Source organism: Schistocerca nitens, chromosome 7 (genome assembly GCF_023898315.1).
Source record: "Schistocerca nitens isolate TAMUIC-IGC-003100 chromosome 7, iqSchNite1.1, whole genome shotgun sequence".
Lineage (NCBI taxonomy): Eukaryota > Metazoa > Arthropoda > Insecta > Orthoptera > Acrididae > Schistocerca > Schistocerca nitens.
The window spans coordinates 105,636,940-106,790,372 of record NC_064620.1 but is presented as its reverse complement, the minus strand read 5'-3'; the positions used below and the strand labels follow the sequence as shown (position 1 = coordinate 106,790,372).

The window sequence follows — 1,153,433 nt, the reverse complement described above, 5'->3', positions numbered from 1 at the left end:
AGCCAATAACACGAACACTTACTTATACAGGGGTGAGCGTCAGTTCCGTGAAAAGAATACGTAGATTTTGAAGACAACCCTGGAAAGTCACCAGAAACTCCCGGCGAATAAAGGTAAATTTCAATTCAAATTTTTCAGTTAGACATTGCTTTGAATCTGCCTTACCGTTTGTCTGAATTACTGTAGTCGGTTTGTTTTTACGGTGTGAAAGAATTTCTTGTCCTCCAATAGTCATATAAAATTGCGTCTAAAGCTGTAAATTAGTCATACCTATGCAATTCGATTTGTAGCGTAGCGGTTATGGTGCTTCTTTGCTGTACCGAAGGTGATGGGCATGAATCCTGTTACACCACAAATTTTTTAATATTAATAGCAAGGACTGTTATAATCATTTTCAGTCAATTCAGTTAAACGTGACTGCATAGTACGACACCAGGGACCATAAACTACTACACTAACTAACACTGCTCTATGAGTGTTTTAAAAAAGTAGATTCTTCACCTGGAAACGTCTCCTTGTTACTTCTAACTACACGTTCTTACGGTCTGACTCTCTAACCCTTTTTTAAAATTCTCTTTTATTTAGGCCAAGATCTACTGGAAAAATCCAGTTGGATAATTTCGACAGGACTATCGTAAAACAAACAATCGAATATTTTTGTATGGTACAGAAGATTACTCCCAGTCTGAGAGCACTTCGTTCTGTACTACAAGAAAAGATCGGCTGGACGTGGGGTGTTACTTAACTGCAGAATATTTTGTTATCCATGGGATTCACTTGGCAAAAAGTACAAAATAAGCGGTCTTTACTGCTAGAGCGTGGAGACATTGTTGGTTGGCGGTCGCGTTTCATTGTGCAAATTAAACATCTGAGGGAAGCAGCCACAGAAATATTCTATTTGGATGAAACGTGGATCGACAGCAATATGACAGTTGGTAAATGTTGGCAGAAGAGTGATATTGTCGGCGTTGTGGGTTGGGGAACGTCCTCCAAAAGATTGATTATTGGAAGCGTTGGATCAAGGAAGGGATTTGTCAGGGATGCCGAACTAAAATTTTGAACTAAATCGACTAAAGGTGACTATTACGGTCAGATAAATTCAAGAAATTTTGAAAGGTGGTTTTCAAGCATGGTGCTCCCGAAACTTCCTCCAAAGTCGGTAATTGTAATGGACAACGCTCCATACCATAACAGACAGGTTGAGAAAACACCCACACGGTATGACACCAAAGTGAGGATGTTGGAGTGACTTCAAAATAGGCGTGTCGCCTGTAATGAGAGCATGAGAAAGCAGGTTCTGTTCGCTTTAATACAAGAGCATAGACCTGCTAAAAAAACATATGTTATTGACGAAATGGCGAAAGACAAAGGCCACATGGTTGTACGCTTGCCTCCCTACAATTGTGATTTGAGTGCGGCAGAACTGGCATGGGCGAAATTAAAACGGTTGATTAGAGAACACAACATTTCAGGGGACACGTCGAAAGTTAACCTTTTTGCGACAACAAGTGAATCCCTTTTGTCTGTAACTGCCGATGACTGGGAAGAGCACTGCAGGAAGGTCCAACAACTAGAAGAAGAATATTGGAGGTGTGATGGTGTTGTTGAACTAGCAATAGACGATATCATTATTAACACTACCGAAACGGACAGTAGCGACGAACATGAAGCACACGCATGAGAGGAATAAAATGAAAGTGAGTTTTTTTTCTTTCTTTCTTTATTGTGACTTTGATAACCGTACAACAACAGGTAGGCTAGCAGCAGCACATTACGCCACTCTTCAGCCCAAGAGTTAACAATGATAAAACATAGAAGACACAAGAGTTTGAACAATCGGCGAGTAAAAAAACAGTAGACACAGTAACATAAAAATCATGAAGCCGTTCACACTCGATGATAATCCACACAACAAACTGTTGGCACGACGCACAAACACTGATGATAGCGATGGCACATGTGAACAATGGATCGTGACGGTGGACACTAAACACAAAAAACGACAGCACACATGAGAAACGGATGGCGATGATCTACAGTGTGCGAATGTCCACATAACGTGTGCGAGTCCGGGGATCTGCCAAGAGGGGAAGAAGGTTGAGGGGGAGGGAGAGGGGAGAGCAAAGATGCCAATGGCAGAGGAGATGGGAGGAGGAGTAGAGGGATGGGGGTAGGGGAAGCCCAGTGGGGAGAAAGGGAGGAGGGTGGGAAGGGGGAGAGAAGGGAGGGAGGGTGCCCAAAGGAACAAACACAGGAAGAGGGCTGGAGGATCAAAGTAGGTAGGAGGGGTAGATGGAGGGGAGGAGGGCATCATCAGGGAGGGGGAGCTGGCGGAAGCCACCTTGGGAGAGGGTAAGGAGGGTGGAGAGATGGAGAGCAGGTGGGAAATTGGAATACAGGCGCGGCAGCGGGCAGTGGTGGGAGAGAATGGGTGAGACAAGTGGGTGAGGAGGATCGAGTTTACGGGAGGTGTAGAGGATCCATATCCGTTCAAGGAAAAGGAGGAGGTGGGGGAACGGAATTAGGTCGTACAGGATCCGCGTGGGGGAGGCGAGATGGATGCGATAGGTGAGGTGGAGAGCATGGCGTTCAAGGATCTGAAGGGATTTGTAAAAGGTAGTGGGGGGCGGATATCCAGGCAGGATGGGCGTAACAGAGGATAGGGCGGATGAGGGATTTATAGGTGTGGAGTATGGTGGAGGGGTCCAGACCCCACATACGGCTGGAAAGGAGCTTGAGGAGACAGAGTCGGGCGTGTGACTTGGCTTGGATTGTCCGGAGGTGGGGAGTCCAGGAGAGGTACTTAAGGGTTGGGGTGAGGGCGATAGGACAGCCATAGATGGTTAGATAGAAATCGAGGAGGCGGAAGGAAGGGGTGGTTGTGCCTACAATGATCACCTGGGTTTTGGAGGGATTGACCTTAAGCAACCACTGGTTGCACCAAGTGGTGAACTGGTCAAAATGGGACTGGAGAAGGTGTTGGGAACACTGTAGGGCAAGGGCAAGGAAGGCGGTGTCATCGGCAAACTGGAGAAGGTGGACGGGGGGTGATGGCGGCGGCATGTCCAGGGGGGAGAGGACGGTGCCTTGGGGCACACCGGTGGAGGGAGAAAAGGTTTAGGAATCCGTGTTATGGGTGGTGACGTAGGGAGGATGTTGGGAGAGAAAGGAGCCGATCAGACAAACGTAATTAATAGGAAGGATGAAGGTTTGGAGTTTGAAGAGGAGACCGGAATGCCAGACACGGTCATAGGCATGTTCGAGGTCTAGAAAGAGGAAGATAGCGGAGCGACGGAAATTAAGCTGTTCGGAAAGGAGATGAGTGAGGTGAAGGAGAAGGTCATCGGAAGAGAAGGATGGCCGAAAGCCACACTGGGTAACAGGAAGGAGGCGGTGCTGGTGGAGATGCTGGTGGATGCGGTGGGTGAGGATGGATTCCAGGACCTTGCTGAAGACCGAGGTAAGGCTGATGGGACAGTAGGAGGAGACGGCGTACAGCGGTTTACCAGGTTTAAGGAACATCAGGATACGGGAGGTTTTCCACAAGTCGGGGTAGTAGCCGGTGGACAGGACTACATTGTAGAGCCTGGCTAGTGTGGAGACGAAAGAGACAGGAGCTTCATGAAGGTGGCAGTAGGTGACACGATCGTGATCAGGAGCGGTGTTGCGTTTTGTGCGGAGTGTAGCAATGAGATCCTGTGTAGTGATAGGGGCATTGAGTTCTGTGTGTGCCATGTTGTCCAAGTACTGGAAACCAGGTGCGAGGGGGTCGACAGAGGTGTCAGTTTCGATCGCAGACATCCGGAAAGAGGGAGTAATCGAACTGGGGATCGTCGGGGATGGAAAAGACATCAGAGAGGTAGGAGGCAAAGTGATTGGCCTTACTAATGGTGTCAGGGAAGGGGTGATCATCATGGAGAAGAGGATAGTAGGGGTAGGGTTTAGTTCCGGTAAGGCAATGGAAGGCTGACCAGAACTCAGACGAGTTTATAGGAAGGGTAGCATTTAAATGGGTGCATGTCTGTCGCCAGCTCTGGCATTTCTTAGCCGCGAGCAAGTTTCGGATGTGTCGCTGGAGTTGCCGGTGGCGTCGTAGTGTGTCCAGGTCACGCGTGTGGAGGAAGCCACGGTAGAGACAGTGGGATTCATGGAGGAGGAGGAGGAGGACGGCGGCCTGTGGGGGTAAGGTATGATGGTGGGGGTGGATGGCGACAGTAGGGAAGTGGGCCTCCACGGCCTCAGACAAGGTCTGCTGGAGAAAGGAGGCAGCATGGGTAATATCATCAGGGTAGTGGTAGGTGAAGGGGTGGCCATCGACCTGGGTGGAGAGGGTATCCCGGTAGGCATTCCAGTCGGCAAGGGAATAATCATGGACGTACTTCGGGGGAGAGTCATGATGGGGGTTGGGGTGGGGGCGACGATCGTCTGAAATGGTGAGGAGGACAGGGAGATGGTCACTACCAGTGGGGGCCCAGGACATCCACTGTTATGCGGCCAAGGAGGTTAGGGGAGGAGAGACAACATCAGGAGTGGAGTTGGATTGGGAGCGGGTGTGCTGGGGAATGGGGACGAGGTCACCTAGGAGGGAGGAGAGGAACTGATGCCACTGCCGTAACTGGGCAGCAGAACGACTATGGATGTTGATGTTGGCAGCGATCACGAAGGAGGAGAAGGTACAGTCAATGTGGGAGAGGAAGTCAAAAGGAATAGGGGTGTTAGGGCGGACATAGATGGTGGCGCAAGTGAAGGTAAGGCCAGGGAAGAAGAGACTAAGGATCAGGTGTTCGGTGGGTTCAGGAAGGAGAGGTTGGAGCCGAACTGGGATCTGGCGGTGGTGACCAATGGCAACTCCACCACGCACCATTGGGAAGGGATTGTTGGAGCGGTGAAGGAGGTAGGGCGAGGTGTGAACGGTGTGGTGGGGCTGAATAAAGGTTTCATTAAGGAGGAAGACATCCACGTGGCGAGTGGCGAGGGTGTGCATGAAGAGGTTCTTGTTGGCGAGAAGGGAATAGATGTTGTTGAACAGGATATGGTGCTGTCGCGCCATGACAGGGATTTAGCCGAGGGTGTTGAGACAGGAGAAGGTTAAAAGGGGTTGGTTGTGGGAGTAGCTGGCATACATTTTTAGGTGGAAGACGGAACGGGCGGCGAGGGAGATCTGTTGGAGGGTGTGAGGGCGCTCCTAAAGGTGGATGTTTTTGCACAACAATGGTGAGGAACCTGATGATGTCCTCAGTGGTGGGGGGGGGGGGGACGAAGGGAATTGCCAGGAGGGGTGGGGGCGTCCAGAGGGTGGACAGGGACGGTGAGTTCAGGAGTGGTCGGAGGGGGTCGGGCTTTACATTTTTGGGAGTAGGTGGGATGCGGGAGATTGCAGGTATTACTGGAGGGAGGGGACTGATGGTTAGGGCACTGCCGGAGGAAGTGCGCTTGCTTACAATGCGGGCAGGTGGGGGTCTCGCGGCACTTTGCTGTTGTGTGTGCGTTGTAGCACAGACACCTCTGGCAGCGGAGGGATTGAGGAGGGGAATGGGAGGGGTCGACCTTGTAGCGCTGGTTGAAGAGGAGGGCACCCTCCTTCAGGAGGCAGTGAATGGAGGGGGCGTCTTCTGAGAAAACCCGCATACGGCGGGTGGGGCCGGCGGAGTTAAAAATGCGGCAGACCGCCCACACCTCCACCGAGGGATGCGCCTTGAGCTCTGCCGAGTGATCACGGCAGTGAGGGTCGGTGGGCGACATGGGGGATGGGGTTGGCAGGTAGGAGACGGGAAAGGAGCAGGGGTGAGGGAGCCGCTGGGGCCAAACCGGGTGATGCGTATGCGGGAGAGGATGTCAGTATGGAGGGTGGGGCTGGGGGGGAGCTGAGAACCGAGTCTCTTCTGGGAGTGAGGAGGGAGTTGGGGGCTCCATGAAAGTATTGGTGGAGAAGGAGGGAGAGGTTCCAGGCCTCGGGCCCAAGGAGGGAAGGATCGGGACGAGAGAGGAGGGAGGACGTATTTGTAGGTAGAGGGAGGAGGCGGAGGGGGAGGAGGAGGGAGCAGGGCCAGGCGGGGGACATCCATGGCATCCTGGGGGGGAAGGGGGATGGGGCGGGGCCTTTTTGGGAGCGGAGGAGGTGGTGGTGCCACTAGGGCGTTTAAGGGCGGCGGAAGGGTGATTGGTGACATGAGGGACGGGAGCTATAGGGAGGTGGTGGGAAGTGGCAGGTTCCGGCGTGGACGCGTTAGTCGGTGCCGGAGATGATGACGGCGACGGCGACGTCAATGGCAGTGGCGGTGATGGCGAAGGTGTTGGGGAGAGCTGCGCATGGGCAGTGGCCTGTCGGGCCACCACCTGAGCTGGTGCTGCAGTGACAGGCTGGGGGGTGGGGTGGAAGGGATCAGAGGTAGAGGTGCGGGAGGAAGAAGCTGGGGAGGGGCGAGGAAGAGTGCGGGCAAAGGGAGAGTTAGAAGAGGAGGGATGGAAAGAGGGGGGGGGCGACTGGGCACACCATGTAATGGTGGTGGTGGCGGCGGAGGGCGAAGTATAAACTATGGCAGTGGTGGTAGTAGTGGCAGTGGTGGTGGTGGCTGACATGACCACAGGTAGAAACTAAGACAGTATAGGACGGAAAACGAGAGAGGAAAACCGGGGACGGACGAAGACGGACGCCGAAGTCCCACGCTGCTGCCGCTGGCGACTGCTGGCTGGAACGCCGCAGCTGCTGCTGCCGCTGCTGCTGGCTGGACCGCTGCTGGCTGGCGGGACAACTGCTGCTGCTGATGCTGGCTGTCTGTCTGGCTGGCTGGCTGGCTGGCACCTGCAACCCTAACATTTCGATTAGCGCACGAAAACACAAATCGAAGGGCGGTACTCGTAGCGAGGTACCGCCGGAGATGAAGAATGAAAGTTATTCTGAGTAATGTATTTGAGGGTACAATATAGCGTAACAATTGTCAATAAATTTTCCAAATTTATTCCTTCTCTTTTTATTGCCACAATGTAAGTTTTTGTACTAGTTCTGTATAATGCCAAATTGTCCAAGAGAATTGTTACAAAATTAGTAGCAATAGGCAGTATCATTCATTATGAAACTTTCGATTAAACTTCATAACGGCCAACCATCGAAATTGCAATATTGGATTTTACACATAAATAATTTCATGTATCCTGCAATCTTTTATTATGCCGCTGTCCGTTTTTGCGCTAGTATATACGAAACATTAATAGTTGCTGCTGCGGCTAATAGATGGCATTGTGTTTACCGCTTGGAGCACAACTTCTATGTGGACGCCAGAGTGTTGCCAGATCTGCGTAACCTTAGCGCGACTAATTAACCCGCCAATATATCGGTGAGCGAATCTTACCACCTCTACACCCTGCACCCCCTCTCAAAATTAGCTCTTTTCTTTGTGAGCAAGCAGTAAGAGTAGCGCCTCTCTGTCTCGTTTTTGTTACCTACAGCGCTGCCAGTGCCCCAAGCAACCAGCAAGTGACACTTCTGAATACGATACCAGATGAGTGAGAATACTAAGATTTATATTGATCTACACTCCTGGAAATTGAAATAAGAACACCGTGAATTCATTGTCCCAGGAAGGGGAAACTTTATTGACACATTCCTGGGGTCAGATACATCACATGATCACACTGACAGAACCACAGGCACATAGACACAGGCAACAGAGCATGCACAATGTCGGCACTAGTACAGTGTATATCCACCTTTCGCAGCAATGCAGGCTGCTATTCTCCCATGGAGACGATCGTAGAGATGCTGGATGTAGTCCTGTGGAACGGCTTGCCATGCCATTTCCACCTGGCGCCTCAGTTGGACCAGCGTTCGTGCTGGACGTGCAGACCGCGTGAGACGACGCTTCATCCAGTCCCAAACATGCTCAATGGGGGACAGATCCGGAGATCTTGCTGGCCAGGGTAGTTGACTTACACCTTCTAGAGCACGTTGGGTGGCACGGGATACATGCGGACGTGCATTGTCCTGTTGGAACAGCAAGTTCCCTTGCCGGTCTAGGAATGGTAGAACGATGGGTTCGATGACGGTTTGGATGTACCGTGCACTATTCAGTGTCCCCTCGACGATCACCAGTGGTGTACGGCCAGTGTAGGAGATCGCTCCCCACACCATGATGCCGGGTGTTGGCCGTGTGCCTCGGTCGTATGCAGTCCTGATTGTGGCGCTCACCTGCACGGCGCCAAACACGCATACGACCATCATTGGCACCAAGGCAGAAGCGACTCTCATCGCTGAAGACGACACGTCTCTATTCGTCCCTCCATTCACGCCTGTCGCGACACCACTGGAGGCGGGCTGCACGATGTTGGGGCGTGAGCGGAAGACGGCCTAACGGTGTGCGGGACCGTAGCCCAGCTTCATGGAGACGGTTGCGAATGGTCCTCGCCGATACCCCAGGAGCAACAGTGTCCCTAATTTGCTGGGAAGTGGCGGTGCGGTCCCCTACGGCACTGCGTAGGATCCTACGGTCTTGGCGTGCATCCGTGCTTCGCTGCGGTCCGGTCCCAGGTCGACGGGCACGTGCACCTTCCGCCGACCACTGGCGACAACATCGATGTACTGTGGAGACCTCACGCCCCACGTGTTGAGCAATTCGGCGGTACGTCCACCCGGCCTCCCGCATGCCCACTATACGCCCTCGCTCAAAGTCCGTCAACTGCACATACGGTTCACGTCCACGCTGTCGCGGCATGCTACCAGTGTTCAAGACTGCGATGGAGCTCCGTATGCCACGGCAAACTGGCTGACACTGACGGCGGCGGTGCACAAATGCTGCGCAGCTAGCGCCATTCGACGGCCAACACCGCGGTTCCTGGTGTGTCCGCTGTGCCGTGCGTGTGATCATTGCTTGTACAGCCCTCTCGCAGTGTCCGGAGCAAGTATGGTGGGTCTGACACACCGGTGTCAATGTGTTCTTTTTTCCATTTCCAGGAGTGTATAACATAGTTTTTACAGTAGGGAGTGTATTATCTGTAGTGCCATGAAAATCGACGATAACTAAAAAATTACTCCATATTTGTCATTACTTAGTTTCTTAAGGACCCTGTGAGGTTTTGAACGATACTTTACATGGCAATTTATTTACAATTCTCTTGTAACGTACAGACATTTACTGAATAAGTCGTTTTCCATTAATAACAAAAAATTGCTAGTGAACACGAGAAGACCCGACAGTTTGTAGAAAGACGGCATCCATATACACAATAGAGGGGAGTTTTGCTCAGTACACTTTCAGCCAAATCAGTGAATGTGGAACATCGTAAACCTATATGGAATGTAATACCTGCATTATTTAACGTACCAAATAAGACACCACAATTGTAGCTTAAACGAAAACTACACAGACATGACAATAAATCGTCAAAAGTAATAAAACTATATCCCAGCTTAAAAGAAACCAAGTCCACAATCATTGCTAAATGTGAGCCACAAATGGTAAGAATCTTCACAAATCTGCTTTTGAAACAAAAGTAATTACGTTCATAAAAATATGCGCCTACTAGAAAGTCGATTGAAATATAATAATGGGAGAATAATTACACTCAATAACAATTTTTAAAGTGTCAAACACTGTTCCAATACACAGTTTCTGCTTAGATATTTTCATTCCTGTGGATGAAGAAGTTTGAAGAGCGACTTGAAATCAAAGAACTCCCTTTACTACATTTCGAATACAATAAGATTTGGATCACACTGTATGTACCTGATGAAGGTCACCCAATCCCTTGGAATTTCAATGGGGTCTACAGATTTTTTCTTTGCTCTCTCAATAAGGGCATGAATTGTGTCAGCTTCCATATGAGTATGACCTGGCACTAAGAATTTATGGTGGATAACAAGTGGACACCCTTCTTCGTGACATTTTTGCACGACATAAAGGAACATTACGCTAACAAAGATGTTTCTTGTTTCACCTGGACAACAGTCGCTGCAGAAAATTACTTCTGATACTTCCTTGTCTAACACATTGTTTAGGTACTTCATCACATATGAAGCAATTTCTTGGCTACCACATTTGGCAATGGTTTCATCCCAAATGAAGCATATTTTTCATTTTCGATTAGCTTGATTACATCTTGTCTCATATAGTGTGAGATTATAGGTCCAGAGCTGCCTCTTGTAAAAAGATACTCCATTCACTAAAAACGGCGTTGCAAGGCACTTTTGCGAATCGAAGGAAACGACAAACCAGCTTTTTATCCTTCAAAGACAACTTCTTGTCTATATCCTTTCGTTTATACACAGCTTCAGCAAAGTCAAAGTGTTCATTTTTCAACTTTTCAGCATTTATTCGCTCTTCTTCTTGGTCGGTAGATTTAATAATCATATCAAATTTATCACATTTTGCGTAAGTATCATTTTTGGGCTTTTTAAATTGATAGTTGAAATTTTCCACAAACATCTACCTGTAGAAAGACCTGCTCTGAGGTATGATGATGTTCTCTGTACAGAACTCCACATATAGTTTGTAAATTTTATAAATTGACAGATCGGGTGAAAGGTACTTTCTTGCAGTATGTGAACGAGGGTAATGAGATTCAATGGCAGGAAACATGTGTATATGATCGAGAATAATCTTCCGTGCCTCTTGAGACACTTTTGGCTGGTTCCCATGCTTTCCCCACAGATCTTCAGCACACATACTTGAGTTCGATTTCCTTTTTTTTTTTCTCCGTTACAACTCGGACTTTTTTAAAGGTTACGTCAAGTGTATTTAAAAACATTTTTTGACAGACTGCAATTTACTTACCAGATTTAGGGAGTGAATAGAGGCAAGTCAATTTTCACCTACTCTCCAATTCTCTACCATCTCGTAATCTTTGGCGAGCTTTACCTTTTTCACAAACCAGTCCTGCTATGAATTGGTTTTTTGCTTCCTTACTTAATGAGTAATAGTCTGCAAAAATAGTTTGTCTTTCAATTTCGCTGAATTTTTCGAAACACTTCAGTCTACATGTACAGGCTGCTTTAAGACCTTTGGCCTTAACCGTTTTTCCTGTAGCATTTTTATATTCTAATCCTGCACTTCTTCTTTTCTTCCTTATTTCTCTTCCCAAGAGTTTGGGTTCCTCATCCTTTTTCTGGTAATAGTTCCTTAAACCTTCTTTGTTCCACATTTTTTTCGTTGTCGATGCATTTTGTTCCTGAAATAAATTGTCCTGTTCGTTCTCATCATTATTCAATTCACTCAAAGCATTCATTTCATTTGGAGTGTTCACGACATTCAGTTCATTCACTTCACTCTGTCCATTCGCTTCACTGCCTGTATCACTTAAATTACCTTCCAAGGGAAAATACTCATCAGAGGAAAAGTCATTTAGATCGCCACAATCAGATGTTGAACTGGCTACATTAATCTCATTACTAAGTTGTAAAAATTCTTCGTCAGTGCACGACAGTGCCTGTTGCTGGGGCTCCCGAGACGGACCCGAAGAGAATGCGTATGCTAATAGTTTGTTTAAAACACAAATGTACTAATAATTGCTAATTTTATACTGATTATTATAGCGTAAAACAAACAAAATTAATGCTTAAGAGTCAAGTGTAGTAAAGTAAAAGGAATAATACAAGTTTTAATTACCTTGGCTTGGAGTTTCTCTCAAACCCATTTGTAGCAGCTTTTTCCCTCTTGTTGCCATCTTGTAACCTTTGTAACAATGGTCTACCTAGCATTTAAACAAATACTACACAACAATCTCGAGAAGCGATTTCAATACAGTGTCAATGCACAATTACACAACAATGTCAACACAAGGTTATACAACAATGTCAATACAGGTTGCTTGATGGGGGGGCCAATGTCACAAACACATATGTGTTAAAAGGACCAATGTGCACTTTGGCCCTTTTATTTATACAAAAATATATTTCAAATGGGCTTAAGTGTATATTGGCCTTTCTTCCCATTAATGCTATTCTGACATTCCATTTGGAAATATACCATGAAAGAATCTGTATATCTATTAATAAAGGAGCTGGACATTGGCCTTTTTTTACACCAAAACAATGACCTTACGGACAGTGTCGTAGAACCAATAACTGAAAAACGTTGATTTTGGACATTGGCCCTTTTAGCACCAAGCCACAGAATTTTATGCCGTTGGCTACTTAGTTACTGAATAACTGCAGGCTAATCTTACATTCATTCGTTGAAATGACGTCGGGTTCAAGTGGGTGGAAGTTAAATTGTGGCAAACTTTTAATCTGGCAAATCCTGGGAAATTATCTTCTTGATAGACTCTGCAATAAAAAGTATTGTTGACGATTTCATCGTTAAAAAGTACTTCAATTTTATCACAGAATTTATTTAATACACACTTTATAGCGTGAACAGCGTCTGAAAATGCCCAAACCCTTCTGGTTTCGTCAACAGGATTTGATATAGAGCAAGTTACTTTCTTTTTTGCCACTAATTCCTAGACATTGCCAGACCTTTTTATTCGGTTGACTGGCATCACCAGTGAATGCAATAATTCTTGTTCCGCCTTGTTCCAGCTGGATAATCACTTGAATTAGTAAGTGCAAGATGACGTTGCCTGGAGTTGCATTGCGACTTGTATACACAGCAAGAGGTTGGATCCAGTTATGTAACAGAGGAGCAAACATGACACGAGAGCAGATTAGCAAGTTTTCCTCCAGTCGTCCGGAGTATACTCTCCTAAATCGACGAAACCACCAACTTTCAGGGAATTGTTATTAAATTGCAGTTCTTCTTGGAGCTTAATTTCATGAAAAATCAGCACACCTAAGCGTTTGTTTTCGTCTTGTTCTTCCCCAAAATAATTCTTAGTGGCCTCCACAGCGTGTGTATTGATTCCATATGAGCATTTGAGACCATTCGCTAAATTTCGAAGATGTGTTTCAGAATGAAGTGGCAACAAACCATGCTTCAAACAATGTCTGTATCCTTTGAGCGATTTAATTTTTAAGAGCTCGCTGTCCAGAAGAAACTCGTCATCATACCGCATTCCCTTAGTGCTTTTTAATTGGCATTTCCTTATCATAGTGTCTACTATCATTTTCTGTTTCTTACTCTGTTCGGAATGATCTAGGAGATGTGATTGAGCTGTCTTACGCTTTTCGTCTGAGAGCTGCTTTCGCAGTAGATGGCTTTCTGCATTCGCTGTTCTTAGTTTATTACGTATCTGCACAACTTCCAGCTTCTTACACTTTAATGTTCTCGTTAGTGAAATGAGCGCTGCAACCGATACCTTCTGTACATTTTCCTCGACAGATGAAACATTGGGAAACATCGGAATCTATTGTTGGACGTTTTCTTTACAGCAGCTACTCTTTTGTGAGTCAGTGAGTGTCATCCCAGATTTCCACTTATTCATTACATTTTAGTATGTGATGTTCATTCTCATATAATATAATAGTAAATGCTCCTTTGCTTTCAGGGTCATGCTGATGACACTAGTATGGCTGCATTAAACGAGGAAATTACAGCTTTGAAAAGAGAGAAAGCTACCTTAAAAACTGAATTGGAAGTACAAAATAAAAGCATGCTGAAATTTTTATCTGCAGAGCAGACTGAAATCGCAAAAATTGAGAGACATTCAGGATCTGAATAGTCAAGTGAGAGAATTGTTAAAGGCCTTAAGCTACGTTTAGCTTTAGGTAAGTATGGGCATAGCTTTCTAAGATCGACTGGATAGCCCACGCCACACTACAGCACACTCAGTAGGAGAATAAAAGGCATAGATTTAAATTATGGGATTATTGAATTCATAATAGCGCTACTCAAAACATAATTAGAGGTCATAGACTTCAGTGACAGGGAATGCTGCATGTTTGTGGCTGAAATGGAACTGTATGCAGATACGGCATATGATACTGCCAGTAATTCATTTACTGGTCATGTTACCCTGGGATCCAAAGAAAGGATTGGAAACCATTATATAGTTGTTTTGTTAAGAGGACTTAAAAATTCATGGAAACATTATTGCTCATGAAATTATGGGCCCATTACCAATGGCACAGAGATAAAAAAGCTCATTACAAATGCAGCTACTGCTGTTAAAGCTGTTGGTCTCAGTGTTAGAGCTTTAGTGTCAGGCATGGGGAGCAATAAAAGGGCACTGTGGAGTTCTCTGGGAGTTTGTGTTAACAGGAGCACTAGAAATACGACATTTCAAATAGATTATAGACACGAAGTGAATAGAAGCTTTCAAAATGTGGTGCTACAGAAGAACGCTGAAGGTTAGATTGATAGATCACATAACTAATGAGGAGGTATAGAATAGAATTGGGGAGAAGAGAAATTTGTGGCTCAACTTGACTAGAAGAAGGGATCGGTTGGTAGAACACGTTCTGAGGCATCAAGGGATCATTAATTTAGTATTGGAGGGCAGTGTGGAGGGTAAAAATCGTAGAGGGAGACCAAGAGATGAATACACTAAACTGATTCAGAAGGATGTAGGTTGCAGCAGATACTGGGAGATGAAGTTCACACAGGATAGAGTAGCATGGAGACCTGCATCAAACCAGTCTCTGGACTGAAGACCACAACAACAGCAACATACACTGGTCATCCACTCAAAGCATAGTTCGTGTACACAAGCTCTACAGCAAACACACAAATACAAAAAAAAGTTTTCTGTATCACAATGTTCCAGGAAAGAGTTATTAAAGGCACTGGCTCTACAGGCCACCCACTCAATAGAAGAAATGGAAGTACATCTTGAATGCCTAACTAACCAAAATTATAGGCGTTAATTCTGTAGAAATCTAAGGTAATATAACATGAGCTAATCTAGGTGTTCATGACGGTGACTTCCTTGTTCTGTGGTAGTGTGTTATACCTACATAGAGCTACAAAGCTATTTTCTGATATTTTTTCAACACCATCACAGAGTTGTACAGGCCTATCATGAAGTACACAAAATGAACACTGTTTAAGGGATGGACAAAATTATTAATAAAAATTCGTTTCACTGGAACATGATACAATATTATTTCCTCCCCCCCCCCCCCCCCCCCCCATCTACAATGAAAATGCCGCATTTCTTGAAGTACCTACTTATATTACGATATATTGATAATTTTTACTTATGGACCGTCTGACAGCAACTGAATAAAACACTATTTTAGTGCCATACGCGTTTTGCTTTATTTTCTGCAAGGCATCATCAGTGGCCTGGAATATGTACATATGTTAGCTATTTAATTTACATTTTTGTCACTGTGCCTATAGGTTATAAACAGTTCTGGTGAGTGGTATTTCCTATTAAGTAGTAATGTTTTGAACTGTATTTACTGGTTGCGTGAACAGTTTCTTACATATTACGCTCCTGTTGCATTTTTGGTGTTGTTCTTCTTCTTATGAATGCCAATTTGCGGTTTTTCCCCACATTCCACAGCACTATGAACTGAACGCTTGTTTCAGTGCATTGTTTTGGTTTCTGTTGCCGACTGTCAAATGTTTTTGCCAAAGATCGAATGTTATTGGCAAACTTTCGAGTGTAATTATTGAAGTATCTGTGTTCTGTACGTGTATGCATTTGCGTGTGCGTTTGTCTGTTTTGGTATGATATAATTTTTTTGTGCTGTGTGTGTGTGCTGTGTGCTGTGTGTGTGTGTGTGTGTGTGTGTGTGTGTGTGTGTGTGTGTGTGTGTGTGTGTATTTTGGTGTGGTATAAATATTTTTTTTCCCATAAGTAAAAATAAAAAAAATATCAATATACCATAATATTGCACGCAACTGTAGAGGACAGGACTACAAAAGTTGAAGATACCTACTTATAATTTTTTTAAAAAATACCGCTTTTGCAATAGCCTCTATGCGGACCAAAGTTAATAAACGGCCTGAGGTTGTTACTGCATTGTTAAAATTGGAAAAAAATTACGAATTTCGTCATATCTGTGATGCTTTATATCTTTGGCATGTAAGACAAGTGGAATCTGTGCTGTGTAAAACTGTGTTTATATTTTGGTGTTCAGAGTATGTTATGGAACTGTTAGCTAGTCGGAAATAATCTTAACAGGTTATGGGCCCAGATCGCGCATGAAAAGCCTTGAAGTGTTTATTGTCTCTCCCCCGTGAATTGATAAAAAATTACGTGAATTTGTCCGTTAATTTTGTGTGTGTTTAACTTTTAAAGGCAGCCAGCGTTGGTGACTATAAAATACACGTGGATAAGCTCGAAGCACCTGAAGACTGGGCGAAACAGAAATGGCATATATACTGATGCTGTTGCGAGCATATGCACTTGATGACATCATCACAGGTATGTATAATTGTCCTGAAACGGGAGAAGATGGGACTGCGGAATAGAAGGCGGCACTTCACCAGTGTATGAAAGATGATGAAAAAGCGGCTAGTTTGTTAGCAAGTGCGCTAGGGAAGTCAGTAGCCGAACTGGTTTAACATGCACTCATGCAAGTGAAATTTGGGACAATTTACGTGCGCGGTTCGAACGTAGCAGTACGCAACGACTGAACATGTTGATAGAGTCGTATTTTCGTGTTCAACGTGACGACTAAGAGGATATTAGCACTCACGTCGCGAAATTGCAGAACATTTTTGTGGACTTGAAGAACGAACTGCAGAAGCCCGAAGAAAATGTTTTGTCTGAAAGAATCTTAAATGGCCGAATGTTATCCACGCTAGGCAAAGAATATGACAACTTTAAAGGCGTTTGGGACACTATTCCATCTGAAAATCATAGTGTGAATCTTCTGATTGTAAAATTGTGCACCATTGGATTGCATGATCAAAGTACAGTTGATTAGCTACGTTTGTTGTACGCAGTAGTTCTAAGAAGAAAATTCAATGAAACAAAAGTGACGATAGTGAAAAATCGAAAAAGATATGGAACGTGCAAAACGAAAATTTCCATGTCATAAAAGTGGGCAGGTAGAACACTGGTCAGCAGAGTATTCGGTGAAAGGACAGCTAAAAACATTCGCATCAATAAGTCTGAAAGGAATGTTGCATTTTTGGCACATGTTTTTGGTGCCTCAATCAATAACAGGTTTTAAGTTGACAGTTGGTATTGCGATAGTGTTGTCACAAAACACATCACTGCAAATAAAGAATATTTTGTGTCTTATACAAAATTTGATGTTCTTGAAAAGGTTGCAGTTGAGAAAAGAGATGTAAGCGTGTTGGCTCATGGACAGGGAACTATGAAAATTCAGATTCAGTTGAATAATTCCACAAAGCATGCTAAACTGAGAGAAGTGCTTTATGTTCCTGAAGCTCACTTGTTCTCTGTAAAAGCAGCTGCACAAAAAGATTTCTGTACAAGACTTGATGACAAAAGTGTCCACATAGAAGACAAAGTGACTGGTAAAACAATGATGACTGGTCATCTCAATTATGGTCTCTATGTTCTTGACATACATATATTGAAACAATTCCAACCAGTTCAAGTTAACTTGGTGACATCAGATAAGCTGCAAATTTATCATGAGAGATTTGGCCACCAACACAAACAGCACGTGAAAAGTGTTTTGAAGCAGATGAACATCAATGTGGAAGAGTGCAAAGAAGAATTTTGTGATGGATCTGCAGTGGGTAAAGTGCATAGATTGACATTCAGGACGTAAATGAATCGACCAGTGGTTACTGGTGAACAAATCCATGCTGATGTAAATGGACCTATGAGTATAGAATCTCTTGGAAAAGCTTGTTACTATGCATGTTTTAAAGATGACTTTAGCAAATTTCGAAAAATTTTCTTCCTGATGCAGAAGAGTGAAGTTAGCACTGTCTTGGAACAGTTCTTGAATGAAGCGAAGACGAATGCTCATATTGTTAAGCAGTTCAGGCATGGAGGAAAAGAATTTGACAACAAGAAAGTCTCGGAATTGCTGGCAAACAGAGGCATCGAGCACTGCATCACCCCACCTTACACACCGCAGCAAAATGGTGTTGCCAAAAGAGGAAACTGAACTATTGTGGAATGTGAACATTCTATGTTAAACCCCAGTAAACCGCCAAAAGAACTATGGGCAGAAGCATGCAATACTGCTACATATCTTCTGAATCGCTCTGGGAAGACCTTTACTGAAAATAAACCTCCATATGAACTGTGGTATGGACGGCCAGTAGGCAACATGAATCATCTGAGAATCTTTGGAACAGAGTGTTGTGTGCATGGAAACAAGAATTTTCGCACAAAGTTTGACGACAAGGCCGTGCATGGACATCTTGTTGGACATGTGAATGACAGAGATGGCTTCAGGGTCTGGATTCCATCTAAGGGGAAGGTAGTGCTAAGTCAAGATGTGAACTTTAAGGCTGAAGTTGTATGCAATTTGTAGACCAATGTTACTGAATCTGAAGTTGCTCAGGATGAAACCATTAGACAAAGTGAACCTAATGAGACCTTTGATGAGGAAAAGGAATCATAAAATGTCAGTTATAACAAAAGGATTAAGTGAGGAGGAAGAAGATTTAGATCCAACATCAAGTTCTGGAGGAAGTAAAGGTTTAAGTGAGTAACGAAGAAGCAAACGTGAGAAGACAAAACCAGAATGGGTGACCATTGGAGATTGTGTGTACATGGCTGGAACCCCTATAATCAGGGATAAGGATCCGAGCTTTTATACTGGAGCTTTGCAGTCTAGCAATAAAGTCCCTCAAAGAGAATAATACTTCGGTATTAGTAGAGCACCCAAGTGATGCACAGGTTTTGCAGAATCTTGCATAAGAAAATGCAGCAAATGGGAATGTACGTTTCAAGGGTCGACTTGTGACCAAAGGACATGTAAAAAGGCAGGTGATTGACTATGAAGAAACATTCAGCCCTGTTGCACGCTGTGATACAATTCGAACCCTGTTGGCAGTAGCTGCTGCACAGAAAATGAAACTCGACCAGTTTGACATCAAAACAGCTTTTCTTAATGGTGTAGTAGGAGAATATGTATACATGGAACAACCTGAAGGTTTTGAATATGATACTGGACGTGTATGTTACTGAAGAAAAGTCTGTGTGGTCTCAAGCAGGCACCACATGTTGGAACAAACGTTTCATAGACTTCATGAACAGAGCAACAAAAATTGTTTATATGTTGCAATCTATGTTGATGACGATTTAGTTGTGGGCAGCAATAAAGCAGATATTAAAGAGTTCATGGTGCGGCAGTGCGGTTCTTTCCGTTCCTTTACGACGAACCTCCAGCTACCTGTGAACATTGTCTCAGCAGATCATCAGTAGGAAAGCTGAGTGAAATCTACTGTACTTCGACGTAAACCAGGCTGCAATTAATCTACGTTTCGGGAGAAGCACGAAATGAAAGGTTGGAAATTTTGTCCTCAGTTAATATATTCTGAAACTTAGGTGAACAAGTATCACTGCCGAGCCCGTGCTAGTCTTAACACGGTCACTCACAATCCCTTTCACTCACGTTGGTAAGTTTATGGTGTTGCATTTCCCGAAAACGTAATAGCGGCAAAAATATTGATCGTTTTTGATTGACAATGCTTGCCAAATATTAAGTCTGTCGGTACCTAATGCAGTCACAGTTTTTAGCCACCGACCTGCTCAATACGCCACGCGGAGTATATGTCCTTTCTCGTCACAAATTCACTTAAAAATTCCGAAATTTCTGCACATACATCGGAATAATTATGCCGTCACTTTCCAACACTCTTGATGTATGAAACACTGCTAGATCCGACAACTTATCGTTTTCATCGGAACTACTACTACACACGTCCGATCTGTTTCATGTCTAGGCTTCGACTCCTCTCTAGAATACTCTAAGTCTTCTCTACCAGCAGAGAAAGGCGCGTGAAGAATATTGCTTTACCGTTGGTCAGTTTACCCAACAGCCAATAGCAAAACAACACGCTCCCGCGTCAGTCCACGCTTTTCATCCATAACCAATCGCAAAATAGTAAACCTCACGACTGCACTTTTTACCGACGTAATTATCTAAAATGCTGAAGTTTTGTTCATGCATAAATTTATTTACTATTGTTATTTATACCTTAATTAACTTTCCCTTTACCATAAACTTACTTTACAAATCTATTCCATAAATATCCCCTTTGTTCATATCCATACTTCTTCGAAATGTTCCCACACTAAATCCTACTACATAATTCGTTAAACAATTATCTCCATATTAACCTTAAACCACATTCACGCATCATTCATACTGATAAAACACGTTTACAACATTTTACATACATAAAAAGACATATAAAACTTTATGAAAATACTAGAACAGTTTATGAAAAACATTCAAATGCTCTAGTGGGCACAATCGAAACTACAATCACAGTCCCCCTATCCAATACTGTCCTCTATCGGCTGATACATAAACTACGTGCGCGTCCAGTCTCGCGTCACCATCTGTCACTATCCAGCTCTGAGACACATTTCCTACTTAACCACCTCCAAGGCAGGATCGTCATACGGCGCTACGCCTCAATGGAAATGTTGAATTTGGAGTTTCATACAACTAGAGGATCTCTCAACAACTTTTTAGGTGTGAAGATACAGCAAAATGAAGAGGGGTCAATAGCAATTAATCAAGAGGACTATACAATGGAAATTCTGAAGAAATTTGGAGTGGATGAAGCTAATGGAGTTTCTACTCCAGTTGGACGTGAAGAAAGCGATGTCAAGGAGAAGATCAGAGTCAAAGTTCCTTATTATGAAGCAGTGGGATGTCTGGTGTATTTGACTACAGTCTCCTGTCTGGATATTGCTTTTTCAGTGAACAAAGCGGCTAGAGCCACGGAAGATCCTACAGGTGAAGAATGGAATCGAGTGAAAAGAATCTTTTGATACCTGAAGAAAACGAAGACTTGTGGAATTATTTACAAGAACAATTCAGTTTGTTTAAAAGTCTACAGTGATGCTGATTATGCTGGTCACAAAGACACAAGGCGTTCAAAAACTGGTGTTGTTGCAACACTCCCATGGGGCTGTATCATGGACCAGTCAATTACAAAAGACAGTGGCAACATCCACTATGGAAGCAGAAATAATGTCAGGCAAAGAAGGAGCAAAGGAATTGCTCTGGCTGAAAAGGTTGCTGTATGAACTGATTGGAACATCCAAACAAGTGAAGTACAGTGAAGTTGTCTAAAACTCCAACGTATCATCGAAAGTCTAATCACATTGAAGTCCGCCACCTTTATGTCAGAGAGAGCTTTTTGAATGGGGATCTTGGGTAAGAACACATTGACAGGACATATCAACTAGCTGATCTGCTAACCAAGCCATTGGAAGGGGTCTGATTCGAGATGCTGCATGATGGAAATGGAGTGCAGAAGATTAAATCCGTGTGACATTTAATGTTTTTTTCATATTTTTTATTTGGAGGAAGTGTTAAAATTGGAAATGAAAATTACGAAGTTCGTCATATCTGTGATGCTTTATATCTTTGGCTTGTAAGACAAGTTGAATATGTGCTGTGTAAACCTGTGTTTTTTCTCTCTGTCTTTTATACGTTGGTGTTCGAGTATGTAATGAAACTGTTAGCTAGTCGGAAATAAATAATCTCAAGACTGCATAATGCCCATATTTGATTTGAAGAACATTGGGATCGAGGTCTTTACTCATCACATTTAATATTTACGAAATACCGCGTCCATTCCGAGTCTACATTTCATAGGCGTGTAATATTACATTTCAGATCTTGTGTTATGTAAAAATGGCATTCCAAAATTCTCTCTAAACATGAATTACCGTTCGGTGAACTTCATACATGCAATACCAAATCTTTTATAAGAAATATTGTAAAAAGTCGCGTGAATAGGTTAACCACCCACAAGGTAAACATCAGAAACGTCAGAGCTGGGGAAAACATGGCGGACGATTCAGCCTGGTTTATAGGAGCTCTAACTCAGGCCATGACGTCACAAGATGCAGTCAGGGGTCTCCTTCACGTAGGACTCAGCCAAAGGCAAGTACATCTACTTCATTTAATGAAGCTTCAAGCCAAGAAAAGGAAAACATTGTGACAAACCAGCTTGAAGACTTGCAGATGAGTAACAACTACCAGGAAAAGTGCAGCACATCACCAGGTAATGACAAAAGTAAAACTATTTGCAAAACGTTCTGGACAATATCTAGTGAGATTAATACAGATTCTGAATGCGAAATAATTTTGGTGCAGATATATGTGAAAGGCGGATCAAACATGACTGTCGAATGCTTTTATAAACTGTCTTGGAGAATATTTCGCGTTATTTTCTTGGTCATATTATAGTTTTAGGTGAAGATGTTAAACTACCAGTTATAGACTGGGACACTCAAATGAGTACAACGGATGGTACACACAGAGAATCATGTGACATTGTTCTAAGTGCTCATTCTGAAAATTACCTTGAGCAGTTAATCATGCAGTGACACATGAAGTAACATCTGAGCCCTGCTAGGGACAAACAGATCCAAACTTTTAGCTTCAGTGAGCTTAGAACAAGGAATCTGTGACCATATGGCTGTTACAGCATTACTGAAGGCATCTCTAAACAGGAATGCAATAAAGGCTGGAAGATCTTTCTGCTTAGCAAGTGCAACAAGAGAGAACTCTCAGATTACCTGACAAATCATCATGACAATATTGAGCATCAATGGGCAAAGCATCATACAATACACTTTAGAGAAGCGCATCCCGAGCAAAATAGTGAGGTATGAAAAAGACCCTTCCTGGTTCGGCAAACGTGTCAGGAATCTGCTATGAAAGCAGAGAGCACCTCACTGCAAATTTAAAAGTAACCAATGCCTCACAGATAAAGAAAAGTTAAACGAAGCTAATATTATGGTTAGGATGTCTCTGCATAAAGCGTTGACCAAATACAAAACCAAATTTTAGCTACCCACGTGACAGGGAATCCTAAGTAGTAGAGGACTTACACTTAATCAGGAAATGGATCGACACCATCTCTCCAGACACTATGTGACCATAATGGCAATGAAATGGAGGACGACACACAGAGACTGAAATACAAAGCATCCTTTTCCAAAACTATTTCCCAGTGTAAGATAGCACTGTAGTGCCTCTTTGCCTCTTTTAAATCGTCATACAAACGACAAAATGGCAGATATCGATATATGGTACATGGGATAGAGAAGCAACTGAAATCGCTCAATAGAGCGATGGCATACACGATTCAGCATAGCTTATGTGAAAGAACTTGCCTCTCTTGTAGCAGCAGTATACTGTAGGTCTTTGGAAAAATGATGTATTCCTGATGATTCGAAAAAAGCACAGGTCATTCCTGCTTTCAAGAAGGGCCGTCAGACAGACACACAATACTATGGGCCTATGTCTCTGACGTTGGTCAGTTTTAGAATTTTGGAACATGTTTTATACATGAATAATAATACATTTCTAGAGGCTGAAAATCTCCTCTGTGAGAACTAACGAGGGTTTCAAAACAAAAATCATATGGAACTCTACTCTGTTCATCCACAAGATCCACAAAGCAGTAGATACTCCAAAAAGATACGATGTTCCTTGATTTCCGGAAGGCATTCGATATAGTTGCACACTGCCACCTAATGAACAAAATACGAGCATATGGAATATCAGACCAATAGTGTGAATGGGTTGGAGACTTTCCCACAAACAAAACACAGCATTGAAATTTTAAACATCTGATTGGCTGTGATCCAGCTAACGTATGCTGTTTAATTACAGGACGTATATACAGCCTCATCAGTTGCACAAAAGTTTGTCAATTGACCACAGTTTCAATTGCACTAGGGCAATCTTCATCAGTATAAAAAGTTATGTGGAATACATGATGTGATTACATGTACTCCATGTAACTTTTTATTCTGATGAAAATTGCCCTAATGCAGTCGAAACCATGGTCAATTGACAAATTTTAGTGCAACCGAAGTGGCTATACATACATCCTGTAATTATAGCACAGCATGACATCCTGAACAGAGGTTAATCGATATATCGATAGTTTCTAAATAAATATCGATAGTAGAGGTCGCGCCTAATATCGATGTTTAAGTAGTACTAGCCAAGAGCTTTATTTGCATTTTCAGTCATAAAACATGGAATTACAAATTACCTTCAAAAATTAAATCTCTTATCTGTAAACCAACACGGTTTCCAAAAAGGCATGAGTACAAAATCAGCTATTACCGAATTCATCGATAGTATTCTAACGGTACTAGACAGAAGCAACAGAAGATTAGGAATAAAGTTTAACTTATTGAAGTCATTCGATACTGTTGTACATGATATCTTGCTACTCACATTAGAAGTTGCCGGTATAGGAGAAGTGGCAAAAAAGCTGTAGTCATGCATTATAAGAGATAGGTAGCAGAAATTACCTCAGCAAACACTAAATAACGAAATATTGTTGACAGATCTAATATTCAGACTCTATCAATAGGGATACTACAGGGCAGTGTCCTAGGACCTCCCTTATTTCTTGTTCACATTAATGATATCAAGATTCCAATCGGTGGCATGCATATAACTATATTTGCTAATGACACAAAGTCTGCTGTAACTGATACTAAACAGGTATTGCTAACAGCTGCAACATGAGTTGTGAAATATTTTAAAATTGGTTTGAAATGCACAAACTAGCCTTAAATACTTCAAGAACCAATTATATTCTTTACAGAAAACAAAGACACATCACGACCTGGACCTCAGAATAGAAAATAAAGAAACTAAGAGAGTAGTTTGTAGGGTTTGTCAACATCATCATCATCATCATTTAAGACTGATTATGCCTTTCAACGTTCAGTCTAGAGTATAGTCCCCCTTATAAAATTCCTCCATGATCCCCGATTCACTGCTAACATTGGTGCCTCTTCTGATGTTAATCCTATTACTTCAAAATCATTCTTAACCGAATCCAGGTACCTTCTCCTCGGTCTATCCCGACTCTTCCTACCGTCTACTGCTGAACCCATGAGTTTCTTGGGTAACCTTGCTTCTCCCATGCGTTTAACATGACCCCACCATCTAAGCCTGTTCGCCCTTATAAAATTCCTCCATGACCCCCGATTCACTGCTAACACTGGTGCCTCTTCTGATGTTAAGCCTATTACTTCAAAATCATTCTTAACCGAATCCAGGTACCTTCTCCTCGGTCTATCCCGACTCTTCCTACCGTCTACTGCTGAACCCATGAGTTTCTTGGGTAACCTTGCTTCTCCCATGCGTTTAACATGACCCCACCATCTAAGCCTGTTCGCCCTTATAAAATTCCTCCATGACCCCCGATTCACTGCTAACACTGGTGCCTCTTCTGATGTTAAGCCTATTACTTCAAAATCATTCTTAACCGAATCCAGGTACCTTCTCCTCGGTCTATCCCGACTCTTCCTACCGTCTACTGCTGAACCCATGAGTCTCTTGGGTAACCTTGCTTCTCCCATGCGTTTAACATGACCCCACCATCTAAGCCTGTTCGTCCTGACTGCTACATCTATATAGTTCATTCCCAGTTTTTCTTTGATTTCCTTATTGTGGACACCCTCCTGCCATTGTTCCTATCTATTAGTACCTGCAATCATCCTAGCTACTTTCATATCAGTAACCTCAACCTTATTGATAAGGTAACCTGAATCCACCCAGCTTTCGCTCCCATACAACAAAGTTGGTCGAAAGATTGAATGGTGGACAGATAACTTAGTCTTGGTACTGTCTTCCTTCTTGCAGAAGAGAGTAGATCGTAGCTGAGTGCTCACTGCATTAGCTTTGCTACACCTCGCTTCCTGGTCTTTCACTATGTTGCCATCCTGTGAGAATATGCATCCTAAGTACTTGAAACCGTCCATCTGTTCTAACTTTGTTCCTTCTATTTGGCACTCAATCCGTTTATATCTCTTTCCCAATGACATTACTTTCGTTTTGGAGATGCTAATCTTCATACCATAGTCGTTACATTTCTGATCTAGCTCTGAAATATTACTTTGCAAACTTTCAATCGACTCTGCCTTCACAGCTAAGTCATCCGCATATGTGAGACTGCTTGTTTTGTGTTCAGATATCTTAATCTCGCCCAGCCAGTCTATTGTTTTCAACGTATGAGCGATAAATAATATGCACAAAAGTGGAGACAGGTTGCGGCCTTGTCTTACCCCCGGAAACTACTCTGAACTATGAACTCAATTTACCATCAACTCTAACTGCTGCCTGACTATCTATGTAAAGACCTTTAATTGCTTGCAAAAGTTTGCCTCCTATTCCATAATCGCATAGAACAGACAAAACTTCCTCCTAGGAACCCGGTCATACGCATTTTCTAGATGTATAAAGCATAGATACAATTCCCTGTTCCACTCGTCCATCATTGCCATAAGTTAAAGATCTGGTCCTGACAACCTCTAAGAGGCCTAAACCCACACTGATTTTCATCCAATTTGTCCTCAACTAATACTCGCACTTTCCTTTCAACAATACCTGAGAAGATTTTACCCACAACGCTGATTAAAGCGATACCTCTTTAGCTGTTACAGTCTTTTCTGTTTCCATGTTTAAAGATTGCTGCAGTCTGATGGAACCTGTCCCGACACCCACGCCATTTCAATTGTCCTGTGTAGTCATTTAAGACCTGACATTCCACTGTATTTGATGAGTTCTGATTTAATTTCATCCACCCCAGCTGCTTTATTGCATGCAATCTATTGACCATATTCTCCACTTCCTCAAATTTGATCCTATTTCCATCATAATTCCTATCCCATTGTACATCGAAATCTGAAACATTACTGATCGTATTTTCACCTACATTGAGCAACTCTTTAAAATATTCCCTCCGTCTGCCCAAGGCACCAACAGGATTCACCAACAGTTTTCCTGACCTGTCCAAAATACTTGTCATTTCCTTCTTACCTCCCTTTCTCAACAAAAAAATAAAATATTGTATATTTGATATTATTTTTGGTTAGCGATATAAATTAATTAATTAAAATGAGATGTTAATAATTTTTACCTATGAAAGTAAACATGACTTATCAAAGCATTGACTAATTGGTAAATAGTGGTTGAGAACACTACATGAATGTTTCTTACTTTGCTGGATGCAATGCTATTGAAACGATAAAACATAGAATAGAAATATTTTAATCCCTTTTCTAATTTAGCTGAACTCTGCAGCATTGTCAGTACATCAGGCCGGCGAGTGCCTTGGTAGACGATATTGTTTGGAAGCCAATGACCGATCTGAATGTTATGGAATTCACATAATAACATTGCCTGGATTTTGGGAGAAAAACATCGGTAGTCTGATGGATTAAACAGCGAATGAACACTAACAGTGTTTGTCTGTGAGCACCCAACGATGCCCCAGTAACTTCTCTTCAATTTGGCCTGAAACTGGACTAAAGAAATGCATAATAAAATCACATACAACATAAATAGCAGGGAAAGAGATCTTCAAATGAAAGATGGCTTCTTAACATCAAAATAAACATAATTATTCGACAAAAGCGTACAAGTGACACTTACACAGCTTATTGCAATAGCGGAGGACAAAAGAGAGAGAGAGAGAACTAGTCATGTTCCACTTTCTTATATCGCTAGACAAACGATGGTGCTTACTACAGTTTGTTTCACAGTGTTTTCTTTACACATTTTATCTCGTAGATACTTCTTTTTACAAAATAATAGACGAATAATTAAAAATATATCATTTCATTAGTAAATCGTTTCTTTCAGTTAATGTGCAAATTTATTTATATATATATTAAATTATTTGTAATATTTAGATACATTGATTAAAAATGGGGCTACTTTTTATTCATTTATAAAGTTACTTTGTAAGCTGTCATAAAACATTTAGGTGTGCATATAGACGAAAATTTATGCTGGAAAGCCCACATCTTTAGCTCAGTAACAAGTTAAGCTCTGCTTGGTTTGAATTATATGCAATTAGTAGTGTGTGTAGTAGACAGTGTAACAAAAGTGTCCACTTTACTTACATTCATTCTGCTTTTGGAGAACAGCACAACAGACATTTAAAACCATCTTCACTCTACAAAAACAAACTGTCAGAATAATTAACGACAGTTCAAAGGTAACTGTTAGTTGTGCAAGTTTAATGTTCTTTTAAGGTGGCAACCCTGTTTTTCTTTTGGTTTGTATTAACTTCCGTTTTTCAGATGCATTTGTTTTATTTATCCTTTGTTTGTGTTACTGTCATCTGCCACTTAGAAAAATCATTTACATACTAGAAGAAATTCTTTACAAACAGGATTATTAACGAGCATCATTTACTGCACTTGTTTACTGGTTAAGGACGGAGGTGCTTCAGTACCATTTTCGTTTTAGTGACAGAGTTTTTTTTTCCGATGTCGCTAGTAACAGAAAATCTGAAGTTACCGATGTTGGTGTGGTGCGACACACTACACATAAGTGTTTGTAGTTGTATGGAGGGGGCAATTGGGAGGTGTAGAAATTGCAGATGGAAGTGATATTCAGAGACCCTCTTAGACATTGTAAATGGCGTAACTATTAAGCCTCTGAAAGAGTTTGAAAATAGCCAATGATGACTGAGTTTATGAGGAGCATGGTCTTCTGTTTCGTCCACCTGCCAGCTGACATCATACACGAAAATAAGTGAGTGATTGGCACTACCTCTACCTGCATCACACTAAGTTCCTGTGCTTATGTGCCTTTTTTTTCTAGCCATGTTTTTGTCAACTTATTCTCCTTCATGACTGAACACCTCATTCAAAAATGTTGTCTATGCTCATAGCAGTAACTACCCAATTTATCGTAAATTTTTTAACTGTAAAACAGGTGATTAAACTGCTATGCCAACCACAACAAAAACTAGTAGTTGGCAGATTTAAGGCAAGTAGTAATTATGTGGAGGTTGTGACGAAATAAATAAAAAAAATTAAATTTATTGCTTTTTTGAAAAGAGGAAAAATTATGGACATGGAACTGTAACTTAAGAATTTTTGAAAGGCTTTTTTTACAGACTGTATTGACTGGCTTGAATGCGGACAAATTCAGTGCTGCGCTTAATATGCCTGTAATATAATTTACTATTCCGATTAATTACATTTTTGAATTCTACATCATTGTTGATTTATTCAGAGTTCTCACCTTAGACGTAGAATTCGTCCTTCTGCCACGATATTAATTCATTAGTCGCCATCGATGTTCTTCTCTTTGTTGACTGTGTGTATCTTCCTGAGTCGGCATCGGTTCACTTCACGAAGATGGTGGAAACCAAGGAATACAATGCTACGCTGCTTTAAATAACTCTCGTAAAACTTAGATACTTCTCACTATTTTTTTATTCACAACACAATAGGGCTTGCTCTGCACGTCGCACAAACCATAAATACTAACAACATGGCTGCCTTTCCGCACACATCAAAAATTACGTCCGTACTCCACAAGGCAACAATCGAAAGTGTCCCTTAGCTCCTTCTTGGAGTATGAAACAAAAGAGAATCCATTGTGAACATTACAAAGATTATAATCTAAATGCCTCTCAATTTAATCTTTGGCGCAGCCTTTAAGGTATTGTATGTCTCTGCATCGGAATGTGTCATTACAACTGCCCCCCCCCTACTGTATACTGTCACTAGAAAATATTATTTTGTTGACAGGATACAGTAGTCGACCTTGCAATTGACAGGTTTGGGGGTCTTTTATTTACAAACTTCATTTTTACTGTCTCATTTTCATGGCACTGTGAATTCTTTGGTATTACTGAGTGTGTGTCAGTTTTTTGGTATACTTATGCTAATATTTACAAACCTTAATCCTAATATACAAAGTTTTGGTTAACACTGAGAAAACGACATCATGTGGTAAAGTTTGTACAATAAAATATACAATGAATACAACGTTATTTACAAACGTTTCCTTCCTCACCAGAGGTGAAAATTAAGTCCTTGTATTGCTTTCTGTATTTATTCTGGGGCGACGAGCTTTGTTCGCTAGCCCCAGTGTTGAATATGGGCGGGTGATACGCGCGCCTGATTGTTTGGTCGTCCGTTAGCGGGCGACGTTGGTTGAATGCGCGCGCCAGTACTGAATATACACAGACGTGCGGGTACCGTCGAGACTTCCGAACCTCAGTATGCGTGTGCTTTTTGTAGTTCCATCCAGTACTTAGACTGGATACGACGAGGTACATTGGATTATGTTCCCCGAAGAACACACCACACTATGTGCGAGGCGGAGGACGATCCCGTCGATGCTACACACACCACTTTAACCGCGAGTATTGCGATCGAAACTTCCTTTTTCACTACACTTTTTTCTTCGCATTAACCCCTTTTACCTATTGTACCTAGATTCATTCCCCTCAATACTTCTGTCAATGTACATAAGTATTCATAAATTTATAAGTCACGGGACTTGGCATGAAATACAAAATACATCACATACAGTGGAATAACATATAACACATAAAATACATTGGTTACATTAATTACAGGAAAAAAGTATCGACGAAAATTGAAAAAAAATTTGACCACTCATAGTGGCTTCTTCGTCTTGGATTTTACTGACACACACACCTTTTTCCATTAATATGTTAGAAGGAACAAGTCCTTTGTTTTCCTTCTTGAACTCGAGTGTAAGTTAAGGTTTACCTTACGTTACTTATTCTTCATACACAACGACATGCTCCCGCATGCAGAGAATACACCTGTAGCCGCTCCACTGCAGGTTGGGAAGGGAATTTTCTACCTTCTACTTAGGGTAATGGCAACGACTACGTGTATGCTACGGTTTTTACGTATAAAATCTTAAAATGCACGAAATAATCATTTATATTTAGAATAACCCTAACATGTACAGTGTTTTGTGCTTAAGCACGTTCTGGTGTGCTTGTAAATCATTACCTCTAATAAAACTTCCTACATTAACATGGACATAGAAACATAAAATCTTGAAGTTCAGGGTGTAGCTACTATTACTATGTACACTGTTTCATAATAGCGGCACGCCCTTGTGTGCCTGTATCATCTTCAGTTAAAATGCGCATATAGGCGTCTTGTGTTATCATGGGAGAAAAAATACAGACATTCTAATGCATCGGTTGTCATGAAAATCTATGTACACGAATAATCCGACTTTCATAGCTTCAGTGCAGCATAAAATTCTGTATGACGATTTTGTTCATAATTCATTTTACAGACGGTTCCTTTGCTTACAGGTCGTCGATCACACTACTTACCTGTTTCTCGTATAGCGGCGATATCATTTTCATTCTTTGTGACTGTAAATCGTTATACACTCCTGGAAATTGAAATAAGAACACCGTGAATTCATTGTCCCAGGAAGGGGAAACTTTATTGACACATTCCTGGGGTCAGATACATCACATGATCACACTGACAGAACCACAGGTACATAGACACAGGCAACAGAGCATGCACAATGTCGGCACTAGTACAGTGTATATCCACCTTTCGCAGCAATGCAGGCTGCTATTCTCCCATGGAGACGATCGTAGAGATGCTGGATGTAGTCCTGTGGAACGGCTTGCCATGCCATTTCCACCTGGCGCCTCAGTTGGACCAGCGTTCGTGCTGGACGTGCAGACCACGTGAGACGACGCTTCATCCAGTCCCAAACATGCTCAATGGGGGACAGATCCGGAGATCTTGCTGGCCAGGGTAGTTGACTTACACCTTCTAGAGCACGTTGGGTGGCACGGGATACATGCGGACGTGCATTGTCCTGTTGGAACAGCAAGTTCCCTCGCCGGTCTAGGAATGGTAGAACGATGGGTTCGATGACGGTTTGGATGTACCGTGCACTATTCAGTGTCCCCTCGACGATCACCAGTGGTGTACGGCCAGTGTAGGAGATCGCTCCCCACACCATGATGCCGGGTGTTGGCCCTGTGTGCCTCGGTCGTATGCAGTCCTGATTGTGGCGCTCACCTGCACGGCGCCAAACACGCATACGACCATCATTGGCACCAAGACAGAAGCGACTCTCATCGCTGAAGACGACACGTCTCTATTCGTTCCTCCATTCACGCCTGTCGCGACACCACTGGAGGCGGGCTGCACGATGTTGGGGCGTGAGCGGAAGACGGCCTAACGGTGTGCGGGACCGTAGCCCAGCTTCATGGAGACGGTTGCGAATGGTCCTCGCCGATACCCCAGGAGCAACAGTGTCCCTAATTTGCTGGGAAGTGGCGGTGCGGTCCCCTACGGCACTGCGTAGGATGCTACGGTCTTGGCGTGCATCCGTGCGTCGCTGCGGTCCGGTCCCAGGTCGACGGGCACGTGCACCTTCCGCCGACCACTGGCGACAACATCGATGTACTGTGGAGACCTCACGCCCCACGTGTTGAGCAATTCGGCGGTACGTCCACCCGGCCTCCCGCATGCCCACTATACGCCCTCGCTCAAAGTCCGTCAACTGCACATACGGTTCACGTCCACGCTGTCGCGGCATGCTACCAGTGTTAAAGACTGCGATGGAGCTCCGTATGCCACGGCAAACTGGCTGACACTGACGGCGGCGGTGTACAAATGCTGCGCAGCTAGCGCCATTCGACGGCCAACACCGCGGTTCCTGGTGTGTCCGCTGTGCCGTGCGTGTGATCATTGCTTGTACAGCCCTCTCGCAGTGTCCGGAGCAAGTATGGTGGGTCTGACACACCGGTGTCAATGTGTTCTTTTTTCCATTTCCAGGAGTGTATGTATGAAAGATATAATTTTGACATGATTTATCATTTCATATTTCAAGTGTGTGAAGTAATTCATACCTTCATTCTGCATATATGAGTGAAGCATCGCTAATGTTGCACTGTGTATCAGGTTTTTCGTATTCTCTCGTAAACTCGTAGAGTCTTACGGTTTTAATTAAGTTATTTCTTGACTTAAGGTATTCATATTTATACGAGGTTGTCTTAGAGTTTAATTTTCCTTATACACTTCTATGTTGTTTAGGTTCCGTACATGTACAGAGCTTCTTTCGCCTTTCACACATTCATACATACGTTTATACACACAAAAAATATCTACCACTATAATATACACTTTGCTGGTGGGGCCCTCCGTTTTTCGGTACCCTGCACCATTCCTTCAATATTCCAAAATAAGTCAGGGTGTGCTGAGCATCGTCCCCTCATACTAATAATACTTATAGCTAAATATTTCTTCTTACATACATAACTGCCTTACGGTCCATCAATGCGCAATCATTCCATATTATCCCCTTTTATACTTTTAGCTTTCGTACATGTACCCTCGTGTATAGCTTAGATATTCTACAAAGTTGTTTGCTGAGTGCTTTAGGTGTTTCCAACGTTAATGTGTTTCTCTCTCTATAAATCCTAGGTATTTGTTTTGAGAGCGATTCAGTTCATTACTCACGCTGCATAGATCTCTTTATTATTTTCCTATTTTAAAGCTTGTGTCATTCTTTTCCTTAGTCACAAAAATTCACGCGTTTGCTTTGTTGTTCATTCTGAAAATCGCTCGCTACTGTGTAATGTAAATGTATGCGTCATCTCTTTGCTTTACTCTTTGCTGCTAGCTTTTCCCTATATGTAATTGTGTGTTGTTCTCGTGTACATAGCCATTCTTCCGGTTATATATCTGCATTTTTTTTCTATTGTGCTATTTTCTTTCTCCTTCCATACAAGCTAAGATTTTACTCAATATAATATAATATTACAATACCGTCCTTGATCAGTATGTACTTGTATGTTCACTTTTATTACGTAGTACCATCCTTATAATTAAATTTTCTAAGCTACTATTTACAAGACTTGTGTATCCTTTTCTTTCTTGTTTTTGAATGACTTTCGTCACTGTGTCTCATAGTAAGAGTGGTCTCAAAACTTTTAAACGTACCGCGCATGCGCGCTTATGTAGCACGACTGGACTGCAGGCGCGGGGAAAACTTCATTGTTGACGAACATTATTCGTGATAGCCTCCATCGTGTGATATGAGTCACGTGTCGTCTGGACTCGACCGCACATGCGCCTTCGCGCTTTGTATACACTCAGCTGATCGGACAGGTAAAGTTACGTTGTGCAAGACGCGACAGTTGGCTGCGACTGCGACGCTGCCCCCTCCTCTTTTCCCACCCTGGCAGACGGCGGCACGGCCGCAACACGACTGGAGTCGTCGCCGTTTCCCAAGCTCCGGTCGGCGGCGGCGGATTCAAATACATAAGAAAAATAAGAATTCCGATTTTCTTGCTGTAAAAAATACTGTATGTCAATGCAACAAAGTTACATCGGCTCCCAGAGTTACTTTTTCGATACAGATTCTCCTTTTACTTTAAAAAATTGAAAAGTATCTCTTCCGGTTTTGCGTGTTTTTTTCGCTGTATGTTACTTCTCTATCAATTGTGAGGAAAGTAAAAGGCACAAAAAATTGATGTTTGCGTATCTTACAGTTACACATCACAGCTTGATAATGAGGTGTCTATTTTTCCGATATTCGTCACAGTTATTCCGATACTTAATTTACAAGTAACCTACTGCATAAAATTTGAATTGTGTACAGTGAAAAATGTGGTCGCTGGCTACTTTACGTATGGTTCACGTTAGGTCATACATCGTTGCCGATGAAAAGAAGCTAACATATCGAAATTATTTTTAAAGTTGAGATCAGAATGATATCGATCTCCGTTTCCGAGATTTGGGCTCATATATCTCCGGGAGCGTCGCGACTAGCCGCCAGTTCTGTCGACGCGCAACGAGAATCGTGTGGTCATCACACGATAGAGAATGCATTTGTTTTGTTTCGCTGACACATTTGGACCTAATGAAACCATTTTATGTCATATTTCTCCGGTATGAGTTACTAATATTTCTCCATATGCTCTTGACAATTTCATTTAAAATGCCACGAAATGTAGGTTTCTTAAAGCCAAGTGATCAAGCAGAACCCATTTTCTTGGTTTTGCTGAGGCATCTGAACCTGTTCCAAGCTTTCTTTCTCGTTTATTTCTCTGATACGAGTCCCGAATATTCCTCCATGTGTTTTTGCACATTTCACCTAAAATTCCAATGAAAGATAAGTTTATTAACAATAAGCGCACGCTAGCGTCATTGCATTGTTTCAAGTTCTTGACAACAAGATAGGGTTTCACCTTAAACATCTCTAGAATTTTCATTCTGAACGTCTACAGTATACACTAGCAGAAATGTGGAAGAAATAATGTCCGTGCTTGTTCACAAAATTTCCCCAAATTATACTTGTCAGTTTCTCCCATGCAGAAACTTTTGGAACAAGCTAAGGCAACTTTCATAGCCGACTGACTCTTTATTCCCATCCAAATGAACTTCCATATTCTTATATTCTGACAGCATACATCGTTATGGATGACATGAACATTTAATCTTGCCAAGCTGCACTCGGCCGGCCGCGGTGGTCTCGCGGTTCTAGGCGCGCAGTCCGGAACCGTGCGACTGCTACGGTCGCAGGTTCGAATCCTGCCTCGGGCATGGATGTGTGTGATGTCCGTAGGTTAGTTAGGTTTAATTAGTTCTAAGTTCTAGGGGACTTATGACCACAGCAGTTGAGTCCCATAGTGCTCAGAGCCATTTGAACCAAGCTGCACTCAAAAGATGACTCCAGGATTTACAAAAGACGAATTTCAATTGTGAACTGTGTCAGACCAGAAGGGCCTTGTAAAACAGTAGTGCACTTTTGGCACAAGTTTTTTGAGCACCACCTTCTACCAATGAATTGAAGTGAATGTGACAAATTACTTATTGCAGCAAACTGTTTACACAATCTGTTGAGAAACGCCTTCCTCAAAAACGAACATCTATTGATTACAGAAAGCTGTACAACAATCTGGTGGTTGTTTTTCACAACTAGAAGGTATCATCAAGACACCAATCTACCGTTTACTTTCGAAGTGAAGGTATTGTAAAATGTAACTTTCTCGTTATACTTTAGATTGTTCATTTTATAATGTACTTGCCGTTTTCAATTTTTATCGTCACAAAAAAGAGTAATGCGGAAATTGACCTTCAAGTTCATTTTCATCATTCTAATTCTACATCTGCATGGATTATATGATTTTCATAACAGGCCTGAAAAATTTGCATTAATGGGAAAATATTATATATTTCACTCACCTGCCAGTTTCAACTGTGCACCAATTTCTTCCCAAATTCTGTCTCTGAACATAGTGTCTCTATATTTAGGGTTCTTCAAATCGTAAAGGCAAGGATGTTGCGAGACCAGCTCACAGAGCATCACATCCTGTGAGTGGCTCATTTCAGTTTTCCTTGACTGGGCTCGACATCTTTCTGGCAGCCGTACGTTTTTGTGTCGTGCGACTTCCGTCGCAACACTGTTCACTGGTGCAGTGCTGCGACAGCTGCCGCAACAGTCGCGCGTCGCATCCCAAACTCGAACTGCGCATGCGCCAGCAGGCAACTTCTGACGTCACGTAGCGACCCGTCGCAGTCGCTAGTGTGCGTCGCGTCTTGGACAACGTACCTTAAGGGGGAACATTTCTCCCCGGCTCGCTGCCTACAGCGCGGCCAATGCCCTCGTCTTGCCATGCCGCTATCGCGTGCTCGTCAGCTGAGCGTTGTATTGAACTTTGACGCGTGGCTTGTTGCTCGTCTCAAGCGAACAAACTCTGACCTTCGCGTTAATTTGTCTTTGTTCCTCTCTCTTAAATAACTGAGTTAACCTACAAAAGTACCGTATGGTTTATTTTATATTGTTCAGACTCACAGTGTTCGCAAGTTTCTTAGGTTAATGACAGCAATTTTACTACGTGATCCAAGGTTGTATAATTTCAGTTTTGCTAAAATAATATATAACCTTTAATGAAAAAATTCCTTGATATCCTTGTGGGGGTATAACCCTTTCACCTTGCCCGTTCGTGTGTTACCTAACAGGTAACATCCTGGGTGGGGTTTGTCTATTATAATGAAAGGACCATCATACAACAACTGCCACTTTTTGTTTAATGCCTTAGTTTTAGAGGATTTTGGGTGGGTACGTAATAGTACTTCCTGTCAATGTTAAATTCTGTAACTTTTCTTATCTTTTTGTTGAACTGTTTTCTCCTTATTTCTGCTTGTTCTTCCATCTGTAGTAATGCTTGACGTACCTTTTCGTCTAGTGTTATTTCCTTTGTGGTAAATTTAGGTAAAGGTTTAGCCCATTCGTCAAGTTCTGTGCCTTGAAACATTAACTCTGTAGGTATAAAGCCTGTTGAAGTACAAATTAAATTATTTACGATATACTGAAATGGGGCTATGTATTCCACCCACTTTGTTTATTTGGTATATAAGTTCTTATAAAGCCATTAAATTCTTTAAAATTTCTCTCAATCGGGCTCAATTCTGCGTGAAATTTGGATACAATATATGTTTTATGTTTTGAGATTCGAGAAATGTTTTCCATTTATTACTAGTTTGTTGCATTATCAGTTAATATAATTTTCGGTTTTACCGCTAGTGGTATGTAGTCTTCTATCATGCGTTTGATTATTGATCCCGACAGTACTGCTTTTATAGCATACATTTTTAAATACTTTGTGAAGACATCATAAAATGTGATCACATATCTAACTCCTCCCCTAGCTCGTGGATATGGTCGTGCTGCATCCACGGAAACCAGTTCTCTTGGTCTAGTTGGAATGATAGAGTGTAATACGTCCAAACAAGGTCTGTTAAGATGTTTAACCTTCTGACAATTGTACAATTTTTTATTATTTGTTCAATCCTGCGTCTGAGATTCGGGGAGTAACAATACGTTGATATTTTTGCTGTACATTTTGACCCCATAGTGTCCCCATACTCTATGTGTGTGTCTTATCAAATAGTCTATGTATTCTTCCAGGATGCATACACACCAGGTGTTGGATTGTGGATTGCGCCTGTACAAAAGAACATCGTTTGACAGTGTGTAATATGGTTTCAGTGCACTATTGTCATCTGCCTGCAGTTTTTGTATAACTTGTCTCCAGCTATTGTCTTCCTTTTGTAGTTTGCTTATGTCTTTACACATCTTTCTGTAATATTGTTGAAATGTGCCATCATGCATCAGTAAAACTCTAAAATCTGAAGTCTATTCGATCAATTCATTGAACTCGCTCAAGCCTTGTGGCAAGCGCGATAATGCGTCGGCAATTACATTCTGTTCACCCTTGATATAAACTATCTCGAAATCAAATTCCTGGAGGAATAAACACCAACGTGCAATCCGTTTGTGCAGCAATTTACACGTGAGTAAAAACGATAATGCTTGATGGTCACAAAACACTCGTGTATGCCTTCCCCAGAGATAGTATTGGAACTTGCGGAAAGCCCACACTACAGCTAACGCTTCTAGTTCAGTTGCCGAATAGGTTCTTTCACATTCCATTAACGTTCTACTGGCAAAACTAATTATGTTTACTTTCTGTTCTCCATTATCGTTTACTAATTGGAACAGACAAGAGCCTAATCCCTGACATGAGGCGTCCGTGCTCAAACAAAAGTTGTAGTTCATGTTACGATGCTTCAAAATGGGTGCGTTTATGAGTGCCTGTTTGATTTTTACGAAATCTTCCTCACATTTTTCTGTCCACAACTATGTGTGGTTTCTCCTTAAAAGGTTGAGTAGGGAATCACTATTCAGTAACTTTTTGCGCACGAATTTTCAAAAAAATGACGTAACCCCCAGAAAAGCTTTCAATTTTTTACGTGTTTGTGGTGAGGGGAAATATTTTATGGCATCAAGCTTTTTTGGATCTGGTAAAATTCCGCCTGGTGAAATAATGTGGCCTAAAAATTTTATTCGATCCCTTCCGAATTCGGACTTCTTAAAATTTGCTGTGACGTCATATTCTCGGAACTTTTGGAACACCTTGTGTACCAATTCTACATGCTCTTGCCAGGTCTCCGTGGCTATCAAGAGATCGTCTACACACAACGTCACTTTGCTAATCAGTTCTGGACCCAATACTCTTGGGGGATTTTCTCTGCCTCGTGATGGCTGGGTGTTGTGTGCTGTCCTTAGGTTAGTCAGGTTTAAGTAGTTCTAAGTTCTAGGGGACTTATGACCACAGCAGTTGAGTCCCATAGTGCTCAGAGCCATTTGAGCCAACCCAATACTCTGTCTAAAGCCTCTATAAACACCTCAGCACTCACGTTGAGTCCAAATGGCAGTACTTGGAACTGATAGCTTCTGCCAGCATGAATGAACGCAGCATATTTTCTGCTATCACTATGTAGGGCTATTTGCCAATACGAAGCCTTCATGTCAACGGATGTTAAATACTTCACTCCATGAAATTTAAGCAATTGTTCATCTAAGTTCTCCGGCCTAGTGCGTATTGGTACGATGATCTTATTAATTTCCCGCGCATCAAGTACTAATCTGACTTACCCGTCAGGTTTGCTGACAGTTAGGAAGGGACTGCAGTACGGTGAATGCGAAGGTTCTATCACTTTCCACAGAACCATTCTATCTATTTCTTTGCGAACCGCTTCCTTCTTTGCCCATGGTATCGCATATGATTTATGGCAGTGCGTTTTATGTGGGTAGACTTGCATTTTGTATTCATAATTTTTGATTATTGTCGGCTGTTTTCTAAAAATGTCTCGGTATTCATAAATAAGATCTGCTACTTCATTTTGTTGAGATTCTGAAAGACAAGTGGATTTTCCTACCTTCTCGTGGGCGGCTTGTTCGTTAATTATTTCCGTGTCTAATTGTTCGGGGTAAGGAATATCTATCAATAACACTTGTGGGTAAACTAATTTTACTTCAGCTTGTTTCTGTATTTGGCCATTACACTCTATTGTTGACTTTACAAGATTGACCTTCACACTACGACTGCCCACTCGGAAATAGCAAAGTCCGCTGCCTATGTCGATGTTTACTTTATACTGCCGGAAAACTTCCATACCTAAAATACAATTGACTGTTAATTTGTCAACGATTAAGAATGTACAGTTTATTGTGACATCGCTAATAGTAACAGGTATTTGCGTCTGCCACTTATTGCTTTTTGACTTGTTACATACAGCTGTCAAGATTTTACAATTTTCCGTTGGCAACACTGGTACTTTTAATGCTTTCGAAACTTCTTTAAATAATCTGTTAGAAATAATATTCGTAGATGCCCGTGTATCTAAAATTACGTTGGCAATTATAGTTCCTATATTTGCTGTTATTACAGCCTGCACGAGGTAACTTACCTTGTTCAGTGCTTTCATTTCTTCTTCACACAGATCTTCTTCTACGGTAGCATCGTGATTATATCTTAAAAATAATTGTTTAAGATGTAATGTGTGCTTGTTTGTGCCCCCTGTTGTCAAATCGGTCGGCCGGTGGGGTCTCATTGCTACCGATTGTTGTTTACCAGGGGAGGGGGGGGGGGGGCGGGGGACAACGGCGTTGCTTCATTACTGTCCGTTACCTCTACGAAGTGTACTGAGTGGTTATTCTGTCGCCAATTACTTTCCGGACCGCTGCGTGCAACATTTTCTTGCAGCCGGCCGTCGCTATTTCTCCTTGGTCGGTCATTGCTATTACTGTAACTGCTGTAATTTTCATTTGTGTGCCGCCTTTCATAACGCGGACCTGACCAATCATTCACGTGATTTCTATCATTTCCATACCGGCGTGGACCGTAATCTGTATTATATCTTCGGTCTTCACGTCTCTGTGGCGCCGAATTCCTCCGATTTCCGTAATTCCAGTTTCCATTATTTGGCCTTGTCGCATACGGATGCCAACTGTGTTGGTTTTGTCCACTGCCATTAAAATGATTCCCGTTACCGTTGTTTTTATTGGTTACGGAGTGTTCATTCCGATTACTTGTGCTCGGCTTTTCTTCATATATTAGATCAATTGAGTCAAGCACGGAAAGAAAGTATTCAGGGTCGTTCTCCGGTATGGTTACCAATTTATCGTGTAAGTTCGCGGGTAGTCTGTTTTTCAGAATTTTGAGAACATCTACGTGCGGTATTGGATTGTTCCAATAGCGCGTCTTATTCAAATACTTTTCGAAATACTTTCTCAACCCGCCGTTTTTTAGGTTGAACGGTTGTGGGTTGAATACCTCACGTCGCAGTCTTTCTTGGGCCCCAGTAGACCAATATTTCTCCAAGAAAGTCCGTTCAAATTGTTCGTAGGTGACGCGCTGTTCAGCCATGTCTGTGGCCCACAAAAGTGCGTCGCCTTGTGTGAAGCCTACTACATATCTAATCTTCTGTGCCTCAGTCCAGTTTCTTGGTAAGACATTTTTAAATGCTCTTACGAATACGACTGGGTGGGTTTTTCTGGATTCTGTGGAGAAAACTGGAAACTGTCTATGTTTTAACAGGCTCTCATCGACTAGAATCGTCGAGATGCAAGGCGACACGCCTACTGCCTGTTGCAGCACCGCGTTTGGCGAATAGCCATTGTTTGCCTGCTCCGGTGCGTGCACATACGCCGAACTGGGCGCGTGATGTTCTGCGTTATTGACATCGTAATCTGGCACGGGCGAATAAGTGTCAGGCTGCCTGTTGCTTGACGTAGGCAAATTATTTGAAACATTCAGTCTACCAGCAATTTCCTTACGTATTCTGTCCTCGGCTACTTTGATTTCATTACCTAATTTTTCAAAAAGTTTTGTTTCCCGGTCAGTTATTGATTCATTTACATTAACGGTTTCTTAAGTTTCATTTATTTTGATAATGTCCTCCTTGATATGTCCAATCACCTGTTTCAGAAGACCGACTTCTTCGTTAACTTTATTAACTTGGTCAGGTATTTCTTCACATGCGGACTGTACTTTGGTTAAATTTAATTGAATAGCCTGTACGTTTTCATGTATTTCTTTTTGTACCGTTTGTGTTTGATTGTGTGTTTCTACGATATCTGACAGTTCCTGTTCCTGTTTGTTTGTGAGATCTGACAATTTCTTTTCTAAATCATTTGCCAATACATTGTATACACTATTGACTGTTTTGATGACTTTGTCTTCGATCTTTTGATCGATTTCATTGGTGAGTTTATTTAATCGTTGATCGAAATGTTTGTGTATATTTTCAAATTGCGTGTTGACACTTGAAAACTGCTGTTGGAACCCAATTTCCATGTTTGACAATTTTGTGTTCATTGTGTTGTGACTGATCTGTAAATCAGATAATTGCTCGCTCACGTTTGACATCAGACTATATAATGCCTCAAGCGTAACTGACGAAGCTTGTGTGTTTGTATTTATGCCATTATTTGTAGACATTGTTTCTCTACCACGGTCTGATTGAATCGAAACCGGGCTATGTTCACTGATTTCACGCGAAATATTTTCATCTGATCTGGTAATCGATGCTTCATCGACTGTGTACAAGGTTTCATTTGCAAGTGGTTTGTATCCCTATGGAGTGCAATTGAATTGTATTCACTTCTACATTATGTTGTGCTGAAAAACTAATTGCGTCATCATTTACGTCACTGTTGTCAGAATCTGTGACGTGTCCATGAACATTTGTCAAATTAAAATTCTCCGATTCCATTGTGAAGATATTATTTTTATCTGTACTTTACTGTTAATCTAAATCTTTAAATTCTCTCGCAGTTGAATTAATAAAAATATCTCGCGATTGTTATTTGTTGCGCGTCGGAAATTTACAAGATGGCGCACTACGTCTTCTAATTCTGCGATTGTTGAACATAAAAAAGTAATTATCAAAGTGTAATTGTATGTTGCCACAAACACTACAAGGATTTTAATATGGGAAGGAAAAAGTTCTGCTTTAAGTGGAGCTAAGCGTAGGTGCAGCCGCTGCATGCGTTTGCGCTTTCCCTCCTTAATTCCGGCTGAGCTGCGTCACTCACAATTACGTTAGTTTTGTAAATCCTTGTCCTTTTTCCTTCTGGTTATTGTGCCATCTGTTTCTACAGTTAACATTGTTTCACCTTATTCGTCATTTTCCATGTGCGTCGTGTGACAGAGAAATAGTAATTAGTACAAGTACATTTGTAGTACAACAGTCAAGTACTTACTTTTTGTTCCACCAGCACTGTCCTGTCACGGTCGCCATGATGGCGAAATAAATAAAAAACAATTAAATTTATTGCTTTTTTGAAAAGAGGAACATGGACATGGAACTGTAACTTTAGAATTGTCGAAAGGATATTTTACAGACTGTATTGACCGGCTTGATTGCAGACAAATTCAGTGCTGTGTGAAATATGCCTGTAATATAATTTACCATTCCGATTAATTACATTTTTTAATTCTACGTCATTGTTGATTTATTCAAAGTTCTCACCTTAGATGTAGAATTCGTCCTTCTGCCACGATATTAATTCATTAGTCGCCATCGATGTTCTTCTATTTGTTGACCATGTGTATCTTCCTGAGTCGGCATCGGTTCACTTCACGAAGACGGTGGAAACCAAGGAATACAATGCTACGCCGCTTTAAATAATTCTCGTAAAACTTAGATAATTCTCACTATTTTTTATTCACAACACAATAGGACTTGCTCTGCACGTCGCACAAACCATAATTGCTAACAATATGGCTTCCTTTCCACACACATCAAAAATTACGTCCATACTCCACAAGGCAACAATCGAACGTGTCCCTTAGCTCCGTCTTGGAGTATGAAACAAAAGAGAATCCACTGTGGACATTACAAAAATTATAATCTACATTTTTTAACTATAAAACAAGTGATTAAACTGCTATGCCAACCACAACAAAAACTAGTAGTTGAAAGATTTAAGACAAGTAGTAATTACGAGGAGGTGGTGGTGGTGTCCTGGAATGTGGTCCAAAAGATCTCAGATTAAATTCTGTCAGCTCTTGGATTTTTTGTGCCACTTTTTTCACATCTGGTAATGTTTGTTAGTATGCAGTATACTGAGTTATTCAAGTGTAGGACTCAGAGTAAAAGTAAATTTTGTGGCAATTGTTATAGGTACAGCATTTGTCTTGTGATTCTTGTCTTGCACAATACAGTAGAGGTGTCATTACATCGGATGAGGAACTTGAAATGGGTGACACTGTATTTGCTAGAAGGGTATATGAAAAAATTCCAGTACCAAAAAAGTGATGCTAACAGTACTCACAGTGCAATGAGCGGGACATTTATTAACAATGTATTTACATAGAAATGGTTACAAAACTGAAATAAATTTACAAAGTGTCAGTTTGACAGCCACATTTTTACTTCTTTTGCTTGCAGTACTTTAATTTGACTATCTGTTTTCAGTGTTACCATCCTTATTTCATATTTCACAAACATGCACTGTACTTTTTTTGCGTTCATGCTCAAGGCACTGTAATCTTTGGTCAAATTGGTAATTTGAACATTGTCTGTATGTAGGTTTTTAAGACATGCTCCAGACAATTAAAGTTCTATAAGAATCATGGCTAGTGTGTTGCATATTTGCCTGTAATTGGAATTTATTTTAAGTTAATCAGCTCAACGTAAACATTGTCCTTGGTCCTCATTTGAAGTTACCATCAAGTCATCATTTATTTTTTCATTTATTTATTTATCATTATTCATCCAAGGATCGTTTCACAACGATACAGCACTTGTCGTGGTAATACAGTGCCAATCTATTGGCCAAAATATAATACACAGCATACATAACTTATTTTAAGAGGATAGGACAGCTAATATACAGTGGTAGGACAGATGGAAGAGCCAAATCAGGATGGCTAGACAAAGCGGATCCATCCTTCCGAATATAAGGAAAGTGTCCTAAGAGCAATCACCTACTTAGACGAAAGTTTTTCTCGCTCCAGTTTGGTAATGGCTTAGTGGTTGCAGTTATGTCGAAAATGGAAGAAATCAACACTAAATTGAAGCAAGCAAGTGAGCTGCTTTCAGAGAAAATGACAATAACCAAGGTCATTGCCAGAGGGATATAAACATTTCCGTATAGTATGGAACTATGTCCCCTTTAAGAAGCAACCACTTAACGAGTTAACTTCAAGACTACTTGCTGAGGAAGAAAGAAACAATTAGTCCGATCAGCCAGATTTTGCTATGACCTGTGTAAACAGGCAGCAAAGTGTTACCTTTGACAGTTGATGTAAGGAGGCCCATTCTGCAAATGATTGTAAAAACTAAGCAATGAGAGGAAAAAGAAGCTGCAATTATTGTAATAAGAGACCATTTAAAGTCAAATTGCAGGTTGTTGAAGTCCATGGAAGGCAAAAATTCTTAAGATGTAAATGCTTTTACATGTATGAACAAAGTAGCTGACATAGAAGATTATCAGTTCATGCATATAACATCTAGAGAGCATATGTGCAATAAGAGAGAATGGTTTAAGAAACTGAACAGTGAGAAAAGTTTAGCGAAAGTTACTGTGGGTAACAGTAAACTTCTTAATGTGGCTGGGTGTGGTACTGTGGAACTGTATACGTGGAATGGGGCTAAATTTATCCAAACAGTACTTAGTAGAGTGCTGAAATTCAATGTGTTTTCGGTAGGAACTGTGTTGGACAAAAGAATGTGTAGTGTCAAACAAGGAACAGTAAAGTTTAAATTCATGCATTTTGCAATGTATCAATAAAATGTATTGTATGTTGTTTTCACTGAATGGAACACAATCAGAACTGTCAATAAATACTGTGGCACCTTCAGGTAAAATGCACTCTATGGTTGACAATAAAGATGCTAGTGACTTTTCATAGGTCAGTATTGGTACTGGTGTGTTAAATAAGTCTAAACATGTTGAAAACTTAAGTGTTTGGAATAAAAAAATTGCGCCATCTAAGCATTATGCATGTGAGGGAATTCTTGTCACAGAAAGGGTGGACTTTGTAGATGACTTTGTCACTTGCTGGATTAACAACATCACTTCCTGTCTCTATTGGACTGTCAACAGCAAATGTCCAGACTGAATTGGTTCATCAGATGCCTGCAGTAATTTGGAGATGCATTCACTTGGAGGAGCAAAATATTTTTTGCTTTTGAAGGATCACTGCTCTGGTTATTGCAAACTAATCTTAATGAAACAGAAGGCTGATGCTAAACGCTCCATCAGAAGTTCTGTTACAAAAGCTGAGAGAAAAACTGGTCTGAAACTTAAGGTTCTAGGTACTGATAATGAACTGGAGTTTATGAGTACTGACTTTATGAGTGAAAATGGGATAACTCATAGAAGAAACACCTTGTACACATCACAGAAAAACGAAAGACTTGAAAAGGGAATTCGTGCCTAGGTTGAAGTTGCCCATTCAATGATTTCAGGAAGGTCTGAACATTTCTGGACTGAAAGAGTTAACAACGTGGCTTATGTACTAAATCAAACTGATCTAAGTCCTATAGAGGTAAAATTAGTTTTGGAGCCATTTATGGCAGAGAATTACCCATAGCAAGTTTGAAAATATTTGGGGTTCATGTGGCTGTCCTTGTACCCAAAGAAAAGAGATCGAAACGAGACTGCAGAAAAGAGATACATTTATTTATGGGTTATGATAATGATATGAAGGGCAACATGTTACTTATACCTTTCAAAACTAAAACTGACATGCATTGAGATGTAGTTTTCTTGCCACCCACAGTATCTGGAAGGGAGAAGAAAACTGATGTTCCTGTAATAGAATCAGACTATGTTTGTTTGTGAAGAAGAGAACATAGATAAAATTGGCGAATCAGAGGGGGCAGAAAGAAGAAAGGGGATTGAGGTTGTGGAAGAAAATAGAAGTCAGCTTAGAGAAGAACAAGTAATAATTGAAGATAAACAGGAGTGTCATTTGACTATGCAAGGGAAAATGAAGGTGATGAGGGTGATAGGACGTACAACCTGAGACCCAGGAGGGACATTGAACGCCCAAGTTACTTAGAGGATTGTGAGTCGGGCCTATTGACAGCAGTGAATGGTAATGACCCCAGAACCTACACTGAAGCGATGTATTGTAGTGATGCTGAAAATGGGAAAGATGTCACTGCAAGAGAGCTACAAGCCCTGGATGGAAATAATACATGGGATTATGTACGTAAGCCAAATGATTGTAATCTTATTGACACAAAGTAGGTTTTTAGGGGAAAAGAAGATGAGAAAGATAATGTTTCTTTGTAAAACTTGTGTTGCACCTAAAGGTTTCCAACAAAGGTTGATGTACTCAAAAATATACAGTCCAGCAGAAAATTAACTCAAGTGAGACATTTTATGGTCTTTTGTAATGAGAATAACTTTCTCATCTATTAACAGGAATTTTATGTTAAATTAACTACTGGATATTACAGTAAAATGAATAGTAAAGTTTCTAAATTTAGGAAGGCTCTGTATAGTTTAAAGGACTCACCTAAAAATTGGAATGTTAAATTTCCCCCAGTAATAACTGGCTTCGGATTTGTAAGAAGTGATTTTGATAGTGTTTGCATATAATATAAGCGATTGCATATATAAATCAACTCTGTACAAATTCAAATGGCTCTGAGCACTATGGGACTCAACATCTTAGGTCATCAGTCCCCTAGAACTTAGAACTACTTAAACCTAACTAACCTAAGGACATCACACACATCTATGCCAGAGGCAGGATCGAACCTGCAATCGTAGCAGTCCCGCGGCTCTGGACTGCAGTGCCTAGAACCGCACGGCCACCGCGGCCGGCAACTCTGTACAAAATGACTTATTCTCGAGCTTCATTTACTGTCCCTGATTGCACTAACACCTTACAAACGGTTATTTCAACATCTAAATATTCTACCCTTCTCATGTGTCTACATACAAAAAGTGTAATTAATGTAAAAAGGTAGATTTACAATTTCAAATCTAACTCAGGTCTGTATTCTTACAATGTGATAATGTGCATTGATATCCATATAAAAAGACTAAAGAAGGCTTTAGCAGAAAGCAACAGATATTCAAAACAATAGATTGTACAACAATTTTCAGGGCCAGATAAAAGAAATATAAACAGTCTTCGTTTAAGGAAGCAGTACTCAGAATTTTAATTACCAACTGGTATTATAATGTAGAAGGATATTTGGAGTAACTTTGTAGTAAATAATGATATTGATGTACTACATATCAATAATATTTTTGCCACACGAGATTAGCCAAGCAGTCTAAGGCGCTGCAGTCATGGACTGTGCAGCTGGTCCTGGCGGAGGTTCGAGTCCTCCCCCAGGCATGGGTGTGTGTGTTTGTCCTTAGGATAATTTAGGTTAAGTAGTGTGTAAGCTTAGGGACTGATGACCTTAGTAGTTAAGTCCCATAAGACTAAAAAAATAATAATATTTTTAATCAAGTGCTTGCCATGATGTGAATGGATATTTCGAACAAAGTTGTTAGAACTACTACGTTTTTGTATGTAAATGTCAACTATATTCCATGTTAAATATCCTTTCCATACATTTACGTAATTGATCTAAGTTGTACCTGTAATTCTGAATGTAGTGTTCTGTACTGTATACCCTTGTATTGCGTAAGGAACTCTACACCCTTACATTATAATTTCATTCTATGTATTTATTGACGAAATTCATGGAATGCACATTGTCTCCGAATGAGTAAACTACCACTGCTACTAACTGTTACTACTTTTACACTATGTGTTCCTTTTTCGTATGGCATACTTCTCAGCTGGCCTCTATTTCCTGTGTCATACGAATGAACATCTGAAATTTTTCTACTAATTTATTGCCTTCGATTATTGCACTATTATTTTGTAGAAGTAGTAGCAGTAGTAGTAGTAGTAGTAGCTTTTCCATCCATAGATCTCATTTTACAAGGATATAGGACATGTCAAAGCATTTAGGAGTTTATACGAATTTAAATATAAGCTAATTCCTATACACATACATTTACAGACTTCTAGTGAGAGACAATCATTAGAGTTACTCCTAGTATACAATATTTATTTTTACAAATAACTTATTAAATAATATAATGCCACACTGTTCACTCATATCTTACTATCAGTCACTGCACACACTATAACATTGTTTCATAACACTTCAATCACTACACACACACACACACGCACACACACACACACACACACACACACACACACACACACACACACACACATATACACATACACATACACAATGGTGATCTCTGGGCCATTTTCTGTACTGGAACTTCCAATTTGCTATCCTGAAAAACTGAGTCAGCGTCCCTCCATAATAAGTGAGAGGTTGAGCTCAGAAAGAAGAAGAGGTGGTGCAAGTATTTCTAGGAAAGGAAAAAAAGAAGGGGAAAAATAGTGTGAAGGTATTATATGGAATGTAGGATGTTTTATAATCATTATTATTATTTATTTGTATAACCCCCTACTGTGTTTCAATTTATAAAATGCATTCCATAACAGGTACTTTTTAGCTGCCTTTTTAAATAAGTGTATTTTTGCAATTTCTTTAATCTCTTTTGGTAATTCATTGTACAGTTTTATTCCTTGGTAGAAGTTCTATTTTCAGTTTTATGTTTATTTTTTCTTGGTAAAAGTAAGTTGAGTCTAGCTCTTGTTCCATGGTCATGGACATAGCTGTTTGTGCAGTAATTACCTATGTTATTTTTGATGTGTATAACTGTCTGGTAAATGTATTCACATAGAGCAGTTAAAATCTCCAATGTTTTGAACAGATATTTACAATGAGCTCGAATACTATTTTTGATTATTTTTCTTATGGCTGTTTACTGGAGTTTGAAATTTGTGTTCATATTTTGTGCAGTTGTACCCCAAAAAAGAATGCCATAGCTAAGAATTGAATGTACATATGAACAGTATGCAACTAAAAGACACTACATGATGATAGGATTCTAAGGGCATAATACGCTGATGACATTCTGTTTTCAAGTACCTTTGTGTGTTCACAACACTTCAACTGAAAATCGATATTCATTCCTAGAAATTTTGCATTTCTTACACAGTTAATAGAGGTGCCATCTGCATTTAATTTAACATTGTCGTTTCCCCTCTACAAACTGCAATTCATGGCATTAGTTTTCTTTATGTTCAATGTCACTTTGTTGTTTGCTGACTAATTGACCAATCGTAAACTTCCTTGAGAGTTTCATTTGCTTTCTCTGCAAGGAGTTCTCTCGTTTTCTCAGTGACTATTATATTTCTGTCATCAGCAAAGAGAATTTTTTCAATGTGAGTAACAGTACTGGGAAAGTCATTGATGTATATCAGGAATAGTTTTGGTTCTGATACGCTACCTTGCGGAACCCCTATATTAATGTATTTTAGTTCTATGTAAGTGTTTTACTAAATGTTTAAAGCTATTTGAAGTATGTGTTATCTCTATTCTTTGTACCCTATCTTCTAGGAATGAGAGAAACCAGTCATTAGCTACCTCTCTGATTCCTAATGCTTATAATTTATTTAATGGAATCTTGTGGTCGACTGTATCAAAGGCCTTGGAAAGATCCCAAAATATGCCTTTGACAGACTCGTCTTTGTCAAGAGCATCAAGTAAAACTTTTGTGAATTCTGCTATGGCTGACTCCATATTTTTGCCACTTCAGAAACCAAACAGTGATTCGCTTACAAGATTGTATTTATTGAGGTAATTCATTAATCTGCCTTTCATAATTGCTTCTGTTATTTTTGAGAATGGTGGCAGTAGAGAAATGGGCTGGTAATGTTCTATGTCTTCTGCATTACCTTTCTTAAGCAAAGATACAACGCTTGCCTGTTTTAACTGCTCTGGAAATGTCCCTGATGTAAAGGATTCATTTATTATATTTGTTAAGTGGCCTTGTATAATCTCTATGTATTGTTTCAGTATACACACTGGTTTTTCATCTACACCTACTGACATCTTATTTTTTAGTCTTTGAACAGGTTTATTGACTTCCATTCTCTGTGGTTGGAAGTAACATCATTGTATTTAGTGCAACATTATTTACAGGTGTTGTATTTGTTTTGGTGAATTTTTGCTGTAACTTCTCTGCAATACTCGAAAAATGCTCATTTACATAGTTTGCTAAGTGTTGTGGATCATTTGTTTCCCCCTCCCTTAGCAGTATGTTATTCTGAATTTGTTTGCCTCTCCTCGTTTCCTTTTTTATAACATCCCAGACTGTTTTGCTTTTATATTCTGCATTATATATTATTTTGTCATTAAACGACTTTTTTTACAGAAATCCGCACCATCCTATAGATCTTTTTGTATCTCTGACAGAAACTTAAGAATTCTGAATCACTGCAACTCTTTTTCATGGAACTGAGGTATTCAAGTGTTTGGGAGGACTTCTTAATACCACTTGATTTTGTGAGATATTGGTACAGACATGCTTACTTTTTGGAAATGCCACTTCAAAGTTCAATTTAAATAATGTGGAGAATTTAGAGAATTTCATATTCACATTGGTTTCCCAACTTTGTTTTGCTAGTGGTTTTGAAAAATCTTTTATTTTGATTTCTGATAGATGTCGTTTGTAGGCATGTAGTTTAGGGATGATTTGATGCCTGATTTTACTGTTGTTATTTGACAGAGATGGTCTGATACTCCGAGATCTTTTACAGCTACGTCACGTTTTTCCCTGTCCATATGTGTGGCCACATGGTGAACTACTGATGCAGTCATTGTAGTAACCCTTGTTGCACTATTGACCAATAGGGACATGCCAAAACTTTGAAGGGTATTGGGTTCTGTAGGATTCATTTATGTATTAGTGTCGATGTTAATGACCCAACACAGAATTATATTGACCTTTGTACTTTAAACTTTATCTAGAACTTCTATTAATTTATTGAAAAAAATGTCCACACAACTACTTGGAGATCTAAACACACACAAAATGATTAATTTCTTGGTGATATGAAGCCCTGTTAGTTCAATAGCTGATGTTTCAAAGTGTTTGTCTTCACTTACTGTACTGAGGTCATGTCTTGATTTGAATTGTGTTCCTTTTCTGATATAAATGCATGATCCTCCATCCCTTGAAGCAGTTCTGCAGTAAGAGTTTGCCCTTTCATGCAATGATAATAGTAGATGTTGGATTTCTGTGTCTCTACACCAGTGCTCACTAACACAAACTACTGTGCAGTTCAAAGATTGTAGCTCAAATTGTAATAGTTGTATTTTATTTTTTATTGATTGCTTGTTTTGCTGGAGGATTGTTAAGACCTTGAAATGCCCCATGTTACTCTTTCCAATGGTTTGTTTTTCTTTGTGACATATGGTATATGTGACATTTGAAGTGTTAATATCTGCCTTGTGAGTGATTGTTTCAGTATTTTTTAAACTGCTGGAGATACTCTTTAGGCAGGGAAACATGTTGTCTGGATTTATCCTAAAAATACTTATTCTTCCTACCAATGACAACAGGTGTGGCCCGAGATCCGCATCCTACACTTTCATGAGTCAGCTGTACCAGTCTTCCCTTCCCAGTCCTGTTTAGGTGTAGGTTGTGCCTAGTGAAACCTCATCTGTTGATAGTCCTGATGGGCACCAGAGAAACATGAGCAAAGTTGGCTGTCCTCAGCGCCATCCCTAACACTACACTGATTCTCCTCACAGCTGGTTTAAGGTGTGGTCGCTCATGTGGCCAGAAGAGCTCAACGAAGTGTACATTGCTGATATGGGTCAGGTCACCACCTATGTCATATGCCCCATCTCTGTCCAAACTGTTTCCTGTCCCACCCACTATCATTACATGGTCCTCTTTTGTAAAGTCCTTTCATAAAGACACTAAGTCCTGTTACATGACTTAGCCCTGCATTTGGGTTGAAGATACTACTGGCCTGGTACGCTGCCCATAAACTTCCCTGTAACTGAGGGCATACACCTCACCCATGGCTACTACCTAGCAGCAGCACTTTCTTGTTCCTAACACTTTGTACATTCCTAGGCTTCTTGGCCTCGCTTAACTCTTTCAGGGGCAGTGGTTATCAGTGTTTGAGGGGCAGGAACTTTTTTTAAAATGAAAACACGTCATTTGTCAAAATTATAAAACTTCTTACCAAACAAAACAATTTATTTTAATACAATTTTTCAATGTTTTGCTTACTTTTCTAATTCAAGTCAATTAAATTGTGGTTACCTCTGTTAATCACCGCCCATAATATTCATTAGTTACTTTTTTCTTGAGAAATTTTGAGAGGTAAAATTTTGAATAGTTTTCTTAGGAAATTATTTACACAAACAACTCAAAAGTACATCAATATTGAGAATGATATGTTTGAAAGCAAGTTTTGCCTTTCTGTAGACAAAGAGGTACATTACATGAAGAACACATCCACACTGCTCTAACAGGAACAGCCCATGTGCTGCATATTGCACATCATCTGGAGGTGGCCTGGTTTGGCTGATGTGCACTACCTTCCAATCTGATTTGTTTGTCCACGTGTGGTTTATGTTTACTGAGAGTTACGCTCTTCCCTTTTTGACTTAGGCCACTGCAATGGACAATTGCCTTGGCAAGCAGTCCGTTGTACACTTTCCTTCGGAAGTCTTTATTCATGAATTGTTCAATTTCAATTTCTTTGTGTATGATAAATGCATTCACTACACACATATCAATAAAGTGAGAAAAAAGCCTATGCCACCATTTTTTACTTTTGCGATCACAACCATAGTCTCCTTTTAGACGATCAAAATTGTCAACAAAATTCATGCTCCTGTTATAGTCACTCAATACACGGGGACATGCCACTGCTGTAGTTGATCCATCTTTTTCCTTCCTATTTACACTTGTGGTGTCACTAGGATCATGCATAGTAGAGATCAAATTCACAGCTTGTTTGTCCATCCAATTGTAAAATGCTACACCATGATTGCTTACTTTGCTGTCAAAGTCCCCTCGTTTCATATTTTTATCTTCCTTCAGTTTTGGGAGGAATTTTATATGTAGGGTTCACAGTTCCAACTGCAAATGTTTTTTGGGCTTTTTGTAGGACAAAAAGATTGTAAGATGTGAAGAAATTATTCATGAAAGCAACATGATTTTTGCCATAAAGTTCTTCACATAAATCTGGTACTACCCGTGCACCCAGTCCCAGTTTAGACTTCTCTGTAGCTAATCTTCCAGTATAAATTTGGAACTGATTAATGCCTAAGAAAACCCTTATCTCATCTTCAGTAGTTGGGATGAAAGGCTTTCCTTTTTGTGTGGTGTACAAATTGGTGTGAAATGTAGTATGTTTTACCATTTCATCAGTAAAAAATTCACAAAATATTTTATGTGGCGATGGATTTGACATCTCTGTAAAAACAGCTGTAGGGCCATTTTTTCCACAAAATTAGGCAGTGCGTCAACTCTGAAATTTCGGCTCCATTGTGGAGGATCATCCTGAACAATGGGTACACTTCCAGATCCACCAGAATGATTTGGGATGTTTGGCTGTATATGTGACGAATTAACTGTCACAGATGTCGTTGCTTTATCCAGTGGTGATCTCGAACGTCTAAGCATGGACAGAGAAACTGATTCAGAGGCAGACGAATCATCATTTGATGGAATTGTAGCCATGCAAGGTTGTTTATTATCGCAGGCCAGAGTGGCCGAGCGGTTCTAGGCACTACAGTCTGGAACCACGGGACCGCTATGGTCGCAGGTTCGAATCCTGCCTCGGGCATGGATGTGTGTGATGTCCTTAGGTTAGTTAGGTTTAAGTAGTTCTAAGTTGTAGGGGACTGATGACCTCAGCAGTTAAGTCCCATAGTGCTCAGAGCCATTTGAACCATTTTGTTTATTATTGCACAAGTGATGATTACTTTCTGGTAAATTATCATCTGCTTCATTGCTACTCTCTCCAGAATATGATATTATCAATATTATCACAGTCTGGTTCATATGTAGGATCAATGTCAGAGTCTTCTAACAAACATATTTCACTATCTGAGTCTGATGGAAGGTCCTCGAAAAGCCGTTTTCGTATTTCATCATCACTAAGACACCTCCTAGCCATACTGAATGAAAGCTGTATCCCAGTTGCGCGGTGGTTAGCAGCGCTAACCTAGATTAAAGTAACAAAAATATGAAATAAGTAAACTTGTTTCACGTAAATATTGCACTGGTCATTAACATGAACTAAATTTACATATCAAAATACTTACTTGGAAATGAAAGTAGTATATATGGGCCAAATTTGTTCTTCAAGACGTACACCAACTAAACGGCACAAAACTTCTGTAAGGCAACAAACTAATTGTGCTGTACCAACAATAGGAAAGCAAAAAGTGTGACATCCAATGCCATGCCATCTAGGGAGAACTTCCTCAACTAACTGTGTGGCTAGCAGTGACAACTGCTGCCCCATTCGGTCACCAGGTGTCGTAAAATAGGTGGTTAACATTGATAACCACCGCCCTTGAAAGAGATAATGCCTGTTGATAGCCACTGCCCCTCAAAGAGTTAAGTGTGCTGCACATTTCCTGCTCCTCGTTCTACACAATGGTCTTCTCCACTTGACTCTGGCAGTGGTAGATACCTGTTTTTGGTGTTGATCATAAAACCGTCAGATCGTGTTCTCTTTCTTCCTATCCTCCTACCAGCTGCCAGTTCCAAACCACCCTCCTCCCTCCTATCTCTCTTGATCCTTACCAGATCCCTCCTTGCTTCTTGTTCCCCGATCAAAATGTCCCTACTGCATATTCGACACTTCCAGGAGAGAGCCTGTTCTGTTCCTCCCATTCTTCCCACTGCATCCCCCGCCAGTGAAAATATTTCGTACAAGATTGGCAACAAATCCCTCTACTCACTACCCTATAACAGTTCCCAAATTTCTCACTCATGGTCAGTTTCGAAATAGTAATTAAGTTTAAAGGATGTTTTAAATTTGTCAAGGATGCGAGATTGACTGTATGTAAGCAAAAAAAGGCACGAGGGTCTTATGTGCGGTTGTTGTTTTTGTACTGATTTAGATTTACAATGACAGAAGAGTGAATTATCAGTTACTTTTCTTTTGCAGAATTTACGTTATCAAGAGTGTTCGGCCAGGTTTTTAACCTTTTATAGCTCCGAAAAATTAGGCCTAGATCGCGTCTATGTAACTAGCAAACAGTTCGAAATGTTAGTTAAATACGATTTAGAGACGTTTAATTACAGTTTTATTGCGACAATAGACACTGCGGAAAGTAGTAGCTGTCTTTTGTTAACGAATTTTGCGCTATCAAGAAAACTTGAATAGAAGTTTTTGTGTTTATGTCACGCAAAATAAGAAGTTTTTTCAAGCTGAAGCTCTGCCAGGAGGCTAATATTCAGTTGTATGACATGAACGGACATTACAGTAAGTATTTGAAGCAAAGAAAATTTAAATTTGACACTATTTCCTCCTAATAAAGCTCTTTTAGCGGACGGAGAAAATACCTGTAATTTACCTCGGCGGCCATCTTGCAATTTTGCATATGCACTTGGTTGGAAATGTCAGTATTTTTGGATAATGGACGGTAGTACTGCATGAGTCATTTTGGCTTTTATTCAGGATGATCGTAACTGTCTTTTTTGATGGTTTGTGTGAATGTCCCAATTTGAAATGCTTTGTGAAATTTGCTGAAGGTCCGTTCGTTCAAAATGTATATCGAGTATCGGTTGTCATTCTAGTGGGAATGGAAATATTCAGTGAATTAACATTTGAAATCTCATACATGTGGTTGCAAACTTTTGAGAACTGCAAGGATGTTCGAACGATTTTGGAGAAATCGATAAGAAGAGCTTTACGGTGACTTTAGCTTTTAAAGCTAATCTTTGGAAACATGTACGCGAAAGTTTGGCGCGTTGTACATTTGTAGTTTATATTTTAGTTGGAAGAACAAAGAACGCAGTTTGGCATAACATTGAAGCAAATTGGCAGCTGACATTGTGTTAACGTTTTAAGCTTTGTGTGTAAAGTGTTCTATCCATAATTAGTATTTGACTGTGGAGAACACAAAAGTTTTGTGTTTATTGCAGTTTCGGGAAGCTTTGAAGTTTGCAGGATACAGAAGTAAGCAACAAGAATGTGAAACTTAATTTTTATAGGATTGACTTAACAGTAACAAAATTCCATTGTTTTGTAATGTTGTCTGAATGATTGCAGGACGCAGATCTGTTGGTGCCTATACAATTAGCAATGGATTTAACAGCTGTTGACGCAAGTAATATTGGTAATTATCTCCCATTTATTATTGCATTAGGTAATATACTATATTACTAGCACATTCTTTGTATCTCCTCCCTCGTTTTCTCCATTACATTATTTTAATTTTTATGACTACCTGTATTGATGCCTTGATAGTAACTGCATCAGTACTGTCTTTATAAAATCTTAGACTAGACAATACTGTTTAATGCGAAAGGTTGTTTTGAGTAGTTCTAACTAGCGACCATTCAGCAATTGTCAGGATGCGGTGAGCTGTATAGTATGGTTGGTGAACAGATATCTAAATGATGTTCCTTCTGTTTCGAGAGTGTTATATTATTTAGTGATGCATCAACATATGGTAATATTCTACTGAGGCTGTATATTTGTGAGACCTTATGGGCACGTGTATGAATTGCTGCGTTTGCGAAATCTGTAGGGGAAGGTGGTGAGACTTGATCAGTGGGGAGACTTGTTCCTCTCATTACTTTGGCCGTTTCGGGGAATTAAATTTTTTTTGTTGGCATCAGTGTTTCTTGCCATCCACTTTCCATTGTTGTAATTTTCATCTGCATCTGTTGTTGCTGTCCAGTAAGAGGGAAAGAAAGATTTTTCACCGAATTAACTTTGATTTTGGTAAGTGAATCCAATTATTTTTACATATTAATTCTGTAAGAAATAATGCTGGTAATTATTTCCTATAAAAGTTCATACTTTAAGGCATAAAGTATAACTGAAAATAAATGCTAATTGTAGGTTAGGGAGCATTCAGAAGCAATTTTGTTTAGTTGTGTCTTATGGGGAGACTTGATCCTCAAGAACTTCGTGAGACTTTATCCAGGAATCAAGTGTCCCTGTTCAAATGTTTCCCAAAGATTTAATTGTTTTCCTGGTGTCACATTATTGTTAAACATACAACACCCAACAAATGATATTATATAGACATTTTATTGTAATATAACGCATTGAATTATACAATATGTGTGAAAATGAAACTTAGGTTTAATAAATTAAAACAAAAAGTATCATAATTTTGCTTTATATTGCAGAACTATGGCTCTTACATATAAAAGGAAAGAGGGAGTCAAAGCTAGGAAAAAAAATTTACTCTGGAAGTATGGAACTTGCAGTAATGGCATGCCTTGGGGGGAAAAAGTTTCTGAGGAGCATCAAAGGAATTTCAAGTCCCACTAATGACCTTAAAACGTTATGTTAGGAAGCAGTTAAGTCAAGATACTGAAATTTCTTATTCTTCTACATACAAGTCTCAGGTGTTTTCAACTGTGGAGGAAAATTCTTTATGTGAATACTTGAAAACGACGAGCATATTACACCATGGCCTGCGTGCAAAAAGTGTGCGTGCATTTGTATATCAATAGTCTTCTGAAAATAAAAAGAAAATTCCTGAAAATTGGAAGAAAGAGGGCAAAGCTGGAAGTGACTCGTTCCGAGGTTTCATGAGAAGGCATCCTGAACTTTCTCTTCGTACACCAGAAGGAACCAGTATAAGCAGGGGAAGCAGCTTTAATAAACACAATGTTAGACAGTTTTTTGATAATCTTTGCCGGATTATCACTAGGGAAGTTCTTGGACCAGAATCTATTTGGAACATAGGCGAAACGGGTCTTACTACAGTCCTCAAACCAGGAAAAATAGTGGCTGTAAGAGGAGAGAAACAGGTAGGAAAAGTGACTTCTGCCAAGTGGGTGAACTTGTGACAGCATGATGTGCAATAAATGCTATAGGAGACCACATTCCACCTTTCATGATCTTTCCACGTGTGAACTTGCAGGATAGGGTGCTGCATGGAGCTCCTCCTGGAACCAGTGGTTAGTGGTTCCACTCATTCCAGCGGTTGGATGACAGCTGATAATTTTGTTTTATTTTTAAAACATTTTCATAAATATGTAAAATGCAGTGCTAAACACAAAGCACTTATCATCATGGACAATCATGATAGTCATATTAGTTTGGAATTCTTCCTTTCTTCAAAAGAAAATGGAATTACTCGTTTGACAATTCCTCCCCATACATCCCATAAAATGCATCCCCTTGATAAGTCAGTGTATGGTCCACTGAAGGCATATTACAATTCTGCTGCAGGAGACTGGATGACAGCGCATCCAGGGAAAACTATATCTATGATATCTTCGAGATTTTTGGTAGAGATTTCCCTAAAGCTTTTACACCCAGCTACGTGATAAGTGGTTTTCGGGTTTCAGGCATATGGCCATTTAACTCTGATATATTTACAGATTATGTATTTTTGTCTGCATATACAACAGACCACTTACAATCTGTGGAAATCTGTGATTCTCCAAAAGAGTTTGTTTCAGTATCAACACCTTCATCTTCTGGAATTAGACCTAGCCCTATTAGATACAGATCCTTTGAAGATATCAGACCACACCCTAAGGCAGCAGCTCACACAACTAGACGAGGAAGGAAACGAGCATGTACTGCAATCCTAACAAACACTCCGGTAAAAGAAGAGTAACAAATATAACTAAAAATAAATGAGACTTTGGTTACAAGTGTACGTAGAGTTGCAAACCTCTTACAGTATTTCATTTCTGTTACTGACAGCTTAGGGTTTTCAGGTTCGTTGAACAGTGCAGTGGAGTATGAGATCAGTCTTCATAAATAACCTCAGTAAAATGGAAATTACACTCGTCCATCATAAAATCCTTAAAATATACGTATTCTAGTATGTTTTTTCCTGTCTTGGTACTCTGTATTCTGACTTTTTCCTGTATTTTGTTCTGGTACATTCTGATTGATTTGGTTATACTACCTCACCTTATATATTGTATCTCCTGTGTATTGACTATTTATAAAACTTTTGTAATATTGTGTGTATAACTTGTGCATATAATTTTGTTTGTATTTTGTTATTTGATGTTGTCTATTGCTTCTGTAAGCTTAACGACAATAAAATAATATTATTATTATAACGTATCAATGAAGTTAATGAAAGAGTGCTCATGTGAGTTGAGCTCTTTGTTCAGCTATTTGTGTAATTAATCTCTCATCAGCAGAACATTTCCAGACAGCCTAAAATATGCTGACCTGAAGACTGTTCACAAAAAGGGGGGGGGGGGGGTAAAGAGATACTATCAACAAATTTCACTTTTTCTGGCTTTCTCAAAAATGTTGGAAAAGGTTGGGTTCAAGTGTGGCCTTAAGCATCTGACTGCAAGTAATATATTGTCCAAGTCACAGTTTGAATTTCTTACTTAATTCATTAGATAATAGATTAGAGGCTACTGGCATTTTCTGTGACCTGTCAAAAGCTTTTGACTGTGTGACCCACACCATTCTCTTACGTAAATTAGAATGTTACAGTGTCGCCAGCAGTGCTGCAAAATGGTTTGAGTCTTATCTAATTAACAAAGGGTGTAGTTACGATATAGTTGTACAGTAAGCAGTCAGTCTTAATCTGATTGGGAATTAATTACATGTGGTGGTCCTCAAGGTTCCATCTTGGGTACATTGCTTTTTCTTGTGTACATTAATGACCTCTCGTCTGTTACATTGCCAGATGCTAAATTTGTTTTGTTTGCAGATGATACAAACACTGCTGTAAGTTGCAAGTAAAGTACAAATTTAGAAATAGGGTCTAATCAGATTTTCATTGACATTAATAAATGGTTTAAAGCTAATTCACTCTCATTAAACTTTGAAAAGACCCACTATATGCTGTTCAGAACCTGTAAGAGATTTTCCTCCAGCGTGTGTAACATATGAAGACAAGCAGATTGAAGAGGTTGACAGTGTTAAATTACTGGTATTACAACTCGATTATAAATTCAGTTGGGAAGGACATACCACATAATTACTTAAGCACCTAAACATTTCTGTTTTTTTAAAGTGAGAATGATGTCAGAGGTAGGAGATATAAATATAATAAAAAAAAAACTTGTATACACTGCTCACTTTCATTCTGTTATGTCATACAGGATCATATTTTGGGGCAACTTATCAAACCGAACATAAGTTCTTAGTGGCAAAAGTGTGTAATAAGAATCATTTGTGGTGTAAGTTCACGAACATCCTGTAGAAACCTGTTTAAGGAACTTTGTACTCTAACTACTACTTCTCGGTATATTTATTTCTTTATGAAATTTGCTGCAAGTAATATCTTTATTTACTGCCAGTAGCTCGATATGTAGTATCAATACTAGGAATAAGAATCTACATAAAGACCTACAATCACTTACCTTGGTCCAAAAAGGGGTCCAATATTCAGGAACATGCATTTTCTATAAATTGCCAGCAACCATTAAAAACTTGGATTCAGGCAACTCCTTCTACTCTATAGATGAATATCTTAACAGAGACTGTTGAGCAAGCTTAAGTAAAAATGTCTGTCTGATTTCAGTTTTGACAGCACTTTGTCACGGCAGCCAAGATTAGGTATTTTGTTATGGCTGCATAACAATGTTTCACTGTGACAGTGTAATAATTCTGTAAATATTAGCTGTTCCAGTTTACTATATTGTGTTCACCTAGTTTGACAGTCTCCAAACAAATGATCATTGTAGTAAGTATTACTTTAGATGTTTTATTATACTTTCTGACATTTTCTACACCCACGAGAATTGTCTCATTTTTTGGGTCTATTGTACAAGAACTGCACCTAATCTAATCTAATCAATTAATAATAAACTTATCACAGACATCTGCATATGTTGAAATGCATATGACAATTCTTAGACTATTGTAGCCATGTATCATTAAACAAAGATGTTTAGAGCACGTCTGTGCAAATCATATTACTGCACTGAAGATTTTCCCGATTCAGATTTAATGTTAAACATAATTTGTTAGAAATAATACATACATCTATTGCTTCTAATATTACGTATGACTTCATAAGTTTAGTAGGTGCTATCCCCAGTTTGAATGAAATAGTGAACAGATGTTCCTGTGAAATACAACCAAAACTGTTGAATTTTGAGTTCAAAATACAGAAAGCCAAAAGTTTTAGAAATATCTGTGTGTGAACTACAAAGTTGAATCTAATAGTTACGTGAGGGAATAGGTGGATTATGTAAAACATTTTTCTCAGCATTCTATTAATATTTAAAGTGTCTTTTATGGTTTTTGTACTACTTATTGGCAAAGTTGGGATGAAAAAATCAGTCCTAACAATTTTTCAACCGTTTTTTTGACTTCAGTTTCTGAAACATGGTTTGTTCGAAGAATGCTCCAATAAAATTTTTGTTATGGCTGCTGGCAGGATATTGAAAATATGATCCTTAGTAATGGGTATCTTTCAGTACCAAAGTTGTGTTCTGCCTCTCAGAAAATTGCCATTCAAAATATGAGGAAATGTGTAAAAGTGGAGTGGAATGAACATGCCTGAAGCTAACATTTTGGCTTGGTGTGATTATAGTGCGTTTAAAATTAGTTGCGACTTCTGGCAGTTGAGTATACAGAGAATGGTGGTAGTGTGGGTGCCAGTGGGTGCTGAATGTTGGCCTGTCAAGCTTGCTTGACTGCCTGAACAGCCAGCCGACCTAACTGCAGTCTTATCAAACAATCGTAAAGAAATTATTCGCAAATAAGCTCTGATTCTTGCACGTTATACCTTTATTCGTTAGCTTCATGATGAACTGCCTATCATTTCGTTGATGGTCACAGTTAATGTGATATTTTAGTGTTAGGGAAAGTACAGTAACAGATTCTTAGTTATTAGTGAAAAATATGAGTAGCCTTGAATTTGCATCTGGTGTGTGTTAGATTATATGTAGATGCATGTGAAATTTAGATAATATATTGAACTGTTCTTTAAAATTGGAAGGATATCGCTGTCTGTCTCGAATGTCAAGAAAATGGAATGTATGTAAAGCACTCAATCATGAACAAGCACACCAGTAAAAAAGCCAGTATAAAATATTAATAAATCCCTTGTGTCTCATAAATGGTTTGTGATACCAAGATTTTGGCAGATTATACCACTCAAAGGAGAGTATTTTGCCGAATGAGAGATACGTGAAACTTCCATATCTGCCGCGATACTCAACAGTTTTTTAGATAAAATAATGTTGACATTTTAGGACCATCAGTAGCTGGTGAAACAAGATTTGCTGTGGGTTTTGCAATAGTACAAGTGAAGAAGTTAAAAGTTTGTTTTAATCTTTAGAATGGGCTTTCTCATAACTATTGACCTATCCTGCTCTCAGTTGTTACTTTAATGACACACTGTTTTATGATCCTGTTAAAATTTCAGCTGCATTAAATGGTAGTGCACAGCTCTGCTGTGTTCAGACATGGCACAAGAGAATTACTTATTACTCAATACTCCTTCGTGAATACATGTCTCCTTAGCCACATTACTGTTCACCTAGGCTCATATATTCTCAGTCAGATTTAAATGAGTATGATATGGAGGAAACCTGATTCAACTATGCCCTTTAGCACCAGCCAGTTCATTTACCTGGCAGCGTGGAGTGTTTTGCTTGTGCAGAAGTTCCATTAACTTTCCCTTACACAAGTTGTGTTCACCTTTATCAAACAGAACATTTCTTTGCCGTCCGGAGTTGCCGAGTAGTTCTAGGCGCTACAGTCTGAAACCGCATGACCACTACGGTCGCACGTTTGAATCATGCCTCGGGCATGGATGTGTGTGATGTCCTTAGGTTAGTTAAGTTTAAGTAGTTCTAAGTTCTAGGGGAGCCATTTGAACCATTTTATCACATTAGAGTGGAACGGTGCATTGTCCATTACTATTGGGGTCATTCCATATCAATTCAACCAGTTTGAGAAAATGTTCCAGCTGATAATCTCAGATTTGGCTGAAATTTAGCACTCCAATGCTACCAAGTGTGGAACACTCGTGTACAAAATTTTAAAGTTTCCCTGTCAATTAGTTCCAGAATTATGGCTTGTGAAAGAAGGTGGCGCGACCCAGAAATTGCTACCCGCATCTGGCAATCTATCTTCAGACCCAACTTCAGGTCTTAATAACTTTGGAACTATTCCACAGAGTCCAGTGAAGTTTTTGCAAGCCAGTAACATCTATTTAGAGAACACACTCCATGAATCAAAGCACCAACAACATATTTCTGAGGGAAAATAACAAATTCCAAAATGTGATTAAAAAATGTAATACGTTAAAAGGTACATATTGTAGGTGCCCTCTATGCCAAATATAATTCACGCAAAAGGGTATTTTTTTTTTTTTTTTTTTTTTTTTTTTTTTTTTTTTTTTGTAAGCTTAATGTGGCCTAAACACACACCGAACTCATCATACCCATATCAGTCACAAAACTGAGATACATGCACACGAAAATACAAAAATTTGAAAAATTACCTGAAAAACATGGATTTTCTAAGTGTGGTAGCACAAAAGGGACAAGTGATATCAAAGCCAAATTTCAAACACTGAATAAGTAGACCATAATATAATATGTGGCTCAGTTTCAAATTGTTATTGCAAGGCATTTGTGTACAATAAAAGTTGACAGGGATGTATTCGGTTACGTTTCTTTTAACACGATTTAGCAAGTAATAGTGATGATGCAGACAGCTTGTTTCAGATAAAGCTGCAGCAATTGTTGGGAACCATTAGGCAACAAAAGTTAAACAATGGTAATTTTCAGGGACAGAATGAGTCATTGCTAGGGAGGAACAACAGAGGAAACAAGCAACAATTACAGATTACTCAGGTTTTTAAGATTCTAGTTCAGACTGGTCAGTACTGTTGTGGAAAGTCAGTATGGAGGCAGAAGAGTGTACTAGTGGTGCTTTTATTCAATTAAGTTGCAGTATTGGTAGAGCACAAGCATCTGAATGTCATAAAACAACATACGGAACAAAATGTGGCATTCGCTTTGTACTGTATGATCTGGATGAATCGGACCAAGATTTGTTGCTATGGAGATCCGGGATACAGCATGTGGGCACAAGAAGTACGGTTCCAGGAAACTTTAGTGTTTACCATCATATGAAAGTGTTTCTGGATAAGTATTCTCTCCTACAAAGAAGTTGTTTTGATCCATTTCTGATTCTTAAGAAGACAGTGAAGTGTAGCCTCAGAGAAATTGATATAAGATCAGTATTGTAAGTGAATCAGTGCATGGGACTTAACATGAAACCAGGACAAAAGTTATGTTCAAGGTGTGTTACACTGCTAAAAAATGAAGAATATTCTGATAATTTACATGACAGTGATGGAAGAGTATCAGCCACCTACAACCACAGCGGATGAGCAATTAAATACTTCAGTGACTGCTCTTGGTTTGTCTCCCATGAAGACACACAAAGTTGGGAAAAGAGACAGGCCCAGCTATGGTAGTAGAAAACTACAAGAAGCTCAAATGGAATTAAAACACAAAATAGCTGACACACTAATTATGGGAGAGGAAGAACTATCTGCTCCAAAGGAACAGAAATCATGCCAGATATGCTCTGATTTGGACAAAATTGTGCATGATTTGAAAGAAAAATGTGCCATATCCGCACGCCAGGAAAAAGTAGCTGTTCTTACCCTTGTATCTTCCAGCTGGTCTATTGGCTACACTGCAAAGGAATTTAATGTTTCTACATATATGGTAAAGCAAGCAAGGAAAATAAAAGCAACCCAAGGAGTGCTTCCACAACTTCAGTAGGCTCAGGATAAGCAGTTAAGTTCAGAAATAAAGGTGCTAGTGTCGGAGTTTTATGAAAATAATGACTACAGCCGAATAATGCCTGGAAAAAAAGATTGTGTAAAGGTGAAAATGGGAAATGTATGTGTACATATGCAAAAAAACTGTTGCTATGCAACATATCAGAACTATATGTAGAATTCAAGGAAAAGTATCCCAATACCAAAGTAAGTTTATCATCTTTTTTCAATCTTCGGCCAAAATGGGTTGTGCTTGTAAGTGCAAGGGGCACACACAATGTTTGTGTATGTGAGACCCATCAAAATGCTAAGCTGATGTTTGCTGCTATAAAGGATTCTGGTCTGTATTACAAAGGTGCAATGAAGCTGCTAGTGTGTGACATCAGTTCCTACCAGTGCATGATACACAGGTGTGAAAAGTTTCCTGGTAAGGCAAATCTTGCAGAACACATGAATAACAAACTGCATGGTGAACTCCTTATGGATGACGGATGAACTTGTTTCTTATAAACAGTGGACACACATGGATCGCACAAGTCTTGAAACAAAGCAAAGTACAGTGGCAGATTTTGTTGAAATGTGTTGTCAAAAAATGGACAAACTGACCACACACGGCAACAACACAATCGGCTTATCTCCAGTTTTGTAAGGATAATTTGAAACAAGATGAAATTGTAGTAATACTAGACTTTTCTGGAAATTATGCATTTATAGTCCAAGATGCCATCCAAGGATATCATCGGGACAATAGTCAAGCAACTCTCCAGCCATTTGCGATTTACTATAGAGGTGAATCAGGTGATGTCACGAACCTGTGCGTTTTTAGTGACTGTTTAATTCATGATGCCATTGCAGTTCATACCTACATTCGCACTATCATGGCATATGTGAAAAACAAGCTGCCTTACATACATTTTGCAAAATACTTCAGTGATTGGGCAACTAGTCAGTACAAAAACTGTAAAAATCTCAAAATTTATGCACGCTTTACCGTGATTTTCAGATTCACGCAGAATGGAATTTTTTCACAACAAGTCATGGGAAAAATGTATGTGATGGTATTGGTGCTACCATGCATGGCATCACGAGCTAGTCTGCAGCACCCTACAGAAGATCACATTCTAACACCTCTTCAATTATTTACCTGGGTACAGAAAAATATTTCTGGCATAAAATCATTCTGTTTTGAAAGATGAGGTGAAATCAGTCGAAGAGTTGCTAAAAAGCAGACTAGAATACGTTAAAACTGTTGCAGGCACAAGGAGCCATCATAACTTCTCTCCAGCCGACTCTGACAATGTGCAGAGGAGCAGACTGTCCAGTTATAACTATAGGTTCACGCACATGTGTCTTCACAGTGTGTCTGACTCAGGATTCAGAAGCAAAAGCAGCAACATACAACCAGGTTGCTATGTTGTTACTGTTTATGATGGCAAATGGTACTTAGGATGTGTTGCAGAGTGCTGTGAAGCAGAAGGTGATGTACTTGTGAACTTCATGACACCAGCAGGACCAACAAGATCATTTCATTGGCCACGTTTGGCAGACAGGTGTTGGATTCCTTTTGAACATATTCTTATGACAGTTCCAGTTCCTATCACAGTGTCAGGAAGTCAGTACAATTTGCCACTCACAATCGACTGGTTTTTAGCAGTTAAGGTGCAGTAAACATTAATGATAGGTTGTGTTAATCTGTCAATATGTTGTTGCTTGGTGATTAAAACAGTTGTGGGAGAGGATAAGAAGAGGCAGAACAGTTTACGATATGTTTTTACAAAATTGTGTTGTGGAGCAATGGCCACATCACCAAGTACATCTGTCACCTTCCATTGTACACAAATATCTTGCAATAACATGCAGAAATTTTGAGATATATATCATTATGGTTGGAGAGCTGCATCAAACCAGTCTCAGGACTGAGGACCACAACAACAACATCATTATGGTCTACTTATGCAGTGTGTGAAATTTGGCTTGGATACCACTTGTCCCTTTTGTGCTACCACACTTCAAAAATCCCTGTTTTTCAGGTAATTTTTCAAATTTTTGTATTTTCTTGTGCATGTATCTCAGTTTTGTGACTGATATGGGTATGATGAGTTCGGTGTGTGTTTAGGCCACATTAAGCTTACAAAAAAAAAAAAAAAAAAAAAAAATACCCTTTTGAGTGAATTATATTTTGCATAGAGGGCACCTACAATATGTATGTACCTTTTAACGTATTACATTTTTTAAATCACATTTTGGAATTTATTTTCCCTCAGAAATATGTTGTTGGTGTTTTGATTCATGGAGTGTGTTCATCTAAATAGATGTTACTGGCTTGTAAAAATTTCACTGGACTCTGTGGAATAGTTCCAAAGTTATTAAGATCTGAAGTTGGGTCTGAAGATAGATTGCCAGATGCAGGTTGCAATTTCCGGGTCACGCCACCTTCTTTCACAACTCATAACAATTCTGGAACTAATACTTTGTACACGAGTGTTCTACATGTGTTGGAATTAGTGTACTGAATTTCAGTCAAATCTGAGACTATGAGCTGGAGCCCCTGGTTGGACTGACATGGAATGACCCATTGTCAAATTTGGAGGAACATTATTTAGCACAACATTGTCTTCACACCCAGTGAACATGTTCTTGGACGACCACTTTTATTGTGAATCTCATGTTCAGACTTGCTCCACTGTCCTTGTTAATGTGACACCAACATAAAACACTAGTTCAATACGTGATTACTGCAGAACACTTATTAGCACCAGAAAACCTCACTTTACAATGAGAGCTAATGTACGTAGGTGCAGCTATGCATGGCGCGACGTGTTAGTGTTTATCCATGGCGTGGCAGCTGGGGTGCTTTACCAACCGAACTGCTGGTGGCGTGGTTGGGAAAGCTGGCTCGCCATTGGTGTTACCTGGGTGACGGTGTCATGTGCCCTCCGGTGAGCCAAATGTCAAGAGTCGCTACTGATTTTAAACACAGTATAGTGGTCTTATCACTACCCACTGTTTCTAGTGACACTGATACATAGCATAAGCACACAGTCTGGGTTTGTCTTTCATTGATAGGCTTCCATGTAAGTTTGAATTTTTCTGACTTAATGTGATGTGGTCATTTAATGAGAAATGTGTGGGAGGAAGCAAAAATACTGTTACTCTTCTTGGAATTAAGCTCTCAGAATTTCAACAACATACCTCTATGATGCACAGTGCCTCTCTAATAGTGTCCGCCATCTACCTTGTGAGGGTCACACTTGGAGATTCATTTATTTGATAATTCTACAACAAGTACTGTAAATCTCATTGTGGAGAGCCTTAAAGGATGTGGGAAGAGTCAAGCCACTGCACGATACTTCTGTCTCTTGTGTCAGGAACTTTGGCCTCCTGTGAGCTGCAATTACTCCCTCTACTTTCTCTACATCCCTTCATGAAGGAGACCAAGCTTCCAGGGATTTGAAATGAGCCAAATTATACGTTACGTGTTAGAAGAACCCATTGCAGGCTCATGGTAACCCAAGTACATTAAGTAACAAAATGCTAACACATGACTGAGAATTGCAAGGTCTCTGAAGAGGTAGTGTTACCGGCTTGCATTAATATTATTTCTGCACACCTCTGTAAAATAAATATTGCATTTGCATTAGCTGCATATCTTGTGATGGTTATGCTGTAAAACAGTACTATCTTGAAATACACAAATACTCCTAACTTCAAGTCATAATAAGAGACTTCTGAATGCCAAGTCACATTTTTTTTTATTTGTCCATTTGTTGGTGTCATCTCAGTTTCTTAGCCACTTTGGTTCTTAGGAATTTCCTAATGAAAAATTTTGCAGTGTATGCCCATTTCTCTCTGTAATAAGTAATAATGTGTTTGGGATTGTGTCATATAAGTTTTTATAAGATTGAGTTAATCAGTTTAATGTTGTAACCCTGTGTCTCTGCTATCTTGAGTGTCTGAGGAATGGCTGTGTTTAATTCCTGTAGCAGTATCCTTGTGTGAGCGGGAACATTACAGTTTATGGTAAATCTGTAGTAAGTAAAGTCGACGCAATACTGAACCTTGTGGGATACCACATTTGTTTCCAACTCCTAATATAGCTTTTCTCTTGCTTTATTTGAAGTGTAATTAGATGTTGATCAGAAATGTCTGATTAGTGCCTTTAATTTTAAACGATAGTGAAGAATATACTGTGCAGTGTGATGACTGTGGAATGATCTTGGTCTACTTACCGCCTTCTCTTTTCCCTTCCATATTTCAGGAGCACATCACCAGTGAAGAGAGGGGAGGGGACTGATATCTCATTATTCAGAAACATTACCCATAAATACTTGGGTAACGTAGTACTTAATTGATGAAAGGAGAGAATATAAAAATGCAGTAAATGAAGCAGGCTTCAGGCAGTACAAACATCTCAAGTATGAGACTGACAGGATAAGTGAAATTGATAAGCAGGAATGGCTAGAGAACATATGTAAGGATTTAGAAGTGTTGTGTAAGATGTCATACGGAATGGTAAGGAGAGGTGGGCAGGCAAGTTGTTCGGCAGCGGGCATCATAGGAAAGCCAGGCAGGAGCAGAAATGATTAGCAAACAAGTTAACACAGTAAACAGAAGATTTACTTAACTTATATTTTTCCTAGCATATGAAGACTTATTACAAATCATGCAGCAAGAAATAGTTCAGCTATCACTATATCAACAAAGATGAGGCTCTCTGAACTAAAGCACGAACTATGGTGTCGGAGCCGTGACTAGGCGGCATCTGCATAGCGCCACGTAGCGAAGTGACTCTTGAGTGCGAGTAGGCTGTGTGTCTGCCGCTGGCCATCCTATTTCGCGGCGGCAGGGAGAGCTCGTCGTCTAGAGCCGCTGGAGGCATGGCTCAGTGGGAATGCTCCCTTGGGTCCGCTGGATCCTGCACGGTCACTATTGGTGTCTGATGGAAACTTGACAGCTTTGATGCCCGTGGTGTGGTACAGGTATGTGATACCACAAGAAGTATATTTCACTAGTAGAAAGATACACAGGCTACAGGACAATTACAGAGACCTTCAGAGAAAAGAGAAGCAGCTGTATGAATAGCAAGAGCTCAGGTAGAAAACTGCTCCTAAGCAAAGAAGGGAAAGATGAAAGGCGTATATAGAGGATCTATATGAGGGAGATGTACTTAATGGAAATATTATAGAAATGGAAGAGGACGTAGACGAAGATAGGTGGGAGATGTGATGATGCCAGAAGAATTTAACAGAGCACTGAAAGACCTATGTCAAAACAAGGGCCCTGGGAAGAGATAACATTACATCAGAACTATTGACAGCCTTGGTAGAACCAGCCTTTATAAAACTCTTCCATCAGGTGTGCAAGATTTGAGACAGGTGAAAATACCCTCTTACTTCGAGAATATAACAATCTACATCCATACTCCGCAAGCCACCTGACTGTGTGTGGCGGAGGGTACCTTGAGTACCTCTATCGGTTCTCCCTTCTATTCCAGTCTCGTATTGTTCGTGGAAAGGAGGATTGTCGGTATGCCTCTGTGTGGGCTCTAATCTCTCTGATTTTATCCTCATGGTCTCTTCGTGAGATATACGTAGGAGGGAGCAATATACTGCTTGACTCCTCGGTGAAGGTATGTTCTCGAAACTTCAACAAAAGCCCGTACCGAGCAACTGAGCGTCTCTCCTGCAGAGTCTTCCACTGGAGTTTATCTATTGTTTTCGGATTGCATTTCCTTAGGATTCTTCCAATGAATCTCAGTCTGGCATCTGCTTTACCGACGATCAACTTTATATGATCATTCCGTTTTAAATCACTCCTAATGCGTACTCCCAGATAATTTGTGGAATTAACTGCTTCCAGTTGCTGACCTGCTATATTGTAGCTAAATGATAAGGGATCTTTCTTTCTATGTATTCGCAGCACATTACACTTATCTACATTGAGATTCAGTTGCCATTCCCTGCACCATGCGTCAATTTGCTGCAGATCCTCCTGCATTTCAGTAAAATTTTCCATTGTTACAACCTCTTGATATACCACAGCATTATCCGCAAAAAGCCTCAGTGAACTTCCGATGTCATCCACAAGATCATTAATGTATATTGTGAATAGCAACGGTCCTACGACACTCCCCTGCGGCACACCCGAAATCACTCTTACTTCGGAAGACTTCTCTCCATTGAGAATGACATGCTGCGTTTTGTTGTCTAGGAACTCTTCAATCCAATCACACAATTGGTCTGATTGTCCATATGCTCTTACTTTGTTCATTAAACGACTGTGGGGAACTGTATCAAACACCTTATGAAAGTCAAGAAACGCAGCATCTACCTGGGAACACGTGTCTATGGCCCTCTGAGTCTCGTGGACGAATAGCGCAAGCTGGGTTTCACACGATCGTCTTTTTCGAAACTTATGCTGATTGCTACAGAGTAGATTTCTAGTCTCCAGAAAAGTCATTATACTCGAACATAATACGTGTTCCAAAATTCTAAAACTGATAGACTTTACAGGTCTATAGTTCTACACATCTGTTCGACGTCCCTTCTTGAAAACGGGGATGACCTGTGCCCTTTTCCAATCCTTTGGAACGCTACGCTCTTCTAGAGACCTATGGTACACCGCTGCAAGAAGGGGAGCGAGTTCCTTCGCATACTCTGTGTAAAATCGGACTGGTATCCCATCAGGTCCAGCGACCATCCCTCTTTTGAGCGATTTTAATTGTTTCTCTATCCCTATGTCGTCTTATTTTGATATCTACCATTTTGACATCTGTGCGATAATCTAGAGTTGGAACTACAGTGCAGTCTTCCTCTGTGAAACAGATTTGGAAAAAGACATTTAGTATTTCGGCCTTTAGTCTGTCATCCTCTGTTTCAGTACCATTTTGGTCACAGAGTGTCTGGACATTTTGTTTTGATCCACGTACCGCTTTGACATAAGACCTAAATTTCTTAGGATTTTCTGCCAAGTCAGTACATAGAACTTTACTTTCGAATTCATTGAATGCCTCTCGCATAGCCCTCCTCACACTACATTTCGCTTCGCGTAATTTTTGTTTGTCTGCAAGGCTTTGGCTATGTTTGCTGTGAAGTTCTCTTTGCTTCCGCAGCAGTTTTCTAACTCGGTTGTTGTACCACGGTGGCTCTTTTCCATCTATTACCATCTTGCTTGGCACATACTCATCTAACGCATATTGTATGATGGTTTTGAACTTTGTCCACTGATCCTCAACACTATCTGTACTTGAGACAAAACTTTGGAGTTGAGCCATCAGGTACTCTGATATCTGCTTTTTGTCACTTTTGCTAAACAGAAAAATCTTCCTACCTTTTTTAATATTTCTATTTACTGCTGGAATCATCGATGCAGTGACCATTTTATGATCGCTGATTCCCTGTTCTGCATTAACTGTTTCAAATAGTTCAGTTCTAGAATGAGATTTTCACTCTGCAGCGGAGTGTGCGCTGATATGAAACTTCCTGGCGGAGGAAGACGAGGTACTGGCAGAAGTAAAGCTGTGAGTACCGGGCGTGAGTCGTGCTTCGGTAGCTCAGCTGGTAGAGCACTTGCCCGCGAAAGGCAAAGGTCCCGAGTTCGAGTCTCGGTTGGGCATACAGTTTTAATCTGCCAGGAAGTTTCTTAGTTCAGTTCTGTTTGTCACCAGAAGGTCTAATATGTTAGTGCCACGAGTCGGTTCTCTGTTTAACTGCTCAAGGTAGTTTTCAGATAAAGCACTTAAAAAAATTTCACTGGATTCTTTGTCCCTGCCACCCTTTATGAACGTTTGTGACTCCCAGTCTATATATGGCAAATTCTAATTTCAAAGAAATCAGTTGCTAACAAATGTGAATATTTCTGAACTAACAGTTTAATAAGTCATTGTTGCAAAATACTAACACGAATTATGTACAGAAGAATAAAAAAAGCAGGTAGAAGCTTACCTTGGGGAAGATCAGTTTGGATTAGAGAGAAATGTTGGAACAAACGAGGCAGTACTGAAATTATGACTTCTCTTAGAAGGTACGTTAAGAGAAGGCAAACCAAGGCTTATACCATTTGTAGATGTAGAGAAAGATTTTGACAATGTTGACTGGAATACTCTTTGAAATTCTGATGGATGGTAATAGGGGTATGACACAGAGAATGAAAGGTTATTTACAACTTGTATTGAAACCAGGTGGCAATTTCAAGAGTCAAGGGACATAAAAGGGGAGCAGTGGTTCAGAAGGGCGTGAGACAGGGTTGTAGCCTATACCCAATGTTATACAGTATGTACAATGAGCAAGCAGTAAAGGAGAGCAAAGCAAAATTTGGAGTAGGAATTAGTCCAGAGAAAAGAAGTAAAAACTTCGTTGTTTGCAGTGACAACGTAATTCTGTCAGAGGCAGCAGAAGAGTTGGAAGAGCAGCAGAACAGAGTGGACAGTGTCTTGAAAGGTGAATAGATGAATAGCAACAAAAGCAAAAAAAAAAAGGATAATGAATGTAGCCAGATTAAATCAGATGATGCTGAAGGAGTTAGATTAGGAAACAAGACACTAAAAGTAGTAGATGTATTTTGCTATTTGAGAAGGGACACAACTTTTGATGGCTGAAGTAGAGAGGATATAAAATGTTGAGTAAGTGGCAATGGCAAGAAAAGCGTTTCTGAAGAAGAGAGTTTTGTTAACATTAAATATAGGAAGCCTTTTTGAAAATATTTTTGTGGAGTGTAGTTTCAAGTGGAAGTGAAATAAGAGTGATAAACAGTGTAGACAAGAAGAGAATAGAAGCCTAAGAAATGTGGTACTACAGGAGAATGCTGAAGGTTAAACAAGTAGATCACATAGCTAATGAAGAGATGCCAAATAGAATTGGGAAGCAAAGAAATTTTTTGTCATAACTTGACTAAAAGAAGGGATCGGTTGATAGTAAACATTCTCGGACTTCAAGGGGTCACCAATTTAGTACTGAAGGGAAAGGGGAGGCCAAGAGATGAAAACAGTAAACAGATTCAGAAGTATGTAGGTAGTAATAGTTACTTGGAGATGAAGAGACTTCCACAGGGTAAAGTAGCATGGGCAGGTGCCTCACACCAGTCTTCAGATTGAAGCCACAACAATAAGAAGTCCCGCCTGTAATGTGCAATTTGTAGCAGATCAACTTGCCGTGATGTCACTCCTAACACAACTACAAATTGAAGCAAAAGACCTCAAACAAGGCATGCAAATAAGTAATTTTTAATTCCAAATGGAGAGATCCTGAAATCTGTGTCATATCGGAAGGCACTTCCGTGCAGAGAGATAAGTGATATTGAAGTGTGGAGGGCATGATGTTTGTGTAAGTGTAGCAGCAGAGAGCGGGAAAATAGTTTGTATTGCCAACCCTTTTGCTGCAGACAACAATCAGGTTCATTTGCCTACACTGTATCGTATTATACGTTTAGATCTATGAGGAAAATAATAAATTTCAAAACTAATTTTGATGTGTCATCTATGAGAAAGAAATGTTATGTCAGTGTTCATGACATTGTGTCTGCTGCCCCAGCATCATGTCACAAGACGAGAACAGTTGACGCAGCTTTGTGAAGATGTTAAGTAAAATTTTTCTCAAAGACAATTATCTCTGCCAGAAGATCATTGTAACTGATTGCAATATTTGCCATATTATTGCAATTTTGGACAGTATTATAAGTAAAAATGTAATACTTAACAAAATTGACTTCAAAAGATGGCTGAACTAGTTATACGTCCTTGATGTAGAATTTTTTAAAAAGTGTAATTTTTGTGTGTGTGTGTGTGTGTGTGTGTGTGTGTGTGTGTGTGTGAGGGGGGAGAGAGAGAGAGAGAGAGAATCACTGTGGGTAAGAAAGTATTACTGGTAGCAGAGACTAATGCAAAAATTGTCGTGTAAATGTCGGTATGTTCTCATATTTTTTGCTGTCAAAGAGCATTAGGATTTGCTGTCACAGAGCATTAGGAGTGTAAACTTAGTTGTTTGATATTACTGCGAGAGACCACATTTATCCTCCATGGAACAAGCAAAGAACTAACCACCTTCTTCAGATAACTCTAGGAAATGCTATCCAGTGACATAAAAAATCACAGATATCTCAACAGATAAACCTCTGTGTCATTTTAAGACATTTTCCAGTTCGTGTCTTGAAGATGACCTGTCAAAATACCAGTAGTTTTTGGCGACTTTATCCAGCTGCATACTTGCGCTTTTTTAGAGCATAGTAAACACTAGGAAAAGCTTAAATTTCCCACCTATCTAGCTGCTTTTCTCAGGCAATAAGTTGAAGATTATAGTTATGTCACTCGTGGCAGGTGAATATCTGCATGCTCCTCAGTATACAAATTCTCAATCAATAAAGGCTAGGAAGTTCTCATGCACTATTTATGCAATTGATATGTTGACAGACAAATACATTTTTTTTTTTAAAACCATGAGTCTTTAAAACCAAGAACTGTCATTACCTTACTGTGTTCCAAAGTCTACTTAGTAATACAGTCATCACTGAGTTTGTGTCTGAACCATCTAGTTGTAAATTTACAATGATAGGTTTAAGGCTTATATCCATCTACACCTCCCTACCAGTCTTCTTCCGGAAGCTTTCCAGTGTACCACACAGTATGCCCACATTGGTGGGGATTTGGCATCTGTTGCTTTGTGCACAAGTGATTCAGTGTTTTGCTATCTTGAATGTTTTGTTGTTTACGAGCAGCTGTGCCAAAATTAATTCATTCTGATTGTGATGTGAGGGTAAAAGCCAATCTGTGAGACCACATTCAGGTGCAAGTAAGTCAAGTTCTTACATTGTGTTGTGTTACATGTGTAAATAGATGAGCTGCAGAAGTATGGCATGGACTATAGCAGCTTGTAATAGAACACCAACTGCACAGCTGTCTGTGGACGTTAGCATTGGGGGTGTGACAGATTCAGCTGTCGTATTCATGTAGGACAAACATGACATTGAGGATGATGGTGGCCAGCGATAGTCTGCTTGCTCGATTTTCACAGGCACTGGTGGTGGGGTAGTGACCTGTAAAAGCTGGGGGTCACAATGGCACCATTTGTGTAGTGTGTGAAAAATGGCTGAATTTGTCAGAAAGTAGACAGTTGCAAAAATTACATACTGCATCAAATTTTTACATCAACAACAACAACAAAAAAAGGATAAAAGTGGCCAATGGTTTATTTAGGTGAAAAGTGCATTGATAGAAATTACATGTTAAATAAATGTTGGCCATGACAGTGGAGAGGTAGTACTGTCTAACAAACCATTCTTTAACTGTTATATTGCATTCAGTAATGGACATAAAAAATTTAAAAAAGTAGTTACAGGCACAGCTTGTTAAAAGATTACCTCCTAAAAGTATAGTCATTTTTGATAATACTGCATGTTACAACAAGCAGGAGGATAAATCACATTCTTATAGTTCACTAAAATGTGAAATACAGTTCTATTGGCCAGTAAACACAAATTTTGAGACAGAACTGAGGAAAGTTGAACACAGTTGTGAAATGCCAGCCTTCTCCAGTTCATTCATTTGACAAAGTTTTTCAAGAAAATTGTATTGTTTCCCTCTGATTACACCATATCATCCAACTGAAATTCTGAGGACCGATCCGTAACTTTGCAAATGATAAAATCCACATTTGTAATGTCAGCCACCTCTCTCGTTGAGCTGTAAAAATGAATGATGCATTCATTGCTGTTACATTGGAAGACTGGAGAAAAGTGGTGTGTTGCATTAAAATGCTATGTGATGAACATGGGGGGCAGGGGGTTGGGGTGTTGATGGATGAAAAAGTTGTAAATACATTGTCAGTCAGCATGGAAGTGATAAGTCATCATTACTGTCCACGACTCAAATGGCAGGTTGTGAATCAACGCACAACTGAGGAAGGAGGTGACATCAGTGTGGAAGATATTTGTATTATAACTGCCAGTGAAGGGTTGCGAACCGGTAAGGCAACGTAAATATACTGTACGTCCTCTTGCTCTTCTTTTCGCAGGGAGCGCATGAATGAATAGGATACATGGACAGTAGACTCTTTGCAGGACACTGATGTGTATCGTGTGACAGCACTCCATTTTTAAGGAACTGGGGAGTTCACTTTTGTCGTCATTCCTCTCTGTTTCTTAGTCATGAACATAGCAATGCTGCCACTGTGACTAAATTTTCAGTTTGCTTTGCCTTCATAAGGAGGAGAATGAGTTAGTTACTGTGGTAAGAAAACACGGTTAGGGATGTCAGCTGTATGGCAATGGTCAATGACTTTTCTGATCTCTCAAATTCAGATAATTTGCATAGATGCAGTTAAGAATAAAAATAATTTATAATACAGACATATTTACTTCAGCAGGTCAATCCGCCATTGTACAAGACAGTTGATGTAGCCCTTTTGTATGGAGATGGCACTGTTAGTTAGTACCTGTTTTGTTGGAAGGTTAATCCCATATTAAAGGGGCATAGGATATTATCTTGATCCATCATTTGACTCATTAGTGGAGAGCTTTTTTTCTTATAGTTCTGAATATTAAATGTCATAGTGGTTAGTTCCTTCATCTTCCTGAAAATGAAAATGTTTGTTGCATTGTGAGGTGGTTTTTCAAATATTTTATGGTTTCTCTTTGCATAAAATATCATATCATTTGCTAGATTATCAGAAAAAAGCAGGTGTTAGTCATTTGATTTCTTTTTGTTCATTGTAGAAAAAAAGAGCTGAAACCAATTGTCTCTTCCCACAGGAAGTGTGATAACTAGTGATGTCTTGGAAGAAGAAAAACGTCTTGCGGAGAAGGCAGAACAAGCAGAAAGAGAACTGCAGAAGCAATTAGAGGTTTGATTTACCATATACTGCTTTTTTTTTGCTTTAATCTAATGGTTATCAGGACATGCTGGTTGTTTACCGTTGATTTCTAACTGCAGGAACAACAAGCACAAGAACTTAAAGAACAGCGTATGAAGAGGTTATTGCATTTGCTGACTAAAAGTGAATTTTATGCCTGTTTTCTAAAGAAGAAACTTGAAGAGACTCAGCTGGAAAATAAAATGTAAATACCTACTCTCTTATTTGTGCTTTTAAAGGAAATCTGTATTGCCTGATAATTTTTCTTAACAGTTTGAATTTAATAGTGCATTATTTATTCGACATTTGATTTAAAAATGTGGTGGTGGTGGTGGTGGTGGTGGTGGTGGTGGTGGTGTCCTGGAATGTGGTCCAGAAGATCTCAGGTTAAATTCTGTCAGCTCTTGGATTTTTTGTGCTACTTTTTTCACATCTGGTAATGTTTGTTAATGTGCAGTATACTGAGTTATTAAAGTGTAGGACTCAGAGTAAAAGTAAATTTTGTGATAGTTGTTATAGTTGCAGCATTTGTCTTGCACAATACAGTAAGAGGTGTCATTACATCGGATGAGGAACTTGAAATGGGTGATACTGTATTTGCTAGAAGGGTATATGGAAAAATTCCAGTGCTAACAAAGTGATGCTAACATTACTCACAGTGCAATGAGTGGGACATTCATTAAAAATGTATTTACATTGCAGTGGTTACAAAATTGAATTAAATTTACAAAGTGTCAGTTTGACAGCCACATTTTTATTTCTTTTACTTTCAGGTCTTTAATTTGTTTTCAGTGTTACCATCCTTATTTCATATTTCACAAACATGCAGTGTAGTTTTATTTTACATTCATGCTCAAGACACTAATCTTTGGTAGAATTGGTATTTTGAACGTTGTCTGTATGTAGGTTTTTAAGACATGCTTCAGACAAAGTTCTATAACAGAATCGTGGCTGGTGTGTTGCATATTTGCCTGTAATTGGAATTTATTTTAAGTTAATCAGCTCAACGTAAACATTGTCCTTGGTCCCCGTTTGAAGTTACATCGTCTCATTTATTTTTACATTTATATATTTATCATTATTCATCCAAGGATCATTTCACAACGATACAGAATTTGTCGAGGTAATAGAGTGCCAAATTATCTTCACGATCCATATGGGAATGATGTTGGGGGTTATAGTACAAGGGTTGAAACTCAAATAGTGGCAACTATTTATTCACAACCAATACAAAAGAATTACATATTTGCACCTGTTACTGTCCTTCAAAGTAGTCACCAGCGTTGTGTAGAACCCATTGCCAGAGATGTGGAAGGTGTGGTATACCGTTAACAGAACCTGTTCTGTTGATGGTGCGAATGGAGTGGTCTACTGCCTGTCGAATCTCTCTAACATTCCTGAAGCAAATGCCTTGAAGTGGTTCCTTCATCTTCAGAATCAAATCAAAGTCACAAGGACCTAAGTCCGGAGAGTATGATGGCTGGTACAGTACTTCACAGTACCATTGACCGAACAGAGCAGTCACAGCTTGCGCTGTATGCGCCCGCGCATTGTCGTGCAAAATGATGGGTGGGTTGCGCAGAAAGTGTCACCACTTCTTTCGCAAAGCTGTTTGCCGTTGATGCTCCAAAAATGAACAGTAATACTCTGCATTGATAGTCATCCAATCTTGATCCGACTCCGTTGTTCTTGTTTCGAAAACATAGTGACACCATTACATTAGACCGCTCGTTCACAAGTGACTGTTTCCCTCGATTGTGCGCATGCCGTGATATGGAACGGGCAAGTCCATTTGCTCGGAGGTACGGTAGGTATGTCAACAATGTGTGCTATCAGCGACAATGCGACAGCAGTAGATTCCATTGCATAGTGTCTCCACAGCAGTGTTGCCACTATTTAAGTTCCAATCTACGAATATTCCTAGTCATGATTTAAAGTTGCTTCTTGAAACATTGTCACCAGACTTCCTAGGGATGGTTTCCCCTAGGGATGGTTTCCATGTATCTTACAGAGTCTGCCAGTTCTTTCAACATCTCAGTGACACTGTCCAGTGGATGAAACAAACGTTTGACCATTAAACAAGTGATTTGTAAGTAATCTCCTGTGTTGACTCATTGAATTTCCCTAATAAACTGAAGTTTGCTACCTGCTTTACCCACAACTGAGCTTATGTGAGTGTTTCATTTCTTGTACCTACTGTTGTACCCAAGTATTTGAGTGAGTTTAGTGATTCCAGCTGTAACTCACTAATATAATATTAATAAGATACTATGTTTCTCTTTCATTTTGTGAAGTGCACAATTTTACATTTTTGAACGTTTCAAGCAAGCTGCTAATCATTGCACCACTTTGAAATCTTATCAAGGTCTGACTGAGTATTTCTAGTGCTTCGTTCAGACTGTACTTTCTTGTAGGTAACTGTATCATCTGCAAAAGTCTGAGGTTACTATTGATATTGTTCACAAGGTCATTAAAATAAAACATGAACAGCAAAGAACCCAACACACTTCCCTGGAGAACACCTGAAGTTACTTGTATATCTGTCAATGACTCTCCACCCGAGATAACATGCTGCATCCTCCCTACCAAGAAATTTTCAATCCAGTCTGGCATTTTGTCTGGTGCACCATGTGATTGTACTTTTCATAATAAGCATATGTGTGGTAATGAGTCAAACACTTTTCAGAAATGGAGAAGTACTGCATCTACCTGCCTGCATTGATCCATGGCTTTCAGGATGTCATATGAGAAAAGAATGAATTGGGTTTCATATGATGTAAGTTTTCAAAATCCATGCTGGTTGGCATTGAGGAGGCCAGTCTGTTCTCGATACCTCATTGTTGGAGCTCAGAATATGTTAAAAGATTGTGCAGCAAACTGATGTCAAGGATATTGGACATGACTTTCGTGGATTACTTCTGTTACCCTTCTTGTAGACAGGTGTGAAAGAAAGCAACTACTGAGCACATTTCTCTGTTTGAGGGAACTAAGACAGATAATAGTTAACAGAGAGGCTAACTCAATTGGGTATAGAATCTGATAGGGATTCCGTCAGGCCCTGGGACTTTGCTCAGTTTTAAAGATTTCAGTTGTTTATCAACACCACTGACATTAATATCTGTATGACTCATCCTGATGGTGTGAGAATTAAATTAGGGCAGTACTCCTGGGTTTATCTTACGTGAAAATAAAAATAATAATAATTACCAGATACCCAGAATTAAAATTTTTAACAGAACGACTAGCTCATCAGATCCGTGTAATAATAAAAAATAACAGGATACCCCAGTCAGAATTAGAAAACATCAAACAACAAGTACAACAAATACTGGAACAAAATAATGTGCAATTAGAAGAAGAAGAAAATACAGTAATGGACTCGAACAGCCCAGAGCAAACAAACAAAGAACAACACGCATCAATTAAACAATCAGAGGAAAACGAAATATTAAGACAGCCACTACAACAAGTACAAATAGAACACGAAGTGACACACATGTTAGATATAGAAGAAAAATTTCAGCTGACATATATAGAATACAAAGACACAAATACAGACATTAGACCATTCTTGCATAGACCCCCAAATAACCCACAAGTCGAAAGAACAATAACAACTATCAACACAATCATACACAACAAAATAAATGAAAATACAACTATGGAAGAGTTACAATTACTGGTTTATGTAGGAGCACTCACTACACTAAATATACACACTAGGCAGAGATCAGAACCAACCAACACACAGAAGAGACCCACAAAACCAGCATGGTAACACAGGCTACATATCAGAATAGAAAAACTGAGAAAAGACATTGGACAGCTAACACAATTTATAAGAGATGAAATATCAGACAAAAACGAAAAAGGTTAGGTAAAATCTCACAACTAGAAGCGATAGAGCAATTAGATGAAAAGAAGCAGAAATTACAAGCATTGGCCAAACGACTCAGAAGATAAAAAAAAGTGAAAATAGAAGAAAACAAAACCAAACATTCAACACAAACCAAAAGAAATTTTATCAGACAAGAGATAACACACACATTGAAATAGACAATCCACCAAACATAACAGACATGGAACACTTCTGGAGCAACATGTGGTCAAACCCGGTACAACATAACAGACATGCACGGTGGATACAAGCAGAAACAGACACATACAAGACGATACCACAAATGCCTGAAGTGATAATTTTGCAACATGAAGTCACCCGAGCAATTAATTGTATGCACAATTGGAAAGCCCCTGGAAAAGATAAAATAGCAACTTTCTGGCTAAAGTAGTTCATCTCAACACATTCACACCTAACTAAATTATTTAACAGTTACATTGCAGACCCATACACAGTCCCTGATAAACAAGGAATAACTTATCTGAAACCTAAAGATCAAGCAGACAGCAAACCCAGCAAAATATCACCCCATAACATGCGTACCAACAATATACAAAATATTAACTTCAGTCATTACACAGAAATTAATGACACATACAACACAGAAAAAAATTATAAATGGAGAACAAAAAGGCTGTTGCAAAGGAGCACGAGGATGTTAACAGCAACTGATAATACATGCAGAGGTGACATATCAAGCTAAAACTAAACAAAGGTCGCTACACTACACGTACATTGATTACCAAAAAGCTTTAGATAGTGTACCCCACTCATGGTTACTACAGATATTGGAAATATACAAAGTAGATCCTAAATTGATACAGTTTCTAAATATAGTAATGAAAAATTGGGAAATCACACTTAATATACAAACAAATTCAAATAATATCACATCACAGCCAATACAGATTAAGTGTGGAATATACCAAGGAGACTCATTAAGTCCTTTCTGGTTATGCCTTGCTCTGAACCCACTATCCAACATGATAAATAATACAAATTATGGATATAATATTACTGGAGCGTACCAACACAAAATAACACATTTGCTATACATGGATGATCTAAAACTACTGGCAGCAACAAATCAACAACTCAACGAATTACTAAAGATAACAGAAGTATTCAGCATTGACGTAAATATGGCTTTTGGAACAGACAAATGTAAGAAAAATAGCATAGTCAAGGGAAAACACACTAAACAAGAAGATTACATATTGGATAACCACAGCGACTGCATAGAAGCGATGGAAAAAACAGATGCCTATAAATATCTAGGATACAGGCAAAAAATAGGAATAGATAATACAAATATTAAAGAAGAAATAAAAGAAAAATATAGACAAAGACTAACAAAAATACTGAAAACAGAATTGACAGCAAGAAACAAGACAAAAGCTATAAATACTTATGCTATACCAATATTGACCCATTCATTTGGAGTAATGAAATGGAGTAACACAGAACTAGAAGCACTCAATACACTTACACGATCACAATGCCACAAATATAGAATATGTCATATACATTCAGCAACAGAGTGAGTCACATGAAGCAGAAAGGAAGGAGGAAGGGGATTTATCGACATAAAAAACCTACATTATGGACAGGTAGACAATTTAAGAAAATTCTTCATAGAACGAGCAGAAACCAGCAAAATACACAAAGCAATCACTCATATAAATACATCGGCTACACCTTTGCAATTTCATAACCACTTCTACAACCCTTTAGATCACATAACATCAACAGATACAAAGAAAGTAAATTGGAAAAAAAACACTACATGGGAAGCACCCATATCACATAACACAGCCACACATCGATCAAGACGCATCCAACACATGGCTAAGAAAAGGCAATATATACAGTGAGACGGAAGGATTCATGATTGCAATACAGGATCAAACAATAAACACCAGATGTTACAGCAAGCATATTATTAAAGATCCCAATACCACAACAGATAAATGCAGACTTTGCAAAGAACAAATAGAAACAGTAGATCACATCACAAGCGGATGTACAATACTAGCAAATACAGAATACCCCAGAAGACAATGTAACATAAATAATACATCAACAACTTGCCATACAACATAAACTAATAAAACAACACATTCCCACATACAAGTATGCACCACAAAATGTACAGGAGAATGATGAATACCAATTATACTGGAACAGAACCATTATAACAGATAAAACACCACATAACAAACCTGACATCATACTCACCAATAAAAAGAAGAAATTAACACAACTAAACGAAATATCCATACCCAATACAACAAATATACAGAAGAAAACAGGAGAAAAAATTGAAAAATACATCCAACTGGCTGAGGAAGTCAATGACATGTGGCATCAGGATGAATTTGACATTATACCAATTATACTATCAACTACAGGAGTCATACACCACAATATCTACCAGTACAACAATGGAATACAGCTACATCCAAACATATATATACAACTACAGAAATCTGTAATTATTGATACATGTTCAGTTACCCAAAAGTTCCTAAATGCAATGTAACATATACCGTACAGTTATAAGGAAGTCACACTTGATCAAGGTCCGATCACTTTCCATTTTTAACCAGACATAACATCTGAGAAAGGAAAGAAATAATAATAAATAAAAACAAAAAAAAAAAATTGAAAACAGAGTTAAGAATTTCTGCTTTTGCTTTGCTATTCTCAGTTTCAGTTCGTCTCTTCCATAGTGACAGGGAACCACAAGCTTGGTGTCACTAAAAAGCTTTTCATATGACGAGATTATCTTTGGATTCTGTGAAAGATTATTTCATAATATTCTGCTACGGTGGTCATCGAAGGCTTCACACAGTGCTCACTTGACTGCCAAACACATTTCACTCAACATCTGTCTTCCTGTAGCCATGAGCTTTGTTTTATACCTATTATGCAGTAGTCTCTTGTTTCTTTACTAATGTCTTTACAGTGACTATATACCATTGATGTTCCTCCTAATATTCACTGTCCTGCTGGGTACATGTCAATACAGTGCATGGTCAACTATTCTTTTAGGCTTAAGCTATAGTTCCCCTACATGATCCTGTGTGTAGCTGATGGTTTCAAGTTCATCATTGAGGTATGACACTATGTCATTGTATAGTTTGCTTAACATATAAATCTTTCTTCTTGTTGTAGTTGTCCTCTTTGTTTTAGTATTTATTGCTGCTGTAATTGCATTATGGTCACTGCTACTAGTTTCGTTGTGGACTTCTTCAAAGAGGTCAGATCTGTTTGTTGCCATTAGATCTAATATATTCCTACCATGGGTGGGATTCTGAACTATCTGTTTTATTTAGTTTTCAGAAAAGGCAAGTTTTGCACGATGTTGTCACACCCACCACTAACAAAACTACATTTATCCCAATTGATTGTTAGGTGGTTAGTCTCCTCCAATGATTACAGTATCACTGTGGACCCTAAGTACAAGTGAACTTAGGTTTTCTCTCAGGTTTTTGGTTACATCAGGAAGAGAATCTGGTGGCGGATAGAAGGACTCTGCTATATTTTCCCCCTCCTCTCTCTCTCTCTCTCTCTCTCTCTCTCTCTCTCTCTCTCTCTCTCTCTCTCTCTCTCTACCACCACCACCACCACCACCACCACCACTACCACCACCAATGACTCTTAGACTGAGATGATGCTGCTGTGTCCCTTGCTTCAGTTCCTGATTCCATATTCAACTATGTCTGCTGAGAAACTAAGCCAATTGACATTACTACCATATATTTTACATCTTGACACATGGGCCTTGTGAAAGCACTACATTGTAATCGTGGACTGAAATGTGATCAGTGCTGTGGTTATTCCCTTTCATTACTATCCACAAATCTGAGTCATCTACGTAGTCTCTCCCTTAAAACCCACATCCTTTTGTCTTTCCCTCTCCTTCCCTCTTTCCTGATGAAGCAACCATGGGTTGTGAAAGCTTGAATTCTGTGTGTGTGTTTGTGTGTCTATCAACATACCAACACTTTCGTTTGGTAAGTTACATCATCTTTGTTTTTTGATATATTAATCTCTACTTGTGTAATATGTACTGTTTGTGAAGAATGTTTTAGATGCCTTTTGAAACAAATGTGTTTTTAGTAATCTTCTTCACATCCTTTGATGATTAATTATGCAATTTTATCCTCCAATTAAAATGCTGTTTTGAGTTTTTTTGTTTGCTTTTCCTTTGCAAAAATAACTTCAAACTGGCTCATGTTCCATGATTCTGTATAGAGCTGTTAATGCAGTGTTTAGTAATACTTCCCTCGTAGGCACCACTGTTTAGTAATACTTCCCTCGTAGGCACCACTGATTGATTTATGTACTCATATGATGGAGTAAGGATGTCCAGTCTTTTAGTAGCACTTTACAGTGAGCCTGACTAGTACTTCATTATTTTACTTATGACCTCCCCCTGCAGTAAAAAAATTATGCCCTGTTTCGTGCATTTGATCCCCAGAAAAGAATCCCATAGCTAAGAACTGAATGTATGTAGGCATAATATGCTGAAGAGCCAAAGAAACTGGTACACTGCCTAATATTGTGTAGGCCCCCTGTGATCACGCAGAAGTGCTGCAACACAACATGACATGGGTTTGACTAATGTTTGAAGTAGTGCTGGAGAGAGTTGACACCATGAATCCTGCAGGGCTGTCCATAAATCTGTAAGAATGAGGCGCTGGAGATCTCTTCTGAACAGCCCGTTGCAAGGCATCCCAGATATGCTCAATAACATTCATGTCTGGGGAGTTTTGTGGCCATCAGTAGTGTTTAAACTCAGTGTTCCTATAGCCATTCTGTAGCAATTCTGAACGTTTGGGGGTGTCACATTGTCTTGGTGGTATTGCCCAAGTCCTTCGGCATGCACAAAGGACATGAATGGATGGAGGTGATCAGACAGGGTGCTTACATACGTGTCATCTGTCAGTCATATGTAGACATATCAGGGGTCCCAGGTATCACACCAGCTGCACATGCCCCACACCATTACAGAGCCTCAACCAGCTTGAACAGTCCCCTGCTGACATGCAGGGTCCATGGATTCATGAGGTTGTCTCCATACCCATACATGTCCATCTGCTCGATACAATTTGAAACAAGACTCATCAGACCAGGCAACATGTTTCCAGTAATCAACCGTCCAAAGTTGGTGTTGATGGACCCAGATGACGTGTAAAGCTTTGTATCATGCAGTCATAAAGGATACTCGAGTGGGCCTTTGGCTCCAGCAGCCCTTATCGATAATGTTCCGTTGAATGGTTCGCATGCTGACACTTGTTGATGGCCTATCATTGAAATCTGCAGCAATTTGCGGAATGATTGCACTTCTGTCATGTTGAAAGATTTTCATCGGTCGTCGTTGGTCCGTTCTTGCTGGAGCTTTTTCTGGCTGCAGTGTTGTCGGACATTTGATGTTTTAGTGGATTCCGGATATTCATTGTACACTCTTGAAATGGTCATACGTTAAAATCCCCACTTCATCTCTACCTCCGAGATGCTGTGTCCCATTGCCCTTGTGCAGACTATAATATCATGTTAAAACTCACTCAAATCTCAATAACCTGCCATTATCTTGATATCCTGCCACTGTAGCAGCAGTAACCAATCTAACTGCTGCATGAGACACTTGTCTTATAACACCATAAGAGCATAGTATGCTGATGACACTGTTTTTGCCAGTATCTCAGAATGTTCACTCCATGTTTTATGCTCAGTGTTTATTTATTACATGCTGCCCAACTGTAAACATCCTTGGGGGTTTCACTTGCTTTCTGTAATAGTTCTGATGTTCTATCAGTGACTATCGTGTTGCCATTATTGGCAAAGAAAACTTCACCTATATGTCTTACAGTATATGAAGGGGTCGGGGAGATATAGTCATAAGCCACATCGAACTAGTTTTGAGATACAGCGAGTTTAAAGTTCCAAGGAGGTTTGAAAATGTTTAATACAAAATAGAAACCTTATTTGTACTGCAAACACTTGCTTAATACTTGTGAAGCATGTTGTTAAATAGTCAACTCTCTGCGTGCTACAAAATATTAATTTTAGAATTATTCTAATTAAGATATAGTCAACGGTGGCTTATGACTATATCTCCCAAAAAATTGTTTAAAGCATAAAATATGAATTTGTAAGGATTTATTTTAACTACTCTTACACAGCAAGCAGAATATACAATTTTTATACATTAATATATACATATCAAGTATCTGAGATGTATAAATTACTTTTTCATTGATACAGTTACACCAAGGAAGTTCCTCTACCTCGTCATTGTACACGTTATTTCCAGTACATGACCGAAAGAAATCTTGATTTGCTGCAGGTATGTGCGGCATAAGAACAGTACATCATCAATTTTTTCTGGTTAATTGGTAGTGGCTTTCTGTACTTTATTGGCAACTGATATGGATTTGGTTCAACTAGCCTTCCTTTTTTGACACAAATATCCACTGACATGAAAGCTCCTATGTCTGAATAAGAGTGCTTTACACTTAACGTGAAGGGATCTTCACACTCAAATTTAAATTGAGTAGCTTCGCTGAAATGGTGGGGATCTCCAGATGTGGATTCTGTACGTTTTTAGATCAATGTCTTCAGGCTTTCCAAACTTCTGAAGTCGTCTCTTTCTATTTTAGTTACAATGAAATGTTTTGGACTCGCAGATTTTATTACTTCTGCCCACTATTGGACGTCTGTTTCTTGCATACCGTTCAATGCGACCAAAATCACGATCGCAAGGTAGCATGGTGTGACCTATCACAGGGAAGTAATGCTGGACAGAATCAAATCTTTTGGTAACAACAAGGGACCTTTCCAAAGCAATAATAGTCCAATTCTTTGCCTGACCCTTGCAGTTGTCTGTGATTATTAGGAGATGTTTTGCCTGAGGATTAGTTATCTCCAAGTACTTCAATAAGCAGCTCCCAACCTCATCTGAACCCCGTCCTCCATCTTTCTCGCTCCACAGAAACATATAACCCATATTTGATCCACAGTCGTGGATACCATTGATGTATGTCCTTATTTTCCTCTTGTAAAATGCTGGACACAACTGTTAGTTTAGATGTGGGGAACATTTGCTGCATGTCCTTTGCTATCAAATGATGCTCTTTCGAATTTTCTTTAGCCAGAGCAGTTAAAGACGCAATCATATATTGTCCTCTGTCAGCCTTTTTCAGATGCAGTTCATATTGTTGTTTCTTTTCTGTGACTTCTTCTGCACATAATTCTGGGTTATTTATTGCAATTAGAAATCCATCACATTTTGAACAGGTGTCACTTTTAAATTCAGATACGAAAATTTCTCTGAATTTATTTTCAGATACTGCAGGAACCTGCTTTTCCTTGCAGTATTCTGAGTGTTTATCTCGAAATAAGGAAGAAATTGTGAGATCACAATCCAAATACCCTTTATTGGAATTCTGTTGCCTACTGTAATGACTGTTATATTTTGGTATGGCGTTGAGAAATTCTCCAACACTTTGTACAGCTTCGTCTTGAAATTTATGTGGGTAGTTTCCATGTGTTCCTGAAAGAAAAAAAAAAAGATGAGCTTATATCCTCTTCCTAATAGAAATATTTGTATAGTACTCAGTTTGAGTACATCCCTAACTTGTAGCACAGAGTAACATACAAACCTCTTCCATTTCTTTTGGCACTGCAAATCCCTGCTTCATTTGATGTTGCAAATTCTTCACTCTTCGTACATGTATCTGTAAGCCACTAACCCTTAGGAAAGCTTCCTTACAGATCATGACGTCTATTCTGCATACCATCACATTATAAGAAAATGTAACATCCCTGGATGATATTTTCTTGGAAGTCTCTTTTGGATAGCTTTGAAAGAAATTATGACAAATATAACAAAATGAAATAAATATACAAAATATTAAACCATTTGTATTTAAATAGTGAACAAAGCACCGCTTTTTCGGTTCCATTTTCATACAGCTCATCAGGTAAGTATTGTGGGCATTAAAGTTTCCTATGTCCCAAAAGGAATGAAAAATGTTTTCTTCCTCTCCAAGCAGTTTTGTGAAGCACTTATTTAAACACGTACAGGGACTTCCTATAGTAGCAGCCTGAACAGTCTTGTGGGTTTTTAAAGACTTATACTGCTGACCAGCATTTCGTCGACATTTTGCTTTATTTTTCTTCCACTGATCAATATTTCGCTTTCTTTTCTGTAAAGGCTTTGGTTTTTCGGGCGATTCTTCATTTATTCTACTTATTTCAAGCTATAATATGAAGAGCAAAATAGTCTAAGAATTTGCGTGAGATATAGTCATAAGCCACACAAAACATTAAATTTCGCTAAAATCACATTAATGAGAAAACATTTTTTTACACATCTTTTGCCTTTGAAACTACATTATTGCACCATTAAGCAGTAATATAAATGTGCCCATCAAGTTTCATCATTAACACACAGGATGGCTGTCAAATGCGTTGGAAATGTTGAGGGAAACAAAGTCACAAGCCACAGGAAATTAATCACGAGAAATAAACCGTTTTATATACTTACCGAAACATCATCTGGAACTGCTGGTCGATGGATGCCAAGATTCATCACTGTCAGGATCCAAAGGGTAAAGCTCTTCACTTCCGCTACTGTCTGTGTCAAACATGCATTGAAGACCCGAAGACGCTTCAGACGTTCCTGACCCACCTGCCATTTTGCTGTGGTTTGTGACTATGTATCTTTTGAAACTACCACCAGATGACACAGCATAGAACTACACTCCGTCATAGCCTGTCATCTGTTGCAGTAACACGGAACTTTTTCAACACATTGTGAAGAAGACATTGTTAAGAATGCCACAACATGAAAAACTAAATTTCATGAAAGTTGTGGCTTATGACTATATCTCTCCGAGCCCTTCATATATATATATTAAGAACAGAATTGGACCCAATACACTATCCTGAGGAATGTACCTATGTTTGTTTTTCTTGTCTGATAGTTGTTTTACTAAAACTGATTGTCGGCAGACATGAAGAATGTCTATCTTTTGCTGCCTGTTTCCCAAGTAAAACTGAAACCCCTCATTTTAGTTCCTCTTATACCTACTGCTGCTAGTTTGCTCTAAAGGGATTTACGGCCAGCAGTGTCAGAAACCTTGTACATGTCTGAGAAATGTCGGTAACACAATCAAATACCAATTTTGTGTTTACTGTTGTTAAGTAACTGTGACTTTCAGTATTATTTAAATCTGTATCAGAAAAAGAAACTGCATTATATGCAGGAAATTTATTTTTAAATATTTACCAAAACATAGTAAAATGGCCACAGTCAGCCACATATAATTTTGTGATGAAAATACGAATTGTCATTATTGGAGTTGGAAATGAATAAATTGTGACTTCCACAACCCTCAGTCTTACATGTTTCAATGTTGGTGACTTTTCTCTGGTTTTGCCCAACTTCACGCAGCATGTGTGATTACATATAAAGATGAAATTAAAAAATCGTAAAGTGCATCTTAAAATTATACCTTGTCATGAACGGATGCCTTCATAGTCCTTTTCCTAATATTGTCATAACACATTTTCTAACTTTCCCAGTCACGATTTGTCTCTGTTCTTTGCATTAAGTAAACAGCAACTTCCTTTCATGCATTTTCTCTGTTGCTCATACTTTCTTTTTTATTGCATCATATTGTTGTTTTGATGACCCAATATGATTTCCAGAAATTTTTCAGGTGAAGAAAAGTTTGAAAATTGCACCTTTTTCTTCTTACGTTCCTCCATCTTTGGAAAAGGATATCTTCAGTAATAAATTCTGCGTATCGACTATGCATGGTCAAAGTGCAGTAATTGTCAGTAGTTGATTTTAGTGATGTTTCCAAGTGTGTTACACAATATAATGGGTTTTGAACAGGGTTAAATTTCTGAACTAAGTTCAAAATTGATCTCCAGTCAGTGATGTATGTGAAATCAGCCCTTAAATTGTGATTTTGTATGAAACTCAATCTTTGTTGTAATGATACATAGCCTGGGGTCTTTGTTGGTTTGGAAGGGGCTAGTTTTGGCTGTCTATTGTCTGTATGCTACACCTGTTTGTTGGTTATAGATGTACAAATTAAAAATATGACTTGCTGAACTGTTGGTTTTTTTGAATTTCTTTTTTAAGTTGTTGTTGCGTGGGATGAGGATACTTCATTTTTACGTAATTGAGTCTTAAAGATAAGCTGTATTGTAATTTCTCAAGATGCTACCCAGCAAACTCGGCTAACATATGTAAATTACCCTGCTGTAACATGGGTGGTTGTGGTGTTCTTTGTGTTCCTGGATTTGCTCCTTGAATTGTGCCAAATGGCAGTCACCTCAGGCAAGCTATGTATTTTGATTGGCGCACATTCGGTGAACCGTGGATTCCTGAGTTCAGGAGTGATGAGTACCACCAGTCATGTAACCATAATCACTTTTTGTGCTTCAATGGCCATTATGTACTATGGCAAAATTTTTGCGTGTCACAACCACCTTGACTGCAAAAAATGGTACCAAAAAAATCAAACTTAGTGTGTTACATGCCAGTGGGGTGGACTGCTGTGGAGGTGGAATGGTTGATAGAGGGCACAGTTATGCGAGTTATCTTATATAAAATTAACTTAAGAGATTGCTGAAGTAGTCTGCATTCCCTAAAAGATATTCAAACTTAGTTTTCTTATGTGTTTGTATGTCTAATTATTTCAGAAAGGAAAGAAAAAAGAAAATTGACACAGCTGGTCCACAAGAAACTCAGAGTTCAAAACTAGCACCGCTTTCTAATAGAGCTTTACGCGACAGAAATGAATGTAATGTGCTTCCAAAGGTTGAGACTCCTGCTGTGCAAAACATCAAAAAGCCAGTTTCAAATAAGAGAAAATATCCATATAATGACAATTACGATATTTCTACAGTAATTGATAAAGATGTAAGTATTAACTATTTTTCTTAATTAATTTCAATCCCTTTCAGTTCAGTTCAGTGTAATGACACAGTTTCAGGAGAGAGCACTTTTGACTTGAAAGGATACCACATGGTAGATGAATTTTTGTAATTTTTTATATTTATGGCACATGAAGTTCAGAAATGATATCAGTATTATTTATGAATAATAGCCAGATGCACTGATGTGTAAGTTGTTTATATTTTATCTAATTCACAATGAGCCCATTTCGTCAAATTGCCATTGTCAGGTGTTCTGTAATTACAAATTATTTTTATTTGCTTATTTGATACGATAGTAAATACAATCGAAATAATTATCCCAAATTTTTTCCTTGAAATTCAAACTACAAACGACAAAAAAAAAAAAAAAAAATTAAAACCCTAAGAAGTCTACCGTATTTACTCGAATCTAAGCCGCACTCGAATCTAAGCTGCACCTGAAAAATGAGACTCGAAATCAAGGGCAAAAAATCTTCCCAAATCTAAGCCGCACCTGAAATTTGAGACTCGAAATTCTAGGGGAGAGAAAAGTTATAGGCCATCTCCAAATTGAAACAAAGTTGGTCTATTGTAGTATGAGACACAATTTAGGTCAAATGAATGACGATACAGCTACAGTAGTTTGGTTCGAGTCGTAAGCTTAGCAGTTAAGGTTTACCAGGTAGCCATTGCTATGCCTCAGGCGCTCCGTCCGTATTTATATGGGTACCCTTCCTTTTTCACGTGCTTCGTCTGGTTTGAATTGATTGCTTATTTTTCTTTGATCTGATAAGCGCCGTTTTCTTTGTTATAGGTGTTTACGTCACTCTAAGCCGAAAATGCATTACTGTACTGTGTCATGCATTGTTTGTCGCATTCTGATAGAGCATGTTTACGGCCTGTCGCCGCTCTCGGCATGGCTTGCTTTTGTGCGCGCTACCGCTGCTTACAATTTAAAAAAGAGAGAGAGAGAGAGAGAGAGAGGAATTGTCTCATTAGCGAAACAATGGCAAGAGACTGCTATTTGTTGTTACTTACACTACTGCTTTCTTTGATTATGATCAACAAGAACCAAATAATAGACTGCGTATGATAGATGATGTTCTGAACGAAAGTTTAGCGAAAATTTTTCTCCGTTTGAAAATCTTTGCAGGCGCCTCTTTAGTTCATACATTCTGCACAGAAATTAGTCATCTTAGATTTAAAAATCTAGTCAATTGCCGTGCTTCATTTCTGACTGTATCACTATTAGGCATAAGAATAATACGAACAAAAACATGACATGACATGTATATTCTTCCGCGTTTGCTGTTGTCTCACTCTAGTTTCATAGTTTATTAGGCAGACAGGATTTAAATGAGATAGCAGCAAACACGAAACAATACATGGCAAAATGTTTATATTCGTATTATTCTTATGGTGAAGAGAATACTGCATGTGATTCACAATTCATAAAAGTTCCTATTAGCAACCATCTCTTCTCACAAGTAGGAAAAAATTCAGAATGTGTAGTTGGCCATATTGACAAACATCCCAAACAGTCTTGCCAGTCGGATTTTCGTAGTGCTTTGAAATGCTGCTACATTCGAAGATGAACAATACAGAATTTGTATTTACTTCGTTGGATAATGTACCAAAATGCAGTGGTCGAAACTCAGGGCGGAGGAAAAAAGCTTGTCTTCCACCATTTTTTTGTTTACTGACGCAGAGGTTTTGGTGCCAGTATTTATCTTTGTGCCTACAAAGCATGCCTGTGTAGCGCTACATAATACATATATTCGATGGCAGAAGTTAGTTGTGGCGGCACCCACCAACATTTTTCAGAACTTCCGCTTGTTTTGCACTCTATTCTAAGCCGCAGGCGGTTTTTTGGATTACAAAAACCGGAAAAAAGTGCGGCTTAGATTCGAGTAAATACGGTAATGTGCCAAGCCGCTTTTCAATGTACCAAATGGAGGAAAAATTTTATTGCAGAATTTGGCCTGTGAACCTAGAAAATATAGCTTTAGAAGGCTGTAATTTTTTGTATACATAACTGCAGTGTTGTAAAGAAGGCTGTGGAGCCATTTTCTGGTTCAATCAGTGTGGTATAGAAGGCTGTGGAGTGTTGTAAACAAGTTCTGTGCTGTTCAGTGGAATTCGAGTGACGCTTGATTTATTGTGCCATTCTTTTGTGCAAGGTTGACTCTGTTGATCCCCTTTTACTTGTCAGAAGAAACAAATCATGACAGAAATACAGGTTTCAGAATTGTGGATCTGGAAATGGTGGCAGAAGCACTTAGAAAAGGCTGCAAGTGCTCTGCTTGTGGAGGAAATGTGGATTTGGTTGATGATGGAAAGAGAGAAGGTTTGGTTTGCACATTGCACATTTTGTGTCAAAACTGTGATGCTGACAGACCATTCAAGACATCAATCTATGAAGCCAATATGAGATTTGCTTATGGACTAAGATGTATAGTGATTGGAAGAGATGGTGGAAACCTTTTATGTGGTATTATGAACATGCCTGGTCCTCCCCTAATATTTTCTGCAATGAATACTGCTCTCCTCTGTTGAGTGGCACTTAAGTAAATAAATTAGTGAAATCAAAGTGAAGTAGAAATTAGAATATAAATGAAAAACTTGGTTTAGTTTAGAGAGTTACATACTGGCACACAGCGGGCACAACAGCAGAGCAGAAGAGACAATGACCGTGAAGTCAGCAAGTTCCACATAAGCGGGCGCTGTCGATTCAGCCGTCAGGGCATCGCCCGACCGGCTCACGTGTTTCTCAGTTGTCGTATGTGAGCAAACGCCCTCGCCTACATCCCAAGAGCCAGTGACCGACGTTAAGAAGATTCTTCGAGAAGCTTTTCAACGTGACAGAAGAGGCAATGACTGGCTCACGTGTTTCTCAGTCGTCACATGGGATCAAAGGCCTTCGCCTACATTCCAAGAGCCAATGACCGACGTTAAGAAGATTCTTCGAGGAGCTTCTCAACGTGACAGAAGAGGCAATGACCGTAAAGTCGTTCACCTCCAGTAAATTGAAGTGAATAAATACGTGAGACGCAGTGGGCCAGACAGATGAAGACTGAGACGAGAGACGAAGAAGTGAAGAAGCGTAGCAGTTGTTTTCAGTCAGTTTCGGTGCTGAAGACCGTCATGCAAGAAGAGACTGCATCATGCACAGGCGAACCAAGTCCGCCGCCGTAATGGAATAGCAAGCAGCAGCCACGGCGCCAGAAGACAGAAGTTAAAAGGTATTTGAAGTCTGATTTTGACGTACCCGGGTGACTCGTGAGGACGGGAAGGAGACGGCCTCACCTCAGCAGTCACCTGTGAGCTGGGATGAAGACCTGACAGTCGAAGACTGGCAAGCGGGAGTCCGTGGTTCGAGTCCGGGACACTGGCCTTGCCCCGCCGCGCCGCTCCGCTGGTCGACGCACGACACACGCGGCCGCTTAGAGAAGAGAAACACTGGGACGCCACATCCAAGGTATCACCATCCGATGCACGACTTCGCTCGCAATAATTAAACGGGCCACCTCACGCTGCGCGTCTCCAGTCAACTGGGCGAGACGGCGACACGAAATACACACCGCTACGCGTAATCAGACGCCGCCGCAGCAGAAGACTTCACAAACGACACAGCTGCCGCTCTCCGAACCAGAACATTCCGTAAGATACAGTTGTACAAATCTTCAATAAAAGTTATCTTATGTAAAAATGATGTTTCATTCGACCTCATACCCGAGCCAAGGAAGAACCCACGCTGCCCACATGTTGTTAAGAGAGAAAAGTTAATTTATTTAATATTTTCACCCTGACAGAATGCTCATCCTGACAGTTGACAGCATCAAAAGAGAAAACCCAGTTACATTTAGTGACAGAAGTGTCATATTTAGTAACACAACCGTTACACCTCAATGCAGTTGCAGAAGTGAGTGAAGAGAGCATGAAAATGACAGTCCTGGGGGCAATTCAAAAAAATTGTGAAGCAACTAATAGCAACTATATAGCAGTTTCCTGTGACAGTTCCTGGATGAAGAGGGGGCATACTTAACTGCATTGAGTTTCAACAATCATTAGTGTTGACACTGGAAAAGTATTAGACTTTGAGGTGGTATCTAAATATTGTTCTGCATGTTTCTTGCACAAGAAATATATTGATGCAGGTAAAGAAACAGAATGGCAAGAATCCCATAAAGCTGTTTGTAGCAGAAATTATGCAGGCTCCAGTGGTGGGATGGAAGCTGCAGGTATGAAATTCATTTTCCATAGATCTTTGCAAAAGTATGGAGTAAGATACGTACATTATTTAGGAGTGGAGACTAGTGCTTTCAAGAATTTAGTTGAAAGTCAGCCCTATGGAAAAGATTGCACTATTGGGAAACTGGAGTGCTTAGGCCATATTCAGAAGAGGATGGGTGGACAACTCCTAAGACTTGTTGCAGGCAATAAAGGCAAGCTACTAGAGGATGGGAAGCCACTGGGAGGTAAAAACAGACTAACAAAGAAGAGAACTGACAGCCTAAAAGTCTACTATGGTGCTGCAAGTAGAAGTAACCTCACAAGCTTGGACAGTATGAGGAAAGCAGTATGGGCCATTTGGTTTCATTACTTGTTGACAAACACTACACCTCAGCATGGCCTCTGTTCTAATGAATAGTGCAAATTTTTGAAAAGTAAGGAAAGTGGGGAAGCTTATACTCATAAAAATAACCTTCCTTATGAAGTTTAAATGGCCATTAAACCAACTTTTAGAGCACTAGCTTCACCAGAACTGCTAGAAAAATGTCTGCATGGGAAAACACAGAACACAAATGAAAGTTTCAATGCTCTTATTAGGAAAAGATGTCCAAAGACAGTGTTTGTTTCCAATTTGGTGGTGAAGATTTCTGCTTTGGAAGCTGCAGCAGTGTTTGATGATGGGAATGTGGCAAGACTTCACATCCTCAGCAAGTTGGGCTTTACACCTGGAGTCATTACTGAACAGATACTGCAGATCATCGATAAGCAAAGAATCGTGAAGGCGGAGACTTCAGTCCATAACATACAAAAAAAATTGCTAGGCAAAGGAACAGAGAAGCTGTAGAGGATGATGAGGAAGAAATGGAATATGGATATGGGCAGTTTTAGCTAAGGTATGATAGATATTTTTACATTTCATCCAAACTTTAAAATGATTTTCTGCAACTTAAGGTTTTCTGCTTTCAGGAACACATATATCGGAAACTGCTGGAAGGATTGCAATGAAATTTGGCACACCTATTCTTTTACTTTGAAGCAATATTTAAGTGGAACAAAATTTTAATCGAGATATTATACACAGTTTTGTGGTTGATAATATATTGAAAAAATTGCTTGTAAAAAATTTTCGAATCCAAATTATCACAGAAAATAATAGCATTAATTTACCAAAACGTTACTGCACTTAATTGTACACCTATTAGTGTAGATTATTTTACAATTAAAAAAAATTGCTAAATTTGCCTTGAAATTATGAAAAGTGTACCTTTAAATAATAATGCAATAAAAAATTCAAAATTATGTCACTGCATTAGATTGTTATTAAAAATTCTGAATTTTTAAAAAAATCATATTAGATCTCTATACATAAGTGTGCAAAATTTCAATGAGATTGAACAAAAAATGGCAAAGATATGGATTTACAAAAATGTCAGTGCAAGACTGCCACCGTCTCCCCTGGTTTTGTAACTATGATCTGAAAATTTATAATATATCATTAGGTGTTTTACCCTACACATGCCGTTGCTGCAGTCATGTCTTGTCTGTTTTGGAATTATTACTTTCTCACAGGTGTAGAGTGGAGATGTATATCGGATGTTACTTGTTTTCCATATGTGCTACTTTTCTGATAGTTGGATGATGGTGGGTCAGCGATGTTAAACGTTTACATAGTTACCGCTATAAATAAATGATGTGTGAAATTCAGTTGTTTACGATTACTTTTTCAAACACGTTAGTTTCTAATTATGTTTTTGCCTAAGGTTAGTTTCAGTTTTATTTTACGTTTTTAATTTTTTGTAATGATTGTTGTTGTCTATGATTTATGTTGGTGTTCTGTCTCTGTTTTACACTGCTCATGTTATCGCTGTTACTATGGATATTATCACAGATATTATTATTTTACCCATTTTCCCGATTTATGATGTCAATAAAGTTTTATATTTACTTTTTTATATTTACTTTTGGTTTGTTCGTTCAGTAAATTTGTTGGGTTGCTGTATGTATGTGAATGTATCTCTTTCCTCAAGGATGTTCATCAATATTCCCTTTTGTGTAATATGGAGTATTTCTAGTGCTTCGTTTATGGGTTTTACATAGTGTTTCTCTGCTCGTAAATGTTGAAAAAATGTAGATGGGCTGTTTTCACTTTCTCTGGTATGCCCTTTACATCTAATTTTGAAGTTTCTACCAGTTTGCCATATTTAGAATTTGTGACATGTGTTCACAAAATTTTGTAAATGCTGAGATTGTTGAGTATGGGAATTTTTGAGCTGCCTTTCTGAAGTTTGTGTTTGAGGCTGTGTGTTTTGAAATGCAAATGCGATGTCAATTTTGTTGAACAGTTTGTTAATTTTGTTAGAGATGCTTCCTAGATAGGTCATGGTTATGTATTTTGTTTTCTTCTTTTTCGTTGTGTGTATGCTTAGTGTTATTTCTTTATATATATATATATATATATATATATATATATATATATATAGAAAGTGATGAGACTTACCAAACAAAAGCGCTGGCAGGTCTATCGACCTGCCAGCGCTTTTGTTTGGTAAGTCTCATCAGTTTCTTTCTTTTTAGATATATTTTTTCCACGTGGAATGTTTCCCTCTGTTATATATATATATATATATATATATATATATATATATATATATATATATATATATATAATAGAGGGAAACATTCCACCTAGGAAAAATATATCTAAAAACGAAGATGATGTGACTTACCAAATGAAAGTGCTAGCAGGTCGACAGACACACAAACGAACACAAACATACACACAAAATTCAAGCTTTCGCAACAAACTGTTGCCTCATCAGGAAAGAGGGAAGGAGAGGGAAAGACGAAAGGATGTGACATCTCTGCCCAGACTTTAAATATGTCTGCTTGTGTCTGTATATGTGTGGATGGATATGTGTGTGTGTGTGTGTGCGCGAGTGTATACCTGTCCTTTTTTCCCCCTAAGGTAAGTCTTTCCGCTCCCGGGATTGGAATGACTCCTTACCCTCTCCCTTAAAACCCACATCCTTTCGTCTTTCCCTCTCCTTCCCTCTTTCCTGATGAGGCAACAGTTTGTTGCGAAAGCTTGAATTTTGTGTGTATGTTTGTGTTCGTTTGTGTGTCTGTCGACCTGCCAGCACTTTCATTTGATAAGTCACATCATCTTTGTATATATATATATATATATAAAGAAAGATGATGAGACTTACCAAACAAAAGCGCTGGCAGGTCGACAGACACACAAACAAACACAAATATACACACAAAATTCAAGCTTTCGCAACAAACTGTTGCCTCATCAGGAAAGAGGGAAGGAGAGGGAAAGACGAAAGGATGTGGGTTTTAAGGGGGAGGGTAAGGAGTCATTCCAATCCCGGGAGCGGAAAGACTTACCTTAGGGGGAAAAAAGGACAGGTAAATTTTTTCCCCCTAAGGTAAGTCTTTCCGCTCCCGGGATTGGAATGACTCCTTACCCTCCCCCTTAAAACCCACATCCTTTCGTCTTTCCCTCTCCTTCCCTCTTTCCTGATGAGGCAACAGTTTGTTGCGAAAGCTTGAATTTTGTGTGTATATTTGTGTTTGTTTGTGTGTCTATCGACCTGCCAGCGCTTTTGTTTGGTAAGTCTCATCATCTTTCTTTTTAGATATATTTTTTCCACGTGGAATGTTTCCCTCTGATATATATATATATATATATATATATATATATATATTGTGCCCTTCATGTTGTGTTTTATTGTGGTATAATTGTGTTACAATTTTGGGGTCATAACCATTTTGCTGGGCTATGTATTCCAAGATTTTTATTTCTCTCTGGATTGCTCCATCATCTAGTGGTAAGTTTATTAATCTGTTCAGCATTGTGTGGAAGAATGCGAGTTTGTGGGCTTTTGGATGACATGAGTGTGCATTGATAATACAGTCTGTTGTGGTAGGCTTTATGTAAATTTGGAAACAATGTTTGGCTATTATTCATAAATAATCATGTCATTAAAAGACATATTTTGCATTGTGGGCCCCAAAGAACAAAAGTAATGATATCAGTATATTAAAGCACTTGACACAACTCTCAAAAATTCTCAAGAAAATCTACTTTTAAGTCCTCAGTATATCCAATTCCCTAAAGTATGACTGGTTTTTTGACTGGCAGTATGTCTTCCTTGGAATGTTTCTGTGCTGTGGGGAGAGCTTAATTCTTGGCCAATGATAACTCTCAAAGATGAATGTTCTGTAAGTGTTTCCGTGAAGCATTATTTGATTTAAAGTAATCTTCAGACAGAAAAGGGTGAAAAAGATAGTTACTGCGCTGTATGTATTTGGCTGCCAGCCCTGGCAATGGTTTTTACATGATAAGTCTTAATTCTCACAGTTGCAACAATGTCACTAAACAGAATGTTCTTTGATGTTTACAAATACTTGTGTTATTTATCTGAAGTCCAGCTATAATACTTTCTACTAATAGAATTTCTGCTGAAAAAATAGAGGAAAAAGATTAATGTTATCACCATTATATATGAAAACATTAATTGGGACTATTTGTTTAACAGGCAATACAGAATGCAAGCAAAAAAAGAAATTGTGAAGTTAACAAAGAGCCTAACAAATCTCCAGAAGATGCCTGTAAAAATGAGGAAAATAATGTGAAAACTGTTTCTCAAAAACAACCAGTGCTCTTTGAAGGTGGTGTGCTGCGCAGTTATCAGATTGATGGACTGGAATGGTTGAAGGTATTATTCGTGCTACTCCATTTTTTTATGACAGCAAGAATATATATAAAGAAAATGCTTAACAGTGGCTTATTGGTTTCAGTAATTGGAATATTTCATCATTACAGTATCATCCTGCTTTCACACTCCCGGAGTTAATATTTTCCTGCTGTTTACAGCATTTTCTGGCACTCCCATCAAATTTCTTATGTTCACAATGTTAATTCACACCTGATGTTGCATTAATGTAATAATAATTTTCCGCAGTTTACCCTTTATGAAACTATGTTCGTGGAGAAAAAACTGATGTAATTGACATAAAATGACGCTGGTGTGGCTTTGTCCTTTGCAGTGTTACTTGTGGCTAAGTTTCTTGACAACAGGGTGCTCTGTTCAATAGATTTGAAGTAGTAAAAGTTAGTGCTGTCCGTGGTTTATCTCCTGTCATAGCCAACTCTACTTCACATGGAGTACTTCGGGAGATGTTTCACATATAAACAGTGTGTGTGTGTGTGTGTGTGTGTGTGTGTGTAAATATATATGTCAGTGTTTGTACTAGACAATAAGAATAAATTCCCGGAAAGGATTTTGCTAACTGCTGGTGTGGTGTTTCATTACTTAAATAATGAATGAGACAACTGCAGAATTTTGAAAAACATCAATTATGATGAATAAAATTAAGTCAAATGTTTCTACGTGCCAGACAGTTACCAATTCCAATTACATCAGCAGGTAAACATATTACAAAATTAAGATAACCATTGTTGGATATGAGCGAGTCCGTAATGAGTATTTTGATTCCTATATGTACGTATCATACATAAACTACGAAAATGTAATGGGGTTCCTATATATAATTTTTACCGCTTAAAAATCAAAGAATGGAAAATCCAGGATGGAATATGATGATACTATGAGAAGGAAAAGTTGCTACTCACAATATAGCAGAGATGCTGAGTTGCAGATAGGCACAACAAAAAGACTCACACAATCGAAGCTTTCGCCTATTAAGGCCTACATCAACAGAGAAATGACACAAGTCAGATGGAGGGAGGGGGAGGAAGTAGTGGAAAAGGAGAGAAATAAAAAGACTGGGTGTGGTGGTGCAATGACGGCTGTGTCGTGCTGGAATAGGAACAGGGAATGGGCTGGATGGGGGAGGACAGTGTCTAATGAAGGTTGAGGCCAGGCGGGTTATGGGAAAGTAGGATGTATTGTAGGGAAAGTTCCCACCTGCACAATTCAGAAAATCTGTTGTTGGTGGGAAGGATCCAGGTGGCACAGGCTGTGAAGCAGTCATTGAAATGAAGGATATCATTTTTGGCAGTGTGTTCAGCAACAAGGTGGTCTACTTGTTTCTTGGTCACAGTTTGTAAATGGTCATGCACCATTCACGTCTGCATGAATGGCCACTGACAAACTGGGCCAAGAAAAAAGTGGACCACCCTGTTGCTGAACACGCTACCAAACATGATAGCCTTCATTTCAACGACTGTTTCACAGCCTGCACCATACCAATCCTTCCCACCAACACCAGCTTTTCTGAAATGCACAGGTGGGAACTTTCCCTGCAATACATCCTACTTTCCCGTAACCCTCCTGGCCTCAACCTTCGTTAGTCACTCCTCCTGGCCTCAACCTTCGTTAGTCACTCCTCCTGGCCTCAACCTTCGTTAGTCACTCCTCCTGGCCTCAACCTTCGTTAGTCACTCCTCCTGGCCTCAACCTTCGTTTGTCATTGTCCTCACCCATCCAGCCCCTTCCCTGTTCCCATTCCAGCATCACACAGCCGCCATTCCACCATCACACTCAAGTCTTTTTACTTCTCTTCTTTCCCACTACTTCCCTCCCCACCTCTCCCCTGCCCTCTGTCTAACCTGCAGCACTTCACTGCCTGCCACCCCCACCATAATATCCCTCCCCCTCCCCACCCCAGCCTCCTTCTTACCCCCACCCAGACACCAATCCCATCATGCACTGGTGCTGCTGCTTGCAGCGTGGTTTCAGTTGCCTGAGACTGCAGTCCTGTGTGTGTGTGTGTGTGTGTGTGTGTGTGTGTGTGTAGTGTTGAGGAAGGCCTTAATGGCCGAAAGCTTTGTGAGAGTCTTTCTGCTGTGCCTATCTGTGACTCAGCATCTCCACTATATGGTGAGTAGCAACTTTCCTTCTCATAATATTGTTACCGCTTAAAAAGTTATTTCCCACTTTTTACATTTTCCCACTTTTTACATTTTCCCACTTTTTACATTTTCCCACTTTTTACATTTTCCCACTTTTTACATTTTCCCACTTTTTACATTTTCCCACTTTTTACATTTTCCCACTTTTTACATTTTCCCACTTTTTACATTTTCCCACTTTTTACATTTTCCCACTTTTTACATTTTCCCACTTTTTACATTTTCCCACTTTTTACATTTTCCCACTTTTTACATTTTCCCACTTTTTACATTTTCCCACTTTTTACATTTTCCCACTTTTTACATTTTCCCACTTTTTACATTTTCCCGCATTTTACACCATTGTTTTAATTCCTTTTAAAAGTGTAAATAGGGGGTTTCAGTGTAGTTCTCAAAGAGATTCCGATACTGAAGACTGATTTCGATTTATTTATCATACTGTTCTTACTTCCATCTTGAGCTGATGGATACACAGTGTAGCACTGTAGCACCTGGCACAATGACCTGTTTATTCAGTCGAGGTATTCACAAGACACTTTATAAAATGCTACCCCACAACCAATATTCTTGACTGCACAGACAAGCCACTAAAGTTAATTCGGTATTTGATGAAAGATGTGTGTGCATAAAAATTGGCCAACTGCTGCCAACATCAGAGTTTAACCGATTTTAGTATGCGTAACTCCATATGTTTGACTGTATCATGAACCAAAGTTCCATGTATATTACATACTCTAAAATTGAAATGTGTATGAATTTATAAACATAACAACTTATGTTAAACACATTTATCTAAAATTCAGCTTTATTCCACTGTATTAGGGCTGTGTAATGTACTTATTTCATTAAGTAGTAAAGTAATTGATTTAGTAGAAAAATAAGAAGTTGAAAATAAACACTAGTGATAGAATCCTGCTTATAGAAGTATGCTGCAATATTTCCTCTTAGGAGTAGTTGCATTCGGTTGCAGACATATCATCTGAAGTTTCCTGCCTGTACAGCCTTTGGCATGTAGCGTCTCACTCAAAGATCTTCTCAGATTAGCACAGTGTTGGGAGAAGCTGGACCACTGAGTAGACCTGGCTGGGCGAGTTGCAGAATCACAAATCTTGGCCAATGTTACTGTTGCCAATATTTTAGTCATCGGAGATGTAACATTTCTGTTGGCATTCTGAATGCCTTTGAGATTGTGGAAAAAAATGCCATAAAAACAAATCATTCCCCCTGTGAGTTTGTGATATTTTGTGTATTCTCATCATCATTCTGTTTTTTTTAAAAATCTGCAGTAGCCCCCAAGAACATTGGGTATCAAATTGCATGGTTTTGTCACTTTGTGTCTTAGGCAAGGGTGGTTCCATCTGTCTGGTAAATTCAATGAAAGAATGGAGTGTTTGTTGTGCCTTCCTGGTGGTAAGCCTGATTATTGCAAGAATCATATAAAGAATTTCAACAATGTACAGCATACAATTCATTGTTGACAACCGTCTGAATTGGTCAGTGCAATAACTGCAATTGAAAATGTAGAAAGCCGTGTTTCTTGCCATTATTAAACATTTTCATTTGACGTTTTGGATTTCTGCACGAATCAAAACAGAACTGGATGAAGTTCGCGTGGACTCCGCACCATCGTTGAAGACCATTTAGTTTTGAGTTAATGAATTTAGATGTGGTGTCCAGTTAATGAAATGCCTGATATAATAATGCAAGACTGTCAAAAATTTGTGAGATTCCTGAGACTATGCATCTCAGCTGAGCATGTGTATAATATCCTGCACAGAGAATTGGCTACGAAGAAGCTATGTGCTGAGATTCCTCACAGTTGACCGAATGTGTGCCCAATACAACATTTCAGAATGGTGTGTGGTGATGTTTAATCGTAAAGTGCGAGACATTTCTGCATCAGTTTGCAACTTGGATGAAACCTGGATCCATCACACCAGAGTCATCAAGGCAGTCAGTAGACAAAGGCTGGTAAAAGTGCACTGAATAAGGTAAAAGACATTTTGTCAGCTGGTAAGTTGGTGACCACTCTTTTTGGGATTCCCAAACAATAATCCTCATAGGATACTTAAAAAAGGCAGAAACATAACTGGAAACTACTATGCTTTGTTGTTGGATCGTTTGAAACTTGCAGTGCCTGAAAAAAGACTGAGGTTGGCACCCAAAAAAGTGCTTTTTCGCCAGGACAATGCATCATCCCTCAAATCAGTGAAAATAATGGCAAAAAGTGCTTGAATTGGGCTTCTAATTGGTTTCGTATCCATCCTGTTAACCAGACTTACCCCACAGTGATTTCTTCCGGCTCTCTTGCTGGAAAGAAATTTTCATCAAATGAGTTGCAGTCAACAAAAATTTTGCGACATCTGACAGTACCTCCTTTACCAGTGGTATGAAAAAGCTGGATAGTCAAGCAGTGGTTATATGATGTTTAGTGGCATGTGAAGGGAAATTTTATGTTGGACTATGAAATTTTAAGTTACACAAGAAACCTAGATTTTCTTGCTTTCGTATGTCACTTCATGCTTAGATCATTTGTGTGGTGGAATGTGTACTGGGTAAACCATATGAGGACTCCTCATCTTTCGTGGGTTATTACCCAAGTATTTTTCTTTAATACCATTATTATTTAGGTTCCCACATATTTTTTGAAACAGGGAATTTTAGTGAACAGTAGTTTGAATAAGAAATTAGGCATTTGTATTACATACAGAACAGACGAGAGAGAAAAATGTATGTATTTAAGGTGTAGAATTTATTGTTGCAAGTGTAGTCACTCCAGCCTTTCTATGTCTGTTGCTCCCAAAGTTGATGGCACGTTGGCCTGACCTGGTAACCTGTGTCCACGCATTTTCGTTACGTCCTCTTGATAGAAGTGAAAGTTAGAAAATATATGCGTGGTCAAAATAAGTTTGTTTGTTTTATAAATATAGACTGACTTTACTAAATCTGTGATGGCTCCACGTGAACCATTGTTTGGTGGTAAGGTATCATGAGACAGGTGCACAACTCGCTATGACGGAGACATGGATCAGTACACTATAAAAGCTTTGTGCCCCAAGTTATTTCCAGGGCTTATCACACACTTTTTAGTTCTTATGAAAGCATACTGAGAATGGAATGTCCAGAGTGGAACATACTTTTCCATACAAAGATAAGGAAGTACTAGTAAAGAGCATATAAGTTACTCCAGCGTTCAGTGAGAATGATGCATTCCTTTTAAATTAACACATTGCGGACAGATCTCAAGTTCACTTCTGCTTTGCTCGCCATCTGTAGGATCTGTAGGTGCCATTTTCTTTGATGTATTTTAACTGCTGGATCTATTTAGATGTTTACACCAGTAGCCAATGCATCAAACTTGATTGCTTCTTGTACATTTTGCTAATTTAGAGTTTCGATAGTATTTTTATCTTTCAAATAGTTACTATTTCCATCTGAAAGTTCCTACTGGTTTTCGAGTGGCCACCAAGAAAACGGAAGAAAATGAACGGATCTGAAATGCTTATGGAGGTTTTTAACCATGATTATTCAGATGTTCCTAGTGAGAATGAAGACCCAGATGACTGTGAATGAGAGTTCTTATTGTTCTGAGGTTGATTCTATTGACAGTGACATCATTAGACCTGTAAAGAAATGTAAGTTGACAGTGTTTTCAAGTCGTCCTGACAATAACGATGAAGGTGGGTGTGTTCTTGTGAATTATATGTTTTGTCATAATGTTAACACTGTTGAGATTCGGGCCCCGTCTTGAACAATTTAAGTATGCACAAGGTTAGAAAGTGGCTGTGACTTCATTAAAGCCTTACGATATGTTTATACTGCAGTCTCACTGGTCGCATCTTGCTGATATGGCTCAGCAACAATGAAAAAAGCCCAATAAATTTTACCAGCACATTTAACCTGCAGCATCGCTTCATCCTCAAATCTCGTCGCAGGTTCAGTCCTAGTCCGGCACACAGTATGTCTGGCAGGAAATTTCAAATTAATGCAGCATCCACTGCAGAGTGAAAATTCATTCAAGTACTGTTGTCATTCTGTGTAATATCATCATTTTACAGTACAAAAACTAGGAGGGTGTCAGCATGGCTTTATGTATTTTGCATTGACTTTTCATGAGCAGGTAGGAGGATATGGGGGAAAAAAAAACTGATATTCAAACCAACGGTGTCTGGCAACTCGTTTGTGACATCATCCTCATTGTTTATTAAGTGACATGCTCCCGTTACTAGAAGTGTTCAGAATAATGATTAACAAGTAAAAATAAGTGTAGTACAATCGTAAAGGATTTTCTTGTAGTTTTTCATTTCTCATTACATTCCCATGTTCTTTTTACTTACCTCTCTACTCACTAGTATAAAGCAGCGCAGATGAAATTCTTGAGAATAACAAAGAGATTTAGTGAGTGTAATGAGTAGTCTCTGTAGTGTTAGTAAGACATGGATGTTCTGTTCTGTGTAGTAGTAAATTGAAGGGTTGCTTTACTTTCAAATCACTTTTTGCAAGCCGGAAATGGTTGACTTCTTGTAAGTTAAGAGTGGAGAGCAGCTACGAAGATGAATCAGGGTCGGATGCACAGAAGCATGTGGAAGTGTACCATGTGACTCACAGCCAATCGTGTGCCAGTGACATTCTTGTCTTTGTTCTGTGCGGGTTGTGTTGTGTTCGGAAGTTCTAACTGTTTATTTCAGTCACAGTGTTCCTTGCTGAGTGCTGACTGCCTTCATAGTGTTCATTATGAGTGATGGTAAGCAATCACGCCAAATGCTACACAGACAGGCAAGAGCAATAGTGTTCCATGTGTACCAATACTTCGAGACAATCTTCCACTGAATCCACACCAGCACAAAGCGCGGGTCGCGCCATTGCCAAACACCAGGAGTTGCGCTATTTCCAAATGCCAGGAGCAGAGAGCTGAAGCCTATAGTGATGGTCTGAGGACCATTCAGAGAATATCCAGTGAAGGTAAGACGTCTGTGCAAGCCTGCAGCTTAGCTGTTTTCAAATCACCAGGTAGCAACAGACCGCAAAAAAGAAGTGAGTGAGCTAGACAATTTAGCGAAAAACTTTTGCGCCGCATAGTGTTAAGTTAAGCATATATGCTGAAGGCGAGTATCCAACAGCAGAGAAACTAGTTTAGCGTATGAAAGAAGCTGAAAATTTTAACGGAAGCAAATGGACCATGTCGAGGTTACTGAAAGACATGGGGTTCAGGTATCAGAAAACAAACGATGGTAGGAAGTTATTAATGGACCAAAGCAATATTGTAGCTGCAAGGACTGTATTTGAGAACAATGCAGGAGATCAGAGAAGCTGGCACATCTCGAATTTATTACTTAGATGAAACTTTTGTTAATCAGAACCACGCAAGGGCTATGTGCTGGAAAATGAGCAGCTGGTACGGTGGATAAAAGTTCTTGTTGGTAAGGGTAACAGAATTGTAGTGCTTCGTGTCAGATCAGCAGATACTGGCTTTATTCCACAGGGTAAGCTGATTTTTTAAGGCCTCAAAAGATAAGAATTCTGAAGATTACCACTCTGAAATGATATACAGCATCTTCAAAAGGTGGTTTACACAATAATTATTGCCACATATTCCTGCATCTTCAGTTGTAGTTGTGGACAATGCAAGCATCTACTCAGTGCAAGTGAACAAAGCTCCAAATACGAACTCCAAAAAGGCAGACATTATTGCATGGCTGTCATCTAATGGAATACCTCATAACTAGTCGCATACCAGAGCAGAATTGCTGGTTCTTGCCAATCAACACAAGCCTGCATACAGAGTTTATGAGACAGGTGAAATTGCAAAGCAGTATGGACACGGTATTGTTAGGATTATCCCCAAACCATTGCTATTGCAACCCAGTCGAGCTGGTATGGGCTCAGGTGAAAGCATATATTGCGGAAAAGAACAATATATTCAAAATGGCAGATGTTGATAGACTTACACATGAGGCAATAGACAGCATCTCAACATCTGCATGGGCAGCTTGTGTAAGACATGCAGAAAAACTGCAACATGAAGGATACAACAGGGAAATTGGCAGGGACGTGGTTATGGATACATTTTTCATAAATCTTGCCGAGTCTGATTCATCTGCATCGGACAGCGAAGACGATGGCTCAGATTTCTTACTGTGAAATATGTAAGTGCCAATTACTGCTACTTATGACTTTATTTGTGTGACTGTGCCTGCAGCAGCATAAGAAATTATTAGTAGCTCAAGTTTCACCTTTGACCTCATAACAGTGCTGTTTTCTTCAAAGAACATATATCGTTCAATTAAGTAAACATACTATAACGCTGCCGGCCGCAGTGGCCGAGCAGTTCTAGGCGCTTCAGTCTGGAAATGCACGACCGCTACAGTTGCAGGTTTGAATCCTGCCTCGGGCATGGATGTGTGTTATGTCCTTAGGTTGGTTAGGTTTAAGTAGTTCTAAGTTCTAGCGGACTCAAGACCTCAGATGTTAACTCCCATAGTGCTCAGAGCCATTTGAACTGTAACACTGTAGCAGGTTGCACAATGAAAGAAAATTAGCTTTTAGTGACACATTAAATTATCTGTTTCTGATACCCGTATGGTCACAAATTATTATAACTTGAATATGTTTTAAATGTATTAAATCACTGTGGGTTCATAATGTAAGCAGTGCAAAAATTCGTTTCAGTAACAAAAAAAAAAAAATCGTTGTCGTTCAAAAGACCCAACATTAAACATTGACAGTATTTAAAGAAAGAATGAAGCTACATGATGATTACTGACAAAATAGTTGACAAAATAGTGTGTGTATCGTCTTGAGATTAAAGCTCTTCCGTCTGTGTTTGCTTTTCAAAGAAACTAGTCTTTTGGAAGGTATCCGCCTTGAGAAAAAGACAATTGTTTCTTTCTGTGGTATCACTCAGAGACATTTTGTTGACGTTTCAGCATCATCGCTGGCCTTTCATTTGCTTTCTGTTACATAATAGGAAATATATATATATATATATATATATATATATATATATATATATATATATATATATATATATTTTAGAGTTTTTAAGAAAGTTTTTACAAATACGAAAACAGCATAAAGTTTTGCATATATACCTTGTTGCCACATGAAGTGGTTTTTCTGGTTTTTTATGTTTGTCTTTACAGCTGTTTTACTTTCAGATTCTGTCTTTTTTAACCATATAGAATTTAATGTAGAGAAATTATGTATCTCGATATTTTATGCGATTGGGAATGTTGAGATTGAGTTGAACCTTAATTAATTCTGTGTGGAAGGTTGTGTGTGCGTGCGTGTAAAGATTTGCATTACTAAGGATGCAATTCATAAAGTTCACTGTGGAACGATGTTTATGTTAGTGCACCGTCAGCTGTCTCAGTGCACGAACTGACACAAGGAAATTAGGAAATCGGCAGTGTGGCAATGTATTTGCCTCCCCCCCCACCTCTCTCTCTCTCTCTCTCTCTCTCTCTCTCTCTCTCTCTCTGCCTGTGTGTGTGTGTGTGTGTGTGTGTGTGTGTGTGTGTAGGAAGAACGCGCAACACACCTGCCTTCATAGCTGCTCTCCATTCTAGATTTCTTTGTGCAGTGGAACTTAAATTTTTAGTTTTTATTGTAATTTATGAAATTCACTGTAGAATCTGAACTGCCCAACTGTTCCTATTTGTGCTAGCGCAATAACCCTTCTGCAAACAACTTTAAAGACGTCAGTGTACCCGAAAACTCATTGGACAAATACCATTATATTTAGACGAATCCAAACAGTTTCCTTAGGCAACCTCTAAAACCAAATAATAAAGGATGACAACACACATTTTGTTGCCATCTAAATAATAGGCATGCATCAGAACTAGATTATGTATAATTTTGTACCATTGGCGAACATAAGTTGTGCTTTTAATTGTAGTAATAAATTAACTACAGGCAGCTTTCGACCAGCTCTGGTAAAGTTAAAACTTATTTTTTAGTGTTGCATATATTTTTAGAAAAATATTAATGTATTTCATTGTACGTGTGTCATCCTCTACAGATAATTATTTTTCTTTGTATGATAAGCCTTTTTTCAGGGTAAGCATTGTATAAATGGACATAAACTGGACCCAATATGTTTGTTTGTTCTTTAGTTTTGGCACATTTAGCCTCTTATTGGGAAGAGTACAACTTCAGTTGTTCCATGATTATGAACTAGGGATAGTGGTATTTTGTGAAACAACCAGTTTTTGGTTATATCAATTTTTTCTTTTTTCCCAACCACACCAGTTTAGCCCGATTGTAAAAATCGGTTGTTATAGGATTCTGAAACAATGAAGTTTTGGTTTTTATACCTATTTCCTGTAATAAATGTAGAAACGGAACAAAGATTGAACAATTTTAACTCCCTCAGTTTCAAGATACATTGAATCAAAATATTAAATGAGATAGGTAAATAAAAAAAAAAAACAGTCTGTCCATCGTTGGCTGCTTTTGTCGAAAAGCAGTAAGTGGTTTAACACTACAAAATATCACCAGTATCCTCCTAATGACATTAATTTTTCAAAACTTTGTCCAGAAATTGTATTGTAATTGGAGAACATACTGCTATTCGAGCATTACCCATAGTCAGTGTTACTGGGTGAAAACTGAGGATGAAGAGCTCTATCTTTCATGCTAATTTATCAGCATTCATGGGGTACAAGCAGATAAAGGCATATTACGTAGATACAGGCAGCAGACAAGTTGTTGGTAAGTTTTTAATTTATTACTGTTACCATAAATTACTTTGTTTTTTATTATTTCATAGAAGTGAAGTTTTATACTTCATTACTATGTCACTTCGTAAAAATGTTTCCAGACCAGTGTTGGTGCCATTGTGGAGTACAGTGGATGTCGGGCAATGACAGTGAGAAACTACAGTGTAGACCAGGCCTTGTGCACTGGATGTACACGCGTACCTTAAGCCTTGACACAAACCAACAGGGACGTTATTGTCTCGGCAATGCTGTACCAATTCTTGTGCCATGTGTTACTCTTTTCTTTCACTATTGTCATTAAAATAGCACTAATTACTTTTCCCATTTTGTATAATAATGCAATATATCAAACCAATGCAAATTTTACTAATAAAAAAATTACTTCTGCCTTCTAAAAAGTTTATTTAAAAATGAAAAAAATTGGTAGTGGTGCTGCTATGGCTACTGGAAATGTGTGTGTGTGTGTTTTAATTTGGTTATTAGAAAATAACAGAGGCTAAATATTGTCAAATACCAGTTATTCAGAGCTAAAATACTGGTATTACTTTTAACCAGAAGGTTTTTCCCATGTAGACAGTGGAACTACTCAGGGCTCAAATAAAAATTGATGATAGTGTGCTCCTGTCGCACATTTGAGTTCATGTGTGTTGTCACTACAGAGTATGTATGAAAAGTGTGGGGAACAATTTTTTTCCCTATGTGACAGTAAGTCATAGTGAGCTTGCACCATGCGTTCTGTGTGGTGGTGGGGGCCGAACCGTAAACATGCATCTAGTGCCAGTCACTTGTGAGCTTCTGTTCGGGCGAGATTATGGTTTTAGTGGAACCCTGCTGAGTGACTGTGCAATCACAAAATGTAGCAAATGATTGAATAGTGTTGTGCCATCGAATTTTGTATTGGCCCAGGTAAATAAGGTACTAAGATATTGGCCATGATCGCCAAGTGTTCGAAGGTTACAAACTGCAGTTCCTAAGCGGCCCGAGCTTCTTCAAAAGTGGCCAAGAGTACGTAGAGGATGAGCCCCACACTGGCTGATGACAATGTGCAATACATGCAGCAAATGGTGAATTCAGACTGTGGGTTAGGTGTGAGCATGGTCGCAGAGGCAGTTGGCATTGATAAGATGACAGTGGACACCAGATTACTGTAGATTTGGCGATGTGAAAGGTCCGCAATCATCATCTTCATCATCATCACCTCTACATATGGCTCAAATGAGCAAATCCAGAGTGAAAGCCATGCTTCTTGGTTTCTTCCGTGCTAAGGGGGTGGTCGACTAGGAATCTGCAGCTGAGGGCAGACAGTGAATGGTTCTTTGTACCTACAAGTACTAAGAAGACTGAAGAAAAGGGTCAACCAGGTGAGGCCAGCCATTGCATGATATTGGAAATTGTATCACATTGCACCCAGCCACACCTGCTCAGAGGTCATTGCCTGCCTGACAATAGATGGCATCTGAGCGATTCTCCAAACCCGTTACATTCATGACTTGGCACTAGCATCCTATTTCCTATTACCAAAATTGAAATCCTCCCTCAAAGGACACCACTATGGGGCCCAGATGGCTGTCAAAGGACCATGTATGGCACTTCAATACAGAATATCTGTTGTAGATTAAATGCACTGTGGAATTTTCTACACACTTTATCAAGTACATTTTTAATTTTAGATAACATTCTCCTTGGTTATTGGCAGAGTTGTTGCTAAAGTGAAACATTATGAAAATAACAGAAAACTGACTCTGGACATAATTTCACTGGAAACTAGTGTTCCAGTGGTCTTTCTGGACCAATAGTCACTAATTTTCAGCTTTATAAACAAGCCATTGCGATCTAAATAGTAGCGGAGGAAGGAATACAGTTGATCATGCCACATATCTTTCCATCTGGACCATCTAGATTGCTGCGATTCTGATGCTTTTGCGACAATGTGTAAACCAAAGGTTTGGTTTCATCTGCTGTAGAATTTGAGATCTGTTACAGATGTCAGAAAAAATGACAATATTGGACACTTTTGCTGCTAAAAATTGTGCCCTGAAGCTGAGTTGTCAAATTCAAAATCACTTTTGCTACTGCGAAATGTGTTGCTAAAGTGTCCTCTTCTTCCCAAGCATTTCAGCTCACTTTTCGACGCTTCAGATTCTGGAGGATTTTAATCATCTTCTAGAATAAGATGAATGTGATGTAGCAGCTGTGTATATCAGCGTAGGATAGTTGCAGATTTTGTTGAAGAGTCGTTATCATTCCAGTGAAGGAAAACAGTGACAAAAGACCAACAGCAAACACAGGGGCTACATTTAAGCAGGTTGTTTGTTGAAAAGCTAAAATGCTTAGCAGAAATAGGGCTCTGTGGACATCGTGTCCAAAGCACCCACCTTGAGTGTGCAAGGGTTGTCAATGTGGTGTCCATATCCCCAGAAGGCTCATGATTCTTCCATGAGTTTGTGCGTGACACCCACAGGGCTATTGCAGCCCATTCTTCCTTCCTGGGATGCATTTTCTTCCCTGTGCCGCTTCATCCCCATCCTCACTCCTTCCTCACTGGCCCTGCTCCTGGCTATGCACCTGATTTCCCTTATTCCTTGCAGTTTTGTTTCTGTTGGCTTTTCTCTTTCATCATTTTTGGTCTCTCTTTGGGGGTTGACCTCCACTTCTAAATTTTCTGTCTGTAGTATGAGCCATTTGGGGAAGAACACCCTCCCTAGTGTCTACGATGTGGATCCCTCTCCTCCCTTCCTTCCCCTCTTCCTCCCTGTCTTAGCCCCCATCCGCCCTGCTATGTCACTAGTATGTGTAGCCAGTCCGTGTGGTGGGGCTCCTACGTACTCATCTGGCTGAGCACGCTTGACAGCACATGAACCATACATCTGATACCTGAGCTGTTGCCTCCCAAAATATGCCTAGGAGTGGTTGCTTGTCGTTCTAGAGCATCGGAACTCCCAGCAATGGCCACTGTGCCAGACAGCCCATGGTGTGGCTGGGTGGTGCCCATGGGAAAGCCCCTGATTGGAGTGGATGGTATCAGGGCAGATACTTTGCATATGAAGCGTGTCAAGCTCCAAAAATCTGGCTGTTCTTGTACAGACATCTCTTCAGGTGGTAATGGATTGTTGAATGTATTTCTAACGAATCTGCAGTCTTCCCTTTCCCAGGCTACACCTTGGGAGGAGGACCAGAGAAGGTCAAGGTGTCAAGGTTATTGGTGTGTTGTGAAGCCATATGTCCTGCCACCCATGAGGTACTTTCGGTACTGGCGTTTCTTGCACGTCTTCCAGATGTACAACGGACCGTCTGTGCGGTGACTGTGGACACTCACTCCATGAGGCGAGCCCATGTGTTCCGCCACCCATGTGTGTAAATTGTCACGACATTCACTCTTCACTATCACCGTGTTGCCCAGCTTATGAGAAAGAAAAGTACATACAAGAGTGTAAGTCCCTAAACTCCACCCTGTGTTGACGTCTACTTTTGCCTCTCTTAAATCCTTTCCCCATCCTCCATCTTCCTTACCGCAGTCTTGTCTCCCCCTCCCATCCCCCTCCCCTGAGGTTCCCGTACCTTCCCCTACAGGTGTTGCTACCCCTCTCTGGCCAAAGAAGTGCCCCCTGTCCTTTGGTACCCATCTGTGATAGGGCTCCCTGCCATGACCCTTCCCCCAGTGCCTCTCAGGCCAGAGACCTGCTACCGTAATTCCGCCATGAGACACAATCTGTGTGCCCCCGAGATTGCCTGCGCTTTTTCAGTTCCTGATTTTTGCAACAGCCTTCTTTCCCACTGTACCCTGCTGTCCTCAACCTGTGAAAGAGGAGGAGGAGCAGAAGAAGAAGAAGAAACATAACTCCCAGGACAAGGCCCCCTGGTGCCCCCGGAGGTGCTGTCTCTCCCCTGTCAGAACCAGGTCGATCCTTTGAGGGCTTCCGGTAGTGTCTGTACGTCGGTCTGTGTGCATATTGTTAATACGTGGATCCCACTTCTTACCACTTTGCAAGTGGTTGCCATCTGAGTCCACTTGGAATCTGCCATTACAGTTTGCAATCTCCAACTTGAACTCCCCATTGACCAGTTTCTTGCAGACCATAACCTATACCTTATTAATGATGATTCCCTACCCATTTTAGTTTGCTTATGGCAATTTCTCTGCCATTAATTTTTTGCTATCTTCCCCTTCCCTTCTTCCTTCGTTACACTGGTCGCCACGCATGATGACCATGCCCATTGATTCTCTCATTCCCTTCCCACCTCCCGATGACCAGGTTTCCTTGCTGGGCTTTTCATTGTAATAATTGCCCTCTGTGTACCTCTCAGGTTGTGTTTCCACTTCCTATGTCTGGTTTTGTTGATGAAGTAAATCTGCACTGCTGGCATTGCCATTCCCCACTTGACGGGCCCTGTTCACCATCAACCAGTTCCATGGTGCAGCACGGCTATTGCCAGTGCTATCCATGATTATCATTGTGCCTTGCAACATCTTAAGCAACACCCGTCCTCTGCCAGTCTTTTTATATTTAAATGTCTTTGCACCAAAGCCCGTTATTTAATCAAATGGAGAAAACAAGGTTCTTCTGTCCCGTCATCACGGGTCTGAAATACATTCCGCAGCCTCCAATGTTGTCAGTGGCAGTCTTCCATTCTGGGCTTTGCTCTTCCAGGTGACCTTTGTACAGATCCGTCGGTTCTCGTGGAACACCTTGCAATCCATTTTGCGACTGCATTAATGTCGAACCCTATCTAGCTACCTTCCTTCTCCAGAAACAGCAGGTTGAAGCTTCCCGCGTATGTTTCACCTCTTGTCAGGTGGAATCCTACAGTGGCACTTTATTGAATGGTAGCTTCTTGTGGCCCTGTTTCTACTGTAACCAATTGTTTCAACACTTCAGTCCTCCACAATGCCAGTATCCCCTCCAGATATTTAACTAGATTTGGCTCCAAGGCATTTTCCACTCTCAATGGAGAGATTGTCTCGCAAGAATCCATCATTTCCTTGATAGTTACCGATGCATCAGCCTGACAAATGACCCCTGCAAGATCTATACTTGATGGTGGCTCGTTGGCTCAGTCGGGTCCTTGAATCTCAGGACCTTGAATCTTGGGACCTTTTATCTACTTAACATTATGGCTTTGAGGAGGGATGGTCTCCGATCAATTATCTGCTTCGATTGGAAACTGCAGTTCAGCAGGCCTTTTATTAGTGCTGCCATCTTTTCACAGTTTTCTTCCATCTTTGTAAGGCCTACAACAGCTTGGCACCATTACATCCTCCTTACGCTCCATGAGTGGGGTCTTCGGGGCAGCCTCCTGATTTTTATTTGTCAGTTCCTGTCCCAGCAGCTATTCAGAGTCCAGGTTGTTACTGTTCCAGTGCTCCTTGGACGCAGGAGAATGGCGTTCCACAGGGCTCCGTATTAAGTGTCCCATTTTTTCTACTGGACATATGGCTTCCGCCAGACTGTTGGTGACACCTGCTCTGTATGTGGATGACTTCTGTATGAGGGTTAGTTCCCACTCGGTGGCCAATGTGGAATGACAGCTCCAGTGTGTCATCTAACATGCTTCCAAGTGGACACACTCACGTGGTTTTCAATACTCTACCCTGAAGTCGAGGGTGGTGCATTTCTGTTCCAGAGCTCTAACTTGGTGCCCAACACCTAACCATGGTCTCTCAGTTCCATTTCTTGGGCCTTCTTTGTGACAACAAGCTTACTTGTTTGCCCCATATCTATCATCTTAACACAGTGTTCTTCACTTCCTTACCCACACTTCTTGTTGTGCGGATCATTCAACCCTTCTTCGTCTTTACCAAACATTACAACTACGGTTGTCAAGTTTATGGCTCAGCTGCCCCTTCCACGCTGTTCCTCTTGGACCCAGTTCACCATTGTGGTATCCATTTAGCCACTGGTACCTTTTGCACTAGCCCTGTTGTTGATCTTTCGGTTGACACTGGGATCCCTACCCTTTCAATTTGGTGGTCTCAGCTTTGGGTTTCCTATACCATCTCTATCCACTCTTCCCCTGCTAACCATTCCTATTCTATTTTTTTCACGACTTTGGGCCGTTGCCCACCGATGCCTGCCCTTGGGTGGCTTTACCAGTTGGGCTCAGCCTCCTCCACGCTGTGACATCTGTCCTGTCTCCCTATCCTCTTCCGTACATTCTCTCCCAACCATGCCTCCTTGGTTAGTTACTCAGCCACACGGATTTAGAGGAATCTCTTCTGTGGGCAGTGCTCCAGTGGTGTTCCAAATGCTGTTATGGGAATTTCAGGGTGGCATTGTTTGTTACACTGATGGCTTTAAATGTGCTGATAATGTGGGATATGTTTCCACGACTTCTGTTGGCATGGAACACAATCTCTTGCCTGCCACATGTGAGGTGTTTACTGTGGAATTGATGACCTTCTTTCAGGCCCCTTGTATTAAACAGTTCTCCCTTGCCTGAGTTTTGTTATGTACGGACTCGAGTGGTCTTCAGGCCACTGCTCGGTGTCTTTCCCACCACCCCTTGGTCTGTGCCATCCACAATCTACTCACTGATCTTGGTGATCATGCTTGTTTGGTTGATTTCCTTTGTGTTCCTGGCCATGTAGGTAACACAGGTAATGAACTTGCTGATCTGGCTGGAGAGTGACCATCTACCATTCCATTCTCCAGGGGCAGATTTGCAGCTTTACTTTGGTGATCATGCTTGTTTGGTTGATTTCCTTTGTGTTCCTGGCCATGTAGGTAACACAGGTAATGAACTTGCTGATCTGGCTGGAGAGTGACCATCTACCATTCCATTCTCCAGGGGCAGATTTGCAGCTTTACTTTGAACCTCTTTTTGAAACTTCCTGGCAGATTAAAACTATGTGCCGGACCGAGACTCGAACTCGGGACCTTTGCCTTTCGCGGGCAAGTGCTCTACCAGTTGAGCTACCCAAGCACGACTTTCGCCCTGTCCTCACAGCTTTACTTCTGCCAGTACCTTGTCTCCTATCTTCCAAACCTTGCCCGAGTTGGAGTTCCGGTCTGGCACACAGTTTTAATCTGCCAGGAAGTTTCATATCGGCGCACACTCTGCTGCAGAGTGAAAATCTCATTCTTGAATCTCTTTTTGTTCAGTTGTGGGCTGACTCTTGGGACGCTACCCCTCCCTGTCTAATGAACTGCACACCGTCAAGGAGACTTTCACCATGTGGTGTTCTTTTTTCTGCCTCTCCTGGCTGGACTCTACCATCTCTTGCCGTCTTTGTCTTGTGCTGTACTAGGTTGACCCACGGTTTTTTGCTCTGCAATGAGGACCCCCTAGCCCTCTTGTAGTTGGCAGGGTTTCGATTACAATGATCCATATTTTGCTGGATTGCGCCCACCTTTTGGCCCTTCACACTAAATATGCCTTCTCACCTTCCTTGTATTGGGTGTTATCGGACGACCCCCACATGGTTACATCTGTCCTCGTTTTTCTTTACGAAAATGCTTTGTGTTCTTGGGTGTAAGTCATTGCTGGTGTCTCTGGTGTTGAGTGCCTCAGTTATCGTAGGTGTTAGTGGTTATGGAGGCCTTGATCTTGTCTCCACACTGGCCAGTCTCTCCCCGCCTTTTCCTTACATTTTGTCTGATCTGTTGTGGTGTTTTGTTTCCCCTTCTCCTGGTGTTGTTCCTGTTGTATTATGATAGTGGTGCTGGTGCTGGTGTTTCACTGTGTGTAGCTTTTCTGGGCACCCCTACTCTCCCCATTTCCACCCATTCTGTTGTGTTCTTTCCTCTTCCAGCTGTTCTGAACATCCCTTTTCCCACTTTGTTTGCATGTTACTCCTTCTCTCTGACTGGACTGTGCTTTTTGTGTTGTTCCTCCCTTGATTTCTTCCATCCTAGATCATGCGCCCAAAGACCTCACTGTTTGCCCCCCCCCCCCCTCCCCCCCAAGTCAACCAACCAACATGGTGCCTGGAGCAGTCAGGAATTAACACAAGATAGAATAAGAGTTGAAATTTTGCACAGAATATTTTCATGAAGTCTGCATGTGTTTTTATGTTGGCTTGGGCAGATATGTCAGCTAGAGGTGAGGTATATGCTGGTGGCTGTGTTTGAAGACAAGAGTTACACGCAGCATGTGATCTGACTATTTTAGAGTGGAGTGGGTCCCATAGAGTAGAGGGCAGGTTCGAAGCAGAAATTACGCCACACTGTTCCATGACGAGACAGTCCTTGGCATTCCATTCTGACTGCTGGGCATTTATGGTGTGCAGCAGTGAACAGAATAGTAGTGGTAACTGTGATACATGAACATTGAGTAAATGTGGGAGATTGACTAATAAGAGGAACCTTAGGCCTAGAATGTTCGCAAGTTTAGGCTAGCTCTGAAATCTGTGAAGACCATAAGAAAACTGGGAGCATTGGAATATCAAATTGTTTCATCTTGTGAGAAGTGCTGTAATTAGCTGCTTAAAGGTCACTCAGTCTGTGCCATTGTTGAGTGGACTACACCTCATTAATGATACTTTTTTTTCAGGAATGCAGACAGTCTTTCTTCTGACCTTTATGAGGTAATTCGAAGACTAACAACCAACTGTTAGTGATGATATGAAGCACACACTCATTTAGATTGTTTTTAACTGCAAAGCTATCTGGGACCAGAGGCCTTGTTTGTTACCATCACTTCATATCGAATAAAATTACTTGTAGTAATTTATTTGAAGTTAGTGCCATTGTTTCACCTGACTTACCATTTTTATTCGGTAAAATATCAGGGCAAAAAATCTACATATGAAAATTGTAGCACATGAAATACATGGTAGATAAAAACTGTTGAAATACTGTATTACCAAATAGTGAGCAACAGTTACACTTTCGGGAAATTACAGTGTTTTTATTGGACTGAATTTCAAGCATGAAACTATTTCTGCTTCAATAATAATTAAAATATGGGAAGTTTGTTGTGACATTTGTTACTGCTCAAAAAGTGCTCCCAATAATTTAACAACTATTGATAGAACTGGTGAAAGCATCTGTAGTGTGGATGTTTTGCATTCAAAAGTGCACTCCACACAAAGTCTTCCTCTTCCTTTGCAATAGTGACATTTTTGTCAAAAAACAAATTACTGTTGTCATATAATGCAGAGAACATTGGTTCCACTTCACATGTCTGCAGCCGGCCGTTGTGACAGAGCGGTCCTAGGCGCTTCAGTCCAGAACCGCGTTGCTGCTACGGTCACAGGTTCGAATCCTGCCTTGCGCATGGATGTGTGTGGTGTCCTTAGGTTAGTTAGGTTTACGTAGTTCTAAATCTAGGGGACTGATGACCTCAGATGTTAAGTCCCATAGTGCTCAGAGCCATTTGAACCATTTGAACACATCTGCAAGTAACTTAATTAACTAGCTACATGAATAGTTGCAGGGTAAATGCTTCCAGCAAGCAGCAATGTGCCCGCAGCATGACTGCAGCATAAATGCAACCTTTGAATCCATTACTGAAACCAAATTAGATCTTAGGGATGTTTCTGAACTGGTAATTTAAGGTTGTCAGTCAAGCTGTATGCAGTTTATAATGGCAGCTTACTGTTTGGTTGTTGTTTTGTTGGAGAAAATGGTTGATTTTAATTTGTGCATCAAAAGAGTATTTTCTTTGTAATTCCTCTGACATGTTGCACACATTTTTATAGCAAACATTTCCTTGCTCTTCCGATAAAAAGATGTTGTTTTTGAATGTATTGCAATATTGATCTAATGGCTGTATATGTGCCTCAGAGATCAGTTAGTGTTAAAATACCCTTTTATGTTTGATTTCTTACTGTTAGTTATAATGAATTTTAAATTGCTTTTGTTCCTTCTTATTTCATGTTAACTGTGTTAACCATCATATGAGAAAAAATATGTTGAAACAGAGGTTAATAAGATTCTGACTTTCTTCTTTAATTATGAAACAGTAGGGAAACCAACATTGTTAATGTTAAGTCCTTACAGGAGCTTTGTGATTGTCTGCTAATTACAGTTTGTTGAGCCTGTGATTTAAGAATACTGAACCTTCAGATTTTGTTTGGTACTATGTCTTTTGTCTATGCATAGAAATCCAGAGTACATAAAATGTCCACAGTTGGCCTTGCTTTTCTTTACTGCCATTAGTAACATTAATTATCACCAATAGAAAGATCCTGTCAACTATGCTAGTTACAAGAAGCAGTTAATTATTAAGTGTATGTGTTACTAATTGTTTGTGCTGCAAAATTACACTGTCTTCTTTTCTTACTGTTCCAGGCATTGTATGAAAATGCAGTCAATGGAATTCTTGCAGATGAGATGGGCCTGGGAAAAACTCTCCAATCAATTGCCCTAATCTGTCACCTCATTGAAATGAAAGTTTCTGGGCCATTCCTTATAATTGGCCCTTTATCAACCCTGCCCAACTGGGTGATGGAATTCAAGCGTTTTGCGCCAAAGGTAGGTGCAGTATCATGCATAGTGATGATTTTGAAAAGGAATGTTAAATTTCTTTGAAGCTTGAAAAAAAAAAAAAAGGGGGGGGTGTTGAAAAGACTGACAGCCAAGAGATTTGCCAGAGTATGAATCTGGGTCAGGATGCTTGGTGTGTTGCCTGTGTGCAGAATGAATGGGAGACACCCACAGCTATAAAGGGAGACTGCCATCAGTTCATCAGAGCGTCTAATGATAACTCCTGTTGTTGGCATATTGTACATACAGGGTGTTTATAAATGAATATCGGGGTTTTAATGCTTTATAGTACTTATTACCTTAAACTTACAGTTATAAATGATATGTCAAATGAAAGAGTAACACAAACGGCTTTACCAAGAACCTTATAAATGTTCAATGTGAGCACAATTTGTCACGTGACACACATCAAGTCTATTTACCCATGTACCCAAGTGCTGGATAGGCCACAAGGGGCCCAATGACAGGGATTGCTTTGCATGGCCTCCACGTTCACCTGACCTAACGCCATGTGATTTTTTTCCTTTGGGGCTTCATCAAGGATTGTGTGTACGTGCCTCCGCTACCAGCAGACCTCCCTGAATTAAGAAACCAGATTGAAGCAGCTGTAGCTACAATCACTGATGACACACTTATCAACATTTGGGAAGAACTCGACCATAGACTTGATGTGTGCCGTGTGACAAGTGGTGCTTACATTGAACATTTATAAGGTTCTTGTTAAAACTGAGTTGCTCTTTCATTTGACATATTATTTATAACTGTAAGTTTAATATAAAAAAAATATTATAAAGCATTAAAACCCCGATATTCATGTATAAACACCCTGTATTTGTACTTACAGTCCAGCAGTTCACCCACAAACTTTTCATTCAGTTGTTACAATCATAAACACAAAAGTGTGACTCCTGCATCCAATTAACTCCCCAGACTTTCTCCCAAATGATTATTCTTCACTGGAATCAAGCACTATGTAAATTCTTACTGCACAAAACAAGTCTCACACTACTTGTTCACTCTTTATTAAATAAAAATTGAATCTCACATTGGGCAGGCCATGATTAAACTTCTAATCTGAGATCTGGTCTTAAGCTCTGCCAGATGTAAACAAAATCCATCTGCCTAAAGAGGTGCCTGCAATAGATCCAATGTCATGAGACAGAAATGAATAAAGAAGTTGATTTTTGAACACTCATTGTGTAATGCTAGAACATCGTAGTCATCAAAGTTATTACCTGAGAAGTTCTGTGATACAGTTTCCAGTTCAAATTTCGTAAAAATTTAAGTAGGCTCCAATTTATTTACTAATTTTGCTTTTTTACTGAGAGGGTTGTCTGTTAGTTGTATTATGTCAGTTGGCAACCATGATGTTTTCATACATTGCTTTGCCTCTGCTATTGTATAATTTATCACTGGTGATAATGAGTAGGTGTATGGGGCAGGTTTTACTTTGGGGATGATTGCTGGATTCCTCCTAATTGTTAATTTTTTTCATCCACTTTCCAGTTCTCTTCCTGGTAATCCATCATCAGCTCCGTTCTGATGCCTCCCCCTTTGTCTTGTCATCCCTTGTCCATGTCAGCCTGTAATCTTGAGTGACATGTCCATATTTTTCAACCTTCTCCAACATTAATCTCTTTGACCCCCAGGGAAGAAATTACAGCTAGGAGTACATTGAATTGCAGACAGGCGCAATGAAAAGACTGTTACACATTTAGCTTTTTGCCAAAGCCTTCTACAGAAAAGAGAGCGCCCATCTCCTGCAGCTCAGATTGGAATTCCCAGTTCGGTCCCAGCTGCCATAGATAGCAGTCGTGCTTGTGTGTGTGAGTGAATGTGTGTTTGTGGGTGTGCTTGTGCATATTCCGAAGAAGGCCTTGGCCAAAAGCTAAATGTGTAACAATCTTTTCATTGTGGCTGTCTGCAACTCAATACATCATCTTCATGGTGAGTAGCAGTCTTCCCTTTTCCTTATAGTGTTGATATTCCAACACGGAGTTTCTACTGTTTGGCAGCTAGGAATAGATATTTTTGATTTACTTCTTACTTATGGGTATTGGCGCTGCTTGAAATTTCACTATCTAAAGATAGGTACTGACTAGCCGTTATGTCCCCATGTAATTTTAAAATTTTCTGAAGTGAGTTTTCCTTATGATACAGTAGTTACTATTTGCCTTAATGATTTGTTAATAAAATAACTGTACACTCTGCAACTTTTTTTCTCCTGTAAGTTAAAATAAAAGTTATTGCCAGTGGGCAGATGGAGTATACTTGCTGGTTCGCTGTTGATAGCGCTCATTTTCATGTTTAGTGGCTAGTTGGCTTGTCACAGCTTTCTGTTAGTAGCCGTTCTAATGAAAATTTGTTGACATTTGTTTATTCCAACACAGACTGGACACGAGTGGAAATATTTTTTTTGTTCTTCCTTTGTATTCTTCCATTAAGTGAAATGATTTCTTGAGTTTTAATGGATCCATTTTTAATTATGACCCCTGATCCCCTTTACTACCACATCATTGTAATTGTTTACATTAGTTTGCAGAAAACAATTTCACAGTGATGGTAGTCCGTGGTTACTTTTTGCAAGGCACAAAAACTTAACCATTTACTAGGACCAATGATTCCCTAACCATCAGATATTGATCCTGATCACTGTCATCTTAAAGTGCCGCTGCCTTTGGGGGGATTGTGAATAGCTTTAGTTGGCCATCACTTTCCTCAGCTTCACTACCGTCTATAGTGAATTACACTGTTTAATCTGTGCCAATACTAAACCGCTTCATTTTTATACAGGTTCCTGTAATTCTTTTCCATGGGAACAAAGAGAAACGTGCTGCACTACTGCCTTTAATCCGCACTAAGTATGAAGTACCAGGATTTCATCGAACATATCCTGTTGTTGTTACGTCTTACCAGATACCATTGTCTGACAGTGCCAGAGAGCTGCAAAATATTAAATGGCGTTACATCATTGTCGACGAGGGTCACAGATTAAAAAACCATAAAAGTATGCTCTCAAGGTAAACTCTTCATATGTTATGGCAGCCTTGAAGTGTGAATCGTTTTGCTGAGAATTTTTCCTCTTATGTTGACTCATAATCATTTTTATTGTTATTGTGCCACCAGTAAAACAGTTTTTTTTTTCTTTGTAACAGGGCTCTTCGGAAGTACAATGCTGCTAATAGACTGTTACTAACAGGCACTCCACTTCACAATGATTTGACAGAACTTTGGTCACTGCTCAACTTCTTATTGCCAGAAATTTTTAATGACCTCAGTGTTTTTGAGTCTTGGTTTATGGCATCTGAATTAACTCAAATGAGTAGTGACGTAAAGATAATTGAACAAGAGAAGAAGATGAATGTATTGTCAACTATGCACCAGGTTGAGTATATGTGTAGTAGTCTATTCTTAAACTTTTAAATGAAAATGAGCCAAAACAGAAGAAAAGCGCATCGAAAATCCAGAGTCATTGCATGTTTTAAGTCATTGGAGTTGGATTTAAATGCTTGCTCACCTGGCAAAACTCCATAGACATAAATTTTAAAAAAATCAGTTTGTTATTTTGCGTTGGAACTATGTACATGTGTTCTGAAACTACATATACCATCCGCCATCTGTGTAGGTTTAAGATGATGGTTTGAAACCTACGATACCAGATAATGTAGTGGAACACAGCATATTTTTTATTTTTCATTGCCAAATACTTCCACTCAATTTCTTTTGCAATGTTTCGTGGGACAAGTTGCCAGGATAAGCACCAGAAAATGAGCCCACCTCACAACAGATAGGTCCGTCTTGGCCTAGGGTCTGAGTGACCTGACCCTCCTTCCCAAGCTTAGGCTTCTTTCCTTGCCTCTTTCCTCTTTGAGGAGACGCCACTGAATGTAAACTTTAGCAATTAGAATTTGGGTGCTAAACAACATTATTTACTGAAGCTGCAAATCAAATTTTGTCATAGTGTGTGCGAACACAGAAGACCAGTGAAACGTTTGTGAACAAAACAGCAGTATGTGGAGTTTCTGTAATATCCTGTGTAATGAAGTTATACTGGTCCAGTAGGAAACTAAAAACCTTTTTATGAAATTGATTAAATTGGGCCAATGAAGGCCATAAAATGTAAGTATGCAGTTTTTGTATTCACCTTGAAGAACAAAAATTATTATACCAAGCTTCTTTCATGGCTGTGTGACTTAGCCTGCTGCGCGCCGCGTAAGTCACGTGACCAGGGCTGTACAGTGAGCGCTACGCCAGGGCTGGATTAATGCAAATGAGAAACTTAATGTTTGGTGCAAACTTGTTGGTGTATTAACTAAGTATATTATTGTACAAGGAGATATTACTTTGTATTACCATTCGTAATAAAGGTTGTCCTACCCTAGAACCATCCTGATATCCCGTGAGATTTTTTTTTTTAAAAAAATAAAATCACTAATTCAGCTACTGAAGCATCTTTCTCTTATGTGGGTTGCAGGGGTTATGACCCCTGGGGAGGTGGGTGGGCTTCTTTCATGGCTGTGTGACTTAGCCTGCTGCGCGCCGCGTAAGTCACGTGACCAGGGCTGTACAGTGAGCGCTACGCCAGGGCTGAAAGTCATTAATATCCTAAGGATGAACTTAAGCTTTGAACTACTGATTCCTATCTCAGCAGATAAAAGTAAACCAATAAAAGAAAGATACTTATGGAGAGGGAGAGGGAGAGAGAGAGAGAGAGAGAGAGAGAGAGAGAGAGAGAGAGAGACCCAAACACCTTAATAAATCCTTAACAGGTTGGAACTGTTTCAAAGTGTTCCCTGTACAGCACAGCAATATTGCGAAAAAGTGGCACCCTCAAATGCACATTATCATGCATGGTTCCGTCATTGGGCATCGAATACATTCGTCCCATATATCTTTTCTTGCCTTACATGAGTTTTGTCTATTAATTTGTACAGGTTGCACCTGGTGATGCAGCTAAAATGTTGGGAAACTAGTCATGCATATAAGTACAATACTTACAGCTGAAGCTGTCTTTCCTTTCAAATGATGTATCCAGACTGTGGCCGCCTGGACTATGTCTTCTGCACAAAACGCATACAGTTTTACAGGATGAATAATAATGAATAAAGTCAACCTTGTCACACAATAAAATGTCAGACTGTCTGTGTTATTCGGTTTCAACAATCTTCTACTTTCAGTGCCAGCTCCCTATAGTCTGTGGTTCTATTGGTGGTGCCCTGTATGATGCCCAGTTGGATGTGGTTCCCAGCCACTTGTTTCTATTACCTGGCCACAGCATGCATGTACCACCTATTCTATTGTTCACTCACTGGGTTGTAATACAGCCAAGTGCTGTTTACGTTGTGAAATGAAAGCTCTGCAAAGACATTCATTAAAGTGGTCCAAAGAGTGACTTTATATGTGGTGAATTATAATTCAAATATGAGGGATATAACATTACTACACACAGATAACTTGGCCACGTGTTATTTTGTCCTGTTGCACAGGAATTAAATTATACTGATTTTGTTTTCACACACAAGTTGTCAGCATTAGTATAAAGTGCCCGCAGCTAGCTAAGCAGAACTTCTCGCACAGTCGATAGAAGGTGGCTGACAAAGGGAGTAAGCCTATAAGGTGAAGATAGCATTGAAGATGTTCTGTATTTGAATTAATACTATTTTACATTATGATAAATTGTCATTGGATTGTTGTGATAATGACTTGCTTACCTTTTTTAGCTAACTATGCAAAGAGCTGAGAAAGTTTGTAGTAGAATTAACTATTTTGTGAAGAGACTGTGGATGTAAATTCACAAATTTTTCAAAAATGTTGTAGCTTTGATTACAAATTTTGTTGTATTGCTGTACCTTTTTTTTTAAAAAAAAATTAAATTTTTTGTCCTTCTGATTGATTGGAATTTGTGAGGTGTTTAACAGGTGTGAGTAGTTCCCCCTTAGCTCATTTTTTACATGTTGCCGAACTCTTGACACCTGCCCAACAGTGGTTGGATGCTGGAGAACCTACACTGAGAACAACCACTGAGATCCTCATTTTTCATGGATAGCAAATAGTATGACTCCAAATGTATGCACAAGAAGGGTATATTTGAGTTGGATGTACACACTTCGAGAAATAGCAAAGAAACATTATGATCAGACAATTGTACTTCCTAAAGGGTGCTTTCTAGAAACTAGGATAGTGATAAGACTGTGTGAGAGGTGATAAGAGTTTGTGATGGCTAGAGAGGAAACACCCTTTTAGAGTGAAGTACTGCCTGTCTTGGGTCTCTGCTCACATGTATTGAGCACATTTGTAACACATCTGGCCTTTTTCCAGAGAATGTAGTTAACTGAGTCGTTCACACGAGCACAGCAAAGGTATTATTTTCCAACTGTGATCAATCTAGAGTTGCCAGTGTTTTAACGGGGCTAAGCACATAACCAGTTTAGCATTGGTAAATCTGTGTAGAATATTGTAACAATTGAACAAGTTTTGTTGCTAATTATTATTCTTTCTCATCTTAAATCAATGAGACACGCGCTTGTTTTGCCAAATGAAATAAACTTTTATGTTATGTTCTGAATAATAAATCATACTGGCAAAATGTGATGAATGAGTTAATAGGAGCGGAAAGCGAAGTGCATTGTATGTGACAGAAGTGGAAGAGAGGAGTGAAAAATAGGCAACTCGGAAAATGAAAGATGTAGAAAACTAAAAAGAAGTGAAGAAAGGAATAGTTACTGCGAAGAAATGCTGAGACTGAGGAAATTAACATAAATTAAGACCAGGTGGGTGGCCAGAGCCAAGGACATGTAGCACCAGTTCCCACCTGCAGAGTTTCTTGAAACTGTTATCTCAAGGAAGAATCCACATGTCACGTGTGGTGAAACAGGCACCGAGGTCACAACTGTCATGTTGCAGAATATGCTCTGCAACAGGATATTGTATGTTTCCAGTGCACATCCTCTGGCTATGCCCATTCATCCTAAGTGATAACGTCGTGGTGGTCATGCTGATGTAAAGGGCAAAACATTGTTATGGAAACTCTTCTACATCTTTTATTTTCTGACCTGTCTATTTTTTGCCCCCCCCCCCCCCCACACACACTTATGTCACATACAATGCACTTAGCTTTTCGCTCTTATTAACTTGTGCACAATATTTTGGCAGTCATCTCTGTGTCACACATTAGTCCGTCTCCCACCTTTAAGCTCTCAGGCTTACAAATCTCGTCCGGTACAGTCTAACAATCAGTCCTTTCCCATCCCATCAGGAAAGTCTTCCATGACCTGGGATTCTGGGCAATTTTTCTGAACACTGCCCATTTACCTAAATCTCACCAGTCTTTTTCCATAACCCCTCTTCCTTCCCCTTCAACCCTTCTGCCGGAAGGAGCAGCCACTGGCTGCGTAAGCTTGCAAACGTTAATACATTTTATCTGTGTGTTCCGTCTGCCACCGCTTGATGAGTAGGTTTTCTATATATCAAATTCAATTGTGTATGAAAGTGGATAGTTAATTTCTCTTTAGTCAGTAACCAACCAGTCACATCCACCTGAATCTTTGTTTTACAGCTTTTGACTATTAGTGCATTTTAAATTTTGGGTAAACCTATTAGAACTTTAAAATTTTGACCTGTAAATAAGACAGTAAAGCAATAGTGACCTTGTGACTTAAATTAGAATACAAATTGAAGAAAGGATAACCAATGTTTATAGCATTTGTAAATTTAAGAAGAACTTTTGATAATGTTGAGTGGAATACACTCTTTGAAATTATGAAGATAGCAAGAATTAAATAATGCGAGGGAAAGGCTATTTACAACTTGTGGAGAAACTTAATTTGCACTTGTAAGGATGTGAAAGGAGGCTGTAATAGAAAAAGGGGTGAGACAGAGTTGTGTGGTAGTCCCCTCCCCTATGTTATTTAATCTGTACATAGAGTGAGCAGTAAAGGAAACCTATAAGAAATTTGTGAAAATTATTAAATTTTAGGTGGAAGAAATAAAAATTGTAAGGTTTGCCAATAGCATAGTGATTGTAAGATGGCAAGAGGCATGGGTGATCAGTTGAACGGAATGTGGAGTTTCTCAAAAAGGGGTTATAAAATTCCATCAACATTGAAAAGGGGTAGTGGAGCATTAGCAAATTTTGCTATTTGGGTAACAGAATAGCTGATGACAGTCAGAAGAATGGTTATAAAACGTATATTGGTTTTGACAAAGAAGAACATTCTTGAAAACGAGAAGCATGTTAAAAGTGAATATAAATTCAAGCATTAGGAAAGTTCGTTTTTCAAGTGCTTGTCCAGAGTGTAGCCTTGTTCAGAAGTTATAACGTGAATGATAAATAGCATGAACAAAAAGAGCATAGACAGTGTTGGCTGTACAGGATAGGCCAGGATGAAGAGCCACTTCAAACCAATTACTAATTCAATAAAGTTATGACATTAATATTTTATAAATTAATAAACAGAAATTGTCTTAATCATTTACTGTATCTTAACAATGGTGTTGTAATCTTTCACTAAAATATTTAACTGTAATGAAGATGAATTGAAATCATTATAAAAATAAGGTTCGTAGGTCACTTGTATTATGCAGATTAAAACAAAAGTTTACTCTTTCCCATAATTTAATAAAACTATCTCATATTACAGATTCTTACACCATTTGTGTTGCGTCGTCTGAAGACTGACGTAGAATTGAAGCTACCACCAAAGAAAGAAGTGCTTGTGTACTGTCCAATGTCAGAATTACAAATGACGTTGTACAAAGCAACAGTTGATCGCAACATAGAAGTTTTGAGGCATAAGGAGGAAGTGAGTAAAATTTGAAATTGCTTAAATTTTTTAGAAATTGTTCTGAACCTTTCTCTTGAAAGCTACGATGATTTGTTTCAAAGAGTCAGTTTAACAATACAAAGTAAAATACTTTTCTATCAGTTGTTTGTTAAGTGAGGTTGATTTTTCTAGAACTTATGCGTGGGGCATGGGTTACTTTACCAGTTAGATACCTCTTTTAGATGTTACAAAATGCCAAACATTCTGTTTCTGTGTAAAGTTGCATAATGCCCTTGTCCACTGTTGCCTCTTCATGTTTCCAACAATATCTCCATGGAAGACCCTATTGGAAGACCTCTTCCATAAATCTATTCGCACTCCCTTATTTCAGTGATCACTGGGATTTACTTGCCAGTCAAGTGCAGGACCAACTGTGACAGCAGCCACATGATATACAAACTCCATTACCACCACTGCACAGTATTCAGCATGAGTTGAGACTGTGAACAAACCATTGTCCAAGATGGTCATTGCCAATCTGTGACAAGTGCCAGCCATGTGACCCTCCATGTACCACATCTTCTCAGTGTTCAAAACCGAGTGTCCACTACTACCACACCGTTCCTACTTAGGTTTCTGCCACTCCCACAACATACAACTAGATCCTCCACATTGCCACACACTATTTGTATTTAATTATCTGCCTGTCGACCATAATCAATCGAAAGCCATTTAATTACTTTACTTGGGTAATTGAACTTAGTACTACAAGATACATTGGACAGCTTCTGTGAAGTTTGGAAAGTAGGACAGGTATGGAAGTTTGAAGGTTTGAGGACAGGTCCTGAGCGATGCTTGGATAGCTCAGTCAGTGATAGCAATATGTGTGAAAGGCAAGTCCTGGCCTCCACACATTTTTAATGTGTATGGGAGGTTTAATATTGAAATTGATTTTGTTGTGTTTGATATTTTAAACTACGAAACTATTTGCACAGCTTCTCACAGCCTAACAAATGTAAACATTCACTCAGCTTCAACCAGCTGGCCGAACTCCAAAAGAACATTGTCTCAAGAAATTTAAAAGAAAAAGAATCAGTGTACCATCAGTTTCTGGTGAGTTAAAGCCCCCATTACCGTCAGCTGTGTGCTGAGCAAAGTGAAAACACTACTGCTATCAACCATGTACTTTGTAATTTGCAAGCAATGCTACTTTTGTAAACCTCGTTGCCAGTTTTGTAAAGGCGTCATCACTAATGCTGGGGAGGCTAAGTTGCCATTGTTGTTACAGTAGGCAAAGTTCGTGAGTTTATGAAACAGTTTCTCGTGCAGTTCACCACTAAGACAATTCCTCACTGCCACTATTACACAGCTATGCCCCAGGGTCAGGTAACTGGATAGGAGAAAGGAGGTTCTACAACATTCCAATAAATTGGTAACAAAGTCAGACAAATGGGTTAAACAGGTTTACTTATCTTTGCGACTTGTCGAATAATGAAGTCTGCAATACTGCATGTAATGTAATACAAAAAAGGACCTTAATGGCTAAGTGAAAATAATTGTTGGTGAACTTCTCAGTACATGGCAAATGTGATTTACAACTACTGTCTGTTCACTTCTACATAGTTCATTAAACAATGTTCCCTGCCTAAGTCAGCCCTGGTCGATGATTTACCACCAAGTGGGTGAAAACTGCTCTTCTATTGTCCGAGAAGGCTTCTGTTCATTGTCGTCTGGTCATTGGTGGATTGTACTTGGCCATCAACTGGCCGAGGGGAAGTTGATATTTTCATTGCGTGGCACTGGGAGAACTTGTGGAAGTGGTGAGTCTCTATGGCACTGGCACCAGCTCGCATCTTTGTGCCTGTGGTGCTTTTGCCCTAGCTGTGTCTTGTTCGGACGCCACAGCAGCTACTGACCATTTGTGAATGGTATAAATGTTCTGCAGCTAATTGTGTACTGTATCACCACCGAATCATTCTCAGTTTGAATTGCAGTGCTGCTGGAATGTGGATGTGGCTGCACATTGTCTGAGCAGTCTGACACCTGTATCTGCGAAGTTATCTGTTGCCTTTGTACAGTATCCTGTCACTGCAATTAGCAGCTGCAAACTCTGCGACTGTCTCTGTGCCTTCATAATTGGGAGATGCCGACATTACTAGACTTGATCTGCACAAAAGAACCTTAAATTTTTTCTTCCAGTTTATTCCCATCAATCTTCTCACTTTATAAATGTCAGTCTTTAATAATCTTGTGAAGTCGAGCAATCACTTTACAGTTTCTGCTGTCTGGTTTCTTTTGGCAGCACATATTCTTTTGTTCAGGAAACTACTGTTACTTTTTATGTACAGCTCTTGTAAAAAAAGTCAAGTGACTTATGGCTCTGTAAAGTAGGTCATGCATCCTGCCTGTTGTGATCTGAGCTTATAAATCAGTAACAAAGACAATTTATTATTTTTAATTATTTTTTATGGATCTTCCTGGTTTCTGTTCATTGCCGTCTTCTGCTGTAGCGGTAACAAAATAACATACTGAAAATTGTAGTTAATAATCTAATTAAACAGTGTGCTAATATCATGTATTGTGATCAATGATATCAGTCCAGGACCATTTTGCGTGAGCATCTATGAAGGAGCTATCAAGTTGACTGCATTTCTTTCTTTTTTTTTCCCCAGTTCAGTATTTTTCTATAGTATGCAGAAATTTGTTACCTTTAATGCTGCTGCTTTTGCACTCTTAGGTAATCAGGGTGCTCCATCAACTGTTGCCTATTCTGTGGTGGTATGAGTGCCTTGTCTGCCATAGTAGTTTTTGGAGATCAGAAAAACGAGCCCATCATATGAATAAAACGGGTCATTACCCTCATTCAACTCAACATTATTGCTCTTGTATGTTAGTGGATATACCAATGGAAAAAAACAGTTGGCTCTTCTCTTCACGGGATGTGTGCTTTATATCTTGGAACTTGGTGCACCATTTTAATCTTACAATATCAGGGTATATATGACCCGGGATATTCATCTGGGAGAAAACCAAAAAAACCCAGGAATTTTTCGTTATTTTAGTTTTTGTTACATTTTTGTAACTTTGACTAGTAAGAACCAATATTCTAACAAAGAATATAACTGTATCTCGCTACTGCAGAATAATAATGCAGCAATAAAACACGAAGAGAGAAATAAACGAAAATAAAACCTAAGTTGCAAAGGAAATGCGCCATATACAGGAACAAAACACACAACAGCAAAATGTGTCAAAGGCGTTTAGGAAGACTATGCAATGTTTCATAACAACAAATCGCCTTCGATGAGCGTGACGCCACAAGTGTTTACAGTAGATTCGTTTGAGCGGTTGCGAGTGAACTTATGCGCATGTGCAGTTGAGTCGCGTAGGGGTAGTACCTTCTCCCGCATCTGGCTACAGAAGTGTGTCAGTTAGCTGTACAAGCAATAGCAGCCAGCAGCCAGATGCTATCCGGAAAAAATTTACTGGTGCACTTAAGCTGGCAGATTCACGTATACGCAACAGGCCCGGAACTGCTAGGGGGGGGGCATCAAATTCATATTATTGAGGAAAAAGACTTTGTTTCATAATGTGGCTAGCATCCAGCACACGTTGGTCTATCGATTACTCATATGATTTTGAACGCATCCCTGTTGGTTTTTGAACATTTTGATCAAATTCTAAGTTGATTTCTGAATGAATCGTAAGTTGATTTTTGAATGCGTGCATAGTGTACGTGATGTCTCTGACAGGGGAATCCCCGTTGCATCTAGAAATAAACTTTGTGCAGAGAAAAGGGGACGGGTCTATACGAGCTGAGCGAATAATACCGAAAGGGTGAATGACAATCACTGTTTATGTGGTTGACTGGATTTGCAAATGATCAGCATTGTTATAATTACTAGCGAATTCCATAGATTCAGACTACCAGAGTGGGAATAAACGACTAACAGGAATAACAGGCAACTAAGATTACGTATTGTCTTCTCAGTGTATCCAAGAAAGTGAAATTTTGAGAGAAAATATTTGGCCAGACCAATACACTACTAAGGGCCGGTTATACAGTTCCCGGCTAGCAGCCGCTAAAGTTCTATTCTGGGAGTAGCGCAGAAAATGTGTTGTACGAACACGTAATAACGCCTAACCGGAGAACAAATGCGAGATAACTAAACAGATGATTGTGGCAGGGTTAGTGAAGTTAACCAGGGAATAAACTTTGACACTGGCAGGAATAGTTACAGAATTAGTGATGACAAGATTGTTTGTTAGAATGAGGAAGGAGAAGAAACAGACAAAAATTATGGAAGAATATGATTCCAAATTTATATAAAAATTTCGTACTACTACTTTTCGATCTCTTGCTTCAGAAGCTAGAGAGTATGAATGAAATGTGAAACTATTTCCTAACATAAAACCTTTTGCTTTTAGTAGGCCTAATAGGCATTTGATATTGGTACTTCGTGAATTATATTCTGTTGTGTTATAAAAATGACCATTTTTATCTAGCAGACAGTGACAAAATACACATAATCAGATCGAAAAACCATGCCAGTCTTGGGTACTATTTGTATTAACAGCTTTTCTGTGTTTTTTCATGTAGCAAAACGTTGACGAACTTTGATGGCGTAATAGATTCTTTCCCAGAAAGGAAAGTACGCCATATAAAGCTGTGACAAGATTAGAGAGAAATAAAAGCTAGGACTTAAGGATTGAAGAAATGTGCACTGTCTTGCTTGTCTCCTGTCTTTACTCGTTTTATGTATCCTATATTTAATTTTATGTCACACAGAACAGCAAGTTATTAGCTAATAGGCAGTAAAGACTGAAAATTTTCTGTAGAGTTCTTGTCCTTCCGGTTACAAATAATCCCATACAATTTAATTGCGAGATTTTTTAAAGAGGGGCAGGATGTCAAACCGGCCGACTGGGAGCAGAAGAGGCACCACAGGACGTTATAATTTCCACTGGCCTGAATATAGTTTGATGGCACCCATTACAAAATATTACACGTTTGAATCCCACAGAACGAAATACAGAGATGTGCGATGGAAGAATACTGTGAAGTGCGATGGAAGAATTCTGTGAGGAGACGTGGCACTGCACTTCGGCACACTTAAGACTAAATAACATGTCTTACGTTCACTCGATCATATATGTTTTATGTATCAGACCCTTCAGAAAGATGTGCGCTACAATATGAAGATATTTTTGAAAAGTAGATTTTTTTAAATTTTTGGCGTACTATGTCAAACGCACGAGGAGGGACCTAATATTGGCTCAGCTCGGAAATCTCGTAGATCCGGACCTGATGCAAAGAGCAGTCTGAGTTGTAGTGGGGTGGTGGTAGTCTCCACGTGACCCGTGTTGATTTTGCTGTTTCCACTTTGTTTATTGCTCTCACGTCAAATGAAAACATAATGGGTTTCTGTGGTCGGTAGCTATCAAGTGAATTAAAATACAGTCACATAATTACGGAAGGCTAAAATACGTTTTTAGTTTCAGATTTTATTTTGTTTCTACCTTTCTGACAGTCAAGCGTTAATCGCCTTGCAGAACAATGAAGTTATCTTTGCGGCTTATTAAAGAAATTTGACTTTTATTAATCTTTTCTGCTGAGGCAGTCAATTTATTTGAAACGAAGTGTTTAATTCCACACTACTGCCTAGTTTCAACTGTTCGCTGCATTTCAAGTTCACGTTTTCGTCATCTAGCACGTATGGCTTTATGCCATAATAAAGAACCAAACATGAGATAATGCGGTACTGGTACTCAAAGAAAATTTACATCTGAATCTGGACGTATGAATGTGCACTTTAAGTCGAATTATGCATTTTAATAGGGTTCACAAAATTCCCATGCTCTTGGAGTATCCTCTAACGTCTCGTTTCTTTTATGACATAATGTAAGATCTTTTAATGTTTTACATGTACGAACATACGGGCTTCCTGCGTCATTGTAGCTGCGCAAGCGCGGTGACACCTGTCATCTGGTGCAACTGCTGAAACGAATCTATTTCTAACAGGTCGCGGGAAAAAATTCCGAATGGTTGTTTGAAAAGCGTTACTTTCATGTAAAGTGAATTTCCTTTTACACAAGATGAACTCTGTCCGCCAGTGTTCGATGAATTTCTTAAATCACAGAGCGTTTGACTCTCGTTCAAAATTCAAATCTTTGAGAACGACCATTTAGAATATTTTCGAGCCCAGAAGATCAGACATTTATGTCGTCGTTAAAAATTTTACTGGCACATTTGTGTGATATATGTTAAAGTGTAACATCCGCATAAAAGATCAACAGTATGTGTGAAAGCTTAGCTTTTCTTGCAGCTTATTAATGTTAGAGACCAATATTATACGTGAAAGCTTTTCTTTTCTTGTAGCAACACTATATATATTAATTTAAACCATTACCTTTCACTATTTGTGTGTTCGTGTTACTTAACAGTGATGTTGCTATTGGCTGACTACATCACATGTCCTATGCTCTGAATATCTGCTGTCATCAGTTGGCGAGATCGCTTGACATGAGCTACGACTGGCTTACAAAAGCACATCGCAATCTTGATCTCAATCCTTCGGAAAGTAACATGCGGTGTTTGGTGGAATTCGAATTTATAGTTTCGTAGTACGAAATATGCAGTGTACATGTTGCTGCACATCAGACATCTTTCCAAAACGTTCCCCCCCCCCCCCCCCCCCCCCCTGAGTTTTGTTTTCTAAAGTGCCGGGAAATTCTACGCCAGTGTATAAGACCACAACCATTGAAAGGACTGATAAGTTTTACAGTTCCGAGGAAAAGTATACTGTTACTTAAATCGGGAAAAGTGTATTTTCCTCCGGGAGAAAGTGTATTTTTAACCGGGAAATCCGGGAATTTTTTTCCCTTGTTCACGTATACACCCTGAATATGTTATTAACAAAATCATTGGTACTGCAACTGTTGTGTATTCAGAATCAAATGAGGTGATCTCTTTTATCACTTATAAATTAGTACTCACAGATCGAGGTGTGTAGTGATAAGACACTGGACTCTCATTTGGAAGATGATGGATCAATATCGTGTCTGCCCATCCTGATTTAGGTATTCTGTGGTTTCTCTAAACAGGTTAAGGCAATTGCTCCTGTTTCCTCCCACTATCACTTAGTGTTTTATCTGTAATGACTTTGTTTTTGACGGATATTAAATCCTATTCTTCATTCTTTCCCATTGTGTGTGGTACAGATACACATAATTATTCTTAAAATTACTTCATAGATTCAGAGGTTTCAAGCTCTTACTTCTGTTGCCTTGGCTGATTTATTGGTTGCAGATAGCATTTACCAAGACTATTGGAGCCGTCAGGTAGTAGTTGACTATTAAAAGTTCCCCATGGTCATTGTACAGTAGCCAAGTGAATTCAGTGTAACTAGTGTGCATGTATTTTTACCAATTTGTGTTGTGAAAATGATATTTGAGGTTTTGTCTGCTTTCATTTTTGTATGTTTGTAAAGGTAATATACAGCACTTATCTTGAAGTTGTAAATGCAACAATGAAATGTATTCAGTGGAATGTAAATAATTTGAGGAGTAAAGGTAACAATTTACTGAATAGTTGAGGTTCTGAGTTGTCCTTGGGCACATAAACAAGACTGAGTAATTTGTCAGTTTTCAGAGGAAATTATCTTCAGAGCTACAATACAGAAACACCCCAACTCAGCCGGGGCATTGTAGCCATACAGAGTTTTTTTGTGGGCCTGCGTGCGTGGGCATGAGAGAGAGAGAGAGAGAGAGAGAGAGAGAGAGAGAGAGAGAGAGTATTGTATGTTGTGAGAAAATGTAACATTGAAGTAATCTCAATTGTCAGGCTCTGAGAATGTTTGATATTCTGTGGCCGGAAATTGTTGTGCATAGTAGTTGCTTAACTAAAGTCATAGTTAACAACTGAAGTGACTAATTGGATTACATGAAATACTTATTATTTGTTCATAGAACTCAGAGCTATTGCTATTCTCCTTAAGAGTTTTGGTGCATTAATCCATCCTGTGTTTTGCAAGAGAAATCAAACACTGGAAAGTCCGGGTTGGAGTATCATCAATACTAGAAAATAATAGATTGCTACTGACCATAAAGATGACTTGTTGAGTTGCAGACTGACATGAAGAAAATATTGTTACATGTAAGTTTTGCTGAAGAGCTTGTAAGTAAGTCTTTTCTTATGCCTGTCTGCATCTCAATATGTCACTTTCACTGAGTAGCAATCTATGCTTTCCTAATCTTGTTGTTTTATAAGAGACCATTCCATAAGTTTAGTAATATCTAAAATCTTATTAATTTCTTTTTTATTGTTCTATTTGAACAAGTGTATTATCGATTTCATAGTGATTGACCCTGCATGTTTAGCATTGGTGTGCAGCATCTTGCCACCTTTGCATGGAAGTAACTGTCTCCTTTCACTGCATATTTGAATGCAGTGAAGCCTCACTTCTACACTTTCCAAGGGATGTGAAAAAATAGTGTAAAATTAGGGAAAATGTAAAATGTGGGAAACGAACTTTTTAAGCAGTAAATGTGTTGTATAGGACCTCCCCCCCCCCCCCCCCCACCCTTCCATTTTTGCACTTCATATATGAAATATGTACATAATAGGCATCAAAATATTCACCAGGGACTTGTTTGTTATCTAAAAGAGGTTATCTGAATTTTGTAATATGAAGCAGAAACATTTAAAGTTCGTACATAATAATTGTTTTTGGAAAGTATGCAACCGTCATACAGTATTTATATAAGCAAACACTGCATTACTTACATATTTTTTCATGCTTATTGCGATGTGTTTCGAAAATTATTCTCATTGTCAAGCACAAATATTAACTTAAGTATTTTGTGTGGTGTTTGAATATGTGGTGGTCTGCACCTCTTGCTCAGTAGTTGTCTTTTTGAGGTTATAAGCTACAGTGCCTCGTCCACTATATAGAAAACCATGCATGCACAGACTCACTCACTTTGTATGTATGTGGAACACGCACACGCAGACTCACTCACTTTGTATGTATGTGGAACACGCACGCGCAGACTCACTCACTTTGTTTGTATGTGAAACACACATGCGCAGACTCACTCACTTTGTTTGTATGTGAAACATAAACGAAAAGTACTTCTGTAAATACTTGCACTTGAAACCAGAATAAATTATCGAAAAGTGTCTTGCTAAGCATGCAAAAATATGTAACTGTTGTTGTGTTTAAACTAAAAACACTTGAGCAACACAAAGGTGCCAGCTAGCACTACAAGTGCCCAAACAAAAAAACATGTGAAATGTTTGGTAGAGTAACGTAGAGGTGTCATGTCACAACAATCACAAAGCTGCACATGTTCAATAAGGACAGTTTGAAAGTGGTTCATTGGTCATGATACCTGTATGCAAAGGAACCTAAGTTACTCCCTTCAGCCACTGTGTGGAGTGGAGCATGGCAGCAGCGAGAGATAAATCATGAATTGTTCAGACTTCTACCAATTCAGGTTACCGAGTAGAGTGCCCTGGTGTTGGGAAACTTAACCAAATAATGTTTGTAAATGCTACGGATAGGCCACCATGCCAGCCTTGTTTTACATAAACTGTCAGATTTTTCTCCACAAACATTTTTTCATTTAGCATACATCACAGGAAAATAGCAAAAATATTAACGCAAAATCAGGTGCAAATTAATACTCTGAACATAGAAAATTTGACAGGACTGATTAAAAATCCGGCAAATGGTGGGAAATCATTATCTGCAGGAACATAAATGTGAGGTTCTACAGTACTATATGTTAGTTCAAAAGGGAGTGATGTATTTGGAAATATTTGAGTGTCTTTTTGGGTATTTTTTGGAAGTGTCAACTTCGAAAAGCAACTGCACCAGCATGTGTGTTAGTGATCATAATCATATTCACAGTATAATGACACAGCATTTCTCTGTTTAGTGGCATTATTGGGGTCATTTCATAGTCTTACCATTTTTTGGTATTGGCAAGTGCAGGATGTTGTTACTGAGCTTGTCGCTGTAGTTATTATAGCACAGGGAACATGGCTGTATTACTTGAATAAATATATACTAATGTATAAATATATTTATTGATTGTAGCACAATCTATGCAGTTATGTATAAGTCCCACAAATGTGACAATTTTAGATGATTAACACCAAGAGTGCTGTATCAAAGGTGACTGCTGTTATCTGCAGACTTTTAGAAATCAATATTTGGAAGTTTTAAACATTTTAGATTTTAATGTTATTTTATCCAGGTTGGATCTTGTGAACTGCGCAACCATTAATGATAGTTGGTAAAGGCGGCAACCAGCCACAAATACTATCTGAATTTTTTATTTTACTGTCGTAACCAGTTCCGAACTACCATATCCATCTTCTGATGGCTAACTTTTTTCGTCACACAGATATTTTGGTTAACAGCATGTCATCTGCTCCACACTGCACAAGTGTTTGAGTATTTAGTGCCACTTTATCGGTTGTTCCAATAATAAAAATACACTAAACTGCTTGCCTTTTACATTTCCAGTAGATTGCTGTTCGTTTTATTGTGGTCCATGTGGTTTTCTAGCTCGCTGTATATGTTCTTGAATTCCACTACAACACACACATTGTACAAAAGCTAATTGGCCACACTTCATAATATTATTAAAATATGTGTTGAGCATCACACATATGTTATACACTTGATGTTTTTCTTTACAATGCAAAGATTATCATTGAGCAAAGATACAAAGATATCAATCATTAAATATTGACCAAGGATGTAATCAGAGCAATGATGATGTAGGGTGTGCAAAATGTAACATGTTAATAACAGAAAAATATTTGCACCCTAAGCATAAACTTAATATTAAGACAGTAGGATAAATTTTTACTATGCATTTTTTATATTTTGCCAGTGGTAATTATTGATGAAATACTTCAAAGCCAAAGTTGATCAGAGGGGTTTGGTGAAAAACACACACAAAAACATGAAAGAAACAGGTTAAGTGGAGCGTGAGGGCGGGAAAGGAAATAGCTGTCAAATTTGAAAATAATTCGGTGCTATACAATCGAGAGAATGCCCAGTAATGTAGTGAACTGTAGGCAAATTCGTAAATAACAGTGGAATTATTATATGCAAATTCACAAATAGCAATGGGTCTGTCTACGTGCATGAAAACTGGAACTAGAAAAGATGTAGTGGCAAGTTGTTGTTTAATCTGGGTGGTACAGATAAATAAACAATCGGAATAGTAGCACAAAAAGTAGAAAACAGACGATAGTTTGAACAAGACAGATGACAACAAATACTGACAAGAGGATTACAAAACAAGGAACGATGGCCACAACAGCTAATATAACAACGAAAATAATCAATTATTGGTAATATAATGTAAAAGACAGATAAGAAAATCTACTCACCAAGCACTGGCAGGGGAAAACACACACACACACACACACACACACACACACACACACACACACAGATTTAACTTTCACAAGATTTTGGAGCAAGTGACTCCTCCTTCTGGTGGAAGAGTTGAAGGGGAAGGAAGAGGGGTGAAGGAAAAGGAGTGGAGAGGTTTAGGGAAAGGGTTACAGTTTAAAGTTGCCCAGAACCCCGGGTCAGGCGAGATTTACCGGACAGGATGAGGAGGAAAGACTGATTGTTGGGGACTGCATCAGACGAGATTTGAAAAACTGAGAGCTTAAGGGTGGAAGACAGGGTAATATGCAAGACTGATTATTACTAAAACATCATGCGCGAGTTAATAAGAATGAAAAGCTATGTATAACCAGGGTGTATACGACACGGGACAACCGGGATATCCGGGAAAAACCCGGGAATTTTTTCATCCGGGAGAAAATCGGGAAAAACTCGGGAATTGCTTAGGATTCCGGAAATTTTTCATTGTTTCAGTGATTTTGACTGGTAAGAGCCAATACTCTGACAAAGGATATTACCGTATCCCGCTACTGCAGAATAATACTGCAGCAACAAAACATAAAAAATAAAAAAAACTTAAGTTGCAAAGGAAATGCGCCGTGTACAACAACAAAACAGTGCTCATACAAGCGACTGCCAATAGATAGTGTGTCAAAGGCTTTAGGAAGACTATGCAATGCTTTATAACAACAAATTGCCTCCGATGAGCGTGACGTGACAACTATTTAAATTAGATTCTTTTGAGCAGTTGCGGGCGGGGCCCTTGCGCATGCGCAGTTGAGTCTTGTATGAGTAGTATCTTCTCCCACTTCTGGTTACAGAAGTGTGGCTTGGCACCACTACTTAATATTACCCCAGTTCGTAAATATAGTAAATCTGGGGCTGGTGCACAGAGCAGTCTGAGTTGTAGTGGGGAGGTGGGTCGTCTCCACGTGACCCGTGTTCACGTTCAGTGATTTTGTTGTTTCCTCTTCGTTTATTGCTCTCACGTTAAATGATATCAAAACCGATTTTTGTGGCTGGGAGCTATCAAATGAATTAAAATACACTCCTGGAAATTGAAATAAGAACACCGTGAATTCATTGTCCCAGGAAGGGGAAACTTGATTGACACATTCCTGGGGTCAGATACTTCACATGATCACACTGACAGAACCACAGGCACATAGACACAGGCAACAGAGCATGCACAATGTCGGCACTAGTACAGTGTATATCCACCTTTCGCAGCAATGCAGGCTGCTATTCTCCCATGGAGACGATCGTAGAGATGCTGGATGTAGTCCTGTGGAACGGCTTGCCATGCCATTTCCACCTGGCGCCTCAGTTGGACCAGCGTTCGTGCTGGACGTGCAGACCGCGTGAGACGACGCTTCATCCAGTCCCAAACATGCTCAATGGGGGACAGATCCGGAGATCTTGCTGGCCAGGGTAGTTGACTTACACCTTCTAGAGCACGTTGGGTGGCACGGGATACATGCGGACGTGCATTGTCCTGTTGGAACAGCAAGTTCCCTTGCCGGTCTAGGAATGGTAGAACGATGGGTTCGATGACGGTTTGGATGTACCGTGCACTATTCAGTGTCCCCTCGACGATCACCAGTGGTGTACGGCCAGTGTAGGAGATCGCTCCCCACACCATGATGCCGGGTGTTCGCCGTGTGCCTCGGTCGTATGCAGTCCTGATTGTGGCGCTCACCTGCACGGCGCCAAACACGCATACGACCATCATTGGCACCAAGGCAGAAGCGACTCTCATCGCTGAAGACGGACACGTCTCCATTCGTCCCTCCATTCACGCCTGTCGTGACACCACTGGAGGCGGGCTGCACGATGTTGGAGCGTGAGCGGAAGACGGCCTAACGGTGTGCGGGACCGTAGCCCAGATTCATGGAGACGGTTGCGAATGGTCCTCGCCGATACCCCAGGAGCAACAGTGTCCCTAATTTGCTGGGAAGTGGCGGTGCAGTCCCCTACGGCACTGCGTAGGATCTTACGGTCTTGGCGTGCATCCGTGCGTCGCTGCGGTCCGGTCCCAGGTCGACGGGCACGTGCACCTTCCGCCGACCACTGGCGACAACATCGATGTACTGTGGAGACCTCACGCCCCACGTGTTGAGCAATTCGGCGGTACGTCCACCCGGCCTCCCGCATGCCCACTATACGCCCTCGCTCAAAGTCCGTCAACTGCACATACGGTTCACGTCCACGATGTCGCGGCATGCTACCAGTGTTAAAGACTGCGATGGAGCTCCGTATGCCACGGCAAACTGGCTGACACTGACGGCGGCAGTGCACAAATGCTGCGCAGCTAGCGCCATTCAACGGCCAACACCGCGGGTTCTGGTGTGTCCGCTGTGCCGTGCGTGTGATCATTGCTTGTACAGCCCTCTCGCAGTGTCCGGAGCAAGTATGGTGGGTCTGACACACCGGTGTCAATGTGTTCTTTTTTCCATTTCCAGGAGTGTATGTTCGCATAATTACGGAAGGCTAAAATACGTTATTAGTTTCAGATATTATGTCCACCTTATTGACAGACAAGCATTAATTGCCTTGCAGAACAATGAAGTTATTTTTGCCGGTTTGCTAAAGAGATTTAGCTTTTATTAATCTTTTCTGCCGAGGCAGTCAATTTATCTGAAACGAAGTGTTTAATTTCACACTATTGGCTAGTTTCAACTGTTCACTGCATTTCAAGTGCACGTATGGCATTATGCCATAATAAAGAACCAAACATGAGATAATACAGTACTGGTACTCCAAGAAAATTTAAATACAAATGTGCATTTTAAGCCGAATTATGCATTCTATTATGGTTCACGAAATTCTGACGCTCTTGACGTATCCTCTGATGTCTTGTTTCTTTTATGACATAATGTAAGATCTTTTAATGTTTTATACATATGAACTTATGGGCTTCCTGTGTCATCGTAGCTGCGCAAGCGCGGTGACGCCTGTTATCTCGCCCTCACTTGCGACTGCTGAAACGAACCTATTTCTAAAAGGTCGCAGGAAGATATTGGAAATGGTGGTTTGAAAAGCGTTACATTCAAGGCAAATTTCGTGTTACGCAAGATGTACTATGTGCGAGAATGTACGATGAATTTCTTAAATCACAAAGCGTTTGACTCCGATTTCAAAATCAACAATCAACTCTTTGAGGACGACCATTTAGAAGAATTTCGATCCCAGAAGATCAGACATTTACGTCGTTATTAAAAATTTTGCTGGCACACTTGTGTGATGTATCTCATAGTGTAACAAGCACAAAAAATATCAACGTTATATGTGGAAGCTTTACTTCTCTTCCAGCTTATTAATCTTAGAGACCAATATTATATGTGAATGCTATGTATATTAATTTAAACCATTAACTTTTCTTATTTGTGTGTTCGCGCTACTTAAGAGTGATCTTGCTATTGGTTGACTACATCACATGCCTATGCTGTCATCAGCTGGCGAGATCACGTGACATGAGCTATGACTGGCTTACAAACGCGCGGTGCATTGCAATCTCGATTTGAATGCTTCGGAAAGTGACATGTGGTGTTTGGTGGAATTCAAATTTATACCTTTGTAATACGAAAATATGTAGCGTACATGTTGCTACACATCAAAGGTCTATCAAAACATGTTTTTCCCCCGAGTTTCATTTTCTAAAGTGCCGCAAAATTCTACGTTAGTATATAAAACCATAAACATTCAAAGGATTGACGAGCTTTACAGTGCTGAGGAAGAGTATACTGTTACATAACACGGAAAAAGTTTATTTTCACCCGGGAGAAAGTGTGTTTTTAACCGGGAAATCCGGGAAAAATCCAGGAATTTTTGTTCTTTGTCCACATATACACCCTAATAACATAGGTGGTAGGTGGGTCAGTGAAAAATAGAGGGGTCAGAAAATGAAAGATGTAGAAAACTGAAATGGAGTGAAGAAAGGAGTGATTACTGTTGATAAATGGTGAGACAGAAGCAATTAACCACCAGGTGGGTTGCGAGAGCCAAGGACATGTTATAGCGCTAGTTCCCACCTGCGGAGTTCTGAGAAAATGGTATCTGGGGGAAGGACCCATATGGCCCATGTGGTGAAACAGGCCCTGAGGTCATGATTGTCATGTTGTACAGCATGCTATGCAACAGGGTATTGTGTGTTATCTGTAACTCTGCCTATGGCCATTCATCCTGTCTGATAACTAGATGGTAGTCATGCCAATATAAAAGGCTGAACAGTGTTTACGTAACCGCTGGTATATGACGTATCGTTTCACAGGTGGCTCGCCCTTTGATAGTATATGTTTTGCCAGTTACAGGACTGGAACAGCTGGTGGTAGGAGGGTGCATAGGGCAAGTCTTGCACTGGGGATTGTCACATGGGTAGGAGCCATAGGATAGGGAGATGGGTGCAGAAGGAGCATAGTGTCTGACAAGGATATCGTGGGGTTTGGGAGGGTGACAAAAAGCTATTCTACATGTGACGGGCAAAATCTGAGGCAGAATGGATCTCATTTCAAGGCATCATTTTAGGAAGTCATGACCTTGTCGAAGTAGCTGATCGATACATTCAAGACCAGGATAATACTGGGTGATTAGTGGTGTGCTCGGAAGTTGTTTTTTGTAGGGATCAGCTGTAACAACATTTTGTAAGTGCTGTTGTTTTTTAGTGGGTATGATATGGACAGAAGTGTGTAACTGGCCTTTGTTGAGGATGAGATAAACACCAGCAAAAGTGGCATGAGATTCGGAAAAGGACCATGTGGCATTTAATCGGGAGAAGGCATTTAGAGATTCCAGGAATTTTAACAGTTCAGCCTCACCATGAATCCATACAGCAAAGATGTCATCAATGTATCTAAACCAAACCAGGAGTTGAAGACTTAAGGATCCCAGGAAAGCCCCCTCCAAGCAACCCATGAAAAGGTTGGCTTAGGAAGAAGCCATCCTGGTTCCCATGGTCGTACTCCTGATCTGTATGTGTGTCTGCCCCTCAAGGGTGAAGTAATTGTTGGTAGGTATTAAGTTGATTAAGGTGAGCAAAAAGGATGCCATAGGCTTGGAATCAGGTGGGAGTTAACTGAGAAAATGTTCATCAGCAGACCGACCACGTATGTGGGGGATGTTGGTATAGAGGGAGACGGCACCAGTGATGACAAGTAAGGTGTCTGGTGGGAGTGGGACGGGCTCAGATTTCAGACAGTCTTGGAAATGGTTGGTATCGTTAATATAGGAGGAAAGTATTTGTACTATGGGTTGCAGGTGTTGATCCACTAAGGCAGATACATGTATTGTGGGTGCTTTGAAGTCAGCAACTATAGGATGACCAGGATGGTTGGGTTTGTGGATGTTATTCCTGTCAAACATGTACCACAGTGGTAGACCCTTTGCTGGGAGGATAATGATGGAGTCATCAGCTTGTAGGGAATGTAGAGCCTGTGTTTTGCAGAGGACAGGTTAGGGTCATGTTGTAGGGACCTGAGAAAAGGTTGTGAAGCAATGCTGGATGTGATGAATTCTCTGAAGGCTTGTAAGGGATGATTCTTAGATAGTGGTGGTGGATCAAGCTGGGATTGTGGTCACTGAACGGTTAAAGGCAGGGTTCGATTTCAGGTTTGCTGTTGGAAAGGTTTTGGGAGTGGGTTACACAGTGATACAGGCAACACACAATATTGTGTTGCAGAGCATGCTGTACAACATGACCATCATGACCTCGGTGCCATCTGGATTCTTTCCCCAGACTCCAGTTTCTCAGAACTCTGCTTGTGGGAACTAGCACTAAAACATGTCCTTGGTTCTTTCTACCTACCTGGCCTTAATTGATGTTACTTCCTTCTATCTCAGCATTTATTCACAGAAACTACTCCTTTCTTCACTCCACTTCAGTTTTCTACATCTTTCATTTTCTTTGTCTATTTTTCACAGTCCCCGTCCCACCTCCGTTACATACAGTGCACTTAGCTTTTCACTCTTTATTAACACGTGCACGATGGTTTAGTAATAATCTTGCATATTACCCTGTCTTCCACCTTTAAGCTCTCAGATTTTCAAATCTCATCTGGTGCAGTCCCCAACCGTCTCTTTCCTTCTCATCCTGTCGTGTAAGTCTCCCCTGACGTGGGGTTCTGGGTTACTTCTAAACTGTATCTCTTTCCCTAAACCTATCCAGTCCTTTTCCTTCACCCCTCTTCCTTCCCCTTCAACTGTTCCTCCGGGAGGAGGAGGAGCAGCTACTGGCCCTGAAAACTTGTGAAAGATTAATCCTTTCATGTATGTGTTCCCCTTCCGCCACTTGGTGAGTAGATTTTTTTTTTTTCTGTCCTTTACATTATAGTATCAATAATTGATTGTTTTTGAATTTATATATACAGATATTTGGATATCATTACAGTTCGTAAGTTAATTTCAGGAGAACAAAATTCAAAAGTTGGAGGGTGGAATGAGAGTGATACATTTGTTCATCATGGTAGTTTACATTCATGCAGTTATATACTGGTATCTCAAACTGCGGTGGTGTGACAGTTCGGGGTTCAATTTGTGTTTGATTTCTGTGAACAGCCCAAGGAAATTATTCAAAAAATGTTTATTGTCCAGCTCCAGCTGTTCATTTAGATTGTGTTGAGGGTGTGAATATAAATTTCTAGCTCCACTAAGAGGTCTATTTTCTTACCTTTGTGAGTGGTGTGTAATAACTGTGAGTTGCCATTAATGTCAGAAACTGTCCATATTGGTTCGTGTGAGTGGCTATTTTGGATGTATTTAAATTTTTTATTCTAAAGGCGCCCATGTGTTCTCAATATCTTATACTGAAGCTTCTGCTGGCCTGTCCAAGATAAAAGCTGGAGCAGTTGTCACAAATAATCATGTAAACACCTGATTTTTCTAGACGTAGGCTGGTGGTTTCGGTGCTATGGATAATGTTATGTTGCCCAGTGTTGTTAGTACGGAAACATACTTGAACTCCTGTCATTCAGGAAAGATTGGTAGTTTGATATGAGTTTGCGTCCAGGAAGGGAATGCGTGCAAATCATTACGTTTCTGCTGTTGGTTGTGAATTACCTGCAAGTGATTTACTATCTTTAATTTTATTGTTGGGTGGTCAGTTATTTGGTGGCTTATAGCCATCATTTTTAGCTACACTTTTGATAATATTGATATCTTTCTCCATGGCAAATTAACTGAGGGGAATTTTATTTATGCAGTTTAACATGGATCTGAAATAGCCCATATTTTTTACTGGGTAGGGTGACATGAAGAATTATTTATAATTATGTCTGTGGTGGTTGGTTGTGTATGAATTTCAAAGGTATACTTTTGATTCAGCCTTTTTATTCTAAGATCAAGGGAATTGATACCCTTTTCCATCTGATGCTCAACAGTGAATTTCATGTTGTGTGCGTGTTACTCATGCCATTTGCAAAGGATTCGGTTTCATCTACTGTACCATCGAACAAGGTGATTTAAATGGGCATTGGCCCTGAAGAATATTTTTTTTTTCCAAATGGTTAATTTGTCAGCTAAAAGTCCTGCAAGACCAATTCCCATTGGTAGGCCATTTGGCTGCATATAGACTAGATTGTGCTGAATTAGAAGTACTTATATGCTAGAACTAATTGCAACATCTGTATAAGTTTGTATATCTCTGCCTTGCAAAGCTGTTTATTTTTTATTAAGTTACACTTTATTATATCAATAGTTCCATGGACAGGTATATTTCTGTACAGTTTCTTTATTTCCTTTTTTTTAAAAAAAGAAGAATATTATATTGAACTAGACAAGTAAACAATGATGTTCTTGTTTACATTTTTTTCGTAGTAAATTTATGTGACACAAAACAGAAGATCAAAGTGAAATGTGGCATTTATTGTGCTACTGTTAGATATCAGTTGGAGCAAAGGTAGATACGCAGCCTAACACTGCATTCATATGAGGTGTCATTTCAGCCAGCCTTATCTGTGAAAATTTTTATTTCAGTGAAAAACACACTGTTGACACCATAAAAGAGAACAGCAAACCTTTATATATACGTTATGTGCATAAACTTTGTTACAGTGGATTGACTGTAAATTATCTGCCCAATACTTGCCTTGAAGAGACAAAATTTTTAGTTCTACCAACAGACACGTATTAAAATTAGTGGCACAATCCTGGTCTTTCAGAACTTCCTTGGGGAGGAAAGATTTGTGTGTTGGGGAGGTTCAAAAGCAAGGCATGTCACTTGGGCTTCAGTATGAGAGAAATCTGCTCCTATGAGCTTTTAGTGCTGTAGACAGTCTTTTCCTGTTTTTTACTTCTGTCTCAATCAGACCAGTATTAGCTTCAGCTATTCCTTCTGGTAAGTCTACACTTTATTGCAAAATAGATAGGTTTATAACAACTAGAGATTGATAGATTGCTACTTATTGTAAATATGACACACAGACTTGCAGGCAGGCACTACAAAGAGACTGTTACACATTCAGCTTTGTTCTAAAGCCTTCTTTGGAAAGTTAAAAACACACACACACACAGAAGCAAGCACACCTCACGCACATGACTGCTTATCTGTGGCTGCTACAGAGTGGGGACAAGTCATGTGTGCCACTGTGATCTTTAGCCTCATGTTTTCCACGATGCACTTCAAAAATTCATATTTATTCTATCCTGGCGTCAGTTAAGATATAAAACTTCGTACCGTATTTTTTCATTTATTGACCACAAACTTGGGAGAAATTTAACTTTATAAAGTCTTCACTTGCTGGCAACTCTGTTTTGCCTCTGTGTTGTCATTCAGGTCAGACATGGATAATACAGTTATAAACTTCTCCCTTGGCGAAGTACTGGAGTAAAAGTTGCAACTGGCACCAGGCTCAGTATTCCAATGACTCTTCACATCCGGTCTGTTATGTGTTACCATATACAGCTCTGTAGTAAGGATGTTTCTTTCTTTTTTTCCTGCTGTATCTCTTTTAACCCTAGAACTAGGCGGATTAGTCTCAGAACTCAAGGTTAGAAAATTTCTGCCCTGCATAACAATTCCTCTGTTCGTTCTAACAACGCTACCACAACAAAGGTCAAAAATTAATTATGATTGTAGTGTTGCTCACACTGATAAATATTGCATTTTTGGGCAACAACAAAGTTATATTATGTGGCAGGTGTCCTTAGAGCACAATTAATAAAGTCATTTCATGAAGTAATGGATAAACTAGGCACTCATCTTTTCGTGTTTCCCACGCTGGTCTCATTGTGAGCTCATGGCTCAGTCGTCAAAAATCTAGGTAGTGATGATTCCAAGCTTGGATGCAATGAGGTCTAGGTGTTATTCTGCGATATTCAAAAGTTTTATAGATGTGTTTCATAAACCATTCTTGAAGATTTCTCAAGTTAAGACAATGGTGATGAAAAAATATAATCAGCACTCCGAATTTAAGTTACACTTCTTTTTTATTACTTTTGTTGCACCATCACTTCACAATATAAAATATACTTGAAAATATCTTCCTCACCGTTAAAGTTCACATTTCATAAACTGACTACAATTTGCTGCGTCTTTTCAACATGACGACCAAGACTTGACTCTCTAATAACCGCTTATGTGCCCAAAAATCAGAGTTACATGTACTTCAAAGATCATAGTGACAAAAGAAAGAATACATGTGAGAATAATATTGCAATATAAACATATTGATGTATCAAAGTACCTCTACATTAATGAAATCAAATCTGAATGTTGTCACAGAAATATGTTAACTGTTTTACAGAAACACAGTAGAATATTGCTGGTATCAAGAGGTTGAGGTGAGGTGCCGTAATGGTTACGTAATTCAAGTACCATTACATCCTTCATGGCTGTTATTAGTGTAATGTGAAAGAAATTTTTAAAAAAATGTAAATATTCACTCGATATGTCGAGTCCTCCATTCTGTTTTAATTCGTTAGGATTTGTGTAGACAGTTGTCAGGAATTTCATCAACATCTGTTCGGTCACCATCGAAATCACAGCCACTCTTATCTTACGTTTTTCCCTACTTTAGATAAGTGGACATATAAAATATAAAGCACATTCTGATACATTTCATGATGTACCAGCTGGAGAAACATTCACAACAACATAACCTGTGAAAATATGTTAAGCATGTGCAGCAATCACACATCAAACAAATTTAGAATTATCAAACTTTTCATATGCTTTGTAACATGACATAGTTTTCAGTGTCCAAATACTTGCCAAGAAATTTTGATTTTTCTTCAACTGTTTTTTCTCTCCACTGTACATTTTGAAATCAAAATCATCCCAAAAGCACACAAAATGTTGTGGACAAGGGAACACTCATGTAAGGTAATGTCTGTGATGTGATAATAAAAAAAATGCTTTATTAATAATTAATTTTTATTTCACAGAAAAACTCCTTAAGTGGTGTGATGTAATATTACACACACCGCTTTCCCATTTGCCACAATCGCTGTAGCATTACATCTGCCACATGCTAGCAAGGATAGGTCCCCGCCGTTGGTATAGACTTTTTTAAAAACCAAATATACAGTTATCACACACTGCAGCCTGGTGCACCTTCATTTGTGAGTAACTGATGAAAAAAAAAAATTGGAATTTTGTCTGACACTCAATAGCGTTAACAATGTTGTATTATGTAGACTGGTTGCATGATGTAATGGATAAGGTTAAGGCCTTCAAACGTGAAGGGTTGTGGGTTTGAATGTCGTCGGGTGCATTATTTTGTATTTTTAAATCTTTATTGAAATGATTTTGATTATTATTTTTATTCAGTTAATTTGTTTAAATGTAATTTTTTATTTCTACTCCTTTGTCACATAATTTTAATCACAGTATGATCTTTTTCATTTGTTTTATTTTTTCCTTATATAATTCTTTTTCCACTTGGAATTCATGTGATTGTGAATTTAATTATATTTATCTATTATAATATTCAATTACTTGAAAATTCTGATTTATCGGTTAAAAAAAAAAGGCAAAATTATCTATTTGTATTGACTGTGCAATGATGTGAACAATGTATTTTTCGTGTGCAATGTGTTTTTCGTCACAAGAAGTGCAATTTTTTTGCTTAGTAATCCTCATCGAAACATTTATACCCAAAATTCCTCTTGCGCTATGGGTAAAATAACACAGATGAAGATTTAAATGAAAGTACAAGTAAAACAAAATTCAGGCAAAATGAGGAATAGATATAAAGAATGAAATAGCCTGTATAAATAATAGGATGATAAAAATGAAAGAAATTATATTGAAATCGATGCACAAACTTAATTAAAAACACGTGAACCAAGATTTCGATTGGATAAAGAACAACAGAAAGAAAAATTAGAGCAAATGTAGAAGCTGATATTGTGATTAAAATTATGACAAAGGTATGAAAATAGAAAATCACATTTAAATCAGGTAACTGAATAAAAATGATGATCAAAGTCATTTCGATGAAGATTTAAAGATAAAAAATTAATACAGCTGACGAGATCCAAACCCTACCCTATTCATTACACCACACAAACAGTCTATAAAATAAAACTTTTTTAATGCTATTGAGCATCACCCAAAATTCTGATCCCCCCCCCCCCCCCCTTCCCCTCTCTTTAATCGTTCGCAAAAGTGGGCCCTCCAGTGTGAATGGCTGCAGTTTGTGATACCTAGGACCTTAACTTACAAAAACGCGTAGATGGTTTCAAAAAGTCAATCCCATCACTGGGGACCTCTCCTTGTAAGTGTTGAAGCAAAGAGATGACCAACTTGTCAAAGTACAATCATCTGCTCTTGTCAAGATCCCAATACTGTCTGCTTCATGAGAACAGTGTGATTGTGTGTGTCTTCACCCAGTAAGTGTGGAGAATAGTTTGGTTAATATGTGACAAGATTTCTTGCCTTCACATCCATTAATTTTTTACTGTATTGTGTATTATTTACTTATCCAGGAAGTATGGTAAGAGACTGGAGAGAGTCACAGTTGTGAAGTACAGTTACAGCAAAGGCCTCTATGTAAAAACACTAATTCTTTCTTGCCTCCACTTTGAAACATGACAATGTGTCCTTGATTTAGCAAAATAATAAAATATTTTATTTCTCTGTTCCCAGAATGTTTTACCAGACAACAAGGATGGTACACGTAAGAAACGTCATTGTGTGCTTGCAAAGAAACCTGTTTATGGTTTCACAGATGATGTTGATGATCCAGAAGAATGGGAGGAAATTGTGTATGTATATCTATTGGAAGTGTGTATTAGTTTGTTGTGTGTCTGAATAAAAAACAAAATTTATACCACTACTATTATAAACTTGTAACTAAGTCATTGTCATGTGGTTTTTATGTCAGTGTATGATCTTGAATGCTAAATTTGTTTATTTTATTCTTGACATATCCTCTTACACTGTTAACTTTCTTTCTTTCTTTCTTGTTTGCTTTGTGAATGATGTAGAGGAATGGCTCCTAACCATTTTGGATACTGGATGTAGAGTAACAAACGAATTCTGTGAAAATTGTGACTAGTTAGTTTATAATGTTTTCAAACTCTCTCTCATTCCATTAGCCAGTTTTCAGGCCACTGTAACTCGTTAGTTTACAGGTATTTACAGTATTTACAGGAACTTCCTATTGTGTTCCTTGTGCAGCCAATTACTGGGTTTGTGGTCCTGGTGAAAACAGTGGGTGTCAGATGGATTTTACTGACACAATGCACAAGATTAAAGTATACTGTATTTGGTTATCTACATTTAATGTAATCCAGGATGCTGATGGTTCTTTAAAACATTGACTGCCACACAAGTTAAAAATAACTCTTGGAAAATTTTCTCTCTGGACCACATGAAATAACTAAAACTCGTCTACATATTTTCATTTCAAGCTCTGTCGTGCCATGGCAACTCGCAGCAGCATGCTGTGTTAACAGCGGATGATGTCCCCAGTAACAAATCATTTTCATGGTTTACAGTTTTCAAGGACTGAAAATAACTTCGGCAACACCTGTATGCGGGGGGGGGGGGGGGGGGGGAAATTCTACACAAAAACATGCACATTTCCAAGCAGTTTATTTTCATTTCTTGATAGCTTGCTCTCATCCACATCCACACTTCATTTGTTTGTAACACACTTTACACATGTGTCTGGCTGCTCCAATGTTCACAAGTGTGTGATATCCAAGCAATGTGACAGCTTTGGTAAGATGTGTCATGTTTATCTGCATCTTCTGTGTGGGGCAATTCTAAACTTACTTCTTCTTCAAATTTAGTGACTGAAATTTTCTTTTTGTTGATGTATCACTAAACCACATGTTACCAGCACTGACCCTGTCATCAGTTCACTTACTAGCTTCCTGTATCATTTCAGACTCTGCCTTAGATGATGGGAGAACGACTTCATCTGGTCAGAGAGATCTATAAATGATTTTGATTATAATCAGTTATCTTTGTGTCCCTCTTCTTCACCAACATTTAACAGTGCTTACTAGGAAACCGTACAAACTTCTGCTCACCAATTTGAGTCTTGTTAACAGGAGGGGCATGACTAGGACTTCTGTGTTTGTAAAAAGGAAGATATGAATCTCACCTATTTCCAAGAAAATAGTTGGAAATTTTACACGTCCTTGTATACTTTGTATAATCATGGAGCTCACAGCTGAGCGAATAAGGGCTTTGTTTTAAAAGGGTGATGTCTTTAGGTTGAGTCCCCTTGCAGGCATTTTTTTAAATTTATTTTTTATTTATTTGGTTCCCACAATTTTTATTTAAGATTAATTATGACTGTGCAGATAGTCAATATTTCAGGTTTCATATTTATTTTCATAATCCTTATTGTGAAACGAGGAGAATGAGATAGGCCACTGGCAGGTAGCACTTGGAATCTGTGGGTTCCATGCCAAATTAATTATGTTCATACACAGTTCATCCATTCCAGTAATTGAGACTCTCGATGAGTTTTGCCTGTAATTGGCATTGAGACAAGCAAGATTTCAGTCTTGGGTGTTGCAAGACTTTAGAGAATATTTTAATTTAGAGTGTGAATTTGGTTAACAGATGTCAAAAGAAGTATTTTTTTCGATATGGATATAATAGAGGGAAACATTCCACGTGGGAAAAATATATCTGTGTGCCTATCGACCTGCCAGCACTTTCGTTTGGTAAGTCACATCATCTTTGTTTTTAGAAATATTTTTTTCGTGTGATACAGTTACAGATCAACAATTTTCTGATTTTTGTGTGTGTGTGTGTGTGTGTGTGTGTGTGTGTGTGTGAGTGTGTGTGTGTGTGTGCGTGCGCGCGTGCGTGCGTGCGTGCGTGTGTGTGTGAAATCAGTTCACTCATTTCATTTATATTAGTGTATCTACAGGGTTGCCGTAGGTTCTGGAAATCAGGGGAATTGGGGACTATTCAGGGACTGAGCTCAGAGACTGTAGACACAGCTGCTGGAGATGGCAGTTGTGTGTCTGAGTGATTGTGTGAATGTGTGCGCTCTCATTTTCTGATAAAATCTATGGCTGAAAATTTAGTTGTGAGAGTGTGATTGTCTTTTTCTACATGCCTGTCAGTGGCTCAGCAATCATCTTTACGTGGGTTGCTACCTGTCCTCATTATTATTGATTCCGAGAGTATTTGAACAAGTTATCTGTTGCATGGATTGATCACTGTGGTCTCATTTCGTCAATGTCTGTGGCTCGTGAATAGCTGGCCACACAAGTGGATTTCCGCGACAGGCCAAAACCGCAGGGTGTTTCTGTGGGTATCTGTAATATATCGGGCCTGCCGATTGGATCTAGTGTCACCGATTTCTGCCTGCAGGCTGTGTCTGTTTGTGTGTGGTGTAATGCAGCAGATTTTCATGGTTTATCCATGGACCCAGGACTTGGTGCTCTTCAGCAGGCCAGAGGCCATGACCGATGGATTTCAGGAATTGCGACCCTCACACCACAAGTACATTGTACAGTGGCTTTTTATAGACTTTTATTTGTTCTAGTACATTTTGGCACTTCGAAAGTAGTTTGTATGTTAGAAAGTATGCATGATAAGAAGAAGAAAATTGTGTCGCTGGTGGTTTGCACTCTATGTACTCGTATACTTCTCAAAAGAAAAATCACACAGTACTTGTAAAATAATAAATATAACATAATGGGTAATAACTGACAATAAAGAACATAGTAGAACCAACATTTTATTGGCAATCACCTACAGTGTTGGTTTACACAGTTCTTCCCCACCTTGTACACATCTTTCAAGAGGCCCACTTTTTTCTGTGGTTATTTCTGAAATCACAGAAGGTATTTTAAATCTGTCTTGCGACTCCAAGGAAATGCATATTTTTGTCACCAAATGCGTTCTATTTTATTGAAATTAAATATCACTGGTCTTACTGAAACACACATACCATTTGGTTTGCTTTCTCGATCTAAAAATAGTTCATTACAAAAGATATTGATGTTAGTGCTTATGATTTTTCCTCACATAAGGAAATGCCATCTGCTTACAGGATTTTATTTATTTATTTATTATTTTTTTAAATATAGGTATTTTCTTGTCTGCACTATTGTTTCTTGTACCATAGCTGCAAAGACAGATTGTCAACTTACATCGTAACTTACCCTTGAGATTGGGGAAACTTGTGGCAACTGTGATCTACCTTTGTGACAATTAGGGAGCACTGCACGACTCACAATCGTACTGATCACAGAAACAAGCAAGAGACTAATTATTACAACACACAGCACTTGTAATGAAAGCCAAATGTTTGGATGTACGTGGTTTTTTCAATGTGTGTTTTGCAAAACAATTCATTCATTAACGTTTCTCAATCATAACAATATTATTCTATTGTTTGTTTCTTGATCATAACACAATTTCGTGGCATTCACGTTTATCTATTATAAGTACATGGGAATGGAAAATAACAGCAGAGAGGTTCGTTCCAAAGACCTCACACTTATGAAACTACACACTTTCTCGCTTGGCTTGGTGTGTGTTTCTCTTTCTTCAGCTTTGCCTGTCCTGAGGATTGAATTTTCTAATTATCTAAATATGTTGATTTTCAAGAAGCTGGTCAGCTAGATGGACACTTGTGTAAAAACTTTGTGTATAAAATGCTTTCCTCATTCAGTAAAACCCTCATCTGGCTTATAACAACAGAAATTAGAAAAACACTGGCCTTGGTGTCCTTTCCACAGTACGCATTGATTCCAGGTGTAGCCACCTTTTATTCAAAGTTAAAGTAATTTTATTCCAGATTTATGGCGCATATTCTTTATATACTGAAAAAAGCTTAGTCATCCTCGAGATGGCAAATTTCTTTATCTGCCACTGTGACACTTTCAGATCTCTGAAGTAATTTCTCAATGAATGGTTGAATTTTGAACAAATGATCTGCAGGGCAGTGATTATTACTGGAAAAATGCCATATATGTAACAGCAGCTCTAAATGATTTGGTGACACAGCATTTTATATTGTTTTGGTAGAGAGAATTTTTCAGCCAATAATTGTGTATGTTTGACTTTGAATTTAATGTCATCCATAAAAAATTGCTAAAAATCTTTTATATTATAACAATTAAAACAATTATTGATAAAATTATTTAATAGGATGCATAAAGAAAATCTACTCGTCAGTGACAGAACACACACATAAGACTGATTGGCAAGCTTTCAGAGCCAGTGGCTCCTTCTTGAGGCAGAAGGGTTGAAGGGGAAGGAAGAGGGGTAAAGGAAAATGACTGGAGAGGTCTAGGAAAAGGGGTGGATTTCAGGGAAGTCATCCAGGACTGTGGGCCAGGGGAGACTTACTGTACTTCCCCCTTCGCATCCCATATGGTAAGATTCACCTGATCTGCGGTTCTGTGTGACTTTCCTGAAATCTACCCCTTTTCTTAGACCTCAGCAGTCCTTTTCCTTCACCCTTCCTCCTTTGCTTTCAACCCTTCTGCCAGAAGGAGCCACTGGCTCTGAAAGCTTGCCAATCACAACAGTCTTTGTGTGTTTCCAAAAAATCTTTTAGTTTAATCTTAGTATCATCGTTCCATTTGTTCAGTCGAGAATTGAGTGACTGAATGATTTTGTAAGACTTATTTTGCATATAATTTTGCTTCGTGCGTCACATTCTAAAATATTGTTAAGTTACAAAATATTTGAGACTATTCAGTGGTGTTTCGTTTTTAAGATTTAGTGCAACAGAAGCATTTACACTAGAATTGGTATAAATAAACATTTTTCCAGTTTTGCACATAACTGACAGTCTGATTAGAAATTTTAATCTCGAGGTCTTCCTGACATTGCACTTACTTCATTAGAATCTGAAACAGCTGCTTCAGTTGTTAATACTGTAAAAGTTTATTGTTGTAGCTTGGCTCATTGACTGAATGTGGATATAAAACTTTCCTTCCTACTGTTGTCGGTGGTAGAATATCATCTTCCAAACTTTGTTTCACTTGCAGACTAAACTAGTAAACAAGTAAACTCTAAGTAATGATGCAGTATCTTCAGTAAGTCATGTCCACGACTTCATCTAAAAGCTTCTGCACACCACCGATGAGTACCAATCCAAAATTATTAGCCACATAGTAAATGATTCCCCCGGCACACTTTGGCACCATATAAGTTACAAATAACTCTCCCAAAAAACCTGAAATATAAGGTACCAACTAAACTATATTTTCAACTTATTTATACATAAATAATTTATTCGATACAAAAAAGCAGAAAAAAATTGAAATGGTCTCAGGGGTAGGTAACCCATGTGTGCCATCGATACAAAAAAGCAGAAAAAAATTGAAATGGTCTCAGGGGTAGGTAACCCATGTGTGCCATCACAGTCAAAGTGTCAAAAGTATCCCTTACATACTAACTTGGAAACAGCAGTTACTGGTTGCACGTACAGTATAGAACATAAGTTATGTGCTAGGATTAACTTCACTGCATCACAATTTTTGACAAATAAGGGTTCCTAGTTATTTGGTTTATTGCACTGTATTGTTTTAGCCATCTTGTTAAACCAATAATGTAGCTCCATGCCGAGTGGTCTAGAGGTTCCGAGACAACTATCACGGATTTTAATGAAATTTTGTAAAACATTTACACGTTCCAAATAAATGCTGGTAAAGAATCATGATCACTAATTCAATACTAACAGAGATATAGTCATTCGGTTGACCCAGTAGTGCACCTACCAATGGTGCACCTGTGAATTTTCGGTAACTTTCAGATATATCATCTTCAGAATAATTTCTTGAAAGAAACAAAACTAGGCCATCTGGTACAACATTTAAGCAAACTAATAAGAAAGAGTTTGTGAGCAATTTTCACTTAGATAATTTGAAGCAGAGTTGACCGAAAAATAGACGCTCTGAGAAAATGTGAAGATATAAAAAACTATATCTCCAGAAGTAATTGCGGGATAAACCTGAAACTTTGCACCTAGTAACTTACCAATACAAGGACTTAGAATATAAAATTTCATTCTCCTACTGCTTTCCAATAGCTTACTAATTGAGAGAAAATGTTGATGATTTTTCTAAAAAACACAAAATGGCTACCTTTGGCCTACTTCCACAAAAGTCTCCCCAAACTCTTTTAAATTGTTTTTGTGCAAAAGACCATGCTCTAAACCACCAAAAACGTGTATTTGGTTTTGTAGTGCCAGCAAATAAGGCCCTAAGAAAAGGACTCGGTGGAGGCGCATTCAAAATTGGATCCTATGTCGCTGGTACTCAAATGTGACGTCTTTTATTGTGTTCTACAATTGTTGAGTAATCTCTATGGAAGATAATATCAAAAGTCCTGATGACTAGGAATTGAGATAAAGTCCGAATAACTCAAAATACTTCAAAAAAAGAGGTCTCTTATCATGGGTCATTGTGACATATTTCAGTCTGTTTCTCTGCTATAACTACAGAAGCAGATTGGTCATAAAATTCACAGTTTAAATGTGCATTACTAAGACAGTGGAGACCATAGTAGTAAAATTGTTGCATAACAAGCTACAGCAAACATCGTATAAATAGCCTTCAGGTTTTACATCATTGTTAAGCCCGTATTACATGATGCACCTAAACCGTACACCTATGCACCAGTGCCCCAAAAGTGCATACCTGTAACTACAGACTGGTTCGCTTCTGACCTATTACACCATCCACACGGGATATACCTAGCGTGCATGTGCAGCAGCAGATTATACGCGCAAAAAGAAAATAGAGCTGTCTGATGTCTTGTAAAGTCGTCCTTTCTACCATGTGCAACTCTAGGGCGACTGTATGATATACTGGAATGTCATATGTTCAAATTATTTCTATGACCTCAAGGTTCCTATTTCATAAGAAATTGTGTTTTACCATTATTTATTAAGTATTTGTTTTTCTCTTATGTGGGTTAGTACTGTTCTGAATTACAGACTCAACAGTTTTATATTGCGTCACTTGATTACACAGTTACATGTGTATCGAAATTTACATTTATACAGCATATTGCATATGGAGGATCCACTTGTTTTTGGAGCTATTGCCCTGTCAATGACAGTAAATCTTTGAATTAGGGCAGAATGGGGACAAAAACGAAAAGTCAGACGTTGTTGGATTCGTCCCTGGCTGAAAAGAAGGGATGAAGGCGGGGGAATATATTCATTGTTAATGAAAGAACTGAGGCCCGAAGATCGCAAGAATTTTGGAACTTCATTAGGATGGACATGGCCTGTTTTGAAAAGCTGCTGTCTGCGATAGAAGATGGAATCGGGAAGTGTGACAGTCCTGAGGGAGGCTATTTCACATTCTCGAAGATAAGATTTATATGTTTTGTGATCATCCAGCCAAGATCACTAATAAAATACCGGTAAACGCCCTGTTACATTGCAGGCTAGTTGTAACATTACGGTTCCTGGCAAATGGGGAATCTTTTAAGTCTGGCTTTTAGCCACAGAATAGCGCAGTCCACCATTTCAAAAGTTGTCGTGGATGTATGCACTGCAATTTGCAGCACTTGAAGGGACCAATACTTAAAGGTGTACTTAGTTATTTTTCCAAGTTTTGAATATATGGTATATAAGTGCTGCTCAGTTTTACAGTCCTCGTCTATTGCACTGGGTGAAACTGCACGGGCTTTGTTGTCAATCACTGTCAGTTTCTCTGTTCTGGCATGCTGAAATAAGAGATGCAATCAAAACAAATGTGAACTTTCGTAAGCTAAGGCATTACAATACAAATGCAAAATCACAGTGTGGTGTTATATGCATATTACTCAGAAAGAAACGATTGCTGACATATCGTATTATGATGCAGTGAGTCACATGTACACCTTTCCTCAGTTTATGCCTGAATTAAGTTGCTTAATGCCTCTTTGCTCCATTTCATTTCTAGAATACGAAGTAATCAATAGAAATAATGCTTTCACAAACAGCTAGTTCAAAGTTTTTCCTAAACATTGCGGCAGCCTCTTCTGCGCATGCGCTGATTGAAGGCAGTTTAGAACTGCTCCCTATTCCGGCACACGGATAATGTGTGCTCTAATTTTTGTAGTTTCACCTGTTCTACTGCTAGATGGCTGTCGTGCTAGACCAGTACCGTTCATGGTGGATCGTTGTGTAATACCGGCTTTAGCCTGTGCAAATTTTGGTGAGGTTCATAGCAGTCTTCCTGGCATTTTCTGGAGCGGATTCATGTTATAGAAAATTATTAATATATATTTTTATGTGTAAGTTTCTTGAAGTGCTAATTGGATTCCAGTTTAAAGCATAACTTACTTTGTGTTGGCATAGTTTGTGGTTTATGTGGAACATTAGTGTATTGATAAAAAATTGTATAAATGTGGTGCTGTGGTCCATGGTTGCTTAAACACTGCTGGTTCCTTTTAAGGTGAGAAGACCAGCATTCCATCACCATATGGGCTATGCCTGATAGCTCTCCATCAGCAGTCATGGGTGGGTTTCTTTACCACAAGTTCCCAAGCCTAATAAGGGTTTCTTCAACCAGGATACCAAGCCCGGTGATACATTTCTGTCAGTGGCCAATGCTAGAAGTAATCTCTTTTTGAATCCTAAGCTTATGTTTACTTCAAGCTGCTTGAATCTCTTAGGGGTTTAATTAATTTGCTGTAGAATCTCTTGAGGAAAACTGTACTGTGGGCTAGATGTCACTAATGGGAAGGTTTGAGTAGAGTTGTTAAGACAAAACCAAAATATTACACATTTCAAATATGACTGTCTCAAATTATTGGACCCACAAAAAAGAGAAAACTGTTCTTTTTATTGGATTCCTTATTCCATTTCACTTATTACAAAAATTCTGTAGGGCTAAACGCTGTAGGAATGTCTTTTTAAAAAAATCTACTTATCTGCAGTCGGGCATTCCCTAGTCATTGGGACCTCGTTGTCTTACACAATTGTAGAACATCCAGTTTTTAGGTGGTATAGAACGTGGTCTTTCTAATGGAAATGGTGTAAGAGCATTTGAAGCAGCTTTTTTTAATCCTGTCAAAGATAGCCATTTTCAGCAATTTTTAGAAAAATTGTCAACTTTGCCTTTAATATGTAAATTATTGGAAAGCAGTAGGTGAATGAAATTTTATACTCTTAAGTATGTTCAGTATGTTATTACGTACAAAGTTTCAAGTTGATCCTGCAGTTAGTTCTGGATATATAAACATCTGCACTTCCCATTTTTTTCTGAGTATCTATTGTTTTAGTGGACTTTCCTTCAAATTATCCATATGAAAATTGCCTAGGAATTCTTTTTTTTATTGTTTCGCTTAAGAAAAGTGTGAAAAGCTGTACAAGATAGCCTAGAGACATTATGTTTAAAAGTTGCCGAAAACTCACGGGTGCACTGTTGATAGCTGCACTCTGGTGTCAAATGGATGACTGCACACTGAGGCGACTGAAGTTACGGGTTAAAAATGTGCACATGCACAGATGGGGGTAGTATGGCGTACATAATGTATAAAATAGTAGTACATTGGCAGAGCTGTCATTTGTACCCATGTGATTCATACGAAAAGGCTTCTGATGCGATTATGATCGCATGATGGGAATTAACAGAATGTGAATGTTGAATGGTAGGTGGAGCTAGACACATCGGACATTCTGTTTTGGAAATCATTAGGGAATTCAATATTCAGAGATTCACTGCATCAAGAGTGTGCCAAGAATACCAAATTTCAGGCATTACCTCTCACTACCTATAATGCAGTGGCAGACGACCTTCACTTAACGACCGAGAGCAGTGGTTTTGGAGTAGAGTTGTCATTTCTAAAAGACAATCAGCAGTGTATGACTTAACCACAGAAATCAACATAGGAAGCAGAACGAATACATCCATTAGGACAGTTCAGCAATATTTGGCATTAATGGGCTATGGCAGCAGATAGCTGACAAGAGTGCCTTTGCTAACAACACGACATAGTCTGCAGTGCCTCTCGTGGGCTCGTGAGCATATTATTTGTACCCTAGCTGACTGGAAAACTGTGGCCTGAATAAGGTATTGTGAAAGCTGGTGGTGCCTCCATAGTGGTGTTGGCTGTGTTTACACGGAATGAACTGGGTCCTACGATCCAACTAAACCAATCATTGACTGGAGACAGCTATGTTTGGCTACATGAAGGCCATTTACAGTAAACAACAAATAAATCCCTTCAAAAGTTGTGCAGGGGTCTTCCAATGACTTGTTGAGTCCATGCCATGTCGTGGTGCTGCACTACACCGGGCAAAAGGAGGCCCGTCATGATATTAGGAGATATACCATGACTTTTGTCACCATAGCTTATCTCTGAAGTATTAAATCGGTGGAAGTAAAACTTCGTCGATGTTAAGGGACAGAAAAAATTCTTTTGTGTTATGGCCAAAGTTAGTGTTATTTTTTGCCATCATTAGTGTTATTTTTGCCATCATTAGTGTTATTTTTGCCAAATTTAGTGTTATTTTTCCTAATTATGATGTTTTTTTGCCAAATCCGATGCCTTTTTAAAATTGGTGATGGTTTCTTTGCCATATTTGGTGCTGTTTTTGTTGTCACATCAAAGTTTGTTACTCTGGAAATTTACTCAATCACCAATTTCAAAAAACTGATGATTTTGCATTATTTTCTATGTTATCTTTTTCTCTAAATTTTCATGTCCCTACCTGTGTTCATTGGGAACCTGTGAATGTTCACACAAAATTTCAGCAAGATCTGTTACGGTCATGTGGAAACTTATTCTTAAATTAGACCACTTGGCATGGAATGGCCCAGCTCAACAATGTTTACTTTCTACAGCATTCTCCTTTTTTTAATAAGAATAACACTATTGTTGAGTCCATATTTGTAAATAATTTGCCTATGTGATTTTTGAATCTGTTATTTAGTACCATGTGTTCACATACTTCCTTCTTTTTTGCAAATTTTTGGGAATATCAACAATGTTATACTTCTGTGCTCTGATTTCAGACATGAGAAAAATATGATAACTGTAGTGGACAAAAAGGACCAGAATTACCGTATAAACATTAAGATGCAGAATCCAATGATGCAACTGCGCAAAATTGTGAATCATCCATATCTTGTGCAGCAGCCACTACTGCCTGATGGAACAGTAAGGATAGATGAAACTATGGTGGATAAATCTGGAAAAATGCTTGTCCTTGATGCACTGTTGCCACGTTTGAAAGCTCAAGGGCACAAGGTAATTTTAATTTGCTAGAATACATCAACAGAGTAAATTATATTGCGTTAGGAGCTGAAACATCAATATACCTATTTATCCAATTATAAAATGAGGTTTTTCCGCAAATTCATCATTTTAAAAACATGAGGTCATGTTACAATCGCAGATTAAACTGTTGTTGTGGAGGCAACATTTGTACATTTTTCAATAGATTTTATAGTTGTCTTACATTACAGATGAAGTTTTGGCTATTTAGGTCACATGCAGTTTGATTTAGAGGAATTTGGAAGGGCAAGGCCAAGTAAACAATTATCTTGTTTTCAGATAGGCTCAAGATTTTGCAATACTCAAGTGTTCCCTACAGTATTGATGTTGCTCATACAATCACGTGATATTTGACTTGCCGGCACTTGTGCGGGAGATATGCGAGCAACTAACTATGAAGTAGCCACAATAACAGTCTATTCCTCTGTTTAAAATTTGACAGTTTTGTGAAAGACAGGAGGAAATAGCATTAAATTCTATCATCTTACACACTCTTGTATTTGAGCAAGTTTTCAATAAAAGTTCTCATGCATTTTTGGGTACCAAATACAAACATTAATGTACCTTTTTAACTAAAAGTAACACCCAAAGGTGAAAATGACCTACAGAAACATTACTTGATTCTGAACCCAGATCAGTATTTTATGTGATTATGAGAGACTGGAATGATTCCCTAAGTGAGTTGCCAAATGAGAAATTTGTTTGCTGTTCGCATATTAGAATATCACATAAAAATGGTACCAGCTTTTTATCAGCCTCTCAACACGATGGTAACATTCAGCTGAAACAAGAAGAAAATTAATTCAGAATGAAGTGTCTAACAAATGAAGTAAATCATGTTAAACTGATGGTGATTGATACTGATTGAACTGTGGCAAAAGGTAGAAAACATTACTGTTCCTTGACAATGTATCAACTCTTGCATCATGTGATAAAAGAAAAGGAAGAGTTGATAAAAGTGGTGTTTCTTCCACCTCACGTTACCTCCTTATTACAGCCCATGGATCAGTGTGTTATTGAGACTTTCAGACAGAAAAGGGAGGGAACAGAAAGTCTGTTCAGAAATCATAAAAATATTGATTTGAAAGATCCGTCCTACATGTTCGTAGCAGCATGGAATGGTGTAAAGGAACAAAATTTGAAAAAAGATAGGAATAGAATTTTGGAAATGGTGGAAAGTTCTCAAAAGTGTAATTGAAAACAACTAACAGAATAAATTTTTGTGGGACACACACACACACACACACACACACACACACACACACACACACACACGTTCTGTAACATTTTCAGGATGGAAGTTGCTATACAGTACCTCGTTTTTGAGATCTTAGCACCTTCATTAGTTGTATCTGAACACACACACACACACACACACACACACACACACGTTCTGTAACATTTTCAGGATGGAAGTTGCTATACAGTACCTCGTTTTTGAGATCTTAGCACCTTCATTAGTTGTATCTGAATTCTAGTAGTAGTAGTAGTAGTAGTAGTAGTAGTAGTACATCATGTCCGTAACCCAACAACTAATAGGCAAATGTGTTTGCCTCTTAGTTGTTAGGGCATGGACAGGATTTCCTACTACTGCTAGAATTCAGATACACCTGATGAGTGGGCTCAGACCCTGAAACTGTGGTAGTGTATAAGTGTGTTCTGTCGTGAAAGACTTTGGTCAATAAAGTATTTTACAACTGTGGCGGATCTGTTTACCATGAATGTGTAAGAGATTTTCTTGCCATATCTCTCTAGCTGAGCCCAGTTTTGTCAGCATTGTAAATGTTTTTGAAACCATGATCTTCTTCCCTTGATACATCCCATAGTTTGATTCTGAAACAATCAGCAGCCTGTGCTTGCTTTACAGGTTTGATAGCCTTGCAGAATTTCCATTAAATTGAATTTCCTTTTCACATAGAGTGGAACCATAGGTAGGTTTCCCTTTTTTGTGTAAACCACTTGTAAACAGTGTCACCTAGATCTGTGATTTAGGCATTTTAAATCACAAGTTTACTGTATTCGGCAAAGATGACACAAGTGAATGTAACACAGCACAATCGGTTATTATTGCCAGTAACTGAGCATTGGTGCTGGATAGTCAAGACAGTAGCCAGGGGAGAGCGGCACGAGTGAGCGAGTAACAGTTCAATTAAATGGTCATTTGGTTGACTGACATTCAGGTAATCAACACACTACTGTATGTTGGAATCTCAACTTACCAGTCATACTGTATGTTCTCGTGTCTTGCTGTCAGCATATCTCATGGCAAGCAATGTGTTAAAATTCAGTTCTTGGATGTGGAAATGAAGCCTCAGTGAACTCTGATAAACATTTGTGTGAAATGTATAGTAGTGATCAGTTGGTAGGAGTATTATTGGGTGATGGTAAGGAGAGTTAAAGCATCAGGAAATGCAGAAAGTGAGCTCCATGGTTGGCCATATTTGGTACATTCTGTCACAGCCACTGCTCCCAGTATGATGAATTGCACGGATGCCATTATTCATGTAGACCAGCACATCACAACTAAACAATTGACTAAACAGCTATCAGTGAGCACTGGAAGTGTGTGTGCGCTATTCAAAAATATGTTCAAGATGGATTTCACAAATGTTCACAGCAGACTAACAGATTAAAAAGCCATTTCATCTGAACTGTTGGAGCAGTTTGAGGCCAGTGGAGAAGCCTTCTGTCACGGATTGTTACATATGATGAAGCTTGGGTAGATCACTTAGAGCCAGAAACAAAAAAGCAGTTATTGGAGTGGTCCAACACTGTCACCAAAAAAGAAGAAATTAAAGGCGGTGCCCTCTGCTGGTTAAGTCATAGTGACAGTCGTTTGTGATAGTGAATGTGTCATTCTTGTGGAGAAGTTGCCAAAAGGGACAGCCATTAATTCAGAGGCATATATGAAGACTAAACATACTCGGGAATAGTTTCTGTTGTATTCTGTATGACAAGAATCTAAAAGAAATCATGCTCCAGCATAATTCATGCCCACACACAAGTCTCACAACCTGAGAACACATCACCAAATTGGGTTCGATATCATTGCCCCTCCAGGCTATAGGCCAGACCTGGTAATCTCTGTTTTGACTGCTTCGTGGTTCTCTACGTGGGACACACTTTGTAGATGATGATGAATGTAATTCAGAAGTGAAAATACAGCTATGAGCATAAGATAAGCTTTTCTTGATAGGGAATATGTGCTCTTACATACAGCTAGAATAAGGCCATAGAACATGATGAAGACTATGTACAAAACTAATACATATAAAAGAAATGTTTACTGACATTATAACCTAATTCTAATTCTTAAGAATAAATACGTTCCAAGAAAAGCAAATTCTGGGCCTTGATTATTGAATGACTCACACATATTTGCCCTTCCAAAGACACTGGGTGACGTGTGTAATGCATGCTAAATATGTTCTATTCATACTGTTTGTGTGTTCTTAGAAGTATGTATCACAGGGAGCTCACCCATCAGTTCTGTCTGCTAAATCACATTTGTATTATTCTTCAAAAGGAAAGAGGGAGTCGACTTAAGTTTCCTGTCCATCTTGCTTGTACTTCCTGTTTGTGCTCATTTAGCTTATTCACGTATTTTAACAGGAATGATTTTCGAATTGTAGCTGATATCCAAGCAATATAAGATTAGTTCAGATTGGTAGCACAGCAGTTGTTCTCCATGTTCACTTTCTGAATAAGACATTAAATACTAATTAAGTAACTGTCTTTCAAGGAAACACTTAACACAAGGAATGTAGTGGTATGCTAGCTACTGTTACGGAGAAACAAGTGAGAAACAAAACCATTTGAATCTATACCTGTCCAAGTAGAGTTAAGATACCTAATTCACAAAAAAAGTTGGGATGATGATTTTTTTTAAACCAAATGTAGCTGTTTACGAAACCAGTTCATATATTTGGAAAGTTTGTGCTTATCAAAAGTGATTGGTCACACCTAAATGTAGTAGAACAACATTCATAGATTAAGAACATTAATTTGTCATATTTTGCTTAATGTTAAATATTAGTTCCTTACTTCATTATATAACTTTTAGTTAAAAAGTTTCTTCGACTTTTGTGATACTGTTACCTGAACATTCAATTCAAAATCTCAGCACTTTAATTGAAGAACTGCATAATTTATCTTAAAAAATTTAAGCTTTTTATAAATTAGCCTCTGTAAGGGTTAGAGCCTTAGTGGAGTAACAATTCATTTTAGGTTCAATATGAATTTTATTAATTAGTTATCAGTTTATGTAACTTGCTACCAACTGCGAATCACAGGTAAGTGCTGCTATTTTAAAGAAATCCTCAACAAGTTTTGTGTAATATTTGCTGTTTTTCTTACAGTCAAGTATAGAACTTTGTTAGGTTGTGCAACTACAAGTTATTTGTAAGCTGATTACAAACATTTCTGAATGGAATTTGTGGGATCATTATTCATGATGATGAGTTGTGACAGTGACCTAAATGTGATGGAATGCATGCAACATTTGTGCTGTCCCACATCTGTTATATTAAATGTGCATCTGGAAGACTATGACATAACAACTAGACTGGGTAATGCTAAGTTCCCTGTGTAAATGGCCAGTCTTTACAGTGGATTTTATATGCTTTATACTTCCTTCTTTTTGCCATTTGTTCATTTGAAGTGTTAGAAGATCCACAGTTTAATGTGTTTTTTTGTGGTCTATTGTAGGTGTTACTGTTTTCAACTTTTACAATTATGTTGGATGTTTTGGAAGAATATATGCAAATGAGAGATTATCAGTACAGCAGATTAGATGGTACCATGCAATACTCCGAGAGAGTGGATAACATTCAGCACTTTAGCCACAGTGAGGATACTTTCATTTTTCTCATCTCAACACGTGCAGGTGGTCTGGGACTGAATCTCACAACAGCTGACACTGTCATTATATATGACAGTGACTGGGTAAGCAGAGTTCAGAATTTAAATAAAGTTGATCTACAATTAATTTAGTTTTAGATGTATCAGCAGGGAAGGGATGGTGCTTTGCACTTTAGCCTGAAAGAATTGTTTGAAGATACTTTGATTCATTTACTGCATTTCATAGTTCATTTTCTGAGATACGATGCTCAAATTGAATAATTAGTACAATGTAAGTGGCATACTCTGAAGAGCAAATATAAAACAATGACAAATACATCGAAAGAGAAGCAAAGAAATGAAAACAAATTTACAAATGGATTTTTTTTAAAAAAGGAAAACCAATTTGCAAGTAGATTTTAAGGAAAAAAAAAACGCGCGCACGCACACACACACACACACACACACACACACACACACACACACACACACACACACACACACACACACAGAGAGAGAGAGAGAGAGAGAGAGAGAGAGAGAGAGAGAGAGAGAGAGCAGTTCTTAATATTTTTTTTCTTCTCAGAAAAAACAGGTAAACAGCTGAAAGGAATACTCTCCCATCCCTATTATAATGCCAGGTTTTAAATATTATTTTAACTGGTAGTACAATTTTCTTTTTGAAACTAATGTCACTGTGTACAACATTTTTGAAGTATATGTTCATGGTCTTGGGCAGTATAGAGCAGTAATCACACTTTCAGCACTCTTTCCTTCATTCCATTTCACATTTGTACTTAAATAAAGTTGATAAGTAGTTGAACAACATTTCAATGTGGCCATGTTCATTGTCAATACAAAGCTTTAATCACAACTGCCGATTGTGTTCTGAAATAGCATGTCAGTGGAATTAATGTAAGATATGATTTTCCCGAATTTAAACCTGAGTCAAGCCATGTTGTTAGGACATGTAACAGGTTTTACGTCAGAGGACTGAGTAAAATATTGTAAGGGTTGGGACATGACCCCTACTGTGATGGATGAATTGGCTGCAGACAAGTCAGGATGGAGGGCAATTTCCTTGTCTGGATGCAGATGGCAGAGTTGGTGCTTACTGGAATCACTCTTGGGGTGCAAGCAGAGCTCACAGTTGGCATTATCATGATTCCAAAAGTTGTCCTTTGGTTTGGACCCAGGTGAAGGGTCTCAACCAAAGGCTGCATCAGTTGTGTGACAGTCTTGGCTGCAGATTTCTTGACGTGCATTACAGGATGGAGAATTGTAGGATGCCCCTTGTTAGACCAGGGGTGCATTATCCTAAGGAGGGAGCTAATTGGGTAGCAGAATGCTTGTAGAGTTCACTTGAGAGTTTCCTGGGCTAGGCAGTATTTTGTCATCTGATGAAAACTTCTCAATTGATACACAGAGAGTGAAATCTGTCCACATACAAAGTAAAGATACACCCCCCAAGAAAGTTGTCACATTCAAATTATTTTTGGAACCAAATGCTGGCTGAAACCCGAAGTAGAAACTTGGGAAATACTTAGAGAGGCTTAGAATGAATATCGAAAACACAAATTAGACACATATAAGAGGCGGGCGGGGGGCTGCGTGTTCTTCATTGCAGGCAACAAAAATACTAACTTTATAAAGGTCAAAATTGAGTCTGTGAAGTTACCTGTACACAAGTAGGTGAACACAAGGTAATCATTGGCCATTTTTACCAGCCACCTAATTCTGCCATGTCAGTTCTAGAATAATAAGAAGTATCTGCATTCTGTAGCACAGATATATGCAGATCATGCAGTAGAAGTTAGAGATGGCTTTAACCTACTGAGTATAGACTGGAATGTCTATGGATTCATTTCAGGTGTTATGAATTGGCGGTCTTCTGAAGTTCTTTTGAACACTTTTTTCAAAAACTTCCATGAGCTGCTAGTTAGACAGCCCACAAACAATGGAAATATTTTAGACCTTGCAGTTGCAAACGGGTCTGACATTATTGACAGTGCCAGTATAGACAGGGATTAGTGATTATGATGTCATCATAGAGACGATGGTTACTAAAGTCAATAAACCCATCAAGAAGGCTAGGGGAGTATTTTTGCTAGAAAGAACACATAAGCAGCTGTTATCATCCAACTTGGGCAATGAATGTACATAATTTAGTTCCAATATGATGGATGTAGAGGACAATGGACAAGTGTAAACTGATTTTATATCGCTGTGGAGAAGTATGTGCTGAGTAAGTTTATTAAGGATGGCAAATACCCATTGTGGTTTAATAACAAAATTCGAAAATTATTGAGGAAGCAGAGACCTGTTGCACTCAGTTCAAAAAAGAACACAAATAACGCTGCAAAAGTTAGTGGAAATTTGTGTGTCTGTAAACTGATAGATGCGCATAGCATGCAACATCCACTGTCCTACCTTAGCAAAAGACCTTACCAAAAATCCGAGAAGATTCTGATGCTATGAAAACTTAAGCTGGTCAAAGGATTCTATCCAGTCACTCATTGCCCCACTCGGTTTGGCAATAGAAGACAGGTATAGGAAAGCTGAAGTTTTAAATTTCACATTTAAGAAATTAGTCACGCAGGAGGATCACATGAACTTACTGTCGTTGGAACATCACACAAAGTCCTGTGCGGATAACATTGTAATAGACATTCTTGGTGTAGAGAAGCAACTGAAAGAGTTGAAAACAAATAAGGTGCCTGGTGTGGATCGAACCCCAATTCAGTTTTACAGAGAGTATTCTATGGCTTTGATCTTTTATTTAGCATGCATGTATTGCAAGTCTCTTGCTCAGCGCAAAGTCGCAAATGGCTGAAAAAAAGATCCTTAACATAGCTTCACTGCAGAATGCTTGAATATATTCTCAGTTTGAATATAATAAATTTCCTTTTGAAGGAAGAACTTGTCCACATATTTAGAAAGTGTTGCTCATGTGAAACCCAGCTTGTGCTTTCCTCACATTATCCTGCTAACCACGGATGAAGGGTAACAGGCAGATTCCATATTAGAGATTTCCAGAAGGCATTTGACACAGTGCCCCAATGCAGACATGAGAGTGGCTCAAGACTTCTTTTATAAAACCCAGTGAAATGTCCTGGACGGCAGGTGTTCATCAGAGACAAGGTTAACGTCAGACGTGCGCCAGGGAAGCATGATGGGACCACTCTTGTAGTCCATACATGTAAATGCTCTGACAGAATGAGGAGCAATGTGCAGCTGTTTGCTGGTGCTGTGGTATATGGGAAGGTATTGTTGTTGAGTGACTGCAGGAGGATGCAAGATGACTTGGACAACATTTATGGTTAGTGTGATGAATAGCAGCTTGCCTGAAAAGTAGAAAAATGTTAATTAATGTATTTGAGTACAAAAAAAAATCCATATTGTTTGAATACAGCATTAGTAGTGTGCTGCTTGACACTGCCACGTAGATTAAATATCTAAGTGTAATGTTGCAGAGCAGTATGAAATGAAACGATCATGTAAGCACAGTAGTAGAGAATGCAAATGATGGACTTGGCTTTATTGGGAGAGTTTTAGGAAAGTGTAGCACATCTGTAAAGGAAACTGCATACAGAACACTTCGGTGATCCATTCTTGAGTACTGCTAGAGTATTTGGAATACTCACCATGTCAAATTAAAGCAAGACACCGAAGCAATTCAGAGGAGTGCTGCTAGATTTGTTGTTTGTAGGTCCAGTCAAAACATGACTAGTAACAGGAATGTTTTGTGAACTCAAATGGGAGTTGGTGGAGGAAAGAGGATGTTCTTTTCGGGAAACACTATTGAGAAAATTTATTGAATTCAGGCACAAAGGAATTACAGACATTAGCTGTGAGTGGTCTTGGATTGAAATTAAGGGTTTAAGTTGATAATTTGTACCAGATCGGGATTTGAACATGGGTCTCCCGCATACTAGGCAGATGTTTCGACCAGTAAGCCATTTGGACACAGTGGTCATCGCAGCTGCACGGACTACACTAGCACCCTTCAAATCCCAGTCTGATATGAATTTTCAACTTTCCCCATTGATCTCAGGCAATGCCCGCTCACACACCAGATAGTGTCTTGTGAAGTGTGTATGTGTATACTGGGTGGAGAAAAATTGTCACAAAAATTTTAACCCTGGATAACTGGTGCTAGTAGGAACTGAAATTACTGACGATGTGTAGGTCGACAACACACCATTTTTAAACTATGGAAACTTGGTGCCACACGCTCCAATAGGCCGTGGGATTGTCCTGTTGCCATTCTTCGATTGACGAGCAGCGCTATGGTTGTCGAATCACACTTACAAAGGTCCCTCGCGCTGTTGCTGCCCCAACTTGATACACACAAGTGTCGAATAGGTGTTGCTGTTTGTCTCGTCTCACGTCAGAGGCATTCACATGTAAGCTTTGCTTCGGAGGACACACGTCACCTGCGATTTAGTCATACAGTAAGCATGGCGACACAGTATTCGTTTGAAGAACAATGAGGTATTGTTTTTGTTTATGGACTATCTGACAGTAATGCGCATGAAGCTGGACGGTTGTGCGAGGAACGGTACCCCGCAAGATGCCGCCCACACCTGCAAATCTTTACAGCAATTCACCAGTGACTTGGCAAAACAGGCTTGTTAGCGGAATATCATGGTGATGCTGGAAGACCTCGAACATGACGGGATGCTTCATTTGAAGAGACTGTTCTCGAGTGCTTCGAGGAAGCACCTACAACAAGTACTCGATTGGGTGGACACGACATGGGGGTCACCCATCGGTTAGTTTGGGAGGTTTTGAGGGATGACGGCCAGCATCCATTTAGTTGCCTCCCTGTTAAAGACCCAAATCCTGTGGCGGAGTATGAACACAGGCTAGGGTTTTGCTGGTGGTTTGCAAGATATCTCAACTTCCCCAACATTGTGTTGTTTATCGGTGAGTACACCTTCCATTGGGATGACCTTTACAACACTTGAAACATTCGTTACTGGGCAAGGGGAAATCCTCAGGTCATGTACGTCCACGGACACCAGGAACAATTTTTGCTCAATATTTGGGCAGGCATTGTGGGTGACCATCTCATTGGGCCAGTCTGTCTACCTCCTCGACTTACCAGGGCAAATTACCTTCACTTTTTGCAAGAAAATCTATCTGGCCTGCTGGAAGGTGCTAAGGCTACGCATGGGGTTGCTGCATGGTGGGGCACACACATTCACGCCACCAGACTTTTTCCTGTGGGATTCTTCAAGGTTCTAGTTCACCCAACCTGATGCGAACCACCTAGAAACGAAGAGAAATCTACATCTACATCCATACTCTGCAAGCCACCTGACGGTGTGTGGCGGAGGGTACCTTGAGTACCTCTATCGGTTCTCCCTTCTATTCCAGTCTCATATTGTTTGTGGAAGGAAGGATTGTCGGTATGCCTCTGTGTGGGCTCTAATCTCTCTGACCTTATCCTCATGGTCTTTTTGCGAGATAGACATAGGAGGGAGCAATATACTGCTTGACTCCTCAGTGAAGGTATGTTCTCGAAACTTCAACAAAAGCCCGTACCGAGCTACTGAGCGTCTCTCCTGCAGAGTCTTCCACTGGAGTTTATTTATCATCTCCGTAATGCTTTCGTGATTACTAAACGAAGCGCGCTGCTCTCCGTTGGATCTTCTCTATCTCTTCTATCAACCCTATCTGGTACGAATCCCACACTGCTGAGCAGTATTCAAGCAGTGGGCGAACAAGAGTACTGTCACCTACTTCCTTTGGTTTTGGATTGCATTTCCTTAGGATTCTTCCAATGAATGAATCACATTCAATATGCCGCCAATCACATCAGGACAATGCCAAGAACCTTTGAAAGAGTTCGACAAAACACCGTTCGATGTTACCAAACTTACGTTGTGTCAGGGGGTTGCCAGTTTGAACTTCTGCTTTAAGGGGTGTTGGAATGCCCTATCCCGAAAATTTTAAATTTAGTGACTTTGCTGCCCTGTATTTCAGAAACCACTGTGGCCATTGACATAAAACATCTACAGGACATTAAACTATATGTTCTGAGTCTACTGAACTACAATAATTGTGTTTCAGCCACTGCTTCCAGAAATACAATTTTTTAATTACACTGTTAAAATTTTGTGTACTTCTTGTATGTTATCCTAAATAATTTTAATTATACATAACATTATGTTCTTCTTTTAGTTCAGTAGACTCAGGATATGTATGTTATTACTTCCTGAAAATTTGAATACTGTACTCGAAATGTTTTCTGAGATTTAAGGAAAAATGCAACAGAAAATGTAAATTTTCAGGAATGGCTTCTAAAGTTTCAAAATACTGTAACTCAATATATGCTTAATTTTTTAGTTTTAGTCACTCAGAAGCACCCTGCACCATACTGTGTATCATCATCTTGATCTTATAAAGTTTTTTTCTTCTTTTCTTTCTGGGCTCATTAGTGGCCAACTGTGCTGCATACTCTGCTTTATCAATGTGAACCTTGCCCATCCGTTCAAGTTCTCTGATGCAGTTTGCTGCAGGATTAATTCCCTTATGCTGTAGCACTTTCACCCTACCAATGTTGCCATCATAAAAAGCAATGACAACATCACTGACCCCCCCCCCCCCCCCCCACTTTATTGTCTTCATTCCAACAAAAACATTTTTTGGTAAGCAAGTCCCTATAAGATGATTGAACGATTCATTGGGATTTTGTGTGTGACCATGTAGACACTTCTTCAGTAATTCAGGATTTGCCAAGTCTCCATAAATAGGTTTTATGATATCGATGACAGCTGCTGGGATGGAATGGTTATGGCTGTATGAACTGTATGAATTGTTAGAGTACTGGGCATTGTGGTAATTGCACCATTAATCGGGTCCAGGAGGGCAAATGTGGTGTACTGTTTTTTCATCAGTTGACAGTCTGTGGAAGAAGGTAGCCCATACCGCCTGCTTAATTTTCAACAGATCCTCAGTATTATTTTCTAATGGCCATCCCATAATACTGCTGTAGCTCATCAGTCATTTTGTCTGTCAGCCTGTCTCTTATGGTTTTACCATCAGAAAGTTTCTTGTCTCTCAAACTTTGTTTCAACTTCCTCAACCTGGTGCCCATCCTCTTCTGGACATGACCAACACATTCCAATTGTTTGATTATCTTCTCATCATAAGGCTGAGAGGCTACTACACTGTTATATGCTTGTGAGTCTCCATTATCTAAGAACTTAGTGTAACACACTCCCCTTTCATTCACAGATCGACTACAAATTTCAATACCTGCAAAGGCCTCCATGCCAACTCTTGTTCCTTCATAATTTCTGTCACAGATATGCCCTTCTTCATTCCCTGATCTACACTTATAACAATGTTTGGTTAAAATTTGGAAATCTTATTATCTTTTCAGTATCCACACTGGTCACCATAGCAACAGAATTCTTAGAACTGTAGCCGTGCTTAAGTGCCATCAAAAGCTATTGTTATGTCAGTCATCCCATCATTTATTTCAACAGCTTCATTTGCAGCACCCTTCATTGGCTCACATGCAACAGATTCCACAGCAGCTCCAATAAATCCTGCATACTTATCGATTTTGCAAGGTGGACGTAGCATATTCATCACGGCACACATTGTTTCTGCTGCAGTGTGTCCTTTTCCAATAGCTCTCAACCCCTAAAACCAGCTAACATTTACTTCAAAATAATTATCTTTACACTTATCAGAATTCCAAAATGAATGAGTATAATTACAACTGGCACAATTAATGATAAGTTTTCTGGCTAGTCCATTTCATACCTCAATGTCTTCATGTAAATTAACTGGCCCTCCACATATTTTAAAATATACACATTCACCTAATACCCTTGTTGATGATGACGATGAAGTCCAATACTCCATAACAGAGCGTAGGGGACGATGCGGGAGACCCGCATCGCCATACTAGGCAAGGTACTAGTGGAGGTGGTTTGCCCTTGCCTTCCTCCGACCATAATGGGGATGAATGATGATGATGAAGACGACACAACACCACCCAGTCATCTTGAGGCAGGTAAAAATCCCTGATCCCGCCGGGAATTGAACCCGGGACCCCGTGTTCGGGAAGCGAGAACGCTACCACGAGACCACGAGCTGCGGAACACCCTTATTAGGATCTGTAAATCTATGATAATATAACGTAACTTATCATTTACATCACTTTCGTTTTGAGAAAACTGTGTATCACAACATTTTATTTTAATCTTCGAAGCACTAATGGGTGTTTCTCTACATACTGATAAGTTTGCATGTATTTCATTGTCTGTAACTTCGCACGTCACATGTTGAACACAGTGTTTCCCCTTATTTGAAAATCTATTACCATGAAACCCATGTTTCTTAAAAACACTTCATTTTGGTGTCATACTTTACTTTTTGAGAGATTTACCAGTCTATTCATCACTTTTCCTTGGAAAAAAAGGTTAGCACTTACAACACATACAACACGTGTTTATACTATGAAACAATGCGATACTGTTTTTGACAGTGCTACCAATACAAACATGTAATTGAACTTTTATAACACAGCAATCCACAGCCTTCTGTATAAAAAATGAACGATTTTATTAGATCTTCAAGTAATGCATGTAAAAACTTCAACATTTTCAACTGAAGTAGATTATATTTAAAACAAATAAAATTATTCCCATTTGAGTTTATAAGTGATATATATTTATCATTTTATTCAGAAAATTGCAAATTTTATAATCAGGTAAAAACCTGAAAATGTGGGGGAAAAAAAAATTCCCGTTTTAATTCCCCTTAAGTAAACAATGTCCTAGCTACAAAAAAGGCCCTTTTTAGGGCCAACACAATTTGTTAAAGACAGTCTGTACGGTAACTAACAGCTGTTGACGAGTTAGTTCTTGGTACATCTTATAATGAAATTACAGTGGATGTGTTCAGATTCCGGCGGATTCGCCCCCAGAGTGGAAGGCTAGCGCGCTACCACCGAGCATGCGGGCTGACTCGGATTCACTGCGATCTCCGGCAAGCAAAGCATTCGTGGTCATGTGTTGTCCAGAGCATCTGGCAACAGCACAATCCCACGGTCAATCGGAGTGTGTGGCACCAAGTGTCTGTAATTTAAAAATTATGCATTGTCAACCTACACAACATTAGTAGTTTTGGTTCCTCCTGGCATCAGCTATCCGAGGTTAAAATTTCACGTGACAATTTTTCTCCACCCTGCACGGATAGGGTGGTAGCTGGAGAAAAGGTTATTGTCCTATGTGGTGTTGTCTGCCACGGTTGTGTGGCATGCCAATTTTAGCAATTGTCCACAAGGAAAGCAGCACAAGCTGGTGCTGGCAGCTGCTGGCATCAGTGCGATGCCAAGACCTGTCACAGGGCGGTGTGCTTCTGGTGAGTGAAGACAGAGGCTCCTCATTGCTCAGCCACTTTTGGCCTCAGGGTACAATGTACTGTGAGATAAGGTCTTCAAACCCTGGTGCCCAAAGATGAAGATTGAAGATGATGGCGTGTGCTGCCCATCCTTTCCCGCTCCCCCACGTGATGTTCGACAAAAGTGTAGGCCCACACAGAACAGAGAATAGCGACAGTGTAGCTGGGAAACTAGCTGCCCCAGGCTGTGACTCACCAGGAAGACTTTTACCAGCAGAAGGAAGTCACCCAGCGGCTGACCCATCTGTTTGACAGTACCAAGTTGATTGCATAACGAATTTAGTTCAGGAATTTAGCACAGGCGGAAGCCTGCAGGTACTAGTGGTATAGTCTGTGGATGGGAGGTGGCTGCTTCATCCTGTACTGCAAGTGTCTGTCTCTAGTTATCACCTGGCATAGACTGTGTCACACGGCTTATCACACACACCAGAATACTGCTGCACATAGTGAATGTTGAGTGAGGGTCTAAATTAGGTGGGATGTGTGTGAGCCAGGCTGGCTAGGGTTTTCCCCTGTGCCAACACTTCAGCCTGGAAAGTTCAACAGCCTTGTAGTACCAAGTTGTAACTGTTCGGTAATGGTGACTTCATTTGTCCTGGTTTTCCTCACCAGCCAGCTCTTCCAGGTACACTGCCGCAGTTGTTAGGTGTCCCAACTTCAGCTTTCAGAGGTGGGAATTTAAGGAGACAGGACCTGGATAAACTGGCTAAACCAGAGGTTGTACAGTGTTGCAGGGAGCATAAGGGAACTGTTGTGGGTTGGCAGGAGAGCCAACACCGTATTATTAGAGGAAGCCGAAAGGCACGCGTTTTAGCTCACACAGGCTGGCGTGAGGTCTGGAACAGGAAAAGGAAATTAGACTTTAGAAAAACGGGCATAGCTGGTGGAATACTTAACTTTAATGGATTAATGATGAGTGTCGCTCTTGACTGTACATGATTCAGTATCAATAGTAACTGGTAATGGCGCCTTGCTAGGTCGTAGCAAATGACGTAACTGATGGCTATGCTAACTATCGTCTCGGCAAATGAGAGTGTATTTTGTCAGTGAACCATCGCTAGCAAAGTCGGTTGTACAACTGGGACGGGTGCTAGGAAGTCTCTCTAGACCTGCCGTGTGGCGGCGCTCGGTCTGCAATCACCGATAGTGGCGACACGCGGGTCTGACGTATACTAACGGACCGCAGCCGATTTAAAGGCTACCACCTAGCAAGTGTGGTGTCTGGCGGTGACACCACATTCCTCCCCCGCAAATCGGCGCACGGTTGTGGCATAAGGCTTCCGCCCGCCGTGGGGAGGACCCCGTGTTGACGCCTGAAAACCTGCTCCAGGGTGCACGCCAACATGTGGTGTATGCGCCCGTAGAGAGACAGGAGGGGCTGAAGGGTCGACCTCCATCAGGCCGGAGCACCCGACTGGCGAAGACGACATATGGTCCGGAGTGGGCAAGAGTTCCATGTCGGAGGACAACTGGTCACGGGAAGCGATCGGCGGCGCGTGACTCAGGGAGGCGCCCGGCGGTTGCAGCGATGCGTCCACTGCGGGCGTAGCCGGCGGGAGCACAGGCAGTGGCGGCGGCGTGTCGCGTCGCCATGGGGCAACGGCGGTAACACCTGGGGCTGAGGCGAGCCAGTAGATGGGTCCCCAGGCCGCTGACCGGACGGCACCGTCGCTGAAAGCAGACGGGGAGCTGCAGATCCCGTGCGACGACAGAGGCGCAGCTGATTGAGATGCCGACGCACCTCACCAGAGGCCCCCAAAACCAGATACATAGCGCGGCCGAGGCAGCGAAGAATGCCCCTTCGAGCCAACGCCGTGAACCTCGATAGTTGCGGTAGTAGACAACGTCGCCTGGAGCAAAAGCAGGTGTCTGCCGCTCCACAGGATCCTGATGTGGCGGATGTAGCAAAGACAATAAGGTTTGATGAGGGCGACCGTGGAGCAACTCAGCCGGCAAGCGACCATCTTGGGGCTGAGAGCGATACGAGGACAAAAAGAGCAATAACGCGTCCTCCCAAGAATGTGACTCTTTCAACTTCAACTTCTGTGACTTGAAAGTCCTGACCAATCGTTCAGCGGCACCGTTTGACTGTGGAGAAAACGGCGCGGACGTCAGATGTTGAATACCATTGGCCTTGCAGAATGACTGAAATTCTGCGGACATGAATTGTGGGCCATTGTCGGAAACAATAGTCTGTGGAAGACCTTCAATGCAAAAGATAGCAGATAACGCTTGGATGGTGGCAGATGACGCCGTGGAAGACATCCGGACAACAAAAGGAAAATTACTGAATGAATCTACCACAATCAAACATCGAGCATTCCAGAATGGACCAGCAAAATCGATGTGTAGGCGTTTCCAAGGAGAAGTGGCTTTTGGCCATGCAAAGAATTTCCGCGGTGGTGCTGATTGTTGTTCGGCACACACCATGCAAGAAGAGCACATATTCGTAATTGCGGCATCGATTCCGAACCAAGTACAGTGCTGACAAGCAAGTTGTTTCGTTCTCACTATACCCCAATGTCCTTGGTGGAGAAGCTGTAAGACAGAGGACTGTAATGAAAGTGGGACCACGACCCTGGACTGATCATTATCAGAACGCAACAGCAAAACACCACGTCATACAAGAAGTCTCTCCTTGTGAGCAAAAAATTGGCGAACCAATGGATCCTCGATCCGTGACTTTGACAAGGGCCATTGCGTAGCAACAAAATGCAGAACGGTAGCAAGGACGGGGTCGGCAGCTATGGCTGTAGCTACACGACGAAAATCAATTGGAAATGATTCGACCATGTCATTGGTTTCCGAATCAATGAACATGCAAGCAAGTTCGGAGGAATCGAATGCTCTATCCTCAGCAACAGGCAAACGGGACAACACATTGGCGTTTCCGTGCTGAGCAGTGGACCGATACAAGATACCGTAGCGGTACTGCGAGAGGAAAATAGACCAGCGAATGAATTTCTGTGCTGTACGTGGAGGTACAGGCTTGGTCGGATGAAAAAGCGATGTCAAATGTTTGTGGTCTGTGATGATGGTAAAGTGACGACCATACGAGAAATCATGAAACTTTGTAACACCAAATACGAGAGCCAATGCTTCTTTCTCGGTCTGTGAATAATTTCTTTGAGCAGACGAGAGCAATTTGTGGACGCAAAGGCAATACGGCGATCGTGCGAACCGTCTTTGTGCCCAAGCACAGCACCGCTCCCGAAATCCGATGCATCCTCCATCAACAAAAGCGGCTTCCGGGGATCGAATGGCGTAAGGCAAGTATTGGAAAGCAACGCCGATTTCAACTGGCGAAAGGCGCATTCGCATTCCGTCGTCCAGACGAACGGAACACCTTCACGGCGTAAGCGATGAAGCGGAGCTGAAATGGAAGAGGCGTGGGGAACATAGCGATGGTAATAGTGAGTTTTGCCCAGCACACTCTGTAGCTGCTTCAAGTTCTGCGGCGAAGGCAAGTCTTGTATGGCACGGAGGTGCTCTGGACTGGGATGTATGCCTTGGGCATTGAGTACATGTCCCAGATAGGGTAAGTCACGAGCAAAAAACACACATTTGTCCTTCCACAAGCGATGACCATTTTGTCGCAAGACCTGAAATAATGTTCTGAGATTGGCTAAAAGTTCTTCTTCAGTCTTTCCGGAGATCACAATATCGTCCAGATAGTTTGCTGCTGTAGGGACCGACCCACGAACAGTTTGTAGATATTTCTGAAACAATGCAGGGGCAGATGCACACCCGAATGGCAGTCGTTTGAATCGATACAAACCAAGATGCGTGTTAACCACAAAAACGTGCTGGGATTCTTCGTCCACCGGTATTTGCAAGTACGCATCTGCTAGGTCCAACTTTGAAAAATATTTGCCAGGTCACAAGATCCCATCCTCGTCGCCAATGTTGTGGGTTGGCAGGAGAGCCAACACCGTATTATTAGAGGAAGCCTAAAGGCACGCGTTTTAGCTCACGCAGGCTGGCGTGGGGTCTGGAACAGGACAAGGAAATTAGACTTTAGAAAAACGGGCATAGCTGGTGGAATACTTAACTTTAATCCATTAATGATGAGCGTCGCTCTTGACTGTACATGATTCAGTATCAGTAGTAAGTGGTAATGGCGCCTTGCTAGGTCGTAGCAAATGACGTAGCTGATGGCTATGCTAACTATCGTCTCGGCAAATGAGAGCGTATTTTGTCAGTGAACCATTGCTAGCAAAGTCGGTTGTACAACTGGGACGAGTGCTAGGAAGTCTCTCTAGACCTGCCGTGTGACAGTGCTCGGTCTGCAATCACTGATAGTGGCGACACGTGAGTCCGATGTATACTATCGGACCGTGGCCGATTTAAAGGCTACCACCTACCAAGTGTGGTGTCTGGCGGTGACACCACAGGAACAATTGACAGGAATGGGGGAAGAAAATACAGTGGAAGAAGAATGGGTAGCTTTGAGGGACGAAGTAGTGAAGGCTGTAGAGGATCAAGTAGGAAAAAAGATGAGGGCTAGTAGAAATCCATGGGTAAAAGAAGAAATATGGAATTTAATTGATGAAAGGAGAAATACGAAAATGCGGTAAATGAAGCAGGTAAAAAGGAATACAAACACTTCAGAAATGAGATCGACAGGAAGTGCAAAATGGCTAAGCAGGGATGGCTAGAGGACAAATGTAAGGATGTAGAGGCTTATCTCACTAGGAGTAAGATAGATACTGCCTACAGGAAAATTAGAGAGACCTTTGGAGAAAAGAGAACCACGTGTATGAATATCAAGAGCTCAGATGGAAAGCAGAAAGGTGGAAGGAGTATATAGAGGGTCTATACAAGGGCGATGTACTTGAGGACAATATTATGGAAATGGAAGAGAATGCACGAGGTGCATTAAAGTTCTAAGGCCTCCGATTTTTTTTCTCTGGACTGGAAAGAGATAGAAACATGCGCATTGTTTTAAAATGTGGTCGCGTTTATTGTCAATACGTCCCAGAGATGGCAGCACCGTACGGCAGATGGAATTTTACTGCCAGCGGCGAGAATGAGAACTGTTTTAAATACTTAAAATGGCGACGTTTTCCTTACTTGAACAGCGTGCAATCATTCGTTTTCTTAATTTGCGTGGTGTGAAACCAATTGAAATTCATCGACAGTTGAAGGAGACATGTGGTGATGGAGTTATGGATGTGTCGAAAGTGCGTTCGTGGGTGCGACTGTTTAATGAAGGCAGAACATTGTGTGACAACAAACCGAAACAACCTCGGGCTCGCACAAGCCGGTCTGACGACATGATTGAGAAAGTGGAGATAATTGTTCTGGGGGATTGCCGAATGACTGTTGAACAGATCGCCTCCAGAGTTGGCGTTTCTGTGGGTTCTGTGCACACAATCCTGCATGACCTGAAAACGCGAAGTGTCATCCAGGTGGGTGCCACGAATGCTGACGGACGACCACATGGCTGCCCGTGTGGCATGTTGCCAAGCAATGTTGACGCCCAACGACAGCATGAATGGAACTTTCTTTCCGTCGGTTGTGACAATGGATGGGATGTGGATGCCATTTTTCAATCCAGAAACAAAGTGCCAATCAGCTCAATGGAAGCACACAGATTCACCGCCACCAAAAAATTTCGGGTAACCGCCAGTGCTGAAAAAATGATGGTGTCCATGTTCTGGGACAGCGAGGGCGTAATCCTTACCCATTGCGTTCCAAAGGGCACTACGGTAACAGGTGCATCCTACGAAAATGTTTTGAAGAACAAATTCCTTCCTGCACTGCAACAAAAATGTCCAGGAAGGGCTGCGCATGTGCTGTTTCACCAAGACAACGCATCCGCACATCGAGCTAACGTTACGCAACAGTTTCTTCGTGATAACAACTTTGAAGTGATTCCTCATGCTCCCTACTCACCTGACCTGGCTCCTAGTGACGTTTGGCTTTTTCAACAATGAAAGACGCTCTCCGTGGCCGCACATTCACCAGCCGTGCTGCTATTGCCTCTGCGATTTTCCAGTGGTCAAAACAGACTCCTAAAGAAGCCTTTGCCGTGCCATGAAATCATGGCGTCAGCGTTGTGAAAAATGTTTACGTCTGCAGGGTGATTACGTCGAGAAGTAAAGCCAGTTTCATCGATTTCGGGTGAGTAGTTAATTAGAAAAAAAATCGGAGGCCTTAGAACTTGAATGCACCTCGTATTTTGATTGCTCTCTGTTGTGCAATGAATTATTTTTCTCTTAATGATGTACTACCCCAAAATATGATGCCATGTGAAAGCAGTGAATGACAGTGGGCATAGTGGGCCAATTCACTGATATGTTTATCACCAAAATTTGCAATAACCCTAATAGCGTAGGTAGCTGAACCTAACTGATTCAGCAGATCATCAGTGTGTTTCTTCCAATTCATTTTCTTAGCAATGCACACACCCAGAAATTTTGAATATCCTGCCTTAGCAACAGACTTCTGTTCATAGTCTGTATTTATCAATGTTATGCCATTATTGTATGGAATGGTATGTACTGTTTTCTCAAAATTTTGTGAGAGTCCATTTCCAGAGAACCACTTAATAATTTTCAGAAAGACATTATTTAAAATTTCCTTTGCTGATTCTGGTTCGTTGGGTGTGATTACTACACTTGCATCATCAGCCAAAAGAGCTAGCTTTGCATCTTCATGAATATAGAGTGGCAAGTCGTTCAGATATATTAAGAACAATAAGGGACCTAAGACTGAACACTGTGGGACTCCTCAGTCATAGGACTCTACTGATTTTTACAGACTATATGTACTGTTAATTTCAACCTTCTGCATTTTTCCAGTTAAGTATGAACTAAACCGTTTGTGCACTGCCCCACTCAAACCACAATATTTAAGCTTATGTAGAAGATTTTCATGATTTACACAGTCACAAGCCATTGAGAAATCACAAAATGTCACAATGGGTGCGGTTCGGTTATTTGGAGCATTTCATATTCGATCAAGGGAAGCATATACAGCCTTTTCTGTTGAAAAGCCTTTCTGAAAACCAAATTGACATTTTGTTAGTACATCTTTTTTACAAATATGTGAAGCCACTCTTGAATACATTACTTTTTGAAGAATTTTGGATAAAGCTGTCAGAAGTGAGATAGGGTGGTAGTTAGCATCAGACCTATTCCCCCACCCCCACCCCTTAGTGGTTTCACAATAGCATATTTCAGTTTGTCTTGAAAAGTGCCCTGTTTCAGTGAGCTGCTACATATGTGACTGAGGATCCTACTTATCTGTTGGGAACAAGCTTTTAGACCTCTGTTGGAAATGCCATCAATTCCATTTACTTTTGAGTGATTTATTATTTTCCTAATTTCAGTTGGAGAGGTGAATTGAATTTCAGTTCTAGCAAACTGCATAGGTATTGCCTCTTCTGTATACAGCCTTGTGTTTTCCATTGAATAGCTGGATCCTGTTTTCTCTGCAACACTTAAAAAAGATTATTAAAGGTTCTACTTCTGAACTTTTGTTAACAAATTTTTCATTGAGTTTGATAGAAATACAGTGTTTCCCTTTTAACAATATTCCAAATTGTTTTAATTTTATTGTCAGAGGTGCTAATCTCAGACATAATGCACATACTTCTGGACTACTTCATAACTTTTCATTACACAGTTTAGTTTAGTAGGTTTTATAATGTTTCATGGCGGTGATCTCAGTTTATTGTTTTAGTTGTGATTTCATCCAAGTATGTATTGTAGAATTTTGCATGTATTCCGGATTGAGAGGTAAGAATCAGTGCAAAAATACATTCATTTGGAGCTCTAAGTTAACACTAAAAGTGTTCAACAATACACCTTCTGAAAATAAAGGGTTCTTCTATTGAAATCATTTGTGGGAGTAACAACAAACTTAAATGAAAAGTGTGAAAGACATGAGATAAAAATAAAGCTTTTCTTCATCCTGCGTTTTTTGCACAGCTCATTTAACTGGTGTTTCCTTGCAAAGGATTGACTATGTTACATTTTGATAAAAAGTATTGTCTCAAAATGCATTGCCATATGATGTCTGTTCAAAAGATTCTGTAACATTCGTAATTTTGCGCCATTGGTGTGTTGGAGCAAAATGCGATTGGCATTCCTGCACATACCTGTGTTTAATGTGTAACTACTGGAAGTTTCATTGTTGTATGTCCGTTATTGTTCAGTGCTGTATTGAGTAGAACGTTGTGTTGCACAGTTTGCGAATATCGAGATGGCAGAGTTAGAGGAGCAATGTGTCTGCATTAAATTTTGCGTGAACCTTAAGAAAACCTTTAGAGACACATGAAAAGATGCAGGATGCCTATGGTGAAGAGTGTGTAAGTTATACCTGGTGTTATGAATGGTTCACATGTATAAAAAATGACTGGACGGAAGTTAAGAATGACCCTTCTTCAGGGCGCCCTTCGATATTTACTGGTGTTGCCCATGGAAGGAACGTCAACGAAATTGTGCGTGCCAATCAAAGACTGACTATCCAAGATATTGCAGAAGAATGTAGCATTTCAGTTGGATCGTGGCATGAAATCCTGTGAGAGAGAAACGGCCTGAAATGTGGTGGGACAGTTCATGGCTCTCCCATCACGATAACGCACCCCCACATTCATCCCCATTGGTGCGTACTATTGCCCAAAACGCAAAATGCCTGTGCTGCCGCATCCTTCGTACTCTCGTGACCTGGACCCTGCGGACTTTTCTTTTATTTCCGAAGTTGAAAACCACATTGAAAGGATGAAGATTAGCAATAATAGACGAGATAAAATAAAATTCACAGAAGGCATATCGCATGACCCAAGAAGAGGCATATCAAGACTGCTTCTGGAAGTGGAAATGGCGTTTGGAGCAGTGTATCAACTGTGGAAGAGAGTTTTCAAAGGAGACCATGCGCAGTTAGTAAAAGGTAAGCTACAAAAAAATATGTAGATAAAGTTCCAGAATTTTTTGAACAGGCTTCATATTGTACATTGAAAAGTATGGCTGCAAATTTCTAGGTACCATGTGTAATAGGGTGGCTCAGAGGGTGGCTCAGGTTGCATCCCGTGATGCTGCTATTCTTATGGTCTATATGGAGTAGTGTAATGTTACCTGCACATGTAAAGTTAAGTTCAGTATGTTTCTTCATTCTTCTACTGTTAAGCTCAGAATCCTCCATTTATTCACTTGATGTTTATTTGCCGGCCGCGGTGGTCTAGCGGTTCTAGGTGCACAGTCCGGAACCGCGCGACTGCTACGGTCGCAGGTTCGAATCCTGCCTCGGGCATGGATGTGTGTGATGTCCTTAGGTTAGTTCGGTTTAAGTAGTTCTAAGTTCTAGGGGACTGATGACCTCAGAAGTTAAGTCCCATAGTGCTCAGAGCCATTTGAACCATTTGATGTTTATTTAGTTTAAGATATTACAAATCTGTCATTTAATAATGTTAGTGTAATAAACGATGATGGGCTGCAATCATCTGATGAATAATGTTGTTTATAGAACCCACAAGTTGACCTACAGGCCCAAGACAGATGCCACCGCATAGGACAAACAAAGCCAGTTGTTGTTTATAGGCTAGTAACAACAGCGTCTATTGATGAAAAAATTGTCTCATTAGCTGAGGCAAAGAGAAAACTGGAAAAGATGGTCATTCATAAAGGTAAGCAGCAAAAATAAATAAATTATCCATTTTATCTGGAACTTATTTCTAATTCACGAGCAACCAAAACTGGTACACATTCCATATTTATGTGCATTAAAAGTTGGCATAAGCGACTTGGACAACTTTTCATTTAATGTTGGTAAACCTACACAATACTAGTTAGTCTTCACTATTATCCCAGCTGTATTTTTAACATGTTTAGAATAATATATAATCAGTCATAATTTGTATTAAGTAAGCCAACAAATCATTGGGCGGGGGGTGGGGGGGATATGAAGGTTTTTCTCAGTAAGTGTTCAAATTTGTGAAATGATGCAACATGCACTAATATTTTTACTTTTTAATGTTGAATTGTTTATTTCTGCTTTCAAGCAGAGCTGTTAACTACGACATTGATTAAATTTCTAGGAAAATTCAAAGGAAATGTAGAGCAGAAAGCAGAGGTTGTGGATCTGGAGGAACTGAAAAACTTGTTGAATTCATCTGATGAGAAAAAAGTGGTTCATTCAGAAGGATCTGGTGAGTTATTAGATTAGCCATATTTATTTATTCATAGGAGAGGTCCATGTTTCTGTCTTTTAAGTGACTTTTTCATCTATGTACTTATATGTTACCACAGCCGGTTGTAACACAACTAATCATAAACTTGGGCCTGCTTTCTCTTGTGTGTATCTCTGTAATTACAATGCCTGACAAGAGTGTGAAGTGCGCTGAAGGGAAGGAGAAACACAGTGAAACTTCATGGGCTGAGAGGATATGTGATATTTCAGTGAGTCAAATTTACAAAGAACTTCGAAGTAAGAGTCCATTTTGTTGTGGACTGGCAAGACAGCCAATCCACTAGGAGGAAGCCGAAAAGCACGCGTTTAAGCTCACGCAGACTGGCGTGAGGTCTGGAACAGGACAAGGAATTATAGTAGCAAAAAAAGTACCTAGCTGCTGGAATACTTAACTTTAATTCATCATTGGTGAACATCGCTCTTGACGGTACATGTTTTACAGCATCAATAGTAACTGGTAATGGCGCCTTGCTAGGTCGTAGCAAATGACGTAGCTGAAGGCTATGCTAACTATCGTCTCGGCAAATGAGAGCGTAATTTGTCAGTGAACCATCGCTAGCAAAGTTGGCTGTACAACTGGGACGAGTGCTAGGAAGTCTCTCTAGACCTGCCGTGTGGCGGCGCTCGGTCTGCAATCACTGATAGTGGCGACACGCGGGTCCGACGTATACTAACGGACCACGGCCGATTTAAAGGCTACCACCTACCAAGTGTGGTGTCTGGCGGTGACACCACACATTTATCAGTACAACTTTAATCTGCCTCTAACCTGGAGACATGCACCGATTTGGTTGGGAAGGTACCACCCATATTCTATCAGGGACAGATCTTTGGATGTTGATGAGCATGGGAGTACCTCAACATCATGTAGACAGTTCGTAGAGACTCATACTGTGAATGAATGAGCATTGTCCTTCTGAAAATGGCACCATGAAACTGTCACATGAGAGAGAACACTTGAAGATATAGGATGTCTGTGATGAACTGCTGTGCTGTCAAGAGTTCCCTCAATCACTGACCGCTGATAAGCTTACTGTTTAGGGTCCCTAACCCACACTCAATCAGTACCAGGTGACTGAAGCTGTACCCAGTGATTCGCCACGCCATGGTGCCAGGAGCAATACCATTCTGTCTCATCAGAACTGTAGAAGAACGGGACCTCTCTCCAAGTCGCTGCCATACTTCTTGACACTGGTTATCTGGTAGTACAGAACTGCAATTAATCACTGAATGCCATGCGACATGATACATCAGCAGTCCTTGTTTCCCGATCACAGCATCACTCCAAATGCAGTCGTTTCTCGTGGTGTTAACAGCCTACACATGGGACAGTAATTCCATAGTCTAGCTTCTGCTAGTCTCCGACCAGTCTGCGTCTATGTCTTCATACATATTTCTAGAGCTACTGTATGGGGGCATCAGTCTACATCTGTATCAGCATACATACTCCCCAAGCTACTATACGGTGCATTGTGGCAGGAACCTTGTACCTCTACTACTCATTTCCTTTTGTGTACTACGATCAGTTAGAACGAGGGAAAAATGATTGTCTATATGCTTCCCTATGAGCCCTAATTTCTCTTATCTTCATGCTGATTAAACCTGATGGTAACAAATCTAGTGGCCTTCCTCCAAATTTCTTTAATGTCTTCTTTAATCCAGTCTGGTGGGGCTCCCAAAAACTCAACAGGACTTTTGAATGACTCAAACTAGTGTTCTATACGTGGCCTCCTTTATATGTCAACCACACTTTTCCTAAAATTCTCCCAATAGACCAATATGTCAACCACACTTTCCTAAAATTCTCCCAATAGACCAAAGTCGACCATTTGCCTTCCCTACTCCCATCCCTATGTTATCGGAAAAACTCTTTGACCTGTAACATCACAATACAGTAAAATCCAACTTTAATTTTCAACTAGAAGTACTGTCTAAAATACTGTTCTATTTTAAAATAATAATAAAAAAAACCACACTCAAAAGCCATTGTATGGTAAGAAATTGTTACTGTTAGTGAAATTTTAACTCTGTAAATACATTGTTACAGTATTGCGCTGACATCCAACTGATTTGTTCGTAGCTTTGTTAAACATGAGTAATCACACAGTAAAAAAATGTTCTGTTCTTAAGCAGATTGAAAAAAAGTCTATGAAGTGTTCTTTTTCTTAGCAGATGACAACCTTCATTTTGCCACGGTAGTCTACCATTTCCTAATTCACTAAATGTTTGTTGGCATAGATGTAGAACTATGTTTACTGTATTAAAGGGCTGTATCAGACCCATTTTAAGCATCTGTCTGTTGCACTCAAGCTTAGGGTCACTGTCTTCTTGTTGTCATTATTCTTTTTGTTCTCATCAATTGTTAGGGTGTCAGTGAGTTAGTAATCAGTTAATTCTACTTTCATCATCCAGTCAATGTCAGCTTTACTGAGCCACTCATTTAGGTCACTGGGCTCAACGTCCGGCTGTAAAGAGAGCGCCACATGTGAACATTTATTTGCTGCCTTACTTAAGTTTTACACTCTTCAGTATGCAAGACAAACATTGTCACTAATTTGTTAAACAAATTGGGTGCACGACAACACTTATTGATGGAGTTAGAAACAAGCTATTTCATACTAAAACTGACTTAACTGTCGCACCTAGCAATATTCAACTGCCTACTGATGCATATCTCAGATGGTAGGTCACTGACAAGCCTAGACCTGACTGAGCAGTTGCCTACCTACATAAACAAACACTGGAAGTGGGAGGGTTGGACAAAGTGAGTCGGACCATCCGAGGGCAGATTAGCGAGGTTGTACTTTACAAACACATAAGTTTGGCTGAGAAACCCTTACACTACCCCCATAGAGTCCTGACCTGTTCTCATGTGATTTCCTTACACCTGGAGTCCTGAAGAAAGACATTCATGGTCATCTATTTCCTTTGGACAAAGAGGTTCACGCCTGGGTACAATGATGGTTCTGTAGGCAACTGCAAACATTTTCCCATGAAGGCATTGACCTCTTGTCTCACAATGGGGTAAATTTATTAACAATTATAGCAATTGCTTCTGAAATAATAAACATTGTACTTAGTTACGAAAATGATGGATTGCTACTCACCATCTAGTGGAGATGTTACTGGTAGGGTTGATCATCACGCGAGTGTTACAGAAATGCTTCAGGAACTCGGGTGGAAGTCTCTAGAGGAAAGGAGGCGTTCTTTTCGTGAATCGCTACTGAGGAAATTTAGAGAACCAACATTTGAGGCTGACTGCAGTACAATTTTACTGCCGCCAACTTATATTTTGCGGAAAGACCACAAAGATAAGATAAGAGAGATTAGGGCTCGTACAGAGCCATATAGGCAGTCGTTTTTCCCTCGTTCTGTTTGGGTAGTGGAACAGGGAGAGAAGATGCTAGTTGCGGTACGAGGTACCCTCCGCCACGCACCGTATGGTGCGTATGTAGATGTAGATGTGGATGTTGAGTTGCTGACAGGCACAGCGAAAATATTGCTAAACAAGTAAGCTTTCAGCAAAAAGGCCTCCTTCTGAATTACACACACACACACACACACACACACACACACACACACACACACACGTGCAAACACATCCACACACATGTGAGAACTCTCTCTGGTTGTTGAGACTAGACTGTGAGCAACAGCGCTTGATGGGAGAAGCAGTCTTGGTGGTGGGATAAAGAGGCGTCTGGGGCAGGGAGGGGGGGAGGGAGAAGAGTGATAGCAGGGTAGGGGTGGGGGGACGGCAGATTGCTGCTAGCGGGAGCATACAGGGGTGAGGTGAGGAGGGGATAGGGCAGCTAGGTTCAGTCTGGAGGTTAGACGAAGGGCGGGGGATGGAAAAGGAGAGAAATAAGAGACATAGGTGCGTAGACGAAATAGAAGGCTGTGTAGTGCTGGAGTGGGAACAGAGAAGGGGGTAGGTGAGGGAGGACAGTGACTAACGAAGGTTGAGGGTTAGAGGAACGTAGTATATATTGCAGGGAGAGTTCCTACTTGCTCAGTTTAGAAAAGCTGATATTGGTGGGCAGTGTCCAGATGGCACATGCTGTGAAGCAGTAATTGAAATGAAGAATGTTGTGCTGGGCAGCTGTTTCTTGGCCATAGCTTGTTGGAGACCATTCATTCAGACAGCTTGTTGATTGTCGTGCCCTCATAGAACTGCAGCGCAGTGGTTGCAGCTTAGTTTGTGGATCACGACTGATTTCACAGGTAGCTGTGCCTTTGATGGGATAGATGATGCTTGTGACCAGATTAGATTAGCTGTTGATGGGAGAATGTATGGGACAGGTCTTGCATCTAGGTCTATTACAGGAAAATGAGCTGTGAGGCAAGGGTAGGGAGCAGGGGTTGTGTACAGATGGAAGAGGATATTATGTAATTTTGATGGGTGGTGGAATACCACTTAAAGGGGTGGGAAGGATAATGGATAAGACATTCATCATTTCAGGGCACGAATAGAGATAGTTTAAAATCCTGCAGGGAATATGATTGATCCAGTTCTGGTGGTAAGTCACAAGTGGAATGCTCCTCTATGGCTGGGCAGGGGGACTTGGTGGTGGGTCACTGGAGAGATAAGGCATGGAAGATTTGTTTCTGTACAAGATTGGGAGGGTAATTATGGTTTGTGAAGGCCTCGTTGAGACTTTTGGTATATTTCGAGAGGACCACTTGTCACTACAGATGCAATGGCCATGGGGGGCTAGACTGTATGGAAGAGACTTCTTGATATGAAAGGAATGACAGCTGTCGAAGTGGTTGGTAGGTTTGATTTGGACGGAGGTACTTATATAGCCATCTTTCAGGTGCAGGTCAACATCGAGGAAGGTGGCTTGTTGGGTTGAAGAGGAGCAGGTGAAGCGAACGGGGGAGAAGGTATAGAGGGTCTGGAAGAATATGGATAGAGTGCCCTCAACCTCGATCCAGATCATGAAGACATCATCAGTGAATATTTACCAGGTGATGGGTTGGGTATTCTTGGTGGTTAGGATGATTCTCCTCTAAATGGCCCATGAATAGTTTGGCATAAGATGGTGCCATGAGGCTACCCATTGCTGTACCCGGATCTGTTTGTAGGTGATGCCTTCAAAGGAGAAGTAAATGTGAGAGGATATAGTTGGTCAGAGGACCAGGAAGGAGGTTGTAGGTCCAATAAGTTGTGAAAGATAATGTTCAATAGTGACAAGGCCATGTGGTAAAGGAGCAGACTGTAGCAACTGAATTCCTTCAGGGTGTTGACGAACCCTTGCTGTGACCTGAAATGAAATGTCCTTTCCACCCCTCCCACAATGCTGTTCTGCCGCCCACTGAACCTACACAATATCCTTGTCCATCCCTACTCAACCCCTGTGCCCAGCCCCTTGCCTCATGGCTCATATCCCTGTAATAGACCTAGTTGCAAGACCTATCCCATACATCCTCCATCCAGTCCAGTGACAAGCATAAACCATACCATCCAAGCCAGGGCTGCTATGTGATCTACAAGCTGAGCTGCAACCACTCTGGACCACCCTGTTGCTAAGCACACTGCCCTACATGACGTTCTTTATTTCAGTGACTGCATCACAGCCTATGCTATCTGGATCCTACCCACCAACACCAGTTTTTTTGAATTGTGCAGATGGGAACTCTGCCTGCAATATAGCCTCCATTCCTGTAACCCTCTTGGCCTCAACCTTCATTAGTCATTGACCCTACCCATCTAGCCTCTTCCCTGTTTCAATTACAGCACTACACAGCTCTCTATTCCATCAACCCACCCAGTTGTTTCACTTCTCTCCTTTTCCAGCACCTCCTCTCTCTGCCCACCCTCTGTCTAACCTCCCGACTGCACTAGCTGCCCTACTCTCTCCCCCTGCATGCTCCCATTAGCAGCACTTCACCGTCACCCACCCTTACCCTGCTATCCCTCTGCCTCCCCGACCCAGCCTCCTCGTTACCCCCACCCAATCGCCTCTCCCATCATGCGCTGCTACTCGTAGTCCAGCTTAAGCATTCAGAGATAGTGTGTGTGTGTGTGTGTGTGTGTGTGTGTGTGTGGGTTCTTTTTTCCGACAAAGACCTTGTTGGCCAAAAGCTCATTGTGTGACAGTCTTTTTTGTTAGGCCTAGCCACACCTCAGCATCTCCACTATATAGTGAGTTCACATGTATTTAACATGTATTTGTACACACATTTCATCTGTGTATCTAGTTAATTTTGCCCTGCAGTTTCATTTTCATGCAGCTTGTTGTTTACAATGTTGGATGTCCTGAACTATGTGCTCTACAAGGATATAATTTTACAGGTACATTCAATGTTATATGTGGCTACTGGCTGCAAAATGTGTTGCAAATAGAGTGCGTAGTAAAGCAGTGGTAAATTGAAATGTCATGCTTCATGCAGCAGTTTTACTCCGTGAACTGTGGAAATGTAGTACTTGATAAACTTTTTGCCTTTCGTCATTTTGTGGTTGTCAATGAGAGAAAGTTTCACAAAGGTTAAATTTTGTGACAAGTTTGTTAAAAGTCTCTTAAGTGCTCCCATTCTCAAATAAGGGATGACTAAACTATGGTTATTCACTTGTCATGGACTACAATGATTTTTCAACCCCACACCCACCCATACCCCTTTCATGGGTGGCTTGTTCTTACCTCCACAGTTATTCTTTTCACACACTAAGTGATATATGTACCAATTGTTTCTAATCCAGATTCTCCTTCTCCTTCCTTTTTTTATTTTATTTTATGTTTTAAGTCCAATCAGTTACAGAATTAAAATATTGAAATGGAAGATTTTTGTAGATACATTGCACAGTGCCTCTAGTATGCCCGTTGATTGCATCATGTCGCACTTGTCAGTCTTGAGTGCTCAGTAAGCATGTAGACATACCTAGAACAAGTCTCCCACCAAGTGTGAAGCGTGCAGTCACTCAGTTACTTCATGCTTAGGGGTGCAATGCACTTGAAGTTTATCAATGAATGAGTAATGTTTATGGTGAAACTTTCACGAGGGACAGCAAAATGTTGCAGTGTTCAGGAACTTCGGGACATACAGATGTTCGTGATGTAGGTGATAAAGGAAGGAAGCGAGTGTCAACTGCTCTTATTGACTGAGTGGAAGAGGTGATTCAAGGAAATAGTTGGTTTCATAATTTTTGTGTTCAGTAATTTATTTTCCAATATTTCAAGTTCAACTCTCTACGCCATCTTGAGTGAGAGACTTAAAGTACTTCAAACTCGGTGTGAGATGGTTTCCCAAGACAGTGAATGGGTGCTGCCTTAACATTTCTCTAACGCCAAGACGACGGAGAGAATTTTTTGAACAGAATGTTCACAGTGGATAAGAAATGGGTCCATTTCGAAAATGAAGAAACAAGAGCAATCCAAACAGTGGATGTATTTTTATTGTGAGAGTAAACCAAAGAAGAGCAAGTCAATCTTTCCCATCAGAAAGTTTGTGGCTACTGTGGTCTGGAACCGAACAGGAAGTTTTTTTGGTGTAATTCATGGAACGTGACACGACCATCACTGCAGCCTCACACAGCATGACTCTTCAGTGTCTGTGAAGGACAATTCGGAACAAGCAGAAAGGAATGTTGTCATCAGGCATTGTCCTTCTTTGTGTCAGTGCTCAGTCACACACCACAGTTGCAACAAAGACACCCCATGCCCAGACTTGGCTCCCTCTGCCTTTCATGTCATTGCTCACATGAAAGCATTTTTTCCACAGACAACGAGCTGCAGACCAGTGTAGAGAATTGGCTGAAAGCACAGGTGGCTGCCTTCTACGACAAGGATATCAGAAAGTTGGCCCACACTACGACAAATGTCTGTTGAGTGGCAGCTGTAGAAAAGTAGCTGAAAGTTGTAGCTAAATGTTGCAAATAAGATTTAATTTTTGCTTTGGTTTCCATTTCATGATTGGTCAAACCTAAAGAAGGGGGGGGGGGGGGAGGAGAGGGAGGAGTACTCTTCTATTGAACTACGAAGCAGCAAAACTGGTGACTATAGAGACAAGTCTAGAAAGTTGCTACTCCACCTCTTCTGCCCCCTTTCACTGGTGACCTTGTTGTCCACCTCAGTTATAACAAGTTGGGAGCCTTTGGCTCATGGGTGGTGAGCTGAACGTTCACCTGAAAATTATGTAATGACAAAAATTGGTGTATACAGCATTAAAGTAAACATTTTATAGCCATAAACAGATTAAGACCTACTCTAACCAATTTGTTATGGTTGTGAAACCATGCTGAGAAAATACTTGGTGATACAGTAGCCTCTCCACTTTCATGTATTCTCATGTGATTCGGAAGGTATATTACAGCCAAATACTGAACATTAGTACTACTCATATGTTGATATAAAGCAATTTCAGTCTAGGTTATGTGAACATTTAATTGTTCCTTAGCTTTTCGCATTACTTCAAACCTTGGTACAAAGTAGAAGCGATGGGTATTGTACTCCCTATGAGTAACACCAGTAAACATGCCAGCATAGGCGGTGTACATCTGACAGCAGTCTTACCTCATATTGATGAAATTTTGGAGGGAAAGAGGAAATGATAGGTAAGGGAGCGAAGAGAGGCGACTTCCACTGTTGCCTTTTCTGTATTTGAATCCCAGAGGTATCAGAATTTCATCCCCTCAATCGGTTGCCCCCCTTTGACAGCAATTTTATCATGTAAAGTGTCTGCCACCTTTTGCCTAATAGGAAACTTTGGCGGCACAGTTGTAAAATTCCAATACAGTATGATAAACATCTTTCAAGACGTAGTCCAAATAAGTGACATGTTTTCCACTAATATCTTTCCTTGGGGATTCCCTGTGCTCCTGCAGATATTTTCTGTGCTGTTTGTAGAGGAAACACTACATGCCTCATTACAACATTCTGCGGTGATAATAAGATTCACTCTCTTCTAGCATTGTCCTCAAGGTCATAAAGAAATTTGAATACCTTACATGCGATTCCTTTTGTTTGGCTTTGTGTGTCTTGAAACTGTCATCTTAACACACAAAAACCAAAATAACAATACTATTCAATGAGAACCTCTGTTCTCTTCACACACATACATCATTTCCATACAGCAGACACGTAAGCAAATGCTGTGTAGCAATAAAGTTCCAAAACCATGCTGGCAGCATTGCTACATGAAACCTGCTAAGGATAGGTGTTCATTTGGCAGACATTGCTTACTACAGTGTGGTCTGGATGGCGGAAATGAACCCTACTGCAACTGTGTGCACTTTTTTGTGGATCAAGCTGGATTAGGCCAAAGGCTTATAATCACCTCTGTTTCTAAGCAGAAACAGAAGCAAGATGAGGGTTGGGAGAAGTTACCTACCTCTCTTAGCTGCTCTAGTATAGCATAAAGATTTGAGCACGAAACAACAACGTAGACAAAATTAACTTAAAAATTACATAATAAAGTAAAATTTAATTTGTGTTCCGTCAAATGTTGTAGACCTACTAATCAGTTTTCAGGATATTACATGTGAAAAAAATTAAAATATACACTATCATACATTTTGAAAGTAATTTAATGAGATACTTTGCTTTGTGTGTTGTCAGCAACTCTCTTGTAATGTGGTAAATAACTTGTCAGAGCCAACTTTACGCTGTCTGAAAGGTGAGGATCAATCAGTTTATTTCTGCACATAGGTTTCACTATGTTAATTGTGGAAAATGCTGTCTCACATGGATAAGTTGATAAAAAAATCCAAAAATAAAGTGCCGCTTTTAAATGTAAGTGTAAGTTTTTACACCCGCTAATTACCGAAAGTTATCTTTATTGTATTCAGACTTTGAGGAAGAGTCATTTTGAAATTGAATTGTTTCCTCTTTATATCTAGTCTCACTACAAGAGAAAAGAGTACAAATTTAGCCACAAATACCTTCCACATCCACTTTTTATAAAGACTGAACTATGAAAGCTAGAAAAAGTTCAGTTGCCTTGAAATCTGAAAATTGGTTTTCAATCTCTGTCTTCAGTGCAGTCAGGTTGACTGTGTACTACTTTGCAGCTGGTTGATCCAACAGTTCTGACGTCATTTGAGGAAAGAGTTTCACGTTTAATTTCTGTGACCACCATATCCAAAGAACACTTCATAGAAGACATGAGTTATGACAGTTTAGTTTTTTCCTTGTAGTTCCTTGTTTAACCCTATAAGTTACAAATAACAGATCCAACAACCAGCTCAAACCATATAGTTGTGAGTAGTCATCCTTTTTAGGCACAAAAGATTTTATCAGTGGTAAAAGTTCTGTAAATCTGTTCACAACCCTACCTCTACTCATCCATCAAACTTCGGTGTGCAATAGCAGGTCTCCATAGTAGCTATTGAATTCTTCAGATAACTCAATAAAGTTTCTTCTGTGAAGTGTTTGTGAGTAAATTGAATTCACAATTTTTGAGACAATACTGATAACATGCTATTTTCAAAATATGCCTGCACAGCAATTGCTGATTGCTGGACAATACAGTGATACTTACAGAAAGGCAGGAAAGCAACCCACACAAGATAACAAATCTTGTGCATTTGCCTACCATGCGAGGTGCTCCATCAGTAGTAATAGACCCAAGTTTCTAAATTGACAAATCAGTTTCAGAAATGATTTGAATGCATTGTAAAAAACTTCTCCTTGTATAGTATCTTTCAGGGTCAAAATAGTAAGCAAGTCTTCTTTTACACTGCATTCTGGAAATATCAGTCTTACAAAAATAACAACTTGAGATGAATTGACTATGTCCACTGACTCTTCTAACTGCAATGAGAAACACAAGCAGGATTGCAAATCTGTTTACAGTTTACCTTTTATATATTTTTTCACCATTAATTCTAATTTTCTTTTTGCAGTAGGTCTTAACAGAGACGTGTCTCTGATAGCTGATATTATCTATGACTTGTTTCTAAAGGACTCACTAGTTGCCAGGAAGTGCTCTTTGACATCTGTGCCCTGGCAGCACTCTTTGACAACTGTGCCATCTTAAAATTATTATACATCTACATCCGTACTCTGCAAGCCACCTGACGGTGTGTGGCGGAGGGTACCTTGAGTACCTCTATCGGTTCTCCCTTTAATTCTTTAATTCCAGTCTCGTATTGTTTGTGGAAAGGAGGATTGTCGGTATGCCTCTGTGAGGGCTCTAATCTCTCTGATTTTATCCTCATGGTCTCTTCACGAGATACATATGTAGGAGGGAGCAATATACTGCTTGATTCTTCGGTAAAGGTATGTTCTCGAAACTTCAACAAAAACCCGTACCAGGCTACTGAGTGTCTCTCCTGCAGAGTCTCCCACTGGAGTTTATCTATCAACTCCGTAACGCTTTCGCGATTACTAAATGATCCTGTAACGAAGCGCACTGCTCTCCGTTAGATCTTCTCTATCACTTCTATCAACCGTATCTGGTCCGGATCCCACACTGCTGAGCAGTATTAAAGCATTGGGCGAACAAGTGTACTGTAACCTACTTCCTTTGTTTTCGGCTTGCATTTCCTTAGGATTCTTCCAATGAATCTGTCTGGCATCTGCTTTACCGACGATCAACTTTATATGATCATTCCGTTTTAAATCACTCCTAATGCGTACTCCCAGATAATTTGTGGAATTAACTGCTTCCAGTTGCTGACCTGCTATATTGTAGCTAAATGATAAGGGATCTTTCTTTCTATGTATTCGCAGCACATTACACTTGTCTACATTGAGATTCAATTGCCATTCCCTGCACCATGCGTCAATTCGCTGCAGATCCTCCTGCATTTCAGTACAATTTTTCATTGTTACAACCTCTCGATATACTACAGCATCATCCGCAAAAAGCCTCAGTGAACTTCCAATGTCATCCACAAGATCATTTATGTATATTGTGAATAGCAACAGTCCTACGACACTCCCCTGCGGCACACCTGAAATCACTCTTACTTCGGAAGACTTCTCTCCATTGAGAATGACATGCTGCATTCTGTTATCTAGGAACTCTTCAATCCAATCACACAATTGGTCTGATAGTCCATATGCTCTTACATTGTCCATTAAACGACTGTGGGGAACTGTATCGAACGCCTTGCGGAAGTCAAGAAACACGGCATCTACCTGGGAACCCGTGTCTGTGGCCCTCTGAGTCTCGTGGACTAATAGCGCGAGCTGGGTTTCGCATGATCGTCTTTTTCAAAACCCATGCTGATTCCTACAGAATCTAGTCTCCAGAAAAGTCATTATACTCTAACATAGTACGTGTTCCAAAATTCTACAACTGATAGACGTTAGAGATATAGGTCTATAGTTCTGCACATCTGTTCGACGTCCCTTCTTGAAAACGGGGATGACCTGTGCCCTTTTCCAATCCTTTGGAATGCTATGCTCTCCTAGAGACCTACGGTACACCGCTGCAAGAAGGGGGCAAGTTCCTTCGCGTACTCTGTGTAAAATCGAACTGGTATCCCATCAGGTCCAGCGGCCTTTCCTCTTTTGGGCGATTTTAATTATTTCTCTATCCCTCTGTCGTATATTTCGATATCTACCATTTTGACATCTGTGCGACAATCTAGAGAAGGAACTACAGTGCAGTCTTCCTCTGTGAAACAGCTTCGGAAAAAGACATTTAGTATTTCGGTCTTTAGTCTGTCATCCTCTGTTTCAGTACCATTTTGGTCACAGAGTGTCTGGACTAAAATTTCTTAGGATTTTCTGCCTAGTTAGTACATAGAACTTTACTTTCGAATTCATTGAACGCCTCTCGCATAGCCCTCCTCACACTAAATTTCGCTTCGCGTAATTTTTGTTTGTCTGCAAGGCTTTGGCTATGTTTATGTTTGCTGTGAAGTTCCCTTTGCTTCCGCAGCAGTTTCCTAACTCAGTTGTTGTACCATGGTGGCTGTTTTCCATCTCTTACGATCTTGCCTGGCACATACTCATCTAACGCATACGATGGTTTAGAACTTTGTCCACTGATCCTCAACACTATTTGTACTAGAAAAATCTTCCTACCTTTTTTAATATTTCTATTTACAGCTGAAATCATCGATGCAGTAACCACTTTATGATTGCTGATTCTCTGTTCTGCATTAACTGTTTCAAATAGTTCGGGTCTGTTTGTCACCAGAAGGTCTAATATGTTATTGCCACGAGTCGGTTCTCTGTTTAACTGCTCAAGGTAGTTTTCATATAAAGCACTTAAAAAAATTTCACTGGATTCTTTGTCCCTGCCACCCGTTATGAGCGTTTGAGTCTTTGAGTCTCTCAGTCTATAAACGGCAAATTAAAATCTCCACCCAGAACTATAACGTGGTGGGGAAATCTACTTGAAATATTTTCTAAATTATCCTTCAGGTGCTCAGCCACAACAGCTGCTGAGCCAGGGGGCCTATACAGACATGCAATTACCATGTCTGAGCCTGCTTTAACCGTGACCTTCACCCAAATTATTTCACATTTCGGATCTCCGTCAATTTCCTTCGATACTGTTGCACTTCTTATCGCTATAAACACGCCTCCCCCTTCACTGTCCAGCCTGTCTCTGCGGTATACATTCCAATCTGAGTTTAGGATTTCATTACTGTTTACGTCTGGTTTCAGCCAATTTTCTGTCCATAGTACAATATGGGCGTTGTGAGCGTTTATTAATGAGAGCAGTTCTGGGACCTTTCTAAAGACGCTTTTGCAGTTTACTATTTAGCAGATTAATATTGTTATTCCCTGTTGCATTTTGCCTACTCCTACCTTGCCGCTTCTCAGGAGGCATCTTGTTGGGCCTAGGGAGGGAATTCTCTAACCTAAAAATCCCACATGTGCACTCCACACATACTGTGCTACCCTTGTAGCCGCTTCCTGCGTGTAGTGCACGCCTGACCTATTCATGGGGACCCTACATTTCTCCTCCCGATAGCGGAGGTCGAGAAATTTGCACCCCAGATCTCCGCAGAATCGTCTGAGCCTCTGGTTTAAGCCTTCCACTCAGCTCCAAACCAGAGTTAGCTCAGATTCCACCCCACGAGCGAGGCTTTCCGCCTTCACCAACTCCGCCAACCGCCTGTATGAACTGAGGATGACCTCTGAACCCAGACGGCAGGAGTCATTGGTGCCGACATGAGCAACAATTTGCAGTCGGGTGCACCCAGTGCTCTCTATCGCCGCTGGCAGGGCCTCCTCCACATCTCGAATGAGACCCCCTGGCAAGCAGACAGAGTGAACACTGGCCTTCTTCCCCGACCTTTCTGCTATTTCCCTAAGGGGCTCCATCACCTGCCTAATATTGGAGCTCCCAATCACTAATAAACCGCTCCCCCCGTGTGCCTGCTTGGACCTTGCTGAAGGAGTGGCCACATGTCCACTCACAGGCTGAGCGGGCGATGCCACACGGCCAGCCTCCACATTGACCCTGCGCCTCGTGCGCCGCGAACGCCGCTGAACCTGCCACTCCCCGTGGGGAGAGGGTGGCCCAACCGCGCCCGGTACCTGCAAAGATGTCTCGACAGCAGGGACAGTGGGTGAAGCATGTAACACCTGGGGTGTACGATGCGACACACCAGACTCCCCACTGCCGCTACAAACCGAGGCAGCAGCCTGAAGACCACTGACCGCGGCCATCAACACGTTCAGCTGTTCACGAACAGTGGCCAGCTCCTCCTGTGTCCGTACACAGCAGTCACACATCCTATCCATCCTAAGAAATCAATTTACTGTAGAGAGTTAATCAACTTTTGATGAGACTGTTAATTTACTAAAGGTGGCTGATAGTTGACTAAACTGTGGTTACTAGACACTTCTTGTAGAAAACAATGAAAATAGCACTACCTGTCTCTGGACTGTATTCAAAACAAACACCAGCACTACTGGCACTATGGCTGACTAAAGGGACTCTCTGTGACTGTATTCAAAACAAACACGAAATCTATGGAATACTGATACTAGCAGTCGACAATTAAAGCTTCCTAATAGCAAAAACACACGGAAGAAGAAGTGACAAGTAAGAAAAATACAGTTAATACTTATCTAAAAACAAAGATGATGTGACTTACCAAACGATAGCGCTGGCACGTCGATAGACACACAAACAAACACAAACATACACACAAAATTCAAGCTTTCGCAACAAACTGTTGCCTCATCAGGAAAGAGGGAAGGAGAGGGAAAGACGAAAGGATGTGGGTTTTAAGGGAGAGGGTAAGGAGTCATTCCAATCCCGGGAGCGGAAAGACTTACCTTAGGGGGAAAAAAGGACGGGTATACACTTGCGCGCACACACACACACATATCCATCCACACATATACAGACACAAGCAGACATATTTAAAAACGTCTGCTTGTGTCTGTATATGTGTGGATGGATATGTGTGTGTGTGCGAGTGTATACCCATCCTTTTTTCCCCCTAAGGTAAGTCTTTCCGCTCCCGGGATTGGAATGACTCCTTACCCTCTCCCTTAAAACCCACATCCTTTCGTCTTTCCCTCTCCTTCCCTCTTTCCTGATGAGGCAACAGTTTGTTGCGAAAGCTTGAATTTTGTGTGTATGTTTGTGTTTGTTTGTGTGTCTATCGACGTGCCAGCGCTGTCGTTTGGTAAGTCACATCATCTTTGTTTTTAGATATATTTTTTCCCACGTGGAATGTTTCCTTCTATTATATTCATACAGTTAATACTTAAATTAACATAGCTCGCTGCACAGCAGACGTGACACAGACGGCAGTTTTGCATGTTTCATCAGTACTTCTGATAAACAAAATGATACCGTGTTCGATGAAAACTTGTTTTGCGCAGGCTTTACGAAAACTAACTGCTGCAATTGTAATCTACTTTCATGGTTACTAAGTTGCTTCCCCCACAGCTCACAACCAACAGCTGCTTCTGATTCGATGTCTTAGTGAACTGCTCTAAAATATTGTACAATATTTCCTTTTTGAGAATGGGTAAAGTAGCATTACATGTCAAACGTCTATGTACACCTATCTTTGTGCTTTGTAACAAAAGCCTGTTTTTCCCACTCACCGTGGAAACAGTATGTTTTTGCGTTTAGCTGCACTCGTTTCTCTCAAACACATTAGTAATGGAGAACTGTAATATGTCACATGGGCTCCCTAATTGATCAGTAGCTCTTGGCAGCAGTTGGGAGACTTTGTGCTGCAATGGTTAGGAGATGTTTGTTGCTAACTGTACAGCATACTGTCTGCCGGTATTGACTGCATTGTCGCTGAGCTGTAGTGTCACTGCGGTGTGTATTGTTGAGCTGATTTGATCACATTAAAGGTGGTGAAATGCAGATGGAGATGAGAGGCTGAGAGGTTGTTGTCAGATATACTGCCCACAAATACTGTGTGAACCACTTAGTCAACAAACTGATATTTTACAAAAATAGCTCATTTTAACAGAATTCAGACAAAGATTTTTAAAGACCAACTCATTAAGCCATGACAATCAACTGATAGATTTCAGTAGGCAGGTGGAGCACACGTAGTATAGAGGATCTGCTGTAATGTTTATTTAATGCTTGCAGTTTTCTCTCATTATATTCACATTCTAATATGTACCTAATATGCAAAATGTGTACTGAAAATGTATATTAAATAATTAAAATCAGGCAACCTGAAATGACAGGAAGACTTGTTATTCCTATATGGCGTTAATTTTCTGCACATTTTCTTCCAGTTTTGACGGAGGAGGAGCTGTTAGTTCTGCTGGACAGGAGTGACCTCCTCTCACAAATGGGGAACAACAAATGATTACAGTCCTGGGAATAAAGCAAATACTAGTCTGCACAAGGCTTCTCGCAAAGAAATTGGAAGCTGGTTTTCTTCCTTGGTTGAGAAATGGACTACGTCAATCAGTATTTTTCTTGTTGTTAAATATTAGAACATTAAATATTTACAAGAGTTCAATGTCATTCCCTTTGTGTAGTTTTTGTGCGCAACTGTGATATTGTAATGTTTGTGTGATAATACTCGATGTTGTAATTTATACAGTTCTTTTACAATAAAGCATTGTGAATTCTTGTTTTATTTAGATTAGAATCTGTTTATTCAGCTACATCTACATATACTCTCTGCAAGTTATTCTTCAGTGCATAGTGGAACTACTTCTCACAATAATTAGCCACTCTTTTTTTCTATTTCATTCATGTAAAGAAAAAAAATATCAGGTTGTACATGTCCATTTGCACTCCATCTCTAATGCCTTATTTTATTCTCATTTTTCCATACACAAAATGTTATTAGGATATTAGAATTGTTGCACAATCCAAATACAAATTATATTGATTATCTAACAATCTTCTCCAAAAAAGAAGTCCCCCTTTCTTCTAACGTGTCCCATTTTAAGTTCGTTAAGCGTCTTTGTTCATCTTTCATGAGGGATCTGTTGACCTACTAAGATTCTAGCCGTGCAATTCTGAATACGTCGTACATCTGCTGTTGATAGGTCCCTAAACACTGAAGCAGTACTTAAAATAGACTAAAGTGTCCTGCCTACAGTTTCTTTTAACAGGCGTACAACAGTTCCTTGGTATGTTTCTACAGTATAACCCTGTTTCGTGCTGTCTACACTCTTTTTAATTGGTCCATTCAAATTTCCTATTTCATTATGTTAATTCACACCCACTTTTCATTATCTTAATTATACATTTCCCACCATTTACACTTAATGGGTAAAAGAAATTGTGTAATTGGCATAAACTGATACTGGCGTGGTGTTGGGCTTAGCTGTGGAATGTTTGTGAACATATACAACTAACTTTCTTGGACTTTGGGTTTCCTAGTTCTGAACTGGTAAAATCATTACAGGTTGTGCTGTTAATCCTTCGTGTCCTAACACTGCCAATCTAACAATAACTATACTTTATGTAGCATTATTCTTTGCCATTAACTCAAGGTCACGTCAGTGAACAGTGTCATGTTGGAGTTAGATTTTAGTTCAAATGGAAGGATACTTCACAGCACTAGAAAAGAGCTATGCTATTGCGTCTTCCAGATAATATATGAACTAGTTCAAACCATCGTAGATGTGTAGTATCTTGTGGAAGGTATACGAACAAACATAATTTGTTGGGAAATTGTTATAAAATATTAAATAGCTTTGACTCATATGGGGACATTAGAGATTTGTGTATCCCAGCATGCGTAGAGATTTCAAAGGGGATGGGTAGTTTGGGAGCTAACACACACACACACACACACACACACACACACACACACACACACCTTGCAATCAGTTTTGGACATCTGCCAAATCTCTACCAAATAAAACACTGAATATAATAAATATATTTCTGCTGTAGCTGTAAACATCAAAACTTTCAAATCTATTTATGAAATAGAAAGCAAAAGAGGAAAAAATCACTGGATGAAGTTTAAACAAACTAAAATCCAGAATTTTTAGTAGAACAGTAAAAAATATAAATGTATTCATGAAATATAAAATTTACAGAAAACGAAGTGTTTCAAATTGAGGTTTTATCTCCACTTGACATGTCAATCCTTCATGGAAAAAAAGACAACACAGTTAATGAAGAAACGCACTGATATTCTATGAAATATGTACGTACAGTTTAATTTACTACCTTTTTAATTTTTGTGCAATTGAACCTTGAAAAGTGTAAAAGATTATTTTCAAGGAATGCAGCTCTATAGTTCTAAGCATCCATTCTTTAGCCCCTCTTATGAGTGTGTGTGTATTTTTCCCATTCCACGAGGCTGTTAGTTATGCAAGAGATTCTTTATAAATGAGTTAGGAATAGGACCAGTTCTGCAGTGTACTCAATGTGGTATTTAACATGCATTCAGCCAAGTGGCTGGGGCATATTTGACTTTAGTTTTAATTGTTTTTCAATACTTGGGATTGCTGTTTGCAATACTGTCATATGGTTGCAGGGTCTTTGTGGGTGAATGTGTTTTAAACACAAAATTTGATTAGTGTTGGACCAGAAGCTTTCTAACATTTTCTGAAAAGGCATTTGCCAAAATTTTCCTGTGGAACAGCAGTGGGTTTAATGCATAGCTTTTGTGCAGTTACAAGAGTTGATTTTAAATTTCCTCTATCAGTCTGTGGATTATGTTTTGGAGTGGGACAGTCTTCTCGACATTCTTGGCATGGAACCATTAAGCAAGAGGAGTCTCTGCTGCCCTTCTATATCCCGAGTGCAATGTATGGGGTGTTTGTGTTGATTGTAACTATGTGCTTCAAAAGGCAAGACTCTCATTCCAGTATTCTTGCTAAAGTTTCGTGATTCGAGGATCTAATTTTACAATATCCACTCCACAAATTTTTGTGTGTGTCTGTAAATGCCATTTAAAAGATGTAAACAGCTACAAAGAAAGCTTAAAACCCAGACTGAAAACTTTTTATTTCAATATGTTACAATAGTTAGAAACCTCTCTGTCTCAGAGCCTGATGAAACGGATAGAAATTTATTAAAAAGTAATAATTATTGCTGCTACAACATGTATCTTCCTCTTATGTTTGCATGCACTGTAGTGTATCAATCTTTAGTTTTTTAATGTCTTTATGAAATGGAGATTTCTTTTCTATGCAACAAATTCTGTACATATGATGGCGTACCAAGCAGAGACTCAAAATTTGAGAGGAGGGAGGTCCTAGCAGAATTAAACTCTGAGAGTGGGTTTTCAGTTGTGCCTTGGTAGCTGTCCATGAAAGGCAAGATTAGAGATTTGAGTCTCAGTCCAGCACACAGTTTTAATCTACCAGGAAGTTTCAGTATTCATATTATCCATGATTCCCTCATGTTATTAAAGGTCAGTTTCTGTTTGTTATCCTTGAAGCTCCATCTAATTTCCTTTCCTATTCCTTTAGAACCTAGTTATGCTTCATTCTTTAGAGATATCAGGCAATTGCACTATAAAATTAAATCTAACTTCATTCGGGAGGATAACAGTTCATATTCCTATTGTGCCATCAAAGTTAGGTTCCCCATGGTTTGCCTAAATCCCTTTAAGGCAAATCTTTGAGGCAAGTGGTGGGGTGTTTCCTTTGAAAGGAACCTGGCCGATTTCCTTTCCATCCACCCACAACCAAGCTTATGCTCAGTCTCGATTGATGCTGTTATCAATTGGACATTAAAGTCTAATATTCCTCCCTTTTTCTTCTTGATAACTGTAGGTAAAAAGTCATTTAATAAGTTCAATCATTTGTGTAGATTGGGATGTGGCTCCATTTTTGAATCTCATAAAAATTTGTTGCACAAGAAAGTACAAATAGTTGTTTCCAGGCTGATGAACATTTAAAAGGAACACTTTTCTTGAAAATCTTTTTAAGCGAATGTTTGGTATTTTATCCTTGGTCTGAAAGTAGAATTTTTTCTTTCTTCAAAGAATTGTTGCAACTATTCAAATTTGTGTAAGTATAAGAAGGTTGTTACAGGCTAAAAATTCTGTCACTCTCTCACTACCAATTATTAAACTTTGAGAAGGAACTGTAAATGTGTTTCTACAAAGTATCTGTTGCCTGTATTCACTGTTTCCATGGCATGTAAGGCCAAAAAATAGGGAGTGAGTCACTATTTATGTGTTTGTGGTCCTGAAGTCCTTTCCACAAGGAGATCATGTCAACTTCTTGTGTGAAACAAGTAGGTAAGTCTGATGAAATTTCAGAATGGCCTTATTGTAATGTCCCTTTTAAAATTATTGGTACATCATAGTTAAGGATGGAAGAGGTGCCAATATTAAGTACTAGTTTAGGGCACTTAAAAAACAGCGTGTAAACATGTTGGATTGAATATGTCAAGACAAAGTATATATTGGGTGGTTATAATTAAACTGGCAGTGTTCAGATGCTGCAGTGTGGGCTGTTTACATTGCAAGACACTGAAACATCATAGGTGCGTTCATGAATGGGTGCTTTCACGGAATATGCTGGCGAAAAAAAATAGATCCACTTTTTGTCACCAGGTGAAAGTATTACACTGTAAGCAGTTGGATTGTGGTGTGGGCACAGGAAAAGGGGAGGACCAAACACACACACACACACACACACACACACACACACACACAATGGTGATTCTGGTATCTTGATTAGAATATGGTCACAAGTTTATTTTAAACATGTTCAATATGGTCTCCCAACTCGGCAACGTGCTGCATCTTGGCATGGTCGTCGGTTGCTTGTAACGTACCCAGTGTAATCAGAGTGATATGTTGTATTTTATCCATCAGATCAGGAAGAGTTTCGATATATCCGATAGACAAGGTCTCTCAGACATATTCGCAATCAGAAGCCACATGGGTTTAGGTTAGGGGATCTGGAAATTGCCTAGAGATGACACTGTTATGAGTGAAGGTTTCTCAAAGCCAATCTTTCACACGGCAAGAGAACTGTGGGGTCATCCCATCTTGGCATGAAAATAGTGGTGTGGACACAGATTCATTTGTCCAAAGCTGGAATCATGTTACACAAGGAGATCCTTATAACATACAGATGTCAATCTATCTAACAGGCCTACTAGGCGTCCCTCGAAGAAAAATTTACAGAGTGCGAACGAGCATGTGAAACCAAACCACACAGTCGCACAAGCTGAGTGCAGTTAATGTTCCTGCAAAATATATGGCAAAGAAGAACCTGCAGCTGATGCTGGTAGAACCCAATATGTAACAGTTCTGTGCATTCACAGCGCCATGCAGAGTAAAATGTGCCTCGCCTGTCCAAACAATGTTCCCCAGCCATGTCATCCATTTCTACATGTGCCGAAAAATGAAGGGCAACGTGACAGCTACCTGTTGGCTTGTGTCTCTGGTTCTTTGGCCAAAGTTACTTGTTGTTTGAGAGAATCTCAGACAGAAGCAAACTGGCAGTTCGTCAACCAGTCAGTTTTGCAGAGCAAAATCACGATGTTGTACCCTTTCTTGAGGCTTCATTTGGTACACATTCTGAATCTTGTAGGAATACCAGTGTAGGGTGTGCCGCGAAATCTTTCAAATTGTTGACCTGGGAAGAGTGAGTTCTCATGACACAAATTGAGCACTGGCTGCAGAATTTGAAGCATGTGCTGCATGGTCAGTTGTAGCTACAGCAACTTCAACAACTGGCACGAGAATGGGCAGCCTCAATCTCCCTGCTGCACCACCTAATTCACCTGCTTTGTTTTCCAAATTTCTTTATCATACTCTTTGACCCATTTATTGATATGAGATCTCTTTGTAGCTGTTTCTGTCAGTGATACTCCCACAATGCAGTGCTCCTATTGCTGCCATTCTTGTACAATTTTCCCCTCAGTAGCCATGGCATTTCGTGTGAATGACTCAACCTTGTAAACTCTTTACACGAACAGTCACTTCACAAAAGAAGTAAATATGTGTTGCCAAGTGACAAATAGCATATCAACAGCAAAGGGGAAATCTTTCACATTCTGACTGCATACAGTGCTACTTAATTGTTTTCAGCATACTCTGCGAGCACACCAATTAGTGAACATATCTACCAATGTTTCAGCATCCTGTGTCATATACAGTCTGCACTACTGCTCTTGGAATACTGTCAGTTTAATTATAACCACCAGGTACCTCACATCTTTTTTGTTAACTGCTAACATATGAATCTTTACAAAGAAATGTAATGCATCACCTTTGATCTTAATGAAGAAAACTCATTCGTCCACTGACAGACTTCTAATACGCATAATGGCAACTCGCAGGTCATTGCCATCATAGCCTGCTAAGTCATTTAGCTTGCCACCATAATCGTCCACACGAGCTTGTAACCTTCTAACCTGATTACTTAGTATTGGAATTAGTTTCTCAGAACAACTATCTATTGTCTAACATCTCATTAAGCACAATGCGAATATTGGCGACAGTCAAGACTTAACTCTTTTTCTCCAAGAAACTTTGTGGTAATTGGTTTGTCCATATTTTTGACGTAATTTTTAAATTAACTCAACATTTCCTTGTGGTTCCATACCCCTACAGAGAATTTTGTAATGGGGCTAGTCTTTCCCTAAGTAAGCAAGATCTTTCAGGATGCCAGTATCCATTGTCAAATACGATAATGAGATCAGTTGTTGTTGTTGTTGTTGTTGTTGTCTTCAGTCCTGAGACTGGTTTGATGCAGCTCTCCATGCTACTCTATCCTGTGCAAGCTTCTTCATCTCCCAGTACCTACTGCAACCTACATCCTTCTGAATCTGCTTAGTGTAATCATCTCTTGGTCTCTCTCTACGATTTTTACCCTCCACGCTGCCCTCCAATGCTAAATTTGTGATCCCTTGATGCCTCAAAACATGTCCTACCAACCAATCCCTTCTTCTAGTCAAGTTGTGCCACAAACTTCTCTTCTCCCCAATCCTATTCAATACCTCCTCATTAGTTACGTGATCTACCCACCTTATCTTCAGCATTCTTCTGTAGCACCACATTTTGAAAGCTTCTATTCTCTTCCTGTCCAAACTAGTTATCGTCCATGTTTCACTTCCATACATGGCTACACTCCATACAAATACTTTCAGAAACGACTTCCTGACACTTAAATCTATACTCGATGTTAACAAATTTCTCTTCTTCAGAAACGATTTCCTTGCCATTGCCAGTCTACATTTTACATCCTCTCTACTTCGACCATCATCATTTATTTTACTCCCTAAATAGCAAAACTCCTTTACTACTTTAAGTGTCTCATTTCCTAATCTAATTCCCTCAGCATCACCCGATTTAATTTGACTACATTCCATTATCCTCGTTTTGCTTTTGTTGATGTTCATCTTATATCCTCCTTTCAAGACACTGTCCATTCCGTTCAACTGCTCTTCCAAGTCCTTTGCTTTCTCTGACAGAATTACAATATCGTCGGCGAACCTCAAAGTTTTTACTTCTTCTCCATGAATTTTAATACCTACTCCGAATTTTTCTTTTGTTTCCTTTACTGCTTGCTCAATATACAGATTGAATAACATCGGGGAGAGGCTACAACCCTGTCTCACTCCTTTCCCAACCACTGCTTCCCTTTCATGCCCCTCGACTCTTATAACTGCCATCTGGTTTCTGTACAAATTGTAAATAGCCTTTCGCTCCCTGTATTTTACCCCTGCCACCTTCAGAATTTGAAAGAGAGTATTCCAGTTAACATTGTCAAAAGCTTTCTCTAAGTCTACAAATGCTAGAAACATAGGTTTGCCTTTTCTTAATCTTTCTTCTAAGATAAGTCGTAAGGTTAGTATTGTCTCACGTGTTCCAACATTTTTACGGAATCCAAACTGATCTTCCCCGAGGTCCGCTTCTACCAGTTTTTCCATTCGTCTGTAAAGAATTCGCGTTAGTATTTTGCAGCTGTGACTTATTAAACTGATAGTTCGGTAATTTTCACATCTGTCAACACCTGCTTTCTTTGGGATTGGAATTATTATATTCTTCTTGAAGTCTGAGGGTATTTCGTGTGTCTCATACATCTTGCTCACCAGATGGTAGTGTTTTGTCATGACTGGCTCTCCCAAGGCCGTCAGTAGTTGCAATGGAATGTTGTCTACTCCCGGGGCCTTGTTTCGACTCAGGTCTTTCAGTGCTCTGTCAAACTCTTCACGCAGTATCTTATCTCCCTTTTCGTCTTCATCTACATCCTCTTCCATTTCCATAATATTGTCCTCAAGAACATCGCCCCTGTATAGACCCTCTATATACTCCTTCCACCTTTCTGCTTTCCCTTCTTTGCTTAGGACTGGGTTGGCATCTGAGCTCTTGATATTCATACAAGTGGTTCTCTTCTCTCCAAAGGTCTCTTTAATTTTCCTGTAGGCAGTATCTATCTTATCCCTAGTGAGACAGGCCTCTACATCCTTACATTTGTCCTCTAGCCATCCCTGATTAGCCATTTTGCACTTCCTGTCGATCTCATTTTTGAGACGTTTGTATTCCTTTTTGCCTGCTTCATTTACTGCATTTTTATATTTTCTCCTTTCATCAATTAAATTCAATATTTCTTCTGTTACCCAAGGATTTCTATTAGCCCTCGCCTTTTTACCTACTTGATCGTCTGCTGCCTTCACTACTTCATCCCTCAGAGCTACCCATTCGTCTTCTACTGTATTTCTTTCCCCCATTCCTGTCAATTGTTCCCTTATGCTCTCCCTGAAACTCTCTACAACCTCTGGTTCTTTCAGTTTATCCAGGTCCCATCTCATTAAATTCCCACCTTTTTGCAGTTTCTTCAGTTTCAATCTGCAGTTCATAACCAATAGATTGTGGTCAGAATCCACATCTGCCCCTGGAAATGTCTTACAATTTAAAACCTGGTTCCTAAATCTCTGTCTTACCATTATATAATCTATCTGATACCTTTTAGTATCTCCAGAAATCTTCCAGGTATACAACCTTCTTTTATGATTCTTGAACCAAGTGTTAGCTATGATAAAGTTATGCTCTGTGCAAAATTCTACAAGGCGGCTTCCTCTTTCATTTCTTCCCCCCAATCCATATTCACCTACTATGTTTCCTTCTCTCCCTTTTCCTACTGACGAATTCCAGTCACCCATGACTATTAAATTTTCGTCTCCCTTCACTACCTGAATAATTCCTTTTATATCGTCATACATTTCATCAATTTCTTCATCTGCAGAGCTAGTTGGCATATAAACTTGTACTACTGTAGTAGACATGGGCTTTGTGTCTATCTTGACCACAATAATGCGTTCACTATGCTGTTTGTAGTAGCTAACCCGCAATCCTATTTTTTTATTCATTATTAAACCTTCTCCTGCATTACTCCTATTTGATTTTGTATTCTATAACCCTGTAATCACCTGACCAAAAGTCTTGTTCCTCCTGCCACCGAACTTCACTAATTCCCACTATATCTAACTTCAACCTATCCATTTCCCTTTTTAAATTTTCTAACCTACCTGCCCGATTAAGGGATCTTACATTCCACGCTCCGATCCGTAGAACGACAGTTTTCTTTCTCCTGATAACGACGTCCTCTTGAGTAGTCCCCGCCCGGAGATCTGAATGGGGGACTATTTTACCTCCGGAATATTTTACCCAAGAGGACGCCATCATCATTTAATCATACAGTAAAGCTGCATGTCCTCGGGAAAATTTACGGCTGTAGTTTCCCCTTGCTTTCAGCCGTTCGCAGTACCAGCACAGCAAGGCCGTTTTGGTTAATGTTACAAGGCCAGATCAGTCAATCATCCAGACTGTTGCCCCTGCAACTACTGAAAAGGCTGCTGCCCCTCTTCAGGAACCACATGTTTGTCTGGCCTCTCAACAGATACCCCTCCGTTGTGGTTGCACCTACAGTATGAGATCAGTACTTAGCATTTATATAGATCTCTCTGCAGTACTCCCCAGATCTTTCTGTTCTTCTACAACTTTTGTATTGTAGAATAATTTGGAGCAAATCTTGGGTGAAATGAATGCATAGTGACACTTTTCACACGTTTGATAATTAACTTATTACAACAGATAAAAAGGTAAAACAGCGATGTTATACTTTTATGCAAGCAATCAATTAATAACTTAAATTAGACAACCATACATTCTTTCCATTAGGTGAGTGGCAGGACAGCTGACAAGATGCTACAGCCAAGTTCCTCTAAGCCATTCAGTGCATATGAGAATTGTTTGGATCTAGGCCATTGTGACCACAGGATATCCCATAAGTTTCAGATTAGCCATGGGATACAAGTTATAGATCCCACTCATCTGAAAAGAGAACAATATTAGTATTTGGCACTACAACAAATTACGCGACCTTGAGCCAATTCGCTTAAGTGACCTTCACTTCCTTACTGTGTGGTTGGCCAAAGCAGGACACTCATGTCAACATCTTTGTAAATTCTGTAGTAAACTTAATAAAATTGTAACCTCACTACACAAGGTACTCTGTACAAGTGCTGCATACACCTTATAACAAAATCAGTTTAAAAGACACTGCTTAATTTAAAATCTCTTGACTAAAACAAGTTAAACAGCCTCTGAACTAAGAGTCCATGTGTTACCATGACTGCACATAATGTGTTAAGTTGTAGGAAACCAAAGATATGTTGACTGACCACACTTCCCTCCAGTTGATTGTAACAGACATTATCTAAACATTACCATCATAAGCACGTAGTCTCAATTGGCTTGTTGAGTGCTCTATCATAATGGCCAACCTTAGAACAGTGTCAAGGTAGTTCAGACCTAAGTAATGACCAATGATCTGGGTGTTAATCACTTGATCCTTAACTGTTAGTTGATTCTGTGGGAGAATGAGAGAGAAGTGTGAGGCAGGGAGAGGGATTGGGGACGGGTGGCTAAAGGCTCAGAGGGAGGCAGCCAGTTCGCTGGCTAGGAACGGGTATGAGAGGTGTGGCAGATACATGGGCTAGTCATGTGATGCATGGTTGTCGGCGCCAGTGGGCAGTCGTACATGCTATAGGGTATGTGAATTGGGAGGAAGGGGAAACAGTAGATGAAGGGCGTTGGGACAATGGGTTACCAGAGATTGAAACCAAGATGATTAATGGAGTGAAGGATGTGTTACAAGAATATTTTTTGTTTGTTGTGGTTTGATTGTGTAGAAATCAGGTCATGTGAAAGTGACTTTTTATTACTATCAATAAATACTATTAAGAAGTAAATGTACTGGGAAGTGTTTCGATGAATGCAGAGATAAAGGACTTTTGCAGGGTTAATGTGCTTTGCACATCTTCAGGTCACAAGTCATGTCCGGTTTTTTCAGATGGTAAGAGCCAGTGGCATGTACTGAATGTTTCATTAAGTTATGCAGTAACAATAAATTTTATTTTTAAATTTGAAATCTCATTTTTGGCGAATTTATTGATCATGAGTCATAAAACTCGGACCTCAGCTGTTGCAAGGGATCCTGTTCAGTTAATATTAGAGCTAAGTTTGTAAGCTGTTTTTAAGGGTTTGAAATGCGTAGCTTTCTTTTATCTTTTTTATGACAAAAAAGCTTCTATCAGCTGAGGCACAGGATACAGGAATAATCGAAATAAGTTCAAAGAGTTTTATAATTTCACAATGTACAGTCTGGAGCCCAGTTGACAATAAACTTCAACAAATCACTAGCATTTTTATGATGCATTTCTATGAAAATATATGCAACCAACAGGTGTTGCACAATCGATACTCCAGGTTGGAACGTCGACAACAGAAGGAAAAGATAGATTGAGTGAGGCTTTATACTCTGGAGCACACGACTTCACCAAAGTAGTTTCCAGCCAGAGATGCTGGAATTGGCAGTCGTGTGCATGAGGTGTAATTTCTTGTGTGTGTGAATGGTGTGTGTTTCTGTTTTGCTGATGAATGCTGTGGCTGAAAACTGTATGTAAGTGTCCTTTAATTGTGCCTGTCTGCAACTTAATGTGTCATCCTTACAAGTAGCAGTCTATCTTTTCCTTACATTGTTAAAAAATGCATTATGATCACTTACAGTATTTTAATTGTGTAATACAGGTTCAGAGTAACAGTTCTCACACTGAACGAAATTACACACATTTAAAATTTCCAAAAAATAGTGTGTCCACATTACTGGCTCTGGCTCTGAGCACTATGGGACTCAACTGTCCACATTACTCAATCTATCTTGTCACTGTCACATGACTGTGTACAATATTTTACAGTAAATTCTTCTGAAGCTAGTTTCCAAATTGACTGCAGTATTACACCTGGGAAGTTTGGTTATTGGTTCTTCCATATTTTGGCCAAGAAGTGAAGTGACTTTTCCATATTCTTTCAAATCCATCACCTTTGGTTTCTTCATATTCATTAATTTTGTTACAAACTAGCCAATATTGTAAAGCTCTGGTTTGAAATATACCCAATAAGGTGTTAGTGTAGGGAAAAATGTCCATGAAAGCATGTAGAATGAAATTTAAAATGACATCTTGAATTGTGATTTGAAATCTATGAGCACAGATAGGGTTTTGTCCCACTTGTCTGGATTTACTATCTTCTTGAAAACGGGCTGCAGAAGTCCACTGTATACTGGATACTTTAGATAGTTGTTCCTTTACTCCATCATCCAGACACCATGTTCTTTTTGTTGACTTGGAGAAAGAAAAAAAGTAGCCATATCATTTGAAGTGAGGGGAAAAATGTCCATTCTTTGATCTTCAAGACGGCTTATGATATCACTGAATTCAGTTGATGAGTGAAACGGTCAACAAATGTTGCAGTAGAAAGTGTGTTTATCACTTCTGATTGCAGTCCATTCAAATGACCAGCCAGCCGCAGGTGCACTGTAACTCTTAAGTATGTTCACGAATATTTAGAAACCTTTCATGGACTTAAGCAACAGCAGTGACATAGCAGGGTACTGAAATTACCCGGGAGAAATTTCACATATTAGTTGCTTCATCCAGAATAACCAAGCCAAAATTTTTTATTTAGTTTTCTCCTATTTAGTTCATGAGTGTGTCTTAAACAGAAGCAGTCAAATGACTCTGTCACATTTGACATTCCTGTTAACACAGAAGAATGTATTAAATGATGTTTCAGCTTTTTGTCACATTCACTGAGAAGACCTAGGAGACAAACAAAATTGCATTTATTCAGATTTTGAATATTATGGGATCTTGACAGTCACTCGTTGCTGTTGTAAAGCTGCTTATTGAAATGTGGTGTGGAAAATTTGTAGTTGTCATACATGATTCAGTTGTAAGTCTACCCAAAAAGTTTTATTATGTTCTCCCCCTCTCGGAAACTGTGGGCTGCTGTGATACGTAACAAGGTTTCAAATTCGCAGTAGTGACACCCTGCTTAAATTTCCATGATTTCACCATATGGAGTGGGCTCAGTTGCTTACGTTTGTGGTATTGTAAAACTATATACCACATGTGTGATTAACCTTTTACCTCAGCCACGGGTACATTATGCATTGCCCAGAAAAGAAATTTCAACTTTGGTTATAGCCTCACACCAGGATCCACAGTTGATTCACTGCAGGACCTGGTTGCTGGAAGTAGCAGGTAATCGTGTATCTCAGAGCTCTGGTGGCCACATTTGCACCTTGCTCAGGGAACATAAGTCTTCTGCCTGAATTGAACTCATTGTGAGTGCGGACCTACAAATTTTGGTGGGAATTATGAAAAATCAGGCAGTGCTTACGGACCATGAAAGAGTGCCCATCAGTGTGTTTCTTGATGTATGTTTTTCTGCCAACTTGAAAACAACTTGCGACTTGCAGCCAAAATGGGTAGATCTTGGTCAAATGAATGTGGATTTGTTGATAAATACAGCCAAGGTGGAGGATAAACATGCCATTTTATTTTATTTATTTATTTTTTGCCTATGGAACCCAAAATACAGAAACTTGCTTTTTAATTCAATATGGTGAATTACAATTACCATAACACTGCAAAGAGTATTAGCAGTACTCACACTGAACAGTGTTGCTTTTTGACTTATTGCAGTGAACTCCACCTCTCTCTCACAATTAACTGCATTTAAAGTATTCTGTTAGGAACAGCCAAGAAATGACCTTCAGTTTTAGTTTGTAAAAATGCAATTCCCCACTAACAACCTTCAACTCTTGTAGAAACATACTGGAAATGTATATTGCAGTGTGTTGCACGAATAGAGTGCTCAGAACATAAAAATTGGCACTTGGTACTGTGCTCCTTGAATAGCTGCAGGTGTTCTTTTAGTGTAAGTTAATGCAACTATAAATCTTATGAAACAAGTGCTTGTGCTTTGATGATGGTGTGAGAATGCTTGACTTGTTAAATGGAAGCACCACAAGCTCCGTGAATTAACAAGTAGACCTGCAGTTTACTTTTTAGTTGAACATTGTATTTCTAATTGATACACAGGCACCAACTCCATGCCGGCCGGAGTGGTCGTGCGGTTCTAGGCGCTACAGTCTGGAACCGAATAACCGCTACGGTCGCAGGTTCGAGTCCTGCCTCGGGCATGGATGTGTGTGATGTCCTTAGGTTAGTTAGGTTTAATTAGTTCTAAGTTCTAGGCGACTGATGACCTCAGAAGTTAAGTCGCATAGTGCTCAGAGCCATTTGAACCATTTTTGAACCAACTCCATGGAGACTGAGGGGGTCCGAGCCCCCTCAAAAATTCATTTGGGGGGGGGGGGGGAGTTTAAGAAAATTATTAGTTATGTTATGCTTTGTAAAATCACAAAATTATGTTGTAATTTTTTTATTTTCCTTGTTTGACGATAGTTATCTGGTAAGGGAAGATCATTTCAGAAGTCTTGGTTGATCAAATATACATGGCTAGAATATGAAGTATCTACCAAAAAAAGTTTTTTGCAAAACCTGCAAAGAGGCAGATGCTAAAAATCTGTTAAAATTTTCTTCAAAAAAAGAAGATGCATTTACTTCCTTAGGGTTTTCTAACTGGAAAAGGCTTTGGAAAAATTCAGTCTTCATGAAAATATGTTTACACATAAAGAAGGTGTTCTGAAACTAAATTCCATCACTAACCGAAGTGTGGTCTCCCAAATGAATGAACAGTTAGATAGTGATATGAAGAAAGGCTATTTAGCTCTTGAGACAATTTTTACTACTGTGCAATTTCTATGCCGACGAGGAAAGTGGATGTCCCACAATATTCAAAACGAGATCATTGATCTACTAGGAAAGTCTGTGTTGAGAAAGGTATTGGCTTCAGTGAAGAAGACAGCATTTTTCTATTATGGTTGACGAAACAAGTGATTCTTCGATTAACGAACAAATTTCATTTTGTATTCTTACTGTCGATGACTCCTTAATCATCAACGAAGACTTTATTGGCTTATACGAGACCCCCAACACTGAATCACAAACTCTTTTTAGTATTTTAAAACTTTTTGCTCGTCGTGATTTCAACAAAAGGATGGGACTTTTTAGAAGCATACACTGTGAGAGCGCCAACGACCAAGCTGGTCTTCGACCCCTTTGCCCAACTCAGTGGACTATGTGAGCTTCTAGTATCTTGAGAATATTGAAAAACTTTGAAGAACTTCTAGAGTTTTTTTGAAACATTCTCTGCCGAGGACAAAATGGAGGCAGGTTACAAATGTGCAGGCTACCTTGAGTCAATGTTACAATTCAAGACTTACTTCATTTTACATCTTTATAGCCATACAAGGAACCTGGTAGAGGATGTCAATGAAAAAATTCAATGTAGAAGATGTCAATGAAAAAATTCAATGCCCTCAGTGTTGCTGATCTGGAAAAAATATATGAGGGCTTGATTTGTATATTGAATGGAAGGTGTCATAGTTCTGAACACTTTTGGGAATTGTGTTCAAAAGAAAAACCTTCACAGTTTGATGGTCCTTCGCTTCCTTGGAAACGAAGTATACCAAAGAAGTATGAAAACAATGAAGCCAGATCATTGTACACTTTCAAAACCCCAAAGGAATACTACAAAGCTATTTACATTGAAGTTTGTGAAACGGTGCAATCTTGCATTACTCAGAATTTTGCTTCAACCGGACTCACACAGGTTATTACAGTTGAACAAGGGTGCTTGCTTTTAGTAAACAGAGCTGAAACAAATTTGGAAAAAGCAACAGAGTTTTCAAAAATGACCTATACATTGAGAGACTGTGCTTACACTTGAATATGTTAGCTGATATTACTAATAAAAAAACAACTGGTCTTAAGAAACGTGTGATGTAAGAAAGTACATTACACAAGAGCCTGAAGTTGGAGAAATGTTACGTGAAGTAGTGAAGTGCATTAAGCTTCTCCAAGTAGTTCTAATCACAACAGCAGAACGGTCATTTAGTGCCCTTAGACGTCTGAAGTCATACCTCCGATCAACAGTGGGGCAGAAGCGATTGAACAACTTGGCTGTTCTTCATGCCCACCGAGATGTTTTGGGTGTATTGGATATCCGACCAGTCATCAACGAATTCATATTCAGTAATTCAGTCAGATGGTCGACATATACACCTTTCTAAAGACACTCTAGCCCTAATAATGGTATTTAGAGCAATATTAAAAATCTTCATAAAATAGAGAGTTAAATACATACATAACATTAAATTTTCAGTTTCGGAATATTAATACTAGTTTAATCCTGTATTACTATGGTACCATATTAGTTCTTTGATACATAAGCGAAACGTCTTCGGTCCCGGGTTCGATCCCCGCCACTGCCTAAATTTTGATAAATAATCAACATTGGCGGCCGAAGACTTCCGGCATAAGAAGTCAGCCTCATTCTGCCAACGGCCTTGTCAAAGAGGGCGGAGGAGCGGATAGAGGTTCAGGGCACTCTCTTGTCCTAGGGGTGGGAAATTGCCCCTAAAGGCGGAAGAATCAGCAATGATCAACGACATGAGGATGCAGAAGGCAATGGAAACCACTGAATTAAAGACACTTAATGTGTATCCACAGGACATGTGGCCTGTAATTGAAGAAGTGTCATGATGATCTCTCCATTGGCAAAAGATTCCGGAATAGTCCCCCAGTCGGATCTCCGGGAGGGGACTGCCAAGGGGGAGGTTACCATGAGAAAAAGATTGAATAATCAACGAAAGGATAACGTTCTACGAGTCGGGGCATGGAAGGTCAGAAGCTTGAACGTGGTAGAGAAACTAGAAAATCTGAAAAGGGAAATGCAAATGCTCAATCTAGATATAGTAGGGGTCAGTGAAGTGAAGTGAAGTGAAGTGGAAGGAAGACAAGGGTTTCTGGTCAGATGAGTATCGGGTAATATCAACAGCAGCAGAAAATGGTATAACAGGTGTAGGATTCGTTATGAATAGGAAGGTAGGGCAGAGGGTGTGTTACTGTGAACAGTTCAGTGACCGGGTTGTTCTAATCAGAATCGACAGCAGACCAACACCGACAACGATAGTTCAGGTATACATGCCGACGTCGCAAGCTGAAGATGAACAGATAGAGAAAGTGTATGAGGATATTGAAAGGGTAATGCAGTATGTAAAGGGGGACGAAAATCTAATAGTCATGGGCGACTGGAATGCAGTTGTAGGGGAAGGAGTAGAAGAAAAGGTTACAGGAGAATATGGGCTTGGGACAAGGAATGAAGGAGGAGAAAGACTAATTGAGTTCTGTAACAAGTTTCAGCTAGTAATAGCGAATACCCTGTTCAAGAATCACAAGAGGAGGAGGTATACTTGGAAAAGGCCGGGAGATACGAGAAGATTTCAATTAGATTACATCATGGTCAGACAGAGATTCCGAAATCAGATACTGGATTGTAAGGCGTACCCAGGAGCAGATATAGACTCAGATCACAATATAGTAGTGATGAAGAGTAGGCTGAAGTTCAAGACATAAGTCAGGAAGAATCAATACGCAAAGAAGTGGGATACGGAAGTACTAAGGAATGATGAGATATGTTTGAAGTTCTCTAACGCTATAGATACAGCAATAAGGAATAGCGCAGTAGGCAGTACAGTTGAAGAGGAACTGACATCTCTAAAAAGGGCCATCACAGAAGTTGGGAAGGAAAACGTAGGTACAAAGAAGGTAGCTGCGAAGAAACCATGGGTAACAGAAGAAATACTTCAGTTGATTGATGAAAGGAGGAAGTACAAACATGTTCCGGGAAAATCAGGAATACAGAAATACAAGTCGCTGAGGAATGAAATAAATAGGAAGTGCAGGGAAGCTAATACGAAATGGCTACAGGAAAAATGTGAAGACATCGAAAAAGATATGATTGTCGGAAGGACATACTCAGCATACAGGAAAGTCAAAACAACCTTTGGTGACATTAAAATCAACGGTGGTAACATTAAGAGTGCAACGGGAATTCCACTGTTAAATGCAGAGGAGAGAGCAGACAGGTGGAAAGAATACATTGAAAGCCTCTATGAGGGTGAAGATTTGTCTGATGTGATAGAAGAAGAAACAGGAGTCGATTTAGAAGAGATAGGGGATCCAGTATTAGAATCGGAATTTAAAAGAGCTTTGGAGGACTTATGGTCAAATAAGGCAGAAGGGATAGATAACATTCCATCAGAATTTCTAAAATCATAGGGGGAAGTGGCAACAAAACGACTATTCACGTTGGTGTGTAGAATATATGAGTCTGGCGATATACCATCTGACTTTCGGAAAAGCATCATCCACACAATTCTGAAGACGGCAAGAGCTGACAAGTGCGAGAATTATCGCACAATCAGCTTAACAGCTCATGCATCGAAGCTGCTTACAAGAATAATATACAGAAGAATGGAAAAGAAAATTGAGAATGCGCTAGGTGACAATCAGTTTGGCTTTAGGAAAAGTAAAGGGACGAGAGAGGCAATTCTGACGTTACGGCTAATAATGGAAGCAAGGCTAAAGAAAAATCAAGACACTTTCATAGGATTTGTCGACCTGGAAAAAGCGTTCGACAATATAAAATGGTGCAAACTGTTCGAGATTCTGAAAAAAGTAGGTGTAAGCTATAGGGAGAGACGGGTCATATACAATATGTACAACAACCAAGAGGGAATAATAAGAGTGGACGATCAAGAACGAAGTGCTCGTATTAAGAAGGGTGTAAGACAAGGCTGTAGCCTTTTGCCCCTACTCCTCAATCTGTACATCGAGGAAGCAATGATGGAAATAAAAGAAAGGTTCAGGAGTGGAATTAAAATACAAAGTGAAAGGATATCAATGATACGATTCGCTGATGACATTGCTATCCTGAGTGAAAGTGAAGAAGAATTAAGTGATCTGCTGAATGGAATGAACAGTCTAATGAGTACACAATATGGTTTGAGAATAAATCAGAGAAAGACGAAGGTAATGAGAAGTAGTAGAATTGAGAACAGCGAGAAACTTTACATCAGGATTGATGGTCACGAAGTCAATGAAGTTAAGGAATTCTGCTACCTAGGCAGTAAAATAACCAATGACGGACGGAGCGAGGAGGACATCAAAAGCAGGCTCGCTATGGCAAAAAAGGCATTTCTGGCCAAGAGAAGTCTAGTAATATCAAATACCGGCCTTAATTTGAGGAAGAAATTTCTGAGGATGTACGTCTGGAGTACAGCATTGTATGGTAGTGAAACATGGACTGTGGGAAAACCGGAACAGAAGAGAATCGAAGCATTTGAGATGTGGTGCTATAGACAAATGTTGAAAATTAGGTGGACTGATAAGGTAAGGAATGAGGAGGTTCTACGCAGAATGGGAGAGGAAAGGAATATGTGGAAAACACTGATAAGGAGAAGCGACAGGATGATAGGACATCTGCTAAGTCATGAGGGAATGACTTCCATGGTACTAGAGGGAACTGTAGAGGGCAAAAACTGTAGAGGAAGACAGATATTGGAATACGTCAAGCAAATAATTGAGGACGTAGGTTGCAAGTGCTACTCTGAGAGGAAGAGGTTAGCACAGGAAAGGAATTTGTGGTGGGCCGCATCAAACCAGTCAGTAGACTGATGGAGATATTTTAAGGTTGTAAGGCCCAATTAAAACCTGCTATTTACATACTTTTTGACTGAAAGTAGTGGGCATACTGTATTAACTTTATTAACTGTATTAAAGCATTGACTTTGATATATTGTTTTTATTTAATGAACCCTGAGCCTTATTCAAAGTAAGCTTAAGTTAGCTATTTCACTTATTAGTCAATGTGTTATTACTGCATGACAGCAATATTTTATGTTTTACTGTTTTAATGACAGTAGGATTTATTTAAATACAATTTCAGTTTTTTCAGAGCTATATATTCGCAGCTCTGTAAGAGTCTATAAGCATAATTATTACTGTAAATTAAATTAGCTCTTTATGAAAATACTGTGTGTGTTTATGTTTTGTTTCTTTTTTCAAAGCCAAAAAATGTGCCAGGCTTGTAAAGTTTCCTGGAGTGTCGAGTTATCGGGAGTCCAGTTTTTGGGGTTCTAATGTTGATCATATGACTCTAAAATGCTTAAAAATACTTTAAAACTCACTATTTTTCATCTAAAATTTAGAAAATTTCCCAGTATGATTCCCCCCCCCCCCCCCCCCCCCCAATATTTGTTATAAGTCGGTGCCCCTGAATTGATATGTAACTTTAAAATATACTTTGTGCTGAAGGTATACAAATTGAATAACATTCTGCATGTCATTGGGATTGACTGTAGACATTACTCCTATTCTCACAGCTTCAGTACCGCCACGTCTCTGCTATATCCATCCATGCAAGTCCAGCATGGTAAGCAGGAGAGCATCCTTGAAGTTTGAAAGAAGACATTGTCATACCTGATTGTAAGTATGGCTGGTGAGCTTTGCCTGGATAGCTCAGGCAGTAAGAACATTGCCAGAGAAAGGCTTCAATTCCAGATTTGAATCCCTGTGTGGCACACTGTCTTAATCTGCCTGATGTATCATGACAATGTTGTACACTTTGCTGCAGAGTGAAAGATTCATTCCAGAAGTTTGTGATAGTTCACATCATCTTCCTTTGTTTACACTTGTTGATCCCAGTTAGCCCAACCTGCTGTATATCCCATACACCTTAGCATTATTCAAGAATGGGCCATATAAACATTTTTCATGGAACCTCTTTTTCTAGACACTGGGTTCCCTGTATCTTCCAAATGAATCGTAGCATCCAATTGCTTTACCTAAAGCTCAGCGTATATCATTCCATTTCATTGTTATTCCCACATATTTGTAAGACACCCAAATAGTTGCGATTCCATTAGCCATGTACTCACAGGCCGCTACACTTTTATGTTTCCAGAAATGTACAACAACTTTACCTTTGTTTATACTAAGAATCAGTTGCAAGTTTTTGCACCAGGCGAATGTTTTGTCGACAACGAACGAAATGTTACGTCAGCTTGTAACGGACAGTTTTACACACAGTTAATCGTATCATATGTGAGAAGTGTTAAGATTGCGTCTAATGCTGTCTGCCTAGTAATTTACGTATAATATGAACAGCAATGGTCTTCTTCGCCACGTTAGGTGTCGTCCCTTTAACGTTAAAAGTGCGAAAAGACTGCTTTCACGTTTGTGCATCAGGGAATTACGTTTTTGTGTTCTTTGCTACGGCAAAATCTTGAATCTGTTACTATGAAAGAGTAAGAGAAAATGCAAGCTCCATTATTACGAAAGTTTAAGTGTAGCTTGTAATGACGTTTTGGGATGCTGGTGACCACCGTGCTACATACATTGTTTAGATGTCGTGACAGTTTTGCCCCATGTGCAGCCAGAATTACGTTTTGCAGCATTATTTATGTCGGTTCACGCGAAGCGTTGCAGCGTGACTGGGAAGACTTGTGTTAACTTATATTCGCAGTTGATTATAGACAGTATTATTCGTTTCCTCCTTCCATTAGAAGCAAAGAAAAACTTTTATAGCTACAGCGTATTCCAGTACGAAAGTATTTTGTTTGCTAATTGAAATATGATAAATGGTCGTGCAATGTCAGTATTTAAATTTTGGATTATTTTACTTCAACTAGGAGCTTACTAGTCCTAGTATCATAACTTCAGGATTTAGCATATAAATTCGAGTCTTTACGTTGCACTAAGATTACCGGCCCAGATGTGACTATATTATTGTGATTGTAGTAATAATGGCGTTGCCATTTTGGTAAAAATACAGGTGCGCTAATTTCACGGTGTGCAGATTCGAACGCCAAGATAGCTAGCTCATAGCTGGTCGTTGAGTCCGCTGACACAGGTTCTTCGGAGCGAATGCGCGCGCATCTGAGCAACAGGTGCTGCGACTGTGGCGGTCCCAACCAAGCGGAGCTGACAGTGTGCTTCTGGGATCAACGCTATTAGCATCACCACACGATTACCCGCTGTCCTTCGTTTCTTATTCTTCGTTTGTACGCTACCAGCCTTGGTACATGGCACTAACGAACCCATCAGAGTTTTCATGATCACACTAATAAATTCATACGAATTAATGTAGCTCTCCGAAATTAAAAGCTGAATGCTTGTAGGAAAGCATACCGAATACACCAAAATAAGCTTTGCAGCAGTGTGGCGTGACACACGATTGCATGAGACCTTAATGTTTTGGAAATTCAGCGCTGCACATTTTTTTACAGCTTTCGCTGTGAGAAACTGAATACAATTTTTTTCTCACTGCTTACGTTCATCAGTCCCAAAAATATATACTAGTGTTATACGGAAGCTGTAGCAACGCTAGGGCGTAGAAACGAGAAACGGTATTCTATTAGCTCATCAGAGCTGCTTTAATGTTTAGACATCTTCATTCGTGACTGTGGACACACGTTAGCTTACCATAACATAATGCCAAGGTTGTTTTAGGCTTTGCAAGAAAGGTTTCTGCGGTTGGGAAGGTGCTGAATATCTTCTCATTCGAAGTGTGGAGTTAGACCAGTTAGCAATACGCCCCGTGATTGCGACAGTGTGGTGTTTGAGCGGAGCAACTTACCGACATTCACTGTTATGGTGAATGGTGACCGACGTGCGTTTAGCCTACGAGAGAAGAAAATAAAGACTATTTTTCGGTGTATTAATTCCAACTGATGAAAGCAAATATTTTACAATATTAGCGAACAGGATCGCAAAGGAATCTAAATTTTGTTTTCAAAATGGCTACCGCCCATTCTGAGAAGTTCACCAGTCTACTTTAAGTGGTAGAAGTTCTGAAACTGTGATGATACACAATATATGTTGCTTTCATTGCAGTGGACAGCCACGGAACTCTAAGGGAAATAAAACTGCGAAAACGAAAAAACTCACACACATCGGTTGAAGCAGGCACACTTGGTGTCCGTACTAGTGTTGCTGGAAGCCGTAGTAGTATTCATGTATGTTCGACGCTGTCATAAAGCTAGTTTCCGCAAGTAAAAATCTCATAGCTGAGAGTAATGTTTTGACAATCGTAAAAAGACTACATCGTGACAAGTGTCTCATTTCCGTGTTTGGAGAACTGTGCCTTGAGAGCATTGGATTTGCACCTTGAGAGTGTAGTTGGGGAGGTCGGGGCTCAATATACTCGCTGAGCTGAAGAATTGGAGCGATGAGTATTGCGGAGGCGAGCGTGGACGAGGTGGAGGTGCCAGAGGCGGTCGCGCCGGGGCAGGCGACGGGCGTCGAACCTGCGCCCCACTGCGAGATGGACGCGCTGCTGCTCGGCAGGATGGCGGTGAGTGCAACTCTCTAAACAATAGCTCTATAATTTTTTGTTATTCATTATGTACACTACATGTTAAGGGTAACGAGAAAAGTGCAGGTAAGTCAGTTTGTGGCTGGAGTTGGGTTACTGGCGTCATTCGATGTTCAGTGATGAATAGTTTTTACTGATAGGTCGAAAGGGGCAAATAATGTGTTAGTTCAGCAGGTGGGCATAGTAGAAGTTTTGTTCTACTGTGAAGAAACGGTGAGAGTAAAGCGGAAGGCGTAAAGGAGCACATAGGGCATCCAGCGGGCGACAAAGGGCAGCGCAATGTTGTTGCTTACAGTGTATCAGTGTTTCCTGTTATGAGACTGTACAATCAGCTTCTTTTTTCGCAACACTTGAGATATTTTATACTTCGTAGAATTGGCACTGTTGGTCAGTATAAACATGTTGCCAGTGTTTTTGTATTCTCAATGAGTTCAGAGGAGAATGAAAACATCGATGAACGAACGGAGAAAAGGCAAATGGGGGCGGAGAAAAGGCAAATGGGAGTGCGCAGAAATTTATCTAAATGGGGCAAAGATTCTAAAATTATGATTTTTGAATCGATGAGTTTCAGAAAGTGTCGTACTCCAAGAACTATATTTGAAAGGAAATATCAGATTTTAAGAAAAAAATCGTCAGTGGAAAAGGAGTTGCCCAGGAGCAATCATTTTAACTTATATTTAAAGCTTTCTTTGCTACTTGTCAGACTTATTTTATTGGTAAATGATCAATAATTTTTGTTGCTGCATATTGACTGAACTGCTTCCTGCGCCACCGACAGCTTTAAAAATCATTTATCCCTCTAGTGTTGTAAGTATGGACATCGCTGTTCATCTCAAATTGTGATGGATTATTTGTGACGAGTTTCATTAGCTGTGTTCTGTGACGGTGCGGATAAAATGATTAGTTGCTTGAAGTATCTACAAGACGCCCGTGGCTAAGCATCACATATTATTCTTACCGCTCTATTTTGTGAAATCAGTGCTTTCTTTCTAAGTGGTGAATTACCCCAGAGAATTATTCCGTAAGGCATTATTGAGTGGAAATGTGCGAAATAATCTAGGAGGCTGATGCATTTGTTTCCAAAATTTGACAGTTATACGAAGAGTAAAAGTAGCTGAACTTAATTGTTTGAGGATCTCAGTTAATATGTTTCTTCAGTTCAAGTTGTCGTCAACACGTACAACCGAAAATTTGAAGCATTCTACACAATTTACTGACTCCTGCTCATGTCCTACATCAATTGCAGTAAGACTATATTTTTTATACAGAACTGAACGTAGTGTCTTTTTTCAAAATTTAGGGAGAGTCCTTTTTCACAGAACTACTTAATAATTTTTTGAAAAATACCTTTTACCAACTCTTCTGTTGCTGTCTTTTTAATGGTATTTATTATAACACTAGTATCGTATGCAAAAAGTACCAGTTTCACTAGTTAATTGTCAAGTGGAAGGTCTTTAACATATGCAAGGAATGGGAGAGAATCCAAAATTGAACTCTGTAGGACTCCATTTGTGATTCCTGCCCAGTCACTAATTTTTTTTCTTACCTTTCCAACATCATCTGCGTTATTCAGCACAACCTTTTGCGTTCTGTTTCTAATGTATGGTTCATATCAGCTGTGCGTACATATAAACTATACTGTACCACAAACGTTTGATAGTTATCCATACGTAAAATATAAGCACATTTCATTAATATGTGGAAAGCACTTCCTTTTATTTTATCAATATGAGTACTGATACCAAATTTTTGATTTAGCGATCTGAAATTACATCCTCGTAAAATCCATATTGTCCAAAGAGTTTACCGTGTGTAATGTGCAATGGTAAAACGTTGCACTCTAATTATGGAGGACGGCAGTTTATGCCCCTTCTAGCCATCCTGGTTCATGTTTTCCGTAATTTCCTTCTACCGTTTAATGTGAATGGATTACATGCATAAATTGTCACACATTTCTTTCACATAGTTTAATTTTTTTGTGATACACTTTCAAACATAACTTCTTGCAAATGACTATTTTGTACTCGCTGCAGTGGCATGTAGTGTCATTTATTGCAGCCTTTCCCGTTTGTCTATAAGACAATATGGTTCCATAGTTCAAAAAATGAAGAAGCACCAGAAAAGAGTGCAACATTTCGAGGAAAGTTTTACGAAATCAAGTCGACGTCTGACACAATCGTTCTTTCACAAACTCAAGATTATCGTCTGAATAGTCGATATCGTCATCATCACTGTCACTATCGGCAAAATCTTGCCACAATTTACGCAATATTTCGTCGTCCATAAGATCACACGAAGCCACGTTTCTTTGCGTACTGAACGAACAGCTGCCGCCGTTCTGCAGCATGACTTCATGCAACAAACGGCTGTTTCAGAAATTGCATGTCCCTCGGAACACAATGAAGACCCGTCAGTATATGTGGTTTCGTATTTAAAAGTGGGAGAAATTGTATCCCGCTACATGTCGAGATCGACAATCTACCGAAATTATCCTCTTCCTGTTCAGTTGCCGGGATTGGCAGTCAAAGTGTTAATAACAGTAATTGTACTTATATTTAAATGCATTATTCAATACGAGACACTATCAACAATTTTTACTAGGTGTTTGAATGTCATTTCTCTTTCACTCATAGCTTTATAACAGCCTTAATTAAATTTCATATTCCTTGCTACGACGATTTACCGTATATGAAGACGACTACTATAGTAATCCTCATTCACGAACTTAGTTGACGGCTGAATGCACCAATGTAAATTAAAATTTAGTACATATTAAAATAATACTTTATGCGTAAGTAGTATAGTTTGTTACGAAACAGGAAAAATACTCTCTGAAGAAGCTCTTGACGTTTTTGGATACGGCTGTTAGTTGCCAGCTGCATATTAAGAATATTGTGAGCCGCGTGTATACTTGATTGGGGCCGCAATGTGACGACCATTGCTCTAAAGCATCCGCCAGGATCGGCCGATAGGGCCGATTCGTAGCAACCTAGGACTGAACCGAGGTCATACTTTCTCCCCTGTTTGATACAGACGTGCCAACTGTACTGCAGAATTCGTAATTTTGAATGAATACCCAGTGTTCCACCAAATACAGTTTGAGAAGGCTCCTGGACATCTGTTCAACCCTGATATTTCACACTTTCTCTCTCTCTTCTAGCGTACAAAATGATATTTCTTCTTTTTGTTTGAGGCACATGGGTGTACAGATGAAAACATCTACAGCATAACATGATCGTATTATACAGTCACCCTGCCGAGTAAAATCGAATGCAGGCTGTGAAAACCTTGAACTTACTTCTTTGTCCAAGAACTAATGCTCACATATTGTTGTGGTTTTGATTAACTTGTGTAGCTGGTGAAGGGGCTGTCCTTGTGAGAATTTGGGAAGGTTGTCAGGCAGACACCATGCAGGCACGTTTGTATTGTATGTTAACCGGGGACCTAGGAACGACGGAGAGACTCCGTCCCCGCCGCAGCCGCAGTGGTCCACAACCCCACGACGACTACCGCAGTCCACTTCACCCCTCCGCCAGCCCCTCACCGAACCCAGGGTTATTGTGCGGTCCGGCCCCCGGTGGACTCCCGAGGGAACGTCTCACACCAGACGAGTGTAACCGCTATGTTTGCGTGGTTGAGTAAGGGTGGTGTACGCGCACGTCGAGAACTTGTTCGCGCGGCAATCGCCGACATAGTGAAACTGGGGCGGAATAAGGGGAACCAGTCCGCATTCGCCGAGGCAGATGGAAAACCGCCTAAAAACCATCCACAGACTGGCCGGTTCACCGGACCTCGACACAAAACCGCCGGGCGGATTCGTGCCGGGGACCAGGCGCTCTTCCCAGCACGGAAAGCCGTGCGTAAGACCAGACCGCACGGTCAACCGGGCGGGCTCAGGCATGTTTACTTTATGCTGGCTGCTGGATTTGCAGTTGGACAACAGTTGTACGAGGAAACGACAGAGAAAAGGTCCCATACTCTTCTTTGTCAATCTTTACATCCGCCATGAATGCAGAACTGCGCTGATATCGCCGCCGCACCAAGTAGCCTGTGTACCGATCGTACACTTTTACTCGGCCCATGAGCGGAGCATGCTGAGAGCGGAAGCTTCCGATCGGCTCAGAGCGCATAGGCTGTTGGCTCCCAGGGCAACCATCTTACAGCTACAGCTTATAAAAGAAACGAACTTCTAATGGATTAATGCGTCACAGACAGCATCGTATGTGCGATATTTCAGAACCAGGGCAAAAACTTGATAGTGACTATGTCCATTTTGTAGCGCACACCTTCTGAAGAGTTCGGTATACAAAACATATATGATCGAGGAACTGTAATACATGTTATTTTGTCTTAAATTTGACAAAGTGCAGTGCCACGCCTCTTCACACAGCATTCTTCTATATTATCGCACGTCACTGTATTTCGCTCTGTGGAATTCAAATTGTATATTTTGTAAAATTGTATATTTTGTAATGGAGGCCATCAAGCCTATATTCAGGGCAGTGGAAATTAAAATGTCCTGTGGTGCCTCTCCTGCTCCCAGTCAGCCGGTTTCACATCCTACCCTCCCCCCCCCCCCCCTTCCTCCTTAAAAAAACTCACAATTAATGCTGGGTGGATTTATTTCTGACAGAGAGAATAAGAACTCCTCAGAAAATTTGCACTCTTTATTGCATATTAGCTAATAACTTTATCTTTTATGCGACATAAAATTAAATATAGGAAACACAAAAGCAGTAAAGACAAGAGACAGGCAACGGAGTACACATTTCTTTAATCCTTAGATCCCAGAAGTGTTTTCTCTCTCATCTTGCTACAACTTTGCACGTCGCGCTTTCCTTTCTGCGAAATAATCTATTACCTCACCAAAGTTCGTAAAAAGTTTTGTTACATGAAAAATCAAAATGTCGTAGTCTAATACTGAAAACGGTGTTAACATGAATAGTACACAATAATGGTGTGGTTTCTCGATTTGATTACGTCCGTTTTGTCCCTGTCTGCTACATTACTGGCCATTAAAATTGCTACACCAAGAAGAAATGCAGATGATAAACGGGTATTCATTGGACAAATATATTATACTAGAACTCACATCTGATTACATTTTCAAGCAATTTGAGTGCATAGATTCTGAGAAATCAGTACCCAGAACAACATCCTCTGGTCGTAACAACGGCCTTGATACACCTGGGCATTGAGTCAAACAGAGCTTGGATGGCGTGTACAGGTACAGCTGCCCATGCAGCTTCAACACTATACCACGGTTCATCAAGAGTAGTGGCTGGCGTATTGTGACGAGCCAGTTGCTCGGCCACTATTGACAAAACGTTTTCAATTGGTGAGAGATCTAGAGAATGTGCTGGCCAGGGCAGCAGTCGAACATTTTCTGTTTCCAGAAAGGCCCGTACAGGACCTGCAACATGCGGTCGTGCATTATCCTACTGATATGTAGGGTTTCGTAGGGATCGAATGAAGGGTAGAGCCACGGGTCGTAACACATCTGAAATGTAACGTCCACTGTTCAAAGTGCCGTCAATGCGAACAAGAGGTGACCGAGACGTGTAACCAATGGCACCCCATACCATCACGCCGGGTGATACGCCAGTATGGCGATGACGAATACACGCTTCCAATGTGCGTTCACCGCGATGTCGCCAAACACGGATGCAACCATCATGATACTGTAAACAGAACCTGAATTCATCCGAAAAAATGACGTTTTGCCATTAGTGCACCCAGGTTCGTCGTTGAGTACACCATCGCAGGCGCTCCTGTCTGTGATGTAGCGTCAAGGGTAACCGCAACCATGGTCTCCGAGCTGATAGTCCATGCTGTTGCAAACGTCGTCGAACTGTTCGTGCAGATGGTTGTTGTCTTGCTAACGTCCCCATCTGTTGACTCAGGGATCGAGACATGGCTGCACGGTCCGTTACAGCCATGCTGATAAGATGCCTGTCATCTCGACTGCTAGTGATACGAGGCCGTTGGGATCCAGCACGTCTTTCCGTATTACCCTCCTGAATCCACCGATTCCATATTGTGCTAACACTCATTGGATCTCGACCAACGCGAGCAGCAATGTCGCGATACGATAAACCGCAATCGCGATAGGCTACAATCCGACCTTTATCAAAGTCGGAAACGGGATGGTACGCATTTCTCCTCCTTACACGAGGCATCACAACAACGTTTCACCAGGCAACGGCGGTCAACGGCTGTTTGTGTATGAGAAATCGCTTGGAAACTTTCCTCATGTGAGCACGTTGTAGGTGTCGCCTACGGCGCCAACCTTGTGTGACTACTCCGAAAAGCTAATCATTTGCATATCACAGCATCCTCTTCCTGCCGGTTAAAATTCGCGTCTGTAGTACGTCATCTTCGTGGTGTAGCAATTTTAATGGGCAGTAGTGTAGATGAAAAGAAATAAGCCTTTCAAATATTGCAGCAATATCATGCCTTTTAGGCCTACTACAAGCTAAATGTTTTATGTTATGAAATAGTTTCACATTTCATTTATACGCTCCAGTTTATCAAGCAAGAGATCGAAAAGTAGTAGTTATACGAAATTTTTATATAAATTTGGAATCGTTATATTCTTCCATATCACTAATTCTGTAACTATTCCTGCCATTGTCAAATCTTATTATCCAGCCAACGTTAGTAACCTTGCCAGAATCGCCGGTTTGGTTATCCTGCATTTATTCCCCGGTTAGGCGTTATTACGTGTTCGTACAATGTGTTTTCCGCTCTATTCCGAGAATAGAACTTAGGCAGTTGCTAACCGGGTATTGTACAACTGGCCCTTAGTAGTATAGCGATCTGGCAAAAATTTTCCGTCCAAATTTCACTTTCATGGATACACCGAGAAGATAGTAATCTTTCTTACCTGTTTTTCCTGTTAGTTTTTTATTTCCACTCTGGTAGTCTGAACCTATGGATTTCGCTAATAATTATAGTAACGCTTATCATTCGCACACCCAGTCGACCTCATAAACAAACAGCGCTTGGCATTCAAAGGTTCGTGTTTATTCGGCTCAGCTCGTATAGTCCCATCCCATTTTGTCTGCAGGAAAGTTTTTTTCATTTCTAGGTGCCACGAGGATTCCCCTGGCAAAGGCGTCAAGTACACTATGCACGCATTCAAAAATTAACTTATGATTCGTTCAGAAATCAACTTAGAATGTGTTCAAAAAAAAATTAAAAAACCAACTGGGATGCGCTTCAAAAGAATATGAGCAATCGATAGACCAACGTGCCTTGGATGCAAGGCGCTTTGTGAAACAAGTACCCCCCCCCCCTCAAGAATATGAATTTGCCCCCCCCCCCGCCCTGAAATTGGCGCCCGGGGTAGATACCCTGGTTTGCCCTCCCCTCTCCTCTCCCCCCTCTTAGATCCGGGCATGATCATAGAAGGGACACAAAAGAAAGCATGACCTTGATGTGTGAGTAGTCAAAAATAGAATCTTATTATTACGAAATAAGTATTACTTATGAAAACTATAAAGACTGACTAGGTAGAAGTAAAAACTTACGAAAGTACGAGTTACTTCCACTCTCATCTTCCGTCGAAGCGTCAGTGCTGTAGTCTTTACGAAATAAGTATTTTTTATGAAAACTATAAGGTGCGAATAGGTCAAAGTAAAAACTTACGAAACTAAGAGCCGATTCCATTCAGTTGCTCCGTGCTTGAGTCGTCGGATTAGGTGGTGCTGCCTGGACCTGCATTAATGACAATATTGTCAACGGTAATTTGCATCACACCGACACACCTCTCAGCTCTCGCGCCTTTCGGCAGCAGTATTCCCAGTCTTCGGTGCTGAAAGACTGATAGGCAGTGTCAGCAAATTTTAAAAAGTTTCCAGCAGACATATCCCCTGTTATACTTCGTCTCTGATTTGTCGTTTTAATTTAGCCCATGCAAACTCAACTGCATTCAGATCGCAGTTGTATGGCGGGAATGTGACGAATTTGTGCGCTTTACTTGCGGCCAATTGGTCAGTTACATACGATTTTTCGGAGGACCGGTTTTGGAGAATTAACTCAGGTCCTCATTCCGCATGCTTTCGTCACATCGGACCTATCTAGTTTGCAGCCACTCGACTATCGTCGCCTCCGTGTCATATCTCATCTGTTGTTTATCGACCTTCCTGCAACGATAGGGTGCACTATCGAGCCACCCCTGGACTTTGGCAGCGTTTCCCAAAGCTCATACTTGTATACCCAGGACTCGTCAAGGTAGCAAATTTTAGTCCCAACTTCTCTGACATTTCTCATTTCAACTACGAAGCGAGACTTCCAGAACACTATGTCTCCGCGTTCAATTAATAAATGCCTCTTATTTTGGACCTTTTTTCACTTGAAGCCCATGGGTTTTATTAATATCTTCAAGGAGGTAGCACTCCATTTCCAGTCGATTATACTTTTTAGTACATACAGCAAATTACTTATGGTGGGTACAATCTTCTTTTGGGTATAAAATTCTTCGTTAGTTTCTCTAATTACCCATTTATTAAAATCATCGACTGAAGTCTGAATTTCGCCACTTCTTCTCCTAAGAGGGGTAAAAGAAAAATAATTCTTAGAAAGTTAGACTGCACTCTGCACTGAATACATCGAAATGAAGTGAAATTGCATTTGTCATTACAAGAAATTTGCAATAGTGCTTCTATAAAAAATTATTTGGCAGTAATATTGAAAATACCCTTAGACCATGGCAATATTTTCGTTATTAATGGTTTGGCAGTAATAACGAAAATACTGCCGTGGTATAGGGGTGAAACGTCCCCTTAGAAAAATTATACATGACTGTGCTGAAACTGACACACAATATTTTTAGCGCAACGTAATCTGACTTTTAATAATCTCTACAAAAGAATGGCCCTGACTAACATTAAACTATACCTTTCACCAATCACTTACCTCACAAAAATCTTCGTTACTCGAACTACTGCAATACAGCGAGCGCCACTACTGCCAGCTAAATAAAAGATTCAAACTACTGAAGGCACTAACTACTAATAGGCATAGTTAGCAAATGAAAGATTTTTATAGAGAACAAACAATGTATTTACCTTAATAGTGTTCAAAAGTCATAATATATATAGCAGTTCATGACATCCATTCTTACAAATGTACTGTTTCTGATGGGCACACGTCCAGATCATCCGCTCTCAAAAATCCGCCATCTTACTTCCCCACATCCACCACTGCTGGCGGATCACCTCCAACTGCGCAACGCTACGCGCTGTTAACATCCAGCTGCTCAACATTACAATAGCAAACAACAATGCAAACCAGCCACAGACTGCACACAGCACAGCCAGTGATTTTCATACAGAGTGCTACGTGGCGTTACCAATATAAAAGCCTAAACAGCCTACTTACATAGCCCCCATGCTCCCCACAAAAAATTTTACAAATTGTTTTGGGCAGTGGCCAATACAGATTTGAAAAAATTTTTCATAATCATAATTACATTAACAAAGAAATCAAATGCACATACTTATTGATACAATGTTGGTCAAAAGCTAAAATTTTCTCACAGTCCATAAAGACAGTAATTACAGTTTTTTTTACAAAGTCTCATTAGTAAAAGAAATTGCAGTCAGAAGTAGTGGATTTCCATGCAGTCTTGAAGAAGTAGTGTTGTCCTTCCAACAGAAAGACAGTGCTGACTCTTGACATGCAGACAGGTAATGGGCAACAACAGAGCAAACCCACAGCAGAGTCAGTCGAAGTTTTGAAGAATATTGGTAGGTAGGTCATCACAGAGCAAACCCACAGCAGTCCTAGTAGAGATTATGGTATTGGTGGGCCACCAGAGGTGCAGACCCACTGCAGTCCTTGCAGAAATAATGGTATTGGTGGGCCATCGAAGGTGCAGACCCACTTCAGTCCTTGTAGAGACGGCCAGCAGCCATCTGTTGCGACTGTGCAGGTGCACAATCACCATCGAAGAGTCTTGCGGACAATGTAGCAAGTCCATAAACCACCACTTGTGCACTCACAAAGTTTTTGGAATTGCCCTTAGAACCAGCAATGCTGTTATCCAGTCCCTTGCTGAATTATTAACACACGTTCAAACACTAACAGTCCCAACTTCGCACATATTGTGCATTACTATGACTAACAGAAACATGTGCACTGCAGTGAATGCTGAACTGGTGTCCATTATAATTTTATTACATGAGAATACAATTACAAAGATACAGAAAACATCATTAAAAACATAATAATACAGATAACATTTGTAGTAATACTGGCTTTACAAAAGAATAGAAATAAACATATACATCAGTGTTACAGGAATTATGACATAAGTAAATATATAAAATCTTGAGAATAGTTTTCGAAACATTAATTTCACATATGAGCTTTGAAACAGAACAGAATAAATAATGTCTAAACATCTCTACAAAGTAAATAACATATTATTAGAAAAATTCTGCAACATAACTCTTATTAGCTAAACACATAAAGACAGGAAAAACACAAATTCACATAGCATAACAACACACAAGTACAGGACAGGGTTTGTTTTCAGTGTGACATTTGATACTGCAGTCCAACCCAAAACTTCATTCCGTAGATCTTTCCTCTTATTTCAACATTTGTTTCCACCAAAAAAATCCTATCCAAGCATGCTTTCTGTATTCTGTTCACATCTGCTTTCAAAAATAGTTTTTCTCCACTGTACACTACTTTTTTTGGCCAAACCATTTTCTTATAGCTTCTCAATGCATTTCTTCTAATTCATTACAACTCGTTCTCTTATATAGCCTACCCCATCTTAATCTAACTTAAATCTACTGAGCTCAGATGCTAAACTAAGGGACGACGCAATGCAGCAGTACAAAACAATTAACACAAACAGCAATGACAAAAAAATGGAAATTGGCAAAGCAAGCAGCAGTATATATAAATTAGCAAAGCAATTGCAATATTACAACTAATATTATGCAATGTGCAGCAACAAGAAAAATAAATCAGTAGTAAAACTGGCTTAACAGAGTAATACAAAGTGAAATTCAGTAGCACCATGCCTGGCAAACAGCAGCAGCACATGCAAAAACTTATATCTAAACATGACAAAGCTCAAGCAGAAATAATAGTACACTAAAGACAACAATGCAGATAAGGGAAATGTCTATTCACATCTTAATATCTATGTCATTAAAGTGGTGCACCACAAGAAGTTATTCTACAAAAAAATTACCAAGTAGTTGAAAAGAAAATTATCTATGCAGTAACTGTTATTAATCCCTTCTTATTGTTCTTTCCTATCCAAGTGCTCCTTTTTCGAAGAATGTGGATCATAAAATTATTATGTAATAGATCTGTTGACAGAAAATGTTCACATTAGCAAATGCATTTAATTTTATTTTATAAAACCAACGTTGCAACACAGCTGGAAACCAGATATAAAATGAAATAAGCAACTATGTACAAAGGAAAGCATAAAAATATCATTCAATAGTCATGTGGCATTTCATAAGTTAGTAGAAATTCTCTCAACTCTCGTAGAAAGACACTTGTCATAATCAGGTGTGCAGATGTAAGTATCTTTCCATGTAATGAACGTGTCGTATTTGCGATGCTTTCTAGAAAGGAATGTCAATAGCGAGGTTAATGGCCTCTCCTTTTTTTTCCACCTGTGCCTCTGAAAGGCACACACTAATGGCTTTTTCCAGGCGACTGTCACACAGCTGGGTGCTTACAGTGACCTTTCTTCCTTACCGAAATATTTATGACATCAGTTTCCGCTACAGTGACAGTTTGATACAAATAAAATTTCAGAGGTCGAAATAATTGCGTTACAAATCTGTAAAAACAAAATCCTCTAAATATAACAGTGTCCAAAAAATTTTCGCTGGCATTGTGATACATTCACGCATTTACACACATTTCATAACTCTTAAAGTACGATTCTTGGTTTCCAACATCCTTTTTCACAAGTCAGAGTCCCTAACCACTACTCATTATTCGCTACCTTATTACACATATACATATTCGTCGACACTTCTTCAATATTTCATCATAATAAATACATAGCATAATCAAATTCCTCATATAGCATCAGCTTATTGATCATAAACATACCTCAACAGCAAAATACACATGGTCATCGTAATAATAACATCATAACACCTCAGTCAAATTTCAAAATCGTCGTAGCTTCCTCCAATAATATCAAAACCTAAAGAAAATTTTCTGCTCATTTCAATAGTGTCATCTACCTCAAACGTACTTTAAAAATCGTGATCCCATACCAAATACATCATTCAAAGCTCTCATAGTGTCACAATGGTTCCGAAAAAATATGAACAGTTCACAAAGTACAGACAAAATATAAGTGTGAAGTTATCCAACTGTGTAATTGTGTAAACATGTGTCACTGATGTAGTAAAAAGATGTTTGTTTCTCTGTCAAATAATCAGATAGCTGTGTAATTCTGTTTTAGAGGAATATGGTACCGATGTGTAAAGTTGTATAAGCAAATACCATATTAGCTAGGGCTCCTTATGTTTGCCACACATATGGTACACAAAGTAAGCGTGTACCCCCCCCCTGAGGATTAATGTAATTATAACCTCAGGTGTTACAGTTTACAGCAATGGAATGAAATGTAACACGGAAAACCTTTGTATCATTGTAATTCAAAAATCTTTAAAAATAAATGGTTTAAGTACAAAATTAATCACTCAAATGCGTGTCCTGTAGCGCTAAATGTGCGTCTTGTGGTAAGATAATTCTGTGGAAGTGTCGTAGTTATCGTCCTCTGTAAGCAAAGTTCTGCTGAAGTCAATGTACTTACCTCATCATAAATGAAAGTGAAATGCTTTGCGTATAGATATCGTAGTTATTATGTACCTTACCGTGATCAAGAAAGTACTATAATTGTAACGTATTGTTGTGCTACGAAAAAGGCTGTCTCATTGTAGCTATACCACAAAAGTTACTACTAAAACATGTTTTACTTTCCAGAATAATACAGAAAAACTGTGCAGATATAAAACAGATACACCGCAAAAGCAACAATGTAAATTGTGTCACATATTAGTAGCGTCGTGATATAATCGTGTAGCTATCAAAGAAACCAAATGCTAAGTCATCTTTAATCTCACCGAATGTACTTCAAATAAAGGGTATCTTTTCAAGTAAACCAAAATGTTGCATTAAAATCTCATTAGCAATATATGTTCTAAGTATGTAAGCCTGATAGTCGTTACGTAATCGTGCAACTAACAAGCAAGAATGTAAACACACAATAACACTGTGTCGTCTGTTCACTATAACAATGCATTCGTAAGTTCTGTTTAAATAAGTTCTCTTGGTTCTTGACTGGATATTTAACTTCAAACATTGTTGCATGTTAACAGTTTCTAAGTCTGACAAAGCATACTAGTAATGTAAAATGAAAAATTTAGTAGCAAAGACTAAGTTAAAAAGCAGATTATCTCTCAAGAAACGGTTTTACATGTGTAGTGTGGTGCAATCCTTTACCCTTTCTAGTGCACAGAGTTTCAACTTCAAAGTAATTATCATGTTGTATACGTCGGTAAGGAATACTAAAATTTTTCTCAAGGTTAGTGTCTATGTTATTTTTCTCTGAGCCAGCCGGCGCACGTGGCTGCCTGCGGTGCGAGTCACTGTCTGTCTCTTTGCTGGCGCGCGTCGTTATTGGGATTAGGAGACCTAACTTCTACAAATTCACCTTGTCGAGAGGGCCCTGACCTGTTTGAATCCTGCCAGTTCTGATGAAATTCAAGTCTGTCGTTACGATTATATTGTCTGTCGTCATGTCGGTGGATTCCATAGTTTCTTTCTTGCTGGTCACGTGGTGGAGAATTTCTCTCTGAATCGTAACTGCGCGCTGAACTGTTGCATCTGAAGTTATTCTGTCTCCCTTGATAATAATTGTTTTGGTTCTCATATTGTTTGTTTCTATGGTTATCTCTGTCATATTCATTACTACGGAAATGCGATCTTTCTCTGTAACTATTATTCTGCCAACAGTTGTCATACGGGTGGTGTCTGTTTTGGTCACGATTTGCGTTGTAAGAATAGACTTGTCGTTTCCAGTTATTATTTCTGCCATCGCAGAATTGCGACGGATGCGACCTGTAATTGTTGTGTTCCTGTTTTCGCGTTCCGCGATTGTCAGTGTCAATTTCCAATTCTTGTAACAGTCCCTGAAAAGCTTCAATGTCGTCTTTGCAATGTCCTGCCAAAGTAATATATCGTAAATGTTCAGCCAATTTGATTAAGCAAATGCGGATGAGTTTGAGGGGCTGTATGGGTTTGAAAGATACTGATTCGTATGTAACATGTCTTCGAAATATTTGACAAGACTGGAAAATTCAGATTGTTCGAAATGTTTCATCATTATGATGCTATGTTTTACTCGGTCTTGTGTAGCTTGAGACCAATGTGCTGAGAGGAATGCATGATAAAATTCTCCTTCACTGTGGCAATCGTGAATGACCAATCGCATTCTTTCAGCTGGTTCATTCTCCAAGTAGCCACACATAAATTCTAATCTGTGCTCTAATGACCAGTTGGGGGGAAAACAATGAGAGAATTGATGGAGCCACACTTGTGGATGAATGTCGTTGGCAGAATTCTTAAATGATTTGAATTTACGTGTAGTAATGAACAGCTTATAGTCAAAATCATCATGTCGGCGAGTCGCATATCGGTCATTGTTACTTCGTTTCGACGGTTCCATCTCAAAATTCGGTGTACCTTGCCAATTTCTTTCATAATTTCCGAAGTACCCCGTGTTATTATTTTGTGGCTGTTCCGTATTTCTATGTCCCTCTTCCCGTATTGGAGTGCTGACAAGAATAATATACAGAAGAAAAGAAAAGAAAATTGAGAATGTGTTGGATGACGATCAGTTTGGTTTTAGAAAAGGTAAAAAAAAAAAAAAAAAAAAAATCAAGACTCGTTTAAAGGATTTGTCCACCCGGAAAAAGCGTTCGGCAATGTAAAATGGCATAAGATGTTCGAAATTCTGAGAAAAATAGGGGTGAGCTATAGGGAGAGACGGGTAATATATAATATGTACAAGAGCCAAGAGAGAATAATTAGAGTGAACGACCAAGAACGAAGCGCTCGGATTAAAAAGGGTGTAGGACAGGGATGTATAATTCCCCCTACTGTTAAATCTGTACATCGAAGCATCAATGATAGAAATAAAAGAAAGGGCCAGGAGTGGAATTAAAATTCAAGGAGAAAGAATATCAATGATACGATTCACTGATGACATTGCTATCCTGAGTGAAAGTGAAGAAGAAAATGTTCAAATGTGTGTGAAATCTTATGGGACTTAACTGCTAAGGTCATCAGTCCCTAAGCTTACACACTACTTAACCTAAATTATCTTAAGGACAAACACATACACACACCCATGCTCGAGGGAGGACTCGAACCTCCGCCAGGACCAGCCGCACAGTCCATGACTGCAGCGCCTTTAGACCGCTCGGCTAATCCAGCGCGAAAGTGAAGAAGAATTACATGATCTGCTGAAAGGAATGAACAATCTAATGAGACAGAATATGTATTTAGAATAAATCGAAGAGAGAGGAAAGTAATGAGGAGTATCAGAAATGAGAACAGCGAGAAACTTAACATCAGGATTGACGGTCACGAAGTAGATGAAGTTAAGGAACTCTGCTACCTAGGTACAAAATAACAAATTGCGGATGGAGCAAGGAAGTTCCTGGCCAAGAGAAGGATACTAGTATATAACATAGGCCTTAATTTGAGGAAGAAATTTCTGAGAATGTACGTCTGGAGTACAGCATTGCGAAAATCGGAACAGAAGAGAATCGAAGATTTGAGATGTGGTGCTACAGGCGAATTTTTAAAATTTCGTGGATTGATAAGGTAAGCAATGAGGAGGCCCCGCACAGAATCAGAGAGGAAAGTAATATGTGGGAAACACTGACAAGTAGAAGGAGCAGGATGGTAGGACACGTGTTAAAACATCGGGGAAAGACTTCCATGGTACTAGAGGGAGCTTTAGAGTGCAAAAACTGTAGAGCAAGACAGAGATTGGAATACACCCAGCAAATAATTGAGGACGTAGGTTGCAAGTGCTTCTCTGAGATGAAGTGGTTGCCACAGGAGAGGACTTGGTGGCGACCCGCATCAAACGAGTCAGAAGACTGATAACCTCCCCCCCCCCCCCCCCCGAAAAAAACCGGAATAAAACTCAAGTGAACACCATGGTGCTATGTAAAATTGATAAAACTGTAACGGATAAATGGAAGTATTAATTTTATCAATGGATTATATTAGTTTAATAATTCCATTTACTGTGTTCATCTGAAGATAGAAATATGGTTATCTCAGGAATTTATTTTTGCACTTTAAAGACATTAAGCAGCAAAGACATACATGTAGGCCTACTTACTTCTTCTTGCTAGGGGTAGCATGTTATTCGACTGGACGAATTCTTATAAAATGCCTCAGCCTTTTCAGGCTGCACTCGCTTTTTCCTATTTATGTTGCTGCTCTTTTAAGAGGCTTATTAAGGGTGTTATAACTTGCCTTTCTTTCCTGCCATAGCACTGAATGACGTTCAACATTGCTACTCTAGTAGCACTTTGAATCACAATCCTCCTTTTTTGCGTCGGAGCACGTGGAGTTGACGGACCAGGTATAGCCTCGTCGCTCACATTCGTAAATAACAGTGTGAATCGCAACGAACAACACCGTACACCAATCAACAGTAGATTTATAATGGCTACGGCGCACAATACTGTTACGTCGACTTCCGCCGATCACAGTGGGCCCAGGAAATAGGGTACGATCAGTAGTCCACCTGTAGTGTGACAGCCAACAAGCCAAAGCAACAGTGTTTTACCCGTTGCATTTGGAAATGCCAAATCTGCAGTTTAGGCAGTCTTTTTCTAAAAGCGTATGATAATTCTATAATGAATAAGAAATGTGCAGACACAGATTCCAGTAATCTCTTTTTGGTGGTCCAGGCATAATGTTACATGGGTGTACTGACCAAATCTATGAACACGGCACACTCACTGGTCAACGCTATTGCGACACCTCACTCCTTAAGCATATGCGTTTTTTTCAGAGGTGCATTCGGTCCTGACTTCATTTTCATAAATGACAATCGCGACCGCATCGGATAGCACAGATTGTTTGAGACGTAATGCAGAATGTCCAAATGCACCAACGACCGTCCAGCAGCTTTCCATAACGCTGGTGCAAGAATGGAACGCCCTATTACAACAACTTCTTACCAAACTAATAGCCAGAATTACAGCACGTTGCAGAGCACGCATTGCCGGTGATCACAGACCCTATTAAGAACCATGTCCCGTCCGTTACAATGCCTAGGGGATCATCACGAATCGTGGTGACTTCAAACAATTTTTGTCTTTGAGTAAAAGTACAATTTCTGTTCGTCTCATCGTCTATTTTTTTCAGTAACCTTCTGCAGTAAACAGGTACGGTACTGCAGCATTTCTTTCTATGTGTGGTGCAAGCTTCATCGAGCCATGTAGTTCACAGTGAGACGTCTTGCTAAAGTTGCTTTCGTTCTTAAGTTTTGCACACCAGTGTGTGTGTGGCACTGTTAATAGAACCTTAAAGGTAGAGCTAGAAAACAAAAATAAAGTAGGGGAGTGAAACCTGGGTCCTCTCAAGGAGGAATAACAGTAAAGGACGTGAAGCTGAAATGAGATCTCCAACAGCGAAAGCTTGCACACGCCACTACCGTATTAGGAATGAACAAATTAGAGAACTGAATGTTGAAGCGATAAACAACACAGCAGAGAAGTATAGAGACTTATTGGACGACCACGCTAGCAAAATGCCAGAAGGAAGAATTACGAAACAACTGTTGAGACACAGACCGAGAGGAAGAAAGAATCCTGATAGGCCCAAAATGAAATGCCCTCAATAATAATCGTTGACAACAGAGCAGGCAGTTTGCCCAATACCTGGAAATGAAGATGCAAATGAAGATGCAAATGAAGATGAGGATGTTGTTGTTGTTGTTGTTGTTGTTGTTGTGGTCTTCAGTCCTGAGACTGGTTTGATGCAGCTCTCCATGCTACTATATCCTGTGCAACCCTCCACGCTGCTCTCCAATACTAAACTGGTGATCCCTTGATGCCTCAGAATATGCCCTACCAACCGATCCCTTCTTCTAGTCAAGTTGTGCCACAAACTCCTCTTCACCCCAATCCTGTTCAATACCTCCTCATTAGTTGTGTGATCTACCCATCTAATCTTCAGAGTTCTTCTGTAGCACCACATTTCGAAAGCTTCTATTCTCTTCTTGTCCAAACTATTTATCGTCCATGTTTCACTTCCATACATGGATACACTCCATACAGATACTTTCGGAAGCGACTTACTGACACTTAAGTCTATACTCGATGTTAACAAATTTCTCTTCTTCAGAAACGCTTTCCTTGCCATTGCCAGCCAACATTTTATATCCTCTATTACGATGATATTTAGCATAATTGCAATTCATAATCAGTATCAATTGGATGTCACTAATTCCCAGTCATCAACTGACAGACCAATCTTTGCGGATTAAATTGCTTGTACTACGGAAAAATTGTTATTGTTGTCACATTATCATCACCTGGTTTCCCATTACAACAAAACAAACTTAACATTATGATTTTACGGAAGCAATACTAATCTATCAAATTTTTGTTCACTGTTGTTAGTAGGCATTCTCAGTAAACCATCTGCACTCACCAATAACATCTTGCAGGCATAGTGCAAAAATGTAGAAGCATACTTGGATGAAGTTTTAATAAAGTATTCTATTCGGGAAAAAAGATTACACACACACACACACACACACACACACACAGAGCTGAAAGAACACGATACTAGAAGCAAAAAAAGTCTCGGTAAACATATGGTCGAAAATGCATACCTTAAGAGCTACGAGCAATTTTTCATCTTCGATACTGTGAAACAAATCTCTTCTACTGCAAGAACCTTGCTTTCCATATTTTGGAAACTGATAGTACGTATCAAAAAAAAAAAAAAAGGAAAAAAAGTCCAGTAAGCATGTGTTCTAAAATGCATTCCTTAAGAGCTATGAGCACTTCTTCATCTTTGCTACTTTGAAACACTACTCTTCTAATGATCAAGTGCTAGTTACTTTTAAGGTATGCGTTTTAGAGCACATGTTTGCTGGACATTTTTTTCTTCTTTTTGTCCATACTACCTCTATCGTGATTAATGGTGTAAACGCATACATTTGAAAGTACACAATACATATATGAGGGTCATTCAATAATTAGAGAGACAAATTGGCCTGGAGAAAAAAGCGTTGGTTTTTACAAAACAATGCTTTTTCTACTTTTCAACATATTCCCCTTGAACATTTATGCACTTGTTCCAACGGGCTACAAACTTTTTTATTCTGGCTGCAAAGAAATCTTTATCTTGATGTTTCAACCAATTTCCCACAACCTTTTCAAGTCCTCGTTGTCCTGCACCCTCTTCCCACGCAATGCCTCCCTCAGTGCACCAAACAAAAGAAAATCACTAGGTGCTGAATCGGGATTGTAAGGGGGATGAGGCAGTACTTCCCAGCCCATTTTGTCGATGGTTTCACGGGTTAGTTGAGAAATATGAGGAGGTGCGTTGTCTTGCTGGAGAATCACACCTCTCCTGTGAGATCCACGACACCTCTCTCTCATGGCTAGCTTCAACTTGTTTAAAAGCAAATCCGAGTAGTATTGGCCGTTCATTGTTCGCTGCTCTTCGAGATAATAAAAAAAACTGGACCTTCAGCACACCCAAACGTCGACAAGATGACTTTTTCAGCAGATGCTTGTGTTTTGAATTTTTTCTTGACAGGTGAGTTGGTGTGCTTCCACTCCATGCTTTGTGTTTTTGATTCTGGCTCATAATAGTGAACCGAAGTTTCATCACAAGTTAAAATTTTGTTGAGGAAATGCTTACCTTCTCTTTCATAACGTTCCTTTAGCTCTGCGCACACTCTCAACCTTGTTTCCTTGTGTAGCCGCGTCAACTCCTTTGGCACAATCTTGCACATGTTTTGCGGTACTTCAGCTTGTTACAGATATTGTTATGAACTGTACCAGTACTAACCTGAACCTTATCACATATCATTTCCACAGTCACACGGCGGTCGGCACTAATAATGTCATCAATTCGACTTTCAAGTGAGGGAGTTGAAACTGCAACTGGTCGGCCAGAACGGTGTTCGTCAGTCACTGAGTCGCGACCATTTTTGAACTGCTCTACCCGCTTGTAAAAATTTTCACTATTCATACAACCTTCACCATAAACTTTAGACATTCTACAGTACATATTCACTAGTTTCCGCCTTCAGCAAGTAAAAAACGAATAACAGAACGTTGTTCAACAAATGTGGACGTTTCAAGCCGACTCGCCGTTTTGAAATGTGTTTTTGAGGTTATAAACAAAACAATGTTGATACATTAGCTGATCAGGGCTCATCCCAGTGATGCCAACTTTAAGCCATAAAAGTATCAAACTTGCCCTACTAACAGTTTTTTCCCCAGACTAATTTGTCTCTTCAATTATTGAATGACCCTCGTATATATTGTAAACAGCGTTATGGATTATAGCTTTACCATTTTCCAGTTCATACTAAATTTGGACTGAGTTCTGTTATATAAATGTGGTTAACTTCATGTTGTCACTCGGACCGATTCCTACTTAACACGACATACAACTAGGATCATACCATAAATGTACTTCTTCTATTAGTGCAAATTTCGCTACCAAGCTACCCCGAGAAATAGAGAAATCGTGCCCTTTAGTATATTATATTAATCCTCAACAGAAGACTAACGATGAACTCCGATACAGAAGGTGCTATGTTCGTCGTAAAAGTTTGTTTGAAAGAATCTTTTTCAGACAATATCAGGTCACAGAAAGAAATTATTGAAGTAAGATTTGAGATGGTTCCGCTTATTATGCCTGCTACAAAGATTGTGAAAGTGTATCACACACACACACACACACACACACACACACACACACACACACACACACACACACAGCCGGCCGTGGTGGCCAAGCGGTTAAAGGCGCTACAGTCTGGAACCGCGCGGCCGCTACGGTCGCAGGTTCGAATCCTGCCTCGGGCATGGATGTGTGTGATGTCCTTAGGTTAGTTAGGTTTAATTAGTTCTAAGTTCTAGGCGACTCATGACCGCAGAAGTTAAGTCGCATAGTGCTCAGAGCCATTTGAACCATTTGAACCACACACACACACACACACACACACACACACACACACACACACACACACAAACACAAACAAACACACAGATTTTTTAATTTCGCGGGTTTTATACATCCGATTATCAAATTGTTTTTATTTTGTTGGTACCCATGTTCCTGATGTATGTGTGCATTTATACGTGTTTTCGAGTTCTACGCGAAGTTTTACTTTGGAAAAAGATGGACCAAAGAATTTGCTTTAAATTTTGGTTGAACCACGGAATAAAGTGTCAGCACCGCAATCTAACCGTTGACTGTGGCTTTTTTCAAGTCTGCTACGACTAAAACAAGAGTTTACGAGTGGTATAAACGCTTCAAAGAGGGTGGAGAAGACGTTGAAGACGACGACCGCACTGGCACATCGGTTATTGATGACAATGTAGAAGAAGTGAAGAAAATGGTTCTGGAAAATCGCCGAATAACCTTCAGGGACGTTGCTGAGGATGTCGGCGTATCCTTTGGCTCATACTCATACCAACCAATTTTTTCGGATGTTTCTGGCCTGAAACGTATTGCAGCAAAGTTTGTTCTGAAACTGTTGAATTTCAACCAAAAACAACATCGCGTAGACATTGTTCAGGAATTGCTGAATGAAATCGACAAAGATCCAGAACTTCTAACCTAGGCTACGACAGGTGACGAAACATGGGTATATGGGTATGATGTCGAAACCAAGGCCCAATAGTTCCAATGGAAACTGCCTGAATAAGCCAAGACCGAAAAAAAATCGACAAGTTCGATCACATGTGAAGGTTCTTCTCATTGTTTTCTTCGATTGCAATGGGATAGTGCATCATGAGATCCTGTCTTATGGTCGTTCGGTCAATGAAGAATACTACCTGGAAGTTACACCTTGTTTGCAGGAAGCAGTCCGAAGAAAACGACTAGAATTGTGGCAAAATCACTGGTAGAAATTGCTTCACGATAATGCTCTCACTCAAACTTCAATGCTTGTTTGTGATTTTTTTTTTCGCGAAAAACAAAACCAGTACGTTGCCTCAGCCACTACATTCGCCGTACTTGTTCCCCTGTGACTTCTTTCTTCTTGCCTCAGCCACCATATCCGTTGTCTCTTTGTGACTTGTTTGTATTTCCGATGCTGAAGAGAACCATGAAAGGACGCCGTTTTGGCACCGTTGATAAAATAAAAACAGAATCGCTGAAGGAGCTGAACACCATAACGAAAAGTGAGTGCCAAAAGTGCTTCCAAGGTTGAGAAAAACGTTGGCACAAGTGCATTATATCTGCGGGGGATTACTTTGAAGGGTGCAAAGTTGATGAAGAGAGGAAGATTCTTTAAGAAAAACAAAAATTCCCATTACTTTTTAATCACACCTCGTATTTCCGGAAGTGGTTCGCAAATAATTTAAAGGAATGAAGTGGCATCATTGAGATTTCTGTATATTTGTTTATAAGATCTTTATCGCACATCATACATTTTTTACAATCATCATTTAAAAGGGAATTATACTGAATGAAAAGTGCTACAATGGAATGGGATAAAAATCTGTCCCGCTATCCTGATTTGGTTTTTTCTTCGAGAATGTCACGGCCGAGTACCGACTCATCCTTGTATGTTTGTGAAAAACACACCATGTTCGCGCGGAAAAGCAGACACGCTTGATAAAACAAACAGTCGTACTCGCTCGAGAAGCCTGACTCTCTCTCACTTCCTGCTTCCTTCTCTATGCCCTTTTCTCTCTTTATCCGGTTTCCCACTGCCCTATCCCTCTCTTCATCGATACCGTCTCTTTGTAAAGCTGATGTGCTCATCCCGTGATTGCGACTACACTTTCGTTCGTAGTGTATTCCAGAACAGCATCGCTGCTACCCTCATTTTCCCAGCTGTGTGTAATTTTATCCGCAAATAGTTCGCCATGGCAGTGAATGAAGATATACAACTGTAGAACACATAAATATTTTCCAACTCTCTGCTCTCAGAGCAAGAAAACAATGTAGGCTACATGCACAGAAGTAATAGACACATTGCCGAAGTTACAAGAGACTAGGAAATAACTTTTTTCCTTCTTTTCCAATCCTTTCGGCCAGCTGTGTGCCGCAGTATTTCTACCGTGTCTTTCCTAGAGAGTTTATTTGTACCCAGTATTAACTTTCGTTTCCCGTGAGCTTGCTTCCTTCTTTTCCTTCAGTTCATGTCTAGCCAGTTCCTTCGAATCAGTGGCGTGTTTCTCGTTTTTTTCTAGAAAAGGCCACGATCCTGAATATCTTCATTGTAGATCTTGTTCAATCTCAGTGAACAAGGGCCTCTTTGTTGTTTTGCTCCAAGAAATAGATAAAAACCTGCCTGAGCCGTCTGTTTGTGCTCATTCGTATTACGTAAATAAAGAAAGCAATTGCCAAGTTGGTGCTCCTGCAAAGCTACTTTTATTCATCGGCACAGTTTCTTAGATTTGTAACGTCGTGTTCTAAAATAGATTAAGTTTTACAAATTGACTTAACAGTATTTAGAATTGTTGAATCTCCGTGTGCTGTAGGTGGGTTTGGATCTATGTAGAAGTAAATTACAACGTATATCACTCAGACATATCCACGCGTATTAACAAGGATGAAAAATTGGATTTACATAAGACAGTGGAAGGAGTAAATTAAGTTAATGAAAGAAGAAGGGAGGTGGTCTTCGTTCGGTAGTCTTGCCCATCTCAATTGCAGAATGTACTATTTCGTCGTGAGTATTTTCTTTGGCCCCTAACAGAGTAGACTTTGTTCTGATGTCCTGGATTCGAGCACTAAATAAGTACCAGCACAACTTACATCCTACATCTCTCATGCTTATTTCTTGCCGTGTGATATAATTATATAGATTCTAAGTTTCAATTGGGTGAACAAAGGACTTGCGATAAAATATTATTTTACTGGTATCAGCATTCATGTGGTCTCGCAGATGACTCGATTCAGTACGTCTCGGAATTCCTTCATTGCCATGGTCGTATTAGGGCAAGGAGAAAAATGTCTCCAATGTGAACAATGACAGCATTGCTTATAATGAATCGCTGTTTCCACATGTGTTGCACCAGACCTTTGTAATAGGTGGAACAGTTTAGTTTATATGAGATGTTAACGTAATCAGGTTATGTTATGTTCCTTTCAAATGTACAGAACTAGAATACAGTGTCGTAAGAAAGGATTCAACTAGAGCTGGTGAAGATTTTATACTACGGTTGGTGATCCTCTATTTTCAGCAGGTACAAAGTGGTGAATTAATTTAAACGTGGCCTTATTTTTCTTATACAAGCACAGACGCTGTTAAGTTCGTTAGGATTTCGAAATGCCACTGTATTTTATTATTTTAGTGATAAAAATTTGTTGCAGAAATATTTGAGGGTCAAGAGTTTAGCTTTTCTGTGACTTCCGAATAGTTAGCATAAAAATAACTGTTTGCTAGGACCACACAGCTGAGTAACGTACTCACAAGATGATTTAATAAAAAGGTCATAAAAACAGTTATTAATTTTTTCATCAGTCTAGATAATACGATAGCTGTTCGGAAAGTAAGTCCCGAGCGGCCACGAAATGGAGACCACTGTGAAAATGAAAAATGTTTTATTTGCAACAGTTAGGTATAGCTTCCAGCTACTTACCTGCGTAGTCACCGATCCGACTTAGACGTTTGTCATAGTGTTTTACCAACTTTCCAATACCCTCGACTTAGAAGACAGCCACCAGAGCTTTTCACAAATTCTCCATGCCGATTTGCAGCTCATTGCCTGTGCCAGAATGTTGTCTTCATACTTAGCGGTTCATGTGAGCATGGATGAAACCTCGAGTGAGCCATTTACGGACTGTATTGTGGGTGATCAAGCACTCCCCATGGAAAATACTGCAGGTACAACTTCATTCTCCCTATAGAATGTGGCTGAGAATTGTGTTGAAGAAGGAAAGGCATGACAGTTATGTTATGTGGGCTGCATAGCTGCAGGCGAAATTTCTCACCGGGCCTTCATACTTGGTGGCGGACACTATTTTCTAGACATCTTTACATGTTAACTGTGCGCTCAGAACTGAAAAGAGCAACGTGACGCGATCGACGGGCGTGCTAGAGACACTGCCCAACACATCTGTGCAAAACTTCATCAGATTTTCAGAGTGGTTTCAAATTCGCGACCGACCGCAACTTAACTTTACGAACAGCCATCGTATACAGCATGAGTCAGCTGCCCCTACTGCTGGCGTTTATGATGCGCGCAACACCTTTAAATACCACGTCAAAATTTTCACATTCTCTCTCTCTCTCGCTACGAGCAAACTATTAGATCTACAAAAGAATGAACAGGACCTTTTTGTAGGAAATTTAAGGGGGGTAGGACGTCAAACGGGCCGACTTGGAGCAGGAGAGGCATCACAGGACATTTTAATAATCAGTGTCTATACTTTCACAAATAAATTCATAAAACTTTGTCAGCGTTACCAGGAAGGATTCAGGATTCACACTCATTGCAGTGGAAGTTCGAAAAAATAACGAAATAAATTTTTTTACGTGTCAAATTTCATCATCTTTTTCACTTGCTAATGGCAGCATTTGTTGCTATAGGTACACTTTTCTTCATAAGTTAGAGAGATTCTTCGATGAATTTTGCACAGTATACAGACCATACTTACTGGTGTATGAAACTCTAGAATTTATTTAATTTATGAAAAACAAATGAGCTATTATATTTTAAACTTCATGTTTAGAAAAAACACAAATTTTATAGTTAATTACCTCAATTTTTACCACAGTTTTTAATAGATTTTGAAAATCCTAGAGTTTCATACACCTTTAAGTATGTTTCGTATGCTGTGCAAAATTCATCGAAGAATCTCTCTTACTTATGAATAAAAGCGTACCTATAGCAACAAATGCAGCCATTAGTAAGTGAAAAAATGATGAAATTTCACATGTAAAAATATTATTTCATTATGTTTTCGAACTTCCACTGCTATGAGTGTGAATTCTGAATCCTTCCTGGTCATGCTCATCTACATCTACATGATTATTCTGCAATTCACATTTAAGTGCTTGGCAGAGGGTTCATCGAAACACACTATCATACTATCTCCCCACCATTCCACTCCCTAACAGCGCGCGGGAAAAACGAACACCTAAACCTTTCTGTTCGAGCTCTGATTTCTCTTATTTTATTTTGATGATCATTCCTACCTATGTAGGTTGGGCTCTACAAAATATTTTCGCATTCGGAAGAGAAAGTTGGTGATTGAAATTTCGTAAATAGATCTCGCCGCGACGAAAAACGTCTTTGCCTTAATGACTTCCATCCCAACTTGCGTATCATATCTGCCACCTGTCTCCCCTATTACGTGATAATACAAAACGAGCTGCCATTTTTTGCACCCTTTAGATGTCCTCCGTCAATCCCACCTGGTAAGGATCCCACACCGCGCAGCAATATTCTAACAGAGGACGAACGAGTGTATTGTAAGCTGTCTCTTTAGTGGACTTGTTGCATCTTCTAAGTGTCCTGCCAATGAAACGCAACCTTTGGCTCGCCTTTCCCACAATATTATCTATGTGGTCTTTCCAACTGAAGTTGTTCGTAATTTTAACACCCAGGTACTTAAGTTGAATTGACAGCCTTGAGAATTGTACTATTTATCGAGTAATCGAATTCCGACAGATTTCTTTTGGAACTCATGTGGATCACCTCACACTTTCCGTTATTTGGCGTCAACTGCCACCTGCCACACCATACAGCAATCTTTTCTAAATCGCTTTGCAACTGATACTGGTCTTCGGATGACCTTACTAGACGGTAAATTACAGCATCATCTGCGAACAACCTAAGAGAACTGCTCAGATTGTCACCCAGGTCATTTATATAGATCAGGAACAGCAGAGGTCCCAGGACGCTTCCCTGGGGAACACCTGATATCACTTCAGTTTTACTCGATGATTTGCCGTCTATTACTACGAACTGCGACCTTCTTGACAGGAAATCACGAATCCAGTCGCACAACTGAGATGATACTCCATAGGCCCGCAGCTTGATTAGAAGTCGCTTGTGAGGAACGGTGTCAAAAGCTTTCCGGAAATCTAGAAATACGGAATCAACTTGAGATCCCCTGTCAATAGTGGCCATTACTTCGTGAGAATAAAGAGGTAGCTGCGTTGCACAAGAACGATGTTTTCTGAAACCATGCTGATTACGTATCAATAGATCGTTCCCTTCGAGGTGATACATAATGTTTGAATACAGTATATGCTCCAAAACCCTACTGCAAACCGAAGTCAATGATATAGGTCTGTAGATCGATGGATTACTCCTACTACCCTTCTTAAACACTGGGGCGACCTGTGCAATTTTCCAATCTGTAGGTACAGATCTATCGGTGAGCGAGCGGTTGTATATGATTGCTAAGTAGGGAGCTATTGTATCAGCGTAATCTGAAAGGAACCTAATCGGTATACAATCTGGACCTGAAGACTTGTCCGTATCAAGCGATTTGAGTTGCTTCGCAACCCCTAAGGTATCTACTTCCAAGAAATTCATGCTAGCAGCTGTTCGTGTTTCAAATTCTGGAATATTCCATTCGTCTTCCCTGGTGAAGGAATTTCGGAAAACTGCGTTTAATAACTCCACTTTAGCGGCACAGTCGTCGGTAACAGTACCATCGGCACTGTGCAGCGAAGGTATTGACTGCGTCTTGCCGCTTGTGTACTTTACATACAACCAAAATTTCTTCGGATTTTCTACTAAATTTCGAGACAATGTTTCGTTGTGGAACCTATTAAAGGCATCTCGCATTGAAGTCCGTGCCAAATTTCGCGCGTCTGTAAATTTAGCCAATCTTCGGGATTTCGCGTTCTTCTGAACTTCGCATGCTTTTTCCGTTGCCTCTGCAACAGCGTTCAGACCTGTTTTGTGTACCATGGGGGATCACTTCCATCTCTTACCAATTTATGAGGTATGAATCTCTCAATTGCTGTTGTTACCATATCTTTGAATTTGAGCCACATCTCGTCTACATTTGCATAGTCAGTTCGGAAGGAATGGAGATTGTCTCTTAGAAAGGCTTTTAGTGACACTTTATCCGCTTTTTTAAATAAAATTATTTTGAATTTGTTTCTGGTGGATTTGATAGAAACGGTATGGAGCCTAGCTACAACGACCTTGTGATCACTTATCCCTGTATCAGTCATGATGCTCTCTATTAGCTCTGGATTGTTTGTGGCTAAGAGGTCAAGTGTGTTTTCGCAACCATTTACAATTCGCGTGGGTTCGTGGACTAAATACTCGAAATAATTTTCGGAGAAAGCATTTAGGACAATCTCTGAAGATGTTTTCTGCCTACCATCGGTTTTGAACGAGTATTTTTGGCAACATATCGAGGGAAGGTTGAAGTCCCCACCAACTATAACCGTATGAGTGTGGTATTTATTTTGTTATGAGACTCAAATTTTCTCTGAACTGTTCAGCAACTATATCATCGGAGTCTGGGGGTCGGTAGAAGGAGCCAAGTATTAACTTAGTTCGGCTGTTAAGTATAACCTCCACCCATACCAATTCGCACGGAGTATCTACTTCGACTTCACTACAAGATAAACCACTACCGACAGACAAAAACACTCCACCACCAACTCTGCCTAATCTATCTTTCCTGAACACCGTCTGAGACTTCGTAAAAATTTCTGCAGAACTTATTTCAGGCTTTAGCCAGCTTTCTGTACCTATAACGATTTCAGCTTCTGTGCTTTCTATTAGCGCTTGAAGCTCAGGGACTTTCCCAGCACAACTACAACAATTTACAACTACAATTCCGACTGTTCCTTGATCCAAGCACGTCCTGTATTTGCCATGCACCCTTTGAGATTGCAGCCCACCCCGTACTTTCCCGAGGCCTTCTAACCTAAAAAACCGCCCAGTCCACGCCACACCGCCTCCGCTACCCGAGTAGCCGCCAGCTGAGTGTAGTGAACTCCTGACCTATTCAGCGGAACCCGAAACCCCACCACCCTATGGCGCAAATGAAGGAATCTGCAGCCAACACGGTCGCAAAACCGTCTGAGCCTCTGATTCAGACCCTCCACCAGGCTCTGCACCAAAGGTCCGCAGTCGGTTCTGTCAACGATGCTGCAAATGGTGAGCTCTGCCTTCATCACGTAACCAAGACCGGCAGCCTTCACCAAATCAGATAGCCGCTGGAATCCAGAGACAATTTCCTCAGATCCAAAGTTTTATGAATTTATTTGTAAAAATATAGACAGTGGAAATTAAAATGTCCTGTGGTGCCTCTCCTGCTCCAAGTCGGCCCGTTTGACGTCCTACCCCCCCTTAATGTAGTAAATTTTTGTACCGAGATGCATTTTTTGCTAGAGGCCGTAGTTCTCGAATTATTCAGTAAAAACATTCGAAAGTGACCTTCAAACGCATTTTAGTTGAATAACTCGAAAACTGTAGCTTCCAGCAAAAACGTATCCCAGAACAAAATTTGACTACATTAAATCCTACGGAAGGTCCAGTTCATTTTTTCTGTAGGACTAATAGTTTGCGCGCGACATTCTCTGTCAAAGTACCAGTTACTAATCACGTACAGTGAGCGTTTTTCATTGAAATGTAGGTTCTACTTAATATTTAGTTAAATAAGTAATATTCATAAATCATACACATGTTCCTCTCATACAACAAGATCATAAGATAACTGTTTTAAAGCAAAGTCTCAAATTCCTGATATGTCATAGAAAAATAATCTCTCCAAGCAAAATAGATATTGTCACAATGTAAAATCTTAACACTGCCTCAAAGTATTGGGAACTGGTGGACAGTAAGAAGACTGCCTAGTCTTTTTTCCATGTAGGATACTGTGTAGCAATCTCATAGGTAAGAGATATACACTACTGGCCATTAAAATTGCTACATCAAGAAGAAATGCAGATGATAAACGAGTATTCATTGGACAAATATATTTTGCTAGAACTGACATGTGATTACATTTTCACGCACTTTGGGTGCATAGATCCTGAGAAATCAGTACCCAGAACAACCACCTCTGGCCGTAATAACGGCCTTGATACGCCTGGGCATTGGGTCAAACAGAGCTTGGATGGCGTGTACAGGTACAGCTAACCCATGCAGCTTCAACACGATACCACAGTTCATCAAGAGTAGTGACTGGCGTATTGTGACGAGCCAGTTGCTCGGCCACCATTGACCAGACGTTTTCAATTGGTGAGAGATCTGGAGAATGTGCTGGCCAGGGCAGCAGTCGAACATTTTCTGTATCCAGAAAGGCCCGTACAGGACCTGCAACATGCGGTCGTGCATTATCCTTCTGAAATGTAGGGTTTCGCAGGGTAGAGCCACGGGTCATAACACATCTGAAATGTAACGTCCACTGTTCAGACTGCCGTCAGTGCGAACAAGAAGTGACCGAGACGTGTAACCAATGGCACCCAATACCATCACGCCGGGTGATACGCCCGTATGACGATGACGTATACACGCTTCCAATGTGCGTTTACCACGATGTCGCGAAAACAAGGATGTGACCATCATGATGCTGTAAACAGAACCTGGATACATCCGAAAAAATGACGTTTTGCCATTCGTGCACTCAGGTTCGTCATTGAGTACACCATCGCAGGAGCTCCTGTGTGTGATGCAGCGTGAAGAGTAACCGCAGCCATGGTCTCCGAGCTGATAGTCCATGCTGTTACAAATGTCGTCGAACTGTTCGTGCAGATGTTTGTTGTCTTGCAAACGTCCTCATCTGTTGACTCAGGGATCGAGACGTGGCTGCACGATCCGTTACAGCCATGCGGATAAGATGCCTGTCATCTCGACTGCTAGTGATACGAGGCCGTTGGGTCCAGCACGGCGTTCCGTATTACCCTCCTGAACCCACCGATTTCATATTGTGCTAACAGTCATTGGATCTCGACCAACGCGAGCAGCAATGTCGCGATACGATAAACCGCAATCGCGATAGGCTACAATCCGACCTTTATCAAAGTCGGAAACGTTATGGTACTCACGTGTCCTCCTTACACGAGGCATCACAACAACGTTTCACCAGGTAACGCCGGTCAGCGGCTGTTTGTGTATGAGAAATCGGTTGGAATCTTTCCTCATGTGAGCACGTTGTAGGTGTCGCAACCGGCGCCAGCCTTGTGTGAATGCTCTGAAAAGCTAATCATTTGCATATCACAGCATCTTCTTCCTGTCGGTTAAATTTCGCGTCTGTAATAAGTCATCTTCTTGGTGTAGCAATTTTAATGGCCAGTAGTGTAGCTGGGCTTTGTAGCTTTCTACATCTACATCCATACTCCGCAAGCCACCTGACAGTGTGTGGCGGAGGGTACCTTGAGTACCTCTATCGGTTCTCCCTTCTATTCCAGTCTCGTATTGTTCGTGGAAAGAGAGATTGTCGGTATGCCTCTGTGTAGGCTCTAATCTCTCTGATTTTATCCTCATGGTCTCTTCGCGAGATATACGTAGGAGGGAGCAATATACTGCTTGACTCCTCGGTGAAGGTATGCTCTCGAAACTTCAACAAAAGCTCGTACCGAGCTACTGAGCGTCTCTCTTGTAGATTCTTCCACTGGGGTTTATCTATCATCTCCGTAACGCTTTCGCAATTACTAAATGATCTCGTAACGAAGCGCGCTGCTCTCCGTTGGATCTCCTCTCTCTCTTCTACCAACCCTATCTGGTACGGATCCCACACCAGTGGGCAGTATTCAAGCAGTGGGCGAACAAGTGTACTGTTACCTGCTTCCTTTTTTTTCGGACTGCGTTTCGTTAGGATTATTCCAATGAATCTCAGTGTGGCACTTGCTTTACCGACGATTAATTTTATGTGGTCATTCCATTTTAAATCACTCCTAATGCCTACTCCCAGATAATTTATGGAATTAACAGCTTCCAGTTGCTGACCTGCTATATTGTAGCTAAATGACAAAGGATCTTTCTTTCTATGTGTTCGTAGCACATTACACTTTTCTACATTGAGATTCAGTTGCCATTCCCTGCACCATGCGTCAATTCGCTGCAGATCCTCCTGCATTTCAGTACAATTTTCCATTGTTACAACCTCTCGATATTGTACAGCATCATCCGCAAAAAGCCTCAGTGAACTTCCGATGTTATCCACAAGGTCATTTATATATACTGTGAATAGCAATGTTCCTACGACACTCCGCTGCGGCACAACTGAAATCACTCTTACTTCGGAAGACTTCTCTCCAATGAGAATGACATGCTGCGTTCTGTTATCTAGGAACTCTTCAATCCAATCACACAATTGGTCTGATAGTCCATATGCTCTTACTTTGTTCTTTAAACGACTGTGGGGAACTGTATCAAACGCCTTGCGGAAGTCAAGAAACACGTCATCTACCTGGGAACCCGTGTCTATGGCTCTCTGAGACTCGTGGACGAATAGCGCGAGCTGGGTTTCACACGATCGTCTTTTTGAAACCCATGCTGATTCCTACAGAGTAGGTTTCTAGTATCCAGAAAAGTTATTATACTTGAACGTAATACGTGTTCCAAAATTCTACAACTGATTAATGGCTGTACTTAACGCTCAGTGGTTATGAAGAAGGAGCATTTGATCTAAAAAGACAAAGTAGATCTGGCAGCAGCATACACAGAGTTAGAGCAGTTGAGAGCTTTATTTGGCACTAGTTAAGTCGCAGTAGATGTCAGACATGCCCAATTTGACAAAAGGTTAAACAGAACCTGCAAGTCTGTTAGCAACAGGAAAGGAAGTTAGTAGTGGTACACGGTACCCTCCGCCATGCGCTGTAAGGTGGACTGTGGAGTACCGGTGTAGGCATAGATGTAGATGTAGGATGTACCAATTCAGACGTTTCCAGCAGCTTAAGTACTTTGGAGGCTGTAGGAAAACGTGTGTAGACAAGCCAAGCAGTTTGGGAACAGTCTGACAGGAAGGGAAAAAAGCTACAAGCTGAGGCTAATAGCACTCAGAGTGTTAAAAAGATCAAGAATGTGCTTCTGCTTGTGAGTAATCATGGGAAGAGGGTCTCAATTGCTGCAGTTCTGCCTGGTTAATGATCATAAAGAAAATACTGTTTTTAAGCCATGTGCTGGGCTCGGCGATTTTATCCGTCATTTAGGTTTTTTGGTGAAATATCTTGATAAAAAAATCATCTGTGATTATTGCTGGTGCCGCGAATAATCAGGAGCATAATCTCAACAACGACATCAAGCCTATCGCAAGAAATGTTTCTCACAATAAGGAGAGGTTTGCGTCACTCTTTGAGTGATACCACAATCTTTGGATGCAGCACTCTGTTTCAAGTAAATACGATGCTTCAGAATTCGCTCAACAGAGTGGAGTAATCACACATCGGGTGTGATTCAGACATCGCTCTTCACACAGTCACACCACTCGTGACATGGTCTACACCTGAATGTTTCAGTTAATAGATTACTTGCACAACAAATTTCTTGAAGCATTGAATATAACCAGCCTGTCTAAGACGCGGTTCTCACTGAGGTGATACAATAGGCCAGTGTTTTTCAACCTGTGGGTCGCGACAGCCTGTGGCAACGGCCTTGCCGCAGTGGTAACACCGGTTCCCGTGAGATCACCGAAGTTAAGCGCTGTCGGGCGTGATCGGCACTTGGATGGGTGACCATCCAGGCCGTCATGTGCTGTTTCCATTTTTCGGGGTGCACTCAGCCTCGTGATGCCAATTGAGGAGCTACTCGACCAAATAGTAGCGGCTTCGGTCAAGAATACCAGCATAACGACCGGGAGAGCGGTGTGCTGACCCCACGCCCCTCCTATCTGCATCCTCCACTGAGGATGACACGGCGGTCGGATGGTCCCGGTAGGCCACTCGTGGCCTGAAGACGGACTGGGTCGCGACCGCCTGGGGGGGTGTCGGTCACAAAGCCTTGCTCAGGGGGTCATGGTCGCAGCAGGAGAAAGCAAAGAAACATATCCATTTTATGCTCGCTCAGAGCGAAGCGCGAAGACAATAATCACGTCAGTGCTTGCTGCTGGGACAACAGATTGTAGTGACCGAAAACGCGCGACTTTGCCCCCTTGACCCCTTCTCACCCCCACACCTCTACCGCGGCAAAGAATATAATTATATCTCTGCCCGCAGAACACTGCGACCTCTTTTCACATTGCACCTGGATATCTCGATCAGTATAGTGTCAACAGAAAGAAAATTAAATGCGTTACTTTTGAATTCGCTGACATACTTTTATTATGGTTCTGGGGGTCGCCAGAACATTTTTACTTGGAAAGGGGTCGCGTACTCAAAAAGGTTGAAAAACACTGCAGTAGGCAATACATGTTGCAATAAAAGTCGCGCTATGCGATGGTTATCCATGTGTCACTCGTGTTCCCACAGAGGCAATACATAAAGAAAAAGAAGTAACAGGTGTCAATAGCCTCGCGTGTGATGTGTCTGTGCTAGCCTCATCATGGGCTGCTTCCAAATACTGCATATTTACTCGAGGCTGGAAAGAGGTGTGGCTCACCTTCCGATGTCAAAAACAATTTCGATATGTTAGCTATATTTGATATGCAGCATTGCATAATCTAAGGTGCACCAAATGTAAACTGGTGAGCGACTACAAATTTTTCCTCAAATTTCCCAAAATATGCTGATTAATTTTGAAGTATGTCAACGATTATGGGCAATAGCGAAAAGAAAACCAGCCAGTTCATTATCAGGCTATGATGTAAGACTATAAGACATAAAATATTATTATTATTATTATAATTTTTTTTTAATCTCGCACATAGGCGTTGTGGATTACATAAAACACATCGGTAGGGGCAGTTGAATCACCTTGTATTGTAGTAGCAGATAGGGTTAGGGAATTATTCTAGTGACGATATGTGCCGCAAATGGGGGAATCCTCTGATAAAAGCGACTTTGATAAATGACAGACTGTTATGACTTGGCACTTGGGAATGGGCTTCTCAGAAACAGTGAAACTGCTCGGGTTGTTTGCATACTATTGTCGTGAGCATTTGTGGAAAGTGAGTGAAGGATGGTGAAACCACGAGTCGGCGAAAGTTTCTTGGATATCTACACCTCACCACAAAATGTGGAGGCCCAAGGCTTCACCTTGTTGAAGGCAAAATGGATACGAACTGTCTGTGAATTCCCTTCATATGACACTTTGAACACTGTCACATGCCACAGTGACGTGCAGTGAGTATATGTCGGAATTTTCTTCGACAGATTGCAGAATGCTTTCTTTTTAATCAAGTGCATGAGTAAACTACAAAGTTCTACCTTCACTGCCATCTGTGATTCTACAGAAACTGTATCAGGAACGAGGCAAGAAACTACAACAAATGTTCAATGACTTCTGTTTGGAAAAGCATTTTGAGACATTCGTGCAGCTCCCCATCATGTTTCATTTCATGGCCATACATAAAAAATCACAACTACCTGTTCGTGAAATGAATATTTTACCATGGTTATTGGTAACACATATCAGGTAACTCTTTGCTACTAACTAACTCCATCCAAACAGGCCTCGAAAAGCCCAGTGGCTCTGACTGACCATTGTGCCATCCTAAGCCACTGGCATTGGCATCACTGGATGATGCCCCTGGATGGATAGGCATGTGGTCAGTACACCACTCTCCTGGCTGTTGTCAGTTTTTGTGGCCTCTACTTCCGTCAAGTATCTCCCCAATTCACCTCACAAGGGCTGGTGGCACCCCAGTTGCCAACAGCGCTCGTCAGACACGAATGGTCCAATCGCTAGCCAAGCCTGACAGTGCGTAACTTTGGTAATCTGATGGGAAGTGGTGTTATCACTGTGGAAAGACCATTGACCTACTCTGTGCTACTACACAAGTCAAATATTCATGATGGATTAACCTTACATGTGTACAAATGTCAAATATAAATGTATGTCCACAATGACACATCACCACCCAGGATACAATGTTGGGCTTCTCTGCTTCATCACACGAAGTGGAAGTCAGAGGCTTGCCCGCTATGTGAAGCATGGTAGATGGTGAGTTTGGCACTTCTGACGACAGGATACAATGCTAGTATCGGCCCAAGTGTTTCAGAGCACATCATGCAGCACATGGAGTTCTGCAGCAGACGACCTCTACATATTCCCATGTTTGGCCATCGAATAGATGAGCCCTGCGTATCACATGACACAGTTGCACAGAGCAGTCATCTGTCCATGTTGCTCTGGGCAGTATGACAGGGAATCGTATTGTTGTTGTATCATTTTCGTCCCAGTGCGAACCAGTTAAGTCATTTCCACTATGTATCTACGCACTCAACCAATGTCGGTTTGCTGCTGCATTTTACCACGAGTCTATTTACTCGAGGCTGGAAAGAGGTACGGCTCACCTTCAGCGTTAAAAGAATTTCACCCCCTCTCTCTGTTCACCTCCTCCACCTCTTCTCTCTGTCCCCCTCCTGTACCCTCACTCTGTTTCCATCTCTCCCTGCCTCTCTCTCTGTCTATCTCCTCCTACGCCTCTCTCTGTCCGTCTGCTCCTCTTTTCTCTCTCCATGGACTGAGCCTGAAATTGACACTGACTTCGTGAGGTGGTGATAGTGCAGAATGGGCTCGCTGGGGAGTAGTGTTGTCACATGACCTGATCATACATGGGGTCATAGAGATAAAAATCTGTCGTCTGGTCAGTTGAGTCAAGTTTCATGTTACATCAAGTCGATGGTCATGTCTGGATGCACCGCCATTCAGTCAAACGACTGTTCAAACATGTGTCGCGCCACTGGTGTAGGTTGGTGGGGGTCCAGGCAATATGGGGAGATTCACCTGGAATTCCATGGGACCTGCAGTAGTAATCGAAGCCATTATGGCAGCTGTGAACTATGTGAACATTTTGCGGATGATCCGTGTACTAACCAATTCAGACGGCTATCATCAATGAACTGCATGCTTTACATTGTTGAAATTCTTTGTACGGTCTGTCCAAATGTTTATTAGAATAATGTTTAAGAATTTGAATTAAATCGGTCAAGAACTTTGCGAGATTATTGGATCTACGTTTCCTATGTATAAAAATTCACAACATACTATCATAAATCTGAGAAACAGAGAAAATCCCAAAAGAATGGATGAGTGCTTTGATACATGCACTCCACAAGAAAGGAGACAAAGCAGATCCGAGCAATTACAGAGGAATCTCACTTCTTTCAGTAAGCTTTGCTGAACTGACGTGAGCCGCAAATGGACACACAGATTAGCGATTATCAGGCGGGCTTCAGAAAAAGGAGTTTCTGTATTGAACAGATCTGGAATCTCGAACCATACTACATGTCAGACCATGGCAGAACGCTATAGTCACATTTGAGGATTTCAAAAGAGCTTATGATTCTGTTGACAGACAAACTCTGTTTAATAGCCTAGAAGAATTAGGAGTTCATAGAAAGACCAGAGCCATCATCCAGGAACTTTATCAGAAACCACCTCAAAATTGAAATACATGGGAGAAATCTCAAACCCATTCGAAATTCACACAGGAGTCCGACAAGGAGACTGCTTACCGCCACTCTTGTTCGACATCGTATTGGAATAAATAATCAGAGAATGGAAAAAGCACGTTAGAGGTTTCCAAATTGGAAAAGAGAAAAGAAAAAGTCACTGTGAAATGCCTGACTTTGCTAATCACCTGGCTATATGAACAAACAATAAGACGAAGCCAAACTATCGTTTTAGTAGATGACATCTTCTCTAAAACGGGACTCCAAATTTCCTATGAAAAAAAGCTCACAATATGGATACCAAATCAACTGGAACACTTACACTGAAAACACAGCCACAATTAGGTGGCTTGCCGAGTATGGTATGGATGTAGTATGGAAAAATCTCACAGGCCACTCACTTCAATTACTTAGAAGAAACGATCCAACCCATAGGACTGAACACAATCTCCAACACAGAATGAATATTCAAACTGCAAAAGGCGTACAAAGTGACATGGAGTCACTGTAACAAAACAGCAATATCTCATAATGCAAAACTAAGACACTACCACACAATTGTTTTACCAGAAACCTTCTATGCGGCAGAATACAATTATTAGAGGGATGACAAAAATTCAAGGACTAAAAATTCTTAGAATAATCGACAGCGCTGTATTCTAAGATGGAACTTGGGTCAGACGACCAACAAAGGAACTCTACAAACACACATATCATCACAGATAAATTTAGGAGAAGACGCCTGCTGTTCCATGAGTACCTATGTAGGATGGATGAAAAGAGACTCACTAAGAAAATCATCGTTAATGCAATGAAAGTAAAGACCAGTTGTATAAAAGAAACACAAGAACAGCTGCAACAACTGAAATTTTCAGAAGAATGAATTGAGAGTGGGGAACAGTTCAGAAATAAAATAAAAAACAAGAAACTTGAACAAGGCCCAACCAAAGAAACAACATGAAAAGATGGACAGACGAAAGGAAGAGAAAACACAGTGAATTAATGAAGCGGTTTTGGGAAGAAAAGAAAAGAAGAAAAGGAAGTGAAGTTGTGATTGACTCAAGTTCACACGTCGTCCTAAAGAATATTTAAAAATATGTACCTAGTAATTATATAAAAACGCTCGTATTCGAATGCAACGTTGAGAAAAAATTCCAAAGCAATGAGTGAAGAACTTTCGGAGATTTAAGATTTTGAACAAATAGGTATAGGTTGGGTCAAAATGGAATTTACAACTTTGGAATGATAAAGATATTTATTGAGATAACTTATAGAATCGGTAGATGTGTCATTTCGTGTCAAACAACCTCAAATTTGATTCATATAGTGCATTAGAATCCCATTCTGCCACCAGGAGCACCAAAGTAGTGCACAGTTAAAATGGCCACTTTCACTGGTAAGGAGCGCACTCCCTCTTTGTTTTGGTTTCATGAAACGAACTCTGTAACAACTGTTCGGAGTAAATTTGTGCCCTTAGCAAACTGAAAGTGTACAGCCTCTATCTTCTTCATGGAGAATACTGTCACTGGTGTTGTGTATTTGAATATGCTTGAAAACTTTTTAATACCACAGATCGATGACGATTAGGGAGATGGGATGATTTATCACCAGCAAGACGGTGCACCGCCTCATTTTCTCATGGAAGTTCGACGTTTCCTCGATAATCGCTTCTTAGATAAGTGAACTGTCCGTGAAGGACCAATCTCATGACCACTTCGATCCCCTGGCTTGACACCTCTGGATATATTTCTCTGAGGTTTCATCAAAGAACGTATGTATGTCCTTCCCCTACCCAACAGTTTAGCTGACCCGAAAAATCGACTCTATGCTGCTATTGCACTAGTTACACTATGTGATCAAAAGTATCCGGACACCCCCAAAAACATACGTTTTTCATAGTAGGTGCATTGTGCTGCCATCTACTGCCAGGTACTCCATATCAGCGACCTCAGTAGTCATTAGACATCGTGAGAGAGCGGAATGGGGTGCTCCGTGGAACTCATGGACTTCGAATATGGTCAGGTTATTGGCTGTCACATGCGTCATACGTCTGTACACGAGATTTCCATATTTCTAAACACCCCTAGGTCCTCTGTTTCCGATGTGGTAGTGAAGTGGAAACGTGAATGGACACGTAAAGCACAAGAGCGTACATGCTGCCCTCGTCTGTTGACTGACAGAGACCGCCGACAGTTGATGAGCGTCGTAATGTGTAATAGGCAGACATATATCCAGACCATCACACAGGAATTACAAACTGCGTCAGGATCCACTGCAAGTACTATGCCAGTTAGGCTGGAGGTGAGAAAACTTAGATTTCGTGGTCGAGCGGCTGCTCATAAGCCACATATGACGCCGGTAAATGCCAAACGACGCCTCGATTGGTGTAAGGAGCGGAAACATTGGACGATTGAACAGTGGGAAAACGTTGTGTGGAGTGACGAACCACGGCACACAATGTGGCGATCCGATGGCAGGTTGTGGGTATGACTAATGAGCGATGAACGTCATCTGCCAGCGTGTCTAGTGCCAACAGTAAAATTGGGAGGCGGTGGTGTTATGGTGTGGTCGTGTTTTCATGGAGGGGGCTTGTACCCCTTGGTGTTTTGCGTGGCATTACCACAGCACAGGCCTACACTGATGTTTTGAGCACCTTCTTGCTTCCCACTGTTGAAGAGCAATTCGGGGATGGCGATTGCATCTTTCAACACGCCCGAGCACCTGTTCATAATTCACGGCCTGAATTCTATAGAACACCTTTGGGATGTTTTGGAACGCCGACTTCGTGCCAGGCCTCACCGACCGACATCAATACCTCAGTACAGCACTCCGTGAAGAATAGGCTGCCATTCCCCAACAAACCTCCCATCACCTGTTTGAACATATGGCTGAGAGAGTGGAAGGCTAATGGTGAGCCAACACCATACTGTATTCCAGAATTACCGATGGAAGACGCCACGAACTTGTAAGTCATTTTCAGTCATGTGTCCGGATACATTTGATCACATAGTCTATAACCGATCTGCGACGACTATTGTAGGAACAAATTGATTATAGTTGGGATGCTTGCCGTGTCACTAATGGTAGTCACATCGAACCAAAATGACGAGACTTTTATGTGGAACTTGAGGTGGTTTTCTACAAAATGACACATCTACCGGTTCTATAGGTTATCTCAATAAATTTCTATATCATTCCAAAGTTGTAAAGTACTTTTTGACTCAGCCTGTACAGTTTTATTTGTACACACAAGTTTGAAAATTTAGGTCGTTTTTTGTGTCCCAACTTTTAGGCCATCGGTTTTGTAACCCACCGGGCTGCCTCTTCCCCTTCACCGCGGAAGTTCCCGTTTTCTGCGTACTGGTTCTGGCAAGACCACTCGGGAACAAAGGAGGAGGTACTTGGGTGGCAGCGTCGCGAGAAACAGCAGTATGACCGCGACGCGGCAGGCGGATCCTGAGAGTTGGCCTGAGCTGGCGGCTGGCGGCTGCCACTCGTCTCGCAGGCTGCCCGGCGCCGAGTGAGCCGCGCCGGGCGTCACGAAGTCGGCGCCGGTCAGGTCCGGTTGTAGCCGCCGCGACTCCGCAGCTACGAGCGGACCCTCTTCTGCGTTCCAAAGAATCGCTAGCAAGGGCGGGTCGAGTCACGCGGACCCATAACTAGGGTTGCCAAGTCCAAAAATAGAAAAGTGGCATCATACAACGATGGAAAAAATCGCAATACCAAAACATAATTAACGTAGAATAGTGAAATTTCAGAAATATGTTTGCCGAGTGTGGTGTGCGTACTGTAAGACCTTCGGTGCACACACCATCAGATTATTTGACTTGGCTACGGTCGCAGGTTCGAATCCTGCCTCGGGCATGGATGTGTGTGATGTCCTTAGATTAGTTAGGTTTAAGTAGTTCTAAGTTCTAGGGGACTGATGACCTTAGAAGTTAAGTCCCATAGTGCTCAGAGCCATTTGAACCATTTGTCGCTCTAACGAAGTAGGCGAGTGTGAGCGATATGTCTCGTGGTCTTATTGTGGCGTGTTTATCTTCTGCCGTTAGGTCAGACGATAGAAATGCCACTTGCACGCTTAGAGTAGCAGATTGACGGTGACCAACTTTAAACAGAACTTGATTAATTTTCACACACATTTATTAAAAGAATAAAAAGCATAGACATTACGTAACTTGATACTGGATGCTGTTTACAATTGACAATCTGAAGTTCCTTTGGTCTTGGTACGTTAATCTTATTCTCACATATCTCTGATACTTGACAAAGTGTCAATTCATTTATCTTAATGGCTATGTACAGGAATATGGTAATCTTATTAGGTGCAGACTGAAACTTGACTATAGACTGGTACAGACTAATGTAGACTGGTACAGACAGGTGCAGATAAATGCAGACTGACTAATCGGAGGTCTGTACACTCGTTATAATACCTCGCGCGTTCAGGTATCACTGCGCGAGTTTGATCTGCGAGGAGAAAAGGTTCTACGTTAGCAGCAATGTCATTGGTTGCATTACGTATTAATACGCGGATCGGCGGAAGCAGAATTTGGTCTCTGCGCCTGCGCTGTTGTGCTTATCGGGGCGCGCTCTAGTGGGAAAGTTGTGTACGCGCTGACTACGCGGAACTATGTACACAACACCGAGGCAACATTTTAACTGGTTAACACTGCAGGATCATGCATTAATGTAAAATCGAAATAAGCCATAGCAAATGTGAAATGCTAGTACATTAATAACCGGTGTAACCGCCAGAATGTTGAATGCAAGCGAGCAAACGTGCATGCATTGTGTTGTACAGGTGCTGTACGTCAGTTTGTGGGTTGGAGTTCCAAGCCTGTTACACTTAGTTGTTAAGACAGGTACGACTAATGCTGTTTGTAAATGAGTCTGGAGTTGTCGTCCAATGATGTCCCATAGATCCTCGATTGTAGACATATCTGCTGATAGACTAGGCTAAGGCAACACGTTTACACTCTGTAGAGCTGTTGGGTTACAACAGCGATATGTGAGCGAGCGTTATCCCGTTGGAAAATACTCCCTGGAATGCTGTTCACGAATGGTAGCACAACATGTCAAATCACCAGATTGACGTACAGATTTGCAGAGTACGTGAGATAACCACGAGTGTGGTCCTTCTTTTATACGAAATTGCACCCCAGACCATAACTACAGGTGTAGGTCCAGTGTGTCTAGCACGCAGACAGTTGGTTGTAGGCCCTCAACTAACCTCCTCCTAACCAACAAACGACCATCACTGGCACCGAGGTAGAACCAGTTTTCATTAGAAAATACAACAGACCTCCACTCTGCCCTCCAATGATTTCTCCGTTGACATCAATAAAGTCGCAAATGGTGATGGTTTGGGTCAGTGGAATGCACGCTACAAGACTTCTGGCTCGGAGCTGTGCTTGATATAACCGATTTGTAACATTTCTTTGTGTTACTGTGGAGCCAACAGCTGTTAAAATGCTGCTGCAGATGCAGTGCAATTCGGACCGAGCGAGGTGGCGCAATGGTTAGACACTGGACTCGCATTCGGGAGGACGACGGTTCAATCCCGCGTTCGGCCATCCTGAGTTAGGTTTTCCGTGATTTCCCTAAATCGCTCCAGGCAAATGCCGGGATGGTTCCTTTCAAAGGGCACGGCCGACTTCCTTCCCCGTCCTTCCCTAATCCGATGATACCGATGACCTCGCTGTCTGGTCTCCTTCCCCAAAACAACCAACCAACCAGCAGTGCAATTCGCCGGAGCCATACGCCCGAACGCCGGCCGGTGTGGCCGAGCGGTTCTAGGCGCTTCAGTCTGGAACCGCGCCACGGCTATGGTCGCAGGTTCTAATCCTGCCTCGGGCATGGATGTGTGTGATGTCCTTAGGTTAGTTAGGTTTTAGTAGTTTAAGTTCTAGGCGACTGACGACCTCAGATGTTAAATCCCATAGTGCTCAGAGCCATATGCCGAACACGATGGTCTTCCTTCTCGGTAGCACCACGTGGCTGTCCGGAGGCCGGTCTTTTTGCGACCATACGTTCCCAGGATCACTCCTGCCAGTAATCATGTACAATGGCTACATTCCTGCCAAGTTTTTCTCCAATATCGCAAAAGGAACATCCAGCTTCTCATAGCCCTATAACACAATCTCATTCAAACTCAGTGAGGTTTTGATAATGGCGGCTTTGTCGCCGTAAAGTCATTCTTGACTAACATCACGTACTTCGTCCAACGTCAAAGGTAACTAACGCTCACGACCGTTACAGCATGTATGCAAACTTGATTTTCATCATCATAGTGGCGCTTTTAGCTCCACTCTTATGCGACTGGCGAAAAATTTGAATACACATCATCTTTCAGATGCGGAAAACACGCCTACCAACTTTCGTTTATGTCGCACAACAACTTCTTGGTGTTGCGACTTTTTTTCCGTCAGTGTATTTAGCCGGACGTTTGTTCTCTCCCTCTTCAAAGCCGGGCTACCTATTTTAAATACTGTGGTCAAAATAAATGTTGCATATTGGCACAAGGGGTGTCCTGCAGCAATACATGATTCCATCCCAAAACATGAGAACAGCCTTGATCAGCGTGGCCGTCTACGATACAGTTGAGGAGTAAACATTGTTCTACTTGTCAAGGTGGAGACTGACACGGGTCTCATCAGGAAAGAGCGTTGTGTCTCACTGGTGCCTAACCCGCAAAAACCGGTTTTTTGCCTATGCTACACGAACCCTTCTCTCAACTCGATTTAGATGAGGAGCCTTGATAGGTCTTCCGGCACGTAGTCTCTGCTCAAGGAGCCTATTTCGCATATTTGTGTTGACACTTGCACCCCTGTAGCTGTTAGGATCCGCCGCAGTAGACGTGTAGTATCTTGTTGGGGGGGTGTACTTGTCATTATACATAGATATCGGTCCTGCACACCTGCTGTTTTTTTTCTTTTTTTTCTTCCGTGGCCACTACCGTGACGATACAGACTTGTTCCAGATTCTAAAGACATTACTTTGACTCACAGCGACATTCACTGTGACGTCCGCCCGTCTCATTCGCTGCCCCATTGGAGTGACTATATGGAGCCTCTGATCGCACATTATTGTTGTCCAAACCATCCCGAAGCAACTCGACGGTCGTGATGATACACAAGTACCTGAATGTTTACAGTTTATGCTTTTGCCATAGACTGCACATACTGCCCCCTCACGGTAGAAACATGGACTGCTTCCGTTAGAATTACTTTACAAATAAACCAGTGTGTTGGTATCATAAAGTGTTTCTCGACTGCAACGTTCAGTATTAAAGTTTCGGCAATATGCAACATTTATTTTGAGCACTGTAGAAAGACAACCTTGGAGGTAGGGCAACCACAACTATAAACAATTACCTTGGGTATTAATAAACCGCTTCAACTATAGGTAGTCGTTTATTTTTAGATCACTACCATTTTTTTACATCTTTTTACAAGATGATTTTACATCTGGCTTTTCGGTGGAGCGAATATTTTTCTCAACTTATGGCCAATTTTGAGTTTGATTTTCTGCAATATACAGGGTGATTCAAAAAGAATACCACAACTTTAAAAATGTGTATTTAATGAAAGAAACATAATATAACCTTCTGTTATACATCATTACAAAGAGTATTTAAAAAGGTTTTTTTTTCACTCAAAAACAAGTTCAGAGATGTTCAATATGGCCCCCTCCAGACACACGAGCAGTATCAACCCGATACTCCAACTCGTTCCACATTCTCTGTAACATATCAGGCGTAACAGTTTGGATAGCTGCTGTTATTTCTCGTTTCAAATCATCAATGGTGGCTGGGAGAGGTGGCCGAAACACCATACCCTTAACATACCCCCATAAGAAAAAATCGCAGGGGGTAAGATCAGGGCTTCTTGGAGGCCAGTGATGAAGTGCTCTGTCACGGGCTGCCTGGCGGCCGATCCATCGCCTCGGGTAGTTGACGTTCAGGTTTCATAACTAACCTTTTTCGTAGGACTCTCCATACAGTTGATTGTGGAATTTGCAGCTCTCTGCTAGCTCTGCGAGTCGATTTTCCTGGGCTGCGAACAAATGCTTGCTGGATGCGTGCTACATTTTCATCACTCGTTCTCGGCCGTCCAGAACTTTTCCCTTTGCACAAACACCCATTCCCTGTAAACTGTTTATACCAACGTTTAATACGCCACCTATCAGGAGGTTTAACACCATACTTCGTTCGAAATGCACGCTGAACAACTGTCGTCGATTCACTTCTGCCGTACTCAATAACACAAAAAGCTTTCTGTTGAGCGGTCGCCATCTTAGCATCAACTGACGCTGACGCCTAGTCAACAGCGCCTCAAGCGAACAAATGTACAACTAAATGAAACTTTATAGCTCCCTTAATTCACCGACAGATAGTGCTTAGCTCTGCCTTTTGTCGTTGCAGAGTTTTAAATTCCTAAAGTTGTGGTATTCTTTTTGAATCACCCTGTATGTTAATGACATAAACTCTATCACTTGAAAATGGCTTAAAAGGCCGAAACTTGGGTCGTAATTAAATAAACAACAGTACAGTGAAATGGCGGTATGTTCATTTAAAAATTCCACTGTTTTCTGCTGCAAATGGTCTCCATGTAGCCGATCATAACCATTTCCAGTCAATGATCGGTTCAGTTGGTCCAGACGAACCAGTCCATTGCACGTACAGACAGCCCACAGCATTAGGGAGCTACCAGCTAGCTCAGTGCCTCGTTGACAACTTGGGTTCATGACTTCATGGCGTCTGCGCCACACTCGAACCCTACCGACTGAAATCGGGACTCACATGACCAGACCACAGTTTTCCAGTCGTCTAGGGTCACGAACCCACAAGAGGCGCTGCAAGCGATGTCGTGCTGTTAGCAAAGGCACTCGCATTGGTCGTCTACTGCCGTAGCCGATTAACGTCAAATTTCGCCGTACGTCCAACAGTCATTTCTGTGGTTATTTCGCGGACTATTGCTTGTCTGCTGCGACTGACAATTATACGCAAACGCTGCTGCTCTCGGTCGTTCAGTGAAGGCCGTCGGCCACTGCGTTCTCCGTGTTGAAAGGTAATGCCTGTAATTTGGTATTCTCGGAACACACTTGACACTGTGGATCTCGGAATATTGAATTCCCTAACGATTTCCGAAGTGGAATGTTCGAAGCGTCCGGCTCCAAATACCATTCCGCGTTCAAAGTCTGTTGATTTCCGCCGTGCGGCAATAATCACGTCGGACACATGTTCACATGAATCACCTGAGTACAGCGCACTGCCATTTTATACCTTGTGTACTATCTTCACCTGTGTATTTGGATCTCGCTGTCCCATGACTTTCCTTACTTCATTGTATAACTTGAAGCACTGCTTCAGCGTTGCCTTACGTGGATTACTGAAATTTCTTACCGAAAATAAATGCAGGCATTGAAAGCGATTTAATTAGGTGAAACACATTTTGCATGAAACAGAGATTAAATACCCAAACATACACGTGGTATAATTTATGAATATAGGAAAGGTGTTAGACAATGAATTTGTGAAGCCCAAATGTTTGAGAACTCCATTATAGTTCATGAACAGATGTAACATTCAGGTTAGACGTTGTGGCTAGGAACAAACATCAAGTCATAACGTTTAACATCTCTGCTGTACATTATGGCACGAAGTTGAGTAAAATAACTTTACAAACCGTTTAGAATTATGAGTGCGAGTGGGAGAATCCGTTTGGAAGTAATTTGAATTTTCTGATTGTTAACTCAAAGACGGATATCTATCACCATGTGTTCTCAAACAAACTAAACGAGAACAAAGACCCACCATTGCGCACGACAAGTCCACAAGCAAAAGACAACGCGAAATGGACACAATTTTACTTATCTTCTGTACTATGTGTGTTTTCAATCACGTGAAAGCAAACCAAATGTTCATTGCTTGCTGTAATCTCACGATTATGTTGAAGGATGATGGTCGAATGCGCCCATGTCAAATACACAAGACCGGTGGGTGAAAACTGTTACGGCGTGCCGAGTCGAGAAAGCCTTTGTGCTTCAAACAGTATGACGGAAGCAACCGAACAAGGCGTGCCTAGCGCTCCGATTGGGCAGCCCTGATAAAGTTTGACCCTTGCCGTGAGAGATCCCTGTGCTTCCCTGTTTTGGCAAAGATGAGATGCTCCCTTGGAGAGAGGCGAATAGTGACTGATTGTCTGGGAGTCAACGAGTGACTTGCACATAGTGCGGTTGAGGGATGTGTGAAAGAAACTGGCTACAAAGCAACGCCATTCAAACTATTATTGTAGTTAACTGGTGACTCGTCCTTAGGTGTTACGTCCTTTGTCTTCCAGTTGGTATGCCGGTTGAAGTGTTCAAAATGTTCAAATGTGAAATCTTATGGGACTTACCTGCTAAGGTCTTCAGTCCCTAAGCTTACACACTACTTACCCTAAATTATCCTAAGGACAAACACTCACGCCCATGCCTGAGGGAGGACTCGAACCTCCGCCGGGACCAGCCGCACAGTCCATGATCGGTTGAAGCGTGATTTGTATCAGTTTTAAATTAAACTTTCTCCACTTATCCTCTCTTTTAAGTAGACTCAGTTTGCTGCGTCAGAATGGAGCACCACGTCAGCTTGACGTCAAACGAACTTCCGCATAAACCGGCAATTGGTTTCCAATCCAACAGATAGCTCCGAAGTTCTAAATACTGTAATTTGTCTGAAGCTACTAACCGGATTTTGAAGAGTGAAATGCCTTTGAATTCGTCTCTTTTACAACTACGAGACTAGCAATAGAAATTGGTGTAAGAAATGCGACTATGGAAAGAAACTACAAGTCTTTTAGTAAGGACTTTCTAAAAATTTCTCAGGGTGAAAACAGAATTACTAAATCTTAAACAGTTCAGGAAATATTTGAGGATAACAGCTTATCCGAAGCGCCCCGTACACAGTGTGTCCCAGTAGGTATGGTCAATATTCAGGGATGTGACAGAAACGATCATTCGAAGCAGGAAAGTGTAGAGCTATGAGCACTTCTTCGTTTTCGATAGTGTGAAACATATCTCTTCTACTGCAAGCTCTTTGCTTTCCATATTTTGGGAGGAGGTAATATGCATCAAAACAAGGAAAAAATGTCCATTAAACATTGGTTCTACAGTGCATATGTCTTAGGGGCTGTAGGCACTTGCGCGGTAGATGAGATGTGTTTCACAGTATCGAGGATGAACAAGTGTTCATAGCTCCTAAGGTATGCGCTTTAGAGCCTATTTTTGCTTGGCATTTTTTTCTAATGTTGGTGCATACTACCTCTTCGCAAGAGGCAAAGAGCTTGAGGTAGAAGAGAGTTGTTTCACATTAATAATATGATGTTCTCAATTTCTCATAGCTCTTGAGGTATGCGTTACAGAGCCCATGTTCATTAGCCTTTTTTGCTTCTAGTGATCGTTCCTGTCATATTCGTGAGTATTGACCATTCCCTCTGCGACGATTTTTGTACGAGATATTTCATTATTATATGCAAAACCGCTTGGAGCATATTCCTTGGGACCAATAAATAGGAAGAGAGGTTTACAGCATAGTGACTATAGAGTTATTTGGGGAGTGATACATACTAAAAAGTGTGGATTCGAAATGTGAGAGACGTAACTTGAAAATGTCTTATGTAAAGCAACGAAAATTGGCATAAAGGCGAATATACACAAGTCATTTTCCCACAGAACACGGCGTTACAGGGACTGTATTCCTCCATGCATTAAACAGGGTTTCATACACTGAAATTGCATATAACTGCATTACCTGGCCTTGGTGAGATACAGGTGATGTGTTAGGACTCTTCATGTAAAAAGCAATATAAAGTAACCTTCATTTTAAATGCTAATCCTCGACCGGTAATGCTGAAATCACAATATTTGGTGAGAAGCGGATAAGTGGTTGCCTTGCAGTTAGGCAGCCCGCGTCACTCGGTGTGCTGCAGGCGTAACCGACTGACAGCCTGGATCATGTTTTGATCTTAATACTGGTAATTAACAAACCTATTTACTTTGTTTCAAGTACGACAAATTTAAATGGTTACAGCAACTTCTCGAATTTAGAGACTGCCATCAAAAACACGGATGTGATGCATTAAATATTACATCACCTTAGTTGTATCAATATTAGTTGCTCATTCCTACAATCCATGATATGCATGATGAATTGTCTGCCGCGTGAACTACTACGCAGTGAAAATTGCCTAACCTAGAAGAAAATGACACATTTTTGACCATAGTTACTTAACGATGCTGGACGTATCCTCACGGCGAGAGGTGGGAACAAGTAATACACCCAGGAATATTGTTGAACATGATCGTTTTGGTGGTCCATGCGTTATGGTGTGGGGAGGCATAACGTTGCAAGGCGTACTGACGTCCAAAGCTTTGCATGCAGTACACCCTCCGGTCAACATTATTGTGACGCTGTGCTCCATCACTACGGGCATTGAGCCGTGCGCGGATCGTGTTTGTGCCGTTTATTACTTGACATCTTGTCCTTGCGGTACCGCTGTCCCCTTTCTTATTCGATTTACTGGCATCACCAAGTTTCTGGCCTGCCTGCCCGTGAGTGGCAGCAGCAGCGCTATCGATAAGAGCATTGTTTGGAGCGACTGCTAGTATTTTCCGGGTCGTGGTGTGCGGTTTTTTCTTTCTTTCAGTCAAAACCACACAAACTACACACGGTTCCACGAAAACACTTCCATAAACAACACGAACATTACTAAAAGCAGTCGCGGTGGAACAACTAGGAGGAATCACAAATCGACACACACGGAGAACCCAGAAGCGGTCGGCGACCAAATACACGTCTCCCGATGAGACGACCGACCGAACGACCAACCGAGGTCGTCCCCACTCAATTCGCCGGCCGGAGTGGCCGAGCGGTTCTAGGCGGTTCAGTCTGGAACCGCACGATCGCTACGGTCGCAGGTTCGAATCCTGCCTCGGGCATGGATGTGTGTGATGTCCTTAGGTTAGTTAGGTTTAAGTAGTTCTAAGTTCTAGGGGACTGATGACCTCAACTGTTAAGTCCCATAGTGCTCAGAGCCATTCAAACCCACTCATTCATGTGTGTCGGCAACGGTCAGGCGAGTCATGGCTGTCCGGACCTCACTGCTGCTCCGTCTCGACTCCCTTCGGACGGACACCGTCCCGCAGACACTGGCTCAGACCCAACCATGAAGAGGGAACACCGGCCCATTGACCACCCGACATCTCTGCACAAGGCAGGAACCGACCAAAGTCCCACAGGATGATCAATTGTAGGGGCCCAGAAGCGATCGGAAGACCAAATAAGCGTCACCCGATGAGATGACCGACCGAACGACCAACCAAGGTCGTCCCCACTCAATTCATGTGTGTCGGCAACTTTCAGGCGAGTCATGGCTGTACGGACCTCGCTGCTGCTCCGTCTCGACTCCCTTCGGACGGACGACGTCCCGCAGACACTGGCTCAGACCCAACCATGCAGAGGGAACACCGGCCCATTGACCACCCAACATCTCTGCACAAGGCAGGAACCGACCAAAGTCCCGCAAGATGATCAATTGTAGGGGTCCAGAAGTGATCGGAAGACCAAATACACGTCGCCCGATGAGATGACCGACCGACCGAACGATCAACCAACGGTCGTCCCCGGTCAAGTCTCCTTCCGTCGGACAGTGCATGTGTGTCCCCAGCGGTCATGCAATTACTGGCTGTGCAGACCTCACTGGAGCTCCATCCCGACTGAAATCACCGCACACTACAACCCGGAAAATACTTTCGGTCGCTCCAAAGATAGTACGACAGTGCTCTTATCGACAGCGCTGCTGCTGCCACTCACGGGCAGGCAGGCCAGCAACTTAGTGACGCCAGTAAATCGAATAAGAAACGGACGGCGGTATCGCAAGGAGAAGATGTTAAGTTGTAAACGGCACGAACACGTGTCGAGTACGGCTCAGGAGTCTTTTCACGGGTGCGTTCGGCCCTGACTTCATTTTTATGGACGGCAATGCGCGACCACATCGACCTACGTAGGTGGATGAGCTCTTGGATCAAGAGGATATTTGGTGAATGGACTGGCCAGCCCATTCCTCTGACTTACATCCTGTTGAGCGTGTCTGAGATGCGTTGGGGTGAATATTGGAGCACGTCAACATGCAGCAACTGTCATCTAGTAACTGTAAACCGCTCTGGTGGAGGAATGAAACGCTCTACCACAAGACCTCCTTATCCACCTCGTGGCCAGCATAGGTGCAGAGCATGTCCTGCCATCCGTGGTGATCACACATCCTTCTGAGAAACATGTCCTGCCTTTTATAGTGTCTAGGAGACCATCACAAATTTCGGTGACTTCAGTATAATTTTTGTCTTTGAATAAAAGTGTTTCTTCTTTTCGTATCATTGCGTATTTGTTTCATTACTTCCTATACTATACAGTAACAGTTGTTCTACGGATGGTCCAAATTTCGACGAGCTATGTTACTTGGCAGTGACAGTTAATGAGAAAGTTACTTTCGCCCTCAAGTTATGTATGATGGCTAACGACCGACTAGTAGTTTGATGTGCTCTCTTCGCTCCATCCACATTTCCCTTTGGCACGTTTTTTGCCCTCCGTAACATAGAGGCACTTCCGTCCAGCTTTTCTTATTCTATCGTTACAACTGTATAGATCGTAGGCATAGACCTGCACCTACAGAAAATTTCCAGGTTCAATATGGAATTACAAGTTAACACAAATTCTAACAGAGTTTGTGCAAAATACAGATAAAACAGTATAAGCTGAGCGGTTCTAGGCGCTTCAGTCGGGAACCGCGCTGCTGCTACGGTCGCAGGTTCGAATCCTGCCTCGGGCATGGATACGTGTGATGTCCTTCGGTTGGTTAGGTTTAAGTAGTTCTATGTCTAGGGGACTCATGACCTCAGATGTTAAGTCTCATAGTGCTTAGAGCCATTGCAACCACTTGAGTATTTATATACAATTGAATATTACTAGTGACATCAATCCTCGTAATGCCGAGGAGGGAAGAGAGCAGTACTTTGTACCCAGCTTTTAAAAATATTGTAATCTAGTGAATTACTTTATATTTTAAAATTTTGGAATAATATTTATTGTTTCTAGTGAATCCTTCTATCTGACTCCATATTTTTTAAAAAAAAAATCTTAACTTGAACTTAACCCAGAAATGTAAATCTCAGTAGTTAATGTCGCCCTCCCCAGTGAACGCCACACCCAACATTTTCAGGTTCAGGACCTTACTTACACACCAGGATCTCTTTAAAATGTGTGTTGCAAATAAAAGTCAACAACAATGAACTTCGCATTTTTAAAATTTTTAAGGGTGGCATAAAGTGCTCCCTTCCCCTTTTTGCCAGTACATGTTAGTGAAAATATATTGATGTTGCTAATAGTGTGCTAAAAGATATTTTAATGTTCTGGACCCTACTAACACATCAGTGCCTCTTTAAAAACTATGTTCTTAATATAAATCGATAACAGTTAACGAATTTAGTTTATTTTTTATTTCTTTTGGGGCTGACATAAAGTAACTCCCTCCCTTGGTAATGCGCGTTATGAGAAATGCGTTGGTATCGCTAGGGTCAATTGTTGGTGTTACAATTTGTTACACACCCGTTATGTCAGGAAAAACCACGGTCCTCTGCGTAACTTGTGCCCCTATTACCACAAGCCTCTTGGGAGGATACCTGGTAGTAGTGTTCGGAGGTGACAGGAGGAAACATCAGTGACAATAAAAGGTTGAATCAGACCTGGAGACTTGTTCAGACAAATAATGTTTAAAGTAACTGCTCGACGAAATCAGGAAATCCGATATTCGAATCTCGATCCGGTGCAAATTTTAAACTGTTGCGACACATTCATAACATTCCAGGTTTAGTACTTCAGAACGGTTTGCCCTGGCATCTTTTCGTGTAACTGCGTTTTCACTGATTTCATTCGCACCATACCACATTCATTCAATTAATTTTGTTATATTTAATTAATTTATCCAGCCTAGAGGCAGAAACCACTACCTGTTGCCTCAGTGTGCCGGTGCCCCAGAACGCTAAGAACACTCCACCAAGCAGCTGGCACCGCTACGGACAAGAAACCTCACCGGGCTTCATCTCATTACACACACAGGACCGTGCGGCCCGTCTCAAAGGAAGCCATTAACGCTCGCAAGATGCTCACGGGACAGGCAGCCAGACGTACAGTGTAGCTAGGAACATTCTGTCAGGGTCTTTTCGGGGGGCGTGCAACTTGCCGCAACCACGGAAAGACGCAATGAAATAGCAGGAATACTTCACTGATCACCTTTCCATTCACTTGAGACTGAAGAAAGGCAAACATAAGCTTATAGCATTTGTAGATTTAGAAAAAGCTTTTGACAATGCAGACCGGACTACACTCTTGGAAATCTTAAAGGTAGCAGTAATAAAATGCAATGAGCTAAAGGTTATGTACAAGTTGTACAGAATCCAGACTGCAGTTATAAGAGTCTAAGAGCATGAAAAAGCAGCAGTAGTTGAGAAGTTGGTGAGCATGGGGGTTGCAGCCTATCCCAGATTTATGCAATAAGTAGACTGAAGAAGCAGTACAGGAAACCAAGGAGAAATTTGAGAAGGGATTAAAGTTCAGGGAGAAGAAATGAAAACTCTGAGATTTTGCAGATGACACTCCCTTAGAGACGGCAGAGGACTTGTATGAACAGTTGAACAGAAAAACGAGAGTAATGGAATGTAGTCACATTAAATCAGGCGATGCCGAGGGAATTAGACTTGAAAAAAATGAAATGTTAGTATGGCATATTTGGCTAGGAGACCCCTTCGGGAGAGTTCAGCCGCCTAGTGAGGGTCCTTTTATTTGACGCCATGTAGACATATGCGTGTTGTTGTTGTTGTTGTTGTTGTTGTTGATGATGATGATGATGATGATGATGATGATGATGATGATGATGTTTAAATGATGACGATAAGGACAACACATATCCCCAGTCCCAGGCTGAGAAAATTCTCGAACCGGACAGGAATTATTGGGAAGTACGAGGGTTATTCGGAAAGTAAGGAATGATCGGTCGCGAAATGGAAATCACAGTGAAAATCCTATGAAGTTTTGCATAGGTGTGTTGGGCAGTGTCTCTAGTATGCCCGTCGATCGCGTTACGTCATTCTTTTTAGTTCTGAGCACACAGGGACCACACAAAGATACCTAGAACAATAGTGTCTCCCGCCAAGTACGAGGGCTTGGTGAGAAATTTCGCCTAAAGCTATGCAGCCAACATTACATAACTGTCGTGCGCTTTCTTCTTCAAGACAATTCTCAGCCACATTCTGCAGGGGCAATAAAGATGCTCCTGTATCGTTTTCAATTGGAAATGTTTGGTTACCCACAATACAGCCCGTAATTGTCTCCCTCTGAGTTTCATCTCTGCTCACATGAACAGCTGGCTATGAAGACAACATTTTGGCACAGACAACGGGCTGTAGGCCAGCGTAGAGAATTGGCGGAAAGCAGTGAAGGCTGCCTTCTATAACGAGGGTATTGGAAAGTTGGTACAACTCTACGACAAACGTCTAAATCGGACTATGGAGATAAGTAGCTGGAAGTTGTAGCTAACTGTTGCAAATTAAAAAGTTTTGTTTTTCACTGTGTTTTCCATTTCGCGACCTATCGTTCCTTAATTTTCCGAATAGCGCTCGTATTTTCTGAGGGTAATTGTCTGTAGTGAAGCCTTATATGGACGTGAAACGTGGATTGTAAGCAGTTCAGACAAGTACAGAATAGAACTTTTTGAACTGAAATGTGGTGCCAAAAGAAAAACGCTGAAGACTGGGTTGGTAGATCGAAGAAATGAGGAGGAACTGAGCACAATCGGAGAAAAAGAACTGTCTGGCACAACTAAAAGAAGGAATTGGTTGATGAGACACATCTTGATGCATCAGTGAATAATCAGTTTGGTGCTGGAGAGAAGTATGAGGTGGGGGCGGGGTCAAAATTGCAGAGGAAGACCTAGCATGAATACAGCAAATAGGCTGAAATCAAAGAAAACGAGAGCATAATTTACATTCAGTGTGATGAACGACAGCTTTCTTTAAATGTGGATAAAAACTCTCGCTTTGATCTCCTGTCGCTAACTTTTATCTTTGCACACGGCTTTATCAACGGTAGTATACCAGGTACATATCAAGATGCAGAACACACAACTAGTTCATTTTATATTATGTTATTCATACAGAGTGTAACAGGTATAAGAGCAGATATTTTTACATGTGGTACCTTAATATGTACAAACATCAGTGTGTTTGCTCGAACAGTCTTCCCACAAACACATCACAAACTTTACGACCTGATATTTTACGTATGGTTGTGACTACACCACTAAGTGGACTATGCTTAGCAGTATAGACTGTTTTGCGTCCACGCATCCGCATTACAACACCCTACCTACTGCCCAGGGGAAGATAAACATTAATGGCTTGCTCTTGCCATGAGTACTTGGAGGCACTACCCAACCTACAAACATACGACTTGTAAAAGCTATAATTATTAATCTACAAAAGAAGTAAATGCTGATGTAATGTTGTTCAGTAAACCGTCACTAGTATAAATATCTGCACTTAACAGGGTGTAAACGGTATAAGGCGCCAAAATTATACAGATGGCACATCTCGCAATGCTTGACAAAAAAGTCTAGTAACATGTTTGCGTATTTCCTACTGTTGTCCCAGAAAAAAACAGTTCGTCTCGGGATAATGGTTTTGGAAAAGTAGATACTTGGCCGTGCACGTAGGTAAGCAATCGGTTCCTGTTACTGCCCGCTGCGCGTATTGACATCGCGAGCGCAAATCGTAAACACACAGGCAACTGCGGCCAGAGTGGATGCGTCATTGTAATACACTGAGCGACGACAGTAGGCGAGTAACCTGTGCAGATATTATTGCAACTCTATTAACTGTTAGGATGGAAAGGAGATTTACTATAGCTGAACTATGCGATATGCATTTAATTTATGGCGAGGCAAAAGGTGTTGGGAGAGCAGCTGTACGAATTTATCGAGAACGCTTCCCACAACGACGACTTCCTGCACGAAAGACATTTGCTGCTGTGCACCAAATGTTTGTGTCATTGCAATTCTCTACTTGTATGCGATTATTATGTATTTACATCTTAATAAAGTACAGTAATTATCTGCACCTTTGTAAATTTTCGTCTGTATGCGAAACGTATCCTCTGTTCTGATATGCTTTCCGTTTTTGTTACATCATGACAGAATACAACTGACGAGTACGTATTTAATTTCCATAGATTGAGAGATACTGGCTCTTTACTGCCCCGCGCAGAAGCTGAGGAAAGAATTCTGGACCGCATCCAGGAGGATCCTTCTCAGAGTACTAGAAGCATCGCCCGCCACGTGGGTATATCGCACACTGTCGTTCATCGCACTTTGCAGGAGGAGCGTCTGCGGCCTTACCACATTCAACGTGTACAAACATTGGAAGAACAATATTTCCCTCCACGACGTGAATTCTCAGAGTGGTTTTTGTTACACAGTGCGCAGCATGATTTTGTGAACAAAATACTCGTCACAGATGAAGCGTGTTTCACTCGCGACGGAATAGCTAATTTCCATAACATGCACACGTGGAGTGTACACAATCCTCGCCACGTAGTGGCGACACATTTTCAGCGACGATTTTCCGTAAATGTGTGGGCGGGTATGCTCGATAATTACATTATCGAGCCCTATGTTTTACCTGCACGTTTGACTGGTAAGTATTACCGAACGTTCTAGAGGGAACATTGTTACCAACGTTGTTAGAAGACATTCCGTTAGGCATACGTCATAATATGCGGTTCCTCCACGATGGTGCTCCAACCCACATTGGTCACAGAGTACGCAGATTTTTGGATAGTCGATTTCCAGGACGATGGATCGGGCGTTCGGGTCGACGTCGACGGCCAGCACGCAGCCCTGATTGAAATTCACTGGGTTTTTACTTTTGGGGCCATATGAAGGAACTTGTTTATGCTGAGCCAGTAAATAATGTGGACGAACTGACGCAGATTTTAGATGCTGCCGATACCATAAAGGCCAATGTGCATGTGTGTGAACGAGTGCGATGAAACTGGGTTCGCCGTAATGAAGCATGTGTAGAAGCGAATGGTGGTCATTTCGAACATTTACGGTAGTATTGGTGTAAGAGGAAACGAAGTAATAGGTTGTCTTTTCGTTACGATGTTGTTGTACAGAAGGAAAATAGTGTGAATTTAGTATTCGTTATGGCATGCTGTAAAAAGGTGAAACAGTTGATTGTAATTAATTCACAACTATCTACTTGGCGATTGATTGAATTTGTACTAATGGAAATACATTGTGTTTGATATTAGCTTGCCATTACTACTACGACCTTCATTATCGACTTGTTGAGAAACGGACTGGTTGTATTCGATTCACGTAAAGCGAATTACACATTCTTGACAACCCAAAAACCGTTTACATTCCTTTTTTTCGGTACCACCAGATTATCACACCACGTCGTTGTACACGTCTAATGATTTCAATCCTCTGGTCGGCTCGTTGCCTTTCTCTGGCCGCCCCGTCATTGTAGGCAATACGCTCGGTACGCGGTGTACTGTCGGTTGACTACGTAAACAGAAATGCGTATACTATCTATCCTACGAACATTAGGTTTTCATAATACAAAAATAAAGTACATGATATAAGAAAATGTCATTAGACTTTTTTGTCAAGCACACCAACTGTATAATTTTGGCGCGTTATACTGTTTACACCCTGTATATACCCTTTACACCCAGTATTTTTGCTTATTCATTGTATTTTACAGTGCAAGGGCTACAACGAGGGTCCATACGTGTCAGCTTTATATTCTGTAGGCCCTTGATCATGAGATTACATAGTCCTAAAAACAATTATGCGTGAACTGAACGTCAGAGTAAATTGTGTGATCCTGTGGTATGGAGAAACTGAAATTTTTAGTGGAACAAAATAAACAAAAGCCACAAGAACGCCAATATGGATATCCTTCCAACAATGGACTCCCTGATATGAAATAATAGGAGAGAGTGTTGTACTTTGGTACATTTTCACACTTTCGCCTCTAGACGCCCCGGTAATATGTTTAATAAATTTTCTTATTCCACTTTTTATGGGTTCCAGTCTTTTCCTGAATTACAAAAATTGTTGCATAAAATTATGGTTTTTTCAAATGTGAAAACATGTTGCAAGGTAGAACATGGCAGGTTCCCAGGAACAAATATTCCATAGAAATTTAACAGTGGTTCAGTCGAGAAAATATTGTCAATATTGTGTTTAACAGTCTATCTGTTACAATATTACTCTGCTACGCACCAATAATCAGTAAGTGAAATTAAATAAAGCTGAAGTATTATCAGAAACCAGTTACAAGTTAAATACATTTCGAAACAGAAGCTATTCGAAACTAAAATCTATTCCCATTTTTAAGGCCAGCGAAATTATTAAGACATTAAAGAAACTCAAATTATATGCAAGTAATACATGTTCCATGGTAAAAGACCTCCTGTTTCGAGGTAAAAGCTGGTACACGACCAACGAAATATGGCTTAGCTGCCTTCATGTTATATAAATAGTTGTAAAAATATATATAATATTTTAATTACCATAAAATTATGTACCTGAAAGATTAATGATGTATTCCAAATAGATTTAATATGTATTATACAGAATTTAAATGTGTAGAAAGCGAAATATATATAAATGCTGCGCAATACACAACCTCACGTCGAATAACAAGAAAAACCGTAGAAAGTTGCTATAACTGATTATGGCGGTTTCTAGTGCGCATTCCTTCATGTGATTCTAAAATAAGTCAGCAGGACGGGAGCACCGACCAAGAAACATCATGTGTTACCAGGTACACTATCCTCTAGGTACAACACTCTCTCCTACTGGTTTTATCTGCAGATTTAGTCAGTCACGTCATACAATTAAATGGGCAAATAACGAATGAGAATATGAAACCAAAGGAGAGAGAGTAGAAGAAGTACTAGGGAACTGTGGTTTAGATGGAAATTCTTTATAAAATGCACGACCCATACTGGTATAAAGGTCAAGGGTGGGGGGGGGGGGGGGCGGACATCTATCAGAGTGGACTATCCGCTCAAACTGAATCCTAAGTTGCAGAGATGCATTACGTTTTTGACGCAGAAATAGAATTGATACAAACTATACAAGAGCCCATTATCTCGTAAAAACCTTGCTAAAAATATTAAGAACCAATTTCCAGGATGAAATGAAGGAATATAATTTTCGTTGTAGATACTGTCCCGATTGGAACTGCGTAAATGAAACTGGATAACAATTCACACAGAGCGCTAGCAAACGATCATACCTTGCTATTCTTTCCAGAAACGGAAAGAGACGACGGCGGAAACATCGGACGCAGTAAAAGGCAGACACGCTAAGAATCGTGAAATAATTTGCAAAGTACAGGTGCAGATGTACGCTTTCTATCTGATATCCAATCCTCCGGGTTAATTTTTGTATAGTGAACAATTAGAGAGTAGGATTATCAAAATTCTTCACTCTTCACAGCTGTTCAGTTTTTCTTGTATTTCATCCACGTCTTTGCGGTATTTTGATACGTTTACTTAAAGAAGGCTATTTCGTGTTCGGATATATTTGCAAGACTTCCTCTAAAATAATGCCTTGTGGCATTACTGCCAAGGACGTGAGAGTGCGACTGTTCGTAGGAGTTGGACAGTTCACATGAGGCGTCCCAAGTTAGCCACGCACTGTATAATTCTAATTTGCACAAACTTCGAATCTTCATACGATGTCCCTTTTCACACCAGGCAGCACATGGTTACCGCTTCGTTGACCCCACCTATGACACTACATTACGTTTAAGAAGACATACGGTAATGGCAGTTCACAATCAGTTTGTAACTAACGATTTAGTATGCCAAGACGTTCTTCTATACTGAGTGTACAACAGCTCAGACTTCTGGTAAAATGAATAAACCCGTTCCTAGTTATCGAGACGTATTATGTGACATGAGTTATTGAGAAATTCGCCGAAAGTTATACAGTATCGTTACAGAAAATACGAGTATCTCTATTTCTGTTTTAGTCTTCAGTCGGAAGACTGGTTTGATGCAGCTCTTCGCAGTAGTCTATCCTGTGGAAGCCTCATCTCTGCAAGCTTACTGCAACCTACATCGTTTTGTAGTCAAACCTTGATATCCCTCTACAGTTATTAGTCCCCACATTTTCCTACATGAGCAAATTGACGATTCGTCGATACCTCATTATGTGTCCTATCAAGCGACACCTTTTTTTTAGTCAAGTTGTCACATACATTTCTATACCGCCAACTCGACTCAATACCTCTCCTATCTACACTGATCTACATTGCTCGCAAATGCGGGTCCACGCCTAACACTTCTGTATACAGTGACAGGCAAACTTGGTGTGTGCTTTGTGTTCCACCAGGTTAACAGGAGCAGGGGTGTCTGTTCTTTCCTACTTAGTCAGTCAGAAAAAGTGCTCGTTTCCTTATAAGGTAATGCGATTTTTGTATTGCTGTGGACTCAAGTCATTTTTGTTCATCGGAAGGGGGGGGGGGGGGGGCGGGCAAGGAACTGGTTACTTTATGAGGCAACAGCACCTAAAGCTGTGAGGACGGGTCGTGAGTCCTGTTCGGGTAACTTGCCCGCGAATGGAAAACGTCTCGGGTTCGTGTCCCGATCCGGTACACAGTTTTAATCTGCCAGGGAGTTTCACATAAAGTGTTTCACATCCTCAGTGCATGTAATTTTGAGTAATCTTTTTACAAGCCACTGCCCATAATATTGCCTCTTAAGGAATCGTTCCCACTTATTTTTTTATACGTGTCAAAAGCATACAGCTTCAGCATACAAGTTACATACATCTACATAACAACACTTAAAAACTAATTGGGAATATAAAATTTGAAGACAATAGTACAGGGCCGGCCAGAAATTCTGCACGCGTGCGGTGCTGCTGCACATGTGCAACTTCCGGGTCACAGCGTGCACGACGCAGCCGTCAGCGTTCATGTAGTGCATGTTTCTACGCACAGATGTCGCTTTATCCACCTGCTGAGGTACTCTGTACCGACGCATTCTAGTGCTCTTTCCACGGCTTGCAAGCCAACCATGGGAAGGTATTTCGTGTATTAAACATTTAAAATACTGTCACAGTCTACTCATTGAGACGTCTACTTTTATGGTAACAGTTTAACCCAGTAAGACAAGTAACACAGTTAACAACCGTGGGTTTTTATTAAGGCAGCCTGACTGACGGCACGTAAATATGCGTAATGATTTTGATCTAGTATTTAAGAAACAGAGCACTTACCGACTTCCAACGAACCTTATTCATGATTTCAAATAACATTAAACTAATGCAAGGTTTCCTATAACTAATTCTCGGTGCCCTCAGTTACACCTACATAATTTATGTCTCACTGACCTCTGAACAGAATCATAACCGCAGACCTCTCGATGATCACCTGTTATTTCAATACTATTATTGCTATATCTTTCATCAGTTACGTCTGAAATCTGCATAATAACCGACAATTAGATGGATGTTATGTTTTATCGACTTCAGCTGAGCGTAGCCCTTCACACATTAAAAAAAAAAAATCCCTAAATGTAAGTATACATTGGAACAATCTATTTAATGACCAACTTTCCTGATAATAATGTAACATGGGGCAGAATGAGGGAATAATGCACAGTTAGTAAACAATAATTTTTAATTATGAAAGGAATAAATCCAAACACGTTTATCACTGGTCATGAGAATTGATAATCGAGTTGATGTGTCTCATCCATTTTCTTAAGGACATTTAATTTTGCTTGCCGTTCTTCACTGTTGAGTACACTACATTCGTCTTTGTGATATTTATTGTAGTGTCTTTTAATTGAAAACTTACGCTGGCCGCCTATTATTCGGCGGCACAGCAAACATTGTGAGTTTCCACCAACGGATACAAAAAAGAATTTCAGTTCCCAGTCATTTTTAAACGGCTGAGAACATAGATCTCCCGTCCTTTGCTTTTTCACAGTACCTGGCATTTCTCAGTACTTCTCTGTTAAGGTTACGGTTACCAGGGGTAAACGAGACTGGATATGTTGCGCTCTTGCTTGCACCACATAAACAGGGAAGTCGAGCAACCGCCGTTCATTTAGGACACATGTCTAATAACAGATGTCGCTGTCGCACACGTGCGCACATGTGCAGCACTTCCGCACGTCTGCACACTGTGCAGCGTTTGGCCGGCCCTGCAATAGTAGTACATGCTGCAGGACATAGTCTACAGTGGTATAGTTTTTGAACTCCACAGTCTTTATTCTTTTTACGGATCCTTTTTCCCTTTTCTGCGCAAGTTGGGCAGTGTTACTAATGGATTTGACATGCCTAATTAAAGAGTGGCCGGATGCACTTCCTGTTGCCACCCCATTACCGCCCGGGACGGAATATGTGTGTCTCTGAGCACTATGGGACTCAACTGCTGAGGTCATTAGTCCCCTAGAACTTAGAACTAGTTAAACCTAACTAACCTAAGGACATCACAAACATCCATGCCCGATGCGGGATTCGAACCTGCGACCGTAGCGGTCTTGCGGTTCCAGACTGCAGCGCCTTTAACCGCACGGCCACTTCGGCCGGCGGAAAATGTGTACCCCAACTGTTTGCGTGTAGTGTGTTTCATGTGTAAGTGGGCGAAAGTTTTCTGAATGTTTACGAATCGTGTATCTGGGGCAAGACTTCGGTACCAGTCCGATATTGACCTACTGTGGTTTGGTAAACCGGCTACGAACCACATCCATGCTGAACGACACACCAACCCTCGTCGTTAATCCTCGGGCCGAGGCTCTCCGGGCCGGTTTGAACTACATCGTTACAGACAGTTATTAACTAATGCTGATGTAGAATTTGAAGAATGCATTAAAAGAATGTGGAAACAAAAGAAATAGTAAGAAAGATGGCATTCTAAGACACTCTAGTCCAGTATTTGGCAATCCCTACCGCTTCAGAACTAGCGGTCATCAGGTGCAATGATGCAATGGTGCATCTTGCAAAAATAATCTACGATATAAGTGTTCCGTAGTTTGTTGAACGCAACTGCCACAAAGCGTTGAAGATGCGGAATAACCCCATTTCTGAAGTTGTCTCTTTTGAATCTGTCCAGAGTTTTCCAGACGAGCCATTCTTCAGTGAGACCAATAGCTAGATTTTCCGGTGACACCATCCAATGAAATAAAATATGTCATTAAAACTCTGTTACAAGGAGTAAAACACCTAAATTTTGGACTACATTCATAGCATATGCATTCTGAATCGATAAAACTTCAAGATGTTAGGATCGGGGCAGTGTTAAGCATTGCAAAGAGGAGAAAAATACTTAGCAGTTAAAATAAAAAACATAAGTTATAAAAAAACATAAAGTGGTTAAGTCACCTGCGATTAAAAAAAGTCGGAGTTTCAATAACATATTTTGATTTTTTGCTTTTCATGTAATAATTTTACCTATTCTTTATATGGGGTTACTTTTATTTAATTTTCGGGTTTTATGTGTCTGCATTGCTTTGCTTATATGAATTTTAATTACTTTCATTTTTGAAAATATGCCTTAAGCCGGTCATGCGCGCTACCTGGGTACTTCTTTCCGCGCTATACGCGGCACGTTTACCTCAAATGGCTCTGAGCACTATGCGACTTAACTTCTGAGGTCATCAGTCGCCTAGAACTTAGAACTAATTAAACCTAACTAACCTAAGGACATGACACACACCCATGCCCGAGGCAGGATTCGAACACGTTTATCTCAATTTGTCATAGTAATGTTTGTGTGCGCACCTATTCAGACATTGTGCCGTGGGCGGCTCGTACCGCAGTTTTGTAAATATGGCCCTATCTTGTACTCCCACGGCCGATCCGGCTGGTGTGCTCAAGGTAAGATACACTATATGATCAAAAACATCCGGACACCCGGCTGAAAATATGACTTACAAGTTCTTGGCGCCATCCATCGGTAATGCTGGAATTCAGTGGTGTTCGCCCGCCTTGATGACAGCTACCACTCTCGCAGTCATACTTTCAATCAGGTACTGAAAAGTTTCTTGGGGAATGGCAGCCCATAATGCACGGAGTGCTGCACTGAGGAGGGGTATCGATGTCGGTCGGTGAGGCCTGGCACGAAGTCGGCTTTCCAAAACATCCCGAAGATGTTCTATACGATTCAAGTCAGGACCCTGTGCCGTCCAGTATTACAGGAATGTTACTGTAGTGTAACCACTCCGCCACAGGCCGTGCTCGATCATGTTGAAAGGTGCAATCGCCATCCCCGAAATGCTCTTCAACAGTGAGAAGGAAGAATGGTGCTTAAAACATCAGTGTAGGCCTGTGCTGTGATAGAGCCACACAGAAGAACAAGGGGCGCAATTCCCCTCCATGAAAAACACGACCACTCGATAACACCACCGCCTCCCAATTTTACTGTTCCTGCCATTGGATCGCCACATTGTGTACTGTGATAGTCACTCCTCACAACGTTTTTCCACTGTTCAATCGTCCAATGTTTACGCTCCTTAAACCATGCGAGGCGTCGTTTGGCATTTACCGGCGTGATGTGTGGCTTATGAGCAGCTGCTCGACCATGAAATCCAAGTTTTCTCCCTCCCACCTAACTGTCATAGTACTTGCAGACGATCGTGATGCAGTTTGTGATTCCTGTGTGATGGTCTGGATAGATGTTTGTCTGTTACACATTACGACGCTCATCAACTGTCGGCGGTCTCTGTCAGTCAACAGACGAGGGCAGCATGTACACTCTTGTGCTTTACGTGTCCCTTCGCGAGAAACGCGAACAAGGACCTGGTCATTCGTAGGCTACAAAAGGTTTTAGATGACACAGAAACTTGGGCCCGTCGCTGGCGCATCACCATCAACTCTGAGAAGACGCAGGCAATGCTGATTACCCGCAGGCTTGGAAGGCGCGAACCTCCTCAACGTCCCCCCCTCCACCTTCACCTAAATGGAATCCAACTCGCCTGGTGCAGAACCTCCAAGTACCTTGGCGTAACCTTGGACTCTCGTCTTACGTGGAAACCCCACATAGACGAGGTCCACAGGAAGGTCTGCGCCAGAATGTCCATCCTATACCCTATCCTGAACACAACCAGCTCCCTCCCCTGCCCAGTAGCAGTAAATGTTTACCAGGCCCTGATCCGGCCAGTAATGGAGTATGCGTGCCCTGTCTGGGGATACGCGACAAAGCAGCACCTGGACAAACTCCAGAGGCTGCAGAACCGCGCCCTCAGAAGGGCACCTACCTCTTGGATTCCCCACAGACGACTTGCACGCCGCAGCCGAAATCCCACTCCTGAGAGAGCGTTTCCAGGATCTGGCAAGGGCCTTCTATGAGGGTTCTTCCAGATCCGGAAACGCGCTCATCCACTCCCTAGGTCGGTATGACATGTCCCGCGATAAGCATAAGCGCCCTATGACGATCTTCGACGATTAAGTCGAAGAGAAAATCCCAATACCCAATCCCTAATCCAGTTCCTTCCCATACAACACCAATCTTTTCGCCTACCTCAGGCAAGTACCAGACTCACTCACAACAAACATCACAAGTCACAGACACCAAAAAACTATAGAAAAATCACACACACACGTTCACAGGGGAGTAAAAGCCGAAAGGCTACAAACTCCCCCTCACACTTCCCCAAAGAGGGGAAAGTAATAGATGTGAGCAGCAGCGTGTCCCTTCACGTTTCCACTTCACTATCACATCGGAAACAATGGACCTAGGGATATTTAGGAGTGTGGAAATATCGCGTACAGACGTATGACACGAGTGAGACCCAGTCTCCTGACCACATTCGAAGCCCTTGAGTTCCGCGGAGCACCCGCTCTGCTCTCTCAGGATATCTAATGACTACTGACCTGGCAGTAGGTGGCAGCACAATGCACCTAATATGAAAAAGGTATGTTTTTGGGAGTGTCCGGGTACTTTTGATCCCATAGTGTACGATAACCGCGGAAAATGTTTCCGACACATATTTGTACTTTCTCGGTGTTATTCTGCCTGTTTCTCTCCTTTCACTAGGTCCATTTCATGGTTTCGATGTATCGTGAAGGATGGGTTATATATCCGGTTACATTACATGTGGTTTTATGACTGATGGTTCACGTATCCAGCTACTTTTACGTAAGTTTTCATCACTTTTAGTTCACATTCCCTGTGTAGCCGTGCACGATAGGACCATGCCCCTTTCCTCCATTTGTATCTAATCGTTTGGTTTTCTTATTTTTGTAGACAGTCGGATGATGCCCCAAAAGGGTGAAATACGTCATTGACGTTAAACAATTCGCAACCGAGACTGTTTTTCTTCTGAAATTTCTCAGAGCTTGTGTTATACATCCTTTTATTCTGTCTCAGAAGCCACGCGCCGTCTCGACGGGACACGAGTACTTTTGGCATCGAGATCACCTAGTCACTTCACACTACAGGAGGCTACTTCACGCCTGATGTCCGGAGGTATGGTGGAGTGAATTGCGCGCTGTAGGTTTCAGACATCCAGTAATGTGTCTACTCGACTCGTTAAGAGTGATATCCACTTGTTTAGCATTAGCAGAATTGTGCCAAATGGGGCTAACATATTCATCTGCTGCGTAACACAAAGATAAAGCTAGAGTTTTAATCTTTTATGCTTCTGCACCACAGTTCCCGTAATTTTGTGCAGTGTGTTGTTACTGTCGGCCGGTGTGGCCGTGCGGCTCTAGGCGCTTCAGTCTGGAACCGCGTGACCGCTACGGTCGCAGGTTCGAATCCTGCCTCGGGCATGGATGTGTGCGATGTCCTTAGGTTAGTTAGGTTTAAGTAGTTCTAAGTTCTAGGGGACTGATGACCACAGATGTTAAGTCCCATAGTGCTTAGAGCCATTTGAACCATTTTTGTGTTGTTACTTTGTGTTTTACGTTCAGAGAGCGCCGCTTGAAAGTTAATGTACGGTCAAGAGTGACCCCAAAATATTTGGTCCAGAAACTGTGTTCCAGCTACACTCCTTTCCAAGTCGTTCGACGTGTCCTGATAGCCCGTCTGTTCCTCAGATGGAACGCGCACACTGGTGTTTTGCTGGGATGTGGTTTTAACTGGTTCTACAATAGTATCCCAGATCACTTATTTGGGTAGTATTTATCCAGTTTCTTGTGCCGACGAAACAGCTTGACGTATTTGGATAATTAGTCATAATCGTTACAGACTGGGCAGTGCACGGACGCGCATGGAGGAGAGGAACGCAAATTGTGACATGTGCAGCGAGGGACAATTTTTCAATCTGGTGGCGACGGACCTTTATTGAATGTCTACGAGTGCACCAGGTGAACTTGTCTTCATTGCGTACACAACTAAAAATTCTCGCGATAATACCTTATATCCACAACACTATAATGTTCAGATGCCCACGGTACTAATTTTCGTCCGTAATGCGTGTTTCTTCAGCTCTGTCACAGGAGTTAATTACCGTTTCCTTTGACAGTTTCCGTTTAGCAAAAGTTACAGTTTCACGGTGGGACGTTACGATCATTCTAGCGGAGATATCAGCCCTCTCAGAAAAGTAATGAAGAAGACTATCCCGTGCTTTCTTACCCATTAAAACTACTCACAAACTTTCTCTTTTCATCCACCTCCGCCTCTTATGAAGCTTCCTGCAGAAGTAATTTCAGAGAAACCTGAATTAGCGGATGCAAAAGACTTCCGATTACGTCGGCGCTTCTTTGTGAGAACTGCCTAACTGCGATGAAAGGCGACCTTTTGTCGGGCCCTCTCTTTGTTCGTTATCGGCCTTCAAGGATTTCATTTCTTCGTCTGTTATAATCTTCCACAAACTTGTGAAAAATAGTCTTTATTTCAAGGCTGATCAGCTACAACAAAATAATTATTTCCTCTCCTGATCCATTCTTCGCGCGAATCTTACGAGATATTGGCATACGTGTCAGCGTCGAGGACCGCAGTCTGACTTGAGCATATTTCGCAAGTAGCTCAGCATTTGCTTGGAAACCTAAATTTCCAGTTGGTACTTTTACAGTGTGCGTGAGTATCTAATTTGCGACAGAAAATGGGAAGATGTTGCTATTTACCATTTCTATCCGTCTAGCAAATCGGTAAGTGCCCGAGTCCTTAGAATATTTATTTTAACGTAAAACCAAGTTTACAGATCAGTACACACAGGAATGTAGCCGGCACCATCCTTCACAAACAACGGGCAACCTTCGAACGCTGGTGCACCGGGCCCATTTTACATCTACTAAGGACAGCATCGCAGAGCAGTAAGAACACTTACAAGCAGTATTCAAAGAAAGCAAATCTTCCTCTCGTCGCATTTTCACAAGTATAGTGAGGAGAATACTTACCCAGACACAAGCTGAAGAGGATAAGGAACTGTTGAAGTTGAGCGCGAACCTGCTGTATGTTGAAAATACACTCCTGGAAATTGAAATAAGAACACCGTGAGTTCATTGTCCCAGGAAGGGGAAACTTTATTGACACATTCCTGGGGTCAGATACATCACATGATCACACTGACAGAACCACAGGCACATAGACACAGGCAACAGAGCATGCACAATGTCGGCACTAGTACAGTGTATATCCACCTTTCGCAGCAATGCAGGCTGCTATTCTCCCATGGAGACGATCGTAGAGATGCTGGATGTAGTCCTGTGGAACGGCTTGCCATGCCATTTCCACCTGGCGCCTGAGTTGGACCAGCGTTCGTGCTGGACGTGCAGACCGCGTGAGACGACGCTTCATCCAGTCCCAAACATGCTCAATGGGGGACAGATCCGGAGATCTTGCTGGCCAGGGTAGTTGACTTACACCTTCTAGAGCACGTTGGGTGGCACGGGATACATGCGGACGTGCATTGTCCTGTTGGAACAGCAAGTTCCCTTGCCGGTCTAGGAATGGTAGAACGATGGGTTCGATGACGGTTTGGATGTACCGTGCACTATTCAGTGTGCCCTCGACGATCACCAGTGGTGTACGGCCAGTGTAGGAGATCGCTCCCCACACCATGATGCCGGGTGTTGGCCCTGAGTGCCTCGGTCGTATGCAGTCCTGATTGTGGCGCTCACCTGCACGGCGCCAAACACGCATACGACCATCATTGGCGCCAAGGCAGAAGCGACTCTCATCGCTGAAGACGACACGTCTCCATTCGTCCCTCCATTCACGCCTGTCGCGACACCACTGGAGGCGGGCTGCACGATGTTGGGGCGTGAGCGGAAGACGGCCTAACGGTGTGCGGGACCGTAGCCCAGCTTCATGGAGACGGTTGCGAATGGTCCTCGCCGATACCCCAGGAGCAACAGTGTCCCTAATTTGCTGGGAAGTGGCGGTGCGGTCCCCTACGGCACTGCGTAGGATCCTACGGTCTTGGCGTGCATCCATGCTTCGCTGCGGTCCGGTCCCAGGTCGACGGGCACGTGCACCTTCCGCCGACCACTGGCGACAACATCGATGTACTGTGGAGACCTCACGCCCCACGTGTTGAGCAATTCGGCGGTACGTCCACCCGGCCTCCCGCATGCCCACTATACGCCCTCGCTCAAAGTCCGTCAACTGCACATACGGTTCACGTCCACGCTGTCGCGGCATGCTACCAGTGTTAAAGACTGCGATGGAGCTCCGTATGCCACGGCAAACTGGCTGACACTGACGGCGGCGGTGCACAAATGCTGCGCAGCTAGCGCCATTCGACGGCCAACACCGCGGTTCCTGGTGTGTCCGCTGTGCCGTGCGTGTGATCATTGCTTGTACAGCCCTCTCGCAGTGTCCGGAGCAAGTATGGTGGGTCTGACACACCGGTGTCAATGTGTTCTTTTTTCCATTTCCAGGAGTGTATTTCATCAAAATTGGGTAGATTGTTGTGACCGAAAGATATGTACGTCAGCATCTACCTGCTGTAAGATTAACTTCGTAAACTGGGGTGGCAATATTTCCTGTTGTAGAGACTCCTGCAATGGACTCGGCTAATTGAGGAAATGTTTGGGAAAAACCGAATACCAAGGAACGAACACTAAAATTCAGTAGATATTCATTTTCCAGCTATGAACGTAAACAACTATACAGGAGCATGTAGACTGTGCAGAGGGACTTCGCAAAAAATTCAAGTTCTACAAGTGGAATACTACTGCCAGTTCTAACTACGGAGGGATTAGACTAGTCGGAAAATGGCCGTCACAGATTCGGCACATCTATGACTGACGCCGACGATATAACGTCTGCTCAAAAAACGTAGGGTTTCCTCCTCTGACATAAGGACATGCGGACGATCCCGTATGATGGATTTCCAAGAGTATCACGAAACTATCTGAAGTGTGCTCGTCTTCCTTCGTGTGTGTCCACGGGGGAAGGTTAGTCGCCTTTCATGATGCAAATAGCATTAACAGCTGTCACCACTGCGGGGTTTGGTTGGACAGGAGCTGATGTTTGTTACTTCCCCTTTACTGGAGTGAGGACTCCCTACTTGACTGCCTCTGCTCGGCATCCTGAAGCCTGGAAGACTGCTAGGTTGTGAGTTCACATGGGTGCGAGCTAGCAACCACGTGCTTACAATAGGTGTGATACAGCTTAGTCACTGGGAGCCTCGACATGACCGACAGAGGCCCATCGTTTAAGGTAAAAGCTCTCTTCAGTCTTTGAAGTCTTCTCCTAAAACACAATGAAATTCGTTTGTTCCAATGGAAACTTGTGGTTTTTTTGTACATGTGCTCCTTCGTCTCACTTGAGACTGTTGTTGGAGGAGTTGCATAAACAGTTGGAGACGTTATAGTGTCTGCGATGGTGGCTTTCCAGTCCAGTGGTCTGATCTGAGACATGTTTTAGAGTAGTTGGACTGCTACGAGGCACTGATTGGTTATACAGGATTAGTTACTACTTTAACTCTGTCTCAGGGGTCAAAGCGAGGCTGGCGATCCTTGTTTACAACGGTAGGGTAAATGTAGCACTGTAGAACGTTAACCCTCCGTTACTTGCGTAATAATTGCTGATATGGCAGGTGTTATTCACAACATAAACGGCGTATTTTGACACTTCTAACGGTCGATATGAATGAGTTTAGAAGCGTTTTACTTCAATCTAAATATAATACATTTAATACACAAAAAAGCAAGGTATACACTAGGTGATAAATATTTTTGTTAGTTGTTCGTAAATAGCTCCAGTGCCTCTGGATGGCAGCCACCTTGTTCTCTCTGTAAACACCTCTATCAAGGATACTATCAAATCTGAGGAACCTGAAGTGCAAAATGAATCGGTTTTTACTCATGCATAAGTAGCATGATTCAAGCTGTAGCCCTTTGAGTTATCCCTCAACTTTGATAAACTCTTTCTAGAACGTCTCAAAGATCCACACAGATATTAAAAAACGATAAAGCTCTGATCTCTAAATATCAGTTTATTTAGCATCCCTTTCCCTTGAAAAATTGCGACGAACTCCGATGGTATAAATATTAGTACATGTTGCAATAACGGGTATTATATTTTCATTCAAGAATAACTTTGTAATATCTATTTCTGACGTTTTAATACGAGCTTCATTTTTCGGTCCAGATAAATGCGTAATAACATTACAGCTCTTATTCTAGCATTGATAGGCTATTTACTTTTCCTTCATTTAGGTATATTTTCATAAAAGAAATACGTCCTCTTGAACTACTTCTTCCAGTGATTCAGGTTCATCAGTTTTTCCTTCTCTCCCAGGCTTCCACCCTCCCTCCATTTCCCGTCTTCGTCGCTCTTACTTTGCATTTAGTTTCCCTTGTTGTTTGTCTTTTTCCTGCGTGTTTTCTTCTCGTCTTGTCTTTGAGGCTGGCGACTTTAGCATGTTGCAGAGTGGCTAGCTCATCCTTTTTTTATCTTTGTGATTAGCCAACCCAAGCCATCTGTTATACGATTTTAATACCTTCCTGTACCTTTCCTTTTAGTGCACGTTCCGCCGTTGGATTCGCTTCTTTCGTTTTGTCTTTCGGTGTGGTTCCCCGTTACTTTTACGCCCATTTACTTCCCCTAACTCCGTTGTTTTTAATTGTTTTACCTTGAGGCTTGTTTGCTTGAGGTAAAAGGGACTGATGACCTTGTAGTTTGGTCCAAGCCAACCAACCATCATTTTCTGACAGTTCTTGTTCTGTTCCTGAATGATGACCGCTTTCATGAACACATCGTAGTTTTCTAAGTCAGCAGTATCACTGTAAGGATCTTCATCACTTAGTTCTTGCAACCATTCTAGCCATACATCAGGATCTCGGCTAAACTCCCGGTTCTAGGCGCTTCAGTCCGGGCATGGATGTGTGTTAGTTAGGTTTAAGTAGTTCTAAGTCTAGGGGATTGATGACCTCAGATGTTAAGTCCCACAGTGCCCAGAGCCATTTTTTTCTGCTAAACTCTGTCCAAGGTTTATTTACCTTTGGCATTTATTCCACAAACTAAAAGTGTAGACAATATTTACTTTTCATAGGTAAGTATTCCAGGTAAAACGCGAATTTCCTGTAATTTTAACAACTGAAATCACGCATTGAAAATTGCATTAACTCTAGGAAAGCAGTAAAGTAGCATACACAACTTTGTTTCAAATTGTAGCGTTAGTGCTCGCGCGGATGACCAGCGCCCTCCAGGCTACACCAACGTTTCATAAACAATGCAAGTTGGGTAACTTAAAGCCAATGATGGCTGAAACTAACAGATGGAGAGTTAACGGGTAGGTACTGGAAATGGCGCGACCTTAATCCAGCACACTCAGATAAAGCAGAGTGGGATAATAATGTGGATGACGAGTGTTCGTGCGAGCAACGGAGGGTTAAGTGCGGCTCCAGCAATGAAAGTTACCTTTGCGTCACTCTTACAAAAACGGATCTGTCTTGTTCCGGTACAATATGTGATACAAAAATCTTTACAGGCTCTTAAATCTATACCAAAGTTATTAAAATGTATGGTGTAAGGTACTATTTTGACAAAAATACGTGAATTATTATATATATGACGGTAGTATCTGTTCCCGAAAGAACAGTTACCGTGGATGACCATGCAGCTTTGCTAGAAATGAAATGATAATTAAATGGACACCCTAGCTGCAAACAGGCGTTGATGTACTTCATTGGGGACATGTTGAAAATGTGTGCCCCGACCGGGACTCGAACCCGGGATCTCCTGCTTACATGGCAGACGCTCTATCCATCTGAGCCACCGCGGGCACAGAGGATAGTGCGTCTGCAGGGACTTATCCCTTGCACGCCCCCCGTGAGATCCACATTCCCAACATGTCCACACCACTACATTCGTAGTGCGGCTAATAGATGTTTGCCCATCATGGTCATCTACGGTAACTGTTCTTTCGGGAACAGATACTACCGTCATATATAGTTAAAATATGGCTTCCTGGCCATTGACCTTCTTGTGTGCGAACGCACACGCTATGCCCGAACTCGTACGGGACTTGGTAGATTAATCTGCCACGAGTAATGAGTATGATGGGCAAACATCTATTAGGCGCACTACGAATGTAGTGGTGTGGACATGTTGGGAATGTGGATCTCATGGGGGGCGTGCAAGGGATAAATCCCTGCAGACGCACTATCCTCTGTGTCCGCGGTGGCTCAGATGGACAGAGCGTCTGCCATGTAAGCAGGAGATCCCGGGTTCGAGTCCCGGTCGGGGCACACATTTTCAACATGTCCCCAATGAAGTACATCAACGCCTGTTTGCAGCTAGGGTGTCCATTTAATTATCATTTCATGAATTATTATAATTTAATTTTAAAAATTGTCTATGGAATGTGATGTACCGTGTCCGTGGACTGTCCCCAGCTTCAGTTTGCACAGTTGTAATGAGTTTAAAACAAATTTCTTAAATGTTGTAAGCATTAAATTATTATTTTCCAAAAATACACACATTAGACATTAACACATCTTTAACTTAAAAAGAAATCACAAAAGGGAATATTTTTTACAATATTCTAAACTCGTCTCCCCAAATTTTGTGTCGTCCATAGACAACGATATTAATTGCTACGAGTCCAACAGAGGGGAGCAGCGGTCTTACGATAATACTGATGAAGACTGTTAAGCAGCCATTTTATCAAGACATTCCTGTATGATGTAGTTGCTGACTTACTTGTGAGAGGAAAGACTGCTGTTAACGTAAATTTTGGTGCCTCGTTGTCTTCCCTGTGACACATCTGTGCCCATTACTACTATACATTTAGATGTAAAATAACCTGTGATAATGTATGCATGTGTAGATGTCACATCCACGGACATGGTGTGTCCGTAGACGTGACTACGGATGTGAAGAACATTTAAGCCAGGCTATAAAACTTTGCACATTTTCTTATTCTACGATTCATAATATCTGAGTTTAATAAATTAGTGAAGAACATTTAAGCCAGGCTATAAAACTTTGTACATTTTCTTGTTCTACGATTCATAATATCTGAGTTTAATAAATTAGCTTATACTGTAACTAAATAGGCCTAATTGTAATAATTCCTTGTATGAGCTATTTTTTGCTAGCCTTCATTTAACTTCCATATGATGTAGGAACACATTATTTTATTATACACATATTAACAAATAAAACAGGTCATAAAAAAACCTTTAAGTGGAACCTATGCATATGTACATTTTAGATAGGTCTCTCAAAAAATAAGAAAATGTATGCTGCTGTGATTGTTACATTTGATGTTATTAATATGAGTTAAAAGGTTCTTATAGTTACAATTCACAACCTTTTATAATTTTAGTCTTTAGGGCATTATGTAAAAGTATTGCCTTCATAGGATGTGAGACTTACTGAATGTAAAAATATTTTAGCTCAAAAATTTAATATGCAACCAGTCCACTTTCAGAAATAAATATGAGTAAAATCGAGCAAAGAAGAGTGTGTAGGTGCCTCAGTATGAGGAGAGCAGGGAAAGGATTAAAAATGACCCACAAAAATATGAGGAACAGAAGAAAAAAATATCTGACATGACAAATAGAGAGGAAGAAAGATCAGGAGAGAATGGAGTGACAGGACCAGAAAATGCCACGACAACAAAGGAAAAAATCTGTAGATGCTCAAGAATATACAGACACCATCTCACAGTACAGAACCACATGAACATGACCTTCCTGGGCCAAGTGAAAGAGTGAACCAACAAGATCTTCCTGGGCCAAATACAGAAGGAATTTCTGTAAGGAGAGACGTGGGAAATAAAATAAGAAGAAGAAATGTACATGAGCTGAAAAATAAAACAACGAAATTAGAGAAAGAGAAAAATAAATATAAAAATAAAATGGAGAGGTACAAGAAGTAGCATCAAAGATTTCTCAAGAAGACAGAAGATACTTCACAGAAAACTGAAGAAAATTGTAGAAGGGAAATGTCCACCACAAGTTACAAGAGCGTTATTATTGTGTGAAGCTATAAAAAATTAAGTTCAGAAAATTTGTAAGAAAATCCTGTCTTTAAAAATGAAAAGAAACTCTATAAAATAGAAAGTGGAAAAGCTATCAAAAAATATAAATTAATCAAAGGTACTGGAAGTTTTACTTCACATAAGACAATGAAAAATGATAAGCTGCCTTCAGCAACTTCACGGTTTACTACATCGAGTAATGCACGTAATGATGTCATGGAATTTATGGAACAGGATAACAACAGTAGGTTATGTGCTGGAGAGAAAGAAACTGTAACAAATATCAGATCCTCAAACAAGAAAGAAACTGGGCTACAGTGACATTTATTCTGACACAAATGGGGACGCTCGTCTGGATGATACATGTTCCCAGGAATCCCAATCTAAAGTCAACGACTCTGTAATTGCTAAACTGGCTGGTAAAACGAAGATAGTACAATATGCAGCTAGGATTGATTTAAAATTCAGTGACAACGATTGTAGTTTTAAGTACCTTCATAGATTAAAGAACAGTCATTTTGTGCCAGAATTTGATCCCTCTAATACTGTGGGTAAAGCAGCCATAATCACAAAATTAGAACTGCCTGTTATGAACAACAAGCAACAACAATATTCACTAGTAAATACTGACAAGTACATTGTAGAATAGTGTTTCTTCTTCCAATTAATTTTAATTTTTTGTAACTCCTATAAAGTTTACTTTATTATTTGGGTCTAAAAATTTATAAGTATTGGAAAAAAATTTTGCATTGAAAGTAAATTTGACTGGCAACAAAATATTGAAATGAATGTTAAGGTATCTCATATAATGTAAGCAAATTAAGTTGGGCAAAAATGGAATGGTAAATAAGTCATTGGTCTAATATTGCTTAAATCAAAACTCAACTACGGTTATACACTGAAGAGCCAAAGAAACTGGTACACCTGCCTAACATCGTGTAGGGTCCCGCAACCACGCAGAAGTGTTACAACACGACGTGGCATGGACTCGACTAATGTCTGAAGTAGTGCTGGAGCGAACTTACACCATGAATCCTGCAGGGCTGTCCATAAACCCGTAAGTGTACGAGGGGGTGGAGATCTCTTTTGAACAGCATGTTGCAAGGCATCCCAGATATGCTCAACAATTTTCTTGTCTGCGTAGTGTTTAAACTCACAAGGGAACCTCCCCATCGCACCCCCCTCAGATTTAGTTATAAGTTGGTACAGTGGATAGGCCTTGAAAAACTGTACACAGATCAATCGAGAAAACAGGAAGAAGTTGTGTGGAACTATGAAGAAAATACGCAAAATATACAAACTGAGTAGTCCATGCGTAAGATAAGGAACATCAAGGATGATCTGAGCTCAGGAGCGCCGTGGTCCCGTGGTAAGCGTGAGCAGCTGCGGAACGAGAGGTCCTTGGTTCAAGTCTTCCCTCGAGTGAAACGTTTCCTTTTTTTAATTTTCTCAAAGTTATGATCTGTCCGTTCGTTCATTGACGTCTCTGTTCACTGTAATAAGTTTAGTGTCTGTGTTTTGCGACCGCACCGCAAAACCGTGCGATTAATAGACGAAAGGACGTGCCTCTCCAATGGGAACCGAAAACATTTGATCGCAAGGTCATAGGTCAACCGATTCCTCCACAGGAAAACACGTCTGATATATTCTATACGACACTGGTGACGGCGTGTGCGTCACATGACAGGAATATGTTGTCGACCCACCTAACTTGTACACTTGGCGAATGGGTAAAAATATTCTTCTACCTTGCCCGATTTAGGTTCTCTTGTGGATGTGATAATCACTCCCAAAGAAGTGACCGACAGATAATAATTGTCTGAAAATAAAAAAATTAAACTTTTCACTCGAGGGAAGATTTGAACCAAGGACCTCTCGTTCCGCAGTTGCTCACGCTAATCACGGGACCACGGCACGCCTAACCTCGCATACTCTTTGATGTTGCTTATCTTGCGCATGGACCACTCAGTTTGTATATTTTGCTTATTTCTTTCATAGGTCCACACAATTTCTTCCTGTTTTCTCGATTGATCTGTGTTCAGTTTTTCAAGGCCCATACACTGTGCCAACTTGTAACTAAATCTGAGGGGGGGTACGATGGGGTGGTTCCCTTGTCAGAAAAGTGTTCCTTGAGTCACTCTGTAGCAATTCAGGACGTGTGGGGAGTCGCATTATCCTGCTGGAATTGCCCGTCCGTCGGAATGCATAATAGACTTGAATGTATGCAGGTGATCAGACAGGATGCTTACGTACGTGTCACTTGTCGGTCGTATCTAGACGTATCAAGAGTCCCATATCACTCCAACTGCACACGCCCCACACCACTAACGTGCCTCCACCAACTTCAATAGTCCCCTGCTGACATGCAGGGTCCGTGGATTCATGAGGTTATCTCCATACCCGTACACGTCCATCCGCTCGATGCAATTTGAAACGAGACTCGTCCGACCAGGCAACATGTTTCCAGTCACCAAGAGTCCAATGTCGATGTTCACGGGCCCAGGCGAGGCGTAAAGCTTTGTGTCGTGCAGTCATCAATGGTACATGAGTGGGCCTTCGGTTCCGAATGCCCATATCGATGATGTTTCATTCAATGGTTCGCACGCTGACGCTTGTTGATGGTCCAGCACTGAAATCTGCAGCAATTTGCAGAAGGATTGCACTTCTGTCATGTTGAATGATTCCCTTCAGTCGTCGTCGGTCCCGTTCTTGCAGGATCTTTTTCCAGCTGCGGAGATCTGATATTTTATCGAATTCCTGACATTTTAGGTGTACTCGTGAAATGGTCGTACGGGAAAATCCCCACTTCATCGGTGTCTCGGAGATACTGTGTCCCATCTCTCATGCGCCGACTGTAACACCACGTCCAAATTCACCTAAATCTTGATAATCTGCCATTGTAGCAGCAGTAACAGATCTGACAACGTGTTGTCTTATATAGGCGTTGCCGACCGCAGTGCCGTATATTCTTTTTTTTTTTTTTTTGTTTATTTGGCCTTTGAGTGTGTACTCAATTTAGCCATCGGCAACACATAGTGACAATGTACACATAATTGAATAAACAAATACAGAAATGCATATTTACAAGAATAAAAAGCTTAACTGTTACAATTTTGTACATAATGTTTAGAAATTGAATTGGAAAATAATTAAAAGTGTCTTGGCTTACAATTCACACCAATTCTGAAAGATCTTCATCAGCAAGACATATTTATAATTTACGTACACCATTCAAACCTACAGATTGTAACCAGTACTCTTGATGAAGTTAACTATCACTTTATATAGAGAAACGTCTTTAGTACACAAAAGAGAAGAAGCTGATTGAGGAAGATGGTAGTCCATACTCAGCAATGTCTTCAGAAAGACCAACCGTTCACGGTCAAATTTGGGGCACATAAATAAGATGTGGTTGACATCAGCTTCCGACTCAGGATCACACTCACATGCTGGTGAACTGTAAACGTTGATCCGACATAGATTTGTGGGAAAGCGGAGTCTTATGATGGTAGAAATCGTGGATCGGTCCAGATGTGTCCTCATGAACCACGGCTGTGAAGGAATCCGAGGTTGTAGCGCTGCGTAATAACCGCCTTTTGTCCTTTGAGAAACGTTCCACATTTCCTGCCATTGTTGTCTTGCGTGATCGTTGACTTCACGTAAGTAGTCTGTATAAGGAAGGTGCAGATCCAGGACGGTGCCTAAGGTTGCCGCTTGTTTGGCTAATGCATCAACTTCATCATTTTAGAGGATACCAGGGTGGGAAGGTACCCACAACAAATGGATCGTCCGGCCCGTGCGTGTGCTGCGAATATATTCAGACATCACATCCAAGATATAACTGTTGGTTGTTTTGTTCCATCGATTGTACTGAATGTTTTTAAGAACGCTTTGCGAGTCAGATACTATCAATATCTTGGGGAAGGAAGTGCTAGAGACAAACTTAAGTGCTTCCAAAACTGCCACTGTCTCCGTCGTAAAAATAGAAGTGCTCGTAGGCAGTTTGAAGGTTTTGCGGATCTGGATCTGAGGGCAGAAAAAAGCGCATCCTGTACACTCTTCTTGCGGAATTCTGGAGCCATCGGTATATACACAGAGAAAACCCGGCCATTGTGCTTGAACGAGACGAATGAAGCCAATGTTGACATTAGTACTGTCCAGCCAGGTCGTACTTAAATAATGGACTGGGATCTGGGAGCAGAGCGTTTGAAGATCATATTCAAAAACAGGTAGATGCGCTGAACGCCGTATAGAATGTATGACAGGTGACCAAGTGTCAAAGCTGGCACAACCGGCTGGCACTTTATTCCTTCTGTGGGATGCAATACACAGTCAATAAATGCAGTCTCTACGTTGGTAGATTCCTGAAGAGGGGCAGCAGCCTTTTCAGTAGTTGCAGGGGCAACAGTCTGGATGATTGACTGATCTGGCCTTGTAACATTAACCAAAACGGCCTTGCTGTGCTGGTACTGCGAACGGCTGAAAGCAAGGGGAAACTACAGCCGTAATTTTTCCCGAGGACATGCAGCTTTACTGTATGATTAAATGATGATGGCGTCCTCTTGGGTAAAATATTCCGGAGGTAAAATAGTCCCCCATTCGGATCTCCGGGCGGGGACTACTCAAGAGGACGTCGTTATCAGGAGAAAGAAAACTGGCATTCTACGGATCGGAGCGTGGAATGTCAGATCCCTTAATCGGGCAGGTAGGTTAGAAAATTTAAAAAGGGAAATGGATAGGTTAAAGTTAGATATAGTGGGAATTAGTGAAGTTCGGTGGCAGGAGGAACAAGACTTTTGGTCAGGTGATTACAGGGTTATAAATACAAAATCAAATAGGGGTAATGCAGGAGTAGGTTTAATAATGAATAAAAAAATAGGAGTGCGGGTTAGCTACTACAAACAGCATAGTGAACGCATTATTGTGGCCAAGATAGACACAAAGCCCACGCCTACTACAGTAGTACAAGTTTATATGCCAACTAGCTCTGCAGATGATGAAGAAATTGATGAAATGTATGACGAGATAAAAGAAATTATTCAGGTAGTGAAAGGAGACGAAAATTTAATAGTCATGGGTGACTGGAATTCGTCAGTAGGAAAAGGGAGAGAAGGAAACATAGTAGGTGAATATGGATTGGGGGGAAGAAATGAAAGAGGAAGCCGCCTTGTAGAATTTTGCACAGAGCATAACTTAATCATAGCTAACACTTGGTTCAAGAATCATAAAAGAAGGTTGTATACCTGGAAGAATCCTGGAGATACTAATAGGTATCAGATAGATTATATAATGGTAAGACAGAGATTTAGGAACCAGGTTTTAAATTGTAAGCCATTTCCAGGGGCAGATGTGGATTCTGACCACAATCTATTGGTTATGAACTGCAGATTGAAACTGAAGAAACTGCAAAAAGGTGGGAATTTAAGGAGATGGGACCTGGATAAACTGAAAGAACCAGAGGTTGTAGAGAGTTTCAGGGAGAGCATAAGGGAACAATTGGCAGGAATGGGGGAAAGAAATACAGTAGAAGAAGAATGGGTAGCTCTGAGGGATGAAGCAGTGAAGGCAGCAGAGGATCAAGTAGGTAAAAAGACGAGGGCTAATAGAAATCCTTGGGTAACAGAAGAAATATTGAATTTAATTCATGAAAGGAGAAAATATAAAAATGCAGTAAATGAAGCAGGCAAAAGGGAATACAAACGTCTCAAAAATGAGATCGACAGAAAGTGCAAAATGGCTAAGCAGGGATGGCTAGAGGACAAATGTAAGGATGTAGAGGCCTGTCTCACTAGGGGTAAGATAGATACTGCCTACAGGAAAATTAAAGAGACCTTTGGAGAGAAGAGAAGCACTTGTATGAATATCAAGAGCTCAGATGGCAACCCAGTTCTAAGCAAAGAAGGGAAGGCAGAAAGGTGGAAGGAGTATATAGAGGGTTTATACAAGGGCGATGTACTTGAGGGCAGTATTATGGAAATGGAAGAGGATGTAGATGAAGATGAAATGGGAGATAAGATCCTGCGTGAAGAGTTTGACAGAGCACTGAAAGACCTGAGTCGAAACGAGGCCCCGGGAGTAGACAACATTCCATTAGAACTACTGATGGCCTTGGGAGAGCCAGTCATGACAAAACTCTACCATCTGGTGAGCAAGATGTATGAGACAGGCGAAATACCCACAGACTTCAAGAAGAATATAATAATTCCAATCCCAAAGAAAGCAAGTGTTGACAGATGTGAAAATTACCGAACTATCAGTTTAATAAGTCACAGCTGCAAAATACTAACGCGAATTCTTTACAGACGAATGGAAAAACTGGTAGAAGATCAGTTTGGATTCCGTAGAAATGTTGGAACACGTGAGGCAATACTAACCTTACGACTTATCTTAGAAAAAGTTTAAGAAAAGGCAAACCTACGTTTCTAGCATTTGTAGACTTAGAGAAAGCTTTTGACAACGTTAACTGGAATACTCTCTTTCAAATTCTGAAGGTGGCAGGGGTAAAATACAGGGAGCGAAGGGCTATTTACAATTTGTACAGAAACCAGATGGCAGTTATAAGTGTCGAGGGGCATGAAAGGGGAGCAGTGGTTGGGAAAGGAGTGAGACAGGGTTGTAGCCTCTCCCCGATGTTATTCAATCTGTATATTGAACAAGCAGTAAAGGAAACAAAAGAAAAATTCGGAGTAGGTATTAAAATTCAAGGAGAAGAAGTAAAAACTTTGAGGTTCGCCGATGACATTGTAATTCTGTCAGAGACAGCAAAGGACTTGGAAGAGCAGTTGAACGGAATGGACAGTGTCTTGAAAGGAGGATATAAGATGAACATCAACAAAAGCAAAACGAGGATAATGGAATGTAGTCAAATTAAATCGGGTGATGCTGAGGGGATTAGATTAGGAAATGAGACACTTAAAGTAGTAAAGGAGTTTTGCTATTTAGGGAGTAAAATAACTGATGATGGTCGAAGTAGAGAGGATATAAAATGTAGACTGGCAATGGCAAGGAAAGCGTTTCTGAAGAAGAGAAATTTGTTAACATCGAGTATAGATTTAAGTGTCAGGAAGTCGTTTCTGAAAGTATTTGTATGGAGTGTAGCCATGTATGGAAGTGAAACATGGACGATAACCAGTTTGGACAAAAAGAGAATAGAAGCTTTCGAAATGTGGTGCTACAGAAGAATGGTGTAGATAAGGTGGGTAGATCACGTAACTAATGAGGAGGTATTGAATAGGATTGGGGAGAAGAGAAGTTTGTGGTACAACTTGACTAGAAGAAGGGATCGGTTGGTAGGACATGTTTTGAGGCATCAAGGGATCACAAATTTAGCATTGGAGGGCAGCGTGGAGGGTAAAAATCGTAGAGGGAGACCAAAAGATCAATACACTAAGCAGATTCAGAAGGATGTAGGTTGCAGTAGGTACTGGGAGATGAAGAAGCTTGCACAGGATAGAGTAGCATGGAGAGCTGCATCAAACCAGTCTCAGGACTGAAGACCACAACAACAACAACGTTGGTAGACGGAACTGTCCATAATGGCCATGCCTTGAATGTAGAATTTGTCCGATAACATTTGGCGCCTAATGCTCAAGGGCATCTCCCGTGCTTCTATTAAAAGGGCGTTGGTGGGCGCCGATCGCATGGCTCCAAGACAGGTACGAATGGCTCTGTATTGAAGAGTATCTAATTTGGAGATATGAATCTTTGACGCAGTGTGGTAGAATTGACAGCCATAGTCTAATCGAGATCGAATTATCCCTCGGTACATGGTGAGTAAAACACTCTGGTGCGCTCCCCACCAGACACGAGTGAGTGATCTTATTACATTTAAACCTTCTTCACACTTGATAACGGTGGATCGGATGTGGGGCGCCCAGCTTAACCGAGAGTCAAAAATCATCCCCAGAAATCGAACGTGAGATTTTATTTGGAAGGTGTACTTGCCACAGGTAATGTGATCTTCAGTGCGAGCCGCGTCGACTTGGAGAAGGGAACGACTGCTGATTCCTCAGCCGAGATCTCCAGTCCATTGATAGAGAGCCACTCATCGATGTGTGCGATGGTTGTGGTTAATGCCGTTTTGGCCTGAAGATATGAAGCAGCAGTAGAATAAACACGTATATCATCAGCATACTGTAGGATTTTTGTGGGGGGAGTAAGAATGCGTTCTAGGTCGTGCGTATATAGAGTATACAGAAGAGGACTTAAAATTGCACCTTGCGGCAAGCCTTGGGAGACATAAAAAGGTCCGATCATGGTACCTTTGAAATGGACGTAGATCGTTCTTTGAGTAATCAGGATACTGATACCGTAGATCATCCGTGAAGGAATTCAGAATCCTGCCAGCTTGTCCAAGAGTATCGGTATTTGTACGTGATCATATGCACCCTTAACGTCAAGAAAAGCTGCCACTACTGTCTCTTTCGTTTGAAAGGCTGACGTGATATCCATATTAAGCAAAAACAGGTTATCCATGGTCCCTTTGCCTTTTCTGAAGCCATATTGACTCCGAGGCAACAAATTACTTTTTTCAAGGCACCATTCTAGTCTCCTTTTTACCATTCGTTCCAGTGTTTTTGCAACACACGACGACAAGGCAATAGGTCTATAATTAGTACCGACATTTGGATCTTTACCACTTTTGAGAATTGGAATTATTACTTGCGTCTTCCATGTTGATATGAGGTCTTTCTCCATCCAGTACTGATTAAAAATGTTCAAGAGAAAGTCTTTCGCTTCTATAGGCAGGTGTGCAAGCATAGAGTAGTGTATATGATCAATACCAGGGCAACTGTCGCTCGATGCTTTAATAGCTTCGTTGAGTTCTTCTTTAGAGAAAGGACGAAGGAGAACATGATAGCGGTCTTCTTCAGCAGGGAACCGATGGTTTAAAAAGGGCACCGTGGGAGGAGCGATTGTATCTATGAATTCCTCTAACCAGGCCGTGGTAGCAGGAGGGGAGGAAGAGAGTCTTCTTGCTCTAAAAGCTTTTATTTTATGCCAGATGCTTGCCATACTGGTTTCATTATTTAGGGACAGGCAAAACTGTTTCCAACTGTCCTTCTTGGTATTCTTCAGGAATTTGTTAACTCGCGCATTCACGTTTTGCACAGCCAAGAAGTTGTCCAATGAAGGATTCTGACGATAGGTTTTCAAGGCGAGTCGTCGCTTCGCAACTTCGCGAGAGCATTCAGAATTCCACCAAGGAGGAGAACGGTGCTTCATTACTGTAAACTCTTTTTTCTTAGGGATGCTGATGCCAGCTGCGACGTTCATAGCATTGAGTAAAACTGGGTACGCATCTTAGTCCCGTAAGTCACGTCTCGTATTTGCGAGTGCCCGCCGAACCGTTTCCTTATAAGAGGCCCAATTGGCTTCCTTGATTTTCCACGTACTATTAGAGTAATAGATGTGCGTAGTATCGACGTTGATGTTAATGTGAAACTCTATTGGGAGATGATCGGATCCCATTGAATCCTTTTTAACGTACCAATTAGAGATTTCAGTAAAGCAGGGGGTGCAAAGAGTTACATCAACTGCGGAGGGTCTACGGAGAGGTTAAGTTATCATAGTAGGAGAGCCATCGTTGAGTATCACTAGGTTATTATCTTCGATAACGCTTGTCAAGTCCTGCCGTTCCTGTCTGTCACGTCTCCTCCCCACGCTACATGGTGGGCATTCACGTCTCCAGCTACGATAAAGGGAGGACGAAGCTGAGTTATTAATTGTCTCCAGTCATCTTCCACGATACTGTAGTGCGGAGCGTTATACAACGAGACAACTGTAAAGGTTTTGTGGGCAGTTCGTATCTCCACAGCAACTAATTCAAGGTTGGTGACAGGTACGTGTAACGGATGTGGTCGACGCGGCAGCGAAGTTTTTACCAGTATAGCTACGCCGCCCCACCCATCGAGACGGTCTTCCCTTACTATAGAATAATTTTGAAAGCGAACGGTTCGTTCGAATTTGAACCAAGTTTCACATAACAGAACGATATCAGGCTGACTTACGAACAGTTCTCGTTGCAAGATTTCTCTATTAGAATTAGCCGATCTCGCATTCCACTGCAACACTTTTAAAGCCGCCATAATTTAGGGAGAGAGAGATTGAAATATGCCAGTAACGAGGTGCCGGATATCGGAATTGTACATAGCACTATTTTGTCTCATGTTTTGCATGACAATATCAATCACATTTATTATCTTATCTATAAGTTCAGCATGATCTTGAGGCTGTCGTTGATTCGGCGCTTGTGGGGTTGCTAATCTGTGAGCAGCAGGATGGTATGGATTTTGGCTGATAGGAGTGAATGAATGTTGCATGAGATATAACAGGCTGCTGTACTGAGACCACTCAAGAATGCTAATTTGGTTGTTTACTTGCGCCTGCCGCCGGGGAGGCCGGTAAGCGACGTGTGTCTGCTGGGGCACAGTTGCACACTGAGTTGCGTCCCCACTTCCGCGTTGTTGACTCTGCATGCTTGCGGCGGGCAGCGGCGGGAAGAGTTGTGGGTTTTGAAAGTCCGGAGAGCTCAAATTTGTTGGAGCAGGAATGATCGGAGCCGGCAAGTGATGTTGTTGAACCCCGGTGACGGATGCATAGGTTGGCATACGAGCAATAGACAGCGCATCCCTGAAGTCAATGTTGTTGAACGTAGCTAATTCTTGAGCTCGTCGCCGTATATGGTATTCCGGACAGGAACGGTCCGTGGATGCGTGTTGTCCCCCGCAATGAGCGCAAATAGTGATAGGTGAGACACAGGATTCAACATTATGTGGACCACTACATTTAATGCATCTCATCTGAGATCGACATTGTTTGCTGATGTGCCCGTAACGAAGACAATTAAAGCACTGCCTGACAGTTGGTACGTAAAGGTCTACGAGACATCTTGTTCCGTGAATAGACACGGCTTCCGGTAAGGTTTGAGAGTCGAAGGTTAACAAACAGGTCCGCAATTTAACGATTTGGTCTTTACCATATCTCCTTGTAAACCTCCGAACGCCTACAAGAGGGAAGGGAGATTGTACGACTTCCAAAATCTCCGCTTCTTCAAGGTTGGTGTCTACTTTCCTGATTACTCCCAGCTTATGGACAACAAAGGAAGGAATGTAAGCTTCTATATTTTTTGACTTTAATACCTCTCTGGTAGCTAGGAAATTAGCCTTGTCTGGGGTTTTCAGTTCCACCTTAACTTTTGTTTTTCCTGCTGAAGAGATGTTAAGTATAGAAAAATGGTTCAAATGGCTCTGAGCACTATGGGACTCAACTGCTGAGGTCATTAGTCCCCTAGAACTTAGAACTAGTTAAACCTAACTAACCTAAGGACATCACAAACATCCATGCCCGAGGCAGGATTCGAACCTGCGACCGTAGCGGTCTTGCGGCTCCAGACTGCAGCGCCTTTAACCGCACGGCCACTTCGGCCGGCTAAGTATAGAATTCTTCACTTCTGGCAAGGAAATATGCAATAATTTCCCTAGTGCCATAGGGTGCAAGCGGCCTAAGTTTTTGTCCAAACGTTCCATGTAAACTACGAATGGTCCCCTATCTGTACGTTTGTAAAAGTTGAGAGACCTCGGAGTAGGTGCAGGTCCCACAGAAGGGGTGTTAGTTGCAGCATGCTGGTTAGGAGTGAGCCCAGAAGCAGTTGCTACAGGGGGTCAGCTACGTTTCAAACGTCAGTTACAGGTAAGAGTTGATTAGCGTCTGCTATGAAGGTTTTGGAATTTCTTAAATCCAGACTGACCTCACTTTGTCGCTTGTTTCTCGTAGCGGAGAAGCTGGAGGAATCCTGTTCCGATAAATCCATATGCTCTTCTGCCGGCTGTATTCCAGATTCTCCCCTAACAACTGCTAACGAGTGGCTGATCACAGCCGCGTGTTGTCCAATGTAGTTCCTGGAGGAGCTGGTAAGGGTGCTGCATCTGGATGTAGCCGCTGGGCAGGTGGTTGTTGTTGATGTTGTCCCATAGGGGCGTCGAAGTCACCACCCCCTTCTCCATACACCCCACCATACATGGTGGGGCTTGCCGTCACCGATAGTAATGTCAGGTGTTAATGTGCCTAACAGAAAACCGTACCAAACGAAAGCTGTTACGCGCGTGCACTAGCAGGTAAACACAAGCGTCACACGGAAGAGCGACCGCGTAGCACGTCTTAACACTTCCGCGTCTGCAAGCGAACTGGCGCAGTGCCGTATTCTGCCTGTTTACAAAGCTCTGTACTTGAATATGCATGCCAATACCAGTTTCTTTGGCACTTCAGTGTACATGGAGTAATAATTTGTAACCGATATTCAAGCTCATTTTTATTTGACAAAGAAAGTGCAAGGCCAAAATGTCATGTCTGTGGAACTACACTGTCACGTCTGTGAACATGGGACACCGTCACAATTTTTTTCTGCCACAATATGAGTTACTGAACTGGAAAAATTATACAGTTTGTATAACAGCAGTAATATTCTATTATTTTTTAAATAAACATTTACAAATTTTCTAAAAATTTTTTTTCTCACAAGGTTCCTTTTCCTGAGAATGACCCCTTTCAAATTGGCGAAGAAGTATGTCGCGCAGTTTGTCTCGCGCCCTGCAAATGGCAATCATCCATTTGATTATTTTACTCCCAGTAATTCCAGGTAATTCCTGAACAGTCCTTATTTTTTAAACGGTTTTTGCATTGAAAATCCATGTCTCAAAGCCATAAGCCTAATATGAAAATACTTACGGACTGTACATTTTCCTTCTTAGCCACATTCGGAGCGTAGTTACAAAAGCCTTTCTATTTTGATAAAAGCACTCTGCTTTTACCGCTCTGTTTATTCATTTTCCCGTCATTGCCTGTCGTCAGCTGCCCAGTATACAAAAACTCACCAACTGCCCCTTGCGACCCTGTAGTTAGACTGTAGATTTTTTTATCGATGTGTCGGTCATACACAGTGTTTTTTTTTTTAGGTAGGGTTGACGTCAGTTCAAGGCTGCTGTAGTCTTCACGGCTTGTTGTAAGGGGCAGTCAAATGAAAACGAGACAAATGGAAAACGGAGTAAATAAACTGTCTAAATATTGTAGGAACGTTCTTGTAGAATGTAAATACTTGGATTGAAGGAGACCACTCACATGGGCACCGTGTAGGGACAAAGGCGCACTTGTATGTGTGTGTGTATTTCACTCTGGCTCGTCAAAGGATAATTCTGTAAGCTTGCAAGATTTCTTTCTTTTGTGTGTACCTATCACCAACTCAACGCTTACGGTTTTCGGTGAATGATCTCGTTTAATCAAAAAATATTAAGTAAACTGTTTATTATTTCAAACGTAGTCGCCATAACTGTTAATTCGCTTATTCCACTGTGAGACACGACGGTCAAAGCCTTCGTGGAAAAATGTTTGCGGTTGCCTACGGAACCATGATTATACCCAGACGTATCAAATCGAAGGCCACGAATGTCTTTATTCAGGGCTACAAAAATTTGTAAATCGCATGGACAGAGATCGGAGCTGTACGGGGGATGTGTAAGAGCCCGCCCACATTTGCCAAGGTTGTTCCGAGTACGCTGCAGAAGTTTCCGTGGGAAGCCTTTACACATCATCTTTAGAATCCCGATCCCTCCCCATGCGATTTACAAATTTTTGGAGCCCCGAAGAAAGGAATTCGTGACCGTCGACTTGATACGGATGAAGAAGCGCATGCTTGGGCACAGTCTTGATTCCGTAAGCAACAGCAAACATTTTTTCATGAAGGCACTGACTGGCTTGCCTCACAGTGGGATAAATCTAATAACAGCTATGGATATTACTTCTGAAATAATGAATATTTCACTTACTTTTTTCCATCTGCCACTTTTACGTTTCACTGCTCCTTATATTTTACACTTGATATCATTAGCAAGATGTCTGCCTTTCGTAAACCAAGAGCGTACGTAACCTATAGATTGAAACAACTACAGTGGAAGCCCAACCAGTTTAACAAACATCACATTGTTGACGGTTTTTTCTGACGTGCTTTCAGTGTTCAGGTTTACATTTTCACTTTTATCATCCGCAGACAACGTAGGTATTCCTCCCTTTTCCGTCGCAAAACAATTATTGGCAAGGTTTAGCTTTTTAGTTCCACGAGAACAAATAAAATAGTTTGTTGTTTTGCTGCTCATTTTACCTTATATTCTACGCTAGCTTGCAACGAAAGGCAGGGTAGCACCATACCATCAGGCCTACAGCCAACAAGGGGGGAGCAGTATGTGAATAACCTAGTGCCGTGTCCCGTGCGTCGGCTCACTCACAGAACAAGAAAGCAGACTTACTGGCCGGCTGCCAGCGAGTCAACTGTCGAGAACAGTTGCCTGCTGCTTTCATACGTTCGAAACAGTTAAATGTATCCGTTTTCGCACCACACATTGAAGTAAAAGTTTCGCAAACTTTCAAGTTCTCCGACACCGTAAAAGAGTTACTGTGTGGACAAAAAAGTTAGGGGTACGCGACCACTAGCGCCCCCCCCCCCCCCCAAAAAAAACAGCCCTGGTTTCGTTACTTTCGTTACATTGTAATTGATTTTCAAGCCTACTTTCAAACTGATTCTATTTAGTTTTATCATTCGCTGTTGACGTTTGTCATCAATAGACAGACAGAAGATGTTGGCTCAGAGCAGTGTGACGCTGTGGTTTCCAACCTGAGGCTGATTACTTCCTAGGGGGTAAGACGAAATTTACTGAGGCGCAAAAACTAAACGATTCGACTCTGTTTCAGTCACAAAACTAAATTATTTTCAAAAGATCATTACTGTTACCACAATTTTGTAAGACTATAATATTGTTTACACAAATTATCGATAATTACTTTTTCTAAATTAGTAGCATTAATGCCGTGGAGCTCACAGGTTCCTCACATATTCCACCTACTACATACACATATTGCGCTTTGTCCCGTACATCGCTCATGATAAAAGTGATTCTTGCCGCGCAGGATTAGCCGAGCGGTCTAAGGCGCTGCAGTCATGGACTGTGCGGCTGGTCCCGGCGAAGGTTCGAGTCCTCCGTCGGGCATGGGTGTGTGTTTTTGTACTTAGGATACTTCAGGTTAAGTAGTGTGTAAGCTTAGGGACTGATGACCTTAGCAGTTAAGTCCCATAAGATTTCACACACATTTGAACATTTGATAAAAGTGAGACAAATACGTAACAAATGCTAAATATCTCAAGAAAATGTCTTATTCAAGTTGTAGATAGTACCTGTAGTAGTCCAGAAATTGCTTCATTACTCAGTTCGAAACAGATAAATGAATTAATGGACAGCACGACAGAGCAGTAGCCACGCGGTCTAGGTGCCTTGCCATGGTTCGTGCGGCTCCCCCCGTTGGAGGTTCGAGTCCTCTCTCGGGCGTGTGTGTGTTGTCCTTAGCGTAAATTAGTTTAAGTTAGATTAAGTAGTGTGTAAGTCTACGCACCGATGACCTCAGGAGTTTGGTCCCATAGGAACTTACCACTACAGAGCAGTAACTACATGAGGGCTACTAGAATACTGCATTATTATCATTATTATTATCACTATTAGTGGCTGTGGTCAGACACAAAGCGTTAACAGTCTGAAGTCTTCCAATATCTGCCAGTTTAGAATCAAGGAGTGCAGCAATCAAGTGATTTACGAACAGTAAGTTAGTGCACACATTTTAACTTGGTTGATTTTAAATGGGGTTAGTGTGCAGGTCAAACAAGTGCCGTAGTGGAGAGGTGTAATGCAGGGGAAAGTATGTTTTGTAACAAGTGTCCACCCTCACCGGGACAGTCAGCTTTCTTATCTGAGAAGGGAGTTGTGGGTAGTGATGCACCACGAATTCCTTCATCATTCATTCTAACACACACAGACACGCACACAAACTAAATGTCGTTCATCTTTTATCATTTTAAAAATAAAAGTGTTCCAGGAAAATTCTTTCGTTTTATGGTTTAGTTAGGTGCTAAAGTTGGTGACAGTGTGGGGGAGGTGGAGGACAACAGACTGCGGTGGCCGGGGGGGGGGGGGAGGAGGAAGTACTAGCTAATGTCTAATTGCACTCAGAGATAAGGATCTAAGAAGCCTTGGGAACCACTGGGTTACGGAACATGACAGTGGAGGAATTACGAAGCCATGGGACATTCCTGTAGTAAGTTGAAGGATATAAGATCTTCCTCCTCCTCCATTAGTATTTAATTATGATTAATTTTGATGCTTGTACCATTGAATGGACAAGGCTTTAAATGTGGGGAAGATCTTACGAGGAAACTATGTGCAGCGATGTGCAGTCTATTTTATCCATGGAGATATAATAAGGAGAGGTGGCGCTACGTTCTGCGAAGCCGATGCCCCAAAACATTAGCAGACTGCTGTTTATAATTTCTTCTTGTTCTTAATTTCTGCAGTATCCACCCAACACTTGTTTTAAATAGTAAATGGTACAATGCTTTCAATAGCCAGGAACGCATTAACAGACGTTCTTCTGGCCTTACATGCACATTTGATCCAATAATATGACGCCTTTGGCCTCGTTAAAGAATCTTCTTTATTGTTCTACGATTCGAATAACCAAGAAGAGAAGTATGTGGTGTGAAAAGGCTGATTTCGTAATCCAGCGTTTTTCTTAATACGGGCTGACGAAACTGTTGCTCGGTTTATGTCCTCTTCCAGAAGTGTGGAGAACATATTTTGCTGTGTTTTGCCGGTTTCCATTCTTTTCTTCTGACAGCGTTGATCCAGAGGACTTTTCGAGATGGAGTGATAGGAAATCTAAAATCAAACGACATAAATAAAACCACTATAGCAAAATTAAACAGCGCAAACGAAATTCATATATCGCTTGAAAAGGTCCACTTATGAATGGAATGTGATCCCTTTCTACTTTGCCGGCCGCGGTGGCCGTGCGGTTCTAGGTGCTGCAGTCCGGAACCGCGGGACTGCTACGGTCGCAGGTTCGAATCCTGCCTCGGGCATGGATGTGTGTGATGTCCTTAGGTTAGTTAGGTTTAAGTAGTTCTAAGTTCTAGGGGACTGATGACCTAAGATGTTAAGTCCCATAGTGCTCAGAGCCATTTGAACCTTTCTACTTTAAACTATAATCAGACGGATTAGTACACCCGTAAATGACTCAATCTGGCATTTTTTTATCAAAACAGTTCCACCAGAAGCTAATGTTTGGGACAACTGAATGGCGGACGTCGCCTTCAAGTTTGTAACGTCATGGTAACTCCCCTTATTACACCTCCATGATTTTGCCAGTGACTAACATTATCTCAGGCCGATGTTAATTACTTGAAATTTAATTAAAAACTTTACATCTAGATCCTACTAACGATTGAAGGCGTAAAGCAGATGAGATATTACAAGGATATGCGAAATTCAGTTGTTTACGGTGACGAAGGATAGGCATCTGGACAGAAAATGAAATAAGTAAAATGTAACGCTCTGTATTAAGTTAAAATATGTCACACAAGACGTCACTGACACATGAGCCTGAAATTAAAAGCAAATGGTAGTACAAAACGAGGATGTGAAGAAAAAACTTGATGACAGGTGTTGCGACTGCAAAACCTGTCACTATTCCCGCAGTATGATAAAGAAATTTTACAAAGCTCTACTCTGAGCTCTCGGCTGATGCAAATATAATAAAAATCGATGATTCGAAAATTTTGTTTGCAGTAACCCTTCTACGACACACGTTAGGCGGCATTGAGGGACATATCTTGAAAATGAAAGACAGCTAATAGATCTAACGCAGTGACATCTTCCGTGACTACAAGCAAGCGATTTCAGCCATAGCCTCTGGCAGCCGAAAATCGAGCTGGAGGTTCGCATGCTTGAGGCAAAGGAGCCAAGTGTGTGGGGCTGGGCGAACGGTGTCGAGCGTCTTTTGTCAGCGCGCCGCTGACGTGGTAGAGCACCCACTTAGACAACGCTGCTGACGTGAGCAGTTCGGCGTCGCGGCGCCTGACGTCAGCTGTTAGTTTCGCGATGGGCCGCTAGAGGCAGCACCGACAAGGGGAGTGCGGGGGTTCTGATCTCTGTTCCAGGCGGCAGATGGCAACACCTTGCAGAATGTGCTTATAACGTGTGTGTGTGTGTGTGTGTGTGTGTTCAACCACCGTGGGACGTGTAAAAACGTAAATAAAATACAGTGCAGTTAAAAAAGCAACGGAGTTTTTACTAAATATGTTCAGACTAGCATTAAGGGATGAGTCACAGGGCTCGCGTTACAGAGAGATATGGTTCAAATCCCTGTCCGCTCATCCGGAGTGATGTTCACCGTGATTTCCGGAATCACATCCAGCCAATATTGGGGCAGTTTCCATAATTACTAAACTTTTGTAATAAACTTGCATACGATAAAAGACTGACATGGCAACCAACAAACACTGAAACTTCACATTTCCAATTTTTACAAATCCTGCCAGCACTTTTAATTCTCTTTTGAGATTATTAAATGAAAACAATTATAACACAAAATGATGAATCGACGCTGAACTACTTTACACCAAGCGAGAAACAGCGAAGTACAAAAGCAAAGTATGCTTATATATTAAAAATAAAGTGTCAGGTATTTGCTTTAGAATTTATCTTTAATGGTTTTTGTTTAAATGGAATTTAAAACCAAGCTCAAATTAAATTCACTTTGGATTAAATGATTTACGACTATTATGTCATTATTTTTTCATATTTTGTGTCAAATTAACGATTCACGGTCATTCACAAGAGAAATTCGACAACGGAAACCATTCTCAGGCCGTAACGTCTTTTGCCAGTACCATACTCCCCTACAGGAAATGTATGATTACTTGAAAGAAAAACATATTCGTAATTCACCCTAAATGCGGCGGATGTAAGCCTAGTAACAATATTTTCCCTCCTTCCCCGTTCCATTCGCAAGTTCCATTAAATCCTTGCTGGGCATATACTGAACTAAAATGTATGGAACAATGCTATTGAATTTTATCTATTTGCACTCCACATCTTCGTGCTCAGAGGTGAATGTTTGGTGTTGACTACTCAGATACTCTACAGTTTGTATCCTCTCACTCGTACTTTTATTAATATTCTTTGTAACACCACTAGTCATTGCCGCTATCACAGTCTTTTGCTCACTGATATACTCTGCTAGGTGAAATGAGTAGAAAAAGTTGGGGTCTCTGTTACTATGTGGTCTAAGACGCTACCCTTACAAGTCAGTTCCCTATCTGCTCGAAGTAATTTTCAGAAAAGACATTCAGAAAAATCTCGCACGAATCCCTGTCTCTGCTGGCGGCTTTGATCTGCATGATTCTGTCAAACAACGTGAGCACAAGATCAGTGGGATTTAGGTTTCAGGACCCTTTTCACAAAACTCAACAACTACAAAATTTGCAAAAATGAGCTATATATGTATTCGTGTACTTCTAAATGAGACAAATCCGTTGCAGTACACGGATGTTATGAAAACTTACTATTTGCCTGTTTAATCTCTCACAAAAACCTCTGACATTATTCTAAACTCGACATCTACAAAACAAGTTTTCCAAATGTGAGCTTCTGCTGCTTGTGCTGCTTGTGCTAGACATTTATTGTTAGCTTTCGACAAAGCAGCTCACTACTGAACTTACTAATCAGTGGTTACAGCTACGTGTCTCCTGATAGTGTACTTGATGCTATTAAAGAGGAATTGCAGAACCGTGAAATAGTAACCTTACCATCACATTATCGTGAGGTTCTGAGCAACAATGGTACCTGCCAACAGTTTAATAGAAGATAAGCTACCTTTCGAAATGTCTGAAACTACAGTTCTTATTTATATAAAAAAAACACCAAGGTCTTACCATCTTCAAAGTAGAAACAATAGTTTCTCTCTCCAATCGTTGATGAATTGAATAAAATTAACATAGTGTCAAGCACATTTATCAATCAGTTGTAATGAAACCTAGAAACCACTTGAATTTCAATAAAGGTGGCGATGTAAAGAAACTAAAGAGATTTTTTGACGCGTCATGAGAAGACGCCCCAGAGTTCTATGGGAAGGCCCTAGAGTCTTTTAGTATGGCAATCAAAATACTGCAGAACATTAATGAACCAATGTATTAAATTATTATTTGTTCAGATTAAAATAAACTAAAACGCTACTGCTACAAAATAATTAAGCTGTAGATTATTGCAGCTGAACGTTCATATAGACGTTTCTCCGCTGTTGTACGAGGGTTGTCCAGAAAGTAAATTCTGATCGGTCGCGAAATGGAAACCACTGGGAAATTCCGCTAAAGCTTTGCACAGATGTGTTGAGCAGTGTTCTAGTATGCCCGTCGACCGTGTCGCGTCGCTCTTTTCAGTTTTGCGTGAACAGTGAGGACGTAAAGATACGTAGGGAATTGCGTCTCCCGCCAAGTATGAGGGCCTGGTTAGAGATTTCGCCTGCGTCATGCAGCCCACATAACACAACTGTCGAGCAGTTCCCTCTTCATGCCAGTCCTCAGCCGCACACTGCAGGGGCAATGAAGACGCTACTGCAGCGTTTCCGATAAGTATTTGATCACCCACAATACAGTCGGTAATTGGCTCCCCCTGAGTCTCATCTCTGGTCACAGGAACCGCTGGCTATGAAGACACAATTTTTCCACAGACAACTAGCTGCAGACCAGTGAAGATAACTGGCCGAAAGCACAGGCGGCTGCTTTCTATGACGAGGATATTGGAAAGTTGATACAGCACTACGACAACACTCGAAGTTGAAGCGGCGACTATGTAGAGAAGTAGGTGGAAGGTGTACCTAACTGTCGCAAATAAAAAGTTTCTGGTTTTCACTGTGGTTTCCACTTCGCGATCGATCGGAACTTACTTTCTCGACAACCCTCGTATTATGTATCTAGAGTTTGCTTGCTAAGCAGGCTTACAGCGTATGCAGATGAAATTGTGGGGGATTACCAAGCTGGCTTTCGGAGGAACTGATCAACTACAGACCAAATATTCACCCTGTGTCAAATTTTGGAAAAGAAATAGGAATACAATAAACCAGTTCATAATCATTTCATAGATTTTACAAAAGCATATGATTCAGTATTGCAGTCATAATTGTACAGAATTCTTTTGGAACTTGGAATACCAAAGACGTATGTTAGACTTACAGAAGCGAGTTTGAAAAACACAAAAGGTAGAGTACGCGTGGGGAAATTGGAGTCAGAAGAATTTGTAATAAAGAACGGTCTTAAGCAGGGAGATGCCCTGTCTCCGCTACTTTTTAATTTAGTCCTAGAATATATTGTACGAATGGCAGCAGATAATTCAGAGGTTGTGGAGTTAAATGGAAATGGACACAGTGGTCATTGCAACTACCCTAGAACGGCTCCCGTCAGATCCAAATTCTCACCTTACCCACACACTGCTAATGTAGTGGCCGCTACCCATTATCATCACTCGTGGCATTTTACCGATTCCCGTAAGAGTTCTAGCCTATTGTGCGTCTGCACTGAAGACATCGTTGGCCTTATATACGTGGTGTCTGTTCTTCCGGACATGTCCAGAAGAGCAGACACTATTATGAATTAAGACACAAAAAAATTACGGACACTGGCTGCGAACGGGCATTGATTGAAATCAATGGGCAAAGTTTAAAATTTGGCCTGGATTGGGACTCGCACCCAGGTCTCCTACTTACTAGGCTGATGCTTTGGCCAATTTTTTGTTTTGTTTTGAATCGTTGTTGATCATTGTGTTTGGTCTTTGCGGACGTCACATGACATCCGTTCAAGTTCGTTGTTGATCCCTCCACTCAGTTTTTTATTACAGAGGCCAACCAGCTCTCTGACCGAACACGCTGAGCTACCATACCGGCACGGCCACTGAGCCACGCGGACACGGCGGGCATCGCCACTACATGGACTACCCTAGCACGCCGCCCGCCAGATGCAAACTCTCAACTTATCCACACACTACTAATAGAGTGCCCGTTCCCGTTGTCCTCATTACTTGCGGCATTTCGCCGATTTCTGTGAGTTCGAGTCTGGTGTGTATCTGCACTGAAGAGAGCATTGGCCGTCTCGCCTTTGTGTGTATTGTGTCGTGTCTGTTCATTTGAATCATGGGCGTGGGGCACTACATTAGTAGTGTGTGGATAAGTTGAGAATAGTCGAGAATTTGAGGTCTGGAGGAAGGCGTGCTAGGGTAGTCCGCGCAGTCGCAATGACCACTGTGTCTGGATGGCTCAGTGGCCAAAGCATCTGCCTAGTAAGCAGGAGACCCGGGTTCGAATCCCTGTCTGACACAAATTGTCAAATTTCTCCATTGATTTCAATCAACGCCCGTTCGCACCCAATGTCTGTAACTCTATTGTATCTAAATTTAAATATTTCATTTGACACAATGCAGACGTATCCTGAGTTTACTCGTGTTTCTGGCACCATCCGTTACTGGCGAGTGTCGAGATAACTCGTGTTCTCTACACTCTCTCTGTAGATGCCATCAGCTACGATATATTTTAACTACTTCGTCTATTTAAGAGTTCACACCATTACTCACTATAAAAAACTTGATTGCCTTCATGAACTTTTTGTTTATTTAGCATTTCGATTCTATTTCGATATTTCAAATTTCGTTTTGAGGTTCGTCCTGCTTTTAAGGAAGGAAATGAACGAATCTGAAATACTTTCTGAGGTGAGATGTTTGTAGTGAGCATCAAGATCCGTATGACTGTGTGAATGAATGAGTTAATGGTTCCGAGGACAATTCCAGTGACATTGACAGCATTTAACATGAAAAGAAAGGTAAGTATTTTCAGGTGAGTCCGACAATAACGGCGAAGGTGATTCTGTTCTTATGAATGATTCGTTTTATCATAATGTTAATCTTTTGAGATAGCGCCCAAGTCTCGCACGGGCACTGGGTTTGCCACTGTACGAGTGGCGACCTGTCGAATGTGTTTGCAACTGTGGAAGCCCCAACTCGAGTACATTATGTCCTACCTCCGATACCTATGGAGGCCACTGTTCCACTGCATTAATAAGTAAGATTGATATCATTATAAATTTGAACTGAACTTTGTTTCGTAATCTCCCGTGGGTGACCGGTTCCACAATATGATGCCCACTTTCATTACTAAATTGCGTTTATTATCAATTTCTATATGACTGTCACAGACTTTCACAGAGTTTAGAGTTTGTACATTGGGAAAGTTTATAAATATGTTTATATTCATGCCGTTAATGAGGCTGAAGCTGCTGCGTACATTACGATCGGCACTTGCTAAACACCCATTCCCGCGTGGGTAGCTGTTACCCCTGCCTCTGCTGCCTGTCACTACTCTTCTATTAAAATAACTTTGTGACAGCGTTTCAGAGAGTTCAGATACAGGGGCCAGCCACCAGCCAATCACAGTTCTTTCTCGAGCGTCACGTGCCCCCTGTGTTGCCTGTCTTGTAGGTTCATGACACAAGCAGGGCGTTGTCTAGTATGGTTGGCTACACGTCAGCAACGCTGTCACCGCCCCCCCCCCCCCCCCCCTGCCCCTGTCACTGCAATCTGTCAAAGTTATTTTATTCGCGATACACACTGGCAGGGGTAGTGTGTGAATTTTAATGAGACGCTCGCTTTCTCTAAAGATGACTTGACTCAGTGCAACAACTTTCAATAAAAATGATCGGAATGGAACGTTTCGTTTCAAATGAAAATTCGTTTTATTGATGAAAATAGTCGCCACCTTGTAACAGAACTCTGCATAAACTTCTGGAATTCTTCGGAAACCGGTATAACTCTGTAGAGCTTATAAAAGGAAGGCATTTGTTTCCTTCGCCTGCCGAATGGAATGAACATGTAAACGGGTAACGTCAGGTATTCAGACAGCAAAATGGAACGATTCTACGATGCCTGCAGGTACGTCTCCTCTCGTCATTAGGAATCGATGCGAAACATGTCGTGCCCCAGAAGATTACTTTCATAGGACTCAACATTTACTGATTCAAAAATCATTATAGTAAAGTAGTTACTGCTGACCATGTCCTACGGTATAGAGATAAACTAGCTGAATTAAAACCTCGTTTAAGACACTGTTTGTGTCTCATGAGATTCTTTAATTTCATTACTTTTTGTTTAGTCGTTATTCATATTTGTGTAAATCCTCTTCACCAACTGCCACATGCATGCGTCATTAAAATTTCCTGTTACTTTTTTGTGTTACTTTTTTCATACTAGACATCAGTTATTCGTAAATGTTATTAATAATTTGAATACTCAACAGCTCCAGGTGTATATTTCGGTTCACCATTGTTTTCAGCGACATCATGCAACGCCGACATGACACCACTCTTTAGACACATCTATTACAGTCACTTACACTCGATAGAAACACTGAAGACACATCTCCCATATAACCATGCAAAAGGGTCATTGTAGCGGAGAAGAGAACTTTATTTAGGCAGCCGAACGACTTTTCGGCGTCTTCACGCTAACAATGCCACATTACTTTCCTTTATTTAACCCACTGGCCCATTATTAACTATTTAGAAGCTGTTAAACTCCACACATGCCTTGTTGTGAGCTCATCAATGCCAGGGTCAGCCTCCTTCACATTTTCTTCACAAATCTACTGAAATGACAGGCGTTGATTTTCCGACTGTAGATAATGAGATTGCGTCCACTCCTTCAATATGAATTGTGTCATAACAAAGAAACTTGCATACTCTATGTTAAGAGGTTAAAAATTCAGAGAAAGTGTTTAGGATTGTTCTAAAAATGTGTTTGTGCCTGATTTAAAAACCTCCAATATCTAATACGAGTGTTGCCCAGAAAGTAAGTTCCGATCGGTCGCTAAATGGAAACCACAGTGAAAATCAGAGATATTTTATTTTCAAGAGTTAGGTACATTTTCCAGATACTTCTCTACATAGTCGCTGCTACGACTTAGACATTTATCGGAGCGTTATACCAAATTTCCAACACCATCGTCATAGAAGGCAGCTGCCTGTGCTTTCTGATAATTCCCTACGCTGGTCTATAGCAAGTAGCCTGCGCCCAAGTGTTGTCTTCGTATCCAGCGTTTCAAGTGAAAAGAGGTGATTCTTAGGACGAGCCAATTGGGGCTTTGTTGTGGGTGATGAAACACTTCCCATCGAAAAGGCTGCAGGAGCGTCTTCACTGCCCCTGCAGAGTGCGGCTGAGAATTGCCATGAAGAAGGAAGTGCGTGGCAGTTGTGTTAGGCGGGCTGCATTCGTTAAGGCGAAGCCTCTCAGCGGGCCCTAATTGGCTGGAGACATCGTAGTTCTAGGCACCTTTACTCCCTCACAGTGCGCTCACAACTCAAAGAGCGTATTGATGCCATCGACGGTCATACTAAAGACACTATCACATCTGAGAAAAGCTTCATTGGGTTTTCACTCTGGTGTCCATTTCGCGACCGATTGTAACTTACTTTCTGGACAACCCATGTATGTGTTTTTTCCCTGTTTGCAATATTTGGTAAAGGGTTTGAATTTTCTTTTCATACAGATTCCTTTGTGATACTATCTTGAGCCAATTTCTCCTGATAATAATGGCGAAGTGTGGTGGCGTGGATCCCATGAGAAATCCTAAGTTTGATGAGCCCTCTAATCCTGATCTATAACGGTTCAAGCGCGGACACACCTTAGACAGAAAATGTGGTCCAAGGCTTGGACATTTCGGTCCATGGTGTCCCATGTACTCTAAATAGTTGATAGGCCACACAGGCACCCCATGATCTCGGAGTGTTCCTCAAACTATTCCGAAACAGTTCGGGTGGTGGGGTAGTGGATTGTGGAATTGAGAGTACGGGTCACCTGCTGGGTCCTGTAGCCGGAAAAAAAGGATGCACTTCGTTGGACAGTAAGAAGAAGAAAACCATCTATACAGTCGCACAGTGACTACTCTGGCACCGAACTGAACGATGACAGGGAATGTCGAAATACTTAATTCTTTCTTCCGAGATTGCTTCATTACCGAAGATTGTAACACGGTTGCTTCTTTCAGTCATCGGACGAACGCCTCTTATCTAGCTTACTTTTATCGTGGATCTCTAGCCCACCGCAAAGTCCCTTGCGATTGGAAAAAAGTGTAGGTGACTTCTGTATATACGAAGTGCAAACGAACGGACCCGCAGAATTACAGACCGATATCCCCAACATCGATTTGTTGCAGAATCCTTGAACATATCCTCAATTCGAATACAATAAATTTTCTTGACACCGCGAAGCTTATGTCCACGAATTAGAGTGATTTTAGAGAGCAACGCTCGTGCGAGACTCAGCTTGCCCTTTACTCACATGACATATTGTGAACTATGGATGAAGTGCAACAGGCACATTCCGTATTTCCAGATTTGTGGAAAGCATTTGACACGGTGCCCCATTGTAGACTGTTAACGAAGGCTCGAGCGTATGGAATAGGTTCCCAGATATGTGAGTGGCTAGAAGACATGTTAAGTAACAGAACCCATTACGTTGTCCTCAACGGCGAATGTTCATATAGACAAAGGTATCGTCAGGCGTACTCCCGGGGAAGTGTGACAGGACCGCTATTATTCTTTATATACATAAATGGTCCGAGGGACAGGGTGGGCAGCAATCTGCGGTTGTTTGCTGACGCTGTGGTGTACGGTAAGGTATCTAAGTTGAGTGACCGTAGGAGGATACAAGATGATTTAGACCAAATTTGTAGATGGTGTGATGAATGGCAGCTAGCTCTAAATGTAGAAAAATATACGAGGTGCGGCTAGAAAAAAACCGGACTGATGCTGGAAAAAACATTTATTTACAATTATTTACAATTTCATGTTATCGCCTTCAATGTACTCTCCTCCTCGGTCTCTACACCGCTCCATACGAATTTTCCACTGTTCATAGCAATGCTGCAGATCATTTTCGTTAAGTCCATACATTACTTCCGTCGCTTTTTCTTTTACTGCTTCAACAGTCTCAAATCTAGTTCCTTTCAAAGCTGACTTGACTTTAGGGAAAAGAAAACAGTCACAGGGGGCCAAATCAGGTGAGTAGGGTGGATGATCTAAGATGGGAATATTGTGTTTTGCCAAAAACGTCTTCACTGACAACGCACTGTGAGCTGGGGCATTGTCTTGGTGAAGGATCCATGACTTTTTTCTCCACAAATCGTTCCGTTTTCTCTGTACTCGCTCACGTAGGGTAGCCAGGACGCTAATGTAGTAATGGTGATTCACTGTTTGCCCCTTTGGTACCCAATCAATGTGCACAATCCCTTTGATGTCAAAAAAAACAATCATCATTGCCTTGAATTTCGATTTTGACATTCGTGCTTTTTTTTTGTCGTGGAGAACCAGGAGTTTTCCAATGCATCGATTGGCGTTTAGTTTCGGGATCGTAAGTAAAAAACCACGATTCATCGCAAGTAATAACATTTTGTAAGAAGGTGGGATCACTTTCAATGTTTTCCAGGATGTCAGAACATATCATTCTTCGGCGTTCCTTCTGTTCAATTGTGAGACACTTTGGAACCATTTTTGAACACACTTTGTTCATGTTGAAACTTTCATGAAGAATCTGCCTAACACTTTCCTTGTCAACTCCTGTTAACTCAGACACTGCTCTGATTGTTAAACGGCGATCTTGTCGAACAAGTTTACCGATTTTTTCAATGTTTGCATCAGTTTTTGCAGACAATGGTCTGCCAGTGCTAGTGTCATCACTGGTGTCTTCGCGGCCATCTTTAAATCGTTTAAACCACTCAAACACTTGTGTTCGCGATAAACAATCATCGCCGTACACTTGTTGTAACGTTACAAACGTTTCACTTGCAGATTTTCCTAGTTTGAAACAAAATTTGATGTTAACACGCTGTTCTTTCTGTACACTCAACATTTTCCGACGCACAGACAAAACGTCAACTACTTAAAACAGACGCCACGGGCAGACTGAGTGCAGGAGGCAGATGAAACTCGAGCAGTAGGCGGAGCGAGAGTCACGTGACAGGCCACGCGACTTTCAGCCTTATTGCATTCGTTTTATTGTTTCACCAGTACTAGTCCGGTTTTTTTCTAGCCACACCTCGTAAGTTAATGTGGATGAACAGGAGAAACAAACCCTTAATGTTTGGATACAGCATCAGTAATGTCTCGACACACTCACGTCGTTGAAATATCTGGACGTGACGTTGGAAGCGATATGAAATCGAACGAGCATGTGAGGATTGTGGTAGGGAAGACGAATCGTCGACTTCGCTTTTTTGGCAGAATTTTGAAAAAGCCTGGTTCATCTGTAAAGGAGACCACATAGAGGGCACTAGTGCGATCTGCTCTTGAGTACTGCTCGCGTGTTTGAGATACGTGTCAGGTCAGATTAAAGGAAGACATGGAAACCATTCGGAGGCGGGTTGCTAGATTTGTTACCGGTAGATTCGAACAACACCTGTGTGTTACGAAGACGCTTTGGGAATGCCTGGAAGGAAGGCGAAGTTCCTTTCGAGGAACACTATTGCGGAAATTTAGAAAACCGGCATTTGAAGCTGACTGCAAAAAGATTCTACTGCCGCCAACATACATTCCGTGTAACGACCACGAAGATAGACGAGAAATTAGGGCTCATACAAAGGCATATAGACAGTCATTTCTCCCTCGTTCTATTCGCGAGTGGAACAGAAAAGGAAATGACTAGTAGTGGTACGCGGTAGCCTCTGCCACGCACCTATGGTGGCTTGCGGAGTAAGTATTTAGATGTAGATGTAGAACGCTGGAATAGCAGATAAGTGGTCCATAAATAGGGAATCAAGTGAAATCGCCCAATAGTGGAAAGATCTCTGAACCGAATAGGATGCCTGTGGCAGTCTACAGAGATTATACGATGCTCTTTTACCAACAGTTTATCGTAGGTCTCTGTGGACACGAAGAGTACTGTAATGGAGCTGATAAGTGCACCTTCTTCTGCCACGTATTGCAGAATACCATACATAAATTTACAACATGATCCAATAGTAGTTTATGTTTTGGCAATATATCTGAAATGGTCTTATATATTTATAAACATAATTTAACGTAAAGTATATCATTCTTCATAAAACATAATTATTTTTATATTTTAGATGTATTTCAAAATTATAATTGCATTTGAAGTCATTGATCTTTAAATTATGACTGTATTTAATACTTCTGAGGTTTATTTTGGAAAATAATTAAAAAGAAATTTTTTTAAATGAGCATCTAATCATATGTAAGTTTCTCTAGACGTAAAAAAAATCGATATGTAGCTACCGCATCTGTAAATTGCTGTGCAAGTTTTCGTATAGTTGGTCACTTGGCTTTAAAAATTGATGTGAATATTCAGTAGTCTACAGGGCCTATATTACTTCGAACTACATATTTTAAAAATAAAACCGGACCTCTTCTCGCAAGAAGAAGACTTACCACTAAACTGTGAACCAACTAACATTTCATCCGTCTGCTCACGAGCACTGAAAGTTAACTACAAACCATTAACTTTGATTTCCTTCCTGCACTTCCTTATTCTAATTTACATCTATTACGCGAACATAATCAAAGTGAAGTTTTGCAGAAGTTTGTAAAGTTTTAATACTAAGAATACTGTAGTCAAAAGAACAAGGAGGCAGGTTAGAGTATCAAGCGATTAGGAAAAAGGCGCACACCGATCCCGTTTTCTAGCAGGGTCGTCGGAAAAATGCACATGATTGTAGGCATACATCGCCAACGTGCAACTCTATCAGAGTAATGGAAGCTGTATCATGTGCAGTACGACGTTTTTGGACAACGAAAATTTCCTCTATAAAAATCAACAAGGATTGCTTAGGAGGAAATCTTGTCCAAATACTCTTAGTTCGCTCTGTTTGTCCTTGAACTCAAGAGCGTAGTAGGCATAGGAGCCTAGTTTACGCCTAGTTGTTTGGCTTAAGAGAAGCATTCGATACTGTCCCACACTGATGGATCAAATCTGCCATTGGATTCAGAGCTTCCCAGCACACAGACCTCTAACTGTTGCTGACGTACGAAATCGATAGATGTAAAGATAATTTCGAGATTTCGTACCATTCCGCCCCTTCTTCTTATCAATGTTATTCATATATTCCTTTCCTCGTCCATTCTTCAGAGAACCTCGTCATTCCTTACCTTATCAGTCCACCTAATTTTAAACATTCTTCTGTAGTACCACATCTCAAATGCTCCGATTCTCTTCTTTTCCGGGTTTCCCACATTCCATGCTTCATTGCCATATAATGCTGTGCTTCAAACGTACATTCTCAAAAATTTCTTCCTCAAATTAAGGTGTATGTTTGGTACTAGTAGACTTAGCCAGGCATGCCCTTCTGCCAGAGCTAGTATGGTTTTTGTATCCTTCTTGCTCCATCCGTCACGGGTTATTTTGCTCCTATGTACCAGAATTCCTTAACTTCATTTACTTCGTGATCACCAATTCTGATGTTAAGCTTCTCGCTGTTCTCATTACTGCTGCTTCTCATTACTTTCGCCTTTCTTCGATTTACTGTCTTTCCATACTCTGTACTCATTAGAATCTTAATTCCATTCAGTAAATCCTGTAATTTCCTTTCGCTTCCACTAAGGACAAACGTGTCATCAGCGGTCTTATCATTGATATACTTTCTCCTTAAGCTTTAATTCCACTCTTGATCCTTTCTTTCATGTTTGTCATTGCTTCTTCGATGTATAGATTGAACAGTAGTGGCGAAAGACTACATACCTGTCTTATACCTTTTTAATCCGACCGGTTTCGTTTTTGGTCACACATCGGTACCATATTTCTCCAACACATAAATTACACAGCTATCTGATCATGTAACTGAGAGATAAACATTTTTTTGACTACATCAGTGACAGATGTTTACGTAATTACACAGTTGGATAACTTCACTCTTACGAAATTGTATTTTGTATGTACCTTGTGAACTCTTCATATTTTTTCAGAACCATTGTGATACTATGAGAGCTTTGAATGATGTATTTGGTAAGGGAGCATGATTTTTAAAGTACGTTTGAGGTAAATGACACTACTGACATGAGCAGAGAATTTTTTTAGGTTTTGAAATTATTGCAGAAAGCTACGACGTTATATGAGGAATTTGATTATGCTACGTATTTCATGTAATGAAATATTAAAGAAGCGTCGACGAATATATATATGTATAATAAGGTAAGGAGTAATGAGTAACGGTTAGGAACTCTGCCTTGTGAAGACGTATGTTGGAAACCGAGAATCGTACTTTTAGAATTATGAAATGTGTGTAAATGTGTGAATGTATCACAATGCCGACGAAAATTTTTTGGACACTGTTATATTCATAGGATTTTGTTTTTACAGATTTGCAACGCTAATTCTTGACCTGTGAAATATGTAAGACTGCCATTGTAGTGGAAACTGCTGTCGTAAATATTTCCGTACGAAAGTTAAGTGACCACCTGCACGTAATGCGTCGCGGCACCCACCTGGGCGACAGCCGCCCGAACAAAAAAAAAAAAAGGGGCCATTAGCCTTCCAGCGGCACAGGTAGCAGAAAAAGCCATTAGGGGAGGCCATTATAATCGCTATTGACGTTCCTTTGTAGAAAGCATCGCAAAAACGACACGGTCGAACTTGAAAACGATGAGAAACATTTCACGGCTATTGTCGTGTTAATTGAGAGAAATGCCATATGGCTAGTGAATGACGTTTCACGCCTTGCTTTGCCCATTTTGTTTAATATCTAGTTTCTAGCTGCACTGCAGCACTGGTTAAAATAAAATTTTATAGATGTACTAATTTAAATATTTTCTGTCTACAGATCTATTAAATAATAATTTTGTAATCCACATTCTAAAAAAAAAAAAAAAAAAAAAAAAAGGAGCACTTGGAAAGGAAAGAACAATAAGAAGGGACTAGTAACAGTAACTGCACACATAATTTTCTTTTCAAGTATATGGTAATATTTTTTTTACAATACGTTGTTGTGGTGCACCACTTTAATTACTTAGACATTAAGATGTGATTATACATTTCCCTTATCTGCATTGTTATCTTTAGTCTACTATTTTTTCTGCTTGAGCTATGTCATGTTTAGGTATAAGTTGCTGCTGTTTGCCAGGCATAGTGTTATTGAATTTGACTTTGTATTATTCTGTTAAGCCAGTTTTACTAATGATTTCTTGTTATTATTTGTTGCACATTACCTTAGATTAGTTGTAATATTACAATTGCTTTGCTAATTTCTAAAATGCTGCTTCCTTTGCAAATCTGCAATTTTTGTCATTGCTGTTTGCGTTTATTGTTTTATGTGTTGCTGCATTGCCTCGTCCCTTAGTTTAATGTCTGAGCTCAGTAGATTTAAGTTAGCTTAAGAGGGGGTAGACTATATAAGAGACTGCGTTGTGATGAATTGGAAGAAATGCATTTAGAAGTTATACGAAAAAAATACAGAAAAGAGGTACAGATAGGACTTTTTGGGAATAATGACGAACGAAGGGAGATCTCCAAGAACAAACAAAAGGTTTTGTTCGCAAAATACTGCAGTACCAAAAGTTACACTGAAAACGAACCCTGTCCTTTCCATTGTGTTATCCCCCTATGTGTTTGTGTTCCCTTGTGTATTTATGTTTTTCCTGTATTTATATGTATATCTGATAAGACTTATGTTGTAGAATTTTTCTAATACTAAGCTACATTCACTATGATGAGGAATACTGTTATCCTCAAATATAATTTGCATTGATAATATGTTATTTACTTTGTAAAGATGTTAGACATTAGTAATTCTGTTCTATTTTAATGCTCATGTGTAAAGTTGATGTTTCAAAAGCTATTCTGATCTTTTATGTATGTACTTATGTCATTATTTTTGTAACACTAATGTATATGTTTATTTCTATTCTTTTGTAAAGCCTGTTTTACTACAAATGTTATCTGTATTGTTATGTTCTTTACTAATGTATTTTGTACCTTTGTAATTGTATTCTCATGTTATAATATTGTAATTGACACCAGGTCTTCAAATTAAGTATATTTTGACTGCACTCGTTTCTGTTGGTCATAGCATATGCACAATATGTGAGAAGTAGGGAGTGATAGTGTTTGCACATGTTTTAATGATTCAGCAAGGGACTGGATAACAGCATTGCTGGTTCTGAGGACTATTCCAAAAACTTTGTGAGTGCACAAGTGGTGGTTATGGACTTGCTAAATTATCCGCAAGACTCTTCAATGGTGATTGTGCACCTGCACAGTCACAACAGATGGCTGCTGGCCATCTCTACAAGGACTACAGTGGGTCTGCACCTCTGGTGGCCCACCAGTACCGTCATTTCTACCAGGACTACAGTGGGTCTGCTCTGTGATGACCTACCCACCAATACTCTTCAAAACTTCGATTGACTCCGCTGTGGGTTTGCTCTGTTGTGGCCCATTACCTGCCTGCATGTCAAGAGTCAGCACTGTCTTTCCGTTGGAAGGACAACGATACTTCTTCAAGACTGCATGGAAATCCACTACTTCCGTGTGCATTTTCTTTTACTGCTCAGACTTTGAGAAAAACACTGCAATGTGATGAATGATCAGGACTGTCTTTATGGACTGTGAGAAAATTTTAGCTTTTGACCAACATTGTATCAATAAGTGTGTGCATTTGATTTCTTTGTTATTGTAATTACGATTATGAAAAATTTTAACAAATATGTATTGGCCAGTGCCCAACAAAATTTGTAAAATTTTTTGTGGGGAGCATGGGGGCTATGTAAGTAGGCTGTTTAGGTTTTTTTATTGGTAACGCCACCTCAGTATGAAAATCACCGGCTGTGCCGTGTGCAGTCTGTGGCTGCTTTGCATTGTTGTAATACTCAACCATTGTAGTGTTAGGCAGCTGGCTGTGAACAGCGCGTAGCGCTGGGCAGTTGGAGGTGAGCCGCCAGCAGTGGTGGATGTGGGGAGAGAGATGGCGGAGTTTTGTAATTTGTCATGATATCAAGGTAAATACATTGTTTGTTCTCTATTAATATCTTTCATTTGCTAACTATCCCTATCAGTAGTTAGTGCCTTCCATAGTTTGAATCTTTTATTTAGCTGGCAGTAGTGGCGCTCGCTGTATTGCAGTAGCTTGAGCAGCGAAGATTTTTGTGAGGTGAGTGATTTGCGAAAGGTATAGTTTAATGTTAGTCAGGGCCATTCTCTTGTAGAGATTATTGAAAGTCAGATTGCGTTGCGCTAACAAAATATTGTGTGTTGAAAGTCAGATCGCGTTGCGCTAAAAAAATATTGTGTGTCAGGTTAAGCACAGTCGTGTAAAATTGTTCAAAGGGGAAGTTTCAGTGTCATCAGCGGTCTTATCATTGATATACTTTCTCCTTAAGCTTTAATTCCACTCTTGATCCTTTCTTTCATGTTTGTCATTGCTTCTTCGATGTATAGATTGAACAGTAGTGGCGAAAGACTACATACCTGTCTTATACCTTTTTAATCCGACCGGTTTCGTTTTTGGTCTTCCACTCCTATTGTTCCCTCTTGGCTCTTGCACGTATTGTATATTACTCGTCTTTCCCAATAGCTTACCCCTATTTTTCTCAGAATTTCGAACATATTGCACCATTTTACATTATCGAACGCTTTATCCAGGTCTACAAGTCCTATGAACGTGACTTGATTTTTCTTCAGCCTTGCTTCCATTATCAACCGTAACGTCAGAATTCCGTCTCTGATGGTTTCACCTTTTCTAGAGTCATACTGATCGTCGTCTAACACAGCCTCAGTCTTCTTTTCCACTCTTCTATATATTACGCTAGTCAGCAGCTTGGATACTGACTGTGCGGTAGTTCTTGCATTTGTCGGCTCTTGCAATCTTAGGAATTGTGTAGATGATGTTTATCGAAAGTCTGGTGACATATCGGCAAGCTGATAGATTGAACACACTAACGTAAATAGTCATTCTGTTGCCACATCCACCGCTGATTTTAGAAATTTAATGGAATATTATTTAGCCCTTCTGCCTTATTCGATTTTAAGTGTTCCAAAGCTCTTTTAAATTCTGATTCTACTACCAATCCCCTACTTCTTCTATATCGACTCCTGTTTCTTCTTCTACCACGTGATCAGACAAGTCTTTCCCCTCATAGAGGCCTTCACTGTGCTCTTTCCCTCTAACCGTTCTCCCCTCTGCGTTTAACTGCACACTTAACATTACCAGCCTTGCTTCTAACTATACCGAAGGCTGTTATGACTTTTCTGTATAATAAGTCAGTCCTTCCGGCCGTTAATTTTTTCCTGATTTCTTCACATTCTTCATGCACCCATTTCGCCTTAGCTTCCCTGCACTTTCTGTTTATTTCATTCCTAAGTGACTTGTATTTCTGTATCCCTGAATTTCTCTCAACATTTTTTGTACTTTTTAATTTCATCGATCAACTGAAGTACACTATGTGATCAAAAGTATCCTGACACCTGGCTGAAAATGACTTACAAATTCGTGGCGCTCTCCATCGGTAACGCTGGAATTCAATATGGTGTTGGCCCACCCTTAGCCTTCATAACAGCCTCTACTCTCGCAGGCATACGTTCAATCAGGTGCTGGAAGGTTTCTTGAGGAATAGCAGCCCATTGTTCACGGAGCGCTGCATTGAGGAGAGGTATCGATGTCGGTCGGTGAGGCCTGGCACGAAGTCGGCGTTCCAAGACTTCCAAAAGGTGTGCCATAGGATTCAGGTCAGGACTCTGTGCAGGCCAGTCCATTACAGGGATGTTATTGTAGTGTAACCACTCTGCCACAGGCCGTGCATTATGAACAGGTGCTCGATCGTGTTGAAAGATGCAATCGCCATCCCCGAATTGCTCTTCAACAGTGGGAAGCAAGAAGGTGCTTAAAACATCTATGTAGGCCTGTCCTGTGATAGCGCCACGCAAAACAACAAGGGGTGCAAGCCCCCTCCATGAAAACACAATCACACCATAACACCACCGCCTCCGAATTTTACTGTTGGCCCTACACACGCTGGCAGATGACGTTCACCGGGCATTCGCCATACCCACACCCTGCCATCGGATCGCCACATTGTGTACCGTGATTCGTGACTCCACACAACGTTTTTCCACTGTTCAATAGTCCAATGTTTACGATCCTTACACCAAGCGAGGCGTCGTTTGGCATTTACCGGCGTGATGTGTGGCTTATGAGCAGCCGCTCGACCATGAAATCTAAGTTTTCTCACCTCACGGCTAATTTTCATAGTAGTTGCACTGGATCCTGATGCAATTTGGAATTCCTGTATGATGGTCTGAATAGATGTCTGCCTATTACACATTACGACCCTCTTAAACTGTCAGCGGTCTCTGTCAGTCAACAGACGAGGTCGGCCTGTACCCTTTTGTGCCGTACGTGTCCTTTCACGTTTCCACTTCACTATCACATCGGAAACAGTGGGCCTAGGGATGTTTACGAGTGATGAAATTTCGCGTACAGATGTATGAGACAAGTGACACCCAATCACCTGATCACGTTCGAAGTACGTAAGTTCTGCGGAGCGCCCCATTCTGGACTCTCGCGATGTCTAATGACTACTGAGGTCGCTGATATGGAGTACCTGGCAGTAAGTGGCAGCACAGTGCACCTAATATGAAAAAGGTATGTTTTTGGGAGTGTCCGGATACTTTTGATCACATAGTGTATTTCTTCTGTTATCTATGTTTTCTTCGCAGTTATCTTCCTTCTTGTACCAATGTTTCTCTTTCCAACTTCTTGATTGCCCTTTCTAGACATGTCCATTCCTCTTCAACTGAACTGCCTACTGTGCTATCCACTGTCGCATTATCTATAGCCTAAGAGAACCTCAGGCATATCTCTTCACTCGTTAGTATTTGCTTATTCCATTTCATTGCGTAGTGATGCTTCCTGACAAATCTCTTCAACTTCAGCCTACTCTTCTTCACTACTATTTGCGATCTGAGTCCGTTGTTGTTGTTGTGGTCTTCAGTCCTGAGACTGGTTTGATGCAGCTCTCCATGCTACTCTACCCTGTGCAAGCTTCTTCATCTCCCAGTACCTACTGCAATCTACATCCTTCTGAATCTGCTTAGTGTATTCATCTCTTGGTCTCCCTCTGCAATTTTTACCCTCCACGCTGCCCTCCAATGCTAAATTTGTGATCCCTTGATGCCTCAGAACATGTCCTACCAACCGATCCCTTCTTCTGGTCAAGTTTTGCCACAAACTTCTCTTCTCCCCAATCCTATTCAATACTTCCTCATTAGTTATGTGATCTACCCATCTAATCTTCAGCATTCTTCTGTAGCACCACATTTCGAAAGCTTCTATTCTCTTCTTGTCCAAACTATTTACCGTCCATGTTTCACTTCCATACATGGCTAAACTCCATACAAATACTTTCAGAAATGACTTCCTGACACTTAAATCTATTCTCGATGTTAACAAATTTCTCTTCTTCTACATTTTATATCCTCTCTACTTCGACTATCATCAGTTATTTTGCTCCCCAAATAGCAAAACTCCTTTACTACTTTAAGTGTCTCATTTCCTAATGTAATACCCTCAACATCACCCGACTTAATTCGACTACATTCCATTATCCTCGTTTTGCTTTTGTTGATGTTCATCTTATATCCTCCCTTCAAGACACCATCCATTCCGTTCAACTGCTCTTCCAAGTCCTTTGCTGTCTCTGACGGAATTACAATGTCATCGGCGAACCTCAAAATTTTTATTTCTTCTCCATGGATTTTAATACCTACTCCGAATTTTTCTTTTGTTTCCTTTACTGCTTGCTCAATATACAGATTGAATAACATCGGGGAGAGGCTACAACCCTGTCTTACTCCCTTCCCAACCGCTGCTTCCCTTTCATGTCCCTCGACTCTTATAACTGCCATCTGGTTTCTGTACAAATTGTAAATAGCCTTTCGCTCCCTGTATTTTACCCCTGCCACCTTTAGAATTTGAAAGAGAGTATTCCAGTCAACATTGTCAAAAGCTTTCTCTAAGTCTACAAATGCTACAAACGTAGGTTTGCCTTTCCTTAATCTTTCTTCTAAGGTAAGTCGTAAGGTTAGTATTGCCTCACGTGTTCCAGTATTTCTACGGAATCCAAACTGATCTTCCCCGAGGCCGGCTTCTACTATTTTTTCCATTCGTCTGTAAATAATTCCCGTTAGTATTTTGCAGCTGAGTCCGTATCTGCTCCTAAATACGCCTTACAACCCAGTATCTGGTTTCAGAATCTCTGGCTGGCCGTGATGCAATCGAACTGAAATCTTTCCGTATCTCTCGGCCTTTTCCACAAATACCTCTCCTCATAATATTCTGGAACAGAGTTTTCGCTACTACGGGCCGAAATGGATTGCAGAACTCGATTAGTCTTCCTCGTCTCTCATTCCTACTACTAAGCCCATATTCTCCCGTAATCCTTTCTTCTACTCCTTCCCCTACAACCGCATTCCAATCCCTCATGACTCTTAGATGTTCATCTCCCTTTACTTGTTGAATTACCCGTTCAGTATCCTCAGATATTTTCTCTGTCTCTTCATCTGGGCTTGAGGCTTCGGCATGTATACCTGAACTATGGTTGTCGTTGATGATTTGCTGTCGGCCCTGGTAACAAGCTTATCATTGAACTGTGCACAGTAACTCACTTTCTGCCGGAGCTTTCTATTTATAACGAACCCTACTCCCGTTATACTATTTTCTGCTGCTGTTGATATTACCCTATACTCATCTGACCCGAAATCCTTGTCTTCTTTCCATTTCATTTCACTGGCCTCCACGACATCTAGACTGAGCTTTAGCATTTCCCTTTTCAGTCTTTCTAGCTTTCTTACCACGTTCAAACTTCTGGCATTCCACGTCCTGACTCAGAAAACGTTATCCTTCATTGATTATTTAGTCTTTTTCTCATGGTCACCTCCCGCTTGTTAGTCCTCTCCCGGAAATCCAAATGGACGAAATATTCGTACTCCCTTTGGATTCCTCATATGAGAAAACCCCCAGCATCTGCATGAACTGTGGAAAATGGGATCACGTAATTTATTATGTGATTTCTGGCGTTCCCCAAGGTAGTGTTATAGGCCCTTTGCTGTTCCTTATCTATATCAACGATTTGGGAGACAATCTGGGAAGCCGTTTCCGGTTGTTTGCAGATGACGCTGTCGTTTATCGACTAATAAAGTCATCAGAAGATCAAAACAAACTGCAAAACGATTTAGAAGAAATATCGGAATGGTGCGAAAAGTGGCAGTTGACCCTAAATAACGAAAAGCGTGAGCTAAAAAAACAACTCGCTAAATTTCGGTTACACGATAAATCAGTCTAATCTAATTTCAACTAAATACCTAGGTATTACAATTACGAACAACTTAAATTGGAAGGAACACAGAAAATGTTGTGGGGAAGGTTAACCAAAGACTGCGTTTTATTAGCAGGACACTTAGAAAATGTAACAGACCTACTAAGGAGACTGCCTACACTACGCTTGTCCGTCCTCTTTCAGAATACTGCTGCGCAGTGTGGGAACCTTACCAGATAGAACTGACGGAGTACATCGAAAAATTTCAAAGAAAGGCAGCACATTTTGTATCATCGTGTAAAATGGGAGAGAGTGTCACAGAAATGATACAGGATTTGAGCTGGAAATCATTAAAAGAAAGGCGTTTTTCGTCGCGACGAGATATTCTCACGAAATTCCAATCACCAACTATTTCCTCCGAATGCGAAAATATTTTGTTGACACCGACCTACATAGGGAGGAACGATCACCACGATAAAATAAGGGAAATCACAGCTCGTACGGAACGATCTAGGGGTTCATTCTTTCCGTGCGCTATACGAGATTGGAATAATAGAAATTGTGAAGGTGTTTCGATGAACCCTCTGCCAGGCACTTAAATGTGATTTGCAGAGTATCCATGTAGATGTAGATGTAGATGTGCTTGGAGCCTGCCACCAGCATGTATCAATGCGTACTGCCATTCATCAGTCCAGGCTATTTTCAGCCCATTTATACGCAGTACGTTACATTTGTTTGTGTTGACGGTCAACCGCCAATCGCTGCACCAGGTGTCAATCCCTTGCAGATTTTCCTTCATTTCATTGCAATTTTAGAGCTTTCGATTTCCTTCTGTACAACAGCATCATCCACAAAGTGCCTCATGGATCGTTCTGCGTTATCCACTAGATCTTTCATATATTTTATGAAGTGTAATGGTACTGTAACAATCAACTGAGAGCACCGGAAATTACTTTTACTTCTAAAGATTTATCTCCGTTAAGAAGGAAATGGTGTAATTTGTTTGCTAGGGACACAAAGCTCTTCTGATATTCATGCTCTCGCATTTTGCTCATTAGACGAAAAGGCAGAACTGTATAGAGCACCTTTGAGGAGTCAACGAACGCGGCATCAACGTGGGCGGAAGTATCTGATGCCTTCTGGGGTTCATGGACGACCAGAGGGAGCATGGTTTCACACGTCAGTTGTTTGCGGAATCCAAGTTAAATCCTCAGAGGTTATTTTCGGTCTCTAGAAATATAATAAGTGAGCGTAAAATGTGTTCAATATTTCTGCAGAAGATTGTCGTCAGCCTTATAGGCCTGTAGTTTGGGTGCATCTATTGGACGACCCTTCTAGGGAATGGGAATGACCTGTGACTTATCGTAGTTACTCGGAACACAACGTTCTTCTGTCGATCTGCCACACGCTGCTACTAGCAAGGGAGCACTTTTTTTCTTCTTATTTTGTGTAGAAACGTATAGGTGCCATCAGGTACAGTCACCTTTCCTCTGTTGAGGGATTATAGTTAACTTTGTATCTTGCGGTCACTTACCTCAGTATTTGCCATTTAGGCATTCGTGCGACGACCGAAAGGAGGATCCGTACTAAGATCTACTTCAATGAACAATTTCGTAAAATGTAATTTAGTATTCTGGATATTTGTCTGTCATCTTCCGTTGCGGTATTAGTATGGTCACTAACTGCGAGTGCCTGTACAGATGTGTTCGATCTGTTTACTACCTAAACATAAGACCAAAATCTCTTAGAATTTTTTAGCGGATGGGTAGATAGAATTTTAGATCAGAAATGTTGAACCACTTGTATGAACATCAAGAGCTCAGATGGAAACCCAGTTCTAAGCAAAGAAGGGAAAGCAGAAAGGTGGAAGGAGCATACAGAGGGTCTATACAATGGCGATGTACTTGAGGACAATATTATGGAAATGGAAGAGGATGTAGATGAAGATGAAATGGGAGATGCGATACTGCGTGAAGAGTTTGACAGAGCACTGAAAGACCGAGTCGAAACAAGGCCCCCGGAGTAGACAACATTCCATTGGAACTACTGACGGCCTTGGGAGAGCCAGTCCTGACAAAACTCTACCATCTGGTGAGCAAGATGTATGAAACAGGCGAAATACCCTCAGACTTCAAGAAGAATATAATAATTCCAATCCCAAAGAAAGCAGGTGTTGACAGATGTGAGAATTACCGAACAATCAGTTTAATAAGCCACAGCTGCAAAATACTAACACGAATTCTTTACAGACGAATGGAAAAACTAGTAGAAGCCGACCTCGGGGAAGATCAGTTTGGATTCCGTAGAAATACTGGAACACGTGAGGCAATACTGACCTTACGACTTATCTTAGAAGAAAGATTAAGGAAAGGCAAACCTACGTTTCTAGCATTTGTAGATTTAGAGAAAGCTTTTGACAATGTTGACTGGAATACTCTCTTTCAAATTCTAAAGGTGGCTGGGGTAAAATACAGGGAGCGAAAGGCTATTTACAATTTGTACAGAAACCAGATGGCAGTTATAAGAGTCGAGGGACATGAAAGGGAAGCAGTGATTGGGAAGGGAGTAAGCCAGGGTTGTAGCCTCTCCCCGATGTTATTCAATCTGTATATTGAGCAAGCAGTAAAGGAAACAAAAGAAAAATTCGGAATAGGTATTAAAATCCATGGAGAACAAATAAAAACCTTGAGGTTTGCCGATGACATTGTAATTCTGTCAGAGACAGCAAAGGACTTGGAAGAGCAGTTGAACGGAATGGATGGTGTCTTGAAGGGAGGATATAAGATGAACATCAACAAAAGCAAAACGAGGATAATGGAATGTAGTCGAATTAAGTCGGGTGATGTTGAGGGTATTAGATTAGGAAATGAGACACTTAAAGTAGTAAAGGAGTTTTGCTATTTGGGAAGCAAAATAACTGATGATTGTAGAAGTAGAGAGGATATAAAATGTAGACTGGCAATGGCAAGGAAAGCGTTTCTGAAGAAGAGAAATTTGTTAACATCGAATATAGATTTAAGTGTCAGGAAGTCATTTCTGAAAGTATTTGTATGGAGTGTAGCCATGTATGGAAGTGAAACATGGACGATAAGTAGTTTAGACAAGAAGAGAATAGAAGCTTTCGAAGTGTGGTGCTACAGAAGAATGCTGAAGATTAGATGGGTAGATCACATAACTAATGAGGAAGTATTGAATAGGATTGGGGAGAAGAGAAGTTTGTGGCAAAACTTGACCAGAAGAAGGGATCGGTTGGTAGGACATGTTCTGAGGCATCAAGGGATCACAAATTTAGCATTGGAGGGCAGCGTGGAGGGTAAAAATTGCAGAGGGAGACCAAGAGATGAATACACTAAGCAGATTCAGAAGGATGTAGGTTGCAGTAGGTACTGGGAGATGAAGAAGCTTGCACAGGATAGAGTAGCATGGAGAGCTGCATCAAACCAGTCTCAGGACTGAAGACCACAACAACAACAACAACATGTTGAACGCTTCACGTTTGGCTTGCCTTATGCTAATTTTGGCTTCGTTCAGTTTTTGTTTGTCGACAAGGGTTTGGCTAAGGTCCTCTTTGCTTTCGGAACAGCTTTCCATTGTGGCCGTTGAGCCACAACCATCTTTTCCATCTCTCATAACTTTTCTCGGCACTTACCTGTCTGAGGCGATTTTATAATACTCTTGAACTTTGCCCGTTTATACTCAACATATCCAGTGTCAGAGATGTGTAATATTCAATATTCAAGTAATCTGAGATCTGTTTCTTGTCGCACTTACTAGGTAGAAATAGCTTCCTACTTTCCTTTACATTCCTGTTTACACGTGTAGCTAGTCTGATTCTCTGCTGTGCGTTGACTGATTTGAAATTTCGAGCCTTTGTGTAATCTGCAGAGTTAAGGTAATTTTATCGTAAGGCAAATACGCGAATCTTTGTCACTACTACCAGCCCTAATCACATGAGTCTCCCACTCTACAGGTGATTAGGAAAAGATTCCACTGAATGCTATAATGAATTCAGTAAAATACGCATTGTCTTCTCCATGTTGTCCCTCCTGGTTCTGGGGCGGAAGGGAGGGGGGGGGGAGGCTGTAAAAGCATCCGATTACTATTTTTGATCTATGTTCAAATGGCTCTAAGCACTATGGGACTTAACATCTGAGGTCATCAGTCCCCTAGAACTTAGAACTACTTAAAGCTAACTAACCTAAGGACATCACACACATCCATGCCCGAGGCAGGATTCGAACCTGCGACCGTAGCGGTCGCGCGGTTCCAGACTGAAGCGCCTAGAACCGCTCGGCCACACCGGCCGGCTTTTGATCTACCTTCAACACTTATCTTCATTTAAATTATTTCGCATCTTGAATCTGTGCCAGCTGCACTACGTAATATTGCGCTATTTACGGCTATAAATATGCCTCCGCAACCGGGCAATCTTTGTTACTCGTATATATGTTCTAAAATAATTCGAAAATTTCGTTGCTGCTAACTTCTGGTTTCAGCCATCTGTCTGCCCCTAGAACTATGCGCGCTTTATTACCGTTTGTAAGAGACACTAATTTTGGTACCTTCCCATGCACGCTCCTGTATTTAACTGGTATTATATTAATATTTTCTTTCTGCGATATTCAGTGCTAGATGGGTCTGATTTTCTGCTCCACCCAATGGAGGAGAGGGTTTCCATCATGCTAAAGCCAACAAATGCAAGCCACACGTACTCTGCTACCATACTGAGCAACTCCTCGATGTAGTGCATGCCTGACATTTTCCACCCGATTGTGGAGATCGAAAAATCTGCATCCAAGAGCTGCACAGAATCGTCTAAGTCTCTGGTTTTAGCCACCTAATCGGCTCTAAACCAAAGGACTGCGATCGTCCTGGGAGCGATGCTGCAATATGCTAGCTCAACTTCAACCTTTTGCGCAAGTCTAGCTGTCTTCACCGATTCAACCATCGCCCGTAGGAACCGAGGATGGCCTCTGAAAGTAGGCTGGAAACGTCGTTAGCAGTGGCCGGAAGTTTAGGCATTATAAATCATTACAATAATCAGACAAAGAGGCATTATAAATAGGTAAAGTAGGCAATTAAAGCCAATACAGAAAAGCTTTAAATAGTGCCTACTTATTTATTAGCTTGTCTATTATGACAATCACACAACCAGCACAATTATGTTCGTGTTGTATTATATTTTTAAAGTAACTTTGAGTTTTTAAACAAAATACTAGTTATACTTACAATGCCTTATCGGCTTATTGGTTGCACATTACAACCAAACGCTTTTTAAAATTTTATAGAGTCGTGATGGTCTCCTATCAGTGGTGATACACTGTTTCATCTGACGAAATCAATTCTCAACATTTGTTGAGGTAACTAGGGCAAATGTAAAACATTGAACATTGTGGGATCCATTCCTACTGTTTTAGAATTGTCACCCTGTGGAATTTAAAAAAAAATTTCTAATTTGGTCAAGATCAAGCACCATTTTATACTTTTCCCTAACTAACGGACTTCCATTTCCCTGGAACACTCTCTAACTTTTACTGATGATTGACAATTTTCACTGACTTCGGCAAAGGCTTCCCTGGTCCTGGAAGCTGGATTGCTTGTGACAGGCAACTGTATTCAGGGGACTATACACAGTGAAAGTTAAGTCATTTCTCACTTCCGAAGATTCGAGAAGTTTTTTGTTGCTGCAGTTGATGATGTTCACCCTAGTAGTAGTGGGGAAATTTGAAGCTTAGTAGTCCGCAGCTCGTGGTCGTGCGGTAGCGTTCTCGCTTCCCGCGCCCGGGTTCCTGGGTTCGATTCCCGGCGGGGTCAGGGATTTTCTCTGCCTCGTGATGACTGGGTGTTGTGTGATGTCCTTAGCTTAGTTAGGTTTAAGTAGTTCTAGGGGACTGATGACCATAGATGTTAAGTCCCATAGTGTTCAGAGCCATTTGAATTTTTGAAGCTTAGTAAACAGCTACTGAAGTGGATGTCTCCCATCTCGTTAGTTTTGTGTGTTTGTGTGTGTGTGTGTTTGTGTGAGTGGAGGGGGGGGGGGAGAAGGAGGATATATATCTGGTGCAATATCTTTAAATATCTGAATCCTTGATGGCGATATCACAAAGCTCTGCTTAGTGCTAGAAATCAGTTAGCCGACAACCGGAAGAACGTGTCTCTTATGACAATCTGTGTGCTACACAGGTTGTTTGCAGATAAGAGCGCGTTTTACCATATTTCCAGTTTTGCTATTTGACATACGTGAAGTGAATGTATCAGTGCTGCAGTACATGTGGAGTAAGGAGGGAGCGGTAGGTTAAAAAATGGTTCAAATGGCTCTGAGCACTATGGGAGCACTATGAGATCATCAGTCCCCTAGAACTTAGAACTACTTAAACCTAACTAACCCAAGGACATCACACACATCAATGCCCGAGGCAGGATTCGAACCTGCGACCTTAGCGGTCACGCGGTTCCAGACTGGCGCGCCTAGAACCGCTCGGCCACACCGGCCGGCGAGCGGTTGGTTCCCATGCTGGATAGCAGAGGCGGTTCTTCTACCTGTTCCCCTCTTGGTTCTCTTATATCTCCCACATTATTTCTCAGTAGCCTGTCCTTTCTTCTGTTAACATGTCTTTAAAATGCTTCTCCCGCTCTACCAGACTTGTTATCAGCAGGTCTGCTCTTTCTTTTACATCTTTGTTGAGCCCTGCAATGATTTTCCATGCTGCTGCCACTTTTGTAAACCTCACGATCGAGCGACATCTCCGCATTTATCCTCCCAGGTTTCATTTTTCCATTTGTAGATGTCCTTTATTACTTCTCTGTTCATTCTAACTTACAAAGCTCAAGCATATTTGTCCTGGTTCTCAACCAGTTATTTTGGAATATCTTTTTTAGGTTCAATTTTTCTTCATTGCCTTGAGTGCACCATAATGGGCACTGCTTTCTTTCTTCTTCTTGCTGCCCAGTGCTTCAAATGCTGGTTCATACATGCATTTTTTAATTCCTCGGTACATATGCTCTAACGTTTCTTCTCCTAAGTGCCTCAGTTGGTTTGACAGCCGTAATTTATAAAGAAATTCTACAGACTCTTGTTTCAAGCTATGTAAGATGTCTACTAAAGGCGGTCAACTGCGCACTTATCTGGCACACTTACGAGGGGACTTCAAAAAGTGAGTTACAGATTCGTCCCGCGCTAATACCACCGCGCAACAAGAGTGGCTCGTTGTGGGGAGAGAGTATGTGATAGGTGCTACGGCACAGTTAACAGGTACATCGCAGTGTGCGAATGAAATGACGCGGGAATTGGAAATGTACCCCAAAAATGAAGTTCGTAAGGCAGTACGATCCTTGTAGACAAGACGACTATATTACACAGAGAATCATCATGAAGTTACGGCGGTTTATGGACCAAACGCAACATAATGTCCAACCGTAGTGAAATGGTGCGAACAAGTCCGCATAGACGTGAATGATGCTGACCGGGAGAGATAACCATCAATATCGACATGGATGGCGATGGAGAATCTGATTCGCAGCAATCGCGAATTTTGCAACGATGAGGACGTTCTCACAGCTGCTCTCCAATGCCTCCGTTACCAAGAAGCGGATTCCCATCGTGGAAAAATTGAAAGCTTGGTAGCACGTCACGGCCGTTTTTTTACAGAAACTTTGTCACTATATCGAGAAATAGTGTTATGTGTCTGTGTCATTATGAAGTGTAGTACAGCAGTCAACAAAAGATGCTTGGTCTACCTAAACAATGGGTAACAGTTTTTAAGTTCGCTCGTACCCCTCTTTCTACGTGAAAAACCGCCCGTTCCAACCGTCAACTACATTCCACGCGTTTACCAGCGTCTTTGAACCCGTCATGTTATGTTCTTAATGTATCACAGCATGCTCTAGTGTGATACCTATAAACAACACAACTGTTTAAATTCTCATGGTCGGGGTTTACAAATATAACTTTCTAAAGGACATCATATTCAGTGTTGACTGCGTACATTATTTATTTCAAATGATTCAGATGGCTCTAAGCACTATGGGACTTAACATCTTGTAATGGTACTTGAATTACGTAACCATTACGGCACCTCACCTCAACCTCTCAATACCAGCCATATTCTACTGTGTTTCTGTAAAATAGTTAACATATTTCTGTGACAACATTCAGATTTGATTTCATTAATGTAGAGGTACTTCGATACATCGATATTTATATGTTGCAATGATATTATTCTTATGTATATTCTTTTTTTTGTCTCTATGATCTTTGACGTATTTGTAACTCTGATTTTTGGGCGCGTAAGCGGTTATTAGAGAGTCAAGCTTTGGTCGTCATGTTAAAAAGACGCAAATTGTAGTCAGTTTATGAAATGTGAACTTTAACAGTGAGGAAGATATTTTCAAGTGTGTTTTATATTGTGAAGTGATGTTTTGGAACGAGTTACGTGATATTGCAACAAAAGTAATAAAAAAGAAGTGTAACTTAAATTCAGAGTGCTGCTTACTTTTTTACATCACCATTGTCCTAACTTGCAAAAGTTTAATCTTCAAGAATGGTTCATGAAACACATCTATAAAACTTTTGAATATCGCAGAATAACACCTCTAGGCATCCGAGCTTGGAATCATCACTACTTACATTTTCGACGATTGAGCCATGAGTTCACAACGAGACCAGCGTGGGAAACACGAAAAGATGAGTGCCTAGTTCATCCATTATTTCAAGAAATGACTTTATTAACTGTGCTCTAATGACACCTGCCACATAATATAACTTCGTTGTTGCCCGAAAATACAATATTTAGCAGCCTGAGCAACACTACAATCATAATTAAATTTTGACCTTTGTTGTGGTAGGGTTGTTAGAATCTGAGGTCATAAGATCCCTTGACTTAGAACTACATAAACCTAACCAACCTAAGGACATCACACACATCCATGCCCGAGGCAGGATTCGAACCTGCGACCGTAGCAGCAGCGCGGTCCCCGACAGAAGCGCTCGGCCACAGCGGCCGGCATTATTTATTTCGCCATTCCAGTTTCGGCCGTTGGGCCATTTTCAAGTGATACTTTAGCGCATGTCAGATTTTTAAATCCTCCAACAAACATAGATGTCATTGTCAAAAATAAGGCATTGTAGAATATTAATATCCCTCACAAAAATCGCTACAAAACAGCGTTCAAACACACTGTTCACGTGAGAACAAAGGCCGCTTGTGCGAAATTACCTCTGACTCATGCAAACAGTGTGTTAGAACATTTACTTGTAGCGATTTACGTGAAGCGTGTTAACATTGTGAAAACGCTTATTTTTTACGATGGCATATACACACGGATTTTAAAATCTGCCATGAGCTGAAGCAAAATCTTTTGAAGTACCACTTGAAAATGGACCAAAGGCCGAAATTGCAGTTGTGACATAAGTAAGTTGTAAAATCAACGGCGAATATGATGTTCTTTAAAAAGCATAAGCAACATAATTATTACACTAAATAATCCTGGGGTACAACACATCTATAACAGTGCTGAAATGACTGGAGATGAAGCTGCAGTTGCTTCAAAGTCAATCACGAATAAATTAAAACAGTAAAGCGCAGCTGAGAGAATGGAAAGTAATGCTCGAGAAGCCTCTGTTCTGTTTAAGGGGGGTACGACGTCAAACGGGCCGACTTGGAGCAGGAGAGGCACCACAGGACATTTTAATTTCCACTGTCTATACTTTTACAAATAAATTCATAAAACTTTAACAGCATGACCAGGAAGGATTCATGATTCATACTCATAGCAATGGAAGCTCAAAAACGTAACAAAACACATTTTTTTACATGTGAAATTCATCATTTTTTCACTTACTACTGGCTGAATTTGTTGCTATAGGTACACTTTTGTTCCTAAGTAAGAGAGATTCTTCGATGAATTTTGCACAGCATACAGACCATAGTTACAGGTGTATGAAACTCTAGAAGTTATTTAATTTATGAAAAAATGAATGAACTGTTACATTTTAAACTTCATGTCCAGAAAAAAATGAAGTTTTATAGTTAATTATCTCAATTTTTTCCACAGTTTTTTAATAGATTTGGAAGATTCTAGAGTTTCATACACCTGTAACTACTGTTTGTATGCTATGAAAAATTCATCGAAGAATCTCTCTTACTTAGGAAGAAAAGTGTACCTACAGCAACAAATGCAGCCAGTAATAAGTGAAAAAAATGATGACATTTCACATGTAAAAAAAGGTATTTTGCTACGTTTTTGAACTTCCACTGCGATGAGTGTGTCCTCAATCGTTCCTGGTCATGGTGACAAAGTTTTATGAATTTATTTGTAAAAGTATAGACAGTAGAAATTAAAATGTCCTGTGGTGACTCTCCTGCTCCAAGTCGGCCCGTTTGACGTGCTACCCCCCTTAACAAACGGAAACTACTTCGGTGGTTGACTGACTCTGTAAGAAAGCCGCGTGGCTGCACGTTGAACTGCGCATGCGCGGACGGCCAGCTGGTGGCTGCGCGGCGCGCCGTGGCGGCTTCTGCTGGCGTCCGGTGCGGGCAACCCCAGCGCCTGGACGCCCCGGCGTCGCGTCGGCAGCTGCGTCCGGCTCGCGACATGAACGCCGTGCCCACCTCCGGGGGCGGCGGCGCCGGGGGCAGCAAAGTGAGTACAGCACGTGCCGCTAGAGCGTCCTGGTCAACCACACAGTAATTCTGGTAGCAAGATGTCCTGAAACACTTTCAGCAGCGTAAACTAATATCAAACATTGTACTAAGGGTGAACTTATTTTTCTGCTACTATGTTTGCATCTGTCGAGCATCTGGAAAAAGTGTGTGTGTGTGTGTGTGTGTGTGTGTGTGCGCGCGTGTGCGCGCGTTTGTGGAAGGAGGGAGGGGGAAGGAGGAAGGGTGGTAGTGGAAAGTGGGTGGGGGGGGGGCGGGCAGAGGAGGGGCGAACTCTAAGCGTATGTGTATGAGAGTGGACGCGCATGCGCGTCGTGTTAAAGAAGCGTCAACATACATACTCTGCAAACTACTGTGTACTTCATCGTTGGGGTTTTACCTATGTTGCAAACGCTTATGGAGCGCGGGGAAACGGTTGCTCAAATGCTATTCCGCGCGCCGTGGATAGTCTAATTGCGGCGGCGCGGTTCCTTCGGTCCCTTTACGACGAACTTGCACCCACCTGTGAACATTGTTGCAGCATATCATCAGAAGGGAAGCCGAGCGAAACCTACTGTACTTTGACGTGAACCAGGCTGCAATTAAAGTCACTAATCTACGTTTCGGGAGAAAGTTTTCACACGAAATGAAAGGTTGGAAATTTTTTCCTTAATTAATATATTCTGAAACTTAGGTGAACAAGTATCACTGCTAAGCCCGTGCTAGTCTTAACGCAGTCACTCACTATCCCTTTCACTCACGTTAGCAAGTTTATGGTGTTTTATTTCCCGAAAACGTAATAGCTACAAAAATACTCATTGTTTTTTATTGATAAGGCTCGCCAAATATTAAGCCTGTCGGTACCAAATGCAGTCACAGTTTTTAGCCACCGACCTGCTCAATACGCCACGCGGAATTTATGTCTTTCCTCGTCACAAAATTCACTTAAAAATTCCGAAATTTCTACACACCCATCGGAATAATTATGCCGTCACTTTACCACACTTTTGATGTATGAAACACTGCTAGATTCGGCAACTTATCATTTCCATCGGAACTACTACTACACACGTCCGAACTGTTTCATGGCTAGGCTCCGACTCCTCTCTAGAATACTCTTAAGTCTTCTCTACCAGCAGAGAACGGCGCGCGAAGAATATTGCTTTACCATTGGTCAGTTTACTCAACAGCCAATAGCAAAACAACATTCTTCCGCGTCAGTCCGCGCTTTTCATCAATAATCAATCGCAAAATAGTAAACCTAACGACTGCACTTTTTACCGACGTAATTATCTAATATGCTGAAGTTTTGTTTATGCATAAAGTTATTTACTATTGTTATTTATACCTGAATTAACTTTCCCTTTACCATAAACTTACTTTACAAATCTATTCTACAAAAATCCCCTTTGTCCACATCCATACTTCTTCGAAATGTTCCCACACTAAATCCCACTACATAACTCGGTACTGGGTGTTGTCTGATGTCCTTAGGTTAGTTAGGTTTAAGTAGTTCTAAGTTCTAGGGGACTGATGACCATCGATGTTAAGTCCCATAGTGCTCAGAGCCATATAACTCGTTAAACAATTATCTTCATATTAACCTTAAACCACACTCACGCATCATTCATACTGCTAAAACACATTTATAACATTTTATCTACACAAAAAGACATAATAACACTTTATAAAAATACTAGAACAGTTTATGAAAAACATTCTATTACTTTAGTGCACTCTAGTGGGCACAATCGAAACTACATCAGCCCCCTATCCAATTTAGTCCTCTATCGGCTGATACATAAACTACGTGCGCGTCCAGTCTCGCGTCACCATCTGTCACTATCCAGCTCTGAGACCCATCTCCCACTTAACCGCCTCAAGGCAGGATCGTTATACGGCGTTACGCCTCATAAGCCTGTCTTCGCAGTCTTCCCTACGAGAGCTATTCGTAGTGGGCTAAAATATAACTCTGGATTGTTCACTTAATACTGGTTCTCGAAACTTTTTAAGTAGGTTTCAGGGGGATAATTGGTATCTACTTTCGCCTGTCTGGTAGTTCAAGTTTTTCAACCTTTTCGTGACACTCTCCCGTAGAACAAACCTGTGACTAGTCATGCCAGTCTTCTTCATGTACGTTAAGCGTCCCCTGTTATTGCACTTCGGTATGGGCCTCACACCCACACTGATGAACAGTATTCTAGAATGAATCGTACGACTGTTTTGTGAACAGTCACCTTCGTAAATTGATTGCATTTTGCCGGTAATCTCTCAGTGAATTGCAATCTGCCACCTACTTTACTTACGACAAAGACAATTTTGTCACACCCTTTCATATCGCCACAAATTTTTATACCGAGGTAATTGTATGAGTTAGTGATTCCATTTGTGACTAACTGATATTAATCTTCTGCTCTTTATGAGGTACACGATTTTCATTTCTGCATATTTAAAGCAAGTTGCCAATCTTTACGTCAGTTTGAAATCTTATCAAGATATAATTGGATATTTGTGCAGCATTTTATAGAGAGTACTTCATCATACACAACTGAATTATTTGCAAAATGTCTGAAACTACCGTTAATACTGTCTACCAGATTATTAATTACAACACCAAGAATCCCAATATACTTCCCAGGGGCTTGGCTGAATTTACTTCTACTTCTATCAATGAGTCTCCACGTAAATTAACACGCTGCGTCCTCTCCGGCAAGAAATCCTCAAACCAGTAACAAATTTCGTTTGATAGCCCAAGTGATTGTACTTTGGTCAATAAACGTTAGTGTCGTATCTAGTCAGACGCTTTTCGGAAGCCAAGAAATTCACCATCCCCATTGCCTAGACCCTGGCTTACAGAATATCATTTGCGAAAAGCGAGAGTTAGTTTCGCATGGCTGATATTTTCGGAAGTCGCGCTAGTTGGCATGGAGGAATTCATACTGCTTTAGACACTTCATTATGTCTGAGCTTAGAATAAGTTTTAGGGTTGTATAATATATGGGCGTCAATGAGATTGGGCGCTAGTTTTGTGGGTCAGTTCTACGGTCGATCTTGTAGACGGGTATGACCTCTGCTGTCTTTCAACCACAGGGCGAACTCTTTTGTTCGATGGGTCTGTAGTATATTATAGTTACAACGGACATATCTATACCACACTTCTTTACATCGGTGAGAGAATTAAAATGGCGCATCACGTCTACATCTTTCTTTGTAAACGAAAATTTGGAAACAGAGATCAGAATTTTCGCTTTTGCTTTGCTGCGTTTAATTTCAGTTCCGGGATAGTAACTTTCGTGCCATTAACATTTCACGTATTCCATTGATCAACTGAAGAGTAATTTCTGAGATACTGAAAGCAGTAGAGGACGTACATTTTTAAGTGCAGAATAATAAAATTATTTGACATTATGATATTATTATTGTATTAGTGCCCCAATTCTATTTAAAACATTAATAATTTGCCTGAAGACACTCTTCAGTGGAGGTGAACGTGTTTCCCAGAAGATATTTCTTGAATTCAGCCATAAACTCCACAACATTACCTACAAAACATATAATTTGATCTGGTTGATTAATGACTACATATCTACCAAGTATGTGTACTAGCATTCATTTCTTAATGGCTGTAAAGAGGAAATTTTTGAGCTAGTAAAATTATGAAGCTTAATTCTTTTTTTGAGAAAAGAAAAATATTGATTACGACACATGATATTAATGAATATATACACTATGAAGAATTTGTCAAAGTAGCAATGTTGTTTTCGGAAGAGGATGTTTTACAACCAACAATAGATAAAATTCTTGTAACATGTTGTGTTCTGAAAATACTATCCCTTTAAGTTGTGTTTCCCCAAAAATTGATTCTACATCTAATCAGCCAGTGAAAGTATGTGGAATAAAACAGTTTCTTCTTTTTAAACCACTTGTAGAAGTAATCTTGGATGCTGACTGTTGCTGAACTTTTATTTTGCGTCAGTCTTCTGACTGGTTTGATGTGGCCCGCCATTAATTCCTCACATGTGTCAACCTTTTCATCTCAGAGTAACACTTGCACCCAAAGTTCTCAATTACTTGCTAGATATATTCCAGTTTCTGTCATCCCTATAGTTTTTCCTCTTAACAGCTCACTCTAGTGCTATGTAAGTTTTCCCCTGAGCCTTAACAGACGCCCTATCATTCTGTCTCTTCTTCTTGTCAGTGTTTCCCCATATATCCCTTCCTTCGCCGAGTCTCTGGAGAACCTATTCATTCCTTACCTTATTAGTCCACTTAATTTTCAACAATCTTCTGTAGCACCACATCTCAAATGCTTCTATGCTCTTCTGGTTCGGTTTTCCCACTCTCCATGTCTCGCTCTACGACTCGATATTCTCATTTCTGCTACTTCTCATTACTTCTGTCTTTCTTCGATTTACTTTCAGTCCATTTCCTATGAAACTCGTTAGACTGTTTGTAATTCTTCTTCACTGTCAATGAGGATGGCAATATCACCAGCGAATCTTGTCACAGATCTCCTTTCACCTCGAATTTTGACCCTAGTCTCGAACCTTTCTTTTACTTCCGTCATTGTTTCTTTGATGTATACAGGTTGGTTCACAATTCATGTTACACACTTCCAGAGGTTGTAGGAAGGACAACCTATGTCCGGAAAGGCCATCCAACGACGCTACAGAACGTCGAAATTGTAGGCGCCTGCATCTGTTTGTATTGACAGGGTGATTCCGTGATGATGTTACAAACTTCCTAGGATGATGGAGAAGGTAAATGTATCAGTTTGAGGTAAATGTCCAAGTACCCGAAACGAATGATCCGAAATTTATAAGCGAAAACCGTTCTGATATCTCTGAGAGTAGAATACATGTACAGGTAATGTTGTCAAGATTGTGAGGTAACTTTCAGAGGTTGTAATAAGGACCAAAACAAGAAAACATGTCCAGTAAACACGTGATTTAAAATGCATACCTTAAAAGCTACGAGCACTTACTCAATAGAGGATATGTGTTCCACGGTAGCGAAGATGAAGAAATGGTCATAGTTCCCGAGGTATGCATTTTAGAGCCCGTGTTTACGGGACTTTTTTCCTTGTTTTGGTCCGTACTACAACCTCTGAAAGTTGCCTATACTACAATCTCAGCAGCAACAGTGCCGGTACATGTATTCCACTACCAGAGGTATCAGAACGGGTTTCGCTTATAACTTTCGACTTGTTCGTTTCCGGTACAGAGCGACTTACCTCAGATTGATAACTGTATCCTTTTCCATCATCCTCGAACGTTCGTAACGTCATCACGGAATCGCCCATTATATACGTAAATTTACAGGTGCTGTCGCCTATAACTTTGAGCTCTGTAGCGTCATTGGATAACGTTTACGGACATGCGCTTCTGTGTAAAACTTGATCTACTAAGTCCCCTCTATAGCTTAACCACGCTGTAGATTGGACAAGAGGGGAAAAACTATATCTCTATTTTACCTCAGTTTAATCGGTTCACTTCGTTCTTGGTTTCCTATTCTTATTGTTCCCTCTTGGTTCTTGTACATATTGTATATTACGCGGCTTTCCCTATAGCGTATCCTTATTTCTCTCAGAATTTCGGACATCTTGCATCATTTTACATTGTCGAACGCTTTTACCAGGTCGACAAATCCTATGAAAGTGTCTCGCATTTGCTTCAATATGTTGCCCGACTCCTCGTGAATAGCGCTCTCCCGAAATTTCAACAGTAACTCTCTCTGTGATGCTAAACGCCTCTTTTGTAACGTCTGCCAGTGGAATTTGTTTAGCATCTCCTTAACGCTTTCTCGCCAGCTAAACGATCCCTTGACGAAACGCGCCGCTCTTCGTTGGATCATCTCTGTCTCCTCTACCAGTCCTACCTGAAATAGATCCCAGATAGATGAATAATACTCAAGAAACGGGCGAACAAGCGCCTTATAAGCCACTTCTTTCGTGGATGAGTTACATTTCCTTAAGATTCTTCCGATGAATCTGAGTCTGGTGTCTTTTTTCCCACTATCTGTTTTATTTGGTCATTCCACTTAAGGTTGCTCTGTAAAGTTACGCCTAGATATTTTACGGCAGACGGTGTCTCCAGCTGTTTGTCATCAATAGTGTAGCTGTAGAATAGTGGACTTCTTTTCCTATATATGTCACATTTATTTACATTTAGGGGACAACTGTCAGAGCCTCCACCAATCGTCACTTCTCTGCAGGTCGTTCTACAAATTCTTGTTATCTTCTGGCGTTTCTACTTTGTTATAGACAACTGTATCATCTGTGAATAGTCTTTAAGAGCATCCGACGCATTCTACTAGATCATTTATATATATTGTAAATAGCAACGGTGCTATCACACTTCCTTGTGGTACTCCGGACATTACCTTTACATGTGTCGATTTTGTTCCGTTAAGAGCGACGTGTCGAGTTCTATCTGCAAGGAAGTCTTGAATCCAATAGCAAGTCTACTCCGATTCTCCGTAAGCTTGTATTTTTTTTTCATTAAACGGCAATGCGGTACGATGTCAAATGCCTTACTGAAATCAAGGAACACGGTATCAACCTTAGCGCCGTTGTCCACTGTGCTGTGGATCTCAAGGAGGAACAGAGCGAGCTGAGTTTCGCAGGATCTCTGTTTGCGGAATCCTTGTTGATTTTTATAGAGGAGATGTTCATTTTCCAAAAACGTCATAATTCCTGAGCATAAAATATTTCCATAATTCTACAACAGATTGACGTCAACGATAAAGGTCTATAATTGTGTGGATCTGTCTTATGGCCTTTCTTAAAAACGGAAATTATCTGAGCTTTTTTCCAGTCGTGGGGTACCCTTCGTAGCTCAAGCGATGTGCGGTAAGTTACTGCTAGAAGGGGAGCAAGTTCTTTCGCATAATCTTTATAGAATCTTATGTTTTTGTTGTTGTGGTCTTCAGTCCTGAGACTGGTTTGATGCAGCTCTCCATGCTACTCTATCCTGTGCAAGCTTCTTCATCTCCCTGTACATACTGCAACCTACGTCCTTCTGAATCTGCTTAGTGTATTCATCTCTTGGTCTCCCTCTATGATTTTTACCCTCCACACTGCCCTCCAATGCTAAATTTGTGATCCCTTGATGTCTCAGAACATGTCCTACCAACCGGTCCCTTCTGCTTGTCAAGTTGTGCCACAAACTCCTCTTCTCCCCAATTCTATTCAATACCTCCTCATTAGTTATGTGATCTACCCATCTAATCTTCAGCATTCTTCTGTAGCACCACATTTCGAAAGCTTCTATTCTCTTCTTGTCCAAACTACACTCCTGGAAATGGAAAAAAGAACACATTGACACCGGTGTGTCAGACCCACCATACTTGCTCCGGACACTGCGAGAGGGCTGTACAAGCAATGATCACACGCACGGCACAGCGGACACACCAGGAACCGCGGTGTTGGTCGTCGAATGGCGCTAGCTGCGCAGCATTTGTGCACCGCCGCCGTCAGTGTCAGCCAGTTTGCCGTGGCATACGGAGCTCCATCGGAGTCTTTAACACTGGTTGCATGCCGCGACAGCGTGGACGTGAACCGTATGTGCAGTTGACGGACTTTGAGCGAGGGCGTATAGTGGGCATGCGGGAGGCCGGGTGAACGTACCGCCGAATTGCTCAACACGTGGGGCGTGAGGTCTCCACAGTACATCGAAGTTGTCGCCAGTGGTCGGCGGAAGGTGCACGTGCCCGTCGACCTGGGACCGGACCGCAGCGACGCACGGATGCACGCCAAGACCGTAGGATCCTACGCAGTGCCGTAGGGGACCGCACCGCCACTTCCCAGCAAATTAGGGACACTGTTGCTCCTGGGGTATCGGCGAGGACCATTCGCAACCGTCTCCATGAAGCTGGGCTACGGTCCCGCACACCGTTAGGCCGTCTTCCGCTCACGCCCCAACATCGTGCAGCCCGCCTCCAGTGGTGTCGCGACAGGCGTGAATGGAGGGACGAATGGAGACGTGTCGTCTTCAGCGATGAGAGTCGCTTCTGCCTTGGTGCCAATGATGGTCGTATGCGTGTTTGGCGCCGTGCAGGTGAGCGCCACAATCAGGACTGCTTACGACCGAGGCACACAGGGCCAACACCCGGCATCATGGTGTGGGAAGCGATCTCCTACACTGGCCGTACACCACTGGTGATCGTCGAGGGGACACTGAATAGTGCACGGTACATCCAAACCGTCATCGAACCCATCGTTCTACCATTCCTAGACCGGCAAGGGAACTTGCTGTTCCAACAGGACAATGCACGTCCGCATGTATCCCGTGCCACCCAACGTGCTCTAGAAGGTGTAAGTCAACTACCCTGGCCAGCAAGATCTCCGGATCTGTCCCCCATTGAGCATGTTTGGGACTGGATGAAGCGTCGTCTCACGCGGTGTGCACGTCCAGCACGAACGCTGGTCCAACTGAGGCGCCAGGTGGAAATGGCATGGCAAGCCGTTCCACAGGACTACATCCAGCATCTCTACGATCGTCTCCATGGGAGAACAGCAGCCTGCATTGCTGCGAAAGGTGGATATACACTGTACTAGTGCCGACATTGTGCATGCTCTGTTGCCTGTGTCTATGTGCCTGTGGTTCTGTCAGTGTGATCATGTGATGTATCTGACCCCAGGAATGTGTCAATAAAGTTTCCCCTTCCTGGGACAATGAATTCACGGTGTTCTTATTTCAATTTCCAGGAGTGTAGTTATCGTCCATGTTTCACTTCCATACATGGCTACACTCCATACAAATACTTTCAGAAACGACTTCCTGACACTTAAATCTATTCTCGATGTTAACAAATTTCTCTTCTTCAGAAACGCTTTTCTTGCCATTGCCAGTCTACATTTTATATCCTCTCTACTTCGACCATCATCAGTTATTTTGCTCCCCAAATAGCAAAACTCCTTTACTACTTTAAGTGTCTCATTTCCTAATCTAATTCCCTCAGCATCGCCCGACTTGATTCGACTACATTCCATTATCCTCGTTTTGCTTTTGTTGATGTTCATCTTATATCCTCCATTCAAGACACTGTCCATTCCATTCAACTGCTCTTCCAAGCCCTTAGCTGTCTCGGACAGAATTACAATGTCATCGGCAAACCTCAAAGTTTTTATTTCTTCTCCATGGATTTTAATACCTACTCCGAATTTTTCTTTTGTTTCCTTTACTGCTTGCTCAATATACAGATTGAATAACATCGGGGAGAGGTTACAACCCTGTCTCACTCCCTTCCCAACCGCTGCTTCCCTTTCATGTCCCTCGACTCTTATAACTGCCATCTGGTTTCTGTACAAATTGTAAATAGCCTTTCGCTCCCTGTATTTTACCCCTGCCACCTTCAGAATTTCGAAGAGAGGATTCCAATCAACTTTGTCAAAAGCTTTCTCTAAGTCTACAAATGCTAGAAACGTAGGTTGGCCTTTCCTTAATCTTCCTTCTAAGATAAGTCGTAAGGTCAGTATTGCCTCACGTGTTCCAATATTTCTATGGAATCCAAACTGATCTTCCCCAAGGTTGGCTTCTACTAGTTTTTCCATTCGTCTGTAAAGAATTCCCGTTAGTATTTTGCAGCTGTGGCTTATTAAATTGATTGTTCGTTAATTTCCACATCTGTCAACACCTGCTTTCTTAAGGATTGGAATTATTATATTCTTCTTGAAGTCTGAGGGTATTTCGCCTGTCTCATACATCTTGCTCACCAGATGGTAGAGTTTTGTCAGGGCTGGCTCTCCCAAGGCTGTCAGTAGTTCTAATGGAATGTTGTCTACTCCCGGGGCCTTGTTTCGACTCAGATCTTTCAGTGCTCTGTCAAACTCTTCACGCAGTATTGTATCTCCCATTTCGTCTTCGTCTACATTCTCTTCCATTTCCATAATATTGTCCTCAAGTACGTCGCCCTTGTATAGACCCTCTATAAACTCCTTCCACCTTTCTGCTTTCCCTTCTTTGCTTAGAACTGGGTTTCCATCTGAGCTCTTGATATTCATACAAGCGTTTCTCTTTTCTCCAAAGGTCTCTTTAATTTTCCTGTAGGCCGTATCTATCTTACCCCTAGTGAGATAAGCCTCTACATCCTTACATTTGTCCTCTAGCCATCCCTGCTTAGACATTTTGCACTTCCTGTCGATCTCATTTTTGAGACGTTTGTATTCCTTTTTGCCTGCTTCATTTACCGCATTTTTATGTTTTCTCCTTTCATCAATTAAATTCAATATTTCTTCTGTTACCCAAGGATTTCTACTGGCCCTCGTCTTTTTACCTACTTGATCCTCTGCTGCCTTCACTACTTCATCCCTCAGAGCTACCCATTCTTCTTCTACTGTATTTATTTCCTCCACTTGTGACAATTGTTCCCTTATGCTCTCCCTGAAACTCTGTACAACCTCTGGTTTAATCAGTTGGTTCAGATCCCATGTCCTTAAATTCTCACCTTTTGGCAGTTTCTTCAGTTTTAATCTACAGCTCATAACTAATAGATTGTGGTCAGAGTCCACAACTGCCCCTGGAAATGTTTACAATTTAATACCTGGTTCCTAAATCTCTGTCTTACCATTATATAATCTATCTGATTCCTTCTAGTATTTCCAGGATTCTTCCATGTGTACAACCTCCTTTTATGATTCTTGAACCAAGTTATGCTCTGTGCATAATTCTACCAGACGGCTTCCTCTTTCATTTCTTTCCCCCAATCCATATTCACCTATTATGTTTCCTTCCCTCCGTTTTCCTACTCTCGAATTCCAGTCACCCATGACTTTTAAATTTTCGTCTCCCTTCACTACCTGAATAATTTCTTTTATCTCATCATACATTTCATTAATTTCTTCATCATCTGCAGAGCTAGTTGGCATATAAACTTGTACTGTTGTAGTAGGTGTGGGCTTCGTGTCCATCTTGGTCACTATAATGCGTTCACTATGCTGTTTGTAGTAGCTTACCCGCACTCCTATTTTTTTATTCATTATTAAACCTACTCTTGCATTACCCCTATTTGATTTTGTATTTATAACCCTGTATTCACCTGACCAGAAGTCTTGTTCCTCCTGCCACCGAATTTCACTAATTCCCACTATATCTAACTTTAACCTATCCATTTCCCTTTTTAAGTTTTCTAACCTACCTGCCCGATTAAGGGATCTGACATTCCACGCTCCGATCCGCAGAACGCCAGTTTTCTTTCTCCTGATAACGACGTCCTCTTGAGTAGTCCCCGCCCGGAGATCCGAATGGGGGACTATTTTACCTCCGGAATATTTTACCCAAGAGGACGCCATCATCATTTAACCATACAGTAAAGCTGCATGCCCTCGGGAAAAATTACGGCTGTAGTTTCCCCTTGCTTTCAGCCGTTCACAGTACCAGCACAGCAAGGCCGTTTTGGTTAGTGTTGCAAGGCCAGATGAGTCAATCATCCAGACTGTTGCCCCTGCAACTACTGGAAAGTGCTGCTGCCCCTCTTCAGGAACCACACGTTTGTCTGGCCTCTCAACAGATACCCCTCCGTTGTGGTTGCACCTACGGTACGGCCATCTGTATCGCTGAGGCACGCAAGCCTCCCCACCAACGGCTAGGTCCATGGTTCATGGGGGGGGGGGATAGAATCTTATAGGTATCTCATTTGGTGCTCACGCCTTTCCACTTCTAAGCGATTGTAGCTGCTTTTCAATTCTGCGATCGGTTATCTCAATATCTACCATTTCTACGTTCGCACGATGATTGAAAGCAGGGACAGTGTTACGATCTGCCGCGATAAAACTACTTCGGAGGACAGAATTCAATATTTTGGCCTTCTCTCTGTTATTTTCCGTTTCGGTGCTGGTGTGGTTGCTGAGAGAATGAACAGATGATTTTGATTCACTTACTGATTTTACGTGCTTAGTTATTGTCAGTTCCTCTTGCCTTCGCATTTTCTGCCAGTGCTTGGATGCCGTGGAGTGGCTGAGCTCGGGTTTTACGTGACGTGACTCCGTACTGAAAGACTCGCAGAATCACGCATTGGGTGCTAAAATACTGAGTCGTTCACACTCCTTGTTTACAGCTCAGGTTAGTTTCGAAATGAATTACGAGCAGCAACCTACCTTCTGCAACCCTGGCATTCCTAGCTTGCCTCTGGTATAGGTTGTGCCACTTGGTGTGAGTCAGATGTGATTCTCTGCCGTCTACGCCAATTAATAACTTTAAAAATTTGTATGCGCACTCAGGAGTTGAATGTGCTGCGCAACACTGCATTTCGCTACACCTTTTTAGCATAGCGATTTCTCTATGTACAACAGCTTCATGCATTCACAGCCACATCGAGATTCCTATGTAATCTTCTAGGTCATTTATATATACTGAACAGCCAAAGAAACTTGTACACCTGCCTGATCTCGTGATGATGATGATGATGGTTTGTGAAGCGCTCAACATCGAGGTCATCAGCGCCCGTACAAGTACCCAATCTTTCCAGTTCCAATCTCACTACTTCCCAGATGACGATGAGTTGACGGAGACAGCACCAACACCCAGTCCCTGGGTGGAGAAAATCCCCCACCCGGCCGAGAATCGAACCCGAGACCCTGTGATCCAGAGGCAGCAACGCTAGCCATAAACCACGAGCTGCGGACACAAAAGGTCGTGTAGGACCCCTGGGAGCACGCAGAAGTACCGCAACACGTGACATGGACCCGACTAATGTCTGAAATAGTGCTGGAGGGAATTGACACCATGAGTCGTGCAGGGCTGTGCATAAATCCGTAAGAGTACGACGGGGTGGAGGCCTCTTCTGAACAGCACGTTGCAAGGCCTCCCAGATGTGCTCAGTAACATTCATGTCAGGGGAGTCTAGTGGCCAACGGTGTTTAAACTCAGAAGAGTGCTCCTGGAGCCACTCTGTAGGAATTCTCAACTGTGGGGTGTCGCATTGTCCCGCTGGAACTGCCCAAGTCCGTCGGAATGCACAATGGACGTGAATGGATGCAGGTGATCAGACAGGTTGCTTACGTACGTGTCACCTGTCAGAGTCGTATCTAGACGTGTCAGGGGTCCCTTACCATTCCAACTGCATACGCCCCACACCGTTGCCGGCCGGTGTGGCCGAGCAGTTCTAGGCGCTTCAGTCTGGAACCTCGCGACCGCTACGGTCGCAGGTTCGAATCCTGCCTCGGGCATGGATGTGTGTGATGTCCTTAGGTTGGTTAGGTTTAAATACTTCTAAGTTCTAGGGGACTGATGACCACAGCAGTTAAGTCTCATAGTGCTCAGAGCCAACCCACACCGTTACAGAGCCTCCACCAGCTTGAACTGTCTCCTGCTGACATACAGGGTCCATGGATTCATGAGGTTGTCTCCATATTCGTACACGTCTTTCCACACTCGATACAATTTGAAAGGAGACTCTTTTTCCGGCCGCAGCGATGTTGGAGATTTGATGTTTTACCGGATTCCTGATATTCACGCTACACTCGTGAAATGGTCGTACGGGAAGATCCCAACTTCATCGCTAACTCGGAGATCCAGTGTCCTATTGTTCGTGCGCCGATTATAACACCACGTTCAAACTCACTTAAATCCTGATAACCTAGCATTGTGCCGGCCAGAATGGCCGAGCGGTTCTGGCGCTTCAGTCTGGAACCGCGCGACCGCAACGGTGGCAGATTCGAACCCTGCCTCGGGCATGGATGTGTGTGATGTCCTTAGGTTAGTTAGGTTTAAGTAGTTCTAAGTTCTAGGAGACTGATGACCTCAGATGTTAAGTCCTATAGTGCTCAGAGCCATTTTGTACCTACCATTGTAGCAGCAGTAACCGATCTAATAACTGCACCAGACGCTTGTGGTCTTATATAGGCACTGCCGACCGCAGCGCCTTTGTCTGTTTATGTATCTCTGTATTTTAATACTTATGGCTATGCCAGTTTCTTTGGCGCTTCGTTGTATACTCTGAACAGTAATAGTCCTAAATACTTCTTTTGGAGATGGAGTAAGGAAAGAGGAACTGAATGGTATAAGGGAGAAAATTACTGTATGGCACAACTTCACTGAAGGGAGAAATGGATACATAGGGCACGTCCTGACGTACCAAGGAATAATTGATCTGTTAAAGGCGGGAACGCTGGATTGTTCTCCATCATGAAAATCGGCCCGAGTGCTAGATGGGATGAACGCTAAGGAAAACAAAATGAAGTAAAGTAACCTTTTTTTATCCAGGTTCTGTGGGACCATGTCAGCCAGAGCTATTTCGCCATGTAACGAATCAGTATATTATATAGAACACTGATTACAAAAATTTATAAACAAAATAATTAAGAAATTATTAAAAAACAAAAAAATTGTGAGAGTGAATCAATGAATGACACATCACAGATAGTTCTCCAACAACTAGTATACAGAAGAGAAGGAATGTACCACACAAAAATCTGAATGCTTGGGGTTTATTAGTCAATTTTTTTCAGTTCTACTGGAAGCCTATTGAAAATGAAATGTGGTGAACAGTGTACACCTTTCTGCACAATGGCTCTGAGCACTATGGGACTTAACATCTATGGTCATCAGTCCCCTAGAACTTAGAACTACTTAAACCTAACTAACCTAAGGACAGCACACAACACCCAGTCATCACGAGGCAGAGAAAATCCCTGACCCCTTTCTGCACAATGCTTTAGAAAGTTTCAGCCAAGTGCACTTCGTCCCTCTGTCTAGTGGTCACTGAATAAATGTTACATTTTTTTTCTGAATGAGTCATTATTGCCAACAATAAGTCCCGTGATGGAATACATGTACAGCGATGGCAGAGTTAGAATTTAGAGATACGGCCTACACGAAATTAGCGAATTGACTCCAGAGAGTAGTCTGACAGCGCTTTTTTTTTAACTAAGGATATTTTCGGTGAGTGAACAGAGTTGCCTCAAAAATAAGACCATAGGAAATAGTGGAGTGGAAGCAAGAAACGCACACAAACCTTCGCATTTCAGTGCTAGGGAGAGTGGAAATCATTCTTATGCGAAGACAGCAACATTCAGTTTCTGCATGAGATGCTGAACGCGATACTTCCAAGAAAGCCTACATCCAACCTCGGTCCTAAGAATTAAAAATGAAAAATGGCCGACTTCATTGACATATGTTTTCTTTTCGAGCCATTAGTCTTCTGCCTGGTTTGACGCAGCCCACCACAAATTCCTCAGTAGCACTTGCGCCTTACGTCCTCAATTACTCAGTCATCTGTTGGATGTATTCCAACCACTGTCTTCCCCAACAGTTTTTATATTCTACAACTCCCTCTAGTACCATGGACGTAATCTCCTTATTTGTTAACACATTTTCTGTCGTTCTGTCTCTTTTTCTTGTCAGTGTCTTGCGTATGTTTGTCTTCACTGATTCTACGGAGAACCTTATCATTCCTTATTAGACCAGCAACCTTTCAACATTCTTCTGTAGCATGAAATCTCAAACGGCTCGATCCTCTTCTGTTCCGGTTTTCCCACTGTCGCCGGCCGCGGTGGCCGAGCGGTTCTACGCGCTTCAGTCCGGAACAGTGCGACCGCTACGGTCGCAGGTTCGAATCCTGCGCCGGCCGCGGTGGTCTCGCGGTTCTAGGCGCGCAGTCCGGAACCGTGGGACTGCTACGGTCGCAGGTTCGAATCCTGCCTCGGGCATGGATGTGTGTGATGTCCTTAGGTTAGTTAGGTTTAAGTAGTTCTAAGTTCTCGGGGACTGATAACCACAGCAGTTGAGTCCCATAGTGCTCAGAGCCATTTGAACCATTTTTTTTCGAATCCTGCCTCGGACATGGATGTGTGTGTGATGTTCTCAGGTTAGTTAGGTTTAAGTAGTTTTAAGTTCTAGGGGACTGATGAGCTCAGATGTTAAGTCCAATAGTGCTGAGAGCCATTTGAACCATTTTTTCCCACTGTCCATGATTCACCATCATCCAATGCTATGCTCAAGAAACTGTATGCACTACATTTTGTTGCTGTTAAGCAATAATCTGTTCTCTGAAAGTCACGTGCTAACATTACTGACCATCCTACATATTTATATTATCTTCCATGTCTTACACAATTGTGTCCCCTGCAAAGATGCCGATCATGTTTAGTGTCAGATCACTGTTAAACACTTACGGGAAAAAAACGCAACACCAAAAAGTAATTAATGTAGAGCAGTAAAAGTACTGGAATACATTTGTGTAGATAACCTAAATTATGTCAGTGACTAATATTGCAAAATCGCAGGTTATACACTCCTGGAAATTGAAATAAGAACACCGTGAATTCATTGTCCCAGGAAGGGGAAACTTTATTGACACATTCCTGGGGTCAGATACATCACATGATCACACTGACAGAACCACAGGCACATAGACACAGGCAACAGAGCATGCACAATGTTGGCACTAGTACAGTGTATATCCACCTTTCGCAGCAATGCAGGCTGCTATTCTCCCATGGAGACGATCGTAGAGATGCTGGATGTAGTCCTGTGGAACGGCTTGCCATGCCATTTCCACCTGGCGCCTCAGTTGGACCAGCGTTCGTGCTGGACGTGCAGACCGCGTGAGACGACGCTTCATCCAGTCCCAAACATGCTCAATGGGGGACAGATCCGGAGATCTTGCTGGCCAGGGTAGTTGACTTACACCTTCTAGAGCACGTTGGGTGGCACGGGATACATGCGGACGTGCATTGTCCTGTTGGAACAGCAAGTTCCCTTGCCGGTCTAGGAATGGTAGAACGATGGGTTCGATGATGGTTTGGATGTACCGTGCACTATTCAGTGTCCCCTCGACGATCACCAGTGGTGTACGGCCAGTGTAGGAGATCGCTCCCCACACCATGATGCCGGGTGTTGGCCCTGTGTGCCTCGGTCGTATGCAGTCCTGATTGTGGCGCTCACCTGCACGGCGCCAAACACGCATACGACCATCATTGGCACCAAGGCAGAAGCGACTCTCATCGCTGAAGACGACACGTCTCCATTCGTCCCTCCATTCACGCCTGTCGCGACACCACTGGAGGCGGGCTGCACGATGTTGGGGCGTGAGCGGAAGACGGCCTAACGGTGTGCGGGACCGTAGCCCAGCTTCATGGAGACGGTTGCGAATGGTCCTCGCCGATATCCCAGGAGCAACAGTGTCCCTAATTTGCTGGGAAGTGGCGGTGCGGTCCCCTACGGCACTGCGTAGGATCCTACGGTCTTGGCGTGCATCCGTGCGTCGCTGCGGTCCGGTCCGGTCCCAGGTCGACGGGCACGTGCACCTTCCGCCGACCACTGGCGACAACATCGATGTACTGTGGAGACCTCACGCCCCACGTGTTGAGCAATTCGGCGGTACGTCCACCCGGCCTCCCGCATGCCCACTATACGCCCTCGCTCGAAGTCCGTCAACTGCACATACGGTTCACGTCCACACTGTCGCGGCATGCTACCAGTGTTAAAGACTGCGATGGAGCTCCGTATGCCACGGCAAACTGGCTGACACTGACGGCGGCGGTGCACAAATACTGTGCAGCTAGCGCCATTCGACGGCCAACACCGCGGTTCCTGGTGTGTCCGCTGTGCCGTGCGTGTGATCATTGCTTGTACAGCCCTCTCGCAGTGTCCGGAGCAAGTATGGTGGGTCTGACACACCGGTGTCAATGTGTTCTTTTTTCCATTTCCAGGAGTGTAGTAAGCACGAGATAAGCCACTGCAAATGTGAAATTGCGGTACAATAATAACCGGTGTTACCGCCAAAACATTGAGTGCAAGCATGCAAACGTGCAGGCATTGTGTTTTACTTGTCCCGTATGTCAGTTTGTGAGATGGAGTTCCGTGCCTGTTGCACTTGGTCAATACAGGGATGATAACTGCTGGTTGTGGTTGAAGCTGGTATTGTCGGACGATGACTCCCATACGTGCTCGACCAGGCCGAGGCAATGTGTCGACTTTGTGTACAGCACGTGGGTTACAACAGCGCCATTTGGACTAGCGATATCCTGCTGGAAAACACATCCTGAAATGCTGTTCATGAATAGCAACATGACAGGTCGAATCAGCAGACTGATGTGCAAATTTGCAGGCAAGGTGCGTGGGATAGCCACGAGAGTGCTCCTGCTTTCATACAAAATCGTAGCCCGGACCGTAGCTCTAGGTGTAGGTCCAGTGTGTCTGGCACGTAGACTGGTTGATTGCAGGCCATCAACTCGCCGCCTTCTACACTACTGGCCATTAAAACTGCTACACCAAGAAGCAATGCAGATGATAAACGGGTATTCATTGGACAAATATATTATACTAGAGCTGAGATGTGATTACATTTTCACGCAATTTGGGTGTATAGATCCTGAGAAATCAGTACCCAGGATAACTACCTCTGGCCGTAATAACGGCCTTGATACGCCTGGGCATTGAGTGAAACAGAGCTAGGACGGCGTGTACCGATACAGCTGCCCATGCAGCTTCAACACGATACCACAGTTCACTAAGAGTAGTGACTGGCGTATTGTGACGAGCCAGTTCTTCGGCCACCATTGACCAGACGTTTACAATTGGTGAGAGATCTGGAGAATGTGCTGGCCAGGGCAGCAGTCGAACATTTTCTGTATCCAGAAAGGCCCGTACAGGACCTGCAACATGCGGTGATGCATTATCCTGCTGAAATGTAGGGTTTCGCAGGGATCGAATGAAGGGTAGAGCCACAGGTCGTAACACATCTGAAATGTAACGTCCACTGTTCAAAGTGCCGTCAATGCGAACAAGAAGTGACAGAGACGTGTAACCAATGGCACCCCATACCATCACGCCGGGTGATACGCCAGTATGACGATGACGAATACACGCTTCCAATTTGCGTTCACCGCGATGTCGCCAAACACGGATGCGACCATCATGATGCTGTAAACAGAACCTGTATTCATCCGAAAAATGACGTTTTGCCATTCGTGCACCCAGGTTCGTCGTTGAGTACACCATCGCCTCCTGTCTGCGATGTAGCATCAAGGGTAACCGCAGCCATGGTCTCCAAGGTGATAGTCCATGGTGCTGCAAACGTCGTCGAACTGTTTGTGCATGTGGTTGTTGTCTTGCAAACGTCCCCATCTGTTGACTCAGGGATCGAGACGTGGCTGCACGATCCGTTACAGCAATGCGGATAAAATGTCTGTCATCTCGACTGCTAGTGATACGAGGCTGTTGTGATCCAGCACGGCGTTCCGTATTACCCTCCTGAACCTACAAATTCCATATTCTGCTAACAGTGATCGGATCTCGACCAACGCGAGCAGCAATGTCGCGATAAGATAAACCGCAATCGCGATAGGCTACAATCCGATCTTTATCAAAGTCGGAAACGCGATAGTACGCATTTCTCCTCCTTACACGAGGCATCACAACAACGTTTCACCACGCAACGTCTGTCAGCTGCTGTTTGTGTATGAGAAATCGGTTGTAAACTTTCCTGATGTCAGCTCGTTGTAGGTGTCGTCACCGGCGCCAACCTTGTGTGAATGCTCTGAAAAGCTAATCATTTGCATATCACAGCATCTTCTTCCTGTTGGTTAAATTTCACGTCTGTAGCACGTCATCTTCGTGGTGTAGCAAATGGCCAGTAGTGTAATTAAAACATGGCCATCACTAGTGCTGAGGCAGAATCATCTTTCACCAGAAAACGCAACAGACCTCCATCCTACCCTCCAATGAGCTCTCGCTTGACACCCCTGAAGTCGCTAATGGCGTTGGTTTGGGGTCAATAGAATGCACGTTACAGGGCGTCTGGCTCGGAGCTGTCCTTGAAGTAATTGATTTCAAACAGTTCATTGTATCACCGTGGTACCAACTGCTGTTCAAATTGTTGCCACAGATGCAGTACGATGCGCCAGAGCCGTGCGCCGAACACGATGATCTTCTCTCCCGGTAGTGCCAGTTGGCCGTCCGGAAACCGCTGCCAACTATCACGTACAGTGGCTACAATCCTGCCAAGTTTTTCCGGAGTATCGTAGAATGAACTTCCCAACTTCTCGTAGCCCTATTACAAGATCTCGTTCAAACTCAGTGAAGTGTTGATAACGGCATCTTTGTCGCCTTAAAGGCATTCTTGACTAACAGCAGCTCACCATGTCCAATTTCAAAGGTAACTAACTCTCACGACCATTACAGCGAGTATTTAAAGCAAACCGGATTTGCTTCCTCATAGTGGCTCTAATAGCGCCACTGTGGCGCGAAATCTGAATAGACATCATCTTCCAGATGTAGAACCACACCTACCAACTTTCGTTTCTGTCGCTGCTTCTTGGTGTTGCGATTTTTTTTCCGTCAGTGTATATCAAGAACTGAACACTGTGGTACCTCCATGTTACATGTCCCCAATGAGATGAAGCCTCTTCCTGGTTGTTGACGCTGTAGGACAACCTTCTGCTTCCTACTTTCCAGATATAAAGTTAAGTTGCGAGTGCAGGCTTTCTCGGCGAATTTCATATATGAAGTCTTCACGGGTTGTCAGCCGAGTAGCATCGTCGTCTCGTAGCAACGTTTCGATGGAATGCGTCTCCACCATCTTCAGGCGAAGTGTCGGGATATCGCTGACGCTATACATGCGGGCCTAGCCCTTGGCCCGAGGTTTGGAGTCTAAGCTGTGGATAGATGTTCCTCCAAGATCCTTACGGGTTGGATTAGTTGTGCCTCTCGTTGTGGATGGTCCTTGCGTTGTATAGGTGATAAATCCTGGTTGCCAGCATGCAGGCATGCTGGCGGTGGAGTTGGCTGTTGACGTTGTATTAGTTCTTGTTCCCTTCGCGCGCGATGTTATTCAGTGCAGACTCCAGCTCGGGTGAGAGCTTCCTCTATCCATCTCGGACTTCTTTCTTCAGCCGCACGACCGCATCCTCCAAGATGGTCCCAGTCGCGTGGCGTGAAGACTGGGTACGAGTTGATGGTGTGAAGCTCCTTCTTCGTGACGAATTCGAGCATAATTGCCCGGTATCCGCCACGAAGCTCGAACGGCCGGTGTGGAAGTGGTGGCTTCCGTTTCCCTTCCGCTTGCGCGAAAGGGTAAGGGTTTCTGTGGACGTCGTACCGCCCATCTCGCACCATGGTTGCGATCTTCTTGAGTATCGCTGGCAGGTTCGTGACGTTCGGAAAAGGTGACTTCAGAGTGCATCCCTCCTCCCTCTTGTTCTTGTTTATCCTGCTGCGTCTTCTTCTCCACGTCTGGTGTCTGTACTGCATATTTTCTTTGTGTCCTCGAAATCGAAGGTGTGCTTCTCGTCAATACTATGTTCCGCCACAGCAGATTTGCTGGTCTGACCCAAGCGTACATGCCTAATGTGTTCACTGCGGCGCAGTACAAACGGATTTTGGGACTCAGTAATCAAAGAGTCCATAGAAATACGATTACACGACAACCTAATCAACCGCGACAGTGGCGACAGTGGCTACCATCTCAGCACAGCCTGAGAGCCTGCAATCAGGAAATTCAGAGAAGAATGTTCCGTTCCACCAAGGGCCGCGGACGGAGCAGACAGAGACGGACGTCGGGACTCGAACCCCGATGCGCTTGGATCGGCCGGACGGTGGTGGGAGGGGGGGGGGCCCTCCCACCACCGTCCGGCCGATCCAAGCGCATCGGGCGATTCCGCGGGCGCGTGATTGGCTGGCCGCGGGAAGCGGAGAGCGGTCCAGCAGAGACATAAGCCCGCGACCGACGATATCCCGACGGACGCTCTCCCGGCTCCTGCGGTAACGCAGGGCGTTGTGGGGGTGCCCACGGAGGTGGCCAACTAGATGTCTGCCCCCTCCTCGAAAGGGGAGGGCCTGCGGAAACAAGATTCCGAGCCAGCTCCACCAGCAATACGAGACGACGTGGCCAAAGGCATCGAAACGCCCGCCCGCCCTTCCGAGGACAAGGCGGGACAGCCGCTGCTGGGAGATGAAGTCACAACTGCTGCGCCCATCCGATAACAGGACACCGAAGAGGTAGTCAACACGCCGCCAGCAGAGACGACTGCGCCAGGACTGCTGAAGATGGTCGCAAAATCATTGCGTGACAAGACGTTCGCGCATCACAATACCCCGTACCCTTTTACCGCCTCCAATGTTCCTAAACCACCTCTACCCCATAAGCCTTATGATTTCGGCTGGGCAATTGCAAATCTGACCGCCGTCATTCCTAAGAGGGACTTGGACCTTATAAACTGCTTCCCTATTTTTACCGACTATGACTGGCAACGCATAATCGCTGCTATTCCGAGAGTTAAGCAGAAGCAGAACAAACATTCCTCTTCCTCGCGCCGCTAGTTTCCTAGCACCCATTGTATTTTATCCTGTCGATCTCAGACAAGTTTTAGCAAACCCTTTTTAATCCCAGTCAATTTTATCTTATACTTGTGGAGTAAATGTCAATTGACAACAAACTCCGATATTGTAGACCACCTCAGGGGAGGTTGTCTATACCAGAGAGCTGCAAGCAAAAGAAACGATATCCCGACACTTCCACTCAGGCTGCGGAGGTGAGCTGATCGCTGCATGTTAAGCGCTAGCTCCCCAGCATGTATGGAAGACGCGGAAAGGGAGGCAAAGCTGCTGCCCTGCTGCAATTGCTGGGCCTCGTGCTCGGCGCATCAGAAGACGGGGAACGCAAGAAGACGGCGGAGCGGAAGGAGCAGTGCTATCGCTGCCAAAAACTTGGTCACGTTGCCAAGTACTGTCGTAACGCAGAGGCATGCCTTCGGTGTGCGCAAGCACACGATTCGCGCCACTGCGCGAAGAAAGACGCCACACGCTGCTGCGCCTATTGCGGCGGCGCTCATGCGGCGAATTACCGCGGCTGCAGCTACATCGAGAACTGGAGTCGCGGTGATAAAGCTAGACGGAGACACGAGACCACCAAGAAGGCGGATACAGCCGAGGCCGTTGCGTCCTCGCCACCCCCCGCCTCTGGCGGATCCGTGGTGGCCGATGACGCGGCTGTCACACCGGACGCAGTCAGCGAGGCGTGCGCCAGGGTCCGCGCCGCCGCTGATGAAGAAATTGCTGCCCTCAAAGCCGCAATGGCGGAAGAGAGGGCAACACTCCAAGCCGCACTAGCCGAGGCTCGGCAGCTGGTGCACAGTCTCCGTGATGCAGTGGCCAGCCAGCCCCACCCAGCACAGAAGAAGGACGCTGACATGCAGACTGCCGCCCCCGTGGAACCTGTAGTAATACAGGAAGCCACGAGGGTGGAAACACAAGACGCAGCCGCACAGACAATCGTCGCGGCGATGAACAAGGCAACCCAAGTCATCATGGAGGAGGCCCCTTGCCCCCTCTCCAAGACGCAGCTGCAGAAGATAGTGCCCATTCACTCGGACACTCTCAGGTCCTACAACGCCCGCCCTCCTCTCACGCCTGTCGAGTGGGAAGTTCTCTTTGCCTCAATAGAACAACAAGAAGAGAACGCAAGCCAAGAACAAGGGGCGAGGACCGCCGAAGACGCCGAAGCCGCCAACTGGGAGGAAGTGACAGATCCTAAAGTGTCACAAGCAGACACATACCACAAGAAGAAGAAGAAGGATAAGAAGAGGTACCCTGACGCCAGGAGGACTTAAAAGACTCTCCTCCTCACTGCGCCCGACACCCATCACCATCATCAAATATTCGCCCTGTCAGTCGCTGACTGACAGTCCCAGGCGTCGACAGGGCCAGTCAAGTAAAGGCCCCTAGCCGACGCATAACTGTTAATTCACGTGACCTACCGCCTGTCCCTGACCGGCAATCATTAGTATACATTACGCACTACTGTCCCAGTTATTCCTAAACGTCCCAGCAAACTTCAACCCATCTAAGTGGAGTAAATGTCTAACGACAACAAACTCCTCCTTACAATCCTCAAGAAGAGGAATTCAAGTGCGTAGCAGCAGCAGATATCCCGACACTTCGCCTGAAGATGATTGAGACGGATTCCATCGAAAAGTTGTTACGAGACGACGATACTACTCGGCTGACAACCCGTGAAGACTTCACATATAAAGTTAAGCTTTTTCACTAATCCCACAATGTATCAACTTACGCATACATACTGCACGATTTACGCAATCGAATGTTTCTGTTAAATAAAATAACCTATTTACTGTCCTCAGCCTATCGTTTTGGCCTGATAGTGTCTATACGCAAAAGATATCGAGACGAAGAGAGTTGCAAAGGATAGACTAGCGTAGACAGCTACATCAAATCAGTGTTCGGACTGAAGACTACGATAACTGTAAGTTAGTTGTCTTAGACACATAACTCGTTGACTGCTGCCTTACCTGAGGACTGTGTTGACTGCTGCCTCGGAGTATGGGACCTCATAATCATCTTGGTGTTGCGATTTATTTTCCGTCGGTGTATATCAAGAAAAGCACCGGACCCAGAACAGAACACTGCAGTACCTCCATGTTACATGTCCCCAGTGAGATTAAGCCTCTTCCTGGTTGTTGACGCTGTAGGACAACCTTCTGCTTCGTACTTCCCAGATATAAAGTTAATCTTTTTCGCTAATGCCACAATGCATCAACTTATGGATACGTACTGCACGATTTACGCAATCAAATGTTTCTGTTAAATAAAAGAACATCTTACACTCCTCATCCTACCGTTTTGGCCTGATAGTGCCTCACACGCAAAAGATGTCGAGACGAAGAGAGTTGCAAAGGATAGACTAGCGTAGAGAGCTACATCAAATCAGTGTTCGGACTGAAGACTACAACTGCAAGTTAGTTGTCTTACAAGGGGAAGGCCTCAGACACGGCCAACCGATTCGGTTCAGATTTGGTAGCTCGCTTGTGCACAACCTAAAGCGCAGGAATCTAAGATATTTTGGGTCAACACCCCCGCGTTTTTGAGAAAATCACCCCTAAAGGTAATGACGAGTGATCGACTCAAAGTTGGCGGGATCGATAGATAATTGTAAATAGAGCATTTTTCATCACCAGGTATGGGGTCCGAAAACGCATACTTTTCCAGAAATCGAGGTAAGAAACTTTTACAACTGCCGCGTCTGTACCCACATGGCTAACGCCTGTCGCCGACAGCGCCGATAGCGCAACGGCCAAGGTAACTGGCTGCGAATATCGAAGAAACGTAGCGGATGTTATTCTTTTGGTTTGTATTTTTCCATATCTGAATTGATAGGGATAGGAGGGCTAATAACGTAAATAAATCAACAAGGAATGATAATAAGGTAGGCAAATAAATTTCTCAAACCTCTTGGGATAGTAAACAACTAAAATTTTACTCCAGGTCACTTTACAATCGCTCTTCCAGTCACTGTTACGTGTCCTCACTTTTCTTCGAACAACTAGATGGATGGTACTTGTCATATAAACATTCGAATCAAATATACTCACGGCACCAAGAGCATCTAATGAATGCGATCTTTCGACAGCTACGCTGTTCCTTCCCTATGATATGACGAAGAGGCAACCGGGACAACGTAACAGCTGGCCACGGTGGCCGAGTGGTTCTAGGCGCTTCAGTCCGGAACCGCGCGACTGCTACGGTCGCAGGTTCGAATCCTGCCTCGGGCATGGATGTGTGTGATGTCCTTAGGTAAGTTAGGTTTAAGTAGTTCTAAGTTCTAGGGGACTGATGATCTTAGATGTTAAGTCCCATAGTGCTCAGAACCATTTGAACCATTTTGATAAACGTAACTCTCCCCGCGTGCATTCTATCCCGTACCTCGCTGTAAACAAGCGTCGCACGGTTGGCTATCTGTGATCCCTCGTGAGGAAGTCGCAGCACTTTTACTCGGAGTTGTTTTCATGTGACAAGGCTTAAAAGTTTAATACTTAACTAACTCATGGCGTTTGGGAAATTAGTTTGCCTACCTTATTATTATCATTCCTTATTGATTTACTTACCTTGTTAACCCTCATATCCTTATCAATTGACGCATGGAAAAATACAAACGAGAATAACAACATCCGCTAGGTTTCTTCGAGATTCGAACCCGGGTTTTCCGATTCCCAGGCAGTTACCTTGGCCATTGCGCTATCGGCGACATGCGTTAGCCATGTGGGTACAGACGCGGCAATTGTAAAAGTTTCTTACCTCGATTTCTGGAAAAGTATGCGTTTTCGGACCCCATACCTGATGATGAAAAATGCTCTATTTACAATTATCTATCGATCCCGCCAATTTTGAGTCGATCGATCGTCATGACCTTTAGGGGTGATTTTCTCAAAAGCGTGGGGGTGTTGATCCAAAATATCTTAGATTCCTTCGCTTTAGGTTGTACACAAGCGACCTGCCAAATCTGAGCCGAATCGGTTGGCCGTCTCTGAGGCCTTCCCCTTGTTAGACACATAGCTCGTTGACGAACGCCTTACCTGAGGACTGTGTTGACTGCTGCGTAGCCTCCTCCTCGCCGGCAGTATTTCCAGCGCCCCTCCGCTCCGGCCACCCCCTGGAGCCAAGAGCGCCCTCCAGCAGCCGCGGCCGCTTTCGGCGCTGAGGTCAGCGCGGCCTCTCCAGCGCGGGACAATGCCGGCTAAATGAGCGAGCACCGCCGGCCGCCTCTCAGCTCGAGAGCCGGCAGCGCGCCGTCCTCGCCTGCTTAGTTTACTTTGCCGCTGTTCCGCCAGGCGCTCCACCTTCTTTCAGGGAAGTCAGCAACTTCACTACTTACCACAGTTGCCACTCCTCCAACTACACCGTCCCTTCCGTCACATACTCTCTCTCCGTCATCCCTCCACCCTCCATCCCACCAAATTATTAGACGCTTGCTCTGACAAGTTATACATGCAAATATTTTTCTGGGCTATCTATCTTCTGACAGGTTTGATGCTGCCCGTCACGACCGCTAGATGACAGCATGGCATAGGGCTGCTGTAGTGAAACAATTGAAGCCAACTGACGACACAGTATAACAGTATTCTTTATTTATCAAAACATAACAGCATTGCACACTGTTAAAAGCATTAAAATCCACATTACAACAGCTGGCAGTTACGCTATAAAAATTTAAAAGCATACAACGCATAAGAACGTAAATTTAGAAGTCCTGAAGTGATATACAGGGTGTCCGAAAAGTCTTTCCGTGATTACATAAATTGAGAACTCAGGCTAGAAGTAAGATACAAATATGAAACTGTTGTGTAATTGTTTACAAACTATCAAAGTTTTTTTTCACACCTCAGTAAACTTCCACATGAGCACCCTTGGTAGCACCTAGCACATCTAAGCGATATTAAATTTCCGTCCACACATTAGCCAACATCACTGGAGGGATCGATTCCAACGACTGTGGTTATCCGTTGCCGCAGGGTTTCAAGATTTGGTACACGTGTTCGGTTGACCTCGTCCTTGACATAGCCCCATAAAAATAAGTCTAATGGGTTTATGTCAGGAGAGCGTGGAGGTGAAACCGTTGGCCCATCACGACCAGTCCATCGCCCAGGAAGGTCATATCGAGATAGGCACGGACGTCCAACCCCAATGAGGCGGTTCACCGTCTTGCTGAAACAAGACATCGAGGTGATACTGAAGCAGCTGAGGAACAGCATACAGTTGTAACATGTCCAGATACACTGCAGATGTGATGGTAGCCTCAGCGAAGAAGAATGGCCCGATAATTCGATCGTACAATATCGTGCAGCAAACATTCACCTTTGGACTGCCTCTGGTGCACTCCATGACCTCGCCAGGGGGTTGTGAACCCCAAATGCGCACATTATGGTGATTCACTACTCCACTTACAAAAAAGGTTGCTTCGTCGGAAAAGGTAATTCGTCTGAGATGACCATCATCGTCCTCAATACGTGATAGCATTTCGACCGCAAAGTCATATCGTGTACTGTCATTGGGCAACAAGGCCTGAACGATTTGCACTTTGTATCCACGAAACAATAAACGTTTGTGTAAAATGTCATGGAGAGAGCTTTTTGGCACCTGCAATTCACGTGAGGCCCTGCGCACCCATTTCTTCGGGCTTCGCAGAAAAGACTGCCTTACAGCTTCCACCCTGTCTGCTGAGGTTCTTGGTCGAGCAGACCTCGGAAGGCCAGCAACCGATCCTGTGTTCTTGAACTTCTCATACCAAGCTTTAATGCTCTTGACATCAGGTGGATTCCTTCCAAATGTTGTCTGGAATTGTCTGTGCACTGTGGTTGGTGATCGTGTCTCATGATACCACAGGACACACTGTGCCTTCTCCTGATTGGTTAACATGGCTTCTTGGGCACTGCACATCCACTACTTACGTACTGCGAACCTAAAACAGAAAAAAAAACTTCTTGCAACACAAAGAGTGTTTAAAAAGTAAGCAGAAATTTATAATTTTGTGTGTTGTATTAGTCCGATTTGCACTACCTTTTTGTCACTGTCTTTGTAAACATGCCTCAAAAGTATGTGTTCAATGTTATGCATATTGGGTATTTACTCTGTTGTCAGCTGTCACAAAGGTTACATGTGTTTTTGTAGCATCAACGATTATTTGTTTTGTATAAAAATAAATTAGAGAATCTGTATTAAATTTTGTTATAAGAATGGAATGAAGTGTACGAAATTTTTAGAAATGGTAAATATTGCTTTTGGTGAGTCTGTTATGAGTAAACCAAGGGCAGACAAGTGGTATAAACATTTCAAAGCAGGCTTTAAAGGACAGAGGTTTTACAAGGATGGATGAGATTAAAAATGCACAGTTAAGAGACCTATAAACTATCCCGATGAAACAGTTCCTAAAGTGTTTCGGGAATTGGAATAAGCACTGGTATAAGTGTATAGTATGAAATGGGGAATATTTTGAAGAGGATAACATTGCTGTAGATTAACAAGGTTCTTACCAAAAAAATAAAAACATGTGAACGCACCTCGTATGTCAAGCTTTTTGCTTAGAAGTCCAGAATCGGTGTACATGTTTCGAAGGAAATTTCAGTAGTGTTTAGAATAGCTATTGCGCACATGTTTTAAGCAATACGTCTTAGAATCAGGTGAATAGTGGCCGAGATAGAGATATAGTGTTCCATAAGCAGCAAAGGTTTTACGTGATTTTGAAACTGTCTGTAACGATGGGTTTCCTCTCAAAATTATTAGCTTTCCTTCGTGACGATTCCAGTAAACCATGCGGCTTATTTTTCCATTCCTTACTTATGCGTCCTCTTAGGTGAGGCCGACGTTTGCATAAATTGCAGCCCTTTGATTGGGACTGGTAATTTAGCCAATAGTTCTTTTTGGGCCGCCTATTTAATACACGCTGTAAAAACATTAGAGACGATCGAACACTCGTTACTCCGCAAATACCTCCACTTCTTCGTATTCTGCACATTTTCCAGCAATGCTAGACGATTATCCATCACTTCCGGATATCGAAGTGCATCGGTAAGTATACAACGTTAACTCACTGACACTGCCAACTAAGATCCCACGAACACAGACGCCGATCTACACCGCTAGACAGGTGACGGGCAACAGATTTTGGTTGCCCCCTGTAGGCCGGTGGCAGCGTTCTTCCGGGAAAGGCCACTTTCCCCACCAAAAGCGCTGCTCGCTCTTGAGTTTACAGACTATAGCACTTAACAATCAACGTCTGCCCACCGCGACCGCCAGTTGGCGTTGCGGGCAAGTGACGCGGTTCAAAAATGGCTCTGAGCACTATGGGACTCAACTGCTGAGGTCATTAGTCCCCTAGAACTTAGAACTAGTTAAACCTAACTAACCTAAGGACATCACAAACATCCATGCCCGAGGCAGGATTCGAACCTGCGACCGTAGCGGTCTTGCGGTTCCAGACTGCAGCGCCTTAAACCGCACGGCCACTTCGGCCGGCAAGTGACGCGGTAACAGAACTATGAAAGCGGAGCAGACACGGACGGCGATCACCCTAGCGAAGATGTAGGCTTCAGGTCGGGATTCCCTCTGAGATAAGTGACTCTGACAAACGGCGGATTGTTACTACGCAGAGCCTGCGAAATAGTATCACGAAAAAGACGAAGCTGATCGAGTGTTCACGTGCTACTGTCGTGAGCATCTTGAGAAAACGGTGGAAGGCCACCCCTCACAGAACCTGCGGTTCAGAGGCTTGTTTCCTCTGTAAAGTAGGATAGAGGGCGAACTGTGGCATCTCTGCCGAAAGAGCACATCGCAGTGTAAGTAGGCTGTTTAGGTTTTTATGTTGGTAACGCCTTGTAGCGTTCTATATGAAAATCACTGACTGTGCTGTGTGCAGTCTGTGGCTGGTTTGCATTGTTGGAATTTGCTATTGTAGTGTTGGGCAGTTGGATGTGAACAGCGCGTAGCGTTGCGCAGTTGGAGGTGAGCCGCCAGCAGTGGTGGATGTGGGGAGAGAAATGGCAGAATTTTGAGAGCGGACGATCTGGGCGTGTGTCCATCAGAAAGAGTAAATTTGTAATATTGGATATCGTGAACTGATATATATGATGACTTTGGAACATTATTAAGGTAAATACATTGTTTGTTCTCTATCAAAATCTTTCATTTGCTGACTATGCCTATCAGTAGTTAGTGCCTTCAGTAGTTAGAATCTTTTATTTAGCTGGCAGTAGTGGCGCTCGCTGTATTGCAGTAGTTCGAGTAACGAAGATTTTTGTGAGGTAAGTGGTTCATGAAAGGTATAGGTTATTGTTAGTCAGGGCCATTCTTTTGTAGGGATTTTTGAAAGTCAGATTGCGTTGCGCTAAAAATATTGTGTGTCAGGTTAGTGTTGATCAGAATAAGTAAAGAGCGAAATGTCTGAGTACGTTCAGTTCTGCTCAGCTGTTTGAAAATCAAATAATGTAAGAGGTTTATCAGCACAGTCATTCATAAATTTTTTTAAGGGGACGTTTCAGCTGTTGCACGCACAAGTGTTTCAGAGCACACTGTTCATCGTACATTGTTGAACATGGAGCTCAGCAGTGGACCGCCCCTACATGTTTACCCAACGATATCGACAATTACAACTGCAGTGAACACAGGACCATCGGCATTCGATCGTCAATCAATGGTACCGTGTCGGCTCTTCGGGTGAATCACATTTCTGCTAATGGTTAAAATTGCTCTGAGCACTATGGGACTTAAAATCAGAGGTCATCAGTCCCCTAGAACTTAGAACCACTTAAACCTAACTAACCTAAGGACATCACACACATCCATGCCCGAGGCAGGATTCGAACCTGCGACCGTAGCAGCAGCGCGGGTCCAGACTGAGGCGCCTAGAACCGCTCGGCCACTCCGGCTGGCTATTTCTGCTACACTAGGTCGATAGTCGTCTCCACAAACGCCGTCATCCAAGTGAACGGCGGCTCGAAACGTGCAGCGCGCCACGGACGAAGGCTGGTGGGAGCAGTATTACGCTACGGGAGGCGTTCTCCTGCTCTTGGCGTGGGAGTAATCGAAGACACGCTGACAGCTGCGAACCACCTGCATTCCTTCACGCTTGATGTCTTCCCCGACGGCGACTTCATCTTTCAGCAGCAGTATAATTGTCCGTTTCTCGGAACCAGAACTGTCCTACAGAGATTTGAGGAGCCTTATAGTGAACTCATGTTGATGACTCAGCGACCAAATTGGCCTGATTTAAATCCTATGGAACCCATCTAGGTTTCTATCGGGGGCCATCACTTTGTACGCAAATCAGCCGGCCGTTATTTACGCGAATTACACGACCTGTGCGTAGACATCTAATGCCACATACCTTCATAAACCTACCAACAAACTGCCGGATCCCTGATACGCAGACTCAGTGACTCATTTCGTTCCAAAGGCGGACAAACAAGCTATTAAGCAGGAGGTCATAACGTTTTGGCTCATCAGTGTATGTTCAGCGTGCCGACTTACGGTATGTAGTGGCGTGTGGAGGGTACATCTGGTACGACTGCCAATCCCTCCCCCCGCCACAGCTCTGTTCCATTAGCAAATGGCGCATGGGAAGAACGATTACTGCCATTCTCTGCCCCCGCCCCTCCTCTGTTCAATTAGCAAATGGCGCATGGGAAGAACGATTGTCAAGAAACTTCCATAAGAGTGTAAGTATGTGTAAATTACAGCTGTAAACTCACCCGTAATAAATGACGCCTTGTAGCGAATACCACTGGAGTTGTTGAACATCTCCAGAACCCTCTAGCGCCAGCTGAGAGATCCCGTGAAGAAACTTGTCGTTCTTCGTTGGATGTTTTCATACCTTCTGTTAATCCTTCTTCGTAAGGTTCCCTGACTGATGACCAATACAAAAGAATCGGTCTAACAAGTGTTTTGTAAAACACTTCTTTTGCGAACGAATTCTATTTTCTTAAGAGTCATCCAATGACCCTCAGTCTGCCATATGCTTTTCTTACAATTACACTACTGGCCATTAAATTTGCTACACCAAGAAGAAATGCAGATGATATACGGGTATTCATTGGACAAATATATTATACTAGAACTGACATGTGATTACATTTTCACACAATTTGCGTGCATAGATCCTGAGAAATCAGTACCCAGAACAACCACCTCTGGCCGTAATAACGGCCTTGATACGCCTGGGCATTGAGTCAAACAGAGCTTGGATGGCGTGTACAGGTACAGCTGCCCATGCAGCTTCAACACGATACCACAGTTCATCAAGAGTAGTGACTGGGGTATTGTGACGAGCCAGTTGCTCGGCCATCATTGACCAGACGTTTTCAATTGGTGACAGATCTTGAGAATGGCAGGCCATGGCAGCAGTCGAACATTTTCTGTATCCAGAAAGGCCCGTACAGGACCTGCAACATGCGGTCGTGCATTATCCTGCTGAAATGTAGGGTTTCCCAGGGATCGAATGAAGGGTAGAGCCACGGGTCGTAACACATCTGAAATGTAACGTCCACTGTTCAAAATGCCGTCAGTGCGAACCAGAGGTGACCGAGATGTGTAACCAATGGCACCCCATACCATCACGCCGGGTGATAGGCCAGTATGACGATGCTAAATACACGCTTCCAATGTGCGTTCACCGCGATGGAGCCAAATACGGATGCGACCATCATTATGCTGTAAACATAACCTGAATTCATCCGAAAAAATGACGTTTTGCCACTCGTGCACCCAGGTTCGTCGTTGAGTACACCATCGCAGGCGCTCCTGTCTGTGATGCAGCGTCAAGGGTAACCGCAGCCATGGTTTCCGAGCTGATAGTCCATGCTGCTGCAAACGTCGTCGATCTGTTCGTGCAGATGGTTGTTGTCTTGAAAAAGTCCACATCTGTTGCCTCAGGGATCGAGACGTGGCTGCACGATCCGTTACAGCCATGCGGATATGATGCCTGTCATTTCGACTGGTAGTGATACGAGGCCGTTGGGATCCAGCACGACGTTCCGTATTACCCTCCTTAACCACCGATTCCATATTGTGCTAACAGTCATTGGATCTCGACCAACGCGAGCAGCAATGTCGCGATACGATAAACCGCAATCGCGATAGGCTACAATCCGACCTTTATCAAAGTCGGAAACGTGATAGTACGTATTTCTCCTCCTTATACGAGGCATCACAATAACGTTTCACCAGGCAACGTCGGTCAACTGCTGTTTGTGTATGAGAAATCGGTTGGAAACTTCCCTCATGTCAGCACGTTGTAGGTGTCGCTACCGGCGCCAACCTTGTGTGAATGCTCTGAAAAGCTAATCATTTACATATCACAGCATCTTCTTCCTATCTGTTAAATTTCACGTCTGTAGAACACCATCTTATTGCTGTAGCAATTTTAATGGCCAGTAGTGTAGTTTTATGTGCTCATACCACTTTATGTCCCACTGAACGGCTACTCGTACGTATTTTACGGTTGTTACTGATCTCAGTCAATTTTCACCAACAGCACAAACGAACAGTATTTATCTTTGCCGTTACATGCGTAGTACATTACATTTGTATATGTTCACGACCTACAGCGAGCCCCTGAAAATTATTGATCCTCCGCTGGTCTTCCTGCATTTCGCTATAGGCGTTGGCACCTTCATCTAGGAAGCAGGATCGTACGCAAAAAGCCTCATGTATATTCTGACGTTATCCTTCCGATCATTTATATACGTATAGTGTAACTGCCCTGTGACACTCGCTAGGGGTACTCCAAAAATTACCCTTACATCTGTCGAGTTCGTCCCGCTACGAACAGCACATTGAGTTCTATGTCTTAGAATACCTTCAATTATCTGTCGGATATATTCCAGTCTCTCTCTTTCCCTGCAGGCTTTACCCTCTTCAGCCACCTCTAGTACCATTGAAGCTACTCACCGGTGTCTTAACACATACTGTATCATCCTGTCCATTCATCTGCGGGGAACCTCCTCGTTTCTTATCAATCCATTTAATTTTGCACATTCTTCTGTAGTACTACATTTCGAATGCTGCCATTGTATTTGTCCACAGTACGTGATTCGCTCCCATACTATACTGCGCTGCAGACATAATTCTCAGAAATTTCTTTTTCAAATTAAGGCCAATCTTTTATACTAGTAAACTTCCTTTGATCAGGATACCATCTTTGCCTGTGCTAGCCTGATTTTTATGTTCTCCTTGCTTCGTCTGTCATAATTTATTCTGCATCGAAGGTAGCAAAATCCTTCACTGCTTCGTGGTCCCCAATTTTAATATTAAATTTATCTCTGATTTCTTTCCTACTACTTCTCAAACTACCATATTTATATACAGAAGAACAGGAAGAAAAAGTGAAAGCGTACTGAATGTGGATCACACTGATTTCAGGGAGGGAATAGGTATCAGAGAAACGGTGCTGACGTTCTAGCGTCCATGGACGAGAAGAAAGCTTTGAAAGTTCATTAATGATAGACGTTTGTGTGCAACGTTCCTGCTTATTACGACTGTTAGCCAAATAATCATGAAACAATACACAGCAAACTTTTATTCCTAGGGGAAGTCGACACAGCTCTCCCTAGTCAATAAACATACTTGTAATCAAACAAGACAAATGAGTTCAATACTTGTTACCTTCAATGAATAATAAGAGAACGACCGTTGACTTTGGCCTCTGTGCAAAACAATAACGCCATCACAATGGGAACAAAAGCGTAGATGTTCATCAGGTTATATTTGTAATTGTGTGGGTCGCTTAATCATGGAAAAGTTGTAGGACAATTTAAAGTATCTTGAAATGTAAGTGAAGACCTATTAACAGATGTTTACTTGCTCTAATGATTGACACAAGTCACAATAAAATTACAAAAATGCCGCTAACACTGTATGAAGTTACCAAAAAGTGTGGAAGTCTGTGCAGAGAAAGCACAATAAAACTGCTCATCCGGACAGCTCATAAATGCAAAGCTAACGATACAACAAGAAGCCACAAATTATAGTCAAATGAAGCAACTCAAGTTGCATGGTAAAGTAAGTAAGTAATTAGCGCTAAGAATGTGGGTCATGCGATACTTCCCCAGCAACAACAGCTAGCGTACACCGATCGACACCAGACGGCAGAACATGATGGCTCAGAATCCTAGTTCACGGCCCTCAACTGCCTAACTTTCGAAAATACCATATTATAGGGACAACACATTGTTATAGTTAATGCGATGGATGAGAATATCGCTTATTTGATGAAAGAACAGGGGAACAGAGCAGAAACTTCCCACTCTTGGGGTACGAAGCATATATTAGCAAACAGCTAGTTGTACCAGGCTGTAGCAGTCTCTCCTCGATTGGTCGACTCCTTCTCACCAAGCATAGTGGCGGGGTGATTCAATTCTATCGCATGACCAGAATTTTGGAGCAAAAGCAACCGTTTTTCTCACGCTGTCCAGGTGGCACCGCAGCTTCTTGTCTTTTGAGAAGCGTGCACGAAAGGCAAAAATGTCAAACAACTTTTTTTTTTTCTGGAAATGGCACTGAAGACACGGAGCTTCCTGCCGTCGCGTCAGGAAGATCAGACGCTGGCTCCCCTCACAAAAGCCCACAGTATGCTACGGACTCACTTCTGCAAAAACTGCCATCTTCCTGGGGACGTTCACCTCTCCTAATGAGATTCAGTGACTGCCTTCTGCTAACAGCAGGACCTGAGGCTATATTGGAAGTGCACTTTCCCAGTGCGAAAAACACAACGTTTTCCTCCCAAGCCCACATCCCAGTACACTTAATAAGATAATCACCAAATAATGGTAGAAAGCCGGTCTGTGTGTCCGTGCGGTTCTAGGCGCTTCAGTCTGGAACCGCGTGACCGCTACGGTCGCAGGTTCGAATCCTGCCTCGGGCATGGATGTGTGTGATGTCCTTAGGTTAGTTAGGTTTAAGTAGTTCTAAGTTCTAGGGGACTGATGATCTCAGATGTTAAGTCCCATAGTGCTCAGAGCCATTTGAACCAATGGTAGAAAATTATACAATATCGCTTAGTGATGTGCGACAGCAATGCCACAGTTAGCTACAATGTAAGGTATAATAAATGTTCGCAGTCCTTAGAAGATTGGGTTTAAAGCACATAAGCAGACAAATAGTCCACCATATTTACATAAACCAAGTGGAAAATAAAGAAAAATCCGTGTTAAGATGAGTTTGATGCTGCACTGCATCTTATCACCAGTGTCGTTGAATGTGTGAGGCGAAGAAACAGTGGTTTCCTTCTCTATCGCGTTCCTCTGTCTGATCCGTTACGCTTAACAGAGGTTTAGTGTTGAATTAAAAAATCTTTTTGTACATGTGTTGATTTCCACTTACTTTTTATTCAGTGACCAGTTCTGTGAACACACAAATGGATCTACGATGTGGAGTTCTTTGTCACCAATTACCGCCAATCTATTTACGGAAGGTTTCGACGAACGTCCATTGTGGCGGTGGCAATGAAACCTGCGTGTTTTACCACATATTTAGGCGATACTTCAGTTGTTTGGCATCATGAAAGTGAGAATTTAAACAGCGTTTTAGAACATCTGACTTCAATCCATTAGAATATTCGCAGTAAAGGATACCTGCCGTTTCTTCCCTGATGAGTTGGTCAGGTCGAAGGTTGATGATACATTGGGACATGCCTTTTATAGGTATACAGCTGACACTAATTTGTATCTCCAGGCTGATAGCTGTCACCTTCCGCCTCAGCGTGAAGGAGTACTCCGTATCTCGGTTCATAGGGCCCACATCATATCAGATGCTGAAACTTTGTAATCTGAGTTAGCCCACCTCGAAGTCATCTGTCGTTAGAATGATAATACTGAAAAACACTTGAGATACGCGTTGTGCTACTGACCAACGGTGAATCGGATGAATGATGAAAATAACGAGGTGGCATCAAGGTCTATGGCCTTTTTGTCATACGCCGGTAGCATTTGCAACAGGACTGATCATATTCTGCGGATGTCTAACGTATTCCTTGCAGTTGTGCATGCCATACATTATATTGGTCGGACATTAGCGCCGTGGTTAGCACAAGCGTCACATACGCTTACGACAGCTGGGCAAACCTGCTATTGCAGAACACTGTCTTGGCACCGAACGTTCTAGGGAACATAACAACACGGAGATTCTGCCATGCACTTCCAGCCTTTGGGAAATATTATTAGGGAAGCAGTTGAGATTAAATTAGCACGTGATCTTATGAATAGGGTTGGAGGCTATCGCCTAAATTTTTCTTGGAATTCTGCTCTCTCTCTTGCCAAAAACAGAGGGACAGAATTAATGCTATCACATCCTTTGATATTCGTGAAATTACAATTAAATCCACACCATTAGATGTTTACAGGCGTTGCGGAGACAGTTGAAAATGAGTGCCCCGACCGGGACTCCAACCCACGATCTCCTGCTTACATGGCAGACGCTCTATCAGTCTGAGCCATCGAGGACACAGAGGATAGTGCGACTGCAGGGATTTATCTCTGGCACGCTCCCCGTGAGACCCACATTTCCGACTTACTGTCCACAAACTACATTTGTAGTGCCCCTGCCGACTATACCCATTACTCGCGGTGGTCAATCTACCGATTCCCGTACGAGTTTGAGCAATGTGAGTGCATCCGGTAAGCCTTGTCCGAAAGAACAGATGCGATCTTCATATATTCATATATTAATATTCGTTGTCGATAACTTCTAAGTTGATCATCTTTGGTGATGGTACTAATGCTTACGGGGTGTGTGTGTGTGTATGTTGACTTTCCGCGTATGCCCCAAGTATCGGGTATTTAAATTTCCTTGCACAGCGATCTCTCGTTGCAGTTGTGCCATGAAAATGTCAGGGTGCGCACCTGTCGAAATATCAAAAAATGTTCAAATGTGTGTGAAATCTTATGGGACTTAACTGCTAAGGTCATCAGTCCCTAAGCTTACACACTTAAATTATCCTAAGGACAAACACACACACCCATGCCCGAGAGAGGACTCCAACCTCCGTCGGGACCAGCCTGTCGAAATACCTGTGGTTGTCGAAGACGTTACACGGCTGTATTCCCGCAAGCAGTCTGGACATTTTATACGCCGAGAGAAACTTTTAAGTTTCAGGTCTGACACCGAGTCGCCCACTCGTGGTTTCACCGTCTTGCAGTTTCCATGTACACTATGCGATCAAAAGTATCCGGATACCCCCAAAAACGTACCTTTTTTGATATTAGGTGCATTGTGCTGTCACCTACTGCCAGGTACTCCATACCAGCGACCTCAGTAGTCATTAGACATCGAAAGAGTACAATGGGGCACTCCGCGGAACTCGCGGACTTGGAACATGGCCAGGTGATTGGTAGTCACTTGTGACATACGTCTGTACGCGAGATTTCCACACTCCTAATCATCCCTAGGGCCACTGTTTCTGATGTGATATTCAAGTGGAAACATGGAGGGACACGTACAGCACAAAAGCGTACAGGCTGACTTCGTCTGTTGACTGACAGAGACCGCCGACAGAGACCGCCGACAGTTGAAGAGGTACAAATGGTTAAAATGGCTCTGAGCACTATGGGACTTAACTTCTGAGGTCATCAGTCGCCTACAACTTAGAACCACTTAAACCTAACTAACCTAAGGACATCACACACATCCATGCCCGAAGCAGGATTCGAACCTGCGACCGTAGCAGTCGCGCGGTTCCAGACTGTAGCGCCTAGAACCGCTCGGCCACACCGGCCGGCAGTTGAAGAGGGTCGTAATGTGTAATAAGCAGACATCCATTCAGACCATCACACTGGTATTCCAAACAGCATCAGGATCCACTGCAAGTACTACGATAGTTAGGCAGGAGGTGAGAAAACTTGGATTTCATGGTCGATCGACTACTGCTCGTAAGCCACACATTACGCTGGTAAATGCCAAACGACTCCTCGCTTGTTGTAAGGAGCGTAAACATTGGAGCCCGCATCTCGTGGTCGTGCGGTAGCGTTCTCGCTTCCCACGCCCGGGTTCCCGGGTTCGATTCCCGGCGGGGTCAGGGATTTTCTCTGCCTCGTGATGGCTGGGTGTTGTGTGCTGTCCTTAGGTTAGTTAGGTTTAAGTAGTTCTAAGTTCTAGGGGACTTATGACCAAAGCAGTTGAGTCCCATAGTGCTCAGAGCCATTTGAACCATTTTTCGTAAACATTGGACGATTGAACCGTGGAAAAACGTTGTGCGGAGTGACGAATCACGGTACACAATGTGGCGATCCGATGGCAGGGTGTGAGTATGGCGAATGCCCGGTGAACGTCATCGCCGGCCGCGGTGGTCTCGCGGTTCTAGGCGCGCAGTCCGGAGCCGTGCGACTGCTACGGTCGCAGGTTCGAATCCTGCCTCGGGCATGGATGTGTGTGATGTCCTTAGGTTAGTTAGGTTTAAGTAGTTCTAAGTTCTAGGGGACTGATGACCACAGCAGTTGAGTCCCATAGTGCTCAGAGCCATTTGAACCATTTTTGAACGTCATCTGCCAGCGTGTGTAGGGCCAACAGTAAAATTGAGAGGCGGTGGTGTTATGGCGTGATCGTGTTTTTCATGGAGTGTGCTTGCACCCCTTGTTTATTTGCGTGGCACTATCACAGCACAGGCCTACATTGGTGTTTTAAGCACCTTCTTGCTTCCCACTGTTGAAGAGCAATCTGGGGATGGCGATTGCATCTTTCAACACGATCGAGCACCTGTTCATAATGCACGGCCTATGGCGGAGTAGTTACACGACAATAACATCCCTGTAATGGACTAGCCTGCAGAGAGTCCTGACCTGAATCTTATAGAACACCTTTGGGATGTTTTGGAACGCCGACTTCGTGCCAGGCCTCACCGACCGACATCGATACCTCTCCTCAGCGCAGCAATCCGTGAAGAATGGGCTGCCATTTCCCAAGAAACCTTCCAGCACCTGATTGAACGTATGCCTACGAGTGTGGAAGCTGTTATCAAGGCTAAGGGTGGGCCAACACCATACTGAATTCCAGCATTACCGATGGAGGGCGCCACGAACTTGTAAGTCATTTTCAGCCAGGTGTCCGGACATTTTTGATCCCATAGTGTATGTTGACGACAGCAGCATGCGAACAGCCGACCAGCTTCGGCATTTCCGAGATGCTCGTTCACAGATGTCGGGCCATAACAATCTGCGTTTGTCAAAAGTCTCTTATGCCAGTGGATTTCCCATTTGCAGACCGTATCTGCTTCGCTATCCGGAAACGACCTTGCCGAAAGTTATAAACGAAAACAGTTCTGATACCTCTGACACTAGAGCTCTTCTGCTGCAAGGTCTTTGCCCTCCTTTTTTGGGTGGGAGGAGATAGTATGGGACAAAGCAGAAAAAATTTGTCCACTGAACATGGACTCAAAACGCATTCTCTAAGAGCTACGAGAAGTTATTCGGTGGAAGAGGCGTGTTCCACAGTAACAAAGATGAACAAGTGCTCGTCACCCTTAATGTATGCACTTTAGAGACCATGTTTACTGGCGTATTTTGTTTCTATCCATACTACCAGCTCTCAGATTTGGGCTTGCAGTAGAAGACGTCCACTGTCAGAGGTATCTGAACAATTTTCGCTTTGAACTTTCGGCTCGGTCGTTTCCAGACCATGGCCACTTACATCAAATTTATACATTTGCGGTTCTTCACCATCCCTGAAAATTTGTAACATCATCAAGGATCATTCTTATTGCGTCACGTATCTGCAACGCCACCAGGCGGCATTCAGTGTGACGATGGACGCTGGTTGTAATGGTCTGGTTCACCAGTTTACTTTGACCCGTGTGAGTTTTCGCTGTTGATTATCATACCTCTGTATATCTCGTGCGGTCGTCATGAAACTAGAGTTAGAGGCGTGTGGGCCCATACAGAATGGTATCGCGAATATTTGTTTCCGCGAATCATCTGCGATTGAAATAGGAAAGGGAAAAATGGAAATGGTAGAACAGATACTCCTCACAGAGTACCATACGGTTACAAATGTAGATTCAGGTGATCCCAAAGCTTTGCTCCAGTATAGGGGAAAATCGAACAAGGCCAGCGGAAGCTTTTAAAGAAGCAGAATGCAGAGTCACGGATACGTAGTGACCTGGTTGCACAGAACGCCAAAACGCCGTCTTGGGCAGACGCCACTCTGGTGGGACGAGTAAGATGATACTCCGGCGTTAGTGCTGCGTGATGGATCGAGGCGACCAGGAACAGCGAGTTGAGACAGAGCCGAAGATCAAGCAGCGCAAGCTCGTAACAAAACTGCCGGAAGGGTGATGTCATTCGCTATGGGGAGCTGAACGTTAGAATACCGAAATGCATCCTTGCTTCTACAGGAACAAGACAACTCTTCGGCCTCGTTAAATTAAGCAGAATTTATAGAATTAATAATTTTATGTGTTTAGTTAAATACCTCATGGAATGACAGTTTACACCAGTAGCACCATTAAGGACACGAACACGTAGGAAGTAGGGTATTTCGTTAAAACGGGAATGCTATACGCAGATTCTGTAACGGAATCATAGAATACAGAAACTTTTGAGCTGTCAGTTATAATTAAACTTCACTCACCGGAATAGGTAGTGCAAATTCCGTGAACCACACGGCGCTATCCCATACCATGCTAACCATTTCTGGCTGAGACTAATATACTATTTCCATTACCAAAAATAAAAAAATTTGTATTGCGACTGCAAGACAATTTTTTGTGTAACTTCACAAATATTATGCTGAAATTGACTGTGAGTGCAGTATTTCATTGTGAACTGTATTTAAGGTGGTGACTTGAACTAGTTGGCAGGCATAGGCATTGTCGTTTATAAGTGTGACGAATAATTTCTTCAGTCCGCAGCTCGTGGTCGTCCGGTAGCGTTCTCGCTTCCCACGCCCGGGTTCCCGGGTTCGATTCCCGGCGGAGTCAGGGATTTTCTCTGCCTCGTGATGACTGCGTGTTGTGTGTGATGTGCTTAGGTTAGTTAGGTTTAAGTAGTTCTAAGTTCTAGGGGACTGATGACCATAGATGTTAAGTCCCATACTGCTCAGAGTCATTTGAGCCATTTGAATAATTTCTTCAAAATGTTAGCACGTTAGTGTGGGAGAATGACGCAGTGGATACGCAATACGCATCTGTCGATAAGTGTGGGCTTGTTCAACGATTTGAACTGGCGTGGCGTAGATACGACAGGTGGTATGAATTCGTTGTCTGTATGTAATAATTTAGCTCGTCCGTTTCTGTATGTGTGTTTGTGTGTGGGTGAGCTGGGAACGGGCTCACCAATCTTCTGACTGGCTTGATGCGGCCACCAGGAATTCCACTGCTGTGCCAATCTTTTCATCTAAGAAAAGCACTTGCAGTGTACTTCTTCAGGTATTTGTTGGCTGCATTCAGATCTCTTGTCTTCTCCTAATATTTTTACCCTCTGCAGATCTACCATGGAAGTTGTTCACTGGTGTCTTAACACTTTCCTATCATTCTGAAACCATTCTTGTGAGTGTTTCCACAGATTTCTTTCTTCTCCGATTCAATGGAGAAGCACCGCATTCCTTATCAGTCAACCTACTTTTCAACATTCTTCTGCAGCTCAGTTTCACACAAGCTTAGATTCTCCTCTGTTACGGTTTTCCCACAGTTCGTGATTCACTTTCATATAGTCCTGTGCACCAAACGTATGTTCTCAGAAATTTATTCCTCAAGTTAATGCCTCTGTTCAATATTGGTAGATTTCTTTTAGCGAGGAATGCCGTTTCGTACGTCGTCCTTGCTCTGTATTGCCTAATTCTTCTTCCAAGGTAATGGAATTCTTTCACATTGTCTACTTCATTTTTCTACGGGCTCCTGGCGCAAACGAAGTTTCCAGAATAGCAAAAAGGAAGGATATAACGTCATATTGACTAAGATTTGAATAGATGTAAAGCGCGTCCATCGATTGGACGAGAATGCGTTATTTGCTTCGATTGCATTAGGGAAGTCACGGATAGCCAGACAGGGATTTGAAATTAGCTTTCCTGAGTGCGTGCCCACTGCGCCATTTCCCTCTGTTGCAGACGTAAACAGTGGTTTCGCTTACCAGACCACTGACGAAGTAATAGTGTCAAAGTTCACCGTGTGGTGTATTAAGTGGGCTAGCGGAAGACTTGTTACCTAGTCTCGCAGGTTCGAATCCTGGCTCGGGCATGGATGTGTGTGATGTCCTTAGGTTAGTTAGGTTTAGGTAGTTCTAAGTTCTGGGGGACTGATGACCTCAGATGTTAAGTCCCATAGTGCTTAGAGCCATTTGAACGATTTTATTACCTAATCCCACTCTGTTAATTTTAAGACAATTACACCTCTTTTAGTGTTTGTTATAGTTTGAATAAGTTTTTATTTTTTATAACGAGACATGCTATCAAACTTTCGAAAGAGCATCACCAGCACAGTCACGAAGATATCAACACCAGGTAAATGCGAGGACTGTTGCACTTGATAGCTCATACGTCCAAGTTGCCCAGCAGAACTTTATACAGAATAATGGAGACTCAAATCGAATATCTGTTAGGTTCAAATGGCTCTGACCACTATGGGACTTAACATCTGAGGTCATCAGTCCCCTAGAACTTAGAACTACTTAAACCTAACTAATCTAAGGGCATCACAGACATCCATGCACGAGGCACGATTCGAACCTGCGACCGTAGCGGTTGCGCGGTTCCAGACTGAAGCGCCTAGAACCGCTCGGCCACAGCGGCCGGCTATCTGTTAGGCAATGATCAATTTGGCGCGAAGTGAAGGCACTAGAGAGACATCTGTGACGTTACGGGCTGGCCGAAGTGGCCGTGCGGTTAAAGGCGCTGCAGTCTGGAACCGCAAGACCGCTACGGTCGCAGGTTCGAATCCTGCCTCTGGCATGGATGTTTGTGATGTCCTTAGGTTAGTTAGGTTTAACTAGTTCTAAGTTCTAGGGGACTAATGACCTCAGCAGTTGAGTCCCATAGTGCTCAGAGCCATTTGAACCATTTGTGACGTTACGCTTCGTGATGGACGTAAGACTTAAATCAACACGCCTACAAAGAAATTGTTGACATAGGAAAATAGTTAAGTAAATTGATGCAAAACGTTTGAAATTCTCAGAAAGAGATGTTACTGATTAATTTTTCCTACTTTAATGAAATTAAAAAAAATATATATGTAAAATGAAATGATTTTGAAAATGTACGGGGGATTGAATGGAATGTTAGTTTAAATTGTTTTTGTTATTTGCTCTTTATTTCAGTTTGAACTTTGTTGTAGAACCCCTTATTTACGTGTGGTAATAAAAATTCAGTTAGACAGAATTAAGCACATTTAAAATTACGTGAACTTAGTCAACCCTCTCATGCTGATAAATTCATATTAACTGATTAAGAACATTTAGTTGAAAATTGTATAAATTAAATTTTTTACGTATTTCGGTCTTGGTACACATTTTCTAAATGCAGTGGTTTTTTTAAAAATATTTACTGAATTCTTTCCCGGCGTTAGCTATGGAACACAAGACTGTCTCTGTTAGCAGAAAATGGTTAAATATTGCCAAGCCGACCTGAACGTTTAATTATCATTGATAAAACACACTTCACTGTACGTTTAAGTTATTTGCTTTAGAAATTGAAAGAACCAACAAATTGTTAAACTTCAACGTTAACTATCCGCCTATGAATGCACAAATGTGAAACCAGTAATAAATTCCGTCAGTCTCAGGATTGCTGTAAAAGAAAAACATTTTCTTAATTCACTGCTAATTTTTATCTGCTCTTCATGAACGTATTTTGCTTATTGAAAGCCCTTTTTATTCTACTGTGATGTGTGTGAAATGCTACGCATTGCATGATTGTATTCTTCTAACGATTTTAATTAAAAGAAATGACACAGCAGTCTCATCTTCAAGTACACCTGCCCGCATCTCGTGGTCGTGCGGTAGCGTTCTCGCTTCCCACGCCCGGGTTCCCGGGTTCGATTCCCGGCGGGGTCAGGGATTTTCTCTGCCTCGTGATGGCTGGGTGTTGTGTGCTGTCCTTAGGTTAGTTAGGTTTAAGTAGTTCTAAGTTCTAGGGGACTTATGACCACAGCAGTTGAGTCCCATAGTGCTCAGAGCCATTTGAACCAAGTACACCTGTTTTTGAAACCAAAATTTGACCGTCAAAGAAGCATAAGTTTCCGGGTAGGAACTGAACATCTCGTAAATCAGAGTGGTTTGTGTCAAATCCATGGCTACATTACGAAGGAAAGAGCTACGACTGCATTAGGTCTGTGCACACAGTGAGAAGTAGCGGGGCGGCAGTGGTAAAAGGCAATGGCTTTTCTTAAAGAAGTTTATTGCGCTGGAAGAAAGCTACAGAAATGATCAAAATACAGAAGAACAGTCTTTTTTTATTAGGCGTTAAGCGGTTATTTTTCAACGTGCAAATGGCATATCTATGATCGCCAAAGTCGCGTGACATATGCTGGCCGACCGTGGAAAAGCTAGAACCGCTTTACTAGTAATGACCAGTTCACTCAGGTTTCTAGGCCGAACAGGCTGGATAGAAGCAGTTCACACTGAGTGTACACTGCGTCGAACCAAAGACGTCCGAAATAAATTACCTTTTTCTCTATGTATGTAGTCCGCGATACTCCAGAGCAGATCTGATGGCAGCTACTATTAAAGATATTTTTTTTTAAAAAAAAAAGATGCACTACTAACGGAGTTTCTGCGCCCTCACTCTTTCACTGTTAATGTAGCTAATACGCCCTGGCTGAACAAGGGTGCCGTCAAGACCAGCCAAAGAGTTGTTACACTGAATGGAGTACTCATTGTTTGAAACTTACACCATAGGAAGTCTGAGAAGTTTTGATTCTTTGTGCAACGTCTTGGTAACGATAAAAGACGTATCAAATGCAGTTATGCAGTCCTCAAAAAGCAAAACGTGTATGCAGAATGTTGTGCTACCACCTGGCAGTGGCGGATACAGAAAAACCTCGAGGAGGGCTCGCTAAAGATATCTTGAGCTAATTTTACTTTTACTCTAATAAAAAATATCAAGTCACATGCAAAGTTTAAGGAATTTTTACTTAAGCTGATTATACACATATACAAGACAGTGCCATCTTATGATATAAAAAAGTTACAATTGTGGTTCTCTTCCTAAAATGTTGAATTCTATGTGCCTATTCTCCTGGCAAATTGGTTAATTACATCGTCAATAGGACAATCAATGTCAGGGTCTTGTAACAATATTATTACTGAGAAATTTCTATGAATTACTATTATTAATACTTCACAATCAACTGATCTTTTTTTCCTTTATTGAATTTCGATTCTCCCCAAAGGGAGCGGGCTGGCAGCAGCTTAGTACGCTGCTCTTCAGCCTACAGAATTTTTAAAATATAAGAAGATAAGAAACAATAAAAGCAGGCGATAAAACGGTGACTTAAATTGTAAAACAGCGGAAAATTGTGGAACGTAAAAATATAAAACAAAGGGGTTGGTGATGCTAACAGAATACATAGGAAGCAGACAGGTAAAATAGTAGACATACAATTAAAAAACACGGCGACAGTCTAGTTTCTGTTCGCAAGAGATATAAAAAATCACACCCAGCGACAGTGTGATGTCCGTTCACAGCACTTCGCAAAAAACGCAAAACACTTAACACTCACTAGAAACACTGCACTAAAAAGTCGGCACGAAGATGACCCACCACAGCCCGCAAAAAACGCAAAACACTTAACACTCACTAGAAACACTGCACTAAAAAGTCGGCACGAAGATGACCCACCACAGCCAAGGGCACATGGGGAGGGGGGGGGGGTTACCTGGACACATGAGAGGAAAAAAAAGGGGGGAGGAGAAGAAAAACGAAGAGGCGGAAACCGACAGAGGGATGGGACTCATAAGGTGGGGGGGGGGGGGGCAGGGCAGACGCGAGAGGGAATGGGGAAAGGCAGAGGAGGGAAATCCAAAATGACTCGGGGGAGAAAAGGGAGACAGAGGGAGGGTAGGCGAGGAAAAAAACAGGAGGGAAGGGAAGAGAGGAAGCCCGGGAATCAACTGATCTCTCTCACTCTTGACTAATCTTCACACTTGCACTTGCTACAGCTAGGAATTTATTCTTCAGTCTTAATATTTCTGATTCTGAATGTAAACTAGCTTCCTATCCGTCGAATAGTCCGTATTTACAATGCTACGTATCGAAGGTTCTCCATACAAGGATACAGTAGAATATTCGCGACTTTTCTCGAACAAATGTCCCGCGCGCCCCCCATATGTATCCTCCACTGCCATCTGGTGTCAACGAGGTGAACCCGAATTCGAAAGTTCAGCAATTGACACCAATGTATCTGACACTCTGGGCTGTAAAGGCAAAATAAACTGTGACCACACCCAGAAAATAGTGACGGGAGTATTGAACGCACCAAGCTCAATTACGAAAGAGGTCGATCTTGTTAGGCCACGTGTAGCGGCTCTAACAGTTTGAATGAACTTTGACACACCTCAACAAAAGTGTTGCATCACCCGCATATATCGTGCAGCATGTCGGGTAGACCGTTCGCCGGGTGCAAGTCCTTCGATTTGACGCCACTTCGACGACTTGCGCGTCGAGGGGGTTGGAATGATGATGATTAGGACAACACAACACCCAGTCCCTGAGCGTAGAAAATCTCCGATCCAGCCGGGAATCGAACCCAAACCCCGAGGATTTACATTCTGTCGCGCTGAGCACTCAGCTATCAGGGGCGGACGCTCCTCCAATGGCGGATACATATACTGCGGGGCGACCCCGTCAGTCAGCCCGCACGCTATCGTTCGTTTCTTTCGTCAGTCGACTCGACTGAATCAAGTTATCGAGTAATTGTTCTTTCCTATGTAGAATTATCATTTAAAATTCAACATACTTTTGCCCTCCTGACGGCAATGATCTGGCACATAAATTGAATCAGTGCTCAACTGAACTTTGAAGAAGAATCACTCTTTGTGGTTAAAAAGAGACTAATGGGAGAGATTCTTCAATACAAGCAAACGAACATAAACGCCCTTGATGATCGTGATCGTGTTATGCAAACGTCGTCTGTTTGTCCTAGATCTGACTATCCTACTTTGCACACGCTGTACAAAATATTTGCTTGTCCACCTGCATCTACAGCTACAGTAGAAAGAAGTTTTTCAACATTGCGGCGTACAAAGATATGGTTCAAATGGTTCAAATGGCTCTGAGCACTATGGGACTTAACGTCTGTGTCCGCAGCTCGTGGTCGTGTGGTAGCGTTCTCGCTTCCCGCGCCCGGGTTCCCGGGTTCGATTCCCGGCGGGGTCAGGGATTTTCTCTGCCTCGTGATGACTGGGTGTTGTGTGATGTCCTTAGGTTAGTTAAGTTTAAATAGTTCTAAGTTCTAGGGGACTGATGACCATAGATGTTAAGTCCCGTAGTGCTCAGAGCCACTTAACGTCTGTGGTCACCGGTCCCCTAGAACTTAGAACTACTTAAACCTAACTAACCTAAGGACGTCACACACATCCATGCCCGAGGCAGGATTCGAACCTGCGACCGTAGCAGTCGCGCAGTTCCGGACTGAGCGCCTAGAACCGCTAGACCACCGCGGCCGGCAAAGATATGGATGAGGTCGGCAATGGAGGAGGATCGACTTAATGGCTTAGCTCTGTTGAGCACTCACCCGACATTAATTGTCCTATTGACGATGTAATTAACCAATTTTCCAGGAAGATTAGGTGCATAGAATTCATCATTTAAGGAAGATAACCACAATTGTAATTTTTTTGTACCATGAGATGGCACTGTCTTGTATATGTGTATAATAAGTTTAAATAAAACTTTCTTAAATTTTGCACGTGACTTGATTGTGTTTTATTACGGTAAAAGTAAAGGTAGCGCAAGATATCTTTAGCGCCCCCTCCTTGAGGTTTTTCTGTATCCACCACTGCGCCCCCCCCCCCCCCTCTCACCCCAGACAGTGTTTGTAAACATACACACATATACCCTGAGCGCTACCTGCGTGTAGAACGCCGCACTGGATTGGACTGTAGCATTTCAGTTGAATGTTAAGAACCAGCAGGAACGCATTAGCGGCGTCTGTGGAAAAGTAGAGCGAGCACCCATCGTGCGACGGACAGTCGTCCGCATCATCACGCTACGCGCAAAAGGCTTGTCAAACAAAGTTGCTCGACGTGTGCACCGAAGTCAAAGCGATGTCGCCCGGACATGGAATCGATCCTAATTGACAATGTTGAGGACTTGGACCGCACAGGCCGTCCCGCTTTCGACATGTGTACACGATGATCGACAGCTACGATTTTTGAGTCAAGGGAGCTGTAGGATGAGTACTCCAGAACTGATTTCGACGTTTGCAAAGATTAAAGGACGCCATGTATCACATCAGACTGTTAGGAGACGATTGCATGGTGTAAATCTCCATTCCCGACGACCACGGCGAGCACCACGTTGTACAATACAATACCATGGACTCCATTACAGATGGGTCCGCAGCTCGTGGTCGTGCGGTAGCGTTCTCGCTTCCCGCGCCCGGGTTCCCGGGTTCGATTCCCGGCGGGGTCAGGGATTTTCTCTGCTTCGTGACGACTGGGTGTTGTGTGCTGTCCTTAGGTTAGTTAGGTTTAAGTATTTCTAAGTTCTAGGGCACTGATGACCATAGATGTTAAGTCCCATAGTGCTCAGAGCCATTTGAACCATTACAGATGGGCTAGAAATCACGAAGAATGGACGCAGGATTAGCGTCGGGTGTTGTTTACGGATGAAACTCGGATCTGTTTATCGGCATAGAGTGTGTAGAATACGCGAGGATTTTCGATTTGTGGACTTTGTTAGGAAAAGTTAGGAAGTGAACATACTAAAAGCATCCACCCATGGGAGGTCAGCTAAAGGCCTGAGAGGGATGAAAAGGTCTCATTTTTTGGTTTTGCGCTTATGTTTCGGAAACAGTGCGCTGTAGAAAAAATGTTCCACATAAAAACCAAAGCGGTTGAATTTCCTGCCGGCCGGAGTGGCCGAGCGGTTCTAGGCGCTTCAGTCTGGAACCGCTCGACCGCTACGGTCGCAGGTTCGAATCCTGTCTCGAGCATGGATGGGTGTGATGCCCTTAGGTTAGTTAGGTTTAAGTTGCATCTGTCGTGGTTGTTGACGGCAGTGTCAATGCTCTGTGGTACAGGGACGAAATTTCTGCAGCCAATAGTGGGATCGTATTGCCAACATTTTGGTGACAAATTCATCTTGATGGATCATAGCTCGTGTGCTGATCGCGCCGTTCACGTCAACACAGAGTGGAGTGACCGGCCTGTTCCCCGTACATGAACCCAATCGAAGATGAGTGCGATCGATTAAAAAAAGCGCTTTTTGGGCGTTGACAACGACCACGTACCAGCGCGACTTACTCGGAAAAGCAGTCGAAGAGAGGGACATTTGGACTAGGGCTGGCTTGATCATCTCATCGTCACACAAATGTTCATTTGGTACCGGCACACATTGCGAAAGAACATATACGCCTGCCTCAGTGCCAGATTTTTTTTTTTTTTTGCCATGAATTTCGAAACAAAGGTGTGATACACTGTGCAAAAATATAGAAAGATAACCCGATTATTCAAAATTTAATGCCGCCGGAGTGAAATAATTTGCAGGCATTTTGCATGCAACTCTTATGAATCTTGTTAGAGAAAATGAAAGATCATTCTAAGAACTTGAATCTGAAAGAAATAAATATCTCAGAGAAAAAAAGCAGAAACGAGACTGCAACACACAGAAGCACATACGAATTTCCAGCATGCTATGTTACGATGATTTGCAAATGGGTCTTGGCCCGAATATAACCATCGAATAAATAAAAAAACGTAAAATTTGCAATCTTCGACTTGTTTTTCGTTGTGCTTCCACAGAAATAGGACTGTTTCTGTTCCTGGAGAATTCCCTCACGAACATAGGCTTAAGAAAGATCTGTTCGAAATTCATCATCTCCTTCTGAATGAAACTAATCGAAAGTTTGACCAAAATGATCTAGAAGAGGAACTTGTTACGTCCTCCCGAACAAATCCTCCAGCTCTATAACGTTGGGAGAGCTACTTGAGGCACAGGCAACAGAGTTTAATCTGGACAGACTTCGGGCACAATTCAGAATGCTGCCAACCTTTACGACTAGTCAACATCCATGTAATTTGTTAGCTACTGGAAGAAACTTATTTCTGAACCCGGTAGAGCTATCAAACTGTTTCAATAAGTTATTCTCCTGATCAGTTCCAGTGTTGTCAGCATTATTCAACAGCTCATTCGGCGCCCCGTGATGCCTTGAAACCTACGTCAGGTCAACAATGACACAGTCGAAACGCACCCACTCCTCTATCGTGTTCACCAGTATAGAGCTAAGAAATTAATCTTATGAGTGTTATCTAAGAATTTATTTCTCCAAATGTGGGAACGAAATATAAGTTCGGAAACTATACAAAAATGTTTTGAAGTCTACAAAGCCCCATATTCTGACGTCGATTTGCGTAAGGATTTTGGAACATATACTGTTTTCGTACATTATGAATTATCCTTAAAAAAAGATCTACATTACTGGCCATTAAAATTGCTACACTAAGAAGAAATGCAGATGATAAATGGGTATTCATTGGACAAATATATTATACTAGAACTGACGTGTGATTACATTTTACGCAATTTGGGTGCATAGATCGTGAGAAATCAGTTCCCAGAACAACCACAACTGGCTGTAATAACGGCCTTGATACGCGTTGACATTGAGTCAAACAGAGCCTGGATGGCGTGTACAGGTACAACTGCCCATGCAGCTTCAACATGATACCACAGTTCATCAAGAGTAGTGACTGGCGTATTGTGACGAGCCAGTTGACCAGACGTTTTCAATTGGTGAGAGATCTGGAGAGTGTGCTGGCGAGGGCAGCAGTCGAACATTTTCTGTAGCCAGAAAGGCCCGTACAGGACTTGCAACATGCGGTCGTGCATTATCCTGCTGGAATATAGGGTTTCGCAAGGGATCGAATGAAGGGTAGAGCCATGGGTCGTAACACATCTGAAATGTAACGTCCACTGTTCAAAGTGCCGTCAATGCGAACAAGAGGTGACCGAGACGTATAACCAATGGCACCCCATACCATCACGCCGGGTGATACGCCAGTATGGCGATGACGAATACACGCTTCCAATGTGCGTTCACCGCGATGTCGCAAAACACGGATGCGACCATCATTATGCTGTAAGCAGAACCTGTATTCATCCGAAAAAATGACGTTTTGCCATTCGTGCACCCAGTCCTTGAGTACACCATCGCAGGCGCTCCTGTCTGTGATGCAGCGTCAAGGGTAACCGCAGCCACGGTCTCCGAGCTGATAGTCCATGCTGCTACAAACGTCGTCGAACTGTTCGTGCAGATGGTTGTTGTCTTACAAACGTCCCCATCTGTTGACTCAGGGATCGAGACATGGCTGCACGATCCATTACAGCCATGCGGATAAGATGCCTGTCATCTCGACTGCTAGTGATACGAGGCCGTTGGGTCCAGCACGGCGTTCCGTATTACCCTCCTTAACCACCGATTCCATATTGTGCTAACAGTCATTGGATCTCGACCAACACGAGCAGCAATGTCGCGATACGATAAACCGCAATCGCGATAGGCTACAATCCGACCTTTATCAAAGTCGGAAACGTGATGGTACGCATTTCTCCACCTTATACGAGGCATCACAATAACGTTTCACCACGCAACGCCGGTCAACTGCTGTTTGTGTATGAGAAATCGGTTGGAAACTTTCCTCATGTCAGCACGTTGTAGGTGTCGCCACCGGCGCCAACGTTGTGTGAATGCTCTGAAAAGCTAATCATTTGCATATCACAGCATCTTCTTCCTGTCGGTTAAATTTCGCGTCTGTAGCACGTCATCTTCGTGGTGTAGCAATTTTAATAGCTAGTAGTGTATTAGTACTAACACTCAGAGCTAATTTGCACTTTTTGTACAACACAGATATCTTTTTAAATCATTTTGCAATTGGTATTGATCTTCTGATGACTGTACCAGACGGTAAATGACAGCATCGCCTGCAGACAATCTAGGCTGCTTAGATTGCCTCCTAAATCGTTTCTGTAGGTTAGGAAGAGCAGAGGATTTTTAACGCTTTCTTCGGAAACTCCAGATACTACTTCCCTTTAACTGGATGACTTTCCATCAGTTACTGCTAATTGTGACCTTTCCGACAGAAAGTCACGTCATTGGATCAAAAGCTATTGTTCGTAGGCGCGTATCACAAAGATCTAATTGTGGTTGTCACACTGGTAAGACGCTCTTCATGTTTTGAATAGCATAGGGGCACAGTGTAACAAAGAGTTAATGCAACGTAGGTAATTTGTGTGAATACATGACCACATATTCATGAGGCATGTACTATATAAATTCGATAGAAACTGAAAGTACTGTACAAAACTAAAGAAATCGGCTGAAGCGAGTGACATAAGGTTATCAGCGACGCTGTTGAACAATCACATGTGGATGTGTGATCTCTGATTCTGACTACTGAAGACATCAATAATTAAATTATTTTCTTCTTTTGTCCAGCGAACAAATACTGACTGTAGCTCTCTTAAGATTACAGCTGGCTTAGATGTACGTGATTGTAATTGCTCTTATTAAAATACAGGTCTGATAAAAATAATTGTGTGAATTATTTACTTAAGCGCTTTCAGAGACAGTGGTATATTTGTTAATGATAAAAAAACTTCTTTTATTTGTAATATAATGCCCTCATCTCAGATATTTAAGATATTTTTATGTATCTTCAGTCCTGTAGTGTTGGCCGCCATTGCTATCGCCCTTACACTAATTTTGTCAGTTACGGCCTGGAGAACAGAGGTGTACCAAAACAGACTATTTGGAGGATAAGGGAGATGTACGATGGAAGTGTGAGCTGTGTGAAAGTGGTTGGTGAGAGATAAGCTTGGATTGAACAGAAGAATGGCTTGAGGCAAGGAAGTGCATTTTGAACATTACTCTTCATTGTAGTGATGGATGATATAATGAGTACAGTAACGCAAGTAATTGGTGAATGGAAGATGAAAGCTATGGTGTTTGCAGATGATCTGGTGGTTTGGGGGAATAAGGAGGAGGAAGTACAAGAGCAGTTGGACGTTTGGGAACGAACAGTACAAGAATATCGGATGAAATTTAGTATAAGTAAGAGTGAGTTGATTATCACAACAAGAAAGAAGGAGAGAGGAACAACTGGAATAACAATTGGTCGGGAACGATTGAGGAGAGTGGAGAGTTTCAAGCACTTAGGAAGCCTGATACAGGAAGATGGAAAAAAAGACAGAGAAATAAACGTGAGTGGGAGAAAAGCAGAAGCATTTCGGAAGAGTGTCAGAAGCCTGATATGGAGCAAGGATGTACCTCAAATCAGTAAAAAGTTTATATACCGGTCATACTATGTCCCGATCCTGACATATGCATCAGAAACCTGGGTTATGAAAGGAAGAGAGAAAAGCAAAGTACAAACTAGTGAGATAAAATTCTTAACAGTATTGGAGTGACAAAGATAGACAGGTTAGGAAATGAGAGGATCAGAGACTTAATGAAGGTGGAACCATTACAGGAGGAGATAGAGAAATCAAGGCTGAGATGGTATGGACACGTTAAGAGAATGGAGGAGAAGTGGATACCCAGGAGGATACACGAGATGAAACTGGAAGGAAAGAGACCAAGAGGAGGACCAAGAGACAGATGGCTGAAAGGAGTAAGGAAGGAGAAGATTGAACCAAGGTGAATATGGAGAGATGGAGGCAAAACAGAAGACGATGGAGAGGCCTATGTTCCATACAGACCCGGCCAGAGGCTGGAAACTGACCAACATGATGATGACGGCTCTTCAAGCCTACTTACTTATGGAAAATTTAGTTCAACTTTTGTCCAGGGTTAAAGGCAAATGTTTAATAAGAATTTTTTTCTGTAAAAATAGTGGTCGTGCCGGACATACCGTGCCGAGTACGTTCAGCTTACCAGCTTACCGTATTAGCCATCACAGCGATCACGGAATATTAATTAAAAATGTTGACTGAGTTACAGTGAACATTAGCAACAGTGTAATACATTGTCACATTTCCTACGGAAATCCTTGAGAGCTTTATAAATTCATGCTCTACTAAAAATTATTGCTTTGATGTATGTAGAAGTAATTTACGCAGACCTTTTGCACTTTTGCTCACAGACAGTTAAAAATATTGACAACGCATCAGAGTGTTGTTGCCGTCATAGTTGTGTTTGGGTATCGATGTTGTTTTCTGGAAATAATACCAGTTTTTAATGCAAGGATTAACGATAGTAACTTTAACTTTCCTAATCATTTGAAGTATATTTAAAGATAACTGAAACCACTTCGCGAAAACGATACGAAACGTCACAATGGGAGGATGGCGCCAGTGTTCGTTGCACGTATACACAGTTCGGGTAAAGCTCACCCGCCGGTAAGACTTCTGTATTACAATATGGCTCTTTTCCTCAAGATTACACAGATATCAAAGCCATTGTGGTTATTTTATAGTCACGATAGGAAACCGTACAATTAGTAGCTATGACGTGACCACTGATTATATGCGATTAATATTTTAGTTTCCCTACGAATCAACAAAGGTTAAAAATATTGCACAAGAAAGCAAAAAACGAAAGAATTTTGTGTCAAAAAATATTTCAGACTGTGATAAATCACTTATTTGCTACATATCACAGCTCAAAATTCGAAGTTTTTAGAGACACTGCACTTTGGTGCACAAGGAAGCCGTTTCACAATGCCACCTCAGCCTACTTTATTATTAAAGACTCGGCTAGACGATAAAGAGTAGTACAAAATCTAAAAAATGGCGGAGGGCGTTCCTTCTTTTCATATTCGAACAATTAGCGACGTCTGAGGTATGATAGACCCCACTTGTCCCAAACGAAATGCCCTCGCTTTTGTTATGAATCGCTTGTACATAATCAGCGAAAAACTCTTCACGGACGAAAAACTAGGCAAAGTGGTTTAGTGCGTTTTATCTTGACTCGAGAGTCTAAACTATTAGCCAGTAATCCGTTAGGATTCATTCTGAGATTTTCACAATGGGCGTAGTTGTAAGTTAACAAGAAAAATCGATAGGAAATAAGAATGTATCTGCATTAGCGACATAAAGACATTCAAAATCTAGAGAGCGTTGATAGGCGAAGCGCAGGGCGCACTATAGTCAGTAGAGTTTGCAGTCAATGTATTGCAATGTTTACATGGGGCTCCCAAAACCGTAATTCATAAACCGATTTCCCAAGACCGCTTCTGACTGGACATGTAAACACTCCAAATCCGCTTCTGCAGAACAGGTTTCAGCCGCCGGCTTTCTGCTTTTACAGTCGATTTTCGCTCACATATAGCCACACAACCGCTATAGAAACGTGCTTAGATTGTGAGATTATATCTTGCTTTTAGAAATTTTCGGCAAGTGGATGGAGTGACTTTATTTGCATAGATGGAGAAATAGAAATATTAATAGACATGAAGTTGTCTACTTTTAATATTTAGTTGAGAGAAATAGCGATTGTGTTGACTAAATCAGAGACTGGAACAGCTGTTTTCAAAACGCCTTATTTGAGTGATCAAGCAAACCCGCTTCCGGCCTAACACTGAGAAACAGTTACCGAAATTTGCTTTCCGTCTTCCGCAAGATATGTCACATGTAAATGTGGCGTATGTTGGCGACATTTGTATATGAGTACTCCATAGATATTTCTGTCCTATGGAAGTAATCGGTGGGCAAGTTTGGCTTGCCCTCCCACTTAAAAATTTCTTGATACGCCACTACTAGCCATTCCCGAGCCCTTTTATTACAGCCGCCTCGCTTCGGCGCAATGCGATGACAGCGCTATCTGTAGGCGAAGCTACGAAACACGACGGTCCACGTACAGATGGCGCAGCAGTGCATAGCGTAGCGCTCCCCTGTGATACGTTTTGAAAATGTCGCTGCATGCGTTTTCACTATCCACAGTATTCATTCCTACAGTACCGAGAAATACACCATCATTCTACTGCGACATAGAGGAAATTTTTTAATACGCGTTTTTATGTTATTTTCTCTTCAACCACATATCTTTCAAGATAATCAGCAAAAAACTCCTCACGCACGTAAAATTAGGCAGAGTGATTTAGTGCGTTTTATCTTGATTCGGGAGTCTAAACTATTAGCCAGTAATCCGTTAGGACTCATTCTGAGATCTTCACAATGGGCGTAGTTGTATGTTAACAAGAAAAATCAATAGGAAATATAAATAAGAATGTCCGAAATAGTGATTTTATGAGATGTATTTTAATGCATGTTCATGAAATTAAAGAGTATGAATGTCTAGACTGGAAACTATAAACTAAGAAAGAAAAATCTGCCAATTCGCTATGCATTCCAACTAATCTGTTCACTTACGCGATTTAATCTTTCATCATCTCTTCGATTACAGTTGATTACAATGTATCTAATTTACGACTTAATTTCTGTTACGGTAACTGTTACTGCTTAAAACTTCAATGGTAACCAGACATTTACAGATGAGTGACATATATGGGTCCTACAACGCCTCATCAGTTACTTACAAGCAGAGGATTAAAAATGTGTTTATACGATATGCAATTTTAAAAACTAATATTATTGCGGAGACGTCTTTCGAAAACTTGAAATTTTCCTGAGACAGTACGAAATCAACCTAGTAACCCTGTTAGAGGTCGTTAAATACAAGATGACTCAAATACAGTAAAGAGGAACGTGAATAACTTCGAACAGGTCGCAAAAGGAAGGACGGATGGCAGAAGCGAGATACTCGCTCTTGTTTTCAACGCAAGACACGGGTTCACAGGTAGATGCCGTGTTTCTTGACTTCCGTAAGGCGTTCGATACAGTTCCCCACAGTCGTTTAATGGACAAAGTAAGAGCATATGGACTATCAGACCAATTGTGTGATTGGATTGAAGAGTTCCTAGATAACAGGACGCAGCATGTCATTCTCAATGGAGAGAAGTCTTCCGAAGTAAGAGTGATTTCAGGTGTGCCGCAGGGGAGTGTCATAGGACCGTTGCTATTCACAATATACATAAATGACCTGGTGGATGACATCGGAAGTTCAGTGAGGCTTTTTGCAGATGATGCTGTGGTGTATCGAGAGGTTGTAACAATGGAAAATTGTACTGAAATGCGGGACGATCTGCAGCGAATTGACGCATGGTGCAGGGAATGGCAATTGAAGCTCAATGTAGACAAGTGTAATGTGCTGCGAATACACAGAAAGATAGATCATTTATCATTTAGCTACAATATAGCGGGTCAGCAACTGGAAGCAGTTAATTCTATAAATTATCTGGGAGTAGGCATTAGGAGTGATTTAAAATGGAATGACCATATAAAATTAATCATCGGTAAAGCAGATGCCAGACTGAGATTCATTGGAAGAATCCTAAGGAAATGCAATCCGAAAACAAAGGAAGTAGGTTACAGTACGCTTGTTCGCCCACTGCTTGAATACTGCTCAGCAGTGTGGGATCCGTACCAGATAGGGTTGATAGAAGATATAGAGAAGATCCAACGGAGAGCAGCGCGCTTCGTTACAGGATCATTTAGTAATCGCGAAAGCGTTACGGAGATGATAGATAAACTCCAGTGGAAGACTCTGCAGGAGAGACGCTCAATAGCTCGGTACGGGCTTTTGTCAAAGTGTCGAGAACATACCTTCACCGAAGAGTCAAGCAGTATATTGCTCCCTCCTACGTATATCTCGCGAAGAGACCATGAGGATAAAATCAGAGAGATTAGAGCCCACACAGAGGCATACCGACAATCCTTCTTTCCACGAACAATACGAGACTGGAATAGAAGGGAGAACCGATAGAGGTACTCAAGGTACCCTCCGCCACACACCGTCAGGTGGCTTGCGGAGTATGGATGTAGATGTAGATGTAGATGAAATGACGTAATACAACACTGTAGAGAATACAGTAGGAAGTCAGCACACACATGGTGCCCCTCCTATGTGTCGTCATGAGCATTCTCTCTGGTGTTCGACAGAAGTTTGCGATTTCGTTTTTGTAGTGTGTCACTGGAGTCAGCCCAAACAAATACTGCTCGTCACTTTAAAACAAATAAAGACTTACTGCAACTTCTTGGATCAACAGAAGCTTGCGATCTCATTTTATCTTCCGTAATGTTTTTTTCAGATTTTCGGCTATAAAGTATCAGATTCATTTTTGCCAGCTGATTACAGAAGACAAAGGTGCATTTACGAAATTTTATACCTTTCCAAATTTGTCCATAACGTAATAATATTTTTGCATGTTTCTCAGTGATACATCTAAAGTGATAAAAAATTAGCAAGTTTGACTTCACAGTAGTCTATATTCAAAATAGAGTATGCAGCTATGCAAAACATAATTTAGTTTTTATCTGTTTTTTAAATCAGTCATAACTAATGCTACGTCGGCAGGACTATTTTCCAGATTTAATTTACAAATGTTAAACTGAACTTCGTTGTTTATCGAGTTAAGAATTATCATTCTATATCGAAAACACAATTCACTTCTTCAGAAACAAATTATCTTGGTGTAAAAACTCAACGTAAAGAAACTTTGTGATGTCGCATATCTTGAAATTATACAAGTTTATTTTACGTCTATATGGAAGATTTTTATTTTTTATGTTGTTCTCAGATATTTGTAACTATAAAATGATATATTTCTTAATTGTGTGTTTACTGTTTGTAAATTAGGATGTTATGTCAAGTCTCTAATTTGAAAAAAAAGCTTCTAGAACATTGTGGAAGCAATACCGTTTGATACATATATCGATACATATACTACTTGTAAGCTCTCAATGTGGGTCAGTCAGATTGCGATCTATAGGAACTTGTGTTGAGCATATAGAACGTCTTTCGTTTTTCTAAAAAAGTGTTACTAAATGTCTTTACTGTGAGTAAAAACTATACGTTGCGCTTTTTTGGACATATTTCCTTGTAATCAAAACTTGCGGTGAGATATCGTGAAAATAAAAAGTCAAAGCTCGACTAAGTGCTACACTCTTTTTTTAACATAAAGCCTGGATTAATCCTATTATAATGTCCACTGTTATTGACAATAATCCGCTAGACCAATGGTCGTCAAACGTTTTTGCTTAAGAGCCAATATCGATATTGGATAGCGACACCTCGGCCTGCAACGAAATGTGTGTGTGTGTGTGGGTGGGTGGGGGGTGGGGGTGGGGGGGGGCAGTAATTGCCACTCCATGAGAAACTCAATTTTCATCAAACCATAGTAACTGACACAAGCTTACAGCTTAAATACTTTGAATCTACATATTTTAAGGTACCACGCCAAATATTTGAAGTGAAAAAGTAAATAATACGAGGTGCATTCAAGTTCTAAGGCCTCCGATTTTTTTTCTAATGAACTACTCACCCGAAATCGATGAAACTGGCGTCACTTCTCGACGTAATCGCCCTGCAGACGTACACATTTTTCACAACGCTGACGCCATGATTCCATGGCAACGGCGAAGGCTTCTTTAGGAGTCTGTTTTGACCACTGGAAAATCGCTGAGGCAATAGCAGCACGGCTGGTGAATGTGCGGCCACGGAGAGTGTCTTTCATTGTTGGAAAAAGCCAAAAGTCACTAGGAGCCAGGTCAGGTGAGTAGGGAGCATGAGGAATCACTTCAAAGTTGTTATCACGAAGAAACTGTTGCATAACGTTAGCTCGATGTGCGGGTGCGTTGTCTTGGTGAAACAGCACACGCGCAGCCCTTCCCGGACGTTTTTGTTGCAGTGCAGGAAGGAATTTGTTCTTCAAAACATTTTCGTAGGATGCACCTGTTCCCGTAGTGCCCTTTGGAACGCAATGTGTAAGGATTACGCCCTCGCTGTCCCAGAACATGGACACCATCATTTTTTCAGCACTGGCGGTTACCCGAAATTTTTTTGGTGGCGGTGAATCTGTGTGCTTCCATTGAGCTGACTGGCGCTTTGTTTCCGGATTGAAAAATGGCATCCACATCTCATCCATTGTCACAACCGACGGAAAGAAAGTCCCATTCATGCTGTCGTTGCGCGTCAACATTGCTTGGCAACATGCCACACAGGTAGCCATGTGGTCGTCCGTCAGCATTCGTGGCACCCACCTGGATGACACTTTTCGCATTTTCAGGTCGTCATGCAGGATTGTGTGCACAGAACCCACAGAAATGCCAACTCAGGAGGCGATCTGTTCAACAGTCATTCGGCGATCCCCCAAAACAATTATCTCCACTTTCTCGATCATGTCGTCAGACCGGCTTGTGCAAACCCGAGGTTGTTTCGGTTTCTTGTCACACGATGTTCTGCCTTCATTAAACTGTCGCACCCACTAACGCACTTTCGACACATCCATAACTTCATCATCACATGTCTCCTTCAACTGTCGATGAATTTCAGTTGGTTTCACATCACGCAAATTCAAAAAAAGGAATGATTGCACGCTGTTGAAGTAAGGAAAACGTCGCCATTTTAAGTATTTAAAACAGTTCTCATTGGCGCCTCTGGCGGTAAAATTCCATCTGGCGTACGGTGCTGCCATCTCTGGGACGTATTGACAATGAACGCGGCCTCATTTTAAAACAATGCGCATGTTTCTATCTCTTTCCAGTCCGGAGAAAAAAAATCGGAGGCCTTAGAACTTGAATGCACCTCGTATATTGGAACTCCACGCATTTTTCTGAAATTTCCCTACATAAGCAGGTATTGTGGCTAGTGCCATCGCAACGGATCCCATGTCTGTTGTTCTGGTTTGCGAACACATATTCTAGGCATCTTCACACCCTACTACTTGAAAAAATACCAAGCGACTGCAGCACACATTTTGGAAATTTGCTGTAAGATGTTATGGGACCAAACTGCTGAGGTCATAGATCCCTAAGCCTACTTAATCTAACTTAAACTAAGTTACGCTATGGACAACACACACACACCCATGCCCGAGGGAGGACTCGAACCTCCGACGGGGGAAGCCGCGCGGGCGGTGACAATGCGCCTCAAGCCGCGCGGCCACACATTTTGAATCGAACTTTTATATTCGGCCAAGGATAACAGAACAGAGACAGTTTTAAATACAATACAAAGTGGCGCAGATGAAAGAAGTATACGTTAGCAAAAGGAAATGGAGTGAAATTACATAAGCGAAGACCTGAAATGGACTTACCATTTATTTACAATGAAAAATACAGCGAAAAATACACATAGAAGTTGCTGAAAGTGTACCTGCGCAATATCGATACACAGCTGTGCACGTCGAAGCATATTCAAATACGCCCTCCGTAAAGTTCGGATATCGATGACGACAACTTCACGGCTGATGTTGGTTTTCGGTTTCTGTACTGTGTGTGGGTTTCTTTCATAGACCTTGCTATTCAAGTGTCCCCAAAGGAAAAAAAATCACGTGTTGTTAGATCTGGCGAACGTGGTGGCCAAAAATGTATGCTGACAGTTCGTTTCTCAGTGGAGTCATCGTGGACCCGTTCAAGGGATACTTAGACGAGTGGCATGTTGCCCCATCTCGCTGGAAGAAGCAGTATTGTATCTCATATTCAGTGAGCTGAGCACTAAAGTGTATCAAAAATTTCCATATATGCAACCATGTTGAGGGTAGTGTCAAAAAAATATCAGTCCAATTATGCGCGTTCCTGTTATACCGCACCAGATGCCAATTTCTTCACGATGTAAGGTTCTCCGTTGCCTAGTACCTCGTGATCTGTGAATTAACATGACCAGAAAGATGAAACCGTGCTTCATTACTCATGATGTAGTGGAAAGGACCTAACAATCCATCACTGATGTTATTCAAAAGCCATGTGCAGTAATCTACACGCCCCTCACTGTCATCCTCCCGTAATTGCTGCACAACCGTCACACGATATGGCTTCAACTGAAGACTTTTCAGTATCCGCTGGCAACTCCCCCTACTTAAATGCGCCTGTTGGGTCAGTTTACGTGTAGGCTTCTATAGGCTCTGAATAATTCTTCGCCGAATGTCTGCAATGACTTGTGGTCTGCGAACTGGAGGAATTCTTTGTTGCTCTACAATTTGCAAAGACCCGTAGGTGTGCCAGCTTTTATATAGAGTCTGTATTGCTCTCTTTGCTGATAGTCCTCTATCCGGATACTTGACTGCGAAAACTTCGCGAGTTTCCTTAATCGAACCTATTTTGACAAAATGCTTTCACAGTTTCAGTTCTTTCTTCTATCGAGAAAGTCATTCTGCAGACCGCGGAGAGGAAGTTCAAATGGTTCAAATGGCTCTGAGCACTATGGGACTCAACATATTAGGTCATAAGTCCCCTAGAACTTAGAACTACTTAAACCTAACTAACCTAAGGACATCACACACACCCATGCCCGCGGCAGGATTCGAACCTGCGACCGTAGCAGCCACGCGGTTCCGGACTGCAGCGCCAGAACCGCACGGCCACCGCGGCCGGCGGAGAGGAAGTCTAAATTCGCTCACGACATAAACTGAAATTCTGACAGAAGAGTGCTAACAGTCGGTTATTGCATAAAATATCTGTTGTTGTAGCTGTTTATTTCAAAAGTCGAAATAATGCATTCGCATTCAAAGGGGAGGGGCGCTACTTTTAACAGCGCCGTCCTGTATAACTTTAATAATTCGAAGGTCTCACAAAGGGATACAAGGCTGATGATAGTTTTGCATATATAAAAGGGTGCAAGAGTCAGTCTAATCTGTAATATTTTGGGTGAAATGTGAAAGTAAGTGACTCTTATTGGGGTGCACACTTGGCCACTTTTCCCCACGAGTAGTGTGGCCACTTTTCCAAATCGGACGCCATGTCGGCATAACTTATCCACAGAAGAAACTATCAAACTGAAATAACTAACATGGAACTACATTTGTAGGCCAAAAGGCGTTGTTAAAACGTTGGTTCTGTATAAATTATTACTCTTCGTACAATGGAGGTAACAAGAAAAATATAAATAACCTATCTTACGTCAGACGATTGAAAAACAAAAATATTTTTACTAAAAAATAACGGAAGAAGCTTTCTCTGTCAAACTCACTGATAACAATGGCAATGTGCTGTACATTAGAACTCACCTGATCACCTCTCGGCAATCAGCGCTGCTCAGGCCAAAAGATATCCAAGGCCACATTTCTCCTCCTGGACACTTCACTATGCCTTCCCCAGTGGATCTTATCCTTAATTGTTAGTATACATAAATTAGTACGTTTTATTAATTAAAAACTGTAATCGCAATATGAGACACTATCACAAATGTTTACTAAATGTTTTGAATGTCATTTTTCTTTTACTCACTACACAGTGTTACAACAGTCTTCAATTTATTTCATATTACTCGCTACAAACGTGTGTACCATATTTGAAGATGACCACCTGTATAAAGCGCATTCACGAATCCATCCAATTTCCGTTTGACATTTACATCACAGCAGCTGATCCATGCTATTTGCGCACGCTCGTGAGGTGTCAGCGTTGGAGGACAAACTATAAAATATTCCCCTTTTCTTTCCTATTAACCCTGCAGCGACCACGCTACATACCATTCTGCCACCGGCGTTAGCTCACGGCCGAATTCACCAACGTTTGTTAGAATTACGCACATCTTAAAATATTATAGTCTGAAGAAGCTCTTAACATTAGTTGAAGGTTTTGGATTCTTCTGTCATTTGCTAGAACACTGGTTCCCAACCTTTCTTAGACCGCTATCCCTGAGTGCAATCAGACATTACCAGGTGTAGAAGTATAAAATCGGAATTTCCCTAAAGATGGTCTAGCCATCAATGTAGCGTCAGCAGGGCCATCTGCTTCCTGTAACGGCTGACAACGAATGTCAACACACAGTAAGTAACCCAAGTTCCATACATCGTTATTTGTTGTAAACCCGTAAAAAATGGTTCAAATGGCTCTGAGCACTATGCAACTTAACTTCTGAGGTCATCAGTCGCCTAGAACTTTGAACTAATTAAACCTAACTAACCTAAGGACATCACACACAACCATGCCCGAGGCAGGATTCGAACCTGCGACCGTAGCGGCCGCTCGGTTCCAGACTGTAGCGCCTAGAACCGCACGGCCACTCCGGCCGGCTGTAAACCCGTAAACATGTCGACTTTTGTGCCTATGATCAACGATTTGCGGACAGCATTGGTTTTCTGTTATGATTTGAAGAAAATTGCTGCAGAATCGCATCGAATGCTTGTTGAAGCTTTCGGCGAACATGCTCTTGGGAAAACACAGTGTTTCGAGCGGTTCAAAAAATTGAAAAGTGGTGATTTTGACGTGAGAAACGACGAGCGTGGGATACCACCGAAAAAGTTCGAAGACAACGAATTACAGGCCTTATTGGATGAAGATGATACTCAAACTCAACAGGAACTCACGGAACAATTGATTGTGACGCAGAAAGCCGTTTCTCTTCGGTTGAAAGCTATGGGAAAGATGCAGAAAGTGGGAAAATGGGTTCCGCATGAACTGAATGAAAGACAGCAAGCAAATCGAAAGATCACTTGTGAAATAATGCTCGCCGGATACAAAAGAAAGTCGTTTCTCCATCGAATAGTGACAGATGGTGAAAATGGATATATAGTTTGAGAATCCTAAGCGTCGTAAATCATGGGTGATTCCAGGCAAACCATCGACATCCACCGCAAGACCAAATCGCTTTGGAAAGATAACAACGCTCTGTGTTTGGTGGGATCAGAAGGGTGTCGTCTATTATGAGCTGCTAAAACCTGATGAAACCGTTAACACTGATCGCTGCGAACAGCAAATGATCGATTTAAATCCAGCATTATGTGAAAAACGACCGGAATATGGAAAAAGGCAACACAAAGTCATATTGCTTCATTATAGCGCCCCATTACACACAGCAAGACAGGTCTGGGAAACGATCGAGGCGTTCAGTTGGAAAATGCTAGGGCATGCGGCTTATTCTTCAGACTTGGCTCCGTCCGATTATCGTCTGTCTGCATCACTGGGACATACTTTCGCTGAACAACGCTTCAGTTTGTTTGAAAATGTACGAAAATGACTTGCTGACTAGTTCACTTCAAAAGGAAACTGTTTTTTGGCGTGGCATTCATAGCCTGCTGGAGAGATAGGAGAAATGGTTCAAATGGCTCTGAGCACTATGGGACTTAACATCTGTGGTCATCAGTCCCCTAGAACTTAGAACCACTTAAACCTAACTAACCTAAGGACATCACACACATCCTTGCCCGAGGCAGGATTCGAACCTGCGACCGCAGCTAGGAGAAATGTATAAATAGCAATTTCTGGCGTGGCATTCATAGCCTGCCGGAGAAATGGGAGAAATGTATAAATAGCAGTGGAGATTATTTTGAATAAAATATTGTTTATCAGTTTCAAAATACAGACGTGTAATCATTGCAACCAAATTCCGGTTTCATGCTTCTATACCTGGTAGCTAGTACTTCCACCCTCCTTCCCCCCCCCCCCCCCCCCCCCGCGCCGTCTGTTGCCGCTCCATCCCCCACATTATCACCAACTTTAGCACATAACTAAACTGTAAGACTTTTCTTGGAACGCTTTTATTTTTAAAGTGATGAGACATGAATGGTATTTCGTTTGTGTGGGGGGAGGTGTTAGAAGGAACGACGGAGGAATTCGTGGTGAAAAAAAAAAAAAGAAAGTGTGTGAAATCTTATGGGAGTTAACTGCTAAGGTCATCAGTCCCTAAGCTTACACACTACTTAACCTAAATTATCCTAAGGGCAAACACACATACCCATGCCCGAGGGAGGACTCGAACCTCCGCCGGGACCAGCCGCACAGTCCGTGACTTCAGCATCCTAGACCGCTCGGCTAATCCCGAGCGGCGGTGCAGCGCAACTGCTACCTACAACTCCTTCTCAGATAAGAAAGTTAACTATCCACAATGAGTGTAGACACTTTTTACAAAACATGCGTACACTGCATTACTCCTCTCTGTTGTGGCACTTGCTTGATCTGCCCACTGCAACCCCATTTAAAATCAACCAAGTTAAAATGTGTGCGCTATACTTATTTTTCGTAAATCACTTGACTGTTGCACTACTTACTTCTGAACTGACAGAAATTGGAAGACTTTAGGCTGTTAATGCTTTGCGTCTGACCAAAGCCACTAATAGTAATAATAACTATGTTGTTGTTGTGGTCTTCAGTCCTGCGACTGGTTTGATGCAGCTCTCCATGTTTTATAATAATAATAATAATAATAATTAAAATTAATGACACATACAGAACAAAATTATAAATGAAGAACAAAAAGGCTGTTGCAAAGGAGCACGAGGATGTAAAGAGCAACTGATAATACATGCAGAGGTGACATCAAGCTAAAACTAAACAAAGGTCGCTACACTACGCATACATTGATTACCAAAAAGCTTTTGATAGTGTACCCCACTCATGGTTACTACAAATATTGGAAATATACAAAGTAGATCCTAAATTGATACGGTTCCTAAACATAGTAATGAAAAATTGCAAAACCACACTTAATATCCAAACAAATTCAAATAATATCACATCACAGCCAATACAAATTAAGCGTGGAATATACCAAGGAGATTCATTAAGTCCTTTTGTGGTTCTGCCTTGCTCTGAACCCACTATCCAACATGCTAAATAATACAAATTATGGATACAATATCACTGAAACATACCCACACAAAATCACACATTTGCTATACATGGATGATCTAAAACTGCAGGCAGCAACAAATCAACAACTCAACCAATTACTAAAGATAACAGAAGTATTCAGCAATGATATAAATATGGCTTTTGGAACAGACAAATGTAAGAAAAATAGCATAGTCAAGGGAAAACACACTAAACAAGAAGATTACATATTGGATAACCACACTGACTGTATAGAAGCGATGAAAAAAACAGATGCCTATAAATATCTAGGATACAGACAAAAAATAGGAATAGATAATACAAATATTAAAGAAGAACTAAAAGAAAAATATAGACAAAGACTAACAAAAATACTGAAAACAGAATTGACAGCAAGAAACAAGACAAAAGCTATAAATACCTATGCTATACCAATACTGACCTACTCATTTGGAGTAGTGAAATGGAGTAACACAGACCTAGAAGCACTCAATACACTTACACGATCACAATGCCACAAATATAGAATACATCACATACATTCAGCAACAGAAAGATTCACATTAAGCAGAAAGGAAGGAGGAAGGGAATTTTTCGACATAAAAAACCTACATTATGGACAGGTAGACAATTTAAGAAAATTCTTTATAGAACGAGCAGAAATCAGCAAAATACACAAAGCAATCACTCATATAAATACATCTGCTACACCACTGCAATTTCATAACCACTTCTACAACCCTTTAGATCACATAACATCAACAGATACGAAGAAAGTAAATTGGAAAAAGAAAACACTACATGGCAAGCACCCGTATCATCTAACACAGCCACACATCGATCAAGACGCATCCAACACATGGCTAAGAAAAGGAAATATATACAGTGAGACGGAAGGATTCATGATAGCAATACAGGATCAAACAACAAACACCAGGTATTACAGCAAGCATATTATTAAAGATCCCAATACCACAACAGATAAATGCAGACTTTGCAAACAACAAATAGAAACAGTAGATCACATCACAAGCGGATGTACAATACTAGCAAATACAGAATACCCCAGAAGACATGACAATGTTGCAAAAATAATTAATCAACAGCTTGCCTTACAACATAAACTTATAAAACAACACGTTCCTACATACAAGTATGCACCACAAAATGTACAGGAGAATGATGAATACAAATTATACTGGAACAGAACCATTATAACAGATAAAACAACGCCGCATAACAAACCTGACATCATACTCACCAATAAAAAGAAGAAATTGACACAACTAATCGAAATATCCATACCCAATACAACAAATATACAAAAGAAAACAGGAGAAAAAATTGAAAAATACATCGAACTGGCTGAGGAAGTCAAAGATATGTGGCATCAGGATAAAGTTGACATCATACCAATTATATTATCAACTACAGGAGTCATACCACACAATATCCACCAGTACATCAACGCAATACAGCTACATCCAAACATATATATACAACTACAGAAATCCGTAATTATTGATACATGTTCAATTACCCGAAAGTTCCTAAACGCAATGTAACATATACCGTACAGTTAAAAGGAAGTCACGCTTGATGAAGGTCCGCGTCACTTTCATTTCGAACCAGACCTAAGGTCTGAGAAAGGAAAGAAGCAATAATAATAATAATAATAATGTGCACAGCACTACATTAGCCCTTATCTAGTTATTGCTGCGTCATGCTGTGAATTAATTCATTTATATGTTTCAAAGCGAGTAACGAAGCAGTGTCTGGATTACTGCAGGTACTACCTACAACTTGGAGAAGACATTTTCTTGAGATATTTAGCATATATTATACGTAGATGTCGTACTTTTATATCATCAGCGATCTACGAGACAAAGCCCAACATACGTGTAGTGGGTGGACTAAGTGAGGAACCTGTAACGTCCACCGCAGTAATACTACTAACTGAGAAAAAGTAATTGTTGATAACTTATATCATTAGTATTAGAGTCTTACGAAATTGCAGTTATAGTAGTCATCTTATGAAAATAATTAAGTTTCGTGACTGCAACAGAATCGATTCATTTGGTTTTTACCCCTCAGAAAAATTCATTTTACCCCTTAGGGAGTAATTACACCCAAGTTGGGAACCGCTGAGCTAGAAGAAGATTGTTATGAAACACAGCTGAGAACGGCGGGTCGCAAGAACACTTGATTGTCGCTGACAAATATTAATCTAACACATTCTCTTTGAACTTTAAGTACTAAATGCTACATTAGTAATACTTACTAGAAGTGCATGTACGAATTTTTAGCTGACTAACCAAGAAGGGGTGGTTATAACGTCTTTCATGCGACACCCAATATCAATGGAATGCATCAGTTTATTTCCCGTTAGAAACAAAATGATTTTTAAAGCGAAATTTTACGTGCACATTCGATAGAGCGGTCCCAAATTAGTCAAGCGCGATATTCGTTTTGTCGGCTTATGTTAACAGTGATTAATACATACTAATAAAACAGATATAGCACTAGAGTGATTTAAGCCGCTCTATCAAATTGTAATTCTGTCAGAGAGAGTAAAGGACTTGGAAGAGCAGTTGAACGGAGTAAGACGTATGCTTTGCCGGCGATGGGCGAGGCATGACAGAATCTCTGACCAAAGAGTAGTTTATCGTTAGTTGTTGCTTGTCGCTAGTCTGCGCTAGTCTGCGCGAGTCGACAGTACTAGTCTGTTGTAGCCTGGTGGAGTCGGCATGTGTCGGCTGTGTGCTCTGCTCGCGATTCTGGTCAGGACTCTGGAGGATGAGTATTGTTGTAGAAGGTAAAGAAGCAGCATTGCGCATATTTAATAATGTATGTTAATTGTTATTTAATTTGTTCCAAAAAAAACGCCCCAATAATAATTTTTATAATATAAAGTAACTCTTTTAAAGAAAAGCATTCATTTCAATTTAAAGAATATTTCCAATGTATTATCATTCCTTCCAATAATCAAAAAAATATATACGCCAGCATTGCACGAAGCTGTGTCGAAAAATATCTAATTAAGAGCAGATATAATTGCAGTTTTTATTGAGGTAAGAATTTTTGCTTTTTTTATTCAGAATACAGGGCCGAAGGTCAGCGCTGCTGTCCTCATAAAATTTATCAGGTTACTGAACTTTTTTATTATTTTTGGTGTTTAGGAATTTTTCTGTTTCGAACTTGAGATTAAATGAGAAAAGAATTTTGTGGGAACATTAAATGTGAATGCATTTCTGCACACAGATTATAAAATGGGAGCCAATTTTGTTCAGAGGTTATAATATTTAAAATTCATTTGATTATTATTCTTTGGGGAGGTTACACTTGGCACATTTTCATTTTACATTTTTTGTGGGGAGGTTACTCATTCTCCAGAGTCCTGACCAGTGTCGCGAGCAGAGCACACAGCCGACACATGCCGACTCCCGCCGACTCACGGAGATTACACCAGACTACTACTGTCGACTCGCGCAGACTAGCGACAAGCAACAACTAACGATAAACTACTCTCTGGTCAGAGATTCTGTCATGCCTCGCCCATCGCCGGCAAAGCATACGTCTTACAACGGAATGGATAGTGTCTTGAAAGTAGGGTATAAGAGGAACATCAACAGAAGAAAAACGAGGATAATGGAATGTAGTCGAATTAAGTCGAGTGATGCTGAGGAATTAGATTAGGAAATGAGTCACTTAAAGTAGTAAAGGAGTTTTGCTATTTGGGGAGCAAAATAACTGATGATGGTCGAAGTAGAGAGGATATAAAATGTGGACTGGCAATGGCAAGGAAAGCGTTTCTGAAAAAGAGAAATTTGTTAACATCGAGTATAGGTTTAAGTGTCAGGAAGTCGTTTCTGAAAGTATTTGTGTGGAATGTAGCCATGAATGGAAGTGAAACATGGACGATAAATAGTTTGGACAAGAAGAGAATAGAAGCTTTCGAAATATGGTGCTACAGAAGACTGCTGAAGATTAGATGGGTAGATCACATAACTAATGAGGAGGTATTGAATAGAATTGGGGAGAAGAGGAGTTTGTGGCACAACTTGACAAAAAGAAGGGACCGGTTAGTAGGACATGTTCTGAGGCATTAGGGGATCACAAATTTAGCATTGGAGGGCAGCGTGGAGGGTAAAAATCGTAGAGGGAGACCATGAGATGAATACACGAAGCAGATTCAGAAGGATGTAGGTTGCAGTAAGTACTGGGAGATGAAGAAGCTTGCACAGGTTAGAGTAGCATGGAGAGCTGCATCAAACCAGTCTCAGGACTGAAGACCACAACAACAACAACATCAAATTGGTACTTAAAATTTCGCTTTAAAAATCATTTTTTTTCTAACAGAAACAAACCAACGCGTTCCGTCACAGTGGGCGTCGCATGATAAGCAGCATTTGAGTTGATTCCAGTTACAGACTGCGGAAACGAAACTGCTAACGTCTGCCGAAATACAAGAGAAAATGCGCCTGACGACTCTTATGAGGAATACCCTGTACGTTCGTTATTAAGAGTATATAAAGCGTTTGATGATTAACAGTGAAAGCTAAAATATGTGAATGTATAATTCGGAATAACACAGGCACTACAACACCATATTCATCCGCCGACAGTGGACAAGCTACTTTCAAGTAAAATGTGTCACCTGTACGACAATACGCACAATGGATGTTCTAGTACAGGTTGTAGGCGCATGGTTGACGACGTATGGAAGTTTGGGTGTGGCCGTGAGCCGTGGGTCGTAGCCAAATGGTACGGACGGCAAATGCTAGCGATAAGCGGGAAATCCAGATTCGAATGCCGGTCCGGCACAAATTTTCACTGTCGTCATTCCATTCTACAGCTGATGGTTGTCCAAACTCGCAATTGTGAATACATTTACTGTAAACGATAGCGGAGGCAAAAACATTCAACTATACGTGAGTCCCCAAACGAACCGCTTGAGAGATAGGTGGTGACAAGCCGCTGCTGCCATCAGTATGAAATATTGTTCCAGCAAGAACAACTGTATTGCAAGTGTAAGCTTTTTGTTTACTTGATTCATGTGTCGTCATCGCCTTTTGATACAATAGTGCACCCGTCTCTGCTGTGAGTTACGAATTGTAATACCTTCGGATGATCCAGGAGAAGCTAGCCAAGGCTGTCAAATTCGCTGCTCCAATTTTTCAGTTATGTCAGTGGGAGTGCTGCGCACCTCACATTTGAGATGAGGTACACTGAGGTCTAGTAATCGTAGACAACCAGCTAAACGCCCTACTCGATCTACCCATTTTGGACAATACTGGTGCGTTATACATCGTCTTACAGCCTCAGCAAAATATGCCGGTGCTACATCATGCATACATGCGATAATTCTTGCATTTGTCGGCTCTTGTTGTTACCGGAATTGTGTGGATGATAATTTTCCGAACGTCTGATACTGCGAGGGTTGCCCACGAAGTGATGCACCGCATTTTTTTCTCAGCCGAAAACAATGTTACGAATGTGAAACGTTACGTATTTATTAATTTAAATCTCCTGAGTGAGCGCGCCAAGTTTCCGTCACTTCTGACAGATAACGTAGCTGAAGGACAGTTTCAAAATGTCGTCTGTAGGTGATGTACGTTACAAGCAACGTGCCCTCATTGAATTTCTCACTGCACCGAAAGAAACTGTGGGGAATATTCTCAAACGCTTGTGCAAAGACTATGGAGGGTTTTCTGCCGACAGAAGTACAGTTACGAAATTAGAATTACATATGAATACCTTCAGCTGCTGACGGGCGTTGATATATATCAACGGGGACAGGTGAAAATATGTGCACTGAGCGGGACTCGAACCCAGGATATCCTGCTTAGATGGCAGACGCTCTGTCCATCTGAGCCACGGAGGGCACGGAGGATAGTGCTACTGCAGGGGCTATCTCGTTCACGCCTCCCGCGAGATCCACATTCTCACCTTGAATGTCCACACACTACATTCGTAGTGTCCCTACCCAACACACTCATTACTCGTGGAAGACATTCTTACCAAGTCCCGTAAGAGTTCCGGTAATATGTGTGCATCCGCACAGAAGAAGAAGGTCATGGCCGGTACTGCCAGAACTATATACTTATGTGAATATGGTGTCTGTTTTTTCGGACATGTCCTAAACTTGGTGCGTATGAATTTTTCTGAAGCTTAAATAGACTTATAAAAAAATCCGTTTTAATTCTGATTCACCCTAATTTTTCGTTACTAATTGACGTGTATTTCCCTGTACATTTTTGTACTTTCTCCTTTCGTCGATCAACTGAAGAATTTCTTCTGTTGTCCATGGTTCTTCGGAGCTATATTCCCCATACCTAAGTTTTTCTGCCAAACATCTGTGACTGCTCTTTTTAGAGTTGCCCATTGCTCTTCAACTGAGCTGCCTACTGACCTATTCATTATCACAGTATCTATAGCCTCAGAGAACTTCAAGCGAATCTCTTCATTCCTCAGTAATTACCTATCCCACTTCTTTGCACATTTGATTCTTCCTGACTACTCTCTTAAATTTCAGCCTCCTCTTCATCATTACTAAATTGTGATCTCAGTCTATATCTTTTAGCATTTATTATCTGACTAGCTGACCCGGCGAACTTCGTACCGCCTAACAGTCAATGAATGTCGTGTTACCTTTTAGCTGAACTAATGTTCCGGCAATGTATATACGTGCATACTCCCGATATTTTAGTTAGTAGGACAATGCATTACATGTACGAGTGTAGACAATATTAAATGTTCTTTACTTTAAAGTTTGCCCTTTCAAGTAGCTGAGATAAGACTTTGAAATTACGTTTAATGTAATGCCGTTTCTATATTTTCCATCGTAATTTATGATCACCGAGTCGTAAGTAAAAATTTTGTGACTGCACCAGACAAACTAAAAGAAATTAGTATGACTTCAGTTTGTAAAAAGTTTGACATTACAGTTCGAGCACCTGCAGTCGTCTTCATCAGCAGTTGTTATAAATCTTTAATTAATTTAATAAATAATTTACACAAATTAATGTCTAAAACAAACAAATATAACAGTACCTACCTGAACTTTCGAGACATTTACACAAAATAAATTTCTAAACGCACACATAAATAGTTGTTACAGTATTTGACAGGATTGGACAGCAAATGTTTGACATGTAATAAACAAATGAGCATTTATTGAAATGATTAAGTATTCATTACACATTTCTGAACGCACGCGTAATATTTTTCAATCTTTTCTTTAAAAAAAATACACATAATAGTTTATTCATCCATTTTAAATAGTTTATGAACGCATGCATAAATGTCAATCATTACTTACAGATTTTGACAAAAAAATTTGACAGCTCCGAAACTAAAGAACTTTTAGGGAAAATAACGCATTTTTCAAGTATTCGTCAATTTTTCATTATTTTTAAGATGTATTCTGCTATTCGGGGCGGAGACAAATCCAACAAATCAAAAACCATGAAAATTTTTATTCGTCAATTTTTCATTATTTTTAAGATGTATTCTGCTATTCGGGACGGAGACAAATCCAACAAATCAAAAACCATGAAATTGGTCCAGCAGATCTCGAGTTATAAGTGTTGTAACAAACCCGACTTTGTTTTATATATATAGATTTCGGAATCTCTGCTTGACCATAATGTAATCCAGCTGTAATATTCCCGTATTTCTCGGCCTTTTCCAAGTACGCTTTCTACTCTTGTGGTTCTTGAATACAGTATTCGCTGACTGGCTGAAATTTGTTGTAGAACCCAATCGGTCTTTCTCATTTCTCATTCCTACTAACAAGCCCATATTCTCCCGTAACCCTTTGTTCCACTCCTTTCCCTATAAACGCGTTCCAATCCCCGCTATCACATTTTCATCTCCCTTTACGTACTGAATTACCCGTTCAATATCGTCGTACACTTTCTCTCTTCGTCTTCTGCTTCCAATTTCTGTATGTATACCTGAACTATAGTTGTCTGTCTTGGCTTCCTATTGATTCTGATGAGAACAATCCTATCGCTGAATGGTTCACAGTAACTCACCCTTTGCCCTACCTTCCTATTCATAACGAATGCTACTCTCGTTATACCATTTCCTGCTGCTTTTGATTTTACTATACTCACCTGACCACAAAAAGTTTTCTTCTTTCAATTTCACTTCACTGACGCCTGTTATGTCTACATTGAGCTTTAGCATATTCCTTGTTAGATTTTCTAGGTTTTCTACCACGTTCAAAATTCCACGCATCGGTTCTTAGGACTTTATTCTTTCGTGGTTATTTAATCCTTTTCTCGTGGTCATCTCCCCATTGGCAATCCCCTCCCCGAGATCCGAGGGCAACTAGTCCGTATCAATTTGACACTTTTTCAGTTACAGGCCATATTTCGTGTGGAAACACATTATGTGTCTTTAATGCAGTGGTTTCCATGGCGGGGATTCGGTGAAGATACATGCAGCCATATCAGGGTATTCCATGGGATCCACGGTTATTTTGCAAGGTCACACTACTGTCAAGGACTGTGTGACCTTTTTGGCTGATCATATCCAGCCCATGGTAGAATTATCGATTGCGTTGTGCCACAGTTATAAAATATTTTTTTTTAATAGCAAACCACCGTTTGACTGTGTTTTATTATATTTATCGTTTGTACTATGCAGATTTCGGCGTTTATGCCATTATCAAGTACATTGCTATAAGTCGTTAGAGCATTATTAAGTCACATTTGTTAAGGCTGTTCAAAGTGGTTAAACAAGGCTAATACATGTCTTTAAGATGTAATTAACAAAGAATATCATTGTTTGACAGTTTCATCTTAAAGACGTGTTAGCATGTTTAAGATATGTTAGCCTTGTTTACCTGCTTGGGACAGCCTTAACAAGTATGACTTAATAATGATCTAACAACTTTTAGTACTGTACTTCATAAGGCATGAAAGCCGAAATCTGGATAGTACAAAAGACAAATATAGTAATTCACAGTAAAGTGGCGGTTTAATCTTTTAAAAACTGTGGTGGAATGTTTGTTCCTCAATGGTGATGCTGTGTTCTAAGACGGTAGATTTCCGATTCACGATCGTCGATGAATGGTTTTGTGAGCATGAGGATGAATTGTCGCATGTCCCCTGTCCATCAAAGTCACGTTATATCAGTAGTATTGAGCCTCTGTGGTCCACTTCGGAGAGAAGGGTGCATTATCGCTTTTCGCCTCTACCTTTAGTTGCCACTATTTTGCAGAAGGAAAGATACAAGATTCCCTTGAACACCATACAGGATCTGTACTACATTTATCCGTTCCGAGATGACTGGAAGCTGTTTTGATTGCCAACGGGTTTCGTACACGTATTAGGCAAGGTAACGCGATGCATTTTCAGTGTTTCCAAATTTTTTTCACCCTCCGTATTTATGATACGAGGCTTGTAACTTTAATAGTGGCAACTATTTATTTACAGCTCGTACAAAATAGATACGTGTTTCAAAGTTTTAGTGACCTTCAAAGTAGTCACCAGCATTGTGTATAACCCGTTGTCAGCGATGTGGAAGTCGTAGGATACTCTTGGCAGTGTCAGTTGTGTTGACAGTTTGAGCGGCGCGGTCTATTGCCAGGCGAATCTGTAGCAGTTCTGAAGCGAATGCCGTGGAGTGTTTCCTTCAGTTTAGAAATCGAGTTGAACTCACGAGGGCTTAAGTCAGGGGAGTGTAGTAGGTGGTATAGCACTTAACCGCCCCATCAGTCAAACAAATCAGTAACAGCTTGCACTGTACGTGCTTGAGCATTGTCCTGCAAAATGATGGTCAGGTCCTGCAGAAAATGTCATCACTTCTGTCTCTAAGCTGGTCGTAGGTTGTGTTCCAAAAATGAACAGCATTAAGACAGAAGTGATGACACTTTCTGCAGGACCTGACCATCTATTTGGTACGAGCTGTAAATAAATAGTTGCCACTATTAAAGTTCCAACCCTCGTACAATAACCAAATGTCGGGACTATCAACAGATTGGGTTTCACTAGGCATGGCCTACACCTAAACAGGACTGGGAATGGAAGATTGGTACAGCTGATTCAAGAAAGTATAGGGGGTTGATCTTGTGTCACACGTGGTCAAATACCTGTTGTCATGAGTAGGAAAAGTAAGTCTTTTTAGGATAAATCCAGACAACAGGTTCCCCTGCCTAAAGAATATGTCCAGCACTTTAAAAAATACTGGAAAAATCACTCACAAGACAGATTTTAACACTCCAAATATCGCACATACCAGAAGTCACAAAGAAAAACAAACCATTGGGAAGAATAATACAGGGCATTTCACAGACTTAACAATACTCCATAAAAACAAGAAAGCAATAAAAAAATAAAATACAACTATTAGAAGTTTGAACTGTTCAATTGTTTGTGTTACTGCAAACTGGTGTAAAGAGACAGAAATCCAACATGTTTTGTTATCATCGTATGAAAGGGCTAACTCTTACTTCAGAACTACTTCAAGGGGTGGAGGATCATGCATTTATATCAGAAAAGGAACACAGTTCACATCAAGACCTGACCTCAGTTCAGTAAGTGAAGACAAACACTTTCAAATATCAGCTATTGAATTTACAGGGCTTATTATTACCAAGAAATTAATCATTTTATGTGTGTATAGATCTCCCAGTGGTAGTGTGGACACTTTTTTCAGTAAGTTAACAGAAGTTCTAGATAAAGTCTCAAGTGCAAAGGGCAACGTAATCTGTGTGAGGGCATTAACATCAACACTAATATCATAAATGAATCCAGCAGCACCCTCATGATAAATTCGAAGTTTTGGGATGTCCCTATTGATCAATAGTGCAGCAAGGGTTACTACAATGACTGCATCAGTAATTGATCATGTTGTCACAAATACGGACAGGAAAAAATGTGATGTAGCTGTAAAAGAACATCATTCATTTCTGGTCTGTGCACCGCATTACATTTTCAAAAGTTGTAAATCTAAACCAAGATGTAGTTAATCTATATCGATTCTACTACAACTTGCTTAATGTAGCGTTTTACTTATTAAACAACAATAGTGAAGAAAGCCGACGTAGTGAAAGTGTTGTGTATGTCTTTTCTGATAAATTTGAGCTTGATATTTTTATTTCCTGCCGCTCATACTAACATCAAAATAGCGTAATAACGCCAAAATTTTTAGTGTTGAAACTGAAATGAACTTTAGGTATGAAATTCTTCTGCCGAAAAGTGTCGGAAGAATCAGTAAACCTGAACTCTAAGATTATTTTCTTCATCTTCTTGAAATTTCTTCGCCTTCTTGAAATTATGTCAAATTTAGCTCTTTTCACCTCTCTCTCTCTATTCGTTTAGTCGGTATCGACTCTTCGTGACCCCATGAAACCAAATCACGCCACTTTTTCCTGTCTTGCACTTTCTCCCGGCGACCTTCCAGGTTGGAACACATTGCTTCTGTGATGCCATCGATCCATCTCATCCTCTGCCGTCCTCTTCTAGTTCCTTCAATCTTCCCCAGCATTAATTTTTTTTTTTTTTTTCCAGCGAGGCATGCCTTCGCACTGCGTGTCCAAAGTAGGTCAGCTTTTGTTTTAACATTAGACCTCCCAGGGAGAAAACTGGTTTTATTTGCTCCAATATTGATCTGTTGGTTCTCTTTGCAGTCCATGGAACTCTAAGAAGTTTCCTCCAACACAACAATTCGAAGGAGTCAATTCTTCGCCGTTCAGCCTTTCTATGGTCCAGGTCTCACATCCATACATCACAACTGGAAAGACCATAGCCCTCACAATACGGATCTTTGTTGCTAGTGTTATATCTCTGGACCTTATAACCTTGTCAAAGTTTGACATTGCCTGTCTAACGAGCAACAGGCGTCTCCGGATTTCACGGCTGCAGTCGCCATTAGCAGAGATCTGGGAACCGAGATAACTGAATGTGGTCACTATCTCCATGGTTTCTCCTGCTATATCGCACGAATTGGTAGGTGTAGTTGCCATAATTTTCGTTTTCTTCACATTCAGCCTAAGACCGGCCTTTTCACTTTCGTCTTTCACCTTCAGCAAGAGTGTTCTCAATCTTTCTTCACTTTCTGCCAACAGCATCGTATCACACGCGTTGTTTACATTTATTCCAGCTATTTTAATTCCTGTTTCTCCTTCATCTAGCCTCGTATTCCTCATAACATGTTCTGCATACAGATTGAAAAAGTACGGTGACAGTATACAGTCTTGCCGGACCCCTTTCTGAATATTTATCCATTTCGTTGTTCCATACATAGTTCTCACCGTGGCTTCTTGGTCAAGGTATAAAGTCCGGCCGGCGGTGTGGCCGTGCGGTTCTAGGCACTTCAGTCTGGAACCGCGTGACCGCTACGGTCGCAGGTTCGAATCCTGCCTCGGGCATGGATGTGCGTGATGTCCTTCGGTTAGTTAAGTTTAAGTAGTTCTAGGTTCTAGGGGACTAATGACCACAGATGTTAAGTCCCATAGTGCTGAGAGCCATTTGAACCATATAAACTATATATATCAGATGAATGTGGTGATCTGGTAGGTCCATGTTTTTCAGTACGTTCCATAATTTGTTGTGATCGACGCAGTCAAAGGCTTTGGCGTAAAGCAGAGGTACACATCTCTCTGGAATTCTCTCGCTTTTTCCATAATCCACCGAATGTTAGCAATTTGATCTCTAGTTCCTCTTCCTTTCCTAAATCCAGCTTGTTCTTCTGGTAGCTCTCGATCTAGATACTAAGGTTATAAAAAAGCTATTATTTTTATTCTGGACTGGTTTCTCAGTGAACGAACGTCATGCAGCTGCGCTAGGCCAGTCTGTTAAAAGGAACCAACTTGTTTCGTAATCAAAACCATTCAGAGTGAAGTAGGCAAGGCAACACTTGCTTCTCTACGAATTCTTGTTCTTTGTGGTATAGAAAGACCTTTTTTTCACCCGACTTTAATGAGTTGTAAAGGAAAAGAAAACGTTATAGCTTTTTTCGCTGCTCGAACACCTTGCACGCGTGCCTGCTGATCTTGTGATGCCAGTGGTCCGTGTTAGCTAGAAGGCAGAGTTTCGGGTCGGCGTCAGAAGGACGGGTGTGTGCCTGGGGACGGTGGAAATGGCAGAGGTAGAGGTCTACCTGCGGCTCGGCGCGTGTCTGTGTGTGTGTGTGTGTCTGTGTGGGCGGCAGAACCCGGGCGTGGTGTGGCCAGGCGTGGCTGGATCGATAGCCCTGGCCGGCAGCAGCGGGGGGCAGCTTCCTCGACTCCGCTGTGGCGCTCGCCCCGGAACTTGTTGAGCGCCCGCCTTGTGTTCCACAAGGTTCAGTCTTAAGACCCGTACTTTTCCTCATGTTTATTAACGACCTTTCAATGCTAACATTACGGGAATCTAAGATCCGTTTCTTTTGAAAATAATGCAAACATGGCGATAAATAGAAAATCAATTATAGATTAAGAAATAGCTGTTAACCAACAAAAAATCGCTTAACTCCAAACTCAAGTGACCGAAATATGTTTTTAAGTCAAAACAGTTTCGCGTTAAACTATTGTTGTTGTTGTTGTTGTTGTGGTCTTCAGTCCTGAGACTGGTTTGATGCAGCTCTCCATGCCACTCTACCCTGTGCAAGCTTCTTCATCTCCCAGTACCTACTGCAGCCTACATCCTTCTGAATCTGCTTAGTGTATTCACCTCTCGGTCTCCCTCTACGATTTTTACCCTCCACACTGCCCTTCAGTACTAAATTGGTGATCCCTCGATGTCTCAGAACATGTCCTACCAACCGATCCCTTCTTCTTGTCAAGTTGTACCACAAGCTCCTCTTCTCCCCAGTTCTATTCAATACCTCCTCATTAGATATGTGATCTACCCATCTAATCTTCAGCATTCTTCTGTAGCACCACATTTCGAAAGCTTCTATTCTCTTCTTGTCTAAACTATTTATCGTCAACGTTTCGCTTCCATACATGGCTACACTCCATACAAATATTTTCAGAAACGACTTCCTGACATTTAAATCTATACTCGATGCTTTTCTTCTTCAGCAACACTTTCCTTGCCATTGCCATTCTAAATTTAAATCGAAAAATGGTTCAAATGCCTCTGAGCACTATGGGACTTAACTTCTAAGGTCATCAGTCCCCTAGAACTCAGAACTACTTAAACCTAACTAACCTAAGGACGTCACACACATCCATGCCCGAGGCAGGATTCGAACCTGCGACCATAGCGGTCGCGCGGCTCCAGACTGTGGCGCCTAGAACCGCTCGGACACCACGGCCGGCCATTTTATATCGCCTCTACTTCGACCATCATCAGTTATTTTACTCCCCAAATAGCAAAACTCCTTTACTACTTTAAGTGTCTCATTTCCTAATCTAATTCCCTCAGCATCACCCGACTTATTTCGTCTACATTCCATTATCCTCGTTTTTCTTCTGTTGATGTTCATCTTATACCCTTCTTTCAAGACACTGTCCATTCCGTTCAGCAGCTCTTCCAAGTCCTTTGCTGTCTCTCGGCGAACCTCAAAGTTTTTATTTCTTCTCCATGGATTTTAACACCTACTCCGAACTTTTCTTTTGTTTCCTTTATTGCTTGTTCAATATACAGATTGAATAACATCGGGGATAGGCTACTACACTGTCTCTCTCCCTTCCCAACCACTGCTTCCCTTTCATACCCCTCGACTCTTATAACTGCCATTTGTTTTCTGCACAAATTGTAAATAGCCTTTCGCTCCCTGTATTTTACCTCTGCTACCTTCAGAATTTGAAAGAGAATATTCCAATCAACATTGTCAAAAGCTTTCCCTAAGTCTACAAATGCCAGAAACGTAGGTTTGCCTTTCCTTAATCTTTCTTCTAAGATAAGTCGTAGGGTCAGTATTGCCTCACGTGTTCCAACATTTCTACGGAATCCAAACTGATCTTCCCTGAGGTCGGCTTCTATCAGTTTTTCCATTAGTCTGTAAAGAATTCGCGTTAGTATTTTGCAGCTGTAACTTATTAAACTGATAGTTCGGTAATTTTCACATCTGTCAACACCTGCTTTCTTTGGGATTGGAATTATTATATTCTTCATGAAGTCTGAGGGTATTTCGCCTGTCTCATACATCTTGCTCACCATATGGTAGAGTTTTGTCAGGGCTGGCTCTCCCAAGGCTGTCAGTAATTCTAATGGAATGTTGTCTATTCCGGGGGCCTTGTATCGACTCAGGTCTTTCAGTGCTCTGTCAAACTCTTCACGCAGTATCATATCTCCTATTTCATCTTCATCTACATCCTCTTCCATTTCCATAATATTGTCCTCAAGTATATCGCCCTTGTATAGACCCTCTATATACTCCTTCCACCTTTCTGCTTTCCCTTCTTTGCTTAGAACTGAGTTTCCATCTGAGCTCTTGATATTCATACAAGTGGTTCTCTTTTCTCCAAAGGTCTCTTTAATTTTCCTGTAGGCAGTATCTATCTTACCTCTAGTGCAAAAAAAATGGTGCAAATGACTCTGAGCACTATGGGACTCAACTGCTGAGGTCATTAGTCCCCTAGAACTTAGAACTAGTTAAACCTAACTAACCTAAGGACATCACAAACATCCATGCCCGAGGCAGGATTCGAACCTGCGACCGTAGCGGTCCTGCGGTTCCAGACTGCAGCGCCTTTAACCGCACGGCCACTTCGGCCGGCCTTACCTCTAGTGAGATAAGCCTCTACATTGTTACATTTGTTCTCTAGCCATCCCTGCTTAGCAATTTTACACTTCCTGTCGATACCATTTTTGAGACGTTTGTATTCCTTTTTGCCTGCGTTAAACTATGCACACGAAAAAATATATTTTCGGTCTCATCAAATGCTATTGTTGTGCGTGTTGCCGAAGACCGATTTGACGCAGTTCTCCACGCCAGTCTACTCTGTGCAAATCTCTTTTCGTCTCTGAATGACTACTGCAACCTACTCTTTCTCTCTAAGTGATGAATTACCCCAGAAAATTATTCCGTAAGACATTACTGAGCGGGATAAACACTACATATGTCAGGAGATTAATTTGTTTGTTTACGAGATTAGCTATTATAGAAAGAGCAGAAGTAACTAAACTAACAACAGAAAAAATTTCAAAACCATAAAATAAGTAATGCAGAGTAATGAAATTTCGGGAATACATTTGTCTAGGTAATATATGTAAGAGATAAACATTGCAAGATCACACGTTAAGGTAAACGGCAAGGTAATCCATTGCAAATGTGAAATGCTGGCACATTAATAACCGGTGTAATCGCCAAAATGCTGAATGCAAGCTCGCAAACGTGCATATATTGTCTTGAACTGGTGCCGGATCTCAGTTTTTGGGATGGAGTTCCGTGCCTGTTGCATTGCACTTGGTCGGTCAATACAGGGTTGGGTTGGGTTGGGTTGTTTGGGGGAGGAGACACAAACAGCGAGATCATCGGTCTCATCGGATTAGGGAAGGATGGGGAAGGAAGTCGGCCGTGCCCTTTCAGGGAACCATCCCAGGATTTGCACTGAGCGATTTCGGGAAATCACGGAAAACCTAAATCAGGATGGCCGGACGCGGGATTGAACCGTTACTCTCCCGAATGCGAGTCCAGTGTGCTAGCCACAGTCAATACAGGGATGTTAAACACTGTTTGTGGATGACGCTGGAGCTGTCATCCGATGATGTCCCATATGTGCTACACTGGAGACAGATCTGGTGATTGAGTAGGCCGACGCAACATGTAGACACTCCGTAGAGCATGTTGGGTTACGACAGCGCTATGGTGGCGAGCGTTATCCTGTTGAAAAAACCCCTGGAGTGCTTTTCATGAATGGCAGCGCAACAGGTCCAATTACCAGACTGTCGTAGAAGTTTGCAGTCAGGGTTTGTGGGATAACTTCGAGAGTACTCCTGGTGCCATTCGAAATCGCAGCCCTTACCATAACTTCCGGCGTAGGTCCAGTGTGTCTGGTACTCAGCCAGGTTGGTTTGCAGGTCCGCTCCTTCTAAAGAACACACGGCCATCACTGGCACCGAAGCAGAATCAGCTTTCATCAGAAAATACAACACACCCCCAACTTGCCCTCCAATGTGCTCTCGCTTGTCACCGCTGAAGCCGCAAATGGCGATGGTTTGCAACCAGTGGAATGCACGCGGTAGGGCGTGTGCTCGGAGTTGTTCTTGTGAAAGTGTTGTTAATAAAACTTCTCTATTTAAACTAGACTGAACTGCATGTGACTGCTTTAGTCTTTAATAAAACTTTCATCTGACTGCGTATTTAACTGAACTGAACTTTATCTGACTGCATGGAAATATTGTTGGAAAATTAATACTCAAAATATACATCTGACTGCATGACAGTTTAGTGGTAAAAATAAATGAAAGTCATCAACCTGCATCTGACTGCATCTGTGGACTTAGCTCGTGCACTCCTTCCCGTTTAGCCGATAATAAAACATATATTCAACTCAGCCGTAGTGCAATGGCATAAAATTGTCATTCTAGATAACTTTACTCATTTTGGCCCTGTTTGTTACTTAATAAAAATTCTGTCCTGATCTGAATAATTTGCCAACTATGCAATGGCATATAGATTATTTTACTCTGATAAATGAAATAATTATCTTTACTCATGGGAACTTTACTTTAATGTACCTTTTGGTTCAATGCAAGCACAGGATGCGGAGAACGACATAAGGTGTGAGATGAAACTCTAATTTTATCTAAAAAATATTTATTGTTCAAACTTTTAAGGCACATGTGAAAAACTAAAAAAAACTTCTATAGCATGGATTTACGAGAAAGTTTCACAAAACGCTTATTGCATCAACAATGGGATTTCTATCTAGCTTTTAGACATTATTGAACCAAAGAAAACCTATTTTATTAATTATTCTTTCTAGTTTCCCCAGGTATGTGCCGAGTTTCGCTCAATATATAGCTTATTATGTGCGTAGCGCCAATTCTTACTTTGATGCTGTCACGACCCGGCTGCCTCCTGCAGGCATCTGGCTCCGACTCGAAACACGTCTGCTGTCTGTGCGCATCTCCTCACCACTACTCAAACTTTTACCGCATGCACCTAGCTCTGTTAGCTGTCAAAGATCTTACTACTCGAAGATGTACTACTCGTCCAACCTTGCGGTTGGGAACTATCGACATTTTTCACTGGCTCTATCCTGATCGAATCTCAGCACATACCTTTCACTTGAAGTAAACGATTTGTAGCAGTGCGTTGTGTCACAGTGGTGCCAACTGCTGCTCCAGATGTAGTATGATGCGCCAAGGCCATACGCCGAACACGATGATCTTCCCTGTCTGTAGTGCCACACGGCCGTACGTTCTCGTGATCACCGCTGCCAGCAACGATGTACAGTGGCTACATTCCTGCCAAGTCTTTCTATAATATCATAGAAGGAACATCCAGCTTCTCCTAGCCCTATTACACGACCTCGTTCAAGCTCAGTGAGGTGCTGGCAATGGCGTCTTTGTCGCCTTAATGGCCTTCTTGACTAACATCAACTCACCACGTCCAAAGGAAACTAAGGCTCACGACCGTTACAGCGCATATCAACCTCATAGTTGTGCTATTAGCGCCACTCTTATGCGAATGGTGGAAAATTTTAATAGATATCATGTTTCAAATGTAGAAACATGCCTACCAACTTTCGTTTATGTCGTACAACTCTTTTTGATGTTGAGATTTTTCTTCCGTCAGTGTAAATTGATTGAGCAGCTCAGTAGTAAGATTCTTCCAGACGTTAACTAATTCCTGTTTTTTCTTGCTACGGCCAGTCTGCATTTTTTACGCTCTCCACTTTGGCCATCATCAGTTACTTTATGGCCCAAAGAGTAAAACCCATCTACCACTTTGTCTCTCGTTTCCTAATCTAATTCCCTCGACTAGGGGGTTTGCAGTAGGGTTTTGGAGTATATACTATATTCAAACATTATGAATCACCTCGAAGGGAACGATCTATTGATACGTAATCAGCATGGTTTCAGAAAACATCGTTCTTGTGCAACGCAGCTACCTCTTTATTCTCACGAAGTAATGGCCGCTATCGACAGGGGATCTCAAGTTGATTCCGTATTTCTAGATTTCCGGAAAGCTTTTGACACCGTTCCTCACAAGCGACTTCTAATCAAGCTGCGGGCCTATGGGGTATCGTCTCAGTTGTGCGACTGAATTCGTGATTTCCTGTCAGAAAGGTCGCAGTTCCTAGTAATAGACGGCAAATCATCGAGTAAAACTGAAGTGATATCGGGTGTTCCCCAGGGAAGCGTTCTGGGACCTCTGCTGTTCCTGATCTTTGTAAATGACCTGGGTGACAATCTGAGCAGTTCTCTTAGGTTGTTCGCAGATGATGCTGTAATTTACCTTCTAGTAAGGTCATCCGGAGACCAGTATCAGTTGCAAAGCGATTTAGAAAAGATTGCTGTATGGTGTGACAGGTGGCAGTTGACGCTAAATAACGAAAAGTGTGAGGTGATCCACATGAGTTCCAAAAGAAATCCGTTGGAATTCGATTACTCGATAAATAGTACAATTCTCAAGGCTGTCAATTCAACTAAGTACCTGGGTGTTAAAATTACGAACAGCTTCAGTTGGAAAGACCACATAGATAATATTGTGGGGAAGGCGAGCCAAAGGTTGCGTTTCATTGGCAGGACACTTAGAAGTTGTAACAAGTCCACTAAAGAGACAGCTTACACTACACTCGTTCGTACTCTGTTAGTATATTGCTGCGCGGTGTGGGATCCTTACCAGGTGGGATTGACGGAGGACATCGAAAGGGTGCAAAAAAGGGCAGCTCGTTTTGTATTATCAAATAATAAGGGAGAGAGTGTGGCAGATATGATACGCGTGTTGGGATGGAAGTCATTAAAGTAAAGACGTTTTTCGTCGCGGCGAGATCTATTTACGAAATTTCAGTCACCAACTTTCTCTTTCATATGCGAAAATATTTTGTTGAGCCCAACCTACATAGGTAGGAATGATCATTAAAATAAAATAAGAGAAATAAGAGCTCGAACGGAAAGGTTTAGGTGTTCGTTTTTCCCGCGCGCTGTTCGGGAGTGGAATGGTAGGGAGATAGTACGATTGTGGTTCGATGACCCCTCTGCCAAGCACTTAAATGTGAATTGCAGAGTAATCATGTAGATGTAGATGTAGATGTAGACTACATTCCATTCCTTTTCTTGTTGATATTCATCTTATTACCTGTTTTCAGGACACTGTCCGTTCTGTTTAACTGCTCCCCAAGCTCTTTTCCCTCTTAAACAGAATTACAATGTTATCGGCAAGCTTAACTTTTTTAATTTTTTTCTCCCTGAACTTTAGTAATTAGTTTACTTCTTGACATTTACTCCTGAAATTCTGTTGGAGGTCAGCCTACAGTATATTACTGCTTTTTGGGGTGGAAATGTGTTACGGCATATCCAGTACAATCGGAGAGCATTGTGGCCAAAATCTACATTTTTGTCCTCCGTATTTTCTACTGGAACTGTTATTATATCTTTAAAACAACACGGCTTTAACTGTCGTCGACAGTGTAGAGTTAGCAATGCCAAACTATTCACAAATTTCCCTTTCCGAGCTTTTTTTTTTATCAACTATCCTAAGCGGGACTCACCTTCGAAGTGAAACGACAGTTTGTATTCGTCCTGGGTTCTCTGCCATAGGGCCTCGAAACATAAATTTACAGTATCTGTACTTAAAATAAATGCAAGAAATGATTTCGGCACAAAATCATTTATTTCGGCACACAGCTGACTGAATTTGGCACAGTCATCACGGAATTCGAAAACGGACTGAAATGTTTTGACAATGGTAGTAACCAGAAACCACCTGCAAAATAGCAGTAGCCGTAACAGTTGTTTACTTTGCAAACAAATCTGCGCAACTGCAGAAAACAGGTGTAATTGTGGACAGAGAAGCGAAATATATTATGTTAAGCCATATTAGTTTCATGTTAAAAGAAAGAAAGAATGAAGTCACATAGTAGTTTGTCGAAACTGTAGCACTGTTGCTTGTTAAGCATTTTTTCCGTTAAGTGTTTTCACGTTGTATGTTATTCACTGTAGTTTCTAAACAAATCACTGTTATTACAGGTTGAAAAATGCTCTCTATGCTTTTCGAAACCTGAATGTAGGTTTACATCCAACACAGCATTAGGAAATGAGAACTTGCAGGTAGAGTTTGGCAGAGGTAAATTCTTGAAATTTCACTTGATAATTCAGTTTAGACAAGCATATCACAAAACCGCTGAAACACCTACACAAACCTTCGTTTGCAATACAGATGTTGCTATTCATAGCAGAGGTCAGAATTAAAAATAAAGAGGTGTCGTACTTTGCTTACCTTCATTCCATAATGTCATATGTTACTGTATTTTGCGGTAATACATCAAACCAAGCTAAAGGTTTCCAGGTCCAAAAAAATTTAGCATGAATTGTTTGCAATTTGAATTCAAGAACGGCTCGCAGAAATCTGTTCATGGAACTGCATATACCGACTACTGCTTCTTGGTACATTTATTCCTTGATTATATTTGCCCTAAATTATATATATCACTTTCAATTTGCCTAAATTATACATATCACTTTCAATTTGCCAAATCAGTACCAGAAATAAGAACAGTGTTTCTAAAAGCTTGAAGTCACTCTGTTTGATCCAGAACTATGTCCTTTTTAAGGAAAACATTTTTCCATACGTTGCCGGCAATAATAAAGAGTTTAGCTACTAATAAGGCACAGTTTAATTGGAGACTTAAAGATTTATTAACAGTCAGGTCCTTCTACTTGACTGATAAATTTGTAGCAGTACCAGTTGATGTATTACATCATAAACATGAAAACTATGTAATACCTGAATTCAGCGCAGTGAAATAGTGCGATCTGTGTAAGCCTTGCCAACTATTTTTGTTTTTATACGCAGTTCATCATGCGTATTTAAATTTTTGACGTAAACTTTTTATGTAATCCGCAAACGAAAAATTTATAGTGTTCTTACTTCTTCTTTGACGACGAGAACCAACTCATATAGAATCTGTGCAAGATACATTAGCATATCAGTTCCTTTGAAAATATGTGTTATGTATTTATTATTTTACTAGTATCATCGACACTGTCGAGGATATGATCACTGTGGGTTGACGGAATGAACAGTGTATCTAATCTCTTAGCTAATCTAATCTAATATCGAAGTGCAGCATGAAATTTACCAAGTAGTCCAGTGGCGGATGACATGCTCCTACTGGCCAGCGACTCATGAGGTAGGTGGAAAGTCTAAATTACTGTGGACTGCACTTCTTTATAAGGTTAAGCCGTGATCGTCAACGTTTCCTATAGGAGTATTTATCCCACTGTTGGCAAATGATTGTGCTTTGTCAGCTTGCATGCATACTTACTTCTCTCGTTAACAATATATACTACCAGGGTAAAGAGAGAGCAAAGTGTTCATAGCTATGATCTTCACCTGAGTCATAGCACAAGTGTACGAGAACTCTCGAGATACAGTGTATCGATATTTTTTATTTATTTATTTTTATTTATTTATGCATTTATATTACCTGGCAAGATTAGGGCCTTTAGGCCCTCTCTTACACCTAACCAGGCATACTCAGATTGAACGAATTTCAGTTTGTACAGAACATTATGAACATACCACGTGTTATACAGTATTAATGTTAAAGAAAAAACTGAGATTATAACAGTAGTACAAGGATAATTAAAAGAATCAAAAAAATAATTATAACAAGCGAGAATAATAATAATAATAATAATAATAATAATAATAATAGTAATTACTATGTATATGAATGTAAACATATTTTTCTTTTATGAATGTCAGTCCTATTGCTAGTTGAGAATTTTCTCGTTATGTTCTTGCAGATTGTGAGTTATTCACATCGAGCAGAGACATATAACGATAGAATGGGGTGAAACAGATATAGATGAGGTAGCTGGGTTAGAGGAAGAGAAATAGAATGGTAAAATTCGAAGCTATGATGGATAGGATAAAGAAAGAGATGAGTGGGGCACAACAATGGTGGCTATACCGTCCGTAATATGTAAGTTTTGAGTTCCCTCTTGAATGTTGAGTGGTTCTGGATAAGACGCAGACCACAGGGGAGCGCGTTCCATAGTCGTATGGCTGAGATGGAGATTGACACGGAGAAAGACTTTGTGTTATGTAAAGGTACAGCCAAGATGCTAGACGATTCCGATCTGGTATTGCGGTTGTGGAATGATGATAGGTGTTTAATGTGAAAAGATAAGTATTGGGGGCACCAGTGACTAAGAAATCGATGAAGTAAGCACATCGTGTGGAGATCGCGTACCTTATGTGGGCGTATCCAACCTAGCTGGGAGTATGGAGTATGAAGGACTGATATGATCATACAACCGTATATTGCATACGTATCTAACGAAAGCATTCATCACTAGCTCGAGGCATCTCGAATTTTCACTATTTGTGCCGTGTTGAACTACATCACAGTAGTAAAGATTAGGCAAGATTAGTGTTTGGAATAATTTTTGTTTAACATGGGTTGGAAATATTTTTCTAAATTTTTGGATTGCATGTAGGGAGGTGAGTGATTTCCGGCAAGCTGTGACTGTTTGTTCTTCCCTGTTTAGGTGTTCATCCAAGATTATTCCAAGGTCTTTTACTGTTTTATGGTGTGGTAGCTGGGTACCATTGAGGAGTATTTGAGGGACTGTTTCGCGAAAGTACCGGCTGTTTAACTTTGGATGAGATATAAGAATGACCTGGGATTTCTTGGGGTTTAGTTTCAGACCTAGGTTCTGTGCCCATCGAGAAACAGAGCAAAGATCTGCGTTCATACTCGCTACTGCGTCAGCAATGTTCTTGGGGCTTGCACTTATGTACAGTTGGATGTCGTCGGCATATAGATGGTAGTTGCGGGAGTGAATCACTGAAGAAATACCATTAATGTACAGTAGTGTGATTCTGATGATGGCGTCAAGGTGTACTTTTAAAAAAATAATGATTTAGTAGCGATCAGTACAGACAATTATATTGACTCGCTCGTAATATACAAAATTATTTACTGGCGATTTCTTGATAACGTCAGTTTCATTAGCTTTAGTAATATAAATCCGAAATAGAATCGATACTTACAATTCGATCTAGTTTCGATCTTTTCAGATGAACTGAGTGAACTGCGAGGGAAATAGTTCTGGGGTATTAAACATTTAAACAGCAGCCAGTAATGAGGATCACTCTATGGAACGTCTCTTAGAATGGTTTGAGCGAAGTGTACGCCATTTTCCTGGAATTAATCTTGTTTTTATCACGCGCTTATCTCGAACTCCAGGGTCGGACCGTCCACTCGAAGGGGGCGTAGTATTGTTGGTGCGAGGCTAAGGAGACTCTGAGTTTGATTTCTCACAGTACGAAACGACCTATTGGAAGTTAGATTGACGGCACACAGAAGCGAGGAGTGCTGTAGCTGAATATCGTAAAATCTGGAGAAGTCTGAACAAGGCCTAAATCCAGCAGTGGATGATAAATGGCTGACGACGCTAATGATGACTTTCTCAAATCGATCCCGTATGCAACCGAGGCATCCTTTCCGTGACAAGCTACAGATAAACACAGATTGGCTATCGTTAACACAGAAAACGGCTGCTTCTCTAATGTTCCTCTAACGTACAGTGTTTCCCAACGTTTGAGAGCCCTACAATGAGGGTCGTAAGATAAGGAAGCAATTACCACAAAGTGGTATTACAATCAACAAAAAGCCTTAAATGCAATGCATTTGCAAATGCTCATGTTTCATAACAATCTACCGCCTGCCGGGCGGAATTCGGTGTGCTACCTTGAAAAGGAAATGTGATGTGAATTCTTTATGTTACTATAAAACTAAATATTGTATTTAAAAATTATTTCTTACCATATCTACTGCTTTACTAGAAAGAGCAGATAAGCAGTGTTAACATCTCACTTAGACAGTGAATTGACATCACTGAGTTCCAGTAAGACGGACGTAGAGAAATTATGGGCAAAGTTTAAGCAGATTGTAAATCATAGTCAGGAGAATTATGTGCCTAGTAAGTGGATTAAGGAGTGAAAACACCCACCAAGGTTTTATAAAGAGACTCGGAAAACACTGAGGAACCAGAGGCTGTTGCACTCTCAATTCAAGAGAGAACGTGCAAATGACGGCGAGCAAAGGTTAATAGAGATTCGGGCGTCTGTGAAAAAGATCTCTGCGCGAAGCATACAGTTACTACAAAAGATCTAGCAGAGAACCAGAGAAAGTTCTGGTCCTATGTAAGATCGATGAGTGTGTCTAAGGCTACCATTCAGTCACTTGTCATTGAGTTTCATTTGACAGAAAACCAGAGCGTGGCAGATATTCTTAGGCGCTTGCAAAATGTCTAAGGAAATCTGATGGTGAAAAAAGCACGGCGAGTCGTTGGCGAGGTGATTATCATCGCAACAAGGTCGCGCAAACGTGTCCGATCTCCCGCGTACCGGCAGGTCGCACACAGCTGTGACTCCTCGTCATTCGAGATGTTTGACGGCAGCCACATTGAACGGAGATTATGTTGAAAACTTGGATTTTGTAACCAAAAGAGTGGGGCATAATATGGTATGCCGGAATTCTGAATAAAAATGACCTCTTTCAGAAAAAAATGTGTTGCATTACTTATTGAACGCCCCTCGTGTATCATTAAACGCCTAAGACGCTGTAATACCAGTTGCAGATTACCTTTGAAACGGATTCCTGCAGCAACAATAGAATATCAGTATTTCATATAATTATTGATCGAATCTAAAAATTTAAAATGCTGTCATAATCTGCAGATTAAGAAGTACAATATTAGTTAAATGCATTACAGTTAAAAACTGTGTATAGGTTTTTAGGCAAGATAACTCATGGCGCTCAAATTGCACAGACTACGAGGTGCGACAATAAAGTAATGAGGCTGATTTTCTTTGCAAGATGTGGCAACCCTGCAGGCTTGCGTAGGCACAATATCTTTGACCTTGGTCTATAAGCTACTTCTAGTCCAAGTGGCACATCGGTGCAACTGCTCAGTCGTGAGTTGTGCTGTAATAAGTTAACATGTGTTTGTCTCTCTCGTCACGGAAATGGAACCGCATAATATTGCGCAACGGTATGCCATTTCTTTTTGCGTTAAATTGGGTGAAAACGCGACGACAACTTACGGTAAGCTTCAGAAGGCTTTTGGAGAGGAGTTTATGTCGAGAGCTCAAGTTTTTCGTTGGCATAAAATGTTTAATGAAGGCAGAACGAATGTTGAAGACGAGGACTGCAGTGGACGACCATCAACCTCACAGACGGATGTCAACTTGGCCAGGGTGCGTGAACTCGTACGATCTGATCGAAGATTATCCGTGAAAAAGATTGCAGAAGAACTGAACATAGTCGAGAAACTGTTCGTCTAATAATAACTGAAAGTGGCATATGATGAAAGATTTGTGCAAAAATGGTCCCCAAAAATCTCACACCACAACAGCGAGAAACACAGAAAAATGAGGCAGTCGATCTGTTAGAGCAAACGGAAATCAATCCAGAATTGTTGAGTCGTGTTATCACTGGTGATGAAAGTTGGTTTTTTCAGTACGTTCCAGAAACAAAACGCCAAAGTTCGCAATGGTGCTCAAAGCGACCACCCAGACCAAAAAAGCTCGCATATCAAAGTCAAAAGTGAAATGCATGCTTGTGTGCTTCTTTGGTTCCAAGGGAATTGTTCATAAAGAGTGGGTGCCTCCTGGACAAACAGTTAACCAATATAACTACAAAGAAATTTTAGAAAGACTTCGTAAAAGAGTTCTTCGTGTCCGTGCCAACATTGCTGATAATTCGATTCTGCAACACGATAATGCGCCATCCCATACTGCTCTGTCAGTACAGCAACTTTTAACCTCAAAACAAATTTCAGTACTACCACAGCCACCTTATTCGCTCCCTGCGACTGTTTTCTATTTGCAAGAGCCAAAACGGCGGTCAAGGGACACCATTTTCAAACAACACAAAATGTCCAAAAAGCTGTGACGAGGGTCTTGGAGAATATTAGAGAAGATGAGTTCCAGAAATGTTACCATCAATGGCAGAAGCGCTGGAAAAAGTGTGTGCAATCAGAAGGGAACTACTTTGAAGGAGACAACACTAAACTTGACTAAAATGGTAAGCAACATTTCTTCACATCAGTCTCATTACTTTATAGTCGCACTTCGTATATTCATCCAGTAGCTAAAAATGGGAGCACTTACCGACTTACAACAAATTTTGCACATCATTTCAAACCTTTTCGAAACTTTTTCACGCTGACTACACCCACAAAATAATGAAAGGAAAGAAGTTCGTCGATACTATATTTCCGCTTTTCATGCTTTACGTCTTCAGCACCAGGCATGACGTATTAATTTATTACCTCTTCATTACTAATTACACTGAAGAGCCAAAGAAACTGGTACACCTGCCTAATATCGTTTAGGGACCCCATGGAAACGCAGAAGTGCTGCAATACGACGTGTCATGGACTCGACTAATGTCTGAAGTAGTGCTGGAGGGAATTAACACCATGAATCCAGCAGGGCTGCCCATAAATCCGTAAGAATATGAGGGGGTGGAGATGTCTTCTGAACAGCTAGTTACAAGGCATCCCAGATATGCTCAATAATGTTAATGTCTGGGGAGAGTGATGGCCAACGGACGTGTAATAACTCAGAAATGTGTTCCTGGAGTCACTCTGTAGCAATTTTGGACGTGTGGGATGTCGCATTGTCCTGCTGGAATTTCCCAAGTCTGTCGGAATGCACAATGGACGTGAATGGATGCAGGTGATCAGACAGAATGCTTACGTACGTGTCATCTATCATAGTCGTATCTAGACTATCCGGGGTTGCATATCACTCCAGCTGCACACGCCCACACCATTACAGAGCCTCTACCAGCTTGAACAGTCCCCCCTGCTGACATGCACGGTCCATGGATTCATGAGGCTGTCTCCACACCCGAACACGTCAATCTGCTCGGTACAATTTGAAACGAGACTCTTTTCACCAGGCAACATATTTCCAGTCATCAACAGTCTAATGTCGGTGTTGATGGGCCCAGGCGGGGCGTAAAGCTTTTTTGTCGTGCAATAATCAAGGCTACACGAGTGGGCCTTCGGCTCCGAGAGCCCATATCCATGACGTTTCGTTGAATGGTTCCCCCGCTCACCCTTTTTGATGGCCCAGTACTGAAATCTACAGCAATTTTCTGAAGGGTTTCACTTCCGTCACGTTGAACGATTCTCCCCAGTCGTCGTTGGTCCCGTTATTGCAGGATATTTTTCCGGCCGCAGTAATGTCGGAGATTTGATGTTTTAGACCTACCGGAAGCCTGATATTCACGGCACACTCGTGAAATGGTCGTACGGGAAAATCCCCACTTCATCGCTACCTCGGAGGTGCTGTGTCCCGTCGCTCATGCACCGAATGTAACACCTCGTTCACACTCATTTAATTCTTGATAACCTGCCATTGTAGCAGCAGTAACCGATCTAACAACTGCACCAGAGACTTGTTGTGTTAGTAGGCGTTGCCGACCGCAGCGCCGTATTCTGCCCGTTTACATATTTCTGTATTTGAATACGCATGCCTATACCAGTTTCTTTGGCGCATCAGTGTATATTTCCAACACATTCTGCAGACAGTTTCCACATACATCATTTAATATACCTACAAAGTTATATGACTGTACAACACGTAGTTCAGAAGATATGATGCCATAAACACTGGCATGCGTGGAGAAACGCTTTTCTTGAATAGGAGCGCGAATGTTCGATTTGTAAAAAATCATGCATGGGAAATTACTGCTTAACATCTGTCTTACCATTCGTTTATCTGTACCAGATGTATAGGTTTACGGATCTGTATCGCTGACGTCTGTCTGTTGCAATGTTATAGAACCTTGGCGTTCGCGTGCGCTGAAGTTTCAGAGATTAGGCAACTTACATGTGGCGATCAACGTGCATTCAGCAACCTCCGGTCTTGAGAAACTGAGATCGCTTTAGACACTCATGAGATCAAGTAGGTTAAAAGCTACTACCTTGAATCTGACGTTCCTGACACGCACATCTTCGCTTGGAAAACAAAACTACATTTTTAATTATATTGAACCTTAACCCCGCGGTCTGAGACCTCGCGGAAGACTAAAGTCAATAATACACTGACCTCATAATCCTGACACCTTACGAAGGAATAGCGGAATTTGGTGTGGGGAAAAAAACCCAGACAGTAATTTCACACATTTTTACTTTCACTTTATAGTTTTCATTAATCCGTTGTACACAAGATATTACTATTCGCGCACTCTAAGAAACCTAACTGAGAGTTGGCTGATGGGAGTAGCTGAATCGATTGATATCTATCGATGTCGAGAATTTACTGATCGCTTCCAACATTAAATAGGAAGTCACAGGGAGTTCTGTACGACTATATCTACCAAAGCAGGTGCGACGCCCCGAGTCAAGTCTCGCTGAAATGGTATTTATTGATATGTCTCGCAGCAAACGCCGTGTTCTCTGCCGAAACATTCAGTACCGACCGACATATTTTGATTACTATCCGTTCTGCTACTCCCGTCATACGCCAAAGAGTCTTTTTAGAGCGCACGTGTAGTATATCAGTGGAAAGCACAATGTACCCAACGGCGTTTGCTGACAGTTGTGGTATTGGCTGGCTGGCTCTGAGCACTATGGGACTCAACATCTATGGTCATCAGTCCCCTAGAACTTAGAACTACTTAAACCTAACTAACCTAAGGACATCACACAACACCCAGCCATCACGAGGCAGAGAAAATCCCTGACCCCGCCGGGAATCGAACCCGGGAACCCGGGCGTGGGAAGCGAGAACGCTTCCGCACGACCACGAGATGCGGGCAGTTGTGATATTATTCAAGATGCTAAAGGCTAAGTATGTTTTGAAATACTGGCGTCCTTTAACCAGACAGCGTCGTAGTTTAAAATGATATTGGCAACGAAAAAGTTCTTTCCGAGGGAAAACTTCGCGGGCCAGCACTGTAATAGCCTTCCGACAGTTTTATGTGCCTCCCGGATTGCGGTGCTGCGGTTTCTCCTTCGCCGGGCTTCTACTTACACATCTGGAAGGAAAAGTTCTTTAATAACAATCCACTACATTGACGTTATACCTCCGTCGTTTGTTAACCTTCAATATTTGTATAACGTCTCCCCAGTGAGAAGTTTCATGTTTTCCGAGCGTACTGAGCAAACGGCGAAATTTCGGGGACGCAGTCACTTGCACATGTACTGACATCTTAGCTACGTATATTCCAGCCGCTTTCTATTTCTGTCTGAAGCTGTTACTTGAGCATAGGTAGTGGTATTTAATACTCAGTCAGTGAGAAGGTGAGGCGCAACCTGAAGTAGATTCCACAATGACAAAAAATAGACGTCGACGACAATGATGGAACACTTCGTTGTTATTATCGCACGGTTTTCGTCGAATCTAACAATACGGCCAAGCAAAATTAATCCAGAAATGTTGTCCTCATTCAGGTGGCATAACGCTACTAGGATGAGTGACACAATAAAAACTATTTAGCCGCGTGGGGTAGCCGACCGGCCTCAGGCGCCTTGTCATGGTTCGCACTGCTCATCCCCTCCCCTCCCCCACCGTCGGAGGTTCGAGTCCTCCCTCGGGCGTGGGTGTGTGTGTGTGTGTGTTGTCCTTAGCGTAAGTTAGTTAGATTAAGTAGTGTATAAGCTTAGGGACTGATGACCTCAACAGTTTGGTCCCATCGGATCTTACCACAAATTTCCAAAATTTTCCAAAAACTATTTTCATCTACGCAAACCACTATGAAGAGGATGACAGAATGTACTTTCCACTGTACAACTTTACAAGACTTCTCTCCGATCCATTTGCATATATCTGCATCTACATTTACAAACAAAATTCGCAGGCCGCCGTATGGTGCGCAGCGGAGGGTACCTAGTACGACCACTAGTCATTTCCTTTCGTGTTCCAGTCGTGAATAGAGCGAGGGTAAGGACGACTCTCTACTCGCGTCCACTAGAGCCCTATTATCTCTTGTCCACGTAGTCCTTACGGCATCAGTAGAATCGCTCTGCAGTCAGCCACAAATGCCGGTTCTCAAAATTTTCTCAATAGTGTCCCACGAAAAGAACGTCGTCTTCCCTCCAGGGATTCCCATTTGAGTTAACGAAGCATCTCCGTAGCATTCGCGTGTTGATTCAACCTACCGGTACCAGTAGCAAACCTAACAGCCCGACTGAATTTCTTCGACGTCTTTCTTTAATACGATCTGGTAGGGATTATATACACCCGAGAGTACTCAAGAATGGATTGTACTAGTTTTCTGTACGCAGTCTCCCTTATGGATGAACCGCATTTTCCTAAGACTCTCCCAAAAAAACGAAGTCGACCATTCGCCTTCTCTACTACACTCCTTATGCGCTCGTTCTGTTTAATATCACTTTATTACGTTACGCCCACATATTTTATTGAAGAGACTGTGTCAAGCAGCAGAAAACTACATCTACATCTACATCCATACTCCGCAAACCATCTGACGGTGTGTGGCGGAGGGTACCTTGAGTACCTCTATCGGTTCTCCCTTCTATTCCAGTCTCGTACCGTTCGTGGAAAGAAGGATTGTCGGTATGCCTCTGTGTGGGCTCTAATCTCTCTGATTTTATCCTCAGGGCCTCTTCGCGAGATATACGTAGGAGGGAGCAATATACTGCTTGACTCCTCGGTGAAGGTATGCTCTCGAAACTTTGACAAAAGCCCGTACCGAGCAACTGAGCGTCTCTCCTGCAGAGTCTTCCACTGGAGTTTATGTATCATCTCCGTAACGCTTTCGCGATTACAAAATGATCCTGTAACGAAGCGCGCTGCTCTCCGTTGGATCTTCTCTACCTCTTCTATCAATCCTATCTGGTACGGATCCAACACCGGTGAGCAGTATTCAAGCAGTGGGCGAACAAGAGTGCTGTAAACTACTTCCTTTTTTTCGGATTGCATTTCCTTAGCATTCTTCCAATGAATCTCAGTCTGGCATCTGCTTTACCGACGATCAACTTTATATGATCATTTCATTTTAAATCACTCCTAATGCGTACTCCCAGATGATTTATGGAATTAACTGCTTCCAATTGCTGACCTGCTATATTGTAGCTAAGTGATAAGGGATCTTTCTTTCTATGAATTCGCAGCACATTACACTTGTCTACATTGAGATTCAATTGCCATTCCCTGCACCATGCGTCAATTCGCTGCAGATCCTCCTGCATTTCAGTACAATTTTCCATTGTTACAACCTCTCGATATACCACAGCATCATCCGTAAAAAGCCTCAGTGAACTTCCGAGGTCATCCACAAGGTCATTTATGTATATTGTGAATAGCAACGGTCCTACGGCACTCCCCTGCGGCACATCTGAAATCACTCTTACTTCGGAAGACTTCTCTCCGTTGAGAATGACATGCTGCGTTCTGTTATCTAGGAACTCTTCAATCCAATCACACAATTGGACTGATAGTCCATATGCTCTTACTTGTTCATTAAACGACTGTGGGGAACTGTATCGAACGCCTTGCGGAAGTCAAGAAACACGGTATCTACCTGGGAACCCGTGTCTATGGCCCTCTGAATATCGTGGACGAATAGCGCGAGCTGGATTTCACACGACCGTCTTTTTCAAACCCATGCTGATTCCTACAGAGTAGATTTCTAGTCTCCAGAAAAGTCATTATACTCGAACATAATACGTGTTCCAAAATTCTACAACTGATCGACGTTAGAGATATAGGTCTAAAGTTCTGCACATCTGTTCGACGTCCCTTCTTGAAAACTGGGATGACCTGTGCCCTTTTCCAATCCTTTGGAACGCTACGCTCTTCTAGTGACCTACGGTACACCGCTGAAGAAAGGCGGCAAGTTCCTTCGCGTACTCTGTGTAAAATCGAACTGGTATCCCATCAGGTCCAGCGGCCTTTCCTCTTTTGAGCGATTTTAATTGTTTCTTTATCCCTCTGTCGTCTATTTCGATATCTACCATTTTGTCATCTGTGCGACAATTTAGAGAAGGAACTACAGTGCAGTCTTCCTCTGTGAAACAGCTTTGGAAAAAGACATTTAGTATTTCGGCCTTTAGTCTCTCATCCTCTGTTTCAGTACCATTTTGGTCACAGAGTGTCTGGACATTTTGTTTTGATCTACCTACCGCTTTGATATAAGACCAAAATTTCATAGGGTTTTCTGCCAAGTCAGTACATAGAACTTTACTTTCGAATTCATTGAACGCCTCTCGCATAGCCCTCCTCACACTACATTTCGCTTCGCGTAATTCTTGTTTGTCTGCAAGGCTTTGTCTATGTTTATGTTTGCTGTGAAGTCCCCTTTGCTTCCACAGCAGTTTTCTAACTCGGTTGTTGTACCACGGTGGCTCTTTTCCATCTCTTACGATCTTGCTTGGCACATACTCATCTAACGCATATTGTACGATGGTTTTGAACTTTGTCCACTGATCCTCAAGACTATCTGTGCTTGAGACAAAACTTTTGTGTTGAGTCGTCAGGTACTCTGTAATCTGCTTTTTGTCACTTTTGCTAAACAGAAGAATCTTCCTACCTTTTTTAATATTTCTATTTACGGCTGAAATCATCGATGCAGTAAGCGCTTTATGATCGCTGATTCCCTGTTCTGTGTTAACTGTTTCAAATAGTTCGGGTCTGTTTGTCACCAGAAGGACAAACGCCGCACTCGAAATTACGGGATTGTTTTTCCACTCATCTCCATTAACTTACATTTTTTCTGCTTTCTGAGATCTGCGTTTCATCACACCAACTACAAATTTTGTCTAAGTCAGATCATTTATGTATATGTATGACAGCGGCCCTGTCACACTTCGTTTGGGCTCGACAGTACCGTTGTCTCTGATGAACACTCGCCGTTAAGGACAACGTACTGGGTTCAGTCTATAAGAAGTCCTCGAGCCATCCACTCCGTACGCTCGTACCTCCGTTAACAGTCTGCAGTGGGCACCACGTCAAATACTTTTCAAAAATCTAGAAATAAGGAATATGCCTGTTGCCCGTCGTCCATTGATTCAAAGCATATCATGTGAGATTAGAGCAAACTGAGTTTCGCAAGAGCGATGCTAGGATCAGTCTTCGTGATAGTTCCTTTATATTTGGTCGCGTGACCCCCAATAGTGGGTATAATAGGAGCACCCACGTACCATCTGGCGAAACACTTGAGTTAATTTTGAGCCCGTTGGTTGCAAAATGTGAGCATCGCATCGAGAACTCGGCTCAGTTCGTGGAACGTCTATGGAAATTCAGATTGGCCAGCGTTGTCTCACTTTTCACCAGAGTTCCTTTCAAGGTGTCGCTGACACTTATTGGAAAGAAATTTGGCCCCCATTAACCAAACTTCTCAGTTTTCGTTTTGACGGACGTTTTATGAACAGTGTAGGGGCCCAGAAGAGCTTCTGAGAAGTTTGGAAGGTAGGAGACGAGGTACTGGCTGAAATGAAGCTGTGGGATCGGGGCGTGAGTCGTGCATTGGTTGCTCAGATGGTAGAGCACTTGCTCGCGAAAGACAAAGGTCCCGAGTTCGAGTCTCGGTCCGGCACACAGTTTTAATCTGCCAGGAAGTTTCAGTCTAGGGGTCAGTCATATGCGCCTGTGGTGGCCAATATGTTCATGAAGGACTTTGAGAACAAGGCACTACACTTAGCACCATAAAACCGACAGTCTTTTACAGGTATGTTGATGATACGTTAGTCATTTGAACTCACGGAAAAGATGAGCTTCAAGATTTCATACTACACCTGAACTCTATTCACAATCAAACTCAGTTCACCGTGAATATCCGACGAAGAAGCCTAAAATCGGAACTGGACCGCCTCAGGAATGTGTTCCAGAAAAACGGCTATAGAGACCACCAAATTCAACGCGCTTTCGAGCAAAAGACCATACTATAGCTAACACCCGTTGAAGACCAACCGAAAACAATAGCCTACATTTCATACACTGGCAACTATCTGGAAACATCGGTAGAATTTTACTACGACAAAATATGTAATGTGTGTACCGCCCGCCAGCAAACACCAAATCCCTTTTAGGGACAGTAAAATACGACCTGGGACTCCGGATGTGTAGAGTGTGTTACATACCATGCGAGTGCGGGAATAAACTATTCGCACAACTGAAGAAAGTTGCTTGGAATACAAACGGAACACCGACCTCCAGCAGCCCACAAAATCAACAAGTGGTGAATATTGCCTTGAAACAAATCACAAAATGAAATACGAAGATACAAAAATCTGCGCAACGCATTCCACTATTGCGACTGTGTGTACAAGGAGGCAATCGAAATCCTCCTAATGAGAACCTCATCAACAAGGACAATGGATTCAACTTAGTCAGGAGTGGACTCCGACATCGAAAATTCTTCAACCTAGCGGAAACAGAACACTGCGCACGGTGAAGGCAGAGCGCAGACTGAGGACCGAAACTCGCCTCTCGAGCGCGAGCTACCCCCATTACCGCGCGGTCGGCTTACACCCACAATATATATATAGGGTGTTTCAAATATGACAGGTATATTTGAAACGGCAATAAAAACTAAACGAGCAGCGATAGAAATACACCGTTTGTTGCAATATGCTTGGGACAACAGTACATTTTCAGGCAGACAAACTTTCAAAATTACAGTAGTTACAATTTTCAACAACAGATGGCGCTGCGGTCTGGGAAACTCTATAGTACGATATTTTCCACATATCCACCATGCGTAGCAATAATATGGCGTAGTCTCTGAATGAAATTACCCGAAACCTTTGACAACGTGTCTGGCGGAATGGCTTCACATGCAGATGAGATGTACTGCTTCAGCTGTTCAATTGTTTCTGGGTTCTGGCGGTACACTTGGTCTTTCAAGTGTCCCCACAGAAAGAAGTCACAGGGGTTCATGTCTGGCGAATAGGAAGGCCAATCCACGCCGCCTCCTGTATGTTTCGGATAGCCCAAAGCAATCACACGATCATCGAAATATTCATTCAGGAAATTAAAGACGTCGGCCGTGCGATGTGGCCGAGCACCATCTTGCATAAACCACGAGGTGTTCGCAGTGTCGTCTAAGGCAGTTTGTACCGCCACAAATTCACGAAGAATGTCCAGATAGCGTGATGCAGTAATCGTTTCGGATCTGAAAAATGGGCCAATGATTCCTTTGGAAGACATGGCGGCCCAGACCAGTACTTTTTGAGGATGCAGGGACGATGGGACTGCAACATGGGGCTTTTCGGTTCCCCATATGCGCCAGTTCTGTTTATTGACGAAGCCGTCCAGGTAAAAATAAGCTTCGTCAGTAAACCAAATGCTGCCCACATGCATATCGCCGTCATCAATCCTGTGCACTATATCGTTAGCGAATGTCTCTCGTGTAGCAATGGTAGCGGCGCTGAGGGGTTGCCGCATTTGAATTTTGTATGGATAGAGGTGTAAACTCTGGCGCATGAGACGATACGTGGACGTTGGCGTCATTTGTACCGCAGCTGCAACACGGCGAACGGAAACCCGAGACCGCTGTTGGATCACCTGCTGCACTAGCTGCGCGTTGCCCTCTGTGGTTGCCGTACGCGGTCGCCCTACCTTTCCAGCACGTTCATCCGTCACGTTCCCAGTCCGTTGAAATTGTTCAAACAGATCCTTTATTGTATCGCTTTTCGGTCCTTTGGTTACATTAAACCTCCGTTGAAAACTTCGTCTTGTTGCAACAACACTGTGTTCTAGGCGGTGGAATTCCAACACCAGAAAAATCCTCTGTTCTAAGGAATAAACCATGTTGTCTACAGCACACTTGCACGTTGTGAACAGCACACGCTTACAGCAGAAAGACGACCTACAGAATGGCGCACCCACAGACTGCGTTGTCGTCTATATCTTTCACATCACTTGCAGCGCCATCTGTTGTTGAAAATTGTAACTACTGTAATTTCGAAAGTTTGTCCGCCTGAAAATGTACTGTTGACCCAAGCATATTGCAACAAACGGTGTATTTCTATCGCTGCTCGTTTAGTTTTTATTGCCGTTTCAAATATACCGGTCATTTTTGAAACACCCTATATATATATATATATATATATATATATATATATATATATATATATATATATATATATATATATATATATCACACCCACTGGTCCAGGATGTCAGTCAGCAGAAGTAACCTAATGATTATTGCAAGCTACGCCGTCGAAAGTTCTTTCTACAACGATCAGTCAATATGGTTGCATGCCCGAGAGACTTTCAAGCAATAATTTGAACCTCAATACAGTTAAAAAAAAAAAAAAAAAGGCAACGGAATGTATTTGAATTAAGTCAGATGAATTAAATCAGATGATACCGAAGGCACTAGATTAGAAAATTATTTGTTGAAAGTAGTAGAGCGGGCCGCGGTGGCCGAGCGGTTCTAGGCTCCTCAGTCCAGAACCTTGCGACTGCTACGGTCGCAGGTACGAATCCTGCCTCGGGCATGGATGTGTGTGTTGTCATTAGGTCAGTTACGTTTAAGTAGTTCTAAGTTCTAGGGGACTGATGATCTCAGATGTTAAGTCCCGTAGTACTCAGAGTCAAAGTAGTAGACGAGATTTGCTATTTGGACAGAGAAATAACTGACAACGAGAGAAGTAGGGAAGTAGACTTACAATAGCAAGAAAAGCTTTCTTGAAAAGAGAAATTTGACGAAATCGAAAACAAAAATGAAAGTGTTCTGAAATATTTTTTGAAAGTATTTGTCTGAAGCATGGCCTAATATGGAAGTGAAACATTGACGATAGAAGGAAATTGAAGCTGTTTATATGTGATGATTGAAAATAATTTTGGAAATTAGAAAGGTAAATCAGATAGGTAATGAAGAAATAATGAATCGATAAGAGGACGAAAGAAGGGCCAGCTTTGTACGACACATCCTGAGGTATCAAGGTGTGGTTATCTGTTAACGGAAGGAATTGTACGATGAAAAAATTGAAGAAGAAGTCCGATGTTTGGAAACAGCAAACATGTTCAAGTAGATATAGACTGCAGCATGGTGTTGACTAGCGTGGAAGGGGCTACACCTAACCAATCTGTGGACTGAAAACTATAACAAGTCTGAGGTAGGAACCGAAAACTCTTCATCTGTTGTGTAAATCTCAGGAATCTACAGAAATGTAAGCTGCATTGCTTAACAGCTATTTCTAATCGACTTGAAATCTACTATGCCTGCCGGCCTCTGTGGCTGAGCCGTTCTAGGCGCTTCAGTCTGGAACCGCGCGACCGCTGTTTCGAATCCTGCCTCGGGCATGGATGTGTGTGATGTTCTTAGGTTAGTTAGGTTTAAGTAGTTCTAAATTCTAGGCGACTGATGACCTCAGATGTTAAGTCCCATAGTGCTCAGAGCCATTTGAACCATCTGCTATGTCTCTGTCATGTTTACTTTGTCTAAGCTCCGAACCACACAGCTTGTGATTTGAAACTTGTTGACATAAAAACTGCGTTCCAGACCAGGACTCGAACTCGGGGTCTTGCCTTTCGCGGGAATACTTTTACTGTCTGAGCTCTCTAACTGTTCAGGGAGATACGATTTCTGACGTAGCTTCACTTCCACCGGTACCCCTTGATGGCTCACTCATTTCGCCTAGCGAGTCAGCTGACCTGTGTACCTATCGTTGTTAGAGGGAAGTCTAGCTTGCAGGGGTTGCGGCTCACGATCGCAATACTTCTTTCCTACTTTTCAAAATTGGCTGAGGCTCTCCTGTATACCTTTCTAGAGTAGCACTCCTAGAAGAAATGATATCGCTGAGGTGCCTCTTAGCCACAGCCTGGGGTTTGTTTCTCGAATGAATCCTCGACTCTGCAGCGGGGCGTGCATTTAAATGAAAAAGATGGAACTGGGAAGAGAAGTATTGAGTCTCGTCTGGATAAGCCGGCCGCTGTGGCAAGCGGCTCTAGGCGCTTCAGTCCGAAACCACGCGGCTGCTACGGTCGCAGGTTCGAATCCTGGCTCGGGCATGGATGTGTGTGATGTCCTTCGGTTAGTTAGGTTTAAGTAGTTCTAGGGGACTGATGTACTCAGATGTTAAGTCCCATAGCGCTTAGAGCCATTTGAACCATTTCGTCTGGATACCTCAGTTGGTAAAAGCATAAGCCGTCAAATCTATGACCTACCAGGCAATGTTAATAGTAACCTCATAGTTCTTGAAAATGACACAGAAGATGACTTTATCTATACTGAAGAAAAGCTGTATAAATATCCTGTTAGATATTGATAAGATTTTAAAATGCTGCGGAGATTGGCACCTTGTTTGCAATATTAGGAAACGTGAAATTATGTATATTTTCAAACCTCGTAAAAGTAGTGTCCTATAACTGCAATATCAATGAGTCACTATGGGAATTAGTCGCCTGGTACAAACTCCTGGGCGTAACAATTTGTAGCGAGATAAATGAAATACTTATCTTCTTTTTAACAATTTTAAAATTTATCTTCATTTCTGTTTTTAATGTATTTAACTTCATTGCTGTAAAAACTAATACACGCCAATCTCACAGTATAGTTCTTGCCTACTTCTACGTGTTCCTTTAACTGCATTTTGTATAATTCTCGAATATTATAGGCCTGCAGTAGCGACGACTAAGGAGCTTACGAGACAAACATATTTTTGTGGCCAATGTACCTTATTTTATTACGAACAGGAAGCCTTTCGCAGGGTGACTCTCCCATCACCGTGGCCATTTTTCACCATGTTTTAATTATGTGCGACGATGCTCATCCGACTTTCTGTGTATTTTTTGACGATGCCACTATGGCTTCATATTATTAGGAAATGTTCGAAAACAGTAACGTCTCACCCTGTTTTAAGCTCATGTATCAAAGTAATACTTATCATAAGGGCACTATTTATTGTTTTAAGATGTAGCCTCTCCACTAGAGTTACTTGGTTTTTCCCCTTTTTTCTGCAGATCTGAAGATGATCGCCGCTGACCAAAACGGGTTGTCTGAGGCAAAAAAATTTTTTTGTGATGATAGCGGGAATAAAATAAATTTATTCTGAAATGGAGTGATCACATAGGGTCAGTCGTAGGTAAGTGGCAACCTTCGGCTCATTGGGAGGATACGGGGAAAATGCAGACAGTCAACGAAGGACACTATTTGCAAAACGCTTATGTGTCACATCGTAGACTACTGCTCAGTTGTGTGGACCCATACGAAATAGGATTAAAAGGGGATGTTAAATGTATTCAAAGAAGGGCGGCATGAATGGTCACAGGCTTTTGCGACTCACGGGAGAGTGTCATGGAGATCTTTAGAAAGCTTAATAGGGATACTTATGACGATAGAGGTCAAATAATCCCATGTAAACCTACTTACAAAGTCCGAGAACCCGTATGAACTGAAGAATCTAGATCTATTCTTCACTCCCTATGCGTCGTTCCTGCACAGAGGAGAACAAAGACAAAATCAGACCAAATTGTTCTAATGAAAACCAACTCCTTCCAGGTCATACAATTGTCAATACAGTATTTTCTTATCTTAAGGTACCGGCTGGGTGTGCAGTCTGGATCGATTGCTGTAAATCTTGTAGCTCTCCTCCCGTCAGGAGAGGCGCCTGTATTGCTACTGACTCACATTTGGATAATTCATGTCAAATATTCTCTGCTCTCTATGTCTAAGCGAATCGAAGGACATTTATAATACTTTCGACAGTCGCTTTATGAAGCATGCCCAACAGATACCTGAAGATAAGACAATCGTACATATATGAAGTAAACAATCAACATATCTTTTTTTAAAGCCGGCCGAAGTGGCCGAGCGGTTAAAGGCGCTATAGTCTGGAACCGCACGACCGCTACGGTCGCAGGTTCGAATCCTGCCTCGGGCATGGCTGTGTGTGATGTCCTTAGGTTAGTTAGGTTTAAGTAGTTCTAAGTTCTAGGGGACTTATGACCACAGCAGTTGAGTCCCATAGTGCTCAGAGCCATTTGAACCATTTTTTTTTTAATACAGTTTCTAGGAAACTGAGTTTTTATATTTTTATTCCAGTTACAGATCACAAAAGTATACATTAATCAGATTATTAGCTTCAGCCTATAATGACCGTCTTTAGATCTGAGCAAGCACAGTGTGCTAATCGTTCGAGTTGACATGTGTAAGAATGGTACAGTCACAGTTATTAACCACACAAGCTTCGCCGCATTCTTACAAAATTTAGATACTACGTGTGTAGTTGTAAAGGCATGCCGACTCTCTAAAGAAGCTTATTAAACTCCATGAATGTGTTATTAAATTTTGTAAGAATACAATGATCCTTGTTTAATATCTGAGATTGCAGCATTTTTCCTTATGCCGACAAGACATGATGAGCATACTGTCTATACTCAGACCTGAAGATGTCATTACGGACCAAAATAAATAACATGATTTATGAATATTTTTCTGATTCGTAACTGGAATAAAAAATACATAAATATCTTCCTTGATCACTGGGAAAGTTTTGCAGAAACTATGTCACGACTCGCGAAACTGACTTTCGTTGGAATGAATAAGTAACAGTTGATTGGACATCAGGTACGAGGCTGACTCCACAAAAATAAAGATTAGACTAAAACAGCAAGTACAGATGCGTTTAAGAAGTCATTTCTCTGGCGCTGCATACGCTGTCGGAATGGAAAGAAACCTTAACATTTGGTGCCATGCTAAGAAGCCTCTGCCATGCAATTCACAGTAGTTTTCAGGCTAAGTATGTATATATAGACATAGTCCTGTGTTATACATGCGGTCCGGCTCACAGCTTTAATATTGAAGTTCAAAGATAGCGCAAACTCCGATGCAGAGTATAGTACTTGTTCCGTTTGTAGTAATTTTAGTTTCTCTTGCATCGGACCAGCGACCTTATGGTGTCTCGAACCAATTTAACAGCAGAATGACTCCAGTACGGCTCCACTAAACCATTGTACCGAATGTCGTTCACAACTTGGCCGAAGCCGATCTGTTCAACGTCGTCCTGACAAAGCGAGCGTTTTTGTGCGAGGGAACAATGTGGCGCCTGGAAAAACGTACTTCTATAGCTGAGAGAAAGCTGCTTTTGTGACGGCAACAGGTGTTGTGCCTTATCCGCCGCACCCGACTCGGGTCTCGGCTACTTCCGGCGTGGTTCGTGTGGATTCGTCAGCGAGGGGAGCGAGAGCGACAGCGGGCTACGCCCATTGCCCCGACCGTATAGCTTCAGCCGGCAGTAGGGTCGCGGCTTTAGCGCTGCGCAGGTTGCGTCTGTTCTATGTGAGGCGCGCGGCCTGTCGTTCCCGCGTTTGTAGGTCTGCATTCTGAACCCCTCGGTGCATAGGTCGATTACCTTCGACCTCAGAAAGATGTGACGCGCGGTATAAGTGACTCGTTTCTGCGTTGCGTCTGCTTCATTCGCGCACTTAGCCGACACCGCTTCTGAATCAATCTGGAACAGTGAGGGAAATCACACGGAAACTACTGTTACGGAAAGGGGTGGGTCGGTTAAAAACGTACATTCTCTTGGGTGTCGGGCATCTGAGATCGCATCATAATTCCTACGTAGCAGCTAATTTATATGCCACTTGTAGCGGCACTGCCGAACTTTCCTGTAGAGTGCCACGCTGCACTGCTACAGAAGTAGTAGGCATCGTATTTATTCATGGCATAGCTTACTGCTTCTGAAAACAGTAAAAGTACTCGATGTTAGTAATCTTCTTTAATGAAGGAAGTGTTTACGTGCAGTAAAACCCGATATGACCTGTTGCCTTAAGGCAAACTAAAATCGTTCACAAAGTAACTTTCGTTCTTTTCCAAGTATTAAAATGTTGTCTAGTTGAGTTTAACTAGTCTCGCTCCTGATTTCGTGTGTTTACCACAACTAAATAACCAACATTTATATTTCGATGTGAAACTCCCTGTCGAGATTGCTCCTTGCTTCACTTTGGATTGGACGGAACTTGGGAGAAAAGTAAAAGACGGAAAAAATATTTCAAATAGTTGGTAACTCCGCCGTCGCACCCGTGGATCGGTCACTGTAAGAAACAGAGGTGTATCCATCGTGGACAGAACGGACCGGGTTGTGCTGTTATTCTAAGCGGCCGTTTGACTCTCCAGTAGCAAGTTATTCGTGTAGTTCTGGAGGAGTGTGTATAAAATCTAGTCCTTATTTGGTTCGTGAAGAAGGCTCAATCTTAGTCCGCGAGTATTTTCGTTCTTTGTTAGATGCAAACAGTTCCCGAAGCCTCGAAACTGGTAATTTCGCGGGCTGAATACGCACGGAAATAAATTGGCGTGCGCTTCTGGAGAGTGCGGGTGGCATTGCTCCAGTTGGCACGCAGCCGCTGCGTCCTTTTGCCCTGGAACCGTACTGCACCAGACCGGAGAGCCCACTGCGTAACTCTGCGGAGTCACAGTTCTGTCGGAGCCAGCCTAGACCACTAGTACAGTGCGTCCGTTCTCCACGGGACTTAGCTCTCGTCGAATAATCTTAGTTGGAAAACTGGAATCATCATTCCTACCCTACTGGGTCAGTGATACGCCTGAGATTTCAATTATCACTGATCCTTTGAGTTTCAGTAATTGCCCCCAATAAACCAGCGAATACCGATAGCTTTACTGCGCGGGCCACCCACTAGACCCATCGTCCATCAAGGTGAGCTGAGGCGGCTTCAGCTTGGGCCCCTCTGACTCTTCCATTCCGAATACCGAGCTCGCAGCCACTGTGCAGCGAGCGTAGACGGGGTGAAGGCGCAAGGGTAGGACCGTGCCCAGGCCCCGGCTAGCCATCGGTCCGCTTCGCCTCCCCTCGACCAGCTGCCCGTACGAGCGGGAGCCTCTGTGTCCGCCAGCCATGTCCGCCCGCTGCGAGGACCACGACCCTTACGATGACCCCGACCAGGAGGGCTGCGGCGACTCGGAGGAGACGCTGTCGATGGTGGCGGGCACGACCCTGACGCTGGGCACGTCCGACGACCACGACCACGACCAGGACCACGAGCTCCAGCAGCAGCAGCAGGAGACGCCGCGCCGTCGACTCGTCATCCGGTCGCCGCCGCCGCGACGGAGCTCGGCCGTCAAGAAGGTCGTCACCGTCATCAGTCCCACGCAGGTCAGTACGGCCGCGGGAGCGTCGTCGTCGCATCTCCCGTTTACTTTTAAATCCGACATGCGACTGATCAGAACTCACTGCTGAGATCATCTTCTTTTTTCGTACATCCATCGTCAACCTCAGATGGATAGTGGGTCAACAGTTGATGAAAAATTGGGAAGAAATGATAACGCCGTCAGCCGTGTATCTGTATCTTACTCTACTTCAGCAGGCGTTTCCACTTATCAGCAGTTCCCTATTCTCTAATGTCACAAAGTTCCATCCTGCCAACCTTCTCCTGACAGATCTCTCCTTTCCATTGCTTTGACCTTAGTTCTCGTCGACGTTGCACCCCCCCCCCACCCCACCCCCCACCTCCCACTCCCCACCCCCTCGGCTCCTTCTCCCCTGCTCGCTGACAGAGACCAATTGAGCAGACAGTGTTGTTCTTCCATCCGTCAGACCTGTCCATACCATCTCAATGCTCGAGCATCAGTACCATCTGTGACTGGTTCCACAGCATCCATCTCCATTCATACATATTTACTTCTCAGTGTATCCAAGAGGGGGGGGGGGGGGTTGGGTTGTTTCGGAGAAGAGACTAGACAGCGAAGTCATCAGTCTCATCGGATTAGGGGACAGGAAAGGAAGTCGGCCGTGCCCTTTCAAAGGAACCATCCCGGCATTTGCCTGGAGCGATTTAGGGAAATCACGGAAAACCGAAATCAGGATGGCCGGACGCGGGGTTGAACCGTCGTCCTCCCGAATGTCAGTCCAGTGTGCTAACCACTGCGCCACCTCGCTCGGTTATCCAAGAGCGTCGCTCTCAAATTTCGCAGTAACCCGTCCGTTCCAAAGCATCAATTTTCTCCCTTTATCTCTCGTTCAATATCCAATACTCTGAGCCATACATCAGACGTAGCACTACCTTCTTTGTTCGTCTGGATATGTGCCGACTCCAAAAGTAGATAATGATCTAATAGCCATCCTTACTCGACTTGTCCTTTGGGATATGTCCACGTCACACTGTGCAGTGTGACCGGTTGCTGGATACGGATTCTTGAACACTTACACATTTCTTACACGGCCAAACCAAAAATGCAAATCCTCACTTTGTTCAGTTCCAACAACAAGATATTCTGTTCTATCCATATTGACTGTTAGTCCCCAGTGGTTATAAGTATCCATTAACTTCCCCATTTGATATATGGCATCATCCTTATACAGAACAATAAGTACTTAATCTTCAGCAAACTGTAATGAATGTAAACTCTGATGCTGTATTTTCACACCCAGACGTCTACACTGTTTATTCCAGCAACCAAGAACAACTTCTAAATACAACTTAAACAAGGTTGTTGACATTCATCACCCTTGTCTTAATCGTTTACTTGTTTAAAACTCTCCGATATCTTACAACCAGCCATCACAAGTGCCTCATATTGGTGGTTCACAATTTTCACTAACTCTATTAACGCAACATCCACTTCAACCTTATCCAGTGCTATGTAAAGTAACCGCCTTGCCACAGAATCGTAGACCTTTTCTAAATTAACATACACCAAGTGGATATCTTGATTTTTGCTGTCATCTTCTGACACATCACCGGTCGGGGTGGCCGAGCGGTTCTAGGCGCTACAGTCTGGAACCAAAAAAATGGCTCTGAGCACTATGGGACTTAACATCTATGGTCATCAGTCCCCTAGAACTTAGAACTACTTAAACCTAACTAACCTAAGGACATCACACACATCCATGCCCGAGGCAGGATTCGAACCTGCGACCGTAGCAGTCGCGCGGCTCCGGACTGAGCGCCTAGAATCGCTAGACCACCGCGGCCGGCACAGTGTGGAACCGCGCGACCGCTACGGTCGCAGCTTCAAATCCTGCCTGGGGCATGGATGTGCGTGATGTCCTTAGGTTAGTTAGGTTTAAGTAGCTCTAAGGTCTAGGGGACTGATGACCTCAGATGTTAAGTCCCATAGTGCTCAGACCCATTTGAACCATTTTTTCTGACATTTGGCGTACACAAAATGTGTTACCAACACAGATTTTCCCAGCAGTAAAATACCAGTGCTCCTGCGATACAACAACCTGCGCAATCTTTTCCAATTTGTTCTTTGCTACTTTACTGAACAATCTACTCTGTATCTATTTATTAAAAAAAAAAAAAAAAACGATATCGGTGGTCCACTCCATCGTTATTAGGCCTCTCTGTCGATAAGAAGTGCCATAAAAAGTTAAGTTGGTTGATGAGTTCTACTGGTAACGTCACGCTGTGGACGCCGATTTTTATTCCCTTTTATGGTCTTGTGTACAGTTGGTTTACACTGGACTCGCATTCTGGAAGACGACGGTTTAAATCTGCGTTCGGCCATCCTGATTTAGGTTTTCCGTGATTTCCCTGAAACGCTTCAGACAAATGCTGGGATAGTTCCTTTGAAAGGGTATGTCCAACGTCCTTCAGCATCCCCCCCTAACCTGATGGAAGTGATGACCTCACTGTTTGGTCCCCTCCCCGAAATCAACCAATCAACCAACCAACCAACAGTTGGTTATAAGACCACTAATTGCCAATAGAGCAACCTGATGATGGTGGAATGGACCACCGAAACCTATCGCATTTTAAGAAAGAGATATATATCCAAAAGAACAGGCATTAAGCGGGATCTGCGGCTGTGATAAAAGTTAATTGAAGGGGGAGGTGTAAGAAAGGAAAGGCCTAATGAAGTAAGCTGCATCGAGACTTTGTGCAACATTAGCTGTGACGAGGGAAAATGAGTGTTGGAGCAGAACTGTAACCCAGGATCTCCTGCTTAATAAGCAGTTTCGTTAAGCGCTGCGCCACCAGGACACAGCGTTTGTCGTAAAAACGCGAACTATCTCGGTCGGCTCACTCCCCAGGCAACTCCCCACCCAGCGCCACCTGTCCGTTCTCCCCGTCCATGTCCTCTATGCTCGCTAATTTTAGATTTCTTGTGGAGGTCGAACATCAATATGCATCTGCACAGAAGGTTGTGGCATGCATAATAATCGCATTTCCTGTGCGGTGTCTGCTGTTTCAGACAGGTCCAGAAGGACTGACACCATGCTTTCATACAAATGATTCAAAAAATGGCTCGGAGCACTATGGGACTCAACTGCTGTGGTCATAAGTCCCCTAGAACTTAGAACTACTTAAACCTAACTAACCTAAGGACAGCACACAACACCCAGCCATCACGAGGCAGAGAAAATCCCTGACCCCGCCGGGAATCGAACCCGGGAACCCGGGCGTGGGAAGCGAGAACGCTACCGCACGACCACGAGATGCGGGCTACAAATGATTCACCTCGATGGTCAATGAACCTACAACCTTCAGTGTGGATGCGCATTTACGTTAGACCTCTGGGAGTCGAAACTGATCGAGCATGGAGGACATGTATGGGAACAGCGGACAGGTGGTGCAAGGGGGAGCGTGCCGAGATAGTCCGCACATTTGTGGTACACTACTGGCCATTAAAATTGCTACACCACGAAGATGACGTGCTACAGACGCGAAATCTAACCGACGTGAAGAAGATGCTGTGATATGCAAATGATTAGCTTTTCAGAGCATTCACACAAGGTTAGCGCCGGTGGCGACACCTACAACGTGCTGACATGAGGAAAGTTTCCAACCGATTTCTCATACACAAACAGCAGTTTACCGACGTTGCCTGGTGAAACGTTGTTGTGATGCCTCGTGTAAGGAGGAGAAATGCGTACCATTACGTTTCCGACTTTGATAAACGTCGGATTGTAGCCTATCGAGATTGCGGTTTATCGTATCGCGACATTGCTGCTCCCGTTGGTCGAGATCCAATGACTTGGCAGAATATGGAATCGGTGGGTTCAGGAGGGTAATACGGAACGCCGTGCTGGATCCCAACGGCCTCATATCACTAGCAGTCGAGATGACAGGCATCTTATCCGCATGGCTGTAACGGATCGTGTAGTCACGTCTCGATCCCTGAGTCAACAGATGGGGCCGTTTGCGAGACAACAACTATCTGCACGAACAGTTCGACGACGTTTGCAGCAGCATGGACTATCAGCTCGGAGACTATGGCTGCGGTTACCATTGACGCTGCATCACAGACAGGAGCGTCTGCGATGGTGTACTCAACGACTAACCTGTGTGGACGAATGGCAAAACATCATTTTTTCGGATGAATCCAGGTTCTGTTAACAGCATCATGATGGTCGCATCCTTGTTTGGCGACATCGCGGTGAACGCACATTGGAAGCGTGTATACGCCATCGCCATACTGGCGTATCGCCCGGCGTGATGGTATTGGGTGCCATTCGTTACACGTCTCGGTCATCTCTTGTTCGCATTGACGGCACTTTGAACAGTGGACGTTAAATTTCAGATGTGTTACGACCCGTGGCTCTACCCTTCATTCGATCCCTGCGAAACCCTACATTTCAGCAGGATAATGCACGACCGCATGTTGCAGGTCCTGTACAGGCCTTTCTGGATACAGACAATGTTCGACTGCTGCCGTGGCCAGCACATTCTCCAGATCTCTCACCAAATGAAAACGTCTGGTCAATGGTGGCCGAGCAACTGGCTGGTCACAATACGCGTCACTAATCTTGATGAACTGTGGTATCGTGTTGGAGCTGCATGGGCAGCTGTACCTGCACACGCCATCCAAGCTGTGTTTGACTCAATGCCGAGGCGTATCAAGGCCGTTATTACGGCTAGAGGTGGTTGTTCTGGGTACTGATTTCTCAGGATCTATGCACCGAAATTGCGTGTAAATGTAATCACATGTCAGTTCTAGTATAATATATTTGTCCAATGAATACCCGTTTATCACCTGCATTTCTTCTTGGTGTAGCAATTTTAATGGCCAGTAGTGCAAATTCTGTGTCTGGGTGGAGCAGTGGTTAATGTAACTGCCGAAACAAGAGATCCCAGGTTCGAATCCAGGTCTAGCACACATTTACAATCATCGACGCTGATTCCGCACAAGTCTAGATGCAGCTGACATCATTATTTCCCTGCCTTTCCTTTCCGTCCTCCTCCCTTCCCCTTCAATTTACATAATAACAACGCTGTCTCTGAACTGTGTAAACTTTGTTCTGTGCGTGATCAAATTCTGTTTGTGTATGATGTTTTCTGAGGCGAGAATTAGAGACGAACCCAGAATCTGCGTAAAGGAGCGTGGGGAACTTCCTAAGTATCACACCAGGCCGGCAGGTGCATACACGGGGTCGTTAACCCCCGCGCGGGTTCGATCCAGGTCTGACTCACCTTCCAGCCTCGCAAGATATGTGCACGGCATGCTGTTCTGTACCAGCTGCTTAATCCTTCTCCGTCTCTCTCCCATAATTTCGTCTCGCAATATTCTCAGCCTATCTCAGTTTCAGTTTCGTAGTAGTTACGACCTGAACTCCTGTCTTTTCTGTTATAGATATGTTTGATTTAATGTTGCTTCTTGTTATGCCAACGTGCATCCGTCCACTGGCTGTTGAACAATCCTCAATCTTTCAACTGTTTCCACTTTCGACATCCATATGTAACTTCCGCACTTTAGCACTAGCCGTATCATACTAATCCTTAATACTAGTTACGTAACTATTTGTGTACATAAATTTTGTTTTTTGTCTTATTTTCAAATCAATTGTTTTAGTGAAGAAATTTTTTTCAGCTGTGGCATTCTACTTCTCGTATATTTCTCAAGTTGCTTTTATATTGGTGGATTCGTCTCTTCTGACATTTAGTGGTCTTTTCTACATTGTTGTGGTCTCTGGGTACGTCTGGTAGTGCATTTATTTATTCTTAAGCCGTATTCTGTGCTAAGAGAACTATCTATTCGTTCAACAGGTCCTCCAAGTATTTACATCCGGCCAGAAGTGCTACGTCGTCCGCGAACCTAAACATTAGTCTCTCTATTCGCCGTGCACTTTTTCTTCCGGAATTTTCCTTCGCTTCTTTGATCGCTTCTTCGGCGTAAAACTTGAACAACAGTTGTAAAAATTTTTAACCCTGCCTTACGCCGTCCTTAACACAAATTCATCTTTCTTGAGTTCTCACTTTCATTACTCCCATTTCGTTTTCGTTCTCAGAGATATCGTATTTACTTATTGTTTACTTATTACTGCTTACAATTTCGACTCCCGCCACCTTGAGTCTAAAAATACAAAGGAAATAAAGATAGACGCTCACTTGACGTCATTTGTTGGTGTAAGTGTAGGGCCTACTTGCACTGACAAAGATTCCTTAAATTCTCTTCTTGGAGCAGATGGAAAAAATATTAAATAAAACGGGAGAACACCCAAAACTCTTAAACCACGATATAACATTTGTTAATTACCTACACTACCATCGGAGCAGATCATTTACTGGCAGTTCCTAATCTTAACCACTGGGACACATTACGTTTAAGAAAACATATTCTTCAGGAAACATCTGTTTCGGAATTCTATATCCGTGACCTGTGTTACCATGACTTACATCCATGCAAGCCATTTGCCGATTTCTGGTGACAACAACCTAAATGGTTCAAATGGCTCTGAGCACTATGGGACTTAACATCTGAGGTCATTAGTCCCCTACAACTTAGTACTACTTAAACATAATTAACCTAAGGACATCACACACATCCATGCCCGAGGCTTGATTCGAACCTGCGTCCGTAGCGGTCACGCGGTTCCGGACTGAAGCGCCTAGAACCGCTGGGCCACCGCGGCCGGCAACAACCTAAATCTCTAGAGCCGGAGTTATAGGAAACCTATGCTACATCCAAACAATCCCCAACCCACCGCGTGGCAGACATGAGATGGGACCACAGATGACCTATCCGTTGTCCGCTGTCCCAGCGGAGTCAATATCGGACGGAACCTATCAAATCCACACCACAACCCCCCCCCCCCCCCTCCCCCGCAGCCTGCTCTTACTGGGAGACCCACATCAGTCATTCATTCGTTCTGCTGCTTCTACTATAGCTCCAGAGTTGCTGGTCATCATACATCCACTGTCTCTGGTCTTCCTCTCTGAAGAAATTAATTCCGGCTTCGGTGAATCCCCAGTGATATTCATTCACAGTATTCAGTTCAGCACTATCACTTAAAACTGGATATCCTCTTAACAGAGTATTTATTTTTAAATATTTTCTAAGTTCCGCCCCAGATACCTTATCTGCAACTTCGTTCACGAGGTCTCATTTGTCTCCATCTTTAACTATATCAGTCAGTGTACCAGTGCCTGTTACTAGTGACCGCAAATCCTCGTAGGTGGGGTACTTAAGTGTGATATGGGCTGGTGTACCAATGTCACATGTACACATATTTGTCACACGTTTCTATATCCTACGCAAATACTGAGGGTATTGTTAATGGCCTTTCAGGCAGTGAATCACGCCTCTAGATGAATTTACGTGGCCAAAAAGCATCCTCTCCTACACCTTTGGAATACTACATACCCTGCGACCTGTCGTGATATTGTGTCAGGGTCTTTGCCGCTTATGCTTTTCCTATAATTTTAGCACTGGTTTGATTGTTGTGGGGACCACAGTGCGATCCAGAGGCGGTCAGTTTCTCCAGCGACCGCCGGATTAACGGCGAACTTTCCTCTCCCATGCAAATACAGCGGTCAAGGTTGATCTGCGTCCGAGCGGGAAATTGCAATCAGTGGTCCACTGTTGAGACGGAGGGGATCCGACAGCCGATCAGTTCCAGTCATTGCACCGGGAAGGACGTACACGGCTCGTGTTGTCTGTAGGTCAACCATGCCTAAACGGTCAATACCGCGGTTCGATCGCGTCCACATTGTTACTTTGTGCGAGGAAGGGCTCTTAATGAGGGAAGTGTCTAGGCGTCTCGGAGTGAACCGAAGCGATGTTGTTCGGACATGGAGGATATACAGAGAGACAGGAACTGTCGATGACATGCCTCGCTCAGGCTACTACTGCATTACTACTGCAGTGGATGACCGCTACCTACGGACTATGGCTCGGAGGAACCCTGACAGCAACGCCACCATGTTGAATAATGCTTTTCGTGCAGCAACAGGACTTCGTGTTACGGCTCAAACTGTGCGCAGTAGACTCCCGACGTCCATGACGAGGTCCATATTTGCAACCACGACACCATGCAGTACGGTACAGATGGGCCCAACAACATGTCGAGCGGACCGCTCAGGATTGGCAAGACGTTCTCTTCACCGATGAGTGTCACTTATGCCTTCAACCAGACAACCGTCGGAGACGTGTTTGGAGGCATCTCGCTCAGGCTGAACGCCTTACACACACTGTCCAGCGAATGCAATGAGGTGGAGGTTCCCTGCTGTTTTGGGGTGGCATTATGTGGGGCCGACGTACGCCGCTGGTGGTCTTGGAAGCCGCCGTAATGGCTGTAAGATACTTGAATGCCATCCTCCGACCGATAGTGCAACCATATCGGCAGCATAATGGCGAGGCATTCGTCTTCATGGACGACAATTCGCGCTCCCATCGTGCACATCTTGTGAATGACTTCCTTCAGGATAACAGCATTGCCCGATCAGTGCGACCAGCATGTTCTCCGGACATGAACCCTATCGAACATGCGTGGGATGGATTGAAAAAGGCTGCCTATGAACGACGTGACCCACCAACCATTCTGAGGGATCTACGCCGAATCGCCATTGAGGAGTGGGACAATCTGGACCAACAGTGCCTTGATGGACTTGTGGATAGTATGCCACGACGAATACAGGCATGCTTCAATGCAAGAAGACGTGCTACTGGATATTAGAGGTACCGGTGTGTACAGCAATCTGGACCACCACCTCTGAAGGTCTCGTTGTATGGTGGTACAATATGTAATGTGTGGTTTTCATGAGCAATAAAAAGGGCGGAAATAATGTTTATGTAGATATCTGTTCCAATTTTCTGTACAGGTTCCATAACTCTCGGAACCGAGGTGATGCAAAACTTTTTTCGATGTGTGTGTAAGAAACTGTCCTCAGTTTCAATATGCAATACGTCTTTTGAGCAATAGGTGTAACGAGAAACCAGGTGTCCGCCGATTGGCCATTGTCTAGCGCCTCCCTTTGATCCACAGAGAAAATGTTTTGAACTTTCTGGCTCTGCCATTTGGTTGCTGAACTCCGGAAGATAAAGACGAGTTTTTCGTGCAACCCGGGAATGCAGCATATAGTATTAATACGTACATTCCAAAACCAAACCAAGGTAGTGTTATAGGGTCGTTACTGTTTTCATTATAGACGATGTTTAAAAATGTCACGCACTCCTACGGAAGGTAATACTGGTCAGAAACAGAGGAACGGTTCTCGTAATTATATGTCTAGAAATCACTACCTGTCGAGATATCGTTACCTGTGACAGATAATGTGTAGTATTCTTCGGTGTTGATCGTCTTATTGTTGCAGTTCAGTGCGCATGTCTGAATGATTGTAATCTGCAGGACACTGATGGGGCACAAGACAACGACTGTGGTTTATGCTCGAAGGAGCACCACACCGTTTCGTGGGCAATAGATTGGCCGAGGAAGTGCGGTTGCATGACCTTTTTGTCTCCCCCCCCCCCCCAAGTTGAATCCGTTGGCTCCCTGGCTACGGGTCATTAAAAGATATTTGTGTATGCCCAACCCATCAACAAATCAACAGTTTGCAGTTACAGGGGCGTCTGATCAATGCATGTGACGCAAACTGAATGTATCCAAGTGTATTTGAAAGAGTGCGCGATTCACTGCGAAGAAGGGCTGAAGGATGTTTCAGGATGCGTGGTAAACACGTGCAGCATTGCTTATGATGTCTGTTTCTGCGTAGCAGACAAGTGGGAGTGAGAGGACAGTCGCCCAACATCTCAGCAGGTGCTGGTTTCCGCACATAAATTTATAGAAACTTGTTTTGGTTTTGACCAACACTGTTTCCTATAGGCATATGTGATCCTTTTTTTAAAACGCGCTGTATATGAATGATATGCTAAATGTTCGAAATTCCGCGACGGTGGTGTTCTACATAAGAAGTTCGAACCTACAGAAAATTGTAGCGAATTGCAGGAAGACCTGCAGGGGATCCCTGCTTCGTGCTGGCATTGGCAGTTGACCCTCATCGTAAATAAATGCAATGAATTGCACACAAATAGTCAGAAAGATCAATACATATTTTATGAATAAAAGTTCTTTGTCTGTCTGTAGTTTGATTTTTGGATTTTTATAACTGATACGCGTTTCTGGGCGAAAACTCCACCATCAGGATGTACAACATTTATATGAAGCTGTCCATCTTGAACTGGTGAAACAGTCGCACCTGAGAGATGTTATACAGGATGTTCCACAAATACTATTACAAGCTGCTTGGTAACTTAGTCCTTTCTAGAGGGACTTAGTAGATTATGTTTGGATAAGGAACTTATCTCCCGAAATATATGATTTGGATGTAAAATAAGCTTGAAAACCGAATTAATTCCAATTCTTCTGTTTTACGGCACGCACACAGTGGATACAATGAAGTCTGACTTGTGTGCTCTACACGAGCCCATGGACTGGGAAATGTTTCGAGTGCTCGTCCTCGGGTCCTCTTCTACGTGACATCTTCTTCAAAGTCGAGAGTACGGCGCGTCCGTGGAAGACACAGTCAAAACACCTAGCGAATGTGAATGTTTCTCGCAGATATTGTTGTAGAAAAATGATGACAATAGGGACTGACGACAACAACTTCTCAGTTTGAGTGCATACCGTGAAGTCGCAGATTTGAGAGTGATCCCATCTTCAAACTTATTTTATATGCAAACGGTACATTGCGTGCATCGTTCCTTACCAAAACTTTATCTACTAAGTCCTGTCTACAACCATGAAAAACTTGTAATATGAATTGTGAACCACGCTGTATATTTTTTTCTTAATAAGAAAAACAATGAGTTTACTTTTATATATGAAAAGAATACGTCTCAGTTACGACTAAGTCGCTGGTTCAAGACGGAAATCTTCAAGTGAATGCTGAAACCCTGATGACGGAAACAAAAATACAAAAAACTAAAGCCAGTAGTCGACTGACTTTATTCGTAAAATATATATCTTTTACTGCAACTTGTGCCAACGTAAAAGCATTATGAAAAAAAAGGGCGCATTACTGTTCGATTGCACTACAGGCGATTAGTCAATGGGATTCGTAACAACCACAAAATACAGTATGACAGTTATTGAACTAAATGAAATTAAATCGTCGAAGCTTCTGAACGGTTTGCGTTAGGACGTTCAAACTGCACGGTCCGCCAGGCATGGTGGGAATTAGTGTGAGCAAACGTACGCGCCTTGTCATCGGCCATTTGCACGACAAAATGTGACGGTACAGGGTGCTTGAGCGCACAGCGATTGTGGAGACCTATTATGCGAACAATAACAAACAGCCCAACTGCGGCTTAAATGAAGTTTGCGACCGAGTTCAAGCTGAAGTGTGCTAACAATCAAAAACTTGATTCGCGAGTTTGAGAGAAGGGGCCGGCCTGAGTGGCCGAGCGGTTCTAGGCGCTTCAGTCTGGAACCGCGCGACTGCTACGGTCGCAGGTTCGAATCCTGCCTCGGTCATGTATGTGTGTGATGTCCTTAGGTTAGTTAGGTTTAAGTAGTTCTAAGTTCTATGGAATTGATGACCTCAGATGTTAAGTCCCAAAGTGCTCAGATCCATTTTTTTTAGAGAACGGGTTGTCGTCCTGATGACAGTGTCGTACGCCCAAAATGGATGAAAACGCCTGAAACATCGAGAAGACGTGCGCTGTGTTTCAAACCAGCTCCAGGAAATCGATTAGACGAGCTGCACAACAAATGGGAATCAATCAGGGGACACTGCGACAAATTGTTGTTGAAGACCTGCATCTTTTCCTATACAAAATTCAAATCCATCAGCCATTAAGCCCCAGGACCTTGAAACAGCGGTTGTGTTTAACGAACACTATTGTCTACAGAATCGACGAACAGGACTCTGATGTGAATATGGTTTGGTTTAGCGACGAAGCCCACTTTCCTTTGGATGGGTTCGTCAATATGCAAAACTCGTGCATTTGGCGGTCTGATAATCCACATTCCGCGATCTAGAAGTCTCTTCACCCTCATCAGGTGACTATGTTGTGTGCAATGTCCATTCACGTAATAATCAGTGTTATATTCCTTGACGGCACGGTGACTACCGAACGGTACGTGAAGGTTTTGGAAGATGATTTCATCCCCATTATCCAAAGTGACCTCGATTTCGATAAGATATGGTTCATGCAAGACGGAGCTCGACCCAATCGAAGCAGGAGAGTGTTTGGCGTCCTGGAGGAGAACTTTGGGGACCGCACTCTGGCTCTGGGGTACCCAGAGGCCACTGGCTTAGGCCTCGATTGGCCACCATATTCTCCGGATCTGAACACATGCGACTCCTTTTCGTGGGCTATGTTAAAGAAAAGGTGTACAACAATAACCCTGCCGGCTGCTGTGGTCGAGCGGTTCTAGGCGCTTCAGTCCAGAGCCGCGCTGCTGCTACGCTCGCAGGTTCGAATCCTACCTCGGGTATGGATGTGTGTGATGTCCTTAGGTTAGTTAGGTTTAAGTAGTTCTAAGTCTTGGGGACTGATGACCTCTGCTTAGAGCCATTTGAACCATTTTTGAACAATAACACAAAACAAATGCTGAGCTGAAAACAGCCAATCAGGAGCTTATCGAAAGCATCGATGTCATGCAGAATTTAGTTATTCGGCTGCACCACATAATGTCCAATGATGGCACGCATATCGGACGTGTCGTAATCTGAATCCGAATATCTGTAGTGACTATTACATGTTGAATAAAGCATTTGCGCGTCGTAGTTTGTAACTAAATGTTCAAATGTGTGTGAAATCTTATGGGACTTAACTGCTGACGTCATCAGTTCCTACGCTTACACACTAATTAACCTAAAGTGTCCTAAGGACAAACACACACACGCATGCCCGAGGGAGGACTCGAACCTCCGCCGGGACCAGCCACACAGTCCATGACTGCAGCGCCCTAGACCGCTCGGCTAATCCCGCGCGGCGTAGTTTGTAACTAATTTACGTTTCTTTTATATGGTTCGATAATTGTCACCCTGTACTTAGAAATGGGTATCTAGGGCGACATAAAATGGAAAGATCGTATGAAAATAGTTCTAGGAAAAGCATATACCAGTCAGATCCAGTTGACTAATCCTAAGGAAATGTAATTCACCCAAGAGCGATGTAGCTTACGAAATTCTCGTTCGACCAGTTCTTGAGTCTGCGACCCTTACCAGGTAAGATTAATAGAGAACACAGAGAAGATGCAACTTAGAGCGATGCATTTCATAACTGAATAGTTGAGCAAGCGCGAGAGCGTTACGGAAACGCTCATAAAACTCCAGTGGCAGATTCTACAAGAGAGTCGTTGTGCATTACGGAGAGGTTTACTCCTAAAATTCCGAGATCGCAAGTTCCAAGAAAAGTCAGTCAACTTATTACTTCCTCCCACATATATCTCACGAAATTATCATGACAGGAAAGTCAGAGATATTCGATCTCCCGTGAAATCTTTACTGACAGTCGTTCTTCCTGCGCATTATCACGATTGTAACAGGAAAGGGGATAAATCACAAAGGTACCAGAAGTGTCCTCAGCTTGCGGACGGTATCTCACCAAAAATACCCGTACCCCAGTTAGTGGGTGTTAATGTGTGGTGTGCTCACCCTTCGCCTTATGTCGGCTTGAACACTACTGTGGACAGTTTCAATAAGGTATTTATGTGTAGATTTGTCGTTAAGCTGGCTAGGTCGCAGAAAAAGTCATACCACAGGTGAAGAATGAGTTTATTGACTACAAAATGACGCGTCTCGAAACAATTTCCATCTTCAGAGTCCTAAAAGAGAAATTAACAAACATATTGGCACTCAAAATTACATAACTTTTTAGTTAGTAATAACGATCTAACATTAAACAAAAATGCAAACAGTCCATTCCTACTCACTCGAGTGCAAAGGTACCACAAGAATAAGAGTGATACCACATGTGTTTCTAACATGTGATCACAAACTACTAAATGTCTACAGATGTGTTCGTAACATGTTACGAACACATGGTGGTTGCCGTGGTGAAACGTATAGCGCGTTCAGCAGTGAAGTCATCAACGACGTTGGGCAGGTAGGAAAGGACTGTTTGCACTTTTGTTTTATGTTGGTTAGTTATTACTATCAAAAATGTCACGTATTTTTGTGTACCAATTTATTTGTTATATTTCTGTTTTATGCTTCTGAAGATCAAGTAATTTCGAAACGTGTCACTTTGTGATCAATAAAGTCATTCTCCATCTGCTATATGACTTTTTATGCGACGTAGCCAGCTTAACAACCTATCTAGGCATAATTACTAGAAAGGTCGCTAGCATTCTACATGACTTAGTGTCACACCTTCATCAATAATGTCTGCCGAGAAATGACGGTCTATTCTTCCTCAAGATCTGAAACCAGAGAAGGCAGTGGCACGGGCGTTGGGGTCTGTAGGTATACGTGCTAACTGATCGCAAAGGCATACCATTGCGTTCACACCGGTACTCTGGACAGGTCAACGCATTTCAGGAATGTTACCAACGCCCACAGATCACTGCCTCACAGATCTGCTTTATGACGGGATTCAGATACCAACAACCAACGTCTCCGAACTGTTCCTCTATTGTACGCAACACACAATGCAGTAGAATGTGTTCATATTCTCCCGCTCTTATAGTTGTCTTAAGTGCAATAAGGGGACCACACTCTAACTACACTCATACTCATAAATTAAGGTTAATTGCAGAATGTGGTGCCACACAACGTGGCACTACACAAAACTGGCGCTAATACCATAGGCACATAGGTGACACACACGACACAGATCTGTAAGTCCACGATATTGGTGCTAAGTTGAGAAAACCGTCCCGAAACACATGTGCTAGAAAACGCCACTGTTTATTGCGCATCTACTCTGACATCAATATGGGATATGATCACCGTGCACACGTACACAGGCCGTAACAACGGGTTGTCATACTCTGGATCAGGTGGTCGAGCAGCTGCTGGGGTATAGCCTCCCATTCTTGCACCAGTGCCTGTCGGAGCTCCTGAAGTGTCGTTGGGGTTTGAATAAGTGCAGCGATACGTCGACCGAGAGCATCCCAGACGTGCTCGACGGGGTTTTCGTCTGGAGAAGAGGCAGGCCACTCCATTCGCCTGATATCTTCTGTTTCAAGGCACTCCTCCACGATGCCAGCTCAGTGAGGCCGTGCGTTTTCATCCACCAGGAGGAAGGTGGGACCCACTGCATCCCTGAAAAGGCGGACATATTGTTGCAAAATTACGTACCGATACACCTGACCTGTTACAGTTCCTCTGTCAAAGGCATGCTGGGGTGTACGTGCACCAATCATAATCACAGCCCACACCATCAAACCACGACCTCCATACAGGTCCCTTTCAAGGACATTAAGGGGTTGGTATCTGGTTCCTGGTTCACGCCAGATGAAAACCCGGCGAGAATCACTGTTCAGACTATACCTGGGCTCGTCCGTGAACCTGGGACCACTGTTCCAATGACCATGTACTGTGTTCTTGACACCTGGCTCTACGGGCTCTCCTGTGACCAGGGGTCAGTGGAATGCACCTTGCAGGTCTCCGGGCGAATAAACCATGTCTCTTCAGTCTTCTGTAGACTGTGTGTCTGGAGACAAATGTTCCAGTGGTTGCGGTAAGGTCCCGAGGAAGGCTACCTGCAGTAATCCGTGGCCGTCTGCAGGCACTGATGGTGAGATATCGGTCTTCTTGTGGTGTTGTACACTGTGGACGTCCCGTACTGTAGCGCCTGCACACGTCTCCTGTCTGCTGGAATCGTTGCCATAATCTTGAGATCACACTTTGTGGCACACATAGGGCCCATGCTACGACCTGCTGTGTTTGACCAGCCTCCAGTCGTCCTGGTATTCTACCCGTCATAACGTCATCAATATGTGTTCTTTGAGCCATTTTCAACACACAGTCACCGTTAGCACGTCTGAAAACGTCTGCACACTTACTCGCTGCACCATACTCTGGCATGCACCAACACACCTCTGCGTATGTGGACTGCTGCCAGCGCCACTGTGCGACGACCGCAGGTCAAATGCACCGCATGGTCATACCCCGAGGTGATTTAAGCCCGCAAACCACCCACCAGAGCGTTGTTTCAGCATGTATCAGCATTATCCTTATTTTATGAGCATGAGAGTACGAAAACACCCCACATATCGTAACACTACGTCCCCTATACTTCACTGTTGGTATTACACATGACAGTAGGTGACTTTCTCCAAGCACATGTCAAATCTAAAGAATTCCATCGTATTCCCACAGTGTATAACGCGATTCACCACTCGAAATCACTCGATTCCAGTCATCCGCTGTCCAATGTCGTCGCTCTTTACGCCGCCTTAAGCGTCGCTTAGCGACTACAGAAAAGTGGGGCTAATGAGGAGCTGTTCGACCTTTGTACCCCATTCGTTTTAACTTCCTCCACAAAGTCATTATGCTAGCTGGAGCTCACGAGAGTCCTTCCATTGATTTCTTTCTAGCTTTTACAGCCACCACCCTCAGTGCTCAACGTGCCCGGTTCGTCAGTCTGTGAGGCCCGTCTGCTCTTGGTTTAGCCGTAGTTGTTCCTTTGCGTTCAGATGGTTCAAATGGCTCTGAGCACTATGGGACTTAACATCTGAGGTCATCAGTCCCCTAGAACTTAGAACTACTTAAACCTAACTAACCTAAGGACATCACACACATCCGTGCCCGAGGCAGGATTCGAACCTGCGACCGTAGCAGTCGCGTGGTTACGGACTGAAGCGCCTAGAACCGCTCGTCCACCGCGGCCTGCAGTTGTTCCTTCGCGTTTCCACTTCACAGTCGCATCTCGAACAATAGGGGAACAATAGACATTTTTGACAACAGTGCGAAAACATGTCCACTGTATACTGTTACTGTGAAATGCTTTTATGGGTTGTGTTTACGTAATAAATACTGTGCTATGAATACATATTTTGACTTATCAGTATTTATACGGGGCATAGGAAAATCTTATAGCACATCCTTAGTGTTTGAAACCATTCCCTTGGGTTTCAACTATTTATGGAAGCAGCACATTCGTTGGCGGATTCATGTAAATCTCATCATTCACTCAGTTTCATTTCTTTGCATTTATAGTATCCGTAGAGTTTTCCGAGACTGGAAATGGTCCAACACTTGAACGGCAACTAGCGCCTCTATGAATGTAGAGAGGTTTACTGGGAATGAATGTCACTCAGATTTTTATTACCTGACAATCAATAAAGCTAGATTTCAATCTGACACGGTTTATGTACCGAGTACATTTCGTTAATGGTTATCGTCACGTGAAATGCCATAACGACGGCTTTCGTACTGTCATTTCATAGAAATTTTCTTCCATGTATATCTCTTAAAAACATATTCCAAAAACTAATTACTCTTAAACTGCTTTAAAAAACTATTTAATAATTAATCAGCCTGCAAGCACATTACCCCAGAGAACAAATGGACATTAAATCGCCGGCCGCGGTGGCCGTGCGGTTCTAGGCGCTCAGTCCGGAACCGCGTGACTGCTACAGTCGCAGGTTCGAATGCAGCCTCGGGCATGGATGTGTGTGATGTCCTTAGGTTAGTTGGTTTTAAGTAGTTCTAAGTCCTAGGGGACTGATGACCACAGATGTTAAGTCCCATAGTGCTCAGAGCCATTTGAACCATTTTTGACATTAAATCACTGGCAAAGTGAAAGCCATAATTTTGATGTGTTATTCAAATTTTTAAACCTGCCACTTAACTTTATTTCGCTGCTGGTTCACTCATCAGTCCGAAGACTGGTTTGAAGTGCCTCTCCACGCTAGTCTAACTTGTGCAAGTCTAAAGTCTTTTGAACCTGCTTATTGCGTCCTTGATCCCCTTCAACAATTTCTACTCTCCACAAGTCCCTTCATCACCAAATTAGCCATTTCCTCGATGTCTCACGACGGATTCAGATTTTCTTTAAAATTATTTTCTCTTCAGTGCGATTCGCTACTTCCTCTCTAGTTTCTCACCCTCTTCACCTAATCTTCAGCACTCTTCAGTAGCACAACATTTAAAAAGCTTCTATTCTTCTTTTGCCTATACTGCTTATCCTTATTTGATCACAATTATTTTTAATCCACAGCCAGATATACACTCCTGGAAATGGAAAAAAGAACACATTGACACCGGTGTGTCAGACCCACCATACTTGCTCCGGACACTGCGAGAGGGCTGTACAAGCAATGATCACACGCACGGCACAGCGGACACACCAGGAACCGCGGTGTTGGCCGTCGAATGGCGCTAGCTGCGCAGTATTTGTGCACCGCCGCCGTCAGTGTCAGCCAGTTTGCCGTGGCATATGGAGCTCCATCGCAGTCTTTAACACTGGTAGCATGCCATGACAGCGTGGACGTGAACCGTATGTGCAGTTGACGGACTTTGAGCGAGGGCGTATAGTGGGCATGCGGGAGGCCGGGTGGACGTACCGCCGAATTGCTCAACACGTGGGGCGTGAGGTCTCCACAGTACATCGATGTTGTCGCCAGTGGTCGGCGGAAGGTGCACGTGCCCGTCGACCTGGGACCGGACCGGACCGCAGCGACGCACGGATGCACGCCAAGACCGTAGGATCCTACGCAGTGCCGTAGGGGACCGCACCGCCACTTCCCAGCAAATTAGGGACACTGTTGCTCCTGGGGTATCGGCGAGGACCATTCGCAACCGTCTCCATGAAGCTGGGCTACGGTCCCGCACACCGTTAGGCCGTCTTCCGCTCACGCCCCAACATCGTGCAGCCCGCCTCCAGTGGTGTCGCGACAGGCGTGAATGGAGGGACGAATGGAGACGTGTCGTCTTCAGCGATGAGAGTCGCTTCTGCCTTGGTGCCAATGATGGTCGAATGCGTGTTTGGCGCCGTGCAGGTGAGCGCCACAATCAGGACTGCATACGACCGAGGCACACAGGGCCAACACCCGGCATCATGGTGTGGGGAACGATATCCTACACTGGCCGTACACCACTGGTGATCGTCGAGGGGACACTGAATAGTGCACGGTACATCCAAACCGTCATCGAACCCATCGTTCTACCATTCCTAGACCAGCAAGGGAACTTGCTGTTCCAACAGGACAATGCACGTCCGCATGTATCCCGTGCCACCCAACGTGCTCTAGAAGGTGTAAGTCAACTACCCTGGCCAGCAAGATCTCCGGATCTGTCTCCCATTGAGCATGTTTGGGACTGGATGAAGCGTCGTCTCACGCGGTCTGCACGTCCAGCACGAACGCTGGTCCAACTGAGGCGCCAGGTGGAAATGGCATGGCAAGCCGTTCCACAGGACTACATCCAGCATCTCTACGATCGTCTCCATGGGAGAATAGCAGGCTGCATTGCTGCGAAAGGTGGATATACACTGTACTAGTGCCGACATTGTGCATGCTCTGTTGCCTGTGTCTATGTGCCTGTGGTTCTGTCAGTGTGATCATGTGATGTATCTGACCCCAGGAATGTGTCAATAAAGTTTCCCCTTCCTGGGACAATGAATTCACGGTGTTCTTATTTCAATTTCCAGGTGTGTAGTACGAATTAATAATTTTTACACAGCTTTCGCTAAAATTTCGCAAGTCACAAAGAAGTAAAAAAATTGAATTTCGAATAGGAAAATGTCCTAGGTTTTCGAAACTTTCCAGGTGTTGTACCAACTCCTGCAGACTGAAATTCGTCAAACAAGAAACGCTTTGAGAAAAAAAAAGTTATGATATTTCTTGTTTTAATCTCCTATGAATGTGCTAGTAAATCGCATAAGTACATATATGGTTTTGCTTAACACTAATTGCATAAGAAGTTAATTGAAAGATCTGTAGTTGCAACATGATCAAAACTTAACAACAGTGTTAACATTAAAGATAGTTGCATCTCAACAATTATTGGTAAAGGAAGAAAAAATGTTTTATCGCTCCATGAAAAACTTTCATGTCATTAATTGTCACCATTTTTATAGCAAAATATTTTCATTCTCACAATATTCAGAACACATGTTACACTTTCGTTTTCCACCGCCTTTAACTATTCAATTTAGTACCGATTTGTGAAATGCTTTTCATTGTAGCGTGCGGTTCTCTTCAGTTTAACTATTTATATATTTTCACGAAATTTCACGCTTATTCTGCAAAACTATTCTGAGCATGCCATTCTATTCTTAATGTCGAAGAAAATATGCCTTACGTTGAACTTAACTTTCGGAACTTTGTAATATCGTGGTTTCATATTTCGCGAGAATAATACAATGTATCATAGAATTCTTAGGTGGTTTATTCAGTTACCTGCATTTGTCTTCTTAGAAGTGCTTGAATTCCCGAAAGAATTTAAAGTAGAAAGTAACTATGAACAACACACGGAATGATGCTGAAAGAAAAGATAAAAAAATGTAATATGTTCCACAGCTATTGAGGGTACCGTATTTCAGAATATTGATGCAAAGGAATACGAGACTGTCTTTTCAATTTAAGATATCAAGATTAGTAGCGTTTGTTGCAGACCATGTTCCAAAACCCACGTCCGTCACCAAAACACAAACTTTTTCTGTGTTGCTATGAATAACTACACGCTTGTTGGAACAGTGACAGATTCCTACAGTGACTGTTCAGTGACGAGAATAGTTTTTATGAAGCTGTTTCGCACAGCTCTGTATTTTGCGTCAACACAGTAAAAGTGTCGCCTGCTTCCTGGGCTGCAGAGTTTGTTTTAACAAACGTTTTAGAAAACGTGAATCTCACTGGCGTTTTGCGCTCACTAGAGAAGGCGGAAACAATGCATCGCTACAGTGAGACGAATACATAATCATAGTATAATAGAACTAAGAAGTCAATCGATAGGATGTCTTTTCACATCGGCAGGCGAGTTTAATGGTATTGCAATGTACCACACAAATACTCAATATAATTTAATGATGCATTCGAAACGCTGAAAACTAGCACATTTACAAACTCTTGCACTACTGGCCATCAAAATTGCTACATCACGAAGATGACGTGCTACAGACGCGAAATTTAACCGACAGGAAGAAGATGCTGTGATATGCAAATGATTAGCTTTTCAGAGCATTCACACAAGGTTGGCGCTGGTGGCGACACCTACAACGTGCTGACAAGAGGAAAGTTTCCAACCTATTTCTCATACACAAACAGCAGTTGACAAGCGTAAACGTTTTTGTGATGCCTCGTGTAAGGAGGAGAAATGCATACCATCACGTTTCCGACTTTGAGAAAGGTCGGATTGTAGCCTATCGCGATTGCGGTTTATCGTATCACGACATTGCTGCTCGCGTTGGTCGAGATCCAATGACTGTTAGCAGAATGTGGAATCCGTGAGTTCAGGAGGGTAATACGGAACGCCGTGCTGGATCCCAACGCCCTCGAATCACAAGCAGTCGAGATGACAGGCATCTTATCCGCATTGCTATAACGGGTCGTGCAGCCACGTCTCGATCCGTGAGTCAACAGATGGGGACGTTTGCAAGACAACAACCATCTGCACGAACAGTTACACGACGTTTGCAGCAGCATGGACTACAGCTCGGAGACCATGGTTGCGGTTACCCCTGACGCTGCATCACAGACAGGAGCGCCTGCGACGGTGTACTCTACGACGAACCTGGGTGCACGAACGGCACAACGTCATTTTTTCGGATGAATCCAGGTTCTGTTTGTAGCATCATGATGGTCGCATCCGTGTTTTGCGACATCGCGGTGAACGCACATTGGAAGCGTGTATTCGTCACCGCCATACTGGCATATCACCCGGCGCGATGGTATAGGGTGCCATTGGTTACACGTCACGGTTACCTTTTGTTTGCATTGACGGCACTTTGAACAGTGGACGTTAAATTTCAGATGTGTTACGACCCGTGGCTCTAACCTTCATTCGATCCCTGCGAAACCCTACACTTCAGCGGGATAATGCACGAGCGCATGTTGGAGGTCCTGTACGGGCCTTTCTGGGTACAGAAAATGTTCGACTGCTGCCCTGGCCAGCAAATTCTCCAGATCTCTCACCAATTGAAAACGTCTGGTCAATGGTGGCCGAGCAACTGGCTCGTCACAATACGCCAGTCACTACTGTTGATGAACTGTGGTATCGTGTTGAAGCTGCATGGACAGGTGTACCTGTACACGCCATCCAAGCTCTGTTTGACTCAATACCCAGGCGTATCAAGGCCGTTATTACGGCCAGAGGTGGTTGCTCTGGGTACTGATTTCTCAGGATCTGTGTACCGAAATTGCGTTAAAATGTATTCACATGTCTCTTTTAGTATAATATATTTGTCCAATGAATACCCGTTTATCATCTGCATTTCTTCTTGGTGTACCAATTTTAATGGCCAGTAGTGTATATTTTGATGAAGTTAAGGAATTCTGCTACTTAGGCAACAAAATCGCTCATGACGCCCGGAGCAAAGAGGACATCAAAAGCAGGCTAGGCATTCCTGGCCAAGAGAAGTCTACTGGCATCAAACATAGGCCTTAATTTGAGGAAGACTTTTCTGAGAATGTACATTTGGAACACAGCATCATAGGGTAGTGAAACATGGATCATGGGAAAAACGGAACAGTAGAGAATCTAAGCATTTGAGGTGTGGAGTTACAGAAGTACGTTGAAAATTAGGTGCAGTGATAAGGTAAGGAATGAGGAGGTTGTCCGCAGAATCTGCGAGGAAAGAAATATATGGAAAACACTGACAAGAAGAAGGGGCATGTCTTAGGACATCAGGGAATGACTTCCATGGTACTAGAGGGAGCTGTAGAGGATGAAAACTGTAGAGGAAAACAGAGTCTGGAATACATCTAGGAAATAATTTAGGACGTAGGTTGCAAATGCTACTCTGAGATGAAGTGATGGCACAGGAGAGGAAATCGTGACTGGCCGCAACAAATTAGTCAGAAGATTGATGATTCAAAAAAAGTTTTCAAATGTAATTACGAAATGAAAGTTTTACCGCATGCTTTCTTGGGAGTTTATCACATTAGATCAAACTCAAACAAGTTATATTTAAAATTACGTCGTTGGTCCTCTGGTTTGGTGAACTATTAAATAAAGCACTTGTCGGTGGTGTATGTAGTTTAGTATTCCTCATCAAAGCAATCGTGCTGAAGACAATCAGGCGAAAGCAAATTCCATAAGATATAACCTCACAGCTACTACTGCCGTTTATATCAACTCAACACAATTTTACGATATTGGTGTATTAAATACAGTTGACTTTTATTCTTGAATTATCTCATAAAATTTTACAAGATCGTATTTTTCCTGTCAAAAATCAAATATTTCGTACTTTTTAAATTGTGAAATAACATTCAGTTTATTCGACAAAGCTTTCCCGGCGAATAGACTGTTCCGTGAATCTTTAACTAACTGCCATGATATTTAGTTACAGATTATGGCCATCTGAGGACGGAAATACTCTGAAATACTCTAAGAGCCCGCCGGCACATGCGTGGTGTGCCCTGTTATCACTCCGCATGCGCCGCTTGAGTGCGTGGGCTTCTGTTGCAAGTCAGTGCATGCGTTGCGCGCCCCATCGGTATCAGATCGATTATCTTCATACGCTAGAATTGCAGAACGACGTTCGATACGCAGAACACAAATTTTTTCTATGATAGAATTTCACGCAGTATCTAGCTGGAAGCTGCTATCCTTATTGATAAGTGATTCGGGCAGTTGTGTTTCCACTGATTCATTGATAACGGAGCTGCAAAAATTCGGTGAATGGGTCACGATTTTTGTTCCATTGTAGTTCAACGAATGGGCAGTGGAAATACAGTGTTCGGCGATAGCAGAGTTGCTGGCGTGAGTAAGGCGAGTGCGCCGCTGGTGTTCCACGTTGCCGTCCTCAACAGTGCGCCTCGTACTTCCTATCTAAGACTTGCAGCACGTGGATGGAATTCTATAAAGAACTGCCTCACGCAGTCGTCTTTGATAGATCCCAACTTGGGGTATGGAAGGTCGGTGTATTTTCGGCACTATTAACTTGCAGATGGCAGAAACAACCTGGCTCAAATGCTTCAAATGGCTCTGAGCACTATGGGACTTAACATCTGAGGTCACCAGTCTCCTAGAACTTAGAACTACTTAAACCTAACTAACCTAAGGGCATCACACACATCCACGCCCGAGACAGGATTCGAATCTGCGACCGTAGCGGTCGCGCGGTTCCGGACAGAAGTGCCTAGAACTGCCCGGCCACCGCGGCCGACGAAACATCTTGGGAGCAACTTAACACACATACAACAGTTCGCCCGAAATTTCGCGGAACGACCTTATCTTTTTCAGAATATCATGTTTTCATACTGGGACGAAAAAAAATCGCAGCGCCAAAAAATAATTAATGTAGAGTTATGAAGTTTCGGGAATACATTCGTCTAGTTAACAGGTTTAAGTGATTAACATCGCAGGATCACAAGTTAATGTAAATGCGAGATAAGCCACTGTAAATCTGAAATGCTGGTACATTAGTAACCGGTGTACCCGGCAGAATGTTGATTGCAAGCATGCAACCGTGCATGCATTGTGTCTTACAGGTGCCGGACGCCAGTTTCTGGGATGGAGTTCGATGCCTGTTGCACTTGGTCAGTCAGTACAGGGACGGTTAATGCTATATGTACTATATGCAATTCAGAACCTATAAGAGGTTTCCATCCAGCATATTCATAAAGTATGAAGAAGAGCAGATAGAAGAGGTTGACAGTCTTAAATTCCTGGGATTACAACTTGATAATAAATTCAGTTGGGAGGAGCACACCACAGAACTGCAGAAACGCCTCAAGAAATCTGTATTTGCAATTAGAGTGTTAGCGGACATAGGCGACATAAAAATCAAAAAGCTTGCATACTTAGCCTACTTTCATTCCATAATGTCATATGGTATAATATTTTGGGGTAACTCTTCAAGTCAAACAAAAATTTTCAGAGTCCAAAAGCTTATAAAACGTATTATTTGTGAGTAAATTCACGGACGTCCTGTAGAAACTTCTTCAAAGAACTGGGTATACTAACTACTGCCTCTCAGTATATTTACTCCTTAATGAAATTTGTCCTAAATAATATATCTCTTTTCCCAACAAACATACATACAATACCAGGAACAAAAATGATCTGCACATGGACTTAAAAGCACTTACTTTAGTTCAAAAAGGGGTCCACTACTCAGGAACACTCATCTTCAATAATTTGCCAGCAAACATAAAAAATTTAGTTACAAATAAAGATCAGTTTAAAAGAAACCTGAAAGACTTACTAGGGGCCAACTCCTACTACTCCATTGACGACATTTTTAATAGAAACAAATGATGTATTGTATATACTCATACAATTAGTATTGTTATTTCAGCTTAAAAATGATATTGTATATACTCATATTATTAGTATTGTTATTTCAGCTAAAAAAAAAAAGTGAACATGTTTCACATCCACGAGGATCTCCTCAGTACGGATCTATGGAACGAAAAACTAATCTAATGTAGAGGCCGAAACTGACCATATTTTATTAAATGAGTTTACGACTGAGACGGTTTTTTTTCTACTTTTACGGTTAATGCTTATGGTGGATGACGCTGGAGTTGTCGCCCGATGATATTTCATATGTGCTCGATTGGAGACATCTAGTAATCGGCCAGGCCAAGGAACATGTCGACACTCCGTAGCACGTCTTGGATTACAGCAGCGGTATGTGGGCGAGAGTTATCCTGTTAGAATACACTCCCTGGAATGCTGTTCATGAATGTCAGTACATGTCGAATCACGAAGCTGGCGTACAAGTTTTCAATCAGGAGATGTGGGATAACCACGAGACTACTCGTGTTGTCACACGAAATCGCACGCTAGGTATAGGTCCGGTGTGTCTAGCAGTCCATCAGGTTGGTTACAGACCCTCAACTGGCCTTCTTCGAATCGACACAGGGCCATCACTTTCATCAGAAAACACAACAGACCTCCACCCTGCCCTCCAATGAGCTCTTGCTTGACACTGCTGAAGTAGCAAATGGCGGTGGTTTGGGGTTACTGGAATGTACGCTACATCGCGTCCGACTTGGAGCTGCCCTTGAAGTAACCGATTTGTAACAGTTCATTGTAACACTGTGGTGCCAGCTGTCGCTAAAATTGCATCTGCTGATGCGCCAGAGCCTTACGCCGAACACGATGGTCTTCACTCTTGGTAGTGTCACGTGGTCGTCCGGAGCCCGGTCTTCTTGCGACTGTACATTCCCCTAACCATCTCTGCCAGCAGTCACGAACAGTGGCTACATTCCTGCCAAGCCTTTCTGCAGTATCGCAGAAGGAACAGCCAGCTTCTCGTAGCAGAATTACAAGACCTCGTTCTAACTCAGTGAGGTGTCGATAACGGCGTCTTTTCGCCTTACGGTGTATTTAAAGCAAACCTGATTTGCATCCACATAGTGGCGCTATTAGTGCCACTTGAAACGTCCCCTTAGAAAAATTATAAATGACTGTGCTTAAACTGACACACAATATTTTTAGCGCAACGCAATCTGACTTTCAATAATCCCTACAAAAGAATGGCCCTGACTAACATTAACCTATACCTTACACAAATCACTTACCTCACAAAAACCTTCGTTACTCGAACTACTGCAGTACAGCGAGCGCCACTACTGCCAGCTAAATAAAAGATTCAAACTACTGAAGGCACTAACTTCTGTTAGGCATAGTTAGCAAATGAAAGATTTTGATAGAGAACAAACAATGTATTTACCTTAATAGTGTTCAAAAGTCATAATATATATATATCAGTTCATGACATCCAGTCTTACAAATGTACTGTCTCTGATGGACACATGTCCAGATCATCCGCTCTCAAAACTCCGCCATTTCTTTCCCCACATCCACCACTGCTGGCGGCTCATCTCCAACTGCGCAACGCTACGCGCTGTTAACAGCCAACAGCCCAACACTACAATAGCAAATTACAACAATGCCACCCAGCCACAGACTGCACACAGCACAGCCAATGATTTTCTAACAGAGCGCTACGTGGCGTTACCAATATAAAAACCTAAACATCCTACTTACACACTCTTATGCGACTGAGGCGAAATTTGAACTGACAACATCTTTCAGATGTAGGAACACGCTTACCAACTTTCGTTTATGCCGCAAAACTCGTTCTTTGTGTTTCGATTTTTTCCGCCAGTGTATTTTAAGTGTTTAGTGAACAATGAAGTATCTAATACTCGTATCCCTTAACCTTACATTACAATTCACTCATTTACGTAAAAGAATCCCAAAATATATAAAAACACTTTATTCACATCAAAATAGCGTCAACCCTTTCAGGAAATAAAAATATCAAACTCCAAAAAGGCCTGAGTTTGATTAAAAAATGCGCAAGTATCGATTATTCCATTGGTCCAAACTATCGGATACTACAATAATGTACTGAGCAACTTACATTTCAAGATCTATGGTCTTCTGTGCTCTTTACCTTTTCCTTAATACCTATAGCGATACGTATATATAATTCGCAGACGATACTGTTCTCAGTTTATGGGATACTCCTGCAACTTCACGAGTTTGTAAAATATCCGACACAACCAACAATCTGCATTTACAAGTTTAAAACTAAAATGACCAACAAAAACTTCGAAGAAGAAATAACTGATGATAAACACATAGAATACGTAAAGGAGACGCTCGGTTTTGTTAAAATAATATAAGTAGTAATATCTTCCGTTCTAAAGCTTGATCTTGAACATGAGTTAATGTAAATGAACTTAGATTTTTAATGAAGTGTTCATTTTCTCCATGCTCGCTACTCAGAGATTGCCGGCCGAGCGGTTCTAGGCGCTACAGTCTGGAACCGCGCGACCGCTACGGTCGCAGGTTCGAATCCTGCCTCGGGCATTGATGTGTGTGATGTCCTTAGGTTAGTTAGGTTTAAGTAGTTCTAAGTTCTAGGGGACTGATGACCTTAGAAGTTGAGTCCCATAGTGCTCAGAGCCATTTGAGCCATACTCAGAGATTCCCGCTGGAGGTCGGACGTATTTGTGCATTCGCACTGAGGAAGATTGACCCATTGCCCTTCTAGACCAATCAGTTATATGAATGCATAGTGTCTGTTCATTCGGACATTCACCTGCCTCGAGATGACTGGGTGTTAGTGTTGTCCTCATCATTTCATCATCATTCATGAAAGTGGCGAATTTGGACTGAGCAAAGGTTAGGGATTTGTACGGGCGCTGATAACCGCGCAGTTGAGCGCCCCACAAATAAAACCAATCATCATCATCATCATCATCATTCGGACTTATCTGAAAGAACAGACGTCACATGGTATCCGCAGCTGTGATACATTATATGTAAATTGAAGGTGGAGGGGGTAGGGGGAGAAAGGAAAGGAACAAGGGAAAGGGGAGGGGTAACCGATGTTAGCTGCATCGGGACATCATACAGAATCAGCGGCGTCGAGTGAAAATGTCCCGGGTTCGAATCCCGATCCATTATACGTTTTCAGAGCACAATTTACCCATCGCTAACACTTGGTTTAAGGATCATGAAAGAAGGCTGTACACGTGGATGAGATCTAGAGACACCGGACGGTTCCAGACTGATTATATAATGGTAAGACAGAGATTTCGGGACCAGATTTTAAACTGTAAGGCATTTCCAGGGGCAGATGTGGACTGTGACCATAGTTTATTTGTTATTACATAGATGGGATCTGGATAAGTTGAAAGCACCGGAGGTTTTTCAGACTTTTTGAGGGAGCGTTAGGCAACGACTGACAAGAACTGGAGAAAGGAATAAAGTAGAAGACGAATGGGTTGCTTTGATAAACGAAATAGAGGAGGCAGCAGAGGATTAAAGTAGATAAAAAGCAAGGCCTATTAGAAATCCTTGGATAACAAGGGAGATACTGAATTTAACTGATGAAAGGAGAAAAGATAAAAATGCAGTAAATGAAGCAGGCTAAAGGAAATACAAACTTCTAAAAAATAAGATTGATAATAAGTGCAAATGGCTAAGCATGAATGGCTACAGGAAAAAGGTATGAATTTGGAACATATATCTCTAGGTGAAATTTAGATACAGGAAAATTAAAGGGGTTTTTGGAGGAAAGAGAAACAGCTTATGAATATCAAGAGCTCAGATGGAAAATCAATCCTAAGCAAAGAAAGGAAAACTGAAATATGGGAAGTGATTATAGAGAGACAGTTTTCCTTGTATAATTAAATTATTAAGCACTGATCTTTTATGAAAGATTGTTAATAGAGATTGTTTCAATTAAAAAAATTAAAAATAATTTTTTCTTGGCCATTATATATTTTATGCTACGCAGAAACGCTCATGGTACACGAATCTTTTTTTCAGAATATTATCATAGCCGACAATCCTACTTGCCACCGAGATGGCAAGTGAGAATTCTACCACACGACCAAGCCTTACTTTAAGGCTTTACAGACTTCGGTGAAACTTCAAAGACGATTTTTTCGAGACATTTTGAGAACTGTATAGAACTGCTTTGAAAGATACACATTTGAGTTCTGCAGTTCATGTAACATGAATATAAAAAAACATATTTGCTGATCTGTGGTCCTGTGAGCAGACTGGACAGCGCTAGCGGAGCGTGAGCGCGCTCTGGAAGCGTAAATCCTGGCCAGGCCTGCATAGGAATTTGGATGTGATCTTTTCAAAAGAACCACAATAAGTTATATCTGGATGGCCGGACTAAGATCTGAGCTGCCATCTCCAGAATGCGAGTCAAATGTCTCACCGCTTTGATCGGAACCTGTAGCGGAAATGCTTTGTTTTTCAGTATTCAACCTGTATATCGAAGAAGTAGCGAAATAAATGGAATATATATTCAAAAGTGGAATGAAACATCAGAGTAAAGGGACATCATTGATAAGATTCACGGAAGACAGTGCTGTCCTTTGTGAAAGCAAGGCTGAATTATAGGATAAGTGAAAAGAAATGGTCTACTGAGCATAGAATATGAGTTGAGTGTAAGCCAAAGAAATAAGAAAGTACTGAGGTACAGCAGAATCCGCAGTATCAGAATTGGGACCTACATAACAGATAAATTCAAGGAATTCTTCTTCCTTGGAAGCATGACAGACGGAACAGGAAAGACAGAAGAAACGGAATAACATAGACAAAATTCGCTCTCCTCTCCGAAAGAAGTCTGCTAGTATGACATACATGCATTAAGTTCAGAAACAAATTTCTATGAATATGCCCATGGCGTGGGCGTGAATCATAGGTTGTGAGAAAACCGCAAAATAGGAGAACCGAAAGAGTTTGAGCCGTGAGATTAGAGAAGGATTTACAAATTAAGATGACTGATAAGAGAAATGAGGATAATGTTTGCAAAATCTGCAAGGGAATATGAGGAAAACACTAACTAGAAGAATGGGCAGGATACTAAGACACCTGTTAAGACATCAGGGAATACGTGTAGTGTCCAAAAACTGTAGCAGAAGACTGAGTTAGATATATGTATGACAAATGATTGAGGACTTACATGTAAGCTCTACTCTGGAAAAAAATGGTATGTTGTATAAAATGATTCAATAGACTGATGACCAGAAAAGGTCTCATTGTGCATATATATAATTACTAGCTGTTACACCTGCACTCACATATCAGCTGTTTTGTTATGATGAGTGATCGTGTGTAAGCAAGCTATTGTACGTGCAATAACGTCAGCTGCCTGTTTGGCTACGCATGGCTCGTGATGTATGCCCTCACCCTCCCCCGCCACCCCCACCACCACCCCAACTGCACTATCGATGACGACGAAGCACATGCAGGATAGCTGCTGAGTAGCGCTTTTTTTTTTTTTTTTTTACTTTCTATCGTAGCCTTTCTTCTTAAGCTTCAAGCTATATCCATTCCAAATTTAATCAAAATCTATTTAGCAGTTTCGTTGTAAAAGGTAAGAAACGAACACACTACCGCATTTACAATGTTAGTATGGATTGATTTTTGAGTTATTAGTAGGAATTAGAGTGTTTGTAGTAGGTAATTTACAAATGAGGAAGAACAACATAACCTATGCTTGACTAATGTAAAGCAGTTGTTCATTTGAAGACAAAGAAATAGGTTAGGTGACACACATTTCTCCTTCACGCAATATTTTTTGTCATTATTGTTACGTTTGCATTAAGCAGCTATGATTCGGTGAAGTAGTCCTCTTCCGAGAACAGTTTATTAGCTAAGAGCGCAAATATATGTACACTGACAACTAGTTTCAACAAATTAAACTGCTATTTGCAAATCTGAAAATATTTATAAGTTGGCTGCTATTCAGTTGTACTAATATGCAGTATACGAGAAAACAGACTTCATAGCAATAAGGTTACATACCAATTAGTACAAAGTAGTGGTATCTACATCGATCTTCGAAGTTAGACACTTTGTCATAACCGTATCTTACAATTTTATTGCCAGATAAATTAAAAGCACAGCCATAGACAATATTTTCATTCATTCTTCATTACTAGATGGGCACTCTGTTAGTAAAAGGATGAATGGCCTTTCAGACCTTGATTTTAACACTAAAAGGCTTTTGCACTCAAACAGATGTCACATATAAATACAAACTATGTGGGAAAGTTAATCCAACAGCAATAGAGAGTTTTTTAAACCTCGTCAAGGAACAAGAGTGGCAAGATCTTTGTAGTGGCGATAAGATAGATGAAAAATATAATGCTTTCCTTAACGCATTTCTCATGAGATTTGCTTTCCATTAGAACGGTCTAAATGGGGTGCTAACAGTAAAAGGCAGCCTGGATGGCTGACTAGTGGGATAAGGATATCATGTGGAACAAAGCGGGAATTATATCAAAATGTTAGAAGTAGTCACAATCAAGCTACAGTAGCCCATTACAAACAGTATCTTAAGGTGCTTAAAAATGTTATTAGGAAGGCAAAGATTGTGTGGTACGCAGATAGAATAGCTAATTCACAGGATACAATTAAAACCATATGGTCAGCTGTGAAGGAAGTGTCTGGTCAGCAGCACAAGGTGACGATATAAAGTCAGTTCGTAGTAAAAATATTTCTGGTACTGATAAATCAGATATATGTACTTTATGTATTTAACAATCATTTTCAGAGTATTGCTGGTGAACTAAATAAAACTTTAGTTTCTACAGGGAATCACATAACTCTCTTGGAAAATGCCTTTCCGAGATTGATGTCTAAAATACTCCTCTTGATACAGACAAGGGGGAGAGTGAGTCAATAATTAAATCACTGAAGACTAAGGACTCTCATGGATACAGTGGAATTCCTAGCAGAATAATAAAGTACTATGCTGCACATGTTAGCCCTGTATTTAGCCATATTTGCAATTTTTTCTTTAGGAATGGTCAATTTCCTGAACGATTAAAGTACTCAGTAGTAAAGCCGCTTTATAAAAAGGGAGAAAGGGATAATGTAGACAATTTTAGATCTATTTCTAAGCCATAAGTGTTTACTAAAGTTATTGAAAAGTCTGTGTATGTAAGGATAATTGATCATTTTATATCACACGATTTGCTATCAAACGTACAGTTCGACTTTAGAAGTCGTTTAACAACTGAAAATGCTATATTCTCTTTTATCTGCGAGGTGCTGAATGGGTTCAACAAAAGGTTTCGAAAGCTAGGCATATTTTTTGATTTAACTAATGCACTTGATTGTTTTGATCACAAAATATTGTTCCAGAAGTTGTACCATTATGGAATACAGGGAGTAGCTCACAATTGGTTCACCTCTTACTTTAGCAACAGACAGCAAGAGGTCATTATTCACAGTGTTGAGAATGGCTGTGACGTGGGGTCTGAGTGGGATACGGTCAGATGGGGGTACCACATGGATCAGTGTTGGGGCCACTCCTGTTCCTTCTTTATATAAATGACATGCCCTCTAGTATTACTCTCAACTATTTCTGTTTGCTAATGATACTAGCTTGCTAGTAAAGGATGTTGTGTGTAACATTGGCTAGGTTTCAAATAGTTAAGTTCATGACATAAGTTCATGGCTTGTAGAAAATAAACTAACGCTAAATCACAGTAAGACTCAGTTTTTACAGTTCCTAACACGCAATTCAACAAAACCTGGCGTTTTAATTTCACAGAACGAAATTATTAGAGAAACTGAACAGTTCAAATTTCTAGGTGTTCAGATAGATAATAAATTGCTGTGGAAAGACCACGTTCAGGATCTTGTTCAAAAAGTTAATGCTGCAATTTTTACTATTCGAACGGTATCTGAAGTGAGTGATCGTTCGATACGAAAATTAGTTTACTCTGCTTATTTTCATTCGTTTATGTCGTATGGTATTATACTTTGGAGTAACTCTTCCTGTTCTAAAAGGATAGTTTTAGCTGAGAAACGGGCGGTTCGGGCAATAAGTGGTGTAAGTTCACGAACCTCTTGTCGACTCCTGTTCACGGGTCTGGGTATTTTGACATTAACCTCTCAATATATAGATTCCTTACTATTATTTCTTGTTAACAATATTAGGTTATTCCCAAGAGTAAGCAGCTTTCACTCAGTTAATTCTCGGCAAAAATCAAGCCTGCATTTGGATTGGACTTCCTTAACTCTCGTGCAGAAAGGTGCACAGTATACTGCTGCATCCATTTTCAATAAGCTACCACAAGAATTCAAAAAGCTTAGCAGTAATCCACGCGCTTTCAAGTCGAAACTGAAGAGTTTCCTCATGAGTCACTCCTATTCTGTCGAGGAGTTCCTTGAAAAATTAAGCTGATTGTTGTTGTATTGTTGACTGCGTTTACTTAAACTTATGGCTTGACTTTATTCGGGTTCATAAACATTTATTTTTGTTGTGACTTGGCAAGACAGCCAAGCCACTAGGAGATAGCCGAGAGGCACGCGTTTAAGCTCACGCAGGCTGGCGTGAGGTCTGGAAAAGGTAAAGTAATTATACTAGCAAAAAAGGTACGTAGCTTCTGGAATACTTAACTTTAATCCATAATTGGTAAACATCGGTCTGACGGTACATGCATCACAAGATAATTAGCAAATGATAATGGCGCCCTCCCCCCCATGAACCATGGACCTTGCCGTTGGTGGGGAGGCTTGCGTGCCTCAGCGATACAGATGGCCGTACCGTAGGTGCAACCACAACGGAGGGGTATCTGTTGAGAGGCCAGACATGTGGTTACTGCAGAGGGGCAGCAGCCTTTTCAGTAGTTGCAGGGGCAACAGTCTGGATGATTGACTGATCTGGCCTTGTAACATTAACCAAAACGGCCTTGCTGTGCTGGTACTGCGAACGGCTGAAAGCAAGGGGAAACTACAGCCGTAATTTTTTCCGAGGGCATGCAGCTTTACTGTATGATTAAATGATGATGGCGTCCTCTTGGGTAAAATATTCCGGAGGTAAAATAGTCCCCCATTCGGATCTCCGTGCGGGGACTACTCAAGAGGATGTCGTTATCAGGAGAAAGAAATCTGGCGTTCTACGGATCGGAGCGTGGAATGTCAGGTCCCTTAATCGGGCAGGTAGGTTAGAAAATTTAAAAAGGGAAATGGATAGGTTAAAGTTAGATATAGTGGGAATTAGTGAAGTTCGGTGGCAGGAGGAACAAGACTTTTGGTCAGGTGATTACAGGGTTATAAATACAAAATCAAATAGGGGTAATGCAGGAGTAGGTTTAATAATGAATAAAAAAATAGGAGTGCGGGTTAGCTACTACAGACAGCATAGTGAACGCATTATTGTGGCCAAGATAGACACAAAGCCCATGCCTACTACAGTAGTACAAGTTTATATGCCAACTAGCTCTGCAGACAATGAAGAAATTGATGAAATGTATGACGAGATAAAAGAAATTATTCAGGTAGTGAAGGGAGACGAAAATTTAATAGTCGTGGGTGACTGGAATTCGTCAGTAGGAAAAGGGAGAGAAGGAAACATAGTAGGTGAATATGGATTGGGGGGGAAGAAATGAAAGAGGAAGCCGCCTTGTAGAATTTTGCACAGAGCATAACTTAATCATAGCTAACACTTGGTTCAAGAATCATAAAAGAAGGTTGTATACCTGCAAGAATCCTGGAGATACTAAAAGGTATCAGATAGATTATATAATTGTAAGACTGAGATTTAGGAACCAGGTTTTAAATTGTAAGACATTTCCAGGGGCAGATGTGGATTCTAACCACTATCTATTGGTTATGAACTGCAGATTGAAACTGAAGAAACTGCAAAATGGTGGGAATTTAAGGAGATGAGACCTGGATAAACTGAAAGAACCAGAGGTTGTGGAGAGTTTCAGGGAGAGCATAAGGGAACAATTGACAGGAATGGGGAAAGAAATACAGTAGAAGAAGAATGAGTAGCTCTGAGGGATGAAGTAGTGAAGGCAGCAGACGATCAAGTAGGTAAAAAGACGAGGGATAATAGAAATCCTTGGGTAACTGAAGAAATATTGAATTTAATTGATGAAAGGAGAAAATATAAAAATGCAGTAAATGAAGCAGGCAAAAAGGAATACAAACGTCTCAAAAATGAGATCGACAGGAAGTGCAAACTCGCTAAGCAGGGATGGCTAGAGGACAAATGTAAGGATGTAGAGGCTTGTCTCACTAGGGGTAAGATAGATACTGCCTACAGGAAAATTAAAGAGACCTTTGGAGAGAAGAGAACCACTTGTATGAATATCAAGAGCTCAGATGGCAACCCAGTTCTAAGCAAAGAAGGGAAGGCAGAAAGGTGGAAGGAGTATATAGAGGGTTTATACAAGGGCGATGTACTTGAGGACAATATTATGGAAATGGAAGAGGATGTAGATGAAGATGAAATGGGAGATAAGATACTGCGTGAAGAATTTGACAGTGCACTGAAAGCCCTGACTCGAAACAAGGCCCCGGCAGTAGACAACATTCCATTAGAACTACTGACAGCCTTGGGAGAGCCAGTCATGACAAAACTCTACCATCTGGTGAGCAAGATATATGAGACAGGCGAAATACCCTCAGACTTCAAGAAGAATATAATAATTCCAATCCCAAAAAAAGCAGGTGTTGACAGATGTGAAAATTACCGAACTATCAGTTTAATAAGTCACAGCTGCAAAATACTAACGCGAATTATTTACAGACGAATGGAAAAACTGGTAGAAGCGGACCTCGGGGAAGATCAGTTTGGATTGCGTAGAAATGTTGGAACACGTGAGGCAATACTAACCTTACGACGTATCTTAGAAGAAAGATTAAGAAAAGGCAAACCTACGTTTCTAGCATTTGTAGACTTAGAGAAAGCTTTTGACAACGTTAACTGGAATACTCTCTTTCAAATTCTGAAGGTGGCATGGGTAAAATACAGGGAGCGAAAGGCTATTTACAATTTGTACAGAAACCAGATGGCAGTTATAAGAGTCGAGGGGCATGAAAGGGAAGCAGTGGTTGGGAAAGGAGTGAGACAGGGTTGTAGCCTCTCCCCGATGTTATTCAATCTGTATATTGAGCAAACAGTAAAGGAAACAAAAGAAAAATTCGGAGTAGGTATTAAAATTCATGGAGAAGAAGTAAAAACTTTGAGGTTCGCCGATGACATTGTAATTCTGTCAGAGACAGCAAAGGACTTGGAAGAGCAGTTGAACGGAATGGACAGTGTCTTGAAAAGAGGATATAAGATGAACATCAACAAAAGCAAAACGAGGATAATGGAATGTAGTCAAATTAAATCGGGTGATGCTGAGGGGATTAGATTAGGTAATGAGACACTTAAAGTAGTAAAGGAGTTTTGCTATTTAGGGATCAAAATAACTGATGATGGTCGAAGTAGAGAGGATATAAAATGTAGTCTGGCAATGGCAAGGAATTCGTTTCTGAAGAAGAGAAATTTGTTAACATCGAGTATAGATTTAAGTGTCAGGAAGACGTTTCTGAAAGTATTTGTATGGAGTGTAGCCATGTATGGAAGTGAAACATGGACGATAACCAGTTTGGACAAGAAGAGAATAGAAGCTTTCGAATTGTGGTGCTACAGAAGAATGCTGAAGATAAGGTGGGTAGATCACGTAACTAATGAGGAGGTATTGAAAAAGATTGGGGAGAAGAGAAGTTTGTGGCACAACTTGACTAGAAGAAGGGATCGGTTGGTAGGACATGTTTTGAGGCATCAAGGGATCACAAATTTAGCATTGGAGGGCAGCGTGGAGGGTAAAAATCGTAGAGGGAGACCAAGAGATCAATACACTAAGCAGATTCAAAAGGATGTAGGTTGCAGTAGGTACTGGGAGATGAAGAAGCTTGCACAGGATAGAGTAGCATGGAGAGCTGCATCAAACCAGTCTCAGAACTGAAGACCACAACAACAACAATGGCGCCTTGTTAGGTCGTAGCAAATGACGTAGCTGAAGGCTATGCTAACTATCGTCTCGGCAAATGAGAGCGTAATTTGTCAGTGAACCATCGCTAGCAAAGTCGGCTGTACAACTGGGACGAGTGCTAGGAAGTCTCTCTAGACCTGCCGTGTGGCAGCGCTCGGTCTGCAATCACTGACAGTGGCGACACGCGGGTCCGACGTATACTAACGGACCGCGGCCGATTTAAAGGCTACCACCTAGCAAGTGTGGTGTCTGGCGGTGACACCACAATTTTTATCTGTTATTTCTTTTATGTCGTAATTTCATGTACTGACGCGTTCCATGACCTTGGAGATTTGCTCCTAAATTTGGTCCTATTAAAGGTGACGAGTAAATGAATAAATAAATAAATAAATATCCACAGTCAGAAAACAAACATATGTACAAGATGCATTCATAATAACCGCACCTCACAATAACGGCATTATTATGTTACTCCCCCATAGCATTTCGTAATGCAATAGGTACATCAAAATGGTACAATAAGCAGGCAGCAAAATCGATTAATTCTAATACAGACTCAGAAGATGTGTTCCTGCTGACAACTAGAAATGGACTGCCAGATAGCTTATTAACGGATTTCCAGATGCTTGACTTAGACTTAGGGCGGAAAATTTACACAAAGAAACACGCATACTAAGCGTGCCTATGCCATAGTAATATAGGTTGATGTTAAAAACAATTTACGGTTGGTAATGTTACAGGATTTAATGCATAAAAAATATAAAATCACTGAGGGAGGAAGCTGCACGGATAGAACCACAAATGACAGACAAGATAAAATTTGTTTGACCTCATTACGAATAACCATAATAAATATTTATACACTATTGTAATATTACAACATTTCTACGTGAAGATCATAATCCTATTTGTATAGTATTGCAGCAAAACTTTTGATACAAAACATGGAAAAATACATAAATTATTTGATACGATGTTAGCCACGTATGCTAATAGCATGTCTGAAAATGTGAAATAAAATAAGAGATGAATCCCAGCACATTATGTAACGTTGAAAATACTGCTTACGTAACAGACGATTTTCAAACACTCTCACGCTGTCGCAGAAAAAGTACATACTACGTTCAGGGTTCTTCACCAAGTGGCCTTCAGGCCTATGCAAGCACGACCAGTTTCGGAAATTACATTGAAGCGTTGAGTCCATAATTAACATCATGTAATACACAAGCAAAAGTTTCGACTACAACACAATGGAAATACTTAATGCCGCCAAGTCTAGCAGTGAAAATGACCAATAACAGGGTTTAAGCATCCCAAGTGTGAAAGGTTACGAACAAGTGTCAACATACACAACATCATAATGAGAAAATGGACAAAATTAGATCACTGAAAGGGTTTCTTGTGACATACAACGAGCAAAACAAAATTATGGTCAAGGCTTAAAAACATTTGATAACAATTTGTAGCAGTCCACTATGTGAGACGCAGTTGATTTTAATTGTGCAGGGAGCTACAATTTGAGTATGGCATGTAGCGTAGAAGAGCGTCTGTGTATAATTAAATATAGAAAGAGTAGGTAAAAATGACCCAATACATACTGACTGTGGCTGTAAACCAGTCTCAAATAATAATAAAAATAGTAATAAAAATAAGTAAAAGTGGCGGAAATAGGTGCAGTAGTAAACGATATATTATAAGGCTTGAGACGGTGCATTACCACACACCATAGAAAGAAAATACAGCATAGTACAGAACAATAATTACGAGTGTATACACTCAACAAACTAATATAATATACAGAATTTTTACAATTTTCAATAAAAATCTTTTAATAAAAAGGTTGACATCTGTATGTATAAACGTCGCATAAACATTTGAGTACTGCCTGTTAATGAAAAATACTATACTAACTCGGTCTACGTCACAACAAGGTATAACTGAAGAGTGCGATATCCAGCTTGAGATCTGGGTTATAATTAGAAAATAGTCGTATGTAGCTAATGCCTAGGTGACATAACTGATAAAAAGTGTTCTGCACGCTGAAGGTAGCGTAAATTTTGTGCATAACTGTGGCTAATGGACAAGGGTGACCGACTCAAAAGGGAGATGTTACAACGGTATTATACGGCTATATGCTAATACTGAGGTGAATTTTAGCTTCCATTGCAGTCAAAGTCACTGTTCATTTTTAACATAGACAAATACATTCTTTTAAAAGTCATCTATTAAACAGTTAACTGTCACTAGTTTGTAAGCCGAAAGGTTAGCTTTTATACAGGTTAAAAATGAAATATTAATCGTCACTCACTACTCCTATCACACATGCGGGGTTGGACAAAAGTTTGCAATCACCGCATGCTTGAACATAAATGCAGATGCTAACCAAACCTGCAGGCTACGCTGTCGGATGTCACTACGAACGGCACCCATCCAACGTTCTCAATCCATTGCAAGTCTCAATCGTGGTCAGGACTGTGTTCTGTGCAGCTGTAAGTGCGTTATGTCGGAGTTAAGTGAATTCGAACGATGCAAATTGTGGGCGCTCGTATGGCGGGTGCTTCATAACCAAGGGAGCCGTATCGGAGATCTATACCGCACCCACGGAAATGAGAAAAACATCAGCAGCTAAATCACGACGAGGACGAAAATATGTGTTGCGTGGTAATGGCAGAAAGTCGTTGCAGGGGACTGTGACGAAAAATAAAAGGAAGCCAGCTACAAAAGTCATTGTAGAACGAATTCGCATGCGCGAACCCTTTCAGTACCAGAACAACTGTAAGGGAGCTCCAACTGCAGCGCGAGCTGGAATTCCAAAATCATTCCTCTGTGAAGCAAATGCTCTTAACGGTAAAACGTGGTGGCAAAGGCATAAAACCTGGACTCTGAAGCAACTGAATAGAGCAGTTTGGTCGGATACTGTAGGAGGATACAAGATGACTTGGACAGCGTTTGTGATTGGTGTAAAGAATGGCAGCTAACTCTAAATACAGATAAATGTAAATTAATGCAGATGAATAGGAAAAAGAATCCTGTAATGTTTGAATACTCCATTAGTAGTGTAGCGCTTGACACTGTCACGTCGATTAAATATTTGGGCGTAACACTGTAGAGCGATATGAGGTGGGTCAAGCATGTAATGGCAGTTGTGGGGAAGGCGGATGGTCGTCTTCGGTTCATTGGTAGAATTTTGGGAAGATGTGGTTCATCTGTAAAGGAGACCGCTTATAGAACGCTGGTGCGACCTATTCTTGAGCACTGCTCGAGCGTTTGGGATCCCTATCAGGTCGGATTGAGGGAGGACATAGAAGCAATTCAGAGGTGGGCTGCTAGATTTGTTACTGGTAGGTTTGATCATCACGCGAGTGTTACGGAAATGCTTCAGGAACTCGGGTGGGAGTCTCTAGAGGAAAGGAGGCATTCTTTTCGTAAATCGCTACTGAGGAAATTTAGAGAACCAGCATTTGAGGCTCACTGCAGTGCAGTTTTACTGCCGCCAACTTACATTTCGCGTAAAGACCACAAGGATAGGATAAGAGATTAGGGCTCGTACAGAGGCATATAGGCAGTAATTTTTCCCTCGTTCTGTTTGGGAGTGGACCAGGGAGAGAAGATGCTAATTGTGGTACGAGGTACCCTCCGCCATGCAGCGTATGGTGGGCTGCGGAGTATGTATGTAGATGTAGGTATGCCTTGTTTCACGCTGTTTCCAATTTCTGGCCGAGTTTACGCCCAAAGAATGAAACATGGTGCGGTACGATGATGAGTATGTGACCCTTTTGGCTGATCATGTCCATCCCATGGTACAAAGTTTGTTTCCCAATGGCGATAGTGTATTCCAAGATAACAGGACCCTTGTTCATACTGCTCACATCATCCAGGACTGGTTGTGTTCCCTATCCATCTCCATCATCGTTGCGTGAACGTGCCATTATTTTGCAGGAAGAATGTTATTAGATTCCCTTGAAGAACGTTCTTGGCCTGCATTTATCCATGCCGAGATCACTAGAGGCTGTTTTGAATAGCAACGGTTTTCCTACTCCATGTTAGGCATGTGAATGTGTTGTCTTTTTGGCGTTTGATATATACTCTTACCGAGGAGTGATCGAAGACACTTTTAAAACAACACCTTTATTGACAAAGAGAAACTGAATTATTATGTCCTTGGATGAATATCCACACAACTATATATAATGAATAACAGAAATAATTATCGTGTGATGCTGTCTGTGACGTGCCTACAGGACGAACTCCAGCGTCGTGGTTGGCGGCGTCATGAAGACCTGGGACGTTACTGGGCCGATACTGCCGGCGTGGAACACTGAGACGGTACTGCCAACTTGTAGGGAACTGAACTGCCGATGTAGCCGGACAGAATTGCTGGTACTGCCGATTTGGGGCGTAGGACGTAACTGACTTCGCACGGACCGGCGGTGGCCCATGTACACTACTGACCATTAAATTGCTACACCAAGAAGAAATGAAGAGGATAAATGGGTATTCATTGGACAAATATATTATACTAGAACTGGCATGTGATTACATTTTCACGCAATTTGGGTGCATAGATCCTGAGAAATCAGTACCCAGAACAACCACCTCTGGCCGTAATAACGGCCTTCATACGCCTGGGCATTGAGCCAAACAGAGCTTGGATGGCGTGTACAGGTACAGCTGCCCATGCAGCTTCAACACGATACCACAGTTCATCAAAATTAGTGACTGGCGTATTGTGACGAGCCAGTTGCTCGGCCTCCATTGACCAGACGTTTTCAATTGGTGAGAGATCTCGAGAATGTGCTGGCCAGGACAGCAGTCGAACATTTTCTGTATCTAGAAAGGCACGTACAGGATCTGCAACATGCGGTCGTGCATTATCCTGCTGAAATGTACGGTTTTGCAGGGATCGAATGAAGGGTAGAATCACGGGTCGCAACACATCTGAAATGTCCACTGTTCAAAGTACCGTCAATGCGAACAAGAGGTGACTGAGACGTGTAACCAATGGCACCCCATACCATCACGCCGGGTGATACGCCAGTATTGCGATGACGAATACACGCTTCCAATGTGCGTTCACCGCGATGTCGCCAAACACGGATGAGACCATCACGATTCTGTAAACAGAACCTGGATTCATCCGAAAAAATGACGTTTTGCCATTCGTGCACCCAGGTTCGTCGTTGAGTACACCATCGCAGTCTGTGGATAAGATGCCTGTCATCTCGACTGCTAGTGATACGAGGCCGTTGGGATCCAGTATGGCGTTCCGTATTACCCTCCTGAACCCACCGATTCCATATTGTGCTGTCATTGGATCTCGACCAAGGCGAGCAGCAACGTCGCGATACGATGAACCTCAATCGCGATAGGCTACAATCTGACCTTCATCAAAGTCGGAAACGTGATGGTACGCATTTCTCCTCCTTACACGAGGCATCACAACAACGTTTCACCAGGCAACGCCTGTCAACTGCTGTTTGTGTATGAGAAATCGGTTGGAAACTTTTCTCATGTCAGCACGTTGTAGGTGTTGCCACCGGCGCCAACCGTGTGTGAATGCTCTGAAAAGTTAATCATTTGCATATCACAGCATCTTCTTCCTGTCGGTTATATTTCGTGTCTGTTTTAGCACGTCATCTTCGCGGTGTAGCAATTTTAATGGCCAGTAGTGTAGCAGGGAGCGGAAGGATATCCACGTAGCACTCAGAGGGCACGGCGCTCTTTGCGAGGTGTTGGCGACCCCAAACGCTGTGTAGAAGACGTGTAACTCCATAATGAAGAGCCCAGGCCGTACAAGGAAACAGCTTGATGCTGATGAAAACCATTTACATTCGTCCTCCTCGCGAGGCGGCTGCTCGCACGGTCTCTGCATATAGTTATATAGGGTGTCCATATTTAAAGTTCCAGTTTCAAAACGCTATAAAAACCATTTACATTCGTCCTCCTCGCGAGGCGGCTGCTCGCACGGTCTCTGCATATAGTTATATAGGGTGTCCATATTTAAAGTTCCAGTTTCAAAACGCTATAAAAAGAGAACCATTGCTCAGAATGACGTCAAATTTGAACAGCATATTATTGGTTGGTTTAAAAGAGGGGGAATGGACCAAACTATGAAGTCATCGGTCCCTTGTTCCTAATAAAACAATGCCACAAGTGTGAGAATAAATCGTACAAGACATATAACACAAAACGGAAAGAAAGGAAAAACCATAAGAACGAAGGAAAGGCAACGAACCCTAAACGGAGCAAAAGAGGACAAGAAAACAACAGAGAGACGTTAGAAACAGAAGAGTGTACAACAAGAAAGCAGATTACAGTGGCTGGCCGACCACGAGAATAAAAAGGAAAAGCCAGCCACTCTGCAACACATTAAAACTTCCACCCTAAAAGCACTCGGGTGTCGGACACAGAGGGTCAAAGACATGCGCTAAAACCTACATAGAAGTATAAAAGCCACTCTCACGGATAAAAGCTGCTGCTGCTGAGGCATCGTCGCCTAACACCGAAGATAGGGAGCTGGGAAAGTTAAAAATCTGCCGAAGAACGGCTAAAAGTGGGCAGTCCAGCAAGAGGTGAACGACTGTCATTTGGGAGCCACAGCGACACAGAGGTGGGTCCTCGCGACGGAGTAGGTAACCATGCGTTAGCCATGTATAGCCAATGCGAAGCCGGCAGAGGACAATTGCTTCCCTGCGAGAGGACTTCATGGAAGACTTCCACTCATTCGTCGTCTCCTTAATGACACGCAGCTTGTTGTGCGTACTGTTATGCCATTCCGTCTCCCAAAGCCTGAAAACCCTGCGGCTTAAGACAGAACACAGGTCAGCTTCGGAGATGCCCATCTCCAGAAGCGGTTTCCTCGTCGCCTGTTTGGCCAGCCTGTCGGCAAGTTCGTTGCCTGAGATTCCGACGTGTCCTGGGGTCCACACAAACCCTCTGAATGACGGGACCGTTCCAGGGCATAGATGGATTCCTGGATGGACGCTACCAGAGGACGGCGAGGGTAGCACTGGTCGACAGCTTGTAGGCTGCTCAATGAGTCAGCACACAGGAGAAATGACGCACCAGGTCATGAGTGGGTGTGATCAAGAGCACGAGATATGGCCGCCAGCTCTGCAGTGAAAACACTGCAGCCATCTGGCAAGGAGTGCGAACAGCGTATTATTGAAACAGGGTGAAACATCATGGAACAAAAAAGTTTAAGGTAAATTTGACCAATAGATGCCGTAAGCGTACACCCAAAGTTACTTCTACATCTGGCGATGAGTCTCCTGCCAAGATAACATGTTACGCCTTCCGTGCCAAGAAATTCTTACACCATTCACAAATTGCGCTTGATATCCCCTTCGGATGGCACTTTTACGATAGTAAGGGTTTGTGTGGTAAGGAGTCAAACGCTTTTCGGAAGTCAAAAAACCTGCATCTACCTGACTGCCTTGATCCATGGCTTTCAGGATGCCACGTGAGACAAGCGCAAGCTGGGTTTCACATCATCGATGTATCCGGTTGGTATGGAGGAGGTCATTCTGTTCGAAATACCTCATTATATTTGAGTTCAGAATATGATGTAAGATTCTACATGAAATGGATTAAGAATATTGGATGGGATAGTTTTGTGGATCCCTTCTGCTGCCCTTTCTGTAGACGGGTATGACCTGTGGTTTCTTCCAGAGACAGCGCACAGTTTTTTCTTCGCAGGATCTACGGCCGATTATAGTTAAAAGACGGGATAACTCAGCCGCAACTTCGGTGTAGACAATGATACGGCTTCCCTTGTGTCCTAGAGCATTGTTCAGTTTTAATTATTTCAGCTGTTTTTCAACGCCACTGACACTGAAATCTATGTCATTCATCTTTGCAGTGGTACGAGAATTAAATTTGGGCAATCTTCCTGGATTTTCCTTTGTAAAGGAATATTTGAAAACGGAGTTCAGCGTTTCTGCTTTCCGATTTTCTGCTCTTAGTCTCAATTATTATCTTGTCCGATGAGGTCTAGCCACTAATTTTGATGCCACCAACAGCCTCACCGATGAACAGAATTTCTTGGTGTTTTGTGAGAGATGTTTCAGTAACATTCCGTTACGGAAGTAGTTGAAAGCTTCACCCATCGCCCTCTTGACAGCCAAACGGGTTTCATTCGGCATCTATACTTTGTTTTTCACCTATTACGCAGCAGGCTCTGCTTTTTTGGAAGTTTCTTTACAACGACTGTATACCATGGAAGGTCTTTCCCATCACTGAATGTTCTGCTACGTACGTATCTATCCGGTACATGGTGCTCCTCCTGTCCAGAGATAACTGTTGGAAGTTTTCTGAACGCATAAACCTTAATAGTCGTTTAACTTGCGCTTCGTGCTTTGGCTGTCATTTTCCTACAACTGCCTCATGGTCACTGACACCAGTTTCAGTGCAGATACCCTGTTTGTTGCCATTCGATCCGATATATTTCCACCGAGAGTAACGTTCCGAAGTACGTTCTCTATATAGTTTTCATAGTTGCATATGATAATTAAAAATTTGACTACATCACGTATTTATCAACAACTGATGGTGATGTGGGATGTAGCAGTTTTGCTAAAATGAAGAAGATAGCTGGAAAACCATGGAAATGAAGCTCCGCAGCGAAATAATCTTAGGCTGATAACCGAAACAACAAGAGCACAAGAGAGAGAGAGAAAAAAAGCCTGTCTCATGACTGGCAAATGACAATTCACTTTAGACAATAGATATAGTATTTGTCAGAGAACTAAGGAAAAATCCTACACAGCTGGCTCTCCTATAAAACAAATATAATACTTCAAAAAATACACCGAATCTCAAACGGCAGACACCAACAAAGATGAAAACTGAATGGCAGTTCATTAAAATGCAACTCACATTTTGTATAGAAAATGCAGATGAAAATTCCACAGGTATTTCTATCTACCGCATATACGAGGGCAGTTCAATAAGTAATGCAACACATTTTTTTCTCGGCCAATTTTGGTTGAAAAAACCGGAAATTTCTTGTGGAATATTTTCAAATATTCCCGCTTCGTCTCGTATAGTTTCATTGACTTCCGACAGGTGGCAGCGCTGTACGGAGCTGTTAAAATGGCGTCTGTAACGGATGTGCGTTGCAAACAACGGGCAGTGATCGAGTTTCTTTTGGCGGAAAACCAGGGCATCTCAGATATTCATAGGCGCTTGCAGAATGTCTACGGTGATCTGACAGTGGACAAAAGCACGGTGAGTCCTTGGGCAAAGCGTGTGTCATCATCGCCGCAAGGTCAAGCAAGACTGTCTGATCTCCCGCGTGCAGGCCGGCCGTGCACAGCTGTGACTCCTGCAATGGCGGAGCGTGCGAACACACTCGTTCGAGATGATCGACGGATCACCATCAAACAACTCAGTGCTCAACTTGACATCTCTGTTGGTACTGCTGTCACAATTGTTCACCAGTTGGGATATTGAAAGGTTTGTTCCCGCTGGGTCCCTCGTTGTCTAACCGAACACCATAAAGAGCAAAGGAGAACCATCTGTGCGGAATTGCTTGCTCGTCATGTGGCTGAGGGTGACAATTTCTTGTCAAAGATTGTTACAGGCGATGAAACATGGATTCATCACTTCGAACATGAAACAAAACGGCAATCAATGGAGTGGCGCCACACCCACTCCCCTACCAAGAAAAAGTTTAAAGCCATACCCTCAGCCAGTAAAGTCATGGTTACAGTCTTCTGGGACGCTGAAGGGGTTATTCTGTTCGATGTCCTTCCCCAAGGTCAAACGATCAACTCTGAAGTGTATTGTGCTACTCTTCAGAAATTGAAGAAACGACTTCAGCATGTTCGTAGGCACAAAAATCTGAACGAACTTCTCCTTCTTCATGACAACGCAAGACCTCACACAAGTCTTCGCACCCGAGAGGAGCTCACAAAACTTCAGTGGACTGTTCTTCCTCATGCACCCTACAGCCCCGATCTCGCACCGTCGGATTTCCATATGTTTGGCCCAATGAAGGACGCCATCCGTGGGAGGCACTACGCGGATGATGAAGAAGTTATTGATGCAGTACGACGTTGGCTCCGACATCGACCAGTGGACTGGTACCGTGCAGGCATACAGGCCCTCATTTCAAGGTCGCGTAAGGCCGTAGCATTGAATGGAGATTACGTTGAAAAATAGTGTTGTGTAGCTAAAAGATTGGGGAATAATCTGGAGTATTTCAATGCTGAATAAAACAACCCCTGTTTCAGAAAAAAAATGTGTTGCATTACTTATTGAACTGCCCTCGTATTTAGTGTACGAGTATGTCCTTGGCTCTAGAGATATTCACTCTTCTCGAATCGTGTGCCGCAGACTGTAAAAATAACGAGATTAATTTACATTACAGGTGTCCAAAGAGTCCTAGCTTCTGTGTAGCATTCGGAACTGAATACTGGCGCACTTCCAAACAAGTTTACCGCCAAACGAAACGACACCACTCGCCGGAACTCCAGATCGTAATCCTGACTGCAAACAAAGCAGATGCAAAGATGCATCCACAGAGGCCGGCTGTATTTTTTTTTTAATATGTGTGGTGGTGGTGCTGAAGTCTGATCAACTTCGTTGATTTTTACTTCTGTAGGGAATGGAAAGGGTAAAAATTTTCGCTTTATTTATTTATTCTTCTTTCAGCTTTAGTTTGGGCACACAGAAGAGTCCTTTAACTCGCTGCTTTTGGTGTGTGTTTGAAAACATGTGTGTAGAAGTGCTAAAGGACTTTATGTCCTTAAATTATGGAGAATTACGTAGGGATATCATTTACGGAGGCTCAAATACTATCGCCTGCGGTACTTTATATTTGTGGTTGCGTAAGGGTTCTACCGTACCTACTGTGGGCAGTTGTGGTGTACTGTCGCGTATCATGTCCAACTTCCGAAACAAGGTTCGTGGCTTTTCCTTGACCTTGTCTGAGAGGTAAGATTCGCTTATGGTTCGATGAATATCATGATTCCGGTTCCACCATTGAGCTCCAGTGATCCATCGTAGGCATCTGCTTTGTACAACCTGTAACTTCTTGTAGTTAGTGGCACACGTAGTACCCCAAGAGGTCGATCCATACAAAACAGATAGTTCGACTGTGGCGTGGTACAACTGGAGTTTCGTGTGTTGGCTGAGGTACGAGCTCTTCAGAAATGGGACGAAAGCTGCCAGCATTTTGAGGCCAGGCGGCGTCTTCTCCATAATGTGATGACTATACAGCAGTTTGGCGTCCAGATGCACTCCAAGGTATTTTACAGTTGTACCCAGGGGAGTGGCTGGTCTGATATCCGTAGGCGTTTATTGACGATGGGGCTCCGACGTGTGAAGACAATAACTTTGTTTTTCTCTGCATTGACCGTTATTTGGTTCCTGTGGGTCCAGTGGTCCACTAAATCTAGTTGGCGCTGCATCCGTGTGACGAGGTGGTCCATTCTGGTGCCTGCAATCAGGAGCGCTGTGTCGTCGGCATAGAAACTGGCAGTAACATGTGACACCGTCGGGAGGTCGTTAATTTATAAATTAAACAACAGTGGAGATATGATCGATCCTTGTGAAAGTCCTTCAAGGACAGGCCGTGTTGTTGAATTCTTGTCATCAATGCGAACATATAATCTGCGATCCTGAAGAAAATTGTCGAGAAGTTTTAAATAGCAGTCTGGTAGGGGAGTGGTACGTCGGAGCTTGATGATCAAGTTGCGTCGCCATACTTTATCGTAAGCCTTCACTATATCGAGAAAGACTCCAGTGGTGTGTTTTTTCTTCTTGAAACTGTCTTTGATAGATTCCGTGATGCGTAGTAGTTGTAACTCAGCCGATAGCTTCGCCTGGAAGCCAAACTGCTCCGGTCGGATGATGCTGCGTGCCACAAGGATGTCCAGCATGCGTTTCAGTAGGACACGTTCCAGTACCCGCCTGTAGGGTTCACATCGCTTCCACACAAACGCACTACCAGAGTCAGTTGACATGGGGCGCTCTTCTTGCTTCCGGTAGCAATGGTTCTCTATACCAAGCTACTATTTCAGAGAGAACCACTGTCAAAATTTCCTACGTGGTTCCCGGACGTTACCCGAAAATTTTTTATAAGAGACCCGCCGTACCCCGCGGCTTGTTACAGAATAATCGAATTTCGTTTGATTTCTTTCCTCTCCTTATCTTTGCATATACACTGACGGGAAAATAATCGTAACACCGAGATGGAGTTGTGCGACACAAAAGGAAGATGGTAGGCGTGTTTCTACGAGTGAAAGATTAATGTCTATTCAAATTTCAGGAATGTCTTTAAGGCGAGAAAGACGCCATTATCAACACTTCTCTGAGTTTGAACGGGGTCGTGTAATAGGGCTACAAGAAGCTGGATGTTGATTCTGCGATATCTACATCTACATCCATAGTCCGCAAGCCACCTGACGGTGTGTGGCGAAGGGTACATTGAGTACCTCTATCGGTTCTCCCTTCTATTCCAGTCTCGTATTGTTCGTGGAAAGGATTGTCGGTATGCTTCTGTGTGGGCTCTAATCTCTCTGATTTTATCCTCATGGTCTCTTCGCGAGATATACGTAGGAGGGAGCAATATACTGCTTGACTCCTCGCTGAAGGTATGATCTCGTAACTTCAACAAAAGCCCGTACCGAGCTACTGAGCGTCTCTCCTGCAGTGTCTTCCACTGGAGTTTATCTATGATCTCCGTAACGCTTTCGCCATTACTAAATGCTCCTGCGACGAAGCGCGCTGCTCTCCGTTGGATCTTCTCTATCTCTTCTACCAATCCTATCTGGTACGGATCCCACACTGCTCAGCAGTTTCAAGCAGTGGGCGAACAAGCGTACTGTAACCTACTTCCTTTGTTTTCGGACTGCATTTCCTTAGGATTCTTCCAATGAATCTCAGTCTGGCATCTGCTTTACCGACGATTAATTTTATATGGTCATTCCATTTTAAATCACTCCTAATGCGTACTCCCAGATAATTTATGGAATTAACTGCTTCCAGTTGCTGACCTGCTATATTGTAGCTAAATGATAAGGGATCTTTCTTTCTATGTATTCGCAGCACGTTACACTTGTCTACATTGAGATTCAATTGCTATTCCCTGCACCATGCTTCATTTCGCTGCAGATACTCCTGCATTTCAGTACAATTTTCCATTTTTACCACCTCTCGATATACCACAGCATCATCCGCAAAAAGCCTCAGTGAACTTTCGATGTCACCCACAAGGTCATTTATGTGTATTGTGAATAGCAACGGTCCTACGACACTCCCCTGCGGCACACCTGAAATCACTCTTACTTCGGAAGACTTCTCTCCATTGAGAAAGACTTGGCAGGAATGTAACCACTGTACATGGTTGCAGGCAGCGGTAGTCACGAAAATGTACAGTCGCACGAAGACCGGGCTTCGGACGGCCAAGTGGCTCTGTAGGCAGTGGTGACTGTCGTGTTCGGTGCATGGCTCTGACACATCGTACTGCATCGGCAGCAATAATCTGAGCACCAGTTGTCGCTACAGAGTTCGGAGCCAGGCGCCCTGTAGCGTGCATTCCACTGACCCCAAAACACCGCCATTTGTGACTTCAGTGGTGTCAAGCGAAATGGAAATGATCGTATGGCATTGTTGGTCGGGAGGCCCCATTCGTTGGAGTTCGGCCGCCGTATTGCAAGTCCTTTTTAGTTGACGCCACTTCGGTGACTTGCGAGTCAATGATGATGAAAAAGACGATGAAGGAGAGACAACACTCAGTCCTCTGCCGAGAATCGAACCCGGGCCCCAGCTTGGTAGGCGGTAACGCTTGGGCTACACTACGGAGTCGGACGGTGTCAAGCGAGAGCTCATTGGAGAGCAGTGTGGAGTTCTGTTGTGTCTTATAATGAAATCTGGTTCTGCCTCGGTGCCAGTGAGTGCAGCGTGTTGATTAGAAGTAGGCCAGTTGAGAGAGCCCGCAGCCAACCCGTCTGCGTGCTGGACACGCTGGACCTGCACCTGGAGTTATGGACTGGAGTGTGATTTCGTAAGACAGCTGGAGCATTCTCGCGCTCATGCCTCGCACCATGACGCTCGCCCCACATATCGCTCTTGTAACCCAACATGCTCTACATAGCGTCAACATGTTGCCTTGGCATGCTCTATCACCAGATCTGTCTCCAATACAGCACATATGTGACATCATCGGACGGCAACTCCAGCGTCATCTAGAACCAGCATTAACCATCCCTTTACTGGTCGACAATGTGCAACAGGCATGGAACTCCATCCCGCAAATTGACATACGGCACCTGTACAACACAATACATGAACGTTTGTATGCTTGCATTCAACATTCTGGAGATTCCACAGGTTATTAATGTACCAGCATTTCACATTTGCAATGACTTATCTCGCGCTCACATTAAACTCTGATCTTGCAATGTTAAACACTTAAATATTTCACTTAGACAAACGCGTTCCCGAGAATTCATTACTTTATGTCAATTATCTTTTGGTATTCCGGTTTTTCCTTCGGTATATACTGCAATCAAGTGATCTGCAGAGTAGTGCACTGCTGCTACTCAATAGGGTTATGAAGAGACCAAACATCCTACGTCATCGGCCTCTTATTCACCAGCCAGGACAGAATCCGTGGACCCCATTAGTCTGCGTCTAGAGTTAATCCTGTATACACGGGTGAGAACGTTTTCTAAATGTTTATGCAACGTGTACATGAGGTGCGATGTGACCACCAGGCCGGTAGTTATTTAGTGCAGTGTGGAAAATTGCCTAAAAGCCATAACCAGACTGGCCGGCTCATCAAACCCCGCCATTAATCCCCGAGTCAAGAAGCGTGGCTGTCCACATGGGTCGGAACTGTAAATGTCGACGGTATGCACTGCTCGTCTTGTATGGAAACAAACTTGTTACATTCACTTGCGGTACTTGTTATTATGTTACCGAACGCTTTTTCTAGGTCTACGAAATTTGTCATAATATCTTGAATTGCATTAAGTTTTGTTTCCATTATCAAGAATTACAACTGTGTCTATAGTGCCTTTACTTTTTCTACTGCAAATTGACCGTCATCCAACATACCGACAATGTTCCTTTCCATTCTATTGTCAACATTTTGGACGCATGAGCTGCCAAACTGATTGTGGTACAGTTCTTCCATTTATTTCCCTTCCTATCTTCGAGATTGTGTAAATGATATTTTTCCGAAAGTCTAATGATAAGTATCCAGTTTCCTGCAGGTATGTCATTTTATCCTCCGTGCTCTACCTACTGGTTTCTGTTCGAAGTGACTTACATTGCTGTATTCCTTTCTTTTCCAATAATACATGCAAAGAATGGATAAACACACACACGAACCGAAGCAGTAAGACCGTTGCTCAGGGTAGCATTGAATATCACCTGACAGCTTTCTGAGTATACAGGGCGAGTCACCTAACGTTACTGCTGGATATATTTCGTAAACCACATCAAATACTGACGAACCGATTCCACAGAACGAACGTGAGGAGAGGGGCTAATGTAATTGTTTAATACAAACCATACAAAAATGCACGGAAGTATGTTTTTTAACACAAACCTACGATTTTTTAAATGGAACCCCGTTAGTTTTGTTAGCACATCTGAATATATAAACAAATACGTAATCAGTGCCGTTTGTTGCATTGTAAAATGTTAATTACATCCGGAGATATTGTAACCTAAAGTTGACGCTTGAGTGCCACTCTTCCGCTGTTCGATCGTGTGTATCGGAGAGCACCGAATTACATAGGGATACAAAGGGAACGGTGATGGCCCTTAGGTACAGATGAGACTGGAACAGCACATTACGTCCACATGCTAACACCTTTTTATTGGTCTTTTTCACTGACGCACATGTACATTACCATGAGGGGTGAGGTACACGTACACACGTGGTTTCCGTTTTCAATTACGGAGTGGAATAGAGTGTGTCCCGACATGTCAGGCCAATAGATGTTCAATGTGGTGGCCATCATTTGCTGCACACAATTGCAATCTCTGGCGTAATGAATGTCGTACACGCCGCAGTACATCTGGTGTAATGCCGCCGCAGGCTGGCACAATACGTTGTTTCATATCCTCTGGGGTTGTAGGCACATCACGGTACACATTCTCCTTTAACGTACCCCACAGAAAGAAGTCCAGAGGTGTAAGATCAGGAGAACGGGCTGGCCAATTTATGCGTCCTCCACGTCCTATGAAACGCCCGTCGAACATCCTGTCAACAGCCTAGTGTTAATTGCGGAATGTGCAGGTGCACCATCATGCTGATACCACATACGTCGACGCGTTTCCAGTGGGACATTTTCGAGCAACGTTGGCAGATCATTCTGTAGAAACGCGATGTATGTTGCAGCTGTCGGAGGTTTCAAGCGTCAACTTTAGGTTACAATATCTCCGGATGTAATTAACATTTTACAATGCAACAAACGGCACTGATTACGTATTTGTTTATATGTTCAGATGTGCTAACAAAACTAACGTCGTTCCATTTAAAAAAACGTAGGTTTGTGTTAAAAAGCTTACTTCCGTGCATTTTTGTATGGTTTGTATTAAACAATTACACTAGCCCCTCTCCTCACGTTCGGTCTCTGGAATCGTTTCGTCAGTATTTGATGTGGCTTACGAAATATACCCAGCGGAAACGTTAGGTGACTCACCCTGTATAATGAGATAAGGCAAGTATGTAAGTGGAACAGAGATTAATGGGGATTCACCCTTGAGCTTATGATTCACCCCTGAGATACCAACAACATCTGAACCCGGTGACCTATACAGTGTTCATGCGAAATATTAAGAAAAAGTCACGCAACAGAAACTAACAAGCAAGTGAATTTAACAGGGGTGGCTCAATTAAACATGAAACATAGGTAACATAACTGACATAGATATACTGAGAAAGAGGCTTCATCAAACTACGAAATTAAACCAAAGTTCACTTTAAAATTTTGTTTATTTTTAAAAAAAATTTATTGGACTCCAATAGACAAAACAATTAACAGTGAAGTGAATTATAGAAGAGGCAAGGCAAGACCTTGGCACAGGAGGATGGAACCGGAAATGAAATGAAACAGTTAGCTATGTTCACATAAATCTCGATTGGTTGCGGAGTTAGTCAGCAGCCTGACTAAAAGAAATTGGAAAAGTGTAAGAAGCAGTACCCCTGCTTAAGTGCATGCTGAGTTGACTAGCAGACTGTGTGAATTCATTTAGAAAACCAAACAACTTAGCGCTTCCCTCGTCGTGACTCGCGCAAATGCGGCTTACTCTTACCATGACTCTATGACTCAGAAGCGGAATATGGTTGTAGTAATAGCTGAAAGGTCAGCCTTGGCATCTATGATCAGCTCTAGAATAACGTCATCTCTCTCTGCAGTTCTAAACTGAAAGCACCCCTCTGGAGTTCTGAGAGTAATTAGTGTGTCCTTCTGTAATTCTAAGACAATGTATCTATCTGCTATCTTACTCAAAAATCTTGCTGCTTCTATCAGCACCAGATTCTCTTTAGCTCATCGCTATAAGCCTTGCGATTACCGACCAGTGAAAAGCTTGTAACATTAACAACAAACTTCCTTGTCCTCAAGAATCGCCCATAATTAATTAATACATCTTGTTTCCCTCTCAAAGTGGCGCGGAAAGCAGAACTTCTCTCCCTCGATGATAATGGTTTCACTGTTTAGCCAATGACAAGAGCTGCACATACACACTCATGAGTTTTCCTAGGCTTTATGAAAATAATTTTGGTAAACCAATCCGGACCTGCCTTAAAAAAATTGGACAACAACCGTTGCTGACTTTCTCTGGAACCAGCCATTCTTCTCGGCCCGAGTGTGTCGTGTACATACATACATACATACATACGTACATTACTCCTTGTTCCATAGATCATGAATACGACATTTCCTAATGATGTGGAACGTGTCACTTTAACATATGTTTTCTTCACACAAAATAATTAATTAATTAATTAATTTTTTTATAGTTGCTACATCTATTGAGTAGAAGGAGTGTCATTCACAAATTCTTTTAATTTGCTTTTAAATGTTGTGTGGCTATCTGTCAATCTTTTAACACTATTTGGCAAATGACCAAAGATCTTTGTGGCAGCGTAATTCACCTCTTTCTGTGCCGAAGCAAGATTTAATCCAGAATAGTGAATATGATCCTTTCTTCTAGTGTTGTAGCTATGTACTTCCCTATTATTTTAGAATTGGGATGGGTTATTAATGAAAAATTTCATAAGTGAATATATGTATTGCGAAGGTACTGTGAATATCCCAAGCTCCTTAAATAAATGTCTGCAAGGTGATCTTGGAGGGGCTTCAGATATTATTCTCATTACACTCTTTTGTGCAATGAATACTTTCTCTTTTAATGGCAAATTGCCCCAAAATATGATGCCGTATGGAAGCACTGAATGAAAATAGGCATAGAAGGCTAATTTACTGATATGTTTATCACCAAAATTTGCAATAACCCTAACAGCATATACAGCTGAACCTAACCGTTTCAGCAGAGCATCGATGCATTTCTTCCGATTCAATTTATCATGAAACACACACCCAGAAATTTTGAGTATTCTGCCTTAGCAACAGACTTCCGTTCATAGTCTGTATTTATCAATGTTGTTATGCCATTTACTGTACAGAATTGTATAAACTGTGTTTTCTCAAAATTTAGTGAGAGTCCATTTGCAGAGAACCACTTAATAATTTTCTGAATGACATTATTTCCTCAACTGATTCTTGCTTCTTGGGTGTCATTACTAGTATCATCAGCAAAAAGAACTAGCTTTACATCTTTATGATCATGTGTTTCCCGCCCCCGTGCGGATTTGTATCATTTTCTAAAGCATTATTACCCCTACTTCTCACAATGACAATTTACAACTTTGCGGAAGTCGGGATCAGGGCTCTGCAAAGCTTTTATTCGCATGTGGGCCATTGTCTCCGACAACGCACATGCGCCCAGAATAACTGACTTAGTACTCGTCTTTTCACCTAGGAATATTCTTACAACACACTAGCCGTTGGACGACTGAACCCCTCACTTCCCTACAGTCTGCTAGCGGGTCCAGACGGAACCTTAACTGTATTTTTCACAAAAGAGAAATGAAACAGAGAAGTACTTATTGGATGTGTAATCAGTGGTGTCCGTTTCATTTATGTTCGCTTTTTCATGTATCGATAGTAATTTGAATTTAATTGGATAGTTTAATACAGTGAATGTAAAAAAAAAATGAAATAATCGTTTGGGCTTGATGGCCGGGAGGCCCCGTCCGCGAAAGTTCGGTCGAAACCGGGCACGCAAGTACGTTACCGCTCAGCTAAGCAGGCGGACTGATAGAGGGCTATTAATTAGCTTACGGAGCAACTTTGGGAAAACTGTCCAGTAACACATTCTAGCGACATCATCATCATCATCATCAGGTATCTGCTATATTAGCAGGTCCTTTGCCCCTCCATTTTCTGCGATCCATTGCTTCCTTCTTAAGGCTGCTGTATGTTGTACCGTCCATTATGTCATCCAGCATCTGGAATCTCTTCCTTCCGCTTCCTTTTCCCTTCTGCATAACCTTCTAAAACTGTTTTTATCAGTCCGTCACTCTTTCTTTCTTAATATATGCCCAATCCAATTTCTTTTTCTTCTCTTTATTACATCTAGTAACTGTCTTTTCTCTCCCACTCTTCTCAGTACCTCTTCATTTCTTACTCTGTCCATCCAACTTACTCTTTTTATCTTCCGCCATGTCCAGATCTCAAAAGCCTCCAGCCTTTCTCTGTCTTCTTTCCTCATAGTCCATGTTTCAGCGCCATATAGAAGAACACTCCATACAAGACATTTTATGAGTCTCTTTCTGAGTTCTCTGTCCAGACCGCTGCAGAAAATTCTCCTTTTCTTATAAAACGCCTCTTTTGCCATTGCTATCCTTGTTTTAATTTCCGTGGTGCACTTCCAGTCGGTGTCTATCCTGCTTCGAAGATACTTAAAATTTTACACCTGTTGTAGTATTTCTTCATTCAGCATAATTTTTATGTCCTTATTTCCTCCTAGTACCAATACTTCTGTTTAATTTGTGTTAATTTTCATTCCATATTTTTTTCCGTTAGTTGCAATGTTGCAATGGTGTCCAACAAATCCTGTAATTCTTTTTCCCCTGTGGCTAGAAGGACCATGTCATCAGCAAATCTCAAACACCCTACTCTTCTTCCTCCAATTTCTGCTCCTTTGTCATCTAATGACCATTCGTCAATCATATTTTCAAGTAGAGGTTGAAAAGAGTAGGTGATAAATAGCATCCTTCTCATACTCCTTTTCCTAGTCTGATCCAGTTTGTACTTTCTCCTCTCACTTTAACTGAAACTTTTTGACTAAGATAGCGACAATAGACACACAGTTAAGGAAATCCACTGACATAAGCGACTTTCAGAAAGGGTAGATTGTTATGGCATGGCACTTGAAAACCGGGAACATCTCAGAAACAGTGTGACTGGTCTGCTGCTCTACTGTAGTCGGTATCGATGTCAAGTGATTCAAGAATGGTGCTACCACGAGTAGGCGATAAGGTGTTGGACGTCCATGCTTCATCACACAAAAAGTCAGAGGCTTGCCTGCTCTGTGAAGCAAAATAGGCGGCGATCAGTGACAAATTTGACAACGCGGTGCCTTGCTCATGCAGGCACAAGGGTTTCGTAGTAGTTAGCTGGGCTTCCATGGAGCTTGTTTTAGTAATCGTGACCTGCGTGGACACTAATGCTGGTCGTCTAACAGCGATGGTGTAGCAGGATAAATGTCCATGTCTAGAGGCCAGTATCGTGCTGGAGTGGTTTGAGGAGCACGACTGTGAACTCACGTTGCTGTTTTCGCCGCGCCGCTCGGGATTAGCCAAGCGGTCTACGGCGCTGCAGACATGGACTGTGCGCCTGGTCCCGATGGAGGTTCGAATCCTCCCTCGGGCATGAGTGTGTGTGTTTGTCCTTAGGATAATTTAGGTTAAGTAAGACATTTCCAGGTGCAGATGTGGACTCTAACCACAATCTATTGGCTATGAACTGTGGATTAAAACCGAAGAAATTGCAAAAAGGTGGGAATTTAAGGAGATGGGACCTGGATAAACTGACTAAACCAGAGGTTGTACAGAGTTTCAGGGAGAGCATAAGGGAGCAATTGACAGGAATGGGGGAAAGATATACAGTAGAAGAAAAATGGGTAGCTCTGAGGGATGAAGTAGTGAAAGGCAGCAGAGGATCAAGTAGGTAAAAAGACGAGGGCTAGTAGAAATCCTTGGGTAACAGAATAAATATTGAATTTAATTGATGAAAGGAGAAAATATAAAAATGCAGTAAATGAAGCAGGCAAAAAGGAATACAAACGTCTCAAAAATGAGATCACCAGGAAGTGCAAAATGGCTAAGCACGGATGGCTAGAGGACAAATGTAAGAATGTAGAGGCTTATCTCATTAGGAGTAAGATAGATACTGCCTACAGGAAAATTAAAGAGAACTTTGGAGAAAAGAGAGCCACTTGTATGAATACCAAGAGCTCAGATGGAAACCCAGCTCTAAGCAAAGAAGGGAAAGCAGAAAGGTGGAAGGAGTATACAGAGGGTCTATACAAGGGCGATGTACTTGAGGACAATATTATGGAAATGGAAAAGGATGTAGATGAAGATGAAATGGGAGATACGATACTGCGTGAAGAGTTTGACAGAGCACTGAAAGACCTGAGTCGAAACAGGGCCCCAGGAGTAGACAACATTCCATTAGAACTACTGACGGCCTTGGGAGAGCCAGTCATGACCAAACTCTACCATCTGGTGAGCAAGATGTACGAGACAGGCGAAATACCCTCAGACTTCAAGAAGAATATAATAATTCCAATCCCAAAGAAAGCAGGTGTTGACAGATGTGAAAATTACCGAACTATCAGTTTAATAAGTCACAGCTGCAAAATATTAACGCGAATTATTTACAGACGAATGGAAAAACTGGTAGAAGCCGACCTCGGGGAAGATCAGTTTGGATTCCGTAGAAATGTTGGAACACGTAGGAAATACTGACCCTACGACTTATCTTAGAAAATAGATTAAGGAAAGGCAAACCTACGTTTCTAGCATTTGTAGACTTAGAGAAAGCTTTTAACAATGTTGACTGGAATACTCTCTTTCAAATTCTAAAGGTGGCAGGGGTAAAATACAGGGAGCGAAAGGCTATTTACAATTTGTACAGAAACCAGATGGCAGTTATAAGAGTCGAGGGGCACGAAAGGGAAGCAGTGGTTGGGAAGATAGTGAGACAGGGTTGTAGCCCCTCCCTGATATTATTCAATCTGTATACTGAGCAAGCAGTAAAGGAATCAAAAGAAAAATTTTGAGTAGGTATTAAAATCGATGGAGAAGAAATAAAAACTTTGAGGTTTGCCGATGACATTGTAATTCTGTCAGAGACAGCAAAGGACTTGGAAGAGCAGTTGAACGGAATGGACAGTGCCTTGAAAGGAGGATATAAGATGAACATCAACAAAAGCAAAACGAGGATAATGGAATGCAGTCAAATTAAGTCGGGTGATGCTGAGGGAATTAGATTAGGAAATGAGACACTCAAAGTAGTAAAGGAGTTTTGCTATTTGCGGAGCAAAATAACTGATGAGGGTAGAAGTAGAGAGGATATAAAATGTAGACTGGCAATGGCAAGGAAAGCGTTTCTGAAGAAGTGAAATTTGTTAACATCTAGTATAGATTTAAGTGTCAGGAAGTCGTTTCTAAAAGTATTTGTATGGAGTGTAGCCATGTATGGTAGTGAAACATGGACAGTAAATAGTTTAGACAAGAAGAGAATAGAAGCTTTCGAAATGTGGTGCTACAGAAGAATGTTGAAGATTAGGTGGGTAGATCACATAACTAATGAGGAGGTAATGAACAGGATTGGGGAGAAGAGAAGTTTGTGGCACAACTTGACTAGAAGAAGGGATCGGTTGGTAGGACATGTCCTGAGGCATCAAGGGATCACAAATTTAGCATTGGAGGGCAGCGTGGAGGGTACGAATCGTAGAGGGACACCAAGAGATAAATACACTAAGCAGATTCAGAAGGATGTAGGTTGCAGTAGGTACTGGGAGATGAAGGAGCTTGCACAGGATAGAGTAGCATGGAGAGCTGCATCAAACCAGTCTCAGGACTGAAGATCATAACAACAACAACAACAGTGTGTAAGCTTAGGGACTGATGACCTTAACAGTTAAGGCCCATAAGATTTCATACACATTTGAACATTTGTTATGGCTGCCAAATTCGCCTAACCTGAACCCGATAGAACACGTTTGAAAACATCTTGGAACAGATGGTCGAAATGCTTTGACTCATCAGTACATAAGATAACTTAAAGCCATAGTGATTGGTATTCGTCCTTGACTGTTCGTTAAAATTTAGGAATTAGGCTTTTCAGACACCACTAATACTCACAGTTTTTTGCTTTCTTTTTGAAAGCTTTTAATATTGCCAACATATTTCGAGGTATGACTTCATCATTGAACAAAAAAGGAATTACTTTTGAATACATTACAGGAAAGACAGTGATCAATGTCTTACAAATATTTAGTATTAAAAACAGTCTTGATCACGATTTATTTATCAAGGTGACCGATTTCGACCACTACTGTGGTCATCTTCAGACATTCAAGTTGTATACAAAGGTTTAATTAGAGGGCTACATACATTAAAGAAAATTCATAAAGTTATAGAGCTATAAAACGATGAATTACCATTGAGTAGGAACCTCTTTCTGTTGGAGAATCATTACTGGAGAAACCAGTGCACGTCTTACTATATATAATGGAGTCTCCAACCACTTCTGACTGCATGATGGCATTACTAACCAATGAGTTATAAGTCGAATTACAATTTAAAATTTCTTAGTTAAAAGAACATTGTCAAGAATTAAAAACAAATACTCACTAAACTTAGCTTATTAAACAGCTATTGTCAATTAAGAAGCGTTAAAATATTTATATATGTAGGAAAAATGAACTTCGGTTTGGCAGTACATGGGTTGCCCTCTCAAGACCTGTTAGTGAACCATTTGGAACCACTAGTTGCCATGGTGAAGTTGGACGCCGTTGCAAAGATGAGGCAGCAGGCTTCTTCCCACTGAAGTTGTTGTAAAGTCGATAGTCGAACTAGTGGTTGCCATGGTGAGGACAAACGCCAGTGCAAAGATGTGGCAGCAGGCTTCTTTCCAACGAAGTTGTTGCGAAAGTGGAATGGCGAAGACTGTCGCGTCAGACGATGTGTTATTGAGCAGCAACATGTATTTATTGAAACGATTTTCAGTGAGTAAGCTGTAATAATCTGTAGCTGACATGTATACTACATGCTGCACAAATATGATACGAAGTAGTTGCCCATATATATGAAATATTGTCTATGAAGTTGGTATGTAAATTACATGTGACAATTTTTAAAGGCATTGCTATTCCTCAAGTTATATGCCAGTCTTATAAGCAAATAAAAATAATGAAAAAGGAGGGAATTTAAAATTATAAAATTATGAGCCATAGTGTAAAAAATAAAAGGATGTGAATTAGCAATATGCAGTCTAAAAGCATATAAACAAAATTCTAAAACAGATAGTCAGTCATAAAATAATGTTTGGTGAAATAAAATTACAATGTAAAGATCAAATATTTCCTATAAGTCTTAATAAATTTAAAAAAATTTAAAAAACAAAGGACAGAAGAGTAAACATTCTAAAGCAGATCATCGAAAAGCTCAAAGAAATGTTTGTCGTTGAACTGAAGTTGTTCGTTTGAAACAGATAATGGATTACTTTTGTGAAGTGAAAAGATTTCAATTTCTTCTAAAGCATTTAGCAGTAGTCCTTTCGGCACAGTATGTAATATTTTCAAATTTTTAGAAATGCAACCCTCAGAATGATTGTATCCATCAATATGTAGACCAAATATTGATTTGGTACATGCAGTACCAGTAGTATGTTCTTCGAAACATGTTAAAAAGTTACGGCCAGTTTGACCAATGTACTGTTTCTCACAGTCATTACAATTTATTTTGTAAACGCCTGACTTTTGGTATATATTTGAGTCTCCAATTGTGTGTTTCAGTTTCATCTCTAGGGGGTTATTAGTTTTAAATGCTATTGTCCCGCTTGTGTTCTTAAATAATTTATTTATTTTATCAGAAATAGGTCCCATGTATGTTATTTTTTAAATCTCTTCTTGGAATTTATAACAGCATCATTTGTTTCTTGTTATTTTTGATATAACGGATCAACCTGATGGGAATTATAATTGTTAGCAACTGCTATCTGTTTTAATGTATCAATTTCCTTCTGGATTGCATCATGTTGGAGAGGTAATTTCAGTATCCTATGTGTCATAGTTTAAAAAATGCCATTTTGTATCTGAATGCATGGAATGATGTAGCATTTATTATTACGTCGGTTGGTGTGGGTTTTCTATAAAGAGAAATATTATGTTTTCCATTCTTATATGTAATTGTAAGGTCCAGGAAATTAATACTATTGTTACTTTCGTGTTCTACTGTAAATACAAAGTTTGGATGTAAATTATTTAAGTTGCTAGCGAAAGCATCAATTTCTTCCTTAGAGCCATTATATAATAGCAGTGTGTCGTCGACATATCTTTTGTAGTATATAATTTGTTATTTCTGGATTATTTTTGAAAAATTGAGTTTCAACATAGTTGACGAAGATATCTGCTATAGTGCTAGCCAGGGAATTCCCCATTGCAAGTCCATCTTCCTGTATGTATATTTTATTATTAAATGAAAAATAATTAAAATCTAGAGTAATTCTTAACAGTTCGATGAATTCTACTATTTCTTTGGGGCTCATGATTTTTGTGATACGGTAAGTTATCATTAATAATAGAGATAGTCTCTTGAATAGGTATATTCATGTTAAGATTTGTGATGTCCAACGATGCGAACCTTGCGTTTTTTGGAATATCCACATCATAAATTAACTTAGTTAATTCAACCACATCAACCGACGTAATAATAAATGATACATCATGCCATCCATTCAGATACAAAATGGCATTTTTTTAAACTATGATACATAGGATACTGAAATTACCTCTCCAACATGATGCAATCCAGAAGGAAATTGATACATTAAAACAGATAGCAGTTGCTAACAATTATAATTCCCATCAGGTTCATCTGTTATATCAAAAATAACAAGAAACAAATGATGCTGTTATAAATTCCAAGGAGAGATTTACAAAAATAACATACATGGGACCTATTTCAGATAAAATAAATAAATTATTTAAGAACACAAGCGTGACAATAGCATTTAAAACTAATAACCCCCTACAGATGAAACTGAAACACACAATTGAAGACTCAAATATATACCAAAAGTCAGGCGTTTACAAAATAATATGTAATGACTGTGAGAAACAGAATATTGGTCAAACTGGCCATAACATTTTAACACATTTCAAAGAACATACTACTGGTACTGCACGTACCAAATCAATATTTGGTCAACATCTTGATGGATACAGTCATTCTGAGGGTTGCATTTCGAACAATTTGAAAATATTACATACTGTGCCAAAAGGACCACTGTTAAATGCTTTAGAAGAAATTGAAATCTTTTCACTTCACAAAAGTAATCCATTATCTGTTTCAAACGAACAACTTCAGTTCAAAGACAAACATTTCTTTGAGCTTTTCGATGATCTGCTGTAGAATGTTTACCCTTCTGTCCTTTGCTTTTTAAATTTTTTTAAATTTATTAAGACTTATAGGAAATATTTTATTTTTACATTGTAATTTTATCTCACCAAACATTATTTTATGACTGTCTATCTGTTTTAGAATTTTGTTTATATGCTTTTATACTGCATATTGCTAATTCACATCCTTTTAGTTTTTACACTATGGCTCATAATTTTATAATTTTAAATTCCTTCCTTTTTCATTATTTTTATTTGCTTATAAGACTGGCATATAACTTGAGGAATAGCAATGCCTTTAAAAATTGTCACATGTAATTTATATACCAACTTCATAGACAATATTTCATATATATATGGACAACTACTTCGTATCATATTTGTGCAGCATGTAGTATACATGTGAGCTACAGATTATTGAGCTTACTCATTGAAAATCGTTTCAATAAAGACATGTTGCTGCTCAATAATACATCGTCTGACGCGACAGTCTTCGCCATTCCACTTTCGCAACAACTTCGTTGGAAAGAAGCCTGCTGCCACATCTTTGCACTGGCGTTTGTCCTCACCATGGCAACCACTAGTTCGACTATCGACTTTACAACAACTTCAGTGGAAAGAAGCCTGCTGCCTCATCTTTGCAACGGCGTCCAACTTCACCATGGCAACCAGTGGTTCCAAATGGTTCACTAACAGGCCTTGAGGGGGCAACCCATGTACTGCCAACCGAAGTTCATTTTTCCTACGTATATAAATATTTTTAACGCTTCTTAATTGACAATAGCTGTTTAATAAGCTAAGTTTAGTGAGTATTTATTTTTAATTCTTGACAATGTTCTTTTAACTAAGAAATTTTAAATTGTAATTCGACTTATAACTCATTGGTTAGTAATGCCATCATGCAGTCAGACGTGGTTGGAGCCTCCATTATATATAGTAAGACGTGCACTGGTTTCTCTCTTATCAACTCTGATCCTCACTCCCCCTCCTTTCCTCTGTCCTTTTCCTGGGCTCCCTCTCCCCCCCTTCCATCCTCTTTCTTCCCCACCTCCCCTCTCTTTGCCCCCTTCTCTCCCCCAAGTCCTTTTATATTTCCCTCCTCTTTAGTCTTCTCCCTCCTTGGTCCCCCCCCCTTTTTCGTTTTTTTTTCTTCCTCCCTCCTTGTTCTTCCCCCTCCTACAGGTCCCCCCCCCCATCTGCCTTTGGCTTGGGAGTGTCATCTTTGTGCCGCCACTTTCGTGCAGTGTTCTACATTGAGTGTTTTACAGTGAGTGTTCCATGTTGTGTTTTTTTTTTTTTTTTGGGAAGTGTTGCGAACGGCCATCATACTGTCGTTGGGTGTGCCTTTTATCTCTTGTGAACAGAAACCAGACTGTCGCCGTGTTTTTTAATTGTGTGTGTACTATGTTACTTGTCTGATTGCTGTTGCCAACCCCTTTTGCTTTCTGTTTTAACTTTCCGCATTTTTCCGCCATTTTACACTTGACGTCGCCGTTTTATCGCCTGTTTTTCTTGTTTCTTTTATTCTTCCGTTTTTTAAAATAAAAGTCTGTAGGCTGTAGAGCAGCGTAGTAAGCTGCTGCCAGCCCGCCCCCTTCGGGGGGAATTGAAAATCAATAAAAAAAATAAAAAAACTGGTTTCTCCGGTAGTGATTCTCCAACAGAAAGAGGTTCCTACTCAATGGTAATTCATCGTTTTATGTATTTTCTTTAATGTATGTCGCCCTCTAATTAAAGCTTTGTATACAACTTGTAGGTCTGAAGATGAGCACAGTAGTGGTCGAAACCGGTCACCTTGATAAATAAATCGTGATCAAGACTGTTATTAATAGTAAATATATGAACAAAAAAGGAACACGAAAATATTTATAATTAATAACCACATATCTTAAAAAACCAAAACTGCGAATCTGGAAGTGAGAGGCGGCTTGCAGTTCCTTAAGTCACTTCAGCACTTCGTGTGTGAGTGCAGGGAAGAAAGAACTGTTTCAAGACAGCTATTGGTAATGATGTTTTAAAACGGGAAATGACGAACTGAAAATTGTATGTAACAGGGTCATTATGTTTTCGAGACAACTGAAGAAAGAGGTGTAGCCCTAAATGCGGACCAGAAAGTGAGGGTCCTCTTGCGACAATTAGGAGACTCTGCTTTCCAGTGTGGTGTTGCATAGGTGTCAGTCAGACACGGTACCAAACACGTTTTGGGAAGCAGTGACCTCAGTTCGACATATACAGCCTGGGACTGGATTGCTACGGTTGCAGGTTCGAATCCTGCCTCGGGCATGGGTGTGTGTGATGTCCTTAGGTTAGTTAGGTTTAAGTAGTTCTAAGTTCTAGGGGACTTACGACCTAAGATGTTGAGTCCCATAGTGCTCAGAGCCATTTGGACCATTTTGAACCTGGGACTGGATTAAATTCGCTACGAGTACGATTGCTCTGGAACCAATCGTGGCCAAAGGGCAAGAACGTTATAAAGTTCCCTACGCTGACGGGGCAGACGACTGCACGCGTGAGTTAATTAAAAACTACATCTACACGGGAGCGAACGCACCAACAAAAGAAATTATGTCAGCTGCAGAAGTAAATGAAAAAGTAATAGCGTGCATTTTATTCTTTATTACCTTATATTGTTCTCCCATGAACCATGGACCTTGCCGTTGGTGGGGAGGCTTGCGTGCCTCAGCGATACAGATAGTCGTACCGTAGGTGCAACCACAACGGAGGGGTATCTGTTGAGATGCCTCACAAACGTGTGGTTCCTGGAGAGGGTCAGCAGCCTTTTCGGTATTTGCAGGGGCAACAGTCTGGATGACAGACTGTTATTGCCTTATAACATCAATCAAAACGGTCTTTCTGTACTGGTACTGCGAACGGCTGAAGGAAGGAAAAAGTACAGCCGTAATTTTTCCCGAGGGAATGCAGCTCTACTTCATGGTTAAATTATGATGGCATCCTCTTCGATAAAATATTCCGGATAATTTGGGAGAAGAAGAACGTGTGGTGCTGTGGTAGGCATCACGTCTCATGTTATGGCAACGATGTTTTGGCGAACTGTGGCGTACATAGTAATTTTAATTTTGACGTGCCAAAGCATCGCTCATTTCATCTTTTACATACCTGGAAATTCCTTGGAAAGATTTTGTGTGTAGCTAGCACGAGATGTTGTAATAACCTTTTGAAGATCTGAAGCTGGTAACTTAGTTTTACCGAGACCCGGTTATCTACAGTAAAGTTTTTCATAGCGATCTCGGCTAAGAAGTTCTTCTCCTAAGTGATAACTACGTATCGCCCCTTCGAACTCAACATGGGCAGGCTAATAAACATTCCGGAGGCAAAACAGTCCCCCATTCAGATTTATGGCCGAGGACTACTCAGGAAGCTGCTGGTATCGGGAGAAGCAATGGCGTCCTAAGGATCTATATCTACATCTACATTTACATCCATACTCCGCAAGCCACCTGACGGTGTGTGGCGGAGGGTACCTTGAGTACCTTTATCGGTTCTCCCTTCTATTCCAGTCTCGTATTGTTCGTGGAAAGAAGGATTGTCGGTATGCCTCTGTGTGGGCTCTAATCTCTTTGATTTTATCCTCGTGGTCTCTTCGCGAGATATACGTAGGAGGGAGCAATATATTGCTTGACTCTTCGGTGAAGGTATGTTCTCGAAACTTCAACAAATTATTCTGATAGTTAAGGGAGACGAAAATTTAATAATCATCGGAGCATGGGATGTCAAATCCCTTAATTGGGCAGGTAGATTAGAAAATTTATGAACGGAAATGCATAGTCTGAAGTTATAGTGGTAATTAGTGATGCTCGGGGGCACGAGGAACAGGACTTATGATCAGATGAATACAGGGCTATAAATACAAAATCAAATAGGGGTAATGCAGGCGTAGGCTTGAAAATGACTAAGGAAGTAGAAACTGGGGTAAGCAACTACATACAGCATACTGAACGCATTATTGTTGCCAAGATAGACACGAAGCTCACAGCCACCACAGTAGTACAGGTTTATATTCCAACTAGCTCCGCAGATGGTGAAGAGATTGAAGACACTTGTGATAAGAAATTATTCTGATAGTTAAGGGAGACGAAAATTTAATAATCAGGAGACGGGAATTCGACATTAGGAAAAGGAACAGAAGGAAAAATAGTAGGTGAACATGGACTGGGGGAAGCGGGGAGAATAAAAGAGGAAGCCGCGTGGTAGAATTTCGCACTGAGCAAAAAGAAAGGCTTATACTTGGAAGAGACATGGAAACGCCGGAAAGTTTCAGATTGATTATATAATGGTAAGACAGAGATTTTGGAACCAGATTTTAAGCTGTAAGATTTCCAGGGGTGGATATGGACTCTGGTTATGAACTGAGGATTAAAACTGAAGAATTTACAAAAAGTTAGGGAACTAAGGACATGGGACCTGGATAAACTGAAAGACCCAGGGGTTGTTGGGAGTTTCAGCGTGAGCATTAGGGAATGATTGACAAGAACAGGGGAAAGGAATACAATGGAAGACGGATTGGTAGCTTTGAGAGATGAAATAGTGAAGGCAGCAACGGATTAAAAAGGCAAGAAGACGAGTCCTAGTAGAAATCATTGGGTAACGCAAGAGATATTCACTTTAACTGATGAAAGAAGAAAATATAAAAATCCAGTAAATTAAGCAGGAGAAGGTTAATACAAACATCTAAAAAATGAGATTTAAGGAAGTGCGAAATGGCTAAGCAGGAATGGCTAGAGGGCAAATGTAGAGATTTAGCAGCATATATCACTATGAGACAGGCAGACATTGCCTACAGGAAAATTAAAGTGACCTTCGGTGGAAAGAGAACCACCTGTATGAATATCAAGAGCCAGATGGAAAACCAGCCCTAATCAAAGAACGTAAAGCTGAAAGGTGGAAGAAATATTACAGGGTCTGTACAAGGGAGATGTCCTTGAGGGCACTATACAGAGATGTAACAGGACGTAGACGAAGATGAGATGGGAGATATGAAGCTGCGAGAAGAATTTGACAGAGAACTGAAAGACCCAAGTCGAAACAAGGCCCCAGGAGTAGATGACATTCCGTTAGAACCACTGATAGCCTTGGGAGAGCCAGATATCACAAAACTCTTCCATCTGAGGAGGAAGCTGTATGAGACAGGCGAAGTACCGTCAGACTTCAAGAACAATATAAAAATTCCAATTCCAAAGAAAGGAACTGACAGTTGTAAATATTTCCGTATTATTAGTTTAATAAGTCATGGTTGCAAGATACTAACATGAATTCCTTACAGAAGCATGGAAAAAACTGGTAGAAGCCGACCTGGGGGTAGATTAGTTTGGATTCCGCAGAAATGCAGGAACACGTGAGGCCATACTGACCCTACGACTTCTCTCAGAAGATAGGTTAGGGAAAGGCGAACCTACATTTATAGCATTCGAACACTTAGAGTGAGCTTTTAACAGTGTTGACTGGAATACTCTTTTAGAAATTCTGAAGGTATCAGGAATAAAATACAGAGAGCGAAAGGCTATTCACAGCTTGTACAAAAAGCAGACGGCAGATATAAGAGACGAAGGGCATGAAAAGGTAGCTGCGGTTGAGAAGGGAGTGAGACAGTGCTATTCAGTCTGTACAATGAACAAGAAGTAAAGGAATCAAAAGAAAAATTTGGAGTAGGAATTAAAGGTCAGGGAGTAGAAATAAAAACTTTGAGGTTTGGCAATAACATGGCAATTCTGTCAGAGACAGCAAAGAGCTTGGAAGATCAGTTAAACGGAATGGACAGTGTCTTGAAAGGAGAATGTAAGATGGACATCAACAAAACAAAACGAGGATAATGTAGTGTAGTCTAATTAAATCAGGCGATGCTGAGGGAATTGTTTTGTTGTCTGGGCAGCAGAAAAACTTATGATGGCCGAAATAGAGAGGGTATAAACTGTAGACAGGCAGTAGCAAGAAAAGTGTTTCTGAAGAAAACAAACTTGTTAACTTCGAATATAGATTTAAGTGTTAGGAGGTCTTTTCTGAAAGTATTTGTATGGAGTGTAGCCTTGTATAGAACTGAAACATGGATAATAAACAGTTTAGACAAGAAGAGAGTAGAAGCTTTTGAAATATGATGCTACAGAAGACAGCTGAGGATTAGGTGGGCAGATCACGTAACTAATGAGTAGATAGGCCTACTGAATAGAATTGGAGAGAAAAGAAATTTGTGGCACAACCTGACTAAAAGAACAAATTCTGTGACATCAAGAGATCACCAGTTTAGTATTGGGGGAGGGTGGTATTATGATGGATAAAAATCATAGAGGGAGACCAAGAGATGAATACAGTAAGCAGATCCAAAAGAATGTAAGTTGCTGTAGTTTTGGTCGGCTATTAAGACCAATTGTCTTGTGGTTGCACGCTTGTCAGCATCGAATGTTTATAAGTTTTTTCCCAGTTATTAACTCTCTTTTAACGTTTCAGTTGCATCTCTGACCGAGACGACATGTCATGCCACAATCTCATGTATCTGTAAAAGTAGGTCGTATTCCAGCCTTTGTGTTATGTTTTTTGCAATGTGTGGTACTCTACAATTTGCAAAACCTTAATTTCCGGATCTCAAACAGTTCTAACAGTTTATAAGCGACATTACAGGAACTTTTTCCATTGTTTCATACAACTACTTGCACAGCGGTTGATATTAAAATTCCACCATTTTAATATTTCTAGCAACAAGTATTTTATTTTAACACATACTTTTCAGAAATAGATGCAGTTTCAATAAATGAAGAATGATCTCTCTTGATAAATGTAAAGTGCGTCATATAATTTCTTACATAACATGATAAGGCAGTATTTTCTGACATACTATTTTACAGCTTAAGTCTGTAGAGTCTTTAATATCGGTTACAAGGTAATTGTCCTTGAACGCAAGAAAAATACTGTAACTAAATACTTCGCAGCATGTCCCATACGCCTTATAACAACTTCCATGCTCTCTTGTTTGTTACCAAAAGATTTTGCGGTGTACTCAGACTCAGTTAGTGCTATTCTTTCTTCAGCTGTTTTTTGCAGATCTTTCGAGATGACTGTAATTCTTCCAATCTTCTGTCGAGTTTATCCGATAAATTGTCAACGGAGTTAATGTCTGGTAACAAAGGTGATATCCAAATAACTTGGCGAGATTTCTAAAGAAGTCATTCTTTTACAAGATTTGATGTGTGTTTCGGGAAATATTTGAATCTAGATCTAAACCTCATATTATCTTCACTCATGTTCATACTTTGTTGCAAGGTGTTGAGGAATCCAAACTTGATTAACGTGCTGTCAATGAATGTAACATCTTTCACGCCAAGGTGAAATACAGCTCCATAGCAAAACACCCACCACGCCGTGTTTTAAAGTAGGTTGTAAATTTTCTTGCCAAGTGCAGCGCAATGGTTTCGCTCATACGTGACGTCTCGCCAGCAATTCGTCATATCCGGCACCATAAAATCACACTGGAATGATGTAGACTCAAGTGTTCCCGAGGGTTCAGTGTTAGGTCCTATACTCTCTTCATTTACATAAAAGCTGTGTAATCAGTTTTGTCCTACTGCAAATACAAAATGTACGCTGATGAGCTTCAGTTGTATCTAAGCACAAAACTAATAAACCTGAAGACAGCCATCGAGAATCTCAATACGGACTTGTTTGCACTGTCAAAATGGGCGCAGGGAACAGGGTTAAAGCTCAACCAGTCCAAAACCCAAGCGCTACTGGCTGGTCATTCTAGGCTCATTAGAACGAAATATCGGGGATACCTGCCCCCTTTAACCTAAATGGGACAAAAATATGTAATAACAGATGGAAATAAAAAATCTAAATTGGATTGAGCACGAAAATGCAACGTCCAAGAAGGCATCAACGTCTCACCATGCCCTATAAAAATATAAAAAGCTTTTCCCTCTTGATTTGACAATACTTCCAGTTATTGATTATAGCGATGTAATCCTGCAAGACAGGACAGCTCACGGAGCCTGGAATGTGTTGTGAATGCCTATGTTCGTTATACCTTTGATGTTCGACTCTTTGATCACATTTCACCATCGTATGCACAGCTATCCTGGCAGAGGGTAGACATGTGCAGAAATTTCCATACACTCTGTCTTCTTTACTGCCTTATCATTGAACACTGTTTCTCATATCTCTCTTCGACCTTAACGCTCATGTCTAAACAACACGTCAGAAACATCCGTTACCGTCGGAGCGAAATCCTTTCCGTCCCACTCCTTCGTTCAGCCACTTTCTCGAAGTCCTTCTCAGTATCAGGAACCAGACTGTGGAATAACAACCCGCATTATATTAGACAACTAATTGAAATCTCCAGATTCAGAAGGCAGGTAATGACATAGCTATTCGAACAACAATAAGCATTACCATTGACCCTGCACGCACTCATTACCCTTGAACATTCCTCTTCCTACCTGATCTTCCTCGTTTCCCAGTTTTCTTAACCGATGCAGTCTCCTTTAATTTCCTTTTCCCTGAATTCACTGTATCATAAAACATCTATCTTGTACGCCTATAAATTCTTCTTGTATTTGCCATCGTCATTATTGTTATTAATGTCATAATTATTGTCTTATTATTATTAGTACTATCAATATAACTGGCAGTAAAAGTACAGTTGATATTAACTTTATTAGTTCATAGTACAATTTACTCACACTGCCACTTTAGACACTTAAATCCTTTTAACACTAATTGTCATATTAAAGTTGTTTTTTCTTAGGTAAATATGATGTAACAGATACTGTATATGTGAACCATGGTCCGATGAAAGAGAGGGCCCTATGACCTTAATCAAACCAAACAAATAAATAAATAAAACAAATCAATAATATAAATTAAATATTTACTGTGCAACTCGTCTAGTGGCTTTCAGCACACCATACTTATTCCGTCTGTTGGAAAGCCGTTGAACTTCTTCTCATCGGCAAATATAAAATCATTCCACCTCCCCGAATTTTTGTTAACGTGATCAGTTATCATCTTTAGTCTCGATTTACTTTGTTCATGTATGGGTTTTGCCTTGCCACTCTTTCGTCGTACCCTGTTCCTGTGATAATCCATCGAACAGACAACCCACTTACTTGCTTACAACATTCTTGAAGCTGCTAGATTGCAATTTTGGGCCCTTAATTGAGAATTACCGTTATACTCTTTCTTGTAATTAATCGCATTTCTCTTTCATTAATTTACTTGGCTGTCCGTTTTGAGGGGCACAGTCTATCTGACCCTCGAACTCACATAGTTTTATAGCACCTCAACCGTACTTGTGGAGGTATGCAGCAAACTAGCGGTGCTTCTGTGACTGTGGCCGTTCACACGATGCGAGTTGGCAAGTTGCCACTGTTTTAAAGTCGTCTTAGATCCCGCGCGTCCCATTAAGACTTTACAGACCACAAGGCAGGACAGAACAAGAACGGGTGAGAGTGAACAGGAAGAAACAGACTATATCATACAATACACTAGGAATGCAGTCTATACTTCAACGCGATTCAGTGACGCTTTGTTATTTACAGCTATACCTCTACTAGTCCGGAACATTTTTGGGCATGTTTGATACGCTCACTCAACTCATATTAAAAACTGTGTCTAACTGAGCTTCTGTGTCTTGGGAGTGTCTGACCATCAAATGTCAAAATACAAGTTTACAATTTTGCTTCAGTTTTGACGTTATCATGGAAGAATGATTTAGTGACACTTTTATCAGTGGTTCTATTTCCTCTAACAGTGTAAGTAGTAGACTATTCACTAATGTGGACTATGTGGTTTTCAATTTATACTTCATACTCCCTCTCTCTAATTACTGTTTATAACACGATATTGTTTGCTGCAGCCACATAGATATTCTTCTTTCTTGTTTGCTTTGTACTATTAATCTGTCCTTAAATTTCTGTCATTTTTGATGCAGTAATTTTTCAAGCGTCATCATGTACACCTTCACGATATTCATATTTATTCTTTCTACATAGACAACTTGCGGACCGTAGTCTATTATTTAACCGGTACTGTCCTGAACTTTAACTGGTAACCGAATTCTGATTCTTGTATCCATCATTCTCCAACACTGACGTTATCGTTACGCTTTGTGCGCCCTTATTTGTCACTTGCGGTTCGACTGCCAAACTTTTGCCTTCACCCACGTTACATCTAGTCTATTACTGACTGTACTAGGTTCTAGGTACTGAGACTCAAGATCCATTGCAACCGACATCTACTGCGTCGCCTCATTCTATGTAACTGTCTACAATAGTTCCTGGCTTCGGCGGTCCACTTGTAGTTTCAGATTTCCCGGTGGTGAGCCCCATCCGTAGCAGTACGACAATAGAAAATTGTGAGTGGCTGCTGTTGTGGTTGTGAGATGGAGATCCCAAGATCCGATTTTGACTCGATACAAGCCAGAAGTGAACTGGAGATGCACTTTACGTCCCGCATTAACTCCAGTATTTCAAACCTCACAGAGCAGCGTTGTCAACTTCTATAGAATGATCATAGCAAGACAACTCTATATTATAAACATGTCATGTGCTGAAAATCAGAAAAATGTTCTGTATGAATGTATTATTATAATTAATATCTACTACTAACAACTAAAAGAATTATTTTTCCTCCTAAAAACTTTGTCTTGTCATGGGGGAAGCCTCGTCACGGAGGTCCACCGTATGAGTGCCTAGGGAAGTGATTCCAGCGGTTGTTTCCCGTTGCCTTCCACAGATGATGATGAAATGATAATGAGGACAGCACAACACCCAATCCCTGAGCGGAGAAAATCTCTGACCCAGCCGGGAATCGAACCCGGGCCCCTTGGCGTGACAGACCGCCGCGTTGACCGCGTTTCGGGGCGCACGTCCCATGACGCTTCTTCAACTTCATCATTGATCCTTTAACTCAGTCGATTTTTTTTTATTATAGTTAACCCTCTGACCGAACACGCTGAGCTACCGTGCCGGCCACCACTCAGCTATCTTTTCCTCCTAAATCACCCTGTTTATTCCCCACAACCAATACTAATTAATAAATCACAGTAGTCGTTCCACTGCAAGGTACAAGTTGTTTCAAAAAGATTCATCCATTTCACAAGACTATGCCTTCCACACGAATGAAAATAGAAACTTGGGCTGAATTTTCAGTTACTCGTACGACTGCATAGTTTTATTTTAGAATAACCGTCCCATTTTACAAATGGCAGATCGTATACATGCATAAACATAAAACCTTGAGCACTCTTACAAATACGTCTAAGATGAGAGTTTTCATTTACCGTTTAGTGATGTCTAGCATACCATCCACAAGACGTATGACCAATATCAAGAAGATTGTTATTACTAAGCCGGCCGCGGTGGTCTCGCGGTGAAGGCGCTCAGTCCGGAACCGCGCGACTGCTACGCTCGCAGGTTCGAATCCTGCCTCGGACATCACACACATCCGTGCCCGAGGCAGGATTCGAACCTGCGACCGTAGCAGCAGCGCGGTTCCGGACTGAAGGGCCTAGAACCGCTCGGCCACAGCGGCCGGCTTGAACGGAATGGACAGTGTCTTGAAAGGAGGATATAAGATGAACATCAACAAAAGGATAATGGAATGTAGTCGAATTAAGTCGGGTGATGCTGAGGGAATTAGATTAGAAAATGAGACACTTAAAGTAGTAAAGGAGTTTTGCTACTTGGGGAACAAAATAACTGATAATGGTCGAAGTAGAGAGGATATAAAATGTAGACTGGCAATGGCAACGAAAGGGTTTCTGAACAAGAGAAATTTGTTAACATCTAGTATTGATTTAAGTGTTAGGAAGTCGTTTCTGAAAGTATTTGTATGGAGTGTAGCCATGTATGGAAGTGAGAAGTAGACGATAAATAGTTTGTACAAGAAGAGAATAGAACCTTTCGAAATGTGGTGCTACAGAAGAATGCTGAAGATTAGATGGGTAGATCACATAACTAATGAGGAGGTATTGAATAGAATTGAGGAGAAAAGGAGTTTGTGGCACAACTTGACAAAAAGAAGGGATCGGTTGGTAGGACATGTTCTGGGGCATCAAGGGATCACCAATTTAGTACTGGAGGACAGCGTGGAGGGTAAAAATCGTAGAGGGAGACCAAGAGATGAATACACTAAGCAGATTCAGAAGGATGTGGGTTGCAGTAGGTACTGGGAGATGAAGAAGCTTGCACAGGATATAGTAGAATGGAGGGCTGCATCAAACCAGTCTCACGACTGAAGACCACAACAACAACAACAACAACAACATGTACAGCTTGTGCCTCTTGTCATTCTATGCAATGTATTACTTTGCGGCGCTGCTGTGCTCATTACCGTGTTACGAAGCGAAAAAAATCATTTATTATTTGTTTCTTTGCCGCTGTGCCCCATTCGAATTGCATACGGTCTATAACTTTTCTGTCGTCTGCTGGTGTGATCTGGACATGTAATTGCCTTTTGTTTTTTCGAACGACGTGACCATAGTATATTCGTGATCAGAGGAAAGTGGAACATGAAGTACGAGCTGATCGCATACGAAACAAATCGAAATTTCCTTCATTGTCAAACTTAGAAAATAACAAAACTGTATACAACCTAATAATTGACAAGCAAAGATTTATATGACGAGACGGCGCATAAAAACATGCACACTAGCGTAAATTCATATACAAAAGCTGACTTTTCGCAATGATCCACAATCCGAATCACTGACAATTTTTACAAGGAATTTGCTGATTAGCTTTACAAAATAAAATTATCTATATTCTTCATAAAAAAAATCGTAAAAGTAAGTTCTCAAAATCCTTTATGAAAACTCCTACATACAGGCGATAACTTGTTTGTCTAATTTACAAGTATGTATTTTAAGCTAAGACCAAAAAAATATTAAGTTCATCCATAAAACACCATGGATTGCTTACTTTGCGAAATGGAGTACATTTCTCACATCGGGTCACTGTAATTAGTTTATTATTTTATGAAGCTACTCCAGGTGCAACAACAAAGGGGTTTGAAAAGGCATTCAATTGAATCATATGTTTCCGAGGTGGCTCAGGGAGGTGGTTGTTTAATTCATTTCGATCGATAAACAGTCTATCAAATATTCCGAAAAACCAAGTCCGGTTACTTGTCGTTAGTTCACTAATAAAAAGATTCAGGATCTGAATCGTTTTTAATGTAAATTTCTAACTCTGATTATATATCTGAAATATAGCACTCATTCTCTACGTCCAACACAGTAAGTGAATTTTCCATTTCTATTAGCGTATGTTGAGTGGTACTTGAGATAGGTAAATAAATTAGTGAAATCAATGTGAAGTGAAGTAGAAATTAGAAAATAAATGAAAAACTTAGTTTAGTGTAGAAGAGTTACACACTGGCAAACAGCGGGCAGAGCAACAGTGGCAATGGCCAGCGGTTGTAAGTCAGCACGTTCAAGAGAAGCCATCACCCTCCCCACATAAGCGGAAGCTGTCGATTCAGCTGTCAGGGCATCGCCCGACTGGCTCATGTGTTTCTCAATTGTCACATGTGATCAAAGGCCCTCGCCTACATTCCAAGAGCCAATGACCGACGTTAAGAAGATTCTTCGAGAAGCTTTTCAACGTGACAGAAGAGGCAATGACCGTGAAGTCGTTCACCTCCAGTGAACTGAAGTAAATAAATACGCGAGACGCAGTGGGCCCGACAGTAGTAGTTTTCAGTTCAGTTTCGGTTCGAGTTCAGTTCCAGTACAGTTCAGTCGGTGCTGAAGACCATCATACAGGAAGAGACTACATCGTACATAGAAGCACCAAGTCCGCTGCTGTGATGGAGTAGCAAGCAGCAGTCTCGCCGCCAGAAGACAGAAGTTAGAAGGTATTAAAGACTGATTTTTACGTACCCGGGTGACTCGTGAGGACGGGAAGGAGACGGCCTCACATCAAAAGTCACCTGTGAGCTGGTGATACAGATCTGACAGCCGAAGACTGGCAAGCTGGAGTCCATTGTTCGAGTCCGGGACACTGGCCTTCCCCCGCCGCGCCGCTCCGCTGGCCGAAGCACAACATTGACACACGTAGCCACTTAGAGAAAAGAAACGCTGGGACGCCACATCCAAGGTATCACCATCTGATGCACGACTTCGTTCTCAATAATTAAACGGCCCACCTCACGATGCGCGTCTCCAGTCAACTGGGCGAAACAATGACACGAGATATACACCACCATGCGTAATCAGATGCCGCCGCCCACGCAGCAGAAGGCTTCGCAAACGACACAGCTGCCGCTCTCCCAGCCAGAACAATCCAGTAAGGAAACCATTGTACAAAACTTTCAATAAAAGTTATCTTATGTAAAAATGCCGTTTCATTCTACCTCATACCCGAGCCAAGGAAGAACCCATCCTGCCCAGGTGTTCTTAAGAGAGAAAAAGTAATTTATTTAGTGTTTTTCACCCTGACATAATGCTTTAGAATCAAATGCCCTTTGCAGTAATGCTCATCCTTACAACTGACTAGCATCAAAAGAGGTCACCCAGTTACACGTATGTGCTCCCAAAGCGCTATTGCTGGCTGCGTAGCGATGTTCCCTAGACCGTTTTCTGATTTCTCTACCGTTCTGCCCGATATAGTTGCAGCTGCATGACTCGCATATAATCTTATAAACTCTCGCATTACAAAATTAAGGTGGGCTCTAATCTACGGGGCAGTAGTTGCCCTAGCTCCCTATTTGTCCGGTAATCCACTTTTGTGCTATGTTTTCTAAAAGCATTTGCAACTTTTTCAGATAGCGAGCCATGATATGCCAAAGATAAGTTTTCGTATTGTTACCTATAACCGTATATTTATTTTCTGTTTTCCTGAACACTTCACCTTCCTAACATCACTTTCCCTGTAGCCGTATGCCTTGTCTATGTGAATAATGGTGTCAATTTCTCCATTATTATCATCCTTATCTAATTAAATTTGGCGAGTCTTTCGAACACTGAATTAACAAATGCTCTCTTGTGCCATCGCGGATGGCATGAATCTGCTGAAATGATCTTATATGAGGCTGTTGGCTTGCGAAAGATGTTGTGTGCAAGGCTCAAACCTACCCTCATTACACGTAGGCCGAGAAATATTTCGATCCAGTTCCCTCGTAGAAGTAGTATTAGCATACAATGAATTTTATGCAACATCCAACTCCGCAATTTCTTCTGTACTATCACTGAAGACTATGAAAATGTCGTCTAAATACCTCCTATAGAACAAGATTTTCTTACACAGGTCACTATCGGTTTGGAGAAATTTGCTTTCTAAACAGTTCATAATTACAGGACGTTTCCAATATTTCAGTGTCGTCCTTTAGGCAGATTTGGTATGGACGTCATATGTTCCAGTGGTAGTCGAGTTTGAGTCAAGAGAAACATTGCTCATGACCATCTACTTACGCCCAGAATTATACCAGTGACCTTAAGAGTCGGAATTATTTTTCTAGATTTATTTTTATCTTATTAAAGACTGTAGAGGGATTTCTCAAACAACCCAAATTCTATGAGAAGGTTTTTATTTTTTACGTAACAAACGCTTTCAGCCCGGAACTCGTTCTCAGATGTCTACATTTCTGTACAGCGTGAACCAGAACTCTACCGAAAAAATTGCGAAGGTGTTAGCACGGACCAAAACAAGAAAAAATGTCTAATAAATATGGTTTCCAACATGCATATCTTTAAAACTAGTAGCACTTGTTCACCTTCTATATTGTGAAACACATTTCTTTTACTGCAAGCCCCTTGCTTTCCATATTCTGAAAGAAGATAATATGGACAAAAACAAGAAAAAATGAACAACAGACATGGCCTCTAAAGTGCATATCTTAAGAGCTATAAGCACTTGTTCAGTAGAAGAGGCAACATTCTATCTTGCGTTATCTTGTTGAAACTTAACTTCCTATAGAACTCCAAAATTGGGTGCAGCCACTGGCCTAACTACATTATCTACTTTTAATGTGACCACCGCCTATATTCGACGTCAACGTGCAGTAGACACTCGCAGATGGAAGGTGTCAGCACTAGGTAACTAAGGTACACCACAGGCCATAGAAGACAGGAGTAACAAACGGCGTTTGAGCAACTGACCGCCCAGATGAACCTAAGCTCTACCAACAGTGTCCCCTGTAATGCTGTACCCAGAACTGGGACACTTCTGAAAGACGACGGCTAAGTCCTCTGTCTATTGCTGTCATTGGGTGCACCACTGTTGGTGCTGCTCTCTCTGCTGTCTGGTCAAGGGAAACTGTACCAACGGCCACCGTACCTTACAGTCCATGTAGATACCTGTCTTTCTGCAAAAACAAGTCAATTTCATGACTCAGTCTGCGTGATGTGGCTGTACGACCCTGCGCAGCCGAGTCAACAATATGTCTGTTCTCTCGGGCGCTAGTCTTACAAGTCTGAGACGCTACATGCCGTTGAGTATTAGCCCACCAGGACTAATACTAGCAATTACAGTCGTGGGATTCCAACCGAAGTGAGCAGCAATATCGCAGAACGACAAAATGCATAGGCTACGATTCTGCCGCTGACAACTTCCGATATGTACTGGTACACATTTTTCCTTTTTAAACGAGGCATAACATCATCTTCTCACAAGCAACGAATATTAACAGACGATTTCTCATTGAAAAACCCGGTGTGTAATCATTCATTGTATAAGAATGTAGATAGCGTTGCTGCTGAGTACTTGTTGTGGTATCATGGTATGGTAATCATTTGTATATCCAGTCATACAGGGTGAGTGCGGAGGAAAGGTACATGCTTTGAGGGCTGATAGTATTGGTGGTTATGACCAAAAAACTTCATATGGACATATGCCCTGTTACGAACGGTTTCCGGGATAAAATACAATTAATATACCTAGTTATTTATTTTCTACGTTATTCGAACGTTATCATTGTTTAAAACTTATCACAGTAGTGTAGCGGAAGGTGTGTCGAACAATTTGATGATGTCCACCTGAAGCTTTTTGCTCAGGATCACTATCACCCCTCCTGACTCACTCAGAATAAGTACACTTCTCGGAAATCTGGCGTTTTTTGCTTGCCCTGTTGCAATTTTAATGGCAAGTATTACGTTTTAAGGCTTCCTTATCTCATTCGGTAAAACTGGAGCCCTTATAATATCACTTGTTACCTGTCTTTCTGTCTGTCCTGTTTCCCATAAACTGGTAGACGTATCAAGTTGAAATTTATGCCACATTCTAAGGCATACTGGGCCTTGGCAGTGTAAAAAATTTATTCGTCTAAGTCAATGCAATAAAAAGAAAAGGCCATTTATGTCACATGTTTTGATACATGCAAACTCATTCATCAAAATTTATAGGGTACTTCCATTTGAAATAGAATTATGAAATATGGTAAGAAGAAAGGTTTCAAAGTGTAACCAAAGGAAAAAAAATCCGAAAATTGTTAATTTGAAACTATATCACACGAAAAAAAATCCATGAAGGTATTTTCGATCCGTCGTTGCAACTACAAACTGATTTTTTCACCAGACGCGTTTCTCGTTATTGAGGTAAAGCATCATCAGTGGTCTGTGATTAAGTTTATTTACATTTTGATTTGCTTTTTAGCTCGAAAAACAGTTAATTAAGAATAGGTTGATTTGTACTTACGGTGATTTTTCGGCTGCTTTCTCGCTAACAAAAGGAAATGACGTCTGCTAGCACATCGTTGATTTTCCGTGTTCATACTTTTCGTCCACTTTTTAGATGTTCTGACGAAAATGAAACTGTAGGGTGGAATTCGCTAGAGATAGAGGTGAAATATGTGAACTAATACGCGTGAAATACAGGGTGATTCAAAAAGAATACCACAACTTTAGGAATTTAAAACTCTGCAACGACAAAAGGCAGAGCTAAGCACTATCTGTCGGCGAATTAAGGGAGCTATAAAGTTTCATTTAGTTGTACATTTGTTCGCTTGAGGCGCTGTTGACTAGGCGTCAGCGTCAGTTGATGCTAAGATGGCGACCGTTCAACAGAAAGCTTTTTGTGTTACTGAGTACGGCAGAAGTGAATCGACGACAGTTGTTCAGCGTGCATTTCGAACGAAGTATGGTGTTAAACCTCCTGATAGGTGGTGTATTAAACGTTGGTATAAACAGTTTACAGAGAATGGGTGTTTGTGCAAAGGGAAAAGTTCTGGACGGCCGAGAACGAGTGATGAAAATGTAGCACGCATCCAGCAAGCATTTGTTCGCAGCCCAGGAAAATCGACTCGCAGAGCTAGCAGAGAGCTGCAAATTCCACAATCAACTGTATGGAGAGTCCTACGAAAAAGGTTAGTTATGAAACCTTATCGTCTGTAATTGGTTCTGTAGTGGACTGACAAGGCAGCCAGTCCACAGTGACGGGTAGCCGAAAGGCACACGTACACACACGCCGACTGGCGTGAAGTCTGAAACAGGATACGTGATGAAAGCTATAAAGAAAAGAACGGAGCTTCTCGTATACTTAACTTTAATTTCATGTTGTACATTGCTCTTGATAATACAAGTGAGACTCTCTCCAGATATGGTTAATGGCGCCTTGCTAGGTCGTAGCCATTGACTTAGCTGAAGGCTATTCTAACTGTCTCTCGGCAAATGAGAGAAAGGCTTCGTACGTGTAGTCGCTAGCAATGTCGTCCGTACAACTGGGGCGAGTGCTAGTACGTCTCTCGAGACCTGCCGTGTGGTGGCGCTCGGTCTGCGATCCTGACAGTGGCGACACGCGGGTCCGACATGTACTAATGGACTGCGGCCGATTTAAAGCTACCACCTAGCAAGTGTGGTGTCTGGCGGTGACACCACAGGTTCAACTACCCGAGGCGATGGATCGGCCGCCAGGCAGCCCGTGACAGAGCACTTCAACACTGGCCTCCAAGAAGCCCTGATCTTACCCCCTGCGATTTTTTCTTATGAGGGTATGTTAAGGATATGGTGTTTCGGCCACCTCTCCAAGCCACCATTGATGATTTGAAACGAGAAATAACAGCAGCTATCCAAACTGTTACGCCTGATATGTTACAGAGAGTGTGGAACGAGTTGGAGTATCGGGTTGATATTGCTCGAGTGTCTGGAGGGGGCCATATTGAACATCTCTGAACTTGTTTTTGAGTGAAAAAAAAACCTTTTTAAATACTCTTTGTAATGATGTATAACAGAAGGTTATATTATGTTTCTTTCATTAAATACACATTTTTAAAGTTGTGGTATTCTTTTTGAATCACCCTGTATGTTAAAAATATGTGAAATATGTTTTGACATATGCATACGGGAGCAAAGCCACAGGTAAAAAGTTCATCCTAAACCCCTGGAACGATTTCATCCAAATTTGGTAAAAAAATTAGTTACGATCTAGAAAGAAATACTGTGGGATGAGGAGGAGGAGACGAACAACAGCGAGATGGAAGGAGGAGCTGGATACGAATAGGGGGAGGAGGGAACAGAGAGAGAGAGAGAGAGGGGGGGAGGGGGGAAATGGACAGGAGGGAGAGGAAGAGAGGGACAGATAAAGGAAATGGACAGAGACAGGGGAAGAAGAGAGAGGTAAAGAGAGGGGGAGAGGAGATGAACAGAGAGGGGGCAGGAGGAAATGGGCAGAGAAAGGGAAGCTGAGGAAATGGAAGGGGAAGGAGGCAATGAACAGAGAGAAGGGTGAGGAGGAGGTACGTAGAGTGTGGGAGGAGGAGATTCTCAAGAGGGGGAAGGAGAAAATGGAATGAGAGGGGGAGAATGAGATGGACAGAAGGAGAGGGAGTCGATCGACCGACGGGGTAGGGTTAGATGGACAGAGCGGGTAGAAGGAGATGGTAAGAGTGGGGGGCAGGAGGAGATGAAGAGATGGAGAGAGAGAAGAGGAGGAAGGTGGAGGAGGTGGACGGAGAGAGGGGATGGAGGACATGGACCGAGAGGGACTGAAGAATGAGATGAACAGTGAGAGCGGGGCTAGGAGGAGATGGACTAATAGAAGACTGAAATAATTGTATACCTGGGCAACGTTGATTTGCTCAGCTGATATATACACACTACTGCTGGTCGCTTGAATCTGATGACGGATGGCACGTTGTGTTGCAGGAGCTGGTGTCGTCGGGCCCGAACGAGCGCAACTGGCGTGGCATCCTGATCGCGCTGCTCGTGATCGTGCTGGTGCTGGCCATGATCGCGCTCTCCATCGCCATGCTGTCGCCGCCAGACGAGGGCCCCAGGGTGCGCGGCGCCAAGCTCACGCTGGACGACGTCCTGGGGCCGCGCCTAAGGGCCCCGCCCTTCAACGGCTCCTGGGTCTCTGGTGAGCATGCCAGTTCCTACTGCTGCCCACGAAGCAGATTTTCCGTAGGCGGGGGTTTCTACGTCTGTGCCCTGCAAACCGCTGTCAAGTAAATGCCGTATGGTACTTTACGCTGTGCCAGTTATTAGTGCTTCTTCCAGCTCCACTCACATTTGGAACAAGCTAGCAACGACTTCATAAATGCTTCTGGGTGAGCTGTAATTTATCTAATCTTGCTGGAAAGTTCCCGGACGTTGCGTCCGTGGTACTGTCTAAAGTAAACAGTGTTTCTACGAGGCAGCTGCTCGTCACTGCAGATGTGACTCTTGGCTAGCTGTTGCGGCTCGCCAGATTATACGCTGACTCGCTAGAAAAGAGCAGGTGACAAGAGGCGGGTTCAAATGGTTCAGATGGCTCTGAGCACTATGGGACTTAACATCTGAGGTCATTAGTCCCCTAGAACTTAGAACTACTTAAACCTAACTAACCTAAGGACATCACATACATCCATGCCCGAGGCAGGATTCGAACCTTCGACCGTAGCGGTCGCGCGGTTCCAGACTGAAGCGCCTAGAACCGCTCGGCCACACCGGCCGGCTCAAGAGGTGGTGCTACAACGTAAGTGTGAGTTCTGATGCTGACGGCTCATACAAGTGACTCCGCACTCTGAATGAAGAATTACCTTTTTGATGTTCTGATGATGGGCTGTGCTCGAAACACGTCAGTAGATAACTATTTTTGAGCAGTAAGTGAACAGTTATTCTAATGATCTATTTAGCAGTGGCATAAAGCCTCCTTAAGTTTACGTTGTGGTAGCAGGCCCCCTGCGCGACTTCATGTCGCACCTTAACTTATGTATCGCTAGTACACAATCGTAGTACAGCAGTCTCGCCGTTTTTTTTCAAACTCACTATCAAAATGGTACACTATATGACACGCCGTGGAAATACACTTAATAACAGTTTTGGTGTAGTCAGATTCCTCAACGTCTCGCCGCGCACTCATTCAAGGCAAATCCACCTGTCCTGCCACACTCCGCAGCATAGTAAGCTAGATGACCAAACTCTAACTACTACCAATGTTTACCAGTACCAAATACGGTATGCAAAAGCACACGTCACTTTATCCTCTGCCCTGTATCAACGAAAACAGACTCTCCACTGTACTTTCTCCCTGACTACGAGCTGCCATCTTGTTCTGGACGCTAGCAGAAAGACACGCTCGTTAGCTCGATGGTATCTGACCACGACCCGCAATGGCAATTGCACTTCATTGCGATTGTTCCCATGCTGCTCGCCGATCCACGTATGTTTTTCTCTGAGGCAGTCAACAAACGTCCACACACGCTGCGTCCAACTGCGACCCGCTGCGTCTTCCTAGGCCAGCCACGCCGACGCAAAACAAACGCCCCAGCGCCGCTCCACAACCAGCCCGCCGCTGGATCACCTGGATTCGCTACTTCGGTCCGGTACTGTAGATTACCCAACCGCTGTATCATACCGCTCTAGCAAGCCTCGTCTTGATGCTGCTCAGCGAACTCACCACCACACGTTGAGAATTGCGCGTGTTCCGCACTGTTGTGAGCAGCAGGACGGCCCAGAAATCATTTGTGCCACCAAATTCAATTTCACAGCTCCAACTCATCCTCTAGGCCAACCGCATACCCCACCACAAAAGAGGGAGTGACAAGCACCAGATTGCTACTGATACGTGTTACAAACCGGACACAATGGGAAGGACCAGGCCCCTTTGCTTTTTTCTTTTATCACTCGTTTATTACATCAGAGAAATACACATTTTAAGACAAAATTTAACTACATGAAGTATTGCTCCCAGTAAAGGTTGACATAAGTAGTGACAAAACTTAGTTGTATTAAGGGTTTCTGCTGGCAACAAATTTTAAGGAGGCAGTGTAAGGTTTATATCAATTTAGCTCAAACACGTAGCTAGTGATTGAATCACGACACAGACATTTCAACAATTTCGGTAACAAATAAAGAGCGCGAATTTGTACTCACAGTAACCAACTAATCAACAGCCTTGCCATTGAATAAGTGGTAGGCCATTTGGAACGAATTAGCAACACCCTGCAACTAGGGGAGTTAATACCAACAGTTTTTAAATGTCTTGCTCCCCATTAAATAAACAAACTCATAGTAATTAAATGAATAACAAATCAAACACACTACGCTCCACTGAAACTCTTCAGTGGAAGCCAAGCCAAAATGAAGATTCAAAAAAAAAAAATGGTTCAAATGGCTCTGAGCACTATGGGACTCAACTGCTGAGGTCATTAGTCCCCTAGAACTTAGAACTAGTTAAACCGAACTAACCTAAGGACATCACAAACACCCATGCCCGAGGCAGGATTCGAACCTGCGACCGTAGCGGTCTTGCGGTTCCAGACTGCAGCGCCTTTAACCGCACGGCCACTTCGGCCGGCGAAGATTCCATTAACTGACTAGCACTGAAGTCACACTAAAGCTCATCTCTGTGTTCCCAGACAAACATGGAGCAAACTTATACAACACAAGATTTTGAAGGGAGCACATCAGTAAAACAGGTAGTGGAGCTAACTCGTGCCACTGAAAATTAAAGTACTAGACCGGGGCACAAGGTGGTATACAATGAGGTTGCCTTAGCGCTATACTGCGCTCCAAAATATTAATTCAAATGGCCAATTCAAAATTAAGTACACATAAACCAGCATTAATTAACGAGGAGTGACACCAGGTCGCTCGAAGGGGTGACAGCACTTAATTGAAAAGACAAATGCCGGAAGCGGCAGTAACATCAAACACCTTCTCCAAGTTTTAACCAGGAGTCACTTCCCGTTATACAAGTAAACATTTAACCAAGCACAAGGAAGGGACCCCAAAGAAAAAATTCAAATAAAACCCCCAAAAGATTATAAAGGACAGGGAACCCCAACTATATAAATTTAAAAGAATTAGCTCTCCCCAAAGGCAGTGTAAACGCGAAGGCCACACTTAAGAGGCCACCAAAATTGGTCACAAAAAGGTCTTATACATTTGCTCCTTTTCTTTAAAGAAACACAAGGCTGCTTAACTTCTGCTGGCTTCTGCTGGACGTCCGGTATGGCTCGCGTAGGATACACCAGGCAGCAACCCAAGCTAGGCGGTCGCAAGGCACGGCGAGCAAAATCAGGAGAGCAGATAGGCAGGCAGCCAACGCATATCCTCCATGCTGAACCGGCAGACCGCGTACAACCAACTCCACATATACGTGGTTGCTTCCACCTCGTACCTCGCGGCGTCTCAGCAGGTAGCCCGAGCAAATGTCAACTGCCACTCGCCCCGCAAATGCGGAAAACAAGAAGACAAGCAAAGATAAGAAACATCGAAGAATCGATAATAGACATCCAAGAGACTGGCGCGCCAGTAACGAGCGCCGTGGCTCAGCTACTACACAAACAAAACAACTATTACAAACACAAGGTCAGCAACCACTGGTGTACTAATTAAAACAAACAATATAATCAAGTTGAGAAAAGGGAGGATATGGCCCAGCACTCGCTGTCCACAACGACCACCCAACATCCTGCGCCGTGGCCAAAACGAAAGACTCGACACGCAAGTTCACAAGACAACAGATGCAAACAGCTTACTAATAAGAGGAGGCCACTACGTTCGGGTCACGGATTTGCTTCAAACTTTGTACATTTTTGTAGTCAATTAGAACAATATAATGTGCAGGTAGTAAGGCGTACTACTTGGGCAGCTTCGATAACATCGCAAGAGAAGTTTAAGCCGTCAGTGCTGCACCGCTGCCTTGTGACCCAGAGCACGACATAGCGGCGGTCAAGTGCTTAGCATTCACGTTCCGTAACCGGTGGATTATTAGATCGAGTCCCGTTCACGATTTTTTAATTTATTTTTTCAACACTAGTCAAATTATTTCATACATTTTTTATTTAGGGACGGACCTGAAAAGCCCAAGTCAAACTTCGATAAATAAATATACTTATATGCATATGGTGTCTGGCCTTTCGGACATGTCCGAAAGAACAGACACCATATCCATATAAGTATATAGTTCTGGCAATAATGGTCATGACCTTCTGTGCGGATGCACACATATTACCCGAACTAAGGCGAGAATGTGGGTCTCGCGGGAGGCGTGCGCGAGATAGTCCCTGCAGTCACACTATCCTCTGTGCCTTCGGTGGCTGAGATGGATAGAGCGTCTGCCATGTGAGCAGCAGATCCCGGCTTCGAGTCCCGGTCGGGGCACTCATTTTCACCTGTCCCCGTTGATATATATCAACGCCCGTCAGCAGCTGAAGTATTAATATATAATTCTAATTTCGATAAATAAAGATGCAAACAACTTTATTCATTAATACAATAAGTTGCTACAAGCCAGATCATGGGAGTAATGCACAATTAATCGTCGGCTGTGCTTTGGACATCACGAATTGCGGTATGATATTTTTCATACAGACAAGGAAAACACAAATTATAACGGCATCTACTACATCGAATGAGCGCAATTTTCCCGCATGCACGAGGAATCTTGAGAGTTTCTAAGGAAAAACAAAGCTCGTTGACATTTTGAAAAAATTCTCATTCTTCCAACAATTTGGATAAAAACCATACGTAACGCAACATTTTCCTAAATATCAAAAACGGCTCTGAGCACTATGGGACTTAACTACTGAGGTCTTCAGTCCCCTAGAACTTAGAATTACTTAAACCTAACTAACCTAAGGACATCACACACATCCATGCCCGAGGCAGGATTCGAACCTGCGACCGTAGCGGTCTCGTGGTTGCAGACTGTAGCGCCTAGAACCGCCGGCCACTCCGGCCGGCCTTCGTAAATATCGTTGCCGAAAATTGGCGATGAACGTTTGAGTATATGTTAGGAGCATCTTCAAGACAAGCAGTCTCTCGTTCGCTGTCAATCAAATCTGAATAAGTTCGAAGGCGCTTGATAAAATTTTTAACTTGCCTATAAAAATAAAAGTTGCATAGTAACTGCTGTAAGAATAAAATTTACTGAACATCCAAATAAAATTGGAAATTCAATAAAACTTCATGCAAATACACGTGTTTTTCATCATATTACGTTTCAAATATAACATGTAAGAAATAATATGACTAGCGTCGAAAAGAACATAGATTTTAAAAAATGATCGGGACTCGACCCAGCGATCCACCGATTACGGACCTTGAGCCAGAGGCCCGCCGCCAGCTCGTGCTCAAGGTATGCAAAGCACCGATGCAACATTGACGCGTGAAGCTTGTGTTGCGCTTTTCACAAAATTGCGTAAATGGTACGTCCTACTACTTGCATTTTATGTTGTCATAATGGACTAGCCGGCCGCTGTGGCCAAGAGTTTCTAGGCGCTTCAGTCCGGAAATGCGCTGCTGCTACGGACGCAGGTTCGAATCCTGCCTCGGACATGGATGTGTGTGATATACTTAGGTTAGTTAGGTTTAAGTAGTTCTAAGTCTAGAGGAATGATGACCTCAGATATTAAGTCCCATAGTGCTTAGAGCCATTTTTTGAACTGAGTTCCCTGAGAGTATCAGACGCCACCATTAATGACAATTGCTACAGCAATGCATTTTTGCTGAAAGCGTGTTTCCTTCTGTGCCCAATGGCGTAATATTTTTAAGACATGTAATACCACAAGGACAATGTAAACATATACCAAATATGTGCATGTTAATAAGTGAAATAATGCGAAATAATCATACGTATTGTGTCCTTGTTTATGGAACATGATAACTGCGTAAAGTCTTCCGGAAACATGTTGCTGAAATTAGATAACTCACACATTCGGACAGCTGGTGGGTCATAATTTCCATATTGGTATCTTGATTCAGTTCGCTATGGCCTGATAACATAAAACCTGGGCCGGCACACCACTGCGTGGTAGTGAATCATGAACTGTGGGAAAACCGGAAAAGAAGAGGATCAAAGCATTTGTATACTGGTGCCATAGAAGGATGTTGAAAATTAAGTGGACAGATAAGAGCAGGAATGAGGAGGTTGTCTGCAGAATCGGCTTAGAAAGGAAAATATGGAAAGCAGTAACAAGAAGAACGAACGGAATGATAGGGCATGTTTTACGTCAGGGAACAGCTTCCATGGTACTAGAGGGAGCTGTAGAGGGTAAAATTGTAGGGGAAGACAGAAATTGGAATATATCTATCAATAATTGACAACAAAGGGTTGCAAGTGTTACGCTGAGATGAAGAGGGTGGTACAAGAAAGGAATTCGTAGTGGACCGCAGCAAACCAGTCAGAAGACTTGAAGACAAAAAAAAGGTCAAAGTGACGACCTCTGGTCTCAGTGTATACATTACAATGGAACCGAGCTCAAAATCATTTCGCCCACTTGCTTGTGCAAGTCACTTATGATGATTGATGTGTAGAAACTGATCCACTTGTGCTTTATACCCATTATTTCGAAGTGAGCATATCACTGGCAAGTTGCCTGCCCTGAAATCTTGTCCCAAGCTATTCAATTCCACCTTTTCGAAACCTACTGTAAGAACAATTATTTATCGAGAGCCCTCATAAACGTTAAGAATGGAATAAATTTCTCCCAGATACGGGGGGCCTTCAATAAGCAATACAGCACTTTTTGCTGAAAACAGATTGGCTTAATTCAGGATTCCAATACGCCATACTACTCCCGTTGTATTCTCGTCGGCACTGTAGTGTTGTACCATGGATGCAAGGGAAAGGATGCAGTTTGGTGGCCAGTATCCTCTTTCTACAAAACATTTACATTAACAGGAGGCCACTTAACTTTAAGAATCCATGAGTTGTGGTACAAGCTCTTCACTAATAATCCACGTTAGACTCACTGCTGCTGAAGTACAAATCCTCCTAAGCAATTAATGACAATCACCAGCCGCGCGGGATTAGCCGAGCGGTCAGAGGCGCTGCAGTCATGGACTGTGCGGCTGGTCCCGGCGGAGATTCGAGTCCTCTCTCGGGCATGGGTGTGTGTGTTCGTTCTTAGGATAATTTAGGTTAAGTAGTGTGTAAGCTTAGGGACTGATGACCTTAGCAGTTAAGTCCCATAAGATTTCACACACTCTTTTTTTTTTTTTTTTACAAACGCCAAATAAGGATGCATGGTGTGCGCCAGTGACTGAGCTACTAACGAGAGTGAGACTGAGCAAGTGACTGACACTCAGACTGAGCTAATGACTGAAACTGAGACAGACTGAGTCCTCCGGTCAGCGGCGAGGATCTAAATACATTACTGGCCATTAAAATTGCTACACCACGAAGATGACGTGCTACAGACGCGAAATATTTCCGACAGTAACAAGATGCTGTAATATGCAAATGATTAGCTTTTCAGAGCATTCACACAAGGTTGGCGCCGGTGGTGACACCTACAACGTGCTGACATGAGGAAAGTTTCCAACCCATTTCTCATACACAAACAGCAGTTGACCGGCATTGCCCGGTGAAACGTTGTTGTGATACCTCGTGTAAGGAGGAGAAATGCGTACCATCACGTTTCCGACTTTGATAAAGGTCGGATTGTACCCTATCGCGATTGCGGTTTATCGTATCGCGACATTGCTTCTCGCATTCGTCGAGATCCAATGACTGTTAGCAGAATATGGAATCGGTGGGTTCAGGAGGGTAATACGGAACGTCGTGCTGGATCCCAACGGCCTCGTATCACTAACAGTCGAGATGACAGGCATCTTATCTGCATGGCTGTAACGCATCATGCAGCCACGTCTCGATCCCTGAGGCGACAGATGGGGACGTTTGCAAGACAACAACCATCTGCACGAACAGTTCGACGACGTTTCCAGCAGCATGGACTATCAGCTCGGAGACCATGGCTGCGGTTACCCTTGACGTTGCATCACAGACAGGAGCGCCTGCGATGGTGTACTCAACGACGAACCTGGGTGCACTAATGGCAAAATGTCATTTTTTCGGATGAATCCAGGTTCTGTTTACAGCATCATGATAGTCGCATCCGTGTTTGGCGACATCGCGGTGAACGCACATTGGTAGCGTGTATTGGTCATCGACATACTGGAGTATCACTCGGCGTGATGGCATGGGGTGCCATTGGTTACACGTCTCGGTCACCGTTTGTTCGCATTGACGGCACTTTGAACAGTGGACGTTACATTTCAGATGTTTTACGACCCGTGGCTCTACCCTTCATTCGATCCCTGCGAAACCCTACATTTCAGCAGGATAATGCACGACCGCATGTTGCAGGTCCTGTACGGGCCTTTCTGGATAGAGAAAATGTTCGACTGCTGCCCTGGCCAGCACATTCTCCAGATCTCTCACCAATTGAAAACGTCTGGTCAATGGTGGCCGAGCAACTGGCTCGTCACAATACGCCAGTCACTACTCTTGATGAACTGTGGTATCGTGTTGAAGCTTCATGGGCAGCTGTACCTGTACACGCCATCCTAGTTCTGTTTGACTCAATGCCCAGGCGTATCAAGGCCGTTATTACGGCCAGAAGTGGTTGTTCTGGGTACTGATTTCTCAGGGTATATGCACCCAAATTGCGTGAAAATGTAATCACATGTCAGTTCTGGTACAATATATTTGTCCAATGAATACCCGTTTATCATCTGCATTTCTTCTTGGTGTAGCAGTTTTAATGGCCAGTAGTGTACTTGTGGCCGAGAGGGTGTTGGCGGGGTCTAGTTTGCGAGTCTGTCTTTGGCCTCTCTCCTGATAGGTGTGCTTGATCCAGCGCCTGTTATCGATCTTCTTGCTACATCTTTGGCGACCGATGTGCTGGTGACAGCCTACGCCAGTACAATTCCCCACTGTTTTGGATACAAAACACTATTTTTCAACACAATCTCTGTTCAATGTGACGGACTTATGGCACCTTACTGGGACGGCCTGTAACTCTACTGCCCGACACCGCAGCCAACGTCTTGCTGCATCGGTAACCTCTTCATCTTCCATGTACTGCTTCCTGTGGACCATCCTTCATTAGGCCAAACAAATGGAAGTAGGAAGGCGAGGAACCCAGCTGCCACACACCTCTTAGTTCCCCGACCGGTGGGCGAGTGTGTCAGCACTACCAACAGAGGCGTCCAGCTATGCAGTGAGATGTTGGATGGTGATCCGTCCATCATCTCTGAAGAGAGTGCACGCACTTTCCAACATCAAAGGAGTCGCCGCTGTGTGCGGACGGCCGGCATGAAGGATATCGGACCCTCTTGCAGTAATGACAGACACCTCGCCCAGCGAATCACCATAGTATTTTTCTCTTACCAAGTCTCCGTAGACATTCTGAAAGCTCCTATGAATACATGAGATCCTCTGATTTCTCGCAAAAGAAATTCAGTGACATTTCTTTGCTTCGAACGCATCTCCATTACAGACGCCATTTCGAAGGCTACGTATAAGACCACCACCTACCGAAACCTCATGAAACTGTAGGGGCCGAAGAAGATGTCCCACAACAAATTCCGCATTTTTCAACCGAAATTTGGTGAGAAAAAACTCTGTAACATTAGATATCGAACGCTCCTCGTACGATGACATGTGTTTCACACATTTCTCCGTGCATTGTTTCGCTCTCCCGCCCTCTAACCAACTTGCAGATATTTTTTTTATATCTCAAGGGGACAAATGTAAGGATTTAGAGGCTTATCTCAGTAGGAGTAAGATAGATACTGCCTACAGGAAAATTAGAGAGACATTTGGAGAAAAGAGAACCACTTGTTTGAATATCAAGAGCTCAGATGGAAACCCAGTTCTAACCAAAGAAGGGAAAGCAGAAAGGTGGAAGTAGTATATAGAGGGTCTATACAAGGGCAATGTACTTGAGGACAATATTATAGAAATGGAAGAGGATGTAGATGAAGATGAAATGGGAGATACGATACTGCGAGAAGAGTTTGACAGAGCACTGAAAGACCTGAGTCGAAACAAGGCCCCGGGAGTAGACAACATTCCATTAGAACTACTGACAGCCTTGGGAGAGCCAACCCTTACAAAACTACCATCTGGTGAGCAAATTGTATGAAACAGGCGAAATACCCTCAGACTTCAAGAAGAATATAATAATTCCAATCCCAAAGAAAGCTGTTGTTGACAGATGTGAAAATTACCGAACTATCAGCTTAATAAGTCACAGCTGCAAAATACTAACACGAATTCTTTACAGACGAATGGAAAAAAAACTGGTAGAAGCCGACCTCGGGGAAGATCAGTTTGGATTCCGTAGAAATATTGGAACACGTGAGGCAATAATGACCTTACGACTTATCTTAGAAGAAAGATTAAGGAAAGTCAAACCTACGTTTCTAGCATTTGTAGACGTAGAGAAAGCTTTTGACAATGTTGACTGGAATACTCTCTTTCAAATTCTAAAGGTGGTAGGGGCAAAATACAGGGAGCGAAAGGCTATTTACAATTTGTACAGAAACCAGATTGCAGTTATAAGAGTCGAGGGACATGAAAGGGAAGCAGTGGTTGGGAAGGGAGCAAGACAGGGTTGTAGCCTCTCCCCGATGTCATTCAATCTGTATATTGAGCAAGCAGTAAAGGAAACAAAAGAAAAATTCAGAGTAGGTATTAAAGTCCATGGAGAAGAAATAAAAACTTTGAGGTTCGCCGATGAGGTTGTAATTCTGTCAGAAACAGCAATGGACTTGGAAGAGCACTTGAACGGAATGGACAGTGTCTTGAAAGGAGGGTATAAGATGAACATCAACAAAAGCAAAACAAGGATAATGGAATGTAGTCGAATTAAGTCGGGTGATGCTGAGGGAATTAGATTAGGAAATGAGACACTTAAAGTAGTAAAGGAGTTTTGCTACTTGGGGAGCAAAATAACTGATAATGGTCGAGGTAGAGAGGATATAAAATGTAGACTGGCAGTGACAAGGAAAGCGTTTCTGAAGGAGAGAAATTTGATAGCACCGAATATTGATTTAAGTGCTAGGAAGTCGTTTCTGAAAGTATTTGTATGGAGTGTAGCCATGTATGGAAGTGAAACGTAGACGATAAATAGTTTGGACAAGAAGAGAATAGAAGCTTTCGAAATGTGGTGCTACAGAAGATTGCTGAAGATTAGATGGGTAGATCACGTAACTAACGAGGAGGTATTGAATAGGATTGGGGAGAAAAGGAGTTTGTGGCACAACTTGACAAAAAGAAGGGATCGGTTGGTAGGACATGTTCTGAGGCATCAAGGGATCACCAATTTAGTATTGGAGGGCAGTGTGGAGGGTAAAAATCATAGAGGGAGACCAAGAGATGAGTACACTAAGCAGATTCAGAAGGATGTAGGTTGCAGTAGTACTGGGAGATGAAGAAGCTTGCACAGGATAGAGTAGCATGGACAGATGCATCAAACCAGTCTCAGGACTGAAGTCCACAAGAACAACAACAACAAGGGCACTTAACATCTGAGGTCATCCTTCCCCTTGAACTTATAACCACTTAAACCTAACTAACCTAAGGACAACCTAACATCCATGCCCGAAGCAGGATTCGAACCTGCGACCGTAGCAGTCGCGCGGTTCCGGACTGAAGCGCCTAGAACCGCTCGGCCACCACGGCCGGCACTTGCAGTTAAGAGTTCAGTAAAACAAGAACCCACTGATGATAACATAAATGTGTTGAAACGTGTTCGGGCAAGAACGGTAACACAAGACAAAATCTGTAGTTTGTGCAGACGAGCGGAAGCCAGTTCCACAATTTGTTCTGAAAACACTCTTGTTGTTAGGGAATCAGGAAACAAACGAATGATTACGAAGTGTTTCAGTTATATTTGTCTCCTATTCGGCGAAAAATATGTTTCGTTTTTGAGATCTGACTCCCTTCAGAGTCTAACCGCGTGTATTTGACAAATTTAAATAATTCATGATCTTTGTATCTTAGCTGCGCCACATTCACGAACACTTGTGTATGTTCTCCTGATCCGATACCGATATTCGCTTAGGGGCTTTGGAAGTGCTTTAAACATGTTTAACTGTCAGATTGTAGTTCAGAAGTAAATTGAGGTTCTTATGCTACAGTGTACGGAAATAACGCTCCTTTTCTCATACCACGAGTGTATGCACCACTTGCGTCCCCTGAGGCGCCAGATCGCCGGTTACAGTTCTGCTCGTACGCAGATGCAGCAAGTAAATACAGCGCGCACTTGTTTTGAGAGCAAACACTGCAGCTGCAGCTGCTGTATAAGGCAAATCCGCGGCACGCAGTCTCCAGTGGTTCACCGAGTACCAGTGTGCAACTGCAAGAACTGTTGTGCAGTTGGACGGTCCGAGATAAGCCAGCGCCCAGTAAGGACACGTAAACAGTATTCGCAGTCTGTAGCAAAACATCCAACAAATTCACTTACATTTGCTTGCGGTACCGATTTTCCGCGACGAAATTTTTTTTCATATATTTTATTTTCACCGGTATGGGAGTCCTATCGTGATATAAATAAATAGCACTGTCCATCTGTTATGGCCGTTGAAATTTTAAAACTCAAACAAGAATTTACACGGTGGCTTGATGCAATAATCTGAATAATATATATGACTAACTTTTTTTTTTCAAGTAAACCTAACCCAACGAGTTGCAGAAATGGAGGGACCGTCTTCAGCTGAGGAAATTATTTCCATTTTATTTTTTGGCAAGTTTCTAACAATCTTTTCTGCTTTGAAACATGTTCATTCGTTCATTAGGAAACATAAGCTGCACTCGTCGATTACAAGTCCTTTGACGTATTATAATTAATTTTCCCACGAACACTCCTATCGTAGACCCAGAGATGCCCAATTGACATTTCTCTCATTTCCCGTAACACAGTGATTAGTTCATGTCTGAAAGGGAAAAGTACGAGAGCTGTCCAGAAAGTAAGTTCCTATCGGTCGCGAAATGGAAACCACAGTGAAAACCAGAAACGTTTTATTTTCAACAGTTAGGTACACCTTCCACCTACTTCTCTACATACACAGTCGTTGCTCCAACTTCGAGCGTTGTCGTAGTGTTGTATCAACTTTCGAATATTCTCGTCATAGAAAGCAGCCGCCTGTGCTTTCGGCCAGTTACCTGTACTTGTCTGCAGCTCATTGTCTGTGGAAAAATTTTGTCTTCATAGCCAGCGGTTCTTGTGAGCAGAGATGAGACTCAGGGGTAGCCAATTACGTACTGTATTGTGGGTGATCAAACACTGCTCTTAACGCTGCAGTAGCGTCTTCATTGCCCATGCAGTGTGTGGCTGAGGACTGGCATGAAGAGGGAACTGCTCGACAGTTGTGTTATGTGGGCTGCATGACACAGGCGAAATCTCTAACCAAGCCCTCATACTTGGCGGGAGACGATATTCCCTACGCATCTTTACGTTCTCACTGTTCACTCAAAACTGAAAAGAGCGACTCGACACGTTCGAGAGGCATTCTAGAGACACTGCCCAACAGATCTGTGCAAAGCTTTACCGGATTTTGCCCGTGGTTCCCATTCTGCGACCGATCGGAACTTACTTTCTGGACAACCCTCGTATTCAAAAATGGTTCAAATGGCTCTGAGCACTATGGGACGTAACTACTGAGGTCATCAGTCCCCTATAACACAGAAATACTTAAACCTAACTAACCGAAGGACATCACACACATCCATGCCCGAGGCAGGATTCGAATCTGCGACCGTAGTGTCCGCGGTTCCACACTGTAGCGCCTAGAACCGCTCGGCCACTCCGGCCGGCCCAACCCTCGTATTTCTAGTTCCTCTAAATTTGATGACAACCAACCTTTTTCTTCTAAATGCAATATATTCAACTTGTCTGTGACGCATATTTGCTATTTCATAGACATACAGATGTTCAAAGGTCTTTGATTCGACAGCTGGTATTGCAGTCTTTGGTAGGCAAATGGCAGTTGACTTTCGTTAGACTGTGAACTGAGTTCCCTGAGAGTATCAGGCACCACCATTAATTACAATCGCTACAGCATGGCATGTAGAAAGGAGGGTCTTTTATGTCGAATAATGCATTTTTGCTGCTTGCGTGTTTTTACTGTGCCTAATGGCGTAATATTTTAAAGTGTAATACTGCACGGACAACGTAAACATATACCAAATACGTGCATGTTAATAAGTGAAATAATGCGAAATAATCATACGTGCTGAGTCCTTGTTTATGGAACATGATAACTGCGTCAAGAATTCCCGAAACATCTTGCTGAAATTACATAAATCACACATTCGGACAGCTGGTGACTCATAATCTCCGTACTGATATCGTGATACTGTTGCGCTATGGCCTCATAACATAAAACCTGAAACTTATATAGCAGCATTACCTATAACGCGTAATAGCCACAGTAAAGACCGATCTCAAAAATTTTTATCACGTTAACATCGCTGTTCAACGATGAATGCAGCCTTACCGTCGCCACTAACCGTCAAAATCTGTGCGCATGGAACGCTGGGAAAATAACTGTCTAAATGGCCCAGAACGCACTCAAAACCCTCTTATCTTTTTCTCATGGTGCTACGAGAGATACAAGATGGTGCTACCAACCGCTTCATCAGATATCTGTCCTCTAAATTTAGACATCTTTTCACGAGACCTATTCGCCGTTCTGCCAGACATTGACAATCAAGATCCCCGAACATTTCTCTCTCTCTCTCTCTCTCTCTCTCTCTCTCTCTCTCTCTCTCTCCCTCTTTTAAATTATCGGCCTTCTGACTGGTTTGATGTTGCCCGTCACGAATTCCTCTCTTGTGCCAACTTCATCTTCGAGTAACATTTGAAACATACGTCCTCAATTATTTGGTGGATGTATTCCAGTCTCTGTGTTCCTCTACAATTTTTACCCTCTACAGGTCCCTCTAGTACCATGGAAGTTATCCCTGATGTCCTGTCATCTCCCTTCTTCTTGTCAATGTTCCCTGTGGTGTCACCGCTAGACACCACACTTGCTAGGTGGTAACTTAAATCGGCCGCGGTCCTGTAGTACATGTCGGACCCGCGTGTCGCCACTATGTAATCGCAAACCTAGCGCCACCACATGGCAGGTCACAAGACACGGACTTGACCTCGCCCCAGTTGTACGGACGACATAGCTTGCGACCTGACGTATCAAGTCATTCTCTCATTTGCCGAGAGACAGATTAAATAGCCTTCAGCTAGTCCATCGCTACTACCTAGCAAGGCGCCATTTGTATTAGTGCTAATTGCTTACTACTATGCAAGAGATGTATTTCAACAAGAACAAGACTACATTAAAGTTAAGTATATGACAATCTCTCTTCTTTTCTTTATAGTTTTTCATCCAGTCTCCTGTTTCAGAATTTACGCCCGTCTGCGTTAGTTTCGCGTGCTTCTAGCCACTCATTGTGTCGAGACTTTAGGGAAGCGATACAACATTCCCCATATATTCTTTTTCTTTCAATGTCTGCGCAGAGCCTCCTCATTCCTTTTCTTATTAGTCCACCTGATTTTCAACATTCGCCTGTGGCACCAGATCCCAAATGTTTCGATTCTCTTCTGTTCCGGTTTTCCCACAGTCCATGTTTTACTACCATCCAACGCTGTGCTCCACACATACATTCTCAGAAATTTCTTCCTCAAATTAAGGCTTATGTTTGACACTAGTAGATATCTCTTTTTCCTCGGAATTTCGAACATCTTTCGCCAGTTAACATTGTCGAACGTATTTTGCAGGTCAAGAAATCCTATGAACGTGTCTTGATTTGTCTTTAGTCTTGCTTCAATTATCAACCACAACGTGAGAACTGCCTCTCTGGTGCCTTTACCTTTCCTACAGCCATACAGATCGTCATCTAATACAATCTTAAATTTTCTTTCCATTCTTCTGTATATTATACTTGTCAGCAATTTGGACGCATGAGGTGTTGCGCTAATTGTACGATAATTCTCGCACTTGTGGCCTCTTGCAGGCTTCGGAATTGTGTGGATGATATATTCCTGAAACTCGGACGGTATACCGCCAGTCTCATACATTCTACACACCAACTTAAATGGTCGTTTTATTGCCACTTTCCCAATGATTTTAGAAATTCTGATGGAATCTTATCCATCACTTCTGCCTTATTTGGTCATGAGTCGTCCGAAGCTCTTTCAAATTCTGAAGCGGTTCTAGGCGCTTCAGTCTGGAACCGCGCTGCTGCTACTGTCGCAGGTTCGAATCCTGCCTCGGGCATGGATGTGCGTGATGTCATTAGGTTAGTTAGGTTTAAGTAGTTCTAAGTCTAGGGGACTGATGACCTCAGATGTTAAGTCCCATAGTGCTCAGAGCCATTTGAACCATTTACAAATTCGGATTCTGATACTGGATTCGCAATCTCTTCCATATCGACTCCTGTTTCTTCTTCTATCACGTCAGACAACTCTCCCGCTCATAGAGGCCTTCAATGTACTCTTTCCAACTATCTGCTCTCTCCCCTGCATTTACCATTACAATTCTCGTTGCACTCTTAATGTTACCACCCTTACTTTTAATTTGAGTGAAGATTGTTTTTACTTTTCTACAATCTGAGTCAATTCTTTCGACAATCACTTCTTTTTAGATTTCTTCACATTTTTCATGGAACCATTTCGCTTTATCTTCCCTGCAATTCCTACGTACTACGTTCCTAAACATTTATTATTTCTGTATTCCTGAATTTCCTTGAATATTTTTTTACTTCCTTCTTTCATGATCAAGTGAAGTAGTTCTTCTATTAACCATGGTTTCTCCGCAGTTACCTTGTTTGTACCTATGTTTCTCTTTCCAACTTCTGTGATTCCCCTTTTTAGATATGTCCATTCCCCTTCAACTGAAATGCCTACTGCCGGCCGCTGTGGCCGAGCGGTTGTACACGCTTCAGTCCGGAACCGCGCTGCTGCTGCGCTCGCAGTTTCGAATCCTGCCTCGGGCATGGATGTGTGTGATGTCCTTAGGTTAGTTAGGTTTAAGTAGTTCTAAGTGTAGGGGACTGATGACATCAGATGTTAAGTCACATAGTGCTTAGAGCCATTTAAACCATTTGAACTGCCTACCGAGCATTGCAGTATCTATAGCCTTAAAGAACTTCAAGCGTATCTCGTCATTCTTTAGTACATCCGTAGTCTATATTTGCTCCTGGATACGCCTTACTATCCAGTATCTGATTTCGGTATCTCTGTCTGACCGTGATGCAATCTAACTGAAATCTTGCCGTATCTCCAGGCCTTTTCCAAGTATACATCCTCCTCTTGTGATTCTTGAACAGAGTATTCGCTATTACTAGCTGAAATTTATTACAGAACTCAATTAGTCTTTCTCCTCTCTCATTCCTAGTACCAAGCCCATTTTTCCCGTAACCATTTCTTCCACTTCTTCCCCTACAGCCGTATTCAGTCCCTCATACTATTAGATTTTCTTCGCCTTTTACGTACTGAATTACCCGTTCAGTAACTTCATATACTTTACGTCTTCACCTTCACCTTACGACGTCGGCATATATAACTGAACTATCGTTGTCGGTGTTGGTTTGCTGTCTATTCTGATGTTCACAGTAACACACTCTCTGCCCTACCTTCTTATTCATAACGAGTGCTACTCTCGTTATACCATTTGCTGCTGCTGCTGTTACTCATCTGAGCAGAAATCTTTGTATTCTTTCCATTTCATTTCACTTTCCCCCACTGTGTCTGGATAGAGCCTTAGCATTTCCCTTTTCAGAAATGATTGGATGAAAAATTAGTTCAAAGTGTGTCGAGGACCACTGATGAAAACTTGTCTAGAGAACTGAGGTGGAATGAAACAAAACAAAAAATGTATCATAACTTTTCGTGTGTTGATAGTCCAACATTTTATACATTACTGGAAATAGTTCTCCCCAGACATTGTCCCCCGGATAAATTACTGCGGACACTTATAGTCCCATCATCAAAAAACAAAATAATATAAGAGAGACGCATTCCCACCTAGTCAGCGCTTATGTACGTCTACGGTATCTTGGTGGGTGTTGGCAATGCTTTCGAAGGCGTGAAATTTACAAGTGGAATTACACATTACATTATCTGAGGTACAGTTATGGAAACGTATTATACAGTAATACGTGCACCAAAGGAGTGTATTCGGATAAGTAATGTATTACACAGAGATAAATATCTACATACTTTTACTCATAACTTTGCGTTAACTCACTTTTTTGAAAACATCTTCCTACGTCGCCATTCCCTATATTTTCAGAGCAGAAAATCATACAACTCATCATTTTTAACACTTTTGTTTCAGTTCTCATTTGCCGTGACACTCCACAGTGCCGGCAATGATTAACACATTTCAGTGTACTCTAATAATAATGTTATTTCGTCTTGTTTTAAACTCATTTTCCACACAACAACATCAAACCTAACGTTACCTAATTTCCTTGTTCTGTGTGGCACGCGAGAGACTGAAGGATGTTCTCAATACTGCCCACAGACTGCACACTATTTCCAGGCAGTGAAATATATTTCCGAAGTTTTCGACATTATCTGTATTATTGCGCAAACTCTCAATGTCACTCCTAGGCGGTCAATATTACTGCGTATCCGGGAAATACCGCCGTCTTAGGGACCGGTTTAGAACCTATCGCCAGAACTAATATGTCTTAGTCTTGTGGTCCAATACATTACTTGCCCTGTATGTTGTGTAGATACAGCGCAGAAATGGCCTCTCACAATGGTGGTTAATAACGTCAGCTGCGCCAGTTCTTCACACTCTTGTTTCAGGATTATCTTCTACTCCTCACAACTCACGCTGCTTTATATAGGGCGTGCTGATGGACGCCGTCTTTGTTACGAATGATTCCATGTCTGCAAGTCAATGAAACAACCTGCGAATATTTTACGGAGGGAATTCTGCGTTGAGGACATATTTCGGAATACATGACACGTGCATGCCCATTTAACTCGTAACGCTAGAACAAAATAAGATGCCAGATATTTCCCGCGTGGAATAAGAGGTCACAGTTCCACGTTCAACGCACCCTACGGAATCACTAACCTTGTTTTGATGTCAGCACAATATCAAAACGATCTATAATGAATAGCTGATGTAGAAGCAGTTGTAAATGCCAAGCACCACAGTCAGAGGCCAAAGTACAAAGACAAACACAACTTACAACAAATTAGTAACAAATGTCAACTTCAAAGCAACCTACACCAATGAGTATTTACTGTTCTAGACCCATCTAACATCGCCCATTAAAAATGTATCAGGGTAACTAAAGTGATTAAAAGTTCTCGTAAATGGAAAAGGGAAACTTATTTAACTATCGTAAAAAATATTATAGTATTTTTTTGAAATGCAATTACTGTAAGTAGTACTTGCTTTCTACAAAAATTACTCCTATATTTTATGAAGAATGGTTAAAAAGTACAAAAACAGCAACATATTGACCAGAATAAATAATAATAACAGTGCTATTGAAAGTAAGATCCAAAAATGATTCAAGTTAAAGAACAAGAAATAAATCACAACAACAGAAGAACAAAACAACTGTAATTCAATGGGTCTCATCTCACTGTGGCGTAGATGGTCATGAAAAGCAGATTTTCTTGGCAAAGAGGGCACAAACATTAAACAGATTGTAAAAACTAACATGTATTTTGCAGTGAAACGCACTGTTAACATCGTACTTCGAGAAGAATTAAAACGATCCAATAAAATTTCAGCAAGGGAAAGATCTGTTAAAATCTCGTTGACGACTCATTAAGCCTGATGGGCCAAGAAAGGAAGTAGCAGCCATAGTCCGCTTGATTACTGGATGTGACGGTTTGGCCGCCCAACTGCATAAGATCTCCATACTGCCGTCTCCAGAATGCGTAATGTGTCACAAGATCGGTTCGATCATTAGCAAGTGATTGTAATCCGGCCTAGTTAAGAAGCAAGAGAGCGAATGAGGTTAAATGCCAGAACAATATAATAATAATAAATAATAATAATAATAGTGGAAACCTTTGTAAGAATAAAACACTAAATTTAGAAGGCTTTCAAAACAGAAGAATTAAGAAATCGGGAACAATACAGACAGAGGAAACGAAAAGACAACATGGGGAGAAAATGAGGAAGTATTCAAAAATGGCTCTGAGCACTATGGGACTCAACTGCTGAGGTCATTAGTCCCCTAGAACTTAGAACTAGTTAAACCTAACTAACCTAAGGACATCACACACATCCATGCCCGAGGCAGGATTCGAACCTGCGACCGTAGCGGTCTCGCGGTTCCAGACTGCAGCGCCAGAACCGCGCGTGAGGAACTATTATAAGAACAGGAAACAACAACGGAGAAAGAGGAGAAATTGAAGTTGTTATTTGATACTAGTTGATCAACAGGAAAATTTAAAAAAATTGAAATTATGTGGAATATTATGAGAGGAGCGTCGCTTCAACCAGCTAGCGTACAAGATAGCTTCAAAGTTAATGTAAATGATCGTACAGTGGCTGATAACTCACTCAATGGAATCAGTTTTAATAACCAGTTTCTGAACATTGCACAAAAGCAGGATCAAATAATTCAGCTAAAGAGGCAAGGGTACATGGTCAAAATGTGTTACTTCTAAAATACCTTAACCTAACAGAAGTAGCACCAAAATCTTTCACTGCACTTAATCGAATTACAAAAGTTCTTGAAACATAAAGCTCCCATGGACTTGATACAATACTGAACGACATACTGAAGAGTTGTTCCACCTTAATAAGTCATTCCCAGAGGGAAATTTCCCAGGGATGTTAAATTACGATACTGTTAAACATCATGGTAAGGATAGATATTATCATTTAATTTCATTACTAACACATTTTTACCAAAATAACCGAGAAAATTTCGTATGTAATAATAGAATCAGACACAAGCAAAACCAGTTTATTTAGCACATGACAACTTTTGTTTCAAGAGGGTTCCTCAAGTATGAAAGCCGTTCATCCATTTACTCTCCAGATACTACAAGAATTAAGTGACGGTGTCACCAATTGGTAACTTTTGTGATCTGTCCAAGAAGGGATAATTTTAGCAAGTATGAAGAAAACTAGAAATGGAGTCCTACGATTTTCGTTTTTGGGTCTATTCCTATTCCTTGTATAAGTGATTGGCATATCAGTCATCACATACTGCCTGACAAAAAAAAATTGAAGTACCCAGAAGATGTTAGTGTAAGTACGTACACACCATCGGCGGGTATGTAAATGATTATAGAATTGCAGTTGTCTGTGACAGGTAGAGCGGCCACCAGAGTGTATTAGTGTTGTTCATGTGTAGTGTTGCTACCAGGCCTGGTAGGGTGCGTCAGGAACGTGTACAGCGTGCACAAGATGCTTAATGGTCACTGTGAAGAGCACAGTTATCTAGCGTCTCTTGCAGGACACTATCATCTGCCTCATTGTAGCTCTCCGTAGTCGAATAGTCCTATATCCAGATTTGTGGAGCATTCTGAAGTGCTAGTGGGTCGAAGACCGATTGCCTGGGAATGGAGGATCACCGTATTGTGCACCAAGCACTTCGAAACCGCTCCACCTCTGCCGTCCGGGAAAATGTACGGTAATAGTCTTCCTGCAACATTTTGTTATATCCCGCGCTATTGGTCAGAGACTAGCAGCAGCTAGAGTAGGGAATTACCATCCCAGACTGCTGTAACACCACAATACAAACTGCTGCGACTGAAGTAGTGCTCTAACTATGAGGGTTGGCCAGAAAGTAATGCACCGCATGGTTTTCTTCAACAATTCTTTATTGAATATAAGGAGAATTACACACATGTAGGAATGGTGTTTTATCTTCACACCATATTATTCCACTTTATCTCCATCCCGTTGTATGGCATTCCTGCAGCGCAAAACAAGGGCGGTGTATACCCTGTTGGTACCAATCCTTGTGTAACCTCCCCCTCACTTATCGACCTTAATGACAGTAAAAATTAAACTGCGTGTACCTAATGGAAATTTGGGAAAAGCAATCGTCACCGAAGTTAATCTGTCAGTAAAGAGGGAGGAAAGGGTTACATCTAAATGAAAGGAAAAATGTAAATAAAACTGGTCGAAATTAATTTTGAAAAGGGGTAAAGTTAATAAAGAAAGTAAATGTGCGGTCGTTACGTTAACAATTAACTGGCGTTAATTAGATATTTGAGATTTGGGGGAAATTACGGTCGCCAGTCCTAAGGACAATTACTATAGTAACTGAAAAAGAAAGGTTATTACACATATAATTAGCACTAGAAGCGTGTAGTGTAGTGTGAAAACTGAAAGTTTGTCAGAAGTAATAAATTTTGCTACACTCTGACTTAATTTAGCAAAATAATTAATAAAACCGGAAAATTGAAAGTTAATTTAGTGACTGAGATTAATAGTGAACTTTGTTTCTGAACCATATCGAAATTCAGTAAAATACAGTTAGTCTTGGGCTACCTCAACAACCATTTCAAAAGCTACTTGAATCTACGCAATTTAGAAGTAAGAGATTTATCTTCGAACTTGAATTAAATGATTCTGAACAATTAACAATAGTAAAATTTAGTACGTACCAAGCTGAGCTGCAGTCACAGGTAAGCTAAAATATACTAACAAAACTCGCACTCTTAATTTGTGTTCGTGTAATCTAAATATTGTAGCCAGCTATGAATACTTTAACTGAACTTTGAAATTAAAGCAGTGACATCGAATTATATTATTTTAATGCTGGCGTTTGAATTTCAACGACACTCGGGTTCATTTCGGAAAAGGAAGGGATCCTGCTTGGCAATGCAATTGGGACAATGAGCAACAAAGGTTCATGCTAAGTTGCTGTAATTTTGTGAAGCAACAATTTTAAAAGCTGAGGTCTGCCATACAGTTCTGAAACTTTACGTGCTTTTAGTCTTCCTTGTTGGTTGATTGAAGGTTTGAAGTCGTCGATCGAGGAGGTGGCGACAGTCATTCATTGTCGGCCGTCGCTGTTGCAGAAGCTGGATGTTGGCGCGCCTTCTTCTCGACACTGTCACCAGGCGAAACGGGCTCTTGATGTGTGCCAGCTAATGCTTCCCGTCCGCGATACCGTGTCAGAAACTATCATAGCAAGTCGAGCGCAATTATATGATGCCAAAACCCGAAAGCGCGGCAACTCGCGGGAGCGTCACACAACACACCAGCTCCACAGCCCTACTCCAGCCAGACTCTCGGCTCTGCCCGCGATATATATATATATATATATATATATATATATATATATATATATATATATATATATATATATAAAAATAGTAAAACAATTACAATATATAAAGACACAGAAATGTCATATCTTCAGGTAACAAAATAAGAAAAAAAATAGATGGAAATAGGAGGATATGCATTTCCGGCGTTACACTTGTTCTGATAGCGGAGCCAGTGCTTTACTGTGTGAATCACCTCCTCGTCGTCGTCAAAATATCTTTCACGAATGCCATCCTTTAATGGCCCAAACAAGTGGAAGTCCGAGGGGGCTTGGTCAGATGTGTCAGGTGTGACAGCCGTGGATGACTGCTGCAAATCGTGGCGGTGCGCCTTCCGCTGACCTCACCCTCCATGCCGAGCGACTAACTGTGCTTTTGTCGACAGCAGATGCTCCATAGACTTGTGAATGTTCGTCACAGTTTCTTTCTCCGCAGTGAGAAATTCAATGACGGCACGTTGCTTGTAACATACATTACCTATAGGCGCCATTTTGGAACTGTCCTGCAGCTACGCGATTTGTCAGAAGTGACGGGAACTTGGCGCGCTCACTCATGAGACTTCCAATAATTCATAAGCAACGTTTCGCATTCGTAGCATTGTTTTCGGTTGAGAAAAAAAATGTAGTGCATTCCTTTGTGGGCAACCCTCGTAGGAAGCATGGACTGCTGATGAAAGGCGTCGCATAGTGCGCAACAGCGGATGACAATCATCGGCGAGTATAGTGGCGACTTTGAGAGACGTCCCCTTCCTCCTATATTTTGGAAACATAGCAGTGTTATTGCGGTGTTCATGGTATGGGGAGCCATCGGGTGTTTCAGGTCATGGGTTATAGTGACTGTGGAACAGTGACAGCACAACTGTACGTCAGGGACACCCTGCGTCCTTATGTGTTGCTTCTCGTGCCACAGTGTTGTGGTGCCATTTTACAATATGACAGAGCTCTTCCACACACAGCATGTGTCTCTAAAACTGTTTCGTGATGTTGAGGTACCCCCCTGGGTGGTCAGCAAGATCTTTACATCTGTTCCCTGTAGAACACGAGTGAAACCAGCCTCAATGGCAATATCCAGGAAAACGAGGACCACTTACAACAACTGCAGGCAAAGCTTACCGGATACAGCGGCTCTATGACACCCTTCCCAATCAGTGCATGCACCTAGCCCAAGGGTGGTACAACGTCGTACTGGTGGGTGCATCCGCACCAAAGGTATTGCAGCATCATGCTAATAAATAAGCTCTTACTGCCGACATCATTGTAAATTTTGCTTTTTCTGCTATCACTGAACATCACATACACTCTTAACCTGTAAAATTTCATTTTGTTTTCCTCTCCTCTTCCGAGTGATTCACTTTTTTTTTTTAATCAGGTTGTGTAAATGGAGCAAAACTGGTACGTTTTGTAATACGTTGTAATTAATTTTATTATGAAGACAACACAAAAAATTGACAATAGTTTTACCCAACTAATTATGAAATGTTTCCCTGCAATTCGACTCTACCTCTACATCTACGCGAATACTCTGCAATTCACACTCAAGTGCTTGGCAGAAGATTCTTAGAATCATTTACATGCTATTTCTGTAACGTTTAACTCTCGAACAGCACTTGAGAAAGATGAACACATGAATTTCTCCAAGCGACGTCTCATTACGTTATTTTATTTGTTGTTGGTTGGTTAATTTGAGGAAGGGGATCAAACAGCAAGGTCATCGGTCCCATCGGGTTAGGGAGGGATGGGGAAGGAAGTCGGACGTGCCCTTTCAAAGGAACCATACCGGCATTTTCCTGAATCGATTTAGAGAAATCACGGAAAACATATCCACATCTACATCTACACACATACTCCGCAATCCACCATATAGTGCGTGGTGGAGTGTACCTCGTACCACAACTAGCATCTTCTCTCCCTGTTCCCCTCCCAAACAGAACGAGGGAAAAATGACTGCTTATACGCCTCTGTTCGAGCCCTAATCTCTCTTATCTTGTCTTTCCGCGAAATGTAAGTTGGCGGCAGTAAAATTGTACTGCAGTCAGCCTCAAATGCTGGTTCTCTAAATTTCCTCAGTAGCGATTCACGAAAAGAACGCCTCCTTTCCTCTAGAGACTCCCACCCGAGTTCCTGAAGCATTTCCGTAACAATCGCGTGATGATCAAACCTACCAGTAACAAATCTAGCAGCCCGCCTCTGAATTGCTTCTATGTCCTCCCTGAATCCGACCTGATAGGGATCCCAAACGCTCCACCTGTACTCAAGAATAGGTCGTATTAGTGTTTTATAAGCGGTCTCCTTTACAGATGAACCACATCTTCCCAAAATTCAACCAATTAACCGAAGACGACTATCCGCCTTCCCCACAACTGCCATTACATGCTAGTCCCACTTCATATCGCTCTGCAATGTTACGCCCAAATATTAATCGACGTGACTGTGTCAAGCGCTACACTACTAATGGAGTATTCGAACATTACGGGATTCTTTTTCCTATTCATCTGCATTAATTTACATTTATCTATATTTAGAGTTATCTGCCATTCTTTACACCAATCACAAATACTGTCCAAGTCATCTCGTATCCTCCTACAGTCACTCAACGACGACACCTTCCCGTACACCACAGCATCATCAGCAAACAGCCGCACATTGCTAATCCACCCTACCCAAAAGATCATTTATGTAGATAGAAAACAACAGCGGACCTACCACACTTCCCTGGGGCACTCCAGGTGGTACCCTCACCTCCGATGAACACTCACCATCGAGGACAACGTACTGGGTTCTATTACTTAAGAAGTCTTCGAGCCACTCACATACTTGGGAACCAATCCCATATGCTCGTACCTTAGTTAGGAGTCTGCAGTGGGATCAGGATGGTTGCAAGGGCACAGCCGATTTCTTTCCCCATCCTTCCTTAATCCGAGCTTGTGCACCATCCCTTATGACCTTGTTGTCGACGGGACGTTAAACACTTATTTCCTCCTCATCCAAATCAGGATGGCCGGACGCGGGTTTGAACCGTCGTCTTCCCGAGTGTGAATCTATAGTGATATCCACCGCGCACCTCGCTCGGTATCATTTTATTACAATGGTCATTTCTCCTTATGTAGGTGGAAATCATCAAAATCTTTCGGCCTTCGAAGGAATAGTCTGAGTTAAAAATTTCGTGAATCTGACCAATACAGAGAAGGCAACAGCAACCAGCCACTCTAAATGATCTCGTCACAACTGAAAACGCCTCTGTTTTAATGATTACCACACCAGCTCGCTTATCAGATCCATGACATTCTCTCCCCTGTTTCGTGAAAATACAAAAGAAGCTGCCCTTCTCTGAAGATTTTCTTCGTTCTCCGACAATCATATCTGGTATGGATCCCATACCGTGCAACTGTATTCCAGAAGAGAACGGACAAGCGTAGTGCAAGCACTCTCTTTAGTAGATTTGTTGCACTTTCATAGTGTTCTGCCGATAAAATGCAGTCTTTGGTCCTCTTTCTCCACAAAATTGGTTTCAATTTAACTTGTTTGTGATCGTAATCCGTTGGTATTCAGCTGAATCTACAACCTTTAGTCATGTTAATTATATTGTAGACTAAGTTAAACGTATTTTTTTAGTACTCATCTAGAGGACCTCACACCTTTAATTGTTCAGGATCAGTTACCACTTTTCGCACCATATAGATCTAAAATCATTCAGCAGTTCGTTTTGATCTTCTGATAACATTACTGGTGAGCGACGGCATCATGTGCAAACAGTCTAAAAGGGCTACTCAAAATGTTTCCTCAGTCGTTTGTGTAGATTAAGAACAGTAGAAGCTCTATAACACTTCCCTGGGTAACAACTGATATCACCTTCGGTTCACTTGATGACTTCCCCTCAATTATTACGAGCTCATGAAGCCATTCACACAAATGAGGCAATATCCCATAGGCATGTAATCTGACTGGAAGTCACTTTCGACGAACAGTGGCAAATGCTTTGTAAAATGTGGACTCAACTTGAAATCCCCTGTCGATGGTACTCATTATTTTCTGTGAATAAAGAACCAACTGTATTTCATAATAATATTTTCCGAATCCGTGCTGGTTATGTGTAAATAAATCGTTCTCCTCGAAGTATTTCACGATGAGGGAACACAGTATATGCCCCAAAATCCTACTACTAATTGGTATCACTGATATGAGTCTACGATCAGTGGACTACTTCTGTTACTTTTCTTGAATATTGATGTGACCTGTCCAACTTTCTAGTCTTTACATACAGATCTTTCGTCTAGCGTGCGCTTGTGTGCGACTGCTGAAAATGGAGCTATTTCATCAGCCTATAGTGAAAGGAACCTAATGGGTCTATAATCTGAACTGAACGACTTGCCTTTATTAAGTGACTTAAGTTGCTCCGCTGCTTCCAAATTACTTGTGTTGGTAGCTATTCTTGATTCTAATTCTGGAATATTTACTGCATCATTTTTGGTGAAGACTTTTGAGAAACCATATTTAGTACCTCTGCATCAGTAGCGCTGACGTAGTAAAGTTATTTTGTCCCGCCACTGGCGTATTTACGTACGACCAGAATCTCTTGGATTTTCTGCCAGATTTTGAAACAGAATTTTGTTGTTGTGAAACTATTAAATGCACCTGGTATTGAAGTGCACACTAAGTTTCGAGCATCTGAAAACCGCACTTATTTCGTTATTTTAAGTCTGGCATGCTATCTGCGTTGATTCTGCAACAGTATTCTGTTGTGTACCGTCGGTGATCTGTTCCGTTTCTTATTATTGTAATTCCTATAAAACTCTCATTTGCCGTCCCATTATTTCTTTTTAATTTAAGTCACATTTGGTCAGTATTTGAATAATTAGTGTGGAAGGAACAGAGACTGTCTCTTGGCATAAAGCGGTTTAGTTATATACATATTATGCGCTTGGTTTTGGTGGACTTGCATCTTGCAGTATTCAGTCTTGCTACAACGACCTTATATCGCCAATTCTCGGGCCCATCAAAACGCTCCCTATTTGTTCATGATTGTTTGTCGCTAAGAGATTTCGTATATTACCGCAACCTCTTACACTTCGTTGACTTTCTAAAATACAAAGTACGTTCAGCTATGTCCGTACAAACGGAACACCAACAATAATTAACGTAGCACTTGAGCAGTTGTCTGTAAATACGCTAATGTGCTCCAAAGTCAATAAAACGTTTTACAAAAGTAGAAATAAAAATAACTTTGATTACAGCACAAGCATGCTGAAACTTGTATGAGTCTAGCCAGATACTGCAAAGTCGAAAGAGCTACAATTCCAAAATATGTTTACGACTGTTTTTCATGCACAATTGAAGACATGATTTGCACTATCACAAAGCCTTCGAATCTCATTCGTAGATGACTGCTGGTAGACGTAGTTAGGATGAAAATACCATCACAACTTCACAGTTAAAGTCGAGTTAGAGGAGAGTTCTCAGGCAGTCCTTCCAGTCCAAAGTTCCGCAGACTGTTGATCAAAACGGTGTCGCATGGCCAGCTCTAGTGCTGAGGGGTACTGCCTGCTGAAAGCATCCCAGGAAGTTTGTTTCTGCCGTCAACAAGTGTGGAAATGGTTCCTCTCGCAGTGTGTTGAAGAATGTATCGTCCGATGCCTTTTAAAAATAGATTGTGCATTGCACAGACGTAAATTAAATCCACTCTTACAAAGAATGAGCCTAGAAAATACGAAGGTTTTGTAAACCAGCTGACGCGTCTTACATCTTAGCAAGAACTTGTAATTAACTTACTGTTACATGAGAAACAACAGATGTCGCTTACTGTTGTAACGTCGTTCTTCGTATTTTGAAGTTGTGTTCCGACGAGGATTTTCTGATGACTTGTTCCGAATGTTCTGACGACTGACCTGCGCAGACGGACGAACTTTAGTTTCTGACGAGAATATGCGTGATAAACTTCTCATTATTCTCATACTGTTTATTTACCGTTTCACAAAACGTATGTGTCTCATCGTCGTTTAAGCGACGATTAAGCTGAATGCTTGTTGTAAAGGACGCACATGTCCTCTCGGACACGTGACTCTCTTAATATGAGTCATTGAGCTCTTTTTCAGGTGTGCCAATAATCTTCGTGCAACAATTAGTTGCGACTCATTACCCCCGAAGATTTATTTTACAATTAAGTACTTTTTATGCTAATCTATATCAAATGTTGGTATTTAAGTAGCAGTTATTTCATCTCGGCTGATTACTTACAATCATCATCTGTGAATAGAATAAGATCTGAGTTATAACATACTTTGATTTGCAGAGTAGACGTGCGCCAGACTATAAACGGGACAGAGATTGTCAGCGGCGCGTGCAGGTGGCTCTGTCTATTGGCCCAGTGCGCGGCTCCGAATGGCCCTTTTGTTTGCGAGATGAGGCTGCGCGCAGCCATCAATATTCCTGGCGCCCCACATCCGTCACAGTCACACTCGCTGCCGCTCCCCACCACCCCCCTCCCCACCATCGCCACCACGTTCCCCTCCTACCGTTGCCATAGCAACCCAGCCTCCCCGCTTTATCGACAACCGCAAGCATCCGTTGCCATGGCAACTCATGAGCTCGTTCTATCGACAGGCGAGCTAGTCTCAATGACGTCACAAATGCACAGCGAAGAAGCTACTGTGCGTGAAGTACCAGCAGCCTCCTAAAGTGCACCAGCCAAATAAAGGGTATCAACAGAATAAGATGCGGCGCGGCACGTTACTTTTTACCGCCCTGCCAATGTCCAGCAATGTTCATTTGTCTAGCTAAAAGCTGTAGTAGAAAACGCTAGACCACTACTGTCTACTGCAGGTCGCAACATACATAGAACTGTCCTGTAAACGGGATGGGGCTAGTGCTGAAATAAAAGTTTTAACTTGGCAACGTAAATTTTCAGGTGTATTTTTACGATAAAGATCACGGTTAATACTGCCAAGTCCGTACTGAGTGGCAACACAATGTAAAGCTCCCACGCACACCACAATCACACACGTAGCCAGTTTATGGTATTTACACCCGTTACCGAAGTTAATAGAGTTCACTAGATCGTATAGTTATGAAAATGTTGTGCACTGTGCTCTACACGTAATACCTGTTCCAGTCTTAAAACGCACAACACGCCACGCGGTTTTAACTAACAGTCAAAAGCAATAATTTTGATATTCCGTCCGAAATTCCACACGACTTCCACTATACCGTTCACTTAAATACGCTTTTACTACTTCGCGAACTCGTAATTAGCATTTTTCCGCGATTTTACAGTACTTTCGTAAGAGCTGCTTTCAATCAGATGTTACTCGTTCGAACACTCAGCCCCCGACTCCTCTCTAGATCACACCAAAGGCTTTGTTCCCAGCATAGATTGGCGCGATCCTGCATTTTTCTGATTGGCTGATATAACAAACAGCAAATCAGGTTGCAGTATTACCCCGCGCTAACCCGCGCTTTACTTCAATGACCAATCATAGTAAAACATTTCTTTCTATGACAATTGCTAAATAAATAAATTTAGAAAAGTATCAAATATAAAATTATTCCTTCCGAAATTACCGAATGAGTTGTGTTCTACTCACGATTTATTAGTACCATAAACTGACTGCACATTTAATTATAGTAAATCCCTGTATAGTTTAACTGGTACTTCGTGAATAAACAAAACAATTTTCATTTACTTCTGTTCTTCTTCACTCATACAACACTCACACTGCTAATTACTACACATATAAAACAATTATAGTTAAGCAAATACATTAAATATTAATCAAACATAACTTTACAACATTGTTTTGACTACGACTACTAGCACTGTCCGTCAACTGCTGACCTCTGCCGCCTACTGGTACAACTACGTGCAGCTCTCTAACTCACAAGGGAACCTCCCCATCGCACCCCCCTCAGATTTAGTTATAAGTTGGCACAGTGGATAGGCCTTGAAAAACTGAACACAGGTCAATCGAGAAAACAGGAAGAAGTTGTGTGGAACTATGAAAAAAAAGCAAAATATACAAACTGAGTAGTCCATGCGCAGGATAGGCAACATCAAGGAATATGTGAGCTCAGGAGCGCCGTGGTCCCGTGGTTAGCGTGAGCAGCTGCGGAACGAGAGGTCCTTGGTTCAAGTGTACCCTCGAGTGAAAAGTTTAATTTTTTGTTTTCAGACAATTATCAAAGTTCAGGCACTCACACATAATCATCTTCGCTCTCCAAAATTCCAGGACATGTTCAGATTTGCTTGGACATATGCAGGATTTGACGGTCTACACACGGAAAAATTTGAAAACGTTAAAAACATATGTTTTGACAGAGCACATGGAAAAGTGTGCGATTGTGAAACTGTTGCATTCATTTGTTGCAGTTTATGTGACAAACTCTTATGTTTTCATCACGTTTTTGGGAGTGATTATCACATCCACAAGAAAACCTAAATCGGGAAAGGTAGAAGAATCTTTTTACCCATTCGCCAAGTGTACAAGTTAGGTGGGTCGACAACATATTCCTGTCAAGTGGAGCACATGCCGTCACCAGTGTCTTATAGAATATATCAGACGTGTTTTCCTGTGGAGGAATCGGCTGACCTATGACCTTGCGATCAAATGTTTTCGGTTCCCATTGGAGAGGCACGTCATTTCGTCTACAAATCGCATGGTTTTGCGGTGCGGTCGCAAAACACATACACTAAACTTATTACAGTGAACAGAGACGTCAATGAAGGAACGGACAGATCATAACTTTGCGAAAATAAAGAAATTAAAATTTTCACTTGAGGGAAGACTTGAACCAAGGACCTCTCTTTCAGCAGCTGCTCACGCGAATCACGGGACCAAGGCGCTCCTGAGTCCAGAACGTAATTGATATTGCCTATGTAGCCCATGGACTACTCAGTTTGTATATTTTGCTTTTCTTTTTTTCATAGTTCCACACAACGTCTTCCTGTTTTCTCCATTGATCTGTGTTCAGTTTTTCAAGGCCTATCCACTGTGCCAACTTATAACTAAATCTGAGGGGGGGTGCGATGGGGAGGTTCCCTTGTCAGGTCCATGTCAGCTGGTGACATCTGTCGATGACTCATGCCTAAAACTATACCGTCCTAGCGAGTGACAGGAGCGATGCAAAGAGTCCTGTATTAAACTATCAGTCTTCAGCTGCATTAGTATTATTAATGTGTAGTGTTCCACAAGGTTCCATCTTACGACCCTTACAGTTTCTTCTGTAACTAATGACTTTTCAACAGAGACGAAATCAGATGGTAAGTTACTTTTATTTCCACACGATAAAAACATGGAGATAAATAGAAAATCAAAGACAAAATAAGAAATATATTACTGAAGTTTTCAAGTACTTAAATATTTTCTAGCCAGTTCACTGGTACTGAAGTGTGAAAAAACTCAGCCGAATTGGAACTATTAATCTGTGGTGTCCTGCAAGGTTCCACCTTACGACTCAATAACTTCTTCTGTAAATTAATGACTTTTCACCACTAACCTAACAAGATGGTAAGTTTCTTTTATTTGCACACCCTAAAACATGACAATAAATAGAAAATCAATGCTAGATTGATGAAATTTTCAAGTAGTTCACTGTTATTAAAGTTTGAAAAAATTCAGTCGAACTGGAACTAGTAATCTGTGTTGTCCCAGAAGTTTCCATCTTATGACCTCTACAACTTCTTCTGTGACTTAATAATTTTTCAACAATAACGAAAGCTGCTTTAATTTGCGCACGATAAATACAAAATCAAAGCTAGGTTAAGAAAGAGATGTTACTGAAGTTTTCGCGTACTTTAATAAAAGTCTCTAGCCACTTCACTGTTATTTAAAACATTATGAAAAAACTCACCTTATACAGTTTAGAACCTATAAAAAGTTTCCACCCAACACGGTTATTTCTTAAAATGCAACGATATGCAGATAGAAGAGATTTACAGTGATTAATTCTTGACACTGCAAATTGTTACTTATTTGGGATTGTGGGCCCGCCTTGATGCAAAGCACTTCGTTTTATTTTTATTTTCTTCGCGAAACTAGTTAATTTAGTTAATAGGAGCATATCACAGAACTGCTAACACACCTAACCAAACCTTTGATTGAGTTATTACAGATATGTGTGATGTAAAAGTAAGACGCTGGCATACACTTCTGACTTACATTTCATAATGCCATTCGATGTCATGTTTTCGGGTACCTCATCAAGTAAAGGTTTCTTTCTCCAAAAGAATGTAATATAAATTATTTGAAAAATACAAACGCGTGTGGAACATATGTGATGTGTGACTGAATTACAATAGTTCGTAGCAAATAGAAAGCAGCCTGTCATTCTCAACGGGAAGAAATCTTGAGACATAAAACTTCTCGTGCACCCTAAGGGTGTGTTCTAGGACCGTTAGTTTTTACAAAAAGGTGCGGCTAAACTTTCAGGAAACATTCCTCACACACAAATAAAGAAAGGATGTGTCCGGAAACGCTTAATTTCTATGTTAGAGTTCATTTTAATTTCGTCCACCTACGGTCAATGGACCACGTTATCATGATTTCATACGGGATACTCTACCTGTGCTGCTAGAACATGTGCCTTTACAAGTACGACACGACATGTGGTTCATGCACGATGGAGCTCCTGCACATTTCAGTCGAAGTGTTCGTACGCTTCTCAACAACAGATTCGGTGACCGATGGATTGGTAGAGGCGGACCAATTCCATGGCCTCCACGCTCTCCTGACCTCAACCCTCTTGACTTTCATTTATGGGGGCATTTGAAAGCGCTTGTCTACGCAACCCCGGTACCAAATGTAGAGACTCTTCGTGCTCGTATTGTGGACGGCTGTGATACAATACGCCATTCTCCAGGGCTGCATCAGCGCATCAGGGATTCCATGCGACGGAGGGTGGATGTATGTATCCTCGCTAACGGAGGACATTTTGAACATTTCCTGTAACAAAGTGTTTGAAGTCACGCTGGTACGTTCTGTTGCTGTGTGTTTCCATTCCATGATTAATGTGATTTGAAGAGAAGTAATAAAATGAGCTCTAACATGGAAAGTAAGCGTTTCCGGACACATGTCCACATAACATATTTTCTTTCTTTGTGTGTGAGGAATGTTTCCTGAAAGTTTGGCCGTACCTTTTTTGTAACACCCTGTATATAAGTAACCTAGTAGTTAACGTCAGAATTTACATGAGGCTTTTCGTGGATGATGCTTTTGTATACAGAAAAGTCTCAAAGTTAAAAAAGTGCAGCGAAATGCAGGAAGACATGTAGATGATCGACTCTTCGTGCAAGGATTGGCAGCTGACTCTGAACGTAAACAAATGTAGCTATTGCGCACGAATAGGTTCAAAATGGTTCAAATGGCTCTGAGCACTATGGGACTCAACTGCTGTGGTCATTAGTCCCCTAGAACTTAGAACTACTTAAACCTAACTAACCTAAGTACATCACACACATCCATGCCCGAGGCAGGATTCGAACCTGCGACCGTAGCAGTCGCACGGTTCCGGACTGCGCGCCTAGAACCGCGAGACGACCGCGGCCGGCCACGAATAGGTAGAAACATTCATTTTTGTAGGGTTACACGAGTGGAGAACAACCGCTGGAAGCAGTCAGGTGCATTAAATATCTCGGAGTATGTGAGTGGAGCGCTTTAAGAGGGCACCACCACGTAAAACTAATCGCAAGTAATGCAGGTGCCAGAAAGAGGTCTCTTACAAAACCTTCGTCCGATCAATACTTTAGTACTGGTTGTCGTCTGGGATCCATACCAGATAATGATGATACAGGGAATAGAGATCCAAAGAAAAGTAGCGCGTTTCGTTAGAGTTTCTTTAGCAAAGCGCGAAAGCGTCACGGGAATGCTCACCCAATTTTGGTGACAGACGCTACAAGAGAGGCGTTGCGCATCATGGTGTAGTTTACTGTTAAAATACAGAGAGCTTACATTCGTAGAAGACTCGACCAAAATATTACTTCCTCCTACGCAAATGAAGTGTAAAGACTAAAGACTGCGAAGGTAAAATGATAGAGATTCGGGCTCAGACGGAGACTTACCATCAATCGCTCTTCCCGCGGACCAGAAAAAGGCAGAAGGAGACACACACCATAACGTAACTTGCGGTGTGTAGATGTAGATTTGTGGTGTGAGTTCAAAAACGTCTTGCAGAAGCCTTTTGAAAAAACTGGACACACTGACTGCTACTGCTGCACACATTTATTGTTTAACGCAATTTCTCTGTCAAACTTACAGCTCAGTTCTATGAATCCATACTAAGACTAAGAATTACCTTCGTAAAGTCGTAAGTCGTACACTTTGTTCCAGAAAGTTGTTCATTATTCAGGAACACAAATTCTCAAAAAATGGTTCAAATTGCTCTAAGCACTATGGGACTTAACATCTGAGGTCATCAGTCCCCTTGACTTAGAACTACTCAAACCTAACTAACCTAAAGACATCACACACATCCATGCCCGAGGCGGGATTCGAACCTGCGACTGCAGCAGCAGCGCGGTTCCGGACTGATGCGCCTAGGACCGCTCGGCCACAGCGGCCGGCACAAATTCTCATACGGTCGCAGGTTCGAATCCTGCCTCGGGCATGGATGTTTGTGATGTCCTTAGGTTAGTTAGGTTTAACTAGTTCTAAGTTCTAGGGGACTACTGACCTCAGCAGTTGAGTCCCATAGTGCTCAGAGCCATTTTGAACAAATTCTCAAACTGTCAGAAAATGCAGAAATTGGACGTTAGCTGTTCCGGGACGTGGAGTGTGGAACGACAACCGCAATTTTGTCTCCTTTAAAATGATAAAAGGCGTTTTGTGTACCAGGGCCATATGAAGCATTTAATCCGCAATGTGTGGAGGATGTAGCTCAACCGGGGATGATTCTGTGTGTGTCGGGATGTTTTTCGTACCATAAATTGTATTAGTTTGTCACTAACATCAACCAGGATGTTTACGAGTGGCGTTCAATAAGTACTGCATCACTTCATTTTCTCGCTCAGTTCCGTTTCAACTAATGCGGAATTTGTTGTGAGGCACAGTGGAATAGTCCCGCTTCGACCCACATAGTTTAATTAAGTTCCCGTAGATGCCGGCGCTATACGTAGTCTTCAAAATGGCGTCTGTAACGAAGGTGCGTTCCAAGCAGAGAGCTGTCATTGAGTTTCTTTTGGCGGAAAACCAGAGCATCGCCAATATTCACAGACGCTTGCAGAGTGTCTACGGAGACCTAGCAGTGAACAAAAGCACTTGAGTCGTTGGGCGCAAACCTGTCAGGTGTCCCGCGTGTCGAGCGGCCGCACACAGCTAGGACTCCTGCAGTGTTGGAACGTGCGGACACTCTCATTCGAGGTGATCGACGGATCACAATCAAACCCGTCGCTGCTCAGCTGGGCGTCTCTGTTGGTAGTGCTGACATTTCCGTCCACCATTTGGGGTACAGGCAGGTGTGTGCCCGCTGGGCCCTTGCCTAACAGAACGTAAAGAGCAACGAAGGACCATCTGTGCGGAATTTCTTGCGTTGAGGCACTTATCTTAGAAGCTAGATTAAGAAAAGGCAAACCTACGTTTATAGCTTTTGTAGCCTTAGAGAAAGCTTTTGACAATGTTGACTGAAGTATTCTCTTTCAAATTCTGAAGGAGGCAGGGGTAAAATACAGGGAGCGAAAAGCTATTTACAATTTGTACAGAAACCAGATGGCAGTTATAAGAGTCGAGGGGCACGAAAGGGAAGCAGTGGTTGGGAAGGGTGTGAGACAGGGTTGTAGCCTCTCCCCAATGTTATTCAATCTGTATATTGAGCAAGCAGTAAAGGAAACAAAAGAAAAATTCGGAGTAGGTATTAAAATCCATGGAGAAGAAATAAAAACTTTGAGGTTCGCCGATAACATTGTAATTCTGTCAGAGACAGCAAAGGACTTGGAAGAGCACTTGAAAGAAATAGACAGTGTCTTGAAAGGAGGGTATAAGATGAACATCAACAAAAGCAAAACGAGGATAATGGAATGTAGTCGAATTAAGTCGGGTGATGCTGCGGGAATTAGATAAGGAAATGAGACACTTAAAGTAGTAAAGGAGTTTTGCTATTTGGGGAGCAAAATAACTGATGATGGTCGAAGTTCAGAGGATATAAAATGTAGACGGGCAATGGCAAGGAAAGCGTTTCTGAAGAAGAGAAATTTGTTGACATCCAGTATTGATTTAAGTGTCAGGAAGTCGTCTCTGAAAGTATTTGTATGGAGTGTAGCCATGTATGGAAGTGAAACATGGAAGATAAATAGTTTGTACAAGAAGAGAATACAAGCTTTCGAAATGTGGTGCTACAGAGGAATGCTGAAGATTAGATGGGTAGATCACATAACTAATGAGGAGGTACTGAATAGAACTGGAGAGAAGAGAAATTTATGGTACAAGTTGACTAGAAGAAGGGATCGGTTGGTAGGGCATATTCTGAGGCATCAAGGGATCACCAATTTAGTATTGGAGGGCAGCGTGGAGGGTAAAAATCGTAGAGCGAGACCTAGAGATGAATACACTAAGCAGATTCAGAAGGATATAGGCTGCATTACGTACTGGGAGACGAAGAAGCTTGCACAGGATAGAGTAGCATGGAGAGCTGCATCAAACCAGTCTCAGGACTGAAGACCACAACAACAACAACGAGACTGAACGTGATAACTTTTTGTCGAATATCGTCACAGACAATGAAACATTGGTTCATCACTTCGACCAGAAACAAAACGGCAATCCATGGAGTTGTGCCACACCACCTCTCCCCTGAAGAAAAAATGCATAGCCACACCCTCATGCGGTAAAGTCATGGCGACGGCCTTCTGGGACTCTGAAGGAGCTATTCTGTCTGATGTCCTCCTTCTTGGTGCAATGATCAACTCTGAAGTGTACTGTGCTACATTCAGAAAATTGAAGAAAAGACTTAAGCGTATTCGTCGCCACAACAATGCAAACGAACTTCTCCTTTTCTATGAGAACGCAAGGCCCTACACATGTCTGTGAACCCGCGAGGAGCTCACAAAATACATTGGACTGTTCTTCTTCATCCATTTTACAGTCCGGATATCAAACTTTCCGACTCCCACCTGTGTGGCCGAATGAAGGATGCAAATAACAAGAAGCAGCGCACTCTGTACAGTTCCGCTGCCTGCGTAGCATTTCGCCTACCCCTCAACAACAACAATAAAAGAAACGTTATGTCGATGCAGTTTGTAGTAGGAAGGACAGTCTTTACTGTATGCCTACTCTGCACAACAGCATTTAAAAGGACTGAACTACTGCACTAAATGTACCCGTACACAAGATAACAATATTGCAATTGCTATTCTGCTAACTTACATTCCCCATAGAAGAGTAGCATTTCTGCCTTCTCTTCGATGGTGTACGTTCTACTCACACAACTCTTTAACTGACGGTGGTTGACGGAATGACGGATGTGTATTCCACTTATGTTTACATTTGTCCTCTGTCATCGTCAGCACGTGGATGTGTTCCATTACCCCGAGTACCTGCACTAAGCGCTGGGAGCGTCAACGTCAGTGTTGTGTTATGTAATTAATAACGTTGTATATCAGTGAATGGTACACTGTGATATATTTTTGAATAGGTCTTTAGGAGAGGAAATGAATTACCGAATACAAAATACAGGGTGACATTTAGAAAAGTCATACCGCTGTTCATATCTTTGTAAAAAAAAAGCTACAGCGAAGGCAGTCATGCTGATTGATGTCCCCCTGACGGTTAAAAACATTTGCTTGAAACATTTTGTAATTTGAATCTGGACAAATAGTTATTTAGGGTGGTCATGATAAATGGGACACACTGTATACGAGTAGACGTATCAGAGGTCCCACATCGCTCCAACTGCACATGCCCTACACCATTACCGAGCATCCACCAGCTTGAACAGTCCCCTGCTAACATGCAGAGTCCATGGATTCATGAGGTTGTCTCCATACACGTGCATGTCCATCCGTTCGATACAATTTGAAACGTGACTTGTCCGACCAGGCAACATGTTTCCAATCATTAATAGTTCAATGTCGGTGTTGACGGGCCCAGGTCAGGAGTAAAGCTTTGTGCCCGCAGTCATCAAGGGTACACGAGTGAACCTTCGGCTCCGAAAGCCCATATCGATGATGTTTCGTTGAATGGTTTGCACGCTGACACTCGTTGATATCCCAGCATTGATATCTGGAGCAGTTTGCGGAACGGTTGCACTTCTGTCACGCTGAACGATTCTCTTCAGTCGTCGTTGGTCCTTTTTCCAGCCGCAACGATGTCGGAGATTTGTTACTAGATTCCTGATATTGACGGTACACTTGTGAAATGGTCGTACGGGAAGCTCCTCACTTCATCGCTGTCTCCAAGACGCCGTGTCCCATCACTCGTGCGCCGACTATAACACCATGTTCAAACTCACTTAATTCTTGATAACCTGCTATTGTAGCAGCAGTAACCGATCTAACAACTGCGCCAGACACTTGTTGCCTTATATAGGCCCTGTCGACCGATGCACCGTATTCTGCCTGTTTACATATCTCTATATTTGAATACGCGTGCCTATACGAGTTTCTTTGGCGCTTCAGTGTAGCATATCTGAAGATATTTGTCGACACATTTCCGCGCCGAATTGTCGCCATTGTCAAGGCTAGAGGAGGTGTTAGCGTGATGTCTGAAGATGACTAATGCTTTGTCCGATGTGCTTAAGCAATGTGTGTTTTTGTTTCTCTGACGTGCTTAACACCTTCGAAGGTTTCTGCACTATTGACCTCCGGGAAGAACAATATACAGGGTGAAGAAAACGTGATGCACTTGGAGGTCGACAAACGTTTCTTCATCCAGATTCAACGCAAAAGTTTATGTAGCAAAGTCTTACAACGTGCATTTTGATAAGAGTTGCATGAAAACGAAGAGCTGGAAGCACTGTCACGCCGTACAGCGCGTCTGAGTGTACAGAGGATCATGTATCACCCCACACTACCCTAGCAGCCATCTAGCTCAATGGGTGTCCTGCTGGGACGTGAAACCCACGTCCACCATGGAGCTATGGTTCGAATGCTCGTCAGGCTCCTTTCTACATCTACATCTACATACAAACTCCGCAATCCACCATACGGTGCGTGGCGGAGGGTACCTCGTACCACAACTAGCATCTTCTCTCCCTGTTCCACTCCCAAACAGAACGAGGGAAAAATGACTGCCTATATGCCTCTATACGAGCCCTAATCTCTCTTATCTTATCTTTGTGGTCTTTCCGCGAAATGTAGGTTGGCGGCAGTAAAATTGTACTGCAGTCAGCCTCAAATGCTGCTTCTCCAAATTTCCTCAGTAGCGATTCACGAAAAGAACGCCTCCTTTCCTCTAGAGACTCCCACCCGAGTTCCTGAAGCATTTCCGTAACACTCGCGTGATGATCAAACCTACCAGTAACAAATCTAGCAGCCCGCCTCTGAATTGCTTCTATGTCCTCCCTCAAGCCGACCTGATAGGGATCCCAACCACTCCACCAGTACTCAAGAACAGGTCGTATTAGTGTTTTATACGCGGTCTCCTTTACAGATGAATCACATCTTCCCAAAATTCTACCAATGAACAGAAGACAACTATCCGCCTTCCCCACAACTGCCATTACATGCTTGTCCCACTTCACATCGCTCTGCAATGTTACGCCCAAATATTTAATCGACGTGACTGTGTCAAGCGCTACACTACTAATGGAGTATTCAAACATTACGGGATTCTTTTTCCTATTCATCTGCATTAATTTACATTTATCTATATTTAGAGTTAGCTGCCATTCTTTACACCAATCACAAATCCTGTCCAAGTCATCTTGTATCCTCCTACAGGCACTCAACGACGACACCTTCCCGTACACCACAGTATCATCTGCAAACAGCCGCACATTGCTATCCACCCTATCCAAAAGATCATTTATGTAGATAGAAAACAACAGCGGACCTACCACACTTCCCTGGGGCACTCCAGATGATACCCTCATCTCCGATGAACACTCACCATCGAGGACAACGTACTGGGCTCTTTTACTTAAGAAGTCTTCGAGCCACTCACATCCTTGGGAACCAATCCCATATGCTCGTACCTTAGTTAGGAGTCTCCAGTGGGGCACCGAGTAAAACGCACGCTTTCCGAAAGTCAAGGATATGGCATCCGTCTGATACCCTTCAACCATGGTTCGCAAGATATCATGTGAAAAAAAGGCGAGTTGCGTTTCGCAGGAGCGATGCTTTCTAAAGCCGTGCTGATGCATGGACAGCAACTTCTCTGTCTCAAGGAAATTCATTATATTCGAACTGAGAATATGTTCGAGAATTCAGCAACAAACCGATGTTAAGGATATTGGTATGTAATTTTGAGGATCTGTCCTTCAACCCTTCTTATATATAGGCGTCACCTGCGCTTTTTTCCAGTCGCTCGGGACTTTACGTTGGGCAAGAGATTCGCGATAAGTGCAAGCTAAGTAAGGAGCCAATGCAGTAGAGTACTCTCTGTAAAACAGAATTGGAATCCCATCAGGACCTGGCGATTAAGGGATGTCTATCACTATGTCCTCCATACGGGAATCTGTACGAGACTGAAACGGCGGTACTTTTTAGATGACCGTTTCCAAGTTTCCGTCTTTTCTAGGCAGGATATCGTCTTATCACATGACAAAGACTATCACATGACATTGGGATCCATTAAACTGCATGCTGCATGCACATGTCTGCTCAGCGCACAACTGTCACTGACCCTGTCAGGTTTATGGAAGGGGCCTTCCCACGGACTACAAGAACGATGAATATGCTGCTGATATGCTTTTGGCGCTTCAGGAATCCGATACCCAAGCTGCAGTGCTGCTCGTGCGTATGCTGCACGGTACCGACAAAGGCACCACCCCGATAAGAATGTTTTCCGTCGCCTCCAGAAACGCCTTCGAGAAACCTGTAATATTCGTCCACAATACGACAGAGGTCGTCCAAGGGCTAGAAATATTCCACAAGCGGAGGACGCGATTCTTGAAACCGTTCACCAGTCATCTCGGCAAAGTACCCGTGATATTTTTGTTAGTAGCTAGAGAACCACTTGTATGAATATCAAGAGCTCAGATGGAAACCCAGTTCTAAGCAAAGAAGGGAAGGCAGAAAGGTGGAAGGAGTATATAGAGGGTTTATACAAGGGCGATGTACTTGAGGACAATATTATGGAAATGGAAGAGGATGTAGATGAAGATGAAATGGGAGATAAGATACTGCGTGAAGAGTTTGACAGAGCACTGAAAGACCTGAGTCGAAACAAGGCCCCGGGAGTAGACAACATTCCATTAGAACTACTGACAGCCTTGGGAGAGCCAGCCCTTACAAAACTACCATCTGGTGAGCAAATTATATGAAACAGGCAAAATACCCTCAGACTTCAAGAAGAATATAATAATTCCAATCCCAAAGAAAGCAGGTGTTGACAGATGTGAAAATTACCGAACTATCAGTTTAATACGTCACAGCTGCAAAATACTAATGCGAATTCTTTACAGACGAATGGAAAAACTGGTAGAAGCGGACCTCGGGGAAGATCAGTTTGGATTCCGTAGAAATGTTGGAACACGTGAGGCAATACTAACCTTACGACTTATCTTAGAAGAAAGATTAAGGAAAGGCAAACCTACGTTTCTAGCATTTGTAGACTTAGAGAAAGCTTTTGACAACGTTAACTGGAATACTCTCTTTCAAATTCTGATGGTGGCAGGGGTAAAATACAGGGAGAGAAAGGCTATTTACAATTTGTACAGAAAACAGATGGCAGTTATAAGAGTCGAGGGGCATGAAAGGGAAGCAGTGGTTGGGAAAGGAGTGAGACAGGGTTGTAGCCTCTCCCCGATGTTATTCAATCTGTATATTGAGCAAGCAGAAAAGGAAACAAAAGAAAAATTCGGAGTAGGTATTAAAATTCATGGAGAAGAAGTAAAAACTTTGAGGTTCGTCGATGACATTGTAATTCTGTCAGAGACAGCAAAGGACTTGGAAGAGCAGTTGAACGGAATGGACAGTGTCTTGAAAGGAGGATATAAGATGAACATCAACAAAAGCAAAAGAGGATAATGGAATGTAGTCAAATTAAATCGGGTGATGCTGAGGGGATTAGGTTAGGAAATGAGACACTTAAAGTAGTAAAGGAGTTTTGCTATTTAGGGAGTAAAATAACTGATGATGGTCGAAGTAGAGAGGATATAAAATGTAGACTGGCAATGGGAAGGAAATCGTTTCTGAAGAAGAGAAATTTGTTAACATCGAGTATAGATTTAAGTGTCAGGAAGTCGTTTCTGAAAGTATTTGTATGGAGTGTAGCCATGTATGGAAGTGAAACATGGACGATAACCAGTTTGGACAAGAAGAGAATAGAAGCTTTCGAAATGTGGTGCTACAGAAGAATGCTGAAGATAAGGTGGGTAGATCACGTAACTAATGAGGAGGCATTGAATAGGATTGGGGAGTAGAGAAGTTTGTGGCACAACTTGACTAGAAGAAGGGATCGGTTGGTAGGACATGTTTTGAGGCATCAAGGGATCACAAATTTAGCATTGGAGGGCAGCGTGGAGGGTAAAAATCGTAGAGGGAGACCAAGAGATAAATACAATAAGCAGATTCAGAAGGATGTAGGTTGCAGTAGGTACTGGGAGATGAAGAAGCTTGCACAGGATAGTGTAGCATGGAGAGCTGCATCAAACCAGTCTCAGGACTGAAGACCACAACAACAGCTAGTTTCGTAATGGAATGAATAGAATGATTGAGGATGTAAATTGAAAATAACAGCATATGCAGAGGAGCATAGAAAGAGAGCAACTCAGCGGCATTTCGGCACTTCCCCAACGGAAAATGAGGAAGACTAAATTTGCAAATAGAGTACTAAAGGCAGAAAAGCCAAACGTAACAGACGACGTATTGAAATGGATGTAAGGACACCATCAAAATGGCACTGGAATTAATACAAAAATGATTGAAACATGTGCTCGTAAGCTAGCCCTACAGTGGAGCTTAACAGACTTTAAGGATGGAGTTGTTGATGCTACAAGTTTATGAAGCGTCATGGACTTAGTGCTGTGTTGGCAGAAGAGCCAACACCGCGTTACTAGAGAAGGCCGAAATGCACGCGTTTTAGCTCACGCAGGCGGGCATGAGGAGGGAAAAACTATACTGACGTGAGGTCTGGAACATGACAAGGAATTAGAATTCAGAAAGCGGACATAATTAGTTTGATACTTAACTTTAATCCATTAATGATGAACGTCGCTCTTGACGGTACATGATTCACAATATTATCTGTTCACATTACTTTCTGGAGATATGAATTCTAGTAACTGAATATGGCGCCTTGCTAGGTCGTAGCAAATGACGTAGCTGAAGGCTATGCTAAACTGTCGTCTCGGCAAATGAGAGCGTATGTAGGCAGTGAACCATCGCTAGCAAAGCTGTACAACTGGGGCGAGTGCTAGGGAGTCTCTCTAGACTAGACCTGCCGTGTGGCGGCGCTCGGTCTGAAATTACTGATAGTGGCGACACGCGGGTCCGACGTATACTAAAGGACCGCGGCCGATTTAAAGGCTATCACCTAGCAAGTGTGGTGTCTGGCGGAGATACCACACTTAGCATGTGAACCAAAACCAAAATGTCTCAGAAAATGCCACAAGAGTATGAAGATAAATCAAATGGCTCTGAGCACTATGGGACTTAACATCTATGGCCATCAGTCCCCTAGAACTTAGAACTACTTAAACCTAACTAACCTAAGGACAACACACAACACCCAGTCATCACGAGGCAGAGAAAATCCCTGACCCCGCCGGGAATCGAACCCGGGAACCCGGGCGTGGGAAGCGAGAACGCTACCGCACGACCACGAGCTGCGGACAAGAGTATGAAGAGAAAGTATTATCTGCTCATCGCTTTATTATTCAACATCGAAAGAAAACCAGTGTGGAACGAAGCTAAATAGCGAATATGGACGAAACTCTCTGATATTTGATGTCCAGAACAACAGAACTGTTGCCGTGAAAGGTGCTAAAACTGTACTGTAACAACCAGTTGTCCTATCATGTTGTGCTGACTGTACTAAACTTAATCGAACTATCATTTTCAAGAGCAAAACATGAAATACCGCCAGGTGTTGTTGTTCACGTACATGACAAGCGCTAGATGGACAAGGCTGATACGAAATTATGGATTAACAAAGTGTGGGAGAGAAGGAAAAGTGCTTTATTGAATAAGAGTTCTCTTCTTGTGCTATACCAATTTAGTCGTGATTTGAAAAATTATGTGACAGATTGTTGTGTACATAGTTCCGCGTAGTCAGCTCGTACACAACTTTCCCACTAGAGCGCGCCCCGCTAAGCACAACAGCGCAGGCGCAGCGCTCGTCCGTCTCCGCACTACGAGATGTCGTTGTCTTAGAGACGGACCAAATTCTGCTTCCGCCGATCCGCGTATTAATATGTCACGCAGCCAATGAGATTGCTGCTAACGTAGAACCTTTCCTCCTCGCGGATCACACTCGCGCAGTGATACCTGAACGCGCGAGGTATTATAACGAGTGTACAGACCTCCGATTAGTTAGTCTGCATTAGTCTGCATTAGTCTGTAGTCAAGTTTCAGTCTGCGCCTAATAAGATTATCATATTCCTGTACATAGCCATGAAGAGAAATGTATAGACACTTTGTCAAGTTCAAAATGGCTCTGAGCACTATGCGACTTAACTTCTGAGGTTATCAGTCGCCTAGAACTTAGAACTAATTAAACCTAACTAACCTAAGGACATCACACACATCCATGCCCGAGGCAGGATTCGAACCTGCGACCGGAGCGGTCGCTCGGCTCCAGACTGTAGCGCCTAGAACCGCATGGCCACTCCGGCCGGCGCTTTGTCAAGTATCAGAGATATGTGGGAATAAGATTAACGTACCAAGACCAAAGGAACTTCAGATTGTCAATTGTAAATAGCATCAAGAATCAAGTTAAGTAAGGTTTATGATTTTTATTATTTTAATAAATGTGTGTGAAAATTAATCAAGTTCTGTTTAATGTTGGTCACCGTCAATGTGCTACTCTAAGCGTGCAAGTGGCATTTCTATCGTCTGACCTAATGGCAGAAGATAAACACGCCACGATAAGACCACGAGACATATTGCTGACACTCGCCTACTTCGTTAGAGCGACAAGTCAAATAATCTGATGGTGTGTGTACCGAAGGTCTTACAGTACGCACACTACACAGAGAAATTGAGGAAGGGAAATATAGACCTTACTGTTATTCCGGGAGAACTTACTCCACGATTAGAACCTCTTAATGTCTCGATAAATACTCCCTTTAAAGTGTATATGAGAGAGAAAAGAAACAAATGGGCGATGGATGAAACCCAACATAAATTCACTCCGAAGGGAGCTTTGAAACGACCTCCAATCACACAGTTGTCAGTGGATAAACCAGATGTGGTCTAGCATGAGAGAAGACGTTATTGTTAAATCGTCGAAAAAGAGCAGCAGTGAAGACTATCGTATACATCAAGAGGACAACGATGACGATGAAGAGGAAGAAGAAAAATGAAGTGGAAGAAAATTCAGGTAACGATTTTCAGGGATTCTAAAGGTCAGTTCGATTTTATAAACTAACAATATTTTTAATCTGTCTCTGCAGTCTAATGAAAAAAAGTTAAAAATACTATTTAAAAAAATTGTTTAAAAATTAAGGTGCATCTTATAGTCTGTAAAATACGTTAATTCACTGGGAGCAAACACAAATTACTATGACCCTTGTAATACAAGATTCACACAGCCAAGGAGAAGAAATAATGAATTTTGTTTCCTAGTATCAGGTATTAAAATCATTCACCGTGTAAATGAAGATGACAAAACAAATAAGTTATGCGAAAGAATACTGTAATAGTGTGTAAAAGAATTAGTAGTTTCCAGCGTCTGTCATACACAGGAATGTCACTAATGTCTACGCGTTTGCAGCAATTAGCTGTCAGAACATATGGTACAAGTCATCCGAAAATCCTAGGTGGTACATACCTTGAAAATATGGATATCAATGTGACGTAAATCGATACATGTTCTTTCCCAGTATAATGATACCGTTTGTGTCAAAGGCATGGTGCAAGTCTTTCAATTGGATGCCACTTCGGCGACTTCCTTGTCTCTAACCTGTAGTAATCCTACTGGAGAAAGGGGACCTACTGTGATCCGCACCACGTCTCGTTCCTGGAGAAGTTTCGCATCGCTGAGATGTGAAGACTAGGTTAAAGGTGGATTGTGATACTCTGCGGTCCGACTGGGATACGATTCAGCGACGTTTCGGTTACCAGCGACGCGCTTTATCATGGGATCACCGAGACAGACATCTGCAAATGACTTTAAAAAAGTGAATATTTATGTCTTAGTTATTTTTTATTTGTTAACATCGAGTATAGACTTAAGTGTCAGGAAGTCGTTTCTGAAAGTATTTGTATGGAGTGTAGCCATGTATAGAAGTAGAGGATGTAAGGATGTAGAGGCTTATCTCACTAGGGGTAAGATAGATAATGCCTACAGGAAAATTAGAGAGACATTTGGAGAAAAGAGAACCACTTGTATGAATATCAAGAGCTCAGATGGAAACCCAGTTCTAACCAAAGAAGGGAAAACAGAAAGGTGGAAGGAGTATATATAGGGTCTATACAAGGGCGATGTACTTGAGGACAATATTATGGAAATGAAAGAGGATGTAGATGAAGATGGGAGATACGATACTGCGTGAAGAGTTTGACAGAGCACTGAAAGGCCTGAGTCGAAACAAGGCCCCCGGAGTAGACAACATTCCATTAGAACTACTGACGGCCTTGGGAGAGCCAGTCCTGACAAAACTCTACCATCTGGTGAGCAAGATGTATGAGACAGGCGAAATACCCTCAGACTTCAAGAAGAATATAATAATTCCAATCCCAAAGAAAGCAGGTGTTGACAGATGTGAAAATTACAGAACTATCAGTTTAATAAGTCACAGATGCAAAACACTAACACGAATTCTTTACAGACGAATGGAAAAACTGGTAGAAGCCGACCTCGGAGAAGATCAGTTTGGATTCCGTAGAAATATTGGAACACGTGAGGCAACACTGACCTTACGACTTATCTTAGAAGGAAGATTAAGGAAGTCAAACCTACGTTTGTAGCATTTCTAGACTTAGAGAAAGCTTTTGACAATGTTGACTGGAATACTCTCTTTCAAATTCTAAAGGTGGCAGGGGTAAAATACAGGGAGCGAAAGGGACATGAAATGGAAGCAGTGGTTGGGCAGGGAGTGAGACAGGGTTGTAGCGTCTCGCCGATGTTATTCAATCTGTATATTGAGCAAGCAGTAAAGGAAACAAAAGAAAATTCGGAGTAAGTATTAAAATTCATGGAGAAGAAATAAAAACTTTGAGTTTCGCCGATGGCATTGTAATTCTTTCAGAGACAGCAAAGGACTTGGAAGAGCAGTTGAACGGAATGGACAGTGTCTTGAAAGGAGGATATAAGATGAACATCAACAAAAGCAAAACGAGGATAATGGAATGTAGTCGAATTAAATCGGATGATGCTGAGGGAATTAGATTAGGAAATGGGACACTTAAAGTAGTAAAGGAGTTTTGCTATTTGGGGAGCAAAATAATTGATGATGGTCGAAGTAGAGAAGATATAGAATGTAGACTGGCAATGGCAAGGAAAGCGTTTCTGAAGAAGAGAAATTTGTTAACATCGAGTATAGATTTAAGTGTCAGGAAGTCGTTTCTGAAAGTATTTGTATGGAGTGTAGCCATGTATGGAAGTGAAACATGGACGACAAATAGTTTGGACAAGAAGAGAATAGAAGCTTTCGAAATGTGGTGCTACAGAAGAATGCTGAAGATTAGATGGGTAGATCACATAACTAATGACGAAGTATTGAATAGAATTGGGGAGAAGAGGAGTTTGTGGCACAACTTGACAAAAAGAAGGGACCGGTTAGTAGGACATGTTCTGAGGCATCAAGGGATCACAAATTTAGCATTGGAGGGCAGCGTGGAGGGTAAAAATCGTAGAGGGAGACCAAGAGATGAATGCACTAAGCAGATTCAGAAGGATGTAGGTTGCAGTAAGTACTGGGAGATGAAGAAGCTTGCACAGGATAGAGTAGCATAGAGAGTTGCATCAAACCAGTCTCAGGACTGAAGACCACAACAACAACAACAGTTATAGTTATATTAGGTTGTGTACATCCATAGCTGGAATACTATAAACTTGTTCGTTTAAGTGTCCACACAAATAAAAATCTAGTGGATTAAGGTCTGGGAAACGTGGAGGCCAGAACGTTGGACCCCCATGGCCAATCATTAAATGCTTTCGCACATTCATTCCAAAGTTTGACTGTGCATCGTTATGCTGAAACCATAGCTGTCGCCGAACACCAAGTGGAACGTTTCCTGTTGGGTTAAGCAAAGTATTGCAAAGAAACGTACGATACAGCAGTTGGGCGACTCTTCATGGAAACGGGACTTTTTTAATATTGGTCCAAAGCTCACCCATTCAAAGCTTCCAGCTGTTCGTTCTCGGCAGATCCGCCGGTCTATATTTCATTTCCGTACGGCGCTCAAACCTAAACTTTCGGGAAATTCTTCCTTAGCAACACATCCGAGACCAGTACAAACTATCTGCATCCTTCTAGATGTCGGCGACGGTGAAATCAGCAACTATTAGACTAACCCTATAATGGGGGCGCGAGGTCGTTTCTGTCTACGTGCATGATCCAACGTGTTGCGTCCTGATGCTCCACCTGCCATTGTTTGCATTTTGAGTACCTTCCCACTCTTCACAGCAGTAAGCCATCAGTGTGTTTCCATCGTCCTGCTGATCACCATCAAGTTATTGTGAGCCTCGCAAGACGTGTCTGACCCCGTGTGCCTACTAAGGCTTAATTTCAACACGTACCAGGACATACAAGAACAAAATTGTATTATCTTCGTCTGCGTTTAGAGGTAAAATAATTTTTCCATTGTCTACATTCCACCCCAACGAGCTGTTCTGGACGTTCTGCAAAATAGTCATCTACATCTACATCCATACTCTGCAAGTCACCTGACGGTGTGTGGCGGAGGGTACCTTGAGTACCTCTATCCGTTCTCCCTTCTATTCCAATCTCGTATTGTTCGTGGAAAGAAGGATTGTCGGTATGCCACTGCGTGGGCTCTAATTTCTCTGATTTTATCCTCATGGTCTCTTCGCGAGATATACCTAGGAGGGAGCAATATACTGCTTGACTCCTCGGTGAAGGTATGTTGTTGAAACTTCAACAAAAGCCCGTACCGAGCTACTGAGCGTCTCTCCTGCAGAGTCTTCCACTGGAGCTTATCTATCATCTCCGTAACGCTTTCGCGTTTACTAAATGGTCCTGTAACAAAGCGCGCTGCTCTCCGTTGGATCTTCTCTATCTCTTCTATCAACCCTATCTGGTACGGATCCCACATTGCTGAGCAGTATTCAAGCAGTGGGCGAACAAGCGTACTGTAACCTACATCCTTTGTTTTCGGTTTGCATTTCCTTAGGATTCTTCCAATGAATCTCAGTCTGGCATCTGCTTTACTGACGATCAACTTTATATGATCATTCCATTCTAAATGACTCCTAATGCCTACTCCCAGATAATTTATGGAATTAACTGCTTCCAGTTGCTGACCTGCTATTTTGTAGCTAAATGATAAGGGAACTATCTTTCTATGTATTCGAGCACATTACACTTGTGTACATTGAGATTCAATTGCCATTCCCTGCACCATGCCTCAATTCGCTGCAGATCCTCCTGCATTTCAGTACAATTTTCGATTATTACAACCTCTCGATATACTACTATATCATCCGCAAAAAGCCTGAGTGAACTTCCGATGTCATCCATAAGGTCATTTACGTATAATGTGAATAGCAACGGTACTACGACACTCCCCTGCGGCACACCTGAAATCACTCTTACTTCGGAAGACTTCTCTCCATTGAGAATGAGATGCTGCGTTCTGTTATCTAGGAACTCTTCAATCCAATCACACAATTTGTCTGATAGTTCATATGCTATTACTTTGTTCATTAAACGACTGTGGGGAATTGTATCGAACGCCTTGCAGAAGTCAAGAAACACGGCATGTACCTGGGAACCCGTGTCTATGGCCCTCTGAGTCTCGTGGAATAATAGCGCGAGCTGGGTTTCACACGATCGTCTTTTTCGAAACCCATGCTGATTCCTACAGAGTCGATTTCTAGTCTCCAGGAAAGTCATTATACTCGAACATAATACGTGTTCCAAAATTCTACAACTGATAGACGTTAGAGATATAGGTCTATAGTTCTGCACATCTGTTCGACGTCCCTTCTTGAAAACGGGGATGACCTGTGCCCTTTTCCAATCCTTTGGAATGCTACGCTCTTCTAGAGACCTACGGTACACCGCTGCAAGAAGGGGGGCAAGTTCCATCGCGTACTCTGTGTAAAATCGAACTGGTATTCCATCAGGTCCAGAGCGGCCTTTCCTCTTTTGAGCGATTTTAATTGTTTCTCTATCCCTCCGTCGTCTATTTCGATATCTACAATTTTGTCATCTGTGCGACAATCTAGAGAAGGAACTACAGTGCAGTCTTCCTCTGTGAAACAACTTTGGAAAAAGACATTTAGTATTTCGGCCTTCAGTCGCCATAATCTCTTCGTTGGACTCACATGGATTCATCACCAACTTGACCTCACATTTTAAGGGAAGAAAAAGCACACATGAAAATTATCAGCCCCAATGTAAGCGTATTGTCATCACGCTGGCTTGGTTGAGGAGTATCTTTGCGGGCAGCGCATTTGCAGATTCGAGCACGGGACGCGGAACTGTTATGTTGTGTTGTGGGTAGCTCTGCATGTGAGAGGTATTGTTATTATGGAAGTTCAAGTGTTACTACAAGTGCTATTACAGTAAAGTGATTAAATATGGAAGTGATTCAGAGGGAAGTGCGTAATGAATGAAAAATGAGCACTGCCTCCGATAACGTATTTGTACATCAATCATCCGCGCCGTGTTTGGCCTCTCAGAATGAACTAATGTCGATCAGCAATATAGTTTGCCACAAAAGAGAGCATTCAAGTGCCAGTGTCTTGTAGTGAGCGTGAGAACGTGCGTTCGGTCATCGCGTTTCCGCATCAATAATCAGCCGCGCCGCGACGGTTACGCGCACGCTAGTACAAGTCAGAACTGAGAACTGAAAGATTAACTTTATGAATCGTGTTATATTATTACTAGTGTCAAGGAGGACTGGTGCCAGATATCTGTCTATGCGTGACGAGCCTAAGAACTTTCGTTCGATCATTCGGCTTCCGCATCATCAACAATCACCCGCGACATGGCGGTTACGCGTATGCTCGTCCAATTGATATTGTGGACAGATAATCATTTAGAAGCATACTCACTTATGATTAATAGAGTGTAAACAGTGCAACCTGTGATTTTCACATCGTCTCAGAATACAGATGTTCATACTGGACGTAGAAAAGTGTGCTTAACGTTGAGTGGCTCCCCTTAACCCGTTCGCATATTTAAATACATAATTTCAGGCAATCCAGCAGCAGTGTGGAGCAGAACAATACGACCGCCGCTGGACTATCAGGTACGAAACGAGAATCTCGTTTAAAAAGGGTCCTTCCCCCCCACCCCCACGTTTGTACCCCAGGTGCGTTATACCAATACCCGATCCCGTGGAAAAATTTGAGTCACAACTCTGTCAGTACACAGTTATGACCTGAAATTACAGCCTTTAAGCATGCTATCGCACCCGTTGTTTGACACTTGAACTGCCCCACTGCAGCCGTTTTATGGCCGGGCGCGAAGTGCTGTACGTTGCTTTGTTCATTGTGGCGAAGTGCGCGGTTTCTGACCTGTAGCTGGTGCCAGGGAACCTCTAATGCGGTTCACAAATTCAATGTAAATGAATGAAATGAACGAATGTGTCGCTAAAAAAGTAGCGTAGCGCTATGTAATTGTTAACATCGCTGTTCTGCGTTATTTTCTGACAATCTTAAAGTTAAGTAAATCTGGCTGAGTTGCGCTGTTCTTCAGCGTGATTGGATAGATTAAATTGTAAATTCACATCATTATATAAAATGCCTATTTAAACATCATCTGCTTTTATATTAAACCAAAGTATCGACCAGCTTCAGTCACAGTCAATCTTTACGGGTTAGGGTTAAAACAGTATGTCACAACGTCATATCTGCCATTACTTAAATAATGGCCACGTCTCATGTCTAGAAGTCGACTTCTGATCTTCTCTTAAGTGCTTCTCTGTTTACGCTTGTTATTAGCATTAATATTATCTTGGAACTCTTCCATTTGGTCCGTGTTTGCATAGAAAAACAGTAATGTCAGATATTGATTCCGCCTTGATGCAAAACACTTTGTTATTCGTTTATTTCTTTATTATCCCAAACTAGTTTCGGCGAAAAATATCACCAGCATCAGTGGTTTTTTTTAATCTAAAACGTGCAGAAAATGGTGTGGTTATACAAACACAGTAAAACATTATTACATTTTTACAATTCGTCTTTTGAAATATACTTTTCTACTGATACTTTCATACTACCTTATTTCTTGTATGTTACAGCATGTTTTAAGCATTTATTGGCGCGGTTTACGACATATTTTCTGTGCTTTTTTTTGTTGCGTCTTTTTCCTTAGCGAACATCATGTCATCTCCAACCAAGTGAGCGGCTGTTGGTAAACAAATAGGCTACAATCCGACCTTTATCAAAGTCGGAAACGTGATGGTACGCATTTCTCCTCCTTACACGAGGCATCACAACAACGTTTCACCAGGCAACGCCGGTCAAATGCTGTTTGTGTATGAGGAATCTGTTGGAAACTTTCCTCATGTCGCGCGTTGTAGGTGTCGCCACCGGCGCCAACCTTGTGTGAATGCTCTGAAAAGCTAATCATTTGCATATCACAGCATCTTCTTCCTGTCGGTTAAATTTCGCTTCTGTAGCACGTCATATTCGTGGTGTAGCAATTTTAATGGCCACTAGTGTAGACAGTTCATCCATCCCGGGAATCGAGAATCTCGGCGATTTTTGCCCGTTTTCTATATCGATACTGACAAGATATCGATCCCGCGAATTCCAGCACTTTCGAGAATGAAAAAAATAATTATTTCGTGTGATATACGGTAGTTACAAATTAACGATTTTCGGATTTTTTTTTCTTTTAAGTGTACTGCGAAGCTTTGCTTGTTGCTGAATCTTATGATTCTAGGTGAACGTGAAGTATCCTATAGCTTTTGATGCATTATTTTACGAGTATTCAAATATGTAACATAAACGGTTGTATATTTTGGCTGCATTGACTTAGCAGTTTAAGTTTTTCACACTGCTAAGGCACTGTAGACCTTAGTGTGTGACATAAATTTCGACTAGATACATTTACCCATTACTGAGGAAGAGGGGTCTTAACAGATGAACAGATAGGCAATCGGACAACAAACGACAAAAAATATTGTTTTCGAGTAGTACGAGGGTCACTCCAAAAGAAATGCACACCATTTTTTTTAAATCCCTCTTTTATTCTACATGTTTGAAAGTTTTACAGTGTGTAGATACATCCTTTAGGAACAATATTTTCATTTCTGCACATAATTTCCATCCCTCTTAACTACCTTAGGCCATCTTGGAACTAGCGCCTGTATACCCGCAAGGAAAAATTCTGGACCAACCTGTTGGAGCCACTGTTTGGCAGCGTGCACAAGGGAGTCATCATCTTCAAACCTTGTTCCACGAAGAGAGTCTTTCAGTTTCCCAAAGAGATGATAGTCACATAGAGCCAGGTCAGGACTGTAAGGCGGGTGTTTCAGTGTTGTCCATCCGAGTTTTGTGATCGCTTCCATGGTTTTTTGACTGACATGTGGCCGTGAATTGTCGTGCAACAGCAAAACATCCTGCTTTTGCCGATGTGGTCGAACACGACTCAGTCGAGCTTGAAGTTTCTTCAGTGTCGTCACATATGCATCAGTATTTATGGCGGTTCCAAAAAAATGGCTCTGAGCACTATGGGACTTAACTGGTGAGGTCGTAAGTCCCCTAGAACTCAGAACTACTTAAACCTAACTAACCTAAGGACATCACACACACCCATGCCCGAGGCAGGATTCGAACCTGCGACCGTAGCGGTCTCGCGGTTCCAGACTGTAGCGGCTAGAACCGCTCGGCTACTCCGGCCGGCTATGATGGTTCCACTTGGCATGATGTCCACAAGGACGAGTCCTTCGGAATCGAAAAACGCCGTAGCCATAACTTTTCCAGCAGAAGGTGTGGTTTTTAATTTTTTTTTTTTCCTTGGGTGAATTTGCATGATGCTACTCCATTGATTGCCTCTTCGTCTCTGGTGAAAAATGATGGAGCCATGTTTCATCACCTGTCACAATTCTTCCAAGAAATTCATCTCCACCATTCTCGTACTGTTCCAAAAGTTCGCTGCATACCGTTTTTCCTGTTTGTTTGTGAGCCACCGTCAACACCTTGGGAACCCACCTGGCACAAACCTATTTAACGCCAACACTTTCAGTATTCTGCAAACTCTTCCTTCCCCTATCCCAACGTAGCGTGACAATTCGTTCACTGTGATGCGTCTGTCAGCAGTCACCAATTCGTTAACTCTCTGCACATTGTCTAGAATGTGTGCAGTACGAGGCCTGCCGCTGCGAGGACAATCCTCAATGATGCCGTGCCCGCTTTCATCACTTAACCTGCTTGCCCACCGACTAACTGCACTTCGATCGACAGCAACATCTCCATACACCTTTTTCAATCTCCTGTGGATATTTCCCACTGTCTCGATTTCACAGCACAGTTATTCTATGACAGCACGTTGCGGTCAAGTGTAGCAGCCATCTTGAAGACATGCTGTGACGATGCCACTCACGGGAACAGGTTGAAGTAAGTTTGATGACAAGTGGGAAGGATGGATCTACACACTGTAAAACTTTCACACATGCAGAATGAAAGCTGTATTTTTACAAAAATAGTGTGCATTTCTTATGGAGTTACCCTCGTATAGTTACATATTAACACTTTTTGGATTTTTTCCTTTACTTTTACTGTTAAATCTTGGATCTTGCCAAATTTCATGATTCTACACTACTGGCCATTAAAATTGCTGCACCACGAAGATGACGTGCTAAAGACGCGAAATTTAACCGACGGGTAGAAGATGCTGTGATATGCAAATGATTAGCTTTTCAGAGCATTCACACAACGTTGGCGCCAGTGGCGACACCTACAACGTGCTGACATGAGGAAAGTTTCCAACCGATTTCTCATACTCAAACAGCAGTTGACTGGCGTTGCCTGGTGGAACGTTGTTGTGATGCCTCGTTTAAGGAGGAGAAATGCGTACCATCACGTTTCAGACTTTGATAAAGGTCGGATTGTAGCCTATCACGGTTGCGGTTTATCGTATCGCGACATTGCTGCTCCCGGTGGTCGAGATCCAATGACTGTTAGCAGAATATGGAATTGGTGGGTTCAGGAGGGTAATACGGAACGCCGTGCTAGATCCCAACGGCCTCGTATCACTAGCAGTTGAGGTGACAGGCATCTTATCCGCATGGCTGTAACGGATCGTGCAGCCACGTCTCGATCCCTGAGTCAACAGATGGGGACATCTGCAAGACAACAACCATCTGCACGAACAGTTCGACGACGTTTGCAGCATCATGGACTATCAACTCGGAGACCATGGCTGTGGTTACCCTTGACGCTGCATCACAGACAGGAGCGCCTGCGATGGTGTACTCAACGACGAACCTGGGTGCACGAATGGCAAAACGTCATTTTTCGAATGAATCCAGGTTCCGTTTACAGCATCATGATGGTCGCATCTGTGTTTGGCGACATCGCGGTGAACGCACATTGGAAGCGTGTATTCGTCATGGCCATACTGGCGTATAACCCGGCGTGATGGTATGGGGTGCCATTGGTTATACGTCTCAGTCACCTCTTGTTCGCATTGACGGCACTTTGAGCAGTGGACATTACATTTCAGATGTGTTACGACCCGTGGCTCTACCCTTCATTCGATCCCTGCGGAACGCTACATTTCAGCAGGATAATGCACGACCTCATGGTGCAGGTCCTGTACGGGCCTTTCTGGGTACAGAAAATGTTCGACTACTGCCCTGGCCAGCACATTCTCCAGATCTCTCACCGATTGAAAACGTCTGGTCAATGGTGGCCGAGCAACTGGCTCGTCACAAAACTCCATTCACTATTCTTGATGAACTGTGGTATCGTGTTGAAGCTGCATGGGCAGCTGCACCTGTACACGCCTTCCAAGCTCTGTTTGTCTCAATGCCCAGGCGTATCAAGGCCGTTATTACGGCCAGAGGTGATTGTTCTGGGTACTGATTTCTCAGGATCTATGCACCCAAATTGCGTGAAAATGTAATCACATATAAGTTCTAGTATAATATATTTGTCCAATGAATACCCGTTTATCATCTGCATTTCTTCTTGGTGTAGCAATTTTAAGTGCCAGTAGCGTATATCAACGAGAATTACCCTGTAGGTTGTGATGAGTGAGTTTGCGAGTATCAAAATATGTGACGTAAATGACCACATCTTTTGATTTTTATCAAGCTTACATTTACTACATCGCCAAGGGACTATAGACCTTAGTACGTGACAAAAATTTCAAGCTGGTCCGTCTACCGTTCTCCAGAAGAAGTGGTCTTAATAGACGGACGGACATACAGACAGTCGGATAACAAATGACGAAAAAGTTTCTTCGTGCGAGATTACAAATTAACAATTGTGGAATTTTTTACTTCCGCTGTTCATTGAAACCTTACTTCTTATCAAATTTCATGATTCAAGGCCAACAGGAAGTACGCTATAATTGTTGATGATTTTCCTAGCATGAAAATATGTGAGATAAATGGTCGTATCTTTTCTTGAGGGTATTTTTGTTCTGTCGTTGCAACTACAAAATTGCATGTTGCTTTTCACTAGACGCGTTTCTCCTTATTGAGGTAAAGCGTCATCGGTGGTCTGTAATTAAGCTATTTACATTTTGATTAAGGGGCCACTGATGTTGCTTTATCTCAATAATGCGAAAAGCGTCAGATGCAAAAAAACACACATTTTTGTAGTTGCAACGATAGAACAAAAATACCATTAAGAATTGTAAAGCAACTACCGACAATATGGCTACACAAATGAAGGCCGTATCTCTTTATTACATTGATTTAGAAGCTTACAGTTTTTATACTGACATAGGACAATAGACGTTAGTATGTGACCTAATTTTCAACTTCATACCTCCGCCGGTTCCTGAGGAAAAGGGTTTTTAACTGTCGGACAGACAGACACACACACACACACACACACACAGACAACAGAACGATCCTATAAGTGTTCCTTCCTTTAGTGATTGAGGTAAGGAACCCTAAATATCATAAGTCTTTAACGGCCTGTTAACAGTTACAGTAGATGAAGACCTTGTCGCCAATAAGATCGCAATCGACAAGGGAGTTTGCGAAGGTGACACATTACTCCAAAATAGTTCACGCTTGCATTGCTAGATGTATTCAGATCACTAGACTGGTATAACAGAGGAATAAAAATCATTGCTCATATTTGACACATCTTCACTTTCCCGACGATGATGACGCATAAGTGAAGATCTGGAAGAATTAAAGAGTATCATCAAAAAACTAAAACTTGCATCTGCAAAGATTGGCTTGGAAATAAACACATACAAAGCAAAAATACTGAGCTCAGACAAACAACCACTTATAGTCGGAAACCAGTCTATAGAAACTGTTGATGAATAAATCTATCTTAGCCACAAAATTAAACTGGGAAAAAACAATAAAAATGCAGCAGTTCCTTGCGGAATAGGACTGAGCTGGGCAGCATTCCAGAAACTAAGATTTACACTGACCATCAAGGATGTTCCAAATAACATGAATGCTAAGGTCCATAATATGTACATACTACCATTTACAGCTACGATCTGGAAACTATAAGGCAAGTGCTCGTAAACTAAAGCACACACAGCGAGCCATGCTACGACAGATGTTAGGAGTCTGCCTCAGGTATAGGATTCCATAAGAGGACATTAGAAGGAGATTAGAGGTAACAGACGTCCTAGAAAGAATTGCAAGACAGAATCGGCAATGGGACGAATACGTAGCTCAACAAGATCACAGCAGATCGACACCTAGGATTGTTTACTGGAGACCATGGGACCACAAGATAGGCATTGGAAGACCACAAAAGAGACGGACTGATAACTTGAATCTAGTGGTTGCAACAGGATGGTACGAGGTGGCTCAAAATCTAAGACAATGGATACATATGGAAGGGACCTTCATCCAACAATGGATTAAGATACACTGAAAAAGAAGGACACTCCCTTTGAGCACCCCCAAAATCATTTTTACATTGACGATTTCGACCTATTAAGAACGACGTGTGGAGGTCTTTCTGCCAGTAAGTTCTGAATCAAGTCATGAAGCTGGTCCAGTATTTCTTTCCCTCAGTGATAGTGTGAAGCTGCATGTAATGCCTTCCGCCACCCTTTGTGACCGAGCGGTTCTAGGTGCTTCAGTCCGGAACCGCGCTGCTGCTACGGTCGCAGGTTCGAATCCTGCCTCGGTCATGGATGTTTGTGATGTCGTTAGGTTAGTTAGGTTTAAGTAGTTCTAAGTCTAGGGGACTGATGCCCTCAGAAGTTAAGTCCCATAGTGCTTAGAGCTACTTGAACCGTCTAATGCCTTCCGGAAATAAAGAAACAAGGTATCGAGCTGGGTTCCCTTATCTTATTGTATTTGTTTATCGTGGCTGAATAGCGCGAAGTGATTATTTTGGTTGCATTAGGGTTGACAGACACCATATGAGTCCAGCTTAGCGGGCTTCAGAAAATGTATGTATTTCGAGCACAAGCTATAGGAACCTGAATAATCGTCGGTTCCTGTATCTAAATTCGTTGTTGCAACAGCTTCTCGTTGTTGCTGTTACTTGAAGTCTGCCACTGAAACACTGTTATCAGTCGTATGTAGTATATAAGAAAAAATGAATTCCACAGCAATGTAACAGCAACTTACATTTATTTACAGATACCGAGTTGGTCTTCCGCGACCACTATGGAGGGGTATCATTGTTGAATGCTGACAATCTCACTACCCGGATCATCATGACCAACTCCACATTCGTAAGTATGCTGCATCGTATTATAATCTTAAACTGTTTCAGTAAAGTTCGAAGTATTACGTCCAACAGGTAGTGAATTTTTCAGATCTTTCCTTTCTGCTGACAGTTTCAAAAAGTGCAAACAAAAATGTGTTGGAAGTCATTAATAACAAATAATTAAACCTGATCAGTGCTTTTTCAAACTGAAATCTTACAGTTGAGGTCAGAGAATAATAACTTGACAAAAAAATGTTTCAGAGAAGTAAATATGTTGTTAGCCCGCCTGGCTAGCCGCGCAGTCTAATGCGCTGCTTCCCGAGCGGGAAGGAGTGCCGGTCCCTGGTACATATCTACCCAGCGGCTCAGTGGCGAAGTCCGATGTGCCTGCCAGCCTGTGGATGGTTTTTAAGGCGGTTTTCCATCTACCTCGGTTCCCTTTATTCCGCCTCAGTTACACTATGTAGGCGATTGCTGCGCAAACACTGTCTCCACGTACGCGTTTGCCATAATTACTCTACTACGCAAACATTTGGGGTTAGACTCGTCTGGTATGAGACGTTCCCGGCGGGGAGGGGGGGGGGGGGGGAGGTGCACTGGTGGCCGAACCGCACATTACCCTGGGTTCGGTGCTGGTGGCCTGTTGTGGGGTTGTGAACCACTAGGGGCTACAGCGGGACTAAGCCCTCTCTGTCGGTTCTAGGTCCCCAGTTTAATACAAATACACAATACACACAAATATGTTGTTAGTCTTCTCTTCCATTTCGAACAAAGTATCCTGACATTTTACTATTCATATATATTTATACTGTGCTAATTCTTATTTATTGTAGTGATGTTCTAATCATTGGAACACTCTTGGAAGGGCTTGTTTCCATTGCATATCAGGTTATAAAAACTATATCTATTCTATTGTGGAGGCGTTTTGGGTGATTCGGAGGCTGTTAATAGAACTAAAGATTAAAATTGCCCTGTCTTACATAGTTGTTTCTTCAGTTACGTTCGTTAATTGCTCCAGGATCCACGGTCACATTTACATTTCACCAAAGTCACGAGTAAACAGCTTTCTCGTTGAAACGCCGTAAATAAAAATTACAGTATATTGATGGTTTCATAAACTCTTACAAATAACGTGGTGAGGACGTAATATTTGCTCTTTTTATGTTTCATTTTGTGATGATAGATTCGTTCGGCTCAGGCAACGCTAAGGTCACCGAATTTAACTTCCGACAACGTTAAGAAACATTACAAAACGGGGAGAACTTCAACTGGGTTTTAATAAATTGCACTCGAAACAGCATAGCGTACATAGTGTACATCTACATATTATCATAAACTCGTCTCTGTACACTGATGAGCCAAAGCATTCTGACCACCTGGCTAACACCTCTGGAGCGCAACAAAACAGCAACCCTTCTTGGCGTGCATTCGATAAGTTACCAGAAGTATGTGGGACCAGATGCTTACATACGTGTCACGCATTTCCGGTAAATTCCGGGTTGGTGGTTTATGGGCAGGAGCAGGCTCCCAGTTGGATCCTAGATGTGTTCCACCAGAATTCCTTCGAATTTGGTAGCCACGACGTCAATCTGAGTTCACTACCATGCTCCGCATTGTAACACTATTCTGGCCTTGAGAAATGGACAGTTATCATGCTGATGAATTTCCACGCCGTTGGGGAAGATATCAAATATTAAGGGGTGCTGGTGATCCGCAATAACACTCACGTAGCCTTCAGTTGCTATGGTGCACTCGATTACTATCACGCATCCCACGGAAGCTTCAATCGGCCTGCGTTCGTGGTGCGTACACTTTTCGACCAGCCATCCACCTGGATCACCAGGCATTCAGATGAAACCGTCGAAATGGTCTCACAAGAAATACGATTCTTCCGAACGAGCGAGGTGGCGCAGTGGTTAGTACACTTGACGCTGAGGACGATGGTTCAAATACGCGTCTGACCACACAGATTCAAATTTACCTCGATTTCCCCAGATCGCTCGAGGCACATACCGGAATGGTTTATTTGAAAGAACACGGTCGATTTTCTTCCTGATATTTGAAACGATCCGAGCTTGGACTCCGTCTCTAATGACCTCGTTGTCGATACTCTTCCTTCCTTCCTTTCGGTCCGCCCCATTATCTGAACGGTCAGCGCTTTGCCATGCCACACACGGGGGCCCGGGTTCGATACCCGGCTGGGGAGGGAGATTTTCTCCCCTCAGGAACTGGGTGTTGTGCTGTCCTCATTATCATTTCGTCCCCATTGTCGACGCGCAAGTCGCCCAATATGGCGTCGCACTCAATAAGACTTGCATTTGGCGGCCGAACTTCCCTCCTGGGAACTCGCGGCCACTGACGCTATACGGTCATTTCCATTTTTTTTTCCTTCCTTCGGGATTCATCTGACGAGGCGACACGTTTCCATTGATCCACGTTCCAATCTCGATGCTACCATGCCCACTGCAGTCGTAATTGAGGATCTCGTCGCATCAACATAGCAACACTTAAGGGTCAACTGCTGCGGAATTCCATGTTCAATATGTGCGCAGAAGGGTGCACTCCGGAACGCACGTTACTGCAGCAAACATCGCCGCCTGTCCTGCTTTACAGAGCAGCGATCTTCCGACTTCCAAGTTTTGTGTTGTAGACCTCCAACACCATGTCATCTACTCGTGGTTTCACCGTTCTCCAATCACTGTCCGTAAACGCTCACGATAGAAGCAAGCAAATCGACCAGTATCCGAGGCCGAGATGCTCGTTACCGGGTGCAGAACCACAACAATTTTCCGTTTCTTCGAGGTCCCTTACGTCATTGGTTTTCCCCATTTGCGTCCCGAGTTGCCCGTTACTCTCTGCCCCGCTTATACAGCGTGTTACAAAAAGGTACGGCCAAACTTTCAGGAAACACTCCTCACACACAAAGAAAGAAAATATGTTATGTGGACACGTATCCGGAAACGCTTACTTTCCATGTTAGAGCTCATTTTATTACTTCTCTTCAAATCACATTAATCATGGAATGGAAACACACAGCAACAGAAAGTACCAGCGTGACTTCAAACACTTTGTTACAGGAAATGTTCAAAATGTCCTCCGTTAGCGAGGATACATGCATCCACCCTCCGTCGCATGGAATCCCTGATGCGCTGATGCAGCCCTGGAGAATGGCGTATTGTATCACAGCCGTCCACAATACGAGCACGAAGAGTCTCTACATTTGGTACCGGGGTTGCGTAGACAAGAGCTTTCAAATGCCCCCATAAATGAAAGTCAAGAGGGTTGAGGTCAGGAGAGCGTGGAGGCCATGGAATTGGTCCGCCTCTACCAATCCATCGGTCATCGAATCTGTTGTTGAGAAGCGTACGAACACTTCGACTGAAATGTGCAGGAGCTCCATCGTGCATGAACCACATGTTGTGTCGTACTTGTAAAGGCACATGTTCTAGCAGCACAGGTAGAGTATCCCGTATGAAATCACAATAACGTGCTCCATTGAGCGTAGGTGGAAGAACATGGGGCCCAATCAAGACATCACCAACAATGACTGCCCAAACGTTCACAGAAAATCTGTGTTGATGACGTGATTGCACAACTGCGTGCGGATTCTCGTCAGCCCACACATGTTGATTGTGAAAATTTACAATTTGATCACGTTGGAATGAAGCTTCATCCGTAAAGAGAACATTTGCACTAAAATGACGATTGACACATTGTTGGATGAACCATTCGCAGAAGTGTACCCGTGGAGGCCAATCAGCTGCTGATAGTGCCTGCACACGCTGTACATGGTACGGAAACAACTGGTTCTCCCGTAGCACTCTCCATACAGTGACGTGGTCAACGTTACCTTTTACAGCAGCAACTTCTCTGACGCTGACATTAGGGTTATCGTCAACTGCACGAAGAATTGCCTCGTCCATTGCAGGTGTCCTCGTCGTTCTAGGTCTTTCCCAGTCGCGAGTCATGGGCTGGAATGTTCCGTGCTCCCTAAGACGCCGATCAATTGCTTCGAACGTCTTCCTGTCGGGACACCTTCGTTCTGGAAATCTGTCTCGATACAAACGTACCACGCCACGGTTATTGCCCCGTGCTAATCCATACATCAAATGGGCATCTGCCAACTCCGCATTTGCAAACATTGCACTGACTGCAAAACCACGTTCGTGATGAACACTAACATGTTGATGCTACGTACTGATGTGCTTGATGCTAGTACTGCAGAGCAATGAGTCGCATGTAAACACAAGCACCGAAGTCAACATTACCTTCGTTCAATTGGGCCAACTGGCGGTGAATCGAGGAAGTACAGTACATACTGACGAAACTAAAATGAGCTCTAACATGGAAATTAAGCGTTTCCGGACACATGTCCACATAACAACTTTTCTTTATTTGTGTGTGAGGAATGTTTCCTGAAAGTTTGGCCGTACCTTTTTGTAACACCCTGTATACACCGCGCTAGATAATTGAAGGATCACTTTTTCGAAACACTGTAACTGCCTCACATTACGATGCGTAAGTTCGAATACTGGCTCAGAGGTGCCGATAAACTACCTCTGTGATGGTACAAAAGCGTGGCGCCCTGTACGGTCACCATCAGCGACGCTTCAAACAGCAAGGTGTAAACACACGTGAAAAAAGTCCATAGTTCAAAAGTTCGTGCAAGCTGTAAGATGGATGAATGGTGTCACATTGCCACCAAATTTCACCACAATTCTGCCCACCGCCACGGTGGACGTGTCACAAGATAAAAAGGCCGCCGTAGCCCAGCTCTTCTTTGATATCTCTGCGATGGAGGTCAGTACTACGATATGCAGCGTTGAAATCTCATGGCTTTCTTATATGTGGCCGGGTAAAATATTTCAGACACACCACTGCTCTGAATGGACGCGGTAAGTTCTCAGGGTGTAACCTCCCCCTCAATTATCGACCTTAATGATAGTGAAAAATTAAACCGCGTGTACAGCCGTGGACAAAACGAGCGTGACCCCTCGCCTTTTCGTTATGCTGATCTGCACAGCTTTAAAGTCCGCTACACAGCATAACAGGCAAGGCGACGAGGTGCTACCAACATACCATGCACAGGCGTGAAATTGAAAAACTATCCGAACTTTACCAGACTGTTTTCATTCATGTGTAAGACAATATTAAAGCTGATTAGTCTGTTAAACACAACACGTAAATATAAAATGTAAATGAAAGAAGAAACGCTAATTAGTATGAACTGTACTAACAAAAATGAACTTCAACTTATCGAGATAACATAACTGTTTTAGTAAGACAAAGTACCCCAGATCGTTACGAATTAGCAAAATATTATGCGCATTCGGCCATGAAACGGTCAGTGTCAACGCTCAGACCAGTCATACTGCATTACCGTAGCTGACCTACCATGAAAGTGTGCAAATTTAGCAATGCGTGAAGATTCATAACGGAACTCAGTTAAAAATCTTTCAGTGCCACACTTAATTCAATTCAGTTATTGACAGAAGCGGAAAAAGTAGGCAGCAGCAAGAATGAAATTGTACAAGAGTTTCATATTGACATCCACAGGGCGCCAGTACAGAATAAAGTTAGCAATAAAAGTATTTAGGGACGAAATCCTAACAACGGAAATAGCTACCTCGGTTACTAAAGATGAGGCCCGCCTAAGTAATTCCCCCTACTCTTTATTCGAAATGTTCTAGTTGAAGTCGATACATCAGCATATTAATCGTTGCTACGCTTTCGATCCAAATCACGTTTACAGGAATGCAAATAAAATCCATTTGCCTATACACGTGGTAATTCAGATCCGACTATCAATGCCACATCGATTTAAAAGTGCGAGCATTCCCACTGCTAACTACGCTAAGAAACAATTCGGCTGATGAACTTTTCTGGCTGTGACGAGTCTAATAGAGAATTCAAAACATTGTAGAATACGTTTGGCAGCTATGTCTCTGTTTATTTCCTGGGGTGGTGCAGAATTATCGTACTAAATGTACTCGCTAATAACAGCATTTTGTTATTTCGATAAACATCCAGAATTATTGTCACATAAGCGGTGACATAAAGGTCGAAAATTCATGTTTTTCAGTCCAGAAAGCTCTATGAAACAGAAACTGCAGATCATTTTGCCATTTACATTGCGAAATTGCCGGCTTATTCATGTTGGAGTAATAATAAAGGGCTATTTGCCTATGTTTTCTGCTAGCGTAGTGAAAGGTGTTTCCTACTGCAAGGGAGGTCTGGTTTATTTTCGGCTCTAATCTCGATGGAGGCAGGTAGACTATCAGTAAAGCAATTTTAAGAAACTCTCGCGCCCCCAATACTTTTATTGCTACCTTTATTCTGTACTGGCGCCCTGTGGATGTCAGTATGAAACTCTTGCAGAATTTCGTATTTGCTACTGCCTACGTTTTCCGCTTCTGTCAGTAATTGAATTGACTTAAGTGTGGCACTGAAAGATTTTTAACTGAATTCCGTTTTGAATCTTCACCCTTTGCTAAATTTGCACACTTTCATGGTAGGTCAGCAACGATAATGCAGTATGACTGGTCTGAATGTTGACACAGACCGTTTCATGGCCGAATGCGCATAATATTTTGCTAATGCGTAACGATCTGGGGTACTTTGTCTTACTAAAACAGTTATGTTATCTCGATAAGCTGAATTTCATTTTTATTAGTACAGTTCATACTAATTAGCGTTTCTTCTTTCATTTATATCTTATATTTTCGTGTTGTGTTTAACAGACTAATCACCATTAATATAGTCTTACACATGACTGAAAAGAGTCTGACAAAGTTCGAATAGTTTTTCAGTTTCACGCCTGTGTATAGTATGTTGGTAGCACTTCGTCGCCTTGCCTGTTATGCTGTGTAGCAAACTTTAAAGCTGTGCGGATCAGCATAACGAAAGGGCGAGGAGGTCTCGCTCGTTTTGTCCACGGCTGTACCTAATGGAAATTTGGGAAAAGCAATCTGTCGGTAAAGAGGGAGGAAAGGTTACATCTAAATGAAAAGAAAAATGCAAATGAAATTGGTGGAAATTAATTTTGAGAAAAGGGTAAAATTAATAAAGAAAGTAAATGTGCGGTCGTTACATTAACAATTAATTGGCGTTAATTAGATATTTGAGATTTGGGGAAAATTGCGGTCGCCAGTCCTATGGACAACTGCTATAATAACTGAAAATGAAAGATTAATGCACATATAATTAGCACTAAAAGCCTGGCAACTGAAGGTTGACACGTGTTGTGTGAAAACTGAATGTTTGTCAGAAGTAATAAATTTCGCTGCACTCTGACTTAATTTAGCAAAAGAATTAATAAAACCGGAAAATTGAAAGTTAATTTAGTGACTGAAATTAATAGTGAACTTTGTTTCTGAAGCACTACGAAATTCAATAAAATAAGGTTAGTTTTGGGCTACCTCAACAATCATTTCAAAAGCTACTTGAATCTACGCAATTTAGAACTTGAATTAAATGATTCTGAACAATTAACAATAGTAAAATTTAGTACGTACCAAGCTGAGCTGCAGTCACAAGTAAGCTAAAATATGGTAACAAAACTCGCACTCTTAATTTGTGCTTGTGTAATCTAAATATTGTAGCCAGCTATGAATACCTTAACTGAACTTTGAAATTAAAGCAGTGAAATGGAATGATATTACTTTAATGCTGGCGTTTGAATTTCAACGACACTCAGGTTAATTTCGGAAAAGGAAGGGATCCTGCTTGGTAATGCAATTGGGACAATGAGCAACAAAGGTTCATGCTAAGTTGCTGTAATTTTGTTATGCAAATGGAATAGTTTGAAAAGCTGAGGTCTGCCATTACGTGCTTCCAGTCTTCCTTGTTGGTTGATTGAAGGTTTGGAGTCGTCGGTCGAGGAGGTGGCGACAGTCACTCATTGTCGGCCAGCGCTGTTGCACAAGCTGGATTTTGGCGCGCCTTCTTCTCGACACTGTCACCAGGCGAAACGGGCTCTTGATGTGCGCAGCTAATGCTTCCCGTCCGCGACACCGTGCCAGATACTATCATAGCAAGTCGAGCACAATTACATGCTGCCAAAACCCGAAAGCGCGGCAACTCGCGGGAGCGTCACACAACACACCAGCTCCACAGCCCTACTCCAGCCAGACTCTCGGCTCTGCCCGCGCTCCACACGCCAGAGCTAACACTACCAAAGATCCTAAACACTTTGGTTCTTCACACGACCTATCGATGTAATGTACGATAGCATAGTTTTCCCTAGGCAAGACCCAGCGTAAAAATACAAATAATATTTACAAAACAAACCAATTCTACATCAACATAAATGCATAAATATATATATACAAATTGTAAAACAATTACAATATATAAAGACACAGAAATGTCATATCTTCAGGTAACAAAATAAGGAAAAATTTTATAGTACAATGGATGGAAATAGGAGGATATGCATTTCCGGCGTTACAAGGGGTGGCGCGTTGATTACCATACATTTCAAGTTCCAAAACGACAGTTCGTAGTGCGACGAGCAATAGGAAGATGTTCTTCACAACCTTTGACTCTGCTGATACCCTCTGAAGTTTCAGCCCTTCCCTAAGTACATTGTGAGGCTGCATCTCCACTGAATGTGATCGTACCCTTTTGGAGCGCAGCGCGACCGCAATTCTTGGTTTCGTGTACAGGATGGAACCACTAGGGACTGTTCAAAACCATTCGACGATATCTGAACGGGATCCGAAGCGTTAAAGGACAATTACGCTTTTTTAACCTTCATGTTTTCCGCCCTCGAGTGGCAACATTAACAAGTGCGTGAGTAAAACAGCGAAGAGATGCTCCCAAGTCCGGCATCACCTTCGGTGCTAGTAACGCAGCTTTGTTAAGCACGTTGGAAACGTACTTCCACACCAATTCACCCTGGCCGCTACTCTAGCGTTTGGGGGTAGGCAGATTGTACCAAAGGGGTGTCGAAGGGCTTGTCTAATTCTCAGGCGCTACAGCAACCGCCAGGCTGAGCTGATGTCGAAGTTTCAGAAGATACATTTCTAACGTGCTCAATTAAATTGCGTGATTGGTTCCTAAGGTGTTCCGGAACTGGGCGGGGGTTGGGGGGGGGGGGGGGTGCAGGGTCTTAGAGGGACCCTTCATCGTTTTAGTCACGTACATTTTAGCTTTGCACGTGCGTGAGCATGCCACAGGAACATAAGGTTGAAAAAGCGTAAGTGTCCTTTCATACTTAGGATCACGTTCAGATTTTCTCGAATGGTTCTGAACAGTCCCTGATGGTTCCATCCTGTACACGAAACCAAGAATTGCGGTCGCGCTGCACTCCAAAGGGGTATGATCATGTTCAGTGGAGATGCAGCCTCACTATGTACTTAGACAAGGGCTGAAACTTCAGAGGGTATCAGCAGTGTCAAAGGTTGTCAAGAACATCTTCGTGTTGCTCATCGCATTGGGAACTGTCGTTTTGGAGCGCAAAATGTGTGGTGATCAACGCTCCACCCTTGGGGACTTTTCGCGTAGATTCTGAGCGGTGGTGTGTCTGAAATATTTTACCCGGCCACATACAGGGTGCGTCAAAAAAATATATAACACTTTGAACTGTCATAGACAATTTATTTCCCGTTCTACAAGGTTAAATATCTGTGAGAAAGTAATGTTATGTTTCTTAAACAGGTGCCAGCAATGGCAAGGAAGTAACTGCAACATGGCGGACGTGCGTTTGACCTTTGAAGCGCGGAAGCAGATAATTAAGTGATACTGGAAGTTTGAGAATGTAGCTACGGTTCGAAGACAGTTGAGAAGTGAGTATGGTACAGAACCACCTCGAGGTTAACAATTACACGTCTACGCGACAAATTCGAAACTCATGGAACTGTGTGTGATGTGCATAAAGGTCGATCAGGATGACCTCGTACAGCTACAAGTGATGATTCCACAACTGCGGTCTTGGAACTGTTTCAGCGTTCACCTCAAAAATCTTCAAGGCAAGCGGCACGTGAGAGTAATGTAAGTGCTAATAGTGTGCTACGCATTCTGAAGAAAGGAAAGTTTCGTGTGTACATTCCAAGGCTGGTGCAACAGCTAAGTGACGGCGATCCAGATCAAGGGTGAGAATTTTGTGAATGGGTTCAGGAGATGGTGAGACGTGAACCGGAATTTATGGGTATCATAATTTGGTCGGATGAAGCCCAATTCAAACTCAATGGAACTGTCAATAGGCACAATTGTGTGTACTGGGCTGAAGATAATCCTCACATTACAGTTGAAAAGGCTGTGAATTTGCCTGGTGTAAATGTGTGGTGTGGTTTGTCTGCAAGGGGACTCATTGGGCCTTTCCGCTTTGAAGGTACTGTTACAGGAGAAACGTACCTAACAGTGCTTGCTGACTCCATATTCCCTGCCCTTCGTGCATTATACGGTAATGATGAGTTTTATTTCCAACAAGATGGCGCCCCGCTGCACCATAGGGAGATATGAGCATACCTGGATCACAATGTGCCAGGCCAGTGGATAGGACGCAGGGGACCAATCGAGTTTCCTGCACGCTCTCCAGACCTCACGCCGCTGGATTTCTTCTTATGGGGCACAGTAAAAGATGAGGTGTACAAACGTAAACCACGTAACCTGGACACACTTTGGAATGAAATTCAGGCGGTGTGCGCAGAAATCTCATTGGACACTTTTGTACAATGTACGGAATCAGTGATTACTCGTACTCAGAAATGTATTGATGCTGAAGGCCACCAGTTTGAACATAAATCACATTTGCAAAGCACATTTATTTTTACAATTGGACTTTAAGCTTTCCATTTCGAGAAATTTAACATTGTAGAACGGGAAATAAATTTTCTATGATGCTTCAAAGTGTGTATACATTTTTTGACACACCCTGTATAATAAAACCACGTAATTTCAAAGCTGTATGTCGCAGTACTGTCCTCCATCGCAGAGGCATCAAAGACAGGGTGAAATGCGCGTAAGAGGATCTGTGACTACCTTCTTATCGTGCGACACGTCCACAGTTGCGCTGGACCGGGTTGTCGTACAATTTGCTGCCCATATGACATCATTAATCCATCTTACAGCTTACATTAACTTTTGAGCAGCAGTGTTTTTTCGCGTGTATCGACACTTTTCAATATGAAGTTTCGCCGAGTCAGAGCATGACTTTGCAGGTCTCCACTCTTTTGCACCATTATAGAGAAGCGTTTTAGGCACGTCTGAGCCAAATTCCAAACTTACCCGTCGCAGTGGGAGGGAGTTACGGGATTTCGAAAAAGTGAGCTTTTAATTCTATTGTGCAGTGTGATTTCCCTAAAGCATCACATTCTGGCGACACCTCCAGGAGGTATTCAATCTCATGGTGAGCAGTTGTCGTAATTTTTTGGCTCAGCAGTGTACAGCTTGATTGCAAATCTAGGTTAAACACACGTGATGAAGCCTGATCGTACCTCCCCTCTTTTTCCAAAATAAAGTGCACTGCTCAGAATACCTCACTTATCAGAAGAACAATTACTGCTTGTATCTTATTCTGGAACATGTAGCAGTCAATAACCGTTGACGTCTTGATATGTGGCACACAAGGGAAAGCAGGAACGATTAAGTACTTAAACCACATTTGCTGCACTCATGAAATTATGTTTTCTAATTGTCGTAGTCTTCAGCGAATTAAGCTTTGTGCTTCAAATATTATAACGAATGTCGGCTCATAAAATTTATTCATTACTTCGTTAGGGACTTAGCCTGCTCAGTTAACTAATTAAATATCCAGACTTCTACTGGATGAAATTATCTACACACTTTTTCTACACGAGTCTAGCGTTATTAAGGGAATATTAATTTAGATAGCAATTGGATAAGCAGTTATAAATTAATGTGAAAAATTAGGTCTCATATCATAGTGTATTTTACAGAAAATTGCGGTCTAGCGGTAATGAAGTGCAATTAAATAGATACGCTGAAGTTCATAAACGTTGCGCATTCAACTGAGAGATCCAGCAGATGTGTGTGACCATGCAAGAGAGAGTAACACCGTTCAGTATATTGCTACATGAACGCTGTAGCCCGTACGTAATATGCTGCATGTCCGCGCTCGGATATTCACACTTGGCTGGTTCATAATTTTTAAAAAAAATTTACACACATGATGAAGCCTACAACTCATGTCTCAGAAATTACTGAATTTTTAATTGACATAAAATGCGATCTTTGTAACTTATAAACTTTGAGCCAGTGACGAATACTTATGGACAGTTATTGATTTAGGAATTTACTGAACTCTGCAAGACAGAAAAAATGGATTCATTTTGCACTTGGCTACAAAAGAACTAACATACTGAACTCACTTTCAGACAGGAAGTCATTTCAGATTCGATAGACTCTTCTCAGAATTGTCAGCGCTCTACATACTTTTTAATGGTTACTAGCTGAAGAGCGCTCGCTCCCTTTGGTGTTTTCTACAGTTTGTCTTCTGAAACGGAGAAAAAGTTGTCATTAATCGTCTCATTTGTGTTATATCTAACTTATTCAAAGTATTTTGTCATGTTCTACATCTGCAGTTTTGTTTTCGGTGCAAAAACGAATAAGTTTTTTAGTTGTCCATTATATGAACAGGTTAGATGTAAAACTCCCCGGCATATTAAAACTGTGTGCCGGACCGAGACTCGAACTCGGGACTTTTGCCTTTCGCGGGAATGTGCTCTACCATCTGAGCTACCCAAGCACGACTCATGACCCGTCCCCATAGTTTCAATTTTGCCAGTTTCTCGTCTCCTACCTCCCAAACTTCACAGAAGCTCTTCTACGAACCTTGCAGTCTCGGTCCCGCACACAGTTTTAATCTGCCAGGAAGTTTCATGTCAGCGCACACTCCACTGCAGAGTGAAAATCTCATTCTGGAAACGGTAGGTATAGTTGTCCGTGCAAAAAACACGATTCTCTTGAGGTTATTCCACAAATCTGGAATGTTTGCCCTTATGCTTTATTGAAAGTTTTATATATATATATATATATATATATATATATTGCGAGGGCGCAACGGAAACATTGGGTGAATTCAGGAATTTTGTCGGGAAGTTCACTCTCTCGTCTTGGATCACCTTTGTATCAGAGGATTTCAATATTTTTTCCTTTCCCTGGTGCTATACTCTATATTAGCAGATTACTTTGTTGAACTATGTCGTTTTTTTTGCTAAAATTGTTCGTTCGTACAGCCATTCTCTGTTTCCGTAGTTTCTTTCCCTAAACGGATACAGTTTTTTGATGAACTGTTCCTCTGTTTTTATTAAGCTGCGCAACTCATCAGTTTAAACGATTTTGGTTGAGAGCTGATAAATACGACATGTGCCATTTCCAAGTTGCATTCTGGAACAATCGAGAATATTCGAAAACATGCGTAACATTCGAGAATATTCTAAAACATTCGTTACAATCGAGAATATTCGTAATACCTAGAGAACATTATACAACTCGACGTGTTCCCCTTGAAAAATACATTTCTGTGAAAGAGACGGACGAGGTGACAGCAGCCACTTCACTCGTATCTCCAAACCCACAACAGCTACCACCGCACAACTACTACAGTAAGCAACGGGGAAACCAAGGGTACCACCAGATACAAAAACTAATGATTGTCAGTAGTGGTTTTGTAGGTACTGTCAACTTCACCCACAAGCACCTTAATTTATATATACCATGTTTCAGCGTCTTTGCATCAAATATCTAGAGGTGATAGATCTCCATTTGGAGACAAATTGTTCACTGATCTTTCGCAGTGACAACAGGCATCTTTTAATCATTTATTATGCCCTGATAGGTGGCAGGGCATGTGCATCCGCAGCGTGTGTTGCCTATAATCCAATCATCTGCTCTGTATGAAACAGTGTAAGCAAGCAAAATTAAAGCTGCCGATTCACTTCTAAAATAGCTTTCTCCACTCAAAGAGACTTTTTATTAACTCTCTGTATATCCATCTTTATGCAGATGGTTGCGGGACCTCGGCTGTTTAATAAGCAGTGTCGAATCAAATGTCTGTCTGACAGTCGGCAAGTCTTGATCAAAGGAGTCGCTGCGTTAATAATATTTAATGCTGGCTTTTAATTTAACTGGACCAAAAGAGGGAATCTTTCTACCCGTCGGTCAGGGTACCAGAAGAAGATAGCGTAATCCGTCGCTGATACTGGCTGCTCAATAAAATAACAATTGAAAATTTAGTTGGCTGAAAAGTGTTTTGATTCGACATTCTCTACTCGTTTTTAAGGTTTCCTTCCTGAAAACCACTCCACCAGTTTACTGGGGTAGCTTAGTACGCAGACGCAGCACACATGGTTAGTAGACTGTGCCAGTTTGATCAAATCTCATCGTCCCTGTTCTTTAAATTTTACCAACTGTGTTTCATGAGAAGAATGTCGTCTTCCGTCCAGCGATTTGAGTTCACGAAGCATCTCCACAATACTCGCATTTTTATCACGTCTGCCGGCAACAAATCTAACAGCACACTTCAGAATTACTTTGATGTTGAGAGGGTTCGAGATTTTCCGCTACTTTATTGGTAAGAATTTCAAAGAAAGGAAATCATTTGAATAATAAGAAAAATCCTTGACTTATAGATGAACAAGTGTACTTAGTTATGCGTGTTGGTAAAGTTGAGCAGAAAGGTCCTCTTTTGCTTTGTCACGTCCTTTCAAGAACGAATAAACTTTTACCATAACGTCAGGATTTCTTCCTTTGTGAGGGTCAGTGAATTTCTTTCTACCGGTAGTTGCAAATAATGCCATTTTCTGTTTCTTCCAGTGGCGAACGTTACTCTCAGCTACACTGAACTCGCGTCCCGCCCACCTGTTAGCATATTTTTCAGCATAAAGAATTACTTTGCGATTGAGAATAGCATCGTAAGATGTTCTTCTCTGCTTGCCTTCCATTCCGCTAATATCTTATGCAAACACACTACGCAATGATATGCCAACAATGATGTGAAGGAGTTTAGAATCACACCAATGCATTGTGACATAAGGAACAATACCTAAATTTCTGTGATGTTGCCGGTGACCGACGGTTTCAAGTTTGTACTGGAGCGTAATGCGCCATCGAATCTTGAGCGCACACCAGTTTTCAATACTACATATAGTAAAAAAAGTGCACATTAGATTCGCGTAAATATGGTAATTGCAGACCATTACAATGTTTAGATTACGTTGTCGCGAAAACCAAAAAACATTTAGAACTCTCTTTCCCCAACACAACAACTAGTCATGTCACGAGAAAATCCACGTATAACACTACCGACTACTGTTAAATTAGTGATCAGCCGATAACGTTATTTCTGTGAAAGTCTTTTATATTTTGTCTCCGTGACTGAGTGTAATGGAATGTTGTCGGACAAAATTTGTTTCCCTAAAGATTTGTATTGAGGAAAGCAGTGGCAAAGCAAACGGGAGTCGAACCAAGGTTCTATTAGTAATCGAGCAAATTGTAATTTCGTAAAAAGAAACGGTCGACACCCTAATTAGGCAAAGTTGTACCCAATACTGGCATGGTTCATAAAGAAAGTTGACTTTTCTTGATACTGAAATCCTGTTTTGTTGATATGATACGAGACAGTAGCACAATTTGGCAAGTGAGGTACCAGTGATTTGACTTGAATTTGCACAGCACGATAATTAATGCGTTTAGGCAACAACTGTTTCTCAGTAACACCTACTACCTGCACATTAGAGTAGGAAAATAATGGTAATTATAGATAAATAATTACTAATGGTGAAGCACTACTGATTTGGACAAGAAGTTCCTTTGTCAGCTTAATAATAGGAAATTACTACTGTTGAAATAGTTGTAAAGTAATAGTATTTTTTGTACTGATTATTATTTGTATTCTCAAGGAATATTCACTGCCTTATATTATTTAGCTGAAATGGAACATGTGACACTTGGATCTAGTACAATTTGGATAATTGTAGTCAGTTGCTTATTCTTAATTGCTGTTATTGTAATACGACATTTAAATTTGGCTCAACTATTACCATACGGACACAGAAACTAATATACAGAAGACTCTGATCGAGGCTGAACTCTTTAGTCACAAGACAACATGGATAACACTGTTAACCACATACCACATGAAATTATAAACACTATTATTTCAATAAGAAAATTGTTTGAACTGGATACTTTAACTGTACACATATGAAAACTACATCGAGTATTTCAAAACTTATGCTCACTTAATAATTATGAACTTTACAGCTCGACAAAGTTTAATAACTTTTGTTAAAGAAGATAATTGTTTTCCAGTTCAATAAAATAGGATACTCGGATTTATCGTAGCATTGTGATAGGAACCTGTCTATGTAAATAACAAGGGAACCTCCCCATCGCACCCCCCTCAGATTTAGTTATAAGTTGGCACAGTGGATAGACCTTGAAAAACTGAAAACAGATCAATTGAGAAAACAGGAAGAAGTTGTGTGGAACTGTGAAAAAATAAGCAAAATATACAAACTGAATAGTTCATGGGAGGATATGCAATGTCAAGGAGACTGAGAACGCAGGAGCGACGTGGTCTCGTGGTAGCGTGAGCAGCTGCGGAACGAAAGGTCCTAGGTTCAAGTCTACCGTCGAGTGAAAAATTTAATTTTTTATTTTCAGTTTATGTGACAAACTCTTATGTTTTCATCACTTTTTTGGGAGTGATTATCGCATCCACAAGAAAACCTAAATCGGGCAAGGTAGAAGAATCTTTTTACCCCTTCGCCAAGTGTACAAGTTAGGTGGGTCGACAACATATTCCTCTCATGTGACGCACATGCCGTCACCAGTGTCGTATAGGATATATCAGATGTGTTTTCCTGTGGAGGAATTGGTTGACCTATGACCTTGCGATCAAATGTTTTCAGTTCCCATTGGAGAGGCACGTCCTTTCGTCTACTAATCGCACGGTTTTGCGATGCGGTCGCAAAACACAGACACTAAACTTATTACAGTGAACAAAGACGTCAACGAACGAACGGACAGATAATAACTATGCAAAAATAAAGAAAATAAAATTTTCACTCGAGGGAAGAATTGAAACAAGGACCTCTCGTTCAGCAGCTGCTCACGCTACCACGGGACCACGACGCTCCTGAGCTCATTTTGTCCATGAAGTTGCCTATGCGACCTGTGGACTACTCAGTTTGTATATTTTGCTTATTTTTTCACAGTTCCACACAACTTCTTCCTGTTTTCTCAATTGATCTGTGTTCAGTTTATCAAGGCCTATCCACTGTGCCAACTTATAACTAAATCTGAGGGGGGTGCGATGGGGAAGTTCCCTTGTAAGGATGAAACACTGTGTTCAAAACAAAGTTTACAGAACGTGAACTTATTACTGAAAACGAAACCACACAAATGGCTCATGAAAGTATACAGTGCTCAACTTATAATTTCAGATGAAGGTGGTGGCAGCGTCGATCTCCTATTCTATTCAAAAAAGATGGCGAAAGTATCCATGGCTCTTCCTGTGCAACAAGGGCTGAGAATTCTCTTCTTAGCGTCGGATTTTCATAGTACAGAGCTAACCAGAGTATGCCATGAATAATAAGCAGCGTTACTTCCGCATCAGAGGCTATATTATAAGAGGGTTGGAACTTAAATAGTGGCAACTATTTATTCACAACCGATACAAAAGAGTTAGATGTCTGCACCGGTTACTGTCCTTCAAAGTTGTGTAGAACCCGTTGCCAGCGATGTGGAAGGCGTAGTATACCGTCAGAATAGCCTGTTCGGTTGATGGTGCGAATGGAGCTGTCTACTGCCTGTCGAATCTCTGGAAGAGTTCTGAAGCGAATGCCACGAAGAGGTTCCTTCATCTTCGGAATCAAATCAAAGTCACAAGGATTAAGTTCTGGGAGTATGGTGGATTGTACAGTACTTCCCAGTCCCATCGACCGAAGAGAGCAGCCACAGCTTGCGCTGTATCCACCCGCGCATTGTCGTGCTAAATGATGGTTGGGTTGCGCAGAAAGTCTCACCGCTTCTTTCGCAAAGCTGGTCGCAGGTGATGCTCCAAAAACGAACAGTTATATTGGGAATAACACCATCACAGTCGTACACGAGAATCACCATAACTTTCACCATACTGGGACTCTGACGCTCTTTCGACTTTCGCAGCGACCCATAATGACGCCATTCGTTGGATTGGCGTTTCGGTTTTTGCTCGTACGGTGTGGCCCATGTCTCATCCAGTGTTACGATACGGCGTAACAAAACCTCTCCTTCGCGCTCATAGCCCTCCATGTGCGTCTGAGCACCGTCGTAACGCATCCATTTCTGCATTTCCGTCAAGTCATGCGGAACCCATAGTGATGCAATTTTTCACTTGACTAGGGGTTCCTTCATGATGCGAAGCACAGTCGTATGTGCTAATCCGGTTTCGTCGGCGAGCTCACGAATCGTATGGCGTCGATCACTATCCACTAATGCGGCAACAGCATGCACTTCTTCTTCAGAGAAGCTAGGACGACTTTCCCTTTGCATGCTGTCACAGTTCGTTGAAGGCTTTTACCCAACGTGCCATTGTTCTGTACCGTAATGCCGATTCCCCGCACACCTCTTCAGGACCTTGATGACATTGTCTTGCTGTACGACCTCTGGCACTTTCAATCTTGATCCAACTCGGTTGTTTCTGTTTCAAAAACATGGTGACACCGTTACGTTAGACCGTTCGCCCACAAGTGAATGTGTTTCCCTCGATTGTGCACACGCCGATGACGTGGGACTGGCGAGTCCATTTGCTCGGAATAAGGTACAATAGTAGATTCCATTGCGTATTGTCTCCACAGCAGTGTTTCCACTATTTAATTTCCAACCTACGTATAATCTTGCACTTTTTCTCACTTCTTTCAGTTCACAAGATGCGCACCTATTGCCTGCTAGTCACCGACTCTCTCACGCCACACAGGAGCCTTGCAGTTTGGCGCCAGATCCAACTTTTCTATTCCCGCTAGCCAGTTCCGTTGCGGAGGGACTTCCCTCCAAGTTCTACATGATTACAAACCTACTTTTCCTGTGCGTGAACCAGTATAATAAATAAATTTTAAAGTTTTACGTTATTTTACAGCATACTACTTTTGAAATTAAATTCATAGATTAATTGCAATTACATAAATTATCATAAATAATGAATAAAACATTCACATGGATGTTACATCAAAGAGCGTGGTATAGTATAATAAAATAATGGAATAGATGATAATAAAATGCCTGGCTTTTTAAAATGTATTGAATTATTGAGATTAATTTTTCGGCGTGAATGACAAGCACAATAAGCTGAGCTATGCCTGGAAATAATCCGTATTAGTTCATATTATTTTGCAGGGCGGAGTAGATTCTTTCTCCGCTGTAGATTTGTGCTTACCATTCTTTATAATACTACGTTTGGTCGCCGCGTTCACCTTTGAAGTCTTGACCGTGTTCCTATTAAGCTTATCGGATCTTCGTAATTTTCCAAAGTACACAGGTGGGCTTCAGTTATTGTAATTATTGTACTATTTGAAATAACAACTCACACGACCTTTCTGTTAATAAAACAATACTGTATTTTTCTAAACGGTGCACATATGAAATACACACTCCTCACTTATTCATAGCGACCCCAAAATGGCTTTCTACAATTACTCGCTAAAAAATTGGCGTGCTTCTCACTCTTTCACTAGCTGAGCGCGAATCCCTCCTTCCTCCTACTGGTACCAGAAAAAATCCTCTCTTTATTAACAACTGAAAGTCAAAAAATACATGACGGTAGGCATAGGCTCTATGATGGGCTACCGCTTCATCTTGTCTCTTTGCCTTTAAAGAAGACGAAAACATAAAGGAAATGCAAAAGGTTTATCACAGTGGTTATACAGAAGTAAAAGTAAAAACAGAAAGTAAGTTAGATAAGACCGTTATAGGTAACATCGATAATAGTATTACTCATTTCGCACGAGTTTTCTTTAGGATCTACCTGTTCGTATCCGTATCTGCAGCAGATATTGTCTGCATCGGACAGTGATTACTGAGTGTTCCTTAAGAACCAATAGCTCGTATGTCTAGCCGACACGTAGTAGTAGAGACGGATTTTTCTCACCAGAGACTTGCTTATAACATAGAAAATTCAGACTATTTTGAATTCTTGCGAATTTTTTCTTTCCTGTCTAAGCCATCTGAAGTCTAATTTCCGTGCACGTATTGTGGTGACGGGCAGTTCATTCCCATCAATATACTACGAACTTCATACCCATGCTCACAGTGACTTGCAGTTTGTTTGTTCATCTTACTGACCTCTATAGTTATTCGGCAAAGTTCATTGAGATATAATATTCCATGTTGTTCACTATAATAATGTGAGTTGTTTCTTCGTATACAGTACTCAATGAACAAGAGACGAAAACCTGTCTGTTAATTTGACCTGCGTATTGAACCCAACAATATTTCGCTATTCTAAATCCGAAAAGTTTCCTTAGATAACGCAAGATATTTGATAGACGTTGATCTCTTCTCAGTAGGAATCTCTTGTGTTTCTGACAGGACAGCGGCCGTGTCCGATGAATACCGCTGTCTGAAGAGAGCTGAGAGAATTTCAAGAATTCACTGTGGTGAGAGGCGTTCGGCCTGTTATGTAAAACACTGGTTTTAAAATGCCATAGAAGAAACTGAAACTCTGACATTTTGACGATAGTTATTTGCAGTACTTTCTTAAGCCTCTAGGCTTTTGAGCTGAGTATATCGCTTGACTTGTGTATCATCTATAGCGAGAAATAAATAGCTAGGTAGTTCAACTTGTGGTTAACGAATGTGTAACACTCATGAAAACGAAGATAAAAGCGCATGCATTTTTAACTCCAGTGAATGGCGAGTAAATAAATCTACTTCACTATAGTGAATAAAATTGAGCACTCCGGTTTGGTAGCCGTTTTGGACTGTACGAGGCACTGTACATCTTATGGAAAGCATGCTTCACAAGCCTTAGTGATTTATGCTTGTACCTGAAACTATCCTTTCTTTACAATAAAAATTATTATTAAATATGTAATTAGTGATTTTCTTACTCCATTGTTTTTCATCACAGCCGTACAGCACGATTTATTTTAAAGGTGATTGCATCTCTTTGGTTTATTTCACAGTTGTATTCTTCATGTCATGGCAAGATTAATAGCTCCAATATTATTACAATGTAGCTCATTTACGAATTCCTGACTTTTGTAGTATTTTCCACTCTTGCACATTTGATCTATACAAGTATCTAGTAACTTTCACTAGCTTTCACTTATTTCTGCAGTACACTTTACTGTCTTGCCTGCAGATACAGTACTTCCTGTAGGCATTTAGATGCAGTACTTCCTGTAAGCATTTACTTAAAGTATATGTTCTCCATATTCTTCATAATATATGATATTTCTTTGACAGCGCACAATATTTCTTCTGCAAAACTGATTCCTTATGTACATTAATCTTTGTTTTGTTTTTTGTTTCCCAATTCTCGTCTACGAATTCAGTTCTATTTATTTGAGTGCCTGACTTCCGATTTATCTAGAGCTATATCTTAGTAATGTAAGTCCGCCAGTTGCCTGAAAATTGGTTCTTATTGAGCCGGTATGTGATGCAGAATGTACACATTCAATGAAAAACTTAAATACAGATAGCTGACGCATTTCTATTAATAAAATATGTATCTTCCGCAACGCTGCCTACGACTGATAAATGAAACCCATATGGATTCGTTAAATTTTGTGAAGAAAATTTATAATCTTTTAATGCATTATAAAGGCGTCAGAAGAAAGAATGTACAGGGTGTTCGTGAATTATCTCGACAGCTTTAGACTTCAGTAACTTTAGAATTATGCTATATAACAGTGGGGACTCAGAATTTAAGTGATCACGGACGTGATGCAATGAAAATTTCCAGTTTGCGTCCTCCCATGTTTCTGAAACGCATAAATGATATTCAACAAGAATTGTCAGATGGTGCTAGTCTTTTCCCTTTTTGCAAATAAAAAAAGTTTAGGACCAAAGAGCGGTGCCACTTCTCTTACTGAAATGACAACAACTGAAATATTTGAAACGTCAAGAGACGGTTCGGGAACAACGGATTATAATAAAATTTTGACAAGACTCAGTAAATGTCATGATATTCTACGAGCTATAGAAACAGTGTAAACAGGTAGTGAAATACAATTGAAAAAAAAGTTAAGATCCAAGACAACAGATATCACGACCTTAATTACTAAACCAACAAACTAGAGTTAATAAATGCCTTAGTTCAATTAAATTTGCAGTACGCATGATTACCGGTCTAGATGATTTAGGAATGAAGAAACTTCTCTATGCTGCTTATTTCCACTAATGAGTTTTGGAATAATTTTTGGAGGAACTCAGATTAGTGGGATACTATTTTCAGAAGAGAGAAGTGTGTTATAAGAATTATATCTAGAATCAGTTCTGGAACATAATGGAGAGATCTCTTCAGAAAAATTATGTTTTGATAATTGCTCCACAAAACACATACAATGTATTCATTAATGTTCTTGATTGTTTAAACATTTATCTTTCCTCGAAAAATTATGCAAACCATGAATATAATACTAGTACCAAAAATAACTTTTAAAAAGACTTCAGGATCTTAACACTCGTACAGAAAACTGTAAGATATATGGGTACTCATGTGGTCAACAATCTACTAGAGCTTATCAGTTACGTAGCTAACGTGATGGAATTTAAGACTGAATTAAGGAAATTTCTTTTCGACAACTCCTTCTATTCCAAAGGAATAAATCAATGTTTCAAATTATTTTATAATTAACATTAGCACTGTAATATAATAATATTTCGAAATTTTTTGATCGTATTTTACTTAAACGAAATGTACATCTAAGACCTTTTTTCCATGTCCCACAAACCCTCGCAGTGGGATCCATGGTATACGACTAATGTAATATAATATACTGGTACATTTGATGACACTTGTGTTCGTTTTTGTGTGTGTGTATGTGTGTGTGTGTGTGTGTGTGTGTGTGTGTGTGTGTGTGTGTTTGTGTGTGTGTGTTTCATTACAAAATGCATCACACATATGCACACAATTTTATACTTTAATCCCCTACGCGGGAAGTACTTAATTGAGAGTGCTCTCCACCAATTGCAAATATTCAAATAAACTGAGGCTAAACGCCGCTTCAAATGAATATATGGCCAAGGCCTGAGCACATATAAAAGCTGTATTCCACAAACTGCAGTCACGAAGCAGTACATGCAACATCCACAATTTCTTCTCAAGCTTAATGTCAGTAACAGTTTTCTTCTGTTGTCAGCATAATATCATAGCTTCTGTCGTTTCAGAGACAGCTTAACGCCGTCGATTACCGGATCTCGAGCGACCTGAAGTACGTCCTTCTCATCTACAACAGGAAAAAGGTTAGTTAAACGGTACATCACAGTTTTTCTTCGCAAGCAATAATTAAATTTGTTTTAATACGATGTTCTGTGTTTTTACCATTCTTTACTTTAGTATGCAACAAATGTGATCTGAAATTTATCAAAACTTATATGTGAATTCAAGGCAAAGCAGATACAGCATCTGGGTCAATTTTTTGCTCACTAAGTTCGGTGCCTAATGAATACGTTGACAAGCTTAATACTTTACGGAAACATATTGTATCACAGTAAATGTTAGTGGCAACAAAGCATGAAGTTCATGTTCATGTGTATATAAATTCCTCTTAAGGCAGAATAATTTTCTTTATTTTCGATTTAAACGATGACACCTTAAGGTGTTTCGCCCTTACGCCTTCTACATGAGTAAAGTATATGTAAGATAATGTTTATATCGTTTAGTGCCCTTATGTTATGTGCTGTGATTGACAGCTATATTGATTTCGTCGCTATCTGCGTTTATGCAGTCATTTTACGATGTCGCATTGGTAAGGTATGCCTCTGTCCTTCTTACAGCACTGGTGAGATGTATTGAGACTGATTGGAGTAACGTTAACAAACCAGTACCACATCATTCTGTGTAAAGTATCTGCTCCTACTGTCCCTCTATCTGGTCACTTGCAACACTGTCGTATGTTCTGACTAACAACAGACAAAATTATCTAAATAATTAAGTTCCACATGAATATGAAGCAGTGGGTATCAGTAAATGATGGCGATGATGATGATGACGACGATGAAACGAATTATTTTGTTAGTAATCTATAAGGGGAAAAGTACGAGTGATTTTTTTGACTGATCTTAATGAACGTGATAAATACACAGCTATAAAACAAAACGTTCTTTTCAACACATATTACGACAGTTCTGGCGAACGAAAATTTCGTCCGTAAAATCAACATGAAGACCGTAAACAGGGACCTTGCGAGACTCAGCTCGCTTTGTCGGTTAGATCCGAAGCGCCGTAGGCATCAGCGCTCGGGTTGACGCCGTGTTCCTTGACTTCAGCAAGGCGTTTGATACTCGTCCACAATGCGGTTTAGTGAAAAAAATCGTAATTACAGAGTATATGGCCGGTTCTGTGACCGGATTCAAGAGTCTCTTGTACATAGAACTCAATTCCTCGTTGTCATCGGAACAAGATCGATAGTTGTAGTTTCAGGAGTACTCTAAGGAAGTGTGATAGGATTGTGACTGTTAAAAAATATATATAAGTGATCTAGTACAAAGCACTGGAGAGTCCATGAGACTGCTCGAAAGTGATGCAGTTGTTTGTAAGAAAGTAGAAATAGCAGAAGACTCTAGCGAACTAAAGGAAGACCTGCAGAGGATTTACGAATGGTGTGGCAATTGCTATAGACACTGAACGTAAATAAATGTAAAGCATTGCGCGTACTTAGGAGAAGAAATAGACTACAGTACAATTACATTGTTGATGGCAAATTGCTGTAAACAGTAGCTTCCCGTAAAATACCTAGAAGTAAACATCCGGAGCCATAGTAAGTGGAAGGACCACATAAAACTAGTAGTAGGGAAAGCAGATGCCAGACTGAGATTCATAGGAAGAATCATAAAGAAGCGTAACTCATCCAGGAAATAATTTTCTTAGAAAACAATTGTCCGATAGTTTCTTGAGTACTGGTCATCAGTCTGGGATCATTACTAGGTGGGGTTAATGGCAGAGAGAGAGAGAGAGAGAGAGGATTCAACGAAGAGCGGCGTGTTTGGACACTGAATCGATTAGTCCGCGCGAAAGCGTTACGGAGAAACTCAACACACTTCAGCGGCAGATGATGAAAGAGAGGTGTTGTGTGTCACGGAGAAGGTGTTTGTTGAAATTCCGAGACGGTATTTTTCCGAAAGAGTCGGAGAAAATATTACTTCCTCCTACATATCTCTCTAAATGACCACAACGAGAAAATTCGAGAAATTACTGCTAATACGCCTGGGTGGTCAGCGTGGCTGACTGCCATAAGCGCGACCCGGGCTGCTGGGACTTTGCTTGGTGAGAGGACTGGTACGGGCTGCTCTGTTCAAGAAACCTGACTACGACCGGGAGACCCGCGTACTGTCCACAAGTCGATTCAAAGCGCATGTGATGACGCCACTGGCAGGGGATGACACGGCGGTCGGTCGTGTACGATTCGCACGTCAGAGCCAGAGCGCGTAACTTTACCTTTATCTCAGAGCTAATACAGAGATTTACCGACAATCATTCTTTCCACTCGCCTTTCGCGATTAGAACAGGGAAAGGGGGCGAGGAATCAGATAGTACCAGAAGTACCTCCGTGACACACCGTCATATGTGCTGCGGAGAATAAATGTAGATAGGAAGCAGCTACATACACCCACATTTGTAATGGAGGTGAGAGTCAACCTGCATTAGCAGTGCAATTCAGTAGATCGCTGTCAGGACAGGACAACGCCGAATGTGTACAGAATTCAATCTGGCTTCACGTCACGAAAGGCTATTACAAGCTTAGGCGTGTGCGCAGTTTGACTTCAGGGCAAAAAAAAAAAAAAAAAAAGGTTTGTCAGCACATGACATTCCCGGTCGAATTGGCGTACACCGCAGCGACGTCATTAGAGCATTCAGTGGCTATCGTGAGACACAAACCATTGAACGTGTGCCTTACAGTAGCCGCTCGCGATCAGTAACAGTCAGATGCCTTTATACCTCGAGAAGAAAGCAACAAAACGGCGTGTTGCGGGAAGATGCGACAGGGAGGGCTGTGTCGCCCAGACGGTATGCAACCACCTACACATAACCAGTTTGGCCTCCAGGCGTCCATTACGAACAAGAATACAGACCTCCAGCACCGTGGTGCGCAAAGAAGTTGAGCGTAGGAACATCTGGAATGCAAACTGGTTCGAAGATATTAGGTTTTCTTCACCGGCGAGTGCTGGAATGTGCTAATGCCCGAAGTTCGTCAAAAAAGAGTGTCGAATGATCTGGTAAGCAACCCATGTGTCTCAGCCATGCAGTCTCATGGGTTCAGAAGGGAGGTGGGTCAATTCATGTTTTGGGCCAGTCACACGTACGGATTCCAGATGACTCCCATCGCTATCGAGAGAAATTTGGGCGCTATGAAGTATCTGAATAGTATTACCAAACTTATTGTCCAGCGCCACAGTCAACACCTCGCCGATAGGTTCAGCTTCCACGACGATAATACACTATCAGACAGCGTCCATCTCGTGAACCCCTTCCTCCAGTAGACAGAAATCAACCGAATGAAATAGTCTGTGGAATCTGCCTACATAAACCCGACCGAACATGTTTGTGATAAGTTGAAACGTGCAGGAACGCTACTTACACACTGGATGACTTCAGAAGAGTCATCCGAAGAGACTGCCTCTACCTGGTTATTCCGTCACTACTGTCAGCCTTTGAATTTACGACCACACACAATCGTAGATATGCCGCTGGTGCAAAACAGCTTTTGTGCAGTTCACATTATGGATTCCATTCACATAACAAACCAAAGGACCCTATAGCAGAGGATTAATCAGTTTTACACAAATATTTCTAACCGCAAAATTATGACATTTTTACCGCTGCTATCTTGTTTCCGGTAATTCATAAGAAACATGTCAGAAAAGGGGTCATACAATTGGTGAAAATTCTTCACGTTAACTAATACATATTAGATTTCCACTCGCAGCTCTATCTCCTATGTCCCAGGACATAATCATATTAGTGCTGGAAACTACATAGTGTTGGGGAAATAAGTAGGGGCTTAATAAAATAAGTTAAATATATTCTCCAACCTAATACCGTTGCGCAGTAGCAGTGGCGCATTGTCATAAAAGAGTACATATTCTGGGTTCCCAGCAGACGCAGTTCTGCTGTGGTACACATATCAGGTGCATCACAGTGTGAGACTGAAATGGCGCAGCAACTGGAAACCTGCTCCAAAGTTAAGGTGCGCGAGACAGTATGATTCTTTTGGGCAAAACGTCTAAATTGCACACACATCCACCGTGAAATTCTGGTGATATGTGGACTAAATGCAACGTGCCGTCCAGGCGTAGTGAAACGGTGCCAATAATTTGACCAAGACCACAAGACGTGGGAGACGCCAATCGGGAAGTCATTTTGCACTACGCGATTTCCATCTTTTTGGCAACCTTAAAGAATATCTGGGAGGAGAGGCATTTTTCAACGATGAGGTTGTTCACAAAGTACTTGTTGATTGGCTCCGTAGGCAAAAAGGAGATTTCTATAGTCCAGGAACTGAACGATTTGTAGAACGTTCGATCATTGTTTTACAGTGTCTTAGTCTATGTTGAAAAGTAGTGTCATGTATCTGTGCCACTTTGAAGTGCCTTTGAAGTGCAGTGCAGCGTTCAATAAAAGTTAGTTGGCCTGGCGTAATAATATGTAACTTACTTGTAACCCATGATCAACCGAGCAAGAGGGACATAAAAAGCGGATTAGCACTGGCAAAAAGGGCATTCCTGGCCAAGAGAAGTCTACTAGTATCAAACATAGGCTTAATTTGAGGAATGTGTTGTGGCGTAACAAGCTAGTCACGCCACACTGAGGAGGAAGCCGAAAGGCACGCGTACACACACGCCGACTGGCGTCAAGTCTGGAACAGGATACGTAATGACTGCTATAAAGAAAATACGTATCTTTGGAATATACTTAACTTTTAATGCTTCCTTTGGTACATCTCTCTTGACTATACAAATGAGACTCGTAAGATACATGCACTGTGACAATTGGCGCCTTGCTAAGTCGTAGCCATTAACTTAGCTGAAGGCTATTCTAACTGTCTCTCTGCAAAATGAGAGCAAAGGCTTCGTCAGTATAGTCGCTAGCAACGTCGTCGTACAACTGGGGCGAGTTCTCGTACGTCTCTCGAGACCTGCCGTGTGGTGGCGCTCGGTCTGCGATCACACAGTGGCGACACGCGGGTCCGACATGTACTAATGGACCGCGGCCGATTTAAGCTACCACCTAGCAAGTGTGGTGTCTGGCAGTGACACCACAGAATGAATTTCTAATAATGTACGTTTGGAACACAGCATTCTATGATGGTGAATAATGGACTGTCAAAAAGCGGAACATATGACAATCGAAGCATTTGAGATGTAGTGCTTCAGAGGGATGTTGAAAATTAGGTGAACTGATAAAATAAAGAATGAGGAGGTTCTGCGCAGAATCTGCGAGGAGAGGAACATATGGACAACTCTGACGAGAAGAAGGGACAGGATGATAGGGCATCTGTTAAGACATCGTGGAATAACTTCCATGGGACTAGAGGCAACTCTAGAGGGTAAAAACTATGGAGAAAGACAGAGACTGGGACACAGCAACCAAATAATTGAGGACGTAGGTTACAAGTGTTATTTTGAGATGAAATGGTTGGCATAGGAGAGGAATTCGTGGTGGGCCGCACCAAACCAATCAGGAGACTGAAGTACTCTCTTGCATACAGTCTGTGCTTTTTTGTTTTAATTGTGGACATTGTTCCAGCCAGGGATTACATTTAATTTTAGAAAATGTCTTTTATTACTGTCTGATTTCGCACATGTTTCACAATGATGACCGTTTACTCTCAGTTCAGTATATCTCCAGAAACATGTGGACGCTGTGTACAGCACCTGAAACTGCTGGTTGCTCTGTAGTGACCTGTGGCCTAAAGGAATTCTGTAACCGAACGACAGCAGCTATTTCCGACGTTTCGATCGATTTGCTGCGATCCTCTTCAGGACAGTTCACACACTCATGTTTCTTCAATAAAATGATCCACTCAGATTTGTATGTAACTTCCCTTTTCTCTGAAGCTTCACCCGCATATGTGTTCTGCACATGTATTGAATACAACTCCTCTTCTCTCACTCTGTGTTTACCCCTTCCCCCATCTGTCTGTCCACTTAATACTCCCACCTCTATCTGTTTATCTATCCCCCTCCCCTCTCTCTCTCTCTCTCTCTCTCTCTCTCTCTCTTCATCTTCTCCTACCCTTCTCTTTGTCCATTTCCTCCAACTTCTCTCTGACCATACATTGCATTCCCACCCCCTGACCATATCCTTCTCCTCCTCTCTCTTTACTTCTCCGCCCCTCCCTCTTGCTCTTACACCTGCCAATTACCCCTTAAAGCCTTCCACCTCCCTCAATCAATTTCCCCTTCCTCATCTCTGTGCATTTCCTCCCCCCCTTGCTCAGTCCACCCCCTCCTCTGCCCATCTCAATCTGTTGCTATCTGTGCTCAACAGCATGTGTAGCCCCTGCAATACAGTTCAACAAAGCAGTTCGATGCTGCTCCCACAGCGAACCTCTCTTGCTAGGCTGGCTACACATCAGAGGTCTGGAAATCATTTATTTGCGCCTGACACACAGGCTGCCATGCAAATCAGATCGATAAAGCAGGCCGATACTACTCCATCACAAACACACGGGTCATGCAGGGCAGCCTACACTTTGGGGTGTGGGAAACTGTTTCTATCCCTTGACATGTAGGCAAAGCAACTTGATTTGGCAGGCTCATTCTGTTCGCACACAATACGCCTGTTGTGCAGGGCAGCCATCTGCCAGGGGATGTAAAAAAAAAACAATTTTTTGCTTGTTTCTCCATTCCTGTTGTAGCTAGGAGGCTATAAACCCCACAGTGCTGAGACTTGTGAGGCCTGCTGTTTCTGTGCCAAGTTCAGTTGAAATCAATACTAGAGTTTGGGAGGAGACACTGGGCAAACACACATACATTATACTTTATATATGTAACAGATTAATTGGTAGAGATAAATACTGCTGCAAAAACTGTTGAGATGGTGTCTTGCACCAAAACATATTTCTGCCAGATCAGTAAATTTGATATAATTGTGTCGTTTATTATGGGGAAGCAAATGTTTGTCCACAATAAGAAGTCTAAACATGCAAAAACAATAATATCATGAAACTGTTTTGTTACAGGTTTGGCGTTACTCATACCAGGCGAGCTACCAGGTGTATGAGGTGGAGGCTCAGTAAGTACACATGAACTGTCATGCTATTTACTCTCTCTCCCGTCTTACAAAGTGTGTTCCAAATAGGTGTAGCTAAAATCGTAATTTTTTCGGCAGCTTGTTTCGACCTACCAGCTAACATCCTTTAGCCAGACAGTATCACATTTGGATACAACCTGAACAACACTTGGAAAACAATGAAGAGTTAATACAGAGCGAAGAGCTTCCTAAATATCTGCATGACTTAATATGGCAAAAGAATAAAAAAAATTACTAGTAAAGCAAACCACTGCTTAATATTATTAATAAAATAACGATAATAAATAATTTTGAACGTAGAGCCTATGGAACTAGACTATCAAAAACTGGTCTTGAAACAGTCTAAGTTGCCTTTTGTTTATATCTGGTGAATGCTTTTGGTTAAACCATATTCGCACTTACTTCTAAATAAAGGAATGCAAAGGTCTATTAAAATGTTTGTAAATTACTGTACAGCAAGAAACATCAACGCATAGAGCAGCCTTCAGTCTCCATGGTAAGATTGCAGAATCGATAGAAATGGGAGGTTCTATTTTAGACTAAGTGCTACTCAATTGTATAAAGTAAACTTTGTTTACTTGACATATCAATTAGATAAACTTTCCTCAAAATTACAAGTGAAACATTAATCGTAAATTTTGTCTCACACACATCGGACATTCCCACGATAAAAAACTAACCAAAAATCGATTGCTAAAATGTGTGTCATATACGAATCTGCACTATTTTTCCCCCAACTTTCACGTGGTGCTCTTTTGTTTTCGGCTAGACTACTTACTTTGAAATTTATTGAAGAATTTTCGGCTTTATTCAACAAAATTAGTATAACCTTAATTACATTTATAGGTTCTTCTGTCACTCAATGGTAGGATAAACTCATATCTAACGTTAAGTTGCGTTTTTGTTCTACTAATATTTGTTGATTTGTAACCGGTTTTCGGGTTATTGGGTCCTCATCACGAGACAACTGACTAGCGTCTACAAAAGACAGTGGTATGTAGGAAACAAAACATAAGAAACAAAGATACTATCAATAGGGGCAGACCATTTGATCACGACGTTAAATGAAGAATGTCAAACTGAGCGTTCATTGTTCGTGTTATGAACCAAACATGTTAAATTACAATTTACAAGATTAATGGTATCAAACACTGCATATAACAAAAATACACAATATGCGAGTTTCATGGCTATGATACTAAAGCTTCTATGGGAAAAAAGTAATGTGTAATAATGATTATATTATTGTGGTAGAGGTTTGCGCAAATGAATGTAATCATTGTGATCGAGGTCAGGCTGGTCCATTTGATCATGCACTATGTGATCAAAAGTATCCGGACACGTGGTTGAAAATGACTTACAAGTTCATGGCGTCCTCCATCGGTAACGCTGGAATTCAGTAAGGTGTTGGCCTACCCTTAGCCTTCATGACAGCTTCCACTCTCGCAGTCATACGTTCAGTCAGGTGCTGGAAGGTTTCTTGGGGAATGGCAGCGCATTCTTCACGGAGTGCTGCACTGAGGACAGGTATCGATGTCGATCGGTGAGGCCTAGCACGAAGTCGGCGTTCCAAAACATTCCAAAGGTGTTCTACAGGATTCAGGGCAGGACTCTGTGCAGGCCAGTCCATTATAGGGATGTTATTGTCGTGTAACCACTCCGCCACAGGCCTTGCATTATGAACATGCTCGAACGTGTTGAAAGATGCAATCGCCATCCCCGAATTGCTCTCCAACAGTGGAAAGCAAGATGGTGCTTAAAACATCAATGTAGGTCTGTGTTGTGATAGTGTCACGCAAAACAACAAGGGGTGCAACCTACCCCTCTATAAATAACACTACCACACCGTAACACCACCGCCTCCGAATTTTACAGGTGACGCTACAAACGCTGGCAGAAGACGTTCACCGGGCATTCGCCAAACCCACACCCTGCCATCGGATCGCCACATTGTGTACCATGATTCGTCACTCCACACATCGTTTTACCACTGTTCAATCGTCCAATGTTTACGCTCCTTACATGAAGCGAGGCGTCCTTTGGCATTTACTGGCGAATTGTGTGGCTTATGAGCAGCCGCTCGACCATGAAAACCAAGTTTTCTCACCTCCCTCCTAACTGTCATAGTTCTTGCAGTGAATGCTGATGCAGTTTGAAATTCTTGTGTGATGGTCTGGATAGACGTCTGCCTGTTATACATTACGACTCTTTTCAACTGTCGGCGGTCTCTGTCAGCCAACAGACGAGGTCGGCCTGTACGCTTTTGAGCTGTACGTGTCCTTCACGTTTCCACTTCACTATTACATCGGAAACAGTGGACCTAGGGCTGTTTAGGAGTGTGTAAATCTCGCGTACAGACGTATGACACAAGCGACACCCAACCACCTGACCACGTTCGAAGTCCATGAGTTCCGCGGAGCGCCCCATTCTGCTCTCTCACGATGTGTAATAACTACTGAGGTCGCTGATATGGAGTGTCTGGCAGTAGGTGGTAGCACAATGCATCTAATATGTAAAACGTATGTTTTTGGGGGTGACCGGATACTTTTGGTCACATAGTGTATGAAGCTTAAGAACAAGGATATGCTTAGTTGTCACTGATCTCTTAGTAATATCTGGGTCTTTTGTAGTAAGTGCTTGTTCACATCAAGTGCCTCTAATAGGCTAAGTTTTTTTTTCCTTTCTTGATCATTCTGTGTTGACTTTGTGTCTATCAGCCTTCTTGAGCAACTGTTCAGCAGAAGCTTAGTTTGGCTTATATAATCTCTGGATACGTTCATTTCGCTGTCAGTCCATCATACTTAAAGCTTGTTCCGTGTCCACAATGAGGTCCTTTCCAACTTCTGCCAGATGCTGACAACGCTGTCTCCCACAAATGTGCGGCATCTCTGCGTCCTTCACAGCGACCACTCAACAGCTGACGCTGTTACCCTAACAGGCCTGCTTACAACACTAACAATAGCAACACTAATGCAGTCTCATAGGGGGTTTACCTGTAGCAGTGAATTGCATCTATAATCATTTACTAACCTGCCGACGGTTTGTAGGTGTTTGGGGTTACACTTACATCCGACCATGTCTTCTGAATGATTCACTTTTATTAGCAGGCAGCGAATATTTTGTCTCATACCTAAATTAGATTAAATTGACCAGATCAAATAATATCACTGCTCTGTCGTTGTCTGGCAACACTTTGTTTGTTGCAACCAGATGAAGTGTTTAGAAGTTGCTCCATTTTAATTGTTGCAGTTTGTCCAATCTTCTTTGTACATACCATGTGCTAGCGGTATAAATGCAGATATTTTTATTTGTGACTGAGCACAGTGTACTTAACAACATTACAGCAGTATTTACTTCATTTGCAGACTAATACTTGTAGCTAATACGAGTAGTATATTTTTAGGTTGGTTAGCACCTCCAAGCACATGTGGCAAAAGCAAGACATTAATGCATGCATGAAACGTCATATAGTAAATTATGTGACATGTTTGTGAAAAGGCGGTTAGATGCTAAGAAAAAACAACTAACAACTGAAGTGGGTACATATTAAGGTACCAATGTTCATAATATCTGCACTTACACCCCTAACGCCCTGTATATTGGATGTGGTTATTTCATTGTGGTAACTATGAAATCATTTGTAATCATTGCCATTTCTCGCCACGCCTGTAAGATCCAGTGCAACCGTTGTTGCTGACTGTCCATCCATCTTGTAGTAACCATTCATACATGCTGACCACCTTACTTCGTATGTACAGCCATCCACCACTGGACTGCGACTCTGTAAGCATGGGTTGTGCCTATAAAGCGATAACTAGTGCTTCCGCACCTCTCTGGAGAGCAGGTACACTATCTGATTAAAATTACCCTGATGTCTATCAGTGTGCATTAATACGGAGTATGTCCACACTTAACCTTCACAGCAGCTTCAATTCTGCTGGAGTCTCTTCCAATATCTAGACGCTGACGTATGGAGTGAAATCGACGTTCTAGTTCATCCCAAATGTGTTCCATTGGGTTTAGGTCGGAACTCTGTACAGGCTAGTCAATTTCAGGAATGATATTATCCAGAAACCATTCCCTCTCAAGTACTTATGACAGGGTGCATTGTCATGCTGATCCAGAAAATCATCGTCCCCGAAATGTTCCTCAACTGTAGGTAGTATGCAATGCTGTAAAACGTTTTCATGCTTTTCGACAATTATCGTTTTCTCAATAGCAATAAGAAGACCACACGCTAACCACAGAGAGCAATCCCATGCCGTAAGATTACCTTCACTGCACTTCACTGTTGGCACTACATATGCTGGTAGGTAACGTTCTCCAGGAAATCGCCAAATCAAACCCTCGTCCTTGATTGCCACAAGGCATAGCGTTATTCGTCACTGCAGATCACTCGTTTCCAGTGGCGTCAGTCTTTACACCATCTCAACTATCATTTAGCATTGCGTACATACGTATGTGGCGTTTGAGGAACCGCACGACCATTTCCATTCTGAACTCCCTTGCACATTGTTTCCTCCTTGCAGTTGTGCCTTGAGAATGGCAGGGTGTGCTACGGCGGTGGTCGACGACGTCATCCGGCAGTAAACCCGTAAGTTATTTGAACAACATTCAAGTAACTTCCTTTCTAGACGAAAATGTGCTCCGAAGAAGACGAGTTCTTCGCTTCAAAACCACGTGATTTCTACAGTCGCGGACTCGAAATGTTACTCCAGAGTTGGGAAACTGTTGTAAATAGTGAAGGAGAATATATTATTGATGGCTAAAGTCTCTGATATGACTGTCCGTTGAGTTTATTAAACTTACGAAAAAAAGTTACGAACTTATGCCCCATCCCGATACTTAAGTGGAATATGATACAGTAGGACTGTAGAATACCATGCTTGCTAGGGGTGGGGGTGATATCAGACAATTGTAGCTAGGCAGGAGGAAGTGAAATGGAATCGTTGTGGGAGTAGAGCTGTGTGGTGGTGGCGTGGGCAGATGGACAGAGTGGGTAGAAGGAGATGGACAGAGAGGGATTGAAAGAGAAGATTGATAGTGAGAGGGGGAAGGAGGAGATGGACTAATAGAAGACTGAAATAAATACACTACTGGTCATTAAAACTGCTACACCAAGAAGAAATGCAGATGATAAACGGGTATTCATTGGACAAATATATCATACTAGAACTGACATGTGATTACATTTTCACGCAATTTGGGTGCATAGATCCTGAGAAATCAGTACCCAGAGCTTGGATGGCGTGTACAGGTACAGCTGCCCATGCAGCTTCAACACGATACCACAGTTCATCAAGAGTAGTGAATGGCGTATTGTGACGAGCCAGTTGTTCGGCCACCATTGACCAGACGTTTTCAATTGGTGAGAGATCTGGAGAATATGCTGGCCAGGGCAGCAGCCGAACATTTTCTGTATCCAGAAAAGCCCGTACATGACCTGCAACATACGGTCGTGCATTATCCTGCTGAAATGTAGGGTTTCGCAGGGATCGAATGAAGGGTAGAACCACGGGTCGTAACACATCTGAAATGTAACGTCCACTGTTCAAAGTGCCGTTAATGCGAACAAGAGGTGACCGAGACGTGTAACCAATGGCACCCCATACCATCACGCCGGGTGATACGCCAGTAGGGCGATGACGAATACACGCTTCCAATGTGCGTTCACCGCGATGTCGCCAAACACGGATGCAACCATCATGATACTGTAAACAGAACCTGAATTCATCCGAAAAAATGACGTTTTGCCATTAGTGCACCCAGGTTCGTCGTTGAGTACACCATCGCAGGCGCTCCTGTCTGTGATGTAGCGTCAAGGGTAACCGCAGCCATGGTCTCCGAGGTGATAGGCCATGCTGCTGCAAACGTCGTCGATCTGTTCGCGCAGATGGTTGTTGTCATGCAAACGACCCCATATGTTGACTCAGGGATCGAGACGTGGCTGCACGATCCGTTACAGCCATGCGGCTAAGATGGCTGTCATCTCGACTGCTAGTGATACGAGGCCGTTGGGATACAGCACGGCGTTCCGTATTACCCTCCTGAACCCACAGATTCCATATTCTGCTAAGAGTCATTGGATCTCGACCAAAGCGAGCAGCAATGTCGCGATACGATAAACCGTAATCGCGATAGGCTACAATCCGATCTTTATCAAAGTCGGAAACATGATGGTACTCAATTTTCCTCGTTACACGAGGCTTCACAACAACGTTTCACCAGGCAACGCCGGTCGACTGCTCTTTGTGTATGAGAAATCGGTTGGAAACTTTCCTCACGTCAGCGCGTTGTAGGTGTCGCCACTGGCGCCAACGTTGTGTGAATGCTCTGAAAAGCTAATCATTTGCATATCACAGCATCTTCTTCCTGTCGGTTAAATTTCGCGTCTGTAGCACGTCATCTTCGTGGTGTAGCAATTTTAATAGCCAGTAGTGTATGTAAGCAGATGCTTATCGCAGCCTTTCTTTTTACTTGGGGTCTGGATCAGTTGTTACGAGAGAAACGCAGTGGAGGGCTGTGGCTGAAAAATTCAGCGATGCGCCTCTGCTGGCCACGCGTCGCTCCTCATTAAGCGCCTGCCTGCACTCGACAGCAGACAGCGGACAGCCGGCTCACAGGCACACAGCCCGGGCCTGCTTTAATAATCCCCAGCTGCGCGCCGCGGACGCCGGCAGATCCTATAGGTAGCCAGCGCGCTCTACAGGCCCGCCGGCAACAGCACTCACGTTCGTCTTTTCTGGCTTCATACGAGAGTACGGCAGCTGCAGCGGCGACCTATGTGCAAAAGAATTTCTCCTGAGAGACATGAAACGTCATATAAGAAGTGTTTTAAAATGTTGTAAATGGTTGGAGCAGCAACCGTAGAGTGTAATTTTCGTGAAGAAATAATAAGCATCCAATCAGATGTTCATGGAAGCAAAATTTATTCAAACTTACTGGGTTACAAGTTGTAGCGTCTAACAACCCTACCACAACAAAGGTCAAAAATTAATTGTGATTGTAGTGTTGCTCACGCTGCTAAATATTGTATTTTCGGGCAACAACAAAGTTATATTATGTGGCAGGTGTCGTTAGAGCACAGTTACTAAAGTCATTTCTTGAAATAATGGATAAACTAGGCACTCATCTTTTCTTGTTTCCCACGGTGGTCTCGTTGTGAACTCCTCAATCGTCGAAAATCTAGGTAGTGATGATTCCAAGCTCGGATGCAAAGAGGCCTAGGTGATATTCTGCGATATTCAAAAGTTTTATAGATGTGTTTCATAAACCATTCTTGAAGATTAAACTTTTGCAAGTTAGAACAATGGTGATGTAGAAAAGTAAATCAGCCCTCCGAATTTAAGTTACACTTCTTTTTTGTTACTTTTGTTGCAACATCACTTCACAATATAAAACATACTTGAAAATATCTTCCTCACTGTTAAAGTTCACATTTCATAAACTGACTACAATTTGAGTCTTTTCAACATGACGACCAAGACTTGACTCTCTAATAACCGCTTACGCGCCCAAAAAATCAGAGTTACAAGTACGTCAAAGATCATAGTGACAAAAGGAAGAATACACATAAGAATAATATCATTGAAATATAAACATATCTATGTATCAAAGTACCTCTACAGTAATGAAATCAAATCCGAATGTTGTCACAGAAATATGTTGACTATTTTACAGAAACACAGTAGAGTATTGCTGGTATCGAGAGGTTGAGGTGAGGTGCCGTAATGGTTACGTAATTCAAGTACCATTACAGGCGGAAGTACCTTAAAAATAGCCAAAAGGCGTCAGTAAAATATAACATTTCATCTGCATAATATTAAAAACATGCACAAGATGTGGTCGCTATTGACTAATTCGTCACCAATTCACTACCATCGTGTACGTAACGTTTGAGCTAAAGAAAACTTTTGGCGAGAGAGGGCACTAGTAGCATACGCGAGGATGATGTGCGTTAGCGAATTAACGTTATCATGCTAAACGTTTTTGTATTATTAAATTATTACAATAAAAATCAGATCATTTTTAACTATTAGAAACATTTATTGTAGTAAAAACAAATTACATGCACAATGAGATAGCGTAAATACTATACAATACAATTTTTGTTCCCTTCTATTACACTACCACTAACTCATCCTTCCCCCGATTCCTTAAAGAATCCAACTCCCACGTATAAAACAGCTGCAAACGTCTGATTAGTAACATGTTAAACATTTGGCGTTAAGCGAGAAAAAGCTTAGAAAAGATCTGAGAGTGTTTAAGGTTTGCTGGAAGTTGCTAAGTGCTCTCATTATCAAACACTGTATGAGTATAGTCTGGGCAATTGGCGCTCTATTTTAAGCAAAAGGTATTTTCTCACGCATCTCAACGTTTATGACGTCATTTCTCCAGAATTACGTGTCGTGCAACTACATAATTTTGCAGGAGCATTCAGTAATACGTATGGGTACTGAAACGTCTGGCAGATTAAAACTGTGTGCCGGACCGAGACTCTTGCCTCTCGCGGGCAAGTGCTCTACCAACTGAACTACCCAAACACGACTCACGCCCCGTCCTCACAGCTTTAATTCCGCCAGTACCTCGTATCCTACCTTCCAAACTTCACAGAAGCTCTCCTGCGAACCTTGGAGAACCAGCACTCCTGGAAGAAAGGTTATTGCGGAGACATGGCTTCGTATCAGCGCACACTCCGCTGTAGAGTGAAAATTTCATTCTACGTATGGATACAGCCTGCGAAATGTGTTGCGGATAGTTAGTAGCAAAGATGAAGTAAATTCAAACGTCATGCCTGTTGCTGAAGTTTTACTGCATGAACAGCAAAACTGTAGTTACCAATTAATTTTTTTTCCTTCGTGGGGATGAAGGGCAGGGGCTCAGGGTAAGTGTCGTAAGGGTTTCAAATTATTTGCGAAGTTTGCTGAAAGTCGATAGGTGCTCTCCTTCTCAAATACTGGATGAATATAGTCAGGGTAATTTACGCGCCAAGAGTTATGCTGCCTCAGAAGATATACACAGTTTCTAACTTCAATACTCGTGGTACTGTATCAGACCTTTATCATAAGATTATACCTCTTAATGAGTAAGTTACGACAGCACTTTAAATTTTTAAGTGGCGTCAGTAATTGTGGTGTGCGTACTGTAAGACCTTCGGTACACACACCATCAGATTATTTGACTTCTCTCTCTAACGAAGTAGGCGAGTGTCAAAAATATGTCTCGTGGTCTTATCGTGGCGTGTTTATCTTCTGCCGTTAGGTCAGACGATAGAAATGCCACTTTCACGCTCAGAGTAGCAGATTGACGGTGACCAACTTTAAACAGAACTTGATTAATTTTCACACACATTTATTAAAATAGTAACAAGCATAAACCTTACATAACTTGATTCTGGATGCTATTTACAATTGACAATCTGAAGTTCCTTTGGTCTTGGTATGTTAATCTTATTCTCACATTTCTCTGATACTTGACAAAGTGTCTATACATTTTTCTTCATGGCTATGTACAGGAATGTGATAATCTTATTAGGCGCAGACTGAAACTTGACTATAGACTGGTACAGACTAATGCAGACTGGTACAGACTGGTGCAGACAAATGCAGACTGACTAATCGGAGGTCTGTACACTCGTTATAATACCTCGCGCATTCAGGTATCACTGCGCGAGTGTGATCCGCGAGGAGAAAAGGTTCTATGTTAGCAGCAATTGTGGTGTCACCGCCAGACACCACACTTGCTAGGTGGTAGCCTTTAAATCGGCCGCGGTCCAGTAGTATACGTCGGACCCGCGTGCCGCCACTGTCAGTGATAGCAGACCGAGCGCCACCACACGGCACGTCTAGAGAGACGTCCTGGCACTCGCTCAGTTGTACAGCCGACGTTCATAGCAATGGTTCACTGACAAATACGCTCTCATTTGCCGAGACGATAGTTAGCATAGCCTTCAGCTACATTTGCTACGACCTAGCAAGGCGCCGTATTCAATTGATATTGAGATTCTATTAATGTATCATCAAGAGCGATGTTCTACAAATGTGGATTAAAGTTAAGTATTCCAGAAGCTACGTACTTTTCTTTATAGCATTCATTACGTATCCTGTTTCAGACCTCACGCCAGACTGCGTGAGTTTCAGCACGTGCCTCTCGGCTTCCTCTCATTGTGTCTAGGCTGTCTTGTCTAGACACAACAGCAATCTCATTGGCTGCGTTACATATTAATACGCGGATCAGCGGAAGCAGAATTTGGTCCATCTCTAAGGCAGCGCCATCTCGTAGTGCGGAGACGGACGAGCGCTGCGCCTGCACTGTTGTGCTTAGCGGGGCGCGCTTTAGTGGGAAAGTTGTGTATGCGCTGACTACGCGGAACTATGTGCACAACAGTAATATTATATGAAATACTGAAGATCAAATTTTTGTTGCTCCTGCAAGCCGTGAGATAGGCAACCTGCAACTTTTGAAGTGCACCGCGAACCTGGTTAGCGGTTTAGTGATACAGACTCTACTTAGATCTTTACAACAACAATTATGCAAAGAAGGGAAATCTGAAAAGTGAAAGGAATATACATGCACTACCACAAAAAGTATGTTTGAAAAGACGACATCGGTTTTGGTCCTATGTCGGCATATACCACCTGAGGTATAGTAGATTTACTGATAATGATTTCAACGTCGTCCGCCAACAGACAGCGTATTGGCACAGCTACCAGAGCGCCATCTGTGTCGAACCACTAATAGGGAATGCTCACAGTGCGGTGCAAAAGTGTAAAACAGGTAGGCAACCGTGCCGTGGAGACACACTAGTGCCTCCTACAGCCAGCTGAGCGAGTTTGGAAGGGGCAGTCTGTGGCCTTCCGAGTGGCGGGATAGTCATTTCGGAGAATAGCCACAAAGTTGGACGTACTGCGTCGGTTGTGAAACGACGCCGGTATCAGTGGTCAAGTGAACATTCTCACGCGCGCAAACGAGTTTCTGGACGTCCACGTAGCACAGACTCCCGCCAGGATTGTCGTTTTATAAGTGCAGCAATGGCAGATCGTACATCTACCACAGACAGATCAGAGGGCTTGTGAGTCAGAACGTTTCAAGACGAACTGCTGCGAAGCAGTTATTTGCACTGGAACTACAGACCTCTAGCCCGTCTTCCAGTCACGCCACAGCATCAACGTGCACGGCTCGACTTGTGCCGCCAGAGAGGGTCACTTGGGACTTGGAATGTCGCGCCGTGGTCTTGAGTGATGAAAGCAGATTCTGCCTGCGCGCAAGTAATGGTCGTTTGCGTGTCCTACATTGACCTGGTGCGCATTGTCTCGTAGAGTACACTCGTCCAAGACACACTTGTCCCACCGAGGCCTTATGGTCTAGGGTGCGATAAGCTACAACTCTCGTTCACCTTAGGTGTATCTGGAGGGGACGCTCTCCAGCGTTAGACCCGTTCCTTTGCCGTTCTTGCAACAGTAGTGTGATGTGTTCTTCCAACAGGATAATGCTCGTCCACATACTGCACATGAACACAATGTGCCAATCTGTAACCATTAAAAAAAAACTCCTCGCGTGGTTTGGTTACTTTCTGATACTGTATTTCGAAAATGATATCACTGTCTCGATGGAGCAGCACGCTGGAGTGTGTGCGTCGCCCATGCTTGTAATGAAAGCAACTATGTTGGTTGTCTGTCGATCTTCTTCACTTGCAAATGTAGCGACTGCACCACTCGATAACTCGATGCCTCCATTGACCTGAAATAACCAAAAGTCCCTTGCGTGTTCGCGACAGACCCTTCAGTTTACGCAAACTTGCTGACTCTAGTTCTTATGTCCGGTTTGAGAATGGCTATTCAAACGTTAACAAGTAGTGTCTTGAATCATCATTCCATCACCCAAGCGAGGCCACATTCTGAATTTTGCGAGGATATTAAGTTGTTAATTATTATTCCGTCGTCAAGGCGTGGCTACGTCGCGTATTCAACAACTGCACGACTTAACTCCAGAGATAACATACCCCTGAACAATGTTCAGAATGCGTCGTAATTTTGGTGTAAAGTTATTGCTGTTCACATTTAAATTATCACTAATTTACTGGACGCTTTTATGTTATCAGAATAATCAGTTAATTTCAAGAATACACTTTAAATGTCCATGAAATGATGTAGGCGACACGGAGAGTTAAAGTTGAATTAAGGAGTATTGTTCTTCCCAATTATTGTCTGTGCCTAAGCTGAGCGCACACACCGATTTTTCATTTAGGGAATTATGTCCATTAACATCAGTAATCCTGACTTTGACGATAACTTGTGACAATACGAGGAATAATCTCTTCGTGATTGCCTTTAGTTGTGGCCTACTCAAGTCTAATAATCGAGTTTACGTCGGCGATCAGTCTCTTTCTGCGTCCTTTGAAGTTCGTGACTATTAAGTACCACGAAGGCTAAGACCCATCACAAATCAGTAATCACACGATTCACTTTTCAGTCACATACATCAAAACTCGTTATTTGTCTAGCGGTAAAGAAGATCCTACTTTAGTCCGACTTCTGACTGATACTTCCAGTCTACAGGGTGGTCCATTGATAGTTACCGGGCCATATATCTCACGAAATAAGCATCAAACGAAAAAACTACAAAGAACGAAACTTGTCTAGCTTGAAGGGGGAAACCAGATGGCGCTATGGTTGGCTCGCTAGATGGCGCTGCCATAGGTCAAACGCATATCAACTTCGTTTTTTTTTTTAAATAGGAACCCCCATTTTATTACATATTCGTGCAGTACGTAAAGGAATATGAATGTTTCAGTTGGATCACTTTTTTCACTTTGTGATAGATGGCGTTGTAACAGTCAAAAAAGTATAAGTACGTGATATCACGTAACATTCCGCCAGTGCGGACGGTATTTGCTTCGTGATACATTACCCGTGTTAAAATGGACCATTTACCAATTGCGGAAAAGGTCGATATCGTGTTGATGTATGGCTATTGTGATCAAAATGCCCAACGGGCGTGTGCTATGTATGCTGCTCGGTATCCTGGACGACATCATCCAAGTGTCCGGACCGTTCGCCGGATAGTTACGTTGTTTAAGGAAACAGGAAGTGTTCAGCCACATGTGAAACGTCAACCACGACCTGCAACAAATGATGATGCCCAAGTAGGTGCTTCAGCTGCTGTCGTGGCTAATCCGCACATCAGTAGCAGACAAATTGCGCGAGAATCGGGAATCTCAAACACGTCGGTGTTGAGAATGCTACATCAACATCGATTGCACCCGTACCATATATTTGTGTGAACCAGGAATTGCATGGCGACGACTTTGAACGTCGTGTACAGTTCTGCCACTGGGCACAAGAGAAATTACGGGACGATGACAGATTTTTTGCACGCGTTCTATTTAGAGGCGAAGCGTCATTCACCAACAGCGGTAACGTAAACCAGCATAATATGCACTATTAGGCAACGGAAAATCCACGATGGCTGCGACAAGTGGAACATCAGCGACCTTGGCGGGTTGATGTATGGTGTGGTATTATGGAAGAAAGGATAATTGGCCCCCATTTTATCGATGGCAATCTAAATGGTGCAATGTATGCTGATTTCCTACGTAATGGTCTACCGATGTTACAACAAGATGTTTCACTGCATGAGAGAATAGCGATGTACTTCCAACATGATGGATGTCCGGCACATAGCTCACGTGCGGTTGAAGCGGTATTGAATAGCATATTTCATGACAGGTGGATTGGTCGTCGACGCACCATACCATGGTATGCACGTTCACCGGATCTGACGTCCCCGGATTTCTTTCTGTGGGGGAAGTTGATTTGCTATCGTGATCGACCGACGACACCTGACAACATGCGTCAGCGCATTGTCAATGCATGTGCGAACGTTGCGGAAGGCGAACTACTCGCTGTTGAGAGGAATGTCGTTACACGTATTGCCAAATGCGTTGAGGTTGACGGACATCATTTTGAGCATTTATTGCATTAATGTGGTATTTACAGGTAATCACGCTGTAACAGCATGCGTTCTCAGAAATGATATGTGCAGAAAGGTACATGTATCACATTGGAACAACGGAAATAAAATGCTAAAACGTACCTACGTTCTATTTTAATTTAAAAACGTACCTGTTACCAACTGTTCGTCTAAAATTGTGAGCCATATGTTTGTGACTATTACAGCGCCATCTAGCACAAAGCGAAAAAAGTGGTCCAACTAAAACATTCATATTTCTTTACGTACTACACGAATATGTTATAAAAATGGGGGTTTCTATTTAAAAAAAACGCAGTTGATATCCGTTTGACCTATGGCAGCGCCATCTAGCGGGGCAACCACAGCGCCATCTGGTTTCCACCTTCAAGCTACGCAAGTTTCGTTCTTTGTAGTTTTTTCATTTGACGCTTAAATGGCTCTGAGCACTATGGGACCTAACATCTGAGGTCATCAGTCCCCTAGAACTTAGAACTACTTAAACCTAACTAACCTAAGGACCTCACACACATCCATGGCCGCGGCAGGATTCGAACCTGCGACCGTAGCGGTCGTGCGGTTCCAGACTGAAGCGCCTAGAACCGCTCGGCCACACCGGTCGGGCGTTTGACGCGTATTTCGTGAGATATATGGTCCGGTCACTATCAGTGGACCACCCTGTATATCGTAAAACTTTAAACTTCAAGTCAGTTTTAAAACAATCTAGCAGCGCTTAACATCGGTACTACTGTTGCAGAGTACAAGAGAGAAGTGAAGTTAACATCTCCATTACCGAGTTACATTGTAGTCACGGCGAATTTACAGCTCGATGGGGCTACAACTCTCTTCTAGGATAAATGTTATCTTTAGTCGATTTATGGTCTGGGCTTTAACCTCCATAAATAATAATTTTTGAATTCTTTCTTTAAAGTTTCTGTTTTGTATCGCATTGTATTCTTTCATTCAGTCCTTTCTTTATGATAAGCATTGGTACTTATATAACATCCCTGTTAATCAAACTGACAAGAGTGTAAATTTTGTTGTCAGAGCTGCCGTCACTGCCAGGATGACTTATTTTGCTATTCATTTGCAACAAAAATGATGGTTATTATGTGTTCTATATTTGGAGTGTTACATGATGTAGATGTACACTACTGGCCATTAAAATTGCTTCTCCACGAAGATTGCGTGCTACTGATGCGAAATTTAACCAACAGGAAGAAAATGCTGTGATATGCGAATGATTAGCTTTTCAGAGCATTCACTTAAGGTTGGCGCCGGTGACGACACTTACAACGTGCTGACATGAGGAACGTTTCCAACCGATTTCTCATACACAAACAGCAGTTGACCGGCGTTGCCTGGTGAAACGTTGTTGTGATGCCTCGTGTAAGGAGGAGAAATGCGTACCATCACGTTTCCGACTTTGATAAAGGTCGGATTGTAGCCTATCGCGATAGCGGTTTATCGTATCGCGACATTGTTGCTCGCGTTGGTCGAGGTCCAATGACTGTTAGCAGAATACGGAATCGGTGGGTTCAGGAGGGTAATACGAAACGCCGTGCTGCATACCAACGGCTTCGTATCACTAGCAGTCGAGATGACACGCCTCTTATCCGCATGGCTGTAACGGAGCGTGCAGCCACGTCTCTATCCCCGAGTCAACAGATGGGGACGTTTGCAAGACAACAACCATCTGCACGAACAGTTCGACGACGTTTGCAGCAGCATGGATTGTCAGCTCGGAGACCATGGCTGCGATTACCCTTGACGCTGCATCACAGACAGGAGCGCCTGCGATGGTGTACTCAACGACGAACCTGGGTGCACGAATGGCAAAACGTCATTTTTTCGGATGAATCCAGGTTCTGTTTACAGCATCATGATGGTCGCATCCGTATTTGGCGACATCGCAGTGAGCGCACATTGTAAGCGTGTATTCGTCATCGCCATACTGGCGTATCATCCGGCGTGACGGTATGGGGTGCCATTGGTTACACGTCTCGGTCACCTCTTGTTCGCATTGACGGCACTTTGAGCAGTGGACGTTACATTTCAGATGTGTTACAACCCGTGTCTCTACCATTCACTCGATCCCTGCGAAACCCTACTTTTCAGCAGGATAATGCACTACCGCATGTTGCAGGTCCCTTGCGGGCATTTCTGGATACAGAAAATGTTCGACTGCTACCCTGGCCGAGCAACTGGCTCGTCACAATACGCCAGTCATTACTCTTGATGAACTGTGGTATCGTGTTGAAGCTGCATGGGCAGCTGTACCTGTACACGCCATCCAAGCTCTGTTTGACTCAATGCCCAGGCGTATGGCCAGAGGTGGTTGTTCTGGGTACTGAATTCTCAGGATCTATGCACCCAAACTGCGTGAAAATGTAATCACATGTCAGTTCTAGTATAATATACTTCTCCAATGAATCTGCATTTCTTCTTGGTGTAGCAATTGTAATGGCCAGTAGTGTAGATGGAGGAGTACGAGGGCGGACAGTGGGTGGAGCTGCGCTGTTGCAGGACCAAGTACCCGCTGTCGCCGGCGGGGGTGGACGGGTCGGTACCTCGGCTGCAGCTGGCCGTGTGGGCGCCCGCCGGCTCGCGGCTCGCCTTCGTGCACGACAACGACCTCTACTACTGCGACGACCCCCGGCGCCGGCCGCCCCTCAGGCTCACCACGAACGGCGTGCCCGGCGTCCTCTTCAACGGCGTGCCCGACTGGCTGTACGAGGGTGAGCACGCTCGCCCACTATAGTTCAATTCTTTTATCTTGGCGGCTCGCGCATGCCCGCCCATATGCAGGAGATTGCTGCGTTGCCATTTGCAAACGATGCACGCGCCAAGAGAAGCAGCGCCATAGTATAGTTCGCAAATTTACGTTTAGGGAGGAGCGCGCAGTTTATGAAGTAAAGCCACCACGGGCGCATTAACCCTTTCGCTGCTACAGAGACGTGCTCCCCGCATTCCGCGCTGTGCGCGATTTTGTCATCACTGCACTGCTCGCCTTTGCTGACACGTGGTGTTCCGACTGCTTTGACACACTTATCATGCGATTTCACAAGAACTATTTGGCCCAAAAATTTGATTTTTACACATTTTCTTGACTGATACCTTCCCCTCCATAAATGACTTAATTTTGTTTCGATGTTCAACGCGGTTATTGTGCAGCATTAAATGTAGTAAACCATGGCACGAAATTTTGAAGAGTTTGCAGAGGTATAAGTCCATAGTATATACTTTCCGTATAGTCGATTTTAGTTGCCACAATGTTGAGAATGAAATGTGGAGAAGATACCTAAATTTCATATAAAATTTACTTTATAACAATATCTCATTTAATTTAAGTACCAGATAGGTGTCGTATGTAATATTGAGAAATATTCCGTCTTTCGACTGTAAAAAAGTTTTATTTATACCAGAGTCATTTCGCTTTTTTCTAAAAAGTTCTGATTAAAACAAAGTTGGCGAAGTACACAAAACTGAATTCTGGAGGTACTAAAACATAGAAACTAAAATATATTGTCAGTGAGGCGCAGTGCGCAAACAATTTGTGTTTGTCACAACGGACAGCAAATACTTGCCAAAACATAGATCAGTCGACGAAAACATTGAATATGATGATGTTGCCAAAGCAGCGAAGCAAAGAATTGCGTCAGACAGTCAAGTAGCTCGGCAATGTACGAGCCGAAATTCTGCTCTAAATAATACTTTTAATACTGTCCCAAAAGAATATATGTCAATACGAATAGTAAAACAGCGACTGCGGAAGAGAAGATATACACACACAACAGATAACATGAATATTGTATGTGTGCCTTTTCATTCTTTTTAATTGCTGTGAAAACAGATATTGGAGGACAAAATTAGAAAAACCGAAAACTTATTATGATTATAATGAAGAGACAAAGCACTAGATATTTCAAAAAATTACATTCAAACGAATAAAATTCATGAAGTAAGACTCTTCGACATTGTTTTTTTTAGTAAAAAACATTAAACTCCGAACAAGGTTTGAACGGAGAACCTTTGCCTCCACAGCCCAACACCTTAACCATTACGCTAACGCAGCTTGTTTTGTAACAGAAATCATGGAGGACTCTAAACCATCACGAAAAATACCGACAAACACGGTTGGTATGACTATGAATTACTCACGTTTCGTCGAAGTACAATAGGAAATCAACAATTACCGCTGTTCTTTATTGCGGAAAAGCGATTCGTTAGAATGATACAAACACCTTTCCTTGCTATTGCCTAAATTAGGAAGCTTATTGTTTGTTTTGTTTAATTAATTAAAATGCTTTTTCCAAACTTTCTATAAAAGAAAGTCTGCTATCAAGACATTGCTTTTGTTCAATTACTTTATTTATGACTGAACGTTTCTAAAACTGAAGACACTCGTCTGTGCTCTGCACTGCAGTCGAGCTCTGGCAACGTCGTTCTCTGTTCATTGGCTGACTGTGTTTTGTGACGTCAGATGTGCAGAACGAACCTAAACTCGGCCGTCAGATGTGCAGAACTCGGCCGCCGTCGTAAATGACGCGCATTATAACAGTATACCATCTCTCGCCTAAGTAAAAACCTGCCACTCGTGTAACAGCTTCTTTGGAGTCACCATACGAATTGTGCTGGCAGAACCAGTAGTGTGGGGGGCGCCTCCGGGTAAATATGAATCATCCTGTTCCTCCTTAGGCAGTCACTAGGTGAGCTTACACCTTGAGCCTAGTTGTCATGCGCTTGTACACGTCCAGTCACATTAATGTGACCTGAGCCGTGCGTGGCTCATGTTCCCGCCATCATGTACTTTACACCCTGTTTTTAACGTACTTCCACCTCACTACGTTAATTTATATTCCTACTGTCACTGTGCTGCTGCTTTGCCTGACCGTGAGCGGCGTTAGCAGCGCGTATCGATATCCCAAAGAAAGCAGGTGTTGACAACTATCAGTTTAATAAGTCACAGTTGCAAAATACTAACGCGCATTCTTTACAGACGAATGGAAAAACTGATAGAAGCCGACCTCGGGGGAGATCAGTTTGGATTCCGTAGAAATGTTGGAACACGTGAGGCAATACTGACCCTACGACTTATCTTAGAAGAAAGATTAAGGAAAGGCAAACCTAAGTTTCTAGCACTTGTAGACTTAGAGAAAGCTTTTGACAATGTTGATTGGAATACTCTCTTTCAAATTCTGAAGGTGGCAGGGGTAAAATACAGGGAGCGAAAGGCTATTTACAATTTGTACAGAAACCAGATGGCAGTTATAAGAGTCGAGGGACATGAAAGGGAAGCAGTGGTTGGGAAGGGAGTGAGACAGGGTTGTAGCCTATCCCCGATGTTATTCAATCTGTATATTGAGCAAGCAGTAAAGGAAACAAAAGAAAAATTTGGAGTAGGAATTAAAATCCATGGAGAAGAAATAAAAACTTTGAGGTTCGCCGATGACATTGTAATTCTGTCAGAGACAGCAGTTGAACGGAATGGACGGTGTCTTGAAAGGAGGGTATAAGATGAACATCAACAAAAGCAAAACGAGGATAATGGAATGTTGTCGAATTAAGTCGGGTGATGCTGAGGGAATTAGATTAGGAAATGAGACACTTAAAGTAGTAAAGGAGTTTTGCTATTTGGGGAGCAAAATAACTGATGATGGTCGAAGTAGAGAGGATATAAAATGTAGACTGGCAATGGCAAGAAAAGCGTTTCTGAAGAAGAAAAATTTGTTAGCATCGAGTATAGATTTAAATGTCAGGAAGTCGTTTCTGAAAGTATTTGTATGGAGTGTAGCCATGTATGGAAGTGAAATATGGGCGATAAATAGTTTGGACAAGAAGAGAATAGAAGCTTTCGAAATGTGGTGCTAAGAGGAATGCTGAAGATTAGATGGGTAGATCACATAACTAATGAGGAGGTATTGAATAGAATTAGGGAGAAGAGGAGCTTGTAGCACAACTTGACGAGAAGACTTGGCTCGCCGACCATTCATGAGCCGGCTGTGTGTGTGTGCATCGACTCCCAATTTGTCTTCGAGCGTGCTTAGTTAGTTTTGGGTATCGTTCAGGTCTTCGTGCAAGAGTTTGTCAGGTTGTGTGTGCAGTTGGCGCTATTTCCACTGACGACGATTTTAGATGTCCGGATTCTGAGGGGAGTCGGTCGGTTTCTGCGGTGCAGTAGGCTGGGTCCACTGGCGGTCCCTGCACGGTGTTGGAGCGTGAGTGGAGGTGTCCGATCGCTACGAACTTCGTGGTTACGCACCCAGGACGTCAAAGTTGAGTAGTGGTTCAACTACGCAAGCCACGTCCATCCATGTTGTGTGGTTCGTTTCGGTTGTTCGCTGTTGGGAAGGTTTTCTGTGAGCAACACCGAGTGTTTCTACTGCTGAAATTTAGCCGCCATGCGGTGCGGTTAACTATATTGCTTGACTACAATTCAAGTGCACCAGTGGAATTTTCTGCCTTGTGGCCGTTAGTGTTTTGGTTACCTGCCGTGGCCACTGACATAAATTCAGGCAGTGTTCCTTTTGGATGAAGTTATCTATATCAACATATTTCAAATTCAAGTCTACCAGCGGAATTTTCTGTCTTTTGGCCGTTAGTGTTCCGGTTACCTGTCCTAGCCACTAACATAATTTCAGGCAGCATCCTTTCCCCACCGGTTGTCGCTGTCCAACATGGTGTGTAGTTTTGACAGATAATACATATTTCATTGTGGATAATCACGTTCGTAACTTTTGTGTTTGTGTTCTCATGGGCCTTCAGCCACTTAAATCCTTATCAAAAAAAAAATTGCGGCCTTCTGCCTTTGAAAGGTCATAGTAATTTGTTTTAAAATTTTGAAAGCTTTATTACGGGCCTTCAGCCGTTTGTATTGCATCTTGTTTATGTTTGTCTATTCACCCTTGCCTGAGGGTCTCAGCCTCACTATATATATATATATATATATATATATATATATATATATATATATATATATATATATATATATATATAAATTATTTTATTTGAAATGTTAACTGCATGTTTTTGCCACTTGAGATTTATCTTGTTGCTTTAAGATTTCTTGTTTGGAGGCCTCCAGCCGTCAAATAATTGCCTTTTTGGAAACTCTTAGTTCTAAAGGTCCGGCTATGTGCCGTTTTGGTTTAAACGTATTATTAAATTACAATAAATTACAATGTTGAGTGAACCTGACCAACACCTTATTTGGCCCTTTCCACAATCCTAATCACATGTTCTGCCCAGCGGGTTTAGTGGGCGTTTCATGACCACCTGTCAAAAGCCTGAATAACCACCTTTTGCAAAGCGGACCGCCACGAGACGAGCAGGAATCAAGACAATGAGGTTCTGGAAGGTACAGACAGGGATGTGGGGCCATGTCACTCCACTACCGCGATCAGCTGCACTAGCTTTCTCGGTTTAGAACCCACGACACAAACAACCTGATCGAGGTGGTCCCACCGATCCTAGAGAGGATTTAAATCCGGGGACTTTGGAGGCCAGGAGACCACAGTAAGCTCGTCCTGGTTCTCTTCGAACCACGCACAGACACTGCGAGCTGTTTGACACATTGCCCTGCTGGCAGACACCATCGTGCTGAGGAAAATCAAACTGCTTGTAGGGTTGAACATGGTCCCCAAGGATAGATGCGTACGTGTTGATCCTTTTTGCCTTTCAGAATGACGAGATCACCCAGAGAATACCACGAAAACATTCCCCAGACCATAATGCTCTCGTCCGGCCTGGACCCTTCCGACGATTGTCGCAGGTTGTTTGCTTTCAAACGTTTCACGCTGACGGAGCATTAAACGTGATTCTGGTGTGAAAATTCCAGTCTTCGTCACAGGTGATCAGCAGTCAGCTTGGGTGTATGAACCAGCCGCCTATTGCAGAGCCCCATACGCAGCAATGATAGCTGAACGGTCGTTGGGGAGACATCTTGGTATCCCCTTGGTTCATGTCGGCCATCATATGCTCAACAGTTGCACTTCTACTCGCCCATTCACATCTCTGCAGCCGATCTTTATCCTGTCATGTATGACCCTTGGTGCACCATAGTAGTCTCGACGATGGTTTCTGATAGCGCCATTTTGCCACGAATGGTATAGTTTAACCACGGTGGCGCGCGAACGGTTTACAGATTTAGCCGCTTCATAAATGCTTCGACTCTTAACCCGAAAGCCAATGATCATGTCCATTTGGACTGCAGGTAAGTCCTTCCGTTTCCGTATTACAACAGATGCACTGTACCCGTGCTGCCAACTGCCATCTGTAAGTGTTTATCGCACGTGACATCGAACGTGGGAGGCAATCACATTAACGAGATTGTACCCTGTATTTTTCTCATACATGACAAGAGACACGTATGTAGGTGCGCGTAGCTGTCTACAATCTCATGAACGCACACTTTGAGCAGATCAAGAAACCATAGCAAAACGCTAGTTTTCGTTGAAAGCCAATTATCTACTGAGAGACCAGCACAACGTTAGCTAGATACCCTCCGAACACCATCTTATAAAAATTATTCAGACACCTATTACTACTACTACGTGATCAGGCCCAGTGGACCGCACGCATCTACAAGTTTCCTCCTCCACTGTATTCTGTCCATTGCTGCTATCCGCCATTCGTCCACATCTATTGACACTTGGTTTAAATCTTCATGGAGTCCATCCCTCCAACGCTTCTTGGGTCTCCCTGGCGGTCTCTTTCCTGTAGGTGTGAAATCCAGGAGCTTCCGAGGCCATCTGTGAGCCTCCATCCGGGCCACATGGCCGGCCCACTGCGTTCGTTTGGCTTTGACAGTTCCTGCTATGTTGGGCTGCTGGTATAGTTCCTCAAGCTCTTGGTTGTATCTGATCCTCCATTTCCCTGTATCTGCATCCAGAACCGGACCGAAGATCTTCCGAAGCACTTTTCTCTCAAAAACAAGGAGCTTATGGAAGTCCTGTTTCCGGATACTCCATGTCTCACAGCCATATAGAAGCACAGGCTGGATCAGGGTTTTGTACAGTCGAATCTTGAACTGTCTGGAGAGATATTTGGACCGAAGCAGTTGTGCTAGACTGTGGTAAGATCGGTTTCCTGCCTGTATTCTGGCATTGACCTCTGCTTCACATGACGAGTTCTCAGTGAAAAGTGCCCCTAGGTATTTTAATTCTTGTACTCTCTTGTAGGAATGGTCCCCAACCTGCAGTGATTGTAGATGACCAGCAGTCTGACAATGACCACGCGTCATAACGAGGTACTGTGTCTTGGCTTCGTTTGTGTTTAGCCCAAATTTGCTGGCAGCCTCCTTTAGTGCTTTGGTCATTTGCTCCAACTACTTTTCCGACCTAGAGAGTAAACAGATGTCGTCTGCATAGGCTAAGTACGCCAGTCTCTTTCCTTCAGCCGGCCGCGGTGGCCGTGCGGTTCTAGGCGCTTCAGTCCGGAACCGTGAGACTGCTACGGTCGCAGGCTCGAATCCTGCCTCGGCCATGGATGTGTGTGATGTCCTTAGGTTAGTTAGGTTTAAGTAGTTCTAAGTTCTAGGGGACTGATGGCCTAAGATGTTAAGTCCCATAGTACTCAGAGCCATTTGAACCATTTTTTTCTCTTTCCTTCGATTTCAATCCCTTCGTTCTCTTGGAATGTCTCGCGTACGATCTTCTCGAGGGAAAAGTTCAACAGGATAGGGGACAACCCATCTCCTTGCCTGAGTCCTGTCACAATTTCAAACTCCTCAGTTACGCGATTTCCCATCTTCACCTTTGCACGTGTTTCGTTCAAACAGATCTTTATCAGATTGATGAGTTTCTCTGCTATGCCAAACTCCCTTAAACAGACACCTATTAGCTGACATGAATTAAAACGGGTGTCTACACCTTTCGCCTTTGCACTGAGGTGACTTAAGTCATCGGATAGCGATACGCACATATAAAGATGGCGGTAGTATCGCGGGCACAAGGCATAAAATGGAAGTCCGTTGGTGCAGCTGTCCTTTGCACTCTACTAATTGTTAAAAAGTTTCCGGCGTGATTGTTCCCTCACGACGAGAATTAACAGATTTCGAATGCGGAACGGTAGTTGGAGCACAGGACGTGCAATTTCAGAAATCGTTAGGGAATTCGATATTCTGAGCGCCATAGTGTCAAGAGTTTGCCGAGATTATCACGTTTCAGGCATTACCGCTCACCACCGAGAACACAGTGCTGCCGGCAGCACAACCAGGAGCACCTCCGAAGATATCCGACGTGGCTTTGGACGAAACGTCAGGGATAGAAGAGTTCCATGGACCCCAGCCATACAACCCGGAAGAATTCTCGGCAGCTTATGAATATCTTCTCGGCCATTGTAGCCAATTCTTTTCGACTCCCTACGCGCAGTCATTGTACTAGCTGGAGTGCTGGTAGCACTCTGGAATTAATGTGTGATTTCTTATGTTGGTTTCATGAGATTTCCTACATCAGGCACCAATGTTTGACTGTCCATGCCCTTCAGTACATGAGGTTTGCCTAGTCTTGATATTATATAACAATCAATTACATCCACGAGTACAGTTTAAATAGCATCGTTGAAAAGTTCACATAACAGAAATATGTTTACATAGTTAAAGAGTTCCCATGGAAGATACAACATTCTACATAAACAGCACTAGAGACTGACATAGAAATATCGATACAGATACAAAATACGTCGAAAATAGGTGTTATCTGTGGTCCTTCGCGTTTACACTTCACAATAACATCACAAAGAGTCGACATGGGCAACTTTAGAACTGCTAAAATGTCCCTGACTTTAGTTACATTCAGTGACCAGTCCACATTTGAAGCCATTGAGCTGTCCTGCCCGACCCGTTCTATTATTACTGCTCCTCTACTGACAACACAATACTCCCCATCTCGCTTTATACTGACACCACTCGTGACGTCTAGTGATCAGTTACACGTTACACAGGGATGTCCGGATGCTTTTGATCAAACTGTGTACTTCGGGTAAATCAAGAAACAACAGCTAAACGTGGCTTTTCGTTGAAAGTCGATGATAAACGACGTACTGGGAGGTCAAGTCTCCATATAGACCCGAAGATAGTGGGCCGCCACAAAATGGCGCCAAGTAGAGACAGGAAGCCAAAAGACCAGACCCGGCTACATTGTGAGACAGACCCTGAGGAATAAGAAGAAGATAAACGGAACCTTGTACGAGTTTCTTACCACATAGCACCTATGTAAGATTAAATCCAGCTTGCTGAACGAGTTAGGAAACAAAGCTAGAAATGATCCGCAAAAGAAATTTACTGTAATGTTAGGTGGACAATGAAAATTAAAAACTGAAATTGGAAAAGAAACAAGAATGAGGGAATCCTGTTGGATACCAGCTAGCAAAAATAAAAACGTTGATTAATATTCCTCAAACTGGAGACAAAAAGAATAACCTCTAAAGAACGCTTTTCCGTCTTTGATGCCATCTACCGCACTTCGTTCGCTTACAAAGCTTCACATCGTATCGTGTTAACGTATTTCTTGCCTCATTGTCATGCCTTCGAATTTTTAAAGTCAACTGACAAATTAAAGCTCAACCAAACGTGATTTGGAAACAATACTTTCGGAGTCGTGTGTATGAGTGTATCCCTTCCCCAAAATTCGATTAGATCAACGAGAAAAAACTAAAACTTCCCTCCAGTTGGTCTGTATAACCCATTCTTAACAGCGTAGGACTGAACCAAGACCGTCTACGCCTTCGGAGCTCTGTCGCAGATTGCATAAAGTTGCGTTTACACCTGTGTGCCTTGCTTCTAGTTGCCGTGCGTCCGTGTTTGCCCCACACGCCAGAAGAGGGTTGTGTGTAGGTGTACGCCTCTTTCTCGACATGTGGGTATGCGTCATTTCATTTACATCTCACACTGTTCCAATGATCAAAATAACCGCTTCCCTAGAAGCAACCGTCGCCGCAGCCGGTATATTTTAAGCCAAACATGAAATTGAGGAAAGAATGTGTGCGTGTTTGTGGTTTACGGGCGCTCAACGGCCAGGTTATCAGCGTCCTTAGGAATATTAATAAGAACGTCTGTGTGTGAAGCGTCGTAATACTAGGAAGAGTAAGCCTTACGCAAATACTCTCTTACTCCCAACCTCACGATCATCCCCACATTCACGTTATCTCACACATATGAAGGCAGTTTTAAAATGAGCAGATGGCAACTATAACAGAAATGAGTTAAGAGGAGCCGGCCGGTGTGGCCGTGCGGTTCTAGGCGCTTCAGTCTGGAACCGCGTGACCGCTACGGTCGCAGGTTCGAATCCTGCCTCGGACATGGATGTGTGTGATGTCGTTAGGTTAGTTAGGTTTAAGGAGTTCTAAGTTCTAGGGGACTGATGACCACAGATGTTAAGTCCAATAGTGCTCAGAGCCATTTTTAGTTAAGAGGATAGCTAAAGTAGTTACAGAGGGAAATTTGACTGGCTTATAACTTACAGAGGACTTGGATCAGCCACCCTGATAACAGATAAAAAACGTCGCCCTAAAATTTTAGGAAATAATTCGGATACGAGGGTTGTCCAGAAAGTAATTTCCAATCGGTCGCGAAATGGAAACCACAGTGAAAACCAAAAACGTTTTATTTGCAAACAGTTAATTCTCTACATAGTCGCCGCTCCAATTTCGAGTTTTGTCGTAGTGTTGTATCAACTTTCCAATATCCTCGTCATAGAAAACTGTGCTTTCGGCCAGTTATCTGCACTGGTCTGCAGCTCATTGTGTGTGGAAAAAATTTGTCTTCATAGCTAGCGGTTCTTGTGCGCAGATATGACACTCAGGGGGAGACAATTACGGACTATATTGTGGGTGATCGCCGTGCGGTTGTAGGCGCTACAGTCTGGAGCCGAGCGACCGATACGGTCGCAGGTTCGAATCCTGCCTCTGGCATGGATGTGTGTGATGTCCTTAGGTTAGTTAGGTTTAATTAGTTCTAAGTTTTAGGCGACTGATGACCTCAGAAGTTACGTCGCATAGTGCTCAGAGCCATTTGAACCATTTTTGTGGGTGATCAAACACTTCTCATCGGAAACGCTGCAGGAGCATCTGCATTGCCCCTGCAGTGTGCGGCCTAGAATTGGCGTGAAGAAGAAACTGCTCGACAGTTGTGTTATGTGGGCTGCATGACACAGGCGAAATCTCTAACCAGGCCCTCATACTTGGCGGGAGACGCTGTTTCCTACGCATCTTTACGTGCTCACTGTTCACTCAAAACTGAAAAGAGAGACGCGACACGATCGACGGGCATACTGGAGACACTGCCCAACACATCTGTGCAAAGCTTTACCGGATTTTCCCAGTGGTTTCCATTTCGCGACCGATCGAAACTTACTTTCTGGACAACCCTCGTATTTCACAAAAGTTTAAAAGTCGTACCACATTCGTGTCAGTGTCAGTTAAAATGGTGGGCAAATCTGTCGCCAAATGAGCTGCCTCCCTCTGATTTGATTATACAACTTAGTCTACTAAAATGTGGTGCACCGTGACCTGTACGACACAAGCACCACATATCAGAGGGTCCTCTCGCTGCAGCAAGAAGCCATGCGCCGTAGGGCTGTGTCCTATGCAAAGGCGAGTGACAAGGACCTCATCCCGCCTGCATGACTGGAAGGAGGTACGCCACGGCGGCGCTGTTGACTTTGCTAGGCGCAGCTTATTGTCTGGCACTTCCCACCATTCTGTTTCCCATTACGCACTACTCTGTACCTCAACAGTGAGGTGATAGCATGCAGGGGCATGATATACTGACCTATCTGTCGCGATACACCTTCTTGGCTGCCACATCCGCCATTCCGTTTCCCTTAATACCCATACGCCCTGGAATCCGACAGAAAGTCACCTCCTTCCCTAGCGTTGGTAGAGGAGGACGTCCTAGATATCCTGGACTACTTAATCTGCTGCGTAAAAGTGTTGTACAAAGTAAAGAGCACTCTGGCAGTTGGATTAGACGAGGAATTTAGTAGATACAATACATCTCATCTATTCCAGAGCCCTCATGACATGTAATTCAGCATCGAAGATGGTGAAGTCTTGAGATAATCGAATCTTGAGGACACGATCAGGGAAAACAAGGTTTTGGGTAATGAATTTGTGAGTGTGGTGAAAGCGGCAATAATGGGATGGACTATTCTGTTTGAAAACTGTACTCATGATTTCGGAGTAATCCTTCATGCTGCTGGACCACTGGCCGCGAAGCAAAAGACAAAATACACTATACCAGTGGCGACAAGGTTAGCTTTTTTTTGTGGTTTTAGGGCGCACAAACGTGGCACTTCGAATTCTTGCCACCGGAAACATGCAGCCCAGATTGACGTTCCAGTTCAAGGTATCTGCTGCGTGCTGTCTGCAAAATGTGTTACAATGGAGATAGCAGCAACGAAGTATAAATATGCGCGACGCGATAGTTTTTCTCGCATCTCATTATTTATGACGTCATATCTCCTGATCTATAATATTATAAGTACGTTCAGCGCCATATGTGGATACTGTCTGCGAAATTTATTGCGAATAGAGTTAGTAGCAAAGGAGCAATGTATTTTAACGTCGTGCAGGATGCGGCAGTTTTTCGAGCACCTTGTTGTCTACGACGCCATATCTCGAGAACTATGTGTCATACAATGATATAATTTTGCATTTACATTCCGTGGTATATGTGCTTATTGTCGCGAATACAGGTTGCAGTAAAGAAGTAATAAATTATAGTGTCATGCCTCACGCAGTGCATGAACAGCGGAAAAAAAGTAAGTGATAAATATAGGGTGCGTCAAAAAAATGTATACACACTTTGAAGCATCATAGAAAATTTATTTCCCGTTCTACAATGTTAAATTTCTCGAAATGGAAAGCTTAAAGTCCAATTGTAAAAATAAATGTGCTTTGCAAATGGGATTTATGTTCAAACTGGTGGCCTTCAGCATCAATACATTTCTGAGTACGAGTCACCACTGATTCTGTACATCGTACCAAAGTGTCCAATGAGATTTCTGCGCACACCGCCTGAATTTCATTCCAAAGTGTGTCCAGGTTACGTGGTTTACATTTGTACACCTCATCTTTTACTGTGCCCCATAAGAAGAAATCCAGCGGCGTGAGGTCTGGAGAGCGTGCAGGAAACTCGATTGGTCCCTTGCGTCCTATTCACTGGCCTGGCACATTGTGATCCAGGTATGCTCGTATGTCCCTATGATAGCGCGGCGGGGCGCCATCTTGTTGGAAATATAACTCATCATTACCGTATAATGCACGAATGGTAGGGAATATGGAATCAGCAAGCATTGTTAGGTACGTTTCTCCAGTAACAGTACCTTCAAAGCGGAAAGGCCCAATGAGTCCCCTTGCAGACAAACCACACCACACATTTACACCAGGCAAATTCACAGCCTTTTCAACTGTAATGTGAGGATTATCTTCAGCCCAGTACACAGAATTGTGCCTATTGACAGTTCCACTGAGTTTGAATTGGGCTTCATCCGACCAAATTATGCTACCTATAAATCCCGGTTCACGTCACATCATCCCCTGAACCTATTCCCAAATTCTAACCTTCGATCTGGATCGCCGTCACTTAGCTGTTGCACCAGCCTTGGAATGTACACACGAAACTTTCCTTTCTTCAGAATGCGTAGCACACTACTAGCAAAATTACTCTCACGTGCCGTTTGCCTAGAAGATTTTTGAGGCGAACGCTGAAACAGTTCCAAGACCGCAGTTGTGGAATCATCACTTGTAGCTGTACGAGTCGCCCTGATCGACCTTTATGCACATCACACACTGTTCCATGAATTTCGAATTTGTCTCGTAGACGTGTAATTGTTAACCTTGAAGGTGGTTCTGTACCGTACTCACTTCTCCACTGTCTTCGAACCGCAGCTACATTCTCAAACTTCCAGTACCACTTAATTATCTGCTTCCGCGCTTCAAAGGTCAAACGCACGTCCGCCATGTTGCAGTTACTTCCTTGCCATTGCTGGCACCTGTTTAAGAAACATAACATTACTTTCTCACAGATATTTAACCTTGTAGAACGGAAAATAAAATGTCTATGACAGTTCAAAGTGTGTATACATTTTTTTGACGCACCCTGTATTTTCCCTTTCATCCTTTTGTAGAGTTTTCCTGCGAGAAAAAAATTCTTAAAGATTTGAATTTACGTCGAAAGTTTGTTGCTAGTCGCTAAGTGCTCTCTTTCTCCAGTACTTAATGAATAAAGTCTGCGCATTCACGTGTCGTGGACTACTCTTTCTTTTTTCACTCCCACCCCAACTCCTCTGATATATTGATGGTTCTTACCCCCACAGCCATTGTCTCCTGACAGTGCCCATAGTTTGGTTAAAATCGGCCCTGCGGTCTAGGAGATGAGGACACTAACACACAGGCAAGCACACCCAGTCCACACACTTTGGTAATACACTACTGGCCATTAAAATTGCTACACCACGAAGATGACGTGCTACAGACGCGAAATTTAATCGACACCGTGCTGACATGAGGAAAGTTTCCAACCCATTTCTCATACACAAACAGCAGTTGACCGGCGGTGCCTGGTGAAACGTTGTTGTGATGCCTCCTGTAAGGAGGAGAAATGCGTACCATCACGTTTCCGACTTTGATAAAGGTCGGATTGTAGCCTATCGCGATTACGGTTTATCGTATCGTGGCATTGCTGCTCGCGTTGGTCGAGATCCAATGACCGTTAGCAGAATATGGAATCGGCGGGTTCAGGAGGGTAATACGGAACGCCATGCTGGATCCCAACGGCCTCCTATCACTAGCGGTCGAGATGACAGGCATCTTATCCGTATGGCTGTAACGGATCGTGCAGCCACGTCTCGATCCCTGAGTCAACAGATGGGGTCGTTTGCAAGACAACAACCATCTGCACGAACAGTTCGACGACGTTTGCAGCAGCATGGACTATCAGCTCGAAGACCATGGCTGGGGTTACCCTTGACGCTGCATCACAGACAGGTGTGCCTGCGATGGTGTACTCGACGACGAACCTGGGTGCACGAATGGCAAAACGTCATTTTTTCGGATGAATACTGGTTCTGTTTACAGGATCATGATGGTCGCATCCGTGTTTGGCGACATCGCGGTGAACCCACATTGGAAGCGTGTATTCGTCATCGCCATACTGCCGTATCACCCGCCGAGATGGTATGGGGTGGCATTGGTTACACGTCTCGGTCACCTCTTGTTCGCACTGACGGCACTTTGAACAGTGGACGTTAAATTTCGGATGTGTTACGACCCGTGGCTCTACCCTTCATTCGATCCCTGCAGAACCCTACATTTGAGCAGAATAATGCACGACCGCATGTTGCAGGTCCTGTACGGGCCTTTCTGGATACAGAAAATGTTCGACTGCTGCCCTGGCCAGCACATTCTCCAGATCTCTCACCAATTGAAAACGTCTGGTCAATGGTGGCCGAGCAACTGGCTCGTCACAATACGCCAGTCGCTACTCTTGATGAACTGTGGTATCGTGTTGAAGCTGCATGGGCAGCTGTACCTGTACACGCCATCCAAGCTCTGTTTGACTCAATGCCTAGGCGTATCAAGGCCGTTATTACGGCCAGAGGTGGTTGTTCTGGGTACTGATTTCTCAGGATCTATACACCCAAATTGCGTGAAAATGTAATCACATGTCAGTTCTAGTATAAAATATTTGTCCAATGAATACCCGTTTATCATCTGAATTTCTTCTTGGTGTAACAATTTTAATTGCCGGTAGTGTATGTATGGATATATGTATAAGAGTATCGTGGTCTGCCTAACACCCAGTCAATCCACATCCGTAGCTCATGGGCAGTGTAGCTGCCTACCATGTGGAGGATCTAGGTTCGATTCCCGATACTGCCTTGGTGCAAGCACTGGAACACGGTGCACAGCCTTGTGATGACAGTTGAAGAACAACTTGACCGAATGCAGCAGCACCCGACAAAGGCGGGTGTGCGGTGTGCCGCCGTGCCGCCTTCCATACCGCTGCCACATGATGCCATTGCCCGATGGATGACCCAGCGGGCGGTCGGGACCGATTGGTCGTATTTAAGGGGCTGCACACTATGTTCCTGATTTGATGAACGTTAGGCCCGTATCACAGTTCGATTGCTCTGTTAATTTACTCGATCTTAATTCCACAGAACATTTCTGAGACTATTTGCCAAGGTAGGTGAAACGTGGCAGTCATCATCTTCGCAATTTGACAGCCCTCACCATCACCATCAATGAGAGGGTGCAGTTGGATATAGCATACCCGAAGAAACTTGTGGACTCTATTCCTCCCGAAATTGAGGCCGTATCGAGGCTAGGGACGGTGTTACGCGGTATTAAAATTATGTCTTCTGGGCGTTATAACACTGCTGTATGCTACCGCTATACCATAACCTTAAAGTAGGAGGCAGGTCGTAAAATAAAACTATCTAGTTAAAGCAATTATGGTATAAATCAACAGAGCAGTGTTACCCTCTGAGAGGAATTTTGTTATGTTGACCGTGTTGTACCTAACGTGGGTGGCTTATCGGAAATGAGAGTCAGAATTACGTAAATATTTGAACAGTACAAATAATATTTTACCTATCTACACTGTTCAAAGAACAAGGAAAACGGTCGCCAGCCTAATTAGGCAAGAGGATGATTGACATTCTTGTTCAAGAAATTAAGTATGAGTAACCTTAACGGGCGAACACAACCTATATTTTGCCACACGAGAGTGCAACGAACTCTGACACCTGCATATGTTCACGGTTAAGATTGGAAGCTAACAGAGCAGAACAAACTATTTGCATAAATATAAGAGATAACGAAACACACTATTACTTTCAGGGCTTATTCATACTGAATGGTCTTTATAACATTACTATTAATATTCACTGCAGAATCATTTATTGGACATAGGTTCGGTATTATTGTTCAAATATTTTCCTAGCTGACATAAAATTATAAATGTAGTTCAATGCAAAATTATGAACTGGTCACAGGTTAAATATCTCTCAACTAAATTCTATTCTATTTAGAATGAAAGTTAAATGGAATTCAGTAACAGGTTACTTCTCACTGTCTTTTGAATAAAGAAATTATTGTTTTCATAAATAGTGGTAAAGGATAACCTGTGGATCTTATTACACTATTAATATGCACTTTCAATACCCAAAAGAAACAAGTGCTTAGCAAGCATCCAACTTTCCACAACTGCAATTCACGTCTTTTACTGCAGTGAGACACAATGTTGACAAATTTACAAGAAACTGACTCACCTTTTAAAATTTACTACAGACAGCACTATGGTCATTAACTAAGCAAAACTTTATAAGCCACAGTTTTAAGAATTTTAATTTTTAAAAGAAACAGCAAATTGTCTTTATCACCACCGTCTTCTACTTTCAAGTAAATGATTAAATAGGTGACTTTGAAACTCCAAAAAAAGCTTTAAATTGGACTATTTCCATCACTGGGAGGCTTTCACAAGACTACATTTACTACCTCCCACAATTTCACTAAATCCACAGTAAATCTGAATACTCTCTTCTTACCAAAGATCAAGCAACATTATTTGATTAAATATTTGGCTTTGAGGCTTTCATTTTTTTCCACAAACTAGGACACTCGGTAATCATAGTTCAAATGGAGAGGAACCTGAGAGGTGTTGTAATAGGGAAAAAATCAAGGTAGGTACATGAATTCAGTTATAAGTTACCTTATATTTTTGCACACTAAAACATCCAATGAGCTGATCCTTCACTGTACATTACTATAGTGCTCCATTATAATGATTGCGCAATGTGGTGGCACCTGCAAATTGGTAGGTGGATTTGCAGGCAGAATTGCTGGACTCTGTCCCTTCTTGGTGGCGATGATAGATACCAATTCCAGAATAGTTCCAGCTATTTATCCATCCATCCATCCGAGGCATTGGAAAGCGGCAGGGAAAAGCCTCTCTCGGAACCAGCACAATATACAACTTTTACTTGGGCAGTGCACAGTTTGGTAGCTCATCCCCGACTGGCTCTTGGTTCCACCTTTTCTACCTAGGCCAACCACAATTTGCGCGCGCTACACAGATCCGTCCCGGAGGGGAACCACTACACCTTTTTCATACAAACTAATTATGAATCCTAAGTGAAGGTCAGCAGTTTATACACTCCTGGAAATTGGAATAAGAACACCGTGAATTCATTGTCCCAGGAAGGGGAAACTTTATTGACACATTCCTGGGGTCAGATACATCACATGATCACACTGACAGAACCACAGGCACATAGACACAGGCAACAGAGCATGCACAATGTCGGCACTAGTACAGTGTATATCCACCTTTCGCAGCAATGCAGGCTGCTATTCTCCCATGGAGACGATCGTAGAGATGCTGGATGTAGTCCTGTGGAACGGCTTGCCATGCCATTTCCACCTGGCGCCTCAGTTGGACCAGCGTTCGTGCTGGACGTGCAGACCGCGTGAGACGACGCTTCATCCAGTCCCAAACATGCTCAATGGGGGACAGATCCGGAGATCTTGCTGGCCAGGGTAGTTGACTTACACCTTCTAGAGCACGTTGGGTGGCACGGGATACATGCGGACGTGCATTGTGCTGTTGGAACAGCAAGTTCCCTTGCCGGTCTAGGAATGGTAGAACGATGGGTTCGATGACGGTTTGGATGTACCGTGCACTATTCAGTGTCCCCTCGACGATCACCAGTGGTGTACGGCCAGTGTAGGAGATCGCTCCCCACACCATGATGCCGGGTGTTGGCCCTGTGTGCCTCGGTCGTATGCAGTCCTGATTGTGGCGCTCACCTGCACGGCGCCAAACACGCATACGACCATCATTGGCACCAAGGCAGAAGCGACTCTCATCGCTGAAGACGACACGTCTCCATTCGTCCCTCCATTCACGCCTGTCGCGACACCACTGGAGGCGGGCTGCACGATGTTGGGGCGTGAGCGGAAGACGGCCTAACGGTGTGCGGGACCGTAGCCCAGCTTCATGGAGACGGTTGCGAATGGTCCTCGCCGATACCCCAGGAGCAACAGTGTCCCTAATTTGCTGGGAAGTGGCGGTGCGGTCCCCTACGGCACTGCGTAGGATCCTACGGTCTTGGCGTGCATCCGTGCGTCGCTGCGGTCCGGTCCCAGGTCGACGGGCACGTGCACCTTCCGCCGACCACTGGCGACAACATCGATGTACTGTGGAGACCTCACGCCCCACGTGTTGAGCAATTCGGCGGTACGTCCACCCGGCCTCCCGCATGCCCACTATACGCCCTCGCTCAAAGTCCGTCAACTGCACATACGGTTCACGTCCACGCTGTCGCGGCATGCTACCAGTGTTAAAGACTGCGATGGAGCTCCGTATGCCACGGCAAACTGGCTGACACTGACGGCGGCGGTGCACAAATGCTGCGCAGCTAGCGCCATTCGACGGCCAACACCGCGGTTCCTGGTGTGTCCGCTGTGCCGTGCGTGTGATCATTGCTTGTACAGCCCTCTCGCAGTGTCCGGAGCAAGTATGGTGGGTCTGACACACCGGTGTCAATGTGTTCTTTTTTCCATTTCCAGGAGTGTATAACAGTAACTAAACATATTAAACAAAACATATCATTTGCACATATCCAAATATATACAGTAACTTTTGTCTCCCTCCAATTGGGACAAAGAATTTAAATGACAGATATACTACATTGCATATAATCAGACCATGACATCGAGGTTTTTACAAAGAAAGGAATATACAATTTTGTATTATCGATTTAATCAAACAACATTTACAGAAGCTCAACGATGTAACATTAAATAAAACAAAAGCAAAATAAATCAGTAGAGTATTAGAGATATGGTGTTACAGCGTGACTAATTTTTTGTCTGCTTTGTTTACCGGAAACTTCTTTTGATCCGACTAACTGTTCACAAAGTATGTGGGGTGTCCAAATTCCGCGATCCACCATACATCACAATTTCTTTTTTCATTGTAATCTTGATTATTATTTGTCCCACCTTCCTCTTACTGTTTTTTTCAGCTATGTTTTTTTTTTATTTTTTTTTTTATTTGGGACAACACTACAGTTACATGTGAAACCTTCCCGTCTCCTCTATATCTCTTTTGTTAATGATAACCTTCCCTTTTACAATAACCTACGTAACCTTCCCTTAGGATTTCTATCTCTTGCTTAATAATAATAAATGAAATCTTCCCTTTGAAATTTATTCTCTTTCTCAATCTTCGCATACAAATTTAATTGCTGCTTATTAAAAGTGATTTTCTGTTTATTTCGACGAAACATAGAATGTGTCGTCGTCGTGGCCCTCAGTCGTTATCTGCAATAACTCAAAACTGTTGCTTACCTTTTTTTTACTGTTACTGGATCGCCATCTGACTGCTACATCGAACTGCGACATGAATATACTTACTCTGGTTTACTATACTCTATTATCTGCTGGTGGGCTGTCATAATAAGTGGCTGTATTTATTACCAAAGTTGACGTTATTCTTTATTAGCAAAGCTGACGTTATTCTTTAATTAATTTGACTGAAGTTACGTCATTCATAGTTACACTTTTTCTTGACAACAATAAAATTTTTGCAAAGTTTTATGTTGATGGTTTTTGGGATGGATTATAATCAGTAATGCAACATTGCTGGCAAAAATTAACTATATTCTGAAAACACTTCAAATATTTACTGTTGGTAATGAAATGAATTTACAAACGTTCAAATGGGACTTACTTTTTACAATAATCTTACAACTAGCATTGCGCAAACATAACTTCAGTAGTCTTGAGTTTCGCAAAGAAAATAATTCAATAATATTAGTTTCTCTTATGATAATAGTTAGTTGATGTCTCTGAACATCTGTTTATAATCTCTTGTAAATCATAGCTGGTGGCTGGCAGGCACACTCCTCCTCTCAACCTCTCGCTTCAGACCTGCTACCAACTCGCTTAACATCTCGCTTGCTACCGACTTCCTACGAACGCTAAAGTGCGGTCTCTCCCGCCAACAATGCTTTCTGGTGCAGACAATCCCTGCTACCATTACAAAATGTATCAATGCGCGGTCTTTCCCGCTCTTTTCTTAAAATGTATTCATACGCGGTCTCTCCCGCCCTTTTTAAAATTATATCAATTTGCGGTCTCTCTCGTCAACAATACTTTCGTGCAGACATTTCCTGCTACCACAATTATTTCCAGCATGACAAATATTAATTATTCCTACTTAATCCTATTAATAATATACAGGGTGTTACAAAAATGTACGGCCAAACTTTCAGGAAACATTCCTCACACACAAAGAAAGAAAATATGTTATGTGGACATGTGTCCGGAAACGCTTACTTTCCATGTTAGAGCTCATTTTATTACTTCTCTTCAAATCACATTAATCATGGAATGGAAACACACAGCAACAGAACGTACCAGCGTGACTTCAAACACTTTGTTACAGGAAATGTTCAAAATGTCCTCGGTTAGCGAGGATACATGCATCCACCCGCCGTCGCATGGAATCCCTGATGCGCTGATGCAGCCCTGGAGAATGGCGTATTGTATCACAGCCGTCCACAATACGAGCACGAAGAGTCTCTACATTTGGTACCGGGGTTGCGTAGACAAGAGCTTTCAAATGCCCCCATAAATGAAAGTGAAGAGGGTTGAGTTCAGGAGAGCGTGGAGGCCATGGAATTGGTCCGCCTCTACCAATCCATCGGTCACCGAATCTGTTGTTGAGAAGCGTACGAACACTTCGACTGAAATGTGCAGGAGCTCCATCGTGCATGAACCACGTGTTGTGTCGTACTTGTAAAGGCACATGTTCTAGCAGCATAGGTAGAGTATCCCGTATGAAATCGTGATAACGTGCTACATTGAGCGTAGGTGGAAGAACATGGGGCCCAATCAAGACATCACCAACAATGCCTGCCCAAACGTCCACAGAAAATCTGTGTTGATGACGTGATTGCACAATTGCGTGCGGATTCTCGTCAGCCCACACATGTTGATAGTGAAAATTTACAATTTGATCACGTTGGAATGAAGCCTCATCCGTAAAGAGAACATTTGCACTGAAGTGAGGATTGACACATTGTTGGATGAACCATTCGCAGAAGAGTACCCGTGGAGGCCAATCAGCTGCTGATAGTGCCTGCACACGCTGTACATGGTACGGAAACAACTGGTTCTCCCGTAGCACTCTCCATACAGTGACGTGGTCAACGTTACCTTGTACAGCAGCAACTTCTCTGACGCTGACATTAGGGTTATCGTCAACTGCACGGAGAATTGCCTCGTCCATTGCAGGTGTCCTCGTCGTTCTAGGTCTTCCCCAGTCGCGAGTCATAGGCTGGAATGTTCCGTGCTCCCTAAGACGCCGATCAATTGCTTCGAACGTCTTCCTGTCGGGACACCTTCGTTCTGGAAATCTGTCTCGATACGAACGTACCGCGCCACGGCTATTGCCCCGTGCTAATCCATACAACAATTGGGCATCTGCCAACTGACTGCAAAACCACGTTCGTGATGAACACTAACCTATTGATGCTACGTACTGATGTGCTTGATGCTAGTACTGTAGAGCAATGAGTCGCATGTCAACACAAGCACCGAAGTCAACATTACCTTCCTTCAATTTGGCCAACTGGCGGTGAATCGAGGAAGTACAGTACACACTGACGAAACTAAAATGAGCTCTAACATGGAAATTAAGCATTTCCGGACACATGTCCACATAACATCTTTTCCTTATTTGTGAGGAATGTTTCCTGAAAGTTTGGCCGTACCTTTTTGTAACACCCTGTATAAACATCTTTCATAAATTGTGATTTGAAAATAGACAATAGAAATATACACGTCTTACACATGTGGTGCAGATACAAAGAACAGCCCCCTCTCTTTTACACAGAGTAAAGTCATTAGAGTGCACTGTTTCTGTCGCCGTTGCAGAGGAGATCCTGCAGAGCGGCGCCGCGCTGTGGTGGAGCCCAGACGGCCGCTACCTGCTGTTTGCCACGTTCGATGACTCGTCAGTGGGCGAGCTGCGCTACCCCTGGTACGGCTCTGGAACCGGGCACGTGGAACGGCCGCAGTACCCGCAGCTCAGGAGCCTGCGGTACCCCAAGGTACTTTAATGATAATTCAATTCACAATCTTAGTAGCAAATGTTCCTCTACTTCCTAGGCAGTAAGGAAATCATATCAGATTTACTGACTCGATAAATAAGGCAGAAGCGGAGTGTACACTTACATCTACATACGAGGATGGTTTGATGAGTCTGGTAAATTGGACGAAAGAATGGAACATGTTTGTTTCGCCTTCATGGTTGGTAAGTTTGATTATTCCGAGGATCGTATAAAGAATTTCAACAATGTAAAGCAAGGGGAAACTACAGCCGTAATTTTTCCCGAGGGCATAAGGAAAGGCAAACCTACGTTTCTAGCATTTGTAGACTTAGAGAAAGCTTTTGACAATGTTGACTGGAATACTCTCTTTCAAATTCTAAAGGTGGCAGGGGTAAAATACAGAGAGCGAAAGGCTATATACAATTTGTACATTAAGCAGATGGCAGTTATAAGAGTCGAGGGGCATGAAAGGGAAGCAGTGGTTTTCAAGGGAGTGAGACAGGGCTGTAGCCTCTCCCCGATGTTATTCAATCTGTATATTGAGCAAGCACTAAAGGAAACAAAAGACAAATTCGGAGTAGGTATTAAAATCCATGGAGAAGAAATAAAAACTTTGAGGTTCGCCGATGACATTGTAATACTGTCAGAGACAGCAAAGGACTTGGAAGAGCAGTTGAACGGAATGGACACTGTCTTGAATGGAGGATATAAGATGAACATCAACAAAAGCAAAACGAGGATAATGGAATGTAGTCGAATTAAGTCGGGTGATGCTGAGGGAATTAGATTAGGAAATGAGACACTTAAAGTAGTAAAGGAGTTTTGCTATTTGGGGAGCAAACTAACTGATGATGGCCGAAGTAGAGAAGATATAAAATGTAGACTGGCAATGGCAGGGAAAGCGTTTCTGAAGAAGAGAAATTTGTTAACATCGAGTATAGATTTAAGTGTCGGGAAGTCGTTTCTGAAAGTATTTGTATGGAGTGTAGCCATGTATGGAAGTGAAACGTGGACGATAAATAGTTTGGACAAGAAGAGAATAGAAGCTTTCTAAATGTGGTGCTACAGAAGAATGCTGAAGATTGATTAGATGGGTAGTCACATAACTAATGAGGAGGTATTGAATAGAATTGGGGAGAAGAGGAATCTGTGGCACAACTTGACAAGAAGAAGGGACCGGTTGGTAGGACATGTTCTGAGGCATCAATGGATCACAAATTTAGCAATGGAGGGCAGCGTGGAAGGTAAAAATCGTAGAGGGAGACCAAGAGATGAATACACTAACCTGATTCAGAAGGACGTAGGTTGCAGTAAGTACTGCGAGATGAAGACGCTTGCCCAGGATAGGGTAGCATGGGGAGCTGCATCAAACCAGTCTCAGGACTGAAGACCACAACAACAACAACAACAACAACAAATGTACAGTTGATCGGTGACAGCCTTCTTAATTGGTCAGTGTGTCAACTGCAACTGAAAATGAAGAGAACCGATTTTCGTGCTGTTATCAAACATTTTCATTTGAATAGTTGAAATGCCGCATAAATCAAAACAGAACTGGATGAAACTTACGCTGACTCTGCACCATCATTGAAAACCATTTACTTTTGGACTAACGAATTTAAAAGTGGTCGGACATGCACCAAAGACGAAGCGCGCTCCGGTCGTCCTATTGAGGTCACCACACAAAGGAAATGGTTGACAAAATCCATGATGTGGTAACGCAAGACGGCCGAATAAAAATTCTTCAGGTTGCTGAGACTGTAGTCATCTCAACTGAGCGAGTGCATAATATCCTGCACGAAGAATTGGCTATGAAGATGCTGTGTGTGATGTAGGTGCCGCTAAAGCTCACAGTCGACCAAAAGCGCACCCAGAAAAACATTTCAATACAATTTTTGCACAGATTTGTAACTTGACGAAACCTGGATCCACCATTACATACTTGAGTTAAAACAGCAGTCAAAACAATGGACAAAGGCTGGTGAAAGTGCACCGAAGAAGGTAAAGACCATTCTGACAGCTCGTGAGGTGATGGGTACTGTTTTTTGTGATTCTTAAGGAATAAGCCTCACAGTTTACTTGAAAGTGGGCAGAACCCTAACTGGACCCTATTATGCTTTATTGTTGAGTCACCTGATACTTGCGTTGGCTGAAAAAAGTACTCTTTCACCTGGACAATCCACCAGCCACACACCAGCGATAACAACGGCCAAAGTGCATGAATTGGTTCCTCACGCGCCCTATAAGCCCAAAGTGACTTCTCCCTATTCCCTAACTTGACACTTTGGCTTGCTGCGAAAAGTTTTCAGCAAATGAGCAAGTATAGTTGCAGTCAATGAGTGTTTTTCAGAGTTTGATAGAACCTAAAAAAAATGGTTCAAATGGCTCTGAGCACTATGGGACTTAACAGCTACGGTCACCAGTTCCCTAGAACTTAGAACCACTTAAACCTAACTAACCTAAGGACATCACACAACACCCAGCCATCACGAGGCAGAGAAAATCCCTAACCCCGCCGGGAATCGAACCCGGGAACCCGGGCATGGGAAGCGAGAACGCTACCGCACGACCACGAGCTGCGGGCGATAGAACCTACTTTTCCGATGGTAAGAAAAAGCTGGAGGATCGTTGGAATAGCTGTATGTCCCTCAAAGGAAACTATGTGGAGAAGTAAGAGTGATTGTTTATAACACAAACATTTTTTCTTGCCTCTTTTTTTGCCAGACATCTCAAAACCAACTCGTACATCCTCCGCAAGCCACCGTGTGGTGCATGGTAGAGGGTACCGTGCACTATTAACAGTTATTTCCTTTCCTCTTCCACTCGCAAACAGAGCGAGGGGATAAGCCTTCAGACGATCCGTAGTTTTTCTTATCTTGTTTTCGTGGTCCTTATGCGAATTGTACGTTAGCGGCACTACAACCGTTCTGCAGTCAGACGCAAATACCGGTTCTCTAAATTTTCTCAGTAGCATTTCGCGAAAAGGACGTCGTCTGTCTTTCAGGGATTACCATTTGAGTTCCCGAAGCATCTACATATACTCGCCTGTTGATCGAACCAAAAGCAGTATGGCTCTGAACTGCTTCGACGTTGCGGCGGCGCGGCTCCTTTCGTCCATTACCTGCAACTACCCGTGAACTCGTTGCAGCAGATGGCCGGTAGGAAAACCGAGCAGAAACCTATCTACCGTACTGCAACTCGCACCAGGCTGCATACAACGTAACTATTCCAAGAATAGGTCTCAATTTTGAATGAAAGGTGGAAATACTGGAAAAACTTTGGTATATTCTGAACCTTGATAATGAACACGTTCACTGCCAAGCCCGTGCTAATCTTAACAGAGTCATGCACAAACCATTTTATTCAAGTTAGAAAGTTTATGGTAACATATATCCCGAAATCTGAACAGCTACTAAGCACGGACTGTTCTTAAATGAAAATGCTCGCCATACTATTAAGTTTATCGATGTCTAATGCACACGAGTTTTTTAGTCACCGATCTGCTCAATATGCCACGCGGAATTACTGCCTTTTCTCATACACAAAATTACTTAAAAAGGCCGTACTTTCTAAAAAAACACATAGGAATAAATATGCCTTCGCTTTAAAACACTTCTCCTTCGGAGATCATACTACACACGACTGTACCATTCGAAGGCTGACTCCGCCGGCCGTTGTGGCCGAGCGGTTCTAGGTGCTTCAGTCCGGAACCGCACGACCGCTACGGTCGCAGGTTCGAATCCTGCCTCGGGCATGGGTGTGTGTGATGTCCTTAGGTCAGTTAGGTTTACGTAGTTCTAAGTTCTAGGGGACTGATGACCTCAGAAGTTAAGTCCCATAGAGCTCAGAGCCATTTGAACCAAAGGCTGTCTCCGACTACTTAGACAGCTGTAAGCATTCCACATCCCCAGGAGAAAAGACGCGCGAAGAATACTCCGTTCTGATTGGTCAGTTTTCTTTAAGGACAATAGAAAAAACATTATCCTCCCGCGTTAGTCCGCACTTTCCATGACTAACATATCAACAAATAACACACTTTCGAACTGTACGTTTTCCTGAAATAAATATTTAACATTCTGATATTTTGTTTACCATAAACTTACTTAACATATTATGATACAAAATTCCCCGTCATCTGCATTCACACTGTCTTAAAACTCTCTCACACTAGTTCGGCCAGCGTTCATCAGTAGAACAATGATATACATATTTACTTTAGACCACATTCACACGTCATTCACATTACTAAAAGCATATACAAAACTGTACGGATATGAATAAACAAATAAGCCTTCAAGAAATAAACAGAACAATTCGCAAAAACATTCTCTTGACCTATTTCTTGAATGTCTCTGTGCACAACTGTCCTCTAGCAGATGAAAATTATAACTACATGCTCGACTGCACCCCGACTGTGCACGCATGAGTCATTCTCCCGATACACAGGCTCTAGACAGGAGTCATACAAGGCGCCACGCCTCAACGTCTTCCTTTAATCAGGCTTGATGGAGAGCCCATACACTCCGTCAATGCTAAAAAATGGATCGCACTAGTTTTCTATATGCGGTCTCCCTTATAGATGAGCTACAGTTCCCTAGAATTCTCCCAATAAACGGAAATCGACCATTCGCTTTCCCTACCACCGACCTTACATGCTCGTTCCACTTTTCATCGCTTTGCAACGTTACGCCTGTGACTGTATAAAGCAGTACACCACTAATACAGCGGTCGTAAACTACAGGATTGTTTTTCCTACTCACCTGTATTTACACTACTGGCCATTAAAATTGCTACACCACGAAGATGACTTGCTACAAACGCGAAATTTAACCGACAGGAAGAAGGTGCTGTGATATGCAAATGATTAGCTTTTCAGAGCATTCACACAAGGTTGGCGCCGGTGGCGACACCTACAACGTGCTGACATGAGGAAAGTTTCCAACCGATTTCTCATACACAAACAGCAGTTGACCGGCGTTGCCTGGTGAAACGTTGTTGTGATGCCTCGTGTAAGGAGGGGAAATGCGTACCATCACGTTTCCGACTTTGATAAAGGTCGGATTGTAGCCTATCGCGATTGCGGTTTATCGTATCGCGACATTGCTGCTCGCGTTGGTCGAGATCCAATGACCGTTAGCAGAATATGGAATCGGTGGGTTCAGGAGGGTAATACGGAACGCCGTGCTGGATCCCAACGGCCTCGTATCACAAGCAGATGACAGGCATCTTAGCCGTGTGGCTGTAACGGATCGCGCAGCCACGTCTCGATCCCTGAGTCAACAGACGGGGACGTTTGCAAGACGACAAACATCTGCGCGAACAGTTTGCAGCAGCGTGGACTGTCAGCTCGGAGACCATGACTGCGGTTACCCTTGACGCTGCATCACAGACAGGAGCGCCTGCGATGGTGTACTCAACGACGAACCTGGGTGCACGAATGGCAAAACATCATTTTTTTCGGATGAATCCAGGTTCTGTTTACAGCATCATGATGGTCGCATCCGTGTTTAGCGACATGGCGGTGAACGCACATTAGAAGCGTGTATTCGTCATCGCCATACTGGCATATCACTCGGCGTGATGGTATGGGGTGGCATTGGTTACACGTCTCGGTCACCTCTTGTTCGCATTGACGGCACTTTGAACAGTGGACGTTACGTTTCAGATGTGTTACGACCAGTGGCTCTACCCTACCTTCATTCGACCCCTGCGAAAACCTACATTTCAGCAGGATAATTCACGACCGCATGTTGCAGGTCCTGTACGGGCCTTTCTGGATACAGAAAATGTTTGACTGGTGCCCTGGCCGGCACATTCTCCAGATCTCTCACCAATTGAAAACGTCTGGTCAATGGCGGCCGAGCAACTGGCTCGTCATAATACGCCAGTCACTATTCTTGATGAACTGTGGTATCGTGTTGAAGCTGCATGGGCAGCTGTACCTGTACACGCCATCCAAGCTCTGTTTGACTCAATGCCCAGACGTATCAAGGTCGTTATTACTGCCAGAGGTGTTTGTTCTGGGTACTGATTTCTCAGGATCTATGCACCCAAATTGCGTGAAAATGTAATCACATGTCAGTTCTAATATAAAATATTTGTCTAATGAATACCCGTTTATGATCTGCATTTCTTCTTGGTATAGCAATTTTAATGGTCAGTAGTGTACTTACTTTTTTCTACATTTAGAGCAAGCTGCCATTCATCACACCACAAACAGCAATTTTTGTCCAAGTCGTCATGTACACTCACTCAATGACGAGACTTCCCTGTACCATATAGTATCATCAGCGAACTGCCGCAAATTGTTTCTCATTCTATACGTCAGAGCGTTTATGTATACAGAGAACATTTCCCTGGGGCGCTACTGACGTTGCCCTTAACTCTGATGAACTCTCGCATTCCAGGACAATGTACGTGGTTCTATTACTTAATAAGTCTTCGAGCCACTCACACATTTGGTTACCCATTCCGTATTCTGGGTCCTTGTTAAGTTGGAGGCATAGAGGAAGAACATTAAAAACGGATATGAGGAAAAGACAGCACTCGTCACAAATGATCCAAAGACGATAGTGTGATGAATACATCTGTATACATTCTGTATACATAAAGTCAAATAAATCTGGGCTGGTGTATGAAGCTGGACCCCTCGACCCTGACATCTTGGTTGTGGTGACAGACTGGTCTGTAGCGTATCCAGAGGTATAGGGTGGTGTTGTGTACATAGTTCCGCGTAGTCAGCGCGTACACAACTTTTCCACTAGAGCGCGCCCCGCTAAGCACAACAGCGCAGGCGCAGCGCTCGTCCGTCTCCGCACTACGAGATGGCTCTGCCGTAGAAACGGACCAAATTCTGCTTCCGCACATCCGCGTATTAGTATGTAACGCAACCAATGAGATTGCTGTTAACGTATAACCTTTTCTCCTCGCGGATCACACTCGCGCAGTGATACCTGAACGCTCGAGGTATTATAACGAGCGTACAGACCTCCGATTAGTCAGTCTGCATTAGTCTGCATTAGTCTGTAGTCAAGTTTCAGTCTGCGCCTAATAAGATTATCATATTCCTGTACATAGCCATGAAGAGAAATGTATAGACACTTTGTCAAGTATCAGAGATACGTGAGAATAAGATTAACGTACCAAGACCAAAGGAACTTCAGATTGTCAATTGTAAATAGCATCAAGAATCAAGTTAAGTAAGGTTTATGATTTTTATTATTTTAATAAATGTGTGTGAAAATTAATCAAGTTCTGTTTAAAGTTGGTAAACGTCAATCTGCTACTCTAAGCGTGCAAGTGGCATTTCTATCGTCTGACCTAACGGCAGAAGATAAACACGCCACAATAAGACCACGAGACATATTGCTGACACTCGCCTACTTCGTTAGAGCGACAAGTCAAATAATCTGATGGTGTGTGTACCGAAGGTCTTACAGTACGCGCACCACACGTGGGTTGACATAGGTTGAACAATCCTCGTTCCCCAGGAACTGGAACCCCATCGCTGCCATTCTCAATAGCAACCAGCACCAGTCGACGAACGAGGCGCGAAAATGAGAGGCACTTTACAACTGTTCCTCCTCTGTACGAGAGCTGAATTTGGTACTGTCTGCTGCTCGTTACAATAAAGTGCATTACACCACATTGCAGCAGCTTACAGGAACAGCAAAAGAAGTTCTCCTCATCCTGCGAAATCACACATAAGCGTAGTTTACACGACGACACTAGGTCGCAGCCAACTGCGCTACCGGCCACTGCGCATGTGCGCCGCGCGTTTGCGCGATTCGTCGGTGAAACTAAAGAGTTTCGGCGTGTTCCAACTTTGCCGACACTAGTTGCATGGGTTTTGAGGTTATGTGTGTTCGTCGAGTGTATACAAGCTGAAATATGAAATGGAGAACGGAGAATAATGTTCGCTTTTTGGATATCTATGCTTTGAGTAGGTGGTTGTGGGATTTCAGTGGTGCTGATTACAAAAATAAGCAGCATATTGCTGCCGCTGAGACCGTCATGTGCGATCATAACGTAGATGGTTTGACAATATCTGAGCTCCAGGGTAAAATTTATTGAGTTAGGAGCACATATACAACTGAATTAAGAAAAATACAAGCAAACGTAATTCTAGCTGTAGAAATGCTCTTGTCTACAAGACTAAAATCCCATCGTTCAAAATGGCTTACGCTTTTTCTTTAAGGAGTATTATTGACAGGAGGGAGGCTACACAGATCAAGAAGCTAAATTCTTTATTCAATATTCATCTATTTAAAACGTCGCAACAGTGCTCCCCATTCACATATGTTTGAATTTTGAAATATTGCCACTGTACAGATCAGCAGTTTGCAAACCATTCTCTTCTTAATGCGATCTGCTTCGAATAATTACTGCTGTTAATGTTAATAATTATTACTGTTAATAATTATTGGTGTTAATGAAAAAGTGTCATCACCAACTAAAACCGCATCTTATAGCATGCCGACAGTTCTCGATTGCAATGATATGTAATTTCAGTTCTGGCAACAGTGCTTCATGCATTACAGTATCTTTACTCCTTATCGCATAATTAACTCTGCTTAGAAGAAACGTTAACAGTTCTGGTGACAATCTAAGATAGCTGAAAGTACTTCTTGGTTCTTCCATTATAAATTATTTCAGCAAGGATGCTGGGCAACCAGCTGACGCCTGTTCTTCATCCAGTCACGAATCGAAACACGTTTCTTATTTTTTTCTTATGCAGCCATTCCACGCAACAAGCTTTAACTCCATCACAACTCGTGTGACGTGCAGCTGCCAAAACTTTCATTTCAGACACGACTCAGGAAACCACAAAACGACGCAAGTGGAGTATATATTGGTTTCGCCGTGTCTACAGTGAAATATGAAACCATTTGTGTGCAACGTATTCCACGCAACGAGTGGCGCAACCCAATGTCGTCGTGTAAATTAGGCTTTAGAAGACAGGATAATTCCCTGAGCCGCGAAGGGAGGCAATCTTAAAACCTCTTTTGGAACCCAGAAAGGTCCTTACTTGCCTAAGTGGTTATTGCACTGTTTGCCTCATTAGCTTCGTAGGAAATACTTATTGGACCTGATGGTAAACACCCATTTCGTCGTGGTTGTCGACTCCAGACAGCTCATTGGTCGCTTCAAGTTTTAGTTCCGGAGGTATCATTCCACTACTGGCCTTTCTAAAGACGGCTGTTCACCTGGTTCCCTTACTAAAGCAACGATTCTTAGGTGTCAGTTCGTCCCTGGGAAGGTGAATATTCTCGGACAACTCCAACAATAGGGCTTCCAAAGACATTCCTGCTACTATAAGCGGTCCTTTCTTTCTCGCCTCTATTTCCAGTGCCAAACTGTGTTAAGTGGTGTCCCACAGGCGTGAACAGAAGAGTGATCTCAAGGGATCACTCTGAGCCTCACCATGCTCTCTAACAGCAGGATGAAGGAATTAGGCTCGCCACAGACGCGTATCGCAGCAGTTCCATTACCAGTCTCCGTGCTGAGGCTGGTAAGCCGCCACTACCCATCCGACAGCAATGCGGCAAGCAGAAATAACCTTTAAATACTTCTGAAAAAAAATCATGATATGCCGCAATTGTTAAAACTATCATTTTCGGTAAAACATCAGATCATCATCAGATATAAAAAGTGTCATTAATTACAGAATATTCTTTCATGATTGAACATATATCCTGCAAGTAGGACTAAGGATGATCTGTTGTTTGAATGGCGCTGATAGTTTTAGTAAAGTGACATATTGCAGTTGTGCCAAAACATGATTTTTCAAAAATATTGGTTTTTGTTGGATACGATCCCCAGTCACTTGGTTGAGACAGCATCCAAATGACCATTTGAAATTCTCCCAAAGGAAGATCTTGTAGCACAATATATCGACCGGATTCCAATCACTGCGCAGTCTACCATCCTGTATTCAGGCTACCATCCTATATTCTCAAGAGAGCGCAAGTTACTTTCAACCTCCTGAAGTACAAAATGACAAGCGCACCGAAACACATATCTGAATTAATATCATATAACATATAATATCGGTACAGTGAATCCGTGCTGATTTCCAACTATTCGTTTGCTCAGAGGGACCATCTTGGCTGATCATTTGTTTTGTCCTAATTATATCCTCAAGATACGTGTCAAAAAAAATTCATCTATATTGCGGAGCTGCATACGATCTTTAAAACCACAAAATTTCCTGTTAGCTCCAATTTCCTGCGTGTACTACTAACCATCTAGAGCGTGTATTCAATTGCTAAACCAGTCATCTGTATAGGAAACTGCCCTTCAGGTATAACATATAAGGAAATAGGTGATATTCTTCTGGATGCCAGGCCGTATTGGAATTCGGGAAGAAGAATTAGCAGGTAGAGTAGCCCAGTATTTATACACTCCTGGAAATGGAAAAAAGAACACATTGACACCGGTGTGTCAGACCCACCATACTTGCTCCGGACACTGCGAGAGGGCTGTACAAGCAATGATCACACGCACGGCACAGCGGACACACCAGGAACCGCGGTGTTGGCCGTCGAATGGCGCTAGCTGCGCAGCATTTGTGCACCGCCGCCGTCAGTGTCAGCCAGTTTGCCGTGGCATACGGAGCTCCATCGCAGTCTTTAACACTGGTAGCATGCCGCGACAGCGTGGACGTGAACCGTATGTGCAGTTGACGGACTTTGAGCGAGGGCGTATAGTGGGCATGCGGGAGGCCGGGTGGACGTACCGCCGAATTGCTCAACACGTGGGGCGTGAGGTCTCCACAGTACATCGATGTTGTCGCCAGTGGTCGGCGGAAGGTGCACGTGCCCGTCGACCTGGGACCGGACCGAAGCGACGCACGGATGCACGCCAAGACCGTAGGATCCTACGCAGTGCCGTAGGGGACCGCACCGCCACTTCCCAGCAAATTAGGGACACTGTTGCTCCTGGGGTATCGGCGAGGACCATTCGCAACCGTCTCCATGAAGCTGGGCTACGGTCGCGCACACCGTTAGGCCGTCTTCCGCTCACGCCCCAACATCGTGCAGCCCGCCTCCAGTGGCGTCGCGACAGGCGTGAATGGAGGGACGAATGGAGACGTGTCGTCTTCAGCGATGAGAGACGCTTCTGCCTTGGTGCCAATGATGGTCGTATGCGTGTTTGGCGCCGTGCAGGTGAGCGCCACAATCAGGACTGCATACGACCGAGGCACACAGGGCCAACACCCGGCATCATGGTGTGGGGAGCGATCTCCTACACTGGCCGTACACCACTGGTGATCGTCGAGGGGACACTGAATAGTGCACGGTACATCCAAACCGTCATCGAACCCATCGTTCTACCATTCCTAGACCGGCAAGGGAACTGGCTGTTCCAACAGGACAATGCACGTCCGCATGTATCCCGTGCCACCCAACGTGCTCTAGGAAAGGTGGAAATGGCATGGCAAGCCGTTCCACAGGACTACATCCAGCATCTCTACGATCGTCTCCATGGGAGAATAGCAGCCTGCATTGCTGCGAAAGGTGGATATACACTGTACTAGTGCCGACATTGTGCATGCTCTGTTGCCTGTGTCTATGTGCCTGTGGTTCTGTCAGTGTGATCATGTGATGTATCTGACCCCAGGAATGTGTCAATAAAGTTTCCCCTTCCTGGGACAATGAATTCACGGTGTTCTTATTTCAATTTCCAGGAGTGTAGTAATGCAGAATGGCATTACGTGGCGATCAGTTTTCTCGCTGTTCAAGCTCAGCGTTTTTGGAACAAAGGGGTCTGGAAGGGAGAGATATGCTAATAGTGCACGTAACACACTTCCAAATAGAGAACATTTGATGGACTGCTTACTTTTCTGGCCAAACGACCAACCAGCGTGAGCTGTTCGCACAAGAAAGGGTAGTCCACAGTTTGGCCATGGACTTCCCGTCTATGTTACGTGACGAGGCGCAATTTGTGACTACCCGTCTGGATAGCCGTGCATGTTAAAGTGATACTTCCAGGAGGGGGAGGTACGCCGGCCCCGAATCGAATCCTCCTGGAGGATTAACGAGGGTCGGCGTGCCTGGATGTGGTTTTTCGGCAGTTTCTCACATCCCACCAGGTGAATACCGTGCTGGTACGGAAGTGTCGTCTCAGTTCCACGATTCGCAAACATTTCGAGAAAACTTTCGCTCACTTTCGCATGGGTAACACTACATGCAGAGGGTAGTAGTGTGGCAACAGGAAGAGCATCCGGCCACCTCTTAAATTAACCAAGCCGAATCCGTTAATAACCATGCCGACCCTGCGACGATGTGGGATAAAGCCACGAGAAACAGAATGCACAATATGTGACGCATTTACAAAATAATTGTTTGCCTTCCCCGTTTTCACAGAGGCTATTGGTAACACACAGCATGGCATTCTAAGTTGGTTAAACCAGCCAATCCTTTTTATTTGTCTGTGCCCTTTCTCTTTCATTTAATGTTATTTAAGAGGGGATGCATGTAAAATTTGTCAAAAATGTTGAAATTTTTTTGCTATCATATAGTTCTGTAGCATGTTGGAAATATTATCTCCGATTTTCAAACTTCAATTCGTGCTACAAATTATATAAAAGCCATCTTGTTAGAACCAATAAGCAGTGCCACGTCCCCCCTTTCTACACGATTCTGTCCTTGCTTGCGATATTTTAATATTTTCTGGCATCAGAGAAAACACCTGTATAGCATAGAAGGCTTTGAGCCCATTTACTATGTGATGAAATAAAATTTACTAAGGAAATGCACACACGTTGGAACACAAAACACGAACAAAATCTTTAATAACCCCATTTAGAAGAGACGCCCAAAGACAACATTTTGCTCATCTACTATTCTCAAAATTTCCTGATATTGTGCTTACCTGGTTTTCATTGATGGTACCAGTGGAAGAATCAGGACCCATATGAGATTAGGATTTGACGCAGACTGCTTCACTGAAAACCTATTGAAGAAGGTTGATGGTGTGTGTATTGCTAATTTTGAAATTCCAGTAAAGGATTTCGTCAACAGGGTACGCCAAAAGGATCAGACTAGAAGAAAAGAGCTACATAAAAGCCAAAAAGACCAACTGTATGGTTGTGACCAACATTAAGGTACAGGGTGATAATTATTGAACTGTATGAAATAGAAAACAGCCATGGCTTCTGAACGGTTGGCTGTGGGGCATGATGGGAATTACTGTGCGCATTATGGTTTCGTTTACCGACGAAGCCCACTTTTATTTGTATGGGTTTGTAAATAAGTAAAATTCGCGCAATAGGGGGACCGAGAACCCGTATTTCACGATCAAGAAGTCTCTTCACCCTCAGTGGTTGACTGTGTGGTATGCAGCGTCCAGTCAGGGAATAATCGATGCGATATTCCTTGATGGTATGGCGACTACCGAACGGTACGTGAAGGTTTTGGAAGATGATTTCTTACCCTTTATCAAAAGTGACCCTGATTTTGACAAGATGTGGTTCATGCAAGACGGAGCTCGACCCCATCGAAGCAGTGTCCGAAGAGCACTCTGGGGACCGCATTCTGGCTCTGGGATACCCACAGGCCACTGGCATGGGCTTCTATTAGCTGTCGTATTCACCGGATCTGAACACATGCGACTCCTTTTTGTGGAGCTCTATCAAATACAACGCGTACAGCAATAACCCCAAAACCATTGCTGAGCTGAAAACAGCATCGATGTTCCGACACTTCAGCGAGTCATGCAGAATTTCGCTATTCATCTGCACCACATCATCACTAAGGGCGGCACGCATGCCAAACATGTCATAAACTAAATCTGAATATTTGTAGTGACGTTTACATGCTGAATAAAGTGTGTGCACACCGTAGTTTCTAACTAATTTACGTTTTGTTCGTATAGTTCAATAATTGTCACTCCGTATTTGTTTCTGGCATAAATGCTAATAAAATCTATTTGTTGCTTTTCCGCAACTTTCATTTTTCGTTGTATAAGGAATATTTTCTGCTGAACCATTGCAGGTAAAAATGTGAAACTTGCTATAGAATTTGTACACACCTTAAAACATCTTCCTGTGGTATAAAAATTTTATAAGTGCATTACTGTCAAGTTTATTTAAATTTTTGTGAAGTATAAATTGCTATGTATCATACAGACAAATTTTAAAAAAATGTTGCGAGAGTTCTAAGACTGACATTAAAAAACTGGTACACACATTTGCTTATCTAATTACTAAGAATAACCACTATCACATTTTGAAAGTGATAAGTAAAGTAACCTTTGAGAAACTTTTACTCATTTGATAGTATGTATTCTAAAAATATTCAACAACGTACTGATCGAATTATTTGGCAAAAAAATGAAAAAATACACATTATAGCCAACAACATAATGACAACAAGTGCAAAATTTGGTTCAATCATGTCTCAAACAGTACAAGTATATTCGCTTAAATGTACACGTGTATTTTCTCATATGTGTCCCCTTAATTTATACCTGTTTTCGATCAAATTTAATTTTGTGATCATGTGCTAACTCATACTGAGATCTAATGACCACATATATCATCCACCAGTCTAGTTTGACGCACTTGGGAGCATGAATATCTGTGGTTCATTTAACATTAAGAAAGTAATCACAGCTTCTATGTGTTAGGTTGGGACACCGAATCCGGTGGTAACACTGAGAGTGGTGGACCTGCAAGAAACGGCTATGACCACGACATCGACGATATGGCCTGCTTCTGCCATAAAGAATGTGCGGCCACCTTCCCAACTACCTACGTAAGTACATTACAGACAATTAAACCAGTATGCTATAGCTGACGTGACGAGTAAAAAGGAAGACGCTTTCCTTGTTCCGGTTACTTGGATGAAATTACAAAACATTTTCTTCAAAATACAATGGTGAGCCAAAACACTGTGACAGCTATCCACTGCGAAATTGAATGATGGCGTTAAGGGCACGTGGCGTATCCGGTGTTCATAGTAGCAGAAATTAATGGGGGATCATTCCAGCGACGATGCAGGCCACAAAACGTAAATCCTCTGACACAGTCGACTTTGACAAAGTTCAGATTGTTTGACCAGCGTCTGGCAACGAGCATCTCGGAAACGACAAGGATGATTGGCTATTCGTGTACTATAGTCATGAGCATCTACGGAAAGTGGATGAAGCAATGTGAAACCCCGAGTAAGCAACAAGGTTCAAAGTCCACATCTCATCACAGATGTAGAGGTCGAAGGCCTGTCTATCTGTCCAGCAGGATAGGTGGCGATCTGTGGCAGACCTAATGACAGAACACAATGCTTATGCAGGTGCAAGTTTTTTGGAGCACACCATTCAGCGCACATGGTCGAACATGGGACTCTGCAGCAGGCTACCCCTACGTGTTCCTACAGGATAAAAAATAAATAAAAAGAAGACTTTACAAGCTAAGATGGCACATCGTGCATATGACAAGGATCAGTAATCACATATGAACCGGGGGTCGCAAATCCCATCCGGGGCTACCAAATGGCGTTGCAATTATTTCGTCATGCGCCACAAGTGGACGACCACCACAGGATATTGCGGCGGCGCGGTTCTTTCCGTCCCTTTACGACGGACCTGCACCTACCTGTGAACATTGTCTCAGCAGATCATCAGTAGGAAAGCCGAGTGAAACCTACTGTACTTCGACGTGAATCAGGCTGCAATTTAAGTCACTAATCTACATTTCTGGAGAAAGTTTTCACACAAATGAAAGTTTGGAAATTTTGTCCTCAATTAATATATTCTGAAACTTAGGTGAACAAGTATCACTGCCGAGCCCGTGCTAGACTTAACACAGTCACTCACAATCCCTTTCACTCACGTTAGCAAGTTTATTGTGTTGCATTTCCCGAAAACGTAATAGCTACAAAAATGCTGATTGTTTTAGATCGATAATGCTCGCCAAATATTAAGTCTGTCGGTACCAAATGCAGTCACAGTTTTTTAGCCACCGACCTGCTCAATACGCCACGCGGAATATATGTCTTTTCTCGTCGCAAAATTCACTTAAAAATTCCGAAATTTCTACACGCCCATCGGAATAATTATGCCGTCACTTTACCACACTTTTGATGTATGAAACACTGCTAGATCCGGCAACTTATCGTTTCCATCGGAACTACTACTACACACGTTCGAACTGTTTCATGGCTAGGCTCCCACCCTTCTCTAGAATACTCAAAGTCTTCCCTACCAGCAGAGAAAGGCGTGCGAAGAATATTGCTTTACCATTGGTCAGTTTACTCAACAGCCAATAGCATAACAACATTCTCCCGCATCAATAACCAATCGCAAAATAGTAAACCTAACGACTGCACTTTTTACCGACTTAATTTTCTAATATGCTGCAGTTTTGCTTATGCATAAAGTTATTTACTATTGTTATTTATACCTGAATTAACTTTCCCTTTACCATAAACTTACTTTACAAATCTGTTCTACGAAAATCCCCTTTGTCCATATCCATACTTCTTCGAAATGTTCCCACACTAAACCCCACTACATAACTCGTTAAACAAATGTCTTCATATTAACCTTAAACCACACTCACGCATCATCCATACTGCTAAAACACATTTATAACATTTTACATACACAGAAAGAAATAATAACACTTTATGAAAATACTAGAACAGTTTATGAAAAACATTCTATTACTTTAGTGCACTCTAGTGGGCACAATCGAAACTAAAATCACAGTCCCCCTATTCAATGTTGTCCTCTATCGGCTGATACATAAACCACGTGCGCGTCCAGTCTCGCGTCACCATCTGTCACTCTCCAGCTCTGAGACACATTTCCCACTTAACCGCCTCCAAGGCAGGATCGTTATACGGCGCTACGCCTCAATATGCTCAAAGTTTTGTCTAGATGCATCGAGACACTCCAGACATCGACGCTGCATTGAACAGCGCACCCTCTCAAAGACACCTGGTGTATCTCGAAGATATTCTGCTGCCGCAACAAGCCTGCCCACTTGATCCTCCATCAATAAAACAGATTTTTCATACACAAGGCCCTTCAGATACCCTCACAGGAAAAAAGTCGATCGGTGACACAATGAGTCATGGTGGTGGCCATGCGACTGGTCCACCGCGACCAATCCAGCGCCCGGGAAAGGTTGCGTGCAGATGTGCCCTCACCAGTCTGCTGACATGTGCGAGGGCTCCGTCGTGCTAAAATCGAATGCAGCGACGAACAGGCGTGGCAATATTACTCAGCATGTCCCGCAAAACCTCCCGCAGGAATACGAGATGCGTGCAACCATCAAGTTGATCCGGGAGAATGTACTGCTCAATTAAACGCAAAACCCTCTCGTGACTGTACGCCCTGTCGTTGCATTTGCGACCCCCGGTTCCTATGTGATTGCTGATCCTTGTTCTATGACCGATGTGCCATGCCAGTTTGTAAACGCTTTTTTGAATCACCTTGACCCAACGACATTGTCAGTAACGATTGCTGTGGGCACGGGATAGCAAACACTGGGCCGTGAAGCGATGGAAACTTGACGCCATGTGGCATCGTAGACTGTAGTCATTCCAGTAGGGCGCGAATGGAGAGTCACTGGTTCCACCTCAATGCCGTTTAGCTGCAACACTGAGCTACAACTGGAAAACAAGCTGTGCAAGTCAGAGTACATGTACTTGCTGGGCTCTGTCATCGAATGTGCCCAGGATTTCTGGGCTCGTCAACACTCTTGGTCGCTTCAAAATGTAGCAACTTCGCCGTTCAGACGCTCGTTTTGGCCTTGTCAGAAACTGAATAGTTACTCTTCCATTCAGCCTGAGCCTTCTCGCGACACCTTGCGCAGTCACCGTTATGATGATATCCCTCTGTTGCCATAATGTCATTTTGCTACATTGCTTGAGTGCTCAGCCCATCCACAGCGTTTCAATAGCTTCTGTGCTTGCAGCTACACCGGCAGTGTTTCTATCTCTTGGCATTCTGCCTGGCCATCGACTCATTCTGCTTTGCCTCAGGCATTGCCAGGAAAGAACTCAACATTTTTTTTAATATTTGATATTAAATATAATCCACTATTTTATTCTGAGGCGCAACAATTCTTGCATTGGAGATGCAACAAAAGTTCTTTGCGTAATTGCATTCAATACTGTCCTATGACAAAACATTCTGTTAAATACCGCTAAGTTCAAAAAAGTATTAAAGCTACAGAAGTATACACTAAGTATATTACGCAAATTCAATAACCAAACATCCTGCTGAACCTATTCAGGGACCTTATACTTATGTGCCAATACAAATACTCCCCTAATGGTATTTCTGGTTAATAACAAGACAATTTAGAATGAAATGCGAAAATCACAACCACAATTCTAGAAACAAAAATAAATTCCATGTAGACATTTGATCTCTGTCTAGTGTGCAGAATGGAGTCCTAATTTCTGATGGAAATGTCTACAACATATTGCCAGTGGACAGAAGGCAGGGAATTGGAAATTACAAATGTTCAAAAACAATTCAGGGATACCTTATTAGACATTCCTTCTATAATCGTACAGACTATTTGGACTCAGGGGTGTAATTCCATTACTCATCAGCGTGAGCAGCTCAGAATTAGTCACAATTTGTTGCTAGAAGTAGCCTGCAGCCTCTGCTGCTGCCTGTTAATGTGTAGTCAGACTCATTGCACATCCCAGATGGCTTCCTGTCATGATGGGACTTACGGAACACGATGCATAAATGAATTAAGGGGTTCGTAACTTTATGACAGTGACTCTGAAAGACTGTCACAAAACATGCAGCTCTTCTTTGATAATTCTGTATCTCTCCCTTTAATCGAACTTACTAATGGGTTCCTTAGTTCAGGGTGTGTTTGCAGTTTATGGGCGCTCAACGGCGAGGTTATCAGCGCCCCTACAGATGTTAAAAGAAATTAATGTGGATAAAATGGCTAAAAATGTTATGGCACAGAGAGGAATAAACCTACAAAATGACACACTCACTCACTATAACCTCACTCGTGCCCTTAGTTCAAAAGAAACGCAAGAAATAGATGAATTTCGTAAGTGACCTTCTTCGTGAACAGATTTTTCTTATGAATCTATATCAGTCTGATCTCCATCAATCTGCGTTCCACCAAACAAGATTTGTGCAATGATTCAATCGCTTTTAAATGAATTTCAAGTGATCCAGTACCAATTAGGTACCATATTAAAAACAAATAAAAGAAACTGTGTCCAAGAGCATGGACTGGAAAATAGATGAATTACAAGAACGGTAGAGAAAATTACATTTGCTGGCGTCTTGGCTAGTAAGGAGAAACTTGTACTGCGATGTTCAGCCTGGAACTTGTGTTTCATTCGGTATTTCGTGAGACACAAAAGATATTTCAACAGCACTACAGAAAAATCATGTACTTTTCCAAACCACATACACCCATACACACACACACATGTATATGGACATATATGTTATTAACTGCACGATTTATCCACATTAGTGAGGATGAATGATTTTTTTTTATTTTACTTACGTAATGCGCGGTCTTTTGTTCACAGCGACCATTATCTGACAGCAGCAACGTGGATCTCGAACGCAAAGGTGTGTGCTGTTTGGATGAATCGCGCACAGAACATTTCCCTGATCAGCGTGTGCAAGCCACCACTCTGGAATTGCGAGCAAGTAAGTCAGATCAGCTGTTAAGTGTACTGCTGCAAGGGGTCGTTCACATAACAATAAAACTAAATTAAATGTTGTGCAATATTGATTTCTTCAGTCTGTGAGTTCAAGAAAACTAGTACAACCCAAAAATGTGCCTAAATTCAACTGTACGAGGCTCTCTTTGAGAGATTGGAAGGTGTCCTGAAGAACAAACTGAGGACAGGAAACCCTATCTGGAAACACCATCCAATGTTGTCACGGAGCATTGCTGTTACAGGAGAAAACCCCTGCCGCTGGGCCGACTATTCAAGGGCAAACGTGAGTTGTAACGCTGACGTATTGCAGGCCGAACACTTTGCAGTATACAGGACGCTACCCGGCATCTCACGCGTTCACGCCTCTCACAACACGTAAAGTCAGCTAAGAGCAGTGACTAAGTGACCTCACCTTTGCTGCCTTTAGTGTGGCCTAGCAGCTGATATTTTCCCCTACATCAGCGACGCTCCGTGGAGTCGACGGATAACATTTCTGGACATGGATTCTAGCTCCTAGTTTGTCCCTAAAGACAACCCTCACAGCCCCTCGAAGTTTGTCGGTATATTTCTGTTACATCTACATCTACATTTATACTCCGCAAGCCACCCAACGGTGTGCGGCGGAGAGCACTTTACGTGCCACTGTCATTACCTTCCTTTCCTGTTCCAGTCGCGTATGGTTCACGGGAAGAACGACTGCCGGAAAGCCTCCGTGCGCGCTCGAATCTCTCTAATTTTACATTCGTGATCTCCTCGGGCGGTATAAGTAGGGGGAAGCAATATATTCGATACCTCATCCAGAAACGTACCCTCTCGAAACCTGGACAGCAAGCCACACCGCGATGCAGAGCGCCTCTCTTGCAGAGTCTGCCACTTGAGTTTGCTAAACATCTCCGTAACGCTATCACGCTTACAAATAACCCTGTGACGAAACGCGCCGCTCTTCTTTGGATCTTCTCTATCTCCTCCGTCAACCCGACCTGGTACGGATCCCACACTGATAAGCTATACTCAAGTATAGGTCGAACGAGTGTTTTGTAAGCCACCTCCTTTGTTGATGGACTACATTTTCTAAGGACTCTCCCAATGAATCTCAACCTGGTACCCGCCTTACCAACAATTAATTTTATATGATCATTCCACTTCAAATCGTTCCGCACGCATACTCCCAGATATTTTACAAAAGTAACTGCTACCAGTGTTTGTTCCACTATCATATAATCATACAATAAAAGATCCTTCTTTCTATGTATTCGCAATACGTTACATTTGTCTATGTTAAGGGTCAGTTGCCACTCCCTGCACCAAGTGCCTACCCGCTGCAGATCTTCCTGCATTTCGCTGCAATTTTCTAATGCTGCAACTTCTCTGTATACTACAGCATCACCCGCGAAAAGCCGCATGGAACTTCCGACACTATCTACTAGGTCATTTATATATATTGTGAAAATCAATGGTCCCATAACACTCCCCTGTGGCACGCCAGAGGTTACTTTAACGTCTGTCGACGTCTCTCCATTGAGAACAACATGCTGTGTTCTGTTTGCTAAAAACTCTTCAGTCCAGCCACAGACGTGAAGAAAGACGAGAGTGTTGAGCAAACGATAATAGCAACACGGTAGAAAAGGTTGAGTAACACAAAACTGTTTGGCAATATCTTCGAGAGGGTGTGTGAATGAACGTTGGAAATTTTTTAAGAGGCGACTGAAAAAATAAACATGTGAAGACATTTTTCCCTACGATACAAAACTTTGATCTTTTGGGAAATATAAAGGCTCTTATTGTTGTTTTGAACAAGCAAAAAATATCATATCACTTCTGAGTAAAAGTTCACAACAGATACTACTGAATAAAGTACATACACTCCTGGAAATTGAAATAAGAACACCGTGAATTCATTGTCCCAGGAAGGGGAAACTTTATTGACACATTCCTGGGGTCAGATACATCACATGATCACACTGACAGAACCACAGGCACATAGACACAGGCAACAGAGCATGCACAATGTCGGCACTAGTACAGTGTATATCCACCTTTCGCAGCAATGCAGGCTGCTATTCTCCCATGGAGACGATCGTAGAGATGCTGGATGTAGTCCTGTGGAACGGCTTGCCATGCCATTTCCACCTGGCGCCTCAGTTGGACCAGCGTTCGTGCCGGACGTGCAGACCGCGTGAGACGACGCTTCATCCAGTCCCAAACATGCTCAATGGGGGACAGATCCGGAGATCTTGCTGGCCAGGGTAGTTGACTTACACCTTCTAGAGCACGTTGGGTGGCACGGGATACATGCGGACGTGCATTGTCCTGTTGGAACAGCAAGTTCCCTTGCCGGTCTAGGAATGGTAGAACGATGGGTTCGATGACGGTTTGGATGTACCGTGCACTATTCAGTGTCCCCTCGACGATCACCAGTGGTGTACGGCCAGTGTAGGAGATCGCTCCCCACACCATGATGCCGGGTGTTGGCCCTGTGTGCCTCGGTCGTATGCAGTCCTGATTGTGGCGCTCACCTGCACGGCGCCAAACACGCATACGACCATCATTGGCACCAAGGCAGAAGCGACTCTCATCGCTGAAGACGACACGTCTCCATTCGTCCCTGCATTCACGCCTGTCGCGACACCACTGGAGGCGGGCTGCACGATGTTGGGGCGTGAGCGGAAGACGGCCTAACGGCGTGCGGGACCGTAGCCCAGCTTCATGGAGACGGTTGCTAATGGTCCTCGCCGATACCCCAGGAGCAACAGTGTCCCTAATTTGCTGGGAAGTGGCGGTGCGGTCCCCTACGGCACTGCGTAGGATCCTACGGTCTTGGCGTGCATCCGTGCGTCGCTGCGGTCCGGTCCCAGGTCGACGGGCACGTGCACCTTCCGCCGACCACTGGCGACAACATCGATGTACTGTGGCGACCTCACGCCCCACGTGTTGAGCAATTCGGCGGTACGTCCACCCGGCCTCCCGCATGCCCACTATACGCCCTCACTCAAAGTCCGTCAACTGCACATACGGTTCACGTCCACGCTGTCGCGGCATGCTACCAGTGTTAAAGACTGCGATGGAGCTCCGTATGCCACGGCAAACTGGCTGACACTGACGGCGGCGGTGCACAAATGCTGCGCAGCTAGCGCCATTCGACGGCCAACACCGCGGTTCCTGGTGTGTCCGCTGTGCCGTGCGTGTGATCATTGCTTGTACAGCCCTCTCGCAGTGTCCGGAGCAAGTATGGTGGGTCTGACACACCGGTGTCAATGTGTTCTTTTTTCCATTTCCAGGAGTGTATATACAGGGTGCATAAAAATACTGAAAAACGAAAACATTAGCTATTAAAAACAGCTTCCAGTCATCTCGGAATGGGTAAATAAGGTTCCATATGATTTTCAAAGCAATCTTATGCAGTTCTTGATGTTTAGTTTGTGGGGCGCACAACTGCGCGATCATCAGCGCCCGTACAAAGTTCCAGTTTTTACACAGTCCAATATTTACACAGTCCAGTCTAGCTACTGTCACGAATGATGACGATGAGGATAAAATGATGAGGACAACACAAACACCCAGTCCCTGGGCAGAGAAAATCTCCAACTCGGCTGGGAGTCGAACCCGGGACCCGGTGATCCAGAGGCTGCAACGCTAGCCCCTAGACCACGAGCTGCGGACTTACAAAGTTCTTCCTGTAAAATAGCGGCAATTTCAAATAATTATGACGGAGATCGATACCTATCACGCACCCTTACCTCCAGAGTAGGTCACAAAGGCCCAATAACTCTGAAATCTGGTGACAATTGTGACCAGGGGAGAAGCGACAATTCATTCTCGTACTCACAAAACCAATCCTGGATGATGTGAGCTGTGTGAGCATGGGCCCTGTCGTCTTGAAAGACAGCATCACCACTGGGGAACAACCATTGCACCGTGGGATGGACCTGATCAACCAAAATGACTACATAATCCCTGGTAGTAATGCGACGCTGCCGGGTGCCCAAAAGACCCGTGGAACACCACGATATCGTTACCCAAATCTTCATTGAACCCCGCCATGTTTCGCTCTTGCGACGTTAAGTTCGGGCAGAAGTCAGAAACAGAGTGAAGCAAGACTCATCTGACTAAATGCCTTTTTCCATTGCTCCATGGTTCAGGTTTTATGGTTTCGACACCACGTTTTCGCGTTACGGGCACTTGCATCACTGAAGAGTGGTTTTGGAGTTCCACCTCGTCCTGATCTTCGTTCCTAATGGAGCTCCCTTCGTTCTGTTTTGGTCCTGGCAGAGTTCGCAAGTGCCACATTCAGCTCTGCAGTGACTTTTGTAGCTGTCGTCCTCTTATTTTTCCTAATCTTCCTCTTCAATGACCGTCTGTCACGATCACTCAACACATATTTACGTCCGCGTTGTGATTTAGCAGTTGACGTTTTCCGCTTTCACTACTGCAGTATAAATTTTCGGGATGGTGCCTCTTGAAACACCAAATCTTTCAGCTGTCAGGCAAGCACTCTCTATACTAGCACGAACAATCGCCCACTTTCGATGTCACTTAATTCGAACATAATGCAGTTAAAACTATGTAGAACACTGTTCTGACCACGACTGATAGTCGCAACGAATTGAAGTCGCAACGAATTGAGGACATTGGCCAGGTGCCGCCAGTGGTCAAATACAACAGCACAATCTAGGAGGCCAAGCGTGACGAAAGTGGCGGCTGAGCACACGATCATCACCAAACGACGCGCGCAAGAGATCTTTCACGCGTCTAGCAATATGGGGTGGAGCGCCATCCTGCATAAACATCGTACGTTCCAGCAGGTGTTTATCAGCCAGGCTGGGGATGATGCGATTCTGTAACATATCGGCGTACCTCTCACGCGTCACGGTAGCAGTTACTGACGTTTTGCTGTCCAGCGCCATCTGTCGGACATTTTGTGAACTTTTTTTTTGTTTCTAATAAAACCCCAAGTCATTCCAAGCATGTGTGTCAATTTTAACCTCTCTATCTACATTATTCCGTGGTTCATAAAGTTTTCAAATTTATTCTGACTTTTTGGTCACCATGTATAAGGAACGTGAATATCGTGAGATGTTCCGTGAGCACCGAGAAGGACGCGAAGATGCTATGAGCCACGGGAGACGCTGTTATCAACAGCTGACAGAATTTGAAAGTGTCCTCACTGTGGGTATCCATTTGGCCATCTGGCCGAATCGTACATTGTCAAGATAGGTGGGGTATTCGGACGTGACAGGGGCCCGATGTTGGGCTGCATGGGAACGCGAGCGCAGGCACACTCTTTGGTAACCTTTCAGCCAACCAAGTCTGACCACCACAAGGGGGGGTCGCCGAATTGCGCACCAAGCACATCGTAACCTCTTCATATGTGTGCCTGCCATCCAAGAATAAGTAACGGACTCACTGAATATCCTGTCATCACCGCACCATTGGTTGGAGACTAGTAGAAGCTGGACTAGGGAATCGTGTCCCATGTTAACGCCACAACACAAACGACTGCTTTTAAGTAGTGTCATAACCAGGAAGCATGGACTAGTAATGAAAGGTGTTGCATTGTGTTCACTGATAAAGCACGGTTCTGACCTACCAAGGACGACCATCATCGGCAAGTATGTTGGTGACCTGGGAAGAGGTTGTTTTGGAGAGACGTAGCTGTGTTACTCCAGACGTCATGGTCTGGGGAGCCACCAGGTCACGGCTGGCAGTAAGACGCAGCTCTGAAGGCAGAAAAGTGAAAAATTATTAATGTAATAAAAATGTGCTACTGAGACAATAGAATAAATGAGAACTGTTTTAAATGGTTCAAATGGCTCTGAGCACTATGGGACTTAACATCTGTGGTCATCAGTCCCCTAGAACTTAGAACTACTTAAACCTAACTAACCTAAGGGCATCACACACCTCCATGCCCGAGTAAGGATTCGAACCTGCAACCGCAGTAGCAGCGTGGTTCCGGAATGAAGCGTCTAGAACCGCTCGGCCACAGCGGCCGGCAGTATGACGGGATGAATACATTGGCTATAGTAAAAAATGAAATAATCGTTTGCCATTAATGGCCGGATGATCGCGTCTGGGATTGTTCGGTTGCCTAGTGCAAGTCTTTTTATTTAAAACCACTTTAGCGACTTGCGCTTCGATGATGATGAAATGATAATGAGGACAACACAACACCCAATGCCCAAGTGGATAAGATTCGACCCGACCCAGAATCGAACCCAGAACCTCAGGATCTAGAGACAACAGTCAGTATGCTGAAAGGTATCCTGGTTGAGCCAAGCCCTCGAGAACTGTCTTTGTAAACATTATAAGGAATTGCAAGAAACTGGAAATGTGAAGTATAAATTATGCTAACGAAAAACAACAGAAACTGCGGAGAGAAAGCGACCTAACATTTTAGCAACCATAAAACACAGTGCACACGCCGCTAAGAGACATCTTGAATGTGCCAGTTGGAGCAGCCAAGGCACTGTTCTGCAAGTACCACATGCAGCTTCGTGGCACTGATTTTCAGAATCGGGTACAGCTCTCCAGATAGAAAAGTGATGTGGCATTTCTATGGAAGATTTTTTTAACGGATGAAGCATCGTTTACAAAGTATGGACTAAGAGAGCTGGATAAACAGTTATCATGATCTGGCAATGTGCGGTGTGGGTTTTTCTAGATTTTCATCGTTGGTCCCTGTATTACTGACATTTCATTGACTCAATTTACAAATCACTGAAATAACCTCACAAACCCCCTGAGCCCGTCAAGTTTCACTTTGTTTTCTCCTCCACTTCTGAGTGCTTTACTTTTACTGTCAGGCAGTGTATATCCATTGGCAACAATGTTCTGAAGTGGAACGTATCCACTCCTTGATAGTAGTGCCCATGTTTGTCACCGAAGATTAGACAAATAATATTGACACTCTCCTCCCGTCCTAATAAGTTGTTTGGCAATACCACAGCAGTGTGCGCTCATCGCCAGTACAGAAGCTACAATCGCATGTGAGGGTCGCAGGTTAGTATGGGATAAACTAACCGGTCACAACCAATAGCTGTATTTTGGTTCTGAATAACCGGAATTTTTTGCTGCTTGTTTGGTTTTGGTCGTAACAGGTGATTTTTATTTTTTTTACGAATAACCGAGTAAAAACACCGATATTACAATTAGCCACACCAGCAGTACTAAAATTTTTCGTTTCAAAATAAACCTCTCTTAAAATAGAAGTAATTTTTATTTGTAAAATTTGCATTGGTTAAAAACATTGCGTTATTATAAAAATGGAAAAACCGATCTGTGCTATTTTAATAACAATGCCGACAGAAACGAGCAACAAACCCATTGCATAAGAATTGGTACAGCATCGCTGAGACAACAATGCCGCTGTTATCATGTGCAGTCTGGAACCGCAAGACCGCTACGGTCGCAGGTTCGAATCCTGCCTCGGGCATGGATGTTTGTGATGTCCTTAGGTTAGTTAGGTTTAACTAGTTCTAAGTTCTAGGGGACTAATGACCTCAGAAGTTGAGTCCCATAGTGCTCAGAGCCATTTTTTTTTTTTTTTTTTTTTTTGTTATCATGTGTCTCTGTTTAAGGCATACGTGTACATGCAGTGTGCAACACTTGCCCCCACCAGCTCGTCATTACGGTAGTTTCTCGTTGTTGTCACCGGACATCCATTGTATCTCAAAATCGCACCAACTCTAGCCTGGAAATATTTTTACGACGTAAAATGTAAATGTCGTGTGACTAGGGCCTCCCGTCGGGTAGACCGTTCGCCGGGTACAAGTCTTTCGATCTGACGCCACTTCGGCGACTTGCGCGTCGATGAGAATGCAGTGATGATGATGATGATTAGGACAACACAACACCCGGTCCCTAAGCGGAAAAAAATCTCCAACCCAGCTGGGAATCGAACCCGGGCCCTTAGGATTGACATTCTGTCGCGCTGACCACTCAGCTACCGGGGCCGGACTTTTTACGAAGTGACATAGCAATGAAGCACACTGCTTCATTTGCTTTAAAATATTAAAGAAACAATTAACACTAATTCATTCACAGTATGTAATAAAGACAGAAAATAGCTGATCTGCAACCTGTCTTACGAAATACGGTTTCATCTGCTTATAGTCCTCGAAAACGGACAAATTAACAAGAAAAACAGAGTTCTTCAAATTCAGGTTTCACCCTTCAGCACTGGCTTTTCGTAATGCACAAATAGTGATAGAACTGCGGATTAAAACATGATTTCTGAGCAGAGTTTCAAAAAAGCTGAATCAATAGGAGAATACTGGTGATTTTTTGTAGTATTCAACCAATTATCACTTTTCCAGAAAAGAAATGAACGGTGGACGAACTAAGTTTTCTTTAATCTGCCTATTTAACTTAATATTTTGATTACATGTATCTTGAAACAGAGAGAACCAAAGTTCTTCTGTCTTTCACTTAAAACTTCCGGGCTGATAGGCCGTGGTCGAAGTATAAAACTCTCCCCTGACGTTTCGTCTCCGACTGCGGGAGACATCCTCGGAGGAACAGCGGCGAACTGCGAAGAGAACTCGAGGAAGCGCTGATTATATAGGCAGTACAGAGGGCTCCACTGTCGATGACGTGGCGTCGGCTATGAGATTGTCTCTGGTAATGCCAACATTCTCGATTGAAAGTAATCGATCGTCACGCTTGCGGTGCAACGCCGACATCCAAATTTTATCCAGTTTAACACCTTCGTCTTTCGTGTTAAAATTATTACGGTGTTTATCAATCTCGATAGCCTCTCTATACATGCGTGCATAATAATGCGAGGTTTTTTATATGACGGTCGTCTCGGTGAATCTTATTTCATGATCACCTTCCTGGTAAACATGTTATCCGTGTGACCTAGGCGGCAATTCCTCTTATCAGAATGAGATTTTCCTCTGCAGCGGAGTGTGCGCTGATATGAAACTTCCTGGCAGACTAAAACTGTGTGCCGGACCGAGACCCGAACTCGGGACCTTTGCCCTTCGCAGGCAAGTGCTCTACCAAGTGAGCTACCCAAGCACGACTCACACCCCGTCCTCACAGTTTTACTTCTGCCAGTACCTCGTCTCCTGCCTTCCAAACTTTACAGAAGCTCTCCTGCGAAACTTGCAGAACTAGCACTCCTGAAAGAAAGGATATTGCGGAAATATGGCTCAGCCACAGTCTGGGGGATGTTTCCAGAATGAGATTTTCACTCTGCAGCGGAGTGTGCGCTGTTATGAACCTTCCTCGCATATTAAAACTGTGTGTCGGACCAAGACTCGAACTCGGTTGGCAGAGCACTTGCCCGCGAAAGGCAAAGGTCCCGAGTTCGAGTCTCGGTCCGGCACAAAGTTTTAATATGCCAGGAAGTTTCATATCAGCGCACACTCCGCTGCAGAGTGAAAATCTCATTCTGGAAACATCCCCCAGGCTTTGGCTAAGCCATGTCTCCGCAATATCCTTTCTTTCAGGAGTGCTAGTTCTGCAAGGTTCGCAGGAGAGCTTCTGTAAAATTTGGAAGGTAGGAGACGAGGTACTGGCAGAAGTAAAGCTGTGAGGACGAGGCGTGAGTCGTGCTTGGGTAGCTCACTTGGTAGAGCACTTCCCCGCGAAAGGCAAAGGTCCCGAGTTCGAGTCTCGGTCCGGCACACAGTTTTAATCTGCCAGGAAGTTTCAATTCCTCTTATGTTCAACAAAACGGGTGTTCACACTGCTCTTTGTGGTACCGATATCAACCTGTCCACAATATCGGTACCACAAAGAGAAGTGTGAACACCTGTCTTGTTGAACATAAGAGGAATTGCCGCCTAGGTCATACGGATAAATCGGCCGTAGCGGAACATGTTTACCAGGAAGGTGATCATGAAATAACATTCAGCGAGACGAGCGTCATATCAAAAACCTCGCATTATTATGCACGCATGTATAGCGAGGCTATCGAGATTGATAAACACCGTAATAATTTTAACAGGAAAGACGAAGGTAATGGATAAAATTTGGATGTCAGCGTTGCACCGCACGCGTGACGATCGATTATTTTCAATCGAGAATGTTCACATTACCAGAGACAATCTCATAGCCGTCGCCACGTGATCAAATGTGGCTCTGAGCACTATGCGACTTAACTTCTGAGGTCATCAGTCGTCTAGAAGTTAGAACTAATTAAACCTAACTAACCCAAGGACATCACACACATCCATGCCCGAGGCAGGATTCGAACCTGATACCGTAGCGGTCGCTCGGCTCCAGATTGCAGCGCCTAGAACCGCACGGCCACTCCGGCCGGGAATCGACAGTGGCGCCCTCTGTACTGCCTATATAATCAGCGCTTCCTCGAGTTCTCTTCGCAGTTCGCCGCTGTACCTCCGAGGATGTTTCCCGCAGTCGGAGACGAAACGTCAGGGGAGAGTTTTATACTTCGACCACGGCCTATCAGCCCGGAAGTTTTAACTGAAGACAATACCGGCCGTGAAAGCTTACATTGTATGATTTTTTCTGTCTTTGTTCAATTTCTACGTTTGTTACAGGAAGCGGGTTTTAACAGTCAGATGTCTGGGGTGGTGGGGGAAAAAAACGATATAACCGAAAAGCGGTTGTTTCAACGATAACCGTGGTCCTTGCTGCAGGTACACGAGCAGCGGTCGCACGCCTGGCTGGAGCCGGCGCCTGCGCCCCTCTTCTCGGAAGACGGCGAGTCCTTCGTGGCGGTGCTGACGCAGCGCGACGCCGCCGTGCCCGGCTACCCGCACGTCGTCAGGGTCGACATCGCCGAGCAGAGGACCACACCACTCACGTACGGCGCCTGGCACGTCACCGCCATTGCCGCCTGGGACCAGTTCCACCATCTTGTGTAAGATGTTCACCCGCTTCCTACGAGCGGCGTCAGGAAGTAATATAACACATTCTTTTCTCTGCCAGTTTCGGTTGAAAAAATGCTGAATTTGTTGTGGGAGATCTCACAATATTCTCGCTTCTGCACCTATTGCCGGATTTACACTGGGAGACTCAAACGTTCAATACGGGTGGCAGGGACAAAGAATCCAGTAAAATTTTTTTAAGTGCTTTATCTGAAAACTACCTTGAGCAGTTAAGCAGAGAACCGACTCGTGGCGAAAACATACACTACTGGCCTCTAAAATTGCTACACCACGAAGACGACGTGCTACAGAGGCGAAATTTAACCGACAGGAAGAAGATGCTGTGATATCCAAATGATTAGCTTTTCAGAGCGTTCACACAAGGTTGGCGCCGGTGGCGAAACCTGCAACGTGCTGACATGAAGAAAGTTTCCAACCTCACTCCAGGTAAATGCCGGGATGATTCCTCTGAAAGGGCACGGCCGACTTCCTTCCCTAATCCGAAGAGACCGATGACCACGCTGTCTGGTCTCCTTCCCCAAACAACCAACCAACCAAAGTTTCCAACCGATTTCTCATACACTAACAGCAGTTGACCGGCGTTGCCTGGTGAAACGTTGTTGTGATGCCTCATGTAAGGAGGACAAATGCGTACCATCATGCTTACGACTTTGATAAAGGTCGGAATGTAGCCTTTGCGGTTTATCGTATCGCGACATTGCTGCTCGTGTTGGTCGAGATCCAATGAATGTTAGCGGAATATGGAATCGGTGGGTTCAGGAGGGTAATACGGAACGCCGTGCTGGATCCCAACGGCCTCGTATCACTAGCAGTCGAGATGACAGGCATCTTATCCGCATGGCTGTAACGGATCGTGCAGCCACGTCTCGATCCCTGAGTCAACACATGGGGACGTTTGCAAGACAACAACCATCTGCACGAACCGTTCGACGACTTTTGCATCAGCATAGACTATCAGCTCGGAGACCATGGGTGCGGTTACCCTTGACGCTGCATCACAGACAGGAGCGCCTGAGATAGTGTACTCTACGACGATCCTGGGTGCACGAATGTCAAAACATCATTTTTCTGATGAATCCAGGTTCTGTTTACAGTATCATGATGGTCGCATCCGTGTTTGGCGACATCGTGGTGAACGCACATTGGAGGCGTGTATTCGTCATCGCCATACTGGCGTATCACCCGGCGTGATGGTATGGGATGCCATTGGTTGTACTTCTCGGTCACCTCTTGTTCGCATTGACGGCACTTTGAACAGTGGAGTTACATTTCAGATGTGTTATGACCCGTGGCTCTACCCTTCATTCGATCCCTGCGAAACCCTACATTTCAGCAGGTTAATGCAGGACCGCAATTTTGCAGGTCCTGTACGGGCCTTTCTGGATACAGAAAATGTTTGACTGCTGCCCTGGCCAGCACATTCTCCAGATCTCTCACCAATTGAAAACGTCTGGTCAATGGTGGCCGAGCAACTGGCTCGTCACAATAGGCCGGTCACTACTCTTGATGAACTGTGGTATCGTGTTGAAGCTGCATGGGCAGCTGTACCTGTACACGCCATCCAAGCTCTGACTCAATGCCCAGGCGTATCAAGGCCGTTATTACGGCCAGAGGTGGTTGTTCTGGGTACTGATTTCTCAGGATCTATGCACCCAAATTGCGTGAAAATGTAATCAGGTGTCAGTTCTGGTATAATATATTTGTCCAATGAATACCCGTTTATCATCTGCACTTCTTCTTGGTGTAGCAATTTTAATGGCCAGTAGTGTATTAGACCTTCTGGTGACAAACAGACCCGAACTATTTGAAACAGTTAACGCAGAACAGGGAATCAGCGATCATAAAGCGGTTACTGCATCGATGATTTCAGCCGTTTAGCAAAAGTGACAAAACGCAGATTTCAGGGTACCTGACGGCTCAACACAAAAGTTTTGTCTCAAGTAAAGATAGTGTTGAGGATCAGTGGACAAAGTTCAAAACCATCGTACAATATGCGTTAGATGAGTATGTGCTAAGCAAGATCGTAAGAGATGGAAAAGAGCCACCGTGGTACAACAATTGAGTTAGAAAACTGCTGCGGAAACAAAGGGAACTTCACAGCAAACATAAACATAGCCAAAGCCTTGCGGACAAACAAAAATTACGCAATCGAAATGTAGTGTGAAGAGGACTATGCGAGAGGCGTTCAATGAATTCGAAAGTAAAGATCTATGTACTAACTTGGCAGAAGATCCTAAGAAATTTTGGTCTTATGTCAAAGCGGTAGGTGGATCAAAAGAAAATGTCCAGACACTCTGTGACCAAAATGGTACTGTAACAGAGGATGACAGACTAAAGGCCGAAATACTAAATGTCTTTTTCCAAAGCTGTTTCACAGAGGAAGACTGCACTGTAGTTCCTTCTCTAGATTGTCGCTCAGATGACAAAAATGGTAGATACCGAAATAGACGACAGAGGGATAGAGAAATAATTAAAATCGCTCAAAAGAGGAAAGGCCGCTGACGTGATGGGATACCAGTTCGATTTTACACAGAGTACGCGAGGGAACTTGTCCCCCTTCTTGCAGCGGTGTACCGTAGGTCTCTAGAAGAGCGTAGCGTTCCAAAGGATTGGAAATGGGCACAGGTCATCCCCGTTTTCAAGAAGGGACGTCGAACAGATGTGCAGAACTGCAGACCTATATCTCTAACGTCGATCAGTTGTAGAATTTTGGAACACGTATTATGTTCGAGTATAATGACTTTTCTGGAGACTAGAAATCTACTCTGTAGGAATCAGCATGGGTTTCGAAAAAGACGATCGTGTGAAACCCAACTCGCGCTATTCGTCCACGAGACTCAGAGGGCCATAGACACGGGTTCACAGGTAGATGCCGTGTTTCTTGACTTCCGCAAGGCGTTCGATACAGTTCCCCACAGTCGTTTAACGAACAAAGGAAGAGCATATGGACTATCAGACCAATTGTGTGATTGGGTTGAAGAGTTCCTAGATAACAGAACGCAGCATGTCATTCTCAATGGACAGAAGTCTTCCGAAGTAAGAGTGATTTCAGATGTGCCGCAGGGGAGTGTCGTAGGACCGTTGCTATTCACAATATACATAAATGACCTTGTGGATGACATCGGAAGTTCGCTGAGGCATTTTGCGGATGATGCTGTAGTATATCGAGAGGTTGTAACATTGGAAAATTGTACTGAAATGCAGGAGGATCTGCAGCGAATTGACGCATGGTGCAGGGAATGGCAATTGAATCTCAATGTAGACAAGTGTAATGTGCTGCGGTACATAGAAAGATGGAACCCTTATCACTTAGCTACAATATAGCAGGTCAGCAACTGGAAGCAGTTACTTCCATAAATTATCTGGGAGTACGCGTTAGGAGTGATTTAAAATGGAATGATCTTATAAAGTTGATCGTCGGTAAAGCAGATGCCAGACTGAGATTCATTGGAAGAATCCTAAGGAAATGCAATACGAAAACAAAGGAAGTAGGTTACAGTACGCTTGTTCGCCCACTGCTTGAATACTGCTCAGCAGTGTTGGATCCGTACCAGATAGGGTTGATAGAAAAGATAGAGAAGATCCAACGGAGAGCAGCGCGCTTCGTTACAGGATCATTTAGTAATCGCGAAAGCGTTACGGAGATGATAGATAAACTCCAGTGGAAGACTCTGCAGGAGAGACGCTCAGTAGCTTGGTACAGGCTTTTGTTGAAGTTTCGAGAACATACCTTCACCGAAGAGTCAAGCAGTATATTGCTCCCTCCTACGTATATCTCGCGAAGAGGCCATGAGGATAAAATCAGAGAGATTAGAGCCCACACAGAGGCATACCGACAATCCTTCTTTCCACGAACAATACGAGACTGGAATAGCAGGGAGAACCGATAAAGGTACTCAAGATACCCTCCGCCACACACCGCCAGGTGCCTTGCGGAGTATGGATGTAGATGTAGATGTAGATATAGTTTCACGAAGTTCCGGTATGTGGCGGTGCTGTACGTAGCCAGCAAAATGGCGTCTGTAACGGAGGTGTGTTCCAAGGAGCGAGCTGTAGCGGAAAACCGGGTCGACGCAGATATTAACAGGCGCTTCCAGAAGGTCTATGGAGAATTGGCACTGAACAAAAGCACGGTGATTTGTTGGGCGAGACGTCGGTTATCATCGCAATAAGGTCGCACAAACCTGTCCGATCTTCCACGTGCTGGCCGACCGCACACAGCTATGACTCCTGCAGTGTCGGAATGTCTGGACACTCTTATGTAATTCTTCAGACTTTCCCGGCGAGATCTTGACATGTGAAATAATCGGGTCTACTGCCGGATGTTTGTGTCGCTCTGGCACAATATTTCGGCCACGTAACTCGCCTTCTTCAGGTGCGACCTGAGACTGCCGTATTGGAGGATCTTGTCCAATAGGACGGGCCTCAGACAGCTGCCACAGTCGGCGACGACGTCGGGCGCGGGCGTCCGAGGGAGCAGCGGCGAAGAGAACACGTTACAGGCAGCGCCAGGTGAGCGTGGACGGCAGAGAGAGCACCCAACGCCCTGTGGGCATAAATACTGGACAAGATCCTCCAATACGGCAGTCTTAGGTCGCACCTGAAGAAGGCAACGAGTTACGTGGCCGAAATAATGTGCCAGAGCGACACAAGGATCCGGCAGTAGACCCGATTATTCCATATGTCTGGACACTCTTATTTGAGGTAAACACCTCACTGCCCAACTGAACCCCTCTGTTGGTAGTCCTGACACACTAGTCCACCGAGGGGTACTCAAAGGTGCTTGCCCACGGCTTCCTCACCGCCTAAGAAGAAGAGCACCGTTCTGTTTGGAGTTGTGTGGTGTGTGTACTGTAAGACCTTCGGTACACACACCATCAGATTATATGACTTGTCGCTCTAGCGAAGTAGGCGAGTGTCAGCAATATGTCTTGTGGTCTTATTGTGGCGTGTTTATCTTCTGCCGTTAGGTCAGACGATAGAAATGCCACTTGCACGCTTAGAGTAGCAGATTGACGTTTACCAACTTTAAACAGAACTTGATTAATTTTCACACACATTTATTAAAATAATAACAATCATAAACCTTACTTGATTCTGGGTGCCACTACTGCCAGCTAAATAAAAAATTCTAACTACTGAAGGCACTAATTACTGATACGCATAGTCAGCAAATGAAAGATTTTGATAGAGAACAAACAGTGTATTTACCTTAATAACGTTCAGGTAAATACACTGTTTGTTCTCTATCAAAATCTTTCATTTGCTGACTATGCGTATCAGTAATTAGTGCCTTCAGTAGTTAGAATTTTTTTATTTAGCTGGCAGTAGTGGCGCTCGCTGGTTTGCAGTAGTTCGAGTAACGAAGATTTTTGTGAGGTAAGTGATTCATGAAAGGTATAGGTTAATAACGTTCACTAAATATAATGTCCATAAACATTGAAGGGCTCTCTCATGAGAAAGAAGTGCTACTTGCTGTAGCATGTAAAACTCACAACTGTGAACTCTTACTAATCCAAGAGACCCACATTGGCCCCACAAATAGAAGACCAAAGATCCACGGAATGAAATTAGTAATTGAAAGACCACACGAGCAATATGGCAGCGCAATCTTCGCCAAAATGGGCTTAAGTATTATATCTGCAGAACTGACATCTCAAGAAGACATCGAAATCTTGACTGTAGAGTTACAGTCCTGCACTGTGACGTCTATATATAAGCCACCGAGCAGGGAGTTCAGATTCAGTGAGCCAACCAACTTCAACTCACAACCAACGAAAATAGTAATGGGCGACTTCAACTGTCATGGATCAGCCTGGGGGTACAGGCACACAGACAAAAGTGGGGACGATCTAGAAACCTGGGCAGACTCAACTGGCCTTAAATTAATACACGACCCCAAACTTCCATATTCCTTCAACAGCAGCAGGTGGAACCGTGGATACAATCCAGATAACATCTTTGTCAGCGAAAACGTAGCACATCAAACCAGGAAGGATGTGGGAGAACCCCTCCCACATACACAGCATCGAGCTATATTATGTCTGGTTGAAGCAGTTGTTAAACCAGCAACCACCCATCTCCAAAGACGTTTTAATTTTAAACGTGCCCTATGGGAAAAATTCTCTGAAGAACTTGGCGAAGAGGTGCAGAACCTTGATGCTAGCCCGGAAAAATATGACACTTTCATTGAATTAGTTAAAACTGTCTCCCGAAGAAATATCCCCCGAGGCTGCAGAACTAGTTATATCCCTGGACTTGACGGAAACTCAAAGGTTCTTCTGGAACATTACCAACAGCTCTTCGAGGAAAACCCTTTTTCAGAGGAAACAACTATGGCGGGAGAAGAACTCCTCCAGGCCATATCAGCCTCAAGAACAATGAAATGGTGTAATCTAATCACAAACCTAGACATGAAACAGAATAACCGAAAGGCCTGGCAACTTCTTAAAAACATCAATAATGACCCCTCATCTAATACACAAAATTTGTATAAGGTCACACCAAATCAAATAGCAAATCAACTTCTACTTAATGGCAAAACCAACAGGAAGCACCCAAGAAAGAAACTACAGAGAGGCACTCAAGAAAAAGACCACCTAGGCACCCCCTTTATTCTGAAAGAATTAGAAGATTCCATCTCCATAATGAAAAATAATAAAGCCGCTGGCCTAGATGATCTACGCCCAGAACAAATAAAAATGTTCGGACCTGTTACCAGACGGTGGTTACTAGATATGATGAACAAATGTGTTCTTGAAATGAAAATCCCCAAGACTTGGCGGAAGGCAAATATAGTAGCTATACCAAAACCTGGAAAAAACCCCACAGGCCCTAAAAATTTTCGGCCTACCTCCCTGCTTTGTCAGCTCTATAAAGTCTTAGAAAGAATGATCCTTAACTGCATCTCAGAACATGTAGACAAGAATATAATTAAAGAGCAAGCAGGATTCCACCCAGGAAGGTCATGCTGTGGACAAATCCTCAACCTTACACAGTACATAGAAGATGGATACGAGCGGAAACAAATTACAGGTGCAGCCTTTATCGACCTTACAGCAGCTTACGACACCATAAACCACAGTAAGTTAATATCAAAAATGTATAACACCACAAAAGACTACCGACTGGCGCAATTCATCCAGTGCCTGTTGCAGAATAGACGGTATTTTGTCACGCTGCAGTCGAAGAAGAGCCGATGGCGGAGCCAGAAAAACGGCCTATCTCAAGGTAGCGTCCTCGCCCCATTGCTGTATAATATTTATACCAATGACCAACCGATCAGCATGGACGCTCGCTCCTTCATCTATGCAGACGATACAGTCGTTGCCACCCAGGGAAAAACCTTTGAAGAGGTAGAAAGTAAATTAACTTTAGCGATTGAAAAGCTGGGTGACTATTATGATAATAACCACCTCAAGCCAAACCCAGCAAAAACCCAGGTCTGTGCTTTTCACCTACGTAATAAGGAAGCATGGAGGAAACTCAACATAAGCTGGAAGGGACAACATCTATCTCACTGCGACACACCAAAATATCTTGGGATTAAACTTGACCGTGCTCTCACCTACAAGGAACACTGTTTGGCCACAAATATGAAAGTGAGTGCCAGGAACAACATCATCCGCAAGCTAACAAATAGCAGATGGGGAGCGCAACCTACAGTTCTCCGCACGTCAGCTTTAGCTTTATGTTTCTCCACTGCGGAGTACTCGGCACCCGTTTGGCAAAATTCCACCCACGCTGAACAAGTAAATATAGCATTGAATGAGACTGGACGCATCGTGACAGGATGCCCCCGCCCAACTCCCACAAAGCAGCTGTACCACCTCATGGGCATAGCCCCGCCAGACATCAGAAGGACTGCCGCAGAAATCGAGAAACATAAACAGGAGACAGATCCCAGGCATCCAATGTTCGGATACAATCTTCAACCTCGCCGACTTAAATCAAGGAAGAGTTTCCTACGAACAACTGAAGCAACTCTTTTATCGCCTAGAGCACGACGAGAAGAGCTGTGGTACAATGTGGACCCAGGAAGACCAGGGAATAGCCCCAGGGAAGAACCCACAGCTGGCTCTGAACTCCCATATACGACCTGGAAAGCCCTGAATAGACTACGAAGAGGCGTATCAAGATGCAGAGCAAACTTGGAAAAATGGGGCTACATCAGTGCAGACGAGCCCTGCGAGTGTGGAGAACAGCAAGACCCACAACACCTACTGGTCTGCAGGAAACTAAACAACCCATGTTCGACTCAAGACCTATTTGAAGCAAATGACAAGGCTATTCAAGCTGCAGTGTATTGGGCTTCACATGGGATATGAAAATCGCTGTTTCGCATCCTTAGCGCCTATCATTATATGTTACATACTTTTCTATATTATTGTAGTTACTTTACCTTATAACCATGTCTTATTGTATTATAACTGCTTCTCTTGCATTGTAATATAATTTTTTTTGTAAAATGGTGATGTCTTAGATACGATTAAAAAAAAAAACGTTCAAAAGTAATAGTATATATATATATATATATATATATATATATATATATATATATATATATATATATATATCAGTTCATGATATCCAGTATTACAAATTTACTCTTTCTGGCGGACACACGTCCAGATCGTCCGCTCTCAAAACTACGCCATCTCTCTCCCCACATCCACCATGGCTGGCGGCTCACCTCCAACTGCGCAGCACTACGCGCTGTTCACATCCAGCTGCCCAACACTACAGTAGAGAATATTTCAACAATGCCAACCAGCCACAGACTGCACACAGCACGGCCAGTGATTTCCATACAGAGCGCTAGGCGACGTTACCAACATAAAAACCTAAACAGCCTACTTACATAGCCCCCATGCTCCCCACAAAAAATTTTACAAATTGTTTTGGGCAGTGGCCAATACAGGTTTGAAAAACTTTTTCATAATTACGATAACAAAGATATCAAATGCTCACACTTATTGATGTACTGTTGGTCAAAAGCAAAAATTGTTCTCATAAAGACAGTCCTGACCATTTATCACAATAGTAATTACAGTTTTTTTTCACAAAGTCGCATTAGTAAAAGAAAATGCACACGGAAGTAGTGGATTTCCATGCAGTCTTGAAGAAGTAGTTTTGTCCTTCCAACGGAAAGACAGTGCTGACTCTTGACATGCAGGCAGGTAATGGGCCACAACAGAGCAAACCAACAACAGAGTCAGTGGAAGTTTTGCAGAATATTGGTAGGTAGGTCATCACAGAGCAGACCCACTGTAGTCCTGGTAGAGATTATGGTATTGGTGGGCCACCAGAGGTGCAGACCCACTGCAGTCCTTGTAGAAATAATGGTATTGGTGAGCCATAAAAGGTGCAGACCCACTGTAGTCCTTGTAGAGATGGCTAGCAGCCATCCGTTGTGACTGTGCGGGTGCAAAATCACCATTGAAGCATCTTGCGGATAATATAGCAAGTCCGTGAACCACCACTTGTGCACTCACAAAAATTTTTTTGAAATGTCCTTAGAACCAGCAATGCTGTTAACCAGTCCCTTGCTGAATTATTAACACACATGCAAACACTAACAGTCCCAACTTCTCACATATTGTGCATATACTATGACCAACAGTAACATGTGCAGTAAAATGTAACTTAATTTGAAGAACTGGTGTCTATACAATTACAAAGGTACAAAATACATCATTAAAGAACATAACAATACAGATATCATTTGTAGTAGTACAGGCTTTACAAGAGAATAGAAATAAACAGATACATCAGTGTTACAGGAATTATGACATAAGTAAATAAATAAAATAATGAGGATAGTTTTCGAAACATTAATTTCACACATGAACATTGAAAGAGAACAGAATTAATAATGTCTAAACTTCATTACACAAAAGTTACTACTAAAACATGTTTTACTTTCCAGAAGAATTCAGAAGAACTGTGCAGATATAAAACAGATGCAGCGGAAAAGCAATAATATAAATTATGTCACTCATTAGTAGCATCGTGATATAATCGTGTAACTGTCAAATAAACTAACCATTGTGTCATCTGGTATCTCTCAGAAAGTACTTTAAATCCATAATGTATTTTCAAGTAAACCAAAATGTTGCATAACAATGTCATTAGCAGCACCGGTATATGTTCTAAGTATGTGAGCCTTATAGTCATTACATAATCGTGCAACTAACAAGCAAGAATGTACACACACAACAACACTGTGTCATCTGTTCACTATAACAATGCATTCGTAATTACTGTCTAAATATGTTCCCTAGGTTCTAGACTGGATATGTAACTTCAAACATGGTTGCATGTTAACAGTTTCTAAGTCTGACAAAGCATACTAGTAATGTGAAGTGAAAAGTTTTATGGCAAAGACTAAGTTAAAAAGCAGATTATCTTTCAATAAACGGTTTTACATGTGAAATGTGGTGCAATCCTTTACTCTTCCTAGTACGCAGAGTTTCAACTTCAATGCAATTATCATGTGGTATACGTCGGTAAAGAATAATGGAATTTTTCTCAAAGTTAGCGTCTACATTATTTTTCTCTGATCCAGCCGGCGCACGTGGCTGCCTGCGGTGCGAGTCACTGTCTGTTTCTTTGCTGGCACGCGTCGTTATTGGGATTAGGAGACCAAACTTCTACAAATTCACCTTGTCGAGAGGGCCCTGCCCTGTTTGAATCCCGCCAGTTCTGATGAAATTCAAGTCTGTCATTACGATTATATCGTCTGTCGTCATGTCGGTAGATTCCATAGTTTCTTTCTTGCTGGTCACGTGGTGGAGAATTTCTCTCTGAATCGTAACTGCGCGCCGAACTGTTGCGTCTGCCCTTGATAATAATTGTTTTGGTTCTCATATAGTTTGTTTCTATGGTTATCTCTGTCATATTCATTACTACGGAAATGTGATCTTTCTCTGTAACTATTATTCTGCCAACAGTTGTCATACGGGTGGTGTCTGTTTTGGTCACGATTTGCGTTGTAAGAATAGACTTGTCGTTTCCAGTTACTATTTCTGTCATCGCGGAGTTCCGACGGATGTGACCTGTAATTGTTGTGTTCCTATTTTCGCGTTCTGCGATTGTCAGTGCCAATTTCCAATTCTTGTAACAGTCCCTGAAAAGCTTCAACGTCGTCTTTGCGATGTCCTGCCAAAGTATTATGTCGTAAATGTTCAGGCAATTTGATTAAGCAAATGCGGATGAGTTCTGAGGGGCTGTATGGGTTTGAAAGATACTGATTCTTATGTAACATGTCTTCGAAATATTTGACAAGACTGGAAAATTCAGATTGTTCGAAATGTTTCTTTTTATTTGTCCATATAAATCTCTCTTTAAGTACATATATTGTACACAGGATATTGGACAGAAAACCTTTTTAGCTATTGTATTTTCAAATATCAAACATAAATTTTATAAATTTTTATGAGAAATTGGATCTATACAGTTAATAATTACAAATTTTTGAAATACTGTATATTTATAACTTATTTCTACAATTAAAGATACAAATTACATTTTTTCTTGCATAAGATACTGCGAGACTGAATAGTAGCAGTTTTTCAGAAGGTAGGATGTCACAGACTTTTTAAAGCTTTGTAGTTCAGTAAGAGATTTTATATGTCTTGGTAATCTGTTGTAAAGTTTTGTTCCTGCATGATATACACCTTTTTGGCATAATGTGGTGTTACAATGATTGACATGTATGTCCCTGTCTGACCTGGTACTGTAATCATGGACACTTTTGTTTTGAGGAAAAAGGTTTTCTTTTCTCAGTATGCTTTTTTTGACATGCGTGACTATTTCCAATATATAAATGCAGGGAAGGGGTAGGATCTTTAGATCTTTAAAGAAAGGTTTGCATGATTTTCTGCTGCTCACTTGTTTAATTATTCTTATAATTGCCTTTTGTTTCCTGAAAACTGTTATGGCCTGATGTACATTTCCCCAGAAAATGATACCGTACTTCAGTATTGAATGTACACGAGCAAAGTATACAGCCCTAACTGTTTCTGCACTAGTACTGTTGCAGAGAATTCTTACCACATAGCTCATTTTTGCTAGTTTTGAATTTAGGGCTGTAATATGAGTGTTCCATTTAAGATTTTCCTGGATATGAATCCCAAGAAATTTGGTTTCATTGACAGAACTAATGTTTTGGTTATCTATACATATTACATGTTGCGCCGGATTTTTATGTTGATCAGTATGGAAATTCATGAGTACTGTTTTTTGGGGATTAACTATTAGCCTGTTTCTGGTAAACCATTCAGACACTCCTTTTGTAATATCTTTTGCAGATGCAATAAGATTTTCTTCATTATTCCCTTCAATCAATAGACTGGTGTCATCTGCAAACAGTACTGGTTCAGAATCCCTAACGTGAGAAGGGAAATCATTAATGTAGACCAAAAAAAAAGAAAGGGACCTAAAATGGAGCCCTGTGGAACACCATGAGTTAGTCCACACGGTTCTGAAACGTGTACCTGGAGTTCATTTCCTTCTGTGTACTTAATTTCAGTTACCTGAGAACGATATTCCAAACATGATTTGATCCACTGATTTGGCACACCTCTTACACCATACCATTCGAACTTCCTCGGGAGTATAGAATGATCAATCACATCAAAAGATTTTGTTAGGTCCAAGAATAAACCTGAGATATTTCTGTGGTTGTCCACTGCATTTAAGACATGGTTTATCAGATTGAAAGTGGCTGTTTCATCATTATGATGCTATGTTTTACTCGGTCTTGTGTAGCTTGAGACCAATGTGCTGAGAGGAAGGTATGACAAAATTCTCCTTCACTGTGACAATCGTGAATGAGCGATCGCATTCTTACAGCTGGTTCATTCTCTAAGTAGCCACACATAAATTCTAACTTGTGCTTCAGAGACCAGTTGGGAGGAAAACAATGAGAGAATTGATGAAGCCATGCTTGTGGATGAATGTCGTTGCCAGAATTCTTAAATGTTTTTAATTTACGTGTAGTAATGAACAGCTTATAGTCAAAATCATCATGTCGGCGAGTAACATATCGGTCATTGTTACTTCGTTTCGGCGGTTCCATATCAAAATTCAGTGCGCCTTGCCAATTTCTTTCATAATTTCCGAAATGCCCTGTGTTGTTATTTTGTGACTTCCGTATTTCTAAGTCCCTCTTCCCGTATTGGAGTGTGATTCTCCTCTGAAATATGTAATTCTTGTATTACTTGTGCCAACTGATCTTGTACTTCCCGGATTTCTCTTTTGTACTGTGTATTGATTTGATTTTGATTTTGTTTGAATTTTCTAATTTGTTCATACTCTTCTGTTTCAGTCAAGGCTGCGGGTGTTGTATCATTCAGATCATCATCTACCTTTGTAGATAAGTTAGTGAACTGATCTGAAAGTTCCGCTACTTTCTCCGATAGTGAACTTATTTCCTCAGTGTGTTTTTCTGAACCAAGTTTCAGTGTGTCCATTGCGTTGAAATCGCATCTACTGTGTCCTTTAAGTTTTCCTGAGTTTTTGCAAGTTGCGTAACCGAATCGGTAGATGCAACTGAGTCAATTTTAGCTTGCAAGGTGTCGCGATTTTCATGAACAATAGTTTACACTTCTTTTATGGCTGCTTCGTGATTCTGTAATGCACTTTCATGACGCGAAAAAATAGGTTGAAATTCTTACAAATTTGTGTTTTTACGTCATTACAGACTTTCTGTCATTTCGATTCGATTTTAAGTAACTCAGCAGTTAAACTTTCACGTGTTTGTTCAAGCGTTTGTTCCACTGAGTCTAACTTTTGAAGCTGTTGCTGTGTTTGTCTCTGATTTTGTTCCATCGTGTCTGACTTTTGAAGCTTTTGTCCCATTTGTTGCATTAATTGTAATAACAATGCGCTCGTGTCTGAAACATGATACTCAGTGCTATTCGGCAGTTATTTGAACCGGCAATATTCACATTTTGAAAAGCAGAAAATGCGTCTTGACTTATTTCAGAAAACGGTGAGGACGCAAAACCTGAATCTACAGTATTTGCACGATTTTGTCCTGTCATGTCGGATTCCTAATGTAAGCTGTTGCCGACCGATCGATCGATAATGCTTCCCTGTTCACTAATTTTTTCACTGTCTACACCATTATTTGCCGCCCGCTCCATTTACCTATGCACAATTACCAAATTACTACTTTGAACATTAGTTAATCCATTACATGGTGGCGCTAACACACTGCTTTCGTCTTCACTGTCATTTCTCAGTTTACTTTGGAGCCTACTGTTACGTTTTTCACACGCCATAATTATCACGTAATTCACACGATAACAAGAAAAGCACAGTTTGAAGAGCAAAAATAAGAAAACGCATTAACATAGCACTGAAAATAATATCTAGTTAATTGCAAGCGCAGCTGCGAAATACTTGGTGCAAATCTACATGCATGCCACAACTGTTTTACTGTACAACAATGAGACTACAACTACAAAGGAAATTCTCTCTATAATTACGCGCTAGCAATAAACAATAGCTACACTAATTACACAAACTACAAGAAAATATCAGAAGATTCCAGTGAGGTATCCTCGGCTAAGGGTCGACATATGCAACATCCCCTTAGAAAAATTTATTAATTACTGTGCTGATAAACCTCTTACATTATTTGATTTTCAAACAGCTGAGCAGAACTGAACGTACTCAGACATTTTCGCTCTTTACCTATTCTGATCAACACTAAACTGACACACAATATTTTTAGCGCAATGCAATCTGACTTTCAATAATCCCTACAACAGAATGGCCCTGACTAACAATAACCTATGCCTTTCATGAATCACTTACCTCACAAAAATCTTCGTTACTCGAACTACTGCAATACAGCGAGCGCCATTACTGCCAGCTAAATAAAAGATTCTAACTACTGAAGCCACTAATTACTGATGCGCATAGTCAGCAAATGAAAGATTTTGATAGAGAACAAACAATGTATTTACCTAATAATGTTCAAAAGTCATTATATATATATATATATATGAACAGCGCGTAGTGCTGCACAGTTGGAGGTAAGCCGCCAGCAGTGGTGGATGTGGGGAGTGAGATGGCGGAGTTTTGAGAGCGGACGATCTGGACGTGTGTCCGCCAGAAAGAGTAAATTTGTAATACTGGATATCATGAACTGATATATCAAATATCTGCTATATATATCAGTTCATGATATCCAGTATTACAAATTTACTCTTTCTGGCGGACACACGTCCAGATCGTCCGCTCTCAAAACTCCGCCATCTCACTCCCCACATCCACCACTGCTGGCGGCTTACCTCCAACTGTGCAGCACTACGCGCTGTTCACATCCAACTGGCCAACACTACAATAGAGACTATTTCAACAATGCCAACCAGCCACAGACTGCACACAGCACAGCCAGTGATTTTCATACAGAGCGCTAGGTGACGTTACCAACATAAAAACCTAAACAGCCTACTTACACATTACAAAAACACTTTTTGTGGAAGTGCATCAGACAAATTTTACTTTTCTCTCTAAGTTAATTACAAGTTGACTTTGAAGTTTTAAAGTACCTTTTGGGACATCCTGTAATTCTTGAAATTTTGCAAGCAGGCTTTCGTGGATTAATTTCTGTTTGTGTTCAAGATCCTGCCGATTCAACTTTTTCGATATTTACGCGGTTTTCTCCCATGAATCAAACAAATCTGTGGTCATTCGTGCCATCCTTCTTTGTGTACGTCCAATATCTCGTTAGGTCTATTTAGTCTGGTTCCCTAACACCTGAGCACCATGCTGAGATGGGACGAATAACTGATTTGTCTCCTTTGTAGACTGACTTCACTTTCCCCGTATGCTGCAAATGAACTGAAGTCTACAATCTGCCTTACTATGACTGGGTCTATGTGATCATTCCATGTCACATCCTTAAAATTGTTTCACCAATTCACTGATTTTAACTGTGAATCATTGATATTGTAATCATAATAGGATACTAAGTTCTTTTTCGTCTACGTCTACGTGATTACTCTGCTATTCTCAATTAAGCGCCTGGCAGAGGGTTCAATGAACCATCTTCAAGCTGTCTCTCTACTGTTCCACTCTTGAAAGGCGCGCAGGAAAAACGAGCACTTAATTTTTTCTGTGCGAGCCCTGATATCTCTTATTTTATTGTGATGATCATTCCTCCCTATGCAGGTGGGTGCCAACAGAATGTTTTCACAATTGGAGCAGAAAACTGGTGTTGAAATTTCATGAGAAGATCCCGTCACAACGAAAAACGCCTTTATTTTAATGATTGCCCCTTCAATTCACATATCATGTCTGTGGCACTATCTCCCCTATTTCGCGATAATACAAAACGAGCCGCCCTTCTTTGAACTTTTTCAGTATCATCCGTCAGTCCCACCTGATACGGATCCCACAGTGTACAGCAATACTCCAGAATAAGGTGGACAAGGGAGGTATAAGCAGTCTCTTTAGTAGACCTGTTGCACCTTCTAAGTGTTCTGCCAATGAATCGCACTATTTGGTTTGCTCTACCCACAACATTATCTAAAGGAAACGTTAGCGACAATCCCGGACATTTGCACAAGCCCCGCCCATTTACCCCCCTCCACACCTACCCCCCCCCCCCCCCCCCACACCACACCAACCAAGAGTGCATCGATATGATCATTGGTAGTCCTCGTCGCTGTCGTGTTTTTGTTCGTCGTTTTTTGTTTTACTGCGGTTGTTCATACTAGCAGTGTTGTTCTGTTAGTGCTTCTTAGCAGTTTGTGTAATACTGTCAAAATGAAACATAGATATGCACTCTCAATAAAGTTATCATACACAAGGTACCTAATCTTGACTGTTGTGGCCAATTGCTGTCAAAACTGATATCTAACAGACATTAAAGTACAATAAGATGTGTTGGAATGACACTGACGACTAAATTATGCCACAACAGGTGCAACATTATATAATAGTCTTCTAGGGTCTAGCCAGTTTCGCAGATTTAACTGAAGGCTGGCTAAAGCCTGAAATAAGTTCTACAGAAATTTTTACGAAGTCTCAGACGGTGTTCAGGAAAGATAGATTAGGCAGAATCGGTGGTGGAGTGTTTGTGTCTGTCAGTAGTGGTTTATCTTGTAGTGAAGTCGAAGTAGATACTCCGTGCGAATTGGTATGGGTGGAGGTTATACTTAACAGCCGAACTAAGTTAATAATTGGCTCCTTCTACCGACCCCCAGACTCCGATGATATAGTTGCTGAACAGTTCAGAGAAAATTTGAGTCTCATAACAAATAAATACCTCACTCATACACTTATAGTTGGTGGGGACTTCAACCTTCCCTCGATATGTTGGCAAAAATACTTGTTCAAAACCGGTGGTAGGCAGAAAACATCTTCCGAGATTGTCCTAAATGCTTTCTCCGAAAAATTTTTCGAGCAGTTAGTCCACGAACCCACACGAATTGTAAATGGTTGCTAAAATACACTTGACCTCTTAGCCACAAACAATCCAGAGCTAATACAGAGCATCATGACTGATACAGGGATTAGTGATCACAAGGTCGTTGTAGCTAGGCTCAATACCGTTTCTTCCAAATTCACCAGAAACAAACGCAAAATAATTTTATTTAAAAAAGCGGATAAAGTGTCACTAGAAGCTTTCCTAAGAGACAATCTCCATTCCTTCTGAACTGACTATGCAAATGTAGACGAGATGTGGCTCAAATTCAAGGAATATGGTAGCAACAGCAGTTGAGAGATTCATACCTCATAAATTGGTAAGAGATGGAACTGATCCCCCATGGTACACAAAACAGGTCTGAACGCTGTTGCAGAGGCAACGGAAAAAGCATGCGAAGTTCAGAAGAACGCGAAATCCCGAAGATTGGCTAAATTTACAGACGCGCGAAATTTGGCACGGACTTCAATGCGAGATGCCTTTAATAGGTTCCACAACGAAACATTGTCTCGAAATTTAGTAGAAAATCCGAAGAAATTTTGGTCGTATGTAAAGTACACAAGCGGCAAGACGCAAGCAATACCTTCGCCGCGCAATGCCGATGGTACTGTTACCGACGACTGTGCCGCAAAAGTGGAGTTATTGAACGCAATTTTCCGAAATTCCTTCACCAGGGAAGACGAATGGAATATTCCAGAATTTGAAACACGAACAGCTGCTAGCATGAATTTCTTGGAAGTAGATACCTTAGGGGTTGCGAAGCAACTCAAATCGCTTGATACGGGCAAGTCTTCAGGTCCAGATTGTATACCGATTAGGTTCCTTTCAGATTACGCTGATACAATAGCTCCCTACTTAGCTATCATATACAACCGCTCGCTCACCGATAGATCTGTACCTACAGATTGGAAAATTGCACAGGTCGCACCAGTGTTTAAGAAGGGTAGTAGGAGTAATCCATCGATCTACAGACCTATATCATTGACGTCGGTTTGCAGTAGGGTTTTGGAGCATATACTGTATTCAAACAATATGAATCACCTCGAAGGGAACAATCTATTGATACGTAATCAGCATGTTTTCAGAAAACATCGTTCTTGTGCAACGCAACTAGCTCTTTATTTGCACGAAGTAATGGCCGCTATCGACAGGGGATCTCAAGTTGATTCCGTATTTCTAGATTTCCGGAAAGCTTTTGACACCGTTCCTCACAAGCGACTTCTAATCAAGCTGCGGGCCTATGGAGTATCATCTCAGTTGTGCGACTGGATTCGTGATTTCCTGTCAGGAAGGTCGCAGTTCGTAGTAATAGACGGCAAATCATTGAGTAAAACTGAAGTGATATCAGGTTTCCCCAGAGAAGCGTCCTCTGCTGTTCCTGATCTATATAAATGACCTGGGTGACAATCTGAGCAGTTCTCTTACGTTGTTCGCAGATGATGCTGTAATTTACAGTCTAGTAAGGTCATCCGAAGACCAGTATCAGTTGCAAAGCGATTTAGAAAAGATTGCTGTATGGTGTGGCAGGTGGCAGTTGACGCTAAATAACGGAAAGTGTGAGGTGATCCACATGAGTTCCAATAGAAATCTGTTGGAATTCGATCACTCGATAAATAGTACAATTCTCAAGGCTGTCAATTCAACTAAGTACCTGGGTGTTAAAATTACGAACAACTTCAGTTGGAAAGACCACGTAGATAATATTGGGGGAAGGCGAGCCAAAGGTTGCGTTTCATTGGCAGGACACTTAGAAGATGTAACAAGTCCACTAAAGAGACAGCTTACACTACACTCGTTCGTCCTCTGTTAGCATATTGCTGCGCGGTGTGGTATCCTTACCAGGTGGGATTGACGGACGACATCGATAGGGTGCAAAAAAGGGCAGCTCGTTTTGTATTATCACGTAATAGGGGAGAGAGTGTGGCAGATATGATACGCGATTTGGGATGGAAGTCATTAAAGCAAAGACTTTTTCGTCGCAGCGAGGTCTATTTACAAAATTTCAGTCACCAACTTTCTCTTCCGAATGCGAAAATATTTTGTTGAGCCCAATCTACATAGGTAGGAATGATCATCAAAATAAAACAAGAGAAATCAGAGCTCGGACAGAAAGGTTTAGGTGTTCGTTTTTCCTGCGTGCTGTTCAGGAGTGGAATGGTAGAGAGATAGTATGATTGTGGTTCAATGAACCCTCTGCCAAGCACTTAAATGTGAATTGCAGAGTAATCATGTAGATGTAGATGCCTGCTGTACTTATTTGCTTCTTCTGTCTCCAGTTTTTGTCTCTTCTATCGTTCTGTTCTATTTTTCCTTTTTATCAGTACAGACAGTTTCAGGATATTCTGGACAATGGGAAAAAGGGAAGTAAGAAAGGAGATAAAATAAGCCATACACAGAGAACCACATATATCATCCACCTATATGACAACTGGTTCACTTGCTGCATAATGGCCCCTACTCTACAACACAGGACTGAAATGAAAAAAAATATTCTCAAGATTTGAGTGTAAGAGGAAAAAAGTATCACACACTATCAATAAATCACCTAACTGTGAATCTGTTATGTCAGCTTATCCTGACAAGGGACCGCATATTTACGCAATTATAATCATTTCAATATGTGCCTCTTCAATGCGCATTTTTTGCTACTGCTATCTTCAATCTCAACAACAGCTTCAAGTAGATCACAACATGATTGTACTTATGCACCAGAAAACTTCAAGATATCCATATGAAATATTCATGTCAGGTATTATGGGGACCTTCAGTTTGACATGGAATCTGAATTATGATGCTATCAGCATTTTTCACATACCCACAGCATTGTCAGATTTGAAAGTGATGGAAAGTGTCATAAAAACTGTAGAATCCTCAAGGAATTGATCCATAATCTTTAGAATTATTGTCTGACATATGTTCACTGGGCTTATGGTGCACACAGCATGCTTTCCACTCATATCCACTATAAAATCATATTTAAAATTTGAGAAAAGAAGTGAGTTACTCACCTGCAAACACTGCTCAAAAATTCACAGCCTTCAAAAAGGGCAAGCACTGGCTCCTTCCTAGTATCTGCATCACAGATTCCTTATTCATTATGGAATTCTCACTCTTTTGTAGAAATGATCATGATGCTACTAAACTTGAGGTTTAGCAATGCCGAAAGCAATGAAAAACACTGCAGCTTTAGCAGATACTATATATTTTGCATTTGTTCTGTTATCATGATTTTCACAGTAAATTATAGCATTTCTAAGGCATGAAAGTGGACCTTAAAGCAGCGTAGCTAAAATATAGTCCTTGATCTTTTCAGTGCAGTGCAATGTACAGGCATCATTTTACCAGTTGTGCAGTCCATTTGACATGACTGCACAACATTGCATCAAACTGAGGAGGCTAGGCCTACATTCATTGAGTCACAAGTTGAAGCTGGTTCTGTTAGTCAATTGAAGGGTTGTTTTGGAAGATTTCTCACATTCACTTCATGGAATGCTAGTCCTAGGTTACAGTTTACCCAAACAACTTAAAAAATGTTGCTTTCAGGATACATTTTGTTAAACTTTTATTATGTCAGTCGTTGTTGTTGTTGTGGTCTTCAGTCCTGAGACTGGTTTGATGCAGCTCTTCATGCTACTCTACCTGTGCAAGCTTCATCTCCCAGTACCTACCGCAACCTACATCCTTCTGAATCTGCTTAGTGTATTGATCTCTTGGTCTCCCTCTACGATTTTTACCCTCCACGCTGCCCTCCAATGGTAAATTTGTGATCCCTTGATGCCTCAAAACATGTCCTACCAACCGAACCCTTCTTCTAGTCAAGTTGTGCCACAAACGTCTCTTCTCCCCAATCCTATTCAATATCTCCTAATTAGTTACATGATCTACCCACCTTATCTTCAGCATTCTTCTGTAGCACCACATTTCAAAAGCTTCTATTCTCTTCTTGTCCAAACTGGTTATCGTCCATGTTTCACTTCCATACATGGCTACACTCCATACAAATACTTTCAGAAACGACTTCCTGATACTTAAATCTATACTCGATGTTAACAAATTTCTCTTCTTCAGAAATGATTTCCTTGCCATTGCCAGTCTACATTTTATATCCTCTCTACTTCGACCATCATCAGTTATTTTACTCCCTAAATAGCAAAACTCCTTTACTACTTTAAGTGTCTCATTTCCTAATCTAATCCCCTCAGCATCACCCAATTTAATTTGACTACATTCCATTATCCTCATTTTGCTTTTGTTGATGTTCATCTTATATCCTCCTTTCAAGACACTGTCCATTCTGTTCAACTGCTCTTCCAAGTCCTTTGCTGTCTCTGACAGAATTACAATGTCATCGGCGAACCTCAAAGTTTTTACTTCTTCTCCATGAATTTTAATACCTACTCCGAATTTTTCTTTTGTTTCCTTTACTGCTTGCTCAATATACAGATTGAATAACATCGGGGAGAGGCTACAACCCTGTCTCACTCCTTTCCCAACCACTGCTTCCCTTTCATGCCCCTCGACTCTTATAACTGCCATCTGGTTTCTGTACAAATTGTAAATAGCCTTTCGCTCCCTGTATTTTACCCCTGCCATCTTCAGAATTTGGAAGAGAGTATTCCAGTTAACGTTGTCAAAAGCTTTCTCTACGTCTACAAATGCTAGAAACGTAGGTTTGCCTTTTCTTAATCTTTCTTCTAAGATAAGTCGTAAGGTTAGTATTGCCTCACATGTTCCAACATTTCTACGGAATCCAAACTGATCTTCCCCGAGGTCCGCTTCTACCAGTTTTTCCATTCGTCTGTAAAGAATTCGCGTTAGTATTTTGCAGCTGTGACTTATTAAACTGATAGTTCGGTAATTTTCACATCTGTCAACACCTGCTTTCTTTGGGATTGGAATTATTATATTCTTCTTGAAGTCTGAGGGTATTTCGCCTGTCTCATACATCTTGCTCACCAGATGGTAGAGTTTTGTCATGACTGGCTCTCCCAAGGCCATCAGTAGTTCTAATGGAATGTTGTCTACTCCCGGGGCCTTGTTTCGACTCAAGTCTGTCAGTGCTCTGTCAAACTCTTCACGCAGTATCTTATCTCCCATTTCGTCTTCGTCTGCATCCTCTTCCATTTCCATAATATTGTCCTCAAGTACATCGCTCTTGTATAAACCCTCTATATACTCCTTCCACCTTTCTGCCTTCCCTTCTTTGCTTAGAACTGGGTTGCCATCTGAGCTCTTGATATTCATACAAGTGGTTCTCTTCTCTCCAAAGGTCTCTTTAATTTTCCTGTAGGCAGTATCTATCTTACCCCTAGTGAGACAAGACTCTACATCCTTACATTTGTCCTCTAGCCATCCCTGCTTAGCCATTTTGCACTTCCTGTCGATCTCATTTTTGAGACGTTTGTATTCCTTTTTGCCTGCTTCATTTACTGCATTTTTATATTTTCTCCTTTCATCAATTAAATTCAATATTTCTTCTGTTACCCAAGGATTTCTACTAGCCCTCGTCTTTTTACCTACTTGATCCTCTGCTGCCTTCACTACTTCATCCCTCAAAGCTACCCATTCTTCTTCTACTGTATTTCTTTCCCCCATTCCTGTCAATTGTTCCCTTATGCTCTCCCTGAAACTCTCTACAACCTCTGGTTCTTTCAGTTTATCCAGGTCCCATCCCCTTAAATTCCCACCATTTTGCAGTTTCTTCAGTTTCAATCTGCAGTTCATAACCAATAGATTGTGGTCAGAATCTACATCTGCCCCTGGAAATGTCTTACAATTTAAAACCTGGTTCCTAAATCTCTGTCTTACCATTATATAATCTATCTGATACCTTTTAGTATCTCCAGGATTCTTCCAGGTATACAACCTTCTTTTATGATTCTTGAACCAAGTGTTAGCTATGATTAAGTTATGCTCTGTGCAAAATTCTACAAGGTGGCTTCCTCTTTCATTTCTTCCCCCCAATCCATATTCACCTACTATGTTTCCTTCTCTCCCTTTTCCTACTGACGAATTCCAGTCACCCATGACTATTAAATTTTCGTCTCCCTTCACTACCTGAATGATTTCTTTTATCTCATCATACATTTCATCAATTTCTTCATCATCTGCAGAGCTAGTTGGCATATAAACTTGTACTACTGTAGTAGGCATGGGCTTTGTGTCTATCTTGGCCACAATAATGCGTTCACTAAGCTGTTTCTAGTAGCTAACCCGCACTCCTATTTTTTATTCATTATTAAACCTACTCCTGCATTACCCCTATTTGATTTTGTATTTATAACCCTGTATTCACCTGACCAAAAGTCTTGTTCCTCCTGCCACCGAACTTCACTAATTCCCACTATATCTAACTTTAACCTATCCATTTCCCTTTTTAAATTTTCTAACCTACCTGCCCGATTAAGGGATCTGACATTCCACGCTCCGATCCGTAGAATGCCAGTTTTCTTTCTCCTGATAACGACATCCTCTTGAGTAGTCCCCGCCCGGAGATCCGAATGGGGGACTATTTTACCTCCGGAATATTTTACCCAAGAGGACGCCATCATCATTTAATCATACAGTAAAGCTGCATGTCCTCGGGAAAAATTACGGCTGTAGTTTCCCCTTGCTTTCAGCCGTTCGCAGTACCAGCACAGCAAGGCCGTTTTGGTTAATGTTACAAGGCCAGGTCAGTCAATCATCCAGACTGTTGCCCCTGTAACTACTGAAAAGGCTGCTGCCCCTCTTCAGGAACCACATGTTTGTCTGGCCTCTCAACAGATACCCCTCTGTTGTGGTTGCACCTACGGTACGGCCATCTGTATCGCTGAGGCATGCAAGCCTCCCCACCAACGGCAAGGTCCATGGTTCATGGGGGAAGTTATGTAAGTCAACATTGCGAAATATAAGACCTGAAAATAATGAAATAAAACCATGTATGATCAGATGTAAAGTTTTGTAAGCAATAAAGATGGTATCAAAGTTGAATAAGCATTATGTTTATAGGTTTATTTCCTATTCCTCCACTTGGATTACTAAATGAGGTCATTTTTTGTTGTTTTTTTTTAATGTCCAATATGATCTCTTCCAGTTTCAACACATTAGTGACATATGAATAAAAATATATTTTGCAAATATTTTTGAGCCTCATTTCATAACTTTTTGGATAATACTAAAAAAGTCTTCACAGATACTAAAGAAATTTGCTAACCTTTTAGGTTCAAAATTAATCTTACATTACAAATACATACTGAGTGGTACCATACATTTTGTGTACTTCTTGTGAGATAAAGTCCTTAAGACACAACACGTTTCCAAACTGTCTGAATCTATTATATAAAAATGGCAATTTTATAATCTTGCCCCCTCTTGGATAATTTTCTGCAGACACCCATAGCAATGCAAGTGTGCAAATGGGGGGACACTGTTTCTTTTGGTTGTTTCCAACTACGTTGAGGAAAGTAATTTTTAAGGGTATTTCCCTTTCTGTCTTGCCTTCCATCAACATCCTGTGATTTGCTAGTTCTACTTTTGGACTCATAAATCATGTTGGATTTGTCATTGGAAGGCGCTATGATTAGCCCTTGCCAGCACACTTTTACATGGCTGGAGTGATATCTGCAGGCAGCCAGGCTGCAAAACTGCTAATGTAGTCAAGCCCGCAGGCAACAAAATATGCTATGTTAAACATAGCTCATAATTTTCTACAGTACTTGTCATTTTAGTGACTCAAAATTTTCATGCTTTGTTCTGTGAAAACTAGCTGAGAACCTCGGAAACTAAAAAATATAAGAATATAAATGCTTTTGGTAAAATATGGGATGACAGGGAGCATGACCCCCACCCTTTCCCTCTGGATTTGCATCTCATATGATGGCTGCCAGGGCACTTGCCTCTTGCCTTGTGTACTGTTTACATGGGAATAGGTGAAAACAATGAGAAACCACAAAAAAATGGGAATAGGTTGCTTGCAGGATGTGGATGAGGAAAAACAAGAAGAAGGGAAAAGGAGAAGCAAAGAAGACTACAGTCCTATATAAACTAGTTGGCATTTAACAGCTAGCAAGCTGGGCTGCTCCCACCACCAATACACCAATGAGGGCTCAGAATTGTTAGCACTTCTTTTGTGTTGCCACTTTAGCTGTAACATCTTAGTGGACAGCTGCAGTAGAATATTCATGTAATGTTTAGTTTCATGTTGCTTAAAAACTACAATGAAAACAGCCAAAAGAGGGGTATATAGGAAACGCTATAGACATCTGTATCATAAATGAATTTCAGACATGTCTAGATAACCCCCCTTCCTTCCCCCAGCCCCCACCCTCACCTCCACCCCTATCCCCATCCACCAGCCCCTTGGCACATACCCATAGGCCACACCTATCCTACAATCCAAGATTTCTGGGAAGGATCCTGGGAAAATGCAGTGAATCTGTAAAGGAAAACCATAAGACAATAGTACAATCAGTTCAGCAATATTGTTCCATTCTTTGGGGCCCTTATCAAGTAGGTATTAGAACAGATATCAAACACATCCAGACATGTGCTGCTGTGATGTGACAGGTCAGTATAGTCCGTACAAAGGTGTGACAGAAATGCCCAGCAAACTTGAATGGGAATTCCTGTAAGAAAGACAACATAGTTCTCACAAAACCCTGTTATGTACATCTACACAATCTATATTTGAAGATGCCTGTGTGCCTATTCTGCTGTCACTGTAGTATATCTAACATAGGGATCATGAGACTAAGGTACAAGAAATTACAGTACATACAGCAGAATATATGTATTTTTCCCTCACTCAATATGTGAATGGAATGGGACAGAAAATCAATAATATTGGTGTGGAGTACACTCTACCATTCACTGTGGCTTGCAGTGAATATGTGAAGATGTGAATGGCTGGTTACATTGTTCCCAAAGAAAGTTTTCTGTCTTCATGGATTAAAATCTGTCTACAATTTTTCTTTCTACACACAAAAAATTAATCTTTTCTTCAATCACCTTCTTGTAGTTCCTACCTGATTACCACCATTTTCCTTAGTTGTCTCCAGAGATGCTATGCCACTGTTTGCAAAGAGGATGAGAACAAAGATATAGGGGGCAACAGGTGGGTCCCTTTCAGATTGGGGTCTGAGTGACTTGCAAGACTTTTCTAATCTTACCCAGTCCATACCTCTTTCCTGCCTGAGAAAGGAACTAATAGCTGAGCTTTTAAATGTCTCTATCTACCTCACTGTAATGTCACCTTCTGAAAGTAAGTCACACACTCTGTAATTTTTTACTGCAAGTTTAGAATCACAACTAAAAAAGAGGAGGAGGAGATTAGTGTTTAACGCCCCGTTGACAATGAGGTCATTAGAGAGGAGCCCAAGCTCGGATTAGGGAAGGATTGGGAAGGAAATCGGCAGTGCCCTTTGAAAGGAACCATCCCAGCATTTGCCTGAACCAATTTAGGGAAATCATGGAAAATCTAACTCAGGATGGTCGGACGCAGATTTTAACCATCGTCCTACCCAATGCAAGTCCAGTGTGCTAACCAGTGCACCACCTCGCTCAGTTGTCGTAAGTCTCATCAAAATGAGTAATAAGTGATCCTAAGCCATACACATATTGCTAGAGGAATTGTTATTTCTGTTCCCTAACAGTTCATGTGTATGCATTGTAACACACATTGCCATTCAGATATTGGTCCATTCACTTTTTAAGTACACCTTTGAATGTAAAGAAATACTAAATCTGATAATTGTGTCAGGGAAAACCAATCCAATGCTGCCAGTCTTATATCTGTCTCTTTTTATATTATCTTGTGGTAAATGTACAAATACAAATGTTAAATTTATTTTCAGGTACTTCGTAGCAACAGAAGATGACTCACCAGGTGTACGCCACATATATCGTGTTGGATCGACTGGTAATGAGCTCGCAGCAATGTGGGAATGTCTCAGCTGTGTCTCAAGGGATATGGACAGCTTTGCCTCTGGGTAATTTAGAATGTTTATGCAAGAATTATTGTCATTTGTCAGATAAAATGTAAATAACAACAACAAGAACGGGTTTTGTAATATGGTAGTTTATTTATCTTTTGTTATGAAAACACTAAGTATAAAATATGAGAAATAACAACATACACTGAGGAAATCTGCTTGTTATCAGCCGAGTAAAAGAATCATCTTGAAAATGCACTTCTAGAACTTACCTGGCTGATAAAACAAGAAGATTTCAACAGTAAAATTCACTGAGGAAGCCTGCATTCTTATATAGTGCACTTCTACAGGGTGGAGGACCTACATAGCTTACATATGTGACAAAGCTGTTACTCAAGCTCATGAGACTGCTTATCAGACTGGCCTTCTCATAATGGAGCTGGAATAAAGACATATTGTGGCATTTGTCGAAATTGTGGTATTCTATCAACACAATGAGGAAAAATTAGGTTCTCTAGCACATATGTTTGGTTTTCATAAAGGGTCATACCAGGGTCAATGCCTTAAATTTGTTCACCTGTTGCTTGACCTTGCTGCTTCCAGTCTGATGGCCTGCACATTTATGGGGGTAGGCAGAAACTGTTATACAACCAGCAATATCTGTAAGTGAAAAGTTACTGTAACATAATGAAGCAAGTTCTATCCGCCTGAGACTTGTTTGTGCCAGCTTGAGGAATGTAATCAGCTGGCTGGAGAAGAACTTCATGAGTTGAGCTCTGTGCTACCAAAGGCATCATCTTAGATCAAGAGGAAAGAACATCACCTACAGGTGATACACCAAGTCATTTTTTGGCTCCCCTCAGAAAAAACAGCCATCCAAAGCCCTTAAACAAGCCAAATACTAACATCTTTGCTGTGGAATAGAGGGTAATGCAGACCCTTCATGAGGAAAAAAGATATAGGTGTCCTAACAGCACATAAGGGTATTGCAACTGTATTATTGCAATCAGATAGCTACTGGCAGGAAACTGAGTCATCGCCGGAAAGTCCGAGACACAAAATAATAAGGACTAATTTTATAGTAGCTGTGATTCAGAAAACTATCTAACTCCTTAATAACCCAAGATTAGACAGGAATCTGTCAGATGGCTATAATCTTTCTTCATATGGGTTCTCCTAAAAATCTACTTGTTAATGGATAAGGGCCGCTTGAACAAGCCTACAGTCAAAGTGTTTGAATGCACACTAACCACCATTAATGCCCTATGTTATGGTAAACTCAAATAATAGTTTTATAGAGTAGCTCTGTGAACTCAAGTTCCAGGAATTGCAAACTCACATATAGTTCTTCAAGAAAAGAACTCTGGAAACCAGGCAGTTGAAATCAAAATTGTGCTACAGCTTTGTGGATAATACATTTATGTGAACTCTCAGGTTTTCTCAGCATTAGTGATTCGTAGTATGCTTTGATGGTTCAACAGGTGTATTGCTTCCATTTTATGTACAATATTTCAATGAAGAACCAGTCAGAAATAAGGCAGTGAGTACACATAACAAATTGCAGCATGTGAAGAAGATGACTAGTTTGGACACTGAAATATTGTGCTGAACACCAAGGAGCACATCATTAATTTAGCCATTATGGTGAAGACAGCCTTGGAATTCCTGAGACACCTGAAAAACCTACATGACAACATGAAGTTTGCTATGGATATAGAAGAAAATGGATACATACAGTTCCTGGACATTTTGATGAAGAAGAAACAACATGGTACATTTGTGCTCTTCATCTACAGGTTAACCTTCCTCAAGAATGGCTACTCAGAGATACAAGTAAATCATTCTCTCCAGATGAATGTCATGTAGTAGATGATTAATGTGGACAGCAGAATTTCAGAGCTGACCACTGCCAAGATTGCCAGGATCCTGGAAAAGTACCACATAAATACCATACTGTACTCAATGCACAAAAGGACATAGTGATCTTTGTCAAAGATCAACTAGGGCTATGGATGCCTGGCATTCACAGTATTTGATGTGATTCTGGATGACAGATAGACTGGACAGACTACATGCTGTATCTTACAGCACTCTATGGAGCACCTAATAAGTGTTTTCTTTGGCCAGTCTGAAAACGCAGAGCAGAGCATTAAGGAATGACACATGTTTGACTTCAAACAGATGAAGTTGCATTGTGATGCCACTGGATTCATGATCAAAGAGGCAGAGAAATAAGACTTTCATTGATACCTGGAAACTGTGACATGAAGGTGTTGGTTAAATCTGCTAGCTGTCCAGCCACTCTTAAGAGACAAGCCATTAAGTGTTACAAATCCTTTAAGCTTGCTATAGATAGTCAGTAGGGTTGGGCAGATTTCCCACAGTATAAGTGGCTTTTCATGTCATCTGACTGTCAAGTTCATCATATAGTTAATTAGTTAGCCTGTTACTCCAGTAGTCATATGAAGTTGTGAGAGTGATCAGCCAGATATGGACAAGGTCAATAGAAAGTTCACACATTAAGTTAAACTTCAAGTTTATGAATGACATCCCAGTAAGTAAAATTATAATACTGACCATACTCCAAAAGTGGTCTTAATATTTTAGAGCTTCAGAATCTTTGGGACTACTTTTGGCTGGTTTAACAGCAGTCTAATAATCTGCATGCAAGATGTTCTATCCAAATGGAACTTTATGCCTCTGATCTGCTCCACTGCTCCACCAATGTAAGGTGATGACTGGACTCAAACTGCCTCACCCGTATTTCTTTCTTACTTTCTTTCATGCATCCATCCAACTGCCATCATGAAAATAATCAAAACATTTCTTGCTTTCCTTGGTAGACTACAGATGCTCATTGTTTCTCAATAGGCTGAGTAAATGGTGCTGTCCTTGTGCTGCTTTCTGGGCAAAATGCCTATTTTTCATTGACAAAGAGGCCATCAACTGATTCCTCTTGTAGTTACAATAGTGCACCAAGATTTTTCTTGATTACTGCTTGACCAAATTCATAGTTTTAAGAGGTGGTCCTAATTCATTGAGAACTCAGTGTCTGAACATACTTCATAACAATCAAGGAAAGGACTGACATTGCACCTTTTTATAGATCTACTACAGGAAAAGAAAAGTATTACAATGCAAATTTAAAACAAAGTTTCAGAACTGTGCAGGAGTATGTACCAAATGGTACAAGGTTAAATGATGAAAAATGCAAATTCCACAAAAATAAATGAATTGCGCTGCTAAGGCCGTGATGAAAAAAGAAAAATGACAAAAAGCTTTTGTGGATATGTACTATGTTAGTAATATAAGAGTAAATCAAAGTGAAATAGTTGCAATAAATTGGCCCCATATATATTGCATATTATCTCCTAGAATAATAATATTCCTTGGATTATGAGAGCTATCTAGTGCTACATATCTGTATTTGTGCTTGTACATTAAGGACCATTTTAATCCATGGAGTGGAGATGGGATGGAGATGAGATACAGGAAAACGTTTTTAGATAAAAGCTGTACGTGGCAAAGAGGGTCACACACTGCTACTAATGGCTATGACCTTGAATGTAATTTACAAGGGGATTTGTAAGCTACAGTGATTTTTTTTAAAATGGTAACCCCAATATTTGTGTCAAGATTTGAAAAGAGTGGCAAATTTTATGGATAAAATTATACGTTATTTAAGGTCATGGCTAGTTCAGTGAAGGACAAATAAGCAAATATTTTTTTAGTTCTGTTGTTGTGGTCTTCAGTCCTGAGACTGGTTTGATGCAGCTCTCCATGCTACCCTATCCTGTGCAAGCTTCTTCATCACCCAGTACTTACTGCAACCCACATCCTTCCGAATCTGCTTAGTATATTCATCTCATGGTCTCCCTCTACGATTTTTACCCTCCACGCTGCCCTCCAATGCTAAATTTGTGATCCCTTGATGCCTCAGAACATGTCCTACTAACCGGTCCCTTCTTTTTGTCACGTTGTGCCACATACTCCTCTTCTCCCCAATTCTATTCAATACTTCATCATTAGTTATGTGATCTACCAATCTAATCTTCAGCATTCTTCTGTAGCACCACATTTCAAAAGCTTCTATTCTCTTCTTGTCCAAACAATTTATCGTCCATGTTTCACTTCCATACATGGCTACACTCCATACAAATACTTTCAGAAACGACTTCCTGACACTTAAATCTATACTCGATGTTAACAAATTTCTCTTCTTCAGAAATGCATTCCTTGCCATTGCCAGTCTACATTTGATATCTTCTCTACTTCGACCATCATCAGTTATTTTGCTCCCCAAATAGCAAAACTCCTTTACTACTTTAAGTGTCTCATTTCCTAATTTAATTCCCTCAGCATCACCTGACTTAATTCGATTACATTCCATTATCCTCGTTTTGCTTTTGTTGATGTTCATCTTATACCCTCCTTTCAAGACACTGTCTATTCTGTTCAATTGCTCTTCCAAGTCCTTTGCTGTATCTGACAGAATTACAATGTCATTGACAAACCTCAAAGTTTTTATTTCTTTTCCATGGATTTTAATTCCTACTTCGAACTTTTCTTTTGTTTCCTTTATTGCTTGCTCAATATACAGATTGAATAACATCGGGGATAGGCTACAACCCTGTCTCACTCCCTTCCCAACCACTGCTTCCCTTTCATACCCCTCGACTCTTATAACTGCCATCTGCTTCCTGTACAAATTGTAAATAGCCTTTCGCTCCCTGTATTTTACCCCTGCCATCTTCAGAATGTGAAAGAGAGTATTCCAATCAACATTGTTAAAAGCTTTCTCTAAGTCTACAAATGCTAGAAACGTAGGTTTGCCTTTCCTTAATCTATCTTCTAAGATAAGTCGTAGGGTCAGTATTGCCTCACGTGTTCCAACATTTCTGTGGAATCCAAACTGATCTTCCCTGAGATCAGCTTCTATCAGTTTTTCCATTTGTCTGTAAAGAATTCGGGTTAGTGTTTTGCAGCTGTGACTTATTAAACTGATAGTTCGGTAACTTTCACATCTGTCAACACTTGCTTTCTTTGGAATTCGAATTATTATATTCTTCTTGAAGTCTGAGGGTATTTCGCCTATCTTATACATCTTGCTCACCAGATGGTAGAGTTTTGTCAGGACTGGCTCTCCCAAGGCTGTCAGTAGTTCTAATGGAATGTGGTCTACTCCGGGGGCCTTATTTCGACTCAGGTCTTTCAGTGCTCTGTCAGACTCTTCACGCAGTATCATATCTCCCATTTCATCTTCATCTACATCCTCTTCCATTTCCATAATATTGTCCTCAAGTACATCGCCCTTGTATAGACCCTCTATATACTCCTTCCACCTTTCTGCTTTCCCTTCTTTGCTTAGAACTGGGTTTCCATCAAAGCTCTTGATATTCGTGCAAGTGGTTCTCCTTTCTCCAAAGGTCTCTTTAATTTTCCTACATGCAGTATCTATCTTACCCCTAGTGAGATAAGCCTCTACATCCTTACATTTGTCCTCTAGCCATCCCTGCTTAGCCATTTTGCACTTCCTGTCGATCTCATTTTTGAGACGTTTGTATTACTTTTTGCCTGCTTCATTTACTGCATATTTATATTTTCTCCTTTCATCAATTAAATTCAGTATTTCTTCTGTCACCGAAGGATTTCTACTAGCCCTCGTCTTTTTACCTACTTGATCCACTGCTGCCTTCACTATTTCATCCCTCAAAGTTACCCATTCTTCTTCTACTGTATTTCTTTCCCCCATTCCTGTCAGTTGTTCCCTTATGCTCTCTCTGAAACTCTCTACAACCTCTGGTTCTTACGTTTTATCCAGGTCCCATCTCCTTAAATTCCCACCTTTTTGCAGTTTCTTCAGTTTTAATCTATCCTCAGCATCACCCGACTTAATTCAACCACATTCCATTATCCTCGTTTTGCTTTTGTTGATGTTCATCTTATATCCTCCTTTCAAGACATTGTCCTTTCCGTTCAACTGCTCTTCCAAGTCCTTTGCTGTGTCTGATAGAATTACAATGTCATCGGCGAACCTCAAAGTATTTATTTCTTCTCCATGGATTTTAATAGCTACTCCGAGTTTGTCTTTTGTTTCCTTTACTGCTTGCTCAATATACAGATTGAATAACATTGGGGACAGGCTACAACCTTGTCTCACTCCCTTCCCAACCACTGCCTCCCTTTCATGCCCCTCGACTCTTATAACTGCCATCTGGTTTTTGTACAAACTGTAAATAGCCTTTCGCTCCCTGTATTTTACCCCTGCCACCTTTAGAATAGTTCTAGTAGGGATTAATTTAGAATAGAGGAGGGATACAGCAAAATGCAATGTTAGGTACAAACTGGAATGGGCATCCTGAGGAATGAGAGGCAAGAAGACTCATTCAGCAACTTGTAAATCAATTATCTGTATTTTATTTATGTTTGTTCTGTCTTGCAAATGCCACAATAACATTTATACAATGTGGTGTATTTATTTTTGCCAATAAATACGTTAAGTAAAACTTAACAGTTAAATCTCTGTTTTCTCTTTCCGAAGTAAAAAAAAAAAAGGGAGGGAGTTCCATGAAACAAAACTCAACCTTCAAATGACCTTCAATAGTTACCTTTAAAATCATGGTTATTCATAACGATATGTGACCTTTTATGCCCCTTCCAGTCTGCATCTAACATTGTATTTAGCTGTATCCATCCTCTATTCTGAGTTAATTCCTACCAGAACTAAAAACATATTTCCTTATTTGACCTTGATTGAACCTTGCCATGACTTTTAATAACGTATCATTTTATATATAAATGTTGTCACTCTTTTCCAATCTTAAATCAAATATTAGGGTTCCCATTTTAAAAAATCACCTTAACTTCCATATAACCTTGAAAATTGCTTTCAAGGTCATGGACATTAGTAGCAATGTGTGACTATCTTTACCACCTACAACTTTAATCTAAAACATTTTGTTGTGCCACATCTCCATCCTGATTTATTCTCCATTATTGATTAAAATGGTCCACTCTGTATATAATCCTACATCTACATCTACACAGATACTCTGTAAGCCACCGTATGGTAAGTGGCAGAGGATACCCATTACTACTAGTAGTGTTTTCCTTTCTCGTTTCACTTGCAAAGAGAGTGAGGGAAAAATGACTACCTATTTGCTTCCATATGAGCCCTAATTTCCCATATCTTATCTTTGTGGTCCTTCCGTTCAATGTATGATAGCGGCAGTACTATCATTCAACAGTCAGCTCCATGAGTGTTCCTCAAAAATAATGGTGCCTTCCCTCCAGGCATTCACTTTTGAGTACCGAAAGCATCTGCATATCACTTACGTGTTGTGTCAACCTACCAGTAACAAATCTAGCAGTTTGCCCTGAATTGCTTTAATGTACTACTTCAATCTGACCTGGTATGGATCCCCGACACTGGAGCAGTATTCAAGAAAGGGTTGCACCAGCATCCTATATGTGATCTTCTTTACAGATGAACCATACTTTCCTAAAATTCTCCCAATAGAACAAAGCTGACCATTTGGCTTCCCTAGCACAGTTCTCACATGCTTGTTCCATTTCGTATCACTTTGCAACTTTATGTCCAGATATTTAAACAATGTGACACTGACAAGCAGTATACTACTAATGTTGTATCTGAACATTACAGATTTGTTTTTCCTACTCATAAACATTAAATTACATTTTCCCATATCTAGGGTGAGCTGCCTTTCATCATATCAGCTAGAAATTTTGTCTAAATCATCTTGTATCTTCCTTCAGTCATCAGCTTTGACATCTTACCATACACCGCAGCTTCATAAGCAAACAACCACAGATTGCAGCCCATCCCGTCTGCCAAGTCATTTATGTATATATAGAATAACAGCAGTCCTCTCACACTTCTCTGAGGCACTTCTGATGATACTCTTGTCTCTGTAGAACACTAGCTTTTGAGGATGACATACTGGTTTTTATTACTTAAGGAGTCTTCGAACCAGTCGCATATCTGTGAACTTATTCCATATGCTCATACCTTCATTAACAGCCTGCAATGGGGCACCATGTCAAATGCTTCCCAGAAATCTAGAAATACGGAATTTGCTTTGCTCTTCATCCATTGTTCACAGTATATCATGTGAGAAAATGGCAAGCTGAGTTTCACAAGAGCAGTGCTTTCTAAAACCATGCTGATTCATGGACATAGGCTTCTCAGTCTCAAGAAGATTTATTACATCTGAAATGAGAATATGTTCAAGGATTCTGGAGCAAACTGAAGTTAGGGGTATCTGTCTGTAATTTTGTGGGTCCGTTCTTTTACCTTTCTTATGTACAGTAGTCACCTGCACTTTTTTCCAGTCACTTGGGACTTTGTGGTAGGTGAGAGATTCACAATAAATGCAAACTAGTTAAGGTGCCAATGATATAGAGTACTCTCTGTAAAACTGAATGTGGACTCCATCCGGACCTGGTGACTTATTTGCTTTCAAATCTTTCAGCTGTTTCTGTTCACCAGGGATGCTTATTACACTACTGGCCATTAAAATTGCTACACCAAAAAGAAATGCAGAAGATAAACGGGTATTCATTGGACAAATATATTATACTAGAACTGACATGTGATTACATTTTCACGCAATTTGGGTGCATAGATCCTGAAAAATCAGTACCTAGAACAACCACATCTGGCCATAATAACAGCCTTGATATGCCTGGGCTTTGAGTCAAACAGAGCTTGGATGGTGTGTACAGGTACAGCTGCCCATGCAGCTTCAACACAATACCACAGTTCATCAAGAGTAGTGACTGGCGTATTGTGACGAGCCAGTTGCTCGGCCACCATTGACCAGACGTTTTCAATTGGTGAGAGATCTGGAGAATGTGCTGGCCAAGGCAGCAGTCAAACATTTTCTGTATCCAGAAAGGCCCGTACAGGACCTGCAACATGCGGTCATGCATTATCCTACTGAAATGTAGGGTTTCGTAGGGATCGAATGAAGGGTAGAGCCATGGGTCGTAACACATCTGAAATGTAATGTCCACTGTTCAAAGTGCCGTCAATGCGAACAAGAGGTGACCGAGACGTGTAACCAATGGCACCCCATACCATCACGCTGGGTGATACGCCAGTATGGCGATGATGAATACACACTTCCAATGTGCGTTCGCCACGATGTCGCCAAACACGGATGCGACCATCATGTTGCTGTAAACAGAACCTGGATTCATCTGAAAAATTGGTGTTTTGCCATTCATGCACCCAGGTTTGTCATTGAGTACACCATCACAGGCACACCTGTCTTCAATGCAGCATCAAGGGTAACCGCAGCCATGGTCTCCGAGCTGACAGTCCATGCTGCTGCAAATGTCGTCGAACTGTTTGTGCAGATGGTTGTTGCCTTGCAAACATACCCATCTGTTGACTCAGGGATTGAGACGTGGCTGCACAATCTGTTACAGCCATGCGGATAAAATGCCTGTCAACTCAACTGCTAGTGATACAAGGCCATTGGGATCCAGCACAGTGTTCTGTATTACCCTCCTGAACCCACCAATTCCATATTCTGCTAACAGTCATTGAATCTCAACCAACGCGAGCAGCAATGTCGCGATACGATAAACCACAATCATGATAGGCTACAAGCCAACCTTTATCAAAGATGGAAACGTGATGGTACGCATTTCTCCTCCTTACACGAGGCATCACAACAACATTTCACCAGGCAACGCTGGCCAACTGCTGTTTGTCTATGAGAAATCGGCTGGAAACTTTCCTCATGTCAGCATGTTGTAGATGTCGCCACTGGCGCCAACCTTGTGGGAATGCTCTGAAAAGCTAATCATTTGCATATCACAGCATCTTTTCCTGTTGGTAAAATTTCGCATCTGTAGCACATCATCTTCATGGTGTAGCAATTTTAATGGCCAGTAGTGTAGTATGTCTTCCTTATGGGAGTCTATCAGATGGTCAAATGACGGTTTGTTTTTATGATTCTCCAGCATAAACAATTTCTTGAACGTGAAATTTAAAATTTTGGCTTTGATTTTGCTATCTTCATCTGCCACACCAGACTGGTCAACAAAGGACTGAGTGAAAGCCTTAGACCTGCTTAGTGATTTTACGTAGCTAGCCATTTTATTAGGTCTACAACTTTGCTTCCGCTGTTTTGCAATAGACGGCAGTAGCGGCAAGTAGGGTTCAGATGGATGGCCATCGGTGTAATACAATAAGCTTAGGCATCTGTAAACATAATGCCATTAAAATATTAGTCAATTTGTAATTGCATCATAAGGTTATTCTATATTAGGTACAACAATTGCGGGAAGTGTTAATTTTCTGCTTTAACATGAAGAAATATGCGGCTGTGGCTCTTAAGATGCTGGGTAAGACCAATGTTGAGGGAACTATTAGTGGAAGAATGTGCAGAGAATATTTTCAATGCCTTAAGAACGGTGATTTTGATGTCAAAGACCAGCATGGTGTTGGAAGCCAGAACATTTTCTTAGCTACTGAAACAGAAAAAGACAGTCACAGGACATCATTATCAAAAGCAATTGATGCGATTGAGCCCAGCACTGAAACACAAATGGCCACAATACAGTGACAGACATGCAAACGTAATTTTGCAGCAGGTCAGTGCTCGACCCCAAGTCGCAAAACCCGTCAAAATATACATGGAAACATTGAAATGAGTAGTCCTATCCCTCCCACCCTATTCTCCATATGTTGCTCTCTCTGACTACCACCTTTTTTGATCAGTGGCTTACAGTCCAGCCTTACCAGCACTTCCAATCATATTAACAAGTGCAAAATTGAATCGATTCATGGATCCCCACAAAAGACGTCCAGTTCCTCTGCCACGGGATTCGTATGCTATCCAAAAGATGGGAGAATGTGGTGGTCAGCAATGGGCAATACTATGAATCATAATTTTTTTGTAAGTTTTTCATAATAAAGCCCCGAACTTAGAGAAAAAACGGTGGAAGCAAAGTCGTAGACCTATTAAGACTGACTGCTACACACAGATGTGTAAGAATGTGCAACTAGTTAATCTAGTTATATGCTAAAGGGGAATTAAAATTTATTCATAATGAACTATGTAGCCTTACTGAATTATGTACAAAGCGATTCTGAGGCAAAAAAGGACATTTTTAAAAGCTGTGCATTTCAATTTCGATTATTTACAAAACAACCTTATCACCTCCAAAATACACTTCAGAATATATAATAGATTTATCAGTCAGTGAATCCATTGTTGTAAACGTTTTTATACACATCTGTAGTGATGACTGACAGTTATTCAACCCTCCCCCCCATCACTCACTCTCTCTCTCTCTCTCTCTCTCTCTCTGTCTGTCTCTCTCTCTCTCATGTGTGAAAACAAGCGCAAATCATATGGAGCTAGATCAAATGAGCAAGATATGTGGGGCAAGAGAGTTATACTATTTTTTGTCAAAAATTGGTACACTGGATGGTTGCACTAGGATAGGGTGACCAAACGTCCCAGAAAACCAGGATTGTCCCGGTTTTCATCCCTGTGTTCCGGTGTCCCGGAAATTTGTTTCGGGATGCTCAAAAGTCCCAGAATTCAGTTTTTAAACACATTTCGTGAAACTTTCTCAAATTTTTGGGATTTTGCTATATTAAAGGAAATACAACACAAGAAATTAATATATTTTAGCTTATTTGTCTAAAACCTCCATTATCCCATACTAGTAATCATAGTATCAGTATTGATACACTCAGGTAATAATTTACTTTGAGCGGTACTTTGGCCAACAAGTAGTAAGTTATATTACTGTAACAGAGCTATGAAACTGTCTGATTGTCATGCCACTTACACACTCATTGTCAGAACAGTGTAGTAGTTGATGTTTTGTCAGACAAAATGCAATAGTTTTTTCTCATATTAGTGGTATTATTGCTGCAGTACTGTGAAACGCAATGATGAAACGTGCCTGCAAGTTCAGTGGCTGTTATTCCAAGGAATGGAATTTCATTAAGAAAGGTCGTTTTGATTACGAAGCAGAGTGTTCCGTATGTAACTGTTTTATTAGTATAAGTCATGGTGGACGTTCCTACATAGTTGATCACATCAGGTCAAAGAAACACATTAACAGATAAAGTGCACCGAGCTGCAGTAAAACTCTACAAAATTATTTTGTGAAACATCAGTCAAGTGAAGAGACGAAAGTTCAAGCAGCTGAGCTTACACTAGCCTACCACACGGTAAAACATCACCAAACTTATAGATCTGGTGATTGTACTAATAAGTTTAACAGCATTATGTTTGATGATTCTTCCATTGCAAAAAAGTTTAGTTCAGCAAGAACTAAAGTGTCAGCCTTAGTGAAAGGAGTTATTGCTCCCCAGAGTGTAAAGGAAAGCCTTGAATACATCAAAAAGTCTTCTTTCTATGGGATATCCACTGATGCCAGCAATCATAAGGCCACTAAAATATTTCCATTTGTTGTTCAGTTTTTCGATATTAATCAGGGAATTCAGACCAAACTTTTGAAGGTGAGTTCCCTACCTAATGAAACATCTGACGAAATTTCAAGATTTTGTCTGAATACTATCGAAATATTTGATCTTGAGAAAAATGAATGTGTGGCATTTTGTGGAGACAACACCAACACAAACTTTCGTGGTTTGAAAAGACAAGGCAAATGCAACGTATTTACCAAATTAAAGGCAACATTGCATGAAAACATTGAAGGCATAGGGTGCCCTGCACATGTTTTACACAATAGCATGCCTATCTGTTGACAGTTTAAGCTGTGATGTTGAAACTATCGTCATGAATGTATACTCACACTTTCACATATATACTGTTAGAGCAGAGAGGCTTAAGGAGTTCTGAGATTATGTGGGAACTGAATATATGAATGTAATGTGTCACTCGAAAACTCGCTGGTTATCACTGTTTCCAGCAGTTGAAAGAGTAATCCGCCTGTTTGAACCGTTAAAAGATTTTTTCCTAAATGAAGACAAAGCACCCAAAATATTGGTTCAGTTTTTCAGTAACCCTTTAAGTGAAGCCTACTTATGGTTCATTCACAGTCAGCTTAGCACTTTGCAGCATGGGATAAAGGAAATTGAGGTAAGCACAAAAAGTGTAATAGAGGTAAATGATGTTTTGAAAAATACTCTGGAAACTGTTACTAAGAGGAGAGAACAGCAGTTCATTTCTTTTAATGTTAAATCTGTCCTTAAAAGAGCAGAAGTTTCAGAAGCAGCGGAAAGGAGTTTTAGAGTAGAAGTTAACAAGTTTTATGACACTTGTGTAGAATATCTCAGCAAGGGGAGCGCCTCATATTTACCCTCATCGCCAGTGTTTGATTGGATTTTACTGAAGAGAGTGCCAAAATGGGAAAGTGTTGAAGAGACAGTTTCTTATTTGAAGAGTAAAGAGATTGAAATCAATGATTCCATTCTCTTTTATCAGTTTGGCATACTGACAAATTTTGTTGAAGAAAGTCTTCACAAGTGGATGATGAAAAAAAAAACACCATTGGAATGTCATGAGAAGTGGGTGAGTTTTTTTAAAGCTGTGACTGTCTTCAGCAATTCTCTGAGTTGGTAATAATTGCAAGGTATTTATTTGCAATCCCAGCCCATAATGCCAATGGGGAAAGAATATTTTCGTTCATGAATATCCAGTGGACTGATGAAAGAAACAGAATGGAGGTGGACTCTCTTGAAGCAATCCTGCAGATCCTGTACAACTACAAAATGGATTGTGCCGAGTTTTATCATTGTGTCTCAAAGAACAAAGACATGATCAATAAGGCTGGAGGCAGTGAAAAATACCCTTTTCTCCAAGGACAGTCAATTCCATCTACAAGTGCTCAGTAATATTAAAGCTCATGTTAATATTAATTGATTAAAAGTTGAATGACTGTAAAATTTTGTAAAATCGTAATACATTTCTTTATTACTGTATATGTTTATTAAATGTCATTAATTATACAGATAATCTAGATTATATCAATCTTTTGTATCCTCTTATTAGTTATAATAATCAGGTTAACAAAATGTATCAACAAAACATTAATATTTAAAATTAAGAAACCTGGGTATATGTGGAATGAGGTGTCCATTGGCCCCCGGGTGAATGTGTCCCGGTTTTCACCGAAAATAATTTGGTCACCCTACACTAGGAGAAGCATTGCCTTGGTTGAAAGACCATCTCCTGTTTGTGACAGATCATATCTTTTTTGACAATCACAGTTAGACAGATTTCTCAGAACCCTTCCTGGTGGAACAAACTCTGAATGCATTATCCACCCCCCCCCCCCCCTCAACATCAAACAAATGAGGATCATCTTGATATTAGACTTCTCTTGGCAAGCTTTTCTTGGGCAATGGCAATGACAGTGGCTTGATCGTTATTTGGTTTTAGAGTCATAACCATAGCACCAGCACTACTCACTAGTGACTACCATGGAAAAAATTCTGGATCAGTCTGGAGCTGTTCTTCCAAATCACAACATGCTCCCACTCAGTGCTCTTTTTGCTGCTGAGTCAGAATGTGAGGTACAAATTTGGTAGTGGCTCTCCTCGATCCCAAAGCGTGTATTGAAATTTGCCAAAATGAACTGCAGGACAATCTAATTTAACTCTGACATGTGTTCATGGTCTGTTGTTGGTCTTTGAGCACAAGTTGACAAATTTTCTCTGTGTTTGGCCAGTTTCAGATGCAGAATGAGGTTTGTCTTCCATCAACTTGTTACCATTTTTGAAACTAGAAAACTACTGGTATGCTTAAGTTTTTCCCCTAGTTTCTACAGAATTATTTTGAAGCAGGAATCAAAATTCCACAGCTGTGCATTTTCCAGTTACACTCACCTTCATAAAAACAAGGAGAGAGTACAACAGCTGCTCCAAACAAGTTACTATGGGCTGACAAAAACGTCCCAGATAATGTCAGAGGCAATACTGAACTCATAAGAACTTGCAAAACACATCCCTAGAGAGAAAAATGTGTATTGCACGTGCTCTGCTCCAGGCAGTGCCATTCTGAGAACTTTTGGACACCCCATTGCATACTGCTGCAGGAGTACTAACAGGCTTCGGTAACCACTAATTGCAGAAATTTAGTTGTTTATGGTAGGAGATGTTAGTAATGTGTCTCTTTAACTCAATTCTGAGCTGTTGCCTCTCTGTTAATCATTTTAGTGCCAGAATATTGGGCTACTTTCAGAAATCTGTTTCAGTTACATCTATGTTTGACAGGAAATAGATTGTAAGAATGTAGATTAGATACAACTGAGATATATATTTTTTATTTAACCATTTGCTAACCAAATTATCTATTGCCATGTACAATGTTTCAGGAATGAGACCACAGATATGGAACAAGAATGCTTATATGCATGGCCCCATTTCAGTCCAGGGATTTCTCCACATTATTATGTACTGGAATGCTTGGGACCAGGACCACCATTTCATGCTCTAGTGGAAACTACATCCAATGCAAGAATTGCTATGCTGGATGACCTCAAGTACCTCAGAGACAGACTGCAGAGAATAGCAGTACCGCAAGTATGTGTATACACTATTCAACAGTGAAAGTGAAAGATGAAAGCTCTGAATGATTCTTAGAGATATAAGAAAACTACTCTTACTACGAAAGGTAGATAAAATAATGACAGTGTGAAACATCGAGAGACAAAGATTCTAAGTTGAATATTTAAGACTGAAACCAATCTTACAAGATCCTGTATATCTGTCAGATTAAATTTAGTTTTTTTCTTACACATGGAATGTTTTCAATTATAATTTTCAGTACTTGTGAAAGAAGTACCAAAAAAGTGATCTAAGATTAATATGTCCAATACATAGGGTGAGTCAAGAAGGACTTTACAAATTTGAAATGACATAGATTTTTATTGAGATAACTTACAGAATTGCTAGACGTCATTTTATAGCAAACAGCCTAAAGTTTGATTCATGTAGTGCAAGAATACCTCATTCCTCAACCAGGAGTGCCAGTGTAGTGCACAGTTAAAATGGCTATGTTCACTAGTATTGTGTATCTGGATTTACTTGAAAAAATTTTAATTCCCCAGATTGATGAAGATGACGGTGATGGGACCGTGCAGGATGGTGCACCACCTCATTTCCTCAGAGAAGTTCAAAGTTTCCTCAATAGTTGCTTCCCAGATCAGTGGATTGGCCATGGAGGGCCAATCACATGGTCACCTCACTCCTCTTTCTTGGGAGTTCATTAAAGACTGTGTGTATGTTCCTCCCCTACCACACAATGAAAAACTGAATCCACACTGCCATTGAATAAGAAATGCCTGATTTGTTGCAATGAGTATGGGAAGAAATTGATTACTGGTGAGTTGTTTGCCACCCGTTATTGATTTTCCGACTCGGGTGGTAAAGGATAGCAGCTCACTGATAGATAACTTCTTTATAGACCAAGATAAGTTTAACCAGATAAATGCTCAGCCTGTTGAGAATGGTCTTTCTGATCATGGTGCACAGCTAGTTACAATATATGACATAGCTCCATTCAGCAATACTAAACAGTCCTCCAAAGTAGTACGTCCAGTCAACGATTTAACAATTGCAAATTTCAGGGAAAGCCTACAGCAGTTAGACTGGGATGAGGTGTACCGTGAACCTGATGCCAATTTAAAATATAATTTATTTCATGACATTTTTGTAAATGCATTTGAAAACTGCTTCCCCAAGAAAATAGTTAAATATACTCGTAAGAAACCTTGTAACAAACCATGGCTTACTAAGGGTATAAAAATATCTTGTAACCAGAAAAGGGAAATGTATCTGACAGCAAGAAAGAGTAGTGACCCAGAAACTATCAAAAATTATAAAAACTACTGTGTTATATTGAGAAAAGTTATTAAAAAATCCAGGAGTATGTGTATCATGTCTGAAATCAGCAACTCTGATAATAAAATTAAAATAATTTGGAATATTATTAAAAGAGAAACAGGTCAACCAAGAGCAGAGAAAGACAGTATTACCATCAAATTGAATGAAAACTTTACGAACAAAAAGTCAGAAGTTGAAAATATTTTTAATAATCATTTTCTAAATGTTGTGGATATAGTAGGATCCAGGTGTTCATTAGAAGATGCTAGGCTGTTAATGGAAGAGGCCATACCTATGCAATTTGATACAATTGAAATCTCACCCACTTCTCCCTCTGAAATTAGGAAAATAATAAACTTGCTTAAAAGCAAAAACTCACATGGAATTGATGGCATTTCCAGCAAAATACTAAAAGCTTGTTCTCAACAGATAAGTAAGATTCTCAGCCACCTGTGTAATAGCTCTCTGGAACAGGGCATTTTCCCTGATAGACTGAAATATGCTATTGTTATACCTTTGCATAAAAAGGGGGATAGATCTGATGTCAACAATTACCGTCCAATCTCCCTTCTAACAGCTTTATCCAAAAAGTTTTGAGAAAGTAATGTATTCAAGAGTAGCTTCACATATCTGTAAAAATGAAGTACTAACAAAATGTCAGTTTGGTTTCCAGAAAGGTTTTTCAACAGAAAATGCCATATATGCTTTCACCAGTCAAATTTTGAATGATCTGAATAACCGAACACCACCCATTGGGATTTTTTGTGATCTCTCAAAGGCTTTTGATTGTGTAAATCATGAAATTCTGCTAGACAAGCTCAAGTATTGTGGCATGAGTGGGACAGTGCACAAATGGTTTAATTCGTACCTAACTGGAAGAGTGCAGAAAGTTGAAATAAGTAGTTCTCGTAACATGCAAAGATCAGCACATTCCTCAAACTGGGGAACTATCAAGAATGGGGTTCCACAAGGGTCAGTCTTGGGACCTTTGTTGTTCTTATTATATATTAATGACTTGCCATTCTATATTCATGAAGAGGCAAAGTTAGTTCTCTTTGCTGATGATACAAGTATAGTAATCACACCTGACAAACAAGAATTAACTGATGAAATTGTCAATACTGTCTTTCAGAAAATTACTAAGTGGTTCCTTGTAAACGGACTCTCACTGAATTTTGATAAGACACAGTACATACAGTTCCGTACAGTGAATGGTATGACGCCATTAATAAATATAGACCTTAATCAGAAGCATATAGCTAAGGTAGAATATTGCAAATTTTTAGGTGTGTCCATTGATGAGAGATTAAATTGGAAGAAACACATTGATGATCTGCTGAAACGTTTGAGTTCAGCTACTTATGCAATAAGGGTCATTGCAAATTTTGGTGATAAACATCTTAGTAAATTAGCTTACTACGCCTATTTTCACTCATTGCTTTCATATGGCATCATATTTTGGGGTAATTCATCACTGAGGAATAAAGTATTTATTGCACAAAAGCGTGTAATCAGAATAATAGCTGGAGTCCACCCAAGATCATCCCTGCAGACATTTATTTAAGGATCTAGGGATATTCACAGTAGCTTCTCAGTATATATACTCTCTTATGAAATTTGTTATTAACAACCAAACCCAATTCAAAAGTAATAGCAGTGTGCATAACTACAATACTAGGAGAAAGGATGATCTTCACTATTCAAGATTAAATCTAACTTTGGCACAGAAAGGGGTGAATTATACTGGCACTAAAGTCTTTTGTCACTTACCAAATAGTATCAAAAGTCTGACAGATAACCAACAAGTATTTAAGAAGAAATTAAAAGAATTTCTGAATGACAACTCCTTCTACTCAACAGAGGAATTTTTAGATATAAATTAAGAAAAAAAAAAACAAAAAAATATTAAAAAATAAAATAAAAAAAATAAAAATAAATAAAAATAAAAAATAAAGAAAAACAAAAAAACACAATAAAATAAAGTTGTTATATTAACTTAAGTATGTTGTTAAATTAACCTAATTATGTCATGTATTGGAAAATTCGACTCGTTCCACATCATTACGAAATATCGTATTCATGATCCATGGAACTAGTATTAATCTAATCTACATAATAAATGCTGCTCACATTGACTCAAAATGACACTTCACATTTTTATGTGAAACTTGAGGTTGTTTGCTACAAAATGACATATCAACCAACTCTGTAAGTTATCTCAATAAATTTCTATGTCATACAAAAGTTGTAAAGTCCTTTTTGACTCACCCTGTGTAGAGTGTGAACATTGGGGCAGTGAGATATTACTGTTTATCCATCTCAAATCTATACTTTCCCTGAGACCTGGTACTAGGAAAGTTAGCATTTAGCTATTAGACAAAATGAGTTGTCAGTCCAGATTATTCTTTGTACACATGTACAGTTTATTATGACATTGTAAATCAGTTCTGTAATATTTTGTCTATTCTACCATTGCCTAACTAATGAACTTTCAAATTGATTTTATGCAAACAGGAATTTCAGGATGGAAACAATGTATAAAAAGTAGGATAGTCAGCCATTCACTTGTACCTGCATACACCCAAAAACACTCACCTGTTAAAATGGTGGCACTGACAGAGCAAAATGCATCTAATAAATTACATGTTTCACCCATTCCAATTTTTTAAAGTTTTTAAGGAAGTGGTCATTTTTCTGACCAGAACGTTTTTGCTGCTTCTCAGTTTAGCTTTCATAAAGGATTCTCTATAGAGAAAGCCATAAACAACCTCATGGTTGAAGTGCTATTCGGCCAAAAAATAATTATTCTTGTGTTGGTACATCTTGTGACCTTGCAAACACCTTTCCTACGAGAATCATCACTGCATCCACTCTTGTTCTTAATCTACATAGATGATCTTCCAATGACTTTACAGGATGATTCAAAAATTGTAATATTTGCTGTTGACACAAGCAAACTAACCAAGGGTGCAGCCTCAAAATTACTAGACTCAGCTTACATGATAGTTAAACAGGACTACAAGTGTTCCATAAATTTTCAGGCATACAGCCACATAAATTCAGTTTCTTCTTCTAATATTTCGGCTGAATACCATCCAGCCATCTTCGGAGAGAGCCAAGGTGACTAACACTCCAACACTTGCTCTGTCCTTTTTCACCCGAGGATCGAACCACTGCATATGCGGCCAAAGATACACAAGGCACCAGAGACATTGATAGGCAGCAAAGAGGTGTAACATATGCATGGAAATTAAATCTATCACTGCACAGTCATTCCACATGGTGATATCGATGTGTCGCAGAGTGCTGCACTATCGCAACTCTTTGTGATTTAATTATAGAAATTGCCAGATTCTATGATTTGTCCAAGCTGAAGCCGCTATCTCTATTAATTAAATTCATTGCCAACCAAATTTCAATTGCTTCTTTCACTAATGAGTCCCAGAAAGATGAAGTTGAGGCTAAAATTTCGTCATTTTCGTGTTGTGTTGTCTGTCCAATGTATGAATGGCCGCACTCACTGGGGAATCTTACAAACCCCAGGCTTTCAAAGCACCAAATCATCTTTAACAAAGCCCAGGAGTGCTGTAGTCTTTGGTGGAGGGTGAAAAATCACTTTCACTTTGTGTTTACTCATCCCCTGTGAGTGCAGCCATTCATACATTGGACAGACAACATGTACAGTACAGAAGAGATACACAGAGCACTGCAGGTACACCCATCTCTTACAACTTAATAAATCTGTGGTGGCGGAGCACTGTTTGATACTGGACCCTCTATGGTGTACGATAATGTCAAACTTTTAGCCTCAACTTCATCTTTCTGGGACTCTGTAGTGAAAGAAGGAATTGAAATTGGGTTGGTGATGAATTTAATTAATAGAGATAGTGGCTTCAGCTATGACAAATCATGGAATCCGGCAATTTCTGTAATATATCACAAAGAGTTGCGACAGTGCAGCTCTCTGTGACACATTGATATCACCGTGTGGAATGATGCCATGTGTATCTTTGGCCTCATATGCAATGGTTCAATCCTAGGGTGAAAAAGGATGAAGCAAATGCTGGAGCAATAGTCACCTCGGCTCACTCTGAAGATGGCAGGACAGTATTCAGCCAAAATATTAGAAGAAGAAGCTTAATTTATGTGGCTGGATGCCCGAAATTTTATGGAACAGTCTTTACACCACAAAAACATGAAGAAGGACTACAACTGGTTACAGCAAACAATTTAACCACGAAAAGACTCATAGCATGAAATTTGAAACAAGCAAAAAAGACCTGCTAGCAACAGAAGTAGACATTAGTGGTCATTCACTAGATGAAACACTGTGTACAATTCCTTGGGATCCAATGAATAACAAGATAAAATGGAGTCAGGATGTGGACAAACTAATATAGATGCTCAGCTCAGCAATTGTTGCTCTAAGAAGTTTCTCTCATTACGCAGTCATAAAGATAAAAGTATTGGCTTATTTTGCACACTTTCAATCTCTGTTTCATGGAATTTCTTCTAGAGCAGTGTGCACATGGTAAATACAATATTTACTTAGCATAAGTGAGCAGTAAGAATACTGTGTAAAGTATATGACTACATCTCAGAGAGGTCTTTTTAAGGATTTTGGGATTCTTACACTCCGTTCCCAGTACCTTTATTATTTGTTGATGATACTAAAAATTAGTATCAGATGAACTGTGATTCGTACAATCACAATACAAGACAAAAATATAATTTTTATGTAGACTTTAGTTCAGAATGATGTTATGTACTCTGGTACAATTGTATTTTACAAGCTTCCATCTGAGCAAGAAATTGGGAATCTCAACCAATTCAAAACACAATTAAAGAACATTTACTGACACTAAGTAATTTAACCCCTGAGCTGGTATGCCTATGTATAAAGTGCCCCAACCAAAAATAAAATGATTTTGCGTGGTTCCATTATTGTTTCACAACTGCAAGCCCATGCCTATTCCTTCATTATTGCTTCAGGTAAAACAGCAACAAATTGTGTTGTCATATGTCCAAGTGAGCGGCAATAATTTAAAATACAAAGTGAGCCAGATGATAAAAAATTTGTCATCTGTGCAAAATAAATTACCCTAATTACAAACTAGCAACGTTATCCCACATTGAGGCAGTTGTCTATGAGATAATCAGTGATCGAATAAGTAGCTGGCTGGGATCTGATGCAACTGCACTGCTTAATGCTTTAAGTGGGTCATTACTGTCGCTGTAACATCTACACTTGGCAGCAGAGTGTTATAGTGAAAATTTATTTCATTATTATTTAATCAAACAGTGGTTTAGCTCATATTATGTAGATTTATTTTCTCATTGTTTATATAAACTAAAATTAAACTGTGGTTTTGATCATACATGTTTAGCTTGGTAACACAGAGACAGCTATTCTACACCTTCCTACAAAGTGCACCGCACACCCTCTCGTGTTATGAAAAACGGTGCACCAGCTCAAGGGTTGATGATGAACAGCTTCCAGATAAGAAGATTCATTGTTACTACAAAATAGATCAGGAATCCACAAAATCTTCAAAGAGTCAAACCTAACTGCATAAGTATAAATAGTTTCAAAGACTAAAGGTAACACCTCAGTAAATAGTTGAGGCACTGAAGGAAGATTAGTGTTAACCTTCTGTCAACAGTGAGGTCATTAGAGAGGGAGTACCAGCCTGGATTAAAAAAGCATGGGAAAAGAAATCAGGCTTTCTTTTTCAAAGGAACCACCCCAGCATTCACCTGGAGCAATTTAGGAAATCTCGAAAAAACTAAATCAGGATGGCATTCAACGACAAGGTTATCAGCATTGGAGCTGTAGAGTTCACATACATATATGTGTGTGTGAGTGGTAATTTACAATTATGTATGTGACCAAATTGAAGGAACTTGACACAATTGGTTGTACACAACTGTGACTTAGTGCTGACTGATGGTGGCACTGTCCACTGTACCAATTTAAAGAATGACATAAGGAAATTTTTACGACATATTAACATATGGAACAACTGCTTATTCAGTAACAACATAGAAGACAAGAATTGTAAGTAGTACTTCTAGATATCTGGCAATGAAGTTATATCAGTTAATGGAAATGATGAAAAACTTTAACTAGCAGATTCTGAAGATAGATACAAATTATCCTGCAAAAGCCTTCTTACCAAATTTCAAGAATCTGTATTAAGTGAAGAATCTAGAGGTAGTCTTCCACCCCCTATGTGTCAATTTTAAGGGCAAATTTTTGGCGCACAGTTTTGTTCCACATTTTCTAATAATGCCCCAAGAAAATTCTGGAATAAAAAATTTTACATTTGAGATATTTCAATAGCTAACAGTTTAATAAGCCATGGCTGCAAAATACTAACATGAATTCTTTACAGACCAATGGAAAAGCTGGTAGAAGCTGACCTCGGGGAAGATCAGTTTGGATTTCGTAGAAATGTTGGAACACATGAGGCAATACTGACCCTACGACTTATCTTAGAAGAAAGATTAAGGAAAGGCAAACCTATGTTTCTAGCATTTGTAGACTTAGAGAAAACTTTTGACAATGTTGACTGGAATACTCTCTTTCAAATTCTGAAGGTGGTAGGGGTAAAATACAGGGAGGGAAAGGCTATTTACAATTTGTACAGAAACCATATGGCAGTTATAATAGTCGAGGAGCATGAAAGGGAAGCAGTGGTTGGGAAAGGAGTGAGACAGGGTTGTAGCCTCTCCCCGATGTTATTCAATCTGTATATTGAGCAAGCAGTAACGGAAACAAAAGAAAAATTCAGAGTAGGAATTAAAATCCATGGAGAAGAAATTAAAACTTTGAGGTTCAAACAGACTCAGAGGGATGTAGGTTGCAGTAGGTACTGGGAGATGAAGAAACTTGCACAGGATAGAGTAACATGGAGAGCTGCATCAAACCAGTCTCTGGACTGAAGGCCACAACAACAACAACATGTAAAAGTATACAGAAAAATCAGGGCTATAAGATAGTAACAGTGGACGTTTGAAATGTTTGCATTCTAAAATCTGAATGATTAGGCAGCAACATTTTTAAGTATTTGAGCAGTAATATTTCTTTGATTACAACATTTAAAAACAAGACAAGATATTATGTATTTGGTAAAAAATCATTAATCCCCCCACCCGCACCCAAATTATTTAAATAATCAAAGTCCCGTGTGTAAAACAGCTATTTTTTCGTGCATTTCAATGTTTATCAATTGTGTGTCATACAATGATAATTTGGTGTGCATAGATACTGTCTGCAATGACTGTTGCAAATAGAATTATTAGCGAAGAAGTAATAAATTACAACATCATACTCAATAATGAAGTTTTATTGCATGTTCATAAAGTGTTGAAATTATGTGTAAAGTTTGCTGAAGTCACTAAGCACTCTCTTTCTCAAATACTGGACAAATATAGTCAAGGTAATTTCTGCAGCATGAATTTCACTGCCTCAAGACATATACTCAGATTCTAATTTTAATATTTGATTTATTGTGCCAAACATATAAAATAAGATTATTCCTCATAATTAATAGATTATTAAGGCATTATAAATTTTTAAAATTGATCAATATTTATATGAAATAATGAAACTCAAATGTTTGTTGCCCTGGAAGTTGTTAGATTGGTAATCTGCAGCTGGGAACATGTAATTGTTTAGTAATATAGATCACAGTTTTCAAATTAAGTGTGTGAGTCCTATAACACATAATCATTAGCATGGCCAGATTTTGAAGCAGACATAGTTTTCTTGAATCTTAAATTTTGAACATTTCTTTAATAAAATGTTTCTGTGTAAAATATTTATATCATTGCTATCAACCAAGCCCCAGTTGCCTCATGAACAATACAGTTGATACAAATAAAGCTTGTAATAGTATTTTGATATTCTGTGTAAATATTGCATATAGATAATATAAGTACAAGAAAGAAGAAAATCCTGTTAATATCAGCAGTGGTATCAAAGCAAATTGAGCCATTCCACCTTGTCATATTTCAATCTTTTTGTTCCTCTACAATGCACAGTTTTCATTATGCAAATAATTTGATAATGTTGTTGTCCCTCACAAAACCAATGAACAAACCACACTTCTTTTCATTTCCTCTGTGGAATATGAAATACGTGACTTTCAATAGATTATTTAACACAGTCCATTTAACTGCAACAAGTGTTTTGATATCAGTTTCACTGAGAACACACAAGCTAACAAACAAAAATCATACTCATTATAAATTTTCAGTATCACATACAATTTTGCAGATACTGCTACCTAAAAGTCTTTGTTGAAATGACTGTATCATTTGTATAAGGTAATAAAATAAAATATATCTGACTACCTTTATGTAATTAACTAGTCAATTAGGAAAATTGTATAAAAAAATACTACTACTTGAAATTAACAAATAGAGTCTGATGTTCATACGTAAAGCAAAGCAGTTACTATTCACTTGTTACTTTGATTTCCAAATCAAATTATGCTACAGCTTTGAGCTGATCAGAGTATTTACACATACAGAATATGTTAACATGCTATAAGTTTGTGTTTAGCAATGAAAACGTACCTACTTCTTAAGTCTCTTATAAATAGTTTCCAAACATCATAGTAAAGGATTCAACATTGTGTTCTTGAGCTTTCAACAAAATCTGACAGAATTTTATAGTTTGCTGTGCCCACTGAAACTCCGTTACATATTAGTGCCAAAACATTACACACACTTGATAGAATGGGAGGGAATATGTCTTTATCTTGGCAACAGTTATTCACAGTCTTAACATTTATTATATACATGTGTCAAATTAAAGGTGGGATGTGTGGACAACATTAATTTATGTTTGAGGGTTCAAGATACCATATTGGTCTGAACATAAGCTGCACCCAAATATAAACCACACCCTTAAGTTTGTGGGAGTAAAACGAACTTAACTCGATTCATTGAGAGAGATCTATCCTGACTTTTCTTCTGTCATGTACAAAGGAAAGTATCTTAGCTTTGAGTTCAGGATATTTCCTATCTCTTGGCTCTGTAGGATTTCCTCAGTGAAATGGCAGTTTACAGATTATTTTCCAATACATCTTAATGCTGCACATTAGATTAGCTGCCATACTTTTTTTAGCTTCTCTGTTACATGTAGGGGAAGAGTGGGAACAGTGAGATGCAAAAATTAAAATCCAAATTACACTTTTAAAAGATCTTTATTGGTTTAATATCTTATGGTAACCATGTTTACTGTGCTTAAGTATGTTCAAAGTGGTACAATAAATTTTAACATATTGTCTTTCCTTTAAAAAAAATTAATCATGAAATTGTATCACTGTACTATTGAATTTTTAATGGTGGGTACAGTGAGACAGTGCCTCAAATTCTAACGAACATCATAAGAAGCAAAGTTGATCTCAAATGAAACAGCAGATTGTTGTCTTTTTCTCTTGCTATGTGTTGTAGTAGGGTTAGGCAATAACATTTTTTACATATTTTGTGTCAATGAATGAAATATCTGGAACTACAGGCATCACAAATTTGTTCTCTAGGTTCAAACTTTTCCTAAGAAATGTAACTTCGCATTCGGATCTTTCTCCTACAATTGAAAGAATTTTTCCTACATAATATATTTTCCTTTTTGCCTCCAACTCTACTACAACAAAGTCACTCACTTTGGGTGAGTGCTGTAGGTTTTCAAAGTTGACCATTTCTGATTCTAGAATCAGTTGTGTCTGATCAGAGGTCTCATCATCTAAAGAATCTTGCAAAATTAATTCACTTTTGTCAGCATCAGTTTCATCAACTAGGAATAAAGCTCACTTTGCTTTAGGTCCCTTAATGTCTTTTTGTTTTCGTTTCATTTGTATTTCATTCCTTTCTGGTGTATCAGTCACAATCATTGTTCTTCTTTTAGGCCGTCAGTGACTGCAACTTTTTCTCGGTTTTGCCTTTGGGAAACCTCGTATGTCTTCTGGAGAGAGATAAGACATTGGTGCAGATTTTCCATGTCATTGTGAAGAACTGGATGCTATAGACTGTGCTTCACTTTAATCATGTGATGGGTGTCCCACATCAGTTTCAGGTTTAAGGTCTTTTTTGGGTGATGTGTGTTTTTCCAGCCTTTCATTTACAGGTCTGTCAGTAACAGAGAATGGAAAAAAATCATCCTCATTGAACACATGGCAATCTAAAGGAAATATTCCTGTCTTCTTAAATCTGGCAATAGTATTGACAGGAGTCATTCCTCGGGGATATGCTATCCTCACACAATGAGCAACATTGGAAATTGAAAATGTTTCACCTGGATGAGATATCATCCATGTATCTAAAGGAGCATCATAAAATGTTTGGAAAGGTTTTATGACACTGACATCAAGAGGTTGCAGTTTATTGGTGCAATGAGGTGGAATTATCAGAATCATTATCCCATTCTCTTTGCACAGATCTATTGCCTCTATTGAGAGGTGGTTCTCATGATTATCCATCAGTAACATAGATGGATTTTCTTTTGAGCTGGCAGAGAACTTCATGAAGTGATGAATTACCTTCACAAAACATTTTGAGTTCATCCAGCCTCCTTTAATGGCAAGACCTAATGTGCCAGCAGGTGCTCCTAATATCATATGATCTTTAAAATTCACACATGGAGATATCATGAAGGGGTAGGCTGTTATCGAGATCATTTATAATGTAACATGTCATAACCAGTGTTCCACACTCTGCACTGGTTGCCTTGTTAACTTCTTTCATACCCTTTAAGGCCAAAATCTTCTGTGACTTCTGCACTGGTGTTGTTCTAGTTTCATCAAGATTGAAAATACGTGATCCATCAGCAAAATTTGGATGACATTTGATCACTTCTTCCAGTTTATCAAAGAAATTTGACAAATTAAATTTATTAAAGCCTGTAGCTCTAGGTAAGCTGCATCCTTCTGGGATTCAAAGAGACAGTTGAGGGAATCTCTGTCGGAAACCTTTCATCCAGTCGATAGATGCTTTCTCACTTTCAGTCCAGGTTTTGGGTAAAACAATGTTATTTTTAATACCTAATTCATAATCTAAGGTATGGCAGTCATTCATAGAAAGTCCATAAAACTTTTTAGAACACACAACTAGATATTCACACAAACTAAGCTCCAGTTCTGGTGGAAAAATGTGGTTCACTGAATGGTTGGGACTCATGTTTGAAGTGTTATCCTCATGATATTTCTTAACGTATCAACTAACTATTTGAAAGGATAAGCCTTTCAGCTTAGATGCACTCCTAATGCTCATTTTATTTTCGATCACCAGCATGACAAGTTCCATCACTGAAGATTCTGAAAACCTTTTTATTTCCTTGTCAGTCTTCTTTCTCCTGGGCATTTTATAACCTAAAAGAAAAGTTTGCACACTGAAATCTACAGAAATCACTGTTTTATACAGCAAGCATGCCTTGCCAGACACTATGAACAAGCACTGGGAACAGTGAGGCATGTCTCACTGTACCCTCATTATTCATGTCTCACTGTTCCCAGTTGCAAACTTTTTTCAAAATGGCTTCAAACACATTCAGCCTAAAGCAACATTTCCATGAAGGGGATTTATATGTCTTGAAAAAAACCATAGTTTTGAGTGACTAATGTAATGAATTGAAAATACCAATGGTCTACTCAGAAACCAGCTATGTAAATTTAGTAAAAAATATACTTTTCTTACCTCTGAGCACAATAATACCAACAATGAAATCACAACAAGAATGTCAAGTACAAAACATGGAAATCGATAGACTAAATAATAATGGTTACCATATTCACAGTAGGTACCAACAACTGAAACCAAAATTCCAGAGATACAATTTCGCACTGTTCCCACTGTCTCACTGTTCCCACTCTTCACCTACTCATTGTTTAACAAATAACTGTGAGTTTTAAATCTTTGTCATAACTCTGACACATTCTAAAGTTTGTTGACAAGTTTCTTTCAGGACAACCACTCGTAGGTGATAAACAAATTTTATTCTTTAGTTAGAGAAAAACTGTGCCTGTCAAAGACGGTTACATTATTACTTCATATACAACAGTTAATATCCAAACACTACCAATATTGGTGCTCTATTCTGGATTAAGAAACTAACATTACAGCTGAAGTTTCAGCAATGCAAAAATATATCAATATTTGTAGGGTCATGCAGATCAGCTGCACCATCATTTTTGGTAGCTAAATTTTGGGGAAAGAGTGTGGCTTATATTCAGCACAATATGGTGCATTATTTGCTTCAGTACATTTATGATGGTATGCACTGAAATGAAATTATATATTCTGAAACCAGACATGCTGCAAGAAAGAAGTAAATATAGTGGCTACTGGAAAGAATATTCAATTTTCAGAATTGTTATTTATCTCAATTTGCATAATATTTTATCCAATCATCTCTCTATAAACCCAATAACAAATAAAAGAGGACATAATGGCACAGGTTCAAATTTGATTTCCAGTTCTGTATGTCTTTTGAAATAATGGAGCCAGATGAATATATAATGCATAACACCAATCTCCATAATTTAGTATAACACAACTATATTTCTACATAGGTGAAGACATTCAAAGTACAGGTTCCTGGTGGGTTCCACGCACATGTAAAGCTTCATCTACCACCAGGACTAAGGGAATATGAGGACATGGTGTTCCCACTGATTTTGCACGTGTAAGTGGAACCAAAATTCAGCTATGTTCCATATTTGCCATATTCACTTCACAATGAATATGTACTTACAAAGTATATATTGTATAACTTATTGATTTTTTAATGAATGAAGTAAGAACACTTTTTCCAAGTCAACTAAATCTTGATATTTTTATTTATCATTGATACTTTATACTCAATAATAAAATAATTGTTTCTACGTTGCTTTAAGTATAATTATTTCAAATTTTATTAATCAAATTAAGAGGTGTGCATTACAGGCTGTGTTTATCAGCTAGTTTCTGTTTGTTAGAGGAAAACCATCATCTATTATTAGTCAAAACTAATTTATTTGCAGCAGCAGAGTAAGTTGAAAGATAGATTTAAGTTCCTGGCTGTTTTGGTAAAAAGAGAACACATTTTAAGAATGATTTAATTTCATACATACTACAAATAAAGTATTTTGCCAGAACACCTATCTGAGATAAGGAGAAGATTGTTGTAGTTGGATATGATCACTGAGCGCAAAACACAAATGTAGTTAATGGTCTTCACATCTTAAAATAACATACTTTCCACATATAAGTAAGATGTTAATATAGTCTACATTAAAATTTGTGTGGACCTACATTCAGAAAATTACAAAGCTAATGGATATATTTTCCTTGGTGATTAATGTGGTGTCACCGCCAGACACCACACTTGCTAGGTGGTAGCCTTTAAATCGGCCGCGGTCCATTAGTATACGTCGGACCCGCGTGTCGCCACTGTCAGTGATTGCAGACCGAGCGCCACCACACAGCAGGTCTAGAGAGACTTACTAGCACTCGCCCCAGTTGTACAGCCGACGTTCATAGCAGTGGTTCGCTGAAAAATTACGCTGTCATTTGCCGAGACGATAGTTAGCATAGCCTTCAGCTACGTTATTTGCTACGACCTAGCAAGGTGCCGTATTCAATTGATATTTATATTGAAGCATGGCGTTCTACGGATCGGAGCGTGGAATGTCAGATCCCTTAATCGGGCAGGTACGTTAGAAAATTTAAAAAGGGAAATGGATAGGTTAAAGTTAGATATAGTGGGAATTAGTGAAGTTCGGTGGCAGGAGGAACAAGACTTTTGGTCAGGTGATTACAGGGTTATAAATACAAAATCAAATAGAGGTAATGCCGGAGTAGGTTTAATAATGAATAAAAAAATAGGAGTGCGGGTTAGCTACTACAAACAGCTTAGTGAACGCATTATTGTGGCCGAGATAGACACAAAGCCCATGCCTACTACAGTAGTACAAGTTTATATGCCAACTAACTCTGCAGATGATGAAGAAATTGATGAAATGTATGATGAGATAAAAGAAATTATTCAGGTAGTGAAGGGAGACGAAAATTTAATAGTCATGGGTGACTGGAATTCGTCAGTAGGAAAAGGGAGAGAAGGAAACATAGTAGGTGAATATGGATTGGGGGGAAGAAATGAAAGAGGAAGCCACCTTGTAGAATTTTGCACAGAGCATAACTTAATCATAGCTAACACTTGGTTCAAGAATCATAAAAGAAGGTTGTATACCTGGAAGAATCCTGGAGATACTAAAAGGTATCAGATAGATTATATAATGGTAAGACAGAGATTTAGGAACCAGGTTTTAAATTGTAAGATATTTCCAGGGGCAGATATGGATTCTGACCACAATCTCTTGGTTATGAACTGCAGATTGAAACTGAAGAAATTGCAAAAATGTGGGAATTTAAGGAGATGGGACCTGGATAAACTGAAAGAACCAGAGGCTGTAGAGAGTTTCAAGGAGAGCATAAGGGAACAATTGACAGGAATTGGGGAAAGAAATACAGTAGAAGAAGAATGGGTAGCCCTGAGGGATGAAGTAGTGAAAGCAGCAGACGATCAAGTAGGTAAAAACACAAGGGCTAGTAGAAATCCTTGTGTAACAGAAGAAATATTGAATTTAATTGATGAAAGGAGAAAATATAAAAATGCAGTAAATGAAGCAGGCAAAAAGGAATACAAACGTCTCAAAAATGAGATCGATAGGAAGTGTAAAATGGCTAAGCAGGGATGGCTAGAGGACAAATGTAAGGATGTAGAGGCTTGTCTCACTAGGGGTAAGATAGATACTGCCTACAGGAAAATTAAAGAGACCTTTGGAGAGAAGAGAACCACTTGTATGAATATCAAGAGCTCAGATGACAACCCAGTTCTAAGCAAAGAAGGGAAGGCAGAAAGGTGGAAGGAGTATATAGAGGGTTTATACAAGGGCAATGTACTTGAGGACAATATTATGGAAATGGAAGAGGATGTAGATGAAGATGAAATGGGAGATACGATACTGCGTGAAGAGTTTGACAGAGCACTGAAAGACCTGAGTCGAAACAAGGCCCCGGGAGTAGACAACATTCCATTAGAACTACTGACGGCCTTGGGAGAACCAGTCCTGACAAAAATCTACCATCTGGTGAGCAAGATGTATGAAACAGGCGAAATACCCTCAGACTTCAAGAAGAATATAATAATTCCAATCCCAAAGAGAGCAGGTGTTGACAGATGTGAAAATTACCGAACTATCAGTTTAATAAGTCACAGCTGCAAAATACTACTGCGAATTCTTTACAGACGAATGGAAAAACTGGTAGAAGCGGACCTCGGGGAAGATCAGTTTGGATTCCATAGAAATGTTGGAACACGTGAGGCAATACTAACCTTACGACTTATCTTAGAAGAAAGATTAAGAAAAGGCAAACCTACGTTTGTAGCATTTGTAGACTTAGAGAAAGCTTTTGACAATGTTGACTGGAATACTCTCTTTCACATTCTAAAGGTGGCAGGGGTAAAATACAGGGAGCGAAAGGCTATTTACAATTTGTACAGAAACCTAGATGGCAGTTATAAGAGTCGAGGGGCATGAAAGGGAAGCAGTGGTTGGGAAAGGAGTGAGACAGGGTTGTAGCCTCTCCCCGATGTTATTCAATCTGTATATTGAGCAAGCAGTAAAGGAAACAAAAGAAAAATTCGGAGTAGGTATTAAAATTCATGGAGAAGAAATAAAAACTTTGAGGTTCGCCGATGACATTGTAATTCTGACAGAGACAGCACAGGACTTGGAAGAGCAGTTGAACAGAATGGACAGTGTCTTGAAAGGAGGATATAAGATGAACATCAACAAAAGCAAAATGAGGATAATGGAATGTAGTCAAAGTAAATCGGGTGATGCTGAGGGAATTAGATTAGGAAATGAGACACTTAAAGTAGTAAAGGAGTTTTGCAATTTGGGGAGCAAAATAACTGATGATGGTCAAAGTAGAGAGGATATAAAATGTAGACTGGCAATGGCAAGGAAATCGTTTCTGAAGAAGAGAAATTGTTAACATCGAGTATAGATTTAAGTGTCAGGAAATCATTTCTGAAAGTATTTGTATGGAGTGTAGCCATGTATGGAAGTGAAACATGGACGATAAATAGTTTAGACAAGAAGAGAATAGAAGCTTTCGAAATGTGGTGCTACAGAAGAATGGTGAAGATAAGGTGGGTAGATCACGTAACTAATGAGGCGGTATTGAATAGGATTGGGGAAAAGAGAAGTTTGTGGCACAACTTGACTAGAAGAAGGGATCGGTTGGTAGGACATGTTTTGAGGCATCAAGGGATCACAAATTTAGCATTGGAGGGCAGCGTGGAGGATAAAAATCGTAGAGGGCGACCAAGAGATGAATACACTAAGCAGATTCAGAAGGATGTAGGTTGCAGTAGGTACTGGGAGATGAAGAAGCTTGCACAGGATAGAGTAGCATGGAGAGCTGCATCAAACTAGTCTCAGGACTGAAGACCACAACAACAACAACAACAACATTGAAGCATGTACAGTCAAGAGTGATGTACTCCAAATATGAATTAAAGTTAAGTATTCCAAGAACTACGTTCTTTTCTTATTAGGCTCAACTCCTTTAATTGTTCCAGACCTCACGCCAGTCTGCGTGTAATTAAACGCGTGCATTTCAGCCTCCTCTAGCAATACGGTGTTGGCTCTTCTGCCAACACTACATTGGCAACGAGGATTTAGCGTTCGTATTGCCCTAATTTACTTGTCATGGCTTCGCCACAATCTCCAGATGTACTGTCCGAATTTTATCGCTTGCAGAATCAGCAGACGCAGGCCTTATTGGATGCCCTTGGCAGCTCATCCAGGGTCAACGTGCACTGCACAACGATGCGGCAGCCGCCGCTTCACCGCTACCACAGCCACAACACGCAGTTGCACTACCTTTTCGTCCTTTTGATGCGGCACTGGAAAGCTGGACGGAGTGGCCACGCCAATTTGGATTCCATCTCGCCGCGTACAGAATTCAAGGTAATGAGCGGCAGCCATTTCTTCTTTCCATCGTAGGCGTCCACACGTACCGAGTGATAGTGAAATTGTTTCCCCGACGCGACATAGCAACTCTGTCCTATGACGAAATTTTGTCGGCATTAGATGCATATTTCAAAGAATCTGTCAATGTAGTTGCAAAAAGGTATACTTTCTTTCGTACAAAACGTACGGCCAGTCAAACTAGTCGGGAGTGGGTTGCAACTTTGCAAGGCCTTACTAGGGATTGTGCTTTTGAGTGTGAATGTGGACTCCCTTATTCAGATACTATGGTGTGTGATGCAATTGCACAGAATGTTTCTGATGTTCGTATCAGGGAACAGATTTTGAAACTAGTCAATCCCTCCCTTCAACAAGTGATGGACATATTGGATCGGCAAGACTTGACTTTGCTCAGGAATCATTTGAAACTTCGCCAGCTGTGTGTCACATTAACCGGCCCGCCGGGCAAGCTGCACGGAACAGTAAACAGCCCTCGCGCTCGTCCGCGCAACTGCCGCCAAGCTCTCCGCTAAGTTTGCCGCGCCAGCTAGCAAATGCAGTGCTAAAGTCATGCCCGCAGTGTGCTACTAGACATTTGCGTGAGAATTGCCCATCACGCCAAGCTATTTGCTTTTTCTGTAATAAAAAAGGACATGTTCAAAGTGTTTGCCAGAAAAAGCTCAGATCGCCACTAGCTATTCCGGTCAGAATATCCCTGTGTTAGGACAGTGCAGCCTTCTTGCAACATACAAGGGACAAACAAAACTTGTGTCATTTTACGTACTTTGTTCTTCTTCTGCAGTGAACTTGTTTGGTTTAGATTTATTTCAGTTGTTTAACTTGTCTATAGTCCATCAGGTCCTAACAGTGAACCAGACTGTGCCTTCAGATGGTGTTTCTCGTCTATGTGAAGAATTTGCAGACATTTTTGCACCGGGCCTTGGTTGCGCTAAGAACTATGAAGCACATTTGGAACTGAAAGTAAACGTGCAACCAAAACTTTTCCGAGCGCGCAATGTTCCCCACGCATTGCGTGATGAGGTCACAAGAACATTACACGATTTGGAATCACAAGGTGTGATTGAACGTGTGCAGGCTTCTCTCTGGGCATCACCCTTAGTAATTTTGCCAAAACCTTCCGGAAAATTGAGACTTTGTGTGGACTTCAAGGCAACGGTGAAAAAAAAAAGAAGCAGCTACAGAGTGTGCTGGGAAAAATGAATTACTATAAGAAATATGTGCCACGCCTCTTCCATTTCAACTCCGCTTCATTGCTTACGCCGTAAGGGTGTTCCGTTCGTCTGGACGATGGAATGCGAACGCGCCTTTCGCCAGTTGAAATCAGCGTTGCTTTCCAATACTTGCCTTACACCATTCGATCCCCAGAAACCCCTTTTGTTGATGGTAGATGCATCGGATTTCGGGATTGGTGCTGTGCTTGCGCACAAAAATGGATCGCATGATCGCCCTATTGCCTTTGCGTCCAAATTGCTCTCGTCTGCGCAAAGACATTACTCACAGATAGAGAAAGAAGCTTTGGCTCTCGTATTTGGTGTTACTAAGTTTCATGATTTCTTGTATGGTCGTCACTTTACCATCATCACAGACCACAAACCTTTGACATCGCTTTTTCATCCGAACAAACCTGTACCTCCACGTACAGCGCAGAAATTCATTCGCTGGTCTATTTTCCTCTCGCAGTACCGCTACGATATCTTGTATCGGTCCACTGCTAAGCATGGAAACGCCAATGTGTTGTCCCGTTTGCCTGTTGCTGAGGATAGAGCATTCGATTCTTCTGAACTTGCTTGCATGTTCATTGATGCGGAAACCGATGACGTGATCGAATCGTTTCTGATTGATTTTCGTCGTGTAGCTACTGCCACAGCTGCTGACTCTGTCCTTGCTAACGTTTTGCATTTTGTTGCTACTCAATGGCCCTTGTCAAAGTCACGGATTGAGGATCCGTTGGTTCGCCGATTTTTTTGCTCACAAGGAGACACTTTTTGTTCGACGTGGTGTTTTGCTGTTGCGTTCTGATAATGATCAGTCCAGGGTCGTGGTCCCACGTTCGTTACAGTCCTCTGTCTTACGGCTCCTCCACCAAGGTCATTGGGGTATAGTGTGAACGAAACAACTTGCTCGTCAGCACTGTACTTGGTTCGGAATCGATGCTGCGATTACGAATATGTGCTCTTCTTGCATGGCATGTGCCGAACAACAATCCGCACCATCGCGGAAATTCTTTGCATGGCCACACGCCACTTCCCCTTGGCAACGCTTACACATCGATTTTGCTGGTCCCTTCTGGAATGCTCGATGGTTGGTTGTGGTCGATTCCTTCAGTAATTTTCCTTTTGTTGTACGGATGTCTTCCACAACGTCGTCTGCAACCATCCAAGCGTTAGCCGCTATCTTTTGCATTGAAGGTCTTCCACAGACTATTGTTTCCGCCAATGGCCCACAATTCATGTCCGCAGAATTTCAGTCATTCTGCAAGGCCAATGGTATTCAACATCTGACATCCGCGCCGTTTTCGCCTCAGTCCAACGGTGCCGCTGAACGATTGGTTGGGACTTTCAAGTCCCAGATGTTGACGCTGAAAGAGTCGCATTCTCGGGAGGACGCATTATTGCTCTTTTTGTCCTCGTATTGCTCTCAGCCCCGAAATGGTCGCTCGCCGGCTGAGTTGTTCCATGGTCGTCCTCATCGAACCTTGATGTCTTTGCTGCATCCGCCGCATCAGGTTCCTGTGCAGCGGCAGCCACCTGCTTTTGCTCCAGGCGACGTTGTATACTATCGCAACTATCGAGGTTCACAGCGTTGGCTCGCAGGGCGCATTCTTCGCTGCCTCGGCCGCGCTATGTATCTGGTTTTGGGGGCCTCTGGTGAGGTGCGTCGGCATCTCAATCAGCTGCGCCTCTGTCGTCGCACATGTTCTGCCGCTCCCCGTCTGCTTTCAGCGATGGTGCCATCAGGTCAGCGCCCTGGGGACCCATCTACTGGCTCGCCTCATCCCCAGGTGTTACCGACGCTGCCTTCCATTTTGCCCCATGGCGGCGCGCCACCGCCGCCGCCTGTTCTCCCGCCGGCGATGCCCGCAGTGGACGCTTCGCTGCAGCCACCAAGCGCCTCCCTGGGTCACGCGCCGCCGATCGCTTCCCGTGGCTAGCTGTCCTCCGACATGGACCTCTTGCCCACTCCGGACCAGATGGCGTCTTCGCCCGTCGGGTACCCCGACGCGATGCAGGTCGACCCTTCGGCCCCTCCTGTCTCTCTACAGGCGCATACACCGCATGTTGGCGTGCACCCTGGACTAGGTTTTCAGGCGTTTCCTAGTTCCCCTCGGACCGAATGGCCGGGTGCGGGTGGCACAGCCTCGCCTGTTGTTAGGCTCCCCACCTCATCGCATACGTCAACGTGGGGTCCTCCCCACGGTGGGCGGAAGCCTTATACCACAACCGTCCACCGATTTGCGGGGGAGGAATGTGGTGTCACCGCCAGACACCACACTTGCTAGGTGGTAGCCTTTAAATCGGCCGTGGTCCATTAGTATACGTCGGACCCGCGTGTCGCCACTGTCAGTGATTGCAGACCGAGCGCCACCACACGGCAGGTCTAGAGAGACTTACTAGCACTCGCCCCAGTTGTACAGCCGACGTTCATAGCAGTGGTTCACTGACAAATTACGCTCTCATTTGCCGAGACGATAGTTAGCATAGCCTTCAGCTACGTCATTTGCTACGACCTAGCAAGGCGCCGTATTCAATTGATATTTATAGTGAAGCATGTACAGTCAAGAGCGATGTACTCCAAATATGGATTAAAGTTAAGTATTCCAAGAACTACGTTCTTTTCTTATTAGACTCAACTCCTTTAATTGTTCCAGACCTCACGCCAGTCTGCGTGTAATTAAACGCGTGCATTTCGGCCTCCTCTAGCAACACGGTGTTGGCTCTTCTGCCAACACTACAATTAATCCACATCAGTGCATATTAAAACCCATGCTTTTGATGACTCACCATTAATGATTAAAAACTGAGGAACAGAGTCATTACATCCCATATACAGACAGAGATGTGAAGGTTATAAATTAGTTTGTATTTAAATATAGCTGACATTTTCAGATGAGCTCACATAACAGGAAAGAATATGTAGTTGATGGCAAAAGTAAGTATGGAATACTTCTGCACTAAATAATCTATAAGTTTCTACATAAATATTCTTCTGTGGAATAGGAATTGCCCAAATAGGACTTTTTCAGTTTACTTTCAAATTTATCTTTGCTGTCTGAGATACATTTGATATCATTGCTTAACTGATCAAAGATTATGGTAGCTCCATTGTTAATCTTTTTCTCACCTAAGGTCGACTTTAATTAAGAATAATAAAGGTCATTTTTCTTCTAATATTATGATTATGGATGTTGTTATTGCTTCTCAACTGTAATAGGTAATTTATATCAAATTTCATTAGAGAAAATATGTACTGTGCTATGGTAGATAAAATACTTATGTCATTAAATAGTTGTCTACAAGATGATCATGCTTGAGCATGGCATAATATTCTCACTGCACACTTTTGTGTAATACAAATTTCCATAGTGATTAGTTAAATTAAAATTCCATTTGACTATAGCGATTGACAATAATTCAAATGTTCCATTGACGAATTTTTTAATAGAAACAAATGATGTATTGTATATATTCATACTATTAGTATTGTTATTTCAGCTTTATAAAATTAAAAAAAATTGACATGTTCCACATCCACGAGGATCTCCTCAGCATGGATTTATGGAACTAAAAAATAATCTAATCTAATCTAATCTACTTGAGGGTCTGTATATGAGAGTTATGAGAGCACAAAGTATAAAAATGGCTGGATGAAGTAATTTAAGCAGTTTCGTAATGTGGACGTTACTCAGTTTAAATTCTTGGCAATATGTATATGCAAAAACTTCCAGTATTCTGTTTTAGTTGATAACATTTTGAAAGATGCTAAATTCATCATTAGTGTGGTATCCTTAGATCTGCAGAATCAAAAGTACTGTATTTCTGTGAAATTTTGAGAAAAGCAAATCACTGAATAATTCTTTTAAAGACATTATTTGTGATTTATTCTGTTCCCCTGTGCCCCTATTTGGTTATTTATGTTCTAAAAATACTCATTAAAAGGATAGCACAACTTCAAATGTTCTTTTTGTTTGTTAAGTAAGGCATAAACTACTTGTTGGCCAGGTCATTAACTCCTCAAAATCTCAGTTTTTCTAACAAAATCTCAAATTCCCTGAGTGCATCACAAGAATATCACCTAGCTTCCCAAAGTAATGCAATGTTTGTAAAATCTGACGAGAAAAAGGGTAAATGGTGTTTTCAGTTGATTAATCTTTCAGGAGCTCAAATTTGGATTTTCTAAATACTTACGGGGAGACAATTACTGAACTATATGAAAAGAAAGTAATTTAGTTACAAAGTATGGTGTGTACACATTTTATTCAACATGTAAATGTCACTACAGATACTTAAATTTAGATTATGACATGTTTGATATACCTGCCATCATTGGCGATGATGTGTGCACATGAATAGCGAAATTCTGCATGACCCACTGAAGTGTCAGAACATTGATGCTGTCGATGACATCCTGAGTGGCTGTTTTCAGCTCAGCAATGGTTTTGGGGTTATTGCTGTACACCTTGTCTTTAATATAGTTTCACAAAAAGGAGTTGCATATGTTCAGATCGGAGAATATGGCGGCCAATCGAGGCCCATGCCAGTGGCCTCTGGGTACCCAAGAGCCAGAATGCAGTCACCACAGTGCTCCTTCAGGACATCAAATACTCTCCTGCTTCGATGGTGTCAAGCTCCATCTTGCAAGGGCCACATCTTGTCGAAATCAGGGCCGTTTTGGATAATGGGGATGAAATCATCTTCCAAAACCTTCATGTACCATTTGGCAGTCAATGTTCCATCAAGGAATATGGCACCAATTATTCCATGACTGGACACTGCACACCACACAGTCATCTGTTGAGAATCAAAAGACTTTTCAGTCACGAAATGTGGATTCTTAGGAGTCCAAATGTGCCAATTGTACTTACTGATGAACCCATCCAAATGAAAGTAGGCTATGTCACCAAACCAAACCATACCCACATACTAATTCCCATCATACCCCACAGCCAGCCGGGCTGTTTGACCATCCTAATGCAAACCGTTCAGAAGTTATGATGGTTTTATTTCATATAGTCAATAATTGTCACCCTGTACATTATTACTACCAGTGTGGGACACTATTATAGAATATTACTTCCTTGAAATTGGTATAAAATAGAATCAACAATAAAAGTATAGATTGGTACAGTATAGCTCCTAAGATCTCCATAGTCTGTCGGTGGTGTTACTACTTAGATTTAGAGTAAAAATAACCAGAAACTGATGTCAAATACTGTTAGCATAAGTAATAATCCTCAGTCTGCCAGTGGCTTTGTCAGAGAGGATAGGTGAATGAATAGAGGTTCACAGCACCCTCTTCCATTCAGAAGCAGAAAACTGGGATAGGAAACTATCCGTAATGATGGAAATATCAGCAATTATCTACAGCATGAGGATGCAGAAGGTCATGGAAACACCGACGAAAGATACACAATGTTTATACACAGGAAATGTTGCCTGAATTGAAAAAGTGTTGTAGTGATCTCTCTATTAGCACAAAAAAAATTCAAGATTAGTCTACCATTCAGATCTCTAGGAGGGAAGCAATGAGGAAAAGACTGAAAAAGCAATGAAAAGAAAACATTCAACTAGTCATAACATAGTACTGCATAATATAACACTTTGCTGGACTCACTCATCTTTTTATGTACATAGGTACAGTGAAGCATAGGACAGGTCAAGTGATATGATATTATGAATACAAGTTTCCTGATGACCTTATGAGTACCTTTTTACAGTAGTGAATAGTGAAAATCAAACAGTCTTCCAAATGCTATTAACTATTATACAGTATATTATCTTAACAATTAAAATAATATTAAGAGTATACACTGAGATAACAAAAGTCATAGGATATACCTCCTAATCTCAACAAGTTGTTGGAAGTCCCCTGCAGAAATATTGAGCTATGTTGGCTCTGTGGTTGTCCGTAGTTGCGAAGGTGTTGCCAGAGCAGAATTTTGTGCATGAACTGACCTCTTGATTATGTCCCATAAATATTCGATGGGATCCATGTTGAACAACCTGAGTTGCCAGATCATTCACTCAAATTGTCCAGATTGTTCTTCAAACCAATTGCATACAGTTGTGGCCCATTGACATGGCACATTGCCATCCATAAAGATTCCACCATTGTTTGGTAACATGAAGTCCATCAATGGCTGCAAATGGTCTTCAGGTAGCCGAACATAACCATTTCCAGTCAATGATTGGTTCATGTGGACCAGAGGACACATAAACACAGCCCATACCATTATGGAGCCACCACCAGCTTACACAGTGCCTTGTTGACAACTTGGGTCATTGGTTTCATGGGTTCTATGCCACATTTGAACCCTACCATCAGCTGAATCTATCTGACCAGGCCATGGTTTTCTAGTCATCTAGTATCCAACCGGTATGGTCACAAGCCCAGAAGAGGAACAACAGGCAATGCTGTGTTGTTAACAAAGGCACTCGGGTTGGTCATCTCTTGCAATAGCCCATTGGTGCCAAATTTTGGTGCACTGGCATAATGCATACATTTGTCACAAGTCCATCATTGATTTCCATGGTTATTTCATGCAGTGTTGCTTGTCTGTTAGCACTGACTACTCTATGCAAATACTGCTGCTTATTATTGTCAAGAGAAGGCCATTGGCCACTTTGTTGCCGGTGGTGGGAGTTAATGACTAAAATTGGGTATTCTCAGCATGTTCTTGACACTGTGGGTCGTGGAATATTGAATTTCCTAATGATTTCCAAACTAGAATGTCCCAAGTGTCTTTCTCCAACCATCATTCTATAATCACATCAGAAACCTTTGCACATGAATCATTTGAGTACATGTGAGAACTCCACCAATGCAGTACTCTTTAATAACTTGTGTACACAATACTACTGCCATCTGTATATGTGCATATTGTATCCCATGACATTTGTCACCTCATTTCATTTTGTTAATTGGGTAGAACTTGGAATGTTACCATTTCAGAGCTTACAGCGTACACCTTGCACATGCAGGGGAGGGAGGGGGGGGGGGGCAGTTGTGCTTTTGCTAAAAATTAAGCAAGAAATATTTACAACATACTTAAAATACAAATATCAATAGGAACCGAAGGGCCACCAATAAACAATGCTTTACGCTATTATAATTCATATACAGTTTAAAGCACTTGGTTAGAAGGTATACTTTAAGAGTTACTTTGAAACTTATAATACTGTGTATTGCTTTAATATGGTCATCTAATTTGTTGTAAAGTACATTTTGCATAATTTTTGTGAGTGAATGTTCTGTATGCAGTTGTGTGAACATCCTGGTTTATGTGAACAAGTTGGTCTCTGTTCTCCATATTTTCTTCATGCATGTTGTGATCACCAAGGTATATAAGCATGGCAGTGTGAGGATTTGTTTAAACAGTGTCTTGCATGAATTTCTGGAAGGTATATTTTTATTTGTCCCGATAATTGTTTTTTGAGTTAAAAATATCTATCTATATGATTATGCTGAAATTCGCTCTTGGGTGTTAAGCATAAGATTCATGGAACCATTTTCGCACTATATCTCTACTGTTCCACTGTCAGATATCATATGGGAAAATGAATACCTAAATCTTTCTACGCCGGCTCTGATTTCTCTTATTTGCTTACAAGGGTCAGATCCCCCTGTGTAGGCATAAGTCAACAAAAATTTTGTCATTTGAATGAGAGAGTTGGTGATTGAAATTTTGTGAAAACATATTGCCACAACAAAAAATGCCTTATATCAGTGAAACTCTCTATCCTATTTCATGATCATACAAAATAAGCTGCCATTCTTTGAAGTTTTTCGAGTTCTCCATCAACCCTATTTGGTAAGGATCCCATAATGCACAGCAGTATTCTAAATGAGGACAGAAAAAGCTGTGTAAACAGTCTCTTTAAAAGATTTGTTGCACCTTCTCAGTGTTCTGCCATTAAATGCAGTCTTGGTCTCCCTTCTCCACAATTTTTCCTATGTGATCATTTCAATTAAAAATGTTTGTAATTGTAATCTTTACATATTTAGTTAAACTGACAACCTCTAAATTTGTGTGATATATTGCATACCCAAAATGTAACAGAACTTTTTTATTACTCATGTAAAGAATCTCATACTTTTTTATTGTTCAAGATCAATTGACATTTTTCCACCATGCATCTATCTTGTCTAAATTATTCTATCTAATTCATTTTGATCTTCTAATGACTTTACTAGAAGCTAAATTTGCAAACAATCTAAGAAGGCTGCTCAGATTGTCTCCTACATTGTTTAAACATGTTAAGAACAGCAGAGGATCAATCATGCTTCATTGAGGAAATTCAGATATCATTCCTGTTTAACTCAGTAACTCCACTTCTAAGAACTGTGACATTTCGGAAATTGCAAATCCAGCCAAGTTTGTTTAGAAGTCTCTTGTAAGTAATTGTGTCAATACCCTTCAGGAAATCTAGAAATATGGAATCACTAGAACATTGTTTTCTAAATCCATGGGAATTATTTTCTGATATTGTTTTCAAGGAATTTCTTAATGTTGGAATACAATATGTGTTCTAAAATTGTACTACAACTCTGTCAGTGTTGTGTTTATGGTCTTCAAGCGGGAAACTGATTTGATGCTATGTGATCTGAGGCTTTCCTGGCGAATGTGCTGTATCCAAGGTTCTCGGGTGTCCAGCTGGAACCAATCATCGAAGTTCCACGATATTTTGGTGATTTTGGTGAATAACCGTTCCGCCATCATCAGGTGGTGCTGATGGAATGATCTGTCTGTGCTGTGTCCGTGGTATTTATGTTCGCGGGGTCCCAAATCATATCCCGGTGTGGACGGCCGGCAGAGCGCCATGTGGTGGTGGGGGTGGGGTGGGGGGTGGGTAACTGCCGCCACACCTAGTGGTAGTGAAAAACCCGGTGTCCCTGTTGATGAGGTTATCTGTTACGCGAATTTCTATGGCCTCCTTGTATATACTGTCTCAGTAGGCACTTGTGGACATCAGGATTTTTGCCTCTTATAATTTTGCTGTGTGTCAGGTTTCAATGCAGTGTTCTGCAAGGACCGAATGGCTGGGTTGGCGTAAGTGGGTGTGACGTTCATGTTCCTTGCATCGGTCCTCGACTGTGCGAACTGTTTGGCCGATGTAGGATTCCACCTGATGATGGCGGAATGGTTATTCACCAAAATATCGTGGAACTTCGATGATCGGATCCAGCTGGACACCCGCGAACCTTGGATACAGCACGTTTGCTGGGAAAGCCTCAGATCACATATTACCAACCTCTACAGGGAGGATATGACCAACTGGTGAAGAAACTGGATAAGCTTCGGAACCAGAAAGGACATCTGCTGACTTCTCTTGCCTTTTTACTAAGGTGTAGGGATGAAAACACCATACCTACTTTCGCCAAAATGATGCATCACATATGCACACCTGCAGCAAGTCGTAATAAGCGAAGAGCCAGTCTGGCCCTGGTCAGGGAGAGGATTCGCTACACCCGTCTACAACTCAACAAGAATGCCAAGGAGCTGCTGCATCTTCACCTATGATTATCCTCCGTACTCCAAGATCACTCCTGGGAATGGTTGGACAGTGATACCTGGGCCCAGGCAGACTGGACCCACTGGAAATCCACAGAGAAGCAGATCACCAAGTTTGCACAACTACCTGGCAAACTAAAAAATGAGATAGTGCCCACTAGGCAGACCATGATTAACCTCATGGGGAAACCACTCGACGACACAGCTACAGCTGTACTTGAAAAAGGACTCAATTTCGCACCGACACCTGCATCTCTGCCGTTCAATGAAATAATCTCTTCAGTAGAACAGGCAGTCTGTGGCTTACCAGATGACAAAGCAGAAGAAATCAGAAGGGAAACTTGCCGGATTGTTTCAAGTGCAACCCCGGCCAGAAGCAACATCTCGGGAGCAGAAAGAGTAGCACTACGAGCCCTCAGAGACAATAGGGAGATAGTCGTTCTTCCTGCCAACAAAGGAAATGCCACAGTCATCCTTGAGAGACGCGACTACAAACAGAAGATGCTGCAATTACTAGACGATCCAGCATATCGAAAAATCAACACAGACCCGACCAGGAAGATACAACAAGGCACCGTCACCTTGCTGAAAAATGGCGCGCTCGAGGACAAGGACATCAAAAGACTTCGCCAACGTTCGGCGGTAGCTCCGAGGATATATGGTCTCCCAAAATGCACAAATAAGGGATGCAACCCATAGTCAGCAACATAGGGGCACCGACGTATCTTTTGGTGCAGCACTTGGCGGGCATGCTAAGACCTTATGTGGGGAAATGTGCGCACCATATCCGGAACTCGACTGACTTCATTGGCCGCCTGAAGGAGATGACAGTATAAGAATCCGACATCATGGTCAGCTTCAATGTCGTCTGATTATTAACACGTGTCCCGCTGGAAGTTTCTCTCCACTTAATCAGTGAGAAATTCGGGCCTGAACTGACATAACTGTTAAGGCACGTGTTAACATCTACGTACTTTGTCTTCAATGGTCAATACTACAAGCAGACTGATGGAGTAGCCATGGGGAGCCTGCTCTCCCCAGTGGTGGCCAACCTGTTCGTGGAGAGTTTCAAGGAGGAAGCACTGGAAGCGGCTGAACTGAAACCTGTATGCTTCTTTCGCTACGTGGATAACACATTCGTCATCTGGCCACATGGACAGGAACAGCTACAGATTTTTCTACAACATCTAAATTCAGTCCAAAGTAACATTCTGTTCACCATGGAGACTGAGAAAGATAGGAAACTACCCTTTCTTTATGTCCTAGTGGAATGTAGGTCTGATGGCTCACTGGGTCACAGTGTGTACCTACATGCCTCCATCTGGCGCAGCTTAATGGAATGGTCAACACCTTGGTACATAGAGCACACTCGATCTATGATGAAGAGAACTTTCCAATGGAACTCAAATACCTGGAGACCGTGTTTCGCAAGAATGGATATGGCAATCACCAAATCCAAAGTGCCTTTCGACAACAGAAGTGCAGAAAGAACTGAGATGAAGAACAACCCGAAGAAGAGAAGCAAGCTCTGGCCTTTCTGCCATTTGCTGGCAACATGTCATTAAAAATAGGGAGACTCTTAAAGCGACAAAAGATTGACACAGTCTTCCGACCACCAGCAAAGATTCGTGACCTACTAGGTACGGCAAAAGGTGATGTAGGTCTTAAGAAAGTGGGTGTATACAAAATCCTGTGTGGCTGTGGAAAATCCTACATTGGCCAAACAGTTCACACGATCAAGGACCGATGCAAGGAACACAAACGTCACACCTGCTTACGCCAACCCAGCCATTCGGCCCTAGCAGAACACTGCATTGTAACCGGACACACAGTGAAATTCAAAGAGACAAAAATCCTGATGGCCACAAGTGCCTACTGGGACAGTATCTACAAGGAGGCCATAGAAATTTGCGTAACAGATAACCTCATCCACAGGGACACTGGGTTTCAACTTAGCAAGGCCTGGAAACCATTATTAAACACCATCAAAGAGCAATGGTGCAAGCGGAAGCGAGATCCTTTCACCACGGCAGACGGAGTTTAACTGCGCGTACCACCAGGCATGGCTGCAGCTACCCCCTACCACCCCCCCCCCCCCCACCCACCACTCGGCGCTCCTCTGGCTGTCCGCGCCAGGGTACAACTTGGGACCACCGTGGACATAAATACCACAGACACAGTGCAGACAGATCATTCCATCAGCACCATCTGATGATGGCGGAACAGTTATTCGCTGAAATATCGTGGAACTTCGACGATCAGATCCGACCGGACACCCGAGAACCTTGGATACTGATTTGATGCTGCTCTCAACACTAGTGTATCCTGTGAAGCCTCTTGATTTCTGCACAACTACTGCAGCCTACATCCATTTTACCGTGCTTACTTTATTATTCGTCTCTTAGTTTCCCTCTACAGTTTTTACCCCCCTCCCCCCCCTCCCATTTCCCTCAGTTATGAATTTGATGAGTCCTTTTAGTTCTTAATAGCTCTGGATGTCCTACAAACTGGAACCTTCCTTTAATTTGTTCCACAAATTCCTTTTTTCCCTGGTTTGATTCAGTACCCCCTCATAGTTGCTTGATCTAACCATATAATCTTCAGCATTCTTCTGTGGCACCACATATTGAAAATTTCTATTCTCTCCTTGTTTTACTGCTTGCCATCATATTTCACATATATACACGGCTACACTATAAACAAATACCTTCAGAAATGACTTCCTAACACAAATGTATATTAAAAGTTATGAAGTTTTTCAGGAATGTTTTTCTTCATATACCCAATCAGCATTTTATATCCCCTCTATTTCAGCTATTGTCTGTTATTTTGCTGCCAAAATAGCAAACCTCATTGATTACATTTAGTGTCTTATTTCCTAAGAGGACTATTCAGAAAGTAAGGTCTGATGGGGTGCGGAACAGAAACCACAGTGAAAATCTGATGGAGAGTTGCACAGATGTGTTGGGCAGTGTCTCTAGTATGCCCATCAATCACGTCACATCACTCTTTTCAGTTCTGAGTACACAATGAGCACATAAAGGTGCATAGAACAATAATTCCTCCCGCCAAGTACGAGGGCCTGGTGTGAGATTTCACCTGATGTCATGCAGCCCACATAACATAATTGTCATACATTTCCTTCTGCTTGACAATTCTCAGCCACATTCTGAAGGGGCAATGAAGATGCTTCTGCATCGTTTTTAATGGGAAGTGTTTGATCACCTACAATAGAGCCCATAATTGACTCTCCATGAGTTTCATCTCTGCTCATATGAACCATAGCTAAGAAGACAATGTTCTGGCACAGACAATGAGCTGCAGACCAGCATAGAGAACTGGCAGGAAGCACAAGTGGCTTGCTTTATGATGAGAGTATTGCAAAGTTGGTACAACGCTATGACAAATGTCTAAATCTGACCGGCAACTATGTAGAGAAGTAGCTGGAAGGTGTAGCTAACTGTTGCAAATAAAACATTTTTGATTATCACAGTGGCTTCCATTTTGTGACCAATCGGACCTTACTTTCCGAATAGGCCTTGTAATTTGATTCCCACGACATTGCGTGATTTAATTCAACTACATTCCATTACTTTGTTTTATTTTTGTGAATGTTTATCTTGTAACCTCTTTTCAAAACACAATCCATTTTGTTCAACTGCTCTTCCAAGTGTTTTGCTGTCTCTGACAGAATTACAATGTCACTGACTAACATCAAAGTTTTTATTGCCTCTCCCTAAATTTTAATTGCCTTTTGAAATTTCTCCTTGGTTTCCTTTACTGCTTGCTCAGTGCATGGATTGAATAACATGCAGGATAGGCTACACCACCATCTAACTCCTTTCTCACTCACTGCTTCCTGTTCATTTGCCTTGACTCTTATAAATGTAGTCTGGTTTGTGTGCAAGTTGTAAATAGCCTTTTGCTCTCTATATTTTACCCATGCTTCCTTCACAATTTCAAAGAGTGTATTCCAGTCAGCATTGACTAAAGATTTCTCTAATTTTAAGAATGCTATAAACATAGATATTCCTTTCTTTAACTTATCTTCTATGTCAGTATTGCCTCATGTGTTAAACATTTCTCTGGAACCCAAAGTGATCTTTCTGGTGGTCAGCTTATACCAGTTCTTCTATTCTTCTGTAAATAATTCACGTCAGTGTCCTGCAACTCTGGCTTATTAAATGAATAGTCCAGTGAAATCACCAGTATTGATACTGTGGCACCGATGAGGTTGACACCAGCATCAATATGCGTTCGTCTTTGGACTCTGAGCATCGTCTTTGGACTCTGAGCATTGGCTTTGGGCTGTTCCGCCATGTTCAGTTCTTTGTGAGCCTTGCATGTTTTTAGGTGAATAAATGAACTACTGTTAAATGGGTGTTGTTTGGTGTAACCAACTCGAACTTCTCCCTCATTGGTGACCCCGAGTTGTAACATCTTCCGTTTTCGCCGTTTTACTGTGTCCGCGACCTCCGCATCGGTTATTTTCACGTGTATTACATTGACACAGCATTAGAACAATGAGTTCGGCCCAGCGCCTAACGCCGGATTTTGTGATCGATATGCATTGTGTTGAGTGCGATGTACACCTGCCAGGACTGCAACATAATGCCTCTCATTCGATGTTTCCGCCAATTTCGCCGGACGTTTTCGAGCCTGCAACAATAAGTGAGGTTAGGAGTGCGCATGACTCCGGCTATCAAACGCCTTTGTTCCTGCCACATGTACCCTCCCTCATCGACTGTGCAGTTACCGCTGGCCATGAACTTTCCGCAGGAAATGCAACTGCTCTACCCATACTGTTACTTTCACACACGGTTTGGTGAGGTGGCACGGAACTGCAGACCACCCTGCTACTTCTCAAACGCCAGTCGCAGGTAGGTCTGGGTGCCGCCTCCTGCGCACAACATGACAGGCACCCCCCAGTGCTCCATTCTGTCCGGGAACGACCGGATAATTGTGGACGACTTTACGTTAATGACATTTTGTCGGGATACCTTTTCCTAGTGGAGACAGGTGCCGATGTTTTGCTACTGCCTACGTCCTTAGCGTCGCCAAACATCTGCCCTCATCATACTTCACTGCAAGCCGTGAATTCAACTAAACTACAATGCTCGGGTTCAACTTCCCACGTCGTCTCACTCTCTGCAAACTGCAAACTTGAGTGGACTTTTTTAGTGTGCGAAATTGACGAACCTATACTAGGCATTGACTTCTTGCGATACCACAAACTTTTACTGGACCTAGTGTGAAACACCATGTTTCATCATCCGTCCAAGACTCACTTCCCCTCTGCTCCGTCGAAGAAACCCCCCCCGTGACACATCGGTCCGGGCTCATCTCACCCGTACATGCTCATCTCTGTCAACGACATTACAAGAAACCATGCACAAGTGCCTTGTCGAGCTTGAACACATCGCTCGCCTATGCAAGGAAAACTTCGAGCTCTCCCTCCAGCTCCACGAAACACAGCTCCAGCTCTCAGATGCAGCAAAGGAATTACAGACACTACAGCAAGGTCAGTAAGTGCGACGAATCTGCTTGCAGTCCCAGCAATGAAACCTCCGTGTGTTTACCTCCCGCAACCCCTTGCAACTGTGCTATCAAGACTGCCATAACATGTACTGATAGTTCCGCAGGGCCACACCCTCCTAACACGGCAGTGTTTGACACTCGGCCAGACACAAGTACGCATGCGCGACGAGCATCATGGCTCCTACCCCTCGCAGACAGCACCTCAAACTATGCCACTTTGGCTCCTGCATGCCACCGAGCGACCACCACTGACAACACAAACAGTGCACTCGCGCCTAGCGTTTTGCCCGCGACCGTGCTGCCACAGGCCGCGCCCTCGGACAATGGACTCACTAACGGCTCACAAGCTCTACTGAGCTCACCCGACCAAGGTGCCACTGCTTCGGGCCGGCGACCATCTTGTCGCGTTGACTCCTGGGACACTTTGCCGCCTCGGCTCCCGTCAGCTCCACCGAGTGGCTCCGAGCACCACGACCACACCTTGATGCCCCGCCCGCCACACATTGTAAACAAACCGCCTCCCACGGCACCAGCAACATTTCCGTCATCACCAACGGCACGGTTCAGAAGCTTCGCCTCACACCAGGTCCCCCGATCTCCAGTAAACCACATCGACTTTGTCCCGAGTGCCTCTCCGACCTTAAAAATCAGATTTCTGAACTACTAAGCTCCGACGTCATTGAACCCTCTGCCAGTAGCTGGTCTACACCTGTACATACGACACCCAAGAAAGAGGGGTCCTGGCGCATGTGCGGAGACTACCGTTGATTAAACGCATGAACAATTATGGACACCTACCCCATACCCAACATTGCCGACTTTACCAGTTCCCTCGACCACATTCTCTGCCATTGATTGCAAACAGGCCTACCACCAGATCCCCATGGCACCTGAAGACATCAAGAAGACAGCAATCACCACTCCGATCAGGTTATTTCAGTTTCAATTCACGTCCTTCGGTTTGAAAAATGAATCCAGACCTGGCAACACTTCATCAACGAAGTGCTATTCGACCTAAAATTCTGCTTTGCATATCTTGATGACATTCTTGTGTTCAGCTCCTCTGTCAAGGACAACATTTGATATGTGCAAACTGTTATGAACACTCTTGCAGCATCAGGCATTGAGACCAACTGTGACAAATTGCAGCTACATCAACCCGCTGTCACTTTTCTTGGTTTTCGGGTCTCTGCCGATGGCATTTCACCGCCCCCTGAGAAAGTACAAACAATACTAAACCTACCCAGACCTTCATCATTCAAAGAGCTCCAGCACTTTCTGGGGGCGGTTAATTATTATCATCGACATCTACCTCGGGCTGCGGAGATTCAGGCTCCACTGACGGATGCCTTGGCAGGCACCAACACTTCTGGATCTCGGCCCGTTCCATGGACCCCTGCTATGACTGACTCTTTCACTGCCCTCAAAAATCTTCTTGTCAAGGCCTGTACCATTGAGCAACCTCATCCCAATGCGCAGCTTTTCATCACCACAGACGTGAGCGATTCTGCAATCGGTGCTGTCCTTAGCCAGACAATTGATGGCCAAACTTCGCCTGTGCAGTTCTTCTCGCGCGAGCTCACCAATGCACAATGGAAATATTCTGCGTTTGACAGGGAGTTGCTCACGGTCTACGAAGTGATCAAGCATTTTAAGACTGACATTGAGGGATGCCCTTTCTATGTTTTAATGGACCATAAACCAAGGTTTTGTATAGAATCTTTCAGCGCCTTTTAAAGTGTTTAAAAATAATGTATGGTTTCTGTCTGCTTTGGAATGTGAGAAGTCAGAATGTGGTAGTGAAACTAGAAAATCTGAAGAAGGAAATGTAAAGACTCAGTCTCAATCTAGTAGCAGTCAGTTAAATGAAATGGAAGAACAATACAGTCACTGACATGAAATGGAAGAACAATAAGACTTTCTGGGCAGATGAACATAGGTTAATATCAACAACAGCAGAGACAAAATGTAAGTTACTGTGAACAGTTTGGTGACTGGGTTATTTTCATCAGAATTCATGATGACATAAAAAGCAGATAATCTAATAAAAGTCAGCTTCTTCAACAACACAAGTTTTGTTAAGCACCAATTAAATACAAAGAAATCACAGAAAATAATAGATCCTGAATCTTCTTGAACCAAGCAAAAACAAAGACTTCAAGAACTGGAAGCCTCTTGGCGGTTAAAGTACTCTGGAGAACACTGTAACTTTGTCAGATTGCGGAGCATTCTAATACAAACCCACTCTCTCAGCTCACATACACACCCATCATCGCATGGGAGGTAGGCACAACATGCAGTGCAATGGAGAAAGGAGATCACACCACATTAAGAAAATATATATGTCTGTGTGCAAGCTAAACACTGATGACTGGCACTGACAGAGTTCAAAACAATGTCCGTAAAATACATAAGTATAGCAAAGTAGTCATAAATAAGTCCACGGGAGAGCATGTAGTGCATATATCAGCAAGCTGAGAGAAGTGAGGTTGAGATGGTCTGTCGTAGTCCTTAAATCTGCTGCTGAAAATGAAGAAGTCCTTCACAGAGTCGGTGAGGAAAGAAATATATGGAAAACACTGACTAGAAGAAGGGACAGGGTGATAGGACATATGTTAAGATACCAGAGGTAATAAGTTCCTAACTAATGGGGGGGGGGGGGGGGGGGGGGGAGTTTTAGAAAAACTGTAGGGAAAGAGAAAGAGTGAAATATACCAAACAAATAATTCAGAAAATTGGATGTAGTTGCTTCTCTGAGATGAAGAAGTGGGCAAAGGACAGGAAGTCATGGTGGGTTGCATCATTTCTGTTGGAACATGACAACCCAAGAGAAAAAAAATATATTGCACAGAAACAAAGTTTATGGCATAATATGAGGGTCATTCAACAAGTAATACACCTGTTTCTTGGCCAATTTCAGCTTAAAAAATGCGGAATTTGTTATGCAACGTTATGAAATATTTCCACTTTCAGCCCCTACAGTTTAATGAAGTTCCAGTTGGTGGTGGTGCTATAAGTAGCCTCCAAAATGGTGTTTGTAATGGAGGTGTGTTCCATGTAGAGAGCTGTCAGTGAATTTCCTTTGGCAGAAACCCAGAGCATTTCAGATATTCATACACACTTGCAGAATGTCTACAGAGACCTGGCAGTGAATAAAAGCATGGTGAGTCATGGAGCAAAGTATCTGTCATCATAACGAGGTCACCAAACCTGTCCAGTCTCCACCACACCAGCTGGCCACTTACAGCTGTGACTCCTTGCAGTGTTAGAATGTGTGGACACTCTTATTTGAGGTGGTCAATGGATGACAAACACTTAGCTGCACAACTGGACGTCTCTGTTGGTACTGCTTATAAACTTGTCCACCAGATGGGGTACCTAAAGGTATGTGCATACCTAATAGAAGACCATAAAGAGCAACAAAGGACCATCTGTGTGGAAATACTTGCACATTACAAGGCTGACAGTGACAATTTTTTGTCAAACATTGTCACAGACAATGAAACATGGGGTCATCACTTTGAAATGGAAACAAAATGGCAATCCATGGAGTGGCACCACACCACCTCTCCTCTGAAGAAGAAATTCAAAGCTACACCTTCAGCCTGCAAAGTCATGGTGTTGGCCTTCTGGTACCCTGAAGGGGTTATTGTTTGATGTTCTCCTTCATGGTGCACAGACCAACTCTGAAGTGTATTGTGCTACCATCAGTAAACTGACAAAATGAATTCAGCACATTTGTCTCCACAAAAATGCAAACAAACTTCTTCTTCTTCTTCTTCAGGCAGCAAGAAGGATGTTGGCTCCAACATCGAGCAGTAGATTGGACCATCCAGGCATACAGATCCCCCCAGCTTCCCAGTAAGGCGACATAAGGCCATCGCATTGAATGGAGATTATGTTGAAAAGCAGGGTTTTGTAGTCATAATACTCGAGAATAATATGGCGTTTTGGAATCCTGAATAAAACCAACCTGCTCAAAAAAAAAAAAAAAGGGGGGGGGGGGGGGGCATTGTGTGTTCATACAGTTCACAGGTGCGCTTATAAAGGCCCCTTGGTTTGGCCCCCTGGTGCACTCTGGTGAACCTCTAAAGAAACAGTATTATTTAAGCAATTGCACCTGTACTTTATTGTATCTTACATTGGCTCTATAAATTACTATGTTCCATGAACCATATTTGTTCTTGCTATAACAGTTTCAATTAAAAAAATGCACTGTCACTTAATAAACCTTCTCTCTTATTTCCACATACAAGTTTTAACAATCATGTACTTTAATATCTATAAAAATTCATTGAGTTTGTGATGGATGAGGAATCATATATTCCAGGCCACTGAAACATAAAAATCACTTTATTGTCTTCAGTCAACATTTACACTTTAGCTGGTGGAAGCAGGAGAACTTCAGTTAAATAATACTGTATTCTCAGTATAGGTTGTGATAATAGGAGACAATAATTTTAATAAAACCTTTTGGGCATTTTGTTGCATTGTTTTGAAAATAAAACCACTGTTCAAAATGATATGGCCTAATGACCAATAAGATTGCATTCAAATTGACACTGGCCATGGAAGGCTCAGCACTTATATCAGGTGACATGGATGTTGCTAGTGGCATGATTTAGGTGGATGTGCAGCAGAAATTGCTACTGATAATACGGTGTCAAGTACTGAAAATCATGTTTATTAGTATGGAAGTTGAAAGAAATTATTGTTTACATACATTGCAGCATTATATTCACAATTAATGAGTATGTTATTTAATGTTAAGTATTTTAACACTTCAGGATTTTTGCAGACTTTAATAAGAGAATGGCAAAGTACAAAAGAGTTTCTTCAAAAATTATCCATTAAAGAATGCTTGCCTAAATCTTTATAATGACTGCTGTCACCCATTCAGAGTTAAGAATTATGGTGTGGGTAATTTTTATTAAAGACTATTTATTCATGTGTAGTGTTATGAGATTATGCCCAGACACACTCTAATCTGCAGCACGTCAAAAAATGTCAAGAAACCTGGTAGGTTTATTATACTCAAACTAATACTTGTTCCTTTTCAGAAATGTACATAATGATACACATCCCTGTCACTGAAACTCTGTCATGTGACAATGTTTGTGCAAATGACAGATGTGGAGCCCCAGGGTCACAGTTGGTTTCATCCTTGTGGAACATGGGTTGGCCAGCGTATCTTGCCAGCCGACGGAACTTCATTGTGGCTGAAGTGGATGGTCGTGGCTCTGGCTTTCAGGGAGATTACATCAGACACCAAATACACAGGAAGTTTGGTTCCATTGAGATCCGTGACCAGATTGATGTTGTGGAGTAAGTAATGCATGTACTATGTGTTTTTAAGTTTTTTAATTCATTAAGGGCTTGTAAGAGTAACATACAATGATAAACACTGATTATAACCAATGTAACAAATAAGAACACTGGACAAAATGTTGATCACCCCTTAAAAGAGCATACTGGTCACTTTGGAACATTGTAAATGGTGTGGAACTGATACCAGGTGGTCATGTAAACCTCCACCACTGACATTAAGTCATGGTAATAAAGTGTGTACCTGCTAATACGGTGTATGGAATCACCACAGTAAACTGGATCAATGTGGAGACATGACAGAAAGGAGAAATTGTGTTCAGACTTATCCAGAACCCAATGTGTATGAATTTGTCAGTATTTGTTGATGAATCAATGCAGATTGCCCAATTTTGGCTACGAGGAATTGTGTACCACTTGCAGCCATATAAAACTGTGTCAGAACAGTGATCATGAAAGAGTACTAACTGACAGGGACCAGACATGAGTGTCTCATCTTGTTAATGACAACTAGTTTTAAGCCTGAAGGAATTGCTGTTGTTAGTGAATGCAGGTCCACCTTAACCAGTTTGAAGCAAACATTGCACAGGAAACTGCATGCATTGGACATTTCTACATCTACATCTGCATACGTACTCCTCAATCCACTGTGTGGCATAGTGCCACTACTAGTCATTTCCTTTTCTGTTCCATTTGCAAACAGAGCAAGAGAAAAATGACTATCTGTATGCTTCCATACAAGCCCTAATCTCTCTAATTTTATCTTCATGGTCCTTACGCAAAATGTACATTGGTGACAGTAGAAATGCTCTGCAGTCAGCCTAATGCTGGTTCACTAAATTTTCTCAACTGTATCAAATCTTCCTTTAATCTGACCTGGCGTGGATCCCAAATACTCAAACAGTATGCAACAATGGGTCATACTAGTGTCCTATATGTGCTCTCCTTTACAGATGAAACACACTTTTGTAAAATTCTCCCAACAAACCAAAGTCGACCATTCACCTTACCTACTACATTCCTTACCCACACTCATTCCATTTATGTTGCTTTGCAATGTTACACCTACATATTTAATCGATGTGGCCTTGTCAAGCAGCACACTACTAGTACTATATTCGAACATTAGGGGTTTGTTTTTCCAACTCACCTGTGTTAACTTAAATTTTTCTACATTTAGAGCTACCTGCCATTCTTTCACCAACTACAAACTTTGACCAAGTCATCTGGTATCCTCCTAAAGTCACTCAACAATGACACCTTCCCATACACCACAATATTATAAGTAAATGGCTGCAGACTGTTGCTTACCTTGTCCACTGGATAATTTACATATACAGAAAGAAACAACGGTTCTATCACACTTCCATGAGGCACTCCTAACTATACCCTTGTCTCTGATTAACTCTTGCCATCGAGGACAACATACTCGGTTCTGTTACTTAACAAGTCTTCGAGCCATTCACCTACCTCGGAAATTATTCCATATGCTTGTACTTTCATTAAAAGTTGGCAGTGTGGCACGTGTCAAATGCTGTACAGAAATCTAGGAATATGGAGTATGCCTGTTGCCATTCATCCATGGTTTGCAGGATCTCACGTCAGAAAATGACAGGCTGAGTTTCACACAAGCAATGCTTTCTAAAATGGTGCTGATTTGTGGACAGAAGCTTTTCCCTCTCAATGAAATTTATTATATTCAAACTGAGATTATGTTCAAGGATTCTGCAGCAAACTGTTGTAAATATATTAATCTGAAATTTGTGGGTCCTTTGTTTTATCCTTATTATATACAGAAAGCCTGCACTGTTTTCAGATGCTTGGGACTTTGCAAGAGATTCACAATAAATACAAGCTAAATGGCCAATGCTGTAGTGTACTCTTTGTAAAACCAAAATGGAATTCTATCTGCACCTGGGACTTATTTGCTTTCAACTCTTTCTGTTGTTTCTCTACACAATGATGCTTACTAATATGTTCCCCATACAGGAGTCAGTTTTTTTTTTTTTTTTTTTTTGGTCACACAACAGTATGTTTGTACAATTCTCCTGCATAAACAATTTTTTAAATGCAAAATTTAAAACTTCAGCTTTAATTTTGCTATCATTGACTGCTACACCAGACTGGTCAATGAGTGACTGGACAGAAGCCTTAGAACCACTTAGTGATTTTATATAGGACCAGAATTTTCTCAGGTTCTCAGCAAGATCTATTGCAAAGGTATGGTATTTGGAGCCAGGTGCCTCACAATACGCCACTGCCCCCACCAAATGCACATAAAGCTGCATTGCCTTCAATTGGCCAAGCAGCACAGCAACTGGACGGTAATGACTGGAGGCATTTATTGAGGTTCAATGAGTCACAGTTTTGCTTCTATTCAAATGATACAAGGTGCTGAGTGCATCGACAGCCCCATAAGGTGTTTAACCTGTTGTGTATGGTGGGTGTAGCGCAGGATGATGGTGATTCTGTGATGCTTGGGGGATGTTTGGGATACCATGACATGGACCCATGCTTTCAGGTTTTTGTCTACATGAACCAGGTCGTATACTTCAAGATTTCCAATGACCAAATACTGTTCTTTCTTCTAAGTCTTCATGATCAGTATGCAATTGATATTCCTGTGACTGATGACCATCAATGTTAAGTCCCATAGTGCTCAGAGCCATTTGATATTCCTGTCTTCCGAAACGACTACACCTGTGCCCACAGAGCTACTTGCCTACTGTTTTGATGAATATCCATGTACACTGGCACATCTCACTTGGCTTGCTAAATCACCCAATCTTGACCCAATAACAAATGTCTGGGACTATTTGGAACTGCACATGCAACACAGCAGTCAACATCCTCACAGTTTATTTTTATTTATTTATTTATTGTATTTTTTTTTTGCATGGAGACACCAACTGGTGTCTTTTGCAAACGTCATAGCATTTTTTTACAAGTTTAGTACAATATATATATATATATATATATATATATATATATATATATATATATATATATATATATATATATACACACACACACAATAACTTATTTTAGTTTAATATTAATATTCACTTAAAGAGTATAAACATTTGTCAATCAAGAAATGTTTCAGTTTCACTTTGAATAAGTTCCCTTTGTGGCACCTTATAGAGCTCGGTAATCTGTTGTACCATATTTGACCACTAATGCATGGACTATGGTCTGTTGTTTTTAATTTTGTTCTTTGTCTGTAGTAGCAGTCTTTATTTCTTGTATTATAGGCATGCATATCAGAGCACTTTGTTTCTTTGTTTTGATGTGTCACAAAAAATATAATTAATTTGTAAAGATACAGTGAGTAGACTGTTAGGTATTTATGATGGACAAAGATTTCCCTGCATGAATCTCTATACCCTAATCCATGGATAATTCTGATTGCTCTTTTCTGTAGGGTTAATATTCTGTTCATATGTATGTCGGCAGCACAACCCCATATCTCTATCCCGTAATTAATCTGTGGAAAAATGGTTCCATAATAAATTGTTTTTAATGTCTGATGTGGAACTACCTTTGATAACTGGCTGATTAGATGTAATGAACTGCTGATTTTATTGCATAAAAATTTGATATGGTTTACCCATCTTAGATTTTCATCTAGGTGAATACCTAGAAATCTGCAGCCTTCTGTGTCCACTACTTCAATTCCACCTATGTTACTGATAGAGGTTTGGTGTGAGTTTGTAAGTTTAAATGGCAATAACTGAGATTTACTGATATTAACTTTCAAACCTTGATCTTGGAAATAAGTAGTTATTTGCTGTAGTCCCTCAGTGGCTACCAACGTTAACTCATCATTTTGTTTACCAAGAAATAACAGTGAGGTATCGTCTGCATAGGTTACCAATTGGGAGTTGAATGGTTGCTCTATATCATTTATGTACACTAGGAAAAGGAAAGGGCCCAAAATTGAGCCCTGGGGTACACCTTGTGTGACTGTCTCATATTTGGACTGAAAATTAATGATCTGATTATTGATTTTGTAAGTCAGCATTGTACACTGCATGCGGTTAAATAAATATGTAGCCAGCAATTGCATGGATGCGGCATTTACATTGTATGACTCAAGTTTACTTAAAAGTAACTCATGGTTTACCGAGTCAAAGGCTTTAGTAAGGTCTAGAAATATGCCAGCTGTTTGCATTCCTTGATCAAGGGCACCATACGTTTTGTGAAGAAATTCCGTAATTGCTGTCATAGTACTATGATCTTTTCGGAATCCATGTTGTGTCTCTGTTAGGAACTTATTTTTCAAGAAATAGTCACTAAGTTGTGTCAGCAGCACAACTTCAAATACTTTGCTGAAGACAGGTATTAATGATATGGGCCTGAAATTTGAAACCTCTTCCTTGGATCCTTTTTTATGCACTGGTTTAACTCTGCTCCATTTCAATACATTTGGAAATGTATGTTCTCTGATACTGCAGTTTACCAGGTGGGTGATTATTTTAACTAATTCCTTATTACACTTTTTAATCACGATACTACTCAAACCATCCCATCCAGTTGAGAACTTATTCTTTAGGTTATTTATTATCCTGCCTATTTCTTTTTCACTTACTTGTTTGAATTCAAAAGGCGGCTCTTCAAATGGGCAGAGCTTTACCTCACTACTCACAACTGTGTTATTAATTGGACTAACAGCTGCAGATATAAAGTATTTATTGAAAACATTGCAGACTTTATTAGGATCTTTAATTGTGTTTCCTTCATGTCTTATAATTAAAAATTCAGTTTCTGGCTTCGGTGTGGCTTTGCGAAATTGATTTACAATTCTCCATGAGGTCTTGGCTATATTGTCTGATTGAGCTATTTCACTGCTGTATATCTGTTTTCTTAGATTTGAAAGCTCTTTCTTAAAGATTTTCTTGGCTTCGTTGTACTTGGCCTTAAAAACCTGCAGGTTTGTTGACTTGTGTAACACATCCAAGTCCTGGATGTTTTGCCTGAGTTTTATCATATTTGCTGGAAGTATCAGTCTGTTGGTTTTTGCACTTTGGTTATGGGTGAACACTCTTTGTATTTTCTTAACAGGGCAGCATCTGTCAAAGTGTCTTAGCATAGTATCATAGAATTTGGCCCATTTGTTTTCAGATCCTTCAGTCTGGTAAACCAGATCCCAGTCCTCTATAGCTAATTTATTTCTTAAGGCAAGGATGTTACCCTCTTTTAGGATTCTTTTATTTTCGATAACTTTTGTCATTTTTGGGATGCTTGAGTTTACATACTCTACAAGCTGGCATTTGTGGTCAGAGTAGTGAAAATCCATATTCCAGCACCTAACACTGTCTTTAATATGTTTACATAGTATAACATAATCAATTCTGCTAGATGTGGACTTTGTTACCCTGGTATCACTGTTTACTACATTTACGAGATTATATGAGTTAAGAGTATCTATTAACCTCATATTACACAAACTGGAAGATTTTGCCTCAATATTCAGATCACCAAGTATAGTTAGGTCCCTGGGACCACAACGTCCCACTACTCTACTAAATATGTCTATGAAGCTAACTACATCAGCCTTTGGTGGATGGTAAATCCCAATAACTTTATGTTTTCTCATAACCTCTCTACACTCTTTGGTGTGGACTTCAATGCCTGTCACTTCAATCAAGCCTTCTTTGTTATACTGGTCTAGATAGTTTATTTTCTTGTACTCGAGATTCTCACTAATGTAAACTGCCACACCACCACCCTTATGTTGCTGTCTACAATAACTATTTGCTAGGGAGTAGCCCTCTAGTTTACAGTAAATAATTTCATCAGATTTTAATCCATGCTCAGTTAACACTACTATATGAGGTGACTGTTCACTTACAAAAACCTGTAATATATTAAGCTTATTTCTAAGGTACTGTATGTTTAGGTGCATGAGCCTTAGTGGTATTTTTAACTGGTCACTCTGATTATCTTCCTTTAAAATGCACTGAGTTGGTTCACTTACATAAGTTCTGGATCCAGGCACTAAAAGTGTTCCTGTTCTTTGGCGATCTTGCGTTTCTTGATCTACTACCCAACCTGGCTTCTGTCTGTCTAGTTGTCAAGGTAGCTGCTGAGGTGCCTTCTTGCTCCGTGCAGTCCGAGGAGGTGCCGAGCTGCCTGGTGTTGCAGTAACTGGAGTTGTATACTCCACCACATTTGATTGAGTACGTGATGCTGAAGAGTCTGCAGTTGATGCAACAGCTTCTGTTGTTTTAACTAGCTGGCTTGGCCAGTTGTTTTTACCCAGTCCTGGGAATATGTTAGTTGCTTTACTTTCCCACAAAAACATGTCACTTTGAACTCTGGGTTTTATTGGTCTTGAGGATCTTCTAGGAGCACAATGTGTTTCTGGACTTTTGAATATCCTGTTCCTGCAAACTGATCTTCCTACTCCATTGTTCGTTACTGTCCTCTTGACAACATTGTGGTTGATTTCTGGTACTGTAATTTTTTCTTGCTGTGGTATTATTTGCTCAGTTCCATCTGGATCCTTCCACTCAAGTGATATTGCAGGCTTTAGTTGATTTTTTGGAGAGATGGCTGCAAGTAGAGTTCTGGCCATTTCTTCCTTGCCCTTAGCATTTAGGTGTAGTCCGTGAGAAGTGTACCATTCTCTGTTCTCAGGAACTGTTACAAACTGAGTGTTTTGGAAAGATTTCACTATTTTGGCTATTTTCCTATTTGTTCGCCTGGTTTCATCGTTCACACAAGACCAGCTTTCAAGATCATATCTATGGGGTATCCCTACTATGATTACATTTGTGTGCTGAAGCTTAATTAATGCTGATGTTATAGCATTTAATGCCTTGTCTGCTTCGTTTTTGGCTACATCATTTGTGCCACCCCAGATTATAACTGTGTCATTCATTGTGTGATCTTGTAAGTTGTTACAGCTTTCAAGTATTGAAGTTAATGGTCCACCTGGTATAACATTTCCTTGGATTACGAAATTATTATGACTTTGATGCATTAAGTTAGCTGCAACTGATCGGCCATGGCTGTCTGCAAACACTGTTATTCTTTTTTTGTGTTTAGGTGAACTTTTTGTGTTAGTGCTGTGTCTGTTGTACGAATGTTTCTTGCTACTTATGCTGTTTTCTTGAACTTTTTGAACTGCGTTCTGTGTTGTGGTATGCACACTGTGTTGTGAATCGTGATTTGTGTTGGGTGCATCAAATCTGTAGTTTTTGCACATTTCTATCTTGCCTGATTCTCGCTTCTGTAGTTCGTTTGTTAGCAAACATATAATTGTTTTCGAATACTTAAGTTCCTTTCTTACTATTCTGAGTTCATTCTGTAACTTTTCGCACACACACGTTTTTAACGGGTCTGTTTTGCTTTCGTCCATATCGTCACCGTCAGTACGAAAACAATCACTGCATTTCCAGCTTTTCACTCTATTCGTTGAATTTACACACGAGTAATGGAATTTCCTGTTGCACTTTACACAACACACGCCTTTTCTTGCTGTTTTGTTACAGGAACATGGTTTATTCCACGCTTCCTCACTTATTTCGTAAATAGAATTCAAATTTTCCGAACTGGTCGCGGCCATTGTCCACTAGTTAGTTTCAAAGTACAATATGTCCCTGTTCTTTCAACAGATCGCCGTATTTTTAGTTACTCACTGAGAACAATTACTAATCCGCATATACACACCATAAAATGTTTAACTTAAGCTCGTTAAACGATCAAAGTAACTTATTTTGTTCACACATTTATCAGTACACACTATACAGCCATTCCAAAGCACATCTTCAGTAGCTCTATAGGATCTAATCGTCAGTGAGTGGCTTTAGCCAGGTGATGCATACTTGCGGACCCTCTTCTTCGCTGAATTGAAGTCATTATCATGACCAGTCGGTATCTGCATGATATCCACTGGAAGCGACTAATTTCTTGTTTGGAGTGCCTATGGTACATATTTGCTTTGTAAACATTTTTTTAACTCTCCTGCTTACAAAAATTGATCACAATGTGCCGTTACATGGCCAAAATTAAATACTTCACACCAAAGCTTTGAAGACAGACAGAAATAGTTAGTAGTACAAAATCTGACATAGCAGGTGCAGTTAACACATTGGTGCATCCATAGTGACAACTGGGTATACTATACATGAGCCGATAGTCTTAAATAGGTGATCTCAGTGCAGTTTTGCCACTATACATCAAAGATTATCAGTACAGAGTGCACCTAAATATGGTGGCAGCAAGTTACAGACATGCGGCCATTCACAAGATAATCCATAGAACAATTTCTATGCTGGAAAAGTTTTAAATTGCACACCATCTGCAGTGCTCCTAAGCAACCAGTGTTCATTTATGGGGATAACTAATATTTTGTCCAGTAACCTTGATGTTCATCTTCAGGTATCTCCAATTCCTACATCAGCATCTATCAATAATTTATGTTTAATCAAAACTAATTGTACATCCATTGAACCCCTCACCCCTTCCTGATGATGTTTACTCCACCTGCTCCACTCAAGACAACCACTTACCTCAGCTTAAGCAGTCTACCACAATGTAAAAATGGAGGCATGTATACATAAGTAGGCAGGGGTTTCATATGAAGAATAAAACAAGCTCAAAAGCTGAGCTACAATGCTCAATTTCTTGTTTGTTTCATTATTTGATGCTCATAGCTTCCTTCACTAAGTAAATGGTTGTCTTTGCTCTTCCCACTCAGGATTTTCCATTATTATACAAAATATAACAACATTCATACTTTTAAATAAATGAAAGGAGATTGTTGTGGTTATTGTCCCATCAGTAAATCCCACAGTGTGCTACTGGCTACTACACTGAGGTGAAAAAAGTCATGGAATACCTCCTAATATCAGGTTGGACCACTTTTTGCCCAGTGTAGTGCAGTAACTCAACATGGCATGGACTCAGCAAGTCATTGGAAGTCCCCAGCAGAAAATACCGAGCCATGGTGCCTCTTAGCCGTCTACAATTGAGAAAGTGTTGCTGGTGCAGGATACTGTGTGCAAACTGACATCTCAATTATGTCCCATAAATATTCAATCTGATTCATGTTGGGCAATCTGGGTGGCCAAAACATTTGCTTGAACTCTCCAGAATGTTCTTCAAACCAGTCGCGGACAGTTGTGGCCTGGTGACATCACATTGTTGTGCGGAAACATAAAGTCTGTCAATGGCTTCAGAGAATCTCCAAGTAGCCAGACATAACCATTTATAGTCGCTGACTGGTTCAGTTGGACTCAAGGACTCAGTCCATTCCATGCAAAAACAGCCCACATCATTAAGGAGTCACCACCTGCTTGCACAGTTGCTTGTTGAAAACTTGGGGGGATGACTTCATGGGGTCTGTGATACAGTCAAACCCTCCATCAGCTCTTACCAACTGAAATCAGGACTCATCTGACCAGGCTACAGTTTTCCATTTGTCTATGGCCCAACCGATATGGTCATGATTCCAGGAGAGGTACTGTAGGCAGTGTTTAGAAAAGGCACTCGTCTCAGTTGTCTGATACCATAGCACATATATGCCAAATTTCATCACACTGTCTAACAGATACGCTCATTGTACATTTTACATTGATTTCTGTGGTTATTTCATGCAGTTGTTGCTTGTCTATTGGCACTGACAACTGCACACAAACACCACTGGCCTCAGTCATTAAGAGGAGGCCGTCAGCCCCTGCGCTATCTGTGGTGAGAGGTAATGCCTGAAATCTGGTTTTCTCATAACACTTTTGACAGCATGGGTCTTGGCTATCGAGTTCCCTAATGACTTCCAAAATGGAATGTCCTGTGGATCTAGCTCCAACTACCATTCCGTGTTCAAAGTCTGTTGATACCTGTTGTGTGGTCATAATCATGTTGGAAACCTTTTTGCATGAATCATCTGAGTACAAATGATAGCTCTGCCAATGTACTGACTTTCGATACCTTGAATGTGATACTACCACCATCTCTATATGTGTTTATCGCTATCCCATGACTTTTGACACCTCTCTGTATAATTTAATTTTGAGATCACTAGAAAGGCATAATGAACTTTCCCCATATTTTATTATGTTTCTTTGTTGAATGGTTTGAAAATTTACGAAATGAAATGAAAAGTAGAGAGATGATAAGATTCAAAGGGATGTTAACCAAGACATTAGTCTAATTGAATGTAATTATTAGGTACCTGACGAACAACCTGAAGTTTGTTGATAGAGATCACGTAGCGCTTTGGGGCTGGGGATATGGAGGATTTGCATCTGCTATGATCCTCAGCAATGATGACCACAGGCTGTTTCGGTGTGGGATTTCAGTTGCTCCCATCACTAGTTGGGCTTACTATGGTAAGATACAAGAATTTGCATTCTTTTTCCTCATTAGAATCTGCATGAAAGATATGTACTCCACAAATAAATAAATCTATCTTCAAAGAGAGTAAATGCATTATTATCATTACCAGCAAAACTACTACTTGCATTCATCTTTAAGAAATTTTTATCTCATTAAAATCTGAAGTTGAGCTTTTTAAATTAAATTGCAGTGTGCATTTTTATACAGTATTAATTTGTCAAAATATGATTTGTGCATCATAGATTACTAAAATACTTGACCAAGCTATCACTGAATATACTATTACCTTACAAACACAGCATTGGCACATGCTTTCGAAAACTGATATGCATGTACTGTAATCATATATGAAAATAAGGTTACATAATACTTGTCTTAATAGTAGATGTCATTCTTGTGTCTAGTGTTATGTATGAAGGTTTTTGAGTACCGTCCTCCAGAATAATGTACATGAGAGAAAACATACTGGGAATCAGAATAAGTATAGTCACTTGGCTAAATGATTCTCAACAAGAGGTTGCCAGACTTACTCTACAAATGAGTCTTAATCATTCTTTTCTGGGCAATAAAGATTATTTTGAGAAAGAGAAGAGTTCACAGAAAAAATAATACCATAACCCATTATGAAGTGTATCTAAATAAAGTAGGGTGCTTTTCCAACCTTCTGGCCATCAATGTAAGAAAAAAGTTCTTTATGCAAAAGTAACTTTAATCTACTCTCTGTAGCAGCTTATTACCATAAGCAATTGTAAATTCTTCTAGAACTTTATAGCTAAAGCAAAGCTGCATGAAGTTCACCTTGTTTAGGTCTGCTGAGGGTGAGCTGACTGTAAATCATTTGATAAACATGGAAAGAATATTAATGGTGTCCACAGTTGGTAAATTTTTAGTCACCATTGTAGTGTCGTCTGCAAACATCATTAATTCACACTAGTTGGTCATAGCTATATACAAGTGATTAGCACAAAAGCAATAATAATAGTGGTTACAGGAGAGAATTCCCATGATATCTAACCTCCAATATGATATACAGATACTGCTGATTTAGAGTCCATTGCTTACAAACTGCTATTGATCCTGTTGGTGCGATAGGATTTAAAGTTATCTGATTAGCCACTGATATAATAATGGTGAACTTCCCCTAATAATAAATTCCAATCAAACAAGGCTTTACTCACATCAAAGAAACCAACTGGCAAACAGTTCCTGTTTAAAAACTCTAAGATGACATCCACAAATATGAAAATTGACTGTTCAGTTGCTAAATCTTTTTAAAAGACACATTTCCTTTTGTTTCTAATTCCAAAATGGTTAGTATACTGACTATCTTTGAATGCAGTAATTTTTTGAATACTTTTAATACTGTCATAAATTAATTTGGTCTATAGTTTTCCATGTTCATTCAGGTAAATACTGGGCTGATCACCAATCTCCTCATAGAAAATACAGAACACAAACAACTAAACCTTGATAACACACAGAACAAAGCTTACATCATTTACAGATGGATTAACAACTTCCCTCCCTTAGGTTAACTGATGACTGTGGCAACAGGAAGGCCATCCGGCCACAACATTTTAATAAAACAAATGTGCCCACTTCATGAAAACAGAGAGTTCATTTTCAAGGGATAAATGCTAGGAAAGAGAAGTAGGTGACATACTCTAGTACATTTATCTATTAGAGGTATAACACAATATTCTACTTATTTTGCTATAGTAGGTTTTCAGTAGTTTAATTGACATATTGCCTACATCAGTTGAATGTTTATTTTGTAATGATCCAATGGTTTTCTTGAGTTTTCTCTGGGCTATAGGTGAAGCAGGAATTTCATCACAAACAATGAGATTTGCTGCTTGACGATATCCATTACCATACCAATAGTTGACCTACAGTCTATTGGTTCAGTGACATATGGGAAGTGATCATTAACAATCTTTTCAGGCTTTTGTTTAGCATTAATATCATTGCTACAAACAAAAGGGAAATTTTGCCAGTCCTGATGGAAACTAAGCCAGTCTCATTTCTGCTGTTCTATATGCTTTTGATTTTGTTATCTCTATTATTAAATTTGTCCAACAAAAACAAATGTTTTACATTTTCAATCACTTTGTTCAAAATTTTACAGTGATTTTTGTATAAGTTCACTTTTCTGGGTTCTCAATTCAAAAAGTGATTCTAACGTCTTTTTGCAGCGCATTTTGATTCCTGTATCACTCCATGGCTTCTTGAGCTGTTGTTAGAAGATTGTCCTGCACATGTTTTATTTTTTAATTTGTTCAAAAAGGGACATAATTTCATTGCTGGTACTAAAAGTGTTTAGCTTCATGAAGAGATGAATCTCAAAAATGAAATTACAATCAAAGAGAGGTAGAAAAACTAACAGTTGCTAGTGAAGTTTTTTATTTATAATGTATATAGATACAGATTACAAGCTCTGCAACTCCAGAATTCTGAAATGCTGCTTCTTAATTTCACATTCTGACAAATAGAGTACTGCTTCTTAATGTGGACTTCTTTACCTTAGCAACTGTATATATCCTGGAACTCTAAAACCTCTTATGTGTTTCCAAATTCTACTAATGATCAAAAACATTTCTTCAAAAATATGATTATGTTGATCTTTCAGTTACAGTATGTTGCGTAAGGTAACTCTTCTCACACAGTGTATAAACATATATTGACCTGGCACGATGTTCACAAATTACAGCTCTAAAACAGCTAAACGCTAAGCTTTGTCTGTCCCCAGTGACGTCACTCCCATTGTCACGGAACGCACTGTACCATGGTGTGCCTCACTTCTCTGAGCCAGGACATGGGCATGTTAGGTAACTGCCCCACCAGCAGGTACTGCAATGCGTAGCAAAAACCATCATCACCATCCTGTCTTGAAGACGCATGGCAACCATCCGACACGGCCTGTATGGATAATTAATAACAGACTTCCCTGCAGTAAATGATTCAAAACTTGTTACCAAATAAAAGTATATTTATAACCATCACAATAATATTTGATGGTAAAGTAAACATTGGGTAACACACCATGATACTCAGAATGATATGCCCTTCACTAGACAGCAACAATGAGCCCTGAGTGGCAGGTACATAAACGTTTCATGACCGAAGGGCTTTATTTTTTTTTTTAATCTCACTAATGACAGAACAGTGTTGAAGGACATGGCACTATTCAGTATTAAGTGGAGTGAGACACAAAGCTCTGGATGAAATGGTGAGACAGAAATTGGCAACGGAATATTAGTAATATTCAAGATGCAAAAATTTCAGAAGTTTGGGTTTAATTTGGTAGTAGAGAAATGCCTGACTGTATTTGAAAGCATCGACAAAAATATGTTAACAAAGGAAAAGCTACTGATGTAGCACCAGAAGGAGTTTGAAAACATACAATATACAAAAGTAAAATGGAGGTGGAAAAAAAGAGTAACAAGACAAGGACAGCAAGTGGTAAAAGGAGGGACATGTCTAAAGGAAATAGAAAAAAGATTAGATTCTTTAGAGAGTAAGAACAATCTTGGGTTGGGAAGGACAGGTAAGAAAATTGACCATACCCTTTATACAAGAAGCATCTCAGCATTTGCTATAAGTGATTTAGGGAAACCATGCAAAACATAAATCTGGATGATCGGACAGGAATTTTAACTGCAATCCTTCTGAATGTGAGTCCAGTGTCAACCACTGCATGAATGAAATAGACAATAGCAAGAATGAGTAGCCTTGCAGCAGGATATGTGGTGAGAGTTAAGTACATGTTGTGTAACAAACAGATCTGCAAAATTGTGAAATAATGCTACTGGAAATCCACATCTAATACTGTTTCCCATTCAAGTAAATACCAAATGAAAACTTAATTAACATATTGACAACCAAACTGTTAAAATAAACTCAATTTACTTACATTGCAATCCAAAGTCTGTGTCACTGAGTTAACCTACAGATGAAAGTCTTAGTGTATTTTTCATTACTTTCAATTGTTATCTTATGGAATAGTTTTTGGAATGATACAATGAAAACTCAATAATGTTTTCTACTACAAAGCTAAGAGCTGACATTCTTCCCCTAATATGCTAGCACATTTAGTCTTCGGGACATTTAAAACTAATAATAAAAGATTTATAAGAACCTGTGACTCCTCAATTATAATTTAAGAATTAAATTGTAATATATTCTTAGATGTCTCACTTAGTATTGATTCTTGAACCATAGTGAGTTCCACAGCATAACTGATATCTGTTTTCAAACCTTTGCCTATTCTGATTTTCTAGCTTTCACATTATGTTGTGGACCACACAAACCTGTAACTATTCGTGCTGTCCTTTTTGTATAAATTCATTGTCCCCAGTTAGCCCTAGTTTTTGTAGGGACCACACACTTAACCTTCAGACTACTACATTCCAGGATTCACAGCAACTTCCAAAAGGGGTCAAATAAGACCCCATGCAATAATAGCGACCTTTGAATAGAAATGAATCCAAAATGTAACAAAATATTTTTAGTACATGGCCAATATATTTTATTTGTTAATATAACACATTTAAGCAATTAATTAAAGCTACAATACTGTGGCAGTGAATACAAAGTTTAAGATAAGAGCCTATATGTTTCATATTTTTTCCCTCTCTCATACACACAGATAAACGTTGAATAACATCTTTAGATAATGTTATACTGGCTTAACTATTCCTAATAAAACTAAACAAAAATGAGAAAAAGAGAACAGAACTGAATTTAAAAAAAAGAAGGTATCAAATTTCCAAGCATATGTCTACTTCATGTAGTTGCTTCTTGAAACACGCAGTGTTAGTAACTTTCTTAAAAATTTTTGTGTGTAACTATACATTTTTTGCACATTTCACAGAATACAAAACACTTTCTGCCAAACTTCCTTGGACACAGCTGATACCAGCTTCTTTTTGAAAGCTGCAATTTAGCAGAAGGTTCACCATCTTCTCTTCCCAGAGCCTGGAACAAGATTTTTCATTGATTTCCCTTCCTTGTGTTACAGTAAATATATTGAAAGAATAATTAAGTAATAAAAAAATTAAAAAATATGAAAGTGTGGACAATATTTCTAGTAAAATATTGTAATAAATATGTAAGTCGAGTCTTATGTTAATGTATTCAATACATCTCCACAAGAAGAAATTGTCCCTGACAGTAAAAAACTGGCTGTAGTGATATAGTGAGACCACTCTTTAAAAAGTTGATAAAAGTAATGTCATAAACTAGTGCCCAATCTCTCTTATAACTATATTTTAAAAAATGTTTGAAAAACTTGTGCACAGAGGGATTGTTGATCATCTAAACTTCCACAATATCCTCAACAAAAGTAATTTTGGGTTTTGTGTTGGTATTTCTACCAAGAAAGCAATATTCTGTTTTAAAATCAAGTTTCAGGAGCAATTAACATAAAAATGTCATCAGTACATGTTTTTTGTGGTCTCTCGAAAGCCTTCGATTGTGTAAACCATCAAATTCTTTTGAAAAAGACAGAGTATTGTGGTCCAGCAGGTACTCTCACTTCAGGGTCTCAGTGATATCTAAAGGATGAAAAGCAGACTGTAATGCAAAAGGGGTTATCCGGAGAACATGCACCATTTGAGATGGGCATCTTAAGTTGTGATGTGGCACAAGGCTCTATTGTGGGTCCACTGCTATTTCTTATTCTCATTACTGACTTACCACATCATTCCAATATGAGTAAATTTACCCTTTTCGCAGATGATACCATAATTCTCATAGACAAACTGTCAGAAAACAGTCTTGCACAAGCTGCAAACAAAGTTTTTGTTGAAATGTTAAATGGTTTTCTTCAAATGGTCTCTTACTTAATGCAGATAAAACCCATTATATGAGGTTCCATACACTACAAGGAAACCTCGAAGAAACTGACAAAGTATAGAGATGAACCGACATAGAAAGTTGAGGATACAAAATCCCTCCATCAGTTCAGTATATGCTCTGTAATTGGCATTTTATTTCCATTATCTCATTATTGTCATGTAAATTATATAGACGGCAAATGTAATTGGTCAACAAACACTCTTCATCTTTTAAGGACTTAGCTCAGCGACATTTGCACTATGTATTATTGTAAGAGTGGCTAAAGCAGATACCACTAAGGTTTTGTACTTTGGCTACTTTCATTCATTAATGTTGTATGCTATTGTATCTGGGGGGAACCAACCACTTAAATAATGAATGGTGTCCACCGTAGGCATTCTTGCAGGTACCTGATTTGAAGAATGGGGAATCTTACCACCAACTCACAGTTCATTTTTACTTGTTGACTTTTGTCTGTAATGACTTTTCTCTTTACAAATACAATAGCAAACATCATGACTACAACACAAGAATCAGAAGCAGTCTGCATAATGAACTGAAAAGTCTTAATCTGGTTCAAAATGGAATTTATTATTCCATCATTAAGCTGTTTAATGCACTCCCATCACATATTTAATATCTTCAAAATCAATTGCCCAGATTCAAATAAATTCTCAAAGAGTACCTCACAGAGAAATCTTTCTATATGGTTGATGGATTTCTGGGACAAAATGAATGCACTGCTAAACTTACAGTTATTTTAGAACTAGATTTGGTTTATTTCGTGTCAGGATATCTAAACATGTTTGTGATGCACTATTTAACAGTCAATGTAAACTACAATATCTGTGTCATATTTTTCATCTTTTTTCTCATTGCTAATGTTACAATTGTTTTGGAACTAGTTTTGATTAATTTTATGTCAGCAGTTCTATTTTAAACATGATTTTTAATCTTTGCTCTCTTTTTACTTGTATGTTGAGATCGAACTGTTACCTTTCTTATGTTTTTTTGGGAACTATCACAGCCAAGTGAAAATTTGGTTTTCGTATTCATGGATTATTTATTGCAATATTTAGCATAATTTTACTCCATTCCTCATTCTTCCACAGTACAACTCAGTTTTTCATTATTTCTGTGTGTGTTCTGTAATTGGTATTTTATTTCAATTATCTCCTCACTGTCACATAAGCTATATTTCAACTCTGTACAGTTTGATACATTCAATATCCTTACAATTAAATTGCTACCAGGATTTACAGGACAAAATAAATAAAAATAAATATCATCTTTGTAACTCCTAAGGGTCGTTCAGGTCATCGTTTGATTTGTGGTATGATTAACTCCCTGCCACGATTCATCAGAAAATTTCTCCTCCCTTGAGTAGATCTTGATGTAAGATGCTGACTTTTTGTCTTCCCTAATATATTAGATATTCAAACACCCTATGTCAACAATGTTGAAGAATAAGACAAAAGGTCGTCTTCTTGTGCTTCTTTTCACAGAATATTATTCATTGACCACCTTGTCCATTGCATCGACACCCCTTTGTTGATGTTTTTGTAATGCAAAATAATGTCTTTCGGTATTACCTCCTACATTCATTTCATGATGCCTGGTGCTAAGCAAAATCACAGCATGAGTCTTCTTCAGGTCATTGGACACAAAGGTAAACTCATTATGAAAAATGAAGACTGATGACATTACTTCCTTTATAGGTTTCAGCAACAAAGCATTAGGTATTTCTTGCTTATTCTTCCTCATTGTTCCACAGAAGGTCAAATTTCTCTTGTAATGTCCAATTGCAAGTGGAAAAAGACATTAAAAAGTTATCTGTGCCAATGCCACAGCCTCCTCTAAGGCAGCTAGTTATATCCAATACCACTGTTTGTCCTTGATTTTTTTTTTCTAGGGCATTCCCTTCTTTGCCAGTATATACTTCAGCCAAAGGCCGTACTTTCACCCACTACTTAACAGGTTTTGACTTCATATAAAAGACAATGGACAATGTTCACAGAAAGAAACAAGTTGTTCATCTACTGTGATATGTGAATGAGGACTGTAATTAGATTTCCAGTGGTTGACAGATAATATGACGACATCCCTGATAGCAGTGAATTTATCATTATTTCTCCTCTCATTTCTTATAGTGATGCCACCAAATCTGATGAATGTAGATAACTACTGAAATCAAGTTTCAGACATTCAAGCAAGGAAAACATCTTTTTTGCACATAAGATCTGTGATCCACAACAATTCTATAGGCTTCTGTTTAGCTTTTAGAACACCTTTAGTTGTCAGAACCCCTAAAAATAAGTACATTTCATCAACAACTATCAGCAACCATTATTTCTGCTTTGCTGGGTATCTTGCATTCCATTCCTCACAATATGCCTGTGTCTTTATTATTAGTGCAGTCTATAAGAACTTTTAAAATACTGTCATCAAAGAACAACTTGAAAGCTTTACTTACTGATTCAGTTCACTAAATGCTCCTGAAAGCACGTCAATAACATTATGAACTGTTCAATACATAGCTTACGGTGGATTTCTAGACCAAGATATTCCATTTTTACTTCTATAATTTTTATCAGTTAGTGTATTAACAGTGTCATCTTCATTAACACTGTTTTCTATTTCATCTGCTATTTCTTCTTCCACCTCTAACACAGTCTCATTTTCTGGTGATTCTGATTCATTGTCACTATTTAGTTCTTCACTATTATTCTGCATAATGGAAATTATTTCACTAAGATGCTCTGGGTTACTTATATCATATCTGTAATAATACCTTTCTGATATTTTTAATTCTCTAAAACAAACATCACTTGTTACCTCTCAGATTAGTGCCAAATAATAAACTAAACCAAATGAGACAAAACAAGAATGAGTGTTCATGCTCCCAGCAATGAACATACTGAAATGTTTATTAGTGGCATCATTATTGCCAATGTAATGAAGACAAGTTATATTCAGAAACAGAAATTGTTGTATAACACCAACTAACAAGTGGGATCAACAGAGACCCCAGTCAATAGAAATAAATATTATTTTCATTTGATTCAACAAATTAGGAAAAGACAGATTGCTACTAACTGTAAAGAAGACACATTGAGTTGTAGACAGGCATAGTTAGAAAACACTTGCATAAAGCTTTCAGTCACAGCCTTCATCATCAAAAGAGAAACACACACCATTCAATACACACAAGCAAGCACACCTCATGCACACATGACTGCCAACCCCAGCAGCTCGGGCCAGAATACACTTATCGCGTGGGATGCAAGCAGCAATTTGAAGGGGGTGGGGAAGGGGAAGGGATAGTCGTGAACAGGTGGAGAGAAACTCTGTCTGGTGGAGCGTGCAGAGACTAGAATGCCAACAGGTGCAGTGTCGGGAGGTTGTGGGGCAGGGAGGTGGGGAAAAAAGGAGTGAAAAAAGAGAGGAGTGGGCAAAGACAGGTGGGTGCATTAGCATATTGAAGCATATAAACAGGGTGGGAGACGAGAATTGGGAGAAGATAATATGAAAGAGAGTGTGGAAACTGTTGGGTGGAGGGTTTGGGGACAGTATGTTACTGTAGGTAGAGGCCAGGATAATTACAGGAGTGGAGAATGTGTTGTAAGGATAACCCTGTGGCACAACGTGTAGCTAAACATAACATACTTGATTTCAAAGGCTGCTTCACTATCTGAGCCATCTGGATCCTTCCCTCCTCCACCAGCTTTTCTGAACTGCACAGATGGGAGTTACCTCCCCTGGTGTAAGCCCGAGTTCTTCACTTACTTAGTTACTTATATACAAGAGGAGGAAGGGCAGCATCAGTCATAAATTTTTAATTAGTTTATTGCTCTCCTACTCCAGTCAATGACTCTCCTTCCACAACAACATACTTTGTCTGCCATACAAACAAAAACACTTGAGACAAATGCTTCATGGTTGTCAAGAAATACTGCATCTGGCTCTCTGCCTTGATCCACACCTTTCAGGGCGTCATGTGAAAAAAGTACAAGTTGAGTTTTGCATGGCCTATGTTTTTGTAATCCATGCTAGTTGGCATGCAGGAGGTCATTCTGTTCCAGATACCTCATTATATTCGAGCTCAGAATATACTCTTAAGATTCTACAACAAACAAAGGTCAATGATACTGAATGGTAGTTTCTTGGATCACTTCTGATACCCTTCTAGCAGACTGATGTGTCTTCTGGTTTATTCTAACTACTCAGCACAATTCATTCTTCAAGGGCTCTGTTGTATATTATGGTTGAAGCAGGGGCTAACTCAGCTGCAATTTCTGTATAGAATCTGATGGGGATTCCCATCAGACCCTGGGACTTTGCTCAGCTGTTGCTATTTCGGTTGTTTCTCATCCAGCATCCACGAGTCCTCAGACACTAAATTTCATGTCACTGATAGCCTTTACAAATGATCAAAATTTGTTTGTGTTTTGTGAGAGCTCTTATTTCTACTATTGTAGTTGTTGAACACTTAACAATTCCCCTTTTGACAACCAAACAACTTTATTTAGCGCCTTTCTGTCTGTACTCCCATGCTTTGTTCTACAACTAAAGTGCAGCAGTTGCTACTTCTTTAGAAGTTTCTGCTGGTAAAAATGTGTAAAGAAAGAAGACGAACATAGATAAATTACAATATAAATAGTTGTCACACATTTCAATAAAAACATCACATGCATTCTAACTGCTAGTAGGACATACACATTGGCACATAATAATTATTGTTGTTCCTTGCCCTGGGAAGACACAGGTGGTTATGTATTCTGCTAGATAATAACAGCCTAATGAAAGTATTGGAAGTATTGAAGTGAGTGTATTGAATAACATTTACAGAATGAACAATACTAAAACAGTACAGAATGAACACAAAATATTAAAATATGCAAGTTGCATGAATGTAGTATAAGAGTGGTGTAGACACTGTGAGAGAGGAGAAACAGCAAGAGGTATAAATTGTTTTAGTAAGAATACACCAATTACAATACAATGATTAATGACCAGAAATTAAAGCAGGCCTACACACAATATAAATTCTAATAATGTAAGTCCCCTCCCCCCCCCCCCCATGAACCATGGACCTTGCCGATGGTGGGGAGGCTTGCATGCCTCAGCGATACAGATGGCCGTACAGTAGGTGCAACCACAACGGAGGGGTATCTGTTGAGAGGCCAGACAAACATGTGGTTCCTGAAGAGGGGCAGCAGCCTTTTCAGTAGTTGCAGGGGCAACAGTCTGGTTGATTGACTGATCTGGCCTTGTAACATTAACCAAAACGGCCTTGCTGTGCTGGTACTGTGAACGGCTGAAAGCAAAGGGAAACTACAGCCGTAATTTTTCCCGAGGACATGCAGCTTTACTGTATGATTAAATGATGATGGTGTCCTCTTGGGTAAAATATTCTGGAGGTAAAATAGTCCCCCATTCGGATCTCCGGGCGGGGACTACTCAAGGGGACGTCATTATCAGGAGAAAGAAAACTGGCGTTCTACGGATCGGAGCAGGGAATGTCAGATCCCTTAATCGGGCAGGTAGGTTAGAAAATTTAAAAAGGGAAATGGATAGGTTAAAGTTAGATATAGTGGGAATTAGTGAAGTTCGGTGGCAGGAGGAACAAGACTTTTGGTCAGGTGAATACAGGGTTATAAATACAAAATCAAATAGGGGTAATGCAGGAGTAGGTTTCATAATGAATAAAAAAATAGGAGTGCGGGTTAGCTACTACAAGCAGCATAGTGAACGCATTATTGTGGCCAAGATAGACACAAAGCCCATGCCTACTACAGTAGTACAAGTTTATATGCCAACTAGCTCTGCAGATGATGAAGAAATTGAAGAAATGTATGACGAGATAAAAGAAATGATTCAGGTAGTGAAGGGAGACGAAAATTTAATAGTCGTGGGTGACTGGAATTCATCAGTAGGAAAAGGGAGAGAAGGAAACATAGTAGGTGAATATGGATTGGGGGGAAGAAATGGAAGAGGAAGCTGCCTTGTAGAATTTTGCACAGAGCATAACTTAATCATAGCTAACACTTGGTTCAAGAATCATAAAAGAAGGTTGTATACCCGGAAGAATCCTGGAGATACTAAAAGGTATCAGATAGATTATATAATGGTAAGACAGAGATTTAGGAACCAGGTTTTAAATTGTAAGACATTTCCAGGGGCAGATATGGATTCTGACCACAATCTCTTGGTTATGAACTGCAGATTGAAACTGAAGAAACTGCAAAAAGGTGGGAATTTAAGGAGATGGGACCTGGATAAACTGAAAGAACCAGAGGTTGTACAGAGTTTCAGGGAGAGCATAAGGGAACAATTGACAGGAATGGGGGAAAGAAATACAGTAGAAGAAGAATGGGTAGCTCTGAGGGATGAAGTAGTGAAGGCAGCAGAGGATCAAGTAGGTAAAAAGGCGAGGGCTAATAGAAATCCTTGGGTAACAGAAGAAATATTGAATTTAATTGATGAAAGGAGAAAATATAAAAATGCAGTGAATGAAGCAGGAAAAAAGGAATACAAACGTCTCAAAAATGAGATCGACAGGAAGTGCAAAATGGCTAAGCAGGGATGGCTAGAGAACAAATGTAAGGATGTAGAGGCTTGTCTCACTAGGGGTAAGATAGATACTGCCTACAGGAAAATTAAAGAGACCTTTGGAAAGAAGAGAACCACTTGTATGAATATCAAGAGCTCAGATGGCAACCCAGTTCTAAGCAAAGAAGGGAAGGCAGAAAGGTGGAAGGAGTATATAGAGGGTTTATACAAGGGCAATGTACTTGAGGACAATATTATGGAAATGGAAGAGGATGTAGACGAAGACGAAATGGGAGATAAGATACTGCGTGAAGAGTTTGACAGAGCACTGAAAGACCTGAGTCGAAACAAGGCCCCGGGAGTAGACAACATTCCATTAGAACTACTGATGGCCTTGGGAGAGCCAGTCATGACAAAACTCTACCATCTGGTGAGCAAGATGTATGAGACAGGCGAAATACCCTCAGACTTCAAGAAGAATATAATAATTCCAATCCCAAAGAAAGCAGGTGTTGACAGATGTGAAAATTACCGAACTATCAGTTTAATAAGTCACAGCTGCAAAATACTAACGCGAATTCTTTACAGACGAATGGAAAAACTGGTAGAAGCGGACCTCGGGGAAGATCAGTTTGGATTCCGTAGAAATGTTGGAACACGTGAGGCAATACTAACCTTACGACTTATCTTAGAAGAAAGATTAAGAAAAGGCAAACCTACGCCTCTAGCATTTGTAGACTTAGAGAAAGCTTTTGACAATGTTAACTGGAATACTCTCTTTCAAATTCTGAAGGTGGCAGGGGTAAAATACAGGGAGCGAAAGGCTATTTACAATTTGTACAGAAACCAGATGGCAGTTATAAGAGTCGAGGGGCATGAAAGGGAAGCAGTGGTTGGGAAAGGAGTGAGACAGGGTTGTAGCCTCTCCCCGATGTTATTCAATCTGTATATTGAGCAAGCAGTAAAGGAAACAAAAGAAAAATTCGGAGTAGGTATTAAAATTCATGGAGAAGAAGTAAAAACTTTGAGGTTTGCCGATGACATTGTAATTCTGTCAGAGACAGCAAAGGACTTGGAAGAGCAGTTGAACGGAATGGACAGTGTCTTGAAAGGAGGATATAAGATGAACATCAACAAAAGCAAAATGAGGATAATGGAATGTAGTCAAATTAAATTGGGTGATGTTGAGGGTATTAGATTAGGAAATGAGACACTTAAAGTAGTAAAGGAGTTTTGCTATTTAGGGAGTAAAATAACTGATGATGATCGAAGTAGAGAGGATATAAAATGTAGACTGGCAATGGCAAGGAAATCGTTTCTGAAGAAGAGAAATTTGTTAACATCGGGTATAGATTTAAGTGTCAGGAAGTCGTTTCTGAAAGTATTTGTATGGAGTGTAGCCATGTATGGAAGTGAAACATGGACGATAACTAGTTTGGACAAGAAGAGAATAGAAGCTTTCGAAATGTGGTGCTACAGAAGAATGCTGAAGATTAGATTGGTAGATCACGTAACTAATGAGGAGTTATTGAATAGGATTGGGGAGAAGACAAGTTTGTGGCACAACTTGACTAGAAGAAGGGATCGGTTGGTAGGACATGTTTTGAGGCATCAAGGGATCACAAATTTAGCATTGGAGGACAGTGTGGAGGGTAAAAATCATAGAGGGAGACCAAGAGATGAATACACTAAGCAGATTCAGAAGAATGTAGGCTGCAGTAGGTACTGGGAGATGAAGAAGATTGCACAGGGTTGAGTAGCATGGAGAGCTGCATCAAACCAGTCTCAGGACTGAAGACCACAACAACAACAATGTAAGTCCAAGCATTCTCTTAGGATGAAGAGTACAATAGGCACAAAACTGTAACACTAACAATACATTGCAATCCAAGTTTGTGGAGATGAATATGATCACTGAAGTTGAGGTCAAGGTGCGTGAGGCTGGTTAATTGGTTCATGCAAAACTACTCAGTTGTTACGTGATGATGCCCTAATAAGATGTAAACCACATAATAATGAACACCTAACAGTGGGGCAAAATGAAATTTGCTTTTATTTACTATTAATGATACATGCTTGAAACAAACAACAATATTCCAAAACTAATAATAGTGTGGTTACTGTTTCACAGATTCTGCGTACACAGAGCGATATATGGGCCTGCCTTCTGTCGAAGACAATTACGTTGGCTATGAACAAGCAAATGTAACAAACAGAGCTGGCAGACTGCAAGACAAAATGTTTCTACTCATCCATGGCACTGCTGATCACACCGTACATTATCAGCAAAGCATGTTGCTTGTAAGTGCTCTTACAAGAGAAGGAGTTCTTTTCAGGCACCAGGTAACATTATATATGTTGTGGTCTTTCAACAAGCCGTGTAGCGTAGTATACTGAACTTGTTGTTTATGGAGGTTTATTTGCTTATTTTTCTTTAATTCTCAGACAAATAAGTTTTTGCTGTTAACACTCAATTCTTAGACAAGAAACTTTATCCTGTTAAAACTCAAGAGCCTGTCTCCTTATTTGGGTTATTATCAATACTGTCATCACCTGTCCACCTACCTTCCTCCCTCCCCCTTACTTCATTTACTTTATTCTATTCATTCTATTGCTCAATGTAGATTATCATAAACTTTCTTTCTTACTTTATCACTCATCTTACCTGTAAAATAATTTCATAAATTCTGATAGTAAGTAGTTTCTACTATATTTCATGAATCATATTATTAGAGAGTTAGTAAATAACTAGAGGAGGTACTAAATTGAATCATAGAAAAAAGTAATTTAGGCACAGCTTGATTAAATGAAGGGACTGGTTAAGAGGACACATCACATCCAGAGGGAAAAAGAAGTTGCCTGATGGTGTGTGTGAGTGCATGTGATTGGGGATGGGGAGGGGGGCAGGCTTTTGTACAGGGAGACCACAGCTCGAGTACAGTAAACAGGTTCAAATGCATGATGCATGTACATTACAGTAGCTACACAGAGATGGAGAGACCCGTATAGGATAGACTATTGTGGAAATCTCCACAACAGTAACGTCAACAACATTATTTTTCCATTGCCTCTTAGTATTTGGTTCCAAATGAACTTGGATGATGTTGGCTTCAGATACATTGTACAATAAATTATGTACCTTTAGTCATTCCTGGCTGTTAGCTGTGGAGAACCAAGCACATGGAACACACCACCATTTTCATATATATGCCATTTTGTTGCTTTTAACTGAAATTTTGACTCCTTTCAAAAGCAACAGTGCAATGCACCTCTTATCTCACAATACTATATTGGACAGGGATGCATAGCCAACTTCGTCACTGCAACTATGATTTTCTAAAGTTACGCCTTGAAATGAGCTAGTTGAATTACTTTTTGCTCCATGCCTGCCAGGATAATTTTTTGTCTGTAATATCTGACCCAATATTTCTCATCCAGTTTCCTTTTACACAAGGATTTCATTACTCTGAGTGATTATTTATTCTAAATAGAAAAGGAACAGATTAATGAGAGTACTAATCATGACATATTTCCAGTAATTAGGGAACGCACACTGTCCAGAGAGATTCAGTAATCTTCGGTTTACAGTCTCACCACTATTTCACATGCCTACTCCCCATCAGTTTTTACTCTGATATATCAAATGGCTGGAAGATATTAATAAACTCAATGCAGATCCCAAGCTTTCCTTAAATGTAAACCTCAATCACCGTTTATTAGGTGTTGGAATACATTGTTCTTGACAACCTCTCAGGTCTACCATCTCAAAAATGACTGAACGACTGCATCGTTAATGGTTATACTCCTGTGGAGGCAGCCATTGTGCTTAGCTGGCTCAACAAAGTGAATTATTGGTGTTCTTTCATCTCTACTCAGTTTCGGTCATAGTCTTTCTCACACATTATAAGTCAAACTGGCATGGAATGTGGTATCTATATAGTTTTTGAAAGTCTTGAACATCCTTATCATTAAAAGCAGACATTTAAATCTCACTTATGGGAGTGGAACATATTCAATATTGTTTCCACGAGAGTTGACCAATTTTGTGGAGATTGGGCAGGCACAGGATGAATATGTGACCTATATTTTTTGTTTCTTGGTTTCAATGCAACTTACAGACACAACTGATTTTTATTTAACCTGGCAAGATTAAGACATTCAGGTCTCCTTTACAGCTAAAGAGATATCCTTGGATAATTAATAGAGTAATGTCCCAGTACATGACCTGAACATAGTAGAAGAGACTTACAGTCATGAATACATGGTATTACAGTAATGCCAGTCTCACTAACATTATATTAAATAATTTTCTCATAAGATGACGTCCCTGTTGAATAGAAGTATTGAATGCTAACATAAATGCATGGTAGCAATAAGAAGAAATCAAATCTGGAGAAGCTGACTGATCCAGGAAAAAGAGGGAAATAATGTGGTTAAGTTAGCATATGAGAAGGAATTCCTTTGAAATATTTTTCATTGTGAGGGATGATGGCAAAAGCCAAGGAAGAAAGATTCATTTTTAATGTTACATCAGTGACAAGCTCATTAGAAATAGAACACCAACTCAGATAGAGCAAGGATAGAGAAGAAAATTAACCATGTTATTTTCAGAGCAACTTTCCCAATATAGACTTAAGTATTTTAAAGAAATGTTATCCAAAAAACCCCACCCACACAATGGCGCATTATCATTCTTGAAACTCAAAGCTGTGCATAGCATGTGGGTTCTCTTCGTCCCAAATATGGTTTTTGTGGAAACTGAAAATATCTACCTTTGTGATTTTTGCTTTACTTGCCTGTGGTTTTTAAAACAGGGCTGCTTGACACAGTTCTCCAAGAATTATGTACCAAACATGATTCATGATAAAAATCAATTGGTTTTGCTGCATATAGGTTTACACATTTTGTCACAAAAAGAGCAGTTCACTTTCTCATGGAGATGCTCTTTCCATTGTTAGATGCTACAAGTGCATCAAAAAACGTTTTACTGTTAAATTTCCAAAAGTGCATTTTACAAGAAAAATCTGGCAGTGTATTGCTTTCATCCACAAATTCAAATAACTGTGGCAATAAAATCTTGGAAATTCCGGTTTACAAAGATTCATTCACATAGGGTATGTTCCATAAATCTTATCAAGGGTGTGGAATGTGTCCAGGACTGGAGGAGGTGAGCCTGACTCGGTTCAAATCTGCCTTGCAGGTTAACAACAAGGATTTGTGAGCCAGCCAGCCTGGATGTGGTTTCTAGGTGATTTCCCCCATCCCACTACATGAATAGCAGGCTGGTACCAAATTCCACTTCAGTTACATACAATACAAACATTTAGAACATGTTCTCATACTTACACAGAGGATTAACTCTAGGCACAGACAGATGGAGGGGGGGGGGGAATAAAAGCTTGATGGCCTTAGATATTTATTTCTCTTCAAACACTTCATCAGCAGCTGCACAACTAGTGGTAATCTACTGATGTTGGTAAGTACAGGAATTTTGAAGGCCTACTGACAGACATTCTTTACACTTATCACTTACATATGGCACAAGACTGGTGAGAAATTAGAGGAGGAGGGAGGGGGGAGGGGGTGGGGGAGGCGGGGAAGGTTTAGGTGATCGTAGGAGATAGTTCATGTTGTAACCTGCTATACACTGCAAAGTACTCTGCAGAATACAAGTTGGAGTGACACTGGTGTAGGAGCTGACATGTTTACCATCAAATGTTGCATGTTTTCCTTCCTGCCAGCTAGCATAAGAATAATTCAGTGCATGTTATTGTGGTTTCACCATAGTGGTGGAACAATAAGTTTCCATTCAGAATGCATTACACCTACTTGGTTCCTATGACAAACCCCAAAGTTTATGATGTCAATTCTGATGCACTCTTTAGACAGCTGTAGAACTTATAAATCATTAAAATCTATGTATTGCATTGTCATACTAATGTTAATATCCATTATTTGACAGACGTATCCAGATGAAGGAAATTCATTCTCTGGAGTAAAGCAGCATTTATATCGAGTCATGGAGGCCTTCTTTGATGACTGTTTTGGCCCTCTGGACTTTGAAGAATGGGAAATGGGCTCAAACTTGTTTTCTAGAAAGCCATGAAGAAGTCCACTGTTCTTTTTTTCATATCACCGTCCAGCTGTCATTGCCATTCTATGAGACTGACTTAATAATATGGACTGAAAAAATTATTTGGTAAAGAAGATCCCTTCAGATTCTTTTACTTGCTGACAGGGTTAGTATAGAATATTGACAAAATAATGGAGTAGGAAAATCCTACAGATGAACCTACCAAAACTTTTTTGTTGGCATTTGTTCATGAACCCGCAGTTAGACAAAATAACAAAACAAGACATCACATTTTTAAGTGGGAAGACTGATGATCCTTTAATAAAGTTGTTTCTCATCATCAAGGTCAGTAAATATTGTGCAACAGATAGCAGTTTTTTGAATGGAAGACAAGGAGAGTATAAATCTTTCAACAAAGACATTTACACAGTGCACACAGGAGATCATCATGGCTCTGTTATAATGTTTCTTTTTTACTTTCCAGACTCATAATTGTACCAAACATTAAAGTTTCACTTCTTGCATATTTTTGGTTAATTAAATGAAAATGAAACAACCTTTCTCAAAGTTCAGGAGTACAAATTGTTAATGCTTTAATAAAACTTACATATCTGGGAAACATGACAATGTTTTATCAATAATTTTCATTGCACCTCTACACTATAACTTTTAATTCTGTCAAACCATTATGTCAGATCATGAAAAATGCACGTAATAGATGATAATCATCAAACTGAAGACATGTCACAGGAAATCAAAAAGGAGAGATGAAACTAATTCCTCCAACAACTATGACATTATGATGGAACATTTCAATGTAGAAGCAGCTACTTTCAGTTGTAAAATAAAAGGGAAAATACATAAAGTTGAAATCTTCATATTACATCTAAATATGAAGTTCATCCATATCCTCTGGGAACACATATTTTAAAATAAAATGTACAGTGTGCATATTTTTGCCTCTGTTGATTTCAGTGTACATAAATTACATTGTATCAGAGTTACAAGTCACAATAGTACTTCCAGTTGTGCAGCTTTTTGCCTGAAATATTTCTAAGTAAGTCTGAGATGTGATAAAAACTTAATATATGACACCGCTGGTGAAGAAGCTATTTTGTTACCTCACTGGTGTAGAAATTATACAGTGTGGATACAAAATAGGTTCTTTCATACAATTATGTGCAAAGAAGCTGAATGTTATTTTTTTCTCCACCAAAACAGTCTTCTAATAAAGTGAATGTAGGACTAACATGTATGTGCATACTTTCTGATCCTGTGAACTGACAGTGATGTTACAATCAATAAAATTACTATGCAGAATTATTTCTGGCAACTTAACAGGATAATGGAAAGATCATGGATGGAAGACAAAAAATGGTAACAAAAATAATTTCACTGTGTATAGGTTACATTGAGAAGGCACACAAAAGAAGTATTAGTTGGTGTAGATCAGCCATCAAATGCGTATTCTTCATTTGAATATACATGTCCAGTCCTCTCCTCTTTCCTGATCCTCCACCTTATACATTTCTTATGTGTGTGTGTGTGTGTGTGTGTGTGTGTGTGTGTGTGAGAGAGAGAGAGAGAGAGAGAGAGAGAGAGAGAGAGAGAGAGAGAGAGAGAGGGGGGGGGGGGGAGGGGGGAGGTCTTTGCAGGTGCACTCCTACTGGGGAACTCTAAACCTATGAGCAAATATCATGGGATTAATACCATCTGTAAGAAAAATGAATACTGTAAGTCAGATAATTTGGAAATTAATACCTACGGTGATTGTACAAATGAGCGAGCATTTGTACAGTCAGAACTGAGGAGGTAAGATTCCCACTTTGGTAAGGAGACTGTCTACGAGCCTAGTCTGGATGGCTCCAGGGACCACTCTTATTCCACAAAGATGCACCACATCCAATAATTTCCAGTTTCTTTTGCTCTCTTTCATACGGGGTGTTCAAAAAGTCTCTCCACAGAGCCGTATGATTGTTAGCCAAGCGTGCCGTGCCGTATGATTGTTCGCATGGGTGGGTTACCTTCAAGTGGACTCTCCCAACATTCCACTGTTTCGTTTATCTCAGTAAAAATGAATATTCAGTAAATTAATAACTTGTATTTCACTGCACGTGCGGCTAACAAACATACAGCACTGCAGAGAGACTTTTTGAACATCCAGTATATGCTATATGTAAACTGTTGTACTTTTATTTTCCTGCATACCATTTAGAGACACCCCTCCCATTTCTTTCTGTTTATTCTGTTGGTCACTTCAAATATTGCTTAAAACCACAGTTTCATTTTGAGGCCATCTGACCTTTCTGTGAAAGATAGAGACTGCTACATTCAACATGTTAAAAACACATTTGTGAAGAATCTTCATAACAAATTCACTTCTGAACTTGCTGTTGATCTATCTCCTGGAAGAGTACTGAAACAATGTTATTTTTAGTTCCAAAATTAATTACCTTCTCAAAGTTTCACAAATAACTATCAATCATGATCACAAATTTTATTTATTTTTATGGTAACCAATTCCTATCATACACAGTCCAAATTCAGACCAATATGTATCTCCAATTAGTGAAATATGGAGTCAATACACAGGACCATTTAATGTACTAAGAGGCAACTGTCAACAGCAGGTAATGACAGGTGCCTCTTAGCGCCTACAAAGGCTCTGCGCACTGACTACACATTACCTATGGAGACATAGATTGGTCTGAAGATGGACTGTCTGTGACAGAAATCGGTTACCAGGAAAATAAACAAAATCTGTGATCTTGACTGATCATTCTTTGTTAAACTACGATACAAGATTTCATATGTTCTAGTTACGACTTCAAAAATTCTTGACGTTTACTACTGTTTTCTCAATACTTCTCATTGCGCTGTTGCCTTTTGGATACTTGATACAACTGTATACATCTTCTTCTCCTACAGTTGTTTCCGTTATTCTCCTCTCCATAGTCTATCACCTTATTATAATGTTCACTTTATGGATCATCAAATACAATTAATTTCGACATTTTAGCTATTAATTTGTAGTCCCTATTATCATTCATTCATGAATAGTACACAAACTTACTCTCTGACCACTCTGCGCAGTCAGTTACAATAATTCTGATTTTGTAGCATCGAATCTATTATCTAAAGAATCAAATATTTTGGACATAAAATAAAATCAGCATTTGTTTATCAGAAACAACCATTTGACTGTTGCTTTGTTTTCACATTACATTGATTGTATCAGCCTCTTTTTGTTGGTACAGCCATCACTTTTCCAGACAAATTAATGGTAGCTGTCTACTCTTCCAACAACTATCACATTTGCCAGAATAAAATCACAAGTTTAAATGCATTCCAGAGGTAATCCAGCTACTTTTCAACATCTACTTCTGAATCGTCTCTAGTGATGACAGTAAGCATGGCATCATCAGTTCATTCCAGTGTGACTGTGCACACTGAGTAATGATACCTGTGATGACAATAAAAAGTGAAGAGTGCAGTGAAGAGAAAAGAGAGATTAGGGTACAGTGCCCCACTGACAATACACTATTAGACAAAGAGTACAGGCTGTAGTAATTGGATAAGAATGTGGAAGTGAATAACCCATGATTTATGGAAAACATGAAAAACTTCAATCAGGATGGCCAAATGGGAATCTGAGCTCCCTCCTCCTGAATGCATGTCCGATTTGCAAACACACTACCACCTCGCTCAGTGCAAACCGGGTTTGTAGCTTATCACTACTGGTATGCTGTCTCAAACCTTTGACGCCCATTATAAATTAAATAAAAAAAAAGAAACTATTATCTGCTATTCCAAATACCATGTTTCATGGCCATCGTTCTCACTCTTGATCGTGTTCATAAATGAATGACTCAGAGCCATTGATACCGAATCCACAATTACATGGAAATCAGATATGCAGTACCAAAGCAACGAAGTCATAGCAAAATCAATGGAATGCAGAAATTTTAGCACTGGCAACATGTGTCAATACCAAAACACATTATTATAAATTTCTGCCACTATATGGCTCAATAAGGTCAAAATTTATTATTTTCTGGTTTAGGAATTGATTGTTCTCAGCAACCTCATGTTACTGTACCATAAATCAACTTCTCCTCCTCCTTTCTCCATCATTTTCAATCACAGCTTTTGTAGCCTCCAATTTAGATCACAAAGCCATTTAGTAACAGCTTCTTGAACACAGTAAAACACAGAGTAAATGACACATAGTCCATATGAGTTACTGATCCTGGGACTTTTCCAGGACTTCAAATGAAAACAATTGGAAGAAGCACAACTTGAATTACAGTGACGGGATCTATTTGTAGGCCAGGCTGAAATCAATCATTTGGCCAAAATGGAATCACAGTCCACCAAAGTAGAAGTCAACAGAAGTAGGCAGACATCACTATACTCAAGTCCTAAGCAAGCTCAGTCATCATGCACAAATAACACAATCAATCCAAAGACTATCCAAACATAACTGGTATATTACAGAGTCATTATGAATACTTAAATTGGTCATGAAGATGAATACATTAGCTATCAAACAGAAGTGAAAACTGGCCTGCAGCAGACTGGCTCAAATAACCTGGCTGATGAGCCCACGTGACCTGCCAGCTAGAGATGCTGTGCTGCTCAGAATGACCCAGCGGGATGTAAGTGTAATTATATTATTATATTATTTATCATGTGATGACAGGAGAAATACTAGATAAATGTTTACAAAAAATATATAAATATCTACACAGATACGCAAAATCTCAAGTTCATTGTGGGTTCACAGCTCTAAGCCCAGGTTTGAAGAGAGTTATCTCTAAATGTGATGTCAGGTTTGTAATTTACTTGTTTCTTCCCTAGATGGAAAGCTGATACAATGGTCTTTCGAGGATTTTGTTGGAGAGTTACATTTGAAGTATTCATCCGTTGTCTTCAGGTCTGATGTTACTGTTGCTTCAGCTGCCCTAAAGCTTTGATCCTAATTGATCAGAGCAATATCATCAGCATAAATAAATTTAATAGTCAGGGAAATTTTTCCAATGCCAGCCGAATTAGGGCATTGAAATTAATCAATGATGCGAGTTGAAAATTTGTGCCGGACTGGGACTCTAACCCCAATGCTTCACTTCTCTACAACAGTTGCCTTAACTGCCTCAGCCACCTGGACATCCTTCTTAACCAATCAAAGTTTAAAGTTTCTCTGAATATTGATATTCACAGCAGCCACTGAATCATAATAGTATGTGATATCTGTTCTGTCAGGCACATTAGACACAACAGACACCACACACATGTATGTAATATAAATATTGGACTTTATTTCTGGAAGGAATATGCTTACTAATTAAAAAGGAGTGGGGTAAAAACAGAACCATGAGGGAAACCACTATTTATCTTGTGAACTGTCCTTTTAGAGTTCTCTGAGTAAACTTGGAAGTGTCTATTGTTCAGCATGTTACCAAATGGAGTGGTTAGTTTTTGACATGGAATGGATGGTGAATCTGAACGGGAGTCTGTCACCCCAAATGGTATCAGAGGCTGCAGTTAGATATAAGAAGACCCCCATGTTTATCTTCTGTTTCTCAAAGCCATTTCTGATATAAGTTGCCATTGCTAGAACCTGTTCCTCACATCCTTTTCCTGGTCTACACCCAGCTTGCTCTTTGCTCTCTGGGGACATGTTTATTGATGGCTGAGTAAATTCTGTTACGGGCTTCAATGTGACACTAAGGAGAGCAATGGGGCAGTAGTTTTCAACTTTGGCTTGAGTACAGCAATGGCGTTAGTTTTCTTGAATAGCTGAGGAAGGTGTCCCGAAAAAAAGAAGCCCTCTGACAGTAGCAGGACCACAGTGCAACTGAAACTCACAGTAAATACCACCAATGCCTGCTGCCTTTCAAGGTTTCACGTTCTTTATTGCTTCTGTGGCCTCATCCTATTGAAATGGATTGGAAAAAGCCACAGAAGCTATAAAGAACATGAAACCTTGAAAGACAGCAGGTGTTGATGGTATCTTCCCTGAGTTTCTGTAGCACTGTGGTCCTACTATGGTCAAATGAGGCCTATCAGCAATATGGCATCACCCATTGATACTTTCTGCAGGATTACGATAGTAGCCACATTAGAGTCTAAGAGGAAGCATTTTTAATAACTTTCTCAGTGTGACCATCAGAATTTACTCAATTAGAGAGTTAAACAATTTACTGTTGCATAAAGAGCTATATTTAATAAACAAATTCAAGAATTTTGTGTGTGCCACACAATTTTAGTAAATTTTTGAGATATAAGTTTTCATATAATTGAGCATTTAATAACAGGAAATGTCTACAATCCTCGCATACCATTCTTTCTCAGAAAGAGCTCTTCATTATATCTCTGTAGCAATTAGATCCACTGATAAATTCTATCAAGTACAATTGTAAACTGTGGACAGAGGTCACTTCCAATGCTAACACAATACAGATGATCGTGTATCATTTTTCAAGGTAATGCTAACAAGTTGATGCAGCAGGCAATTGTTTGTTATGAAACACAAACATTATACAAAGAACTGCCTCACATGCACTTGTCATTCAAGACTTTCTTCTGGCTGAAACACTAATTTTGAACTAGTTGATCCTTATCTAAATTAATCATCACAGGATCGTCTATCATCTATACAATTGTTACTCAAAGGGTCTCAATAAGCCTGGATAACAGACTGCTCATTGTACAGGATCTTAAAAAATATTTAACACTGATAATTTTGAAAAGAAATTTTCAGGTGTAGCTTAGGTAGACCACTTATATCCCAAATTTTCTGGAGCAGTTCATTTTATTTTAGAAAACACCTAGCTTTGTGTGTAGGGAAGAGGGTGGGAGATTGTGTTGCACTACTCAGTGGATAGATGCTCTAAGATTCATTGCAGGAACAGTACAGTTTAAGATACCTACATTATTTTACATTTAATTCCTTTTCATATCTTGTCAGTTTTGTAAAACAATTTAAAATGCCTCAGTATTTTGGTATCAATAACACCATGTCTTGCTAGTTTCAAATAGGAACTTTCTGCAACATGAAGAAAACCGAAGGACTTACATTTGAAAATATTTAATATTTCACAGTGCTATTTTTGTCCAGTTTCTATGGTTATCAATGTGTACCCACACTTGCACACACTCGGTGTACTGCTTCCTCATCCTTTTACTCTCTCCTGCTCTTGACTCCTAGCCTTGTGTTACTTTTCGTTTAATCCCTGAACAGTCCCATTTTTTCTGACCATTTATCCTGATGAATGTGTTTCCAAAAGATATGTTTATGATCCTTTCCCAAACTCTTGGTGGCTGGTAAGCATAAGTTTTTTTTTTTTTTTTTCCTTTTTGTTCAGGGGATTATTTTATTTAAAGATAATTCACTTGAAGTGTATTTGACTGAAGAAAAGTACATCTGTCCTTTTCAAGAACAATTGTTATGCACTATAATAGAATACATTTTTAGTACGATTTTAGCTTTGTAAGAATGAGATATAACTTCAAGCATTTCACTCACATTGACGGTAATTGCATTTATATTATACCTGTCATGATTTGTTTCTACTCCATGGTATAAATGAGAACATCGGGGTATATTGTGCCAATTCTTCTGTAACATTAATATCCAAAGTGCACTTTCGGGTAACACAAATTATGTGCAAAAATAAAATATCAAATGAATACTATGTTTATCAAAGAGTCCAGAAGCAATCATTAATTCATGTGTGTTTTCTCTGAATCTGTGTTCTTACACACCCAGTTTCTGCTGTCAATACACTTTACACCGTGTGTTTCTGTTCCAGTACAAAATAATGAGACTGTAAAATTATATTCTACTTTAAGATATTGTTTAAATGACTGATGTATGTATTTTATTATAATATTTAAATTAATAATGCTTAATACCCATTTCTGATTTTGAAGTATCTTTCTTATTCTGCTTTCTTCAAAACTCAAGTTTCCAATTTTCATGCTATTGTAAATGTAAATCTGGCCCTCACCATCCTACTTCCCATCATCGTATATCTTTGCAAGTTTCATCCATGTTTTGGCTTTCTACTAAAGATTTCTTAGTTTTGTTTTTCAAATAACACTTGATTTAATTACAAAATGAAAATATAAAAAATGAACTAATATCTCTAGTCAAAAAGCGAAACAAGCTGAAATTGAAAGGTAAGTGCAAAACAAACACGTATCTACGGTAATTGAGATTCCAAGTATTTGCAGTATAAGAAAAGGCACTCTGAAAGTTCTGAAAAAGTAGATCAAATTCCTAGTTGCCATTACAGTTACCTTCACACACTCTCAATCTGCTTATTGTAGACTTCATAGTATGCCTCCTTGAAAATGTTTTGAAGGCAGGCACAGAGATTCTGGGGGCTAAAAGCAGTACTATGCATTGTTTCATTTTTGAGATGATAAACCTCTACTCTACATTCTTCAAAAAATGCATATCTTTTGGATGGTCTGTGAGCAGAATCATTACTGCAATAGGAAAAACAGAGTCCCTGTAAATCCATTGTTATTCCATTTTTTAGGAAAGAAATGCATAATCTAGCTTAACGACTGGTAGCCACTTCCACATCACTAACATCTCTGCTATGGATCCATTTAAAGCGAAGAAAAAATAAATTGCCCTTTCAGTTTTGGTACAGTGATACCATCAGACATACTGATGACTTCCACTTCGTCTTTGTGGTAGAGCCACCATTGGTCAAAGACTATAATGTTAAATCCCAACTCTCACTTTTAACAGCTACACCTGTCAATCTTTCCCATAGACATGCTTTCTTTTCATGGGTCCTATAGGAATGCTTTCTGTTCCTGGATTAAATACTGTTATAGCCACAAACTGTAACTCAAAAGTTCAATAAATTTACTGGCAAGTGCAGATGTAATTCTCACCAATCATTGTCTTAACTTCTCTCTGTCAACTACGTCAAATGCAGTGACTTAAGGGAACTTGCACGTGAGTAACTGTCAAATCAATTTTTTAATTTTTGTATTTAAAAAATTTTCTGTAGTTTTCTGAACGAGAAAAAGTTTACTTTCAGGAAAATGGACCACAGAAAGTACCAAAATCAGAGGAATTTCAACATGGCTACATGCACCACAAGGTCCCAATGGTACACACTCAGTTCTGTTAAAGATATAGTTTTGCTCTCATTTATTTTGTTTATGACTTTTTATTCCCCTAAGTTGGCTAACGTGTGAAATCTTTACAGTTGTTTATCTTTAATAATAATAATAATAATAATAATAATAATAATAAACAAGACAAAAGCTATAAATACTTATGCCATACCAATATTGACCTACTCATTTGGAGTAGTGAAATGGAGTAACACAGACCTAGAAGCACTCAATACACTTACACGATCACAATGCCACAAATATAGAATACATCACATACATTCAGCAACAGAAAGATTCAAATTAAGCAGAAAGGAAGGAGGAAGGGGATTTATCGACATAAAAAACCTACATTATGGACAGGTAGACAATTTAAGAAAATTCTTTCTAGAACGAGCAGAAACTAGCAAAATACACAAGGCAATCACTCATATAAATACATCGGCTACACCACTGCAATTTCATAACCACTTCTACAACCCTTTAGATCACATAACATCAACAGATACGAAGAAAGTAAATTGGAAAAAGAAAACACTTCATGGCAAGCACCCGTATCATCTAACACAGCCACACATCGATCAAGACGCATCCAACACATGGCTAAGAAAAGGCAATATATACAGTGAGACAGAAGGATTCATGATTGCAATACAGGATCAAACAATAAACACCAGGTATTATAGCAAGCATATTATTAAAGATCCCAATACCACAACAGGTAAATGCAGACTTTGTAAACAACAAATAGAAACAGTAGATCACATCACAAGCGGATGTACAATACTAGCAAATACAGAATACCCCAGAAGACATGACAATGTCGTAAAAATAATACATCAACAGCTTGCCTTACAACATAAACTTTTAAAACAACAAGTTCCTACATACAAGTATGCACCACAAAATGTACTGGAGAATGATGAATACAAATTATACTGGAACAGAACCATTATAACAGATAAAACAACGCCACATAACAAACCTGACATCATACTCACCAATAAAAAGAAGAAATTAACACAACTAATCGAAATATCCATACCCAATACAACAAATATACAAAAGAAAACAGGAGAAAAAATTGAAAAATACATCCAACTGGCTGAGGAAGTCAAAGACATGTGGCATCAGGATAAAGTTGACATCATACCAATTATACTATCAACTACAGGAGTCATACCACACAATATCCACCAGTACATCAATGCAATACAGCTACATCCAAACATGTATATACAACTACAGAAATCCGTAATTATTGATACATGTTCAATTACCCAAAAGTTCCTAAATGCAATATAACACATACCGTACAGTTAATAGGAAGTGACGCTTGATCAAGGTCCGCGTCACTTTCCATTCTTAACCAGACTTAACGTCTGAGAAAGTAAAGAAATAATAATAATAATAATATTTATTCAACATCGAATAATCAAATACAATCCCTAGAAATAATACAGTTTCAGGACATCATACAGATTATTCTTCTGAATATGTCAGTTTATAAATTACAAACTAAAGATTTGTTTGTATTAATAAATTTTACATTTTGATGGATTTTACATTTGGTAGTATACAATCACGATATTACAAATATTGTTTTTATCAATATTATATTAGTTGTAGGTTACTTAAAACTATGAGCTTGACATACTTATGAAGCACTTTTCATTGTTATTGTTGTTGTTGTTGTTGTGGTCTTCAGTTCTGAGACTGGTTTGATGCAGCTCTCCATGCTACTCTATCCTGTGCAAGCTTCATCATCTCCCAGTACCTACTGCAACCTACATCCTTCTGAATCTGCTTAGTGTATTGATCTCTTGGTCTCCCTCTACGATTTTTACCCTCCACGCTGCCCTCCAATGCTAAATTTGTGATCCCTTGATGCCTCAAAACATGTCCTACCAACCGATCCCTTCTTCTAGTCAAGTTGTGCCACAAACTTCTCTTCTCCCCAATCCTATTCAATACCTCCTTATTAGTTACGTGATCTACCCACCTCATACGGATATAATACTCGTCTAGGGAATAAAAAGGGTTTTCTATTAGAACTCTTTTTAGCTGATCTTTTAATTTGTTAGTAGGAAGGGCTGTGAGACTTTTTGGTAGGGCATTGGCTAGCTTCAGCCCAGCACGAAGTGCATTTTTTTTCATATAAAGCTGTTCTGTGGCTATTTACATGGTATCTGAACTTTTGCCTTTTATCATACTGGTGCAGGCCACAGTTGAAATTTGGATTTATTGTTTTCACAAGCAATATAAGTTTCAATATGTATACACCTATAATGGTAAGCACACCTAATTTTGGGAACATATTCCGACATGATTCTCGAGGTTTGGCACCACAAATAATTCTGATAACTTTTTTCTGTAGTATTAATAATGTACTTAGGTTGGCTTGAGTTGTTGCACCCCATATTTCTACAGCATAGTTTAAGTTTGATGAGAATAGGGTATGATAAGCAGTTTTTTGTACACACATGTCCTTACAATATTTACTAATCATATTTATAGCAAACAAATTCTTCGACAGCTTACATGCTAAGGAATCAATATGCATGTCCCATTTGAGGCTGTCCTGGATTGTAATTCCCAAGAACTTTGTCCATTTTTTCTTTTTTACAATGTCATTTCCTATGGATAATTTCATGTCAAATTCTATTTCTTTCCTTGTGTTAAATTCCATGATTGCAGTCTTTGAAGCACGTACATTTAGATGGCTTTCATTAAAATATTTGACTATTTCATTAGTTACACTGTTGCACTGTACCTCCAGACTCTCATAGTCTTTGTGTTTACACACTACTGATGTGTCATCTGCATACAATATTTTTGTGCAGTTAGGAGAACAATACCGTACATCATTAACATAAATCAAGAAAAGAAGGGGTCCCAAGACAGAACCTTGAGGCACTCCATATTTGATATCAGTAATTTTAAATTTGTAAGACCCACTGTTTGTTTTAAGCAAGACAAATTGTTTTCTATTGCTCATATACGATTTTATTAGCTCATAGCCAGTTCCTCTGATACCCAGGTTCCACAGCTTGTCAAGTAATATGGTGATGTTGACACAATCAAAAGCTTTTTCTAGATCAAGGAACACTCCAGTTACATACTCCTTGTTCTCTATGGCCATTATTATTTTGTCTATTAATTGTGCTGCTGCTACTGATGTTGACTTGTTTTTCATAAAGCCATTCTGATTTTCAAATATTAAATTATGTTGACTCAGGAACGTCATTAGTCTTTTATTTATACAGAGAGTTTAGTCATTGTTTTCTGTTGTTTTGGTGCAAATATTTTTTTACAGTGAAGTAATTGTGTGTGCGAGTTTCTTATTACGTGCGTGAGCTTCTTATTCCACTTGAAAGCAATGGGAAGAATTAAGAAGTTCGGTGTTAAACAATGTAAATCTTATGGAAATCGGTTCACCAAATGGATTAACTGTGCTAATACTGAAACACAATGTGATACAACACTTGAATCAGCTTCAACTACTCCAAGTGTTTTGAAGCTAAAACTGAAATATTTGGACAATGGTCTTGACAATATTAATGATGATAATAGAGATATGCCAACTATTGATTCAGGTTGTTTAATTGTTGAACTCTCTGCTCTATTTGAACTAATAAATAAAGCTTTGCAGTGTAAGGAATGTGGCAATAGTGGTGTGAAACTAGTTGAGGAAACCATGCTGCTCCTAAGAGGAAGTAATTCATATGGTGGGCAAGTTGTATTTGTGCACCACCACCTTGAAAGACAAACTCATTGTAAAATGTTGACTGTAGTGCTGGGGAATTGGTCAGACTATCCTGTCCCTAAAAAACACGTCCTTCAAATTACAATCAATAGCAGTGAGTAATACCCTACATCTGTACACGACCCTGTCCAAAACATTACAGACACATCTCCTTGTTGAACTCGTGGAACAGAGGGCCTGAAACATTTGTAGCTACCTGGCCATCCCCACAGTCTTCTATGATAACCATCAAACATCAGACAAATCCTGCACTTGTAAATGGAAAGTTCCTGACACCATTAATCTATTTTCAATTCCAGAGCATCTTCACACAAAATGGTGCTGTGTAGGCAGGGGTATGGTGCTGTTATTTGGAATGGAGGTCCAGAGACCAAATTGATCCCATGGGGACAGTTGCATAAGTGTGTCAACATTGCCCTCTCAGTTGCCACCATAAAGACAGCGGGCACTTGTTGCATTCTCCTCGCAATACACGCGAGCCATAATCTGTAGGTAGGAGGTAATTAGTTGGTGTTGCTGACCATGAGTAGCCAATACTAGAAAGATTTCAGCATTTTTGGGCTGTGATAATGGTTGATTTTCAAATAAAGTTGCTGTGGTATATACTATTTCACTGTCAAGTTCTCGTGCTGTAATGTAATAAAATAAAATTTTTTATTTGTTTTGTGACTATTAGTGTAATGTAATAAAATAAAATATGAGCCATGGCTTATACAAAGAAGAAACACACATTAATGCAATGGCTCAGCATAAAAGAGAAATAACTAATGTAGGAATATTATTAACAGTGTAATATGTTGTTTAATTTAGCCCGACGTGTATGAGCACTCGGTAAACTAGCTCAGTTCTCAGGGTAGTTATGTAATCGTTGAAAATTAATTGTCCTTTTCTAATTTATCCAACACTAGGCTCATGAGGAGTCGTGTGCTTATTGCACCAGAGAATATTTGCCAAGTCTGTTCAGTGTACACTACTGTAGTACGTAACTTAATATCGTGGTTTCGTCTCGATTCCCCAATATAAGATAACAAGAGTAGCATCTAAAAATGAAATCCCATAATGGAACTGGAATCCTGTGACCAGACCTTTTCTGCCTGGGACGTTATCTCGTTATATAAAGAAAATCTGTAAGTAGAATTGTTAAATTATTAGTAGTTGCCTCCGGTCTCGTGGGATCTGAAATAAAGTTAATTGTCCTAACCGACGACACATCTCGTAGATGAGCTAAAAGAAAAATGTTAAAAGATTTTTCTAAGATGGCACCTAACAATGAAGATTCTTTGTTAAGGCACATATCTACTTAAGACAGTCTAGGTATCAGACGATCAATTACTTGACCACATACTCAAATTCTTTTGACAAAATAACCATTATATTTTTTGAGTTTTAAGTACAACTTACATTATCAGCTGGTACAGCAAAATGAGCTTTACACAAGAACATCCTCTTAGGTCCGAATCCAAGCAGATAAGATAAGCAAATGACAAAGGAAAGATAGCTCATGCACAGAACCGCAAGAGTCCATGGGATACCATGTCCACTGTAGTTCTCTCTCTTCTTCTTTGGTGTACCTGTCGATTATTTATAAAATTTATCGTAATATTTAGTTTACATTTTTCTTTTTTTTTTTTTAACCCAAGTCCACGCAGGAGAAACAGTACAATGCTGACAATCTTTTCTGTGTAAAGTGACAGTGTGTGCACAAATCTTTGCTTGAAATGGCACTTCAAGACACATTGACAGACTGAACAACACACAAAAGCCGCTTTGCCCTACTCGTGACAGGCATCACAGTTTCCTTTACTGAACTGTGATGAGAATGCCAGTTTGTGCTTACTTCCATCACACAGATGCCCATTGCCATAGAGATTTCTTGTGGTCAAAAGAATTCTGAGAAAGCTGATCCCAGCAAAAAAATATGATTTACACACGTCATGAAGAGATGGAATTTTTTTTTAGGGTATTTAAAACTTGCAGGTGTTTCAGACATGAATTCATTGAAACAGGATTACATTTCAATGAGTGTCATTCCCACTACATTGTAGCTTCTTCACCATAAATGACAGGGAGTAACACTCACTCACTGAAACGTACCACCATTTCGATGAACTCACTCAGCCACAAACCCAACAGCTTTACACTAGTTCACTCACCCACAGAAAAACAAAGATATTTTATTTATTTATTTTTGAAGTTTCGACGGAGCATTATAAGGCAGAACTGGATGGGACTTCCACCTTTTAAACATGCTGCTTGGCTCCTGTACTGTTTGCTGGCACTGCTTTGCAGGAGGATAAACAGTGACACTGTCAAGAATATAGGCATCTAAATATTTTTGCTACCATTCACTTTCATACACTAACATGTTGGCACTAGTTGCCGATTTCAAATCTATTTGAATCAGGTTTCTATCCAAGTTACAAAATATCATCCATGAATGACCACTTTCAGGTGTAAAGTAGTTTCCACATAATCATAGGCTCAATTCCTCTAACTTCTTGTTATTTCCTTCCATGGAAAACTAAAATCGCTCCTTGTCCATAAATCTGAACTTCTGAAACACTTTTACAAGATCAGCAATTACTACAAGACTATGCACACTGGTTGCTATCATGACCTCATTATTGCTCAAGGTACCACTATTCGGGGGGGGGGGGGGGGGGGGGGGCCTCAAAGTTTCTTGATATTGTTCTCTCATTTTTGACACTGGCCTTTTTAGGTTGTGCTGACCATGTGATGCCTGTCAAGTTCCATGGTGTGACAATGGACAAATTAAAAGCTTTTGAGCTGACTTGACAACCTGCAAGTTTTGCCTGCAACAAAGGGACTTCAAAAAGTAAATTTTACACACTGTTCCACATTAAAACCAATGTGCAACAAAAGTGGCACTCTGTGAGAAGAGCTGTTCTGGGTTTCCTGCAGATAAAGTTCTGTTGCAGTACAGATAACAGGTGCACCAGTGTGGGACTGAAGTGGCGCACCAACTTGATTTTATGTACTCCCAATGTGAAGTATGCGGGATGGTGTGATTCTTGTGGGCAAAACATCTAAATTGTACACAGATTCACCAAGAAAATCTCTCGGCATATGGGCCTAATGCAATGTTGCATCAAGCAACAGTGTAGTGGCTCCAACGATTTCACCAATGCCGCACAGACAATGGTGATATCGGCAAGGGTGCCATCATCTTCAACCATAGATGATTATGTCAAGTCTATGGAAGTACTCTTTCCCAAATTTTCATGGACATTCGCACTGTTGTTTTTGAATGGTTCCATGATCAAGATGTGGAATTCTATCGTCAAGGAACTCAACGACTCGTAGAAAGTTGTGACCACTGTTTACAGATACTCTGACTATTTTGAAAAGAAGTGTCATGGATCAGTGTCACTCTGAGGTGTACAGTAGCGTTCAATAAAAGTTATGTGGCCTGCCATAATAGCAACTTGGTTTTTGAAATCGTCTTGTACTTCTGCTAGAGTTTCGTAGAGTTCCTGCTGATCATTAGTATTACATACTAATATTTTCATTCTTAAATATAAGCCATTGTGCTACTTAGTATTCTGAAAACAGCCATGCAGCCATACTCGCAACCCAATTATGCATCAAGGTAATCCATTGCCACTAAACTGATTTGTTCCATGAAGAAACAGCCAGTCTTGGTTGCAGGGATGTATTTATTATTTCTTTACCAATTATGTGTTTCGCCTGATTCAGGCATCTTCAGATTGGCTGAATATTATATGATGTTAGGTATATGGGATACCGAGCACACAGAATGTCCCAGCAACTAACTGGCTTCATCAAATATCTGGAAACATTGCACAATTGCCTTGTTGAGGGATGCAACATAGTCCTATGAATGAAAAACAGGATCAGGTCTCCAAAGGTCTGTCAACATGCAAACATGTCTGAGGTGTAACTGCTTATGTCTGGGCTTGACACATAGTACTATGTGCATAGCCCAGACATGAGCAACTACACCTCCAACACAATTGCATGGTGACAAAATTATGTAGGCCCGATCCTGTATTGCATCCATTGGACTATGTCCAATGCCTCATAAAGGCCATTACGCAAAGTTTCCAGATATTTGACAAGGGCATTTATTTGCTGGGGCATTCTGTATGCTCAGTATCCCATGTACCTAACACCATCTACTATTCAGCACTCTGAAGATGCCTCAATCAGGCAATACGTGTCATTGGTAAATAAATAACAAATACATCCCTGCAACCAAGACTAAAGTTTCTTCATTGTATATTACTGGCTGCTGTAAGCATCCCTGCCATGTGTTGGAAAAATGACTTGTTCCACCTTATTTCATTCATACAGGTGCCCCACTATAGTTTCAACCAAGAAGAATTGATTGAAAAGGGTGTTATTGATTTGTTGAGACTGTTTCAGTTGCCATTTTTAAGAACTTAAATGAAAGTGTCAATTAAAGGATATTTGTTCTCCTTTCATACGTAAGACAGAAGGGTTAGCATCTGGAGATTTGTTTTATTCATGGATGCTTGGTAGTTTCAATTTTAGCAGATAAAGATGAATAGTCACGAGTCATAAAAATGATGCACCTCAATATTTCACAATAACGCTTATGCAAGGAAAGAGAAAAAGGACTGAATGCAAACGTTTGTGTGAGTGTGATGATGATGCTTCAAAATAACAGCTTACAAAAATAAGTATTTTAAATAAATAATTAAAAATAAATATAGCTTTTGAAAACATCTTTATTGAAAACTACATTAAAAGATGAACAAGCATAAAATATTTGAAATACTGATGTGTTAAGTAAATAAAAATATGGTAATAAATAAACATTACTAAATATGTAACTCATCTTATAAATCTTTATCACTGTTCAATGAACTTTCTGGTGCTGGCTGACAAGGTAATGATATGACTGAGTGGAGCCTGTTGCAAATCACTGTTGACTCTTAACTAAAATATCAGAAAAATGTGCTTTGCTCAAAGTAACTAACAACACGGTATAGCTTACAAAAAATCAGTTCAAGTCAACACCAGTGTTAAAATTAATCAGTACTAAGAAGTTACTCCGGTGTGTTGCACCGACCACTTCATTACACATATAGAGTCTGCACCTAACGGCCATAACACAACCTTCCAGCCATAGTATCTTTTACCTCCAGCTCATTAATTACTGTGGCACCAAACAAATATGAACCAGACAATAGCTTTATTTTGGTAACAAATCATGTCATTTTAAAATACAAACTGAGCACAGGCAATTTCTTTTGTATTTAGAGGAACTTTCACTGTTATTCATATTCATAGGTATGCTTGGACAATATTAGCCATATGTTCAAGATCAGAAATATTAAAGTTTTAGGAACAGCAGATAAATTCTGCATAGAGCTCTACTTCTAGTTCAGATATATTAAATTTTTAGGAATAGCAGGTAAATTCTGCATTGAGATCTATTTCTCAAAGTCTCCTCAATGGTAAAAGAGCAAAAGCCAACCTACCTACCAATCTCTTCTCTCTCTCTCTCTCTCTCTCTCTCTCACACACACACACACACACACACACACACACACACACCAGGGTTGCCACAAGTTTTCCCAAGTTAAATTCCCTGGTATTTCCCCAATTTCCAGACAAGTTTTAGCATTTTTCTCTGACAAATTTTGAGATCTCAAGGGTAAGTTAAGACGCAAGTTTGTCTTTGCAGCTACATAACAACAAGAAACAATAATGCAAATGAGGAAATATCTAAAAAAACTTGCAAGCAGATTGCGTTTCCTGATGTGAGCAAAGATCTAAAGTACTAACATCCACATCTTTTGTAATGAACTATTTTTAGATGGAGAAAGCAAGCCAAATAGTACATGTATTTAATAATACCACTGATGTTATTTCATTTCAATAAAAAAACACACATTTGGTGACAAAAATATGCATTTCCTTGGAGTCGCAAGATAGATTTAAAATACCTTCACTGATTTCAGAAATAACCTCAGAAAAAAGTACACCTCTTAGAAGAAGTGTATAAGGCTGGGAAGAATTGTGTAAACCAACACTGTGGTTCTACTATGTTCGTTATTGTTAGTTATTGCCCAATGTGGTATATCCATTATTTTACAGGTATTTTGTGATTTTTCTTTCAAGAAATACACGAGTACACAGCGTACAAACCGCCAGCGACTGACGCAATTTTCTTCCTCTTATCGTCCATACTTTCTACCATATAAACTACTTTTGAAGTGCCAAAATGTTCTAGATCAAATATAATGTCTATAAAATGCCACAATTTTACAACATACTTGCGGTGAGACAGTCACAATACCTGAAATCCATCACCTGTGACCTTTGGCCCGCTGAGGAGCACTGCAGTCCTGGGTCCAAGGATAAACCATAAAAATCCACTGCATTACGCCACACACAAACAGACCCAGCCTGCAGGGAGGCTGGTGAAACTAGATCTGACGGGCAGGGCCTGCACAGTAGTGGGAACCAATGGCATCAGATCGGCAGGCCTGATCCGTTACAAATACCCGCAGAAACGGACTGCGGTTTTGGCCCATCACGAAAATCCACTCATGTGGCCAGCTATTCACTAGCCACAGACAACATATTGATGAAATGAGACCACTGTGATCAATCCATGAAACTGATAACTTGTTCAAATACTTAGGTAGCAACTCACTGTAAAGATGATTGCTGAGCTGCAGACAGGCTTGTAGAAAATACATCCACACACCCACAACTAAATTTTCAGCCATAGCTTTTGTCAGAAAATGAGAGCACACAATCACAACTCATGTACACATGACCGCCATCTCCAGCCACTGCATTAGTCTTGAGAATCAGATCGAAACAAACCACTCCTCATGCCTCCCTGCCTCTTGTCGGCAGCAGGTAGGCTAGCAGCAAGAAGAGGTGGCAACACTGACTGCAAGCTGAGGGGAGTGGTAGGAAGGAGAGAAGCAGTAGTAATGGAGTAGGGAAGCAGTGCACGTACTCAGCTGCACTCAGCCAGTAACGATGCATGCCACCTCTGTAAACATACCATTTCATTCTACTGAGACAAAAACAAGATTCTTCCAGTGTTTTTCCCCCCAACCTTTCCTGACATTTCACTGATTTCCCCAACTTGTTTGAAATTCCCCAATTTCTAGAACCTGTGGCAACCCTGCGCTCGCTCGCTCGTGCTCTCTCTCTCTCTCTCTCTCTCTCTCTCTCTCTCTCTCTCTCTCTCTCTCACACACACACACACACACACACACACACACACACACACACACACAGAGTATATATTGATTACGTTGAGGTTACCTCACAGGCATCTGAACAACTAATCCCATTACAACTACCATGACTAGCTTCACATCCAACTGCCACAGAAATTCTTGCAACCAGCTGCAATCCATCTGTAATGAAGAGTAAGGTAATTATACATGATGCTGTCATTCAAAGATCAATTGGAATATTGTCAATTTTTCTGTGATTGGACAAGATAAAAGATAAATAAAAAGACTGTAATGATCACATTTACTGGTACAATAATTGATTACATATGTGTGTGAATGAACAACCGAAAATTTGTACCAGGATCAAAACTCAAACCTGGACTTTCTCCATTTTGCAAGTAGTCATCTAACTATTACGCTACCCCAGAATGTCTCCATTTCAACTGGTGGAGCACACAGTTACACACTGTTTTATATGAACATTAAACATGGGATTCAATAGCAAATACAGAATGGAATAACAGCAAAGTGAAAAGGATAGATTGCTACTCACCACATAGAAGCAGCATTTAGTGGCAGACAAGCACACTGAAAGAGGCTACTGAATATCCTATGGTCAGACTAAGCCCTTCATCAGACGTAGACAACTGTTGTCTTCGCGTTTTGCACATGTGCGCGCTGTGTGTGTGTGTGTGTGTGTGTGTGTGTGTGCGCGCGCGCGCGCGCACGTGTACTGTCTGATGAATAGTTGAATAATATGTAGCAATATTTTTCGTTGTTGTTTCGCCACCCAGTGCCTCTTCTGTGTGGTGCATAGCAGGCTATCTTTTTCACACTGTTCCCTTTCAATAGTGAAATTGTTGGCAGTTACCAGTTTGTATCTGTGCCTTATGACAGGTATTTAAAAAAATAATAACTGAATGAAGAAATTGTGAAGCTGAAAGAACACACCTTGTTTGCAATATGTAATTAGTGCATTACCTATATATGTATGTCAAAATTCCAGGAAGTTTATACAGAGGTAAAATTATCTGAAATTTCTGCAAGAAGTTTCAAGAAAAAATAACAAGCTCAAAGATTAAAAAATTTTAAAGTGTGTAAAACCAATGTAAATTTAGGGAAGATAGTGTTTCAAATACATTCTATTGTGGTCTGCAAACTGCAATGAACATCTGGGACGGTAACAGAACAGACATGGGGGACGGGAGGAATTAGACAACACACTAAAATATTTCACCTAGAAAAAAAATATAAAGACCAAAACAAAAGTGTAGACCATATTGATTTACTAGTATCAGTCCATTATTTTGAGACATTACTGCTCTGGTGAATAAAAACGATGAATTGGTGAATGAAAACGATGAATTAGAAAATAAAAAGTGACGCCCCCCTCCCACACATAGATGCACGCGCACACGCACCGCCAATGTCTAAAAATTTAACTTCACAAATAATGGAAAATCCAGGATGGAATGTAACAATATTATGAAAATGATAGATGTTACTCACCATACAGCAGAGATGCTGAGTAGCAGATAAGCACAACAAAAGCACTGTCAGAAGTGAGCTTTCAGCCAACACGATCTTTGTCGAAAACAGACCCCCTCCCCCCCCACACACACATATATGACCACAATCTCTGGCTGCTGAGGCTGGACTGTGAGCAGCAGCGCATGCTGGGAGAGGCTGTGTGGTGGGGGTAAGGAGGAGGCTGGGGCAGGGAGGGGGAGGGATAGCAGGAGCAGGGTAGCGTTGGGGGACAGTCAAGTGCTGCTTGTGGGGGCATAGAGGGACGAGATGGAGAGAGGGTAGGGCAGCTAGGTACTACCAGGGGATTAAACAGAGGGCCTTAGCCCCACAGAAGCATCAGTCCACATGCTCACCTTTTGCCCCACTCCAAAATTCACTCGTGCAGAATTTGTTCAAAACCTCCTCTGCTTGTCCTAGTCCCTACATTGGAAACACTTTTTCACCATCAACCCTACAATCAGACTCAACCAAAGACCAATGTTGAACTGTACCACCTACCTCAGTTCACTCCTCCATCCAACATGATCCACCCCCACAGCCCCCAAATCACCCCTGTCAACTTTCCAGAAATTCTTAACCTCAAACCTTACCTCACCATCAAGCCCCAAATCCCTCAACATGGGCTTACAATCCTACCAGCTGACAAAGGCTCCATCACTGTTGTTTTTACTCACAAGAATATTGTTGTTGTTGTTGTTGTGGGCTTCAGTCCTGAGACTGGTTTGATGCAGCTCTCCATGCTACTCTATCCTGTGCAAGCTTCTTCATCTCCCAGTAACTACTGCAACCTACATCCTTCTGAATCTTACCTGGCAGAATTCTGCCAGTTGTCAGATTCATCCATCTACGAACTCTGCCACAGTCACCCCATGTCGTAAATCCCATAGGATATCCAGTCTTTCCTCAAATCCTTAGACCAGTCCCAAAACCTCTCCCCAGAGTCCATATCTCTCTTCAGCCCTACCACTCCCCACACTCCTACCTTCTACATGCTTCCTAAAGTCCATAAACCCATCCATGCAGGATGTCCCATTGTGGCTGGTTACTGTTCCCCCCCCCCTCCCCGCCCCCTCCAGTGAAAGACTTTCTGCTCTCGTAAGTCAGCACCTTCAGCCTATTATTTGCAACCTATCCTCCTACATAATGATATCAACCATTTGCTCCACCGACTCTCCACACTTCCGGTTCCTTTATCATATGGTACCCTGCTCATCACTATTGATGCCACCACCCTTTACACTAACATCACTAATGCCTATGGCCTTACAGCTACTGAACACCACCTTTCCCCATGCCCTACGGATTCCAAATCAACAACCTCCTTCCTTGTCACCATGACAAACTATATTCTCACCACCCTCACACCCCATTACTTCTCCTTAGAAGGCATTAGTAACAAAGGAGTCGAGGGTAAGGCTATGGCCAACCTATTCATTGATCATCTAGAGGAATCCTTCCTAAACATCCAGAATCGCAAACCCCTCAACTAGGGTGACATCGTGATCTGGATCAAGGGTGAGGACACCCTATCCACATTCCTCCAGAACCTCATCATCATCTCCTCCATTCACTTCACCTGGTCCTAATAAACCCAACACAACCACTTTAAAGATGGCTGCGTCAGTATGTCTGTTCACATCAAACCTACCAAACACCAGCAATACCTGCACTTCGACAGCTGCAACCCATTCTGTACCAAGAAGACCCTTCCATACAGCCTAGCCACCCATGGCTGTTGAATCTGTAATGATGAGCAGTCCCTCTCAAAATATACTGAGGGCCTTACTGAAGCCTTCACAGACCATAATTACCCTTCCAAACTAGTACAAAAACAGATCTCCTATGCATTATCTCTCCAGTCACCCATCACCTCCGTAAGTCACACAGTCCAACCACAACCGAGCAAGTTGGCGCAACACACTGGACTCGTATTCGGGAGGACCACTGTTCAATCCTACGTCCAGCCATCCTGATTTAGATTTTCCGTGACTTCCCTAAATCGCTTCAGGTAAATAATGGGATGGTTCCTTTGAAAGGGAATGGCCTAATTCCTTTCCCATCATTCCCTGATCCGATGAGACCGATGACCTCGCTGTTTGGTCCCCTCCCCCAAAAAACAACAAACAACAACAACAACAGTTCGGCCACAGAGGAGCACTCCCCTTGTGACTCATAACACCCAGAATTGGAACAACAATCGTATTCTCCGCCCAGGGTTTCCAATACTTCTCATCATGCCCTGAAATGAGGAATGTCCTATCCACTATCCTTACCCCACCCCTTCCACAGTGGTATTCTGCTGCCCACCGAACCTATACAATATCCTCATCCATCCCTACACAACCCCCATGTCCAGCCCCTTGCCTCATGGTTCATATCCCTGTAATAGACCTAGATGCAAGACCTGTCGCGTACATACTCCCTCCAGTCCAGTGACAAGCGTCACCTGTACCATCAATGGCAGGGCAACCTGTGAAACCAGTCAAATGATCTACGTAAGCTGCAACCACTGTGCAGCATTCTAAGTGGTTATGGCAACCAACAAGTTGCCTGTCTGCACCACGAAAAAACTGTGGCGAAGACACAGCTGGACCACCCAGTTGCTGACCATGCCGCCCACCACGACGTTCTTCATTTCAATGAGTGCTTCACAGACTGTTCCATCTGGATCCTTCCCACAGACACAGCTTTTCTGAATTGCACAGGTGAGAACTCTCCCTGCAATATATCTTACATTCCCGTAACCCTCCTGGCCTCAACCTTCATTAGTCATTGACCTTACCCATCAAGCCACTTCCCTACTCCCATTCCAACACTACACAGGCCTCTACTCCACCATAACACTCAGCCTTTTTACTTCCCTCCATTTCCACTAACCCCCTCCCCTGTCCTCTGCCTAACCTCCTGACTGCACCTAGCTGTCCTACCCCCCCACCCCCCTCTCTCTCTCTCTCTCGTCCCTGTAACCCCCTCCCACCAGCAGCAGCAGCAATTTAACATCCCCCACCAACACCCTGCTATCCCTTCCCCTCCCCTCCCCACCCCACTTCCCCTCTCCACCCCAGCCTCCTCCTCGCCCCACTCAGTTGCCTCTCCCCACCATGCACTGCTGTTCACAGTAGGGCTTCAGCAGCCAGAGACTGGTCATTTGTGTGTGAATTGCAATCATTCGTGTGTGTGTTTTCAACAAAGGCCTTGTTGGCCGAAAGCTCACTTTCTGACAGTATTGTTTCAGCATCTCTGCTACATGATGAGTAGCAGCTATCCTTTTCACAATTTAAATTTACAGAAACATGAGCACCCAATTCTGGCAGTTTGTTTTCTTTTGCTTTTGGGTGCAAAAACAACTTGGGTCATATGTGCCCAAGTCAAAACTATAGAACATGAAGACAGAGAGGAGTTAAAAAACGACTATATGTCAGCCCAAGCAAAATAATAGAAGACAGCTAAGAACAGGCATGTGGAAAAAGGGCTACAAAAGACACCTTACAGAAACTCAGCTTCAAACCTAAAAATTGAATAGCCTTCGCCATATTGCTTTGGCGGTTAAAAAGTAAGATGCGGTCGACAGCCCGCACATCATTAGCTAAAACGGCCAATAACTCAGACTGCAAACCCAAATGGAACATAAAAGGTTAAAAAATGGACATTCCATCAGGAAGTGGCAGACAGTTAAAACTTGAGAGCAATGTGGACAAAGTGGTGGGGTAGTGCCACTTAGCAAATGACGATGGCTAAAAAGGCAGTGCCCAATACGCAGCCGAGTTAAAATAACCTCCTCCAGGCGGAAAGGCCGAGAGGAGGTTGTCCGATCCACTGGGAGGGGTTTAATAATCTGGAGCTTATTCCCATGAAGGGAGGACCATTTGCAAACAAAAGGACACCACCTCCTGACAGACGGCAACATAGAGAACATCGGAGGGAATATAGGTACTCACGGAAGGTAAGAGGACTGCAGCCTTGGCAGCAGTGTCAGCAGCCTCGATTCCTGGCAAACCGACATGACAAGGAATCCACAAAAACATCACACTTGCTCCACCAAGTGTGAGCAGTTGACAGTTTTCCTGGACCCACTGCACTATGGGATGAGCAGTGTACAGCACACATACAATTTGAAGGGCACTGAGTGAGTCTGAGCAGAGGACACAGTTGAAAAGGCTGTGCCGTCAGATGTACTCTGTGGCCTGATACAAGGCGAAGAGCTCGGTTGTAAATACTGAGGAGTGTGCCAGAAGCTGGTATCTAAAGACGCAGGTGCCAATGACAAAGGCACACCCGACTCCATGGTCAGTCTGAGAGCAATCAGTGTATATAAAGGTACTACCACGAAGTTCCAAGCAAGGGTCGTGAAACTGAAGGCGATAGACCAAGGCTAGAGTAGTGTCCTTAGGAAGCAAATGAAATCCAAGGTTAACATGGGCCACTTCATGAAGCCAAGGTGGTATAGGGTTCACTCCCACTGGCAAAGATGCAGGTAGTGTGAAGTTACGCCGCTGTAGAAACTGCCAGAAGAGGACTCCAGGTCGAAACAGAGAAGAGAGACGAGCCCCATACTGACGATCAAAGGAATCATCAAAGAAGGAGGCATAGGATGGGTGGTCACACATGGCAGACAAACAGCATGCATACCTGCTGAGGAGAAAGTCATGGCAGTAGGATAGGAGTAGTTCAGCAGCTTCAGGATACAGACTCTCAACTGGGCTGGTACAAAAGGCGCCCGTAGCCAAATGGATGCCACAATGGTGGATATTGTTGAGACGGCATAAGAGGGATAGGCATAAAGACGCATAAACAAAGCACCCATAGTCGAGGTTCGAACAGATAAGGGACTGGTATAAATGGAGGAGGTTCTTTCGATCGACACCCCAGGAAGTACCACTGAGGACACACAGGACATTGAGGAACCACGTACAACAGGCTGCCAGGTAAGATACATGGGAGGACCAAGAGAGTTTCCTATCAAGTATGAGCCCCAGGAATTTCGCAGCTTCAGGCCCAAGATGTAAAGATGGTGGGAGAAACCACTTGCGTCGCCAGAAATTCATACAGACAGTTTTGTCAGTGGAAAAGCGAAAGCCATTGTCGATGCTCCAGGAGTAAAGATGATCAAGACACCGCTGAAGACACCACTTAGTGAGACTGGTCCATGGAGTACTGCAATAGATGGCAAAATCGTCAACAAAAAGGGTGCCAGAGATGCCCGGTGGGAGACAGGCCATGATAGGGTTAATGGTGATAGCAAAGAGAACGACACTCAGGACAGAATCCTGAGGCACACCACAACCCACATGCACCTTGAAAACTCGATCTTTTAAAAATGCCTGAAGGAAACAGGGCAGGCGGCCATGGAAGCTCCACATGTAAAGAGTATGGAGGATACCAGTTCTCCAGCAGGTGTCATAGCCCTTCTCCAAACTGAAAAACACAGCTACAGTCTGGAATTTCCGCAGAAAACTATCCATGACATGGGTAGACAAAGTAACAAGATGGTCAACTGCAGAATGCCATGCTTGAATTCCACATGTGTATTCATCAGTAAATAGCGAGACTCTAACCACCACACCAGCTGGACATTAATCACATGTTCCATCACCTTGCAAACGCAGCTGTCAAGAGAGATGGGGCGGTAGCTAGAAGGAAGGTTTTTGTCCTTACTGGGCTAAGATATGGGTACGACAGCGGCTTCACGCCAGCATCCAGGAAATATGCCCTCTACCAAGGTGCAGTTTTGTGTGTTAAGCAGAAAGTGCTTGCCCACAAGAGAAAGGTGCTGCAACATCTGAATGTGGATGGCGTCCAGCCCTGGGGTGGAGGATTGGGATGAACTGAGAGCATGATCAAGCTCCATCACAGTAAAAGCAGCACTGTAGCACTCACGATTCAGAGAAGAGAAGAGTATCAACCGAGCCTACTCCGCTCATGTCTGATGGAGGAAGGCAGGGTGATAGTAGGAAGACCTCGAAACTTCCACAAAATAGTGGCCCCAAGGTGTTGGAGATAGCAACAGGGTCCCCGATAACATCATCTGCTACTGTGAGGCCAGAAATGGGGGAATGGATCTTGGTCCCAGAGAGCCGTCGGAGGTTGGCCCACACGACAGAGGAAGATCTGGAACTGTGAAAAGAACTAGTGAATGAAAGCCGGCTAGCTCATTTGCTGTCCCGCAGAATGTGACGACACTTTGCACGCATCTGTTTATAATGAATGGATTTTGCCACTGTAGGATGACAATTAAAAATGCAGGGAACATGTCTCCTTGCATGAATTGCATTGCGGCATGCCTGTCCACCAAGGCACTGGGACACTTTGTGGTAAAGAGGAAGTGCAAGGAATGCAACGTCCTGCAGCAGTAAGTATAATGTTGGTAAGATAGTCCACCTGGTCATCACAACTGGGGAAATCTTGTTCTTCGAAGGTCACCAGGGAGGAGTAAAGCTTCCAGTCACCCTTAGTAAGCTGCCATTTGGGCATGCACGCGGGTAGAGTAGGAGTCAGCAAATGGAGAGAACTTGGAAAATGGTCGCTTGAGTAGGTGTCAGAAAGAATGGACCACTCAAGATGATGGGCAAGCTGGGCAATGCAGAAGGTTAGGTCCAAACGGGAATAGGTGTGCTAGGAGTCTGAAAAGGAAGTGGGTGCTCCAGTGTTAAGGCAGAAGAGGTTAAGTTGGTTAAGGTCAGCCGAGAGGGCACCTCTCTGACAGGTGCTGGAAGAACCCCAAAGGGGATGATGCGCATTAAAGTTACCGAGTAGCAAAAATGGGGGAGGCAGCTGCCCAATAAGCTGAAGGATGTCTGCCCTGATGACATCGAATGACGGAGGTACGAAAATGGTACAGAGGGAAAAAGTCAGGTGAGGAACGAAAAGGCGAACGGCAACAGCTTGAAGATGGGTAGTCAGGGAGATGGGTTGACTATGAATGTCATCCCGTATGAGCAGCATGATGCCCCCATGAGATGGAATGCCAGACTCAGGGGGAAGGTCAAAACGAATTGGTGAGTAATGTGAAAGCTCAAAGTGCTCGCGTGGGTGCAATTTCGTTTCCTGAAGGCAGAGAGCAAGGGAATGCTGCAATGATAAAAGCAGCCGCAAATCCTCTTTGTGGGACTGAAGGCCGTGAACGTTCCATTGGAGGACAGTCATGAGGAGGAAGAGATGTGGGGGTGTCAACTCGGTGGCCACCGAGTGACAGCTGGTGTAGTGTCACTACTACAGGGAACAAAAGCAGGAGGATCCTGCTCCATGGGGTCCACAGAAGCATCGGCTTGTTTGTGCAGTTGCCCTGTGGAGTTCAATACTGAAAAATGGTTGGTGGTGCGCACCGACGAGACAGAGGCCAGCCGGGCTAAGGTGCTACGTGGCGACACAGTCAAACAGGATCTTTGAGTTGGCGAAGGAAAAGACCGTTTGCCTTTGGTGGACTGTTTCAAGCCTTTCTGGTTAGAGGAAGACTCAGAATGGAGGAAGTCTTCATGGGAGTACTACTCCTTTCATTTCCTGCCTACGGGTTGTGTAGCTGGTAGCTTTGCTCCTTGAGGCGAGAGTTTGATGGTTTGTTGCACAGCGGGATGGGGAGATGGTGATGCTACCTTGACACTGGGCGATTTCACAACCTCAGAGCTCAATTTGAGGTTGCGTGACTGTCTGGCCATGTCCTTCATGGAGGGAGGGTAACAGGAACAGAACTACAGGTGCCAGACGGGAGAGCGCAGTGTTTGCGACTAGCCAGTAACTTGCAAGCTACTGGGTACGGCACTTTTTCTTTACCCGAATCCCTTGGACAGTCCGCTCATCAAGATACACGGGACAATCCCGAGAGGAGGCAGCATGGCCACCACTGAAGTTGATACAGCGGGGAGAAAGAGGCGGACAATCGCCCTTGTGTGCATCCCTACCACAGGTTACACATTTGGCTGGGTGTCGGCAAGATGTTCTAGTGTGGTTGAAATGATGACACTGGTAGCAGTGCATCGGGTTCAGAATGTACGCCTGGACTGTGATAATTTCATAGCATGCTTTGATCTTGGATGAAAGCACCACTCTATCAAAGGTGAAAAAAAGAGTGTGGGTGGGCACTAATGAGGAATCTACCATTTTCATTACACGATGGATGGCAATGACACACTGATCAGAGAGATAAGATTGGATTTCGGCCTTAGTTAGACCATCAAGCACGGAAACAAAGAGAGGAAAAGGGAGTGTAAAACAAAGGTGAGACTGTTCGTTTGTCAGCGACAGACATTGCAGAACATTCTCAATAATAGCCTAGACATGTTCCCGAAGAGAGGGGAAAAAGAACAGCAAGAGGATAGACATGCAGTACGGACGGGAAAAAACGCTGCAAACGCTGGGGCCCCCTGGTAGCCACACACGAACCTGCCGAAGAGTGGCAAGCCCCTGGGGGGAATTTCCGACAGTGAAGGGTAATGAACAGCCATAGAATTAATTATGGAGTAATAATATTTATAATAGCATAGTAAAACCATTTTAAGATGTCAACTACTACCAGTTGTCAGAAAAAGTCAGTGCCATGTCACAAAGGGCTTCCAAAACTGCTCAGATTCAGAAACACAAATTTGATATTTATTCTAGAATGAGATTCTGCTTCACATTTCCGTTATCTATAATTAATTATGTGAAAATAAAAAAGTAGAAAGACTAATGAAGAGCTAAAGAATGTTTGTTTAAAACAGCTAATCTCAGTCATTTTAAATCACGTGGTATAAGTAAAGTGAAGAGAATGAAAATATTTCAGCAAATGTACGTTCTCCATGTCAGATTTTGGGTAAATAAATACTTTCAGAGTAATGGAGACCACTTGTTGAATGACATACATAAACTTTTGGCCACAGTCTTCATCAGCAAAAGAGAAACACATGTCTTTCAAAAACACAAGCAAGCACATCTCACCTACACCTAACTACCAACTCCAGCATCTTGGAGAAGAATGGAACTATCATGTGGGATGGATGTAGCAATCTGGAAGGGGTAGAGAAGGGGAAAGAATGTAATGTATAGATGGGGGGAGAGAGGAACGCTGTAGAGGCGGAAGATGGTCAGGTGCATTGGCAGAGGGTGAAAAACAAAGCAAGTGTGAGATGAGAATGGGGAGAAGATGATAGACCGAGGAGGTGGATGCAGCTGGGTGAAGTGTGTGGGGGCAGTATGTTAATGTAGGTTGAGGCTGGAATAGTTACAGGAGTGGAGAATGTGTTGCAAGGACAATACCCATCTGCGCACGTCAGAAAAGCCGGTGATGGAGAGGAGGATCCAGTGGCTCAGGTAGTGAAGCAGCCATTGAAATCAAGCAAGTTATGTTCAGCTGCATTTTGTGCCACAGGGTGGTCTGCTTTGCTCTTGGCCAAAGTTTAGCAGGGGCCGTTAATCCTAGTGGACAGCTGACTGTTCCCCGCTCCTCTCGTTTTTCACTCTTTTTTCCTCCCACCTTCCTGCCCCACAACCTCCTGACGCTGCACCTGATGGCATTCTAGTCCCTGCACACTCCGACAGACAGCATTCCTTTCTCAACCCACCCATACACTAACATCTCCACCCTCTACAGATTGTTGCTTCCATCCTCTTTGGTAGGTGCATTCTGGCCTGAGCTGCCTGAGTTGGCGGTTAGGTGTGAGTGAGATGTGCTTGTTGGTGTATATTGAATGCTGTGCATTTCTCCTTTGCTGATGAAGGCTGTGGCCAAAACCCTTATGTCAGTGTCTTATTTGTGTGTGTCCGCAATTTAATGTTCCTTCTGTATGGTAAGTAGCAATCTATATGTTCCTTTTGTATGGTAAGTAGCAATCTATGTCTTCCTACTTGTTGTAATATTTACATTCAAAGTATCTTAAGACTGAAGCACAAAGAATTATATACTTTGGCTAGGTGTGCCCCTTTTTGTCTTGCCAGCTGTGATGTGGGGTGGCAACTGTTCTTATTGCAATGCTCATTTGACATGTGCCTTGTCTTAGAAATGTACTGATAAATTCATTTAAATGTAATAAATATCACAACCTTTCTGTACAAATACCCTGACGTAGTCTACGCAATTCATGATACAAGCAGGCAGTTAAGAAATTAAATATATAGGATGGCACTGTAACATACACAGTAACTCTGAAAGAGAAACATCATTTTACAAATGCTGACGAAACTTTATATACAAAGGAGCTATATAAACTACATTATCAAATATAAAAAGGTTTCCGAAGATAATTATTTAACAAGAGGAAAGGTAGTAATTCATTCACAATTATACTGAAAGGTAGGTCACTTCCCCCACACAAAAATATAATCAATAATCAAAACATGTAAATACTTCAAAAATGTATAATTAAGAAAACGTACCTCTGCCTGTACGACTGCTAAAAGTAACAATCCACTTCTTCTCATTACTTAAACATATGATGTTTTTTTACCATTGATCAATCTGAGTTTGTTTCTCGAAATCTGATCAAAGAACAGTAGTCCTGCAGCTCTCTCTATACTTTCTGGTGGGACCTGTACAGTCATAAACAAAATTTTATAGTTACCTGCACTTCAACAATAGGCACAAGAACAGTGTTTTGATTTCTTACCTGGAACACTGAGAGTGGAGTATTGTCATCAATCTGCTGATTTGGCATAACATAAGCCTCCATTTCCAGTTGTTCATCTTTCGTTTCTCCAACAACCACCTTAAAGAAATGTGTGGGAACAGCAACAGTGTTCGGTCCAATTACTTCATATTTAACATATGTTTTACCATCGTCTTCTTTCCTGAAGTAAAAGAACAAATTAGTTTCCTGTGAAGTTTTCATCAGTAAGCCAAACAAAAACAATATAGAAGTAATAAAAAGTGGATTAGTTACAGAGAGATTTGTACTTTCTTTGTGTATCAACAGCTACGGTCTTTTAAAAACAAAAACAGAGGTTCACTATAACAAATTAATACAATGTCATAGGTAGATGATAATTATCTAAGGGAATTGCTAGGATTAAGATAGAGGATTTTGATATATATGAAGCAAGTGCATGGCTGCAATTTGTGCGAGATGTACTACAGCTAATCCCCTTGGCAGCTGCCATATAATGGCCCAGTGCACCTTTCCCCGTTGTGTGCCAAAATTAAACTTAATTTTATTCACAATAGATGCTCAAAATGATCTCCCTCTACACGAAGCTTGTAAAACGCACTTCAAATTTTGGCCAAGCTAAAATTCTTGTAATCACAAGCCGAACTTTTCAGTGAGTAATAGGTACTGTTTGTATATATCTTACCTTTTAACATCCCCCAAACATACAAGGCATGTGAGGAAAGTAATGCGGCTTTTTCTTTTTTAGTTACCAAAGTTTTTATTTACTTATTTTTTTTTTCAAGCAAGAGTGTTCTATGTTCTCCCCTCCAAAGCAGTTCCTTCTGGCAGCTATACACTGGCTGAGTTGTTGTCCAAGTCTTGGTAGCAGCACTGAAAGACTTCAACTGGTTGGGCCTTTAACATGTCTGTCACATCCTTTTGAATGCTCTCCAGACTCCCACAGCGACATCCTTTTAAGACTTTTTCAGTTTTGGGAAAATAAAAAAATGTCACAAGGAATCAGATCAGGTGATTAGGAGAAGGTAGAAGGGGGGAGGGGTTGGGGCTACAGAACAAGAAGAATGCCATTTGAAGTAAAAAATTCTGTCAAGATGCAGCATCCACTTGTCTGCAATGTCCGGACTCACTCGACTCACCCTTATTCTGAGCATTTCAATGGCATGTTTGACAGTTTGTCCTGGAGCAACAAATTCTTTATGCTTGATACCCCTATTGTCAAAAAAGCAAATCAGCATTGTTTTGATCTTCAATTTGTCAGCATTGTTTCGATCTTCAATTTGCTCATTCAAGCTTTTTCGGTCAAGAAGATGTTTCAATGTCCACTTTTCACTTTGCTGCTTTGTCTCAGGATCGTATTCAAAAATCCAGAACTCATCACTGGTGATTACACAGTCGAACCATTCATGGTTGTTGGCAATCCTCTCAAGCAGATCAATGCACATATTTGGGTGTCCTTCCACTCAGTTGTGAAGCTTTTTGGCATCACTTTGGCACAAGCCTTTCGCATGTGCAAAACTTCCATCCAAATTTGATGAATGATGAAAGAGTATAAGTTTAACAGGTCAACCATCATCCTTATTGTTAAATGTCAGACTGATCTCACAAGAGCACGCACACATATGACGTTTTCCTAAGTTTTTTAAATTGAAAATCTTTCTGAGTGAGGTTCATGTTCAATGTGTTCTCGCATTTCCAAAAAATGATTTGTGCCATCGAAAACCTCGTGCTCTTGATAAGGAATGTTAGCCACAAGCCCATTTTTATTTTTCAAAGGTCACACTTGCCAACTGCTCCAGTTTAACACAAAACTTAGCAACTATCTTTTTCATAATATTGATGCACACCATCTTGGATTTTCAATTGTTTGATCTCAGATATGATTGTCAGAAGAATCTAGTACTACCAATGGCACCATACCAGCTGGCCCGTTATTCCTGTCAAATGTACATTTACAACTTTACAGTCTGCCAAGGCTCCACGGAGGACCCCCCTCCCCCAGAAAACTGACACGGTGTTTTCGTACATTTGGCTGGAACACAAATATGCCAAAGGATCAAACCAAACAGCGTCAATGTTACACCACTGACTAATTCATATAAACTCCAAAGAAGTGAAAAACTTTGGTTGTTTTCCAACGGATGTGGCAGTCAGATGATTACCAGCATGCTAAGTCACTGATTTCTTCTCAAAGCTCCCAACAATCGAGAAGAAATAGAACTGCGGTTCGCAATATTGGGTTACTCATTCATCCCACCTGGCAGGTTTCTTGGTAACATCAAAAGGCAACTCTGCAAGTTGAGCATCATTGAAAACCCATCTATATACATTCAGAACACAGAGACATTTGCAACGGTAGTACGCCTGGGATGATATGAATGCCCTGCTCAAGATTGGAAAGAATAGGTGGAAGGCTCATTTAAAGTTACTGGTAACTGACATTTCCACATTCAAAACGCCAAAAAAAATTGTGTTTACAAAAAGAAAAAAACAAGAAGATTTGTCTAGTTCATGGAGAGTCCTCCTACAGTTTTGAAGCTGGAGAGATGAAGAGCATCCTGAAGAGGGGAAAAGATTTCAGCAAAGCAAACAGCCTGACACCAATCACAGCAGGTGTAGAGCTTTCAGGAGACAAACTCTTGAGACATCAAAAAGCATTTGCTGCTCCACTCTGGTGAAGATTGGGCAACCAACAAAAAACTCAAATTCCACACGGAGGCATTTGACAAGCAGGAAGGCATTCCTATCACTCTTGCCGCTGCCAACCATCAGAATGAGGAAGAAGCTGGAAATGGTTTTGAGTTGATGGACAGTGTTGAAGTTGATGTCACTTAAAAGCAATTTTCAACCAATTTCATTTTCTAGAATTTTTTGTACGTGTTTTAATTAAGATGCAACTTTCTGTCAATTTTTGTGTTTCTAAAATCTTGGAAAAAGAAGAATACGAATAAATTTGGAGCATATTTTATTTTCTACAATATCTTGTGATGTCAAAAGCACAATGGAGAAGTTACAAAACTAACATGCATTTTTGTTCTCTTTTTGATGTAAAATAAGGCAGTTTTTCGTGATAAAATAATGTGACTTCCATATTTTTATATGCCACTTGTGTAGAATTTTAAGACTGCTTTGAAATAAAATATATTTTGTTTATGTTTGCAATAATTAATGTCCACCCTTCTGCCATTCCAAACATATGACCAAACAGCAGGTTTTGCAACCAAAAGTTTGTTTCGTAATTTGCTTGATACATTTGCAAAACCTGCTAAATGGATAAATTGGGTGCAAAAACCGTTATATCAATATTTCACTTATGACTTTCATGTATAAAACCTAATCGCAGATTTCAGCCATTAATACCAAGTAATTAATTATTTTTCAATTGTTGTTGTTGTTGTGGTCTTCAGTCCTGAGACTGGTTTGATGCAGCTCTCCATGCTACTCTATCCTGTGCAAGCTTCTTTTCATCTCCCAGTACCTACTGCAACCTACATCCTTCTGAATCTGCTTGGTGTATTCATCTCTTAAGTCTCCCTCTACGATTTTTACCCTCCACACTGCCCTCCAATGCTAAATTGGTGATCCCTTGATGCCCCAGAACATGTCCTACCAGCCGATTCCTTCTACTAGTCAAGTTGTGCCAGAAACTTCTCTTCTCCACAATCCTATTCAACACCACCTCATTAGTTATTTGATCTACCCATCTAACCTTCAGCATTCTTCTGTAGCACCACATTTCAAAAGCTTCTATTCTCTTCTTATCTAAACTATTTATCGTCCATGTTTCACTTCCATACATGGCTACACTCCATACAAATACTTTCAGAAACGACTTCCTGACATTTAAATATAAACTCGATGTTAACAAATTTCTCTTCTTCAGAAACGATTTCCTTACCATTGCCTCTCTACTTCGACCATCATCAGTTATTTTACTCCCCAGATAGCAAAACTCCTTTACTACTTAAGTGTCTCATTTCCTAATCTAATTCCCTCAGCATCACCTGACTTAATTCGACTACATTCCATTATCCTCGTTTTGCTTTTGTTGATTTTCATCTTATATCCGCCCTTCAGGACACTATCCATTCCGTTCAACTGCTCTTCCAAGTCCTTTGCTGTCTCTGACAGAATTACAATGTCATCTGCGAACCTCAAAGTTTTTATTTCTTCTCCATGGATTTTAATACCTACTCCGAATTTTTCTTTTGTTTCCTTCACTGCATGCTCAATATACAGATTGAATAAAATCGGGGAGAGGCTACAACCCTGTCTCACTCCCTTCCCAACCACTTCTTCCCTTTCATGCCCCTCAACTCTTATAACTGCCACTTGGTTTTTCTCATTTTTCAATTATTTTTTTAAAAAAGAAATGAAGTCTTTAGTAGTTTCAATGAGACAAGTTTTTCAAAATTATCTCAGTTACACTTATCATGCAGTTAGTGGCTTTGGCATCTAGGCTACTCAATTGATCTCCCATCTGCAACGCTGCCAAAGAACTGTGCGATGTCTGCTTATTGGGGTATTAGTTCCCATCCAACATCGGAGAGGGAAAGGTGGGGATGGCGGCTGGAGGGGAGGGATTGGTGGGGGGAGGGAAGGGGAGAGGGAGAGAGGGGGGGATGGGAGGGGGGATAGGGGGGATGGGAGAGAGGGGGAGAAGAGGGGGAATGGGAGTGAGGGCGAGAAGAGGGGGAATGGGAGTGAGGGCGAGAAGAGGGGGAATGGGAGTGAGGGCGAGAAGAGGGGGAATGGGAGTGAGGGCGAGAGAGGGGGAGAGGGGAGAGAGGGCGAGAGAGGGCGAGAGAGGGGGGGAGAGGCGAGAGAGGGCGAGAGAGGGCGAGAGAGGGGGAGAGAGGGGAGAGAGGGGGAGAGAGGGGGGAGAGGGGGGAGAGGGGGGAGAGAGGGGGAGAGAGGGGGGAGAGGGGGGAGGGGGGAGAGGGGGGAGAGAGGGGGAGAGGGGGAGAGAGGGGGAGAGGGGGAGAGGGGGGAGAGAGGGGGAGAGAGGGGGAGAGAGGGGGAGAGAGGGGGAGAGGGGGGGAGAGGGGGGAGAGGGGGAAAGGGGAGAGGGGGGAGAGAGGGGGGAGAAAGGGGGGAGAGGGCAGAGAGGGGGGAGAGGGGAGAGAGGGGGGGAGAGGGGGGAGAGGGGAGAGAGGGGGGAGAGGGGAGAGAGGGGGGAGAGGGGAGAGAGGGGGGAGAGGGGAGAGAGGGGGGAGAGGGGAGAGAGGGGGGGAGAGAGGGGGGAGAGAGGGGGGAGAGAGAGGGAGAGAGAGGGGGAGAGAGAGGGGGAGAGAGAGGGGGAGAGAGAGGGGGAGAGAGAGGGGGAGGGAAAGGGCGAAAGAGAGGGGGAGAGAGGGGGGAAAGAAAGGGGGAAAGAGAGGGGGACAGAAAGGGGGAGAGAGGGGGGGAGAGGGGCGGAGAGTGGGGGACAGAAAGGGGGAGAGGGGCGGAGAGAGGGGGACAGAAAGGGGGGAGAGAGTGGGGAGAGGGGGAGAGAGGGAGAGGGGCGAGGGGGAGGGGGGAGGGAGAGAGTGGGGGAGGGGAGAGAGTGGGCGAGGGGAGAGAGTGGGCGAGGGGAGAGAGTGGGCGAGGGGAGAGAGTGGGCGAGGGGAGAGAGTGGGCGAGGGGAGAGAGTGGGCGAGGGGAGAGAGTGGGCGAGGGGAGAGAGTGGGCGAGGGGAGAGAGTGGGCGAGGGGAGAGAGTGGGCGAGGGGAGAGAGTGGGCGAGGGGAGAGAGTGGGCGAGGGGAGAGAGTGGGCGAGGGGAGAGAGTGGGCGAGGGGAGAGAGTGGGCGAGGGGAGAGAGTGGGCGAGGGGAGAGAGTGGGCGAGGGGAGAGAGTGGGCGAGGGGAGAGAGTGGGCGAGGGGATAGAGTGGCCGAGGGGATAGAGTGGCCGAGGGGATAGAGTGGCCGAGGGGATAGAGTGGCCGAGGGGATAGAGTGGCCGAGGGGATAGAGTGGGGGAGGGGATAGAGTGGGGGAGGGGATAGAGTGGGGGAGGGGATAGAGTGGGGGAGGGGATAGAGTGGGGGAGGGGAGAGAGTGGGGGAGGGGAGAGAGTGGGGGAGGGGAGAGAGTGGGGGAGGGGAGAGAGTGGGGGAGGGGAGAGAGTGGGGGAGGGGCGAGAGTGGGGGAGGGGAGAGAGTGGGGGAGGGGAGAGAGTGGGGGAGGGGAGAGAGTGGGGGAGGGGAGAGAGTGGGGGAGGGGAGAGAGTGGGGGAGGGGAGAGAGTGGGGGAGGGGAGAGAGTGGGGGAGAAGAGAGAGTGGGGGAGAAGAGAGAGTGGGGGAGAAGAGACAGTGGGGGAGAAGAGACAGTGGGGGAGAAGAGACAGTGGGGGAGAAGAGACAGTGGGGGAGGGGAGAGAGTGGGGGAGAAGAGAGAGTGGGGGAGGGGAGAGAGTGGGGGAGGGGAGTGAGTGGGGGAGGGGAGTGAGTGGGGGAGGGGAGTGAGTGGGGGAGGGGAGTGAGTGGGGGAGGGGAGAGAGTGGGGGTAGGGGAGAGAGTGGGGGGAGGGGAGAGAGTGGGGGGAGGGGAGAGAGTGGGGGAGGGGAGAGAGTGGGGGGAGGGGAGAGAGTGGGGGGAGGGGAGAGAGTGGGGGGAGGGGAGAGAGTGGGGGGAGGGGAGAGAGTGGGGGGAGGGGAGAGAAAGGGGGAGAGAAAGGGAGAGAGTGGGGAGAGAAAGGGAGAGAGTGGGGAGAGAGTGGGGAGAGAGGGGGGAGAGAGGGGGGAGAGAGGGGGGAGAGAGGGAGAGGGGGGAGATAGGGAGAGGGGGAAGAGAGAGGGAGAGGGGGAAGAGAGGGGGAGAGGCGGGAGGGAGGGGGGAGGGAGGGGGAGGGAGGGGGAGGGGGGAGGGAGGGGGAGAGGGAGGGGGAGGGAGGGAGAGAGGCTGGGGGGGAGAGAGGCTGGGGGGGAGAGAGGCTGGTGGGAGAGAGGCTGGGGGGGAGAGAGGCTGGGGGGGAGAGAGGCTGGGGGGGAGAGAGGCTGGGGGGGGAGAGAGGCTGGGGGGGGGAGAGAGGCTGGGGGGGGGAGAGAGGCTGGGGGGGGGGAGGCTGGGGGGGAGAGAGGCTGGGGGGAGAGAGGCTGGGGGGAGAGAGGCTGGGGGGAGAGAGGCTGGGGGGAGAGAGGCTGGGGGGAGAGAGGCTGGGGGGAGAGAGGCTGGGGGGAGAGAGGCTGGGGGGAGAGAGGCTGGGGGGAGAGAGGCTGGGGGGAGAGAGGCTGGGGGGAGAGAGGCTGGGGGGAGAGAGGCTGGGGGGAGAGAGGCTGGGGGGAGAGAGGCTGGGGTGAGAGAGGCTGGGGTGAGAGAGGCTGGGGTGAGAGAGGCTGGGGTGAGAGAGGCTGGGGTGAGAGAGGCTGGGGTGAGAGAGGCTGGGGTGAGAGAGGCTGGGGTGAGAGAGGCTGGGGTGAGAGAGGCTGGGGTGAGAGAGGCTGGGGTGAGAGAGGCTGGGGGGAGAGAGGCTGGGGGGAGAGAGGCTGGGGGGAGAGAGGCTGGGGGGAGAGAGGCTGGGGGGAGAGAGGCTGGGGGGAGAGAGGCTTGTGGGAGAGAGGCTGGGGGGAGAGAGGCTGGGGGGAGAGAGGCTGGGGGGAGAGAGGCTGGGGGGAGAGAGGCTGGGGGGAGAGAGGCTGGGGGGAGAGAGGCTGGGGGGAGAGAGGCTGGGGGGAGAGAGGCTGGGGGGAGAGAGGCTGGGGGGAGAGAGGCTGGGGGGAGAGAGGCTGGGGGGAGAGAGGCTGGGGGGAGAGAGGCTGGGGGGGAGAGGCTGGGGGGGAGAGGCTGGGGGGGAGAGGCTGGGGGGGAGAGGCTGGGGGGGAGAGGCTGGGGGGGAGAGGCTGGGGGGGAGAGGCTGGGGGGGAGAGGCTGGGGGGGAGAGGCTGGGGGGGAGAGGCTGGGGGGGAGAGGCTGGGGGGAGAGGCTGGGGGGGAGAGGCTGGGGGGGAGAGGCTGGGGGGGAGAGGCTGGGGGGGAGAGGCTGGGGGGGAGAGGCTGGGGGGGAGAGGCTGGGGGGGAGAGGCTGGGGGGGAGAGGCTGGGGGGGAGAGGCTGGGGGGGAGAGGCTGGGGGGGAGAGGCTGGGGGGGAGAGGCTGGGGGGGAGAGGCTGTGGGGGAGAGGCTGTGGGGGGAGAGGCTGTGGGGGGAGATGTGGGGGGGAGATGTGGGGGGAGAGGTGGGGGGTGAGGTGGGGGGTGAGGTGGGGGGTGGGGTGGGGGGTGAGGTGGGGGGTGAGGTGGGGGGGAAGAGGTGGGAGAGAGGGAGAGATTGCATCTGAAAAACACCCTATATCTATATACAGGGGGGTGGACAAAAATACACAACACAGCACCAGGCATAATAGGGAGTAGGAAATCCATTAACTTTCAAAACAGCTTCCCGTTACTTCGAAATGGATAAATGCAGGTCATGTACAGTTTTCAACGGAATCTTATACCATTTTCCTTGCAAAATAGTGGGTACTTCTGGTAACAATGTTGGAGGGGAGGGATTGGTGGGGGGAGGGAGGGGGAGAGAGAGAGAGGGAGGAATGGGAGAGAGGGAGAGAGGGGGAGTGGGAGAGAGGGGGAGTGGGAGAGAGGGAGGGAGAGAGGGGGAGGGAGGGGGGAGGGGGCGGGGGAGAGAGGGGGAGTGAGAGGGGGGGAGAGAGACAAGGTAAACCCCATATGTTCAATAATATTGAGATCTGGTGACTGGTAGCCACGGGAGATGCGAAAATTCATCTTTATGTTCACAAAACCAGTCCTGGACGATGAGAGCTGTGTGAACAGGGCTCTTGCCATCTTGGAAGACAGCACCATAACCGAATCCCTGCCATGTTTCACTATCGGCAAAAAGTTGGAAACACTGCAAAACAAGACTCATCAGACCAAATTAGTTTCTTCCATTACTCCAGTGTCAAGCTTTTACGACTTCGGCATCACATTATCCTGTTACAGGCATTTGCGTCACTGATGAGTGGTTTTGAAGTTCCAGCTCACTATGTATTGCATAGCTTATTATGCCCCCTTCATGTTGTTTTGGTGCTGACAGAGTTCTCAAGTGTAACATTCAGTTCTGCAGTGACTTTTGCAGCTGTCACCCTCTTATTTTCCATCACAATCCTCTTCAATGATCACACGTCACGATCACTTAATACACATTTTCACCTGCCTTATGAAGAAGTGGATGATGTTTTTTCAGCTTCCTTGTATATGGTAAAAATCTTTAATGTGGTGTATATTGGAAATACCAAACACTTCGGCTACCATCATTTTGGCAGCGCCCACCCGCACAAGCACCAACAATTTGCCATGCTCGAATTCACTTACCTCCTGCATAATGCACTCATAAGTACAAAGAACACTGTTCTGATCATGATGGATACTTGTAACGTGTTGAAGGCATTGCACAGATGATGTTTGTGGTCAAATACACTGTAGCAAGCTACAGGTTTGGCTAGCATCTGCATTTATGTTCAAGCAAGCATTTCTTGTGGCATTTCATTTTGTTCAACCAGTTTTTGGCCACTACAAACATGTGGAACAATTAATCCAATACCACCATTATCAGCATCTCTTCCTAAGTCGATCCCAAATATTTCCTGGGAATGCAAATTCATGTATACCCAGAAAATTTAGAGTACTTCACAGTACAGTGTTTTTGCACTCCTCTATAAAAACAGGAATAACAAGAGGTAGTGTATATTGCTAATACAAACGAAATAAGACCTAGTGATGGGGAATGAGCATCACCAAAAATGCCCATCAGTGAACTATGAACAACAGTGTAGGAAGTGGATGATAATGATTAGCACCATCCATATCCCTGTACAGCAACCATGTGAAGAAAGTGAACTATAAGGAGTTTCTATGAGCAGTTAAAGCCTTGTGTGTGAACCACAACAATTCTTAGTAGCAACTAACAAGATTCTGACAGCAGTAGTTCCAATATATCACAAACACCAAAGATGCAATGAGAAGAAGCTTTATGATGTGACAATATCACCAAAAATGGCATTATGACATGAATGCGCAGTGTAACTGCACAACAGAACAGTTAGAGGATCTTGAAATTTCTGCAACTGAATAAAAACACAACAAAATGTATACACACCAACAATGACCATAAACTCAATGCTGAAAATGGAGAAAAATAATGATTAACTTTCTCAATAAACAAAAATGTGTTAGCTTTGGAGACAGTATTTCAAGGGAAGGTTATAACACTAACAGAGGATTTATGAAGAGAAAGAAGCACAAAAACACTTAATACTGTAAGTCGCTGGATGTTTACAACTGAGTCATACAATATGGGACTAAATTCTGACTTTCAAAAATAAGGAAGTAGATACAAGGCGAGGTACAAAAGTAACCAGAATCGTAATGCATCGTGTACTTGTAGTAGCCAGTTGCGCCGCCAGAGGGTTGTAGTAGGAGCTCTGCTGAGTCATTCTGCCACACAACGTCACCTAACAGTGAGAAGTGTGGTTCCCTTGGCAGTTCTTTGAGTGTGCGTACATTGCAGACATGACACGAGGAAATGGATAGTTCTTACGAACAAGTGCGGCAGTGAAGTTTTGTTTCTTGCTTGGCAAGAACGCAGCAGAAACTGTTGCGGTTATTCAGACAGCCTACAAAGACCATGCTCTTAGTAAAACACAAGTGTACAAATGGTTTTCTCGGTTTAAAAAGGGAGAAATGGTGGTTGAAGATCAGCCCCGTTCTGGTCGACCTTCAACTGCTCGAAGTGAAGACAACATTGACAAAATCCGTGATCTCATCAGTGAAGATCGACGCAGGACAATCGACCAACTTGAGAACTTGTCCGGGTTGTCCTGGAGCTCAATTCAGCGCATCTTGACCATCGATTTGGGGATGCGAAGAGTGGCAGCAAAATTCGTGCCAAAGCTTCTTACCGGAGATCAAATGGATCGTCGCTTCAAGTCTGTCTCAAAATGAAGGACGTGTTCAAAGATAATACACATTTTTTCAACAAAATCATTACAGGTGATGAGTCATTGTGCTATGGGTACGATTTAGAAAGTAAACAACAGTCATCACAATGGAAGTCACCTGGCTCACCTCGACCAAAAAAAGCTCGAAAATCACCAAGCACACTAAAACATGTCTAACCTTTCTATCTGTCAAAAACAAATGAACAATGCTGTGTGTTTGAAACTGTTAACATATGTCCGGGACATGTGCACCAACAGAACAAAAAGAGATTTATAATCAAATGTACATTGCCTGCGCAATTTGGTAAGTCACCTTACTTTCTGAACAGTCGTCGTATTTTTTATGCACATGCATCAACAACTAACATTGCAGCATAGTTCCAGGCCACTGGAGACAGGACATCACAGCAGTAAGACATTCAATCAGACTTTTTAATTCTGGCAGTGATTTTACACACATTAAGCAAGGCGTAAGAGCCACCATAGTTAGGCAATGATTTTACAGCCAGCAGACGTGCTAAGGGGTAGCAGGTTAAACATTTTGACAGTTAGGCTCTACGGCTGATGCTATAACTAACAAGAACAGAAATGTCAAAAAGGCAGCATATACTATTGTAAAAAACAGTTTTTCTAGAATATGTTGAATTTTTAGTTAGTCAACCTGGCAGATCTCTACAACTACTTGTAAGAAGGTTATACAAAAGTATATATAATGGAAGGTGTTTGGAACACTTCATCTTACAGTTGAGGCCTTAAGTTGTCGATAGGCACTTACAAAAGGTCGGACATTGCTAACTTTCGGGTGAGGTCCAAAAGTTGTGTAGTAACCAGAAGCATTTGGCAAAATAACTGCAGACCATCTCCTCCTAGTATTAAATTATATCCTGTACTCAGTTACAGTAACATCTAATACATGTGATGGAGAAAATTTATTGCCTAATAAACTATAATTAATGTTGCTATAAACTGTTAATACCTGGGCAGATAGAGAGGACCCGTGCAGACGTAAACATTTTTATATATTTTAGTCAATCTGCGAACATGTTTCTCCAAACGGTTCCATGAATTTCTATTGAAACCAGCACCAACTTGAGGTGCAATGTTTGACAAAAAGAATGTTTGATCAACATAAGTCTGACTACTTCGATGATTCCCTGCAGCAGCAAGATGGCCCCTGTCATAACCACTGCCCTTGTAATCCTTGTTGGTTGACCTGGAAAAATGAGTGCCAAAGAAAAAGTCATGAAAATACAATGGTACCCAACAAATATTTAAGTACTTTTAACATAACAAAAAACATTGAGCTTGTAGTGCACATTACTACTTTTATCCTTTCCCTTAACTGACTACTAAACAGCACAACTATTTTACTTTGTCCATAATGGACTCTCTATTAAGGGCTGCAACTAATTAGATGGTACTTCGCATTTTTCATACCTATGTAGCAATGCCACGTGGGACTTTGTATTTGCTTTACTGAAGGCATCCAGTAGCTGAAATAAGCCTTGTAAAATATTTCTGTGGAAATGTAATTATAAAAATCATATTTTTAATGGCAATATTACGAGTAGGCTAGATTGCTACTGACCTTATAGAAGAGGTGTTGTTGAGTCACAAAAAATGGTTCAAATGGCTCTGAGCACTATGGGACTCAACTGCTGAGGTCATTAGTCCCCTAGAACTTAGAACTAGTTAAACCTACCTAACCTAAGGACATCACAAACATCCATGCCCGAGGCAGGATTCGGACCTGCGACCGTAGCGGTCTTGCGGTTCCAGACTGCAGCGCCTTTAACCGCACGGCCACTTCGGCCGGCTGTTGAGTCACAGATAGGCACAACAAGAAGACTGCTAAACAAGTAAGATTTCGGCCAAAAGGGCCCACACACACACACACACACACACACACACACACACACTTTCATTTACAACATAACTCTCACATACATGACCACTGTCTCTGGCTGCCGAGACCAGACTGCAAGCAACTGCACATGATGGGAGAAGAAATCTGGGTGGTGGGAGTAAGGAGGAGGCTGGGGCAGGAAGAGGGAGGCATAGGAGGATAGGGGTGGGGGATAGTAAAGTGCTGCTTGTGGGAGCAGACGGGACATGGTGGGGAGAGGGTAGGGCAGGTAGGTGCAGTCATCAGGTTAGACACTGTGTGGGGCAAGAGGGGCAGGGGGGGGGGGGGAGGGGTACGAAAGGAGGAAAGACATAAAAGAGACTGTGAGTGTGTTGGAACAGAAGGTCATATAGCACTGGAGTGGGAAAAGGGAAGGGGATAAGTGGGTGAAGTACAATGAGTAACCTTCGTCAGTTACTGTCCTTCACCTAACTATGTCTTTCCCTGTTCCCACTCCAGCACTACACAGCCTTCTATTCCACCAACACACAGTCTCTTTATTTCTCTCCTTTCCCACTCCTCTCCCACCCCCCACCCCACCCAGTCTAACCTGATGACTGCACCTACTCACCCTCCCCTCTTCACACCATGTCCCTGTATGCTACCCAGACAACACTTTACCATTCCCCACCCCTACCCTGCTATCCCTCTCCCTGCCCAACCTCCTCCTCCCTCCTATTACCCAGATTGCTTCTTCCATCATGTTCAGTCAGGTCTTGGAGGCCAGAGACAGTGGTCATGTTTGTGTGTGTACACTCCAGGTGAAGGCCTTCTGGCCACAAGCTTACTGCTGACAGTCTCTTTTTGGTGTCTGTCTGCGACTCAACGTCTCCACTATATATCCTTTTCATAATATTGTCATCATTCAATCCTGGATTTCCCATTGTTTTTTTACACATTTTTTGTACAGCCCAACTGAGGAGTGCAACTTAGTAGCAGACGAGTTTGCTTCCTCCTCCTCCTGATCTCTCTTCAGTTTCTGACTGAAGGTCCCTTTCTGATCTTCTGTTACGGTTCTGTTGGTAGTTCTCAGTTTGACTACAAACTGGCGAATCTCAACAAGAATTCTAAATGTACATCTATCCTTTACCATATCACTTGTGACGCCAAGATGATCTTCAATTCAAGTAGCCAAGATAGATAATTCTTTTAGCGAGCTTAACAACATTCATTCTCAGAATGTGACTATAAAACAATAGTCGTGTCATTCCTGGATGTGTCAGATTTTCCTAGTACTCTTACGTAATACCTGTGACTTCCTTTATAGCCAAATTCCGCCAAAGAAGTCTGGACTTTCCTTGTGGCTCTGCCTTAAATTATTGATCTTCCTCCAGTTATCAACGTCTATGAATCAGTTGTGTGTATAATGCCTGTGATTTGATTAAATTGTTATAGCAGCTTTGTTTTGAGTTCCAGGATATTGATTTGTCATTATAGCTGCTCTGACGTGATGTTAATATTTGTTTGACAAGTTCTGTAGCTTTTCCAACTACAATGAATTCTTCTAATATCTTGGGTAGTGTGGGTCTATTGGATCTCTTTGTCTATAAAGAGATACCACCAGTTGCCTGCATTTGCAAATTTGCAAGGAGGTTCTGAGGGTGAGAATTTTTTCTTTACAGGCTATGCCTTTCCTGAATTCTGCCTGATGTTCATCAATGACATGGTTAGTTCATGTCTCAAGTCACTTGTGTAAGACTCTTGATAATATTTTGTGAGTAGGCTTAACTGGTAGCAGGGAAATTGACATTTATGTCCATTTTATCACCTTTTTGGTCCGCCTCTACAGCTGCGTGGTCAGCATAGATAGCTGCCATGCGAAGGGCATAGGTTTGATTGACGGTGCCACCAAGGCATTTTCCTTGTTGGGAAGACTGTCATGGGTTGAATGCTGCCTCATGATGCCAACTGAAGAGCTACTTGACTGAATAGTAGTGGTTCCACGGTCCAGAAAGTTGTGTACTGACCATATGCCACTCAACACTGCACCCACATCACTCCAAGGCAGAGGATGACAATGCTTGGTAGATGTCTCTTGGGCCTTCACAACCTAGACGAGGAGCTTTTTATTTATTTTATGCATGTATCTTCTATCCAGCACATAAATCACACACAAAAATCTTTTTGCATGTTAGTTTTACAACTCACAAGTTCAGGTTATTTAAATTTTTACATGAATTGGATACCACATGATGAATATTAGCAAATTTAAGTAAAAATGGGTTATATAAATTGATACCGTATACTTGAACTTATTGTACAATTAGGTGGAAGTGTTATGGATTTTCCAGCACAAATTGCTGTGTGAATGAATAAAAGCTGTTTTGCTGCAGGTTAAACCTCACAACTTATTTTTATTTATTTATTTTTATCATTTAAACCAGAAACATATTATGTCTGTGTAATCTGGCACATGGCACATAGTTTTGTTCCTGTGTGATGTACATCTTTTCTCGCATCAGCCGATGTTGCAATGTGTGACTGAAGTAACTGAACTTTTACTATAGTATTGCATAACTGAGTAACCAGCAATACCATGCACCCCCCCCCCTCCCCACCAAAAAAGGTTTCTTTCTGTTTTATACAATTAAATATAGATGGCATAAGTTTCTTTGATTTACTCGTCTTTGTTAGTTTACACCTTGGTTCATTTCATCTCCCTGAAGGTTCTTCTTCACAGGGCTATCTACAGAAAACAATGAATGAGTGGAAAATATTGTTCTGAGTAAAAAAGTCTCTTTCCTCAGCACTCTTCTTTAACAAATATAACTACTTCAATTTTTATTTATCAGTTTCTGTGAGCCATGGAACACGTCAGTGTATAGTTTACAGAATGCTGATCAGAAAATTTATAAACACCAGAGTTAAATAATGAATAAAATATGAAAAAAAATTGGGAGCATGCAAGTAGATAACTCCTGTTAGGATAGGAGGAGTGTGCCATAAGGAAACTTTTCAACATGGATTTCAACACTTCAGGTTCATCACTCCACTTTTCAGTTTCGATGGAAGACTGTTGAAAATTAAAGCTGCTGAATAGCGCACACTGTTCTCTCTTATCCACAGGAATATTATTTTTCTGTCTAGAATTCACCAAGTGAATTTGCAGTTCATTGTGAACAAGTCAATATTATCAATACTGTCTGTGTCAGAGACAGTAGAATTCATTCTTACAGTAAATATAACAGCATTCACTCTCTGCACAGGATCCAGAACGTGATACTTCAAAGAAAACCTTCCCTCTACCCTCAGTCCTAAGAATTTGAAATGGTCAACATCGCTAAGTGTTTGGCCACCCAGAGTTTCATGACACGTACTTATGCATTGCATTTTGTTGCAGTTAAGTGTTAAGCCTAGTTTACACGACACCACTGGATTGCACACAACTCTGCTACCAGCCACTGTGCATGCGCGGCACATGTTTGCGTAACTCACTGGCGAAACTAAACTTTTTTGGTTTGTTCCAGCTTTGGCGACACTATTAGCATGAATATTGAGGTCAGGTGAGTCTGTCTAAAGTAAATAAACTGAAATATCAGGTGGGGCATGGAGGAAATTGTTCGCTTTTTGGGTACCATTGCTACACACTGGTATTTGTAGGATTTTAATGGTGCTGACTACAAAAACAAGCAGTAACTTGTTGCTGCACTGTAGATTGTCATATGCGATCTGGACATGAATTCGTAGACAATATTTTAGCTGTAGAGCAAAATCCAATCAATTCAAATTATAGGAGTTGTACTGGATTGTTTTGGGGGAAGAGACCAAACAGCGAGGTCATCGGTCTCATCGGATTTGGAATGGATGGGGAACGAAGTTGGCCAGGCCCTATCAAAGGAACCATCCCGGCATTTGTCTGGAGCAATTTAGGTAAATCACGGAAAACCTAAATCAGGATGGTCGAACGCGGGATTGAAGCGTCGTCCTCCCGAATAATTATAGGAGTACACACACAAATGAATTAATAAAAATACTGGCAAGCAAAACATCTAGCTGCAGAATAGTCCAAGTCTACAACATTAAAATCTCGTGGTTCGTGTTGGTCAATTCTTTTTTAATAAATATAGATGGAGAAAAGGCTAAAGAAACCTGGAAAATTAAAGTCTTGATTCAATATTAATTGATTTAAAATGTCAAAGCAGTGCTTCCCATTCACAAACTGTGTACAGATGATTAAAGTAACTTATAGGGTTGTAATTTTTCCTCCTATCTACGTGATTATGTAGCTCTCAATTCGTTCGAGCAATCAGTCATTCATAATATGAAACACAGTCATAGCTCATTCACTCAAAATGATTCAGAAATTTTACTTGTTAGAATGAAATCAGGCGATATTCTTTTTCTCTGGAGGTTCGTGCTTTGCGGCAGTCTGCTAATCTGTACAAATAAAATGCCTCATAATTTTTGGGAGCGTTGTATAATCAGTCGGGAAACCTCAGATCAAGCAGATATTTGGCTCTGATGAAGTTTAACCTTCCGAAGAAGTAATGGAGCTCTTGGATTATTAAATGCAGGTTCGTATCCAGCCTTTCGGAAGTTCCCTTCTGATTAACAACTACGCAATATATCGATGAATATCATTAATTCTCAAATGTCAAATACACACCTTTTGTATGAAGGAGCAATCTATATATATATTTCCTTTTTAATCGTACAGTTCGTATCAGTTATCTTCTGTGATAGATCTCAATAATCAGATTACAGTTCTTCAAAACAAAGCTCAGGCTAATCGGCACGAAGACAATCTCAGAAGCTTTTTTCTTCTAACAACCACCAGAGAGAGTACTACAAAGAATAATTATGCGCTCATGGCATAGCTATTGTATGAAACTATTTTGCGCATGGATTCTGCGAGTATGAAGATAGAAAATTTGTAAACGTCATTCAAGGGTAGAATTGTCTCAGAATACTTCATCGAATATAAAGAGATATTACAGGGTCTTCCAGTACAATTTCTTTCACCAAAATCAGTGAGCAAACAAACTGATGTCTTTTCTTTATACAGTTCTGAACCCGAACACGTTTCTCTCTCTCTCTCTCTCTCTCTCTCTCTTAAATCTTTTGTCTTGTTTAGCGACTTCATGCAAACAAGATTAACTATGCCACAAAACAAGTTTAATTCCGCCACAGCTTGTACATCTGCCAAAACATTTTTCCCCTCTGTTCGGCATTCCATTTTCATCTCTGAGGAAGAGGAATGGGCTATTCTAAGGCATGCTGTATACCCTCTTCAGCCACTGGGTTCTAAAGAGATTTATTAGGTTGTTTATTTATTATTTCTTGCAAAAGGGGAGGGGTTTATTTCTTCCAACTGAGAGTTTACAATTTGCATGCCACGTGTTCTCCACACATCTGTCGCTTTCCTCTCTTAGGTGGGACTGCCAAAATTTCCATTTTACACAACTACACCACACTCAAAACGATGAAACTGAAGTGTATACTGGTGGTGGTGTGTTTACAGATATATGCGAAACTACTTGTGTGCAACTTGTTGCGCGGGATGAGTGCCAAAGCCAGTGTCATGTAAACTGGGCTTTAATCCATTCTCTGAAAGCCACAAGCTGGTGTTACCTATTTTCCTATTGGCAACATCATTTATATTACATTACACACCTTTCACCAATAAAACTTGTGTCATTTACAAAGAGAAAAATATTTGAGCTATCTGTCATATTTAGCAGTAGACACAGAGACATATTGCAAAAAGCAATGGATGGAGAAATGAACCTATATTTTCCATGGCCCATTAGATTCAAATCTCTCCCATTTATTGACACTAAAGGCCAACCATCAGCCTCCTACATTCTACATAATTTCCATAATACCATAACGTTCAACCTTACATGAAGTATTACATGGTGTAGATAATTTAATGTTTTTACTAAATGAAAGAAACTACTTACTGCCCTCAGCCTATCATATGGCCTGATAAAATTTCACACGCAAAAGAATAAATTGCATTTTCAGTGGATACCCCTTTCTTGAAGGCAAACCGTGAGTCTGGCAGCAAATTATCACACCCCACTTAAGATTTATCGGTAAAATGGCCCAGTGGATAGCCCATCAAAAACTGAACACACATCAAGCATGGCAACAGGAAGAAAGTGTAATGAACTATGAAAAAAGAAGCAAAATAGGAACACTGAACAGTCCAAGCTCAAGATGTGCAACACTGAGCGAATTCCAAGAACTATGGCATTGTGGTTGTGTTGTCACAGTACTGGACTGAAAACTGGGAGATGTGTGTTCAAATCTCCCTTGTATCCCATTTGTATTACCCCCTGCCCCCACAAAATTATTATCTTTCCATCTCGTCACTGGCATACCTAGTTACTGGTTATATAAGTCATGCCATAAGAATACATTATCTTCACAAGTAAATGTGATGACTAGTGAAAGCAAGCCAGGTACCTCATCAACCTCTCACAGAAAAGAAAACAACAAATAAACAGTTGTGAATTATGTTACAACAAAGGAATTCAAGAGTCAAAACTTACAAAACAGAACGCAAGAGTCAAATGTGATACTTGTGTACAGTAAATAGGAAGTATGTATGTTCAGAGGTCTTTTCGTTACCTCTTGCTGTTGCAAACTGATGTTACACCATGGCACAGGCACAAATTTGACTACAGCGAACACGTCAACGGCTGGACAGACAGTTCATAATTTTGTGAAAAAAAAAGTAATAATAATAAATTATGGAGTACAAGGGAGATTTGAACATGGATCTCTCCCTTCACAGTCCAATATTGTGACCACATAACCATGACACCCTAGCCATACAAATTCACTCAATGTTGCACATCTTGAGCTTGGACCGTTCACAATTCATGTTTTGTTTCTTTTTCCACAGTTCAGCTCAGTACATCTTCTTCCTGTTTTCATCTTGATCTGTGTTCAATTTTGGTTGGGCTATCCACTATTCTATCTTATCCCAAAATCTGAGGGGGGATGCAATAGGGAGTTCCCCTTGTGAGAAGGTCCACGACTCTCCTACACATTGCTTTCTTACAAAACTTTTGAAAATGTTGGTCGCAAAGAAATTGGTCAGTAATTATCTAAAATCTCTCCCTTTTCATAAAACTGGTTTCATTAAAGAGTACTTCAATTTGTCCAAAAACTCATAACACATTCAAGGCTCACTGCACAGGTGAGATTTTTCCAAACCTACTTGAAAAGTCACCATATGCACGGGAGTCTTCACTCTTTAGTGATTTAATAATAGATTCAGTTTCATCTAAGCTTTTTTTCACGTATCTGCATGTAATATTGTTGTCTCAAAACACAAGCTTTTACATATTAAGCTGTACCAATAAAATGTTGATCTAACTTGCCAACTACTCAGAAAAAGTGATTGCGAAATATTCAACACAGCTCTGGTGGATAAATAAATAGCTTCATTCTCTCACAAAAGAAGCTGAAGTAGTTCAGCATCCTCATTTTGCCCTAATACTTCTTTCACAATTAATCACACAGTTTAATTTTGTTCTGAGAGCTTTCTATTCCCTTCAGTGTATCATTCCTCAGCGTTTTCCAGAACTGTCTGTAGCAAAATTCTCATACTGGGCTCTGACAGCCCTTCAGGTCGTGATACTGCTCCCGATTCCTCCTCAACAGATTAAAAAAAAAATAAAAATAAATAATCAGTTGGCTTATTTTCACGTTATTTGTTCACTGCCCTGTGATACACTATGCCAACCAAAATGCAGCATCACTGTGAATGCTGTTTTCAAACATGGGAAGAGTTGGTTGATGTTTGAAAGCAGCTGGAAATTGCCCTGACTACCATCTAATGATTGGCACCTGGCGTAAATCGGTGCGTTAGAAGAACTGTTGGAAGGCTTCCTGTACATGGTGGACAGGGACCAGCGAGGACTCAGCTTGTTGTACCAATCCCTCTAACCAACAAGTCTGAAACAAACTGAGACAATTCGACCTATATCACCTCTTTTGTGGAAAACTGTTCTGTCTGGTGCCAGGAGGAGGCAAATGCAAAAGAGTAAGGGTCTATTAACCATCGGCTGTTCAAACATATAGTAAATTATGGTAACCCTTAGGGAAATGGCAACAAGGGGCAGGAAGGGACACCAGGTGCGTCCAGCATGTGTACCTGGGTGCCTCATTCAACATGTTGAAAAGACCATTCCAGCAGCCACCGAGGAAACAGAGTGCAACTACCTGCAGACTGTGCGCAAATGATGCCTGTTGTTTTGGCTCCAAGGTTTTGGTCATTCCAGTCACTTGCAGAGAAGGTTGAGAAGAAAGGTCTTGCGCATGAAGTTTCAATGAAGCTCATGATTTGTTGTTTTGTCCCCAGAACTGATTGTGGCCCTTTAGTTCCGAGTCAAGTGGAAGGACTGAATCAGAGACTCAGAAGTTTCTGAGACTTGCTCCATACGGTTGAGAACTCTAGGAGCCTCCTAAATGGGTCAGGTGTGCACTACACATCAAAGACTGCTACTCAGGTAGCTGACTGTGTTGGCTGCACACAAGGGTTTTTAGTTTTTAGATTAGGCAACTCTCCATTCAATCCAGATAACGATAGCTGTGACCCAGAGGTATCAGTGTCAGATAAAAAGAAATGCCCCCCACAGTGGGAGAACTAAAACCCTAATGGTGACTGCCAAAGCATTTGCAACAAAGTGCCAAGAGTGTGCAGTGCTCATGAAAAGCAATGAAGCTCACATAATACTAGGTAAAGAAATTCGCTTGAAACCTGAAAGTTAGAGCAGTGAGACTTCTGGAGAAAATTTAATTGTACATTGAAAGAACAGGCGAATGGGGAATGGAGGTGGTGTATTTGTTGCAGCAGACAAGAAACTCAAATCCACCAAGATAGAAATTGAAGCTCCATGAGAGATTGTTTGGGCAAGACTCAATATCAGGGGTAGGCATAAAATAATTGGATCCTTCTATTGCCCACCACAGTCATCTCCTCATGTAGCAACAAAAAAAATTTGGAAAACACCTCTCTCCACATGTATATAAGTTCCCAAATCATACTGTAATCATTGATGGAGACATTCATCTGACAATTAACTGGGAAAATTATAGTTTTGTTGGCGGTGGGCTTGATAAGACATCCTGTGAAACAGTACTAAATACCTTCTCTGAAAACTACCTAGAACAGATAGATATGAACATCCCTCATCATGGAAACTTACTGGATCTAATGGTAACAAACAGACAAAACCTCGTTGAGGATGTGCACATTGAAAGTAGTCTCTATAACCATGAAGCGGTTGTGGCAACAATGATTACCAAAGTACAAAGGACAACAAAAACAAGCAGAAAGAGATATATGCTCAGTGAACTAGATTAAAAAAAAAAAAAACTGTAGTGTCATAACTCAGTATGGAACATGAAACTTTCAGCAAAGGACAGGAGCATGTAGAGGAACTATGGCACAAGTTTAAAAGAATAGTTGACCATTCACTGGATGGATATGTACCCAGCAGAACAGTCCATAATGGGAGGGAACCTCCATGATATACAGTCATTGTGAAGAAACTTCTAAAGAAATGAAGATTACTCCATAATAGGCATTAAAGCATAAGGCTATAGACAGAGAGATGCTGAATGAAACATTTGGCTGTCAAGAGAGTAATTTGTGATGCCTTCAGTAACTACAGCAGCAGAATATTGTCAAATGATCTTTCACAAATCCCAAGGAATTTCTGCTCATGTATAAAGGCTGTTAGTGGCACCTAAGTTAGTGTCCAGTCCCTAGCAAATGGGACAGGAACTGGAATTGAGTGTAGCAAAGCAAAAGCTCAAATGCTTAACTCTATTTTCAAATTTTCCTTTACAAAGTAAAATCCGGGACAATTGCCCCAATTTAATCCTTGTACCACTGAAAAGATGAATGAAACAACAGCTGAAATCATTAAAACTGAACAAAGTTCCAGGACGCAATGGAATCCCTGTCAGATTCTATACTGAATTAGCAGCTGCATTAGCCTTTTTTCTAACTGTAATCTATTGTAAATACCTCTAATGAAAACCATGCCCAGTTCTTAGAAAAAAAGCAGAGGTCACACCGACCTGTGAAAAGGGTAATAGAAGCCATCTACAAAACTGTCATAAAATATCCCTGACATCGGTTTGTTGCAGAATCTTAGAACATTTTCTGAGCTCAAATGTAATGAGGTATCTTGAACAGAATGATCTCCCCAATGCCAACCAGCGTGCATTTTGAAAACATTAATCATGTGAAAACTAATTCGCACCTTTCTCACATGACAAACTGAAAGCTTTGGATCAAGGCAATTGGGTGGATGAAGTATTTCTCGATTTCTGAAAATAATCTGACTCACAAGGGAACCTCCCCATCGCACCCCCCCTCAGATTTAGTTACAAGTTGGCACAGTGGATAGGCCTTGAAAAACTGAACACAGATCGATCAAGAAAACAGGAAGAAGTTGTGTGGAACTATGAAAAAATAAGCAAAATATACAAACTGGGTCGTCCATGCGTAACATAGGCAATATTAAGGGCAGTGTCAGGCGAGGAGCGCCGTGGTCCCGTGGTTAGCGTTAACAGCTACGGAATGAGAGGTCTTTAGTTCAAATCTTCCCTCGACTGAAAATTTTAACTTTTTATTTTCAGTTTATCACTTTTTCTGGAGTGATTATTACCTAAATCGGGCAAGGTAGAAGAATCTTTTTACCCATTCGCCAAGTGTACTAGTTAGGTGGGTCGACAACATATTCCTGTCATGTGACGCACATGCCGTCACCAGTGTCGTATAGAATATATCAGACGTGTTTCCCTGTGGAGGAATCGGTTGACCTATGACCTTGCGATCAAATGTTTTCGGTTCCCATTGGAGAGGCACGTCCTTTCGTCAACTAATCGCACGGTTTTGCGGTGCGGTCGCAAAACACAGACACTAAACTTATTACAGTGAACAGAGACGTCAATGAACGAACGGACAGATCATAACTTTGGGAAAATAAAGAAAGCAAAATTTTCAGTCGAGGGAAGATTTGAACTGGAGACCTCTCATTCCGCGTTAACCACGGGACCACGGAGTTCCTCACCTCACACTCCCCTTAATATTGCCTATGTTACGCATGGACGACCCAGCTTGTATATTTTGCTTATTTTTTCATAGTTCCACACAACTTCTTCCTGTTTTCTCGATTGATCTGTGTTCAGTTTTTCAAGGCCCATCCACTGTGCCAACTTATAACTAAATCTGAGGGGGGTGCGATGGGGATGTTCCCTTGTCAGTACCACACCTACGCTATTTGTCAAAAGTATGGCCATATGGGGTGTCAAGTGAAATTTGTGACTGGATTAAGGACTTTGTGGTAGGGAAGACACAGCATTTTACCTTAGATGAAGAGTCGTCATCAGATGTAGAAGTAACTTCGGGTGTGCCCCAGGGATGTGCATTGGGACCCTTGCTGTCCCTGGTGTATTTTAATTACCTTGCACACAATAGTAATAGTTACACCAGGCTTTTTGCACATTTTGCAGTTATCTATAATGAAGTACTGTATGAAAGTAGCTGCATAAATATTCAGTCAGATCTCAATAAGATTCCAATACGGTGCAGATATTGGCAACTTGCTTTAAACGTTCAAAAATGTAAAACATTGTACTTCATTAAAAAAACCATAGTATCATATGACTATAAAATCCAATGAGTCACTGCTGAAATCGGCCAACTCATACAAATACTTAGGTGTTACATTTTGTGAGGATATGGAACAGAATGATCACACAGGTTCAGTCATGGATAAAGAAGTAGGTGACTTTGGTGTACAGGTAGAATACTGGAGATGTGTACTCAATCTACAAAGGAGATTGCTTACAAATCGCTTGTGCAACTGGTTCTAGAATACTGCTCCAGTGTGTGGGACACATACAAGATGGGACGAACAGTGGATACTGAACGAAAAAAAAAAGGGGGGTGGGGGGGTAGCAGGGATGGTCACAGGTCTCTTTAATCTGTGGGAGTGTGTCACAGAGATTCTGAAGGAACTGAACTGGATGAGTCTTGAAGATGGATGTAAACCATCCCAAGAAAGACTATTAATAAAAGTTTCAGGAACCAGCTTTAAATGATGGCTCTAGGAACATACTACAACCCTTACATATCGCTCACTGAAGGATCACGAGGATAATGTAAGAATGATTACTGCATGCACAGAAGCATTCCATCAGTCATTCTTCCTGCGCTCCTCACGTGAATGGAACAGGAAGAAAATCTAATAACTTGTACAATGGGACTTGCCTTGCCACACACCTCACAATGTAAAGTCTTTATTATCCAAATCAATTGGTTATTAGTACTGCATATTAATGTAGGGAAGGGATAAGATCAGCTGGATGTTTACGAGGGTTATGCACAATGTTTAGGCAAGCAATCCAGTTAGGACCATCACGCACGACATGTTATGCTGTTACGTGTATTCACTGTCTGAGTCCACCCAAATTTAAATTAGGTCGGTCTTGTGCCACTATTTTTAGCTGACACTCACAATTTCCTTCAATATTCTTGTTTTTCAAAACCTGCACTGTCATTACATGACGCGCATTCTCTCAGCATTTTCCAGTTCTTGTGACTGTGATGCACACGAAATCCGAATAAACAGAGTGTCACATGCAAGACTTGTTGAAATTAAAACTTTCATCCTGGCTTATTCCATTTTCCAACATCTTTACGTCAACAGACTTCTTAATTATACTGTCCCAGGAACCCTTGGCATTTGCATCACAATACTGATCTCATCATCATTCATTTTATGATTATATTTGAGGCAGAGTTCTGTGACAGCTAATTTTGCTTTACTTGGGTATGTTACATATGTTCCGAGCAACTTTGAATGTTCTCATAGTCGGCACCATGTGAGCTGTGCTATACGGGTAAGCAACTTTAAAGCAAGGTTTGCACTGTTTCTTGTATGTTTCATAATTATTCTTATAACCCCCCTCCCCCCCAAAAAAAGACTGTTCTGGTTTGGTGTACATTTTCCTAGCATATGATGCAGTGTCACAGTCATGAATGTATGTGAAAGTACACAGCTGTTTCAGCACCAGTGTTCTTGAGAATATTTCTTACTACACAGCTCAGTTTTGCAAGTTTTGAATTTGGGGATGATGTAAGATCTTCATATCAGATTTTCTTGAATTTGAATCCCAAAAAATTTAGTTTTGTTAACAGCACAACCCTTCTGTTAGCTGTATTTTTGATTTCTTGTGTAGGTTACATATTCCTAGGATAAATTACTGATTTGTTTCTGGAATACTACTCTGACACTTTTATGATATCTTTTGAAGTCTAATTTCTTCGTTTATCTCTTCAGTCTATACACCACCACCATAAAGAAACTCAGACTGCAACTTCGTTGCTATGACAATTGGGGGACCACCTCAACAAATGCGCAACAATTTTGAACTGCAATGTTATGGGGTAACTCAACTCTAAGAAATGTAGTGTTTATTGCTCAAAAATGTGTTGTAAGAATAATATGTGATGCTCACCCATCATCATCTTGTAGGGATCTGTTAACAGAGTTTCGCATTCTGACTTCTGCCTCACTCTATATTTATTCTCTCATGAAGTTTCTTATAAACAGTCCACTGCAGTTCAAATGTAACAATGATATACATAATTACAATACCAAAAGAAAAAAATGACTTTCATTACTCCACATTAAGGATGTCTTTAGCACAAAAATCGGTTCACAATGCTACCATCACAATTTTAACATATTGCCCAATAATGTAAAACGTCTGGCAGACAACAAAGTTAAATTGGAAAACAAACAGAAAAAGTTTCTCCTTGATAACTCCTTGTATTCCATAGAAAAATTTCTAATTTTGTAATGCATAAAAAATGGTTAGGAATTACTAACTGACAACAGAAAAAAAAGAAAAAAGGTAGATGATTATCAGATGTAGCCATATTTACGCATAATGAATGTGTAACGTGAAAATAAAAGGGCTCATTCCACATTTTTGGCTATGATTAATCACACAAATGATTCACGGAAACTAAGTGAAACAGTTAAGTGTTTGGGCCAGAAGTGGACCAAATTATTTTATTTAACATAGAATACGAAGCTACTGTCATTGGCTCACTTGTTGTTCGTACTTTGCATTTTCACGGTGAAATTAAAATAAAACGTGCAAATAAAAAACAACAGGGAACAAAATAAAGGCATTAACACCACTAACACAATGGGCAACAGGATGACAGCACCAGAAAACTATGGAAAGCTGTAGAAAGGGTCGTCGAGCAGATGTGCAAACCTATAGACCTATATCTCTGACATCGATCTGTTGTAGAATTTTAGAACATGTTTTTTTCTCGAGTATCATGTCGTTTTTGGAAACCCAGAATCTACTCTGTAGGAATCAACATGGATTCCGGAAACAGCGATCGTGTGAGACCCAACTCGCTTTATTTGTTCATGATACCCAGAAAATATTAGATACAGGCTCCCAGGTAGATGCTATTTTCCTTGACTTCCGGAAGGTGTTTAATACAGTTCCGCACTGTCGCCTGATAAAGTAAGAGCCTACGGAATATCAGACCAGCTGTGTGGCTGGATTGAAGAATTTTTAGCAAACAGAACACAGCATGTTGTTATCAATGGAGAGACGTCTACAGACATTAAAGTAACCTCTGGCGTGCCACTGGGGAGTGTTATGGGACCATTACTTTTCACAATATATATAAATGACCTAGTAGATAGTGTTGGAAGTTCCATGCGGCTTTTCGCAGATGATGCTGTAGTATACAGAGAAGTTGCAGCATTAGAAAATTGTAGCGAAATGCAGGAAGATCTGCAGTGGATAGGCACTTGGTGCAGGGAGTGACAACTGACCCTTAACATAGACAAATGTAATGTATTGCGAATACATAGAAAGAAGGATCCTTTATTGTATGATTAAATGATAGCGGAACAAACACTGGTAGCAGTTACTTCTGTAAAATATCTGGGACTATGCATGCGGAACGATTTGAAGTGGAATGATCATATAAAATTAATTGTTGATAAGGCGGGTACCAGGTTGAGATTCATTGGGAGAGTCCTTAGAAAATGTAGTCCATCAACAAAGGAGGTGGCTTACAAAACACTCGTTCGACCTATACTTGAGTATCGCTCATCAGTGTGGGATGCGTACCAGATCGGGTTGACGAAGGAGATAGAGAAGATCCAAAGAAGAGCGGCGCGTTTCGTCACAGGGTTATTTGGTAACTGTGATAGCGCTATGGAGATGTTTAGCAAACTCAAGTGGCAGACTTTGCAAGAGAGGCGCTCTGCATCATGGTGTAGCTTGCTCGACAGGTTTCGAGAGGGTGTGTTTCTGGATGAGGTATCGAATATATTGCTTCCCCCTACTTATACCTCCCGAGGAGATCACGAATGTAAAATTAGAGAGATTCGAGCGCGCACGGAGGCTTTCAGACAGTCGTTCTTCCCGCGAACCATACGCGACTGGAACAGAAAAGGGAGGTAATGACAGTGGCACGTAAAGTGCCCTCAGCCACACACCGTTGGGTGGCTTGTGGAGTATAAATGTAGATGTAGAAAGTATGTTACATACGACATTACTAGCACTAAATAACAGTTTTAGAATTGTGCACTTTAAGCATAACATGGTTTTAAAAACTGAGGTTATCACATGAAGTGTGTGTATTGATGGTAAAAATTGGGTTTTGCACAAGTTGGAATTTCTCTCCAATGTTGAGATGAATAAGTAAGAGTATAGGCCATAGAGATGCTTCTTCCACTAATTAGTCATCACTGTCTGCTATTCCCCCCCCCCCCCCCCCCCCCCAAAGCTGTTGATGTCACAGAATAATCTAAGCATTTGTAATCCACCACAAGTTGAGAATCAAATAAAGTCTAAATTTTAACCCCCGTTTCACAATTGGTGATGTTATTTAATCAATTTTGTACAACTGACACTCATGCACAATTGCTCCTTCTTGAAAACTACTATTTATTACGGATACTTACTGAAATGTAGACTGGCAAAGGCAAGGAATGTGTTTCTGGAGAAATTTGTTAACATCAAGTATAGATTTTTTTAAGTCTCAGGAAGTCGTTTCTGAAAGTATTTGTATGGAGTGTGGCCATGTATGGAAGTGAAATATGGACGATAAATAGTTTGGACAAGAGAACAGAAGCTTTCGAAATGTGGTGCTACAGAAGAATGCTGAGGATTAGATGGGCAGATCACATAACTAAGGGGGAGTTACTGAATAGAATTGGGGAGAAGAGGAGTTTGTGGTACAACTTGACTAGAAGAAGGGATCGGTTGGTAGGATATGTTCTGAGGCATCAAGGGATCACCAATTTAGTATTGGAGGGCAGCGTGGAGGGTAAAAATCGTAGAGGGAGACCAAGAAATGAATACACCAAGCAGATTCAGAAGGATGTAGGTTGCAGTAGGTACTGGGAGATGATGAAGCTTGCACAGGATGGAGTAGCATGGAGAGCTGCATCAAACCAGTATCAGGACTGAAGACAACAACAACTTACTGAAAACGTGGTTTGTTCCTTCAAAATTGCTATTTATTACGGGTACTTAATGGAAACATGAAAAATTAATGGTTGTGTGATGGTAAAGGTTTCCAGGTATGAATTACAAGTTGTGTGAAATCTACTTACAGTACCTAAAGAATTTATGAATAGAGTCATCCTCCTTGAACTCGCACTTGGAACGATCAATTGCACTGTTATGCCTCACTGATTCGCGCTTTAAGTGTTCAAACACCCAATGGGCTACACGATTTCTTCGGTCATAAGACAAAATGAAATCGTCAAACGATCTCACATTGTCAAGCCCTGGAAAGCCAAACCTCATGATCTGTAATAAGAGAAAATTATTTTTTCACGTGTGTAACACTTCTAAAAATTACAAATACGTGTCAAAATTACAGGACGGAAAAAACAAACATTTACCTGTGAAACTCTACTTTTTGGCACTGGCATGTTCGTCGTATTTTCATCAACTACCGTGATTTCCTTAGGAGTTATGGGAGCAGCAGCAGATACAGTTCCAAACAAAGGCACACCAGGTAGCACTGGATGGGCGGTGTTTAAACGTTTACGTTCTGACCATTTACCCCCGTACCAGCCAGCTAATCCTGCGCCCGATAACAGAATGACCTCTACTGCTATATTTCTCATTTTAGCACTCTTAAGGTAAACTGTTGATACGTTTATCAACAGGGAAAATACACAACTGTTGCTTGTTGCTTCTAAAGCGACACACGATCGATAAGCACTTCAGCTTCTCGGTTGTGACCAGTGACGTAAGAAAAACGCGACAAACGCAGTAAACAATATGGCCACTACTATAAAAAGTGATGCTCTTGGCGATTTTTTCAAACGGGCTAAGCTGCAGATCAGTCGGCCGCTACAGCCAGGCTTTTTTTTTTTTTAATATCACGTTTGCTGACTTCGCTACATCACAGCCAGACTGTCACATTCCAACCTCGGACTGAACTGCAGTTCAGTCTGTCACCCACAAACAATTTTGGGGGTTGGTTTCGCCAAATAAAAAAACGGTAAATATATGCACCAAAAGTTGACGCGACAGCACACATTACGACACTGGCCAAAGCTGATGTGTCGTATCGAACATTCCTCTTGATCCACAGCTTTCAAAGTACTGACCTCAAAATTTCACGGGAAAATGTGTAGCGAAGTTGGATCCGCAATAGCACAATTCATTATGGTTTTCTTAGTGTCCAATTTCTATAACATGCCGTTAAATTCTCTTAAATGTACCTACAAAGTGTGGGATTCGTCCGACATTTATTTACAATCCTGTTACAGCTTCATACCTCCTACGTACACAAATACAAAAGTTGCGCACGTTTCGCACATCATGTCGATGAATCACGTGACGTCACAAAGATTTAAAATAGCAGGGAATATTGCAGATTGAGGGGTGTAAACGGCATGCACCAGTCTCAAAAACATTGTTCTTCGACTTCAGCTGAGCAGATATATTCGGACATTAAATTCTTATACCACGATGTGGCAACATGTAAATATTTCCCGGCACACAGTCCGTCCACGCCTCTCTCGGATGTAAAAGCATTCTGATTGGTTGACAAGCCACCCAACTGTCTCACGAAATTCTTATATTCCTTCCCTTCATATATATTCGTCGTTGCAGAAGTAGCAGTTCTTCATTTATTTACGTAAGAACCTTTATGGGATATTTTTCTGAAATTTGCTTAGGACATTCATCTGAAACCTGCTGTTTCCGTTCAGTAGCACTTTACAAAAAAATTTAAAGTGAACACGTAGTCGTAATGTCGCCTTAGATTCTTACCGAACAGATTCTTTGCAGCATATTAGCTTTACTAATAACATCAGGCTAGTTGACAACTGAAATAACTTCTGCGGCCAAAAACATTAGAAAGAAGGAAAGAGCAACTACATTATTGTAATGTAAACATGCTTGCACGTATTTTGTAGTTCGCAGGGGGATAGAACAGTCTTTATATTTTCATGTCATTGGTAAGTACAGCATTAACCAGCACGCTAAACCATTGTGTTTTAGACAACAGTGATGTGAAAGGTATTGAAAATAAAGCGATACTACATAATAAACTATGAAGATTTTAAGCAGAAATATTTAGTGCTTCACATGGCTGCACAAACTGTCTTTTGTGAAATGGCCCCCAGGACGTTATTAATGCAGACTTGTTCGTTCTGCAACTTAACTCTTGGTGTCTTGTGTACTTTGAAACGTCTCACGAGTTTTGAAAGTTGGAACGACTAACAAGATAATCTTTTGAATCAGACTTTCTTCGTTGTCTCCCATGTTTCGCTGCCCTTAATTAACATGTAGAATGAGAATTGAAGTGAACGGCATAGTACGGAACTTGACAAGCGACGTAAAGAACAATAGCCAAATTGGTCGTTTCTTTTCAGTCCTTTCATGTGATGCAGTAATTGCTATGTCACATTGTAGTGTTTTCCTACGTATTGTGATAATGTTGCGACTGATCACGTCATGACGTAAGTGGCTGAAATATAGCTGCCTCTTTGCGGGCGATACAGTTTGATGTTTTATTTTGATATATGTTACTTTATACATTTGAATTTCGCGTATATATTTATCTAACTTTGTTAACACACACATCGGATTTGTCAGACATACAATTCTTAGAAATTTATATGCACCAGATGCTTATATGCCATGTGGCAATTACATAAATTCAAAAGAAGAGCAGCTGTACTGCTGTTCTTTATGCCATTCTTATCAATCGCTATGCACAGATTTGTGTAAATTAAATTTGTCAGTTAATTTATTCTGTCAGCATAACTCCTAAAACTTTACCCTCAGTGTAACAACTCTGCAATTTATCTGTAACATAAGCATGTACAAAAGTGAGACTGAAAGTGTACTCACAATATAGAATTCCCACATTGAAGATAGCAACAGATGTCTATGAGTGAACCATTGTAAGCTGTAAAGTCATTAGTTAAATATAGCAGAAACAATCTTTTTCTGTGCCACTTTGTCACATATCTACCAGTGAAAGTTGCCCACAGTACATAATACTCTGCTGTGAGAGTTGTTGTGCAGTAATCCATTTGAGGCTAATGTATTGAACATCAGTAGGTGATATGCTTGATAAGGGACAAAGGAAACTTTTTAAAAAGTTCAGTTTACCTTAGCTTATTACACATGCCAATGAAGTAACCATGTAAGAAATAGCTTTCCTTTTCTTTGAAATTAATAACAATACATCGTACTTTGAAAGCGTTTTGGTACCTAGCTTAGTTGTTAGCATGTGGCATTTGCGATTTTCAGTAGCGCCAGCTCAGATGGAGACAAGCCAGTGAAATTACATAGAGAGACTTGATGGATCCGGCATACAGAATAGTGCCGGATGGCCAAGTTCGGTCAGCTGCTGAAGGAGGAAGAGACGTGCAAGAAGTAGAAGTTGCTACACCTGCAGCAGTGGTAAGTGTAATTAGTTTCCTCACATATTTTGTGTGGGGCTGTTTCCCAGTTGCAACAACTAAAGTTTGAGTTCGTTTTGTGGTATGTAGAGTGGAAAATTGTTACAAACATAGTTGAGAGTTGGTTTATTACGTCCCATATATATATACATTTCTCGTGTGTTTCATTAGCTTATTTTCCAAGTCTGCATAGAAATTGCTGTTTGTTTTCTTTATTTTTTGCCATAAGTAATACTGAGATAAAGACAATAAGAATAAATCATTTGTTGCTGTATGATAGGAAATACGTTGGAAGCAGTGAAGAAAACAGTACAACCATCAGTTTTCATCCAGGGAATTAACAAGGAAGCTATTTGCTTGTGCAACATAACTGCTCAGTAGACTGTGAAGATATAAAATTGTATGTATTTAACTATCAACATACCACATGAAGGTAGTGTTTTTAGTGGAGGACATTATTGTTATTAATTCTGGGAAATAAAAAAAACTGGCATTGGAAATTTCACTTGATATACATGGCTCAAACGAAGTCCACGGTAGCAGAACCCAGGTATACCTCCAAAACACAGTACCAGAAATGTTGCTTGACCCATTTAGCTTAAATATCTACAAAACCTGATAACTCTGGTATGGAACACTTCATTTAAACTAATAGCCAAAACAAAGCCTGCAATATCACTAAAACAAAACTAGTGCACATAACTTATACTGAAAACCAAAAATCATCAATATAGATAAAACAAACTCCATGGTGCTTACCAGTCACAAATCAGCACAATTTCCAGTACCTTACAACAGAAACCAAAAATTCATAAAAATTGCATCAATGCCATTTTTGATATACAAGACCCATCATATGTACTACAATAAAAAACAAACAAAATCTCGAAAACTTATCAACCAAAGTCTGCCGCCGCCCCTGCTCGCGCTCGCGCCCACACACACACACACACACACACACACACACACACACACACACACACACACACACACACACACACCAAAAATAACTGCCTGAATTTCACTGAACAAGCAATTCGGGCAACCCATAGCAATACCTGCATCAAGCCTTTTTCCTACTAGTGTGTGTCTCTCTTCATTTCTCTGATTCTGCCATTCACAAGGCTTTGTCCTACGACCTTCACCAAATCAATGCTAGTAACTGCTCTTCTGCTTCTATTACTAGAGCACTGTTGTCTGATTCCTGTTCTCTCTCAATTGACAAGTACAGCCCTTTGGTTCATACACGTAATTCATGTAACTGGAACATAGGATCTTTAGCCAGTAACTTCCACATCAGACTTAACTAAACTTCATATTCAATCTGCTGTGACAGCAATATTTACATCCACCTCAAATCTAAAGTACTTGTGATGTTAGGTTCGTCTACCTTTGAATTTAGAAAATTGTCATTCTCTAATAGATGGACATTGCTACTGACAGTTATTTAGTAAGTCTCCCTATCGATGAATCGATAGCCTTTGGTTGCCTGGCAGTAATCAACAAATGTTAATTTCTGTGAGTTCTTGTTTACTACTCAATGCGATGGCGTTTCAGAATGTGAACCGTAGCACTGCAAGCAAAAATCCTTAGGTGTGACAAAGCTAGCTTTCTCCTGTACCAAAATTCATATTGTATTTTACTTTGGAGTGTGGTGGATGAAAACTATTTGGTAGGTATGCAGCTGTAGACACAGAAACGTAATAGGGTAATTTCATGTGAAATCACCCAGTGGCTGTTGCCCTTATGTCACAGATTTTTCTGAAAATTTGATGTAAAAATGTGCATAAAGAGTTACGGTTAAAATAATTTTTCTAGAATTTTTTGACCAAAATTTTATTTAGAAGACCATTTTGAAATGTGGACCCCTTCTACCATCTGGCATTGAGAAACAAAGAGCCTTGTAAATTTGTAACCACTATAACTTTTTTATTTATGAATCAATTTGGTGTCATTGGAAAGTAAAAGAATAGTGCTGTGTCTTAGCAACAAATGTTTGAAAATTTGTAATTTCTCACTGTTTCAAATAATTCCTACTGCTATACTTTTCAACATAAAAAATCAGAAGGGTGTTTGTCCTCTATTGTTTGATCTTATACTTTTTCAATAATGCTGTAATAATTAATTGCTTCAAATAGCTAATCAACAATACATGAAACAACAATGGAAAAATTCAGTCTAGCAGCAACACTCTCAAGCTGTGTGTCTCGATTTTGTTCTTCTTACATAAGCAGCCATACTGTCTGGTAATTAGAGAACAAGAAAAAGTTTCAAACCGTCCAGTTATTTTCTACAAAATACACAGTTGATTAAAAATCACAATGGAAAACAACTGTTCTTTAGGTTTTATGTCAGCTGTTGTGTGTCAGAAGAAAAGTAGTAGCAGTGAAGAGCTTGATTTAATAGATATGTCAAGCCTGAATCAAGCTGATATTGAATTATTGAAGCTAAGAAGCACCTGTGAAAATATTAAGTGTGTTTGTTCTCACAAAAGGCTCTATTTAGGAACATTTGAAGACAAAGATTTTGTTGTGACCCTTTTAAGAAGCATGGTAAAAAGACTGCTAAGAAATCTTTGAAACCCATTTATTTAACCATGGCAAGGAAATATAAAACCCTTGGACTTAGCCCAGGTACCAAGCTGTGCGTAACGTGCCGTAAGGACAGTTTATCTCCTATGGGGGATAACGTTCCAGGGATGGATGAATGTGAAATTGAAGATCAAGAATATACACCAGATCCATCTACAGCTCTTCAAAAACTTAATGAAAGTTGTGAACTAAGGTTACCAAGAGAGCACAAGACAGGCATCCAGAATACATTCGATCCAAGTCTCGTTGCTTAGCTTTAAAATTCCAGCAAACAGCATCAGAAGTGCTACATGTTCCAGTGAAAAATGTGTCTGAAGAAACTGGCAGTGCTGAATGTACAGACTGTAATATTTTAATGTGAAAACTTAAAGAGAAATTCAGCAGAAGTTCTGTTAAAGATAAACTACAAATACTTAGCACCAGCTTCATGGAGTAAAGAAAAAAAATCCAAATGTTTTTTTAACACTACCAAATACGTGGTAGAGAAATCGAGGGTATTGCTAAAAGAAGATGGTATTTCGTCAAAACGGCGTCATAAATTGGGAAACAGAATAGGTAAGGATGTAGAAAAACGTTTCCAGAATTTTTACTGTGAAGATGATATAAGTCGCATTTCTGCTAATACAAAAAAACTGTCTGTCTGTCCCTTCAGAAAATGGCAAAAGAGTGTATAAGACAAGAAGACTAATTTTACATAAGCTGAAAACTGCATACTTAGCTTTCCGAGAAAAATACCCTGAAGATAAAATTGGTTTTACTAAATTTTGTGAACTTAGGCCAAAAGAATGGGTTACTGTGAACAGTTGTGGAATGCATAACATATATGTATGCATGTATCACCAAAACATAAAACTGTTAATGCATGCTGCACATGTGAAAGAACCGTACACTGAACTTCTACAGAAACTTGTTTGCAATCTGGAAAACGAGGAGTGCATGCTGTATCACTGATCTTGGTGTCCTGACGAATATGAACTGTGCATTTTTTTAATGGATCTGGAGTCCTTAAAAGATTGTGAAAATGTTGTATCCAAACAATGAATGCAAACTGATTTACCTACACTGGAGACATTAATGAAGACAACTGATGAATTTGTTGAGTATCTCATGCGAAAACTTCAAAACCTAACACAACGTCATTACGTATCAAAATCTCAGAGTCACTACTTACAAACACATTCTGTGTTTTCCAGAAAACTGCTCTCACTTATGTATTGGAACAATTACCACACATCCAGCATGTTATGTACTTCAGTGATGGCAGTTCTGCACAATGTAAAAACTTTAATAACTTTTTAAATTTGTGCCATCACAAGCAAGATCATGGAGTAACTGCAGAATGGAATTATTTTGCCACTAGTCTTGGCAAAAATGCATGTGATGGAGTTGGTGGTACTATTAAACGTTTAGCAACAAGAGCAAGTTTTCATCATCTATATGACAAGGACATTTTAAGTCCAAAAGATCTGTTTATATTTGCCAAAACTTATGTTCCAGGAATATAAACCTTGTATGTTACAACAGAGGAGATAACAAAGTTCACAAATGTGTTACAAAAACGATATGAGACTGGTTCTACCATTCCTGAGACAAGAGTGAATCATTTTTTCAAACCACTGAATGAAAACAAGTTGCTGATAAAGCGTGTTTCATCATCTACTAAATTCATTCAAGTTCCTCGTGGAATTCAAAACACTGACCTCTAACGCAATTTAAGAAGAAACATTTGTCCGAGCTATCTACGATAACCAGTGGTGGCTTGGAAAAATTCTAGTGATAAGTGAAGAACACAGAGGTGCAAAAGTCAAGTTCATAAGTCTAAGTGGCTCTTCCTCAAGTTATTCATGGCCACTTCACACTGATATTTGCTGGATACCTTATGAAAACATTTTAATGACTTTGCCTGCTCTTAGTGCAAGCACAAGTACTGCTCATTTATATACTTTTGAATCAGACATAATATTGTCCATTGAAAACTTGTTTTACAGAATCAATGCTTTTTAGAATTTTATGAATGTGTTTTATGAGAACTGATCATTTGTGACCACTAGGTAAGAGTCACAAAATGAAACATGTATATTATTATTTATGTTCTTTCTGTTTTAAATGATTAAACAAACAAACACCCTTCAGTTTTTTTTTACAATAGGAATTCTTTGAGACAAAATTTAAAATGGTGAAACTTGTGATTTTGATGAAAAAAATTTCATGAAGTTCGTTAAAAAAAATTGAAAAAGGACATTAATTACAGATTTGCACATATTTATATGCACAGTTGCACCATTTTTATTGTTTAGTGATATAGGTGGTCCTTTTATCTTTCAAATGACACCAAATTGAATAAAATTGATTTATAAATAAGGGAGTTATAGTAGTTACAAACTTTCAACCTACCTTTTGTATTGACACCAGAAGGAGAAAATGCTAGACATTTCAAAATAGCCCCCTGACTACAGTTTTGATATAAAAAATCTGAAAAAAATTATTTTATAACTTTCTATTTATGTAATTTCTTACACCAAATTTATACAAATATCTGTGACATGATGGGCAACGAGATTTCTTTATTTTGGGTAATTTTAAATGAAATGAGCCAATACTCCTTTGGTAAGTTGACATCGAACCTCATGGTTTGTGGTTTTTCAACCATCTACATTTACATCTATACTCTGCAAATCTCCAGGAAATGCATGCCAGAGAGTACGCCCCATTGTATCTTGTTAGAGTTTCTCCCCATTCCATTCACATATGCAGCAAGGGAAGAATAATTGTTTGAATGCCTCTTTGCATGATGTAAGTAATCTAATCTAATAGTCATGATCTCTATGTCAGCGATATGTAGGGGTTTGTGTATTCATCGAGTCATCATTTGAAACTGTTTCTTGAAACTTAGTTTGTAGACTTAATGGTTTACATCTGTCTTCAAGAGGCTGACAATTCAGTTTCTTCAATATTTCTGTGCCACACTCCCATGGGTCAAACAAACCTGTGACCATTCTTGCTGACCTTCTCTGTATATGTTCAGTATCCCTTGTTGGTTCTATTTGGTATTGGTCCCCTACACTTGAGCAATATTCTGGAACGGGTCACACAAGGGATCCTTAGTAAACTGATTGCACTTCCCCAGTATTCTGCCAGTTAATCAAAGTCTACCACCTGCTCTACCCATGACTGAATATATGTGATCATTCCATTCCATTTCATTTCCCTAAAAAGTGTTACACCCGGGAATTTGTCTAAGTAGGTTGATTCCAACAGCGACTCATTGATTTATAGTCGTAGGATACTACATTATTCATTTGGTGAAGTGCACAATTTAACATTTCTGAAAATTTAAAGCAAGTTGCCAACCTTTGCTCTACTTTTAAATCTTATCAAGATCTTATTGTTTATGCAGCTTCTCTGTGATAGTACTTCATTATAGATAACTGCATCTTCTGCAAAATGTGTGTGTTTAGTGTCAATGTTGTACACAAGATCATTAATATACAACATGAACAGCAAGGTTCTCAACACACTTCCCTGGGGCACACCCGAAGTTACTTCTACATCTGATGATGACTCTCCATCCAAGATAACATCTCCCTACCAAAAAGTCCTCAACCAGTCTGAAATTTCACTTGATGCCCTATATGGTCATACTTTTGACAATAAGCGTAGGTGCAGCAATGGGTCAAATGCTATTCAGAAATCAAGAAACTCTGCATCTACCTGGTTGCCTTGATCCAAAATTTTCAGTATGTCATGTGAGAAAAGTAAGTTGAGTTTCACATAATTCATGTTTTTGGAGTGCATGCAAGTTGGCATTTAGCACATCATTCTGTTAGAGATACCTCATTATCCTTGCGCTCAGAATATGTTCCAAGATTCTACAATAAATTATGTCAAGGATATTTTACAATACCACTACCCTTCTTATAGACTGGTGTGACCTGTGTTTTCTTGGAAGAAGTGGGAACAGTTTTTAGTTTGAGGTATCTAGGATAGATGTAGTTAGAAGAGGGGCTGACAGCCACAAATTCGGTGTAGGATCTGACTGAGATTCCATTGGGCCCTGGAGTTTTGCCAGTTTAACGATTTCAGCTTTTTCTCAACACCACTGACATTTCGTTCATCTTTTCAGTGGTATGAGGATTAAATTGGGACAGTTCTTCTGGGTTTTTCTTTATAAAGAAATATTTGAAAACAGAGTTAAGAATTTCAGCTTTTGCTTTGCTACTCTGTTTCAGTTCCTGTGTCATTCACTGGGGACTGGATACCAACTTAGGTGCCACTAGTAGCCTTTAAATATGACCAGAATTTCCTTGGGATTCGTGAAAGATCATTTGACAACATTCTACTACGGTAGTCATTGAAGGCATCACACATTGCTCTTTATACCTATTAAGCCATGGTCTGTTTCTTTACAGTGACTGTACACCGTGGATGTTCATCCCATTATGGACTGTTCTGCTGATTACATATCTATCCAGTGCATGGTTAACTGTTCTTTTAAACTTAAGCTGTGGTTCCTCTACTTGCTCCTGCCCTTTGCTGAAAGTCTCAAGAACCTCACCGAGCTATGACACTACTGATTATTTATCTACTACACTGAACATATATATCTTTTTTCTTGTTTTACTTGTGTTTTGTACTTTGGTAATCATTGTTATTACAATCGCTTTTTGGTCGTCGATACCAGTTTCAATGTGGACATCCTCAAAGAATTGAGGTCTGTTTGTCACCATTAGCTCCAATACATTTGTGTTGTGAGTGAGTTTCTGAACTATCTGTTCTAGGTAGTTTTCAGAGAAGGCATTTAATATAATGTTTCACAGGATGTCTTATCACACCCACCACCAACAAAACTGCAATTTTCCCAGTTGATTTTTGTGCGATTAAAGTCTCTATTAATGATTACTTTAGAATTGGGGAACTTATGTACGAGCGAACTGAGGTTTTCACTATAGTTTTCAGTTACATGAGGAGATAGAATTACGTATAGTGGGCGATAGAAAGAGCCAATTATTTTATGCCCACTCCTAATATTGCGTCTTGCCAAAACAATCTCACATGGAGCTTCAATTTCTATCTTGGTGGATCTGAGTTTCTTGTCTACTGCGACAAATACGCCACTGCCATTTCTCATTAGCCTAACCTTGCAATATACACTTAAATTCTCCCCAAACATCCCTCAACTGTCAGTTTCAGGTTTCAACCTGCTTTCTGTACCTAGTATTTTGTGAGCTTCAATGCTTTTCAAGAGCCCTTCAAACTGTGGCACTTTGTTGCAAATGGTTCAGCAGGTAACCATTACGATCTCAGTACTCTCGCATATGGGAGGCCTCTTCTTCATTCTTACACTGATACATCAGGGTGTTCTATAGCTGTTGGTATCTGGATTAGATGGAGAGCTGCATAATCTTTAAAAAACTTGGGTGCACTCTACACATAGTCAGCTGCCTGAGTAGCAGTACTGCACACCTGACCCAACGAGGGGGGATCATACAGCTCTCAACCCTATGGCGCTGGTCGAGGAAGTTGCAGCTTAGCTTGTCACAGAACCTTCAAAGGATCCGGTTTGGTACTTCACTCGACTCCAAAGCAACAAGCTACGATCAGTTCTGGAGACAATACTGCAAATTGTGTGCTTTGTCGCAACTCCTTGCGCAAGGCTGGTCTTGTCAACCATCTCTGCCAGTCGCTGGGATGGTCCAAGTACTACCTCGGAGCCCACACAACAGGCATCATTTGTTCCAGTATGCACCACAGTCTGCGATTGGTTGCACCCTGTTCCCTTAGTAGCTGTTGGGATAGCCTCTTCAACAAGTTGAATTGGGTCTCTCAGCAACAATAATTATTTCCAGCAATAGACGTTGTTTCTATTGGCCACCACGAATCCGGATGTATTAATTCCAAGGTGTGTTTAGGATACCTTTTGGTAGCTTTGAGTGGAAGATATGACCGTTTCCCATTATGCGCAACTCGTTGGGATCTTTGACCACGTAGTCATGTTAAACTTTTGCCAACTTCAGAATACTCACATGATTCGTATGCCCTAGGCTGCAATGTCATGGAAGTTCACTTCTTTTTGTGTAGTAGCATTGTTACATTTTACCCGTAATCGAGCAGTAGATGACATTCTTATAAATTTTTTCAGAGACTCTGGATTTCCATGCACAACAACAGTTTTTATTTAACATATATAAAATGTTACTTTACACCTGGGCACATAAACATTTTGTTGAGCATTTTCGGTATAAATAACATGAAAACTTTGTAAAAGTTTTGTTTTATTAAATGAATTAGGAATACATGCACTACACATTTATTTGAATAACCACAGAGTGACAGTAAAAAATAAATAGTAAGCAGAAAACAGTTGATATTAATCTAGTCTTAGGTAATGGACAGAACAGCTCCATACAAATTAGCAAATATGTTTATTTAAACAAATGATAATAAAATGCCTAAATAACAACTCTCACATGATGCTTTAATCTTCATGTACTCCTACATTAACTATTGTGATCGGTAACATTTTATACCTCAAGGTTTTTTAAATATGGCAAAGTATACAGTAGGTTTACAACATGTCAGCTTGGACCGAAGATAAAGCAACATAGTGATACCCTAACTTGCTGTGTAGATCAAAACACAATGAATGGTGTGTCTCCCATCCCCCCCCCCCCACCCCAAATTAATGTGAAAGAAAGAAAAGATGATGACAAGCATGATGGACTTATGTATCACATTTTTCAGCAGTCAGCAATGTCCATATTTTTTTAATATGGCTCCAGTGGACAGTGATGAGAGAAAAGAAATTATTTAGATAGTTAAGGAGATGAAAATTTAATTTGGTGAGGGTCCAGCATTTGATAGTAGAAGGAAGAGAAGGATAATAGTAGGTGAACATGGACTGAGGGAAAGAAATGAAAGAGGAAGTCGCCTGGTTGAATTTTACATGGGGCATAATTTAATTACTACAAACACTTGGTTTAAGAATCTTGAAAGAAGGTTGTTTTACATGAAGAGACCAGGAAACACTAGAAGATTTCAGACTGGTTGTATAATGGTAAGATAGAGATTTCAGAACCAAATTTTATATTTCTGACCAGTTTTATTGGTTATGAACTGTAGGTCAAGACGGAATAAATTGCAAAAAGGTCATAAATTACGGAGGTGGGTTCAGGGTAAGTTGAAAGAACCAGAGGTTGTAGAAAGTTTCAGAAGGAGCATTAGTCAACAGTAGACTCTAACGGGGGAAAGCAATACAGTAGACAATCAATGAGTAGCTTTGAGAGAAGAAATAGTGAAGACAGGAGAGGATCAAATAGGTAAAAACACAATGCCTAGCAGAACTGTTCCAGAGATTCAAAAGGCAGTAGACTGCTCCATTCGCACCATCGACAGGACAGGCTCTGCTAATGGTATACTACGCCTTCCACATCGCTGGCAATGGGTTCTACGCATTGCTGGTGACTACTTTGAAGGTCAGTAACAGGTGCAAACATGTAACTCTTTTGTATCGGTTGTGAATAAATAGTTGCCACTATTTAAGTTCCAACCATCATAGAATTAGGGCGAAAAGAAATTTGTGGCATAATTTGCCTAAGGAAGGGTTTGGTTAACAGGACACATTCTGAACATCAAGGTGTTTGTGGGTGAGCACCACATATTTTTCGTACAGTACGTCTTTGCAAATTAAGACTTTCTTTCTTAAAAGTGAGTTACCCCCGAACATTGTCCTGTGTGATATTATTTAATGAAAGTATGCAAAATATGTCAACTTTCTGATTTCTGGCTTCCACAATCAATATATGGGCCTCTTTCCTTTATGAACAAGTCTTTCAATGTGCATTTTCTTTTTTTACATTGTCTTTCTTGCAGTGTATTCATCATTGCAAAATGTTACCATTGTGTAGAAATCATAAATTAATTTGTGCTTGGTTGGATTTTTACTTGTACTTATCAGAGTCGCCTTGCTACATGCACCCCCTCTCCCTCCCTCCTGCCCCCATCTTCCCACTCCCCCTGCCCCCATCTTCCCCCTCCCCCTGCCCCCATCTTCCGACTCCCCCCTGCCCCCATCTTCCGACTCCCCCCCTCCCCCATCTTCCGACTCCCCCCTACCCCCATCTTCCGACTCCCCCCTGCCCCCCCGTCTTCCGACTCCCCCCCCCCCCCCCGTCTTCCGACTCCCCCCTGCCCCCCCGTCTTCCGACTCCCCCCTGCCCCCCCGTCTTCCGACTCCCCCCTGCCCCCCCGTCTTCCGACTCCCCCCTGCCCCCCCGTCTTCCGACTCCCCTTGCCCCCCCGTCTTCCGACTCCCCCCTGCCCCCCGTCTTCCGACTCCCCCCTGCCACCCCGTCTTCCGACTCCCCCCTGCCCCCCCGTCTTCCGACTCCCCCCTGCCCCCCCGTCTTCCGACTCCCCCCTGCCCCCCCGTCTTCCGACTCCCCCCTGCCCCCCCGTCTTCCGACTCCCCCCTGCCCCCCCCGTCTTCCGACTCCCCCCTGCCCCCCCCCCGTCTTCCGACTCCCCCCTGCCCCCCCCCGTCTTCCGACTCCCCCCTGCCCCCCACCCCGTCTTCCGACTCCCCCCTGCCCCCCCCCCGTCTTCCGACTCCCCCCTGCCCCCCCCCCCCGTCTTCCGACTCCCCCCTGCCCCCCCCCCGTCTTCCGACTACCCCCTGCCCCCCCCGTCTTCCGACTCCCCCCTGCCCCCCCCCCCGTCTTCCGACTCCCCCCTGCCCCCCCCGTCTTCCGACTCCCCCCGCCCCCCGTCTTCCGACTCCCCCCTGCCCCCCCCGTCTTCCGACTCCCACCTGCCCCCCCGTCTTCCGACTCCCCCCTGCCCCCCCGTCTTCCGACTCCCCCCTGCCCCCCCGTCTTCCGACTCCCCCTGCACCCCCCCGTCTTCCGACTCGCCCCTGCCCCCCCCGTCTTCCGACTCGCCCCTGCCCCCCCCGTCTTCCGACTCCCCCCTGCCGCCCCGTCTTCCGACTCCCCCCTGCCCCCCCGTCTTCCGACTCCCCCCTGCCCCCCCGTCTTCCGACTCCCCCCTGCCCCCCCCGTCTTCCGACTCCCCCCTGCCCCCCCGTCTTCCGACTCCCCCCTGCCCCCCCGTCTTCCGACTCCCCCCTGCCCCCCCCGTCTTCCGACTCCCCCCTGCCCCCCCCGTCTTCCGACTCCCCCCTGCCCCCCCGTCTTCCGACTCCCCCCTGCCCCCCCGTCTTCCGACTCCCCCCTGCCCCCCGTCTTCCGACTCCCCCCTGCCCCCCGTCTTCCGACTCCCCCCTGCCCCCCGTCTTCCGACTCCCCCCCCCTGCCCCCCGTCTTCCGACTCCCCCCCCCCTGCCCCCCGTCTTCCGACTCCCCCCCCCTGCCCCCCGTCTTCCGACTCCCCCCCCCTGCCCCCCGTCTTCCGACTCCCCCCCCCTGCCCCCCGTCTTCCGACTCCCCCCCCCTGCCCCCCGTCTTCCGACTCCCCCCCCCTGCCCCCCGTCTTCCGAGTCCCCCCCCCTGCCCCCCGTCTTCCGAGTCCCCCCCCCTGCCCCCGTCTTCCGAGTCCCCCCCCTGCCCCCCGTCTTCCGAGTCCCCCCCCCCCTGCCCCCCGTCTTCCGAGTCCCCCCCCTGCCCCCCGTCTTCCGACTCCCCCCCCCCTGCCCCCCGTCTTCCGACTCCCCCCCCCTGCCCCCCGTCTTCCGACTCCCCCCCCTGCCCCCCGTCTTCCGACTCCCCCCCCCTGCCCCCCGTCTTCCGACTCCCCCCCCCTGCCCCCCGTCTTCCGACTCCCCCCCCCTGCCCCCCGTCTTCCGACTCCCCCCCCCCTGCCCCCCGTCTTCCGACTCCCCCCCCCTGCCCCCCGTCTTCCGACTCCCCCCCCTGCCCCCCGTCTTCCGACTCCCCCCCCCCACGCCCCCCGTCTTCCGACTCCCCCCCCCGCCCCCCGTCTTCCGGCCCCCCCCCGCCCCCCGTCCCCCGTCTTCCGACTCCCCCCCCCCGCCACCCGTCTTCCGACTCCCCCCCCGCCCCCCCTCTTCCGACTCCCCCCCGCCCCCCATCTTCCGACTCCCCCGCCGCCCCCCATCGTCCGACTCCCCCCCCCGCCCCCCATCTTCCGACTCCCCCCCGCCCACCATCTTCCCCCCTGACCCCTCTCATTTCTTTAACTGTCTTCCTTTTAGCGCCAAATACTTTGTTGGAACAACTGGCCGACTTATGGTCACTGGTAGTCTTTGGATTTTGTTGGGACACACACAACTTTTAACAGGAAACCTAAATTTTAAAACCAAAGTACTAAACATCTGTGTATTATGACTTTCTGTTTGTTTGTGGCTGATAGCAGATTGCCAGCCGATGTGGCCGAGCAGTTCTAGGTGTTTCAGTCTGGAGCCACACGACCGCTACGGTCGCAGGTTCGAATCCTGCCTCGGGCATGGATGTGTGTGATGTCCTTAGTTTAGTTAGGTTTAAGTAGTTCTAAGTTCTAGGGGACTGATGACCTCAGATGTTAAGTCCCATAGTGCCCAGAGCCATTTGATAGCAGTTTCCCGTAGTAGTAGTATTGCTGTAACATTGGAATGTACTTACGAATGAAGTGATCAATTTTGTTGTTGCAGGATGGTGGTTTGCAGTACTATGTTGTGTACTCTCAAGATGGCGCACCAGTCAGTTACACACTTGCACCTCAGGTTGGTGCCACGGGAGGTGCAGTCTATTGCCCATCAGGTGCTACTCAGAATGCCGTATGTATGAGTTATGTTTTCAGTATACTCTGTAACATGAAACAGTTTATATCTTAGTAGAATGCAGCAGGATTGTATATGTCCAACATACTTTTCATTAAATGTAGACTGAGCGTAGCCATAGAAACTTCTCTTTTTCAGTGAGCTTGGACAGACCTTCTCATACGGAACCAAAAAGTGTATGCAAAAGACGATGTACGTGACATATTGTGCTCTCGTGGTATTAAATTTTGTGAGTTTTGTTCTCCACGTTAGTGGTAAATAGTTAAGGTTTCCAATCCGACATGCCAGATATATATCTTTGTGATTTCTTGGCATATAGTTGCTGACAGCATCTGTCTTTGTGCTGGTCCCAGAGTGTCTCGGTAATGTGGTATCCAGTCATGTTTTCTACCTTGCAAAGACAAAACAAGAACAACTTGATATGCAGTCAAAATCACCTACTTCTCATGAAAACCCATATACCATATTTACTCGAATCAAAGCCGCACTTTTTTTCCGGTTTGTGTAATCCAAAAAATCGCCTGCGGCTTAGAATCGAGTGCAAAGTAAGTGGAAGTTCTGAAAAATGTTGGTAGGTGCCGCCAGAACTAACTTCTGCCGTCGAATATATGTAGCGCTACACAGGCATGCTTTGCAGGCACAAAGATAAATACTGGCGCCAAAACCTCTGCATCAGTAAATAATTTTTTTTAAAAAAAAGGTGTAAGACAAGCTTTTTTCTCCGCCCACAGACACAGGTCTCTACCGAAACTCTTTGCCTCTACAAACGTCTGCTTGTGTCGGTGTATGTGCGGTTGGATATGGGTGTGTGTGTGAGTGTATACCTGTCCTTTTTTCCCCCTAAGGTAAGTCTTTCTGCTCCCGGGATTGGAATGACTCCTTACCCTGTCCCTTAAAACCCACATCCTTTCGTCTTTCCCTCTCCTTCCCTCTTTCCTGATGAAGCAACAGTTGGTTGCGAAAGCTTGAATTTTGTGTGTATGTTTGTGTTTGTTTGTGTGTCTATCGACCTGCCAGCGCTTTCTTTTGGTACAAGACTGGGTACTCTGAATTGAAAGTGATGTTCAGGTTTCTTTGACCTGGTTAAACAGATACACAAAGTTATTTGGAGAAGGAAGTCGCTAAATTATGAAGTTTACCTCCAGCAAATGTCTAGACGAGATGTCATTAATAGGTAATATTACTGAGTAATTTGTAACTATGTGAAGACAAAGGCTTCTCATTATCCCCTAAAAGCTGTCTATATAAAGCAAGACAGGTTTTGTGCAAACTGCAGTTCATCATTTCAAGGGGGGTGGGGGTGCAGGCAGAAACAGTCGCTTGTGCAGACCATGGATACTATGAGACATTCATAAACAACAATACCAGTGTTGAAGTATCAGTGGTTTACTGTTTCCACAACTTTATCTCTGCCTTCAGGAAACCCAGGTAAATTAGGACCAAAAATTTAAAAAAAAGGTCTATTTACTGCAAAAGTCTTATAATCAGATTAGCAAAATCTGGAAAAGTTGGAGGGAATAATTTTCAATATTACATCGAAAACATCGTCTTGCCATTTGCAGAGAATGATTCATTGCTTTTGCTGGACTCTTGATGTGGACATAACATCAACCCTTCCTTTAGAACAGGGCTTCACAACATACGTGCTCGCGGCAAGCTGTGAGCAGCAAGGTGCGAGCACGGAGCAGCGTGAGCACGCTACCCCCATACCGGACTAGAGCGGAGAGTGGGGAGTCACGTGGGGCACACAACAGCTGCCGCCAGTCAATGTAAATCCGCGGCCACCTGCAGGGACATCACTCACGAATTATTACTGCGACAAATGAAACCAATAAAGGAGAATGTACACGTGCCAAATAATTTTATTAGCTTAGTGTATGCCTCTACATTCGTATTAATTTGTGAACTGTTACACAATAGAAGGTGTCACTGAAGTGTGGGATTCTCGGTTATCTTGTACTTTTTGCCCTTTACAATTGGGTCTATGTTCAGAGTAATTGTTCTTGTGCATTGTAGGCGCAGCGTGCAGTTTAAATTTCGATCAGACAATGCGTTTCTCAGGCGCGTCTTGTTACATTTCATTGCAGAGAACAGTTGTTCACAAACATACGTGGCACCGAACATTGATATTATTGTAGCTGCCAGTTTGTGCAAATGAGCAGCACACTGCAGGCCAATAATTTCTAGTTGCAGGTGAGGACGAATCTCTTCAATATTCGCCGAATATGGAGAGGAGAACAGATCAAAATCACTGTCTAGTGCTGTCAGATCTTGAAAGCGTTAAGGGCAACTAAACTATGTGAATAACGTTCACAGTCTTTGTGAACATCTTGCATAGATGATAATTTAGGAAAATGAGCTAGATTTCCTGTTTCCAGCTGACTCACCCAAAGTGTCAATTTCATTTTAAAAGCGCGTATTCGATCTATGAAATGAGTAATTAGCAGATCTTTACCTTGTAGTGAAATGTTCAAAGCATTCAGATGGCTAGTTAAATCTGCTAAGAACGCGAGATTGCATTTCCATGAAGGATCTTTCAATTCAGGAACACTCATGTTATTTATTTCCATGAACGTATTTATCTCATCTAATAGGCAAAACAATCGATTTAATAATTCGCCAGGACTAAGCCAGCGGACCTCGCTGTAATAAGGCACAGCTTTTAAATTGCCTGTGTTGTAGCCCATGCTTCCTTATATAATTGGTTGTACGAACAACAACACTCATCACACTTTTTAGAGTGATACTCTTTGCACATAAGTTTTCCTGGTGGATCACACAGTGAACGCCCCTTATTTCATTCGGCATGGTCAGTTTTTGCATTTTCTCCTTCAACAGCGCAACGAAACCTGATTTTTTTCGCTGTCATCGCTGGTGCACCGTCTGTAGACACTGAAACTAAATAATTCCAGGACAATCCTATATTTTCAACACTTTCTTCAACACTACTTAAAATATCACCTCTGGTTGTAGTGTTCTTCATGGCTACTACATCGAGGAGCTCCTCCCTCACCTGAAGATCTCTATTAACACCTCTAATAAATATGGCAAGCTGTGCTGTTCCAGTGATATCAACACTTTCGTCCAGAGCTAGAGAATATGCCATAAAATCTTTACAGATATTTGCAAGCTGGCTCTGGACGTCGTCTGCCATGTCCTGTATGTGACGCATAATGGTCATGTTAGATAATGGCACAATCCGAAACTGTTCAACTTGAGATGGACACAAATGTTCCGCTGCAACTACCAAACATTCTTTTATTAAATCGCCATCAGTGAAGGGGCGCAGGGATTTTGCTAAAAGCAAAGCAATTTTGTAACTCACTCTAAGAGCTGTCTCAATTGATTTTTCTTCATCGTCCAGATCTTCTTCGGATAGCTTCCTTTTAAGTTTAATAACTTCCTGTGCACGATCTGGTCCATCACGTTTTCCACTTCCGTAGTCTTTCGCGTGGTACGACATATAATGTCGCTGCAAATTAAATTTCCTAAAAGAATTCAGCATTTTGTGACATACTAAACATTTTGCAACACCATCTTTTTCTGTAAATATATACAATTCCTCCCAGCGGGGGTTGAACTGCGAAAGCATGGTTGGGGTTACACAACGGCGACTTGACATGATTCTTAACCAGCGAAGTGACTGTTAGAGCTGATCGTAGTACTTTAAACGTTACACAGTCAGTGCGAATTCAATAGGCACACTGCGGCCCTATTCAAACGTGCGCGCGCATTTCCCCTCCCTCCCTGCTCCGCGACCTTGCACCTGCTCGCGAGCACGTGCCTGAGCAGACGCGAGTACTCGCGCTCAAAACCGGCCAGTTGTTAAGCCCTGCTTTAGAATAACGACGAATAGGCTGTTAATATAATTCGAATTCCACCTGGTACTAATAGTATCATTCAGACTCTCATTAAAAAAAAATGTTCCAACAATATAGAGCATTTTTCAGGCAATTGTTGGACAACATAATTTCCAATAGCTTTTTCTTATTACATGCGTATCAACGGAAAAGTAGTGTTAAACTTCAGTTCAGTTTGCATCACCATAATTTACGAATTTGATGACGTGTGCCTGGTATGCAGTGCAATATTAAGAACAACAGCCACTCCATTTCAGTTTTGTGTAAATAAAACTAGTAATTACTGTGAAATACATGATTGCATTATTTTTCTTTTATAAGATGTGCCTTGAAGGAAAATGTTTTTGTCATCCAGTAGACACTTCTCATTTTTTATAGTTACTGCAGGGAATAAACAAGGGACTTTTTCATGTTAGCAAAATATAGATTATTCTGAAATTGTCATAAGAATTGTACTGTAGGAATTGTTTGAAGGATGTCTTCTGTAATGTAACATTATACACAGTCTTGATTTTGTTCCCTCTACTAGTCACTTGTATAGCAATCACATCAACAACAGGTCAGTTGTCAATATGAACTGTAAGTTATTCAAAAAATTAATGATGGAAGACATTTTTGCTATGGTTTAAGTGCTTAAAATTAAAGTGTGTGCACTTTTGAAGTCGCGGTGCTCGGCACTATGTTCTAATCACTGCTACATCCACTTATTCGCCGATGAGTGCTAGACAGGAAGGGCTGTTATAAGTAGTTCCTTGTGCATCAAAAGGAGTATTTTACAAATAATTGCCACACAACTTAGCTGTTAAAATTTTGACAGTGCATTTATTTCAGTGTATTCTACTTGTGTGATAAATTTCCTGACAGGTTTCAGTTGGACCAATTTGAGATCAAAAATAAGTTTCCCGAGTGCTACGAGAACAGCTTATAAATCTCTAGAATGACACTCTTACTCAGCAATAAGATGAACTCTGTAGTGTGCTTTGTTCTTCGTTGGAACTCGGAATCTTGCCTTTCAAAGTCAATATGTCTACCTAGCGAGTTACCAGACACAGTGCATAACCTGCTCTGCAGCTAGCTTCTGAAATCCCCAGAAAGTCTCCTGCACATTTTTCCCAATTGACACTTGGGTAAAAAAAGATTGTTGCAAAGAAAAACTTAAAGCTCAGCCTAAGGCTTTTGCCCAACATGAATCCTCATGGAGTTTTTATTATGTGAATCTTACAAATAAGAGTGAACAATGGCAAATATTGGATGCAATGTTGGCCGAAAGCTCACTTTCCAACAGTCCTTTCGTTGTGCTTACATGCGACTCATCACCACCACTGTATGGTGAGTAGCAACTATCCTCTTTCGAACATCGTTAAAAGATTTTTTGATTTAACCCTGGTGTAGAATACAAACACCATAGGCAGTTTTAAGCTTTGATCACCAGTCTTATCATGTAATTCCAGGATTTTATGAAGCACAAGTTTAATTTCGGCAGTCGAAATTTACTTTGTTGAAGGGGATGGGGTGCCTTATATACAGGAAAACATGGTATTGTTAAACCATGTTTCACGAGTAACTTTCTGGTCCAGATTGACTACTCGAAGTAATCCGCAACTGACCACAACACTAATGTATATGTTGTCAATGATCTATAGATGTGCTGAGTGTGGAGTTTTATATTCCCAAGTATACTGCACACAGTGGATGTGCAGGAACAGGAGAGTGTGGTGTCGTCTACTGACATCGCCAGTTAACCCAGTCTGCCCAAGGTGACTCCTATTATAGAAACAGATTTCGTGCTTTTGTGGCTTCTCACTCTTTATTGTGTTTTTTGCTTATTTTATGACTGAAAATTTACACAAGTTTGTGGTATATTTTCCTACTAGTTTGCTACAGGAGATGAAATATCTGAAAGCGAAAAGATTTTTTTTTTTAATGCACTGTGAATAAATAAGTATATAAATAGCTAAACAAGTTTTAATGAAAATCATTTCAACAGTTAAAATGTCAGACTTACTCAACAAGAAAAATAATTTTCAGTGCAGTTTGTATTATTATATTTTTTTCTTTGCATACATGTTTTTGTTCACACAGTAATGCTTTCTCAGGCTAATGTTGGCTACCAGTTTGTCGTGGGCGATCCTGCAAATCTGAATGGTACACCAGTTGAGTATGCTGTTGGGGCTGCAAAACAAGGTCCTGTTGCTGTGGAGTACAGCATTGGGGGCTCACAGGTCAGTCAAATCTTGTATTTCCTGTAATGAGTTTTTGTCACTGATTTAGGATAACATGGAAACCACATAAGCATTAATACCTCTCTTCAGTGCCTAGCTACCTTACATATCTATCAATTTACATCACACATGTCTTACAACCTATCTTATGTCCTGTATCCCCTTTCTTGTTACAGAAATATTGTTGAAATTCATTTGATGTCTGGAGTAGGAGCAAGATGATGATTATTATTATTATTATTATTATAGAGCACGCGAAGGAACTTGCCCCCCCCCCCCCCCCCTTCTTGCAGCGGTGTACCGTAGGTCTCTAGAAGAGCGTAGCGTTCCAAAGGATTGGAAAAGGGCACAGGTCATCCCCGTTTTCAAGAAGGGACGTCGAACAGATGTGCAGAACTATAGACCTACATCTCTAACGTCGATCAGTTGTAGAATTTTGGAAGACGTATTATGTTAGAGTATAATGACTTTTCTGGAGACTAGAAATCTACTCTGTAGGAATCAGCATGGGTTTCGAAAAAGACGGTTGTGTGAAACCCAGTTCGCGCTATTCGTCCACGAGACTCAGAGGGCCATAGACATGGGTTCCCAGGTAGATGCTGTGTTTCTTGACTTCCACAAGGCATTTGATACAGTTCGCCACAGTCGCTTAATGAACAAAGTAAGAGCATATGGACTATCAGACCAACTGTGTGATTGGATTGAAGAGTTCCTAGATAACAGAGTGCAACATGTCATTCTCAATGGAGATAAGTCTTCCGAAGAAAGAGTGATTTCAGGTGTGCCACAGGGGAGTGTCGTAGGACCGTTGCTATTCACAATATACATAAATGACCTTGTGGAGGACATCGAAAGTTCACTGAGGCTTTTTGCGGATGATGCTGTGGTATATAGAGAGGTTTTAACAATGGAAAATTGCAATGAAATGCAGGAGGATCTGCAACGAATTGACACATGGTGCAGGGAATGGCAATTGAATCTCAATGTAGACAAATATACTGTGCTGCAAATACATAGAAAGAAAGATCCTTTGTCATTTAGATACAATATAGCAGGTCAGCAACTGGAAGCAGTTAATGACATAAATTATCTGGGAGCACGCATTAGGAGTGATTTAAAATGAAAGGATCGTATAAAGTTGATCGTCGGTAAAGCAGATGCCAGACTGAGATTCATTGGAAGAATCCTAAGGAAATGCAATCCAAAAACAAAGGAAGTAGGTTACAGTACGCTTGTTCGTCCGCTGCTTGAATACTGCTCAGCAGTGTGGGATCCGTACCAGATAGGGTTGATACAAGAGATAGAGAAGATCCAACGGAGAGCAGTGCGCTTCGTTACAGGATCCTTTAGTAATCGCGAAAGCGTTACGGAGTTGATAGATAAACTCCAGTGGGAGACTGCAGGAGAGACGCTCAGTAGCCTGGTACAGGCTTTTGTTGAAGTTTCGAGAATATACCTTCACCGAAGAGTCAAGCAGTATATTGCTCCCTCCTACGTATATCTCACAAAGAGACCATGAGGATAAAATCAGAGAGATTAGAGCCCACACAGAGGCATACCAACAATCCTTCTTTCCACGAACAATACGAGACTGGAATAGAAGGGAGAACCGATAGAGGTACTCAAGGTACCCTCCGCCACACACCGTCAGGTGGCTTGCGGAGTATGGATGTAGATGTAGATTATTTCTGTGTGCCATAATAGAACAGGATCATTATAACAATTTCTTACTGATGGTACACATTAAGTGGTAGATGAGGAAGAGGAGAAGCTGGAAGTCTCAAGATTATAATTCACTCCTCTGGGTTCTGCTCTTCCATGTAAATAATCTTACAATCTATTTAAAATTCCAGCTGATGAAGAAGGCTTTAGACACCATTCCTCAAAAGCAGTTTTCTGACCAAACTGCGTGCCTATGCAATATCGCCTCAGTTGTGCTGCTGGATTCATGATTTCCTGTCAGAAAGATCACAGTTTGTAGTAATAGATGGAAAATCATAGTGTAAAACAGAAGTTATATCCGGTGTTTCCCAAGGAAGTGTTGTAGGCCGTCTATTGTTCCTGATCTATATTAATGACATAGGAGACAATCTGAGTAGTCTCTTAAATTGTTTGCAGATGATGCTGTCATTTACCGTCTTGTAAAGTCGTCAGATGACCAAAACAAATTGAAAAGATTTAGATAAGATATCTGTATGGTGGAAAAAGTGGCAACTGACCATGAATAAAGAAAAATGTGAAGTTATTCACATAAGTACTAAAAGAAATCCACTAAATTTTGATTACGCAATAAGTCACACAAATCTGAAGGCTGTAAATTCAACTAAATACTTAGGGATTACAATTACAAATTACATAAATTGGAATGATCACATAGATAATGTTGTTGGTAGAGCAAACCAAAGACTGTAATTCATTGGCAGAACACTTAGAAAGTGCAATACGTGTACTAAAGAGACTGCTTACACCACGCTTGTCCGCCCTATTCTGGAGTGTTGCTGTGCAGTGTGGGATCCGTATTAGGTGGGACTGACGGATGACATCGAAAAAGTACAAAGAAGGGCAACTCTTTTTGTATTATCACGAAGTAGGGAAGATAGTGCCACAGACATGATACGTTAATTATAGTGCCACAGACATGATACGTAAATTGGAGTGGCAATTGTTGAAACAAAGGTGTTTTTCATTGTGACGGGATCTTCTCATTAAATTTCAATCATGTTTTCTCCTCCAATTGCGAAAACATACTGTTGGCACCCACCTACATATGGAGAAATGATCGTCATGATAAATTTTTTTGTGCGAGCCCTGATTTCTCTTATTTTAAGTGCTTATTTTTCCCACGCACCTTTCAAGAGTGGAACAATAGAGAGACAGCTTGAAGGTGGTTCATTGAACCCTCTGCCAGGCACTTTATTGTGAATAGCAGAGTAATCACATAGATGTAGATATGAATAATGCATGCTTACTACATGGTCCTATTTGAATGAAGGTTCTAGAATAGTGTATTTATGTTGATACTTGTATCTGTTGCACTAATATTACTGTGATTCTGCAGGTTCCAAATAATGCTGTAGTAACATATGGAGTCCCAGATTCAGCTGCCATTGGTTCAGCCTCTTACGGGTCACATGGATATAACACCCCAGGTTCTCCAGAAAGTGAAACACTGTCATTTACCTATGGCCATGGAGAGAAATGCATTGTGAGAAAGAGTAAAGAACCACCTCCAGAGTTTGCTCTACCAAAGGTAATGGCTACAAATAAGCTATAGTTTCTAATTGGACAGTAATGTATTTAACATACTGCGTTTCCATTCTAAATCATTGTAAGGTGTTGCGTTAAACAGTTCATTTTATGACATGTCATTGTAATGTGTAGTTGGATTAAGTCTTAGCAAGAGAATTTTGTAAGATCGTAATTTCAGTTGTATAAATTTATTCAGTTTTCATGTGGTTTGAGAGTTGCTTTTGCATGTGTCATCTCTCTATTATTCCCTGGATGTGGTGTTGTCTAGGTGTCTTCTAATAACAATACTCGTGGTGCTTGTGGCCTATGTAGTAAAAATAAATCATTTACCTATACTCCAAGGTCTCAATTAAGTAGATGTTTTGTTTGAGGAAAGTGCAATAACTAAAGTATGCCACAAACCAAAATGAAAATCTTACTGCAGTAGAGGCAGCTTCAGATACATGTTCTCTAGAGAGATCTTGTGCTGCTCCAGTTTGCTGTAGAGAGTGCCGTAAATGTTTATTATTCTCAAATCATCTGGTGGGGCCAAAATGAGAAATTTGCTTGAAAAGGCCATGCTTGATCATTTATGCAGTTTTATTTATTATGTTCGCAGTCCAATGCTAAGATGGTTTTGCTGAAAAACTATTGACTGCCACTTGCATATTCGTAAGATTTGTAAGTTGTTGTAAATTATTATAGTGTGTCATTGTTGTTTATATTTTCAGTGTTGTTTTCGTCATGGCATTTTATTGTTTTGGGTTTCCCCCAGTCTCTTTAATAGTGTTGTCAGTTGCATGGTTATGAAATGCTCATGCTTGTGTATCTTTTCTACAAAGGTAAAGTAATAAGGAAATAATATTGTAAATCTGAGACTTCTCCACGATGTTTCACACACGTGTGGAGAGACCCCAGCGATTGTGTTGTTCACTCCTGAGGAAGAAAGTGTACCTAATTTTTAGATTAATGACTTCAGTCCCACATTCATGAAAGAAGGAAACATACAAATGTAGTGACCACTATCATGGGAATGTTTAAAAAGCCACAAAACTTAATATGCAAATATCTAATAAAAGATCAGTTTTTCTTTGATAATCGGTACCCACCAACGCATTGCATCAGTACAGGCCTATTGAATGATGGAGTCAAAGTAATTTTAATATCCACAGAACGTATCATTTAAGAAAGTAACTATGTGTCTGTCCCATATCATTAAAGAAAAAAGCCATTTAATTTAAATTCTTGCTGCTGTGGAGGAACACTTTTCTTTTCGTGGATGAGTGTCTGTCTGGCAACACTATTGTGTGGCCAACCTAAGCACCAAGGAGTCTCCTCTGCCACTCTGCTTAAAAGGTTACAGTAGTTGTTGGGTGTGAAAATTGCAGACAGTTTTGTCACCACCAAGGCAGTAAACCCACAGAGACGCGTAGTCCAGGCCCATTCGATGCAGGTTCTTGACAGTGCCATTTGGCTGTTAAATCACTAGAAAGGATTTAGTGTTTATGTTGCTGCCATCTTTCTTTACTATGTACTGGCCTCCATTACTTTGAAGTCAATTGTGTCTAGAATCGCTTTTGTAAGAATCTGGTCACATAACAAAACTACACATGTGCCTACTGTGATTGCCATAATACTGCATGCAAGTGTTTGCTCTGCGAGCTGACTGCACTCCACCCATCCTTGCTGCTTGGATAACAGTTGCTGTCCTATGCATTTGAATTTTAGATAGCAAGATCTCCCATTTTTCTCTCAAGATGGTTTTCCACATTTTACTGGTTAGGGCTCTCTTAGGACTGGAGGAACATTTATTTCTTGTTTGATAGTTTTTCTCTTGTAACTTCTGATTTTTGTGAAGGAATTACAATATGGCAGGTAATCTGCAGTGGTGGATTGTTGTCCCATTCTGTAAGGACTACCTTGCATTCTGTTGTTGTTGTGTTTTCATTGCTGAGTATATAAAAAGTCAGTTGATTTTCTGCTTTCCCTCAAGTTTTTGTGGCCTTCGCTCAGTCCCTTATTCAGTAGCCACATGTGGCTGAAACACCTGCTGTAGGTTCAATCTCCGATGCTACCACAGTCAAGGAGACAGAAGATCTTCAGTGAACTTAAAATTTATCTGGAGATAAGGAAGCAGTAGCAGAAAAGGCTGTAGTTTCGGTTAATTCTGCGTGCAATTTGATTTGCTCTTTGGAGGCATACAACTGACACTCGCCACACATCATTTAACAATCAGCTATACATATTCATAACTGCTACAATATGAATATTATTCTATCATGAATGAACATTTGAATCTCTCCTTTTTAAGTCGTGCCTTCTGATGTTCGACAGAGTTATTTTATTGTAAATAACGTATTCATGTCTTCTTTCAGGGAGGAGGTCAATCAACAAGGTACTACCTTCTTGAATCGGAGGCAGTTGCTCATGATGATGGTATCCTGAACTTGGAGCAGTATTGTGCATTTCCTGTAATAGACAGGCCAAAAGTGCAGAAGGTAAAATGACAGTGACAACTCTGATTGTCCAGTATTCACATATCCCCAGTTGTCACAACTGTTCTCTCTGTCACAGCACTTTCATTGTACTTCTCTTCCTTTTCCCCATCTTCATTATTTCTCATTAATCCCCATTGCTTTCCCTCACTCCGCCAGTCTCACATACTCTCTTCTCATTCTCTGCATTCTTTTTGTATTATATTTATATTCAGTAATGTATTTTCAGTATTATTTGCTTCCAGCTAATACGCTAATATCAGTATTTGTGCTGAGAATTGACATGAGGACGGCTGAATAAGTTCTCTCTCACATACCTAGAGTATGAAGTTTGGTATTTCCAATTTTGCATGTAGTATATGAAAGCATTTGCAGAGTACTGTCAAAAATTCAGTGACTGTAAATTTACTGTTCCTATCCTCCCCACCTCAAATTCTAATTATTCTAACAAAATCCTATTTGGCCACAGGTTGAAGTGTTGTTAATATTTCTCAGAAATGTTAAGAAATGTATATTTTCTTTTTTTCGTTTAGCTCTATGAATTTGAGATAATTGCACGACGGCCGCCACTCGATAGAGATCCTGTTCTACATGCCATGATGCTGCGTCTGTATGCACCAACATCCATGGGTGCCAAACAGCGTTTCTGGTTCCTCATGCGGCATTGGAGACGCTTCCGTACCATGGATCTAGAAATTGAATCAGTGACACAGGTTGTTATTTAAGAACAGTCACAATAATTACTTATAATTAATACAAGTCTTCTGCATGTTATAACTACAAGAAAAGTGAGATGCTTTTTTTTTTCCCCCCCAGAACTGTGATTATTCAGTGGCTAGCTCACATAACTACATAACTGCTGAGGCTAATCTTTGATATTTCATTATTGTAACTCTTCTTCAATACTCTAATGCAGTAGTGTTGTCTATGATTGTATGAATATCTTAGTGCTGTATTAGCAAGAAATACAGCCTCACATTGCAAGTATAACTGGTGCTATATCTCTGATCTGAACGCAGAAGGAGGAGGGGGGGGGGGGGGCGGCAGATGTATCTCCTTACTACCTTACATAATACTTGATTAGGACATACAAACTCAAGCAGTATGTAACTTTGCGTAATCAGCAGATAGTTTTATGCAGTATATTTTAATGACTGATATACTGCTCATAAACTGCTTCGAAAAATGATCTGAAATATCCTCACTGCAAGGACTGTAGTCAGGCAGAGAGGTATCATTGATGTTATAGTAGGCGAGGGGCAGCAGAGTTATTTCTTCCAGTGTAGCATCCAAAATATTGCAGCAGCATGTCAATGTCATTGTGATATTTCTGTTCATAAGATTGAAAATACACTGAAACCTCCCTCTTACACTGTTCAGGTGACTTGAAAAAGTGGTGTAAATTGCCCGAAGGTGTAGGAAGAGGGAAATAATTTCTTAAGTAATAAGTTTTGCATTTCCTGGATACATTGCAGTTCATACTTTTTGGTGAAAAATTCCAAAATAATAGTTCATTTAAAGTCTTCTTCAGGACAGCAGTTGACAATGGCTAATGTTGAGTGGTTATGTATGATAATGAACCCAGTGAAATTATTACATTCTGCAAGTGTCGTCATGAAGTTAAATGCACACAAGAACTTAATTTATACAGTCCTCATTAATCCTGATGTTAGTGAAATGTCTATGCAATCATGCTGCTATCAAATACCACACAAGTTTGAACCAAAAGAAACTTTCGCAACTTTTCAGTAATCAAACACGAGTAGGCTACAGCAAAACGCAGGATTTTAGTGCCAAAAAAGTGTTTCTTGTTAAGCCAAAGTAAATTGTAGTACATATCAGAGTTTTTGCACTTAGTAGAATATTTTCAATAATCCAGATTACACCAGGTCTCACATAGTCCAGATAAATGAAGTTATTGCATATGCAGTGGAATAATGAAACATAATTCTATAGGAAATTATATAGGCAGAATGAACAGCTAAATTTTAGCTTGGAGAAAAAGAAAAGAACATGTCCAGCATATGTAAACAGTTGTGCTGTTGTGTACGACGTTTGTAGGATGCAACAAGCAATGTGAGCAATATGTGTATGGGCATAGCTGATTGCACAAGTTGCTTTATGTTTTTAAATATTTTAATGGTGACAAACCTTTCTTAATGCGCTATTCTTATCCACTTGACATCTTGGGTGTGAAGTCAGTGTAAAATGGATGTGTTTTACAACAAAAGATTTTAAGACCTGTGGGAACCTGTTGTCTTAAATAAAAAATATTTTATGTTATCTAGGCTGTTGAATGGTTTTGGCAAATGTGCCACATCTGTGACAGTTCAAAGGTAGTTTGTAAATTAACTGGGAGAGATGCTACCAGATCTCTTTTTTATAGTTCCAAACTTTTCCCATTTGGCCTAGTACTGATGCCTTAGCCCAAAGCAAAATTTCATTTGATCCCAGATCACGTAAGAAACAGATTGCCCGATCGCTTGGTCTAGCAGGCAACCCTTGTCAGGGAACGGCCACCAGGCGGCAACAGCGTCACACCCTTACTTCTGGAATCAACCACTAGATGGCACTCCGTTCTGTGAAATATGTGGCAACATCGGTCAAATGTGTGCAGCTTTCCACTCTTTGGCGTCTGTGAAGTACAGCTGTTTCTGACATACCGGTGGTAGTGGATCGAGTCGTCATACCGAGGACCTACGAGTATATCAACTGTGGAATGAGTAGACGAACAAATCCTCAACTAAAAATGTTCAGATTTCCCGTCAAAGATAAAGAAAGGTTACGCGAGTGGATTTTAAATTCAGGTAAATCAATAAATCAGTTACGAGTAAGAATTAATAAAGAGCCATAAGCATTCGATCCTATTTAAATTTTGTCGATGTTACGTTCGATATAACGTGGCAGCCCTTCCTGTACAAGAATCATGTCATATAATTTTTAAATGAAATCTTTGCTGCGATTTGGACTTTTTAAAACTGTTTATTCACTTCACTATCGTAATTTTGGGTGTAGAGGCATTTTTGTGTGCAATGTGAAAACTGAAACCAATATAACATATGGATAACAAAATGCAAAGCATAGTGTGGTAACATTTGGTAAACAATTTAAGAAGCATTACCTTACAAGACCTTTCCCTTGGTACTTGAAAATGGCTCTAGAGCTGGAATCGCAACAGTGAAATAAATGAATAATAGCCGTCATCTAACTGTTAGATCATCGGTCCCTCTAAATCCTGATATATGCTAGAGCGAACGAGTGTAAAACATCGTTTACACTGCTGCAAACGAGTATTCATAGATAATTTGCCAATGTTCACTGCCATTCGTTTATACTTGTGAACAAGCGTTTATACTGGAATGAAGGGAGGAGAATAGAAGAGAACGAGCATAACATGCAAACTATAGACGCTGCCAATTTTAATTTTTATAATCTCTGCGCTAATAATCCTCTCACAGCTTTCACTTGAAAACAACACTACTTATAGTAACAGGTCTGCGCAAGTGCAGATATCCCCAGTAATAACTGTGCCTGTTGCGAATATTTGCGGGTTATCTTTAAACTGTACAAAGTAAATTATTGACATAAGTATGGTTTGCCGTCTGTGGCTCTTCAAAGTTGACACCGCCAAAATATGCTCGAAAAACACGCTTTCACTTGTATATTACCGCGTTTGCAGCCCCCTTTCAACAACAATCCAAAATTCATTGTTTTGTGCCACTCCTATATCATTTACGATAAGTTACGTGCAAAGTAAAAGAATTTAAATTTGAAATGACTGTCACTGAAATATGTCCAGCCTTAATTCGCATCATAACATAGTGTTAACCTGCACATGGAGATCTTTTTTACCACCATAATCCGTATCAGAAGAGCTGTATAGCAAAGAGAAAATAGACGGCATGGAAGGCGAGTGTAAAACCCTTGCGACTGCAATACAGTCTGCATTTAAACAGTAACTCGCGAGAAATGTTTGTGTGTTACTTTTCATTTATTTCATTTCGCATATGATTGTGAGAAATAAACTTTGTTTGTAGAATTACAGGAGCTAAGCTACATTCTTAGATTGAAAACTCGGGAAAAACCACAGCCGATAATGAGCTACTGTCAGCAGTGTGACGAATGCATTTCGCGCGCAGCGCTCTAGCCGAACGCAAATGAGCGACATTCACGTCACCGAAGATACAGCGTTGCCAATTCCGCGACATGGACAGGTCAGTTAGCATTCTAGCATCGCCTGTGACATCTGTTGACCGACGGGAAAACTATTTTTACGGTTGCCTATTCCGCCGTAAGGATGGTCAATCTGTTTCTTACGTGATCTGGGATTTGATAATGCAACTACAAGCATCGTTACACAGTATAGTTATTGGTCGAGTGGCACAGCAGTGTTAGGAGATGAAGTATTAGCAGTGTGCATTGTTAGTGACTTATATAAATTCAAAAATAGAAAGAAGGGTTATTGTGTAATGTTTGTAAACAGTGCCTTACTAACATTGTTATCTCAATTACACTTACTTTACCTCCATTAACATTGTTTCTCAAAGTGTAAGTGGTGGGAAACTTGTATTATAGTAACACAAAACTGGATGTAAATCGACATTATGAATATAGAGAATTTCAAGGGACTGATAAATTTCGTAAAAAGTGGGTTTATGCTGTTGGTTACTATAACATCACTATTTTGTTGGTTACATATTGAACAAGTAGTTGTAGCTGTTCGGTGAACATCTTTTGATAACTTGCGTATGTATGTTCTGGAAAGTCCACTATTCTCTGATTTCTGGGAATAACATCAGTTAAAAATTTGTTCCTACCTGTTGCCTGCCCTCCTCCCCTTTCTCTCAAATTTGATTTATGCTTTCTTACTCAACATATTTGTAATAGATATTTACTTCTAAATAAATCAGATCTTTTGAACAAAATTTAAATGTAACATGAAAGTAACTGAACTTGTTGAATTAAGTGGTACTTCACGTACTGTTATAATGAAACTGTGTTCTTTTATTTATTGTCCCAAATTACTTGTTAATTTATAATCATATTTCTTCATGACAACAGTTTGTAATGTAAATGTAGGATGAATAATTTGGTAGGTATCCAGATTGTTAATTTTAGGGCATTTGGAGCAAGAGCAGCGAAAAGGTACTTTTGAACTGAGCGTGATGCTGATTCCTTTGCATTATGGCTGAAATTGAAAAATATGAGCTGTTAACTGTCTTCATATCTTACTATGATTAGTATATGAACTGCTTTTGAAATCGGTGTATTTTTATTTTGCTGTTAAGTCTTAGAGTACATTTGAGAGCAATGTGGATTTGGTGTTGTTCTTTTGAGGGTTTGTGTGGGAGCTTTAAAGAAATAAAGATCTTTATCATTAACAGCATCTGAAATATAAAAGTAAGAAAAAATGTTTTCATGATAGAAGCCCTTGGTCTCAGAATGGTTAAATATGATACCATATGCCATGCATTCAATTGATGGCCATTAATTTAAACTTACACTTCGAAATTTGAATCTGTTGCAGATATGTTGGTCTATTGAAAAACAGTTTTTTGCTTTATTGTAAATATTTTAAATGTTCTTTTTATTTTTTTAATTGTACATCTCTTATATTTCAGAAAAATAGTTCACTAATTGCTAGATGGGCAACCTCGGAATCTAAATCTCAGTCTGCTGCTGACATATCTCATTCAGCCTCAGCTGTTCACCTGTGAATGGTAAGGTTTATTATCAGTATTTTCCTACTTAAATATTCACTCCAGTGAACTGAGTTGGAAAGTTATCAGCCAGTATTTTTATTGCTCAAAAAGTCTTTGTGGGGAATAGAAGGCCTGTATTTCTTAAGTTTTAGTTATGGATGAATTAGTATTGTTGCTTTACAAGCTATAAAGGAATTTTGGTAAATTAAGTAAATTTCTGTGAAAGAGTGCAAAGTCATTTGACTTTGTGTTGGTAAACATGAATACAACACAAAGGTGTGAAAGATGCACAAAGCAAAGTTGAATTTGACAAAGTTAAAGAATTGAAAGATGGTCACATAACCAGAAAAGGTGAACCATACTAAAGTCATCCATTCAAGATTATCACTCAGTTAATAATTGAAAAGGTTCATGGTATGGCAGTGGAAAAACACAAAATGTAAACATATTAACAAAGCCAGTACACTACATCGACTTCACAAACTGGACATTAAGATACTCTGTGAATGCTAGTTGCAGCAGTTGCTGATTTCTGGCAACAGATGCAGAACAACAAATAAAAAATAAAAAAAACTGGAAACTCCAGAATGGAGCAATATGTGAAATACGGAAAGGCAACCACATTGATACTTGGGAGCACAGTAACTACTTTGGGAGAACAGTAACGTGCAACAGAAAACAGCATTCGTGCTATAGCCTGGGAGACGAGTTTGTGGTACTGACAGCTCAGTAGCGTTTCCTTGCCTAGTGACTGCAGGTAGCCGGCCAGCGATGGACTGCACTCAAGCAGGTAGCAGGAGACACATTGCTGCTCTGCAAACTTGACACATACGCATCTGAAACTTAACAGTGAGTGTCTGACATGCAACCTGTGCTGTCGTTTCATTGTTTGAGTTGTAGTTCAGTTTGTAGTTTATTTCATTTTTGTTGTTTTTAGTATTTATTTGTTTCTGTTTTGTTTTTAAACAGTGTCCAGTGCAATGATTAGTGCTAGCCAAACGTGTAAAGTGAAACAGAGGAAGAAAATTGTGCTACACAGCTAGGCCCATGTAATATTGTGTTTGGTGAGGGACTACTTTGAAAAAGAAGCAGAAAAAAGTGAGACATCTTTTCCTGTTTCTCAGATTAACAGGACTGCGGCAGCATTGAAAATAAGCAAGAACACTGTTGTAACAATAGGCAAAGAATGTACAGTATAGACGTGGTAAGAGTGCCACAGCAAGACTGAAGAAACCAGGAAAGAAGTGGCCAAGAAAGAAGCAGATAACAGCTTTGGATGATTTCGAGAAAGAATATCTGTCGTCATATACACTGCAGCTCGACACACAAGTCACCAGAGTGATGTCAAATTGAAAGACTTGCACCCAGCAAACGGTCTACCCGATGGGAGGTCCTAGACGCACGACATTTCCATATTACACTGCAGCAGCAAAGAAACTGACATAGTGCGGTGGTCCAGTGTAATGTTAAGCTCTCTCTATACAGCGTAAGTGTTTTCGTGAACTTACTTGTTGAAGAATGCTGGTTGTGCTTTCTTGCAGCGCCGATGTCTTCTGCTAGCACCGAACGCTTCTCCGAAGATTTCACTGCTAGGAAGGGGAAATTTTCACTCTCTCTCTCTCTCTCTCTCTCTCTCTCTCTCTCTCTCTCTCTCTCTCTCTCTCTCTCTCTCTCTTCTTATTTAAAAATACGCTACTCTTGAAACATCATTCAATGCACCAGAACATATTTATTTCCACTTTGTACAAAAAAACAACTAAACTTTATGACATAAGCCCACACATTACCGGGCACCCAGAATCAGTTAATTACACATTTTTGAACACAATACCTAAGCTTTTATCCTGGCCGACTATCCATGTCCAGTCCACTCTCAACAGCAGATCAACGTCTAATAAACAGTCACTATTTCGAGTCTCTCTATTTGTTTTTTAACAATACAATGCTACATTACTCTTTGCAGCTGGCCACGGAGCTTCCGGGCCTTATTTGCTTATTGTTGGCAGGTCGCACTGAACACTTGCTGGCGCAGACGAATTATCTCCCTTCCAGTTTCGCCTACACAAACAATAAATGGGTGCAGTGTCCCATGCTCATCCTTAAGCATTGCTTTAAAATAACACGTGTTCAAAATGGCTGGAACACAAGTGTCTCCAGACTTTCATAAAATCCTGGGGGCACTACAGTAGGCATGCATATTCAAATACTGAGATATGCAAACAGGCAGTATACGGCACTGCAGTTGGCAACACCTATATAAGATGACAAGTGTTTGGCACAGTTGTTAGATTGGTTACTGCTGCTGCAGTGACAGGCTATCAAGATTTAAGTGGGTTTGAACATGGTGTTATAGTCGGCCCATGAGTGATGGGACACAGCATCTCCAACATAGCGATGAAGTGGGGATTTTCCTGTATGGCCATTTCACAAGTGTACCATGAATGTCAGGAATCTGGTAAAACATCAAATCTCCAACATCACTGCAGCCGGAAAAATATCCTGCAGGAATAGGGCCAACGGCGACTGAGGAGAATCGTTCAACGTAACAGAAGTGCAACCCTTCCACAAATTGCTGCAGATTACAATGTCATGGTGCGAACCATTCAATGAAACATCATCGATATGGGCTTTTGGAGCCAAAGGCCCACTCGTGTACCCTTGATATCGCATGTCATAAAGCTTTACACCTCGTCTGGACCCATCAACACCGACATTGGACTGTTGATGACTGGAAACAGGTTACCTTGACGGACGAGTCTTGTTCCAAATTGTATTGTGCGGATGGACGTGTATGGGTATGGAGACAACCTCATGAATCCATGGACCTTGCATGTAAGCAGGGAACTGTTCAAGCTGGTAGAGGCTCTGTAATGGTGTGGAGTACATGCAGATTGGGATGATATGGGTCTACCGATACGTCTAGATATGACTGACAGGTGACATGTATGTAAGCATCCTGTCTGATCACCTGCAACCATTCATGTCCATTGTGCATTTTGACGGACTTGAGCAATTCCAGCAGGACAATGCGACGCCCCACATGTCCAGAATTCCTACAGAGTGGCTCCAGGAACACTCTTCTGAGTTCAAATAGTACCACTGGCCACCAGACTCCCCAGACATGAACATTATTGAGCATATCTGGGATGCATTGCAACATGCTCTTTGGAAGAGATCTCCACCCCCTCATACTCTTATGAATTTATGGACAGCCCTGAAGGATTCATGGTGTCCCTCCAGTACTACTTCAGACATTAGTTGAGTCCATGCCATGTCATGTTGCGGCACTTCTGCATGCTCGCGGGGGCCCTACACAATATTAGGCAGGTGTACCAGTTTCTTTGGCTCTTCAGTGTATATAGCTAATAAAGAGGTTGGAACATCCAACTCTATCTAAATTATGTGTCATTTCAGAAAGATAATATTTTTATTGAAATAAAATTTTCATTACTTAAATTGCTGAAAGATATTGGCTTCATGCATTAAGTGTTTAACGGATGCAAATTATTGATGGAAAGAACAGATACTTGCGAGGCGGTGCAGATTTTTGCACAGGTTCACGAGTGTGAGAATGAACAATATAATGTGGCTAGATGAAACTTGGGGTAATGCCAGCCATTCAATACGTAGGGGATGTAGTGATGGAACACCTGAGGGAGCAGGGCAGTGCCTGTTGGAAAAGGAAGAGCGAATTATTGTTTCACATGCAGGTACACTGGATAGTTTTGTGCCAAACCGCTTGTTAATGTTTCGTTCAGAAAAGGGTGGATGATTACCATGCTGAGATAAACTGTGGCTTTTCAGAAGTGGTTCGACACATCGCTTATGATGAATCTGACAAGTCCATCAGTGGTGATCATCATGAAGAGTACCCCTTATCACTCCGTTGTTCATAATAAGACACCAGCTTTGACCAAAAAAAAAAAAACTGTAATATTCAGTGGCTGAAATGGAAAGTGGATTTCGGAGAAGATTTGGAGAAGGTGAAATTACTCGAAAGATTCTCCCATGCCATTAAATCGGTATTGGAACAAATAAAACAATACATTGCTGCAAACAGTAAAAAAATTATGATCTCTGAAACTGAAAGTCGCCTTGTAGCATCTGTCAATAAAGTGATAAGTGAGACCTGTACAGAAATGAAAGTTGTGAACAGCTGTGCAAGTGTCATCAGAGAGGCAGCCAAAAATGAAGGCATTGTGGAAGAATGCATAGAGAATTTAATTACGCATCTGAGAGGGAACAGTGATAATTCAAGCAGTGCTGAGGAAGACTATTTTAAATCGGACTCTGACAGTAATGGGAGTGGTCTTTTCCCATTAGCATAACTATCACACGCTCAAGAATGTAAGGAGGGAGAATGCTGTAGACCTATCACTATATTGTGAGTACCATCCTCAGATTATAACTGTTAATATACTGGTGAATTATTATGCCACGCATTGTAGAAGTAATTAATATTGCTAATATTTATTAACGGAAACGAAAACTGTGAATGTTCAACAACTTGTGGAAAAGTTTTCATTTCTATTGAGAAGTTTGACAAATAACTTTGATATTTCACCATATTAGGTACTAAATAGCTCTTTTTAATGTTTCAAGATTTAATAAAGTGGCAACTGTAAAGAAATTCACACATACAAATGCAACCTGCATGTTGTTGTCACTTTTGTTTCTGCTGCTAGAGAACACATGTAAGTAGCAACTGGGCACAGAGTGCCATATGCCACGTTCGGCAATGTTGCCATCTGCGCACCTGAACTGTCAATATGTCACTCATCTCGTGGACTATAACTTTCAATCACTAGCTCTTTTGCTGCAGTACAGTCACACAGACGGCTAAATGCACACTCACATGGCCATGGCAAGAGTCTTGCTCTGTGTGTGTGTGTGTGTGTGTGTGTGTGTGTGTGTGTGTGTGTGTGTGTGTGTGTAAATGAGTGCACTATTGCTAGATGTTCTTTCTTCCTGTGAAGATGAAGATGTTGCCTGGAAAGGTGATTGGCATGGTTTTAAGTGATTTTCAGAATGATATCTTGGGATATGATTAATAATGAATAAAAAAATAGGAGTGCGGGTTAGCTACTACAAACAGCATAGTGAACGCATTATTGTGGCCAAGATAGACACAAAGCCCATGCCTACTACAGTAGTACAAGTTTATATGCCAACTAGCTCTGCAGATGATGAAGAAATAGATGAAATGTATGACGAGATAAAAGAAATTATTCAGGTAGTGAAGGGAGACGAAAATTTAATAGTCATGGGTGACTGGAATTCATCAGTAGGAAAAGGGAGAGAAGGAAACGTAGTAGGTGAATATGGATTGGGGGGAAGAAATGAAAGAGGAAGCCGCCTTGTAGAATTTTGCACAGAGCATAGCTTAATCATAGCTAACACTTGGTTCAAGAATCATGAAAGGAGGCTGTATACATGGAAGAAGCCTGGAGATACTGACAGGTTTCAGATAGATTATATAATGGTAAGACAGAGATTTAGGAACCAGGTTTTAAATTGTAAGACATTTCCTGGGGCAGATGTGGATTCTGACCACAATCTATTGGTTATGAACTGCAGATTGAAACTGAAGAAACTGCAAAAAGGTGGGAATTTAAGGAGATGGGACCTGGATAAACTGAAAGAACCAGAGGTTGTAGAGAGTTTCAGGGAGAGCATAAGGGAACAAATGACAGGAATGGGGGAAAGAAATACAGTAGAAGAAGAATGGGTAGCTCTGAGGGATGAAGTGGTGAAGGCAGCAGATGATCAAGTAGGTAAAAAGACGAGGGCTAATAGAAATCCTTGGGTAACAGAAGAAATATTGAATTTAATTGATGAAAGGAGAAAATATAAAAATGCAGTAAATGAAGCAGGCAAAAAGGAATACAAACGTCTCAAAAATGAAATCGACAGGAAGTGCAAAATGGCTAAGCAGGGATGGCTAGAGGACAAATGTAAGGATGTAGAGGCTTGTCTCACTAGGGGTAAGATAGATACTGCCTACAGGAAAATTAAAGAGACCTTTGGAGAGAAGAGAACCACTTGTATGAATATCAAGAGCTCAGATGGCAACCCAGTCTAAGCAAAGAAGGGAAGGCAGAAAGGTGGAAGGAGTATATAGAGGGTTTATACAAGGGCGATGTACTTGAGGACAATATTATGGAAATGGAAGAGGATGTAGATGAAGACGAAATGGGAGATAAGATACTGCGTGAAGAGTTTGACAGAGCACTGAAAGACCTGAGTCGAAACAAGGCCCCGGGAGTAGACAACATTCCATTAGAACTACTGATAGCCTCGGGAGAGCCAGTCATGACAAAACTCTACCATCTGGTGAGCACGATGTATGAGACAGGCGAAATACCCTCAGACTTCAAGAAGAATATAATAATTCCGATCCCAAAGAAAGCAGGTGTTGACAGATGTGAAAATTACCGAACTATCAGTTTAATAAGTCACAGCTGCAAAATACTAACGCGAATTCTTTACAGACGAATGGAAAAACTGGTAGAAGCGGACCTCGGGGAAGATCAGTTTGGATTCCGTAGAAATGTTGGAACACGTGAGGTAATACTGACCTTACGACTTATCTTGGAAGAAAGATTAAGAAAAGGCAAACCTACGTTTCTAGCATTTGTAGACTTAGAGAAAGCTTTTGACAATGTTGACTGGAATACTCTCTTTCAAATTCTGAAGGTGGCAGGGGTAAAATACAGGGAGCGAAAGGCTATTTACAATTTGTACAGAAACCAGATGGCAGTTATAAGAGTCGAGGGGCATGAAAGGGAAGCAGTGGTTGGGAAAGGAGTGAGACAGGGTTGTAGCCTCTCCCCGATGTTATTCAATCTGTATATTGAGCAAGCAGTAAAGGAAACAAAAGAAAAATTCGGAGTAGGTATTAAAATCCATGGAGAAGAAATAAAAACTTTGAGGTTCGCCGATGACATTGTAATTCTGTCAGAGACAGCAAAGGACTTGGAAGAGCAGTTGAACGGAATGGACAGTGTCTTGAAAGGAGGATATAAGATGAACATCAACAAAAGCAAAACAAGGATAATGGAATGTGGTCGAATTAAGTCGGGTGATGCTGAGGGAATTAGATTAGGAAATGAGACACTTAAAGTAGTAAAGGAGTTTTGCTATTTAGGGAGTAAAATAACCGATGATGGTCGAAGTAGAGAGGATATAAAATGTAGACTGGCAATGGCAAGGAAAGCGTTTCTCAAGAAGAGAAATTTGTTAACATCGAGTATAGATTTAGGTGTCAGGAAGTCGTTTCTGAAAGTATTTGTATGGAGTGTAGCCATGTATGGAAGTGAGACATGGACGATAACTAGTTTGGACAAGAAGAGAATAGAAGCTTTCGAAATGTGGTGCTACAGAAGAATGCTGAAGATAAGATGGGTAGATCACGTAACTAATGAGGAGGTATTGAATAGGATTGGGGAGAAGAGAAGTTTGTGGCACAACTTGACTAGAAGAAGGGATCGGTTGGTAGGACATGTTTTGAGGCATCAAGGGATCACAAATTTAGCATTGGAGGGCAGCGTGGAGGGTAAAAATCGTAGAGGGAGACCAAGAGATGAATACACTAAGCAGATTCAGAAGGATGTAGGTTGCAGTAGGTACTGGGAGATGAAGAAGCTTGCACAGGATAGAGTAGCATGGAGAGCTGCATCAAACCAGTCTCAGGACTGAAGACCACAACAACAACAACATCTTGGGATATAATAGAATTGGTTTCTCTTCTATATTGTTCTTTAGATATAGTCACAGATGACTGATTTCTTTTTCCTAAGTTTAAAAAATTGCTTTGGTGAGAAACAGCTTTCAATAAACAGAAAGTAATTCCTTTAATAGCGAGCTATTTTATAAGAGTTTTTAATGGCCTATTATTCCACTAAAATGGAAAAAGAATGTAAAGTTCTTGGACAAAATTTTTACCTGTCAAAGCCACATAGCAATGCAATCCAAAAATTGGTATGTAAGAAACTTGTGGAGAGTCAAGATGTTGGAATTTACTGTGATTGCTATTAAATAAAAAAGTACAAAAAAAAACTTTCATTGACCAAGGACAAATAAGTAACACTTGTTTGAAGCAGGAAAGAGAGCAAATTAACATTTAATTGAAGATCGCTTGGTGGATGTAAGAGATAAAGATTGTAAAGGCTTAAAATTTAACTTCTTACAGCACGAACTGCATAAATTCACAGTGCAGTTTCTGTATTATTGAGGCAGTTCTGATTCAGTCTTCTGTCTGAAGATTCGTGTGATGTAGCTCTCCATGCTAACCTGTCCTGTGCAAGTCTCTTCATTGCATCATATCCAAATCCACTTGAACCTGTTTGGGTCATTCCATGTCAAGTCACCCAGGCCTTGACACCAACCATGTCAGATTTTGATGAAACTTGGTACAATTACTTCTTTTATCATCCTGAAAGCACTTGTAAATTTTTTTTGCTCTATCTCTTATAGTTTTTTATATAAATTTTTAAAGTTTTTAGATTTGGCGTTGTTTCAGCAGTCGGAAATCGTAACTTAAACGTGTCCTCTCAACTAAAAAAATTTGTATGTTAAAGAATACTCAAGATATCAGTATGAAATTTTGGAATAAGTTTGTGTATTATATCTAAATGTTAAAAAAATTACCATAAAGATATATTAAAATCTTCCAAATGAAAAAAAATTACAAGTAGTTGTTGGTTTTTTTTTTTCTTGTTTAGTTTTACAAAAACTGCAATATCTAGAGTCTCAGACCTTATAAAAAGCTCAAATTTGTTTTAAAATACTCTTAATTGTATAGGCTATTAGATAAAAGAAAAATTACGTTGGCTTTTTTAACCTGTTCAATAGTTATCTAATTTTTTAAATAATATTAATTATATTTTTAAAATAAAAAGTACCAAGTGACTTAGACACCAAAAATAAGTTTTTATCTTCTTGGAGTAACAATGTATGCTTGGATTTTGTTTTGTTATTCCTGTGTTTTGAAGTAAAAAATTATTACAGTGTTAAATAGTGCTTGGATAGTATTTTATTAGGCTAAGTTTATTCGAACTTTCAGTAAGTACTGTTACTTAGTTTACAGAGATTCTTTTCCAATATCCTATAAAAGTAACCAGAACAGTAATTAGACCAAAAGTGAAATCAGTATGTCAGATATTCAAACCTGTAACGTAGGGTTATTTAAAAAATCTGACTGTTTCCAAACAACCTACACACCTTCAAAAAAGTTACAACCGGTACCTGAATTGAGTGAGGAAGAAAAAAAATTTGATTCACTTACAATCTGGAATTAATCTGTGTGAATTTAAGAATATATGTTCACACCGCAGCTACTACTTTTTAAATGTTTTTGAAAAGTATCAAACAACATGTGTAGACCCACTAAAAAAAACACAAAAAGTCCATCAAAAGTCGTTGAGAAGTGTAGGCTTGGATCTTTCTAAACAATTACTGACAAAAAATAGTAGCATAAAACCTGGACAAAAGCTTTGCTCAACATACCGTAACTTTTGTGAGGAAAAATTAAGAGTTGAAGTCAATGAATGTGAAACAGATGATGAAGTCATGGTTGAATTAGAATCATTGGAATCCAGAAATGAATCCCTCGTACAAACAAACATTGCTCTTGATAATTTAGGTTTAACACCGATAAAGCTTCATGGCTTGTCAGAACAAAGTATAGTGTCTTATTTTAAAAGGAAGGTTAGTAGTATTGAAAAGACTGCAAAAAAGGCGGTTTCAAAAGCATTAAAATATGATTCACCAAGCTCTGATGATGACGAAGAAGATACAAGTGTGGTTGAGAAAGCAAAGGATTTTGATGTAATGATTTCTCTTATGAAAGAGAAGATGTCATCTGTTGGAGGTCTAGAAAAATCCAGATTCTGACCTTGGCTCCAGATTCTTGGAGTCGAAATAAAGTGATGAAAGAATTTAATGTAAGTGAGTACATGGTACGACAAGCTAGAAAGCTAAAATCTGAAAAGGGTATTTTGGATACTCCTGGTCCAAAAAAGGTAAAACTCTTTCTGAAAATACAGTAAGACTTGTAACAGATTTTTATGAAAAGGATGAAAGTTCCAGAGTGCTACCTGGAACAAAAGACAAAGTAAGTGTTCAAAAAAATGTGTACATGCAAAAAAGACTCATTTTGTGTAACTTGAGAGAACTCTATTATTCTTTCAAGTGGGATAATCCCTAGGTAGAAGTAGGATTTTCAAAATTTTGTTTCTTGAGACCTAAATGGTGTATCCTTGCTGGTGCTGCAGGCACACACACTGTACGTGTATGCAGTATCCACCAGAATGTTAAACTATTATTGGATGCTGTGAAAATTGAAGAATCTTATAAAGACCTAATTAAGATGCTTGTGTGCAACACGGAAAACCAAAACTGCATGCTACATCATTGCGACAGCTGTCCTGCAAATGCTGCACTAACTGAGTACTTAACTGAAAAACTAAGTGAAGATTATGATTTAGAAGAAGAAATTGTATTCAGTTAGTGGGTTAACACAGACAGGGCAGAAATGATCAAACAGTCTATCAGTGTTGAAGACTACATTTCTTTATTGGTTAGGTCATTGGAAAAGCTCACCCCGCACTCGTTTATAGCAAAATCCCAGTCAGCAGCCTTTAAAAGATTGAAAGAAGACCCACCACCCAAAACAGCAATTATTGTGATGGATTTCAGTGAAAATTATTCCTTTGTTATAAAAAATGAGATCCAAAGTTACCACTGGAATAGAGGTGGTTGTACTCTACACCCAGTTGGAGTTTTCCTAGGAAATGAGGAAAACAATGTTTTTGTTTCCAACCACTGTTTTATTAGTGATGACCAAGAACATGACACTGGTTTTGTTAACTTTGTACAAAAAGAAATTACAAAGTGGCTGTCATTAAATCATACTGACATTGACTCAGTTCACTACTTTACAGATGGTTGTGCTGGGCAGTACAAAAATAGAAACAGTTTTAAAAATTTGAACACTTGAGAGACTTTAATTTGAGCCCCAACACTCTTTTTTTGCAACAAGTCATGGGAAGTCAATTTGTGATGGCCTAGGAGGAACTGTTAAAAGACTTTTAAGGAAAGCCAGTCTACAGCTTTCAGATGAAGAACAAATAATGACAGCAATTGATGTGTACAAGTTTTGTGAAAAAAATATTGAAAACATTCATTTTAACTTTATTGACAAAAAAGAAGCTGATTTGCTACGGTTAAAACTAGAAAAACGTTTTTTTAAGCAACCCGAACCATTCCTGGAACAAGAAGTTTTCATAACTTCAAACCACTTCCAACAAACAACCTTGAAATTAGAAGGACTGCAGATAGTGTAAAACCCTCCTTAGTCTTTTCTTTCCATTCTTCTTCTGATTGGGTTCGTGTTGAACCATGCAAATCATGATGGTAACTGGTACTTTGGACAGGTAAAAACAAGCATTAGAACCATGATGAAGAAGATGCAGAAATTCTATTTCTACATCCTTCAGGACCAGCTGCATCATTTTATTGGCCTGAAAGAGAAGATTCTTGCATAGTGCCTTTGGAGCACATAGTCTGTGTAGTAGACGCACCTCAATCAAGCGGCACTGGAAGAATGTATTACTTCAAAAAAGACTGTATCAAAAGAACTGAAAGCTCTTGGATGAAGTGGAAAAACAGTTTGAATCAGCATTAATGTTTATTAAAAAGACAAAATTACTCAAAAAATTCAATGTTTCAAGCAATCAGTTGGGTTATACATAAGTGTTGTAAGAACGCTATCTTTGTACATAATTCTAATGTAATCTACTATAATTAATAAACATGTTAAAAATCCATCATTATTTTTGTTTTATCAAGTAGCCTATATGTTTAAGAGTAAATTAAAACAAATTTGAGCATTCTATCAGGTCTGAGACTCTAGATATTGCAATTCGTATAAAACAAAACATCCGTTAAAAAAAGAAAAAAATACATATATATATTTTTTTTCATAGAAAATATTAATATATTTTAATAGTATCATTTTTATCTTCAAATATGTATAATAAATAAACTTGCTGCAAAAATTCATGATGTTATCTAAAAGAGTTTTTAAGATAAGCAATTTTAAAGTTTTGAATACAAATTAAATTTACCATTTCCAAAGGTTCGGAAAACGCAAAACATAAAAACTTTAAAAATTTATAAAAAAAACTATAAGAGATACAACAAAAAAAATTTGGAGGTGTTGTCAGGATGGCATTAGAACCATTTGAGCCAAATTTCATGAAAATCTAAGGAGGTGGGTGTAAAATTTATTTTTTATTGGGTGATTTGATATGGAATGACCCGTTTATTATATTCAACCTTTGGCTCCCTGTACAGCATTTGCCACTCATGTTCCCCTAAGTCATCAAAGAATTATTTGTTGAGACCTTGGATGTGTTCTATCAACCCATACCTTCTATTAATAAAGTTTTGCATAAAGATCTGTATTCCCCAGTTTGGTTGTCACAGTCACTCTAATTATTTCTGTTGCAAGAATATAAATAAAGTGTACAAAGGAAGGGATGACAATAACAGTGTACGTACTGGAAGTCTGCCAGTTTAATAAAAGGGAGAAAAAAGTCATTTGTCAGGAAAAACCGGAAAATTTTTCATTGTTTTAGTTTTCCGTTAAATTTTTGCAATTTTGACTGGTAAGAATTGATGCTCTTCCAGAGAATGTTACTGTAACCTGCAGAAATATAACATAAACAAGAGGGGGGGGGGGACTTTAGTTTCAAAGGAAATGCGCCATTTACGACAACAAAACACTGTGCACGCACAAGTGTCTTCAAACAGCAAAGATATGTCAAAGGCCTTAAGGTGAAGACTATGTAATACTTCTAACAATAAACTGCTTTCTATGAGCGTGGCATCTCAACTGTTTGTTAGGTTCATTTGAGCAGTTGCAAGCAGGCTAATGCACATGTGCAGCTGACTCGCGTACGAGCAATATCTTCTCCCGCTTTTGGCTACTTGAATTGTGACTGTTAGCTGTATCGGCAGTAGCAGCCATATGCTAACGAGAAAAATTTTTCTCGCATGCCTCAGCTGCTAGATTTGCACATGTGCAGGGTTGCCTGAGTTGTTGTGGGCGGGGGGGTAGTCCCCATGTGACCAGTGTTTGCGTTAACTGATTTCGCTGTTTCTTCATCATTTACAGCTCCCACGTCAAATGAAAACAGAATGGATTTCTGCGGTCTGAAGCTATCAAGTGAATTAAAATACATTCACATAATTACAGAAGGCAAAAATATATTATTACCTTTAGTTTTTGGAGTTTATTTTATTTCCAAGTTTTTAGCAGTCAAGCGTTAATCGCCTTGCGGAACAACGAAGTTATTTTTGTCAGTCTGCTAAAGAAATTTGGCTTTATTAATCTTTTCTGCTAAGCCAATCAATTTATTTGAAACAAAGTATTTAATTCCACAGTATTGGCTAGTTCCAATTGTTCGCTGAATTTCAAGTGCACGTTTTTGTCTTCTACCATGTATGGCATTATGCCATAATAAAGAACCAAACATGAGATAGTACAGTACTGATGCTCCAAGAAAATTTACATCCCAAAGACCACACTGAAAATCTTAATATCAGGTGGGACCTACTTCATTCTGAATCTAGACAAACCAATGTGCACTTCAAGCCGAATTATGTGTTTTAGTATGGTTTACGAAATTCCGATTCTCTTGGAGTATCCTCTGATGTCTTGTTCCTTTTATGACTTAATGTAAGATCTCTTAATGCTTTATAATACGAGAATGCGGGCTTCCTACATCACTGCAGCTGTGCATGCGTAATAATGCGTTTTCTGGTGCTCTCTGGCAACTGCTAAAACCAAAGTATTTCTAAAGTATCGGGATAGTTCCTCCAGCTCAGGCAAGTTGAGCAAATCGGTTCACTTTTGCATTAGGTGTGGTCTAACATGGGTGGTTCGTAAGGAAACAGCAGAAACTGATTTTTAGCTCCATGGGGTCATAAGTATTTAAATAACTAACCTTAGCAAGTTGTTCAGTTTTTAATTGTACTTTCTTTAGACGTTCATGTAGAAATGCTCTTTTCCCACCTGCAAAAAATCTGTGTGCATTATCAAGATGCACCCAAAAAACTAATTACTGGATACCAAAAGTACCAGTTTTGAGGGTGGCAACTTTTATAATTTCTATTCATGGTAAACAATAAAAATTTTTACCATTTGTCCTTAAGGTGATGATCACGGGGGAACCTTGTAACTTTTGTTGATATCATCACAGTTACCTTACTTCCACACGTAATATTTTATCTGGAACGTAAATGTAGTTTTAACTTGTGTGGAAAAAATAAACATCATGTGAAATTCTTTGTTCTTGCAAATGAAGCACCACATGTTTTGGTATAGTATATTCAGTAAAATATTTCTAATAACATTTTTACTCTTTCACAAATCATAAGCCGGGAATTTCAACAAGTGGCAATCGATGAGCTATGTATCCAGAAAAAATGTAAAGCAGCTGATTTTGTGTTAACTTTTATATTATGCATACGTATTTTCTATTTAAATGTGCCAATGTATAAATGAACTTACTTTTTGTTTACTTGTGTGTGTGTGTGTGTGTGTGTGTGTGTGTAAGTAACTTTACTGGTGTGTGGAATTCATTTTAAAAGACTCTAGCAGAAAAGTGGGGAACCAGCTGCCTCAGTCCTCATTCCACCTTCCTCACTTAAAATTTTGGCATGTGAACATTTTTGTACTTTTTTGCTGAAAGAGGGCAGCAGAAAGGCAGAGAAGGTGGAAGAGAGAGGAGACAATACCAATGGGAGAGGGGTAGGGGGGGAGGAGAGACAGAGAGAGGGGGGGGGCAGTGGAAGAGGAAGAGAGATGGGCGAAGACAATGGCAGTGGAAGCCAAAGAGAGAGGAGATACTGGTGGGCAATGAGAGAAAATTGCAGTAAAAGAGAGACAGCAATTGATAGAGATGGAAATGAGAGATCAGTGTAGGTCACACATAGGCTTGGAGGGTCTGAGCAACCCCCAACCCTGACAGACCTTTCACCCCATAGGTGTAGGAGATGGTGCATTTTGAACTGAAATTTTAAACATGTGGGTTTATGGGGAAAGAAATAATTGGATTCCCAGAATTTTTATTCTGTCAAGGTATGGTGGAAACAGTGGCAGTGGGACAGGCAGCCATAAGGGGACATAATAAGAGAGAGAGGTAATGCAGAAGGGGCCATTGTGAGTGTGAGAGAGAAGATAGTGTTAATGGGTGGAGGAAAACAAGGGCACGCAGTGGCAGCTAAAGAGAGAGCCTACACATGCACCAGTTGCTGGTTTGCATGGGGTTTAGACTTTTGTCAGTTCTGCCCCATCACCCTATACCCACATTTTACAGTCTAGAGGTCAAAACCCTGAGAAAATCTTTCCCAGGGACATATTTGGAGAGGAGACAATTGTGGTTGAAGAAAGATGGCAAGACTGTAAACAAAGATAGTGGCCATGGGAGAAAAAAAAGAATGGAACAAAGACAGTAGCAGTGGGACAGAGACGGTGAAAGTGACAGAGAGAGAGAGAGAGAGAGAGAGAGAGAGAGAGAGAGAGAGAGAGAGTTGTAAGGAAAACTGAGAGAAAGGGATGAGGGCAGTGACAGTGGTGAAGACACAGGAGAAAGTAATAATGGAAGAAAAACGAGGCAGTGGGAGAGAGAGACATGTAGACAGTGTCGGTGAGAGGGAGATACTGAGTATGAAGGGTTAAATACAAAGACTGGGTAAAAGGATTTAGAAAGTTGTATGTAAAGGGAACGAACATTTTCGCAATACAAAATTTTTGGTGAGGAATACAGAAATTGAATTGAGGCAGCTGCTTCTCCACTTCTCTGCAGTCTTTCAAAGAGAAACATATTTGTCCTTTTTGTGCTCCGACAGGAGCATTTTTCCACTAGTAGTTACTATATCCAATTTTATAAGTTTGAGAACATATAGAAAAGATTCACAATTAAACCTTTAAACATATCTCCATGTTTTGTACTTGAGCGCCCCCCCCCCCCCCTCTCTCTCTCTCTCTCTCTCTCTCTCTCTCTCTCTCTATCTATCTATCTATCTATCTATCTATCTATCTCCCCCTCCCTCCCTAATGCATCTAAATTACAAGTGCATCCAAAAAGAAGGTGGCATACCAATCGGCAAAAAATTGTGTGTAAAAAAAATATATATATATACTATTAAAAATTCAGCAGACCTTGTACATCAAATAAAAAATGGAAAAATCACAAAACAATGAACTATTTTATTTTTAATAACCAATATTACAGAGGAGTCAAAGGCCTTGCAATGGGGAAAACTATCTTGCTGGAAATCTAGCAAATATATTCCTTGACAAAACTGAAAACCACTTCCTCATTAAGCACACAGGATGGAACAATAAAATACAATGTTACCAAATGTATGTGGAAGGAACCCTTGTATCTGTTTTTTGTTTAGTATAGTTGATTAGAACATTTCATTCACAGTTCAATAAACTACACCCCAGCATCACATTCACAATTGAACATAAAAACAAAATAAATTTTCGTGGCTTTAACGTTTTCAGAAAGCCTACAACTACAGATACAGTGATATACAGCAACTCTAGCAATCATAGAGGTCACAGAGAAGCCTATTTTCCATCTGGTATTAACAGAGTATACAAATATCCACTAAGTCAAGATATTAAATCAGAAGTTGACATACTTAAAACTAGCAGATAATTGATATAATCCAACAGTTATCAACAAAATTCTTTTCAAAATAAATAAAACTAATAAAAGTATATTAAAAGATGAAATCACATTTAAAAGTAGGCAAAATAAAGTTGAAAAATTGTTGTGCCATATTAGAAACATACATTGGACACCAAGTCCACCATATCCTTTTTTTTAAAAAAAATATCCAAAAGTCTGATTCAGATCAGGACACAGTAAGAACATGCACATACCATTCACTAGAACAATCAACGAAATTTTACACATCTGATATTTATAAATTATAATGTGAGACTGTGAAAATATATATGTTGATCAAATGGGGAGAAATTTTAAAATGCAATTCAGAGAACATATGAACAATAGTGAAAACAATCAGCATTCAGTGCACATTTGAGAGAGCAAAATCATGAAATGGCAGACAGCACGATGCACGTTACTTCTACACATGGCTTATAGAGGCAAATACCTGAACATTATTGATGAATTAGAAATTTTTGCTCATGAAGAGGATCAGGGTTGTGTTCTAAATAAAAAAAACTGATCTAAAGCACATAATTATTATTATTCTAATTGAGAAGCCAAATACAAATTTTTGTAGATTTAGCTTCAAAAATGCTTTTGTGGTTAAACATTTCCACAAAAACTTTCATTCCCTGTGTCACTCCCTTAGAGGTTGAATTTCCAAAAACTGAAACACACATCTTTTTATTTTGAACTGACAAGTCAAGTACAATTTTCATATTAAAAGCCCTTGGGGATCAAATTTCCAAAAATGCTGTAACTCGAATTTTTTATTTTTTACTGAGAAACCAAATACCAATTTTACTTCTAGCTTCAACATATTTCCAAAAATCCTTTGGCCCTCTTATTTCACCCACTTAGGGGTGGAATTTCGAAAACTCACTTCTTAGACAATTCTTACAGTATAAGATAACACCATTTCCAAATTTCAAGTTTCTATCCTTAGTGGTTTGGGCTGGACAATGATGAGTCAGTGAATCAGTCAGGACATTTTCTTTCATGTATAGAAGTTATATTACTATGTGTCTTCTACAGGCCCACTAACAGCTTGTAAATGTCATTCATGAACATCTTGTTTTCTTTCTAGGTTTGCATAGTATTCTACAAATGCTTCCAGGCAACTCTCTGGATTTAGTATACTGAAAGTTCTATTTGTTAAGGGAGAAAGATGTTACAGTGTTAAGATCATTAGATTCGGAATCATTATTGCAGCAATCAGTCCTCTGCTTTAAATGTTCGTGGTCCTCTAATGATTTTTAAATATTAATGTCTGCTTCATCTGCCCATTATTAGCATAGATGCACGTGCTTTTATGTATTCTAATGTCATTTAAGTTTTCCTTTCTGATTTTGTTACTGTTATCTTGTAAGTTAGGTGTAAATTATATAGCTTGTTTATTGCTATTTTAGTTAAAATTATTCCTGTTTCTCCCTTACAGGCTTATGCATCAGTATTACATTAAGACCTGTCATGAGAAAAGTTCACAGAGAAGAAGTGTCAATGTTGTGTTGGGAGTATTCATCAAAAATGAAAAGCTAGTACATAGTGCATATCAACTGCATTATAAAGACTGTCTATAATTTGTATTCTAAAAGTTAGGTTGGTGAGTATAGGGGACGATAATGTGAGCTACAGGCATACTCCTGCGAGTGAAAATTACACTAGTTTTGCTGAAGGCCATGGACAACTGATTGATTACTTTATTCCATGAAAGTACCTCAGTCACGAAGTAGAAGCAGCAGTTACTTGTTGCATTGTCTGCTGAGATTCATTTGCTTTTTGTAGCTGAAGAAATGTTGTTGGCTCATTTAAGATAAGAACTGAATGAAATAAACTGAAAGACTATTTGCTGTCATTGTTCTTTTCTTTATTTTTGCTACTTGTGTTATACAATTGTTCCTAGACAGCACATACACTACGTATTGTTAGTGAACCTTCCCCATTTGCTAATTTATGTAACAGATGTAATATACAGACAGTAATTTTTAAATAAGCATTTAAATTTGTCTCGGATGCTGTAATTATTTTTATATGATCTTAAAGCATTTGTGATTACTTTTTAAGATATATGCTAAATAAAAACTGGTGACAATTTCATATGTTCTTAAAATTTATTTCTGGCATTTGTAATTTGGTACATCAAGGCTAGTTCCTGAGCTAATGTCTTGTCTAATTCATAATGGGTTGTCTGTTTTCACATTAATTGCAACCTGATACAATTACTCATATTAATAAACCTCTCCTAAATCACATTCCAAATGATAGTCAACACACATTACTTAATTTAACCATTCCAGTCATCTAAGAATATTTATCTGAAATGATGGACAATTGGTAATGTAATTGAGGCAAGGAAAAATAATAAAACTAATGGGCTTCATTTTTTAATAAGTAGACTCAAATGTGACATTAAGGAAAAAGTGTGTGCCTAATATTACAGCTATAATATAATTTTATAGATAAAAAAATCTACTAACCAAGCAGCAGCAATAGTACATACGTGAAAGTTAAGGAAATTTGCAAGCTTTCAGAACCAGTTGCTCCTCCTTCCGCAGAAGGGTTGAAGGGGAAGGAAGAGGGTGGGATGAAGGAAGAAAAAGAGTGCCGAGGTTTAGGAAAGGGGAAGAACTACAAAAAGATCACCCAGAACCCTGGGGTCAGGGGAGATTTATTAGATATATTTTAGTTGTAGTGTGGTTAACAGCCGTGATAAATTTTGTGAATGATATCAATTTGACATACTGACTGCAACTCAGGTATGAGCACTTAACGGGTTATCAGAGTTGCCACAAGTTCTGGAAATCAGGGAATCAAGAAAAATCTCATTTTTGGTTTAACGGATGAAACGGTTTCTTTAGAAAGAAGCCACACATTGTCACTGTCTGGGTGCAGCCGAGTAGCTGCTGGGTGTCATATGTTCACTCCCTATTCCATCCTTTGTACCAGTTCTCTGCTCCCCTCAGCTTGCTTGCTGCTAGCCTAGCAGCTGCCAACAAGAGCAGCAGGGAAGTTGTTTGTCTTTATCTCAGAGTATTTGCACAAGTAACTCATGGCATGGATTGATCACCACGGTCTCAGTTGAACAACATGCTGTGGGTGACTCATGACAATCTAGAAATACTTTGAAGACTGCTGACTAAAATATCTTCTTTGGCTTTGTTTCTGTTTCTGTTCAGGTACCCCCACCCCGTCCAAAAAATCCCCTTTTCTGTACAATGCTTTGTTTTCTATTCTTGCTGATGTGATGTAAAGTCACATTTGAAGTATACATCTGTAGATACAGGAGGTCTCGTGGCCCAGTTGTGATAACTAGCCCAAGAACTAGCAAGTGTAGAATCTCGAGTACCTTGCAGAAAGTCTCTTTGCAGAATTGGATGAATGCTAAAGATTGTGGTAAAGTTTGGAAAACTTCTTGGTAAGCAAGAATTTTCGGATCTCTGCGCAAGCTAAAAGAGAAGTGAGATGAGAATCGATCGCTTTTGAATAGATTTATTGGATGGTACTACCACCTGTTAGCATTTGTATAGCTTTCTTCAAAAGATTCTCATTCTGAGTCATCGTCAAGTCTTCATAAAGTAAAATTTTTCCTCTAATAAAGAGTGTGTGATAATCACCCAAGATACCAAGTCATTGGCAGCCATACTTCAAGTATATGTCGGTTTGAAATCTGCTGGCGGTGTCTTCAAGATGATGATAATAGGAGAATAATTCTGGACTATAACTATGCTCGAGACTGGTATATGAAAGCTTTAAAGCACAAGCAGCGTTAAGAAGATGAAAAAGCTGAGAGAGCAAGTTAATGAACTAAAGTCAACAAGTCTCAGATACTGGCTGAGAGAGCCACTGAACTGAGTGGAATTGAAGAAGGGATTGCTCTCACACTCAGAGAAGTTTTGACGGGTCTTCATTGACAGGCTTTGATTGTTTGACAAAACACAGAATAATATTTGGCAGAGAAAATTTCACTATAATACCCCAGTACTGACATTCTTATTTTCAAAACCTTAATGTTGTGTTATACAAAATATTCGTTTTATGTTTCTTCTCTGATCTGATGTGTTATCTCGCCTGGGAAGTTCATAAATCGTATATGTGAGAAGGAGGAAAAACTTGCTTGTAATTCAAATTTCAAGTTAACTAGTTAGTAAACACAGAAATCCCTTTGCTTAAAATGGCTTTTATTTTCACAGCTTACCTTGTGTACTTATCCTTCAGATCATAAACCCTATAAAGGAGAGAGAAACTTGCTGTTCATTCAAAATTTGAGTTGAAAACACACTCAGAAATACAGAAGTCTTAAATTTTGTTTCTCTTGCCTGTTTACTTAGCCTTCAGATCTCAAAATTTATCAGGGAAAAAAGCTAAAACTGTCTGGAAATAAGGGTATTTAACCTTTGGAAACTTGGGCAAGAAAGCTAAAGCTTGCAAATCTCCACAAATGGTTGACATTATGCTGCTGAAATAGCCTTTATTAGTCCTAATTTGCACACAATTAATGAAAACAACCTGTAATGATCAACAATAAAAATGTGGAAACAGTACTAGAAAAGAAGTACTTGCAGTTCATTATTATTAAGACTATTATATTTACTTAACAAAGTTGAGGTAGTGTTACTTTGTAATTGCAAAAGATCATACACACTTGAAGATAGGTATACACTGAAGGCAGTTAAATGTCTTGATTGTTGCATTGATCCTTTTCTTAACTGCAATGAATGGTGTATCTTCTATATTAGAGCACCTCATCCAGTGCAGGAAACGTAGACTTGTAGCCTTCAGTCTGAATACTTGTTAGATTCCACTCCCCATGCTAGTCTATCCTGTGCAAGGTGCTCCAACTCTGCATAACCACTGCAACCTACATCCATTTCAACCTGCCTGCAGTATTCAAGTCTTGGTCTCTAAGAACTTTTAGTCCACACACTTCCATCACAACACTGCCAATACCTTAACAATTCCTCCTTTTGATCGAGTTCTGCAATAAATTTCTTTTTCTACAATTTGATTTAATATTTATTCTGTAGTTATTTGATCTACCCATGTACTCCACAGCATTCAACTGTACCACTAAATTTCAAAAGCTTTCATTCTCTTCTCGTCTTCTTTGAACTGTGTATTGTTCTTGTTTCACTTCCTTCCATGCATTCACAAAAGACTTACTAACACTTAAATTTATATTAAATGTTAAATTCCTCCTTTTCAGAAATCTTTTCTTGCTACTGCTACTCTCATAATTCCTTTAGCATTGCCTGAATTACTTTGACTACATCCTATTAGTGCTCTTATTTTTGTTGATGTTTATCGTTTAACCTCTTTTCAAGATGCTGTCTACATCCACAAGCATACTCAACAAGCCACATTATGGACACGGTGGAGGATACATTGTAGCACTACTAGCAACTCTCTTTCCTGTTCCCCTCGCAACTGGAGAGTGAGAAAAATGACTGTCTATACACCTTCATATGAGCTGTAATTTCTCTTATCTTGCCTTTGTGGTCCTTGCATAAAATGGATGTTGACAGCAGTAGAATCATTCTGCAGGCAGCCACAAATGCCGGTTCTCTAAATTTTCTCAAAAATGTTTGGAAAAGAACATCGTCTTCCCTCCACGGGTTCCCATTTGAGTTCACAAAGCATCTTTGTAATACTCGCGTTGAACAGACCTACTGGTAACAAATCTAGCAGCACACTTCTGAATTGCTTCAATGCGTACCTTTAATCCGAGCTAGCTGTGAAGCTAAACAATCCAGCAGTACTCAAGAATGGGTCTCACTAATGTTCCCTGTGCAATCTCCTTTATAGATGAGCTACATTTCCTAGGAATTCTTCCAGTAAACCAAAGCTGACCATTTGCCTTCCTAAGTACTGATCTTACATGTTGGTTCCATCTTGTATTGTTTGTGCATCAACATGTAGAGTGAGCAGCCATCCATCACTCCACTATCCTTGTATCCTGCTACAGTCATTCAATAATACTACTTTCCCCTACACTAAAGTGTCATCAGCAAACAGCCGCAGATTACTGCTTTCCCTATCCATCAGATCATTTATTTAACAACGAAAATAATGAAAATAATTAATTATTGATAATCCAATATAAATGGACAGATAAATAAAAAGGTTAAAAAAAATAAACTCACCAAGAGATGCTTCATATGTAGATTCTTTTTATGAAATCATTTATTTATTTAGAGAACAAGACCAATCCTATCACACTTCCCTGGAGCACTCCCTATCTCTGATAGACATTGTCATGCATGACAACATACTCAGTTTCATTACTTAAGAAGTCTTCAGGCCAGTCCCATATCTTGGGACATATTTCTGTACACTTGGACCTCCATTGACAGTCTGCAGTGTCAAGTGCTTTCCACATATCTAGGCATATGGCATCTGCCTGTTGCCCTTCATCCATCGTTCACAGGATATCACATGAAAAAAGTGCAAGCTGAGTTTTGCATGACTGGTGCTTTCTAAATTTTTTGGTGATTTGTGGACAGAAGTTACTCTTTCTCGAGGAAATTTATCATATTCAAATTTAGAATATGATCAAGAATTCTGCAACAAATTGGTATTAGGGGTATTAGTATGTAATTTTGAAGGTCTGTTCTTTTACCCTTCATCACCTGCCCTTTTTTGCAGTCACATGGGGCTTTGCTCTGAGCAAGAGATTCACGATAAATGCAAGCTAAGTAAGGGGCCATGCCAAAGAGTACTCTCCATAAAACTGAATTGGGATTCCACTCAGACCTTAAGACTTACTTGTTTTCAACTTTCAGTTGGTGCTCGATTCCAGGGATGTCAGTTTCTACATCCTCCATATGGAAGTCTGTGCAATGTTTAAATGATGCTATGTCTGTATGATCCTTCTGCATAAATTATTTTTTAGACACTAAACTTAAAACTCCAGCTTTCTTATTGCAGTATTCTACTGCCACACCAGACTAGTCAATGTGTAACAAGATAGAAGCCTTCAAACTGCTTAGTAGTTTTATGTAGAACCAAAATTTCCTCCGGTCCTCAGCAAGATCTTTTGCTGAATATGACTACTGAAGTCATATCCTTCATGCATTGATCTTTTTATAGATGCATGAATTTCTACAGAAATTTTCCTATTGATGTTTCCATGCTTGCTTGCTTGCCCTTTTTTTTCACTGATAGTGCAACAATTCATGCTTCTTCAGCATTTTCCTAATTTTGTTATTAAGTCACATTGAGTCTTTTCTATCCCTAATTCACTTACTCGGTGCACTCTCCTCCAGAGTGCGATTCACAATCAGTTTAAACTTTGCCCACGATTCCATGAAATTGAAGCGAACGATGTCTATTCACAAAGTACAATGCTATCCATTATCTTAAAGTGCTCTGGCAATGCCTTTGCCATCTTTTACAGAACTTCAATGTCATCATCAAACTTCAGCATTTTTATTTCTTCTCCCTGAACGTTAATTCCCTTTTAATTTCTCCTTGTTTTCCTTTACTGCTTGTTCTATGTATAGACTGAATAACATCAGAGATAGGCTACAACTACTGCAGCACTTATGTCCTTCAATTCTTATAACTTCAGTGTGGTTTCTGTACAAGTGGTATGTATAACCTTTCATTCTCTGTATTTTGTAACTGCTTCCTTCAGAATTTCTAAGATTGTATTCCAGTCCAAGATAAGTTGCAGGGTCAGAATTGCCTCACATTCCTAAATTTCTCCAAAACCTAAATTGATCTCCTCTAAGGTCAGCTCCTACAATTTTTTTTCCCCATTCTGTACGTAATTTATGTAAGTATATTGCAATCATTACTTATTAAACTGATAGTTCTGTAGTATTCACACCTGTTAGCACCTGTATTTCTTGGCATATGAATTATTGTAGTCTGAGGGTACTTTGCCTGTCTCATATATCATGCACATAAAGTGGAATAGGTTTTTTCGTGGCTGGCCCTCTCTAGGATCTCAATAATTCTGGGGGAATGTCATGTACTCCTGCGGCCTTGTTTCAACTTGGGTCATTCAGTGCTCTGTCAAATTGTTCTTGGAGTATAGCTTCTCCTACCTCTCATAGACATCTACGTCCTCTTGTCTTTCTATGATGTTGCCTTCAGGTGCATTTCCCTTGTACAGTCCTTCTATATACTCCTTCCACCTTTCAGCTCTCTCTTATTGCTTTGTGCTGACTTGCCATCTGAGCTCTTCATACACATACGATTGCTTCTCTGTTTCCCAAAGGTGTCTCTAATTTTCACATGGTGGCATCTGTCTTCCTCCTAGGCAAGAATGCTTCGACAGCCTTAGATCTGTTCTCCAACCATATGTGCTTAACCACTTCTCTCTCTGCCTCATTTTTTTTAAATGTCTTTGTTCCTTTATAATTGCTTCAGTTGCTGCATTTTTTTTTGTAATTTCCTGTTTCATCAATTAAATTCAAAATCTTGTGTGTTATCCAAGGATTTCTGCTGGGCCTTGTCTTGTTGCCTGTTTGATCCTCTGCTGCATTCACTGTTTATTCTCTCAAAGCTGCCTGTTTGTCTTCTGTTATATTTCTTTCTCCTGTTTCCATGAATCATTGCCTAGTAGTCCCTCTGAAACTCTAGACAGCCTATGGTTCTTTCGGTGTACCTAAGTCCTATCTCATTAATTTTCTAATTTCTCCATTTTTATTCTGCAGTTCATAACCAATAAATTAAGAGTCTTGAGTCCACAGCTGCCCCTGGAAATGTTTTGCCATTTAAAATCTAGCTCATAAATGTATTTCTTGCCATTGTATAACTGATCTGACACTTTCATGTTTCTTACACAGCCTTTTTTCTTGTTTTTTTAAACCACGTGTTTGCCATAATTTAATTAAGTTCTGTGAAAAATTCTACCAGGTGGCTTTTGCTTTCATTTATTTCGCCTAGTTCACATTTTCCTACTATATTTCCTTTCTATTATTGAATTCTGCTCTCCCATTACAATTAAATTTTTGTCTCCCTTAACTATATGAATAATTTATTTTTTCTCATCATACGTTTTTTCAATCTTTTAATCAACTGCTGAGCTAGTTGACATGTAAATTTTTACTACTGTAGTCAGTGTTCACTTTGTCTCTATCTTGGCTTCAATAATGTGTTAACTATGCTGTTCATAGCAGATTATTTCTATTTTCTTCTTCATTATTAGACCTACTCCTGCATTGCCCCTATTTGTGTTTGTAATTATAATCATCTATGTTCTAAGTCTTCTTAAACAATACATGTTTTATTAAATACAAATTATTCTCAAATAAATCACAGAAAGTGATGTTTCCTGACTTCTGGGAATACACAAGACAGAGATGTCTGGAGATGGATACCTCTTGGTTCATACAGTCCTGTGGAAATTTGTTAAGGGACTTGCACATTAATGCAGGAGAACACTCTTTATAGGTTCGAATAGGAAGCACTTGAATATGAATCATGCTCTTGGTGTATCCATATACCATCAGTTTGTTCACTGAAAGCACAATGGTTGGTTGAGCAATGCCTGAAAACAGTACTAAATTAGTCAGATAAGCAATATGTGCGCCACCCAAATGCCATTGCTAGGTAACAACAAATTCCAAATCACAGTCCAGGAGGAAATCATGTAATGCAAGATCATCTTCAATAGATTCGCCAGTGAGGTCACTACAAACTTCAACTGGATAACAAATAAAATAGTGTAGCAGTCTTTGTATCTGCTCTGGGTCTTTTGCCACATTACCTAGTGCTGGCATGTGTGTACTTCCATGCCACACGTAGCAATCGCGCCAGACATAAGCACAATTGTATTGATTGATGCATCGATATTTCTTGTGGGATACAAGATCTGTCCCCCTTTGAATTGACCTGTAAGGTGGTTGGGGTGCAACTTCAGATGCTGTCAATGGCAGAGGAGCCACTCCCATGTCCAGCACCGGTAAGTCAGGATGTGACAGTGATTTGTGCTTGTGACTTGCTGATTTTTCCAGAGAAGGCTTGGGCCCGACGTCAGACCTGGTGTAGACTGTGCGATGTCCTGCGTATTGGCCTGTTACAGTTCTGCAGGGGTGACAGACAATTGCTAGAGAACTAGGAATGCTGGGTGGCCACCTCCTGGGATGTCAACCAGGAATCGCACCCCATGTCTACTATGGTTGGTATTTGGTGTGGGTGAGGAAGGCTGCCCCAGCCAGTATGACTGATTCAGAGGCAGAGCTTGCCCTAAGAAGGTGGGGACAGAGCTGGTTCCAGTGATGTCAAAGGATATCTTGTAATGTGGCTGTCGGGACCAGCTGGCAGCTTTGCAGAGCATTATGAAGTCACATATCCAGCCAGGCATATGTCTGAATGTGCACTCTCTAATGTGGATGCCCACCTTAAAAGGTATGGTTGCAACTGATCTAACAAGGAACGATGATAATATCGATGCTAGAATTCTGCTGGGCTTTGATCGTGGATCGGTGGCTTCCAGTAAGTTGTTGAAAAGGAAATAGGTGCAGACCCGATAGACTTTGATGTTAATAATTTTTCCATCTGTGTCTTAAACATTCACACAGAATATTTGATGGCGCCATTAGAGGCATGAGAAATGGAGGTGCCATAATATGCTACACTGAAGTGTCAAAGAAACTGCTACAGGCATGCATATTCAAATACAGAGATATGTAAACGCAGAATACGATGATGTGGTGTGCAATGTCGATATATAGACAAGTGTGTGGCATGGTTGTTAGATCTATTACTGATGCTACAATGGGAGGTTATCAAGGTTTAAGTGATTTGAACATGGTGTTATAGTCTGCGCACGAGCGATGGGACACAGCGTCTTCGAGATAGTGATGAAGTAGACATTTTCCTGTATGACCATTTCACAAGTGTACAGTGAATATCAGGAATCCGGTAAAACATAAAATATCCGACATCGCTGCAGCTGGAAAAAGATTCTGCAAGAATGGGACCAACGACGACTAAAGAGAATCTTTCAGTGTGACAGAAGTGCAACTCTTCCGCAAATTGCTGCAGAGTTCTATGCTGGGCCATCAAGTGTCAGTGTGTGAACCATTGAATGAAGCTTCAGCGATATGGGCTTTTGGAGCTGAAGGTCCACTCATGTACCCTTGATGACTGCACGACACAGAGCTTTACGCCTCAGCTGGACCCATCAACACCGACTATGGACTGTTGTTGACTGGGAACATGTTGCCTGGTCAGACGTGTCTCATTTCAAATTGTATCGAGCAGGTGGACGGGTACGGGAATGGAGACAACCTCATGAATCCATGGATCGTGCATGTCAGTAGGGCACTGTTCAAGCTGGTGGAGGCTCTGTAACTGTGTGGGGCGTGTGCAGTTGGAGTGATATGGGACCCCTGGTACGTCTAGATATGACTCTGACAGGTGACACATGGTTAAGCATCCTGACTGATCACCTGCATCCGTTCATGTCCATTGTACATTCCGGTGGACTTGGGCAATTTCAGCAGGACTACGTGAAACCCCACACTTCCAGAATTGCTACAGAGTTGCTCCAGGAACACTCTTCTGAGTTTAAGCACTTCTGCTGGCCACCAAACTCCCAAGACATGAACATTATTGAGCATATCTGGGATGCCTTGCAACGTGCTGTTCAGAAGAAATGTTCACCCCCTTGTACTCTTACAGAGTTATGTACAGCCCTGCAGGATTCCTGGTCTCAGTTCCCTCCAGCACTACTCCAGACATTAGTCGAGTCCATGCCACATCGTGTTGCGGCACTTCTGCGTGCTTGCGGGAGCCCTACCCAATATTAGGCATGTGCACCAGTTTCTTTGGCTCCTCAGTGTTGATTCTGTTCTGGATGCAAAACTGTTCAAAACTACTAAATCTCTGTGAGCATAGTTTGTGGTCATCCATCAATAGAGAAGACAGTGGCTAGGGAACTTAGTTGTTTTCTCTGTCATGGTCTCTTACATTCTGATGACTTATGGGAAATGAGAATATGCATTTGTTAAAATCAACCATGTGTCCCAATTGAACAGACCTGCAGAGTCTGCATGCACCCAGATAGGCTGGGGGCTTTGCAGTTTGCTGCGACTGACATGCTTGGCCTCGTTGAGCCACATGTGCAGTATCCTTATTGACCAGTTACCAGGCCAGGTTTTTCTTTCTGCAGATGCCCCTGTGGAACTGATACAGGGGTCACAATATCCGGAACAGCAGAACCTCTTTAATCATCATTCAACACTGACTGTTGTCTTAATTCTGTAATAGGACATCTTTGAACAGATGAAGAGCATGCCTCGTGAAAAGAAACAACACAATTCTGGGTAGGCCACTGAAGGAAGGGCTGCAGCCAGCTGATTTGTACAAACTGACACTACGTCTACATCATCCAGGTAATTTTTAACATTTTTTGGAATGTTGGCAACAGCTTGTTCTAGAAGTTTCTTAAAGTTTGCTAGTGCCAAAGATAACCTCTTATATTGATAGAGGCCAAAAGGAGTATTTAATACCAGAATGGCTTGTACAGCTTCTGAATAATCGATCTTAGAGAAATACTGCCCCCCCTCCCCCCCATGCCAAATCTGTAAATAGTTATCAACGCGTGGAAGGGGGTATGAGTTCACAATTGACTGAGCATTGATCATATTTTTGAAGCCCCCGTAAAGACAACACAGCACCTGGTTTTGTGAACTGTGTATTAAGGATGATGCCCATCTGCTATAAGGAATCAGGGACAGCTCTTGTAACTTTATAAGCAATCCAGTATTACCTGGTCTAGTATCGGAATTTCATGATGAGTGTAGATTCACAGCATAGCTGCTGCTGATTTTTAGGGTGTGGACCTTAAATCGTAGTTATGTATGCTGATTAATAATTGAGACTGTGGCCCCAGTATCAAAAAGGCGCAACATGGGAAGACCCTGAACCATTGTTGACAGCATAAGGGTGTGTGGTATAGAGTTGGTCAGCACATGCATCAAGCTTGCTCATTACTCCTGAGCATGGCGGCTACTCGGGAGTGGGGCAGCGAGTAACTTGGGGCTCAAGCACAGGAGCTCACAAGCGAGGTGACTCGTAATACTTGTAGCAGAAGGGAAATAGGCCAAGTTGGTAATCGAAGGCCTGCAATGAAAATTGCACGCATGCGTGTACACATTTGAGGAATTCATTATTTCATCTTCGTAATAATTTTCATTTTTGCATAGTATTTCATTTTTTGCATTATCATGCTCTCTTGTTTAGAAACATTGTAGAAGCAGGAAGTGGTCACACAATTTGTTCATTGAGCTTGTGCCAAGAAGTAAAGCTTCTCTCTACTACACTGAGGCTCAGTTTATGAAGTCATTTCATGGCTGTCTAATGGAAGGAATAACATTCTGTATACTTAAATGAAAATAGTGTTAAAGCTATTACAGTAATGAATGAACAGATGAAATAAGTTAATGAAGTAGATGTTGAATATAATGTAACACAGTACATGACATCTTATTGGATGGATAAAAAATCTACTCACCAAGTGGTGGCAGAACACACACATAAAAGGAGGTTACAATTAGGCAAACTTTTGGAGCGAGTGGGTCCTTCTTCAGGCAGAAGGGTTGAAGGGGAAGGAAGAGAGGTGGAAAAAAAAAAATTGGGGAGGTCTAGGAATAGGGGTAGATTTTGGTAAAGTCACTCAGAACTGCTAAGTCTTCCCTGACTTGCAGTTCTGGGTGACTTTCCTGAAATCTTCCCCTTTCCTTAGACCTCTCCAGTCCTTTTCATTTACCCTTCTTCCTTCCCCTTCAACCCTCAAGAAGGAGCCACTGGATTCGATAGCTTGCCAATTACAACTGTCTTTTCTGTGTGTATCCTGCCGCCGATTGGTGAGTAGATTTTTTATCTAGCCAATTAAATTATTTTGTCAAAAATTGATTGTTTTCCTTAGTACATTACATCTGTGTGTCTACAACACAAAAATCTATTGATAACAGCAACTTCTGTATAAAAACCTGTATATTACAGGGGTTGTTCCAAATGTAATGCTTCCTATTTTTATTAATGGAAACTACAGGAGATACACAAATCACAACAGCACAGCTAAATAGAGCAATATTCCAACTACAAAGCGTCATTTTTCCACATAAATCACCACCATTTGTTATGCACTTTTGCCAGCTGAGGCTAAGCTCTTCCTTACAGCTTTTACAACAGCATCTGAGTCTTGAAAATGCTTGCCAAGTGATTCATCTTTAAGAGACCCAGAAAGATGGAAGTCGAAGGCACTAAATCGGGACTGTATGGTGGATGTGGTAAGACAGTCCAGCGGAATTTTGCAATGAGTTGCATGGTCGCAAAACTGCTATGGGGCCTGGCATTATAATGATGCAGTTGACAGCTGGTCTTCTTCTCTAGCCTTACCCTGGAATTAAGATTTTTTCAGCTTAGTCGGTGTCATCTTGTAGCGTAATGAATTGACAATTTCCCCAGGCTCCGGGACATCCAAAAGAACCATAACCTGACTATCCCAGAAGACTCTGCACATCACTTTGCCTGCAGATGGGATGTGTCTTGACAGAGAATTTGCATGTCACCATTCCATGGACTCTCTTGAAGGATTCCGCTCACAGTCGTGACACCATATCTCATCTCCAGTGACGATACCATTCAGAAAATTGTCACCTTCAGCTTCATATTGGTCCAGCAGGTCCCGACAAATTTCCATTCAATGAGTTGTTTGTTCTTCTGTAAGCATCTGCAGACCTATCTCGCACAGACTTTGTGATAACCAAGATGTTAAAACATTGTTTCAAAGCATCACAGTCAATATTCAGCTTTGCGCACAGTTCTCTGGTAGTTACTTGCCGATCAGCATGGATGAGTTGATAAAGACACTCTTAGTTGCGAGGGATGACAGCTGTGCAGGGTCGACCGGGCTATAGCTTGTTAAGCACACCCTTTCACCACCTTAAAAATGCTGTACCCGTTGCCTCACATTGCTCAAGTCTATTTAATTGTCTCCATACGCCATTATCAAGCATTGATGGATTTCAGTCAGTGCAATTTCTTCAGTCATGAGGAATTCAATCACACATACACTCCTCTGCTGGCGCCAACTACCACAGGACAACGGAATAAACTGTAAATGAAAGAGGAAGGTTCAAGCATTAGCACAAGACAAATAACATGTGGCCTGGACATCCAAAGTACCACAAAAAAGAGGAGCGATTACTTTCGGAACAACATTCATATGTTACACAATTTGAGGCTATTTACACAGATTATTTGTATTCTATCTCATGTGATACAGTTGTCTTCATGAAATAATTTTCTTGTTTCTCTGAATGTTATGAATTATCAAAATGTCACTGACACATTCTGGGTTGATACAGCAGAGCTTTTTTGAATCATTAGTGTTCTGACCAATTTTATGCAGTCTGCCACAAATTTCTCTCCTGTCCCAGCTTCTTCCTCTCAGAGTAGCACTTGCTATCTGCAAAGGTACAACGCAGTTGCGGCCAAGATTAATCACAATGAATAAAAATGTCCCAGTGATCCATAAGGCACCAACAGTAGAGGCACAGATAGAGTGCAAGCAATGCTGACTGTAATGACCACAATGTGATTGCCACTGCCCAAAGGAGTGACAAGTTGATCTGGGCACAAACAGAAATAACAGCCAAAAGAACCATTGATGCAAAAACCCACATGTGATACCCTTACTACCTGCCCTCCTGCCTGTTCTCACCTCACAACAGACTGCCAGCCTATTTCAGAATCTCTGACCCAGTGATCATCTATGAAAACTGCAAGGTAAATGTGCGCCACCTAGCTTGGTGCCACCAAAATGAGGCAGCAGGAAGACAGAGATAAAATAAACTGGAGCTGCTCCAATCAATCCCTAAAGCCCCTCACCGTCCAAAGTGGGAACTAATTAGCCCAATTCACTTGACTGACATGAACCTTAAAAGGTTTTACCCATAGCACGATTATGAACAAGCAGTTAAAATTTCGATTGAAAATTTTATCCCCCACGCCAGCTTGAAAGGATTGTCTCCTTGATTATAATGTCTCCCCTGGGCTAACCTATATTCTTCCTAGCCCTATCTCAGTTCTGCTTAATAATGCCAGGAGTAATATGCTTGGATGAAAGGTCACTTATGATCCCTTAATTAGCCACACAGGGAGTAAGTAAACATAAGAGCCGCCAGAATATCCTTACAAGTCTCATGTTACACACAAATTAAAGGCGAAATTAATCCAAGGGAGAGAAACACCCCATTTGAGTTGAGTCTCAGCATTATAAAAGATAAAAGCGGTCTTCAAATTCCTATTAATCCCCTCAGAGAAGGGAGGCTGAGGGCAATAGGGAGTGGTAGTAATACGCCTCATAACGTTGCTAAAGCAAAACTACTTCAACTCGCTAGAGATAAAGGCTGGTGCACTGTTACTAATAAGAGCCTTGGGCAGTCCAAACTATGAAAAATGTTAGTTAGGTGGCAAATAGTTAAGGAAGCCGTGACTCCTCTGCTTGGAATCCACGAAACAAATTGGAAAAAAAGCATCCACAACAACCAAAATATAATTAGTTTGGGGAAGGGGATCCCCATAATCAATAAATAATTTATCCATTGGGCTTTGTTCACATTCGGATTGTAAGAGTCTCGTAAGTTGGTGTTAGGCTTACCGATTTTACACAATTCACACTCGCTGATTAAATGGCAAATTTCCTTATATAATGAAGATCATGTGAGGTGGCAGTGCCCTTTAGCAAGTGGCTATCCAACAATGACTCATCAAAACATGCAAGAAAGAAGGCACAAGTTCCATAGCTAAACAAATTTTAGTTTCAGCTAATTTACCAACCTCACGGCATAATATACTTTTTCACAACAAATAACCGGGAACCACTTCCCCAGCCAACAGATGCTTCCTAATAGGCCCAAAATAAGGATCCTGATCTTTCTTAACTTTGAGATCCATAGAGAGCCAGAGTATCTCGGTTAAGACATTATAGAAAGGAGAACTGGCCAATACAGAGCAGCTTTCACATTTTTGAGTTTCTTCATCAAACATGCAACTAAGCACACCAGCAACCTGATTATCAGAGCCTTTAATATGATGGGCTTGGAAACAAAAAGCAGATATATGAACAGCCCGCCCAGCAATCCTGCCGGTTTTCCTGGGACATGCCAAACCCCGGCTCAAGGCTTGGTTGTCGGTCTCCGAATAAAATTCGCTGTTCTTGAGATAAAATTTAAATTTCTTATGAGCAAATAAGACAGCCAATGCCTCACATTCATAAACCGAGTATTTCAGCTTATGACGTACTAATCTCCTTGAGGCAAAAGCTAGAGGGCACCTTTCACCTGAATCCTTCTGTAAAAGTGCGGCAGCAACTCCAGCATTGGAATCATCAGTTTGAACTCTACATCTCTTCCCAAAATCTGGAATAGCCAATACCAAAGGTTTACTAAAGGCAGTTTCATGGCTTCAAAGGCAGACTGCCGACTCTCTCCCCTCAAACAGAATTTCCCCCTATTTTTATGAAAGTTATTAACAGGGCAGTAAGCTGAGCAAAATTAGACACAAACTTCCTAAAACAGCTGGCCATACCAATAACCTGGCCACAGCTTTCTAATTCTTCGGGGGAGAATTTTTTTTCAAATTGGAGGTACATTCCTGTTCAATCCTAAAACCATCCACAGTAACCAGGTCACCCAAGAAAGAAATCTGCTGCCTCGTGAGAATAACTTCTGATGGCAGAACAAAGCCTCAGCAAAACCTGCTCCATGTGAGAAATGTGTTCATCAAAGGAGAGACTAGAAATGATGACATCATCCAGATTATTGTATACATTTACCAAATTCAAGGTCACCTAATACGTGATCTAAAAGTCATGAATGGACAGCAGCCCCAGTATCCAAACAAATGGTACCCAATTAAATTCATACAGATTCCAATATGTACAAAATGCAGTAACATGCCTGGATTCTTCACTCATAGGTATCGTGCAGTAAGTTTGATTCAAATCAAGTACAGTAAAATAGCAAGCACAAGCAACCCAAGTGAAACAGTTACAGTTATCAGAGAGGGGAACTGACAACAACAGGCCTATAATCCTCGCCTTGCCCATTCAGGCACCAGAGATATGGGTGAAAATCAAACAATGGAAAGGAAAATCCAGGATGGAGTGAAACAATATTATGAACAGGAAAGTTGCCTCTTACCACATAGCGGAGATGCTGTGTCGCAGATAGGCACAACAAAAAGACTGTCACAAATGAAGCTTTCGGCCCGTAAGGCCTTCATCAGAAACACGATACCCGACACTACCCCCTACACACACACACACACACACACACACACACACACACACACACAGGTGACTGCAGTCTCAGGCACCTGTAGCCACACAAGTGTGATGCATATGGAGATGTTGATCGTCTAATAACTCCATTCTGCAGCATATCATCAGTCTTTTGCCCCAATATTCTCATCTTAGGGGGTGAGAGAAAATAAGGGGGATGAAGCATCGGAGTATCATCAACCAAATGGATTCTGCATTGAATTTGATAGGTTACACCCAATTTATTAGTAATACATTGGGAAACTGTTCTAAAACACTCAGTAACTGTCTAGCCTGAGTGCCATTACAGTAACTAAGATCAAATCCGATGACTGCCCAGTGTTTAGAGGACTGATATTATTAATGAAATGACAAGAACAGACAGATGGACAAAATTTAAAGCGAAAGGTGTTACTCGCGAAGTCAACACCCAACGCTGATGTTGAACGAAATCTCACCTGAGCAGCACAGTCACTGACAGATTCTTAACTACAATGAGTTTAAGAGGTCAAGAAAAATTACAAATGGATAAACTCACCCACCAGAGGCAACTTCTGCCCATTGGCGACACGACACCTTGGGAAGAGGGGCATATCTGTGACAACTTACACAAATTATGAAACTCGAGATACCAACTATAGTCGAGCAATGAAACCAAACTTCCAGAATCCAAGAGGCCACAAATGGGTTCTCAGTTGTGGCGGGCACCACAAACATATGGAACAGAAAGTTCATCAAGAACACAAATATGTGCACAATGTGCAAGAAGCTTATTCAAAGAAGTTTTAGCCTGTGCCTGGCGATGTCAGCTGTTAGGTCTAGGCCCACACCTAACCCGACATCCATGTGCTAAATGGCTATGGTAAACACACCAAAAACAACATTTACCAGCTAATGAGTAAATGACTGACAATAGTTGTTACTTCAGGTAGGAGGGACTGATTGAAAGCCCTTACCCTGATGGCGTTGCTCATCTACAAACCTAAGGGCTTCCATAGAAGTAACTAATTCATTTAACTCAGAAGAGTTAGTATGTTTCCGAGCAAAAACAAGATATGATCCATCTTCTGGTGTCATGCCTACCAAAAGGTTTGAAACGCTGTCTTGTTCAGTAGCTTTCATTTGCAAGTCAGAGACAGCACTATGAACATGCTTGATATATTGAAACAAGGGTTCAGTAAGTAATTACACTTGCCAATAATGTACACACTCAAGCTCATTCTGGATGTGAGATGATAACTTTCTCTCTATTATTGTAGCCCTGAGCTGTCACAAAGTTTCCTGATTCTGAAGTATCTCGGACAATAATATATTTAACAAACCCTTCAACAAAGGGTAAAGTATAACGTAATGTGACATTCGCAACGCATCAGCATGAAGTTCAAATCGGACAATCAACCATACTACTTCACAAACTTGATTCAACTGATCAATAGCTAACTCAGAAATACCACTGAACAAACACATAATAGGATTAGGCAATTTAGCAAGTGGACCCGAGACCAACCTACCAAAGCCTTGATCAGCATGTCTTAAACTTTGTGACTGATTAGTGGCCAAATGCCCTCTTAGACACTAACCACTTCAATATCCAAACCCCATGAATCAGCACTAACCTGTAAATCTTTCACTCGAACAAGGAGTTGCTTAACAGTCTCCTTTTGCTGATCACTAAGCTCAAGATGGTTTAAATCAGCAAGGCGATTACTCCGCTGAAACAAATGCACCTAAAATCAACACAATTGCCTTCAAGTGGGCTGATTACCTTCCAAAAACTGAACATTATGAGACATTTTGTCCACAGCCGGAGAAGCAGTAGAAATAGCTGCACCTACTCCGCCAATGGTGTCAGGGTAAATGTGAAGAGTGTTATTTAATGCTGTAAGTAATCTGGCTGCTAGCTCCCTGACACCACCTCCAACAGGGATGCTTTGCACCTATAATTCACATTCTAAATGCTCACACTTGAGATACAATACACCTAATTAACCTCTGTGTTCCACGCCCGAATATGGTTCTCTGAAATAGTTTTGAACATAAATTTCAAGTTCGAAGGACAAATGATGCTGTTGTTGTTGTGGTCTTCAGTCCTGAGACTGGTTTGATGCAGATCTCCATGCTACTCTATCCTGTGCAAGCTTCATCTCCCAGTACCTACTGCAACCTACATCCTTCTGAATCTGCTTAGTGTATTCATCTCTTGGTCTGCCTCTATGATTTTTACCCTCCACGCTGCCTTCCAATGCTAAATTTGTGATCCCTTGATGCCTCAAAACATGTCCTACCAACCGATCCCTTCTTCTAGTCAAGTTGTGCCACAAACTTCTCTTCTCCCCAATCCTATTCAATACCTCCTCATTAGTTACGTGATCTACCCACCTTATCTTCAGCATTCTTCTGTAGCACCACATTTCGAAAGCTTCTATTCTCTTCTTGTCCACACTAGTTATCGTCCATGTTTCACTTCCATACATGGCTACACTCCATACAAATACTTTCAGAAACAACTTCCTGACACTTAAATCTATACTGGATGTTAACAAATTTCTCTTCTTCAGAAACGATTTCCTTGCCATTGCCAGTCTACATTTTATATCCTCTCTACTTCGACCATCATCAGTTATTTTACTCCCTAAATAGCAAAACTCCTTTACTACTTTAAGTGTCTCATTTCCTAATCTAATTCCCTCAGCATCACCCAATTTAATTTGACTACATTCCATTATCCTCGTTTTGCTTTTGTTGATGTTCATCTTATATCCTCCTTTCAAGACACTGTCCATTCCGTTCAACTGCTCTTCCAAGTCTTTTGCTGTCTCTGACAGAATTACAATGTCATCGGCGAACCTCAAAGTTTTTACTTCTTCTCCATGAATTTTAATACCTACTCCGAATTTTTCTTTTGTTTCCTTTACTGCTTGCTCAATATACAGATTGAATAACATCGGGGAGAGGCTACAACCCTGTCTCACTCCTTTCACAACCACTGCTTCCCTTTCATGCCCCTCGACTCTTATAACTGCCATCTGGTTTCTGTACAAATTGTAAATAGCCTTTCGCTCCCTGTATTTTACCCCTGTCACCTTCAGAATTTGAAAGAGAGTATTCTAGTTAACATTGTCAAAAGCTTTCTCTAAGTCTACAAATGCTAGAAGCGTAGGTTTGCCTTTTCTTAATCTTTCTTCTAAGATAAGTCGTAAGGTTAGTATTGCCTCACGTGTTCCAACATTTCTACGGAATCCAAACTGATCTTCCCCGAGGTCGGCTTCTACCAGTTTTTCCATTCGTCTGTAAAGAATTCGCGTTAGTATTTTGCAGCTGTGATTTATTAAACTGATAGTTCGGTAATTTTCACATCTGTCAACACCTGCTTTCTTTGGGATTGGAATTATTATATTCTTCTTGAAGTCTGTGGGTATTTCACTTGTCTCATACATCTTGCTCACCAGATGGTAGAGGTTTGTCATGACTGGCTCTCCCAAGGCCATCAGTAGTTCTAATGGAATGTTGTCTACTCCTGTGGCCTTGCTGCGACTCAGGTCTTTCAGTGCTCTGTCAAACTCTTCACGCAGTATCTTACCTCCCATTTCATCTTCATCTACATCCTCTTCCATAATATTGTCCTCAAGTACATCGCCCTTGTATAAACCCTCTATATACTACTTCCACCTTTCTGCCTTCCCTTCTTTGCTTAGAACTGGGTTGCCATCTGAGCTCTTGATATTCATACAAGTGGTTCTCTTCTCTCCAAAGGTCTCTTTAATTTTCCTGTAGGCAGTATCTATCTTACCCCTAGTGAGACAAGCCTCTACATCCTTACATTTGTCCTCTAGCCATCCCTGCTTAGCCATTTTGCACTTCCTGTCGATCTCATTTTTGAGACGTTTGTATTCCTTTTTGCCTGCTTCATTTACTGCATTTTTATATTTTCTCCTTTCATCAATTAAATTCAATATTTCTTCTGTTACCCAAGGATTTCTATTAGCCCTCGTCTTGTTACCTACTTGATCCTCTGCTGCCTTCACTACTTCATTCCTCAAAGCTACTCATTCTTCTTCTACTGTTTTTCTTTCCCCCATTTCTGTCAATTGTTCCCTTATGCTCTGCCTGAAACTCTGTACAACCTCTGGTTTAGTCAGTTTATCCAGGTCCCATCTCCTTAAATTCCCACCTTTTTGCAATTTCTTCAGTTTTAATCTAGAGTTCATAACCAATAGATTGTGGTCAGAGTCCACATCTGCCCCTGGAAATGTCTTACAATTTAAAACCTGGTTCCTAAATCTCTGTCTTACCATTATATAATCTATCTGATACCTTTTAGTATCTCCAGGATTCTTCCAGGTATACAACCTTCTTTTATGATTCTTGAACCAAGTGTTAGGTATGATTAGGTTATGCTCTGTGCAAAATTCTACCAGGCGGCTTCCTCTTTCATTTCTTCCCCCCAATCCATATTCACCTACTATGTTTCCTTCTCTCCCTTTTTCTACTGACGAATTCCAGTCACCCATGACTATTAAATTTTCGTCTCCCTTCACTACCTGAATAATTTCTTTTATCTCGTCATACATTTCATCAATCTCTTCATCATCTGCAGAGCTAGTTGGCATATAAACAGTAGAGGTGAAAGACTGTATCTCTGTCTTACACCTTTTTTAATCCACTCTTATTGTTCCCTTCTGGTTCTTGTACGTACATCTTTCCCTATACATTACCCCTGTTTTTCTCAGAATTAAAACATTTTGCACCATTTGAGACTGTCAAATGCATTTTCCAGTTCAACAAATCCTATGAACTTGTCTTGATTTTTCTTAGGTCTTGCTTCCATTACCAACCACAATGTCAGAATTGCCTCTCTGGTACTTTTACCTTTCCTGAAGCCAAACTGATCATCATCCAACACATCCTCAGTTTTCGTTTCCATTCTTCTGTACACTGTTCTTGTCAGCAACTTGGTTGCATGAGCTGTTAAGCTGACTGTTCTATATTTCTCACACTTTACTGCTCTTGCAGTCTTGGGAATTGTGCGGATGATGTTTTTTTCTGAAAATCAGATGGATGTTGCCAGACTCCTACATATTACACACCACCATGAATAGTTATATTGTTACAACTTCCTCCCAATGATTTTAGAAATTCTAATGGAATGTTATCTATCTCTTCTGCCTTATTCAGTCCTACGTCTTCCAAAGCTCTTGCAAATTCTGATCCTCTTCTACATCGAGTCCCGTTTCTTCTTCTATCATATCATCAGACAAGTTTTCCCCCTCAAAGAGGCCTACAATGTACTCTTTCCACATATCTGCTCTCTCCTCTGCATTTCACGGTGGAATTCCTAATGAACTCTTAATGTTACCACCCTTGCTTTTAATTTCACTGAAGGCTGTTTTGGCTTTTCTATCTACTGAATCAGTCCTTCCAACAGACATTTCTTTTTTGATTTCTTCACACTTTTCATGCAGCCATTTTGCCTTAGCTTCCCTGCACTTTCTATTTATTTCATTCCTAAGTGATTTGTACTTCTCTATTTCTGAATTTCCCTAAACATTTTTGTACTTCTTTCTTTCATCGAGCAACTTCAGTATTTCTTGTGTTACCCATAGTTTCTTCACAGTTACCTTCTTTGTACCTATGTTTCTCTTCCCATCGTCCGTGATTGCCCTTTTTAGAGAGGTCCATCCCTCTTCAACTAAACTGCCTACTGAACTATCAATTATTGCAGTGTCTATAGTCTCAGAGAATGTCAAGCATATCTCTTCAATCCTTAGTACTTCTGTATCCCACTACTTTGTGCACTGATTTTTCATGACTAAGTTTCTTAAACTTCAGCCTACTATTCACCACTACTAAATTGTGATTTGAATCTATATCTGCTCCTGGGTATGCCTTACAATCCCATATCTGATTTTGGAATCTCTGCCTGAAAATTATGTAATCTAACTGAAATATTCCAGTATATATTGGCGTTTTTCAAGTGCACCTCCTCCTCTTGTGATTATTGAACAGAATATTCATTATTACTAGCTGAAATTTACTGCATAATTCAATTAGTCATTTTCTTCTCTCATTCCTACAACGAAGTCCATATTCTCCCATAACCCTTTCTTCTACTCCTTGTCCTACAGTCTCATTCCAATACCCTATGACTATTAGATTTTCATCTCCTTGAATTTCCCATTCAATATCCTCATATACTTTCTCTCTCTCTCTTCATCTTCGGCTCACGACGTCAGCATGTGTAACTCAACTATCATTGAAGGTGCTGGTTTGCTGTCTATTCTGATGCGAACAATGGTATCACTGAACTATTCACAGTAACTATCTTTCTACCCCACCTTCCTATTCACAATGAATCCTACTCCCGTTATACCATTTTCCGCTGCTACTGATATTTCCCTATTCTCATCTGACCAGAAATCATTGTCTTCTTTCCATTCCACTTCGCTAAACTCCACTATAACTAGATTGAGCTTTAGCATTTCCCTTCCCAGATTTTATAGTTTCCTTACAGTGTTCAGACTTCTGACATTCCAGGCCCCCAACTCATAAAATGTTATCATTTTGTTGGTTGTGCAAACTTTTTCTCATGTTCACCTCCCCCTTGGCATTCCCCTCCCGGAGATTGGAATGGGGGACTAGTCCAGAATCTTTAGCCAGTGGACAGATCAAGATGACACTTTTCTAATTACAGGCTACATGTCCTGCGGATACACATTATGTGGTTTTAATGCAGTGGTTTCCTTTGCCTTCTGCATTCTCATTCATGCCTCATTGCTGATTTCCACCTTTAGGGGCAGTTTCCACCTGCAAGGGCAAGAGTGCGCCCTGAACCTCTGTCTGTTCCTCCACCCTATTTGCCAAGGCTGTTGGCTGAAGGAGGGTGGCTTCTTATGCCAAAAGTCTTCAGCTGCCATTGCCAATGATTTTTATTCAAAATTAAGTGGTGGGAGTGTTCAAATGTGGGACAGAGGACATATTGATTACTAAACAAAGATGCTATCCCTAGACAATGGGTGCACCGCTACTGGTGGGAATGCGGAGGATTACTTTTGCCACTTTAAATAGCTTGGGGAAGGCACAGGCACTGTCCTCCTACCATAACAAAACATTCTTGACGTTACCACCTGGGGCACCCATGTTCAAATGTTTCTCAAGTTCATCTTTGTGTTTAGAAGTTGATGAATGCCAGCCTCAGAACTTCTTTACGGGAGAGGAAATAGGCTCTTCTTTTTCTTCTTCCACAGCTATACTATTTAACTTCTGACGGACAGTTTAATAAATATTTTCTTTCTTTTCTTCACCCATTACTAAGAGTTCCTTGAAAAATTGATTAGGCTGTAGCCATTAAGGAGAAGCCTGTAATTCATTAACAACTTCCTCTTTTACCGTATTTACTCGAATCTAAGCCGCACTTTTTTTCCGGTTTTTGTAATCCAAAATACCGCCTGCGGCTTAGAATCGAGTGCAAAGCAACCGGGAGTTCTGAAAAATGTTGGGGGGTGCCGCCACAACTAACTTCTGCCGTCGAATATATGTAGCGCTACAAAGGCATGATTTGTAGGCACAAAGATAAATACTGGCACCAAAACCTCTGCGTCAGTAAATAAATTTTTTAAGAAAAAAATGTTGAAGACGAGCCTTTTTCCTACGCCCCGAGTTTCGACCACTGCATTTTGGTATATTATCCAACGAAGTAAATACAAATTCCGTATTCTTCATCTTCGAATGTAGCTGCATTTCAATGTACTACAAAAATGCGACGGGCAAGACTGTTTGGGATGTTTGTCAATATGGCCAACTCTGCGTTCTGAATTTTTTCCTACCTGTGAGAAGAGATGGTTGCTAATAGGAACTTTTATGAACTGTGAATCACATGCAGTATTCTCTTCACCATAAGAATAATACGAATATAAACATTTTGCCATGTATTGTTTCGTGTTTGCTACTATCTCATTTAAATCCTGTCTGCCTAATAAACTACGAAACTAGGGTGAGACAACAGCAAACGCGGAAGAATATACATATCATGTAATGTTTATATTCGTATTATTCTTATGCCTAATAGTGATACAGTCAGAAATGAAGCACGGCAATTGACTAGATTTTTAAATCTAAGATGACTCTAATTTCTGTGCAGAATGTAATGAACTAAAAACCGCCTGCAAAGATTTTCAAACGGAGAAAAATATTTTCGTTAAAATTTCGTTCAGAACATCATCTATCATACGCAGTCTATTATTTGGTTCTTGTTGATCATTATCAAAGAAAGCAATAGTGTAAGTAACAACAAATGTTTCGCTAATGAGACGATCCCTCTCTATTTTTTTATTTGTAAGCGGCGGTAGCGCGCACAAAAGCAGGCCATGCCGCGAGCGGCGACAGGCCGTAAACACGCACAATCAGAATGCGACAAACGATGCATGACACAGTACAGTAATGCATTTTCAGCTTAAAGTGACGTAAACACCTATAACAAAGAAAACGGCGCTTATCAGATCAAAGAAAAATAAGCAATCAATTCAAACCAGACGAAGCACGTGAAAAGGAAGGGTACCCGTATAAATACGGACGGAGCGCCTGACGCATAGCAATGGCTACCTGGTAAACCTTAACTGCTAAGCTTACGACTCGAACCAAACTACTGCAGCTGTATCGTCATTCATTCGACCTAAATTGTGTCTCATATTACAATTAGACGAACTTTGTTTCGATTTGGAGGTGGGACCTAAAACTTTTCTCTCCCCTTGAATTTCGAGTCTCAGATTTCAGGTGCGGCTTAGATTCGGGAAAATTTTTTTTCCTTGATTTCGAGTCTCATTTTTCAGGTGCGGCTTAGATTCGAGTAAATACGGTAGGTATATTTCTGCATGTTCTTTCAGCAATTTAACTACTGTATTGCCATCTTCACTTTGGTATGTATCTAGTAAACTAAATGCCCATACCATCACAAAAGGCAGGGTCAGTTCTGTTTCACCCTCTAGGTTATGTGTGGCCTCTTTAAAAGATCCAAGGAATTTAATTACACCCTCCATTACATCGGATTGACACAAAGATATCACTTTGTGCTTTTTTTTACAGCAAATTCTCAGGTTTGTTTGTTTGTGTGTGTGTGTGTGTGTGTGTGTGTGAATAGAACGAATCTAACCTCATGTAGGTGCTACTCCATCTCATTTCAATATTTTGATGTAATGTTTTTTTTAATCTTGCCAACAAACCAGGGAGTTTCATATAACCTACAGTTCTATGCACTACCTGGATGGATTCATAAATATCAGACAATTCTTTACTAAGGAACTTATCCAATGTGTGCCTTAGAACTGTGTTTATACAGTGAACTGCACATGGCAGACATTTGTGACATCGAAGAGTTTTCTTTATGTTCAGCCCTTGATCCATCACAAATGTCACTTTGTTTAGTTCCAAAGAAGATACATCTATCTCAGACAATATTTCATGTAAGTCTGTGGAAGAATATTTTCCCTCATTTTCAAAACATCGGAAAACTTGGTTATGAGGAGCACATCGTTTCTCAGTTCCCACCTGTCCTCAGAGTCTACGATGATACTAAATGTGACAGACAGATAATATATTTGAAACAATTGCCAAAGATCGCACATCACACACCACTGATTCTGGTCAATACCTTTCTTTACTTAAGGTAAGATCTCACTTCTCGCTTGATTAGCAATATCTTGTATGTGTTGAGAGACAGGTCTTGGAGAAGCCAAAATCTCTTGTGCTCTCACTGTCCCGTACTTTGCACCAATATTGATTAGTCCATGTGAAAGGCTAACAAACCATTACCCACTAGCAGTGTTGAACAACCGTAGATCCGGTGCACACATTTGTACACACTTATCCTTGATTGTCTCTCTATTGCTAATCAAAAATGTAGATGTTAAATGTGTGATACTTTGGCATGTGTGTCTTTCAATGCTCATGGTGCTTCCCCTATATTCGAGTAATGCTTTGAAGTCCTCTCTTTGGCACTGAACATAACCCACAGAATCACATCCCTTTCAGCCACTACCTGGAATTCTAAATAGCAGTAATAAACATCTGTTCTGTTGAAAATAGCTTCCTTTTGAAAAAAAAAAATAAATAAAATAATGAATTTTTTTTGGAAACTATAAGGCAATGAAAAGTGAAGCAGAAAATGTTATGATTATTATTCCCACAATGTCTCAATTTGAAATCTGTTGGACAATCCCATCAGTACAGTAGTGAAGAAAAATATTTTCTAATTCTGTTTGCAAAAAATATTGTCCTTTTTTATTTATTTATTTTTTTATATTTTCAAAAGTGACCTTCATCCTGACTAAGGTTTTCAGCTTATGTTGTTCTGAGTTAACTAAAATTAGACTATGAGTTAAAGAAATGTATCTCGGTTTTGTAGTTTGTCCTGGCTATCTGAAGTTAGTTGTATTTTTTAAAGCTTTGAATTAAATGTAAATAAATTTGGTATCAGACTTGTAAAAACACAGCACAGGCTCTAAATTGGGAGATATAGTAATAAGAACACACTACATAACGAAACATTGCACTACCCACCACATTATTATTAGTCCATTAGAGCAGAAGCCACTTTAGAAGATTTAGACACTAAGAGCTAGAGGTGCTTTGATAAACTTTCCTTCAGCAGAGTTGATGGCCCTTCAAAAAAGTGAGCATTCAGCAAAATGCATCACTAATTAATTTAACTTATTTGTCGACATTATAATTTAAATCGTACATTCAAAATATCTGATAGACAGTGATTTATTTCCACTATCAAATACAGATCATACCTTTCCAAGGAAGTCTTAAATAGACAAAATGAACATTAGAAGTAAGTTCAAGATTAAATGAAATTTAGTTTACAAGATTTTTTGGTCAGCAAGTGGAAGCAATTAGCAGCATGGAATACAAAAGTTTTAACCCAACGTGTCTTTGGTTCACTTGCAAACCATATGTATCTGTTACAAGCACATAAGTCTGCATTCATAACAACATTCACAAATAAACTGAGCCCTCTAATAATATATTACAAGCTCTAACCTGCCACTGTCCAGAAAGTAAAAGTGATATGAAAATAAATCTTGAGCACTCGTTTGACATGCCTGTAAGAGTGAACTTCAAGAAAAGCAGATAACATTATAATGGGCACCTCACTCATCTAACATTAAATTATACAATTTCCCAATACAGATAAACTAGTACAGTACCTTGAACTTATTCCAGCAGGAACTACACCAGCTTGTACATCCCATGTGATAACATTCGCAGAATGTCCTCTTTCATCATTATAGTTCTGTAACAAATGGCTCTCGAGTGTCTACGAGTCTCATAAATGCAGTGGAAACTTGTATCAGGTGAACCACGAGAGGCTCCCCAGCCCCATTGCCCCTCATTGCTGGAAGTACAGCTCAAAGTGGTAACGAGCAACGAGTGAGCCTGAAGGCTGATGTGACCGGCTCTGACATGATGCTACCCTTGGCTCTTAGATGTTGTTTATGTGCACTGATGCACAACTGCTGATGACACAGCTGTATCTGACAAACATCCACTATGTGACACTTGAAAAAATATTGTTGACAGGCATCCTTAAAATGTGGGCAACTATGTCTAATGTGTACAGAAAAACTACCAGGGCAGTCTGCAAAAATTTCTCTGAAGCCACGTGGAAAAACTGTTTTGATGGGTCTGATTCTTGTCCAGTTGAGTGGTAGCCACACCACTGCCACCTGGATGCATAACATTTTTGCAGTTTTACTGTTAGACAGACTTAACCACATTTGCTGATCAAGATGTCAGTTGTGATATTTTTTCATAGTTCGTGGAAACGGTAACCTTGTTCCATTCGCAGGTGCAGCGAGGGAAAGGAAAGACTATCTGTATTCCTCCATACCAGAAAGTTGTTGCACTTGTTCATGAACCAAATTCCCTCAATACAACTTTGTGAAATCATCAGAAGTATCAAATAAAGATGATGTGACTTACCGAACGAAAGTGCTGGCAGGTCGATACACACGCAAACAAACACACAAAATTCAAGCTTTCGCAACAAACTGTTGCCTCATCAGGAAAGAGGGGAAGGGGAGGGAAAGACTTACCCTAGGGGGAAAAAAGGACAGGTATACACTCGCGCACACACACACACACACACACACATATACAGACACAAGCAGACATGACTCCTTACCCTCTCCCTTAAAACCCACATCCTTTCGTCTTTCCCTCCCCTTCCCCTCTTTCCTGATGAGGCAACAGTTTGTTGCGAAAGCTTGAATTTTGTGTGTGTGTTTGTGTTTGTTTGTGTGTGTATCAACCTGCCAGCACTTTCGTTCGGTAAGTCACATCATCTTTGTTTTTAGATATATTTTTCCCACGTGGAATGTTAAAATAGAGGGAAACATTCCACGTGGGAAAAATATATCTAAAAACAAAGATGATGTGACTTACCGAACGAAAGCAGGCAGGTCGATAGACACACAAACAAACACAAACACACACACAAAATTCAAGCTTTCGCAACAAACTGTTGCCTCATCAGGAAAGAGGGGAAGGAGAGGGAAAGACGAAAGGATGTGGGTTTTAAGGGAGAGGGTAAGGAGTCATTCCAATCCCAGGAGCGGAAAGACTTACCTTAGGGGGAAAAAAGGACAGGTATACACTCGCGCACACACACACACATATCCATCCGCACATACACAGACACGAGCAGACATTTGTAAAGGCAAAGAGTTTGGGCAGAGATGTCAGTCGAGGCGGAAGTGAAGAGGCAAAGATGATGTTGAATGACAGGTGAGGTATGAGTGGCGGCAACTTGAAATTAGCGGAGATTGAGGCCTGGTGGGTAACGGGAAGAGAGGATATATTGAAGAGCAAGTTCCCATCTCCGGAGTTCGGATGGGTTGGTGTTGGTGGGAAGTATCCAGATAACCCGGACGGTGTAACACTGTGCCAAGATGTGCTGGCCGTGCACCAAGGCATGTTTAGCCGCAGGGTGATCCTCATTACCAACAAACACTGTCTGCCTGTGTCCATTCATGCGAATGGACAGTTTGTTGCTGGTCATTCCCACATGGAATGCATCACAGTGTAGGCAGGTCAGTTGGTAAATCATGTGGGTGCTTTCACATGTGGCTCTGCCTTTGATCGTGTACACCTTCCGGGTTACAGGACTGGAGTAGGTGGTGGTGGGAGGGTGCATGGGACAGGTTTTACACTGGGGGCGGTTACAAGGATAGGAGCCAGAGGATAGGGAAGGTGGTTTGGGGATTTCATAGGGATGAACTAACAGGTTACGAAGGTTAGGTGGACGGCGGAAAGACACTCTTGGTGGAGTGGGGAGGATTTCCTGAAGGATGGATCTCATTTCAGGGCAGGATTTGAGGAAGTCGTATCCCTGCTGGAGAGCCACATTCAGAGTCTGGTCCAGTCCCGGAAAGTATCCTGTCACAAGTGGGGCACTTTTGTGGTTCTTCTGTGGGGGATTCTGGGTTCGAGGGGATGAGGAAGTGGCTCTGGTTATTTGCTTCTGTACCAGGTCGGGAGGGTAGTTGCGAGATGCAAAAGCTGTTGTCAGGTTGTTGGTGTAATGGTTCAGGGATTCCGGACTGGAGCAGATTCGTTTGCCACGAAGACCTAGGCTGTAGGGAAGGGACCGTTTGATGTGGAATGGGTGGCAGCTGTCATAATGCAGGTACTGTTGCTTGTTGGTGTGTTTGATGTGGACGGACGTGTGAAGCTGGCCATTGGACAGGTGGAGGTCAACGTCAAGGAAAGTGGCATGGGATTTGGAGTAGGACCAGGTGAATCTGATGGAACCAAAGGAGTTGAGGTTGGAGAGGAAATTCTGAAGTTCTTCTTCACTGTAAGTCCAGATCATGAAGATGTCATCAATAAATCTGTACCAAACTTTGGGTTGGCAGGCCTGGGTAACCAAGAAGGCTTCCTCTAAGCGACCCATGAATAGGTTGGCGTACGAGGGGGCCTTTCCTGGTACCCATGGCTGTTCCCTTTAATTGTTGGTATGTCTGGCCTTCAAAAGTGAAGAAGTTGTGGGTCAGGATGAAGCTGGCTAAGGTGATGAGGAAAGAGGTTTTAGGTAGGGTGGCAGGTGATCAGCGTGAAAGGAAGTGCTCCAACGCAGCGAGGCCCTGGACGTGCGGAATATTTGTGTATAAGGAAGTGGCATCAATGGTTACAAGGATGGTTTCCGGGGGTAACAGATTGGGTAAGGATTCTAGGCGTTCGAGAAAGTGGTTGGTGTCTTTGATGAAGGATGGGAGACTGCATGTAATGGGTTGAAGGTGTTGATCTACGTAGGCAGAGATCCGTTCTGTGGGGGCTTGGTAACCAGCTACAATGGGGCGGCCGGGATGATTGGGTTTGTGGATTTTAGGAAGAAGGTGTGTTTGTGTTTGTTTGTGTGTCTATCGACCTGCCAGCGCTTTCGTTCGGTAAGTCACATCATCTTTGTTTTTAGATATGTGTGTGTGTGCGCGCGAGTGTATACCCGTCCTTTTTTCCCCCTAAGGTAAGTCTTTCCGCTCCCGGGATTGTAATGACTCCTTACCCTCTCCCTTAAAACCCACATCCTTTCGTCTTTCCCTCTCCTTCCCTCTTTCCTGATGAGGCAACAGTTTGTTGCGAAAGCTTGAATTTTGTGTGTATGTTTGTGTGTCTGTCGACCTGCCAGCATTTTCATTTGGTAAGTCACATCATCTTTGTTTTTAGATATATTTTAGAGAGAGAGAGAGAGAGAGAGAGAGAGAGAGAGAGAGAGAGAGAGAGAAAGAAACATTCCACATGGGAAAAATATGTTAAAAACAAAGATTCCATGACTTACCAAACAGGATTGCGCTGGTAGATAGGCACAATAAAAAACACACAAACACAGACACAAAATGTCAAGCTTTCGTAACCAACGGTTGCTTCATCAGGAAAGAGGGAAGGAGAGGGAAAGACGAAAGGATGTGGGTTTTAACGGAAAGGGTAAGGAGTCATTCCAATCCCGGGAGCGGAAAGACTTACCTTAGGGGGGAAAAAGGACAGGTACACACACACACACACACACACACACACACACACACACACACAAGCAGACATATTTAAAGGCAAAGAATATATATAGCAGCTGTGCTAGCATAGGGATATGTCTGAACAATACCCAGACAATGGCAGAGCATTTTGCAAAGACTACTACATTGTTCACCTGCATCTACCATCTAGTTATCTTCCAAGTGATCATGGAGAGGGGTAGGTCTGTTTTCAGAGATAGTAATTCTGCTGCTCCAACTGTCCATTAACCAGTTGCAAGCTGGAAACGTGACTATTCTGGATATACTTTGTTGGTTTTTCTGCTGTCATGTTCCTTGCTGTAATCTGGTTTTATGAAAAATTTTTACATGATGTTTGCAACACTGCATTAGTTAATTTCACTGGTTTTCAGATTTATTGCAACTCATGATTATATGATTAGATTATTTATAAGATTTAACACAGACTATTAATCACAGGATAGTAATTCCACTACCCTATGAAGTATTCTGACAATGGCAACATCATTTTGATGCAGTTTCACTCCCCACTTCTGATTAAAACACGACATAAAATTATGTTGTTTACACAGTCACTTGGAAAAACAATTGTAAATACGGTTCTCGGGCGAGATGTTGGACCTCGCGAAAATTCCACAATATTTTGTCGGCGCAACTGACTGACATCTTCAGGTGTAGCAAACACACTGCTCAGGCTGTGACCAAAGCCTCCTAGAAACTGTGCAGTAGTGAACATGCCAAATTTCGGTGACCAATAGTGCAAATATCCAGATTGGTAGCTACCTGTTGGATGATGAATTCATGCACAGAGGCTGACAATCATACTTTGCCCTGCCATCGGCCACCTCAGAGCCCTCTGTCAGGAGCCGCCTGCCGAAATATATGTCTGCATTGGCGTGTGCCCATCCTTGCCATTGTCAGCCAAATATCTGTGTCCCACCACAGCATCATCCCTCATACGGCCAACAGTGTTTTTTTTTGTAATCACTGTGATTTTAATATGGCCAGTTCTGGATACCCTGCTGCGCCGAGATGGTATCCTGTTTCCCCATTGTTGGTTGGTTGTTGGGATGTTTAAGGGGGACTAAACCCTGTTTCCCCATTAAGCAAATTAATCGAGCTGCAAATTTCCACTGCTTATTTAATAATGCTGTCCCAGTACAGAATTTCATTGATCTTGTATTCCTTACAACATCCTGTATTAAAGCAATGCTCAACCACTGCAGATTTCTGTGGTTGGTCCAGAGGTGTGTGTGTCATCAATGTTTGACACATCTATTCTCCACAATATGACAAGTTTGTCCAATGTATTACATTCCACAGTTACAGAGAATCTTATAGACACCAAGCCTTCTTAGACACAGATCATCTTTCACTGAGCTTAAAAGAGCTCCTAGTTTTGTTGGCAGATGAAAGACACATTCAACTTTATGATTCTCCAATCATGTTCCTATTATTGAAGAGACACCACCAACATATGGCAAACCGACCATTCCTCCTTGTTCATTCATCTCTTTCTTCCGGCTTCTCACTTTCTCCAGCATTCATGGGATGTAAGGCGTGGCGAATCTCCCCGAATATGGTACAGAAGTAGCACAGCTCATCAGACAAGCTGTCAGAATCCGATATGGCTCGTGCTCTGTGGACCAACATCCTAAGCACACGACTTCGTTGTCCAGGATGGTGACAGCTGGTGGCCTATGAGTATAAGTTCATGTGTGTAGGTTTACACAGCGTGACCCAAGCTGCCATCCTCTTTTCTCCACACCAACATGCCCATGAATGGTAATTTGTCATTTTCTTCCATCTCCATCATGAACTTGATGTTTGAATGAAGAGCATTTAGGTGCTGCAAAAATGAATCCAGTGATGCAGTGCCATGGAGCCAGATGACAAAGGTGTCATCCACATATTGCCAAAAGCATGTAGGTTTCAACTCGGGTGACTGGAGTGCTCTCTCCTCAAAATCTTCCATCCAGAGATTGGCCACAGTGGGTGAAAAGGGACTACCCAAAGCGACATCATCAGACTGTTCAAAGTGTTAGTCACTGAATAAAAAGTAAACTGTGGTGAGCACATACTTAAACAAATCAGCAAGTTCCCCTTCCAGTTTCTTGCCAATGAAGAACAGTGATTCCTGTAATGGCACTCAAGTGAAAAGAGAGACCACATAAAAACTAATGAGCCACAAGTTCTTAAGCTGATGGACAAAATTTTCTGAGTTGCGAATGTGGTGCACACAATTTCCTGCTAAAGAGCTCAACTGCACTCCTAGGTGTTTAGCCAGGTTGTATGTTGTTGCACCAATATTGCTAACTACTGGTCAAAGAGACATGATATCCATGAATTTGGAGCAATCGTATAGTCTGGGCGGACGGGTGCCTGTGTACACAGTCTCTTGGCCACAACCTCAAAGATCATGCTCATCTTGAGAAGTTCTAAAGTTCTCCATTGTACCTTGGTCACGGGCACCTTTTTTTGTAGGCAATATGCAGAGTGATCAAGTAACTAGAACACCTTGCTTAAGTACAGAGAGGATAGCAGTTGCATTGCCATTATCCACTGGTAATATTACAATATTAGAATTCTCATGCAGGGATTGAAGTGTTGACCTCTCTGCAGCCAAAATGTTATTTTGGGTGCTTGTGACCATGTCAGAGTACAGCAAGTCTTCCTGCTAACTTCCTTGGCACCATCCCTGGACAATTTAGGGATTCCCTGTTCAACAGAGCTAATAATATCCAGAATGGTTGGTGTCGTGAGGGTGGATGCGACAATGGAGAACTTCTCAAGAAGAGTATGATCTCTGAGGTTGGGGCCAAGAGATTCCATACACAGGCACCTGTTCACCCCAGGCTATATGGACCGCCTAAGTTCACAAGGATACCATGCCTCTTTGACCAATAGTTAGCAATACCTGGGTGCTAGCACACAACCTGGCTAAACATCTAGCAGCACAACTGAGCCCTTTAGTGGGAAAATATGAGCACCACATTCACAACTCAGATTTTGTCTATTGGCTTAAGAACTTGTGACTTGCAACATCAGATATCAGAGATCAGGTTTTTACTACGTATTAACACTTTTGGCATTTTCTCCTGTAATGTGGCTGCCAGACCTCGGATCATGCAAAATCTTAAGGTCCTCGGTCAACTGCAAGGCACCAAAACCATCCAATAATTGAGTTATCGACAACTAAAACTTGACTTGTACTACTTCTTACACGCTGATTGCATCAACTTAAGAGACTCTATTTTGTTGCTAGTGGTACCACTGGATACCTTGGCACGTGACATAAATATCCAGACGAGAAATGTAAACGTTTCCGAGAGAAAAGCGACCAATGTGACAATCAGGCATTACTTCATTACAAAAGCAAATGGCGAAAACGTGTGGTTTTCTTAGGTTTTTAGTGTGTATTAACAGGTTTTTCTCGTGTAATGTGGCTGCCAGACCTCGGTTCAAGCAAAATCTTAAGGTCCTCGGTCAACTGCAAGGCACCAAAAGCGAAAAAATAATTGTTTCTACTGCTAAAACTTGACTTGTACTGCTTCTTACTTGGCGTGTGCAGTTAAATTAGAAGCTTCTATTTTGTTGCTAGTGGTACCACTGGATACCTTGGCACGTGACATAAATTTCCAGACGATAAATGTAAACGTTTCCGAGAGAAAAGCGAGCAATGTGACGATCTGGCATTACGTCATTACTGGGACAAATGATGAAAACGTGAGATTTTCTTATTTTTTTTACTACATATTAAGACTTTTCGCATTTTCCCGAGTAATGTGGCTGCCACACCTCATTGCATGCAAAATCTTAAGGTCCTCGGTCAACTGCAAGGGACCAAAACCGGCCAATAATTGAGTTTTCGACAACTAAAACTTAACTTGCACTACTTCTTACTTGCCGATTGCATCAACTTAGAAGCTACTATTTTTTACATAGTGGTGCCACCGCATACCTCAGCACGCGACATAAGTTTCCAGATGATAAATGTAAACGTTTACGTGAGAAAAGCGACAAATGTGACGATCTGGCATTACGTCATTACGAAAGCAAATGACGAAAACGGGAGGTTTTATTAGGTTTTTAGTACATATTAACATATTTCGCATTTTCTCGTGCATTGCGGCTGTCTGACCTCTGTTCCTGCAAAATCTTAAGGTCCTACGTCAAGTGCAAGGCACCAAAACCGTCCAATAATTGAGTTATCGACAACTAAATCTTGACTTGTACTACTTTTTACTTGCCGATTGCATCAAGTTAGAAGCTTCTATTTTGTTGCTAGTGGTGCCACTTGGTACCTCAGCACATGACATAAATTTCCTGACGATAAATATGAAAGTTTACAAGAGAAAAGTGATCAATGTGACGATCAGTCATTATGTCATTACAAAGACAAATGACGAAAACGTGAGGTTTTCTTTGGTTTTTACTACATATTAACACTTTTCCCATTTTCTTGTGTGATGTGGCTCCCAGACCTCGGTTCATGCAAAATCTTAAGGTCCTCGGTCGCCCTCAAGGCACCAAAACCCTCCAATAATTGAGTTCTCGACAACTAAATCTTGACATGTACTACTTCGTACTTGGCGATTGCGTCAACTTTGAATCTTCTATTTTGTTTTTAGTAGTGCCACTGGATACCTCAGCACGTGACATAAATATCCAGACGATAAATGTAAAGGTTTCCAAAAGAAAAGCGAACAATGTGAATATCTGGCATTACGAAAGCAAATGATGAAAACGTGTGGTTTTCTTAGGTGTTTACTATATTTTACACTTTTCGAATATTCTTATTTAATGTGGCTGCCAGAATTCGGTTCATGCAAAATCTTAAGGTCCTCGGTCAACTGCAAGGCACCAAAAGCGGCCAATAATTGAGTTATCGACAACTACATCTTGAATTGTATTACTTCTTACTTGCTGATTGCATCAACTTAGACTCATCTGTTTTGTTGTTAGTGGTGCCACTGCATACCTCAGCACGTAACGTACGTTTCCAGACGATAAATGCAATGCTTACGAGAGAAAGGCGACCAATGTGACGATCTGGCATTACCTCTTTACGAAGACAAATGACGAAACCCTCAGGCTTTCTTAGGTTTTTACTACATATTGACACATTTCGTATTTTCTCGTGCAATGTGGCTGCCAAACCTCGGTTCATGCAAGATCTTAAGGTTCTCGGTCAACTGCAAGGTACCAAAACCGTCCAATAATTGAGTTTTCGACAGTAAAAACTTGACTTGTACTGCTTCTTACTTTGCCGATTGCATGAACTTAAAAGCTATTTTGTACCTAGTGGTGCCACCGTATACCTCAGCATCCGACATAGGTTTTTATTACCTATTAACACTTTTTGCCTTTTCTCGTGTAATGTGGCTGCCAGACCTAGGTTCATGCAAAGTCTTAAGGTCCTCGGTCAACTGCAAGGCACCAAAACCGGGCAATTATTGTCTTTTTGACAACTAAAACGTTACTTGTAATACTTTTTACTTGCGGATTGCATCAACTTAGAAGCTTCTATTTTGTTGCTTGTGGTACCACTGGATACCTCAGCACGTGACAAATTTCCTGACGATAAATATAAACGTTTACAAGAAAAAAAGCGACCTATGTGACGATCTGTCATTATGTCATTACAAAGGCAAATGAGGAAGACGTGAGGTTTTTATTATGTATTAACACTTTTCGCATTTTCTCGTGTGATGTGGGTCAAAATCTTAAGATCCTCGGTCAACTGCAAGGCACCAAAACCCTCAAATAATTGAGTTTTCGACAACTAATTCTTGACTTTTACTACTTTTTACTTGCCGATTGCATCAAGTTAGAAGCTCCTATTTCATTGCTAGTGGTGCCACTGGATACCTCAGCACGCGACATAAATTTCCAGACGATAAATGTAAACGTTTCCGAGAGAAAAGCGACCAATGTGACAATATGGCATTACGTCTCTAAGAAAGCAAATGACGAAAACGTGAGGTTTTCTTAGGTTTTTACTACATATTAACACTTTTTGCATTTTCCCGTGTGATGTCGCTGCCAGACCTCGGTTCATGCAAGATCTTAAGGTCCTCTGTCAACTGCAAGGCATAAAAACCGGCCAATAATTGAGTTTTCGACAACTAATTCTTGACTTTTACTACTTTTTACTTGCCAATTGCATCCACTTAGAAACTTTTATTTTGTTGCTAGTGGTGCCACTGGATACCTCAGCACATGACACAAATTTCCAGACATTAAATGTAAACGTTACCAAGAGAAAAGCGACGAATGTGACGATCTGGCATTCCGTCTTTATGATAGCAAATGAAGAAACCGGGAAGTTTTCTCAGGTTTTTACTACATTTTAACATTTTTCGCATTTTCTCGTGTGATGTGGCTGCCAGACCTCGGTTCATGCAAAATCTTAAGGTCCTTGGTTAACTGCAAGGCACCAACCAAACAAAATAATTTCTAACACAGAAAAGGCAGTGCAGTTTCCTTGCTTCTGTTGAGAACTTTAGCAGTTACTATACTAACTAAACCAGTATACCCACCAGGCACTACATTCTCAACAGTCCACAGATAAGCATTAATTATGCACATCATCTTGCATAATATGAGTAAAAAATGAGGATGGCGGGAAGGAGAATTAATTACACCTTACAGACTGAGTCTTGCTTTTATTACCAGTCATTATTATCACTATCATCATCATCAGCTGTATTTTTTAGCTTAGAAAAGAGCACATCCTTAATTTTAAGTCTTGGATCTTCTTCAAGTGTTGTTTTCACAGCACCAGCTTCTCCTAGTATCCACTCAAGCTCTGAAACATGCAGTATGTGAAACACTACACTACTGTGCAATATGTATACAAATATATGATGCAAATCAGAATCAGAATTATGTGCACAAATATACCCAAATCAGAATTAAAGGTTAAGTATTTAATTCAGTATACTAAGTCAATCATTTATTTCTCAGAATTTGATGGCAGTTACCCACAGTTACAGAATAAATGAGAGGAACTCTCACCAAGGTTTCAAGTTTGAAAATGAATGGTTTAAATGCATAAAAAAGTTAGAGGTGGAAAATTAATTGATTCATTTTGTTCTGTAACTCCCATACAGGAGAACCACCTCCAGAAATGTGGAACGAGTCAAGCAATTGTCTGATACAATCTGATGAACAGAATAAAGTAAGAAGTAAAGCAAAGGGAAAATAACCATAAAAAAGTAATAAAATACAGTGAGGTGAGGGAGGTGGATAACTACACGCAGCCAGACTGTCCACTCCCCCCCCCCCCCCCAACCACCCTCTGTGCTAGTCATGAGGCAGGGGGAAAAGTTTCACACCCAACCAGCAGCCCCTCAGAAGGGCTGTCACAGGATGGTAAAAACAGATGAGAGGCATGGTGCCAAACTTCAAATGACAGTAGGTGAACCACTTTCTTGAAAGAAAATGTAAAACTACATCTTTCACATGTATGTCACCATCTAACAGCAGAGTTGATGAGTCCTCAAGCTTGCTGCAAAGCACTGATACGTCAGGGCACTCTAAAAAGGGTACAGGCCACTGAACAGGGGCGTCACGATGGCAAGGGGTGGGTCATCTCACTGGAGGACATGACTGCGAGTCAGCCAGATATGGCTGATACAGAGCTGAAAAGGACAAATTCCCTTTGGGAACGCCGAAGAGAAGATCACCTTGTGGCCCTCGACTCTTATTACTAGTAATTGCCATCCCTCATTCTGTGTCTCGAAAAGCTGAAGACACAGCTCTGACCATAAGTTGGATTCTTATGCCTATATCTCCCCCCCCCCCCCCCCCCGCAATGAACCATGGATCTTGCCATTTGTGGGGAGACTTGTGTGTCTCAGCGAGACAGATAACCATACCGTAGCTGCAACCACAATGGAGGTGTATCTGTTGAGACGCCACACAAATGTGTGGTTCCTAAAGAGGTGCAGCAACCTTTTCAGTAGCTTCAGGGGCAACATTCTGGATGATTGACTGATCTGGCCCTGTAATATCAACCAAAAAGGTCTTACTGTGCTGGCACTGCGAATGGCTCAAAGCAAGGGAAAACTACAGGTGAAATTTTTCCTGATGACATGGCACCTTTATTGTGTGGTTAAATGATGGTGTCCTCTTGGGTAAAATATTCCGGAGGTAAAATAGCCCCCTATTTGGATCTCCAGCTGGGAACTATTCAGGAGGGTGTCTTTATCAGCAGAAACAAAACTGGTGTTCTACAGATCGGGGCGTGGAATGTCAGGTCCCTTAATCGGGCAAGTAGGTTAGAAAATTTAAAAAGGGAAATGGGTAGGTTAAAGTTAGATATAGTGGGAATTGGTGAAGTTCGATGGCAGCATGAAGAAGACTTCTGGTCAGATTAATACAGGGTTATAAATACAAAATCAAATAAGGGTAACACAGGAGCAGGTTTAATAATGAGTAAAAAAAAAAATAGGAACACAGATAAGCTACTAGAAACAGCATAGTGAACGCATTATTGTAGCCGAGATAGGCACGAAGCCCACACCTACCACAGTAATACAATTTTATAGGCCAACTAGCTCTGTAGATGAAGAACTGAAGAAATGTATGACAGATAAAAGAAATTATTCAGACAGTGAAGGGAGGCGAAAATTTAATAGTCATGAGGGACTGGAATTCGACAGTAGGAGAAGGAAGATAACGAAAAGTAGTAGGTGAATATGGAATGGGGTAAGGAATGAAAGAGGAAGCCACTTGGTAGAATTTCACACAGAGCATAACTTAATCATAGGTAACACTTGGTTTAAGAATCATGAAAGAAAGTTATATATGTGGAAGAGGCCTAGAGACACTGGAAGGTTTCAGGCACATTATATAATGGTAGACAGAGATTTAGGAACCAGGTTTTAAGTAGTAAGGCATTTCTAGGTGCAGGTTTTAAGTAGTAAGGCATTTCTAGGTGCAGATGTGGACTGTAGACTAAAACTGAAGAAACTGCAAGACGGTAGGAATTTAAGGAGATGGGACCCGGATACACTGAAAAAACCAGAGGCTGTAGAGGTTTCTGAGAGAGCATTAGGAAACCATTTGCAAGAACAGGGGAAAGAGATAAAGTAGCAGAAGAATGGGTAGCTTTGAGAGATGAAATAGTGAAGGCGGCAGAGGAGCAAGTAGGTAAAAAGACAAGGGTTAGCCTACAAATCTATGGCTAACTGAAGAGAGACTGAATTTAATTGATGAAAGAAGAAAATACAAAAACGGAGTAAATGAAGCAGGCAAAAAGGAATATAAACGTCTCAATAATGAGTTCGACATGAAGTGCAAGATGGCTAAGCAGGGATGACTAGAGGACAAATGTAAGGATGTAGAAGCATGTATCACTACAAGTAAAATAGATACCACCTACAGGGAAATTAAAGAGACCTTTGGAGAAAAGCGAACCTCCTGTATGAATATCAAGAGCTCAGATGGAAGACCAGTTCTAAGTAAACAAGGAAAAGCAGAAAGGTGGAAGGAGTATGTAGAGGGTCTATACAAAGGTGATGTACTTGAGGGCAATATTATGGAAATGGAGGAGGACGGAGATGAAATGGTAGATATGATACTGAGTGAAGAATTTGACAGAGCACTGAGAGACCTAGGCCTAAGTCGAAACAAGGCACCAGGAGTAGACAACATTCCATTAGAACTACAGATAGCATTGGTAGTGCCAGCCATAACAAAACTCTTCCATTTGGTGAGCAAGATGTATGAGACTGGCAAAATACCCTCAGACTTTAAGAAGAATATAATAATTCCAAACCCAAACAAAGCAGGTGTTGACAGGAGTGAAAATTACCGAACTATCAGTTTAACAAGCCATGGTTGCAAAATACTAACACAAATCCTTAACAGAAGAACGGAAAAACTTAAGCCGACCTCGGGGAAGATCAGTTTGGATTCCGGAGAAATGTAGGACCAAGCAAGGCAGTACTGTTCCTATGACTTCCCATAGAAGATAGGTTAAGGAAAGGCAAACCTACATTTATGGCATTTGTAGACCTAGAGAAAGCTTATGACAATGTTGACTGGAATACTCTTTTTCAAATCCTGAAGGTGGCAGGGGTAAAATACAGGGAGCGAAAGGCTATTTTCAATTTTTACAGAAACCAGATGGCAGTTATAAGAGTCGAGGGACATGAAACGGAAGCAGTGGTTGGGAAGGGAGTGAGACAGGGTTGTAGTCTATTCCTGATGTTGTTCAGTCTGTATACTGAGCAAGCAGTAAAGGAAACAAAAGAAAAATTTGGAGCAGGAATTAAAATCTATGGGGAAGAAATAAATACTTTGAGGTTAGCCAATGACACTGTAATTCTGTCAGAGACAGCAAAGGACATGGAAGAGCAGCTGAACAGAATAGACAGTGTCTTGAAAGGAGGATATAAGATGAACATCAACAAAAGCAAAACAAAGTTAATGGAATGTAAGTGAATTAATTCAGTTGATGTGGAGGGAATCAGATAAGGAAATGACACACTTTAAGTAGTAAATGAGTTTTTCTATTTGGGAAGAAAAATAACTGATGATTGTTGAAGTAGGGAGGATATAAAATGTAGACTGGCTATGGCAAGAAAAGCATTTCTGAAGAAGAGAAATTTGTTAACACTGAGTATCAATTGAAGTGTCAGGAAGTCCTTTCTGAAAGTATTTGTATGGAGCGTAGCCATCTATGGAAGTGAAACACAGATGATAAATAATTTAGATGACAAGAGAATAGAAGCTTTCGAAATGTGGTGTTACAGAAGAATGCTGAAGATTAGATGGGTAGATCATGTAACTAATTTGGAGCTACTGAACAGAATTTGGGGAGAAGAGGAATTTGTGGCACAACTTGACTAGAAGAGGGGATTGGTTGGTAGGACATGTTCTGAGGCATTAAAGGATCACCAATTTAGTATTGGAGGGAAGTGTGGAGGGTAGAAATTGTAGAGGAAGACCAAGAGATGAATACACTGAGCAGATTCAGAAGGATGTAAGTTGCAGTAGTTATTTGGAGATACAGAGTCTTGCACAGGATAGAGTAGCATGGATAGCTGAATCAAAGCAGTCTCTGTACTTAAGACAAAACAACAACCCAAATCTGCAAGGTTTCCATCACAGTAGCTTCCTCTGCTAACTGATCATCATCAGCTACTCATTCTCTGGAATCACTATCTGGCTTGCTGTCTAGAGGAATACAATCAAGCTCCAAATAAGGTTTTGCACTGTCAAAATCAACAGGTTCCAAGAATAGCATCAGTTTGACCCATTAACTCCTTAGTGTCACTGTAGATCAGGGAATTTTCAAAAGGCCAAGTGCTAGTATAATAGAATGATAATGGCCACTAACATAGCACCTATAAGATAGGGAGTGCTGTTCTTGACACACGGATAGTGTGATGGCATAGCCGATGTGATCTTTTACCCCTAAACTGTCAGTAAAGATGTCTTTTGAACTAGTAAATCTGCCAAGAATTGAGCTGAATAACTGTGGAAATGCAGAGGTGTTTACTATTTCTATTAGTCTTTAGTCTGAAGAATGAGGTGCACATGGGGGGAAGGTGGGTGGGAGGAGGAGGTCAGAGCGAAGAAACACCGATGAACTGCTACTTGGATGCCAGACATGGGCCACCTCTGTGGGAGATGACTTTCCCCGTCGGGGAAATGGATATGGTGATTTGGATGTTCAGGGAAGTTGCAGACATATACCGCACAATTCAAAGGTGTCTGATCTGTAGAGGAGAAATCCCAGCCTCTACCAGGAGGGCCTCAACAGAGTTTGCCCTTAAGGGGCCCATAGCAATAAGGGTCCTGTAGTTGCCTCCTGATGGAGCCAGATACCTGTGAAGCCAGACTCCCATAATCCAGTCAAGAATGACTTTGTAAAGTAATAATAGGGTGGAGCTGTTCATAATACCAATATCTGTTACTTATGCAGCAGGGAGTGTTGAGTTTCAACAGACACTTCTCTTTAAGCTGCCAAATATGTGAAAACCAAGTCAATCAGGCAAAAATAAAAGTTCCAAAAAGTGAGATGACTCTACCCCATTGAGAAGTTCATTGTGAAGGTAAAGTTCTGGATGTGGATGAATAATTCTAGGTTGGCAGAAGAGTATAGCACATGTTTGCCAGTGAAAAATTGGAAGCCATGCACGAGGTTTCCAGTATTGTGATTCTCTTATAGCACCATTTGGCCAGCATTCAAAACACTCATGGTTTAAGAACTGTAATAAATACAAAAATTGAAAACATGCAGGGACAATGAGACCTTAAGCAGTGATTAACAGGACAGCTATCCAGAAAAAGGTCCCTCTCAGCACAGACCCCAGTAGGAAAACATTATCTTGTGTACGAAGAGTATTAAAGACACACCAATTCAAATGTAGAACCAGAAACTAGAACATTCTAAATAAAAATTGGGATGAGCTTGTGAAACCCCCTCACTCAAGCAGTGTGGTAACACAATGAGGTGTTATAGGCCCTACAGGAGGCAAAGAAGACAGCCACGAGGGGTCTTTCTTGACTTCCACAAGGCATTTGGGGGGGGGGGGGGGGGGGGGGGAACAACCTGTGCCCCTCAAAACAGATGTATTCATGTGACCATCAGAGCCTGACATTGAGGAAAATGTGTTCATCTTCACCATTGCTTAGAGGCTAAGTCACCATGGTTGTGAAGTACATATTTTTGTTTTAAAATATGAAGGATGGTCAAAGGTTTTATATTCTTGCATCTTTCTTTTCTTCTTTAAAATTGGGAAATTCAGAGACCAAGAGAAAAGTTGGTCTCCACAGTTGACATATATATGTGTCACTGCTAGAGTGTTCTTATGCTGCAACCATCTACAGATGGGATCATTTATGCGCTATGAAGTCATATGCCCAATTTGCAACTTTTAAATACATGGCTTTTACTGTTTCAGGTAATATATCATCTTTGAAAGCTAAAATAAAAGCCTGTATCTACTCTATTGTCTTTTGGCCCTTGTTGGACAGGGCAGAAAAAATTGATACAATGTTGTTCCAAGTCTGCACAGAGGCTCTTTGGGTACAAACTATATATTGAAAATGGTATTTCTCACCATTTCTTTTGAATCAACTTTCCTCTCATGCCACAGCCAGGAAGTGGAAGTCTTGGGGTTCATACCTTTCTGCACTGGAATGGTTTGTTTTCTATGGTGAGACTGCTGGGGTGTTGCCGACATTAGTGTAAGGACGTCTGATCCTCTTAGTAGCAAATCATCTGGAATGGAGCCGAACACTCTGACTAGACACTCTTCCCATGTGAATCCCTCTGCCACAGCCATGGCTGCTTGTCATGGTTAACTGTTGCCAGGAGCTCCCACTCTCTGTACTCTGGCACTAAACAGGCAGTGCAGGAGAATAGAGTTTGCTATGTCCACCCATCCCGATTTAGATTTCCTGTGGTTTTCATAAATCATTTCAGGCAAATGCCAGGAAGATTCCTTCATCGAGGCCATGTCCAGTCACTTGTCCTATCCTATTCTATCGTCATAAAAGCATAATTATACACATAATATATACGTATGTTTTGAACTATTTATTTCCATTGTATTATGACGACAAATCCTCCGTCATTATGAAATTATCCCTGGATGAATAAATCAAATTGATCAGGAAAATAAAATAAAAAATGGGGAGGGGTGGGAGCAATGATTTGACACAACAGCATTATTTTGTTAAAGTATAAGAGAGAACCAAAAACAAATAACTGATCTGAAATGTAAAGCCGATAAACCTTTGGTAGTGAAGAACAATGTGTCTAAAATTTTAATGGTTGAAAAGATGATTATTACAGAATATATGCAAAAATAATTCATAACACACAATGTGTAAAATTGTAAATGTAAATGTGGCACTACTACATGCTGAACTATAAATTATATACTATAAAAGAAGACCTTACCTTCAACAGTCATATTCATTCCACGGAAGTTTAAAGGCCCAACCATTTGTTTAATGAGTTCTCCTTCATAATATATAAAAATAGTTGGTAAGTTGCTGTCAGGGAAATTTGGTATACATGTGGTTGATATGCTTTTCAAAAATTTTGTGGCTGGAAATTTTGCGGCAAGTTGCGATAAATGCTGATTGAGTAATGCACATAATGGGATGCTGTAAATAAGTCAGAAAAATGAAACTTTGTATTTTTATTAACCAAGAACTATTCACGAATTAGATCATTCGATAACTAACTTACCCTTGTTTATATAAATGCAAGACTACCCAAATATTTTCACCAGCTTTGTTGACTTCTTGAACATAATCTTCTCCACTTATCTCCTTTACCTCACCAAACTTTGACTTTGCAGCTTCTGCTTGCATCTCAGCAATTCGCTTTCTGCGATACTCCAGTAATACTCTCTCATCTTCTTCATCTTCCAATTCATCCAGTTCATCAAGAGTACACTGTTCTAATTTTTTTGTTCCTGTAACAAAGTTCAAAAGCATTATCAATGCATCAGCAGCTTGGGGCAAGGGGAAGAGAAAGGAGGGACATGTTTTATCTTTTCTTAAGTCATGAATAGAAGACAAGGCAAGGATTGCATTACTATAAATAACACTTTATTTTGTCAGCATTCAGTGTATCACAGCAGCAACAACATTAAAGATGAAAAATTGGTTCAGCTTTGATAGCAATGGAGATGAACTGAGGCACTGCCTTTACAAAGTTGATTGGGGATTCATATGAAATGTATTAGGGAAGGAAACCACAGAGAACAAAACATATATGCTATTGTCATAGAATTGGTACTCAGCAGACATACTTTACAAAGCAAGTGAAGTGATGTAAGAAGAAAAGTAAATGTAGGCAAAGTGACCTAAAATATAGAACGAACTCAGGTAGGGAGACATAAATAGCAATGACATTAATACCAGAATGATAGGGAAACAACTGACATTACGTAGCACAGCAAAATGGGTGGAATGGTGTGGACAAAAGAGCTTTCTTCATAAAGATAAATCTTGTATCAGCAAATGAAGATGTGACTCTGAGTTTATGAAAGTAGATATTTCAGGCACAGGACGTGAAAGGGTAATGCTGAAAAATTAAAAACCTAAGTATCGTAAATATTTCAAAATTAGTGCTGTCAAATGATGTAAAATGAAGTGACTAGGACAATATGGAACACATACCGTAAGTAGAGCAGAAGAGGTCATCATAGATAAGTGATGAAGAATGATATATTTTTTTTAAAAAAATGAACAATTGCAAACATAATACTATTAGATTACTGTCTGGCTCGTGTATTCTCATCCTCCTGTTTTCTTGGAACACCAACAAACTCCTAAAACACCGTATCATAAATGATCATCTGTCCCATTATCATCAAACTACGCCTATAAGTGTGTAAATGGCTATATATTTGAATTACACTTTTCCCCCTTAAACTATAATAACATGGCATGTCCAATATTTTTGCACAAGTGAACCACAAAGTGTCACAGCTGGGAGTCCACAAATTTCCAAAATTGAGGTAGGTGACAAACAATTTTAAATCCTTCAGAAATATTAGAATATTTCAATGAACTTTTTGTAAATGCATCCAGATATTGATAAAAATTGGTTAGCTTGGTAAAGTCCATCTCTTAATGTCCTGGTCAGCATCAGAGTAACACAAAGCTTCTAACAAAATTTTAAGGAGTCATAGCTAAAGATGTAGAAGAAGAATTATTATCTCTAAAAATATAAAAATTCAACTGGATCACATGAAACATTCATTAGAGAAATTAAAATAGTTACTAGTAAAATATCAGGACCCCATTCACAATGAATTTGGAGTAATACTCTGAGGTATATAGTAGTAAAGCTCTTATTCACGAATAGATCCGAAGAAGATGCAGGACACTACTGACTAACAAAGTAGTTTCTTAATTTTTCAAAAGTATTTGATAATCTTGTTGCAACTCAGACCCAATTTTTTTTTAGCAAAAGCTATTATCATCATATTAAATCAATTTACCATCAACAAATTTAATGAGAAAATTTGCATATCGATGAACAAGTCCCAAAAAAAATCACAGGAATTACCTGACTACACAAAAGCTTACAACTGTGAGAACAGTCCCTAGTACTTAATGAATTAGAAAGATACATAAAATTATTTCACAGAGCATCCCACATGGTTCCATTTCAAGCTCAATCCTGTATTTCCATTTCAAGCTCTATCTTTTATTTTATGTAAGTGATTTACATCTAAATATCAGCACAACTAAGTGTTAGCCATCCGAACAGCTATAACTGTGTGTTCGAGATACTTGGCCAAGTGTACGAAATACGCATTCCAGTGTACCAGGAACAAATAACATTTATTAACTAGTAAACACAGAAAAAAGTTACTTGATAATACTTGAGATTAGTTAGTACCAGAGAGGAGTTTGACACAACTATCCATAATTGCCAAGATATTAGTGTCCTCTGTGACGTTCAATGGCACATCGCACTACACATAGAGAACAAACAAAAATGCAGCACCGCTGGTGGCTCAAGTGCGAAACACAGTAGCTGACAGTAACTGATGATCCTGGTCACTTCTTGGGGGTTGTGCAATGAGTAGTGCGCTCAACACCTGGAGCATGTTCAACATTCAGGTAAGGGGCTGCTTTGGACAGATGCGATTTTGCTTGAGCATGAATGAGGTTCAGGATGGCTCTGTGGTGTGTGTGTGTGTGTGTGTGTGTGTGTGTGTGTGTGTGTGTGTGTGTGTGTGTGAGCTCTGGGAACATGTAACCTGTGATAGTTTTGCGATTCACTACAATGCCCAGAGTTCATGTTCCTCTTTTGATGACACAATGCGGGCCGGTGTAAGGCAAATTGTAGCACTGGTTTGACACTGTTTGTGTGTAGCATGACATGTGCATGTTTGTAAATCACAAGGCATGCAGACTGGCCTTGTGCCATGTCTACTTGCTTCATGGGGGTGAATGCACACAATTTGTTCCTTCAGGTGACAAATGAAAGCTTTTTGGTCATGGTCAGGAAGATGCATCGAACTTGGGTCAATGAATTCGCCAGGGAGTCATAGAGCTTCACTGTAAATGAGCCCTGCTTATGAAAAACCCAAGTCTGGTTTATACATTGGGGAACCATAACATATAACCACCTGTTTAATAGTTTGTTTGTCCAACTTTGGAACAAAATACATCACTGATTCTCAGTTTCAAGGATCAGAAAGTTTGTTGGCAGGTTTGTGGACATATGTGGCATTAGAAGTCTACACACAGGTCTTGTAATTCATGTAAATAAAGGGGTGCTGATTTGTGTACACGGTGATGGTAGCCAATAGTGACTCAGATGCATTCCATACAATTTACATAAGGCTAATTTGGTCACCAAGATATCAATGTGAGTTCACTATAATGCTCCTCAAATCATCATAGCACAGTTCTGGCTCTGAGACATGAACAGTTATACTGCTGAAAGATGGGCACCACTGTCGTGTAAGACATCAAGCATGAAGGTATGCAGGTGGTTCGCAGATGTCAGCGTGTCTTCGATTTCTACCACAGCTCCAATGCAAGTGCGGGAGAATGTTCCCTTAGCATAATACTACTTACACCAGCCCATATCTGTGGTGTGCTGCACGTTTTCAGCCGTTGTTCATCTCAATGATGGCATTTGTGGAGACAACCATTGACCTAGTGTAGCAAAAATGTGATTTATTCAAAGGTCAACACTTTTCCATTGATCAAAAGTCGAATCCAGATAGTCCTGTGCTCACAGCAATCGTAACTGACAATTTCATTGGGTCAACATGCGCACACATAGAGATGATCTGCAGCAGAGCTCTATGATCAACAATGTAGGATGAATGGTGTACTCTAACACTTGTGCAAGCACCAGTATTTTGCCCTTTCAGCAGAGGTGCCACAAATCATCAACTATCTTACTTTATAGAGCAGACAAGCCTCCAAACCCCATGTTCTATGAAGAGTTGTGGGCGTCCAACCATTTAGTGCATAGTGGTTGTTTCACTGTCCCTCTACCTCTTTCCACAGAAGCTCATGACTGTATCATATAAACATTTGACCAGCTTCATAATAATCTGCCCTTTGACAAAGTCCCTTATCTCAATGGATTTCCCCACTTGCAGCCCATATATTCACTAGGGTGATCTCCCATCCGCTTCTGCTCTGTTTACATACTTTCGTTACTGCGTTAAGTGCACGCAATGCCACCAGGTGGCATCCAAAGTCATGGTGGGCAGTGGTCGTAATATTATGGCTTATCATTGGGTGTGTTGTGAAGATCGAGAAGGACTTGGATAAAGGTGTTAACCAACTAGTGTCATGACACATCAGTGAAGTTTTCAAAGAATGGTGCCAATGTTCAATCATGCCATTAATCACTGGGTGATACTTTGTTGTCCAATAATGAATAGCACTGCAGAATTTGCTACTAAGTTGAGTAAATAGCTCTGAAGCAAATTATCTGCCGCAGTCTGTACTTATATGCAGCACACAGCAGCTGAAGTGCAAAATCCAATTTGGTACAAAGGTAGAGGCTAGGGTTTCTGCTGAAATGTTGTCGACGGTCATTGCTTTCGCCAATGAGTGAAAAAACTGATTGCAGTTAAAAAATAGGACTGCCCTTTTGGCGAAGACAGAGGATCTACTACATCAATGTGCTTGTGCAGAAATTGTGTCTAGAAAATCTCTTACTGGTGTATGCATGTGATGGGATATGTTGCTTTGCTGGCAATTAATGTACAAGTCAGTCCACTAGTGATGATACTTTTGCATGCCGGGCCATACAAAACGTTTTGAAACCAGGTGAGTTGATCTAACACCAGGGTTGCACAGGTTGTGAATTCTGACGAAAGGCACATCTGTGGGATGTGTGTGGCAGAAAAGGATGAGGCCTTCCACCAGAAATATCATGTATGCATCAGGAACATCAGCCATCTGTAGCTGTGGGGTGGACGATGCACCTTTCAGTAGATTTCGGAGTTCCTGGTCAGATTCCTGTGCCTTTGCAAGTTGTGCAAAGTCAACAGAGTTTGCTATGCTGCTAACCTGAGACAGGCCGTCGGCCACAATGTTGTAAATGCCCGAAATATGGTGCATGTCAATGCACAATTGGGCAGTGAACTCTAAATGATTGTACTGATGTGGATAGCAGTTGTCATTCTGTCAAAAGCACAGACAAATAAAAAATGTGAACGCTCTGGTTCCCATCTGAGGGCAAAAGTACCTGATTGATTCATAAACAGCAAGAAGTTCATGATTGTAACCATTCCATTTTTGCAGCAGTGGTGAAGGCTCGAGTGAAAAAAAGGCAAGTGTGTTGTCGACTAGCTGTTGTAATGCTGCAATGATAGCAATCTGGCTAGCACCTACCACCAACACAAGAGGTGCATCCAATGCGGGATGTGCCACCAGTGCGGCATTTGCTACGTTTTGCTACTTCAAAAGTATGGCTCAATCTTGTCTCTCCACTGAATCAGAGAATTTCCTCCAGTTTTAGGACTTGAGAGTGCTGCACTCAGTGGTTCTTGCAACTTGGCCAGGTGGTGTAGATGACGCCAGAAAAAATTTAGCATTCCTCAGAAACAGTGTAGATCCCTGAAAGTTTCAAGCCGTGGAATTTTCACTATGGCTTCTACTTTTTCTGGAAGTAATAGTGACTCCGCTGATGAAATCAGATGGCCCAAGAAGATAAACCTGTGGTTGTCCAAATACACACTTGGTAGTATTCGATACCATACCATGTTGCTTTAATCATTTACAGACTTCCACCTCGTGTTGCTGGAATTGATTGGCTGAGGCATATAGTGAGCAAAACAGAATGACAATCCTTGCAGCACAGAGTCGGTAAACCTTTGCCAAGACTGTGCAGCATTGCTAAGATCAAATGCTATGAAGAGACTCTCAAACAAGCCAAATGGCATGATTATGGCTGTTTTCGGGATGTACTCATCCACCACAGGAATTTGCACGAAGGCCTTTGCGCAGCCTAGCACACTAAAAACGGTCGCACCATGCAGAGCGTATTTAAAATCCCTTAACGGCGGTACCAGGTAATTGTCTGGCACTGTATTTGCATTAAGCACTTCATAACCACCACACAGGCGCCACACACCGTACTACTTGGGTACTTGATGGAGAAGTCATAATGGGCTGTTAGCAGGCCAAATGAAACTTTCTTTGAGCACAGAGTTGAATTCTGACTTTGATGACCAGACCATAAGGAACTAATTGCCTAGGTCTGCACAAAACTGGAGCCATCAGTCGTTTTAATGTAATGGACAGTACTATGAAGTACCTCTCTGGAGGTCACATTATAGCTGGAAAATGTTTAAGTTGCTTGGTGTATTTACAACCTCCTAACTAGACGAACTTGGTGCTGTGTAGCACTGTGTTGGATCCGAATCCAGCAGTTTAAAGGCCTGTGATGCTGTCGATGAATCTTGCATTCGTTACATTCAGTAACAGATAATAACGCACCGGGAAATCTTCTCTGATTATGGGTTCCGTGATATCGGCAACAGTGAAATTCAAGGGAAAGACATGCCACTGTTCCAAGTCTATGGCAATATGTTGACTGCCGTTAAGTCACAAAGGATGAATTGCTTGCTGCAAAGAGGGAGAATGAAATCTGTGGACAGCTATTGTAAAGTAATATACATAAATAAATACACAAGTCTGAACTAATGTCAACAACAAATTTTTGTCCCCTCTTTCGATCACTGATAAGAGAGATGCTGTGACAACAATCGGCAATCAAATGTGGCTATGTCTGCCTGTCACTCGCATCTGGGTACGCATAAAGGAGGTGCACATGTGCACGTCATCTACAAACTTCCTGTGGGACTAGCAAACAGAAGGCTGCTGCTCTGCGACACTCTGAGCCTAGGAGTTCGCAGAGGAACGAACGACTATCCGATCCCTTGAGACAGCGTCCTGTCATTGCTCCAGTTGCAATGAGACAGCAGTTAACTAATCTGTTTACTAAGAGCATTCACTTTATCTCCGAGGTAATCATAATCTGTGCAAGTCACCACTGATGACAAAGCGCTGTTGGACTGTGCTACCGCTGCACATATCGAAGTCGGGAATCTCGCATATTGTATCGTATCGGCCAGATTCGCAATGGCATCTAATTGCACTTCAGTCTGGGACATTATTAAAGCTTTCACCTGCACTGGAAGACAGCCACTCCACAGCATACATAGTAAGGTATCACATACAGTGCCTGCATTGACTTTACGGCGTAAGTGCCTGACATATTACGACCTTCTTGCATTAGGACTTGTTGCGCATGCTGTTCTTATGATGTGGAAATCCTGTGAATTAATTTGGCCTAGAGTTTGTTATAGGAGTCTCGTTCAGGAGGCGCCGTTATTACACCTTTGACTTCAGCTGCAAAATGATGATGGAGCTGGCTAACCACCAAGGAAAATTTGGTCGAATATATAACTATTTTGGAAAAACAAAAGTTCACTTCTATCTGTGCAAACCAAATGCAGGATTACGAGGCCAGAATGGTGGCAATCTTACAGGGAGTCATGATCCTGAAGGTACTTCAGCAGCTGATGTGTTTCACATTTTGTGAAAAGGATTCATTCCCTATTGAAAGTTATTCCTGCTGCTTCTGGTTTTGTGGACTGATCAGATATGCTAAGATCATGTCAGGGTCACTAACATTGGTGCCTCTAGGTTTTAGCCGACTGAACAACTATAACTGCGCTTTTGTAATACTCAGCCCACTGTACAAAATATGACCTCTAGTGAACCAGTAACAAATAACATTTATTAACTAAAACACAGAAAAGATACTTTATAATACCTAAGACTAGTTAGCACTAGAGAAGAGTTCAACACAAGGCTGTCCATAATTGCCAAGATGTTAACATTATCATGTAAAATTCATGGAACATCACACTAAACACAGAGGACAAACAACCAAAACCCATTGTCTCTGGTGGCTGGAACGTGAATTGTTTGACAGCTCATGTAATTACAGGAGCCAACGTTAACCTATGACCTTGGTTGCTACAGGCTTATGACTGTGTGAAACACTTGCTAGTGTTCTGTGAATTAGAAAGAATGGGTAATATACAGTAGTGCTCTGAAATGGAACAAAGCATATTTAATAGAGAGAAAGAAAAGGGTAGTTGCAACATCAGGTAAATAAAATTATTTCATGGAGCATCCCACAAGGTTCCACTTCAGACCCAGTCCGGTTGAAGCGCCATGAATAATTACAAGTGTGCATTTGGGGAATTCTTGAAATTTTGCACATCTACGGCTGGAAGGCAGTAATTAAGGGACCAACTGGGATATCGGGTGGCAGGCACGGGTGATTTTGACATTTTGCAAATGATTCTGCGAGACAGGTTTATGACACTGCTCACAGGCTAGAAGGAACGGCTGATGACACACTGTACACAAACGTGAAGTAATCGGGGCAGCACAGGGCACCAACATGCTGTGAAGAGCCCATACATTGCAGTTACAACAGCACCTAGTGAACTGTGTGTAGGGGCCAAAGTGGGCTGACAAGAGCTGACCTTGTAATTACTACTTGTCCCCTCCAGAGAAACTATGTCAGAGGTGTAGGGAAAAGACATATAAATAAGGAAACACAGAGGCTCAAAGGGGCACTCGTGTTGCCATTCTGTTTGCATCTAGAACAGGAGAGAATGACTATTGTTTAAGTTGCAGGTCGACCATGACGACCTTTTGGTGATGGACATTGGCGGCCAACCGGCCCGCGGCAGCTACCTCCAACCTACCATATTTACTCAAATCTAAGCTGCACTTGTTTTCCGATTTTTGTAATCCAAAAAACCACCTGCTGCTTAAAATCGAGTGCAAAGTAAGCGGAAGTTCTGAAAAATGTTGGTAGGTGCGCCACAACTAACTTCTGTCGTCTAATATATGTAGCGCTACAAGGGCATGCTTTGCAGGCACAAAGATAAATACTGGCGCAAAAACCTTTGCATCAGTAGATAAATTAAAAAAAAAAGGTGGAAGATGGGCTTTTTTCTCCACCCCGAGTTTCGACCACTGCATTTTCATACATTATCCAACAAAGTAAATACAAATTCCCTATTGTTCATCTTCGAATGTAGCAGAATTTCAATGTCCTACGAAAATCCGACTGGAAAGACTGTTTGGGATGTTTGTCAATATGGCCAACTCTATGTTCTGAATTTTTTCCTAGCTGTGAGAAGAGATGGTTGCTAATAGGAACTTTATGAATTGTGAATCACATGCAGTATTCTCTTCAGCATAAGAATAATACGAATATAAACATTTTGCCATGTATTCTTTCATGTTTGCTGCTACCTCATTTAAATCCTGTCTGCCTAATAAACTACGAAACTAGAGTGAGACAACAGCAAACGCGGAAGAATATACATATCATGTCATGTTTATATTCGTATTATTCTTATGCCTAATAGTGACACAGTCAGAAATGAAGCACGGCAGTTGACTAGATTTTTATATCTAAGATGACTCTAATTTCTATGCAGAATGTAATGTACTAAAGAGGCGTCTGCAAAGATTTTCAAACGGAGAAAAATTTTTGCTAAACTCTCGTTCAGAACATCTTCTATCATACGCAGTCTATTATTTGGTTCTTGTTGATCATTATCACAAAGAAAGCAGCAGTGTAAGTTACAACAAAAAGCAGTCTGTTGCCATTGTTTCGCTAATGAGACAATTCCTCTCTCTCTTTTTTCTAAATTGTAAGCGGCGTTAGCGTGCACAAAAGCAAGCCATGCCGCGAGTGGCGATATGTCGTTAACACACATTATCAGAATGCGACAAACAATGCATGACACAGTACAGTAATGCATCTTCAGATTAGAGTGACGTAAACACCTATAACAAAGAGAACGGCACTTATCAGATCAAAGAAAAATAAGCAATCAATTCAAACTAGACGAAGCACTTGAAAAAGGAAGGGTACCCGTATAAATACGGACGGAGCGCCTGACTCAAAGCAATGGCTACCTGGTAAAGCTTAACTGCTAAGCTTACGACTTGAACCAAACTACTGTAGCTGTATCGTCATTCATTCGACCTAAATTGTGTCTCATATTACAATGGACCAACTTTGTTTCGATTTGGAGGTGGGGCCTAAAACTTTTCTCTCCCCTTGAATTTCGAGTCTCAAATTTCAAGTGCGGCTTAGATTCAGGAAAATTTTTTTTCCTCGATTTCAAGTCTCATTTTTCAGGTGCGGCTTAGATTCGAGTAAATACGGTACGTTGCATGGATGCATCATTGCTGAGGCGGGACGCATTGTACCTTGGAACTACACCGGGGTGAGGAGCAAGAAGGCTGCTGGCCTCCTTTCTCTGGGTACATCGTCTGGCGTACTGCAAGCTGTTGTTCACAGGGGCAGGGCCGTGGCACGAACTCACAGCCTCCCGGGTGTAAAGCTATCTATGGAATGAGCTGCCCTGGGTGGACAGTCGGAGCTGCTGTGGCTCACTACAATGATGGCGGTCGGCTGTTTCCCTTCGGGCTCTACATGGGGCCCACAAGTCGCACTTGTGGGAACAGTCAGCCATGTTCTGGGCTACTAGCACAGTTAACAGACACACGACAGCCACTTAGCCGTGGCGCAAGTGGGATTGCCATGCCTGCAAGGCTGGGCAACCACACAATGATGCTGCAGATTCCGGCATTTGCACTGACCCATGCACACACGCTGTGCAGTGCCTTTGCAAAGTTCAGCAGAAGGCTGCTGTGTACCTTTGAGGTAATAAAGTCAATGACACACTTGCCTGTGTTTCTCTGCATGCTTCGGTGTGAGTCAACCCTCTCCCCCCAAACCATACCTCTCGGTCATTCTGACATATTAAACCCCTGAGCTCGGGGGTTGTAACACTGCTTTTATTTTATGACAGTGACTTATCTCTAAATATAACACCCTACACAATTTTATTTGTAGGTGATATAACTGTAGTTATTGAAAGAGAATCCACAAAACATATTCCCCAAAGAGTAATTAATACCCTAAACAGCTTAGTATACTGGTTTGACACATGGATTAAAATTAAACATGACAAAGGTAGTAAAAACACAAGAAGTTACAGAACTGTAGCAGGGTGACATTGTTGACAACCATCATTCTCTAAGATGTCACCCAGCTGATTTCCCGTAAATTATTTGAACATTTTAACTGATGGGCGAAACGCAAGTTTTACAAAACAAATACAGTTTAAAGCAAAGAAAAAAATCAGACTCAAATAACTAGCAAATTGCCTATCAAAATCAGGAATTTAAGGAAACAGATTCTGTCAAATTCATGGAATATTTTTAGAGAAACATTTATTGTGGTCTTCTCATATAAACTACTTGACAAATAGCTTGAACACTGTGGCGTTCATAATGACAATACTGTCCTAGAAAAATTGTTTAACACAGCTACTTTGAATCTCTTGCAAGATTCAGAATAATCTTTTGGGGGTATTGAAGTAGTGTACGTAGGATGTTATTACTACAAAGAACTATTATTAGAAATTTTTGTAATATTAAGTCTAGGGATTCATACAAACTATTATTTATTACTCTACATATTTTAATTATTCCATACATTAACATATATAAACTGATTCTTACTGTACATAACAATTCATAATTATTTATAGGAACCATTTTCAACATACATTGATTAGTCAAAACATTATGCCGTTGCCCACTGCAAAACTAGGACATGTGATGCAGCAAGAAAAGTATACCGAGGTCATTAAAGACGGAGCACAAGCTCAGATTTTGTCAAGGATAGGGAAGGAAACTGGTCGTACCCTTTCAAAGGAACCATCCTGGCATTTTTTCCTGGAGCGATTTAGGCAAATCACGGCAAACGTAAATATGGATGGCTGGAAGTGGGTTTGAACCATCATCCTCCCAACTTGCTTGTGAAATCCACTAGCATGCTGGCAGATTGTTATGGTGCAGCACCTGGGAACAAGCATCTTGGAAATCGCGACATTGGTCGGCTGTACATGTACTACTGTCATGAGTATCAAAGGATAGTGGTTTAATTGGATAGATAAAAAAAAATCTACTCACCAAGGATCGGCAGAACACATGTAAAAGAAGGTTGTCATTACGCAAGCTTTCGCAACCAGTGGCTCCTCCTTTAGGCAGAGGGGAAGGAAGAGGGGTGAATGAAAAGGACTGGAGAGGACTCCGGAAGGAGGAGCCACTGGCTCTGAAAGCTTGCCTAATTACAACCTTCTTTTAAGTGTGTGTTCTGTCTTAGCTTGGTGAATAGGTTTTTTTTATCAATCCAATTTAATTATTTTGTCAAAAATTGATTGTTTTCGTTGTTATAAATGACAGTTGCTGACTGACAGTGAAAACATGAGTAGGTGACAAGGTATTTGACGTCCACATCTCAGCACAGAACTTGAAGGCCGAATACTTGCCCACTACATAAAGCAGGATAGGTGGTAATCTATGGTAGCCCTGATGAAGTAAAATTCTGGCACAGGCACAAATGTTTCGGAGCACACTGTGGAACACGGGGTCTGTACTGGACGATCCCTGTGTGTTTCTATGTTGACCCAACAACACTGTCAATTACAACTGCAGTCGGCTTGAGATCATATAAAGACTGGACAACAGATCAACAGAGATGTGTCACTTGGCCAGACGAATTATATTTCTCGTAACACCACATACGAGGAAGAGCCAGGATATGCCATCATACCAGCGGACAGCTGATCAAAATCTGCACCTCGCCATGGAACTTGACTAGCGAGGACAATATTATGATGTATGGGGGAAATTCACGTGGGATTAATGGGACCACCTGCACTCATTTTATGCTCTGTGCCCCCTGTTGGGAACTTTATCTTCCAACAGATAGCTATCCATGGCACAAGACCAGAATTGTGCTACAGTAGTTTGAGGAGCAGGATAGTGAACTCACCGTGTTTCGGCCACCAAATTGCCTGATCTGAACCTGACTGAGTGCATTTGGGACACCACTGGGTGCCAGCTCCATACTCACAAACAAATGGCCCACAATTTTCGGTTATTGTGTGACCTGTGCATGTACACCTGGAGCCATGTAACTCAGAAACGAACCAAGTACTTGTCGGATCCATACCATGCAGAGTTGCTGCTGTATCACTTTCCAAAGGTGCAGCAAAACGCTATTAAACAGTGGTTATAATGTCTTGGCTCATCAGTGACTGTATGTTAATAGAAAACAAACAAGACTCATGTTAACACCTCATAGATTAAAACGTTATTCCCAAATTTCTCACTAGATGGTTATAAATATTTATACAACATTAAAAGCGAAAAAAAGTCGGAAATACGGAAGCGTCCGATCCCGCCTGTTTGCTTTGACCCATGACGTCACAAATATATCTGTAACGACCATAAACCACAATTCCAATATGGCGCATATAAAGTCGGTACGTACACATTATGAGGACGAAAATACACACACACTTTCCACAAAAAGCCTAATGACACTAACGGGACAAGCGCGGGAAATGGGGTGTTTTTCGGTGTGGGCAAACTTAATATAAACAAATTTAGACCCCAACCCCCATACAAACCGACGAAAAAAACAGACATCGCAAAACTCCCCAAATACCACTAAACACAATATCATCTGGAATCGGACACTTCCTTTGACCTATATAGCTCAACAGCAGGTCCCGATCCCATAAATTAGGGTCAAACACTTCCCTTGGTCTGTATAGCTCAAAAACATCTCCCGATACCAATATCAACATACACAGCCACACACTGGGATCGAACACTTCCCTTGACCTGCGCACTGTTAATTTTATCCGTCATATCCATTCCTGAACAAAAACAACAACCAATTAATTTGACTAAAATTACCAAACAATGTACAGCGAACAACACTAAATTAACCTTCACACAAAATCGTTAACTCACTGAAACGAATTCCACTAGAAAACAGACCCGACACTCAAACAGAGCCCATTGCACCATACAAACGAAAACCCTGAACATACCACCAGAGAGCACAACAAACCACAACACGACAACATCTACAAACACGCCACACTCACAAACCAAACTCCGCGCCGTCATGACGTCACACACGACAACACCCTTACGTCACGGGTCAAAGCCGACGCGTGGGATCGGACGCTTCTGTTGACCCAAAAAGTCTCATGGTGTGGAACTGGGTTAGGTAAAAAGAAAATTACATGTCATCTTTGTGCAAGAACGTTATTATTCAATCACTGAATTTTTAAATGAGGGAAAAGCTGCTTTTGTAGAATAATGCAATAAACTTGTACTGAAGGTTGTAAATTAAGATTAGTTTAGGTTTTTATGACATTTAGTATGCGTCTCAATTGCATACTTACACTGAAATTTCCTGTACATTTATCTTTACATATGAAATGAGATTGTAAAATTCTGATTAAGTTTTTGACTGAAAAGTTTAGACAAGTGTTAATTGGTATCAATGAAGAGAACATGAAAACTTGTAACCAATAAACAGTAATGAAGACTTAAAAGACAAAAGAAGTTCTTAATGAAAACATTCACTGATATTGCGGATAAAAAAGAAAGCTACCCAAAACACTGCTGTTGTTAGATATATTTAGTAGTAAAAGTTCTCATCTCTAGTATTATTCCACAGCTAGAGCAAATAACCTCACAACTGTAAACACTTTGTGCACTATAGGATGCCAAGCATTTCCAGGTATGTTTGCTCTCTATGTTCAAAATCAGAACGTAACTTAAATTTAGCATAAAACGGGACTATGTAAACTTAAAATAAATAAATAACAATCTGGTTAGTGTAAAACCAGTTGTAGCTGCCACATGAATATTTAAATATCTTCTTTCATCTATCTTTTTTCAGTGTAGGCATGTTCTAATTTCACACTTTATCTGCACAGTCAGTAAATTTCCTCCTTGAAGGTCCACTGGATAAACTGGCATGTAAATATCTGGCTTAGGCACTCTAAGCTGTTAATTCTAATATGGCTAACCCATCAACTGTTCAATGCATTAATGTGTTATCTTTTAGAGAAGGCCTACAGTAGTATCTAAGCTGCGCAATCGATTCGGTAGGATAGTGAATAGTGTTTTATTCATCTCATAACACATTTTCTAATCATATGATTAGTGTACAGGAGACACGTCAAAAAAATGGATAACACAACTTAGGCCTACAAAGAACTTTAACATTAATATAAACTTTTATTTTCCTTTCCTCCCTTTTGTGAAGGATGTCTGTGTTGTACATTTCCTACGCTTTCATTAACTTTGAAAAGCATATGAAAGTTTCTGAAACTGAAATATTTAATTTAACTGTAAAAAAAAAAAAAAAAAAAAAAAAATCATGCCCTACCTTTGGACTGCTTTTCTTCTATAGTTGCTTCAACAATATTTAGTACTTCCTCTTCAGTAATTTCCTTTTCCTTTGCAGGAAGAATACCATGTCTTCGTAACGCTGCATTCCATTCCGTATCTTCATTTGGATCCTAAAATACGTGCTACGTTATATTATAACATCTACAATGATGTGTAATTTACTACGGTGGTAAACATCTAAAGAGTGAATACAGCTATGAACACAGTTGGGATACAAGCACCTGTACCTGAAATTCGTGGGGCTAAAGAACAGCATAGTAACTTTCCTAGTGCAAACTATTCCTTACAGTTTCTTGAAATTAATGTCATTTACGATAAAGGAATTATTTATTCATTACTCAATGGTGAGATTTCGCATAACCACACCTCTCTCCACCTCTGATGTTAATCGACGGCGTTCTCGACACATTATTAGAACAACAATCACACACAGTTCTACGGTCAGGATCTATAGGATTACAATAATGAGAGGCACATTCGCCGCTAACTGCAAAACGATTTTCATATTACGAGCAAACGCACCATATAAGGGCACTGGATCCTCGTGTCCCGTATCTGAAAAAGAGAACAACCAAGTACCTACGAACCTGCATTTTATTGCAGTTGTAAGATTTAACAACGATCCGTTCCTGAAGTAAAAAAGCTATCAGTACATCCCCTGACAGTCAGAATTTAATCTTCAAACGCTCTGCTTCACTTCCACCAGTAGATTCAAGTAGGCCACCATCCCTTGCAGACAGCGTGAGTCATGATAAACCACATTTTAGATGACGACTATGTTTCATGATATGGCTCAGTGACTCACAGCAAGAGGAGACAAAAATTGATGTTTCGAATGCTGCAGTTCTGCAACACATTTCGTGCCGGATCGCTTTATTTTCTGAAACATTACCTATTATAGGAAATCTCTGAAATCCTCACACGACACACATTATCTTTGCTCAAGCTCATATTCACAGCAAACAAACAGTTTACCAACAACAGCAGAACAGCTGTGCAGTGGCAAGTGATAAGCGAAGCACTGGTGAACAATTGCAATGGCAGAAAGTACAGGCAATCCATACGATATAAACGGCCAACATTTCAATGCGGACATGTATTTACAGAGACTTCTGAAAGTAAGGAACATGTTTGTTTATCTCGTACAGAAGTGACGTTTGACATTTATGAGCACTATTTCAAATGAAAGTTCTCGGAAACTATAGGGCATATTTTGCCTTTCTGATCACAGATCGGTATGAGACATGATAAAAAAGTTCATTACTTTGCCGGTCATAAGAACTGATAATCAGTAGACCTAATAAACATTTCCTCATTACGATAAACAACTCAATGATGACTTAAGTAATAATTAGAATTTTGACAGCTCTCCATATGTCATTAAATAAAATACATTCACATTCTTGCAATAACATGTTATTAGTTCGAAAAAATTCTAGAATCATCACTTATCCTTCCCCCAAAATATCACTTTGAAGGCGTGATGTAACAGATCAAGCAGAATTGAAAAAGTAATACACCAAATATAAATTGTTCCTTGTATTTTGATGGAGTTGGGCTCTATCTGATAACTAAAGGTGTCATCTCTCATTTGAAATTTGTTTGTTTGTTTGAGCATAGACCATTTTAACAACAGTATGTGAAGTCCATCACAAATAAGAGGTTAGAAGAGTTGGTAACCCCTGACTTCTAGGCAGGCCTGCATAACAAGTGTGTTGTATGGTTAGTTTTGGGATGTCACACAGGGGCTGTAACTGTGGATAATCACAGGAGCAGGAGAAGAGAGAAGGGGAGAACGAGATGGAAAGACGCAGAGAGGGGGGGGGGGAGATGGACAGAGATTGGGTGGGAAGTAGAAGAGATGGGCAGACAGAAAGGGGAGAGGAAGAGATGGACAGAGATGGGGAGAAGGAAATGGACAGAGAGAAGAGGAGGAGAAGACGTACAGAGAGGGTGTAAGGAAGAGATGGATCAAGGGAGATGGAATGGAGGAGGAGATGGACTGAGAAATGTAGGAGGGAATGGATAGAGAGAGGTGGAGTATGTGCAGAGAGAGGGGAAATGACGAGTTGGGCATAGAGAAGGGAAGGTATAGGAGGCAGGTGGAAGATGGAAGGGGTAATGAGCAGAAGGAAGAGGAAGTGGGGTGAGAAGAAATGGATAGAAAGAGGTTGAAGGAGGAGATGGACAGATAGTGGTGAGAGGATGAGATGGAGAGATGGGTGGGGGGGGGGGGGAAGTGAACAGATGGGGGGAGAGGGAAGAAGGGGATGGACAGAGAGATGGAGGAGGATGAGATGGAGGGGGGAGGAGGAAATGGGCAGACAAAAACAGGAAACAAACAAAAAATTAGCAGCAATGAGCATTCTTGTAACCTGTGTTATGCAAAACTTGTTTGCTATCACATATTTAAATTTATTTGTTTGGTACAGGTGTAGAAGCAACCCAGAGTAAGGTGCTGCTTTATTTATTTTCAGGGCAGGCAATACTTTATTATTATTTATGTCATGTAGAAGCTTATTCTAAAAACTGCTGCTTGCATGTCTCTGGTCTTTACCCATCAGTTTTAGATGCTTACATCTACATCTACAGCCATACTCCGCAAGCCACCTGACGGCGTGTGGCAGAGGGTACTTTGAGTACCTCTATCGGTTCTCCCTTCTATTCCAGTTTCGTATTGTTTGTGGAAAGAAAGACTGTTGCGATGCCTCTGTGTGGGCTCTAATCTCTCTGATTTTATCCTCATGGTCTCTTTGTGAGATATACGTAGGAGGGAGCAATATACTGCTTGACTCCTCGGTGAAAGTATGTTCTCGAAACTTCAACAAAAGTCCGTACCAAGCTACTGAGCATCTCTCTTGCAGAGTCTTCACCTGGTGTTTATCTATCATCTCCGTAACGCTTTCGCAATTAATTAATGATCCTGTAACAAAGCCCGCTGCTCTCCATTGGATCTTCTCTATCTCTTCTATCTACCCTATCTGGTACGGATCCCACACCGGTGACCAGTATTCAAGCAGTGGGCGAACAAGTGTACTGTAACCTACTTCCTTTGTTTTCGGATTGCATTTCCTTAGGATTCTTCCAATGAATCTCAGTCTGGCATCTGCTTTACCGGCAATTAATTTTATATGGTCATTCCATTGTAAATCACTCCGAATACCTACTCCCAGATGATTTATGGAATTATCTGCTTCCAGTTGCTGACCTGCTTGTCTGCATTGAGATTCAATTGCCATTCCCTGCACCATGCGTCAATTCGTTGCAGATCCTCCTGCATTTCAGTGCAATTTTCCATTGTTACAACCTCTCGATATACTACAGCATCCTCTGCAAAAAGCCTTAGTGAACTTCCAATGTTATCCACAAGGTCATTTATGTATATTGTGAATAGCAACGGTCCTACGACACTCCCCTGTGGCACACCTGAAATCACTCTTTCTTCGGAAGACTTCTCTCCATTGAGAATGACATGTTGCACTCTGTTATCTAGGAACTCTTCAATCCAATCACACAGTTGGTCTGATAGTCCATATGCTCTTACTTTGTTCATTAAACGACTGTGGGGAAATGTATCAAATGCCTTGTGGAAGTCAAGAAACACAGCATCTACCTGGGAACCCATGTCTATGGCCCTCTGAGTCTCGTGGACGAATAGCGTGAGCTGGGTTTCACACAATCGTCTTTTTTGAAACCCATGCTGTTTCCTGCAGAGTAGATTTATAGTCTCCATAAAAGTCATTATACTCGAACATAATACATGTTCCAAAATTCTACAACTGATCAACGTTAGAGATATAGGTCTATAGTTCTACACATCTGCTCGACGTCCCTTCTTGAAAACAGGGATGACCTGTGCCCTTTTCCAATCCTTTGGAATGCTATGCTGGTCGGTTGGTTTGTGAGACTGATGGGACCAGACTGCGATGGTCATCGGTCCCAAACGCTATGCTCTTCTAGAGACCTACGGTACACCGCTGCAAGAAGGGGGCCAAGTTCCTTCACATACTCTGTCTAAAATCGAACCGGTATCACATCAGGTCCAGCGGCCTTTCCTCTTTTGAGCGATTTTAATTGTTTTTCTATCCCTCTGTCATCTATTTCGACATCTACCATTTTGTCATCTGTCCGAAAATCTAGAGAAGGAACTACAGTGCAGTCTTCCTCTGTGAAACAGCTTTGGAAAAAGACATTTAGTATTTCGGCCTTTAGTCTGTCAACCTCTGTTTCAGTACCATTTTGGTCACAGAGTGTCTGGACATTTTGTTCTGATCCACCTACCGGTTTGACATAAGACCAAAATTTCTTAGGATTTTCTGCCAAGTCAGTACATAGAACTTTACTTTTGAATTCATTGAACGCCTCTCGCATAGCCCTCCTCACACTACATTTCGCTTCACGTAATTTTTGTTTGTCTGCAAGGCTTTGGCTATGTTTATGTTTGCTGTGAAGTTCCCTTTGCTTCCGCAGCAGTTTTCTAACTCGGTTGTTGTACCACGGTGGCTCCTTTCCATCTCTTATGATCTTGCTTGGCACATACTCATCTAATGCATATTGTATGACAGTTTTGAACTTTGTCCACTGATCCTCAACACTATCTGTACTTGAGACAAAATCGTGTGTGACACTCATTCCTATTTCTAGTGTTGTTGTCATTTATGTTATGACTGAAATTGGCTGACCAATGAAGCTTTAAGAAAAGAATGACATCATATTCGCACCAATGCTGTGGCAGTTAATACATGAAGATCTTTAAATTTGTCTCTGCAAAAATTTCTAGGCTATTTTTTTGTAATACATCTCATGACTTTCTTTTGAAGCTTTGATAATGTTTGTGCACTGTCTGGGAAAAGAATTGAAGCACCCAGAAAAAATGGTCAGAGGTTAATGTATCTTTGTACATGTACACACCATTGTTGGGTATGTAAATTATTAGAGTTGCACTTCTCTCTGACTGGTAGAACAGCTACCAGAGTGAAATAGTGTTGTTCCAGACCTAGTGGGATACATAAGAGACATGAACAACATCAGATGTTGAGTGTTCACTGTGAAGGACACAAATATGCCTCATACTCAGGCGAGACAGCTTTATCAGCACTTGACAGTTTGAGAGAGGCCTCATTGTGAATCTACACTTTGCTGACTGGTCAAATTATGTAATATCCAGATGGGACATTTGGATATGTTACATTGCCATGATGTTGGACTGCGTGGTAACATGATGGCAGGCATACTCATTGTCATGTTCTGGTTGACTAAGTGTGACCACCACAAGGGATGATCACTGTATTGTGCACCAAGCACATCATAACCCCTTCCCATTTATGTCTGCCATCTGAGAAGGGATAATGGTCTTCTTGCAACATTCTGTTTCATTCTGCGGCATGATCAGAGACCAGCAGCATCCATATTATCATATTATTGTCCCATGCATAGACAGCCATTAGCACCACAACACAAACGGCTGTGTTTGGAGTGGTCCTGTGACAGGAAAGCATGGACTGCAGGTAACTGGCATCACATTGTGTTCAGCAATGAATCACAGTTCTGCATTATTCCAGATGACTGTCATTGGCGAGTATGGTGGTGACCTGGGGAAATACCCCATTCTTCCAGTGTTTTGAAGAGGCACAGCAGTGTTACCCCTGGTGTCATGGTGGAGGGAGCCATTGGGTAAGACTTTAGGTCATGGCTGATAGTGAGTGAGGAAACTGGGACGGCACAATGGTACATCACATACATGTTATGTCCTCAAGCGTTACCCCCACGTAACAGCATCGTGGTGCCATTTTTCAACAAGACAATGCTTGTCCACACATGGCACGTGTATCTATGAACCATCTGCATGATGTTGAAGTACTCCTGTGGTTTGCAAGATATCCAGATCTGTCCCCAATAGAACATGGGTGGGACCAGCTTGGACGTCATCTTGGTCACAGTGCTGGTACCCACAATGTTGGGAACCAGTTACAACAGTTGTGGGCCACCGTGCCTCAGACGAGGATACACTGACTTCATGGCACTCTTCGCAGCTGAATCAGTGCATGCATTGAGGTCATGGGGGGGGGGGGGGGAGGGGGCGGCAATGTCATAATTGGGATCAGACTGCCAAGGTCTTTGTAAAGACTCAGTTTCGTAAACACTGATGTAACATCACATACCTTCCTAACCCATCAAGGTTCATTCAATTTCCTCCTCAACTTCTGGGTTCCTCACTTTTTTTTTTTTTTCAGTCAGTATGTATTTGCAGTGCAAGCCCAGACCAGAATGAATGAAGCTAAGTGTAGACATATGAGACCATAGTATACTTTCAATAAAGTGTCTTCATTTATACTACTAGACATTTTACTCAAAGGAAATGTGTTGGAGCTCGTTTTTTGAGCAAATATTGTCTATGTGATTTTCCTAAGTTGTGTAACTATACACTGTCACACTCAGGAATCGGTAACGGTTTTGTCTACTGTGTGGCTGAGTTTCGAAGACTAAGACTAAAACTGTCAATATAGACTACTCTGTTGGCATGCATGTGCATGTACATTGATTTGCTGTCATTTATAGACATATTGTTGCTGTTATTGGTGTATTTTTTCGTTACTCAGTGTCACTTGTTTTTGAAGTCGTCAACTGTGTCAGAGCAAGTAATAACAAAAATGTTACCAGTATACATAATGACTTTGTAACCTTCAACAATGTTTAGGTCATATATGCAAAGAATGAAATGTGGTCCAAAATGGTCCAAGCATAAAACCCTTAGGTACTCCGTACTTGACTTCAGGTAACACAGAGCAGATTTTACAATGTTAGCTGACTTTCCTCTTACACCATAGTGATAAAGTGTCATGACATATACAGTCAAAAGCTTTAGAGAGGTCAAGAAACAAACTGCAAGATTTCTTTTTCTCATCTAATGCCTTTGAAATGAATGATACCAAATTAGCAACTGTTGTCATAGTTGACAAACTGGTAACCCCCTCCTTACCCCATCCCATCCCCCCCCCCCCCCCCCCAGTTCATTAAAGACTTGAACTTCCTTGTGTAAACAGCTCCACTTTAAGAAAAGTTCATTTTTCAAGCATCTCAATGTGTATGATAATGTATCTCAAAGAACTGTGCATCGTACAGTGATATAACTTTGCAGGTGCATTTAGTGATACTATCTGCATTATGTGTTGCAAATAGGGTAAGTAGAAAAGGAGCAATAAATTAAAATGTCGTGCTTGATGCTGTAGTTTTACTGCGTGAATAGCAAAAATGTAGTAGATGACAAACTGTTTTTAGTTCGTTATTTTTTTTTGTGTGTGTGTGTGTGTGTGTGTGTGTGTGTGTGTGTGTGTGTGTGTGTGTGTGTGTGCATGCACATGAGTGAAAGGGTGAGCAGTGAGCTAGAAAAAATATTCAAAAATGTATATATCTGAGAGGTGTCTGTTCTGTTGGACATGAAAGGGAAAGGATGAGCGGGAAACTCGTGGCTTCCAGCTGCACAGGGCATTGTGATAATGCAATGGCGCAAGTTGAAAATCTGTTCTGGACCGGTTCTCAAACCCAGATACTCCACTTCTTCTGAATGTTTGCCACAGCCTCCTCAGTCATCCAGGCATGCTTTCCATCTGACACAAATTTTCAACATATCGCACATTGCAACGCAGTGTCCATCAGCCATTAACCTCCTTCTCCCAAATTGTTGATTCCCGTAGGAGTTCAGATGAAATTAGTGTGTCCGCACAGAATCAAGCATCGAGAAGCCATCGCATTCTTGCAGAAATGTATGTCTGAGTAGGATCTGTTCTGTTGGACATGTCTGTAGCGCCTGGATGCTGTGGCAGAGGGAAAGGGGGCAGGAGATGGGAGCAGAGAAGGGGATAAGACTGATGGGCAGGCATAGTGCGGAGCACAGTGAGGGTGGGGAGAGGCAAATTGGGAGGATGTGGTAGGACAGAGTTGGTACAAACAGGTTGAGACCAAGATGATTTTGGAAGTGGGGAATGTGTTGTAAGGATAACTCCCATATGCACAGTTCAGAAAAGCTGGCTGTGGAAGGGAAAATCCGTATTGCCCAGGTTGTGAAACAGCCATTGAAATCAAGCATGTTATGTTCAGCTGCATGTTGTGCCACAGTGTGGTCCACTTTGCTCTTGGCCACAATTGGAGGTGAACATTCATCGTGGTGGGCTCCTGGTTGGTAGTCATACAAATATAAAAAGCTATTTAATGATTGCAGCAGAACTGGCAGATGACACAGCTGATTTCACATGTGGCCTGGCCTCTGAAGGGGTATGATAAACCTTTGACAGGACAGGAATAAGAAGTGCTGGATGGGTGGATTGGGCAGGTCTTGCACCTGGATCTTCCAAAGGGGTATGATCCTTGTGTCAAGGGGTGGGATTAGGAGTTGCATAAGGATGGACTAGATTGTGGAGCTTGTGTGGGTGACAGAACACCACTTTAGGAGTGGTAGGAAGGGTCTTGTGTAAGATGTCCCTCATTTCAGGGCATGATGATAGATAATAAAAGCCCTGATGTAGGATGTGGTTCAGTTGTTCCAGTCCAGGGTGGTATTGGTTGATGAAGTGGACACACTTTTGAACTGGTTTTTGGAGGTGGTGGGAGGATTGGGTTGTGTGAGGATATGGCATGGGAAATCTGTTTGTGTCACCAAAAGCAATGGTTGCAACCTGGTATTCTTAAACTGGATCTGCGCCTCACAATGATCTTTGACACAAATAGTTTGGTCACTGTAACTGTTCATTGTCCTATGGAACCTGCATAACTGTGGTGCTCCCACTAAAGCATATGTATCACCTTTGATGATCTTAGATGACCCAATGTCCAGCTGGAATGGAATAGTATGGCCATTGATGGTAGCATCCACAGTTTTGTTGTGGGAAGTACACTGTACAAACTACTATCTTGATATTCCACCCCATGAACAGGAGAATGCTCACTGGAGACAACAATGTTCACTGCGCTCTCAAAATCACCTGGAGGATCATCAACTGAATTCACTGACTCGTTCTTGTCACCAGGATAAGTGGAACACTTGATGGTGCAAGTTACTTTCTTCAGCCAACTTCAGCCTAGTTACCAACTTCTGACAAAAAACACACTGATGTGTCTGAAGTAGTAGCACTGCTTGTCATGAGCCTTGAATCACAGGGAGCAGGATTTGGGTCAGGATGAAGCAGCTGTGGAAGAAGAGGTGTTAGTGTTTTGAAGTGGAGCCCAAGGCCTAGGTGCCAGTTGACATTTACTGCAGGGTGTTGATTGTTTGTCTGAAAAACTGTGGACCTTGCACTTGTTTGGTGTGCTTGGTCACTCAAGCGTGTGGATGACAGACAAGCACTTGTTCAGGGAGGGGTTATTCAGATGGATAAGGTCCCTCTGGAGTGCTGCATCTGGAGTGTAAACAATCATCATATTCCTAACTGCAGTATCTGGGAAGGAGCACATGGCTTGTATTCATCGGCAAGGTCTTGGAAAGTAACCACCCATTCTTTATATGATCGGCCAATCTTCGTAGACATACGATGAAAGTTATGTCACTTTGCCACAACCATTGTTGTTCAAGGCAATCTGTATAATTGGACCACTCTTCCTGCATCGGGTTGAAGGTGTGAAATGCCAGTGGTGTGTACCAGCTATCCAGATAATGTTGTTCCTGGTCCTCCAGCTGCTACAGTGACTGCTCTTGTGTAGCACTCAGTTTATCCAAAGACACACTGAGTGTCAGCATGAAGCTTGACAGATCAGGTGGATATGCCATCTGGAACAGTATAGCCCAATGTGATTGTGAGGCACTGAAAAGTTTGCACAGAAAAGTCTACAAGGTGCATATTTATTTATTGATTTATTGATCCATCTTTAAGCATTTTTCATGCAATTGATGTCGTCATTTAACATACATTATATAATTACAAAATAAGTCATACATTTTTAACATTCTGAATGAGTAAATATGTTTTATACTGCACGTGTTTAGTAGTCATTAAACATAAATGTGCCGTGCAGAATGACAAAAGGAGATACTGTATGTGTAACACAATACACATGCTTAGAAAAACATTTTAACAAATATAAATGAGACAGGCTTAATATATGTTAAGCATTGGGGAAAATGCATTATGTAAATAAAGCACAACAGCATGGTACAATAACATTTTCAGAAGAACTTATGTAATATGGTGGTCATGTCATACAGCAGTTAACTATTGAATAAAAATACATTATGTAAATAAAGCACAACCGCATGATACAATAACATTTTCAGAAGTGCTCATGTAATATGGTGGTCATGTCATACAGCAGTTTTAATAGATTAGATCATTTTTATTACATACTTTAAATTCTTCTATTGTATAGAATGCTTTTTGTTCAAACCACCTTTTTGTAATATTTTTGAAGACATTCAATGATACACTGTGTGCTGTAGGTGGTAGCATGTTAAATAATTGTATCCCTGTGTATGTGTAACTGTTTTGGGTTTTTTTAAGCCTAGTAACTGGGATGTCCATCATCTGCCTTTGGCGTGTGTCATGGCTATGTACAGACTCGCGCAGTTTATAGCTTTCTTGGTTTTCCTTTATGTGCACTAAGCAACTGAGAATAAACAGTGATGTAAGTCATAACCCCAGTGTGAAACACCCATCAATGAGGGAAAGTCCAAGGAACATTCCAGAAGAGCAACGAAGTTCAGAGAAAATGTAGGTCACTCCATCCACAAGGAGCACTAAATGTTTCGATAACAACATTAGAAGGCAGGAAAAATCATAGAAGGACACCATATTATAGAAAATACCTCATCCACAAGTTCCATCCAGTGTTCACGAAGCAGAACCACTCTAATGACACTCCATAGTACCGCCAAATATGTGAAGAAATCCAGTGGATGTATAAGCACTGAATCACAATACCAACTATGCCACTGTTGTGGCATACCCTTAGTGCAAGTGAAGTACTCTTATGTCACTCTGAATGACTCTGCTAGTGGAGTGTTCCGAAATCACTACACAATAAATTAGTCAAAGCCCAGAAACTCTATTGTATTATAACTCACAATATCTCAAATAGAACTCTGAGCACGAGTATGTGATACTTCCATTAATACAATCTCTGCCTGAGACTAAGACCAAACAGCAACACAGTATTTGACTATGCTGGTTACAATAACGGTTCGTCACTGCTAAGGCGTATTCCAGGATGTCATCTCAGTTAATCCACTGTAACTAAAGTACTGCAGGTCACAACTCTGTGTTGTTGTTGTTGTTGTTGTTGTTGTGGTCTTCAGTCCTGAGACTGGTTTGATGCAGCTCTCCATGCTACTCTATCCTGTGCAAGCTTCTTCATCTCCCAGTACCTACTGCAACCTACATCCTTCTGAATCTGCTTAGTGTATTCATCTCTTGGTCTCCCCCTACGATTTTTACCCTCCACGCTGCCCTCCAATACTAAATTGGTGATCCCTTGATGCCTCAGGACATGTCCTACCAACCGATCCCTTCTTCTGGTCAAGTTGTGCCACAAACTTCTCTTCTCCCCAATCCTATTCAGTACCTCCTCATTAGTTATGTGATCTACCCATCTAATCTTCAGCATTCTTCTGTAGCACCACATTTCGAAAGCTTCTATTCTCTTCTTGTCCAAACTATTTACCGTCCATGTTTCACTTCCATACATGGCTACACTCCATACAAATACTTTCAGAAATGACTTCCTGACACTTAAATCTATACTCAATGTTAACAAATTTCTCTTCTTCAGAAACGCTTTCCTTGCCATTGCCAGTCTACATTTTATATCCTCTCTACTTCGACCATCATCAGTTATTTTGCTCCCCAAATAGCAAAACTCCTTTACTACTTTAAGTGTCTCATTTCCTAATCTAATACCCTCAACATCACTCGACTTAATTCGACTACATTCCATTATCCTCATTTTGCTTTTGTTGATGTTCATCTTATATCCTCCCTTCAAGACACCATCCATTCCGTTCAACTGCTCTTCCAAGTCCTTTGCTGTCTCTGACAGAATTACAATGTCATCGGCGAACCTCAAAGTTTTTATTTCTTCTCCATGGATTTTAATACCTACTCCGAATTTTTCTTTTGTTTCCTTTACTGCTTGCTCAATATACAGATTGAATAACATCGGGGAGAGGCTACAACCCTGTCTTACTCCCTACCCAACCACTGCTTCCCTTTCATGTCCCTCGACTCTTATAACTGCCATCTGGTTTCTGTACAAATTGTAAATAGCCTGTCGCTCCCTGTATTTTACCCCTGCCACCTTTAGAATTTGAAAGAGAGTATTCCAGTCGACATAGTCTAAAGCTTTCTCTAAGTCTACAAATGCTAGAAACGTAGGTTTGCCTTTCCTTAATCTTTCTTCTAAGATAAGTCGTAAGGTCAGTATTGCCTCACGTGTTCCAGTATTTCTACGGAATCCAAACTGATCTTCCCCGAGGTCAGCTTCTACTAGTTTTTCCATCGTCTGTAAAGAATTCGTGTTAGTATTTTGCAGCTGTGGCTTATTAAACTGATTGTTCGGTAATTCTCACATCTGTCAACACCTGCTTTCTTTGGGATTGGAATTATAATATTCTTCTTGAAGTCTGAGGGTATTTCACCTGTTTCATACATCTTGCTCACCAGATGGTAGAGTTTTGTCACGACTGGCTCTCCCAAGGCCGTCAGTAGTTCCAATGGAATGTTGTCTACTCTGGGGGCCTTGTTTCGACTCAGGTCTTTCAGTGCTCTGTCAAACTCTTCACGCAGTATCATATCTCCCATTTCATCTTCATCTACATCCTCTTCCATTTCCATAATATTGTCCTCAAGTACATCGCCCTTGTATAGACCTTCTATATACTCCTTCCACATTTCTGCCTTCCCTTCTTTGCTTAGAACTGGGTTGCCATCTGAGCTCTCGATATTCATACAAGTGGTTCTCTTCTCTCCAAAGGTCTCTTTAATTTTCCTGTAGGCAGTATCTATCTTACCCCTAGTGAGACAAGCCTCTACATCCTTAAATTTGCCCTCTAGCCATCCCTGCTTAGCCATTTTGCACTTCCTGTCGATCTCATTTTTGAGACGTTTGTATTCCTTTTTTCCTGCTTCATTTACTGCATTTTTATATTTTCTCCTTTCATCAATTAAATTCAATATTTCTTCTGTTACCCAAGGATTTCTACTAGCCCTCGTCTTTTTACCTACTTGATCCTCTGCTGCCTTCACTACTTCATCCCTCAGAGCTACCCATTCTTCTTCTACTGTATTTCTTTCCCCCATTCCTGTCAATTGTTCCCTTATGCTCTCCATGAAACTCTGTACAACCTTTGGTTCTTTCAGTTTATCCAGGTCCCATCCCCTTAAATTCCCACCTTTTTACAGTTTCTTCAGTTTTAATCTACAGGTCATAACCAATAGATTGTGGTCAGAGTCCACATCTGCCCCTGGAAATATCTTACAATTTAAAACCTGGTTCCTAAATCTCTGTCTTACCATTATATAATCTATCTGATACCTTTTAGTATCTCCAGGGTTGTTCCATGTATACAACCTTCTATCATGATTCTTAAACCAAGTGTTGGCTATGATTAAGTTGTGCTCTGTGCAAAATTCTACCAGGCGGCTTCCTCTTTCATTTCTTAGCCCCAATCCATATTCACCTACTATGTTTCCTTCTCTCCCTTTTCCTACACTCGAATTCCAGTCACCCATGACTATTAAATTTTCGTCTCCCTTCACTATCTGAATAATTTCTTTTATTTCATCATACATTTCTTCAATTTCTTCGTCATCTGCAGAGCTAGTTGGAATATAAACTTGTACTACTGTAGTAGGTGTGGGCTTCGTATCTATCTTGGCCACAATAATGCGTTCACTAAGCTGTTTGTAGTAGCTTACCCGCATTCCTATTTTCCTATTCATTATTAAACCTACTCCTGCATTACCCCTATTTGACTTTGTGTTTATAACCCTGTATTCACCTGACCAGAAGTCTTGTTCCTCCTGCCACCGAACTTCACTAATTCCCACTATATCTAACTTTAACCTATCCATTTCCCTTTTTAAATTTTCTAACCTACCTGCCCGATTAAGGGATCTGACATTCCACACTCCGATCCGTAGAACGCCAGTTTTCTTTCTCCTGATAACGACATCCTCTTGAGTAGTCCCCGCCCGGAGATCCGAATGGGGGACTATTTTACCTCCGGAATATTTTACCCAAGAGGACGCCCTCATCATTTAATCATACAGTAAAGCTGCATGCCCTCGGGAAAAATTACGGCCGTAGTTTCCCCTTGCTTTCAGCCATTCGCAGTACCAGCACAGCAAGGCCGTTTTTGTTATTGTTACAAGGCCAGATCAGTCAATCATCCAGACTGTTGCCCTTGCAACTACTGAAAAGGCTGCTGCCCCTCTTCAGGAACCACACGTTTGTCTGGCCTCTCAACAGATACCCCTCCGTTGTGGTTGTACCTACGGTACGGCTATCTGTATCGCTGAGGCACGCAAGCCTCCCCACCAACGGCAAGGTCCATGGTTCATGTGATATAACTTTGGAATTTTACTCCATGGTGGGTCTGCCTCTGCAGCCCTCAATCATGGGTTATAATACTGTACAGATGAATACACTGGAGTTGCATGACTGGCTGCTGCCATTGGGGATAGCGAGCTCATCACTGGTCGGCTTTCCTAACTAGATGCTGTCATCATAGTCTTGGATTGACACCTGTGGGATGTGTAGCTAGCAACCTGGAACACTGCGATGTGCAAAAGTGTGTATCTGGCAGGGTAGCCGTCGTATCCAACACTTCCCACCACTGTTGAGGGAAGTGGTTAAGTCATTTCTTTTATTTTCAGGAAGAGCATACAGCCATCCAGATTCATCATTTGAGACAAATATCCAGATGGTGCCATTGAAATAGGACACAACCAATTTTATTCCCTGTCCTCCTCCAATATGAGCTAATGTTATGTCTCTAATGATCTCATCATTGAAAAGGCATTAAACCCTAATAATCCTTCCTATCTCTTTCCTCCCTTCCCCCATGCCCTCACCCTTCACCCCAAGAAGTGTCATTAATAGCCTAACCAACATTTTTAAGAAAACTTAAATTTCACATTTACAAAATCATTGCTGCTGGAGGATCATATGACACAGACAAAACACCATTTGACCATCACACAGACCCCCATATGGAGGACATAAAAATAGGTATCCCTGAAACTGAGATGCGACTGAAAGAGTTCCAAAATGAAATTTTTACTCTGCAGCACGGTGTGCATTGATATGAAACTTCCTGGCAGATTAAAACTGCGTGACAGACCGAGACTTGAACTTCATACTGTTCTACCAACTGAGCCACACAAGCATGACTCATGACTCATCCTTACTTCTGCCAGTGTCTTGGCCCTGAACACAGTTTTAATCTCCCAGGAAGCTTCATATAAGTGAACACTCCACTGCAGAGTGAAAATTTCATTCTGGAAAGATCCCCCAGGCTGTGGCAAAGCTATGTCTCCAAATATCCTTTCTTCCAGGGGTGCTAATACCACAACTTTTGCAGGAGAACTTATGTGAAGTTTGGAAGGAAGGAGATGTGGTGCATTCAGAAGTAAAGCTGTCAGCACAGGTCTTGAGTCATGCTTGGTGGCTCAGTCAACAGAACAATTGCCCAAGAAATGCAAAGGTCCTGATTTTGAGTCTTGGTACGACTCACAGTTTTAATCTGCAAGGAAGTTTAAACTGAAGAGTTGAAAACAAATAAGTTGTCTGGTCTGAATGGAATCCCAGATTGGTTTTGTAGAGAGTACACTTCGACATTGACCCCTTACTGAGTTAGCATTTATTATGAAACTCTCACCAGTACAATGCCCCAAGTGACTGGAGAAAAGCACAGGCAACTACTTAGTATAATAAGGATAAAAGAAATGACCTGCAAAATTGCAGACCAGTGTCCTTAACATTGTTTTTCTGCTTATTTCTGGAGTATATTCAATGTGTGAATATAGTAAATTTCCTTGAGACAGGAAAGCTGCTGTCCAAAAAAACAGTATGGATTGAGAACACATTTACAATTGTGCAAAACTCTGCTAGTCCTTTTCTCTCATGAAATCCGGTGAGCTGTTGCTGAAGGGGAAACTGGCAGATTCCATACTCCGAGATTTCTGGAAAGCATTTGACACAGTACTCAACTGCAGGCTGTTACGAAAGCCCAAGCATACAGAATAGGTGCCCAGGTATATGAGTGGCTCGAATATGTCTTAAAGTGTACAACTTAATATATTGTCCTGGATGGCAAGTGTCGATCAGAGACAAAGGTATCACCAGGAGTGCCCCTGTAAGTGTGACATGACCACTGTTCTTCTCTATACACATAAATGGTCTGACATAAAGTGTGAGCAGCAATCTGCTATTGTTTCCTGATGGTGCTATAGTGTACAGGGAAGTGTGATTGAGTGGCTGTAGGAGGATACAGGATGACTTAGAATTTCTATTTGGTGTGATGAATGGCAGCTTGCTCTAAATGTAGAAAAAATGTGAATTAATGCTGATGAGTATGAAAAACAATCTTGTAATGTTTGAATACAGTATGTAGTCACGCTGATTGAAGATACAGATGTCACGTTGCAAAGCGATATGAAATGGAAAGAGCTTGTGAGGTTGGTAGCAGGAAAGATGATTAACTTTGATTTATTGAGGGACTCTTAGGAAAGTGTAGCTTATCTATAAATGAGACCATGTATAAAACACTAATGTGACCCATTCTTTAGTACAGCTTGACCTCACCAAGTCGGATTGAAGAAAGACTTCAAAGCAACTCAGAGGCATGCTGCTAGATGTTTTTACCAATAGGTTTGATCAACACACGACTATTATGGAGAGGCTTTGTGAACTCAAATGGGGATCCCTGGAGGGAAGACAACATTATTTTGCAAAACACAATTGAGAAAATTTAGAGAACCGGCATTTGAGGGTGACGGCAGAATGATTCTACTGCCACCAATGTATTAGGTTGGTGCATAAGTATATTGTGTTTTTGTTTTGAATGTTGGTGTTCCAGTTGCTATAAGCTTGTTTATCAATTCTCAAGTTTTATTTGTAGTTCACTGTTGCTATTTGAGTTTACATATTGCCATTTTCTCATTTGGAGATAGTGAGTGGAACTGTGGATGCTAGAAAATGGAGTGCCAGGTGGAGAAATCAGAACATTTGTGACATATTCTTCTGTTTAAGTTCAACAGAGGGGTGACAGCAGCAGAGGCAGGCAGAAATGTATGGGGATAATGCCATAGGACAAAGCATGACAAGAAAATGGTTTTCACGTTTTAAGCAGAGTCGTTTGACGTTAGTGATTCTCCACATTCAGGAAGACCTTTGCGGTTTGATGAAGATCGTTTATAAATATACTATTCCACAATGAACCACATTAGTGTACTCAAGAACTGGCAAATTTAAAGGACTGTGATCAATCCACCATCGCGCAACATTTGCTTGCAGTGGGGAAGGTTCAAAAACTGAGTGTGTGGGTACCACATGCCCTGATCCAGAATTACAAAAGTCAGCTGGTGGTCATATGCTCACCTCTGCTTGCTTATCATCAATTTGCTTATGAAAACACTGACCATTCCTATCTTGTATTGTTACTGCTGACAAGAAATGGTGTCTTTTTGCTCACACAAGGAAAGGAAAGGAATGGCTGAGCCCAAACAAGCAGCAACCCCCCACACAAAGACCTGCAAGCATTCATGATAGATAATGTCGTTATGCATCTGGTGGGTGAGTGGCAGTGTCGTGTACTACAAATTACTTCTCTGAGGTAGGACAACCACTGTTGATATTTACTGTCAACAACTGAGACGTCTTGCAGACACAGTTTAAGAACATCGACCAGGAAGACTGCTTGAAGTGATGCTACTCCACAATAATGCCTGCCCACATTCTGCTAGACTGACAAAAACATGGTGCAGGAGTTGGATTTGGAGGTCATTCCACACCCACCTTATTCACCTGATCTTTCACCCTCAGATATTCACCTTTTGCACCCTCTTTCATACAACCTTCAAGGAACTTCCTTCCTAGATGAAAATGCACTCCAAACATAGCTTGATGAGTTCTTCATCTCAAAATTATCTGATTTCTACAGTTGTGAAATCAAAAAGTTATCCCAAAGTTGAAAGACTGTTGTAAATAGTGAACTTTCTGTTATGCGTATCTGTTGTGTTTATTAAACTTACGGAAAAATGCCACCAACTTATGCATCAACACAATACATTTTGCTTAAGGACTATCAAGACGAGATAAGAGAAATTAGGGCTTGTGTGGAGGCATACAGACAGCTATTTTTCCCTCACTCGATTTGCAAGTGGAATAGGAAAGGGAATGTTGTGGTATAAGGCACCCTCCACTGTGCATCATGTGGTAGCCTGTGGAATATGTATGTAAATGTTGATGAAAATATAGAACCATGTCTTCCCCTATGCACCTACTGATCCTACCCCATTACTCTATGGATCATGTCTCTTGACTTGTCTGATAGGCACATCATAATACCAAATTTGCTGCAAAAAATGCTAGCATTTTTTATCATTTTCTGTAAACAGTTTCAGTCTATTTGAAGACTGGCATCGTGGAAGCACCTAAAGCTGTTGTAATGTGTATTAATTCACAGATAACCAGCTTTGGTTAGGTGACCATTTTTAAGTCACAGATTAACACATTATGAAGTTAAAAGAATATTTCTTGGTGCAGATATATAACTGTTTTTATTTGTAACATTCATCACATAGAAATGCACCTATTATTGTAGACATCTTTCATCAGTCACCATGTGCAAGGATGATTGACTCATGCGATTCATGTACTCCATAAACACAGTTCTGAAATAAACTTTTTTAACCTTTGAGTTACTGAAGTGGTACGTTCCAGATATGCTAAGCTATAACCTTCAGGAGTTTTATTGATTTGTACATAAAACAATTGTCTGTTTTAGTACAGAGCCAATAGAATGGTGATATACCATGTTTCTTCCTGGTATTGCGCTTTTGGCACATTTCATACTGTTGATAGTTGTCATAGTTCTCCTTAATGTGCATTACACATTCCAAATATAATTTTAAGTTTTCTAAATCGTAGGTATATGAGTCCCACAGCAGTGTGGGGGTGTTGCCCCTCACACAGTCACATGACACGTGGGATGGTCAGCATCTGAATGTTTCTGACAAGAGGTTACTTGCCCTCCTAATTTCCATGAGCATTCATTGTAACCAGAGCAGTTGTCAGATCCCTGTGATGTACTGTATTTTCACTAGTCCTTTTTAGGATGACTGTTTCCGTAAGGTAGAGATGCTGAATAACTGTAGATGCTCTTGTAGCAGTCAGTAAGAAGCATCAGTCAATTAACAGAGATTCATCTATTTATTCATTCATTCAGGGTTCTTCTCACAATGATGTAGAATTTGTCATCATAATACAATAAAAATAGATAATATAAGGAAAGAGGAAGTGGTTTATGGAAAAATAAAAACTTCCACAATAGGACCATGGAATGGTTTCATTCAAAAGTAGTCACCATACACTTTAAGACATTTATCCCATTCGGAGATGAGATGGTCAATTCCTGTTTCGTAGAATGTGGTCGGTTGCTGACAGATCCAAAACCACCCCCACTTTTGCACTTACTCATCCAACTGAAACAGAGATTCACATATGTCTTTCTTCAGGTCGCCAAAGATGTAAAAATCAGATGGTGAAAGATCCATGCTGTATGGAGTATGTTGCAGCATTTCCCAACCAAATCACTGAAGTTTAGCATTCGTCTGATTGGCAGTTTGAGGGCGGCTACTGTCGTGCAACAGGATGATTCAGTCTGAAAGGGCATTTTGACGATATGGCACTTTGCAGTTACCGCAAAGAGTCTTCATAGCACTGTGCATTGATTATGGCTCCACAGGTGAGGAACTTGATGAGAAAGGGGTTCCCACAGTTGCAGGAGGTCACCGTGAGTTGTTTGAACAGCTTTGGATTTGTTTGGTGGGGAGATGTGGGATGTTTTCACTGTTGGCTTTGCAATTTTCTCCCGGGCTGTCAGAATCCCTCCTTCTTGAATTGGGAATGATTTCCTTGTGCTGGAGTGAGCGCCTTGGGGGCAAATGCAGTAGTCTTTGTATTCAAGTACTTACGAGAGAGAGTAACCCTGATACCATGAAATGAATCATCCACGGCCAACGCCAGAGATAAATGAGGCTGATACAATATCAGGCAAGGAGCAGTTTGGAGACATTGCTTCATTAAAGAGACCACTTTTCTCTCAATTGATTTAAGTGTTGGGGTGTCATTGCAATTTGTGAGATAAAAAGGTCATAATATATATAAGAAACTGCAGATATGTTAGGTTCTTTGGTGTAGAAATATGGGAAATGGTTGCCATATTGTTTGATATCAATTTAAGGCTATCCTAGTTAAGGATATACCCTATATACTTAATGGAAGGCTGAAAGAAGGAGTATTTGGACAAATTACACTTTAATTCACCTTGCTAAGAATGCTTGCAGGAAATTTGACATGTGGTTCTGGCCTGTGACTGCTATATCACCCAGATAAACTATGCATTATGGTAAATTGGCAACAGTTTGTTCTAAAAGTTTCTGGTAGATTTCCAGTGCACTAGTAACACTTTAAGGTAACCTGTTACAGTGACAGAAACTAAAAGGAGAATTTAATACCAGAATGGATTTGGAAGCCTTGTCCAAAGGAAGTTGAAAATAAGCTTATGAAAGATCAATCATAGAGAAATACTGACCCTCTACTACTAATTTTGAAAATAATTCATCAAGATGTGGAAGGGGACATAAGACCACATTTTGATGAGCATTTACCATATTTTTGAAGTCTCCACAAAAGTGTAATGGTTTGCAGACAATGGTTAAAGGTGATGGTCAACTACTATAGGGAATCGGAGACAGGACTTTTAACTCATGTGAGTAATCCAGCACTACTTTTATGAATCCTGTGAGACTAAAGGTGTTGGGCAGGGTTGTGAAAAATTTCGGTACTGCTGACGCTTTTAATGTAATGGTGATTTAAAAAGTAGATATCATTCTCAGGCATGGAGAAAACTAGAGAGCATAATGGGGACACAAAGAATTCAGTTCTGCACATGAAGTGGTGTTCTGAATTGCTTGAACTTATTGTTTAATAGAAAACTCAAAGCTTATACACTCACATAGGCCAAAAATATTTTCCATTGATGATTCTGTTACAGCCAAGAAAGGAAGGGTTCTGTTTACTTGCTTGTATGTTAATTCCAGAACTACCTGGTGTAGCATTAAAATTTATAAATGAGTGTAAGTCCACAGCTTAGCCACTACTGATTTTAAGGATGGAGACCCAGTTAAAGATATGCAGGTTGAGTAATAATTGTGATCGAGGGCCTGATATCAATGAGAAATAAAATGGTAATACCATGAACCACTGCTAACAGTGTAAGGTAGTGTGGTGCTACCCTGGACTCTGTGATGTTTTTTGTTTGCATCAGCACACTCAACTGCCGACAGTACCGAAATACGTCTGCTGTGTATGACTGGCAGTGACACTGTTGACAGACATAGATCATTACAGTGTAGGCAACTATGTCTGACGTGTATAGAAAAAACAGTCAGGACATCTGGGCAGTCTGTAAAAGTTTTACCAGAGCTGGAGGGAAAATTATTGTGGAGCTGGATTTGATTCCTATCCTGTTAAGTGGGAGCCACTCCAATGCAAATTCACCACCAGATTGATTCGGGTACTCTGAATTTGTTGATCAAAGTGATGGTTCTGATATTTCACAATCTGTGGTAATAGTAACCTGAGCTGCTGGAGAAATCTCGAGTGCCCTGGCAGTACACAAAACTTCAGCTAAAAAAGAAGCTTACTGCTGTAACACTTGAGCATGCATTTCACTATCCAGTGCTAATCAGACCACTATGTCATGCATCAATCATTCTGCATGTGATAGTCTACAAAAAACATGTAAACTTGCATTTTCTACACAGTCCTTGCCAGTCTGTGATTCATGATACATAACTATCTGACGTTGTCTTATGATGTAGAGAGAACTCTGAATGGGCAGATTCCATATCCATTTTTGTAGCAAAATGTTCACTTAAAACTAAGTGAATAGTGGGGAGGGGCAGCAGCGAAGTGTCATATAAAGGAGCCAGTTTTTGCACAAGATTATAGATCACTGGATTTGTAGACAACAGAAGGACTCACTGCCCCTCAAGGCATTTACAGTCACTTGCCTGGAAATAGAATGCTAAACACTTTAGATGCAATTCTCAATCCTCTCAAGCTTCACTGAACAGCCAGAAAACCAGGATCACTGGAATAGTGTAAACATGCTGGATCCATCAGCATCTGTACAAGCATTTCCACATGCTCATTTGTACTTGAGCTGTTGTTTCCAAAAGTTGAAGAACTCAGCAAAACAGCCTGACAAATCCTATTCTGACACAGGGTTGGTTGTAGTTCCAAAAATCCTCATTCACAAACACAGACTTTATTAAGCAATTTTACATACAATTAAATCAAAGAAGGTAACAGTTCCTGACTCTTCTGAAAATACAAAAAACAAAATATTTCTAGACGAGGATGCTCATAATCAATACAGTACTCTGAATGTTCATTGAATAACTCACCTGTCCATGCTGGATAACATTGTATGAGGGGTACTCAAAAAAACTGGAATTATTTTTTAAAAGCTATATATTTTCAAATTGTGTACAAAACAACTCTATCCCCTTCCAAATAATCTCCATTACAAGTAATACATTTGTCCCACTGGTGCTTCCACTTGAAACAATTTTTTTTGTAGTCATCTTTAGAAATGGCTGACAGCTCCTCCCCCATTTTTTTCTTGACTTCCTCAATGTTGTCAAATCAGTGTCCTTTCATGCCTCTTTTCATGTGGGAAATAAGAAAAAGCCACACAGAGCCAGGTCAGATGAGTAAGGTGCGTGGGGCAGAGGAACCATGTTATTTTTAGCCAAAAGCTGTCTAACAGAACTGTCTTTGTGTGCAGGTGCATTTTCATGGTGGAAGAACCAGTCTCAAATCTGTTGCAAATTGGGTCCTTTTTGATGAACACTGTTGTGCAATCTTCTTATAGCTTCCAAATAAAAGGTTTGATTGATGGTCTGACATGGGGAACAAACTCTGAATGAACTACACCCTTGGCACTTAAAAAAAAAAAAAAAGCATTGTTTTGATGTTTGATTTGACTTGACGACATTTTTTTGGGTGGGGTGATGATGTTGTCTTCCATTGGCTTGACTGTTGCTTTGTTTCTGGATTACAGCCATAGCACCATGACTCATTGGCAGTAATGATCTTTGACTGAAAATCTGGATCAGTTTCAAGTTGTTGTTTCAAAGCACAACATGTTTCAACTCAACATTCCTTGTGACTGTCATCAGAACCTGAGGAGCAAACTTGGCAGTAACCTGTTTCATTCCCAAATCTTCCATTAACTAATCTCTGACAGTTGCTCAATTGTCTGTCAACAGTCTGTGAGCACAAGCTCTCAAATTTTTTCAATGTTTTCATCGATTCAGGCAGTTGATGAACATCCAGAACAAGGTTTGTCATCAGTTGACATGACGCCATTTTTAAATCAAGCAAACCACTGGTACACTTGAGTTTTTCTCATAGTATCATCTTGGTTAGCTGTTTCCAATATTTAAAACAGTTTCAGCTGCATTTTTACAAAGTAGAAAACAAAATTTCACAGCTGCATACTGTTCACTTAAATAATGAAACAAGAACAAAACAGCACTAGCAAAAACAATCACTGCAGATGAACAGAACAAGGCAGGTCAACAGCACAGCCAGCACTGAACTGGCAATGAGTTGCGCTATACATGCCTAGTGATGGGAATGAATACTACACAAGCACCACCCATGGCAATGTTATTCTATTTCTTCTTCCATTTTTTTTCCCACCCTCATTTATAGGTTCAACTGCACTCAAATATGAACCATGCTCACAGTGTACCCATATGCGATTGGTTTGTTTACAGAAAATATAACTTTCAATTGAATGTTTAGCAAAGGCTGTCCCACATTAGGCAGGCAAGCAAGTCTGTCTGCAAGCTAAACGCCAATCAAAGGTAACAACAAAGTCCAAATCACCATTAGCACCATTTAGCACAAGGTCATTTTCAATAGGCATACTAGGGACTTTAGCTGGTTGTGATAAGCAAGGCTGAGGGGGTTGATGACAGCCTTTAAATTTGCACAGGTATTTTGCCATATGACCTGGCATGGGAGGATATATTCCTCTATTCCACACCTAGTGACCTCATCAGACATATGCACAATTGTATTGATTGATCAATCAGTATGCCAAGTGAGATTACAAGGCAGTCATTTAAGTTCGTGTGAGAAGGCACGTTCATGTGTAGCCTATATTTTCCTGACCATTCCACGTGAAAGTTTCCTTCTTGATTGAATTCATTGGCTACACTTTACTGTTTCCAGAATGCGTTTTCACTCTGCACCAGAGTGTGTACTGATATGAATCTTCCTGGAAACTCAAAACTATGTGCTGGACCAAGACACAAACTCGGGACCTTTGCCTTTTGCTACAAGTGCTTTTCCAACTGAGATCCCCACGCCGGACTGACAACCCATCCTCTTAGCTGTACTTCCACCAGTACCTCATTTCCTACCTTCCAAACTCCATAGAAGTTCTCCTGTGAAACTTGCAGGAGTAGCACTTCTGGAAGAAAAGATATTGCAGAGACATGGCTTAGCCACAAGCTGGGGGATTGTTTCCAGAATGAGTATTTGTTTCTGCAATAGAGCGTGTGCTGATATGAAACTTCTTGGCAGATTAAAACCATGTGCCAGACCAATCCTTGAACTTGGGACCTTTACCTTTCGTGAGCAATTGCTCTACCGACTAAGCTACCCAGGCATGATTCACCTTCTCAAAGCTTTACTTCTGCCAGTACCATGTCTCCTACTTGCCAAACTTCACAGAAGTTCTCCTGTGAAACCTGGAGGAGTAGAATTCCTGGAAGAAAGATATTGTGGAGAGATGGCTTAGCCACAGGCTAAGGGATTGTTTTCAGAATTAATTTTTACTCTGCAGAAGAGTGTGCACTAATATGAAACTACCTGGCAAATTGAAACTGTGTGGCGGACCAACACTTGAACTTGAGACCTTCGCCTTTCATGGGCAAGTACTCTACTGACCAACTCATGTCTCATCCTCACAGCTTTACTTCCAACAGTTTCTCATGCCCTACCTTTAGAACTTCACAGAATTTCTCCTGTAAAACTCTCAGGAAGGGTAGCTCAGTCATTAGAGCACTCACACACAAAAGGCAAAGGTCCTGAGTTCGAATTTCAGTCCAGCACACAGTTTTAATCTTCCAGGAAGTTTCACTTTACTGTTTGTTCATATTAGGACTGTGTGTGTTCTGTGTATCACTGTTTTCTTATATAAATATTGATAAGTGTGTAAACATATGTTTCTGTGCCCAAGGCCAACTACCAATAAATAAATAAATAAATAAAATAAAATAAAAATAAATAAATTATGGATATGTGACTATATGACTATGTCATCATGTGATATTGACCAAGGTTTACCAACTGTTGCATGTGGTCGTTATCTGAATGATGATATTGGTGCATATTTTATAAAAACTTCCCAAGTAAGCAGCTCTATAACTTATTTGCCACAATGATTTCAGGAATGCACGCTAAAACAAATAATGGACCAGGAAATTGAAATTGTTCAAGATACACAAGTCTTACATTCTGATATGCAGACTCTTGTTTATGAAAACTACAACAAATTTATATCTGCTACAGATACTATTAAAAAGGTAAGTGCACTTCAGTATTTCATACTCCTCATTGAATTATTAATAATAATCATTAATAATTATCATTATTTATTTCAGATGAAAACTGATTTCAAAAAAATGGAAGATGAAATGGATCTGCTTTCTACCAACATGGAATCTATAACTTCATTCTCAGAGCAAATATCATGTACACTGCAGGTATATACATGTTTGTAATAATAACTAAAGGTGTGTTTTATTTTGCGTGTTTTCAGAGTTGAGCAAAAGGGAGAATTTCCATCTTTATTTTGTATTGCTTTGCACCATGTTACTCAAACCCATATATGCTTCCCACATATTTGCACTAAATCTTCTTAGTAATCTCTGTAACTGCTTAAACAAGTTTATACACTTTAGGTGGAAGGGAGAGGAGGATGTGCACTATAACAACTGCTAACTTGTTTGTTTCCAAGCCTGATACTGAAGTACAGCAGCGAAAGACTTTTACAGTTCACGACTCATGGAGGTCTCTAGCATTGGATTTTTTTCCAATTATTGTGTGCATAACTGCCTGCCCTTTCCATATAGTACATTTACAGTAACATGTACTAACTTGAACACAGGAAAATCCAAGACAGTATTGTGAAAAGGATAGTTGCTACTCACCATATTGCAGAGATTCTGAGTCGCAGATAGGGACAACAAAAAGACTGTCAAACAAGTAAGTTTTGGGTCAAAAAGGCCTTCATCAGAATTTGGCTACACACACACACACACACACACACACACACACACACACACACACACACACACACATGATCACAGTCTCTGGCTGGCCAGAGACTGCGGTCGTGTGTGTGTGTGTGTGTGTGTGTGTGTGTGTGTGTGTGTGTGTGTGTGTGTGTGTGTACCTAATTCCAATGAAGGTCTTATTGGCCTTAAGCTTACTTGTTTAACAGACTTTTTGTTGTCCCTATCTGTGACTCACCATTTCCGCTATATGGTATCAACTATCCTTTTCATAATATTGTGATATTAATCTGTATACATCCAGACATATGTTACCTTTCTGTCATTTTCCAGATGATCATCTGTTATGCACAGCACAGCTGTAGAAATACCTTTAGATTTTTCAGTTTCATACTGTGATACAATTATTGTCATAAGGTTACATGGATGTCCTTTGATCACAGAGTGGAAAATGTACTCGATCATGTAGTGCTGAGAAAAAAATTTAGAGGGTTGTTGATAGATATTAGGATTAAATATGGAGCTAATGTTGGCAGTGATCATCACTTCTGATTGTAAATTTTAGACTGAAAATTGTGGCTACAAATAGGAAGTTTGAATGATGGAACAAAACATACTATGTGGGAAAACTTATAATAACAGCAAGCTGAGAAGAATTCTACACTGAGCTAAGAAACTGCTGTGCAGCACTGCAAGAAGAACAGGAAAATGATCAAAGTAATATTGATACTACATTGACTGAGGTCAAGGGCATGTATTGCAATGTTAGTGAACAGATCCTTGGCTTTAAAAACTGTTTGAAGAAAGATTAGATGTGTGAGAGTACATGTAGAGAGGAGATTAAGGAAACATTGAATATGAGTAAAACAAGGCAACAGAAATCTCTAATAATTTGTAAGCAAACTGCTACTGACTGTAATATAGAGGAGTATGAGGAATGATGAAAGAGGATGGATACACAAGCGCTGGGACCAGAGACAGCTGCAGCAAGAGCTGAAGCTAAAGAACTGTACAGCATCACTAGAATGTTGTCAACAAAAGTTTTCAACAAAAATGGACCTTTGAAGAGTAAGGAGGATCAATTGTGGATGACAGAAGGAGACCAAATTAGAAGATGGAGTGAACATTTTTCTGAAGCCCTGAACTGATAGCAATCTGAAGAGGTGGCGAGACAATGGAATGTGGCAAATGCCAATGAGAGAATCAATTCAAATATACCAATTAAGGCTTAATGCAAAATAACCCCCAAACAAATGAGGAACAGGAAGGCTCCCGGAATGGGCAGTATTGCACTTGAGGTGCTTAAAGCAGACATTGACACTACCAAGTAAAGTACTATGTAGATTATTGCTAAATCTTATTAAAGACTTTGTAGAGGCACAGCTACGAAAAGAGCAAGTGGATTGAGAGAACACCGAAGCTGTGTCACACTCGTCAGCATTCCGTGTACAATACTTGAACAGAGTGCAGACTGGCAGAACACACTCTACCTTACATTCATTGATTTCAAGAGGGCATTTTACTCTCTTAATAGGGGATTTGGGTGGCATACCTTGGAAGAACGTGGACCACAAAGATTATAAACATTGTTAAAGCAGTGTATGAGGAGTGTTAAAGTAGGGTGCTGCACAACAGGAAATTTACTGAACCTATCCAAACAACTGTAGGGGGGAGGCAGAGATGTATTCTGTTACCTACATTGTTTTTGTTGGTGCCGGTCAACGTAATGAAGAGTTTTTGGTGGTTGGAGAACAGGTATTCAATGGGTGATGCAAGACAGGCTAGAACATTTTGATTTTGCTGATGATAACCATCTGCTCTCACAAAAATATTGTGACATGGGAGTAAAGCTGACAAGACTACAAGAGGAAGCTGAAATTGGAGGACTAAAAGTAATTGTTCAGAAAACTAAGAAAATCAGAATTTTATCTGAAAAACAGGAAAAACTAACAGTGTATGGAGAGGAATTGAAACACATAGACTCCTTTGTGTATCTAGGAAGTACCATCTAGAAATGTGGAGGGGCAGAGGAGGGTGCAATGAAATGGATACATAAGGCAAATGGAGCCTTTGTCCAACTATACCCTCTCTAGCATAATAAGAACATCTCAAGATCAAACAAGCTGCAACTGAAATTTACACTCTACAGAACAGGCAGAAGTAGAGCTGTGAGGACGGGGCGTGAGTCGTGCTTGGGTAGTTCAGTTGGTAGAGCACTTGCCCGCGAAAGGCAAAGGTCCCGAGTTCGAGTATCGGTCTGGCACACAGTTTTAATCTGTCAGGAAGTTTCAAGCTGCAACTGTTCAGTACCAACATAAAAGTCAAGTCCTCCTGCATAACTGCAAAACATGAAAGGTAACGAACATGATTGTAAATCTACTGCAAGTCTTCATTAGACAGTATCCTTGGCAGCTTATAAGTATGATGTGACCAGATGTAATATCAAATGACAAATTGTGGGAGATAACAAACTAATGACCAATCTGTAAGCACTTGGAAATGGAGGTGGATTTGTCACACAATACACAAATGAAAAGGAGTTGTTGAAAAGGCAACAATGGATTGTAACCTACAAGGAACATGCAGTCATGGCTACCCAAAAAAGACCCAGAAAAGAATGGCACAGTAAGGAGCTCTCAAAGCTGGTAAAATAGGAGTGAAGTGCAATATTTGACTGTCAGTAGAACCAGATGGAAGGTGTTTATTGCTGTCTTATGATACATCAGGAAATAACACTAAGAGGACTGATATGAGAAGCTCATCTATCTTACTTGACAAGCTTCTTATGTTGTGATGCAAATGTCCAAATGTATTATGATTGTTATCCTTTGTGCTGTCAAAAGTTGATGTCTTTTGTTTCTCCAGTGATTGTTGCATGTGTGATTTTAGTTATTTGGCACCTCTGTATTTCAGAAACAGTTGCCACAAAAAGGCCTCATGAAAATATTAGGTATTGAATTACAGTGCTGTTTTCACTTAATGCTTTCAGTCATCTACATGTTCATCTACATACTCCTCAAGTCACTGTATGGTGCACAGCAAAGGGTATGTTGTACCACTAGTAGTCATTCCCTTTCCTGTCCTACTCACAAATGGACTGAGGGATGAACGACTGTCTTACAGCTCTATGTGATCCCAAATTTTTCTTGCCTTGCCTTCGTGGTCTTTAAGCAAAGTGTATGTTGGTGGCAGTGGAATTGTAGTGCAGTCAATTGCAAATGCCAGTTCACTAAATTTTCTCAATTGTGTTTCACAGAAAGAAATTCATCTTCCCTCTAGGGATTCCTGTTTGAGTTCATGATGTCTATCTGTAATACTCACATCTTGATTGAATCTACTGGTAACAAATCTAGTAGCAAGGCTCTGAATCACTTCTATGTATGGCAGGGATCTCCCAGCAATACTGAAGAAAGGGCTGTAGCAGTGTTCTGTAAACAGACTTCTTTATAGATAAACTACATTTCCCTAGAACTCTCCCAATAAACCAAAGTTGACCATTTGCCTTCCCTACAATGACCTTACCTGCTCATTCTGTTTCATACCGCTTTAGAGCATTATGCATAGGTACTGGGTGGTTATAATTAAAGTAATGGTGTGCCAAGTGCTACTCTGCAGGCTATATGCCTATATGTTACAGGACACTGAAACATCATAGGTATGTTCAGTAACTGGTACACTCATGAAGTATGCTGAAAAAAATAATAGTTCCACTTTCTGCCACCAGGTAAAAATATGGCACAGTAACTAGTCAGAATGTGGTATGGGTACAGAAAAAGAGAAGAAATAATCAAACACATTATGACAGTGATTCTAGCATGTTTACTGGGATATGATCATGAGTTACAATGTGTTCCATATGGTCTCTCAACACACCAACATGCTGCATCCATATCACGGCATGGTCAACAGTTATTGTAGGATATCCAGTTTAATCAGAGTGATATGTCGTTGTATGCTTCAGATCAGAAGAGCCTGGATGCATCCCTGGTAGACATGATCTTTCACATATCCCCACAACCAGATGCCACATGGATTTAGGTGGGGGGATCTAGAAGGCAACACATCTTGAGATTACCCAGAGATGATGTGATCATTATTGTAGGTTTCCTGAAACAGATATTTCAACTAGTAAGCAAAATGTGGTGTTGCCCCATCTTGCTTGAAAGTAGTGGTGTGGACACAGTTGCATTCTTGCAAAGCTGGAATCATGTGTTGCACAAGGAGGTCCTTATAACTTGCAGATGTCACTGTACACATAACAGGCCTGCAAGGTGTCATCTCCTCAAAGAAGAATGGACTGAGAATGAAGGAGCTTGTGAAATCGTACTGCACAGTCACGAATGCTGAGTGTAGTGGGTGCTTCTGCACTACATGTGATGGAGTAGAATCCCATAAACGGCAGTTCTGTATATTCATGGCACTGTGCAGAGTAAAATGTACCTCATCCATCCAGAGAATATTCCTCGGCCATGTGTCATCATTTCCATGCGTGCCAAAAAATGAAGGGCAAAGCCACAGCATTGTAGCCAATCTTGGGGCTCCATTTGGTGCACATTCTGTAAGGATACCAGTGTGAAATGCACCACAAAATCTTTTGAACAGTTGACCAGAGAGAAACAAGTCCCATGACACAGCTCAGGCACAGGCTGCAGAATTTGAGACATATGCTGCACAGTTGGCTATAGTTACAGCAACTTCATCAGCAATTGCCAAGGAAATGGGTCACCTCCCTCTCCCTGCTGCACCACCTAATTCACATGTTCCTTCAGATTCTTGATCACATTCTTTAGCACATTTATTGACACAGGGCCATTTTGTAGCTGTTTCTGTCAGCAATATTCCCACAATGCAGCACTGCTATCGCTACTGTTCCGATGGAACAATCTTACCAGCAGTACAGCGTCTTTCTTCTCACTACTCATTGTGTTTTGTATGGAAAACCTCAACCTTCTTAACCCTTTACACCAACTGTCACTTCTCAAGGGTAATCAGCACACATTTATAAGCAACAAACAGCATACTGACGTCAAAACAGGAAACAGTTCACAGTCCGACTGCTTACAATGCCATATTTTCACATGGTGGCAGAAAGTGGAACTATTACTTTTTGCAGCATACTTCACAAATGCAACCATTAATGAACATACATTTGATGTTTCAGCCCACAGCGCAGCACTCGGAACACTGTCAGTTTAATTATAACCACCCTGTATTTAATTGATGAGATTGCACATCACTAATATTGTGTTCAAACACTCACCCACATTAACTTACATTTCTTTACATTTAGAGAAAGATACTATTCTTCACAAAATAGATAGTCTGTCTAAGTCATCCTGTAACCTCGTACAATCACTCAGTGACAACACTTTCCCTTATGCTAGCAGTGTAATCTACATCTACATCCATACTCCGCAAGCCACCTGACGGAGTGTGGCGGAGGGTACGCTGAGTACCTCTATTGGTTCTCCCTTCTATTCCAGTCTCGTATTGTTCGTGGAAAGAAGGATTGTTGGTATGCTTCTGTGTGGGCTCTGATCTCTCTGATTTTACCCTCATGGTCTCTTCGCGAGATATATGTAGGAGGGAGCAATATACTGCTTGACTCTTCGGTGAAGGTATGTTCTCCAAACTTTAACAACAGCCCGTACCGAGCTACTGAGCGTCTCTCCTGCAGAGTCTTCCACTGGAGTTCATCTATCATCTCCGTAACGCTTTCGCGATTACTAAATGATTCTGGAACGAAGCGCGCTGCTCTCCTTTGGATATTCTCTATCTCTTCTATCAACCCTATCTGGTACGGATCCCACACTGTTGAGCAGTATTCAGGCAGTGGGCGAACAAGCGTACTGTAACCTACTTCCTTTGTTTTCGGATTGCATTTCCTTAGGATTCTTCCAATGAATCTCAGTCTGGCATCTGCTTTACCGACGATCAACTTTATACGATCATTTCATTTTAAATCACTCCTAATGTGTGCTCCCAGATAATTTATGGCATTAACTGCTTCCAGTTGCTGACCTGCTATATTGTATCTAAATGACAAAGGATCTTTCTTTCTGTGTATTTGCAGCACAGTATACTTGTCTACATTGAGATTCAATTGCCATTCCCTGCACCATGTGTCAATTCGTTGCAGATCCTCCTGCATTTCAGTGCAATTTTCCATTGTTTAAACCTCTCGATTACCACAGCATCATCCGCAAAAAGCCTCAGTGAACTTCCGATGTCATCCACAAGGTCATTTATGTATATTGTGAATAGCAACGGTCCTACGACACTCCCCTGCGGCACACCTGAAATCACTCTTACTTCGGAAGACTTCTCTCCATTGAGAATGACATGCTGCATTCTGTTAGCTAGGAACTCTTCAATCCAATCACACAATTGGTCTGATAGTCCATATGCTCTTACTTTGTTCATTAAACGACTGTGGGGAACTGTATCGAACGCCTTGCGGAAGTCAAGAAACACAGCATCTACCTGTGAGCCCATGTGTATGGCCCTCTGAGTCTCGTGGACGAATAGCGCGAGCTGGTTTTCACACAACCATCTTTTTTGAAACCCATGCTGATTCCTACAGAGTAGATTCCTAGTCTCCAGAAAAATCATTATACTCGAACATAATACGTGTTCCAAAATTCTACAACTGATAGACGTTAGAGATGTAGGTCTGTAGTTCTGCACATCTGTTCGACGTCCCTTCTTGAAAACGGGGATGACCTGTCCACTTTTCCAATCCTTTGGAAAGCTATGCTCTTCTAGAGACCTACGGTACACCACTGCGAGAAGGGGGGGCAAGTTCCTTTGCGTACTCTGTGTAAAATCGAACTGGTATCCCATCAGGTCCAGCGGCCTTTCCTCTTTTGAGCGATTTTAATTGTTTCTCTATCCCTCTGTTGTCTATTTCGATATCTACCATTTTGTCATCTGTGCGACAATCTAGAGAAGGAACTACAGTGCAGTCTTCCTCTGCGAAACAGCTTTGGAAAAAGACATTTAGTATTCCGGTCTTTAGTCTGTCATCCTCTGTTCCAGTACCATTTTGGTCACAGAGTGTCTAGACCAAAATTTCTTAGGATTTTCTGCCAAGTCAGTACATAGAACTTTACTTTCCAATTCATTGAACGCCTCTCACATAGCCCTCCTCACACTACATTTCGCTTCGCGTAATTTTTGTTTTCCTGCAAGGCTTTGGCTATGTTTATGTTTGCTGTGAAGTTCCCTTTGCTTCCGCAGCAGTTTCCTAACTCAGTTGTTGTACCACAGTGGCTCTTTTCCATCTCTTACGATCTTGCTTGGCATATACTCATCTAACGCATATTGTATGATGGTTTTGAACTTTGTCCACTGACCCTCAACACTATCTGTACTTGAGACAAAACTTTTGTGTTGAGCTGTCAGGTACTCTATAATCTGCTTTTTGTCACTTTTGTTAAACAGAAAAATCTTCCTACCTTCTTTATTATATTTCTATTTATGGCTGAAATCATCAATGCAGTAACTGCTTTATGATCACTGATTCCCTGTTCTGTGTTAACTGTTTCAAATAGTTTGGGTCTGTTTGTCACCAGAAGGTCTAATATGTTATCGCCACGAGTCGGTTCTCTGTTTAACTGCTCAAGGTAGTTTTCAGATAAAGCACTTAAAACAATTTCACTGGATTCTTTGTCCCTGCCACCCGTTATGAACGTTTGAGTCTCTCAGTCTATATCTGGCAAATTAAAATCTCCACCCAGAACTATAACATGGTGGGGAAATCTACTCAAAATATTATCCAAATTATCCTTCAGGTGCTCAGCCACAACAGCTGCTGAGCCAGGGGGCCTATAGAGACATCCAATTACCATGTCTGAGCCTGCTTTAACCGTGACATTCACCCAAATTATTTCACATTTCAGATTTCCTCAATTTCCTTCAATACTATTGCACTTCTTATCACTATAAACACGCCTCCCCCTTCACTGTCCAGCCTGTCTCTGCAGTATACATTCCAATCTGAGTTTAGAATTTCATTACTGTTTACGTCTGGTTTCAGCCAACTTTCTGTCCCTAGTACTATATGGGCGTTGTGACCGTTTATTAATGAGAGCAGTTCTGGGACCTTTCTATAGACACTCCTGCAGTTTACTATTAGCACATTAATATTGTTATTCCCTGTTGCATTTTGCCTACTCCTGCCTTGCCGCATCTCAGGAGGCGTCTTGTCGGGCCTAGAGAGGGAATTCTCTAACCTAAAAAACCCACATGTGCACTCCACACGTACTCCGCTACCCTTGTAGCCACTTCCTGCGTGTAGTGCACGCCTGACCTATTCATAGGGACCCCACATTTCTCCTCCCAGTAGCAGAGGTCGAGAAATTTGCACCCCAGATCTCCGCAGAATCGTCTGAGCTTCTGGTTTAAGCCTTCCACTCGGCTCCAAACCAGAGGACCGCGATCGGGTCTGGGAACGATACTACATATAGTTAGCTCCGATTCCACCCCGCGAGTGAGGCTTTCCGCCTTCACCAATTCCGCCAACCGCCTGTACGAACTGAGGATGACCTCTGAACCCAGACGGCAGGAGTCATTGGTGCCGACATGAGCAACAATTTGCAGTCGGGTGCACCCAGTGCTCTCTATCGCCGCCGGTAGGGCCGCCTCCACATCTCGGATGAGACCCCCCAGCAAGCAGACAGAATGAACACTGGCCTTCTTCCCTGACCTTTCCACTATTTCCCTAAGGGGCTCCATCACACGCCTAATGTTGGAGCTCCAAATAACTAATAAACCCCTCCCCTCCATGTGCCTGCTCGGACCTTGCTGAAGGAGTGGCCACATGTCCACTCACAGGCTGAGCGGGCGATGCCACATGGCCAGCCTCCACATTGACCTTCCACCTCGTGCGTCGCGAACGCCGCTGAACCCGCCACTCCCCTTGGTGAGAGGGTGGCCCAACCGCGCCCGGTACCCACGAAGATGTCTCGACAGCAGGGACAGTGGGTGAAGCATGTAACACCTGGGGTGTACGATGCGACACACCAGACTCCCCACTGCCGCTACAAACCGAGGCAGCAGCCTGAAGACCACTGACTGCAGCCATCAACACGTTCAGCTGTTCGCGAACAGTGGCCAGCTCCTCCTGTGTCCGTACACAGCAGTCACACATCCTATACATCCTAAGAAACCAATTTACTGTAGAGAGTTAATCAACTTTTAACTAGACTGCTAATTCACTAAAGGCGGCTGATAGTTGATTAAACTGTGGTTGCTAGACACTTCTTGTAGAAAACAATGAAAATAGCACTACCTGTCTCTGGACTGTATTGAAAACAAACACTAGCACTACTGGCACTATGGTTGACTAAAGGGACTCTCTGACTGTATTCAAAACAAACACGAAATATATGGAATACTATTATTAGCACTTGACTATTAAAGCTTCCTAAAAGCAAAAACACACAAAAGAAGAAGTGACAAGTAAGAAAAATACAGTTAATACTTAAATTAAGGTAGCTCGCTGCACAGCAGACGTGAAGCAGACGGCAGTTATGACGACACTGACACTACTGGCACTATGGCTGACTAAAGCTGTCTGGGGTAATCAGCAAACAATCACAGATTGTGCTGCTCGCCCTACCTGCCGAATTTTTTACGTATATAAGAACAAGAGCAGTCCTATCACGCTTCACTGTCTCTGAAGGGCACTCGCCATCAAGGAAAATGTTCTGGATTATATTACTTAATATGTCTTCGAGCCAGTCACACATCTGGCAACCTACTCTGTATACTTGGACCTTTGTTAACAGTCTGTAGTGAGGTACTGTGTCAGATGCTTTCCAGAAATCTAAGAATATGGACTCTGCCTTTTGCCCTTCATCCGTGGTTTGAAGGATACTGTGTGAGGAAAGGGCAAAATGAGTTTTGGACGAGAGGTGCTTTGTAAATCCGTTCTGATTTGTGGACAGAAGTTTTCCTTTCTCAAGAAATTTTTTTATACAAATGTAGAATATGCTCAGGAATTCTACAGCAAACTGATGTTACGGATATTAGTATGTAGTTTTATGGGTTCATTCTTTTACCTTTCTTATGTAAAGGAGTTGTGTGCTTTTTTTCCAGTCACCCATGTATGATTACTCCGCTGTTTTGTGTGACTCTTGGAGATTTGCATTTACATATTTGACAGAATTCTTCTTCCAGGGTTTGTTGTATCTCCCAAACAGTGACGGAATCTTCATATTAATTGGGAGGAACAGTCCTGACAAAGTGCCTAATTTTGCCCTCAATTGTGTAGCATTGGTTCCAGTCCAAACTGTTCTCAGTGCCCCCCCAGTAATCATTACATTATCTTTTTTACCATGTTATCTTCTCAAAGATGGTAACTCACAGATGATATTGCTTGTCTCTGGATTTCCCTTAAGAATACTGCTTACTTGGTAGGCACTATTGAGGGAGTTTTGTACTAGTTCAGGCGATTGTCCCCTGTGGTTACTCCTAGCAGGTGGACCTCTTGGCCTCTTTAACTTTCTGACTACTACTACTACTACTACTACTACTACTACTAACCTTAATATGCACTTTTCTTCCCGTTTTGTGAGAGTGTTCTTGAACCCCTTTGGTTGTCTGGACACTTTTGTACACCATTTTTGAAAGAGTGAAGCTGTTGGAGACAGCTAGATTAAAGTTGGAAGACTTGCAGCCTCACTTGAGCCTCTTGTTTAGTTAATAGGTTTGAGAACAGTTCAGTCATCATTCACACTGACATTTCTTACTTCTTTGCCTGTTTACACATTTGTCTATTTTGACAACATAGTGTTTTCTAGACAATTTGTTTAGTAATAGCCAATCAACAAAAAACTGTGGTGAAGAACATTTTCCCTTTTTTATTTGATCGAAAATGACTTACTTATGATACTTATATTATGGAAGAGAGATGTCTATATAATACATAAATCTTACTGAATTAACTAAATATTATGTTGCTAAATATTTTTCAACAAATCGGTTTTTCCCATATGTGACTGAACTGGCATTATAGCAAAGATTAAGTGTAGGGTAAGTTGCATTTGGTACACAAATTTAGAGTAACAAACTTTGTAATAAAATGAAGTAATGAAATTAGTTATTGTTTTTTCTGTAAATTGATTAAAAGCTCATGGATATTATTTATAAATCAGCACTATATAAAATATTGACTATTGTTTACTATGAGGGGCGTTCAAAAAGAAACGAGCTGGAGGCATAATTACAGAAACCAGTACCTGTATGTTAGAAGTATTGACCCTGGCTTTGAGACACTTGTCCCACTGTGACACAAGGCGGAATGGCTGTCTCATAAAATTCCCGGGGCTGCGATGTTAACCAGTTTCGCATGTACAGCTGGACGTCGTCGTCCGAGGTGAATCGTTTACCCCTCAGATCCTTTTTAAGGGGACCAAAAATGAACTAATCACAGGGAGAGAGGTCTGAACTGTATGGAGGGTGGCCAAGAACCTCCCATTAGAATTTCTGCAGGAGTGCCGTGATTGTGTTGGCCATATGAGGCTTTGCATTGTCGTGGAGCAGAATGACCCCATGGGTGAGGTTGCCTGGTTGTTTTGATTTGATCGCTTGGTGAAGGGTGGTCAAGGTTTGTGAGTAATGCTGGGAATTCACTGTTGTCCCGGGCTGCAGGAAGTGAATCAAAAGGGGGGCATTTTTGGTCCCCTTAAAAAAGCTCTGAGGGGCAAACAATTCACCTCAGTCGACGACGTCTAGGTGTACGTGCAGAACTGGTTAACATCACAGCCCAGGAATTTTATGAGACAGCCATTCACTGCCTTGTGTCACAGTGGGACAAGTGTCTCAACAGTCAGGGTCAATACTCCTAACATAAAGGTACTGGTTTCCGTAATTATACCTCTGGCTTGTTTCTTTTCGAATGCCCATTATATAATACTACAGTGCCAATCTTTGTTTTCCACGGTATGACTAGCTTAGCACTGTTTGACAACTAACTACAGTGAATAGATATATTGTAATACTATAGCTGGAGGTACACTAAGATTAAATTTCTAGTGACTTTTATTTGTACAGCAGCTTTTTAGCCACTAAAATAATCAAAGGTAGTGAATGGAATTTGCAAATCTCAGTGGTCCTTGCAGTAAGTGTATTGCCAACATCTTTGAAGCCTTATTCAGTACAGGAATTTGCAGGCATATGGAGGTTCCAATACAGTGGTACACTCCTTGCTCTTTAATTTTATCGTACATGGCCGTCTGAATAGCAGACATCATTATCATTGTCATCATCATTGAACTGGAAGGAGAGGCCAGCATGATCGTCAGACCTCACTCCTATGAATTTTTCTCTCTGGAACTACATAAAATCATTGGTGTATAAAACCCCATAGAAACTATGGAAGAACTTTTATATAGGTTTCTAGTTACTTATCTCTTTGGACAATGACAACAGGGATATTTGAGAGAGTGTTCTAAAATTTTATTTGGCATGTAATACATGCACTGAGAAGGGCGATCATCACCTCTCGAACAGTTAGTTTAAGCTTAGATTATTGCTCTAAGCTGAAAGTTATTTATGTCAATAGAAAACAGAAAATTTGTTTCTAAGACATTATTTCCTTATCTCAAAGTACTCACTTCTTAATACTAGACCATCTATATAATTTTTGAAACTAAAGGTTTGGAGCAACCTGCAAGACCTGTTGAGGAAGGATACGAACTATACAAGAAGGTAAGCTAGTTCCACATTTCACAAGTACAGCCAAAACTTAAAAAGTGGGAATACGAAAAATGAGTTGTTGCTAGATTAATGTTGCATCCGTTTGCATTAGCAAACTGTCATTAGTTTGAATTTTATTACCTTTATAACTTATAATAACTACTACATTTATCACAAAATGGTCTAAACATAGATTTAAATCAGTCTAAACAATATTATCTTCACCAGCGTTTTGCATCTTCATGTTAATTTCATATTCTTAATGTTGCAGGAGACCAGGCAACAGATTACTGAACTTTCCGGGGTGCATTCATTGTTAAAAAGGCTTCAGTTTCTGTTTAAACTACCTTCTCAATTGAAAGCACATATAGAGGATGAAAATTATTCACAAGTAAGTTTCAATGACACATTTCAAATTTATTTTGATATATACAACATTTTTATAAATGTTAGGAACCAGTGAAACAACATGCTGACTTAAACAGATAATTTAATGTAAATTTTTAGTATTGTCATTGTTGTTATTATTTATTTGAAATATTTTTCTTTCAACACTTTTGAAGTTTCTGCAACAGCGTGACCAACAAAGATGTATAGTGAGTTAACTGGGACTGAACAGGTCGCCGCTACCTTGTGTGAGAGCTCACACTGTAACTGTGGGTGATGCTGCTATTGAGAGGTGGAAATACTGTGTGCAGTCCACATTTTAACAGGGAGCTGAAAGACTGATTAGCAGGTTTATTAGCTGAGGAAATAAGCGAAGCCGTTGTCATATGTAATAAAATTCCTTTGGTTACTGGTGTCATTGGGTGCCTTTTTAAGATTAACCTGTTCATGCAGTCAAAGAGTATTGATAGAAATTAAAGTCACTGAAGTTCTGAACAATATAAAGGAGGGCAAATTGGAGCATACAGTTAATATAATTCACCAAAAAAGAAAACTACTGCTTAAGCAAAAAAGGAAATGAAAAACTTGTTGATGTATTGTGCTTTTCTGAACACCAGATTAACTTTTGGATAGAAATGCTGTATGTTGAGGTTATAAACTAACCACTTTCTACTGCAGAACCAAATTTCAAGAAATTATATATGTGAAAAGTTGTACAATATTGATGAGTGATGTCGTAGTTTTGTGTATAGTACTAACTATGTTTTTACCTGCAGCTTCGCCCACATACGTATGTTCTACATATATATTGTAACGAAAATAATCAATTATTGATAATATAATGTAAATGGACAGATAAAAAAATCCACTCACCAAGCAGGGGCAGGGGAACACACACACAAAAGGATTTAACTTTTACATGCTTTTGGAGCCAGTGGCTCCTCCTTCTTGTGGAAGAGTTGAAGGGGAAGGAAGAGGGGTGAAGGAAAAGGACTGGAGAGGCTTAGAGAAGGGGATACAATGTAGGTAAGTCACCTGGAACCCCGGGTCAGGGTAGACTTACCGGCCAGGATGAGATTTTCCTTCTCATTTTTCAGAAAAGCTCTTCATCCACTATTTTACACCCCTGGGGACAGAATTATGAAAAATCTCTCCTTAAATGACATCTACAGTATAAGATCCACACCTCCAACTTTCAAGTTTCTTTTCTTAACCGTTTGGGCTGGGCAGTGATGAGTCAGTCAGTCAGGACATTGGCTTTTATATGTAGAGATACCCTCTGAACTTTTATCCCAGTTACCTATGGATTGCTGCACATTCAGTGACCATACATCGAGCTGCTAACTTTTGTTCCATATAGACTGATTGTTCAGATTAAATCTTATTCATTGTAATATTGTCACATTCAAGCTTGTCCTCTTAAAGTTTTATTGTCTGCAAGTTATATTTTGATTTTCTTATTCTACCCACATTGGCACAGGGTCAGCATGATTATGAACAGATTTGGTATGGCTAATTTAAGGGGTGGCCAGTTACCCTTCCTATTGCCACCCCATTGCCCACAAGACAGATTATGTGTACCTCAACTGTCTGTGTGCGTGTTATTCGTGTGAAAGTGAGGGAAAGTTTTTCTAAATGTTTGTGAATCTGATGACTGAGTTGGGACTTTGGTGCTGGCCTGCACAATTTGAAAATAACAGCAGTTTTTTAGGAAGAAACAAAATTGGCTTCCACTTTTCATAACTTAAATGTAATTGTATATAAGCAAATTATACTGCCACAAAAATATATGATGATATTGTTGTGAATTATAAGTACTGTTAGATAGTGATGACGATTTAATCTAAACTAAATTAGAAACCAGAATGGTACAGACTGGTTGGAGATTAAGGGGATGGGCCTTGAATAATTTAAAACAAACAAAGATTGTTGAGATATGTCAACAAAAATAATCATTTTTTGAAAAAATAAGTACAGGGATTGATAAAAAAATCTACTCACCAAGTGGCAGCAGGAGAATGCACATTTAAACAGTATTACAGTGTGCTAGCTTTCAGAGCTAGTTTCTCCTTCTGGTAGTAGAATTGAAGGGGAAGGAAGAGGGGTGAAGGAAAAGGACTGGTGAGCTTTAAGAAAAGGGGTAGAGTTTTGAAAAGTCACCCGGAACTTACCGGATGGTAAGTCTCACCTGACTTGTGGTTGTGGCCAACTTTTCTGAACTCTACCCCCTTTCCTGAATCTCAGCAGCACTTTTCCTGCACCCGTCTTCCTTCCCGTTCTCCTGCTGCTGCTTGGTGAGTAGGTTTTTTTATCTATCAAAAGGTTGTTGAGAGTTTCAGAGGAACCATTGCACAACGATTGACTGAAATAAGTGTAAGAAATATGAGAGAATGTGAATGGGAGAGATCAAATAGAAAAGGGCAGCAGATGATCAAATACACAAATGAATGAAGTCCAGTAGAAATCCTTGGATAACACGAGTGATAAATGGGAAAACAGGAATGGTTAGAGGAGAAATATAAAGTTGTGGAAGCATGCATGTCTTAGGATAGGTGTATATTGCTTATAGGCAAATTAAAGAACATTTGGGATGAATGGTGGGAGGAATATGTGATAAGTTGAACAGTGTGTCAGAGTGGGGCTTGAACCTGCTCACTTACATGCAGTTATACTAAAAAAGAAAAAAAAGTGTGTGGCATTACTGTGTTTTAATGAAGGTTTTGACTTATTAGTGTATAATTTGTGTGTGCTGTATACACATTTGATTGGTAATTGTCTTTCAGCAAGTAGCAATAGTCATTTCAGATTGACTGAACCCTTATAGTTCTTTTCAATCCTCTTCCCCCCCCCCCTTTTTTTCTCTTCAGAGTAATGTCACCATCAATGGTGTTTCACTAGTGTGTGTCATGACTTGCTTCAGGTAAGAATATAATATGTTATATTACTTATATGTGACAAGTTGAAACATTGTGTGAGACTAGGGCTTGAATCTGATCTTTCAGTGAGTAGCAACAGTTGTTTCTGATTGACAAAGTCTTATTGGTCTTTTCAGTCCCCCCTCCCTCCCCCCTGCCCTTTCATCTTCAGAATAACAAGTCATCATCCAAGATGTTTCTTCAGTGTTTATCTTGAGTAAACATTTTGATTTTACTCTTGTGTCAATTCAGTACAGTTTCATAAATGCTCTTGACTTCTGATGTCTTTCCTCCTCACTACTTATGCTGTGAAAGTCTTTGTTTATCTTGCATTGTATGCTCTTTGACAGACCTATCAAGAATAAGGTTCCTATTAAATGGCTGAGGCTAAGTTGACCCAACCAAAGTATAAGAGAGTAATGATCATAAACAAAAAATGTTACTTATGCATGAGTTAGATACACTAAAATTTGAGGAACAAGAGAGATTACAAAACACAGTGATTAAGGGAAAAGGAGGAATTTACATTCCATAAAGCACCAGAGAAGATTTTAGCCACTCTTGAAACAAATTAATTTATAAAGATGTAGATGCATGTTGAAAACTATTGCAAATAAACATTTTTTTGCTTTCAGCAACACCTTATACTCCAAGAGAAGACCATTATTTTGTCTTCTTTCTTTCTCCTGTCTCAGTTCTTATCGCTCTATAGGCATTTGAATTTTGATATGTATATTTGCTTCATGTTTTCCTCTTTCTTCCTCAATGTAATGCAGAGCTAAATAATAAGAGGTGTGAAATTATTTCAGACTTTCTGCTTGCTAATTGTTTCTCAGTCATTGTATTCTGTGAGTGTGTTATTTGATGGTTAAAATGCAGTAAAATGGCTCAGAGCATTGCAGCAAATAGTGTAACCACTGGTAACACTGTGTGTATAGATTTCAACAAAGAAAATGGAATGTTATGAAAGTTTCAATTAAGATATCATTTTTCTATTTATTGGTCATTATATCCTTCAAGTAATGTGAATATACTACAAGATTTAGGATGAATTACTTATGTAACAATATGATTTGGAAAAACATCTTTTATATGCAAATGGGTCCTTGCTTTTTTGTTACAACAGGCAGTACAAGATTACATCCATGCGCAGAGAGTCCTGCGCCAATATGGAGACATGGCTTCTTTCCATGGAATACAGAGTGACTGTGAAGTAATTGTGGAGGAACTTAAAACTCATTTAAGAGGGCAGTTTCGGAGTAAAGATGTATGTTTATTTGTTATGTAGATGACACATGTAATATCATTAAAATTGTGTGTGTGTGTGTGTGTGTGTGTGTGTGTGTGTGTGTGTGTGCGTGTGAATGAATAAGAGAGAGAGTTGTATATACCTTTTTCTATAAAGCATGAAATTATTATTAATCTTTTAATTTGCTCATGAACAACTGAATTAGAGGCAGCTACTGTGCTAGAGACAGGGCACACTTACTGCAGTGTATGAAATACGCTATCTGATCACAGTATTCGGACACCCTATGTAATGTAGAATTGGCCACTAGGTTATCACGAAAGGCAGATCAATCAGTATAAAAGGAGGTGGGGAGCATCCTTCAGGGATATTTCAAACCTTCTAAAGTTGCCAAAGTTGACTGTTGGTGATGTGATTGTGTAGTGGAAACATGAGAGAACAACCAAAACTAAACCAAGGCTAGGCACACCCCATGCACTGACTGAGATGTACAGTCGAGCACTGCAAGTGGGAAGTATAAAAAGTGGCATGAAATCAGTGGGAGGAATCTCACACGAGTTCCAAAATGCTACCAGCAGTTCAGCTAGAACAGTGACTGTTCATAGGAAGTTGAAAAGAAAGGGGTACAATGGTCAAGCAGTTTCTCATAAGCCACACATTTCTAGTCAGTGTTTAACGACACTTGAAGTAGTGTGAAAAGTGTCGCCACTGGGCAGTGGATGACTTAAATGAGTGATTTGGAGTAATGAATCATGCTATCCCTGTGGCAACCTGACGAAAGGGTTTGGGTTTTGCAAGTGTCTGGAGAACATTACCTGCCATCATGTATAGTGCCAACACATGGAGGAGGTGGTGTTATGGTTGTGCTTTTTGTGGTTTGGGGGGGGGGGGGGGTGTCTTCTTATTGCGCTTAAGAAAACACTGAATGCAGAAGGATATAAACACATTTTACAATATTGTGTACTGAATACTCAGAGGAACATTTTGGAGACTATGGTTGTTTGTATCAGCATGACAGGGGACCCTGTCATAAAGCAATACCTGTGAGGGAATGGTTTGTGGACAATAACATTCCTGAAATGGACTGACCTCTCCAGAGTCCCAACCTGAACCCCGTAGTGCACCTTTGGAGTGAGTTAGACTGTCAATTTCACTCTATAACTCAATATCCGACATCACTACCCTCTCTGGTTTTGGCCCTTGAGGAAGAACAGTCTGCCATTCCTCCACAGGTATTCAGACACTTCACTGAAGGTGTCCCCAGAAGAGTTCAAGCCATTATAAAGGGAAAGAGTGGACACACCCCTTATTAATGTCCACTAATAGATATTTATGATCAGATAGTCTTGTTTCCTGTCTCACATGATTGGTATGTTGTCAGATCTTGTAGTAACTGTTGGTGTGACAGTTGAATGCCAGCTGGTCAAAATTGGCTACAACCACACATTTGATTTAGGTGTCTAAATTTTTGGCCAATCCCTCTCTGAGGATGTGCAGGCACTGATACTTTTGATGCTACTGTGTCAAGGGTATTCTGTCAGTGCTTAGATACAGGGAAAACTGCCATGACCAGATGGCAAATATTCATCAGAGATCAAGATGTAATACAGCCACTCTTGTTCTCTGTATACAAAAACAATCTGAGGGATATACTGAGCAGCAATCTGCAACTGTTTGCTGACAATTTTGTATTGTATGGTAAACTGTCATCTTTGAGTGAGTGTAGGAGGATACAAGATGACTTGTATAGAATTTCTATTTGATGTAATGAATGGCAGCTTGTTCTAAATGTGGAAGATTCTAAATTAATGAAGAAGATAAGGAAAGACATTTATATAGTGTTTGAATACAATATTAGAGGTAGCTTGCTTGACACTGTCACTTTCGTTAAACATCAAGGCATGTGGGCTTTCAAAAATATTAAATGTGATGATGGTGTGCCCCTCAACTGCGTATCCTCAGACTCAAAGTTGCAATATTAAGTTTTTTCTGGTTTCATTGTCTAGGGGCTGGGATACGTAGTTGCCGCATTACAAGCCAAATACTGCTGAGTCTACAGTATACAATATGAATATATACATGAATCAAATGGTCGAAGGTTCCTATCACTTGGAAATCACAAATGTAATGTATAAATTTATAAAGAAAAGATTGCAATAAATAAAATCTGCAGGAACTATCTTAACGACTTTAAATGGTGAGTACGATAGTAGCGATACTTTTGAGAGTGTGGTATATTTCTGCAAAACACTTATTGGTGTTGATGGTCCAGCAATTAAATAAAATATAAGTTGAATAACAGGGAAACAATAGATTCCTGTTGCATGTAATTAGTTATGAATGACAACATAGCTCACGAGATATTCACTTCTAAACGCATACTACATCTTCACTGTAGAAACCTCAGAAATCTCACAAGTTCACAAGTCCACACTCTGAAGTATTTCTATCTCTCGTGACCATGCGCAAACCGCTCCACACTCGAAGTCCCTGCCATGACCATGCGTCTGTCACGCCATCGCCGCCAGCACTTCCCGCGTCCTGTGTCCGTACTCTTCTCCCACTTCCATCCAGTCTCCCCATTCACAAGTACTATGATTGGCTAGAGCACTCCCACCATGTCTTCAATCCAACACACATTCACAAACATAATGTAACACATTCAAAATACTGGATTTATGTTTAAATAACTTGAAATTAAGTAAATATTCCTACGGCTGGACCATAACACGCTCTAACATACATTATTAAATACATAAACAAATTAAATAAACATATCAAAGGAACAGCAAGCAAAAGTAGGCCAGTAGCCTAATGTCTATGTGCTTTCTAAAACACAGTAAATATTTGACGAATTTCTTTATTAATAGTATATATCGGATATAAACAAAGACATAGATGAATAAATATATTTATAAGCATGCTGTTACCGTTTTTTTTTTTTTTTTTGTGTAACTGTGGAGTACTTATGGCCTGACAAGATTGATAGTAATCAGCCACTTTGACCTCCAATAACTCCTGTACTATTCAAGTTACATCCCTGTAATTTATACCAATTTAGGTTTCCACTAATCGCTTTCTAAAGAAACGTAGATCGACACAATCAGATGAACTGTTTAGATTTTGGAAATTCGTTGCTAGGTATACTTGAAAAAAGAGACAGCATTGGTCGTATATTTTTTACTATTGCAAAATCGATTTTCTGTCACTGAGTGACCATCTTCAGTGCTATATTGTATAACTTAAATTGGGATGCACTGTTGTCACTAAGCTTACGGCAATCACATAGACTGAGGCCGTTGCTAGGTGTTACTTGTATAATTTACAGTCAGATCTGCAAATAATGGTAATGTAGATGTTTCTTTTTGAGGTATCATGATTCATCTGGCTACTATTAATTTCTATACAAACTGTGAAATGTCTGCCGTTAAGGTTTCAGAAAGTCCACCATCTTTGGCACTCTCAGCATACAAGTCTCTTTCATCGACACAGCGTCACCATGGAATTCCCAGCCACTCGGTTCCTGGACCTCAGCTAACATTCGGCACCACTTGTTTGCTGCCAGGCCCCAGCTTGCCAAGTGGCCTGTGCGGCCACGCCAACTCTGAACTTAGAATATTTCCAGGACGCCACAACTCACCTGTTACCTCACAGGCACAACATAACAAAACATCATAAAACACAATGAGTACATAATGTTCTTTGGAGGGAAGGCGAAAGGTCAACTTTGGTTTATTGGAAGAATTCTAGGAAAGTGTAGTTCACCTGTAAAGGAGACAGTTTACATAAAACTCCTGTGACCCATTCTGGAGTACTACTCATGTGTTTGGGAATCCCCACCAGTTCAGATTAAAGAAAGACTTTGGAGCAATTCAGAGGTCTGCTGCTACATTTGCTATAGTAGATTTGATAAGCATGCAAGTATTATGGAAATGCTTAACATATATCTCATGGAATGTATGTGAAGACAGAATAAGACAAATCAGGACTTGTAAGGTAGATATAGACAGTTGTATTTCTGTTGCTTCATTTGCATGTGTGTACTTGTAGGTAAAGAGTCATCTGCCATGAGTAACAACATGTTGATGACAGGTTGCCATTGAGTATTGCACTGTATCTCATTTACCTGCTGTTAGAATCTGAAACAAATTACTCACCAGTTCAGTGCTTGACAATGTCTGGTGAGTGGACATACTATCCGGAACTTGCTTATCATAATGCAGTACTGAATCCACATGCCCATGCCTATACCTTTGCTTTTACCACATTACAGGGAACAGAGATTTTCAGGGACACAGAAACACTGTCATAGGTTTCTTGAAACATGAAAAAGGGTCACATGCACTGCTGAGTCATGATTTAAGTTCTTACACACCAACTGCGTGGTACGAAATGTCAAAAATCACATGAAGTGCTGCACCCACCTGCCAACAAGATGCTGTTCAGGTAGGTGGTGGAGGTATGCTCATTTTCAGGATGTTTACAGGGAATGAAATAGGATCCTTCCACGTCTGCCATCATCTCTCACCAACAAATGATTCAGGAACCTTCTGGTCAACTGTGCATTTGTCCATCTGCCTAGAGCACTCAGGTGGGAACCCTTTCTTTCAGCAAGATAATGCACATTTCGGATGCTCCTGAACTGTTTCAAATTGGTTTGAGATTCTCTCCACAGTTATGAAGGTGTTTTTGTGGCACCTCAGGTCAACTGATCTGAGTCCTGTTGAACAAATCAATGACAAATAAGGTGATATGTACATGCTTTGATCCAGTTATGATCGGTCACAATGGGTTGTGACCACTGATTGAACAGTCCAATATCAGAATGACTCAACAATGTTTTCATTATCATATGGAGTGATGTTTAAAGCTTTCCCGGCGTACTGATTGTTCCATAAAAACACCGGAGAACTGCCGGATATCAGTAACTTCCTGCCACGATATGGAGTGCTGTCCGTAACACAATGAAGTGCAAATGTCAACAGGGTGAAAGGCGGTGCCCTTTACATGACTAGGTAAATGTATCCAATTCAGTTGTTCATGGGTGTATTTGTGAAAACCTTTCCCAAATTGCTGACGTGTATCTGTAATATCAAATACATAAAATGCTTGTGTGAAAATTATGGGACTTTGGTTCTGAAAAAACTAATAATATTACTATGACAACACCACATGCAACAGTTGGAGCTTTCTTTCATTTGCTACTTATTAAACCAAATAATGGCGATACTCTTCTGTATTTGCTAGACAAAAGAGACATTTTGCTGTGTTCTAAAAGACACTAAAAGGTTTATAACAATCAAAATTCACCTACTTTTCGTAGATGTTTGTAGACTTGCAAACAGAAACAATGAACAGCATTCAACTACCACATTTCGATAACAACTTGAATTTACAGAGATTAAAATTTCATGTGACAAATTATTCAATTACAGTAGCTATAATTATTTGAGTCAGTTATTAGTAAGCTTCCCTCTAGAGGCCCTTGTTCAAGTTGGAAAAAATAGCCATATTGTTTCACAGAAATGGCACCCATATCACATCAATAACTTAGTTCTCCATACCTATCTGATACAATACCATCTGCTAAAGATCAGTGAACGCACATTTGTGACGTTCTTATATTAATTTAAATGGCTTGCTGTAAATTTAAGTTTTCACCAAACTCAGAATACAGTCAAAGGTATTCCCTTCACGTCCTGAGAGGATACCAACAGAATTTGATGAAAAGACATGAAACTGATGCCACATATTTGTGTTTGACACTAGGAGAATTTTTACTGACTGAGGTGGTGCAGTGATCAGTACACTGGACTTGCATTTGGGAGGAAGATGGTTCAAATCCACGTCCAGCCATCCTGCTTTAGGTTTTCCATGATTTCCCTAAAATCGCTTCAGGCAAATGCTGAGATGGTTCCTTTGAAAGGGCATGGCCAACTTCCTTCCCCATACTTCCCTAATCCGATGGGACTAATGACCTCGACCTCACTGTTTGGTCCTCCCCCCCCCCCCCCCCCCCAATGTCAACCAACCAACCAAGAGCATTTGTTGAATACAACACAAACAGTTAGACAATTATGTTTTTTTGAAATAAACAGTACAAACAGATACTCTTTTGCAGGGGTACCTATGAGAAATAAGGATTGCTGCTGATTCAAATTGTCCAGTAGCTACACAATTCTGACACATAAAAGGTTTAATTTTCTGTGCATAAACTTAAGCATGAAGTTCCGGAACTGTGTAATGGAAAAGATTGAGATGCCACAAATGAACAATATGATACACACATTTAGTACACATCACAATACATCTGTACCTTCAATTTTTTGCATCTGATCTTTCAGTTCTTATGTTGTTCCACAGTATTAAATTAGTGCTATTCAGCTATGTTTACATTTCTGTAATTTTCTCTTATTTACATTCATTATTCTATGAAAGACGTAATTGACCATATGGATCAATGATAAGGATATGTAAGACACGAAGAGTATGATGAAAGTATAAATTTACAGTAATTTGGAAGAAATTCTCAGCCTTGAGGGTTTGTGGTCTAGGTTAATACAAATAGGCCTTGTGAAGTTTCTCCTAACTTATTTTTAATAAAAATACTGTAATTTACGACTGGTGCAATAATAATTTTTCTTCAATTTAACTGAATACAGGCATCACCAAAAGAGCTAGCTGAATCAGTTGATTTATTGCTACAGTTGAAAGAACCTCCAGATTCACTGTGCTCTGATTTTCTTGCTCATGCACAAGTTCGCATGACAGAACAGCTACAGGTGCTACAAGACATGAAAGATCAGGTAAGACTTTCTGTTTTCCCTGTACACTGGCTGAAATGAAAAGTACTGTCAGTTGCTTTTGCTCACAGTATAGATGCAAAAATAAAGTAAAAATTTTAGTTTAAATATTTTAATCATTTGCAGTATTTACATTATAATACCGTGATTCTTATAAAATGATAAAAAAATGATTTGTAGCAGGCAAATGTTTTATAAATAATTAGTTACCTAACTTGTTGACTCACTGTTGATGGTGATTGTTGGTCATATTTAAATATTATTTATCTTTGCTCCAGAAGTCCTGAGGTGTTCTTTTGTATAATTTAATGACCTTATGTCATTATGATGAATTTGCTTAATAAAAGTCTGGTGATAACTCAATCCCTTTTTTAGGTTCATCATTTATTCATAACAACTCTTTGTAGCTCACAGACCATATAATCTCACTGTCATTGAAAGAAAAACTGAACTGAACAAAACACCTCGGCTTACTGATTCTCCCAGTTGCAACCATGATCACCTTTATGACGTCTTAACAATCCACAAAATTTACTTCTTGGTTGAGATGATATAATTACTGTTTCATAATGAAAAAGATATTGCTACAATATTCACATTAAAATTAAGTTGATATTTTAATTTATATGATTATGATGACAGTTTTTATTGATGTTTTCATTTTCTAATGCAGTTAACAGACTTTTCAAGTGTAACATATTTTAATATTTTTCCGTATTTACTCTGTGAATTATGTAACTGTTTCATCAGATGACTCAGCAAAATTTTACTCACAAATTCATTTGATGCATCTCATATTGCCACTGCAGTGAATGAACCTCTTGAGTGGCAAGATGGGCAGCTAGAAGTACCATTATCAAAGGCTAACCAGAAAATTCTGTCTGTTATCCTTTTGTTGGGATGAAACTGTTACTTAATGGGCATGATCATATAGACATAATGTCACATATGCATATGACATACTGGCAGTTGCCTCAGCAGACTTAAGGTTAATCCTCAACCTGTCGTGCCTTTCTTGTAACATGAGGTCATGAGGGACCCCAAAAGGATAAACAGTATCTAATTGCTGTTATAACATATCTTTGGTTATTATTTTATAGGATTTAGTTATGCAAGAGGACTGTAATGAAATAAAGAAGTAATTATATGTTAGTTATTTATTTACACTATGTAAACATTGTCTCTTTGGAACAAGTTTATCATGATATTTATTTCTTTATGAAAACCAAGCAATTTCTTTAAATCTAACAATTAATTGAGTTCAATGCAGACATAATACTAATAAAAATTAGAAAGTAACATGAACTGATAAAAAATGTATAAACTTTCACACATCTAAGTGAGCCTAGTTTTTGTTTCGGATACGGCCTATGCATAGTGGTTTGGTATGAACTGGGCATATATCACCCTTGCAGAAATGACAAATAGATTTGAATTTTCTATCTGCTCATATTCGACAATGAATGCAATGCTTTCTTGTTGGTACAAACTCATCACAGGTGGTACATCCTGAACAGCAGTTATGAATCACGTTATACACTGTTTCAACTCACGAGGTAAAGTTGTTATAGTTTCTCGTAAATGCAGTTGAGGGTGACGCAGTTCAAATGCCAGTTTTTTCAAGAAAACTTTACATTCCATTTTGTATTCCTGATTGACTGTGTCCATTATTATGTGAGCATTCAGTGCACCAATGTCCAGGAAAGTAAAGAGCAGCTGAAGTGGCCATGGGTGTGCAAACTGATGCAACAGAGTAGCTGCGGATAAGTTGGTCCACTATATCAACACCCCGTTTTGTTTTATGGTAAGAGCTTATAATTAAAGGAAGTTTGCTGTGGGCACTATCATCTGACACTAGTATGATGTATTGCTGAAGGAAGTATTACTGTTTTGTTCTTCTTTGGGCAATAAGACAGCAAAGTGATTGTTGATTGATAGCCAAAAATTGTTAAACATTCTTGCATACCCTTCTGCTTGAATTCACTTGGAAATTCTGGTTTATTTTTTCGAAGTGTACCAACCACTGTCAATCTGTGATCTTTCAGTGGTTCTTCTGCTAAAGGAACGCTTGTGAACCAATTGTCCATGGTCACATTTGGTCCAGTACCTGATATGGGAGCAGTTAGCTGCTTGACAAGTGCGTTGGTCGAACTGTCTTGATAAAAAGGTCTTTCCGGCTGTTTACCAACATAAATCTCTAATTTTCTGGTGTAAAATGTAACAGCATCCCCTAAAGAAAACACCTTGATTGCATATTTCACAGATTTGCTGGGCATGTATTGATGAAATCACCGTGATCCTCTGTAATTCTCTAGCATCTCATCCACTGTAACTTACTCATTGCTTCTATAGTGTTTCTCACAGTTGTTGTCACAATTGTTGACAAAGATATTATATAACTGCCTCATTGGTGCCAACTTGTCTGTTAGACTTCACCTCCATGTGTGCGAATGTCGTCAAATCTAAGAGCTCTAAGTAAAAACTGAAATTGCTGTTTGGACATAACAGCACGACAGAAATCAAGGCCAGTTCCATCAGTAATCCAAATGTCATCAATCGAAGGATGTGACGATTTATGTAGCCCTGTTATGTACATGATGCCAAACAAAGCTTTCAACTCAGTCAAATCTGTAAGCCCACAGTCTCATTCTCTGTCGTAATTTATCCACATTAGTGTTATTTTTATATTTGTCCAGTCTACCATGTGCTGCAACATTTCTAAGTCAATAAACAATAACCAAGATTCTAAACTCGCGTGCTGTGCCTTGGGGACCTGGTTGTTCTGTGGCAGTATTATGTAGTTGTCTTCTGACAGCCCGTTGTTAGGGATGAAGTCATCATCTAACAGCCTGTTAGTAGGGAGTTTTTTTCAATTTTCAAAGAACAGTGTATGTTTCGTCTCTCTGTCTGTTTTTGACAGAATAGAAATTATGCGATGATAAATTTGATAATGAAATGTCATCTTCGTCACTATTTGAGGATTCTAGCAGTTGAAGATGTTCTTGAGGATTGTCATCTTTTCAGTCTCGCTGTGACACTGTGTCATGATCACTAACTTCCTCTGGAAAATCGACATTCTCTTCTTCACCTCCAATAATTTTGTCGTTTTCCTCTTCCAGCCATCTCAGAATTCATTCACGCTGTCGTTTGTCCATGTTTATTTTATTTGAACTGCTCTACAACAAAGTGAATCATTAATATAAACACTGTAACAAAAGAAACAAAACAAAAAAACAACAAATCAAGGAACCTTTAGAATTTCACTTACGCCAGTCGTTGCATGGGGTCCCTCAAAGCCTCATGCAGAAACACACATCTGCACCAAATGGCACACACACCCACAGACTAATTGTTGCCAGTGCGGTTGTTAAGTATTGTCCCTTTTAGGAAGCTGTCAAGAGTAATAGACAGCTGGAAGAGATAAAACAATAAATGTTATCTTGCTGATGCAAACTCAGAATAGAATCTAACAGTGCATTTTTGAATGTAAATCTGAAAATCAATTTCATTTGGACTAAAATAATGTATAAGCTACATATTAAAAATAAATTAGTATGAATTAACAGTGAAATTGTAAAACAGTTGAGTTTTTATAATTAGTGCCATTGGAGACAATGACTTGATGGATAGCAGAAGAAATAAACAGTAGAATAAAAATGACCCAAGAAATTTTTAGTGAACTAAATATAAAGGGAGACAGTGAGCAGATGTGGCAACCACAGTGGATCAAATCACAAAAGTTCTAGTGAACTATTATGTGACAAAGAGACTGGGACAATAAGGACATTAGTCATCATATTTATGAACTGCACCCAGACATTTATGAAAGAATCAGTATTGGTGTGCACTGCCCCTTTGAATTCCTGGACACCTATAAATGACACTGCCAATCAAATGCCATACAGGAATTGGATAAGGTTCAAGGCTCAAAGTAAAGTAAATAAATGAAGCATTAAGCGGTTCTCAGGTTACCTCAGTTGTATGTTCAAAACATTACATTTTATGGTATTGATCCCATCATGTTAAATATAGATAAAAAAAAAGACACAGCTTGAAGGAAGTATCCAAATGGGATGGAAATTGTTAGTTGTGATGTACATTTAAAGTCAAACAACTGATTACAATTTCAGAAAAATTGGGCGATTCGTTCAAGAGAAACAGCTTCACAAATTGAGCAAGTCAGTAAAATGTTAGTCCACCTCTGGTCTTTATGCAAGCAGTTACTCGGTTTGGCATTGATTGATAGAGTTGTTGGACATTCTCATGTATTCATTACCAAAGTCACCCAGAAGGTCAGTAGTCTGTACACATTCTTCAGACATATGGAGGTCATTATCTATGTCATCGGCTCAGCCCCAAAAAAAGCGTCACTTTCATGTTTTACAATAAGTGAAAGTTGTTTCTATTGATGGAAGCACTAAACTGAACACTGTATAAGTCACTACCTTGTACTACAGTTGTGAAATGGTTCCATTGTTGTCACGTAAGAGATGAGATGAAGGATGCAGGATAATCCTTAGTAGTTGTTGATGTTTGTCACTGTTGTGGTGGTGGTGGTTAGTGTTTAACGTCCCGTCGACAACGAGGTCATTAGAGACGGAGTGCAAGCTCGGGTTAGGGAAGGATTGGGAAGGAAATCGGCCGTGCCCTTTCAAAGGAACCATCCCGGCATTTGCCTGAAACGATTTAGGGAAATCATGGAAAACCTAAATCAGGATGGCCGGAGACGGGATTGAACTGTCTTCCTCCCGAATGCGAGTCCAGTGTGCTAACCACTGCGCCACCTCGCTCGGTTCACTGTTGTGAAGAGGATGCAAGTGAAGATGATTACTGTTGAATGATGAAACAGAAAGCTGGAAATATATAAACTTTATTGTCCATAACAATACATAGAAAAGACACATGTGCATTTAGCAGAAGCTCAGATCGAACTACTGTGGAGGTAGTCCTGCAGCAGATGGCTGAACCACTGACCAAAGAGTTTTGTTATGTTAATTAGTGCAATCAATGCTGGCATAGTACAAATGGAAAACATCATAAAATTTGTCATAACCTGCAATTGGCATACTGGGGAAAAAGAAAGATGTACCTGTTTTTACAGGATTTGTTGCAGACAAGAAAGAAACATGTGTTTGTAACATGCATTGTACCTTTTATAACTAATTCTTATTCAAACAATATGAGGCAAATGATGGACTGCTACTCATTGTAAAAATGACATGTTGAGTTGCAGACAGGCATAATGAAAAGACTTACACATTTAGTTTGTGGCCAGAGCCTCTTTCAAAAAAGGAAACACACACACACACACACACACACACACACACATTCATTCACTCAAGCAAGAACAGCCCCCATACACATGACCGCCATCCCCAGCACCATTGTGATTCCACTTTCGTGTCTTCAGTCAACTCAAAACATTGGCCTTTAAATGTGATTTTCATCTTTGGTAACAGGTAGAAGTCGCATGGGGTTAGGTCTGACAAGTAGGGAGGGTGAGAGATTATTGCCAATGGTGTTTTTGCCCAGGAATTTCTTCAGAGTGAGTGAGGTCTGTGTGGCTGCATTGCCACGGTGCAGCAACCAGTCTTCCTTTTTCCACCACTCTGACAATTTGTGGCAAACATTTCCCCTCAGTCATGTCAAAATCTTGCACTAAAACTGCCCATTGACAGGCTGACGAGGTGGAACAAAGTTCTCTCCGAATGTCGTAAAAAAAAATGATCAGCATTGGCTTCATGTTCCTGTGAACTTGACGAGCTTTTTTCAGAAGATCTTGGAGAAGATGGTGTTTTCCATCATGACGATTGCTGATTCGTTTCAGAGTCATAATCCTAGACCCAAGATTCATCACCTGTTATGACTCAGGATAAAGAATTTTGGACATTCTCAAACTCTTTGGTGCAGCTCAATGCACGTCTGAATCCTGAGATTTCGTTAGTTGATGCTGAGAAGACGAGGGACAAACTTTGTTGCAATTCGTCTCATGTTCAGTTCACTGGCTAGAAATAGTTGTCATGTACCATAATGTACTGTATGACAGCCCAAGTCTGTTACAGACATTGTGAATTTTCTATCTTCTGTCTTCATAGATCATGTCATGCACTTTCATGATCATTTCCAGTGTTGTGCATGTTGATGGTCGACCAGAATGTTTGTCATCTCCACAGATTCGTGACCTTCCTCAAAGTGCTTCAATCACTCAAATATTCTTGCTTGACTCAGTGTTCTCTCACCAAAAGCCTCTGTCAGCATGCGGTGGGTTTCAGCTGCAGTATTCTTCAACTTGAAACAGAATTTGATGCAAATCTGTTGCTCCTCAATGTTATCCATTTCACAATTCGCAGAAATTCAGTGGGGGCACAATAACCAGCAATGTTGGGTCTGTGGATTCTGGGGAGCATGCAGAAGGTGGGTGTGTGGAGGGTCAGAGGTATGAGGAACAAAAGGGGTTCAGGGGAGAGGTTCTGGAAAGGGCGTAAGGTTTAAGCAGGCATTGGAGGTTATGTTGGTCTTCTGGGATGGGATCACTCTGACAAAGTTTATAGGTGGAAGAGTCAAACAATTGGTAGAGGCCTTCTGCCTAATAGTCAACACGGTTCATAATGACAGTGGCAGAACCTTTGTCTGCAGGTAGGATGATTAGGTCAGGATTCATTTTGAGGTTGTGTTTGGCTGTTCTTTGTGCTGCTGAAAGGTTGGTATTCTTAGGAAGGGATGTGGGGAAGGAGGGTGAGGCCAAGGAATTCTTGGAAGGTAGTCCGGGGTTGGTTAGGGGACGGGAGAATTTCACTTGGATGGTAGTGTGTACTGGGAGAGACAGGATTCATTGTTGGGATTAGGTTTGATTTATTTGGAGTGACTGGTGGCAAATAAGTGTTTCCATTGTAGGGATCGCTAGAAGGAGAGTAGTTATTTGACACGTCCAACAAGGTTAAATTTGGGTTTAGGGCTACAGGTGAGGCCTTTGGATAGGACTAAGTTTCTGTGGGTCTGAGAAGTTTTTGGAAATTTTTATGGCTAGGCCTTTGGGAGGGATGCCATGGTTTAAGTAGCATTTAAGAAACAGGATGTGGAATTGTGTTTTGTAGAAGGGGAGGGATACTTTTCTGAACTGTCGCAGAAAGTTGGAGAGGGGTGTATTGTGGCAGGGATGGCGTAGGGTAAATGGAAACGATGCAAAAATTGGCGAATGAAGGTATTAGCTGATTGTGAGGGGAGTTACATAACAGAAAAGACATGTAAAAATACATAAATACTGCCAAAACATTCATTGGTATGTAAAAATATGCAAAAATGTATGATACTGCATTAAAATACACACAAATACATTAAAAACATGAGGGGGGGGGGGGGAGGGTTTGGATGAGATATGGTAGTTTGTGTGTATTGTGATAAGGGAAGAGAGGGGGAAGGGCGATTAGTTAGGTCAAGGATTGCAAGTTCATGTGGCACCAGATGGTTTGGTAAATAAAATGCGAAAATACACGAGGATGAGGGAGAAAGTGGGATCAATAGGAACAGTTGCAATTATTTGTGGCAAGAATTTTGGCATCAGATGCTGCATCAACAATTTGCACAGTCACATAGCCATGTGTTGTGTGTGGATGAGATCATTGATACAGTGTGGCTCAGAAGTCAGAGCATATGCAGTTTTGGAGGTGATGAATACACGCAGAAAGAAGAGAAAGAATGGACACTGATAAGCGTAATGCTTCAATGAATAGTAACAAAGGAAACATCACAGAGTCGTGAGATGGGAGAACAGCCATTAGGCAAAATCAAACAATGTAAAAATCTGTTTGAATATCAACAATATAAGGGAAATGCTGGATTGCTACTCACCATAAAGATGACACACAGAGTTGCAGATAGGCACAATGAAAAGACTATTACATATTTAGCTTTAGGCCAAAGCCTTCTTCCAAAAAGGAAACACACGCACAATCATTCACTTAAGCAAGAACACCTCCTGCACACATGCTTGCCATCTCCAGCAGCTCGGACCAAAATGCGACTATCATTGAACGGAAGCAGCAATCTGGAGAAAGTGAGGAATGAGAAGGGGTAGCAGGATAAGGGTGGCAGAAGAGAAGAGTGGCGTCTTGCCTAGCGTGCAGGGACTAGAAGTATGGCAGTACTGCTAACAGGTGCAGCGTCACAAGGCTGTGGGGCAGGGAGGTGGAGTGGGGCGGGGGTGGGGGACGACAGGGAGTGGAAAAGGAAAAAGAGAGGAGCAGGGAAGGGGAAAGATGTGCAATGATTCCAGCAGAGCTGGTATACAACATGGCTGCTTTCACAGGTGATCCGAGCTCTGATAGGGCATGATAAGTTTGTGACAGGGCTGGTATAGGAAGTTCTGGGTGGGTGGATTTGGCACACCTGGGTCTTCCACAGGGATATGATCCCTGTGGCAAGGGGTTGGGAGTGGAAGTGGCATACGGATGGACTAGGATGTTGGGGAGGTTGGGTGGGTGATGGAACACCACTTTATGAGGAGTGGGAAGTATCTCAGGTAGAATGTCTCTCATTTCAGGGTATGATGATAGGTAATAAAAATCATAAGAAGGGTGGGGTTTTGTTGGTTGGTGACAAAGGATGCATTCCTTTGTATCTGGTTCTTGGGGGAGGTGGGAGGATAGGGGATGTGAGTAAAAATGACACAGGAGATCTGTATACAGACTAAGTTCAGAAGGGTAGTGCCTGTCTATGAAGCCTGCGGTGAGACTCTCAGCATACTGGGCAAAAGAGTTCTTGCATTGTAGAAATGCTGTCCATGGATGGCCGGACTGTATGTAAAGGATTTTTTGGTGTTGAAAGGATGACAGCTGTTGAAATTCAGGTGCTGTTGATCGTTTGTGGAGTTGATGTGGACAGAGGTTTGGGTGGAGTCATTATTGAGGAGGAGGTCGACGTCCAGGAAGGTGGGACACTGGGTTGTGGAGGCCCAGGTGAAATTGATGGATGTAACCAGGTTGGCCTTGTCAAAGACCTACTCTTCTTTCCCTTATCTCTGCAATGGAAACAATTTTTTGCCATCAATCCCTCCAACCAAATCCAACCTAATCCCAACTTTGCCCCCTGCTTCTACCAGCTGATACCACCGTCCAGCCATGCTCCTTTTTATATTGGAATGACTATCAACTAGCTCTCCAGCAGGATGAATGGCCACTGCCAAACTGTGGCCAAGAGCAAAGTAGCCATGTGGCACAACATGCAGCTGTACATAATATGCTTGATATCAATGGCTGCTTTACAACCCAGACCATCTGGATCATCCTCTCCACCACCAGCTTTCCTGAACTGAGCAGATAGGAGCTATCTTTACAATATATTCTCCCAGTTTACATTCCCTCAACCTCTCTGTGTGCTGCCTTTACCAATGCACCTGCCTGCCTCTCCCTTTGTCTGCTCCTCCCATTTTTCTTTTTCTCCTTCCTGCCCCAACCCCTCCCATCTCGATGCCCTGCAGCCTCGCAACACTGCATCTATTAGCAGTCTTGTTGTACATCCTTCTAGTTCGTGCACACACTCCTCTGTCCTGTACCCTGCTATTCCTTCCCCTTCCCCTTCCCCTTCCCCTTCCCCACCCCCTCCTGATTGCTGCTTCCATTAAACGTGACAGTTACATTCCAATCCAAGCTGACGGAGTTAGCAGTCATGTGTGCATGACATGTTCTTGCTTGTGTGAATGAATGTGTGTGTGTGTGTGTGTGTGTGTGTGTGTGTGTGTGTGTGTGTGTGTTTCCTTTTCTGAAGAAGGCTTTGGCCAAAACCTAAATGTCTGGTTTCTATTCACTTTGTAATAATAGGATATGTAACCATAGTAAGGTTGGAAGACACATCCATAACTGGTAATTGCTTGAATAAACAACTTTTTAAGAAAATTTCATACTGTTGGTTTATAATTTAAAAATTAATCTCAAATGTTTGTCAGTATTATAACTTCAAAATTATCTTTATGTCATATCAGCTAGCAAATATTTTGTCTATTAGGAAATGCAGACTCCCTGTTAGTCTTCAGTAATTTTAAAAATCACATAATGATGAAAAAAGGTTGGAGCCCATTGAGAGCTGCTACAAACGAACTAGAGATCTGACTTCTTGTATAACAATAGTATCTTTCATATTACTCATAATATTATGTTTATGAGTTACCTTAATCTTTGTCTATGTCCTACTGTTGCATGCTGTTATGTATGTAAATGTTTTATTCTCGTGCACTTTGAATTTGTTTGTTTTAGGATATGATAGAATTTGTTGATGCCGGTAGTTCAGGATTTCTCAGTGACCTTTGCCTTGTTGTTGCATCATATAATGATATGTTCCTGAATAGACCACGCTCTCAGGATCCCAACCAGAGGTATAATACTAAATGATTAAGTATTATGATAGCACCTTATTACAGAATATTATAGAAGTAAATCGAATATCTTCATATAAAAAAGGAAAATATAACAACTACATTTAAGTTACTTTAAGGACTGGTAATGGTATTAATTGCTATCCCCAGAATTGATTATAGTGATTATTGAGAAAGTTCCTTGCAAAAGGTTATGAGTGAGTTCCTTCTGTGGTTGTTCAATATGGCTTCATCATCAACAGAATGTTATATTTATTTTTGTTTTTTGTTGTATAATATGTTCAATGTTGAATACCAAGATAGTTACGGAGATAAAATATTTTACCTTATTTCATCCTCTGCTGTGCACCTTTCTGACTTAGTAATTGAACATTATCTTGTTATAATTCATCTTGTGTATCTTCAGTGGAGAAATTCTGGAGAAACATGAAATGTAATTTATTCATCTTGTTACTTACAATTTTCAGATCATATGATTGATATGTAGGAGACATGTCAGGATTTGCAATAAGAACATTTTTTAACAGAAATAAAAATATTTACATCATTTTAAAGCCATTTCTGACATATAGCTATACAAATACACACTAGTTTTCGTTATACAAATAAAATAAATAATTCTCTTACTCGCACTATGAAACTGTCGTTTACAAATTTGTCAGTAGAATAATAACATTTTTCCACCAGAAGAGTAAAAACCAGTCTTTTAAGGGAATTTTGCGCCATGTTAAATTTATTACTGGCTTTTATTTTATTGTTGTTTTTAACTCCATATACTCTGGTGTTAAATATTGTGTTGGAAACTTTAAATTCTCTGTGTGGCAGATGCTGTAGTTGTAGTAGAAATGAAAAGTGTGAAGTGTGTGTTGGTTTTTATATAAAGATGCTGAATTTGTGCAGGAGATTGCACCATAATGAGTAACAGATTCAAAGTAGCAGTAATGTCTAGGCATTCCTCAAAACACTGAACTGAGTGTACAATTGATGGCATTACTTTAAATGTACTATCCTAACTTATTTTGGTGCGTGTGTATTAACTTCACTCATACATTGCAAATGTTCTTTGCAGGCAATAAGAAAAATAATTTTAATTTTATGTTTGCTAATGCTTTGTGTGACATTATTTTTCATAATATTTTTAAGTGTTATATATGGGATGTTCTCAACATGTAGGACCATAATTACATAGCTTGTAAAGGATACTATACTGAGTACTTTAACATTAGGAACTAATGGCTGGAAATTTTTTGTTGTCATGAACAACTTGAGTTCAAAGAAACTGTTCAAAGTGACAACTGCAATCTCAGTGTAAGCATTACATCAGCACATAAAATTTTGTTTGTCCTCTCGTCTTGTTACAGAATGTAACAGGCACATGGAACACTACCAACTAGTTCCTCTCCAGTTTTTTTCTGGTTTTTCACACGTCAATGATTCTGTGAAACTCCAAAGGGGGAAAAGATTCCAGTCCAGTCCAATGATGAGATTATCTGTTATCAAGATGCTCAGGAATATTAATTCTGAAGTTGTACAGCTTCCTGTTGCATTGAAACCACACCCTCTCGTGAGGAATAAGAGATAAAGTTCCCAACAACTACAGCAATGCATTTCAAATGAGTACCATGTAATGTGGACCACTGAAATGGATGCCAGAAAATAAGGACCTGTTCATCTATGTTGCATAATTTCAGCCCAAGGTTTGTAGAGAATTGCTGCTAGTGATCTGACATGAGTTATGTATGGATTTTCATTACTCCAGACATGGCTGTTGCTACATAAATAGTTCAAACTGTAGGAAGTTTGCCATTGTAACATTGTATCAGATAATCCATTGACAAAACTGTCCCATTGCTTGCACATATTGTTTATTTATAGGGGAATAATTGCTGCTACACCATATTCTCCACAGTGTATTTTTTGCAGTATGCATTTCACAGACAAATTGACAAGTGTTCATTTACGAGTCTTTTTCCACATGATTCAATTCAATCTCCTCAAATTCTACTGTGCAAACATTTTTTACGAGCCAGCTCTTTGTGGCTTTATCAAACCAATTTCTATGATGTTTCTGTGTATAATAATAAATTCCTTCAAAGTAGGGTGACATTTGTTACAAAACGTTTCTCTGCTCATGTGTTTAGCTTTACAAACACTACATTCTGCTGCACCATACAGTAAATATGTGTCTGCAAGTTTCCGTAATGAGTAATGCTCCATCTTTGATGAAAAATAACAAAACTTCACCCTGTCTCATGTATCACAGACTATTGTGTATTCTTTTTCAATGTTGCATCACCAGTATTACTGCTGTAGGTATTTGTCTGTTGTGAAACATAAGCCATTTAGAAACATATGCTCCTCTCTCATTGCACATTCAAGATGAACCACATAAAATACTAATTTTTGACATTTGGTTCCTTCCTAGAAATAATGGGTTTAGTATCCTTGACTGTCTGTATAATTTTGATCATAAAGATCTGTGATACTTAAGATACTCTAATAAAATAAAAGTTCTATATCATCAATGTAATAAAATGAGCCCTAAACAATAAATGAGTGATAATTAGTTGGTGTTGATAAAAGATGTGCAATAAGTATTTCTATTATATGTATAGCCAAACTGATAAGATAACTGTATGCTATTCTTTTCTCCACCTGTAATGTCAGTATATTTTTAATGATATCATATCAAGACTGATGGTGTAATACTTGATCCAGTGATGATTTAGATTCAGTCGCAACATCTCAACTGAACAACTTTGTGCTCCAAAACATGCAGAACTACTTTGAGCTCATGAGTAACAGAGTGGAACAAGAACAAGATACAGGCGATACAGCGGTTTTGGTCCGTGCACTTGATCGTTTTCATCGGCGCCTTCAGGCTGTTAATACTCTTCTGGCAGAATCAGACTTTGCCAGGTTAGTCTCTTTCAGTTCAGATCTGAGATTTACCTAATTAATATTAGATTGTGTTCTATGTTATTTCATAACTTCTATGTCCACTGTCAAGTCACATTATTATGGCTGCCTCCAAGATATGTGGTCTACAGCATGTCACTCATGGCGTATCTCATGTGATGTACTGTGGCAAAGTAGATGTACAAGGAGAGTGACAGGCTGTTCATATGCATTTTGCCTATTGTTGCCATGAACAAAGAAAGTAATTTATCTTTCAGTTAGTTGCAAAACAATTATAATGATCAGATAGTGGGACAAGGAAAGCATAATTCTGATTTGCATAAATTTGTAAAATCTGAGTCAGAAAATCTTAGTACAGTGCCCAAATTAACCAGGAAACAACTGGACTCAAGTCTGAAAATTTTAAAACAACTTAAAGCAGTACCTCCAAATTTTTTATGTGAAAAATCTTAAATAAAATGAACTTTATTAACATTCTACATCTTTATGCTTCATGTGCACATATTTACTTCTCAATGTAGTCACCATGATGACAAACACATATCTCCCAAAGAGAAACCAGTTTATTAATACTGTCTCCATAGGATGTTTGACTTTGTTGATGGAGCCACAACCTCACGTCTGCTTACCCTGGTTCCTTACTATCACAGTGAAGACTGCGAAAGTGTTCTTCAATTGGTGAAACAGGTGAAAATGAGAGGTGAAGTTGGGACTGTGTGGAGGATGATTGATAATAGTGAACCCAAGGTGTTGGATTGTTGCAGATTTCGCAGTGCTTGTGTGTGATCTGACATTGTCATACCGGAATAGAGGGTGCTCCATGTGTTGACAAACACTTTGAATTCATGCTTTCAGAAACTCAATTACAACATGCTGTTTCACATGTATGGACATAGTTTCATTATATACTGTTGTGTTACACACTACAATTTGGAGCCCTCTAGTGACAGAGGGTTGCAACTTGTCAGCAAAGCAGGGAAGTGGACTAAGTAATGTGCATGATGTTTAATACCTCAGTTGATTTTGAGAACAGAATAAAAAATTTGGAGGCATTAGTTTTCAGAATGCCCTCTTATTATGTTATTGTCAAGAGAGTTTGATTCTTTTTTGCATCTACAACTACATTTGTTGCACATGCAGATGTGTTTTGGCAGCCAGTGATAAAATGAGATGAGAAGGTTAGGTGTCATCTTCCACTAGTTGTGTATGTATTTTAATTACAGCACTGAAGTCTGTTATGTATATTTCTACAAAAATAGTATCCTTATGTACTGTATAACAGATGTGAAACACTTACTGTATGCTGTCATAGTACATCATTTGTGTTTATCACTACAGTAACTATTTCACTTTTGCTATGCAGGAAGTAGATATTTTTCAGTTCTGTAGAAATGTGTGTTACACTTTTCAAAACTATAAGTAATGTTAATATCTCACCAGTAGTGCAGAGTTGCACTTAATCTTCTCATATGATTACTGGCTGTTAAAAGCATGTCACATGTGCATGATACAAATGCAAAATACATATATGAAACAGAATGAAACCCACCTTATGATGACAGCATGATCAATGAAATGCATAGTGGATGAAATAAAGTTTCAATAATTCCTACCAGGTAGGATTCACACCCTGCACATAGTTATTGAGTGACATCATTGTTCCTTTATTGGAAGTATTACCTAGTACTCTTAACTTCAAACTATAAAGTGAGAAAGGTTTCTTGGCAGGTTAAAGTGCTGCTCATTATAGTTAGAGAGTCATTTGAAATGTCAATAAAAGCATAACCACAAAATAAATAAATAAAATAAAAACTGCTGTGTGCCTGATGACAGCATCAAATGATTTACCAAGGAATTGGTGGAAAGTAACAAAACCAATATTACTCAACTTATTAAAAGAAATCTGATTATGAGAAGATGTACCATATTTACCTGAGTACAAGATGGCCCTGAATATAAGGTGACCCCCTTCCCTTTTTTTAAGAGGCTCCTTGAGAAAAATTTATTTTTTAACATATTCTGCCCAATCAAAATTGCAAACTTTTATTGACGTAAGGTATCTGCCTAAAAAGTTAATATTACGCGTATTCTAAACTTACAACTTTTATTCACTGTCTACTTTTTGATAATACAAGGAGAAATAAAATAAACAAAAGGAATTGTTTTCATTAATTATCTTCACTGTCTTTTTTGTTCACTTAGCCTGTTGTCTGTGGTATCACTATTTTTATTCATCATCATCATCATCATCATCATCATCATCATCATCCTAACAGGACAGCTTAGACCCTTACATCTTCATTGCCACAAGAATGTGTTGCAATGTCTGAGGTTGTGCGTATGGTGGGACCTGAGAATACAGCCACCTTGTTTCTTTCCGTCTGAACACACAGTGGATTTTGCTTCAATACTAATGTGAAAATGTTACAATGTATGTTGCTTCTGACCATCTCATCTGCCCACCGCTCTTTCATTGGCTGTGTAGAAGCAGCATCTGACAAAACCCAGTCGTTCCTGTCATATCCTACACTGAGCGTTGACAACATTGCTGCACAAAACGTGGCCCCAATGTAGACTTTTGGCATTTTCTGTGGAAATGTGAGCTATTGTTGAGTATTTGTCCAATTGTAAAATCAATTTGATTCCAAGTACAAATGGGTTCAGGCAAACTGTAGTTTAAACATGACACATATTCAGAAAATGTCAAAGTATGCAGGACAGATTCCCATGATTTGCAGCACTGCAAAATTTGCTGCCCACTCACCTCTTCCCTCTCCACTCTGATCGTAGGTCCCCCTCCAACCCTCCATAGTGATGTACTTGAGTAACAGTGAAACATGGATGGCAATATCTTCTAGGGTGTAGGTCATATGTAACAACAGCAAGTAATACAAAAATAAGAGATCGCAATCACGGTTCAGTCCAATTCTTGAACTTTTGCTCTTCCTGCGATAGAGTGAAGTCTGTTGGTGGTACCTTCACAATGTGTCTTCACGCTGTAATTTATTGTTGCATTGACAATTGCCATCAGTTTAATGTGATTTATTTCATTTGTTGATATTTAATTATGGATTAATTTTCTTTCTCATTTCATCTTAATGTCACCATATTGTTCTAAAGATGATTAAAAGCTGGTGACATTTTCCCCCAGTAATTTAATATGTGGACAGCAACCGAATTTGTTGTTTGCAACTCACTTGGTTAATCATTACAATTGCTCATAACCAAATAGAATATTGACTTGGGTTCAGAATCAATTAATGGTTTTTGAAAGACAAGATGAATGTTACCTTTACCTCAAAAGCCGCATAAATGTATGTATATGGTACCCATACATGTACAAAAACTTTTATTGCAAACTTGTTCAAATAAAATAAAAGTTTGTATGTTGACGTAATTTAATGCTATTTGTTGTGACTTGGCAAGACAGCCAAGCCACTATGAGAGGAAGCCGAAAGGCACGTGTTTAAGCTCACACAGGCTGGCGTGAGGTCTGGAACAGGTAAAGTAATTATACTAGCAAAAAAGGTACGTAGCTTCCGGAATACTTAACTTTAATCCATAATTGGTGAACATCGGTCTGACGGTACATGCATCACAAGATAAATAGCAAATGATAATGGCGCCTTGCTAGGTCATAGCAAATGACGTAGCTGAAGGCTATGCTAACTATCGTCTCGGCAAATGAGAGCGTAATTTGTCAGTGAATCATCGCTAGCAAAGTCGGCTGTACAACTGGGGCGAGTGCTAGGAAGTGTCTCTAGACCTGCCGTGTGGCGGCGCTCGGTCTGCAATCACTGATAGTGGCGACACGCGGGTCCGACGTATACTAACGGACCACGGCCTATTTAAAGGCTACCACCTAGCAAGTGTGGTGCCTGGTGGTGACACCACACTATTGCCTCCTCTGTTTCAAAAAATTGTGAGTTTTAAAGCAGAGCATTAGACTGCTGTTGTAGCTATTTCATAGTTTCTCTACTATGCCTCACACTAGCACCACGAGTGGAATGTCATGTGATTGTTCCAGCAAGGTTGATACTGCATTGAGTGCTTGTGTCAGCAAATCTTAAGCCTATTCACATGAAAGCCTCATTTGCTAAGCCCAACCCTATGGAACTACACAAAATAAATTTTTACAAAATCTTAATAGTCAAAACTTCATCTGTAAATGTAAGATGACCCCTATATTAATCTGTTAAACAATGTAAAAATGATGACCTCAGCAGTAGTTTAATCTGTGATTATAAGATGACTCCGTATGTTTTTAATGACAAATATGGGAAAAAACTTCATCTTATAATCAGGTAAATAAGGTAGCTACAGTGGATTCTTATTCATACAATAAATCAGTTACAAGAGATAAACATTATTTGGCCAGGCTGACCATCATGGCCAGCAGTTAAATCCCAGGTGCATACAGCACAGCTGGTGTCAACAACATATTTCATCACTGCAGCTACTATAGTTTGCATTCACCTGCTCTGCATGTTTCAAGAACCAGCAGTAGGCATGGAATCTAGAAATATACATCATCTACTTATGTATGGCTCTCATAGGAACCATGAAGACTTGATTAGACTAATTGCAGTGTGCACAGACATCCCATTCTCAAATTGCACAGGACTCCCCCCTAATAAGTGATACATTGTGAAATAGCTTCTGCTGTTCATTTTACAGTTGTTTGCAGAGTATGGATGTAGACACAGATGTAGACGGGTGTGCATTTTAGGAATCTCGATGAGCTGGTGTTGTGAACTGACTACAATAGAGGAGACCTCCACAGCACCACGTATTTCCAAAGCAATACAATGGTTGCCAAAGATATTACCAACATTTATATTGACTGTAACTGTTCACATTGTCTCAAAATGTCCAAAACCGGTGTTCACCAGTCTCTCAAAAGAGGGCAGATTCTACAGAACAGCAAGTGTGAAGCAATAACAACTATTGGTCAGAATAACACCCAAGACCTGACACACAACATATGCAACCTTATATGAATAGTAGCATTAATATATGTGGCTGCTGAAGCCCAAGTGGAACCAAATGCCATATTAAGAATTTTAGGTTGAATCTTCTGTATTTCAGGTCTGTGAAAGGGACTTAATTCCTTCAGTGGAATGTATGATAAATCAGATCTGATGGTGAAGGCCTTCTCCAGGCAATCCCATCAATTTTGATGATTGAAAGACGTGTTTCAAGCCTAAATCTGAGATATAAAATAATTCCAGAAGACAGGTTTGATGGGAAGGGTGGCACTGCCCTATTCATGCATGAAATTATAGCATATCGGCTACTACTACTACTACTAATTCTACTAATTAATAGTGGCAGACGGGGATGTGAATCTGGGACCCTGGTTTGAGTCCCGTTCTGACACATAGTTTTAATCTATCAGGAATTTCAGTTTATATTTATACTGCAGCTACCACATCAGTCATATCAAGTGGTGTTTGGCAGGAAATTTCACCAGACCTAACCACCTTGAACAGTTTGTGGTTATCTGAATTCTTGTGATACATGATGGGGCTGTGAGGAAACAGATTGAAACAGTGAGGCTGTTCTTTCGCTAATGGAAGAGCAAAATGCTGTGTTGTTATACAACGTTTTGTCCATGATGGTACTTCCATCTTATCAGACAAACTCGACTCTTTCAAATGACTCAGTGAGGTCAGATCGTTATCCCATCCTGATTGCTTTGACAACAGACTTGCCCCCTCCACTTCACATAGCTGTGCCAAGAAGTTGTAATTGTGGAATAGCTAACTGGGAAAATTATATGAGACTTGGCTAAAGGAGGCAATTTCCTGACAGATAACTTTAGGTTGTCAAAAATCCAAACTTGAGAGACACCCTGCCCCCCCCCCCCCCACTTGTTCAGTTAATAAGTGATGTTCAGAAGCCTCTTTAGAACAATTATCATTTCTCTCTTAAAATAAAATGCATAGTGCTGAGTAGTAACTGCTACTTAACATACTTAACAGGAAGTTTAACTACTACTCATTTCACTGGAATAATTCTTTTCTCAGCTTCTCACTTTGTGCAACATCTGCCTGCTTTCCATAAATGAAATGTCAGACATGAACAACATATTCATAGCATCCATGCAGACACAGTGCCAATATGCAGTGAAAATATCCATTAATGGATGAAAGTTAACTGTTCAACCATTTGTGGGCAGCACTTTATCTGTTCTGATCTCTGAGCACAATAGACATCCCCCCCCCCCCCCTTTTTCTGCTCTCAGAAGATTGTGGTTTATGGATTGGAAATGCAGCAGGTGATACAGTATGTTAATGTCACAGATGTACTTCCATGAAACAGTCTCCTCCAATTACCCCCGTGGGATAGATGTTAGAGATTCCCCAACTTGCTTATTTGACTCAACAACAGAAAGTTATTTGAATCACATTTTATTATCTGTAATTAGTGTCACAATCAGCAAGTACCCTTGTGCAAGAGGCCATGCAAACCAAATAACCAATCTCCCATTAATATCACCACTATCTGTGCATCAAAAAATGCAACTCGTAAAATAATCATGTCATTTTTCAAGACTGTACTTGAACATATAACTGAATGTGTTCCCATGGAGAACTTCTGTTCTCTATAACCTATTGTCTGTCAAATGATAGTGCCGTATTGATTTATTCCTTAATCTTTTATCTGCTGAAAGGCCTTATACAGCCAAAAAATAATATTCCTCCCTCATCCTCAGTGATGTAAATGAATTTTATTTGTTGCCAGCTACTATGTGTTCTCTATAAAATGCAATAAAATTGTTTTTATTATCACCTGCATTTATATAATATGGTGCATGGTAGGTATACCCACCACCAGTCAAATAAAATGAAACATTATTTCCTTACAATACTTTTTCCAAATATGTGCAAACTATTAAGCAACAATGCAGGAAAAGATAGATTGCTACTTACCAGACAGGCAAAATTAAAGGACACTTAAACAATGCTTTCAGTCATAGCCTTCATCAGCAAAATACAAACAGAGAAACACACACCATTCATACACACAAGCAAGCACACCTCCTGGACATGTGAACACCAACACCTGCACCTCAGGCCACAATGCAACTATCACATGAGATGGAAGCAGGAGTCTGGAGGGGGCAGGGAAGGGAAAGGGATAGTAGTATATGTGTGGGGGAGAGAGGAACATGCCTGGTGGAGTGTGCAAGGACTAGAATGCCAACAGGTGCAGTGTCTGGAGGTTGTGAGGCTGGGAGGTGGGGGAAAAAAGGAGAGGAATGCGGAAAGATGAGCAGGCGTGTTGGCAGAGGGTAGCATACAAAGAGGCTGGGAGACAAGAATGAGGAGGAGATGGTAGGACAGAGAGGGTGGGACTGTTGGGTGGAGGGTGTGGGGACAGTAATTTACCATAGGTTGAAGTTGGGTTAATTACAGCAGTGGAGAATGTGTTGTAAGGGTAAATCCCATCTGTGCAGTTGAGAAAAGCTGGTGGTGGAGGGAGGATCCAGATGGTTCAGGTAGTGAAGCAGTCATTGAAATCAAGCATGCTAAGCTCAGCTGCACATTGTGCAACAGGGTGGTCTACTTTGTTCATGATCACAGTTTGGCAGTGGCCGTTCATCATAATTGGTTAGTATTCACACCAATATAAAAAGATGTGCAATGATTGCAGCATAGCTGGTAAATGACATGACTGCTTTCACAGGTGATCCATCTACTGATGGGATAGGATAAACCTTTGACATGACTGGAATAGGAAGTGCTGGGTGGGTGGATTGTGCAGGTCTTGCACGTGGGTCTTCCACAGAGGTATGATCCTCATAGCAAGGAGTTGGAATTGTGAATGGCACAGGGATGGACTAGGGTGTTGTAGAGCTTGGGTGGGCAATGGAACACCACTTTAGGAGGGGTGGGAAACATCTCGAGTAGAATGTCCCTCGTTTCAGGGCATGATGATAGGTAATCAAAGCCCTGGCAAAGGATGTGGTTCAGTTGTTCCAGTTTAGGTGGTACTGGGTGATGAATGGGGCACTCATTTGTGGCCTGTTGTTGGGGGCTGTGGGAGGATTGGGGAGGTGAGGATAAATGGTACAGGAGATCTGTTTGTGGACTAGATCTGGGGGATAGTGCCAGTCTGTAAAGGCCTTGATGAGACCCTCAGCATACTAAGCAAGAGAGTTCTGGTCACTGCAGATAAGCTGTCCCCAGGTGACCAGGCTGTGTGGGAGGGATTTTAAGTTTGAAAGGGATGACAGCTTTCAAAATGCAGGCTAGATTACAGGCAGTTGGTTGGAGCTGTCAGTCAGTGATGGCCAAAATTCTTTCAGTGGGGGCACAATAACCATGCACAATGGGGTGTCCAGAATGAATTTTGGGGAGCATGTAAAAGGTTGGTGTGCGGGATGTCATAAGGGTAAGGAGGGAAATGGATTTAGAGGAGAGGTTCCGGGAAGGACCTGAGGCTTTAAGCAGGTATTGGAGGTTTTGTTGGGCTGCTGGAATGGGATCACTCTGGCAGAGTTTGTAGGTGGAGGAGTCAGATAATTGGTGGAGGCCCTCTGCTAGATAGTCACTCCAGTTTGTAACAACAGTGGTAGAACCTTTGCCTGCAGGTAGGATGATTAGGTCAGGATGTGTTTTGAGGTTGTGTATGGCTATTATTTCTTCTGCTAAAAGGGTGGTGTTCTGAGAAGGGATCTGGGGAAGGATGGTGAGGCTAAGTTGGAGGTAAGGAATTCCTGGAAAGTGGGAGCAGTTGGGGGTAGACAGGATCACTATTGGATGGCGGTGTGAACTGGCAGAAGCAGGATTCAATGTTGGAATTAGGTTGGTTTTGGAGGGTGGGATTGTCAGCAAAGAAATGCTTCTAGTGCAAGGATTGGGAGAAGTCCAGCATGGTTAAATTTGGGTGTTCAGCTAATGATGAGGTATTTGGCTGGGGCTGAAACTTCTGTGAAGCTGATAGTTTAGGAGGAAAGTTTAACGACAGTGTTACAGGAATGTTTCAGCTCTGGATTTGGTGGCGTGTTGGTAGGGAGTTTTAGGGGATGTGGCAAGTTGAAAATGTCAGCAAAGCAGCTAGGTTCCACCACCATCATTATGAATCATGGTGGCTATTTGGCAGAGGGTGTTTGCCAATTATCTGACTCCTTCACCTATAAACTCTGCCAGAGTGACCTCATCCCCGAAGTCTGTCACAACCTCCAATGCCTACTTAAAGCCTTAGGCCCTTCCCAGAACCTCTCCCATGAACCCATTTCCCTCCTCATTCCTATGACCCTCCACACACCCACCTCCTACATGCTCCCCAAAATCTCCAAACCCAGCAATCCCGGATGCCCCATTATGGCTTGTTTTTGTGCCCCCACTGAAATAATTTCAGCCCTCATTGACCAACACCTCCAACCAGTTGCCCATAATCTAGCATCCTGCATCAAAGATACCAACCACTTCCTTCACTGACTCTCCACCATCCCCACCCCTTTACCTCCTGGATTCCTAGTCATAACTGTTGACATCACCTCCCTGTATACCAACATCCCTCATACCAATGGTCTTATTGCTATTGATCACTACTTTTTCCAACATCCTTCAGACCCACTACCCCATTCCTCATACACCTTTCAACTTTTTCCTAACCCACAACTACTTCTCCTTTAGAAGGGAGGTATGCAAACAATCCACAACACAGCTGTGGGCAATCTCCTATCTGGACGTAGAGTCAAGACACCCTATCGTCGTTCCTTCACAACCTCAACGTCTTCTCTCCCACCCGCTTCACCTGATACTCCTCAAGCCAACTTGCCACCTTTGTAGAGGTTGACCTCCTCCTCCTTTCTGATGGATCCATCAGCACCTCTGTCCATATTAAATCCACCAACCACTGACAGTACCTGCATCTTTGAGAGCTGTCATACCTTCCACACCAAAAAATCCACCCCATACAGCCTGACCACCCAGGTACAAAGTATCTGCAGTGACAAGAACTCCCTTGCTCAGTATACTAAGGGTCTCACCAAGGCCTCCACAGACATGCACTATCCCCCGGACCTAGTCCGCAAACCGATCCCCCATCCCTGTTCTCCTCACACCCCCAATCCTCCCACCGCCCCCCAGGAACGAGCCACAAAGGGGTGTCACCTTTGTCACTCAGTGTCATTTAGATTGTAACAACTGAACCACATCCTTCACCAGGGTGTTGGATTATCTATCATCATGCCCTGAAATGAGAGACATTCTACCAGAGGTGCTTCCCACCCCTCCCTAAGCTGGTGTTCTGTCATCCACCCAACCTCTACAACATCCTAGTCCATCCCTATGTCTCTCGCAATCCCAACCCCTTGCCACAAGGATCATATCCCTGGGGGAGACCCAGGTGGAAGACCTTACCAGTCCATGCACTCAGCACTACATATTCCAGTCCTGTCACAGGTTTATTCTACACCATCAGGGGCCAGGCCTCCCTGAAAGCATCCATGTCATTTACCAACTGTGCTGCAATCATTGCACAGGTTTTTATATTGGTAGGACTACCAACTAGCTGTCCTCCAGGATGAACAGCCACTGCCAAATGTGACCAGCTTTTCTGAATTGTACAGATGGGAGTTATCCTTACAACACATTCTCCACTCCTGTAATTAACCCAGACACAACCTAAGGCATCATACTGTCCCCACACCCTCCACCAACATTTTCCACCCCCTCTGTCATATTATCTCCTCCCCGTTCTCATCTCCCAGCTTCTTTGTTTGCCACCCTCTGCCAATTCACCCGCCCGTCTTTCCCCCCTCCTCTCCTTTTTGTTCCTTTTTTCCCCATCTCCCTGTCCCACACCCTCCTGACACTTCACCTGTTGGCACTCTAGTCCCTGCACACTCCCATCAGAGAGCGTTCCTCTCTCCCTCCACCCATACACTACTATGCCTTCCCCTTGCCCGCCCCCTCCAGATTGCTGCTTTCATAACGTGATGATAGCTGCATTGTGTCCTGAGTTGTAGGAGTTGGCAGTCATGTGCGCATCAGTATGCTTGCTTGTGTGTATGAATGCTGTGTGTTTCTCTGTTCCTGTTTTGCTGTTGAAGGCTGTGACTGAAAGCTTTGTGTAAGTGTCTTTTAATTTTACCCGTCTGCAACATAATGTGTCTTTTTACAGTAAGTAGCAATCTATCTTCTCCTACATTGTTGATATTTCTACTTGGAGTTTCCATTGTTTAAACTATTAAACATACAGGTAAAGAGCAAATGACATTCATTGGGCATATAATCTGAGGTAAGGTTGAGAAAAATCACTAGAGTAAGCCATTAAGCTAGTTTTTATTTTTATTTTTTTTTTTTTTTTAAAGTAGGTAGTAAACTGTTTCTTTCAATTTTCTCTGAAGCAGTTGAAGATACATAAAAAATGCATGTGTACCTTTTTTGTGAAAACTTGACATGGTGTCAGGTGGAGATAAATCTGTGACAACTGTTTTATTTTTAATACTTTGTAAAGAAAGATACAACAATAGACTGTAATAAAAAAATTATATGTATGTACCTTTTCTGTAAGTAGATGGCTGAAGGTACAGAAAACATACATTTGTGCATTTCTGCAGAAAATTACATTAAGAGTCAGGAATTTTGCTGTTGGAAATGACAGTAATGAGTCAGCTATCATCCAAAACAGAAAAGTAATTGGAAATTTCTTGCTGGAAGTTTGTGCTGACATATCACTGTAAGTCGTCTTGAGATGGTGAAAATGTTCACAACAGCAATAGGCCTAAGTGGGAACCAGATGTAATTAGCTGTATTCACACAAATTTTGAGCTGTGGTTCAGCAGATAATGTGCTGTTTAGTAACAAAAATATGGATGCAGACAACAGCACATTTTTATGTTAGCATAGATTTGCAGCTCACACAGAGTTTAACTAATTGGTAGTTTATAATCCATATGTATTTAATGATTTCACAGTTACTGATGCATAGTGCTGTTAAATTTGTTAGGACAGGTACAGAGATAGTACTGAAGGCTGCACGTCGTCAATGTCGAGCCCATTCGCAAGCTCTGAAGGCCCACCTGGCAGATGCATTGTCTCGGGTCAGGCAAGGCCTCGCGGCATCTCATGCACCTCTGGCCAGAGTTGGATCAGCCAATGGGTCTGGGCAAGTCGACACACTCTCCAGTTCCTTACCTGAGATGCAGGCCTCTCTAGTGCTTGCCACTGTCGAAAAAGTGAAAGGCATCCTACAGGATTTATTGGTATGTTTCTCATTTTCTTATGTGTAATTTAATGCTACATAGCAGCTTTTATAGATGTATGGAATTAGACTATCACCATTATTTATTTGTCATACAGCACACGGCAAGTGCAATAAATGCCCATCAAACAGGCAAGACAATTAATACACATTATGCTTCACTCCTTCCTGGGTCAAACACTCACCATATCCTTAGCACACTACAAAGAGTACTTATGCCCCAGCCACTCTGTCATCCCATTTGCACCAATGTCCAACTTACTTGCGATATGGCAAGTTTTGGCTAAGTGTGATTCTGGAAAACTTAGGTCCTTGTGCTGGCATTAGCTGTGCTGTTTATCAAGTACTGTTATTTGTATCAGCGGATCAGTGACCATAAGTGGGAATATTGAAGAAACATCGTATGTCATAGAGAGTGGGGATCTTGGATTTGTTTACTCGATAACTGATGAATCAACCTTGTGTGAACGTCCATTCAGAGTCAAGATGATAAAAAAATTTAAGGAGATTTAATATCTGAGTATTTCAGTCTACATCTACTTAAATGTACTACAAGCCACCACATGTTGCATGGTGGAAGGTACCTTGTACCACTACTAGTCATTCCCTTTCCTGTTACACTGGCAAATAAAGCAAAGGAAAATGTCTATATATATCCTTATATATGAGCCCTAATTTCTCTTACCTTGTCTTTACAGTCATTACATTAAATCTATGTTGGCAGCAGTATAATTGTTCTGCAGTCAGCTGCAAATGCCAATTCTCTACATTCTCTCAATAGCTGTTCAAAAAAAGAATGTCATCTTACCTCCTGGGATTTCCAATTGAGTTCACAAAGCATTTCTGTAATACTTGCACATTTGTCAAACCTACCAGTAACAAATCTAGCTGCTTGCCTCTGATTGGCTTTGATGTCTTTGTTTAATCTGACCCGGTGTGGATCACAAATACTCCAGCAGTACTCAGAAATGGCTGCACTAGTGTTCTATATGCAGTCTCCTTTATATATAAGCTACAATTTCCTAGAATTCTTGCAATAAATCAAAGTCAGTCATTTGCCTTCCTTACTACAGCCTTATGTGCTTGCTCTGTTTCATATCACCTTGGGATGTGATGTCTAGATGTTAAGTCACTGTTACTGTGTCAAACAGCACACCACTAAAACTGTATTTGAACTTTAAAAAATTGTTTTTCATATTCATCGTCATTAACTTACATTTTTCTACATATAGAGCAAGCTGCCATCCATCACACCAAATAGAAATTCTGTCTAAGGCATCCTGTATCATCCATCAGATAAATAAATAAATGTCATGTGGCGAGGGCCTCCCGTCGGGTAGACCGTTCGCCTGGTGCAAGTCTTTCGAGTTGACGCCACTTCGGCGACTTGCGCATGAATGGGGATGAAATGATGATGATTAGGACAACACAACACCCAGTCCCTGAGTGGAGAAAATCACCAACCCAGCCGGGAATCGAACCTGGGCCCTTAGGATTGACAGTCTGTCACGCTGACCACTCAGCTACTGGGGGCGGACATCCATCAGATCATTTATGTATATGTAGAATGAGAGCTGTCTTACCACACTTCCCTGGCGTACCCCTGGTGATAACCCTGTCACTGTTCAACACTCGCCATCCAGGACAGGTACTGGATTCTATTACTTAAGAAGTCTTTGAGCCACTCACATAACTGAGAACCTATTTTGTATTAATAGAGAACCTTGCAGTTTTTCAGAGTATGAGAATGTAATTATAAGAAATAAATGTCTGAAATAAGAATTGCGGAGAGAGTTCATAAATTCACTTTTTTCACAACAGCAGGGAATTTTTATGAGTCTGACAGGGTAACCAATTTCAGTTAAATTGGCTTATGGGATTCTAAAATTTCGAAATTGCCTTTAAATGTTCCATCATCATTCGGGTATGCATCTGGGACAGTATAATTTCTTCTTCCAGTTTTTCTGCTGTTTATCTTACAGCCATCTTCAAGGTGAGTTGGTGACAAAATTAGAACTACTTGACTAAACACTGTGAAGTAATTGCATGTGCATCAGAGATAGGATTGTCAACACAAGAATGTCTGTCATAGATAAAACTGTATGCACCTAAGAATAAAACATAGTGTTGTGACTTGCCAATCTTTCAAAGTGCCGCCGCGCAGGTACGTGTGTCCTCTACATGCAGCACTGTATGCCAGCCATGCAGCAGCAGCGCCACCTAAACAGCCAGCCAGCCAGTGGCCACTAGACTTGGATTCAGTTATGATTTGACTGTTAAAATGTACACACATCTTACTCTGTTTACTTGATCTGTGACTTTCATGTATTGCATCTTCCTTGAAATATATTTGTTCAACTTGAAGTTATAACAATTGACGACGAGGTAGTGATTTTTCTTTTCCATCGTTGACCCACATGTTTCCATGGCTACTTTAGAGCAACTATTTCAAGGTCTCATAGAATAGCAAACGCTTCTCACAAATGCGATTCCTGATTTCGCCACGGCATCAAATGCGGGGCATCTCTCATCGTTGTCTCTACCTCCTTTTCCTCCTTATGACGAGATGGCGGAAGACTGGTCTGATTACGAAAAACGTCTTCGACAGCACTTCTTGGCCTTTCATGTCGCGGACGAACAAACATATAAGTCTCTGCTCCTTTCATGGATTCCACCTCAAATGTATTGGTTGTTGTCGCACTTGGCTCCTTTGAAAGATCCTGCGTCTTTGTCCTTTGCTGAAATGTGCTCACTTCTGCCCATCTATTTTCAAAAGCAAACGCATGTGGTAGCCTCTCGTGTTGCCTTTTATCGTTGTCAAAAAAAAAAAAAAAAAAAACGAATCAATCCTATCGCGCTTGGCCTGCTGAACTTCACGGCCTCATTAGAAAGTGTTAATTTGTTACTGAAGTTCACAAAGAATCCTACGCCGATTCCATGGTACGGGATGCTATTATCTGATCGGTGCCCGACAAAGAAGTTAGGCAACGTGCCCTTCAGTTGGCAAATCCGACTCTAGGTGAAGTCATATCCATCGCTCAGTCTTTTGAAATTTCTCATGCCGCTGGAGCGCAAATAGAGGCATGGGGCGACTTCGGGGAAATGCAACCTCTGTGCGATGATGACGAAGCGTGTGGTGTGTCCCCGTCGGCCAACGAGGCCACCATACGCTCCCAAGCGCAGCCGCAGCCTCAGCCTAGCTGTAAACAATCCTCTAAGAAACTGCAGCAAAACCCAAGGCAACTTCCTTCATGTCCGCGGTGTTTTACTAAACATTCATGAGAAGATTGTCCACAACATTGGGCCATGTGTCACAAATGCAAAAAGAAGGGTCATGTGTCATCCATTTGCAAATCCGACCGCATACATGATGTTCATGAACATGACGCTGATTCTGATTCTGTGTTGTCTGTCAATTGTACTACTTCCCTTTCAGGGAAGTTATTCCTCACTGTCCAAATACTTGGTCGAGATGTTCGCATGCAGGTGGATACTGGTTCTGCTGCCACTATCATCAATTCTCAGACGTACCTTCAGTTGGGTTCTCCAGTCCTGTCACTAGGCAATTACGGACTTACAATAAACAGAAGAAGATTTCTTTCTTGGGACAATTTGATGCTGAGGTATCTTACAAATCTGTCGTTCGCACTGTTCCCATATTTGTGGTCGGCCATAGTAACAAGGAGAATCTTTTTGGTTTCGATGCCTTTCGTGTTTTTGGGTTCTCCATAGACGACTCTGTCAATATCGTCTCTGATGCTATTCCTTATGCTCAATTGGATTCCTTGTCGACGACATTTTTGTCCCTTTTTTCTCCTGGGTTAGCCCGTGCAAATGACTTCGAAGCTCATATCGTGCTCAAACCCACTGCTCGGCCTAAGTTTTTTCGGGCTCAGCCCGTTCCTGTGGCCCTTTGTGGTCAGGTAAAATGGGAGCTGGATCGTCTCACTGCTTCAGGGGTCTTGCTTCCTGTCACTTCCAGTGAGTGGTCCTCTCCTGTCGTTGTCATTGCTAAGCTAAATGGTGATATTCATCTCTGTGGCAATTTCAAAGCCACTGTAAATGCTCAATGTCTTATCGACACTTACCCAATGCCTCAACCTGAAGAATTGTTCACTAAACTTGCTGGAGGCCAGTATTTTTCTAAACTTGACCTGTCAGAAGCTTATCATCAACTTCCTCTCGATGCTGCTTCCCGGCAGTTTCTGGTACTTAACACGCCTTTTGGTCTCTATCAATACCAACGATTGCCATTCGGGGTTGCCAGTGCCCCTGCTCTCCTTCAGCGATTCTTGGAACAATTATTGCTCACTGTCCCTGGGTGTATAAATTACCAGGATGACATTGTTGTCACTAGCTCCACCACTGATGAACATCTTCAAAATCTCCACACACTTTTTCATGTCTTACAGACTGCTGGTCTTAAGTGTAATCTTCAGAAATCAAAATTTTTTCAGGCATCTATCACGTACTTGGGGTTTCAACTCTCTCGGGATGGTATTCGGCCGCTTCAGCAAACTGTCGCTGTGATCGATGCCCTTCCTCGCCCTACATCTATTAAGGAACTGCAGGCCTTCTTGGGGAGAATAGCATACTATCACAAGTTTTTACCATCTGATGCTTCGGTGGCTCAGCCGTTGCATAAAAATGTGCCTTTTCACTGGTCTGTGTCATGCGATGCGGCTTTCTATAAATTGAAGACTATGCTGAAACAGGCCCCGTGCCTGGCTACTTATCGACCTGGCCAACATCTTGTTCTTGCCACGGATGCCTCTCAATACGGGGTCGGTGCAGTCCTTGTGCACCGTTTTTCTGATGGTTCTGAACAACCCATTGCTTATGCCTCCAAAACCCTCACGGATGCCCAACAAAAGTATTCTCAAATTGAAAAAGAAGCTTTGGCCATTATTTATGTTCTTCATAAGTTTGGTGTTTTTCTCTATGGATCCAAATTTCATCTTGTTATGAATCACAAACCACTTGTTTCCTTGTTTCATCCATCAATGTCACTTCCCGACAAGGCTGCACACCGCCTCCAGTGTTGGGCTCTTTACTTGTCTCATTTCAATTATGAGATTCATTTCTGGCCAACGGCTCAACATGCGAATGCTGATGCACTGTCTGTCCTTCCCATGGGTCCTGATCTGGCATTTGATAGGGATGAACTATAGTGTTTCCACCTGGATGTTGCCGAGCAGCGGGTTGTGGACGGGTTCCCCATCACTGGGGACCAGCTGGCGGCTGCTACGGATTCTGACCCTATCCTCTCCCGGGTTTTACGATGTTTTCAGAAGGGTTGGCCAGATCATCTGTCCGCTAAGACTTCTGATCCGTTGCGGAACTGCTACGCTTTGCGTTACCGCATCACGGCTAGGAATGTTGTTCTCCTCCTCTCCACTGAAAATGCTTCGCTGCATGGTGTGGTACCTGCGTCTTTGCATGCTTTGGTCTTGCACCTCCTTCACCAAGGGCACTGAGATGTCTCTCGCACAAAATCTCTGGCGCGCCGTCATGTGTACTGGCCTGGCATTGACTCTGAAATCGCACACACGGTCGCTGCCTGCAGCCTTTGTGCGTCACTGGCCACCGCCCCGTAGTCATCTTTGTCACCATGGCCTTCGCCTGAGAAGCCCTGGGAGCGTATTCATGCTGACTTCGCGTGACCTTTTTTAGGTACTTATTGGCTTGTTATTGACACCTACTCTAACTTTCCTTTCATTGTCCGTTGCACGTCGCCTACCACCACGGCAACCACCAATGCTCTAGCTCACATTTTCTCTTTGGAAGGCCTTCCCTCTACTCTTGTTACTGATAATGGTCCGCAATTTGCCTCTTCCAATTTTGCGGATTTTTGTGCCCGTCACGTTCCATCCACCATCAAACGGTGAGACTGAACGACTGGTCCACACATTTAAGGCTAAGATGAGGAAACTCCTGACTTCTTCTGCTGATGATGATGCGCTTCTCCAATTTCTGGCTTCTTACAGTTTCACCCCCATGGGCGACCACAGCCCGGCTGAGCTCTTACATGGCCGACAGCCCCGCACGCTACTTCATCTTTTGCGGTCTTCCACCTCATGGCCGCGGGTGCCTTTGCTTGGCCGGTTCACCGCCGACGACCTTGTATGGGTATGGGGATATGGCAGGAGGCCAAAATGGAGTCCTGGCTGCATCTTACAACACCATGGCCAATGCCTGTATGAAATCCAGATGGACACAGGTGTTGCAGTGCATCATTTGGACCAGCTTCAGCCTTATGCGCCAGCAACGCCTGTTCCAGATGCCGCTACACCACCTTCGGCACTACTTGACGCTCGGGATACTGGAATCTCTCATTACTCACAACGCAGTCCTCTCACCATCATATCGGTGCCAGCACAAGAACTGACGCCACCAGGAGACGTGCCCATGCAGGAACCAGATGACAATCATCTGTCGGAGCAACTCTACTCGCCTCCTCCTCCTACGGACACGTACACATCGCCCATGTCTGCTGTTATAACAACCGAACTTGCCGCAACGGGCAGATTGGTGCACGGGGCCCCAGCAGATTCGACCCCCATGTCTCCTGTCATCTCGACCCGTTATCATCGGGGACACTTCCGTCCGTACGGGAAGCCTCCTCCTCGAGACTTTACAAAATCAAAATGGCTCTGAGCACTATGGGACTCAACTGCTGTGGTTATCAGTCTGAGACTTTACAGCCAGTCAAACAACACCTATGGATGTTATCAATCTACAGGCCACCTCCATCAAGACCTGTGCAAAAAATTCAAAGGGGGGAAAAGTGTTGTGACTCGCCGATCTTTCAAAGTGCTGCTGTGCAGTTACGCGTGTCCTTTACATGCGGCACTGTCTGCCAGCCATGCAGCAGCAGTGCCACCTAAGCGGCCAGCCAGCCAGAGGCCACTAGACTCGGACTCAGTTATGATTTGACTGTTAAAGTGTACACAGGTCTTACTCTGTTTACTTGATCTGTGACTTTCATGTATTGAGTCTTCCTTGAAATATATTTGTTCAACTTAAAGTTATAACACATAGCAAGTGATGAGTCAGCAAATACTCAGTGCTTACAAATGATGTGATTAATCTTTAAAATGGATGGCATATGTTGAATACTAGGCAGTGAAGAGTCAAAACAATAATTACTCTGAGAGCATAGACATGAAATGGATGGTTTCCATGATTTGTATCCCCTATGTGGAAAATGTTTCTTCAAGAATCAGCAGAATAATGAAGAAGCTTGAAATAGACGCAATCTTTCATTTACTGACCAAGATGACATATCTTCTGGGATCTGTAAAAGATGATGTGCTTTTATTAAAGGTGAGTATTTATGAAATTTCTTGTCAGTCTAGTAAAAGTTACCCACTGTACAAGGACGGTGCACCAGAGACCAGGGACACATCCAGCTTTTGCAGCCCAATAAATCGCAGTGGCTGAACATTGTAATTCCACTGACCATTCCATGGATCATAGGAATGCCAAGATATTGGTAGTGGCTTCATCCTACTGGGATTCAATTGTCAAGGAGGCTGTGGAAATACAATTAGCAGACAACCTGCTCAACTGAGATGAGGGTTTCCATGTTACAAATCATAGCAATCACTCATTTCAAATCCGTAATCCCAGAGGAATTATTGTTTTGAGTCTTCCATTTAAATAATTAACTGCATGATTTGTGAGCACCATTGATTTACTGACTTGCCACTTGCTATGGTTTATTTTTGCATGTATTAAGTTTTATCTGTGACTGACAATTTTGTTGCTGACAGTCTCTTCTCCGACACACGTGCAGTTACTCTACAGTATTGTGTCAAGTTGTGTTAATTCTGTCAGCAACTCACCTTTAACATTACTGTATGGTTATCCACCAAAATATCTGAAGAAGAAATAATACTGCCAAGGATGCATGCCCAAAAGATGGTGTAATATTCTATCCACTGGAAAACGTAAAGAAATACTTGTCAATAGTTTGATCATGGGACACTCAGTGATAATGAGTATTCATCATACTAGTACCAGGAGCCTACTGGCTGTATCAGGTGCCCACATCTTAGTTTTTTAAATCAGTTAATACATAACTAGCTCCTTCTACACATGGGATGTGAATTCTGCATTATTCATGGCTCAGAATGTTATTCAAGGGTGAGATAGTTTAGTATCTGCACTGGTGTAACAATGCCACTACACTACAGTCAGTGCAAGTACTTCATGGGCTGATGGTGGTTCAGTAATACCTGGGGAACAGAAATCCATAAGAGAAAATGAAAACTCACATTGTGAGTCAATATCCAGAAAGCAGACAGTCTGAACCCTTGTAGAGATGTGCATGGGGATAACTCAGGACACTGCTGGTATGGGTGCCTATCGACTGAGTACTAGGCAACAACATTAGGCATTATGAACAGCATGAGATCCCCAGCAGTTGAACTCAGAGTAAGCACTGGCCTGCTCAGCTTACTGCTGCCTTCAGATAAACACCTCTGCCAGAGGGTCTGCCCATGGAACGTGGCACACACGCCTTCAATAGGAGGTTTCCACACTGTTCCGCAGTGCTGCCAAGGCCAACTCATCGTCTCCTCCATCACAATGTCTGCTGGTGGGGATACTAAATCCCTCAAACCTGAGACAGCCACGTAGAGCCGAAAATGGCTGGGCTTGAGCCATGACCTCTGGCACAGAACTGGAGAGGCTGCTGGAGAACATGACAATAGATTTACCACCAAAGGGGGCAATGCTGACACTGCTGTTTCCACTGGAAGGTCCGAAGGGCATAGAGGCTGAAGCAGTGGGGCTCCACTGCAGCAGTGGAGGTGAGGCCATCTCAATTGGTGAGGGGGGCGGGGAAGAGGCGAGGAGAAGGAGGTAGAGCAGGAGAAGGGGAGGGTGGATCAAAATCCATTGGCTCGACATCAGCAGGTGTGAGCATGACTGGGACTTGAGGCTGCAGGCAACAGGAGGACAGTGGAGACTGCGGCAACTTGGAAGCACGCCCCTGCAAGTGGGAGACTACTCTTGGAACAACATCGTGACCATTGCTGCCACCTGGTGGACTAGAACACAATGGCAGTGATGTCCTAATAGGACAGGGTGCAACTGATTTGCATTACAGGTTAGCTGCTCCCTACTGACATCCACCACAAACAACTGCCAACCTTTGTGGCACCAGGCAGCCACCTCTGCTGTTGGCCAAAGGACCAGGCCCTAACAGCAGCCCCAGGATGAAAATGCAGTGGGCCATGGTTGCCCATGGCATGTAACTTGGGGTGCAACAAATCCACTAGACCCCTCAGCTGGTGCCCATGCAAACACTGTACCGGACTGCATCTGTTGACTGGCGTCACCCAGTGCATAGCCAGAAAAGTCGATGACAACACGTCCTCATGCAAAGATGCAGACACTGACTTCTTCATTTTGGTCTTGAATGTATGCATGAAGCACACCACCTCTGAGTTAAAAGCCAGGTAAATTGGGGCAGTAGCCAGATGCTGGATACTGTTACAAATGCAAAAGTCTTCGGATTCCTGTGACACAAATTGCCTATCGGTATCAGACACAATAGTCCTAGGGGATGCCTCAGTGGCAAAAATAACCAACAATTTGTGAGCAGTGGCAGTTGTTGATGTGGGGGACAGCTTGGCTATGTGTGGGAAATTTGATAATGCATCATCCATCAACAGCCACTGCTGTCCAAATCCGGACCTTTGAAATTGACATGCACCCTGTCCCAAGAGTGCGCTGGGAGTAGCCGAGGAGGAAACTATTGTGGCAATGCAACCTGATTCCGTGCACAATTCCCGCAAGTCTGCGCTAGACATTCGATGTCACAATCAATCATAGACCAATAGGTGAGACATTGCGCCAATGTCTCCATACAAGTCATACCACAGTGCAATGCATGCAGCAGCTGGAACATGCGAGAGTGCAATGCCAAGGGGACAACCACAAAACAGCATTACTCCTCTTTGGCAAGGGACAATGTTGAGTCGATCACACAGGAGGGAAAAAGTGTATGCCACACTGGATCCACACCCAAAGAGAAACACTCGGCCATCTGGACTACTGAAATGATTTTAGGAAAGAGTGGATCAGACGCCACGGTGATCGTGACTTCCAGTGCTGTCAAGGGAAAATCCAACAGGGTTTGCTATAAGGCATCATCCAACATGAACATGAGAGCCTCTTGCTGACGAAATTCTAGATTGGGTCCTGCCGGTAGCTGCAATAGCGCATCAGCATTGGCATGCTGGGCAGTGGAGCATTAACAAATATCATAGCAATAATTACTGAGAAAGAGGTCCTACCTCTGCAGTTGGTGGGCAGTCCTGTTGGGATGCTTGGAATGAGGGCCAAATAAGGAAACCAACGGCTTGTAGTCTGTGATTAGGAGGAACCTTGGTCCATATAAGGAAATATGAAACATATTAACTCCAAAAATATTAGCTATTGTCTTCTTTTCCACTTGTGAGTAATTACAGTGCACAACAGAAAGTGTCTGATGCTTAGGCAATGCGCTGTTCAGTGCCATCTGAGTTCTGATGGATCAGGACTATACCAATGCCATACTGGGTTTTGTCAGAGAGCAGAGTTAAAGGTTTACCTAGCATAAAAGAAGCCAGACAGGGAGCAAAGCACAAACAGTGCTTGAGGGTCTGTAAAACCCATTGACAGTCTGTAGATTAAACAAAATTAATGCACTTCTGGTGAAGTTGGAAAAGAGGATGGCAGATGTTCATGGCCCAGGGAATGAACTGAGCAAAATACAAAATCTTATCCAAAAAGGACTGGAGCTCCTTTAGGTTCTTGGGTACCTGCACGTTGACAATAGTTTTTATGTGATCATCTGTCAGAACGATGCCATCTTTGGTGAGTACATGTCACAGAAAATACACCTTTGGGGAGAAAAACTGCACTTTCCCAGCTTGCAACAAAAGCCATTCTCGAGGAGGAAGTGGAAAACTGACTGGAAGTTTCATAAATGAACCTCTCTGCTATGGCCTGTTACTCAATGTCATCAAGGTAATTGACACATCAGGGAATTTCCTGACTCAACTGCTCCAAATACCATTGATAAATTCCCAGTGCCGAGGAGATACGTAAAGGCAAGTGATTAATCTGGTAAAACCCAAAGAGGATGTTGAGGAACAAGAAAGTCCAAGAGACTGCATCCACAGCAACTGCGCATAGACATTGTGCAAACTGAAGCATAAAAAATTCTGGCCTACAGACAACTTCACCAAATACTTCACTGTCTGTGGAGTTGGATAGAAATCAAAGGCACACTGCACATTGACCATCTGTTTAAAATCACTGTAAAGTCACATAGTGCTGTTGGGCTTGTGCATCATCACCAAAAGGATGGCCTACGGTCTCAATGGAATAGAAAATATGGTGCCTTGATCCTGCCAGTGCTGCAACTTGACCTTTGTATTGTCATGCATCATGAAGGCAATGTGGCAGGGGCAAAAATACTTCAGTACCACTGATGGAGTAAGAGAAGCACGGGCCTTGAGATTTTCAGCCCAGCCCAAAGTGTTCTCAAACAGTGGGTTATAAAACTGCAGTAGGGAGTCCAAATCATGAAAATAAGTGGATTGAGACATTAAATGCACTCTGTCAACAAACTGGAAGCCGAAAACAGAATAGGCCCAAAAATATTTTATTCCAATGGTGAATTTATTATTAACAATGTAAGTTGTTGTTCCACATTGAAGAATTTCCCCCATAAAGGAGTGCACTGTTTACTACAAGACACAATCAGACACAGAGGCCATTGCAAGTCTGGGCACCCAAGGAGCCTGTATGTATCTCAATTAATGAGCTGACCGCCACACCCATGTTGACACGAAATTTGACCGGCCACCTCTCCACAAACAGTTTCAGCAAAATAGACTGTGATAACCCATACAGGGCAGCAGGGATGGCCCCACAGTCCAGCAAGAACACAAGGGCATCCAGAGACTGACTCATGGCTTGCTGACTGTCTCAAACAGTTGGCAAATGGCCTATCCTGCAGCATACACCACACATGCCTTCCAGGTACAGGCAGTCCCAATGAACATGCAGCAAATGACAGTTGAGACTAAACCACTGGCTTATCCAATGAGCAGAAGGAGAACGATGCTGAGGACCCAAAGAGCACTGTGGGTGGAAATTACAACACTGCAACTAACGCAAACCCACTGAGCTCAGCACTGGTGAAGAGAGGCAGTGCCACAATGTCACTGCTCTAGGATCATCACCAAACAGTGACTTGGTGGGTGGCAGGCCCACCTGGGATACCCTGCAAGGCACCGGGTGCTGTTAATCGTATGCACCTAAGTGAGCCACCTGCCAGTTATGAGAAAGAATATCTGTTGTTGCCACCATCAACTTATGCAAGTCTGCAATCTGAGCAGTGTAGGCTAAAGAAGGGTTGGAATAGGTCGACACCCTAGTCTGAACTTTGGGATCAGGCACTAACTGAACAATTATGCCCTGAATTAGCAAGTGTACGTAAGAGGTAGCTGCTGCTGCTTTTGTTCCTTTTTAGGCATGACTGTTCCTGTCAGCGTTGCAGAAATGCTGGGTCCTTGGTACTCCAAAATTAACACTAGGTTAAGGAAACAAAAAATAGGGGCATCACATGCGTAAGGACATCCTTCACCACCACTTTAGTATCTACACTGGTATGTCAATGTCTCTACGATGCACAGTCAGCGTAGGTACTTCACGGGCCAAACGGAACAGAACTCTGTGAGAGGAAATGAAAACTTGCTAGTTGCCCTTTTTTGCCTCCAGTAAATGCATTCCAGAAGGCAAAAATACAGAGGGCATTACTGCACAAACAGCATTTCATGTGTATAACTTATACATTAAGAATATGTAAAGCAATGCTTGAAAGTCGAGTACTATAAGTTAGCTTCTATATTGTGGCATTGTGTATGGGTAGTAGTTTATTGCTTTTCTTCCTGATAGAATGGCTTTTTCATTATTATTATTGACCCCATAACACATTGTTTATTCATAAGTCTGATTTTCCATTCAATATGGCTCTAATATCACACTATTTTATGCAGATCAAATATAATAAAGGATCTTGTCAAGTGTCAGTTGTATGTTGTTTTATCACTTGCAAACTTTCATTCAGTTATAGATCAGTGTTGATGAACTGTTCATGTATATGTTCGAGCTTCATAACTATATGCCTCAGCAGTGCATCATGAGAACATTGGAGCAACTACGAGGACTATGTGAAAATTTCTCGGCTTGCCATTGAAAGACTGTAGATTTTGGATTAAAATATGCAGTTTTATTTCAACACAATACTCTTTTATGTTAATACACTTTGTCCAATGTTTCTACAGTGAATAAATTCTGTTCATGAAGATTATTTGATAAGGCCAACAAAATTCCTATCTTCATTACATAACTAATTTATTCAGTTACTTGTGTTCCATAAATCCCACTATGAAGGAAAACTTTCAGGTATGTGAAATGGGTGGGGGTATACATTAAAATGGTGAAACAGCTATTATGAAATGCAAATGGGCATAAGACTTGTATGTAATTTACAAATAATTGTTTTCCTCTTTGTGAGGTACTTAATGAAAACAATACATTTTTCATCACAGAAAGCACCTGCAATATCTTTTCAGCAGAAATAAACTTCACCTTTCATGATGCAGAGCCTCCAGTTTCCATCACCTGCTATAATTATGGTTTCATTTCTGGTGTAAAGTGTTGCATAAGTCTCATGTCCACAGTAGCAGTCAGTCAGACTAAATCAGTAGCGATCTTTTTATAACAGTCCGAACATTCCTGAGAGATTCATTTTCCCATTTACTTTTGGACATTATGCAATAAATGCAGCATCCACCATACACAAAGCTCTCTCATAGATAATTCATATAATATTTACTGTACTCTTTCTTTTGATAAGCTAATGGTGATGGCTGTTTCAGCCATCCTTAAATACTGATTTTCCAGTGTAGTTTTTTGAACTTTCATGGTAGCTGCATCTGTGGGCATGGTTTCGGGCTATCCTACACATTTTTAAGAGAAGTTCAGCACATTTTAATTCTGCTTGACTCCCCATTTACATTAAAACTTCCAATTGTTGCACCTGGGAAAAATTTAGTGAATGAAAGTCTCTGATTTCGAACCTGTATTTATGAGTCACACAAGATCAATGTAAGTCTCTAATATCTATGTGAAACTTACACATCTGCATGAAGGTCATGTCAGTGGTCTTCCATCACAATTAAATTTAAGGTGATAAAAGATCTGACTTCAGTTTCACTAAATATTTTTGAAATGAAGTAATTTAAATTTTACCACACACAAAAATTAGAATGGGTATCACTTATCAGTTATTATTAAGCTATAATTTGTGTGTATAGTCCTACTTACTTATAATCAATTCTCTTTAGTTATTATCAGCAGAATATGGTGTATAAGTATGAATAATGTAAAAAACTTTAATTTGCAGGAAAAGAATAAAACTGATTTTTTGCCATATTCTGGTCTACAGGTATTTGTGCAACCTGAACTGACATTTGGGCTGAAGCCTCACTTTCGTGATGCATTCTGTGTGGACAGTGTACGAGAGGAGCTGGTTGTAGGTTTCCTGCATCATTTAACAGCTACAGCCCGCTCCTTTTGCAGTGACTCAGTGAAATCTGTACCTTTGCCCTCACTACTCTTGCTACTTTCCAAGACCTGTCTTGAGCTGGAATCATCTAGTGTGCATTATTTGGTAAGTAATATGCTTCATCTTTGGAAAAATCTTCTGCTTGTTAGAGTTGATTAATGTCAGGGCTCTGTTACTTGTTGATGATTTGGAGAGAGACAAAAAACTGATAGTAACATGTTAAGATTGTTCTTCCCTTGATGGAAACTTCCATTTTTCATATTTATCAGGAAATATTTACTGACATTCGACAGCAGATAATAAAGCATACATGCAATACTCACTTAATCTGTTAGCCATAAAAAAAAAAGAAGATACCTCATTTTGAAATATTTGTCAGGTACTTGTTATAATTTACTTGCAGTTATTTTATTTTGTGCTAAGCATATAACATCAGATGGAAGTTACTTCTATGTTGGAGGAAAAATAAATGAAACTAATTTACTATCGTTGTGTTGGGTTTTTTTATGGTGGCCATCTTTATATTAACATGAACAAGTGATAACAAGATTCACTGAAATGAAAGCACACCAAGTATTAGTGTTTGACAGCTACTTTTCTTTCTTAATGTATATCTAGACTTTCCACATCCCTGATCATTCTCGGACAGGTGCTCATGACCTTCAGCTGATTCATGACAACTTCACTTTCAAAAGTGATAGATGTAGAATAGGATACACTCCTGACAACATATTTGTTCCTTCTGGGACCAGAGCTTAATTTGAGAAACAAACAAGGAGTAGGAGGAGATTAATTTTTAACATCCTGTCAACAACAAAGTCATTGGATATGGAGCACAAGCTTGGATTAGGGAAGGAAATTGGTCATGCCCTTTCAAAGAAACCATTCTGGAATTTGCCTGAAGCAATTTAGGGAAATCATGAACATAAATCTGGATGGCTGGATGCAGATTTGAACCATTGTCCTTCCAAATGCAAGTCCAGTGTGCTAACCACTCCACCGCCTCCCTCGATAGAAACACGTGAATGAGTTTTCACACACAGCACAGATCCACCATGTGAGTCCAAGGATATGAATACTTCATTGACATAACCATATGACTTTCAAGGAGAACAGGCAATGAGGCTGTATGACAGAGTATGTAATAGAACTTTGTAAGACTGCCAAACCTCTACTACAGAAATATCAAGATCTCTGCCAGAACAACTCCTTCACTGAACAGAGTGTGCAAGCTAGAGTTGAGCTGATGTGAACTATTGCTGAAATCCAAAAGATAAAGTGGAGCAACATGGTTGGAAGTCATGACATGGAAGTGAACAGGAGGTGAGCCTCAGACCTCCTCAAGAACCTCATAAGAGATCCCGCATGTTCTAAGAACACTATCCCCAAAGTAACTACAAAGACTCAAGAGCACATAGCATGGGATCTTTGGAGTGAAAGACATTTTCTCAAAAATGTGGTCACCATGGCTGAGGTGGAATTGTCCATCCATGATGTGAAGCTCAACAGAGCAGCTGGTGTTGACAAACTGAAGATTGAAAAACATTGAAAACATATGCCCAAAAGCACGGAAATGACATCTGAATATAATGAACAACTTTATTGTCAAGTTGTAGATCTCAAAGATGTGGAGAGAAGGCCACAGTACCCACACTGTTGAAACCAAGAAAGGAGTGAAATGACCCAAAAAGTTTCCGTTCTGTGTCAGTGTTCTGCCATACCTTGAAGATCATGGAATGCCTGATACTTCATCGAATCACAAGCGTCCTAGAAGAGAGATCCGTACACCAGCAAGCAGGTTTCTGACATTTAAAGTTATGCACTGACCAGCTGTTAAACAGGACACATCTTCAGGGCAGATTTGAAAAAAAAGTTGTTTACTGAAGTGGTCTTCATCTAATTGACAGTACACTGATTAAACTGTATGATCGGACAAGAGACCATCATCTGACATCCTTGGTTGGCACCTCAGCAAGAGACTCTATGTTAGTTTCTATGGAAAGAACAGTTGGTGGAGGAATCAGAAGAATGGTTTACCATGAGGAAGGAAATATCCTGGCACCAATATTGCACAATGTGTACACAAATTACAGGGCAATACCAGATCACACTATCCATGTCATACATAGTGTCGATACAGTAGTGGCAGTGCAAGGGTCAGGCTTCTTAGGGATTGAAGAGAAATTGGCACAAACTTTGTACACACTCTGCCTCTATTATGCTTCTAACCACCAGAAGCTAAGTCCCAGCAAGACAAATGCCTGATTTTCTGTTTCAGTAAAAGAGAAGCATGGTGAGAATCTACTGTGATGTGGGAAGTGAATGACTCCAGCACTGCTCACAGCCAAAATACATTCTGTGATCAAAAGTATCCAGACAGCTGGCTGAAAATGACTTAAAAGTTTGTGGCACCCTCCATCGGTAGTGATGGAATTCAATATGGTGTTGTCCCACTCTTAGCCTTGATGACTGCTTCCACTCTCACAGGCATATGTTTAATCAGGTGCTGGAAGGTTTCTTGGGGAATGGGAGCCCATTCTTCACGGAGTGCTGCAGTGAGGAGAGGTACCGATGTCGGTCAGTGAGGCCTGGCATGAAGTCGGCATTCCAAAACATCCCAAAGGTGTTCTGTATGATTCATGTCAGGACTCTGTGCAGGCTAGTCCTTTACAGGGATGTTATTGCCATGTAACCACTCTGCCACAGGTCATGCTTTATGAAAAAGTGCTCGATCATGTTGAAACATGCAATCGCCATCCCCGAATTGCTCTTCAACAGTGGGAAGCACGAAGGTGCCTAAAACATCAATGTGGGCCTGTGCTGTGATAGTTCCATGCAAAACAACAAGGGGTGCAAGCCTCCTCCATGAAAAACACGGCCCATCATAACACCACCACCTCCAAATTTGACTGTTGGCTCTACACACACTGGCAGATGATGTTCATCGGGAATTCACCATACCCACACCCTGCCATCAGATCGCCACATTGTGTTCTGTGATTCAGCACTCCACACAACATTTTTCCGTAGTTCAGTCATCCAATGTTTACACTCATTACACCAAGTGAGGCATTGTTTGGCATTTACCGGCATGATGTGTGGCTTATGAGCAGCCACTTGACCATGAAATCCAAGTTTCCTCACCTCCTGCTTAACTGTCATAGTACTTACAGTGGATCCTGATGCAGTTTGGAATTCCTGTGTGATGGTGTGGATAGATGTCTGCCTATTATACATTACAACCCTCTTCAAGTGCCAGCGGTCTCTGTCAGTCAACAGTCGAGGTTGGCCTGTACGCTTTTGTGCTGTACGTGTCCCTTCGCATTTCCATTTCACTATCTCATTGGAAACAGTGGACCTAGGGATGTTTAGAAGTGTGGAAACCTTCCATACAGATGTATGACACAAGTGACACCCAATCACCTGACCACGTTCTAAGTCCATGAGTTCCGCGGAGCACCCCATTCTGCTCTCTCATGATGTCTAATGACTACCGAAGTCACTGATATGGAGTAACTGGCAGTAGGTGGCAGCACAATGCAATGCACCTAATATGAAAAATGTATGTCTTTGGGGGTGTCTGGATACTTTCGATCACATAGTGTATCGACACACAACCCAGTATTGCATCCAGACATTTAAATAACATTGTATCAACACTTAAGCCAGGTTCTGTGCCATCTGCGTAGGTGAAGTAGCTCGACACCACAGTCAGTGAGTCAATGAAAATTGCAACAGGATGCCTGAAACCAACACTAGTGCAGAAACTCTACCCCTCATTGGGACCATGTCCATGTACAGCAGGACATTGCATTATAATGTAAATAGACAGATAAAAAAAATCTACTCACCAAGTGGCAGCAGGGGAACAGACACACTTATTTTAAGGATTTATCTTTTACAAACTTTTGGAGCCAGTGGCTCCTTTTTCTGGTGGTAGAACTGAAGGGGAAGGAAAAGAGGTGAAGGAAAAGGACTGGAGAGGTTTTTAGGGAAAGGAGTACAGTTTAGAAAAGTCATCCAGAACCCCGGATCAGGATGCTGAGAGAACGAACATGGAAACTGACTCCCACCACCCAATACAAAGATTGCAAACTGCTTGGAGGCACCTTCAATCAAAGACATATGATAGAACTGGAGAACGCAGACATCCTCCCAAGAATAGAATTTGATTCTGGCAGTAAGCTGCCGTACTTTGAACTCGATGTGAATGGGAGTGGTGTACTTTAAACCCAACAAGCAGAAGTTGGGTGGTGGAGGGGGGCAGCAGGAGGGGGGAAGGGGGAGGTTCCTTCCGAATGAAACAGATGTTCTGTACAAATGTGGCAAGTTGCAAGACCCAGGTTACCTGCTGCAGTGCTGCCTACTGGATGAAGCGTGCACACTAGATGAACTTTTTAAAGTTAGCAATGAGTTCATTTTATGGGCTATTTTCAAGAAATTTCTGGTTTAAAGGACATGAAAATAAATAAACCATTTCAAACAATGGAAACTCTAGCTAGGAATATCAACAATGTAGGAAAAGACAGATTGCTATTTACCCTAAAGAAGACACATCAGGTTGCAGACAGACACAATTAAAAGACACTTACTTAAAGCTTGCAGCCACAACCTTCATCAGTGAAAGAGAGAGACACACACACACACCATTCACACACACAAGCAAGCATACATCATGCAGACACGATCGACAACTCCAGCATCTCAGGCCAAGATGCTGGAGTTGGCAATCGTGTGCATGATGTGTGCTTGCTTGTGTGTGTGAATGGCATGTGTCTCTCTCTTAATGATGAAGGCTGTGACTGAATGCTTAATGTAAGTGTCTTTTAATTGTGTCTGTCTGTGACGTGATGTGTCTTCTTTATGGTAAGTAGCAATCTGTCATTTCCTGCATTGTTAAATAAATCATTTTGTAGGCAGGACTAAGAGCAAGGCATAGATATGGAAGTTTCATCTACTTATGCACACTACACAATTTAAGAACATTTAGCTTCATTCACTGATCATTGCCCCAAGTACTAATTTTCTGTTATGTGAATTAATATTTTCAAATAATCAAACATTGTATCACATATTCATAGTAATAACTATATTTGGTATTTTTAGCTTAGTACTGTTGATGAACTGTTTGGGATAGAAGAACAACATGAGACAACACAAGCTTCTGAACTGTGTGCAGCCATGCATGAAGCTGCACAAGACCTACTAAATCATTATGTGCGGATGCAAGGACTTAATGTTTCACAGGTAATATCTTTTTCATATTTTTTAAAAATGTATGCTATTCTCCAACTATAAATGTGAGCACATCCAATATGTGTTCCTGCTACCCATGTTCAGGTTGGTGGAGGTCATAGTTGTTCATGCAGACAAAGTCCATACTTCGGATTTTGCCAAATTTTGCAAACAAACAATGTTGTGGTGCAGAAGCAGCCGTAATACCATTGTTAACAAATGTTGTCTATCTTTTGTTGTGCAATGTTTGAATACTCTGAAGTTCATCCATTCATTCATTCATAATTGCAAATCTATTTCACTTTATACAAAATATCGAAGTGTTTAGTGCCTCTGCCTCTCCCAAGTATAACTTTTCTCATGATGGCTTCCTTAGTGATAACCTGACTTTCCATAAAGTAGCCATCCCAAAAGTGGGTGCAGAGAGTAATAGAGGGGCTCACTTCTTTTACTGAAATATGTATATTTTATATTATCTAAGAAAAAGATTTCCAGTGAACAAATATTCCTAGTGTCATATTATCATTTGCATGAACTAAGGAAGCTCCTCCATCATTAATTTGTTGTCTTATTTCACAAGAAGTGACCAGTAGATCCTGACAGCAAGATTGCTGGCACAAGTGGTGAGTAATATTTCATCTCACAGCCTCTGTCACCAATCACCCACAGGGTTGGCTTTTTATCAAACATTTAATGATGACTAATTGCATTGAGCCACTTGACAAAAGAAAAAAATATGAAGCTTCTGGCTATAACTAGGGTGAAGATACCCACATCTTTGTAACTATCAGGTCTTGATGGTTGTTTGAATACATATGTATGTGCAGGTGACAGGATCCCATCTCACTCTATCCCCACTACTAGACCAGCATTGGGGTCCTCAGTGTTCTACCCCTGAAAGAGAGTTTTCTCATCTGGCGTATCCCAACAGACAGTACTTTCTTTCTGGGACTACTGTCCAGACTTATTCCCCGAGATAACACACTCTGTGGAGATTACAGAGAGAAGGAAGAGAGCGAGGAAACATCAAAGGTGAAGGTGGATTCAGCAGTTCTGGCTGACACCCCCCCTCCCCCCCTGCCCTCCCCCCCACCCCCACAATCTGTGCACCTTCTCTCTCTCCTGATAAGTAGTTCAGGGTAAGTTATCCTTCTCTCCAGCAGCCACTTATTTTTCATCTTCCTTATGTCTCCCAATGACATTTTAAGACATTCTCAAAGCTGGAGATTCATCATGTTATTAACACTGTGCACATATTATGCTAGCTCAATTTTCTGTTTTGATAAGAGACACCCCTATGTTGCCCTTCAGTTGCCTGAAATATTATCACTTAATATTATTATTTTTTATTTTTGTGATTTTTATTGATTATATTTGATTATGTAATTTAAATCTTATCGTGTTTAAACACGTTACATTCTGTATCTCAGATGTTGCGAAAATCTGTGGAAACGCGTGATTGGCTACATACAATAGAACCCAGAACAGTGCGTGCTGTAATGAAGCGTGTTGTGGAAGATGTGGCAGCACTAGATGGACAAGTGGGTGCTTTATTTGAAGAGGGTACACGAGCTGAACACAGTTCAGACTCCAGTCGGCGAACTCATAGGTAAAATCATATTTTGCTTGCACATTTACTTTTCATATCCTTTAAAAATGAGAGGTAGAGAGAGAGAGAGAGAGAGAGAGAGAGAGAGAGAGAGAGAGAGAGGAGAGGGAGTGTGAGTGTTAGAGTGTGAGAGTGTGAGTGAGTGGGAGAGGGGTGGGGGGACTACATTATGACAGACTGCATCAGTGGACCAACCAAAGGCTACATTTGTTTTTAATTTATCGTTTTCATCTGTGTCTGGTTTATTATTTGCTTGTTTTTTCCCGCTGGACTTAAGTGAAGGTAAAACAGCCGCACTGGATAGTTTATGAAAGTGCAAACTTGAGTAATGTAGAAGTAGATATCCTGGGAATGGTGAAGCAACTTAAATCACTTAATAAAAGTAAGTCTTCCAGTCCAGACTGTATACCAATTAGGCTCCTTTCAGAGTATGCTGATGCAATAGCTCCATACTTAACGATCATATACAAACGCTTGCTCAGCGAAAGATCCACACCGAAAGACTGGAAAGTTGCACAGGTCACATCAATATTCAAGAAATATGGTATGAACAATCCACTAAATTACAGCCCCATATCATTAACATTGATATGCAGCAGGATTTTTGAACATATATTGTGTTTGAAAATTATGAATTATCTCGAAGAGAATGATCTATTGATACACAGTCAACATGGATTTAGAAAACATCATTCTTGTGAAACACGAATAGCTCACATGATGTGTTAAGTGCTACTGACAAAGGATTTAAAATTGAGTCCATATTTCCAGAAGGATTTCGACACTGTACCACCTAAGTGGCTTGTAGTGAAATTGCGTGCTTATGGAATATTGTCTCAGTTATGTGAGTGGATTCATGATTTCCTGCCAGAGAGGTCACTGTTCATAGTAACTGATGGAAAGTCATCAAGTAAAACATAAGTGATTTCTGGCATTCCCCAAGATAGTATTATAGACCCTCTGCTGTTCCTTATCTGTATAAATGATTTAGGAGACAATCTGAGCAGCCGTCTGAGGCTGTTTGCAGATGATTCTGTCATTTATTGTCTATTAAAGTCATCAGAAGAGCAAAACAAACTGCAAAATGATTTAAAAAAGATATCTGTATGGTGCAAAAATTGGCAGTTGACCCTAAATAGTGAAAAATGAGGTATCATCCACATGAGTACTAAAATAAATCAGTCAAATCTAAAGGTGCCAGGCACTTAAGTGTGATTTGCAGAGTATATATGTAGATGTGGATGTAGATTAAGATTGCATGTTATGCTGTCACTGACTGTGCATGATATTCTCCTGGGTATGTCACAAGTTTTTTGTGTCTTCTTGACACAGTATTTTAATAATTTAAATCATTGACAGATGCTTCTTGGTGTATGCAATGGTGTATTTGAATGCCTGTGTGCTTGTTTGTGTGAGATTGTGTACTTACTTTCCACTAAGAGTGATAACTCAAAAGCTAGTAACATCTTTGCACAGTATGCGTTTCTATGCAACATATATCACTCAGCTTCATGTGAATGGTTTCCTTTTCTCATTTACATTTTTTGAAAGGAACAATAGCAATTATATGGGATATTACTAGCATCATTAATAATACAGCTTTTAAAAACGGATGAAACAGTTAATCTTGTGGCTTCACATATGTTGGAGAGAAATGCATGAGATATTGTAAATTAAGTGGGTTAGTTAGTAGAAGTGAACTAGTACATAAATGAATATTTGCATCTTTTGAAAATAATGGAGGTTATTTCATTGTATCCTGTCGAAAGTTCTTACATTTTATTTCAGTTTTGTCTGTTTCATACATTTACACTGATGAGTCCTGTAATGAAAACACTTGAGTCCATACATAAACTACCTGAATTGATAAAATAGACATTAGAAAAGACAGTAGAGAATGCTCCTTCCAAGAACCCAGAGTAATGCTGTGGTGTGTGTGCAGCTGGCACATGACGCTGATGTTGTAGCTTGATGTTGTAGCTTGGGCACAGCTGACACCTGGCGAGACACTGTGGCATTGCTGAGGCTGGTGCCCAGCAAGACTGGCAGCACTGGTGAAACCAGTAGGCCTGTGATGGTGGCAGCAGGCATCAGTGGCCATTGGGAACAGCACCTAACTAGCAGTGGCCACGCACACAATATGCAACAACTGATGGACCAACAAGGCAGTCGATGTAGCTCTGATGTTATGACACTGGCGAGCTGGTGCCGACAGGTTTGGTGGCCACTGGGAGGCAGTGCTCGACAAATAGTGTCCGCCCAGTATGGAATGGTGCCAATGAGCAGATGAGGTGGAATATACAGCTTTTACTGATGGGCAACAGGATGCACCCAGTGTAACTGCCCAGAGCAGGCTACGAGTTGGCTCTGATCGAAGGGATTTGGGATGGAGCCTGTCTGCCTGCTGGTGGTCATATCACAGCCTATATAGGCAGGTAACAGATATTCACATGTGGATACATGACCATAGATGAAGGAATGGCCCTTGACCTCAGGGCTGCTATCAACGATGCACATGTAGTGTAGCCTTTAGCTTAGGAGAAGTCTGGAAGAGAAGTGCCTACCTCCCTGCAACTAGACAACTTGCAGCATGTGGGTGTAGTGTGGGCAGTTGTACTGGCCAGGGGATACAGCCATGTACAGTACCCCTTCCCCCTCAGAAGGAGACGGTGGAGTCATCTCAGCTGAAATTGAAAGAGGCAGGAAGGGGAAAGGAAATCCCCTGGATGGTGGAGACAGGGTCCTAGGCAGAGGGTGTTCCATGATCACTGAAATGCAGGATAAGGAGGGACAGGTTGGAAAGGTGTCGATGGCTGTACAGTGGCAAGGTTCAACCAGCAGTGGCCAGGCTGACACACAATGGCAGTCTGAATGCACAGCATGTGAAGAAATATGTGTAGAGTAAAAGGAGGGCTGGGAGGGAGTTCAAAACCAGTGGAAAAGGACATCACCATAGGTGCCACATGCAGAGGAGCAAGCCAAGTGGAAAGCACCAGTAAAGACACCACCGAAAGAAAGAAAGCATGTTGCTCAGTAGAGAAGTGTGGGCATAAAACATGCAGTGGGTTCAGGATGCTGGAGATGACATAGAAGAGCACCAGAAAGACTGGTGAAAGACCCAGGTAGGTGGGGAAAATCGCAAGGCAGACATTGAAGTGCCATGGGCTCAAACTGGCCAGATGCCGACCAGCTGGTGGAATGTCAGGGACCGATGGGCTCGGCTGGAAGCAGACAGATAGATTGGACATCAGTGAGGCACCAGCAGCTGATTGTAAGCCAGCTCAAATGAGGGCAGCTGCCGGAAATGTGATGACACCAAAGGGCTCAGCCAAAACTTTAGGGGGGGGGATAGATGGGATGTCGGCGGGAGATGCTAATGGATTCAGTCGCAGCCATGTCCAGGAGCAATGGTGAAGAAATGCTGATGAGACTGCATTGTTGCCAGCTTTTGTGCCCTTGTGTGATGCCAAGAGCACAGGAAATAAACAGTGTTTCCCAGGTATACATCTGTAATAATTTATTGCATAACCAAGATGGGTAACAATAATAGCACGTTAGATAAGAAACAGGGTGCTCTTTCCAGGAGCCCGGCATAGTGCTGCGGCGAGAATGCAGCTGATGCCCAGCGATCACGCTGTGGCACGGGTGCAGTGCTTAGTGCAAGTTGGCTCTGGTCAATGGGCACCATAATGTGGCCAGTGTAATTGTCAGAGCAGGACCTGTCTACATGCTGTAGGCATGTGTGGGCACGTGACCACATATGAAGAAATGGTCTGCAGTCACAGTACCGCTATGTGTTTGCTGTTTAACAGAAGACTGATGTCTGTGGAAGAGAAGAGCCTGTGGACCTGCAGCTAGACAATCCATGGGGAAATGGGTTTAGTGCCAGAGGTCATACTGGCCAGCAATATCAATAGGTACAATGAAGCTTCTAAAACATTATAAACACTTGCTGTGTACTCAAAGCAAGTGTTTAAACATTTGAGAAGCTTCATTGCTACCTCTAGACATTGTCTCTGAGAACTTGTTATACAGGGCGTGGAATAACAAATTGATCAAAAGTCTAGAGCTGAAAAACACCATTGAACAAAGGAATGTGTGTGTAGGAACTAAGAATCAAATTTGCATATTTTTAACACTACAGGAATGTAATTGAAATCTGACATATGGACGTCATTACTCAAAATGAAATATAACTCATAGAAAATGTATAAATAAACAAAATGTTTTGACTAACAGTTCATCACAATAACACGGAAAACAAAGCTTCACATAAACATGTATCATACTTTGCTTACATACCATACAGCACTTCTTTAGAAATGAAACAGTTGCATGTCCGTGTTTTATGTTTCAGTATGTCCTAAAAAGGTCAAAGTAAATGAAAAATGAGTATTATCTTGCACACCAACTTGCTACCACTTAATTAACATAAGTATCATAGCAAATGTTCAAACTGACCACTGTTTACAGACTGGCATGGTACCTTAAACAATGCATTTTTCAAGTTATAAACCTTTCCTCTTTCAGCTGTTTTACTGTGTAAAGCAGCCTTACTTAGTTTAATTTTTTTTTTTTTTTTTTTTTTTTTTGAAGTAATTTGACTTGTCGTATTGTAATGTAAAAAGAATGTATCATAAGTGTTTGTTACTTGTCTGCATGATATACAGAATTCCAAGTTTCAAACTGCAATGAGGACTCCAACTTCTGTAAAGATTTTTCATTTACATGTCTTTTTTCTTTCATCATATGCCTGCTTTGTGAGTTCAACACACTCAGTGTTTCAGTTTTCTGATAAAGTTGATTACAGAGGTGTCTGTTTATTTAGTAACTCTACAGTTGCCTAAAGTGACATAGATAGAATGTATTCAGGTAGAGCTGACTTTTCTTAGTCTAGTTGGTCCGTGAATCTTCTGTATAACAAATTGCATTTTCACAGAATACCAAGCAGCTGTTCACAATCTTTTGTGTAGTTTAAGAGTCTGTATTAAACAGCCAGCTGAAGTAATTCCTATCTTGCTACATTTCCTTTGTACACTATCAACATTTTTCCATATTATGTAAGAAATTATCATTTATACTTCCAGGAGATATGTATACCCCATACACTCAGGGCCACTTTCCTTACCATTATCTTTATTGATCATGTTTCGAGTGTCGTTTGCGCACCAAGTGTGAGCTAAAATATTCTCGAGAATCCTATAGTGGATGGATGTTGATATGTAATTGTCTGCATTTGTTGTATTATCCTTATTGTAAACAGTGTATGGAAACAGGATATGAGTAGCGGTGTATGGAATAAACTGTCCCCATTAATATCTGCACATACATATATTTTGACAATGATCACACATGTGCACATAGTACCAGGTGCAAGAACAGACTGAATTAACATGACGGCTCTGACGAGCAATCTGAGTCCCAAAGATTATGTTATTCATCATGGTCGATATGACCTATCGATGCCACACAGCCACCTTCCCCTCACCCCCCACCCCCCAACCCCCCCCACCCCCCACCCCCCACCCCCCACCCCCACCCCCCGGGCAGTATGGAGTACCGCAGATGAGTCTTGAGGGAAGGCCATGTGGGCATCAACGCTGTTGGTGATCGTACGAGATGGTAGACGCACGACCGGGATCTCCACCTTGACCTGGGCGGGGTGCGGAGGCGTTGCGACGGGAGGCAGGTCCACCTCAAAGTTGTTGAGCCAGCGAGGACGGGTGATGCGGCAGCCAGCCCGAGAGCAGGAGGGCAGAATGGCGGATGGTGGGGTATAGTTGTGATAAGCCAGGATGCTAATCGAGCTGTCCAGTGAGATGAAGGCGTGAATTGTCGTCGGGTCGCACTGACGAGGGAGGGTGAGGCTATGCACAACACTGACGTTTAACTGGTCGTTGGGTAGCGAGGCTGCGGTGTCTGTGAGTAGAATGAGAACTCTGTCATCGAGAGTGACAATTGAAATGTCGTCCACGTGGTGTGGGGGTACGTTACAGAACAGGGTGACTATGAGAGAGGGTGTCTCCGTAGTCGATGAGGTAGCAGCAAAACCCGCACAGAGGGTGGAGGTTGACGTGTCTGAGAAACCCATGAAAGGTGACGGGGAGGCATCGGGTGAACAGGTTGGCATGGTGGCCCGGGGAGAAACATTGTCGGACACCACGGCGGGAGGGAGACTGGCGGGAGAGTCATTAGGAGAATCAGACTGAGCCAGCAGAGGGGTGTCAGAGTCCACGAATGCTGATTTGAGCCGGTATAACGAAACAGTTTGCAGACTGTCTTTGACAATGATGTCAAAAGTTGTATCACCCCACCAGAACCGGCTCCCCCTGCGAGTGCGGTGGTGGGCAGGGGGTGGGAAGGTGGGGTCGGCAACTTGTATGACCAAAGTTTAAGTTCTCTGTGCACGTTAAAAACATGCCCCATGAGGTCGCACTATAACTGACCGGTGTAACTTGTGAGAAGTCACATCGGTGTGGTAAGACGCCATTGGAAGGCAAAACACCGAATGATGCACTTGAACCAACATGGTCAAAAACTTGAGCAACCAGTTTGGGGGGTGAGCATGGAGAAATGTGTGTACTAGAATGTTCTTGATTAGTTTGCCAATGAGGAAAAACTGGAACAGGTCGCGTTTGATAGTGGCCGGGTGCATTTTGCAATAATGGCAGCGCTGCACAAGGCGCAACAGTAACTGTCATTGCAGCCCGTTGAGAGTCAAAGTATCTGTGCGAATGTAGATCACTTTGAGCATTATACGTTTGATCGGTAGGTACACAGTTCTGAATATTATGCACTTCACACTTCACATGTTGGTGAGTGTAGTCTGGCGACACGAAATCCGAGTCCACTGTTTGTGTTAGCAGTGTGGCACTCGACCATTGTAGATCGACAAAGTTTGAGGTTAACATGGCTGGAGATGGCGATCGTTGTTGTGCTTCCAGATATTTGAAAAAAGCGTTGGCTGAGGTGGCCATGGTGGCGTGCGCATAACCTGTTGATTTACAACATCCGGTGCGGAAGTCGCAGCAACTTCAGGGTCACCAGTATGGGAACAGGATACGAGTAGCGTATACGGAATAAACTGTCCCCATTTATATCTGCACATAAATATGTTTTGACAATGATCATACACGTGCACACAGTACAAGGTACAAGAACAAACTGAATTAACATGGCAGTTCTGATGAGCCATCTGAGTCCCAAAGATTATGTTATTCATGGTCAATATGACCTATCAATGCCACAAGTGCAATCACCAGCTCTCTTCTCCAGTCATGAGAACAAGGAACTATTCAGCATGACAAATATTCTTGAAGGATATGACACGGGAAAAGGGCTTACTTCACAGAGTATTTAGTGTAAAATCAAAAAGAAATTCTATTAATACCTGGTACCTTATTCACTCAGACTAGCCTCAGTTGTTATTTGGTACCAAGGATGCTCGTTTCAGTTTCGTTCATTTGTGTGTGCAGTGGTGAAGCATTGGTAGAGAAGTATCCACATTTGTGAATACATATTTAAATGCATAAAGAAATATTTATGCTTTCTGTCTTCAGTTTCAAATCAGCTGGATTCATAAGAGACTGAATAGAAATCTGGAGCAATTGATAGATGTAACGTATGGCCAAAATTTCCTAAGAGTTTTCTGATAGATGTTTCACCAGAATCTATTATATACTCAGGCTATCTTTGAATGCCTCTACGTCCACTGTGTCTGAATGTGATGGTTTGTAGAAACATCCCGTTAATAACATCTAAGTCCATCGACCCCATTTACCTTTATCCACGGTAGTTTGTAGCCAAATTCATTCTGGACTTCATGAAATCTGATACATAAGCTTGTTGCTCTAAATACTCCCCCTCTTAGGAAATCTAATCTGTCATTCCAATTTATGTTCCACATATTGCTGAAAATTTCCTTTGTCTCTTCTTCAGTTTTCAAACAGCTTTCAGCTCCTAATATGGTTTGGATGTGACTACTTTCTAAGAGAGATGTGGTTTCTGGGAGTTTGCTGTAAGTGCTCCAGCAGCTAATAATTATGATTCTCACACTCTGAATTTGCTGTTCATTTGGTTCTGGTTACTGTTTTAAATGATACGTGTGTTTTTTTTTTTATTTATTTTTTTTTTTTATGGGATCTGTACAACTTTAATGGCAGAAGAGGAAAAGGTCCTTTAGTGTAACCTATGGTGTAAATGTACATTCCAATCAGTTCTATTTATAGTGTTCACTAGAAACTGGTCAGGGAGGATCAAATTTGTCCTCCAGTATTTTCTGCCACATGTCAAAGTAACATTTAGTCTTGGAATTGGACACTTTTTATTTGCTTCTGTTGCTTATTTGCATTTATTTACACATTATAACCAAAGTATGGAACAAGTGACTGTTATACTTCTTTTAATATTTATTCTCCTCAGTGAAGTAACAATCCAATAAAATGTTACCTATCTTTCTGCTACTTCTCAGGTTAAAACTGTTCTTCTGGTGTAATGTATTTGTATTGTGATTTCTATAGTTTCTTGTCTCTTTGTACTAAATGACTTGTTTTCTTATTTCATTTTCCAGTGTCAGTCTTTCAAGGCATCGGTCCAATTGGTCATCATATGCCCCTAGCCAGCTAGAATCAAGTATTGTAACTAACATACAAAAATTGTTCTCAGAACGTATAGAAATCTTCTCATCTGTTGATTTTTCAAAAGTTTCTATACTAACTGGCATCATAAAAATAAGTCTCAAGGTAAAAATCTATCATGTGATACAAACTACTAGTTTGTTTCCTTTAGTGCTGTGACATCTTTAATAAAAATATAAATGCTTGCGAAGTCAAATGGTTAATTTACCTATTTGTTCCAGACTTTCCTAGAATGTGTTCGGTTAAGAACATTTAGCCGGTATGGGCTTCAACAAATACAAGTTGATACTCATTACTTACAACTTTATCTCTGGCGTTTTGTTACTGATGAAAAGTAAGTATTCACTTTCATTTTTTTAAAATTAAATTTGATTAAATGTTGCAAAAATTACATTTGAAATATTGTCAGCCATTACGCAAAAGCAAACTCAATATTTCTCTATCTGTTTCAGCTTAGTGCATCGTCTTTTGGATGATATTTTAAGCAGCACAGTCCATCGTTGTTTAGACCCAGTTCTCATGGAACCTAGTGTTGTAGAGATTATTTGTGAAAGAGGTTAATTGTACTGTGTTCAGAAAGTGAATTGAGATTACTTCTTTGTTACCATTCCACTATGGTGTGTAGCATTTTTTAAGTGCTACACAACAAACAAATGTAAAATATTTATTTTTCTGCTGATAGTTGTTTGTATATTGAACACAGGGCAGAGCTAAACAATATTTGTTGCAGGACCTGGCTTAAGAGTGTTTTTATGATACGTAGCTACCAAATTGTGGATGCCAAAGTTTTGTTCTCTTTTTGATAAAATAATAAAGAAGTTCACATAGATATTTCATTTCGTTGAACAATGTCATAATGTGTCCTTTATGTTGCATCAGTCCTTCAATAAGTGTCACACTTAGCCACAATGTTTATCCTGTATACCCTTTTTTCTTTTTTTTTTAAGATCATTTTACTGTGGACCCACATAGTTCCTTGTTTTTTTAAAATTCTTTTAGGAGAGAAAACAGTAATTCCAGAGAATATGAACATTAATAAACACTATATTCCTGTCACTTCACCACATTGTCATAATCAGACTATTATTTCAGTTTCAATACACAATACTAATTTCCACCTTCCGCATTTTGTTTGTTTGAAAAATGATATAATAGTACTGTGGTGCCTAGTCAGTCAGAACAACATTGACTTTGTGTTGTTAAGAGTTATACTGACATCATTAAATGCCTTTGTTCCTCAATTGGCATCAGCTTACGGGTTCAACACAATGAGACTAAATTCCTGAATTTTGCTAGAATAATTTTTTGACACTTAAGAAAATTTCCACTTTTGGCTGTGCCTTTCATACAGGGTTGGGCAAATAAAAGTGGCCCAGAGAACAGAGCACCAGGGTAGAGAGAAACACAGCAGAGGAAAGGAAACAATACTAACATGACTATATTAGATGTTGAAAGTGACCACTTGGCACTTTTGCCGGCCGCAGTGGCCTTGCGGTTCTAGGCGCTTCAGTCCGGAACCGTGGGACTTCTACGGTCGCAGGCTCAAATCCAGCCTCGGGCATGGATGTGTGTGATGTCCTTAGGTTAGTTAGGTTTAAGTAGTTCTAAGTTCTAGGGGACTGATGACCTCAGATGTTAAGTCCCACAGTGCTCAGAGCCATTTGAACCATTTTGAACTTGGCACTTTTGGGCCCTGGTCAGCAACATGCTGAAGGAAGATTGAAGTTGGACTGCTGTAATGTTCTGCCAGTTCTTGAAGACTGATGTTTGTTATGATACATCTTAGACTTGAGGGCTCCCCACACGAAGTAACTGCACACTGACAGTTCAGGTGATCAGGGTAGCCAGCTAGGCCCACAACGAGACTGACCCCTGCTAACAGTTCTGTCAGGCATGAGGACTGTGTGCTCTAAAGTTGAGCCATCTCTATTTGTAGTTGCTCCATCCTATTTGAATTAACTGTAAGTCTTTCCATCCTCCGTTAATGCTGAAACAAATGGTTTCAAAATGTATTCATTTATCCAGGCCACTTTTATTTGCCCTACCTTGTATATGTAAATTTACAACTGTTCATGATTCCACCTTAAACTGCAGGCTATCCTGGCTAAATACTCTCCTGCTTACTGACCTTTAGGAAGCCTTTGGTACTTGTAAGACTGATGCTGCATCATAGAAAAACTAAAAGAGTTCCAATGTTATCTGTACTGTGTGTTGTTGCTGCTCTTAGTGTTCTGTTCTGGACTTACCACTGCAGGTATCCGCAAGAGGTGCAGGATTGGGAGGGGGAGGGGGGGCAAGAAGTGGTCTTTTCCCCTCCTGGAATCTGGGTGCAGGCTTTGTATTCATTTGTAGCAGTGACTGTATTTAACATTACTGCTGATTAACACTGCCTGGCATGATAGGAAGTACTGTTATGTTTTAACAGTGGCTACCTTTCTTGTTTTTTTTTTTTTTTTTAAGGCACAGTGATAGTTTCTGCATTATTGTACAGTCAAGACAGATATGAGCCTTTGCAGAGGAGAACTGAAATAGTATCCTTAATCTTTTTTTGCCTCTTCCTCTTATGAGGAGCAGGAAGGGACTGGTCCAACATCCTTACAAGTGAATTGCTAACACAACGTAAACTTGCCAGCAATATGCATTACCCATTAAAAATCTCAACTTGTCCCTCCTCGTGCTGCACAATGGAATCTCAGTACTAGTTTACCATTTGTCTTTGTGAGCAAAGAAGACCCGTGATTGCTTTCAAACTCCACATTCAGTTTTACTTGGAAGAGCTATTGCAGTAGAGTCTGAAGAGCACAGCCATCTGTACTTCATTATGAGTCCAAATGCTTCAGTTAAAATGGGAAGTTCCCATTTTAAGTGTTAGAAGTGAGGGGGGGAAAATGTAAAATTTCAAGGCTGAAATGGTATCTTCTCCTGGAATTGGGATTTTTCGCAGCTCTATGAGGTGTTATACATTACCACTTGCAGTCATAAAGTATGACTGCTGCTGTCCTATTGGCCTGATTGAACAATAGTGTGACCACCTGGAGAGACAAAGATTGACATGGTTCAGTCCTCGGCTGTTCGAAGTTTATTCTACCGAGCAGTGCTGCTGCATGGCTGTAGCAGTCAGTACAGGCCTGGGTGGTCCTGTCGCTGCAGGAGCAGTGGTTATTCCAAATGTTTTACAATTCTTGTTCATATGTTTCAATAAAACGAGTACCCTGCTAGTTAATCTGGGAGCACTCTTGCGTGTGGGCATGTAAAATTCCGCATGAAAAATCATTTTGTCTGTAACAGGAAACAAACCAAAGTTTACTGTCAACACAGGGCAGTGCATGAATGACATGATGAGCAATATTTGTTTGGGTTGACCTCAGCTACACATCACAAAAATGAAACTGCAAATATTTGCTGAAATATCAGAGAAAATATGCCTGACAACTCTTAGGAGGTAACAGAAAAAATATTTTTGTATAAAAGTTAGTTTTTACTGTGCACTCTTTGTGTTAAAATGTTATAGAGATTGATTTTTAAAACTGAATTTTATTGTGTTTGCTTTTTGTGGGAATATAACTTTAATTTTAAGGTTTACTGTTGTCGAAGAATATAGCAACTAGTTAACAATTTGTAACTCACAGGAAACATGCTTTATTATTCTCAATTATTTAAGCATTGGTGCATTGCTTTTTCATTACAACTTACATACCTGCATGTTTAGATGGTGTGATTGGATACAAATTTGACACTGAAGGTTTGGTGACTTCTTATAGAAATATTTACCAGAGAGCTCCAGACTTAAACATTCTCCTGCAAAAAAAACTCAACTACTAATGTAAAGCATGCACACAATAATTTTCCTTTATTGATGAATTCAAATATAGCAAAATAACATGGGTGGATGACAGGGGGCAAGGATTAAGCTAAGCAGTGGTGAGATTTAGGTGGGGGGTGGGGTGAGGGTCAAGTCGGACTGTGTTCCGGACACCAGTTATCCTAGTTACGCCACTATACTCCAACTAGGTTGCCACCTTTGGCATTTCAAAAGTCAGGACACTGGCACCTTTGGCAAGTCAGCAGTTCACACAGAGGTATCACTTGATATATTAAATGTGCAATTCCTATTAACTTTCATCAGTTTTACCCTCACACCAAAATTAAACTACATTTACCATAACAAGTTTGTTTGCATGTCCCTCCTCTGCAGCAAGCATAGAAATACTTGGAAGAGGAGGAAACATGTAATGGAGTTGCAATATTTACATTGTTAAAAGCAGTGTCCGACGAAATAGTTATATCGAGTGGGAAAACAACAATAGTACACCACAAAAAAGAAGGAGAAACATGGTGAACAGTGTGAAAAAGGTCAGAACACGAAGTTGTGCTTATATGTCAATAATAAAGGGGTAGTGCGACCTCCAGACCAAGTGAGGGGAAATGCAGATCAGCATATCATCCCACTCATGATGCATTAGAACAAGAAAAAGGCAAAACGTGTCTGGGATAAATAAATTAAGTGGCAGCAGGAAGAGGTGGTTTTATTTACAAAACAAGTTTACACATACCATATCTGAAACTTAAAATGTTTAAAAGTTAATAGTGTTTACCGTATACATTTATGAAAATCAGTGAGTCTGGAGCTGTAGATTATAGACGTACTTATCGTCTGATGTAGCAGCCTTTACAAGTTTCTTCTCATGTAGAATATGCTGATAGCACTCTGAGTAGCTCATATTATAGTTTATTTCAACAAGAAGTTCAGTTTTCACTAATCAGTCCACAAAAAGTTTCTCATCAGAGAAAATGCTCATTCTATGTGTGCATTGCTCAGTGGAATAGACAACACAAATTTCACTATCTTTAATAAGTTCGGGGCTGGAGTTCTGCTAAAGGAATGAACCTATTTTTTGTCTATTGGTAAATCGGAAGTTCTTAATGCCACAAATTCATTGTACAATCTGTCATTATTGACTTTTATACAGTGACCATTTACAATATCTGTGGTTGTCAAAGGTCATCTCATTCGCTCAGGACAGTGAATTCCTTAAAAGGTGAGATCTGTAAAGAAACCACTTAGTTTAGGCTTCTGTGATGAACACTGGCAGCATATTTCATAAATTTGTCTTTGTCTGATATGCTCAAGCTCTTTAAGTTTTGATCCACATTAAAACCTAGAAAACCATATTTTACATACAAGATCTCTAGCTGCATTTTCTGATTTTCATGTTGTAAAATTGTTCATATAGCAAAACTCATATAGTTATCTATAAACTACATATGGAAAAAGAGATGTGACCATTCATCTTCATTGTTCACACCATTCACATGATTGGCCTTTTCTTCCTCTTGAGAGAGAAAGTACCATTGAATATCTGTCCAACGTCTTAGTAAATGTTCGAACAATCAGCAACAAGAACAACCACTGTACAGGAATATGTTGTTACAAAGTTTAATATCCTCATTCAACAAACTCCAACTTTTTTTTAGCTTATGTATTTTCTTACTAGAAGATGAGAACTCATTGCAGACATTCAATACTATTCTCTCAATGTTGAATTTAATCATTTTGCATGAGTTTTTGTCTGTATTATGAATAACATTGCAGTTACAGTTAGCTTCAGTTCAAAATTTTGGAAAAAATGAGTGGTATTTTCCATAGTTCACTGCTGCACTGTTTGCACCAAAACTTGATATATTAGAAACTTCAAAACTGTGATCATCTAAAATTAACTTAAGTTTTCTGAATCAGCTGTATTGTTGCTATACTCATAGAAGCTTAGCAATCTCCTTCATACCAGATATCCCAGAAAAATATTTTATTGATACAGGAAATTACCTTTATTGGAGGCGTCTGCTGAACCAGAAAAAAAATGTGCCACCTTTTAATTCCTTTTCTATTACTTCTACCAAATGTAGAGCCAATACCTTTGCACCAGCATCTTGCATTTTGAACACCCACAATAAAGTTTTGGACTTAAATTTGAAATTGTACTTCCAAGCTTAATTTCACAATCAGTAGCAAGATAACTACAGTTATGCACAACCCCATGATATACAAGTGCAGTTTGGCTGTAGAAACTTCATTGTCAGTAGAAGAATGTTTTACACAAAAAAATATTGCAATCAATTTACTTTTGAACACTAATTCTACAGAACTTTTATGTTTCTTTCATAACAAAAACTTTCTCATGGCCTCAATACCCTTACTTTTTACAGTTTGCTGTCCCTTCACCATCCCCTTTAGCTAACCAACTTTTAAAGTGTTTATCTTCTAACCATTCATTACAAAATGAGCTCATTCTTTCCATTTTTTCTTTCAGTTTTCATTCTGACTGACATAATTGTCATTACCACACTGACTGCTACTGCTATTTGCATTTTCAATTGATCTACTGATCATTTTAAAACCCCAAAATCACCTTAATATTAATCACGTTTTGCTCTTACGGAACAGCAATAGCACACAAAGTGCCACTACACCTCCACTTGGTCACATCACATAAACAACTGCCTCTTCAACACTAACCATTATGAAAATGAGGCAACAAAACAGTTGACTTTGAAACTCATTGTTTTGCTGCTCCCTTGTGTGTTTTACACATAATGGCTTTGGCTAACAAGAATAAGATGATAAACTTAAGAATATGAAATTAAAAATTATGCCATACGACATAAAGAAAGTGAAACTGTATAAGTAAACCCGAAAAATAGGAACTTGAGGGTGTCCCATTATAGTTCTTCATTAGAAATGCTTTCATATGGCATCATATTTTGGGGTAATTCATCACTGAGGAATAAAGTATTTATTGCACAAAAGTGTGTAATCAGAATAATAGCTGGAGTCCACCCAAGATCATCCTGCAGACATTTATTTAAGGATCTAGGGATATTCACAGTAGCTTCTCAGTATATATACTCTCTTATGAAATTTGTTATTAACAACCAAACCCAATTCAAAAGTAATAGCAGTGTGCATAATTACAATTCTAGGAGAAAGGATGATCTTCACTATTCAAGATTAAATCTAACTTTGGCACAGAAAGGGGTGAATTATACTGGCACTAAAGTCTTTGGTCACTTACCAAATAGTATCAAAAGTCTGACAGATAACCAACAAGTATTTAAGAAGAAATTAAAAGAATTTCTAAATGACAACTCCTTCGTATTCATGATCCATGGAACTAGTATTAATCTAATCTAATCTAATCTAATCTAATCTAGTCATGAACAATGTGTCCTAGATGTATCAAAACACACACTGAGCGTTCCCAGTTCCATATTGGTATAAGCTTTTCTTCTTATTTCTTTTTGACAAATCAAATTCCAAATGTTTTAATACAGTGTTATAAAAAAAAGTAAGGAGGAATCAGATGTAGTCTTTGTGAAGTGTCATTCATTTCAGACATATGTATTTTTTTTTAATTATTCGTTGTATTTTCATTATTAATTTAATTCATTGTGGCATGTAGTCACATACAAGACATTATCATTGATTGTACACCATCATATACCATGTACAGTATTATATAAGCTGGAACATGATCTCAATTACTTTATCAAAAACTTGACATTTTCATTGTTGTTGATTGCAGGAGGTAATATGACTTGGGTGCTATACACACTGTAGCAATCTTTTATGTTAAGCTGGTATGTACAAATTTAATTGGTACAAATGCACAAGGATCATATTTCAGTAAGAATCTTGATGATTATAAACACTTAGTATATGCAAGCGATATTTGTGAACCACTGTGAAGAGCAGTTTATTTACAAATTACATATTGAAAATGTTAGTTGTTATCTGCATTGGTTTTACAGCAAATTTTGGGTGATTGTTTGTTTTAGCACTTTTTTCAATTATGCTGACACAATATTTTTAGAAATGAAATAGCATTACAAAAAGTTCCCTTTATGCTTTTCCTTAAGATCCAGTAATTACATAATCTTACACAGAATTGTCAGATACATTTTTCTAGAGTGTGATTAACAACACCTACTATTAGGTTTTTTTATGAAACATAACCTACATTTCAGGGAGTATAGATAGAAGGAATGAAAATTTGCATTTAGTATCCACTAGGCAAGGTTAGGGAAAGCTCAGTGATGGTGGTGAGGTGGTCCGTGGTGATGATGCAGCGGCGGTGGTGGTGGTCCATGGTGGTGGTGGTGATCATGATGTGGTGGTGGCGGCGGTGGTCCATGGTGGTGATGTGGCGGTCCGTGGTGATGGTGGTGGTGATGGGGTGGTGGGCCGTGATGGTGCTGGTGATGAGGTGGTGGGCCGTGATGCGGGCAGTGGGGACAGTGGTGATGCGGCGGTGGGGGTGGACCGTGGTGGCAGTGGTGTCCGTGCCCCGTCATTGCGGTGGTGAAGGCTGTGATTTGCAACTGCACAAACAGGCACAAAAGATCAATACAATACAAACCAGTTATTATCAAGGTATCTTTCAAATCTTAATTTTAGATAGGTCAATGAACTTGTGAGCATTACTGGAAAATATGGTGCTAAAAATTCCCTACGCAGTACATTTATAATTAATGAATTATTTAAGTCCTCCATTCATTATATTCTGTAAATACCTGGAGCAAGTCAAGCTATATATTAAGAAAAGACAAGCTAATCACAGAAATTTAGTAGGTCAGTGTATCAACAAGAAACTACCACAACATTTTCTTCAGGTACTGTAGGAGAGCGAGCAACCAATAAACATCAGCTACTAGCATAATCTGGGTAACTCACTTTACCAGGAACTGCTCTGTCAAATCAACACACCTGGTATGTGGCTAAATTTGTTAGAAATTTGTTCATGAGTGATGAGTCTGAGTACTAAACCTTTGGTAAAACATTTCATTACTAGTACTTTAAAATTTCAATGATACCAGAGGTATAATTTCCAGACGAAAAAAACCTAATGTCTCCTCAGTTATACAAAATCATTCGTATCGCCTGTTAGTAGTAATGCACCATTGAGGCTCTTTTCTTCACAATTGAGTTAACAGGAAGTGTCATTGCGGGCTGATGCAATTAGTGCTAGTGAAGTGGGGCAGACTGGAGCCAGTAAGGTGTTCTTTCAGAAGAAACTTACATGTTGGCTGTGCTGACACAGCAAAACTCAACACCAGACCATACAGTAGCAAAAGTGGCCACACATCCAAGTCAGAAAGCCGCAGCAAAAATATGCAACCCAGGCTGTAGCAGTGGTGACATTACTACACAACCCAGCCGCGCAGTGTGGCTCTACTGAGGTGTGTGTGATGCAGAATGCTGTCCTGTTAAAGCAGGGGTGAGACGTGCCACTATAAATACTGCCCATTTCAGCTATGCAGTATGTGTGTCTGCCTGCAGCCAGCTACGAGAGGTACTCCACACCAGCCAGTCTGCTATACTAGATACTGTTTCCACTAGCTGAGGAGCTATGAGTTGCACCTAAATCCAGATGCTGCCAGGAGCTAAACTGGTGCCTTCCAGCTGGTGAGTCACCTGCTGGCTGACATGTCAACTGCAGGGTACTACTTAGTGGTTCGTGGTTCCTACCTGGGACCGACTAGCCATCAAGCTGCTGCTTGCGTTGTGCAGGCACACTCTGCTGCTGCTGGCCTGCCTTGTGTGTGGGCATACTTAACCACTGGAGGCCACCGTCACTGCTGCCTACACTGGGGCCCCTCGGTTCATCTCCACACGCTTGGGTGTACCCTGCACTGAGCTGACATCTGCACTAGCCAACAGGGCCAACTTCTGCAGATGGTGGCATAGATGCCTGTGCCCCTGCCCGGGCTCTGCTGTTGTGCTTCTTCACCCAATATAGTGCTGACGATGTGACTATGCCACATCACAGAGTTGAGAGTTGGCTCTCTCTGAAGGCCACATGATAATTTCAGCACAGTCTCTACAATCCAGGACCGTTGTTCAACCATGGCTGCTGACTGCAACAACACAGCCTCTGTATGTGATGGAATAAATAAATGAATGTCTCTTCTACTTCTATGATATGTAAGTGGATATCTACCTGGTTCCACGTACCTGCCATTCTGTGCACCAATACCAAGCGAGGTGGCGCAGTGGTTAGACGCTGGACTCGCATTCGGGAGGACAACAGTTCAATCCCGCGTCCGGCCATCCTGATTTAGGTTTTCCGTGATTTCCCTAAATCGCTCCAGGCAAATGCCGGGATGGTTCCTTTCAAAGGGCACGGCCAACTTCCTTCCCCATCCTTCCCTAATCCGATGAGACCGATGACCTCGCTGTCTGGTCTCCTTCCCCAAACCAACCAACCAACCAATCTGTGCACCATTATTGCTACCTGTATTGAGGTGTTTCATTGCACCATCCACCCTGACTCCTACTACGATATTTACTATATTATATTGGTACTTTTCAATTAAAATAGTTACTCTGAATACATAGTTATGTTTGCTGCGCAGTATCATTTGTCATGCAGCTTTGCAATGAACACTGCTGCATGTAACTAACAGAACTTTTCAGTCCTTGACTTTATTATTAATAGAAAAAAGTAAAATAGTGAAAGTAAAATTCTGACAGCTCATCTGCTGAAAAACTCTTGTTAGTTCTGGAGGCAGTAAAGAGATCAAAATTATCTACACAGTTGCTCAATGAACTTACTTATACTGAAACAGAGGATGGTGGAAAGAATTCTAAAATACTCAATTCAGTCTTCTGAAATTGTTTCTTCATAATACAGTTCTTAGAAATACTAAAATATCAGTCATAGTGGTAAGAGACTGTGGAATTAAAAACTACTAAATGATGAGATAACTGGGTGCTCTATATACACTATGGAAGAGATCTAGCTCCCTTTCTAGGAGCAGTTTTCATAGGTCTTAGGGACAGGTCTGCAATCGACAGGTAAAAGGGGCAGGAGATTCTCATTATCAAGAAGGGTCATTGGATAGTTGCACATGACTGTGTCACTAGTTCACTAATGCCAGTCTATTATAGAATTGTGTGAGTAAGGAATACATTTTATGTTCATATATAATGACCATTTTGGACAACAAAAATAGATTCCATAGACAGAGACCCTGTGAAACAGCTCTGTGTTTGTCCATCTGTGAGACTCAGGTAGATGCTGTGTTCTTTTACTATCAGAAAGAACTCCACACAGCTGTGCATTGTCATTTAGGGAACTGTTATTCACTTCTGAAACATCAGAGCAGCTTTGTAATTGAATCTGGGATTTCCTATTAGATAAATATAACTCAACATGTCATTCTTAATGAGGCGAAATCATAAGATATAAAAAGTAACTTCGGGACCACCCTAAGGGAGTGTCATAGGGTCACAGCTGTTTCCTATCTATGTTGGCTACATGCTTTGATGAATAACATCAGAATGCTGTACATGAATAATGCTGCCTTAAATAAGAAATTTGGCATTTAGAATAAGAAATCTGGCATTTAGCCAGAAAACTGTAGCAAAATGAAGGAAGACCTACAGGAGACCAACATTTCTTGCAGGGACTGGAAGTTTGCCCTTATCATGGGTAGTACTAAATATCTATGGCTGGGCGACTTACCTGGCATAGTGAAAATTTTGTTCATGTGCTACTGAGTAGAGTTATGGTTAAGATTCAGAGAACAACGTTAGGTAGCCAACTATAATCACTTTCATACAGTATAACTTAAACAATTTAGGCAACACATGCTAGGAGGCACTAATGTTATCTCTTCCATATTTAATTTGAGACTGGGGTGACATATCATGGCAGTGATGAAAGTTGCAAGCTACCACGCTATCCAGTCCTACCCGCAGCAACAGAAATTCGGCGTGAACTATTGCACTTGCCAGCTGCATGACAGCAGTGCCAGTATGTTGTGGTCTGCCCAACCACAACAGAGTTTGGGCTGAACTACAGCCACTTGCCAGCTGCCTGACTCCAGCACCCATCTGGGTCGAGCTAAATTTTTGGTGTGAGTTTCTCTTTCATTTCCCTTCACATCCCTGATATATTAACTGTACATCAAAAGAACTGTTCTTATCAGCTTAATATCTAACATGCCCTGCATCACAGGGCATTTAGAAAGTCAGTGGTAGCTCATGCCAGCCTCTTGGTAATAATAGCTTTTGCTAGCCTGGTGCTGCCATCAGGCGGCTTTACACCCGTAATGTGTGTGGTGATTACAAGCAATTCTGCTATCTTCACTTGATCACAACAGCATTGTTTTCATAGTGGCAGCAACTTTAATTCATCATAGTTGCTAACTTTTACAAGAACAATTTATAAATCACATACACAAACCTTTCTCATGAATCAGTTTGTCTTTTAGTGAAAACTATATCAAAATCCTTACAGTAGCTCCTAAGTTTAGCCTTTACATGCAGATGGAAACTGTGGCAGGGGACTTTGATTTATGCGTGTGTGGAAGAATTACTGCGCATATGAGAGTGGTTTGATAAGTCTGGTAAAAAAAGCAAGAAAAAAATGTTTGTTTCATAATCAGAAAGATAGGTTCTGACAAACTCTGTAAAACACTCATTGACTGGAAATATCACTTCCTCATTTGATGCAAATTTCTTTCCAACAAGACAAAGTTTCAAGTTAGGGAACAGGAAGAAATCACTTTGGGCTAAGTCTGATGAATAAGGTGGATGAGGAACCAATTCAAAGCCCAATTCATGTAATTTTACCATTGTTATTGCTGATTTGTGGTATGGTATATTATCCTGGTGGAAGAGCAATTTTTTTTTTTTTGTGCAGACCTTGGTTGTTTTTTTATCCAACACAAGTTTCAGATGATCTAATATTCAGGCATAATATGGCGTAGTTATGGATCTGCCGTTTTTCAAGTAATCTGTGAGGATTATTCCTTGTAAATCCCAAAAACTAGTGGCCATCACCTTCCAGCTGACAAAATAGTCTTTACCTTCTTTGGTGCACTTTCACCAGCTCTTGTCCATTGTTTTGACTGCTATTTTGACACTGGTGTGTAATGATGGATTCAGGTTTCAGCAGTAGTCACAAATCAGCACAAAATTTCTTGCAGATTGTGGTTAAACATCACCAGACATTGTGTTGAAATGTTGTGCCACACGCACTTTCGGTCGACTGTGAGAAATCGCGGCACCCACTTCGGACACAGCTTCTCTGTAGCCAATTCTCCATTCAGGATATTATGCACTCAGTCAGTTGAGATGCCTACAGTCTCAGCAATCTCATGAATTTTTATTCAGCAGGCTTGCATTAGAATATCATGGATTTTGTCTATGGTTTCCTTTCTGATTACATCAACTGGACAACTAGAGTGCACTTCATCTTTAGTGCTTGTCTGACCACGATTAAATTCATTAAGAGTAATCCAAAAGCAAATGGTCTTCAATGATGGTGCATAGTCTGCATGAACTTCATTCAATTCAGTTTTGATCTATGTGGCAGTCCAATCCTTCAAATGAAAATGTTTAATAACAGCACAAAACTGGGTTTGGTCCATTTTCAATCACACTCAATGCACTGACCAATTTAGATGGCTGTCAACAATGAACTGTATGCTGTACGTTGTTAAAATTCGTTGTACAGTCCTTGGAATAATCAAGCTTACCAACCCTAAAGGCTCAACAAAAATGTTCCATTCCTTCATGTAAATTTACCAGACTTATCAAACCATCCTCCTAAATAGCTGTTCAATTTACTAATGGCAAAAAATCAGTCAGAACAATACAAGCTCTAAAATATCATGGACTAACAGGCCAGACTAACCTAAAGTGTAACAGCTATATAAAAATAACTTGAAAGATTCAGGGGCTTAGCATCAGTTGGTACTGTCTAAACTGCACAGTATCTTCTGGAGATAGCTGGTCGTCATCCTCAGTTGCGGCTTGGACTTGCCTGCTGTGGCTAGCCTATTTATATGTTACTTCATTTGAAAAGCACAGGTGCCAAAGAGTGGGGTTTTAACACTGACATACAGAGTCCTTGTTAGAGAAGCAGGCTGCTGACTCTGCTTATGTGGCGTGGGAAACCAGATATTGCATGTGCAAGCGAGGTGCTTGTGCCAGGCTTAGCTGTCCTGGCCCCAATTCTACATCAATGTTATCTCACTGAATAAATATAGTCATACAAAAAGCAAAAGCCATGCAAAGATTCATTGGAAGAACCCTAATTAAAAGTAATTCATCCAAAAAAGAAGTGGTTTACAAAGTACTTGTTCAACCATTTCTTAAGTATTGCTTGTCAGTGTGGGGCTCGTACGAGGTAGGGTTCGTGGATAGAAAACATCCCAAGAAGAGTGGCACTTTTCATAGGGTATCCATACAGTACATGTGAGAGTTATACAGAAACACTCAAATTCCAGTGGTGGATGTTACAAGAGAAGAGATGCACCTCACAGAGACAGTCAAGGAATTAATATTTCCCACATACATTTTGAGAAATGATCACAATGTGAAGATCAGGGAATTCGAGCTCATACAGAAGCTTTCTGCACCTCAGACTGTAAGATGGCTTGTGGAGTATTAATACAGGTCTAGACTTCTTGTTGATTTGCACTAACCTACTAGACAATGAAGGGTTTTGTATTAATAAAGAACATTTTTTTTGTCCCACCAGGAGGCAATTTGATAATGGAGCTACACAATAAACAGTACAGGCACAGCAAAAGTGTTCAGGAAACTTTCACATTTTAACAGTTCATAAAACCATAAATAATGTTTATTTTTTGCATTTCTTGCTCAAGTTATTACCTTAAAATTGGGTTTCCATATGCCAATAAAACAACAAGACCATGTGTGTTGTGACAACTTGTGACTGTTAACTACAGTTTCCACAAACTGCCTCAGAATTCTGGAGACACAGTTTTCAGTAAGGTGTTAACTAAAATCATGGGTAGGCACAGCTGTTGTGCAGGCCATGGCATTAGAGCTAAGTCAGATATTAAATAATAAGAGTGTGCAACACAAACATTGGTTCAAAACGTGGATTGATTTCAGACACAAATTATACAGGAGTATTAAAGTGTCATAAAAAATTAAAAACTTGAAGACAAAAATACATTCAAGAATCATTTCCACATGCCACAGTTAGTTACATGAGATCTAAGCTAGGAACCAAATAAAATGCAAAAAGCTCTTGTGATCAAAAACATATAGAAACGCTACAAAAACATCTAAATCGCTGTGACTTTGTTGTGGCTGTGCCATATTTAATAGTTTCTGAGTGACTAAACCAAGATTTTGAGAACCTGATGAGCTGTATGTTGAGCTACATTCTAAAGTGAGATATTTATTCATATGGGAGTAGTTGTACCAAATAAAGTGAAAAATCAGAGTTTTGGTGCAGAAATTCTTTATCATCTCTCCAATATGTGTACTGCATCTCCAAAAGTATGCATATAAATTTTGCTCTTTCACATTGCAGCTGTGTGTTAAATAGAGGTCACATGTATTGTGAATGTGAAGATGTTGATATCGAAACTGGTAAACCCGTAAATGATCATGATACAGTTGTAGCAGTAATGATTACCAAAGTACAAAGGCCAATTTTTGGTGTACTAGATAAAGTTGCAGTGGTGTCATACATCAAGGAGAAACTCAAAACATTTAGCACTGGGCAGCAGCATTTACAGGAACTGTGGCTCAAGTTAGTTGACCAAGCACTGTAGAGATATGTACCCAATTGAACAGGTTACGATGAGAGGAACCATCCATGACAAAGTGTCACTGTAAGTGAACTTCTAAAGAAAAAGCAACTACTTCACAATAGGTGTACAACAAAGCATAAGGCTATGCACAGACAGGTGCTAAATGAAATGTGTGTGGCTGTCAAAAGATCAATGTGTTAAGTATTCAGTGCCTACCATTGCAGAGTCTTATCACAGGCCCTCTCAAAAACCCAAATAAATTCTCATCATATGTAAAAGCTATTAGTGGCACCATATCCAGACTCTCAGGATAACACTGGAAACAAATTTGAGGGCAGCATAGCAAAAGTGGAAATTCTGAATTCTGTTTCAAACTTTACTTTACAAAGGGAGATCCAGCAGTAGTCCCTTGCTTTAATTTTAGTATCACTCCAAAAATAAATAATGTACAGGGTGAACCTGAACTCTTATTGACAACATTTCAGAAATTGTTCAAGAATATTATCTGAGTATTTTGGTATAAGGGGTCCCTGGTCTCTGATGACTCATTAAACAGTAATTGCATTTAATTTGGTTTCTAACACCCATTTATCTTTGTCTCTGTATTGCACATAAAATATTTGCACATCAGTGCAATTGCCATTGGTATGTGCTGTGGCTTGTTCGGAAATAATCCTGTTCCATTCACTCACAGTACTGTACTCGATTTTGACAACAATGATAACCACATTACTCTTAGCCCTCAATCTTTCTGTCATTATTGCTTGGTTTTGCTTTTCTGCCAGAGTTATTTGTATGTTGACACAGACATGCACTGCCTGACAAAAAAGTGAAGTACACAGAAGACATGTTTGGATGTCAACATAACTTCGTACATGTAAATACCATCAGTGAGTATGTGAATAATTAGAGTTATAATTCTCTGTGGCTGGTATATTTAGTGTTGCTACTTGGCTTGGTAGGGTATATAAGTGGTATAAACAGCATCAGATCTTGAGTTATCACTGTGAAGTACACTAAGTGCCATATACTTATGCAAGACACTGTTATCAGAACCTGACAAGGTTTGAAAGGGGACTCATTGTGGGTGTCCCTTTGGTCGGCTGTTGGAATCGTGCAATATCCAGATTTGTGGTTTTTTTATGTGACAACTGGCACGATGTTGTCAGTCGTTAACACCACAACACAAACAGCTGCATTTGGAGAGGTACCATGGCCGGAGGGCTTAGGGCCGATTCACACAGAAATGGCGTGACACGGGCGTCTCACGGGGATGGGGCGCTGCTTCAAGCCACAAATTAACAAAATCACACAGTGGTGACGTGGCGGAGGCGCATTGCCTCATAGCCTGCACAACGTCCGTTTGTAGACTTGCCTTTATTTACATATGCTTTACGATAGGTACTGTAGCTGCTCCCCTTTCAAAAATTATATTTTGGTTGAAGCATCTGGGCCGGCCGCTGGTGGCCGAGCGGTTCTGGCGCTACAGTCCGGAACCGCGCGACCGCTACGGTCGCAGGTTCGAATCCTGCCTCGGGCATGGATGTGTGTATTGTCCTTAGGTTAGTTAGGTTTAAGTAGTTCTAAGTTCTAGGGGACTTATGACCTCAGCAGTTGAGTCCCATAGTGTTCAGAGCCATTTGAACCATTTTTGAAGCATCTGGGTGAAGCCACATTGTATTTCTTCAAGATCGTATTAGGTGTTTTGCAAATTCTAACCACTTTATAACCTATTTCCTATAAATAAATGCTGTTCCAAAACACTGGCACATTGAGGATCTCTCGAAGATGTACAGTTTATTGATATTAAATGTCATATAACGAATTATCGGCGTTAAAAGTCGCAGGAGGTGTGTAACAAAGTACAAAATTACAAGTTTTACACTATAGCTGCGGCGTAGTGCCACAGTATGACTGTGGTAGTGCCAGCGTGGTAGTTCAGCGTGTCAAGTCAGAGGACTGTCTGCCCTCTACGTAACGTCTGTCCATTGCTGAGAGCAATAGCGAACAAAACGGAGACAACATAGTGGTAATCTGCAGTAGAGGGTGAAGATGTGGAATTGCGATTATGATCATTTTGGCTTGCGTCCTGCCGTCGACAAAACTTTTATTCAAATGGTTCAAATGGCTCTGAGCACTATGGGACATACATCTGAGGTCATCAGTCCCCTAGAACTTAGAACTACTTAAACCTAAATAACCTAAGGACATCACACACATCCATGCCCGAGGCAGGATTCGAGCCTGCGAACTTAGCGGTCGCGCGGTTCGAGACTGAAGCGCCTAGAACTACTCGGCCACTCCAACCGGCAAAAACTTTTATTATTCACGTTTCTGATGGCGTCTCGGACCTGTCACTGTCAATAATTTACAAATTAAGCGTGAAATTCGGAAATGCGGGTGTATATTGTAAACACGTTCACTCTCTAGTAAAAACAAACCAGTACTCATTGTCATAAAAAAAGAAAGAATTAAGAGGAGACTTAACCTCACCGTCAGTCGCAATTAAAGAAAATAAAATTTACAAGCTAATTTTTTAGGAGACTTCTTTTTCAAAATCAAGAACGTCTTCAAATAAAGCACGTATGCAAACTGTAGTCTGATTCTGGGACAGGCATATTCTGCTGTTCTTTTAATCGTTGTTTCAGTTACTTTCAAAAGGAAAGGAAAACGTTTACGTGTCCAGCATTGAACCGTAATTTTTGGCACAATTTATAACATATTTGACACAACCAACACATTTATTTTGCTTTGGGGATCTTCTTAATTATCGTAGTTTTCGTCCTACACACCGCTAGGTAAATAATGGGTATGAAGGGGGCAGGTTATCACTTTCAAAGAAACAAAAGACAGCAATAGTTTCCAAAATTGCTATAAATGCACCAGCTGAACATACAAACTACAAAGTGCTGCTGCTGTAATTCGTCTGCTCTGCTAGAATACGACGATACTTGTCAGTCAATGACACCAGAGACATCTACCGACGCGTTCGTGAAAGCCAAAGTGTAACTTTGACAGGAGCGTAGCCACAGTCTGTGACTATTTACCACAGTCGAACATAGTGTTAGACTATGCTATATACTATATACAGTCATGAAAACACTTCCTTTGGTACTCATTTGTAGCCACCAGTGGCGCACCGAAGCGAGTCGAAGCGACGGAATTCAACTCGCGCGCTGTTATCCTCACTCACTTGAAGTGTCAAAATGCGTAATGGTTTAAAGCTACATCCGACTCGGTGGGTAGTTTCTCAGTAAGAATTTTACTTTTCGGGTAAAAAATTAAAAATCACTGTGTTCGGATTCTCATCTTTTCTCCACTATGCATTTTTTCTCGTTCGATTTCGAGGAAACTATTCGGTAAAAAAAAAATACACATCTTGCAGTCTGACATCTCAGCTTGATAGTAGACTGATTTTATTTTCGTTATCGCCCATAGTTATTGTGATACTTGGCGAACAAGTATGCCACCGGGCATATTTTGAAAAGGTAGCAATGAAAAATGTAGTCACTGGCCAGTTCACGTTTGGTAGATTTTAGGACATAGATTTCTTCATACGAAAAGTAGCTAACATACGGTACCGAAATTGTTTTTAAGGATGGCAGGAGAGTTGTATCTGTTTACAATCCCAAGTAAATGAGTAATATATTTTGACGATTGGCCATGACGAGTTACGACGCGTCACACTCAACGTTGTGGCCGTGCGATTTACGAATTTGCAGTTCATATTTATTTTGTGTTTGGTTATGAAGTCAGTGAGAATCACATTTAAAGTTAGCATTGCAGTAAGAGTTATTTTCAATGTAAAACTAGAGATAGACAATCGCAGATACAGTGGCATGTTGTTGTTGTGGTCTTCAGTCCAGAGACTGGTTTGCTGCAGCTCTCCATGCTACTCTATCCTGTGCAACCTTCTTCATCTCCCAGTACCTACTGCAACCTACATCCTTCTGAATCTGTTTAGTGTATTGATCTCTTGGTCTCCCTCTACGATTTTTACCCTCCACGCTGCCCTCAAATACTAAATTGGTGATCCCTTGACGCCTCAGAACATGTCCTACCAACCGATCGCTTCTTCTAGTCAAGTTGTGCCACAAATTTCTCTTCTCCCCAATTCTATTCAATACCTCCTCATTAGTTATGTGATCTACCCATCTAATCTTCAGCATTCTTCTGCAGCACCACATTTTGAAAGCTTCTATTCTCTTCTCGTTTAAACTATTTATCGTCCACGTTTCACTTCCATACATGGCTACGCTCCATACAAATACTTTCAGAATCGACTTCCTGACACTGAACTCTATACTCGATGTTAACAAATTTCTCTTCTGCAGAAACGCTTTCCTTGCCATTGCCAGTCTACATTTTATATACTCTCTACTTCAACAATCATCAGTTATTTTGCTCCCCAAATAGCAAAACTCATCTACTACTTCAAGTGTCTGATTTCCTAATCTAATTCCCTCAGCATCACCCGATTTAATTCGACTACATTCCATTATCCTCGTTTTGCTTTTGTTGATGTTCATCTTATATACTCCTTTCAACACAATGTCCATTCTGTTCAGCTGCTCTTCCAGGTCCTTTGCTGTCTTTGACAGAATTACAATGTCATTGGCGAACCTCAGAGTTTTTATTTCTTCTCCATGGATTTTAATTCCTTCTCCGAATTTTTATTTTGTTTCCTCTACTGCTTGCTCAATATACAGATTGAATAACATCGAGGATAGGCTACAACCCTGTCTCACTCCCTTCCCAACCACTGCTTCCCTTTCATGCCCCTCGACTCTTATAACTGCCATCTGGTTTCTGTAGAAATTGTAAATAGCCTTTCGCTCCTTGCGTTTTACCCCTTCCATCTTCAGAATTTGAAAGAGAGTATTCCAGTCAATATTGTCAAAAGCTTTCTCTAAGTCTACAAATGATAGAAACGTAGGTTTGCCTCCCCTTAATCTATTTTCTAAGATAAGTCGTAAGGTCAGTATTGCCTCACGCGTTCCAACATTTCTACAGAATCCAAACTGATTTTCCCCGAGGTCAGCTTCTACCAGTTTTTCCATTCGTCTGTAAAAAGTTCGTGTTAGTATTTTGCAGCCATGGCTTATTAAACTGATAGTTGGGTAATTTTCATATCTGTCAACACTTGCTTTCTCTGGGATTAGAATTATTACATTCTTCTTGAAGTCTGAGGCTATTTCACCTGTCTCATACATCTTGCTCACCAGATGGTAGAGTTTCGTCAGGCCTGCCTCTCCCAACACTATCAGTAGTTGTAATAGAATGTTGTCTACTCTTGGGGCCTTGTTTCGACTGAGTGACTCTGTGAAATTCTACACTTAGTATCATACCTCCCATTTCATCTTCATCTATGTCCTCCCATTTCTATAATATTGTCCTCAAACACATCGCTCTTGTATCGACCCACTATATACTCTTTCCACCTTTCTGCTTTCCCTTCTGTGCTTAGAACTGGGTTTCCATCAAAGCTCTTGATATTCATGCAAGTGGTTCTCTTTTCTTCAAATGTCTCTTTAATTTTCCTGTAAGCTGTATCTATCTTAACCCTAATGATATATGCCTCTACATCCTTACATTTGTCCTCCAGCCATCTCTGCTTAGCCATTTTCACTTCCTGTTGATCTCATTTTTGAGACGTTTGTATTCCTTTTTGCCTGCTTCATTTACTGCATTTTTGTATTTTCTCCTTTCATCAATTAAATTCAGTATCTCTTCTGTTACCCAAGGATTTCTACTAGCCCTCGTCTTTTTACCTACTTGATCCTCTGCTGCCTTCACTACTCCATCCCTCAAAGCTACCCATTCTTCTTCTACTGTATTTCTTTCCCCCATTCCTGTCAATTGTTCCCTTATGCTCTCCCTGAAACTCTGTACAACCTCTGGTTTAGTCAGTTTATCCAGGTCCCATCTTCTTAAACTCCCACCTTTTCGTAGTTTCTTCAGCTTTAATCTACAGTTCATAACCAATAGATTGTGATCAGAGTCCACATATGCCCCTGGAAATGTCTTACAATTTAAAACCTGGTTCCTAAATCTCTATCTAAGCATTATATAATCTATCTAAGACCTTCCAGTATCTCCAGTCTTCTTCCATGTGTACAACCTTGAACCAAGTGTTAGCTATGATTAAGTTATGCTCTGCACAAAATCCTACCAGCTGGCTGCCTCGAACATTCCTTACCCCCATTCCATATTGACCTACTATGTTTCCTTCTCTTCCTTTTCCTACTATCGAATTCCAGTCACCCAAGACTATTAAATTTTCGTCTCCCTTCACTATCTGAATAATTTCTTTTATCTCATCATACATTTCATCAATCTCTTCGTCATCTGCAGAGCTAGTTGGCTTATAAACTTGTACTACTGTGGTAGGCGTGGGTTTCATATCTATCTCGGCCACAATAGTGCGTTCACTATACTGTTTGTAGTAGCTTACTCGCATTCATATTTTTTATTCATTTTTAAACCTACTCCTGCATTACCCCTATTTGATTTTGTATTTATAACTGTGTATTCACCTGACCAGAAGTCTTGTTCCTCTGCCACCGAGCTTCACTAATTCCCACTATATCTAACTGTAACCTATCCATTTCCCTTTTTAAATTTTCTAACCTACCTGCCCGATTAAGGGATCTGACATTCCACGCTCCGATCCGTAGAACGCCAGTTTTCTTTCTCTTTACTGTTTCTGTTCACATATTTCGAATTAATTGATTATGTTCAAGCGAGTAATGAATGTGAAATGGGATTTTGTTATTGATATAACTAAAGTACACTGTATGGATGTTTCATAAGCCTATTTGAGCTTTGTTGATGCAAGCGTTGTGTATGAGGTAAAAATCCATTTTCTATATTTTTGCAGTAGCAATTTTTTATGTTCCTTGGCGGAAAATGTTGAACCTGTGCAGTTACAATATTATGTTGCTGAAACACTGTGCTTTTTCTGTCTCATTTATTGAAGAAGTAGAAAGCTTAGTTCGAGAAAGCACAACAACATGGATCAAAACACACAGTGTATTGTAATACAAATCTGCACACGCAGTAGCAGAAGACACGAAGAATTTTAACGCTGTTTCTGGTTCAGCTACAGTAAACACGTGCAATCAACATTTCATATTCTGTCTTTCAATGCATGTTGCCAGGAAGGCGTGCAAATCCACTATTGACTTGGTACTTTCTCAAAGAAATTTCGTTTTTCAGGCGGGATACACTGTCACTTGCCAAGTAAAGCTTTCGTCTTGGCACTTTTAACTGCCAGAAATATATCATACAAGATAGGGAAAATTGAAATGTTATCTAGCGGCAAATTTCTTTTCCCAGTAGCTCTTGGCTTCTTTGCAAAGCTTTGACAAATCCATGGTTCCTGAATATTACGATTTTTTCTTCGCCTTGGTGTAGTAGGGTTGTCAGCTGTAATGTGTAGCCAGATATCCTCAGTTATTCTGAATGAGCCTCGGAGCAACCCTTGTTCTAGTGCACTCAAAATCCTTGCAATTCTCCGGTGCCGTCTTGCAAACAAAGAATCTGCTGTCCTTTGCATTGGCAACAACAGGAATCCAGTCGCCTGGTTGAAAGGCTACTTTGAAACCTATAAGGGCAAAATCTGTATCAAATGATAGGAAGCTATGCCCTGTAATGAGGAATTTCGTGTCTACAGCAAAGAGATGTTTGCAAATGATGGGATTTTGGAAAAGTGTCCTAATATGTTGAACACCACTCACAAAATCTGCAATATTTAGGCTTACATTCAAATGAATGCATATGAAAAATAAGAATGATGATCAGAAGATTCGAGCTTCGTTCCTTTTTTTCCTTCGTTCCTTTTCTTCTGAATGCTGTCCTTCACTTTGTGCAACACAGTATAGAAACACTTTTGAGACATTCTGTAAAAATTCTGGAAATCGTTGGAATACATGTTCAGTCTTTTCATTACTTCGAAAATGCCATGTTTCTTCCCTTTGTTCAACCATAATGGACGTACACAATATTTTCTTCGCTGCTGGACATTTACTAATTGCAAACGATCCAGTGTGTCACCCTCTTCGTCTGATGAGGATGGCATATTCTGATCCATTAGCAGCACGATCGTCCTGCCTCGCCGCCGCCAGGTGTCGGCTCCAAGCTATTGTGTGCAAATTGGTCCTTACTTGTTAAACTTGTGATGAATGGCGTCACATTGTGTTCAGCGATGAATCACGGTTCTGCACTACTCCGGATGACTATTGTCGAGTATCGCGGCCACATGAGGAGCGATCCAATTCATCCAATGTTTTGAGAGGCACATCTGTGTTACCCCTGATGTCTTGGTGTGGGCAGCTACTGGATCTCTTAGGAAACTCTAACGGCACAGTGGTATGTCACAGACATAATGTGTCCCCATGTGATACCTCTTAAACGAAAGTATTGTTGTGCCATTTTTCAAAAGGACAATGCTCGTCCATACAGAGCACATGTCTGTATGAAGTATCTGTGTGAAGCTGGGGCGCTCCCACGCCAGGTAATCTCCACATTTGTCCTCGATAGAACGTGCACGGGACCAGCTCGAATGTCAAATTCATTCCAGTGTCAGTATCTGGGATACGAAGCCCCAGTTACAGTAGATGTGGGCCAATTACCTCAGAAGAGGTAAAAGTGCATGCCTCCAATGGCAGAGGAAGGTGCAAAGAAACATTCATAAGTGGACTCATACTGCCAAGCTCTTTGTAGATCTGTGTCGACTTTATAATCACTGAAATAACGTCACATACCGTCTTAAATGGTGAAGCTTCATTTCGCTTGCTCCTCCCCTTCTGAGTGTTTCACTTTTTTTTCTGTCAGGCAGCGCATTTTCATAAAAGTTCCTAGGTGAATCGTTTGCCCCTCATAGCCTTTTCAAGGGCACCAAAAATGGCATAATGGGAGAGAGGTCCAGACTGTATGGAAGCTGGACGAGAACCTCGTATTTGAATTTCTGTAGGAGTGCCGCGACTGTGTTGGCCGTATGAGGCTTTACATTGACGTGGAGTAGAATGACCCCACAGGTGAGATTGCCTGGTCGTTTTGATTTGAACGCTTGGTGAAGGGTGGTCAGGGTTTGCGAGTAACACTGGGCATTCATCGTCTTCCCGTGCTGCACAAAGTGAAACAGAAGGGGGCCATCTTGGTCAAAGAAGAACGTCAACATAACCTTCCCTGCACTCGTGTGGACGACGACGTCCAGCTGTACGTGCGGAACTGGTTCACATCGCAACCCCAGGAATTTTATGAGACAGCCATTCTCCGTGTTGTGTCACAGTGGGACAAGTGTCTCAAGAGCCAGGGTCAATACTACTAACATATAGGTACTGCTTTCTGTAATTATACTTCCGGCTCGTTTCTTATAAGTGTAGATAAGGTGTGGCTTGAATTCAAAAAAATAGCATCAGCAGCAATTGAGAGATTTACACCAAATAAATTAACAAACGACGTAGCTGATCCTACTTGGTACACAAAACGAGCCAGAAACAATGAAACAAACATGCCAAATTTAAACAGACGCAAAATCCCCAAGATTGTCGATCTTTTACAGGTGCTCGAAATTTAGAGTGGACTCCAATGCTAGATGCTTATAATAGTTTTCACAACGAAACTTTGTCTCGAAATCTGGCGGAAAATCCAAAGAGATTCTGGTCGTATGTGAAGTATGCAAGCGGCAAGACACCATCAATGCCTTTTCTGCACGATTGCAATGGAGATACTATCGAAGACAGTGCTGCCAAAGCAGAGTTACTAAACACAGCCTTCCGAAATGCCTTCACAAAAGAAGACGAAGTAAACATTCCAGAATTCGAATCAAGAACAGCTGCCAACATGAGTAATGTAGAAGTAAATTTCCTTGGAGGAGTGAAGCAACTCAAATCGCTTAATAAAAGCAAATCTTCTGGTCCACACTGTACACCAATTAGGTTTCTTTCAGAGTATGCTCATGCAATAGCTCCATACTTAACAATCGTATACAACCATTCGCTCGACGAAACATCCGTACCCAAAGAGTGGAAAGCTGCACGGGCCACACCAATATTTAAGAAAGGTAGTATGACTAATCCACTAAATTACAGGCCCATATCACTAACGTAGATATGCAGCAGGATTTTGGAACATTTAATGTGTTCGAACATTGTGAATTACTTCGAAGAAAACGGTCTATTGACACACAGTCAACATGGATTTAGAAAACATCGTTCTTGTGAGACACAACTAGCTCTTTACCTGCATGAAGTGTTGAGTGCTATTGACAAGGGATTTCAAATTGATTCCGTATTTCTGGATATCCGGAAGGCTTTTGACTCTGTACCACACAAGCGGCTTGTAGTGAAATTGCGTGCTTATGGAGTATCGTCTGAATTATGTGACTGGAATCGTTATTTCCTGTCAGAGAGGTCACAGTCCGTAGTAACTGATGGAAAGTCATCGAGTAAAACAGAAGTGATTTCTGACGTTTTCCAAGGTAGTGTTATAGGCCCTCTAGATTAGATTAGATTAGTTTTTCGTTCCATAGATCCATGCTGAGGAGATCCTCGTGGATGTGGAACATGTCATTTTTTTTAAGCTGAAATAACAATACTAATAGTATGAATATATACAATACATCATTTGTTTCTATTAAAAAATTCGTCAATGGAGTAGAAGCAGAATGAGATTTTCACTCTGCAGCGGAGTGTGCGCTGATATGAAACTTCCTGGCAGATTAAAACTGTGTTCCCGACCGAGACTCGAACTCGGGACCTTTGCCTTTCGCGGGCAAGTGCTCTACCAACTGAGCTACCGAAGCACGACTCACGGCCGGTACTCACAGCTTTACTTCTGCCAGTACCTCGTCTCCTACCTTCCAAACTTTACAGAAGCTCTCCTGCGAACCTTGCAGAACTAGCACTCCTGAAAGAAAGGATATTGCGGAGACATGGCTTAGCCACAGCCTGGGGGACGTTTCCAGAATGAGATCTCATTCTGGAAACGTCCCCCAGGCTGTGGCTAAGCCATGTCTCCGCAATATCCTTTCTTTCAGGAGTGCTAGTTCTGCAAGGTTCGCAGGAGAGCTTCTGTAAAGTTTGGAAGGTAGGAGACGAGGTACTGGCAGAAGTCAAGCTGTGAGTACCGGCCGTGAGTCGTGCTTCGGTAGCTCAGTTGGTAGAGCACTTGCCCGCGAAAGGCAAAGGTCCCGAGTTTGAGTCTCGGTCGGGCACACAGTTTTAATCTGCCAGGAAGTTTCATATCGGAGTAGAAGCAGTTGGCCACTAGTAAGTCTTTCAGGCTCCTTTTAAATTGATCTTTATTTGTAACTAAACTTTTTATGTTTGCTGGCAAATTATTGAAGATGAGTGTTCCTGAGTAGTGGACCCCTTTTTGAACTAAAGTAAGTGCTTTTAAGTCTTTGTGCAGATCATTTTTGTTCCTGGTATTGTATGTATGAACTGAGCTGTTTGTTGGAAAAAGAGATATATTATTTAGGACAAATTTCATTAAGGAGTAAATATACTGAGAGGCAGTGGTTAGTATACCCAGTTCTTTGAAGAGGTTTCTACATGACGTCCGTGAATTTACTCCACAAATAATACGTATTACACGCTTTTGGACTCTGAAAACTTTTGTTTGACTTGAAGAGTTACCCCAAAATATTATACCATATGACATTATGGAATGAAAGTAGGCAAAGTATGCAAGCTTTTTCATTTTTATGTCGCCTATGTCTGCTAACACTCGAATTGCAAATACAGATTTGTTAAGGCGTTTCTGCTGTTCCTTGTCTATATAAACGATTTAGGAGACAATCTAAGCAGCCACCTTAGGTTATTTGCAGATGATGCTGTCGTTTATCGTCTAGTAAAGTCATCATAAGATCAAAACAAATTTAGAAAAGATGTCTGCATGTTGCGAAAATTGGCAATGGACCCTAATAGCTCGTAATGAAAAGTGTAAGGTCATCTACGCAAGTAGTAAAAGGAATCCGATTAACTTCGGTTACACGATAAATCAATCAACTCTAAAGGCCGTAAATGCAACTAAATGCCTATGAATTACAATTGCGAACAACTTACGTTGGAAAGAACATATAGAGAATGCTGTAGGGAAGGCGAACCAAAGACTGCGATTTATTTGGCAGAACACTTACAAGAACCAACAGATCTACTAGATCTACTAAAGAGACTGCCTACACTACACTTCACTTGTCTGTCCTCTTTTGGAATACCACCGCGCGGTGTGTAATGCTTACAGATAGGATTCTCAAAGTACATTGAGAAAGGTACGCTTTGTAGTATCGATAAATAGGAGAGAAAGTGTTGCGGATATGATACAGGATTTGGTGTTGACTTCATTAAAACAAAAGCATTTCTCGTTGCAGAGGGATATTCTCACGAAATTTCAATCAACAACTTTCTCTTCCGAATGCTAAAATATTTTGTTGACGCCGACCTACATGGGGAGAAACGATCATCACAATAAAATAAGGGAAGATATAGGTGTTCGTTTCTTCCGTGCGCTGTTCGAGAGGGAAGTAATAGAGAATTATCGTGAAGGTGGTTCGATGAACCCTCTGCCAGGCGCTTAAGTGTGATTTGCAGAATATCCATCTAGATGCAGATGTAGAATGGATGTTGCTAAGTGAAATATGTAAAACCGAGTTCGAAGTGACTTTCAGTGATGAACAAATATTTGATTTTTATGATGAAAATAATTCCAGCTTTAGATGTGATTAGGTAATGACGAACAAAGCACACTTAACGTTATTGTGTCATTGTTCACGACGATGATAGTGAGTGGGTCTATCTCGCTGCATAATATTCGCAGTACTGATTAGACATTTCAAGTAACTTCCATAATATGAATTTGACCCCCACTACCCCAGCATAAGTAATTTCCATCATAAAACCTTTAAAATAAAAAACATCTAGTGCACATGATGAAATATCAACAAAGTTAATTAAAGAACATGATTATGAGTTGAGTATCATATTAAGCTATCTGTGTAACCAGTCGTTTATCAGTTGAATATTTCCTGAATGGTTGGAATATGCTGAAGTTAAGGCACTGTTTAAGAAGGGAGATAAAAAAATAGCGTCAAATTTCCATCCAATTTCACTTTTGCCAGCATTCTCAAAATTTTTAGAAAAGGTAATGTACAATCGGCTTTATAACCATCTTATCACAAATAACATACTATCAGAGTCGCAGTTTGGAATTCTGAAGGGTTGAGAAGGCTATCTACACTTACAGTTAAAAGTACTTAATTTATTAGACAAAAAATTGCAGGCAACAGGTATATTTTGTAATATGTCAAAGGCATTTGACTGTGTAAATCACCATATTCTTTTAAGCAAATTAGAATATTATGGTGTAACAGGGAATGCTGCAAAATGGTTCAAATCTTATATCTCTGGCAGGAAACAAAGGGTGTTATTAGGAAAGAGAAATGTATTAAGCTTTCAGGCATCATCCAATTGGGAAATAATTACATGTGGGGTCTCACAAGGTTCCATCTTAGGGCCCTTACTTTTTCTTGTGTATCTCAATGACCTTTCATCAGTAACATTATCAGATGCCAAGTTTGTTTTGTTTGCCGATGATACAAAAATTGCAATAAATAACAAATCAGGTGGTCATTAATCACTGGCTCCTAGCGAGTTCTTTGTCAATAAACTTTGAAGAAACACACTACATGCAGTTCAGAACTTGTAAGGGGTGTTCCACAAGTATATGCCTAACATATAATGACAAGCAGATAGAAGAATTGGACAGTGTTAAATTCTTGGGATTACAGCTTGATAATAAATTCAACTGGGAGGAGTACACCACAGAACTGCTGAAGCATCTAAACAAATCTCTATTTGCAATGTGAACTCTGTCAGACATAGGGGATATAAAAGTGAAAAAGCTGGCATACTATGCGTACTTTCACTCGCTAATGTCATATGGGATTATTTTTTAGGGTAATTCATCAAGCCAAGCTGAAGTTTTCTGGGTACAAAAATGTGCAATAAGAGTTACATGTGGTATGAACTCAAGAACATTCTGCAGATGCCTGTTTAGGGAACTAGGGATACTAACTACTGCTTCCCAATATCATATATTCCTTAAGGAAATATGTCATTAAAAATATATCACTTTTTCAAACCAACAGCTCAGTTCATGGAATCAATACTAGAAATAAGACTAATCTTGCCAAGTATTTAAAGTCACTTACTCTTGTACAGAAAGGTGTGCATTATTCAGGAACACACATTTTCAATAACTGAGAAATTCCGTTTAAGAGAAGCCTAAAGGATTTATTGGAAGCCAAATCCTTCTACTCCGGTGATGAATTTCTCAGTAGAACCATCTGATTTTTGTATATATAAGTAGTACAATCTAACTTCTGCACACTTTCAGTGCAGTAATGTGTTCATTGTAAATACGTATTGCAGTAGTTCTATTATATGTTTATTATCAAATAAATAAAAAAAACGTTTTTTTAAATTTTAAATTCAGTGCATTAATGCGATCTTAGTAAATGAGTGTTGTAAAATTGTCAAATGATCCTTTCATATAGCGTTCATTAAAAAAAATAATAAAAATAAATAAAAAGATGATCATTCCACTTGGGACCTGTGGAAGGTACATGAGCTTATTTGTCTTTATTTGTCTTAGTTGCAAATATTCGTCACATGTTATTGTTTTTCTGGCATGTTCTACATCCTGGAGGACCTCATAACTACAGATCAACTGGAATGAAATAAATCTAATCTAATCTAATCTAACGGTCGCGATTGAGCGTGTACGCATTAGAGGAGAGGAAAATCCTTCATGGAAGTGTGCTAAGCAATATTTCAATATTCTGGCGTTTGATGAGTGAAGTCTGACATGGGAGAATATTTTGACAGGAAGAGTTAAATTGGTGTCACGCACATATTACTTAAATAGAATTATGATGCTTTGTATACCAACTTAATTCGAAGACACAAGACCTCAACTATATGGTCTGTATTATTCAGAAGAGTTTCTTACTTATATATTGGCGAACCAACGTCTTCTCTGGCTTGTTATTACGTTTAAAGAACACGAACGTGTCACCAGAAGGTGTGTGACGTAGGAGGAGCTCGTGCTGTGAAGATAGGCAGGTAGGTTTTACAGGTCGCTGTACCACTGAACTAGGAGACTCGACCAACAAAACAGGTGGGTGGGGGTCAGAGTGATGCGGTGCATGCCTGTTGCTTTATTAGCCGCCACTGCAGTGAGACATTTTATATGAAGAGGTAGTATTTATACTTTCACACAACTTGTGGAAACTGTTGCAAAATTCATAAACAGTTGGAAGTTTGCGAGGTGAAGGTTCTGGCACACTCTTCAAATTACTGAGACTTGGGGATCAAACAAGCTGAGTAAATGTGCGTTAACAGCTCTATTGGAGACACATACTGCGCACACAGCAATAAGTGGAAGAGGGCGCTAGAGACAGAGAGACTATAGGAAAGGAAAAGGAAGAATATAAGTATAAGATCTCATCAATGACAACGTCATTCGAGGCGGACCACAAGATCGAATTGCACAAGAATGGAGAACAAAATCGGCCTTGCAACCATCCAAGCATTCGCCTTCATCGCTTTGTGTAAACAACGGGAAATCTATATCTGAATGACTGGATGGGAATTTGAATACCATTCCTTGCGTGTCTAATGTGCTGTCCACTGCGCCTTCTCGCCTGGTAACTGAAGATAAGCGTGCATTGAAATTGCGAGACCGTGGCGCGGCGAGAAACGAATGACAAACTGCCTGATGTTTGCTACATACTTCGATATGCAAATTAGCATTTCAGCGTATGCAAAAGAGGTGGGAGTAACGCGATCTACGAGGTATGATCAAAAGAATCTTTATTTATTTATCAACGTCAACTTCGTCCCCTTCAAAGTAATTCCCCTCAGATATACACTGAAGCGCCAAAGAAAGTGGTACAGGCATGCTATTCAAATACAGAGATATGTAAACAGGCTGCGGTCGGCAACGCCTATACAAGACAAGTGTCTGGTGCAGTTTTTAGATCGGTTACTTCTGCTGCAATGGCAGGTTATCAAGATTTAAGTGAGTTTGAAAGTGGCATTATAGTCGGCGCACAAGCGATGGGACACAGCATCTCCGAGGTAGCGATGAAGTGGGGATTTTCCCGTACTACCGTGTGTATCAGGAATCAGGTAAAACATCGCTGCGGCCGGGAAAAGATCCTGCAAGAACAGTACCGAAGACGACTGAAGAGAATTGTTCAGCGACAGAAGTGCATCCCTTCCGCAAATTGCTACAGATTTCAATGCTGGGTTATCAGCAAGTATCAGCGTGCGAACCATTCAATGAAACATCATCGATATGGGCTTTCGGAGTCGAAGGCCCACTTGTGTACCCTTGATGACTGCACGACACTAAGCTTTGCGCCTTGTCTGGGCCTGTCAACACCGAAATTGGACTGTTGATGACTGGAAACATGTTGCCTGGTCGGGCGAGTTTCGTTTCAAATTGTATCGAGCGGATTATCGTGTACAGATACGGAGACAACCTCATGAATCCACGGATCCTGCATGTCAGCAGGGACTGTTCAGGCTGCTGAAGGCTAATAGTAAGGGGCGTATGCAGTTGGAGTGATATGGGATCCATGATACGTCTAGATACGACTCTGACAGGTGACATGTACGTAAGCATCCTCTCTGATCACCTCCATCCATTCATGTCCATAGTGCATTCCGACTGACTCGGGCAATTCCAGCAGGACAATACGACGCCCCATACGTCCAGAATTTCTACAGAGAGGCTCCAGGAACACACTTCTGAGTTTAAACGTGTCCTCTGGCCACCAAACACCCCAGACATGAACATTATTGATGCCTTGCAACGTGCTCTTCAGAAAAGGTCTCCAGTCCCTCGTACTCTTAATGATTTGTTGACAGTTCTGCAAGATTCATGGTGTCATTTCCCTCCAGCACTACCTCAGACATTAGTCGAGTCCATGCCACGTCGTGTTGCGGCACTTCTGCGTGCTCGCGGGGGGGAGGGGGGGGGCTACACAATATTAGGCAGGTGTACCAGTTTCTTTGGCTCTTCAGCGTACAATCACATTCCACTCAGCAGGGAGTTCCGAGTCAGCTGTCCATCTGTCGCTGCAGCTAGATGCGTACAGTATCTAGTCGCATGATGCGGGCTTCCGGTCCGAAACGTTTTAATGACGTTAGACACTCCCCAGGAGTGGCACAACGCTGTCTTTTCACAAGAGTCTCGGTTCTACGTACAGCAGCACGAAATTTCTGTGTGTAAAGGGTCGGAGGGGAACGAACGATGCCAGACTGCATTTGCCACCGTCATTAAGACCAAGCACCTGACGTGATGGTACGAGGTGTCACAGGATACACAGCACAATCAGCTCTGATTCGTATAAGCGGCAACTGGGACAGCGGGCGTTACGTTAGTGGCGTGTTGAGGCCGGTGGCTGTTCCCTGTCTTTGACGTCCCCATGACATTGTCTTTCAACTAGATAACGCAAGACTGCATGTTGCCTGTGCTATCCTGACCTATCTCGATACAGGGAGTGTTTGACCTTGCTCCAGCTAGCAAGTATTCCACGTCTCTCCGCGATGAAAACATCTGATCATGCATTCTCGAGAGACCAGCCTTCGCCAGTCTCCAGCCGTTTAGATTAATGAACTGTAGCACAGAGTCCAAACAGCTTGGAATGACCTATCTGTATATGCCAGTCATGCCCAGCTCGACTCAGCACTCAGCCAAGTTACAACCACTGTCTGTGCCCGACATGGAAGCTCTGTGTTCTAAATTTCGCACGCTGTATATCACCATATCACCTACAAATTTAATCATGTGTTTTTCCTACTACACTTCACTCGCTTAGTAAGTAAAAATTTACGTTATTTGCTATCCTTCCTGTAGTAATTTTAGTAACCAATAGTATATTACGGTTGCAATCAGTTAGGTGCCCCAAAGGCACAGAACATCTTGAAGCGTGTTACTCACAGATACTGGGTATTAGGAGTGTCAGGTGTATGGATCACCAAGACTTATTCGAATTACGAGATTACAGAAGATGGTCACATGTTCCCTCTGTATGCGTTGCGTTGTCGGCCTTCATATGAAGGCTTGCGGTCTGCCATCGTCCATCTAGTGATAGCTGCTCGTTGTACTTCAAGCATATATGTTTATGTCTGCAGTATTCCATCTAGCTGGTGGCTTACCACTGGAAATTAAGCCATTTGTTATTCGCAGAGAAACAGATATAATCATTCTTCTTGTGTACTAGATTCCTTTTCTTGACAAGGAATGAACTTTCGAGTCGTCCATAATTATTTTCCATTGGTTGGTTGGTTGATTCAGTGGAAGGGACCAAATAGCGGTCATAGGTCCCATTTCCTGGACTACAGGAGAGGAAACGCTGTGGAATTCACCTATAAATTTTCTTTGCATAATATCTTATTCCTGCATCACAAGTATTTTCCAGTTTTCAGTGCCGGCTTGATGAAGAGGGATAAGCTTGTCTGATCAGTGATTTGTTCCGATTATGTCCTCAAGTTCCGCTCTCTGAACTTATTCTTGGCTTTTGATGTGAACATTATGTGGAAATGAGAATACTGCAGCACGTGGAGTCATGAAATTCCTCGTGCGCACTCATTTCTGGAGTGAATCAGTTGCATGTGCCTCCTTCACCTACGACATCTAGAGAAGGCGGTAATATTTGATTGGGTACCGTGGGATCTGGGAAGTCGTTTCAGCGACCTGACGAATGCAGCAGCCGAGCAAGATTGTTCAATAGCATCTGTAACAAACTCTTTCTGCTGTCCTAACAGCAGACAGACAGCACAGACCAACATTGATGAATTTTCACAGGTGTGAGATCTCAGAGTCCCCTTTCGCAAGACGTAGAGTTTCAAGAGAATTGACTGGTGCGTGTTTACCACGACGTAGTTGCTGGTCTGTATTCTATTTTTGTTATACACTGGTGTCATTAAAGCAACAAATCGCTATTTCCTCGACCTGTGGCTGGTTAACGATATAATCATACAAACTGTCAATAGATGTCCGTACGATCGTGTTCTGCGCGGAAGGCAGCACTCGTGTCAACTGACAATCACGCCAACGATGACGTCATGGCGTGTAACAAACGGGGCAGTGTTTCCCGGGTAGTCCCACATCCACAATCGCTGTGTACACAGTCACAGACGGTGTAATATGGCACAGAGAAAACGCCTACCAGGCTGTTTGCGGTGGAGAGCCATAGGAAGAATTGGCACAGGTTAGTAGCATACTGATGTGGCCCGGTGGCTTAATGTGAATCGTTCTGTTGTTTCTCGGATGTCGCGACAGTTTATACAGGGTGTTACAAAAAGGCACGGCCAAACTTTCAGGAAACATTCCTCACAGACAAATAAAGAAAAGATGTTATGTGGACATGTGTCCGGAAACGCTTAATTTCCATGTTAGAGCTCATTTTAGTTTCGTCAGTATGTACTGTACTTCCTCGATTCACCGCCAGTTGGCCAATTGAAGGAAGGCAATGTTGACTTCGGTGTTTGTGTTGACATGCGACTCATTGCTCTACAGTACTAGCATCAAGCACATCAGTACGTAGCATCAACAGGTTAGTGTTCATCACGAACGTGGTTTTGCAGTCAGTGCAATGTTTACAAATGCGGAGTTAGCAGATGCCCATTTGATGTATGGATTAGCACGGGGCAATAGCCGTGGTGCGGTACGTTTGTATCGAGACAGATTTCCAGAACGAAGGTGTCCCGACAGGAAGACGTTCGAAGCAATTGATCGGCGTCTTAGGAAGCACGGAACATTCCAGCCTATGACTCGCGACTGGGGAAGACATAGAACGACGACACCTGCAATGGACGAGGCAATTCTTCGTCCAGTTGACGATAACCCTAATGTCAGCGTCAGAGAAGTTGCTGCTGTACAAGGTAACGTTGACCACGTCACTGTATGGAGAGTGCTACGGGAGAACCAGTTGTTTCCGTACCATGTACAGCGTGTGCAGGCACTATCAGCAGCTGATTGGCCTCCACGGGTACACTTCTGCGAACGGTTCATCCAACAATGTGTCAATACTCATTTCAGTGCAAATGTTCTCTTTACGGATGAGGCTTCATTCCAACGTGATCAAATTGTAAATTTTTCACAATCAACATGTGTGGGCTGTCAAGAATCCGCGCGCAATTGTGCAATCACGTCATCAACACAGATTTTCTGTGAACGTTTGGGCAGGCATTGTTGGTGATGTCTTGATTGGGCCCCATGTTCTTCCACCTACGCTCAATGGAGCACGTTATCATGATTTCATACGGGATACTCTGCCTGTGCTGCTAGAACATGTGCCTTTACAAGTACGACACAGCATGTGGTTCATGCACGATGGAGCTCCTGCACATTTCAGTCGAAGTGTTCGTACGCTTCTCAACAACAGATTCGGTGACAGATGGATTGGTAGAGGCGGACCAATTCCATGGCCTCCACGGTCTCCTGACCTCAACCCTCTTTACTTTCATTTATGGGGGCATTTGAAAGCTCTTGTCTACGCAACCCCGGTACCAAATGTAGAGACTCTTCGTGCTCGTATTGTGGACGGCTGTGATACAATACGCCATTCTCCAGGGCTGCATCAGCGCATCAGGGATTCCATGCGACGGAGGGTGGATGCATGTATCCTCGCTAACGGAGGACATTTTGAACATTTCCTGTAACAAAGTGTTTGAAGTCACGCTGGTACGTTCTGTTGCTGTGTGTGTCCATTCCATGATTAATGTGATTTGAAGAGAAGTAATAAAATGAGCTCTAACATGGAAAGTAAGCGTTTCCGGACACATGTTCACATAACATATTTTCTTTCTTTGTGTGTGAGGAATGTTTCCTGAAAGTTTGGCCGTACCTTTTTGTAACACCCTGTAGAGACCGAAATTGTATCCCGAAGACCAGGGCAGGGTTGAACACGTGAGACATCAGAAAGAGAGGACCATTATTTGGCTGTAAGTGCACGACGGTACCGCTTTAGTATGTATATCTATGTCGTATGGCTTGAAGATACAGTGTGTTGTTACAAAATAACCGCCTTAGTACTGCATGGCAACTGGCATCTGACCTCGCAGCATCCACTGGACGTGTTGCATCGAGGCAAATGGCGTATAGAAGGCCTCTGTAGGATGGCCTTTATTGTCAGAGACGTGCTGTGTGTCTACCTCTGACGCGTCTTCACAGAGGAGAACGTCTAGAATGGAGTCGTCAACATGCCACCTGGGAGGCCAAACCGTGGGCCAATGTTCTTTTCACAAATGTGTCCCAATTTTGTCTGGAGAGTGTCTCGACGGATTCGCATCTGGAGGGAACATGGAACGTGATTTCGGGACCCAAACATTGTGGAAAGAGACCGATTCGAGGAGGATCCTTAATGGTATCGGCTGGGATTATGTTGACCAGTCGAACACCTCTCCATGAAATTGTCTGGGTGAACTGGCAAGATTTAACTGATATCAGGTAGGTGCTGTGGGCCCAGACTTCGTACTGATGGACGATAATGTTCGACATCATAGAGCACGGGTGATTGATGATTTCTTGGAAATGGGAGACACTGCACGCATGGCTTGGCCTGTTCGCTCTCCCGATTTGAATCCCATAGAGCATGTCTGGGGTGCACTAGGGGCACGGGTTGCATCACGTCAGCATCCACCAACCAGCTAGCAGCTCTGCAGGAAGAATGGGCGTAATTGCCTCAACATGAGTTTGATGCTATCATTCACAGCATGTCCCGTGGTTGTTGGGACTGTATTGCTGCCAGGGTTGGTCACACCCCATACTGAGCACATTAACCACTTGTCGGAATTTGTGAGCAAATCCGTTAAGTTTGAGAAGACGAAGAACATTTTTGTGTACCGTTACGCATCTTGCAGTTGTTTACGTTCTCTTTTCTTTGCATTGTTTCTACTAAAGTATCATCTCTTTATACTGTTTTGTGGCAAAATCAACGTAACGTTGCAAAATTGGAAGTTTGTTGCTTTAATATTGGACACCACTGTAGATTAATTTTAGTTTTGAGTGACAATACAGTAATTTCAAATAAATGGTTCAGATGGGTCTGAGCACTATGGGACTTAACATCCGAGGCCATCAGTCCCCTAGAACTACTTAAACCTAACTAACCTAAGTACATCACACACATCCATGCCCGAGGCAGGATTCGGACCTGCGACCGTGGCGGTCGCGCGGTTCCAGACTGAAGCGCCTTGAACCGCTCGGCCGCACCGGCCGGCTGTAGTAACTTAGCTCGAGTGCTAACGACATGGTTGCCACGTGCTCTTTGCCCGAACAAAACAACAACAAAATGCCCCACCTCACTCGATATTTTACAGGGAACAATGCCCCACAGTAAGAGATGTGGATCCTGAGGCTTCTGACTAGGTAGCATAATTAACTCCAGCTTAGACTCAAGGTACGCTGGTACAGCATTCTCGTCTGTGTGTTTCCGCCAGTTTATTGACGGCATTATCTTTTATTGATTAAGACAACGAAGAAAATTGTCCAGAACTTGAAATTTAGTCCCTATGTAATGAGGCGAACCAAAGGAAGATGTTACTAATGAACATATATTTTATCTTGCCCATTTTGGACGTTGGTGAACACTGCGACTATGGTGTGAGTAGAGAATGGCCTAAAGAGCAATCGATCTCGATTTATTGTTTTGAAAGATGATCTAGCTTTTAAGTCATTGCAGGTTCATCATGACGCGGTGTCCGCTCCCGGTAGCTGAGTGGCCAGCGCGAAGAAAGTCACTCCTAAGGGCCCGGGTTCGATTCCCACCTCGGTTGGAGATTTTTCTCCGCTCGGGGACTGGGTGTTGTGTTGTCCAAATCATCATCATTTCATCCCCATCGACGCTCAAGTCGCCGAAGTGGCGTCAAATCGAAAGAGTTGCACCAGGCGAACGGTCTACCCGACGGGAGGCCATAGTCACACGACATTTACATTTACATCAGAAGGTCAGGTTTACAGAAAAATTATTTTTTAAATTACGTTCAGATCGTTACAAAACCTGTACCACTGTGAAAATCGTTGCATTGAGAGTGAATCCACAAAACACGCGCAAATTTCTTTAGAAGAGGATCGTTATTTTTTTTAATTACTTACATGTAGAATCTAGAAATCACCGGCAACCAGCTCTCCGTCAAAAATATGAGGCCAGCAGCGCAACTGTAAAAGACACACATTATGACACGTTAACTGAGACATGATAGGTATTGTTGCAGAATGTATTTTCAGTAATCAAAGAGAGCAAAAGAACTGTAGCTGTTGCAACAAGTAGCTCAAAATGCAGACTGTAGTTATACATTATCTTGAATAAAGCTTCCACGCCACAGCGGAGACTTGCGGACAGATTAAAACTGTGCGACGCGCGGTTGCTGCGAAAGGAAACATAGTTTTCATCTCTGTATGTCCATCTCTCTATAGATGGTTGCGGGACTCGACTGTTCGATAGAGGATGTCAGATTAAGCACCTTTCAGCCGTTAAATTTCCAACCTTATTTTATTTGGCAACCAGTTTCAGCGTTTTACTACGCCATTTTCAGGCCCTGACCGACGTGTAGGAATTTAAGTATAGTCTTCCTGAACGTCGGCCAGGGGCCTGAACAAGGCGTAGTAAAACGCTGAAACTGGTTGCCAAATAAAATAAGGTTGGAAACTTGACGGCTGAAAGGTGTTTAATCTGATATAGTTTTAATCGGTCAGTATGCTTCAGTAAAGTATCAAATAACCGATTGTCTTACGTGTTACGCCAGACTTTTAAGAGCCGGCCGCGGTGGTCTCGTGGTTCTAGGCACGCAGTCCGGAACCGTGCGACTGCTACGGTCGCAGGTTCGAATCCTGCCTGGGGCATGGATGTGTGTGATGTCCTTAGGTTAGTTAGGTTTAAGTAGTTCTAAGTTCTAGGGGACTGATGACCACAGCAGTTGAGTCCCATAGTGCTCAGAGCCATTTGAACCAGACTTTTAAGACAGCCGCGAGCAGCCGCTTTGCGAGCACACAAGGTTCTCAGTGCGGTACAGGCAGAAACGGTACTCACTAATTTACAAGTAAAGCAGCGCGAGCGGCCTCAGCTCATGCTTGCGAACTTACGTGTGGTTTCAAGCAGGCAGACTGAAACAACAGTCTGTACTCTTATTGGAATTTGAAAGGGAAAATCCAGTCTTATCTGGGGCAGATAACATATCTGGCTGACGCACTGTTTTATCAAATGATCCTTTCACTTACCAGGAACAAAAATATAAGAAATACCCTCTAGATTTAACTAAGGTCTCGTTTCAACAGCACGTGAAAAGCAGTCACGTTGCTTATCCGCTCTTTTTCCGGAGATAACAGGTAAAAGTTTTGTTTACCCTTCCTGGAATGTTCCTAATCTCAAGGAGGGACTGGTTCAATCAATACGCAGTGCGTGGTTGCACCTGGCAGGCAAACATTCGGTATCAAAATTTACGCTGTTAGAGAAAAATATTAATGTTATTCAAAATATTTTCTCGTAGGTCGATTAGCACTGAAGTTGGCCGTTGTGGCCGTGCGGTTCTAGGCGCTCCCGTTTGGAACCGGGCGACCGCTACGGTCGCAGGTTCGAATCCTGCCTCGGGCATGGATGTGTGTGATGTCCTTAGGTTAGTTAGGTTTAAGTAGTCCTAAGTTCTAGGGGACTGATGACCTCAGATGTTAAGTCCCATAGTGTTCAGAGCCATTTGAACCATTTTTTTTATTAGCATTGAAATACAAACGTGGCAAATATTACGTCTGATTAACTTGTAAACGAAGCTACGTACAGTTTCCTGTCGCTTATAAGCTATGAGAGCATCATGGGTATTTTGTTTTGAAGTAAAAGAATGGGGAAAGAAACGGAAGGTATGGATGGGAATTCGTGACTTCCAGCTGCACAGGGCATTGTGGAAATGCAATAGCACTGTATAGCAACACGTATTCTTATTGTTTTACTCGTATTATTTTACTTTCATGTAATACGTGGTGGTAACACTGAATAAAAATTTATTTGACTCATTGAAAGACTAAAAATGGTGTGCACTTTAATTTTGAACCACTATCTGTACAGCATAATCAGCACTACGCAAGCTACTAAAACTAATCGCCAAAGGTGACTCTTATTAGCTCCATTTACATACCAAGGAAAAATCTCTGTTTACGAATATTAAGTGCCTCTGTCATAAAATAAAAGTATTATTGTTGGACGACAACATAATTAGTCGGCGTATACACTGAAACTGAGGAAGTGAGAAAGGTGCTTCTACTATGTGAAAAACAGAGTAACTATCGTTCTAGATTTTTACCATCTCTCGAATCACCAGCAAGCAGAGCAGATCATTTCTTACAATGTCGTAGTCATAAATGACGCTACGAAAGAAAAAAAAAAAAAAAGGTTTCCCGCCGTTTTGTTATCCAGCGCCGGGAGGGATGGGACACATGTTTCCCACCAGTATTTTGAAGTGGGACCTATATATCTGCCGACCGAGGTGGCCGACCGGTACTAGGCGCTACAGTCTGGAACCGCGCGACCGCTACGGTCGCAGGTTCCAATCCTGCCTCGGGCCTGGATGTGTGTGATGTCCTTAGGTTAGTTAGGTTTAAGTAGTTCTAATTTCTAGGGGACTGATGACCTTAGAAGTTAAGTCCCATAGTGCTCAGAACCATTTTTGAATCTATATATCCCAGTGGTAAAGAAATGACTGATCATACTGCATTTTCTTCTCTGATACACAGGTGTCCCTCCTAAGAGTGGTGTTTCGGCAAATTTATAATTTTGTTTTTGCGTCGTGTAACTGGAGTGAACCCAAACAACTACTGCTCCTCACGTCTTTCTTGCGACGCACAGTGTCGACGGAAAGTGTCGGTTTGGTTCCCATTACAAACAAAATGATTTTTAAACTGGAAGTCATTATGGATAAAATTCATGTCACGAGACCATTCGAAACAGCATTCCCAAATTAATCTAGTCTGATATTTTTTTTCCCCGGTACAGGGACAGTAAAACGCCACGAATGACCAGTATTCCAGCAGTGACTTAATCAATATTTATCTCCTTCGTCATTACGGAGTATTTTTATGGTAACGAACTACCGGTGTCTAACCCATCCTTTCGATATACATTGTTAACCTCCTTTAGAAAACTGTAGGGAGCACACACAAATATACAGTACATCACAGTTGAAAGAACATATTATATCTGAACATATAAAGGATGTCCAGAAATGTTGTGACAAACATCGAGGGCTTGTGGAGAGTGTCTTGAGGAACAAATCGAGGCTAGGAACCCGTGACCAAGAACATCATCCAACGACATTACAGAACGTTTAAATTATAGGCGCTGGCGCCTGCCACTAGGCTACCCCTTCGACAGCAAATGTGACTTCTTATGCTGACAGACTGTAGGTGGATTGTCTCACAATGTTGTTTGTTATTTAGCTATCGCGACTGATGCCACTATCGAAAGTGGAGAACCTCCTGGAACCATCTAAAATGTTCAGTGTTTTTAGGTACACAGGAGAAGATAGACTGCAGATGGAAACCCGCGTCGGACATCGTCATCCACTGAGGGAACAGAGCATCGCATTCATAGGAGACAAGGCCTGTCTACGCAGCAGTTATCTCCGTCTTCTCCACTGGCTATCGTTGCATTCAGTCGCAACCATTGAACAACAAACGACAGTGCGCAAGGTTCCTACTGTCCGTCAGCGTGAAAAGTCACGTTTGCTGCCGAAATGATGGCCTACTAGCAGGCTCTGGCACCTATAATTTCGACGCTCTGTAGCGTCGTTGGATGACGTTTCCAGACATATGTTCCTGCCCCCGATTTGTTCTTCAGGACACTCTCTACAGCCCGTCTAAGTTTTTCGCAACATTTCCAGAACACCCTGTATACAGGTACAGATTCCCTCCTTTCAGACCGAGCAAGGTGGCGCAGTGGTTAGCACACTGGACTCGCATTCTGGAGGACGACGGTTGAAACCTGCGTCCGGCCATCCTGATTAAGGTTTTCTGTGATTTCCCTAAATCGCTTTAGGCAAATGCCGCGATGGTTCCTTTCAAAGGGCACGGCCGACTTTATTCCCTAACCCGATGGGACCAATGACCTCGCTGTTTGGTCCCCTTTCCCAAACCAACCAACCTACCTACCTTTCACAAATACACGGCAACAAGAAACACAGTACAACAGCATTTAATAGTCAACATCACTGCCACCCCCTCGCCCCCTCCCCCCACTCCGGTCATTGACCACCATTAACTTTCTTCGATAGGTTTTCAACCTCAGGTTGCAGAGGCGTTTGCTAGACAGTCAGCGACGTTCTTCTAACGTGCAATACAATCTTATCTTGTTGGCTTCCACCTCCTCTTACACGAAAAACATCTTCAGCTATATATGATTGGTTCTTTCCGAAGACTCATGATTTTCAGCAAGTTTCTTCATGTCTTGATTATCGATGAAAATCTACATAGAATGGGACAGAACAAATCTATTCATCCACTTCACTTCTCTTAAAGATTTACTCAGTGTGACAAACTATTTAAACAGTGTTTATCGTAACAGTTCCTTGTTTTCTGCTGCTCTAGCTTATAGCTGCACTTAGATTAGCTCCCCAGACTGCATTGGTATACATTTCAATTTCTTGCGGTAAGCGAACAAGTCCTTTATTCTACCTTGCGAATGACGTAGCGTTTGTTCGACCGCACGCCAGTGCTCATCATTCGGATTGTTGCTAGAATGCCTTAAATACTTCGCTGGCTAAGCTAAATCTCTCGCATTTTGTTGGTGGTGGTGGTTAGTGTTTAACGTCCAGTCAACAACGAGATCATTAGAGACGGAGCTCATGCTCGGGTTAGGGAAGGATTGGGAAGGAAATCGGCCGTGCCCTTTCAAAGGAACCAACCCGGCATTTGCCTGAAGCGATTTAGGGAAATCACGGAAAACCTAAATCAGGATGGCTGGAGACGGGATTGAACCGTCGTCCTCCCGAATGCGGCATTTTGTTGCTTTACATTCATAATGTGAAGTGTTTTCACAGGTTTGCAGTTTTTCATTTAGAATTCTTTCAAGATTTCTTTTCTTTATGCTTTTTCGTCAATAATCAGTGTTCCACCTTCTTTCGTAACTCGAAATGACTGTACATTTCGTGCTACTGCGAGGTCCCTTACTTCAGATTCGGTGCTTAAGATATTTTTCAATTTCTTTATGTAATTTTTCTCTCCATACAACATTATATCATGCATACATGCAGTTACTATGAATTCACGCCGTAGAACGTATGAAACACACGAGTCAAATAGTGACCACAGCATTACTTGCTTGCGCACAGAACTTGTCAAGTGTTTCATTCCATCTTCTGCCAGGCTAATGCAATCCATATATCCACTTTTCAAGTCTGCAGATGCACTCGCCGTTGAGCAATTCCTCCTTATCTGGTGTGCCATTGAATTTTCCACTTAGTTTGTCATCGGTATCTGTAAACGGGTCGGTACTTCCACATGAATTTCACAACTTTCATTTTCACAACTGGGCTGCAATATTTATCGAAATAATTTTCTGTTCTTTGCTTATTACCTAAAACCAAAATTCGCGCTGTCTGTCTGGCAGTTCTTTCATTCTCATCACATTTTCGTTTGAAAATCCATTTTTTTGGTATCGTGTTTTGTTGCTAGCGCGCGGTAGAAATGTCCAGGTTCCTTTATGCATTAGGTTTTCCAGTTCTTTTGACATGGCTTCTAACAATTTGTTTCTATGATTAGCTGGCATGGCTGCCTGTTTGCTTCCTGCATCTCTTTCTCTTGATGTACTGTCCTTTCCAACTGCACACGCCTTCTTCTTTTCTTTCGTCGTGTTGTCTGTCAGACATTATGGTGGTTTGATCTGTCGCCCAAAACGTGTTCAGTAGTTTTCATTTGTTGGAAGTTTTTGTAGTTTACAGTCATTATCATCTCTTGTAAAGTAGAGATTCTCAGTAGTTTAATCCTCCCCTTCAATCTCCTTTTCTACGTCGATATTTTCGGTAGGCAGGCATGTTTCCAAATCTTCATGTTGTTCGGCGTCCTTTGCCTTTCCTATTTCCATGAAATTTACATTCTAGCTGTGGTCTTCAAACCAATCACTTTTCTAATGCCTATCTCCAATTTTTCAGGGGAGATATTTTCATCAAATACAATATCTCCGACAATCGTGAGATTTCACGTTTCTGGCTGTCACATGCCGTAACTCCGACCTAACAGGTCATGAAGGCCCAACGTTACCGACCGGCCGCCGTGTCATCCTCAGACCACAGGCGTCATTTGATGCCGATACGGTGGGGCATATGGTCAGCGCATCGCTGTCTCGGCAGTGTGTCAGTTTACGAGACCGGAGTCGCTACTTCTCAATCAAGTAGCTCCTCAATTTGCCTCACAAGGGCTGAGTGCACCCCACTAGCGCTCGGCAGAACAGATAGTCACCCACCCACAAGCTGTAGGCTTTCATGATTTCTGAAAATCCAACCGTTACGTGAGGATGTCCTTTTGCTTCAAATTTGTCTTGTCAGTCTTTCATTTTTGCCCACGCAAGACACCCGAATAATAGCAGAAGACGATGTTCGGTTCCCCCTTTTCTTTTTTTAATTTCTGCATACACTTAACATTTTTTGGATAAGTGTAACACTTCATTACAATAATCAACGAATTTCACAACACATTTCTCTCCAACAAGATGTTGCGGATCAGACACACACATCACAATTTATCCCAAACTTAGTAGTACATTATACTTATACGGATATTTCTATCAACGCCCGCCAGTAGCTGAAGGTATTAATAT

The 1,153,433-nt window shown here is 41.4% G+C and overlaps 6 protein-coding genes, 1 long non-coding RNA gene, 2 other non-coding genes and 1 pseudogene across 18 annotated transcripts; 6 read left to right on the top strand and 4 right to left on the bottom strand.

Moving 5' to 3' along the window:
• The first annotated feature begins 56,479 nt into the window (after nucleotides 1-56,479).
• On the top strand, nucleotides 56,480-208,709 carry LOC126194995 (lymphoid-specific helicase-like). Of its 3 annotated transcripts, none has more exons than XM_049933412.1 (16): nucleotides 56,480-56,726; nucleotides 56,820-56,886; nucleotides 78,214-78,305; nucleotides 78,395-78,519; nucleotides 92,941-93,160; nucleotides 101,937-102,116; nucleotides 123,231-123,413; nucleotides 126,219-126,445; nucleotides 126,581-126,809; nucleotides 132,065-132,226; nucleotides 155,705-155,823; nucleotides 167,008-167,242; nucleotides 171,977-172,213; nucleotides 191,006-191,165; nucleotides 191,577-191,687; nucleotides 208,360-208,709. In XM_049933412.1, exons 2-16 carry the CDS (start codon nucleotides 56,853-56,855, stop codon nucleotides 208,431-208,433), a joined length of 2,388 nt encoding a protein of 795 aa, XP_049789369.1. In that variant the 5' UTR covers nucleotides 56,480-56,726; nucleotides 56,820-56,852; the 3' UTR covers nucleotides 208,434-208,709. The 3 variants fall into 3 exon arrangements, with proteins under 3 accessions (XP_049789369.1, XP_049789370.1, XP_049789371.1); XM_049933413.1 differs by having other exon boundaries at nucleotides 56,480-56,741; XM_049933414.1 differs by lacking the exons at nucleotides 126,219-126,445; nucleotides 126,581-126,809.
• A 56,806-nt stretch (nucleotides 208,710-265,515) lies between these two features.
• LOC126195905 (5S ribosomal RNA) lies at nucleotides 265,516-265,633 on the top strand (annotated as a pseudogene).
• A 40,018-nt stretch (nucleotides 265,634-305,651) lies between these two features.
• Trnat-ugu (transfer RNA threonine (anticodon UGU)) lies at nucleotides 305,652-305,726 on the bottom strand. Its single transcript has one exon. It is a non-coding gene; the product is annotated as a tRNA-Thr (tRNA).
• Nucleotides 305,727-330,097: 24,371 nt separating this feature from the next.
• Nucleotides 330,098-330,170, top strand: Trnat-agu (transfer RNA threonine (anticodon AGU)). The gene has a single exon. It is a non-coding gene; the product is annotated as a tRNA-Thr (tRNA).
• Nucleotides 330,171-468,749: 138,579 nt separating this feature from the next.
• On the top strand, nucleotides 468,750-827,291 carry LOC126195301 (inactive dipeptidyl peptidase 10-like). Its single transcript, XM_049933856.1, has 17 exons — nucleotides 468,750-469,931; nucleotides 554,143-554,356; nucleotides 614,670-614,764; nucleotides 638,074-638,148; nucleotides 645,090-645,142; nucleotides 661,655-661,866; nucleotides 684,077-684,252; nucleotides 698,884-699,011; nucleotides 703,782-703,905; nucleotides 714,530-714,753; nucleotides 742,061-742,195; nucleotides 757,472-757,679; nucleotides 771,557-771,669; nucleotides 797,424-797,618; nucleotides 807,795-807,955; nucleotides 822,484-822,695; nucleotides 826,315-827,291. Exons 1-17 carry the CDS (start codon nucleotides 469,674-469,676, stop codon nucleotides 826,456-826,458), a joined length of 2,727 nt encoding a protein of 908 aa, XP_049789813.1. The 5' UTR covers nucleotides 468,750-469,673; the 3' UTR covers nucleotides 826,459-827,291.
• On the bottom strand, nucleotides 812,662-889,530 carry LOC126195303 (endonuclease G, mitochondrial). 3 transcript variants are annotated; one of them, XR_007538573.1, is made up of 7 exons: nucleotides 888,403-889,509; nucleotides 888,114-888,307; nucleotides 870,542-870,778; nucleotides 858,654-858,834; nucleotides 858,424-858,576; nucleotides 846,635-846,729; nucleotides 812,662-812,939 (listed from the first exon to the last, which is right to left on the bottom strand). XR_007538573.1 is itself a non-coding variant. In XM_049933862.1 (6 exons), the coding sequence occupies exons 1-5, from the start codon at nucleotides 888,628-888,630 to the stop codon at nucleotides 858,472-858,474; spliced, it is 945 nt and encodes a 314-aa protein (XP_049789819.1). In that variant the 5' UTR covers nucleotides 888,631-889,530; the 3' UTR covers nucleotides 812,663-812,939; nucleotides 858,424-858,471. The 3 variants fall into 3 exon arrangements, 2 of the variants coding, with proteins under 2 accessions (XP_049789819.1, XP_049789818.1); XM_049933862.1 differs by lacking the exon at nucleotides 846,635-846,729 and having other exon boundaries at nucleotides 812,663-812,939; nucleotides 888,403-889,530; XM_049933861.1 differs by lacking the exon at nucleotides 812,662-812,939 and having other exon boundaries at nucleotides 844,051-846,729.
• Nucleotides 889,529-940,871, top strand: LOC126195302 (uncharacterized). Of its 4 annotated transcripts, none has more exons than XM_049933857.1 (9): nucleotides 889,529-889,652; nucleotides 891,278-891,430; nucleotides 904,624-904,749; nucleotides 910,709-910,834; nucleotides 913,893-914,084; nucleotides 916,438-916,560; nucleotides 917,091-917,270; nucleotides 922,179-922,277; nucleotides 940,455-940,871. In XM_049933857.1, exons 2-8 carry the CDS (start codon nucleotides 891,329-891,331, stop codon nucleotides 922,272-922,274), a joined length of 945 nt encoding a protein of 314 aa, XP_049789814.1. In that variant the 5' UTR covers nucleotides 889,529-889,652; nucleotides 891,278-891,328; the 3' UTR covers nucleotides 922,275-922,277; nucleotides 940,455-940,871. The 4 variants fall into 4 exon arrangements, with proteins under 4 accessions (XP_049789814.1, XP_049789816.1, XP_049789815.1 ...); XM_049933859.1 differs by lacking the exon at nucleotides 889,529-889,652 and adding an exon at nucleotides 889,819-889,974; XM_049933858.1 differs by lacking the exon at nucleotides 889,529-889,652 and adding an exon at nucleotides 889,974-890,035.
• A 38,120-nt stretch (nucleotides 940,872-978,991) lies between these two features.
• On the bottom strand, nucleotides 978,992-1,002,621 carry LOC126194728 (viral IAP-associated factor homolog). 2 transcript variants are annotated; one of them, XM_049932980.1, is made up of 5 exons: nucleotides 1,002,519-1,002,621; nucleotides 1,001,691-1,001,823; nucleotides 986,565-986,793; nucleotides 986,271-986,479; nucleotides 978,992-979,154 (listed from the first exon to the last, which is right to left on the bottom strand). In XM_049932980.1, the coding sequence occupies exons 1-5, from the start codon at nucleotides 1,002,600-1,002,602 to the stop codon at nucleotides 979,015-979,017; spliced, it is 795 nt and encodes a 264-aa protein (XP_049788937.1). In that variant the 5' UTR covers nucleotides 1,002,603-1,002,621; the 3' UTR covers nucleotides 978,992-979,014. The 2 variants fall into 2 exon arrangements, with proteins under 2 accessions (XP_049788937.1, XP_049788938.1); XM_049932981.1 differs by lacking the exon at nucleotides 1,002,519-1,002,621 and adding an exon at nucleotides 1,002,301-1,002,502.
• Nucleotides 1,002,622-1,002,649: 28 nt separating this feature from the next.
• LOC126194727 (vacuolar protein sorting-associated protein 51 homolog) lies at nucleotides 1,002,650-1,108,815 on the top strand. The gene is made up of 15 exons (XM_049932979.1): nucleotides 1,002,650-1,002,831; nucleotides 1,027,456-1,027,590; nucleotides 1,027,669-1,027,770; nucleotides 1,041,275-1,041,394; nucleotides 1,045,432-1,045,572; nucleotides 1,052,217-1,052,360; nucleotides 1,062,605-1,062,723; nucleotides 1,065,442-1,065,642; nucleotides 1,077,610-1,077,865; nucleotides 1,092,380-1,092,604; nucleotides 1,097,606-1,097,746; nucleotides 1,099,165-1,099,343; nucleotides 1,107,913-1,108,084; nucleotides 1,108,201-1,108,313; nucleotides 1,108,432-1,108,815. The coding sequence occupies exons 1-15, from the start codon at nucleotides 1,002,751-1,002,753 to the stop codon at nucleotides 1,108,538-1,108,540; spliced, it is 2,238 nt and encodes a 745-aa protein (XP_049788936.1). The 5' UTR covers nucleotides 1,002,650-1,002,750; the 3' UTR covers nucleotides 1,108,541-1,108,815.
• Nucleotides 1,108,816-1,112,484: 3,669 nt separating this feature from the next.
• Nucleotides 1,112,485-1,147,755, bottom strand: LOC126195252 (uncharacterized). 2 transcript variants are annotated; one of them, XR_007538563.1, is made up of 3 exons: nucleotides 1,147,721-1,147,755; nucleotides 1,146,734-1,146,796; nucleotides 1,112,485-1,116,355 (listed from the first exon to the last, which is right to left on the bottom strand). It is a non-coding gene; the product is annotated as an uncharacterized LOC126195252 (long non-coding RNA). The 2 variants fall into 2 exon arrangements; XR_007538564.1 differs by having other exon boundaries at nucleotides 1,147,668-1,147,727.
• Between the last annotated feature and the right edge of the window lie 5,678 nt (nucleotides 1,147,756-1,153,433).

What these genes read in the sequence shown, in the direction of transcription:
- LOC126194995 (XM_049933412.1), top strand. Translation starts at nt 56,853, where the DNA reads ATGGATTTAACAGCTGTTGACGCAAGTAATATTG. An exon ending in TGTTGACGCAAGTAATATTG is followed by an intron (nt 56,887 to 78,213) that starts GTAATTATCTCC and finishes CTCTTCCCACAG; the next exon opens with GAAGTGTGATAACTAGTGAT. An exon ending in TTTTGAGGCATAAGGAGGAA is followed by an intron (nt 132,227 to 155,704) that starts GTGAGTAAAATT and finishes CTCTGTTCCCAG; the next exon opens with AATGTTTTACCAGACAACAA.
- LOC126195301 (XM_049933856.1), top strand. Translation starts at nt 469,674, where the DNA reads ATGTCCGCCCGCTGCGAGGACCACGACCCTTACGATGACCCCGACCAG. An exon ending in GCCCGACTGGCTGTACGAGG is followed by an intron (nt 661,867 to 684,076) that starts GTGAGCACGCTC and finishes TCGCCGTTGCAG; the next exon opens with AGGAGATCCTGCAGAGCGGC. An exon ending in GAGTTCTTTTCAGGCACCAG is followed by an intron (nt 822,696 to 826,314) that starts GTAACATTATAT and finishes ATTATTTGACAG; the next exon opens with ACGTATCCAGATGAAGGAAA.
- LOC126195303 (XM_049933862.1), bottom strand. Translation starts at nt 888,630, where the DNA reads ATGAGAAATATAGCAGTAGAGGTCATTCTGTTATCGGGCGCAGGATTA. An exon ending in GGTCCTCTCTATCTGCCCAG is followed by an intron (nt 858,835 to 870,541) that starts GTATTAACAGTT and finishes CTTTTACTTCAG; the next exon opens with GAAAGAAGACGATGGTAAAA. An exon ending in CTCCACTCTCAGTGTTCCAG is followed by an intron (nt 858,577 to 858,653) that starts GTAAGAAATCAA and finishes ATGACTGTACAG; the next exon opens with GTCCCACCAGAAAGTATAGA.
- LOC126195302 (XM_049933857.1), top strand. Translation starts at nt 891,329, where the DNA reads ATGGATCCGGCATACAGAATAGTGCCGGATGGCCAAGTTCGGTCAGCT. An exon ending in ACAGCATTGGGGGCTCACAG is followed by an intron (nt 910,835 to 913,892) that starts GTCAGTCAAATC and finishes GTGATTCTGCAG; the next exon opens with GTTCCAAATAATGCTGTAGT. An exon ending in AAATTGAATCAGTGACACAG is followed by an intron (nt 917,271 to 922,178) that starts GTTGTTATTTAA and finishes CTTATATTTCAG; the next exon opens with AAAAATAGTTCACTAATTGC.
- LOC126194728 (XM_049932980.1), bottom strand. Translation starts at nt 1,002,602, where the DNA reads ATGTTTCAGAAAATAAAGCGATCCGGCACGAAATGTGTTGCAGAACTG. An exon ending in AATTTTTGTCTCCTCTTGCT is followed by an intron (nt 1,001,824 to 1,002,518) that starts GTGAGTCACTGA and finishes CACGTATTTTAG; the next exon opens with GATCCAAATGAAGATACGGA. An exon ending in AGAAGAAAAGCAGTCCAAAG is followed by an intron (nt 986,794 to 1,001,690) that starts GTAGGGCATGAT and finishes ACTTTGTTACAG; the next exon opens with GAACAAAAAAATTAGAACAG.
- LOC126194727 (XM_049932979.1), top strand. Translation starts at nt 1,002,751, where the DNA reads ATGGCAGAAAGTACAGGCAATCCATACGATATAAACGGCCAACATTTC. An exon ending in ATTTACAGAGACTTCTGAAA is followed by an intron (nt 1,002,832 to 1,027,455) that starts GTAAGGAACATG and finishes CAATGATTTCAG; the next exon opens with GAATGCACGCTAAAACAAAT. An exon ending in GGCAGTTTCGGAGTAAAGAT is followed by an intron (nt 1,045,573 to 1,052,216) that starts GTATGTTTATTT and finishes AACTGAATACAG; the next exon opens with GCATCACCAAAAGAGCTAGC.